We start from the raw sequence: 978,655 nt of genomic DNA on the forward strand, positions 1-978,655 counted from the left end.
TAATCTTATGTTGTTTCTGTGCCCTTCCTTCATTCTGATTTTATTTTATGCCTGTCCCCCCCCCCCCCTCTCTCTCTCTCTCTCTCGGTGTGTGTGTCAGTTCCTTTTTGACTTTACTTGGTTTTGTTCCAAATTTATAACAAATGTTGTTATAAATTTATAATATCCGTAATTAAAAACAAAAAAGATTGTGCAGCTATAACATGGTAATGTTATATCATCCTTCCAATGGGCCTAAGGTAGACTGAGGCTACCATGAACAACAACTTTCCAGTCTATTCTATTTATTTATAGCCAAGTTATTTAAATTTCTGTAAGTTCAAAATACTTATACTCTTGTTATTTTCTGTCCTTGGTCTTCCTGCCAGTATTTTCACTTCTATTCTTCTGTTTCAAAGAATTTGAGGAAATCTTTCTGTAAGCATACTGTCCATAACTCGTTTTTTTGATTCTTTCTGTGACTGGAATATGGTAGTAGAATTCTTCTGTGATCTCCTGTTTGGTTTTTATTTTAGCACATAATTTTTTATACATTTTCAACTTGTTTAATAATCCAAGCTTTTGCACCTCAATACTTTTATTTTTAAGTTTGGTCATGGTAGATTTATTTTGTATTCGATATTTTTTTCATAATTTATTCATTTTGTGATTAACATGTCTAACTAACTAATTGAATATTATAACCAGTTCCATTTTATTTCCTTCCACTTCTAAGTTGAGTTCCTCTCCATTTCTATATATTGCCACTAGTTTAGAGTTTACTAAAATTTATCTGCATTGTTTAGTCACTCCTTGCTGTTTTTAATGTTGGTTATCAATTGCATACCCTAAGTTTTCTTTATTATTTGTAAATAATACGATATTATCTGCATGTTTTATATGATGTAAATTATGTCCATTCACAATTATTCCCATGTTTTGTGGGAAATACTCTTTCTTTTACTAGTTTCTTCAAGCAGAGGTTAAACAAACATGGTGAAAGTGGATATCCCTGCATTACTCCTCTTTCAATATCTCAGAAGTTTTAACTACTCCAAAATTTATTTTTCTCATAGTATTTTTATAGTAGTGGAGGATATTATTTTTTCCTCTTTTATTTTTTAGAATTAAAATTTCAAACAATTTATATCTGCTTATTGAGTTGAATGCTCTCTTAAAATTTATAATTCAGAATAGAGATTTTTTCCCACGTTATTTTAGAGAATTGTAAATTATTATTCAGGCCTCCATTGAGTCAAAAGACTCATTGCGGGAGGTCCTTTCTAGGAAACACAAAGTCTATCATACCGCTCCTTGAACTCATTAACCGTTCTCACTCTCACCACTCTATCAGGCAATGCATTGTATGGTTCAACCACCCTCCATGCAAAGAAACCACTCCTCACCCTCTTGCTCACAGCTTCCTTCTTTAACTTCCAGGGATGGTCCTCATCATCACTCCTTCCCGCTGTTCCACCAAGTGAAAGAGCTACCCAGTGTCAACCTTGTAACCACCTCTCGACAGTTTAAAAGCCTCAATCATATCACCTCTCCTTCTTCTATCTACCAAACTCTGTAGTCCACATTCTCTCAGCCAGTCCTCATAACTAACATTGTATAGTCCTGAAACCATCTTTGTTATCTGCCTCTGCAGATAACAATTAATTTATCCCCTTCAAATCCTGGGGACCAAATTTAAGAACAATAGTCTAAGTGTGGTCTGATCAGAGTCTTATACAATGGAATGATAACTCTTTTATCTCTGCAGGTCAGCTTCCTTCTCAGTATTGCAACATTCCTTTGGGTTACACCTTTGCAATGTGTCCCCTGAATTTCAGATTATTATCAATCATCAACCACAGATCTCTTGTCTCCCCTACTTCCTCCAGTACGACTCCTCCAATAGAGTATGAAGTCTCCCATCGATGTCCCAAACCTCAAGACCTTACATTTTGCTGCACTAAACTGAAACCCTCATTCATTTGCCCATCTGTCTAGTTTATTGAAATCCTCTTGTAGGGCTACCACATCTACACTATTACTAATAACCTTTCTCAGCTTCACACCATCTGCAAACAACTGAATATACCCCTGCAATCCACTGACAATGTCACTAATACAAAGGTTAAACAATATAGTTCCCATTACTGAGCCCTATGGGACCCCACTTGTAACCTTCTGTCTCCTTGAAAGTGTTCCACCATACACAACTCTCTGATACCTATCAGACAGCCAATCCTAAATCCAGTTGACCAATCTGACATCCAGACCCATGTGCTGCAACTTAAATATCAGCTTATCATGTGGCACTCTATCGAATGCATTCGCTAAATCCAAGAAAATGGAAGTATATGCCTTTCCCTCATCAACTGCTCTTGTAACTTTATTATAAAAGACTAGTATATTACTAAAACAAGAGTGCCTCTTAACAAATCCATATTGATTCTCACAGATAATATTACCGTTATCTGCCCAATGCTATATATGCTCCCTTACTAATTTCTCCAAGATCTTAACAACTACTGATGACACACAAACTGGCCTTTAGACACTTCCAGTCTGCTACCACCATTATGCAATGGCACTATCTTATCTTCCTTCCATTCCCTGGGAACCTTTTCCATAGCCAGACTTTCATTGAAAAGCCAGGTCAAAGGAGCTGTCAGTTCTTTGGCACATTCTCTCAAAACTCATGGTGAAATACCATCCAGTCCCACAGCTTTATCGACATCCAGAGTATTCAGTATTTGGAATACACTCTTCTCCTGCACCTCTAAACCTCGAACCTCCCCTATCCCTCTAGTATTAAAATTTACTCCTCCAGGATGAAATACTCCAATAAAGTGTTCATTGAACAATTCCACTATGTCCTCTGCATTAGTCACTATTCCCATTTTTATCCCACAATCATTTCTCCTCCTACTGGCCACATAGCTAAAAAAATTCCCTAGGGTTTTCTTTGGATCTTAGGGCCAATCTCTTTTCATATTCCAGTTTCACCTTCCTTACCATACTAGTCACTCTCCTGGCCTGTGCCTTATATTCTTCATGCATCTTCTCTTCACCTGTCTCCTTATATCTCTCCCATAGCCTCTTTTTCACATGCAGTTCCTGTTTAATCATCCACATTACACCAAATTGTGTCCTCTTCTTCACTTCTGGAATACAGCTTCCTATTGTTGCTAACAAATATTCCTTCACAATTTCCCAAGCACTAATGATATCCCAGCCTTCCAATTCCTTGTTCCATGAAACTTCCCCAAGTTGATATCTAAAACAATTATAATCCTGCCTTATAATTGCACATATGTTCCCATCTCTTTGATACTCCTGCATGTCTATTCATCTTCCAAGTCAAAACCACATGGTCACTCTCTCCTACTGGTGGGAGAGATGTCATCTCAGATATTATCAACTCTTCTGATGCTATGACCAAATCCAAAATTTTTGAACCTCTTGTTCCCTCTATTACATGTTGCCTAAGACATTTGTCCGTCAAGAATTCCAGAAATTCCATTCACTTATTACTACATACATTTTTCTCTTCCCAACTTATACTGCCATAGTTAAAATCTCCCATAACAATCATTCTTCTTGCACTTGCCAAGCTCACTGCCTAAACATCACCTGGTCCCCACCCTCTCTGTTCCTTGGTTTGTAGCAACACCCCACTAAATATCCTGTCTTGTCCACCTCTACCTCACACCATATGTTTTCAAAACCATTAGTGTCACTGCCTTCCAAAGTCTCCACTCTTAGAGGGCATAAGTCATAACTTATAATAAGCAGTACTTCACTACCACGCTTTCTCTTCCTATCCTGCTGAAAAATGCTATACCCTGCTACTTCTATTCCTGTTTATTATATCCTCTTCTGTCAACCACGTCTCAGTGATCCCAATAATCTTTGGGATCACTGAGATTCCAAGCTAAGCAGATCAAGGTTCCAAGCTAAGCAGATCAAGATATACAGCATATGTGGCAAAATATTATGCATACTGTTATATTAAAATTGAATTAATTATGTAAAATAACTTTTTAATTCACAGGATTTTTTAATATATTGTATTCTAAACTGTATTCTGAGGTAAAGAAATAAAAAAAATATTTATTTACTAACAAAATTCTCTTGTGGTCTAATAGGAAAATCACATGACCTACTAGTTGGCCACAGACCACACTTTGTGAAAAGGTGGCTTTAGAGCAGTTACACTGCATCAGTGTAATGCTGGAGTCTTTTTGCTGCCAATCTGTTCTAACCTGTCCTATCCTGTTTATCTGACCATAACATTTAATCCATGCTGATGTACCTGATGCTCACAAAAAGTATGAAATGTTAATTATATCAATACAAAAATGGCATTGCTTTCTTTACACAGGTAAAAATTTCAAGTGGCAAACTAAGCATGTTGGGATGTGTGGCAAAATATTATGCATATTATTATATTGAAATTAAACAAATTATGTTAAAGAACTATTTTAATTCTTAACTATATCTGAAAATTTTCAAACTAATGTAAAAAAAAAAAAAAATTATTTACTACTAAAATTCTTTTGTAGCCCTACAGTAAAACCAGATGGACTACACACATGTAGGGATGATAATTAATTAACTAATTAATTATCATTAAATAAATTTCTTTAGTTATTATTAAAATGTTACACAATATTTTGCCAAGGCAGCTTCATGGGAACAAAGTTTTTTTTTACCACAGTTTTTCTTAGCCTTTTCTTCTTCTTAATTTGCTAGCCCTCTATAATTCTCACATTCAACTTTATAGTCAATCTCATTAAAGAAAAAAAAAATTTTTTTTTTTTAATATGATATTTTGAGAACTCCTGTCATCTGAAATTCAACCTTCTGATCACAGCTTCTGAATTCTGCAGCACCAGTTCAAAACTTTATACCTTCATATTTCAGCTGATTGATTACCAAAAAGCTGAGCTGTTCATTGTTCAATTTAGTAAGATATACATTCCAGTCAGACCTCCATTAGCTTTCTGAATTTTGGGAAAGGGGGGGGGGGATTATATGAAAAAATAGAGGTATTAAAATTATTTTAGGAGTTTCATTTGAATACATCACTGAGACTGGCTGGCTATCAGCATGGTTGCTGAAGAATGTATAGCAATACTCTTACTTAGTGCTGATGTGCTGAGATTCAAATCTCAGCACATACATGATTCCTAGTGGGTGGAAGGGGAGAAGGATAATTCCTGATCAAGTTATGCAACTAATTATAGACCACTCAGTATCTCTGGCATGGCATGGCATGATCAGGGTAAATGCATTCACAGGTGAGCTTATGTATATACATAAGCACAACATATGTATGTAATAGACAGTCTATTATTTAAAAAAAAAATAGTGCTTTTCTTACAATATAATTTCATTAATAAAATAAATGCAATCCTCTATAGAGGATAACATAGATTCTTAAAGGTGGATAACTGTAATTGTGAAATGAGGTCAGATTCAGGAAAAATATGGTCTTCAAAGATTGGAGAATAGACAGAGGAGAGTACATATAATATTAATATGCCTGTTAATAAGGAGATCTTACATTATTGATACAAGTGAGATTTTGAAACTTCATCAACAGAAGCTGATAATGGGTGTAGTTAAGAAGCATAAATATTTTCTGTCACTATTTCTGTTACTGTTTGAGCATATGAAATTTTGTATATATTCAGTTTTTGTCAGCTTATCATTCTTGATTTCTTTCCTCCATTTCCAAGCTCTCAGCTTCCATTTTTCTCCTTCATGTTATTTATCTCCTCTGTTCTTATCTCAAAGTCATCCCATGACTTTTGTGACCTATTTTTACAGACGTTTTAGTCTTATCACATTTTCTCTGTATTTTCTCGAGGCACCTGCTAAGTAATCTTCCAGGAACTTTCGATATGATTCCTTATTTTACTTGAATCATTTTTGACTTTTTTTATATCAGACAGTTCACCACATGGCTCCCTCATGTAATCAATGTTTGGGTTTTGTTTTTCAAACTCTCAGTTTTCCTTAATGATATTAGTATACTTCAATCTACAGTTCACCTTTTGATTCTTTTCAGAAATTTCGTAACCTATTTTCTTTTTATTATGGTAATCATTTTTATAATACTCAAAATGAAATGGTGATCACTTCCAATATCAAGTCTCTTGTATACTATTGTATCATGAACTGCCATGAATGGTCAGAATTACTTCCTGACTTATGAATGTTAAAGTTGCAGAATTCAAATGCTGGATCTGTTCATTCACGTGATTCCAGACTTATTTGGGATTCAGTCTTAGGCAATGAAGACAGTGCATCGTGTGTTAATTAATTATGATTATTTAGTTAATTTTTGGTATTGAAACATGTTTCTAAAAATATAACAGGTTTATTAAATTAAACAGTATACACCTTAACAAATTTTAAGTTATCGAACTTACATCATCAGGGACAGGGCTGCAGAAATCCATTCACTACAGACGAATTATCAAAGACAAACGAATTTTCAGCTTTGTTTGAAATGAGTTCAAAATAAATTCTTTTCTTGGCATAATTTGCACTTTTTTTTTTTTTATTTTCAAACATCATCTCATTTATTATGAAGTTATTTATTCACAAGTGGCTGTCAATGAATTTATTATATAATTTTATTTCCAGCTATCTGGAAATAAAACTTATATAATAAAGATCTGAAATCCTTAATTCAAACTGCAGTTTCCTTTTAAATAATCACAAAAACACTTGCAATTTTAGTTGGCAGTCTTCTCTACGAGTCATAACATAAACCAACCATTTTGACTTTCTTCTGTCCTTTTCATCTCTTATAAGATTCAGAACTTTATTTTTCTTTCTATATGAAAATCACTAAAAATTCAACCTGCTGTATCTTCTTTCCCTAATAGTTGTCCTGTTATCAATTGTCATAAGATAAGAATTGCTAACTCTTAAATGTTTTTCTTCCTATATGAAAGACTTCATAAATATCTGCTATTGAATTCCAAAAATTCTCCTCATTTCTCTCACAGCAGTATTGCAGTGTTCCTTTCACTCCACACATGCTCCATGAGTCACACTTCTGGTTTTTATCATGAAGCAAAAAAAAATGAGATGCCATTAGGTGTTATAGTTATGGCACGTTACTTGTGTGTGAGATTTACTAGTAAATCTCACATTGTATGAAGTGTGCAAGAAAACGAGTAAGTTCTTCATATCACAAATACCTTTAAATTAAATTACAGTTATCATTTCCAATAAATAAATTTTAGAATCAAATCAGTTTATTCGTTTAGTTCAATATTAACCTTACATGTATATACATAATCACAGCATATGTAATAGACAATCTATTATTTAAAAAAAAAATTGTGCTTTTCTTACAATATAATTTCATTAATAAAATAAATAAACTAGCAATTATATACACACAAAATTAAAATTGGTGCAATCCAGTTAAATAATGTAGTTTATTGATTTATTCGTTTAGGGTCCCCCTCCCCCACTGTTTCTCATCTGTCCCTTAGGACTGGTTGAGCCCTCCTAATGAGGGATAGGTACTATATCCTATGACTGTAGCCTGTGTGTACACGGGACCAGTTTGCCTGCTTGTGGGATGAAAAACCCCAGATAAACTGGGAAAAAAAACCTGCTATCCATGCTCAAGACCAGCTAACTTGGCTATGGCTGAAAAAGATTCTTAAGCTCCTCATGTCGTCGATGGGAATCGAACCTAGGACACTCCTTCCCCAGGCATATGGTTTTGAAGCACATAGCAATAGGCTAACCGTGCAGACAATAATGTAGTACATCTACATATCTTATTCTTCCAGCATCTTTACTCTTAAATAGTTACACAATTTGTCCGGAGCTTATTTTCACAGCTCACAGCATGAATTAATTTAAGCACAACTGAGTTTTTGGTTTTTTTGTGATAATTTTCAGTGACATTCTTTTTGAAATTCTCCATATATAGATTTGCTAGGGCTGGTGACTGGAATGGGGTGGAGTCGAGATCCATGGCTAGTCCTGTTTGTTCCTAATATTCATCAGTATTTATTCCCAATAATTATGATTATTTTCCTGACTCCCATAGTCATAAGACTCATCATGAGAGATCAACACTAGAGAACACAAAGTCTTATTATACCACTCCTTAAACTCATCCACACTTTCACCACCCTCTCATGAAGTGCATTCCATGCAGCTACCACCATTTTCCATGGAAAAAAAATTCCAATTGCCTCTTACTCATTACTTTCTTTTGCAACTTTTAGGGATGATCACTTGTCCTATCATATGAAAAATCTCTGTGTCAATCCAGTAAAAACTTCTCAACAGCTTAAATGTCTTGATCTTATTATCTCCCTTTCATTTTCTATCCAGGACACTCTATGCTTTTCATTCTTTCAGTTTATCCTCATAACCGATATTGTACAGTCTTCATATGATTTTTGTTATCCATCTCTGTATCTTCTCAGAGGTTATTCCATCCTCTTTAAATCCCAGTGAAAAGATCTCAGCAGAGAAGCCCAAAAGTGGTCTGATCAAAGCATTATACAATGGTACCACCATACTTATCTCATGGTCTATCCCTTCCTCAACATTTCAACAATTTTCTGAGTTGTCTTCAGAGCCTTTGCAATGTGTTCTCTGAACTTCAAATTACTATCTACTATCTCTTAAACATCAGTTGCTTTCTTCACATTTTCCAGTATAACTCCACCAAGTGAATATGAAGATCCCAAAATTTAAAACCTTACGTTTAGTTGCATTAAACTGACATTCTCATTCATTTCCCCTACCTTTCTAGCTTATTCCAATCCTCTTGGAGAGCCAAAACATTCTCCTAAGCTTCACATCATCTGCAAGTAACTGAATATCTCCCTTCAGACCAGCAACAATATCACTGACGTAATGACTGAACAGGTAATGGTCCCAGTACTGAACCCTATGCAACTGTTATTTGTAACCTTCCTACTCCTTGACACACGCACACCTCTCCCACATATAACTATCTCTGATATCTTTATTCCATTTACAAGAGGTTCTTGTACCTCTTGTAAATGGAACATCAGTGCCGTGTGTGTGTGTGAGATATCTCTTGCATCAGAAAGCCAGTCACCAATCCAATCTGCTAATCTGATATCCAAATCCATATGTTGTAATTTAAGTACTGATTGTCATTCATGTGGCATTCTGTTAAATATTGCAAAAAAAAGGGGGATGGGGTGCAAGGGCACCACATTAACTGCTGAACTGGTTTTGACATGTATATATATTAACAATAACATGGATGTGAAATGTCCATTGAAGTTAATATAATTTTTGGATATTATAGAAATAATATGCATGTAATGCTTATATTTTTATGTGTGCCCATTTCGGTGGTTAATAAATCTCTGCTGGCCTGCATAAATAATATTACCCTCATCTGCCCAGTTCTGTGTATGTGTGTTCTTACAATTTCTCCAAATCTTAACAGCTACAGAAAAAAAAAAAAAAAAAAAACTGACCCATATTCTGATACCTCCATTCTATCCCCATCCTTATGCAATGGCACTATCTTGTGCCTCCTTACACTCTCCAGGAATGCATCATGAAGAGTAATGTAAAACTTTCATTAAACAGCCCAGTTAATAGTACAGTTAGTTTCCACAGCACATTCTCTTAAAACACATGGCAAAAGTCTATCTAGTCCCCTGCTGCCTTACTGACATTTAGCATAATCAATATTCAGAATAAATATATCCTCTTCATTTACTTCTAATGCTTCATCCCTCCTTATCCTGTAGGAATAAGGAAGGGCCTTATTCCTGAAAGCCTTCTATTTCTCATGCAACTGCTTTAACAGTATGAAACACTCTAATTAAGTGATTATTAAATAGTTCAAATATGTCATCTGCACTGGTCATCTGAGTCCCATCTCCAACCAGCAGGGTGTCCAAAAGCATTCTTTCCTCCTCCTATTGGTTACATGGCAAAAAAAATTGCTTGGGGTTCTCTTTGGGTTGCATTACTAGTCTCCTTTTGTATTCTCCATACTATACTAGTCACCTTCCTAGCCTGAGCCTTATATTTCTCATGAAATCTGTTGTAATTAATCATGATCTATATTTCCTGGTGTATAGCAACATGTACCAGGAGCACACTTCAACTCAATCCTAGCAAGACAAAGATTATGGTCCTCAAAGGAAATACAAACAGAGAAGCTCTTGAGAAAAAAGTGTACCTTAATGGAGAAAGAATCGAGGAAATCAGCAAGTTTGAGTACCTGGGATCCATTATTAATGTGAAGAATTGCTGTTCAGAAGAAGTTAGGAATGACTAAAACAACAGTCAGAGATCTGTCTAAAATCTGGATCCACGGGAACAAAGTTGAGGATTTCGGATGTAGTTGTTTTTCCAACAGCGACTTATGGATGAGACGAGAAGTCAGATAAAAAAAAGGATAGCTGCTTTTGAGATGTGGTGTTACAGAAGGCTGTTGAGGATATCATATACTGAAAGGCATACAAATGAATGGGTGTTAGAAAAGATCAGTAGAACTTTAAGGCTCCTTAAGGATATTGACAAAAGAAAGTTAAAATATTTTGGACACATAGAAAGGATGGAAGGGGGACCTCTCAGAATAGTAATAGAAGGTAAAGTTCCTGGAAAAAGAGGAAGGGGTAGACCATCAATGAGATGGATGGATGGTGTGTGTGTGGAGTGACTGATCTCAGAGTTGAGGCTGCCAGAAAAACATACAACAGGACTACATGGTGAAGCCTAGTGTGGCACATCACCGAGCATCAGAGTGACCATACGGTATCTGTAGATGTCCAGTGAACATATAACATAGATACCAGGAGCACATATTGCACCATATTCTCTCAAAGCCATTAGTGTCATTTCTGCTCTGATACTGTCCTGAGAGAAAGTACAGTTCATCTCTTGTCATGAATGACACTTTATCACCACATTTACCATCTCTATCCTACCAAAATAACCTGTGCCCTAAGATTTCTTTCCCTTTCAGAACATCCTCCTCAGTTAACCAAGTTTCACTGATACCAACACTCTTTGGAGAGACTGAGTCAATCGATGCCATAGACCTGTTCCCTTTATTTGTAGTGCTCCTGGAATTTGTATATAGAAAAACCAGTGCATTGCCTGTATTCATATAGCTACTATTATTCCTCATATACTCCACCTGGCTATGTAATATAGAACATACCCTCTAATTTCTGATGCCACTATCCTCACATGAGATAATCTCTGCTACATTCCATCCTTGCAATTCTAGCTTAATGGTCTAATACTCACTTGTCCAGAAAACAACAGTCTCTCCAAATGGCCACACCCTTCTCTGTTGTAATGTAATCTATCTGTTACATACAGTTCTCTTCAATACGCAAATGCATACCCCAGGCATCCACATTTTCTAGGCTTCTATTTCTACACATTCTTGCTATGATCTCATTCATTGTCATTGCTCTTCTCCACTCTGCATTATCATATCAAGGCAATTTACTCACTATCCTCCCTCTAATACACTTTTACTGCCCTATCCCTGACATCAGTCTGAAATATTTTGTCATGTGATTTATGCTATCTCTTGGGTCATATTTGTGGTAGCTATCATTATTATCTCTTCTACATTTTTACCTGTCTTCATTACCCTTGTGACTCTCTGTCACTCCTTCCAGCAAGCACTCTTCTGCATACTTCCTGAATCATCAAATCTCCATACATGTTACTCCAAATGGCGTCATTGATTCTTCTCTCATTTGCATCCTTGACCCTTTCTGCTCTGTTCTTACACTGTACTTTCTCCATATTCTTTTCTTTCCTTATCTCTTCCATTCTCTCACCTTCTGATACCCCCCTTTTTCTCTCTCTCTCTTACTCTCTCATTCTCCTCACATTAGCAAAAAACCTGTCCATCCTCCTAATCTCTTCATTCATCCTTCTAATTTAGCCTTCATGCCTTTCATCTCCTATCTCAGCAGTCCTATTTTTCTCTTCACGTATCCTGCTCTCCTCTGACATTTGCTTGCAGAATCACCAGACAAAATATCTCATATTGCCCAATGTTAAATCCACAGACACATTTTTCACATTATCTTCACCCTCAAAATACTGACATCTGCAAATGAACACTCACCAATTTCTAGAGCAGTATGTTTGCTGCTAAATCCCAATATCAAAACACTTGCCACTCAGCATTTTCCACTGTCTACATTTAATGCACACATTCCCATTCCTAACCAGTCATGCTTTTAATTCTTGGGTTGTACATGCCACATGCATAGCAGGCTATGAAATGCTCACCTATGCTACAAATAATGTAGTCTTTAAATGGTAGTAGTCTGGGCAGCACTATGGTAGATATGGTAGATCTAGCAGAAAACTTGTGACCAGTTTTCTGCTAGATGAACATTTTTTTTTTTTTTTTTTTAAATCCAACCACCTCTGAATCCTAGCTCTAATCACACAAGACCTTACCCATGCCTGAAATTCAAAAGTGTGAGATATAAATTCTATATGAATTTTGTGCTTTTCTTGTCTAAATTCAAAGGTTTTGTTTAGAAATTTTTGCATCATGTGTATAGGGAGTGGGGGGGGGGGGGTCTGCCAGATTTAGGATGATCAATAGTGCTCTGCAGAGAATGCCCATTGAACAATTAATATTCAGTCTGTATACATTAATGATATTCAGAAGCACATGAGAGATGCTCAGTTTGTTGATGATGCAAAAATAGTTAGGGTAATTAGTGATGCTACTCACGTATACACTTACAGAATAACTTGAATAGGCTAGAACTGTGGCAAATGATAATGATAAAGTGCAAATATCTATATATATATATATATTTGTACTTTGGTATGATTAGATGGTCAGTGCAGTATTGTATCGGTGAGATTGTTTAAAGTAATTGATGAGGCTGTGGATCTCAAAGTTAGTAAATAAGAAGTTGAAATTCAAAGATCACATAGCAAATAATGCAGTACAACTCAGAAGAGAGTTAACAATGCTGAAATGAACCTTGCATGTAAGTATAAGGAAGTCATTTTGCCTTTTTACTCTGATATGACTGCACCTGGACTACTATGCAAGTATTTGATCTCTGGGTTCTGAGGAGATGAAGAAGCTGCATGTGTGGGGGGGTGGGGATGGAAAAAAGAGTTAAAAAGATAATATCAGGGGGAATGAAGATTATGAGGACAGCTAAGCAGGAGGAGGAGTGAAGAGTGATTTGATAGTGATTTATACATTTCTGGAAGGGTGTTTATGAGATACCAGTTTATGCAATAATTTGTTATATAAAGACAAAACAAGGGGAGGATGCATAAAAGGTGAGTTTCTGTTGGTTAAGAAAGGAATGAGAACTAGATTGTTAATCTAGTTCTCATCCCTTCTCTGATAATATATTTTATTATTATGTCATACTAAAATCCATATTTTTTTTAATATTCTTTACTTATTTGATGCCTGCCTCATACAGAGTTTTCCATATGGAAACGAATTTTTTTAACAGGTGAGCCAGGTGGAAGAACACGATTTACAAACATAATATGCTGGTCTCACTGTCTTAGTTGCTTTAGCTATAATTTCAAAACAACTAACCATTTCCTAAGCTTGATTTCTGTATCCACAAAGATACAAATAGCAGTTACCAGACTTGAACACATAGTTACTTGAGTATTTGTCTTCCCAAGTGAGTCTAATGTACAAAGAACAGAAGTGGATGGGAAATCCACCTCTGTTCTTTGTCTTCTCCAAAGACTATAGTCTCCAGCTATTCAAGAAAAAACATCAACACATTCCTCCTTTTCCTTGTCATCACACACATTACTGATGTAATGTAGTATAGGTATTGCAGTCTCTTCTATGATATGATTATAATTATTATTAAACAAGACCTCATGGAGTCAAAGACTCATCTAGGAGGTCCTTTTATCTCACACACATCTCATCATACCGTGTCTTAAACACATTGAAACTCCTTGCAGACACCACACTCTCAGGCAAGGCATTCCAATCACTCACAACTCTGCACGAAAAAAACCTGCCTCTCACTCCCCTACTCACACCCTCTTTATACAGTTTCCAGGGATGACCTCTGGTTCTCCCCTGATCTCCCACTATTCTCTGTAGAACTTCTCCTCCATTGATCCTATAACAACCCCTTACCAACTTGTAGGTCTCTATCATATCTCCCCTCTTCCTTCTCTCCACTAGACTCTGCAAATTACATCTTTTCAATCTTTCCTCATACTCAACATTCCAGAGGTCAGAAACTACCTTAGTCAGTCGCCTTTGGACCATTTCCAACATCTCTTCATCCTTCTGAAAACCAGGTGACCAAATCTAGGCACAATAGTCCATGTGTGGCCTAATCAAAGCCTTATACAATGGAACAAGAATCTCTCTACTTCTACATGTCAGTGTCCTCCGCATCATTCCCAGAAGTCTTTGTGTTGTCCTCACAATTTTGGCGATGTGTCCTCTAAATTTTAGATCCTTATCCACTATTACCCCCAGATCTCTTATTTCCTCTACTTCCAACAATATATTCTCACCAAGCATAAATTCTGCATCCCATCTTTGTTTTCCAAATTTTAAAACCTTACATTTTGCAACATTGAACTCACATCCCCATTTGCTTGCCCAATCACTCAATTTATTCAAGTCTTATTGCAAGGCCACAACATCTTCACTACTCTTTATGGTTCGTCCCAACTTTGCATCATCTGCAAACAACTGAATATCTCCATCCAAATCTTCGCCAATATCATTAATATACAAGTTAAATAGTAATGGCCCTAAAACAGATCCCTGAGGCACTCCACTAGTGACTTTCCTTTTCCTGGATATTGCATCCCCATACACAACTTGTTGATACCTATCAGATAGCCAGTCTCCAATCCAATGCACTAATCTAATATCCAACCCCATCTGCTCTAGTTTGACTGTCAACTTATCATGAGGTACTCTATCAAAAGCTTTTGCGAAATCCAAGTATATTACTGTGTATCCTTCTCCTCTGTCCAAGGAAGCAGTCACTTTATTATAATAAGTAAGTAGATTACTAAAACATAACCTCCCTTTAGCAAATCCATGCTGTCCATCAAAGATTATACCATTGTTGTCAACCCAACTCTGGATCCTAGTTCTCACAAGCTTCTCCATCAACTTAACCACAACATCTGACACACAGATAGGCCTATAGTTTGATGCTTGAGTTCGATCACCTCCTTTATGAAGTGGCACAATCTTGCCCTCCTTCCACTCTTTAGGGACTTGACCAAGTGCAAGACTCATATTAAAAAAATATGTCAAGGCAGGTGTCAACTCTCTGGCACATTCCTTCAGAATACGCGGTGATATATTATCAAGTCCCACAGCCTTATTTACATCTAGTTTACTCAACTCCCCAAACACCTCTTGCTCACTTACAGTCAGTCTCTCCTGCAACAGCTATCTTTATACCATTTCCTCCAATCAATGTCATCCTTCCATAATCATTCTTTCTTTTGCTAGCTACATGTCGAAAGAACTCCCTAGGATTCTTTTTGGCTTCATTAGCTAACTGCTGTTCATACCTCTCTTTAGCTACTCTCACCAACCAAGTCACCCTCCTTGCCTGGTCTTTGTAGACCTCATGAAATTGGTTACTTCCACTTCTCTTATGCTGCCTCCACAATGCCCTTTTTCTCTGTATTGCATGCTTAATCTCTTTATTCATCCATCTCACACCTACTTTATTTAACCTTCTCACCCATGGTATACATTTAGACATTGCATCTACTAAATATTTTTTGAAAATCCCCCAAGCTGCATTGATCTCTTTTCCAGCTAACTCCTCATTCCATGCTACACCTGCAAGCTGTCTCCTGAGCTCTTCATGATCACCCCCCTTGTAGTTCCACATATACCCTTTTTTCACAGGAGTCCTTGCACTGCTGGCAACCACCCAAGTAATCACCTCATGGTCACTTTCACCAATTGGCGGATGATTTGATACCTCATTGATAATTACATCCTCCGATGAGATGACCAAATCCAAGACCCTTAATCCTTGTGTGCCCTGTGTTACATACTGTCTGAGGTAGTTATCCCTCAAAAACTCAAGAAACTCATTTTCTTTACTTCCAGTTGCCATCTCTTCATTCCAGTCTATATTGCCATAATTAAAATCACCCATAATGATCACCCTTTTCTTATTTGCTTGGCTTATTTGATTATACATTTCACTATCACCACCATCCACATTACCAGGTCTATAACAACATCCCACCAAGTATTTGGTTCTATTCACCTCTATCTCACACCGTACTGCCTCAAAACCACTGGTCCCATTTCCCTCTTGCATCTCTACCTTGTATGGACATGGACATCTCTACCTTGTATGGACTCTTTCTCTATCATCAATAGCACTCCCCCTCCCTTTTTACCCCTTCTATCCTCACGAAACACATCATACCTTTCTATCTCTATTCCTGTCAGGATGTCATCCTCATCTAACCATGTCTCACTTATTCCGACAATCTCTGGGTGCACAGACGCAATTAGTGCAACCATTTCATCCGCCTTGTTTCTTATACTTCTAGCATTGGTATACAAACACAACAACTTATTTCTGGATCTACAGCTAGTTCCACTGATACCACTCACTCGATGTGATCTCTCCATGCTGGACTGGGGCCATTTCCCTTTCTGCTTCTTCATTTTAGAACCCTTTGCAATTCCATCTGTTTCCTTTTGATCCCTGATCATCCCATTACTTTCCTGCCTACACATGCTCTCACCTCCTCTTGGAGCATCCACCTTTCTCACGCTGTGTATCCCTGTCCACCCTGAGCCTCGACGTTTCCCTGCTCCTCTTGCACACCCATTCTCTCATTTTCTATACTCATACCACTCACTTCCCCATTCATTTCCACTTCTTCAATCTCTCCTGTCTTACTCTCCTGCTCTTCCACATCACTCCTCTCTCGATCTGATTCATTCTCTCTATTCACTTCTCTACTTTCCAGCAGCAGTCTCTCCAAGCGACTCACACCATAACCACTCAAATGCAGTCCATCGCTCCCATACAGCTCACTTCGTCCCTCAAACTCTTTCCACACATTAACAAATTGTACTCCCATCTCCTCACACATTTCAGCCAGAATATCATTCATAATCCTTGCTCTCCGCCTCATTTCACCACAATCATACCTAGGCAACACACTGACTACCCTTCCTGTCACACTATTCTCTTTTTTGTTTCCAAGCAGTCTCCTAACATTCATTTCGACATGCTGTTTGTTCTCTCTCAAATCATTTGTACCAATTAATACAATTAACTCTTTTGCTCGTTCCCGCCTCATATTCAATGCCTCAATCACTCTACTAATTTTACCACCTGGTAAACATACCTTGTGCATTTTATCCTCTAGCACACCTTTAATAATGGAGTCGCCATACAACGCCACTCGCTCATCTTTCATTAACTCTTTCATGCCATCATGATTTATTTTAATAGTTTTGACCTGAATTCTCTTAATTTCATTCCGCATCCATTTCATTTCTTGCTTCATCCAATCCAATTCACCTTCCGAACCTCGCGACACATTCTCTCTATCATTAAATCTTTCTAACTCTCAACCCCCTCTTCTCACTTTCCCTATCATTCATCCTTCTTTGTTTCCATACTTTCGGTCCAACATACGTCCAACTTTCACTATCATTCTTCTCACTTTCACTCTCACATATCTTTCTTTGTTTCCGTACTTTCGGACTAACATGCGTCCAACTTTTGCTATCATTCTTCTCACTTTTACTGTCATTCATCTTTCTTTGGTTCAGTACTTTCGTTCCAACATGCGTCCAACTTTCGCCATCATTCAATCTTTTTTCGCTATCGTTCATTCTTTTGATTTTTTTTACTTGCAATTTCTGCATCACGCCATTTCTACTTTCATTCGTTCTCTCAATTTCGTTTCTTTCTGCCTCACTTTCGTCCCTTTTAACATCCGTTACGGTTGTCAAATTGCTCTTTTTCTTTTTTCCTGATTTTTTAACATTTTTTCGCCTGTCTTTCTCGCCATCCTTCTCTTTCAAATGTGCACTCGCGACACAATCGGTACTAGCACTCTCTGTCATCAATTTCATATTCGCATTCATCAATTCCTCGTTCAGGTCACATTTCGCACACACCCTTCTTCCATCCGCACTAAACATCCACAAATCATTTATGTAATCGAAGGAATACATATAACAGACCTCACACTTAACGAAACGACTGAAATCTAAATTAAAATCATGGAATGACAATGCCGCCGCCATTTTTTTTTTTTTTTTCTGCAGGTTACTAGGTCTAATATTAACGATTTCGTATTTAGTTTAGGCAAGAAAAAACCCCACACTAATAATATTGGTAGCGTACAACGTTTACAGCTGCTCTTACTTAAACAATTACACATATATACTTAATTATTCCTAGTAAAACTTATCTGAATCAGGAGCTCTTCAAAACACGTCCGTAGCGCTTGACCCACTAACGCCCTCTAATGATAGAGACTTATAAATTTAACTTTGGGCTAGTAAAGCACAGTATTACACTCCTGCTTGTTTATGTAGAAGTTATATGCTGCTGCATATACTGAAAAGGTTTTTCAGTATATACTGCAAATTTAGTGAATACATCCACTATAAAAGATATATCTTCTTACTTGGAGGAATAGAAAAACTCTTGCTCAGGAAACTAAACATAGCATCAGCATCACCAGTTCATATAATGGTGGTGTTTCAGTAGATGATAAAGATCATCTGCTGTCTAGTTTGCATCTCCTAAAGGAATGCCCAATATACTTGGAAACCCAAATTTTCCTTAATTTTGATCGCATAAGGTCAGCTGCCAGATAATACCGTATTTACTCGAATATAACTCGCACTTTTTCCCCAAAAATTAAAGTTAAAAGATGGTAGCGCGAGTTATATGCAGGGATTTTCAGAAACTAGTTTTTTAGGAATAAAAATAAATTGATGTTTATAATTAAATCCTCAGTATTCATTATAATTTATATTCACAGTTAAGAAATTATGGAGACATAACACACTTGTTAAAATAATTACTTTACTTAATATTAGGAAAGTAACTTTTCGACATTTTGACCTCTGTATTGAAGTCATCATCAGGAAAATACATACGTATAAGATCCAAGCTACGTGCTACTGCATTTTACAAAGGTAAAATGAATCTAACTGCTTATTAATCTTTTACTTAGCCTGACCTCTTGTGGAAAAGCTAAATTAATAATATTAAATTTAAAAAAAATTAAAACGAATAAAAAATAAACACAGTATTTTTAAGCAACAAATAAATTAAAAACAGAACTACATTAAACATTTCTAAAGTTCTTTCGTATTGAGATTTTCTTCTGGACTTGTTCTGGTTTCTATACGGGTTGCAGATGGGTCCTCCACATTCTCGAATGATTAATCCATTTTTGTTCAGGTTTGGATATTATTTTAGCATTTCACAGGCCCCTTTGAATTTTCACTCAAACCAGGTTTTGGTGCAGTGTAGGGACGTGGTGCCTTTCCAGTCAATTCTATGGTATGGTATGTTTGGAGTGCATGGTCTGATAGGCCTGTTTTACCATAATGGATGTATTTAATGTGTCGTTTGTGTTTGTCTTTTCTGATTAGGATCATGCATCCTGTTTCCCTTATGTAGGATAGGTTACATGTACATTGGATTTTGTAAACCCCTGGGTGAGCCAGGTATGGAAGAGGATCTTTGGAAGAAATGAGTAAATTTTTTAATTTTGTCAGGGGTTTGAAGGTAGTCTTGATGTTGTATTTATGCAGTGTTTAGTCTATTTTTTCTGAAATGCCTCTACATAGGGTATGGTTATGGCATTTTTGTAATCTTTTTGTTTTTAGTGGTATTTATGGATGATCTTGTGAACTGTTTTTTTATCGTAGCCAATTTTTACGAATGTATGGTTAATGATTTTGAATTCTTGTTTTAGAGCTTGCTCATTCCAGCAAATTGTTAATGCTTTGTGTTTGAGTGTGCTTATGGCTCATAGTTTTTGTGTTGGTGGTGGTATGAATTTTTGTGCATGTATTGGCCTGTGTGTGTGGGTTTGCGGTAGACAGAGGAGAGACAGCCTGAGGGAAGACGTGTGACAATGTGTCTAGAAAAGAAAAGGGAGTTGTTGTTTTTGATTTCAATGGTGAATTGGATACGTTTGTGTTGTTTGTTCAGGTAGCTGAGGAATATATCTAATGTTTCGCAGCCGTGGGGCCAAGAGCTTGTTGCTCGAAGTCTTCCATGTAAAAGTTAACTATTAGGGAGAAAAGCAGTGAGCCCATGGCTGTACCTTCTTTTTGTAGGTAAAAATTGTTTTTCCCCCTGAAATACCCAGAGCAGAGTATGTGGGCAAATTGGTTATCAAATCCTTAAAAAAATAACAAAGACCTCATAATCACAAAAGCAGATAAAGGTAATGCTACCTGTTGTCCTCAATTGGACAGCGCATACCTAGAAAAAATGAATAATTTGGTATCCGACCATAACACATACAAAATGGTGGACTACAATCCCACAAAATGCATCAAAAAGAAAACAGCAGAATTAATCAAATCCATTATCACATGACCAGAAGAAACAACCAAAAAACTAATAACATTATGCCCACACTCCCAGAATTTATGGCCTGCTGAAAATCCATTATCACATGACCAGAAGAAACAACCAAAAAACTAATAACATTATGCCTGCACTCCCAGAATTTATGGCCTGCTGAAAATCCATTATCTCATGACCAGAAGAAACAACCAAAAAACTAATAACATTATGCCTGCACTCCCAGAATTTATGGCCTGCTGAAAATACACAAAACAAACACAACACTATGTTCGATAACACAACTGAAAATGGGTATGACTTATGAAGAATCTCCTCTTCATTATTGCTGCTTGAGAGTGGTTTTCTCATCTGCATTGTCAAGGTCATCATCACTGGCTCAACAGCTCTGTGTGTGCACGTGCCTTCTTCAGAAACTTCTGTCACCCTTCCTTATTCAATGCCAAACTCCTCCAATTTTTGACTCCTAAAATCTTAATATCTTGCATCACTCCATCTTCCCATTTTAATTTAGGTCTTCCAATTTTTCTTTTCCCTTCTAGCTTAGCATTAAACATCTTAACTATTCTATTACTATCCATGTGTATAATGTGTCCGGCCTAACTTGATCTATTTTTTTTTTATGTATTTAATAATGTCTGGCTCATTAAGTAATCTGTATAGTTCACATTCTCTTGTACTGCTCCAAAAATATATCTGAGAATTCTTATTTCAAACAGACCTAGCAATCTTTCATCTGCCATTGATAATACCCAGTTTTCAGAGGCATAAGTTAACACTTGTCTTACAAGTACTTTGTACATCATTATCTTTGTTTTTCTTGAGATCAGATGTGACTGTAGGTGTTTCCCAAGTCCACAGAAGCATCTATTTGCAGAAAGAATACATCTCTGAATCTCAGTACTGATATCATTTTTACAATTAACTTCTGATCCTAAGTATATAAAACTATGTACAATTTCAAATTTATAGGAACCAATTTCAATGTCAGAAGGATGATTATCACAAATCTTTCTAGTTATTGGCATATACGTTTTTTTTTTTTTTTTGGTTAATCTGCAAATTCATATTCTTTGCTGCCTTTTCTAAACTGATGAAAGTTTTCCATTGCTTTTCGTGTCCTTCCTATAATATCAATATCATCTGCATATGCCATAATTTGTACTGATTTCTAGAAAATAGTTCCCCTTGTATTAATGCCAGCTCTGAAAACCTTTTCAAGTGCTATGTTAAACAGTAAGCAAGCCAAGCCATCCCCTTGTCGAACACCCTTTTTTTAAAAAAAAAAAAAAAAAAACGATTGGATCTCTCCCCCCTCCCCTGCTTAGAATGAAATTTATCTCTAACCATTTCTGACATAAGCACACCGCATCATTTCCATTCAGGATGCTACTTTTCATCTACTGAGCTGCTAAATTTATACAAATTCCAAATCTGTCCAGCCTTAGAATACTTTTCACAAATTTTCCATATGGAAAATTTCACATGCTACTTTTCACCTATTTAGCTGCTAATTTGGACAGCTTTTGGGATTTGTATCTTAGAGTACTGGACATATGCTTAGGGTAGTGTACCAAAAATCTCCATAAAAATTCTGTAGTATAGGAGGTGATTTAGCTGATAGATGATCCCTCTCTCACTGAAGAATTGTTTTTAGATCTCCTTCTCTTCTACAGGTATTACTATGGACATAAATCCATTAAACTGGCATCCATCATTCTTTACTTTCCATTTAGCTTCTCTTTCTCTCTCTCTCTCTCTCTTTGTGTGTGGGGTTGATATTAGAAAAAAAAAAAAAAAAAAATTAGAAAATGCCAGTGATAGCAAACAAACATTCTTACATATCATTTAGATATAATTTTATATATACAGGCATATTCCAGTCATGACATGTTAGGTTCTATACCTACCATTGTATAGTGAATCGGTATTCCCCCCCCCCCCCCCCCCATTTATAAATACATGTTGGTTTAATAATATTTTTAAGCAGTCATATATGTGTGTAAATTGAGATAAATAAATAAAGCATTTAATTAATTCAGATCTGAACATGGAAAAGTTATTCTGAATATCCTGGCTTAAGGAAATATGCGAACCAATTTGGATCAATCTATACCATTAAAAATTTTTCCGTTTCAGCAATAAGACTGTCACATTTACAGATAACTGAAGTATCTAGTGTAGTAATTTTCAGTTCTCTAAGAACTTTATCTTTGTGTAGTTGGAAGTAAGTTTAGCCTGAGGCATTATCAATGTTAGACACACAATCGTCACTAAATTTAATCTTAACATGTAATGTATTAAGTCTAGGCATCTGCTTTTCACTGGAAGCAGCACCGCTGTTACTCTGATTTTTACTTGCAACAATAAAATGCAATAAGTCATTGACTCCATCTACTGCCACTACTAATGATAATAATAAAATAAAATAATAGGTATAAACAGTTTATAATTCACAATGAAACATCAGAACACAGAAATAGTGAGCAACAATGTAGTAAATAAATTGGATTCATGAATACTGCACATCAGTTGATTCATGGCAGCATGTCACTAAAACCATTGTACAAGCAAATGCAGCAGTGTATAAATAAGTATTAATCATAATTGAAAAGTGCTTTATCATCATAAAACAAAGCATTGTAAGGAGTGTGTGTGTGGGGGGGGGGGGGTATTAGTGTACTCCTATTCAGATAACTGATATACTCCTGTTCATTTCACATTGCACCTGTATTTAACATTATAAAACAAGGAATATCCCAGTACTTGTGTTGATATAGGTTTCTGTGGTTAAGCAGTTCTGTAGGTAGTTTTCGGTATTCAGACCACATTGTAATATAAAGAGTTTATTAAAAATAAACAATTAAAAAACTGGCATGTGTCATAAGCCTTACATCATCAGAGGTAATGATACATAAGTTTTACACAACAAAAACTTATTGACGATTAATTATACATATTAGATGTTTTTTATAACTTCACAACTGCTAAACAAATTGATAAACCAGAATACGAATGATATATTCATTACTGTATGCATGTTGGAACATCACTAGTTGTTGTTCTGTTCTATGGTTCATGCATGCTATATCCTAGGTCTGTGGCAGTTAAATTTTGGATGAAAGCAGACCACACTTGATGTAAAATCAAGCCTTGATTTTTATTGCAATGTGTAGGGATCCTAAGCATTTGTGCGGCTTCTTTAAATTTTCTTGTGAAACAGTTGTTATCAATACATAGCATTTTTGTTTGTTGCCAGAGTACTTGATGACTGTGTGTAATGCTAATCCTGATTTCTGCTCCCTTCTTTTTTCAACGTCTTTTACATGTTCAGACATGCGGATCTCTCTCTCCTGATCTTCCCATCTGGCCTACATAGCAAATGTCACAAGAGCAATGAATCTCATAGACGTCTGGTTTTTTCATGGGGGGTGATGTGGCGGTTTTGGTGGATGTAGGATTCTCGATATTTTTTGTAAAGGTAAAAAAGCCACTTTTATGTTGTACTTGCAGAGCAACATGGCCACTTTATCCATGATGTTTTTGATGTATGGCAACGTGACTGCATTCTTGAAATCTTGTTTAAGTAAGGGAGTTGCAAGAGCTGTATTAAGAATTTTTTTGATCGTCTTGGGTTCAAAACCATTAAGTTCAAGGTTCTGTGTCAGGTAGTGTGAGTCTTTATTTCTTTTAATTGGTATGCTAGATATATTGTATGCCCTGTCTGGCTAAGTTTTAATTATGTCTATTTTTTTGCAATGGATGGTGGTATTTAAAAATTTTCCCATTGTGGTTTTCTGTATATCGAGAAGAATAACCTTTTTTCCCTCTTCATTTACTTTGACAAGGATATCAAAGAAAGATAATTTTTTGTGCTGTTCTAGTTCAAATAGTGCATTTTATATTGGGATGCAAGTTGTTCAGATAATCTTGGAAAGCAATCAGCTCATACCGTTCCCAACCAAATGATAAAGATATCGTTGATGTAACGTAGCCAAACTTTTGGTCTTTTCTGATAGGTTTTTAATGAATTAATTTGAAATTTTCCATAAACATGGGTTCCCTGCTTTCTTCAGCTCTAGCTGAAGAAAGTGGCAAACCCATGGCAAGTCAGTCCTTTTTGTTCCCAATATTTGTCTTGAAAAAGGTGTTTTCCATGCAGTTTGAATAGTCCTACACTGCCTAGTGGGAAAAGGTTTCCAAGTAGATCCACTATGTCATTTCAAGGTACACTGATGAAGAGACTTACTATATCGAAACTTGCTAAGATGTCTGAAAGGTCTATATTTATATCTTTTACCTTTTCTATACTTGATTATAATTGATGTTATACTTCTAAATAAATCTGCTACAAGTCTGCAAGATTCCCTGACTAAATTGAATAACTGTTGTAATAGATATGGTATGAAGGTCAGCATTAAAAAGACAATGAAAATAGGCAGAAACATTGAAAATATCAACTGCATTGGGAATGGAGAACCTATAGAACAAGTAAAACATTTCAGCTACTTAGGCACAATTTTTAGTGAAGATCGTAAATTAAATATGGAAATAGACAACAGAATCAACAAAGCTGGTATGGTAGAAAGTCAGCTGAATAAATTTATATGGAATAAGAGAGAAATTAGCCAAAACACTAAATTAGCTGTATACAAGAGTGTTCAAACCAATTTTAACTTATGGATCTGAGAGCTGGGTTAGAAGTAAAACACTTGACCAAAGACTAGAGACTGCAGATATGAGAGTCCTGAGAAAGATTAATGCATTCCTGGATGCAGAATCCAGAAATGCTCTTTTTTTTCTTTTTCCTGACATTTTTGATGTATGGCAGCTTGATTGCATTCTTGAAATCTTGTTTTAGTAACGGAGTTGCAAGAGCTGTATTAAGAATTTTTTGATCGTCTTGGGTTCAAAACTATTGACAGGTAAAACCATTGGAGTCTTGACAGGTAACAGACTGATTTGGAGGAAAATTGTAGATAGGAAGTTAGTAATGGAGTAAATTTTTCAGTACTATCATATCCTGTATACCCCTTGACGGTATGTATCAGGAATTTGATGATGACCTTTTCAATGAAATGCGCACTATTCTTTACAAATGATTCTGTTTTTACTATGTGTGGTGTTATCACGTTTGTCAGATATTTCACTAAGTTTGAGGTCGGAGAATCTCTCCCATCTACAATGGGCTGTAACGGAATATTTTTTTGTGAATTTTTGGTGCTCCATAAATTCTTAGGACCAATGGATGTTTTGATGATAAAGATGTTTTTAATTCTTCTGGCCAATTAGGCAACTTTTTGGTCAACTCATTGGCTTTATTATGTGCATGGCATGTGGGATCCCTGTCTAAGGATGAATAGGTATTGGAATCCTCTTGGATTCCAAGGTTGTTCATTTTTCTTGTGTATTCATCTGAATTCATAACTACTGTTGCATTTCCTTTATCTGCCTTGATTATTACTATGTTTTTATCTCGTCTTAATTCTTTAAGGGCTATGAATTCTGATTTATTTAAGTTTCTATGTGATACTTTACATTTTAATAATAAGGCTGAAGTTTGTATGTGGATGTGATCTGCTGAATCTCTAGGAAGATTGCAGATTCTGTTCTCAGTTTGCGTTATGATGTCTACTTTTGGGATATTCTGTGGAGGTAGGCAAAATTAAAACCTTTCATTAGGAGATTTTTTTTCTGTTTTCAACTGGACTTTGGAAGAAAGGTTAATCACTACTTTAGACTGATCTAGATGTTTTTCTTTTTCTTGTTGAAGCAAGCTAAACTTTTTTATTAAATTATATTTCTTATGATTTGCAATCACTATAGCTTTGTTGGATGTAATTCTATCAATGTTATCCCATAGGTCAGATGGTAGCAATGTAGCCAATTCACTATGTACAGTAAACATATTTTGATCTATCTTTGCAAGCTCTGATCTAGTGGCTGCGATCTGTTCTCTTATAGCTAGTTCTGTTTTTTTGTAGATTCTATTTGCTTTAGTTGAATGGAATGCATGTTTAATTATAACAAACTTAGGTACAAAATCATTGTCTCTGCATCGAATCAGAAACATTAATTGGTTGATGAAGTTCTTATGTTTAATGTGCAATTTTTCTAGTTGTGTTACTTTAGACCATAGGCACTCACCGTGAGCTTCCAGATATAGACTCGGGTTTCTGTGGCTAAGCAGAAACTGTGGCTGAGACCACATTGTAACATAAAGAGTTTATATATTTATATTCGTTACTGTATGCATGTTGGAACATTGCTTGTTGTTGTCACATTCTGTGGTTCACAAGTGCTGTATCCTAGGTCCATGGCAGTTAAATTTTTGATGAAAGCAGAGACTACACTTGATGTAAAATCAAGCCTTGATTTTTATTGTACTGTGTAGAGATCCTAAGCATTTTTGCGGCTTCTTTAAATTTACTTGTGAAACAGTTATCGATATATAGCATTTTTGTTTGTTGTTAGAGTACATGATCGCCAGTAGTGGTTGTGTGGAATGCTAATCCTGATTTGTGCTCCCTTCTTTTTTAACGTGCTTTACATGTTCAGACGTGTGGATCTCTCCCAATCTTCCCATCTAGCCTACATAGCAAATGCCATAAGAACAAAGAATCTCGCAGATGCCTGATTTTTTCATGTGGTGATGTGGCAGTTTTAGTGGATGTAGGAATCTTGATATTTTTTGTAAAGGTAAAAAATCCATTTTTATATTGTACTCACAGAGCAACATAGCCACTTTGTCTGTGACATTTTTGATGTACAGTAGCGTGATTGCATTTTTGAAATCTTGTTTAAGTAAGGGGATTGCAGGAGCTGTATTAAGAAATTTTTGTTATCGTCTTGGGTTCAAAACCATTAAGTGTGAGGTTCTTTGTCAGGTAGTGCAATTCTTCATTTCTTTTAATTGGTGTGCTAGATCCCAGTACTTTATTTCAACTTGGCATATATAATCTGATAGGATGTAAATTATTTTATAATTAACTTAACTCTGGAATACATTATTTGCTTTATACCAATAGATACTAAAGACATTCTAATAAACAAATCACTGCAGATTGCAGCATGTGTAGATGACATTAATATCATGTCAAGAACCCAACAGAAAGCAGTAGAAACATATTTTATAAGTTTCACATTTGGTAATCAAAGTAATAAGAAAAATCAGTATATGAGATAAAGAGCTAAAAATTAATTGACATAATAATAAAATATGGAAATAAGTAAATAAATTTAAGAAATAAAATATTTCTTTCAGGGCAAAAAAATAGCAAACAATATCTCTCTGCCATTATAAAGTAAATGTTGAAAACTTTCAGCATCATGAAAAAAACCTCAAGTCTCCACACTAACCATATTATTCAACATTTCTGAATCTGAATGGCTCCAAAACAATGTTAGATGGACAGGATCAGTGACGTTATAGACACAGCAGCAATTCAGAAATTGAAAAACATTTAGGTTAGGATCAATATAAAGAAATATTTGGGGAAAATGTGTATTTCTTTCTCAGCTTTCTAAGTTTTAATATCTACTATTAATGGCCAAATTCTGCAAATATTCCATTACTGAGTAAGAAATAAGCTAATTACTACTTTTCACTGCATATCTACTTCAGATTAGCGATAGATGTTGGAAGTTTTCCCACTTGGTTATACTATAAAGTAAAGATGGCAAGAAATTATATTCTTGGTTTAATCCTTATCCAAGTGTAAGCAAAGTTTGCACCTGAAATAATTGCAGGACTGGGCAACTCATATGTAGAAACTAATAACTTCACGTCACTTGCCTTAGTTTCCTATAATGCAAAGCACATATTCTTATGGCAATGTATAATGCTCTCTGCATTATGGGAAAGGTCACTACCCAGACTAGTTTCAACCTTTATTTAGGTCTCTTCAGTGGGAACCCAGACCCAGAAGTGATACCCAGGTTGAGGTAATGCAGAAGTCATATTTCCATATACGAGTAGCCAAAAGGTGTCACCCCCCATTACTAAAACACTCCAGATCAGAGACCTTTTGGCTACTTGTATATGGAAATATGACTTCTGCATTACTTCAACCTAATGCATGTCCGTAAGGATATGTGCTTTGCATTATGGGATACTAAGACAAGTGATGTGAAGTCATTAGCTTCTATATCCGAGTTGCCCATTCCTGGAATTACTTCAGGCGTAAACTTTGTTTGCTTGCAGTTGGATTAAGGATTAAACCAAGAATATAATTTCTTGACCTCTTTATTTATATCTACATGTTACTGTGTTGTGATTAACTGGTTACCTCACAATATGAACAAGTGCTCTTAACATAAAATGATTATGGGTCTGTAGGCTATCCTCTCATATATCATAATCCATTATGACGAAATCAGTAAGAATCAAGCAAAACCTGCATTTGCAATGATGCACACTCCCTAGTAAATGCAATGATTAAGGAAAACAAAACATACAAAAAAAAAACAACTATAAAAAATAGAATCAGCATTACAGAAATAAAACTGAAAATTAAACTGGAAACTTCCATTCAGATTTTTTTTTTAATACTTGTCAGTTAGAAAGTCTCATTTATCATGGATGAGCAGAAGAGCACATTTTTCAAACCCTACCTATATCAATATATCTTATATCTTCATTCTTTGTCTTATAGTCTCATGTTTAGCAAGTCTCTCCATTCTGTCCACAATTTCTTTAGTTTGGTTATTGTCCATGTCTCTGATCCATATGTAATAACCGTGAGTTAGCCGATCTCATACGGAAGTAGCAGGGTTTTTCATCCCGCATACAGACAAATCGGCCCTTCGGAATACATGCAATTTACAGACAAAAAATACTAGCTGTGGTGGTGGGCGTTGGATGGTGCTGATGTGGATGATTGGTAATAGTAGTTTGATGTTACTGGTGGAAATGGAGAGTTGTACAATAGGTGTCCTCCCGCGATGAGTCTTTGGACTCCTGGAGGTGTCACAATAATAATAATAATAATGCACTGGTTGAAAAGATTTTCTCTATTTCTGGGGTTTATTTTGCCACACAGAAATATTTTGATTTTGCAAAATGCCACCCATTCTAGCTTTGTTTATTTTTTCCATAAATGCTTCTTTTCCTAATGTAAAAGTTCTTCCAAGATATTTTTGTACTCGTTCTAACAGTATTTTATTACTGTCTTTGTTATCTGGTTTTCTTCAATATTTGTCATTACTTTAGTTTTTTCTTAGTTGATATATGATCTTACTTTTTTATTGTATTATTTAATTCATTCATATTTTTTATAGCTCTTTTGTTGTTGGTTATTGCTACAATATCATTAGCATATTGTAAATGATTTAGTTTTTTACCTTTGATATCAGTCCCTTTGTACAGATATTGGGTGAGCTTGTTATTATTTTTATAAATAGTTTATATACTTGTGACATCAATTTTATAGGCCTTTAATTGTATCATTTTCTTATTACCTTTTTTTAAACAAAGAATATCTAACGTTGTTCATCTAGCCATTTGGTATGTCTTTCTCTTTTGGGCATCTATTAAACAGATTTTTTTTTAGTTCTGTTAATATTTTTCCTGCTGTTTTTATAATTCGTGTTGTCATTCCATCTTCTCCTGGCATTTTATTATCTTCATACCTTTTCTTCCTTGTTATGTTATATTTCAAACTTTTGTGTTTTTGAGATATTCTTCTTATTCTGGCTTCCATGAAATAAAGTTGTCAACAGTGCTCATGGTGCTATACATTTCTGAAAAATTCTGTCTAGCCTTTTTTGTATTTGCTGTCTTGTCCATTTTCATCTTCTATTATTATTTTATTTTTGTAGTCTGTTTGTTTTTCATGTCTCTTATTCTTTTCATCTTTAATATTTTTCCTGGCTGTTTTATTTATTTCAGTAAGTCGTACTGTATTTCTCTTTCCTTCTGCAATTAGTTGTTTCCTTTTTTTTTAATAGATTTTTTTCCCCTGATGAGTTTTATTTTTAACATTTTTATCTTTTGCAATCTTTGTAGACTGTCTGTCATGACTAAATTAAGATTTTCTCCATATTATCCTTTTGTAGACTTCTGATTTCTTTGATTTGATTTGATTTTATTATTTATTTTTTACAATTTTGATTATATCATTTTAAAATAATTTTTTATTGGGTACTTAACTAATGTATCACTACCTATATATGCTGTTTGTTGCATATACTTGAATGACTTTGATGAGTTTTCTATTAGATTTTCATTTTCTTTTCGATGTTTGTACTATGATATATATGCTATCTGATCTGATATTCCTGCATATTTAATTGTTTGGTGAATGGTTTAGTTTATAAGAAAGCCTACTCCTCTCTGTTTTGTTACCTTTCTTTTCAACTCACTTAAGTTCTGTTATACCCCATTTCATTTTACTTATTATTTGATTTCTTTTGCATTTTAAACTGCAATTTCATGTAGACTTGCAGAACAGGTTACATATTTTGTCTCTTTAGCTAATATAACTAAAGCGGATGGGGTTGGATATTATATTTGCATTGGATTGGAGATTGGGTATCTGATAGGTATCAACAAGTTGTGTATGGGGGGAGGGTGCGATATCCAGGAAAAGGAAAGTCACTAGTGGTATGCCTCAGGGATCCGTTTTAGGCCATTACTGTTTAACTTATATATTAATGATATTGGTGACAATTTGGATGAAGATATTCAGTTTTGCAGATGATACAAAGTTGGGACGAACCTAAAGATTAGAGAAGATGTTGTGGCCTTATAAGAAGACGTGAATAAAGTGAGTGATTGGGCATGGGAATGGGGATGTGAGTTCAATGTTGAAAAATGTAAGGTTTTAAAATTTGGGAAACAAAGATGGGATGCAGAATTTATGCTTGGTGAGGATAAATTTGCTTTGCTTTGTGTTGTCTTCACAATTTTGTGAAGACAACACAAAGGCTTCTGGGAAGAGATTCTTGTTCCATTGTATAAGGCTTTGATTAGGCTGCATATGGAATATTGTATCCAGATTTGGTCACCTGGTTTTCAGAAGGACAAAGAGATGTTGGAAAGGGTCCAGAGGTGACTGATTAAGGTAATTTCTAACCTCTGGAATATCAAATATGAGGAAAGATTGAGAAGATGCAATTTGCAGAGTTTGGTGGACAGGAGAATGAGGCATGATATGATAGAGACCTACAAGTTAGTAAGGGTTGTTATAGGATCAATGTTGGAGAGGTTCTATAGAAAATAGTGGTAGATCAGGGGAGAACTAGAGGTCATCTCTGGAAACTGTATAAAGAGGGTGTGAATAGAGGAGTGAGAAGCAGGTTTTTTTAATGCAGAGCTGTGAATGATTGGAATGCCCTGTCTGAGAGTGTGGTGTCTGCAGAGAATTTGCATGTGTTTAAAGCATGGTATGATGAGCTGTATGTATGTATGATAAAAGGACCTCCCAGATGAGTCTTTGACTCCATGGGGTCTTGGGTAATAATAATATTTAGTGATGACAATAACTTAAATATGGATTTTAGAATATTCTTCTTCTTCTTGTTTCATATTATAGTCTTAAGCCAAGTGGTCCATTCCTATTGAATGCCATCACTTTCTTGGCCTTCCAATTCTTCTTTTCCCATTTATATTATATCTGTTATGGTAGTCTTTTGTTTATTTGATTTAAATGTTCTATTTTTGATTTATATTTAGTTATGTAATGATAATTCACTGGTTTTATATTCAGAGATTGAGAATTTTTTTCATTTGTTTTATGTTCCCCATTATACTGTCAATTATTTTTGACAGTATCATGGGGGAAGCTGATTAAGACGAGACATTATATTCTGATTTTAGTATGGGTTTGTGCTAGGGACAGCTTAATATATTATTCATTATGCCCTTTATATCAATGGCATTGCAAGGGGATATTTAGTTGTTTGCGGATGATGCGAAGCTGGGAAGGATTATTAGTAATAGTGCAGATGTGGTAGCCCTGCAAGGGGATTTGAATAAGCTAGATAGATGGGCAAATGAATGGGGGTGTCAGTTTAATGCAGCAAAATGTAAGGTCTTGAGGCTTGAAAAACATCGATGGGATGCTGCATACTCTATGGGAGGAGTTATACTGGAGGAAGTAGGGTAGACAAGAGATCTGGGGGTTGATGATTGATAGAAACCTGAAATTTAGGGGACAGCCTGGTTGGCCGTGTGGTTAGCATATCCGCTCTCCAGCCAAAAGGCTGCGGGCTCATATCCCGCCGTGGGCATGGATGTTTGTGATTGTCTGTGGAAATACTAGTGGTGGTGGTCATCAGTAGATGGCGTTGGCGTAGTTAATGGATTGAGTGGTGGAGACAGAGTTGTACAGCAGGTGCCCTCCTTCGATGAGTCTTTGAACTCCCTGGAGGTGTCAAATAATAATAATAATAATAATAATAATAATATTGTAAAGGTGATGAAGGTAACACAGAGGATTGCTGCAATTATGAGAAGGATACTGTCCTGCAGAGATAAAAGGGTTATCATTCAGTTGTATAAGACTCTGATCAGACCACACTTCGACTACTGTTCTCAGATTTGGTCCCCAGGATTTGAAGGGGATAAATTAACTGTGGAAAGGGTACAAAAAGTGGATAACAAAGATGGTTTCAGGACTGTACAATGATAGTTATGAGGATCGGCTGAGGGAATGTGGACTGCAGAGTTTGGTGGATAGAAGGAGAGGTGATATGATTGAGACTTTTAAACTGTTGAGAGGTTGTTACAGGGTTGACACTGGGGAGTTCTTTCGCTTGGTTGAACAGCGGGAAGGAGTGATGACAAGAGGCCATTCCTTTAAGTTACGAAAGGAAACTGTGAGCAAGAGGGTGAGGAATGGTTTCTTTGCATGGAGGGTGGTTGAACCGTGGAATGCATTGCCTGATGGAGTGGTGAGAGCAAGAACAGTCAATGAGTTCAAGGAGTGGTATGATAGACTTTGTGTTTCTTAGGGGGGGGTGAACCTCCCTCCGATGAGTCTTGACAGACTTTATGTTCTTAGGAAGAACCTCCCACGATGAGTCTTTTGACTCCATGGAGGCCTGAATAATAATAATAATTTATTTTAGCAAAATTTGATATTTAGTATCTTTTTCATCATCATAAGATAAATAACATCCTAGGTATTGAATAGTATTTACTTGTTCTAATATTTTATTTTTTAGTAAGTTTATCTCCTTTGAAAGTCATTTTCTATTTATTTGTTTATTTTTCTTTAGATGTTCTCATATTATGCTTTTATGAGATTTTATTCAATGATTTTACCTATCTTTGTTAATTATCTGATGTACCTAATGCAGTTTGCAATGGATAATGTGTCTATCTTTGTAAGTTTATTTGTATTTTTCCAAATGGGTTCTGCTATATTCAACTTATTTTTTTTTATATATTGAAAAAAGTAGAGGTGATAGAGTATTTTGAAGTGTAGCCCTTTTTAGGATAACTTGTTTTTTCATGTGATTGTATTTAGTTAACTGTGTAATTGTGATGTTCTTCTTTTGTGATGCAGATATACCAGACTGTCTATAATAAAAAGAGTTGGCAGTGGCAATACCTTTATAATTGAGAATTTCTGGATGAATATCATCTATTCCACCTGTCTTTTCTTAAGTTTCTAATGGATTTTCTCCCTATCTTGATTATTGATATGTACTTCTGATTGCATTTCTATTCAATATTTCCTATCACTGTTCTGTTACTCTCATTTAAACCTTTCAAGCAAATTTCTCTAGACTTCTAGATTATCTTCAGTTACTATGTCACCATTATCATTTGTGTTTCTTTTTAGTACTGTTTTCTCCATTTCTAAGCTTTTTCAACAAGTTCTAGATCATTTTTCTAGCTTGTGATATTTGTATTCTATATTTTTACCAAAGCCTAAGCTTATTCATAGTTGAACATTTCTAGAATAAATTACTAGACACAGAAATTAAATAGCTAAATTTAATTACTAAATGAAGTGTTTACAACATGATGTTTTGCTAGTCCAAGCTAGAATTATCAAAGGCATTTTTACAATGCACCTTCAGTGGAGACTAGAATAACAGTGGCTTCCAGAAGGACGTCGCATTCATTGAACACAACAATGGGACTCTCTACAGTGATGTTTCATGGTTATTACTGATGGATGGATAGGGCAGCGTACCAAAATGCAGAATTAAACCATCGTTTCTGTTATAGTTCAGAGGGTTGGTTTTGTAGCATGTGAACCACTTCTGGGAAAAGTGTCTATGATTTAAACCAGGATCTATTGTAATAGCTTTGCTTTTTCTACCTGATGAAATTCTTCATCTAAGGCATGTTGGGTTAGTCCACTTTTTGGTTGTCCATACCGAATACACTTTTTAAGTTATTTTCTTCTCGTAATGATGGTCCGTCCTGTTTGTCCAAAATATTTGATTCTGCATTGACATGGGATACTGTAGATCAGCGGTCGACAACCTTTTTGGAGTGAAGAACCATTTTTAAAATTATATCTGTTAAAAAAAATTTAGGGAGCCACACGCAGTGATGAGCAACCAATGGTCCGCGAGCTGCATGCGGCCCTCTCCAGTTTTTGTGAGGTCCACGATGTTCGTTTTGTATGGCAGAATTTCAAAGAGTTCAAACTTCATCATCATCATCAAATTCCTGCCATATACCCTCAAGGGGTGTACAGGATATCATAGTATTACATGAAAAAAATTACACCATCACTAATTTCCTATCTACAATTTTCCTCCAAATCAGTCTGTTACTTGTCAAGACTCCAACATTATCAGATATTATATTTCTATCGTCTAAGGCACTTTGTACTGTATCAATCCACCTATATCTTGGTCTTCCTCTGGGTTGTTTTCCTGCCAACCTGGCAGAGAATGCTTGTTTTGCTAATCTTTCTTCGCCCATTCTGTTTAAGTGACCATACCACCTGAGATTAGCTCTGCTAACACATTCCTGGATGCTGACAATGTCAAGTTCATTCCTAATATCCTCGTTTTTAATATGATATTGCCATTGATGCCATCTGTTCACACCTATAATCTTTCTCAGGACTCTCATATCTGTGGTCTCTAGTCTTTGGTCAAGTGTTTTACTTCTGACCCAGCTCTCAGACCCATAAGTTAAAACTAGTTAGCACACTGTCTTGTATACAGCTAATTTAGTGTTCCGACTAATTTCTCTCTTATTCCATATGAATTTATTCAATTGACTTCCCACCATACCAGCTTTGCTGATTCTTTTGTCTATTTCTATATTTAATTTACCATCTTCACTAAAAATCGTGCCTAAGTAGCTGAAATGTTTTACTTGTTCCACAGGTTCTCCATTCACAACACAGTTGACATTTTCAATGATTCTGCCTATTTTCATTGTCTTTTTTATTGCTGACCTTCATACCATATCTATTACAACAGTTATTCAATATAGTCAGAGAATCTTGCAGACTTGTAGCAGATTTATTTAGAAGTATAACACCCGTAAAAAGCAAAGAGCTGACATTAACATCTCCAATTTTGATATCATGTTTAATACCACTTTCCTTCATAATGTGATCCATATAGATAATGAATAACAGACGGGATAATGTACATTCTTGTCTCACACCAGGTTTAACATTAAACCATCTTCCTGTACTTCCTTCAATTCTAACTGCTGACTTACAACTCAAATAAAGACTAAGTATTGCTTGATATAATGCCCCACTGACACCATATAACTGTAGCGTATTGAATAGCTTCTCTCTTGGTACCTTGTCGTATGCCTTTTCCAAATCGACAAAATTTAAATACAGATCTCTGTTATATTTTCATGCTTTCTCGACTATTTGTCGTAAAGTGAAGATCTGATCCTGACAGCCTCTATTTGGCCTGAATCCAGCTTGTTCTTCACCAAGCTTTTCTTCCACAATTCTTCTCAACCATTTCTCAAGTATACTTGCATAGATCTTGCCAGGAACACTCAGTAGGGAAATACCTCTGTAATCTCACATTCAGTTTTATTTCCCTTTTTATATATGGGTACTATGAGAGCTCTACTCCAATCATCGGGAATTCGTCCCTCTGTCCAGGCTTTCTGAACTATGCAGTGCAGCCACTGTAAGACTCTTATACCACCATACTTAAGCATTTCTGGTCGAATATCATCTACTCCTGCTGCCTTTCCACGTTTCAAGCCTTTGATGGCTTTTTCTACTTCAAGTATGGATATGTATTCCTGACTGCATGCCTGGTCAGTGTTTTTTACCACTGTGCTGTCATCATTGCTTGTTTCATTTAGCAGTCTTTCAAAGTAATTACTCCATACTTCAATGATATCTTTTTCTCCCGTTTTCATGTCACCTTTATCATCTCTAACTCCTTTTACAGCACTCTTTCCTCCATTCCTAAGCTTCTTCAACAACCTCCAGAATATTTTGCCACCTCCTTGATATTTATTTTCTCTATTCTTGCGAAATTCCTCCCATGACTTTTGTTTAGCTAGTTTTACACAGTGTTGAAAATTTATTTATCACTAGGTTAGACTATAATAGATTTAGTTTAATCCTTTATCCCAGTGAGAGCAAACAAAGTTTGCACCTGAAAATATCTTCAGGACTAAATATAGTGTTGTACTATCTTATCCAGTAAGTAGTGCAACACCAAGGCAACTCGTGGCAAAGGTGGAGCAAGCTACCAGCACTTCTAACCCAGTATCTCCCATAATGCAAAACACATTTCCTATGTGGATATGTATACTGTTATGCATTAAAGGGATTGGCCATCTACCCAGACTAGTTTCGACTAGTTTCGATGCATAACAGTATACATATCCACATAGGAAATGTGTTTTGCATTATGGGAGATACTGGGTTAGAAGTGCCTGGTAGCTTGCTCCACCTTTGCCACGAGTTGCCTTGGTGTTGCACTACTTACTGGATAAGATAGTACAACACTATATTTAGTCCTGAAGATATTTTCAGGTGCAAACTTTGTTTGCTCTCACTGGGATAAAGGATTAAACTAAATCTATTATAGTCTAACCTAGTGATAAATAAATTTTCAACATCTTTCTCTAAATCCAGAGTAATTTTTAAAAAAGGTGATAAACCTTTTGGCAACTCCCATAGGCACAGATGACTTGCTACTGCTTCTGCCTGGTATCTCCAGCTCTGGGCCTGGCTCCCACTGAAGAGACCTCAATAAAGGTCGAAACTAGTCTGGGTAGATGGCCAATCCCTTTAATGCATAACAGTATACATATCCACATAGGAAATGTGTTTTGCATTATGGGAGATACTGGGTTAGAAGTGCCTGGTAGCTTGCTCCACCTTTGCCACGAGTTGCCTTGGTGTTGCACTACTTACTGGATAAGATAGTACAACACTATATTTAGTCCTGAAGATATTTTCAGGTGCAAACTTTGTTTGCTCTCACTGGGATAAAGGATTAAACTAAATCTATTATAGTTTTACACAGTGTTTAGCTTTCTTGCATTTGTCTCTGTATTCTCTAAGAGCACAAGCTGACTTATATTTGAAATTAACTTTTGATTTGATATGCTTTCTTCTTTTCCGTCACTGCCTCTTTAACTTCCTATGTCCACCATGGAGTTCTAATTCTAATTTTTCTATCCTTGCAGACAACTTCACCACATGCCTCTCTAGCTGAATTAATCAGGGCTTTTTTCAAGGCTTGCCACTGAATCTCCAAGATTTGATTCCTGTTCTCAAACTCTTTCATTTTTTCTTCAATAATCTTTGTATATTTTAGTCTACAGTTCACATCTGAGAGCTTCTCAACTTTTATTCGCTTTAAAACTTTCTTACATGTTATTCTTTTCAATATGAAATTCAATTTTATCCTGCTCAAGACTAAATAGTGTTCACTTCCAATTTCAAATCCTCTGAACACTCTGGTGTCCTGCACAAGGGAGAAAACATCACTATCAACATAACATAGTAAATGAGACTTTTCATATTCCTTGCCTCTTCTCTCCATGTGAATTTGTGCACATTTTTATGTTGGAACATGGTTAGTAATAACCAGTCCATGTCCTGAGCAGAAATCCAACAGATATTTGCCATTATTATTAGCTTTGCTCTTTTCTCCAAAGTTTCCCAAAATATTTTTGTATGTCTCACAATCATTTCCTACTCTGCTATTTAGATCCCCAACAAGGACCAACTTTTCATTTTTCATTGTGTCAGTTGCGTTTTCTAAAGCCTGAAAAAATTCTTCAAAAATTTCTACCTTAGTAGAACCTTCTGTGGAACCATAGGCACAAATCAGTCTCATTGTCCAGTTCCCCATTCTCATATTTGCCCACATTACTCTACTTGAGACTGACTGTCATTCAAGAAGATTAGCCTCATATTTTGTGTTGAATACTATGGCTACTCCTTCTTTTCCTTGATTGTCATTGCCTGAATAAAACATTTTGTATTTATTGCTCAGAAAGATCTCACCAGTTTTTGTCTTTTTTGTTTCAGTCACCCCTATTATGTCGATCTGGTACTTATCTAATCCCTCGGCTAGCTCCATTTCTTTGCCATTCAGGTCTCTTATGTTGATAGTACCGATCTTTAACTCTGGTGATGTTGAGTTGGGTTTTTTTTCAGATTTCAAACTTCAAACTTGAAAGTATTAAATTTTTCAGCATCACATGTACTATTTTCAATTGTAAAATATCCTTGACTTAATATAAAATGTTCTTAATTAAATGTAAAATGTCCTTGATTAAATATAAAATGTCCTTAATTTATTGCAGATGCTATATTTAGGATTTTTAGTTTCTAATTTAATAAATAACATTCATTTTGCATTATTCAAAAATAGATTGTTTAACAACGAAAAGAGCCGCAATTATTCATTCAAAGAGCTCTATGCAGCTCCGAAGTCGCAGATTGCTGAACGCTGCTGTAGATACTGGAGAGAGAATCCTGGTGGTCCTTAATTTGTCCGAGGAAATTGGATACTTTCTCCACATTGTAAACTATCCTGATTTTATGTTGTTTCAAGAGTGAGCACAGTTTATTTTTTGTACCTTTTATATAAATTAAAGTCCCTTGTTCCAGATGCACTGCGAGTTTCTGAGAGAAGCTAAAGTTTTGGATATTCCAATTTTTTGGAAGGATAGTGAAGTGACATGAGGGAGGGGGGGGGGCTGCTGGTAGACTGAACATGTGAGGGACCCATCTAGTTGCCATGTAACTAAGGGGTATCCAAGAAGGCTGGAGAGCCCTTCTTTTTTTTTTTTTTTTCTCTCATGATCAGCAAAAGTGATTTTGGGGTGCATCTTGTGGGCCATGTTGCCAAACATCAAAGATATTGTCTATAGACCTCAGCCATACTTTGGTGTTGAGAAAGGGTGGGGGGGGGGATTATTGAATTAAGTGCCAATCTTTCAAAGGATTCTATGTATAACTAAGTGATGAAGTTTGAAAGCAGGAAACCCATTTGCTACACCTTCAGAGCTGGTTATTCCAGTTAAAATATTTAAGGCAATGCTTAAAGACTTTGCAAATATTGGAAGGGAGAATATTTTGGAAAGCAGCTTTAGTGTATCCTCCACTGATTAGTGAAAAGTAATGACAAATCAAAGCTTACTAAGCAATCCTTTCCCCCAGTTTTAGGTTCTATATACCGGTTTTAAAGTATGTAGAGTTTTTAACATAGAAAAATGTCTTGTCAACATGCCCAGTGTTTAGCAAGTTTATAGGTAGGGCAATTTCTAGCATCCATGATGGAGTGTAGTGGGCTTTGTTTTGTGGACCTTAAGTAGCCCATATAGTCTTGGTGTGTAGGTAAAAACATTTTAATTTGGACAAAGTTTCCATTGGCCAGCTTGTAATATTATCTAAAAGACTTAAGGTTTTATTTTTTATTGATGTAGTGGGATGTATTGCCATTGGAATGTATCTTGACGTATCTGATAGTAATTCTTTTATTTTGTTGTTTTAGTCAACTTATTAAGGATGAGTGTAGTATTTCCATTGTCTATAACTATGTTATTGTTCAGTTTTAGATTTCTCAAGACTATCCTGAGAATTCTATATAACAATTTATAAGGCTTTATAAGGCCACATCTGGACTCCTGGATTCTATGGTGATGAAGAAATTATGGAGATGATCCAGAGGTGAGAGTGACAAAGATTGTGGCATGTAGATGTCAAAAATTAGTTGATAGACAAAAAAGAGGAGACATGATAGAAGGTTTAAGTTATTAAAGGAGTTTAATAGATTGACACTGAAGACTTTTTTTTTTTTTTTTCCAGTACATGACAAGAAGGAAGAAAACAAGGAATCACTGGCAGGAGTTGTATAAGAGTATGGTTAGCAAGGGTGTTAGGAATAGGTTTTTTTTTTTTTTTTGCTTGGAGGGTGGTATGGGTTGCCAGAGGTGGTTATGGATGCTTCATCAGTGAATTAGTTTAAGGAGAAATATGATAGACATTGAGTGAATGATGGCTAGTGTGTGAATATATGGATCTCACATGTTGAGACTATGGAGATATCTTATACAGATATCTCCATAGTCTCCATGGAGATATCTGTATAATAATAATCTTTTCTCCCTTGGATATGTTGCATTCTGAGGGTGCGTGTTTTTTTAGCAAGTTTGAGGCTTCTAGCCTAATAATGTCAGTTTCATCTGGCATTAATCTTTTGATGGCAAATTGTATGTTTGCCATGATTAATGCACATGGGATTTTCTTTGGTGATATAATGAAATTGAAGTCTTTGTTCCAATTTTTGTTTCATTGGCTGAAATCTGACAAATTATGAATTACCTTAAATTATGCAGAGGTTTCTGTGGTTAAGAAGTTCAATTGAATCATTCCGGTTTTGTGACCACATTTTTATTTAAAAAATGTGGTCACAAAACAGTTTTTTTTTAGTTTAAAAAAAAAACTTTTTTAAAACTAAACAAGTACTAAAAAACAAACATGACAAGTTTTGTTAGTCGTCAGACTAACATCTTCAGGGGTAAAGATAACTAACAGTTTAAAGCACAAACTATAAGAAATTATGAAAAAACAAGTTCATTTATTGGTATTATGAACATCAAAAAAGTTGTTAAAAAACCGAATATCAGATATATACAACTGTTAATACGTGTTAGCTGGAACAATGCTATTTGATGTCGGGTTCTGTTGTTTACTTTCATTCTGTCCGAGGTCTGAACTGATGAAATTTTTAATAAACGCTGACCAAACTTGATTTAAAATCAAGCCTTGATTTTTGTTGATTTGCGTAGGCATTATAATCATATTTGCTGCCTCTTCGAATTTTCTTGTGAAACAGTTTATGTGTAACGTCCTACATTGATAAAAACTGTTTCACAAGAAAATTCAAAGAGGTAGCAAATATGATTATAATGCCTACGCAAATCAACAAAAATCAAGGCTTGATTTTAAATCAAGTTTGGTCAGCGTTTATTAAAAATTTCATCAGTTCAGACCTCGGACAGAATGAAAGTAAACCACAGAACCCGACATCAAATAGCATTGTTTCCAGCTAATACGTATTAACGGATATATAGATCTAATATTCGGTTTTTTAACGAACTTTTTTGATGTTCATAATACCAATAAATGAACTTGTTTTCTCGTAATTTCTTATAGTTTGTGCTTTAAACTGTTAGTTATCTTTACCCCTGAAGATGTTAGTCTGACGACTAACGAAACTTGCTTAGTTTTAAAAAAACAGTCTTTTTTAATAAAAATGTGGTCACAAAACCGGAATGATTCGATTGATATGAATTACCTTGTCTATTGGAAATTATTTAACACTTTTCTTTGTTGCAAGCAAGTCGAACTTCCTGATTAAATTTCTTTTATTTTGGTTAAATATTTTCACTCATGTGTTCAGTCTATCAAAAGCCGCAGAAGCAGATATTTACATGTCACTACACATCATCATTCTTCCCAAAAAATGGGAATATTGAGAATTTTAGGCTACACGACAGAGTGAATTTCATTCTCAGGACTGGGAATGCATCTTAAGCATTTTTTAACGGAATGGTTACAACCAAAAAAAATGCCTCACTAAACTTCTAAAAAAAAGACCCCCCCCCACCCCAACTCAACTATCTCATAATACAATAACTACAGCACAAAGAAAAATAATTAAACAGCAGGTTTAATCGATTCTATATTTCGTCTCTGTAACGGAGACATTTTTAGGAATACAATGTTAAAATTGTAATAATACATACAAGAAACAATAAGTGGAAGAAATGAAATTAAACTAGCAAAGTCTTATGAGGGGAGGGGGTGGTGCTCTCTATGGGTGCTGTTGGCTAGCCTTAGTTATTGGACAGGAGGCTTAAAAATTAAAGTTTCCCAAATCTTGAAAAATTTAGCACGACCATATTTATTAACATTAGGCTGGTTTTTTTAAATCTGCATAATGAGTGTAAAAACCAGCACCTAAGCCTAAATACTCATCAATATGACTATATACACCAATATCCATTTAAATCAAAGGTGCAACAGATAAACCAGGCTCACTCTTGAAACAATATAAAATTAGAACAGTTTAAAAACCTCTGGACAAAGTCTCCAATTTCCTCAGAGAAATTAAGGACTAGGGCAGAGTGAATCCTTTCACGACCAGGATCCTTTCTCCTTCCCAGGTGTCTGTAGTGCTCTCTTTGTAATCTTTGATATGAGATAAGCCAAGCTTTTATGTTATGGAATATCATTTGATCAAGATGCGTCTTTTGACTGCAATTCTATGTTTTAATATAATTTTTTTTTTATATTGCCTACTGTTGTTGTGCTTTTGTTAATAACATATGTAAAATTTGATGTGCAGATTGCAAATGGTGATGGATGAATATGATAATAATGATAGGTAAAATAGTAATATGGAGCTACATTGGTTTTTAAAATTTTTAAACTGATATATGAAAAAGAGTTAAAAGCATAAAAATAAATAATAGGATAAAATTTTGTGGTTTATATTATGTAACAAAACAGACTTATTTCATCATATATTTTACTTTCAAGATCTTTATTCCTTTTTTTTTATCTTCTTTCTTGTTCTAGTTTTTAATCTTTTAATATTTCATTTTAAATTTTACAAGTTTTATATTGCATTTACTGATAATATCACATCACCCATCCCCAATTTTATTCTCATCTTTAATAATATCCTATTATTTATTTTTGTGCTTTTAATTCCTTTTCATATCTCAGTTTTAAAATTTAAAAATTCAGTAGAGCTTCATCTGACTATTTTACCTATCATTATGACTATATTTGTTCATCACCAGCTGCAATCTCCATGTCAAATTTCACAGATCATTAGTGCCAAAAGCACAAGAGAGGTAAGCAATATATATGATCACTTCATAAAAATATTTTCTTTTAATTTTTAATTAAACCATAGAGTTGTAGTCAAAAGACATAGCCTGAACAAAGGGTGCTGTATAACATAAAAGCTTGGCTTATCTCATTATATCAAAGTCTACAGTATCTTCTGTCAATGTGTGATGAAATATTTTGGACAGGAGAATGGACTACCATTATCAGAAGAAAGGAATATGAAAAATATATTTAATATAGACAACCAAAACATGGACTAGATGAAGACCATTTCATCAGATGGGGAAAAAAGGCAAATCTGCTTCATAGATCTTGGTTTAAATCAAAGATTGTTCCTAGAAGTGGCTCATGTGCTACAAAACTCTCTGAACTGTAACAGAAATTATTGAGTAATTCTGCATAAATTTTGGCACATTGCCCATCAGTAATAACCAAAAACCATCACTGTAGAGGGCACCACTCTCCTTTCACCTTCCATGAGTGTTCTTGTTCTGGAGGCCATTGTTATTCTAATCTGCATTGAGTGTGTATCTTAAGATGCCTTTTGATTAATGCTAGCTTGAACTAGTGAAATGTCAAACTGTAAATGCTTAACATGTTCATTGCCAATCACGCGATATCGCATGATGCGAGCCCTCACCGTCCGGCCGATCACGCATTATCGCGTGGACGTCGCTATCAAGTTTCTAAGCGGAATGGTATAGCGGCCACAGCGAAACGGCGCGTAATATTTATATTGGCCACTAGGGAAGGGATCGACTTTCGTGGAGTGGGGATGGCCGCCAGCTATTGTTTATGTTAGCCAATGCGCACAGTGGCGGCGTTCGGACAAGGCAACAATGCGACGATTTTGTTTAGTTATTCGTTGATTTAGCCTGTTTGAAGTTTGTTTTTTATTTATTTTGAGTATTGTTTTTGTTTTTTGTTTTTTAGTAAGTTCCCTATAAATGTTGATTTTTGATAATTATTTTTTTCTATTTGTACGTTATTTTTAAAAATTCTATGTGATTATAAAAGACTGATAATTAAAGTTATAATTATTATATTTAAATGTTTTTTATTTGTAAAATATATAACTTATTTGACTGAATTACATATCACGCGATATCGCGTAATAGATATTTAGAGTACATAAATCCTATGTACATAATAATAAAAGCATATAAATAATATATTAACTTGTTTTGAGCACAATAATAACTAAATAAAAAAATAAAAAAAATTTGGCCACCACATGAAATTCCAATTTTCAGCTTGGCAATGAACGTGTTAATTTGTGTCTATGTAGTTTATTTCGGCTCAGCTATACTTCTATATTGAATAATTAAAACTGCAGAAATCTCAATATAGAAATATAGCTTAAGCTTTCTTGTATTTTTCTCTGTATTCCCTTGGGGCATTACCTACTCTGCCGGCCTGAGTGGTTAGTGTATCCACTCTCCAGCCAAAAGGCTGCAGGTTCAAATCCTTCCATGGGCATGGATGTTTGTGATTATCTGTGAAAATACTAGTGGTGGTGGTGTAGATGATGATGGTAGTTGCGTTAGTTGTAGTTGTGGATTGAGTGTGGGAGACGAGTTGTAGAGTTGGTGCACTCCCTCAATGAGTCTTTGGACTCCCTGGAGGTGTCAAATAATAATAATAATCCTACAAATGTGGGCTTTCATTCCTCACTCCATACAAAATCCTTGACCACTATTCAAGTTCCTAGTTATGCCAAAGCAGTCTATGATAAAAATTCAACATCTCTCAAATGAAAAACCCTGGCCTTTGCATTTCCTGTACATCTATGATAAAACCATCAACAAATCCAAATTAGACTTTCAAAACCATGTACAGAAACCTTGGTTCATGATCAAATGAGAAGGATCATTCAGCAGCAACTTTACTAACCAACCTCATTGATATTTGGATATTGGCTTTCCACAGAACAAATCTGGTTGTTCTCTTCTTCATCTTCCCTTCTATGACTGCAACTCTTTCTCTCTCTCTCCCCTACACCCACACATCTGTTAACTTCACCCAAAAAATAAGGCTGAAGCTGATCTGCATGAATCTTCTCCAACTTTTGTACAAAGTGACATCAGGAAAATTATCTCCCACTATATACTATGAACAACCTACACTATGTCTTCTTTGATCTTTTATTAGAAAGATCATTAATCTGAATATCAATGTCTCTTGATCTAGAAGATATCAAAATTTGCACTCCACAATTAATTCTCATCCTGTATCACTAATCCAAACTGTAGTGCTTATCTGATACCTAAAAGAACTACAGCATGAGATCTGTATTCAGCCAATCTCTAACAGGGAGATCAAATTCGGCCATGAAACTATTGTCCCATTATCTTCTCTCCATTCTCTCTAAACAGTGAAAGTCATCAAACCAGCATCTTCACTACCTGAAGGCTCCTAATTAATTAATGATGACCTATATGGATTCTTCTGGCACCTCACCCATTTTTGGGTACGAGCTTTCCACAGAATGATTCTAATTATTTTCCCCAGACTTGTCCCTCTTACCAGTAATCTGGTAAGAGGGACAAGTCCGGGTCTCTATTGCCGGTTCACATTATGTCATGGTTGATGGGTTCCTTTCTTCAAATTTGACTACCGGTTCCAAAGTACTTCAATACTTTGTGCTTTTGCCCATATTCTTTCTCTTATACATTAATAACCTACTCTGATGAATCCCAAATCCTATCCATATTTTTGCTGATGACAATATATTTCCTTCTTCTTTTCAGCTGGCCTTGCAATACCAGTTCAAGATCTTCCATAACCAGTGTCTTAAATACTGATCTTAAAATTCTTCATTTCTAAATGATACCAAAGAACAGAGGTTTAGCGACATGTTGCTCCCATAAATAAACTCGTTTTCATGAACTGCTTTTTATGACCTTGTTGCTCGCTGCATCTCTCTGCATTTTGGTTTTGCTGTGAATTATTAATTTTATTTTGTCGTTAATAATGATAGATAAAATTCAAAGTAAAGATGCTGTTGCTTCTAGAAAAAAGAATAACACATGCAAATCTATTACATTATTTGCTAAAATTAAAATGATTAAATTTAGTGATGATGCTGTATTAAACACCAAGATAGGTCACAGGCTAAATTTCCCTTGGATGACTACTGCTATTACAGTTGTTACAAACAAAGATAAAGTTCTTAGTGAAGTGAAAAGTGCTACACTAGTTAATACTACAGTTATCCATAAACATCACAATCTCATTGCATAAATGAAAAAACTTGTAATATTGTAGATGACCAAACTGTTTGGCATGTTCCCTTAAGACAAGCTAGTAAGAATAACTTTTTCATTTGAAAAACAATTCTAACTTTTTTATTTCCATATCTAATATAAATAAAAACTTTATTTATGTCATTTATCTGACTGCTTAAAACTATTATTAAACCATTGCATGCATCTATAAGTGAGGAAAAAAAAAAGAGTCAGTGATGCACCACACAATGGTGGTATGCCTGTGCTAAAATACAGTGTCGTAACGAGGGCGGAGCGAAAGAGGCACCCGCCACGGGCCCAAAATGTTAAAAAGAAATAAATAGATATAAAAGTCTGCTATTTTATATTGTATTTTTAAATTTTGGCAATACGCCACTTTAGACACACAAATTCTGCAACACACTGCAACTCATTTTGATGGGGTTAATAGTAAGTATTTAACATATTGCATTTAGTAAAATTTAACTTGTTACGTTTATATTTTTCAAAATTTTTGGTTTAGGGGAGTGCAAGTTAGAAACTTGCCACAGGCGCTTCATACCCTCGTTACTGTACTGTTAAAATATAGTTTTCAACATTTCGAAAAAAATGTAATCTTTACGATTTTCTTATGTCTGTGAAAGTATTAGTAGAGTCATGTACTTTTCTTTTATTAGTATATCTTAGAAGACAAAAAGTAAATAAAAATAAAATAAAAAAGAACTCTCATGAAAACTATTTTTTCTAATAACCAGTAATATTAAGAATTTGAATGCTGTACAGAGTGTGTTTCTCAAATTTTGATTTTGTTTTAATGATAAGTTTGTAATTATTCCAGCTAACAAAAATGTTAAATGCTTGTTAAAATGTTTTAAAGGCTTGTAAATTAGCAGCTAATCAGAACCTAATGAAGAAGCCATGAATGTAGTCCTATATTAATAAAGTACCAGAATTTATAAATTATATTTTCCTTGATTAAATGAAAATACACCTTTTGTAATCAAATATTTCAGCAACACTGATTACATAAACCGTTTGAAGAGAATTTTTTTTATTTTTTTTTGCCTTCAGGAAACCAAATTCTGAAATTCTAGATTTAGTGTCTGAATGTATCTTTTTTTAATAATGAACATGAAAGGTCACATGACCTATAATACTACAGAAGGAGGTAATCTATTGATATGTAAGAAACAAATCAATAAACTACAAACATATCAATGGAGGTTGTACTCAGTAGAAAAAAACTGTATGGGGGAGGAGATGGTTCCAAAGAATAGAGATGGATTACAGATGGTGTTATAAACAAAATAACTTTCTTCTGAATGAAGAAATACGAATGATGATGAGAAGTTTGTTTGGTATGTTTGGAGTTGGACAATGTATGAGTATTGGCTGCTCTAGTTCTTATGTGTTGGTCAGAAGAAAGTGGAAGCATGGCAGTGGTCAATGCAGAGCAGTGCTCATGGGAAAAGTGACTGAAGGGAGTCAGTCAGGGAAAGGTCATCTATTAAGCAGACTGCACTCTTATGAATATCATCTTGATAGTACAGCTGTGAAAACTTTACATTTGTTCCTCAGTTAATAAGACCTTGGTATAAAATAAACTGTTATCAGGACTTTTCAAATAAATGCAAGTTAGCATGTTTCTTTATGGAAACTCAGACTTTATCTCATAAAATGGGTGTTCAACCCGTCGACCGCGGAGCGATATTTGGTCGATCTCTTGTGTATTCCTCCTTACTTACAAATTTAATTAAAACTGAAAACATAATATTTTATTTATCATTATTTTGTATTATTTTTAATTCGCTTTATTCATCATCATCATGAACCATGGGCTCACTGCCCATTGATGTTTAATGCCTGTTTCACTATCTTCTTCCACCTTTCTTTGTCCACTGCACAGTGTTGCAGTTTTTGTACACCCATTCCACACCAGTCTTTTATATCATCTATCCATTCTCTGTATGGTCTACCTCTACTGTTTAAACCATCCAAAATACCAAACATAAATGTCTTTACCCTCCGGTCCTCACTCATTCTACAGATATGTCCAAATAATTGCAGCTTCTGTTTTATAATCTTCTGCATTAGATTCTGTTTTGATTGTATCTTCTGATAGAGTGTTTATTGTTTATTTATGTTTCATTAAAATTGTCAAATCAGTAATTTTCTTATAAGTCCGGGTAAATGAATTAATTTGGATCAGTGGAACTCAAACAGCGAGCCGAGTGAATACAATTATAAGCAAAGTGTAAAAACTCGATTGTAGCTTAAATATTAAATATTCCAAAGCACATTACATCGATTTTTTTACTTAGGTTAAGTCCCATGTGAATATTGCAAAAAAATAAACTTTGTTTGTCTCGGTATAGTTTGTATTAGATGTTTTTGTAAATAACTCTTTAGAAGCTAACTGTATATACTGCTTTAAGAAGAATATGTTAGAGTGTTAAAAACAAAGGCAATGTTTTTGTTGCAGAAGCTGTACATGGCGGCATTAGAAAGATTGTTATTGAAACTTGTATGTATGAGAAAGGCTTGCAGGCTCTAAATGTAAACATCTCCGAAGTCAGTCAGAAAGAGTTCAAACAACTTTCTGATGGTCGGCAACTTACAATCAAAGGAAAGCGGAGGAGAACAAAAGGCGTGCCGAACTGGAAACTTAAGATGAAAGACTCATACCGATTCTTTGGTGGTTGCGAAGGTCTCAGAGGAGGCCTAATAAAAAGGGACTGAAGCAAGCAGAAGGGGTCCCGTTTCCAGAATTACTGTCAGAGAGGAGGCTGCCTGGTCCAGAGTCGCTGTCAGAGAGACTACGCAGATCCATGTTGCTTGAGAGAGGAGTTTCCCGCTTCCAGAAAGGAGCTTCTCGGTACAAGACATTGCTAGAAAGAGACTACTTCTAGGCCACAGACAAGGTTTCAAATTGCCGAAAGAAAGAGTTCCAATTGCCGGAGAAAAGTTTCCAGGCCAGGTTAATGTCAGACATTCACCAGTATGTTGCATTTTCATAACAATTTGATGAATCAAACGACTTCACTGATATTGCTCAGTTAATGGTATTATTTATTCGCATGGTATTTCAAGATTATCCAACTAAAGAAGAACTTTTGAAAATTATACCATTAATGGGAAGGACTAGGGGAGAAGACAATTTTTCAGCATTTGATGAATTTGTGAAACAACACAAACTTCCGCTTTTTAGACTTGTGTCTATTACTACTGATGGTGCTCCTGCAATGATAGGTAATAAATCAGGCTTCATTTCATTACGTAAAAATGATGACAAATATCCAGATTTTTTAATGTACCACTGTATTATTAACCAACAAGTACTGTGTAGTAAAAGATTAAACACAAAAGATGTTTTGAATATTACATTTAAAATTGTAAATTCTGTTCGAGGAAAAGCCCTGCAATGGCGGTTATTTAAATTACAGGCGGATGATGATAGGGAACTTCTGTTCTACAATACTGTTCGCTGGCTCAGCAGATGTCAAATTTTAGAAAGATTTCTTGTATTAATTAACGATATAAAAATTTTTCTTGATGAAAAAGGAGATATTTATCCACAATTGAGTGATAAAAGATGATTGTTACACTTATCATTTTTAGTAGATTTCTGTACGAAATTTAGCAATTTAAATTTAGAGTTACAAGGTATTGATAAAAACTTTCCAACAATACTTACTTTTATTAAAGAAAAATATAAATGATTGCAAATTTAGACATCTCCCATATTTATTAAAATTGTTTGAACAAAATCAAGAAATGCTTTGCTATGATTTAAAAGAATTTATTTGTGAAATAGAAATAGTTGAGGAAGAAATAAATTCAAGATTTAAAGATTTTAATAAAACTGAAATGATTGTATCTTTTATCAATAATTCATTTCAAGGAAACTTGAACATCACAGAAATTTCAAATAAAATTAGTGGGCTGTTTGATATAAACCAAGCTGAAGTAGAACTTGAGTAATAAACATTCAGAATAGTTTACATTTAAAATCAATAAACAACGAAGTCATTTTGAAGTATGCACATGAAAAATTCCCAATATCAACTGATATTGCGCAAAAAATTCGGTCGTGTTTCGGATCGACATAGTTGTCAGAATCCACTTTTTCAAATATGACCGTCATAAAAAATCAATTAAGAAACCAGATTTCAAATCATCATTTGGATGATTGTCTGCGATTGGCCACTTCTTCATATCAACTTGACTATGAAAATATTGCGAGGTCCAAACAATGCCAAATTTCGCATTCACTTTTTTTTTTTTAATCAACCAGTGTTTCCTGTAACTTGTGAATTTGTAATCAATCTGTTATTTTTTCTAACTTTGGTTTTCCAAAATAGAGAAATATTTTATTCCAATATATATATATATATTTTTTTTTTGTTGTATTAAAATATTTATTATATTAAAATAATTAAAAGTGATAAATAAATTTTTAAATGCACAAATAAAGTTTTTAGTTGTGTATTTTTTTTTTTAGTTGTTTATTTGTGCATTATCAGGTTGAGGGAATGTGATCTATATAAGAGAGTAGATCGCTGAATAACTTTTTATAGAAAAGTAGCTCGCGTAGTAAAAAAATGTTGAACACCACTGTCATAAAACATACAAATAATGAACAGCCATATAATTAAGACATATTTATACTAGCCTAACATTTCAGATCATTTTAAGAAAGAACCTTTTAAAAAGAGTTTTACTTTATTGCAGTTTACATTGATAAATAAAATAGCAGAACAGTAAGGAAATAGAGACTGATTAATTGAGTTGAAAGGGGTTAATGTTTATAACTTGCTAGCTAGAATGTATCAAAATATGAAGGCAAAAATGGTGTGATAAAACGGTATGGGCCTACTTCCTTGTGTGTTTATGTGTGAGAGAGAGAGAATATATATATATATATATATATATATATATATATATGACAGAATGATCATTGACTCGGTTAACATACATAGTTTTATGAAAAATATTGAATGACTAGAACCGAGATTTAATTAAAAAGGTTTTAATATAAACACACTACTAGTTTCGGCCTGTAACAGCCTTCTTCAGGTGACATTATAAAAGAAAAAAACACTAAACATTGAGGGTTAAAAGACTATGAACATCATAGACAGTCTTTATTCATAATTAGCATTAAAACGTTGTAGTTGTATTTGAAGCTGTTCTTTCATTTGTTGCATTGTTGGGAGAGTGCGTGCTTGCTGCATCACGTGAACGCCAGTACATGATTACAGCTGAATGACTATCCGGGAGGTTGTAGCTTAAGTTGTTATTTAGATGAACAGGATTGAAGATGATTTCTCTCGATTCCACAATTATATATATATATATATATATATATATATATATATATATATATATATAATAAACATAAGAAAACAGCAACATGGTCCTGAACTGACTATTGAATAATGTAGCTTTATCATTTCCTTCATAATTGGAAACAATTACATAAATCACCCGTGTTCATTTTTTTAATTTAACCTTTGATCAGTGACCAAATTTGCATTTAATAGCTATATTCTTTGTTAATGTACAAATTATGTAGGAGCAAAACTTTCTATACAATAATGAACTCCTAACATTTCAGATCAGGAGAAGAACACTCTTCCCAGGAAAGAGTGTTCTGATAAATAGGATCTAGAACCCTGTGATGTGGGGCAGATTTCTCCATCCTGTTGGAATATCTGTGCACAAAATAGAATGGTTTATGCATGACACAACCCATGCAAATCTTGGGTGAATGGAACCAACACATTCTCAATGTAGCATTTGCTATTCAAGATCACAGTTACACTACCCTCTTTAATGAAATAGAATGTTATTATGCCAAAGCCAGAAACCACACATCATGCAGTGACCTCACTGTGAAGAGGCTTCTCTTGGGAAAATTCAGGTCTCGAGAAACCAAGAAATCTCTAGGTTCGTTAGTTTACATGACTGCTTAGATGGAAATGTGCTTCATCCAGAAATCAGACATTATGGAGGAAGGACAGATCATCACAGACATTGGCCAACACAAATGCACAATATTCCTGCCATGCAGCATAATCCATTGTTGTTAAACACTGGCCCACCTGAATGACATGTAAAAAAGCACCCAGCTCCTTAAGGATTCTCTGTAGTGACCACCTCGGTATTCCAAGTTTTACTGCTGTTCAGCATTGAATGTGTTTTGGAAACTGTAACACTTTCTCCTGCACACACCCATGATTCTTATTTGTGTTAACAGTTTATGGTCTCCTGGTCAGAACCTCTTGATTAAGGCAATGATGACACTATTGCTTGGGGGGTGTGCTTATGGAAATCACAAACAAACTGCTCACAAACATATCATAGGCTTGGACCATTTGCTCTGCCAATTCTTTATGAATGAAAATGATGCCCAACAATAAACGTCTTTTCTTCCAACATCAACACCATCGCCACAGCTAAAATTAATGGCATAGATTCTACACATGCTTTTCTATTAATGTGCATGCAGTCGATTGGCATATCTCATAGCATGTGTACTGAAGGGATGTTAAGATGTTTAAGTTCAGTACTGTTTTTTTTTTTTTTTTGTTATTGTTGTTGTTTTGTTTGAACCATACCGTACTATTTGGATGATATCCATCCATTATTCAATTTTCTAAAAGAGTGTTTGCTTTTGTCAATGTTTGCATTATATCCCTGTCAGTTACACCTCTTTATCAACATATATATATATATTTATATATATATGTGTGTGTGTGTGTTGATAAAGATATATATATATATGTATATAAAACAATAACTTAGTCATACTTGATTATTAAAAAAAAATGCATCTGTATAAAAGAAAAATTCAAAACATGAAACTGCTGGCTTAGCATAATTAATCCACTCTTGCCTGTAAAATATTTGTATATTGAGGTTGGTCAATTGGTAGAGCCTCTGCTACTAATGGCTCAGATAAGTAAGTTTGAGCGCGGTTAGTAGTTGGAAGGGGACCAATTGTTCGATGCTGTCGGCACACTCTCCCTCGATGAGTCTTTGGACTCCCTGGAGGTATCTAATAATAATAATAATACTAATATTGCACACTTGATTATAATTATGATAGCAGATTGCTGGCCTGTTTGGCCAAGTGGTTATCCACTGTCCAACCAACAAGCTATGGGTTCAAATCCTGCCATGGGAATGGATGTTTGTGATCATCAGGCAGGAGATGAATTGACTAGCATGAGACTTTTAGAGATGTTTGGTCTCTAAAACATATTCTAGTTTCTAGACTATGTAAAAAAGAATAATTATAAATAAAAATATAAAAATATATATATATGTAAAATCAATAAAAATAGAAAAAAAAAAAATCCTGTGATCTCTCCTATTTTGGACAAACTGGACGCTCTCTTGAAAAAAAGAATCCAAGAACATCAATCCTCCATTCATCACAACAAACCTGAAAAATCTGGATTGGCTCAGCACGGGATTGAAACTAACCACAACATCCTTTGGTCAAAAACTCGCCTCTTACATAGATCCTGCTATAAATTTGAGCATTTATTCAAAGAAAGCGTAGAGGCATTACTCCACTGTCCTAACCTGAATCGGAATGACTGTATATCTGTATCAAAAATCTGGGAAAGTCTAATCAGGATAACTCATTAATTCATATTAATTTTACGTTATTTAATATTATTAATTAATATCTTTATTTCAATCATGTCTCTGCTTAATAATATTCCCTTTAATACTTAGTGATATAACATCACTTGGCTTGTTCTATTTTTTAAATGATCTATTGTTAGTATTCCACCTTGTATTTTTTAAAACTGTTCTTGTAGTGCCACTGAAGATGATCTGCAATTTTCAGACCGAAATATTTGGCTAATTAAATATCTTTCTTGTGTTTACGTGCTTATATTATTCAAACTCTAAATTGTAACAACTGCAAGCTACTTGTTTTTATAAAGTAGGCTAAATACTACCTAGCAGATTGAGAATGTATGATTAGAAAGAGAATTTCATGTTATTTAACACTGAAGTCATTGGATTTTACACCGAAAATGTTAGTGACTAACTAACATCTTCAACAGCTAACTAACTATAATAACTAACATCTTCTGTACATGTCAACAGAATATGATATTAGGTATTATCCAAAAAAAAACAAAAAAAAAACATGACTATGAAGGTAATTTTTGGAAAGTGTAATAAATATATAATTGTATACATATAATTCTAAAAATCAAATAAATAAATAATATAATAATAATAAATCAAATAAATAATAATAAATGCATCAAAAAGAGCATAATAAAAACTACAAGACTTACTCTATACCAACAGGCCGTAACAACCACTTCTGAATTCTTTTTATATTATCAGAATTTGAGCATACTACATGTGCCAGTGTAATTTTATGCAACTGCTGAAGTTGTTCTGCAAAAAAAGAATTCTGATGGTGTTCAATTAAAGATTAAACAACTTTACTTTTTTTTTTTTGATGCATTACTCTTTCACTGTGCTGCATATATAATGTATTGTCTTAAATTATTATTACTCTTTTGAAAGTCTCATATTAAATGTTAATGAAATACTGGAACTGTTAAACCTTTGTGGTTTAATAGTTCCAATATTTTGTCTGTCACAGAGGCATCACCTAGGATACAATATAAGAATTATAATAATGCACTCAAACAAACAATAACAACACAGAATTAAAAGATATTGGACTGTAAGCCAAAGTCCTAAGAATGATACTCTCCATGGCAACTACTATTGGACAGAAAGTCTTAAGAATTACTATTTCCCAAATCTTGGAAAGCTTCACACACACACATAGTAATTTGTTTGCTAATCTGGAAAAAAAAAAAAAAGTTTGACCATAATTGAATAGATTAAAATCTGTACACTGCGAGCAGGGTTTCAAATAGGGCCATAATGAGGCGTGATGGGATGCCATGTTGCACACCCATCTGTTCGACAAATTGGGCAATCCCAAGTCAACAATCAGTGATACCATACCAAGATGGAAGCGTAGGGAATCAACTGCAAGTGCTATCTACAGTAGATGATCCACCACATTCACTGAATGTGACCATAGGGTGCTACAAAGGATAATATATAAAAACCGTCATTTGTCAACCGACATGTTTGAACATAAGTTCCAGGTATTGACTAGAACATGAAGCTGCACAAAACATTCCGAGCTAAGGCTCACAAATAGGTTTCCATGGTAGGACTGTAATATGGAAGATTTGCATTACCTGAACCAACATGCAAAGTCATCGTCAGTGGTGCAAAGATTATGTACAGTGGGATGTGGAAGTTTGGAAAGCTGTGTTATGGAATGATGAATCACTCTACACTCTCTACTGAGCAGATAAATGGATGTGGGTTTGGCAGATGTCTGGTGAATGTCTCTTACCAGAGTGCATAACCCAACTAAGGTACCTGAGGTAAATAAGGCCCAGCGTCTAATAAGGCCCGTTTAAAAAAAATCATAAATTCAGGTAAGTTGCACTGGCTTGGTTTCTTACACACACACACACACAGGATGCAATACAATGGCAAATCAGTGGAGCCATATTGTCTAGCAACAATTGTGTCAGTTTGATCTAGACCCAGACCTTTGTGGGAGGTGGTTGTGTCTTCCCATTTAATATGTTGACGGCCGTAATGTTAAAAAAATTGTGTGATCCCCAGGCCAACTTCTTTTTGTTTTACAATTTGCTGAAAGTAACATAAAATAATCATATTTTATGATTTTTTATCTATTTCATGCAGCTAAATAGATTTGTTAAGTGCGAATCACATGTGCACCACGCGGCCTGAGAAGAATTTTTTTACTGACTGGGCCGAGTGGTGCACACATGATTCGCACTTCGCACAAGGTCAAACTGGCATATCTATGACGCTTACGAACAGTTATATGTGTTCAATGTTTTGTCTGGTGGAATAAATTTGTTATAGTGATAAATATTGTTATAAATTGCCCTAATATGGTAGACTACGAAAAAGAGCTACGTCATTTAGAAGCCTTGATAAATGAAGTTCTATCTGATGACGAGCCATACGAATATTCGTCGGAAAATTACAACGGAAGGGATCTTAGTTCTGTGTCTTCAGATTCTGATTCTCTCATTGCTAGAAAGAGAATAAAAGTATCTACAACTGGTAATACCGAAGTTTTCGCTCCTAGTACATCTCAGTTTACTGCTGCTCATTCTGTAGAACAAACAATTGATGATGTTATAAGAAATCTGCATTTGACTAATGATTCTTCCTCAGATGAAATGCTTGGAAATGTGAATTCAATTGACCTACAATGGAATGAAATTCCTTTGTATAATCTAAAACATTTTCAGTTTGTGGATAATAATTTTGGAATAAAACAAAATGTTATTGAAGAAATACACGATAAACAGCCTGTAGACTTCTTTTTTATGTTTGTTGATGAAGGACTGCTGGACCTAATGGTGCAAGAAACTAACAGATACGCTCTTCAAAAACTCAGTAAGACAATTTTACCAAAAGCAAGGATAAGAAAGTGGAAAAACACAAATCCCAATGAAATGAAGATATTTTGGGTCTGCAAATTTGGTTCGGTTCGGTTTAGTGCAGATGCCAAAATTAGAGTGTTATTGGTTGAATAACATCCTCTATTCTTTCTACAGAAATCAAACAAGTTGTGTCAAGGAATCAGTTCGATCTTCTTCTCAGTAACTGGCACTTCACAGACAATGTGGGTGGAAATACTTCTGAATGACTTTATAAAATTACACCTCTCATAAATCATATAAGAAAAAATTTCCAGAAAATAATGACGCCTTCGAGTAATTGCGTTGATGAAACTTTAGTTCCTTTCCGAGGTCGTCTTGCCTTTCATCAGTACATCAAGAATAAATAACACAAATTTGGCATAAAACTATTCAAATTGTGTATTGAAGATGGATATACATATGATTTCAAGATATACTGTGGCGCAGAAAAGACCAATACTACTAATAGTGTTCCAACTTCAATTGTTATGGGACTTTGTGAGAATCTACTTGACAATGGACGCACAATATTTGTATATAATTATTATACCAGTATTGAATTAGCGCACAAACTTTTGAATAGACAAACACACCTTGTAGGCACTTGGAGAAAAAATCGAAAGGGAATTCCACAGGTTGTTACCCAGAAGAAATTGAAAAAGGGTGAAATAATTGGTAAAGAAAGTGACACAGGAGTGGTGGTAATAAAATGGTGCAATAAACGTGAAGTACTTATGTTATCAACAAAACACACAAACAAAATGAAATCCCTTACAGCAAGAAATGGTAATGAAGTGCAAAAGCCGGAAGCTATTATGGACTATAACAAAAGCAAAAGTTTTATTGATCTGTCCGATCAGGTTATAGCCTATGCTTCTTGTCTTCAAAGAAGTGTGAAATGGTACTGAAAACTCGCAGTTGAAATTCTTTTAGGTTCTGCTGTGGTGAACGCTTTTATAGTATATAAGCGAGTTACTGATAAAAATATTAGCATCACAGAATTTAGAGAAAAAATTGCAAAAGAGTTATTATTAGGAATTACACCAAAGGAAAATAATGTCACTTTGACTTCAGACAAGGAAAAACATATTTTAGAAGAGGTTGGTACCAGTAATAGGAGAAGATGTACATCTTGCTACAAAAAGTTAACCGAAGAATGTAATAGAAAATATGCAACATCTAAGGTGACATAAACACGGTGGAAATGTGTTCAGAAAATTTTACTGTGTTGCTGTTTTACTATTGTTCATAACTCATCATCATCAAATTCTTGTGATGTATCCTCAAGTGGTGTACAGGATATGATAGTACTACATGAAAAAAATTACATCATTATTAATTTCAAATCTACAATTTTCCTCCAAATCAGTCTGTTACTTGTCAAGACTCCAACATTATCAGATCTTATATTTCTATTGTCTAAAGCACTTTGTACCGTATCAATCCACCTATATCTTGGTCTTCCTCTGGGTCGTTTTCCTGCCAACCTGGCGGAGAACACTTGTTTTGCTAATCTTTCCTCGCCCATTTTGGGATTAGCTCTGCTAACACATTCCTGGATGCTGACAATGTCAAGTTCTTTCCTAATATCCTCATTTTTAATATGATATTCCCATTGATGCCATCTGTTCATGCCTATAATCTTTCTCAGGACTCTGATATCTCTGGTCAAGTGTTTTACTTCTGACCCAGCTCTCAGATCCATAAGAGAGGGCGCTAGTGGGTCAAGCGCTACGAACATGCTTTGAAGAGCTCCTGATTCAGATAAGTTTTACTAGGAATAATTAAGTATATATGCGTAATTGTTTAAGTAAGAGCGGCTGTAAACGTTGTACGCTACCGATATTATTAGTGTGGGGTTTTTTTTTCTTGCTTAAACTAAATACGAAAACGTTAATATTAGACCTAGTAACCTGCAGAGAAAAAAAAAAAATGGCGGCTGCATTGTCATTCCATGATTTTAATTTGGATTTCAGTAGGTTCGTTAAGTGTGAGGTCTGTTATATGTATTCCTTCGATTACATAAATGATTTGTGGATGTTTAGTGCGGATGGAAGAAGGGTGTGTGCGAAATGTGACCTGAACGAGGAATTGATGAATGCGAATATGAAGTTGATGACAGAAAGTGCTAGTACAGATTGTGTCGCGAGTGCACGTTTGAAAGAGGATGGCGAGAAAGACAGGCGAAAAAATGTTAAAAATTCAGGAAAAAAGAAAAAAGCGATTTGACAACCGTAACGGATGTTAAAAGGGACGAAAGTGAGGCGGAAAGAAACGAAATTGAGAGAACGAATGAAAGTAGAAATGGCGTGGTGCAGAAATCGCAAGTAAAAAAAATCGAAAGAATGAATGATAGCGAAAAAAGAATGACTGATGGCGAAAGTTGGACGCATGTTGGAACGAAAGTACTGAACCAAAGAAAGATGAATGACAGTAAAAGTGAGAAGAATGATAGCGAAAGTTGGACGCATGTTAGTCCGAAAGTACGGAAACAAAGAAAGATATGTGAGAGTGAAAGTGAGAAGAATGACAGTGAAAGTTGGACGTATGTTGGACCGAAAGTACGGAAACAAAGAAGGATGAATGAGAGGGAAAGTGAGAAGAGAAGGTCGAGAGTTAGAAAGTTAGAAAGATTTAATGATAGAGTGAATGTGTTGCGAGGTTCAGAAGGTGAATTGGATTGGATGAAGCAAGAAATGAAATGGATGCGGAATGAAATTAAGAGAATGCAGGTCAAAACTATTAAAATAAATCATGATGGCATGAAAGAGTTAACAAAAGATGAGCGAGTGGCATTGTATGGCGACTCCATTATTAAAGGTGTGCTAGAGGATAAAATGCACAAGGTATGTTTTCCAGGCGGTAAAATGAGTAGAGTGATTGAGGCACTGAATATGAGGCGGGAACGAGCAAAAGAGTTAATTGTATTAATTGGTACGAATGATTTGAGAGAGAACAAAGAGCATGTCAAAATGAATGTCAGGAGACTGCTTGGAAAGATAAAGGAGAATAGTGTGACAGGAAGGGTGGTCAGTGTGTTGCCTAGGTATGATTGTGGTGAAATGAGGCGGAGAGCAAGGATTATGAACGATATTCTGGCTGAAATGTGTGAGGAGATGGGAGTACAGTTTGTTAATGTGTGGAATGAGTTTGAGGGACGAAGTGAGCTTTATGGGAGCGATGGACTGCATTTGAGTGGTTATGGTGTGAGTCGCTTGGAGAGACTGCTGCTGGAAGGTAGAGAAGTGAATAGAGAGAATGAATCAGATCGAGAGGGGAGTGATGTGGAAGAGCAGGAGAGTAAGACAGGAGAGATTGAAGGAGTGGAAATGAATGTGGAAGTGAGTGGTATGAGTATAGATAATGAGAGAAAGGGTGTGCAAGAGGAGCAGGGAAACGGGGAGGCTCAGGGTGGACAGGGATACACAGCGTGAGAAAGGTGGATGCTCTAAGAGGAGGTGAGAGAATGTGTGGGCAGGAAAGTAATGGGATGATCAGGGATCAAAAGGAAACAGATGGAATTGCAAAGGGTTCTAAAATGAAGAAGCAGAAAGGGAAATGGCCCCAGTCCAGCATGGAGAGATCACATCGAGTGAGTGGTATCAGTGGAACTAGCTGTAGATCCAGAAATGAGTTGTTGTGTTTGTATACCAATGCTAGAAGTATAAGAAACAAGGCGGATGAAATGGTTGCACTAATTGCGTCTGTGCACCCAGAGATTGTCGGAATAAGTGAGACATGGTTAGATGAGGATGACATCCTGACAGGAATAGAGATGGAAAGGTATGATGTGTTTCGTGAGGATACAAGGGGTAAAAAGGGAGGGGGAGTGCTATTGATGATAGAGAAAGAGTTATGTCCATACAAGGTAGAGATGCAAGGGGGAAATGGGGCCAGTGGTTTTGAGGCAGTATGGTGTGAGATAGAGGTGAATAGAATCAAATACTTGGTGGGATGTTGTTATAGACCTGGTAATGTGGATGGTGGTGATAGTGAAATGTATGGTCAAATAAGCCAAGCAAATAAGAAAAGGGTGATCATTATGGGTGATTTTAATTATGGCAATATAGACTGGAATGAAGAGATAGCAACTGGAAGTAAAGAAAATGAGTTTCTTGAGTTTTTGAGGGATAACTACCTCAGACAGTATGTAACAGAGGGCACAAGAGGATTAAGGGTCTTGGATTTGGTCATCTCATCGGAGGATGTAATTATCAATGAGGTATCAAATCATCCACCAATTGGTGAAAGTGACCATGAGGTGATTACTTGGGTGGTTGCCAGCAGTGCAAGGACCCCTGTGAAAAAAGGGTATATGTGGAACTACAAGGGGGGTGATTATGAAGAGCTCAGGAGACAGCTAGCAGGTGTAGTATGGAATGAGGAGTTAGCTGGAAAAGAGATGAATGCAGCTTGGGGGATTTTCAAAAAATATTTAGTGGATGCAATGTCTAAATGTATACCACGGGTGAGAAGGTTAAATAAGTTAGGTGTGAGATGGATGAATAAAGAGATTAAGCATGCAATACAGAGAAAAAGGGCATTGTGGAGGCAGCATAAGAGAAGTGGAAGTAACCAATTTCATGAGTTCTACAAAGACCAGGCAAGGAGAGTGACTTGGTTGGTGAGAGTAGCTAAAGAGAGGTATGAACAGCAGTTAGCTAATGAAGCTAAAAAGAATCCTAGGGAGTTCTTTCGATACGTAGCCAGCAAAAGAAAGAATGATTATGGAAGGATGACATTGATTGGGGTATAAAGTATATGCAGAATGAGTGGTGGAGATACTTAATGAGCAGTTCATAAAGGTCTTTCAATCTTGTGAATGTGACTTCATGGAGGGATTGAGAGCAGTTGATGATAGGGAGGAGAGACTGACTGTAGGTGAGCAAGAGGTGTATGGGGAATTGAGTCAACTAGATGTTAATAAGGCTGTGGGACTTCATAATATATCACCAGGTATTCTGAAAGAATGTGCCAGGGAGTTGACATCTGCCTTGACATATTTTTTTAATATGAGTCGTGCACTCGGTCAAGTTCCTAAGGAGTGGAAGGAGGGCACGATTGTGCCACTTCATAAAGGAGGCAATCGAATTCAAGCATCAAACTATAGGCCTATTTGTGTGTCAGGTGTTGTGGTTAAGTTGTTGGAGAAGCTTGTGAGAACTAGGATCCAGAGTTGGGTTGACAACAATGGTATAATCTTTGATGGACAGCATGGATTTGCTAAAGGGAGGTCGTGTTTTAGTAATCTACTTACTTATTACAATAAAGTGACTGCTTCCTTGGACAGAGGAGAAGGATACACAGTAATATACTTGGATTTCGCAAAAGCTTTTGATAGAGTACCTCATGATAAGTTGACAGTCAAACTAGAGCAGATGGGGTTGGATATTAGATTAGTGCATTGGATTGGAGACTGGCTATCTGATAGGTATCAACAAGTTGTATATGGGGGTGCAATATCCAGGAAAAGGAAAGTCACTAGTGGAGTGCCTCAGGGATCTGTTTTAGGGCCATTACTATTTAACTTGTATATTAATGATATTGGCGAAGATTTGGATGGAGATATTCAGTTGTTTGCAGATGATGCAAAGTTGGGACGAACCATAAAGAGTAGTGAAGATGTTGTGGCCTTGCAAGAAGACTTGAATAAATTGAGTGATTGGGCAAGCAAATGGGGATGTGAGTTCAATGTTGCAAAATGTAAGGTTTTAAAATTTGGAAAACAAAGATGGGATGCAGAATTTATGCTTGGTGAGAATATATTGTTGGAAGTAGAGGAAATAAGAGATCTGGGAGTGATAGTGGATAAGGATCTAAAATTTAGGGGCCACATCGCCAAAATTGTGAAGACAACACAAAGACTTCTGGGAATGATGAGGAGGACACTGACGTGTAGAAGTAGGGAGATTCTTGTTCCATTGTATAAGGCTTTGATTAGGCCACACATGGACTATTGTGCCCAGATTTGGTCACCTGGTTTTCAGAAGGATGAAGAGATGTTGGAAAGGGTCCAAAGGCGACTGACTAAGGTAGTTTCTGACCTCTGGAATGTTGAGTATGAGGAAAGATTGAAAAGATGTAATTTGCAGAGACTAGTGGAGAGAAGGAAGAGGGGAGATATGATAGAGACCTACAAGTTGGTAAGGGGTTGCTATAGGATCAGTGGTGGAGAAGTTCTACAGCGAATAGTGGGAGATCAGGGGAGAACCAGAGGTCATCCCTGGAAACTGTATAAAGAGAGTGTGAGTAGGGGAGTGAGAGGCAGGTTTTTTTCGTGCAGAGTTGTGAATGATTGGAATGCCTTGCCTGAGAGTGTGGTGTCTGCAAGGAGTTTGAATGTGTTTAAGACCCGGTATGATGAGATGTGTGTGAGATAAAAGGACCTCCTAGATGAGTCTTTGACTCCATGAGGTCTTGTTTAATAATAATAATAATAATAATAATAATAAGTTAAAACTGGTTTGAACACTGTATACATCGTATACAGCTAATTTAGTGTTCCGACTAGTTTCTCTCTTATTCCATATGAATTTATTCAATTGACTTCCCACCATACCAGCTTTGCTGATTCTGTTGTCTATTTCTATATTTAATTTACCATCTTCAGTAAAAATCGTGCCTAAATAGCTGAAATGTTTTACTTGTTCCACTGGTTCTCCATTCACAACACAGTTGACATTTTCAATGATTCTGCCTATTTTCATTGTCTTTGTCTTTTTATTGCTGACCTTCATTCCATATCTATTACAACAGCTATTCAATTTAGTCAGAGAATCTTGCAGATTTATTTAGAAGTATAACATCATCCGCATAAAGCAAAGAGCTGACATTAACATCTCCAATTTTGATATCATGTTTAATACCACTTTCCTTCATAATGTGATCCATATAGATAATGAATAACAGAGGGGATAACATACATCCTTGTCTCACACCAGATTTAACATTAAACCATCTTCCTGTACTTCTTTCAATTCTAACTGCTGACTTACAACTCAAATAAAGACTAAATATTGCTTGATATAATGCCCCATTGACACCATATAACTGTAGCGTATTGAATAGCTTCTCTCTTGGCACCTTGTCATATGCCTTTTCCAAATCGACAAAACTTAAATACAGATCTTTGTTATATTCCCATGCTTTCTCGACTATTTGTCGTAAAGTGAAGATCTGATCCTGACAGAATGTTTGGCCTAAATCCAGCTTGTTCTTCACCAAGCTTTTCTTCCACAATTCTTCTCAACTGTTTCTCAAGTATACTTGCATAGATCTTGCCAGGAACGCTCAGTAGGGAAATACCTCTGTAATTCTCACATGCAGTTTTATTTCCCTTTTTATATATGGGTACTATGAGAGCTCTACTCCAATCATCGGGAATTCGTCCCTCTGTCCAGGCTTTCTGAACTATGCAGTGCAGCCACTGTAAGACTCTTATACCACCTTACTTAAGCATTTCTGGTCGAATATCATCTACTGCTGCTGCCTTTCCAGATTTCAAGCCTTTGATGGCTTTTTCTACTTCAAGTATGGATATGTATTCCTGACCGCATGCCTGGTCAGTGTTTTTTACCACTGTGCTGTCATCACTGCTTGTTTCATTTAGCAGTTTTTCAACGTAATTACTCCATACTTCAAGGATATCTTTTTCTCCTGTTTTCATGTCACCTTTATCATCTCTAATTCCTTTTACAGCACTCTTTCCTCCATTCTTAAGCTTCTTCAACAACCTCCAGAATATTTTGCCACCTTCTTGATATTTATTTTCTATATTCTTGCCAAAGTCCTCCCATGACTTTTGTTTAGCTAGTTTTACACAGTGTTTAGCATTCTTGCATTTGTCTCTATATTCTCTAAGAGCACAAGCTGACTTATTTGACAGGAACTTTTGATATGCTTTCTTCTTTTCCTTCACTGCCTCTTTAACTTCCTGTGTCCACCAGGGAGTTCTGATTTTTTTATCCTTACAGACAACCTCACCACATGCCTCTCTGCCAGAATCAATCAATGTTATCTTCAGAGTTTGCCACTGAATCTCCAAGGTTTGATTCCTGTTCTCAAACTCTTTCATTTTTTCTTCAATAATCTTTGTGTATTTTAATCTACAGTTCACATCTGAGAGCTGCTCAACTTTTATTTGCTTTAAAACTTTCTTACATGTTATTCTTTTCAATATGAAATTCAATTTTATCCTGCTCAAGACTAAATAGTGATCACTTCCAATTTCAAATCCTCTGTACACTCTGATGTCCTGCACCAGGGAGAAAACATCACTATCAACAATAACATAGTCATGTGAATTTGTGTACATTTTTATGTTGGAACATGGTGTTAGTAATAACCAGTCCACGTCCTGAGCAGAAATCCAACAGATATTTGCCATTATTATTAGCTTTGCTCTTTTCTCCAAAGTTTCCCAAAATATTTTTGTATGTCTCACAATCATTTCCTACTCTGCTATTTAGATCCCCAACAAGGACCAATTTTTCATTGTGTCAGTTGCTTTTTCTAAAGCCTCAAAAAACTCCTCCACTTCTACCTTAGTAGAACCTTCTGTGGAACCATAGGCACAAATAAGTCTCATTGTCCAGTTCCCCATTCTCACATTTGCCCACATTACTCTACTTGAGACTGACTGCCATTCAAGAATATTAGCCTCGTATTTTGTGTTGAATACTATGGCTACTCCTTCTTTTCCTTGATTGTCATTGCCTGAATATAACATTTTGTGTTTATTGCTCAGAAAGATCTCACCAGTTTTTGTCTTTTTTGTTTCAGTTACCCCTATTATGTCGATCTGGTACTTATCTAATTCTTCAGCTAGCTCCATTTCTTTGCCATTCAGGCTTCTTACGTCGATAGTACCGATCTTTAACTCTGGTGATGTCGAGTTGGAGTTTGTTTTCAGATTTGTTCCGGTAGCTGACTTTTCGCTGTTCGCCCTGGTTTCCTGGCGAAAACAACGGGGGCCTTGTTTAACCGGGCGACGCCCCAGCTGGCATGAAATTCTGTCATGTTGTACCATCATTTTTTTATTTTGGTTTAACCAATAAGAATAGAATTTGGTCGGCTAAATCCCAAATTGCCAGCCCATCCTTGTTCGTTCGGTACCCAACAGGGTACCGAACAGGGTGCACCACGAGAAGGTGAGGATTGGACATTAGGTCAGAAGCCCTGGTCGGTTCTCCGCATTCCTTTAAAGGCTATGTTGAGGTCTCCTCTCAGTTATACAGCTTTGACCCTTAAGCACCCCTTGTGTATTACTGTAGTTTGTAATTGTTTAGTAATAATTTCACCTAATTATTTTTTTCATGTCTATTTGTCTATTGTTTGTCATTTTTTTGTTTATTAGTTTTTCAATTTTTTAGAAGAAAAATTTATGATTTGACACATTTCTAATGACATATATTATAAATAAATATTTAGCACCATTGTTATTGTTTTATTCAACATTAGAAATTGGCCTAAATCAGGTAAAAATAAAATCCCTATAATAGGCCACCTTTGTACATGTAGTTGAAATTCTACTGCGCTAAATATATAAACCTGTTTACCAGTCCCCACATTTCCATTACCCATAAGCATTTCATTTAGATATGAATCACGGGTGAACTACGTGGCCTGAAAGAAAAATCTTTATGCAAATCAAATATGATTCACGCAACGCATTGAAAAAATGTAGTGTGAATCGTATTTGATTCATACGGCAGTCAACGTCTTAATAATATTACACCACAATAGTTCGTAAATTTTAATTAAAATTATTGTTCTTTTCGCATTGTTTTTATATTTAAATTGTTCTTTCAACATTCAGTTTTATGATAAAAAATGTTTTAATTGATTTGAATTCATATTTTACGTGAAAATAGATGTGATCTAATCTAGTTCGTGGTGGTTAATAAGGCCCAGTAAATTTGTTGATGGGCCTTATTAAACTGCTATAATTTATGATTTTATTTTTTGGTGATTGCGCATAATAGTTACTTATTTTATTGTTCAGTGCCTCTGAAAATGTCAGAAGTTAAGAAGAAAAGGGGTCTTTGGACTGATGAAAGACTAGAAGCAGCTATGAAAGCTGTGCAAAGAGGACAACTGTCACAATGTACAGCATCAGAACGCTATGGAGTACCTAGAAGAACATTGAGGAACCATTTAAAGAAGAGAAGACAACGAAAAGATTAGGAAGAAATACTGTGCTAACAAAAGAACAAGAGAAGAACTTGGTAGAAAGAATAGTAAAGTTTGCTTCAATTGTCATCCCTTTAACTCCAAAAGCTATATGCAGGCAAACTTTTATATTTTGCAAACAAAATTAAATTAGGAATAACTTCAATAAAGAAAGTGGCCTCGCAGGAAAAGATTGGTTGAAATTATTTTTAAAGAGAAACCCAACAATTTCTAAATGTAAAGCTCAATTTTTGAATCTTGCTCGAGCTGTAAGAAAATGTCCTAATCCTCTATCTTGTGATTAAGATAACTCTGATGATGAGATTCCATTGGCAAATCTAAAAACAAAGAACTCTTTGAAGTCATCGTTTCAAAAGTTAATGCCAACGTCAAATTATGCAGTTGTAAAAGTAACACCACGAAGAAAAGCATTAAGTTATAAGGGCCAGAGAGTGACCAAAGATCTTTTCAAAGAAAAGGATAGTAAGAAAGATAAGGCTGCTACTTAAAAACAGGAAGAACCAAAAAAATAAAAAATAAAGGAACAAACAGAGTGTCAAAAGAGGGGTGGTATTGCCATTGATGCAGAGAAGAAAAGGTTGCTGATATGAGGCAATGCACATTGTGTCTTAAATGGTATCATGAAGAGTGTGTTGGTCTCACCAAAGAAGAATGTGGTGTATTTGTATGCCCATATGACTGTTCTTAAGCTAATAATTATGATTAAAATTAATAATAATTAAAAATAATTGTTATATTCTTTTTTAAATATTTAATTTTGTTCAAGGGCTTTATTAAACCTGTATGGTTTAATAAAGGTCCACACAAGGTGTTTTTTAAAGACTTGGTTAAAATATAAATTACTGCAAGAATTGTTCTTATTTGTGTTTTTTTTTAATTAGTGATAATACAAACTTTAATATGAACACTGTTGTTTCAATTAATCTAAACAATTGTCTAACTTATTCAAATCTTAAATAAGGTGGGCCTTATTTGCCTAAGGTACCGTATGAAATTCGGAGATGTGATGGTGTGGTCCTGGTTTGGCCTCAGACCTCTGTTTGTGGTGCCATGAACGTTGAACTCCAAGAGGTATCTGAACATTATGGACATTCTGCAGACCAGTCATGGGGGTTTCCCATTTCCCCAAATTTAGCTAACTGCTTTATAGAACATTTCAAACAACATATTCTGGACATTTTTCTGGACATCACCTAAACCACCGATTTGGTAGGCATGTTGATGATAATTTTACCATTTAAAATCTTCATTAAATTTTTGAAAAAATTAATTCAATAAACCCAAGAATCATTTTTTTACCTTGGAAGTAGAAGATAACAACTGTCTTCCTTTTCTGGATCTTCTCATTCTATATCAACCAAATGGGAATCTACAGTTCTCAGTATATACGAGTATATATAGAGAGAAAACCAACTCATACTGGTAAATTGATTCTAACTTACATCATCACCCTTGTCAGATATGTAGTGTGGTCAAATCTCTAGTGGAGAGAGAGAGAGCTCATAAAATGTGTTCTACAGGCTCTCTTCTAAACAAAGAACTATCTATTATCAGAGCTACCTTTGTGTCTAATGGTTATAATACAAAAACTATTGATAAAATAATCAATAATTATATCCATTGTCTTAACCTGTCTCAAGAAGAAGTTGCCGGAATTTGTATTCCATATGTTAAAGGACTTTCAGAAAAATAGCAAGACTACTTTGACAGATTGACTTACAAGTCTCTTTCCATCAAGTTCATAAACTTAACACTTTCTTTATCTCTCCTAAAAACAAATATCCTTTTCTTTCTTATCCTGGAGTTTACAGAATCCCCCTGCGCTTGTGGCTTATGTTATTATGGACCAGTGGCAGTATAAAATAATTAAAAAAAATTATTTTTTTCCTAATTAGTAACCAATTTATTAATAAATAAATCTGTAGATTTATTTATTAATAAATTGGTTACTAATTAGGAAAAAAATAATTTTTTTTCCAATGCAGAAATTCATCTAGAAGAACATCGAGAATATATTTCACTTAAAGATCTAAATCTGCTTTAGCAAGCCATGCATTATCTACAAAACATAGGATCTTTGGAACAAGACCAAATATTTATTTTTTTCTGGAAAGACTGTACCTGTACAACGAAGGCTGTGAAGAACACATTCACCATCCAAACCTTAACAAAACGACTGCCTTAAACTTTCTTAATTTTGGGAAGTTATACTAATAGTCACCATTCATGTGTTCTGTAAATTGTAATTAATTAATTTTATATTTAAAAATATTTTATTAACTAATTTATTTTATTGTAATTTATTTTTGGATATTTATTAATACCGATGAAGCTATTCTCCTGCAGTGGATAGTGCATATAATGACACACTTTCATTTGAATTGATGTTCTCTTTTTTGTGATTGTTTTCCTATAATTGTGTCAATAAAAAATTCTATAAATAAAAATAATTACCATATTTTTTGCCTTATAAGACATGCTTTTTTGTACCTGAAATTTATCTGAAAATTAGGATGCGTCTTATAAACTGGTGTGTCATTGCTTGTTGGTGATGCGTGATCATTTTGAATAGTTAATGATCAGCATTTAAACTATTACATTATTTATTTATTATTACATTAACTACTATATTATTATATTAGAGCAGCACTTTGGGCCTCCACCTACAGATAAATGGTACAAACATGGAGGAAACAAGAGCAGTTAATAGAAGCAAATTCTAAAAAACACAATCTCTGTAGAAAACCAGCAAAATGGCGAGAAATTAAAAATGAATTAAAAACTTGGATAACGGATCAAAGAAGATCAGGTTTCTGCTTATCTGCAAAAATGACTATTCAATAAGCAAAATTATTAGCAACAGAAAGAAATATCATTGATTTTACAGGGTTACCATCATGGTGTGCTTTAGATTTGTGAAGAGAAATGATTATGCATGCATGCAAAAATGAAAATACCACAAAAAATGCCAGACAAATTTGAAAATAAAATTACTGAGTTTCACAGATTCATCATAAATGCTAGAAAATAAGACAATTTTGAACTTTCACATATAGATAATATGGATGAAGTGTCTCTGACTTTTGATGTGACCTCAAACAAGGCTGTTGACTCTAAAAGTGGAAAAAAATATTGTTAAAACTGCTGGTCACAAAAAAACCCACTAAACTGTTGTTTTATCGTGCTGTGTATATGGAGTAAAATTGCCACCTTTTTTAATTTTTAAAAGAAAAACAATGCCCAAAGAAAAACTTCCCAAAGGAGTTTACATTCATATTCATCCAAAAGGATGGATAAGGATTTCCCTTATAATTTATGAGGGTAAAATGAGTAAAGAAGGTGTGGTCCGGATGTCCTGCATTTTACATTAGAAACCTGCTTTGTTAGCATGGGATCTTACTATACTTAGATGACATAAAACCAAAGCTGTTAAGAATGAACTTCAAAATAGCTGTAATCCCATGAGGACTCACATCTGTACTTCAACCTTTAGATGTATCAATAAACAAACCATTTAAAGGATTTTATTATTATTATTATTAGACACCTCCAGGGAGTCCATAGACTAATCGAAGGAGGGTACCTATTCTACAACTCTGTCTCCACCAACTGACTGCAACTACACCAATGCCATTTACTGCCGATCACCACCACTAGTATTTCCACAGACAATCACAAACAATCATGGGATTTGAACCCACAGCCTTTTGTTGTGAGAGCAGATAAGCTAACCACTCGGCCAGCAGGCTGGCCGAGTGGGATTTATGAGGGAAAAATCAATTGGATGCAATCTCCAAATTTTGAGGAAACATCTACAGGTAGGAGAAAGAAAGAAGGCCACAATTTTGCAGGTGTGTGAGTATTATGAGTAAAGAGTTCATGGAATGAAATGAAACCTGAAATTATTATTAATTCTTTTTAAAAGTGTGGCATTAGTAATTCTCTTGATTGGTATGGAGGGTGACTTATTATTTCTCAGTTTCTGATGAAGAAACTAACTCAGAAAAATTTGAGAGTGAAGATGAAGATTAATAAAAATTTGAAAAGAAGGTTAATGAAATTTATAAAAATTATTTGTTTATATTATTATATGTTAGATTTTTTAATGATTTGATGATTTTTAAGGATAATTGTTTTTTAATCTAATAAACAGATAATACATATATTAAAATTTTTAAAAAAATTCATATTTAGATGAAAATTTTTATGCATAATTTGTGTCTTATACTGCAAAGAATTTTTTCCCCCCCAAATTCGACATGAACAATGAGATGCGTTCAATGCAACGGTGCATCTTATAAGGCAAAAAATATGGTATATTAACATGTTTCCATTATTAATTGATTATAATGGCATATATAGTCTTGTCGGGTGGCACATAGTGACCACCATCTGACTACTTACTAAAGCAATCAGATGGTGGTCAAAGTGGTTTAAGTTCTATGTTTGGTTTCTAGAACAGGGTTAGATTTTTTTTAATTTATTAAAAAAATACCATAGTCCCCCTTATCCACAGGGTTCACTTTTCGCAGTTTCCATTATCAATGGTCAATCCTGGTCCAAAAATATTAAATGGAAAATACCAGAAATAAATAATTTATAAGTTTTAAATTGCGTGCCGTTCTGAGTAGGTCTCAGTTATCAGATCAACTCTCACAGTATAGTAGTGCTTGTGTTCAAGTAACCCTTATTTTAACTAATAATGTCCTCAAAGCATAAGAGTAGTGATGCTGGCAATTCAGATATGCTAAAGAGAAGCCGTCAAGTGCTTTCTTTTGAGTGAAAAGGTGAAAGTCCTCAACTTCATAAAATAATAAATAAATAATAAAAAACGCATTTGCTGAGGTTGTTAAGATTTCATTCATATTCAGATAACTTTTATTACAGTATGTTGTTACAACTGTTCTATTTGTTATTACTTATCGTTGTTAATCTCTTACTGTGTTTAGTTTATAAATCAAACTTTATCATAGGTATGTATGTATGTATAGGATGAAATAGTATATATAGTCTTCGGTACTATCCGTGGTTTCAGGTATCCATAGAGGGTCTTGGAACATATCCTCCTGCAGAGAATGGGGGGACTACTGTAATAATAACTACTGGATTCTCCTTTATGCAGTGGCACTATTTTTCTTCTTTCTCTCTTCTGAGACTTCCTATTTCCAGACTCCTGTTGAACAGCCAAATCAAGGGCACTTGTCGGCTCTTTTGCACCTTTCCATAATATATGTGGTAATATTCCATCCAGTTCCATAGCTTATTAACATCAAGGTTGCTTAATACTCTAAACACTCCAATTCTTGAATTGTTAGTCTTCTATCCTCCTTTCAATTATTATTCACACTATTCCTAAATTCTCCCCCCTCCCATACACACACACACACACACCACATGAAATACTTTGAACATTTCTGCTACAGCTCCAGCAACTAAAATCAGTCTTCCATATTTACCCTTTCTTCTGCTAGCAACGAAACTATAGAATTTTCAAGGGTTTGCTTCAGCCATGAATAACTTACTATTATTATTATTATTATTATTGTATAAGCACCTCCATGGAGTCTGAAGACTCATTGCAGGAGACCCAAACTATCCACACAATCTATTATACTTCTCCTTGAGCCCATTCATAGAAAAAAAAAAAAGCACTCTTAACTGACACTGGCAACCTATTCCATTCATTCATTCATCGTTCTCCAAGCAAAAAAATCTAATTCTAACACCTCTACTAACCATGCCTTTACTCAACTTCCAGGGATTATTTACTCAATTTTACTCAACTTCTACTAATTATAATTTCATGATTGATTGATAGCACCCTCCATGTTATATATCCTCCTCAATTCAACATTGCCATAAGTAACTAATTTTGGATAAAGTCCAAGGTATTGCCGATTTCTCTCCCCTTCAAATGATCAAGCTATTTAACATCATTAATCTTGTTCCCTTAAATTATCATAGTTCTCTGTTCTATAATTCCACACATATCCTATATTTTGTGTAGCCTGCTTAGCCACTCCTCCACATAAAAACTATATGATCAATCATCCCCAGTCAGAGGCATTGTGGTGACCTCTTCTATTATCACTGCATGAGATGATATAAAATCCATCACTCATGCTCCCCATGTTACTTCAACTACATGCTGCCTAAAATAGTTGTTCCTCAGTAGCTCAAGGAATTCATTCTCCTTACATGTTTTTTTGAAATTCCAGTCAATGCTTCCATAGTTAAAATCATCCATTATTAACATTTTCTGTCACTCACCAGTCTCATCTGTCTAAACATTTCAGAATTGTCTACCTCTGCATTTCTGAGTTGAAACATCTCACTAATATCTAAACTTGTGCTTACCTCAAACTTGTACCTAATGGCCTCAAACAGGCATCCACTGTGTTCTTCAAGTTTGACATTGATAAGATACAACTCTTCTGAAATAATCAGTAATACTCCACTTCCTCTTTTATCTTTTTTGAAAAATGTTATAACAATTTTATTTCTTGTGAATACATCATTCTCTGTTAACCATATCTCATTGACACCAATAATTTGCAGACTGATTAGTTGTATCAAGGCCATAAACTCTGCACCTCTATTCCTAATAGTTTCATTCAAGTTCTTTGGCTAGGTTGCTCTCATGGAGGCCATCCCTGCATCCTTATCCTGTCTTCCCTGCTTCATTTCCCTGATTGGCTACCATGCTCTTCCTCTCATCAACAATCATTACACTGCCACTCTCACTCAATGCAGACTATCTGCAACAAACAGGCATCTCCTGCTTTCAAATTTACCCTATACATTCACAAAATCAAGTGTTCTCTTCCTACACATTCTAGTTATCATGAACTTTCATAATCATAGCTCTTTTCCTCAGCTCCCTACTACCATACCTCAGCACACTCACAATTTATGTCTCACACCTTCATTTTTCACATCTTTCACCACAGAGTTTTCCATTACACTACTTTCTGTCATTCCAGTCATTTTTGATTCATCTACCACTGGTACCTTTCTTCTTTGAATTCCAACCACCAATCTCTTCTCTAAATGACCTATCACCCTCTGCACATGCTTCAATTCATTCCTCAACCTTACCAATTATTTTCTAACATCCTTACTCATGTTCATATCATTCATATCTGCATCTTTATCATTCTGCCTCCATTCATCTAATGTTCCACTGTCTTTCAAGCCTTCTGCTGTTTTATTATTCTCTGCTGTGTCATTCAGCATATTTATACTACATTCTCTGTTCCTGACTTTCACCATGCTGGTATTGCTTATGTCAGGGCTGGCTCTACAGACGGTACAACACATCACATGCATTTGCACCAGGCAAGTTTTTTTGGGCGGCAAAATTGGCCTAAACTATATGAAAAATAAATCGTAAAAAAGTAATTTATTCCTTCTCTGTTGAAACCAGACATCAGGATGTTGTTAGTTAAATTTATACATAATAAAAATTCATTGTACTGTATATTTTTTAAAAATCATAATCATTTAAAATAATGTAGTATTGTGTTGCATTTAATATTGCACTGTCGGTGTTAATATCAGACAATGTAACAATAGGAACACCTTTATTCTTGCATTTATTTCCGATTCCATTGTTGACCGTGAGTTAACCTTGATCCTAGGTTAAAATACATGCATATTTATCAAAATTGCTTAATGAAAGTACAGTAACATATTCTTAATGAATATAGAAATACGAGATTAGATTATATATAAAATTTCAGAATGACTGAATTAATTTGAAATTTTGTATGACGTGACAATGGTCATTATTCTGTGAGTGAGAATCCAACCAGTCTGCAGTGCAGTGTTAACAGTGATGTGATGAATGTCTTTTTGTGTTTTACATTGACATGAGCTGAGGGAATACAGCTGGTCTTGAAGTAATCTTCAATGATACTTTAAATGCAGATGCTGTCTTTTCTCAAGCAGTGAGCATAGTCTTTCCAAACTAAAGCTTATTAAAATTTATTTACATTCTACAATGCTCGAAACTTGATTGGAAGGTCTTGCCATAATGCTCGAAACTCGATTGGAAGGTCTTGCCATGATTTCAATTGAACATGAAATCCATCAGAAATTAGACTACACTGGCGTTATTTATTTTGTGAATATGAAAGCAAGAAAAGTTTCATTTTAAACATTTCCTATTCCCTCAGCCATATGGCTGATGGAGGTAGTTATGTGCTACCATACTAGGAAGATGATTATGAGCAAAGTGGTTTCCCATTGCCTTCCTTTTCGTAAGTATATTTATGACTGTAGCCGTGTGTGTTCAAGGAGTGGTTTGCCTGTTTTGAGGGATGAAAAAGCCAAGTTACTGGGAGAAAAAACCCTCCACCTCAATATGAGACTGGTTAACTCACCTTTAGTTGAAAGAGACCAGATAAAGGTTCCTCACATCACCTACGGGAATCGAACCCAGGTTTTTCTGACCAAAGGGCTTTGTCTATACTGACTGAGTTATGAAGGCTCCCATTTTAAACATAGATTTAAATTTGAACAGTGAAAATATAAATTAACTCCTGGTAAGATGTGACACATTTTCGAAAATCTAAAAAAATATATTTACCATAGTTACATGTTTGTGATTTAGCAGTTCTTCATTCTGTATGACGTGATGAGCATTACATGTAAATTAATAGTAATACATTATTTTCTTTCTTTCTTTTAACCTTTTAACAGTGTTTGATGTGTATACTCATCATTTTTTAGAAAATTACCACTTTTTGGGTAATGACAAGTATACTCATCATGTGAAAAAATAAATTACCCTTTGTGACAAAAATTGAAATTTTAGTAAAAATGAAAAAATATATTTCTCTTATTATTATAAAGGAATCTAATGATCAATGATTTTTTTGCATTTTTTATGAAAATAATGTATGCAAAGCAAAGCAAACAAAATACTATTGCACGCAATTCAAATAACTTCTTGTGAGAAGTGTGCAAACAGCACTTAATTTTCCTCACAAAATAATGAAAACCATGAAAATTTTTAAAAAAAGATCACGCAAGGCACTTCTAATTTGTAGTGTTTTTTAGCAAGTTGTATCCAATTTTTTATAAACTATAATTGCTATACTTTTGCTAATTGTTATAATTGCTATAATAATTGCTATACTTTACTATGCAAATTGCTATACTTTTTTCTATGTTTGTGGATTTTTCATAGTTTTTTTAAAAAAACAATATTTTTTAGGTTGTGTTGATAGTATTTGTGATATTAATGAATTTTTGAGCAATAAAATTATTGATTTTTTCAAAACAAACTTTTAATAATTGCCACTTTGTTATAATTTAATTAAAATTTACAGCAGGTGCATTTACTCTGCATTTCATGAGTACGCTCGTCTTCACTTGATTTTAATTACACATGAAGATGCACATTTTCAGAACAACATTCCACCGTTAAAGGGTTAATTGTCTCTCTCTTTCTCTAAAAAAAATATAGTTTATATCGTTTTTCATTAACTTATGAATTTTCATTGGCTAATGCTACTATTTAACCCCATGTGGTGACCGGGGTTAAAGAATAGTCCCAATGTAGCCCATGCATGTCATATAAGGCGACTAAAATGGGTAGCCAGTCCCCGGAGTATAGCCAAGTTCCTTCTTGTAAGGTTGGGCGCAGGACTAACAACCCTGTCCTGTTAAAACTCAACTTGTTAAGAAAGTCAAAAGGAAAATTAACTGGATGGACTTCACGGAATGACCTGGACAACGGAAAAAGGATTATGAATATTGGTTTGGAAGCTGGAATGTCTTGAGTTTGAACTGACCAGGAACAATGAAGAGAGTGTGTGAGGAACTACAGAGATATAGGGTGTGGATAACAGCATTGCAGGAGGTGAGATGGAAAGGGAGTGGCATATTTGATACCAGAACACATACTATTGTTTACAGCGGAGGAGATCAAAAAGCCTTTGGTACAGCATTTTTGGTTATAAAAAATCGAAACACTTGGTTTTTGATTTTAGACCAGTTAATGAATGACTTTGTGTACTTAGAATAAAGTTTAAGATGTTCGATATTTCACTTATATGTGCACACGCACCAACCGAGGACTCCTGTGAAGAAGACAATGAATTTCTATGAATTATTGGAGAGGATATATGATCAGGCACCAAAACATGTTAAAATGGTTCTAGGAGACATGAATGCCAAAATAGGAAAGGAAGAGACCTTCTGACCAACAATTGGAAGAGATAGTGCACATGAAGAAAGTAATGAAAATGGCATGAGACTAATTGATTTTGCAAGTGGCAAAAATATGATCATATGTACAACCTGTTTTCCACATGAAAAGGTACATAAAGTTACCTGGAGATTGGCAGATGGAATAATGGAAAATCAGATAGATCATGTGATGATTGATAGATGACATGTGACAGATATCATTGATGTAAGAAGCTTTAGAAGAGCGGATTGTGATATGGCTCATTACTTGTTGAGAATTAAATATAAACAAGGATAAAAATTAATAAAGTAGGTAGAGTTAGGAGAATGCCAAGATATGGCATCCAAAAATTAAAAGATGGAAAAATCAGACAAAAATATATTGAAAGATTGAAAGAAGAAATAAATGAAAAAAAAGAGGATGAATATACAAATAATATGACTATATATAAAAAATGGGAAGGGATAAAGATTAAAATTACTTAAGTGGCTGAAGAAGTCCTGGGATTCAGAAACAATGATAAAAGAAATGAATGGTATGATTTGGAATGTAGAAAATGTGTTGAAGACAGAAATACAGCTCGTCTAAAGATGCTTGAATGGAAAACTCGAACAAATGAGAATGAATATAGAGAAAAACGAAAACAAGCCAAAAAGATGTGTAGAAGAAAGAAGCGTGAATGGGAAAAGGCAAGGCTAAACGAAATTGAGATTTTGAAGAATACTGGACAAATTAAGAAATTTTGAGAAGATGAAACCCTGGCAAGTAGGGGAAAAGCTGAGACAGAGGAAGCACCAGAATTAAACGAGGTGGAATTAGCCCTAAAGAGAATGAAAAATAATAAAGCACCTGGTGAAGATGGAATACCAGTCGAGCTTTAAAATACAGTGGGCAATCACTATTAATCAAAATACATGAGTGCTTGTCAGAGGTATGGGAAACTGAGTCTATGCCTACTGAATGGGACACTGTTATTATCGTTCCTATCCATAAGAAAAATGACAAGTCTCTGTGCCAAAATTATAGAGGAATATCACTGTTAGCAGTAATTTACAAAATATTTGCAAGGGTACTGGCAACTAGATTGCAACCCTTTATAGAAACAATGCTGGGCGACTACCAATGTGGCTTTAGGTATGATAAATCAACAACAGACCAGATTTTTACAGTACGAATTATAATGGAGAAATGCTAAGAGTTCAATAACAATCTGCACCATTTGTTTGTGGACTTTAAACAAGCCTATGATAACATCAATAGAGATAAGCTATTTAAAGTCATGAAGGAATTCCAAATTCCACCTAAATTGATAAGATTAGTTAAAATGACACTCAGAAATACTATGTGTAGAGTGCAAATACAGGGTGAACTCATACCAGAGTTCAGGATTACCAAAGGGTTACGACAAGGAGATCAACTATCAACAATGCTTTACAACCTATGCCTTGAAAAGTTAATATGAAATGTAATTTTAAACAGAGGTGGAACTATTATGAATAGAAGTCTACAACTTTTGGCTTTTGCGGATGATGTGGACTATATTGGAAGGACCGAGAGAAGCCTCAGCGAAGGTTATAGACAAATGAGGGTGGAGGCAAAGAAAATGGGACTACAAACAAACGAAACTAAAACAAAATACTTAATTGTTGCCAGAGATAAACAAAAATTTGGAAACAGCCAAAGTTTCACAGTAGATGAAGAAACCTTTGAACGAGTCGAGCAGTTCAAATATTTGGGTTCAGTAATAACAGAAAGTAATGATGTATCAGTTGAAATTACCTATAGAATAGCTGCTGCAAATAGAACTTATTATAGCATTCAACCACTATTAAAATTTAATTTGATTTCGATAAAAAGTAAAATCCAACTATATAAAGTAATACTCAAACCAGTACTTTTGTATGGTCGTGAAACATGGACAATGATCCAGAGAGATTAAAACTGATTGCAGATATGGGAATGAAAGGTATTAAGAAAGATCTTTGGCCAGTTAACAAGAATGGACTTTGGAGAGTGAGGAATAACAAAGAAATAATGGAGAAATTCAATGAAGTGGATATTATTACTGAAATAAAGGTGAGAAGACTGAGATGGCTAGGACACGTTCAGGGAATGGGGGATGACAGAGCCAATAAAAAAGGTCTTCATGTCTGGACCAGGTGGATCTAGGTCCAGAGAACGACCAAAAAGGAGATGGCTTGACAATGTGGAGGATGATTTAAAGAAAATGAGAGTAAAGAACTGGAGGAGCAAGGCACAGAATAGTGAAGAATGGAAGGTTATCCTGAGACAGGTCCAGGTCTTAAATGGACTGTAATGCCAAGGAGTAGTAGTAGTAATGCTACTATTTAGAATTTAGGATCAGACATGTTGAAGCCTAGCTCAACATCATGGCCTTTAAGATGTCACTAAAACAGTTTTTTTAGGGGAAAGGGATGGCGAAATATGCTATTGCATGGGACGATCTTTAACTGATCACTCACCCGTGTTTTGTATTATTTCCCAAAAGGATAGAAATGTGAAAAGAGGAGAGTGATGTTAATGATTGCAGAGGAATTGTGTTCACAAAATGTGAAAGTTGATAGTGCTCGCACAGATTCTGAATCTGTGTGGCATGAAGTTGAAATTAACAAGCTAGTATATCAGAGGATGCTGTTATAAGCCAGGAAACATAGCAAATATTGATTGTGAATTGTTTAGGTAAATTGGTTATGCATCTAAAAAGAAGGTGATCCTGATGAGCAATTTTAATTAAATATAGAATGGAAGGAGGAGATAGTGTGTGGGAACAAGGAGAGTGAGTTTGTTGAATTCTGAGAGATAAATATCTTAAGTAGTATGTGACTGAAGCAACTAGAAGCTTTAATGTTTTGGATTGGTAATAACTTCACAAGATGTAATTGTTAATGAGGTGTAGACACTGGCACCGATTGGTGACAGTGATCATGAGATATTTGTTGGAGAAGTGGTGAAACAAGAAAAGGTTACTGCCAAAAATGGATATATGTAGAAGTATAAAGCAGGTGATTACAGGAAGCTCTGTAGTCAGTTAGCATCAGTATATTCAGTAGATGAGCTGAGCAGAAAAGATGTCGACAGTGCATGGAAATTTACAAGGCAGTATCTAACACAAGTGTATAACTGCATACCAAGGGTTTCTAAATGATACAAGCAAGTTGTGCATGATGGAGCAATGTCTCAAAAAAAAAAAAAAGGGAGGGTAACCAGTGGTGTGCCCCAGTGTTCTTGGGCCCCCTGCTGTTTAACTTGTTTGTAACTGGGGATCTGCAGCTGTTTGTTGATGATGCAAAGTTGAGGAGAATTATAAGTAGCACTGCTGATGTTAATTCCTTCAGGAAGATTTGAATAGATTTTTGACTTGGACAAAGGAGTCGGGTTGTAGTTTTAACATTAATAAATGCAAGATGTTGCATTGTGAAGTGCAAAAATATAATGTATGTACTATATTGATTGTGACATATTGCACAAAGTGGATTAGATTCAAGATTTGGGAGTGATGGTTGACAGAAGACTGAAGTTTAGAGGACATATTGCAAGTGTTGCAAAGGCTGCACACTGTAATGCTGCTATGATAAGAAGTATTCTAACATGTACATTATGAAAATTATGGAAACAACTACTGTGTTGGAGTAAAACTTTAGTTCAATATAAACCAAAATAAGCCTTCACATTAAGGTCATCATCTGGAGTATACACATATATAAAAGAAACAAACTGCACTACAATTTACATAGCATGCTAAAGTTACTGACCAACCGTTACAATTATTGGTCTGACCTCTGGTGAAAAAAAAAAAAAAAAAAACTTACTACAATCAAAGCTAGAATTTGATTATTATTATTATCGCCTCTATTAGGTTAGAAAATTAAATTATGCTGGGGAGCAACATGTTTACAAAAAAAGGAAAAAAATTAATAAATAAAAAAAAATGTATATATGTATATGTATACTTTATATATAAGTAATTTTTATTATTATTATTATATAGAGGCAAGAGGGGATAAACCCTGGAAGTTATGTATGAGTGTGGTGAAGAGGGATATGAGGAGTAGATTTTTTACATTGAGAACTGTCAGTGAATGAAATTCATTACCAGAATGTGTTGTTAATGCAAGGAGTGTAAAAGATTTTAAGATTTGGTATGATAAATATTTGTCAGTTGAATGAACCTCCCACAGCGAGTCTGCTGGCTCCATGGAGGGAGCAGATAATAATAATATGCACAGAATTGGTATTTAAAAACTCTAAGTGTACAAATCTTTTCATGAACTTGTTTGAATTCCAATATATTTTCAGTCTTTCTTTCCATTATATAAAACTTGTTTCATACATTCGTCTGTCATCTTCACTGCAGAATAGGACAGAGTGTGGTTTCTGGACACTAGTTGTGCTTCCTTGTAAGACTTAAATAGCTATTATCTTTTTCAACTCCTCTTTATGAACACCAAGGTTATTGTTATTATTTTATTTTTATGCGAGTTCCACTCATGAAAGATTGCTTATCACTTTTATCACTACATGGATTATGGACCAGACATTTTGGTCTCTTCAGGCCTGCTGAAGAGACCAAACATGGTACTTTTTCAAGCCATTTCAGGCTTCTGATAAGCTAAGTAATGGTTATGGTCCCATTTCAGATGACAAGAACCATTTAACTCTAAAGACCCTCACAAACATCTATGCCCACAACAGGAAATAAATTTGCAGGCAACCATTATATATGTAGTGAACCAAGCTGCAATTTGCTTACTGTTCTTATGATCCAGGTGACAATATGACAATACATAAATAGGCTACTTTTTGTCTAAGCTATTTATCTTGAACTGAAACATTCTTTATGTATAAGAATGTTCCAATTCAAGTTCTTTTGCATTCTGGTTTCACAACTTCTAAATTTTTTAGGCTCTATCCCAAATTCATAAACTGTTTTCAGGTTGACCTCTTAATTGGATCTATAGTCACTGCCACTGAGGCCACAGAAGCCCTTCCAGGATCACCTCTCATTTGTATGTCACCTGGATCATAAAGTCTGCTGAAGAGTTCAGTTACTACAGCCTTAGACTGGGTTGCTAAACTTAACAGAACCACCACTTACATCTAGAGGAAAGTAAAGCTGAAGTGGAGAGCTATGTGTACTTTCTTGTGAACTACATGTAAAGGGAATAAATGGAAAGTATAAATTACATGTTTTTAAATAGCTTTTACAGAAGATCTTTAATTGTAATTCATATAAATAATGACTAAAATTACTTGATAATCTCTAATTTACCTGGTGTAAAAGAGCTAGGTTGGCCCCCATTTTCATACCAGTAGCGATCAGACTTTCTTAGTATGGCAAACTGTTCACTAATCAAGCAAATGTGAGTGGGTGCTAACAATGATCCTGGAACAGCTACTTCTGCCAGAGCAGCAGGTATCAAATCGATATCATCTACAGAGCTAAAAATTTAACAGAGAAAAGAAAATACATAACATAATCAGTAATGTAAAAAAAAAAAAAAAAAAAAAAAAAACGTGCCTTTGTGTAATCTTTCATAAATAAAAATAAATTCTCTAATGCAGTGTGTAATTTGTTTGTAATCTGTTGTTAAATGAATGGTTAGGATATATATATACATACAACCAGATATCTTGCATTTCATTTTGTTCAAGCTGCTGAACAAAAGCTTGCTTTTGTTCAGCAGCTTGAAAATAGCTATTACTCTGATGATTACACATATCAACAGACTGAAAACTGTTGAAGGAGAAGGGAGGATGTATTTGAATAACTTATTATGCCTACATTACTAGTCATTAAAAATGTACAAAATATCTTATGGAAAAATTCTATAAAGGAATGGATGAAACTATACAACACTGGTAGTTTACAAGGAAGTTTTAAAAATAATTAAAGTTGAGCAGCTTTTACAGGTAAATTGTAGCCTCAACTATGTAAATATTATTGAAAAAAAATTTGCAGCAGTTTGAAAACAAGAACCAAACTTTGGGACCCTCTTTAATTGTTGCTAAAACATTTTGTATGAAAGTTTTCAGTCTCAGACTTAGCATGTGTGCTAATGTAAGATTTCTCACATTATTGTTGCCCTGTTTTTCGCTAGCTATAATCTGACCTGTAAAACAAATATGCCTCTTACTTGAAGTTACTTTTAACCTGTGCTGTGTGGATGAACTGACATCAGCAAGTTGCAGACTATACTGTCTAGACAGTAGACACTCTAAACAAATATGACTCTTGCTGATGTCAGTTCATTCATACAGTGCAGGGTAAAAGTAACTAATCAGAGTTGGAATGGCTTAGAGCAGAGGTCTTCAATGCATGGCCGGCGGGCCACAGGTGGCCCGAAGAGCTCTTTGCCATGGCCCGCTGGCCATTTTGAAAAAATAACTGCTTAACATTAAAACGTGATTAAATAAAAAATAATTTCAATGAAGCCTGTGGGCCACTAAGCTATACTGCGGTATTTAGAATTGTAAGATGGTTTCCAGATTCACAAGAAATGCTGTGCATTTGATATTTTACATAAAATCCTATAAAAATAAATATTAAATAGACATGCTTCTTCAGCCATCTACCAGCACCAAGTGGTATTTAAGTACTAGTACTAATGTCGCAGGTAGATGGTTGAAGTAGTAGTTCATTCGAGTGTGCTGTCTAGTGCCTTCCAGATACATCTTGAAGGTTCTCGATACTTCGTTATTTTCATATAAATACAAGAGGATCTCATCTACAATCAGTCAGTCAGTCATGAACAGTGTGATATTCGTGTATAAGCGCACGCAGGTTCATCGTGTCAGCCAGAGCCTATTGTGGTTTTATATTGCCAACCTTTTTTATTAGTTTGAGACATATTCAGCAGATAATAACCATTACACAGCCATTTTGGATAATTTTTTGGGTTCACTTTCCATCACTATGGCGTCTATGAGTAAAAAGCGTAAATCAAGTGATTCTTGTCGGGTTTTTAATGAAAAGTGGACCAATTTGTACTTTTCTGTGCCAATCGACAATAAGCCAGTGTGTTTAATTTGTCATGAGTCTGTGTCAGTATCAAAAGAATACAATATGAAACGACACTATGAGACAAAAGAATGCATCCAATTTCAATTACCTTCAAGGGTGGCTTCGTGTGGACAAAGTGAACTGTCTCCAAATTGATTCAAAATGCCAGTGGGATATGTTTAAAAGGCAGAGGGAAGAGAGCGAAGCATGCATCAAAGTAAATTATGTAATAGCTGAAAAAATTGCTAAAAAATCAAAAGCCTTCTTGGATGGCGAGTTTGTGAAAGAGCGTCTCATCGCTGCTGGGGATATTCTGTGCCCAAATAATAAGGAAGTGTTTAAAAAGCAGAGTTTGTCTGGGGTAACTGTAGCACGATGTGTCGAAGAACGTGCCAATGACATTGAAGGAACGTTAAAAAAAACCGCTGTCCGAATTTACGTCATATTCACTTGATTTAGATGACAGCACAGATGTGAAGGATACAGCACAACTGGCTATCTTTGTCCGTGGCACTGATCAACAATTCAATGTGACAGAACTGCTAGTGCTCGTACCTATGAAGGGAACAATGAAAGGCACTGATTGCCGGCAAAGATTGGTCGATTAGTAGAGCCTCTGCTACTAATGGCTCAATTAAGTAAGTTTGAGTGCTGTTAGTAGTTGGAAGGGGACAAATCGTTCAATGCTGTTGGCACACTCTCCCTTGATGAGTCTTTGGACTCCTGAAGGTGTCAAATAATAATAATAATAATATTCTTGTAGCTGCCAAGAAAATGCTCCAGCGTTTTGACCTCAGCTTAACCAACCTCGAGGGTGTGGTAACCGATGGTGCCCCCTGCTATGGTGGGAAAGAATGAAGGGTTTGTTGTGCTGCTACAGAAAGAACTAGAACTAGAAGGAAAAGATTTCGTCCATTACCACTGTTTAATCCATCATGAGAATTTGTGTGCGAAAACTATTGGATTTGAGAATGTCATGAAAGTTATTGTGACTGTCATCAACATTATTAGGGCAAGAGGATTGAATCATCGTCAATTCCAAGAGTTTTTGACCCAAGAGTGCAAAGCAGATCACGCTGATGTGGTTTATTATAATGATGTGCACTGGTTGAGCAGAGGGAAGGTTCTTAATAGAGTCTTTGACTTAAGGAGCGAAATACAGCAGTTGCAAACCAAGGGGAATCCGATTGCGGAATTTAACAATCTGAAGTGGATGACAGACTTTGCCTTTGTGACTGACATCTTGTTGCATATGAATGACCTAAATACGTGGCTACAATCCAAAGTGCACACTCTGTTTGATTGCATAAAATCTTTTGTGGCCAAGTTCAAACTTTGGGAGCCACAACTCGCAAAAAAAAAAAGACTCAACTCATTTTCAGCTTCTCGCTGAGTCCAACTGTTTGTCTCTTGATGAATACACTACAAAATTAGCTGCGTTGCGAAGTGAGTTCGAAGAGAGATTTAGTGATTTTCATAACCAACAGTCTTCTTTAGATTTATTTTCAATGCCATTCACTATCAATGCTGCTGAAATGCCAGGCTCAGTACAAATGGAGCTGCTTGAACTCCAAAACAACTCTTCTTTGAGAGAAAAATTATTCAATGTGCTCTTGCTTACATTTTACAAAGACTACATTTCCTCAGGATGCATTCCCTAATCTTCGCCGGCATGTTTTGAAGATGTGCACTTTGTTAGGAAGCACATACGTATGTGAGCAGTTCTTCTCCAGAATGAAGCATGTGAAGTCCAAGACAAGAACTCAGATTACGGTCCAACATCTCGAGAATAGTGCATAGCGACCTCCAACATTGATGCTAACATTGACAAGCTGGTCAAGGAAAAACATTGCCAAGTTGTGCATCGACATCGTAAAAAATGAATGTTTTCTTCATTAAATTATCTTTTTTCAAGTATTGATTGTATTTACTTATCATGAACCCGAATCCTACCTGCGCTCTTAAAGCTGAGTTTGTTTATTTTTATAAGATTTTATGTAAGGTATCAAATGCACAGTGTTCCTTGTGAATCTGGAAAGCATCTTACAATTCTAAATACAGCAGTATAGCGTAGCGGCCCGTGGGATTCGTTAAAATTTTTAATGCAGCCCGCACTGTCTGAAAGATTGAAGATCCCTGGCTTTGAGTAATATTAGAGTGGAGTCCCCTTTGTGGGGGACAACACAATTGGAGGGGACTCAATCCATCACCAGATGGATAAGATGAAGAAGAAAATTGAAGTGGAGACTTTGGAGAGATTACTAATTAAAATAAGTGACAAGTCTGATTTATCATAAATTTGTTTTTATGTTTAAGGTTATTCATTTAAAGTAATAAATAAAAATGTGAAACCTATCATCCTTATGTTATGGTTAATTTATGCATACAGTATATACAAAACTGTATACATAAATTAATGGAAGAAATCGTCAAGGAGGAATAAGCTGGTTTCAGACCCACAAGATCTACAATCGATCAAATTTTCACACTATAGCAGAAATGCGCTGAGAAACACAACATCCTAAACTCTAAATCAATAGACTCTGAATTGTTGACCTTCATTTCAAACTTCTACAAAGACATAAAAGCACTCATCAAATTTAATGAGTGCTTTTGCTGCTTGTGTAGCTCATTGGAAATGGTCTTTACACTCCTAAACTACCAAAGAAAGAGTGTCATGAGTTCAATTCTTGTCATTGACTAGAGGAACTTTTTCTTTGTTGGCCTGGTTGGCCGAGTGGTTAGCATATTCGCTCTCCAGCCAAAAAAAAGTGGCAGGTTGGAATTCTGCAATGGGCATGGATGTTTGTTGCCTTGGAAATGCTAGTGATGGTGGTGGTGGGCAGTAGATGGCATTAGTGTAGTTGTAGTTGGAGGATACAGAGTTGTAGAGTAACTGTCTTCCCTTGATGAGTCTTTGGACTCCCTAGAGGTGTCACGTAATAATAATAATAAATTTAATAATATAAAAACAGAAGAATTTAAGATAGTAAAAGGAGTCATGCAGGGCTGCCCACTTTCACCGCACTTATTGAGCATATACTAGAGGAAATATGCAAAGAAAACTCCACTGAACCAGGGATAAATATGAATGGAAGAAACATCAGCCATATCAAATACACAGATGATATAGTAATCCTGGCAGTATCCAAGCTAAAATTAGAAAAAAAAAATCCATCTTTTAAATGAAACATGTAAAAACCTTTGAATGAGGATCAACAGCATTACACCGAAATAATGAAAATAAGAAGAAAAGTTGAAAACATCTCAATAACCCTGGAAAACCAAACCCCAGAACAAATAAAATCCTTTGTCTACTTAGGAAGCACTATTACATACAATTTAGATGGCACTGAAACAGTAAAACACAGAATTAACATTGGATGGTCGAACATGAATAAATTAAACAAAATATGGAACAATAACAAACTCTTGAAACATCTTAAAATTAACTATTCAAAGCCATGATCATCCCTACCGTAACATATGGAAGTGAGTCATGGCGACTCACTAAGAAGGAACTACTCAAAATAAGTGCATTTGAGAGGAAGTGCCTAAGAAAAATAAACAAAACACACTGGACTGAACATAAAAACCACAGAACAAGTAAAGTAAAGTAGGATCTGAAATACCAGGACAACCTCACAGACGTTATCTTTCAGCAACAGCTCCAAAAGTTTGGCAATGTCCAGAGAATGTCCCCACACACAGACTTTCAAACATCGTGATAAATGGAAGAACAGGAAAACAGTCCACTAGGAAGACGGAGGAAAAGTTGGCTCAAATTCCTAAAAGAAAGAGGCAATTCCCCAGCTTCATTACTATGTTCAAGAAGACTAGAAATAGAACCATTTGGAGACAGATCGTACAAAGTGGACTCAACCTATCACCAGACAGATGAGATAAAGAAGAATATTGAAGTGGAGACTTTGGAGAGACTACTAAATAACATAAATGACAGGTCTGATTTATCATATAATTCGTTTTTATAGTATTGAAAGTTTATTTTTCACTTGGTTAGACTATAATAAATTTAGTTTAATCCTTTATCCAAGTGTGAGCAAACAAAGTTTGCACCTGAAAGTATCTTCAGGACTGGGGTAAGGTAGTACAACACCGGGCAACTCGTTGCAAAGGTGGACCAAGCTAACATCACTCCTATCTCAGTATCTCCTATAATGCAAAACACATCCTTGCGGATATGTATAATGTTATGCATTAACGGAAGGGCCACTACCCAGATTAGTTTCGACTTTTATTGAGGTCTCTTCAGTGGGAGCCAGGCCCAGACATGGAGATACCAGGCAGAAGCAATAGCGAGGTCATCTTTACTTACAGGAGTTGCCATGCCACCTTTTTAATAAAGTACTCTGGATTTAGAGAAAGATGTTGAAAGTTTATTTTTCACTTGGTTAGACTATAATAAATTTAGTTTAATCCTATATCCAAGTGTGAGCAAACAAAGTTTGTGCTTGAAAGTATCTTCAGGACTGGGATAAAGTAGTACAACACCGGGAAACTCGTTGCAAAGGTGGACCAAGCTAACATCACTCCTATCTCAGTATCTCCTGTAATGCAAAACACATCTCCTTGCGGATATGTATAATGTTATGCATTAAGGGAAGGGCCACTACCCAGACTAGTTTCGACCTTTATTGAGGTCTTTTCAGTGGGAGCCAGGCCCAGACATGGAGATACCAGGCAGAAGCAATAGCGAGGTCATCTTTACCTATAGAAGTTGCCAAAAGGTGTGCCACCTTTTTATAGTATGTTTGCACAATGACTGACTATAAATTAGAAATTCTGAAAGGAAAAATTTTGTGCATGCAGTTACTAGGCACGTGTACTTCTTTGTTGACTGGTGTGCATGCATGCATGCATGACATGCGCACGCACACACACACAGCTTAGAGGAAACATTGCTCTCACATTTTTCTGTTTCACAAAATATTAACATCACCTTCATTTCTTGCTACCCAGTTAACACTACCTCTCAGATAATTCATACCAACCATCACTATCAACCCATCTACATTCTCACCACCTTAGCTACCACAGTTACACTCTCTGTTGTTCTTTTAGGCAAAAATACCTCTAGCACTCCGTACATTATACCATATAACACACATTCTTCCATCTCTCATATATTCTTAGTTTCCGTGTCACTCTAGTTTCCTTGTTCCAACATTCTTACTTGCTCAGAGAGAGCAATCTCTCCAGATGGCTGCATCTTTCCATGTTCAAATGTGCCCTGTCTCTCACATACATATCCCACATAGAATCTGATAATAGAATCTATTATCAGATTCTATCCACATAATCCAAGCTTTCAATATCCCCTGTATTGATTATGGAGATTCACTGATTCATAGTATGCAATGTTTTTCTTTCTATGGGACTATCTGAAAGCTACTCAATATGGCCAACATACTGAGAAGGATGTTGACCAGTAGAGATAAAAGAGTGGTACATATATAAAACAGTGATAAGACTACATGTGGCTTATTATGATCAAATTTGGTAACTGGGATTTGAAGGGAATAAATTACCCTTGGAAGGAGGACAGAGACAGATAACATGTTGGAAATTTTTCCACCTGGTTATGCTATAAATTAAAGATGTCAAGAAATTATACTCTTGGCTTAATCCACCATCCAAGTGCAAACAAATAAAGTTTGCACCTGAAGTAACTTCAGGACTGGGCAATTCATATATAGATGCTAATGTCTCCACATTACTTGCCTTAGTATCCCATAATGCAAAGCACACATCCTTAAGGACATATATAATGCCATGCATTATGGGAAAGGCTACCATCCAAGACTAGTTTTAACCTTTATTGAGGTCTCATCAGTGGGAGCCAGATCCAGAGGTGATAATAAGGTTGAAGTAATGCAGAAATATACCATATACCATTTTTTATATCTGTCAGTCTGCCATCCTCTTAGCCGTGCTACATACATACATACATACATCTTCAAGGCCCACCTTTCCTAATTGGGTTGTGGGGGCAAAAGCTGCAAGAGGAACTTCCAATGGTCACGATCCTCTGCCACCAAGCTCAGGTGTTCTGGTGGGATTCCCAAATGTGTCCACCCCAGGTTTTGGATATAATCTATCCAGGGAGTCCTTGGTCTTCCACGTGACCTCCCACTCTCTGGCTTGGCAAAGAGGGCCTGCTGAGGGAGCCTATCTTGTGGCATTCTGACCAGGTGCCAGTACCAATGTAACTGTGATCTCTCAACATGGAGAAGCAGCGGTTGAGTATTGAGGGTTTCCCAAATTGCAGAGCTTCTGACTCTGTTGAGTCTTGTCAGCCCCGCAACCCCTCAAAGGAACCTCATTTCAGTCGCTGGGATTCGTGTCTGCATTCTTTCAGTCATTACCCAACTCTCATGACCATAGGTGAGGATGGGGACACAGACTGTATTAAAGACAGCCAGCTTTGCCTTCTGGCTTAACCCCCTCTTCAGTACTACCAAACGGCCAAGCACCTGCAATATTGAGCTTGTTAAGCCAATTCGAGTATCTAGCTCTATGTCCCATTTTCCATCATTCGTGAATATGGACCTAAGGTATTTAAACTTCTTCTCCACTTGCGTCATTGGGATTCCACTTACATGTAGAGGGCATGGGGATGGTTGTCTTGAGACTACAAATGTTTCAGTTTTGGCCACACTGATCTTCATTCTGGCGTCTGCACAAACAGCTACAAACCTATCCAGGGTCTGCTGGTGGTCATCTGTGGAAGAGCTAGGCAGAACTAGGTCATCTGCAAAAAACAGACGTCCAATGCTACATCTTCCAATTCTGACACACTCGCTGCCTCGGCTGTGCCTATCAATCCAGTCCATAAATATTATGAAAAGGAGGGGTGACAGAACACACCCTTGGCAGAGGCCAACAGAGACTGTGAAAGGTTCAGACTTTGTGCTGTTTACCCTGACACAAAACTCTGGGCATTCATACAGGGACTTGATGGCAGCTAATAGTTGGCCATCCACTCCATACTCCTGTACTACTTGCCAAAGCTTATCCTGAGGAACCCAGTCATATGCCTTCTCCAAGTCCACAAAACATGTGTAGACATTCTTGGTATATTCCCAAGATTTCTCAAAGACTTGCCTTAAAGTGAAGATTTGGTCAGTTGTGCTTCTACCAAGATGAAAGCCACATTGTTCTTCCTGGAACTTTGACTCAACTATGCTCCTTCATCATCTTTCCAAGCACCTAGCATACACTTTCCCAGGCAGGCTGAGCAGAGAGATTCCACGATAGTTACTGCAATCCTTCTGGTCACCCTTCTTGAAGACTGGTATTATTATGCCTGTCTGCCATTGTTTTGGTGCTTGCTCAGATATCCAAGCAGCCTGCCACACTCGAGTCAGCCAGAGAACACCGTCTCGATGTAAGGCTTTTAGCATTTCGGGCCGAATTTCATCGTCGGCAATAGCCTTGCCCGATTTTAGCGATTTTATTGCTAAATGGACCTCTTCTGCTGTGAGACAAGTCATTGCCCCGATCTGCACCTCTTGGATGTCCATAACTGCTGGGCCACCCGGGTTAAGAAGGCTCTCAAAGTATTCCCTCCATCTGTGGAGGATATCCTTCTCAGTTGTTAAAAGTGCACCATCAGAGGCCTTAATTGCCCTTGCTGTGCACGATTTCCTCCCTCGAAGGCGGCGGATGGTCTGCCAGAATACTTTGTTTGCATTTGCATAGGATGAGTCTAATCTTTCTCTAAAGGATTCCCAAGCATTCTGCTTTGCTGTCTTTACTGCCTCAGCATACGGCAAACGCATCTCAGGTGACCTGACTCCAAGCCATGTTAGGTAGGACTCCTTTTTTTGCCTGGACAATTTTTTTTTTTGACTTCTTGGTTCCACCAAGGTGTCCTTTTCTCACTGCCCGTTGCCACGCCGAGCCGCTTTCTGCCACAGCATGAGAGTGCAGAGGCAGTGACAGCTGTTCTGAACAGCTTCCACTCCTCCTCAACATCTGCAGTATGCTTGGGAATCTCTTTGAACCTGAGGAAATGTCATCTGCAAAATTCTTCCTCACAGCCTCATTTTCCAATGTCTCCCATTTCACGCGGTATAGCTGCTTAGGCCTACCAATGTTGATGGTAGCATCTGGTTTCTGCCCCCCCTCTTCTCACACAAACATCCAACACTGAGGAAAATAGGGCTGCTGAGACTATAAAGAAATCAATCAGAGACCTTTGTTGTAGTGTATCCTTGTACCAGGTATACTTATGGACTTCTCGGTGCTGGAAGAAGGTATTCATTATGGACAAGCTGTTAGTATAGCAGAAGTCCAATAATTTCAACCCATTTGCATTAAGGTCAGGGGCGCCATTCCTCCCAACCACCCCTCCATGTCTGGTCATCTGTTCCAACATGTGCATTGAACATCTGCCTTCCTCTAGGAAGGCAGAGTATTCTGACTCCAGATTAGGTGCATATGCTTGCACCACAGCCAAATCATGATTTTTCATCTGAAGCCTTAATACACATACCCGTCCCCCAATGGGATCCACTCAGCAACACAGTCTGACAGCTGGGGGCTTGTGAGTATCCCCGCACCTGCCTGAGCAGACATTGTCGGGCTCACACCAGAGTAGTAGAGCTTCCACCCCTTATCCAGGTTGACAGTTTCAGAGCCTCTCCTCTTGGTCGAAGAAAGCCCGACTACGTCTAGCCGGTAGTGCTTGGCTTCCTCGACCAGTTCCAACTCCTTCCTTCTCAGAGAGAAGATGTTCCAGTAGCCTAAAGCCATAGTCTGGTGCCTTTGTTGTTGCCATTTCTGTCCTTTTGCAGAACCATTTCTTTGCGCTGCCCCTAAACACCTCCTCAAATGGGTAGTGGGTCCATTGATGGAGTTTCCTCTAGCAGAGTGCTGAGGAGTGGTGTCTAAGGGAGACTGTAACATATTTTTTGAACGGGTCCCTCTGCCTAAAACCCGAACACGTCCCTTGGTAACCCGTGTGACGGACGATGCGGTATGAACATTTTTTGGTCTGATCATGTTACAGTGTTTGATAATGTCCTGTTAGCACAAGATGAAATGACACAGCAAAATAGGAAAGATTCCCCTCGAATACTGTAATAGCATTTGGGGGAAGGAGCAAGAAGAGAAGAAAGAAAGAAGCAAGGGAAGAAGAGGCGGGACCAGTCTACAGATACTATAACAGATATATATTACATGAAGTAAGGCATGGTCCAGCATCGGGTTTGCCACGCCCATACTCACTAAAGTGAGCCCCTGAGTCTGTAATGCCATGCATTATGGGAAAGGCCACCATCCAAAACTAGTTTTGACCTTTATTGAGGTCTGATCAACGGGAGCCAGATCCAGAAGTGATAATAAGGTTGAAGTAATGCAGAAACATACCGTATACCATTTTTTGATATTTGTCAGTCAGCCATCCTCTTATCCATGCTAATATTCTATAATCCAAACCCATATTCCCCAATTTATGCAACAGTCTGTTGTGCTGTATTCTGTCAAAAGGCTTAGCAAAATCCAATAGTATCATGGTGTATCCATTCCCCTTGTCTAGTTCAATGGTAATACAGTAATCCCTCGATTAATGCGTTATTTTTTTTCGCTACCCAAATTCGATTAGTGTGCCTATATACATCTTAAAAATAAATGTTACAGATTTTAAAATATCACTCACCAGAATGAAATAATTTAGTTACCGATTTAAAACATTTTATAAAATTATTTTTAATGTCATACTACAGTACTTCCATGTACACTATGTTCCAAAATTTTACCGCCAAAATTTATGTCATCTGCTATAGTATGCCCACAGATTCGAGACCCTTTGACACTCCTGCGCATGTCACAAAAAGGAGAATCCATTCCGATAATAGGGTAATCAATCCGTCTTCTGGCATGAGTTGTTTATTATTACATGTCAGAAAATTGACTTCTCTTTTATGATCATCGTAGTTTTTAAAGTGGTAACTATTTTGCATGTATAACAGTTGGGAAATTTTATCTATAAAGCACGTGATTTTGCGTGTTGGCGACCAATTCGTACGTTCTTCAGTTCTTTCTCGCCTTCAATGATAATGTCCAAGAGTTAATTAAATTTCAATCTGAAGAATTGAGTGATTCCAACTTGCTAAATTTAGATGCACAGAATTTAACCACTGATAGTCAGCCAAAATAGATTTCACAGAAACAATTTGAAAATATTTTTTGTACAATCGAAGTTTTTAAGCAGCAATGCCTAATTAGAGGCTGACCCTGATGAAGAGAGAAGCAGTAAAATTTGCAGAAGAGGCAATAGGGCCATACCGTCGGTTGCATGAAAAAAAAGAAACAAAATTGCCGCCAAACTACGTTAGCTCAATTCTTTGTTAAGAAGCAGAGTAATACATTTATATTCTGAACATGTTTTATTGTCTTTCAGCTTCATGGTTTTCCTTTAACTAGGCCCTGAGACATACCTTAATTCTTTTATAAAAAAATTAAGGTTCAAGAAAGAAATACTTTTTCCCATAGGTTATTGCATTTGATTAGTGCATTTTTGATTAATGCGCCTGTTTTAAAGAACGCATTAGGTGCGCTAATCGAGAAATTGCTGTATTGTTATAGAATGTGAGCAAGTTGCTAAAACATGACCTTTCCTTAGTAAACCCATAATTCCTTTGCACATAAACTTGTGCAAAGGAATTACCATACATTCTTTCTATTTCTGCAGAATCGTCCCTGTTCTGAGACTCATATTAAACAGCCTGTTCAAACGAATAGCCAGTTCAGCTGAACACTCTTTTAGCACCAGTACTGATATCTCATCAACCCCCCGTTGTCGCATATACCAGATTGATAGCTTTTACAAAATGGGCACTCATTAGTTGAAGAACCTCTTCTGCATCTACAATTAGAAGAGTTATTCTTTCATATTTATTCTTTCTTTTACTTGCAGCATATCGACAGAATTCTTGTTGGTTATCTTTAGCACACAAAGCCAGTTACTTTTCATATTTTTTGCCTTCCGTACAACAGTTGTGACTATTCTAGCATGCTGCTTATAATTTTCATAATGCACATCATCCTTATGAACAGAGTATTCCTTCCACATCATCCTTTTCTTGTGGATTTCTGGCTTAATAAGATTACACATCGATTTGACTCCTACCCTATTTATTCTTCGAACTCTTGGGACACACTCCGATATTGCATCATTTGAGTATTGTTTAAATGCTTCCCATGCACTGCCGATTCCATTCCACTGAACTTAGCATACTCCTCAGTTGATCATAATTTCCTGCTTTGTAGTTCAGCATGTAACCTTTTCTGAATGGAACATTCATAAACTCAAGAACAGAACCCTGAGGCACACCACTGGTCTCCTTTCTTTTCTGAGACACAGCTCCATCATATACACCTTGCTGGTATCATTCAGAGAGCCAATCTCTGATCCATCTAACCAATATGCTATCTATTCCTATCCTCTGCAACTTGTACACCAAATTATCGTGTGTAATCTATTAAATGCTTTTGCAAAATCCAAGAATATTACTGTATATGATTTTCCCTTATCCAACACATTCATCACCTTAAAGCAGATTGCTAAAACAAGACCTGCTCTTCACAAACTCACTGATTATCATAGAGAATCTTATGTTCATCAACCCAATCCTCTATTCTATCTCTAATCAATTTTTCCAACACTTTGATAACAACCACAAATATACAGACCAGTCTATAACTGAAAACTACTATTCTCAAACCATGCTTGTGGAGAGGTATTGTTATTTCTTCTTTCCACTCCTTAGTAACCTTTCCTACTGCAAGACTTTCATTAAGTAACCAAGATAAGGACATAGCTAACTCTTTTGCACATTCTTTAAAAATACATGGTGATATGTCATCCATTCCCAGAGCCTTTATTAACATCTAACCCAAGCAACACTTGACAGACCTCTGATTCTTTCACCTTTAACCTCCCTACCGGTCGAGGTGGATGAAATGGTGAGACCAAATTGCACTTCTTATTCATGTTATTCAATAGGTGTTACAGAATCGTATCCAGATTTAGCTGGACATCTATAGACATCATGGCCAGTTGGGGGGGGGGGGTTAATCTGAGAGATAAGCTTAGGTGTTGATGGTTATTCATGACTTCTTCTTAAGGGTATTAACACCACCACACAAACTATTTTATAAAAAGGTGTTTTATGAACTGCTTATATTTCACTGAATTTCAAATCAGCATCATCAGAGCACAACACAGCACGTATACATGACAGTGAGTAAGTGAAACAATACATTTGTAATGGAAAAAAGATCTAAAGTCCTATTTTGGCACCCTCTAATGTTCTAAAAAAAAAAAAAAATTACAGTTATGTGAGAGTTGCTCTTAAGATAACAGTCTCCCAAATTTTTGGAAAATTAATGCAGCCATATTTGTTCAGGAGAATTCTTCATAGCCATGGCTGAATCAAAATATAATCTTTCCGATCTGTAATGACTTATAAATAGCACATTAGTTTTCTTCCATCTAATCCTCTGTGAAGAGGGTTTATTATGATTTATTGACATAATATTGACATTATTATGGCAAGTCAGGACTGGCAGACCAAAGTATGGTCTGCCAGTCCTGACTTGCCATAATAATGTTACCGAATGTATTTTTGATGTTCTTCCAGGCAGATGTTAACAGATCTTCCTGTCTGCTCATAGTAGGCCAAGTCACAGTCACAGGGAACTTAACACTCCAGGATGTGCTAGAGGGTGAAGTTTATCCTTAGGAGAGCAGATCAAAGTTGCTAAATATTCCCTATGTCAGAGGTATACATCAGAAAAGATAGCCAAAGTATACCTCTGACATAGGGAATAGAAATGAACTGGATGGAGGGGTAATAGCACTATGTAGTCTTTTATATATCTTGTAGGAATTGTAGCTGTTGGCCAAGAACATATGGTGCAGATATTTGAGTTCTGTGGACAGAGCTATATCGTTAGAATAAATGGCTCTGACTCTGTGTGTAAGTGTGCTTTTAAAATGCCATGCTGTTGAACTGGATGATGATGCGATTGTTTATGTAGATATCTTCGTGGGTGTATTGGTTTTCTGTAAATTGGGGGGGGGGGGATTTTAGACCTCTAAAAGAGAGGTCTAAAATCTCTCCCCTCTAATTTAGTTAACATGGAAACATCAAACATATTAAACTCTAATAAACAACTAAGTTGCAACCTAACTATACTTGGAAAAAATGAACCAATTGTTATCTGACCACAACACACTGATCTTTACCCACATACCAAAAGGTGAACCACAACCCTACAAACACTCATAAAAAAGAAAATAATAGAATTAATCAAATCAGTGATCACTTGGCCAGAGGAAACAACCAAAAAACTAATACTGCATTATACCCACACTCGCAGAATTTATGGACTGCCAAAAATACACAAAACAAACATGCCACTATGATCAATAGTTGAAGGAATTGACAGCCCTAATTATCACTTAGCCAAGAAATTAGCAGCCACACTCAAAGAGTTGGTCAATCTTTCCCTCTCCTACATAAAAAAATACACAACACTTCATAAACAAGATTAGAAACATCAGCTCTGACAAAACTGCCCTTTTCACTAATGTCCCAATCAACGATATTATTTTTCTCTTACAAAACACATTTCTGCCTGATATCATGGCCCTCTTTACCCACGTAGTCTGCTCTGGGTATTTCGTGTGGCAAAATAATTTTTACCTACAAAAAGAAGGTATGGCCATGGGCTCACCACTCCCCCCCCCCTCAATAGCTAACTTTTACATGGAAGACTTGGAGCAATGAACTCTAGATTTGGCCAGCTTAAAGCCCAAAGTCGGGGCTCAGATATGTTGGTGATATTTTTGCCATATGGCCCCACAGCTGCAAAATATTAAATAAGACACCTTGAACAAACAACACAAACATATCCAATTCACCATCAAAATCGAAAACAACAACTTTCTTCCTTTTCTAGACACACTTGTCACACATCTTCTCTGAAGCTGCCTCTCCTGCACAGTATATTGTAAACCTACACACACACACACATGCACACACCCACACAGGCCAATACATACATAAAAATGCATACCACCATCCAACACAACATCCAGGAGTCATGAGCACCCTCAAACGCAAAGCCCTAACAATTTGCTCCAATGAACAAGCTCTGAACCAAGAATTTGAAATCATTACCCAAACATTTGTAAAAAATGGCTACAATAAAAAAACAGTTCACAAGATCCTCCATAAAAAATGCCATTAAAAGCATGAAAGATTACAGGAATGCCATATCCATACCTACATAGGAGAATTTTGGAAAAAATAGATAAAACACTACTTAAACACAACATTACTTAAACACAACAATATTAAGACAACTTTCAAACCCCCAGTAAAATTAAGAAATTTACTTAGCTCCTCCAAAGATCCTCTTCCACACCTTGCCCCCACCCAGGGGTTTACAAAATTCAGTGTACCTATAACCTACCTTACACAGGGGGAACAGGATGCACCATCCCAATTAGAAAAGATGAACACAAATGTCACATTAAATACCTCCGCCATGGTAAAACAGGCCAGTCAGGCCACGCACTCCAAACATGTCACAGAATTAACTGGAAAAAAACCAAGTCCCTACACCACACCAAAACCTGGTATGAAAGAAAATTCAAAGGAGCTTGTGAAATACTCAAACATCATCCAAATCTGAACAAGAATGATGGATTAATTATTCCAACAATTTGGAGAACCCATCTTCAAAACACTACTTAAACACAACATTAAGCAACCATATAGCAACCAGAACAACCCCAGACAGAAGAAAATCTCAATACAAGAGGACTTTAGAAATTGTTTAATGTAGTTCCATTTATTTATAATTTTATTTATTTATTTTTATTATATTTTTTATTTTATTTTATTTTTTTCCTCACCAGAGGTCAGGCTAGGATAAATGATTAACAAACATTTAGATTCATCTTACTTTTGTATAGTGCAGCGTCACCTAGCTTGTATCCTATACCTATGTATGTTTTTCTGATTACAACCTCAATACAGATGTTGAAACATCGATTGTTACTTGCTTAATGTTAAGTAAAGTAATCATTCTAAATGTGTGTTGTGTCTCCATAAATTCTTCACTATGAATGCTGACCACCATGTAACCTTAAAAGAAAGAATTCCTTGTCATTTACATTGGCTATGCTCTTTTTCAAGTGTTTGATTTCATCCTGCATACATTAAATCTGACTCTTCAGTTGCATTGACTCTTCCATCTCTTTTTAATTATTCTTGGTAATATCTTCTCATTTTTGGAATGTCCTAGAATTTCATCACACTTCTCACATACCATAATGTATTCCTTTTTATCTTTCGATCTAACACTCCATAAATCTTTAACGTTTTGGATGCATCCATAACACAATTGTTGCATCTAATGCATCCTGAAAAGTTCGGAAAAAATGTGATCTCCGAGTTGAGACCTTTCATGCTGCTGGCATGATGTGCTTCTTTGCTGCCACTATTTTTGTAATGTTAACTAGTACTTCCATGTTAATTATTATTATTATTTACGACATCTCCATGGTGTCTGAGACTCATCTCAGGCCCAAATTAACCATCAACACACACACACACACACACACATGCACACACACACACAGGCCAATACATACATAAAAATGCATACCACCATCCAACACAACATCCAGGAGTCATGAGCACCCTCAAACACGAAGCCCTAACAATTTGCTCCAATGAACAAGCTCTGAACCAAGAATTTGAAATCATTACCCAAACATTTGTAAAAAATGGCTACAATAAAAAAACAGTTCACAAGATCCTCCATAAAAAATGCCATTAAAAGCATAAAAGATTACAGGAATGCCATATCCATACCTACATAGGGGAATTTTGGAAAAAATAGATAAAACACTACTTAAACACAACATTACTTAAACACAACAATATTAAGACAACTTTCAAACCCCCGGTAAAATTAAGAAATTTACTTAGCTCCTCCAAAGATCCTCTTCCACACCTTGCCCCCACCCAGGGGTTTACAAAATTCAGTGTACCTATAACCTACCTTACACAGGGGGAACAGGATGCACCATCCCAATTAGAAAAGATGAACACAAATGTCAAATTAAATACCTCCACCATGGTAAAACAGGCCAGTCAGGCCACGCACTCCAAACATGTCACAGAATTAACTGGAAAAAAACCAAGTCCCTACACCACACCAAAACCTGGTATGAAAGAAAATTCAAAGGAGCTTGTGAAATACTCAAACATCATCCAAATCTGAACAAGAATGATGGATTAATTATTCCAACAATTTGGAGAACCCATCTTCAAAACACTACTTAAACACAACATTAAGCAACCATATAGCAACCAGAACAACCCCAGACAGAAGAAAATCTCAATACAAGAGGACTTTAGAAATTGTTTAATGTAGTTTCATTTATTTATAATTTTATTTATTTATTTTTATTATATTTTTTATTTTATTTTATTTTTTTCCTCACCAGAGGTCAGGCTAGGATAAATGATTAACAAACATTTAGATTCATCTTACTTTTGTATAGTGCAGCGTCACCTAGCTTGTATCCTATACCTATGTATGTTTTTCTGATTACAACCTCAATACAGATGTTGAAACATCGATTGTTACTTGCTTAATGTTAAGTAAAGTAATCATTCTAAATGTGTGTTGTGTCTCCATAAATTCTTCACTATGAATGCTGACCACCATGTAACCTTAAAAGAAAGAATTCCTTGTCATTTACATTGGCTATGCTCTTTTTCAAGTGTTTGATTTCATCCTGCATACATTAAATCTGACTCTTCAGTTGCATTGACTCTTCCATCTCTTTTTAATTATTCTTGGTAATATCTTCTCATTTTTGGAATGTCCTAGAATTTCATCACACTTCTCACATACCATAATGTATTCCTTTTTATCTTTCGATCTAACACTCCATAAATCTTTAACGTTTCGGATGCATCCATAACACAATTGTTGCATCTAATGCATCCTGAAAAGTTCGGAAAAAATGTGATCTCCGAGTTGAGACCTTTCATGCTGCTGGCATGATGTGCTTCTTTGCTGCCACTATTTTTGTAATGTTAACTAGTACTTCCATGTTAATTATTATTATTATTTACGACATCTCCATGGTGTCTGAGACTCATCTCAGGCCCAAATTAACCATCAACACACACACACACACACACATGCACACACACACACACAGGCCAATACATACATAAAAATGCATACCACCATCCAACACAACATCCAGGAGTCATGAGCACCCTCAAACACGAAGCCCTAACAATTTGCTCCAATGAACAAGCTCTGAACCAAGAATTTGAAATCATTACCCAAACATTTGTAAAAAATGGCTACAATAAAAAAACAGTTCACAAGATCCTCCATAAAAAATGCCATTAAAAGCATAAAAGATTACAGGAATGCCATATCCATACCTACATAGGGGAATTTTGGAAAAAATAGATAAAACACTACTTAAACACAACATTACTTAAACACAACAATATTAAGACAACTTTCAAACCCCCGGTAAAATTAAGAAATTTACTTAGCTCCTCCAAAGATCCTCTTCCACACCTTGCCCCCACCCAGGGGTTTACAAAATTCAGTGTACCTATAACCTACCTTACACAGGGGGAACAGGATGCACCATCCCAATTAGAAAAGATGAACACAAATGTCACATTAAATACCTCCACCATGGTAAAACAGGCCAGTCAGGCCATGCACTCCAAACATGTCACAGAATTAACTGGAAAAAAACCAAGTCCCTACACCACACCAAAACCTGGTATGAAAGAAAATTCAAAGGAGCTTGTGAAATACTCAAACATCATCCAAATCTGAACAAGAATGATGGATTAATTATTCCAACAATTTGGAGAACCCATCTTCAAAACACTACTTAAACACAACATTAAGCAACCATATAGCAACCAGAACAACCCCAGACAGAAGAAAATCTCAATACAAGAGGACTTTAGAAATTGTTTAATGTAGTTCCATTTATTTATAATTTTATTTATTTATTTTTATTATATTTTTTATTTTATTTTATTTTTTTCCTCACCAGAGGTCAGGCTAGGATAAATGATTAACAAACATTTAGATTCATCTTACTTTTGTATAGTGCAGCGTCACCTAGCTTGTATCCTATACCTATGTATGTTTTTCTGATTACAACCTCAATACAGATGTTGAAACATCGATTGTTACTTGCTTAATGTTAAGTAAAGTAATCATTCTAAATGTGTGTTGTGTCTCCATAAATTCTTCACTATGAATGCTGACCACCATGTAACCTTAAAAGAAAGAATTCCTTGTCATTTACATTGGCTATGCTCTTTTTCAAGTGTTTGATTTCATCCTCCATACATTAAATCTGACTCTTCAGTTGCATTGACTCTTCCATCTCTTTTTAATTATTCTTGGTAATATCTTCTCATTTTTGGAATGTCCTAGAATTTCATCACACTTCTCACATACCATAATGTATTCCTTTTTATCTTTCGATCTAACACTCCATAAATCTTTAACGTTTTGGATGCATCCATAACACAATTGTTGCATCTAATGCATCCTGAAAAGTTCGGAAAAAATGTGATCTCCGAGTTGAGACCTTTCATGCTGCTGGCATGATGTGCTTCTTTGCTGCCACTATTTTTGTAATGTTAACTAGTACTTCCATGTTAATTATTATTATTATTTACAACATCTCCATGGTGTCTGAGACTCATCTCAGGCCCAAATTAACCATCAACACACACACACACACACACACACACACACACGCACACACACACACACACAAATCCTATCATACCTCTCTGGAATTCATTCATCATCAGGGAACTCACAACCAAATCTGGTTGTGAATTCCCTGATAGTGATGGTTACCTGGTAATCCATTCCACTCACTCACCACTCTCCATGCAAAAAATCTAGTCTGCACACCCCCTACTAATGACACTCTCACACAACTTCCATGGATACCCCTAGTTCTCTATTTGTCACATATTGAAAAATTCCACTTGCATCAATTTTATAAAACCCCTTTAATATCCTAAAGTTACTATCATGTCTCTTCTTTTCTGCCTATCAACTAAACTTTGTAACTCACAAACCTTCAACCTATCTTTGTAGAGAGTATACCTGTCACCATATTGGTGACAGGTATACTCTCTACAAAGACAGGTATACTTGGTGACAGGTATACCTGGTATACCTGACATCTTTGTGACAGGTATGCTACTTAGTCAAGATCATAGCCTTATAAAGAGGGTTAATAACTTCATTATCTTTACTTGTTACCATGTTTTTCAACATCCAAGTAATTCTGTGAACTATTTTACCAACTTGTGCAATATACCCTCTGCACTTTAACTTTTTGTCCATCATTATTCCCAAGTTCCTAGCTTCATCAATTTTCTGCAAACCAATATCATCAGTCAGTATGATAATCACATGCAACCTTTTCAACCCCAAGGGCATAACTTTATTATTATTATTATTTGACACCTCCAGGGAATCCAAGGACTGATCGAGGGAGGGCACACTGCTCTACAGTTCTGTCTCCACTATTGAATCCACCAACTGACCGCAACTACACCAACGCCATCTACCGCCGATCATCACCACTATTATTTCCACAGACACTCACAAACATCCATGCCCATGGCGGGATTCGAACCCTCAGCATTTTGGCTGGAGAGCAGATATGCTAACCACTCGGCCAGCGAGGCCAGCATTTTTTTTTGCATTTACATTTTGCAACATTAAATTAACAATCATTATCCTTTGCACACAATGAGAATTTATTAAATCATCTTGCAGGATATCTACATCACCTTTATCAACTATTGCTCTCCCAGTTTTGCATTATCAGCAAACAACTGAATATCCCCTCTTAAATCTTTCCCTATGTCATTGATATACAAATTAAAGAGTAGTAGCTCCAGTACTGAACCCTGAGATACTACTCTAGTCACTATCATTCTTCTAGACTCCACTTTACCATATACTACTCTCTAGTGTCTGTCCATAAGCCTTCTCCCTATCCATGCTAATAGCTTCATATCCATTCCTATCCTCTCCAGTTTTTTTTAATAGTTTTCCATGTGGTATTCTGTCAAATCCCTTGTCGAAGTCGAGCAAGATCATAGTGTAGCCATTACCTTTATCCAATAATGAAGATGAAAACCAAAGTGAACACTTTTAAAACCACAGTACCACAGTGCAGTGATTATATTCAGTCTGGCTATCACACAAAAGCACTATTATACAAACTACACAATATAAGTTAGGAAAAAAAAAATATTTTCATAACACATTGCTGCTTCTTGTCATGACACTAGTGCCACTCTCAATATATTATTATAATTCCATAACTTCTATGAATTATCCATAATATTTTTCTAACAAAATTGCCAAATATTTTGGCAGTCTTTGACTCCATGGGGTCTTGGGATAATAATAATAATAAAATTTATATATAATGAGCTTCTAAGTTCTATGCTTTGTTCAATGATGCGCTTTAAGATAAAAAAATGCAATGCACATCCCTGGAAGTTACGAAAGGAAACTGTGAGCAAGAGGGTGAGGAGTGGTTTCTTTGCATGGAGGGTGGTTGAACCATGGAATGCATTGCCTGATGGAGTGGTGAAAGCGAGAATGGTCAATGAGTTTAAGGAGTGGTATGATAGACTTTGTGTTTCTTAGGGGGGACCTCCCTTGAATGAGTCTTGATAGACTTTATGTTCTTAGGAAGGACCTCCCATGATGAGTCTTTTGACTCCATGGAGGTCTGAATAATAATAATAGTACTCCCACCTGTTCTAAAGCCAATTTGCTCATATATTTTATATTTCACTTTTAATCCTATTTATCAATATTTTACAGAAAATTTTTGCAGTACTGACATTAGAATCATTCCCCTTTAATTTTCACATCTATTAAGATCTCCTATCTTTGGAATTATAATTATCATTTGCTTCTTTCCACTGCTTGTGTAAATTTTCAGTCTCTATCACATTGTTAAAGATGAGTTGAAATTCATTAGCAGCAGTTTCTTTAGTTGTTAATCGTTTCTATTGATATATTATCATTGTCACATGCCTTTCCACTTTTCATTTTTTTTATTATGTTCATTATTTCATTTTAAGATATTGGTGCTAATGTATTTAAATCTATGCCTAGAGGAGGTTCTTCCATTATCAAACTTCTAATCATGTCTGTTATATTGTTTTCTACATTCAAAATCTGAATCAAAGTGTTCTTTCCTTCTAATAATCTTATCCTCTTCAGTTAGCAGCAAATAATGAACATTTTTATCCCTTATAGCATTCACTTGCTTCCTTTCTTCAGAGCATATTTTTCTTACCTCATGCAGTTTTCCAATGTGTCCTAATGCTGCAGCCTTTTCTGCTTCTTCTGGTAGCCTTATCTTCTAAGTGGATGATGTTGAATGATGTGATTACATTATTATAATTTCACCATATCATTTCTCATTGCATCTCTTGCAGATCATTAACTTGTCTTTTTCTCTATAATTGTTGAAATGAATTTCTTTAATTCTTTGAGATTTGGTATTTTTAAAAACATCATTTTAATTCGATGCCTTTCATCTATGAGTTTCCAGGTCTTGCCTGAAAGCCAATCTTTGTTTTCTTTTTTTTTCCCAATACCCAAACAGTTTCCACCTTATGATCATTCAATCTACAATGACAAAATTCTCTGTCAGCATTTTATTAATCTTTCACCTTTTTTTTAAATCACAAGAAGTTATGAAGCAACTGGCTCTCATTTGTTTTCAGTTTATGTAAATTTATTAAACAGTCTTCCACCATCAAACATTTGTTCTATTTTTATTATTAATTTTATTTTTTTATTTTTTGAACAATCTTTCTTCACCATATTTTTGAGAGGTTCTGTTATGATTCCAGGGAATACAAAGACTTATCGAGGAAGGACACTTACTCTGTCTCCACCACTTAAATCCACAAGCTACAACAAACAGCAACTACCATCATCATCATCTACACCAACACTATCTACTGCCCACTACCACTACTAGTATTTTGACAATCACAAATATCCATGCCTACGGCTGATTCAAACCCACAGCCTTTTGGCTGGAGAGCAGATACTCTAACAATTCAGCCAACCATGCCAGCCTGGCTGGCCGAGTGGTTCTGAATATTTTGAATATATGAATATTTCAATATTAATATTAACAATGAAATATTCATATCCAGTTTAATAATTTCATCTTCTCAACTTTTAACCAATCCATAATACTACCAATTCATCTAGTATTTAAGGAGGGAAAAAATCGTGAAACAATGAGTGCTAAAATGAGATGGTGGGATTTTGAAATCACATAGAAATGCAAAAAGAAAAAAATCTATCAAAGAATACTTACGTATAAAGATGTCTTAGCTTTTCTATGTTATCAGCATTCATTATATCTTGTAAATCTTTCCATTTGTGAACAGATGGCAACCTACAGAATGACCGCCATTGTAAATAGGGAGGTAGTCCATGATCTCGACCTCTCTGTATGCTGATTGCAGACAGATCAAGTCCAAAATAGCTATGTTTAGTCTGGAACAGATGATTTTGAACCTAAAATTATGAATGAGTGGCATCTTAATTTTAAAAAGATTATTTTTCTTCATGTCATGTTTAAATTGTATTTCTATTATAAAATATTTCACATGCATGTCTAGAGAAGTCCATTTCTTAATGAAAAGAAATGGACTTCTTTAAAATAATAATTAATTGCCTTCAATATTCTGCCTTTAATAAAAAAAAAATTTCTAAAGTGCTGGTTTCCAGTGATCAGTAGTGGTAATCAACATCTGAACCACAAAATTTCACAGGCATTGAGTCAGTCTGAACCCAAACTTAAATTAATTATTTTAATTTTGATTTTCACATTTCTGACATGATATTTTTGACAGATTGGTATACAAATATCAGTGTGTCATTGGATCACCTCCTCCTATAGCTAAGTAATATCATAAGGTGCAAAACAACTTTTCAGTTTTTTGAATCCATTCTCTCCAACAGAAAGATCTGAGTCCATATTAGTGGAAAAAAGAGCAGGCCCAGATTCCTCCACAATGGTCTTTCACAGGGCTTTGTGTCATCCCCTTTATTCTTTAACATCTACATGTCTGACTTACCACATACTAGCTCAAGCAAATATATATATATGCCGATGATCTTGCAATCCTACACTCTACCTCCTTTGCCAACCTAGAAACAACTTTGAACACAGACCTGAACATCCTGGAGATGTACTTCAAGCAGTGGTACCTGAAGCCAAATCAACAAAAACTGTGTTCACAGCATTCCACTGAACAATGCAGAGGTGAATCAACACCTCAACTTCTCTTTCTGTGGCAAAATGGTAGAACATGAGTCTTACCTGAAATACTTTGGAGTGAGCCTGGACAGAAGCCTAATCTATAATGGGCACATCAACCTGTCCAACAAAATTAAAATGAGAAATAATATAATATCACGGTTTGCTGGAACAACCTGGGGTTGTGGTGCTGATGTCTTAAGGTCATCTGCACTAGTCCTCGCACTCTCTGCAACAGAATACTGTGCTCCTGTCTGGGAAGTGCACACACTAACATTATAGACTCCTAGCTAAACTCTACCATGTACACAATTAGTGGGACACTGAGAAGCACCCCACACCCCTGGCTGTCTGGCTATCTAACATTGCTCCACCAAATATACGGAGAAGACAAGCCTCGATTAAAATATTAATAAAGTAATGAGCAACTCACTCCTTCCCCTGCACCAGACTCTCATAAATCCACCTAGTCTTCGTCTAAAATCAAGAAACGCTTTCTGGTCCATGGACAAACTCTCTTCAGCTTCCCATCAACACCTGACGTGTGGAGAGAACACTGGTCCAACAATCTTCTAATAAATGGTTTCCTGGTTGAAGATCCCTGTGCTCTGCAGCCTGGTTTTGCTCTTTCTAGGAAGATTTGTCATCTGTCAACAGGATCAGAAGTAACCAGGACAAATGTGGCTACCTACTACATAAATGGAGACTATCAGACCACCTTATTGTGACTGTTCCCCTGTGGCTCAGACGATCACTCATATTGTGAATGACTGCCCAAGGCACCAATTTCATGGTAGTGGCATCCAGGACATCCATGAGGTGACAGATGAGGCCCTGGATTGGCTTTCTGGTCTGGACATTGACCTATAACTGCTTTTGTCAAAAGAATAAATAAATACAGAAGTGTGTCATTCTCATGCAAATAATGAATATAATTATAATTTCAAATTTTGGCAGAAAGTTATTTCCAGAAAAAAAAAGTGGTTTTTTCTCAATAAATAATTCTTTATGGAGCCTCTATAGCTCATTCAGTTTTGACAAGTTTGGACGGAAAATAGTTGGGTTCGAATCTTTCAAGGACATAAAGAACCTTTATTAGGGTTTTTCAGTTGAAGATGAATTAGCTGGCCTTATATGGAAGTGGCAAAATTTCCTCCTAGAAACTCAAGTTTTCTATTCTGCAAAACAGGAAAAATGCCAGAAGAACATGCAATTGACAAAAATGTAGACTAATTATCAGAATGAATGTAAATAAATAAAACAATTTATTTATTTACATTTATTAATAAACAATTACCTCTGGCAATCCATTCCACTCATCACCACTCTCCCAGCAAAAATCTAGTCTGCACACCTTTATATCCTTTGTTTTCTCCCTACTCATCATGTGCTGAAAAATTTCTTTGGCATCAATCTTATACAAAAGTGAACAAATTAATCTGAATACTCGCATTTAAAAAAAAAAAAATTTCAAAAGAAAATAAGTGCAAAATTTGAACTCTAACTTTACCTAATAATTTATATATGCTCCTCTGTAATAAGTTCATTAATTACTTAGGCATGGACTACCAATGTAGAACACATTTTTCTTATTTCTGCATCTCGAAATGCAAAAATAAGAGAGGTACCTTTTCTGCTTATCCTTTGTATCACAATTTTCCAAGTCTCTTTTTCACTTATAGCCCAGAAATTTTCTATTCAGTTAATGGCAGAAGAGTTACCTGGTTACTGAAGCAATTGGATGTTGTGATTTTTGAGGAACTCATTCACTTTGTTTTGAAGTGCGGCATGGAGCAAGATCCTATTGGAAGATGAGTTGTTTGTCTTTCTGGATCTGTGGGGCCACTCTTTTCTCCAATATTTTTATGTATTAGTCACTTTTTATCATACTGTCAAGAGGCACAAATGATCCTGATGTGGGCCATCAAGTGTAAAACAACCTGAGAATTGGCTTCTAGCTGGGTGTTTAGGAGCTTGTTGAAGGTAGGTGGGAGAAGTCTTCTCAGCCGCTGATTTGCAACCATAGGGTACTTGCTTTCCTTGGACAAAGAAATGGCTCTCATTTGAGAATATGACTTTCTTCCACTTCTCAATGGTCCAATCTTTGTACACTTCTGTCAACTGGAGCTTCTTTTTCTGCATATCTTTTGTCAAAAGTTGTTTCTTTTTTTGGTCTGTGGGCAGTCTTCCCTGCTTCCAACAATCTTCAATAGACTGTCATGTCACAAACATTAATCCCACTAGCTGCCAAATCTCTATTTAAGTATACAGCAGACAATCTTGGATTTCATTTTAGTTTTCCTAACTAGTCAACGATGTTGAGTAAGTGCAGTTTTCCTTTTTTGCCCACATTTTTCTTTTCTGTCAGGAGAAAAGGTCCTCCCCCCCCCCCCACCGAACCTCTTTAAAATCCCATTAACAGTACTAAAACCAACACCACACTCATTGGTAATTTGTCTTTGAGTCACAGATGTGTGCTGAGGAAGCGTACATATTTTCAAGATATATTCATTTTATAGCTACACAAAATGAATAATACTATGAATGGCAACTTGTTTATACTATTAAAAATGCACAACACTATTAATAAATATCTTAGAGAGAGTTAAAAGATGCAGCACTCAACCAACATAGTGAAATAAAACCAAAACTGAAAATAGTAAACCAAATCAAAACCAAAAACTTTAGAAAATTCAGCTAGTTCAGATTAATTTGTTCACTACTGTAGAATCCCATTAGTAACTTATAAGTTTTTATCACATCTTCTCTTCTCTGCCTGTCAACTAAACTCTGAAATTCATATACCTTCAAGCTATCCTCATAGAGAACATTCCACAGACCTGTCACTAACTCCGTCATTCATCTCTGAATCCTCTCCACCACCTCCTGATCCCCATGAAACCCAGATGACCAAATCTGTGTACAGTAGTCAAGATGTGGCAGAATCAAAACCTTATAAAGAGAGATAATAACCTTTCTATCTTTACTTTTCAATGTGTTCTTGAACATCTTAGTTATCCTTCGAGCTTTTTTTTTTCCAACTTTTGCAACATGTACTCTGAACTTCAAATCTCTGTCCACCATCATCCCTAACATACCTAGCCTCTTCAAGATTCACTCATCTTTCCCCAGTTTTGTACTGTTCAGCAAACAATTGAATATCCTCCTCCCTTTAGATCTTTCCCTGTATTATTAATATACAAATTAAAGAGTAGCGACCCTAATATGAGTACTGGTGTACTTAGACACCCTCATCCATGCCACTAAGATGTGAGGAACCTTTTTCAGGACTTTTGAAGTAAAGGTGAGTTTGCCTGTCTCATATGGAAGTCACAGAGTTTAACCTCCTGGAAACTTGAGTTTTTTCATCCTGAAAACAGAAAAACCAGCCAGAACACATGCAATTTACAGTCATGCTGGCCTCATAGCCTTAGTTGCTTCAGGCATAAATTCAAATCAACAAATCAACACCCACTAACCAGTTTTAATGTAAAGACCCTGTTCCTCATTTTCTTATTCTCAATTTCCAGGAATGACCTCTCTCTCTTACCCCACAAAAAATTAATCTCCTTCAAATTAATCTGGTAACAATCCTCACCAACTTATATGTCTCAATCATATCTCCTCTCCTTCTTTGATTCACAAAACTCTGCAAATTTGATTCCTTCAATCCGTCTTCACATCCCATACTCTATAGGCCCAACACTGACTAAATGAATCTTTTCCAACCCACTCCAAGAATATCCTAATTCCTTTGCAAACCAGGAGATCAGATCTGTGCTCGGCAGTCCATATTATGGCTGTATACAATGTAATCATAACCTCGTTTCTTCTGCATGTCAAGGTCTTTTCTATCATTCCATAGTCCATTGTGACGTTCTTACAATTTTAGCAATGCATTCCCTAAACTTCACATCTCTATTCATTATTACTCCCAGATCTCTCATCTCCACCAACTTCAAAATTTTCTCATTAACTATCTACTCTGTTCCCATCCTTGCCTACTAAATTTCAAGATCTTACTTTGCAACGTTAAATTGACAGGCTGTACTCACACAGTCTATTGAGATCCTTCTCTACAGCCCAACATCTGCTCTGTTCCTCATAGTTCTTCCTAACTCTGAATCATCTGCAAATAACTATATATCTCCAGTTAAGCCTATTCCCAATATCAATGACATACAAATTTTAATTATTATTATTATTATTATTCAGGCCTCCAAGGAGTCAAAAGACTCATCGAGGGAGGTCCTTCCTAAGACATAAAGTCTGTCAAGACTCATCGAGGGGAGGTCCCCCTGAGAAACACAAAGTCTATCATACCACTCTTTAAACTCACTGACCGTTCTCGCTCCCACCACTCCATCAGGCAATGCATTCCACGGCTCAACCACACACAACCACTTAATAATAGCCTTCAAACAGAATCCCTGTAGCAATCTACTAGTGACCTTCCACTTTTGGGATGCTATTCCCCATATACAGAACCTGCTAATACCAATCTGATCTTCAATCAATTAGCACACTAGGGGGCACCATTAGGACTTTAAGAACAAATTTAGTTTCTTGCCTTCTTCCTCATTTGCTTTTGTTAGTGCCTGCGTGCACATACCATATTTGTATGTTCCTGAAGATGGCAACGTGACATTGCCGAAATATTGAAGGTACTCATTAAAGTTTGCTTTAATCAATATCCATTATATGTGTTGTTAATTCCTTAAGCTAATTACCAGTTATGTATGACCAACGTATAAGCCTTCCTACAAGAAATACAATACACCATTTTGCTAATGACAGTATGCTAGCCTCCTCTTTCTCATTTGACAAGCCTTGCAGTACATACATCGCCACAACTTCCAGAATATCAACTTCTATGAGGCAGGACTTAAAAGTTCTGATAAACTAGTAAAGGAAGAACCATAAGGCTTCATTTTAGTGATGTAAAATTACACAGGCAAAGTGGATAATAGATCAAACATTATTTCAAAAATTATTCCAAAGATTTGATTTCCTTAGTACTGAATGAGAGTTTTTGCTCTCTTAAGGTTTCTGCCTGGTCTCTGAAGAGAACCAACCAGTTTGAAACAGCTGTCAGGCCAGTGAAACCTTTATCAATGCAAAGTAAAAGGTGAATATATGCACGCTTGGGCAGTGCTCATATCTTTTAAATAGTGCAAGCTAGGCAACTCGGGGATGCTGAGGATTGTATTCTGTCAGCTCTGAGGTCAATTTATTAAACGTTCATAGTTTCTACAAACATCTAGCTTAGAAATAATGTTGGATCTAGTATCCACTTTCCCCATGTAGTTCTGATAAACACCTAGAAGAAAAATGATATTAAAACAACTGATATAACTTCAAGAAATAACATATCATGAACAAAAACTCTAACATGACATGTTAGAGGTTTTGAAGAAATTCGAAGATACAAAGGTGCAGGCCATCATCAAGTTTATATTCTTCATATTCTATCTATAAATAAACAATATCTTTCATATTCTAACCATAAATATACCATATTCTTCACATTCTATCCCTATAACTACATTATCCATTATCCAACAATCAAGCATCTCTAGTACCCATAATTTTATGGCAAGTAGAACTAATTAATGCCAAAACTCCTCACCCTTATTCCTGATGTGATTGACATTAGTATATATAAATTATGATGCATTCTTATACCAACACCTACTCTTGTATCCTATAATGATTGCTGCATTCAAGATCAATTATGAAATACTTAAACTGAAGCTAAAGAGGAAAGACAGCAGCAGCAGTAGAAGACAAAGAACCACTTGGATGGACAGTATAAAAGAGTGGGTTGGAAAGACCAATAAGGAACTTTTTTCATCTCCTCTAACAGAGGAATATTGTTTGCTGATTGCCAGTCTTCGTAATGAAAATAACATCCAGCGATGGCAATGGTTAATCATTCCTAAATCAGACTATATTTCTGGTTATATTATACTGAATTAGTTTTAAAACCATTTATAAAGTAAAGCTGCTACCTTGGCATTGGATAAATCCTCTATCACTAGATATGGCATTCTCATACCTCTAGTATTCTCTGTTTTCTTCAGGTAATTATTTCTTAGTCACCAGCTAAATTCCATTTTCAATTCACATTAGAACTATAGTGCATTAATACCATGAGTGAATTAAGGAATTTTCTATTTTTATTAATTTTTTTACCAAATCCAGAAATACTGCTCTAGAGACCAAACATGATACTTTCAGGCAACTTCAAATCTGCAATAAGTAGGACAGTGGTCTTGTACCAGACAATTACATTCATCACCTCATCACCCATCACGTCATTGGAGAGCAGATATGCTAACTACATCTGGCTGACCAAATTCAGTATGCAATAGCACTTTACAAAGCTTTCCTGTTCAATTAAGCACATTCACATCAAACTTAATGTATTTACATTTTTTCAAATTGTATTCTAAACTGCTCTTCCCTGTCCACTCTTTCAGTCTTATAAGACCATTCTGAAGTGATTTGAAGTCTTCCTCATGTCTTTTCTTAAAAAGTTAGAGATTTTCCAAGATTGACTGACCCTTTACAAAACCATGTTGCATGCTGCTCGTTGAGTGATGTCTTCAAGGATGAACCGGATACATTATTTAATTTCATTTGTCTTCATTTTAAAGACTTTTGTTGTGGAGACAAGATTAAATATAATGCCAGTATTAAACCTCATAGAACAAGCTGATAGTAGCAATAGTAAGCTGTACTCCACGAGTGACGATGTGAACACAATTTGGTGTAAAGTGGATGACAAACAATATCAAACAGGAACTGCAGGTGAAAAAAGAGATTATGGAAGAGATATAAGAAGAGGGATGGAGAGCAGATGCATGAAGAATATAAAACTCAGGCCAAGAGAGTGATAAGTATGGTGAGAAAGCCAAAGCTGGAATATGAGAAGAGATTGGCATTAAGATCCAAAGACAATCCCAGGGAATACCCTACATCTGAGGCACTTCGGAAAAAATAGCCAAGATACTAAAAAAGTATAACCTACACACAGCATATAAGCGCTACTGCAAACTTGCTACCCTTATCCGTTCTACGAAAGATCAGCTCCATTCTCTCTCTCTGCCTGGAGTTTACGAAGTACCCTGTTCCTGTAAGCTTGCGTACTTTGGACAGACAGGCAGATCAACATCCATCCGCCTGGAGGAACACAAGTCGTACATCGTTAAACACAACTATGGCCATTCAGGCTTGGCTGACCATGTTTTGGACACCACCCACAGAGTATCATGGAAGAAAACCACCATGCTCCACCACAGCAAATTCAAGAAAGAGAGACTTTTCTTAGAAGCAGCAGCAGCTCTCAGAAACCAACCAAATCTTAACAAATACGGTTGCATTAAGCTTCTGAAGATTTGGGAAACACTCATCACCAGAGGTCCCACCTTACATTCCAGGCCACCTACTACCGCCCTTAGAGGGCGCTCCACCTAGATAGGACTTTAGTGTCACCCATGTGGTTGGGCTTAGTATTGTAAGTTTTTGTGTGCATGTTACATTAATTGTTTTTGTAATCCCCGTAGATGTCCTAGTGACCAGGACGAAATATAGGAAGTATTAAATTCTATTTTAATTCTTTTTGAGTGTTGTAAAAAATCCATTAAACCTCCAACATAAAAAAGAAGAAGAAATGATTGTGAAAGAATGACATTGTGGGATAAAAATAGAAATAGAGTGACTGATGCAGAGGACATAGTGGTGTGGTTCAATGAGCACTTTATTGGAGTATGGAGAACTAGGTTTTAATACTAGAGGGATAGAGCAGATTCAAGGTTAGAATGCAAGAGGAGAGTGTGTTCCAAATACTGAGTACTCTGAATGTCAGTAAAGCTGTGGGACTGGATGGTATTTCACCATGGGTTTTGAGAGAATGTGCTAACGAACTCTGTTGACCTGGCTTTTCAATGAAAGTCTGGCTATAGAAAAGGTACCCAGGGAATGGAAGGAAAGTAAGATAGTGCCATTGCATTAGGGTGGTAGCAGACTGAAAGTGCCTAATTATCGACCAGTTTGTGTGTCATCAGTAGTTGTTAAGACCTTAACGTCTTGGAGAAATTAGTGAGGGACCATATACTGCATTGGGCAGATGAGGGTAATGTTATCTATGAGAATCAACATGGATTTGTTAAGGGGTGCTCTTATTTTAGTAATATGATTGCCTTTTATAATAAAGTGACAAGAGCAGTTGATGAGGGAAAGGCATATACTGCCATTTTTTTGGAATTTGCAAAGGCATTTGACAGGGTGCTACATGATAAGCTGATATTTAAGTTGCGGCACATGGGTTTAGATGTCGGGTTAGTCAACTAGATTCTGGATTGGCTGTCTGATAGGTATCAGAGAGTTGTGTATGGTGGGGCAATATCAAGGAGGCAGAAGGTTACAAGTGGGATTCCATAGGGCTCAGTACTGGGACCTGTATTGTTTAACCTTCATATCAATGGCATTGTCAATGGATTGCAAGGGGATATTCAGTTGTTGAGGCCGTATACTCAATTGGAAGAGCTGTATTGGAGGAAGTAGGGGAGACAAGAGATCTAGGGATGATAATTGATATGAAACTGAAATTCAGAGAGCATATTGCAAAGGTAACCCAGAGAATTGCTGAAATACTGAGAAGGACGTTGACCAGCAGAGATAAAAGAGTTATCATTCCGGTGTATAAGACTCTGATCAGACCCCACTTAGACTGTTGTTCTCAAATTTGGTCCCCAGGATTTGAAGGGGATAAATTAACTGTTCAAAGGAATACAGAGGCAGATAACAAATATGGTTTCAGGACTGTACATATTAGTTATGAGGATCAGCTGAGGGCATGTGGACTGCAGAGTTTGGTGGATAGAAGAAGGAGAGGTGATATGATGGAGACTTGAGGTAGTTACAACAGATTTGACACTGGGGAGTTCTTTCACTTGGTGGAACAGCAGGAAGGAGCAATGACAAGGAGCCATCCAAGGAAGTTACGAAACGAAGCTGTGAGCAAGAGGGTGAGGAGTAGTTTCTTTGTATGGAGGGTGGTTGAACCGTGGAATGCATTGCCTGATAGAGTGGTGCAAGTAAGAACGGTCAATGAGTTCAAGGAGTGGTATGATAGACTTTGTGTTTCTTAGGGATGTCCTCCCACGATGAGTCTCTTGATTCCATGGAGGCCTGAATAATAATATTATTAATATTATTATTATTACGTGACACCTCCAGGGAGTCCAAAGACTCATCGAGGGAGGGCACCTCTGCAACTTTCTGTTTCCATCACTCAATCCTCCAACTACAACGAATCACAATTATACCAATGCCATCTACCCATGATCACCACCACTAGTATTTCCACAGTATTTTCAGTCAATCACAAACGTCCATGCCCACAGCAGGATTCGAACCCACAGCCTTTTGGATGGAGAGAGGATGTGCTAACCACTCGGCCAATCATGCCAGCTCGACACGGTTGGTCAAGTGGTTAGCTTCACTTACCGATTTCTCTCTATTTGGAAAAATAACAAAATATGAGAATGTATGTTTTGTTGATGTATCTTCATACCCAAATGAAATGCCTGGATAATTATAATAATAAATATATATACTCGATATGAGGATCAAAACACTGAGTTAATAATTTTAAGTATCATCAAAGTTATTTTTACTCCAAACACAAATCCATTACAATCAATACATGCATTACTTAATAATCAGAAATCCTGAACAGATTAGCATTAAGACCAACTCTGAATCAAATTAAATTATACATGCAATTAAATTATGCATGTGCAAACACACACACACCAGTAAGACCAAAATAATTCTTTCTTTGACCCAACAATAAATTAAGTGTATCTCTTGAAAAAAACTAAGGTAACTAAGGTAAAATTAAGATAAACTTTTCTTCTCATCAAGTTAATATGACTAGAAAGTAAAAAGTTCAGATAATATAAATATGAAGATGCAATTAATAAAAACTAATAAGTTTTTTTAAAAAGTACTCTATAGGTATGTTACATACGATAAATTATTGTAGTGCTGGCTTCAATAATATGCAAGTATTCTTTCACAAATGATACTGCATAGTCTAAATTAAATATTTAGTGTAAACTAAACAAAATTTATTTAAATGTGATCCCAAGGATGATTGAACACTAACTAAAGAAAACTAACAGTTTACTGTACATAACATAAAATGAAACAACAGTTGAGGGAAAACACTGGTAAAATTCTTAACATTTATTTTTTTAAAAAAAATTTTTAAATAAAACAAACTGTTTTATTTAAAAAATTTTAAATAAAAGTGTATATTAATGATATAGTGTATATATCATTAATATACACTATAAAAACTTAATATCACATACTCCAAATAGAAAAGTTTAATTTAATTTAAATACATCATTTTGATAAATAGTGTTATTATTTGGCTCTAACTTAATGAGCTCTTCTTGAAATATACTGTGTGTTCAAAATAGAAATTATTATTTTAACATAGAATAAAAGCCAAAAATAAACATCAAAGGATTTGTATCCCCTTCATTATTAGGAATTATTATTATTATTACAGTTATGTTTATCTATTATTATTATTATTATTCAGGCCTCCATGGAGTCGAAAGACTCATCGTGGGAGGTCCTTCCTAAGAACATAAAGTCCGTCAAGACTCATCGAGGGAAGATCCCCCCCCCCCCAAGAAACACAAAGTCTATCATACCACTCCTTAAACTCATTGACCGTTCTCGCTCTCACCACTCCATCAGGCAATGCATTCCACGGTTCAACCACACTCCACGCAAAGAAACCACTCCTCACCCTCTTGCTCACAGTTTCCTTTCGTAACTTCCAGGGATGGCCTCTTGTCATCACTCCTTCCCGCTGTTCAACCAAGGGAAAGAACTCCCCAGCGTCAACCCTGTAACCACCTCTCAACAGTTTAAAAGTCTCAATCATATCACCTCTCCTTCTTCTATCCACCAACCTCTGCAGTGCACATTCCCTCAGCCGATCCTCATAACTATCCTTGTACAGTCCTGAAACCATCTTTGTCATCCGTCTTTGTATCCTTTCCACAGTTAATTTATCCCCTTCAAATCCTGGAGACCAAATCTGAGAACAATAGTCCAAGTGTGGTCTGATCAGAGACTTATACAACGGAATGATAACCTTCTTATCTCTGCAGGTCAGTGTCCTTCTCATAATTGCAGCAATCCTCTGTGTTACCTTCACCACCTTTGCAATATGTCCCCTAAACTTCAGGTTTCTATCAACCATTAACACCAGATCTCTTGTCTCCTCTACTTCCTCCAGCATTACTCCTCCCATAGAGTATGCTGCATCCTATCGATGTTTGATGTTTCCCAAACCTCAATCTATGAACATAAAAGTCTCATTGTGCAAGATCCAATTAAAATGAAAGAATAGAGAGCACAGATTCATTCAGAGTCTGTACTCTTACTACCCTATCTGACAAAAACATTCTATTCACTATTATTATTATTATTATATTCAAAATCTAATTACTGGTTATCTGCCACTAACTGGATTTAGTTATAATATGAATAGATCTGAATCCTTTCACAGCTGATATCCTATTGCTATGAGAGTTAATTCTCACTATAGAATGCTCAGTGGGACCTCAGAAATTGTTATCGATGGTTTGCTATAGTGAATTCTTTTAGAACAGCATCATGCCTATGATACTTTAGTTGAGCTTTTTGGTAGTTTATTATAGCAAAAGAGAAAAATTTTGGTTACCACAGTGAGAATTGACTGTACATTATACAGTCAAAAATAATCATTTTGTAAAGAGCTTAATTGTAGAAAATTTCTATAGCAGGAATTATTATTATTATTATTATCCCAAGACCTCATGGAGTCAAAGACTCATCTGGGAGGTCCTTTTATCACACACACACATCTCATCATACTAAGCCTTAAACACACTCAAACTCCTTGCTGACACCACACTCTCAGGCAAGGCATTCCAATCATTCACAACTCTGCATGAAAAAAACCTACCTCTCACTGCCCTACTTTATACAGTTTCCAGGGATGACCTCTGGTTCTCCTCTGATCTCCCACTATTCTCTGTAGAACTTCTCCACCATTGATCTTATAATAACCCCTTACTAACTTGTAGGTCTCTATCATATCTCCCCTCTTCCTCCTCTCCATCAGACTCTGCAAATTACATCTTTTCAATCTTTCCTCATGCTCAACATTCCAGAGGTCAGAAACTACTTTAGTCAGTCACCTTTGGACCCTTTCCAACATCTCTTCATCCTTCTGAAAACCCGGTGACCAAATCTGGGCACAATAGTCCATGTGTGGCCTAATCAAAGCCTTACACAACGGAACAAGAATCTCCCTACTTCTACACGTCAGTGTGCTCCGCATCATTCCCAGATGCCTTTGTGTTGTCTTCACAATTTTGGCAATATGTCTCCTAAATTTTAGATCCTTATCCACTATCATCCCCAGAGCTCTTATTTCCTCTACCTCTAACAATATATTCTCACCAAGCATAAATTCTGCATCTCATCTTTGTTTTCCAAATTTTAAAACCTTACATTTTGCAACATTGAACTCACATCCCCATTTCCGTGCCCAATCACTCAATTTATTCAAGTCTTCTTGCAAGGCCACGGCATCTTCACTACTCTTTATGGTTCATCCCAACTTTGCATCATCTGCAAACAACTGAATATCTCCATCCAAATCTTCGCCAATATCATTAATATACAAGTTAAATAGTAATGGCCCTAAAACAGACCCCTGAGGCACTCCACTAGTGACTTTCCGTTTCCTGGATATCGCACTCCCATACACAACTTGTTGATACCTATCAGATAGCCAGTCTCCAATCCAATGCACTGAATAATGAACATATTATGGCATGAAATAGTAAATATGCAAAATTATTTCACACGTAATCCATTCAAATAACTCAATACTATATCAGAACTTTCACTTCAGATTTCTGTCTTGCAGATGAGTAGCAATGCATTATATTAAAATATCTTTCTATTATGCAGCTTGGATTGTGCTATCAAAAAGTACATTTGATACATAAATACTTTTTGAACATGTACTCTTACATGCAACATAAATTTAACAAGAATGAAAGAGAGAAAGAGAGAGAGAAATTACATACACAAATCTAGCAAATTATTTCAAAATACAGTGATATCTCAATTATCAGACTTTTGAATGGGCAAACCTTAAAATAACTGACCTATAAAGAGGTTAGTGTAACAATTAACTTTTGGTACTGCAACATGTAACTTCAGTTATTCAATCATGCAATTATCTGTCTGGCAACCTCTTTCCCACTGTAGTCAGATAATCGAGGAATTACTTTATAAATAAATCACGTTTTGAAAGATATTAGAAACAGCACTCAAACAAAATGATTCTTGAACATATCTGTAAATGAATATAGTCAATTAAGATATACAAATACATCCACTGAGAAAGAAATTAAGTGACTAGCAAATCCCTGAGTATGAATGTAAAACAATGAAGAAATAATTCTTGCAATTATATATTTGCAAGAAAATATATATTATAGACTTCATATAACTATATATGATTAATAATGTAGCATTTAAAAATATCCATGGTTAGTTATGACAAATTATTTTTCAGTTAAGTTGAAGTGTAATGGGGAAAAAAAAAACATCTAAAGATAATTACTAACCAAATTTATTTAGACAACAAATCACTATGCCAACACCCTGCCCTGGTCACCAAGGCAACCCCATGGGCGCAAAGAACAAAGCCAAGTACGTGCATGCAGGCACACTAGCAAGAAGGCAAACACAGACACAGCATAAAAGGCAGGATCCCACAGTCCTAACTGATGTTCTCTGGGTGTTGAATAGTTGCTGAAGGTCTCAAAACAACAGTCTCCCACACTTCAGGTCAAGTGACGCAACCAAAATTTGTTCAGATTTGGTGAATGCTATGAAGATGCCATACAGACTGCCTTGAAGCCATACCAAAAATTAGCTACCCTTATCCACTCCTCTGAAAGTGACTCCTCCATCATCTAGACCATCCTGGGGGAAGGGGGTCTAAAGCATCCCTTGCTCCTGCAAGCTTTCCCATTTTTGACAAACAAGAAAAGCTGCTAACCTATCTGAATGAACACAGAAATGTTAATTGCCTGCACTGCAGCTGCTCTGGAGATCCTGTGATTCATATCCATGTCATGAATACCAATCACTGGATCCAATAGGGAGAAAACTCCCTTTCATACAGGAATAAATATAAATTGGAGAGATTATTCCTAGAATCTGCCACAGCATTAAAACATTCACCAAATCTGAACAAATTCGACTGCTTAATTTGCCTAAAACATGGGAAACCATCACTTTGAGAGCCACAGTGAATTTCCATCCATAAGTGCCAGTTAGGACCGTAGGACTCCGTCCTTCGCACTCCGTCTGCTCCTGCCCTCCTGCTTGTGCCTGCATACACATACCCAGGTCCACTCCTTGCGCCCATGAAGATGCTCCAGCGATCAAGGCGAAACATTGGCCAAACAATTCATTAACTAAACAAATTTAATTAGTGATTATTATCTTTAGACGTGTTTTTTTCCATTAAACTTCAACATCAATGATAATCAATATCTGTATTTATAACAAAGTATTTTTCATCAATTTTCAGATATTTAACAACTTCAACAAAATGAGAAAAGAAAGTAAACCATATTAAAAAAAAAATATGCTGATAAATGAAATCTAAACAATGTTATCAAGATAATTGATAAAATAATTTACAGCTAATATAAAATCATATTAAATATTTCAAAAATGGCTTAGAAGTAACATAATGATTGACTTCTATAACAATTGTAGTGGTACTGTGAGATAAAAACACAAAATGGATGTAAAATGAATAATGCTATATAATATACTTTTGTAACAATGAAACTGAATCTCTTCACTTAATTTTCATACTTTTACAACACTGCTTTTTTGAGCAATGAATTAACAACACTTAATATAGACCTATTTTGATCATTTTTTTTAAAAAAATGATCAAAAATAGTTAATCAAATTCAAAAATAGTTAATAATTATCTATACTAAAATCTAGGTTTATATTAGTGATTACTGGAATGTTTAGGTAAAGACCTATTCAAGTTCTCATACTCAATATTACATTACTAATTTCAGAGTTAAATTTAACAAAAAATATTTTCTCCACTTCCCAAAAAGCATTACCTACATATGATCAATGAGAATTTCAAGTATAATTTAGAAGATACAACCATGCTTCCAATGAAAGTGTTCATCATCATCATCATCATCATCATCAAATTCCTGCCATGTACCCTCAAGGGGTGTACAGGATATGACAGTACTACATGAAAAAATTACATCATTACTAACTTCCTATCTACAATTTTCCTCCAAATCAGTCTGTTACTTGTCAAGACTCCAACATTATCAGATCTTATATTTCTATCGTCTAAGGCACTTTGTACCGTATCAATCCACCTATATCTTGGTCTTCCTCTGGGTCGTTTTCCTGCCAACCTGGCAGAGAACACTTGTTTTGCTAATCTTTCCTCTCCCATTCTATTTAAGTGACCATACCATCTGAGATTAGCTCTGCTAACGCATTCCTGGATGTCAAGTTCTTTCCTAATATCCTCATTTTTAATATGATATTGCCATTGATGCCATCTGTTCACACCTCTAATCTTTCTCAGGACTCTCATATCTGCGGTCTCTAGTCTTTGGTCAAGTGTTTTACTTCTGACCCAGCTCTCAGATCCATAAGTTAAAATTGGTTTGAACACAGTCTTGTATACAGCTAATTTAGTGTTCCGACTAATTTCTTTCTTATTCCATATGAATTTATTCAATTGACTTCCCACGATACCAGCTTTGCTGATTCTGTTGTCTATTTCTATATTTAGTTTAACATCTTCAGTAAAAATTGTGCCTAAGTAGCTGAAATGTTTTACTTGTTCCACAGGTTCTCCATTCACAACACAGTTGACATTTTCAATGATTCTGCCTATTTTCATTGTCTTTGTCTTTTTATTGCTGACCTTCATACCATATCTATTACAGCAGCTATTCAATTTAGTCAGAGAATCTTGCAGACTTGTAGCGGATTTATTTACAAGTATAACATCATCCGCATAAAGCAAAGAGCTGACATTAACATCTCCAATTTTGATATCAGGTTTAATACCACATTCCTTCATAATGTGATCCATATAGATAATGAATAACAGAGGGGATAATGTACATCCTTGTCTCACACCAGATTTAACATTAAACCATCTTCCTGTACTTCCTTCAATTCTAACTGCTGACTCACAACTCAAATAAAGACTAAGTATTGCTTGATATAATGCCCCATTGACACCATATAACTGCAGCGTATTGAATAGCTTCTCTCTTGGCACCTTGTCATATGCCTTTTCCAAATCGACAAAACTTAAATACAGATCTTTGTTATATTCCCATGCTTTCTCGACTATTTGTCGTAAATTGAAGATCTGATCCTGACAGCCTCTATTTGGCCTGAATCCAGCTTGTTCTTCACCAAGCTTTTCTTCCACAATTCTTCTCAACCGTTTCTCAAGTATACTTGCATAGATCTTGCCAGGAACACTCAGTAGGGAAATACCTCTGTAATTCTCACATTCAGTTTTATTTCCCTTTTTATATATGGGTACTATGAGAGCTCTACTCCAATCATCGGGAATTCGTCCCTCTGTCCAGGCTTTCTGAACTATGCAGTGCAGCCACTGTAAGACTCTTATACCACCATACTTCAGCATTTCTGGTCGAATATCATCTACTCCTGCTGCCTTTCCACATTTCAAGCCTTTGATGGCTTTTTCTACTTCAAGTATGGATATGTATTCCTGACTGCATGCCTGGTCAGTGTTTTTTATCACTGTGCTGTCATCACTGTTTGTTTCATTTAGCAGTTTTTCAAAGTAATTACTCCATACTTCAAGGATATCTTTTTCTCCTGTTTTCATTTCACCTTTATCATCTCTAATTCCTTTTACAGCACTCTTTCCTCCATTCCTAAGCTTCTTCAACAACCTCCAGAATATTTTGCCACCTTCTTGATATTTATTTTCTATATTCTTGCCAAAGTCCTCCCATGACTTTTGTTTAGCTAGTTTTACACATTGTTTAGCTTTCTTACATTTGTCTCTGTATTCTGTAAGAGTAAAAGCTGACTTATTTGCCAGGAACTTTTGATATGCTTTCTTCTTTGCCTTCACTGCCTCTTTAACTTCCTGTGTCCACCAGGGAGTTCTGATTTTTTTATCTTTGCACACAACCTCACCACATGCCTCTCTGGCAGAATCAATCAATGTTTCCTTCAGAGTTTGCCACTGAATCTCCAAGGTTTGATTCCTGTTCTCAAACTCTTTCATTTTCTTTTCAATAATATTTCTGTATTTTAGTCTACAGTTTACATCTGAGAGCTGCTCAACTTTTATTCGCTTTAAAACTTTCTTACATGTTATTCTTTTCAATATGAAATTCAATTTTATCCTGCTCAAGACTAAATAGTGATCACTTCCAATTTCAAATCCTCTGTACACTCTGGTGTCCTGTACCAGGGAGAAAACATCACTATCAACAATAACATAGTCAATGAGACTTTTCTTATTCCTAGCCTCTTCTCTCCATGTGAATTTGTGCACATTTTTATGTTGGAACATGGTGTTAGTAATAACCAGTCCATGTCCTGAGCAGAAATCCAACAGATATTTGCCATTATTATTAGCTTTGCTCTTTTCTCCAAATTTTCTCAAAATATTTTTGTATGTCTCACAATCATTTCCTCCTCTGCTATTTAGATCCCCTACAAGGACCAACTTTTCCTTTTTCATTGTGTCAGTTGCTTTTTCTAAAGCCTCAAAAAATTCCTCCACTTCTACCTTAGTAGAACCTTCTGTGGGACCATAGGTACAAATAAGTCTCATTGTCCAGTTCCCCATTCTCATATTTGCCCACATTACTCTACTTGAGACTGCCTGCCATTCAAGAAGATTAGCCTCGTATTTTGTGTTGAATACTATGGCTACTCCTTCTTTTCCTTGATTGTTATTGCCTGAATATAACATTTTGTATTTATTGCTCAGAAAGATCTCACCAGTTTTGGTCTTTTTTGTTTCAGTCACCCCTATTATGTCGATCTGGTACTTATCTAATTCCTCAGCTAGCTCCATTTCTTTGCCATTCAGGCTTCTTACGTTGATAGTACCGATCTTTAACTCTGGTGATGTTGAGTTGGGGTTTGTTTTCAGATTTGTTCCAGTAGCTGACTTTCCGCTGTTCGCCCTGGTTCCCTGGCGAAAACAACGGTGGCCTTGTTTAACCGGGCGACGCCCCAGCCGGGATGAAATTTTGTCATGTTGTACCATCATTTTTTATTTTGGTTTAACCAATAAGAATACAATTTGGTCGGCTAAATCCCAAATTGCCAGCCCATCCTCGTTCGTTCAGTATCAAAGTAGATACCCAACAGGGTGCACCACGAGAAGGTGAGGATTGGACATTAGGTCAGAAGCCCTGGTCGGTTCTCCGCATTCCTTTAAAGGCTATGTGGAGGTCTCCTCTCAGTTATACAGCTTTGACCCTTAAGCACCCCTTTCCCCTTTCTTTCTAATATTTAGTAACCGCTAGTTATGACATTTAAATTTATACTGTTCAACTCAATTTTTACTTATAATTTTTATTTATATTTTATGATAATGTCATATTGAGTTCAATTATAATACATGTCAAATAGGAATAGTCAAAATTTTTGATAATATATTAATGGAATAATTTAGTCCCCCTTTTTCTTTTCTGAGGGGACAGAAACTGTCAGTTTAAACGGATTTAAATCCAAATTTCACTTTATTTATGATTCCCACTATCCCTTTAAGTTATTGTCACAAATCCCAAGAAAACAGGTGATGTTTCACAAGCATATCTCTTACTCCTTCTTTTAAAAGAAGCGATGGCTCTTTTTTAAGTGACAATTCCCAATCAGGATTCAGATTAAAGGCAAACTGTGCCAAAAGCTTGAGTTCACATTTTATCTACACCCAACCAGGACTACTGATGAATGACCATGGATAGTATCATTTCTAAACAACAGGTAAGCATGAACAAAGATCTTCAAACCACAAGTGAAGTAAGTTCTTGCTCATTCAGGCCAATACATATCAGGGACCTAAGTTTTACATCCATTTGGGCATGAGCTGCATCATGTGTCATATTAACTGCCTGAATGGACTGGTATAAAATTTCTTCTGGTGTCAAGACTTTTCCATCTTCATCAAGTCTGAAAGTTTTACACAAAACTAATCGAGAATAAACAGAATTAAAATCTTTCTCTACTTCTTTATTTGCTACCTCTTCTATAAAAAGCTGTGGATGACAAGTACCACCTAATATAGAAGAGTTCTTCATACCATGCTCAAGACATGCTTTAACTGCTGGATATATCGTTCCACGAACGAGATCTGTAATTGCTTCTGTGACTGAATCATCACCAGCACTTGAATACTGTTTGCTTCGTTCATCTAATAATTCTACAAATTTCACAGGAAACCAACCCCTTAGTCTGTTTAACTTTCCAATCCAGCAGTGTTTATCTTTCTGACTGATAATCGTTATAATAACATTCTTCCTGAAACCAAGTTCATCGTCATCATGCCTTTCAAAATCAAGCAGTGCCTTACCACGTCTGCGTCTGTTACGGGAAACACTGGCAAAAATTTCTGTCTTTAGCATGACCATCCATTGAGTAATCAGCTGTAAGATTCACTTTGATTTTAGGATCAACTGGCTGAAAATGTTGGGCTACCTGAAGAATGGCCTCTCTTAAATCCACCAAAATTTCTGTTTGTCTAATTTTTTACTACATATATCATCATAATCAGTTTTACCATCACCAAAAAGTAAGAGTTGTATCATGGACTTTGAACGCTTCAATTGTCACCTATTAAGATGCTGTTTTGGTAAATTTCTGGCATTTTCTGGATTGAGTAATGCTCCTTGGTCAACCATTAATTAAGCAAGATGTTTTCTTCTGTGAGTTTCTATAACCATATCTGTGAGAGATGATGCCAAACAAAAAGATGAATTAAACAAATGTTCTACATCATCTATTTCTCCTGGGATGTCTGCCAATGCATTAAATATTTGTGCTGAGTTTTCTAATTGTTTCAGTTCTGGTTCTTTGATTTTTATCATTCCCAGAGTAACCTGAAAAAGGACAAGAGATCCATCATAGAAAAATAAATCCCATATCCGCAGAAGAATCTTTGTGTGAACTATACTAACAAATAGTGTAAGATACCAATGTAGAGTGATGAGTGATAGTTCAATATCATGTTCTTTCAGACAAGGTCCAAATCAGGTAGATAATTACAAATTAGTGCTGCCAAAACCTGTTGGTCTGCTTGTACTCCAATAAGTGTACTAGAATAATAGGAAGCAGGGAGTAAATCTTCTACAACAGTACACATAAGCCAAAATGCATCTTCTTCCTCTAAAAACAAGAGCAAGGAAGCTGCAATCACTCCTGTTCCCTGACAATAACCAATGTCAGGATAAAGCCATGCTAATCCACGAAGTATTCTGTGCAACCTCAGTATACCTGTACTGTTCATGTGAGAAAAGCAAGCATTGCTTGGAAGAATATGCAGAAGATCCTTTTCAGTTTGCTTGGATGTCATCACATGGTCATTTGAACTAGCCTTCACGACATCCTTGTATGTAAGGTCGGAAGAAACTTTCTTTTGCATAGTTCCAGACAACTGCATCCATAGCTGAGGCCGCAATGAATGTGGAATTCCTTGTTGCACTAAAGACTAAAGTTTTTCTGAACGAGGTAGGTGTGGTTCCACCTTGTCCCAAGTCAGATCTCGTGCTTCATTATTATGAGTGAATTCTAGATAAGCAATGCACTGTAATCTGTGTTGTGGATCTTCTATAAAAGGAACACTCAAGAGCTTAATAAATTTAGTTTAATCCTTTATCCAAGTGTGAGCAAACAAAGTTTGCGCCTGAAAGTATCTTCAGGACTGGGTTAAGGTGGTACACACCAGGGCAACTCGTTGCAAAGGTGGAGCAAGCTACCAACACTCCTATCCTAGTATCTCCTATAATGCAAAACACATCTCCTCGCAGATATGTCTATTGTTATGCATTAAGGGAAGGGCCACTACCCAGACCGGTTTCGACCTTTATTGAGGTCTCTTCAGTGGGAGCCAGGCCCAAGTCGAGATATCAGGCAGAAGCATTTGCAGGTCATCTCCACCTATAGGAATTGCCAATTGGTGTGCCACCCTTTTTTAATAAATTACTCTGGATTTAGAGAAAGATGTTGAAAGTTTATTTTCCACTTGGTTAGAGTATAATAAATTTAGTTTAATCCTTTATCCAAGTGTGAGCAAACAAAGTTTGCACCTGAAAGTATCTTCAGGACTGGGTTAAGGTGGTACACACCAGGGCAACTCGTTGCAAAGGTGGAGCAAGCTACCAACACTCCTATCCTAGTATCTCCTATAATGCAAAACACATCTCCTCGCAGATATGTCTATTGTTATGCATTAAGGGAAGGGCCACTACCCAGACCGGTTTCGACCTTTATTGAGGTCTCTTCAGTGGGAGCCAGGCCCAAGTCGAGATATCAGGCAGAAGCATTTGCAGGTCATCTCCACCTATAGGAATTGCCAATTGGTGTGCCACCCTTTTTTAATAAATTACTCTGGATTTAGAGAAAGATGTTGAAAGTTTATTTTCCACTTGGTTAGAGTATAATAAATTTAGTTTAATCCTTTATCCAAGTGTGAGCAAACAAAGTTTGCGCCTGAAAGTATCTTCAGGACTGGGTTAAGGTGGTACACACCAGGGCAACTCGTTGCAAAGGTGGAGCAAGCTACCAACACTCCTATCCTAGTATCTCCTATAATGCAAAACACATCTCCTCGCAGATATGTCTATTGTTATGCATTAAGGGAAGGGCCACTACCCAGACCGGTTTCGACCTTTATTGAGGTCTCTTCAGTGGGAGCCAGGCCCAAGTCGAGATATCAGGCAGAAGCATTTGCAGGTCATCTCCACCTATAGGAATTGCCAATTGGTGTGCCACCCTTTTTTAATAAATTACTCTGGATTTAGAGAAAGATGTTGAAAGTTTATTTTCCACTTGGTTAGAGTATAATAAATTTAGTTTAATCCTTTATCCAAGTGTGAGCAAACAAAGTTTGCGCCTGAAAGTATCTTCAGGACTGGGTTAAGGTGGTACACACCAGGGCAACTCGTTGCAAAGGTGGAGCAAGCTACCAACACTCCTATCCTAGTATCTCCTATAATGCAAAACACATCTCCTCGCAGATATGTCTATTGTTATGCATTAAGGGAAGGGCCACTACCCAGACCGGTTTCGACCTTTATTGAGGTCTCTTCAGTGGGAGCCAGGCCCAAGTCGAGATATCAGGCAGAAGCATTTGCAGGTCATCTCCACCTATAGGAATTGCCAATTGGTGTGCCACCCTTTTTTAATAAATTACTCTGGATTTAGAGAAAGATGTTGAAAGTTTATTTTCCACTTGGTTAGAGTATAATAAATTTAGTTTAATCCTTTATCCAAGTGTGAGCAAACAAAGTTTGCGCCTGAAAGTATCTTCAGGACTGGGTTAAGGTGGTACACACCAGGGCAACTCGTTGCAAAGGTGGAGCAAGCTACCAACACTCCTATCCTAGTATCTCCTATAATGCAAAACACATCTCCTCGCAGATATGTCTATTGTTATGCATTAAGGGAAGGGCCACTACCCAGACCGGTTTCGACCTTTATTGAGGTCTCTTCAGTGGGAGCCAGGCCCAAGTCGAGATATCAGGCAGAAGCATTTGCAGGTCATCTCCACCTATAGGAATTGCCAATTGGTGTGCCACCCTTTTTTAATAAATTACTCTGGATTTAGAGAAAGATGTTGAAAGTTTATTTTCCACTTGGTTAGAGTATAATAAATTTAGTTTAATCCTTTATCCAAGTGTGAGCAAACAAAGTTTGCGCCTGAAAGTATCTTCAGGACTGGGTTAAGGTGGTACACACCAGGGCAACTCGTTGCAAAGGTGGAGCAAGCTACCAACACTCCTATCCTAGTATCTCCTATAATGCAAAACACATCTCCTCGCAGATATGTCTATTGTTATGCATTAAGGGAAGGGCCACTACCCAGACTGGTTTCGACCTTTATTGAGGTCTCTTCAGTGGGAGCCAGGCCCAAGTCGAGATATCAGGCAGAAGCATTTGCAGGTCATCTCCACCTATAGGAATTGCCAATTGGTGTGCCACCCTTTTTTTAATAAATTACTCTGGATTTAGAGAAAGATGTTGAAAGTTTATTTTCCACTTGGTTAGAGTATAATAAATTTAGTTTAATCCTTTATCCAAGTGTGAGCAAACAAAGTTTGCGCCTGAAAGTATCTTCAGGACTGGGTTAAGGTGGTACACACCAGGGCAACTCGTTGCAAAGGTGGAGCAAGCTACCAACACTCCTATCCTAGTATCTCCTATAATGCAAAACACATCTCCTCGCAGATATGTCTATTGTTATGCATTAAGGGAAGGGCCACTACCCAGACCGGTTTCGACCTTTATTGAGGTCTCTTCAGTGGGAGCCAGGCCCAAGTCGAGATATCAGGCAGAAGCATTTGCAAGTCATCTCCACCTATAGGAATTGCCAATTGGTGTGCCACCCTTTTTTTGTGCCACCCTTGGCAATTCCTATAGGTGGAGATGACCTGCAAATGCTTCTGCCTGATATCTCGACTTGGGCCTGGCTCCCACTGAAGAGACCTCAATAAAGGTCGAAACCGGTCTGGGTAGTGGCCCTTCCCTTAATGCATAACAATAGACATATCTGCGAGGAGATGTGTTTTGCATTATAGGAGATACTAGGATAGGAGTGTTGGTAGCTTGCTCCACCTTTGCAACGAGTTGCCCTGGTGTGTACCACCTTAACCCAGTCCTGAAGATACTTTCAGGTGCAAACTTTGTTTGCTCACACTTGGATAAAGGATTAAACTAAATTTATTATACTCTAACCAAGTGGAAAATAAACTTTCAACATCTTTCTCTAAATCCAGAGTAATTTATTAAAAAAGGGTGGCACACCAATTGGCAATTCCTATAGGTGGAGATGACCTGCAAATGCTTCTGCCTGATATCTCGACTTGGGCCTGGCTCCCACTGAAGAGACCTCAATAAAGGTCGAAACCGGTCTGGGTAGTGGCCCTTCCCTTAATGCATAACAATAGACATATCTGCGAGGAGATGTGTTTTGCATTATAGGAGATACTAGGATAGGAGTGTTGGTAGCTTGCTCCACCTTTGCAACGAGTTGCCCTGGTGTGTACCACCTTAACCCAGTCCTGAAGATACTTTCAGGCGCAAACTTTGTTTGCTCACACTTGGATAAAGGATTAAACTAAATTTATTATACTCTAACCAAGTGGAAAATAAACTTTCAACATCTTTCTCTAAATCCAGAGTAATTTATTAAAAAAGGGTGGCACACCAATTGGCAATTCCTATAGGTGGAGATGACCTGCAAATGCTTCTGCCTGATATCTCGACTTGGGCCTGGCTCCCACTGAAGAGACCTCAATAAAGGTCGAAACCGGTCTGGGTAGTGGCCCTTCCCTTAATGCATAACAATAGACATATCTGCGAGGAGATGTGTTTTGCATTATAGGAGATACTAGGATAGGAGTGTTGGTAGCTTGCTCCACCTTTGCAACGAGTTGCCCTGGTGTGTACCACCTTAACCCAGTCCTGAAGATACTTTCAGGCGCAAACTTTGTTTGCTCACACTTGGATAAAGGATTAAACTAAATTTATTATACTCTAACCAAGTGGAAAATAAACTTTCAACATCTTTCTCTAAATCCAGAGTAATTTATTAAAAAAGGGTGGCACACCAATTGGCAATTCCTATAGGTGGAGATGACCTGCAAATGCTTCTGCCTGATATCTCGACTTGGGCCTGGCTCCCACTGAAGAGACCTCAATAAAGGTCGAAACCGGTCTGGGTAGTGGCCCTTCCCTTAATGCATAACAATAGACATATCTGCGAGGAGATGTGTTTTGCATTATAGGAGATACTAGGATAGGAGTGTTGGTAGCTTGCTCCACCTTTGCAACGAGTTGCCCTGGTGTGTACCACCTTAACCCAGTCCTGAAGATACTTTCAGGCGCAAACTTTGTTTGCTCACACTTGGATAAAGGATTAAACTAAATTTATTATACTCTAACCAAGTGGAAAATAAACTTTCAACTCAAGAGCTTGTTGGAATTTTGTTCTGGCCCATCTTCCTCCTCAATCCTGAACCCGAATTCATCAAAACGATAGTCTGGATGACATCCAGCATCTTCAGGCTGTGCTAAAGAAGCTAACAAATCCTGTGGCCACATTGAAGGAGTAAGAGCAGAAAATGGACCCCCAGGTGCAGGAGAATAACCTTGACTACTAGAAGGAGAGCCAAATAAGTTTGCTCCAATACTAATTGATTCCATTACATCAGATGGATATGGCTCATCTTCATCTTCTGATAATGTTTCCACTGTAGTGTTTTTTCCACTATATCCCTCAGGTGATTTACCGAACGCTGAGCGAGCAAACTCCATCTTCAAATTAATTTAAAACAAATAACTAAACTAGCATAATGCTATTAGTTGAAAACAAAATAAATATCCAAGATGGTGTAACGCATTAACACATCATTAAAAGGGTATCTTGAATACTCTTTAAGAATCATGACTTCATTCTTTTTAGTTTCAAAAGCACAAAAAATGTCATAAGCCTAGTAAAATAAAAACACCTCATCGCAGGGAAATATTGTGCCAATATTTTTTTCTTCATTTAAGAAAACCACGTTTTTCTGTTTTGCCATGTTAATTAGTGAAATAAACTTAAGATAACGATTAACAAACAAATAGAATGTATTAATACATTCCTCATGTATTAATATTCTTCTGGATTTGTACAGTTCTGACACAGCACCCATATGTCATAATAATAATAATAATTTCTGAATGAAGGTGTTTGTTATCCAAAAGTGCTTGTTTCCATAACACAGAAGCCAGTTTATGATATATATATATATATACACATATACGTATACATATATGAACATCCCTATGAGGCATGATGGCATGGGTTAGAAATATGAGATTATATATATAATTTTTTTTAAAGTGGCTTCCACCCACAAAAAAGTGCCATGGATGGAGTTAAGAATTTTTTACCCATTTTTATTGATTTTATATAATTTTCTTATCCCAAGATCCATGGAGGCACAGACTCGTATAGAAGGGTCCTTTAGCCATACATACGGCTCATCTTACCTTATATACATATACTTCACCTTAAACACATTCAAATTCTATGCGAACACTCTAAGGCAATGCATTCCAATCATTCACAACTCTCCATGCAAAAAACCTGGTTCTCACTCCCCTGTTTGCACCCTCCTTATAAAGCTTCCAGGGGGCAATCTCTTGTTCTGCCCCTATCTCCCACCATTTTATGAAAAACATCTTCAGTATTAATCCTATAACACCCCTTACTAACTTATACATCTCTATCATATCACCCCTCTTCCTTCTATCCACTAGACTCTGCAAATTGCATCAACTCAACCATTTTTTCATATTCATCATTTCAGAATGAAACAAACATGAAAAGTTCATATTTATAAATTTAGGGACATAAAAACACATGTGTTGAAAAGATTATTTTATTAATTACTAATAAAATAAAATTTGACGTTTCGACCCCTGTATCGAGGTCATCATCAGAAGGATATATATGTATAAGGAACCAAGCTACATGCTCTAGCCCTGTATACCAGCAAACTAAATCTACTTAGTTAATTAATCCTTTTTCCTAGCCTGACCACTAGTGATAAAAAAAATAAATTAATAAAAGAAAAATAAAAAAATAAAAATAAAATAAAATAAAAAATAATAATAAAAACAAAATACAACTACAATAAACTACTAAAGACCTCGTGTATTAATATTCTTCTGGATTTGTACAGTTCTGATTGTTATAATATGATGTTATGAATGACATAATAGCTAGAATGTGTGACAAGAGAGGACTGGAATATGTGGATGCTTGGAGTGCGTTTGAGGACAGAGAGGAATTGAATGCAAGAGACTGCTTACATTTGAATGAGGAAGGACGTAGGCATCTGGAGAGATTGCTGTTCTGAAAAAGTCAGTGTGTCCCAGGGAGGATGGTAGCAGGGGTGGCCTCTTGTGGGAATGGGTACTTGGGGGAAGGGGGGACGACATCAGGTAACACTGAGCCCAGTGGAGTCTAGAGGGGATAATGCTGGGTATAGAAACAACGCCATTTATATGCTATATACTAATGCCAGGAGTATCCGGAATAAGGGAGAAGAATTTGTGGCACAGATGGCATCAGTCTTGCCAAAAATTATTGGGATCACTGAGACGTGGTTGACAGAACAGGATATAATAACATGAATAGAAGTCGCTGGGTGCAGCATTTTTCGCCAGGATAGGAAGGGAATAGAAAGGGTGGAGTACTGCTTATGATAAGTGATGACCTATGTCCTCTAAGAGTGGAGACTTTGGAAGGCAGTGACACTAATGATTTTGAAAGCATATGGTGTGAGATAGAGGTGGGCAAGACAGCATATTTAGTGGGGTGTGGCTACAGACCCAGGAGTACAGAGGGTGGGGACCAGGAAATGTTTAGACAGTTGAGTTTGGCAAGTGCAAGAAGAATGATTGTTATGGAGCTTTTCACTACAGTAGTATAAACTGGGGAGAGGAAGATGCATGTAGCAATAAGGGAATGGAATTTCTAGAATTCTTGAGGGACAAATGTCTTAGGCAACATGTAATAGAGGGAACAAGAGGTTCAAGAGCTTTGGATTTGGTTATAGCATCAGAGGAGTTGATAATAACTGAGATGACATCTCTCCCACCAGTTGGATAGAGTGACCATATGGTTTTGACTTGGAAAATGAATAGACATGCAGGAGTATCAAAGAGACGGGAACATATGTGGAATTATAAGGCAGGTGATTATAATAGTCTAAGACGTCAACTTGGGGAAGTTTCATGGAAGGAGGAATTGGAAGGCCGGATATCATTAGTGCATGGGAAATTATGAAAGAATATTTGTTAGCAGCAATGGTAAGTTGTATACCACGAGTGAACAAGAGGACACAATTTGGAGTAAAGTGGATGACAAACAATGTTAAACAGGAATTGCATGTGAAAAAGAGGCTGTGGAAGAGATATAAGGAGACAGGTGAAGAGAAGATGCATGAAGAGTATAAGACACAGGCCAGAAGACTGACTACTATGGTAAAGAAGACAAAACTGGAATATGAGAGGAAATTAGCCCTTGTTGTGTCGAGAAAATGTGATGAGTCATCTCCTTTTTCCAACCCAACATAGTGTTAGCTCAGGAGTGGATAAGGACATCCTTATGCTCCCAAACAGAAAATGTGCTCATTAATGACCCAAGAACATGTGTATATCCAGATTTGTAAATTCTAAGCAATGTTAAAGTAGCCCATAAATTAAATAGAGAATGATTGTATATTTATTAAGGTAGAAAATCATGTATAAATTCTAAAAAGATGTGTACAAGCTAATAATAGTTTTAGGCCATGTCAAAAGCAGTTCGTGGCAACGGTATCCAATCGGCAGCCACCGTACGTATGATGACACCACCGAGTGAGGGCGCTGTTTTGTAGTATATAGGTTTCGGCAGGGATTTGAATCGCCCTCCTTTTTTCTTCTCGTTTCGTCGGTACCTGGTTTTCCTGTGCGGAAAGCTGCATAGTTGTGAATAGCTTGCTGCCTTGCATAGCGAGAATCTCCTCTTGCTATGTGTGCCACGTGGATCAAAGCTGCAGCTATAATGCGTCCAGATTCCTAAGAAGAAAGGCCCACTGATGAGTTAACGTCAGTGTATAAATCAGTGTAAAAGTGTTTTGTTTCATGTGGAATGAAGGAATAGTGAAGCCGCCATTAAAGAAAGTACAGTAAGGAGATCCGAATATCCAGATAAAGCAAGAACGGTAAGCAGAAATCTTTTCATATTAATATCGTAGTAACCGTGGAGTAAGGAGAACTGATCTTTAAGAACACAGCCCATTTCCGTGAAGTGTTATAAGAACTGCCTGCATTTTGGACATTTTGTCTATATCTAAGAAAAAGGCATCTTAGGCTTGAGCCGAGTAGGAGACCACGGCTGTGAACTGTTTGTGTCTAAAGGATAATAATGTCATACTGTTAAACCTAATTGAATGCTAACTAAAATTTTGGGGAAGGATTGAGTCTAAAATATAAGTAGGAGCATTGTCTCAAGAAATCTATGTCAGAGTTACAGAATTGATTTGTATATGTATGTAATTTGCATGTGTAGTAGTAAATAGGTAATTTAGTATATGTTGTCAGAGTCTGAGGATAGCTATATATAGAAGTGAAAGATTTGTGTTAATATAAAGGATTACAGTGTAGAAATTTTTAGATGTGTTAAATTAAGAAAAGGAGGGAATCCAGGCTCTATTTTAATTAAAGGTTTAACTACCATGTATCTTTATATTTTGTGCTAAAATAAACATATTTCTTTATGAGTAATCAAATGAGTTTGTCATGCTTTCTGTGGATTGAATTACCGCTTGGGAAATTAAGAACCGTGCATAAAAGGGGAATCCACTAATAAAATAAGAAACGGAACCACGACTGCATACTTCATGATCCCTGTATTTTCTTTCTACGTAATCTTGGATAGTATATCAGAATTAGTTGCCGGCTGGCGCAGTCATTAAATAATACAAATTTGTCGGCAAAGGAATTAACTGATAATAAGTAATAATACTAAATTAATAACAATAGATAAAAAGGGTTTAATAATAAGAGATAAGACACTAAGACATCAAAGACCGAAGATATAACACCCTATGATCCAAAAAAAATCCTACGAAATTTTTTAGATATGTGGCCAGTAGGAGGAGAAATGACTGTGGAAGAATGATATTGTGGGATAAAAATGGAAATAGAGTGACTGATGCAGAGGACATAGTAGAATTGTTCAATGAACGCTTTATTGGAGCATTTCTTCCTGGAGGAGTCAGTTTTAATGCTAGAGGGATTGGCCAGGTTTAGAGGTACAGGAGGAGAGTGTGTTTCAAATACTGAGTACTCTGGATGTCAGTAAAGCTGTGGGACTGGATGGTATTTCACCACGAGTTTTGAGAGAATGTGCTAGGGAACTGACAGTGCCTTTGACCTGGCTTTTCAGTGGAAGTCTGGCTGTGGGAAAAGTGCCCATGGAATGGAAGGAAGGTAAGATAGTTCCATTGCATAAGGGTGGTAGCAGACTGGAAGTATCTAATTATAGGCCAGTTTTTGTGTCATCAGTAGTTAGTAAGATCTTGGAGAAAGTAGTGAAGGACCGTACGCAGCATTGGGCAGATGAGGGTAATGTTATCTGTAAGAGTCAACATGGATTTGTGAAGGGGCGCTCTTGTTTTAGCAATATGCTAGTCTTTTATGATAAAGTTACAAGAGCATTAGATGAGGGAAAGGCATATACTGCCATTTTCTTAGACTTAGCGAAGGCATTTGACAGGGTGCCACATGATAAGCTGATATTTAAGTTGCAGCAAATGGGTCTGGATGTCAGATTGGTCAACTGGATTCAGGATTGACTGTCTGATAGGTATCAGAGATTTGTGTATGGTGGGGCAGTTTCAAGGAGGCAGAGGGTTACAAGAGGGGTATCACAGGGCTCAGTACTGAGACCTATATTGTTTAACCTTTATATCAATGACATTGTCAGTGGATTGCAAGGGGATATTCAGTTGTTTGCAGATGATGCGAAGCTGGGAAGGATTATTAGTAATAGTGCAGATGCGGCAGCCCTGCAAGAGGATTTGAATAATCTAGATAGATGGGCAAATGAATGGGGGTTTCAGTTTAATGCAGCAAAATGTAATGTCTTGAGGTTTGGGAAACATCGATGGGACACTGCATACTCTATGGGAGGAGTTATACTGGAGGAAGTAGGGGAGACAAGAGATATGAGGTTGATGATTGATAGAAACTTGAAATTTAGGGGACATATTGGAAAGGCGGTGAAGGTAACATAGAGGATTGCTGCAATAATAAGAAGGACGCTGACCTGCAGAGATAAAACAGTTATTATTCCGTTGTATAAGACCCTGATCAGACCACACTTAGACTATTGTTCTCAGATTTGGTCCCCAGGATTTGAAGGGGATAAATTAACTGTGGAAAGGGTACAAAGGTGGATAACAAAGATGGTTTCAGGACTGTACAATGATAGTCATGAGGATCGGCTGAGGAATGTGGACTGCAGAGTTTGGTGGATAGAAGAAGGAGAGGTGATATGATTAAGACTTTTAAACTGTTGAGAAGTGGTTACAGGGTTGACACTGGAGAGTTCTTTTGCTTGGTTGAACAGTGGGAAGGAGTGATGACAACAGGTCATCACTGGAAGTTACAAAAGGAATCTGTGAGCAAGAGGGTGAGGAGAGGTTTCTTTGCATGAAGGGTGGTTGAACCATGAAATGCATTGCCTAATGGAGTGGTGAGAGCAAGAACAGTCAACGAGTTTAAGGATTGGTATGATAGACTTTGTGTTTCTCAGGGGGGACCTCCCCTCGATGAGTCTTGATAGACTTTGTGTTTCTTAGGAAGGACCTCCCATGATGAGTCTTTTGACTCCATGGAGGCCTGAATAATAATAATAATAATAATAATAACATCCTGTACATCTACTGAGGGTGTATGTCAGGAATTTAATGATGATGATGAAACATTTTTTTATGACGTTCATAATTCTAATAAAAATTATTCATAAACCCAACTTAACACTTCATTCAGTTCATATAAAATTAAACTATAAAAGCTATAGTTTAATTTTATATGGGAAGGGATTGAAAATGAAAATATAAATATTAAGATATGTGCATTATGAGCCTGATAAATATCACTCTACTAATACACAAATAACTCCACTTCCCTAATCCTAAATGTGGACTTACAGGAGGACTTGAATAGATTTTATAAGTGGGCAACAGTATGGAACTGTCGATTCAGTGTTGCCAAGTGCAAGTTTTAGAAAATTGAGATACAAATTGGATGAAAGGGTTGCATAGTATATGCTTAGCAGGTAGATTTTGGAGGAAGCTGAGGAGATAAGAGACCTTGGAATGGTGGTGGAGAAAGATATGATATTCAGAAGTCACATTGCAGAGAGACTGACTATGGTTGTAACTGGTGGGATATGAGGACAGATTGAGAGAAAGCAGTTTGCAAAGCCTTGTGAATAGGAGGAAGAGAAGGGATATGATTAAGACATATTTAAGTTTATAAAAGGTTGTTACCAGATTAATGTGGAAGATATTTTTCATAGAATGGGAGAAGGGGTTTGAGCAAGGGGACATACCTGGAAGCTGTGTAAGGAAGGAGTGAGCAGGGACATAAGGAGCAGGTTCTTTGGATGTAGAGTGGTTGATGAGTGAAATTCGTTACCTGACATTGTGGTGAATGCAGGTACACTAAGTTTAAAGCATAGATTGATGGGCCTTGTGTGTAATATATTTGCCTGATGCAATGAGTCTCTTGACTCAATGGAGGTCTGGTGTTAATAAAATAACATTACAGCAATGATTACCTCTGCACTAATATGATTTTCAATCCTGTGAGAAAACTGGGTGACCATTCCTCTAATTAACTGATCTATACCTTTCCTATACAGTAAGGCAGGATTAAAAAAAGTTTCATGTAAAGGCACTGATGTAGACTGTTGAGCCTCTTCTGTTAATTCAACCACATCCTGAAATTTAAAAAAACAAAACAAAAATAAATAAATATATAAAATTATATAAAAAGAAAGCAAGCAGTTAAAAGATAACTTTTTTTAAATATAGTGTTCTCTTGATTATCCAGGTGTAGGTTATTTGTTTGTGGATTATCCATGTCTGATTCTTTCTTTAATTTACTAAGTATTTGTTTCATAAAATTTTATTTCTTTCATAAAAGACGATAAGTTCCACCAGGTGACTCATCACCTTGTGCATGTAGCATATGGAGCACAGGAGTGAGTATGCAAGAAAATCACATTTCTCAGTCTATATCTAACTAAAGGAATGGTAGGAGTATTTCATACTATGGTAAGGTGATTTGTTGTAATATGTAATTTTTCAGAGTGTATTTACTCTGGAAAATGTATGAAATTTTTTTATTATTTATTATTATTCCCAGACCTCCATCGAGTCAAAGACTCATCAGGGGGGGAAGTCCCTCTGTCATAGACATAGCTCATCACACTGTGCCTTGCACACATTCACATTCTTGTCAGACACCACACTCTCACGCAATACATTCCAAATATTCATCATTCTCCATGCAAAAAAAACCTGCTTCTCACTCCTTTGCTCACATCCTCCTAGTACAGCTTCCAGTGATGACCTCTTGTCCCCCCCCCCCATCTGCCACCATTCTATGAAAAAACCTCTTCCACATCAACCTGATAAGAATCCCTTACCAACTTATAGGTCTGTTTCATACCACCCCTCCTCCTATTGACTAGACTTTGTAAAGGTTGCATCTTCTCAACCTTTCTTCATACTCAATATTCCAGTGATCAGAAACTACCTTAGTCAATCATCTCTGGATCCTTTCCAATACCTCTTCATCCTTTTGAAAATCTGGACCAAATCTACACAGTATATTTTATTACTGTGAGAAACCTGGGTTAGGCCTTTGTATAAGGCCTCACCAAGGCCTTATACAAAGGAAACAGAACTCCCCTTCTACCAGTCAGAGCTCTCTTCATCATTGCCAGAATTCATTGTGTTGTCCTCATAATTTTAGAAATGTGTACTATGAATATTTGATCCCTATTCACTATTACATCCAAATATGTTAATTCCTCCACCTCCTCCCTCCACCAAGTGTATACTCTGCACCATCATTACTTTCCAAATGTTAAAATCTTACACTTTCCAACATTGAACTGGTATCTCCAGTGTAGTGCATATTCACCCAGTCTATTCAATTATTATTCAATTATGAAAGAATAACTCCCCAGTGTCAAATCTGTTGTAACTGCCTCTCAACAATTTAAGTCTTAATCATATCACCTCTCCTCCTTCTATTCACCAAACTCTGCAGCCCACATTCCCTCAGCTGATCCTCAAAACTAACACTGTAAAGTCCTGAAACCAATTTTGTGATCTGCCTCTGTATCCCTTCCACAGTTAATTTATCCCCTCCCCTTCAAATTCTGGGGACCAAATTTCAGAACAATAGACTAAGTGTTGTCTGATCAGGATCTTATACAATGGAATGATAACTCTTTTATCTCTGCAGGTCAGCATCTTTCTCAGTATTGCAGCAATCCTCTGAGTTACCTTCACCACCTTTGCAATAAGTTTCCTGAATTTCAGTTTACTATCAATTATCACCCCCCCCCCCAGATCTCTTGTCTATCCCAAACTTCAAGACTACATTTTGCTGCATTAAATTGATACCCCCATTCATTCGCCCATCCACCATCCGTCTAGTTTATTCAAATCCTCTTGCAGGGTCGCCACATCTGCACTCACTATTACTAATAACTCTTCCGAGCTTCACATCATATGCAAACAACAGAATATCCTCCTGCAATCCATTGACAATGTCATTGATATAAAGGTTAAACAATACAGATCCCAGTACTGAGCCCTGTGGGACCCAACTTGTAACATTCTGCCTATTTGATACTGCCCCACCATACACAACTCCCTGATACCTATCAGACAGCCAATCCTGAATCCAATTGACTAACCTGATATCTAAACCCATGTGCTGCAACTTAAATATCAACTTAAAAAATCAACCGCTCTTGTCACTTTATTATAAAAGGCAATCATATTACTAAAGCAAGAGCACCTGTGTTATCTGTGAGAGTCAACAAATCCATGTTGACTCTCACAGATAACACTACCTCATCTTCCCAATGCTGTATATGGTCACTCACTAATATCTCGAGGATATTTACAACTACTGATGAAACACAAACTGGCCTATAGTTAGACACATCCAGTCTGCTACTGCCCTTATGCATTGGCATAAGGGCGGTAGCAGACTTGCTTCCATTCCTCTTACCTTGCTTCCATTCCTTGGGTACCTTTCCCATAGAGAGAGTTTCATGGAAAAGCCAGATTAAAGGAGCTGTCAGTTCTTTAGCACATTCTCTCAAAACCTGTGTTGAAATACCATCCAATCCCATATTACTGACATCCAGTTTACTCAGCATTTGGAATACACTCTCCTCTTGCACCTCTACCTCTAACTTTCCCTATCCCTCTAGTATTAAAACTTGAAAAATGAAATACTCTAATGAAGTGTTCATTGAACAACTGCCCTATGTCCTCTCCATCAGTCACTATATTCCAATTTTTATCCAACAATGTCATTCTTCCACAATCGTTTCTCCTACTGTCCACATAGCTAAAAAATTCCGTAGGACTTGCTTTGGATCGTAAGGTCAATCTTCTCATTTTCCAATTTTGCCTTTCTTACCATACTAGTCACTCTCCTGGCCTGATTTTTATATTCTTCATGCATCTGCTCTCCACCCCTCTAATTATATCTCTTCCATAACCTCTTTTTTACCTGCAGTTCCTGTTTGATATTATTTGTCATCCACTTTACACCAAATTGTGTCCTCTTCTTCACTCGTGGAATACAGCTTACTTTTGCTGCCAAGAAATATTCCTTAACAATTTCCGATGCATTAATGATATCCCGGCCTTCCAATTCTGCCCTCCATGGAACTGCCCCAATTTGATATCTAAGATTATCATAATCACATGCCTTATAATTCCACATATGTTCCCTTATCTTTGATACTCCTGCATATCTATTCATCTTCCAAGTCAAAACCACATGGTCACTCTCTCCAACTGGTGGGGGAGATGTCATATCACTTATTATCAGCACTTCTGATGCTATGACCAAATCGAAAACTCTTGAACCTCTTGTTCCCTCTATTACATGTTGCCTAAGTCATCTGTCTCTCAAGAATTCCAGAAATTCCATTCCCTTATTACTACATACATTTTTCTCTTCCCAACTTATACTGCCATAGTTAAAATCTCCCATAACAATCATTCTTCTTGCACTTGCCAAGCTCAACTGCTTAAACATCTCCTGCTCCCCACCCTCTATACTCCTTGGCTTGTAGCAACATCCCACTAAATATCCTTTTTTTCCCACCTCTACCTCACACCAACTGCCTTCCAAAGCCTCCAACTCTTAGGGACATAAGTCATCATAAGTAGTACTCCACCACCATGTTTTTCCTTCCTATCTTGCCAAAAAATGCTATACCTTGCTACTTCTATTCCTGTTATTATATCATCTTACGTCAACCACGTCTCAGAGATCCCAATAATTTTTAGCCAGACTGATGCTATCAACGCATTAGTATAAAGCATAAAGATGTCACTGCTTATAAGCCACAACATTTGATCTGTTTCTGATCATTTCTTTCAAACTTTGCACTCACTAGCAAACAACGAACATCTCCATTCAAACCTTCCCAATATTATTAACATACGAGTTAAATGGCCCTAAAACATATCTTTCAGGCACACCACTAGTGACTTTTCTCTTCTTCTTGGATATTGCTCCCTATACACAACTTGCCGATGCCTAATAAATAGTCAATTTCCAATCCAATGCACTAATCTAATATCCAATCCCATCTATTCTAGTTTAACTATCAACTTATCATTTTACAACTTGGATTTATCAACTTGGATTTTACAAAAAGATTTCGTAAAATCCAAGTATACTACTGTGTGTCCATCTCCCTCTTCCAATGCTGATGTTACCTTATTGTAATAATAAGCAGATTACTAAAATATTAACTTCTTTTAGCAAACCTGTGCTATCCATCAAGTGAATACCATTGTTGTCAATCCACTTCTGGATTCTGATTCTCACTAACCTCTCCAACACTTTAACCACAACACATGATACACAGATTGGCCTATGATTTGAAGCTGGAGTTCAGTCACCTCCCTTATGATGTAGTACAATCTCGCCTTCCTTCCACTCTTTTGGAACTTGGCCCAATGTAAGACTAATATTAAACAAGTATACCATGGCAGATGTCAACACTTTCTTTCGCTCAAAACACATGGTAATATATCATCAAGTCCCACAGCTTTATTAACAGTTTGCTCAATTCCCCATATACCTCTTGTTCACTCCCAATCAGTTTCTCTCTTTCTCTCTTCCCCCCCCCCCCCCAACCTTCCATTTTCTTAAACTCTGCATGATATAATATTCACAAGGATGAAATACCTCTATGACATGCTCATTTAACATCTCAACTATATAACATCTTAAAAATAGAGTATGAGCAGAAATTGGCAAATCAGGCTAAGAAAAACTTAGAGAGTTTTTTTAGACATGTGGCAAGTAAAAGAAACAATGATCATGGAAAGATGAAGTTAAGGGATGAAAGTGGTAGAATGGTAACTGCTACAGAAGACATTGTTGAAGTATTCAGTGATCATTTTATAAGGATGTTTCATCCTGATCCAGGTGGAATCATGAGGAACAAAGTGTAGAGGACATAGGACAGGATGGCTTAATTGTGAGTGAGCAGGAGGTATTTGAGGAAATAAATAACATTGATGTTAATAAGGCAATAGGATTTGATGACATATCACCACGTATCTTAAGAGAATGTTCCAGGGGAACTGGCAGTAGCATTGTCATGCCTGTTTAATAAGAGTTTTGCAACAGCACAGATTCCAAGGGAGTGGAAGGAGCATAAAATTGTTCCACCACATACAGGATTTGATGACATATTACCACACATCTTAAGAGAATGTTCCAGGGGAAATTGCAGTAGCATTGGCATGCCTGTTTAATAAGAGTTTTGCAACAGCACAGGTTTCAAGGGAGTGGAAGGAGTGTAAAATTGTTCCACTACATAAAGGTGGTGATAAGGCTGTAGCTTCAAATTATAGGCTGGTCTGTATATATGGATTTGTGGTGAAGATCCTGGAGAGATTGGTGAGAAGTAGGATACAGAAATGGGTTGATAACAGCAGTATTCTCTTTGGTTATCAGCATGGGTTTATTAAAAGGAGATCATATTTCACTAACTTACTTATGTACTATAACAAGGTGACAAATACCTTAGACAAGGGAGATGAATATATAATGGTGTACTTGGATTTTGCAAAGGTTTTTGATAGACTGCCACGTGACAAGCTCTTAAATAAATTAAAATGGGATTGGATAACAGACTTCTGTGTTGGTTCGGCGACTGGCTGTCGGATAGGTATCAGAGAGTTGTATATGGGGATGCAGTATCCCGAAAGGGAAAGGTTACCAGTGGTGTGCCACAGGGGTCAGTTTTGGGGCCATTGTTGTTCAATTTGTATGTTAATGATATTGGGTTGGGTTTAACTAATGATATCCAGCTGTTTGCAGATGATTCAAAACTGGGGGATAGCAATGCACAGTCAGGCTGATGTTAATGCCTTACAAGAGGACTTGAATAGATTGCATGAATGGGCAGGTAAGTGGAACTGTCAGTTCAATGTTGCCAAGTGTAAGGTTTGAGATTTAGTAAGCAACGATGGGATGCAAAGTACACTTGGTGGGAAAACTTTAATGGAAGTAGAGGAGATGAGAGATCTAGGAGTGATGGTGGACAAGGACCTGAAATTCAGGGGCCAAAATGGTGTGGAGCTTTGTCCACCTTTGATACGAGTTGTCCCAGTCCTGATACTTCAGGTGCAAACTTTGTTTGCTTACACTTGGATAAAGGATTAAACTAAATATATAATTTGTAATTGTGTATCTTAAAATGATTTCACATAATGCCTTAGTGATTAGTACTTTCAGTGTTTTGGAGCAATGTCTTTTAATCGATATAGTTTACTAGCTATTATCCTGATTTTGTTTTGTAGATAATTTGTATGGCTATTTCAACTTTGATCAGCAGAAGTGAAATTATGGCATATTTGTAAGCTGTATTTGCGTTGTTGTGAATGGATACTATGGCCATGTCACCCGAGTATTGGAAAATATTGCTTTTCAGTCGAAGTTGGCTAATATCGGATGTCTGTATATTAAACAAAAAGGGAGAATGAACAGCACCTTGTGGTACTCCACAAATTACCAGTAGCTCTTTTGCTGTTCGCTGATCATATACCTGTGATGTGCTTTCTGTTTTCGATGTACTTTGAACTTTGATCAGCATGAAAGTGAAGTTACAGATAGCTTGTTTTTTCACCTATGTGATGGTTGTGGTTTTAGGTTCAGTGCTTTGTGTATAGCAGGATAGATGTCAGATAGTGAGTTCTTTTGTTTCTGTGTATAGGATCTTTGAGTTTTTGAATATCATCAGCTTTGTTTTTTCAGGGTTTATATATATGCCATTTTCAGTTAGTGAATTAGTGATCAGATTGATGTCGTGTTGCATATTTGTGTAAGTTATGTTTGCATTGTTGTGAATGGATACTATGGCCATGTTGTCTGCATATTGGAAGATATATTACTTTTTATGAGGAAGATGGTTAATATCGTGTGTATATGTTGCATATACACACGATGGAGAAAGAACAGCTCCTTGTGGTATTCCGCAGGTTACTGGTAGCTCTTTGCTCTGTGCTGATCTACACGTGTGATGTGCTTTCTGTTTTTCAAGTATGCTTTGAAATACTGGAATAGGCAACCTCTGATTCCAATATCTGTTAGTTTTTTCAACAAGGTTTTGTGTGTTAGTGTGTGAAATGCTTTTGTTAGGTCAATAAAAACAACTAATACTATTCTGTTTTTATCTAAAGCAACATTTATTAGGTCTGTGAATTCTTCCAGGAGTGTTGCTGTAGCTTTATTTTTTTGAAAAACATATTGTGTTTTTGGGATGATTTAGATTTTTCAATGTATCAAGAGAGTTTACGATACACAAACTACAATTTGGTTGTTTACAGACAATATGGCAATGGGTCTGTAATTATAATGTTTCTTTTTTTCCATGTTTATGTATGGGAGTGATTAATGCAGTCTTTAGTGTTTCAGGTATGTGCTCCATTTCAAAGATTTTATTTAATAGTTTTAGTAGAACTGGACATAAGCTAGTTGAGTGTTTTTTGATGTCTTTTGGTCTGATTCCATCTATTCCTGGTCCTCTGTTAGGTTAATTTCATGAATTGCAAGTGACCGTTCTTTAACATTCACACCTACCTTATTTAACCTTCTCACCCTTGGAATACACTTAGACGTTGCATCTATTAGATAGTTTTTGAAAATCCCCCAAGCTGCATTGATCTCTTTTCCAGCTAACTCCTCATTCCATGATACACCTGCAAGCTGTCTCCTGAGCTCTTCATAATCCCCCCCCCCCCTTGTAGTTCCACATATACCCTTTTCTCACAGAGGTCCTAGCAATGCTGGCAACCAATCAGGTAATCACCTCATGGTCACTCTCACTAATTGGTGGATGATTTGACACCTTTTACAATTACATCCTCTGATGAGATGACCAAATCAAGACCCTCAATCCTCGTGTGCCCTCTGTTACATACTGTCTGAGGTAGTTATCCCTGAAAAACTCAAGAACTCATTTTCTTTACTCCCAGTTGCTATCCCATCATTCCAGTCTATATTGCCATAATTAAAATCACCCATAATGATCACCCTTTTCTTATTTACTTGGCTAATTTGATTGTACATTTCATTATCACCACCATCCACATTACCTGGTCTATAACAACATCCCACAAAGTATTTGATTCCATTCACCTCTATCTCACACCACACTGCCTCAAAACCACTGGCACTATTTCCCTCTTGCATCTCCACTTTGTATGGACATAACTCTTTCTCTATCATCAACAGCACTCCCCCTCCCTTTTTACCCCTTCTATCCTCACGAAACACATCATACTCTATTCCTGTCAGGATGTCGTCCTCTTCCAACCATGTCTCACTTATTCCGACAATCTTTGGGTGAGCAGACGCAATTAATGCAGCCATTTCATCTGCCTCGTTTCTTAAACTTCTAGCATTTGTATACAAACACAACAGATTATTTCTGGATCTACAGCTAGTTCCACTGATACCACTCACTCAATGTGATCTCTCCATGCTCGACTGTGGCAATTTCCCTTTCTGCTTATTCATTTTAAAACCCTTTTCAATTCCAACTGTTTCCTCTTGATCCCAGGCCATCCCATTTCTTTCCTGTCTACATATGCTCTCACCTCCTCTCGGAGCATCCACCTTTCTCACGCTGTGTACACCTGTCCACTCTGAGCCTCCCCGTTTCCCTGCTCCTCTTGTACACCCATTCTCTCATTTTCTATACTCATACCACTCATTTCCTCATTCATAACCACCTCTTCAATCTCTCCTGCTCTTCCATATCACTTCCTGCTTGATCTGATTCATTCTCTCTCACTCTACTCACTTCTCTACCTTCCAGCAGCAGTCTCTCCAAGCGACTCACACCATAACCACTCAAATGCAGTCCATTGCTCCCATACAGTTCACCTCTTCCTTCAAACTCATTCCACACATTAACAAACTGTAGTCCCATCTCCTCATACATTTCAGCCAGCATATCATTCATGGAATTGGATATATATATTAAACCAAAGTGCATAACTTTATGTCTAACACCGAGCTGACAGCCATGTTCACATGCCTACGATTCCAGCTTATTCAGATCATTCTGAAAGTACTACATGTCAGTTTCCTTCCTTACTATCCTGCTTATCTTTGCATCATTAGCAAGCAGCTGTGTGTCACCTTTCTAATCCTTCTCAATTTCGTTAATGTAAAGACTGAATGACAATCAACCAAGGACTAATCCCTGTGATACATCACTGGTCACTTTAAATCTTGTAGCCTCAACATTTCCCCCCCCCTCCCATATACCACTTTCTGGATATCTGTCAAGTCAGCTATCCTTTTATTACGAAAATTTAACTCAAACGTCTCAGATAACTGCCTCTTCTGCTACCAATTAGGAACGGTCCGGCATATCTACTTGGAATGCCCAGTCAACACTAAATTAATCAGTTTGACTCGGGAAACGGCAGCTCTTACCTGTGGTAATCTTCATACAGAAGAGGAATATTTCAATCTCGTCCATGTGGAGTCAAATAACCATTCATTCTGCAATTACCTTTTCATCACCGCAAAAGCGGTAATATACAACTTCTACCTCAGACATACAAGACCAGACAGCACAGCAACTTCACAGAGAGAGGCAACTGACCAACTCACTGCAGCCTTCCAACAAAAGGTGAGATGTCGGATCCTACACGAGCATCACCACCATAGGGAAAACAACACCTTAGATCTTTTCCACCAAGAATGGAATCCACGGAATCAACTCCTGGCTGAGCAGGGCGACTGCATTATAATCCACTTTCCAGCATAGAAATGACACCTTTACCCCCCCCCTCCAAAAAAAAGAAAGGGGGAAGAAAGAAGGATTGTTGTGCTTAACAGTGCGAAAGTTAATCAGCTGGCACTCTCATGTTAATAGATAATATTGTGCAATAGTAACTTCTATGTTCTTCCACATTTATGTTCTTATGTTAAAATAAGATCTTATGTTATCATGTTAAAATAACTCTTAATGGCTTTAATTTATTTAAAAAAAAAAGAAAATGTAATTAGCCTTATAAGTGACTTTGATGTAACATACCTCAACAAGAGTATGAGCATATAACCTCTCTGTCTGACTGCAGAGAACCAAAAACCGGTTAATCCTGTATATAAGATTGTTATGTTTACAATAAAAAAAAAATATCCTTTTATCCATATTATACTTTATTATCCAATCCCATATTCACCAAAATCTGTAGTAAAGATCCAAAAGTATCATGGTATATCCATTCCTCTTATCTAATTCAATCATAACATTATTATAAAATGCAAGCAGGTTGCTCAAACATGACCTCTTGGTAAACCCATGCTATTCATTGCAAAATACAAATTCTCTCTTAACCCATTCCTGTATGAAGTTTTGCAAATATCTTTGCCACCACTACTCCTGAAATGCTGATAGGTCAATAGTTTAGTCAATAGTCTCTGCACCATCCTGGTGCAATGGGATTATCACACATTCTTTCCACTACTGTGGAATATTCCCTGTTCAGAGACTGAAATTATATAGCCTGGTCAAAGAGCAGTCAGTTCAGCTCTTTTTGCATCTAAGCTGATACTCATCAGCTCATATTGTAAAAATTCTTATTCAGTTTGTGCAACAGCTCTAGTACCTCCTTCTCTTCCTCCCTCATATACCCAAGTTTCTTTATCTAGGAAGAGGCAGCAGTGACTTCAATGCTGCATACACCAAGTTAGCATTTAGCAAAATGGGCACCCACTAGTTGAAGAATCTCTTCTGCATCTGTTGCTTGCATACCATTAGCATTTAGTAGAGTTATTCTATCGTATTCATTCTTTCTTTTACTTGTAACATCCCAATAGAATTCTTTTGAGTTGCTTTCAGCATGCAGAGCTTGATTCCTTTCTTCCTTACTTGCACTTATCTTTCTATACAATACTTGCAACTCTTCTGTCTTGTACCTTATACCTTATAATTTTTATAACTGACATCATCCTTAAGCATTCCTTCCACATCATTTTATTCTTAAAAATGCCTTGCTTAATAAGATTGCACATCCATTTCACTCCTATCCTATTTATTCTTCAAGCTCTAGAGACACATTCTGATAATATTGCATCATTTAAGTATTATTTTAATGTTTTCTGTGCACTGTCGATATTCTTCCCATAATTTCCTGCTTTGAAGTTCAGCATGTTAATTTTTTGAATGAAATATCCATAAACTTAGCCACTTCCCAAGTCAGTACAGCCTGATTGCTGTCATGAACAAGGAGGCAAAACAGTCACATCTTTAACTGAAATCAATGACAATCAAAGAAAGTAATGAGAGGCTGGTAGTGCAGTAGCAAAGGATGGGGAGATGAGAAGAAGGCAAGGAAGTGAGAGAACAAAAAGAGAGGAGGAAGAATATAGGTGAGCAAGGAATGAATGGATCAGGGAGAAGTGTAATGAATGGTATTATTTTAAGTAGTAGTCAAATAGAATACTGAAGGAATTCTTCCCAGGAATTGATAATAATAAAAATAATAGAGTCTAACTATGCAGTTAAGAGAGATGAAAATGTGGATGAGATGACAGTGATGGTGGGTAGAAATTATCTCCGAAGTAGCATGAACTGGACAGAAAGAGATCTGAGGTTGTGAAGCAGAAGACTGAGAGATAGAAGAAAGTCAGCTATGGTATAGAGTTGAGTTGAGAGGAAGAAAAGCAGCAATAAAGAATGTGTTGAAAAAGAGACTTAGATTTGTGCAGATGCTGGAGCACATTTGATGATGGAAGAGAATTATATGTGAGAACTGGGCTGCATTTCAATATGGAAGGAAGCAGGCATCTAGAGAGACTGTAGTTCCTTGGGCAAACAGGAATGACAACATTAAGGACAGTTCTTGTAGGGATAATAAATATGAGATGGAAAAATGTGTGGTATACTGCAGTATAGTGATTTATCTTGGGAGGGAAAGTATAAGAATAGTGATAATGCACTGATGCTTCTCTATAAATATGCCAGGAATATTATCTTATTTTATTTATTTATTTTTTTTAAATTTATTATTTGTCACCTCCAGGGAGGCCAAAGACTCATCGAGGGAAGGCATCTACTCTACAACTCTGTCTCCACCAACTGACTGCAACTACACCAACGCCATCTATCGCTGACCACCACCACCGGTATTTCCATGGACAATCATAAACATCCATGCTCATGGCTACAGGGATGGTTGACTGGTAGAAGCAATTAAGTTGTGAATGGGAGTGAAAAGCACTGAAAAAAAATTATGACAATTGGGATACCACCATTGTTTAATTTATATATTAATGTATTCAGTTGTTGTATCAGATCTTCACTTTACGACAAATAGTCGAGAAAGCATGGGAATATAACAAAGATCTGTATTTAAGTTTTGTCGATTTGGAAAAGGCATATGACAAGGTGCCAAGAGAGAAGCTATTCAATACGCTGCAGTTATATGGTGTCAATGGGGCATTATATCAAGCAATACTCAGTCTTTATTTGAGTTGTGAGTCAGCAGTTAGAATTGAAGGAAGTACAGGAAGATGGTTTAATGTTAAATCTGGTGTGAGACAAGGATGTACATTATCCCCTCTGTTATTCATTATCTATATGGATCACATTATGAAGGAATGTGGTATTAAACCTGATATCAAAATTGGAGATGTTAATGTCAGCTCTTTGCTTTATGCGGATGATGTTATACTTCTAAATAAATCCGCTACAAGTCTGCAAGATTCTCTGACTAAATTGAATAGCTGTTGTAATAGATATGGTATGAAGGTCAGCAATAAAAAAACAAAGACAATGAAAATAGGCAGAATCATTGAAAATGTCAACTGTGTTGTGAATGGAGAACCTGTGGAACAAGTAAAACATTTCAGCTACTTAGGCACAATTTTTACTGAAGATGGTAAACTAAATATAGAAATAGATAACAGAATCAGCAAAGCTGGTATCGTGGGAAGTCAATTGAATAAATTCATATGGAATAAGAAAGAAATTAGTCGGAACACTAAATTAGCTGTATACAAGACTGTGTTCAAACCAATTTTAACTTATGGATCTGAGAGCTGGGTCAGAAGTAAAACACTTGACCAAAGACTAGAGACCGCAGATATGAGAGTTCTGAGAAAGATTAGAGGCGTGAACAGATGGCATCAATGGCAATATCATATTAAAAATGAGGATATTAGGAAAGAACTTGACATTGTCAGCATCCAGGAATGCGTTAGCAGAGCTAATCTCAGATGGTATGGTCACTTAAATAGAATGGGAGAGGAAAGATTAGCAAAACAAGTGTTCTCTGCCAGGTTGGCAGGAAAACGACCCAGAGGAAGACCAAGATATAGGTGGATTGATACGGTACAAAGTGCCTTAGACGATAGAAATATAAGATCTGATAATGTTGAAGTCTTGACAAGTAACAGACTGATTTGGAGGAAAATTGTAGATAGGAAGTTAGTAATGATGTAATTTTTTCATGTAGTACTGTCATATCCTGTACACCCCTTGAGGGTACATGGCAGGAATTTGATGATGATGATGATGATGATGATGTATTCAGTTGTTTGCTGATGATATTAAATTAGGAAGAGCAATATCAGGATGTCCTGACATTATGTTGTGTATCAAGAGGATCTGAGTAAGCTGATTTGGGCAGAAGCATGTGATGTCATTTCAATGTTGCCAAGTGTAAAGTTATGTAGTTTGGACAGAGAAGATGAAATGAGGTTTACCATACTGGAGGAAGTTTGTTTCAGGAAGTCAAGGAAGCAAGGGATCTGGGGATCCTGGTGAATCGGGAACTGAAGTTCAAGGGACACATCACAAAAGTTGTGTTATTTACCCAGAAAATTGCTACCATAATGCAAAGAACCCTGATAAGCACAGATAAGAAAGTATGCTGGTCATAATTTTTAAAACCAGCACTTTAAAAAAAAAAAATTTTTTTTTAAATTATGGCCAATGTAGAATGCAGTATCTGCGAACAAATAACATTTGGTTGGATGTGGCTAATATTCAAAGTAAATCCAACCTTCCCAAGAATAACATTCTACCAAAAGGGATATCAGCAGTTAGAAAATTATATAAGAATAAACAGATTATTGTAACTCAAGTTGACAAGGAATGCTATTGTCTTTATGAACTAAGCAGAGTACAACACAAAAATGAATCATCTTTAAGACTCCTCCACTTATCATATCATAGATTGGAATCTTACAAAATCTCAAAAAGAAAATCCTGGCCTAACTAAATAAATTACTAAAAAACTTAAACCTTATCATATCAAACCATTCAAGATATACAGGGCCCCTAAACTTCACAAACCCAATATCTCCCCCTCCCTTATCCAATAGTAGATAGCACAGAGCCCCACCTACAAACTAGCCATCCAAATCACTTTCCACCCTTATAGGGAACTATCTCTCATCCATAAAAAAACTCTCTGCACTTCAAAACATTAATAGAAAATTTAACTTTGACAGATTCAGATATAATTGTCAATTTTGATATCATCTCATGTTTTACAAATGTATCTTTGACAGAGACCATTAACTTTATTAAGTCACATTTCCCTCCTGACATAATTGAATTATTCAAATTCACCAAATTTGCAGGTTATTTCTTATGAAAAGAAAAAACATAGCTGGATGGGACTGCTATCGATTCCCCTCTTTCCCAGCTGTAGCTAACTTTGAAAACAAACTGCTCAATACAGCCACACTTAAAGCAACATTTTTTTTTTTGGTTGTGCTGTGTTGATGATGTGTTTGCTTTTTGGCCTCATGGTTCAGATACATTAGATACTTTTTCTTTTTTTGTGCATCTTACCAGCCAACATCCTAAAATAAACTTCACCATAGAAAAAGAAAGTAACAATAATCTTCTTCCCTTTTCAGATATGCTAGTGACAAAACTTCCTGATGGCTCATTATAAGGGGTGCTTAAGGGTCAAAGCTGTATAACTGAAAGGAGACCTCCACATAACCTTTAAAGGAATGCGGAAAAACCACCAGGGCTTCTAACCTAATGTCCAATCCTCACCTTCTCGTGGTGCACCCTGTTGGGTATCTACTAGGATACTGAACGAACGAGGATGGGCTGGCAATTTGGGATTTAGCAGACCAAATTGTATTCTTATTGGTTAAACCAAAATAAAAAATGATGGTACGACATGACAAAATTTCATGCTGGCTGGGGCATCGCCCGGTTAAACAATGCCCCCGTTGTTTTCGCCAGGGAACCGGGGCGAACAGCGAAAAGTCAGCTACTGGAACAAATCTGAAAACAAACCCCAACTCAACATCACCAGAGTTAAAGATCGGTACTATCAACATAAGAAGCCTGAATGGCAATGAAATGGAGCTAGCTGAGGAATTAGATAAGTACCAGATCGACATAATAGGGGTGACTGAAACAAAAAAGACAAAAACTGGTGAGATCTTTCTGAGCAATAAATACAAAATGTTATATTCAGGCAATGAAAATCAAGGGAAAGAAAGAGTAGCCATAGTATTCAACACAAAATACGCGGCTAATCTTCTTGAATGGCAGTCAGTCTCAAATACGGTAATGTAGACAAATATGAGAATGGGGAACTGGACAATGAGACTTATTTGTGCCTATGGTCCCACAGAAGGTTCTACTAAGGTAGAAGTTTTTGAGGAATTTTTTGAAGCTTTAGAAAAAGCAACTGACACAATGAAAAATGAAAAGTTGGTCCTTGTCGGGGATCTAAATAGCAGAGTAGGAGATGATTGTGAGAAACAGAAATATTTTGGGAAAATTTGGAGAAAAGAGCAAAGCTAATAATAATGGCAAATATCTGTTGGATTTCTGCTCAGGACATGGACTGGTTATTACTAACACCATGTTCCAACATAAAAATGTGTACAAATTCACATGGAGAGAAGAGGCTAGGAATAAGAAAAGTCTCATTGACTATGTTATTGTTGATAGTGATGTTTTCTCCCTGGTGCAGGACACCAGAGTGTACAGAGGATTTGAAATTGGAAGTGATCACTATTTAGTCTTGAGCAGGATAAAATTGAATTTCATATTGAAAAGAATAACATGTAAGAAAGTTTTAAAGCGAATAAAAGTTGAGCAGCTCTCAGATGTGAACTGTAGACTAAAATACAGAAATATTATTGAAAAGAAAATGAAAGAGTTTGAGAACAGGAATCAAACCTTGGAGATTCAGTGGCAAACTCTGAAGGAAACATTGATTGATTCTGCCAGAGAGGCATGTGGTGAGGTTGTGTGCAAGGATAAAAAAATCAGAACTCCCTGGTGGACACAGGAAGTTAAAGAGACAGTGAAGGAAAAGAAGAAAGCATATCAAAAGTTCCTGGCAAATAAGTCAGCTTTTACTCTTACAGAATACAGAGACAAATGTAAGAAAGCTAAACAGTGTGTAAAACTAGCTAAACAAAAGTCATGGGAGGACTTTGGCAAGAATATAGAAAATAAATATCAAGAAGGTGGCAAAATATTCTGGAGGTTGTTGAAGAAGCTTAGGAATGGAGAAAAGAGTGCTGTAAAAGGAATTAGAGATGATAAAGGTGAAATGAAAACAGGAGAAAAAGATATCCTTGAAGTATGGAGTAATTACTTTGAAAAACTGCTAAATGAAACAAGCAGTGATGACAGCACAGTGGTAAAAAACACTGACAGGCATGCAGTCAGGAATACATATCCATACTTGAAGTAGAAAAAGCCATCAAAGGCTTGAAATCTGGAAAGGCAGCAGGGGTAGATGATATTCGACCAGAAATGCTGAAGTATGGTGGTATAAAAGTCTTACAGTGGCTGCACTGCGTAGTTCAGAAAGCCTGGACAGAGGGACGAATTCCCGATGATTAGAGTAGAGCTCTCATAGTACTCATATATAAAAAGGGAAATAAAACTGAATGTGAGAATTACAGAGGTATTTCCCTACTGAGTGTTCCTGGCAAGATCTATGCAAGTATACTTGAGAAATGGTTGAGAAGAATTGTGAAAGAAAAGCCTGGTAGGCTTTTCTTTCACAATCCTGACAGCCTCTATTCAGGCCAAATAGAGGCTGTCAGGATCAGATCTTCACTTTACGACAAATAGTCGAGAAAGCATGGGAATATAACAGAGATCTGTATTTAAGTTTTGTCGATTTGGAAAAGGCATATGACAAGGTGCCAAGAGAGAAGCTATTCAATACACTACAGTTATATGGTGTCAATGGGGCATTATATCAAGCAATACTTAGTCTTTATTTGAGTTGTAAGTCAGCAGTTAGAATTGAAGGAAGTACAGGAAGATGGTTTAATGTTAAATCTGGTGTGAGACAATGATGTACATTATCTCCTCTGTTATTCATTATCTATATGGATCACATTATGAAGGAAAGTGGTATTAAACATGATATCAAAATTGGAGATGTTAATGTCAGCTCTTTGCTTTATGTGGATGATGTTATACTTCTAAATAAATCCGCTACAAGTCTGCAAGATTCTCTGACTAAATTGAATAGCTGTTGTAATAGATATGGTATGAAGGTCAGCAATAAAAAGACAAAGACAATGAAAATAGGCAGAATCATTGAAAATGTCAACTGTGTTGTGAATGGAGAACCTGTGGAACAAGTAAAACATTTCAGCTACTTAGGCACGATTTTTATTGAAGATGATAAATTAAATATAGAAATAGACAGCAGAATCAGCAAAGCTGGTATGGTAGGAAGTCAATTGAATAAATTCATATGGAATAAGAGAGAAATTGGTCGGAACACTAAATTAGCTGTATACAAGACAGTGTTCAAACCAGTTTTAACTTATGGATCTGAGAGCTGGGTCAGAAGTAAAACACTTGACCAAAGACTAGAGACCACAGATATGAGAGTTCTGAGAAAGATTAGAGGTGTGAACAGATGGCATCAATGGCAATATCATATTAAAAACGAGGATATTAGGAAAGAACTTGACATTGTCAACATCCAGGAATGTGTTAGCAGAGCTAATCTCAGGTTTTATGGTCACTTAAACAGAATGGGTGAAGAAAGATTATCAAAACAAGTGTTCTCCGCCAGGTTGGCAGCAAAACGACCCAGAGGAAGACCAAGATATAGGTGGATCGATACAGTACAAAGTGCCTTAGACGATAGAAATATAAGATCTGATAATGCTGGAGTCTTGACAAGTAACAGACTGATTTGGAGGAAAATTGTAGATAGGAAGTTAGTAATGATGTAATTTTTTTCATGTAGTACTATCATATCCTGTACACCCCTTGAGGGTACATGGCAGGAATATGACGATGATGATGATGATAGTGACAAAACTTTCTAATGGCTCATTATTCTTCTGAATCTACACAAAATGCACTCATACTGGTAAGTATTTACATACACAATCACACTGCCACCCTTTCCAATATTATGGCATCCTCAAAACACCGATTCAACATGCCAGAACTATTTGTTCAAATGACATAGCCCTTGAAATGGAGCTCAGAGACCTCATAACATGTTTTTAGCCAATGGCTATGGCCCACATAAAATAGATAAAATATTGCATGCACCTCCGATCCTTCCTATACCTAACACACAGAATCACAACAAAACCATTGAAATCCCATATGTTAAGACATCCCAAATATACATTCTCCAAAAGATCAACTACATCCACTTGAACATCCTAGCATCCTCAAAACCAAGACCATCTATACGGCAAGTCGGGATTGGGAGACCATGCTCTGGATACTCCTTTACATAGGATAAGATGGAAAAAATCATTTATATTACATATGTGTCATTACAGTTCTGAGAGACTATTCCTAGAATCAGGCATCAGCTTTGAAACATTCTCCCAACTTCACCAAGTATGATTCCATTAATTTTCCAAAGATCTGTAAGACTATCATTTTAAAACCAATTAGCCAAACTTCTCTAAATTAACTTTGTAGTTAGCTAACCCATAAAGGGTGCCATGTGAACATTAAGTACCAGCAACAAATTAAATTGTTCCTACAACTTTTTAGTTTAGTGTTGTGTGCCTATTATAGTTATAATTTTGCTCTGATGAAGCTGGGTAAAAAAAATTAACCAAAAAAATATTAGTATTTTAATAAATATATTTTTTCTCTTGGTACCGTTTATACCGGTAAGCATTATTATGAATAATGATAATAATAATTATTATTATGATGGTGATTCAGACCTCAATGGAGTCACAAGACTCATCGTAGGAGGCCGATCCTAGAAAAAACAAAGTCTATCAACCAGTCCTTGAATTCATTGAATGTTTGTGCTCTAACCACTCTTTCAGGCTATGCATTCCAGAGTTCAATCATCCTCCATGCAAAGAAATTACTCCTCACATTCTTGCTCAGAGCTTCTTTTCAACTTCCAGGAAAGGTTCTTTGTCCTTACTCATTCTCCCTGTTCCAACAAACAAATGACTTCCTACTATCAACCCTTAACTACCTCTCAACAGTTTAAAAGTCTTAATCATAACCTCTCCTTCGTCTATTCCTAGAGCCTGTCTTTATAATTAATATTGTACAGTCCTGATACCATCTTTGTTATCATCTCTGTACCCTTTCCACAGTTAATTTATCCACTTCAAATCCTGGGCACCAAATTTGAGAACAGTAGTCCAAGTGTGATCTGATCAGGGCTTTATACAATGCAATGACAACCCTTTTATCTCTGGTGGTCAGTGTCCCTCTCAGTATTGCAGCAATCCTCTGAGTTACCTTCACCACCTTCGTAATATGTTCCCTAAATTTTAAGTTTCTATCTATCATCATCCCAAGATCCCTTACCTTACCTACTTCCTCCAGTACAGTTCCTCCAACAGAGTATGTAGCCTCCCACTGATGTATTCCAAACTTCAAGATTTTACATTTTGCTGCAATAAACCTATACCCCCAATCATTTGCACATCTCTCCACTTTATTCAAATTCTCTTGCAGGGCTACCATGTCTGCACTATTACGAATAACTCTTCCAAATTTCACATCATCTGCAAACAACTGAATATCCCCCTGAAATCCACTGACAATGTCATTGACATAAAGGTTAAACAATACAGGTCCAAGTACTGAGACCAGTTGGATCCACTTGTAAACTTCTGTCTCCTTGATATTGCTCTCCCATACACAAATGTCTCATACCTATCAGATAGCCAATCCTGAATCAAGTTAACTAAACTGACATCTAAACCCATGTGCTGCAACTTAAATATCAGCTTATCAGATGGTACCCTGTTCAAATGCTGTTGTAAAATCCAAAAAAATGGCAGAATATACTTTTCCCTCATCAATTGCTTTTGGCACTTTATTATAAAAAGCAACCATATTACTAAAGCAAAAAGGTTCCCTTAACAAATGCATGTTGACTCTCACAGATAACATTACCCTAATCTGCCCAACACCGTATATATCCCTTACTAATTTCTCCAAGATCTTAACAACTACTGATGAAATACAAACTGGTCTATAGTTTGACATGTCCAGTCTGCTACCACCCTTATGCAATGACACTACTTACCTCCTTCCACTTCTTGGGTATCTTCCCTTATTATTATTATTCAGGCCTCCAATGGAGTCAAGAGATTCATCGTGAGGGGTCCTTCCTCGGAAACACAAAATCTATCATAACACTCTTTGAACTCATTGACCACTCTTCCTCTCACCACTCTATTAGGTAATGCATTCCACGGTTCAACCACCCTCCATGCAAAGAACCCACTCTTCACCCTCTTGCTCACATCTTCCTTCCATAACTTCCAGGGATGGCCCCTTGTCATTGCTCCTCCCCACTGTTCCACCAAGTGAAAGAACTCCCCAGTGTCAACCCTGTAACTACCTCTCAGCAGTTTAAAAGTCTCAATCATATCACCTCTCCTTCTTCTATCTACCCAACTCTGCAGTCCACATTCCTTCAGCCAATCCTCATAACAAACATTGTACAGTCCTGAAACCATCTTTGTTATATACTTCTGTATCCTATCCACAGTTAATTTATCCTCTTCAAATCCTGGGGACCAAATTTGAGAACAATAGTCTAAGTGGGGTTTGATCAGGGTATTATACAATGAAACGATAACACTTTTATCTCTGCAGGTCAGTGTCCTTCTTGGTATTGCAGCAATCCTCTGGGTTACCTTCACCACCTTTGCAATATGCTCCCTGAATTTCAGTTTTCTACCAATCGTCACACCTTCCAGATCTCTTGTCTCCCCTACTTCCTCCAGTACAGCTCCTCCAATTGAGTATGCAGCCTCTCATCTTCTTCAACCTTCTGGTTCTGTTCACTGCTGGACGAAGGTCTCCCACATGATTTTCCAGATCACTTGGTTTTCTGCCTCTCCATTCCATCTCACTCCTGCAATTTGTTCCAGTTCATCTCTCCACCTTCTTCTCGGTCTTCCTCTTTGTCTTGCTCCGTCCATTGGTCTCCACTCTGTTGTTTTTCTAGTCCATCTCCCATCACTGCATCTGGCAATATGGCCAGCCGATCTCCACTTAGCCTGTTTAATGTATTTTACAATATCCATGACACCTGTTTGAGATCTTATCCAGATATTTGTCTTCCTATCTCTTAATGTAATTTTTAGCATACTTCTTTCCATGCGATGTTGTGTTGTTCTCAGCTTTTTGTTTAGGGCTTCTGTTAAAGTCCATGTTTCTCCTCCATATGTTAGGACAGGAAGTATGCACTGGTTGAAATCTTTCCTTTTTAGACTCGTAGGGATGTCACTTCTGAATATGTCTCTCATTTTCCCATAAGCCATCCATCCAAGGTGAATTCTTCGTTCAATCTCTTTTCTTTGGCACTCCTCAAAGGATAACAATTGTCCCAAATATACATATGAAGTAACATGTTCTATTTCATGGTTTTCAACTTTGATAGTTCTATGGTTTATGTATTTATTCATCATTATTTTTGTTTTTTCTCTATTTATTTTTAATTCAATTTCTCTGGAGGCTTCATTTAGCTGATTTAGCCCTTCTTCCAGATCTTCAAGATTATCTGCTATCAGGACAATATCATCTGCAAATTTCAGATGATGCAGTCTTTCTCCATTTATGTTTATTCCTTTTGTTTCCCAATCAAGGCTTCCAAAGACTTCCTCTGGTGCAGCTGTAAATAATTTGGGAGATATGGTGTCGCCTTGACCGATGCCTTTTTGTACTGGGAACTTTTAACTGTTTTTATATAATTTAATTACAGAAGTTGCATTATTGTAAATATGTTTTAGTGTTTCAATATATGGTTTCTCAGTTTCCTGGGTTTCGAGTGCTTTTAGTGTTGCAGATGTTTTAACTGAATCAAATGGTTTTTCATAGTCTATAAAGGCCAGACATAAGGGTTTATTGTATTCAATTGATTTTTCAATGAGCTGTCTTAATGTGTGAATATGGTCCAAAGTATTGTATGGTGGGGAGTAGGCTTATAGGTCTGTGGTTTTTAATTTCTTCCTTATTGCCTCTTTTAAAAATTAATATTAGAAGTGAATTGTTCAAATTTTTCAGAATTTTTTTGTTTTAGGCATTTATTAAAGAGTTTAGTCAGCTGTTTGATGACAGGGCTTCCTCCCAGTTTTAAGAAGTCTTCCATAATTCCATCTTCTCATGGAGCCTTTCCATTCTTCATTTCCTGCAGTGCCATTTCCACCTCACCTTGTAAGATCTCAGGGGCATTATGTTCTTCCTCACTCGAGTTATCCATAGATGATTCTTGGATGTCCCAGTCTTTGTCTTCATAGAGTTCACTATAAAATTCCTGAATTCTTTTGATTATTGCATCTCTATTTTATATAAGCTCACCATTTTTTACTTTTACAGCAGCTATTTCCTTTGTTCCAACTGATAATATTCGTCTTAGGATCTTCATATTACTATTGTTTTCTATTATTTCTTTAATTTTCCTGGTATTATACGATCTAAGTTCATGTTTCATCCTTTTACTTATAATTTTACAAATTTCCACATATTCTATTTTATTGGTGTCATTCAAATCTCTTTTCATATCTCTTCTTTTCTTCATCAGATCTAAGGTTTCCTGTCTTAGTTTTTCCTCTCCTTGGCGCCTTTTTTTTTTACACCTCCTATTTCTAGTGCACAATTCAAGATAGATTTTGTTAATATTTCATTAGCATCATTGATGGCAATAGCTGTGTTTAACTGTTTTAGTTCATTTTTGAGTGATTCTCTATAACAGCTTTTATTGTGGTAGAAGTTTTGTAGATTCACTAAATTGGACTTTTTTCTTATGAGCTTATTCCGTTCCCATTTTTTATTGATCCATACCCTTACTAGTCTGTGGTCACTTCCTGTGTTAAATCTATTAAGCACTTCGGTATTATTTATTGTATGGCTGGTGGGACAATAGAAAGAGTGGCTTTAGCAATAAAGAGAGGGCATGATGCAGACAAGATGATAGTTATGGTGGGTACAAATGACCTGAATGGTGGTATAAATTGGGTAGCAAAAGATTTAAGAACATTGTTAGATATTGTGAAGAGGAAAAGTGTTAATGGGAGAATTGTGTGTGCTGCCTCGTTTTGACAATTACGAGTTAAGTAGACGAGCGATGATAATGAATGATATGATTGCAAGAATGTGCAAAAACAGAGGTCTGGAATTTGTTGATGTCTGGAGTGTGTTTGAAGGAAAAAGACAGTTGTATGCTAGAGATGGGCTGCATCTGAACATGGAAGGACATAAGCAATTGAAGAAGTTACTGTTTTCTGAACAAGTTGAAGTAATTGGGCAGGGAAACTATATTGAAAAGGTTGAGTGTAAGAGAGAGAAACTTTAGCAGTGATTGTATATTTAATGATCCTTATTCACAGAGTAAATTGCAGAAGAGAGGGTATAAAAATCGGCATGGAACTACTGAAATTAGTGACTTATATATTAGTTCTAAAGCCGGTACAAGATCTAGAGGGAATCTGCAATTTTTGTATACCAATGCAAAAAGCATTTGAAATAAGAGAGAAGAATTTTTGCCATTAGTCAGTGCAATCTCACCAAAAGTTGTAGGCATTAGTGAAACTTGGCTGTCAGCAGAAGATGTGTGATAGTGATGGAAGAACAAGAGGTCAACCCTGGAAATTAAAGAAGAGTGTGGTTAACAAGGGTGTGAGAACAAGGTTTTTTGCCTGGAGGGTAGTGAATGAGTGGAATTCATTGCCTGACTTAGTTGTGAGCTCTTCGTCTGTAAATGAATTCAAGAAAAGATATGACAGATATTGTTTTGCTGGTTTGGGTCTCCCGCGATGAGTCTACTGACTCCATGGAGATACCCGTAATAATAATAATAATAATAATAATAATAATAATAATAATAATAATATATCTTCTGTTGGAGAAGATGAAGTCTCTATTTCATTGTAAGTTTGTCTATTTGGGCTTCTCCAAGTCCATTTTCGGTTGATTTTCTTCTTGAAAAAGCTGTTCATAATAAAGAGGTTATTTTCTTCTGCAAATTCAATGTCTTTTTGCTCTTTCATTCCTCTGTCCAAATCCAGATTTACCGATGGAGTTCAGATGGTCAGCCTCTCATCAATGTTTCCCAAACTTCAAGACTTTACATTTTGCTGCATTAAACCGAAACCACCATTCATTTATCCATCTCTCTAGTTTATCAAAATCCTCTTGTAGGGCTGCCACATCTGCACTATTACTAATGACCCTTCCCAGCTTCACATCATCTGCAAACAACTGAATACCCCTCTGCAATCCATTGACAATGTCATTGATATAAAGATTAAACAATACGGATCCCAGTACTGAGCTCTGTGGAACCCCAATTGTAACTTTGTATCTCCTTGTTATTGTCCCGCCATACACAACTCTCTGATACCTATCAGACAGCCAATCCTGAATTCATTTGACTAACCTGACATCTAAACCTATGTGCTGCAACTTAAATATCAGCTTATCATGTGGCCCTGTCAAATACCTTTGCAAAATCCAAAAAAAAGGCAGCATATACCTTTCCCTCATCAACTCCTAAAAGGCAATTATATTACTGAAGCAAGAGCGCCCATTAACAAATCCATGTTGACTCTCACAATAACATTACCCTCATCTTCCCAATGCTGTATATGGTCCCTCACTAATTTTTTCAAGATCTTAACAACTACTGATGAAACACAAACTGGCCTATAATTAGACACTTGCGGTCTGCTACCACCCTTATGCAATGGCACTGTCTTACCTTCCTTCCATTTCTTGGATATCTTTCCCATAGCCAGACTTTCAGTGAAAAGCCAGGTCAACAGAGCTGTCAGTTCTTTAGCACATTTTCTCAAAATATATGGCAAAATTTCATCTAGTCACATTGCTTTATTGACAACCAGAGTACTTAGTATTTGAAACACACTCTCCTCTTGCACTTCTAGATCTCAAAACCCAGCCTATCTCTCTAGTATTAAACCCTTCTCCAGGATGAAATATCCCAATAAAGTGTTCATTTGACAACTCCACTATGTCATTTATATCATTCACTCTATTCCTATTTTTATCTAACAATGTCATTCTTCCACACTCATTTCTCCTCCTCCTACTGGCCAGATAACTGAAAGATTCCTTATGATTTTCTTTGGATCTCAGAGCCAATCTCTTCTCATATTCCAGTTGTGCCTTCCTTACCTACTAGTCACACTCTTGGTCTGAATCTTATATTCTTCATGCATCTACTCTCCATCCCCCTCGTCTTATATCTCTTCCATAACCTCTTTTTTACCTGCAGTCCTTGTTTGATATTGTGTATCATCCACTTTATACCAAATTGTGTTTTCTTCTTCACTCTTGTGTACAGCTTGCTATTGCTGCTACTAAATATTCCTTCACAAGTTCCCAAGCACTAATGATATCTTGCCCTTCTATTTCCTTCCCCAAGTGGAACTGCCCCAAGTTAATACCTGAGACTATTATAATCACCTGCCTTAAATTCCGTATACATTCCTTTCTCTTTGATACTCCTGTATGTCGATTCATCTTCCAAGTTAAAGCCACATGGCCACTCTCTCCAACTGGTGGGAGAGATGTCATCTCACTTATTATCAGCTCTTCTGATGCTATGATCAAATCCCAAACTCTTGATCCCATAACACATTGCCTCTTCTTGACTTGCCAAGCTCAACTGCCTAAACATCACCTGCTCCTCACCCTCTATGCTCCCTACCTTGTAGCAACACCCAACTAAATATCCTTTCCTGCTCACCTCTACCTCATACCATATGCTTTCAAAACCATTAGTGCCACTGCCTTCCAAATCCCCCACTCAGAGAAGACATAAATCATCACTTACCATAAGCGATACTCCACCATCGTGTTTTCCCTTCCTATCCTTTCAAAAAATGTTATGCCCTGCTACTTTTATTTCTGTTAGTATATCATTTTCCATCAACCACATCTCAGAGATTACAATAATCTTTGAACAGGCTGATGCTATTAGTGTCTCTAATTCATCTCCTTTATTTTGGTTACTCCCTGCATTAGCATAAATAATAAAAATGTCACTGTTTCTATACATATCATTATCCCCTTCAGACTCCACTGGATTTAGCATAACCTGATGTATTTCCCCTTCTTCCAAGCACCTGTTCCCACAAGAGCCACTCTTTCTACCATCTACTTTGATAATTGTGGGCAATTATCAATGTATCCTGCATTGATACACTGAGGCATTCAGAGAACAGCATTCTCCCCAGATGCTTATGTCCTTCCTCATTCAAATGCAAGCCATCTCTCACATACAGTTTTTTTCTGTCCTCAAATGCCCTCCAAGCATCCATGCATTCCACACCTCTCTCTTTCTACACATTCTGGCTATTATACTGTTTATTTTAATGCTCTTCTCTGCAGCTCCGCATTATCATACCTGGGCAATCAACACGCTATCTTCCCTCTCTATCTTCTTCCATGCAACCTCAAGAATGAACCTCAGATTCACACTGCCTCTCAAGTCATTCAAGACACCATAACAATCATCTCATCCACCCTTTCACCTCACTTAATCAACATAACCATACTTTCTATTAGATGGACATAGACTATATTCTCTGAGTCCAAAAAAAAAAAAAAAAAAAAAAAGGCATAGAAACATGTAAAGAAAAAAATTAACTTCGTTTTTTAAAATTAGAATTAATTTTAAAGAATTAAAAATAAATTTGTAATTCAAGACCACCAGAATGATACTTTGATACCACCCAGATGAGAACACAATAATAAATTTAGTTTAATCCTTTATCCAAGTGTGAGCAAACAAAGTTTGCACCTGAAAGTATCTTCAGGACTGGGGTAAGGTGGTACAACACCGGAAAACTCATTGCAAAGGTGGAGCAAACTAACATCTTTCCTATCTCAGTATCTCCCATAATGTAAAACACATCTCCTTGTGGATATGTATAATGTTATGCATTAAGGGAAGGGCCACTACCCAGACTAGTTTCAACCATTATTGAGGTCTCTTCAGTGGGAGCCAGGCCCAAGTGGAGATACCAGGCAGAAGCATTAGCAAGGTCATCTCTACCTATAGGAGTTGCCAAACGGTGTGCCATCTTTTTATTAAATTACTCTGGATTTAGGTACCTTGCTAATGCTTCTGCCTGGTATCTCCACTTGGGCCTGGCTCCCACTGAAGAGACCTTAATAAAGGTCGAAACTAATCTGGGTAGTGGCCCTTCCCTTAATGCATAACATTATACATATCTGCAAGGAGATGTGTTTTGCATTATGGGAGATACTGAGATAGGAATGATGTTAGCTTGCTCCACCTTTGCAACGAGTTGCCCGGTGTTGTACCACCTTAACCCAGTCCTGAAGATACTTTCAGGTGCAAACTTTGTTTGCTCACACTTGGATAAAGGATTAAACTAAATTTCTTATAGTCTAACCAAGTGAAAAATAAGCTTTCAACAGATGAGAATACAGAATTTGGGTGATCAAGGAAAAAATCAAATGAGGCAGTAAAGGACATTGAGTCTAAATCGCTGAAAGAATAATGACGATTAACAACAATCCCACAAAACGCTGTAAATTTACAGTGTTTTGTCACCTATATATCATAACTTAGTTCATTACCTATATGATATATAGTAGCTGAGTGGAAGGGTATACAGTTGGTAGGCTAAGAATTAAATAATCTGGGAACTCTACTTTAAATTATTACGCAATTCTATGTGAAACTTTTACAGTTTTTTTTCAACCTACTTTTTATTACCTGTTAAGCCATCTAGACAAATACATCATCATCATCATTCTTTGCATAAAACATATATGTGAATGAATAGCATACATTGCTGAAGATTGTTGCTCAATAAGGTTCAATTAGCCCACCCACAGTACAAATGTACTATAGGTTTACTAATAACCTTTCATGAGTGGGAACAATATAAAAGAAAATTTGTATTCAATACTGGAATTCATTGCCATTTACCTGTATCTGGCTATGACCAAATCGGAAGGCAGCAGTTGCAAATACATTGCTTATGGCTGGATCCATGTAGGGATCATATCCCCAGTAATAGCCATCAGAAACTTCCAGATTATAATGATGAACTGTTGAACTACCTGCAAAATATTAAAAATTACTAGTTAACTGAAGCAGCTTATTGCTGTATATGAAAACTTTTGTTTTTTTGACAGGTTTCCATTATACCTGTTATCTGTACATATCTTTACATAATAGGCTTATGGCTTCATTGGCACCTTTGGAAATGCTACGAAACTGTTAAATCTTTTGACATCATTAAAATATGCAAATTTAAGTTTCTGTGGTTTAGCAGTTCTGTGGGAAGTTTTCAGTATTGAGACCACATTATTATATAATTAAAGAGTTTAATAAAAAAAGAATAAACAATTAAGAGATTGACTATAGGTGAGCAAGAGGTGTATGGGGAATTGAGTAAACTAGATGTTAATAAGGCTGTGGGACTTGATAATATATCACCGCGTATTCTGAAAGAATATGCCAAGGAGGTGACACCTGCCTTGACATATTTTTTTAATATGAGTCTTGCACTCAGTCAACCTCCTAAGGAGTAGAAGGAGGACAAGATTGTGCAACTTCATAAAGGAGGTGATCCAACTCAACGAACTCAAATTATAGGCCTATTTGTGTGTCAGGTGTTGTGGTTAAGTCATTGGAGAAGCTTGTGAGAAATAGGATCCAGAGTTGGGTTGATGACAATGGTATTATCTTTGATGGACAGCATGGATTTGCTAAAGGAAGGTCATGTTTTAGTAATATACTTACTTATTACAATAAAGTGACTGCTTTCTTGTAGAGAGGAAAAGAATACACAGTAATATACTTGGATTTTGCAAAGGCTTTTGATAGAGTACCTCATGATAGGTTGACAGTCAAACTAGAGTAGATGGCGTTGGATATTAGATTGGTGCATAGGATTGGAGACTGGCCATCTGATAGGTACAAGTTGGTAGGGGGTTGTTATAGGATCAATGCTGGAGAAGTTTTACAGAGAATAGTGGGAGATCAGGGGAGAACCAGAGGTCATCCCTGGAAACTGTATAAAGAGGGTGTGAGTAGGGGAGTGAGAGGCACGTTTTTTTCGTGCAGAGTTGTGAATTATTGGAATGCCTTGCCTGAGAATGTGGTGTCTACAAAGAGTTTGAATGTGTTTAAAACATGGTATGATGAGCTGTGTGTGTGTGTGTGTGTGTGATTAAAAGACCTCCCAGATGAGTCTTTGACTCCATCAGGTCTTGGGGTTGTAATAATAATAATAACCAGTTATTCACAACCCACCTTCCCCCCCTTTCACAAAAAATATTACTCCAAATCCATCACCATTCCCTACATCCGAGGCACCTTGTAAAAAATCAACAAAATTTAAAAAAAACATGACTTGACCACTTGTTACAGACCATATAGAAAATTGGTATCCCTTATCCGCTCCACTAAAGACCAACCACTTCCCCTTGACCTACCTGGTGTATACCAGGTCCCTTGCAGCTGTAAATTATCCTACTTTGGCCAAACAGACAGGACAGCAAATATCAGAATCTCAGAACACAAGGATTACATCCGATTTCACCAGTACAGCCACTCTGGGCTTGCTAACCACGCTCTGGATACTCGTCACAGATTAAGAGAAGAAAGCCACAGTAATACACCGCAGAAAGTTCAAATATGAAAGACTATTCATGGAATCAGCCTCAGACCTTAGGAACATGCCAAACCTCAACAAATTTGGATGCATCAGACTGCCCCAAATTTGGGAAATATTTATCAGAAGAACTTCGGCCCAAAGGCCAAGAACTATCAATATAGCCCACCAGGAGGCACCATCAGGACTTTAGGAAAATGGTAGCTTCCTAGCTTCTGTTCTCATTTGCTGTTATGTAGTACTTGCGTGCACTTGTCTTTGTATTAAATTCCCAAGAAGATGGCAATGTGACGTGTGCCGAAATATCGGAAAGTATATATTAAAGTTTATTTAATTTATATTTCTAGTCTACGCTGTCAATTCCTTAATTATTAGTTATCATGTCTAACCAGCGTATAAGCCACTCTACAAGAATTACGATCATCCACGGAGATTCCTTCGCACGCAAGGCCCGCCTTTATGGCAAACTGAAGCTGAAGTTATCCAGACAACTTAACCGTCTAGCATTCCTAAAATGCTGCCGGGATAATCAAGTCATCCCTAACTGTGTAAAATTTAAACACCGCTTTTGTTCACAGAAAGCTCTCCATATCTACAACTGGGCGAGCCAGGCTTTACTTTGGGAGCAAATTACTGCTATACGCGGTTCCCTAGCTGACATAAACAGAGCTATTTTAGCACTAGAAAATGAGCTTTCAAATACATTTAATCACGAGCTTTGGTCAGTCCTACATGATGTCTCATGTACGGCGGCTAATAAAGAATTCAAACGAATATGGAGTCGACATATCAACAAGTTTGATAAATTAATAAAAAACTCGGTGTCCAAACCTAAACTACAAACCAACACTGTAGTTAACCTTTCTTCAGTTATCTTGAAGCCTGAAGCACTCAACGCTCTGTCACATGGTCACAACTTCGCCATGGCTCCTAGGAAATTACCAGCCGAGGAATTAATAATCCAAATTGAACGTGGGATTTGCCACCTTCCAACCACATTGCCAACGATATTAGATTGGATGTAGCCTGTGTTCTCACAAAAGCAAAACCTCCAAAAACCAACATATCTATTAGTGAATACAAGTCACTACAAGAATTGAAGAAAAACAAAGAAATAGTTATCACCAAAGCGGATAAGGGGAACGGCACTGTGGTACTCAGTCTTAATGACTACACAGGTAAGCTTAAGGCATTACTATTAGATCGAGCCACTTACCTCCCTATTGAATACAATCCCAAAAATACATAAAGAAAATGTGCCATTACGTCCCATAGTGGATGGTACATTGATATCCCCACTTACAAACTAGCCAAGCATTTAGCCAAAGCGCTCTCACACCATACTGGCAACATGCCATCACACATAAAAAACTCAGCCCACTTCAAAGCCAGTATAGAAAACCTTACACTCCAACATAATGACATAATGGTCAGTTTTGACGTCTCCTCCTTATTCACGAATGTCATGGCATTCGTGACGTTTGCTGAAATATCGGAAAGTATATATTAAAGTTTTATTTAATTTATATTTCTAGTCTACGCTGTCAATTCCTTAATTATTAGTTATCATGTCTAACCAGCATATAAGCCTCTCTACAAGAATAAGGAATAATAATAAGTTTCATAAGTTATAAGACTTACATCATCATCAGGACTACTGGTACATAAAAGTTTTACACAACAAAAGCCTATTAACCATTAATTACACATATTAGATGTATTATAATTACGGCTATTTAGCCTGCTTCAGTTTAGGAGTGCCCCTGTTTAAATGTCATTGGCTATTTACTCATGGATTCTTAGGGCATTGTAGGTGTAAATTTACCAAAAAGTATATGTAGCATAAGAAATGGAAATTTACACATACCTTTTTCTGGGTGTTGCGGCTTTTCCTCTTTCTGCGATGTCGAAAAACTACTGAGTGTGTGTGGGGGGGGGGGGGGGGGAATTTGGGAGAATTAAGTTAGAAAAACCCGGGTTTTTTTCGTAATATATATAAACATATATATTATATTATATAGGGTGGGGGAAAAGGTGAAAGGGTAGATTTTTTAAAATAGGGAGGGGGAAGGGGAAAGGTGGTTGACGGGGTGCAGTCCGTTTCGACTATTCTTGGTCGTCATCTGAACACATTGGGAAAGTGGATGCTAAGTCAGGTCGGGTAGGTGCTTCTGCTTTTGAAGTGTTTGTGTTGTCGCCTATTGGTCGGGGTTGTGACCTCAATTTTATGTTGTGAAGCTTCCAAACCTCGGAGATTATGTAGGGCCTGTGTACGTTGATAGAGTTCGCGTCACACTTTTATAGCTATTGTTTCTGATATTCTGAGCATTGTTTCATTGTCTTGTCTGTCTACTATGATGGCCTTGTTGATCTGTGGGGTATGTTTTTGTTCAAGGGCGTGAATAGCTATTTCCGTTTTTCCTGTGCTTTGTATTCGATTTTTCTTTTTGATGTTACGTTTTTTAGTGTTTAAATGTTCTGGAATAGGGATGTTACAGTCACGGAAGTGTTCTTGTAGTCTTTCCCATAAAGACCTGATGGTGGAACCTGTGTAGGTGATGTCACAGTCTTGCTGGCAGGGAAATTTATAGACTACGTTGTGCTGTTCAAATATTTCTTTCTGTGTGTGGGGTTTGGTGGATTTTAGGAGGTTTGCCAGTTTTTGGTTTGTGGTGAATACCAGTTTGTAGTCAGTATGTTTGAAGATGTATTTATATGCTTTGTATGTGTTTTGGGTGTATGGTAGTTTGATCATTTTTTGTATAGGGAAGTTCGTTTTGGTACTTGGGTTGTTTTGGCGGTTTTTTACCATCTTGTTTGCGTAGTTAATCAGTTGTGTAGGATAGTTGCGATTTAAGAAGATCTGTGTTAGTTTTTTTATTTCTGCGTTTAGGCCATTTTGATTGGTTGAAAATTTGTAAGCATTTATGAATTGTGATAAGATGACAGATTTTTTAACAGAATATGGATGGTATGAGTGAAAATGGAGGTAGTTTCCGATGTGCGAGGGTTTGTGGTATATTTTCGTGGCTATTTTGTTGTGTGTTCTGGTTAATGTCAAGTTTAAGAAATTGATGGATTTGTTCTTTTCGGTTTCAGTGGTGACATTTAATGACATTTAAACAGGGGCACTCCTAAACTGAAGCAGGCTAAATAGCCGTAATTATAATAGTTTATTAAGAGGAGTAACATGGAAGTTTTCCCAGAAATAATATACACATATTAGATGTTTTTGATAACTTCACGACTGTAACATATAATTGATAAAAATTACTGTAAGCATGTTGAAACATCACTAGTTGCTGCTATCACATTCTGTGGTATCAATAGTATTATATCCTAGGTCTATGGCAGTTAAATTTTTGATGAAAATCAGACCATACTTGATGCAAAATTAAGCCTTGATTTTTATTGCACTCTGTAAGGATCCTATGCATTTCAAAGGCTTCTTTAAATTTTCTTGTAAAACAGTTATGATCAATATGTGACATTTTTGTTTGTTGCCAAAATACTTGATGACTATTAGGTTATGTGGTATACCTGATTTATGTGTCTTCTTTTTTTCACATCTTTGACATCTTCAAATATGTGGATCTCTCCTGACCTTCCTGTCTGGCCTATATAACAAATGCCACAAGAGCAATAAATCCCATATCTGTTTTTTTCATGGGATGATATGAAGGTTCTGGTAAATGCAGGCATCTTGATATTTTTTGTAAAGATAAAAAAAAAAGTCACTTTTATGTTGTACTCATGTACTCAGGGAGTTGCTGTGATTGCAGCAACTTATTAACAGGTTGGCAAGTTTGCTAGTGGAAATGTCTATTTTATCAATTACAGGACAGAGGGAAGAGAGGAAAGTGGTGGATTTGTGAACTTTTGGGGCTAGATGGGCAGTCTAAGATAGTACTGTATTTGGTGCAGCTGTGCTTCAAGAAGTGGATGAGATTCAGGATCTCAAGAGGTGATGGTAGACTGAGGACAAATTGCCAGTGTTGCAAAGACTGTACATCATTTTGCAGCTATGATTATGATAAAAAAATACATTGAAATGTAGAGATAAGGAGGTAGTGGTGCTTCTATATAAGCCATTGTTAAATCACACTGTCAGACTATTGTAGTCAAATTTAGTCACCTTGTTTACATTATGATGTGGAAACACTACAGAGGATACACAGACAAATGATCAAAGTGATATTGGGACTTTGGAGTGTTTGTTATGAAGAACGTCTGAGGGAATGGAAATTACAGAGTTTGGTGGATAAGAGGAAAAGAGGAGATATGACAGAGACTTTTATGTTAGTATCCATGTGTTGAGGCTAAAGTGCTGTGAGGATGAGGACATCATGTTGGAAGTTTAATGGAATATTTACAGCACGAGGAAAGGATTAAAACTGATTTTAATGCTTCCAATATTTATTCTCAGTCACTGAGACATCTTCAGGGATTACAAAAACCTATTGTAACACACACTCAAATACAACACAATACTAAGTAAAACACATGGGTGATTCTAAAGTCCTATATAGTTGGTGCATCCTCTATGGGTGTTTGTAGGTGACCTAGGATGTAAGGTGGGATCTCTGATAATTAATGTTTCCCAAATTTTGGGAAGTTTGTGCATCCATATTTATTTAAATTCAATTGATTTCTGAGTGGAGAGCAGAATGCATTGCCAATTGCATTGTGAATACAGAGAGTGTAAATAACTTCAGAGTTCATTATGATAGACATCTTGCTGGTTGAGTGAATCTCCCATGATAAGTCTGTTGACTTCATGGAAGTTTCAAAATAATAATAATAATAATTTTATAACTTAGTTTTGCTTGGTGTTGTAATACCATTAAAATAAGTCATGAACTAATAAGATTTTAATATTTTAATATTAAAAAACATTTTCCAAGAATTTATATGAATGCCCCACCAAGAATTTATGCCTTCCTAAAATACATAAGTATAATATGCTGCTTTGGGCAATAGTTGAAGGTATTAGATAGCCATAATTATCACCTAGCCAAGAAATTAATATCAGTGGCACAGTTCTCTTGCAGGACAATTTACTGAAAAGAATGGGAGTGGATAAGAGATAGAGAGTTGGAGAGATAATTGGCTATCAGACAGGTATCAGCAGGTTATATATTACTGCCCACTTCACCAATATACTTCATTCTATTTACTTCACGGGACAAAATACTTTTAACCTATAAAAAAAAAAGCAACCATGGACTTGCCACTCTTCCCTCCTATCACCAACTTTTATATGAAAGCTTTATTATTATTATTATTATTATTATTATTATTATTCAGGCCTCCATGGAGTCAAAAGACTCATCGTGGGAGGTCATTCCTAAGAAACACAAAGTCTATCAAGACTCATCAAGGGGAGGTCCCCCCTCCCTAAGAAACACAAAGTCTATCATCCGACCCCTTGAACTCATTGACCTTTCTCGCTCTCACCACTGCATCAGGCAATGCATTCCATCGTTCAACCACCCTCCATGCAAAGAAACCACTCCTCACCCTCTTGCTCACAGTTTCCTTTTGAAACTTCCAGGGATGACCTCTTGTCATCAATCCTTCCTGCTGTTCAACCAAGCGAAAGAACTCCCCAGTGTCAACCCTGTAACCACCTCTCAACAGTTTAAAAGTCTCAATCATATCACCTTCTTCTCCTTCTTCTATCCACCAAACTCTGCAGTCCACATTCCCTCAGCCGATCCTCATAACTATCATTGTACAGTCCTGAAACCATCTTTGTTATCCGCTTTTGTACCCATTCCACAGTTAATTTATCCCCTTTAAATCCTGGGGACTAAACCTGAGAACAATAGTCCAAGTGTGGTCTGATCAGGGTCTTATACAACGGAATGATAACGGTTTTATCTCTGCAAGTCAGTGTCCTTCTCATTATTACAGCAATCCTCTGTGTTACCTTCACCACCTTTGCAATATGTCCCCTAAATTTTGGGTTTCTATCAATCATCAATCCCAGATCTCTTGTCTTCCCTACTCCTCCAGTATAACTCTTCCCATAGAGTATGCAGTGTCCCATCGATGTTTCCCAAACCTCAAGACCTTACATTTTGCTGCATTAAACTGAAACCCCCATTCATTTGCCCATCTATCTTAGCTTATTCAAATCCTCTTGCAGGGCTGCCGCATCTGCACTATTACTAATAATCCTTCCCAGCTTCACATCATCTGCAAACAACTGAATATCCCCTTGCAATCCACTGATAATGTCATTGATATAAAAGTTAAACAATATAGGTCCCAGAACTGAGCCCTGTGAGACCCCTCTTTTAACCCTCTGCTTCCTTGAAACTGCCCCACCATACACAACTCTCTGATACCTATCGGACAGCCAATCCTGAATCTAGTTGACTAATCTGACATCCAGACCCATATGCTGCAACTTAAATATCAGCTTATCATGTGGCACCCTATCAAATGCCTTCGCTAAGTCTAAGAAAATGGCAGTATATGCCTTTCCCTCATCTAATGCTCCTGTAACTTTTTCATAAAAGGCTAGCATATTGCTAAAACAAGAGCGCCCCGTCACAAATCCATGTTGACTATCACAGATAACATTACCCTCATCTGCCCAATGCTGTGTACGGTCCTTCACTACTTTCTCCAAGATCTTACTAACTACTGGTGACAAAAAAACTGGCCTATAATCAGACACTTCTAGTCTGCTATGGCCCTTATGCAATGGCACTATCTTACCTTCCTTCCATTCCATGGGCACCTTTCCCACAGCCAGATTTTCATTGAAAAGCCAGGTCAAAGGCACTGTCAATTCCCTAGCACATTCTCTCAAAACTCGCAAACCTGCCCTATCCCTCTAGCATTAAAACTGAATCCTCTAGGAAGAAATACTCCAATAAAGAGTTCATTGAACAATTCTACTATGTCCTCTGCATCAGTCACTCTATTTTCATTTTTATCCCACAATATCATTGTTCCACTGTCATTTCTCCTCCTACTGTCCAGTTATCTAAAAAATTCCCTAGGATTTTCTTTGGATCTTAGGGCTAATCTCCTCTCATATTCCAGTTTCATCTTCCTTACCATACTAGTCACTCTCCTGGCCTGTGTCTTATATTTTTCATGCATCTGCTCTTCACCTGTCTCCTTATATCTCTTCCACGGCCTCTTTTTTGCATGCAATTCCTGTTTAATATTGTTTGTCATCCAGTTTACTCTAAATTGTGTCCTCTTGTTTACTTGTGGTATACAACTTACCATTGCTGCTAACAAATATTCTTTCATAATTTCCCATGCACTAATGATATTCCAGCCTTCCAATTCCTCCTTCCATGAAACTTCCCATGATAGTTGACGTCTTAGACTATTATAATCACCTTCCTTATAATTCCACATACGTTCCCTTCTCTTTGATACTCCTGCATGTCTATTCATTTTCCAAGTAAAAACCATATGGTCACTCTCTCCAACTGGTGGGAGAGATGTCATCTCAGTTATTATCAACTCTTCTGATGCTATAACCAAATCCAAAACTCTTGAACATCTTGTTCCCTCTATTACATGTTGCCTACGACATTTGTCCCTCAAGAATTCTAGAAATTTCATTCCCTTATTGCTACATGCATCTTTCTCTCCCCAGTTTATACTACTGTAGTTAAAATCTTCATAACAATCATTCTTTTTGCACTTGCCAAACTCAACTGTCTAAACATTTCCTGGTCCTCACCCTCTGTACTCCTGGGTCTGTAGCAACACCCCACTAAATATCCTCCTGTCTTGCCCACCTCTATCTCACACCATATGCTTTCAAAATCATTGGTGTCACTGCCTTCCAAAGTCTCCACTCTTGAGGACATAAGTCATCACTTATCATAAGCAGTACTCTACCACCACGCTTTCCCTTCCTGTCCTGCCGAAAAATGCTGTACCCAGCAACTTCTATTCCTGTTATTATATCCTCCTCTGTCAACCACGTCTCAGTGATCCCAATAATTTTTGGCCAGGCTGATGCTATCTGCGCCACCAATTCCTCTCCCTTATTCTGGATACTCCTGGCATTAGTATATAGCATATAAATCCCATTGTTTCTATACACAGCATTATCTCCTCTAGACTCCACTGGGCTCAGTGTTACCTGATGTCATCCCACTTCTCCGAAGTACCCACCTCATTCCCACAAGAGCCATCCCTACTACCATTCTCCCTGGGACACACTGACTTTTTCAGAACAGCAATCTCTCCAGATGCCTACGTCCTTCCTCATTCAAATGTAAGCGGTCTGTTGCATACAATTCCTCTCTGTCCTCAAACGCACTCCAAGCATCCACATATTTCATTCCTCTCTTGTCACACATTCTAGCTATTATGTCAATCAAATATTACTGCTTTTCTGCTCAGTTCGTCATTATCATACCTTGGCAATACACACACTATCTTTTCTCTCTGTGTCTTCTTTCGTACCACCTCAAGCAAGAATCTCATATCTCTCGCTGACCTATTTACACCACCACTCAAGTCATTTGTTTCCACTATCACAATCATCTTATCCACCCTTTCACCTCTCTTAACTGCCAAAGCCATCCTTTCTGTCCTTCCTCCTGGCAAACACTCCTCACGCATCCTATCTTGAACACCACGGATCATTGAGTCCCTATACATTATTACCTCTTACCATTCCCTCTCTCCTACTGTTTCCATTTTCTCCTCTTCTAGCACTCCCATACCCCTCTCTCATTCCGTCTCTCCTACTGTTTCCATTTTCTCCTCTTCTAGCACTCCCATACCCCTCTCTCATTCCGTCTCTCCTACTGTTTCCATTCTCTCCTCTTCTAGCACTCCCATACCTCTCTCTCCTGTTTCCATTCTCTCCATTTCCATTTTCACATCCAATTCCATTCTCTCCTCTTTTATCATTCACAAATTTCTCTCCTCGCCTATCATTCCCAAAACTCTCTCTCTCTCTCTCTCTCTCTCTCTCTCTCTCTCTCCCCTACTCCAATTTGCCTTGCATTTATCTCTTCCATTCTCCTAATCTCATCTTTCATACTTATCATACTTCTCCCAAGACATTCCACCTCGTCTTTCAGCTCCTCTATTTCCCTCTGCAGGTCAGTCACTCTAAATCGAAATTCACTCTCCCAAACAAAACCATCTCCTAAACTTTCACAGTCACTCATGCCTTCTACACTATCAACTATTATTTTCTCATTCACAATTTTTCTTCATTCTCTCCTATCACACTACTCGTCTTCCTATATTCATTTCCCATTCCTGGAGCAACAAGGTCGGTTATTGAGATATCTGCTGCATTTATTTCCTCCCACTGCCTGCACTTTAAACACACACGCATCCCCTCCCCTCTCACAAGCCAGATATCCAATTCCTGAGATGCATACATGCTGCAATTACTGCATGCCACAAACTCCTTTACTTATAACAGAGTGCCTAAATGGCGGAGGACTTGGCAGCATGCCATTTGCGACTGCAGCTGAATCCGCCATCATTCGTTACTGCTGAGGGACTACAAGCGTAATCGTTAATTATTCAAAATAGTGTCAAAAATAAATGCTAAATAAGTATTAGGGAGTATAAATAAATAAGAAAAGTATAAACGATTACAAGCAAAACAAAACATTAAGTACACTAAATAAATGAAATAAAACTAAATACAGTAATGAAAACTTAGCTTCGTCTTATCTTCCACCATTATGCATCCACCCCGTCTTCTCGGTAAACAAAATACACAATATTGCGACAGCACTAACTTCAAAAAACAACCACTATAGTACACTCGTATTCCTGAGAAACAATTTAGCACTCAACGTAAAAAAACGGACTGTTCACCGATTAAAAAATCACTTTCTTCAGCACAGCCAAATTCACCGCCACGTGCTATGCCGACACTAGCGCCACCCAAAAATTTTTTCTCACTAGATTCGAAACCAAGAAGTCTTCCTTCATGCAGTCAAGCGCTGTGATGTGCAAACGCCACATCCACTGAGCTACACAGGCTCTTATTGCTGCTATGATAAAAAGTAGATTGATATGTAGGGATAAAAAGGAGGTGGTGCCACTATTTAAAGCATTGGTCAGACTACACATGGACTATTGTGCTCAAATTTGGTCACCTAGTTTGTTGTTGAGTTGAGTACTAAATTGTTTCTCAGGAATACGAGTGTACTATAGTGGTTGTTTTTTGAAGTTAGTGCTATCGCAATATTGTGTATTTAATATACTGGGATCTTTCAAAACTTTTTGATAGACTGATGTACAATAAGCTGGTAACTAAACTGAAATGGATGGGAGATTGGTGGTCAGACAGGTATCATCTAGTTAAGTATAGTGGGGAGTATCCCAAAAGAGGAATGTCACTAGAGAAGTGCTGCAGGGGTCAGTTTTGGGGTTATTATTGTTTAACTTCGTTAATCATATTGGGACAGGCTTAACTGGAGATGTGCAGGTTTTCTGAGTCTGCAAAGTCTAGAAGAACTATGAGCAGCAACTGAGCAGATGTTGTGGCCTTGCAGGAGGATCTCAATGGAGTGGGAAAGTGAGGCTATCAGTTTAATGCTGCAAAGTTGGGATGCAGAGAGTATATAATTACTGGGGAAATATAGGAAGAGGTGGAAGCAGTGGCACACTCAACATTTAATCTGAGGGGAGGGTGAGTTGAGTACACGATTTGAGAATACACACTATGCATCGCATATGACCTATGACTGAGCATCTGCAATGATCGCCAATACATGATACTCATGATCTCCTCTGGTCCGGCTTGGGCAAATGAAGTAGCACTTGGTCTGCCCGAGCACTACTTGTTCCCCTTGTAATCACAGCCACTGTGAATACAAGGGGAACAAGTATTGAATTATATGAATTAGCGGTCACATTCCACCTTATGTGACCGCTAATTCAGTAGTACAGAAATTGAAGATACAACACAACATAAATAAAAAAATGAATTTTAATTAGGAAAAGATTTTTGGAAATTTTTCTAGGGTTTTTTTTTCCTTTTTCTTTGGGGGTGCCAGGGCCACTTGGCCCCCTACCCTTTGGGTGAACTACTGGGTGGAAGAGATGAGAGATATGGGAGTGATAGTGGATAGAAACTTGTATTTGCAAGAACATCGTAAAATATTAAGGTAATGATGAAGAGGTCCTTGACATGTAGAAGCAAAGAGGTTATGGTTCCCTTGTATAAAGCCTTAATTAGGATGCATATGAACTACAGTGCACAGATTTGGGCTTGACAAATATGTCACCCACTTGCACATGGCAAGTAAATTTTGCCAATAAGTATGGCTGCAGTAATTTACCGATATCTGGGAGACAGTCATTTTAATACCACCTATAATTAACACCTCTGAGTAAAGTTATCTGGCCCACGAAGGACTCCATGACAAGGCATTATTAATTACTGTGAACTAACTTATATGCATAAACTATTACCTTTTAAAAATTTAATGGAAAAAAGAACTAACCAAAGAGAAGTGGCAAATATTCATTAAAAGTGATGTGTTGAATTTCTGCAACAACAATTCTTTGCGCTTCTTGAAAAATTCTCTCATCATTCCAGTGGGGATTATAATGATATAGGAGACGTGCAAGACGATTGTGTTCTCGCATCCATATAGTATGCATTGTTGTCAGCATGACTTGTTCATTTACACGAACATCACCTGCAAAAGATCCATAAATAAGCAATCATCAGTATTAGAATCAGAAATATATTATTCGGAATTTTTCCAGAATTATAGCTGGAAAAAAGTTACTACATACATTTGAAACAGACAGGATAGTTATCTGTGCTAGCCTAATAATAACCTTCTTAATCAATTATTGCATTCAGATTACTTATCATATATTGATTTCTATACAATACTAGCAAACTGTAATTGAATCTGATATCCTTTCTGTATTCACTGGATTATGGAACATCCTCTTTGCTTTTTAATGATTGTAACTGCTATCACTTAGCAGCCTGTAAATACAGGTGTTGGAAGGCTTGTATAAAATTGTCCACTTCTCACAAAAACAAGACTAACATTTCATGAAATTAAGATCAGCATTAGTTAGGCATCTATTCATTTTGATTTTTTTTTTTTATTTCCTTCTTGGAAATCTCTGAAGTCCTTCCTATTTTTCTCTCCTAATAATCTATATATCAAATGTCCAGTTTATTATGTATCCCCTCCCCCCCCACATACACACTCCCTGTTATCTGCTTTTTCATCACAGATAGAATCACATATCTGTCTATCCAATATAAAGTAGAGAGTGATATCTAGTATGTACATACCAATCTGGTTGATTGGACGAAACCCACCCAGAGCTGAGAATTAAATTAAACAACTTCGTTAGAGGCACTGTCCGTTCTCTTGAAAATTCTTGTAGCACACAAGCTGACATACCATCTAGCACCAGTGCTGCATTCACATTGATATTTTTCAATATGCTGAGTACCTTCAGTTCATCTATCTCAATTCTCACATCAGTAGTTACTTTGCAGTTGCAAAGTCTCCACTTGAATTACACACCCTTACAAAGTGACCACTTAGCAACTCAACTATTTTTTCTGCTTCTGCCACGTTCCTATCATCAGCACAAAGTAAGTTTATTCTTCCATAATCATTCTTTCTCTTACTTGCTACAGTGTGAAAAACCTCTTTAAGATTTACTTTGGCTTGCATAGCTAATTTTCTCTCCTAATCTGATTTAGCCTTCCTAATCACAGTTACCATCTGCGTGATTAGCCTAGTGGCTATGAGCTTCGCAACCATATGCCTGGGGAAGGAGTGTCCTAGGTTCAATTCCTGTCAGCAAAGTGAGGAGCTTAAGGATCTTTCCCAGCCATAGTCAAGTTAGCAGGTCTTGGGTGTGGACAGCAGGGTTTTCCCCCAGTTTATATGGGGTTTTTCATCCCACAAGCAAGCAAATTAGCCCCACAGATACACAGGCTACAGTTATAGGATATAGTACTTAATCCCTCATTAGGAGGGCTCAACCAGTCCTAAAAGGCAGTCGAAGAACAGGTGGAACCCCACACGAATAAATAAAAAATCATAGTTACCCTTTTTTGCCTATGCTTTGTATTGCTCGTGAGCATGCTGATCTTGCAGCTCCTGCTTTATATTGCCACATGTCCACTTAATCCCTACTTGAAGAGATTATCTCTCTCAAACGATCCCAACAACTTCTCATGCACTATTGACTACTGACATTCATCCTTGTAGTTTCTTATGCCACGGCAATATTCCAAGCTTCGAACTAAGTTTGTCATAACTTCCAGCTTTGTAGTTTCACATAAACCCTTTCTTGACTGAGAATTCCACATGCTGAGCAACTTCACAGAAGAAGAAGACTGCATTATCACTTTCTCTGATTGGAGGTCAGTGGCACACTTAAGATTTAATCTTGGGGGGGGGGGGGAGATTGAGTAGACTATTTGAGAATACACACTACACATTGAATATGACCTATGAGTGATTATCTGCAGTGATCGCCAATACATGATACCCGTCCTCTGGCAAACTAGCGCTCGGTCTGCCAGAGCACTACTTTGTTCGCCTTGCATTCACAGCGGCCGTGATTCCAAGAGCTATAGGGTATTCCCACCTTATGTGACTGCTAATTCATAAGTAGTATAGAAATAGAAAACACGACACAACGTAAATATAAAAATGAATTTTAATTAGGAAAAGATTTTTGAAAATTTTCCGAGTATATTTTTCCTTTTTCTTTTGGAGGGGGCCAGGGTCCCTTTGGCCCTCCCCCTGGGCACGCCACTGTTGGAGGTAGAGTTTGCTACTGTAGCTCTGCACCCTCTGTCTAAAAAGAAACCGAACTTTTGATAGAAAAATAAAACACAGGCCAATTATAATTATTCAAATAATTTATTTCAATCAATATACTCTCCTTTAGCTTCGATACAGCGTTTGGCACAATCAATTAACTCATTAAATGAGTTTTTTATATCAGTTTTTAGGATACTGTTGAGGGTCGTGGTTACTGCCGCTTGAACATTTTCAATGGTGTCGTATCACTTTCCTTTCATCGGCAAATGAAGTTGAGGAAAGAGAAAGAAGTCACATGGTGCTAATCAGGTGAATACAGCAAGTGATCAACACACAAACTTGTTTTTTGCTCAAAAACTGTCTCACAATGTTTGAACGATGAGATAGTGCATTATCATGCAAAGTGACCAGCTGCCTGCATCACGATATTCATGCCGTATGCGACGAATTCTAGCTATCAATCGCTTCAAAACTTTGAGATAAAACTCACCATTGACCATTTGGCCAAGCAGAATGAATTCTTCATGGATAATACCCTCGGAATCATAGAAACCAATCATCATTGTCTTTACTTTTGACTTCTCCAAGCAACTTTTTTTCGGATGCCCCTCTTCTAGTGGTCTTCACTCAGCACTCTGGTGCTTTGTTTCAGGCTGATACTCAAAACACCCCGTTTCGTCTCCAGTAACGATCGTTTCAAGGAAGTTTGGGTCCTTACGAGTGGTTTTAATGAGGTCCTGTAGTGTTTAATTCGATACATATTTTGGTCGTTGGTCAACTTGTGGGGAAAAAATCACAAATTCAATTTATGAAGGCCCAAACTCTCAGTCAAAATGTTGTGCACAGTTGATTTTGGAATCCCCAATTCATCTTCAATCAATCTCACGGACGATTTCGGATTTTCTTTGATGAAATCACGAACTTTTTTGGATGTTAGCTTCGCTCAATCCAGTTTTTGAACGGCTTGGCTTTTTGTCATCCTCGAGCATCTCACACTCACTTTGAAATCGCTTAAACTAATCGTAAACTTGAGTACATTACATTACATTAGCCAGGCACTATCAGCCTGGGGACTTTTGGCCTCAAGCACCACATGTTGCCACTGGCATGGTCCTCTGCGACTGTCCGCCACGTTCGGATCTCCAGTCCGACAGCCTGCAGGTCTTCCTTCTCCTGATCCACCCATCTCTTTCTCGGTCTCCCTGGCGACCTCCCTGATTGGGGTGACACGCTTGTCTCACAGTCCTTTTGGAGCCCATACGGTACAGGTGCCCCAGCCACTGAAGACGCTGGGCTCGCAGCTCCATCAAGACGTCTGCCGAGTTGTATAAAGCATGTATAGCAGCATTGAACCGCCTCCTCCAGAGTCTGCCATAGATATGTCGTAGCATCTTGTTCTCGAATACTCTCAGGTGATTGGCTTGTCTCACCGTGAGAGTTTACGCTTCAGCACCATAGAGGAGACCAGGCCTGATCAAAGTCTTGTATAGTTCCCACCTTTGTAGTCCAAGACAGCAAGCGTGAGGCAAAAAGGGGAAGCACCTGATAATAGGCCACATTCGCAGCATTTACCTGACTCTGGACATCAGTCTCAACTTTGTTGTCTTCAGTCACAAAAGAACCCAAGTATCTAAATACTTTCACCCTCTCAAACTGTGCAGTTCCCTCTAGATCTTGAGCACCATGGCGACTCATAAAAAGGTATTTTGTCTTCTTGGCATTTATTTTCAGGCCAACTTCTTCTGCAGCTTCTTCAATAGCAGTAACCAATGCCACTGCATCGTCCCGCTGATGCGCCATAATGTTCAGGTCATCAGCATAGCCAAGAATCCTAACTTGCACCCCTATGTCGACTCCACCTGCCACTTGCTGTGTGTTTCTAATTACTTTTTCCAACACTAGATTGAAGAGAATCGGGGAAAGCCCATCACCCTGCTTCACACCAGTCTGTACTTGAAACGGGTCCGAAAGGTCACCTTCTGCTTTCACTCTTGCTCTCGAACCAGCTAAGCACACTTGCGCCATTTTTCAGAGTTTTCGAGGAATTCCCAGCTCTTCTAACACCTGCCATATTTTTGGGTGTATCATTGAGTCATAGGCTTTAAAAGTCTATGAAAATATTATGAACTTCCCGGTTATATTCCTAGCACTTTTCAAAAACTTGGCACAGTGCGAAGAGTTGGTCTATTGTAGAACGGTTCCTGCTGAAGCCCGTCTGGTAGTCACCTGAGGCACTCCTCTGCATATGGTGTGAGGTGCATTAGCATGATGTTAGACAGCACCTTGTAGCCAGTCGACAGCAGTGAGATGCCCCTATAGTTGCGCATTGAGTCATATTTCCTTTCTTATATGCTGGGGTGATCAGCAACTCCTTCCACTTGTCCGGCAGCCATTCTTTTTGCCAGATCATCAAGATGACCTGGTGAAGCTACTCCTGCAGGACGTCCCCACCATTCTTCAGGAGCTCCGCCGGTATGCAGTCCACTCCTGGAGCCTTATTATTTTTCAGCATGCAGATAGCATGAGTAATCTCACTAAATGTCGGCTCTTCAATACATGGTTCAGCAGTTTGATAAGGAGTATAATCCTCCAATATTGATGTTCCAGCATTTACATTCAGCAAGTTTGCAAAATATCTATGCCACCGAGTGAGAGCATCTTTTGAGTTTGTTAATAGATTTCTACTCTCATCTCTTATGGTTGCTGCTTGTGTCTGGGCACCTCGCATGGCTTTGATTATCCTATACATCTCCCGTCCATTATTCATCACCCTATTTCTCTCTATACTAGCCACTTTCTCATTAAGATACTTCCATTTTTCCCTGCATAGACATGTATTCACCACTCTTCTCACCCTCTCATATGCAGCTTTCTTCCTGCTATCCACTAGGTAGTTCAATAGTGCTTCCCTTCGTTTTGCTACAGCTTCTTCACACTGTCTATTAAACCATGCTTTTCTCCTCCTCTTTCTCTTTCCCACAGTTCTTGAGGCAGCTAATGCGACCGTATTTTTGATGGTGTCCCACATCCCATCCTGTAACTCCCCAAAACGATTCTGCAACTCTAACTGGAAAGCCTGCTTGCTTCCACTGTTTTCAACTTGTCCAAGTCCCATGCCGAATCATATGGTAGGACACGCAGGCTTCTGAACTGCAATTCTAGGCCTGAAATCATAGGCTACCAGATAGTGGTAGCCTATGATTTCTCAGAGTGGTCGCTATCTCCATCTGCTCCTCTGAAACTTCTCACATCTGAGATGGAGCTGTGGTGACATTGAAACACTAGTACTTGGTCCATTTGGTTAGCTATTCTACCATCCGGCGATCTCCAGGTCTGTTTGTGGACGTCTTTATGTGCGAACATAGTGCTCTTTACAAAGCATCCTGTAGCGGCGACAAAACTCGCAAGTTGGATCCCATTATCATTGCACTCCTCATGTAGGCTCTCACTACCCACGAAAGGGCACCACACACACTCTCTCCCCAGCTTCGCATTGAAATCTCCCACCACTAGCCTGACGTCATAGGACGGTAGATTATTATAAGTATGCTCAATTACTTCGTAGAAACAATCTTTAGCTTCCTCCGAGCTCTCTTCAGTAGGTGCATAACAGTTCACAATAGACACATTTTGAAAACATCCCTTAACTCTAATGGTACACAGCCGATTGTTCACAGGTTTAAAATTTAAAATATTACACAAAAAGTTATCACTAACTAAATATGCAGTTCTGAGGATTGCGGGTTGAGCCTTGTCCCGGCCAATGCGCTTCTTGTACAGCACAAAGTCCAATTTTATACTGTCGTAAGACATTCGTCACATTAAAAAGAACTCCTTCTTTCACCAAACTACGTATATTCCAGGTCCCAAAATGATTAATAATCATAGTCGCAAAGGCGTCCGAAATTCCGAGGCTTCTGTGGTGCTTGTTTCGTAACCAATAGAGTTTTTACAGGAGGGGTGGTTGGCCCCTCGCTAACCCTCCCCTTATATTAGGATTCCTTAACTAAATTGAGCAGCATAGTACTAGCGACAGAAATTCTTAAGCAGTTGCATACAACAAAGTACTATAATAAGCTTCTACTCAAATTAGGCTTGGATGCTTGCACATTCTCTACCACTACAGTTTCATAAAGTATACTCACTAAAAACCAATAGACAATTTACACAAACCTATATGCAATGTGCTCAACCTAAACATCATAATTTTAAAAGAAATACTCCTGAACAAAAATATTTCACTAAAATGCGTAAACAACTTTATACAGCTAAATCAACCACCAGCCACACGTCACAGCGCCACCACTATGAAAACTTTACAGGATAAGCATTTATTGCCATATGCTTTTTGAAGCATTTGATGCATTTCGGTAAAACTTTTACTAAGTTTAACACAAAAGTCAATCGCATCTCTCTGTTTGAAACTCATTTTCCGACTGTTTGTCAAAACACACTGTCAGTCTTGGCACTAACTCGTCTTCTAATGAAACAAATGTCATAAACAGTTGGCACAACACTAATGAAGGCTGCTGCTTTCGGCAACAAAAATATACAACAGGTAACGCCACTAGTTTCTTCTATTTTCGAAAAGTTAGGTTTCTTTTTGGACAGAGGGTGTAGACAGATCATCTGACACTATTATCATTCTTCCTTCTTATATATATATTCCCATAGCTGAAGTCACCCATGATAACTGCTCGGCATGCACTCTTGCTAATCTGCTGATACATGGCATCCACATCTTCTTCTGGATCGTCATGTCTATAGCAGCAATCAACAATATATTTCTCCACCAAGACAGCCTAAACTGAACCAGCTCTCTTTAACTTCTGTTTTTGTTGGTTGCAGTTCTTCAGCTCATTAATAATATCTGCCCTACTGTCCTATTCTCTCTCTTTCTCTCGATCTCTCTCTCTCTCTCTATCTATCTTCTCTGAAAATACAATATCCCTCACATTCTATTCCTGTAACAATGTCATTCTCTATGAACCAGATCTCACTGATGCCATTAATTTTTGGCCAAGTCAAACTGGCCAATGCCAGAAACTCTCCTTTATTTCTGATGATTCACACATTTGTGTATATGCATTTCAACATCCCTTTGTGCTTACAGTTACCCTTGCATAATGCTATTACCAGCCAATTCAAATTCAAAACCTGAGAAACTGCATCCATCTGTTAACAGTCATTTCTGCACTTTGATTCATTTGTCCTAGAGTTGGCTATTTCTGCACGATCATTCCTGCACTAATACTCATTTGTCCCAGGGGTGGCCAGACATGTGCTCCATTGCATCACTCCACAAAAAAAATCTCTAGTTTTCCTGGTTTTTGCACTTTTAACTCTCACTGAATATTGTGGTTTAAACCAATAAGAATACAATTTGGTGTTGGCTATATTCCAAATTACCAGCCCATCCTCATTCGTTCAGTAACCAGGTAGATACCTAACAGAGTGCACCATGAGAAAGTGAGAAATGAATAATAGGCTCAGTATTACAGCGAATGTTAAATCTGGTGTCAGACAAGGATACAGGGGCAAATGCTGGTCTTGTAATTCACGCTTGCTCTTGTAATCATTCAGGGAGTGAGAGGTGTGATTGAAGTCTGATTATCGGAATAATGAATTACAGGTAACCCTCATATAACGTGGATGTTAGGTTCGATAGAAATGCCGCATTATATAAATTGCATTATGTGAGACAAAGTTGCCATTTGCCTCCATCATGCACGATAAGTAAAATTTTATAGCAAGCAATAAGAGATTATTATTATTATTATTATTACCCCAAGACCTCATGGAATCAAAGACTCATCTGGGAGGTCCTTTTATTACATGCACAGCTCATCATACCGTGCCTTGAACACCTTCAAACTCCTTGCAGACACCACATTCTCAGGCAAGGCATTCCAATCATTCACAACTCTGCACGAAATAAACCTGCCTCTCACTCCCCTACTCACACACTCTTTATACAGTTTCCAGGGATGACCTCTGGTTCTCCCCTGATCTCCCACTATTCTCTGTAGAACTTCTCCACCATTGATTCTATAACAACCCCTTACCAACTTGTAGGTTTCTATCATATCTCCCCTCCTGTCCACCAGACTCTGCAAATTACATCTTCTCAATCTTTCCTCATACTCAACATTCCAGAGGTAAGAAATTACCTTAGTCAGTCCCCTTTGGACCCTTTCCAACATTGCTTCATCCTTTTGAAAACCTGGTGACCAAATCTGGGCACAATAGTCCATGTGTGGCCTAATCAAAGCCTTATACAATGGAACAAGAATCTCCCTACTTCTACACATCAGTGTCCTCTGCATCATTCCCAGAAGCCTTTGTGTTGTCTTCACAATTTTGGCGATGTGTCCCCTAAATTTTAGATCCTTATCCACTATCACCCCCAGATCTCTTATTTCCTCTACCTCCAACAATATATTCTCACCAAGCATAAATTCTGCATCCCATCTTTGTTTTCCAAATTTTAAAACCTTACATTTTGCAACATTGAACTCACATCCCCATTTGCTTGCCTAATCACTCAATTTATTCAAGTCTTCTTGCAAGACCACAACATCTTCACTACTCTTTATGATTCGTCCCAACTTTGCATCATCTGCAAACAACTGAATATCCCATCCAAATCTTCGCCAATATCATTAATATACAAGTTAAATAGTAATGGCCCTAAAATCCTGAGGCACTCCACTAGTGACTTTCCTTTTCCTGGATATCGCTCCCCCATATACAACTTGTTGATACCTATCAGATAGCCAGTCTCCAATCCAATGCACCAATCCAATATCCAACGCCATCTACTATAGTTTGACTGTCAACCTATCATGAGGTACTCTATCAAAAGCCTTTGCAAAATCCAAGTATATTACTGTGTATCCTTTTCCTCTGTCCAAGGAAGCAGTCACTTTATTGTAATAAGTAAGTATATTACTAAAACATGACCTTCCTTTAGCAAATCCATGCTGTCCATCAAAGATAATACCATTGTTATCAACCCAACTCTGGATCCTATTTCTCACAAGCTTCTCCAATGACTTAACCACAACACCTGACACACAGATAGGCCTATAGTTTGATGCTTGAGTTCGATCACCTCCTTTATGAAGTGGCACAATCTTGCCCTCCTTCCACTCCTTAGGAAGTTGACCGAGTGCAAGATTCATATTAAAAAAAATATGTCAAGGCAGGTGTCAAATCCCTGGTACATTCTTTCAGAATATTGGGGCATGGAAGTGGGATACCAGTTCAATGTTGCGAAATATAATGTTTTAAAATTTGGGAAACAAAGATGGGATGTAGAATTTACACTTGGTGGAGATATATTGTTGGAAGTGGAGGAAATAAGAGATCTTGAGGTGATGGTGAATAGGGATCGAAAATTTAGAGGATACATTGCAAAATTGTAAGGACAACACAATGAATTCTGTCATTGATGCAGAGGACACTGATTTGTGTAAGAAGATTCTGGTTCCAGTGTATAAGGAATAATATGGATTACTATGCCAGATTTGGTCACCTGATTTTCAAAAGGATGAAGAATTGTTGGAGAGGGTCTAGAGGCAACTGACTAAAATAGTTTCTGATCTCTGGAATGTTGAATATGAAGAAAGGTTGAGATGATGCAATTTGCAGAGTCTAGTGAATAGGAGGAAGAGGGATGATATGATTGAGATATACAAGTTAGTAAGAGATTGTTTATAAGATTATAATTGAAGTTGTTTTTCATAAAATGGTGGGAGATTGGGGGAGAACAAGAGGTCATCCTGGGAAGCTGTATAAGGAGGGTGTGAACAAGTGAGAAGCAGGTTATTTTTTCATGGAGAGTTGTGAATGGTTGGAATGCATTTCCTTGAGAATATGGTGTCTGCAGAGAATTTGAATGTGTTTAAGGCACAGCATGATGAGCCATCTGTGTATGACAAAAGGTACCTCCAAGATGAGTCTGTGACTCCATGGGTGTTTTTTTTTTTGGGAGTGGGGGGTTCTTAGTAAAAGAATAATAATAATAAGTAGAGGGGAAGATGTAGCTCTGCATCACTCCCTTCTAGGATGGGATTGGTTCAATATTTCTGAATTTTGAATATTTTCAAACTGTACGATAGGTAAAGTTTTAATCCTTTTTCTATGCAGATTTTTTTTATCATACAGTTTCTATCTACTGAATCAAAAGCTTGTAGTTTATAGCATACAAAAATAATTTTTTGCATTTCATAAGTCAAATATGCTAGTCTCTGTAAAATGAAGATTGCATCACTGGTTCCTCATCCATCTGTGAGTCCCATTTTTGTTTCTTCCATTATTTCTTCATTCTCTTTTTATTATGCTTTGAATGATTCTAATAAATATCATATAAGTATGGCTAAGCAATGAAAGGATCTATAGTTGTAGCACTTTTTTTCATCTACTTTTTTATGTATTGGGATGATTTTACTCAGTCTGAAGTCATCAGGCTTTCCTCTTTTTCTAATATTAAGCTGTATAAATAGTTCAGGTATTGTATAGTCCCTTCTCCTCCTTCCTTAGTTCATTTGAAATACCATCCAGTCCAGGTTCCTTTTCATTCTTCATTGATTTTATTGCTGTGATAATTTCATTTAGAATTTTTGGTTTGATTCTGTTTGATCTACTTGTGCATTATTATTATTATTATTATAATTAACATCTATCTCCATGGAGTCAAAAACACATCTTAGGAGGTACAGACTATCGCATACAAAGCTCACCCAACCGTGCCTGTCCATGTAAAAACTGCTCCTCACTCCTCTACAGTTTCCAGGGATAGCCTCTTGTTCTACTATCCCCCCCCTCCTATTCTATGAAAAATATATTCCATGTCAACCTAATAACAACCCCTGACTAACGTATATGTCTCAATCCTATCCCCCATTCTCCTCCTATTCACAAAAATTTGCAATTTACATTCTCTCAGTCTGTCCTCATACTCCTCATTCCAAAGATCACTGACCACCTTTGTGAATTTTCTCCGAACCCTTTCTGACATATTCTTGGAACTCTTTCTAGCATATTCTCGTCACCATAAAAACCCAGTGACCAAATCTGTGCACAATAATTGCAATATGAAGCCTGATCAAGGCCTCATATAGATTATTGGATAACAGACTTTTAATCCATATGAAGCTTAATCAAGACCTCATACAAATTATTGTGCACAGGGCCTCATATCCGATGTGATGTCTTCACAATTTGTGCAATGTGGTCTTTGGATTTCAGGCAGGTGTCTATTACCATTCCCAGATCTCACATATCCTCTACCTCTTTTAAAGTTTCCCCACCAAGTGTATACTTTCATCCCATTATCATTTACCAAATTTCAAAATCTTACAGCGTGCAATACTGAACTGATCTTATCTGTCTATTCATGCAATCTATTCAAGTCCTCCTGTAAGGCCATAACACCTCTGCATTGCTCTCCCCAATTAAGTATCATCTGAAACCAGCTGCTATCACCAGTTAAACCCATCCCCATATCATTAATATACAAATTGAACAACAAAAGAGCCTCTGTAGCTCAGTCAGTATATTATTATTATTATTATTACGGGTATCTTCATGGAATCAGTAGACTTATCGCAGGAGATCCAAACTATCAAAACAATTTCTAACATACCTCTTTTTTAATTCATTTATAGACGAAGACCTCACAACTGAGTCAGGCAATGCATTCAACTCATTCACCACCCTCCAAGCAAAAAATCTAGTTCTCACACCCTTGTTAACCACACTCTTCCTTAATTTCCAGGAATGACCTGTTGTTCTTCCATCACTATCACACAGCTGAAATATTTTCCCTGCATCAATCTTATAAAAACCTTTTAGTAATTTAAATGTTTCTATCATATCCCCTCTTCTCTGCCTATCAACCAACCTCTGCAGTCTACAAGTTCTCAATCTATCAATGTAGGGAGAATTTTTTGCATCACTCAACAACTTAGTCACTCTCCTCTGAACCCTCTCCACAACCTTCTCATCTCCAAGGATCCAGGTGACCAGACTTGAGCACAGTAATCCAAATGTGGAAGTATCAACACCTTATAAAGGGGAATAATAACCTCTGGTTATTACTCCCCTTTCAATAACCAAGCAATCCTATGTGCAATCTTGGACACCTTAGCAATGTGCCCTATGAACTTCATCTCCCTATCCACCAACACCCCCAAGTCCTTAGCCTCACCAATCTCTTGGAGTATCATTCCATCAATGTGGTACACAGCTGGTAATCTTTTAATCCCAAAATGCATAACTTTACACTTTTCCACATTGAACTGACATCCATTACCTTTTGCCCGTTTTGCCAGCTTATTTAAATCATCCTGCAAACTCTCAACATCAGCTTGATTTTTTATTTGGATACTGAATATCTCCCTTCAAGCTATTTCCTATATCTTTTATGTACAAATTAAACAACAATGGCCCAAGCACAGAGCCCCTAAGGCACACCATTGGTCACCTGCCTCATCCTGGACTCTGCAGCTCCATACACTACTTTCTGGTATCTCTCCATGAGCCATTCTCTTATCCATATCACCAGTTTAGTATCCATCCCCATCTGCTCTAATTTGCACAACAGTATTCCATGGGGCATCTTATCAAAACCTTAGCAAAATCCAGAAGTATCACTGTGTAGCCATTCCCCTTGTCCAACTCAGATGGCATTCTATTATAAAAAGTTAATAAATTGCTAAGGCAGGATCAACCTTTAACAGAACCATGTTAGCCCCTATAGAATATCATAATCTGATCCACCTATTCTTGGATTCTGTCCTTAACCAACTTTTCCAATAATTTTACCACCACTCCCGAGATGGTGATTGGTCTGTAATTACCTACCGCAGTCTTAGATTCACCTTTATGCAAAGGAACCACTTTGACTTCCTTCCACTCCCTAGGGACCATACCAGAGTTCAAACTTAAGTTAAATAACCAAGTAAGAGGCGTTGACAATTCCTTTACACATTATAGACAAAGCTCTTTGGTCAGAAAGACATTGGCTCAATTCCCATCAGTGACATGAGGAACTTTTATCTAGTCTCTTTTGACTAAAGGTAAGTTAACCAGTCTCATATGGAAGTAGGGGGGGGGGTTTCACTTGGAAACTCGGGTTTTTCGTCCCCCAGAACAGGAAAACTGGCCCAGTGAACACACATGATTACAGTCATGAATACATCCCAGCCATATGCCAGTCCCGAGCCAGGATAAAATGGGGGGGGGGGGAAGCAATGGTGAACTACCCTGTAAAAATCTCACCAGGCTTTGTGTGCAATGCCTACACAGTTGGAAATGATTGAGAGAGAAAATCAGATCAGATTGAACAACGATGGTCCCAAAACTTATCCTTGTGGCACATCACTAGTGACCTTGCTCTTTCAGGATTCTGCACTACCATATACAACTTTCTGATACCTATTCGACAGCCTGTCACCGATTCAACTCAGAAGTCTGTTATCCAATCCTATCTGTTTCAATTTATTTAACAGCTTGTCGTGTGACAGTTTTGCAAAATCCAAGTACACCATCATATATGCATCTTATCCCTGTCCAAGGTATAAGTCACCTTATTATAGTACATAAGTAAGTTAGTAAAACTGATCTCCCTTTAACAAACCCATGCTGATAACAGAGAATAATGCTGTTATCAATCTCCATTTCTGTATCCTACTTCTCACCAATCTCTCTACTACCTTCATCACAACTTCAGATACACAGATTGGCCTATAATTTGTAGCCACAGCCTTATCACCACCTTTATGCAGAGAAACAATTTTAACTTCTTACTGCTCACTCGGAACCTGTGCCATTTTATTTATTTATTCGTGTGGGGTTTCCCCATTCTTGAACCACCCCCTTAGGACTGGTTGAACCCTCCTAATGAGGGATTAAGTATATATCCTGTGACTATAGCCTATGTGTACACGGGGCTGGTTTGATGCTTGTGGGATGAAAAACTTCAGATAAACTGGTGGAAAAAACCCTGCCGTCCATGCCCAAGACTGGCTAACCTGGCTATGGCTGAGAAGATCCTTAAATTATATATTTAGTTTAATCTTTTATCCAAGTGTAAGCAAACAAAGTTTGTGCCCGAAGTATCTTCGGGACTAGGGCAACTCGTGGCAAAGGTGGACTAAGTTCTCATCACTTTCCTTAGTATCCCATAATTTATATTATGCACATCTCCTTGTGGACATGTACAATGCTATGCATTATAGGATGGGTCACAGCCCAGACCGGTTTCCCTGTTTAAGTGCGGGGTTACCTCTCCAAAAAACTCGTGAGATTCCCTGGATCATCCAATAATGAGCGATCCGCAGGATCAAAAACTCAGCATTGTTCCCCTCAGTGACAGGCTCACCCTACTACTGAAAAGAACTCTCAGTGACAGGTGAGCCTGTCACTGAGAGTAGGAACCTGTCACTGAAGTGAGCCTTCCACTCTACCCTGTAGAAGGCTCACTTCACCACCAAGCAGAGCTGCTCATATTTCATCTCAGAGGGATAACAGCAACAGCTGTGCCTCAGTTGACTTCATGGGCTACAGCATTGCCATTCACTACCCAACCCCCCCCTCCCCCAGGACGTGGGTGACAGCAACAGCTGAGCCTCAGTTAAAACTTCATGGGCTACAGCATTGTCATTCATTACCCAAGCTTCCAACCGGTTTTGACCTTTATTGAGGTCTCTTCAGTGGTAACCAGACCCAGAGGTGATACTAAGGCTGAAGCAACGCAGAACTCATATTTCCATATGCCAGTTGCCAAAAGGTGTCACACCTTATTATTAAATTACTCTAAATTAGAGAAAGATGTTGGAAGTTTTTTCCCGCTTGGTTAGATTATAAATTATATATTTAGTTTAATCCTTTATCCAAGTGTAAGCAAACAAAGCTTGCACCTGAAGTATCTTCAGGACTGGGGCAACTCATGGCAAAGGTGGACTAAGTTTTCATCACTTTCCTTAGCATCCCATAATGCAAAGCACATCTCCTTGCAGACATTTATAATGCTATGCATTATGGGAAAGGTCACTACCCAGACTGGTTTCGACCTTTATTGAGGTCTCTTCAGTGCCGGTTGCCAAAAAGTTGCTGGCATATGGAAATATGTGTTCTGCATTGTTTCAACCTTGGTATCACCTCTGGGTCTGGCTCCCATTGAAGAGACCTAAATAAAGGTCGAAACCAGTCTAGTAGTGACCCTTCTCATAATGCATAGCATTATATATGTCTGCAAGGAGATGTGCTTTGCATTATGGGATACTAAGGAAAATGATGAGAACTTAGTCTACCTTTGCCATGAGTTGCCCCAGTCCTGAAGATACTTAAGGTGCAAACTTTGTTTGCTTACACTTGGATAAAGGATTAAACTAAATATATAATTTATAGTCTAACCAAGTGGAAAATAACTTCCAACATCTTTCTCTAATCCAGAGAAATTTAATAATAAGGTGTGACACCTTTTGGAAACTGGCATATGGAAATATGAGTTCTGCATTGCTTCAACCTTGGTATCACCTCTGGATCTGACTCCCACTGAAGAGACATTAATAAAGGTCGAAACCAGTCTGGGTAATGATCCTTCCCATAATGCATAGCATTATACATGTCTGCAAGGAGATGTGCTTTATATTATGGGATACTAAGGAAGTGATGAGAACTTAGTCCACCTTTGCCACGAGTTGCCCCAGTCCTGAAGATACTTCAGGCACAAACTTTGTTTGCTTACACTTGGATAAAGGATTAAACTAAATATATAATTTATAGTCTAACCAAGTGGGAAAAAAACTTCTAAGATCCTTAAACTCCTCATGTTGTCGATGGGAATCAAACCTAGAACACTCCTTCCCAAGACATATGGTTGCAAAGCACATAGACACTATGCTAATCGTGCAGACTGTGCTGTTGTAAGACTCCTATTAAACAGGTATGCCAATGCTACTGCCAATTCCCTGGAACATTCCCTTAGGATGTGTGGTGATATGTCATCAAATCGTATTGCCTTATTCACATCAAGGTTATTTATTTCCTCAAAAGCTCCTGCTTACTCACAATTAAGCCATCCTCTCCTAAGTCGTCTACACTTAAATTCCTCATGATTCTATAAGCATGTTTCATCCTGATCAGGATGAAACACCCTTATAAATGATTACTGAATACTTCTCAATAATGTCTTCTACAGCAGTTACCATTCTACTATTTTCATCCATTAACATCATCTCACCATAATCATTCTTCCTTCTGCTTGCCACATATCTAAAATACTCTCCAGGGTTTTTCTTTGCCTGATTTGCCAATTTCTGCTCATACTGCTATTTTCTTTTCCTTACTAACTGAGTCACTCTCCTGGGTTGTTCTTTATACTCTTCTTGAAACTGATAATTAGCATTGTTCTTCTTGTATTGCCTCCAAAGTACATTCCTCTTCCAGATTTAATGCTTGAGCCCATCATTCATTCATTTTGCATCGACCTTATTCAGCCCTTTGGCCTTTGTAATGCATTCATGCATCGATGCTGCTATGTATTTCATTGTCAGTTCCCAAGCAGCATTTATTTCCTTACCACTCAACTCCTCATTCCATGCTATAGCTTCAAGCTGTCTCCTAAGCTTATCATAATCACCTGCCTTCTACTTCCACATATATCCTTTCCTCACAGAAGTGTGAATGTGGCTAGCCATAACCCAGGTGACCACTTCATGATCACTCTCACAAATTGGAAGAAAGTGTGAAACCCCACTCACAATTATATCATCTAATGTTATGATCAGATCTAAAACTCTTGATCCTCGCATGTTCACCTTTACATGCTGGCTAAGATAGTTATCTCTCAAGAACTCAATAAATTTATTTTCCTTATTCTAAAATGCTATATAGACTTGAGAATAAGGAAATTGTTGTTTATACATTTCTTCATCACCACCCTCCACATTCCCTGTCTATAGCAACATCCAACTAAATATGTCTTTCTGTCAACTTCCAAGTTACACCACACTGTCTCATAACCAGTGCCACTATTTCCCTTTTTCATGTCTACCTTATGTGAACTTGATTCCCCTAACATCCTGCTAACATCAGCAGAACTCCCCCTTTCCTTCTTGTCCTTTTTATCCTTGTGAAAAATACTGCATCCTTCCATTTCTATTTCATTACAATATCATCTTCATTCAGCCATGTTTCATCTTCCTTATTTCTGATACCTCTGGCATTTATAAACTGAGTTCATTTATAGATCTATAACCAGTCCTATCCAAGACACTGGTTGGTTGTGATATCCCCATCACACCTGTCCTTGCCCAATTGTCTTTATCACTGCTCACCACATATATCTGCACAGTCTCAACTTCCCTATTCACATTGCAATATACTCATCTCCATACACACATTCACTGATACTTTCAACATTCATTCTCTCTCTATGTGATATCTCTCTATCCGGCTTCCCAACCCATTTCTTTGTTCTTCTTGCATTCCCATTCTTTCTTTCTTCTTCTTCTCTCACACTACCACTGTTTCCATTGCCAAGCACTTCTGTCTCTTCAATACCACTCTCCTGATCTTTCACCTTCATTTCTTACTTTGGACTTTTGATCTCTTGCATGCAGCTCACATTGTACTTACATCTAGCAACACTTAATCCAGTACACTCACTTCAAAGCTATTTAAATATAACCCATCACACATGTATAATTCCACTCTTCTCTCAAACACATGCCATACATCCACAAATTGTACTCCCTACTTCTCACACAGCTCCACTAGCATATCATTCGTGTTCCAGCTCTCCATCTCAACTCATCATTGTCATACCTTGGTAATGCACTGACAAACTTTCCCACTAGACTGTTTTCTTTCACTCTTTTCAATAACCTCCTGTTTTTGCCCTTACATAATCCTTATATCAACTTAGATCGTTTGTCCTCAAGACCACAGCCAGTTCGCTGGCTCGTTTCCTCCTCATGTTCAATGCCTGAATTATCATGTTCATTCTCCCATCTAGATAGCAGACCTTATGGATTCTCTCATTATCTAATCCTCTAACTATGAAATCTCGATATACTGCTATCTATGATATACTATACTGTACTATTTTTAGTTGAACCTGTGCCATAGTAATTAAATAATAAAGCAACACGTAAAAACCACAGTGATATCTTTAACACGTTCATTGCCAAGCTGAAAATTGGAATTTCGTGTGGTGGCCAAATTTTTTTTATTTTTTTATTGTGTTGATAGCGACGTCCACGTGATATCATGTGATTGGCAATGAACGTGTTAATTGGTAAAAGGACAGATATTTCGTACTAAAAATAATAGTACATCTTCAGTGTCTGTAACAGTAATAGGAATGGAATACAAGCAAAACGTTCGGTGGATCACCTATTAAAATACAATTGTTACCGCGTGCTAGGAAATAATAGAAATAACAAATTTAATCTATTAAGATAAATGGTTTATTACATAAGATAAAAGTCTCCCAGATCTTTGAGAGAGACATACAGTCATTTCTATTTAAATTCGGTCAGTGTAAGATAGTTTCACAATTTTCTTTGAATAAGCATTCATATTTGAATATGCATCTATGGAGGAGAACTGCTTTATCCCACTGGACACTATGAATAGAGTCAATACCGTGCTGCACCAGACCAGACTTCAGAGGTTTGTTATAATCAATATAATATTGATGTTCTTTTTTCCAAAGAATGGCCAGTTTGTCCAAAATAAGAGACATCGCATTCGCAAGGTATTTGGTAAATGCCAGCCAAAGATAGAGAAGACAGTTTATCCTTTGTAGAAGGAAATAAAGAAGAAATTTTGTTGATAGAAATATATGTTGGAATCAATTGATACTTTTTCAGAATTCTACCTATAGGTTCTGAGATTCCTGGAATAGGAACTCTGCAGACTGTTGAAGAAACTGTAGGTGTTGGAACATAAGAGTCAACTATCTGTTGGATTTGATTGGAGTTGTAATCATTTGATTCCATTAACTTTTTAATGATGGAAAATTCTTGTTGTAAGATTATTGGGGAAGAGCAAACTTTATGTGCTCTATGAATTAGAGATTTAAGAATGCCAAATTTTTGAGACATGTGGTGCACAGACTTTTTGTGAATGTATCTGCCAGTAAATGTGGGTTTTTGAAAGACGCGTGTAGATAAGGTACCAGAAGACGTTCTAGTAAGGAGTATGTCCAAAAATGGTAAAGTCCCAGAGTTTTCTTTTTCCATAGTGAATTGGATGCGTGTGTGTGAAGGTTATTTATCCATTGTAGAAAAGTGGAAAGTTCATCTTCAGTGTGTGGCCAAACAGCAAAAACATCATCGACGTAATGGTACCAAAGGGATGGTTGAGAATGAATGGATGAGAACATAGTATCTTCGAATTGTTTCAAATAGTAGTTTGCCAAAGGTGGAGACATAGGGCTACCCATGGCAGTACCTTCAATTTGTTTGTAGATTTTGTTTTTCCAACTGAAATAACCTGAGTGGATGACATATTCGAATATCCTTGCGATATCTAGAGGGTAATCTTCATATAAGAATTGACTGTGTTGGTTAATGGGATATTGGTGAACAGAGAAATGATGTCAAAACTGATTAATATTTCAGAATCTGTAATTTTTATATCCTTGATTTTTTCAAGAAAATCTGTTGAGTTTTTTATATAGGATCTGGAATGACCAGTGAGAGCACTTAAGGAACGTGATAATACTTTTGCAATCGATAAGTTGGAGAGTCAATGCAATTTACAATAGGTCGTACAGGACAGCCTTCTTATGGATTTTTTGGGAGTCCATAAAGACAAGGAGTTCTTCCAAAGTAGGTGCATATTTTATCCACATAGTTAGGATCCCAACTTATAACCTCATCAAGTAATTTATTTAGCTGTTTAATTTGTGAATTAGTAGGATTACGTGTGATCTCTTGGTAGGCCGTGGTGTCTTCTAATAGGCTGGATACTTTTGTCTCATAGTCAGTCTTATTCATAATTACAATAGCTTTTCCTTTATCGGCCTTAGAAATGGATATTGTATTATCTTTTCTTAAAGAAGTTAGACCTTTAATAGACCAATCAAATCCAACAGATATTTGACTGTTATGTTCCAACACCTACAGTTTCTTCAACAGTCCACAGAGTTCCTATTCCAGGAATCTCAGAACCTATAGGTAGAATTCTGAAAAAGTATCAGTTGATTCCAGCATATATTCCTATCAACAAAATTTCTTCTTTATTACTTTCTACAAAGGATAAACTGTCTTCTCTATCTTTGGCTGGCATTTACCAAATACCTTGCGAATGCGATGTCTCTTATTTTGGACAAACTGGCCGTTCTTTGGAAAAAAGAATAAAAGAACATCAATATTATATTGATTATAACAAACCTCTGAAGTCTGGTCTGGTGCAGCACAGTATTGACTCTACTCATAGTGTCCAGTGGGATAAAGCAGTTCCTCCATAGATGCAGATTCAAATATGAACGCTTATTCAAAGAAAGTTGTGAAACTATCTTACACCGACCGAATTTAAATAGAAATGACTATATGTCTCTCTCAAAGATCTAGGAGACGTTTATCTTATGTAAAAAGCCATTTATCTTAATAGATTAAATTTGTTATTTCTACTATTTCCTAGCATGCGGTAACAATTGTATTTTAATAGGTGATCCACCGAATGTTTTGCTTGTATTCCATTCCTATTACTGTTACAGACACTGAAGATGTACTATTATTTTTAGGATGAAATATCTGTCCTTTTACTAATTAAAGATATCACAGTGGTTTTTACGTGTCACTTTATTATTTATACTATACTATATGATATACTGCTGATATACCAGAGTCACTTGTCAAGTCTTTTACCCTTTTTTCTTTCATTATATTCTTTTGCAAACTTTTGTTTCGACTAAACGTTTCTCATATTTGAGGGATAACTACCTCAGACAGTATGTAACAGGGGGCATATGAGGATTAAGGGTCTTGGATTTGGTCATCTCATCAGAGGATGTAATTATAAATAAGGTGTCAAATCATCCACCAATTGGTGAAAGTGACCATGTGGTGATTACCTGGGTGGTTGCCAGCAGTGCAAGGACCCCTGTGAAAAAAGAGTATATGTGGAACTACAAGGGGGGGGGGGGTGATTATGAAGAGCTCAGGAGACAGCTTGCAGGTGTAGCATGGAATGAGGAGTTAGCTGGAAAAGAGATCAATGCAGCTTGGGGTATTTTCAAAAACTATTTAGTAGATGCAATGTCTAAATACATTCCAAGGGTGAGAAGGTTAAATAAGGTAGGTGTGAGATGGATGAATAAAGAGATTAAGCATGTGATACAGAGAAAAAGGGCATTGTGGAGGCAGCATAAGAGAAGTGGAAGTAACCAATTTCATGAGGTCTACAAAGACCAGGCAAGGAGGGTAACTTGGTTGGTGAGAGTAGCTAAAGAGAGGTATGAACAGCAGTTAGCTAATGAAGCCAAAAAGAATCCTAGGGAGTTCTTTCGATATGTAGCCAGCAAAAGAAAGAATGATTATGGAAGGATGACATTGATTGGAGGAAATGGTATAAAGATAGCTGTTGCAGAATGTGTGGTGGAGATACTTAATGAACAGCTCATAAAGATCTTTCAGTCTTGTGAATGTGACTCCATGGAGAAATTGAGAATAGTTGATGATGGGGAGGAGAGACTGACTGTAAGTGAGCAAGAGGTGTTTGTGGAGTTGAGTAAACTAGATGTAAATAACGCTGTGGGACTTGATAATATATCACCGTGTATTCTGAAGGAACGTGCCAGAGAGTTGACACCTGCCTTGACATATTTTTTTAATACGAGTCTTGCACTTGGTCAAGTTCCTAAAGAGTGGAAGGAGGGCAAGATTGTGCCACTTAATAAAGGAGGTGATCGAACTCAAGCATCAAACTATAGGCCTATCTGTGTGTCAGGTGTCGTGGTTAAGTTGTCAACAAGTTGTGTATAGGGGTGCGATATCTAGGAAAAGGAAAGTCACTAGTGGAGTGCCTCAGGATTTTAGGGCCATTACTATTTAACTTGTATATTAATGATATTGGTGAAGATTTGGATGGAGATATTCAGTTGTTTGCAGATGATGCAAAGTTGGGATGAACCATAAAGAATAGTGAAGATGTTGTGGCCTTGCAAGAAGACTTGAATAAATTGAGTGATTGGGCAAGCAAATGGGGATGTGAGTTCAATGTTGCAAAATGTAAGGTTTTAAAATTTGGAAAACAAAGATGGGATGCAGAATTTATGCTTGGTGAGAATATATTGTTGGAGGTAGAGGAAATAAGAGATCTGGGGGTGATAGTGGATAAGGATCTAAAATTTAGGGGACACATCGCCAAAATTGTGAAGACAACACAATGACTTCTGGGAATGATGCGGAGGACACTGACGTGTAGAAGTAGAGAGATTCTTGTTCCGTTGTATAAGGCTTTGATTAGGCCACACATGGACTATTGTGCCCAGATTTGGTCACCGGGTTTTCAGAAGGATGAAGCAATGTTGGAAAGGGTCCAAAGGCGACTGATTAAGGTAGTTTCTGACCTCTGGAATGTAGAGTATGAGGAAAGATTGAGAAGATGTAATTTGCAGAGTCTGGTGGAGAGAAGGAAGAGGGGAGATATGATAGAGAGCTACAAGTTGGTAAGGGGTTGTTATAAGATCAATGGTGGAGACGTTCTACAGAGAATAGTGGGAGATCAGGGGAGAACCAGAGGTCATCCCTGGAAACTGTATAAGCAGGCATGTAAAGCAGGCATGGGCAACCTTTCCTAGTTCAGGGGCCAAATTATCATTCTGTCTCCGAGTCAAGGGCCGGACCAAATTATTAAATAAAATAAATTAATATTAAATGAATTAAAACAAGTTGCTACTTCATATTTCATTTATTTATAATATAATGCTTTGGTATAAAGCACTGCATAAATTTTATAATATAATGAATGACATAACAATTTAATGTGAAGATTGGCCTTGTACTTCTATGAGACTATCAATATTGATGTAAATATTACTTAAGGATAATCGCATAGAATTTTCGAGTTTTCGTCCATTATTCTTGTCTGAATTTTTGATTTATTGTATTTCATCCTTGAAAAAACTGTTAACACATATATGTGCTGCTGAAAAGATAAATGATTTCTTTTGAAAAGGTGCGTAAATTTGTATATTTTTCTTCCACCAAATAAAATTTATAAAAATCCATCAAAGCAATGTTGTTAAATTGTGATTTTAGCACTAAATCTGCCTGAAGCTCAATAAGTTCCATCTGTAAGTTTTCTGGCACATTATTTACATCAGCATCCATCGGACGAGCAAATATAGCGAATGTGGAGTCTTTGTTTTTGAAGTCGGCAAACCTTGTATCAAATTGCTCTATTAGTGCCTTCAGTTCATCTCCATAACAATTATAAGGGATATTTTTATGAGTTGCTAGAGTAGGAAAATGATAATAATTTTTAGCTTTTATCTGACTTTCCAACAATCTTAGTTTATTACAAAAAGCTTTGACATGTCCATGCAGTTCATGAACCAATTGTCCTTGTTTTTGCAATTTAAGATTCAGTTCGTTTAGGTATCAGGTGACATCTACAAGGAAAGCTAAATCATACACCCACTCATCATCTGTTACTTGGTTAATTGTGTTTCCTTTTATGTCCATAAAATCTGCAATGTCTTGTCTCAGATCATAAAATCGTTTTAACATTTTACCTTTACTCAACCACCTCACTTCACAATAATAAGACACATCTTCATAATCCGAAAATACGTCAGCCAAATATTCCTTAAATTGGCAGTGATTTATTGCACGTGACTTAATAAAGTTGATACTGGCTACTTTCCATAACATTTGTGAATTTAATCGATTTTGCACACAGATTTTGTTGGTGGATGATGCAGTGAAAATTTGTTAAATTTTCGGGCTGGATCTGTAGTTCTATTGTTCTTTCATGAACTATTCCAATAAATCTTCTGTGCACCAACCATTGAAGGGGCTCCATCAGTGCATATGCCAGATAGTGAACTCCATTTAAGCCCAAATCTCTCGAAGACTGTGTTGACTGTTTCAAATATATCTTCACCAGTAGTTGTTCCTTTTAATGGCCGAAGCGTCAATAATTCTTCTGTGATGTTGAAATCCGCATCAACTCCTCGAATAAATATTGCTAGTTGTGCTGTATCAGAGGTATCGGTGCTGTCATCCAAAGCAATTGAAAATGCTTCCAATCTAGCAATCTTCTCTTTTAAACTTTTTTTGATATCATCAGCCATAATTTCTATCCGTCGGACAACAGTATGTCTCGACAAACGAATATTCTCAAAGTCTTTTTTTCTTTTCAGGACATATTATACTTGCAACATCCAGCAGAGACATTCTTTGATAAATTCTCCTTCACCAAATGACTTAGAATGCTTAGCAATTTTTTTGCTTACCACAAAGCTGGCTTTGACAATGCTGTGGTGCTGCATTCTTTGCTTGTTGAACATTTGCTGCTGGGTATCCAAGTTCTTCTTCTGTATTTCATCTTTTTGTAGTTGTCCATCAATTTTCGGGTGATCTGCATGTCTCAAAGTAAAGTGTCTCTTCAAGTTGTATTCTTTGTTGACGGATACAAATTCGTTGCACAGCAAACCTTTATTCAGAATAAAATAATAATCCTCCATCCACTTGTCTTGAAATTGACGATTCTCTGCATCTACTTTTCTTTTTTTTTGAAATAACCCCTGACACTGTCCCAAATTTATAAGCGATATTCAGAACTGTCAAACAAAACTGTCTTACACCACAGGCACTGAACAGAACACAACATCAATGCAGGCACTGAACAGAACATAACATCAATGCAGGCACTGAACAAAGCACAACACCAACAAAGTACTGAACTGACACGTTGTAACACGTTCACACACACCGCTAGTCAAAGTGAGAAAGAGACCTTGGTTGGAGAAAACATAGTGTGTTTTGCACAAGTCATATGACGTCAGCTTAATGTGAGTTAGTAGAACACACCATGTTTTCTCCCACCATGAATCAGACAAACTTCGCTAAAATAGATTAGAGCCGGATCAAAAGACGTAGTGGGCCGGGAGTTGCCCATATGTGCTGTAAAGCATTGGTGATAAGGAAACATTGGAGAAAGTGCAGCGTAACTAAGACTGTCTCAAGACTGTGGAATATTGTATATGCAGAGTGAGAGAATGTGGTCTTCAGAGCTTGGTGGATAGGAGCAGGAGTTGAGAAGAGTTTATCAAATGGATACAAGGATAATTATAGTATAGGATAACAGGTGATGCAAGAACAAGAGATCATTCCTGGAAACTACAAAGGTCATGTGAGTAAGGAAGTGAAGAGGAGATTTTTTCCTTGGTGGTGGTTAATGAGTGAAATGCACTGCCAGTGTGGGTGGTGAGTGTTGCAACACTGAATATCTTCAAGTCAAGGTACGATAATTATTGAGGTCAATGAGTGTTCAACTTTCTGCAAATGAGTATTTGGACTCTACAAAGGCTTGGAAATATACTATATGAGACTTTACTACACAAATTAATTTCTTATATATAGATATATGAATATATGTTAAAAGTGCAGACATCATTAAGAATTCACCAATCATATGTGTCAGATGCTGTTTACACTCCTATTAACTATCATGGCACTAACCACTGTTCAGTTGAAGGAATCAAAACCAAAACTGAAAGTTCATGTTCTCTCTTTATGGATAACATTTGTACTTACCAGCTCGGAAACAGTATTCTTTTAATAGTGGAGACCCACAAGAGGAGTTAGCATTATCTGATAGAGGTAAGAAGTTAGTATTAAAAATGTTTGAAGTAAGAAGCTCTCCTAAAAAAAAGAAACATTCAACATCAGTGAATGAATTACTAATGAAGTATTATATACAAAAATAATAAATACACTAAAAGTCATAAGTAAATATAAAACAGTTTTACTTATCATCTCTATGTGAATTATACATTCTTATATATTTGAATTATATACTTAGATGTGAAGTAAATAGCACATTTTTGATGTATCCATAAAGCTGCAAAAGAGGTGATTTGGAATATACTGAAAATCAGAATTTGTTTAGTGATCAGCTTAAAGTTCAAACCTAGATAACTGGAAGTGGACCCTGGCCGAATTAGCTGAGTAGAACAATACCCAGTTAAACAAAAGTCCATGATTTCATTAAAGAACCAGGGAAAACAGGGGGGTAAATCAACTAGTATAATAATAATTATTATTATGATTCAGGAGCTCCATGGAGTTACAAAACTCATGGTGAGGAGGTCCATCCAAGAAAACACAAAGTCTATCATACCACTCCTGAACTTTCCAGTGTCAACCCTGTAACTAGCTCACAACAGTTTAATGTCTCAGTCACAAGTGTCCTTCAGTGGTATATTATTATTATTATTATTATTATTTCCCAAGACCTCATGGAGTCAAAGACTCATCTGGGAGGTCCTTTTATCACACACACACACACATCTCATCATACCATGTCTTAAACACACTCAAACTCTTTTATTGTTGAAATTTTTTGTCGTTTACATTGTGTTTTGCTACTTATTTGTTGTACTACTTCAGCTTTAAATTAAAGATACCAAGAAATTATATGCTTGGCTTAATCTTTTATCCAAGTGTAAGCAAACAAAGTTTCCCCAGTCCTGAAGTATTTTCAGGACTGGGGAAACTCGTGGTAAAGGTGGTATGACTTCGCATCACTTGCCTTAGTATCCCAGGTTGGTTGATTGGTAGAGCCTCTGCTACTAATGGCTCATGCAAAAAAGTTAAGCAAGTTTGAGCATGGTTAGTAGTTGGATGGGATTCAATTGTTCGATACTGTTGCCACATTCTCCCACGATGAATCTTTGGACTCCCTGGAGGTGTTACATAATAATAATAATAATGCAAAGCGCACATCTCCTTGCAGACATGATGATATAATGCAGATATATCATCATGTCTGCAAGATGCAGACATGATGCAGATATAATGCTATGCATCATGGGAAGGTCACTACCCAAACCGGTTTCGGCCTTTATTGAGGTCTCATCAGTGACACCTTTTGGCAAGTACATGAAAATATGACTTCTGAATTACTTCAAGCTTGGTAACACCTCTGGGTCTGGCTCCCACTAATGAGATCCCAATAAAGGTTGAAACCGGTCTGGATAGTGACCCTTCCCATAATGTTATGGTACTATACATGTCTGCAAGGAGATATGCTTTGCATTATGGATACTAATACAATCGATGTGAAGTCATACCACCTTTACCATGTGTTGTCCCAGTCCTGAAAATACTTCAGGCACAAACAAACTTTGTTTGCTTACACTTGGATAAATGATTAAACCAGGTATATAATTTCTTGGTATCTTTAATTTATATTATATCTTCACTTGGTTGGTATACCCTTGAAAAATGATCCCTTAGTAGTTCAACAATTTCATCTGCTTCCATTATATCTTTACCATCTGCACTCATTAACGTTATCCCTTCACAATCATTCTTCCTTCTGCTTGCCACATAATGATAAAAACTCTTTCGGTTATTTGGCTAATTTCTTCTCATAATCTGATTTTGCCTTCCTTACCACACTTGTCACCTTTCTTTGCCTGATCCTTGTATTGTTCATGAGTTAGCTGGTCACCTTTTTAACTTATATAATCTTCACAACATTTCCTTTGTTTTCAGCTCATGTTTAATGATACTTCTCATTCATCTAATTATTTTATTCTCCTGACCTTGGGTGCACAGTGTGATACTGTTTACTCCAGATACCCTTTGAGTATCCCTCATGCACTTTGAACATCCTTCCCTTGCAGATCTTTATGCCATGGTACTGCTACAAGTTGGTTCCTAAGTGTATCATAATCATCTGCCTTGTAGCTCCACATATACCCCTTCTTAAATAAAAAACCGGACGACTCCTTGCAAAGGTGGAGCAAGCTACCAACACAACCAATGCTTCCCTTAATGCATAAGATTATACATATCCGCAAGGAGATGTGTTTTGCATTATGGGAGATACTGAGATAAGACTGTTGGTTGCTTGCTCCACCTTTGCAAGAAGTTGCTCGGTGTTGTACCACTTTACCCCAGTCCTGAAGATACTTTCAGGTGCAAACTTTGTTTGCACACACTTGGATAAAGGATTAAACTAAATTTATTATAGTCTGACCAAGTGAAAAATAAACTTTCAACATCTTTCTCTAAATCCAGAGTAATTTAATTAAAAGGTGGCACACCGTTTGGCAGCTCCTATAGGAGGAGGTGACCTTGCAAATGCTTCTGCCTTGTATCTCCACTTGGGCCTGGCTCCCACTGAAGAGACCTCAATAAAGGTCGGAACTAGTCTGGGTAGTGGCCCTTCCCTTAATGCATAACATTATACATATCTGCAAGGAGATGTGTTTTGCATTATGGGAGATACTGAGATAGGTGGTGTCTTGCTCCACCTTTGCAAGGAGTCGCCCGGTGTTGTACCACTTTACCCAAGTCCTGAAGATATTTTCAGGTGCAAACTTTGTTTGCACACATTTGGATAAAGGATTAAACTAAATTTATTATAGTCTGACCAAGTGAAAAATAAACTTTCAACATCTTTCTCTAAATCCAGAGTAATTTAATTAAAAGGTGGCACACCGTTTGGCAGCTCCTATAGGAGGAGGTGACCTTGCAAATGCTTCTGCCTTGTATCTCCACTTGGGCCTGGCTCCCACTGAAGAGACCTCAATAAAGGTCGGAACTAGTCTGGGTAGCAGCCCTTCCCTTAATGCATAACATTATACATATCCGCAAGGAGATGTGTTTTGCATTATGGGAGATATTGAGATAGGAGAGTTGGTAGCTTACTCCACCTTTGCAAGGAGTTGCCCGGTGTTGTACCACTTTACCCCAGTCCTGAAGATACTTTCAGGTGCAAACTTTGTTTGCACACACTTGGATGAAGGATTAAACTAAATTTATTATATTAAATAAATATCACTGAGAAATCAATCGGTGGTTAATATCTCTACATGTTAATTTTCAAAAAAATACCTAAAATGTAAAATTTAAGCATATTTATTATTCAAAACATCTGAAAGATCAAATTCTGTAATAAAAAAAAATAGTCAGTTTTGGCCCTTCACCTTAAAAAATAATAGTCTGGTTAAGAGGTTAAAAAATAAGTTTAAGGGGAAATTTCAGAAATTATTATTTATTTTGGAGAATAAATTATTATTTATTCTGTTATATTATTTATAATAGAATGGATTTAGAAAATGACGATCATGTATAGACCCGACCTTTTGCTTAAAATTAATAATAGAGAAAAGAAGAGAATACAATTTAGAAACACATATTGCATTTATTGACTTTGAAAAAGCATTTGACCACGTTAAAAGAAACAATATTATTTAACATATTAAAAGAAAGACAAATATGAAATAATATCCTAAAAGCTATCACAAGTATATATGAAAATAAACAAATACAAATAAGATTAAATCACGAGCTATCCTATATGAGAGAGATAAATAAAGGGGTCCGACAGGGCCCTTTGTTTATCTTTCTCATATAGGATATCTATCCCCTCTCAGCAACTCTTTTTAATATGTACTTAAACGAAATAATAATAAAATGGAATAAAAATTTACATCAAGGAATTAAACTTTCTCCTGCAGTAAACTTAAACACTCTCCTCTTTGCCGACAACCAAATAATAATTAACAGTTCTGAAGATAACTTACAGAAAGCTATTTTAGATCTAAATGAGATAGCCAAAGATTATGGTATGATAATATCAACAGAAAAATCAAAAACTATGGCCTTTAAAGGACAAGATCCAGTAAGAACTAAAATAGTAATAGATAACAAGATCTTAGAACAGGTGAATTCATTTAACTACCTAGGACATATGATCACATATGAAAATGAAAAAGATATAAACGTAAAAATTACAACATATTTAAAAATAACGGGTGTCATTAATTCTATATTTAAACCAAACCTAGTTCAAAAACAAACCAGACTTAAAGTATACAATATATTAGCCCTACCAGTCTTAATGTATGGAAGCGAAATCTGGACAATAAAACAAAAAGATAAACAAAAATTAATAACAGCAGAAATGAAGTTTATGAGAAAAACTGCAAAGTATACCCTGTTTGATCACAAAAGAAACAAAGAAATTATGAAAGAATTAAACCAAAAACCTATAATAAAAAAAATTAAAAAATATAAACATAAATGGATGGAACACGTTCAAAGAATGAAAACAGAAAGATTACCAAAACAAGCCTTAAAGTACAAGCCATTAGGAAAAAGAAAACCAAGACGTATTCTTAAACGATTCAATGATGACTTCTAAGGGTGGAACAGGCCATGCTAGGCCTAAATCCTTGATGTGCATCATGATGATGATGATTATTTATTTTGGCAGATAACTTTTACTGCTCTTCTTATTTTAAAGTCTAACCAAGTATGTTAACCCTAGTATGTTAACTTGGAAAAAAAGCAAAAGAAGTTATCTCGTGCACAAAACAGGAAAAGATAATTGCAACAAAGAAAAACTGGAACATAAATTGGCAGGATCGCTAAATAAATTTTTAACCTCAGGACCACATAAAAAACAAAGAACAGAAAGTTCTGACGAAGCAAATACTCTGTGTAGCTCTACTACAGAAAAAGAGAGGACACAAGATAACTGTGAAGAAACAAATGTTACATGTGAAAATAAAACTGGCCTGACTAGACTGTCTACAGAAGTGGCAGCAGAAGAAATATTGGATTCCGATTCGGCAAAACCCGAAACTTCAAATTTTACTTTAAATTTTAATGTTAATGATCCAGGTACTTGGCCAAATAATATAACTACAAAAGTTAGAGATAATTTAGTTTAGCATTGTCCACATCAAGTAGTCAATAAAGAATTTCCCAAAGATGAATCTGGCCGCACGTTTTCCAATTCATACTATTATCAAACTTTAGCAAATGGAGAAAAACTTTTATGAAATTATTTAGTTTATTCAGAATTGCGAAATTCGGTTTTCTGTTATTATTGCAAAATATTTGGTAGTCACAATTCCCAACTTACTAATGAATACAGTTTTAACCATTGGCAACATTTGAGTCATATACTAAAAATACATGAGACAAGTTCCTTGCACATTAAAAATTGTTCACTTAAAACATTTCAGACAGTAACATATCTTGTTAGGGTTAGGTACCAAGAGATGGCAGCACTTGTTTGTCAGCCTCTTCATCAGTGGATTCTATAATTAGTGATAGACACGGACCAGCTATCTCTGATTGGCTACCGGTGAAGATTGAACTGTCTGCTCAGTCTCCAAAAAGCTAGATAGGGTATAAATGTCTCACCTGCTCTCTACAAGGGATTAAAAGGTGTCAGCTGATTATTATTATTATTATTATTATTATTATTCAGGCCTCCAAGGAGTCAAAAGACTCATCGAGGGAGGTCCTTTCTAAGACATAAAGTCTGTCAAGACTCATCGAGGGGAGGTCCCCCCCTAAGAAACACAAAGTTTATCATACCACTCTTTAAACTCACTGACCGTTCTCGCTCCCACCACTCCATCATGCAATGCATTCCACGGCTCAACTACCCTCCACACAAAGAAACCACTCCTTACCCTCTTGCTCACAGTTTCCTTTCGTAACTTCCAGGGATGGCCTCTTGTCATCACTCCTTCCCGCTGATCAACCAAGCGAAAGAACTCCCCAGTGTCAACCCTGTAACCACCTCTCAACAGTTTAAAAGTCTCAATCATATCACCTCTCCTTCTTCTATCCACCAAACTCTGCAGTCCACATTCTCTCAGCCGATCCTCATAACTATCCTTGAACAGTCCTGAAACCATCTTTGTCATCTGTCTTTATATCCTTTCCACAGTTAATTTATCCCCTTCAAATCCTGGGGACCAAATCTGAGAACAATAGTCCAAGTGTGGTCTGATCAGAGACTTATACAATGGAATGATAACCCTCTTATCTCTGCAGGTCAGTGTCCTTCCCATAATAGCAGCAATCCTCTGTGTTACCTTCACCACCTTTGCAATATGTCCCCTAAACTTCAGGTTTCTATCAATAATCAACCCCAGATCTCTTGTCTCCCCTACTTCCTCCAGTATAACTCCTCCCATAGAGTATGCAGCATCCCATCGATGTTTCCCAAACCTCAAGACCTTACATTTTGCTGCATTAAACTGAAATCCCCATTCATTTGCCCATCTATCTAGCTTATTTAAATCCTCTTGCAGGGCTACCACATCTGCACTATTACTAATAATCCTTCCCAGCTTCGCTTCATCCACAAACAACTGAATATCCCCTTGCAATCCACTGGCTATGTCATTGATATAAAGGTTAAACAATATAGGTCCTAGTACTGAGCCCTGTGGGACTCCACTTGTAACCCTCTGCCTCCTTGAAACTGCTCCACCATACACAACTCTCTGATACCTATCAGACAGCCAATCCTGAATCCAGTTGACCAATCTGACATCCAGACCCATGTGCTGCAACTTAAATATCAGCTTATCATGTGGCACCCTGTCAAATGCCTTCGCCAAGTCTAAGAAAATTGCAGTATATGCCTTTCCCTCATCTAATGCTCTTGTAACTTTATTATAAAAGGCTAGCATATTGCTAAAACAAGAGCGTCCTTTCACAAATCCATGTTGATTCTCACAGATAACATTACCCTCATCTGCCCAATGCTGTACACGGTCCCTCACTACTTTCTCCAAGATCTTAACAACTACTGATGACACACAGACTGGCCTATAATTAGACACTTCCAGTCTGTTACCACCCTTATGCAATGGCACTATCTTACCTTCCTTCCATTCCCTGGGCACCTTTGCCAAAGCCAGACTTTCATTGAAAAGCCAGGTTAAAGGTATTGTCAATTCCCTAGCACATTCTCTCAAAACTCGTGGCGAAATACCATCCAGTCCCACAGCTTTACTGACATCCAGAGTACTCAGTATCTGAAACACACTCTCCTCCTGTACCTCCAGACCTTGTACCAGTCCTATCCCTCTAGCATTAAAACTGACTCCTCCAGGATGAAATACTCCAATAAAGTGTTCATTGAACAATTCCACTATGTCCTCTGCATCAGTCACTCTATTCCCATTTTTATCCCACAATATCATTCTTCCACAGTCATTTCTCCTCCTACTGGCCACATAGCTAAAAAATTCCCTAGGATTTTCTTTGGATCTTAGGGCCAATCTCCTCTCATATTCCAGTTTCGCTTTCCTTACCACACGAGTCACTCTTCTGGCCTGTGTCTTATATTCCTCATGCATCTCTTCACCTGTCTCCTTATATCTCTTCCGTAGCCTCTTTTTCGCATGCAATTCCTGTTTAATATTGTTTGTCATCCACTTTACTCCAAATTGCGCCCTCTTCTTCACTCGTGGTATACAACTTACCATTGCTGAAAACAAATATTCTTTCACAATTTCCCACGCACTGGTGATATCCCGGCCTTCCAATTCCTCCCTCCATGAAACTTCCCGAAGTTGACGTCTAAGACTATTATAATCACCTGCCTTATAATTCCACATAAGTTCCCATCTCTTTGATACTCCTGCATGTCTATTCATTTTCCAAGTCAACACCATATGGTCACTCTCTCCAACTGGTGGGAGAGACGTCAACTCAGTTATTATCATCTCTTCTGATGCTATAACCAAATCCAAAATTTTTGAACCTCTTGTTCCCTCTGTTACATGTTGCCTGAGACATTTGTCCCTCAAGAATTCTAGAAATTCCATTCCCCTATTGTTACATGCATCTTCCTCTCTCCAATTTATACTACTGAAGTTAAAATCTCCCATAACAATCATTCTTCTTGCACTTGCCAAACTTAGCTGTCTAAACATCTCCTGGTCCCCATCCTCTGTGCTCCTGGGTCTGTAGCAACACCCCACTAAATATCCTGTCTTGCCTACCTCTACCTCACACCATACGCTCTCAAAATCATTTGTCTCACTTCCTTCCAAATTCTCCACTCTTAGAGGACATAGGTCATCACTTATCATAAGCAGCACCCCACCACCACGCTTTCCCCTCCTATCCTGGCGAAAAATGCTATACCCAGCGACTTCTATTCCTGTTGTTATATCTCCTTCTGTCAACCACGTCTCAGTGATCGCAATAATTTTTGGCTAGGCTGATGCTATCTGCGCCACCAATTCCTCTCCCTTATTCCGGATACTCCTGGCATTAGTATACAGCATATAAATGCCATTGTTTCTATACCCAGCATTATCCCTTCTAGACTCCACTGGGCTCAGTCTTACCTGACATTGTCTCCCTTCTCCCAAGTATCCATTCCCACAAGAGGCCACCCCTGCTATCATCCTCCCTGGGACACACTGACTCGTTCAGAACAGCAATCTCTCCAGATGCCTATGTCCTTCCTCATTCAAATGTAAACGGTCTCTCGCATACAACTCCTCTCTTTCCTCAAACGCACTCCAAGCATCCACATATACCAGTACTCTCTTGTCACACATTCTCGCTATTATGCCATTCAATATCACCGCTCTTCTGCTCAGCTCATCATTATCATACCTAGGCAACACGCACACTATTTTTCCTCTCTCTGTCTTCTTCCGTACAGTCTCAAGCAAAAATCTCATATCTCTCGCTGCCCGACTTACATTACCACTCAAGTCATTCGTTCCTACCATCACAATCATCTCATCCACCCTTTCACTTCTCTTAATTGCCATAGCCACCCTTTCTATTGTTCCTCCTGGCAAACACTCCTCACGCATCCTATCTTGAACACCACGGATCATTGAGTCGCCATACATTATACCTCTTACCATTCCCTCGCTCCTATTGTTTCCATTCTCTCCTCTTCTTTCATTCCCATACCTCTCTCTTCTACTGTTTCCATTCTCTCCTCTTCTAGCACTCCCATACATCTCTCTCATTCCCTCTCTCCTACTACTGTTTCCATCCGCTCGTCTTCTAGCATTCCCATACCTCTCTCTCATTCCATCTCTCCTACCGTTTCCATTCTCTCCTCTTCTAGCACTTCCATATCTCTCTCTCATTCCGTCTCTCCTACTGTTTCCATCCTCTCGTCTGCTAGCATTCCCATACCTCTCTCTCATTCCCTCTCTTCTACTGTTTCCAATCTCTCCTCTTCTAGCACCCCCATACCTCTCACTCATACTCCTTAAATTCTCTCTCTCTCCTACTCTGATTCGCCTTGCATTTATCTCTTCCATTCTCCTAATCTTATCTTTCATACTTCTGCTCTCATTCACTAGACATTCCACCTCCTCTTTCAACTCATCTATCTCCCTCTGCAGGTCAGTCACTCTTAATCTAAATTCACTCTCCCAAACAAAACCATCTCCTAAACTTCCACAGTCACTCACACCTCCCACACTATCAACCATTATTTTCTCATTCTCTCCTATCATACTACTTGTCTTCCTACATTCATTCTCCGTTCCTGGAGCAACAAAGTCGGATATCGATATATCTAATGTACTTATTTCCTCCAACTGCCTGCATTTTGCGCACATACACTCTCCACTCTTTTTAACAAGCCACATATGTAATTCCCTAGAAGCATACATGCCGCAAGTACTGCATGCCACAAAGTCCCTTATGATATTGCTAATAATTGAGTTCTTAAATGGCAGAGGACTTGGTGTTGCGCCACTTGCGACTGCTGCTGCTGAATCCACCATCATTCCTTACTGCCGAGTAGCGTAATCTTTAATAATTATTCAGTTAATAAATAAGAGGGGAAAAAAGTACAAACATCAGAACATTTAAGTACTAAATATAATTAAATAAAATGAAATATAACTAAATACAGTAACTTAGCTTCGTTTTGTCTTCCACCGTTACGCGTTCGATTCTGACGGTACCAACATATATTATATCGCGACAGCAACTAACTTCCGAAAAACAACCACTGAAGTACACTCGTATTCAGAGAAACAATTCAGCACTCAAAAACGTAGATAAATGGGGAAAAAAACGGACTATTCACCGATTAAAAATCACTTTCTTCTGCACAGCTCAAATTCACCGCCACGTGCTACCAAGATTTATTTTTATATTTAATTTTATTAAATTTGATAATGAAAATAAAGATTACAAATATAGCAGAAATTCATGAACATATCTTGGGTTTTCAATCTGTAGAAGATACCACTAAGCAGGCATTATTTGAATTTATAAAAAAATTATTTAAAATTATTGAATATTAACATCTCAGATTTATGCTGCCAAACTTATAATGGTTCAAATATGCCAGGCAAACATGATAGACTGCAGAAAAGAAATCATTGAAATAAATGCAAGGGCTTTTTTTTATTCCATGTGCTGCTCATTCATTAAATTTGGTAGGTAATGAGGCATCTAAAATATCCTGCGAAACTAAATTTTTTTGGAGTAATACAGGAATTATATAATTATTATCAATATCTGTGAAGCATTGGGCTATATTAAAAAAACATATTCGTGTTTTAACTTTAAAACCACTTTTTAAAATTATTAAATTAAATTTAAAATTATTAAAACTGGGAAAGTAGAGTGGAAGCAATAAAGTCACTTAAAAATAATATCAAGGAAATTTTCAGGGTTCTTTTTGATATTACAGAAGAAGAAACTAAAGATATCGATTGTAGAGTTCAGGCAGACAACTTAATTTCAAAGATTTATTTGTTTAAATTTATTTGCTCTGTTAATGTTTGATACGAAATCCTAAGTCTTGTAAATGTTGCAGGCAAAATAATGAAGAATCCGACATTTATTATTATTATTATTATTACCATTCCAAGACCTCATGGAGTCAAAGACTCAACTGGGAGGTCCTTTTATCACACACACACAGTTCATCATACCGTGTTTTAAACACATTCAAACTCTTTGCAGATACCACATTCTCAGGCAAGGCATTCCAATCATTCACAACTCTGCATGAAAAAAATCTACCGCTCACTGCCCTACTTACACCCTCTTTATACAATTTCCAGGGATGACCTCTGGTTCTCCCCTGATCTCCCACTATTCTCTGTAAAACTTCTCCAGCATTGATCCTATAACAACCCCTTACCAACTTTTAGGTTTCTATCATATCTCCCCTCTTCCTTCTCTCCACCAGACTCTGCAAATTAGATCTTCTCAATCTTTCCTCATACTCGAGATTACCAGAGGTTAGAAACCACCTTAGTCAGTCGCCTTTGGACCCTTTCCAACATCTCTTCATCCTTCTGAAAACCCGGTGACCAAATCTGGGCACAATAGTCCATGTGTGGCCTAATCAAAGCCTTATACAACGAAACAAGAATCTCCCTACTTCTACACGTCAGTGTCCTCCGCATCATTCCCAGAAGCCTTTGCGTTGTCTTCACAATTTTGGCGATGTGTCCCCTAAATTTTAGATCCTTATCCACTATCACCCCAGATCTCTTATTTCCTCTACCTCCAGCAATATATTCTCACCAAGCATAAATTCTGCATCCCATCTTTGTTTTCCAAATTTTAAAACCTTACATTTTGCAACATTGAACTCACATCCCCATTTCCATGACCAATCACTCAATCTATTCAAGTCTTCTTGTAAGACCACAAAATCTTCACTACACTTCATGGTTTGTCCCAACTTTGCATCATCTGTAAACCACTGAATATCTCCATCCAAATCTTCACCTATATCATTAATGTACAAGTTAAACAGCAATGGACCTAAAACAGACCCCTGAGGCACTCCACTAGTGACTTTCCTTTTCCTGGATATCACTCCCCCACACACAACTTGTTGATACCTATCAGATAGCCAGTCTCCAATCCAATGCACCAATCTAATATCCAACCCCATCTGCTCTAGTTTGACTGTTTACCTATCATGAGGTACTCTATCAAAAGCCTTTGCGAAATAAAACTATATTACTGTGTATCCTTTTCCTCTGTCCAAGGAAGCAGTCACTTTATTGTAATATGTAAGTTGATTACTAAAACATGACCTCCCTTTGGCAAATCCATGTGCTGTCTATCAAAGATAATGCTATTGTTATCAACCAAACCCTGGATCGTAGTTTTCACAAGCTTCTCCAACAAATTAACCACAATACCTGACACACAGATAGGCCTATAGTTTGATGCTTGAGTTCGATCACCTCCTTTATGAAGTGGCACAATTTTGTCCTCCTTCCACTCCTTAGGAACTTGACCAAGTGCAAGACTCATATTAAAAAAAATGTCAAGGCAGGTGTCAACTCCCTGGCCCATTCTTTCAGAATACCTGGTGATATATTATGAAGTCCCACAGCCTTATTAACATCTAGTTTACTCAATTCCCAATACACCTCTTGCTCACCTAGAGTCAGTCTCTCCTCCCTATCATCAACTGCTCTCAATCCCTCCATGAAGTCACATTCACAAGATTGAAAGACCTTTATGAACTGCTCATTAAGTATCTCCACCACACATTCTGCATATACTTTATACTCCAATCAATGTCATCCTTCCATAATTATTCTTTCTTTTGCTGGCTACGTATCGAAAGAACTCCTTAGGATTATTTTTGGCTTCATTGGCCAACTGCTGTTCATACCTCTCTTTAGCTACCCTCACCAACCAAGTCACCCTCCTTGCTCGGTCTTTGTAGACCTCATGGAATTGGTTATTTCCACTTCTCTTATGCTGCCTCCACAATGCACTTTTTCTCTGTATCGCATGCTTAATCTCTTTATTCATCCATCTCACACCCACCTTATTTAACCTTCTCACCCTTGGAATACATTTAGACATGGCATCTACTAAACAGTTTTTGAAAATCCCCCAAGCTGCATTGATCTCTTTTCCAGCTAACTCCTCATTCCATGCTACACCCGCAAGCTGTCTCCTGAGCTCTTCATAATCACCACCTTGTAGCTCCACATATACCCTTTTCTCACAGAGGTCCTAGCAATGCTGGCAACCAATCAGGTAATCACCTCATGGTCACTCTCACTAATTGGTGGATGATTTGACACCTTTTACAATTACATCCTCTGATGAGATGACCAAATCAAGACCCTCAATCCTTGTGTGCCCTCTGTTACATACTGTCTGAGGTAGTTATCCCTGAAAAACTCAAGAAACTCATTTTCTTTACTCCCAGTTGCTATCCCATCATTCCAGTCTATATTGCCATAATTAAAATCACCCATAATGATCACCCTTTTCTTATTTACTTGGCTAATTTGATTGTACATTTCATTATCACCACCATCCACATTACCTGGTCTATAAGAACATCCCACAAAGTATTTGATTCCATTCACCTCTATCTCACACCACACTGCCTCAAAACCACTGGCACTATTTCCCTCTTGCATCTCCACTTTATATGGACATAACTCTTTCTCTATCATCAATAGCACTCCTCCTCCCTTTTTACCCCTGTGTCTTCACAAAACACATCATACCCTTCCATCTCTATTCCTGTCAGGATGTCATCCTCTTCCAACCATGTCTCACTTATTCCGACAATCTTTGGGTGAACAGATGCAATTAGTGCAACCATTTCATCTGCCTTGTTTCTTATAGTTCTAGCATTTGTATACAAACACAACAGCTCATTTCTGGATCTACAGCTAGTTCCACTGATACTACCACTTACTTGATGTGATTTCTCCATGCTCGATTGGGGCCATTTCCCTTTCTGCTTTCCTCTTCATCCCTAGTCATCCCATTGCTTTCCTACCTAAAGGTGGATGCTCCAAGAGGCGGTCATCCACCTTTCTCATGCTGTGTGCCCCTGTCGACCCTGAGCCTGCCCATTTCCCTGCTCCTCTTGCACACCCATTCTCACATTTTCTATACTCATACCACTCACTTCCCCATTCATAAGCACCTCTTCAATCTCTCCTGTCTTACTCTCCCGTTCTTCCACATCACTTCCCACTCGATCTGATTCATTCTCTCTATTCATTTCTCTACCTTCCAGCAGCAATCTCTGCAAGTGACTCACACCATAACCACTCAAATGCAGTCCATTGCTCCCATACAGCTCACTTCGTCCCTCAAACTCATTCCACACAATAACAAACTGTACTCCCATCTCCTCACACATTTCAGCCAGCATATCATTCATAATCCTTGCTCTCCGCCTCATTTCACCACAGTCATACCTAGGCAACACGCTAACTGCCCTTCCTATCACACTATTCTCTTTTATCCTTCTAAGCAACCTCCTGATATCCATTCTGACACACTCATTGTCCTCTCTGAAATCATTCGTACCTATTAATACTATTAACTCTTTTGCTTGCTCCTGCCTCATACCCAATGCCTCAATCACTGTACTCATTTTAGCACCTGGAAAACATACCTTGTGCATTCTTTCCTCCAGCACACCTTTAATAATGGAGTCACCATACAACGCCACTCGCTCATCTTTCATTAACTGTTTCATTCCATCATTATTTATTTTAATAGTTTTTACCTGAATTTTCTTAATTTCATTCCACATCCATTTCATTTCTTGCCTCATCCAATCCAATTGAACTTTTGAATCCCAAGCCACATTCTCTCTATCATTCAATCTTTCTAACACTCTAACTCTCAACCCCCTCTTCTCACTTTCACTCTCATAAATCCTTCTTTGTTTCCGTACTTTCGGTCCAACATGGATCCAACTTTCGCTATCATTCTTCCCATTTTCATACTCATTCATCTTTCTTTATTTCTGTTCTTTCAGTCCAACATGCGCCGAACTTTCGCCATCATTCATTCTTTTTTCGCTATCATCCATTCTTTTGATTTTTTTCACTTTCAATTTCTGTGTCACGCCATTTCTAGTTTCATTCGTTCTATCAATTTTGTTTCCTTCCACCACTCTCACCTCACTTTCGTCCCTTTTAACATCCGTTATTATGGTTTTCAAATCACTCTTTTTCTTTTTTACTGATTTTTTAACATTTTTTCGCCTCTCTTTCCCACCATCCTTCTCTTTCAAACGTGCACCCATTTTCCCTGCGACAATCTCACTACTAACACTTTCTGTCATCAATTTCATATTTGCATTCATCAATTCCTCGTTCAGGTTACACTTCGCACACACCCTCCTTCCATCCTCATCAAATATCCACAAATCATTTATGTAATCGAAAGAACACATATAACAGACCTCACACATAACGAAACAACTGAAATCTAAATTAAAGTCATGGAATGACAATGCCGCCGCCATTTTTTGCAGGTTACTAAGTCTAATAATAACGATTTTGTAATTAAGTTTTGGCAAAAAAAAAATCCCCCACACTAATAAAACAGGTAGCACACAACATTTACAGCCGCTCTTACTCAAAAAATTTCACATATATATTTAATTATTCCTAGAAAACTCCCAATCAGGAGCTCTTCTTATACATGTCACTGTGCTTAGGAGAGTACCACTGTTCTATATTATATAATATTTTATAAATAATTATAATTTTATAAATAATATTTTATTTTATTTATAATATTTATATATAAATTTATAATATTATTCAGTGTAAAATTGATTATTGTATTATTAAAGTGATTTTAATGATGTTGGTTTGGAAAAAAAAAGATAACAGTAGTGAGAAAAATATTTATGCATTATAACTCACCATAGAAGTCAGCTGAGTAGGGGAAGCAGCAGAAGGATGTCAACTTGTAGGTGAAATGCTTACTGTATTTAGTCGAATATAACATGCCCTCACGTATAACTCGCGTCCCTGATTTTATTTTATGAAAAAAGACATCAAAAGGTTTTGCATATTACCTCGCACACAAAAAATGTTTAAACACGTTCACGTGATAGTAACTCGCTCCCCGCAGTAACAACACGTCCTTCCCAACAGCCATTATACTGCAGATGCAAGAAAAACAAGTGTAGTTTTATTGTATCCCTGAATAAGGCACAGAGGCTTTTGCAGTCTGTGTAATATACCAGGTGATAATAAAATAACGTCAAGTGTTCAGAGCCCTCTAGTGAGTAATGTATTGTTGGACGAAACACACAATATTTGGTAGACATACACAGTGGAACATGGGGATTCGATTTAACGAAAAAAAAAATAGTACCAAAAGTCGCCAACAGGAGGAATTTTGGCACTGCCAAATTAATTTTAGTAGGTGTGACTAATGAATGACTAAATGGCAAATGAGAGACGGTGCACAGCAATTTCATGACGTTTACTGTTAATTAAAAATGAGGTTCAATATGACAACCATTCTAATGTTCCAGGAACTGCATACGGTGCAAGATATTTTCCAAAGTGGCTCACAACATATCGTAATTGATTAGTCTCACATGTAACGTTATTCGATCTTTCAAAGTTGGAATATCGGGTACATGTCCTTGATACACAATGCTTTTAAGAAATCCCCACAGCCAAAAGTCACAAGGACTGAGATCAGGTGATCTCAGTGGCCATGACGTAGGAAATGCACGACTAATGATTCTTCTGTCAGAGAAATGTTGTTGCAAAACATGCTGTACCTGAAGTGTGATGTGTGGTGGTGCACCATCCTGCATGAATATGGTCGAATTGAGACATCCTCTTTGCTGCAGTTGTGGAACCATAAAGTTCTGTAGCATATATAGGCAGGTGACCAGGGGTGTGCCGCAGGGCTCTGCGCTTGGGCCAATGTTGTTTAATTTGTATATAAATGATATAGGAAATGGCTTAAAGGAAGATATTCAGTGTGTAGCGCAATAAAAAATCAAGCTGATGTTGAAAGTTTTCAGGATGATTTAAATAAGCTGGTAAAATGGGCAAAAGATAATGGATGTCAGTTCAATGTGGAAAAGTGTAAAGTCATGCATCAGGGGATTAAAAGATTACCAGCTGTGTACTACATTGATGGAAAGGTACTCCAAGAGATTGATGAGGTTAGGGACTTAGGGGTGTTGGTAGATAGGGAGATGAAGTTCAGAGGACACATTGCTAAGGTGTCCAAGATTGCACATAGGATTACTTGGTTGTTGAGGAACACACTGACATCCAGAGATAAAGAGGTTATTATTCCCCTTTATAAAGCATTGATACTTCCACATTTGGATTACTGTGCTCAGGTCTGGTCACCTGGATTCCTTGGAGATGAGGAGGCTGTGGAGAGGGTTCAGAGAAGAGTGACCAAGTTGGTGAGTGATGTAAAAAATGCTCCCTACATTGATAGATTGAGAGCTTGTGGATTGCAGAGATTGGTTGATAGGTGAAGAAGAGGTGATATAATAGAAACATTTAAATTACTGAAAGGTTTTTATAGGATTGATGCAGGGGAAATGTTCCAGCTGTGTGATAGTGATGGAAGAACAAGAGGTCATCTCTGGAAATTAAAGAAGAGTGTGGTTAACAAAGGTGTCAGAACAAGGTTTTTTGCCTGGAGGGTGGTGAACGAGTGGAATTCATTGCCTGACTTAGTTGTGAGCTCTTTGTCTGTAAATGAATTCAAGAAGAGATATGATAGATATTGTTTTGCTAGTTTGGTTCTTCCGCGATGAGTCTACTGACTCCATGGAGATACCCGTAATAATAATAATAATAATAATAATAATAATAATATTGGCATACCTGTTAGCATTGACGGACAGGTCACTGGTCCATTTTAGCGATTTTCCACGTAAAAGTATGGACCGATGATAAAAGATGCCGTAAATCCACACCACACTGTGATTTTGGGCAAGTGGATAGGCATCTGCAGACACACGTGTGGATTAGTTGCAGCCCAAATGCGACAAGTGCGTGTATTAATATCGCCGTTCAAATAAAAGTGCGTTTCGTCACTCCATAAAATCTGCCATGGCCATGCATCATGCAATTCCATGCATGCTAAGAATCTCAAAGATAAGTGGATTCGTGTGGTCGCATCACCAGGGCACAATTCTTGAACATGAATGATTTTATAGGGGTAAAACTTCAACATCTGATGTAGGATTTTCCACACCGTTGTGTATGCGATATCTGTTTGCCGGGATATTGTCATGCACTGCTGGTACTCTGCACATTCATCATCTCCTGTTCCACAATAGCAATTGCAACTTGTTCAACTTGTTGGTGATTGATTGGTTTGCATCCCCTGCCTACCTGCACTGCTAGAGTCCCAGTAGTTTCAAATCGGCGAATAAGTTTTTGTAAGTTTGTTTCGCTAAACGGTCTTTTTCGTAAATTTTTCATATGCCAAAAATCACGAAGACAAGCACTGGCATTATTGTTCTGCTGATAATAGAGTTTGACTAACAAAGTACGCTCACGTAAGGTAAGAGGCATCGAAAAACAGTTCGTCTACGAACTGTTTTTTGATGCCTCTTCTCACAGGCTTTCACAGGCTTTCTCACAGGCTTTCCTTTTATTGCATGATCACTCACAAGAAACACAATAATGGAAATTAATGCATTTTACTCGGAAAACAGCACCAAAATTTCCCCTGTTGGCGACTTTTGGTACTATTTTTTTTCGTTAAATCGAATCCCCATGTTCTAATGTGTACGTCAACCAAATATTGGTGTGTTTCGTCAAATACATTACTTGCTAGAGGGCTGTGAACACTTGACATCATTTTATAATTATCCGGTATTTCTCAACAAATAGTGCGATTCATTAGTTAGAGCAGTTTTTATTCTAGCTGTCCTAATTGCACTATTATTGTCCCCTCCCACAGAAACTATGCTGTAATAGATAAGTAAAACCATTTGTTGCACTTAAACACAGTATCTAACTAAAATCTATTGTCCAATTTTTCACTTACATGAAATAAGTGTTTGTTTTGTAGCATTTGAAATTCTCAATATCATTATGACAGATCACAAAGGCTAACTTCAAATAAAATTCTACACAAATTGAAATATGCCATATAATTATGTGTGACCATACGTCCTTTATTTAAGAGGACAGTCCTTTATTTCACTCCTCTGCCCTTTATATTTTTTTTTCTAAAACGGCCATTTTGTCCTTTGTTTTGTGAATTGAAATAGTAAATTGAATATTGATGCTAACATATTTAAAGATGCAATTCATAAATTTTACCAAACCTGCATTGATTATTTAAATAACTGGGACAGCTCTTTCATGGAAATGGAAGTATTTGAATGGGTCCTACTATGAGAAATCCCTCTGTGAGCGAAGATCGAGGGAAAGTGTTTTGTTCACTTCCAGTCACTGGAACTTAAAGATAAATGATGGCGATCTATTTATTATTATTATTATTATTATTATTCAGGCCTCCATGGAGTCAAAAGACTCATCGTGGGAGGTCCTTCCTAAGAACATATGGTCTATCATACCACTCCTTAAACTCATTGACCGTTCTCGCCCTCACCACTCCATCAGGCAATGCATTCCATGGCTCAACCACCCTCCACGCAAAGAAACCACTCCTCACCCTCTTGCTCACAGTTTCCTTTCATAACTTTCTTTCACTCCTTCCCGCTGTTCAACCAAGTGAAAGAACTCCCCAGTGTCAACCCGGTAATCACCTCTCAACAGTTTAAAAGTCTCAATCATATCACCTCTCCTTCTTCTATCCACCAAACTCTGCAGTCCACATTCCCTCAGCTGATCCTCATAACTATCCTTGTACAGTCCTGAAACCATCTTTGTCATCCGTCTTTGTATCCTTTCCACAGTTAATTTATCACCTTCAAATCCTGGGGACCAAATCTGAGAACAATAGTCCAAGTGTGGTTGGTCTGATCAGAGAATTATACAACGGAATGATCACCCTCTTATCTCTGCAGGTCAGTGTCCTTCTCATCATTGCAGCAATCCTCTGTGTTACCTTCACCACCTTTGCAATATGTCCCCTAAACTTCAGGTTTCTATCAATCATCAACCCCAGATCTCTTGTCTCCCCTACTTCCTCCAATATAACTCCTCCCATAGAGTATGGAGCATCCCATCGATGTTTTTCAAGCCTCAAGACCTTACATTTTGCTGCATTAAACTGAAACCCCCATTCATTTGCCCATCTATCTAGCTTATTCAAATCCTCTTGCAGGGCTACCACATCTGCACTCTTACTAATAATCCTTCCCAGCTTCGCATCATTCGCAAACAACTGAATATCCCCTTGCAATTCACTGGCAATGTCATTGATATAAAGGTTAAACAATATAGGTCCTAATACTGAGCCCTGTGGGACCCCACTTGTAACCCTCTGTCTCCTTGAAACTTCTCCACCATGCACAACTCTCTGATACCTATCAGACAGCCAATCCTGAATCCAGTTGACCAATCTGACATCCAGACCCATGTGCTACAACTTAAATATCAGCTTATCATGTGGCACCCTGTCAAATGCCTTTGATAAGTCTAAGAAAATTGCAGTATATGCCTTTCCCTCATCTAATGTTCTTGTAACTTTATTATAAAAGGCTAGCATATTGCTAAAACAAGAACGCCCTTTCGCAAATCCATGTTGACTCTCACAGATAACATTACCCTCATCTGCCCAATGCTGTATACAGTCCCTCACTACTTTCTCCAAGATCTTAACAACTACTGATGACACACAGACTGGCCTATAATTAGACACTTCCAGTCTGTTACCACCCTTATGCAATGACACTATCTTACCTTCCTTCCATTCCTTGGGCACCTTTGCCGAAACCAGACTTTCATTGAAAAGCCAGGTTAAAGGCACTGTCAGTTCCCTAGCACATTCTCTCAAAACTCGTGGTGAAATACCATCCAGTCCCAAAGCTTCACTGACATCCAGAGTACTCAGTATCTGAAACACACTCTCTTCCTGTACCTCTAAACCTCGAATCAGCCCTATCCCTCTAGCATTAAAACTGACTCCTCTAGGATGAAATACTCCAATAAAGTGTTCATTGAACAATTCCAATGTCCTCTGCATCAGTCACTCTATTCCCATTTTTATCCTACAATATCATTCTTCCACAGTCATTTCTCCTCGTACTGGCCACATAGCTAAAAAATTCCCTAGGATTTTCTTTGGATCTTAGAGCCAATCTCCTCTCATATTCCAGTTTCACTTTCCTTACCACACTAGTCACTCTTCTGGCCTGTGTCTTATATTCTTCATGCATCCTCTCTTCACCTGTCTCCTTATATCTCTTTCATAGCCTTTTTTTCACATGCAATTCCTGTTTAATATTGTTTGTTTAATTTGATGAAGTTTCGTGTATTAAAAGTTATGTCACCAGTCAAAAGAGTGCAGAATGGCCACAAAATGACGAGTCCTGCTGACGTAGATGGGTTGAAATTTTTATATATTTCGCAGATAAATACATATCTTTAAAAACATTTTAAAAATCATTCACTTTTGCTTATATCTCCCTGGATCTAATGTCCCCACTGAACGAGTATTTTCATTAGTGAACATTATGTGGACCAGTGAAAAAAAATAATTCAAAATCGAAATATTGAAAGCATGCATTTATACCAAATGGAACTTTGACATGAAATGTATACAGTTTTATGGATTTTAAAAACATGAACCTGATTTATTAAAAAAAAAGTTCATTCTTGTAAAAAGTATCAAAATTAATTTTTTTAAAGTAATAATATGATTATTTATAATGTTTATGTATATGCTTATATTTTATTGATAAATGTTATAAAGCTTTTTAGTTTTAGTGAAACAAATAAACAAACAATTTTTGATTTGCTCTTTATTTTCTCCAAAAAAAATATGGTCACTATACATATAATGTGTGTGTGAGTTCGCCTGCCAGCTCAAAGACAAACAAGCAGGAATAAAATTTAACCAAGGGTTGAAACTTTGTGTGAGTTGAGCTCGCCGGTAATGAGAAGTTCCGTTGGAATGATAAACGACACCCGGTAGTGAATGTGTTAAAACTAAGAAATATATAGTAAAGGTTGTTATAACAGTTTCAGATGTTATGGAATTCGGTAGAAGGGAATTAGCATTTCAACTCAACTTGTCAGTTGCCTTTGTCTTTGGGTCGCGTGATCTTCTGTTAATACAGCACCAATCACATGCATGTCTTCATAGCTGCTCTCTCGTGTAAAACAAAATTTAACTTGTACATATTGTAACAATTAAAAAAAAAAGTTGAATTTATAAGCGTATAAAAGGATATCACCTGTAAATCGTTGACGTGCCAGCAAAATTCTTGGACATGCCACCTCTGGCACGTGTGCCATAGGTTCGCCATCTATCGCCTAGAAGATTATTATTATTATTATTATTATTCAGGCCTCCAAGGAGTCAAAAGACTCATCGAGGGAGGTCCTTTCTAAGACATAAAGTCTGTCAAGACTCATCGAGGGGAAGTCCCCCCCTGAGAAACACAAAGTTTATCATACCACTCCTTAAACCCACTGACCGTTCTCACTCCCACCACTCCATCAGGCAATGCATTCCACGGCTCAACCACCCTCCACACAAAGAAACCACTCCTTACCCTCTTGCTCACAGTTTCCTTTCGTAACTTCCAGGGATGGCCTCTTGTCATCACTCCTTCCCGCTGATCAACCAAGCGAAAGAACTCCCCAGTGTCAACCCTGTAACCACCTCTCAACAGTTTAAAAGTCTCAATCATATCACCTCTCCTTCTTCTATCCACCAAACTCTGCAGTCCACATTCTCTCAGCCGATCCTCATAACTATCCTTGTACAGTCCTGAAACCATCTTTGTCATCCGTCTTTGTATCCTTTCCACGGTTAATTTATCCCCTTCAAATCCTGGGGACCAAATCCCCAGGATTTGTCATATATTTTATTTCCAAGATGGAAATAAAATATATGACAAATGACGAGTGATCAACCAATGTGGATGAAAATAGTTGAGAGAAGATTAGCAATGATGTAAACTTAATCACATATCAGGATATTGATGATGATAAGGATATATAATGTAATATAAACTTTGTTGGGTTGTGGAAGATTACATATAAATATGTAATATAATGGGATGTTCAGCACCTATTATGACAGCACCTCATGATTACATATTATTTACATTTACATTATTATTAATCTCCTATCAACAATTTTCCTCCAACTTAGTCCATTACTTGTCAGCACTCCATATCTAATATTTCTTTCTTCCAAGCACTTCTGACTGAATCAATCCACTTATACCTTGATGGTAATTAGCAAAACACCTGTTTTGCTAATTTCTCCTCAACCATTCTATTTAAGTGACCATACCACTTTAGATTAGCTCTGCTCTGCATTTTTGAAAATGTCAGGTTCCTTCCTAATGTCTACATTTTTAATATGATTCTGCCATTGATGCCATCTGTTAAGATCCCTAATTTTTTAAGAATTCTCATATCAGTGGTCTCTAATCTTTGATCAGGTGCTTTTTTTTTATAATCCAACTCTCCACTCCACAACTTAAAATTGGTTTGAACACTTTCTTATATACTCCTAGTTTAGTGTTTTGACTAATTTCTCTCTTATTCCATATAAATTTATTCAACTAGCTACTCACCAGTGGTGGGTGGTGAAAATTTTAAGAGGGGGTGCTGCACATACAAAAAAAAAAAACTTTTTTTTCCTAATCAGTAACGAATTTATTAATAAATAAATTTACATATTAAAAATTGCTTTATTAAAAATATTTCATCCTCACCACGAACAAACACCAATAATAAAAGTTTCTTATCAATAGCAATGACAAGTGCAAATGAATATCGGCGTTAGATCACAGTGCATTTGTTTTTTGTAATGATAATTGAAAAAATATATTTCTTTTCGTATTTTCAACAGTGACACTCATCATAATTCAGCCTTGTATCTATAATAAATAAATAATTATATGTTATTTTAACAAAATAAAATAAGATTTACAAAAAAACAGTTCACCACGAACACATGCCAATAATAAACGTTTCATATCTCACAGAAATAACGAGCACAGGCATAAGATACACTGCCCAAGCGGCAGTGTATCTAATGACGTAACGTGCAACGACAGCAAATGAATATCGGTGTTAGATCGCAGTGCATTTGTTTCATGTAACGATAATTGACAAAATATTATTCTTTTCATATTTTCAACAGTGACACTCATCATAATTCAGACTTGTATTTATAATAAATAAATAATTATATGTTATTTTAACAAAATAAAATAAGATTTACAAAAAATAGTTCACTACACACACGCACCAATAATAAAGATTTCATATCTCACAGAAATAAGGCACGTAAGGATACTAAAAATACACTGCCGTTTCAGCAGTTACAGTTGGGAATGAGGTAACGTGCAATGACAAGAGCAAACGAATATCGCCGTTAGATCACAGTGCGTTTGTTTCATAATCTAAAATGTTAATCGAACAATTCCAATTATTAACTATTCAATCAATGTCAAAGCATAAGCTGTAACCTTTAACATGTTGTATTGCATTTATATAATGTTGGAAGCATTGTTATTATTTATAAACGCAAACAAAATTTAATTTTTTCATTTTTTCCTTGGGGGTGTTGCAGTGTCGCAGTGCTTATGTACAGGCCACCACTGCTACTCACCATACTTATTCTGTTGTCTATTTCCAGGCTTTATCTTACCATCTTCACTAAAAACTATACCTAAATAGCTGAAATATTTTACTTGTCCTATACGCTATCCATTCAGAATGAAGCTGAAGTTTTCTATGCCCTGCCTATTTTCATAGTTTTGGTCTTTTTATTGCTGATTTTCATGCCAAATTTGTTACAGTTCTTATTCAATTTAGTTAGAAAATCCTGGAGACTTGCACTGGATGTGTTTAGGAGTACATCATTTGCATAAAGCAAAGAGCAATCTGATATCTCCGATTCTAATATCAGGTTTAATGTCACTTTCTTTCATAATATAATCTATATAGATGATGAATAAGAGTGGAGATAATGTGCATCCTTGTGACCTTATTTTACATCTGTAATTCCTTCAATTCTAACTTCTGACTTAGAGCTTAAATGTAGACTATGTATTACTCTGTATAATATTCCATTTACCCCATTTAGTCCAAAGTCCAACTCTACTTCCCCACAGTGCAACCTGGGGTGTTGGGAATCCTAGCCACCATCGGACCTGGACCTAATAACACTAACAGAGGTCTGGTTAACACTTCACAACCCTAGTCAGGAGAAGTGTATATATCTCACTACAGCAAAGATGCCATTACTATAGCAATAGAAATGGCCCTGAGTCCTGTTTGGCCCACACTCACCCCTCTACGGTGGTGGTGAGGCATTGAGTGGAGTCAGGGATGTTTACAGTGATACTGCTGGACTTTACCCTTTGACAAGATACCACATGGAATTCCAATCAGTAAACTGCAGCACATAATAATGAATATAGGATTGTGAGGTGGACAGGTGGGTGGTTGATGGAGAGATATCAGAGAGTAGTTTATTCAGGAGTAGAGTCCAAAATTCTATTTTAGACCTGTTCAGCTGTTTGCCGATGATGCAATGTTGGGTAGAGCAATAGTTAATACAGATAATGTCAAAATTTTGCAGGATATATTGGCAGTGGGGCCAAGGAGAATGGATGTCAGTTTAATGTGGCAAAGTGTAAGGTTATGCATTTTGAGGTGAAAAGACTACTAGCTATACACCACATTGGTGGAGCTGTGCTCCAGGAAATCAACAAAGCCCAGGACTTGGGATTGTTAGTAGTGTAAAATCTTGTATAGAAGGATTTTTGTACAAAAATCCTTATATACCAATTTTACTGGAGAATGAAAATCCATACAACATAATTGTAGTTAATGGGCATTTTTTCCTATGTTCATGAAATATGGAAATATTTTAGAGTGAACTGTTAAATCATGTAACCACCAAATTATTGAATAATAACAAAGAAAGTTAAGTATAAATTAAATTGTAACAAAGGATTGTTAAAACAAAGATATATCCCAGATGGATTAAGATATGACCTAAGGCAATCACTATCGCAAAGGTCAAGTATGTACGGGGTTTCCTGCCTTACCGCAGCAACCTAAAAGAGTGCCGGGTGAAAACCCTTGAAACATCCAAGGGAATAAAATCGTAGCAGGACCCAAGGTCGAAGGAGCAATATAGTCGGAAGGTGGTTCTTGCCATGGTTCGTTGTCGTCTTCGGTTTTTCATAAGCAGTGGTAGAGGTCAGTCATCTTCTGGTAGATGGCCACATAGAACAAAGGTCGTATCGATGTTCGAGGATGTCATACCAATTGAAGGTCAGTGACCTACGTTCCAGCCAACAAATGCTCGAAGTGCGAGATAACTCATCTAAGTTTTGAAGAAAGTCAGTTCCGGATTTACAACCGCCAAGTTTCCTGAGGATTTTAGAAATAAGAAGTGACCTCATCAATCTCGGAAAAAGGTGCCCGTATGTGTAGACAAGATCAGAATGTAACAGAGGATAGTGATTTCAAGAATCTATTAGTGTAGACCAGACGACTATATATAAAGTAAGGTCTAATATCTTGTATTTTACTAGAGGCAGAAATTGTGACAGAGATTACTCTAAAGTTTTTATATTAATATTGTTCGAGGACTGAAGCCATTTAGCTAATCGTTGAATTAACTTGTTTAGTTGTAGAGACAGAATAGAATTAATGTAAGGTGAAAATTTAATATGCTTTATATTGTTTATTAGCTAAGCCTGTCTATTGTTTAGCATATGTAAGTTTGCTCTGTGTATTATTATTATTATTATTATTATTATTATTATTATTATTATTATTATTATTATTCCTGACACCTCCAAGGAGTCCGAAGACTCATCGCGGGAGGACACCTACAACTGTCTCAACAACTACACCTCTGCTACGAATCATCTCCATCAACGCCATCTACTGCCCACCTCCACTACCACCACAACTAGTATTCTATGTCTGTAAATTGCATGTGATTTGAAGGGCCTGTATGACTAAGTGATAGCTAAATTACTACCTTAGACACATTGTAAGAGAGAATTGTTAAACAAGTGTTCCTCAACATGGGGTGTATGCCCCACAGGGGGGCAATTTGAATATTTTTGGGGGCAATTTGAAAATGTACATGTACATATTTATACATATTTATATTATATTTATTCAGAACTTGGCTGACGATTATGCTAGAGACTCAAAATCTTTGAGAGGTTGAGGTGGGGCATGATTCAAAAAACATTGAGAAACACTGTGTTAAACTAAGAAGAATATATATAATTCCAATAAGAAGAATATACAGAATATACATATACATAATTCCAAACATTTTTGCTGTAGAAGTATAGAGCCTGAAATAATTGTGAGTTTAGTGTTAACTTTTATTGTACATTCAATTAGCATGAATATATTGATTTGTTTGTCAAATAAATTGCCTGATTCCTTCATACCAATGCACTGCTCATAAAAATCGAATCTGTGTGACCTAGAGAGTTAAGTAACCACAATTGAAAATTGGTAATCTTGCGTTGCTAGATTTAGTAATAATTATAGGAGAGGAAAGTCCGTGCCTTGCTGAGTGTTTTTCTTTGGAAGGATATTCAATTCCTATCTGCGAATTCTGATGGCGCAGTCGATATAAACAAATAAATTTTCAGAATTCTATATAGAAAGACGCCAATAGTTCAGACAAAGAGATTGGCTCCATTCAGAAGCAATTTCTTAGTTCTAAAGTTTCGTGCAAGTGAAGAAGCATAATTGCGGCCTTGAGACGGGGGGGATTAAAGTTGAATAAGAGGATTAAAAATAGGAGACTAGATCAAGCAACTTATTAAGAGCTTGGAGTTATGACTGTATAATAAGTAGAGTAAACAAAGTTAAAGTAAGGTTAAGACAAGTAAAGAGAAACATCAAGTATAAGTTATAAATAAAGAGTTAATATAATTGTAATAATATTTTTACAATTGCACAACCAACATATATTTACAGTAGACAGGGAGTTAAGGTTTATGGGGCACATAGCAAAAGTGGCTAAAGCAGCTCATCAGATTACTTGGTTACTGGAGAATACTTTGATGAGCAGAAACAAGCAGGTTATTGTTCCTCTTTATTGATTTATCGAGCCTTGATAAGACCCCATCTTGACTACTCAATGTTGATCTGGGAGCCAGGGTTTCTTGGTGATGAGGAGGTGGAGAGGATCCAGAGGCAAGTGACCAAGATGGTAGCAGGTCTATGGAATGAATCTTATCAGAACAGGTTGAAGATTTGTGGGTTACCAAAACTGGTTCATAGGTAGAAAAGGGATGATATGATTGAGTCATATAAATTATGGAAGGTTTTTTACAAGATTAATTCAGAGGAAATTTTTCAGAACAGGTCTGGTGGTGGGAGAACTAGGGGCCATCCATGGAAACTGAGTAAGAGTGTAGTTAACAATAGTGTTAGTGCAAGGTTTTTTTGCTTGGAGAGTAGTGAATGAGGAATAGATTGCCAGAGTCTGTCGTGGGTGCCATGACTGTGAATGTTTTTAAAGCAAAGTATGATTAGATACTGTACAAATATTGGATAGTTCTTGACATGATGTTTAGGGCCTCTCTCAATGAGTCTAAGAACTCCTTGGAGCAATCAGTAATACTTTTTTTTTTTCCTTCACAATTACAATAATCATTTTTAGTGACATTCCAACTTGTAATTTTTACAAAATTCAGCACTAAGTGCTGTATATGTGATTCATTTTCTACATTGCATTTCAATTAAAATTTTGATAATAATACTTTTATGCATCTATATTTACAACACATGTTCTTCTAATATTAACAATGAAGATTATACGGAAAGAACGAACACGTGTTGTAAATATAGATGCATAAAAGTATTATTATCAAAATATAGATGCATAAAAGTATTATTATCAAAATTTTAATTGAAATACAATGTAGAAAATTAATCACATATGCAGCACTTATTGTTGAATTTGGTAAAAATTACAAGTTGGAATGTCACTAAAGATGATTATTGTAATTGTGAAAAATTACAGATGATTATTATAGACATTTTTTTGCATGTTTACACATTATGTATAAAATAACAATTTTTCTATTTTCATCGTACAGAGTATTTATATATTTACAATTAATGCATATTACACTTGATGCTCTGTATGCAGTTTAAGGCACATTATTTCTTTTAAATATTTTTTTCTTTGGATACAAATTCATATACTTTTTTTTATATATATCTGTATCTTCATTATTATTATACACTGTACTGACTGTTTTGTTACATAATTTGCAGTCTCTGATTATGAGGATTATGTGTGGATGAGTGAGGCAGATTAATCCCACCTTCTTCAAAGGTTTTATGAAGAGAGTGGGATTAGCCTTCACTATTTATGTTGTTGTTACTGTTTATGGATGGGATGTAGGCATTGGATGCTGGTGATTTGTGATGTGTATGTTAGTGTTAATGGTATATTAACTTTGTTGGTATATTTTCCAGAATTCGTGTTTCAATGTTCTGTAATTGTCTATGTGTTTTAAATTACTTGGTAGATTGTTCAGTAGTGTGGATATCTGATGTGATCTCACCAAAGAACCATATGAGTTGTTGAAGGGTGTAGGGATGTAGCGAGTTGTTGTGGGTCGTGTTATATGATATGTGTTTCTGTTGTTTTGATAGGTGATGTTGAAGTAATTCCTTAGTAGTATTATGTAGTGTTTCAGATTTTTAATACTCAGGATTCTGTATTTCAGCATGTGCTGGTCCGATATTGGCTGTTGTGTATAAGGTGTCCAAATCACTGTTGATACAATTTTCCTATGTGATATTTCTAATTTTGTAAGGTGGCTGTTTGATGTGTTTGCATAGACTGTTATACCATATCTGAGTAGGGATTCTCAGATACCATGATACAGGAGTTTTTTTATGTTAGATGGAGTAATGTCTTTGACTTGGAAGAGTTTCGCTGCAATGATGCAGAGTTTGGTATGTAGGTATTCTATATGTTTTGTCCATTTAAGGTGGCAATCTATGTAGAGACCAAGATATTTTGCATGTGTTACACGTTTGATTTCGGGACATGGCAGGTTTTTTGTTGTTAATGCAGCAGTATGTGTGACAGTATCGATAGTGATGCAGGGTGCATGATTCTCGAGTTGTGTATTATTAACATCTGTGTTTTGGTGCCGTTGATTACAATTGCATTTTGGTAGAAGTATGTTGCGATTTCATTTGGAGAGAGCCGTTGAATAATAATAATAATAATATCAAAGAAGAAGATAGGCCACCTATTAGATCTTTGAAACTGGCAATTGGTACCCTCAATACTCAAACTTTAGCAAACGACTACAGAATAGATTTATTAATCAAAGAACTAACCAATATCAACTTACTCACAGATACTCCTGGGAGCATCCTCAAACAGTGTAAACAAGGTGGAGTGGGCTTTATTGTTAAATCTATGCTCACCAAGTTGATCCTTTCTTGTAACATCATATCTGAAATAATGTGTGTGTTACTAATTGGATTTGAGAATAGTATAACAATTAATATCCTTCTATACTCCAACATCTGCAACCAACAATCAAGAAACAGGAAATTTCTACATGAATCTTGAAGATGCATTAACTTACAAGTCAGCATAACACTCATTGGGTGGAGACTTTAATGCCAAAATAAGATGCAGAAAACAAAACAAAAAGTTTATAGGTCCAAATGGTCTGGGGGAGAGAAATAGAGAGAGAGAGATTAGCCGAATTCACTGCAGCTGAACAACTCTTTATTATGAATACTTTTTTCCACAAATGCCTAGGAAAGGAAGAAGATCGTCTTGGCAATCACCGAATGGAGACACAAAAAAACGAAATAGACTACATTTTAACAGACTGTAGAAGACTGGTACAAAATATTGGTACAATAGGCAAAACATATTTCAACATAGATTCTGACCACAGACTTCTTAGAGCCATTATAAGAATAGACCTCAAAAAAAGAAGAATATGACAAGGCAACATCAAACCATAAAAGACAGTCCAAACAAATAGCCTATCACAAGTTCAGGAAGTACATAGAAGAGATTGAATGGACTATTAAGAACTGCTACATAGGTAATGACTATATTGAATTTAATAATAAATTTAATGAATGCAAAAAAAATCAGAAATTCCTGTGAAACAAAAGAAAAGAGAATGACTCACATCTCAAACCATAGAATTACATTCACATAGAATGTAATTCTATGGTTTGAATACAATACAAAATTATCTGCAAGTTACTAAGCAAAAGAATTCCAGAAGACTACAAAGCTTTCAGCATAAAAAACTAACAGAAGCAGCCCAGACAAAAACCATGCTGAAAAAATGGAGAAAGACTTAAATTTTAAGCAGTCAATTCCATCTGATCTACAGAATCAAAATGGAGAAAAACATACCAACAGAAAAAAGATAGAAGAAATTCTGCACAATTTCTGTAATGACCTTTATGCAACTAAATGCCAAGACTCAAAATCTCTCATTCCAAAACCAAGCAATATATCATATGTACTTCCCAATGTAATAGAACATGCCCTTAAGACCTGGTTGGCCGAATGGTTAGCGTATCTGCTCTCCAGCTGAAAGACTGCATGTTCCAATCCTGCTGTGTACATGGATGTTTGTGATTGTCTGTGAAAATACTAGTTGTGGTGGTTGGAGATAGATGGCATTGGTGTAGATGATGAAGGTAATTGTGGTTTGTTGTAATTGGTGGATTGAGTGGTGGAGACAGAGAGTTGCAGAGTAGGTGCCCTGTAGGTGTCACATAATAAAAAAAAAATAATAATAATAATAATAATAAAAAGACTATGAATAAAGGTATAGCCTCAGGACTTGATCATGTTAAGGTTGAAGAATCCAACAAAGTGGACCAAGTATATTCAAAGTCTTGGCTACCAGATTCATGTGGTACTTGAAAGAAGGAAAGATTCTACACGAATGGAAGACCTCAAAAAACATACTTCTATTCAAAAAAGGAAATAAAGAAGACATAAAAAATTTTTTCCCAATCAATTCTACTTTCTCACATATATAAAATCATGAATAGAGTAATACTGAACGGAATCCAAAGTACTCTTGAAGACAGCTCCAGAGAGCAAGCAGGATTTAGAAGAGGCTTTTCCACAACAGATCATATCCAGGTCATTTTGCAATTAACAGAAAAATGCAGAGAATACTGAATTCCTGTATGTTTTTTTTACCTCTTTATTGATTTCAAAAGAGCATTTGATACCATAGAACACAATGCCTTACTGGAAATAAACGTGGATCCTACCTACATCCACATGATAAGAGAAATTAACAAAAATCTAATCACACAAATAACACTATTTGATCAACCTATAAATATAGATATAAAGAGAGGGATCTGCCAAGCTGTTGTGATCTCTCCAAGCCTATTTACCAGCACTTTAGAATATATTCTGAGAAAAATAAACCCGGAGTAATAAACATAGATGGTGAAAAATTACAAATCCTTATGTTTGCTAATGATCTAGTACTAATATCTCAAATTCCAAAACACCTAGAAGAAATGGGCAAAAAACTATACACAAACACCACTGAGAGAGAGGCTTAAAAATGAATCTAGAAAAAAAAAAACAAAGTGGATTAAAAACATCTATACAAGTGACAGCAACCTATGTATTAATAACATCCCTATAGAACAGGTTAACTCTTACAATTACTTGGGACAAACAATAAAAATGAATAACGATGATTTATATGAACAACTAGTAAAACAAAAGAAAGCTGCATGGCTATCATTCAACAGACTAAAAGATACACTTACTGATCCAAATCTTGATATCTCTGCAAAGGCAAAACTATTTAATAGTGACATTCTTCCATCACTCACATACAGATCAGAAAAATGAAACATAACAAGACAAGAAGAGACTCTCAAGATAACTCAGTGTGCAATGGAATATAGGATTTGTAACATTAGCAAAATGGAACATGTTAGAAATAAGGAACTAATAGAGAGAGAGATTAGGTGTAAAATATGTGGTAACTGCAGTATATGAAAACAAGATGTGGGGCCACATAGCAAGACTTAGGGATAACAGATCTACATACAGAATACTTAATTGCCAACCAAGAATAAAGAGAAAACCAGGAAGACCACCTGTAAGATGGGAAAACATTAGTGAAATCTATAGGTATAACATGGAAGAGAGAGGCTCAAGATCGAGATTGTTGGAGGCATCTTAGTGACCTGCACTCATGGGGAAATCCTGAATGAAACACAGGTCCATCCTGTAGTGTTTTATTATTATTATTATTATTCAGGCCTTCATGGAGTCAAAAGACTCATCATGGATGGTCCTTCCTAAGGACCTCCCACGATGACCTCCCAGTGCAAAGTTTTAAAAAGCTTTGCACTGAGTACCTTGATGTATGCCCTTTCCAGATCAACAAAACTTAAGTTCAGATCCTCTCATATTCCCATGATTTCTCAACTATTTGTTGTAAAGTGAATATCTGATCTTGCTTGAGCTGCCTATCCACATTTCAAGTTTTTGATGGCTTTTTCTACCTCAAGTGTTGATATGTACTTCTGTTTGCATACCTCTTGAAAATTTTCTAGCACAGTTCTGTCACTGCTTGGTTCGTTTAACAGTCTTTCAAAGTAATTACTCCAGACATCCAGGATATCCTTAAAAAAAATTCCTAAAAAAAAAAAATGGACAATGAAACTTATTTTTGCCTGTGATCTCACAGACAAAAATAAGTTTCATTGTTCATTTTCCCATTTTGAAGCTCACCCACATTACTCTATTTGAAAGCCTTCCAATCAAGAAGTTTATTTTCATGTTTAGTGTTGAATCCTTCCTTTTCTTGATCATTATTACTGAAACATAAAATCCTATACTTATTATTTAGTAACATCTCAAGTAAGAGCTTCAGAGATGCCAATTATGTTCATGTTTCTGTAAAGCTCAATTTCCTTCATTAATATGCCTTATACTGATGGTTGCTCTCTTCATTTCTTCTGAAGTTTGGTTTGTTATTCTAGAAGTTGCACTTAACTCTGTTCTAGTAGCTGGCTTTTCACTGCTCACCCTTGTTCCCTGATGAAAACAGTGGGAGTCTTGTTTAACTAGGTGAGGCCCCAGTCAGCATGAAATCTCACTATGTTGCACCTCTTATTATTTAGAAAGTTAATAAGACACACCACGTGAAGGTGAGATTAGAGATCAGGCAAGAAGCCACAGTTGGTTCTCCACATTCCTTAGAGGTGATGTGGAGGTCTCCTTCCAGTTAATATAATTAACACAATATGCATATACAACATATAAATATATAAAAATTATGGAGAATAATATAAATATTACTTTCCATGATTTGCAACCATATTAAACCTTAAGCAGTAAATTATACATGTAAATTATCAACTTTACCTTGTTTAAACTGTCGAAGATTAGCCATTTCCTTTTCAGATGACCCATAAATAGCAGAGCCATCCAAGAAAGATGTAACTTGATTGACTTGTTGTCTGGTACTACCTGAAAGAAAAGTTCACAATATTCAAAATATTCAAAACATTACTGTTTGGAAGTTTGTTCATGTAGAAATGTACGAGGGTAGTCTGAAAAGTTCTTGGCCTAACAATGAAAAAATAAATTCATAATTTCAAAATTATTTTTATTTTTCAACATAATCTCCCTTAAGACTAATATATTTATTCCAGTGATGCTCTGGCACCATTATCCCGTCCCTGTAGTGGTTCTCAGTAAGATCTGCAAAATACCCCTCTAAAGCTGCAATCAATTCTTGATTTGAAGAAAAACGCTGACAGCGAGGAAGAGTTTTAGTTTTGGGAACAGATACAAGTCAGAGAAGCCAAATCTGGGGAATAGCGTGGATGTTCCAACAATTTATAGTATAGATCCCTTAATTTTCCCATTGCCAAGACACCTTTGTGGGCAGGTGCATTGTCCTGATGAAAGATGATTTTTTCCTTCTGCAAACCGGGTTTTTTCTCATGAATTTTTTCATCTAGTCTGTTTAAAAGATCAGAATAATATTCCCTGATTATTGTTTTACCCTTTTCAATATAATTAATAAACAAAATGCCTTTAACATCCCAAAACACCAATGTCATGACCTTTCCTGCTGTGGAACCGACTTTGTCTTCTTCACCGCTGAACAACCGGTTTCTGTCCACTGTTTTGACTGCTGTTTGGATTCTGATGTGTAATGGTGAATCCAAGTCTCATCCATAGTAATAAATCGATACACAAAATCAGTTTTATTCTTGTTAAAACACTCCAAGCACTGTTCAGAGATTTTCACGAGAGTGAGTTTTTGATCTGCTGTGAGCAAGTGAACCACCCATCCTGTGCAAATCTTTCTCATTTGCAATTGTTCATGCAAAATATAACCTACACATTCTTTTGAAATGCCTATAGTTTCAGCAATTTCATGCACTTTGACTCACTGGTCATTCAATACCATATCGTGCACTTGATCAATGATTTCTGGTGTAATTCACTTTTTGGATGTCCTTCACGTGGATCATCTTCAAGGCTGGTACGGCCGCATTTAAACTCGGCAGCCCATTTCTTAATTGTCGAAAATGAAGGAGAAGAGTGCCCATAAACGTTTATGAACTTCAAATGAATTTCTTTTGGCATTATACCTTCTTTTACAAAGAATTTTATAACCGCACGCTACTCAATTTTATTCATTTCAAGGGCTATGGACAACACTTTTGCTTCAGACAGCTGTATAAAACAAACTACTTGATAGAATGACTTGCAATTTCGCATGGATGCTTATGACAGATGTACCGTCTTATAAAAAAAAAATCTTTCCGATAGTGTTGCCATCAATGGTCGAGGCCGAGAACTTTTCAGATCACCCTTGTATTCATGTCAAGGATAAGTTAATGATAAAAGATGAATAAGCACGTGTTGGATTGATTGTGGATAGGAATGTAGTTGCAAGAGTGAGTGAAGATGAACAAAATATTAATGATGTGATGTGAAAGTGAGTTGGAAGAAAACACAAAGTTGCCATAATGAAAGAAAGAGTGTGCTTACACATTACACAGGACAACAAATTAGTTCAAGAAACAAAAGCATTCACAAGTGATAGAGAAGAGAAAAGAATGAAGAATTGATGCGTGAAAGAGAAGAGAAGAGAAGGAAAAGTATGAAAGAGCAAGAGACAATAAGGAAATAGTGTTGTATAGTGATTCCATTATTGGGGAGGGGATGCTTGATGAAAGAGTGAAAAAAAAACAATAATCTTTTTCTAGGGTGAAGATTAAGGATATTAGTGATGCTGACAGAATACAAAAAAGAATTGATAGTTTTAGAAGGTATGGATGATTTCAAAGATGATAAGTGTCAAACAAGTAAGGATGTGAAACATTTTCTGGAAGAAGCAAAAAGTAGTGAAAGAGTAAAGATTGTAAGTCTGTACTTGGTACAACAGGAACAAATCAGAAAAAGTATCATGATTGCAAATGAATCTATGAGTGCGCAAGAGGAACGATGTACAGTTTGTAGAAGTATATTATTATTATTATTATTATTATTATTATTATTATTATTATTATTATTATTATCGTGACACCTTCAAGGAGTCCAAAGACTCATCACAGGAGGACACCTATTGTACAACTCTCTACTACACCAAACCTCTACTACCAATCATCACCTTCAGCGCCATCTACTGCCCACCACCACCACAATTAGTATTTTTTTGTCTGTAAATTGCATGTGTTCTGAAGGGCCGTTTGTCTGTATGCAGGATGAAAAACCCAAATTTCCTGGAGAAAAAACCATTCTACCTCCGTATGAGATCGGCTAATTCACCTTCAATTGAAAATGTCCATTTAAAGATTCCTCCTGTCATGACGAAAATCGAACTTAGGCCTTTTTCAATCGAAAGGCGCAACGTACCATCATTCTTCCAATTGCGCTACGGAGGCACTTAGTATAGAACTAATATGATGAACAAATGAACTTGTATATGATTAGTGGATTGCACTTGAATGGATTTGGAGTTAGGTTTTGGAAAAAATATTGTATAGTGAGAAAAATGAAGTGCAAAAATTAGGAAAACTTAGGCAAACCAGGGTGGGGAGAATACGGGTGAGTGTATGAGTAAATGTAAATATGGGAAAAATCAAAGAATGCTGAATATACTTTCTCAGGTCTTAAATCTCAATAGGATAATCATTAAAACATACGAAGGTGGATAGAGAGAGAGAGAACACAGGAGGGAAGTTGGCAGAGGAATTGCAACCAAAAAGAGAAACTGGTTTAAATTCTTCTACCCCATGGCATAAGAAATTGCAAGAGAGGATACTGACCTGTGCATGGAAAGTGATCAAGGTGTTTTACAGAAGCACTACAAGACTGCATATCCATGGGTCAGAAGAATAAATCAGATGGAGATTAATAGCTAGGCAAGATTGCAAAAAAATTGCTATGATGAATACAGAAAGAAATATGATCAGCAAGCTCAAGAGCGGTATAGAGCAGATAGGAGGATGAATAACATGATAAGGAGAACAAAATCAGATTATGAGAGAAAACTAGTGAAAAAAGGTTGAAGAAAATCTCATATTTCTTTTCTTAAGTAAAACAAAGGAAGACTGACTACAGAGGGATAACTTTAATGAACGCTAGTCACTTTGTGAAGAGGTGTGATCCAGGCAGAGATATTAATCTGGTGATGATATGAATGTCAAAATAGAGGTAAATGAAATAGAGGTGTTTAACCATGCTACCGGCCAAGACGTGTATATATACGTCTTGGCCGGTAGTTTATCATGGATGCGAAGTGCATATTAAAATTGTAATACCATTGATATTACATTGAAATATATGATGGATACGAAGTGTATGAGGATGCGTATTTGATCCGTAATGGCTGATAAGGTGGTTAATACAATCACAAGGCTGTTGTTTATGAAAAGTTTACAAGACAGCTTAGAGCTACAGCATGGAACGAGATGTAAAGCCAGAAGGAGATAAATGCTGTGTGGGAACTGACAAAAAGCTATTTAACAACATCGAGATGTGCAAATGGATGCCAAAGGACAAAAGACTAAACAAAGCAGTTGTCAAATGGATGAATAAAGGAATTAAGCATAAAATTTGGAAGAAGAGCATACTGTGGAGGCAGCACAAGATGAATAATAGTAACAATCAATTACATGAGGTGTATAAAGAGCAGGCCAGGAAGGTGACTCAGTTGGTAAAAATAGTAAAAATACAGTATGAGCAGAAATTAACAAATCAGACCAAGTAAAAATCCTCGAGAGTTTTTCAGATATGTGGCAAGTAGAAGAAATAATGATGATGTTAATGGATGAAAATGGTAGAATGGTAACTGCTGCAGAAGATATAGAAGTAGTCAGTGAACAATTTATAAGGGGCATTTCATCCTCATCAGGGTAAAATTGTGACAAACTCAAGTGTAGAGGACATAGAACTGGATGGCTTAATTTTGAGTTGGCATGCACATTCTTTTTAAGTGCATGACTTTAGAGAATGTTCCAGGAAATTGGCAGTAAAATGTAGTAGCATAGGCATGCCATGCCTGTTTAGTAAGAGTCTTACAATAGCACAGGTTCCAAGAGAGTGGAAAGAAGCCAAAATTCATCAAATGCATAAAAGTGGTGATAAAGCTGTGGCTACAAATTATAGTACAATCTGCATATCCAGAGTTATGATTATGTTACTGGAAAGGTTGGTGAGAACTAGGATACAGAAATGGATTGATAACAGCAGTATTCTCTGTGGTTATCAGCATGGGTTTGTTAGAGAGAGAGAGAGAGACCATGCTTTACCAACTTGCTTATGTACCATAACAAACAAGATGGCAAATGTCTTGGACAAGAGAGATGCATATACAGTCATATATTTAAATTACTTAGATTTTGCAAAAGCTTTTGATAGACTGCTACACAACAACAGGAGGAAGAGGGGAGATATGATAGAAACCTACAAGTTGGTAAGGGGTTGTTATAGGATCAATGCTGGAGAAGTTATACAGAGAATAGTGGGAGATCAGGGAAGAACCAGAGGCAGGGCAGTTTCTACATTTTGCGGGGCCCTGTGCGAAATGGAAAACCGGGGCCCCTAAAATTTAGTAACATTTATGGAAATTTTAAATGGAAGAATATCTTGTTAATTAAATCAATATGGAAAATATTTATGCACATAAATAAACAAGTATGCTCTTTAGCATCAATATAAGTAAAGGGTAAAAATTAGTTAAAAAATATTTAATATAAAAATTATTTAACCTAATGCGCTTATCAATAAAATCATTTATAGCACTATCAAAATTCAAATTTTTTGCAATTTCATGCTCTATAGATATTATTGCCAGGGACGACAAACGTTCTTGAGATATAGAAGATTGCAAATAGATTTTTATTAATTTTAATTTGGAAAATGACCTTTCTGCTGATGCGACCGTAACTGGACTGGTAAATAATATTTTAAATGTTGTAGTAATATTTGGATAAATATCAGACAAATAATTTGCAATCATGAATTTTAAAATATTAATGGGTGCATCTTCTGGAACAATATTTCTAAAAATAATTAATTCGTTGTAAAATTCAGATTCATCAATATCTGTATTTAATTTTTGATACAGCCGTTTGCAACAAAATTTTAATTCATTTTCTATCATTTTTCTTATTAATTTCATATCATAAAGAAATCCAAATGAGTTTTTATGAAATTTCATACAATTCAAATCTTTTTTTGACAGATTGTAGAGCATTATGTTGGAGGTTTAATGGATTTTTTACAACACTCAAAAAGAATTAAAATAGAATTTAATGCTTCCTATATTTCGTCCTAGTCACTAGGACATCTACAGGGATTACAAAGACAATTAATGTAACATGCACACAAAAACTTACAATACTAAGCCCAACCACGTGGGTGACAATAAAGTCCTATCTAGGTGGAGCGCCCTCTAAGGGCAGTAGTAGGTGGCCTGGAATGTAAGGTGGGACCTCTGATGATGACTGTTTCCCAAATCTTCGGAAGCTTAATGCAACCGTATTTGTTAAGATTTGGTTGGTTTCTGAGAGCTGCTGCTGCTTCTAAGAAAAGTCTCTCTTTCTTGAATTTGCTGTGGTGGAGCATGGTGGTTTTCTTCCATGATACTCTGTGGGTGGTGTCCAAAACATGGTCAGCCAAGCCTGAATGGCCATAGTTGTGTTTAACGATGTACGACTTGTGTTCCTCCAGGCGGATGGATGCTGATCTGCCTGTCTGTCCAAAGTACACAAGCTTACAGGAACAGGGTACTTTGTAAACTCCAGGCAGAGAGAGAGGAGGGAGCTGATCTTTCGTAGAACGGATAAGGGTAGCCAGTTTGCGGTAGGGCTTATATGCTGTGTGTAGGTTATACTTTTTTAGTATCTTGGCTATTTTTTCCGAAGTGCCACGGATGTAGGGTATGGTGATGGCATTTTTAAATTCTTGTTGATGAGAGGGACGGGGAATGGGGGAGGAATTGATTATTTTTTTGATGCTGTGTTCGCTGTAGCCATACATTAATTGTCTTTGTAATCCCCGTAGATGTCCTAGTGACTAGGACGAAATATAGGAAGCATTAAATTCTATTTTAATTCTTTTTGAGTGCTGTAAAAAATCCATTAAACCTCCAACATAATGTCCTCACAGCACTTAAGCCTCTACACAAGAAGATTGTAGAGCAGTATCTAAAATTACAAAAAAGAAATTTATCCTAAAATTATCTTTCTTATCACTTATGTGTAGGCTGACCATACGTACCGTTATGAACGGGACAGTACTTTTTTTTCCATATTTTCCGGCCGTCCCGTCATTTTAATAAAAATGTCAATTTTGTCCCGTTTTTAATAAAAACTATAAATACACTTTAACATTGGTCAATCATAAATTATTATTCAAAACCTATAATCGTATATCAATATCATGGATACCAGTAATTTGTATAACCATGGAGTCGCATTATTCGATACTAAATATTAATATCTGCAATGATTTATTCAGAGAAAATAAAAAATTTTCATGGCAACGTTTGCACGTCTCAGACGCAGCGTCTGTTCTGCTGTAGCGTTAGTTTTTGTTTTGCTTGTATGCTAACCAGTCGCTTTGTTATTCAAAGCCGATAGTTTAAATTTCATATTTTTTTAAACTTTTAAGTGTTATTTTTTAAAGCTTTAAGTCTATCTTTGCAATGTCAGAGAGGCAAAACTGCAGTTTTAATGACGATCTCCGGAAAAAATTCAAATTTATTAAACTGGACAAGCTGTGTAGTGATGGGACAAAAGTGGTATGCCAAAATTGTAATATCCATTTTTCCGTTAATCATGAAGGCAGAAGCAACATCAACCAACATCGACGTAGCCAGAAACATAAGGATGCTGAAAAGACTCTGGCTTCAGTTAAAAACATCAGCTCGTTTATGATGAGGCGTGATGGTGATAGCGAAAGTGATAAAATTGCAGCAAGTGAATCAGCAAGCAATTGTTGCTGATCATACTGTGGGTCCCGGGCCAAGTTTTTGCCCAAATTACTGCTTATCGACAGGGCCGGCAGAAGCGGGCATTCAGAGCACAGGTGCCGCTACGAAGGGGGGCACCACTACTAGGGCACAGTTCATAAGTTCATTTTTAAGAAACAACATTTTTATCATAAAAACAAAAAATTCTTAGATTGATCAATATTAAAATAAATAAGGCCCGATACACCGAATAAAAATTTTTAAAAATTGTATATTGCCGCCTCTTTGATCAGCTGGCTGTTTACAATTTTGCAGTGAGAGCAGGCTAAATGCTTGCCTGCAGAATGTTGTGTCTACTGCAGTCTATCTAAAGTGAAACAGTGAACAGTTTTTATGTGAAGAAACGAATTTTTGTTTCAATCAGAACAACATAAGCCATGTCCTGGTTTATGTTGCACATAAACCAGGATGTGGTTTATATGCAACAATAATGGAACGACTGGAAAAATGAATCATTCCCATTGAAGACATGAGAGGTCAAGGGTATGACAATGGGACAAATATGAAAGGGAAAAAATATGGGCTCCAAAATTTGCTTTTGAACAAAAATCCTTGTGCTTTTTTACGTGCCATGTGCTGCTCATGCTCTAAAAATAATCATTAACGATGAGGCCAAAGTGAATGCAGATACAATTAGTATCTTTGCAATTATTCAAGAAATATACAATTTCTTTTCATTCTCTCACAAACGTTGGGCAATCCTTTTAAAGTTCGTAAAAAATTTAACATTGAAACAGCCATCAGAAACGTGATTGGAAAGTAAAATTAATGCAATCCGCCCTCTACGATATCAGTTAGGAGAAATTTACAATGCACTTTTGGAAAATTTAAATAATGAAAATTTTAATAAAGAAACTCAGCATGAAGCACAAACATTATGTGCTATAATAAAGGACTACAAATTTATTTGCTCTCTTATAACTTGGCATGTGTGCTGCCTCGTTTTGACAATTACGAGTTAAGTAGACGAGCGATGATAATGAATAATATGATTGCAAGAATGTGAAAAAAAAGAGGTCTGGAATTTGTTGATGTTTGGAGTGTGTTTGAAGGAAAAAGGCAGTTGTATGCTAGAGATGGACTGCATCTTAACATGGAAGGACATAAGCGATTGAAGAAGTTACTGTTTTCTGAACAAGTTGAAGTTATTGGGCAGGGAAACTAATATTGAAAACGTTGAGTGTAAGAGAGAGAAACTTTAGCACTGATTGTATAGTTATTGATCCTTATATGCAGAATAAATTGCAGAAGAGAGGGGATAAAAATCGTCATGGGACTACGGATGTTAGTGACTTATATATCAGTTCTAAAGCCGGTATAAGATCTAGAGGGAATCTGCAATTTTTGTATACCAATGCAAAAAGCATTCGAAATAAGAGAGAAGAATTTTTGCCATTAATCAGTGCAATCTCACCAAACGTTGTAGGCATTAGTGAAACTTGGCTGTCAGCAGAAGATGTGGTCACTGGAATTGAATGTGATGGGTACAGTATTTTCAGGGAGGATAGAGAAGATAGAACAGGAGGAGGAGTACTGTTGATGATAGCTGATGTGTTGCAGCCAAAGAAAGTAGTATATCAAGATGATAGACATGTGAATGAGAGTTCATTTGAGGCGGTCTGGTGTGAAATAGTGTCGAACTCAACCAAATATACAGTTGGATGCTGCTATAGGCCAGGGGGTACAAGGAGAGATATTGAATTCATGCATCAGCAAATTAGTCTAACGAGTGCAGGTTTAGTGATTATTATGGGGGATTTTAATTACGGTGATATCAATTGGAAGGAGGAAATATCATGTAGCAAAAAAGGAAATGGAGTTCATACATCTTCTAAGAGATAATTACATGAAACAGCACATAACTGAAGGGACACATGGTGTGAGAGTGTTGGACCTGGTTATTGGTTCAGAGGTTATATGTATAAGTAAGGTGTCCTCATTACCTCCAATTGGTGAAAGCGATCATGTGGTATTGACCTGGGAGGTTGCAAAATCTGTGGATTTTTCTGTTAAGAAGGGGTATATACGGAACTACAGGTTAGGCAATTATAATAAGCTTCAGAGTGAGCTTGCAGCCATCCCATGGCAGAACATATTGTAGGGGAAAGATGTTAGCAGTGCATGGGATAAAATCAGTAGGTATCTGAGGAAAGCAATATCAGATTGTGTCCCCATGGTCAGGAGGTCAATCAAGGCAAGCGTTAGATGGATGAGCAGTAGTATCAAGCTTGATCTGCAAAAAAAGAAAATGTTATGGAGAATTTACAAGGAGAAAGGCGATCAGTACACCCATGAGCAGTACAAGGCCCAAGCTAGGAAGGTTACCAGCATAGTAAGAAAAACTAAATCAGATTATGAGAAGACCTTAGCCAAAGAGATCAAGGGTAATCCCAAAGAGTTCTTCTGCTATGTAGCAAGTAAGAGGAAGAATGACTTCAGAAGGATAACTTTAGTGGGTGCTGATGGTATTGAGGGGACAAAATCAGATGTAATAGTCGAGTTACTGAGTGATCACTTTTCAAAAGTCTATCACCCAAGTGAGGATATAAATATCTCTATATCTGTAGCAATAACTAATGTGAGAATTGAAGCTAAAGAATCAGAGGTATTTAATATATTGCAAAATTTAAATGCAAACACTGTTGTAGGCTTAGATGGAATATCAGCTCGGGTGTTCTGTGAACGTGCAAATGAATTGTCAACCCCTCTTACTTGGATATTTAATTTAAATTTGAACTCTGGTATGGTCCCTAGGGAGTGGAAGTTAGGCAAAGCGGTTCCTTTGCATAAGGGTGGCTCTAAAACTGTGGTAGTTAATTACAGACCAATCACTATCTCGGGAGTGGTGCTAAAAGTATTGGAAACGTTGTTCAAAGACAAAATTCAAGAATGGGTGGATCAGGATATGCTAATCTATAGAGGCCAACATGGTTTTGTTAAAGGTAGATCCTGCCTTAGCAATCTATTAACTTTTCATAATAGAATGACATCTGAGTTGGACAAAGGAACTGGCTACACAGTGGTACTTCTGGATTTTGCTGAGGCATTTGACAGGATACCCCATAGAACACTGTTATGCAAATTGGAACAGATGGGAATGGATACTAAATTGGTGATATGGATAGGAGAATGGCTCAGGGAGACATACCAGAAGGTGGTGTACGGAGGAGCCGAGTCCAGGATGAGGCAGGTGACCAGTGGTGTGCCTCAGCGCTCTGTGCTTGAGCCATTGTTGTTTAATTTGTATATAAATGATATAGGAAATGGATTAAAGGGAGATATTCAGTTGTTTGCTGATGATGCAAAGTTGGGTAGCGCAATAAAAAATCAAGCTGATGTTGAAAGTTTTCAGGATGATTTAAATAAGCTGGTAAAATGGGCAAAAGATAATGGATGTCAGTTCAATGTGGAAAAGTGTAAAGTCATGCATCAGGGGATTAAAAGATTACCAGCTGTGTACTACATTGATGGAAAGGTACTCCAAGAGATTGATGAGGCTAGGGACTTAGGGTCGTTGGTAGATAGGGAGATGAAGTTCAGAGGACACATTGCTAAGGTGTCCAAGATTGCACATAGGATTACTTGGTTGTTGAGGAACACACTGACATCCAGAGATAAAGAAGTTATTATTCCCCTTTATAAAGTGTTGATACTTCCACATTTGGATTACTGTGCTCAGATCTGGTCACCTGGATTCCTTGGAGATGAGGAGGCTGTGTAGAGGGTTCAGAGAAGAGTGACCAAGTTGGTGAGTGATGTAAAAAATGTTCCCTACATTGATAGATTGAGAGCTTGTGGATTGCAGAGATTGGTTGATAGGTGAAGAAGAGGGGATATGATAGAAACATTTAAATTACTGAAAGGTTTTTATAGGATTGTTTCAGCTGTGCGATAGTGATGGAAGAACATGAGGTCATCCCTGGAAATTAAAGAAGAGTGTGGTAAACAAAGGTGTCAGAACAAGGTTTTTTTGCCTGGAGGGTGGTGAATGAGTGGAATTCATTGCCTGACTTAGTTGTGAGCTCTTCGTCTGTAAACGAATTCAAGAAGAGATATGACAGATATTGTTTTGCTAGTTTGGTTCTCCCGCGATGAGTCTACTGACTCCATGGAGATACCCATAATAATAATAATAATAATAATAATAATAATGATTTACTGAACAGAATAAACCCTGTGAGTAAAATGCTTCAAGACAAAAATATGAACATTACACTTGCTTTAGAATCTATCGAAAAATTAAGAATATTCTTACAAGAATATCGATCAGATACAAATTTTAAAGAAGTTCTAAAAACTGCAAAAGAACTGAGTGAAGAGGTGGATGGAGAACAAGAATTTAAAACTGGTACGGAAGTTCGACGATGAAAGAAGACACGACAATTTGACTATGAGCATCATCACGAAATGCCACAATTGCCATAAGATAAATTTAGGGTGAATTGTTGCACATAAATGGTCACATAGCATATTCCGGTAATTGGACCACATATATTTATTAAGCTATATAAAACGCAATGAATAAAACCCGACAAGGTTCGTAAGTCGTTTGACTTACATCTTCAGGGGTAAAAGGTAAGTTAAAGTTTAAAACACAAAGAAAAGAGAAATTATTAATAATAGTTTATACTATACAGTTGTAGCTGTCTGACTATTCATAAAATTAAAAATCAGAATGCAGATTCAAAGCAGTGCTGAGTTTAAACAATGCTGGATGATGCCACGTTCTGTTGTTCACATTCATAATGTCCGAGGTCTGACTGAGGTATATTTTTTATTAAAGCTAACCAAACTTGGTAAAGAATTAAGCTTCCATACCATACCACTTTCACCAGCCACAATGTACTCTGGCAGAAAACAAACATGTCGTACATAGAAAAAATTGTTACATAAGAAAATTTAAAGAAGCTGCAAACATGCTTAGAATTCCAACACAATGCAATAAACACAAAGGCTTAATTCTCCACCAAGTTTGGTCAGCTTTGATAAAAAATATACCTCAGTCAGACCTCGGATATCATGAACGTGAACAACAGAACGTGGCATCATTCAGCATTGTTTAAACTCAGCACTGCTTTGAATCTGCATTCTGATTTTTAATTTAATGAATAGTCAGATGGCTACAACTGTATAGCATGAACTATTATTAATAATTTCTATTTTCTTTGTGTTTTAAACTTTAAGTTACCTTTTACCTCTGAAGATGTAAGTCAAATAACTTACGAAACTTGTCGGGTTTTATTCATTGTGTTTTATATAGCTTAATAAAAATATGTGGTCCAATTACCAGAATATGCCATGTGAACTTCTAAACCACAGAAACCTCCACTTACAATTAGAGTGAATGTGTTTTATACACTTCTAGACATTGCAACGGGTTCGTTAATAGAACATTTTGAACAACTAAAATCATATTATGATAATTTCAATTTCTTGTTATATTACTACAAATTAATAACGAAGATTTACGAAAAAAATTGTGACGATTTAGAGATTCTCCTGAAGGACAGCGACAATAAAGATGTAAATGCAATAGAACTATATGACGAGTTATGTGCTTTCCGGGATATTTTTCGGAAGGAAAATTTAAATATTCAAAACCCTTTTGATATTCTTAATTTCATTGTGTCCAATAATTTATCTTTCCCTAACTTTTCAATTGCTTTAAGAATACTATTAACCTTACGTGTTACTGTAGCGAGCGGTGAACGTTCCTTTTCCAAGTTGAAATTGATTAAAATCTACTTAAGGACAAGTATGTCACTAAACAGGCTTGTTAGTTTGGCATTAATAGCTATTGAAAATGATATATGTGCGGAATTAGACGTTAAGACCATTATTTCTAATTTTGTGAATATGAAATCAAGAACCCTAAAATTTTAATAAACAAAATTTCAAGTATATTTGTGTAATTTAATTTATTTTCTGTTATTATGTAAAGATTGTATTTTTTGAATACTTATATTAAATATTCTAATTATTTCTGAATTCTTTTCTTATTTTCTCATCCATCTTAAGTTTCTTTTATTTTCCTGAAAGATAGTTCCACTTATAAAAATTATTAAAAAAATTTTACAAGTTACTAAGAATTTAGTAACTTGTAAAATGCAAGAATTTTTTAAACTTTAGTTCAAATAAATTTTAACTTTAATTAAAATTCATTTTAATTTTGTTAGTGATTCAGGTCGGTGAGAAGGCTATAATCCCTGTATCATTATATTCAACGATTAAAGTGAAGTGGCTTCAAAATTTGCTTTAACTTTTAAGAATTTTTAATATTCGGGTTTTTAACGATTATCCTGCCTACTCAACACACCCAGTTCGTTACATTTAGCGAACCAAAGTGTGGCTGTTCTGTCAAAATTTATTTAAGAAATTTCAAATAATTTAAATTTTTGTTATCGTAAAAGAACCACACACGCCCGGATCATTACAGGGGCACTTAGATTGAAATTGCATGTGGGCAGCAAAGACCCTACTTATCCACGTCACTGCTTATCGACATTGATCAATAAAATTTATGAACCAAAATTTTCTTCAGCATGAACCAAATCAGAAGCAATAATTACCAGTTTTTTATCACCATACATATTGGGCAGAGTAAAACTTTTTTTTTAATCGTCTTACTTTTTCATTAATATAGAATATTACATAACTCCCATCCCGTTTTTGGCATTGCATTGTCCCGTTTTTGTCTCAAGGAAATATGGTCAGCCTACCTATGTGTGATTCATCAGGCATTTCATAATCAAAAAATACTTTTCTTTGATGTACTCTAAATTTAATTTTTATTTCTAATAGATTTGACAGTTCTTTAGCAATCTCAAAACAGCTATCAAATCCTGATATTCTCTGCTCTTCAAAGTACTGCACTAACTCTTTAATATGCTTAGTTGCTATGTCTATGGGAATTTTTGCATTTTGTAATACTTTACTTACTAAATTAACTTGACAAAAGCTCATACCAAATTACAAGCCTTAGTAACAACTGAAATGAATCTATTTGTTCATATATTGAAACTACTTCTACTTTGATAGTATTATCTGATGAAATTTTAGATAATTCTTTTAGTGCATTTAAAAATTCTGGAATTTGGAAACGTACAACTCTAACTGATTTTATTCTACATTCTCATCTTGTATCACATAACGGTTTTGGAGTTAATTGCTTAACGAATTTCTTTAATATGTTCCAACGTGAAGTTGAGGCAGCAAATAATGTATATATTTTTTGTATAACATTAAAAAAATTTATTGCTATAATTGATGATTTTGCGACATCCCCTAAAATCAAATTTAAATTATGACAGGCGCGAGGAGTTTAAAATGCCTTTTTGTTTTCATTTAAAATGTAAGCATGGACTCCCTTATATACTCCTTTCATATTCGCTCCGTTAACATACCCTTGCCCTCTACAATCTGACAATTTAAGATTAAATTTATTCAAAAGTGATTTTATATTTTCATATATACCTTTACCAATAGTGTCATTAGTTGTTAAAAACGTCAAAAAGTGTTCACGAATTTCAATATCTAAATATATGTAAAAATCTAAAAAATAATGAAATTTGCTCCTGATGACTAACATCAGGAGTACAATCGAGAATTATTGAATGGTACTTTGCTTGTCGTATCATATTTACAATATTTCGTTGAATTTTGGTTCCCATATCAACAATTAATTTATTTTGCACAATGGACGATAGATACGAATTTTGTTTCTTACCTATAATTTTTTTCCCCAAACATAACATCGTATTAAATGATCTTTTAAAAGTGGATCAAATTCTGCACTTAATTCTATGATTCCTAAAAAATTACCATTATGGGCTGTTTACAAAGTATCAAAATTACCTCTAAAAGCTAAATTATGTTCAGATAAATAAAGAATTGCTGCTGTTATTCGTCTTAAAACATTTCTTAACCGTTCTCCCTCACATTTTATGACATTTTGATTTGCCAGATCAATTGTATTGTGATTTTTTAAATTACATTCCATTTGTGTCCATGAATACATGCATTTCATGTGCACTGGATTTCGTTTGTGTGACTTTAATCTTTCACTTACATGTTGACAGTCAAAAAAGCCATTATTAGATAAAAAATTATCATCAGGAGAAAATAATTTGCAACAAAAACAAAAAATAGAGTTGGAAGAGTTTGAATATACAAGCCATCTTCTGTTTTGCTTCTCTCCGTTTGTAATTGTCCTAACATAGTGAGCTGTGGAAAAACACCTCTTGTTGTCATCTTTTGGAAAATCATTTGCAGTCGGAGGAGACGGTGGACCACGTTGTACAATTTGTGTTAGTGTTGCAGTTTGGGCCATATTGCTGGCTCATCAATAGTAAATAGTTCACCTTCCTCTAGTGTCTCAGTTTTAGGATCTTCAATACTCATTGTTTGATCAAACGCATCATGTTCTCTACTTCCTTTGAGTATTTCAGAACTCTCATTATTAATTAATGTTGAAGCTGAAGAACTGTTTGTAGTTATTTCAGAACTCCCGTTATCAACTGATATATCTGAACAAATATATGAGTTCAACTTCATAAATTTAAACAGTGAATTTCTTTAACGTTCCTCAGCCGCTTCATTTTCTTGTTTTCGCTTTCGTTTTTCATGCCCACTTGGGTATTTTCTTCCATAATAATCTCTCTCGTGACTAGTCATACTCTAGAATTTAATATGATAGATTTTATTATAAAATAAGTTAATAAATTAAAACAAAATTACTTACCTGATAAATAAAATATATCTGAAATAGATAATATTAGAAAATAAATAAATCTAATATAGATTGAAAACTGCTATTGAAGAAAAATTCTGATGTCGGATAACGTAAAACCAGTTTACAAAATATATATTTTTTTAAGATGTTTTGCAAGTAATGTCACATAATAAAATTGCCATGACAGTACGTGTATATACGTACTTATTCATAAAATCATAAATTAAAATCCAAAAACTCCTTAAAATTATTAAAAACACCTGTTTTAAAATGCACTTTTCCCTATTTAACATTATGTTCTACGATATTGTTATATATCTTAAAGTAGTTTCAAATACTACCGCTTTAGCGCTACGATCTTAAAATTTATTCCCTATACCAATTACTGTTTATCCTAATGTTATTTCATCGAACAACAGAGCCAGATGCCGGTCTGGCTTCAGCCATGAGATACTGAGCGAGCAGTAACACGGTGCAGTGCCAATGAAAGAACAACGTGCCATTATCAGATTAATTTTAATGTATTTTCATGAAAAACTTGGTGTTTATTTTACCAAGAAAATACATAAAAACTGTGCAGTGGCGTGGGGCCCTGTGCCACCACACAGTTCGCACACCCATGAATATGGCTCTGCCAGAGGTCATCCCTGGAAACTGTATAAAGAGGATGAGTAGGGGAATGAGAGGCAAGTTTTTTTTTGTGCAGAGTTGTGAATGATTGGAATGCCTTGCCTGAGAATGTGGTGTCTGCAAAGAGTTTAAATATGTTTAAAACACTGTATGATGAGCTGTGTGTGTGTGATAAAAGGACCTCCCAGATGAGTCTTTGACTCCATGAGGTCTTGGGATGGTAATAATAATAATAATAATAAAATAAATTGAGAGTGGATAACAGAAGACCAGTTAGTTAGATCCATGACTGGCTATCAGACAGATATCAGAAAGTTGTATATGGGGGAGGGGGAGGGGTAGTATCCTGAAAGAGGAATGTCACTAGTGCTGTGCCACAGGGGTATGCAATAGGGACATTGTTGTTTAATTGTACTGAATGGGCTTAATTGGTGATATGCAACTGTTTACAGATGATGCAAAATTGAGGAGAGCAATGCAGAGTCAAGCAGATGTCATGGCCTTACAGGAGGACTTGAAGAGATTGTACAAATTGGCAGGTAAGTGGCATTGTGAATTCAGTGTTGCAAAAGTACAAAATTTTGAAATTCATTAAGCAATAATGGGATGCAAAGTATACACGTAGTGGGGATAAAGGAGGTAGAGGAGAGGTCTGGGAGTTGTGATGGACAAGGACCTGAAATTCAGGGGTCATAGTGCACAAATTGTGAAGTCATCACATCAGATAATGGCAATGATGTGGAGGACTGTGACATGCAGAAATAAATAGGTTATGATTCCACTGTATAAGGCCTTGGTCAGGCTTTATATCGATTATTGTGCATAGATTTGGTCACTGGGTTTTCATGGTGACAAGGATATGTTAGAAACATTGCAGAGAATATTTCAAGATTGTCAGTGGTCTTTGGAATGTGGAGTATGAAGAGAGATTGAAAGAATGTAACTTGCAAATCTCATGAATAGGAGAAGTTGGGGGGATATGATTGAAACATTTGCTGTTTTAAGGATACTTGTGACATAAGACTGAATGATAAATGCACGTAAACACAAGAAAGATATTTAATTAACCAAATATTTCGATCTGAATAATACCACTGAAGATGGTCTGCTATTTCCAGACCGAAATATTTGGTCAATTAAATATCTTTCTTGTGTTTACGTGCATTTATCATTCATGATTGAAACATATAAGTTAATAGGGTTATTATCAGGTTGATATGGAAGAAATTTTTCATAGAATGGGAGAGGGGTTAGAACAAGAGGCCATCTCTGGGAAGTGTATAAGGAGGGTGTGAGCAGAGGAGTGAAGAAAAGCTTCTTTGCATGAAGAGAAGTTAGTGAGTGTAATGCAGTGAATGTAATGGATAACAGAAGACTAGTTAGTTAGATCTGTGACTGGCTGTCAGATAGGTATCAGAAAGTTGTATATGGGAGGGGGGAAGTATCCCAAAAGAGGAATGTCACTAGTGGGGGGGGGGATGTATTAGTGACATTGTTGTTCAATTTGTACTGGAATGGGCTTAATTTGTGATATGCAACTGAGTACGTTGTGAATGTGGACACATTGAATCAGTTTAAGGCATGGTGTGGTGTGTTTGAGGTTTGTGTGTAATAGTATGCACCTCCTGATGAATCTCTGACTCCATGAAGGTAAGATGTTAATAATAATAATGATAATAAAATTATCACTCTATAAAAATGAACAGTGCAGTACTATATTAAGCAAGAAATTCACACAAAACATGAGAAGATAGCACCAAGGAGTTCAAAATAAAAGCAATTAATCAGAGACTTAAAAGATCCTACAGAAATTTCAGATGAGTAGTAGACGCTACATCCTCTCTAAGATTATTTCACCTGCTTCGAATCCTGGTGACCAGAGTTGAGTAGAAATTCAAATGTGGTCTGTTCAAAGCTTCATACAATGGGATCACCATTTGTTTATTTCTCATGGAGAATGTTCTCTTCAATACTGCAGCAATTTTCTGAGATTCCTTCACAATCTTTGCAGCATGTCCCCTGAACTTTAAATTTCTATCTACAATCTTCAAGATCCCTTGCTTCCTCTATGTTTTCAGTATAAGTCCACCAAGTGAACATAAAGTATCCCATCTGTGGATCCCAAATTTCGAAATCTTGCATTTAGTTGCATTAAACTGATGTCCCCCATTCATTTCCTCACCTTTCTAGCTTATTCAAATCCTCTTGAAGAACCAAAACATCAGCACTACTAGTAATTAATAACCATCCCAAGCTTCACATCAACTGCTAACAACTGAATATCTCCTGTAATTAATTAATTGTAATTTAATTTAATTATTATCAAGGTAGCTTTATATAACAATACACAACAAAAACAGAAGAAAAAAAAAAGATGTTCAAACTAATCTTAACTTAATAGATATAAGAGCTGGGTTAGAAATAAAACAGTGAATCAAATACTGAAGACTGCAGGTATGTGAGATCTGATAAAAATCAGGGAACACAGACATATTATTTAAAAAACGAAGTTATCAGGAAGGAATCTGATATTGTCAGCTTTCAGAAATGGAGCAGAACAATAACAGTAGTACAGTCACTTAAACAGAATGGAAAAGGAAAGGTTAGTAAAACTGGTTTCTGATGACAAGATAGCATGAAAATAACTATCTGAAAGAGGATGATTCAGTTAGAAATGTATTTGATGACCAAAATATACAAACTGACAATATAGATTGAGTTTTATGATAAAGTGATCATATAACACCTCCACTGTGTCATCTGCATTAGTCATTTAGTCTCATTTCTAGAAGGGTCATTCATCCATGATTGTTTCCCCCTCTAGTGACTACTATAATGAAATAATTCCTTAGAATTTTCCTTAGATTGTAATGCTAACTTTTTCTTTTATTCCATTTTTCCTTTCTTATTGTACTAGTTAATGTCCTGGTTTGAGTCTTATATTTCTCATGCAACTGCTTTTCAACTCTCTCTTTATACTTTTCTTAACCTCTTTTACTTTTTCAATAACCTCTTGTGCATCTACAGTTCCTCTCTGATTATTTCACTATTTATCCACTTTATACCTGTTATCTTTTTCACTTTAGAAAAGCAATTTCCCATTGAGGCTGATAAACATTTCGTCACTAGCTCCTATGCATTCCTGATATATATATATATATATATATATATATATCTCCTTTTCAACTCTTCCAGCCATAGAACTGCCCTAACTGATTTCTAAGATTATTATAATCACTTGCCTTATAATTCAGCATAAATTCCTTTCTTCTTGATACTTCTACGCCTATTTCATATCCTAGGCAGGACTACATGGTCACTCTCACCAACCAGAGACAGAGAAAACATCTTTGTTACAATCAGATCCTTTCATGTTGGAACCAAATCCAAACCTCTGGATCCTGTTTTCTCTACATGTTGCCTGAGACTTCTGTAACTAAAAAAGTAATGACATTATTACTGAAGACCTTTTGCAATGCTCACTTGAAATTGCTGGTACCACAGAACAGAAACAAGACAGCTTATGAAGAGAAATGAAACCATCTGATCACCTAACAAATAAAACTGAATATCCTAATTCTGCAAAACAGTCCAAAAATGCATCAAGGAAGAAATAAGAAAATGCATTTGTAAACTTATTATTATTATTATTATTATCACCCAAGATCCCATGGGGTCAAAGACTCATCTAGGAGGTCCATACACACAGCCATCATATCGCGCTTTAAACACTCAACTTCTCACTCAAATTCTCTGCAGACATCACACTCTCAGGCGAGACATTCCAATCATTCACAACTCTACATGCAAAAAACCTGTTTCTCACTCCCCTGCTCACACCCTGTTTATACAGTTTCCAGGAATGACCTCTGGTTCTCCCCTGACTTATAAATAACTTATAAATAACTGAAGACAAATGCAGCCTCAAAAAAACCAAACAGCAATTAATGAATAGCAATAAACAAATGGTTGGAGTCAAACTGCGAGATGGGAAAATAATCAGAGATAGATATATAGCAACAAGGACTGAAGATTTTTTATTGAAGATTATATCAAGATGATAAAACAAATGAAAAAGAAGACAACTATGAAATAACTGAAGTGCCACAAATTCTATCAGGAGAAGCTATGTGGAGAATCCAACGCATGAAAACTGGAAAAGTGCAGGATAGGATGGAGTCATTGCTGAATTTATAAAATCAGATGGGGAAAGTTATTTACAGAATTTTGTAAAAACTTTTATCCTTTGTCTGAAGAAAAATGATATTCCAAAAGCATGGAAAAAGGTTACCCTTATTTTGATATACAAGAAAGGTGAAGCAGAAGACTTGAAGAACTATCAACCCATTGGCCTACTATTAGTAGTTTACAAAGGATTTACAAAAGTTGTGAAACTCCATACCTTGCACAAAGGAACAGGGAGACTTTTTAAGTGGCTTTAGCACAATGGATCATATTCAAGTTGTAAAACAGATTATTGAACAGTGTAGTGAATATGAACTACTATTATTTTTTTATTGATTATGAAAAAGCCTTTGATTCAGTAAAAACTTGTGCTACACTTAAAGCATTACAAAACCAGCAAGTGGAGGAACCATATGTCAGGACCATCAAATGAGCATAAACCAATGCAACAGCAACAATTCATTTTAATGGAAATATTTCTACTGTACATCATGCCTAGAAGAAATATTCAAACTTTCACTCTCATATTATTAGCAGCAATGGTAAGTTGTATACCACGAGTGAACATAGGGGACACAATTTGAAGTAAAGTGGATGCCAACCAATATTAAACAGGAATTGCACACGAAAAAGAGGCTATTGAAGAAGAGAAGATGCATGAAGAGTTAAGACACAGGCCAGAAGAGTGACTAGTATGGTAAGGGAGATGAAACTGGAATATGAGAGGAGATTGGCCCTAAGATCCAAAGAAAATCCTAGGGAATGTTTTAGATATGTGGCCAATAGGAGGAGAAATGACTGCGGAAGAATGCTACTGCGGGATAAAAGTGGGAATAGAGTGACTGATGCAGAGGACATAGTGGAATTGTTCAATGAATACTTTATTGGAGTATTTCATCCTGGAGGAGTCAGTTTTAATGCTAGAGGGATTGGCCAGGTTTAGAGGTACAGGAGAAGAGTGTGTTTCAAATACTGAGTACTCTGGATGTCAGTAAAGCTGTGGGACTGGATGGTATTTCACCACGCATTTTGAGAGAATGTGCTAGGGAACTGACAGTGCCTTTGACCTGGCTTTTCAATGAAAGTCTGGCTGCGGGAAAGGTGCCCATGGAATGGAAAGAAGGTAAGATAGTGCCATTGCATAAGGGCGGTAGCAGACTGGAAGTATCTAATTATTGGACAGTTTTTGTGTCATCAGTAGTTAGTAAGATCTTGGAGAAAGTAGTGAAGGACCGTACACAGCATTGGGCAGATGAGGGTAATGTTATCTGTGAGAGTCAACATGGATTTGTGAAGGGGCGCTCTTGTTTTAGCAATATGTTAGCCTTTTATGAAAAAGTTACAGGAGCATTAGATGAGGGAAAGGCATATACTGCCATTTTCTTAGACTTAGCGAAGGCATTTGATAGGGTGCCACATGATAAGCTGATATTTAAGTTGCAGCATATGGGTCTGGATGTCAGATTGGTCAACTGGATTCAGGATTGGCTGTCCGATAGGTATCAGAGAGTTGTGTATGGTGGGGCAGTTTCAAGGAAGCAGAGGGTTACAAGAGGGGTCCCACAGGGCTCAGTACTAGGACCTATATTGTTTAACCTTTATATCAATGACATTGTCAGTGGATTGCAAGGGGATATTCAGTTGTTTGCGGATGATGCTAAGCTGGGAAGGATTATTAGTAATAGTGCAGATGTGGCAGCCCTGCAAGAGGATTTGAATAAGCTAGATAGATGGGCAAATGAATGAGGATTTCAGTTTAATGCAGCAAAATGTAAGGTCTTGAGGTTTGAGAAACATCGATGGGACACTGCATACTCTATTGGAGGAGTTATACTGGAGGAAGTAGGGGAGACAAGAGATCTGGGGTTGATGATTGATAGAAACCTGAAATTTAGGTGACATATTGCAAAGGTGGTGAAGGTACACAGAGGATTGCTGCAATAATGAGAAGGACGCTGACCTTCAAGGAGATAAACACAGTTATTATTCTGTTGTATAAGACCCTGATCAGACCACACTTGGACTATTGTTCTTAGATTTAGTCCCCAGGATTTGAAAGGGATAAATTAACTGTGGAAAGGGTACAAAGGTGGATAACAAAGATGGTTTCAGGACTCTACAATGATAGTTATGAGGATCGGCTGAGGGAATGTGGACTGCAGAGTTTGGTGGATAGAAGAAGGAGAGCTGATATGATTGAGACTTTTTTAAACTGTTGAGAGGTGGTTACAGGGTTGACAGTGGGGAGTTCTTTCGCTTGGTTGAACAGCGGGAAGGACTGATGACAAGTGGCCATCCCTGGAAGTTACAAAAGGAATCTGTGAGCAAGAGGATGAGGAGTGGTTTCTTTGCATGGAGGATGGTTGAACCATGGAATGCATTGCCTGATGGAGTGGTGAGAGCAAGAATAGTCAGTGAGTTTAAGGAGTGGTATGATAGATTTGTGTTTCTTAGGAAGGATCTCCCACGATGAGTCTTTGGACTCCATGGAGGCCTGGATAATAATTTTTTTTTTTTTTTCTCAGATAAATTACATACATTATAGGAACACAATTATGCATAACAAATACTTTCTTGTACATAAAATTTTTTTAAATAATAATAATAACAATAACTGTTTACAACGTATATTATTATAATATTCATAATGATCATTATTACAGATTTTTTTTAATTAGTAATTAACATTTTTTTAACATTTTATTATTATTTTTTATTTTTTTATTTTTTATTTTTTTAAGTTTGAGAAAGAATGATTATACATACAAATTTCTGCATTTGTTTATAAGGATTACTTGTAGATGAATGAGGCAAGTTAATCCCACCTACCTCGAAGCTTGAGTTAGCTTTTATGTAGAGAGTGGGATTTAGCCTTCACTCTTTGTGTTGTTGCTACTGTTTATGTATGGGATGTAGGCATGGGATGCTAGTGATTTGTGATGTGTATATTAGTGTTAATGGTTTCTTAACTTTGTTGGTATATTTTCCAGAGTTCGTTTTTTAATGTTCTGTAGTTATCTATGTGTTTTAACTTTCTTGGTAGGTTGTTGAGTTGCGTGGGTATCTGATATGATCTCACAAAAGAACTGTATGAGTTATTGAAGGGTGTGGGGATGTAGAGAGTTGTTGTAGGTCGTGTTATACGATATGTGTCTCTGTTGTTTCAATAGATGATGTTGAAGTAATTCCTTGTTAATGTCATTAATGTCATGTAGTGTTTCAGGTTTCTAATGCTTAGAATTCTGTGTATCGCCATGTACTTGTCGGATATTGGTTGTTGCAGGGTGGTTACAGGGTTGACAATAATAATAATAATAATAATAATAATATCTGTGAACTCCAAACTGCTAGCAAAACAGCCAGCTTCAAGATAAACTTACAGAAGACCTAAGCTATGTTCAATAGCTATGTACAACCAAAAATAATAAAAATCAGTGATGATGATGATGATAAAATTGAAGAAGTGAATCATTACATGTATATAGGACAACGGATTATCGATGGATCAAAATACCATGCAAGAAGTCAAAAGATGAACAATGACTGGGCAGAAAGCATTTGAAAAATTACAGTCAGTATTCAAAAACCAATTACCACTATACCTGAAAAGGAAAGTTTTTAAACTATGCATTCTCCCTGTTGACATATGGCTATGAAACATGGACATTAAATGCAAAAGAAACTCAAAAACTAAGAACAACAATTTAGTATAGAAAGAGATTGCTTGGTATCACAAAAGGATAAGAACTCAAACCAATATCTCTGACATTATAAAAAGAGTGAAACATCTAAAGTGGCAATGGGCTGTGCATATTGCTTGAAGACAACACTAACGGTAGGCAAAAGAAGCACTAGATTGAATTCCATAGGAGGAAAAATGACCATAACACTGGGCTAAATCACAAAAGATTGATGAAATCATAAGATTTGCAGGAGAAACATTGAAGGAGAGTTATAACAATCATCTTGGAAAGGCCTTCATCCTACAGTGGATTGAAAATGACTAATGATGATATATAATCCCTTTTATATTAATTGTAAAATCACTTCACTCTATCAGGTCAACTCTTTTCCACTTATAAATTCTACACTTTCCCCTCAACCTTTCCTCATAACTAGTATTCTAGAGTCCTGATGTGCATTAGTTACTCATTTCTAGACTTCTCTGTAGTTGGTTTCCAATACAACAGAATATCTGTTATTTGCAGATATGCAAAAAAGTAGGTATGCCAACAATCAATAAAAGGTAGAAATCTTACAGAATGATTTCAATAGACTGATAATATTGAACAATAATGAGTAGAAATTATTATAAATTGAATATTCCACTAATGGAACTTGATTGTAGGAAATTCATCAATGAATTTGGGTTGACAGTGAACAGGGAGTTGAAGTTTAGAGAGCATACTACACTGGTGAGCAAAATAACTCAACGGATCAATCTGGATATTGAAGAATACATTGACCAGCTGAAATAGGAGATTATTATCCATCTTTATAATTATTATTATTATTACCCCAAGACCTCATCTGGGAGGTCCTTTTATCACACCCACATCTCATCATATCATGTCTTAAACACACTCAAACTCCTTGCAGACACCACACTCTCAGGCAAGGCATTCCAATCATTCACAACTCTGCACGAAAAAAAACCTGCCTCTCACTCCCCTACTCACACCCTCTTTATACAGTTTCCAGGGATGACCTGTGGTTCTCCCCTGATCTCCCACTATTCTCTGTAGAATTTCTCCACCATTGATCTTTGATCCTATAACAACCCCTTACCAACTTGTAGGTCTATCATATCTCCCCTCTTCCTCCTGTCCACCAGACTCTGCAAATTACATCTTCTCAATCTTTCCTCATACTCGACATTCCAGAGGTCTACCTTAGTCAATCACCTTTGGACCTTTTCCAACATCTCTTCATCCTTCTGAAAACCCGGTGATCAAATCTGGGCACAATAGTTCTTGTGAGGCCTAATCAAAGCCTTATACAACAGAACAAGAATCTCCCTACTTCTACACATCAGTGTCCTCTGCATCATTCCCAGAAGCCTTTGTGTTATCTTCACAATTTTGCCGATGTGTCACCTATATTTTAGGGGACACATCGGTTTTGATACAGCCACAAATTTGATCACCTGCATTTCTTGGGGATGAAAAAGTGATGGAAAGAATCCAGAGTTGAGTGAAAAAGATATAATAGTGGCAACAGTTCTGTGGGGTGTGTGTGTGTGTGTGTGTGTGTGTGTGTGTGTGTGTGTGTGTGTGTGTGTGTGTGTGTGTGTGTGTGTGTGTGTGTGTGTGTGTGTGTGTGTGTGTGTGTGTTTCCTTTTCCTCCCAATAGTAATCCTACCAGGTAGTAATTTATTTCCTAGATGCTCCATTGCATACAATACATATATTACATGTAGCTTCCAAATACTGATTAACATTTATATTTATACAGTATTTTTATATCAATATTCCTATTTGCATTTATATTTTTGCATCTGTATCAGTAATTTATGTTACATTAGAAGTTGATTTTATTGGTAAAATTAAATAATTCTGAGTAATACTTTGGATTCTGGTTTAGTTGGCCGAGTGATTAGCGTATCCGCACTCCAGCCAAAAGGCTGTGGGTTCGAATCCCAATGTGGGCATGGAAGTTTGTGATTGTCTGTGAAAACATTAGTGGTGTTGATGGGCAGTAAATGGTGTTGGTGTAGATAATGTGGTTCACTGTAATTAGTAGATTGAGTGGTGGAGACAGGTGCCCTCCCTCAATGAGTCTTTGGACTCCTTGGAGGTGTCACATAGCAATAATAATAATAATAATGATTTAACCAGCTTTTGAACTTATATCTTCCTTCCTTCCTTCCGTAAGAGCCACAATATTGGTATCATCACTAATAATCCTCTCCAGTATATCTGCAAGTAACAAATACCTCCATGCAATGTTTCTGCCTTTTTTTAATTAAATTTCACTTTTATTTATAACATGGAAATAACTGATTGAAAGTACAGTAACAATTATATTAAAAGAAATTAAAAAAAGACCTATAAAAGTGAGTTAAATAATCTGAAACCAAATTATAAACACCGAGATCATAAATGAAATAGGATCACAAGGGCACTAACAGAATCTACATTACAAAAATCCAAGATAATGATTACTGAAAAAATCCCTTCAAGTGTTTCAAATACAACCAACCACACATGAATGCTGAATTATTGTGCTGTTACCTCTAGGAAACTTATGGAGGCAGTCTTCAAATTCACAAAAGAATGGGCTAGAGCGAGTAAATTCCATGCATGTTTGGTTGAGAGGACCATAGAATTTGTCAGTAGATGGAAGACTGATTGGAAAACATTCAGGATGAGAAAGATCAGGTCTGTTCAACACTCTGGCATCACAGCAAGTTATTGCTTCACCATCATGATCTAAAAAAAAAATGTATATATATATATATCAGAAATAAAAAATTATCTTACAAATGAATAAATTATTATTATTATTATTATTACTAAAGTAATGGATACACAGTAAATAATATATCATTCTAACAACAATTTGTCCGATGATACAGAGCAATTCAGATCCTGCCCAAGAATCTAAGAGTAGTCTGTCAGGTATTGTTGTAAAATATGGACTGTTCCAAGTAAAGCGTCTTTTGTAGATCAAATGCAGTCACTTCGTTGATGTTTAATTCTTGTAAATAGTTCGATAGCTTTCTTGAAATTGAATAAAGTGCACTGATAACTATTGGGATGACTTTGGTGTGTTTAAGCTACAGCCGACCAACTTCGATTGTCAGATCTCGATACTTAGTAATTTATTCCAGTTCTTTGTTGTTAATGTTGTTATTACTGGGCACAGCTATATCAATAATCCAAAACTGCCGATGTTAGATAATTGTGATTTCAAGTCTCTTGTGTTAAGATGGTGATCAGTTTGTATTCTAGAGTCCAAGAGAATTTTTGCTATTTTGTTTTCCAATACTGTCACTATTTTATGCTGCAACCAGTTATCAGAAGTAGGTAAGTCATCATCATCATCATCATCATCAAATTATTATTACTATTATTATCATTATTATTACCCCAAGACCTCATGGAGTAAAAGATTCATCTGGGAGGTCCTTTTATTACATGCACAGCTCATCATACCGTGCCTTGAACACCTTCAAACTCCTTGCAGACACCACACTCTCAGGCAAAGCATTCCAATCATTTACAACTCTGCACGAAAAAACCTGCCTCTCACTCCCTTACTCATACACTCTTTATACAGTTTCCAGGGATGAACTCTGGTTCTCCTCGATCTCCCACTATTCTCTGTAGAATTTCTCCAGCATTGATCCTATAACAACCCCTTACCAACTTGTAGGTCTCTATCATATCTCCCCTCTTCTTCCTATCCACCAGACTCTGCAAATTACATCTTCTCAATCTTTCCTCATACTCGACATTCCTGAGATCAGAAACTACCTTAGTCAATCACCTTTGGACCCTTTCCAACATCTCTTCATCTTTCTGAAAACCAGATGACCAAATCTGGGAACAATAGTCCATGTGCGGCCTATCAAAGCCTTATACAACGGAACAAGAATCTCCCTAATTCTACACGTCAGTGTCCTCCGCATCATTCCCAGAAGCCTTTGTGTTGTCTTCACAATTTTGGTGATGTATCTCCTAAATTTTAGATCCTTATCAACTATCATCCCCAGATCTCTTATTTCCTCTACCTCCAACAATATATTCTCACCAAGCATAAATTCTGCATCCCATCTTTGTTTTCCAAATTCTAAAACCTTGCATTTTGCAACATTGAACTCACATCTCCATTTCCATGCCCAATCAATCAATCTATTCAAGTCTTCCTGTAAGGCCACAACATCTTCATTACACTTCATGGTTTATCCCAACTTTGCACCATCTGAAAACTACTGAATATCTCCATCCAAATCTTCACCTATATCATTAATATACAAGTTAAACGGCAATGGACCTAAAACAGACCCCCTGAGGCACTCCATTAGTGACTTTCCTTTTCCTGGATATCGCTCCTCCATACACAACTTGTTGATACCTATCAGATAGCCAGTCTCCAATCCAATGCACCAATCTAATATCCAACCCCATCTGCTCTAGTTTGACTGTCAACCTATCATGAGGTACTCTATCAAAAGCCTTTGCAAAATCCAAGTATGATACTGTGTATCCTTTTCCTCTGTCCAAGGAAGCAGTCACTTATTTGTAATAAGTAAGTAGATTACTAACACATGACCTCCCTTTAGCAAATCCATGCTGTCTATCAAAGATAATACCATTGTTATCAACCCAACTCTGTATCCTAGTTCTCACAAGCTTCTCCAACAACCTAACCACAACACCTGACACACAAATAGGCCTATAGTTTGATGCTTGAATTCGATCGCCTCCTTTATGAAGTGGCACAATCGTGCCCTCCTTCCACTCCTTAGGAACTTGACCGAGTGCCAGACTCATATTAAAAAAATATGTCAAGGCAGATGTCAACTCCCTGGCACATTCTTTCAGAATACCTGGTGATATATTATGAAGTCCCACAGCCTTATTAATATCTAGTTTACTCAATTCCCCATACACCTCTTGCTCACCTACAGTCAGTCTCTCCTCCCTATCATCAACTGCTCTCAATCCCTCCATGAAGTCACATTCACAAGATTGAAAGACCTTTATGAACTGCTCATTAAGTATCTCCACCACACATTCTGCATATACTTTATACCCCAATCAATGTCATCCTTCCATAATTATTCTTTCTTTTGCTGGCTACGTATCGAAAGAACTCCTTAGGATTATTTTTGGCTTCATTGGCCAACTGCTGTTCATATCTCTCTTTAGCTACCCTCACCAACCAAGTCACTCTCCTTGCTTGGCCTTTGTAGACTTCATGGAATTGGTTATTTTCACTTATCCTGCTTCCACAATGCCCTTTTTCTCTGTATTGTGTGCTTAATCTCTTTATTCATCCATCTCACACCTACCTTATATAACCTTCTCACCCTTGGAATACATTTAGACATTGCATCTACTAAACAGTTTTTGAAAATCCCCCAAGCTGCATTGCTCTCTTTTCCAGCTAACTCCTCATTCCACGCTACACCTGCAAGCTGTCTCCAGAGCTCTTCATACCCCCCCCCTTGTAGTTCCACATATATCATTAGCAAATAGCTGGATCTCCCATCTCACATCAATATCCTCAACATCATTAATGTACAAAATAAACAGCCTGTAAAAGTCCAAAGTCCTGTGGCTCACTCATTTTCAAAACTCACACGTAAGGGGTTGTTATAGGATCAATGTTGGAGAGATTCTACAGAAAATAGTGGGAGATCGGGGGAGAACCAGAGATCATCCCTGGAAACTGTATAAAGAGGGTGTGAGTAGGGGAGTGAGAAGCAGGTTTTTTTCATTCAGAGTTGTGAATGATTGGAATGCCTTGCCTGAGAGTGTGGTGTCTGCAGAGAATTTGAGTGTGGTTAAAGCACGCTATGATGATCTGTGTATGATAAAAAGACCTCCTAGATGAGTTTTTGATTCTATGGGGTCTTGGGTAAAAATAATAATAACATTAATAATATAGGCAGCATTAATTGGATTAAGATTCAAATGAATTGAAATGAAAGTCCTAAAAAATAAAATAAAACGAAATATTAAGCCAAGATTACACTTTCAAAGAGGTACAAGGTTTTCATTTCCACAGTTGCTGTATCAGTACTCTGTCACAATTGGAGAAAGATAAAATATCTTCAGTTTCATAAAATCATAATTAATATCTTGAAATCTAAACTCTCATCACCGCAAAACAACAAAATTCATCTTTACAAACTTCTATTCAAGGCATATTTGCATATTATTATTATTATTATTATCATGTGATACCTCCAAGGACTCATCACAGAAGAACACTCCACCACCAATCATCTCAATCACAATCTTCCACAGTATGAATGTCAACTGTATGTGGAGTAAAAATCTGAGTTTTCAAGATGTTGGGAAATCTGCAACCTCTGTATGAGATTGGCTAACTCAACATTTCTCTCATACTCAGGTGTCTTTTCCAATGAAAAGGTTCAATGTTCTGTCATTCTTCCAATTGCATCATATAGATGCTTACATATACATTAGTGAACAAATTAATCTGAACACTCACTCAAATTTTAAAGAAAAATTTTAATTTTGCAAGAAAATAAGTACAAAAATTAAACTCCAGCTTTACCTAATAATTTATATGTGCTACTCTGTTTCTAATAAGTTCATTAATTCACTTAGGCACAGACTCTACCAATGTGGAACATATTTTTCTTATTTCTGTATCTCGAAACAATAGTTTTATAATGGATTGTATTAAGTTATGCTTTATAAAAAAAAAAAAAAAAAAAATCAGCTAACGCCTTTTTATTCCCGTATACGGGGAGTAGGGGAGGCCATTTAGCCCTATCTAACTTTTGGAGACTGAGTGGGCAGTTCAATCTCCACTGGAACCAATCAGAGATAGATGGCCCAAGGCTATCACTAATTAAGCGGTACTCAGTGAAGAGAGATGGCTCGAATGTGCCGCCATCTCGTGGTCCCTAACCCTAACACAATATATTTAATGTCTGAAATAATGTGGGTTCTACGGTCGATTTTCTTGAGTTTACAGGACGAAAAACCCGAGTTTCCGGGAGGAAAAACCTGCTTGCCCATGCCAGAGATCGACTAACTCGGGAACCGGTCGTAAAAAGGCTTAGAAAAATTTCCTCTAGTCGCCGACTAGACTCGAAACCAAGTCTTCCTTCGTGTGGCCAAGCGCCGTGGTTGGCAAACGCCACATCCACTGAGCTACACGGGATATGCTTTATATCATAATTTAATTTTCCAAGTATCTTTTTCACTATGGCTTACAAAATTTTCTATTGGATTAATGTCAGGAGAGTTACCTGGCCACTGAAGCAATTGGATGTTGTGAAAGAGTTCCTCAAAAATCAATTTTTTTTTTAAGTGTGGAATGGAGCAAGATTCTGGGCTGTCATGTGTCATGCAGGAGAAGTCTTTTCAGCCACTGATTTGTCAACATATGGTACTCACTCTCCTTAGACAAAGAAATGGCTCTCATCAGAGAATATATCCTATTTTTCCAATCTTTGTATACTTTTGCCCACTGGAGCCTCTTTTTCTGCATACTCTTCATCAACAGTTGTTTCTTCTTTTTTTTTTTTTTCTGTAGGCAGTCCTCCCTGCTTCCAACAATCTTCGAAAAGCTGTCATGTCAGAAATATTAATCCTATTAGCTTCCAAGTCTCTATTTAAGTCTACAGCAGACTATTTGCGGGATAAAAATGGGAATAAAGTGACTGATGCAGAGGACATAGTGGAATTGTTCAATGAACACTTCATTGGAGTATTTCATCGTAGAGGAGTCAGTTTTAATGCTAGAGGGATAGGGCTGGTTCGAGGTTTAGAGGTACAGGAAGAGAGTGTGTTTCAGATACTGAGTACTCTGGATGTCAGTAAAGCTTTGGGACTGGATGGTATTTCACCACGAGTTTTGAGAGAATGTGCTAGGGAACTGACAGTGCCTTTAACCTGGCTTTTCAATAAAGTCTGGCTTCGGCAAAGGTGCCCAGGGAATGGAAGGAAGGTAAGATAGTGCCATTGCATAAGGGTGGTAACAGACTGGGAGTGTCTAATTATTGGACAGTCTGTGTGTCATCAGTAGTTGTTAAGATCTTGGAGAAAGTAGTGAAGGACCGTATACAGCATTGGGCAGATGAGGGTAATGTTATCTGTGAGAGTCAACATGGATTTGTGAAAGGGCACTCTTGTTTTAGCAATATGCTAGCCTTTTATAATAAAGTTACAAGAACATTAGATGAGGGAAAGGCATATACTGCTATTTTCTTAGACTTAGCAAAGGCATTTGACAGGGTGCCACATGATAAGCTGATATTTAAGTTGCAGCACATGGGTCTGGATGTCAGATTGGTCAACTGGATTCGGGATTGGCTGTCTGATAGGTATCAGAGAGTTGTGTATGCTGGAGCAGTTTCAAGGAAGCAGAGGGTTACAAGTGGGGTCCCACAGGGCTCAGTACTAGGACCTATATTGTTTAACCTTTATATCAATGATATTGCCAGTGAATTGCAAGGGGATATTCAGTTGTTTGCAGATGATGCGAAGCTGGGAAGGATTACTAGTAAGAGTGCAGATGTGGTAGCCCTGCAAGAGGATTTGAATAAGCTAGATAGATGGGCAAATGAATGGGGATTTCAGTTTAATGCAGCAAAATGTAAGGTCTTGAGGTTTGGGAAACATCAATGGGACACTGCATACTCTATGCAGGAAGGAAGTATGGGAAGAAGAAGAGATCTGGGGTTGATGATTGATAGAAACCTGAAATTTAGGGGACATATTGCAAAGGTGGCAAAGGTAACACAGAGGATTGCTGCAATAATGAATAGGACACTGGCCTGCAGAGATAAAACAGTTATCATTCTGTTGTATAAGACCCTGATCAGACCACACTTGGACTATTGTTCTCAGATTTGGTCCCCAGGATTTGAAGGGGATAAAATTAACTGTGGAAAGGGTACCAAGGCAGATAACAAAAATGGTTTTGGGACTGTACAATGATAGTTATGAGGATCGGCTGAGGGAATGTGGACTGCAGAGTTTGGTGGATAGAAGAAGGAGAGCTGATATGATTGAGACTTTTAAACTATTGAGAGGTGGTTACAGGGTCGACACTGGGGAGTTCTTTCACTTGGTTGAACAGCGGGAAGTAGTGATGACAAGAGGCCATCCCTGGAAGTTACGAAAGGGAACTGGAGCAAGAGGGTGAGGAGTGGTTTCTTTGCGTGGAGGGTGGTTGAGCCATGGAATGCATTGCCTAATGGAGTGGTGAGAGCGAGAACGGTCAATGAGTTTAAGGAGTGGTATGATAGACTTTGTGTTTCTTAGGGGGGGGGGACCTCCCATGATGAGTCTTTCGACTCCATGGAGGCCTGAATAATAATAATAATAATAATAATAATAATAATAATAATAATAATAATAATAATAATCATTTTGGATTCATTTTGCTTTTCCTAACTAGTAAACGATCTTCAGTAAGTATAGATTTCCTTTTTCATCCACATTTTCCTTTTCTGTCAGGAGAAAAGATACCTGTCTCTTTATAGCTACACAAAAATGAATAAAACAGTATGAATGTCAACTGTTTACGCTATTAATAAACATCTTAGAGACAGTTAAAACAGTAGAAGCATGCAGCCAAAATATGAACTGAAACAAAAACCAGACAACCCAAAAACTTAATGAAAATTTGACTTGTTCAGATTAATTTATTCACTACTGTATAAATGCATATTATTAATACAGTAACCTCCAGTAGATTCATTGCAGGAGGCCCACTCAACCAGAAACATGTTTATCATATTGAACTTCGATACATATCCAAGATTCACAATGCGCTCCAGCAATGTGTTTCACTCACCAACAACTCTCCATGCAAAAAATCTACTCCTCATATCTTTTTTCACCACTTTTATACACCTTCTGGGGATGGCCTCTAATCCTAATCTCATCATGAATACTTTTTATAATTGTTGGAAAACTTCCTTATTCCATTTTCTTTAATAAAAATAAGTATTTATAGTTAAGATAAAAAAACAAACGGTATTTGTAATACGTGTCATTTTCTTCAATAAAATATTTTTCACGTAACCGTTCATTATCATAATTTGCTTTATAATTTATGAATTTTTATAGCGTTTCTGTGAAAATAGGAAAATTGTTAAATCCTAGAATAATTTAAAAAATCTAGAGTTTTCAGTCAAAAGACAGTTGCTCTAAACCATTCGTCCATAGCAGTAGTGTGATGGAAGGAGTTATATTACTAAATTCGACAAAATAGCTTACAAGTACACTAATTTAATAGAAAGTGTGTTTTACTGTGGTATTGCAGAAAAACGGAACAACGAGTTGGCTGTTTGTCAATGGTCAGCTGGCGCTGAACGCACCGATTCTCGGCCGCTCACCGAAGTTAAGCAGCGTTGAGCTTGGTTAGTACTTTGGAGGAGTTCCAGCTGGGAATACCAAGTACTGTTGGCAGCTTCTTTTTCTTTTCTTCTCCTGATGCACTCTGTAGCACTCATATAGGTTTTACGAGATCTTGTATAAAATTTGTACTAGAAAAATTCACATCGCGAAAGAAAAAAAAAGAAAATAAACACAGGTCATAAAAATAGCACCTGACAGACTTTTTACGAAGGTAATTTCGCTGTTTACTCACTAAAATACCAAAATAGTTCAAAATAGGAGAAGCTTCTCCCTAAACCCCAGCTCTTCCCAAAAAAAGGAAAAAAAAAAACACTAGAAAAATTTCCAAAAATCCTTTCCTAATTAAAATTATTATTTTTTATTTTTTATTTATGTTGTGTTGTGTCTTCTATTTCGACACTACTTGTGAATTAGCGGTCATATAAGGTGGGAATACCCTATAGCTCTCGGGAATCACGGCCGCTGTGAACGCAAGGCGAACGAAGTAGTGCTCGGGCGGACCGTGCGCTACTTCGTTTGCCCGAGCCGGGCCAGAGGAGATCACGAGTATCATGTATTGGCAATCACTGCAGATCGTAGCTCAGTCATAGATCGTATGCAATGTGTAGTGTGCATTCTCAAATCGTCTACTCATTCTCCCCCCCCCTCCCAAGATTAAATCCAGAGTGCGCCACTGGTGAGAGCAATGGTGTTTAGATAGCTGACTTTTCTCTCTCTTTTTCTGGTCTGGCTACAGGATGGATCTAGGCCTGCTTCAACGCTGTTAGGTAGATGCCAGTATATACGAGTATGTATATACAGTAGACACATATACAAATACACACTTATGTTTTCTACTCTAACAAAAAAAATCCTGGATGGACTAGTTCTCATGAGTAAAAAATGCCATTAATTCACATTACATCAACGGGGTTAGATTTTTTTCCTTATAAATGTTCAAAACTGAAAGATCAAGTCGTCCTAATCATCGTCATCTCTCTCAAGGGCGATCCCTAATTCTATTTACGATAAGAAAACAATACCTCCTAACCTTCGCAGTCTGAAAAGCGAACTTCAGTTCGCTTTTCAGACTGCGCCAATATGTTGGGGAAGAGGAGATGTGAAAAAGAAATCTCTTGCACCAAAAGCCTGTTATATCCGTATAAAACCATTTCTTGAAAAGACAAACTCCTATAAAACTTGATGCAATTTTGACCTGGAAATTTCCAGGAATTGAGCATCCTACGGACCCACGGAAGCATCGACCAAACATATACTTACTAAAAGTAAGTATTGTCGGAAAGTTTTTATTGAACTTAACATGTCAATTAAAACTTTCAAAAATCACCACTACAAGGACACAAACAAACACATTATGTCCAAATCCAGCTTGCAAAAAAAAAAAAAAAAAAATTAAGCTGTGTAATAGCATTTGAAGCCATCCAAGCACCTACCAACAAACAGTAAAATCAACACCTGGCTTGCGACCAGTATAGAAACATAACCACAAAGCCACCGCCATCTATTATCTTCCTCAGATAAGTAAGCTCTGAAATCCTTCGAGGAAGAAATCAGAAATGCCTCCGAAAATGCCTCACAAACTATTATTATTATATTAGTTATACACTCAAAAAAATAAAATAAAAATTCTATATAATCATCACTGTTAATATTAGAAGATGCGATATAAATGCACCATACAGAGGCAAAGAGTGTTATTAAAATTCTTAACTGAAATCCAATGGAGAAAAATTTTTTTAAATTATATTCAAGATAACTATTGTATATATATCTATGTGTAAATATTTTAGCAATGAAAAAAATATTACTTATTCAAAAAAAATATATTATTATTATTTAGGAAATATTATTAACTCGCAAGTATCTAAAAAAAATCAGCAAACACCTTTTTATTCCCGTATATATAGGGATCAGAGATATCTGGCCCTAGGCTATCACTAATTAAGCAGCACGCAGTGAAGAGAGACTGCTCAACAAGTGTCGCCATCTCGCGGTCCCTAACCCTAACACTCGTATTTAATGTCTGAAATAATGTGAGTTCTACGGTCGATTTTTCTTGAGTTTACAGGACGAAAAACCCGCTTGCCCGTGCCAGAGATCGACCAATTCGGGAACCGGTCGAAAAAAGGCTTAGAAAAATTTCTTCTAATCACCGACTAGATTCGAAATCAAGAGGTCTTCCTTCGTGCAGTCAAGCACCACATTCACTGAGCTACGCAAGTATCTGTTATTCACAATTGTAATGTATTATATATATATATTATATATTTATATTATATATTATATATATATATTATATATTTATATATATATTTATATATATATTATATATTTATATATATATTATATATTTATATATATATTTATATATATATAATATATTTATATATATATTATATATATATATAATATATTTATATATATATTATATATATATATATATATTATATATATATATATATAATATATATATATATATATTATATATATATATATATATTATATATATATATATATTTATATATATATAATATATATATATATATATAATATATTTATATATATATAATATATTTATATTTATATATATATATATTTATATATATATATATTTATATATATATATATATTTATATATATATACATATTTATATATATATACATTTATATATATATATATATTTATATATATATATATATTTATATATATATATATATTTATATATTTATATATATTTATATATATATATATATTTATATATTTATATATATATATATATATATATATATATATATATATATATATATATATATATATATATATATATATATATAATATATTTATATATAATATATTTATATATAATATATTTATATATATATATTTATATATATATATATATATATATATATATATATATATATTATATATTTATATATAATATACAGGGTGTTCGGGATAAATTTGACATATTTATAATTAATTATATTTTTCCGTAAGTTACATGTATTAACACACACTTCTCTTCATTTAAAAATTTGGATCCTTCTTCATTCATATACAAGATGTCAGAAAGGATGGATAGCTGGAACCCACCTGAATCATGGAAGAGAATAACTTGTATCATGATGATTCGTGCCCGCCATCAAAATAAGGATATTACGACTGCTGCCCAATGCTCCCTGAATACAGTAAAAACAATCAGGCATGAACTAGAGACTTGCAATGGTGACTACGAGGATGTAGCAAGAAGAAAGATCCCTAGCAGACGATCTGATTGCGTTCGTACAGCAGAATTCCTCGCAAATCTGCAGGAACAGGTGTTGAAGAACCCTGGCATTGGAATTCGGGCTTTGTTCGTGGAGTTGCTAACTGTAGTCAAGCCCTAGATAACAAGGGTAGCCAATGGTAGGCCGTATGTATGGCAGCAGGATTCGGCCCCTTGCCACACCTCTGGGAAAAGTCAAAAATGGTTGTCTGAAAATTTCTACGACTTCACCAGTCCAAATGTTTGGCCTCCAAACTCCCCAGACCTTAACCCCATGGATTATTTTGTATGGGGCGCAGTTGAAAAAGACACCAATCGCACTTCCAGTAATACAAAAGCCCAGTTAATGGATAAAATTAAAACAGTTTTTGCGGCCCTTCCCAGGGAGACTGTAGCATCAGCTTGTTCGAGGTTCCGAAGCAGAATTGAAGCTGTGATCGATGCTAATGGTGGTTATTTTGAGTAAATCTTGTTGATAGTATTGTAATTAACTCTGCCTGTAATGTTTTTTTGTCAATTCATTAAATTTAATAGATACAAAGAAGATTTTCTTTTTCCTTACGAAACTGTCAAATTTATCCCGAACACCCTGTATTTATATATAATATATATATATATATATATATATATATATATATATATATATATATATATATATATATATATATATATATATATATATATATATATATATATATATATTATTATTATTATTATTATCATCATTAACCGATGTAGTTTTGAAGTTTTTAAATACAGAATTCTGTTTCAGACAGAAGATTCATTTCAGTTACCCTATGAATAATTAATGATCAGAGTTTACTTACTTTGGCTAATAGCAGTACTGGTGAGATCGTGATCTATGAACAGTCCCCACACCATAGTTAGCATAGTACAGTTGCAATTATTTTGAGGATGACTGTTATATATAGTAGAACTCACTGTCCTTGCTGATGGCAGCTCCTTGCCACTTTTGCTTCTTCTTGGTGATGCTACACCTATAGTAAAATACACTTTTATATACCGTATAATTTATATAATATTTATAAGAATATTTCTTTATAAATATAAAAGAAAGTGTCATTTCTGATATCTTTCAACTTTTATCCCAGTAACACATAATATTTTGCTCCAATGCTAGAGCGAATTTGATGCCTAACCAGGGGATATTATCTTCACACCTTTCAATCTGCAAGATGCATGATTCGATTTTCACTATGGTATAGATATTTATCAAGTATTTTGATGTGGCAGATGATTTTAATCTCGTGGTGTAAAATTACTGTCATGACTGAAAGCCTGCAGTAGCTTGAAAATGCAAAGGTGCTTTGCTTGGCTAATACAACAGAGTCCAATTAATTAACCAGTAACTCATTAGCTCATTTATTAAGTGATACTCATCACACGCATAAAATGTTTCAGTCTTTCGTAGGTAGGTAGAACTAGCTTTAAAAAGTAGCAAATCGGATAGTCGAACAACACAGAAGACTACTCCTAGCACAAACTGAGTTAGAAAAGAGCGAAATTATCCAGTGGTGTTGCTGTTACAGTATGAGTACTGTGTGACACATTATAATTTGGACATATCTAAAATCAGTCCGAAAAGGTACAATATGACAAAATACAAAATTTTGCCATCGTTGACATATCAGCTGCTAGGTAAGGTGGACTATGCTTCCATCAGTTGATGATGATTTTATCATCAAGCACCGATTAATATCCGAAATGGCTGGAACATTTGAGAGTACTGTATAGAAATTACGTTAGGTATTCATTTTAATTTTTTTTTTAAAAAAAATCTCTAGAGTACATGTGTAGAAGAATTTATTTTCTCTTCTCAAGGATAAATTATCCAAAAAATTGTTTAGTTTATTAAAGCATTCCGTTCAATCTGGCTACATCCGATATCAAGATACAATCTATCAAGAGAACCAGGGCTTGGCGATGGGGAACCCTTTATCCCCCATTCTGGCGAATATTTTCCTAGAGGACTTTGAAACAAGAGCTACATCTTCCTCCTCATTTAAACCAAAAGTTTGGAAACGTTATGTAGATGACGTTTTTATTATATGGAGTCATGGTGAAAACTCTCTCACGAATTTTCTTCATCATCTAAATAACCAGCATCCAAATATAAAATTCAGGGCAGAACTAGAACATGATAACTCCCTTCCTTTCCTGGATATAAAACTCTCACGCTGTTCTGGAAAATTTAGAATCTCTATGTACAGAAAACCAACACATACTAATAGATATCTTCACAGTCTTTCTCATCATTTTCCACCACAGAAACTCGGAACTATTTCCACTTTAGGACACAGAGCTTGCTCTATTTTAAACGATCCAGATGAGCTTCAAAAAGAAATTATTCACCTCTCACATATTTTTGAACAAAATGTATATCATAAAAGAACAATTAAGAAATTTCTTATAGATCCTCCTAGGCACATCAATACAGAAACTACCAATTTTAAAGGTAACATCTCAATCCCATACATGAGTTCGGCCTCCCAAAAATTGGAAAAAGTCCTTCAAAAGTACAACATCAGGACGTTATCCACCACTCTTCCAAAAATCAGATCTCTTATAAGCCATCCTAAACCTAAGCATCATAATCTAAAATATCCTATCGTATATAAACTATGGTGTGATTGTAATGTTCCTTATTACGGTCAAACTAATAAATCTGTTGAACTTCGCATGGAGGAGCATAAAAGAGACATCTCCTATAAAAGATCAAATGCTAGTGCCTTATCCAGCCATGTTCTCTTCTCTAACAATCCTCATGATAATTTTCAAGGTCACTCAGTTTCCTGGGATAGATCTGAAAACATTTTCCGTTGCAAGGATGAATTTGAAAGAAAGATAGTGGAATCCAGGGAGATTGTCCTTAATCCTGAATATTCGAACAGTAATTTCAGCTACAACATCCCTGAGAGCCATACTGCTGTTGTTCAATACTGGCGTTCTCGAGAGCCTATTACCATGCATACAATAAACAATGCCACGTAAATAAAACAACTGGAATTTTAATACAACGTTTTTTATTTTTAATTATCTAATACAATTAACCTGTGCTTCTCAGTTTTCTTAATATCTTCAGTCTTTAATTATTTTTTGTAGGTAGAAACTTGATGAAGGCCATAATAAACCGAAACTAGTTGTATCATTAAAATTTTCTAACTTATTCTCGGTTTGATAGTGATTAAATATCGAGTCAGTGCTCATGAACACACACACACACACACACACACACACACACACACACACACACACACACACACACACACACACACACACACACACACACACACACACACACACACACACACAAACACATATATATATATATTTCAATAAACACGAACAACGAAAGCCACCAACATGAAATAAATTGGACATCAACTTCAAACCTACACATCTGCCATGATGAGATAGAGTGCCGCATTGTCGAGTCAAAAGAAATCACCTTGGGCCCTTTTCATTTGAATAATAATCTTAGACACACACACAGACAGATATTTGCATGCGTCCTCCCATCACCATCCAGCACAAAAGTTGGGTATTATATCAACTCTAGCGAATCGTGCAAGATCTGTACTATCAGATGAAGAAGAACTGAAAAAGGAACTACAACATCTTAAATGGACCTTTAAAAACAATGGCTACTCTCTAAAAAATATTAACAACCAATTATCCCGCCGTCAACGTAACAACGTAGAGACACAGGACGACTCCAAAGATCATATCGTCCTGCCATATATCAGCACACTGTCCAAAAAGCTGAGTAGAATTCTAAAGAAGTTTAACATAAAAATGTGCTTCTCGACTCTGCCAAAAATAAGATCACGCTTCAACAACTATAAATAACCTCACAACCTTCTACAATTCCCAGGTGTATACAAGGTCACTTGCGAATGCGGAAAGCCTTACTATGGGCAGACAGAGAAATCTATCTTACTACGTCTCGAAGAGCACCAGCGCAACATTGCTTATAACAGAACCAGAGCAATTGATCTGTCAGGCCATGTCCTGCTTTCAATAAACACGAACAACGAAAGCCACCAACATGAAATAAATTGGACATCAACTTTAAACCTACACATCTGCCATGATGAGATAGAGCGCCGCATTGTCGAGTCAAAAGAAATCACCTTGGACCCTTTTCATTTGAATAATAATCTTAACTATAATTTGCCTGACTCTTTCAACTCTACTATTAGATATTGGAGTTCGCGTGATTCCACACACGCACAGGTGTACAACAATAGAACTTTAACTCGGACTGTAGTTCAAGCTCATAATAACTGTAATTTACAGTCGAATATTATGGATTTATAATTGTATAGCTTTAGAGTGTGTCAATGTTAATTTAAGTGTCTTTTAATATCTTTCTATGTTCTTATCGCCTGATGAAGTCATTCTTGACGAAACATGTTGCGTTTTTACAAATAAATGTCATTGTGTTATAATTCTCGGGTTTTAAGTCAGTTAATTTAGAAAAATGAATATATATATATATATATATATATATATATGTTAAAGATACCAAGCTATTATAAACCATTTCCCAAGTAAGCACACAGACAAGTCAGTCAAGTTTGTGCCTGCAAGTAGTGCAAGTCTGGGTGACCCGCACGTAGTGCAAGTTTTAGGCAACTCGCGGTAAAGGTGGATAAGCTCTGATCACTATTCTTAGTATTTACCCTTAATGCAAAGCACATCTCCTTGAGGAGATGTATGATGCTATGCATTAAAGGCAAGGGGCCACTACCCAGACCGGTTTCGGCTTTTATTGAGGTCTCATCAGTGGGAGCCAGGCTTAGAATACCAAGGTTTAAATAATACAGAGCTTATAAGTATTTTACCAAAACAAGTTACCATAAGGTGCTTTGACCTTAAAAAACTTTCTATATATATATAAATATACTATTAACTCGGGGTTGGGATATGTTCATTTTTAATATAAACCGACTAAATAAACCGACTAAAAACCTGAGAGTTATAACAAATTGAGATTTATTTCAAAACGCAACATGCTTCGTCGAGATTGACTTCATCACACGTTAAGAACATAGAAATATATTAAAAGACACTGAAATAAACATTGAGACACTCTAAAGCTATGCTTGGTATTCTAAAGCCTGGCTCCCACTGATGAGACTTCAATAAAGGCCGAAACCCAGACCGGTTTCGGCCTTTATTGAGGTCTCATCAGTGGGAGCCAGGCTTAGAATACCAATGTTTAAGTTATTGTTCATATGAACAGGGTCCAACGTGATTTCTTTTGACTCGACAATGCGGCGTTCTACCTCCTCATGGCAAATGTGTAGGTTTGAAGTTGTCTAATTTACTTCATGTTGGCGGCTTTCGTTGTTCGTGTTTATTGAAAACAGGACATAGCCTGACAGGGCAGTTGCTCTGGTTCTCTTATAAGCAGTGTCTCTCTGGTTCTCCTCGAGCCGTAAGAGAATAGATTTCTCCGTTTGGCCATAGTAAGGTTTTCCGCACTCACATGTGACTTTGTATACACCTGGAAATTGTAGAAGGTTGCGAGATTGTTTATAGTTGCTGAAACTTGATCTTATTTTTGGAAGAGTCGAGAAGCACGTTTGTATGTTGAATTTCTTTAAGATTCTACTCAGTTTTTTGGATAGTGTGCTGATATATGGCCAGGATATATAACCTTTGGAGTCGTTCTGTGTCTCTACGTTGCTACGTTGACGTGGGATAATTGTTTGTTGATACTTTTTAAAGAGTAGCCATTGCTTTTAAAGGTCCATATAAGATGTTGTAGTTCTTTTTTTAGTTCTTCTTCATCTGACAGTACAGATCTTGCACGATTCGCAAGAGTTGATATAATACCCAACTTTTGCACTGGATGGTGATGTGAGGACGCATGCAAATATCTGTCCATGTGTGTTGGCTTTTTAAATATATAGACTTTCATTGATTCAGGCGTCTTGGTGAGTTTAACATCAAGGAAACAGAGGGAACTATTTTCTTCAATCTCCATGGTTAATTTTATATCCTGATGGAGGTTGTTTAAATGGTTGAGAAACCGGTAAAGATTCTCAATACCATGCTCTCATATGAGGAATATATCGTCCACATATCTAAGCGAAATTCTTAGTTTTAAACTAAAAGAAGAGATTGCCTTTTGTTCGAAATCCTCGAAAAAAATGTTGGCTAATATAGAAGAGAGGGGGCTTCCCATAGCTAATCCTTTGATTATATAATTTACCTTCGAATTTCTCAACCACTTAAACAACCTCCATCAGGATATAAAATTGACCATGGAGATTGAAGAAAATAGTTCCCTCTGTTTCCTTGATGTTAAACTCACTAAGACGCCTGAATCAATGAAAGTCTATCTATTTAAAAAGCCAACACACACGGACAGATATTGCATGCGTCCTCACATCACCATCCAGCGCAAAAGTTGGGTATTATATCAACTCTTGCGAATCGTGCAAAATCTGTACTGTCAGATGAAGAAGAACTAAAAAAAGAACTACAACATCTTATATGGACCTTTAAAAGCAATGGCTACTCTTTAAAAAGTATCAACAAACAATTATCCCACCGTCAACGTAGCAACGCAGAGACACAGAACGACTCCAAAGGTTATATATCCTGGCCATATATCAGCACACTATCCAAAAAACTGAGTAGAATCTTAAAGAAATTCAACATACAAACGTGCTTCTCGACTCTTCCAAAAATAAGATCAAGTTTCAGCAACTATAAACAATCTCGCAACCTTCTACAATTTCCAGGTGTATACAAAGTCACATGTGAGTGCGGAAAACCTTACTATGGCCAAACGGAGAAATCTATTCTCTTACGGCTCGAGGAGAACCAGAGAGACACTGCTTATAAGAGAACCAGAGCAACTGCCCTGTCAGGCTATGTCCTGTTTTCAATAAACACGAACAACGAAAGCCGCCAACATGAAGTAAATTAGACAACTTCAAACCTACGCATGAGGAGGTAGAACGCCGCATTGTCGAGTCAAAAGAAATCACGTTGGACCCTGTTCATATGAACAATAATCTCACTATAATTTGCCTGACTCTTTCAGCTCTACTATCAGATACTGGAGATCGTGTGGTTCCACACACGCACAGGTGTACAACAATAGAACTTTAACATGGACTATAGCACAAGTTCATAATAACTGTAATTTACAGGTCGAATATCGTAACTTTATAATTGTATAGCTTTAGAGTGTCTCAATATTTATTTCAGTCTTTTAATATCTTTCTATGTTCTTAACGCGTGATAAAGTCAATCTTGACGAAACATGTTGCGTTTTCAAATAAATCTCAATTTGTTATAATTCTGGGCTTTTTAGTCGTATAGAGAAACACATGTTTCTTTATATATATATATATATATATATAATAAAAAGTTAGGAAAGATTAACTGATATATAAAGTACTATCTCCCATAAAGGGGATAGATGTAAACCATCGGATCTGTTTAAGTTAGGAGGGTGAAATAAAGTTTCACATGTTTCTTTATAAAGCCGTTCCATGAGGAATCGACTTTTGTGAAGGACTCTTGTCTTGTTCCAATGAACTCTATGTCTAGTGTTGATGGCATGTTCTGCAAGTCCAGACTGTTCAGGTTCCAGGTATAGAATGTAAGACTGCTGTTCTAGCAGAATACAGGCAGATCTTCCTGTTTGTCCAAAATAAGATAATCCACAAGAGCAAGGAATCTGGTAGACACCTGGATAACTAAGATGTGGAAGCTTGTCCTTTGGAGAAGGACAAAGGACAAGCTTCCACTGAGAAAGGGTGGAGATTTTTCTGAAAGGTCGAAAGGCAACAAAAATATTCAGTGGTTTTAAGACTTTTGCTATACGTTCACTAATGCCTTGCACATACGGGATAGGAATGCGCATTATTTCTTCTGTATTTGAAGAGGAAGACATATTAAAACTACTCAAAGCTCTTTTGATGAAGGAATTCTTATATCCATTAGATAAAAAGGAGGATACAATATATTGCAGTTCTTTTTGTAATAGATCGTCTGAAGAAAGAATAAAAGGAGTGGGCCTGATGAACCAGTGTTTTAATAGTTCCTGCCTTTTGACTGGGATGGTGATGAGATTCAGCATGGATATAATGGCCTGTATGAGTCTTCTTTCTATAGACTGAGAAATGTAGATTACCATCTGGTTGGCGAAGAATTAAAAGATCTAAAAAGGCTAACTGCTTATTTGATTCTATTTGTAAGGTGAACTGGATCCTTGGATGAAGTGCATTTTACTTAGAGAGAAACTGCTGAAGTTCATCAGAAGAGCCATTCCAGATAGCAAAAATGTCATCGACATATCTGACTAGGTCTGGGAGAAATGTTGTCAAAAATACGTTGTTCAAAGTGCTACATAAAGAAGTTGGCGATAGCAGGAGAAAGAGGACTGCCCATTGCTGTTCCTTCAATTTGTTGATAAAACTTGTTTTTAAAGGAAAATAACCAGAATGTATTACAAAATCAAATATTTTTACAATGTCTGAAGGAAATTCTTGTTGCAGTAATTTAATGCTTTCAGATAAAGGAACATTTGTAAATAAAGAAACAACATCTAAACTGATCATGATATCAGAAACGTCCAAATAAAGATCTGAAATTTTATTTTTGAAATCCAAAGTATTTCTTTATAAAAGTATCAGTTCTTCTAGTTGAAGAAGTGAGTAAATTTGATAAAAATTTAGAAATTTTGTAAGTGGGACAACGTATACAATCTACAACTGGCCTCAACGGATACTTGGTTTATGAACTTTCGGAAGACCATACAATCTAGGTGGACGACCGAAGAAGGTTTTAAGTTTTTTCTTTTGATCTTCATCGCATGTAAATTAAGTCTCTTCAATTGACTCCCGGTAGGATCCGATGTAAGGGGCCTATAAGTTGAATAGTCTCGGAGTAATACAGATATTTTTCTCTCATATTTCTTCCTATCTTGAATAACTACAGCCTTTCTCAGCTTTCGTAATAATTAAATTATTATTATTCAGAGATTTCAGTGCTTTAAATTCAGAGTAAGATAGATTAGGACGAAGAGGCTTGGCGTTAAAAAGAATTTTCGCACATTCACAACGTAACCTGTTGGCTGTTTTTTGAGATAAGGATCGAATACCTCTGTCTATGTTATTAAAAAAAATCCATCAGGAGTACCTTATGGCAATGGCAAAATCATGTCCTTTTGATAAAACAAAATGTTCACTGTCTGTTAGTGGACCGCTGGAAACATTGATAACTACTTTATCTGTATCACTAATATTAGTGCTGGATCTAGGGAGGCTCAACAGTGATTCAAACCTGCGCTTTAATTTATCACGAGACCCATTAAAAACCTTTAGGTAAGAATTCGAAAGCTAGGGTTACAGGCAAATTCATCGAAAAACAGTTAATCGAAAGACAATTCATCGAATGCAATTCATCGAACAACAATTCATCGAAAAAGCAATTCGCCGAACGACAATTTAACGAATGGCAATTCGTCGAAAAGGCAATTCATCAAATGACCAATTCCTCGAATGACAATTCATTGAACGACAATTCGTCGAAAATGCAATTCATCGAAAAAACAATTCATTGAAAAATTTTCGATGAATTCTTTCATAATTCATCGAAAAGTCATTTTTCTTGCAAAGTATTGTTTAAAAATCTTCAGTAACAATGCGGAACATTACTCATGATACAGACAACATATTTAAGTGATCATTGAAACGTAATAATTATTTTCTTGCATTTTAGAGCATTTAATGTAAGTGTACATCCTGCTTCATTGTACAGTTAGCGATTTATCTGTAGAGAAGACAGGAGTACCACATGCACTTATCTCCCGAATAACCTCGAAAACATGTAATTGCAGTTAATAAGGGGAGGAATAGGCTAAGAAATTCGTTCTACCAAATTTTGTCACAATAAGTCTAGTCGATTGAAATTAAAAATTCATTAAATTTCATCCAGCCATAGCGAAATTGCTAATATCATTTATGAACTTCCTTACGGAAATATCATGATAGAAGTGATCAGTGGCGCACCCAGAGGGGGGGGGCCAAGGGGCCCGGGAACCCCCCAAAGAAAAGGAAAAAACACTAGAAAAATTTCCAAAAATCTTTTCCTAATTAAAATTCATTTTTTTTTATTTATGTTGTGTGCTACTTATGAATTAGCGATCACTGCAGATGCTCAGTTATAGGTCGTATGCGATGTGTAGTGTGTATTCGCAAAACGTCTACTGCGTGCGCACTGGAAGTGATCCATTACGAACTAAAACTGAACCGTGCATTCAGCTTCTTGTTCTGAAAACATCTGCGAATTCTGCTAAGTCTGCGAGTTATTGTATACATAATTTCGACACTATTCTTTGTAGCCCCGAATATAGCCGAACTGAAAACCGAAAGGATTCGACATTTTTTTGTAAAAGTTTGAAATACGAAATCCAAATAAAATTTTTTCATTAATAAATGTAATAAACAAATAAATTTACTGAACGTAAGTTAGTAGGGCTAATACTGAGATGACTAGGCTTTTCCTCCTGGAAATAGCAAATCGGACAAGAAAGACAATAAGAATCCATATTGTTCTGTAATTATTCCTTAGTAAAGCAGCACTGCTATATCAACAATCATTATATTAAGGAGGATAAGGGAAAATAGTATTAATAATTAATATTACTACTAATAATAAATTGATTCTTTGATGTAAATATTTTTCAGAATATAATAATAAAATATACAGGAATTCAGAGTAAACAATATTGGAAAACTTGAAAAAAAATTCATTCCTGAAGATTTTTCAATCACGTTTCACTTATTTACTCCTGTTTCTGTTTCCTCATCGACAGGAGTGACGCATGCACTTATCTCCCGAATAACCTCGAAAGCAAGTAATTGCAGTTAATAAGGGAGAGGATTAGGCTAAGAATACTGAGGAGTATATATGTGGGTATATTTCTGGGTTTTGAGGTGATCGGTGCAGTTTGTAAAAAATAAATAAAAGGTTAAAATATTCTCTAGGAAAGGAAAATGATAAAATAAGGAATGATGAATTAAGAGTCCTAAAAAACAAACCTGTAAACTTTTTAGAAGCATACTCATCTGGTGTTATATTTAGATGAGCAGCGATTGGAAGTCTTATTCGACTTTTGAAGGATGTCAGTGGTCGGCAGATCACAATTAGAAAACTCAGTGCTAAAGGAAATTGGAATTGGGTTGAGTTGTTTTGAATTAAGAAAGAAGCAACTGGCCTTAAATCCCTGCGTGTTTTTCCAATTCGGTTCGCTTGTTTTTCGACAAGAAAAAAAACAAGTTTCAGAGAGAAAAAACCTTCCATCCTCGTATGAGACAGGCTAACTCACCTTCAGGTTAAACGCCCTGATAAAGGCGCTTGACATTCTCGATAAACGTAGGATGCTGAAGTCCTTTTCAGCAGTTTCATTAAATGAGCTGTAGAATTTTTCTCTTCTCGGTTTCTGCAGTTTTGTAGAAAATAAGTTTAGGATGGACGACTTTTTTTTATACATTCACGCCAAGTTTTTTTGTAGTCTTCCATTTTCCAGCGATGAGATGTTTCTTAAAGTTGAGTTTTCTGTTTTGGAATTTTCGAGTTGGTTCGAAAAAATGGCTCAACAATGCGATCATGCATGATCGCATTGTTGAGCCATTTTTTCCATGAGGAGACGATTACGAGAGTGGCATACCTAAATATGCTAGAGAAATTTGTGTTTCTCCAGATTGAGAATGTGTAGGGCCTCATTTTCCAACGTGATAAAGCAACTCCACATTATGGCGACTGCGCGTATCCCACTGCTTGTGGCCACCGCGCAGTCCCGATTTGATTCCGATGGATTTCTTCTTTTGCGTATATTTATATTTGTGTATAAATAATTAAGTAAAATAGTTTTTTAAGGGGAAGGGGCGGAAAAATATGCTCTGCACGTGGCGACAAAATTTCTAGGGCTGGCCCTGAGGTCAGTCCTGGTGAATATGGTGTTTGAGGTAGATATTGAAATCCCAAGTCGTATATTGTCTGTTGGATTTCATAAACAGGTGCATTGTTTTGCAAAAGCAACACGCTTCTGCTTAGTTTCTCGAACCGATTTTCCTTCAGTACCTCCTTCAATTCCTTCAGAGCTGCTGTAACAGTTTCACCTTTCTTGAGGTAAGGTAAGGATTACACCATCTGTATCCTAAAAGGCAATGGCAAGAACTTTCCCTGCTGACTGTTTGGTTCGAAACTTCTTTGGCCATGGAGAACCTTTGTGTCTCCACTCCATTGACTGTTGTTTGTTCTCTGGGTCATAGTGACGAAGCCATGTTTCATCAACGGTTAGAATATGAGCTAAAAATTTCACGAGGATGAAATCCCTTTATGAAATGTTCTTTTAACATCTCAACTATACTCACCTCAGTGGATATCATTCACTGCAACCACTATGCCCTGCCAAAAAATCGCTTTCCGAACGAAGTAGGATAAATAGTAGTTATAAATAGTAGGATAATAAAAAGATATATACCTCTCAAAATAATCCAAAACAAGCCAAAAAAAAAAAAAATTGCACACACATCTTCTCCCCCCCCCCCACGCCTTATAATTCATTTTCGGTGAACTGTATTTTCGATAAATTGTGATTTTTCGATGAATTGTTGTTTTTCGATCAATTGTGTTTCGATGAATTGTCTTTTCGATTAATTGTTGTTCGATAAATTGTTTATTCGGTGAATTGCTTTTTCGATGAATTGTTGTTCGATGAATTGCCTTCGATGAATTGTCTTTCGGTAAACTGTTTTTCGATGAACTCTCCGGATACCGAAAGCTAGCACTTTCTTTTGGATATGCTTCGTAATTTTCGATGTCTTAGAGTCATTCAGAATGATAACTGAATCGTAGAGTTTTATTTTCAGAAATTGAACTAAAGCTCTAATTGCAAGCGGAAAAAAAGAGAGGTTGCTTTACGTAAGTGCTAACTCTTCAATGTCTATCTGTCAATTGCTTAGGAAGCGTTAATGTGAAATCAGTTTTTCTCGCCGACATTCCTAAATCCATGTTTCAACTCAATGAAAATCTCAGCGGCATTTGCTATGTATGGACACGGATCCCGTAGTTCACTGTTATCATCAGTGAAGAATCTAAAAGCATTCTTGCTACAAGAATCTTTCAGATTAACCTCGAAATGCACGAAGTAAGATAATTGCTTTTCTATTCAGGCAATATATATTTTCTATACTACACTTCTTAGCTTGACGAAAAACAAATACATAAATAAATCTTACCATCAGCGTAATCGGGAGGAAGCAGTCGACGATACGGAGTTAGCGCCATGCCCCAATTTGGATGATAAAGGTTATTACAACTTCCATCTATTCTTCGGAAACGCTCATGCCTAGAGCAACGAATCAAAGGGGGTAATGGTACCGAGCAGTGACCTAATTCCGTTTTTTCAAATCTCGATGTCATTTGTCGAAGAGTGGAGTTTAACCTGCAATGTCATTTTGATTTAAGGATCATAATGGCAGGTACTGTTAAGATTAAGATATGACACACAAACACATTGTGAAAACTTACATTTCGCTCAATTTTAGGGTTGCTTGTTCTAGGACAAAGGCAGAGTCGGCCATAAAACGTGCTTCAATTTTAGTTTGATGGAATTTTTGATGGAAACTAGCTGCAGATATAGGTGAAAGCGTAATACCTGGAAAACAAATAACAAAAAACAAAACAGCGATTGAGCCATACTAAAATATACAGTAATCATAATAAAAAGTTAATTACTTTGTCGGTATAAAATTTAATCGTTAACATAAATGAATGAAATTTATGAATGGGATAAAAAATATAATAAAATAAAAACACGGATATTCGAACAAAATAGTACAAAAAGAATAAGATATAGAAATCTTAGATAACTGCAGAAGAAATAGAGCGGCATATTGGACTTCCTATAAAGTATTGATAGCTTGGTTTTCTAAAACAAGTTTTCCTTTGATAGCTTTAAATTTTTTACTAAAAAAAACCCAATCAGCTAACGCCTTTTTATTCCCGTATATACACGGAGTAGGCGAGGCCGTTTTTAGCCCTATCTAACATTTTGGAGACTGAGTGGGCAGTTCAATCTCCACTGGAACCCAATCAGAGATAACTGGCCCAAGGCTATCACTAATTAAGCGGCACGCAGTGAAGAGAGACGGCTCTACAGGTGCCGCCAACTCGTGGTCCCTAACTCTAACACTCGTATTTAATGTCTGAAATAATGTGGATTCTACGGTCGATTTTCTTGGGTTTACGGGAATAAAAACCGGAGTTTCTGGGAGAAAAAACTCGATCTCTGGCACGGGAAAGCGGGTTTTTTCCTCTGGTCGCCGTCTAGACTCGAAACCAAGTCTTCCTTAGTGCAGCCAAGCGCCGTGGTATGCAAACGCCACATCCACTGAGCTACACACTAACGTTTTTTAATTTACGACTAATTTGCTCATTGAAAAGATTCCTGATAAGTATCATGAACGTGACTCCGTAAAAATTATCCACTTTTATCAAATTCATGGGAAGAGGGAAGAGAATTGGAACACGTATGAAAATGATTTCATAGAAATTGCATGATCTACTTATGATTATATGTATATAGTTTTTATTTTACACGTAGAAGCATAGAGTCATAGGATCTAAAATAAAATGTATTATTTTTATTAATTTTACGCTTTGGACACTTAAATGGAATATGGAACTAAATGCTTACACTTTTCTACCTAGTTTAAAAAAAGGTATATATATATATATATATATATATATACTTTTCTACCTAGTTTAAAAAAGGTATATATATATATATATATATATATACTTTTCTACCTAGTTTAAAAAAGGTATATATATATATATATATATATATATATATATATATACTTTTCTACCTAGTTTAAAAAAGGTATATATATATATATTTATATATACTTTTCTACCTAGTTTAAAATGGTATATATATATATATATATATATATATATATATATATATATATATATATATATATACATACACACTTTTCTACCTAGTTTAAAAAGGTATATATATATATACTTTTCTACCTAGTTTAAAAAAGGTATATATATATATATACTTTTCTACCTAGTTTAAAAAAGGTATATATATATATATACTTTTCTACCTAGTTTAAAAAAGGTATATATATATATATACTTTTCTACCTAGTTTAAAAAGGTATGTATATATATATATATATATATATATATATATATATATATATATATATATATATATATATATATATATATATATATATAAAATCAAAAAACAATCACAAACATCCATAAAAACATCGATATATATATATATGGATATTTTTATGGATGTTTGTGATTGGTTTTCACCTTCATTCATTCATACAAGTTAATAAACACTCCCCTAAGATGGAGTGGGTCACCATGGGGATAGTAGACCCAATCCTACCACAATTGGCGAGCTGGGTAGAAAAACAAGCTGAATAATATATATATATATATATATATATATATATATATATACACACACACACAACAGAGAAGGGAATCTGTTGTGTATATACTCGATATTAAATCTTTTAAGCAAAGATGTCAAATCAGTAAATTTTATAAAATCTGTACAGATGAAAAAAAAAAGCATATGAAAAATAATTTACTATAACGAAGATCGTAATGAATGTCTCTTGAATGCCTAAATCATGAATATATTATGACATGTGAACATATTCATTTATTCATTTAGTCAATAGGCGATTAGAAAATATTTTAAAGTAACACGAGAGTAATGCACTTTGGTAGTGTGCAGATATAATTCGAAATGCAGATGAATATACCCCCATTCATCCACAATTGAAGAGTTTTAGCAACTTCGAAACTGGATCTACATCTTGAAGCCTAGTATATGGAACATTATATGCTAGAGGGTTATATCAGCCATAACCTGGTCTCATAGAGCCGTGACAATTTTTTTTGCTGAATTTTTTTTTTTTTTTTTTTAGTCAGCAAAAAAGGTAAATCGGCCTGAGAATACATGTGGTTAACAAATGTAATATAGCCACAGTATAATCCCACTCAATTTTTTTATATTTATTCATCGGCACTCAGTAGAGGTCTCCAGACCTATAAATTAATATGAATTCTTCTGCATTTTAGGATGAACTTCGATGAAATCTTCCTTCAATTTTTGCCGCGTTACAAAGTCAGTGCTCAGATTTACGATAATAACAGACACAAATTTTGAATAAATTCTCCTGTTTTCACATGAATAAAAATCATGCTGTTTCGAAATGTTGTGAAGTTTTGCTACCATATTCTACAGTGTGTATTGCTTTCAGAAATGGTAAGATGCTCTTACAATATCAACTCTTCCTTTCTTCCTCTCTCTCTCATGTTATTCTAAATCAGAATTTACAGCATTCGCCTTCCTACTGAATAAGAAGCGTGGATAAATTTTATTATTCTTTTCACATCAATCTCTCCCCCCCCCCCCCAAGAACGGTTGTAAACCTAGAGTATATTTAGTACCTAAGATGCTAGATATCACCAAGGATTCTTAAGGATTAAATAATCCGGTTCCCCCTCCTCTAACGAACAACACTCGAACTATTGAAACTACTTCAGGCCTCCAGTAAGAAGAGTTGGATCTCATATCGACAGACGAAAATGGCATAATCCTAAATAATTTTGAAAAACTTCGCCACAGTGGAATTCTAAGTTTGTTACAGTGGGATTCAATCGACCAACCTGGTTCCATTAACTTAAACGCAAGCTGGTTCACTTGTTTCTATTTCAGTTCCTCTGTAGGCATGTGAAGAACCCACCGGGGCGTACTTTTTAGTATTTGAGATCAGAAATGATTTCCTTCACTCATTCACTTGAAAGGCTTGTTCAATTTGTTGTTGCATGAGATGATACATGAAGATATTTTTAAATCATTTCAACAACACGATTCCGGTTTCTTGTTTCCATTCAGGAGATCCATTATATGCATCGCAGACATGTATAGCTCAATGTCGGACAGTACTGATGCGTACACGCTATACCCTATAAGCAATCTTCATTTTCCATCGGAGTCAGTCCGCAAAAAGCTCTTGGCATTCACCCACGCTGACTATCGTGTTCTCCGAGTGATATGCTTCACTTCTTCTTCTTCTTCTTCGCGTTATTCCCGCTTCCTATGCAGGGTCCGCGTGTTAATATGCTTCACTTCTATACATAAATTATTTAATGTCTTTTATTCTCCAAAGGGAGTAGGAATACTTTTAGTTCTGATTAACTTGGGACATCAATAAGAAGCTGGTTCTCTAAAAATATCTTTTGGTTAAAAGAGATTTTTAAAAGAGAGAGAGTGAGAGAGAGAGAGAGAGGGGAGGGGGAGGTTTTCCTGTGTTAAAGATCGACAAACCAACTTCAAAAAAGAAAAAGAAAGAAAATTAGAATCGATCATTACTGATATTTAATTTGAAGCAGTCAAGAAGGATATCAGAACATCCAGACCTCCATGTTAGGAGGACAAAGATAACTTTTTATGTTTTTAGACCCAAAGCAAGAATAAATATTAAAAAATTTTATGCACGGTGAACGTATGGTTATTCTGAAATTTTAGTAATTAACTAACTGCAATCACTGCAGTAATTTTTTCCCAAGTTTAAATACTTCCAATGTGAAAAATATGGTGTACTCGTGGTACAATATATCGAAACGTAAGTACTAACTTATGAATTTTAATAAACAGAGTACTACAGTACAGTACAGCAATATACTGTAGTACTACAGTACAGCAATATATGCTGTACAGTAGTAGATTCAATTGATTTTGTTATAACTTTAACAGAAGTAGAGGAGATGAAACATCTAGGAGTGATGGTGGACAAGGACCTGAAATTCAGGGGCCACATTGCACAAGTCGTGAGGACATCACATCGAATAATGGCAATGATGCGGAGAATCCTGACATGCAGAAATAGAGCGGTTATGATTCCATTCTATAAGGCCTTGATCAGGCCTCATATGGATTATTGTGCACAGATTTGGCCGCCGGTTTTCATGGTGACGAGGATATGTTGGTCAAAGGGTACAGAGAAGATTCACAAAGGTAGTCAGTGGTCTTTGGAATGTGGAGTACGAGGAGAGATTGAGGGAATGTAAGTTGCAGAGCCTCGTGCATAGGAGGAAGAGGGGGGATATGATTGAGACATATAAACTGGTCAGGGGTTGTTATCAGGTAGATATGGAAGAGATTTTTCATAGAATTGGAGAGGGAAGTAGAACAAGAGGCCATTGCTGGAAACTGTATAAGGAGGGTGTGAGCAGAGGAGTGAGAAGCAGGTTCTTTGCCTGGAGGGTGGTTGGCGAGTGGAATGCATTGCCCAAGTGTGTTGTGGATGTGGACACATTGAATCAGTTTAAGACGAGGTTGGATGAGCATTGTATGCAATAGTGAGTACCTCCCACGATGAGTCTCTGACTCCATGGAGGTCGGGTGTTGATAATAATAATAATAATATGCTTTATAAATTGGAATTAGAGCATACATCACTTTTGTCTTGAACTGCATGAATAAATTAATGAACAATTCATCTAACGCAGCGTTTCTCGACCTTTCTAAGCCCAAGGACCAGTAAAATGCCTAAAACAATTACGGACTACTAAGTTACACAAGCGTAGCTGGGGGGGGGGGGAGAGATCCTTCCCGGGGGCACTTTTTATTGGCGTTTAAGAAATCTTTCCATACTGTCTATAATAACAGCAACTGAGTGATGAAATAGACTTCGACAACGTCATCGACGATTTTGCGAACAGAAAAGCAAGAAAAATAACATTTTAGAATGTTGGAATTAAAGTTTACTTCAAAATAAACATAGTGTTTTTAATTTATTTCCCTATACGTCGTTTTGACGTTTTGTAATTTTTTTAAAAACCTATGTAGGAATTACCAACACTTCGGAAAAACCGTGCCATTTATAACATAATAAATCTAAAAGCTTGTTTTGGATACATATTGATACATAATTAATTAAATTGGAAGTAAACGATTAAAAGTGTGTCATCATTGAACAAAGTTTTAATTTTTATTAAACGAATATATAATATGATATAATTATGTTACTACTTACTTTTAATGAGATGGTTGAGCTTCTTGGCCCTTGAAGAGTTGCTGGGTATCTGGCTCAATATTGGTCAACCTCAGTCGAAGATCGGCACACACACTAAGACGATTTCTGTATGTTGTTTTTATTTGAAGGAGCGATGAAAAATCCTTTCTCACAAAGATAGGTTGTAGAAAACTGCAGGACGATTTTCAATGCTTCTTCAGATAATTCGGGAAATTCACTTCTCACCGAAGGCGAGATTCAAAATCGAGCCAAACCAAGATCACGGAATTTCATTTTAAGTCCACTGTCACTTGAAAGCTCAATTAACTGTTCTTTTTTCGATAATGAAAGGTCGTTCTCGTGACTGCAAGCCTGAAAAGGATCGCGAACCCACAGAAATTTCTTATAAAAGTTATTCGGAAAATATGTTCCAAAATTCTGTTTCGGAGTTTTGAGGTGGTCAAAAACCCTTTCCAGAAATTCAGAATCAACAAAAATATCGTTTTCCACTAAAAAGGATTCCAATGTTGGAAAAGGTACAAATTGTCTGTCTTTTACATAATTAATCCATAAAGCCAGTTTTTTCTCGAATGCCTTTATTTTGTTGTTGACATCAAACACAGTTAAAGAATTTTCCTGAATGGAGAGATTTAGTTCATTTAATTTCGAAAAAAATGTCTGAAAGATAGGATAATGTTGATTACCATGCTTCGTCAACAAGGAGTGATGCAAAATCAGAATTACGTTCATTTGCAAATAATAAAACTTTGTGCCCTAATCGAAATAACCTTGTTAGTACTTTACCCCTGGAAAGCCAGCGAATTTCAGAATGAAGCAAAAGTTGTGTATATCCACTGCCCATTTCATCGCAGAGTACTGAAAATTGACCTGTTATAATGCACCCAATTCATATCCGAAGCTGCTTCTTTGACCATAGAAACAACCTCACTATGGCTGCCTGTAAGGGCGCGAGCTCCATCCGAACAGAAGCCTGTACATTTTCCCACTGGATCCCTTTGATGTAATTATTGAAAGTGTGAAATATTTCTTCTCCAGTTGTTCGGGATGGCAAAGTTCTACAAAACAGAATATCATCATGAATGTTGTTATCTCGCGCATATCTTACGTAGCATATTAACTGCGCATCATTTGTAACATCAGTAGTCTCGTCTATTTGGAACGCATAATAAGGGCTCTTCTTAACTCTTTCGATTAACTGAGATTCTACGTCACCTGCCATATCATGAATTCTGCGCTCGACAGTGTCATTTGAAAGAGGAATCAAATCAACATCTTTTAGTAACTTGTTGCCAAACCTCGTTTTTACCACATCTTTTATAGCGGGAAGTAGAATGAGGTTTCCCTGTTTTCGCTATACATAAACTTAAGAGATAGGATGCTTCCAGTGCCTTGCTATTAATGGAACCCATTGCCGGAACTATATCTTTCCCGTGATTTAATGTCCCTAAGCATCGCTGAAAAAATTCAATTGACTTATTTTTCACATCATAATGTTTAGTTTCTAAATGTGGTCGGAATTTCGCAGGTTTCATGCACTCGTTCGACAACACTTCATAACACAAAACACATTGAGATTTCTGTTCACTTTCATCTCCACACCAAGTAAGCCCGAATTCCAAATCTGAACTGTTATATTTCCTACTGTGTTTTTTCTTTGAACTGCTTGTTTCTTTAACTTTAATAGTATCAGATTTACTCGCCGTTACAACACTTGTATCACAATTAGGGTTAGCATCACCTGATTCATTTGCTCTTCTTTTTAAAGTCCTAGTTCTAAGCCACTTTTCTATTATTAAAAATCGTTTCCGAAAAATATATAAATAAATAAATACTGGAGTTAACTCACGACACACTTTGTCCAAGTATCACTTAGCACTTCTGAAAATATACTGAGCCTTGGTTGAAGGAGGGAAGTGTTCAATAATAAAAATCAGTAAACAACAAGCAATTGGTTGAAATGTGAATAACGCATGTTCACTTCAAATCTGACAAAACAGCAAGGGAAGGGGGAAGCAATAAAATTATACCGCCATTCACTTCACCTCTCTTTTATTATTCGTCATTCTGCCGCTACAAAAGGGGCGGTAGAATGACGAATAATAAAAGAGGGGTGAAGTGAACAATATAGTTTCATTGCTTCCGCCTTTGAACATTCTGACGCTATTTGTTGATTTTTTAAAGTCCCCATTTGATTTCAATGCTGGCCTAGTTGGCCGAGTGGTTAGCGTATCCTCTCTCCAACCAAAAGGCTGTGGGTTCGAATCCTGCCGTGGGCATGGATGTTTGTGATTGTCTGTGAAAATAATAGTGGTGATGGGGGACAGTAGATGGTGTCGGTGTATATGAGGCGGTTTGCGGATGAGGTAGAGTGGTGGAGACAGAGAGTTGTAGAGTAGGTGCCCTCCCTCGATGAGTCTTAGGACTCCCTGGAGGTGTCAAATAATAATAATTATTATTAAAAAATTTATATTTATTTAATTAATTTAAGTCTGCCTACGGATCACCTGTTCCATCTTCGGGGAACCACCTGTGGTCCGGTGACCACAGGTTGAGAAACACTGATCTAACGCATTTTAATTAGAAAATCACACAGTAAAATTATTTATTGTTTTCATCTCACGTATTGTAAAACATCATTAAAGGAAACAGTCGAGTGCTTGCGTCACATTAAAATCGCTCTTACATGCATCGAGTGTTCGTTAGAATGAAAAACACCATTGGACTGAAAATTAAATTTAAAATGAAATTTAAAATTAAAATTAAATTTAAAATACATCCTATTTAGTGCAGTTCAGGATAACACTTTCCCAATTGCCTTACCATACCTAGCTTTAGGGATGGAAGAGTAGTGATTATTAAGATAGTCGATGAAGTAGGAATTCGGCAATTACTTTGAATAAACGTTCATATTTATACATTTATTTGTGTACTAGTTTGCTGTTTTCTCAATGAATTCTGTAAACGTTTGTCCTTGGAGAAGATAACAGATTGTGAATTTGGTTGATGGGGCTTACAGGTGACGATGAGTTTTTTTTTTTTTTCATAATCTTGCTACATTCAGAAATGTATTTAATATAACATACAGGAGTTCTGTGGACTTCTCCTTCGAATGCTGTATACGAGGACTGTTAATTATATTATTTTTGTGTTATTCATGAATTGTTGACATTTATTAAAGAAGCTGTTTGTTTAATAGTTTCCAAAAATCCGTTTGAGTGATCCTTTGGAGGAACAAATCTTGTGTACTCAATATACTAAGAAATTTATGATACTGTATTTTCGCGATGGATGGTGCGTAGATGTACTACGAATATAGCATCCTATAAATCATCATAATCATCCTTTCAGGGATTTAAGCCCAGTGGTCTGTTCCGGTCTCTTTCCATCTTTTCCTTGGTCGTCCCTGACTTCTATATCCTCAGATTGGGTGGTATCAGAGTATTTTTTGTGGTAGTCCGGAACTGGCCATTATTTTCATATGTTCAATTCACTTCTTTCGGCGTTCATATACTTTGTCCAATACTGAATCTATTTTTAGTTCTTTACATATTTCTGTGCTTCTGTTTTTGTCTTAAGAATTTCATTTCTCCAGTTTCTATTATTTTTTCTTCTGCAGTTTTTATGGTCCATAATTCACTTCCGTACAGTCGAGAAGGTCTTGCCAAAACTTTATAAACTCTTATTCTTGTATGCTTTTAAAGTTTGTTAGATTTGAAAATATTATTGATCATTCCTGTCAGCTTTAGAAAATTTGAAATTTTGGTCAGCTTCTTTTATGATACAGCACATCCAAGATATTTGAAACAACCCAAAGTATTGGGGGAGGGGGGGAATGGCCATTTTTTTTTCTTATTCCAATGTCTGAAGAAAGATGTAATACCGTAAATATAAAGTGTAATATAAAATATAAAGAAGTATAAAGTGACCATTCAGCTTCCTGTTTGATTGTTCAAATTTTTCGCTGTTGTTCTTCGCTTACACTGATGATGTTTTACGATACGTCAGAAGAAATATTTGTACAGAAAAAAAAATTACTGTGGTACACGTGTGATTTTATAATTATGGATACTTTACAATCTCATTACTCAAAAAAAGTAACGCCTTTTTATTTCTCAAATATAACTACGAAGATTTCCAGCTAAGAACGCATGTTTTTGTATCTGGAACTCTTTGAGCTGTAACTAATTGTCGGGAGGCAGATCATGTAAACAACTAATGCCATTACATGGTCATAAACATTGACACTTTTACTTTTGTCTTGGTCGAAAAAACTCTACTCATCTCTGCCAGAGATCTACGAACTTGAGAACAGGCTTCAAATAAAAATAAATAAATAAAATAAATAAAGTGTAGAATGGAAGACATTCTAGTCGCACCCCTAGATTATTTTCCATTCTAGTTGCAAACACACTTCATGAAATACATAATACATTGTAACGATCCACAATCTTCTTATCCCTCATTCAAGCATGGCTACCATTAATACATTGAACGGAAGGTGATGGTAAAGAATCACAAGGCGATTTGGCGAATGACTCTATTGCTACTCTGTCAGATCGTGCTTAGAAGGGACAGAGCACAGAGGAATAAAAAGGGGAAAGAACTAGATTTTCTCTGTGTTTGATTGACTCATTCGTATCTACTTTCTGGATAAAGCAACTCTCTCTCTCTCGTTTTTTTTTTTCCGCACAGAAAGTATAATTTTCAGATGCTTTCAAATCCATGATATACAGGTATAGTATTGCCTACACTAATTTTTGCAGGAATATTCGTATACATTAGAAAACCAGAAATCATCAAAACAGCGATGGATGGGCAACTTGTGAATGCTGTTACTACTAGAAATCATGATAACAGGTGCAGGACTCACAGCGGAAGAACGCATTCCACATTACACCATACAAATATATTTTTGTTTACATGGAGGGGGATAAAAACTACTATGACATACGATTTAATGAGCGCTTTGGGTAAAGAATAAAATAAAAAGTAAAAATTTTAAAAGAAAGGCAACGAATGAGTACTTCTGGCCTTAATCTGATGACTTGCATCAAAGCGTAGCTACCTGATTTTCGCTGTGATATTCTGTCATATCCGCTTTCCATTTGGACATCGACCTGTAAAACAGGAAACTGTCACGCCGGATTAGTAACGGTTGGACGCAAATACATGATAAATTGGAATAATGAGAAAAGAGATTGTTTGGAAAACGAGTTAGGTTAAGTAAATGTAATACATGAAGGCAGCAATAGAAACAAATTTCATTATGAGAGTGCGAACCAGATTTATATGAGTGAACTATCCTGCGATTAAATATACAGTAATGTTTACTGTATTATATTTACTTAACCTAACGCCGGACTCAATTTCAAACACAACTACCACTTGTTCTAAACTCTGTTTTGCCTAAAGTACAATATATTTTTAAGATGTTGTTTTCTCCATGGTACTGTATTCACCTGACGAAGTCGGCATTATAATAAAAATAATTATAATTTATTTACAGAGTAATTGACTCGGTTAAATGATATGTTTAAAATTATTAACTGACTTAAACACCGAGAAAAAAATACAAGAGATAACAAGGTTTCATCACTACTAGTTTCATCGGAAATGCTGACTTCGTCAGGTGAATACAGTAACAGTTGGACAACAGTTGGAGAAAACAAGATCTTAAAAATATATTGTACTTTAGACAAAACAGAGTTTAGAACAAGTAGTAGTTGTGTTTGATATCGAGTCCGCGCGTTAGTTCTGGCGTGAAGCACTGTGCGTGTGAATGATATCACGAGTGCGCCAAAACTGGATTACAGAGCTATGTGAATCGGGCAGGCTGTAACTGAGATTGCTGTTTAGATGGGCAGGATCGAGAGCTATTTCTTCAGATTCCAAGATACGTCTTTCTAATTCTTCGGAGCATTTATGGATGTTTGAAGTTGAGTTCCAGTCTATTTGATGCTGGCGTCCTTCAACATTGGTAGTGGCTGAGAATAAAACGTGGTTGGATAGGGCACAAGCACGGACTCTGTTTAAGAAATGTCACATTGGTGTTCTTCTAGGCGCAGAGCGATGGACTTTTCTGTCCATCATATATATATATATATATATATATATATATATATATTGAAAAATATGAAGAGTGCAACAAATTGCCGGCCTGTTTTGAAAGAGAGAGCCAAAAGGACTTCATTCTGGCGAAGTAAATTAATAGAAAAGAGAATATTATAAATTTCATTCTTATTTCATAGCCGAATGTAATGAAAAGTGGAACGTTTTGAAAAATATAGACCAGAGAGCTTATGAGAATATAACTCACAACATCGGAGTTGCCTTGGACTGCAATACTTAAAAGACGAGAGCTCTGCCCAGGATCCCTTTTGAATAATAGACCTAGTACTTTCTTCTTTATGCCTACCCATTCATATTCTGTAATTGATCTTACAATCTGCTCCCCTTCCATTCTTCTACTGCTCACGTGAGATGTCGCAGACAACATATAGGGAAGCGATCACTTTCCACTTCTTTGCATGTCTTCACAGGAACCATGTTCTTCTACGCGGATGCCCATATGGAAAACGGATCAGGCTGACTGGAACACTTTATCCCACCTTACAAAATTTAATGCTGACACAGTCAGTCAAACACCTGACAATGAAGCATTGTCCAGGTAGAAACAGCCTCCATTTCAAGAGCATCATCTCGATTTCCACTATCTAACGCCTTGGTGGAACCCAGAATGCCAGGCAGTCAAAAAAGATCAACGCAGAACATAAGGTATATTTCTCAGATATCCTCACTACGTCAAACATAATAGCTTTTAAGCGTGCTCAGGCCAAATCACGTTATGTGAGGTCAGAGTGAAAAACAGTCCTGGTTCCAATTTACTGCATCAATTAATCAAACAGCCAGTGCAAAAAATTGTATGTGATAAAATCTGTTACACGAAATGTAGATAAAGATGGAAGTGTTAATCCAGACCATAATGTATAAGTGTTAATCGAGACTCCAAAGCTATTACAGACACTTTGGGAGAACATTTTTGCAGAATCTCACCAACAGCTTCATATCCTCCTCAATTTTTAATACTTAAAGAGCAGCATGAGAAACAATGGCTAAATTTTTCTACCAATGGATTTGAGCCATACAATCAATCATTTGTTAAGGAGGAACTGAAAAGAGCTCTTTTACTATCTCACCCTAGTGCAGTAAGGCCTGTTGACATCTAATTATGAAATGATAAAACATCTTCCATCATATTCCGTAGAACTCCTTTACTATGCAACAGAATATTTGAAGAGGTTTCTGGCTTTCTGGCATAAGTCAGTTGTTATTCATCATTATCATCATCATCATGCCTATCAAGGATTTAGGCCTAGAGTGACCTGTTTCGGACTTAAAAGTCATCGTTGAATCTTTTAAGAGGATGTCTTTGTTTTCTTTTTCCTAATGGCTTGTACTTTAAGGCTTGTTTTGGTAATCTTTCTGTTTTCATTCTTTAGACGTGTTCCATCCATTTATGTTTATATATTTTAATTTTTTCTATTACTGATTCCTGGTTTAATTCTTTTGTAATTTCTTCGTTTTGTTTGTGATCAAATGGAGTATACTTTGCAGTTTTTCTCAAAAACTTCATTTCAGATGTTATTAATCTTTGTCTTTTTGTTTTATTGTCCAGATTTCACTTCCATACATTAGGACTGGTAGTTCTAATGTTTTGTATACTTTTAGTCTGGTTAGTTTTTGAACTAGGTTTGCTTTAAATATAAAGTTAATTACAGTTAATTCTGTGTTTAATTCTATGTTTTATTTAGAATCTGTATTTAAGTGTTTCAAAATCTTATATACATTGAATCTTATTTTATATAAGTCGTGTTCTAAATTAGAAACAATTTTGTTCCATGAGTCTCTATTCTTTTTCTGACTTCTCTTTTAGCTATGGCTCTTATTCTTTTATATTCAATTTCATCTTCTAATCTTTTACTGCTTAACCATTTATGATAGGCTTCTTTCGTCAGTTGTTATTGCTGTCCCAAAACAAGAAAAGGATCCAACAGAAACAAATAATTGACCTACTGCTCTGACCAGATGTTTTTGTAAGATATTTGAGAAAATGGTTAATGTCAAATTTTTCTGGTATTTAGAAAGCAACGATCTGCTTTCTAATACAAAAATGGCTTCCGTAACATTGGTCAATTGCACACCATTTGGTCCGTTTCGAAACTTGTATAAGAGATGCATTCTTGAACCAAGAATATTTGGTTTCAGTCTTCTTTGACATGGAAAAGCTTATGACAGCCTGGAGATATGGCATATTAAAAGACCTCTATAACCTCACTGCAATATGGCATCACCTGTTAGGGTGGAGATTATTACAACAATCTGCTTCCATTAATACGAATATAAAACAGAATAATTAGAGTCTTAACCACTACTGACTTCGCACATTCAACCAACGATCTGTTTTTCATTCATAATATTCTACCACTACAAAAATTATATCTCTATGGTTGTCTATTATATGTAAAAAGGAAAGCTGAAAGTTTCTTGGTATATAATGTAGATTATGGATTACGCTGTGGCAGGAACATTCTGGTAGTACCCAAGGCAAAAAGAGAAATTTTTCATAAATCCTTCGAATACCCAGCGACAAGCAGCTACAATAAACTCCCAAATGAAATCAAATCTATAACCTCAGAATATGCATTCAGAAAAAGATTGAAAGACTACCTCATGGGACTAAACAATGTTGACAATTACTTTAAACGTATAGTATAAGAGTATAACTCACATACCCTATCCAATTAAGGTACCAATATACTAACTAGTTCATTCACTTTGGAGACTAATATATTAACATGTACATCAAATCGAACCGTGTAAGGTGAGCCCTCATAGATACGGTCACTGGACTCGCAGTGACTGTTTCGAGCTAATTAATTCTCTAGTAACCAATATGGCTACGGCCCTTGGTTACACATAAACTAACTTACTTTATCACTAAAACCAGTAACGTATTATAAATTACGAAACTATCCGAAATGTATTTTACCCTACTTGTATATATAAAAAAACTCTGTATTAACTATAACAAAATAAATTCCACTACAACAACAGAAACGGCCCCGAGTCTTGTGCGGCCTACATTCACATTTCTACAGCTACAGTAAGGCACCGAGTGAGGCCAGAGATGCTAAGAATCTCGCAGATGAAAACAGGCGGCCTCTTAAATCTATGAAAATGGCAATCAGTATCCTCAGTGCCCGAACTTTGGCAAGAGACTACAGAATAGATTTATTAATCAAAGAACTAACCAATATCAACCTGGATATCCTGCTAGTGAATGAAACAAAAAGGTTGCAAGAACTGACAGCAAGATGGTACATCTTGGATGGTACATAATGGCTCACAGATACTCCTCGGAGCATCCTCAAACAATGGCAAACAAGGCGGAGTGGGCTTCATTGTTAAATCTTCACCAAGTCGATCCTTTCTTGTAACATCACATCTGAAAGAATAGGTGTATTCGTAATGGCAATAGAGAACAATATAACAATAAAATCAATATCCTGCTATGCTCCAACATCTGTAGCTGATAATCAAGAAATAGAAAATTTTTACATTAATCTTGAGCAGGCATTAAATTACAAGTCAACACACACATTCATTGGTGGTGACTTTAATGCCAAAATGTAGGATGTCGAAAAGTAGATGAAAAGTTTATAGGACCACATGGCCTGGGAGAAAGCAATAGAAGAGGAGAGAGATTAGCTGAATTTTCTGCAGCTGAACAACTCTTTATCATGGACACTTTTTTCAACAAGCGCCCAGGAAGAAGATGGACTTGGCAATCACCGAATGGAGACACTGAAAATGAAGTTGACTACATTTTAACAGACTGTAAAAGACTGGTACAAAATGTTGGTATAATAGGCGAAACATACTTCAACATAGACTCTTCAGAACCATTATAAGAATAGACCAAAAAAGTACAACATATCAGAACAATATCAAACCTCAAAAGACAACCCAAACAAATAAACTACCAGAAGTTCAGGAAGTACATGGAAGAGACCGAATGGACTATTAAGAACTGTTACATAAATGGTGACTATATTGACTTTAGCAATAAATTCAAGCAGTGCAAGAAAAAATCTGAAATTGTTATGAAACAAAAGAAAAGAGAACGACTCTCACTTCAAACTATAGAACTACTGAAAAAGAGAAAAGAACTGAAGAAATCTGAAGAAAATTTTCTAGAATACAAAATTATCTGCAAGTTACTAAGGAAAAGAATTCCAGAAAACTACAAAGCTTTCAGATACAAAAACTAAGAGAAGCAGTGCAGGCAAAAACCAGCCTGAAAAAAATAGAGAACGACTTAAATTTTAAACAATCAATTCCATCTGCTTTACGGGATCAAAATGGAGAAAAACATATCAATAGAAAAAGGATAGAAATTGTACAGAATTTTTTATAATGATCTCTATGCAACTAAGTGCCAAGTTTCAGAACCTATCATTCCAAAACCAAGCAATATACCAGATGTACTTCCAGAAGAAATAGAACATGCCCTTAAGAAAATGAGTGAAGGTAAAGGAAGTAAATTTCAGGACTTGATTATGTTAAGGCTGAAGAAATCCAGCAAGGTGGACCAATTATTTTCAAAGCCTTGGCTGCCAGATTCACGTGGTACTTCAAAGAAAGAAAGATTCCAGAGGAATGGAAAACCTCAAAAACCATACTTCTATTCAAAAAAGGGAACAAGGAAGACATAAAAAACTATCGCCCAATCTGTCTACTCTCTCACATATATAAGATCATGAACAGAGTAATACTGAACCGAATCCAAAACACTCTAGAAGACAACTCCAGCAGAGAGCAGGCAGGATTCAGAAGAGGCTTCTCCACAATTGATCATATCCAGGTTATTTCACAACTAACAGAAAAATGCAGAGAATACTCTCTCTATGTTTCCTCTTTATTGATTTTAATAAAGCATTTGGTACCATAGAACACAATGCAATCATCAGTGCTTTACTGGAAATAAATGTGGACCCTACTTACATGATAAAAGAAATTAACAAAAATCAGACCACACAAATAACCCTATTTGATCAACCTATAAATATAGATATAAAGAGAGGAGGGGGGGTCCGCCAAGGCGATGTGATCTTCCCAAATCTGTTTACCAGCACTTTAGAATACATTCTGAAAAAAAAAAACAAAATAGACTTAAACGGAGGAATAAGCATAGATGGTGAAAAACTACAAATCCTTATGTTTGCCGATGATCTAGTACTGATATCCCCAACCCAAAAGACCTAGACGAAATGGGTGAAAAAGTATACACAAACAGCAGTAAGATAGGCTTAGAAATGAATCTAGAAAAAACAAAATGGATTAAAAACATCTACACGAGTGACAGTCACCTATGTATTGATAACATCCCTATAGAACAAGTTGACTCATACACGCACTTAGGACAAACAATAAAAATGAATCACGATTTATCTGAAGAACTAGCAAAAAGAAAGAAAGCTGCATGGCTATCATTCAACAGAATAAAAGAAACACTTACTGATCCAAATCTTGACATCTCTCCGAAGGCAAAACTATTTAATAGTGATATTCTACCATCACGCACATATGTATCAGAAACATGGAACACAACAAGAAAAGAAGAAGAGACTCTCAGAATAACTCAGCGTGCAATAGAACGCAGGATTTGTAACATCAGCAAAATGGAGCATGTCAGAAACACGGAACTAAGAAAGAGATCAGGCATAAAAGATGTGGTAAGTGCAGTATATGAAAACAAGATGAGATGGGCAGGTCACATTGCCAGACTCAGGGATAACAGATGGACATATAGAATACTCAACTGCCAACCAAGAATAAAGAGAAAACCAGGGAGGCCACCTACAAGATGGGAAGATCCACTAGTGAAATCTATGGGTATAACATGGAAGAGAGAGGCTCAAGATCGCGATCATTGGCGGCATCTTTGTGACTTGCACACTCATGGAGAAATCCTAAGTGAAACACAGGTCCTTCAAGGTAATCAAGGTAATAACAAAATAAATAGCTAAAAATAAGTGTAAGTACCAACAGAAAATGGGAGTAATACTTGAATTGTATTGTATAATATTGTACATTGAATTGTACAACTTGAACTGTATAATATAAATATCTTGTATACGTGATGGGAATGATAATAAACTGATAAAACTGAAACTAAAACTGAACCTAGGTCTCAGAGGACACCTTCCTGCATTTATTAAAAACTTTCTGTCCGGGTGAAATTTCCAAGTTAGAGCGAGAAGTACGCTATCTCGACCATTTCATCAAGAACACGGTATTCTCCAAGACTCTGTCTTAAGTGTGACGCTCTTTGCTATCAAAGTTAACTCAGTCACTGACCAGCTTCCTCCCACTCTAGACAATGCATTATATGTTGATCACTTCACAATTTACTGCCACTCTCGTAACATGAGGCTAATTGAAAGATAACTTCAGTTGTCTTTCATGTAACTGATCGAGTTTTTCTATGGATTCTTAGTAATGGGTTCACGTTTTCAACAGAAAAATGTGTCTATGTACATTTCGTCGAAAATGCAGTCTTCACATATCCTGAATTAAGAATTGGACGAACTGTTATTCCAGTATCAACAGAAGCCAAGTTCTTGGGACTCATCTTTAAACTTAACGTTCCTTGGGAACATTCGTCAATTAAGAGAAAACTGCAAGAGAGCATTGAACTTTCAACTCAGTCCTCTACTGAATGGGATGTAGATATTCATTGGTCTCAAGTCTATCGTTTCGAAAGGCAGAATAACCTGTGATGGTTGGATGGGATCCAACCATCACAGATTATGCCTTACTAAAGATAGAATCTCTTCCAGATCATCCTACATGGACTCTCTTTTCTCTGCATTGGGAAGCTGAATATCACGTAATTCAGACTGCCATACCTTTTGGTATGCGTGTTAAAGAGTCTATGCAAACTATTGGCATAAATGTTAACAGTATTGCCTACTTCAAACATAAGAGGTCTCAGGTCTATCCCTCCATAGCAGGTTTGCACTTCATCCTGCAACCTCTCACTGTGAAGTCTTATACTCCGTTATCTGTCTACCTGCAATTGTTTAACGCATACAGAGCAGCACAGTCTAATTTCTTGCCCATCTGTGCTGATCAGGGCAGACTCAGAAGTCAGATTTTCTGTCCTCGGACCAAGGCCCCGTGCTCAGAGAGTCCAGCACTTTCAAATTTCTAAGAAAATTTGATAATAGAATTTTTGATGTTTCAGAGATGTATTGATGGATTAATGTTTGTAAATTATGTTTAATAAAATTATATGATTTTTCGATAAAAAAATTCTTTTTTGCAAATATTTTGGAACCCCACTAATAACTTTCCCGAGATCCCGCAAAACATCCAGCCGGCCCTGATGCTGATGGTTTAAGAACTGACACCCGTATTGACTGTGCTGCTGTTTCCTTCCTAACATTACTATCTCCAACTAGATCCCACCTGATTGCAGTAATTATACATCAGAATTGCGTTCCATTCAGCTTGCGTTTGTACACCATATAAAAGAAAACCGCTATCAAAAGTATGTGATTTATACAGACTCATTGAGCTCATTACAGGGTATCTTCTCTCCTATGTATAATCCAATCCATGCTGTATGAAGTGAAAACCCTTCATTTTGATGTTCGGTTGTTCTGGATTCCAAGCCACACTGGAAAATGCAGCTGCTAGATCAGCTCGTACTTTATCCACATACTATTTGACAGTACCATATACAAACCACAGACAGTTTATAAGATCAAAGCTAATTGCTCAGTGGGAATCACCATGGCAGGAAGCATTGGTAAACAAATTATATGATATTAAACCTGAAATTAAGCATTGGCATTCCAGTCAATATAGAAAGAGAAGAGAGGAAGTTGTTCTTGCTAGGCTGTGCATGGGTCACACTGATCTTTCATATTCTTATTTACGGAGGGCTGATGACCCTCTTTTGTGTGAAAAATGCGACACATATCTTACCATTCGTCAAATTCTAGTGGAGCGTCAGCACTTCGCACGAGAAAGGAATGAAATTTTACCCATCTAGCTAAGCCATAACACTAAGGCAGATGTTATCAGACTCAAAGAGACTGTATGATGTATATAATCTTTTACAAATAATTAATTTTTACAAACACATTTCACTGTAATTTTATTTATATGTAGATACTACATTGCTTAACTTAATTTTTCTACCTGCATATTATTTACTAATTTATCTTTTGACTGTGTAGGTTCTGCTATAACCTTTGACTTTGTGTACTTCTGTCACCTTTGACGGTAAGTTTATTTACATGTTTAACAATAATATTATTTAAATTTTTACAAAAATTAAATTAAGAAATGCGGACTCTACATATAAATACTATAACAGCAAAGTTACAGCAGTACACAAGGTCGAAAGTTATAGTGATACATAAATAGTCAAAGATGAAGTAGGAAATAATATGTATGTACAAAAATTAAGTTAAGCAATGCAAGTATCCATATGAACTCGTAGATACCGTATTTCTTAACTTTTGTACATACATAGTATTTACTAATTTATCTTTGACTATTTACGTATTGCCGTAATCAGGGCCGACGCTACCATTTAGGCACCCTAGACAACTACCTAGAACTCAAGCCATGAAGGGGCGCAAAACTTCAAGATATGTTTTAATTACTTTACTAAAATATCAAAATTAAATAGTGATATATGATTTAGGTATCGATTCTTTTTCCTTATCCCTCACACATCACACTATTTTACATATAACTCTTGGTTCTTTTTTGTTCCTTACCTAAATGATTTGAACTTACCGCTATTTAAAATTCAGTTAAGATAGATATTTTAAAACGTTAACATTTTAAAATATTAAATTTTTTGGTATTTTATAACTTTTTTTTTTGTAAAGGAATTATAACAGAGAATTTTCAAATTAATTAAAAATGAAAATAAAAAAGTCCTATTAATTTACCTATTAATTTAACTTGAAAGACAATTTATTTTGGTTAATGTCAATTAGAAACATTTTAGTTTATGAAATAAGGGGAGCACTCGTAAACTTTTCCTAGGGCGCAAAATAACCTGGTACCGACACTGGCTGTAATCTTTGATCTTGTTACTGCTTTAACCATTGCTATGGCGCAGTATGACCTTACTGTTCTTTAGCCAATAGACCAGATACCAACCAACCAACCAACCAACCAACCAACCAATCTGTCAAAGAGTTCCTATATTGGGTTTTAATTGTTTTTCTTGGTCTGAGAGTATTTTGGAAGTGTTTGTTCTTATTAGCGATCAAGAAGAAATCTTAATAGAGTAAAAAGTGTGTTTAATACCTAAGGAATCATAAGACAAAGAGTTGCATTTTTCATAAGAGAACTTCCAGTTGCTGTGTTGTTATAATTATTGAAAAACAGAGCCCAAAAAAAGGTTAATTTGGGCGAACTAAATTAATGCGTATTAACAGGCAATATACGGGAGTTTTTCTTCTCTTAAAGTTTCTGTCTGATCTCTGATGAAAAACCAACAGTTCGAAACACCTGTCAGACCAACGAAACAAAAAAGCACCAATTAAAGGAATCATGTATATAATCCTTAGTCGCCACAGTACTAATGTACTGTTGATTTCGTGCATGTATACAAATGGGAAATTAAAAGGAATAAATGAATCTGTGAATATCTTGGACATCTTTTTTTTTTCGAGTTAATTTCTAAAACTGGCAATATATTAATGGAGAATATACTTCCGCGCGAAAACTCTCCCCTCCCCCCCTCTCCCCCTCTCTCTTTCTCTCTCTCTCTCTTACACACACACACACACACACACACACACACACACACACACACACACACCTCGGTTTATGCAATGCTGTAGTAAAATACGCAGCTGTTTCTCTGCCCTGTACGAAAGCTTTGACTAAACGCAATAATGTCACCTTGACTGGACATTTGGCAATTCCAATTTTAATATATTTGATCATTAAAATAATAAGCAGAACAGGAGACCGAAAAATTATTCATTTAAATTTTTCACGGTTGCATCTTTTTTTTTTTTTTTTTTTTTTACGGTTGCATAAGAAGATGTGTTTGCATGTATCTGTCAGAAATTGGTGGAGAATTTCCCTCACAGGCTATGATGTATTTCAGTCATTAAGAAGGTATATAGACATTTTAAACTGAAATAACAAGGGTTGCTAAAAGTACAATTGTAATAAAAAATCAGTGAGATTTCCAATAACTTTTAAAACTGCACGGCGTAAACGGGATTGAGAAGTTGTTGAAAGTGATTCAACAATAAATCTTGCACGCGAGAGACTGCCCATCCGTTTATTCATTGGACACAATCAGATGCCGTATGGTCACTCCATTGCTCGGTGATATGCCACACTTGTCCTCGCCACGTGGTCCTGCTATATGCCCTCTGGAGCCTTCAACTTTCTGAAGATCAGTCACTCCACACACCATCCATCCATCTCATTGAGGGTCTAGCCCTTTACCATTTTCCAGGAACTTTACCTGCTATTACTGTTTTGAGAAGTCCTCCTTCCATCCTTTCAATGTGCCAAAAGTATTTCCACTTTCTTCTATTAATATCCTTAAGGTTATTATCATTCTGCTAATATCCTAAATTTCTGCCGATTCTTTCTAGCACCATCCGTTTGTCGACCTTTCAGTATACATCCTCAAGAGCCTTCTTTAGCAGCACATCTCAAAAGCAGCTATCCTTTTCTTATCAGACTTCTTTAAGTTCCAGGCCTCACATCCATAAGTCGCTGTTGGAAAAAGAGCTGCATCCAGAATCCTTGATCTGAGTGTAGGACGTGCTAATAAGCAGAACCATGTTTCCCCAAACTATTCTTGAAACTTTTTTGACTCAACAAAAAAGCGAATTTTTTCCTTCTTTTTTTCTTTCTTTCTTTCCTTTTCTTTTCTTTTCTTTTCCTTTCCTTTTTTTTTTTTTTTTAATCCCGGAAAAGTCAGTTACATGTACAGGGTGTTCGGGATAAATTTGACAGTTTCGTAAGGAAAAAGAAAATCTTCTTTGTATCTATTAAATTTAATGAATTGACAAAAAAACATTACAGGCAGAGTTAATTACAATACTATCAACAAGATTTACTCAAAATAACCACCATTAGCATCGATCACAGCTTCAATTCTGCTTCGGAACCTCGAACAAGCTGATGCTACAGTCTCCCTGGGAAGGGCCGCAAAAACTGTTTTAATTTTATCCATTAACTGGGCTTTTGTATTACTGGAAGTGCGATTGGTGTCTTTTTCAACTGCGCCCCATACAAAATAATCCATGGGGTTAAGGTCTGGGGAGTTTGGAGGCCAAACATTTGGGCTGGTGAAGTCGTAGAAATTTTCAGACAACCATTTTTGACTTTTCCCAGAGGTGTGGCAAGGGGCCGAATCCTGCTGCCATACATACGGCCTACCGTTGGCTACCCTTGTTATCCAGGGCTTGACTACAGTTAGCAACTCCACGAACAAAGCCCGAATTCCAATGCTAGGGTTCTTCAACACCTGTTCCTGCAGATTTGCGAGGAATTCTGCTGTACGAACGCAATCAGATCGTCTGCTACGGATCTTTCTTCTTGCTACATCCTCGTAGTCACCATTGCAAGTCTCTAGTTCATGCCTGATTGTTTTTACTGTATTCAGGGAGCATTGGGCAGCAGTCGTAATATCCTTATTTTGATGGCGGGCACGAATCATCATGATACAAGTTATTCTCTTCCACGATTCAGGTGGGTTCCAGCTATCCATCCTTTCTGACATCTTGTATATGAATGAAGAAGGGTCCAAACTTTTAAATGAAGAGAAGTGTGTGTTAATACATGTAACTTACGGAAAAATATAATTAATTATAAATATGTCAAATTTATCCCGAACACCCTGTATATGTTGAGAGAGGAAAATTTGCGCTCACACAATTATCACAACTACCACAACACTGCTGATGGTTGTGGGCTGTTGTTTTAGAAGAAAACGGTTTTGGGTCCTGCAAATTCCTTCTCGTGTAATTATTGTTTATTGAATTTAATAATATGCGCATACATTAATTGGTCCGGAATAATTGCCTAACGGATGTCGAAGACTAGTAAAATTATCAGATTTTTATGGTATTAAAAATTGATTTATTTGATTCAGCAAATTACTCACATGCATATATTTTTGTTTAATAATTAGAACGCAAAATATTATACTGAAAAAAAAAATCGCCTCCAGCTGCATAAAGTTTGGGACATGTTTCTGTAGGCACTGTTTCCTGTATTTTGGGAAGAATTTCTCCTTATTCTGGTCATGATTATAATTATCGAAGCAAACTTCGTTGAAATGCTCAATTCGGAACTTGTCGAACTTCTTGACAAGAACCTATGTCATAGTTAAATGATAATCTGCGGAGGACATTTGCGTAAGATTATTGCCAAAAATTTCGATAGTTCCGAATTAAGCACATTTCAAGAAAGATTGTATCGATAATTATCAGAATGTTGAGAAATTCTTCATAAGACACAGATGAATGCATTCATCAGTAAGTCTTATTCTTGCCTCTGCAGATAGAGTGGACATGATTTCGCCTCCGATATGAGACAACCATTTAGGAGGCCTGAAATGACTTGGAAACCAAAAAGCTCAATGTTTGTTTCTTAGAGAAGAGTTCTGATTATTTAGCTCTTATTCTACTACGCATGGTACCAAATATGCTATAGGTTATCAAGTTTTCATGGATTGGACTTGCATTAAAAAAATTAGTTCAGTTAATAAGATTATGAACTGCTTCAACAACAAAACATAATGCAATCTGAGTATTTTTACTTCCTTCGTCAAAGTTTTCTTTTAATTATCTTTTCCTCATCTCAAAAGGCAGCTGAAGAACTGCCTTTATCAGATGCTTTCTTCAAAAAACGAGTTGTTTGGTTGGTATACTTTGGTTGGAATTACGGGCAAATCGACAAAGGCTATGAAATGCATTATGTAGGATTAAATGTTTGTGGCCTTCCATCTGGTTTCCTGTTTTCAGAAGATAAACAAATTTCCAGGTGAGAAAATCCCATTACTTTCGCGTGATTGGCTAAATGACCAGTAAAATCCCTTATAAAAGATTTGGGCTTTACACCTGATTCGAATTCATGTCTTTCCAACTGAAGCATAAATGTTGCGTTTATTGCTAGGAAACACGCTCTTCAGCAGAAAGTTTTGTGCCTTACTCGCACATGATTTTTTTTTCTACTAGAAGGAAAATTGCCGCTTTGCTTGATCTCTCACTCTACTTTTGATTTGTTACTAATTCTAAAGTGGTATTACTGATATAAGTATTTGTCAGTCAAGATGCCAATCATGTACATAGAAAAGATTGAAAAGCCAATTTATGATAAGCACTAATTTTGAAACACAAGTTTTTAGAACAACAGGAGAGATATAATAGGGACCAGGTGGCTTGTTTGGCTAGTCAGAATTCTTCCGATTTCGTTTTGATGAAAGGCGAGGGATCAGAATGATCCTTCTTCAAGGAGAGTACAAAAATTAATCTTCTCTATTTGGTCTTTTGGTCAATTCACATCTTGGATCATTGAATTGAATTGAATGAATCCACGCATTTGGCCAAGGCATAGATTCCCCAAACTAGCCAAGCCTTGGCCAAGGCATGGACAGTGTTCCCGGATTTTGTATGGAATAGAGAATGAGCGTCTGAATTCTAATTGGAATTACTTCTTATTGATGCTCATAGTTGTCTCCAGTGTGTTTCTTTCTTGAATCTTCAAGTGTTTTTTGAAACCTGTTTATAGTACCATAGAAGAAACGAACGAAATAGAGAGAGAGAGAGAGAGAGAGAGAGAGAGAGAGAGAGAGAGAGAGAGAGAGAGAGAGAGAGAGAGAGAGAGAGAGAGAGAGAGAGAGAACTACCTATTTCTTTTAAGTTGGCCTCCACTATTTTTCTTTGAAGCAACTTCTGTTTTCCGAACTTGCATGCATCCACCCATCTTCTGAGAGCTTCGTGTAGAAGGCCGTGAACTCCTAAAAGAGTAACATTCATATTAAACCCTGTTTCAATAAGAAAAAACAAAAAAATAGGAAATTATGAAGAAAAATTAATTTAATTACTTTTCTAAATGATATTCTAAATTAAGTTAAGGGGATAATAAATCCCCTTGATATTCTGAATTATTTGATTATTCATTTATTTTTTTCCAAGTCCTGCTTCTTATTAATTATTTTTACATAACTGATACTTTTTAATTTTCGTCTAATGCAGAGTAATGATGAATTAGCATAGGTTACCTTTAGTTTAGACAAAATCCAAGGTAAGCATAACCATGACATGTAATCTTGTTCCTAATTTAATCTTAATTCTGTCTTGTTTGTGATCTTTCTCTTAAATAATATGCGCTGATTTTTTTTAAGTTTCGTGTGTTCAATTTTGAATATATGTATAAAGTGATTAATAGTACTGTATTGTTATCTGGAGAAAAATTACTTCATGTGAAAATCATCAAAGGAATTTTAATGATTCTCGTTAAAATTCCAAGAAGGAAAAGTCCATAAATAATGAGAAGGAAGAACAATAAAAACAACACTAATTTTTTTTTAGAATATATCGCTAACTACATTACATGGTGCTTAATATTACTCATATTCTGCTGTGTTTTCTTAAAGTTAAAAAAAATTCTTTAGTTATCGTTTATTAAAAATATTCTATTAGTCCTGTTTGCAACTGCTTCACAATACACACACACACACAGTCCCATTCATATAAAACAGAACAAAAAAAAATATATTGATTGAACTGGGAACCTATACAAAATGATATATACAAGCAACATTTAATTCGGAATTGTAAAAATATTTATGTAGCTCCATAAAGACAAGGCAATTTTACATAAAATTTTACAAAGGTCAAACCCAGTAAGAACTGTAACCTGTACATAGATTTTTATTAAATGTAAATAATCCCTATGGGAATTGTATATGCTCTCCATCAAATAAGGGAATATTCTAGAAGGTGTAGGATTAAGGCAATACCTTGCCACTAGTAAACAGTGTATTTTTGGCTCCTTATAAAGACATAAAATTTTGTGTGTGTATTCTACATGGAAACGCTCAAGGACAGTGATCGGTGAACCGACAAAAGTTTCAAACAAATGTTCGCTGCCAGAACGAATAGAATTTCGGGAGTGTTGGAGAAAAACAAAGGAAGGGTCAGTCAGAGAAAAGGATCAAGGGATTTCACCGAAATGTTCGGGGGTCCTATATCTCCGTGCAAGGATTCGTAAGTGAGTGAATAAAAGGCGTTGGCGAAAAGTGAGAGTGATCCAGAAAATTTAATCGATGATCCAGAGGTCGTCGGCCAGTCGTCAAGAAGTCGTCGGCAGTTATCCGTCAGATGTACGCCATCGGGAACGCGACTTCAGGAGAAAATATGCCAGAGACCTAAAGGAAGGATGAGAGGATCCGATCTGCCAGGCAACGCATAGACCCCTGATGACAACTCTACGCCGGGAGCTATAGTCCAAGGAGAAGAAAACTTCGAGCGGAAGGGAATTGCTCCGTTGCTTTCGACGCACATGTAACTACTTCGCAAGCCGAAGAACCTCCATCCGTGCCCCGGGATGACACAGACTTCGCAGGCCGTCAACAAATCTATCGCCGGCATAAGCAGGGAAAGAAAAACCTGACACGGAAGAAAAAGGAACAGAACTCCAGTGTGAAGGCAGATCCATAGAGGGTAGTTGCCACCAAATGTTTTTCCAAAATTGGAAAAACAATTTTCCAATTGTTTTTTCAATTTTTTTTTTGAGTTTTTTAGGAGAACTTTTATTAGTGGACTGTCAAGTAGAAGCTGACCTAAATAGGCATAATTAACAGTTGCAGATTAGAAAGTAAATAATCGTCAGGAATTTGTATGTGTAATAAGTCAGAGTGTAACTGTTTGCCAATTGGTAAAAATTTGCCTATAGAATATTCCTAGCATAGAAAGGAAGGAGCATTTGTGTGTAAAAGATCTGGTCTGTGTGCATGATAATTAAGAGTTAACAGTTACGTAATATGTACCATTGCTCAGCGTAAATAATTTGTGTTATAATGAGAGAATTAGTGATTTATATGACATAATTTGTATGAATGAATGGGGGAATTTAGCTAATTGATTTATACAGATCCGAATTGAGATGTTTTATTTTATTACTGCAAACTTAGTGTAAATTGTTTCATGTGAATTAAATTTGTTGTTTGAATATTAATAGAGTGTCACCTGATACTTAATTTCTTGATACACTGTTCCGAAAAAAATTATTAGAGCCTATTAGCGGGGACCCAGGAGAAAGGATAGTAAAGGATAGATAGTAGACACGACTGCAGATATTAATTAATCGGAGATAACTTGAATGTAATAGGAAAACTACTGGACGCATTTTACACTTCTTGTTACTAGAAAACGGACATCAGTGGCGCAGCTTTTAATCAAATAATTTTTTGGTGTTCAAAGAATAAGAAGGCAAGTGCGGAAAGCAGTATAGCGTAAAGAGATCCATACAGAGATATAAAGAGATAAAATAGAGACATAAAGAAAATAATAAGGTATATAATAAAAAAAATAGATATATAAAGAATAATAAATAAAATAGCACCCCCCCCCGTTTACAGAATTGTATAAAGTTCACTGAACTCACATGCATGCATTCACTAATCACGTAAGAAATAAAAAGAAAAGAAAAAACTCCTTTCATGACATGTTGCAAAAAAGTAACAGGATTATCCAAGAAGTGGGGCTAATATCGTCAAATATGAAGGCTGATCGAGATGTGATAATAGGAAAAGAAACTAATGATGAGAGATGGTACCAGAAGAATTTTTAAAAATGGGCAAATTCTTTTGCATTTTTTTATGTGAATGAAAGAACTATGGTAAGGATTAATATTCGGATACAAAACCATACTTAAAAACACATGAATATTACCAGATGGAATGACATTTGTTTTCATTTTTATTTATTTATTATGAGAATGCCATCTACGTAGGCTGTAAACTTACTCCACACGAGTATCACGTGTGGAATAAGAGTTGGATAATCCTTAAATCCTGTTCTAGAGACCACATAACTTTTCATGACACTTGGGGCTTCCAATGAGCGGAGAGCTCTCACACATGACGATGAAACTGCTCTACAACTTAAGGATATCCACAAACATCCATGCTTTATTAGGATTCGACAACAGAGCTACTCGCTAGAGAAAACATAATCTCTACCACTCTGCCTAGTTGCAGACAATTCCAATGGCATCACATCATTTTTGTACCATTATGCGATAAAAGAAAATAGGAAAGCTCTCTAGTGGACATAAATAACAAGGAGAAGTCATGATGCATATGTAGACCATGTATATTCCTACATCTCATTCAATATGTTAGGCTTAACGATGTCACAGCCAAGTAACTTGACTTTTAGGAAACTCAATTAATACTACAAAAGTGCGGTTAATCTGATCTGCAAGGTCAATGTGTCCATCAATTTTGTGCATCCTCTTAATATGTTTTTCTGTTTTTTCGGACGAAAATCCTCAGTTTCTTGCATGAAAATCCAATCCTTCCACTTTCTTATGTTACTGGCTAATCAACTGAAAATCTCATAAAGATTATTCACATCCTAGACAGGATTCGAACCCAGGTCTTTCCCCACCCCCGCCAAAAGTGCATCACTGTCATTAGCAGCTGAGCTAAGGATTAATTTTCATGTTGCACTCATAGGAAAAAAAATAACAAACTGATAACACTAAAAGAAATGAAAAAGAAAATAGCATTTAGTATAAAAGAACCAAAACGCTGAAATGAAGAAAAAATATACCACTGGTGTCCATAAAGATGATCGCTATCAACTAGTAGACTGCCATGGACCTATTCATACACACTGCTTGGAAAGAAGTAAACGGACATCCCCATGAGAGAGGTGCACCATGCCATGAAGCGACTTTATGTTTTCAGCCGGTATGAAATGGAGGAATATGATGCTCCCAAGTCAGTGCAACAGTGTCCGGTTGAACTGGATGTGAGAAAGGCCCTGACGGAGTTTGAAAGAGGCACTGGAATAGGATTCTATGTTGCAGGACTATCTGAGTAAACTGTTGACAAATTGGCCATCCCAGGTCAACAGTCAGTGATATCATACTGCGATAACAACACAGGGAATCAACTGTAACTGCTACCCGAAGTGGACGACTTCAAGCTCACCGAACGTGACCGTTGTGTGTTACGAAAGATAATATGAAAAAAAAAAACGCGGTTAGTTGGCCTACACGTTCAATGCGGAGTCCCGGGGCATCGATTGGAACAAGAATCTGCTTTTGTGCAGATTCAGAACGGGGACTAACAACATGGGTTTCCATGGTAGGACCGCAATATGCAAGCCCCGCATTACCCGAACTAACATGGACATGGAGTGTCGTCTTCAGTGGCAAAGAACGTGTAGTGAGACGTGGACGCTTGAAAAGCTGTGCTATAGAGCGACCAATCACGTTAAACTCTCCACCGAGTAGATGGACGGGTGTGGGTGTGATGGATGCCAACCAGGTAAACGTCTCTTACCAGAGTGCGTAACCCCAACCATGAAATTCGGAGGTGGCGGTCTGATGATATGTGGTGTCACAAACATTGATCTTCGAGTTGTAGCTGAACATTCTGAACAATGCCATACTTCCTACTTTCCTGGCATTTGTGCAGAACTGATTATTGTCTCTTTCAACAAGACAATGCACCATGTCATAAGGTTGCTGTTACTGTATCTTCATGGTTTGTGGAGATGAATATCCCCAAATTTGATTGGCCTCCACAGAGCCCTGATATCAACTCAATTGAATATCTGTGGGATGAACTGGAGCGTCGAGTGAGGTCAAGGGACCTCCATGCTATCACAGTCCAAGACCTCATAATATGCCTACAGAAAGAATGGTTCAAAATTATTATTGATCGCTTTCTTACTCTTGTAAAAAGGATGTCTCCCTACGATTGTTGCAATCATTGCAGAGAAAGGAAGTCATGCATCTTATTAAGGGTGAGCGTTATAGGTGTTTGTTCTTCACACTATAGTGTTCATTGACTTCTTTCCAAAGAATGTATTCCTCTTCGACATAAATTATCAAGAACGCACTGTTTTAAAAAAAGTTGTCGTGGAATTCAAAGCAGGAAGCTCCTTGCACTGTAATAACATTATCAAACTTACATCCATCCATAAAAATAATTTTGCTTGAACATTTTCACTTTATGGATCCACCATTACTATAAGCTTCTGCTATGTTGTAAATAGTCGATTCTCTACTCTGAGTTTTAATGCAAGTTGTACATCTAATGACACGATACGATAGTACTTTAAGTGAAGATCACTGCTGACATCTGTGCTTCAACAGTTAGATTTTTGTAGAAGAAAAAAGTAGTACAAAATTGTGTTATTTTTCACAAATAAAAAAATACAGTGATATCCATAAATAATAAAGGTTCGTGGATGACTGTGAATAAGGAAAATTTATTATAAATATATTTTACACTATACCATATACAGTACATATATCAATAAAAAAATCAACTAACGCCTTTTTGTTCCCGTATAGGGAGTGAGGCCATTTTAGCTCTATCTAACTTTTGGAGACTGAGTGGGCAGTTCAATCTCCACTGGTAGCGAATAAGAGATAGCTGTCCCAAGGCTTATCACTAATTAATTAATCGGTACACAGTGAACAAGGCGGCAAGCAAGTACCGCAATCTCTCTTGCCAAAATGCTCTTTTGTTCACAGAGATTAGTAGTAAATAACTAGATTATGAATAGGAAATTATTATTGTGCTCTCTCTCTCTCTCTCTCTCTGTCCCCTATATATATATATATATATATATATATATATATATATATATCCTAATTGTTTGTAGACTTCGCGTGATTCCTAAACTTGAACACAATAGACTAATGCTTCATGAAGAGGACACATTTTGAGGCGTAAACATTGCATCACATTAGCTTTAATAGACGGGGTGTGCGTTCAAAATACATATACCTTTAAAAACATGTGCAGATGACGCAGTGGATCAAATTGTTAGCGTTCTATTAGTTTTAAACTTCTTAGAAGGCGAGACTGGGTGAGCTCTGAGACAATAGCACCTAGAGGCTGTGATTGGTTATTGTGTCAACCAATCCAACTGTTATCAATTAACAACATTTTATTCTCATCTCATCTTCCTTTTACCCTCTTTTACCTTGCGGTGTCGAGAGTTTATTAGTAATCGGACCTCAAACAGTTCACAGGATAAGGTAGTCAGCCCTACGCCCGGGGTGTCCTATGTCCGTAGTGTTGAGTTCTCAAGGCCAGTTTGCCTGCTTTGCGGGATGAAAAACCCCAGGATAAACTGGGGGAAAAAACCTGCAGTCGACACCCAAGACCGGCTAACATGGCTATGGCTGAGCAAGATCCTTCAGCTCCTCACGTCACCGACAGGAATAACCTAGGACACTCCCTCCCCAGGCATATGGTTGCGAAGCGCACAGCCACTAGGCTAACCGGGCGGACCCAACATTTTATTAATTAATAAAATTTTAAATTATTAATAATACTTTATTATTTTATTATTATGAATAAAATTCTGTATTCATTAGTGGTCTACGAAAATATTATCGCTCGTCGAATACTGTCCGCTTTGTGTCAGTTGGGAAGCGTTAGTCTAGATGTCGCTTTTGAGATTCTCTTGCTTAATGTTGCAAAGTAATTACAAAATGCTTTTTTGCTCACACAGTGATTAGTAGTAATTAACTAGATTATGAACAGGAAGTTATTATTGTGCTCTCTCTCTGTTCATCTGTCTTTAGTTCTTTTAATTATGTAACTGTATATTGTTGGCGAACTGCTACTACTCTAAAAACCAGTAAGTGTCACATTAATCAAAACAAATTGCTTATTTCTAAGGTTAAGCGGAAATAAATATTTCGATTTATAATACTTTTAAGTAAGAACTCTTCGAACTTTCAGCATCACTAAATCAATGTATTTTAACTGGTCATAATTATCAGCTCTCTTACCTTTATGTGCTACTATAACTTGTTCTTGTTGAAAAGTGCTATTATTCTGTAAAACATCACAAAAATGATGTTTTCTGTTCGTGCATATTTTTTTTACCGCATACAAAAGAAGACAAACTGCAACGAATCTGTTAAAACAATAAAAAAATACTCAAGTGCAAGTAATGATACAAATGGAAATATAATTTGATAAATGAGAAAATAAAAAATATATAGGAAGGAAGAGATAAAATGGTGTCTCGCATACTCCTCCATTGGGAATAAAGGCATTGGAGGATATTATATATATAAAACCAGGTTTAAAATTGCTTGGTATCTTCAATATATATATATATATATATATATATATATATATATATATATATATATATATATATATATATATATATATATATATATATATATATATATATATATATATGTATGTATCAATTTATATATATATATATCTGAAGCGAAGAAAATATTTAGGACGTGCTAGGTGTGCGATTCATCCACCGAATAGCAACATCGCCTATATTATATTTTTGCATTTATTCCTGTTAAAAATTCTCCTAATTGATTCTTAAAGCTGAACACAATAGCCTAATGCTTCATGAACAGGACACATTTTGAGGCGTAAGCATTGCATCACATTCGCGTTAACAGCTCAGATGTGCGTTCAAAAAAATACACCTTTGAGCCTTTTGAAAAGATGTACAGTTGGCGCAGCGGGTTAAATTCTAAACCGCTCAGAAGGTGAGGCAAGCTGAGCTCTGAGACCATAGCACCTTGTGGCTGTGATTTGTTATTGTGTTAACCAATCCAATTGAACGTTATTAGTCATGAGTTGTTGTTTTTGTTTTCTAAGTTTCGACTGTTTTACGTGCGTGAAGTGTGAACTGATGTGGTAGGCAAATTTTTATATATAATATAGACAAGTTTTTAATATATAATTTTGGATAAATTTATAATATTTTTTTGCCCATATTTAATGAGAAACAGTATTGTAGTCGAAGGAAGCCTTGTCCTCCTCTTCCAAATTTTACAATTTTGAGTAATTCAAATATACCAACCAAATATAGCATTCTCCTTCATCATTGTTTTCTAATATACAATACCGTTAAACAAACACATTTCCACCCACTCAGCGCAGATTTGATTACAATTTATATATAAAGAGAAAGGGAGAGATTGATAGAGTGAGTAAAACTCGGACTTGTGATGAGCTGTAAAGCTGATGAAAGTCTTGATCATTACACAGAATGAATGCTCGCTTATAAGTATACTTTTAGAACTCATTTATACGCATTTCACTGATGGAACTCTAGTGATGTTATTTATTTCTGTAAAACTTGACACAAACTTGCTTTACAAGATTCTTGAAACTACAGAAACATTGTAATTTGCTTTCAAACACTAATGTTGTACTTATTCTTTCACTTCGGGCACATTTAAAAAAAAAATGGATACCACACACCGCGGAAACTTTGCTAATGAAGTCCCAAGCGTCGTCTGCTTCTGTCACGACAGCAGCGCCTCCTCGCCACCAGTACACAGTTTAAAGAGAATTCGCAAGTCTTTGTGACAAAAATCCTTACAACTCCCTTTGGGGGAAGCACATCCGTCACAGAAGTGTCGATGTTGCATCTAAAAAAAAAAAAAAACTCAGGCGAGTAATTGACTCTAAAATACAAGAAATGAGGTGAGCGCTTCATGGTGCGATGCAGCTTCCACACACAAAAAAAAAACTATATAATTATCATTAACTAAACATCGAGAAAATATATAATCATTATTAAGAAACAAGCCAATAACATTAATTAATTATATCAGTTTTTAATCTGGAAAGGGCATCAGCGTTACCATGACGACTACCCTTTCTATATGTAACGGTCAGATTATAACGTTGTAGGGCTAAAGCCCATCGGGACAACTTGGCACCATGAGGGGCACTTTCAGTTAGATAGGTCAGAGGGTTATGATCTGAAATTACCTGTATTTCAGCCAAATACCCATGTGTCAAACTTTTTCAACGCCTCCAAGACGCAAAAAGCTTTCCTTCCAATGGTTGACCATTTCATTTGACAGGAATTTAGTTTCTTACTGAAGAAAGCAATGGGCAATTCTTTTCCTTGTTCGTTGTTTTGAGCTAAGCATATGCCAATTGCTGTTGCTGATGCATCCGTATACAACTGGAACGGCTTGTCGAGATCTGGAGTATGCAAAGAAGGCATTTCTATAAGCTCTTCTTTGAGTTTCATAAAAGTTTCATCAGCATCAGTAGTCCAAGGAATGTTGTTTGGGACACTTTTCTTAGTCAGATTTATCAGTGGTAATACAATTTGGGAGAATCGTGGTATGTAGTCACGGTAGTAGCTAGCCAGTCCAAGTAGACTTCTTACTTCCTTCTTTGTCGCTGGTGTCGCTAAACCTTTTATAACCTCGACCTTCTCTGGGTCCAGGGAATGTTGACCGGATCCAATCAAATGACCTAGGCACTTCACTTGATTTTTCCCGAATTCGCATTTTTCTAGGTTTACTGTTAAACCTACCTCTCTTAATGTTTTGAAGACTTCATCTATATGGGTGAGATGTTCAGACCATGTTTTAGAAAATATAGCCAAATCGTCGATATAAGATCGGCAGTATGCCTTATGAGGAACTAGTGCTTTATCTAATGATTTCTGGAATGTGCTTCCAGCATTCTTCATTCCAAACGGTAAGACGTTCCATTGATAGTCACCAGAATGCGTCACGAATGCGGTAAAGGGCTTTGTTTCCTTTTCCATAGGGATTTGCCAATATCCCTTGGTGAAATCAACTACAGTGATAAATCTTCCTTGTCCTACCTCAAATAATAAATCTCTAGCTATTTTCATTGGATAAGCATCTGGAATAGTAAAATTATTTAGCAATCTAAAGTCAATGCATAGTCTGACACTTCCATTTTTCTTAGCCACACAAACCACGGGATGTGCCCATTCACTGACACTTGGCTCAATGAGACCCATATCTAACAGTTCTTTGATTTGTCGATCTACTTCCTTTTGTAGAGTGATTTGCACCCTATAGGGTTTGAGTCTCTTAGGGGAACAGTTCTCTGTAACTTTGATGGAGTGTCCATCAACTTTGGCATGACCAGGTTTGGAACTAAAAACATCTGCATATTTCCGGAGGATGTCAAAACGTTCTTGTTTTTGTTCTCCCGTCAAGAGAGCTTTCATATCCTCAAGGTGTTTCCTAATATATTCAACTGATTTATTCATCTTGTCAGCGGGTGCATAGTAGAGTGTTCCGAAATCTTCATCTAGTTCGAAAACTAGACCAACATGATTAATTCTTTGAATATATGGTCGAAGCTTATTTATGTGGAGCTCCCTGATACTTCCATCCTTCATCTCAACCTTCGCAGAATGTGGTCTAGTAAGTTGGACGACTGTAGCAGGTCCTGTCCAAGGATTTAGAAGCTTATGAGAGGATGAAGGTAACAATTCTAAAACCTTTTCACCAACAATGAAGGATTTTTCTTTGGAACGAAGATTATATCTGGAGGAGTATTGTTCTTGAGACCCTTTGGCATTTTCGGATGCAATTTCATGAGCTTTTCTTAGATTTTCAAGAAGCTCTTGTAAATAATCTTCAATCGAGCGAGAGGCAGTGGTTGGGTTGCCTCGTCCACCAGTCCAAATTTCCTTTAACAAAGATAAGGGGCCTAGAGGTAATCTTCCATATACCAACTGGAAAGGTGATAACCCAGTAGTGCTATGTGGTACTTCTCGGTATGCGAATAGAAGATAGGGAAGATGTAAATCTTCCCTATCTTCTATTTGCATACCGAGTTTCTTCCATGTTCCTGTATATTCTTATTCATCATCTCTTTTAAAGTTCTGTTCCAACGTTCAACAGCGCCCATACTCTCAGGATGTCCTGGAGTGGAAAAACGTGGAGCTATGCCTAGCAGATCTTCAAAAGCTTGAGTGAGTTTAGATGTGAAATTCGTAACTTGGTCAGACCATTTTAGGAAATCCAGTCTGAGTAAAAATCCTCATTAAAACGTTACATGTGGTTTTAGCACTTATTTCCTTGACAGGGATGGCTTCGGCCCATCTAGTGCATAAATCAACAGCACATATTATGAATCGATGTCCTCTTCCCGATGGAGGTTCTAACAGTCCGATACAATCCACGCTCCATACCTCAAACAGAGTTTCTGGTCTGACGATAGGTCGTATGGGGATTCTGTCTCGGTAGTAGATTTTCTGTAAATTTTCTGGTATACACTCATTTTCTGCACCTGGTGGGGACTCTATCGTACTTACTGCCAATGCTGTACTGGTTATTTTCGAAGGCATGTCTTCGTCTTCATCATCTTCTGACCGTTTATCACTTAAATCTTTTGATTTCAGAACCGATGTCTCCCAATGATGACTACTCTCATGTAGCTCGACACTTTCGACCAGCATTTCATAGGCAGAGGAGCTCAGTAGCAGATCGGTAACCAGTCTTCTTGAGACGGCACAGGTGACTGGAACATTACCATGTAAATTATCATCAATTTTCATTTCAAAAATCCTTAAGGGTGTTATTTCATTTTCTCCGAAAGCAGAAGATATTTCTATCTTACTTTCTCCATCATGGGGCGTATCTGCCACTAAATCTTCGCGCACTACCGATATTTGCGCTCCCGTATCTATTATTCCATTTAAAACCCTACTTCCACATTTGATTTTGATGACCTTCAAATCATCTACGTTTCGATTAATGTCCATTGATTTGGATACTGGAATCGAAATTTTGGCAGTCAACACACCTGATTTATCGTCATCCCCAGTGGTAGACGTTTGAACTAGGTTACTGTGTGCTGCAGTAGGAGTACCTTTTGATTGACTATTTTTCATACAAAACTTGGCGATATGACCTTCCCTTCTACAAGTAAAACAAGTGGGTTTGTAGTGAGGCTTGTATAAATCATCATTTCGCCGCAGCTGGTACCATCTCGGTGGACTTTGAGAGGGAGATAATAACTTATTCTTGAATGTTCGCTCAGCAGGTGGAGTATAAGGTCTAAACTTTTCAGTAACCTTGTCCTTCGGAATAGCTCCGATGGGCTTCCTTGATGTACTACGAACACTGTCGTATTCGTCCAATCTGTCAGCTAACTTGGTTGAAGAAACGAATTTTACCCAGTCGTCTAAAAGATATTCTCTCACTTCATGTGGTACTTTCTTCTTCAGTCGATCCGTAATAATTAGATCTTTTAACCCTTCAAAATCCTTGATATCAAGGCCACCAATCCACTCTTCAAAATAATTAATTATTTCATAACAGAAATCCCTCCAAGATTTTTCAGCAACCTTTTGGTGCATCACAAACGTTTTTCTGAAACTTTCAGGATTCAGTCTAAATCTCTTTAGTAGAATTGTCTAAATATATTCATAATCTTCGCAATTTTCTTCTGACTCTCTACCAATTAATTGGACAATCTCAAATGGTAACAAAGTCAAGAGACATGATATCCAGTCTTTAACATCTATTTTGGTTCTCTTAGCTTGTCTTTCAAACAGGGATAGGTATATCACAATGCCATCCTCTTGTAATCTAAACCTAGGCATTAGCTTAATTAATTCAAGACAATATGGTTTATTGTCACTGGATACTGGAGTTGAGGTTGGTTGAACACGCGCTTCAATTTCCAGTTTCTTCAACTCGAACTCCATTTGTTCTCTTTTCTGTTGGTCTCCCAATTCATTTTTCCGGGAATTGGTCTTCTAGTTCTTTCTTCATCAGTTCTTCCTCGAGTCTGGTACTAATAATCGTCTCCAACATCCCTTTAACAAATTCTTCTTCATAAAATTTACTTCCCATAATAATCATTTTAAGATCTATCACTTTCATTTCAACAGTTGGCTTCTCTCCCAATTCTTCAGCCAATTTACGTAAATATTCTTTTCTACCTTTAGCTAAATAAGCCATGGTGCTAAAAAATAACTCTCTTTACTGATTAAAAAAAATCACCCTTAAAAAAAGAATCAATTGCAATTTTTTTTTTAAATGCCCAAAAAGAGATGTATATATTTGGCGATTATGGGACTCATAATTAAATTCAACATATCATTTGTAAACATAGATAAATCTTACAATATTATCTGATAAAAACTTCAACTACACAATTTACTACACTTTCAAAACAAAAAAATAGTTCCGATTTTACACTGCTACTATATCATAACTGAAATCTCGAAACAGAACTATCAAAACAGTATGCAAAAATTAACTATGATAACACTGTCGTGCTCTTTCTCTGGCGAGAAATCACAAGTACTGACTATTCCAAGATGGAACTAACATGCAAAACAGGACAAATCGGTAACTGCAGAAGAAAATAAATTTAAAATGAAAAAAAAAAAACACAACTATTCTGAATTATCTGGGACGAAAATATAGCTTGAACACTGGCATGTTTTTCATTTATCCAAACTGTTGTACTACTCTTCCAGGATGTGACAAAATTTGAATACTGATGTATTCTTTTTCTGGTGAGAAATCAAAACTACTACTGTTCCAGGATGGAACAAACTCCAAACACTATTTTTTTTGTTTTGTATTAAAACAGACTTTCGCCCAAATAATCAAAATAGAACTCTAAAACATGGGAGAATGCATTTACATAACGAATTGCTCTCACCTTGTAGATCCTGTCGACTGCGCCAGTAAAACTCGGACTTGTGATGAGTGGTAAAGCTGGTGAAAGTCTTGATCATTACGCAGAATGAATGCTCGCTTATAAGTATACTTTTAGAACACATTCATACGCGTTTCATTGATGGAACTCTAGTGATGTTATTTATTTCTGAAAACCTTGACACAAACTTGCTTTACAAGATTCTTGAAACTACAGAAACATTGTAATTTGCTTTCAAACACTAATGTTGTACTTATTCTTTCACTTCGGGCACATTTAAAAAAAAATGGATACCACACACCGCGGAAACTTTGCTAATGAAGTCCCAAGCGTCGTCTGCTTCTGTCACGACTGCAGCGCCTCCTCGCCACCAGTACACAGTTTAAAGAGAATTCGCAAGTCTTTGTGACAAAAATCCTTACAGAGTGATAGATAAATTCTTTTATTATTAGACTATATCACTTGTGAAGTATACGTTCAATGCGAGGTTCACTGCGACGTTGGAATCTCCCTTAAGACTAATACATTTATTCCAGCGATGCTCCAACGCCACTATCCCGTCTCTGTAGTGGTTCTCAGTAAGTTCTGCAAAATACCCCTCTACAGCTGCAATCACCTCTTGATTCGAAGAAAAATGCTGACCAGCGAGGAAGAGTTTTAGTTTTTGGAAGAGATAGAAATCAGTGGGAGCCAAATCTGGGGAATAGGGTGGATATTCCAACAATTCATAGTGCAGATCCCTTAATTTTCCCATTGGAAAAAACACCTTTGTGGGCAGGTGCATTGTCCTGAGGAAAGTTGATTTTTTTCTTCTGCAAACCGGGTCTTTTCTCACGAATATTTTCATCTAGTCTGGTTAAAAGATCGGAATAATATTCCCCGGTTATTGTTTTACCCTTTTCAAGATAATAAATAATAAACAAAATGCGTTTAGCATCCCAAAACACCGATGCCATGACCTTTCCTGCTGATGGAACCGACTTTGTATTCTTTGGCGCTGAACAACCGACTTCTGTGCACTGTCTTGACTGCTGTTTGGATTCTGATGTGTAATGGTGAATCCAAGTCTCATCCATAATAATAAATCGACGCACAAAATCAGTTTTATTCTTGTTAAAACGCTTCAAGCAGTGGTCAGAGATTTGCATGCGAGTGCACTTTTGATCTGATGTGAGCAAGCGTGGCACCCATCTTGCGCAAAGCAACTTCATTTGCAATTCTTCATGCAAAATATAACGTACACTTTTTTTTTTGAAATGCCTATAGTCTCAGCAGTTTCACACACTTTGACTCGCCGGTCAACCTATACCATATTGTGTACATGATCAATGATTTCCGGTGTTGTTACACTTTTTGGACGTCCTTCACGTGGATCGTCTTCAAGGCTGGTACGGCCGCGTTTAACCTCGGCATCCCATTGTTTAATTGTCGAAAACGAAGGAGAAGAGTGTCCATAAACCTTTATGAACTTCGAATGAATTTCTTTGCCGATAAACCTTCTTTTACAAAGCATTTTATCAATTTTATCATTTCAAGGGATACAGACAACACGTTTACTTCAGACAGCTGTATAAAACAAACTACATGATACAATGACTTGCAATTTCACACGGATTCTTATGACAGATGTATCGTCTTAGAAAAAAAAATCTTGTCCATAGTGTTGCCATCAATGGTCGAGGCCGAGAACTTTTCAGACCACCCTGGTATGTGGACTCGACTTTACTTGTTGAACTAGTCTAAATGTTCGCTTCTTTTCTTGGATTTAAAACTAACTAAAGCGGCTTAAAAAGTAAAAATCCCCATCAGTAGGAAATTAAGGCATACTGACAGACAAAGTGTTGGAACGATATGACACTGGGTAGTTTACAAAAACGATAGAGACAGGATATTTTTTACAGCTATCGAAAATTGTTTCACTAAAAATACAGAGAGCTGAAAACTTTCAAGGAGATCAAAGGTTATCATATACCGGTATATTCTAGTATATTCTAATATACTAGTAGATATATCATTCCTTTCCGCATTATTATTATCATTATTATTATCATTATTGCGTGACACCTCTAGTGAGTACAAGGACTCATCGCCAGAAGGCACTCTAATTTACTTCGCTGAATACATCTCACATCCACTACTACATAATTCTCCTATATGACACTACTATCCCCAACGCCCATCACCACCGATAGCAGTATTTTTTGCAAACTGGTTATATTTACAATTGAAATAAATATAGAACACACGCAGTTTACAGAAACTGCGTGCTGAGGTCTGAAGGTTGATTTGTTTGTACGAGGGTTGAAAAACCCGAGTTTTCCTGAGAAAAATCTCTGCTACATCCGTATGAGCTAACTCACCTTCAACTGAAATATTCCATATACGGACCCTCGTCAAGACGAGAATCGAACCTAGGTCTTTTCCAGTCGAAGTGCGTCATGTTCCGCTGTTCTTCCAATTGCGCCACGGAGGTACCACTAGCACGAGATATCTATTAGCAGAAATATAACTAGAATTCGAATTTGCAGTAGTGTGACTTTTTTCTTGATATCTTGACACTAGGGGATACAGAGAGAGAGAGAGAGAGTTCGCCAGCTTATTAATAATAAAGAAGAATTTGCCAACGAATTCCAATTTCTAACAAAATAATCCTACAAAATGCTATCCAACGAACTCAACACGCTCCTGATTTCAACCTTCATCAGAATACAATTGTTCCTTCGATCCGTTGAACCAGAAACAGCCCTCTGAAATATTCAGGCGTTCGTCTTTTGAGATGCAACTGCAAGAATCCACACAGACAGACAGACAGAGAAATTAAATGAGCTGCGTATTGAGAGGCATGCCACCAGAGACGAAGAATACCAGGCACGTTAAGCATGGCCTAACGTGTCTGGTATTCTTCGGCATGCGATATCATGCAGATATCGCATGTGACGAGTTAATCCGCATGATACCTCAACGGAAAGAGATGAAGTTCGACGGAATGAACGGAAAATCGTAGACTGCTTTTTTGAAAAGACCGTGAGAAAAAAATCTGGGAATCTACGGTTTTATTTACCTTATACTCTATACGAATCCCAGCATCAGTGCGTATTTGGTGAACCACAGCTCGCATTCTAAACTACGGTTCACCTAACAAGCACCAATAAGCATTATGTTCACAACTGATTTGAATTATCGGATTCATCTTAATGTATTTATTGTCTCCATATTAATCTTTTACTGTGTTGTAAACTATATATATATAATGTTAAAGATACCGAGCAAATTTATAAACTTGCTGTTAATCCTTTTTCCAAAGTAAGCAAACAAGCAGGTAAGTCAAGTTTGCTCCTGAAGTATTTTCGGGACTGGAGCAACTCGTAGTAAAGGTGGAGTAAGTTCTGATCACTTTCCTTAGTATCTCCCATAATGCAAAACACATCTCCTCGTGGACATATATGATGGTATGCATTAAGGGAAGGGCCACTACCCAGACCGGTTTCAACCTTTATTGAGGTCTCATCAGTGGGAGCCGGACCCTGAGATGCCAAGGTTGAAGGAATGCAGAGCTTATAAATTTTACTTATACAAATTGCCAGAAGGTGCTTTGACATTATTAAATAAAAATCTCAGGATGAGAAAAAGATGTAGAAAGTTTTTTACCTTGGGTATATAGTATATTAAAGATACCAAGCAATTTTATAAACTTCGTTTTAATCCTTTTTCCCAAGTAAGCAAATAGACCTGTAAGTCAAGTTTGCCCTAAACATAGTTCAAGTCTGAGGCAACTCGTGGTAAAGGTGGTGTACATCTTTCTCAGGAGCAAACTTGACTTACCTGCTTGTTTGCTTACTTGGGAAAAAGGATTAAAACGAAGTTCATAAAATTGCTTGGTATCTTTAACGTATAGTATACCCAAGGAAAAAACTTTCCACACACACACACACCCACCCACACACACACACGCACAGAATGTATACATATATTCCTCACATTTAATTAAGAACTAACCTAGTAGCGTTATTAAATAACTAAAGTTGATTTGTGTTTACCTCATTTATTTATTATATACAATCTTCATTTTACACTATTCTTAGAATAATGTGTTCTTAGAAAGAGTTACTGTAGTGTGTCCTTAGAATAATATCGTCGTAACATATTTCCCTGGCATCAAATCACACTTCGTTGCTCCTGAAAAATGGTTCTATTCTTTGTGCTATAATCTAAAGTGAGCATGCACGTGGTTTTGGAAGCGTGACCACGACACTTATCTCGCATCTTTGCTTGAGAAGAGACGACCCTACCTTGTATTGTGTAAGGAAAGAGTCAATTTCACACGTTGCATTCAATATAAGAAGAGAGAATTTTATAAAGGCTATATACAAGATTTAAACTCCGAGGGACGATTACTCCTTATATAGCCATGCCGACCATGTCAATGATAAAGCTAAATAAAGTAAGATCTGTGCAATAACTGCACTGGGACATATTTTTGAAGCCAATGAAATAAATACAAACGAGACTCATTCACATTTCATTCTCATGAAAAAAAAAATGGAAGAAGCCTTACTTTTCCATATAAAGGAAACGTGCTCTAGAACTAAACAAGAATTTTTTCAGGCTCTTCAGTCCATGAAACACGGTGGCGGTAGTTCGCATCACGTAACGAAAATCGCCTTCTGTCCGAAAACATTCACAAATATCCATGCTATAACGGGATACGAAGGCATGATTGTTAGCTGGAGAACGGAAACGCAATTCGCTCAGTTAGCTAGCAAGCCGTCACAATGCTTTACCCGATAACCATGGCGGGTTCATCTGAAACTGGCAAATTCATCTTCACATGGAAAGGCCTCACCTCCTATTAAAAATGTTCTTCGCATGCTAGACGAGATTCAAACTCAGAGCTTTCCGACGAAAAGGCATCGTCGTTATCGACTGTGTTTATTTATAGAACTTTATTTCTAATGAAAAGTTGCAAGCTTTTGGAGAATGAAAATTCTTTTTTCATTCTCACACCTGCTGGCATTTTTTAAAATTGAGAAATCGGATAAAAATCAAGAAGCCCCCCCCCACACAAAACTTTTTTTTTTTTTTAAAGAGTGCTTATTTTATTTTATTTCATTTATTTATTTATTTTGCCTTAAGGAAGAACCCATCCACGGGAGATTAGTCAACCTATAGTGCCCTAATCCCCCGGATTGGTAATTAGAAACATTCGCGAAAATCCTCAACATCCATGCTACTGTGAGATTCAACTAAATGTCCTGTTGGTTGTACAAGGTTTAATAAACACTATGAGAGATATATTAAAATCTACAGCTGCATTTGGGAATAGCAATAAGCTTTTTTTATTTATTAATTATTTTATTAAATTTTTTTTTTTTTTTTGTTGGATAATTCAAGTACGGTCTCATTAAAATTATATAATTTTTTATTTGAACTTCCACTCATGGGAAACGTATAGTACATTCCTACTGTGAGTGGGATAAGGCTTTTGTTCCTCTATTTTTAATAATTTGTATATTTTAAGGATACCAATTATTAAAAATAGGGAATTTAAAGAATTTTAAGGAAAATAGGGAATTTAAAAATAGGAAAAATATAGAGAATTTAAAATTGTTTACATAGTCTGAAACCATTCTCTAGAGCAGAGGTCGGCAACAGGGCTCGCGGGCAAGCAAGCTTCCGGAAGCATTTTTAAAGTACGCGCCACTGTGCCAGATATTGAAGCGTCGAACAACCTTCGAATTTTTTAGTGCGCATGGGAACCGCACATCGCCAGTTACGGGTTACGCACTAGGCTATTAGCCTGAATTCTTTTCTAGAGTGGCAAAGTGGCAATCAGATGTTTATTTGACGTGTTTCTAATACAGGCATCCCTCGACTTATATCCGTTCGAGTTACGTCCTTTTGAAGATACGTCCGTGATCCCATAAAGAAATAAATAACACTTTCGAACAAGACGCAAGCGAGCGTAAAGTAAAAACGTTTCATTTAGCAACAAGGCATCATGCGCAGTGGCAACAACGCATTCAACGGCAACCTCCCTCAGCAGTCTGCACGTGTCTTCAACAGTTCCTCTGTCGATTTTGTGTTGGAGAAATAGGTTATTTGCAAGGGTGTAGTCGGGCCAGGGCGCACCTGGGCGATGCCCTGGTACTTTTTTAAGACTATCAAAATTTTTTAATTCATTATAATAAATTATAAGAATTATAATAATGAGACTTAAAATAAAGACCGCGCGGTTAGCCTAGTGGCTTTGCGCTTCGCAACCATATGCCTGGGGAAGGAGTGTCCCAGGTTCGATTCCCGTTGTAGACGTGAGGAATTTGAGGATCTTCTTCAGGCATAGCCAAGTTAGCCGGTCTTGGGCGCGGTCAGTAGGGTTTTTTTCCGCCAGTTTATCTGGCGTTTTTCATCCCGCAAACAGCAAACCGGCCCGTGAACATACACCTCTACAGTCAAAAATATATCCCCCAGCGGCAGACCAGGCGACGGGTCGGTTGGGAGTAGTACTTACAGGTAGTCGCATCTAAGTAACACGCGGACCCTGCATAGGAAGCGGGAATAACGCGAAGAAGAAGAAGATAATAATGAGACTTAAAATGCATTTCCAGCTTTCGGTCAAAAAATAGCAGCTTGCCGCTCTTGTCATTTTTTTCAGAAAAAAGGCAATCTCTCTGCCACATGGCCGTCGCAATAATAATAATAATAGTAATAATAATAATAATAATAATAATAATAATGGCGCACTTCGTGCTCTGGAATTTTGTTTCCAAGGTAGAGCCCTGGCACTATTTCTTTTAGGACTACACCCCTGGTTATTTGTGTATTTATCGTTAAATATTTCGTGATATTTGCGCAACATGGCCCGCTACATGCCCAATCAAAAAACCAGTGAAGAATCACAGAAAAAGAGGCGAGCAATTGATCTTGAAACGAAGTTGCAAGTTATAAAGTAACAAGAAGCTGGTAAGTCCGTCAATGTGATACGACATGAGTTCGGATGGTCTCATTCTACAGTGACGGCCATTTTGAAAAATAAGGATAAAATCGTAGAGGCTGTGAAAGGATCTGCTTCCATTAAATCGACGATAGTGACGAATCAAATCAACGACAAGGTCCTATCAGTGATATGGAAAAGTTACTTGCGTCATGAATAGAGGATCTGAACCAAAAGCGCATACCCCTCAGCACTGTGACCATAACCGCTAAGGCACTAAGTCTTGAACATGTTGAAGGAGAAAGCAAACCCGCTTACGACTACGAATCCAACGCTTATTCCGGTTGGTTCATGAAATTTAAGCAGCTTTTTTTGTGCTGCATAATATGAAAATATATGGTGAATCTGCAAGTAGTACCGATGAGAAGGTTGCCTGGAGAAATTGGATAAAATTATAATAAGCTAAAATCTATGCCTGGTTTCAAAGCTCTTAAAAACCATGTTACGATTCAGTTAGGAGGTAATGTAGCTGGATATAAACTGAAACCATTTGTGATATCGCACAGTTATAATCCATTAGTCTTCAAAAACATTAGGAAGCATATGATTCCAGTTCATTAGCGGAGATATAAGAAGTCGTGGATGACTCAAAAATTGTTTGGGGATGTCTTAATCAACTGTTGTGCGAGTGAAATGGAAAGCTACTGTGTGGAAGAAAATGTAGAATTTAGAATTTTAATTCTAGATAATGCTCCAGGTCATCCGTCTTATATCTATGATCTTCACCAAGTTCATGGTGAAGATCATAGATATAAACATGACGGCTTCATGTTTCTCCCTCTAAACACCACTTCATTGAAGTGGTGTTTATAATGAATTTAAAAATATTTAAATTCATTATAATAAATTATAACAATTATAATAATGAGACTTATAATGCATTTCCAGCTTTCGGCCAAAAATAGCATCTTCTCGCTATTGTCATTTTTTTTTCCAGAAAACAAGGCAATCTTTCTGCCATATGGACTCGCAATAATAATAATAATAATAATAATAATAATAATAATAATAATAATAATAATAATAATAATAATAATAATAATAATAATAATAATAATAATTATTATTATTATTATTATTATTATTATTGTTATTAATAATAATAATAATAATAATAATAATAATAATAATAATTTATTATTAATATTAATTTATTAATATTAATAAATTAATATTTATTAATATAAATAAATATTATTTATTTCGTGCTCTGGATTTTTGTTTCCAAGGTAGCCGTGGCACTATATCTTTTAGGACTACACCCCCGATCATTGCATCATCCGCCAAGAATTGTTAGTGCAAAAGTAATACCTTTTCAACATGCAATACAAACAGTGACGAAAATAATAAATTCGATAAGCGCTGCATCAATGCAACGCCGATTATTTAAATTACTTTTACAAAAAGAGGGTATAGAATTTGACGATCTTCTTACGCATACGAAAGTGCGATGGCTCAGTAGAGGAAAAATACTCGAGAGATTTTAAATTTATTACCTCAAGTGAAGGAGTTTCTAATGTCGAGGAATGAATTTTGCTTACAGTTAGAAAACAAAACATGGTTACTTGATCTTAGCTTTCTTACTGATTTAAGGAAAATTTAATGAATTAAATTTGAGATTGCAAGGAATTTTGTATTAATAAATTCATTTAAAATAAATGTGTATTGAACGTACTTTAAGCATACAACTTTCCCTCCAGCAAAATTAAGGGAACGTGCTCTTTGTCATAAGCCAGCCATTCGGGGTGCCCTTTTTAGTGAAAAGGTTGTCGACCTCTGCTCTACACATGGAAACCCTTCATGGAACAAGCCATTTCAAGCCTCCAGTAAGTTCGGCGAGGGTCTCTCACCTCCCGACGAAATTTTCTTTTACCTGAAGAGAATCACAATCATCCATAACTGCGGTGGGTTTCGAACCCGCAGACTCTTAGCTGGAGAGCCGATACGCTAAACACTCGACCTATCAGGCAGCAAAATACTTATCGAACTTTATACATGGTAACTTTCTTTAAAACAAAGATTTATAAAAATGTATGGTCTTTATTATTTATTTTTCGAATTCCGAGTAAGTTATGTCCTGTTATATTTTATTTTGTCAGCAATTTAATTATTATTATTTTTTTTTTTTGAGGTTTACAATAACATAAATTTCATAGATATAAAAGTAAACCTCTTCCCTAACAACAGATTCATAACGAAATGTACTTATGATCAGTTGTTCTAATCTAGATTAGGAAAGAAACGTCTCAGCCACAATCTACCTTTAGCCCACATAACTGTGTTCTTCACCTCCCACCCCCTCGGAGTTGTAATCCTACAACTCCAAAACATCGACTGTAGAATTTACTCACTGAATTTTTAAAACAATGCCGGTTAGAATTAGGAACACGATTGGTGGCAATTTTCTGATGCAATCCCATCACTCGTAAGTCTCACATCATTAGTAGTCACGAACCCCACAAATGCTGACATTCTGGAGATCGGCTACATACTGATTTTCCAGAGGTAAGGTTAATACAGTTCTGTTTTACTCAATTTGGCGAACACATGATTTAGGAGGGTTTCTTTATGCTTTTGTGTGTGTGTGTGTGTGTGTGTGTGTGTGTGTGTGTGTGTGTGTGTGTGTGTGTGTGTGTGTGTGTGTGTGAAATTTTCCATATATATTTTTTTCTTCTAACAATAAATATGTATGTGGGATCATCGATGATACTATCGTTTATATTTTATTATTATTATTACTATATCTTCCGTGGAATCAGTAGACTCATCGTGGGAGATTCATTCAATTGGCAACATATCGATCTTTATTGAATCTTAAAATCCTTAACACTGCCTACATTAATAACATATTCCGATAATGCGTTCCATTCGCTCACAATTCTCCAATGCAAACAATCGACTCCTTACACTCCTCTTCACAACGCTGTTAACATAACGTCCAGGGATGACCTCTGGTTCTTCCCCTCTCGCCTTCTACTCTTTTTATAATCCTTCTGGATTAATCCGATCATATGTGTTTGAAGTTATTATATAACGAAACACATATATGTCCTTTATACAAAAATAACAAAAAGAATAATAAACTACGCAGTTATATTTTTATTTGATATACAACAACATGAAGGACATTTTTTATAATAATTAAAATGTGGAAGCAGTCTATTTCAGCTTTTTGGTGATCGATAAATAATTCTTTTTCCATGCCTTTCTCTCTCTCTCTCTCTCTCTCTGTCTCTCTCTCTCTCTCTCTCTTTCTCTCTCTCTCTCTCTCTCTAGCCCACACACACACAAACACATACCTGTTTTTTCTTTCTTTCTTTCTTTTTTTTTTTTTTAAATAAATTGTTGTAATCTAGTTAGCAGTTATAGTGTAGTAACAATAATAAAAGTGAATGAAAGCTCATCCGTTTCGCAGAAAGTCAACAATGCCTGACGTATGACATTTACTGCATTTAATTAAATGTCGTGAAACCCTTCATTATCTGAAGCAATAAGTGAAACATGCAGGAGAGTTATGATAAATGAGTTGTAATCTCTGTAGATTTACCCTTTGTTCAATGCGCATAAGCGTGTCTTTCACGCTTCAAACTTGCAAACTACTCGACTATGGATCTGCAAATATGCTTGTTGTGTATTTTAATAGCAAGATTCCTATGAAATTCTATTTGACTAAAAAATTATAATATTAATAAAATTAAATGTCTTCAACGACAATGCAAGTTATAAATGCGATGCTAGTCTTTCAACGTTTGAGACAAGTGTATAATGTTACTTTAGAGACAAAATATACTCGAGAAGCACGAAGTAATTATTATTCTTATTTTATTTACTTATCTATTGTCTAGGCAAAAGGATACTTTCGTTGATCGTCTGTAGAGTTTTCTTAGAGTGTAAATATAACTAACATTTTTAAGTGTGTATTTTTTTTAACGAAATACAAACTACTCTCGGGTCGGGTGTCTATAACATAGCTCTGATCGATACTCACACATTTCCTCTCACCGCTGGGGTTGCAAGATCTTGAATACGTTTCTTCTCTCATTATCTCGAAATGCTTGAAGCCACCTTAAACTTCTCATCTAATGAAAACTGTCAGTCTTTAGACAGATGAATCTTATCGTCTATCGACAGTGATGAAATTCATCTCTTCTGCTTTTTGAAACCCAGAAGCTTTCGAGGGATAGAATTCCATGTTTGGTCTCAAAAGCAGGGTTTCAGGGTCATCTAATCCTCAGGTTTGCCGGTGCTAATGTCCGATAGATTTGCAGGATATGTGATCAGAGTATAGACATTTGTCAACTTGGCTCGTGTTAAGCTGTAAGATTATCTGATATCTCTACATGATATGTAACGATATCAGATTATCTTATATTATTATTATTCATTTATTTATTTTAGCGACGGCCGATTTTGAATAAATAAATAAAAGGAAAGGATGACTTTTAGTTTTATTATTTATCATGTATGTAAACATTTCCGAAATGTATAATCAGAAATTTATTTACCAATGTTACATATAAGAGAAATCGTATATATAACATTTATATGTAATCTTTTATGGTTACGGCCTGTCGAAAACTGTTTAATTGCGATGTTTATTTGTAACAAGGACTTGCCTCTAAGTTTTCCTTTTTCTATTTCTGTAACTTAAACTTGAGAGAATAAAACATCGAACTTTCCGATGATGTTTTCACTCCATTGAAGAACTGCAGTTTTGTTTACAAAAAGTGACTTTCATCTCACCGCCATGTCGTTTACCGTGTCAGGCAGTAGCGCGCTTACGCGTAGATTGTTACTTCCAAAGAGAAGTTGGATTAGTGAGTGAGAGAAAATAATAGAACATCCGTTGCGTTGATTAAAATAGAGAAGAGAAGATGTTCTGAAAAGGGGGAAGTTAGGAGTTAGGGAAGAAATAGAGTTTAAAGGAATTCTTTAGCCAAGAAAAGATGAAAAAGAGCGTTATGATGGAAATAAACATTTATTCCAAAATTAACGGATGAATTTCTTTCAAAGGAAGCTAAGTTGTAGTAGATAAAAGTGTTATGTAGCTTCTCTAGAGGCAAGGCAATGGACAGTTCCTTTTGATGCGTTATGCAGTATTAAAGTTAAGCTCTGTAAAACCTGAACGAGATGAAAGTTTTCACAATTTAAAAGGGAACTTTAAAATTATCTTTGCATTTCAAGGAAAATAGAAAAGGAACTGATATTGTAGAGAAGAAATTTGTTCTCTAGTAAGAAAATATGTTCACAAATTATTTTCTTGTTTCAGAAGAAAAACAGATATGAGCTAAGGAATTATATTTTATTGGCCATTATAGGGAGCGGAAGAAACTGTTAGGAGAGAAGTTTTATTTATAATGCAAATACAGCGCTTGCGAAACAAACATTTTACACACACACACACACACACACACACACACACACACACACACACACACACACACACACACACACACACACACACACACACACACACACACACACACACACACACACACACACACACACACACACACACACACACACACACACACACACTTTTAAGACAATACCATAAACTTACTTACTCTAAAATTATTAATAGAAAAGAGAAGAGAATTTCAAAAAGAAACACATGTGGCCTTTATTGATTATGAAAAAGCTTTTGAAAAATTAGTAGACAAAAATTGTTTAAAATATTAACCGATTTAAATATCCCGATCTAACTTTTACATTCCATTCAAGAAATATATGCAGGAAATAAAATAGCAGTTAAATTAGAACAGATCTCAGAATGGAAAGATATATCAAGAGAAGTACGACAAGGATATACCCTCTCATCTCTGCTTTTCTATATATATATATATATATATAAAATTATAACAATCTGGAAACAGCATAACCCATTTGGTATACAAATAAACCCATAAATGAAGATAGCTCCACTACTATTTGCAGATGATCAAATAGTATTAGCTACATCAGAAGATGATTTACAAAGGTCATTAAAATCATTAAACGATATCTCAAAGCAATATAATATGACAATATCTAAAAAAAAAAGGCATTCAAAGAAGAAAACCAAATAAGAAGTAAAACAGTGATAGATAATAAAATATTGGAACAAGCAAATACTTTTAGATACCTGGGATGTGATTTATCATACGAAGAAGAAAAAGACATAAACGCCAAAATATCAAACTTTGTCAAAGTAAATGGCATAAGACTAAGCCAACCTTAGTACAAAAATACACTAGAATCATACTATATAATGTCCTGTCAAAACTACTATACGGAAGCGAAACATGGACCAGATTTATCCAATCAGATTTATCCGATTATACGAAAAGACAATTTTCAAAAATCTAGAGGAACAAAAGACCAGATCCTTATTAATAAAATGATTCTCAGAAACTCAAAAAGACTAAAACCTAATTTAAACATGTCATTGATAGACTACAAGAAAAGCATTCGATTCCCTCCCACACTCCTGTATCCTAAAATCACTAAAAAATATTTGGAATTAGCAAAAACATATGTTCGTTTCTGGCTACTGCTACGAAATCATGGAAAACAACATTAATAGTGAATAATGAACGATTTGGAGATATCAGCATTAAACGTGGAATTTTCCAAGGTGATTCCTTGTCACCATTGCTCTTCAACATTTCTTTGATACCTTTGTCTATGATTCTGAAGAAAACAAAACTTGAATATGAAATTCCTAAATGTGATATTGAAATTTCCCATCTGTTTTGTAGGAATGACTTGAAGCTATATGGAAAATCGGCCCAGCAAATAGATTCTTTATTGAACACAATTCGTATTTTCACTCAGGACATCAAAATGGAATTTGGTTTAGATAAATGCGCAATTTTATCTATTAAACGAGGAAAACTTAATGACACTAGCAGTTTTAATTTTGATCAAGAGAAATAAATAAAAGCAATTTCAGCTGACGAACACTATAAATACCTAGGAACATTAGAAGCCAATGATATTCTTCACTCGAAAGTTAAACAACAGGCAGCATTAGAATGCATTAAAAGAGTTAGAAATATTCTGAAACCAATACTAAATGGATTAAACACAATTGGAGCAATGAATTCTTGGGCTATACCAGTGATCCGATACATAGCTGGCATAATAAATTGGACAAAAGAAGACCTGGACAAACTAGACCGCAAAACTAGAAAACCAATGACTATGCATCATGCATTACATCCAAGAAGTGACGTTGAACGGTTGTACCTACCGAGGAGAACAGGTGGACGGGGTCTGCTGCAAGTGAGACAGACTGTGGAAGAAGAAATTGGTTTAAGAAATTACATCGACAATAGCTCTGAACCATGATTCAAGCAATTACACAAGAGGGCTTGGTTTAGATATTTGGTTTAGATAAATGCGCAATTTCATCTATTAAAAGAAGAAAAATTAATGACACTAGCAATTAAAGTTAATTAAAAAATTAAAGACAATAGCAACAAAGGAGAATAGTTGGACGGGGTCTGCTGCAAGTGAGACTGACTGTGGAAGAAGAAGAAATTGGTTTAAGAAATTACATCGACAATAGCTCTGAACCATGATTCAAGCAATTACACAAGAGGGCCTTCTAAAAGCAACAGGAAACAAATCCGATTACAAAAAGGAACAACAAAATATCCGATGTATGTGCTGGAAAAATAAACCCTTGCATGGCCAATTTCTTCGAGATACTGAGGACAAAATTGACGTGAACAAGACATGGCTTCAACACGGGTACATTTATAAAGAAATAGAAGGATTTATTCTAGCAGCTCAAGAACAGGAATTACAAACTAATGCAATCAAAGCAAAAATTTTCAACATCAATAATAACAACAAATGCAGATTATGCGATCAGAAAGACGAGACTGTAGAACATGTAATCAGTGCCTGCAGCAAAATAGCTCAAACTGGCTATAAATACTGCCATGATCAAGTGGCCAAAATAGTTCATTGGCATGTATGCAAAAAATATGGCTTTCCTACTTCTGATAACTGGTGGCAGCATAAAATAGAGACTGTATTGGAAATCGAAACAGCAAAAATTCTCTGGGACTTTAGAATACAAACTGATTGGCATTTGGAACACAATAGATCTGTAATCACAATTATCGAACATCGACAGATTTGGATTATCGATATTGCCGTACCCAGTGATAACAATATTAATAACAAAGAACTGGAAAAAATTACTAAATATCGAGATCTGGCAATCGAAGTTGGCCGACTGTGGCTTAAACATACCAAAGTCATCCCAATAGTTATCGGTGCACTTGGTGCAACTTCAAAGAAGCTGTCCAACTATTTACAGCAATTAAAAATCAATGAATTGATTCCATATGACCTACAAAAAACAGCATTACTTGGAACAGTCCATATTTTACGACGCTACCTGATGGACTATTTTTAGATTCTTGGGTAGAATCTGAATTGTTCTGAATCACCAGTCAAATGTTTGTTTATGTGATATCTTGTTTTGACTGTGTATTAATTTTGTGAATAAAATAATAATAATAATAATAATAATAATAATAATAATAATAATAATAATAATAATAATAATAATAATAATAATAATAATAATAATAATAATAATAATAATAATAATAATAATAATATACCGGTTTCCATAAATTAAGGAACAAGAAAAAAATCGCGATACTCGGGTTAGGGACGTAAGAAAAACATGAAAGTCGGGTACATTATGCAGAAAATGACACTGAATTTAGTTATCATACAAAATGGATGGCCCTGTCAGCGGCTTTTGCAAATTAGCGACGACATAAAAGCAGGCGTTTTGCAGTGATTTTCAATTTCATGCCTGAAATAAGAACAAGATATTTCGTAATAGTAAAATTTTGGATATAGCAGAGACATCATTTAGCAATGAATTCAGTTTTAGTCATCGTAAGTCTAGAGGCCAAAGTCAGCAGAGGAAGTCAAATTGTTGCACGTGAGCCGATCCGTCGTTCATATATCGTGGAACCAATTCCAACAGTTACAAACAGCATCCTAAAGATACAGTGAAAGAAAGCCACGGACTACAACTGCTGTGGATGACTGATATCTTCAGTTATCTCGCCGATTGAGGAGTCCTGCCCTACCCGATTGAGGAGAGCTACGAGGTTAGATCGAATCAGCTACGATCTAACCTCGCGTTAGCAACAGCAACATTGGTACTGTTGCTGCTGTGAGTAGAAGGCTTCACGAAGTGGTCTTTATGATAGGTGACATGTAGTCTGTCTGCGTATCCCTCATTCCCCTACGCCACACAAGACAACGTTTGAAATGGGCCAGGTTCCATGTCAACTGCCAATGGCAACAAGACCGGTGGGGGATCGGTATTCTTTACAGAAAAGAATACCGATCTATACCAGGTGTGCTCCAATGTGGAACCAGGAACACGTTATCGTCCTGTAATATCCATGAAAAAGGACACTTATGGTGAAGGAAGTGTGATGGTTTGGAGAGGCACCTCGACCTGATTCTAACAGCGACGAAGTCATGGACCCCTATGTTCGTCCGTATGCGGGTGCAATGTGGGAACCATTATCCTACAAGATGTTAATGCTTGTCCTCATTGAGCGAAACACATCAGTCAATACATTCAAAAAGAGATTATGAATTGGCCAGTCAGGTTTCCTGACCTTAATCCTGTTGTCTTGGGTGCTCTGAGTGGATGTGTTTCTGCTTTCAGTTCACCTCCCCAAAGCCTCGAGTTACTTGGGAGTCTTGATGGCGCAATGGTTGATATTACCAACTGAGAGACTGGACACTACTATAAACGGTATGAAGCATCGTTGTGAGCGCGGTATTGACCCCATTCCTTATTCAGGCACTTTGACAATCTCATTTCGACCTCTTGTTTCTGACCATTGTCTTCATGTACCCATTTTTTGCTGAATTAAACTATTTATTTACAATTTTCGGTGTTTCTTTCACATCTCATATACTGCTTTTCACCGAATTACATAAAAAAATGCATCATACAATTTTTGAATTATTGCGATTTTTATCTTTGTTCCTTAATTTATGAAAACGTGTATCTTTGTATGTATGTATGCATGTATGTAAAACATTGAAAGAGTGGAACGAGGAATTTTGGGTTTAAATTTAAATGTGAACAAATTCAAGTAAATTTGATATCGTGAGAAAGATAATATTATATGGATATCGTTTGAATAGGCAAATTTTGGAAAACGTTGATGAATAGAAAGATTTCTGTTTTGGTAGATAGCGTATTTAAGTTCTAGAAATCGTATTGATAAGAAAACTGAAAAAGCTCAAGAAATTATGAGTTTAATTAAAAAATGATCAACCTGAAGGAGAAAGAAAGAATAGCAAATAAACACCGTTAGACAAGTCTAGAAATAATCGTTGGTATTCGGTGATTGACTAAGTGTGTGTGTGTGTGTGTATGTATATAAATGTTTGTGTGTGTGTGGGTGCGCGCGCGCGAGGGGAGGTTTGTGACGAAATTGATTTTTCTGTCAATTTCGTCTTTCCAATTTCTGTCAGAAAATGGAAAGCAGATTTAATTAAAGTTTGTAAGTTAACTCAGAAATGTATATGATATACAATAGTTTATTGCACTTGGCTATCGAAAAAAAATAGTGAAGGAAAGAAAGAACGAATATACGAAGGTAATTTTTTTACTTGGTTTAAACATAAATAGAAGAGCTTTCAATTTTTGAACTGAACTATTTTGGATTTTCAGCAGAAGCAACTAAAACTATGCGCGTGGAAACTACGCCTGTTTCTTTGCTCGAACAGTCTCATTAGGGGGATGAAAACAAAAAAAAAACGGATTTTCTTGGAGGAAAAAACATACGTTAGTCGATTATCTCCATGCTAGATCGACTAACTCACCTTCCATGGAAAAGTCCTTTTAAACGTTCTTCGAGTCTTAGACGACATTTGAATCCCCAAGTCATTCCACCTTGTATAATTTTTTAAATAGGAGCTTCACACACGTAAAAGAAAACTAGAATTTGTTAAATACTCCTGTATATTTTCGCTTAATATGTCGTGAGTATCACCGCGGGAGAAAACAGAAGAATTGGCTGTTACGAACACAAGAACGAGTCATACAGCATGGGCGCGCTTTCACTTTCTCGGTCGTAGCTGTACGAGTAGGAGGAAATACTAAAGTTCCAGGAAAACAGGTTAGTTATGTAATATTTAAAAAAAAACACATAAAAAATAATAGCCGTTATACCTCAAAACTTAGAGATAATGTACAGTTTTCATGCTCCTGTAAAAGGCATTCCCTCTTCCACTTTATATTCTTATGGGAAAAGTAGTCTTGAATAACACGCACTTTGAATTATGAAAGGTCTTCAGGAATACACCTCTCGCATAAAATGCGACGAAACTGTACGGTGCTCGAGTTTTCGAAAACTATTGGAACTAAAATTCTTTGTAATATGTACATTATAAATGATTTCGCCATAGCTTTTTCTAGGGGGAGGGTGGGGGAACCATTTCTTAAGTCTAGAATTTTTCAGTTCTTTGTTTAATCGTTTGAAAATTAAATATACATGAGATTTACATCCCTTGTTTATTCTTGAACAGCAATTCTCGGAACTTCCGTAGCTCAGTCGGTATAGACGAAGCCCTTTGATCCGAAAGACCTGGATTCGATTCCCGTCCGTGACGTGAGGAACTTTTATCTGGTCTCTTTCGGCTAAAGGTGAGTTAGCCGGCATCATATGAGAAAGAAGGTGTTTTATCACCCGGAAACTCGAATTTTCGTCCCCTGGAATAAGCAAACCGGTCTCGTGAGCACATGCATCCACAGACATAAGACACACTGGAAGGCATAGGAACGGTTTGGAAGCGCTAAGGATACCTCCGTAACAGGTCACTAACTAGGCCTGATACGTAAAAGAAAGAAGGAACATTCTTGAGAAGGATGATCATTTGAAAGAGATAGTTGCAACTAAATAATAGACGAGTTCCACATTACTTTTTCAGTTATTGTGAACAAGAATATTAATTCAATAAAAATTAAAGGTAGCAGGTTTTATTTCTTTCCGGGAAACTCGGGTTTTTCATCCAGCGTACAAACAAATCGGCCTTCAGAAAACACACAATTTGCTGACAAAAAATGCTTCTGGTGGGGGTGGGTAGCAGATGTTATTGGTGTAAGTTGGTGTATTTCGTTGTAGTTGGTGTATTAAGTGGCGGAGCCGAAGAGTTGTCGAGTAAGTGCCCTCCTTCGATGAGTCGAGTAAGTTAATAAATAATAATAATAATAATAAATCAATAAGCATATTGTGCAATGTTAAGAACAAGTAAATAGAATTAATCAATACCCTTACGTTAAAAGAATTACAATGACAATTTCCTTGGATCTTCGGTTGTTTTGTGATTTTTCTTTCTTCCTCCGATTTCTAGGCAACAACAGTCTCTTTTCCTCCATTTTAATGTTTTATCACACAAATTAGTACGCAGCTGAAAGAAAACGAAATGCAAATCCTTATCATAGCATGCAAAAATAAAACTCATTGAGAAATAACAGTGATAATATTAGAACACAGAAAGTCATGCTAAGAACACGTGAAGTCTGTTCTAGCGAAGTTCGTCATTACCGAAGAATTCTCCTCTCTCCTCTTTAAGAAATGATTTCTTGACGTTATTTATTTATTTACTTTTTACTACAGTTTCTCCAAAGAAGAAAGTGATTGAAAATTTATAGCTTATTAGGATTATAGGAGGATCAGGTTAAACCAGACAGATAGGTTAAACCCTTCTTTTATCTTCAGATTTCTCCACTAATGCAGGAGTCCCCCAGATTCCGTTCTTTCACCCACTCTCTTCCTCTTGTATATAAATGCCCTGCTCTCTCAGCCTTCCGATCCTATCCATAACTTTGATGATGATAGTACACTCCATTCCCTCTTTTTATTCGACAAACCTGTTAGTGCTCAAGTATTAGAATCCTTAAGATCTACTACGACCAGTGACCTGAAGTCAGATCTCCTAGTGGGGAAAGGACAACCTTGTAAACTTCAATGCCACCTAAACTGAGTTCTGACTCATCCCTCGCAAGAAAGAGCTCGCATCCCTCTCCTTTACCTTCAGTAATGGTGAGATATCCAAACAAGATCAGATTTCTCTTCTTGGATTGAATTGCACCTCCGATCTTTCCTAGCACAACCGTATTTCAACTATAGCTTCTGCAGCCTCCAAAAAACTTGGTATGTACTTTTCTCATTACTTCACCCCTTCACAGCTGCTAACTCTGTACAAAGTCCAAATCCACCCAACCGTAGAAAGTTGCTCCCATATTTGGGGTGGTGTACCAATATCGTCTCTAAGATTGCTCGATTCTATCCAGAACAGAGCAATCTTACTAATTAATGATCCCCTCTCATAGACGTTCAGTTTCTGCCTTTCCATATTGTACAGATAGTTTCATGGACAATACTCTGCTGAATTGGCCACTATTATTCCTTTACTCTCCTTCAAAATCATTAGAACAAGAGCCACTGCTAACCAATACCCGCTTACAGACAGGGCCGCGCCGTGCGGTTGTGCAGATTGTGCCCCGCACAAGGGCGCATGAAGATGAGGGGCGCCATTTCACCATGGGAAATAATAAAATATATAAATTTTCTTATTCTTGAATTATATCGTACTACATAAATTACACAATTGCAAATTATAGTTAATGCAACAAAAATAAAATTTAAAATCAGTCAAATTATGAATTATTAAGAATCTAACAATATTTTTAACTTAATACATCACCAGTTTTATTATAATTTGTTTGAAGTGAAACGTTATCAATATTACCATAGATTTTATTTCACAGATTATGCATCGACTCAGCTAAAATTGCATAAATATTCTCGATTGCTAATTATAATTTTAGTGGAAATTATTAGTGTAAGACAGACCGTGAATTCATTCTTACGCTGTGCTTTGCCTTTTGTGGATGTGTGATTGTGACTGAAACAGTGACTTTGTTCTGCAAATTTGGAAGGTAAGAAACTATAACATAATTGATATGTTTTCGACAGTAAGCATTTCGTGAGAATTTAAAATAAAAAGGGCGATAAAATTACCCGCCAAAATAAATTTTTATTTTAATTGACCCTCTGGTTTTCACGAAAAACATTTATAACATTTTTAAAAAATAAAAATAAATTGTAAATGACTATTATTTTTGTTGTATAGTTGAATAATTTTTATATTATTTTTTATTTTATTTTATTTTTTATAATTTACCTATTATTTTCTTCTTAACCCCTTAAACGATCATCCAGTATATATACGAGTCGCTGCTGAGGGACCACAGCTAAAAATCTCGTATATATGCGGAGTAGACTAGCGGAGTTCTTATCGGCGCGTCAGGCTGACGCGACTCGACTTAAAATTAACAATCATAGATTATTTCTGAACTTATAAGGAGGGCGAAGGGGGGGCTTTAAAGGGGAGCGAAGCAAGAATGCTTTTCATCTTCCCCGTTATATCTGTAGAGGACAGTATTGGGATAAGGTGTTATTGCGCTATTAAAGCTCTGATCATGGCAGGAGGGTAACAGCAACAATAGCCGAGTCTCGTTGAGAACTTCATTGGCTACAGCATTGCCATCCATTACCCTCCAAGGGTATTAATCACCGCATCTCACGGTCGATTACCAATCTTCTTTAGATGATCTAGGTTTGTTTACACATACTTAAACTGGCCCTTCCTTGATACGTTTCTGATGTATTTTGCATCATTTTATTTTGTGCGTTACAATGTTACTGTGCAATTGCCTTTTGTTTTATAAAATATATTTATTGTTGTTTAGTAAATTTTTTGTGAATTTGGATTATTATTCCCGTAAAGTAAGTACGTCTATTATATTTTTGCTAAGTTTGAAAATCAGTTAAATTGTTTCGTTTTAGTTAATTATCTTATTTTGAAAACAGAAGATTTTTATGTTATGTTGGGTAGACGTCTGGAAAATAAATAATTTTCAATAAGAGATTTATTTATATATTTCTTCTTGTTCTGGTTGGAAGGCATTAGGGTTGGGGTCCTTTCACTAATTTCTTTAATAAATAATTTTAATATTCTAGAAATTTCTTAATTATTAAACAATTACCAGAATGTAAAAAATATTAAATAAATATCACTGACAAATCAATCCGTGACTAATATCTCTACATGTTAATTTAAAAAAAAAAAATACGTAAAATGTAAGCATATTTATTATTCAAAACATCTGAAAAATCATATTCTGTAATAAAAAAAATAGTCAGTTTTGGCCCTTCAGCTTAAAAAATAATAGTCGGTTAAGAAATTAATAAAAAATAAGTTTAAGGAGAAATTTCAGAAATTATTATTTATTTTGGCGGACAACTTTTACCGCTCTTTTTATTTTAAAGTCTAGCCATGTTAACCCCTACATGTCGGAAAAAAGCCAAAAACGTTATCTGGTGCACAAAACAGGAAAAGACAACTGCAACGAGAACTACTGGAACTTAAATTGGCCGGGTCGCTGAATAAATTTTTAACTTTAGGACCACATAAAAAACGAAAAATAGAAAGTTCTGACGAAGCAAATACTCCGTGTAGCTCTACTACAGAAAAAAAGAGAGGACACAAGATAACTATGAAGAAACAAATGTTGCGTGCGAAAATGAAACTGGCCTGACTGGACTGTCTACATAAGTTGCAGCAGAAGAAATATTGGATTCCGATTCAGCGAAACCCGAAACTTCAAATTTTACTTTAAAATTTAATTTAATGATCCAGGTACTTGGCCAAATCACATAACTACCAAAGTTAATAAAGAAAATTTCTCAAGAACGAACCATACTATAATGTGGGATAGAAGCACGATTCCTTACATGGAGGAGGACTTCCGCTCTCGAATTTTTAAGGAGGCCACAACAGTTGCCCGCTGTGTACAAAACCTTAACAGGAACCAAGGACTAATCTTGCCCGTGATCTGGAAGACCCTTATCAGATCCTTCAACTCGCCAGAACTGAATTACAATGCCAACTATAGAACGTTCCTAAATAACAACAAGTGAGATCATGCACGCTCTATGCATGTATTGTACGCGCTCTGTTCTTTCTTTAATATAATTGGAATCAGTTGATTATAGTTTGTAACAGTTTTTTACTTTTTAGTGCCGTATATCAGTTATGTACCCTGAAGATGCCAACAGACTTAGTTGGTGAAACTAGTTGGTATAACTTAGTTGTTGTTATATGCACTTGATCAATATAATCCCAATAAAAGTATTTCCAGTCAATAAAGAATTTCCCAAAGATGAATCTGGCCGCAAGTTTTCCGATTCCTACTATTATCGAACTTTAGCAAATGGAGAAAAACGTTTACGAAGTTATTTAGTTTATTCAGAATCGCGAAATTCGGTTTTCTGTTATTATTGCAAAATATTTGGTAGTCAAAATTCCCAACTTACTAATGAATACGGTTTTAACCATTGCCAACATTTGAGTCATATCCTAAAAATACATCAGACAAGTTCCGAGCACATTAAAAACTGTTCAAAATACAGCGAACTTAAAATGTCGTTGATTAAGAAATGCACTATTGATTGCACATAACAAAGATTATACGAAACTGAGAAAAAATATTGGCAATCTGTTATAGAACGGTTAATCTACATAATACAATATTTATCAAGACAGAGTAGAGCTCTTAGTGGCTCTTCACAAAAGCTTTTTGAAAATGATAACGGCAAATTTTTAAAGTTAGTAGAAACTGTCGATAAATTTGATTCGATAATGGCAGAACACTTGCATCGCATCCAAACATCACAAAAAAGGAACACTGCTCATTATTCAGGTGATAAAATATAAAATGAAACCATCCGTATATTTAAATCATCAGAAGCTATAAAACCAAAGCATTTTAGAAATAATTAAACAGGCGAAATATTATTCATTAAATCTTGACACTACTCCGGACATAAGCCACACAGAACAATTATCTATTGCCTATGTATCTCAGTAAAAGTGACACTTGCGTCCTCTGCACTTGGTCGCTCGAAGTTAGACTTAAATGCAAGTCTAGTCCCGACTAGAGGAACTTTTTCTAAGCCTTTCTTTGATGATTTCCGAGTTAGTCGATCTCTGGCACAGGCAATTGGTTTTTACTCCGGGAAACTCGGGTTTTTCATCCCATAAACTCAAGAAAATCGACCGTAGTACCCACATTATTTCAGACAGTAACATATCTTGTTAGGGTTAGGCACCAAGAGATGGCAGCACTTGTTTGTCAGCCTCTTCATCGGTGGCTTCTATAATTAGTGATAGACATGGGCCAGCTATATCTGATTGGCTACCGGTGGAGATTCAACTGTCTGCTCAGTCTCCAAAAAGCTAGATAGGGTATAAATGTCTCACCTGCTCTCTACAAGTGATTAAAAGGCTGATTTATTTTTATATTTATTTTTATTAGATTTGATAATGAAAATAAAGATACAAATATAGAAGAAATTCATGAACATGTTTTGGGTTTTCAATCTGTAGAAGATACCACTGGGCAAGGATTATTTGAATTTATAAAAAATTATATTATTTAAAATTATTGAATATTAACATCTCAGATTTACGCTGCCAAACTTATGATAACGGTTCAAATGTGTGAGGCAAACATAATGGACTGCAGGGAAAAAAAAATCCATCCTTGAAATAAATTCAAAGGCTTTTTTTTTATTCCGTGTGCTGCTCATTCATTAAATTTGGTAGTTAATGATGCAGCTAAGATATCCTGTGAAATTATTATTAGAACTGCAAAAGAAGTAGCAAATGATCTTAATATTGATCGTATATTTCAAGACATTCGCAAAATAACAAAAACAAAAATGTTTGGTTACGAAGCATCAGATGAGACAGCCCATGATCCTAAACAAAATTTTAAAATAATTTTTTTCTTAGCGATTTTAGACACGACAATAACTTCAGTCACGGAAAGATTCATACTCTTAAAACAACATAGCGAGGACTTTAAAGTTATAAGAGACATTAGCAAATTAAAAGATTGGAGCGATGAAGATTTAATGAATCATTAAATCTTCATCGCTTTGCAATTTTGCAATGTTTTATTAAAAAAAAGTCGGCTCCAATTTCGTAGTCGGCTCTATTAAAAAATTAAAAAAGTCGGCTCCATTTCGTATATATAATTTAAAGCATCCTTTGGATGCTTTAAATTATATATACGAAAATAAATTGACTGGCACATTTCCGAATACTTTGATTGTAATGCGTATTTATTTAACATTACCAATATCCGTAGCATCAGGGGAAAGAAGTTTTTTAAAACTGAAATTAATAAAAAATTATTTGCGGTCAACAATGTCTGGAGAGCGTCTAACGGATTTATCAATTATATCAATTGAAAATAATATTATGGATTCATTAGACATTAAAGATATTATTAAAAATTTTGTGGCAGCTAAAGCAAGACGATAAATATGTAAAATAAATCTACATTTATCCCAATTGTTATATAGTTAAAAGCATATCTCCAAATTATCTTTGTTATGTAATAATGTTTCTTTTTATAATAAATAAAAGTAATTTTTGTTTATATATATATATATATATATATATATATATATATATATATATATATATATATATATATATATATATATATATATATAAATAAAAGTAATTTTTGTTTATATATATATATATATATATATATATATATTCTGTTGTATTTATATATTAACGAAATAAACATTTTTGAAAATTTGTATAATTAAAAATTCCTTATTAATGAATTTTAGTGATTACAATGTTCTACAATTGTTAAATAAAATTTATTTTTACGTATGCATATAAACTGTTTGGTACTTTTAACAATGTAAAATTTTTCGTGGAAACTTTTTTTAAGGGGGCGCTGAAAACGTTTTGCACAAAACCGCGCCTCCTACCCACGGCGCGGTACTGATTGTCGAAGTCTATTTCATGACTCAGTTGCTGTTTTATAGACAGTATGGCAAGATTTCTTAAACGCCAAAAAAAGTGCCTCCCGGGGCAGATCTTCCCCCGCTACCCCCTCTCTAATTTAGTGGTCTGTAGAATTGTTTTATGCACCTTACTGGTCCTTGGCCTTAGAAAGGTTCAGAAACGCTGCTCTGGAGAATTCAAAAGTAGTCTTAGGGAGGTTCTTATCTGGTGATGTAATTTTTGTGTTGGATCATTATCCAGAATAGAATAAATATCTGGATGTAGTAGCTCTGCCATTTTGTAATAATGTTCTTCGTATCTAGGATAACTGTAGCATTTCCTTTGTCTGCAAGAAGGATTATAATATTTTCATTTTCTTTTAAATTTTTTACTGCTTGGAATTCTGCTTTGGTAACATTGCTTTTAGGTGGTTTTGCTTGGTTAATAGTGAAGATAGATTCTAATTGTATTAACTTAGCTTTCTGAGGTGGAAGGAAAGAAGCAGCCTTTTCAATGTTGGATAATAAGTTCTTTAGGAATACTATGAGGGGAAATTGCAAAATATTAAAAAACAAAACTTGCTGAGAATATCTGCTTTTATGTTTGAAAGATGGCAACCAGACTTATTAATTAAGATCTTGTTGAGGGGAAGATGATTCTTTGGTTTAAATAACTTCTTTTGTTCACTTTCAAAGCATCACATTTTCTAATTAATTTGAATGTATTTCTGTTATGGATGTAAGTGGCTCGAGAGCTATTTATATTCTTAATGTGTTGCCATAAGTTATTTTTTAAGTTTTTTTTATTATTTATTTTATTTATTTTTATTTTTTAAAGAGGCGGATAAATAAATTGCCTTATGGGATATTCAATTGTGCCGTAGACCGTTTAGTGTCCTTGAAGAAGTTTTGGTTTAGCTTTATATTAAATTCTTCTTGTGTGTTCAGTCTTGATCATTTCTTTAAAACTAATGAACTTTGGGAAACGCACGCACGCATGCACACACCCACACACACCCACCCACCCACCCACCCACCCACCCACACACACACACACACGCACGCACGCACGCACGCACGCACGCACGCACGCACGCACGCACGCACACACACACACACACACACGCACGCACGCACGCACGCGCACACGCGCACACGCGCGCGCGCACACACACACACACACACACACACACACACACACACACACACACACACACACACACACACACACACACACACGAGACGTCGAAGGACCTATAAGCGATGCAAAATAAATATTAAAAAAAAAATAAAACGACCCCCCCGAAAAAAAAAACCTAAGAAATTCTTTCGATATGTGACCAGTAGAAGAAAGAATGATTATGGAAGGATGACATTGATTAGTGAAAACGGAGGAATGATAACCGCTGCGCAGGATATAGTTGAGATATTTAACGAGCAATTTATAAAGGTATTTCATTCTCATTAATGTGACATCATGCAGAACTTGATTGCAGTGGGAAATGAGGAAGAACTGTTATTATGTGAACAGGAGGCATATGAGGAATTGAATCGACTTGATGTTAATAAGGCTGTAGCATTTTATGCTATTTCACCATATTTTGAGGGAATGTTCCGGAGAGTTAACAACAGCTTTTACATATCTCTTTTAACATGAGTCTTGCACTGAGTCAAGTTTCAAAGGAGTGGAGAGAGAGTAAAATTATTTCAATTGATAAGGGAGGTGATAAGAGCGACCTTGAATTATAGACCAGTCTGTGTGTCTGGAGTTGTTGTTGACGCGTTAGAGAAGTTAGTCAAGAACAAAATTTAGAATTGGGTTGACAATAGAAATATATCTTTGATGGCCAGCATGGATCTGTTAAAGAAAGGTCATGTTTTAGCAATCTGCGATGTAATTTTATAATAAAGTGGCAAATGAATTAGATTTGGGTATTGCATACACAGTAGTATACTTAGATTTTGCAAATGTCTTTGATAAATTGCGACATGATAAAATGGTAACTAAATTGGAACGGATGGGGCTAAACAGTAGATTACTTGCTGGATTGGAGATTGGCTATCTGATAGGTATCAGCGAGTTGTCTATGGAGGAGCGATATCCCAGAAGAGGAAAGTTACTAGCGGTGTACCGTGAACCCCAAGGGTCTGTTTTGGGTCCATTGTTTAATTCGTATGTAAATGATATTGGAAGATGTCGGAATGGTGATATGTAGTTGTTTGCAGATGATACAAAGCTGGGGAGAAGTATCAGGAGTAGAGTAGATGCTGTAGCTTTTGCAAGAATATTTCAATACATTGGCTGAATGGGTAAATGAGTAGGGATGTTATCGAATGTTGCAAAGTGTAAGGTTTTGAATTTGGGAAGCAGAGATGGGATGTAAAGTACACAATCGGTGGAAATATCTTGGAAAGGCCCAGAGACGATTGACTAAGGTGGTTTCTGGTTTTTTAATTTTTTTAATTAGTGATAGCCTTGGGCCATCTGTCTCTGATTGGTACCAGTGGAGATTGAACTGCCCACTCAGTCTCCAAAAGTTAGATAGGGCTAAATGGCCTCGCCTACTCCCCGTATACGGGAATAAAAAGGCGTTAGCTGATTTATTATTATTATTATTATTATTATTATTATTATTATATTTTGCAAGAAGATTTCATTAATAAATAAAATACTTCTGTAAATAATAAATACTAAGTAATCAATACTTCTATAAATAAAACAAATACTAACAATTTCAATCCTCTTCTTCTTCTTCTTCTTCTTCTGCAGCTTCTCCCACTTAAGTGGGGTCACTAATTATTTACTATTTAATTAATAACGAATTATTTAATAACGAATGGGTTCAATAATTAGCATGAAATAAAGTAGCCTAAAATAGAATAATATGCTCCCATTCCAATTTCATATTGTTACCTCGCTTGTAACTCAACTTGAATAACGATACACTGTGGTTAACTCACAGTCTGCTATTGTCTATCAGTGTCTGTGTTCTGCTTCTATATGTTTAATTTGCAGGAAGTATTTTGTCTATAAAATTTTCACATTTTGAATAAATAATAAATGAAAATTAACTTTTCTGAATTTCGTTAAATGAATATTAATAAAGGTAGAAATTAAGGTAAAAAAAACAAACTTCTATTACGTTATTATTTTGGGAAGACTAAGAGCCATCAATTTGCCAAATAACCTTTTGGCAAATTACTTAAATGAATTCAGTTTATGAATTAATTAAATTTAATTTATGAGTTACATGAATTCAATTGGCTTCCGCCAATTTAAAAATACGAGGCTTATTTCTAATAAATAAATACATAGTTTAAAATAAATAGTTTACAAATGTTTATAAATAAAATAAATATTTTAAATTTGTTTAACACATTATGTATAATGCTTTAACAGATTTTAAACTTTAACATTTGAAGATATTATGATGCGATGTGTATTGGCAACGAACGTCCCCATACTGCAACTATTTCACTATAGTGCTTTTAGTCACACATTATAGTTGATAGTCGATTATGAGAAGGGAAAAAAATCTATCGACTTTTTAAATTTAGTCTTTACAAATTCGGATCAACATTGTATTAATATCTAAATATACTTCAACTCCAAGATAACAACAATTTCATGCGCTTCTCCAAAATACATTTCATCAACCATTTCCTTAGAAACATCGCCCTGCATCGCAATATGCAACATTTAACAGACTCCGATCCTCCAAATCTGATTTCCTACCCTCAAATAGCACTTTAAAATTTTCATGGTCCTGAAATTGTCGTTTGCTTGTCTTCATATATTTTGGTTCTTCACATCATATATTATATTTTCGCGTTTATACTGAGTTCTGGCCCTCTTTTAATTTTTGTGAGGAAAAAAAACTCCTGATATTATTGTTGAGAATTTTTCAGTAGAAAGACGAAAGTGAACTTACGTTTCGTTTCAACCGCTTGAGTGAACAACGTTCTTTCTGTGGAAGCAGCTTCTCTGTTCTGTTTATGGCTGAAGAAAATTGTTCCTAAAAAGCTTGGGATATGGAGAACAGTTAAGAACAGCCTTAACACCTCTAGAATAAACTGCGCTATAGTGTTGAGAAAGATTACCTGCCTACTTCTGTTTTTAACTTCGTTTTTTTTTAATCAAGTTCATTAAATTGAATTTTCCTGCTGTCAGTTACTTGGCGTATTTTATCCGTAATGAAACTCTAACTGTGAAATGGTATGACACTGAGCAAAAACTTTTTTCTTTCTCACGTCTCAGGATCAAAGGCATGTTCGATATTTGATCCTTATGATAACAGCGAGCATCATATTCTCCCTTTAGGAAATAAAGTGACTTTTCTTTCAAAGATTGTTCGATTTTTCTTTCATTTTTTCCCCATCCGTGACAACGCCCATGGAAAAAACAATAGAAAGGAAGAACAAGTTTTTATAGAATTATATATCAAGTTCCATGCTAGATGAATTTCTCTCGTTACCTAGAATTAGTAATGACATGGTCTGGGAAGGAAAAATAAATAAACCTGAGAGAACTTCGAATGCTAGTTTGATTACCAACAAATTATTTTAACTTTGAAGGCCTTTTAATGCTTCTGGTGTCATCGAGAAGTAGCGAATTTGGAAAATTATGCTACAAGAAACTTTTCATAGAATTTATCAATAGCAAAAAAAGAAAGAAAAATGAATGAAGGCATGGTTACAGAAATAAAATAAAACTGTACATTGATATATTGCCAAATGTTTGTCGAAATGAAAATTATTACTTTCAAACTTCTATTTGTCATTACATGTTCACAAAACTCTTGTTATCACAGAGTCAAATGTCTGAATTGGGACCATATTTATGAAACAAAATGCTCTAAATGAAGATAATATAATATCTTCAAACTTCACAGTGATTTGCTGAAAAATCTGAAAGGTTGATATATATCAGACATTTTTAAACCCAACCTTCATTCACATATGAAAATTTTCTATCTTTCATAACCGTTAGCTGTTTTTTGGATGATTTCGCTCATGCTCATTTATTCAATTACTGAACCACCATACTCACCATTTTACTTACATTACATTACTAACATACCATAATCTATTTCGGCAATCGTCACTAAAATTATGCATACATAGTTATAGATGCACCGCTGAAAATGAAAATGTGGTTTTCTGTTTTCCTGCCTATTTTTCTAATTTTTTTTTACAACAATTGCTAAATTTAACTAAAGAGCAGCTATATTTATACAATAATAATCGCATTCTACGTTGATTAAAGAAATGCAGTTTAATATCTCCTGTTTGGACATCAGACTTAATTTACAGACAAAAAAATACTGTTGTTGGTGATGATGGGAGATAGATGGCGTTGATGGAGAATTGATTGGTAGTGGAGAGGATGAGATGTATTTGGTAAAGTGGAGTGGTGTGTCCTCCCTCGAGGAGTCATTGGGCTCTCTGGAGGTGTCACGTAATAATAATAATAATAATAATAATAATAATAATAATAATAATAACCACTTTGAAAATATAAAATAAGGACCCTGTAGATTAATAACATTGGGGATAATCAAAACATCTGGAATGCGATTTGCTTTCGAACAACTTCTTGTGCCTATATTTGCAACACTAATTTTTAAAAAAATATCCCAATTGGTAGGGGGGTAAGGACTTTCCCCCCCAAACAATGCATAATATGTATTTTCGAATAATCGTAATATTTCGTAACTTCTTTTACAAGATACAACTATCAGAGATATTTAAAAAACAACGTGTCAGGACTATTTAGACACTGACAATTTTATAATTGATAAAATGAATAACTGAAAATTAAACTGACAAAATAAAACTAAAACTAATAAGACGGTGTACAAGGATATAAAATATATTATTATTTCAAAGGCAAATATCTGAAATTTCAGTTTCGAAATTGGCAAAGAGTGCTTTTCCACTGTACTTCTTAAAAGTCACCCAGGAGCTGACCTGTTCGCTTTTTATTCGTGGTTTTGATTCAGGTTGCATTAACTTGGCAAATGCAACCACATTAGTTGATCTCATCAGAAACATTAGAAGAACAAAACTTCTCTTCTCAGCCAAAACTTCTCTACAGCAGTCCTGTGTCGGAAAAGTGTATTTTGTATATGTGGATTCTCGGTCGATGCACGAATTATAACCCTGAAAAATTTACATTTTATTCTTATTAATAAAATTTTATTCTTTTATGAATTTTATTCTCGATTTTGAAACTTGTAAGTTTCGAAATTAACAAGACAATAACGTCGTTTACTATCCTCTAATACTGTCTAAACTTTACTATTTATTAACGTTCGAGGTCCTTGCAACCGCAAAGCTTTCTGTTCTTAGATTGGAAAGAGTAGATTCTCTTTGCAATCAATACGAGGAAAACATTTATAATAGTTTTGTTCAGATATACGTAAGTACACGGTCTCATACAGCGTAGTATACTTTTCTTCCAAATCTTATGTTTGTCATCCCGCATAGCATGCAAAATCAATCAGAAAACATGCAGAATTAAGACTAAATATGATATTTAAATCTAGTCTTAGCTTCTTTGAGGTAAACCTAAAAACCAACCAACTACTGAAGAGAATTCAAGCATTTAGGAATACATGCTTGAAGTTTAACCACATGTCCAGTAATATTGTCACCAGCTCTCAAGAGTCTATGAAGATCGGTCCTTAATAACGACGCCTTTTGGTCTGGCAGACCTGGATTCGAATCCTGTCTAGAAAACAAGGACCATTATAAGGCGTTTTTGGCTGAAAGTGTTGATTTTCTAAGGTAATGGCAGACTTTTCCTCCTCGAAACTGAGGCTTTTCATTTCGTGAAACAGATAAACTGCTTGAAAGTTTATTTTTCACTTGGTTAGACTATAATAAATTTAGTTTAATCCTTTAAGTTAAATTGTCTTGTAATAAAAGCAAAGGTGGAGCAAGCTACCAACACTCCTAACCCAGTATCTCCCATAATGCAAAACACATCTCCTTGAGGATATGTCTAATGTTATGAATTAAGGGAAGGACCACTACCCAGACTAGTTTCGACCTTTATCAGTGGGAGCCAGTCCCAGAGTTGGAGATACCAGGCAGAAGCAGTAGCAAGGTCATCTTTATTATAGGAGTTGCCAAAAGGTCTGCCACCTTAAAGGTCCGTGTGTAGAGGCTTAAGTGCTGTGAGGACATCATGTTGGAGGCTTAATGGATTTTTTACAACACTCAAAAAGAATTAAAATAGAATTTAATACTTCCTATATTTCGTCCTAGTCACTAGGACATCTACGGGGATTACAAAAACAATTAATGTAACATATGCACAAATAACAAACAATACTAAGCCCAACCACGTGGGTGACACTAAAGTCCTATCTAGGTAGAGCGCCCTCTAAGGGCAGTAGTAGGTGGCCTGGAATGTAAGGTGGGAACTCTGGTGATGAGTGTTTCCCAAATCTTCGGAAGCTTAATGCAACCATATTTATTGAGATTTGGTTGGTTTTTGAGAGCTGCTGCTGCTTCTAAGAAAAGTCTCTCTTTCTTGAATTTGCTGTGGTGGAGCATGGTGGTTTTCTTCCATTATACTCTGTGGGTGGTGTCCAAAACATGGTCAGCCAAGCCTGAATGGCCATAGTTATGTTTGAAGATGTAAGACTTGTGTTCCTCTAGACGGATGGATGCTGATCTGCCTGTCTGTCCAAAGTACGCCAGCTTACAGGAACAGGGTACTTTGTAAACTCCAGGCAGAGAGAGAGGAGGGAGCTGATCTTTCGTAGAACGGATAAGGGTAGCCAGTTTGCGGTGGGGCTTATATGCTGTGTGTAGATTGTACTGTTTTAGTATCTTGGCTATTTTTTCAGATGTGCCACGGATGTAAGGTATGGTGATGGCATTTTTAAAATCTTGTTGACGAGAAGGAAGGGGAATGGGGGAGGAGTTGATTATTTTTTTGATACTGTGATCGCTGTAGCCATTGGAAAGGAAAGTGCTGTGTATGTGGTTAAGCTCATTAGTGAGGGCGGTTCCACTGGAACAAAGATTGTGGGCTCTCTTGGTAAGAGTTTTAATAATGCCATATTGTTGAGAGGGGTGGTGGTGGGAGAGTTTGTGAATGTATCTGCCTGTGTGTGTGGGTTTTCTGTATACGGTGAAGGTAAGTGTATCATTAGGCAGGCGTGCGACTAAGGTGTCTAGGAAGGGTAAACAATTGTTCTTTTCCTTTTCCATAGTGAACTGGATTCTTGGATGTAGACTATTGAGATGACTGAAGAAGGAGTCTAACGTGTCTGGGCCATGAGGCCAAATAGAGAACACATCATCTACATATCTTAGCCAGATAGAAGGTTTGAGTGGGGCTGAGTCTATGGCTCGTTTTTCGAAATCTTCCATATAGAAATTGGCAAGGGGGGGTGAGAGGGGGGAACCCATGGCAGTTCCCTCTATCTGCTTGTAGATTTTGTTGTTCCAAGAGAAATATCCAGAGTTAATGGCAAAGGAAAAGAGATCTAAGATGTCAGAGGGAAAAACGTTTTCTAAGAGAGATAAGGTGTCAATTAAGGGAATATTGGTAAACAAAGAGGAGATATCAAAGCTTACCAATATGTCTGTCTTCTTCAAGGTTAAATTTTCTGTGAGGGCTTTAAAGTGGGTCGAGTTTTTTTATATAGGAAGGGGACCTTCCGGTGAGGGGGATCAGAGAGTTGGCCAGCTGTTTTGATAGTCTATAGCAAGGTGCATTGGTAGCATCTACTAGAACACGATGCATAACTTAAGTGTTATGCACTTAATGCATAACATCCCGCTAGAACACGACCCCACAAAAACACAAGTTAAGAAACTTAAAATTTTACTCAAAAAAGTATCTTCCTGACCCCCTGATGTCACGAAAAAACTTAAACCTTTCCGCTCCCGTCCCCCCCGAATATACGGTTTACCAAAAATCCACAAACCCAATTCCCCACTCAGGCCTATAGTAGATGCTACCAATGCACTTTGCTATAGACTATCAAAACAGCTGGCCAACTCTCTGATCCCCCTCACCGGAAGGTCCCCTTCCTATATAAAAAACTCGGCCCACTTTAAAGCCCTCACAGAAAATTTAACCTTGAAGAAGACAGACATATTGGTAAGCTTTGATATCTCCTCTTTGTTTACCAATATTCCCTTAATTGACACCTTATCTCTCTTAGAAAACGTTTTTCCCTCTGACATCTTAGATCTCTTTTCCTTTGCCATTAACTCTGGATATTTCTCTTGGAACAACAAAATCTACAAGCAGATAGAGGGAACTGCCATGGGTTCCCCCCTCTCACCCCCCCTTGCCAATTTCTATATGGAAGATTTCGAAAAACGAGCCATAGATTCAGCCCCACTGAAACCTTCTATCTGGCTAAGTTATGTAGATGATGTGTTCTCTATTCGGCCTCATGGCCCAGACACGTTAGACTCCTTCTTCAGTCATCTCAATAGTCTACATCCAAGAATCCAGTTCACTATGGAAAAGGAAAAGAACAATTGTTTACCCTTCCTAGACACCTTAGTCACACGCCTGCCTAATGATACACTTACCTTCACCGTATACAGAAAACCCACACACACAGGCAGATACATTCACAAACTCTCCCACCACCACCCCTCTCAACAATATGGCATTATTAAAACTCTTACCAAGAGAGCCCACAATCTTTGTTCCAGTGGAACCGCCCTCACTAATGAGCTTAACCACATACACAGCACTTTCCTTTCCAATGGCTACAGCGATCACAGTATCAAAAAAATAATCAACTCCTCCCCCATTCCCCTTCCTTCTCGTCAATAAGATTTTAAAAATGCCATCACCATACCTTACATCCGTGGCACATCTGAAAAAATAGCCAAGATACTAAAACAGTACAATCTACACACAGCATATAAGCCCCACCGCAAACTGGCTACCCTTATCCGTTCTACGAAAGATCAGCTCCCTCCTCTCTCTCTGCCTGGAGTTTACAAAGTACCCTGTTCCTGTAAGCTGGCGTACTTTGGACAGACAGGCAGATCAGCATCCATCCGTCTAGAGGAACACAAGTCTTACATCTTCAAACACAACTATGGCCATTCAGGCTTGGCTGACCATGTTTTGGACACCACCCACAGAGTATAATGGAAGAAAACCACCATGCTCCACCATAGCAAATTCAAGAAAGAGAGACTTTTCTTAGAAGCAGCAGCAGCTCTCAAAAACCAACCAAATCTCAATAAATACGGTTGCATTAAGCTACCGAAGATTTGGGAAACACTCATCACCAGAGTTCCCACCTTACATTCCAGGTCACCTACTACTGCCCTTAGAGGGCGCTCTACCTAGATAGGACTTTAGTGTCACCCACGTGGTTGGGCTTAGTATTGTTTGTTATTTGTGCATATGTTACATTAATTGTTTTTGTAATCCCCGTAGATGTCCTAGTGACTAGGACGAAATATAGGAAGTATTAAATTCTAATTTAATTCTTTTTGAGTGTTGTAAAAAATCCATTAAGCCTCCAACATGAATACCTTAAAGGTCGAAACTAATCTGGGTAGTGGCCAATCCCTTAATGCATAACATTATACATATCCTCAAGGAGATGTGTTTTGCATTATGGGAGATACTGGGTTAGGAGTGTTGGTAGCTTGCTCCACCTTTGCTACGAATTGCTGGTGTTGTACTACTTACCCAGGTAAGATGGTACAACACCATATTCAGTCCTGAAGATATTTTCAGGTGCAAACTTTGTTTGTTCTCACTTGGATAAAGGATTAAACTAAATTTATTATAGGTAAACCGTTTATAGAACACATTTAATAGTTAAGATATCACACACTATCCTTGTAATCATGTTTTGTTCGTCTATAATTCAAAACCACCTCAACTCTGCTCCCTCAAAAAATCGGTATTTTAATTTATTGTCGAATTTCATGTACATTATTTTAACAAGGATAAGGAAATAAATCATGTGTATACCAAAGACTTTACTTACATAATGCATCCCATTATGCTTTTTTTTAAAATAATAATACCAAAGAGAGTTTGTTCTCCTGTTGTTACACTAATCAGGAAAAAGTTGTTTGTAATACGCATACTTTCATCTGAAGAGACAGGGGAAGAAATAAAAAAAAAATTTAAAAAAAACCAGTATGATCGTATTTCATACGGAAGTAACCGGGTTTTACCATCAGTGTTTTTCTCCGGTTTCTCATCCCGAAACGCAAGCAAACCAGAAAATATTAGCAGACGCAATACATGCGTCTCCTAGTAATAGTTGCTCGATAGTAACTCAAACCTGCTCACTGCCAACTGCCTGGTCATGATTTTATTTATAGCCAACAATTTCTCCTACAGTCTGAAATACACGCAGTTTGTGCCACATTCTCAATACATTCAGTTTCAGTGTTCTGCTTACTCAACTGTCATGTTTTGAACCCCCGGCCCCTCACTCTTTGTATCTTATTGGGGATAGTAAAAAAAAAAAATAATCAGCTAACGCCTATTTGTTCCCGAATAGGGAGTAGGGGGGGGGCCGTTTACTCTATCTAACTTTTGGAGACTGAGTGGGCAGTTCAATCTTTACTGGTAGCCAATCTGAGAGATAGCTGGCCCAAGGCCATCATTGATTCATCGGTACGCAGTGAAGAAGGCGACAAGCTAGTGCCGCCATCTCATGATCTTTAACCCTAACGCAATATTTTTAATGTCTAAAAATAGTGTGGGTTCGATGGTCGATTTTCTTGAGTTTACGGGACGAAAAACCCGAGTTTCCGGGAGAAAAAACCCACTAGCCCGTGGCAGAGATCGACAAACTCGGAAACCAGTCGAAAAAAGGCTTAGAAAAATTTCCTCTAGTCGATTACTAGATTTGAACCACTAGATCCTTTCTTGTTGTGGTCAAGCGACATAGAGTACAAAACGCCACTTCTACTGAGCTAGTCACGTTATCATAATCGAAGTATGGCATTACATGTCTTCAAGAATAACATAATTTCAGGTTATAAAATAGTAAAGAATGCTAAAGCTACAGAACGAGCTATGAGTATAGCCTGTGTAGCTCGTTCGGTATTGGCATCCTGTTAGAAATCAACTGTAATCTCTTGCAAAATATGGTGGGGGTTCTTGCTTTCTGCGCGCGTATGATTAATAGACATGTCATGCTATATATGTTCTGTGTGGATACTTTACCACTTTTAGCAGAAGCTTCACTTCAAAAATCGTATGAGGCACGGGAGTGATGATGCGGCATCCAGGGACGATAAATGTGAATAGCCGACTAACTACATGTTCAAAATGTAAATTATGAAAAGCCGAGTGGATAGGCGGTGACTGGCTGTTAATCCTAACACGTTAAAAGGAAAATGAGATTACATTTCATAAATTTAATACTTCTCGTTAATATATCAGTGAATTTAGATAGACCATGTGTAGTTCAGTTGATGTGGCGTTTGCACACCACGGCGCTTGACTGCACGAAGGAAGACTTCGGTTTCGAATCTAGTCGGCGACTAGAAGAAATTTTTCTAAGCGTTTTTTCGACCGGTTCCCGAGTTAGTCGATCTCTGGCACGGACAAGCGGGTTTTTACTCCCCGAAAATCTGGTTTTTCGTCCCATAAACTCAAGAAAATCGACCGTAGAACCCACATAATTTCAGACATTAAATACGAGTGTTAGGGTTAGGGACCACGAGATGGCGGCACTTGTTGAGCCATCTCTCTTCACTGAGTGCCACTTAATTAGTGATAGCCTTGGGCCAGCTATCTCTGATTGGGTACCAGTGGAGATTGAACTGCCCACTCAGTCTCCAAAAGTTAGATAGGGCTAAATAGCCTCGCCTACACCCTATAAATGGGAATAAAAAAGCGTTAGCTCATTTTTTTTTATTTTAAAAGCATTTTATATTCGCAATTATCATTCCCTGGCAGATAACATGATGTCGTCATAACAAAGTAGGACTCAGATTGGGTGCGATTTAAACCTTTGATTGTGCACGAATTTCAAAGAAATTATATTTCATTCCAAATATTTAAATTGTGCCGTATCTCCCAGAAAAATAATTAGTAGTAGAATTGAAGTATATCGAAAGAAAGAAACGTTAAAAATACCCATAGTTATCATAAAAATGAAATATACTCTTCTTACAAAGAAAAAAAAAACTATATGAAACTCAAAAAAAAAAGTAGTAACGTCAGGCAATTCGTCTCCTGGATAAAATTACTTGTCGTCCTTCAGACTTGATTGAACAGCAGCAGCTCAAGTTCCGTTTCTTTTCTCTGTATGAACTTATTATCCCTCCCGTTAAGATCACTAATCATTGATAGCTTTACATACAAAAATTGGCCATTAAACTCAAAGAATACATTGAATTGAAAACACATCCTTCAAAATTAAGAATCTGGACTTTAATAACATATAGGAAAATTTAGAATGTATATTATTTTCACAACTATCATTACACTAGCCAATGATTGATTCACGACTAAACTAAACGAAACTTCTTATGGCTAACTCTGAATAACAGGCACTAATCAGTTTAACCATTGCTAAAGTTTAATGAACCTTAAAACCAGATGGATTTATTTGTTGATGAGAATTTTAATTTTTTATGTATATATATGTATAGAAAGAGTCCGCTTGATATAGAGAACATACGTATAGATATATAGAAAGATAAGAGTCGATTTCTAAAATTATTCATAGCATCTCTAGAAAAATTTATATTATACAGCTATCATATCTTATTTAGGAGAGAGGAGATCACTTACGCAAAAAGTAGCTTTAAAAGTATACATATGCATATATATAACAAAGGTGACAACCATTATGTAATTATCAAAGAGAATTGTGTTTTTTAAAAATATTTCTAATTATGCGTTGCATTGTGCGTGTTTACGCACTCGCTTGCACGCTTTTGCTGGCTCAGATGACTAAGATGTATTCGAAAAGGTTGATACCTGAGCAGGGCCGTTCCCTGGGTTTGCAAAATTTTTGTGCCCCCCCCGCCCCCTTCAGTGTATTATTTATTCCCTATTTTTTATGAACGTGTTCGATTATATGGCCCCTAAATATTGCCGTCCGGGTTCATTGCACCCTTTGCACCCAGGTACGGAACGGGCCTGTACCTGAGTTTTATATTTAGATGTTTTGGAAACAATTCCCTCTCCTTCTCGGAAATAACTCTAACCTGTGATCTCTCTTGGTACAAACATATCACAACTTTTGCCTCCTTTGCATCCAAAAAATTAGGCTTTCTCTTTGGCTCGAGGCGTTACTTGAACTCTGAACAACTCTTAACCTTATACAAATCACAAATCCGCACGATCATTGAATGCTGTTCTCACATCTGGGGTGGTGACTACAAACCGAAGTTTGAAATGTGGTTCCTTTCTTAAGGGCAGCAATCCAACCTCTTGCGTTCACACAGATTTGTGATCAGAGGGAATAATATTAATAGCAGATGCAGGATGTCCCTAAGAGTTCCATGAAAATATTGGATTCTATACAGAAAAAAGCAGTTAGATTGAATGGCGACCCCTTTCTCACTAATACACTCCACTCGCTTTCGCGGAGACGTTCATTCTCTGCAGCCTACATATTCCATAATACTTCTGTGGCTGCTGTTGGCATCAATAATTCCTCCATCCTTTTGCAAATCTGTCCAAATGCGTGCAGGAGCTAACCAGTACTCTCTCACAGTTCTGCTGCCCTGTGGAACAGTCTTCCACCACATTTGTTTCTCAGGGAATACAATCCGCAGCTTTTCAAATCAAATGTGAATAAATTCCTTATCGTCCATACACGGTACTAACGTATTATAGGTTGACTAACCACTCGTGGATGGGCTCTCCATTAAAAATAAATAAAAAAAAATTCCAAGGACTCCCAAATTTTTCTCACGATTATGTCATAGCAAAGGTGTAATAGTTCCGATTTATCCCATACCACTTGATGTCTCATTTGCGAGACGTCTTGTGGGTCAGCTGAAGAGAGCACATGTAATGACAAAGCTGAGGTATCACTGCTACGGTATTCAATATCTATGACGTATTTTTCAATACATTGCTCAATCGATTTTTCTGTCTGTCCACAATAAATTAATCGACAATTACACCATGGTCGATAAACACTCAGATATTTAAGTGGGTGAGCTAAGAGGTTTTGTGAATCGGAGTAATAATCTCATCAAAACAATTAGGGGATATTTTATTTTGGTTTTCTTGTAAATTATAAAGTTATAAAAATAATTTACAAATGTAACACATTTATTTTAAAATATTCTTAATATACAACAGTGTAGAACTCGCAACTGCGTACAAAATCATGTTAAAACTTGTCGGAACATGTCTTAGCCGTATTAGAATGTGGGGGTATAAAAGCGTGGCTTGTGCTCACTTCCACAGTGCATAATTATCACTTCAATTGTAAACTTGTGTCACCTACCACCCATGATTTTGTTAAAAATTGGAGAGCAATTTGTCGATTAGAAGCTGGACAAACGTAGCAAGCTGTCGCTTAAGCGTATCGTGTATCTCAAAGCTTGATTTCGCGACTTTGAAATCACTTTATGGAGATGAGAAATGTTCGAAATCGTCTTCGTGCCATAGATTTATATGCTTGAAGACCAATGGTTTACATTCCACTTACTGGAAATCACAAAAGAGCCCGATGAACTTGGGCACAGTAACACTGCGATTGGACAAATGAGGATTGAGTTCGTGTACTTTTAGTGACGATTCCATGTTCAGTCTGCAACCAGATAACCGTTGTATCTTGATATGACGTGAAAGTGGAACAAGAAATCATCCACAGTTTGTTCGTGAAAGACCCCAACGTTAAGGTGGGAGTTTGATGTATGGGCTGGAATAAGTATAGGTGGCCATACTGATCTCTATTTTATCAGAAACGGTTCCTTAACAGCCCAGAGATTTTGGAACCTATAGTTCATCCATATGATTCTGCAATTGACCAAGAATTCAATTTTATGGATGACAATGCTCGTCCACACTGTGCACATTTGGTACAAGAGTAGTTTGAGAAAGAAGGTATTGAACGAATGGACTGGCCTGCCTGTTCATCAGATTGTAATCCAGTTGAACATTCCTGGGATGCTTTAGGTAGGTGTGTTTCTGCTGGACTGGTGCTACCACGATTGCTTCAAGAGCTCGAAATTGCTCTCACAAGAGTGGGGAAATATCCCACAAGAACTGTTTGATCATCTTATCAAGTCCATGCAATCAAGATGTACCGCTGTTTTGGCTGTTAACTGAGATCATATGCCCTATTAAAAATTAACAAAAGCGTTTTTGGCTATTCTTGTTGTTATTCTTGTTAAAATTATTTCATGTTAAACTGTATAATTTGTTAAATTTGTAATAAATATCGATAATTTAAACAATATCTCATCAATTACACCCTATCCATAAGTAAGAAATATTTATTCATGTATAAAGTACCCAATAGTTATAATTATTTGCAGAAATTTATAATTATCAGACAGAAACTAAAAGATACCATGATTGTTTTGAATAGTGGTATACATACATACACATCGAAGGTCTGTGTAGTTCAATGGAAGTAGCGCTTGCATCCTCTGCACTAGGCCGCCCGAAAATAGACTTAGTTTAGGTGTCGCGGACTGGAGGAACCTTTTGTAAGCCTTTCTTCAACTGGTTCCTAAGTAAGTCGATCTCTGGAACAATCAATCAGGTTTTTTCTCCCGAAAACTCGGGTTTTTCGTCGTGTAAACTCAAGAAAATCTTCCTGTCAGGAAGATTACTACCTTCCATTCTTCATCTAAAGAGAAGCTTTCTACCTACCTTTCTTCATTTCAGACAGTAACATATCCTGTTAGGGTTAGGTACCAAGAGATGGCAGGACGTTTTTGCTGGTCTCTTCATCAGTAGCCACCTATAATTAGTGATAGACATGGGCCAGCTATCTCTGATTGGCTAACAAGTGGTGATTGAACTGCCCACTCAATCTCCAGCCTCCAAAAGCTAGATAGGGTGCTAGCTTTTAATGTTCATTATTTACTCGGTAGAACTGAATATAAAAAAGGAAATTAAATGACTTTATACCGAGATTGACAAATTTATTGTTAAGATACAACTAGTTTCGTTGAAATACAACTTCTTCAGGTATCATTGGTAAAGAGTAAAATAAAAATAACAGATATGAAACAATACATTAAGAGATCTAGTATAAAACAAGTACATTTAAAAAGAATGCGTGCTAGAGTTCCAACTGAAGTTGATTACGTACGTGAGCTGGTATTAGTGTGCGCCAGTATTGGACAGTGGCAATGTGCGCATCAGAAATATTATAGCTAAGGCTGTTATTAATATGAGATGAATCAAGTGATATTTCTTTAGATTCAATTATTCTTCTTTCCAGTTCATCATAGCACACACGGATATTACAGGTTTTCTGCCAATCAACGGTGTGTTGGCGGCCATCATCTGCGTTGACGGAGAAGAGAACGTGGCTAGAGAGAGCGCTGGCTCTGGTTCTGTTGTAAGAAATGTCTCTTTGATGTTCCTCCATGCATAAAAGGATGGATTTAGAAGTTTGGACATAATATGGCTTGCCACAATCATACAAAATTTTATAGACTCCTGGATATTGAGTAGGAAGATGTTTCATTTTAGGTCTACTTAGTATGGAGCGAAGTTTAAGGAACGTAGTGAAGCAAGTTCTAATGTCGAATTTCTGAAGCATTTTTGCCAGTTTCGGGGAGAGAGAGAGCTGATGTATGGTAACGAAATAAAACCTCTTGGTGGAGAAGAATTTTCAAGAGCAGTTGAGTGGTGGACAGAGAGAAATTTATTAATCTTTTTAAGAGAGAATCCATTGTTAATGAAAGACTTTTTAAAAAAATTGAGTTCATATTCAATTTCTGTTTCATCTGTTAATAAAGATCTGGCACGATGTGCCAGTGTTGAAATAATACCAAACTTTTGTGGAGGGTAGTGATGGGAAGAAGCATGAAGGTATCTGTCTGTGTGAGTGGGTTTTCTAAAAATGGAGATTTTGATGTTCTCAGCGCATCTCGTAAGTTTTAAGTCCAGAAAGGGAAGACATTCGTCTGATTCTAGTTCACAGGTGAAGTTGATTTTCTGATGAAACTTGTTGAGGTGGTCCAGACAAATGTTGAGGTTGTTGATACCGCGTTCCCAGATGAGAAATATATCGTCAATGTAACGATACCAAACTTTGGTATTGTTACATTTTAAGAGGTGAAGAATTAATAGCTTTTTCTTCAAAATCTTTAAGAAATATGTCAGCAAGAATCGGAGAGAGCAGGCTGCCCATAGCTAAACCTGAGTTTTGTTTATAAATCTTGTTATCATATTTGAAGTATCCTGAGTTTACACAGTGAGAAAGTAAGGAGAAAAATTTCTTGGATAGTTTCCTCTGGAGAAGGTATAGAACTTCTTGAGTAGAGACATTCGTGAAGAGGGAAACAATATCGAAACTTGCCATTAAATCTGATGTGTTGAGTTTGATGTCTTTAATTTTTGAGACAAAATCAGCAGAATTTTTTACATGAGAAAAGGAAGTACCACAAAGGTTTTTTAAAAGGGATGTGAGGTATTTTGAGAGGTTGTAAGTAGGGGAGTTTATGCCTTCAACGATAGGTAGTACATCTGCTTATCAAAGATTATCAGAAAAATCTCAGGTCCATTGGATTATTCATTAACAAGCTAGTGTTTCTCAAAAGATGTAAGTTCCATTCTATTATTCCCCGATTTCTTAATTTTAAAGAATCCATTACGACCGCCAGAGCTCAGAGAATTTTCCACAGAGCCAAACTACATCTTTTATCGGAACGGATTTTTGATACAAAACGTAGTCTAGCTGCTTATTTTTCTAAGACGAACGCTCTTGAAGTCCGTTTATCTACTTCTCTACAGTCTTCATCTTGGAACAATTTAAAAGATTTCTGCGCTCTAAAAGCTTCTAATATCCAGAACTCTAACAAAATTATTCTCATCAGAAAATTCAATTCTTTAAAATGTATGCAGGATCGTCACACTTCCAATCTTAATTCTGCTTATTTAAAAATAGTTGTTATTAATAATTCTTCCCATCCACTTTCAACGGCAGAAGAAAGTGTACTTGCTAAAGGTCTCAATTTTGTTATAGCTCCTACTTCAATACCTAAAGAACTATTCTTAACAAAGATAGAAAAAGCTGCATCGCTATTACCAATCCAAGAAGCAAACCTTCTTCGTATGGAAGCTATTTGCATCACAAATCATGCAAGACCACCTCCTGATAACATTTCTCATTCTGAGAGATCAGCTATTAAAAGTTTGAGATACAATAACGACATCATTGTTCTCCCTGCAGACAAAGGGAATGCTATTGTGATCTTAAATAGAACAGATTATCATAACAAAATTTTAGAACTACTAAACACTGACAGTTACTCTGAACTAAATAGTGATCCTACTAAAGAACTGCACAATAGGACCAACAATTTACTGAAAGCCACCTCAGAGTTACCTAGAAACATCCGTCTTTCCCTTAGGTCGTTTCATCCTCTAATCACCAGCTTATATGGACTCCCTAAGATCCATAAATTAAACTCTCCTCTTAGACCTATCGTTGAATGCATAAACTCCCCTACTTACAACCTCTCAAAATACCTCACATCCCTTTTAAAAAACCTTTGTGGTACTTCCTTTTCTCATGTAAAAAATTCTGCTGATTTTGTCTCAAAAATTAAAGACATCAAACTCAACACATCAGATTTAATGGCAAGTTTCGATATTGTTTCCCTCATCACGAATGTCCCTACTTAAGAAGTTCTATACCTTCTCCAGAGAAAACTATCCAAGAAATTTTTCTCCTTACTTTCTCACTGTGTAAACTCAGGATACTTCAAATATGATAACAAGATTTATAAACAAAACTCAGGTTTAACTATAGCAGCCCGCTCTCTCTCCGATTCTTGCTGACATATTTCTTAAAGATTTTGAAGAAAAAGCTATTAATTCCACACCTCTTAGACCTAAAGTTTGGTATCGTTACATTGACGATGTATTTCTCGTCTGGGAACACGGTATCAACAACCTCAACATTTTTCTGGACCACCTCAACAAGCTTCATCAGAAAATCAACTTCACTGAACTAGAATCCGACGAATGTCTTCCCTTTCTGGACTTAAAACTTACGAGATGCGCTGAGAACATCAAAATCTCCATTTTTAGAAAACCCACTCACACAGACAGATACCTTCATGCTTCTTCCCATCACTACCCTCCACAAAAGTTTGGTATTATTTCAACACTGGCACATCGTGCCAGATCTTTATTAACAGATGAAACAGAAATTGAATATGAACTCAATTTTTTTAAAAAGTCTTTCATTAACAATGGATTCTCTCTTAAAAAGATTAATAAATTTCTCTCTGTCCACCACTCAACTGCTCTTGAAAATTCTTCTCCACCAAGAGGTTTTATTTCGTTACCATACATCAGCTCTCTCTCTCCCCGAAACTGGCAAAAATGCTTCAGAAATTCGACATTAGAACTTGCTTCACTACGTTCCTTAAACTTCGCTTCATACTAAGTAGACCTAAAATGAAACATCTTCCTACTCAATATCCAGGAGTCTATAAAATTTTGTATGATTGTGGCAAGCCATATTATGTCCAAACTTCTAAATCCATCCTTTTATGCATGAAGGAACATCAAAGAGACATTTCTTACAACAGAACCAGAGCCAGCGCTCTCTCTAGCCACGATCACTTCTCCGTCAATGCAGATGATGGCCGCCAACACACCGTTGATTGGCAAAAAACCTGTAATATCCATGTGTGCTATGATGAACTGGAAAGAAGAATAATTGAATCTAAAGAAATATCACTTGATTCATCTCATATTAATAACAGCCTTAGCAATAATATTTCTGATGCGCACATTGCCACTGTCCAATACTGGCGCACTAATACCAGCTCACGCACGTAATCAACTTCAGTTGGAAATCTAGCTCGCATTCTTTTTAAATGTACTTGTTTTATACTAGATCTCTTAATGTATTTTTTCATGTGTCTGTTATTTTTATTTTACTCTTTACCAATGATACCTGAAGAAGTTGTATTTCAACGAAACTAGTTGCATCTGAACAATAAATTTGTCATTCTTGGTATAAAATCATTTTATACCATATATATATATATATATATATATATATATATATATATATATATATATATATATATATATATATATATATATATATATATATATATATATATATTTGATGAAAAATTGCTTTAATGAATATTTAATTAAGAAAGCTTCTAACAGTTTTAGACAACCAGTTTCTAGACTACTGAAAATATCACTTGGATTCCACTTACTTATATCAAAGGGATTTCTGAACTTATAGCCAAAGTTCTAAAAGCTCTCAATATTGTAATGTATTTTCATCTTCTGAGGGAGATTACTACCTTCCAGCTGTCTTATTTTCTTTGGTTTGTCTTATTTTCGACAGCCTAACAGATCTGCAACCATCCGTCATCAACAACATAAATCTTACATTCAGTACCATGAACCCAAACAGTCTGGCCTAGTAGAACATGCTATCTCGACTAAACATAAGACTTTTTTGGAACTTTTATATTGCACTTATATAAAGAGTTGTGAGACCTTTCTACACCGACCGAACTTAAGCAGATGTGATGGCCTTCGGTTATTCCCTTTATGGGAAATATCATTATATCGTTTTCATGAAAATTCCTGATTATTATATTGCAATTTTCTTAAACAATTGGGAATTATTTCTTAAGTAATTGGGAATTTTACTGACTTTGTTGTCTTATTATATGTTATTATCATTTTTGAAGTTGTTAGAGAGGATTTCGGATGGACTAGAAAGTGTATAAGACTTGTGGAGACATAATCCAAAAGTAATTCTAAGCTGAGCAATTGAGGTGCTTGGTGAAATATCCTGAAAGATTAGGGAGCAGAAGGAGGGGTGGTGGTGGAATAATGATGTACAAGAAGCAGTGACGGCTAAGAGGAAGGCAATGTAGAAGTTGGACGAGTCAAGAGTGGAAGAGGACAGAGAGGAATACAGAGAGAAAAAGCAAGACGCCAAGAGACTTGTTGCACACAGAGAAAGATTTATCGATTATCGAAATGTAGAAATAAGGCTTCAAAGACATCGTACATGTGAGGCAGATCAAAGACGCTGAAGGAAGAATATTATGGAGAAATATGGATATAAGAAACAGATGGAGACTAATCGTTGAGGGACTTTTGAATGAGAAAAATGCAAGGACTCACAGGGAAGATGGGCAGCATTCTGAGGGGATGGTGCAGAACATCAGTAGAGTGGAAGTGAAGGAGGCCATGAAGAGGATGAAGAATGGAAAATCGGTGGGCCCAGACAGGATTCCAGTGGAGGCATGGAATGCTCTGGGGGAAGAGGGAATTGACCTGCTGTGGGACCTGTTCATTAAAGTTTGCCAACAGGAAAATATACCCGAGGAATGGAGGAAACGTACTCTTGTCCCCATCTACAAGGGTAAAGGGGATGCACAAGCCTGTAAGATTTACAGAGGAATAAAGTTGATGTCCACACAATGAAAATCCTAGAAAGGGTTCTTGATGGAAGACTTAGGAAGGAGGTGGAGATTGGAGCAAATTGGATTCATGCCTGGTCTATCGGCCACGGATGCTATCTTTGGGGTACGACAGATGATGGAAAAGTTTCCAGAGAAGCAATGGGAGTTACATCTGGTATTTATTGATCTGGAGAAAGCATATGATAGAGTGCCAAGGCAAGAAAAATCTTGTGATGCCCGAGGGAGAAGAAGGTACCAGAGAAATATGTCAGGTTGGTGCAGGAGATGTACAGAAATATGAAGACAAGTGTTAGAACCTGCTTGGGAGTGACAGAAAGTTTTCCAGTGACAGTTGACCTGCATCAAGGGTTGACAATAAGTCCATTCCTGTTTAATATTGTGATAGAGGTGGTAATGGAGTAAGTGAGAGAAGACACGCTTTGGACTATGTTGTATGCAGATGACATCGTGCTGTATTCGAAATCAAGAGAAGTGGCAGCCAAACTGGAAAGTTATAGGAAAGAACTGGAAGAGAGAGTTATGAGACTGAGCAGAGGTAAGACCGAGTATATGTGTTGCAAAGTGGATATCAGCCAGGAGACAGATCTGGAGCTGGAAGGAAATGTCATCAGGAAGGTTTAGATACTTAGGTTCAACAATGAAGGAGGATGGTGAGGCTGAGAAAGAAGTGGGATGCAGGATGGAAGAACTGGAGAGAGAGATGGCTGGAGTGCTATGTGATAAGAGGGTGCAAATCAATTTAATAGGCAAAATTTACAGGACAGTAGTGAGACCAACTATGATGTTTGCTTTGGAAACTGCAGGCCTGAGGAAAAATAACATCATCAGGATGGAGGTACCAGAGATGAGAATGCTTAGGTGGATGTGCGGTGTGACCAGAAAGGATCATTTGAGAAATGACTATGTAAGGGGAACAGTGAAAGTTATGAACTTAGGAGCAAAGATGCAAAGATACAGGAGGCAAGGTTGAGATGGTTTGGTAATGTGATGAGGAGGGAGGAAGAATATGTGGGAAGAATGGTCATGCAGATGGATGTGCAGGTGAAGAGGAAGCACAGATGGCCAAAGAAGAGATGGAGGGAGATGGTGGAGGAGGACTTGAGGATGAAGAACTTGTATGTGGCTACAGCCCAAGACAGGAGGTTGTGGAGGAGACTCATCACAAACAGCGACCCTACTCTAGTGGGAAAAGCTGCAGAAGAAGATTATCATTTTTGAAATTGATTCTTTAATTTTATACTGTGTTCTATTATCAACGTTCTGAGGAAGCCTATAATGCATAACCAAACGTTTTACAGCTATTTAATGTATTTTAAGTAAGTTTTAAGTTTCCATGATGTTAAAGTTTTCTCTCTCTCTCTCTCTCTCTCTCTCTGTGTATATATTATATAAATTTAATGACTTAAACCAAGATAACTTATAAAGTTTTAATGAGAATAATACAACTAGTTCAGCTTATAACAGCCTTCATCAGGTATTCATTAAAGGAAGAGAATAGTAATAAACATTGAAGTATCTAAAAAACTGAGAATTATAGGTAAAAATTACAACACATAATCGAAAAAAACGTTGTATTTTTTAAGTTGTTCTAACTGGCGCGCTATTGTTGTTTATTGCGTGTGTGTGTGTGCATGCAGGCTCTCATGAACGGCAATATTGAATAACTGCAGTATGGCTATCTGGGATGTTATAACTTAAATTGCTGTTTAAGTGTTCAGGATTCAGGATGATTTCCCTGGATTCTACAATTTTTCTTTTGAACTCATCACCATAGCGAAAAATATTTTTTGATTTATCCCAACAAACGGAGTGATTTTGGAGATCATCATTAGGATTGTTTGAAAAAAGAACATGACTGGGCAATGCAGTTGCATGTGATCTTTTATAGGAGATGTCTCTCTTATGCTCCTCTATACGTTGTTCAATAGATTTGTTGGTTTGTCCAAAATAAGAGATATTGCAATCATACCATAATTTATATACACCTGAATATTTTAGGATATGATGAATTGGTTTTGGATGGTTGATAAGAGAATGAATTTTTGGAAGTGTGGTGAAGAACTTCCTGATGTTGTATTTTTTAAGGACCTTAGCCAATTTGTTAGAGACTGTGCTAATGTATGGGATGGAGATGCTACCTTTAAAGCTATATCTTCCTTCTCATTTAAACCAAAACTTTGGAAACATTATGTAGATGCTATTTTCATTATATAGAGTCATGGACACACATTTCTCATAGATTTTCTTCATCATCTTAACAATCAACATCCTAATATAAAATTTACTGCTGATCTAAAACAAAATAACTCCTTACCATTCCTGGACGTAATGATTACACGATACTCTGAAAGATTAAAAATCTCTATATACAGGAAACCTACTCATACCAATAGATATCTACATAGTCATTCCCATCACAGAAGCTTGGAACTATATCTACCTTAGGGAGTAGAGCACGCTCTCTTTTGAATGAACCAGATGAACTCCAAAAAGAAACAAATCACCTCTCTCTTATCTTTAAACAAAATTGAAACTCCAAAAAAACGATTAACCTCCTAGGCAGTGCACCACAGATACTAATAATAATAATTTTAAAGGTAGCATCTCCATAACATACATTAGCATAATCTCTAACAAATTGTCTCCTTAAAAAATACAACATCAGCACGTTCTTCACCACACTTCCAAAAATCCATTCTCTTATCAGCCATCCAAAACCTATTCATCACAACCTAAAATATCCAGGTGTATATAAATTATGGTGTGATTGCAATATCTCTTATTTTGGACAAACCAATAAATTTATTGAACAACGTATAGAGGAGCATAAGAGAGACATCTCCTATAAAAGATCATGTGCAACTGAATTGCCCAGTCATGTTCTTTTTTCAAACAATCCTAATGATGATCTCCAAAGTCACTCCATTCGTTGGAATAAATCAGAAAATATTTTTTGATGTGGTGATGAGTTCGAAAGAAAAATTGTAGTAGAATCCAGGGAAATCATGCTGAATCCTGAACACTTAATATACATATATATATATATATATATATATATATTGAAAAGAAGAGTTGACTATGAAATGGACCTTGGTGTGTGTTATATTCTGAAATGCCAACATGGGAAGTAATACTTGATGATACAGTGGCTGATTGAAGTAAAGTTTTTTCTATTAGTTGTGAAGAAGCTGAGAGACTCACCAAAAATGTACGACAATGATAATCATTTACTAGTTTTGAAAACTGAATTACCAGCTATTCGTATCATGGGGAAAATTATCGCTAATCATTTAAATTTATCAATGGTAAAATTAAACTTTTAAGATTTTATCCAATTCGATAAAGATTCTTTATTTTGGGACATTTACGAACATTTTATGAAAACTGTTTGTGTGTATTTGTTGAGAAAAGAATACACAGAATTTTTAGGGAGGCATGGTGTCATTTCCAGACTGACACAATAACAGGTATCTGATTTAAAACTCTTTTGCGTGACCAGCTATTTTGATGTAATGTAACGAAGAAACAGTGAGTAACAAAAATTTTATTCATTGAACTCTTTGGAAAATGTTAAGGGTGTAAACTAAACATTGTGAAATATTTTTAGGTAATTACATGTTTCAAATTTTTCTCAGTGTATATAGTTGTAACTAGTATTTTAGCAAAATAATATATGCATTTGTAAACTTAAATGAACAAAGATGTATGCTGTTGTTGTTGTGTTTTTCCACAGTGAATTTTTTACTCAGTTATTCTGATTATAAATTGATATTTAAATCCACAACTTTATAACTTAATACAATTCTGTTTAATTATTGTAAAAAAAAATCACCACTGTGAAATTAATGCCAGGAATTGGGAAAAAGTGTTGAAAACTGATATACATGTCATTGATTATTTTAGAAATTGTATAATGCTACCTATTGACATTGTTCGAGTTATCTGAAAACAATTAGTTCACATAATCGAAATCTGAACTGTTAGAATTTGGTTGTTTTACAGAGAGACAGCATATCATTAACTCAAAAAACGTGACTTAAACTCTTAAAGTTTGGTATAGAAAAAATGTTTGTACTCTCCAGATAACAAATATACAAATTTTACTTTTCCCCACACAACAGTATACCCAATAGCATGCAAAAATATGTCGTTGAGTCATCTACGCAAAAGATTCATTTCTGAAGGAACGGTCAGGTAGGGCATAGTAAGGGTAAACATTACTCTAAGAAAATACCATATAGTCAAGTGACTTTGGACTTAAGGTAATCGTTCATGCATTGCAGCTGCTGTTTTGTGTTCTGGTGTTTTGTGTGTGGTAATGTAAAAATAATGGGTGAGCACAATATTCTTTGAAAGTTTCTTTGTGAAAAGTTCTAATTGTTTAGAATTTTGTAACAGAAAGTTATCATAAAATATAAGATCAGAGCTAATAATCAGTGAAATAATAATAATAATAATAATAACAATAATAATAATAATAATAATAATAATAATAATAATAAATAACTATTTATTTGTGGTTCTATATGAAGTAATCTAAGAAGAAGAAGAAGAATGAAGGAAAACGTTTATAAAAAAATCGACAGTGGATGAAAAATACGAATTTCAGTTATCATTGGAATAACTGATTGTCAATTTCTTTTGAATAAGACTTCAAATTTATTTCCTAAAGAAATTTGTATTTCTGATGGAATTATTGTAAGATATGCATTGACAAAATCATCTTGTAGTTGGAAAGAATTACCTGAAAGAGTTAAAAAAACAGAATTCTTGGTTAATAAAATGTAACCATCAGCTGAAGTGGGAAATTGGTTCACTATCTCTGGACAAACTAAGAAATTGGATGATAGAATCAACATGCAAATATCAACTATTACTCGTCAAAGGAAGAGAAAAATCAAAAACATTAACAAGGTCTATAGGGAGGCCTGTTCTTGATTTAAATGAAATTGGATGCCCAAAACATGAAAACATAATGTGTACTTTTAAATGTTTTTGGAAACATAATGAAAGATTTTGTGCTTTTAATAATTATCAGAAGTATATGTATTGGATTCAAAAAAATAAATATGCAACCCTTAATTTTAGTACAGTAATAAATTCTCAACGATCATAGATTATAATGTTAATAATATTACAGAAAATTATTTATTTTCTGTAATATTATTAACATAATACAATTTGTTAATAATATTACGGTCAATTATTAATAGTTTCAGTAAATACAATTTGTAAATAATATTTCATTCAAATAAAATGTGTAAATTTAAATGAACAAATTGGGTGTTGTTGATGTGTTATACAAATCATAACACATTTTTTTTCCTTGTGAAATTTCATGCCACAAACTAACCAGAGACATTTTTTTGACTACGTGAATTAAAAGTCTTATTTGTTCATGCAAGCCCTCAAATATTTCATGAAACTGTCAACTCTTAGAAGCAAAAGGAATAATCGGGTATTAAATTAATAGCCAAAATTTTAGTGGAGAAGATTTCACCTGAAAAGTCACAATACTGTTAGAATTTGGTTATTTTACAGATCCATTAGATATTTTAAACCAAGACGTTACTAAAACTCTTAAAAAGATTGCTGTAGAAAAAAGGTATGTAGTGTGCAAATAAAATCAAGTGAATCAACATGCATATATCAAATAATACTTGTCATTGGAAGAGAAAATAAAAAAAAAATTAAAACATTCACGAACTTAATAGCCAGACCCGTTCTTCATTTAAATGGTACCAAATGATGAAAACAATATTTGCATGAATTTCAAAACTTTGAAAAAGCTGATGAATTTATTGTTTCCTGCGATCATAAATATTTATTGGAGGGTAGATTTTTCTTTCTTTCTTTCTTTCTTTCTTTCTGAGCTAATTTTCATTTGAAATAAGAATAAATAATTATTTATTTGTATTGGAAAGAATATCTAATATAATAATTGTGTTAAAATAAATATATAAATATATCCCTACTGTGAAAAAAATGTCAGGCTGAGAGGACAACAGTCAATTGGCACTAACGGAAATGAGTTTTACATAATTGAACTATGTAAAAACCATAGTTCAACTTGTTTTGAAATGTCACATGGAGAAAATTCATGTGAATTATACGTAAGCACCAGTGGGAAATCACACACTATGAACATCAACGCAAATGTGAAATCAGAAGAATAAAAAAAAATACTATTTTCTTCACTTTATTTAATTTCTGTATGTTAGATTCAGTAAATACAATTTGTAATAATATTACAGTCAAATAAAAGGTAACATAGAAATTAATAAAGTATATATATTACAGAGCTAATATTCATTTGAAATAAATTACAGTTTCCTAACTACACAAAATATAAACCAACGAACAAGCCGTCTACTTGAAAACAATAAGTGTATAAAATCCTTAATCAGGAATGAATAATTTTAGGATGTGTCATCGCAATCATGTGAATACAAATCACTTAATCATATGTAAGTATTTGAGAAACAGCCACTGTGGAAAAATGTTACCTTTTGAAAAATACTGCAACTCATATATTACAGGAGGTGATTAATACAAACAGTTCCATAGTGTGTAGAAGTCGAAAACTAAGACGGAAATTAATGAGTCCTCTCCAACAGAACCAAACAGGTGGAAATCAAAATGATGTAGTCAACTATATTTTCTGGTTTTTTACAGAAATAATGTTCTTTGTGAGCGTTTGCCGATCGCTGGCGGATATATTTGTCAGCAAAAGACAGTTTGAGGTTACACACACCACCTTGGGAATAAAAGCATAGTATGACTGAATGCTAAGGAATTAACGGTCTACCAAACGGACAGAAAATCTAAGGAACAAAAGACAAATAGTTTTTCAGGTTATTACAGAAATTTCGTTCTTTCAAGATTGTGTTTTTGTGTGTTGTGGTGTGGTTAAAAATTCAACTATTTTGGAATATCTGTTGCATTAAGAAGAATCATTCTGGAAAGACTGTAAGTAAATTTAAATCATCATTAGCATTTCTAGACTACATACAAAAAAGTTATTGTAAGCTTTTAAGTCTCTGTTTATTTTTAATTTATTTTTTAAAATACCGTTTGATTTTTTCTCTTCATGTAAACTAAAAAAACACTATTACCCAAACATTTGTAAACAAGATAATGTTAATTCAAAACAGACGGTGTCATTTGCCAATATTCTTTTAGTGATGTCACCTCCAACTGACAGTGATAACTTCGGAGCCAAAAAAAAAGTGTATGTTTGAGGGACACCAGCATATAATTAAGTTATTCAGAAAAGTCTAACCACTGCCGCCATCACGACTTTATTCTAAGAATTCCCAACCTTTAACAGGAAAGAAATACTCCAAACTGTATTGGAAAATTAGTACACCCATCTATAGAAAACCAAACAGAAAACTTGACGACAATGATGGATGTATGTTACCCTGGGAAAATTCCAAGCTATCTTATCTCAAAAACATTGCCCACAATTCCATAGGCAAACTATAACTCCATGTGATATCACAGAGAGACATATGTTCCCCAGAAATTTCAAAACACATAACGTCACGATTGCTTATGTCTAAAAAAAAAACCCACAATACAATACGCGAACCCAACACACCACGTGATGTCCCTGAGAGAAGGGGGGGGAAACTAAATTCTAAACATTCCAAACTCTATAATAGCACACATCCACGTCATGATTCCTTATTTTATCTTGATCTTGATCTGATTAAAAGTGTTCCCCCAATCACGACACGATTCTTTATCCACTAATATATCGTTCTTTCCATTCAAAACAATAACGTCACTTATTTACAACTAACAAATGACATCATTTATTTACAACTAACAAATGATGTCACTTATCTTCATCTGATAACAACAAACATTCACATCATGATTCCTTATCTTATCTTGATCTGGTTAAAAGTGGCTCACCAATCATGACACGATTCCTTATCCACTAATATATCTTCCTTTCCATTCAAAACAATAAAGTCACTTATTTACAACTAACAAATAATGTCACTTATTTACCACTAACAAATGATGTCACTTATCTACATCTGATAACAACACACACCCATGACATGATTCCTTATCTTATCTTGATCTTGATCTGGTCAGAAGTGCCCCACCAATCACAACACGAATCCTTATCTCTACTATCACCCATAATACCATACGCAAACCAAAACAAAAGAACTGAAGCCATTGACACATATGCCCACAGGGAAATTCCGAACATTCCGAACTCAATGACGTCACACACAATGACGTCATCAAATGAGCAACCAATCACGTCACGATTCCTTATCTTATCTTGATCTCCATCTTGTCACTAGTGGTCACGCTTCTACTGAAATCAACCTGCATTGCTATAGATGGAGAAATTAGAGGCTAAAGAGTCAATGGTGATTGGAAGCTAGTTAAGGATTATTTGTTGACAACAGTAGCAAAGTGCATACCAAGAGTGAAAATGTTTTTAAAAATTTGGGTAAAATTGATGACCACTGAAATTAAGAAAGGATTACAGATAAAAAAGAGGTTGTCAAAAAAGTATAGAATGAGAAATGGTGTACAGTTGCATGACGAATACAAAGTTCCAGCCAGAGAGGTGACTAGTATAGTCAGGAAGAGAAAATTAAAATATAAGAGGAGACTAGATCTATATTCAAGGGACAATAAGGAATTTTTTTCTTTATGTGGCAAACAGTTGTGGACGAATATTCTGGCTAGATGAAAATGATGGTCTATTGACCAAGGCGAATGATACTGTAGAGCTATTTGATGATTACTTTATTAGAATGTTTCATTCTGAAGATGTGACGCTTATGCCAGAAAAGATGGAGATAGTTGACAGATTAGAAGTAAATGAAGTGGATGTATTTACAATAATGAGTATTCCGGATTTCAGGAAGGCTATGAGACTGGATGAAATTTATTATTACATACATAACACCTCCAGTGAGTCCAAAGACTCATCGAAGGAAGGCACCTACTCTACAACTCTCCATCTCCACCACTCCACTAGCATCATCAACACCAACGCCATCTACCGCCGACCACCACCACTATTTTCACATACAATCAAGAACATCCATGCCCGCGACCGGATTCGAACTCGTAGCCTTTTGGGTGGAGAGTGGATATGCTATACTCGGCCAACCTGGCAGGCAATTTCTCCGCAATTTCTCGGCAATTTCAGAATTTATCCGAAAGTCTTAAGGGAATGTACTAAAGAACTAACAGTTTCCTTGACTTTGCCATTTAATGAAAGATTTGCAACTAGAAAAGTCCCTGGGAGAAGCAGGAGGGTAACATAGTGCCATTACATAAGGGTGGTGGGAGAATGGAGGCATCAAATTATAGACCAGATTCGTGTTACTTCTGTAGTTGTTAAGGTTTTAGAAAACTTGGTAAGAGCTGGTATACAAAGCTGGACAGATAAACATAATATCATCTAGGAAGTTCAGGACAGATATGTTGCGATGCGTTCTTGTTTAAACAATCTCGTTAACTTTTATGATAAAGTAACTAGAGTGGCTGATGTGGGAAATGCATACACTGTAATTTTTTTTTTAGATTTTGCAAAGGCATTTGATAGGGTACATGAGCTTCCGGAGGTTAGTCAGTATAGACAAAGCCCTTTGGTCGGAAAGACCTGTGTTTTCGATTCCCGTTCAAGACGTGAGGAACCTTTATCTGGTCTCTTAAAACTAAAGGTGAGTTAGCTGGTCTCATACGGCGGTAGAGTTTTTTCACCCGGAAACTCTGATTTTTCGTTTCCCAGAACAGGCAAACCAGCCCCCGAACACACACTTCTACAGCAATGAAGAGAGGACACAAAGAAGTTGGAGTTTCCCAGAGTCACATAATCATACATAATCTTAGTGGACACTGCATTAAACAGGATAAAATCACAATAGAGAGAAACAAGGAGATTTGATAGGGTACCACATGATAAACTGATATTTAAGCTACAAAGTATGGGTTTGGATATTGAATTAATAAAGTGAATTGGCATTTAATTGTCCGGTAGACATCAATGGGCTGTATAATGAGGGATAATATTGGGGGAAAAGGAAAGTCACCAGTAGAGTTCCACAGGACTCTGTGTTGGAACCACTACTTTCCAGCCTTTAGATCAATGATATTGTCATTGAAATTCAAGGGGATATTCAGTCCTCTGTGGATGACGTGAAGCTGGGAAGTTTATTGAGAATAGTGCTGAGTTGTGGATGTTCAGGGGATCTGAATAAGCTGGAAATGTGGGTAGGTAAATGGGAATAATAGTTTAAATTTGCTAAATGTAAGGCACGTATGCAATTGCATGCATGAAATGTATAATTTCGAGAACTGCAAGTGGGATACTGTATACTCTATATGTGAAATATGCTAGAGAAAGTTGAGGAAGCACGGATCTTTTGCTGTTATGGTAGATAGAAATTTGGAATTTAAGAGGCATGTTGCAAAGGTGATTAAGACAACCCAGGGGATTGCTGCAATATTACGTTGAATCTTAATCAGCAGATATTACAACAATACCGTAATCTGAGTTGTGTTAATCACCTTTGCAACATCTCTTAAATTTCAAATTTCTATCCATCATAATCCCATAATCCCAAATCAACTTGCACACCTCGCTCCATCAAGAAGTGCATACATTCTTCCACACTTTCCCAGAAGAGTTCTTTAAGACCTAGCCACTTAAAACGGGAAAATTCATTAAACTGTTGTATCCACATGTTCAAATAGTCTAATCACCTTACAGAGAGTATTTCCACATTACACCAAAACCTTTATCCCAGATTTGAAGCCATCACTTTCCATTTTCTTCAACATGATCTTGCTTATTCATTTTACGAAATGTTCATTTTTCCTTTCCTGAAGAAGATCATGTAATGAAGATAGTATTTCCGTTACATCAATAAGGAAATTGTTTTCTTTCTCTAACCTGCTAATATGTGAATGGAACACACCAATTAGAGACTGCAAATGCCATAGATAGATTTCGCTGAAAAGGTCTTCAAAAAAGTTCTTTATTACAGCTGGTGGTCTATTTTGAGATAAAAAGAATGATTTAAGAGCTGGATACATTTGAATTAGTCTTTGAACAGCAGGGTACAAGGATAACTATCGTGTTTTACTGTGATTTAAAAGTTGCTGGTATTCTATATCTACAAACTCAAAGAACTCCTTGAGAGACTCCATACGGACAGTGTATAGTGAAAAGTAATTATATATTTTAACTATTGAAGTTTGTAGGTCAATGTCAAGCAGGCCTGTACCATGTTGGATGTAGTTATTAAGGATGTGTGCAGGGCATCCCACTTTGACCAATTATTGGTTATCCATCCTCTTCAAGTTGGCAAATACATTATTGCCTTGACTTCTTGCACGACTCCCAAACATGGTATTGCAATTATCACCGTGAAAAGCAACACATTTATTTTGAAGTCCCAAATTGTTTAGTGTTTCACTGACATAAGTTGAAATAGTTTCTGCAGCTTCATTTGGTTTGCTCTCAACATTCACTACTTTAATCTGTAAATATCCATTCTTGTAGTCAAAATATTGAATAAGGATAAGAAATACTTTCACATTACCATAGTTATTAGCATCTATTGAAACACCTATAAAGGAAAAATCTGCCATAGATTTGATTATAGTTTCTATCGAATGGGGAGCAAGAACAGAATTTACAACGGATGCAGTAAAAACACAACGGCTTGTGTTTTTGTGCGACCACTCGACACTTTGGCTTCAATTTTTGAATCGCTGAAAATTTGTTTCAACAATCCAGGAGCACAGTCCATGGAATTGTAACTATTGTGATGAACAACAGTATGATATGTAAGGGCCCCTTCAGCAGCACTTACGCTGTCTTCCATTTCTGAATTTGGCTTGATAAAATATCACTTAATTTTCCTGTTGAACTGTGTCCCCTAACACACTTTAAATGCTTTTCTGTTTATGCGTATAGTTCGAAGTCTCTTATCCCATGCTGTGCGACCGAAACGTATGTACCAGGACTGCATACAATACATTCAGTGTTCCATGGCTCACGTCCAGGGCGAAAACAGGGAAATTTTTCCCTATGATTATCATTGAAGGAGCACTTTCTTTTAGCTCTAGACATCCTCCAGATAATCTGAAATAAATATATGTAAAATGTTATAAAATTATATCGTAATGTTTAGGTAGGCCTTCATAACGGTTATGTCGTTACCTAAAACGTGGTATATATTTTAATTCTAATATAATTTGATAATTTAATATCTTACTTACTTGGTAAGGTCCTAAATATTAATTAAGAACAAACAAAACTAAGGATGCTTATTAATTTCCACTTCAAACACCACCACTATCATAGCACTAAACGGAGTAACGCCATTAACGTGAGGCCAGCGCCAGGGAGAAAGAGCGAAAAGTTGAAAAAAAAAAAAAAAAAACGAGTGCGGATATCTAAAAGCGCAACACGATTCGATTATTGATTCAATTGTTCTATAATATAGCCAACCTCCTGCATTCTTGTTTCAGCAATGTTACCAACACACGAGAAACGCCTGGGGAAAAAATCTACAATGCTCCCACAGAAATGCAGACAAAACGGGGTTTTTTCAAAAATGTATGGGGACAGATATTTTCATTATCAAAATGCGGATATGTCCGCATAAATGCGGTATGGTAACCCTAGCTGCAAGAGTTACGTAATAAACCAACTCCAGTAATAGCAAATCATCAGGAGGTAGCTATATCAAACTTTGGAATTCAACTCAGTAAGCATCAAGTTGACGACATACCTCAGCATGTTTTGACAGAAGTGCAGTGTAAAATGAAGTCAGGGATATTAGAACATATGAACTCCATAACTGACCGTATAAGATACCACCATTAAAAGCTTTACATAAATCTAAGCTAAAACACCTCCTCTTAGACGCAAATGCTGTGATTAAAACCATGGCAACCAACGCGATAAAGGAAACAAATCAGCTCCTATACAGCACAGCCTATAATCATTACAGTGAAGTTTGGTTGCAAACCATAACAGCAAAAGCCGAGAATGAAGCAATCTGCACTATGGAAAATCCAGTTGGAACGAATAGTCAACAAACTTCGAGCTGATCTAAGCAACTGAAAGAGTTTTAAAGAATGATGGCTGAAAAAAATAAACTGATTGACACATAATTTCACCAAACAAAAAATGCTGAGGTTATTACCGAAGAGCTAAAACAAAGAATTATAGCAACTGCACAGAAAATCAAAAGATATGAAGCAAGAATAAACCAGTATGTACAAAATATGCAATTTCGACAGAACCAACGTCAGTTCTTTCACTCTGTCCAGAGAAATACAAATGCAAACAATCATTCACCAGAAAAATAAGTACTCAAATTTTGGAAGTCAATCTGGAATAATCCTGTTGAACACAATAAAGATGCTCCATGGATTAAGGAAATAGAATCAGAAATGAAACAAAAACAAATGCAAAATGTCATTATCACTAAAGAAATGGTCAGTGCACAAGCTAGAAAATTAAAAAAACGGGAAGTGAACCTGGCAAAGACGAACTACATGGATTTTATTAAAGCATCGAACCAGTCTGCATGATTGAATGGCAGAACAATTTAATTATTTGATGCAGTCAGGCTCAGTGGAAGACTGGATTATATCTGGGCGCACTTTTCTTTTCATGAATGATAAGGGTGCAGACCCAAATAATCCTTGTCCAATAACATGCCCAAGAAATATGCTTCTCAGAATTTAAAAAAGACGAAAAACTAACTTAAACATATCACGGATAGACTAAAAGAAAGCATTCAATTCCCTCCCACGCTCCTGAGTTCTACAATCACTACAAATACTTGGAATTAACAAAAACATATGTTCATTTCTGGCTGCTGATATGAAATCATGGAAAACAAATTTAATAGTAAATAATAACAATTTTGAGATATTAGCATCAAACGTGGAAGAAAGCAAAACTTGAATACGAAATTCCAAAATATAATATTAAAATTTCCCATCTGTTGTATATGGATAACTTGAAGTTGTATGGAAAATCAGCCCAGCAAATAGACTCTTTACTGAACACAGTTCATATTTTCAGTCAGGACATCAAAATGGAATTTATTTTAGATAAATGCGCAATTTTAACTATTAAACGAAGAAAAATTAATGATACTAGCAAATTTAATTTTGAACAAGAGAAATATATAAAAGCAATTACAGCTGACGAATCCTATAAATACCTAGAAATATTAGAAGCCAATGATATTCTTCACTCGAAAGTTAAACAACAGGCAGCATTAGAATACATTAAAAGAGTTAGAAATATTCTGAAAACAAAATTAAATGGATTAAACACAATTGGAGCAATGAATTCTTGGGCTATACAGTGATCCGATACACAGCTGGCATTATACTGTACATTGGACAAACTGGGTCGCAAAAGTAGAAAATTAATGACTATGCATCATGCATTACATCCAAGAAGTGATGTTGACTGGTTGTATTTACGAAGGAGAATAAGCGGACGGGGTCTGCTGCAACTGAGACAGAACATAGAAGAAGAAGAAATAAGTTTAAGAAGTTACATCGACAATAGCTCTGAGCTAATGATTCAAGCAATTACACAAGAGGGCCTACTAAAAGTAACAGGAAACAAATCCGATTACAGAGGAATAACAAAATAACCGATATGTGCGCTGGAAAAATAAACCCTTGCATGGCCAATTTCTTCGAGATACTGAGGGCAAAATTGGCGCGAACAAGACGTGGCAATGGCTACAATACCTATATATTAAAAAAGAAAGAGATTTACTCTAGCTCGAGAACAGGCATTACAAACGAATGCAATAAAAGCAAAAATGTTGAACATCAATAATAACAGAAAATGCAGATCATGCGATCAGAAATGTGGAACATCTAATCAGACTGTGGAACATATAATCAGTGCCTGCAGCAAAATAACTCAAACTGACAATAAATACTGCTATGATCAAGTAGCCAAAATAATTCATTGGCATTTATGCAAAAACATGGCTTTCCTACTTCTGATAACTGGCAGCAGCATAAAATAGAGACTGCATTGGAAAACGAAACAGCAAAAATTCTCTGGGACTTTGGAATACAAACTGATCGGAATTTGGAACACAACAGACCCGACATCACAATTATCGAACCTCGACAGGTTTGGATTATTGATATCGCAGTACCCAGTGATAACAACATTAATAACAAAGAACTGGAAAAAATTACTGAATATCGAGATCTGGCAATCGAAGTTGACCGGCTGTGTTGTCCGGTTATACACACCAAAGTAATCCCAATAATTATCGGTGCAAAGTGCCACTTCAAAGATGCTATACAACTATTTACAGCAATTAAACATCAATGAAGTGACCCCATATGACCTACAAAAAACAGCATTACTTGGAACAGTGATATTGTACGACGCTACCTGACGGACTATTCTTAGATTCTTGGGTAGAATCTGAATTGTTCTGCATCACTAGTCAAATTGTTGTTTAAATGATATCTTGTTTTGACTGTGTATCAGTTATATGAATAAAATCATAATAATAATAATAAAACTCTGAAACGATTATTATTAGGTAACACCACCAGAGAGTCCAGGGACTCATCGAGGGAGGGCCCCTGCTCTACAGCTCTATGTCTCCACCACTCAATCCACCACCGCAACATACCATCATCACTCACACCAACGACATCTTCCACCCATCACATCATATTGTCAGTATTTTCACTGACAATACCAAACATCAATGGCCACTGTGGGATTCGAACCCGCAGCCTTTTGGATAGACAGTGGATAAGCTGACCACTCGGCTAAGACGGCTAAACAGGCTGGCAGGACCTGTTTAGCTCAGTGGAAGCGACACTTGGATCCTGCATCCTCTGTACTAGACCGCCTGAAGATTGACTTAGGTTCAATCTAGTCGCCCACTGGAGGAACTTTTCCTAAGCCTTTCTTCGACCTGTTCCCGAGTTAATCAATCTCTGGAATAAGCAAGTGGGATTTTTCTCCCGGAAAATTGAGTTTTTCATCCCGTAACCTCAAGAAAATCGACCGTAGAACTCACACTATTTCAGACAAGAGCATGTCCTGTTAGGTATCAAGAGATGGCAGGTCTTGTTTGACGATCTCTTGATCAGTTGCCGCTTATAATTAGTAATAGTCTTCAGCCAGCTATTTGAGTGAGCAGTTCGTCTCTTTTGGAGACTGAACTGCTCACTCAGTCTCCAAAAGCTATATAGGGTTCAAAGGTCTCGCCTACTCCCTATAAGGAATAAAAGGTGTTGCCGACTTATTGGTTATTTATTCTGGGAGGAAAAAGCCTTACATGCCTTCCAAAGACGGGTTAAACAAAATGTGCAGAAAAACCTTTTCCCTTACAAACCTACAAACACCCCATCTGGCGATTACAGGAGTAGAAGTGCACACCAAGAACGCAGGAAGTCTGAAGATATATACTCAGCAAACCCCTATTAATATTAGGTCTGAACTCCATCTTCGGCCCTACAGACTCCATTATTATGGCAGGGGATCTGAATACTAAGCACACTGCCTGGTTCAGTTCCACATTTAAAACCAGTGGCCACACTCTACACAGCAGCTAATTTAACCATAGTTGCGGGACTTGTCGAGCCTACCCATCACAGCCCTATTGGTAGGTCGGACGTACTAGACATTCTTGTTTTAAAAAATATCAAATATCAGTACCAGCTGAAAACGGTAAATGAATTGTCATCAGACCATAATCCTCTATTAGTCAAACTAGGCACACTAGATCAATTCCCCCCCTCCTACATTCATTCATAGCATGGATCAAACTAGCCAAAAGTTCTCCTAGAGCACATCGGCCCATTACCTATCATACACAAAAAGGAGGAGTTGGACTTTGCAGTAAAAAGCTTAACAGACCAAATCAAGAAAGCAATTGCAGCAATCACCAGAACTATACACACATACATTCAACCAGCAAAATCCGGAGTTAATGAGGACAAAAAAATAAAGCCAGGAAGAGGTACCTGATACTAGGGGCCCACAAGACAAAACGATCCTAAACAGAAAAATAAGAGACGCACTACAAAAACATAGAAACCAGGAGTGGGAAAAGAAACTAACATCCCTAAACCCAACTGATCATACTATATGGAAATTGTTGAAGATTCTCCATAGGAAAAATCAACCCTTACCCCCATGCAAACCAAGCACGGAATAACACTTGGATAGAGATAAAGCTAAGGCGCTGGCTGACAGCCTGGAGGAGCAGTGCAGACATGCGTATGTAAACCTGAATATTAGTCACATATACACTATTCAAAGGCAAGTCAGGCGTACTTTAAGGCAAACAGAGAACTGCACAGACCACATCACCCCTACCACCCAAACAGAAATATATAACATCATCAAGCATTTAAATTCCAAAATAAAATCATCCCTAACGATCAGACGGAATCACCAATAAAATCATAAAGATGCTTCCCAGAAAGGCCATAGCTCATATAGTCAACATCATCATCATCATCATCATCATCATCATACGTATCAAGGATTTAGGCCTAGCATGGCCTGTTCCGGCCTTAGAAGTCATCGTTGAATCGTTTAAGCGGACGTCCTGGTTTTCTTTTTCCTAATGGCTTGTACTTCAAGGCTTGTTTTGGTAATCTTTCTGTTTTCATTCTTTGAACGTGTTCCATCCATTTATGTTTATATTTTTTAATTTTTTCTATTAATGGTTCTTGGTTTAATTCTTTCATAATATAGTCAACATAACAAATGCAATAATCAGACTACAACATTTTCCCATAGCTTGGAAAATTGTTGACATAATACCGGTAAAAAAGCCTTGAAATAATCCGCAACTCCCACAAAGTTACAGGTACATCTGTCTACTATTCAGCCTCGGCAAAATAGCAAAGAAAGTAATCCTGTCTAGACTACAAACTGCAACAGAGAAACTTAGAATCATCCCTAATGAACAATTTGGTTTCCGAAAGAAGCACAGTACCACTCAACAAATACACCGCCTGGTAAAACACATCACACTCAGTTTTAACTGGAGCCAGCACACCGCAGCTGTATTTTTGAATCTAGCAAAGGCATTCGACAAAGTCTGGTACCCAGGGCCGCGCAATGCGGTTGTGCAGATTGTGCCCCGCACAAGGGGACTTGAAATTAAGGGGCGCCATTTCACTATGGGAAATAATAAAATATATAAATTTTCTTATTCTTGAATTATATCGTACTGTATAAATTACACAATTGCAAATTATAGTTAATGCAACAAAAATAAAATTTAAAATCGGTCAAATTATGAATTCTTAACAATCTAACAATATTTTTAACTTAATACATCACCAGTTTTATTATAATTTGTTTGAAGTGAAACGTTATCAATGTTACCATAGATTTTATTTCACAGAGCATCGACTCAGCTAAAATTGCATAAATATTCTCGATTGCTAATTATAATTTTAGTGGAAGTTATTAGTGTAAGACAGACCGTGAATTCATTCTTACGCTGTGCTTTGCCCTTTGTGGATGTGTGATTGTGACTGAAACAGTGACTTTGTTCTGCAAATTTGGAAGTTAAGAAACTATAACATAATTGATATGTTTTCGACAGTAAGCATTTCGTGAGAATTTAAAATAAAAACGGCGATAAAATTACCCGCTAAAATAAATTTTTATTTTAATTGACCCTCTGGTTTTCACGAAAAACATTTATAACATTTTAAAAAAATAAAAATAAATTGTAAATGACTATTATTTTTGATGTATAGTTGAATAATTTGTATTTTATTTTTTATTTTATTTTATTTTTTATAAATTTACCTATTATTTTCTTCCCTTAACCGATTATCCCGTATATATACGGGTCGCTGCTGAGGGACCACAGCTAAAAATCTTGTATATATGCGGAGTAGACTATTGGAGTTCTTATCGGAACGTCAGGCTGACGCGGATCGACTTAAATTAACAAACGTAAGTTATTTAATGAGCTTATAAGGACTGGCTTTAAAGGGGCGAAGCAAGAATGCTTTTCATCTTCCCCGTTATCTGTAGAGGACAGTGTACTGATAAGGTGTTATTGAACTATTAAAGCTCTGGTCATGGCAGGAGGGTAACAGTAATAGCCGAGTCTCAGTTAGAACTTCATTGGCTACAGCATTGCCATCCATTACCCTCCAAGGGTATTAATCACCGCATCGCACGGTCGATTACCAACCTTCTTTAGATGATCTAGGTTTGTTTACACATACTGAAATTGGCCCTTTCTTGATACGTTTTTGATGTATTTTGCATCATTTCATTTTGTGCATTACATTGTTACTGTGCAATTGCCTTTTTTTATATAAAATATATTTATTGTTATTATAATTACGGCTATTTTGCCTGCTTCAGTTTAGGAGTGCCCCTGTTTAAATATCATTGGCTATTTACTCACGGATTCTTAGGTCATTGTAGATGTAAATTTACCAAAAAGTATATGTAGCAGAAGGAAGAGAAATTTACACATACCTTTTCTGGGTGTTGCGGCTTTTCTTCTTTATGCGATGTCCGAAAAACTACTGAGTGTGTGGAGGGGGGGGTAGGCAATTTGGGAGAATTAAATTAGAAAAACCCGGGTTTGTTTCCCAGTAATATATATATATAAACATATATATTATATTACTATGTTATAGAGGGTGGGGGAAAGGTGAAAGGGTTGATTTTTTATATAGGGAGGGGAAGGGGAAAGGGGGTTGACGGGGTGCGGTCCGTTTCGACTATTCTCGGTCGTCATCTGAACACATTGGGAAAGTGGATGCTATGTCAGGTCGGGTAGGTGCTTCTGTTTTTGAAGTGTTTGTGTTATCGCCTATTGGTCGGGGTTGTGACCTCAATTTTATGTTGTGAAACTTCCAAACCTCGGAGATTATGTAGGGCCTGTGTACGTTGATAGAGTTCGCGTCACATTTTATGGCTATTGTTTCCGATATTCTTAGAATTGTTTCATTGTCTTGTCTGTCTACTATGATGGCCTTGTCGATCTGCGGGGTTTGTTTTTGTTCAAGGGCGTGAACAGCTATTTCCGTTTTTCCTGTGCTTTGTATTCGATTTTTCTTTTTGATGTTACGTTTTTTAGTGTTTAAATGTTCTGGAATAGGGATGTTACAATCACGGTAGTGTTCTTGTAGTCTTGCCCATAAAGACCTGATGGTGGAAACCTGTGTAGGTGATATCACAGTCTTTTTGGCAGGGAAATTTATAGACTACATTGTGATGTTCAAATATTTCTTTCTGTGTGTGGGGTTTGGTGGATTTTAGGAGATTTGCCAGTTTTTGGTTTGTGGTGAATACCAATTTGTAGTCAGTATGTTTGAAGATGTATTTATAAGCTTTGTATGTGTTTTGGGTGTATGGTAGTTTGATAATTTTTTGTGTTGGGAAGTTCGTTTTGGTACTTGGGTTGTTTTGGCGGATTTTTGCCGTCTTGTTTGCGTAGTTAATCAGTTGTGCAGGATAGTTGCGATTTATGAAGATCTGTGTTAGTTTTTTTATTTCTGAGTTTAGATTATTCTGATTGGTTGAAAATTTGTAGGCATTTATGAATTGTGATAAGATGACAGATTTTTTAACAGGATGGTGAGTGAAAATGGAGGTAGTTTCCGATATGCGAGGGTTTGTGATATACTTTCGTGGTTATTTTGTTGTGTGTTCTGGTTAATGTCAAGTTTAAGAAATTGATGGATTTGTTCTGTTCGGTTTCTGTGGTGAATTTTAGTCTGTTGCTGTAACCGTTTAGGGATGTTTTTAAGGTGGTGATGTGTGTGGGATTACCAATGCACAGAATATCGTCCACGTATCTGCCATAAAAGGTGATGCCGGGGGGAAGGGAAGGGTGGAGTAGGAGTGATTCTATATGTGCTAGGAATAATTCCGCTAGTTGTCCACTGATGTTTTGGGCCATGGGGAGTCCGAAGATTTGAATGTACATGTTGTTGTTGAACTTAAAGAAGTTTGCCGAGAATCTCGGCAAACTTCTTCAAGTTCGTGGACAACAAACATCGGTGGACAACTAGCGGAATTATTCCTAGCACATATAGAATCCACACACTCAGTAGTTTTCGGACATCGCATAAAGAAGAAAAGCAGTAACACCCTGAAAGAGGTATGTGTAAATTTCTCTTCCTTCTGCTACATATACTTTTTGGTAAATTTACATCTACAATGCCCTAAGAATCCGTGAGTAAATAGCCAATGACATTTAAACAGGGGCACTGCTAAACTGAAGCAGGCAAAATAGCCGTAATTATAATAGTTTATTAAGAGGAGTAAATGGGAGTTTTCCCAGAAATAATATACATATTTATTGTTGTTTAGTAAATTTTTTGTGAATTTGGATTATTATTCCCGTAAAGCAAGTACGTCTATTACATTTTTGCTACGTTTGAAAATCAGTTAAATTGTTTCGTTTTAGTTAATTATCTTATTTTGAAAACAGAAGATTTTTACTAAAATTAAGGGGATACTAAATCCCACATAGTTTTAAAACCGAATAAGAAACTCAAAGATTGGAATCAGAGAGTTTCTTGCCGAATATAGAAAACTATAACGTATCGGCGAACACTAGCGTTAGCCAATGCAAGTGATCCTAGTACGTAGTACATTCATGGGCAACTCGTTGCAAAGGTGAGTAAAGTTCAGATCGCTATTCTTAGGTATTTTCCATAATGTAAAAACACATTTCCTAGGAAATGTATGCTGTTATTACATTATGGAGGGAGGTCACTACCCAGACCGGTTTCAGCCTTTTTTGAGGCTTCATCAGTGAGTAGGTAGACCTAATTTAATACCGACCTCAAAAAAGGCTGAAACCGGTCTGGGTAGTGACCTCCCTCCATAATGTAATAACAGCATACATTTCCTAGGAAATGTGTTTTTACATTATGGAAAATACCTAAGAATAGCGATCTGAACTTTACTCACCTTTGCAACGAGTTGCCCATGAATGTACTACGTACTAGGATCACTTGCATTGGCTAACGCTAGTGTTCGCCGATACTTTATAGTTTTCTATATTCGGCAAGAAACTCTCTGATTCCAATCTTTGAGTTTCTTATTCGGTTTTAAAACTATGTGGGATTTAGTATCCCCTTAATTTTAGTAATGTTTTCATTGCCGAAATGAAGCTTATTAGCTCTTTATACTTAAGAAGATTTTTATGTTATGTTGGGTAGACGTCTGAAAAATAAATAATTTTCAATAAGAGATTTATTTATATATTTCTTCTTGTTCTGGTTGGAAGGCATTGGGGTTGGGGTCCTTTTGCTAATTTCTTTAATAAATAATTTTAACAGGGTTAACATCCTTCCCCTTATATTAAATTAATGTTTATATCGAGAAATGAAGCCTATTGGCTCTTTATATTTAAGTAACTTAATGGTTGCACCTTTTTGACAACTCGTATAGCAGAGTATATAAGTTCTTTTCGCTATACCCTTTGGTATCTATTTGGTCTAGCTACTGAAGAAGCCTCAAAAAAGGCTGAAACCGGTCTGGGTAGTGACCTCCCACCATAATGTAATAACAGCATACATTTCCTAGGAAATGTGTTTTAGATTATTGAAAATACCAAGAATAGCGATCAGAACTTTACCACCTTTGCTGCGAGTTGCCCGAGATTGTACTACGTGCTAGGATTACTTGCATTAGCTCACACTAGTAATCGCCGATACTTTTATAGTTTACTATATTCTGCATGAAACTCTCTGATTCCAATCTTTGACTTTCTTATTCGGTTTTAAAACAATGTGGGATTAACATCCCCTTAATTTAACTAAATAATTTTAATATTCTAGAAATTTCTTAATTATTAAACAATTAGGAGAATGTTAAAAATATTAAATAAATATCACTGAGAAATCAATCAGTGGCTAATATCTCTACATGTATAGCCTGTGTAGTTTAAAGAGCCTGTGTAGCTCAGTGGATGTGGCGTTTGCACACCACGGCGCTTGGCCGCACGAAGGAAGACTTGGTTTCGAGTCTCGTCGGCGACTAGAGGAAATTTTTCTAAGCCTTTTTTCGACCGGTTCCCGAGTTAGTCGATCTTTGGCACGGACAAGCGGGTTTTTCCTCCTGGAAACTCGGGTTTTTCGTCCCGTACACTCAAGAAAATCGACCGTAGAACCCACATTATTTTTTTCAGACATTAAATATATTGTTAGGGATAGGGACCACGAGATGGCGGCACATTTGAGCCGTCTCTCTTCACTGTGTACCGCTTAATTAGTGATAGCCTTGGGCCATCTATCTCTGATTGGTACCAGTGGAGATTGAACTGCCCACTCAGTCTCCAAAAGTTAGATAGGGCTAAATGGCCTCGCCTACTCCCGTATACGGGAATAAAAAGGCGTTAGCTGATTTTTTTTTTTTAATTTTGTGGTGGCTAAAGCAAGACGATAAATATGTAAAATAAATCTACATTTATCCTAATTGTTATATAGTTAAAAGCATATGTCCAAATTATCTTTGTTATGTAATAATATTTCTTTTTATATTATAATAAAAGTAATTTTTGTTTATATATATATATCTGTTGTATTTGTATATTAACGAAATAAAAAATTTTGAAAATTTTTATTAGTAAAAATTACTTATTAATGAATTTTAGTGATTACAATGTGCTGTTAAATAAAATTTATTTTTATGTATGCATATAAACTGTTTTGTACTTTTAACAAAGTAGAATTTTTCGTGGAAACTTATTTTATGGGGGTGCTGAAAACGTTTTGCACAAGGGTGCCTCCTACCCTTGTACAAAATGTCTCCTACTGCTTGCACCAAGGCCTACTCTACAAGCTTATAGAAACCAACATACCTATAACCATCGTAAGGCTGATCAAATCTTATCTCTCTTGGACAGATACATGCAGATAAAAATCAGTGCAATTGTATCATCCAGATGAAAAATTCTTGCAAGTGAACACCAGGACTCTCATCTCCCCCCCCCCCACTCTTCTCAATCTACGTATCTGATATCCTGCAAAACTCAAGAACAACGATCACCGCCCTATATGACAATGATACGGCAATATTGACCAGATCTCTCAGCCCCAAGCTGGCAGTCGAAAGATTCCAGGATAGCTTCTCCTCTCTTGAGAAGTGGTTCTCGGATTGAAGGATTCAGGTCAATCCACAGAAAAGCTCAGCTATGCTTTTTACCAGAAGAAAAGTGCTCATTAATGAAGACATTTAACTGTATGGAAAAAAGATTCCATGGCAAACAGAAACCAAGTATCTGGTAGTTCAACTTGACAAAGAAACTTAGATTCAAGAGTCACATTAAACTCATCTGCTGCAAGACATCCAGATTCATAGCACAGCTTTATCCTATGATCAACCCCAGAAGTAAACGTCATGTTAAAATAAACTGCTAATATACAAGATGGTAATATGTCCTGTAATTATGTATGCCTCTGCGGCATGAAGCCACACCTCAGAGTATAATATCCTAAAACTCCAGAGGATTCAAAATCGGTGCCTACGGATGATTTTGAACACACTATGATATCTCAGAAACACCCAGATCCATCAGGAGACCAAAATCCCATACATCGCCCCCCCCACTACATAACCTAGCAGAGAAGTTTTTCACCAGAGCAATCACCCATCCTAATTTACTGATCAAACAAGCCTCAGAGTACGATGAGACAGTCTACAACAAGCACAAAAGACTAAAAGCAATCCTGCTCCCAGATGAAATCAACTAACTACATTGCCCACAAAGGGAGAGCATAAAGCTCAAAACTAACCCCATTCATCAGTTCACTTACCCAGACAAAGGGGAATATAAAAGCATATTTGCTTTGCCAATCCAGTCAGTAACGTTGTAGGTTGTACCTACTCCCTATAAGGAATAAAAGGTAGCCGATTTATTTATTCTGGAAGGAAAAAGCCTTACTTGCATTCCAAATATGGGTTAAACAAAATGCGCAGAAAAACATTTTCCCTATTCCATCGCTAGAATTCAGCCTAATAGTCTTTCTACTGGAGTGCTAGCATTATAAAGTCAGAAACGCGCTGAATTTTACTTTGCAGAACGCAGAATGCAGAATGCAGAACATTACTAGTTTAATGGGTGAAGCGTGTATGCTTTTCATATTCTGCTTTGTCTGAGAGGGAATTCTCTGAGTGGAGAGTTATTGAGTTTTAAGCTCGCCCTGGAACGATAGTGAGATTAACTGTGTTCAGGTGAGCATAGAATTGATTTGGGTCTTTTGTATTTGTAGAATTCTGCTTCATTGTAGTCTGAAGCATGCTTGATCGACAGGTTTGGACGATTGCTATTCTTGTTGAAGAATTTTTCTTCTACAAGAATTTTGAGTATTCTGATAGCCAGTTTGTCGATGAGAAATCTTGTTAATAAAGCAGTATCATCTGCATATAATGCAGTGATTGTTGAACTTGGGTTTTGAGGGGATATCAGCTATGTAGATAGAAAATAATATGGGGGGGGCAGAAGTAAGCCCCACTGCACAACTGCTAGGATCTTGCATCTGGTTGATGCAGTTTCATTTATTTTGACCTGCATGTATCTGTCTTTGAGGTATGTGTCAATTATATTTACAAGATAAATTGGTATATTGAATTTGATGAGTTTGTAGAGAAGACCCTACGCAGATGTGTGGAGATTCCAGGTGAAACCGTTTGTGATATATTCGACCAGTCGTTGTATTTTTGTTGTACAGTGCTATGTTTTTTTCAGAATCCGAACTGCTCGTTTAGAATAATACTTAATTTATCTGTTGCTGATTGAAATCTTGTAAGGATGACTTTTTCTGCAGCCTTTCCAAGGCTTCATAGAAGACTGATAGGTCTGTAGCTTTACGGGAGTTGAGAGTTCTTTCCAGTCTTTTTGATTGGCATGATATCTGCCATCTTTCAAGTTAGGGAAAAATGCTTCAATCTGAGGATTGCATTGATTGTGTTGACTAGATGAGCAATGGCTTTTCTGGGATGTAGTTTGATTATTCTGTTTGTGATTCCATCTGGACCTGGAGCCTTGTTGTTGTTCAAATGGGCTAGGATATTTGTAACGTCTGCTGGAGAAGTGGATGTGGTAGGTTCTGGCTTATCCTTTTGTTGTCTTAAGACCTGCTTGACTCGGTGGTGAATCTTGTAGATTGATGTTCAGATTTCCATAAGAGGTGTTACATTGAGTTTCTACGCTGTCAACTACAGCTTCTGCTTTTTCTTTATCAGTGTGGGCTACTCCCTTCTTGATCTGAATTGGGCGTATAAGTTGCCTTTTAGTGCAGAGCGTTCTCAAGAATTTCCAGATGGAGTTGTCCTCTGGGTTTAGGTTAGTTAGTTTGGTTTCCCAATCTTGGTTTTAATGTTTTTGCAGAGTTTCACGGACTTGTCTATTTAAATTATTCAGAATTGTTTTATCTTGTGGGGCTATTGTATTATGGTACGTCTTTATGGCTTTGTTTTTAAATCTGATTAAATCTATGATTTCCTCGGGGATCCGACTCCGACTGATCGGGTGAAAGACTGTAGTTTGGGTGACTGACTTTATTGCTTTTTTAATTTGAATGGTTAAGTTGTTTACAGCAAAGTCTATCTCCTCTTTATTGTGAATAACAGGGGCTGGGCCGATGTGCTCTGAGAAAATTATAGAGCGTTTGTCCCAAGGTATAAATGAGTGTTGTTGAGTGAGTTGCTCGAGCGCACCGAGCTTAAGCAGGATGGGGTTGCGGTCGGAAGACAGTTCATTTAGTGTTTCCAGCTGATACTGGTATCTAATGTTTCTGAGGATCACTATGTCAAGTACATCTGAGCTTCCAACTGGGCTGTGATGAGTGGACTATGTAGATCCGGCTATAACTATTGAATTTTGGGTTGAGTAATGGTATAGAATACGTCTTTTGTCATTTATTGTGGAGCTGATCCAAGCTGTATGCATTAAAGTTGGCATTAAAGTCTCCAGCCATAATAATGGAGTCAGTAGAGCTGAGAATGGAATCCAAATTAGCTGCCAACAGTAGGATGGCAGTTGGGTTGTATGCAGCATAGATTTTGATGCTGCTGGTATTGTTAGTATGAACTTCAATACCTGTTATCTCAAGGTTGTTGGTTTGTGGGTTAGTCAGGACATTGTGGCTTAAATATTTTTGATGTATAAGGCTGTGCCTCCTCCGCCGGTAAGTCTGTCTGTTTTATACATCGTAAAGACCCGTAATTTACAGCTATTAGTTGGCCTAAGGTGCGTTTCGTTAACTAACAACTAACACTACATCAGGATTGTATCTGTGAGTAAACTCTTGCAGTTCAAGGATTTTGTTTAGCAGACCATTAGCATTCCATGCTATTATCGTGAATGAGTTTGGTTTCCGTTTTTTTATACATTGTATAGTGCTGTCAGTATGGATTGGGTTTCTAGATAGAATCTCTTTCTGGAGGATAGGAAGGAGCTTGCTTTGCTGAATTCCTGCAGCATGGTGGCAAGAGACGTAGTTAGAACTGATGTTAAGTTGGAGCTTGCTTGCTGATGTGATAAAGGAATCTGAGTTCGAGCTGCCTCTGCATATGTTTTGGTCATGAATGAAGATCGAATGCCTTCCTGTGGTTCTGAAGATGAGGTATTTCGAACAGGAGGGCAACCTGCTTGGTTGTTTATAATGTCATTATGTGGAGGAGCAGGGTTCACTCTTGCTGACCCACGGTTTTTTTGGGTGGAAAAGGCATCCCTTTTAGTTTGTGCAGGTGAGGTCCTCTACAATTGGCACAGCAGCAGGTGTAGTAATTGGCTTGGTGAAGGAGCTGGTCTGGTGTCCTTCATCACATTTTAGACCTCTGTAGGCTGCTCTGCACAAATTTTGGGCATGCCCAAATTTTTGGCATCTATGGCATTGGCCTGTCGATGCTCTTTTCCTTAGAGGTTCAGTAGTAATTTTGAGCCTGCAGTTATCTGTCACTTCGTATATCCTTTTCTGGATGTTGCTGATTTCTACTACTACTAAAGGCATTGGTCTTTTATCAGATCTCAGCATTCTGCTAACATTGATTGGGATAAGCCTTTGACTGATAAGTCGGCAGTGACCTCATCTGTTATGATGCCCTTGAAAACCCCACTCTGAGGACCAATTTAAGATTTTTCTCTGCTTGCTAGTGCGAAGGAGTGGAAGGGCATTTTGGAATTGTCCAGGATTTTTGTCATTTCGCGAAAATCTGAGACAGTAATGTAATGAATCTTAACTCCCTTATCTGTATTTTTGGCCCTTGAGAAGTTCTGATGTTTGGTTGACCAAGGGTCCTTGAAACTGATGTCCACTTTTCTTTGTCTTTGAGAATCATTGATGGGACTTTTTGTTTTTTGTCTTCTGAAGCTGGTGGTGTTAGATCTTCTTCTTCTATAAGATCTTCAGAGGTCCTCCATCTTTTGGTTGCCTGTGTACCCTGTTAGTCGATCTATCCAGGGTTCTTGGGCGATGGGACCGTTGTGAATTCGCCCTCTGTATCCTCATCCTCTCCTTCTTGATCATTGATCTGGGCGTATATGTTTATAAATCCCGGGAATTCTGTATCAAACATTTTAAATATCTTCTTCAACAGGTCAAGCAACTTCTCTTTGCTAAAGGCTTGAACAACATCGTCCGTGATGTCCATATTGGAATAAAGAGAGCCTTGGTAGATATACCGCTTGTTCAGTTATGCTTGTTTTGACAATCTGTAGGCTTATAGCCTACAGATTGTCAAAACTATTAGGTCCTTTAGACTCACGCGGAAGTGTACTAGCTAAGTAAAGCAAGTTTGTAATGTCCCACTAAAATGAGAAAGGAAAATGTCAAGAACTCACCTGGCCACAGAGTGAAAACCTACCTCTCTAAAATAACACAAATCTATCCCTGGTCCTCGTTGCGGGTGGGACCTACACGGCCATCAGACCTCGTGCATTTTTCATGCAGAGGGGGAAACAGAAAGGATGATACTGTGTCAGTGCCAGTGCAATGTGAGATTCCTGATAAACCTTGTATGAAATCTAATCAGGCTCAATCTAAAATAATACGTCTGTTGTCATCAAAAGTCCAATCGAAAACCCCCTCATTCATTAATACGAAATTATGTTCGGTTCTTCCTCCTCGCAGAAACGCAGAACGTTGCTGATTTGTTGGGTGAAGCATAAATGCTTTTCATGTTCCCCTTTGTCTGAGGGGGGTTCTTTGATTGGAGAATTATTGAGCTTTAAGCTCGTCCTGGAAGGGCAGTGAGATTAGCTGTGTCCAGCTGAGCATAGAATTGACTTGGGTCTTTTGTGTTTGTAGAATTCTATTTCATTGAAGTCTGAAGCTTGCTTGATTAGCAAGTTTGGATGATTGTTTGTCTTGGTGAAGAACTTTTCTGCTAGGTCATGGAGAAGGGATGTGATGTAGGGAATGCTGACTTCTCTGTGGATCTGGGCGTTTCTAATGAACCATGGGGCATCCAAAATCATTCACAGGCATTTGTTCTGTATTCTCTGCAGCTTTGGAATATTTGTATTCGAGGTGTGGCTCAATGCAGGAGATGCGTAAGTGATAACCGGACGTATTATCATCTTGTGTATGAGTAGTTTGTTCCGGTATCCAGTTTACTTCTTCTGTTGATCATGGGATAGAGCTGAGCGATTGTTTTGGATGTATTCGAACTTATGTGTTTTATATGATTGGTGAATTGGATTTTTTTTTTGTCAAACATAACACCGAGGTATTTGACTTCGCTCTGCCATGGAATCTTAACACTTAACAGGTGTATATTTTCCTTGATCTGAAACTTCTTTTTGGTGAACAGGATGGCTCAACTCTTCAGTGGGTTTGTTTGAATCCTCCAGTCCATCAGCCATTTCTCCAATGTGTGAATACTGTTTTGGAGTCTTTTGATAGCTAGTTAGTGACTGAGAGATCTTGGTAATAAAACGGTATCATCCTCATATAATGCTAGAATTGTTGAACTTGGATTTTGAGGAATATGAGCTCTGTATATAGAAAACAGCTCTTGCTTCTAGATGATACGGTTTCATTTATTTTTACTTACATGAATCTGTCTTTAATCTATGATTTTTATTAGATTAGTTGGCATGTTATATTTGATGAGTTTATATTGTCAAAAGCCTTCGAAGCGTCTATAAAGACCGCAGCAGTGTAGAGGTTCCAGTTGAAACCTTTGGTGATAAATTCAATCAGTCGATGTATCTGATGTGTGGTGCTATGGGTTTTTTTTTGAATTCGAACTGCTCATTAGGGATAATACCTAGTTTATCTGTTGCTGATTGAAGCCTTGTAAGGATGACTTTTCTGCAACCTTACCTAGGCTGGAGAGTAGGCTGATAGGTCTGTAGCCCTCGGGGAGTTGAAGATTTTTTCCAATCTTTTTGATTGGTGTGATGTCAACCGCTTTCCAAGCTAAGGGGAAATCATTGAATCTGAGGATAGCATTGATAATATTGATTAGGTGCACAATGGCTTTTCTTGAGAGTAGTTTGATTGTTTTGTTTGTGATTCCATTTGGACCTGGAGCCATATAGTTATTCAAGTGGGTTATGATATTTATAACTTCTGCTGGAGAGGTGGGTGTGATGGGTTCTGCCTTCTCCTTTTGTTCTGTTATAACCTGCCTGACTCTGCAGTGAATCTTGTAGATTAGATTGATGTTTAAATTCTCGTAAGAGGGGTTACACTGAGTTTCCAAATTGTCAACCAAAGCTTCTGATTTTTCTTGGTCAGTGTGAGCTGCTCCTTTCTTGGTCTGAATTGAGGGTATGAGTTGCCTTTTAGTGCAGAGGGTTCTCAAGAATTTCCAAATGGAGTTATCCTCTGGGTTCAGATTGTTCAGTTTGGTTTCCCATTCTTGATTTCGATGTTTTTGTAGAGCTTCCCAGACTTGTATATTTAAATTATTCAGAGTTGTTCTATCTTGTGGGGCTTTTGTGTTATGGTGCCGCTTTCTGGCTCTGTTTTTCAGTCTGATCAGGTACATAATTTCCTATGGGATCAGACCACTGGAAATGAAAACAATGGTTTGTGTGATTGAAGTTAGTGCATTTTTAATTTGGTAAGTGAGGTTGTTGACAGCTATATCTATCTCCTCTTTGTAATGGATAATGGGTGCTAGGCCAATGTGCTCTAAGAGAGTTTTGGAAAGCTTTTTCCTTGATATAAAGAAGTGTGGAGGAGAGAATTATTCTTGTATACCGAGCTTAAGCTGAATGGGGTTGTGATCAGATGATAATTCGTTTAGCGTTTCCAGTTGGTATTGGTATCTGATGTTTCTGAGGATTGCGATGTCTAGTACGTCTGAGCTTCCATTTGGACTATGATGAGTGGGCTCTGTGGGTCCGGCTATAACAATAGAATTTTGCGTTGAGTAATGGTTTAGGGTGCGGCCTTTGTCATTGATTGTGGAGTTATACCAAGCTGTATGCTTGATATTGAAATCTCCAGCCATGATGATAGAGTCTGTGGAGAGAATGGAGTCCAAGTAAGATACCAGTAATGGAATGCTGGGTGGGTTGTATACTGTATAGATTTTGATACTGCCAGCATTGTTTATATGAACTTCAATGCCCGTTATCTCTTGGTTTGTGGATTGGTCAGTACAGCATGGCTTATGTAATTTTAATCGAATATGGCTGTGCTTCCTCCACTGGCAGTGAGTCTGTCTGTTTTGTACATTGCGTAGTTCCCTAATTTAGGATTATTAGCTGGCCTGAGCTACGTTTCATTTACTAGAATTATATCAGGAGTATATCTGTGAGTGAACTGTTGTAGTTCAAGGATTTTGTTGTTCAATCCATTTGCATTCCATGCAGTTATGGTAAGGGAGTTAGGTTCATATTTCCTATTGTTCATGAGTGAGGGCTGTCAGAATGGAATAGGTACCTTGAAGGAATTTCTTCCTGGAGGATGGTGTAGGATTAGTTTTGCTGAATTCCTGAAGCATGGTAGCTAGTGAAGCAGTTAGAACTAATGTAAGGTTGGAGCTTGTAAATTCGTTGGAGTAAGTATTCTTGGATCGTGCAGCCTCAGCATGTGTTTTGGTCCTGGTTTCAGGTTGATTTCCTTTCTGAGCTGTAAAGGTGGAGGCTATTTGAACTGGATGGCGATCTGCACACTTGCCCAGGGTGTCACTGCTGGGTAATGGATGAGCGGTTTTGGGAGACCCACAGTCCTTTGTGTGTGCAATGCATCCTTTATAGTTGGCAGGGTGAGGACCTCCGCACTTTGCAGGCGTAGATCTTGACTTGGTGCATATGACGATCTTATGGCCTTCACCACATTTTATGCACCTGAAGTTGGCCTGGCATAGCTTTTAGGTGCGTGCAAACCGCTGATATCTGTGGCACTGTCCTGCTGATGCTCTCTTTCTTAGAGATTCTGTAGTAATTCTGAGGCTGCAGACAGCAGTTAGTTCATATATTTTCTTCTGGGTGTTATCAATCTCCACAAGTACTATTGGCATTGGCCTTTTATCAGACCTGAGCATTTTGCTTACCTTGATTGGGGTCAGGCTCTGGTTGCTTAGATCAACTGAGATTTCTTCTGTGGTGATTCCTTCTGTGACACGACATATTACCAACATGTGGTGTCACAGATGGTGGTATCACAAAAGGACCCTAAAGGTGTTACCAACACCTTTAGGGTCTTTTTGCTTGGTAAAGTATGGTAAGGAAGATTTTTGTTGTACAATAGCCTTGTCATCTGCCTGTAGTTAGTGACGGTGTCTGCCTGGATTTTAACTCCCTAATCTGAGTTTTTTGCCAAGGAGTATGTGAAGTTTTTCTCCCTGAGGGTTGATATGACAGAAATCCATTTCTCCGTGTCTCATAGAATAACTGGGGGGGGGGGATCCTCCATAAGATCGTCTGTTGTTCTCCGTTTGTTTGAGTGCTCTTCTTGTGAGTTGTTATGATGGGGATTTTTAGATGGTTACGAATGAATTCTCCTTGGGATTCTTCATCCTCTACTTCTGGATCATTTGTTTGGGGGTACAGGTTTAAATAACCCGACCAGTCAGTCTCAAACTTTGCCATGATAAGTTTTAAAACTTCTAATGACTCTTCCTTGTTTATAGTCTTAATCTGTTCCAAACATACCAATTGGGGGTCTCCTGGAGTTATATAAGAGCTACAAAAAGACTCTTCAACAAAGTAGGGCAGTGAGCCTACGATTTAGTTGCTTTTAGTAATTAATCAACAATGGCGATTCCAATGGCGGTAAGGCCTATCGAATCGCCCAATTACAGTCCACTTACCTGTGTTGTTAACTTGCTGTTCTTGTATATAATTAAAAAAAACTATAATTGCGTCTCTGCTAGTTAATCTAGCAGATACACTACAAAACCAGAGTTTCACATATTTTATTAACACGTTAGCAATCCTTAAAATTCATTGAAACACTCATTCATTCGGTTCTTCCTCCTACTGATAACTTCTGTGGCTTGATGGACTTCAATTCCATGGATTCTGATCCCTTCATTGCTAGGAAATAGATCTGTATTAAAGATTAATGAGCACCTGGCTCACCCTATTTAGGGCAGTGCGGAAGCGCCTGAGCCGAAAGGCAAAGCAGCTTTTGGGCGCTTAGAGAACTCCTGAATGAGTTGCTTGGGATGAAAAGCTGTTTAGGTGAATAAGTAGTGGTAGTGTTACGGAGCAATGTGGAAATATCTGGGATATCAGCATCGAGATGCAGGAAAGCATGCCAATTGTTGATCATGGAGAATATGACTTGGGTATTCCTGAAGAATTTCTTAGTATCGGCTTGGCTGGGGTTCATTTTGCTAAAGGCAGTTAGCATCTCCCCTAGTGAGGCAGCAAGAATCAGTGCAGAGTTTTGACTGTAAGCTGTCGCGACTCCGAGTAAAATTCGCGGAGAGACCGTAGAAGCGTATGTTTTATCGGCTGTAAACACTCCGTACTGTGATTTCCGGCGAAGGTTTCATAGCTTGAATCTGAGTGGGCGGGGCTAACGCCTCTCTTGTCTTACGTAGGATAGATGGGTGAATAGCGCAGCCTTTATAATTGGCTGGATGTGTGCGGCCACAATTCGCAAATTTAGCAGGTGTAAACCGTGATTTTGTGCAAGTGTGCGAGGGATGGCTGTCACCACACTTCACACACTTGTAATCTGCTTTACATAACTTTTGTGCATGCCCAAATTTTTGGAAGCGATGGCATTGACCGGCGGATGCCTTTCTTCTGAGTGGTTCGGTCTTGATGACTGGGTTGCAGACTATCTTAAGGTCGTAAATTTCTCTGTAGTCTTTACTGATCTCCACTAAGACCAGAGGCATGGGGCGCTTGTCTGCGCGGTACATGCGCGAGATCTTAATTGGTTCAAGGCCTTGTGATCTGAGGTCAGTAGCTATTTCATCAGCTGTTATGGTTTCTGCCAGACCTCTGATGACTACCTTAAGGTTTTTTTCACTTTTAAGTGGGTAAGTGTGATATGAGACTTTCTGTTCATCCATAAGTCTGGTGAGCTGGCGGTAGTCCGTTGCTCCTTCGGCCTGTATGCGGACTCCATCGTCGGTGTTTTTAGCTGATGAGAACTTGATGTTAGTGTTCTTCATCATCTCTGCAAGTGACGACCATTTTTCTTTAGATCTCAAGATTATTGGCGAAATCCTCTCTTTGGGATCTGTCAATGTACCTGTCTCTGTTCTTTCATTATATAGTGCTGATGTGTCCATTGGAGCTGTAGTTTCCAAGGTCTGAGGTATTATTTCAGGATCTGCTGCAGGGGACGTTTTCTTTCTCTTCTTCCTTCTGACCTCCTGAAAGCCACTGGAATTTGAAATAGAGATGTCTTCAGTTGTTGTTGTTGTTGCTGGCTCGCTGGCATTGTTATGTAAAGAGGGAGGAAGTTCAGAGGGCTGGGGATCATCTGTCTCCACTTCAATGACCTGGTGTTTTCCGACTTTATCGGGCCATTTTGTGTTTAGTGTTGCCTAAATGCCTGAAAAGTGCCAAAAGTTCTTTAAAACTTAGATTGTCAAAAGGCAAATCCATGTCAACGCGTAAGCTTTAATGTGGGGCAAGACCTGCCTTTTCCCTTCTGATCGCTACCGGGCGTAGGACAGGGAACAGGAGAGGGCGAGAAAAAAAATTGCGTTAACGAAAACAAGTGTGTTACCTGCTGTGCCGAACGGGCACGTTGCTGACGCTACAGGAAAAACATCGAACAAGCATGATACTTTAACTCAGATCTCTTATCGCTGCTGGCCCAGACTATGAAAACTAATCAGTTCTTCCTCCTTAATTTAAAATAACAAATTAAAGTAGATTCATTTAATATATTTTTGGTAGCTTATGAGAATTATTGGCATATTTTGTATATCAGAGAATAGATCTTTAATAATGCGCCTATGATATTTTATTTTATTTTTAATAAATGTAATACACCTAAATAAGTATTTTTGGATAAATTTTAGATAAATACCAACTTTACTTTTATTTTGCTTTTAGAGATGGATGAAATAACTATTAGAATTATGAAATACCCATCCAGACCGACAGCATCTGTAATAATGAATGGCGCTAATATCAAGCACATTCATAAGATCAGAAAAATGCGAACCTTACCATATACCATTTTTGTAGTAACCGGGCGGGTGTAAGAATGTTTTATTTTAATATTGCCATTAGCGAATTCGGACAGCCAGGATATATACTTGAAAATAAAAGCTTCAGAAAGGAAATGAGGATCTATAGCGGAAGGATTACAATCTGCTTAGACTTCATGTATTTGTCGCCACCGCGCCGTAGTCTGAGCTGTACGGCTGCCGCCATTCAATAAACATTTCAACTACACATATAATTATAGCAGCCATCTTGAGGTACGCTCGGCTCAACATCAAAGCCGTCTAGAGGGTGACAGTAGTACCTTTGTTTTAATGTCAGGTAGGTTTAACGTGATGTTGGTTTGTGAAGCGTGACGTACTCTAACCCTGATGTATCTTCGGCTTTTATTGTAAGCAAAATCTATCAGATTAGTGTACGTACGTTCATGTTTGTATAGAATGAAATCACAGCATATAAATAGAAGTGATAATTTCTTAATTATTGCACATCTTCACCATTGATGTTGTCAACTGTTAATAAAAGATGAGGAGGATAGTAGTTGAGCATCTGAAGTTAGTTTTTCTTTGACAGTTGCAGGCGCTTGTTTAGATTACTCATGAGGATGTGGAGCTGAGCCAAAGTTTTCATTAATATAAGGTAAATTTAAATGTTTGGTAGTTTAATGTATGATTGTTTTCTTTAGCTGTGCTACTCGGTTATTTAATTCATATGAACATTTTGTAAATTTTAAACTCCGTTTGTTATATATAGTATGTGCGTGAGTAACAAAATTGCTTAGCATTTTGTGTTTTACATTTACGATGAAATTAATACCGATTGTCTCTATTTACCAAAGTGGAATACTGATGCTCGCTATTAATGTTGAATCTCAATCTAATTTAATAAAGTCTGTTTAGACACATTCGAACATAATGTTCAAACTGTTAAGCGTTGCCGTCTCATACAAATGTGTATAAAATGATAATTACTCTCGATTTTTGAGTTACCGCTGTACAGTATTCAAGTTAGATATGGTGAGAGGGGACGAAGTAAATTGAATGAAAAGCGGTTTTTCAATTCCTTGAAAGAAGCTAAGTACGTGTAAAATCAATATTTTTTTTATTTGAATTTTGAATTTTTCAGAAAAATGAATGTTATTTTCTTCGATTTTTGCATAACCTTTGGTTAAAATCGACAAAACGTGGCGGTTCTGCATTCCCCTGGAAATTAAAAAATTTGCATATAATATATCATGCAATTTCTGACCTTTTTAGTGGTAAGAGCACATCTCAATAAAACTGGCGCTCATTACTGGAATTAATCCGTTTTGGAATTAATCCATTTCGATAACTTCTCATACTCAGGTGACAGTGCTTTTTTTTTAAACCAAAAGATTGAGTTTTTCATCTTGCAAAACATGCAATTAACATACACTGATCTCATAATCTTAGTTGTAATTAACTTCTTGTCTACAGTTACAAAACAACAATGAACAGTTCCAAAGAAGCTTTTTGTGTACACATACTGGCCATTTAAAGTTTATATTAAATTATGTTGTTTGTTATTATACTTTGTACAGAAAAGAAAAAATATTTCTTAATTGTATGGGGGGGCTAGAAAAGTCTGATAAACACATAGGCCAAAAAGGATATAAAAGCAACTGATATAACCACAAGAAAGAACATACAATAGCAGAGTTATGAAAGTAACTTATGTCCTTATACTCTTATATCCTCGTATGTCCTTTCTTGTGGTTATATCAGTTGCTTTAATATCATTTTGGTTCTAGGTGTTTATCAGAACTTTCAACCCCTTCATAGATGGTAGATATTAATGTCCTGTGTTGGAGGATAAGTAGTGGAGTGGAGGACTCTCCCACGATCAGCCCTTGGAGATATCTTGCAATAATAAAGATAATTCAGGAAGGGTAAATCATTTGCACTGTAAAAACAGTGTACTTATTATCTTTTATTTTTAAATTCTTTTTGATTAAAATACCTTGTTGCATTTGCTGGCTGAGGTCTTTCAAGTTAGTTCCAAAACAAATATTTGAATCTTCATTAGCAGCGGCCATGAGTATTCTGAATTTTTATAAGCCTGTCTGATATCTTCAGGGATTAGTCTATCATGGTTTAAAGTAGTTCTCAAATATTTGAAGAAAATATTCTGTTGGGAAGAGTATTTTTATCTTTCAGTATGTTATTTTAAATGTTTTCACAAAGGAGAATATTACGAAACTGAAGCCTGTATAAAAGAATGTATAAAAGAAATGCAAGATGTTAGTTGGCTAAAATAATGGAACCCAAAACATTAAAAAAAGGTAAAAAAAGATTTCTTAAAGTATATCAGATATTGTGATAGTTTATACATATACTGGCCACTGAATTAGAAACTTTTTATTTAATACTGTGTTGGGCCCTCTTTACCCAAATTACAGCACACATATTCAGTTTTGCATAGATTCCACAAGATGTTGGATTGCATCTACATCAACAACATACCGGGCATTCACCAGACAGTCCTTTAACTGGTTCAGATTTGACAGAAGAGGACTTTTCCCTCGATCCATTTTCATATCCCATACATTTTCAATGGGGTTCAGATCCAAACTTTGTGGTGGCCAGAAAAGATGGAAATTGTCATGCTCACTGAATCACTACTGAACAGTTCTTGTGCATTGGACAGTTCTTGTTTCATTGTCATTCATGAAACAAGCATCACCTCCTGGATAAAAAGTCAGCATTTCAGGATGGACTTGGCAGTAATGTTCAGATATTCCTTGTAGGACACCTGACCTAGCAATATCAGGGGGCATGTTCTCTATCAACAAAACATGCCCCACACCATGACACCACCTCCAGAACCTTGAGTTATGTTTACAAGCCAAGCTCACGTCATTTCTCCAATGAAGCACTTCATTGCCTCATTGGGCTCCTGCCAAACTCTCTGCATACTGCCAGTGCAGAACAAGGTGTTCCATGACTTGTCACACCACTTCACTTTTTTTTCTATTTTCCAGTGTCCAGTCACAGTGTTCCTGACACCACTGTAGATGAACTTTCCGGTCTTTGCAGCAATCATTGGTTTCCGTATAGGCATATGACTGCCAATACTGATCCTTTTCAGTTCCTATGCATAGTTAAGTGAGATGGATCAGGAACAGCCTTCATTAAATGCTTTGGTCAATTGCTGTGCACAGGAAGTTTTGTTTGTCCATACAAGCCATTTCAGACAGTGTCGATTTCATTCCTGAGACTATCTTAGGACCAAAGTTACACATCTTAGACAAGGACTGCAGGTTATTTTTCTATTGATTAAACACCCAGGATATCTTAAATTTTTTTTAGAAACCAGTCAGCTCTGCTATGTTCAGAATTGCGATTTCAGTTACAGAGAGCACCTACAATAAGACCTTTATCGAACTTCAAAAGATCCTTTGTTTTTCCCATTGTGATCAGTGCTATTGACAATACTGACGTAATGTTATATATATATTGACAATACTGACGAGTAACAGCAGCATTCTTAAATAGTTGCCTAGAACGCATGGCAATGCATGTCACCAAGTATTTTGCATATGTGCTGCATAAGTTATGTTTGCTTATATCTGCATTTAGTGACCAGTTTGTCTAACACAGTTTCTGTTTCTTGGCTAGTTTCCTATTAGCAACTTTTTTCTCAATTTGTTGATTGTCTTTTATGAACTCTTTTGTTAATATAATTACGGCTATTATAGCCTGTTTTTGTTTAGGAGTGTCCTTTATTTTAATACATTGGCTAACATTACTCAAAAAAAAAGGGGTATATATATATATATATATATATATATATATATATATATATATATTTAGGGCATTATGGATGAGTATAGAAGGCAATTATGGTAGAATAAAAGAGGTGGAAAAATTTTGTACATACCTTGTTTTTGGTTCTATGATGCCTTCCAATTCCAAGATCTTGCTGAAGGTTGTTTATAAACGGGGGGGGGGGGGACATGGGGATGTGTTTTGACGCAGGAAATAAGTTTGGAAACCTCGGTTACTATTAATAATATATATATATATATCATCATCATCATCATCATCATCAAATTCCTGCCATGTACCCTCAAGGGGTGTACAGGATATGACAGTACTACATGAAAAAATTACATCATTACTAACTTCCTATCTACAATTTTCCTCCAAATCAGTCTGTTACTTGTCAAGACTCCAACATTATCAGATCTTATATTTCTATCGTCTAAGGCACTTTGTACCGTATCAATCCACCTATATCTTGGTCTTCCTCTGGGTCGTTTTCCTGCCAACCTGGCAGAGAACACTTGTTTTGCTAATCTTTCCTCTCCCATTCTATTTAAGTGACCATACCATCTGAGATTAGCTCTGCTAACGCATTCCTGGATGCTGACAATGCCAAGTTCTTTCCTAATATCCTCATTTTTAATATGATATTGCCATTGATGCCATCTGTTCACGCCTCTAATCTTTCTCAGGACTCTCATATCTGCGGTCTCTAGTCTTTGGTCAAGTGTTTTACTTCTGACCCAGCTCTCAGATCCATAAGTTAAAATTGGTTTGAACACAGTCTTGTATACAGCTAATTTAGTGTTCCGACTAATTTCTTTCTTATTCCATATGAATTTATTCAATTGACTTCCCACGATACCAGCTTTGCTGATTCTGTTGTCTATTTCTATATTTAGTTTACCATCTTCAGTAAAAATTGTGCCTAAGTAGCTGAAATGTTTTACTTGTTCCACAGGTTCTCCATTCACAACACAGTTGACATTTTCAATGATTCTGCCTATTTTCATTGTCTTTGTCTTTTTATTGCTGACCTTCATACCATATCTATTACAACAGCTATTCAATTTAGTCAGAGAATCTTGCAGACTTGTAGCGGATTTATTTAGAAGTATAACATCATCCGCATAAAGCAAAGAGCTGACATTAACATCTCCAATTTTGATATCAGGTTTAATACCACATTCCTTCATAATGTGATCCATATAGATAATGAATGAATAACATATATATATATATATATATATATATTATTTTGTTTAGGGCTGCATTTTTTGTTGGGGGGAAAATGAAGGGGAAGGGTATCCTTATGTGGAAACTGGGATAGGGGTTAACGGGTTGTGGACCGTTTTGGACGTCGTCTGACCGTCATCCAATGACGGTCAGACGACGTCCGAAATCCGACGTCGAATTTTCCCAGAAACTATATTTAACTCTTTTGCATTTTCATTCTAATGCATCACTCAACCTTAGTGTTTTTCGTATCATTTTTACTTCAAGCACTTGTTTTGCTTGTATCTCCCATTCTATTTGGGTAAAGTTTCTATTTTGAATTATATCTATGTACATTCTTCAATATTGTATCCATTTGTTTTCTGATATCATAGTTAGCATAGTTTTGTCAATGATGTTTATTCCCCTAATTTTTTAACGTATTTTATTTCTGGGTCAATCCTCCATTTCATAAGCTGTAACTTGTTACAGTATCTTTTATATTGTTTGCTTGATATTTTGACTGGTTACTTTCTTCTGTGTAAATAGGTTCAAATAACATCCCACATGTCAGCCTTTCATGTTCTTGCACATAAATAGCAGAAATCTTACCTGTTGTGTAGATTTGTTGCTGAGAGTGCATTTATCTTTTGTTCTGAAGCCAATTTTCACAGATTTTGTTTTCATGTTAGTGAATTTCACACCAGTCTTGTCAAAAGTAGCTTCTACGAGAATTATTAAGAGCTGGTAGTGTACCTGATTTATTTGGAAAGATGTCACCAAATATGTCTTTGATTAGATTCCTTGTATGTAGACACTGTTGACTTCACATCATTTGTCTATGCCATAATTTTGAACACATCCTTTCACATAAATATAGTGCTCTGCATTGTGGGAAAGGGTCATTATCCAGACCACTTTCAACCTTTAATGAGGTCTCGTCAGTTGGAGCAGACATTATTATTATTATTATCTCAAGACATGATGGACTCATCTAGGAGGTCGCTTTTATCATACATAGAGCTCATCATTCTGCACCTTAAACACATTTAAATTCTCTGCAGACACCATGCAATGCATTCCAGTCATTCAGAACTATTGATGCAAAAAAACTTGCTTCTCCCCTCTCCCCCGCTCACACCCTCCTTATATAGCTTCCAAGGATGACCTCTTGTTTTCTCCAATTTCCCACCATTTTATGAAAAACCTCTTCATCATTAATCCTGTAACAGCCCCTTACTAACTTGTACGTCTCTATCATATTGCCCCTCTTCCTCCTATCCACTAGACTCTGCAAATTGCATTATTTCAACCTTTGTTCATATTCAACATTTTAGAGATCAGAAACTATTTTGGTGAATTGCCTCTGGACCCTCTTTAACACCATGCTTTGTCCTATTGAAAACCATGTGACCAAATCTGTACAGAGTAGTCTATATGTGGCCTAATTAGAATATTATACAATGGAACCAGAATCACCTTACTTTTACAAGTCAAATCCCCTCCACATCATTCCCAGAATTCATTGTGTTGACGTCTCACAATTTTGGCAATATATCCTCTAAATTTCAGATCCTTATCCACCATCATCCCAAGATCTCTTATTTCCACCATCATCCCAAGATCTCTTATTTCCACCACCTCAAACAAAATATCCCCACCAAGAGTAAATTCTACATCCCATCTTTGCTTCCAAATTTTAAAATCTTACTCTCAGGTTAAATCAATGCAGAAGTCATATATTGTCCATATTCATGTAGTAAAATTGTCGCCATATTATTAAAATACTCTGAATCAGAGATAGTTGTAAACATTTTTTCTGCTTAGTTACAAAGTATTTAAGGGGTGCTTAAGGGTAAAAGCTGTATAACTGAGAGGAGACCTCCACATTAGCCTTTAAAGGAATGCAGAGAACAGACCAGGCTTCTGACCTAATATCCAGTCCTCAGCTTCTTGTGGTCACCCTGTTAGGTATCTACCTGGATATTGAATAAATGAGGATAGGCTAGCAATTTGGAATTGAGATCAAATTGTATTCTTATTGGCTTATACAACAAATAAAATGATCTACAACATAACAGAATTTCATGTTGCCCTGGTTCCATTGTTTTCACAGGGAACCAGGGCAAATGGCAAAATGAGCAGATACACCCCAACTCAACATCACCAGAGTTCAAGATCGGTACTAACATAAGAAGTCTGAATGGCAAAGAAATGATGCTGGTTGAGGAATTGGACAAGTTCCAGATCAATATAATAAGGGTGACAAACTGGTGAGATCTTTTTGAGCAATAAATACAAAATTTTTTTTTTTAAATAACAAAACCTGTGGGGCGATCATTATTAAAAGAAACACACGTATAAACCACAGTGAAAATTATTTATTTGTAAATATTTCATCCTAAGTATCTTAGGACATCATCAGTACAGTATTTAAACAAAAATTAGGAATAACATACAGTTAGGGTGCATGATTACAATAGAATCTCATGAAAACGTGCATAACGTGCTAAAGTAGTACAAAAAAAAACACGTTAATTATTTAACACAGTTTTGTATGATAATTTCCCATACTTTAGGAATAGTAAGAACATCGTTGCGGTTTAGGTTTGGTCTGTGTAGTAGGGCTTCAGAACTTTCTTTGTATAAACGTTCATGTTTAAATAAAGATCTATGTAAAAGTTTAGCCTTTTCCCAATGGATCCTATGGTTTGGATTTTCAATTCCGTGTTGAGAGAGGCCAGATTTCTGCGGTTTAAGAAGATGAATGTGGTCTTGATGTTCCGAGATGTGTTTCTGAACAGACCTACCTGTCTGTCCAAAGTAAGATAATTTGCATGAGCATGGAATCTCATAAACACCAGGTAACATCAAGGGTGAGAGTTTGTCCTTAGGAGAAGGTAACAAGTTGTAAATTTGGTTGATAGGTTTGTAAGTAGTGGCAAAATTGCATTTCTTCATAATTTTAGAAAGACGTTCTGAGATGCCTTTAACGTAAGGTATGGGAATCCTATGTACTTCTTCCTGTCTGGTTTGATGTATGCAGAAGTGACTGATGATTTTTTGAGTTGTTTTGGGATTATATCCATTTCGGATGGCTGTATTTTTGATAACTTCTAATTCCTGGTTTAAAGATTCTTCAGAGGAGCAGAATTTGTGTGCTCTGGAAACTAGTGATTTAATAATGCCAGATTTCTGAGATGGATGATGAGCAGAAGAATTGTGAATGTAGCGACCTGAGAATGTAGGCTTGCGAAAGACAGAAGTGGCGATGGAACCGTCTTCTTTTCTTTTGCTGTGTAAATCCAAAAAAGAGATACCCTGTGGAGATTCTTTTTCTAACGTAAAGTTGATGCGATGATGAAGAAGGTTAATTTTATCTAGAAACAGTTGTAATTCAGGTTCGGGATGATTCCATACTGACTTGTTAATCAGCTTCGACATTGTCTCCCTCTTCACTAACATTCCCCATAAAGAAACAATAGAATTACTTACTCAAAAATTTCCGTCTGATATAGTTGAATTGTTCAAGTTTGTTATTGCATCAGGTTACTTCACCTGGAAAGGTCAAATTTACAAGCAAGAGGAAGGAACAGCAATGGGATCTCCTTTATCACCAAACCTAGCAAATTTGTTTCTAGAACACCTTGAGGAAAAAATATTCACTTTTGAACCCAAACCAAAAATTTGGCTAAGATATGTCGATGACGTATTTGCAGTATGGAATCATCCCGAACCTGAATTACAACTATTTCTAGATAAAATTAACCTTCTTCATCATTGCATCAACTTTACGTTAGAAAAAGAATCTCCACAGGGTATCTCTTTTTTGGATTTACACATCAAAAGAAAAGAAGACGGTTCCATTGCCACTTCCATCTTTCGCAAGCCTACATTCTCAGGTCGCTACATTCCCCATATTCTTCTGCTCATCATCCATCTTAGAAATCTGGCATTATTAAATCACTAGTTTCCAGAGCACACAAATTCTGCTCCTCTGAAGAATCTTTAAACCAGGAATTAGAAGTTATCAAAAATACAGCCATCCTAAATGGATATAATCCCAAAACAACTCAAAAAATCATCAGTCACTTCTGCATACATCAAACCAGACAGGAAGAAGTACATAGGATTCCCATACTTTACGTTAAAGGCATCTCAGAACGTCTTTCTAAAATTATGAAGAAATACAATTTTGCCACTACTTACAAACCTATCAACCAAATTTACAACTTGTAACCTTCTCCTAAGGACAAACTCTCACCCTTGATGTTACCTGGTGTTTATGAGATTCCATGCTCATGCAAATTATCTTACTTTGGACAGACAAGTAGGTCTGTTCAGAAACGCATCTCGGAACATCAAGACCACATTCGTCTTCTTAAACCGCAGAAATCTGGCCTCTCTCAACACGGAATTGAAAATCCAAACCATAGGATCCATTGGGAAAAGGCTAAACTTTTACATAGATCTTTATTTAAACATGAACGTTTATACAAAGAAAGTTCTGAAGCCCTACTACACAGACCAAACCTAAACCACAACGACGTTCTTACTATTCCTAAAGTATGGGAAATTATCATACAAAACTGTGTTAAATAATTAACGTTTTTTTTTTTATTATTATTATTTATACTACTTTAGCACGTTATGCACGTTTTCATGAGATTCTATTGTAATCATGCGCCCTAACTGTATGTTGTTCCTAATTTTTGTTTAAATACTGTACTGATGATGTCCTAAGATACTTGGGATGAAATATTTACAATTAAATAATTTTCACTGTGGTTTATACGTGTGTTTCTTTTAATGATAAATACAAAATGTTATATTCAGGCAATAACAATCGAGGAAAGAAGTAGCTATAGTATTCAACACTAAATACAAAGCTAATCTTCTTGAATGGCAGACAATATTAAGTAGAGTGATGTGGGCAAATATCAGAATGGGGAACTGGACAATGAGACTTATTCGTGCCTTAGATCCCCAACAAGAACCAATAAGGTCCTTGTTGGGGATCTATATAGCAGAGTAAAAAATGATTGTTAGACATACAGAAATATTTTGGGAACATTTGGAAAAAAGAGCAGTGTTAATAATAATGGCAAATACATGTTGGATTTCTGCTCAGGACATGGACTAGTTATTACTAACACAGTGTTCCAACATAAAAATGTGTATAAATTCACATGGAGAGAAGATGCAAGGAGGATTTGAAATTGGAAATGATCAAACTTTAGTCTTCAGCAGGATAAAATTGAATTTCATATTCAAAAGAAGAACATGTAAGAAAGTTTTAAAGCAGATAAAAGTTGAGCAGCTCTGAGATATGAACTGTAGATTAAAATACGCAAACATTATTCAAGAAAAAATGAAAGAGTTTGAGAACAGGAACCAAACCCCAGAGATTCAGTGGAACCCCCTGAAGTAAACATTGATTGATTTCAGCCAGAGAGGCATGTAGTGAGGTGGTCTGCAAGGATAGAAAAAACAGAACTTCATGGTGGACACTGGAAGCTAAAGAGGCAGTGATGGAAAAGATGGAAAAGAAAAAAGCGTATCAAAAGTTCCTGGAAATAAGTCAGCTTGTGCTCTTAGAGAATACAGAGAGAAATGTAAGAAAGCTAAACACTGTGTAAAACTAGCTAAACAAAAGTTGTGAGAAGACTGGCAAGAACAAGGTGGCAAAATATTCTGGAGGCTGCTGAAAAAACTCAGCAGTGGAGGAAAAAGTGTTTTAAAATGATAAAGGTAACATGAAAACTAGAGGAAAAAAATATCCTCGATGTCGTTGTGTGGGATCCCCCCCCAGTTTTCCTCATCTGTCCCTTAGGATCGGCTGAGCCTTCCAATAAGGGATTTGAATATGTATTTTTGACTGTAGATCCATGTGTGTGTGTGTGTGTGTGTGTGTGTGTGTGTGTGTTCTTGAGCCAGTTTTGCCTGTTCTGAGGGACGAAACACCAGAGTTTCCAGATGAAAAAAACCTTTTACCTCCATATGAGACTGGCTAACTCATCTTGAGTAGAAAGAGACGAGATAACAGTTCTTCACGTCATGGATGGGAATTGATCCCAGGTCTTTTCGACCAAAGGGCTTAGTCTATACCAACTGAGCTACGGAGGCTCTAATATCCATGATGCATGGAGTAATTACTTTGAAAAATTGCTAAATGAAACAAGCAGTGACAGCACAGTGGTAAAAAACACTCAACAGGCATGCAATAAAACATTAAAATCTTTTAATGTGTAAAGGCAGCAGGGTAGATGATATTCAACCAGAAATGCTCAAGTATGGAGGTATAAAAGTCTTGTAGTGGTTGTACTACATAGTCAGAAGGCCTGGTTAGAGGGAGGGAATTCCAGATGATTGGAGTAGAGATGTCATAGTACTCATATACAGGAAGGAAAATAAAACTGAATGCAAGAATTATAGCGGTATCTTCCTACTTGACTGTTCCTGGTAAGATTTATGCAAGTACACTCGATTCTTTTTTTATGCAGTTTTGAAGTTATGCTGTGCATAATTCATGCAAATTCCGAGTTTCCCTGTTGTACATATTGTTCCATGTTGCATCACATTCTGGAGTAACATGTAAGCAGTGAGTGTCTGTGAAGTTTAATTTTGCATGTGAGTAAGTATTTGTCTTTTCATTATCTTAAGTCTACATTTTACTAATTTTTATTTTAAATATTTAATTTGGCCCAATGGAGAAAAAAAAGCACCAAAGAAAAGAAATGAAATGAATGGAAATGAAAATTGCAATTTTAGATCGCTTAGCAAAAGGAGAGGGATCTACAGCGATTGATAAACATTTTAATTTAGGCGAATCTACTATAAGAGCAATTAAAAAGAATGAAGTCGCAATAAGAAAATCTGTCATTTCTGGCACAAAACTAAGTGCCAAATTATCATCGTACTCGAGAGATGCTTTATTAGAAAAAATGGAACAAGTGCTCGTAATTTGGATTGAAGAATTAACTCAAAGAATTCCTATAAGTGGTTATTTAATTAAACAAAAAGCTCTTCGGTTTTATGAACAGATGAAGCAATTGGAGCCATCTACTTCTGCTGATAAAGAATTTTTGGATAGCAAAGGATGGCAAATCAGATTTTTAAAAAGGAATGTACTTCATAATGGGAAGATTACAGGCGAGGTTGCAGCAGCAGATGAAGAAGCAGCCAAAAATTTTCATGAGAAGTTAGCCAAAATTATTGAAGATGGTGGATATTGTCCTGATCAAGTGTTTTAATGCTGACAAAACAGGATTGTTCGGAAGAAATGCCTAATCGAACTTACATCGCAAAGTCTGAGAAAAAAGCAAGTCGGTTTAAAGCAAGCAAAGATCGAGTAATGTACTTTGCAGCAATGCATCACGGGATTGAATGTTGAAACCCTCCTAGTAAATCGATCTCGAAGACCAACTGCTCTAACAGGCAAAGATCTAAAACAGCTGCCAGTACATTTGATGGCTAATACAAAGGGACCTGGGTAACAACTGCTGTATTTACTGAATTGTTCAATAATTGCTTTGTACCAGAAGTGGAAACTTATATGAATCGAAAAGCTCTCGATTTTAAAGTTTTATTAATTGCTGACAATGCACCAAGTCATCTGCATTTAGAACATCGAAATGTGCATGTAGTAGTGTTTTCTAACCAATACAAAAAGCAGATCTGCAGAAGTGGACATGCAGATCATGCAGTGCACATGCGGGTGCCGCTACGAAGAGGGCGCCGTCACCCGGGCACGGTTCATAAGTTCATTTTTAAGAAACAAACTTCTTATCATAAAAACAAAAAATTCTTAGAATGATCAATATTAAAATAAATAAGGCCAGATACTTCTTCTTCAACCTTCTGGTTCTGTCCACTGCTGGACGAAGGTCTCCCCCATGATTTTCCAGATCACTCGGTTTTCTGCCTCTCCCATCCATCTCGCTCCTGCAATTTGTTCCAGTTCATCTCTCCACCTTCTTCTTGGTCTTCCTCTTTGTCTTGCTCCGTCCATTGGTCTCCACTCTGTTGTTTTTCTAGTCCATCTCCCATCACTGCATCTGGCAATATGGCCAGCCCATCTCCACTTAGCCTGTTTAATGTATTTTACAATATCCATGACACCTGTTTGAGATCTTATCCAGATATTTGTCTTGCTATCTCTTAATGTTATTTTTAGCATACTTCTTTCCATGCGATGTATTGTTCGCAGCTTTTTGTTTAGGGCTTCTGTTAAAGTCCATGTTTCTCCTCCATATGTTAGGACAGGAAGTATGCATTGGTCGAAAGCTTTCCTTTTTAGACTCATAGGGATGTCACTTCTGAACATGTCTCTCATTTTCCCATAAGCCATCCATCCAAGGTGAATTCTTTGTTCAATCTCTTTTCTTTGGCACTCCTCAAAGGATAACAATTGGCCCAAATATACATATGAAGTAACTTGTTCTATTTCATGGTTTTCAACTTTGATAATTCTATGGTTTATGTATTTATTCATCATTATTTTTGTTTTTCTCTATTTATTTTCAATCCAATTTCTCTGGAGGCTTTGTTTGGCTGATTTAGCCTTTCTTCCAGATCTTCAAGATTATCTGCTATCAGGAAAGTATCATCTGCAAATTTCAGATGATGCAGCCTTTCTCCATTTATGTTTATTCCTTTTGTTTCCCAATCAAGGCTTCTAAAGATTTACTCTAGTGCAACTGTAAATAATTTGGGAGATATGGTGTCGCCTTGCCAGATGCCTTTTTGTATTAGGAACTTTTCACTATTTTTATATAATTTAATTACAGCAGTTTGCATTATTGTAAATATGTTTTAGTGTTTCAATATATGGTTTCTCAGTTCCCTGGGTTTCAAGTGCTTTTAGTGTTGCAGAAGGCCGGATACACCGAATAAAAATTTAAAGAATTGTATATTGCCGCCTCTTTGATCAGCTGGCTGTTTAAAATTTTGCAGCGAGAGCAGACTAAATGCTTGCCTGCAGTATGTTGTGTTTACTGCAGTCTTATCTAAAGTGAAATGGTGAACGGTTTTTATGTGCAGAAACAAATTTTTGTACAAAACATTTGTTGCTTGTTAACCAGTCATATGGTATGCATCTCAGTAGGCTACTGACAGTAGTGCAGTGCGGACTATTATTTCATCTCTGTGTCATGTTGTGTAATAATTTCTTGTAAAAAAAAAGTTATCCAGTGCACAAAATCGTAAGCGTCATGCTGCAAAAGAAGCAGATATTAAGAAACAAACTGGGGCTCTTAATAAATTTGTTAAAATATTCTGATGCAGGTTGTAACCAACTCGATACATCAGAAATCAGAGTTGAAGAACCGTGCACATCATCCAGTTTGCATGAAAGTACTATTGCAACTATTGAACATGATAACAAGATGCATGATTTAAGTGAAAAACAGTTAGGAGAAGATTTAGTTGTAGTTGACCACAAAACTAACACATTGTTAGTCTCTCTAAATTTTGAAGATCCAGATGAATGGATAAATATTGATGAAAAATTAAGAGTTGTTTTAATTGAGATGGGGCCTGTTCAAATGAAAAATATAATATATCCCAGAGATACATATGGTCGTAAATTTGGCAACATGTATTATTATAGAAAAATGGAAAACGGGGAGCTCGTGCCAAGAACATGGCTCATTTATTCCGAAACTTTAAATTCTGTTTTTTGCTTTTGTTGCAAACTTTTCACACCTACTGAATAGTCTTGTAAAAGGTTATAACGATTGGAGAAATGTAAGTGCAACTTTGCATAGACATGAGACTAGTTTAACTCACATGAGAAATTTCTTAAAATGGAAGGAACTTGATAAAAATTTAAAAAACAAAACTATTGATTGCCAGACTCAAAGCATGTATGAAATGGAAAAGAAACATTGGACGAGTGTTTTAGAATGCTTGATTGAAATTATAAAATTCCTTGGTAGCCAAAATTTAGCTTTTCGTGGATCATCTGATAAATTATATGAAAGGAATAACGGCAATTTTTTAAAATTAGTTGAACTGTTTGCGAAGTTTGATCCCGTTATGGAAAATCATGTGGAAAGGGCCCTGCAATGAAACTATAGAGTATACACTATTTGAGTAAAGACAGTCAAAATGAAATATTGGAAACTTTAAGTAAAGCAATCAGGGATACAATTTTATTATCGATTCGAAAATCTAAATATTATTCCATAATTTTAGACTGCACACCTGATGCAAGTAAAACAGAACAAACGGCCATTATTATTCGCTTTGTTTCCTGTGATAATGGACTTGTCAAGATCAGGGAAAACTTTTTAGGTTTTGCAAATATATCAGATTCCACAGGATGTGGTTTATGTGCAACAATAAAGGAACAACTGGAAAAATGGAACATTCTCATTCAAGACATGCGAGGTCAAGGGTATGACAATGGAGCAAATATGAAAGGGAAAAAATATGGGCTCCAAAATTTGCTTTTGCTACAAAGTGCTTTAGACGATAGAAATATAAGATCTGATAATGTTGGAGTCTTGACAAGTAACAGACTGATTTGGAGGAAAATTGTAGATAGGAAATTAATAATGATGTAATTCTTTTCATGTAGTACTATCATATCCTGTACACCCCTTGAGGGTACATGGCAGGAATTTGATGATGATGATGATGAAATTTGCTTTTGAACAAAAATCCTCGAGCTTTTTACGTGCCATGTGCTGCTCATATTCTAAATTTAATCATTAACAATGCAGCCAAAGTGAATGCAGATACAGTTTGTTTCTTTGCAATTATTCAAGAAATATACAATTTCTTTTCATTCTCTTACAAATGTTGGGCAATCCTTTTAAAGTTTGTAAAAAATTTAACATTGAAACAGCCATCAGAAACACGATGGGAAAGTAAAATTAATGCAATCCACCCTGTACGATATCAGTTAGGAGAAATTTACGATGCACTTTTTGAAATTTTAAATAATGAAAATTTTAATAAAGAAACTCAACATGAAGTACAAACATGTGCTAAAATAAAGGACTACAAATTTAATGAAAGCCAAAAGGCTATTTTTCTGGCAACCTTAATAATAATGAAGGGGATACAAATCCTTTAATGTTTATCTGCCAGTAAGCGAAACTCTAAGACTAAGATCTATGAGTTTCATACTGAAAAAACTATCGGCAAATCTAAGTGTAAGTAACCACTTGGTAGTGCAACACCAAGGCAACTCGTATCAAAGGTGGAGTAAGCTCCCTCACTATCCTTGATATTTTCTCATAATGTAAAAACACAGCCTCTAGGGGATGTAATACTGTAATTACATTATGAGTAGAGGTCACTACCCAGACCGGTTTCCACCTTTTTTTGAGGTCTCATCAGTATTCAAAATACCTACTCACTGATGAGACCTCAAAAAAGGTTGAAACCGATCTGACCCCTGGGTGTGCTAGGTGTGGAAGAGGATCTTTAGAAGAACTGAGTAGGTGTCTTAACTTATTTGGGGGTTTAAAGGTGGTTTTAATGTTGTATTTGCGAAGTGTTCTGTCTATTTAAACCCCCAAATAAGTTAAGACACCTACTCAGTTCTTCTAAAGATCCTCTTCCACACCTAGCACACCCAGCAGGGGTATACAAAATACAATGCACATGTAACATACCATACATAGGGGAAACGGGGATAACTATCCCAATCAGACAAGACAAACACATACGACACATTAATACCTCCATTTTGGTAAAACCGGCCTTTCTGACCATGCACTCCAAACATACCACAGAATTGACTGGAAAAATACCAAGTCCCTACACCGTACCAAAACCTGGTTTGAGAGAAAATTTAGAGTCATGTGAAATGCTCAAACACAACCCAAATCTCAACAAAAATTATGGCCTAACCATTTCAAGAATGTGGAGGACCCATCTACAACCTAAACTAGCCTTAGAAAAATCCCACTACAAGAAGACAACCTGGTGAGGTGTTTGGAACATTCAACAGCAACTGAAAGAAATAATTTTATAACAATCAGAACTATCCAGAAGAATATTAATACATAAGGACTTTAGCAGTTTATTGTAGTTGTATTTATTTATTTATTATATATATATATATATATATATATAATTTTTTTTAATTAATATTATTTTATTTTATTATTATTTTTTTGTATTTTATTTTTATTATTATTATTATTATTATTTTATACTTTTTTCTAGCCTGACTAGAGGTCAGGCTAGAAAAAAGGATTTATTAACTACATAGATTTAGTTTACCGGCATACAGGGCATGAGCATGTAGCTTGGTTCCTTATACAGTTGTATTCTTCCGATGATGACCTCGATATAGGGGTCGAAATGTCAAGTTTTATTTTATTAGTAATTAATAAAATAATCTGTTCAACACGTGTGTTTTTGTGTCCCTAAATTTGCAAATATGAGTGCTGATCACTGTGTAACCTTAAAAGAAAGAACTATTTAACTTCTAATTTTGTTGGTTGTAATTCTTCAGCTATCATCAGCAATACCCATCCCCTGTCCTGTTCTCTGTACTTAGTACATAAAAATTATGTGCATGATAAAAATGAATATCATATCAAAAAGAAAAGTATATAAGAAAATCTTAAAAAGAATCAGGGTTGATCTACTCTCAGTGGTGAATTGTAGACAAAAATTATTTAAGGAAAGTGAAAGAGCTTCAAAATAATAATCATACCAAGACTTATTGCCAGCAGTGTTGGATTACCAATAGGCAGAGTAGGCACCAGCCTTTGGGCCCCATGACAATGGATCAAAATAATATTAATTTGGTCTTGAAACAAAATTACAATCAAGCTTTCTTAAATTGTTTCCAAAAGATAGAAAAAAATGAATCAACTCAAAGAAACGAAAACTTTTACATTAAAGACTCTATAGAGAAATTCTGTATAACGTAATGTACCTATTAACAACTTAAAGTACATAAACCATGGACATCAGGTTCACATTACAATTTGTCTCTTAAAAGCTCATTTTCTGTCAGTTAGTAAAAAATTTCTTTGCGGCCTACGTACTTGTAATGTACAGTAGCGATGATGGTCATCTCCATCTAGCAGCTGATGTGCACGCTACTTAGTTCTATGTTATCCCACTCAAATTCCTTACTTTTGTTTAATAATATTGTGTAATGTTGTTTAATAACATTAATAATTGTTAATGTTTGTTTTTTGTAATAAAACTGGTTTAGTTTAAATTGGTTTATTAGAATTGCTGGTTGGTAAAATAAAAAATGTATTAGGAGATAATTTGCAAGGAGGGGGGATTTCGACTGCCTAGGGGCTTCCACAGGGTTTAATCTGGCACTGATTGCCAGACTCCAAAGAAGACGATTGAGTATGGGAAACATGTGGTAAGTTGTATGCATGGATAGAAAAATCAAACTCTATGGTGGACTTTTGAGTTAAAGAGGCAGTCCTAAATAAGAATAAAGCATATTGAAAGTTCTTAGTAAATAAATTGGCATGTGCCTTGAGAGAGTGCAGAGAAAATCTAAGAAAGCACTTTACAGTGCATTCTTAGATTTTCATCAGCTCATCAAAAGTCATAAGAAGACTTTGGTAAGAATATAGAAAATTAATATCATGGCAAAATATTTTGTATGCTACTGGGGGGTGGGGGGGCAATGGAAGAAAGTACTGTAAAAGGTAATGGAGATAATAAAGGTGGCATCATGAAAACTGAAGATAAAGATGTTCTTGATGTTGTGAGTAATTACCTTTTTACTTTCTCTTTTTTTTTGTCTAACCTATTGCATTTTCTGCCGATTTTAATATTATTTCCTGTAATTTGCACCAATGTTCCTCGATGCTTATATTCTGTTTTGGTAGTTCCTTCAGGTTTTTATTTAGTTCTAGTTGATATTTTCTTAGAACATTATTGTCTTGTAGTTTATTTACATTCATTCTCCTTTTGACTCTAAAAGTGCTTTCAGATTTTAACTTTATTCTATAAGACCATAAGCTAGTACTAGCTTATGGTCTGATCCACAGTCTGCAGCAAAGGATCTGCAATTTAGGATACTTGATTTCCATCTTTGGTTTACAATAATATAGTCTATCATATTTTTGGTTTGTCTGTCTGGTGATATCCATTTTTTTGGGATTTTGGTTGTTTAAAGAGTGTTGGTTATCGTTAGTCTATTATTTGAGCAGAGGTTTAGCAGTCTTTTGCCGCATTCATTGCTTTCTCCATTCCCAAACTGTCTGATTACTCTTGGTCAGGTATCCCAGTCTTTGCCTACTTTTACGTTTCAGTCTCCCATTACAATTAGGAGATCTTGACTTGATGCCTGCTGTACTGTTATTTACAGATCTGTATAGAACTCATGAATGTCTTCTTCTTATGACTAAATAAACACACGTAATAACCACAGCAATAAGTTTTAATAAGTAGATATTTCATCCCAAGTATCATAGGACATCTTCAGTACAGTTTGTACAATAAAGTCTTCTTCTGATATTGAAGTTGGTGAGTATATCTGAATAATAGTGATCCAATTGATGTTTTGAATCTTGCTTTAATTATCCTCGGTGAGATAGAATTATAAGATAATAGAGAGTTTTGAGCCTTGAGTTTTAATATAAGTGCTACTCCCTCTTGGTGTTTGTTGTCCTCCCTGCCTGAAGTTAAAATTTTGTACTGTCCATGGTGAAATTCTCCTTTTCCCGCATCTGATTTTGCAGAGTCCAATCACTTCCCATCTGTAGTTGTCTAATTCATATAGTATTATTTCCGATGTTCCTTCCTGGTGAAGGGTTCTTGCATTCCATGTTCCTATGCTTGTTATGTTTTTCTGTCTACTAGGTGATCTTTTGGTCCAATAACATATTTTTCACCTTCACTATCTTGGTTCCCTAATAGTTGGCATGATCCTTGTTTGACGGGACGACGGCCGATCCAGATGCATCTTTAGGTTGGTTTGAGTTCATTCAGTTTCAATGGTTAAGTTTCGTCAAGTATCAACCACCACTCCTTGACCTGAATTTAGCCACTCTTAACATGGAGTACAGATGCTGTTTGCAGCCAATTCACTGAATACAGTCACTGCTTGAGATCACCATATCTGGCTATCCTCACTTAGTTTAGCCTATTGGTCGACACAGTTTACTGGGGTGTGGCCACTACCAGTTTATAGTAGCTTCCTTGGAGCCATGTGAGAATTGAGTGTCCAGTGAGAACCAGTTAGCTGAACCACAATTATGTGCGACCATCCAAGTGGAGAGATACCATCTCTCCTTGACACCCCATACATATAACTTAGTAATGTATTTACTTTTTATAATCAAGTGACAATGGAGTTGGACAAGGGAAATAGCTACTCAGTGATATTGCTAGAGTTTGCAAATGCATTTGATAAGATTCCATACAGAATTCTGTTATATAAATTGGAGCAAATTGGGATGGATAAGAATCTGATAATTTGTATTTGACTGTGACTGATGGACAGATATGAAATAGTGGTTTATGGAGGAGTTGAGTCCAGGAGAAGGCAAATGACCAGGGGTATCATAAGGATCAGTATTTGGTCCTCTGTTGTTTAGTTTGTATATCAGTGATAGGAAATTGTTTGCTGGCAATGCTAAACTGGGATAAAAGTGATGCAGAGATTCTACAGGAAACACTTAAACAGAGTAGCAGTATGGGCAAAGGTAAATGGCTACCAGTTTAATGTGGCCAAGTGTAATGTGATGCACTTTGCAAAGAGATCAGAAGCTGTGTACTATATTGATGGAACTGAACTGCAAGAAATTGATGAGGTCAGGGATTTGGGGATGATTTTTTTTTTTACTTGGAGGTTGGTGAGTGGGTGGAATGGGTTGCTACAAGTAGTTGTAATTAATCATTGAATGAGTTAAAGGAGAAATATGATAGGTAGTGATTGAATGATGTATTTTCCACAATAATTGTTCTGCCTCCATGGAGATACCTGCATAATAATAGTAATAATAATTATGTAAAAATAAAAAGTAACAAAAATGTGTATATATATAAAATCAATAAAAAAAAAAAAATCATTAGCCCACTCGTGGTACAAATCTACTGTATGTATCTTTACTAATAACCTTTTGTGGGTGGGAACAACATTAAAAATTAAAAATTCCCATTATGATTACTCTTTTTGCACCCGTCATCTTTATTTGGTGATGCATTTCTTCAATAACAACTAATCTGCTAGGTCTGTAACATCACCTCATTATGTATTTGATTTTCTTACTTGATTTCACACCAGATGGCTTCATACTCACTGCCACATGAAAAATTTGTTATTAGTATTAAATTAAAGATACCAAAAAATTATAAACTTGGTTTAAATCTTTATCCAAGTGTAAGCAAACAAAATTTGTGCCTGAAGTATTTTCAGGCACTCGTATATAGAGGCTAATGGCTTCATATCACTTGCCTTAGTATCCCATAATGCAAAGCACATTAAAGCACACGTGCCTTATTATATTTAAAAAAAAAAAACCTCCCTCTCAGTAGGTAAAGTTTTTTTTTTTTTTTCCATTCCCTCTTCCTTCAAGATGTGGTACTGGAGAAGGATATTGTGAGAGTCTCCTCGAAGGACAAAAGGTCTAATGATAATATAAGTCGATTAAAAACCAAGAGGCGGCTATGTGACATTGTATATGAAAGAATTGTCAAATATTTCGGTCACACTTCAAGATGTAAAAATGATAACTGAAAAATTTATCACCCAGGGCAAAGTGGAAGGACAAAGAAAAAGAGGATGCCCAAGACCAAGATGGTTGGATCAGACTTACTTTGGAGTTATATGGAGGAACTATATGGAGGTTGAATGCATCTAGCACTCTCAGGTTCCTTGAGAGTGCTAGATGCATTCAACCTCCATATAATTACTGAGGTTGAATCCCCCTTCCCTATAATAAATACCCTTCACTCATATGAGCTTATTTTCTGATGCATATCATCCACATCATCTTATGCATACCCTGGTCTATAGCAGCAACTGACTGTATATTTTGTCCTGCTGGCATCTATCTCACCCCAGATGCCTTGAATGCACTATTTTCACTGACCTCCAGCTGAATTCTTACTCTTTTTGGCAACTTTATACTAACTACATGATGATTTGTTATCAGTGGTACTAATTTAGGCATATTTTTTGTACTTTGTCAAACTCATTTGTCTTATTGGTATCTGCAGACCCACTCAATAGCTTCCTCCCCACTATTAGAAGACATCCTATGAGATTATATCAGATTCTTGTAATTTAATACGTCTTGACCTTGTTTACTATGCCATTGACATTGTGACAATTTTTTTTAGAATAAATTAAGATTCTCTGCATAAAGTTTTGTATTGTCAGAATAATAATAAAATAATCTTATTATTTTTATGCTAATACAATCTTTTCTCATTTATTCAGCATAAAACATAATCCTTGATACATAAGAATATCATATGAAAATGTTATTAGGCTTCAAACTTTATTTGGTTACTACAGCTAAAAATGCCCAATGTTGAAAATAAATATATAAATAAATAAAAATATTTACATACACACATAGAAGGAAATGTTCCTAAAATTTCTTTCAAAACTAAAAGCATTTCTCCCCCTCATATTTCTAGTTTTTTTGTTTCATTATTTCCATATATAACTTATTTTCGGTTATGAAGAATTAACTGTCATTTCATATTTCATTTAACTTTAAGTTTAATTCAAAATTGTATTATTTCAAAAATGTTTTTCATTAACTATTTTTATTTAACATCTATAACTCTTCTCTGATTTGATTTAATATTGATTAATCATTGAATATGTTGTATACATTTTTGCAGCCAAAGTATATATTGGAATGGCTGATAAGATTGTTTTTCTTTGCTTGCTTCTGTTGTGGGGGGTGAACTTTTTTTTTTATCCTATTAAATCCAAATGAATATTTTTTTCACAATAATGCCATCTGTTTTATTTATTAATTAAATCCATTCTTAAAACATTTTCATTAAAAAAATCTTCTGTCACATTATTTACTGAAACAACATAAAATTATTTGTTTTGTAGTCTTTTCTTACTTCAATTTTTTCATATTATTTTGCAAACATGATTACCAGAACTCTGTTAGAATTTAACTTCTAATGGTGAAAAAAGGTCAGGAACCTAATTGATATCTAAGACTTGGCTCCACCTGCAGTTCCATTTCTTCTTTCCACCTCTACCTGACCCTGTTAAAATCACCCACACCAACTTGTAAATCTGTGCATTCAGTTTAATCTAGACTGGTCTATTTCCTGTATAGTCACCAACCTAATATAATTTTGTGAATTTTGTCATCTTTGGGAATTCATATAAGCAGATGTTATTTTTTATATATCAAAATTGAGAAATAGATATATTTAAAAAGAAAGGACTATATATATATATATACATATATTCAATTGCCATTTTGAAGAAAGTATTTGAATACAAGATTTTTAAGTGATAAGAAAGTAGCTGATTAAAAAAAAAAAGAAGTTAAAAGTATTTTTTTAAGTTAATTTATTTTATTTTTGAAAAGTTCTTATTATGTATAAATAATTTGAGGAAGAGCATTTTGTAATTGTATCTTCAATTAACTGAGCCAGTTGATTTCCCAGTGCAAGGATAATTAATCACATTATAAGCTTATTACTCAAAAGTTGGAAGATATTTGGGCTTCAGAAAAGTCATTTGAAAATGATCAGTAAACATCATAGAAATATTCTTTTTATACATGAGAATGCATAAGCAAGCTTTTTATGTTATGGAGTACCCTACTTAAATGAATTGCTTTTGACTAATAGTTGATTTATGATTATGCCATGAGATGAGGTTCAAGTTATGTTAGTGAAAACAAGGTAACTATTTTATTGATTAGTGAAATTAACAATATCATGTACCTACCTTAGTAGTTTAAACTTCTTCCACATGTATGGGAACAGTATGGAAACTAAATTAACTGTAATGAATTTACTTTTAAAATAGGAAAAAATGAGACAATTTGAGGAAAAAATATAAAATATGAATATTTGAAATATGAAAATGTAATGGCAGAAACGCTAAGACAAAAATATGGAATAAAAATCAATGACATAAAATTAAAACCATATTATAGAGATAATATTCAAGATATAAAACATAAAAAAAGATATGAAAGGTAAAGACTAAAAACCCCAAAAAAACAAAATATAAAATTACTCTATAGCACATCATAAAATTCCTGATATGTACCCTCAGGGGGCGTAGAGGATGTTATGATGATACCACATGAATGTTACTTCATTACTAACTTCATTGCCTTCCCCCCCATCAACTGCTCTTGTCACTTTATTATAAAGACAATCATATTACTAAAGTAAGAGCATCCCTTAACAAATCCATGTTAACTCTCACAGATAATTACCGTCATCTATACAATGCTATATATGGTCCCTCACTAATTTCTCCAAGTTCTTAACTACTAAAGAAACACAAACTCGTCTATAGTTTGTGACTTCCAGTCTGCTACCACCCCTATGCAGTGGCACTATCTTACCCTCCTTTCACTCCTTGAGTACCTTTCCTTTCACCAGACTTTCATTGAAAAGCCAGGTCAAGGGAGCTATCATTTCTTTAGCACATTCTCTTAAAATCTGTGGAGAAATTCCATTCAGTCCCACTGCTTTATTGACCTCCAGAGTACTCAGTGTTTAAAACACTCTTCCTTTGCACTTCTAAACCTCGAATCTGCCCTATCCCACTAGTATTAAAACCTACTTCTCCAGGATGAAATACTCAATAAAGTGTTCATTGAATAAAGTCATTATGTCCTTTGCATTAGTCACTGTATTCCCATTTTTATCCAGCAGTGTCATTCTTCCAGAATCATTTCTCCTCCTGCTGGCCACATATCTAAAATTTTCATAGGATTTTCTTTTGATCTTAGTGCCGATCTCTTCTCATATTCCAGTTTTGTCTTCCTTACCATACTAGTCACTCTCCTGGCCTGGATCTTATATTCTTCACTGCTCTTCACTCTTCCTTATGTCTCTTCCATAATATGTCTCTTTTTTTACCTACAGTTCTTGTTTGATATTCTTTGCTATTGCTTGTGAAGGAATATTTATTCCTTCACAAACAATAGCACTTTGAATTTCTCCATCCATGGAACTGCCCCAAGTTGATATCTAAGACTATTATAATCACCTGCTTAGAATTCCACATACATTCCTTTCTCTTTGATACTCCTGCATGTCTCTTCATCTTCCAAGTCAAAACCACATGGACACTCTGTCCAACAGGGGGCAGAGATGCCATCTCAGTTATAATCAGCTCTTCTGATGACCAAATCCAAAACTCTTGAACCTCATGTTCCTTCTAACATGTGTTGCCTAAGGCATTTGTCTCTCAAAAATTCTAGAAATTCCATTCCCTTATTACAGTTTCCTCTTCACAATTTATACTGCTGTAGTTAAAATCTCTATTATAACAATCATTCTTCTTCTTGTACTTGTCCAGCTCAACTGCCTGAACGTCTCCTCTGTGTTCCCTGGCTTGTAGCAACACCTCACTAAATATCTTGTCATGTCCACCTTTACCTCACACCATATGCTTTCAAAGCCATTAGTCCATTGTCCTCCAAATCCTCCACTCTGCAAGGACATAAGTCACTTATCATAAGTGGTACTGCACCACTGTGTTTTCCCTTCCTATCCTGTAGAAAAATGCTATACCATTTCTACTTCTGTTTCTGTTAGTATATCATCTTCCATCAACCACATCTCAGAGATCCCAATAATCTTTGGACAGGCTGATGCTATCAGTTGTGCTAATTCATCTCCTTTATTTCGGATACTTCTAGCATTAGTATAAATATCATTGTTTCTATACCTATCATTATCCCCTCAAGACTCCACTAGATTCAGCATTACTGATGTATTCCCTCTTCTTCCACGCACCTATTTCCACAAGAGCCATCCTCACTACCATCCACCCTGATAATTCTAATTTCCCTGCATTGGCACACTGATTATGTGTCAATGCAGGGCATCTAGAGAGAACACTATTCTCTCTAGATGCCTATGTCCTTCCTCATTCAAATGCAAGCTGTCTCTTGCTTTCTGTCCTCAAATGCCTTCCAAGCATCCACATATTCCAAGCCTCTCTTTTGACATATTCTGGCTATTATACTATTCATTATTAATGCTCTTCTGCTCAGTTCTGAAATCATACCTGGGAAACACTCTCTCTCTCTCTCTCTCTCTCTCTCACTCACTCTTTCCCTCTCTGTTTTCTTCCATAAATATATTTTAGGCCCCAGGAAATGGCAAAAGTTTCAAATCAAACACAATTATTTATTATCAACATCATGATAACAAATGGAATATTTTAATACATTTATCAACACCAATGCACATATACTTCATCCACTTCCACTCAAGCTTAAATGAAACAGAAATGTGAAAAAAATTTTAAACTTTTCTCTATTCCTCCCCCTTCCAATGCTTTCACAGAAAGCATATATATACAATATAAGCACAAACTTAGTTTGAAATTGACCCCAACAAAGATATGTTTTTTTTTTTTTAAAGTGAACAATATCATAAATAGCAAAATTATTCCAAAACTAAATCTTTTCTCTTACCTTTTTCTAGCCATAAAATTTTTTAAAAAAATAATCCTAATATTATTATAAATAAAGCAAAAAAAAAAAAATGGCAATATTACCACAATAAAATACAAGATATTTTATTATGTTATCAATGATACCAGCACTTGTAAAATAATTACAAAGACCCTACTTCAATATCATAAAACAAATAGAAAAACTTCTACATCAGTTCAAAAAGGAAAAATTATATTAATATACTGTCATAAAACTCAGTTCTTGTACAAACCATCTTCCTACTGTTTTTGGACTAGTTAAAATGTATAAACCAAGCTATTGCCCTATGCACTATGATTTCATACAGACAGCCACAATAGCTCCCTTATTTAAATTTCTTTCTCAGTTAAACCATTACTTAAAAAAACTTTAAAATTTATGATTAAAATTATCATTGTGCTACTCTAGCATATAAAAAAAACAACAACCCATCATATCACTTGACAATATTCTCTTCTTTTGATGTGTTTTCCTTATATACCAACATCGACATGCCCAAAATCTGGATATTATCTACACACTGCTTATACGTCACCACAGCCTATCAGACCATACCAGATTATCCCCTTCTGATATCTTTTCACTGATTAAGGCTATAATTTCAGCTAATTTTTTTAAATATAATGATAACATAATAAATTTATTGGTAGTTTTTTCCCCACTTGGTTAGACTATAATAAATTTAGTTTAATCCTTTATCCAAATGTACAGCAAACAAAGTTTGCACCAAAGATACCTCAGTCCTGAAGTATCTTCAGGACTGAGGAAACTCATGGTAAAGGTGGACCAAGCTCTCATCACTCCTTGTCTTAGTATCTCCCATGATGCAAAGAACATCTCCTTGCAGACATGTATAATGCTATGCATGAAGGGAAGGGCCAATACTCAGACCGGTTTCGACCTTTATTGAGGTCTCGTCAGTGGGAGCCAAACACTATCTCTGGGTTTGTAAGAGTATTTAAACTTTCTTGAAGTAAAATTATTCTGTTTTACTGGATGGTGTTCGATTCTTGTTGGAGATGGGAATTGGAGCAGATAAGTATACCTCTGTTGAGCAAAGATTTGAAGATGCCTATTTTTTGAGATGGATGATGTGCTTAATCTCTTGCTATGTATCAGCCTCTGAAGGTAGATTTATGGATGAATAGAAGTAGCAAGTTTTTCAGAAGCGGTACAGGAAAGGAGGACATCCAGGAAGACTAATTGTTCCACATCATCTGCATTTCAAATCCAAAAGGAAGGTAGGAGTTGTATTGAACAGAAGAGGGATTCTTCCAATATTTTTGGAAGAGTGCTTTAAGTAGAAATTAGCAAGTGTGTGTGACAAAGGGCTGCCCATAGCAGTTGCTTTATTCTGTTTGTAGAATTGGTTCCTGCAGATGAAATAGCTGGAGTGAATGACAAAGTTGAACAGTTCAATTATGTCTGGAGGAAACTCATCTGATAAGAGTTAAGAGTGTCAGCCAAAGGTATACTAGTAAATAAGGACTGGATATCAAAGCTAATCATGGGGTCTGCAGGTTGAAGGGTTGAGATTTTTTTTAATCAAAAAATCTGATATTCTTCTTAGAGGTTTGTGTATGTCCAGTACAGGAGCTTAAATCAAAAGCTAGGAATTTGAATAAGTGATATGTGGAGGAGTCTATGCCGTCCGCTATGTGTCTGAGTGGAACTCCTTCCTTGTGTATTTTTGGAAAACCGTAAAAGATGTGGATTTCTACCAAAATGAGTCTTCAATTTTTGATAGTGTTTTCATCCTAACTAATCACTTTGTTGAGTATGGAAATTAAGTTTGTTAATTTGGCTGTTGATAGGATTCTGGGGAATCGCCTAATAAGTGGGGAATCGCCTGATCTTGTAAGAGAACAGACATTTTTTTTATTGTACTCAATGGTGTCTATAATAACTACAACTACCCTTATCTACTTTCATTATGGTGAGACGGTTATTGTTAGATCCTGAATGAAGGAATCTTGCAAAGAAATTATTCATTCAGAATCCAACATATTAAACTTAAAAAGAGAAATACTTGCACATCAGCTGAAATTAAAAGTGAAACTTCTTCACTTTATGTATAAAATTTGTAATTTTTATTTCATGTACCATATATTTAATCTATTGTGATCATATTAAGATTTTTTTTAGTGTCTTAAAAGAGGGATAATCTGACTTAATTTAAGCTTCACTTAAGCTGTGTAAAATTAACTGTGAGTCATCAAATAGTTACTAAATAATAATTCTTGGAAGGTATAAAACTACACGTGTACAGCATAACGCTGGCGGCAGTAGCTTAAGCGGAATGTATATTGATGCGAATTCTGGGAATATAAGAGCATAACAGCGTCAAGAAAAAGCAAGGGGTAAGAGATATGGGTCATGGGCAAAGGGGACTGAGGAAAAAGAGGGCTCTCTAAGGAGGAACATAAGGAGACGAGCGCAGTATCGAAAAAGGTCTCTCTTGTCGTATCATTTTACTGTTTGGTGGCTCGGAAGTTAGCGGGAGTTCACGTAAAGGGGGGGATGAAGCATCTATGCTAAGATAAGATGTTGGACAGCAGGCTTTCTTGAAAATGGAGAAGGATTCTATGCAGAGCTGAAGGTAAAAAATTTCCAGTCCTAGCAGAATCAAGCCATCGCTGAGAAGTCCCATCGAGTTGTTCCTGAAACACAAAGATTTAAGTCCGTTTTCGGCAGAAATAATGAAGATAGCATAACCCCTACATTGGCATATGGACAGCCAATAGACAAGAAGTAACCAGACGTGCGTGTGGTGCTGAAAGATGTGGAAAAAGTTTGGTAAGGTGAAATTACTCTATATTGTGTATAAAATTCATTAGAAGAGAGAAGATTGTTTGTGAATGTGAAAGTAAGAACAGTATTCTAAAGAACTCTGTGGACAGTCTCTAATTAGAAAGTTAACCTCCTTTGAGAGAGTAAGAAGAATTGTTTGGAAAAGATCTTTAGTAATTGTATGTGATAGGATTAACTTAATGAGATCAGAATTGTGGATTTTAATAACTGAGTAACATTAGAATGTTTGTTTATATTATCTTATGAATAGCATTACAGAAAGGAATTTTAGTTTAACTTCATATCATTTGCTATCTATCCCAATATGCAGTTATTGTGTTTTGCATGCTTTATGACCTTTAATTAATTTAGAATATGTTAACCTCTTAACTCGAGTTTTCATTTAGTATTGAGTCATAATTGAGTGTATGAATTTTGTATTCTGTTTAGATATTCCAATAAACATGTCAGTTTACCTAAACCTGAGTCATGCCTGATTACGATTCCAAACTACCACTTATAAAAATAGAACCTATTTTGGCAGGAAGGAATTAGAAAGTGTATATAATTATAAATTTAGGTCACGACTGCAATAATCTGAATCTGTATGGCAGTGTTAAAGTAGATCATTCTGTAAGAACGTCTTAGAATCTAGTATTGTCTCCCTGAGTAAGGATCTTTTCTACTATAGGATACTGGCTGGCGCAGCATAAAATAAATTTGCCAGTATCCGAAGAGGAAACAATCCTAGATATAAGCATATTAGGCCCTATATCTGGCGAAGTAAGATAGCGATAGAAAGATAGAATAGGAAGATATAAAATCAGAAAATATAGAGAAAGCAATGACATAACAATAGAGCAGCCAATAGGATTTTAATTGAATGAGGCTTAAAATAAGAAAGGACATAATCAAGAAACAACTATATATAACATTATCATGTTTTGATGATTTTAGGACATTGATTTCAGTTTAAAGATAAGTTTAGAGGAGAAAGTTGAGTTTAGTTCTGAGTAGTACTAATGAGACTACAAGTCAGAGTTTATTAGCATTATCACGTGAGAGAGAGTGGTTAGGTTCCTCTCAATGTTATGTAGGAAATCCAGATATGGAATTCTTTTGAGCACTATAGGAAAATCATGTATTTTTGTGAGAACTGAAGTTTCTGAAGCCGTGTAAGAATGTATGGTTATGTTGACATCCATCTGTTTATTGCAAGATTTACCTTGGTTGCTTTAGTCCACATGATACATCATTTACAAATAAGTTAAACAGTAAAGGCCCAAAAACAGAACCCTGGGCATGCCACTGGTTACCCTCCTTTTTTTTTTTTTGAGAGACTGCTCTATCACACACAACTTGCTGGTCTTGTTCAGAGAGCCAGTCACCAATCCATCTAACAGGATCCTATCTATTCCCATCCTCTGCAGCTTACACACCAACTTATCATGTGGTAATCCATCAAATGCTTTTGTAAAGTCCAATAATCATAATATTATTAGTGTTATTATCTGAGACCTCCATGGAGTCAAGGACTCATCGAGGGAGGCTGTAAATTACCCAACCCAGCTATCATACCTTCCCTTAAATTCATTTACACTAGATGCACTCAATACCCCTAAGGTAGTGAGTGCATCTAGTGTAAATGTGTGGAATATTTATGTGGAATAATTCTAGTGGAATAATTTCCCCCCCCCTAAGGGAAAATTATTCCACTCACTCACTCACTGCTCTCTGGGAGAAAAACAGCTCTTACCCCTTTCTTGACTGAGAACAAACAACCTTAACTTGGATGCCCCCATGTTCTTTCCCCACCTTCCATATAACGAAACATTTCATCATTTGAAATGTTATAACACCCATTCAAAATATCACCCAACTTTCTCCTGTTAACCACAGTCTGCAATCCACATACTCGCAATCTGCCCTCATAATCTAAATCCCATAATCCGGATATAATCTTTGCACCCTTTCCACAGCTTCTTTATCCCCTTGGAAACTGGAAAACCAAATCTGCACACATTAATCCAGGTGTGGTCTTATCAAAGCCTTATAAAGGGGCAAAATTACTTCCTTATCCTTACATGTCAAGGTTTGCTTCAACATAGCAATTATCCTCTGAGTTATATTTGCAACTTTTGCTATATGACCTTTGAACTTTAAATTCTTATCCACCAATACACCAAGATCCCTTGCCTTTTCAGCTTCTTGTAGCATAACCCCACTAATATAATATGCTGCTGGAACTCTAATCACACCAAAGTGCATAACTATAAACTTACTGACATTAAACTGACAGCCATTTTCCTTTCTCCAGATTTCCAGTCTATTCAAATCTTTTTGTAATTGCTGAATATCAGTAGCATCCCTGATTGTCCTGCCTATCTTAGCATCATCAGCAAACAATTGCAAATCTGATGATAGACCCTGCTTGATGTCATTAATGTATAGATTGAACAATAATGGCCCAAAGACTGAACCCTGAGGTACACCACTGGTTACCTTAAATCTGGCAGATTCACACCCACTGTATACCACTTTTTGATATCTGTCAACCATCCCCTGATCCAAGTCAATAGGTTATATTCCAATTCCATATTCTCCAGTTTATGCAACAGCCTCTCGTGTAGTATCCTATCAAATGCCTTAGAAAAATCCAACATTATCATAATAGGCGCAGGAGAGGACGCTAGTGAGCCAAGTGCTGTGGAAGTGTCTAAGAAGAGCTCCTGATTGACATAAGTTATTCTAGGAATAATTAAGTATATATGCATAATTGTTTCGGTAAGAGTGGCTGTAAGCGCTGTGTGCTACCGGTATTATTAGTGTGGGGGATTTTTCTTGCCTAAACTTAATTACGAAATCGTTATTATTAGACCTAGTAACCTGCAGGGGGAAAAAAAAAATGGCAGCGGCATTGTCATTCCATGACTTTAATTTAGATTTCAGTCGTTAAGTGTGAAGTCTGTTATATGTATTCTTTCGATTACATAAATGATTTGTGGATGTTTAGAGCGGATGGAAGAAGGGTGTGTGTGCGAAGTGTGACCTGAACTTATGAATGCAAATATGAAATTGATGACAGAAAATGTTAGTAGCGAGAATGTTGCGGGAGAAAATGAGTGCCCTTTTGAAAGAGAAGGATGGTGAGAAAGAGAGGCAAAAAAATGTTAAAAAATCAGTAAAAAAGAAAAGGAGTGTAAAAACCATAACTGATGTTAGAAGGGGCGAGAGTGGCGGAAGGAAACGAAATTGAGAGAACGAATGAAAGTAGAAATGGCATGACATAGAAATCAAAAGTGAAAAAAATCGAAAGAATGAATGATGGCAAAAGTTGGACGCATGTTGGGCTCAAAGTACGGAAACAAAGTGAGAAGAATGATAGCGAAAGTTGGACGCATGATAGACCGTAAGTACGGAAACAAAGAAAGATGAATGAGAGTGAAAGTGAGAAGAGGGGGTCGAGAAAAAGTTAGAAAGATTGAATGATAGAGAGAATGTATCGCGAGATTTGGAAGTTGAATTGGATTGGATGAGGAATGAAATTAAGAGAATTCAGGTCAAAACTATTAAAATAAATCATGATGGCATGAAAGAGTTAACGAAAGATGAGCGACTAGTGTTGTATGGCGACTCCATTATTAAAGGTGTGCTAGAGGATAGAATGCACAAGGTATGTTTTCCAGGCGGTAAAAAGAGTAGAGTGATTAAGGCATTAGATGTGAGGCGGGAACGAGCAAAAGAGTTAATAGTATTAATTGGTACAAATGATATGAGAAAGGACAAAGAGCGTGTCAGGAGACTGCTTGGAAGGATAAAAGACAGGAAGGGTAGTCAGTGTGTTGCCTACGTATGACTGTGGTGAAATGAGGTAGAGGTCAAGGATTATGAATGATATGCTGGCTGAAATGTGTGAGGAGATGGGAGTACAGTTTGTTAATGTGTGGAATGAGTTTGAGGGACGAAGTGAGCTGTATGGGAGCGATGGACTGCATTTGAGTGGTTATGGTGCGAGTCGCTTGGAGGGACTGCTGCTGGAAGGTAGAGAAGTGAATAGAGAGAATGTATCAAATCAAGAGGGGAGTGATGCAGGAGAGTAAGACAGGAGAGATTGAGGAGGTGAATATGAATGGGGAAGTGAGTGGTATGAGTATAGAAAATGAGAGAATGGGTGTGCAAGAGGAGCAGGGAAACAGGGAGGCTCAGGGTGGACAGGGGTACACAGCATGAGAAAGGTGGATGCTCCAAGAGGAGGTGAGAGCATGTGTAGGCAGGAAGGGAATGGGATGACCAGGGATCAAGAGGAAACAGTTGGAATTGAAAAGGGTTCTAAAATGAAGCAGAAAGGGAAATGGCTCCAGTCAAGCATGGAGAGATCTCATCGAGTGAGTGGTATCAGTGGAACTAGCTGTAGATCCAGAAATGAGCTGTTGTGTTTGTATACAAATGCTGGAAGTATAAGAAACAAAGCAGATGAAATGGTTGCATTAATTGCGTCTGTTCACCGAAAGATTGTCGGAATAAGTGAGACATGGTTGGAAGAGGATGACATCCTGACAAGAATAGAGATGGAAGGGTATGATGTGTTTCGTGAGGACAGAAGGGGTAAAAAGGTAGGGGGAGTGCTATTGATGATAGAGAAAGAGTTATGTCCATACAAAGTAGAGATTCAAGACGGAAATAGTGCCAGTGGTTTTGAGGCAGTTTGGTGTGAGATAGAGGTGAATGGAGTCAAATACTTGGTGGGATGTTGTTATAGACCAGGTAATGTGGATGGTGGTGGTGATAGTGAAATGCATAGTCAAATTAGCCAAGCAAGTAAGAAAAGGGTGATCATTATGGGTGATTTTAATTATGGCAATATAGACTGGAATGATGAGATAGCAACCGGAAGTAAAGAAAATGAGTTTCTTGAGTTTTTGAGGGATAACTACCTCAGACAGTATGTAACAGAGCGCACATAAGGATTAAGGGTCTTGAATTTGGTCATCTCATCAGAGGATGTAATTATAAATGAGGTGTCAAATCATCCACCAATTGGTGAGAGTGACCATGAGGTGATTACCTGGGTTGTTGTTGCCAGCAGTGCGAGGATCCCTGTGAGAAAAGGGTATATGTGGAACTACAGGGGGGGTGATTATGAAGAGCTCAGGAGACAGCTTGCAGGTGTAGCATGGAATGAGGAGTTAGCTGGAAAAGAGATCAATGCAGCTTGGGGGATTTTCAAAAAATATTTAGTGGATGCAATGTCTAAATGTATACCACGGGTGAGAAGGTTAAATAAGTTAGGTGTGAGATGGATGAATAAAGAGATTAAGCATGCAATACAGAGAAAAAGGGCATTGTGGAGGCAGCATAAGAGAAGTGGAAATAACCAATTTCATGAAGTCTACAAAGACCAGGTAAGGAGGGTGACTTGGTTGGTGAGAGTAGCTAAAGAGAGGTATGAACAGCAGTTAGCTAATGAAGCCAAAAAGAATTCTAGGGAGTTCTTTCGATATGTAGCCAGCAAAAGAAAGAATAATTATGGTAGGATGACATTGATTGGAGAAAATGGTATAAGGACAACTGTTGCAGAAAGTGTGGAGATACTTAATGAGCAGTTCATAAAGATCTTTCAATCTTGTGAGTGTGACTTCATGAAGAGATTGAGAGCAGTTGATGATGGGGAGGAGAGACTGACTGTAAGTGAGCAAGAGGTGTTTGGGGAGTTGAGTAAACTAGATGTAAATAAGGCTGTAGGACTTGATAATATATCACTGCATATTCTGAAGGAATGTGCCAGGAAGCTGACACCTGCCTTGACATATTTTTTTAATATGAGTCTTGCACTTGGTCAAGTTCCTAAGGAGTGGAAGGAGGGCAAGATGACATTGATTGGATTGTGCCACTTCATAAAGGAGGTGATCGAACTCAAGCATCAAACTGTAGGCCTATCTGTGTGTCAGGTGTTGTGGTTAAGTTGTTGGAGAAGCTTGTGAGAACTAGGATCCAGAGTTGGGTTGACAACAATGGTATTATCTTTGATGGACAGCATAGATTTGCTAAAGGGAGGTCATGTTTTAGTAATCTACTTACATATTACAATAAAGTGACTGCTTCCTTGGACAGAGGAGAATTTTATAATAAGAGGAAATAAGAGGATACACAGTAATATACTTGGATTTCGCAAAGGCTTTTAATAGAGTACCTCATGATCAGTTGACAGTCAAACTAGAGCAGATAGGGTTGGATATTAGATTAGTGCATTGGATTGGCGACTGGCTATCTGATAGGTATCAACAAGTTGTGTATGGGGGGTGGGGGCGATATCCAGGAAAAGGAAAGTCACTGGTGGAGTGCCTCAGGGGTCTGTTTTAGGACCATTACTGTTTAACTTGTATATTAATGATATTGGCAAAGATTTGGATGGAGATATTCAGTTGTTTGCAGATGATGCAAATTTGGGACGAACCATGAAGATTAGAGAAGATGTTGTGGCCTTATAAGAAGACTTGAATAACTTGAGTGTTTGGGCACGGAAATGGGGATGTGAGTTCAATGTTGCAAAATGTAAGGTTTTAAATTTTGGAAAACAAAGATGGGATGCAGAATTTATTCTTGGTGAGAATATATTGTCAGAGGTAGAGGATATAAGAGATCTGGGGGTGATAGTGGATAAGGATGTAAAATTTAGGGGACACATCGCCAAAATTGTGAAGACAACACAAAGGATTCTGGGAATGATGCAGAGGACACTGACGTGTAGAAGTAGGGAGATTCTTGTTCTGTTGTATAAGGCTTTGATTAGGCCACACATGGACTATTGTGCCCAGATTTGGTCACTGGGTTTTCAGAAGTATGAAGAGATGTTGGAAAGGGTCCAAAGGCGACCGACTAAGGTAGTTTCTGACCTCTGGAATGTCGCGTATGAAGAAAGATTGAGAAAATGTAATTTGCAGAGTCTAGCGGAGAGAAGGAAGAGGGGAGATATGATAGAGACCTACAAGTTGGTAAGGGGTTGTTATAAGATTAATGGTGGAGAAGTTCTATAGAGAATAGTGGGAGATCAGGGGGGAACCAGTGGTCATCCTTGGAAACTGTATAAAGAGGGTGTGAGTAGGGGAGTGAGAGGCAGGTTTTTTTCGTGCAAAGTTGTGAATGATCAGAATGCCTTGCCTGAGCGTGTGGTGTCTGCAAGGAGTTTGAGTGTGTTTAAGACACGGTATGATGAGATGTGTGTGTGATAAAAGGACCTTCCAGATGAGTCTTTGACTCCATGAGGTCTTGGGGTAATAATAATAATGTATCCATTCCCTTTATCCAACTCGGGCATAATATTGTTATAAAATATGAGCAAATTACTAAAACATGACCTTCCTTTAGTAAGCCCATGCTGTTCCCTGCAGAGTATAGAATGCTTGTCTACCCATTTCTGTATGCGAGTTCTTACCTACTTCTCTAAAACCTTCACTACTACACCAGAGATACTAATAGATCAGTAGTTAGACACATCAGTTTTTGCACCATCTTTGTGCAATGAAACTATCATATATTCCTTCCATTCCTGCGGTATCATTCCTGAGCTGAGACTCAAGTTATACAAATGTGTGAAAGGCCTAGCCAATTCAGCTGAATGTTCCTTTAGCAAATGAGCTGATATTCCATCTGTCCTTATCAACAAATTCTTATCCAGGTTATGCAAGAGCTCTTCAACCTCATTTTCATGAACCTCTAGCTGTATATGTAAATATAACTATATGATTCTCCCTTATCTACATACTTGTTACCTTATCATAAAATGCAAGTAAATTGCTACAACAAGATCTAGCCTTTACAATTCCATGCTGACTATCATAAAGAATGCTATGTCATCATTCCAATCCTGTGTTATATTCCTAACAATCAGGATTAATCTTATAAAATCCTCTCACTAACTTAAACATCTCTTATCATATCACCTCTTTTTCCTCCTATCCACTAAACTCTGCAATTCACATGTCTTCAACCTCATTCCATATCCAAAGTTCTGATATTGTCTTAGTCACTCGTCTCTAGACCTTCTCTAATGTTTCCACATCACACCAAAAAACAAATGACCAGATTTGAGCACAATAGTCCAAGTGTGGTCTGATCTGTGCTTTATACAGTGGCACAACCACTCCCTTATCCCTACATGTTAGTCTACTCCTTATCATAGCAGCACTATGATGTACAGTCTTTGCAGCACTAGCAATATGTCCTCTATTTTCTTTTTATATTTTGTTTGAGTTAATACTGTGTAATAAGTTATAATAGGCATTGATCTGACAACATCTAGACTATCCCTCCTTCATGTAGATCTGTTCTCTGTCATTATCTTGAGGGATTGAAAAATTTTGTGATGGCTCAACCAGTCAGGAAAATACTCACTAGTCAGGTATCAGCCTAAATGGAGTACCATGGTCACTTAATATTATTATTAGGTTAACATCTCTCTCTGAGTTTAAGGACATACTGCCAGAGGAAACTACACCACATGACCCACTTTCTGTAACACTTAATTTGCTAGGATTATTGGCCATTGTTGTGTAATCTGTCTGCCACATGTTGAGTATTGGGCATCCATTGCGTAGTTTTGTTTATGAGTTAAGTGAAATGGTACTTTCTTGGGAGCAACAAATTATTTTGGAATGTTATTTTGCCTGTCAATTTTATGCAGATGTTGTGGAGAAATTTCATCAGAAGTATCCCAAATTTGTTATTCCTCAAAATTTGACAATTACAGGATTAATCAAACATTTTGGGGAAACTGGATCAGTTGCAGACAAATAGTGGCATGGAAGACCTCCCATTTTTACTGAGGCTAAAGTGACTGTGGTACACATGTGGCAATGTTCACACCTTCAAAGAGTTAAAAAAAACCTCTCTGCATAGACAGGTATGTCATATGGCAGTATTTGAAGAGCTACCAAATAATTAAAGCTTCGTTCATATTGTGTTCACTCAGTTCAGGAGTTGAAATCACTGGACAAGGAAAAACGTGTTATGTGCTGTAGGTGGTTTTGATCATTTGCTGAAGAAAATGGAGTTCACGAGCTGGACAATGTTTTTTTTCAGTGACAAAGCATGGCTCTATCTAAGTGGAACATCAATAGCCAGAATAAGAATTTGGTCATCAGAAAATTTTCATGTTTTCCATGAAGTGCTCTTACATTCTCTGAAAATCGGAGTATGGTGTGCAGTATCACGGCATCGCATTGTTGGACCCATTTTCTTTGAGACAGCATTGAACAGTACACTGTACCAAGACGACATCATCATCCTGTTCATGGCTCCCGTTGAGATTGAAGAATGTGATTTCTGTTTTTGGTAGGATGTTGCCACTTGTCATACATCAAATGAAACAGTGCAATTTTTGCAAGGGCGTTTTGGACAAATTGATTTCTGAAAGACTTTGGCCTTTTAAGGTTGCCAGATTTATCACCTTCAGATATCTTCTTATGGGATTACCTTAAAGGGTAAGGTGTATATAAAAAAAAAATAAAAACAATCCTCACACAATTGATAAAATGAAGATAAGCATCAGTCAATGCTTCAGAGTTGCTTCCAGTTTGGGGGGGGGGGGGGGAAATCACATGCATATGTTCAAGATTGAGGTGTCCATGTTGGACATTTGCTTTAGTAATGTTTTTAGTTTTGCCTTGGTAAAGATACAGTTGAAAGCTTTGTAGCAATTTAGTTCTATCAAGTTTGTCACTAATATTGAAAAATTGAAGTTTGTTTTATGATGTGTACGACTATATATATATATTTATCATAGTCACATGTTCTCAGACTTGGTGAATTTATAATCTTTTGTTAATGCTATGACTAATTTTTACTCTGGGTACTTACCAGTATAAATGAAATATGCTAAGAAATTATATTCTTCGTTTAATCTTGTATCCAAATGTAACAAACAAAGTTTACACCTGAAGTATTTTCAGGACAGGGCAACTCGTATCACTTGCCTTAGTATCCCATAATGCAAAGCACATATCCTTAAGGACATGCATAATGTTATGCATTATGGGAAGGGTCACTATCTAGACTGGTTTTGACTGCAATAAAGTGATGTGAAGTTATGAGCTTCTATATACTAGTTGCCCAGTCCAGAATATACTTCAGGTGCAGACTTTGATAAAGGATTAAACCAAGAATGTAATTTCCTAGCATCTTTAATTTATAGTACAACCAAGTAGAAAAACTTACATCAGATACCTACCAGTATTGAAGGAGAAATGTTAACTATATATTGGTGTATTTATCAGTCTATAAGACATGCAACTAGACATTTCATAGAAACACATGGCAGACATCATCATTTATTTATAATTTTACAATTATAAATAGGGAAACCAATCAACACAAATAAGTAGTCTGTGTACACTGAGATGGGACTTGGAGGTTGTTATGACGTGAAGGAAAACCATGCTAATTGACGGATCTCTGATGCAGAGAGTTGGGGGGGAAACGGTGAGAATATTGCTGATGTATTTCCAATATGGAGTTCGGGGTCTGTCTCTTTTTTTTTTTTTCCCCCATCTGTAGGGGCATAGAGGACTAGAACATCAGAGGGTGGATGTCTAAGTTTTGTAGCTGAGCTATTTTATTTGGTTTCTTTGAACAGTGCTGACTAGAGGATCTTGCTGGGTTTCATCTAATATAGTAGCGTTGGGAATGTGGTCTTCCCAGGAGTAATCCAGGATATTTCTTAGACAAGTAGTTCCAAAGGTATTTATAATATTGGTCGCCTGCTTTTGTTGAGATGTTCCAGGTCTGGGAGCTGTACAGAAAGATAGGCTGGCTGATGCACTTGTAAAGACGAATCTTCGTCTCCTTTGAGATAAAGCTCGACTTATTATTACAGGTATCTCTATGGAGTCAGTAGACTCATCATGGGAGACCCAAACTAGCAAAACAATATCTATCATATCTCTTTTTGAATTCATTTACAGACAAAGAACTCACAACTGAGTCAGGCAGCGAATTCCACTCATTCACCACCCTCTAGTCGAAAAACCTTGTTCTCACACCCTTGTTAACCACACTTTTCCTTAATTTCCAGGGATGACCTCTTGTTCTTCCATCACTATCACACAGCTGAAACATTTCCCTTGCATCAATCTTATAAAAACCTTTTAGTAATTTAAATGTTTCTATCATATCCCTTCTTCTCTGCCTATCAACCAACCTCTGCAATCCACAAGCTCTCAATCTATCAATATAGGGAGCATTTTTTACATCACTCACCAACCTAGTCACTCTCCTCTGAACCCACTCCACAATCTCCTCATCTCCAAGGAATCCAGGCGACCAGACCTGAGCACAGTAATCCAAATGTGGAAGTATCAGTGCTTTATAAAGGGGAATAATAACCTCTTTTTCTTTGGATGTTAGTGTGTTCCTCAATAACCACTTAATCCTATGTGTAATCTTGGACACCTTAGCAATGTGTCCCCTGAACTTCATCTCCCTATCCACCAACACCCCTAAGTCCCTAGCCTCATCAGTCTCTTGGAGCACCATTCCATCCATGTAGTACACAGCCGGTAATCTTTAAATCCCAAAATGCATAACCTTACACTTTTCCACGTTAAACTGACATCCTTTGCCCATTCTGCCAGCTTATTTAAATCATCCTGTAAACTCTCAACATCAGCTTGATTTTTTATTGCGCTACCCAACTTTGCATCATCGGCAAACAACTGAATATCTCCCCTCAAGCCATTTCCTATATCATTTCTGTACAAATTAAACAACACGACTTCCATACTTTATTAAGACTTCTGTGGAACTGCAGTGCTTTCTGTTTTCTTGTTTTAATGTCTGTTAAGGAATCTGAGATGTGTGATCCAAGGTATACAAAGTTCTCTACTTCTTTAAGGTGATCATTTTGATCTATATAGATATGCCCATCTATCTGATGTTTTAATACCTTTGTTGTTTAGGAGTTTATTTTTAGTCCAAATATTTCTGCAGTTCTCCTAAGGCTGTTTAAGTGGTTTAGGCATCTGTAATGTTGGAGTCAATAAGAACTATATCATCTGCAAAGCTCAGGTCTTCAAGGTGCATCTGTATATATGGGTCTTTGATAAGGATTCCAGATTTAACTTGCATTAATTTAAAAATATAGTCAATCACTATGATGAAGAGATATGGGGCCAGTGTCTCTCCCTGTAGGACTGCTGTGGTGATGGGAAAACTCTGTTTTGTCTCTGTTAACTAGTACTGTGGTTTGATAGCCCTGATAGCAGACATAATACTTCAAAAAAAAAAAAACTGTTTAACACATCATCATCAAATTCCTGACATGTCTCTCAATGTGTGTGTGTACAGGATATGATAGTATCACATTAAAAACTTGCATCATTATTCCTATCTACAATTTTCCTCCAAATCAATCTGTTACCTGTCAAGACTTGATCAACATTATCAAATATTATCAAATCTGATATTTCTATCTTCTAAGCCACTTTTTACTGTATCAGATTGATATTTCTATCTTAGAAGATAGAAATATCAATCTGATATTTCTATTACTATTATTATTATTATTATTATTATTACTATTACTATTATTACGGGCAACTCCAGGGAGTCATTAGACTCATCGAGGGAATCCCCAAATCATATTCATCACAACTATTTGACATTCATACAGTATCTATCATACCTCGCCTTAAACTCATTCACTGTCACAGCATCCACCACAGACTCAGGGAGCGCATTCCACTCATTCACTACTCTAAAAGTAAAGAACCCAGCTCTAACACCTTTACTAACCACACTTTTGCCCAGTTTCCATGGATGTCCCCTAGTCCTCCCACAACCAGCCCTGTTCTCAAAAATATCTTCTGAATTAATTTTATAGAAACCCTTCAGTAATTTGAATGTCTCAATCATATCTCCCCTCCTCCGCCTATCAACCAATTTTTGCAACCCACAAATCCTCAACCTGTTCTCATACGGTTCATTCCACAGACCTGCTATCATCTTGGTCACTCGCCTCTGGATCCTCTCCACCTCCTCCCCATCAAGAAGAAACCTAGGTGACCAAATCTGAACACAGTAGTCTAGATGGGTCTTATCAAGGCTCGATACAGAGGAACAATAACCTGCTTGTCTCTGCTTGTCAACGTATTCTTCAGCAACCAAGTGATTTGATGAGCTGTTTTGGTCACTTTTGCAATGTGTCCCCTAAATTTCAATTCCCTATCTACCAACACTCCTAAATCTCGTGCCTCATCAATTTCCTGGAGCAGGGTTCCACCAATGCAGTAAACTGCCGCCAATCTTTTCACCCCAAAATGCATAACCTTACATTTTGCCACATTAAACTGACATCCATTCTCCTTAGCCCAGACCTCCAATCTATCCAAATCATCCTGCAAAATTTTGACGTCATCTGCATTCACTATTGCCCTACCCAACTTCGCATCATCCGCAAACAAATGAACTGTTCCTCTCAGATCATTTCCTATATCATTTATGAACAAATTAAACAGCAGTGGTCCAAGAACAGATCCTTGTGGCACACCACTAGTCACAGGCCGTCTTGTGGACTCTACTCCCGAGTAAACCACTCTCTGATATCTCTCCGTCAACCACCCTCCTATCCATCTCACCAACCCTATGTCCATTCCCATATGCTGCAATTTACTGATTAGAATTCCATGTGGAATCCTGTCAAAGGCCTTGGCAAAGTAGAGTAGAATCACCGTAAACCCATTACCCTTATCCAGTTCAGCCGTCACTGTGTTATAATACGTGAGCAAGTTACTGAGGCATGACCTACCCTTCACAAAACCATGCTGTCCCTGATACAGTATCCCATTTTCTTCTATCCAATCTTATATTTTCCTCTTGACTATTTTCTCTAAGACCTTGACAATGATTCCTGATATGCTAATCGGTCGGTAATTTACAACAGCAGTCTTGGAACCACCTTTATGCAGTGGAACTATTTCCCCCTCTTTCCACCCGCTCGGGACTAACCCAGACCCGAGACTCAAATTAAACAAAATGGTCAAGGGTACTGACAATTCTTTAGCTGCTTCTCGTACAACACGAGCTGGTATACCATCCAATCCCACAGATGTATTGACATTGAGGTTATGCAATAGACTACTCACCTCCACTTCATTAACCACAATTCCCGTATAATCTACTGGTTTATTCGTTTCTGCAATGTCACCACCTGGATGATATACTTTTGCAAAGTGCTCACTCAGTAACTCAACTATCTCAACTGATTCAGTTACCTCCCTACCATCGGCATTCTTTAAAATCAATCTGCCATGTACATTTTTCCTTTTACTTGCTACATATCTAAAAAACTGTTTAGGATTCTCTTTAGCCTGCATGGCCAATGTTCTTTCGTAATCTTTTTTTGCTTTTCTTACCACACTCGTCACCCTTCTGGCCTGCGCTTTATACCGTTCATGTGCCTGCCGGTCACCCTTCTCCTTAAATTCCCTCCATAGTTGTTTCTTTTTTTGCAACTCAAGTTTAATGGTGTTATTCATCCATTTAACCCCTACTTGATTTATTATTCGGACTCTAGGTATACAGTCAGCCATTGCTTCATGCAAGCACTTCTTAACTACCTCCCATGCACTATCAACTTCTAGTCCTTGCAGTTGTACATGCCATGGCACTGAACCAATCAAACTCCTAAGCTTGTCATACTTTCCAGCCCGATAATTCCACATGTACCCTGTCTTAATTGAAAATTCTACACCTTTAGCCACCTCCCAAGTTAAGACCCTATGATCACTCTCACCGATTGGTGGCAATGTGGTCATATTTGTTACAGCCAAATCCTCAGATGTAATTACTAGGTCAAGCACTCTCTGACCCCTAGTATTTTCCATTACATGCTGTCGCAGATAGTTATCCCTTAATAACCGCATAAAATCCAGTTCCTTCCTCCCGTGTGTCCTCTCCTCACTCCAATCAATGCGACCATAGTTGAAATCTCCCATAATAATCACCCTCCTTCCACCCATTTCTTCTATTTGCTTGTGCATACTGTCACCACCATCTTTTCCATCACCTGGTCTATAGCAGCACCCAATTGTATATTTAGTTCTGCTAGCCACAATCTCACACCAAATGGCCTCAAATGTGCTCTTTTCTCTATCCTGCAATTCAACTTCTATTCTCCTTGGCTGGAGCTCATCAGCTATCATCAACAATACTCCTCCCCCCATTTTATTCTCTCTGTCATTCCTGAACACACTATACCCATCACATTCAATCCCACTAGTTATATCATCTACAGTCAGCCATGTTTCACTAATACCTATAACCTGTGGTCTGGAAGTGCCAACCATGGCCAAAAACTCTTCCTTCTTGTTCCTAATACTCCTAGTATTAGTGTACATGAATTTAAGACCCCCATTAGCCCCAACCCTACCTTAAAAATTTTTTTTACATTACTTCTCCAACTTGAACCTGTACAAAATGCCGCCTACATTTCTGTGCTATTTTAATAAATGTATCGCAAGCCATATCTTGAACACCATCATGTGTTTCATGCATAAATTCAAATAACTTATTAACAACAGTTTTTAGAAACTTCCAATGAGCCCTCAAAAACCTTGGATACTGACCAACAACATACATGATATTTGATGCTATAATAGCTTTGTTGTCCTTTCCACGCTTCTGTTCACATAATCCCAAGAGATCCTTAATTACAGTGACTAGAAATCTTTTTTCATCTTCTTCATGCATAGCACCACTAATTGAACCAATTGCCCAGCATAATGTATTTAGATTTTTCCAGGACCATTCTGTTCCGTTAACTTGATTGTGTAATTTTTCAGTCATAATTCTCTCAGTATCCACATAATCCAAATGAGTAAGATATACTAATGTTTCTCTCATATTTTTATACAACTGAATTGAATCTGTGTCCTTCATAAATTCCCTAACAACTTCCCCCTGTTCATTTTCAACAATTAAAACTTCTTCTGGCTTAGCCATGCGGCCAATCATAATGTATCTGAGCTTGGTCAAAACTGGTTGATAAAGCTGTCTTCTTAAAGGAACTACAGAATTAGGACCTCTTGGTGGAATCAGACAAGTCGGAACACTACTAAAAGGACTCTCTCTATAGAGTTCAGCTGCCAATGCATTCCAATATTCCAAGCAAATTTTAAAAATTTCTACTTCTTCTACTTCTGATATAAGAAGCAAATAATGTAGCGCAGCAAGCAAGTTTTCATGTAATTCTGACCTTTTCTCAATAAGATTTCCATGCTCTTTCAGAAACGTACAAAGGAAAAGACTTAAATTCTGAATAAATTTTTGTTCCTCATCTTGGCCTACTGAATATGCATCTTTGATATTGGTTGTAGGTGGCAGCATCTGTTCAAGTTGAGCCATAGTCTGAGTGAACAGTAACACAAACATTTCATCATAATGGGAAGCATTTACTCCAGCTATTTCAGTTAGACATTTCAATGTCACATTTCTGAACATTGGAACATTCAGGAATTTGTATATTAATGTGCTAATCAATTTAGTTTCAAAGATATACCCTAAAGGAATCCAATTCAAAGACCTTAAGAGGGTTTCTAATGTTGCATGGACAAGGAGAGCATTTTGAGAGTTTTCCATGACAAACTGGCAGAGCTGGAAGATCTGAGAAAATTCATTACACATAGTATCCTTTAGGTGTTTTGCTTTGGCTTGTGTCATCTGACCACTTGAAAAATCAAATACTTCTTCACTCAATAATTTTAGGATATTCATATTATTTTGACAAAGGCTTTCATTTGTTTTACTTGCACCAACAATGTCACTAATAAAGCTAGGCCAGTTTTTTGGCCACTCTCTCTTTAATATCTGTACAAGTATCATGTTTAATTTATTTAAGTATATTTTTTCCCTTTCCAGACTTTCTGGATCCGATGATGTCTTAATTATTAAACCCACTATGTACTTCTTAATACCTTCACACTGATTCCTGGGTAGTACTTTCCATCTTGTTTTAATAACATTTTCAAGTATCTGCAAGGCATAATATTTTGTCTGTTGATTTTTAGAAAATTCTAAAATTGTATCAACTCGAGTCCAGGCATCAGGATGTTCTTTAAGGGTTGTTAACACTTCTTGTGCAATCCTTTGCTGAGGTCCCTCTCCTGTATACATACAATTGACTACATTGTCATCATCATCAAATTCCTGCCATGTACCCTCAAGGGGTGTACAGGATATGACAGTACTACATCAAAAAATTACATCATTACTAACTTCCTATCTACAATTTTCCTCCAAATCAGTCTGTTACTTGTCAAGACTCCAACATTATCAGATCTTATATTTCTATCGTCTAAGGCACTTTGTACCGTATCAATCCACCTATATCTTGGTCTTCCTCTGGGTCGTTTTCCTGCCAACCTGGCAGAGAACACTTGTTTTGCTAATCTTTCCTCTCCCATTCTATTTAAGTGACCATACCATCTGAGATTAGCTCTGCTAACGCATTCCTGGATGCTGACAATGTCAAGTTCTTTCCTAATATCCTCATTTTTAATATGATATTGCCATTGACGCCATCTGTTCACGCCTCTAATCTTTCTCAGGACTCTCATATCTGCGGTCTCTAGTCTTTGGTCAAGTGTTTTACTTCTGACCCAGCTCTCAGATCCATAAGTTAAAATTGGTTTGAACACAGTCTTGTATACAGCTAATTTAGTGTTCCGACTAATTTCTTTCTTATTCCACATGAATTTATTCAATTGACTTCCCACGATACCAGCTTTGCTGATTCTGTTGTCTATTTCTATATTTAGTTTACCATCTTCAGTAAAAATTGTGCCTAAGTAGCTGAAATGTTTTACTTGTTCCACAGGTTCTCCATTCACAACACAGTTGACATTTTCAATGATTCTGCCTATTTTCATTGTCTTTGTCTTTTTATTGCTGACCTTCATACCATATCTATTACAACAGCTATTCAATTTAGTCAGAGAATCTTGCAGACTTGTAGCAGATTTATTTAGAAGTATAACATCATCCGCATAAAGCAAAGAGCTGACATTAACATCTCCAATTTTGATATCAGGTTTAATACCACATTCCTTCATAATGTGATCCATATAGATAATGAATAACAGAGGGGATAATGTACATCCTTGTCTCACACCAGATTTAACATTAAACCATCTTCCTGTACTTCCTTCAATTCTAACTGCTGACTCACAACTCAAATAAAGACTAAGTATTGCTTGATATAATGCCCCATTGACACCATATAACTGCAGCGTTTTGAATAGCTTCTCTCTTGGCACCTTGTCATATGCCTTTTCCAAATCGACAAAACTTAAATACAGATCTATGTTATATTCCCATGCTTTCTCGACTATTTGTCGTAAAGTGAAGATCTGATCCTGACAGCCTCTATTTGGCCTGAATCCAGCTTGTTCTTCACCAAGCTTTTCTTCCACAATTCTTCTCAACCATTTCTCAAGTATACTTGCATAGATCTTGCCAGGAACACTCAGTAGGGAAATACCTCTGTAATTCTCACATTCAGTTTTATTTCCCTTTTTATATATGGGTACTATGAGAGCTCTACTCCAATCATCGGGAATTTGTCCCTCTGTCCAGGCTTTCTGAACTATGCAGTGCAGCCACTAAAACACTGAACTGCAGCCACAGTTCAGTGTTTTTTATCACTGTGCTGTCATCACTGCTTGTTTCATTTAGCAGTTTTTCAAAGTAATTACTCCATACTTTAAGGATATCTTTTTCTCCTGTTTTCATTTCACCTTTATCATCTCTAATTCCTTTTACAGCACTCTTTCCTCCATTCCTAAGCTTCTTCAACAACCTCCAGAATATTTTGCCACCTTCTTGATATTTATTTTCTATATTCTTGCCAAAGTCCTCCCATGACTTTTGTTTAGCTAGTTTTACACACTGTTTAGCTTTCTTACATTTGTCTCTGTATTCTGTAAGAGTAAAAGCTGACTTATTTGCCAGGAACTTTTGATATGCTTTCTTCTTTTCCTTCACTGCCTCTTTAACTTCCTGTGTCCACCAGGGAGTTCTGATTTTTTTATCTTTGCACACAACCTCACCACATGCCTCTCTGGCAGAATCAATCAATGTTTCCTTCAGAGTTTGCCACTGAATCTCCAAGGTTTGATTCCTGTTCTCAAACTCTTTCATTTTCTTTTCAATAATATTTCTGTATTTTAGTCTACAGTTTACATCTGAGAGCTGCTCAACTTTTATTCGCTTTAAAACTTTCTTACATGTTATTCTTTTCTACATTGTCTAATAGGTTAATATCAACTTTTTGATTGAAATCCAAAAGTCGTGCTGCCTGATCAGCCAAAGTTGCCATATTCCCATTTACTGGGCCACCAAATGTTACAAGCTGCTTCATCCCATCCACTCTCACAGATGTCATACAGCCCTAACTCAAAATGTTCAGCAGCCACCTTGTTATTACGTGAACCAATTTACAAGATATGGACGAATCATCCCCAACTATATTACTCTCTGGTTTTAACATGCATAAAGTAGTGTTCCACGTAACAGGTAAACCATTTTCTTACAGTTCTTGGAAAAATAGGCAACTTCTATATATCTAATACAAGAATCTTCTAAGCCACTTTTCCTCTGTATCAGTCCACCTTTATCTTGGTCTTCTTCTGGGTCTGTTTCCTGCCAACCTGGCAGAGAACAATTGTTTTGTTAATCTTTCCTCTGCTATTTTAAGTGACCATACCACCTGAGATTAGCTCTGCTAACACATTCCTGGATGCTAACAATGTCAACTTCTTTCCTAATATCTTCATTTTTGATATGATATTGCCATTGATGCCATCTGTTCATGCCTCTAATCTTTCTCAGGACTCATATCTGTGGTCTTTGGTCAAGTGTTTTATTTCTAACCCAGCTCTCAGATCCATAAGTTAAAATTGATTTGAACATTGTCTTGTACACAGCTTATTTAATGTGTTGATTAATTTCTCTCTTATTCCATATAAATTTATTCAGTTGACTTCCTACCACACCAACTTTGTTGATTCCGTTGTTTATTTCCATATTTAAATTGCCATCTTCACTAAAAATTGTGCCTAAGTAAAACAAGTAACAACCTATTGAACAAGTAAAACTAATGTTTTACTTGTTCTATAGGTTCTCCATTCGTAATGCAGTTAATATTTTCAATGCTTCTGTCTATTTTCATTGTCTTTGTCTTGTTATTGCTGACCTTCATACCATATCTATGACAACAGTTATTCAATTTAGTTAGGGAATCTTGCTGACTTGTGGCAGATTTATTTAGAAGTATAACATCATCCACATAAAGCAAAGAGTTGATTAACATCTCGAATTTTGATATCAGGTTTTTACCACTTTCGTTCATAATGTGGTTCATATAGATCAGTGGTGTTCAACCTTTTTTACTATGCGAGCTACTTTTCTATAAAAAGTTATTCTGCAATCTACTCTCTTATATAGATCGCATTCCCCCAACCTGATATCTGATTACACACAAATAAACAACTAAACAAAATACACAACTAAAAACTTTATTTGTGTATTAAAAATTTTATTTATTACTTTTAATTATTTTAATACAACAAATATTTTAATACAACAAAAAAAAAATATATTGGAATAAAATATTTATTTCTCTATTTTGGAAAACCAAAGTTAGAAAAAACAACAGATTGATTACAAACTCAAGTTACAGGAAATACTGGTTGATTTAAAAAAAAAAAAAGTTATTGAAAGTTTATTTTTCACTTGGTTAGAGTATAATAAATTTAAACGTGTGGACAGACTTATGTGTTCGTCGAACATGTTGTTTATTATTTTAACGGTATAATAGAACACAGAAACTAAGTAAATAATTAATTTATTGACTTGATGCTGATATTTCGCTGGTATTATAACCAGCATCTTCAGAGCACAAAAACACTGTTTGTCACAATACGCGAGACTAAAACAACATGATGTACTTTCAGATAGAGGGTGCCAAAATCAGGACTCTAGTCTTTGTGTTGCGGCTACAATTTTGGTTAAGTACATCATGTTGTTTTAGTCTCGCGTATTGTGACAAACAGTGTTTTTGTGCTCTGAAGATGCTGGTTATAATACCAGCGAAATATCAGCATCAAGTCAATAAATTAATTATTTACTTAGTTTCTGTGTTCTATTATACCGTTAAAATAATAAACAACATATAATAAATTTAGTTTAATCCTTTATCCAAGTGTGAGCAAACAAAGTTTGCGCCTGAAAGTATCTTCAGGACTGGGGTAAAGTGGTACAACACCAGGGCACTCCTTGCAAAGGTGGAGCAAGAAACCAACACTCCTATCTCAGTATCTCCCATAATGCAAAACACATTTCCTTGCGGATATGTCTAATGTTATGCATTAAGGGAAGGGCCACAACCCAGACTAGCTTCGACCTTTATTGAGGTCTCTTCAGTGGGAGCCAGTCCCAAGTGGAGATACCAGGCAGAAGCATTAGCAGGTCATCTCTACCTATAGGAGTTGTCAAATCTCCTTTTTCATCAAGAAAATTTTTTATATCATTAATTAATACAAGAAATCTTTCTAAAAATTGACTTCTGCTGACCCAGCGAACATTATTGTACAACAAAAAAAAAAAAAAAAAAAAAAGAAGAAGTTAATGCGAAACTTGGCATTTTTTGGACCTTGCAATATTTTCATAGTCAAGTTGATGTGAAGAAGTGGCCAATCGCAGACAATCATCCAAATGATCATTTGTAATTTGGTTTCTTAATTGATTTTTTATGACGGTCATATTTGAAAAAGCAGATTCTGACAAGTATATTGATCTGAAACACGACAGAATTTTTTGTGCAATATCAGTTAATATTGGGAATTTTTCATGTGCATACTTCCAAATGATTTCATTGTTTATTGATTTTAAATGTAAACTGTACTGAATGTTTATTATCTCAAGTTCTACTTCAGCTTGGTTTATATCAAACAGCCCACTAATTTTATTTGAAATTTCTGTGATGTTCAAGTTTTCTTGAAATGGATTATTGATAAAAGGTACAATCGTTTCAGTTTTATTAATCTTTAAATCTGAATTTATTTCTTCTTGAACTAATTCTATTTCATGAATAAATTCTTTTAAATCATAGCTAAGCATTTCCTGATTTTGTTCAAAAAATTTTAATAAATATGGGAGATGTCTAAATTCACGGTCATTTATATTTTTCTTTAATAAAAGTAAGTATTGTTGGAAAGTTTTTATTGAACTTAACATGTCAATTAAATTTTTATCTCTACCTTGCAACTCTAAATTTAAATTGCTTAATTTCGTACAGAAATCTACTAAAAAGGATAAGTGTAACAACCATCTGTTATCACTCAATTGTGGATAAATATCTCCTTTTTCATCAAGAAAATTTTTTTATTTCGTTAATTAATACAAGAAATCTTTCTAAAAATTGACTTCTGCTGAGCCAGCGAACATTATTGTACAACAGAAGTTCCCTATCATCATCTGCCTGTAATTTAAATAACCGCTGTTGCAGGGCTTTTCCTCGAACAGAATTTACAATTTTAAATGTAATATCCAAAACATCTTTTATGTTTAATCTTTTACTACACAGTACTTGGTGAATAATACAGTGGTATGTTAAAAAATCTGGATATTTGTCATCGTTTTTACATAATGAAATGAAGTCTGATTTATTACCTATCATTGCATTTTTAAAAAGTTTAAAAAGTTTAAACAAGTTTAAAAAGCAGAAGTTTGTATTGTTTCACCAATTCATCAAATGCCGAAAAAATGTCTTCTTCCCTAGTCTTTCCCAATAATGGTATAATTTTCAAAAGTTCTTTAGTTGAATAATCTTGAAATACCATGCGAATAAATACCATTAACTGAGCAATATCAGTGAAGTCGTTTGATTCATCAAATTGTAATGAAAATGCAACACACTGGTGAATATCTAACATTAACCTGGCCTGGAAACTTTTCTCCAGCAAATGGAACTCTTCCTTTCGGCAGTTTGAAACCTTGCCTGCAGCCTAGAAATAGTCTCTCTCTAGTGACGTCTCGAACAGAGAAGCTCCTTTCTGGAAGCGGGAAACTCCTCTCTCAAGCAACGTGTATCCAGGCAGTCTCTCTGACGGCGACTCTGGACTGGGCAGTCTCCTCTCTGACAGCAATTCTGGAGCCGGGGCCCCTTCTGTTTGCTTCAGTCCCTTTTTATTAGACCTCCCCAAAGAATCGGTATGAGTCTTTCATCTTAAGTTTCAAGTTCGGCACACCTTTTGTTCTCCTCTGCTTTCTTTAGATTGTAAGTTTCCGGCCATTGGAAAGTTGTTTGAACTCTTTCTGACTGAATTTGGAGATGTTTATACTTAGAGCCTGCAAGCCTTTCTCATACATACAAGTTTCAATAACAATCTTTCTAATTCACCATGTACAGCTTCGGTGACAAAAACATTGAATTTGTTTTTAACACTGTAACATATTCTTATTAAAGCAGTATATACAGTTAGCTTCAAAAGAGTTATTTACAAAAACATCTAATACAAACTATACCAAGACAAACAAAGTTTATTTTTTTACAATATTCACATGGGACTTAACCTAAGTAAAAAATCGATGTAATGTGCTTCGGAATAATTAATATTTAAGCTTCAGTCGTGTTTTTACACTTTGCTTATAATCATATTTCACTCAGCTCGCTGTTTGACTTCCACTGATCCAAATTAATTCATTTAACCGGACTTATAAGAAAATTACTGATTTGACAATTTTAACGAAAAATAAATAAACAATAGCAATACACTTAAAGCGAATTAAAAATAATACAAAATAATGATAAATAAAATCTTATGTTTTCAGTTCCTCCTTAAATTTGTAAGTAAGGAGGAATACACAAGAGGTCGATCGCAATCGACAGGTTGAACACCCCTGATATAGATAATGAATAACAGAGGGCATATTGTACATCCTTGTATGACACCAGATTTAACATTAAACCATCTTCCTATGCTTCCTTCAGTTCTAACTGCTGACCTACAACACAAATAAAGACTAAGTATTGTTTGATATAATGTCCCATTGACACCATACAGCTGTAGTGTTTTGAATAGCTTCTCCCTTGGCACCTTGTCATATGCCTTTTCCAGATCTCCAAAATGCAAATCTTTGTTATATTCCCATGATTTCTCAACTGTTTGTTGTAAAGTGAAAATCTGATCCTACAGCCTCTATTTGGCTAAATTCAGCTTGTTCTTCACGAAGCTTTCCACAATAATTCTCAACCATTTTTCAAGTATACTTGCATAAATCTTACCAGAAACACTCAGTAGAGAAATACCTCTATAATACTCACATTGTATTATTTACCTTTTTATATATGGGTACTATGAGAGCTTTACTCCAATCATCTAGAATTCATCCCTCTGTTCAGGCCTTTTGAACTATGCAGTTCAGAACACTGTAAGACTTTTATATCTCCTTACTTGAGCATTTCTGGTCGAATATCATCTACTCTATTTCCTTTCCACATTTCAGGCTTTTGATGGCTTTTTCTACTTCAAGTATGGATATATATTCCTGATTGTATGACTGGTCAGTATTTTTTTACCAATGTGCTGTCATTGCTTGTTTCATTTAGCAATTTTTCGAAGAAATTATTCTATACATCAAGGATATCTCGTTCACCAGTTTTCATGTCACCTTTATCATCTCTAATTCCTTTTACAGCACTCTTTCCTCCATTTCTGGGCTTTTTTCAACGACCTCTGGAATATTTTGCCACCTTCCTGATATTTATTTGCTGCGTTTTTTTGTCAAAGTCTTCTGATGACTTTTGTTTATTTAGTTTTACACAGAGTTTAGCTTTATTACATTTGTCTCTGTATTTGTTAAGAGCACAAGCTGACTTATTTGCCAGGAACTTTTGATATGCTTTCTTCTTTTCCTTCACTGCCTCTTTAACTTCCTGTGTCCACCATGAAGGTCTGATTTTTCTATCCTTGCAGACAACCTCACCACATGCCTCTCTGGCTGAATCAGTCAGTGTTTTCTTCAGGATTTGCCTCTGAATTGCCAAGATTTGGCTGTTGTTCTTAAATTTTTTATTTTTTTCTTGAATAATGTTTGTGTATTTTAGTCTACAGTTCATATCTGAGAGAGCTGCTCAACTTTTATTTGTTTTAGAAGTTTCTTAAATGTTCTTCTTTTCAGTATGAAATTTAATTTTATCCTTCTCAAGACTAAATGGTGATCACTTCCAATTTCAAATCCTCTGTACACTCTAGTGTGTCCTGTACCAGGGAGAAAACATCATTATTAACAATAACATAGTCAATGAGACTTCTTACATTTGTAATTCTTATTCCTTGCCTCCCCTCTCCATGTGATTTTTTGCACATTTTTATGTTGGAACATTGTGTTAGTAATAACTTCTCATGTCTTGAGTAGAAATCCAACAGGTATTTGTCATTTAAGACATTTATGCCATTTAAGACAGTTTAAGACATGTATGGAAATTCTTATATATTCCATGTACTGTAACACAAAATTCATTCTTGGGGGAGTGGAGCACAAGAATTGGTTACAACATTCAAAATATGAACACAAGATTGAATCAATTAGCACGAGCATACTTCCATGTGTCTCACTTGCAGCTGAGTAAGCAACAAGAGGAGAAAACACTCTTTAAGTTCTGATGATACCAGGTACAGTTGTTTAATTCAAAATTAATTTTAAAAAATATGAAATATAAAAAATTATGAACAATATGGCAATTACTTCCCAAAACTTCAAGATATAGGGTTTCACTTGTTTCAAGAAATAGTTGATCAAATTTAAGTCTGCTGTAGTGGAACATCTTTGTCTGATCTCAGTGAACCCTTTTTCAGGAACGTGAGAAGCCAAGCATGACCTGGGTCCTTCTGATTCTAGAAAATTTATATAATCTTGATGTTCTTGGATTCTGATCTTAGTAGAATGACCAGGCTGCCCAAGATAGCAAAGTCTGCATGAATAGGGTGCTCTGCAAATACAACCTATACACTACTTTTACACCAGCATAAAAGTTATCTTATTTCTTTTTAACATCTACTAAAGGTAAATTGTTTCCACTATCCTCAACTGGTGTTTATCAACTACCCTGTTTATGCTGACTGCTATTTTGTGCAGACTGGCAATTCTATTAAGATCAGAATCCAGAAACATTAGACAAAAAGTGATATTATTATTAAGAGAGACCTCCAAGGAGTTAGACTCATCAAGGGAGGCCACATACTACACACACCAGCTATCATACTTATTCTTGAATTTGTTCACACTGCTTGCACATCCAATGGCAATCATTCCAATCACGCACCACCCTCTGAGAGAAAAATCTCTTCTTTGTCTTCCCTGAACAATACTAAACTCAATCCTTGTAACTGCATCAGCTGCTGTTAGACAATCGCACTAATGCTTATAACTTTTGGCGAGGTTGCACTAACCAATGCCAAAAACTCCTCCTCTTATTCCTGACACTTCTGGCATTAGTATATAGAAATTACAACATCCCTTTAGTTCCCCACCCACCTTTACTTTCTGAATTGACCACCCTATTCAATATTTTTGCTTGAGAATCTAGATTGGTCATTCTCACACTCACTTGCTTCCACCCTAATTGCTTAAGTTTATCTGAATTTGCACTTCAGCATGCTTGGTGAACAAATCTCTCTCTCTCTCTCCAGACACCTAACATCAAAACCATTCAGATGCAATTAAATTAAAAATGCCAAGAAAATCATATTATTGGTTTCAACCTTTATCCAAGTGTAAGCAAACAAAGTTTGCATGTAAAGTAACTTCACGACTGAGTTACTTGTATATAGAAGCTAATGACTTCACATCAATTGCCTTAGTATTATATAATGCAATGTACATATCCTTATAGATATGTATAATGCTATGCATTATGGAAGGGCTACTACCCAGACAGGTTTCAACCTTCATTGGGGTCTCATGGGTGGGAACCAGACCCAGAAGTGTCTGGGTAGTGGCCCTTTCCATAATGCACATATCCTTATGGACCATGTATAATGATGTCCGTAAGGATATGTGCATTGCATTATGGGATACTGAGGCAATTGATGTCATTAGTCTCTATATACAAGTAGCCCAGTCATGAAGTTACTTCATGTGCAAACTTTGCTTGCTGACACTTGGATAAAGGATGAAACCAAGAATATAATTTCTGGGCATCTTTAATTTATCATCATCATCAAATTCCTGCCATGTACCCTCAAGGGGTGTACAGGATATGATAGTACTACATGAAAAAAATTACATCATTACTAACTTCCTATCTACAATTTTCCTCCAAATCAGTCTGTTACTTGTCAAGACTCCAACATTATCAGATCTTATATTTCTATCATCTAAGACACTTTGTACCAAATCAATCCACCTATATCTTGGTCTTCCTCTAGGTCGTTTTCCTGCCAACCTGGCAGAGAACACGTGTTTTGCTAATCTTTCTTCGCCCATTCTGTTTAACTTTATCTTTAATTTATAAAGTTTTAAAATTTGAAAATTGTTTAATTTATAAAACCAAGTGAAAAAACTTTCAACAAATATTTCTTCTTTCTTTAGTACAACTATTTTGAGAGAAATTTGTCAGGTCAGGTGGATTAAATCTCTGCATTTCTTTCTATTCTTCCAAATTCTTCCTTCCTGAATGCTGCCAGTTCAGGTTTCTCTTTTATAGATCTTCTCTTATCTGGTCTCTTTCCCTTAAATTTCATTCCATACATTCTTGTTAGATGTTTAATTTTTGAACTTTTTCTGAATTATTTTTAATTATTCTGAATTTGAATCTCTTAATAATTATGAACTCTCAGTAAAGTGAGAGTTCATAAACATTTCAATACCTTTTTAGCGCTAAATTATTTCTAATTTTGTTTCCTTTTTTTTCTCCCCTTAAAATTCTTTATTTCTATTGCTTGTATTCTGTTCATGTCTCTGCTGCATCAGTCAAAATGAGGCCCAAAAATAACTTTTGTTAATCAAAAGCTTGCATTTTAGTGAGACCTCACTGTCCCAAAACTAGACTAACTACACTGTTAAAAAATAGTTTGACCTAGTGAAATTCTTTTCATTATCTCCTGGTCTGAACTTCCATCTAGAAAGTGTACTTCCCAGATATTTGAAGTTTTCGTTACTCTTCAAATCCTTCCCATTGAATTTAACACCCTTAATGTTTGCATTTCCACTACAATTTAAAACCATTTTCTCATTCTTCCTACTGTTCTGTGTCACACTATTCCATTTGACCAGTTTCTTTTGTAGTGCCTCTTTTGAATGTGCCTAAATCACCACATCTGCAAACATTGCTGTTTCTCCTTTTTGGTCATTAACCATATATAGGACACTTCATCACCACAATGAACAGCAATGGAGATAACACACTTCTGTCACACTTCATTTTTAAGAGTAAACCACTCCAAACTACCAAATTTAGTCTTCACATCTCTTAGAGTTTAACATACATATTGTTTATCATGACTATTTCTTCTTTTTCTATGCCTGTCTTTTCCAAACTTTACCAAACTTTTTCCTGTTGAACCCCAATCAAGAAATGCCATAAACAGGCTTTTTCCATCCAAATTCCCACTGTCTTTCCATCATTTCTATTTCTCTTACAGCAAAAATCAATCAGGAGTTGATAGCCCTTTTCTAAAAAACCAAACTGCCTTTCTCTTAGCCCTATCTATTTTTTATCTCTTATTCTCATTGCCTTATCCTGTCATAAATTTTTGCACAGTGACACAACGTTTTTTTTCTCTATAATTACTATACTCCCTTCTTGAACGTCCTTTATATATTGGAACAATAATTCCCTTGGTCCAATCATCAGTTATCATCTTTCTCCTGATCAGTGATGCCACATAACCATCTCAACACTGTACTACCAGAAACTCTGTTTAGTTCAACAGACAAACTGTCTATTCCAGGAGATTTCCATTCTTCCTTTGTTTCAACCTCTGCCAGACTTATTCCTTTATCTCTCTCATCAGCATATTTATTTCACTGTGCCATTGCCATATCATCTTAATCTCTCTTTCACTAGTCACAAAATTTCCATCCCAATTTATTAAAAATCCTGGCTCCCCATTTCTTTTTCTATTCTTCAGAAGTCCATATAACATTTTTTTTTTGTTCCTATGAACATCTTCCAACTTATGTATAAATTCACCCCAGCTTTTCATATTTTACTCTTTAAAGATTTCTTTTTTTTTACATAGATCTTTCTCTGATTATAAACAAGTCATAATCATAATTTGATTATTCTTTGATCTATTTGACATAAACTTTTGAAAAGCTTTATTTTTTAATTTGACTACTTCTTTAACTCTCTCATTTCACCACCATGTTTATTTTCCTTTTCTGCATCCACCCGTTCTTCCACACACTGCTTCTGCTGTTCCTATCATTACATCCTGAAATTTTTCCTTATTCCTCATCTACATTATCTGTAATTAACTCATGGGTCTTGGATCTAATCTTAGACTCAGATCTCAGATTCTTGCCTTTACTTCAGATTATTTTCTTTACTTTCAATATCCATAGCTTCATCTTTCTGTTGTAATTTTCTTGCCATATTTTTATCTTTCATTTACACCTTAAGTGGTTATAAGATGCATGCGATCTCCATCTAAAGCAAAACTTTGAGTCCATGACTTCCTTGCTTCATTCTTTATCAAAGATAAAATAATCTATTACTGATTTTTACTCATCATCCCTACCATATCTTATAATTCTGTGGCTTTGTCTTCTTTTCTGAAACCAGCCTGTTTCCAATTTTAAGATAATTTCTGATGCAAAAACTTTTGCATAGAAACCTTTGTCCTTCTCCATTTCTTTGACTAAAACCAAATGGGCCAAATTTTTTTTCTGCTCCTGTTCTTTCCTCTCCAACCTGCGCATTAAGATCTAAACTGATTACACTCATATTCTGCATAACACCTTCCAACTGTTCCTTAAATGTTTTTTCCTCCACATCTAAACCTTGTTGTGGTGCATGTACCCAGATAAGTGAGATTCGTTTTCCAATATATTCAAATTAAGCCTCATTATTTTATCACTAATTCCATCACACCGAGTCTGTCATTTACTTCTTTACTAAAGATAATAACAACACATTTTTGATTGGTCATTTGCTTCTTTCCAGAGCAAAACTAAGTCTTCTCTTAAATTCTTCCTCCCTTGTTTTTTCCATTTTGTCTTGCTCAAATCCAAAACATCTAATTTCCTCTTCAACAAAACATCCACTAATTCCTCCTCTTTACCTGTAAGTGTCAATATGTTGATTGTTCCTGTTCTCAGTTTCCTTTCTGGTCCAGGTCACTTACAATCCATCTGGCTTTGATTCCTTTTCTTTTTTAGCTTTCAATAAATCTACTCCAGCTTGCTGGGCCTGTTGCAGCTTCAGTCTACTAGATAAGGCAAACACTTGGGAGAGAAGGTAGATTCCTAGTGCAAGAGATTAAAAAAAGAAAGAAAAATAGGAAAGATTCACTCCTAGCTCTTGAAATATTCTAATAGCATTAGGTGGGAGGGGGGAGCAAGAAGAAAAGAAAGACGAGAGTAGGGACATGAGGTTTAGGCATGATACAGTGTCAGATGCCTCGGATTCATCACTCCTGTATGCATCAAAGTGAGAGCCTTTGAGGTCACAAATATTTCTCAGCAATGTTATTTTATTGAATTTTCACAGCTTAAACTTATGTTTTATTATTAATAACCTGATTTCTATGGATTCAAAAGAATCCTCAGAGAAGATACATACTTTTTCACATACACACAGCTCATCAAACTGTAGTTTAAACTCATTCAAGATGTCTGCATTCATCACACTCTTAGGCAGTGCATTCCACTCATCAACCACTCCATGCAATGAACCTACTCCTCACTTACATTCTCCTTACACTACATAGTTCTAGGGATTCTGATCTTCAAAACATTCAACAATGAAGTTTGGATAACCTTATGAATTTCAGTTCTAGCAAAATACAGCTCTTTATTTCTTACAAAAAATAACCCTTTTCTTCAATTCTTACCTTTGACAACACCTAAATCTCCATTCAAGATGAGATTTACCTTCTTGGGATAACTCTCTAATCTCAAATCTCTCTTAGCATAAACATATTACAAATATTGCTCTCAGATCTGGGAAGGGGGGGGGGTCCCCAAGCACTTCCTAAAAATGCTGGATTCTGTATAGAAAACGGTTAATGATTGATTAATGATTAATAAACGGTTAAATGATTAATGATGACCCATCTCTCACTAATACATTCCACTCTTTTACACAGGCATTCAGTTTCACTGCTTGCATCTTGTCTATATATTTCTGTGGCCACTGTTCATTAGAATCGGCATTAATAATTCTCCACTTAGTCAAAATCCCTACTTTCATCAGTCCATCAACACCCTCTTACAGTTCAACCCTACAGTGTAAATTTATCCTCTTTGTTCATCCTTTCTGCTGCTGCCCTCCAGATCAGTCTCCAACCATGTGTTTCCCAAGGAATACAGTAGCTCTGCAGCTCAAGTCGAGCGTGAAGTTCCTTCTTTACCATCCATGGTATTAGTAATTTTAAAAAAAAACTGCTTTGGATCATCAACTGACCAGCTAAGAGTGCATACCCCAATCAATCCATCTAGGTGACAGTTTAGGTACAAAATATTAAACATATATTAAACGACGGCAAATTGTACAGTAGGTTCCCCTGTATCTACAGTTTCACTTATCCACGGTTCGAAATAAACATTAAACAGTCAAGCACCATGCCAGTTGAAACATGCATACATGCAGGCTGAAAACTTGTTTTGCTGGGTGTGTGGACTTAAATGTGCATGTTTGTTCATGTTTAGCTTTACTTGAATTGTCGAAGAATGCAGTCAATTGTGGCATTGCAATTAAAAATTGCGTTTAAATTCAAGCAAATGAATTGTGAAAAATTTTAAAATGGCTTCAAAACCAAAGAGAAGACGTGAAGTGCTTGGTATTAGTAAAAAATCAAAGATTATCAATATGATTGAAGTAGAAAAAATCAATTGCAACCTTTGCCAAGATCTATAATAAAAATGAATCTTCAATATGCGAAGTGTTGAAGAACAAAGAAAAAATTTGTGCCAATCTTTCCATTGTACCCAAATCTGCAAAAAGTTACAAGTACAGTGTGTGATAAGGTGTTATTCAAGGTAGAGAAAGCTTTGAATTTGTGGGTGGAAGACATGACAAGAAAAAGGATTCCTATTGATGGTAACACTTTACCACAAAAAGCATTGATCCTATAAGAAGATATGCGGCAGCAAGACAAAACAGAAGAGGAAAAATAGCCATTTACAGCAAGCAAGGGCTTGCATAGATTCAAAACTAGGTTTAATCTAAACAACATAAAAATTACAGGAGAGTCTGCATCGGCTGATGAGAAAGCTGCTGCATTGTTCCTAGCAGAATTTTAAAAAAAAATTATTGCAGAGAAAGGTTATCATCCTACGCAAGCTTTTAATTGTGATGAAACTGGCCTCGTTTGGAAGAAAATGCCCCAACAGACTTACATCCATAAAACTGTGAAACAAGCACCATGCTTTAGAGCATTTAAGGACAGATTGATGGTACTTTGTGGTAATGCAGCTGGTCATATAATTAAACCTGGCCTTGTTTACCTAGCACAGAATCCACGTGCCCCTAAAAACAAAAACAAAAGTTGTCTGCCTGTTTTTTTTGGCAATCAAATCCGAAAGTGTGGGTCCTCGGCGTATTATTTACGGAATGGTTCCATCGATATTTTATTCCGAAGGTGAAAAAATACTTGGAGAGGGAAGGATTACCATTTAAAGTTTTATTGATAATAGACAGCACTCCAGGGTGCCCTGAGTCACTGTTCACAGAAGATGAAAATGTTCAAGTGGTTTTCTTCCCACTTAATATGACCTCATTGCTTCAGCCACTCACTCAATGTGTCATTAGATGCTTCAAAGCCTCATATGCCTCACAGGTTTTCGATATGATTTGTGCAATGGTTGAGGTTTCTGCTGATGTTGGAGTCATGGAATACTGGAAATCATTCACAATTGCAGATGCAATTGTATACATCAAGGGAGCAAAAACGTTTTTTTTTTTTTAAAAAAAAAAAAACATTTAACAATTATATGAAGAGCCAAAGGCTTCAATTCGGCGACATGAACTTATTTAAGTTAAGGGATATTACATCCCATATTGTTTCATAGCCGAATCTTCTTCTTTGAGTGCCATCTCCTATCGGAGGTCGGCGGCCACCTTGGCAAATTTTGAGCGATTCTCAGCTGTTCTGAGCAGTCTCTCAGAGTTCATACCAGTCCACTGTTTGATATCTGCCAGCCAAGATTTTCTTCATCTTCCTTGTCCTCTTCTTCCATTTATCTTCCCTTTTATAATCAATTGAAGTATCTTATATTTTTCATTACGAAGTAGGTGACCAAGATATGCAGTTTTCCTTCTTTTTATGGTATCTAAAAGTTCACGTGATTTCCCCATTTGTTTCAGTACTTCCTGATTGGACGTTTTTGCTGTCCATGGGATTTTTAACATTCGTCTGTATAACCACATTTCAAAGGCTTCAAGTCTTTTTATTGATGTTGTCTTCAAGGTCCAAGTTTCTGCACCGTACAGCAGTACAGACCATACATAGCATTTAACCATGCATACTCTAAGCTCTAAGTTTAAACTGCGGTTACACAGTGTTGATTTCATCAAGAGAAAATTTTTTCTTGCCATTTCAATTCTAACTTTTATTTCCATTTCTGGATTGCAATCTTCATTTAACCAGCATGCGAGATATTTAAACTTTGTCACTCTTTCTATTTGTTTCCTATTTAAAGAAAGTGCTAAATTAAGAATTGGTTTCTTACTTATGACCATGAATTTAGTTTTGGTGATATTTATTTTTAATCCCATTTTTTCACTCTCTGCATTTATTAGCTCCAAAAGATTTTGAAGATCCTGAATATTGTCAGCCAGAAGAGCTGTATCATCGGCATATCGGATGTTACTGATGATTTCACCATTTACACTAATCCCTTCCTTTCTTCCTTCCAAGACTTTTTGAAATATGGCTCCTGAGTAGATGTTAAAAAGAAGAGGTGATAGCACACATCCTTGCTTTACTCCTCGTTTGATGTTAATGGAGTCTGTAATAATGTCATCAACTTGAACAGATGCCTTTTGGTTCCAATATAAGTTTTCAATGATCCTGATGTCTTTACCATCTAATCCAATTCTTTTTAATAGTACAATCATTTTAGCATGTTGGACTTTGTCAAATGCTTTCTCGAAGTCGATGAAGCAAATGAATATTACCTTGTTTTGGTCAATACATTTTTGAAATAAGATCTGAGAACAGAAAAGGGCCTCTCTTGTTCCCAAGCCGTTTCTAAAGCCGAATTGGGTATCACTAATGGTGTCTTCACATTTTCTGTATATTCTTTTTTGAATTATTTTCAGAAACATTTTGAGAACGTGACTCATTAGGCTGATCATTCTATAGTCATTACAAGTTTTTGCATTTACTTTTTTAGGTAGCATGATGAAGGTCGACTGTAACCAGTCTTGAGGGATTATGCCTGTATCGTAGATCTTATTAAATAGCTTTACTAATATGTTAATGTTGTCACCTTCTAATAACTTTACTATTTCTGCCATTTTTAGCTGAGTTCAATGCACATTCTACCTCTGATTTTAGAATGCATGGACCTTCCATATGTTCATAAGTATTTTCTGGGTTCTGTCTGTCATCAGTAAAGAGTTCTTCTATATATTTCACCCATTCTTGTATTTTGTCATCCTTTTTGGATATAATTTCTCCCTTTTTGTTTCGAAGGATACAGAATTGTTTTTTCTTATATATGCCTGAGGTCTCTTTCATCTTTTTGTGTAGATTAAAATTGTCATGTTTTTCCTGTAGAATTTCTATTTCTTTACATTTTTCATTCATCCAGATTTCTTTTGCTTTTTTGATCATGTGTTTAATAATTTTCTGAACCTCTGTATATTTTGTTGGATTATGATTTTTATATGATCTGCGTTGATCCATGAGAGAGAGAATTTCATCAGTCATCCAATCTTTCTTTTTTACTGCTCTATTAGGACATAAGGTATTGGTACATTTCTCTATGAAGACAGATTTCAATTTGTCCCACGATTCATCAACCCTCATGATGTCATCATTCTTGATAAGTGCTAGCTCTTGAATCAGATCTTGACTCAATTTGTTTCTTATCTCTGTGTTTTTTAATTTTCCCAAATCAAACCTTTTTTGTCGAAGTTTCTTAAGCATAGCTTTCAGTCTAAGTTGTAACTCTGCCACCAGTAGGTTATGATCAGAAGCAATATCTGCACTAGGATAGGTTTTTGTACTCTTTATAGAACTTCGAAATCGTTGATTAATTAGTAAGTAATCAATTTGGTTTCTGACTATATTCCCATTATTATCCTGTGGTGATCGCCAAGTATACAATCTTCGAGGTGGTAGCTTAAACCATGTGTTTGTGATTATTAGCTCCTCTAATAAGTTTGTGATTATTAGCTCCTCTAATAAATTATTAATTATATGAAGAGCCAAAGGCTTCACTTCAGCGACATAAACTTATTTAAGTTAAGGGATATTACATCCCATATTGTTTCATAGAAATTAAGAAATTAAGAAACTAAGAAACGAATAAGAAACTAAGAGTTTCATGCCGAATATAGTAAATATATATAAAGTTCGGCAAGTCCAAGCGTAAGCAAATACCTGGATAGTGTTACAACTGACCCTTTAGGGAGTGCAACACTGAGGCAACTCATGGTAAGGGTGGAGCAAGCTCCAATCACTATTCTTGATATTTCCCCATAATGTGAAACCCAGCTCCTAGGAGCTGTATTACTGTTCTACATTATGAGTGAGAGAAGGTCACTACCCAGACTGGTTTCAACCTTTATTGAGGTCTCATCAGTGAGTAGGTAGACCTAGAAATACCAAGTTTGTAGCAAACAGAACTTACACATACCCTACTATGAGAATTGCCAAGAAGGTGTCCTAATAAATTATTAATTATATGAAGAGCCAAAGGCTTCAATTCGGCGACATACCATATCCAGGTATTTGCTTACGCTTGGACTTGCCAAACATTATATATATTTACTATATTCGGCATGAAACTCTTTGAGTTTCTTATTCGGCTATGAAACAATATGGGATGTAATATCCCTTAACTTAAATAAGTTTATGTCGCTGAATTGAAGCCTTTGGCTCTTCATATAATTAATAATTTATTAGGACACCTTCTTGGCAATTCTCATAGTAAGGTATATGTAAGTTCTGTTTGCTACAAACTTGGTATTTCTAGGTCTACCTACTCGCTGATGAGACCTCAATAAAGGTTGAAACCAGTCTGGGTAGTGACCTTCTCTCACTCATAATGTAGAACAGTAACACAGCTCCTAGGAGCTGGGTTTCACATTATGGGGAAATATCAAGAATAGTGATTGGAGCTTGCTCCACCCTTACCATGAGTTGCCTCAGTGTTGCACTCCCTAAAGGGTCAGTTGTAACACTATCCAGGTATTTGCTTACGCTTGGACTCGCCGAACTTTATATATATATTTACTATATTCGGCATGAAACTCTTTGAGTTTCTTATTCGGCTATGAAACAATATGAGATGTAATATCCCTTAACTTAAATACATATAACAATGTTTTTTAAAAAAGTCGGCAAAGCTTCTACTATCAATGATCCTCAGCTGTCCACATCATTTGCTCAGTAGGCAAGCAAGCAGCCGACTGCCAAAGATTCAGAAGATGAATAAATATGTAGCTGAACACAACGAGTTGTTTTGATCTCTGTTGATTCCTCCTAATAAGAATAAAAATGTTAAGATTTTATTAACAATTACATTTTCATTAGCATATTTTCTCATTTCATTCTACATAATTATTATGTGAGTTAAATTTTATTTGTCTAAAGACGAAGTTTTATTGAATGAGGCAATTTTTTTTGGTTTGCCACTTCACCTGTACTACTCAGGGGTGCTTTCTACCACATTTGGACACGCATTCCATTACTCCTTGTAGACTCTAAAGATGTAAAAATTGTTTCATGATAATTTTAAATAAATATGTAATATTATTATCGAGGAGCAATGGAATGTGTGCCCAAATGTGGTAGATAGCATCCCTGGATAATACAGGTGAAGTAGTAGTCTAGAAATGACCTCATTTAATAAAAAAAATAATTTTATTATTATATTATTATTATTATTATTTGACACCTCCAAGGAGTCCAAGGACTCATTGAGGGAGAGTGTGCTAACAGCATCGAACGATTGGTCCCCTTCCAACTACTAACCGCGCTCAAACTTACTTAACTGAGCCATTAGTAGCAGAAGCTCTACCAATTGACCAACCTTTAAGCCATACAATTTAGTGTATACATTATATATTAACTGTATAACATATTCACTGAAGAACCTTACAGTTCTAGTGCGTGAGACTAAGTCAATTTACTAATAATTTCCTGCTTCAAATTTGCTACATATGTGCAAAAATCTGTGGTTCGCTACTATCCACGTTTCAGGTATCTATAGAAGATGATGAAACCAAACCCTGCGGATGAGTGTGTGTGTGGGGGGGGGCTACTGTATTTCAGAATTCCTTGGTTACTTTAATTTTATAAGTTAAGTTTTATTTGTTTTTGTCATCGTTTCTTTGAGTAGGCAAGATAATGAGTTAGGTTATAACAGTTGAAGGGAATGTTATCAAAATGGGTTTGAGAAAAAGTATTACACTATCCAAATTCAAATCATTCAGATTTAAATTTGGATAGTGTAATAAAGCTTCTAAACTTTCCTTGAGCAGAAAAATATTTAAAACTACTCTGTGAAGCAGGCTTTCAACGATACCATTTTCAACGAATACTATGTTGTGTGAGTTCTGACTTCTGAGATTTAAGATATCAAATTTAGTATTGATGCTCATTAATTCTTTTTTCTCAACTGAATGGCCAGTCTGTCCAAAATTATCCTCCAGCCAGTTGTTATCAGAATCACAAGGATTATAATATTATAATTTAAGTTATAATTAAAATATTATAACTTAATACCTTGTGTTTTTCCTGTTAATCAAAGAAACCTCTTATGGCACAAGTATCTCTTAAAAACAGCATTGGTATTCATTATACCGTCTTCTTCCTCTGCATGTTTATCCTAATTCCAATGCAGGGTCTGCATGTTACATTGATGCGAATTTGTTAGTACAATCCTCACCAGTCTGCCACTGGGGGTGGGGATGTATTTTTGACTGTAGCAGCGAGTGTTCATGAGCCAGTTTGTCTGTTCTGAGGGACGAAAAACCTGAGTTTCTGGGAGAAAAAACCCTCTACCTTCGTATGAGACTGGCTAACTTACCTTTAGTCGAAAGAGACCAGATAAAAGTTCCTCCAAACTTGGACGGGAATCGAACTCAGGTCTTTCCGACCAAAGGGCTTTGTCTATACTGACTGAGCTATAGAGGCTCAGTATGCATTATACCATATGCTGTAATAAATGGCAAACTCCCAGAACTTTTCTTTACTATTGAGAACTGAATTCATGGATATAGACTGTTGATTTAAAAATACGGTTAATTCATTTTCAGAATGAGGCCAGATACAAATACATAGTCTGTATAGTGCATACAAGAGGAAGATCGAGAATGAAAGGTAGAAAACGGTGCATCTTCCAGATGGTTTGGATAGTAATTATCCAAGGAGAAAATGGAGGGAATGAAAGGCAGAAACAGTGCATTCTATAGGTTGTTTAGATAATAATAAGCCAAGGGAGAGAATAAAGGACTTTCCATGGCCATACCTATAGTTTGCAAATCATATGTTTCCAGTTGAAGTAACCCAGTGACATAACAAATTTAAAAGTCTTCATGTTAGGAGGGAAGTTTTTGGAGAGTAAGTGATGGTTTTGTTAAAGGGATATTTATGTTCCAGAGTTCATTCTAGAGGAAAGGCAGTGGGGATATACTCAATGCCATTCCATTCAATAGTCTGAAAATTTGCATTAAGATAGACCTTTACATTGCATTGAAAATATGGAGAAGTGTTTCTGGTAGCAAAAGTCATGTCTATCTGAATAGTGAATACAGTAAATGTCTCCACCATGTTGAAGTGCTGAGTATGAATAAATGTTCTTTAAGAATCTGCATTTATTATATGTTTGTTAAACCTGAAATGATAAATTTTTGGTGTTGTTGGATGCTCAATTGCAATTTCATATCTCAATCTTTGCACTTCATATATGTTCTCAAATTTCCAAGTACTATTCCTAAATTGCATTGATCATGTTTTATTCAGACCTCCTGAGTGACAAAATATACTCATTCAGTTAGACTAATGCTATCTATTAAATGGATTTAAATTATAAACATGAATACATATCCTTTTTTAAAGATTGCAGATATTTTTGTTACACATTGTATATTGCTTAACATAGTTTTGTTGAAAGTAGGTTATTTATGAATGTCTAATCAAGTGTTTTGATATTAAACAAGAATGCTAGATAAGTCAAATTGGAATAAATAAAAATAAGGTAAATCATTTAACCTGTTTAATTTCAAAATTTGTTATTTGTTTAAATTATATTATTAGGAGAACTGCTATCTATAGAGTCACGTATTGAATGTCATGGCATCCAGAATCTCGACTAAACCACAGTGTCTGTCTTCTGGTCCTACATTCGAGCCACTTGATAAGTGTAGCAATACTCTCAAGGTAAGTTATTTTTAGGTGGAGGGGGGGGGTGTAAGGCATTATTGGAATATGTTATTTAGAAAATTCTGGCCATTTGAATTACAGAATTTAATATTACTGGCCATTTGAATTACCAGTAATATTAAATGACTGGAAGCCAAGAGATTAAAAAAAAAAAACTTTTAATTCAGCATGACTAGTTTCGTCTTTAAGAAGATTTCTTCAGGTGTACAAAAAAAGAGAAACAACCAACAAAAACTAAAAGAATAAAGTCTAAACAACAAAGTGTTAATGTGAAAAGGTAAATATTAAAGCATTAGCATCTGGATATTTAAAGCCGTTCTCTGTATAACCTCATTGTTGGGTGTGTGCATTCATTCACGATCTCGTGAATGCCAAAGTTTGATGGCAGCATAATGACAGTCTGAGAGATTATAACTAAGGTGGTTGTATTGGATTAAGAGAAATTTCTTTAGATTCAAGTATTCTTTTTTCCAGTTCATTGTAGCAATGAAAGATATTATCAGATTTTATTATATTATTATTATTAAGAGAGACCTCCAGGGAGTCAGACTCATTGAGGGAGGCCACATACTGCACACACCAGCTATCATACTTATTCTTGAATTCATTCACACTCTTGCACTGACAACATCCAAAGGCAATCCATTCCAACCATGCACCACCCTCTGAGAGAAAAATCTTGTGCTCACACCCTTCTTGATGGCCTTCGTTCTCAGCTTCCAAGGATGCCATCTCGTCCTTTTCCCACCCTTCATCAATTGAAATCCTGTATGACCCTTTCAGAAGTTTGTAAGTCTCAATCATATCACCCCTCTTTCTCCTGTTTGCTAGTGTCTGCAGTCTACAAATTCTCAATCTGCCTTCATAATCAGTATTCCACAATCCTGATATCGTTTTTAACACTCTCCAATATATCAGAATCACAACGAAAACCAGGAGACCAGACCTGCGCACAATAATCCAAGTAAGGTCTTATAAAGGCCTTGTAAAGAGGCAAAATAACATCCTTATCTTTACATGTGAACATTCGTTTCAGCATTGCAATTATCTTTGCCACATGGCTCCTGAACTTCAACTTCCTATCTATTAACACTCCAAGATCTCTAGCCTCATCAGCTTCTTCTAGCCTAATCCCACCAATATAATATGACATTGGATATCTAATCATGCCAAAGTGAATGACTTTACATTTACTGACATTGAACTGACACCCATTTTCCCATGCCCACAGTTCCAGCCTATTCAAATCATTCTGCAAAGACTGCATATCAGCAGCATTCCTGATTAATCTATCTATCTTTTATATATAAGATTTGACAAGCGACATACAGTTATTTGCATCAGCAAATAACTGTATGTCACTTGTCAAATCCTTCCCAATATCATTAATTTACAGATTGAATAAAAGTGGACCAAGCACTGATCCCCCATGTACTACTTTTTGATATGTTAGTCAGCCATCCTCTTATCCATGCTAATATTGTATGATCCAAACCCATTTTCTCCAATTTATGTAGCAGTCTACCATGCTGTATTCTGTCAAAAGCCTTAGCAAAATCCAAAAGTATCATGGTGTATCCATTCCCCTTGTCTAGTTCAATGGTAACATTGTTATAGAATGTGAGCAAGTTGCTAAAACATGACCTTCCCTTAGTAAGCCCATGTTGTTCAGTGCAAAGTAGAGATTCACTGTCAACCCATTTCCAAATGTGGGCCCTAACCAATTTTTCCAAAATCTTCACCACCACTCCTGAGATACTAATTGGGCGATAGCTGGATACATCAGTCTTTGCACCACCCTTATACAATGGAATTACCATATATTCCTTCCATTTCTGCGAAATCTTCCCTGTCCTAAGACTCGTGTTAAACATCCTGGTCAAAGGAATGGACAGTTCACTGAACACTCTTTTAGCACACATCCAGATATTCCATCACTCCCTATTGCTGAATTTTGTGCAACAGCTCTAATACCTCGGCCTCACACATCTGCTTTTCTTCATCTAGTGAAGAGGTAACAGTGAGCTCGATGTTGCGTTTACCAGGTTGATAGCTTTAATGAAATGAGTACTCATTAACTGAACAATCTCTTTTGCATCTGTAACCCTCATGCCATCTGGATTTAGAAGAGTTATTCATTCATATTCATTCTTTCTTTTACTTGCAGCATATCAATAGAATTCTTGTGGGCTGTCTTTAGCATGCAGAGCCAGTTTCTTTTCATACTCAGACTTTGCTTTCCATACAACAGTTGCGACTGTTCTAGTCTGCTGCTTGTAACATTCATAACAGATATCTGGCAGAGAAGATTTGTCCCATAAAACTGAATGTACGGGGTTTTCCTCATTAGTGTTAGAATTCAGAACATGGTTGGAACAGAGCACTAGCTCTTGTTCTGCCATATGTAATATCTTTTTGATGTTCTTCAATACACAATTTGGCAGATTTCTCCATCTGGCCAAAATAACGTTTATCACAATTACACCAGATCCCGTAAATGCCGGGATATTTAAGATTGTCGTGTCTTTGTTTGGGATGGCTCAGTAAGGAACGGAGTTTTGGAAGAAGAGTGAATGAAGTCCGGATGTTGTATTTCTTAAGAACCTTTGCCAAATTTTGTTGAAACAGAGCTGATATATGGTAGAGAAAAGTGGCCTCTTTCACTATTTGTATCTAATGCTATGACGAGGAAGTGGATTGAAAAGTAGTTTATTAATTGTTTTCTTGAAATAGCCATTCTGTTGAAAAGTAGTAAGTAGAAACTAAAGTTCTAGTGAGTGAGTGAGCACGATTCCAAATTTTTGAGGTGGATAATTGTGGGATTGCACATGCACATATCTATTTGTATGAGTTTGTTTCCTGTAAATTGAAATTTTTAAGCTTTCAAAATCATCAACAACCATGGGTGCAATGCCCGTAGGTGTCTGCTGCCATCTTGATATGATTCTTCCATTGCATTCTATTTTGTGCAGGATGACTCAATTTGTGTATAGAGTTTCCGCACCATTTGACGATATCATCGCCCCATTCTCCGTTTGGCCTTCCTCTTTTGTTCTTTCCTTCAATCATTGCAAACAGCAATGTTTTTAATTTTCTCTCATCATTCATTCTACATATATGGCCAAATATACATAATTTCCTTTTGATTATTTTCTGGATCAGGTTTTCTTTTGGTTGTATTCGTCTGTAGATTTCCCCATTGTTCACTTTCTGTATCCAGCTTATTCTCAAGATCTTTCTGTAGCACTTCCTTTCAAATGCCAATATCCTCCTTTCAGATTCTCTCAGGAGTACCCAGGCCTTGCATCCATAGAGCATGCTGCTGAAGATACAGGTTTCTACAATGCACAGTTTAGTTTGCATCTTTATAGCTCGGCACTTCCATATTTTGTCCATAGCTTTTAAAATAGTTGTTGCTCTGGCTATTCTAATTTTTTTATCTCTTTTTTGGGGTCCAAGTCATGTGTCATGTTGCATCCAAGATATGTGAAGTGTTCCACATTTTCCAGTTGAAATCTGTCTATCGTAACTCTGTTCAGTAACTTCTGATACCGAATATCATTGTTTTAAAAGATATATTTCGGTGATTACACCACATTTTTTATTATTCAGTTATATAAAACACTGAAATAATAGTTCCCGACAAGTTTCGTAAATCGTAGGATTTACATCTTCAGGGGGTAAATAGTATAACTTAAAGTTTAAACAAGAGAATTAATAAATGCAAATCATAACCGTCTGGCTATTCATAAAACTCAAATAACAGAATGCAGATATATAACATTATTGACGTTGAACAATACTGGACGATGTCACGTGTTCTTGTTCATACAGTCCGAGCTCAGATTGAGGTAGATTTTTTATTAGAGCTGACCACACTTGACGGAGAATTAAACCTTGATTTTTATTGCATTGGGTTGGAAAAATTTGAAAACAATGCTCTTAAGAATTACCATATAAAACCAAAAATAGGGCTACGCTATGTGGACGATATTTTCATCATATTCAGTGGAACAACAGATGAACTTATCAATTTCAAAGATTATCTCAACAATTTGTACAACACCATAAAATTCACTTTAGAACAAGAAAAAAATAAAAAACTTTCTTTTCTGGATATTCTATTAGAAGTTAATGAAGAAAGCAAACTCTCCTTCTCAGTATATAGGAAGCCGACAAACACTGGAAGATTTCTAAATGCAACCTCACACCACCATCCTTCACAAAAAATAAGCTTAATTAAAACTCTTTGAGACAGAGCATACAATATCTCCAGCACACAAGAAAGATGTGATGAAGAACTAAAATACGTAACACAAATCCTCCAACAGAATGGATATGAAACAAAAACCATCAAGAGAATTCTTAAAATGCCTCCAGCTAACAACACAATAAAACAGGATTACAAAAACGCAATCTCGCTTCCTTATATCAAAAATGTTACAGATAAGCTAGCCAAATTAATGAACAAACACAACATAAAAGTAGCCTTCCTTCCTATGGAAAAAATCTCAAGATTCCTACATCCACCAAAACCACCTCATCATCCTCTTAAAACACCAGGAGTCTACAAAATCCATTGCTCTTGCGGGATTTGCTACGTAGGACAGACAGGAAGATCTGGAGAAATACACATGACTGAACACCAAAAAGACGTACAATACAAAAGAGAACAAAAAACTGGTCTTGCTTTCCATACCACTTCCACTGGACACGATGTACTCTGGCAAAAAACGACGATGTCATACATAGAAAACAACAGTTATATAAGAAAATTTAAAGAAGCTGCTAATATGCTAAAAAACCCAACTCAATGCAATAAAAATCAAGGTTTAATTCTCCATCAAGTGTGGTCAGCTCTGATAAAAAAAAAAATCTACCTCAATCTGAGCTCGAACTGTATGAACGAGAACAAGAACATGTGACATCGTCCAGTATTGTTCAACGTCAATAATGTTATATATCTGCATTCTGTTATTTGAGTTTTATGAATAGCCAGACAGTTATGATTTGTATTTATTAATTCTCCTGTTTAAAACTTTAAGTTATACTATTTATCCCCTGAAGATGTAAATCCTACGATTTACGAAACTTGTCGGGAACTATTATTTCAGTGTTTTATATAACTGAATAATAAAAAATGTGGTGTAATCACTGAAATATATCTTTTGAACCAATTAGCCACAGACATCTACGCTTGCAATCATTATTTTAGTTTTTTCAAAGTTGACATTTAGTCCATATCTTTTTCCTTCTGTGTATAGTGTTTGCAATGTCTGTTCCAGCCTTGCTGCATCTTCTTCAATCAGGACGATGTCATCTGCAAAGCAGAGGTAGTTTATTCTCATGCCATTTATTGAAATGCCTCCACCTTCTTCTTTAATCTTGTCTAGTGTTCTTCCCAGATGTGTGATGAAGATGATTGGTGATATTGGGTCTCCTTGTCTTGTGCCTTGACTAGTGGCAAACCAGTCTCCAGTCTCACCTGCCATTCTGATTTTTGCTTATGCTTGGCTGTTTATAAATTTCAGCAGGAGGATCAGTTTATTGTCCACACCATCGGATTCCAAGACAGCCCATGTTATATTTTGGTCAATATTATCAAAGTCCACGAAACAGCAATATATCTTTTTGTTCTTTCTTCGAGCTTTCTCTGCTATTAGTCTTAGTGCGAGTATTTGTTGCACTGTACTTCGATCTTGTCGAAATCCGGCTTGCTCATCCAGAAGATGTGCCTCCATATGCCCCTTCAGGCGTTCTGTTAGTATTTTCATCAGCACTTTGCTGATGAAAATATTTAGCTAACTCTCTTAAATGTTTTTCATGCTTGTCCTCTTCTTTCATTAAAAATTCTGTTGATTTTGTCTCCAATATAAAAAACATTAATATTAAAAACGAAGAAACCATGGCCAGTTTTGATATCGTTTCCTTGTTTACTAATGTTCCTACAGAAGAAATCTTTATGCTACTAAAAGAGAAATTATCACAAAAGGTTATGCCTTTATTAACTCACTGCATTAATTCCGGCTATTTCAAGTTTAAAGATACTATTTACAAACAGAAATATGGTTTAACCGTGGACAACTCATTATTGCAAATACTAGCAAACATATGTGGAATATTTCAACGAGAAAGCTATCTCCTCATTTCCTTAAAAACCAAGAATGTGGAAGAGATATATAGATGACATCTTTTTAATCTTGAGCCATGGTCCTGAATCTCTTTAGAACTTCCTTGACCACCTGAATAGTCAATACCAAATATAAAATTTACTGTTGAATTAGAAGTTGATCTCTTTCCCTTTCTTAGATGTTAGACTCACTCGCATTTCTGAAAAATTAAAAATCTCAATTTACAGGAAACTAACCCATACAAATAGATACACCCATACAAATAGATACATACAATCCCACCATTATCCACCTCAAAAATTTGGAATCATCTCTATACTAGGAAATTGTGCTCACTCACTCCTGAATGAAGAAGATATCAACAAAGAACTTCAGTTTCTACTTCTAATTGTTGGAATAACAGAATGGTTATTCCAACAATTAATAAATTATCAATTTATTAATTTCAATCCATTTCCTTGCCATAGTACAGATACAATAGTGAAAGAGGCCCACATTTCTCTATCATATATCAGCTTTTTCACCAAAATTGGCAAAGGTCCTTAAATACAACATCCAGACTTAATTAACTCCTCTTCCAAAACTCCGTTCCTTACTGAGCTGACCCAAACAAAGACATAACAGTCTTAAATATCCTGGTGTAGCTGTGATAAACCTTAATTTAGCCAGATGGAGAAATCCATCAAATTGCGTATTGAAGAACATCAAAGAGACGTTATCATTCCAACTTTGATGGTCTTTGTTCCAACCATGTTCTGAATTCCAATGCTAATGAGAAAAACCCCATCCATTCAGTTTTATGGGACAAATCTGATAATATCTTTCATTGCCAAGATTAACTGGAAAGAAGAATATTTGAATCTAAAGAAATCTCCCTTAATCCAATACATCTTAACAACAACCTTAGTTATAATCTCTCAGACTGTCGTTGCGCTGTCATCAAACTTTGGTGTTCACGAGATCCTGAACACATGCGCACGCCCAATAATGAGGTTATACAGAGAACAACTTTAAATATCCAGACGCTAATGCGCTTTGTTGTTTAGACTATTCTTTTACAGTTTTTGTGCGCCTGAAGAAGTCTTCTTAAAAATGAAACTGGTCATGCTGAATTAAGACAGTGTTTCATTTTTTTTTTTTTTTTTATCTCTCAGCTTCCATTCATTTAATATTAAATATGTAATATATATATATATTTTTATGTTTTCACTTTTTTTTTTTTTCCTGTGCTTGGGTAAAAAATCTATCATGTACTGAAGAATTCTAACTAATATGTGAATAAAAATCATTGTGGGTGTTATACATGTGATGTGTGCATGGAAATTATTTCATTTTGCTAGATTTAAACCACTAAAAAAAAAAAAACTAATAGTTTATTGTATTTCACTTTGTGTTGTTATTATTATTATTATTATTGCATGGCACCTCCAAGGAATCCAAGGATTCATAATAGAAGGACACTCCACTGTGCACAATTCACTATATTCCCCTATATTCCCTACTTAATCCTCCAACTGCTATCACCATCAACAATGGTTGTAATAGATTTAAGTATACCTAAACCTCTTTTTACACAATAGATACGTTCCTAAAAATTACGCGTAAATAGAATTCGCGTAAAAAGAACTACTGACTCCATAGAAAAAGTGAAGATTGGTTCCAAACCTGAAATATAAGCAAAATAATGAAAAAAAAAAAAAGCATTAAATTCGTTAGGATCATAAGATTTTTATTTACATTTCATGGAGAACACACATACATATAAAGAATTTTAATAACTTTAAAAAAACACATATTTCAATTGTTTGCTAACAATTCTATAAAAAATTATGCTATTCGCTATCAGTTTCTGACAATAAATGCGAAAGTTTTCATATTTATTGACTTCCGCCTCAGCTTGTGGAATTCTTCTTGTCATGTCTTGGACAAAAGTACCACTGGTTGTTTCAGTAGTTTTAGGCATGAACTCAGTTATTAATCGCTGTGTTGATGCTTTAGATAAGTGGCGATATAATTCTCTGTATGAAGACATTAACAACTTAAGCTCACGTGAAAACTTCCCAGCACGTTCTTCATTTGGATCATGTCAGGCAAAATAATTGCCTAAATTACTGGCCAGTTTAAGACCTCCTTTAATAATATCAGCAGTAAAAGTAGGATTATCTTGATCATTATCATTAACTTCTTCGCTTTCAGGAGTCTTATAAACAATCTCCACTATTTCGTCTTCGCTAAGAGGTTTATCAATTAACAATTCTTCGATATCTGCCGAAGTAAGATTATCGAATCCTTCTCCGCCAATTTCACATGCCAAACTTATTATATGGGGAATTCTGCAGTATGATTGAAGGGAACAGGAGCATTCTCTTTAACACATATGGGCCAAATAGCTTTCCAGCATGCATCCATAGTTTCTGGTCTCAATTCAGATAACGATAGTTGAACCTGATCATTACAATCCATAATTGAAAATTTTTTCCACACATCCATAACTGACAGTGTTTCATCATCATTTAGCTTGTTCAAAACGTACTGAAATGTTCGTCTGACATAATATGTTTTAAAAGTTGCAATTATACCCAGTTCTAGAGATTGTAGCAAAGATGTGGTATTGGGCAGCAGAAAAAAAAAATTGCACATTTGGGTGTTTTATGGGATGACCGGGTGCATTATCAAGAATCAAAAGCACTTTAAATTCGAGACCTTGTCATTCAAATAGCGTCTAATCTCTGGCACAAAATGTTTGTGGAACCACTCAGTGAAAATATCAATGGTCACCCAAGCTTTTTTGTTGGCCATCCAATGAACGGACAATTTTTGAAAATCTACGCCTTTCGTTGGCCGTGGTCTTAATGATCGATTTATGAGCAGTGGTTTTAACATCCGATCTCCTAAAGCATTCGAACAAAATAGGAGTGTTATGCGATCCTTTGCTGCTTTGAACCCACCAACAGTTTTTTGCATTTTTGATACGCAAGTTCCGTTTGGCATTTTTTTTCCAGAAAAGGTCAATTTCATCCATGTTCCAAACTTTTTCATGAGTGTAACCTCCATCTTCAATTATTTTAGCAAGTTTTTGTGGAAATGCTTTAGCAGCTATTTCATCAGCAGAAGCCATTTCACCTTTAATTTTCATATTATGAAGAGCATGTCTTTTAATAAACTTAGCCAGCCAACCATTGCTTACATGAAATTCATATTTTTTCCTCGATTGAGATGAAGTATCTGGCTGCAGTTTTTTAATCTGTTCATAAAATCTCAATGCTGACTGCTTGATGGAATTTCCATCAACTGGCATTCTTTTTTGTACATTATCTTCTATCCACATCACTAAAGCTTTTTTGGCCTTTTCTAGAACAACATCTCTTGTGTATGATGATAATTTCACACTCGATTTTGTACCAGAACATACCGCATTTCTAATAGACTCTTCATTTTTCTTTATAGATCTGGCAGTTGATTCACGGACTCCAAAATGCTTACCCACAGCCATCGCACCTTCCCCAGTTTGAAGACGATCTAAAATTTGAATTTTTATATCCAAGGAAATGGCTTTCCTTTTTTTTCGGCAACATCATGTGAGGGCTAGATTAAAATCTTCGATTAATGAAATTAAAGTTTGAAAATTACATATAGCTTACCATTTATTATTTCTTGGCAAAATTATTAATTTTATAACGCAATTTTTATTTTGATTTCACTTAAAAAATGCAAATGCAAAAAATGCGGTAACTGTGTTGTCTACTCAAACACCAAATTCAAACTGCTAAGAACTGCTTTTTTATGCACAGTCAGTTATGTAATTCGGGAAATTCCCCATAAATGAAATTCATAAGAATTTAGAATTTTCTTAATTGAAATGAGAATGCAATTCTACAAAATTCTCAGAATTTTCTTGAATTACAGATTTTTTCCTAACTTAGACTTTAGGTTGGTCGCGTAAAAGTGAATAAAAATCGCGTAAAAAAAATTATTTTTGATATCCCAATTTGCATAACTCCGAATTTGCGTAAAAAAAATTCGCATAAAAAGAGGTTTAGGTGTATTGATATGAACACAGATTGATAAGAAAATAACTATTTATTAACTTAAAAGCTAATATTTCGCTGGTGTTATATCCAGCATCTTCAGAGCACACAACACAAAGTTTGTTACAAATGCAAGACAACCACAATCCGGTGTAACAGTGGGACTAGTATAAGTAATTGCAGCGTGCAACACAAGACTAAAGTCCTAATAGGGTGCCATCTAGGTTAAAAAAAAAAAAAAAAAAAAGTAGTTTCAAAGTTTTGAAATAGTAGTCCATATAATAGTCTTAGAAAGTTTGAAAAAAATAAAATAAAATAAAAGTAATAAATATTAATTTGGTCTTAGGATGACTGTCTCCCAAATCTTTGGTAGATTTAATCAGCCATACTTGTTAAGATTTGGAGTATGTTTTAAGGCTTCTGTTGATTCCAAGAACAACCTCTCTCACTTATAGAAGTTTCTTTGCATTACTTTTGTTTTTTTCAATTGATCCTGAGTGGTGGGGTATCCAAAGCATGGTCTGCCAGACCCGACTTGCCATAGCGAAAGTGTCGGATATATTTTTTGTGTTCACTGAGGCAGATGTCCACAGTTCTTCCTGTCTGTCCGTAGTAGGCTTGATGGCAAGAACAGGGCACTTCATAGACTCCTGGATGTGATAAAGGAGTGCATTTGTCCTTAGGTGAACGGATGAGAGTTGCTAATTTCACATAAGGTTTAAATATGTTGCGCAGTTGGTGAGAAAGTTCAGCAGTGAGAGCAATGTCATTGGAACAGATTGCTCTAGCTCTATGGGTTAGTATGATAAATTTAGTTTAATTCTTTATCCCAGTGAGAGCAAACAAAGTTTGTGCCTGAAAATATCTTCAGGACTGAATATAGTGTTGTACTATCTTACCTGGGTAAGTAGTAAGGCTGACCTTGCTACTGCTTCTGCCTGGTATCTCCAACTCTGGGCCTGGGTCCCACTGAAGAGACCTCATTAAAGGTCGAAACTAGTCTGGGTAGTGGCCAATCCCTTAATGCATAACAGTATACATATCCACAAGGAGATGTGTATTGCATTATGGGAGATACTAGGATAGGAGTGCTGGTAGCTTGCTTCACCTTTGCTACGAGTTGTTGTACTACTTACCCAGATAAGATAGTACAACACTATATTCAGTCCTGAAGATATATATTCAGTCCTGAAGATATTTTTAGGTGCAAACTTTGTTTGCTCTCACTGAGATAAAGGATTAAGCTAAATTTATCATAGTCTAACCTAGTGATAAATAAACTTTCAACATCTATGGGTTAATGTTTTCAAGATACCATATTGTTGAGAAGGGTGATGGTGTGATTGTTTCTGTAAGTATCTCCCTGTATGTGTGGGTTTTCTATAAACCGAAAATGATAAGGAACCTTCTGGAAGACGTGTGATCAGTGTGTCCAGGAAGGGCAGGCAGTCATTGGCTTCTAGCTCCATTGTAAAGTGGATTTTAGGGTGCTGGCTATTTAGATGCACTAAAAATGTATTCAATCTGTCTTGGCCATGTGGCCAAATAGCAAACACATCATCAACATAGTGTAGCCAGAGACTAGGTTTGAGAGTGGCTGTGTTGATAGCTAGTTTTCCAGATGTTCTATGTAGAAGTTGGCTAAGGAGGGAGAAAGGGGGGGAACCCATAGCTGTCCCATTTAATTGTTTGTATATTTTCCCTTTCCACTATTTAAGGTGTGTAAAATAACCTGCCTGTACTGTAAATTTAAATAGCTGAAATATATCTGGGGGAAATTGTGAATTTAGTAAGTTAAGTGTTTCAATCAGTGGTACATTAGTGATACTGAGGTGATATTAAAACTCACCATTAGATTGTGGTTTTCTAAAATACTTTTTAGGTGGGTAGAATTTTTAACAAAAGAGGGAGAATTGTTTGTGTAAGTGGCTAGTAATTTGGCTAAATGTTTAACTAGTTTATATGTAGGACTGTTTATACTATCTACAATAGGACGCAGAGGTGTACCTTGTTTGTGTATTTTAGGAGCACCATATATTCTGGGTGTTTTAACGTGCAAGGGTTTGAGCACGTTAAAACTTCCTGGTCAAAATTTCTTTTGGCCAGGAAGTGACTTTGTTAAGTAACTTGCACATCTTATTCTTTTGTGAGTTGGTGGGATCTTGATCTACGATTTGATATGTAGACCGGTCTTGGAGCAGTGCATGCATTTTGCTTTCATATTCTGTTGTATCCATTACTACAGTAGCGCTTCCTTTGGCTGATTTGGTTATTGTAATGTGGTTATTATTGCGGAAGAATTGTGGAAGAAAAGCTTGGTGAAGAACAAGCTGGATTCAGGCCAAATAGAGGCTGTCAGGATCAGATCTTCACTTTACGACAAATAGTCGAGAAAGCATGGGAATATAACAAAGATCTGTATTTAAGTTTTGTCGATCTGGAAAAGGCATATGACAAGGTGCCAAGAGAGAAGCTATTCAATATGCTGCAGTTATATGGTGTCAATGGGGCATTATATCAAGCAATACTTAGTCTTTATTTGAGTTGTAAGTCAGCAGTTAGAATTGAAGGAAGTACAGGAAGATGGCTTAATGTTAAATCTGGTGTGAGACAAGGATGTACATTATCCCCTCTGTTATTCATTATCTATATGGATCACATTATGAAGGAAAGTGGTATTAAACATGATATCAAAATTGGAGATGTTAATGTCAGCTCTTTGCTTTATGCAGATGATGTTATACTTCTAAATAAATCTGCTACAAGTCTGCAAGATTCTCTGACGAAATTCAATTGCTGTTGTAATAGATATGGTATGAAGGTCAGCAATAAAAAGACAAAGACAATGAAAATAGGCAGAATCATTGAAAATGTCAACTGTGTTGTGAATGGAGAACCTGTGGAACAAGTAAAACATTTCAGCTACTTAGGCACGATTTTTACTGAAGATGGTAAATTAAATATAGAAATAGACAACAGAATCAGCAAAGCTGGTATGGTGGGAAGTCAATTGAATAAATTCATATGGAATAAGAGAGAAATTAGTCGAAACACTAAATTAGCTGTATACAAGACAGTGTTCAAACCAGTTTTAACTTATGGATCTGAGAGCTGGGTCAGAAGTAAAACACTTGACCAAAGACTAGAGACCGCAGATATGAGAGTCCTGAGAAAGATTAGAGGCGTGAACAGATGGCATCAATGGCAATATCATATTAAAAATGAGGATATTAGGAAAGAACTTGACATTGTCAGCATCCAGGAATGTGTTAGCAGAGCTAATCTCAGGTGGTATGGTCACTTAAATAGAATGGGAGAGGAAAGATTAGCAAAACAAGTGTTCTCTGCCAGGTTGGCAGGAAAACGACCCAGAGGAAGACCAAGATATAGGTGGATTGATACGGTACAATGTGCCTTAGACGATAGAAATATAAGATCTGATAATGTTGGAGTCTTGACAAGTAACAGACTGATTTGGAGGAAAATTGTAGATAGGAAGTTAGTAATGATGTAATTTTTTCATGTAGTACTGTCATATCCTGTACACCCCTTGAGGGTACATGGCAGGAATTTGATGATGACGATGATGATTGTTATTATTGCGTAGTTCTTTTAGAGCTATTATTTCTTTATGTGAAATATTATTTTTGGGAGGCTTAGAATATATTAGGATATTGGCCATGTCTAACCTAATATTATTGGCTATAGCTGGAGGCAAGTAGTATATCCCGCATTCAACGGAAGCCATTATTTTGGTTTTAGGAACTTCTTTAGGAGTAACGGCAAAATTGTGTCCAAGACTTAATGCACTCGTGGCCTCTTTGGATAAGGTTGTCGATGATAGGTTCACAACGATGGCATCTTGATGAAATTGCAGCCACTGCATAACATTGCATTGCTGGAGGAGTTCAAATTTTTTCCAGTGTCAGTTTTTAACTTTAGCAAATTTTTTATTGGCTGTCGAGTTGGAGAGTCTATCCAAGATATCCCATAGCTCTGAGTTCAAAATGTCAGATAATATATCACGTAGTACATGATGGAGGAATTTATTTTTGAAATTAGCAACTCTATCCGTTAACCTAAGGACAAATGCACTCCTTTATCACATCCAGGAGTCTATGAAGTGCCCTGTTCTTGCCATCAAGCCTACTACGGACAGACAGGAAGAACTGTGGACATCCGCCTCAGTGAACACAAAAAATATATCCGACACTTTTGCTATGGCAAGTCGGGTCTGACAGACCATGCTTTGAATACTCCAGCACACACAGGATCAATTGAAAAAAACAAAAGTAATGCACAGAAGTTTCTACAAGTCGGAAAGGTTGTTCCTGGAATCAACAGAAGCTAAAACATACTCCAAACCTTAACAAGTATGGCTGTATAAATGTACCAAAGATTTGGTAGACAGTCATCCTAAGACCAAATTAATATTTATTACTTTTATTTTATTTGAACTTTCTAAGACTATTATTCGGACTACTATTTCAAAACTTTGAACTACTTTTTTTTTTTTTTTTTTCCCATCATCAAATTCCTGCCGTGTACCCTCAAGGGGTGTACAGAATATGATAGTACTACATGAAAAATTTACATCATTACTAACTTCCATTACTAACTTTCCACATCAAACTTCCTATCTACAAAGTCGCATGTAATTGGTCTATTCCTGTTTTGAAAGAACTGTTGAGAAACAAATTACAATTTTTTTTTTTTTTTTTTTTTTTTTAACCTAGATGGTGCCCTATCAGTACTTTAGTCTTGTGTTGCATGCTGTAATTACTTATACTAGCCCCACTGTTACACCGGATTGTGGTTGTCTTGCATTTGTAACAAACTTTGTGTTGTATGCGCTGAAGATGCTGGATATATTACCAGCAAAATATTAACTTTTAAGTAATAAAAATTATTTTCTTATCCATCTGTGTTCATATCAATACTGTTCATCAGACATGCGTTCAACATGTCTGATGAACACATAAGCCTATCCATGCATCAACAACAGTATTTTTTGTCTGTAAGTTGTGGTATTCTCATGGCCTATTTGCCTGTATGTGGGATGAAAAATCTGAGTTCGCCAGGAAAAATAATCCTGGTACCTTCATATGAGGTTGGCTAACTCGCCTTCAACTGGAAAAACACAGTTGAATTTGTGTTTTGGGCAACTTTCATTGTTGCTTTTTAAGTGTAGAAAATAATTAAAATAACAGTATAAATGGCATGGTTATAACAGGAAATTAGAAGTAAATTGAATCAAATTTGCGTGGTCTGGCATGTTTCTGTTGTATGTGCTGCCCACTATATAGCTCATGTGACAAGGCTTCGTGCATAGTCAAAAGATTAGAACTAAGATTGATGGTAACTTATGCCAGATTATGATTTATTATTCCACAAAGTTCTGTGAAATAAATCATAATCTGAATCAGAATCATTACATTAGGTTCTGATTCTAGATTCAGATTCCGATCTAGATTCCAAGAATCTTCCTAGACAGGAAGATTCTTGGAATCTAGAGAAATTTTACAAGCTCTGTTACACTTATGTCAATCCTAGCTTTAATTCTTCTGATATGTGAAACCATGTTGGATAACTTAATCACCTAGTGCTCTCATTCAATGCATAGAAGTAAAGATACATAAAAGGGAAACTTTGCAAAAATAAATATAGGATGTCTACAAAGTCCTTGTGCAATTTGAATTTTTAATAACTTCACTTCTCTGTAAGATAAGATAAAAATTACCTGTAAAATGCACCAGAGAAGAAATTTATTCAAGATTGAAATAAAATCATGAATGCTTTATTTTGTCTTTTATTTTTGAGATAATAAACCTTATGTTATATGATTAACATCAGAACAGGTCAGTTTTGTTATCTATCTAGCTGAGCTGAAGTCTATATCAGCTATCAGAAATTTAGGGAGGCTCCATGGAACAAGGAAGTGCCCCACAGAAATTCAGTTATAAACTAAATGAAAACATTTAAAGAGACTGGTTTGAATAATGATTAGTCACAAATTGTAAGACTGGAAATAAGTAATGAGAATGTGAGCAAGCTTTTAGAAACTACCCATGCAAATCACATGACAAGTCTCATGGAACTAGGCAGCATTTTATTTATTTATTTATTTTGTTACTGGTATGTATTCTTTGCTAACAGAAAAAGTTTAAAGTTAAAATGATGCCACATCCATAAGTCACATGTCACTGTTAATAAAGGTACCAGTACTCCATACCATTGTGTATGATCAACCTCTCCCCCCCCCCCTCCCCTCCCCCCCAGAAAAACTGGAATTAGGTATTTCTAGAGCCATAAATTCTCAAAACAGAATTACATCAGTGACCATTATGTGATTTATGTCTACCAAAGCAAGATTTGCTTTCTTCATAATTTTAATCATGAAGTTAAAAACACTCATTTGTAGACAATTTATTGTTTGGTGAAGCAACATTTCACATTAGTGGCAAGATTAATCATAATTGCTGTAGTTCTGGGGATAAAGAACCCACAAGAAGTTAGGGGAAACGAAAAAGATTCTCCTTCGGTGAGTGTATGTTATAGAAAGTCACATGTAATTGGTCTATTCCTGTTTTGAAAGAACTGTTGAGAATGGTAAGGCCTCATTTTTAATGTGCTATAGAATTACCTTATTCCTAAATTAAGCTATCAAACTTTGACAATACAGTTTTTCAGCAGGATGAGACATTGCCACTTCACCTACGTGTTTGAGAATTTTTAGATAAGGTTGTTCCTGATAAATGGATCAGAAGAGGTGGTCAATACTTTGACCACCCTGCTCTTTAGACTAGTTCCCATTAATTAAAGATGACAAATTATATTCTTGGTTTAATCCTTTATCCAAGTGTAAGCAAAGTTGCACCTGAAGTAACTTCCGGACTAGGCAACTCATATATAGAGGCTAATGACTTCACATCACTTGCCTTAGTATTCTGTAAAGCACATATTCTTATGGACATGTATAATGCTGTGCATTATGGGAAGGGTCACTACCCAGACTGGCTTCTTCCTTTATTGAGGTCTCATCAATGGTTGCTAGACCTAGAGGTGATACTAAGATTTAAGTAATGCAGAAGTCATATTTTCATATATGATTAGCAAAAGGTGTCACACCTTATTAAATTAAAATACTCTGGATTATAGATAGATATTGGAAGTTTTTCTAAGGATATGTGCTTTGCATTATGGGATACTAAGGCAAGTAATGTGAAGTCATTAGCTTTTCTATATAATGTTATATATAGTGATATCCCAGTAGAGGAAAGTCACTTGTGGTGTGTCCCAGGAGTCTATTTTGGGGGCCTTTATTATTTAATTTGTATGTAAATGACATTGGAAGGATCTTAAATTGTGATATACAGTTGTTTGCAGATGATGCAAAGTTGGGAAAAGTTATGAGACACAGAGCAGATGTTGTAGCCTTACAAGAGCACTTGAATAGACTGTCTGAATGGGCAAGTGCATAGGGATATCAGTTTAATGTAGCAAATTCTAAGTTTTTAAAAAGTTGGGAAGCAAAGATCAGGATATTTTAGAGAAGGTGGAGTAAATGAAAGATCTGGGGGGGATGGTGGATAGGGACTTTAAATTTCATGGACATTTTCTAAAATTGTGAGGACAACACAATAGTTATGTGACTGATGCAGAGAACACTGATGTATAGAGGTAAGGATGTTATGATTTCATTGTACAAGTCTGCATATGATTACTGTGCACAGATTTGTTTGCCTGGTTGTTTTTTAAAAAAAATAAGTTGTTGAAGAGGGTTCAGAGAAGATTCACTAAGTGGTTTCTGGTCTCTGGAATGTGGAGTATGAGAACAGATTGAGTGAATGCAAATTGCAAAGCCTAGCAGATAGAAGGAAGAGGGTGACATGATTGAGACATGTAAGGAATAAGTACCAGATTAATGTGGATGAGATTTTTCATAGAATGTCTTGGAGACATGGGGAGAGCAAGAGGCCATCTCTGGAAGCTGTGTAAAGAGCAGCAGATGAAGATTTTTTGGAGAATGGTGGGTGATTGGAATGCATTGCCTTAAAGTGTGTGAGTGCAGAGACAGTGAAAGCCAAGGTATGATGAGCTGTGCATGTGAGAGTGAGACCTCCTGTGGAGGTCCAATGATGATGATGATGATGATAATAAGCCACTTCAGGTTTTCGGCAAGTAGAACTTTGGCTTTCCTGGCAGTGAAATTCATCTCCCATGGCCATAAACATTTACAAATGCTTATGCCCATGGCACTATTTGAACATGCAACTTCTTTGTTGGAGAACATGTATACTAGCCAATCAGTCTGATGAATTTTATTCATCTTAAGTGTTTTTATAGTTTTTAATAATTTTTATGGAGTATTTACTCATTAATATGCTCTTAATGAATATTGTAGATTAAAACATTTCAGATCACTATTTATGAGTGGTTCCTTGAACTTAACTGTTAGTTTGAACTATTCTCAGTTTGTTGTCTATTCCTTCTTTATAAGTGCAGGGCATTCAGAATTCAGGCTTTTAGCACAAGCATTTGAAAGAGTAGTGATAGGCGGATGAGATTAGTGATTCTCTTCATTCTGTGTCAGTTGATCTGGCAATCATACATGCATATAAATTGTCAAAATTTGATCTGTGGATTTTTCTATGATTTTGGATTTATCTTTGGGATCTTCACATAATATTTGATATTTCCCATTAGTATTGAGCTTGCTGATATATAATTTGATCATTATACTCTATTCTATATTTTCTAGAGACACCCAAAAATGGAATTAAGTAAACCTGATTTGCTACAGTTGTTGAGTGTACTTGAAGGTGAATTACAAGCCAGGGAAATAGTCATTGCAGTTCTTAAGGTATGTATATAAATGTTGATGTAATAACTGCAGCTATGTTTAGTAATTATATTATTTATTTTTCTTGCTCTTATTTTATTTTGCAATATAGATCTCTTACTTTCTCTAGACATTCTTTCCTAAATAGCCATAAATTTCTATAGTTTCAAAATTGTGAAATGAATTACTTCAACTTTGGTATCACTTCTGGATCTGGCTCCCACTGATGAAACCGGTCTGGGTAGTGACTTGTCCCATAATGCACAGCATTATACATGCTCATAAGGATATACTTTATATTATGGGATACTAAGGCAAGTCATGTGAAGTCATTAGCTTCTATACAAGTAGCCCGGTCATGAAGGTTACTGTATATGTCGGCGTCGGCATATAAGACAACTCTCAAATACTACAGAAAACCCCTTGAAATCATGGGCCGTTTTATACGGCAAGTATAAAAAGGGAAGCTTAATTTCTTGGATGAACATTTAGATAGGTACAATACATTGTTATATAAGAAAATAGGCAGTGTTTAGAAACAAATCAGATTAATTTTTTGTTACATAAAGTTATTTAAAATATTACAATAGATGCAAGTCTTAAAAAACCAATAATAATTGTTAACCTCAATTTTCATGTTAATTTTCTTCATCATCTGTTGAAAATAGTTCTTCAGATTCATTGTTTAAATGATCGTCATATGGATCCCAATTTGAATCCGGTGAATTGATTTTGTTTTCATCGTCATCAGTGTCCTACAACAGATCATCTTCCATATTCCATCCATAAGATTAGAGGTACCACATGTTTTAAATGATTTTATTACAATCTCTACTTTTATTTATTCTATGCTTTGATCACAAAATTACACAACATATCAAGTGATGCAGCGCACATAGATCCACTGTTTGTAAATGATTTTTCACCAGTCAACATCCAATTATTCCACTCTTCTCGCATGTGATCTTTAAATGGTTTGTTAATCCACCAGGTATAACAGCAATTTTAGAAGTTAAACCACCTGGTATAACAGCAATTTTTGTGTACTTTTTTTCTGCATTTCTTCATTATACCACCTGGTCGCATGCTCCACACATTATTTATCCATAATTTCACACCATTTTCGTCCATCCATCCTTTTATGTGAAAATGTACAAATACACACAAAGGAAATTTTATCTTAGGTTTGGTTTTAACTTGGTTCCATCAGCCAAACATGACAATACAACCGTAAACCTTGTTTTTTCATGACCTCTACTTTGAACTAGCACACTCTTACTACCTTTAGACTCCACTGTTTTATTGCTTATCATATCAAAGCTCATAGGAGTTTCATCCTTATTTCCAATATTTGACAATAGAAATTTATGTTCTTGTCTCAACTGAATAATAAATTTATGGAAACTGGTAAGTTTGTGGTCAAGATCTGCTGGTAGTTTTTGAGCAATTTTCGTTTTTTGTCGTATTACCAAATTTTGTCTGTTCATAAAACGATTACACCATCCTGAAGTAGCTTGAAATTCTATTCTTTCATCCGGATTCAATCTTGACCATTTTAGTGCATATGCTCTAACCATATTTCTTCTAACAAGATAACCATTCTGCTTTTGTTCGAATACCCATTCTGTAATGTGATTTTCCAGTTGCAGCCATCGGGTGATCCCCATTCTCATTGCACATTTTTTCTTTGACAATTTTTTAAAAATATCTTCATTCTTCCTCTATTCTCTTACCATGTTCTCGGTTATGTCAAACTTTCTTGCAGCAGCACAGTTATTAGTTTGCTTTGCCATTTCAATTACCCTTATTTTAAATTGAGCTTTATACTTTCTTCGTTTTGTTGCTAGTTCCATGATTTTAAATGATAACAATTTTAATAATCCTAAAATAAAAAAAAATTCAAAATTAATAATTAATTAAAATTGGGGCTAATCACTTTTAATTAGTGTAATTCACGGAAATACTAAATCTATGCTATGCAAAAAAATAATGGATATGCATAGATATAAAAATAATGGATATAACAACAATACCTAATGTTGCATTAATACAAGAAAGAAGAAATTAGGGGAGCGGGGGGGTCATCTTATACAACCAACATAAGTTTAAAACCTAAAAATAGCCTAAAATTTAGGCCTCATCTCATACACTGACATATATGGTATTTCATGCACAAACTTTGTTTGCTTACACTTGGATAAAGGATTAACACTCCAACTGGCTAAGACATCTATAGACATCCAGCAAAATCTGGATATGATTCTGTAACACCTATTCAATAACATGGATAAGAAGTGCAATTTGGTCTCACTATTTCATCCACCACAGCTGGTAGAGAGGTTAAACAAACAAAATGGTTTCTTGGGATCTTTAATTTATGAAATGAGTCAGTCGGTTGTAATGATGGCATATCTTTATATATATTATATACATATAAAACACCTTATCTTCAATTCTCTCTGCTCACTGTCATACAATATCTTTATCATATGATTATTATTACATAATCCTCCAGGGAGTCTAGACTCATCAAGGGAGGGCATCTGCTCACTAGTATTTTTACAGACAATCACAAACATCCATTCCCACGTCAGGATTCGAACCTGCAGCCTTTTGGCTGGAGAGCAGATATGCTAACCACTCACCAACCAGGCATATTCCTACTCTATTTTTCTGGTATCTACAGATATTATGACAATTTAGCATAATTAAGATTTCATGATTAGTTTCGAATCAACAGCTGCCTTCCAAATTGATTTATCTGATTTTATTAGCTCTTATATTTCAGATTTCTAACTGCATCAACTCATCTTGATCATCCTTTGGATCTTTTTGTTGCTATTTTTTGCTCCAAACACATACTTTGCTAATCTTTCATCTGCCATACCATTTTATATTAGCTGTACTTTTCTATTCATTTATGTTAATAATGTCAAGTTCTTTGTGTTTAATGGTTCTGTCAGTGATATCATCTGTTCACTCCCTCATTTTCTTCAAAACTTATTTGTAGTCTTCAACCTGATCAATTCTTATTTCTATCCAACTTTGATCTATGTATTTAAATTGGTTTGGTCTTTTTGTTTCTTTTGTCCTCTCTCTCTTATTACAGGTCAATTTATTCAGTTGATTTCTGATTTATTTTTTGCATTATACATTTCCATATTTCAGTGCTGCCTTCACAGAAAACTTTAACTAGCTAAAATGTCTGTAATATGTCTACATATTCTATTGAGAATGCTTTCTGTTTGCTTTTTTTTTTAATCATTTTAAAGGCTCCTCCAAGAAGTTTGAGTTCCCATTTTAGTCAGTCATACCTAAATATTCTGTGATACAGCTCCTTGAACAAGTTCACTGAAGATATTCAGAACTTCTAATGGTAGCATTCTGTTCATCATGCTATGAAAATAACTTAGACCTCTGTCTGTTCAAGCATAGCCTTTCCAGGAATAACTCTTGAGTTCTATGCCACTTGCCATAAGCTGCAAAATCTCATGTGTGATCCACTTCACTAATGTGTTTCAATCATTATGATCGAATTCCAGAAACATGTAACTTTAAGGTGGTGTACAAGATACCAAGAAAGCACTGCATGAACGAACAGTTGACATTATTATAAACTTTCCACCAACACTTTTCCTCCAAGTTAGCCTGTCATATTTGAGGATTTCAGTATTATCAGATCTTATGTTTTGCTCTTTTAAGGCACTTCTTTGAGACCTCAGGACCCAATAAAAATAGTTCTTTTTCACGAGACATTATGAAAATTTTCTTAAAAAATTATCAGAAGGTAGATTGTGCAACTGAGTGGATTTCCTAAATGTTTTGCTTAAAGGCCCAATTTTCAATCAAAATTTATCAAGTAGTAATGTTTTTTCCACTGCACTATAATAACTGGTGAATCATGCCCCCCATTATAGGAGTTGCATCTTTCAATTCTAAATGTTGACTTGAATCTTGATATATAATGTCCCATTTTTATTATATAATTGTACTGTTTCTATCCTATCACTTCTATTTCTGTTTATTCCTCAAACTTTGAGGTACACATTTCCTCAGTCTGTTCTTGCATATGTTGATTCATAGGCCATCTGTCTTGGAACCCAGTTGTGGCCATACTTGCATATAGTAACCAACATGTATTTTTACCTGAGCCTCGTGAAGTGGGAGATTAACTTCTCTTTTCTTACAAATTAGGGTTTTCTTCATCAGTGCAGTTATCTAATGTGATATCTTAACTGCCTTAACATTGTGGCTTCAGAACTTTTAATTCCCTATCTGTAACCTGTAAGTCTCTGGCTTCTTTGACTGCTTCCAGAAATTCCCATTAATATGAAACTCTACTTGCAATGCTCGTTGTTTAGAGTTCTTAACTTACACATTGGGAACACTTACACATTGAACCGACATTTATTATTGCTTGCCTGAGTAAGCAATCTATTCAAGTCAGCCTGCAGAGACTTAGTGTCAGCTATGTCCTTTTTCACTCTCCCCATCTTATCAACAAATTACTGAATTTCATCCTCTATGTAATCTCCCCATATCATTGATATACAAGTTAAACAACAATAGCCTAATTACAGAAAGTCCTATAATGCTCTTCTAGTTGCCCTCCTTTTATACTCAACCTCCATACATTATTATTATTATTATATAACACCTCCAGGGAGTCCAAAGACTCATCGAGGGAGGGCACCTACCCCTCAACTCTCCACCACTCAAATCCACCAACTACTTTCATCGTCTGTACCAGTGCCATCTACCACTGACCACCACCACCACTAGTATTTTCACAGACAATCACAAACATCTATACCCACAGCAGGATTTTGGCTGGAGAGCGGATACGCTAACCACTCAGCCAACCAGGCCAACAAGTTTCATTCAAGTTTATAGAGCATCATCATCATGTGGAATCTGTCAAATGCCTTGTCAAAATGGATTACACCACAAATTTATTATGGTATATCCAATTCCCTTATATAACTCTAGAGTCACTCTATTATAAAACTTAGCAGACCGCTAAAGCACGATCTTCCTTTAACAAAACCATGATGCCATTCATAGAGAATCCTAGTGCTATCAGAATTGCATTAAAAGATGGGTACTTCTGAACGTGATTCTTACTTGACCAACTTCATTAGTACCTTGATGACTACACCAGAAAAACTGACTGGTCTATCATTCATTGAGTCATTCCTAGCTTTACTCTCTTTTATTAGGAGTCATGTATATACAAAGAAAAATGTTAAACTCAAGCTAATGGAGCCAAATGCTCTCCAGAAATATAAGTTTTTATATTTTTGGTGAGCAAACACACAAATATAATTTGTGTGTGTATGTTTATAAGGACCTCTATTTAGGATTTATTGTTCTCAAAAAAAAAAAAAAAAAAAAAGCATTATAATAAAGTATGATGTCAAAAGCTGATTAAAATGCAGTCAATCCAACTTACAATATATAACTTGTGACCACTTGTATTTATGACATCCATCCAATCAATATGTTCATGCTATATTTAATGCCACAATAAAACTTTTACTGTAGTTTGCTTTGCTTGTAGCTATGGGGTATGGCATCTGCAAAGAAAGAATGTTCTTTGTATCTGTGCAATTTTTTTTTTTTTTTTAGGGGGGTGGTTCACTATACAGAGCTATTTTCATTTAACTACTAAGCTATCAATATATCTCAGGTGCTTTTTATTGTCAGTTGGTTTAACCTTGTGGATGTTGCACCTGATCTCACAGATACAAACAAATTGTTTAATATAAATATTCTTACACATATTGAGTGTATAGCTTGGAGGTCATGACTAGCTGTGCATACGTATATTATGAGTGATAATCCGCACTGTTTTTGCTGTCAGTTTAGTTTAGCATGTGTTATGTAAAGGTGTATGTGATATTTGATAGTAAATTGTATCTGAGAGATACCGTGAACTCCGATGTCAGTGTAGTATTGGTTTAGTTTTTTTTTATTATTATTTACCATTGAAAATGGCTGGAAAAATATATCAATTGGATAACCATCAGATGTTGAAGAGATTCAGCGAATGTTACTCAAGTCCAATGATGAGATTGATAGTCGAATGTGAAGATGAAAGTGATTTAGAAGATGATGATTATGTGAAAGTTCATCAGAAGATTCACATACCAAACACGATATTTCTAGTGAAGAAATTGAAGATGAATTAGACCCAAACGAAGAGTATTTCCTTGGAAAAGATAAAGAATCAAAATGGAGGAAAAATCTAATAAGAAGACATATTAGAAGACAGCTGCAGAATATTTTGTGTCAACTTCCATTAGGTCAGTCAAATGCAAAAAATACCAAGACAGAACTTGAAACTTGGAATTGCTTTATCACAGATGATATTTTAGATCTAATCTTATTATATTCAAATAATTACATCAATTCTATTTTGAACTGGTATATTTAAGAGAAAGAGAGATGCTAAATGAATAGACAAAACAGAATTGAAAGCATTTTTAGGCCTTTTATATTTAGCTGGTTTACATCACAACAATCGGCTGAATTTTTATTCTTTGTTCAATAATTTCTAGATTGTAACTGAAAATAAATAAACCATCATGTATTATATTTGCAGTGTTTTTTATCGCATTTCAGCACATACTAGTAATGAATGTATCTCTCGGATACACTCAACCTAAGCTGCAATTTTTTCGACTGTGGTCTCCACAGGGTTGAATATAATTTCAGTATAGCAATCTGATATAAAATATCCCTTAATTATTGGTTTCTAATATGTCCTGAAACCAATCCCCTTCTGTCTGCTGCTTTTTTTTTTTTTTTTTTTAGGAAGTACATGTCACGATTTGTGAAGACCCTACATACAGCACAAGACAACTTGTTCCTGTTCATTGCAAATGTGTATATCCTATTATATTACTCAGACTTCCAACATTGGGTTGTATATTCTAATGACCACTGCACTGTCCACTGTATCTTTTCTTTCTGCAAATTGTTCAGCAAACAAAAAAACACTTTTTTGTTTGCTGAACAATTTTTCTCTTTCTTTTCCTCTGACTTATAAAAGAAGGTGAAATATATGGAGCACCCTTAGATTAGAATGTGTCTTTTGACTGCAATTCTGTTTTTGAATCAAAAATTAAAATAAAAATTTTAGGAAGCAATTATATATATATATATATATTAATGATGAATGGTAATAAATGATGTGATATATCACATCATTCATTAGCAAATTTATTCTCATCTTTTAATAGTATCCTATTATTTTTATGCTATGAATTCCTTTATTCATATCTCAGTCTTAAATTTTCAAATTCAATGGAGCTTCATCTAAATTACAGTGTGTCCACATTTGGACTTCCCTGGTCTCAAAGGATAGGAAAATATTGAAACGTGGAAATAAGTAAGATTTGGGGTTGTTCAAACGTTCCAGAACCTCTACAAGTTTCATCCAGAATTTTTTTTATAAAATCTTAGTGAGTGTTCCTTCTCATTTGTATAATTTCAACACCATGCTCCATACACTTAAGTAGTAGTAGCATGTTGAAACTAGGGAGGTCTAATGTGGACACCCCGTATTTTACCTACCATTAACATCATACTCATTCATCACCATCTGCAATCTCCACCTCAAATTTCATAGGTTGTTATTGCCAGAAGTGCAACATAGGTAAGCAATATATATGTTATGGTTAAAGTGATAAATCCGGTTATTAATAATAATTACCGGTTAAAGTGAATAATTTACGAGAATTAATCACTTTAACCGGTAAAGTGAATAATTCCTAGAGGAGTCTGGTAAATGTAATAATAAAAATATGTTTATAGGTTTTCATCCTCAATAGTAATTATAACAGCTTAGGTTAGGTTAGTTTATAATGAAAAAAAGTAAGGAAAGTACTTCTTTTGCACTCACTGAAATCAGAAATCATTATAACCTAACCTAACTTAAACTAACCTGGATGTCGCATGTCGAACCAGAGTGTAGTCGTAGTTTGTCGCTGGCAGATTAATGGGGATGAAAGATAAACGTTGCGAGTCGAGCTTAATGATTGCAGGCAGATAACTGGGGATAACAATAAAAGTTGTTGTGGGCAGATGAATGGGGATAATAGATAAACGGCGTTGCTGTACCTCTTTCCTCATCAATGAAGAAAAACACTTATCAGTTCCTCTCTGATTTATCGATTATCCTCATTCATCTAACCTTTATTGGTTAGATTAGTTCAGGTTAGTTTAGGTTATAATGATTTCTGATTTCATTGAGTGCAAAAGAAGCACATTCCTTACTTTTTTCATTATAAACTAACCTAACCAATAAAGGTTAGATTAGGTTAGTTTAAGTTAGCTTAGTTTATAATGATTTCCAACTGATAAAGGCTAGGTTAGGTTAATTTATAATGATTTCTGATTTCATTGAGTGCAAAAGAAGTACTTTCCTTACTTGTTTCATTATAAACTAACCTAACCTATGCTGTTATAATTTCTATTGAGAATGAAAACCTATAAACATGTTTTTATTACATTTACCAGACTCCTTTAGGAATTATTCACTTTAATCAGTTAAAGTGATTAATTCTCGTAAATTATTCACTTTAACTGGTAATTATTAATAATAACCGGATTTATCACTTTAACCGTAACATATATATATGATCACTTCATTCAATTTTTATTTTAATTTTTAATTAAAATTAGTTGCAGTCAAAAGACATGCTGTGATATAAGGGTGCTCCATAACAAAAGTTTTTATTTATCTCTTTATATCAAAGTAAGGATAGCCCTTGTATAACGCGAATGTTAGGTTCCGTAGAAATGCCACGTTATATAAATCGCGTTATGCGAGTCTCAGATCACATAGACAAAGTAGGGTTATGTTCTGAAATCGTTTTTTTTTTTTTTTTTTTTTTTTTTTTTTTTTTTTTTTTTTAAATTATATAAACAACAATGACATATCCAACAAAAAATATATTTTTATTTAATTCAGGTAATTCATGTAAGTTAAGAAAACATATAAACTATGAAACAAATACATAGTATAAAAATTACAAATTGCACATAATGCATAAAAATGTTTTAAGGCAAAATTAAATATTGCATATTTTAATCTTTCACAGCACGAGGATTTGAGAAGTGGTTAATAAACACTGGTTTTGTCATGTAATCACCTGATGCATTACTACAAAACAGTAGAGTAATTCTATCTTTGGAAACTTTGAATCCAGGAGCTGATCTTTCATTTTTTGAAATATAGCTGTGTTTTTGCACTTTTTTACAATGTAGTATAACCCAGATTCATCTGCATTGAACACCTAGTCTGCACTATAAATATTTATAAACTTTCAGAGTTTTTTGTTTAATAAGATTTCCATCCATAGGAATTTTCTTTTGAGGTGCAATCTTCTATCGAATTATTAGAGATTTCTCCACTTTTCCATTAGAATATCGTGTACACGAGCAACGTGCTTTGCACTTATCGTTCACCCAGCAATAAACACTTTCTCGGATTTTATGTTCATTTTGTTTGATTGTTCGAATTGCTGATTCATTTAAATTCAAAGTCTCTGCAAAAACTCCTGGTTTTTCTCTATTTTTCAACTGATCCACAATTTAGAATATTTTTCTTTGAGAGAAATTAATTTTGTTTTCAATGTTGGTTTTTCCCTTTCGTTGCAGTTTATGGCCATTACTATAAAAATAATTTTTTACACAAAAAAGCAAGCATTACATATTTTATGTAAATCACCAGAAAATAAAGTGCTCAGCTTGAGATGAACACACTTATGATTTTTAATGCACTTTCCTGGCAGAAATGAGGACAATTTTCAACAATAAACTTTTGATACGGTAAACAATTCAGGTACATGCATGCTAAAGGGTATTTCCCCTAATATAAATTTGCTATTTATATATACATGCAGGATACAGGCAGACACAAATTTAACGAAGATAAAATTTGATTTTTAAGTCGCGCAGTTGAAAAACGTATGAAAAGATAAAGGGTTACTATAATTTTAGACCGCATTGTATAAGTACCGCGTTATACGAGGGTTACCTGTATATATAATTTTCATTATTTTCATAGAAAAATATACAGTGATTTACAACTTATAATTGGATTATTCGAAGGCATTCCTGCAGTAAGTTCAGGGCTGACTGTACTAAATCTTCATGTTGTAAATTAATTAATATACAGTGATACATGTCTGGTACATGTTTTGCAAATCTGTCAGAATTGAAAGTTTGAAGGGTTAGATGTAGGATCAAGTGAACAGCACAATTGTCCACTCTCGGCTATTATTATTTAATTATCATCATCAAATTCCTGCCATGTACCCTCAAGGGGTGTACATGATATGATAGTACTACATGAAAAAATTACATCATTACTAACTTCCTATTTACAATTTTCCTCCAAATCAGTCTGTTATTTGTCAAGACTCCAACATTATCAGATCTTATATTTCTATCGTCTAAGGCACTTTGTACCATATCAATCCACCTATATCTTGGTCTTCCTCTGGGTTGTTTTGCTGCCAACCTGGCAGAGAACACTTGTTTTGCTAATCTTTCTTTGCCCATTCTGTTTAAGTGACCATACCACCTGAGATTAGCTCTGCTAACGCATTCCTGGATGCCGACAATGTCAAGTTCTTTCCTAATATCCTCGTTTTTAATATGATATTGCCATTGATGCCATCTGTTCATGCCTATAATCTTTCTCAGGACTCTCATATCTGCAGTCTCTAGTCTTTGGTCAAGTGTTTTACTTCTGACCCAGCTCTCAGATCCATAAGTTAAAACTGGTTTGAACACTTCTTTCTTATTCCATATGAATTTATTCAATTGACTTCACACCATACCAGCTTTGCTGATTCTGTTGTCTATTTCTATATTTAATTTACCATCTTCACTAAAAATCGTGCCTAAGTAGCTGAAATGTTTTACTTGTTCCACAGGTTCTCCATTCACAACACAGTTGACAATGATTCTGTCCTGAAACAGATCCCATCTGAAGGAAGTATATTTTATTATATTCTCATAGTTAGGAGGATAAATCATATAGGAGATGATGGATATTGAAAGCAAGAACTGCATAAAAAAAAAAAAAAAAAAAAAAAAAAAAAAAAAAATGTTGTGGATCTGATATTAACACCAGATTCATAGGGTCAGAAGACTCATTGTAGGAGGTGCATGCACACACCATCACACACAGAGTTCATCGAACTGTGCTTTAAACTCATTCAACATGTCTGCATTCACTATACTGCCAGGCAGGGCATTCAAATTGTCCAGTTTATCCCCTCTCCTTTGTATTTTATAAAAAATTCTAACATATTAACCTGGTAAGAATCTCTTACCAATTCTTTCCTTCATAGTTACATGGTGATCAGCATTCATTTTAAAAATTATGGAAACAATAGCCATATTATAGTAAAACTTCAGTTTAATATAATCCAAAATAATCACGCAATCTTTTGACCTTCATATTAAGGTCATCATCTGGAGTACACACATATATACACAAAACAACTACGTTACTATCTACGTAGTGTTGGATTCTATTCACCACTATGTTGGAAGCTATTCACTACACCGTACCATCCTCAAGGAAATGGACGTGTGAGCGCCTGAGCAGAACCTTGAAACTTACCTTATCCAAACTGGCTGATGAACATATCTCAAATTGGGATGCTTTCCTAGATCATACCCTATTTGCATGCAGAACTGCCCTGCTAATTGCCATAAAGGAAGCTCCTGCTGTTATTCTCTATGGTTTTGAGCAAGCTTTTCCCTGCGACTTCAGGAATACCCACGTGGACTCTGGATTTCCTGACATCGATGTCTACCTAAAGGATCTAGTGAATAACAACAGGATAGCTTATGATATAGTAGCCAGATCAAGCGAGTCATGTTTCCAAAGGGCCAGTGATTATGCCAATAAAATAAGGAAATACAAGGATGTAAACCCAGGCAACCTCGTCCTAATGGAACATGGCTCCGTAAATAAGAAAGGGGATAAGTTTGGAAGGAGTGCCGTTGGGCCGTTCGTGATCCAAGAGAAATTATCCTCGGTGACATTTAAGATCAAGGAAACCTCCAACAGAGCAAGAACCTGGATAGTGCACTCTGACAGACTTAAACTATATAAGACTTGATCAGAGTTGCTGGTCTGTCAAGGAAACTCCATAGAGAGTGTATATGGGAAGAAGGGAGGATTCCTCCAGAAGGGTCGAGGGCCAAATGAGAAATCCAAAGCAAGAGGGAGAAGTAAGGATGAACTAGAAGAGGGTGAGAAAGGTCTTGGTGAAGGTGTCCACCTCAACGGATATTACAGACACAAAGAATGCCCAGAGGGAGAATACCTGAACAAGAGAACCTCATCCAGAATCAGAGAAGAGCATTGTAACAATGAGAGTAAAGGTGAAGTATCAAGGCAAACTAGATATAACCTCAGACCCCGGCACAACGGTAAAGTGGACCACAAAACAAGGGTATACCCCTTGAGTGAGCAAGCTTCTGATAAAAGGAACCCGAATACAGGGAACCTAGTCGTGAACAAGCCTCGGTCAACTATACAAAGGATAAAGGAGGGTGGAGACAGAACAGATAAAGGGAGGAAATTAAGAAGACTAAGTCTCCATCGTGACAAGGAACTTGGCAGGACTAGATGCCTCCAATTCACAAGACAATTTTATGACAAACTGAACACCTCTGAAAGGTTGAGGGGGGGGTGGGATGGAACAAAAATCGAAGTGAATGAGAGGGAGGAATCCAAAGAGACAGATCATAATATTAGTAAACTAAGTAAGAATGCAGACAACCACAGAGGCGCACGATACTTCCAGAGTAAAAGAAACCCACAACATGAAGGTATAAGGTGCCATTAAAAGAGACCCCCCCCCCCCCCACACACCCACTTTTGAACAGTAAGGAGGAACACTTGTGAACAAGAAAAATTTTTTAAAATTTTTAATTGGAAGGGGAGACCTATGTTGGATTGTGATAGATTGGGATTTTAGGAACTCCTATCTTATCACAATCTAACATGCGTTTCCAAACAAAAAAGGAATATAAATACATGTGATTGCCTCTGAGTATTAAATTAATGCTAATAAATATATCACGCAATTTTTACTATGAGAAAACAAATAAGTGTGTATTTAGTACCACTCACAAATGAGTTAAAATCAATAATGGAAGTGTAAACCTTTAGCAGAGTTTTATAAAGTAATATGTACTAAGAGATATAACATGTTAGCACAAGTTCAAGATGTGGGGGGTGGGGGAGTGAAGTCCAAAGGTCACGGAGCAGTAACGCAAGGGAGTGGCTCGCCCCAAGCAATAGTGTGATGTCAGCGCACGTGCGATAGTGGAGAAGGTTGGATGCCGTGACGTAAGACCACGTGAGTGTGTTGGCTAGACATCGTGGAATGTGAGAAATGCCCGGAAAGAAAAGTGGAAATAAAAGGGCCATGCACCCCTCACAAGAGGCTTTTTGTTCCTGGATCTCCTGGTGTGTTCATCTCGCGGTGCCGTGAAGGGTGGCAGTGCCTCCATTCCAGAGGATTTCGATAAAGGCAGCAGCAGAACTCAGCGGTTGTATCTCCGCAGAAGGAATAAGCCCGGCAGTCCATAGAAAGCCAGATTGGAGCACGTGGACATTTTGTTTATGGAAAAGCAGATTCTGGTAGACCATTGACGTGATACAGAACAAAAGTGCAGATAAGTAGACTTTATTTGTATTTAGCTGATTGTGAATGAGAGATTTGTGCCACGTTGTAAAAAAGAGAAGAAAGAACATTAATGATATTAATTAGGACTGTGTTGCTATGATATAGAGAGGGTTACCTTAAATCTTACTGTCTCCTATTGTGATAGTTATATAATATGTTAAAGGAGGTTATGAATATGTCTAGAGTGAGGAATTGCTATTTAATGAAGGGATTGTAAAAGATATAAATGCTATCTTGTGTGGTTTGATTGAACTGCTGAAAATGAGTTATTGTGATAATCATGCATGATTAAGGTAAATATTTAAGAGTATAAATAAGAATCTTACTTTAGAGAATTACAGCATAATCAATTTTAAGTATACTTGTATTATTTTAGCTCTATCCTGAAAATGTCGGGAACTCCCTTAAGATGGGAATTAAGCTTATTGTATTGTATGTACATATTTATGATATCTTATAAACCTTGCTTTTGTATCTAACTAAGACTATCTGTGAATTTTGGAATCCAATGCACCTCTTATAAAAGTAATACGAACCTATGCAGGAGACTAGAGAAAAGTGGAGTTTGGCCACTTCTGCGAAGTTGCTAGGTATCACTTAAGTACTGTCTTGAGATCACTCTTGATTGATAATATTGTTTAATCTAATAGCGCTAAGTGGCGCAGCGAAATATAAATTTTCTTGGCGTTTTACGAGAGGTAGATCTCAGACACTCGGATACTCTGGTGTGTTGCCTCGATCTCGAGGCAATTCCATTGTCCCCCAAAGGTACCACGTGATACCCGATTGAGAGTTTAACAGGGATTTGACCCAAAGATAGAAGAATAGATATATGAGTAGAAAGTAAGACACAACAATAGTATGCTAAAGTCACAGTAGTTTGGTCAACCATTTACAGTACTGGCCTGACCTCTGGTGGGAAAAAAGAACTTACTACATCAAAACTAGAGGATGTTGTGATTATTATCTGTTTGGCTACAAATCATTAAGAGATATATTAAGCTACAGAGCAACATGCTCACATAATTACTCACAGATAAATTAGAACAAAAACAGCATAGATGGTGGCAAATTATTTATTTAGTCCTAAAGTAAATGTTTGCTAGAGAACTTAAACTTATGTGGGCTGAATGTGTGCCACTCAAATGATTGAGATTTTTATGCCACTATTATTGTTTAGATTAGGATGGTCAATCAAAATTTCCCAGGCTCCTTTAAATTTGCTTTCATAGGATTTTGTCTGATGTAAGGAATAGGTACTTTTGCAAACAATCTGGTGTAGGGTGTTAAAAGCATAATTTGAGAGACTTGCTTTATAAAAATTATTAAATTTTGCATGTGATTTGGTTCCTTTTTTTTGGATAGTAGCATTAAGATGCAATGGTGTAGAAGTCTATTTATTTTGTGGGATAGCTATGGTTTTTTTTTTTTTTTAATTTGCATTTTTTGATGAAATTTTATCAAGAACTTTATTGATGGTATTTTTGTTATAACCATCGTTAATAAATGTAATGCCAATAATTGGTAATTCTTGTTTAAGAGCTTGTTCATTAAAGCAAATTAATAATGACTCATATGTTCTTCACTTTTGATCTTTTAGAAGATGTTCTTATTCCTAACTGAATGAGAACATCAAGCCAAAAAAGAAATACTTTGGCAAAAGCTCTTTAAATCTATGGCCAAGGAGCAAATTCAAACAGCCTGCAAAAACCTAGCAATGGCCCAAAATCAAGTTTTAAATTTGAAATCTGAACTTGTTAGATATATAAATCCTGATATTTGGAATGCACTTGAAAGGATCACTGATAACTCAGCTAAACATATTCTGGAAATTAATAAAGAAAAACTTATATCAAAATTTCGAATATTAAAAAAAAATGGAAAAATTTGAACACCAATCATACAGATTTAACCAATCAGGATATCTCTTACCTGACGTGTCGATCTAAAAGCAGTGAACCACAGACAAGGGAGATGAGAAGCAACCAACCACATGCAAGTAATGGCCATGTGATCAACCTATCTAGCCACACCCTAAATAACTGCAAACTTTTGCTACTTAATAAAGGCATATATTTTGCAGTAGCACCTAGAACTGTTAATAAACTGGACATTATATACCACATAGAAAGAGGCATTAAATTTCTTCCAAGTAATATAGCTGATAAAATCCAGTTAGAAATCTATAATGTTTTGAATAATATGAAAGCTATATGTAGCAATCTCATCAAAACAGAACTAGCAGAGATATCGTTTAGGATGACGGTAGCAAACATGATGCTACAGTCATCGTAAACAGATCTGCCTACCTTCACTTGTGAACTGTAATCCAACAAAATGGTATTAAGAAGAATGCTGTTAAATCTTAGTCTCTCACTCCATGGCCATTGGACACTGTCAAAAAAAACCTGTTACCACATTACAACTGCTCTCCCAGAATTTACGGGGTTCCCAAAGTTTACAAACATAATGTTCCACTTTGGCCAATAATTTAAAGTATAGACTGTTCTAATTATTACCTAGCCAAGAAATTAGCATCAATAATCAAGGAGTTGGTAGGTCATTTAACTGGTGGAGGGTCATCGGTTAAACAAAGCCCCCTCCTCTTGTTTTCACCAGGGAATTGGGGCGAATAGCAAAAAGTCAGCTACTGAAACAAATCCTAAAAACATCCAAACTCAACATCACCAGAGTTCAAGATCGGTACTATCAACATAAGAAGCCTGAATGGCAAAGAAATTGAGCTAGCTGTGGAATTGGATAAGTACTAGATTGACATAATAGGGGTGACTGAAACAAAAAAGACAAAAACTGGTGAGATCTTTCTGAGCAATAAATACAAAATGTTATCTTCTGGCAATGACAATCAAGGAAAAGGAGTAGCCATAATACTAAATACGAGGCAAATCTTCAAATATTTAGAAAAAGAAACTGATACAATAAAAAAAATGAAAAGTTGATCCTTATTGGGTGATCTAAACATCAGAGTAGGAAATGATTGTCAGACATACAAAAATATTTTGGGAAAATTTGGAGAAAAGAGCAAAGCTAATAATAATGGCAAATACCTGTTGGATTTCTGCTCAGGACATGGACTGATTATTACCAACACCATATTCCAACATAAAAATGTGCACAAATTCACATGGAAAGAAAAGACAAGGAATAAGAAAAGTCTCATTGACTATGTTATTGTTGATAGTAATGTTTTCTCACTGGTGCAGAAACAGTAGAGTGTACTGCGCAAGACTAAATGGTGAAAGTGATCACCATTTAGTCTTGCGCAGGATAAAATTGAATTTCATATTGAAAAGAATAACATGTAAGAAAGTTTTAAAGCGAATAAAAGTTGAGCAGCTCTCAGATGTGAACTGTAGACTAAAATACACAAAGATTATTGAAGAAAAACTGAAAGAGTTAGAGATCAGGAACCAAACCTTGGAGGTTCAGTGGCAAGCTTTGAAGAAAACCCTGATTGATTCAGCCAGAGAGGCATGTGGTGATTGTCTGCAAATATAGAAAAATCGGAGCTCCATGGTGGACACAGGAAGTTAAAGAGGCAGTGGAGGAAAAGAAGAAAGCATATCGAAAGTTCCTGGCAAATAAATCAGCTTGTGCTCTTAGGGAATACAGAGACAAATGTGAGAAAGCTAAACACTGTGTAAAACTAGCTAAACAAAAGTTATGGGAAGACTTTGGTAAGAACATAGAAAATAAATATCAAGAAGATGACAAGATATTTGGAGGTTGTTGAAGAAGCTCAAAAATCGAGGAAAGAGTGCTGTAAAGGAATTAGAGATAATAAAGGTGACATGAATACTAGAGAAAAAGATGTCTTTGATGTATTGGGTAATTACTTCGAAAAATTGTTAAATGAAACAATCAGTGACAGCACAGTGGTAAAAAAAAAACGCTGACCAGGCATGCAATTGGATTCATACCCATACTTGAAGAAGCCATCTTACATTGTCTGCACTGCACAGTTCAGAAGGCCTGGACAGAGGGATGAATTCTAGATGATTGGAGTAGAGCTCTCATAGTACCCATATATAAAAAAGGAAATAAAACTGAATGTGAGAATTATTTCTCTACTGAGTGTTCCTGGCAAGATTTATGCAAGTATACTTGAGAAATGGTTGAGAAGAATTGTTTAAGAAAAGCTTGGTGAAGAACAAGCTGGATTCAGATCAAATAGAGGCTGTCAGGATCAGATCTTCACTTTACAACAAATAGTTGAGAAATCATGGTAATATAATAAAGATCTGCATTTAAGTTTTGTAGATCTGGAAAAGGCATATGACAAGGTGCCAAGGAAGAAGCTATTCCAAATGCTACAGTTGTAGGTGTGAATGGGGCATTATATCAAGCAATCCTTAGTCTATATTTGAGTTGTAGGTCAGCAGTTAGAATTGAAGTACAGGAAGGTTGTTTGATGTTAAATCTGGTGTCAGACAAGGATGTACATTATCTATATCGATCACATTTTGAAGGAAAGCGGTATTAAGCCCGATATCAAAATTGGAGATGTTAATCTCAGCTCTTTTCTTTATGCGGATGATGTTGTACTTCTAAATAAATCTGCTACAAGTCTGCAAGATTATCTGACTAAATTGAATAACTGTTGTAATAGATATTGTATGAAGGACAGCAATAAGAAGACAAAGACAATGAAAATAGGCAGAAGCATTGAAAATATCAATTATATTCTGAATGTAAAACCTATAGAACAAGTAAAACATTTCAGCTACATAGGCATGATTTTTAATGAAGATGGTAAATTAAATATAGAAATAGACAACAGAATCAACAAAGCTGGTATGATAGGAAGTCAACTGAATAAATTTATGTGAAATAACAAATTAATCAAAACACTAAATTAGCTGTATACAAGATAATATTCAAACCAATTTTAATTTATGGATCTGAGAGCTGGGTTAGAAATAAAACACTTGACCAAAGACTACAGACTGCAGATATGAGAGTCCTTAGAAAGATTAGGGCAGGAACATGGCATCAATGGCAATGTCATATTAAAAATGAGGATATTAGGAAAGAACATGACATTGTTAGCATCCAGGAATGTGTTTGCAGAGCTAATCTCAGGTGGTATGGTCACTTAAACCGAATGAAAGAGGAAAAATTAGCAAAACAAGTGTTCCTTTGCCAGGTTGACAGGAAAAGACCTAGAGTAAAACCAAGATATATGTGGATTGATACAGTAAAAAGTGGCTTATAAATAGAAATATAAAGTTGGAGTCTTGACAGGTAACAGATTGAATTGGAGGAAAATTTTAGATAAGAAGTTAGTACTGATGTCAGTTTCATGTAGTACTATCATATCCTGTACACCCCTTGAGGATACATGTCAGGAATGTTATTTTATGATATTTTTATTATCTGACGTCATTTCCTCCTAACTTTGAATATCCTTTCTCAGCCACCTCAACAAAAGTATATATAGAATTTATCATTGAAATTGAAAATCAAAACTCATTTCCTTTCTTTGATCCACTGGTCATGGAGTGACTTTTTTTTTTCAGATCTTTGGCAAATTAATGCAACCATACTGGTTTAGGTTGGGAAGTGCTTCATACTCAATGCTGATTCTAAAAGTGGTCTCAGGCCTATAATTTATATGTAATACCAATGACTTTTTCCATCTAACACTGTATGAAGGAGTATCTGGAGCGGGAATTCCCAACCGTTTTGGTCAGAGACTCGCTAAGTAAAAATTCAGCAGTAACATAGACCCCCAAGTGCAATGAGCTTCAAATTAATATATTTTATAAATTTTTTTTAGAAAACGTATCCAATTGTGATTTGCAAGGCATATTAAAAATATTTAACAGACACTAGCGCTTACTGAATGTCTAATGTCAAGGATGCTTTTAGAAGAGAGGAAGAAGGCTAGCCCTGCTAACAAAGTTAATCAAAATGAATTTACCTCCAAAATAGCAAAATTAAAGCAGATCATCAAAGAGATGCTGCAGGAATTACAAAACGTCAAGAGGCATTTAAATGAGTATAGAGAAAAAAAGAAAATTAAGCAGCAAAATAAAACAACTAAGCACCTAATAGGTAAGTCAGGAAGTAATGGGAATCAGGTAAGTGATGTTGCTTTTAAAAAGAAAGATGTTATTTGGTATGGTGACTCTTTAATAAAACATGCTATTGATGAGCAAGTTATAACTTCGAGTTTTCCCAGAGTGAAAATTAAGAATATAAAGGAAGCAGTTCAAAAACAGAAAAGTAAATGAGAGCGTAATTGTAGTAGGTATTATGACTTAACTAGCAATAAGTTCAATATGAGAGAAGACATGAAAGGGTTGTTGGAAGAGGTGAGAGTGAAGAGCAAGAAAGTGAAAATCCTAAATATTTTACCTTGATAGAGAAATGAATTAAGAATGGCTATGATATCAAGCGATTCAATGTGTAGGTTGCTACGCAACCTACACGTTGAATCGTTTGAATTGAATCTCATCTACACACACAGGAATAGATGAGTTTTTGGATGTGTGGAGCAAGTTTGAGGGAAGATTGAATTTGTATAAGAGGGACAGCCTACATCTGAATATGTTTGGTATCAGGAGGCTAGAAAAACTAATGACTGGACCTAACTAATGACCCAACGGAGAGAGTCAGGGAAGCTAAATTATAAAGGGAGGAATGGTGAGAATGTGAGTGTCAGAGAGCAACAATATTATATAATTGTGTTAATGGCAGGAATGGGCTTTATCATGGAAATGTAGATGAGGAGAGAACTATTTTGACTTTGTGTTCCTCCAGTTTGGACCCATGAAACGTGTGCAAAGATGTCTAGATGTATAAGGCACTAAAGAAGAATAGAGATCTGCAAGTTGGCCAACTGTGTCATGCAGACTGCAGACAAGAGTATGCAAAAGAACATGCAGGCAGATTGTATACGAATGCTAGGAGTATCAGAAACAAAGGGATGAAATTTGTTGCCTTAGTCAATATGTTGGGGCTTCAGAGTGTAGGCATTAGTGAGTCCTGGCTATCAGAATCAGACATACTAACCAGTATCGAGTGTAAAGGGTACATCATTTTTAGGAAGAATAGAGAGAACAGGAGAGGAGGGGGCGTGCTGCTAATGATATCGGATGACTTGAATACAGTTAGAGTTGAGACCTATGATTGTAGTACTACTACTAACAGTATTTCATGTGGCAGTGAGTTTGAAGCCATCTGGTGTGAGGTGGACTCTAACAAGATCAATTACATTGTGGGGTATTGTTACACACCTGGTGGATCGGTTGCTAGTGATGAAGAAATGCATCACCAAATAAAAAAGATGAGTGTGAAAATGCAATCATAATGGGATTGCTTAATTATCCAAATATTGATTGGGTAGATGTAGAATCACATGAGAAGAATGAAACTAAATTTATTGAGCTGTTGCTGGACAATTTCCTCAAGCAACATGTGACAGAAGGAACTCAAAGTCGTAGTGTTAGATTTGATTATAGTGTCAGAAGGCGTTTCAGTTAAAGACAACTATTCTGCATCTGGTTGGTGACAGTGTTCATGCGGTACTCACTTGTGAAGTGACTAAGTTTATGAATGTTCCACTCAAGAAAGGTTACATGCTGAACTTCCAAGCAGGAAATTATGACCAACTGAGGAGTATACTGAGTTCAATGGAATGGGATTAGTTGCTGGATGGGAAGAATTTCAACAATACTTAAATGATGCAATATGAAAATGTGTCCCAAGAGTTTGAAGAATAAATAGAGTAGGAATCAAATGGATGTGTAATTGTATTAAGAAGAGATTTGTAAGAAAAGGATGATGTGGAAGGAATACAGTGTACATAAGAATAATGTCCATTATTAAAATTATAAGCAACAGACTAGAATAGTCATAACTGATGTACTGAAAGCAAAGTCTGAGTATGTAAAGAAACTGACTCTGTGTGACAAAGGCAACCAACAAGAATTCTATTGATATGCTGCAAATAAAAGAAAGAATGAATATGAAACAATAACTCTCTTACAATGGCTGCACTGCATAGTTCAGAATGCCTGGACAGAGGGATGAATTTGCAATGATTGGAGTAGAGCTCTCATAGTACCCATATATAAAAAGGGAAATAAAACTGAATGTGAGAATTACAGAGGTATATCCCTACTGGGGGTGCTTAAGAGTCAAAGCTGTATAACTGAGAGGAGACCTCCACATAGCCTTTAAAGGAATGCGGAGAACCGACCAGGGCTTCTGACCTAATGTTCAATCCTCACCTTCTCGTGGTGCACCCTGTTGGGTATCTACTTTGATACTGAACGAACGAGGATGAGCTGGCAATTTGGGATTTAGCCGACCAAATTGTATTCTTATTGGTTAAACCAAAATAAAAAATGATGGTACAACATGACAAAATTTCATGCTGGCTGGGGGTAGGGTAAACAAGGCTCCCGTTGTTTTTGGCAGGGAACCAGGGTGAACAGTGAAAAGTCAGCTACTGGAACAAATCTGAAAACAAACCCCAACCCAAAATCACCAGAGTTAAAGATCGGTACTATCAACGTAAGAAGCCTGAATGGCAAAGAAATGGAGCTAGCTGAGGAATTAGATAAGTACCAGATCGACATAATAGGGGTGACGGAAACAAAAAAGACCAAAACTGGTGAGATCATTCTTCTTCTTCTTCTACAGCTTCTCCCACTTAAGTGGGGTCGCTGTTTGTTATGAGTCTCCTCCACACCTTCCTGTCTTGGGCTGTCACCACATCCAAGTTCTTCATCTTCAAGTCCTCTTCTACCAGCTCCCTCCATCTCTTCTTTGGCCGCCCACGCTTCCGCCTTCCTTGCACATCCATCTGCATGACCCTTCTTCCCACATATTCGTCCTCCCTCCTCATCACATGACCAAACCATCTCAACCTTGCCTCCTGTATTTTCGCTCCTAAGATCGTAACTTTCACTGTTCCCCTGACATAGTCATTTCTCAGATGATCCTTTCTGGTCACACCGCACATCCACCTAAGCATTCTCATCTCTGCTACTTCCATCCTGCTGATGTTATTTTTCCTCAGGGCCACAGTTTCTATAGCATATGTCATAGCTGGCCTCACTACTGTCCTATAAATTTTGCCTTTCAGATTGATTGGCACCCTCTTATCGCATAACACTCCAGCCATCTCCCTCCAGTTCCTCCAACCCGCTTGTATCCTGCATCCCACTTCCTTCTCAGCTCCTCCATCTTCTTCCACTGTTGAACCTAAGTATCTAAAGTCTCTCACCTTCCTGATAACATTTCCTTCCAGCTCCAGATCTGTCTCCTGGCCACTGCCCACTGCGCAACACATATACTGTCTTACTTCTGCTCAGTCTCATACCTCTCTCTTCCAGTACTTTTCTCCATCTTTCCAGTTTAGTTTCCGCTTCTTCTCTTGAATCTACACACAGCAAGATGTCATCTGCATACAACATTGTCCAAGGTGCATCTTCTCTCACCTTCTCTGTTACCACCTCCATCACAATATTAAACAGAAACGGACTTAATGCTGACCCTTGATGCAAGCCAACTGTTACTTGAAAACTTTCTGTCTGTCCCAAACAGGTCCGAACACTTGTCTTCACATTTCTGTACATTTCCCGCACCAACCTGACATATTTTTCCAGCACCTTCTTCTCCCTCAGACACCTCCAGACTTCTTGCCTTGGCACTCTATCGTATGCTTTCTCCAGATCAATAAATGCCAGATGTAGCTCCCTTTGTTTCTCTCGATATTTTTCCATCAACTGTCGTAACCCAAAGATAGCATCTGTTGTTGATCTACCAGGCATGAAGCCAAATTGTTCCTTTGCAATCTCCACCTCCTCCCTCAATCTACCATCAAGAACCCTTTCTAGAATCTTCATTGTGTGGGACATCAACTTTATTCCTCTGTAATTTTTATAGTCTTGTGCATCCCCTTTACCCTTGTAGATGGGAACAAGAGTACTCTCCCTCCATTCCTCGGGTATATTTTCCTGTTGGCAAACTTTGATGAACAGGTCCCACAGCAGGTCAATTCCCTCTTCCCCCAGTGCCTTCCATTCCTCCACTATAATCGAATCCTGTCTGGGCCCACCGATTTTCCATTCTTCATCCTCTTCATTGCCTACTTCACTTCCACTCTACTGATGTTCTGCACCATCCCCTCAGAATGCTGCCCATCTTCCCTGTGAGTCCTTGCATTTTCCTCATTCAAAAGTCCCTCAAAGTATATTTTCCATCTGTTTCTTATGTCCACATCCCTCCATAATACTCTTCCTTCAGCATCTTTGATCTGCCTCACATGTAAGATGTCCTTAGCTGCTTTATTTCTACATTTCGCCAGTTGGTAAATTTTTCTCTGTCCTTCCTTTGTTTCTAATTGATCATACAGATCTTGATATGCCATGGCCTTCGCCTGTGCCACAACTCTCTTGGCTTCTCGCTTTCTCTCTTTACACCTCTCTGTCCTCTTCCACTCTTGACTCATCCCACTTCTGCTTTGCCTTCCTCTTAGCTGTCACTGCCACTTGTACATCATTATTCCACCACCAACCCTCCTTCTGCTCTCTAATCTTTCCAGATGTCTCACCAAGCACCTCGATTGCACAGCTCAGGATTACTTTTGAATTATGTTTCCACCAATCTTGTACACTTTCCAGTCCATCCGAAATCCTCTCTAACACTCTCTCCCTAAAACAATTCCTCACACTCTCCTCTTTTAAGCGAAACCACTTAATTGTCTTCATCCCATGGCAACCAGAAGTTCTTATCTTCGATCTTATTTTAAAGTCTGCGCACAGCAGTCGGTGTTGTTGTGCTACTTGATCTGTTGGAATTACTTTACAATTTGTCACAACCTTAAGATGTTTTCTTCTAGTCAAAATGTAGTCAATTTGTGAGCTGTTGTTACCACTTCGAAATGTTATCAAATGTTCTTCCCTCTTGAAGAAAAACTAGTTCACAATTGCCAGATCAAATGCTACTGCAAAGTCCACAACCCTCTCTCCTTCCTGGTTCATCATTCCCACTCCGTGGCCAGCATGCACCCTTTCACAGTCTCTATTCTGTCTTCCTATGTGCCCGTTCAAGTCTCCTCTGACAATCACCATCTCATTTTCTTCCAATTCCCTCATTTCTTCATCTAACACGTTCCAGAACTCATCTTTTTCCTCTGCTGTACAACCAACTTGCGGGGCATATACACATAATATGTCCACCCGCTCTTCTCCAAGACCCAATTTCATTCGCATGATCCTGTCATTCCTTCTACCCACGTCCAGTACTTCACCCTTCATTCAGCCACACACCACAATTCCTACACTATTTCTTCCCTCGTTATTCGCTCCAGAGTAGAACAATTTATATCCATCTCCCAGTTCCTTTGCCTTTCCACCTTGTTTCCTGCCCACATAAAATGTCCAACTTCCTCTTCCTCATTATGTTTGCCACCTCTCTTCCCCTTCAAGTCATGCTTCCAACATTCAGTGTTCCCACTCGCAACATCCTCTCCACCTGCTGGGCTCGCTTCTTTAACCGCACCCGCCCTTGATGCGGTAGCCCTCGTCCACTTCTCACAGCTGTAGGGCGATGTGGCTGCGCGTCGCTTAAGGGGTACGCCCTAGCCCTTATATCATTTTCTCTTCGACTCATAATCATAGTTTGAGTTGGCACTGAAGTTTTCCGACCGGATGCCCTTCCTGACATCAACCCTCGAATTTATCCGGGCTTGGGACCGGCACCTATTCAGGCTAGCTTGCCTCCTTTGGTGGCTGCATAATGACTTAGCAAGATAGGAAAGACTCACCCCTAGCCCTCGAATACTCTAATAGCATCAGGGGGAAGGAGCAAGGAGAGGAGAAAGAAGCAAAGAAAGAAGAGGAGGGACCAGTCTACAGAGTAATATAACAGATATATATTACATGAAGTAAGGCATGGTCCAGCATCAGGTACCTCGGGTTTGCCATGCCCGTACTCACTAAAGTGAGCCCTTGAGGATACTGGTGAGATCATTCTGAGCAATAAATACAAAATGTTATATTCAGGCAATGACAATCAAGGAAAAGATGGAGTAGCCATAGTATTCAACACAAAATACGAGGCTAATCTTCTTGAATGGCAGTCGATCTCAAGTAGAGTAATGTGGTCAAATATGAGAATGGGGAACTGGACAATGAGACTTATTTGTGCCTATGGTCCCACAGAAGGTTCTACTAAGGTAGAAGTGGAGGAATTTTTTGATGCTCTAGAAAAAGCAACTGACACAATGAAAAAGGAAAAGTTGGTCCTTGTTGGGGATCTAAATAGCAGAGTAGGAAATGATTGTGAGACATACAAAAATATTTTGGGAAAATTTGGAGAAAAGAGCAAAGCTAATAATAATGGCAAATATCTGTTGGATTTCTGCTCAGGACATGGACTGGTTATTACTAACACCATGTTCCAACATAAAAATGTGCACAAATTCACATGGAGTGAAGAGGCTAGGAATAAGAAAAGTCTCATTGACTATGTCATTGTTGATAGTGATGTTTTCTCCCTGGTGCAGGACACCAGAGTGTACAGAGGATTTGAAATTGGAAGTAATCACTATTTAATCTTGAGCAGGATAAAATTGAATTTCATATTGAAAAGAATAACATGTAAGAAAGTTTTAAAGCGAATAAAAGTTGAGCAGCTCTCAGATGTGAACTGTAGACTAAAATACAGAAAGATTATTGAAAAGAAAATGAACGAGTTTGAGAACAGGAATCAAACCTTGGAGATTCAGTGGCAAACTCTGAAGAAAACATTGATTGATTCTGCCAGAGAGGCATGTGGTGAGGTTGTCTGCAAGGATAAAAAAAATCAGAACTCCCTGGTGGACACTGGAAGTTAAAGAGGCAGTGAAGGTAAAGAAGTAAGCATATCAAAAGTTCCTGGCAAATAAGTCAGCTTTACTCTTACAGAATACAGAGGCAAATGTAAGAAAGCTAAACAGTGTGTAAACCTAGCTAAACAAAAGTCATGGGAGGACTTTGGCAAGAATATAGAAAATAAATATCAAGAAGGTGGCAAAATATTCTGGAGGTTGTTGAAGAAGCTTAGGAATGGAGGAAAGAGTGCTGTAAAAGGAGTTAGAGATGATAAAGGTGACATAAAAACAGGAGAAAAAGATATCCTTGAAGTATGGAGTAATTACTTTGAAAAACTGCTAAATGAAACAAGCAGTGATGACAGCACATTGATAAAAAAAACACTGACCAGGCATGCAGTCAGGAATACATATCCATACTTGAAGTAGAAAAAGCCATCAAAGGTTTGAAATGTGGAAAGGCAGCAGGAGTTGATGATATTCGACCAGAAATGCTGAAGTATGGTGGTATAAAAGTCTTACAGTGGCTGCACTTCGTAGTTCAGAAAGCCTGGACAGAGGGACGAATTCCCGATGATTGGAGTAGAGCTCTCATAGTACCCATTTATAAAAAGGGAAATAAAACTGAATGTGAGAATTACAGAGGTATTTCCCTACTGAGTGTTCCTGGCAAGATCTATGCAAGTATACTTGAGAAACGGTTGAGAAGAATTGTTGAAGAAAAGCTTGGTGAAGAACAAGCTGGATTCAGGCCAAATAGAGGCTGTCAAGATCAGATCTTCACTTTACGACAAATAGTCGAGAAAGCATGGGAATATAACAAAGATCTGTATTTAAGTTTTGTCGATTTGGTAAAGGCATATGACAAGGTGCCAAGAGAGAAGCTATTCAATACGCTGCAGTTATATGGTGTCAATGGTGCATTATATCAAGCAATACTTAGTCTTTATTTGAGTTGTAAGTCAGCAGTTAGAATTGAAGGAAGTACAGGAAGATGGTTTAATGTTAAATCTGGTGTGAGACAAGGATGTACATTATCCCCTCTGTTATTCATTATCTATATGGATCACATAATGAAGGAAAGTGGTAATGTCAGCTCTTTGCTTTATGCGGCTGATGTTATACTTCTAAATAAATCCGCTACAAGTCTGCAAGATTCTCTGACTAAATTGAATAGCTGTTGTAATAGATATGGTATGAAGGTCAGCAATAAAAAGACAAAGAAAATGAAAATAGGCAGAATCATTGAAAATGTCAACTGTGTTGTGAATGGAGAACCTATGGAACAAGTAAAACATTTCAGCTACTTAGGCACAATTTTTACTGAAGATGGTAAATTAAATATAGAAATAGACAACAGCAAAGCTGGTATGGTGGGAAGTCAATTGAATAAATTCATATGGAATAAGAGAGAAATTAGTCGGAACACTAAATTAGCTGTATACAAGACAGTGTTCAAACCAGTTTTAACTTATGGATCTGAGAGCTGGGTCAGAAGTAAAACACTTGACCAAAGACTAGAGACCGCAGATATGAGAGTCCTGAGAAAAATTAGAGGTGTGAACAGATGGCATCAATGGCAATATCATATTAAAAATGAGGATATTAGGAAAGAACTTGACATTGTCAGCATCCAGGAATGCATTAGCAGAGCTGATCTCAGGTGGTATGGTCACTTAAATAGAATGGGAGAGGAAAGATTAGCAAAACAAGTGTTCTCTGCCAGGTTGGCAGCAAAATGACCCAGAGGTAGACCAAGATATAGGTGGATTGATACGGTGCAAAGTGCCTTAGACGATAGAAATATAAGATCTGATAATGTTGGAGTCTTGACGAGTAACAGACCGTTTTGGAAGAAAATTGTAGATAGGAAATTAATAATGTTGTAATTTTTTTCATGTAGTACTATCATATCCTGTACACCCCTTGAGGGTACATGGCAGGAATTTGATGATAACTCTTCTAAATGCAGTTGGCATGAGGGTTACAGATGCAGAAGAGGTTGTTCAGTTAATGAATGCCCATTTTGTTAAAAGCTATCTGCCTGGTCTACGCAACATTGAGCTCACTGCTATCTCTTCGTAGGATGAAGAAACTTAGGTGTACGAGGCATTAGAGTTGTTGCATAAGCTGAATAAGAATTCAGCAATAGGGACTGATGGGATAGCAGCACGTGTGCTAAAAGAGTGTTCAGCTGAACTCTCTATTCCTTTGACCAAGCTGTTTAATGAGTCTCAGAACATGGAAGATTCTGCAGGAATGGAAAGAATGTTTTATTATTAAGAGAGACCTCCAGGGAGGCCACATACTACACTCACCAGCTGTTATACTTACTGTTGAATTCATTCACATTAATTGTACTCACAACGTCCAGTGGCAATCCATTCCAGTGCAGCATCCTACGAGAGAAAAAATCTAGACCTCACACCCTTTTTAGCAGTATTCATTCTCAGCTTTCAAGGATGCCCTGTTGTCCTTTTTCCATCCTCAATAAATTGATAAATTCCATCAACTGAAATCCTGTATGATGCTTTGGGAAGTTTGTAAGTCACAATCATTTAACCCTCTTTTTCCTGTTTGCTAGTGTCTGCAGTCTAGAAATTCTCAGTTTGTCTTCATAATTAGTATTCCATAATCCTGATATCATTTTTAACACTCTCCTTTGCACTCTCTCCTATATGTCAGAATCATAACAGAGATCAGATCTGTGCACAATAGTCCATGTGAGGTCTTATGAAATCCTTGTAAAGAAACAAAATAACATCGTTATCTTTACATGTGAATGTTTGTTTCAGTATTGCAATTATCTTTTGAGATGTATTTGCAATCTTTGCTACATGACTCCTGAACTTCAACTTCCTATCTACTAACACTCTAAGATCCCTAGCCTCATCCCACCCATATAATATGACATTGGCTATCTAATCATGCTGAACTGCATGACTTTACTCTTTCTTTTATTAATAATGAAGTTCCAAGCATTAAAACAACAGGAAAGCACAAGACAATTACGACGCCATAACGAAAGGAGCAGCCAGCCACCTACAAATGAAGTTAGGAGCAACTAGCCACCATTGGACCATGGCCTGGTTATCAACCAATCAAACTACAATCTCACCCAAGGTGAACTCTCGCTGCTGAAGAAAGGTTTAAACTATGTCATTGCGCTGAGGTCAGTAAACAAACTTGATATAATTTATCATATCTAGAGAGGTTTAAGATCCCTTCCTGCCAAGCTAGCTGACAGAATATGGATGGAAACTGGAAGTATACTAAATTCAAACAGCAAATTAAGCAGTAACCTAAACAAAGCAGAAAAACTGGCCCTGAAATAACCAGGACATTATTATTACAAAAGCAGATAAAGGGAATGCCGCTGTTTTAGATCGGACAACCTACATAAAAAAAAAAAAAAAACATTGGTATCGGACCACAACACCTACCAAACAGTCATTTACAACCCACCAACGCAACAAAAAGAAAACAACTGAATTAAATCCGTTAACACTTGGTCAGAAGAAACAATTAAAAAACTAATACCTCAGTATGCCCACGTGTCCAGAATTTATGGCCTGCCAAAAGTACACAAAACAGACACACCCCCTATGTCCGATTGTGGAAGGAATCGACAGCCCGAATTACCACTTAGCCAAAAAATTAGCGGCCTCACTCATGGAATTGGTAGGTCATTCCCCTTCTACATAAAAAAAAATACACATTTCATAAACAAAATTAAAAACATTACACTCAACGACCAAGACTATTAGTCAGCTTTGACATAACTTTCCTTTTCACCAGTGTCCCAATCAATGATACTATCTTGCTCTTACAGAACATATTTCCACACAACATCACAGCCCTCTTTGCCCACGTACTCCGCTCTGGGTATTTCGTATTTTGAGCAACGAGCTCTAGAGTTGGCATTTTAAAGCCAAAAATCTGGCTCAGATACGTCGACGATATTTTCGTCATTTGGCCCCACGGCCATGAAGCACTAAATACGTTCCTTAGCCACCTGAACAAACAACACAAACGCATCCAATTCCCCATTTAAAAAAAAAAAAAAAAAAACTCCCGTTCCTAGACACGTCTTCCCTCGGGCTGTCTCACTTTCTCAGTCTACCGCAAACCTACACACACACACAGGCCAGTACATACACAAAACTTCTTATCACCACCCAACACAAAAACTAGGGCTCATGAGCACCCTTAAACGCAGCTCAAACTATCTGTTCAAATGAACCAGCTCTTAACCAGGAATACGAGATCATCAACCATACCTTTATAACAAAAATGGATATGGCAAAAAACCATTCAAAAGATCCTCTACAGAGATACCACTAAAAACAAAAAGGATTTCAAGAATTCTACCATACCATATGTTAGAGGCATTTCCGAAAAAATAGACAGAACCCTACACAAATTCAACATTAAAACCACCTTTATACCCCCAACAAAATTAAGACACCTACTCAGTTCTTCCAAGCATCCTCTGCCACGCATAGCCCACCCAGGGGTTTACAAAATGCGAAGCACATGTAACATACCAAACAGGCGAACCATCCCAATCAGGAAGGATGAACATAAATGACATATTAAATACCTCCATTTTGGAAAAACCGGCCTTTCTGACCATGCACTCCAAACTTACCATATAATTGATTGGAAAGGTACTAAGTCCCTACACCGCACCAAAACCTGGTTCGAGAGGAAATTCAAGGATGCATGTGAAGTGATCAAACATAATCCAAATCTGAATAAAAATGATGGTCTAACCATTCCAAGAATGTGGAGGACCCATCTGCAACCTTCATAGCAACCACAAAGAAAAATCTCAATACAATGACTTGAAGTTTTTTTCTTTTTCTTTTTTCTTCTTCTTCCCGGAACATTCAATAGCAACCTGAACTGTACAAATCCAGAAGAATCTTAGTACATGAGGACTTTAGCAGAGTTTATTGTAGTTTTCATTTATTTTATTTTATTTTATTATATTATTTTTATTTATTATTTATTTATTTTTATCACTAGAGGTCAGGCTAAGAAAAAGATTAGTTAACAACTTAGATTTAATTTACCTTTATAGAATGCAACAGCATGCTTGGTTCCTATACACATGTATCCTTCTGATGATGATCTCAATACAGGGGTCGAAACGTCAAGAGTTATTTTATTAATGATTAGTAAAATAATCATTTCAACAAATGTGTTTTGTTTCCACAATCCCACAATTCCAGCCTATTCAAATCATTCTGCAAGTACTGCATATCAGCAGTATTCCTAGATATAATTGCATCATCAGCAAATAGCTGCATGTCACTTGTCACATCCTTTGCAATATCATTAATCCTTTGAGTCCTATCGATGTAAATATATATCGATCATGCGTGAACCCAGAATCCCATCGATGTATATTTACAACGCTAAATTCCGAAAATAATAATATATGTTTGAAATTCATTATCAGACCGTACTATAGTTAAATTTGAACCTTCAGCTTCATTATCCAATGAAGCTGAGGATGGTTGACTTTTATCAATAAAAAAGGGATTTTATATTAGAATATCGTAATGCTTACCCATCGGCTGCGTCCCGTACAATCACACATGTTCGTGTTTGTATTCATTGCACCCTCATAACTCTGGCTGCTCTAACCCAAACAATATAAGGGATTCACGACTCTCTTCTTGTGAACTTACAGACGACTTTGAATTTCTCTGTCACCATAGGCAGACCAGTCTGCCTATGGTGACAGAGAAATGATGACTGCCTATGGTGACAAACATATAATAATATATGTTTGAAATTCATTATCAGACCGTACTATAGTTAAATTTGAACCTTCAGCTTCATTATCCAATGAAGCTGAGGATGGTTGACCATCATAACTCTGGCTGCTCTAACCCAAACAATATAAGGGATTCACGACTCTCTTCTTGTGAACTTACAGACCACTTTGAATTTCTCTGTCACCATAGGCAGACCAGTCTGCCTATGGTGACAGAGAAATGATGACTGCCTATGGTGACAAACATATAATAATATATGTTTGAAATTCATTATCAGACCGTACTATAGTTAAATTTGAACCTTCAGCTTCATTATCCAATGAAGCTGAGGATGGTTGACTTTTATCAATAAAAAAGGGATTTTATATTAGAATATCGTAATGCTTACCCATCGGCTGCGACCCGTACAATCACACATGTTCGTGTTTGTATTCATTGCACCCTCATAACTCTGGCTGCTCTAACCCAAACAATATAAGGGATTCACGACTCTCTTCTTGTGAACTTACAGACCACTTTGAATTTCTCTGTCACCATAGGCAGACCAGGACCCAGTGGTGCCCAAAGCAGGAGTGTAAAACGGTTCTTGAGCGAACACGAGTTAGAACAAATGCTCAAGGAAATACTCGATAACAAAAGATCATAATTAGATGATTGGGCAGACAGTGATCCAGAACAAGAGGAAGCAAATCTCCCCACAAATGAGTTCCGAGTCTAGCTGATGTAGAACTTCGAACGAGGGGGCTGATCAAATTTGAGGCCATCCAGCAAGTCATGTTTGCAATTGCATGCGAGGTTGTAGCATTTCAAAAACTGAATGCCCTAATTCAATAATTTACCACTAGACTTTTGTGGCCAATAGTGGATAATTATAGTGATGTGTGCACCCGTATGTAAAATGATATTTTCATAATAATAATAACACACATTTTATTTATAATTTTCATTATTTATGTAACATCTAAGCAATATTTTGACTGAATTTGTTGAATTTTGAACAATAAAGAAGTAAATATAAGTAACTGGTAATTAGTTTACGGAATTAACAACGCATATAAAGTACAGGGTGTTCGGGATAAATTTGACATATTTATAATTAATTATATTTTTCCGTAAGTTACATGTATTAACACACACTTCTCTTCATTTAAAAGTTTGGACCCTTCTTCATTCATATACAAGATGTCAGAAAGGATGGATAGCTGGAACCCACCTGAATCATGGAAGAGAATAACTTGTATCATGATGATTCGTGCCCGCCATCAAAATAAGGATATTACGACTGCTGCCCAATGCTCCCTGAATACAGTAAAAACAATCAGGCATGAACTAGAGACTTGCAATGGTGACTACGAGGATGTAGCAAGAAGAAAGATCCCTAGCAGACGATCTGATTGCGTTCGTACAGCAGAATTCCTCGCAAATCTGCAGGAACAGGTGTTGAAGAACCCTGGCATTGGAATTCGGGCTTTGTTCGTGGAGTTGCTAACTGTAGTCAAGCCCTGGATAACAAGGGTAGCCAATGGTAGGCCGTATGTATGGCAGCAGGATTCGGCCCCTTGCCACACCTCTGGGAAAAGTCAAAAATGGTTGTCTGAAAATTTCTACGACTTCACCAGTCCAAATGTTTGGCCTCCAAACTCCCCAGACCTTAACCCCATGGATTATTTTGTATGGGGCGCAGTTGAAAAAGACACCAATCGCACTTCCAGTAATACAAAAGCCCAGTTAATGGATAAAATTAAAACAGTTTTTGCGGCCCTTCCCAGGGAGACTGTAGCATCAGCTTGTTCGAGGTTCCGAAGCAGAATTGAAGCTGTGATCGATGCTAATGGTGGTTATTTTGAGTAAATCTTGTTGATAGTATTGTAATTAACTCTGCCTGTAATGTTTTTTTGTCAATTCATTAAATTTAATAGATACAAAGAAGATTTTCTTTTTCCTTACGAAACTGTCAAATTTATCCCGAACACCCTGTATATTAATTAAAGGCAACTTTAATGAATAACTTCTATATTTCGGCAACGTCACGTTGCCATCTTCAGGAACATAAAGATATGGTATGTGCACGCAGGCACTAACAAAAGCAAATGAGGAAGAAAACAAGAAACTAATATTGTTCCTAAAGTCTACCAAAGACCAACCACTTCCCCTAGACCTACCTGGTGTATACCAGGTCCCTTGCAGCTACAAATTGTCCTACTTTGGCCAAACAGGCAGGACAGCAAATATCAGGATTTCAGAACATAAAGACTACATCCAGTTTGTACAGCCACTCTGGGCTAGCAGACCATGCCTTAGATACCCACCATAGAATTCGTTGGAAGAAAATAAAAATAATACACCGCAGCAAGTTTAAATACGAAAGATTATTCAGGGAATCATCAGCAGCTCTAAAAAAATGTTCCTAACCTCAACAAATTTGGGTGCATGAAACTACCCCAAATTTGGGAGACTTACATTTTGAGAACTTCAGCCCAACTACCAAAACAACCAAATTAGCTCGCCAGAGGGCACCATTAGGACTTTAGGAACAATATTAGTTTCTTGCTTTCTTCCTCATTTGCTTTTGTTAGTGCCTGCATGCACATACCATATCTTTATGTTCCTGAAGATGGCAACGTGACGTTGCCGAAATATAGAAGTTATTCATTAAAGTTGCCTTTAATTAATATACTTTATATGCGTTGTTAATTCCGTAAACTAATTACCAGTTATGTATGACCAACGTATAAGCCTTGCTACTAGTATTAAATATAAGTAGAAACTAATAAAAAATTAACTTTATTTTTTTCAAAAACCTTGATTTCTTGCAACTTGTTTCCAGATTCCATACCACATGTATCTTATTGTGCTATCTTCTATCGAAGGTCAGCGACCATCTTAGCGAACAAACTGCGCTCTTGTGCTAATCTGAGCAGTTGTGCACTGCTCTTTCCTGTCCACGTCTTGATGTTGTCAAACCATGATATTCTTTTTCTTCCTCTAGTTCCTTTGCCATCAATTCTTCCTACCAAAATAGTTTGTAGAAGTTGGTATTTGCTGTTTCTCATGATGTGTCCAAGATATGATATTTTTCGTTTCTTGATTATTTGTGCAAGATGTTTAGCTTTGCCAATGGATTTTAAGACATCTTCATTGGTAATTTTTTCTGTCCATGATATCTTTAGCATTCTTCTGTATAGCCACATCTCAAAGGCTTCGATTTTCTTGATGGTTGTCGTCTTCAATGTCCATGTTTCAACTCCATAGAGCAGAATAGACCACACGTAACATTTCAGCATTCGGCATCTGACTTCCATGTTTAGGTCTTTATTGCAGAATAGTGTTCTCATTTTCATGAAGGATTGCCGTGTAACTTCAATCCTTGTCTTTATATCTATTTCTGGATCCCACCGTTCATTAAGCCAGCAACCAAGATATTTATATCTTGACACTTGATCAATATTTTTCCCATTGAGTGTCAGTTTCATTGATGAGGCTGGATGTTTGCTGATGATCATGTATTTTGTCTTGTTGATGTTTATATTTATTCCCATTCTTTGGCTTTCTATGTATACTCTGTCAACGAGTTTTTGGAGATGCATAATGTTATCTGCAATTAGCACGGTGTCATCTGCATATTGTAGGTTGTTAACAATCTTTCCATTTATTGTGATTCCCTCTGGACATTCTTCCAATGCTTTTTTAAAGATTACCTCTGCATATATGTTGAACAGGAGTGGTGAGAGCACACATCCTTGTCTCACTCCTCTTTTGATGTTAATATCACTGGTGGTAATGTTGTCTAATTGAACGGTAGCTGACTGATTCCAATACAGATTTGTTATTAGTCTTATGTCTTGTTCATCTAGCCTTATTTGTTGAAGGATTTCTATTAAGTTGGTGTGTCTGACTTTGTCGAATGCTTTTTCAAAATCTATGAAACACATAAAGACAGATTTCTGTTTTTCTATGCATTTTTGTATCAATATTTGGGTACAGAAAAGGGCCTCTCTAGTACCAAAACCATTCCGAAAGCCGAATTGTGTTTCACTTAGAGTTTCTTCACTTTTTCTATAAATGCGATTCTGAATTACTTTCAAAAATATTTTTAATGTTTCGCTCATTAGACTAATAAGTCAGAAGTCACCACAGGAATTCACTTTGGGTTTCTTTGGGATAGTGATAAATATAGATTTGAGCCAATCTGATGGAAATTCATCACTTTCATATATTTTATTAAATAGTTTTTCAAGAAGTTTGATGTTATCTGGTTCGATTAATTTTAAAAATTCTGTTTGCACACCACCTGGTCCACTGGCTTTTCCTGTTTTACTTGTTTGTATAGCATTCTCTATTTTGCATTTCATGATTGCTGGTCCTTGAATGTTATCTTTTATATTTATAGGCTTCTGTCTAGTATCATTGAAAAGTTCTGTTACATATTTTATCCAAATCTGTGCTTTATTCTCTTCTTCTGGAACTATTTTTCCATTTTCGTCTCTTAGAGACACTATTTGCTTTTTCCTCAGTTTTCTGGAAATTTTGTTGATTTTCTTATACAGATTGAAATTATCATGTTGTTTCTGAAGCAGTTCAATTTCAGTACATAAATTTTTCATCCAATTTTCCTTTGCTTCTTTTATTTTTTTCTTGATGATGTTATGTGTTTCTGTATACCTGGCTAGGTCTTTGTTTTTATACATTCTTCTTGTATCAATAAGAGAAAGAATCTCATCTGTCATCCATTCCTGTTGTTTTATATTATTCACATAACCTACTTCTTCAATACTTGTTGTTACGATAGCATTCTTTAAGCTATTCCAAAGAGATTCCACACTTTTATTTTCTTCTATGTTAATCTGTTGTAATCGCAGGTTAAGCTGTGTCTTGGCACTTTTATTTATGTTCGGGTCTTTCAGTTTTTCTACATCAATTTTCTTTTTCTTCTTTTGTGATTTTTTAGCTGATTTTAATCTAAGACGTACTTCTGCAACTATGGGATTGTGGTCTGATGAGATATCTGCTCCAGGATAAGTCTTTGCACTCTTTATACTACTGTGGAATCTTTTATTTATCAGTATATAATCAATTTGATTTCTGACAATATTATGTTGGTTATCTTGAGGCGATTTCCAAGTGTACAGTCTTCTTGGTGGAAGTTTAAACCAGGTATTTGCTATTGTTAGATCTTCTTCCTGACAGAATTGGACTAGGCGATCTCCTCTGTCATTTCTGGTGCCTAAGCCATGTTCGCCAACAATTTCTCCATCACCCCCTCTTCCCACTTTTGCATTGAAGTCACCCATCACTATGTTTATATCATGTTTCTTTGTTAGGTTTTTAATCTCTTTTAGGTGTTCATAAAACTCTTCAACATCTTCTTCACTTTTGTCAGCTGTGGGTGCATAAGCTTGGATGATATTTATGTTAACGGGGTTTCCCTTAAGTTGTAACAGCATTATCCTTTCAGAAAATGGAATCCAATTTATTACTGATTTCTTCATCTACTATTATAGCTACACCATGTCGATGTTTGTTCTCATCATTCCCAGAGTAATACATTGTCATATTATCTTGTTGACACTTTCCAGATCCTGGCCATCTTGTCTCGCAAATTCCCAAAATCCGGATGCCCAGCCTCTTCATTTCTCTTGTGGCATTTCTTAATTTGCCAGCTTCATACAGTGTTCTGACATTCCAAGTTGCAATTTTAAAAGTGGACACCATTTTGAGCCCAGAGATTCTTCGCACCCCTGTCCCATTTAAGGGACGCCGGGAACTTGGGGCCAATTGTAAGGGTTTGCTCGCCATGGTGGTTGTTCTGGAGATAAGGTAGAGCAGTAGTTTCTCCGTTTGCTTTCTGCTCCGCAGTATTACAGACATACACAATATAATCATATTGCCATCTGCAAATCTCTGATCACAAGCTTTTCTGTCATCATTTGGCTTCAACCTTGTGTCAGTACTGACAATGCTGCTTCCCAATGTCAGGGGCGGTGACCCCAGCAAGTACTTATTTAATGGCGGCACTACTCGCCATGTCACCGAGTTGTCATTGGGCTTTGTGAGGTTTTAAGTGAGACAGAGTTGCCACTTCTGCTCCCCCACGCCCTGATAGCTCAGTCGCTGTTGGTCCATGGCTGCTTATTCGCCAGATTGCTCTGCTTATATCGCAGCTAACCTCCATATCTGAAGGCTGTTCCCCGATCCGCCACCTGGGGACGCACCCGGTAGTAGTCAGCTCTGCCCCAGGACCACATGTATAACTAAGATTTTTGTTCCAGTTAATTGTCAAAGATGCTAACTAAAAGAAAAAAAATAATTATTTGGATATTGCAGAGCAATTTTTTTAAATAGAGCTAAAAATGATCAGGACACAGGGTTCTTTAAGTCTTAGTAGGTCTAGGACTCAGTGTTAATGTATGGATTGAATAATAGGTGACCAAGCACTGATCTTTGTGGTAACCAGTGGTATATGGGGGATGTGAGTCTTGCAGACTCACATCCCCCATATACCACTTTTTGATATCTCTCAGTTAGCAATTTCATATCCATGCTCATATTCTATAATCCAAACCCATATTTTTTCCAATTTAATTTATGCAACAGTTTACCATGCCGTATTCTGTCAAGAGCCTTAGCAAAATCCAAAAGTATCGTGGTATATCCATTTCCCCTTGTCAAGTTCAATGGTAACATGATTATAGAAATTGCTAAAACTTGACCTCCATTAGTAAACCCATGTTGTTATTGCAAAGTAGAGATTCACTGTCAACCCATTTCTGAATGCGAGCCCTAACCAGTTTTTCCAAAATATTCACCACCACTCCTGAGATACCAATTCGTCGATAGTTGGATGCATCAGTTTTTGCACCACACTTATGCAATGTATAAAAATATACATTTTTTATATATATTTATGGTGATAATATATATATATAATCTGAACTAATTCAGAAGATGAGATGTTTCAGTTATTGAATACATGTGTATTTTGAAAATGACTCCACTTTTCCTGGTAAGAAAGATATGTTGTATGCTGTTATTGTTTACAGAGCTAGTTTAAGATTTACCCCCCCCCCCCCCCACCCCCCCCCCCCCCCACCCCCCCCCCCCCCCACCCCCCCCCCCCCCCACCCCCCCCCCCCCCCACCCCCCCCCCCCCCCACCCCCCCCCCCCCCCACCCCCCCCCCCCCCCACCCCCCCCCCCCCCCACCCCCCCCCCCCCCCACCCCCCCCCCCCCCCACCCCCCCCCCCCCCCACCCCCCCCCCCCCCCACCCCCCCCCCCCCCCACCCCCCCCCCCCCCCACCCCCCCCCCCCCCCACCCCCCCCCCCCCCCACCCCCCCCCCCCCCCACCCCCCCCCCCCCCCACCCCCCCCCCCCCCCACCCCCCCCCCCCCCCACCCCCCCCCCCCCCCACCCCCCCCCCCCCCCACCCCCCCCCCCCCCCACCCCCCCCCCCCCCCACCCCCCCCCCCCCCCACCCCCCCCCCCCCCCACCCCCCCCCCCCCCCACCCCCCCCCCCCCCCACCCCCCCCCCCCCCCACCCCCCCCCCCCCCCACCACAGAGAAATGATGACTGCCTATGGTGACAAACATATAATAATATATGTTTGAAATTCATTATCAGACCGTACTATAGTTAAATTTGAACCTTCAGCTTCATTATCCAATGAAGCTGAGGATGGTTGACCATCATAACTCTGGCTGCTCTAACCCAAACAATATAAGGGATTCACGACTCTCTTCTTGTGAACTTACAGACCACTTTGAATTTCTCTGTCACCATAGGCAGACCAGTCTGCCTATGGTGACAGAGAAATGATGACTGCCTATGGTGACAAACATATAATAATATATGTTTGAAATTCATTATCAGACCGTACTATAGTTAAATTTGAACCTTCAGCTTCATTATCCAATGAAGCTGAGGATGGTTGACTTTTATCAATAAAAAAGGGATTTTATATTAGAATATCGTAATGCTTACCCATCGGCTGCGACCCGTACAATCACACATGTTCGTGTTTGTATTCATTGCACCCTCATAACTCTGGCTGCTCTAACCCAAACAATATAAGGGATTCACGACTCTCTTCTTGTGAACTTACAGACCACTTTGAATTTCTCTGTCACCATAGGCAGACCAGGACCCAGTGGTGCCCAAAGCAGGAGTGTAAAACGGTTCTTGAGCGAACACGAGTTAGAACAAATGCTCAAGGAAATACTCGATAACAAAAGATCATAATTAGATGATTGGGCAGACAGTGATCCAGAACAAGAGGAAGCAAATCTCCCCACAAATGAGTTCCGAGTCTAGCTGATGTAGAACTTCGAACGAGGGGGCTGATCAAATTTGAGGCCATCCAGCAAGTCATGTTTGCAATTGCATGCGAGGTTGTAGCATTTCAAAAACTGAATGCCCTAATTCAATAATTTACCACTAGACTTTTGTGGCCAATAGTGGATAATTATAGTGATGTGTGCACCCGTATGTAAAATGATATTTTCATAATAATAATAACACACATTTTATTTATAATTTTCATTATTTATGTAACATCTAAGCAATATTTTGACTGAATTTGTTGAATTTTGAACAATAAAGAAGTAAATATAAGTAACTGGTAATTAGTTTACGGAATTAACAACGCATATAAAGTACAGGGTGTTCGGGATAAATTTGACATATTTATAATTAATTATATTTTTCCGTAAGTTACATGTATTAACACACACTTCTCTTCATTTAAAAGTTTGGACCCTTCTTCATTCATATACAAGATGTCAGAAAGGATGGATAGCTGGAACCCACCTGAATCATGGAAGAGAATAACTTGTATCATGATGATTCGTGCCCGCCATCAAAATAAGGATATTACGACTGCTGCCCAATGCTCCCTGAATACAGTAAAAACAATCAGGCATGAACTAGAGACTTGCAATGGTGACTACGAGGATGTAGCAAGAAGAAAGATCCCTAGCAGACGATCTGATTGCGTTCGTACAGCAGAATTCCTCGCAAATCTGCAGGAACAGGTGTTGAAGAACCCTGGCATTGGAATTCGGGCTTTGTTCGTGGAGTTGCTAACTGTAGTCAAGCCCTGGATAACAAGGGTAGCCAATGGTAGGCCGTATGTATGGCAGCAGGATTCGGCCCCTTGCCACACCTCTGGGAAAAGTCAAAAATGGTTGTCTGAAAATTTCTACGACTTCACCAGTCCAAATGTTTGGCCTCCAAACTCCCCAGACCTTAACCCCATGGATTATTTTGTATGGGGCGCAGTTGAAAAAGACACCAATCGCACTTCCAGTAATACAAAAGCCCAGTTAATGGATAAAATTAAAACAGTTTTTGCGGCCCTTCCCAGGGAGACTGTAGCATCAGCTTGTTCGAGGTTCCGAAGCAGAATTGAAGCTGTGATCGATGCTAATGGTGGTTATTTTGAGTAAATCTTGTTGATAGTATTGTAATTAACTCTGCCTGTAATGTTTTTTTGTCAATTCATTAAATTTAATAGATACAAAGAAGATTTTCTTTTTCCTTACGAAACTGTCAAATTTATCCCGAACACCCTGTATATTAATTAAAGGCAACTTTAATGAATAACTTCTATATTTCGGCAACGTCACGTTGCCATCTTCAGGAACATAAAGATATGGTATGTGCACGCAGGCACTAACAAAAGCAAATGAGGAAGAAAACAAGAAACTAATATTGTTCCTAAAGTCTACCAAAGACCAACCACTTCCCCTAGACCTACCTGGTGTATACCAGGTCCCTTGCAGCTACAAATTGTCCTACTTTGGCCAAACAGGCAGGACAGCAAATATCAGGATTTCAGAACATAAAGACTACATCCAGTTTGTACAGCCACTCTGGGCTAGCAGACCATGCCTTAGATACCCACCATAGAATTCGTTGGAAGAAAATAAAAATAATACACCGCAGCAAGTTTAAATACGAAAGATTATTCAGGGAATCATCAGCAGCTCTAAAAAAATGTTCCTAACCTCAACAAATTTGGGTGCATGAAACTACCCCAAATTTGGGAGACTTACATTTTGAGAACTTCAGCCCAACTACCAAAACAACCAAATTAGCTCGCCAGAGGGCACCATTAGGACTTTAGGAACAATATTAGTTTCTTGCTTTCTTCCTCATTTGCTTTTGTTAGTGCCTGCATGCACATACCATATCTTTATGTTCCTGAAGATGGCAACGTGACGTTGCCGAAATATAGAAGTTATTCATTAAAGTTGCCTTTAATTAATATACTTTATATGCGTTGTTAATTCCGTAAACTAATTACCAGTTATGTATGACCAACGTATAAGCCTTGCTACTAGTATTAAATATAAGTAGAAACTAATAAAAAATTAACTTTATTTTTTTCAAAAACCTTGATTTCTTGCAACTTGTTTCCAGATTCCATACCACATGTATCTTATTGTGCTATCTTCTATCGAAGGTCAGCGACCATCTTAGCGAACAAACTGCGCTCTTGTGCTAATCTGAGCAGTTGTGCACTGCTCTTTCCTGTCCACGTCTTGATGTTGTCAAACCATGATATTCTTTTTCTTCCTCTAGTTCCTTTGCCATCAATTCTTCCTACCAAAATAGTTTGTAGAAGTTGGTATTTGCTGTTTCTCATGATGTGTCCAAGATATGATATTTTTCGTTTCTTGATTATTTGTGCAAGATGTTTAGCTTTGCCAATGGATTTTAAGACATCTTCATTGGTAATTTTTTCTGTCCATGATATCTTTAGCATTCTTCTGTATAGCCACATCTCAAAGGCTTCGATTTTCTTGATGGTTGTCGTCTTCAATGTCCATGTTTCAACTCCATAGAGCAGAATAGACCACACGTAACATTTCAGCATTCGGCATCTGACTTCCATGTTTAGGTCTTTATTGCAGAATAGTGTTCTCATTTTCATGAAGGATTGCCGTGTAACTTCAATCCTTGTCTTTATATCTATTTCTGGATCCCACCGTTCATTAAGCCAGCAACCAAGATATTTATATCTTGACACTTGATCAATATTTTTCCCATTGAGTGTCAGTTTCATTGATGAGGCTGGATGTTTGCTGATGATCATGTATTTTGTCTTGTTGATGTTTATATTTATTCCCATTCTTTGGCTTTCTATGTATACTCTGTCAACGAGTTTTTGGAGATGCATAATGTTATCTGCAATTAGCACGGTGTCATCTGCATATTGTAGGTTGTTAACAATCTTTCCATTTATTGTGATTCCCTCTGGACATTCTTCCAATGCTTTTTTAAAGATTACCTCTGCATATATGTTGAACAGGAGTGGTGAGAGCACACATCCTTGTCTCACTCCTCTTTTGATGTTAATATCACTGGTGGTAATGTTGTCTAATTGAACGGTAGCTGACTGATTCCAATACAGATTTGTTATTAGTCTTATGTCTTGTTCATCTAGCCTTATTTGTTGAAGGATTTCTATTAAGTTGGTGTGTCTGACTTTGTCGAATGCTTTTTCAAAATCTATGAAACACATAAAGACAGATTTCTGTTTTTCTATGCATTTTTGTATCAATATTTGGGTACAGAAAAGGGCCTCTCTAGTACCAAAACCATTCCGAAAGCCGAATTGTGTTTCACTTAGAGTTTCTTCACTTTTTCTATAAATGCGATTCTGAATTACTTTCAAAAATATTTTTAATGTTTCGCTCATTAGACTAATAAGTCAGAAGTCACCACAGGAATTCACTTTGGGTTTCTTTGGGATAGTGATAAATATAGATTTGAGCCAATCTGATGGAAATTCATCACTTTCATATATTTTATTAAATAGTTTTTCAAGAAGTTTGATGTTATCTGGTTCGATTAATTTTAAAAATTCTGTTTGCACACCACCTGGTCCACTGGCTTTTCCTGTTTTACTTGTTTGTATAGCATTCTCTATTTTGCATTTCATGATTGCTGGTCCTTGAATGTTATCTTTTATATTTATAGGCTTCTGTCTAGTATCATTGAAAAGTTCTGTTACATATTTTATCCAAATCTGTGCTTTATTCTCTTCTTCTGGAACTATTTTTCCATTTTCGTCTCTTAGAGACACTATTTGCTTTTTCCTCAGTTTTCTGGAAATTTTGTTGATTTTCTTATACAGATTGAAATTATCATGTTGTTTCTGAAGCAGTTCAATTTCAGTACATAAATTTTTCATCCAATTTTCCTTTGCTTCTTTTATTTTTTTCTTGATGATGTTATGTGTTTCTGTATACCTGGCTAGGTCTTTGTTTTTATACATTCTTCTTGTATCAATAAGAGAAAGAATCTCATCTGTCATCCATTCCTGTTGTTTTATATTATTCACATAACCTACTTCTTCAATACTTGTTGTTACGATAGCATTCTTTAAGCTATTCCAAAGAGATTCCACACTTTTATTTTCTTCTATGTTAATCTGTTGTAATCGCAGGTTAAGCTGTGTCTTGGCACTTTTATTTATGTTCGGGTCTTTCAGTTTTTCTACATCAATTTTCTTTTTCTTCTTTTGTGATTTTTTAGCTGATTTTAATCTAAGACGTACTTCTGCAACTATGGGATTGTGGTCTGATGAGATATCTGCTCCAGGATAAGTCTTTGCACTCTTTATACTACTGTGGAATCTTTTATTTATCAGTATATAATCAATTTGATTTCTGACAATATTATGTTGGTTATCTTGAGGCGATTTCCAAGTGTACAGTCTTCTTGGTGGAAGTTTAAACCAGGTATTTGCTATTGTTAGATCTTCTTCCTGACAGAATTGGACTAGGCGATCTCCTCTGTCATTTCTGGTGCCTAAGCCATGTTCGCCAACAATTTCTCCATCACCCCCTCTTCCCACTTTTGCATTGAAGTCACCCATCACTATGTTTATATCATGTTTCTTTGTTAGGTTTTTAATCTCTTTTAGGTGTTCATAAAACTCTTCAACATCTTCTTCACTTTTGTCAGCTGTGGGTGCATAAGCTTGGATGATATTTATGTTAACGGGGTTTCCCTTAAGTTGTAACAGCATTATCCTTTCAGAAAATGGAATCCAATTTATTACTGATTTCTTCATCTACTATTATAGCTACACCATGTCGATGTTTGTTCTCATCATTCCCAGAGTAATACATTGTCATATTATCTTGTTGACACTTTCCAGATCCTGGCCATCTTGTCTCGCAAATTCCCAAAATCCGGATGCCCAGCCTCTTCATTTCTCTTGTGGCATTTCTTAATTTGCCAGCTTCATACAGTGTTCTGACATTCCAAGTTGCAATTTTAAAAGTGGACACCATTTTGAGCCCAGAGATTCTTCGCACCCCTGTCCCATTTAAGGGACGCCGGGAACTTGGGGCCAATTGTAAGGGTTTGCTCGCCATGGTGGTTGTTCTGGAGATAAGGTAGAGCAGTAGTTTCTCCGTTTGCTTTCTGCTCCGCAGTATTACAGACATACACAATATAATCATATTGCCATCTGCAAATCTCTGATCACAAGCTTTTCTGTCATCATTTGGCTTCAACCTTGTGTCAGTACTGACAATGCTGCTTCCCAATGTCAGGGGCGGTGACCCCAGCAAGTACTTATTTAATGGCGGCACTACTCGCCATGTCACCGAGTTGTCATTGGGCTTTGTGAGGTTTTAAGTGAGACAGAGTTGCCACTTCTGCTCCCCCACGCCCTGATAGCTCAGTCGCTGTTGGTCCATGGCTGCTTATTCGCCAGATTGCTCTGCTTATATCGCAGCTAACCTCCATATCTGAAGGCTGTTCCCCGATCCGCCACCTGGGGACGCACCCGGTAGTAGTCAGCTCTGCCCCAGGACCACATGTATAACTAAGATTTTTGTTCCAGTTAATTGTCAAAGATGCTAACTAAAAGAAAAAAAATAATTATTTGGATATTGCAGAGCAATTTTTTTAAATAGAGCTAAAAATGATCAGGACACAGGGTTCTTTAAGTCTTAGTAGGTCTAGGACTCAGTGTTAATGTATGGATTGAATAATAGGTGACCAAGCACTGATCTTTGTGGTAACCAGTGGTATATGGGGGATGTGAGTCTTGCAGACTCACATCCCCCATATACCACTTTTTGATATCTCTCAGTTAGCAATTTCATATCCATGCTCATATTCTATAATCCAAACCCATATTTTTTCCAATTTAATTTATGCAACAGTTTACCATGCCGTATTCTGTCAAGAGCCTTAGCAAAATCCAAAAGTATCGTGGTATATCCATTTCCCCTTGTCAAGTTCAATGGTAACATGATTATAGAAATTGCTAAAACTTGACCTCCATTAGTAAACCCATGTTGTTATTGCAAAGTAGAGATTCACTGTCAACCCATTTCTGAATGCGAGCCCTAACCAGTTTTTCCAAAATATTCACCACCACTCCTGAGATACCAATTCGTCGATAGTTGGATGCATCAGTTTTTGCACCACACTTATGCAATGTATAAAAATATACATTTTTTATATATATTTATGGTGATAATATATATATATAATCTGAACTAATTCAGAAGATGAGATGTTTCAGTTATTGAATACATGTGTATTTTGAAAATGACTCCACTTTTCCTGGTAAGAAAGATATGTTGTATGCTGTTATTGTTTACAGAGCTAGTTTAAGATTGGGTACTTTGAGTAATTATATTAAAGAAAATGATAATAAAATTATGTGAATGCTATCATAATGATGTAAATCAGCATAAGCTAAATTGCCATCTGTGTGCAATACTAGTCTTTACCTTTCCTCCAGTGCTAGGTATTTTATGATGCTAAGAAATTTAAAATTTTAAATTTAGTCTTCTTTACTGAAAAAAAAAAATATGTAAAATAATTTGAATATAATTTTTTCTATTTTATAGATATAGTCCTGAAACCCTGCTATAGAGACCACACACAGAACTTTTTCAAGTCAGGTCTCCAGTAAGCCTAGTGGTCTCACACTAGGCTGTGAAATTCATCTTTCACCTAAAGATAATTACAAACATCCATGCCCACTGTACGTTTCGAATGCACTGCTCATTGGTTGGAGAGGATACGCTATCTGTTCGGTTGTTAATGACATGATATTTTTGATTCCAGTTTATTTTTGAATGGTTCACAAGAGAAATAATTAATTACCTATTTCACTTTGGGTGCATGCATCTATCTGTGTGTGTGTGTGTGTGTGTGTGTGTGTGTGTGTGTGTGTGTGTGTGTGTGTGTGTGTGTGTGTGTGTGTGTGTGTGTGTGTTTCGCTTGGTTAGCCTAGTGACTATGCGTGTGCTTCGCAACCATATGCCTGTGGAAGGAGTGTCCAAGGTTCGATTCCTATCGATGATGTGAGGAGCTTAAGGATCTTTCTCAGCGCCATAGCCAAGTTAGCCGGTCTTGGGAGTGGACAGCAGGGTTTTCCATCCAGTTTATCTGGGGTTTTTCATCTTGCAAGCAGGAAACTGGTCCCCGTGGACACGCTGCTACAGTCGAAAATACATTTCTCCTCGGCGACAGGCCGACTGGGGGTTGTACTAACAAGAGTCATATCTACGTCACACATGGACCCTGCAATGGAAGCGGGAAAACGTGCAGAGGAAGAGAAAAAAGATGCGTGTGTATTTTATTTATTTATTTATTTTTCCCATAAAGAAGACTAAATTTAAAATTTCTTAGTGTCATAAAATACCAGTATTGAAGGAAAAGATTAATTTTATATACCATCTACTTTAATCTATTGTGATCATACCAAGATCGAATTAGAGAATGTCTTAAAAGAGGAATTTGTTAATATTATTTAAGCCTCACTTTAGCTGTATAGAATGATTGTGAGTCACCAGGTAGATATTAAGTAACAATTCATAGAAAGTATACAACTACACATGTCCAGCATAATGCCAGAGGCAGTAGCTTACGCGGAAGGTACGTCGATGCGAATTCCGTGAATACAAGAGTATAACAGCAAAGGGGAGAGCAAGGGATGAACCCAAGGGGAGAAAAGAAATAGGTCATGTGCAAAGGGGACTCTGAAAAAGGGGGTGCTCGAACGAAGAATATAAGGGAATGAGCGCCGTATCGGCTCTCTCTTTTCTTATCGTTTTCCTGGTTCCTGGTTCGGAAGTTAGTCGGTGGTTCGAGTAAGGGGGATGAAGCGTCAGTGCTACAATGTCAGGCAGTGAGCTTTCCTGAGAATGGGGTAGGATTCCACGTAGAGCTGAAGGTGAAATTTTCAGTTCTAGCAGAATCGAGCCCTCGCTGAAAAGTCCCATCAAGAGGAATAAAGACGTTTCCTGAGACGCAAAGAATTGCGTCTGTGATCGGCAGTAATTATGAAGATAGTGTAGCCCCTACGCTGGCGTAAGGACGGCCAGTAGACAAGAGTTAACCAGACGTACACGTGGTGCTGAAAGATGTCGGAAAAGTTTGGTAAAGTAGAATTACTCTGTTTTGTGTTTAGAATTCTTTAGAAGGGAGAAAATTATTTGTGAATGTAAATTATGAACATTATTCTAAAGGACTTTGTGGACAGACTCTAATTAGATAGTTAGCCTCCTTTTGAGAATAAGAATAATTGATTGGAAAAGATCTTTTTTATGTTGTATGTGATTGATTTAACATTATGAGATTGGGATTGTAGATTTATAGTAACTGAATAATATTAGAATGTTTGTTATATTATATTATGAATTGCTTGCAGAAAGGACTTTTGGTTTAACACCATATTTGCTATCTATCCCAATTATCAGTTACTGTTTTTGCATGCTTTATAACCTTTGATTTAAACTTAAAATGTGTTGATCTTTTAACTCGAGTTTCCTTATTTAGTATTGAGATGAATTGAATGCATGAATTTCTTTAGTGTATTTTGCTTTGATATTCCAATAAACATGATTTATTTGCCTAAACCTGAGTCATGCCTGACTAGGATTCCGAATTACCACTTATGAAAATAGAACCTCTTTTGGCGGGAATGAATTAGAAAGTGTATATAATCATAGATTTAGGTCACAACTGCAGCTGTGTTAAAGTAACACATTGTGTAAGAGCACCTCAGAATCTAGTATTGTCTCCCTGAGTAAGGATCTTTTCTGCTATAGGATACTGGCTGGTGCAGCATAATATAAATTTGCCAGTATCCGAAGAGGAAACAATCCTAGATGTAAGTATATTAGGCCCGATATCTGAAGAAGCAAAATAGCAATTGAAATATAGAAAGGGAAGATATAAATAAGAAAAACAACGACATAACAGATGGAAACAGGCATTGATATCACATAGAAATTATAGATCTAAGACCATTTTTAGAATCAGCATTGACTATAAAGATTTTCCCAACCTCAACAAGTATGGTTGCTTAATTTGCAAAAAAACCTAGGAGATGGTCATTTTGAGACCAGATAGCCTGTCTTCTCTAAATTAACTTTATGGTTAACTGGCCTACACAAAATTGTATCTGAAAAGGAACTAATGTTAGGACAATTTTTATTTTTAGTTACAATTTAAATGATTTCTACAGTGATATGCTGTGCTTTTCACATTTATAATTTGTGATTTGAAGATGTGTAGAAAACCAATGAAATATCAGTAAGTTCATGAAATTAATTTATTTTTTCTTCTGTTGACATTGTTTATACTGCTGTTTATGAATAGAGTATCATATTCTTGTCCACATATTCCTAAATTATGCCCTTTATCAACTTTTCCAGTCATACCTTAACCACCCCTCCTGAGATTGATCAGTCTACCAGTACAGTAACGAGAGTATGAAGTGCCTATGGCAAGTGTCTAACTTGCGTCCCCCCCCAACCCAAAAATGGCAAAAATTTTGAAAAATTTAAATGTAACAAGCTAAATTTTACTAAATGCAATATGTTAAATACTTACTATTAACCTCATCAAAATGAATTGCAGTGTGTTACAGAATTTGTGAGTTGAAAGTGGCATATTGCAAAAATTTAAAAATACAATATAAAATAGCAGACTTTTATATCTATTTTTTATTTTTATTTTTTACGTTTTGTGCCCATGGGGGGTGCCTCTTTCATCATGCCCTCGTTATGGCACTGCAGTCTACCTAGTCTTGCCATAAATACTGTTACAACTTCCACACACTTCTGCACTGCCCACAGAATTGCATGAGCCCAGTTCTCTTAGTGGTACTGTGCACATCCTACATTCGCATGTTTATCAGTAGAGGAGTTGTACTGGTTAAAATAAAATGGGGAGATTGTGAGAACCATGTAGCTGTAATAGCACACTTCACAAGGTTGAAATGCAGCCACCTCTTATTTTCCAAACACTAAAAATATTCAGGATCATTAGGATGCTTGTGTATCAGACTATTAACCATTATAATGATACAGAAGATGTATCTGACCCTCAAAGAAGAGGTTGACCATGCTGCATTAGGACACAACAGCTTGTGAGGGCTGTGAAGGCATGCCTCCTGTGAGAACGCCAAAAGTGATATTGCAAGAGATTTACATTTTGCAGAGAACAATATCAGTTCATCAGTTAGTACAAGTTAGTCACTTGTACTAACTGATGACCTGAGGATAAGAGCCTATCATCATTCATTCTACAGGATATTTCCTAACACCACAACTTGTGTGTCAGAGGGTGATAAAATCAAAGGCACTTCTTGGAGAATATGTGAAAGATTTTCACCATTGAAGAGTTGTTTAACTGCCAAAATGATTGGGTTTATGCCCCAGATGGTTGCACAACACATGCCATAGCACCCAGGATTCAGAGAGATCATCATGATCCTGCATCAGTAATAGTTTGGCAGGGTTCACATATTAGGGAATATCCAAGTTGCCTTTCTGCAAGAAAGGGGTCAGAACTTCCATCAAAGTATCAAGACAATGTGCTGGAACTCGTGGTATGGTCCCTGAACAAAACCTTATTTCACGGTAGACAGTGGACCTTCCAACAGCACTCAGCCCCTGCTCACAAGGCAATGATCACACAACAGTGGTTGAAGGCGAATGTGTCTGACCACATTTCACCATTTGATTGGCTGTCTGGAAGTCCTGATCTGAGTCTTTTGGATTTCAAATTGTGATTGGAGCCTGAGAGAGTAGCTTGCAAGAAACAACACCCCAGCATCGCCAGCCTGAAAGTGAATTTGAATCAAGCATTGGTAGCATTTCTTTTGGATGTTGTTCATGCTATCATCAGTAGTATGTGGCTTGACAGACTTCAGGCATGCATGAAGGCAGAAGAGAGACATTTCGAACATAGAGTACAGCTACGAGGGTGGTCTGAAAAGTTCTCAGCCTAGCAATGAAAAAACGAATTTATAATTTCAAAATTATTTTTCTTTTTCAACATAATCTTCCGTAAGACTAATACATTTATTCCAACAGTGCTCCAGCACCATTATCCATCAAAGTATCTTACTGAGAACCCTGTAGTGGTTCTCAGTAAGATCTGCAAAATTACCCCTCTACAGCTGCAATCACCTCTTGATTAGGAAAAAAATGCTGATCAGTGAGGAAGAGCTTAAGTTTTGGGAAGAGATAGAAGTCAGAGCGAGACAAATCTGGGGAATAGGGTGGATGTTCCAACAATTCATAGTGTAGATCCCTTAATTTTCCCATTGGCAAAACACCTTTGTGGTCAGGTGCATTGTCCTGATGAAAGATGATTTTTTTCTTCTGCAAACTGGATCTTTTCTCATGAATTTTTTCGTCTAGTCTAGTTAAAAGATCGGAATAATATTCCCCGGTTATTTTTTACCCTGTTCAAGAACCAGGGAATATTATTCCCCAGTTCTTATATCTGTCATAAGCATCCATGTGAAATTGCAAGTCAGAAATCATTGGTCATCCTACACTAGATTGTGCACTTGATCAATGATTTCTGACTTGCAATTTCACATGGATGCTTATGACAGATATACCATCTTAGGAAAAAAATCTTTCCGATAGTGTTGCCATCTATGGTTGAGGCCAAGAACTTTTCAGATCACCCTCGTATACATGTGGTTTGTATGTGCTGAAAGCTTCTTCCTTTTACGTTTTAGGCCTAGTGGCCTGTTATGGAGCTGTCCCGAGGATAAGGTGGTTAATCCTATGCCTCCCGGTGTGTCCTATGTCTGTAGATACATGTGTTCATGGGGCTGGTTTGCCTGTTCTGGGGACGAAAACCTCGAGTTTCCAAGTTAAAAAAACTCCCTACCTCAATATGAGACTAGCTAAGTCACCTTTCATTGAATGATACCAGATAAAGGTTCCTCATGGAAAGACCTGGGTTCGATTACATCAGTAATCGAACCCAGGTCTTTCCAACCAAAGGGCTTTGTCTATATCGACTGAGCTACAGCGGCTCATGCTTAAAGCTGTAAATCAGGGGTTCCCAACCCTATGCCTGCGGGCACCATGACGCCCGTCGACCAATTTGTGTGTGCCTGCCGCTGTTCAACCGTGTGCCGTATAGTTTGAAATAATCACACAACAATTCTAAAGTAGACGCGCATTCGAAGTTGTTCATTCCAGTTTAAGAACTGGAATATCATTATATTCTCCTAATTATGAAGCACTGGCCAATGAAATGCAATACCAAAGATCACACTAACTTACATATATCTATATTTAAATTTTTATATAATGTAAACTTTTAAGTAATAAAACATTTAATTATAATGTAAACTTTGTATGTATTCATTTAACAAACGAATTCAAAAAATTTGCTTGAAAAAATAGATGGTGCTGTTGCCCTGTCGGTATTTTAGAATGTGCTCTAGGAAACAAAAAGGTTGGGAACCCCTGCTGTAAATGATTTACTGATAGATTAAAGGTTTATGTGCTGTTCAAGTTGAAACAGTATTTATGGCTAGACAGTTTATATTTTGTAACATCTCTTGGTATAACAGAACTGTTTGTAATCTTTTTATTCTCTTGGCATTCCAGCATTGCTTTAATTTAAATTAACAGCACCTATTTTGAGAGTTTGTCAATTCTGTTGCACCTTCTTCTATTGTATTAATAGCTTGTTCGTTTCCATGGTTATATTCATTTAGATTTTTTATTATCCTCAAAATCTCAGTTCTTACATCAATCCATATCACATAAGTTGCATTATCTTTATCTGGACGATACATTCATGAAAAGTGGTTATTTAGCAATTCAAGTGTTTTCTAATTTAGTCTTCTCATTACCATCTATATTCATTAAAGTTATTCTTCCTTTCACTTATTATATACAGTTAGTAATATCCTTTGATTTTCTCTCATTTTGCTTTCCTTAACATTATTGTTATGTTTATACTGCTTATGAGTTTTCTGATCACAATTTCTCTTTATCTTTTCTCCACATCTTCATTTTTGTGCAGAGCCAACTTCTTGATGATTATGCTGTTACTCATCTGTTTGACTTCTACTTGACCTCTTGATCTTTAGTATGCAATCCGATATGGCTTTCCTCATGCATCCCTTGAGCATTTCCCATGCTCAATATTTATTCAATCACACTTCACATGGATAATATTCTTCTGACAAATAGTAATAAACATTCTGCAGAATTGAAACTTTTGTGTTCATTATAGGATAGGAAGTTGCTTTTCACATTTTCAAATTAACTTTTTTTTTCTTTTTTCTTTTCTTTTTTTTTTTGAAATGACTAATGTGTACTTTTATCTTTACACTGTAATTAAAATAAATGTACTGAAAAAACATACAAGAAGATTTCTCTTCTGAAACATACTGCTGTATGCAACCTGAGATAGATTTGCTTGCAGCTTCCAGTGTGTGTGTGTGTGTGTGTATATATATATATATATCATTGTGCATTTTTAATTAGTAGCATCATGTGAGTTATTTTTTAGAATAAATTAATGAAATATTTTATACTTGTAATATTCAGGCAGAGCAAGTGAAACAGTTATTGTATCCACACAAGAAAACAACAACTATTTATGATCCTTGGTCTGCACTGCAGAGGGACAGCTTTGGGGCCTTTGATACTTCATTTGATGAAACTACTGTTAAAACCCTATATGGAATCCAACTTCAGCAGCTGGAAAATCTCATTCTACAACAAAAAAGATCCCAAGCTAAATTAAAGGAACAGCTTAGAGAAGCTGATGAAAGATATGAAAAAGTAATTGTATATTTAAACTTAGATTGTAGTTTTCTTTTTACAATTAATAATTTACAATTATTACTTCTACAATTTGTTATCAACTGACAACTTTTTTCCACTTTAATTCTGTAAATGGGAAAGAAGTAATTTATACCCCCCCCCCTCCGACCTGTATCCAAGCCCTGGTTCTCAAAAAAATGTCCCTCTGCTGTCCATTATAAAAATATAGCTTATTATATTAGCCATTATAAAAATTCCAGCTTCTCATTCAGCTTACATAACAGCTAGAAACATTAAAAAAAAAAAAAAAAAAAGTTCCAATTCTGAAGCAGATGTCATAAGAATTAAATGCAATAAACTTGCCTTCTGGTCCCTTGCTGAGACTGTTGGATGTAACTTCTGCCTCTCTTGCATCCTGATGGCACTATTGTAACCTCACCTAAGGAAAAGGCAGACCTCTTGGCATCCGTTTTTTTCCCTCCAACTCCTGCCTGGATGACCAAAGCAGTTCACCTCCTGTACTTCCACAAGCTGCTCACTGCATGTCTCCTCTGAACATTTGCCAAAAGGACATCAGAAAAACTCTCATTAATCTTGATACTAATAAGGCTCCTAGTCTAGATGGTATTCCTCTAGTTGTGCTCCAGAATTGACATCCATCCTGTATAGTTTATATAAACTTTCATATTCTGCTGGCATTTACTCAACAGCATGGAAGCAAGCCCACACCAACCTATACTCAAAAAAAGAGAGACAAAAGTCAGGCATCTAACTGTTGTCCCATTGCTCTCACATCAGTACTTTCAAAAGTGATGGAGATAGTTATCAACAACCAAGTACCTGGAGATTCATCAGTTAATTAGTGATCACCAATATGGATTCTACCATTCTCATTCTACATCCAACCTCTTAGCTAATCTCACCTATTTTTGGACTTGTGCCATGGAAAGGTTTGGAGAAACTCATGTTATCACACTCTGTTTCTAAGGCATTTGATCGTGTCTGCACTGAGGTCTCCTGAACAAACTGCCATCTTATGTCCTCTCCCCTCTACGCTTGGTGATTATATTGCCAGCTGGTTTTTCATTGTATGTCATGGTGAATGGCTTCTTTTCATAAGATTTCCCAATCAATCTGGGGTGCCGGATTTCTGTGGTCTCACCTGCACTTTTCCTCCTTTACATCAGTATGACTTCCTTTCTCTGACTTCAAATCCTATTCACAGCTTTGCCGATGTCAGTACTCTTCATTCCTCTTCTGCATTCAATAAACCCTGCAGTATCCTAATGTTAGATGCCTTCCATAACCAGTGACTTAAACACTGACTTTCTCATCATCCTGAAATGAAGTGAAAACAACCTAGGAAATTTCAATGTCAAAAAAAAAACCCAAGCCTATCTTATTATCTACAAAAAAAATCCCACATCATCTACCCAATGTTCCAGTTTCCTTTCAAGATCAACTTTCTCTTCTTGGGTTGACTGTCACATCCAGTTTATCCTGGCATAAACATATTACTCACATAGCCTCAGCTTCTAATGAGTTTGGTGTTCTTTTCCATTCTAAGCATTACTTCTCTTTCTCTTAGATCCATCCAACTTTGGAGTACTGTTCCCACATTTTGGTTTGGAGCATCCAAGACCTAAGAATTCTTGATGATATTCAGAAGGCAATTTGATTAATAGACAACTCTTTCCTCATGGACTCATTTCATTCATTTTATCATAAGTGCTCTGTTTCAGCACTGTGCCTTTTCTATAGCCACATACAACAGAACTGGTAGAGTTCTGTTGACAGAAAGATTCCTCTGAAAACCTTTCTTTCAACAGAACTCAACCACGGTTAGAGCTGTATAGAGAATACATCTGTTTTACCTTATGGCCAGACACATTATACACCTTTCTTTGTCACCTCATTAATATACATCCAAGAATGCAGTTTATGATGGAAAAGGAAAATAACAATAGTTCACCCTTCATAGATACCTTAGTGACATGCCTTCTGAATGGCAGCCTCTCCTTCACTGCATACAGAAAAGCCACTCACAGGCAGATACATTCACAAACTTTCCCATCCTCACCATTTTTCTCAGCAATATGGTATTATTATAACTGTAACGAATAGAGCCCACAATCTTTGTTCTGGAGGGAACCTCTCTTTCAACAGAACTCAATGACATACACAACACCTTTCTATTCAGTGGCTATATAGCTTGTAGCTTCCAGAATTAAAAAAAAAAAAAAAAAAATTTTATCCTCTCCCAATTTGCAACCATTCCTTCAGAGGGATTTCAGAAATGCCATTACCATCCAGGGTACATCATTAAAAAATACAACCTTTTTGCACATCTTTAAACCCCACCAGAAACTGGCTACCTTTATCTGGTCTACCAAAGATTAGCTTCCATCTCTCTCTCTCTCTCTCTCTCAGTGACTAGAATATATAAAGTACCCTTTTCTGCAAGTTGCCATACTATGGACAAATAGGTAGATCAGCCTCCATCCATTCAGATGAACATGACTGGCATCTGTAATCACGAATAAGGTCAGTCTGGTCCTGCAGACCATCTATTGGATACCACTCACAGAATCTCCTGAAAGAAAGCCACTATGCATGCTACATCACAGTAAATTTAAAAAAGAAAAACTATTTTAGAAATCTGTAGCAGCACTCAGAAATCAACCAAATTTACACATATACAGTTGCAAGAAACTTCCCAAAATTTGAGAAATACTAATCCTCATAGATCCCAATTTACAATCTAGGACTCTAGTCATAGCCATGTGTTTTCATTAAGTTTTGTGTTGCAGTTGTTGGTTGTAATCCCTGAAGATGCCTCAGTGACTGAGACAAAATATTGTTAGCATTAAAAATAGATGAAAAAAGTGTGGACGAGGGGCGATTAAAAAAAAAAAAAAAAAAAAAAAAAAAAAAAAAAAAAAAAAAAAAACCAGAGCCTTGGTTTACAAGCCAAACATGGCAGCAGGTCGCTCCAAACCACCAGTAGTATGAAGATGCTCATTGGACTCTCATTGGAATCTCATTGGACACTGAAAGACATACCAACTAGAAATCTGGTGAACATTTTCTTTAACTAGGGAAGATGTTCCTTGATGGGGGCACCAATCACTAGATATGTTATAGTTTTTCATTTGTGGGAACAGGCCATTGGAAGATGAGGAGGACTAATATACAGTATATATTACACATTGACAGCCCTTAGCAGCTCCAATTTGTCAAATCTTGTTGCTTATCTTCAGCAAGAACTAACATTATTTTCCCTTCTCAATTTCTCCTTGTAATCACTCTAAATTTTTTTTTTTTTTATGCTTCTTGTTTGTAGTGATCCTTCTACAGTGGGACCATAGAACACAAAGAAGTGTCCTGTCCATTTTTATAGTTTGGAATTTCTCCACATATTGTAATTTTGATATTAACTACCGTTCAAGAAGTTTATATTTATGTTTTGCATACCAATTATTTCTTCATTTCTCAGATCACTGTTGCTAAAATATGTCATCTTATAATTGTTAGTTAATTAGCAGTATTTCACCTGTTTTATTATTATTTTTAATAACATCAGTTATGTTGGTATGATACTTTTCTAATTCTTCTGCAGTTTTGCTTCTTTTGCATTGATACTTCTTATATCACTGGGGACTATTTTGTTGAAGTCTGTTCAGTAGATAAATGTTTACACTCACTGTTTCTCTGACAAAAACAATGAGAACCTTGTTTAATTAGACAACTATCTAGCTGGCATGATATTCCATCACATCACACCATTTTTGTTTGTGGATTAAGCTGATATTGAATACAGTTTGGTCATGTAAGTTTTAAATTGCCAGCCCATCGTAATTTGTTCACAGTCCAGATGGATACCACATAACAGTGGTGGTGGTGGAGTAGATTATACAGTGAGAAGGTAAGGAATTGGACGTAGGACAACTCCTGTCACTCCTGCATTTTTTGTAAGTCATGTTTAAGTCTTCTCTTAGTTATTTAGCTATAAGCATTCAGGAACCTTAATTATTTTGTAATATTTGCATTTAAAATACTGGCATGTTTTTCTGAAAACTGTATATGATTCGAATAGAAACTTTATATCTTTTTTTTTTCTTTCTTTCTTGAGTACCAAAGCTGTTGATATGTTGAGCAGATATGGAAAGTGTCACTGTATTGATCTTTTGTATTCACTTTTTTTCAAGTTGTGTGGCTGTTTTCATTAGACGGATCTCATTCTTCTGAGTACAGCATTATGCAATTATGCATATAATCTATGCCTCTGGACACCTGAGCTGCCTTTTCTTTAGTTTTGATGGGCAAATTAGTCCGACTCCTTTGCAAATGCTTGTTTGCTTATGCTTATTGCTCTTACACCTATAAGGTGCACGAGGCCATGTGTTTAGCATGCCATGCTCTTCAGTCCAGTGCTGCTTCTCTTGCTCTCCCCAGCTCGACCATCCTAGTTTGTTTTGTTCTTTAATTGCCATCTGGTGCTATGTAATTTTGGGTCTTCCCCCTCTTCCTTTTACCATCAGGCACCCATGTCAATGCTATTCTTGTGTGTTCTGATTTTGGCATTCTCAATACACAGCCTATCCATGTCCATCTGCAGTTCTTTAACTCTATTGTAATGGGTTTTGCTTGTGTTTTGTTGTATATTTCAATATTTGAGATTTTAATGGCCAGTAAATTTTGAGAATTCTCTGAAGACATTTTTTTTTTTGGAAGGCATAAATTTTATTTTCTTGTAGTTTGGTTAATTTCCATGATAAAAGTAGTTCAGATTTAATAATTGAATTAAAAATTTGCACCTTTAAATTTGTTTTTATATTAGATGACTTCCAAATGTTCTCTAGTTTTAAATGCATAGCAAGATTTTTTTTTATTCTTATTGCAGTGTCCTTGTTGGTACCATCTTCTATGTTGACAGTTGCTCTGAGGTAATTAAAAGTGTGTGTCACTTCTACTTGATTTCCATTTATAAGGATTGGGTCATTCTTTTTACTGTTGATTTTTAATATTTTGGTTTTCTTCTCATTCATGTATAAGCCTTTTTGTTTAGCAGTTTCTTCTAACTTTGTTGTCTTAATTTTCATGTCTTCAAATCTAGATGATATTTGTAGAATGCCATCAGCATAGTCCAAATCTTCTAATATGTTGTCAGTTCCATCTTATTCCAGTTTTCAGGTTTTTCAGGGTATGATGCATTATCCAATCTATGACAATGATAAAAAGTGTCCCAGACACGACACAGTCTTGCTTAATGCAGTTTTGATGTCAAAACATTTGGAAGCTGTTCCATTTACTAGAATTTGTCCTTTACTTCCATCATACAAATCTTTTGTGATATTTATTATTTTGTCAGGGAATCCATTAATTTTCTGGATTTTCCATAGTCTGTGCTGTCAAATGCTTTGAAAAAATCAGTAAAATTGAGATATATAGTTGAATTTAGTTCGACACTCTGTTCAGATATGTTTCTATGAATAAAAATTTGATTCAGTGTGCTTCTTCCATTTCTAAAACCTGCTTGTTCTATTCTCAGTATCTTACAGGAAACGTGGTCTGTAAGATTACCTTTTTTTTTGGAATTTTTACTATTTGTGATTCTTTCCAGGTACTCGGAACCTTCTTAGATGTCCACATGAAATTAAAGTTTATACAGTATAGTTGCTGATGTTTTTAAGTCAGCTTTGAGCAGCTCAGCACTAATGTTATCATTTCCACTTACTTTTCTATTCTTTTGGATCTTGATTTCTTGCACTGTGATCTCTCCCATGTTTACATCAAATTCATTTAGTATTTCTTTGAAAGCGGATTCAATATTTGGATTTATGGAATCGTCCTTGGCAAATAGGTGTCACTAATTTTGTATTTCCAAAGAAATTTTGTAAGTTTTAGCAAAATTGAACTGATTTATTCTTCATTTGTTGCTTTCTTTTCTTATTTTTGCTGTGTGCCTCTTTTTTTTTTTCTTTTTTTTTCCAGACAGTCTAATAATTTGATCCAGTATTTACAGTTTTTATTAAATGGAAATTTTATGCATTTTCCCCCACTAGTTATTTTAAGTAGGGGAATTATGATTCCATACACCTCCAAGGAGTCTGGTGGTTAGGCATGTTGGCTATTGATAACTACTTTTTTAATGAAATTATAATGTGGAACTCCAATAAATTAATTAATATTACCACCACTACATGATGTTTATACACCACTATGGCCACTCAGGACTTGCTGACCATGCAGTGAACTCCTGCCGAAGGATATGCAAATATAAATGCTTTCGTATTTATATTTCTTTCTTTGCTTCTGCTTTTATTAATTACCCATACCTCAACAAACTGTTTGCATGAAACTGTCTCAAATCTGCAAGCTCTCATCTCCATACTTCAGCCTAGCAATCAAGGACATCCATTTTAGCCCACTAGGAGGCACTGTTTAGGACTTAGGTTTACTTTCAGTTGCCATGCTTCAGCCTTATTACTTAAGTACATGCAGGCACCGTAGTATCATAATTGTATTGTATTGTGTTCCCTGATGATCATCAGAGAAATAAATTTAATCTTAATTAAATTTATTGTAGTTAATATTAGTCCATGTTGTATTTCCTTTAAAAAAACTGCTGTTAACTCCATGGAAGAGCAGCACTCCACTCAACACAATTCACTGTCTACTACACTACTTAATCACATCTGCACTACCCTGCTATCCAATTGACAAACTGTGTCCTCCACCATCTACCAATAGTATTTTTGTCTCATAATTGCATGTATTCTCTGGCCAATTTGCCAGTATGTGGAATGAAAAAATCCAATTTTCCTGGAGAAAAAATCTTGCTATCCGCATATGAGATTGGCTAGGATAAAAATAAAAACATAACAAGAATGTTGAAAGTTTATTTTTCACTTGGTATAAGAGTATAATAAATTTAGTTTAATCCTTTATCCAAGTGTGAGCAAACAATGTTTGCGCCTGAAAGTACTTTCAGGCGCAAACTATCTTAATACTATCTTAATAGTAGTTAAAAATATACTTGATAAAAATAAACAAAGAATATTTGATGTATTTGTGTTCTGGCAAAATTTCTTCCTAGATATTATATGAAAACTTACTGCCAGCTCTTAGAAAATAATTAAAATATGAAAAGAGAAAAAATGTAATTTGATTTTAAAAAAAATAAAAATAAACTATTTAAAGTAGCAAATATTTTTTGTTCTTTTCCATGTTAATCAAGAGCAGACTTTTATAAATTTTTTAAAATATTATTAGCTAATAGCTGAACTGGAAGATGAAAAGCATAAACATGCTCAGGACACTGCACAAGGAGATGATGTTACATACTTACTTGAGAAAGAGAGAGAGCGATTAAGGCAAGAAGTTGAATTTGAACGGCAACAAAATAGAAGATTAGAAAAAGATATAACTTGCCTTACTGATTCAGTAGAACAAGAAAGACTTAGACAGAAACAAATAGTATTACTTTTATTGGCAGAAAGAAAACGGCTAATCCTGAGATTTCTAGAAGAAAGACAGACAAATGAGAAATTGGCTCAAGTAGGTGTTATTTATAATTAAATATTTGGATGTCAGTGAATGTTTCTAAAATAACATATATGTAAAGTAATAATCTTATCTAAACTTTTTCCATTGCCTTTGTTTTCTTCCTATTTTTCTAAATTTCATTCTTTAATAATTACTGTATCCTTCCATTTATGGTCCCACTGATATGATCATCGGCTTGTCGAGAGCTCCTGAAAAGATCAGTAGTATTTTATGTTATCATTGGCAATTTTACCAGAATTTTACGTAGTATTGTTTGTTTTTTGTATCTTAGTGTGTCTGTGCGATTTTTGTGTGTTTTCTGTGTTATTTTAATTATTATTTTTAAGATACGATAGCATCCACATGGCACCAATAAAAAAAAATGGCGGCCAGGTCACCATGTTTGTTTAAGAATTTTGATATAAAAGAGTTTATGCAATATGCTGTCTGTGAGATGTATGCTTTGCTAAGAGCGGTTGGAGTCTGGTTAGATGGTGATAGTGGAGTAAATATGTGCAGAAAGTGTAAGGAGAATGAGGATCTAAAGCATGTTTCGGGTGGCAAGAGTGATATCGTTAAAGAAAGTTAGAATATAGTGATGTGATAAGAAATTGCAAGGTAGTACCAGATAGCTGTGAGAGCGATGTTGAAAGTGCAAATGAAGGTAAAAATACAGAATGAATGGATGATTTAAATGATAATGAAAATGGTGAGATAAATGCAAGTAGTGAGATTGTACAGTTGAGCGGAGCAATACATAGAGCAAAACGGCAACTGGAGCGTATGCAAAAATGTGTACCAAACGTACCAACTAATAAACGGCGAAAGTCTGATACAAAAAATAAGAGAATGTTCGTAAACATAAACAAAATGAAGGAGTGAGTGCTGTACGGAGATTCATTATTAAGAGGTGTGATAGTTGAGAGTTTGACAAAATCGTACCAACCAGGTGCGAACATAAAGGACGTCAGTGAGTCTATTAGAGCGCAAAAACAGAGGGTGAAAGAAATGATAGTCGTGGCAGGAACAAATGATTTGAAAGAAGACAAAATGGAAATGATAGAGGATGTGAGGGAATTACTTGAGATAGCAAAAGAGAAGAGTGAGAGAGTTAGGATGGTGAGTATTTTGCCGCGGTATGACAGTGAAGTGTTTTTAGGAGGAGGGCCATAATTGCCAGTGACTTTATGCACTGGTTATGCATGGAGAGTGGTGTGGAATTTGTGGATGTGTGGAGTGAGTTCGATGGGCGAAAGGATTTATATAAGATGGATGGTTTATATTTGAATGGATTTGGTGTATGGAGGCTTGAAAAAGTGTTGATGAATGAAATGGAAGTGGATGTACAGACTCAGGGAAACTAGATTTATTAAGGGGGGGGGGAGTCGATATGCAGACTTTAGGGAGGCAGTTGAGTGTATGAATGAGTATAACATGCCCGAGCGAGTACAAAGGACAATAAATAAGAATGGGATAGTTAGTATAAGGCATCAAAGTAGGGATGGGACTAACGGGCTTCTGCAATTCATATACACAAATGCCAGGAATATTAGGAACAAGAAGGAGGAGTTTTTAGCCTTGATTGGCGCTTCCAGGCCACAGGTTGTTGGTATTAGTGAAACATGGCTGACAGAAGATGATAAAGCTAGTGGCATTGAATGTGATGGGTATAGCGTGTTCAGGAGTGAAAGGGAGGATAAAAAGGGGGAGAGGAGTATTATTGATGATAGCTGATGAGTTGCAGCCAAGGAGTATAGAAGTTGAACTGCAGGATAGAAAAAAGAGCACATTTGAGGCTATTTGGTGTGAGATAGAGGCTAGCAGAACAAAATATACAATTGGGCTGCTATAGACCAGGAGATGGAATAGATGGTGGGGATAGTATGCATAGGCAAATATAAGAAATGAGTGGAAGAAGGGTAATTATTATGGGGGATTTCAATTATGGTAACATTGATTGGAAGGAGGAGAGGGCACATGGGAGGAAGGAATTGGATTTTATGCAGTTATTAAGGGACAACTATCTGCGACAGCATGTAATGGAAAATACTAAGGGGCAGAGAGTGCTTGACCTAGTAATCGCATCTGAGAATGTGGCTGTAACGAACATGACCATGTTGTCACCAATTGGTGAGAGTGATCATAAGGTCATGACTTGGGAGGTGGCTAAAGGAGTGGAATTTACAATTAAGACAGAGTACATGTGGAATTACCAGGCTGGTAAGTATGACAAGCTTAGGAGTATGCTTGGCTTATCATCATCAATTTACAGTGCCATGGCATGTAAAACTACAAGGGTTGGATGTTGATAATGCATGGGAGGTGGTTAAGAAGTGTTTGCAGGAGGCAATGGTTGATACCAAGAGTCCGAATAATAAATCAAGTAGGGGTTAAATGGATGAATAACACCATTAAGCTTGAGCTGCAAAAAAAAAGAAACAATTGTGGAGGGAATTTAAGCAGAAAGGTGACCAGCAGGTGCAGGAACAGTATAAAACTCAGGCCAGAAAGGTAACAAGGGTAGTAAGAAAATCAAAAGCGGATTATGAAAGAATATTGGCCATGCAGGCCAAAGAGAATCCCAAACAGTTTTTTCAATATGTTGCAAGTAAAAGGAAAAATGTTCATGGCAGAATGATTTTAAAAAATGCTGAGGCTAGGGAGGTAACCAAATCAGTCGATATAGTTGAATTATTGAGCAAGCACTTTGCACGAGTATATCATCCAGGTAGTGACATTGCAGGAATGGAAGAACCAACAGCTTATACTGGAATTGTGATGAATGAAGTAGAGGTAAATAGTCTATTACAGAACCTCAATATCAATACATCCGTGGGATTGGATGGTATACTGGCTCGTGTTGTACATGAAGCGGCTAAAGAATTGTCAATGCCCTTGACCATTTTGTTTAATTTGAGCCTCGGGTCTGGATCAGTCCCAAGGGGATGGAAAGAGGGGAAAATAGTCCTCCTGCATAAAGGTGGTTCCAAGGTTGCTGTTGAAAATTACTGACCGATTAGCATATCGATTAGCATATAATCATTGTCAAGGTCTTAGAGAAATTAGTAATTAGAGAAAGGAAAGAATACAGGATTGGATAGATGAAAATGGATATTGTATGGGGGTAAAACATGGTTTTGTGAAGGATAGATCATGCCTCAGTAACTTGCTCACGTTTTATAACACAGTGACAGCTGAACTGGAAATTTGAAAGGGCTGTTTCTTTTCTTCCATCTCAAGAAGAGCTAAATTTTGATAAATGCTAAATGAAGATAGATTATCATCATCAAATTCCTGCCATGTACCCTCAAGGGGTGTACAGGATATGATAGTACTACATGAAAAATTTACATCATTACTAACTTCCTATCTACAATTTTCCTCCAAATCAGTCTGTTACTTGTCAAGACTCCAACATTATCAGATCTTATATTTCTATCGTCTAAGGCACTTTGTACTGTATCAATCTATCTATATCTTGGTCTTCCTCTGGGTCGTTTTCATGCCAACCTGGCAGAGAACACTTGTTTTGCTAATCTTTCCTCGCCCATTCTGTTGAAATGACCATACCACCTGAGATTAGCTCTGCTAACGCGTTGCTGGATGCTGACAATATCAAGTTCTTTCCTAATATTCTCGTTTTTAATATGATATTGCTGATACCCATTGACACCATATAACTATAGTGTATTGAATAGCTTCTCTTTTGGCACCTTGTCATATGCCTTTTCCATATCGACAAAACCTAAATACGGATCTTTGTTATATTCCCATGATTTCTCCACTATTTGTTGTAAATTGAAGATCTGATCCTGACAGCCTCTATTTGACCTGAATCCAGCTTGTTCTTCACCAAGCTTTTCTTCCACAATTCTTCTCAACCTTTTTCTCAAGTATACTTGCATATATCTTACCAGGAATACTCAGCAGAGAAATACCTCTGTAATTCACACATTCAGTTTTATTTCCCTTTTTATATATGGGTACTATGAGAGCTCTACTCCACTCCAATCAGCTAGAATTCGTCCCTCTGTCCAGGCATTCTGAACTATGCAGTGCAGCCACTGTAAGACTTTTATATCACCATACATCAGCATTTCTGGTCAAATATCATCTATCAGCCTTTCCACATTTCAAGCCTTTGATAGCTTTTTCTATGTTAAAAATACCAAGCAATTTTAAACCTGGTTTTACTCCATTTCCCAAGTAAGCAAACAGACAAACAAGTCAAGTTTGCGCCTGCAATTAATGCAAGTCTAGCTGATCCTACAGGTAGTGCAAGACCAAGGCAACTCGTGGTAAAAGTGGCATAAGCTCTGATCACTAAAAGGTGGCATAAGCTCTGATCATTAAAAATACCAAGCAAATTGCTTGGTATTTTTAACATTTATTATACCCAAGGTAAAATACTTTTGGCTTTTTCTATGTCAAGTATTTATGTGTTTTCCTGATTGTATGCCTGTTTGGTGTTTTTTACCACTGTGCTATCATTGCTTGTTTCATTTTGCAATTTTTCGAAGTAATTACTCCATACTTCAAGGATATCTTTATCTCGCGTTTTCATGTCACTTATATCATCTCTAACTCCTTTTACAGCATTTTTTCCTCTCTTTCTAAGCTTCTTCAGCAACCTCCAGAATATCTTACCACCTTCTTGATATTTATTTTCTATGTTCTTGCCAAAATCCTCCCATGACTTTTGTTTAGCTTGTTTTACACAGTGTTTTGCTTTCTTACATTTGTCCCTGTATTCTCTAAGCCCAAGCTGACTTATTTGCCAGGAACTTTTGATTTGCTTTCTTCTTTTCCTTCACTGCCTCTTTAACTTCCTGTGTCCACTATGAAGTTCTAATTTTTCTATCCTTGCAGACAACTTCACCACATGCGTCTCTAGCTGAATCAATCAGGGTTTTCTTGAAGGCTTGCCACTGAATCTCCAAGGTTTGGTTCCTGTTCTTAAATTCTTTCATTTTTTCTTTAATAATCTTTGTGTATTTTATTCTTTTATTCGCTTTAAAACTTTCTTACATGTTATTCTTTTCAATATGAAATTCAGTATTATCCTGCTCAAGACTAAATAGTGATCGCTTCCAATTTCAAATTGGAAGCGATCACTATTTTCTCCCTGGTGTCCTGCACCAGGGAGAAAACATCACTATCAACAATAACATAGTCGATGAGACTTTTCTTATTCCATGCTTCTTCTCTCCATGTGAATTTGTTTACATTTTTATGTTGGAACATGGTGTTAGTAATAACCAGTCCATGTCCTGAGCAGAAATCCAACAGGTATTTGCCATTATTATTATTAGCTTTGCTCTTTTCTCCAGATTTTCCAAAAATATTTTTGTATGTCTGACAATCATTTCCTGCTCTGCTATTTAGATCCCCAACAAGGACCAACTTTTCCTTTTTCATTGTGTCAGTTGCTTTTTCTAAAGCCTCAAAAAATTCCTCCACTTCTACCTTAATAGAACCTTCTCTGGGACCATAGGCACAAATAAGTCTCATTGTCCAGTTCCCCATTCTCATATTTGCCCACATTACTCTGCTTGAAACTGCCTGCCATTCAAGAAGATTAGCCTCGTATTTTGTGTTAAATATTATGGCTACTCCTTCTTTTCCTTGATCGTCATTGCCTGAATATAACATTTTGTATTTAGTGCTCAGAAAGATCTCACCAGTTTTGTCTTTTTTGTTTCAGTCACCCCTATTATGTCGATCTGGTAATTATCTAATTCCTCAGCTAGCTCCATTTCTTTGCCATTCAGGCTTCTTATGTTGATAGTACCGATCTTTAACTCTGGTGATGTTGAATTGGGGTGTGTTTTCAGATTTATTCCAGTAGCTGACTTTTCGCTGTTCGCCTTGGTTCCCTGGCGAAAACAGCGGTGGCCGTGATTAGCTGGGCGACGCCCCATCCGGCATGAAATTTTGTCATGTTGTACCATCATTTTTTATTTTGGTTTAACCAATAAGAATACAATTTGGTCGGCTAAATCCCAAATTGCCAGCCCATCCTCGTTCGTTCAGTATCCAGTTAGATACCCAACAGGGTGCACCACGAGAAGGTGAGGATTGGACATTAGGTCAGAAGCCCTGGTCGGTGCTCTGCATTCCTTTAAAGGCTATGTGTAGGTCTTCTCTCCATTATACAGCTTTGACCCTTAAGCACCCTAAAGATAGATTAGAATGTATTATTTTGCTACATTATTATTTACTATATTACTTATTATTTTATATATTATTTACTACATTACTTATAAATGCCAGTTTTATTACTTATATAATAATTTTAAATGAACTAGGAACTTTTTTCTCCTGCAGTTGACGAGAATAATTTTTCATTAGATTTAAAGATATTTTCTCTGAGGCAAGTAGTTTTAAAATGTTCAAAGCATGTTTACCTGGCCTTTCCCTTTTCTGATGGCAAGCTAATGACACATATCACAAAAGGACACTTTGCTTGTGACATCATTAACTGCAGAGAATGCACACATATACACAATATTCAAAATGACTTCATGCAATAATGTGGAGAGAAAACTTGAAATTAGATCAATGTTTATAGCATCGGAAACATAAAGCATGCTGTCTTTCCACAATTAAAAAAGAAATGTAATCAGAAATGATGAAATTAGTTCCAGGTTTTTAATGAGCTATAATTACATGTACTATTTTCCATAGTTATAAGAAATTGCAGTGAGAAAAACTGAAGTTACTATAAAGATATATAATTTTAGTTTCACTTCATGGTGGAGTGATCATGATTTATTGGCTTTTTTTTGCAAAAAAAAAATCGTGGTTTCAGCATTGAAGCTGCTTCAGAATTTTTTTGTGGCACACTCAACTTCTGCTAGAAAGCTATAAGCATTCCAATTACAAACTCTTGAGATTCCACATCATGGCCCTTGTTATAATGCATTACTTGGAATCACCTATATCACAATGAACACAGAAATCCTTTCGGATGTGTAATGTTTTTTTTTTTTTCTATTAAAATTAAGCTGGCTGTAAGAACACACCCAATTAGACATACTACACTGGCATACTACACCTTAGTTGCTTTGGCTGAAGCATATTTTCACAACAGATATTTGCATATGGAAAGACATTAGTGTGAAAACTATAATAAACTTCTAGTCAAATGATATAAAATCACATTATCAACTCAAACTTCAAAAAGGGGAGAAAAAAAAATGAACTGGAAGAAAACATCGCATCTACAAAGACGTGGGTGCAATGGTTCATTCACTAACAACAGTATGTCGACCTGATGCTTTATTGCATAGAATATTTACATTCCTAATTAAAGATACTGACTACTGATTATTCTTCCTCTCTCCTCAACCTATAAAGCACTCTGTTTGTTTTATTCGCTAATGCATACATGAAAAAAAAAAAACCACTCCTTCATTCTAAACCTGTTTTCTGCAAAACTGCAGAGACTGAGAGAAGAAAAATCCTTCATCTCATTTAAAGAAATTGCTCAAAAACTTCAGCATCTTGCTTTTATCTAGGATACTAAAAGTCTTTATCAGGGCTGTTCATCTGAAGGTGAGCTGGCTTGTCTTGTATGGGAATGGAAGGGTTCTTCATCCTTGAAACTTTGATTTTTCATGCTAGAAAACATGCTGGTTAGAAGAAAACAGTTAATTATGATTAATTGCTTCAGCTGTAACTCAGAACAACTCAACACATTCATGTTTTCCTTTAGTGCAGTGTTTTCAATCTGTGGTCTGGTGCTATTTGCAGTCTTGAAAAGTTTGAATGTGATCTTCCAAGTTCTGCTGATCTGAATATAGCAACAGATGAACATGATTAAAAAAAAAAAGTTTTTTTTTTCCCCTTCAAGTTTTTCTATTTCTTTACTAATAAACTACACTGATCACCTCCTCAATCTCAGAAATACACCCACATGCATGTTCATCAGTATACTTAGCTTAATTTACCTTACCAACTGCAATCAGGATGTTTGGAAAGATAAGGACACTCCTGTACTTGAAGAATAGCTAAAACAGGCCTGATGCAGGAGTAAATAAGTGAAACATGATTTAAAATCTTCATAGAAGATCAATTGTTTTTCAAACTGTTATTATTGCAACCCACAATAAGAGATGCATTTTACATCACAATACAGCACACACATTTTAATTATAGCATATTTCATCATACTAATATGGAAAAAAATTATTGTGAAAAGCTGCACTCTTTTGTTTTGTAACCTTGCAAGTGATCGCAAACACATTGTGCCTACAAAATTTACAAGGAATTATCATTAAGGCACGTTTGCCAATTTATCTTTGTACTTTTCACATCAAAATATCAGCATTTTGCAGATTGCAGTATAATGCATAATAATAATCAATCTGGATGGCTCATTCACTAACAACAGCATATCAGCCTGATGCTTCATTGCATAGATTATTTACATTCCTAATTAAAGATACTACTACTAATTATTCTTCCTCTCTCCTCAACTGAATGGTTGGTGGGGTAGCAATGTTACGTTACTTCAGAGTAATTATAGATTTCCCATCGTCTTCCTTCTCCAATAAGTGTTTCCAGTAGGGGAAACCCTGCCACTCCCATATGAGACCAGCTAACTCACCTTCAGGTTGAAGAGGACTGTAAAGGTTCTTTGCATCATCATCATAGGCAGAATTCCAACTGTGGTCTTTAACCAAAGGGTTTCATTTACGTTTACTGAACTATGGATGCTCCATTATTATTAGTAGATGATGTTTATAGATGAATTTCACTCGTATTTGGTATTTGAAACTTTTACAAAAATTTGTCAAACCATTTCAGTTTTCAGTTCAACTATATTCAGGGTAACAAAGGGATAATGTGTTGAAATTATATATTACAATAACTCTCTGGTTTAGTGGAATTCAATGAACTTTGATATTTGTGAAACTTAAGACGTTATCTGCAGAGTTTAGTTTTAATTCCAACTGACTCATTTATTGGAAAAAAGTTTGGTAAAGAAGTTTCAAAATGATATAATTCCATTTAATGAAATTTTATTAGTTAGGATCTATATAAAAATTTGTTAATTTTGATTTCAGTCAGACCATGGCTGTGGAAAAATTAGGTAGAATGAAATTTTATCTAAAGATAAATCATCTACGCAATGAAGCAATATGCTCATATACAAAATAATGTTCTAAAATGCAACAAAATAATTATTACATCTTGATGGCCTTACATAATATGTTGTTTGCATCTTCATTAACATTTAGTTATTATTATTGAACACTTTTAGATAATATTTTGCAAGAAAATTACTCTTTCAATGAATTATGAAAAGAAGTTATCAGTGAATTGTTTTTTTGATCAGTTGCATTTGCAACGAATTGTCGTTGAATTATTGTTCAATGAATTGCTTTTTTATTATTATTATAATTATTGTTCAAAGAATTGCCATTCAGTAAACTGTCTTTTGATTAACTGTTTTTAATGAATTTTTACAGAACTTCCATTAGGACCACTTTTATAACAAAATTTGCCAAAACCATTTCAAAACAAAATTGATATGTTATAAATTGAAGTAAGTACAATATGTAAGCCAATGGCATCCTTGGATCTAGTTTCCATGGCAATGAATGATGTTACTATATAAGAATGCCCTTCTGAACTTTATCTTCCCATTTTTTTTTTTTTTTTGTCTAATTGTTAATAAATTCTCTAACATGAACTTAATTAATGCACATTCAAGAGAATGAACTTTATTTAGTGACCCTTTCCCTCCTATATAATTTGTTTTTAAAAACATTGCACACATGATTAATATTAATATGACAGTGCATGATAGGATTTTCTGAAGTGAGTGAGAGTTTACTAACTTCTTTCTGAGGAATGCAGGGTTTTCATCCTGAAAAACAGACATAAATAAGTTATCCTACTGTCTGGGCAGCTTTATCCATAACAACCAAATATTCTTTCAGAGAACATTATTAGGTTAGTATCTAGGTCCTATATGTCCTAGTACTGTTCGTTAGAAGTTGAAGATGTTAATTGAGGTTCTCATTCTCCTACTCATTTCCAAAACTTCAGATATGCACACATCACATTGAGTTGTTAGCTAAATATATTACATTTTATACACACTTTGTTTCCCTCAATGAGATGTGAAATATACCACTCTTTACAAGTTATATATATTTTGTATGTAAATAATCTGTACATGATAAGTATTATGACTTTAAATAAATCTTATGAAATTTTTAGGCATTTGAATCTTATGCTCTTTCATTTTAATAAATATTCATTGTTTGTGTTGCAGTTACTCAATGATGAAAAGAGTCGCATATCTGACATGGTAGAGGGTTTAGAGGAGGAAAGTAAAAAATCACTGCAAATGGAAGCTGAGATGGAACGTCAATTATGTGAATTTGAAGTTGAGAAAGAGCAGTATAAAATAGAGATGGCCATTTTAGAGGCCAGAAATCATGAGTTAACCCTTGAAAATCAGAAGTTACTTGAAGAACTTGAAAATGTGCGTAAGCAGTTTGGAAGTGCAGATCGTACAGCTATATCTAGTGCTGTTCACTTGGGAGAAGGTGTCAGAAGTACAATCGTAACTATGGTTTCAACTCCTCCCGCCATTCGCGTTGTGCCAACAGTTTCACCAACAGTTAGTCCTCCTCGGGGTGTTGCTAGAGCTGTAAGTCCCAAGACTGGTCCAGCTCCTGCTACACCTGCAAAACCTCCAGGACTTATTCCTCAGATTCCAGCTAAGATGCAGACTGTTGTTCCAGCAAAACCAATAGCAGCGGCAATACTTGCATCAACAGGAGTTGGTACAGTATCACCACCTAAAGGGCCATACAAATCTCCTAAGGTCTCTCCTGTATCTCATGTTCCAACTTCTGATGATGATAGCTCACAAATATCTGTAATTAAAGATTCAACCAAAGTTAGCCACCAGCAAACTGAAAGTATTTCAGCTATAACTTCTGTGACAGAAAATGCAATTGTGGATAGGACTGATGGAATTCATCAAGAGGAACAACCGAAACCTATTATGGGAACTAAGGTATTTTCTACAGCACAAGGTGGTAAACTAGTAGTGAATGTGTCATCCCCATTATCAGCATTTAAGAAACCACCCCCTGTTGGGCGGGGAACACCTCCACCTGTTCCACCTAACAAGCCTGTGTTACCGCCTCAAGCTTTGCATAGGAAGGATCTAGGACCACGACCTCCAGTGCCACCACGAAGTGATTTTTCATCAGATGTGGTATCAGAACATAAACCCCAGAAGACTGTTCATTCAGTGTCTCATGTGATGCCAAAGGCTGGTAGCAGTGAACCAGTGGGTCATAGCCCACAACCATTAGATGATCGATCAAGTAGGGAGGATTCCCAGGTGGGTGCGATATCTGAGGGATCTCACTCAGACACCTCTGTCACTGCTACTGCTACCACCACTGCCACTGACACCTTGCCAGGCATGGAAATGCTGGGCCAGGAACTGGCTGACTTTCAGCAGTTATTGGTATCCATGGTTGCAGGTAAACTATGGCAGTTTTATTCTGTTCCTTCTTTTAAAAATAATGAGAATATTAGCAGCTTTTGGCCAAGTTGAATTTTTTAATCACTTAGTCTTCTAACATTTGGATACCTCAGTCATATTAATTATATTTGTTATAAAACAACTAGAGAAACTGCATTCATCACCAAGAGAAGGGGGGGGGGCTGCCCTCTAACTCATTCAGTAAGGATAATAGTCTTTGGTTGGAAATATCCAGGTTCCATTATAAAGGTTTTATAATCACCTTTCCATAAAATTATAAAATCTCCTGAACTCTGGTTTTGCATTCCATAAGATAGAGTAACCAGAGAAAACACATAGTTGACAGTCATAACAGTCTATGTTGCAGATAGAGATTAGTCACCCCTTGCATGAATTAGCAGACTCTGTCTTTTTAAGTTTCTATGAAGACAATTTGCTTGTCTGTAGCAAGCCCTAGAGCCTCTTGTTGCTAATGGCAAAATGGATGAGACTTTTTTTTTTCACATGTTTGATTGAGCTTCTCTAAAAATGTTGAGACGTGTCCATGCCAGTTATTTGTTTGAAAACTATACTCCCAATCATTATATTCTAAAAATTATTTTTTTTTGATGCTAGATTGCTTGACTGCATCTGTTTTAACATTTCAAGTTAAGCAAAAATTAGTTTTTTTTCATTGTTGCATTTTAGACTTCTAAATCTCTTTGTGTTTCCCAAGGAATACAATGCATAGGCCTTCAAATCTAATGGGAACAAGTTCCTCATTTTCTAATTCTCTTTCCATACATGGAACGGACGTACTACAGATTGACCAGCCAATCTCTTATGTATAGGCACAACAACATTAAAAAAAAAATCTTCTATGTGCTATTTCTAGCAATACATCTGTGGATATTGTGCATCTGACATAGCATCTAGAATTTCATTTTTTCCCTCATTTTTTTTCTTAACCAATTAAATAGATATTACTGATGAAACAAATGTCATTTTAATTGTCAATGCAAAAGAGAGTACAACTGCTGGATGCAAAAGAGTGAGTGAGTGTGTAATAAATAGAGTGCAAGGCGCTTGAAAAATGAGTTGGTTAAATAAGAAATAAGGTGAGGCATATGTAGAATGAGATTTTGGTAGATATAGGTATGAAATAGTGGTGAAAGATAGTGGGGGGGGGTGAAGAGGTAATGAATGGCTCAAGTGATACTGTGTGGTAATTCCATTAATGATATGATAAATGAGAGAGTGATCCAAGAGTGATGATGAACATGGTGATTGATGCTTTTAATATGATGATAGTGTTGTAGGAAAGATAATCATTATATTGGCCTGGTCACAGTGATAAGTTGTGATTGTGAGCAGAACTCATGAATAGTATTTTGGCAGAGTTGTGTGGAGAAAGAAATGCAATTTTAAATGCGCAGAATAGGTTTAAGGGATAGATAGATAGATAGAATTGATTGTATAAGAGTGTAATAGACTGCATTTAAATGGATTTGGATGAGCCACCTGAGAATTTGTTCCTGGAATGACTGTTGATAATGGTGAACATGGTGATAATGATGAAATCAGAAGAATAAAAAATAATTTAAAAATAAAGAAAAATAAAAATAATTTCTTTCACACATATACCAAAGGGTCGTAAGGGCAGTCCAATGTGTGTTTTAGTTAGCTTCTCAACTTAGACAATAACTAAAAGTTCATGCAGGATATTCTGGAGGAGGCTGTTTTTTAGGATATAGTTAAGACAGTTGTTTCTATCAAAATGATAGTGCAAGTTCATTTGCTTCAGCATAAAGACTTTGAATAGATGGTGTGTGAAATGCACTAGTTGCCTTATTCATATATCTTGATGATGGATAAGATCCATCCATTGCAGGATATTCTCTGTCGCAGAACTTGGGACCCATACTCCAGTTTTGAACAAACAAGTGCATGATAAAGGGGAAGCAAGGAAGATTGATTTGTGCTACATTCAGTTGTGGAGCGAATACAAAGGATATTTGATGCTCTCTTTTGCACTTTTCTCTTAGTTGATGAATATGTGTGCATGCAGAATGTAGTATACTTTCTGAAATCCAATTTCTTAGGACTCAAAAATGAGTCCTAAGAACTTGGATTCTCTTGCTACTGAAATAATATCATCCAATTCTTAACTCTAGGGCATGGTAAAGAGTTCATTTTCAGCAGAAATGTATGCACACTTTTTTTCTGTTGAAAACCTGAACCCATGAAGTGATTCAATTGATTGAAATTGAAATTGTCTTTTAATTATCTTCATTACAGTAAATTGTGAAGTCATCAACATATGCTCTACTGGTTGGCTGAGTTGTTAGCATTCCTGCTCTCCAACCAACAGATTGCAGGTTTGAATCCTGCCACCGGCATGAATGCTTGTGATTGTTTTCAGGTGGGAGATGAATTTTATCACCCAGTGTGAGATCACCTCCCCCACTTATTGGAGGCCTGAAATCACTGCAGAAGTTCCATGTTTGGTCTCTAGAGCAGGGTTTTCAGACTATATAAAAAATAGAACAAAAAAATATATATAAAATTGATAAAAATAGAAGAAAATATCCCTAGCCCACATGGTACAAAATGTACTATAGGTTTGGAACCACCCTCATGGATGGAAGTAACATAAAAATATAGATATCAGGGGTGAATATTCAGGATGTGCTAGGTGTGCAGTGCTCATCCATCAAATAACAATATCACCGATATTATATTTTTGCATTTATTCCCATTAAAGACTCCCCTAATCGTTTCCAGACTTCGTGTAATTCCTAAAAGTAAACACGTATACTAATGCTTCATGGAGAGGACACTTTTCGACTCGTAAACATTGCATCACATTTTTGTTACTAGCCCAGGTGTGTGTGTTCAAAATTTATATACTTTGAGCCCTTTGAAAAGAGGTACAGATGGTGCATTGGGTCAAATTCTTAGCATTCTAGTAGTTTTATACTGCTCAAAAGGTGAGTTATGAGACAGTAGTACCTGGAGGGTGTGATTGGTTATTGTGTTAACCAATCCAATTAAATGTTGTCATTTGTTATGAGTTGCTGTTTTTGCTTTCTGTGTTTCATCTGTTTTGCTTGCGTGAAGTGTGAACTGACATGGTAGGCGAGTTTTTATATTAATATAGATGTTTTTAATATATAATTTTAGATAATTTATAACTTTTTTTTCCCATATTTACAATGGGAAACAGTATTGTAGTCGAAGGTGGTTAGCCTCGTGCTCCTCTTCCAAATTTTATACCTTTTGCGTAATTCAAATATATCAACCAAATATATCATTCCACATTATTATTATTTTCTAATATGCAATATCTTAAAATAAACACATTGTCCCGCACTCTGCACAGATTTGGTTACAATGAATTGATTTACAGCATTCAAAGTTATCCTAATTAATTGCATTAGACCAATTAAGATGAGCGCTGATGTGCAATACACTCTTAAAACTTTCATAGATTGATTAAAAAAAAAATGCAATCATATGGTCAAGCTGACGTGAATTTTGTAGCACGGGTTGCATAAGCCACGATAGCACACCTGACCGAAATGGACACGCGATGCCACTGATATATATATATATATATATATATATATATATATATGATTGCCCACTGTTTTTAGTGAAATAATATAATATACAAATCACAACAAAATTTCTGTATACAGTACTATACTATAACAAAACAAGGGAATTGTGCACTTACAAAAAATATTTAGCTAGAAACACGTGAAACAAGAACAATTAATAAGTAGCAGCTCTGAAGAATTGTTCTTGTTTCACATATTTCTAGCTAAATATTTTACTGTAAGTGCACAATTCACTTGTTTTGTTATAGTACTGTATACAGAAATTTTGTTGTGATTTGTACATTATAGGGGAAGAGGGGAGTCTTGGTCATCAAATTCAGTCTTCAAATTCAGAAATTGCAACAAAGCATTCTAAGGATGGTTCATCAGATCCATAATTTATTGAAGGTCTAGGTTCGTCTTTGGAGGATGTCATGGCAACAGGAGTTTGCTTCTTGAACAATTTGTACACGACGTCTAACTTCGTCTTCTTGGACTTTCTCTATAGACCAAATTAGGCATAAAGTATAAATTTTGCATCATTCTGCATAAATTTTTCTGTAGCAATCAATTGCAGCTTGTATCGTTCTGCTTTGCTAGATCTCCCCATGTTGGAATGAATCCATTTCCTTAAACAACCAAATTGCCTTATTAACAAAAGCAACATCGTCCCAGTTTTTTAATGCAAACTTTTTGGTGACTTGGATTCCACTTCCTATCCTGCTTTTTAATCTCTTTTTCTGCAACTTTTATTAACTCTATAAGGTCTTTGTCTGAGGACTCTTCTACCAACCGTTGTACATCTTTATTGTCAATCTCAAACTCTTTACCTAGCAGCAGTACAGTATACATTGTTACCAATCTCCTCTATATAGATTGTCTTTGTTGAATCCTGTGAATGTATGAACATATATTTCTGAATGCCAATTATATGCTCTGCTGCAACCTCAATTCATACTGCATTTGCAAGATATTATATTCATTCTTAAGTTATTGCTACCTTGAAGACGGCAATTACACCTTGTTTCTGAGTTGGAGGAGTGAAGTAGTGGGATGTCCATCATAAGTATAAGTGGTTGTAAGTTGCATATGCTGTAAGTTGAGGACTAAGTGGGGGGGTCACAAATTCTCAAATTAGATAAAAAAAAAGTTCCTTCATTCTTGCTTGTTGTTTAGGTTGTGTATTTTCTATGCTCTTTATATAGAGCATCCAATTAGTGATCATTAACATGATAAACCTTGTTCTGCTGGTCTCATCTGGCAAAGGTGGTCTGTCTCTGGAATTGGTCAGTAAATAGCACTGCTGATATGCAATTTTTCTCGTGACTGAAAATGGAAATTTTTCTGTTTCATTATTTGTTTTGTTAGATATAAAACTCTTGTAATTAACTGATACCAGCATTCTTTAGTATATACTCCATCACTCTGAATTACATTTCAGTCACATATAAAGACAGACTTGTGTGTGTTGAACATTGTTCATAACTTATTTTAATGGTATTACAATGCCAAACAAAACTAAATCACGTAAGTCTGTCAACTACATTGGTGATCATCCACAGGGATGATATTCTATACAAATTGTAGCAATTCACTAACTGGACGGTTAAACAGGTTAGCCTTCCTAAAATGATGCTGTGATACCAACAATTCCTACTTTTCTCAAATCCAAGAAAAAGTTCAATTTGGCTATGGCACATTGTATTTATGCATGAAGAACTATTTAATGTTTTAAATCCTGAACTGTGGACTATCCTATGTCGCATCTCCTAAGTGTCAGCTAAAAAAAATAATTAACTGATACCAGCATTCTTTAGTATATACTCCATCACTCTGAATTACATTTCAGTCACATATAAAGACAGACTTGTGTGTGTTGAACATTGTTCATAACTTATTTTAATGGTATTACAATGCCAAACAAAACTAAATCACGTAAGTCTGTCAACTACATTGGTGATCATCCACAGGGATGATATTCTATACAAATTGTAGCAATTCACTAACTGGACGGTTAAACAGGTTAACCTCCTAAAATGATGCTGTGATACCAACAATTCCTACTTTTCTCAAATCCAAGAAAAAGTTCAATTTGGCTATGGCACATTGTATTTATGCATGAAGAACTATTTAATGTTTTAAATCCTGAACTGTGGACTATCCTATGTCGCATCTCCTAAGTGTCAGCTAAAAAAATAATTCATAAAGATTAAAAGCAGGCACCTGAAGAAATTTGAAATCCTCCAACACTGCCAACATACTATGCTGACTGCAACTTTTTAGAAATCATGTGGTTATAAATTTATCATTACAGTCACTTGTGTAAGACGCCACAAATGCTCTCACTCAAGGTCATAGCTTTGCCATTGCATTGAAGCAAGTTCCAAAACTAGAAATTATAATGAACTTAGAATGGAGCATCTACAGTCTTCCACCTTCAGCAACCAATGTTCGTTTAGACATAGCAAGTATTCTAGCCAAATCTAAATCATCTAAAAGCAACATACCACAGAAGGAAATAGTTGCTTTATTATTTTTATTATCTAACCTCCATGGAATCAAAGGACTCATTGTGCCTGTACACTCTATTATGCCAAAAGCTCGAGCCCTGACTTGAACCCATTCACAATTTCTGCACTCGCCACACTTTCAGGCAGTGCATTCCACTTACCAATCACTCTCCATGCAAAGAACCTGCTAATCGCACTCTTCTGCTCACACCCTTCTACAGCTTTCATGGATGGCTCTTCTCCATATTAATCTGGTAACAACTGCTCACCAACTTATGTCTCAGTCATATCCTCTCTTCTTCTATTCACCTTGTGAATAGAAGAAGAGAGGATATGACTGAGATATCACCTCGTATCTGACATTCCATAGACCTTACACTAACTTAGTAAACCTCCTCTGACCTTCTCCACTCAATACATCCTTACCCCCCTGAAAACCAAATGACCAAATAAATGATATAATCACGTAATCACAAGAAAGATATTTATTTAATCAAATATTTCGGTCTGGAAATAGCAGACCATCGTCGGTGGTATTACAAGAACAGTTTAAAAAAAAAAATATATATACAAGCTAGAATACTAACAATAGATCGTTGAAATTAGAACATGCCGCGTGATGTTATATCACTAAGTATGAAACGAAATATTTTGAAGTAGAAACATGATTGAAACTTTGGTCCAAAACTCGCCTCTTACATAGATCCCGTTATAGGTTCGAACGTTTGTTCAAGGAAAGCGTGGAGGCCTTGCTCCATCATCCCAACCTGAATCGTAATGACTGCATATCTATATCAAAAATCTGGGAAAGCCTAATCAAGATTACTCATTAATTTTTTTTTTTTTTTTTTTTTTTTTTTTTTTTTTTTTTTTTTTTTTTTTATAGCAAATTCAATCATGTTTCTACTTCAAAATATTTCGTTTCATACTTAGTGATATAACATCACGCGGCATGTTCTAATTTCAACGATCTATTGTTAGTATTCTAGCTTGTATATATTTTTTTTTTTTAAACTGTTCTTGTAATACCACCGACGATGGTCTGCTATTTCCAGACCGAAATATTTGGTTAAATAAATATCTTTCTTGTGATTACGTGATTATATCATTCAGTCTTATGTCGCAAGTATCCTTAAAACAACAAATGACCAAATATTTGCATAGCAGTCCATGTGTTGCCTGATCATACAGGGGAACCATAACCTCTTTGCTTCTTCATGTCAATGGCATCCTCATTATTGCCATAATCTGTTGGGGGTGTTCTTGCAACTTTAGCAGTTACTCTAAACTTCATCTCTGTCCACCATCATTACCAGATCTCTCTTCTCCACCTCCTTCAAAATTTTTTCATTAATTGTATACTTAGCATCCCAATCTTGCCTACCAAATTTCCAGACCTTGCCCTTTGCAACATTAAACTGATAGCTCCATTCAGATCTTCCTGCATGGCCACAGCATCTGCTCTACTTCTTATAGCCCTTTCCATCTTTGCATCATTGGTGAACAGCTACACATCTCCAGCTTAGCTGATCCCACTGTCATTAATGTACAAGTTAAACAGTGATGGTTCCAATGGCAATCCACTAATGACCTTCCTCTTTTGGGATACCACTCCTCCATATAGAACCTAATGGTACCTGTCTGACAGCCAATCAGCTATTCAACCTACTAGTCTGTTATTTAATCCTGTCTATTTCAATTTGTCATGTGGCAGTTTATCAAAGGCCTTTGAAAAATCCAAGTACACCACTGTATATGCATCTCCTTTGAGTGAGTTTATCACTTTATTGTAATATGTAAGCAGATTGCTGAAACATGACCTCCCTGTAACAGATCCATGCTGACCATCAGAAAGATTACTGCTATTATCAACCCACTTCTGAATCCTAGTCCTCCAACTTTTCTAATACCTTGACAACAATCCTAGATGCACAAATTGGTCTGTAATTTGTAGCCTTAATCTTACCCCCCCCCCTTTGTGAAAAGGAAGAGACACACCCTTTTGCAAAACTCATTTTAAACAATTGTGCCAAAGGTATCATTAAATCTATACGCCATTCCCTCTAGAGATGTGGCAATATACTGTCATATAGCTTATGCAACAGTCTTTCATGTAGTATCTTGTCAAATTCCTTAGTAAAGTCTAATATTAGCATAGTATACCCATTCCATTTACCTAATCAGCTAACATATTATAAAATATGAATAGATCACTCAGAAATGACTACTCTTTAGTGAACCCATGCTGTTCCTTGCAAAATACAGTTTATTTGTCACGCCATTTCTCTATGTGAGTTCTTAAACTTTTTCTAAATCTTATTAACCCTCCACAGATACTGATAGGTTGTAGATAGACACATCAGTTTTTGTGCTCCTCCCACTCTTGTACAACAGGATTATTACACGTTCTTTCTATTCCTTTGGGATCTCTTTCTTAAGCTAAGATTCAAATTATACAATCAAGTGTTAAGGTACTAACCAATTCACTTAAGCATTCCATTAGTATGCATACTGATATCTCATTTCTCCCTATTGTCAACTTTTTGTTCAGATTATGCAACACCTCTTTTCATGCAGCTCTCTCTCTATCCAACCAGTGTAATAACACTCTGCTCCATGTCATGGACACCAGGCTGATAGATTTTAGTGAAGTGATTGTTCATTTGAATAGTGATATCTGCTTGAGACAAAAGTGCACTACCTGCATTTAATAAAGTAGTTGTTCAATTTTCTTTCCTTCTTTTACTAGCAACATGTATAATTATTTTGACTTGCTTTTTATATAATACTCATAAGTTTCTGGCTTGCACTTTGTTTCATTACTTCTCTTTTAATAATATTCCTTCCACCTCATTTTCTTGTGAATCTCTTAAGCTATTTGTTCTTCAGGCTCTAGGGACACACATTCAAATACTGCATCATTTAAATATCTTTTCACTCCCTTCCATGCAGCACCATGTTGTGCTAATATCCTTCTCATTCAGTAACTGATACCATGGGGCCAAACAATATTCTCACGATTTCATAATTTCCAGCTTTGTGATTCAGCGTTTATCCTTTCCTACATGCTTGTAATAGTCATATCCTTAACAGAGACCAGCTGAATAAGACTTAAATGAGTTATTGGTAATAGAATTTTAAAACAGGTGAGAAAAACTACTTGTTATAACATGGTTTAGGAAGGGTATAAACCAAGTTGTAAATACCCTTAGAATGGCCATTTGTACTTGTTCTTACCTGTTATGTGGGGGGCACTCAGTCACTTGCAAAAGAGAGGATTGCACTCACTCAAGAACTCGAAGACCAACCAGATGAAAAGGGATGGGGTACTTAGAGCAATTACTTATCTCCTCAACCTTTTGATGAAATGCCACCAGTTTGAAATGACCATCACTTTTTCCAGTGACGCAACATAAATGCTAGATGCAGTCATTATCAAGAATATATACTATTATATTAGGCTCTTGGCTGAATTTTTCTCACCCCCACCCCAAAAATCTCAATACAAGCAGCCAAATAGTGTATTCCAATACTCCAATCATAATTCCTTTTAGGTATCAACAAGTTTACAGGATACTATAATGGTACTACACGAGAAGTTTACATTACTAACTTCCTTTCAGGACTCCAGTATTATCATATCTTATGGCAAATACCTGTTGGATTTCTGCTCAGGACATGGACTGGTTATTACTAACGCCATGTTCCAACATAAAACTGTGCACAAATTCACATGGAGAGAAGAGGCAAGGAATAAGAAAAGTCTCATTGACTATATTATTGTTGATGGTGATGTTTTCTCCCTGGTGCAGGACACCAGAGTGTACAGAGGATTTGAAATTGGAAGTAATCACTATTTAGTCTTGAGCAAGATAAAATTGAATTTTATGTTAAAAAGAATAACATGTAAGAAAGTTTTAAAGCGAATAAAAGTTGAGCAGCTCTCGTATGTGAACTGTAGACTAAAATACACGATTATTGAAAAAAAAATGAAAGAGTTTGAGAACAGGAACCAAACCTTGGAGATTCAGTGGCAAGCCTTGAAGAAAACACTCATTGATTCAGCCAGAGAGGCATGTGGTGAGGTTGTCTGCAAGGATTGAAAAATCAGAACTCCATGGTGGACACAGGAAGTAAAAGAGGAGAAAGCATATCAAAAGTTCTTGGCAAATAAGTCAGCTTGTGCTCTTAGAGAATACAGAGACAAATGTAAGAAAGCTAAACATCATATAAAACTAGCTAAACAAAAGTCATGAGAGGACTTTGGCAAGAACATAGAAAATAAATATTAAGAAGGTGGCAAAATATTCTGGAGGTTGTTGAAGAAGCTTAGAAATGGAGGAAAAAGTGCTGTAAAAGGAGTTAGAGATGATAAAGGTGACATGAAAAAAAGGGAGAAAAACATATCCTTGAAGTATGGAGTAATTACTTTGAAAAACTGCTAAATGAAACAAGAAGTGATAGCACAGTGGTAAAAACAATCAACAGACATACAGTCAAGAATGCATATCCATACTTGAAGTAGAAAACGCCATCAAAGGCTTGAAATGTGGAAAACCAGCAGGAGTAGATGATATTCGAACGAAAATGCTGAAGTATGGTGGTATAAAAGTCTGCATAGTTCAGAAGACCTGGACAGAGGGACGATTCCTGATGATTGGAGTAGAGCTCTCATAGTACCCATATATAAAAAGGGAAATAAAACTGAATGTGAGAATTACAGAGGTATTTTCCTACTGAGTGTGCCTGCAAGATTTATGCAAGTATACTTGAGAAACAGTTGAGAAGGATTGTGGAAGGGAAGCTTGGTGAAGAGCAAGCTGGATTCAGGCCAAATAGAGGCTGTCAGGATCAGATCTTCACTTTATGACAAATAGTTGAGAAATCATGGGAATATAACAAAGATCCGTATGTAAGTTTTGTCGATATGGAAAAGGCAATGACAAGGTGCCAAGAGAGAAGCTATTCAATACACTATAGTTATATGATGTCAGTGGGGCATTATATCAGGCAAATACTTAGTCTTTATTTGAGTTGTAAGTCAGCAGTCAGAATTGAAGGAAGTACAAGAAGATGGTTTAATGTTAAATCTGGTGTCAGACAAGAATGTACATCATCTCCTGTGTTATTCATTATCTATATGGATCACATTAAGAAGGAAAGTGGTATTAAACATGATGTTAAAATTGGAGATGTTACTGTCAGCCCTTTGTTTTATGTGGATGATGTTATAAATCCACTACAAATCTACAAGATTCCCTGAATAAATTGAATAACTCTTGTAATAGATATGGTATGAAGGTCAGCAATACAAAGACAATGAAAATAGGCAGAATTGTTGAAAATGTCAACTGCTTTTTGAACGGAGAACCTGTGGAACATGTAAAACTTTTCAGCTACTTAGGCACGATTTGTAGTGAAGATGGTAAATTAAATATGGAAATAGATAACAGAATCAACAAAGCTGATATGGTAGGAAGTCAATTGAATAAATTTATATGGAATAAGAGAGAAATTAGTCGGAACACTAAATTAGCTATATACAAGACAGTGTTGAAACCAATTTTAACTTATGGATCTGAGAGCTGGGTCAGAAGTAAAACACTTGACCAAAGACTAGAGACCACAGATATGAGAGTCCTGAGAAAGATTAGAGGCGTGAACAGATGGTATCAATGACATTATCATATTAAAAACGAGGATATTAGGAAATAACTTGACATTGTCAGCATCCAGGAATGCATTAGCTGAACTAATCTCAGGTGGTGTGGTCACTTAAACAGAATGGGTGAGGAAAGATTAGCAAAACAAGTGTTCTTTGCCAGGTTGGCAGGAAAAAGACCCATAGGAAGACCAAGATATAGGTGAATTGATACGCTACAAAGTGCCTTAGACAATAGAAATGCAAGATCTGATAATGTTGGAGTCTTGACAAGTATCAGTCTGATTTAGAGGAAAATTGTAGTTAGGAAGTTAGTGATGTAAATTTTTCATGTAGTACTATCATATCGTGTACGCCCCCTTGAAGGTACATGGCAGGAATTATGGACTATGATGTTAAAAAAAAAAAAATCTAGAAAAAAAAATGTTAGGAAAAAATCTAGCGGACTATGCAGTTAGAAATATACTTCTAACTGCATAGTCCATCTAGATCTCAGTCCTCCTCTGGGTCTTTCATGCCATCCTGGCATCAAACACCTCATTATTATTATTATTATTATTATTAAGAGAGACCTCCAGGCAGTCGGGGCTTATTGAAAGAGGCGACATACTACATACACCAGCTGTCATACGGCTGGAGGGGTTTTACGTGAATACTTTACGCCAGCTGATTATGTATGTATTAGGAAGTGTAAATAAATGAAAACAAGTTTAATAATCGATTTTATAATTTTATTTATCATAGGGCTATGGTTAGAGAAGTAAGATACAAACGGTAGACAAGATACATCCAAGTTTCTGGCGAAAGTCAAATCAATACAAGTGTTACCTAGCATGGTCGCTGTGGTCTTGAACATAAGTGAGATTAAACTTGCATTCCATAAAGTGCTGCAGTGATTGATTTTTTGACACATCTACATTGAAGTCACCGGTGGTGATGATGATGTGTGTAATGTAGGTCTGGCTCTATGTTGGGGATTACTTTCTTTATGCTCTTCGAGTATTGCAGCAGGGATCGATAGATACAACATTCTGTTACTGATGAAGCGTTCAAATGAATGTACATAGCTCCGAGGACAAATTTAGATACACTGTCGATCGTTATGTTGTCCTGGCATATATCTCTCACTGATGGTTCTTCGACTCTAAGCTTACGACTGACATCAATGGTAACGATACAATCGGTGAAGCTGTTGAGGTTCCTGTATAATTCGACTCCACCGGTGGTGCGTTTGCACGATGACGACGGAGTTGACGGTTGATTGGGTCGCCTCTCTATGGCTGTATTGTTACATGCTTTAAGTTCGAAACCAGATATATTCACAGGTCTGGCATCATTCATCCGAGTTTCGCTGATGGCCAAGTAGTCAGATCTATTCATAATACTCAGTTTCGATATCTTCTGCGTGCTCCACGAGAAAAGTAAGACTCCCCACCATGAGTTTTCGACATTGTCATGATCATAGTCTACGTTTAATATCTGGACCTCCTCTGTGATCCTCAGAGTCGATGATCGTCGACCACAGAAACTGTCATCTTGCTTAACGAGTGTCGGCAAGTGATGTTTCTTCATTCTCTGGTATTTGTTGCATATCTCCCTGACAGTGGGTGCTGAATTTCCATAAACATGATAAAATTTATAATTGTCTTTCTCATTAGTTAAATACAGCCCATCGATAGAAGTGACTGCTCAGTGCAACGTATACCAGTTGATTTTGTTGAGACTTGTACTGAAAGACGACTCGATTGAAAGTGCCTCCTTGCGATTTGTGAATCGTTATGGCACAAGTGGGCTCCCCGACCTTCAGTGCTCTTCCATTGTCACCGATCTTCCGAAATCCACATCCATTTTGTTCAGTCCATCTTCGAAGTGGTGGCATAGTCACGTCATTTACATCCATGAGTTCGTGTGGCGTGCTTCCAATTTCTTTCGCTCCTGATACTTTCTTATTTGTTAATACCCAGACATTGGGATATATTGGAAAGCTGACGAGCTGATCTTTTGCATCGCATGCTTCCGACATATTTCTGGCTACCTTTCCAGCGATTATAGGCGGATATTGTGAAATTTCTAAAATTTTCAACTTCAATCCACATTTTCTTCACCAACTCTGCATTGAAATTTAAGAATTCTGCATTAAATTGATAGATTTTCTGAAATCCACATCAATTTTGTTTAGTCCATCTTCGAAGTGATGGCATAGTCACGTCATTTACATCCATGAGTTCGTGCGCCACGCTTCCGATTTCTTTCACTCCTGATACAACCGAGACATTGGGATATTATTGGAAAGCTGACAAGCTGATCTTTTGCGCCGCATGCGTTCGACATATTTCTCGCTGGCTTTCAGTGATTATAGGCAGACATTGTGTAATTTCTAAAATTTTCAACTTCAATCCATGTTTTCTTCACCAACACTGCATTGAAATTTAAGAATTCTGCATTAAATTGATAGATCTCGATGAGAGCTGTTGATTGACACTAAAACAAGCGTCATACCATGGCAGAGTGCGAAGTTATACTGAGTGGAAGTTTCTGAGGCACAGTGGATTGTACACAAAATGGCAGAGCCCCCCCAACATCCACCCGCAGGGTGCGCCACACTATCTGAAGGTAGCTGACGAATCTTTATTCCCTCAGCTATCGAATGATATAAGTTTGATTTGTCTACCTTTAATACTTTAGAAATTATTAAGCCAAACCTTATCGAATGATTTTGTTACACTCAACTTTTTGTCCCATACCCCCTAGCACTGTTCTGAATTTAAAGACGTATTCACATCAAAAAACACATCCTCCTTTTTAGCAGTTTCCATGTATGCCCTCTTGTCCTTTCCCACTCTCCATAAAATGAAAAACTGTATCATATCATTCCTCCTCTCTCTTCTGTTTGCTGCTGTCTGCAGTCTACAAATTCTCAGTCTATCTTCATAATCGGTATTCCACAATCCTGATATTATTTTTAACACTCTCCTTTGCACTCTCTCCTGTATATCAGAATCACAACAGAAACCAGGAGACCAGACCTGTGCACAATGGTCCAAGTAAGGTCTTAACAAAGCCTTGTAAAGAGGCAAAATGACAGCCTTATCTTTGCACGTGAAACTTAATTTCAGCATTGCAATCCTTGTTACATGACCCCTGAACTACTAACAATCCAAGATCCTTAGCCTCATCAGTTTCTTTTAGCATAATCCAACCAATATCATGCAACATTGGTTATCTAATCACACTAAAGTGAATGACTTTACATTTACTGACATTGAACTGCCATCTATTTTTCTATACCCACAAGTCCAGCCTATTCAAATCATTCTGCAAACACTATATATCAGTAGCATTCCTGATTACCCTACCTATCTTTGCATCAGCAGCAAATAGCTGTATGTCACCTATCAATTCTTTCCCACTATCGTTAATGTACAGATTGAATAACAGTGGACCAAAGATATCCTTGTGGTACACCAATAGTTATTTATTTTATTTTATTTTTTTAATCTTTGTACTGGTCATGGGCAGTACTACCCTTACATCACGTCCAGACTTGATATAGGCCTAAGCCTTTACAAGTGTTTTACCCTATACCTGTTCTAGTTATCATTGTAGTCCTTCTCTGGTGGCAACGCCATGCCATCAGTGTGCCCTGTAGGGCCCTCAAGGAAAGAACTTTTATATCCTTCTGTGTACGCCCAAGCTGTTTTAAGTCTTTATAACTATCTGTGCTCCATATGCCATGTAAAGAGATAGTGGCGCTGGTAAACCTCGGAGTTTCCCCATGTACCTCCTGTATCTTACTAACTAGATCTTGGTTATTCTTATAATAGTTTACCTTATTATTTTGGCTATGGCTCCCTGTTTCCACCACCTGGGCATCAACTACCCATACATCATTATCTCTTTTGATCACTAAGTCTGGCTTACGCAAACCCGCAAAGGTCCTATAATGTGGTTCCACCGCGGTTTCCCAACCTTTGTTCTTAAAGCAGTTGTTCAGAATGGAGACCACGGCGGCATGCGGACCCCATGGGTGCAGAAGCAACACTGGACTATATGAGACAATGTCTCACTGCAGAGGCAGCCAGCTCTACAGTTTGAGTCATTACTACCCCCATCGAGCTGTGCGGGCTCGAGTGGGCAGGGCACTGATCCTCGTCCTGATAAGGTCAATATACTCGAACACAGGGAGGATTCTGGTGCCATCATGATGGCACCAGACATCTTTTAAAGGAGCACCACCTACAGAAGAATGCAGCAGAGGCCCATCTCTTGTGTTCTGCAGGTGCTGACTCAATTAAGATACCTTGATAATGAGACCGGCCTTTAACCTGTCTAAAGTCTTCTTGTATTAATGGGCTATAGAAAGCCTCTCTGCAGATAGGGGAAGAAGATAGTTCTAATTTCGCAATTCTGGACAGCCACAGGCGTGGGATCGGCCATCTAAGTGATGGAACACCAAGCCCTCCGTCCTTCGCCTTCACGTGGAAATATGCAGTAGGGTGTCAGGCGGAGCCATGATCTCACGGCTGAACGGATAGCCTTGTCCATTCGGGACAGTACCGAGATATGTCCTACGAGCACCAACTTGTGGTAAAAGCGAGGTAGGAGATAGTTGGAAAGGCAAAACAGTCTTTGCTGGGGCTTGAGAGGAGTTTTCCTCAAAGAAGCAATCTCAGCTTCTAGGATAGAAGGGACAGAAGACCTTCCCTTTGGGGTAAACATGATGCTGAGGTATCTCCACTCATCCAGGATGGTCAAAGCATGCAGTCGCCTTCCGTGCAGGGCAAACTCTATAGTCTCGACCTTAACTTCTTGTCACGACAAGAGGGGACTTTCTATTAATGTAGAGAAGTCCTGCTAAAGAGCAGGACTTCTCTACATTAATAGAAAGACCTTGAATAGAGAAAAAGTCAACTGCCTGGTCAAGGAGTTCCTGCAGGCCTACCTTAGTAGAGGCTATAAGAATAAGATCGTCTGCAAATGCCATAGCATTAAAGGAAGAAGTGCCTAGAGAGTAGCCTATATGGCTAGGAAGAGAGTGAAGAAACTCATCTATGATGCAGTTAAAGAAAAGAGGAGATAGAGGATCACCCTGGCAAATGCACTGCAGGAATAGAAGTCGCAAGGGACCATGTAGTGATGGAGCTACCCAAGTATAGCTCCATAACATAGGAAAGAAAGGGTTCTGGACATCCAGAAATAGACAGTGCTTGAAGGAGAGCAGGCAGGGAGATGCTATCAAAGGCCTTTTGGAGGTCCAGTGATGCCATATATAGAGGCTTAAGGCAGTATCGGGAATCAGAGAGAAGAGAAGAAAGAAGATATATATTTTCGGCACAGCCGTAAGGAACGAAAGCTCTCTGTCTATAATCATGCTGTATATGTTGCTGAAGTCATTTAACTAAGATTTTATGATAGAGTCTAAGTATCACAGGAGAGATGGTAATAGGTCTAAATTCTGATGCACAGCTTGAGTTTCTTTCTTTGGAATGAAGATAGTTCTTGAAGTGCGTAGATATGATAGTATTGCTTTACTGGAATGGAGAATGTACAATAAGTCTTGAAGAATCTTCAACAGCACCTTCCGAAGCCTAGACACAGGAACGCCATCAGGTCCGGAGGCGGAGAAATTGGATGGAAGAGCTGCTTTGATCTCCTGGTTGGAGACAGGCTGGTATATTTGAAGGGTAGGAATGGACCTAAATATCGTAGAATGGTCATCATCAGGGAAGTGTGGAGGTGGAGCAGAATAGACTGTACTCCAGAATTTAATACAATCATCATGTAAGTCTGCTAGAGGTGGAGGGGATGATGGTTTTGGCAAATTGCCCTCTATTCTTTTTATAGAGAGCCTGCTTAGCTGCATAGGCCTCTTCCTCTGCTTCCTATTTGACAAAGTCATTGTAAAATGAGGCATAGGCTGATGTTGACGAGGCATCAAGTATTCAAAGAATTCAGCTTAGAGGTAGTCATTTAACTGATCTGTGATATCCATTCCCAGAAGGTGAGTCTTGATGAGAGAATAAGAATTTGATGGTTAAAAGGAGGATCATCTAAAGATGATGTCAGTCTGAGAATCAAAGTCTCTTATTCAACAGCAGGATGGTGGCTAGAAGATGGAGAGGCAGGGACAGGAGATACGGAGATATTACCTGTCCCTACCTGTGGCGGATGGGCTGCGAATTCTTGAACTAAGGCTTTGTAACTGGCTTACCTTCTATGACACTTGATGGCATCCAAAGATCTTAATGGGAACACCTTAAATAAAGCTTCATTAATTTTCTTTATCCCTCGAGCAGTCAACTCAATCTCATGAGCAGCGAGGATCTTTTCTTCTTCGGCAGTCCAACATGCTTTGATGCGCTCAGTTCTTATTGCAGCGTTGGCTTCAGCTGGGTGTTTCGAGGTGCGATGCATGCCAAGGCTGACTGCAGTGGAGAATGCACGGTCGCAGACTTGACATACGATATGTCTGAGATTTGGAACTCCTTGACCACTGAAACAAGCATGATGAGAACTTGAAGAAATGGGTTGATGACAGTCCTTGCAGAGCTTTCTTTTAACTTTCTTCCTGAGGACGCCACTGGGATGGGTGACAGGATCACTCCCAAACAGGAAACAGACATCTGGAATCACACTCGACGAGTTTCCTGGCTCCGGCCTATAGTCGAGCCTTCATCTGATGAGTTATTGCAGGCGAGGGAACTTAACCCATACCAGGGTTGCTAACCCTGGAAGGGAGGAATAGCGTAGTAGGCCAGTCAGTCACCCGAAAGTGTCCAGGAATTGCCCCCTAGGAGGCTGCCTACTGCTGCACTTGCAAAGTGTCTCGGGGGATGCGCAAACCAAGACAACGCTTCAGATCTCCCTCCCCCCCCCCCTCCCACTCCAAGAAAAAGAGAGAAAAAAATCATTTTCATGTAATTTTGCTGTTATTATTTCATTTTTACATTCTTGAGAATGTAGAAGAGAAAGATGAGGATTCTACAGCCATTAAATTATGGACATTTTGTATCTGGACACTTAAATCTTCTGACTCACATCCCCCGTATACCATTTTTTGATATCTGTTAGTCAGCCATCCTCTTATCCATGCTAATATTCTATAATGCAAACCTATTTTCTCCAATTTATGCAACAGTCTACCATGTTGTATTCTGTTAAAAGCCTTAGCAAAATCCAAAAGTATCATGGTGTATTCATTTCCCTTTTCAAGTTCATTGGTAACATTATTATAGAATGTGAACAAGTTTCAAAAACATGACCTCCTCTTTCCAAACCCATGCCGTTCATAGGTATAGGAGATTCACGATCAATCCATTTCTGAATGCAAGCCCTAACCAGTTTTTCCAAATTCTTAACCACCACTCCTGAGATGCTAATTGGTTGATTGTTGGATACATTGGTCTTTGCACCACCCTTGTGCAATGGGATTACATTCTTTCCATTCCTGCAGTATCTTGCCAGTTCTGAGACTCAAATTATATAGCCTGGTCTCAAAGGAATAGCCAGTTCAGCTGAACACTCTTTTAGCAGCTGTGCTGATATCCCATCAGTACCTATTGCTGAATTCTTATTTAATTTGTGCAAAAGCTCTGATACCTCCTCTTCATACACCTGAGTTTCTTCAGAAAAGGTAGCAGTGAACTCAATGTTGTATTATACACCAGGTTGATAGCTTTTAGCAAAATGACCACTCATTAGTTGAACAACCTCTTCTGCATCTGTCAGCCTCACACCATCTACATTCAGAAGAGTTATTCTTTCATATTCATTTTTCTTTTACTTCAAGCATATCAATAGAATTCTTGTGGGTTGTCTTTAGCTTGCAGAGCAAGTTCTTTTCATACTACTCAGAGATTTAGCTTCTGACTATTCTAGCCTGCTGCTTATACATCCATGCTGCTTATGCAATAATATTCATAACAGACACCATCCTTATGCACACAGTATTCCTTCCACATCATCAGTTTCTTACGAATCTCTTGCTTAATAAAATTACTTATCCATTTCATTCCTACCCTTTTATTTTTTTAACTCTCAAGACATTCTGATATGGCATCATTTAAGTATTTTTTAAATTCTTCCCATGCATTGTCAATATTCTTCCATCCAGCAACCAATACCATTCCACTAAACTCAGCATAGTCCTCATGTGGTACTCACTTCGCTTCCCAAGTGAGTACCACATGACCACTATCACCAATTGTCGGCAGAATAGTTGTCTTTAACTGAAACATCCTCTGATAATATGATCAAGTCTAATGCTCTTTGATCTCGAGTTCCTTCTGTCATATGCTGCTAGAGGACATTATCTTGCAATAGCTCAATAAATTTAGTTTCATTCTTCTCATGAGATTTTACTACTACTCAATATTTAGATAATTAAAGTCTCCCATTATGATTACTCTTTTCATATCCATCGTCTCTATTTGGTGATGCATTTCTTTATCACTAGCAACCAATCCACTAGGTCTGTAACAAACACCCCACTATGTAATTGTTCTTGTTAGATTCCACTTCACACCAGATGGCTTCAAATTCACTGCCGCATGAAATACTGTTACTAGCACTACGATTGTAGTTCTGAACACTAACTGGATTCATTTCATATGATATCATTAACAGCATGCTCTTCCTCTCCTTCCCTGTCTATCCTTCCTAAATATACTGTACCTTTCATGCTTATTACCAGTTAGCATATCTGATTCTTATACCCAGGTCTCACTAATGCCTACAATCTGAGGTTCCATCATACTGACCAAGGCAACAAACTCTATCCCTTTGTTTCTGTTAATCCTAGCTATCATGTATTAGACATAGCAGTCTACCTGCATGTTCTTTTGTATACTTGTCTGCAGTCTACATGACACAGTTGGACAACTTGCTGATCTCTGTTCTTCTTATACATCTAGATATCTTTGCAGATGTTCTGAATCGGACAAACACAAAGTCAAAATTGTTCTCTCCATGTAATCATTTCCATGACAGTGCCCATTCACGTCATTAGCACAATTATATAACATTGTTGCTCTTACACTCATATACTCAACATTCCTCCCATTATAGTTTAGCTTCCCTGATTCTGTTTAAGTCTCATACCAGTTATTATTTTTTTCAAGACTCCTAATACCAAATGCATTCAGGTATAGGTCGTTTCTCTTATACAAATCTAATCTTACCTCAAACTTATTCAACACATCCAAAAACTTGCATCCATTCTTTCTACACATTGAATCTTTTGCCATCATAGCCCTTTTTCTTAATTAATTTTTTCATATTGAGGTAATATACTTATTATTTTCACTTTCTCACTCTTACCTCTTCCAGCAACCCCTTTATGTCCTTTCTCATACTGAACTTATCACTAGTTAAGTTGTTAGTACCTCTTACAATTACAATCTCGTTTACTTTTTCTTTTTTGTTTTTGAATTGCTTGCATTATAGTTTTAATTTTTGCTCCTGGAAAACTTGAAGTTATAACCTGCTCATCAATACATGTTTTATGATAGTCTCCATACCAAATAACATTCTTCTTTTTTACAAACAACATTACTTACCTGATTTTTGTTACTTACTGACTTACCTAACCTTTCCTCTTCCATTCGCTTTGCTTGACATGCCACCTGAGATTAGCTCTCCTCACACATGCTTCCCTAATTTTTCTCAGTACTGTTATATTTGTTGTATTCAGTCTTTGATGATTTGTTTTATTTCTAATCCAGCTCTCAGATCCCTGAATTGAAATTTGTTTGAACATTATTTAATGAAAAAAGAAAGCAATAGATCTACTTTAATTCTTGAGCTTTCCTGTTCAGGATGCATCTGATGTTTCATTATTCCTGCCTATTTTTATAGTGTTTGTCTGCTTATTGCTGATTTTTATACCGAATTTGATACATCTTTTATTCAATTTAAGAAATCCTGCAGACTTATATTGGATTATTTAAGAGTTGAACACCACTTTCTTTTATAGTCTTTCAACATAATTACTCTGGACATTATATCATTTTCAGTTGTCGTGTCACCTTTGTCATCAGTTTCCTTTTACATATTTTTTCCTCTATTTCTGAGCTCTGCTAGCTTTCAGGACAGAAATAAATAATGTGAGGACCATTCTCATACATTTATTAAAAAAAAAATTATAATACTTCTTACTCTATGATATACACCTCCTGCTAATTCATATGAATTAGCATAATCTAAATCTATGTACTTTGTAGATTATATAACCATGTAAACTCATCAAAATGTAATATAAATTATAAGAAAACTTATATGAAAACATTCACAAAATTAGAATAATTTTTAACGTGGTTTAAAATATTAGAATAATGTGAAAGTAAATGCACAAAAATTACAGTCAAAGGAAACGAAGATAATTAATACTTTGTTGCATCATCCTTAGCTTTCATGTACTATTCTAAATGGTTGGGCATATTATTTACTGGCAGTTCACAGTCCTTTTTTATCAAAACATGTCCATATGGTCTGCAGACTAGAGACAAATTCATTTTTGTCTCTTGGGACAACTTCTTGAAGACGCTTCCATAATTCCCCACAAATTCTCGATGGGATTTAAATCTGGTGAGTTTGCCAGCTATGGAATTACATTGATTTGCCTTTCTTTGAGCCATCTAGTAGTGGTCTTGGAAGTGTGACAAGAAGCTGAATCTTGCTGAAAAAGGAAATCACCATCACATAAATCTTTTGATGCAGTAAGAATTTCTTGGTATACTTCGGAAATGACTTTTTCATACACAACACACAGCCTACCTGGCCCTTCTGCAGTCATACATGCCCACACCATGACAAAGGTTGCAAATTTCACTGAACGTTTCATGCATTCTTTATCAGATGCTTCTTGCTTAAGATGCCAAACACATATCCTTGATGACTATGGGACACACAAAACATACTTTCATTGCTAATGTACCTTTTTTTTTCCGGTTCCTCTGGATACCATAACAGTGTTTGCTTACACCATCACACTCTAGCTACCTTTTGCTTGGAAGTTATAAGTGGCTTTGTCTTAGTACATGTGATTTAAATCCCAGTCTGTGAAGTTGTCTCAACATATTAGATTTAGACACGTTCACACCTAGTTCTTTCCATCTCCTGTGAAAATGCCTTGCACTTTGGAAGCGGTTTTACTTCACAATATTCTTCAATCTCCTCTCATCATTTGCACATGGATTTCAGTTAATCATTTGCTAAACATGGATCGAACGAGTGAAATATGAAACTTTTTAGCTTTTGATATGTCATTCGTTCGACCCATGTTTAGCAAATGATTTACTGAAATCTATGTGCAAATAATTCCTCACACACGAGCCCATCTCACAGCTACTGAAATATATGCTATTTCTATGCTCTCCTCAAAACCAATAAAAAAAAATTTGGAATATTCTAATGTTTTGACAACATTAAAAATTATTCTAATTTTGCGAACTTTCTTATAATTTATATTACATTTTTATGTGTTTACATAAAAATTATATAACCTACAAAGTATGTAGATTTAGATGATACTAATTCATATTTAGTAATAATTATTTTCTATGCAATAAAATTGCAAATCATTCAACACATTTTCTTTGATTCTAATTTTTTGATTCAGGTGCATATAGAGGGCAATGACTTCACATTAATTGCCTTACTATCCCATAATGTAAAGCACACATCCTTTCAAATGGGAAGAATGCATGCATTATAGTAGGGTTTCCCAAACTTATTCACCTTCCATGTGTTCCATGGAAGGTGAATAAGTGTTATGTGAGAAGCTCTCCTGGAATTTGTCATTTTAGTTTTCTAAGCATTTTTCATGAATAAATATTTTACAGTGGAAATATTCTGAGGAGAATAATAATATTTGTGAATATATCAAAATGCTCAGACCCAGAATGTCTAATAACATCTGTGCATCTTTAATTTTCACACATCGAAACCTTTCAACATTTGAGAAAGGGAATGCCACTGTTTATGACTGGTCATAAAAATTGCCTGCAAGCAGATTATAACAATGGACGGTGTATCCTCTGTTCTCAAAACTTAAGGAAATGACATCTGTGTAGCAAATGTCAGTGACCGAGCGGCATATTTTTAAACATGGAAATATTCATGAATTATTGTTAATTTTCACACATCGAAATCTTTCAGCAATTGGGAAAGAGAATACCGCTGTTTATGACCGATCATAAAAATTGCCTGCAAGCCGATTACAACAATGGGTGACGTATCCTCTGTTTTCAAAGCTGAAAAAAATAACATCTGTGTTGCAAATGTTAGTGACCAATCAGCAAGGAAGTATAAAGAAAAATTTTCTACTAAAATTGAAGATCGAGATATTCTGTATCCGGTTCTCAAATCTAGTAATACTGAATACTTTCTTCGCAAGTTCGTATTGTAGGGTGAAAGTTTTAAAACCATAGTGCCGTGATTTTTAAAAGTAATAGACCTGCAGATTTAAATTTTAATATGAATAAGAGACAAGGGACTTTGTTTAATTTTGGTATTAAGAAATCTCTTATTGAAGATGTTTGTGACGCAACAGATAGTGAGTCACAGGAGAAAACACTACCAGCACACAGGAGAAAAAGTCTGCATTCACTCGTAAGTACTTATAATATTATAAATTTTTGGTGATCAGAATGGGATATGTCAATGAAAATCAGCACAAATTAATTTAATGAGGTTGGCCTGGGAAACTACAATACTACAAGATTTCATCAGTCAAGTGATTGATAACTATTCAAATGTAATTTTATATTTGTCAGTATGTCACACCGTATGCATAAGTGTATTAATACTCTTTATGATTATGCCATAATTAATTATTAATATTGTAATGTGTTAATAAATAAATTAATTATTAATTAATACATTACAAAATAACCAAGGTGTTCTGTTAAAATTTCAGGATTTGTGAAGTGTTCCGTCGTAGGAAAAGTTTGGGGAACGCTGCATTATAGGATGGGACATTATCCACTGAGTTTGACCTTTATTGAGGTATTATCAGTGGGAACCAGATCCAGAAGAGATACCAAGGTTGAAATAATGCAGAAGTAATATATTTCCCATATACAAGCAGTGAAAAGGTGTATCACCTTATTATTAAAATAATCTGGATTTAGAGAAAGTTGTAGAAAGTTTTTTTTTTTTAGAAAGGATACCAAGGCAATTAATGTGAAGTCATTAGCTTCTATATACGAGTAGTCTAGTCATGAAGATTCTTCACGTGCAAATTACACTTGAATAAAGGATTAAACAAGAATATAATTTCTTAGCAAGTTTAATTCCAATTTAATGTTGCTAAGTTCAAGGTTATGTATTTTGGGCAGAAGACATTGCTGGCTGATTTGTTATATTAATGCGTCCCTTAACTCTAATTGTACACAGCCAATTGTTCACAGGTTTAAAATCTAAAATATTACACAAAAATTTATCATTAACTAAAACGCTGTGCCAAGTACTTTTTGTCCTCTGTCGTCACCACTATAGTATAGCGTGTACCCCTGATTGCAGGTCGAGCCATGTCCTGGTCATCGTGCCTCTTGTACAGCAAAAAGTCCAATTTTATACTGTCGTAAGACATTCATCACATTGAGAAGAGCTCCTTCTTTCACCAAACTTCGTATATTCCAGGTCCCAAAACGATTAATAATCATCGTCGCAAAGGCATCCGAATTCCGAGGCTTCTGTGGTGCTTGTTTCGTAACCAATAGGGTTTTTAGGGGGGGGGGGTTGGCCCCTCGCTAACCCTCCCCTTATATTAGGATTCCTTAACTAAATTGAGCAGCATAGTACTAGTGACAGAAATCCTTAAGCAGTTGCATACAACAAAGTACTATAATAAGCTTCTACTCAAATTAGGCTTAGTTCCTCGCACATTCTCTATCACTACAGTTCCATAAAGTATACTCACTAAAAACCAATAGACAATTTACACAAACCTATATGCAATGTGCTCAACCTAAACATCATAATTTTAAAAGAAATACTCCTCAACAAAAATATTTCACTAAAACGCGTAAACAACTTTATACATACAGCTAAATCAACCACACTTCACAGCAGCACCTCATTGAAATGGATACTTTGGTCTATAATAAATTGTTTGAGAATACAAATCCATCTAACTCCAGGAGATTAATTTAGTTTGAATAAATTGTATGGATATATTAAAAAGTACCAGTTCAGAATAATTCATATAATTGGTGACAAAATATATTATTAAACTGATAGTACAATATTTTAATATGGCTGAGATACCACATTCTTTTACATTCTGGCCTGTGTCTGCTATTATCTTGCTCTTTTAAAGATAGTTACAAACTAGAAACTAACACTTAATGTAAGCTGTTTTTTTTTTTGCATTTACTAACAGTGGTGGCGGTGATTGATGGCATTAGTAGTAGCAGCAGTACATGATGGTGGTGGAATTTTGGTACTTGTGCTATATTTCTTGCTTCTAATAAAGAAATTTAATTATATAATTTATTGTATTTTTAAAAATGCTGCTTTCAAGCATTCAATGCTCTACAGAACATGAGGAATAACTTTCACATATTTTTATGTGAACGTACTCCTTACATGCAGAGATTTCTCTTTTTTACATAGAATATGTGAACCTTAATTTTTTCTTCATTTCGAGAGTGGCTGCATTTACAATTAAAATTATTGTATTGTATCAATATTACTATATTTTATGTGCAGTGATGTTTGAAATCTTGTAGCTAAATTTTGTAAAATATCATTTGGATTAAGATTTTAAATACTATAATTAGTTGTGTTTTTAATGACTTTTTATATTATATATTAAATCCAGTGGCATAACTAGGTAATTTGCCACCTTGAATGGAGGACTTTTACCCCCCCCCTCCCCTGACAACCCAATTATTATTTTCACTAGCATAACATTTTACTGGAGAATGAAATATATAAAATATTAATATATTAAAATAGAATTAAAAGTGTTGTAGCCAATGTTTTATAAGCCTCTAATCTACTCTGTTATGCTCTATGTATTTTTAGAGAATTTGCTTTTTCACTGCCACTTTCTGAGGGCACCACATTACTTAGTTTCTGTTGCTTCATTTTTAATGATTTGAGCATCTGTGTAGCAAAGAGTAAGGTACCCAGGTTAATGAACCCATTGTTGAAAGTCATAACAGGTGCTTTCCAGTTTAAACAACATTGAAAGGAAAACAAAATAAATAATTTATTGAGTTACTAATATTTCAGATTTTAAACTAGAGCACACATATTACAACTAGTGAAACATGTAGCACTTAGATTGTTACTGAAACTGAAAAGCAACTAATGTTTTCTCAGATACCCTTTATAGTCTGGATAAAAACAAAGTTAATTCAGTTGGTTTCCCATATCTTTGATAAATTCAATGCAGCCATATTTTTTGAGGTTAGGCATGGCTGATTTTAAAAATATTCTTTCAGACTTGTAATGACCTCTTTGCAAGATAACTATATGAAGGAGTATGCAAAGCAGCCTTTCTCAATTTTTTTTTTTAACCTTGGTTCTCAAAGTTAAAAAAAGACTCAAGGGACCTCTGCATAAAAATTACATCCTCAAATATCTTAGAAACAACGACCGTGTTAGAGTAAAACTTCAGTTTAATATAAACCAAAATAATCGCTCAACGTTTCGACCTTCACATCAAGGTCATCATCTGGAGTATACACATATATACAAAAAAGAAGCTGCATTACAATCTACATGGTATGCTGAAGTTACATTGATTTGGCCAACTATTAAAACTACTGACCTGACCTCTGTTGGGGAAAAAACCTTACTACATCAAAGCTAGAGTCCTTTTATTATCTATTAACAATTATTATTTTTATTATATTATTATTATTATTTATACAATGTTTATTTTTTTTTTTCTAACCACAATCTCTTATGGAACCTCTAGCAGCATCTAGCCTTTGGGTTCCATGGATTCCCAGTTGAGAAATCCTAATCCAGAGCATTGTCTGTCAGTCTTGAATTGCCATATAGATGAGCATGAATATAGATTGTGCAAGTTAGGACTTTCATATCATGATCCAGATACACCTTCATGCAGAGTTAAATGGAAAGAAGACAGATATGCTGCACCATCATCAAATTCCTTATATGTACCCTCAAGGGGTGTACAGGATATGATAGCACTACATGAAACCTTACATCATCACTACTTCTTATCTACAATTTTCCTCCAAATCAATCTGTTATCTGTCAAGACTCCAACATTATCAGATCTTCTATTTTTGTCTTCTAAGGCACTTTTTACGTATCAGTCCACCTATATCTTGGTCTTCCTCTAGGTCTTTTGTTGCCACCCCTGGCAGAGAACACTTGTTTTGCTAATCTTTCCTCTCCCATTTTGTTTAAGTGACTATACCACCTAAGATTAACTCTACTAACACATTCTTGGATGCTAACAATGTCAAGTTCTTTCCTAATATTCTCGTTTTTAATATGATATTACCATTCATGATATGCTGCATAGAAGTCATTATTAAATGTCTGAGCATCTATTTTTAGGATCAGTATCACCACTGATACTCCTATAACCTCAGTAAATATTGACTCCATTATTTGCCAAAGATTTGGAAGATGATCATTCAAAGCCTATATTTAGCTTAACCTCTGAATTAACTTTGCTTTTATCTGACCTCGTAGAGGAAGTCTTAATAGGACATGAGTTCCTTTTCAGTTGCAATTTGAATTATTTTTTGCAACGTTCTAATTGAGTGCCATGTGTTTTATCACAGTTCTAATTGTACTCTGAAGATACTGGTTTGAAATCAGCATGATATTAATTACTCCATAATTTATTTTGTTCCTCTGTTATTGTTTATATCATAAAATATGTTTTGAATAACTACTAGTGCCTAAACATATCATTATGTTTATGAAGCATTGAAAGATAGAATGTTTGCTATGCCTTCAATAGGGATAGCAAACAGGGAAGGGGGGTGGGGGGGTCACAAAATTCCCAAGACAGACAAAATTAAATTTCTGAAATTTTGCTTCTTTGAAATAAATTTTTTTGAAGGCTAGTTTGTTGCATTTTGGATTGTGGTGCATGGACAACTGCCCCTTTTCCTTCCTAGTTATGCCATTAATTAATATTAGTATGAATAATGGCAGTAATTGATGATTTTCATAATCAATGATAAAACATTTTGATCTAATTTTTAGGTTGTAGATGATTTCCATTGCTCACTGTGATGACACTAGGTTGCTTATTGGAAACTTGATATAGCATTTAAAAAAAAAAAAAAGTTTAATCCAGAATAGGTCCTATATCTAATATTATTTTCTCTCCTCCAAACTAAGCTAGAAGCCTACTGAATTTTCATGATTGGGGAGTGAAAGTTCAGTTGAAATAAAAAAGAAAGACCATCTGTATTCCACTGAAGTTATTTCTCTTATCCTAGCTCCCCATCAGTAAAATGCAGTAATATCTTGCATAGCGTAGTTAATAGGTGCCAAAAAAAAAAAAAAAACAGTTCCATGTTATGCAAAAACCTTGCTGTTTAAAACATTATTATAATACATTATAATGTATCCTATGCATCTAAAATTATTTTAAAAACCTTAATCGGTGAATTGAGTGAACAACAGAAAGGCTTCAGAAGAGGAATAGGAACCATTAATGCTATCCTGGAACTAAAAAAAAATTCTAATAGAAAGATCACTTGAAAGCTTCATATACTTTCAGAAGGCCATCAACTGGGTAATAAATAAATAAAATGTTCAATATATTAGATAAATTAGACATAGAAGATCACGTACTTAAGATTATAAAAATGATTTACACCAAACAGAAAATGCAGCTGTTTAACTCTGAGACTTCTATAGTGACAATAAAAAGAGGAGTTAGACAAGGTTGTATCCTTTCACCAAATCTATTTAATATCTATAGTGAGACAGTGATGAAAAAGATTGAAAAACAAAAAATAGGAATTAGTATGAATGGTATAAAATACAACAACAATCTTAGATATGCTGATGATACCATTCTAATAACAGAAAATGCAAACAAATTAGTTAAATTACTGCAGCTACTAATTGAAGAAGGTAAAGAATTTGGATTAGATATAAATGCAAAAAAGACCAAATTTATGAAAATCTTAAAAGAAAACAGATCTGAGCCAGAAATATTCATAAACAATATGAAAATTGAACATACAACAGAATACAAATATTTACGCACCTACTTTACTGCAGATGGAAAGCAAGATAAAGAAATAAGAATAAGAACAGTCATAGCTAAAGATGCCTCTGGAAAAATAAATATCTGCTCAGAAGTTCTGTGGGTATCGAGACAAAGACAGTAATGATAAGAACATTAGTGTATGGCTAGTTTTCACATGGAAGTGAGACCTGGATACTTTAGAAGAGAGTAAGACAACAGATAATGGCATTTGAAATGTGGTGCTATAGGAGAGCTCTGAAAATCTCATGGAAAGAGCATGTGACAAATACAGACGTTCTACAGAGAATGAAAACACGGAGATCTTTATTACAGGAAATGATCCAGAGAAAGATGAGACTGGCAGGACAGAGGATACTACCAATTTTAGAAGGAAAAATTATGGGAAAAGGACCAAGAGGTAAAAAATGAAGGACATGGTTTGAGGTTTTTGTTGTTGATAACTGAACATAAGTGTTTATTTGGAAAAATTTTATTTAATGATGTAGTTTGCACTTTTTTTTTTCTCTCCGTGTATATTTTTGTAACATCAAACAGCATTTTGCCAATTGAACAAAGCATTCAAGTTCAGCAATTAGGATTGGTGTCCATAAGAAACTCAAAAGCTCATTTAATGAGAATTCTTTTGTAGGCACTTCAGTGATAGTTCCATCTAATTTATCTTCCTCTTCTTCATATTTTGTTCTAGTGTTAATCATTTATGTTTGTTAGGTTCATTTAATTTCCTCTTGCCTCATAATTGCATATAAAAGGCTACTCGTATGTAATAATAAAAATTGTATAGAGTAACAACTTTACTGCATCAAAATTGAAATAATACTGAAGAGTGCATTGATATATCTGTTACTGCAATTTAATACTATAGTATTGTTTTAGTAGAGTTGGAATGTTAATACATTACAGTACTGTACTACTCTTAATTTTTTCAAATTGTTAACAATTATGAGCTGCTCAAACATGCTGTTCAAAACCACGTTATGTAAGGTATTGCTGTTTAATAATAATAATAATAATAATAATAATAGAGTATTACAGAATATTTGCATTGAGTACATTTTCTCATGCTGTACTGTTAAACTAGATTCTAAAATATAATTATGAAATGCAGTCATTTTGAGAATTAAAATTCTGCATTTCTTTGCTAAGTTAGTGATCATAAGCAGATTTTAAAATCCTACTTGGCTTCCGAAGAGAACTTAGTGAAGTTTGAAATGGTGAACATCAAGTCATAAACACACATAATCATTAAGAAGCTCTTGTCAGATCTGTATCCTTTATTTGTATGACAAGTCTGTTATTTTTCTCTCTCATGTCGACACATCTCCTATAGTCATGTTCCTCTAGTGTCTTACTGGTCTTGTACATGTACAAATTACATTGGTAAAGCAATGTCAGATCAGTACTTCCATTTTAGCAACATAAGATGGTTGCTCTCTGGAAGCAAATATGCAGTTCAATAATGATTAGCATACTATTCCTGTGGAAGTAATGGCCAAATCTCTTTCTTTTAACTTTTCTTCTTCATAAGAATAAAATAAATGGAGAAATGAAAAATGGAAAAGTCCAGGATAAAATAAATAAATGTGAATAGACTCCTCCCCTCTTCTATTCCTCTTGTCCACTGTTACGTCGTTGGTTTTCTATAAATTTACTATTATTCTTCCTGTGCCAACTAAGAATAAATCTCTAAACTATCTCTCTGGGACCCATTTCCCTTTTCAAGCTCTGATGATATTTGTTTGTTTTAGCTGCGCCAGTCAGAGCTTTAGGACAGAAAATTCTTGTCCAAAGAAACCTTCCCAGAGGTCAAGTGCTACCTAACCTTATTAAAAGAATTTAGTAGCTTAATGTAATCTTAGCGTACAGTCATGGCCTAAATTGCTCTCAACTTCCTTTATATTCCCCTTATGCATAGGTCTGTTGTTTTATGAGTGGTAAAATCAATCTCATGCTCAGATAAAACTCAGACTTGCATAGAAAAACATGTTTATTAAATGGTCAAAGAGATTACAATTAAGTTTAACATGTCAAAGGCTAATCACATTTTTGTCATTACTAAATCACTAGTTAAGCAAGTAGGAAATGTTCAAACTGACAAGTATGCTATTCACATTCCATGGGTAAATTAAATTCACACATAGCACAAAACATCAGTCAACTTCTAAACTAAATGTTCTGTCATTTTAACCCTTCACATTAGATTAGGAACCGCACAATCATAACGTTCTCAGACTACCAGTCCAATACAGTCAATAAATCATTGCACATGGTCACTATAAAGTTCTCTTTCCTCCTAGTCAAAATTCTTGTTCCTTCTTTCATCTAAAACTAATTATTACATAGGTAAAAGAAAAGGTTTTAGTACTTTACCACCCTGACGTGATGATATCGTGATTCTTGATAGCCATGATATCGTGATCTATATAGCCAGTAAGTGAATACGTTTTTCGGCATTGAAACTCATAGATCGTAGTTCTCGATCTTGAGTTTCACTTACTGGCTATATAAAAACATAGGATTTTTATCCCTTTAATAACTATTAAGTTGCCAGAAAACGAGCCGTTTGGCTTTTCATTTTAATTACAAAATATAAGCACACCTTTATGGCATTCGTATAGTGAAGGTATGCAAGTTCTTTTCACTAAGCTTTGATATCTTCCAGGTCTACCTACTCACTGATGAGACCTCAAAAAAGGTTGAAACCGGTCTGGGTAGTGACCTCTCCTCATAATGTAATGACAGTATTACATCTCCTAGGAGCTGTGTTTTACATTATGAGAGAATATCAAGAATAGTGAGGGAGCTTGCTCCACCTTTGCTTCGAATTGCCTTCGCTGATAGTTTTTCGGCATTGAAACTCATAGATCGTAGTTCTCGATCTTGAGTTTCACTTACTGGCTATATAAAAACATAGGATTTTTATCCCTTTAATAATAGATTTTTTTCTTTTTTTTTATGATCTGATTTTGGGTAGGAGTAGGTTTAGATTTGGGAGTAAAAAAAGTAGAGTTTTTTTGTTCATATTGTTCATTTCTACTGATTGATTTAAGAGAAAAGCTTGTATGGTGTGAAGATTGTTTTATTTGCTTAATTTTAATAACACCATATTGTTTGGATGTGGATAGGTTTTCTATAGACAGAAAAAAATATAAGGATCCATTGAATTGCAGACTAGAACATATAGAAAGGGAAGACAAATTGTTTTCTTTTCTATTGTAAATCAAACCCTAGGGTGTTGTTGTTAAAGTGCACTAAAAGCATTTGTAATATATCCACAGCAACTGATGTATCTAAATGGAGAATACATTGTCAATATACATCATTATGTTCAGGGTTTCAGAGGAATATAGTTTAGTCAGTGTTTTCAAAGTGCTTCATGAAAAAATTGTCTTAGGGAGAGGGACATGGCCTTCAATTTTGTAGATACTTTCGTGCCACATAACAAGAGTATACTAAACGTAGATAAGGTGGATAGATATATCAGGAAGAAAGAGCATGAATCAGTTCCAAGGTTTTTTTTTTTAGGAGAGACAGTAGTGAGAAGGGAAGCTATATCAAAGCTGACCATAATTTCACTAACATATTCAATGACAGATAAATGCTGATTTTCTCATATGTTTCTTAAGTAAAAGGTATAGACTCCATGTCAGCATTGAAGAAAGAGTTGCATATCCTGTGTGTTTTCTGGTCTGTACAGAGTAGTAGTAGTGGCTAGTAATCCTCATGGCTGCATCACATTGCAGGTGCTAGAAGTAGCAAATGAGATTATCCCTTTGTTTGAAGACCTGGTTGGATATGTTTTCCAAGGTGCCTGGGGTGTTGCAGAAGAGCAAAGATTGGATTCTCTGAATCAGAATTGGTAGATGTTTGGTTGGGTCTGCTATTGTGCCACAGCCTCCACTGTGTTACAGTTCATATGCCGCATCTTATCCTCTAGCAAGTAACCAACTTAAAATTGTGGATGCTTGTATAGATATGCTGGATGTGCTGATGTGTGGAAGTGGTATGTTAGCTGGCAGAAATGGTAGGGATGATTCTTAATGACATGAGCTGAAATGTGATTTGCACAGTTTTCAGTAATGGTGTTTTTTGCTTTTGGGGTTTTCATCAGCAGGATGAAAACCCCAGAAGGATGTTTTCCAGCATTGTGGGTTAGGTTGTTCTTATGCTTCTGTGATTCTTATTCCCACCCATTTCCATGTGGCAAACAAAGAGTTGGCTAGTTTTGGGGTTTATATTTTTGTTTGAAAACAGGGGCTCACCAAGTGTAGTTGTTTGAAACAATCTAGTTCAGTGTGTGTGAGTGTGTGTGTGATGAGCTTCTGTACTTTCCTAGCATTGTGAAGCATCTATGTAGAATGCAGGGATTTGGAAAGTAATGAAGTACTATGTATGTGGAGGACTGTGGATAGTGTGAATCCTCTAACATTCTTTCATGATATGTGCAACAGATATTTTTTAGGACTAATTGGTCTAAAGTGTCTTGATGAGAAAAGTAATTCTTGAGATGTGATTTTTTTGTTTCTAAGGGAAACTAAGTCCTGGCCTTCCTAGTTGAGTGGCTTGCAGAGCACTGTGTAGGTTTTCCATATGGTTTCATTCCAGATGAAACAGAGATTGCCTTTTGGATCTTATGAAAAAATGCTTAGGAAGGGGGAGACTTTGAAGGTGTCCGAGCATACTTGCAGCCATCTGGTTGATTATCCCCCCCCCCCCATGAAGAAATTACTTATACATTGCTCCATTTGCCTGAGCTGTGCAACTATGTCCAGGTGAGTGTTCTTCACTTGACAGGAGAGTCCCTTCTGGTCTTCCATTTTTAATTTTACACTAGAGGCATGAGCATATAGTCTATGTTCCATGTGGATTGCTTTCATTTCCTCCTCATTGTGTATGATGATGATTGTGTTGTGATGTTATCATCATATGCTGATAAACTGATCTTAAGATGTAAGTCTCATAAGTAGGTTTGTGTGGAGAGCAAGGTGTTATGTAGTTATTTCAAGAATAGTTTGATGTCTAACATATACAGTTGTCCAGAGAGTAGAGATCCTTACTTTATCCCTCGAAAATAAAGTAATGTGAAGGTAATATAGTTATAACTAAATTCACATGTATACCACAGTAATTAAATTTTAATAATATGTAGATATTTCGTCTTAAGTATCTTAAGACATCATCAGTATACAGTTATTAGAATTACATTCCAAAGAACAGTTAGTGTGCATGCTTACATTGAAATCCCTCTATGCGTACAGTAGCGTGATTGAAGATTACCAGCTTGCTGATAAATGGGTTGTAAACTTATCTGGCCATCCATTAACAGAAGATGAAATGAATGTATTAGGTCATAAGTTTTCCATTTTGCCTAAACATATTCCTTATCTAGATTTCATACAGAACATTGAAAGGAACACCAACCATCTATCTAATATCGAAGCTAATATACTACATTTTAAAATAGCCAAAATAATCTATGATGCCAAACCTTCAGACTTGAATATTTCACCATCAGAATTAAAAGCCCTGAACTCCTTAAAATGAAATAAAAACATAGTTATCACCAAAGCCAACAAGGAAAATACCAATTATATGACTGGAAAATGAATCTAATAGTATCGCCTTAGATACCAATTCATATGACTGGAAAATGAATCTATTACTTCAAGATCGAAATACCTACTCCCAACTAGATTATGATCCTACAAACAGACAGCTCAAGAAACTCAACAAATTACTGAAACAACATCCATAGATCAGGAAACCACCGAAAGACTCAGAACATACTATGTTAGGCCTCCTAGAATATATATGGTTCACCTAAACTATACAAAAGGTCCACTTATACCTATTGTGGAGTTTATAAGCAGCCTGACTTTAAAATATCAAGATTTTTGTCTAACCTTCTCCGTCCTCTCATAGGCCACTCTCAGCTTTATCAATTAAAAATTCCACAGAATTTTGCACAAAAAATAAAAGACATTTAACTGTCAGAAACAGACATGCTAATAAGCCTCGACATTGTCTCCTCTCCCTCTTCACTAATATTCCTCACAAGGAGACAATAGAATTGTTAACTCAAAAATTTCCATTGTGGAATTATTCAAATTTGCTATCACATCTGGATACTTCACATGGAAAGATATAAAATTTATAAACAAGAGGAAGGAACAGCAGTGGGCTCTCCCTTATCACCTAACTTAGCCAACCTTTTTCTGGAACCTAGAAGATGGAATTTTCGCCCTTGAACCAAAACCAAAAATATGACCACGATATGTTGATATCTTTGCAGTCTGGAGTCACTCTGAACAAGAACTATACTCATTTCTAGATAAGATCAACAACTTTCATCCTAGCATCAAATCACACTAGAAAAAGAATCATCACAAAGTATCTCCTGTCTTGATATACACATGCAACGAAAACAAGATGGTTCCATTTCCACATCTGTCTATCGTAAACCAACTTTTTCAGGTCGTTACATCCACAATTCATCGGCTCACCATCCATCTCAGAAATATGGCATAAAATCTTTGGTATCCAGAGCACACAAATTTTGTTCCTCAGAAGAATCTTTAAAACAAGAATTGGAAATTTTGGAAGTTTATTTTACACTAATAAACTTATAAACTAATAAATTTAGTTTAATCCTTTATCCAGGTGTAAGCAAACAAAGTTTGCACATGAAGTATCTTCAGGACTGAGGCAACTTGTGGTAAAGGTGGACCAAGCTCTCATCACTACTTGTCTTAGTATCGCCCATAATGCAAAGCACATCTCCTTGCGGACATGTATAATGCTATGCATTAAGGGAAAGGCCACTATCCAGACCGGTTTCGGCCTTTATCGAGGTCTCCTTAGTGGGAGCCAGACCCAGAGGTATTGATACTAAGGTGGAAGCAATGGAGAAGTCATATACCTATATGAGTTGCCAAAAGGTGTCTCACCTTATTATTAAATTACTCTGGATTTAGAGAAGCCTGAAAATACTTCAGGCTTCTCTAAATCCAGAGTAATACTTCAGGTGCAAACTTTGTTTGCTTACACTTGGATAAAGGATTAAACTAAATTTATTAAACAATTGAAAATTATTAAAGATACAGCCTTATTAAATGGATACAATCCACAAATAACTCATAACATCATCAGCCACTTCCTTATACATCAACCCAGCAAGAAGCAGCCTGTAAGACTCCTATACCATATGTCAAAGGCATCTTGAATGTCTCAAAAATTATGAAGAAAAACAAACTCGCTGCTACCTTCTCTAAAAGACAAAGTTCCATGTTCTTGTAAGATGTCTTACTACAGACAAACAGGAAGATCTATAATTAATTGCATCTCTGAACATCAAGAACACATCTGTCTTATTAAACTGCACAAATCTGGCCTCACACAACATGGAATTGAAACCCTAACTATAGGATCCAATTGAAAAACACCAAGCTGCTACATAGATCCTTATTTATTGGGTGTTTTAGAAATTAATGAGAGTTCCAATTTAAGTGATGGCATAGCCTGAGATATAAGCGGATGTGTGAGACATATTTCTGATGAGAGAAACAGTGTGTTTGGAGATGTATTTTTATATATAGACTTAATAAATTCTATTTAGTTTTCTCTTATGTGTGAAGCTGTTATTTAAAATATTATACTATGACATATTAACAGTTAATGATTGAATGCAAAAATGTGTAGGTTTGTTATGCTTCTTGAATAGTGAATTAATATAATGTTTCTTTTATAGTAAATTAATACAATGTCAGTTATGAAGGGTTTGTGGAAAGTAAGGTAACACATTTTTTTCCCCGAGGATGTTTAATAAGGAAGTTGAAATTATACACTAAGAAATAACTGAACATGCACTACTTCTCCATAATCTCCAAATTTATTGATGCACTTGTCCCAATGTTGCACTGCCTGATGAACTTCGTTTGTAATGAAATACTTTCTGGAAAGGATTTTTTGAGGATGCAAAATGAATGGAAATCTGAATGCACTTTCTGGACTGTAGTGTGTGGCAGAGTTTCCCAATGAAGTGCAACTATTCACAAGTGGTGTGTGTGGAGTAGTGTTATCATGCCCCAAAATCATGGTGCTTATCAGGAGCCAATATTCAATTTACATTGAATATTGGCTTTCAGTTTGTCCACTGTAAAGCTCTGCATTGATTGTTCCTACCTATGGCAAGAAGTCCACCAACAGAATGCCTGGCAATCCCAGAACATCGTGGCCATGACATTTCTGATAGCAGAGTCTTGACTATGCAGGCAAGAAAATTCTTGCCTTTGTCACTGTATAGCAATAGGTTCTCCAGGCACATCTCTATACTCTTCTTGTTGCCCTCTAACAATTGGCGAGGTACCCAGTGGGAGGACACCTTTCGAAAGCCAAGGACATTGGAAACAATTTTGTAAACAGTGGGCTTAATTGAAATTGCAAAGGGTGACACCTTTGCAATTTCATGCAGTTTCACTTGTTGGTCTTCAAGAATGATGCCCTTAATATGCAAAATGTTGTTTTCTGTCTTGCTCACTGAAGGCCTTCCCACCTGATGTCAGTCTCAGTATCACTATGGGCTACTTTAAACTCACTGACCAAAAACACACTTGCTTCCTTGATATAACCTTTTCACCATTTTCCTTGCATAAAATGAATAACTTCAAGCTAATGATACTTCTCTGTGAATATTTTAAGTGATTTGATTTGTTGTGATGTTGGCTTATCACTCATGCGAGCACTGACCTTGAGCTTATTAAGTAATTGGTATCCTGTAGTGGACTGTTGTTGAACATCCATTATTGCTCTGCATCTGTGTCTGCAAATGGCCTGATAGGAAGAATGAAGTCATAGTCTGATATTGGTGATAAAAGATATGTAATTCCTCTTATTAAGGATATGATGTACTTAGATGAATTATATCTATCAAGATATTTCTTGGTAGGGCTGCCTTCTACTCCTCAAGAGAAGACCTTTTTGTGTGATATTGATTTTAGAATCTCCTGCAAATATGATGTGGTTACCATTAGCATATGATTTTGGATGAAGTCCAAAAAGTTGAACTACCAATTGCGGATCTTTATTAAATAGATAGATTGGTTTTGGATAGGCATAGATTGCACATCTTGGGAAGGTTATCAGTGTGACTTGTAAGTTTAGTAAGATTGTGTAGTGGATACAGTTTTATTCTTGACTTGGACAATGGTGCAAGTCACATGCCCAGTGTTTATTAGTTTCTTGCAGCATAACTAAAATCAGATGAACATTTTGCTTGCAAGTAATTAAGCATTGTGACTAATTTCTTCCCTTATTTCATTTAAATTAATTCACTTGACTGTCCATATGCCAGCTTTGCTTATTCCGTTGTCTATTTCTGTATTTAATTTGCCATCTTCCCTAACAGTTGAGTATAAATAGGTTTCCCATTCAAGATGATGTTTTTAGTGTTCTGCCTATTTTTATAGAATTTGTCTTTTTATTGCTGATTTTCATACCAAATTTTCCAAAACAGTTATTTATTTTGATTTAATTAAAGAATCCTACAGACTTATACTGGATTTATTTAAGAATATGTCATCTACATAAAGAACTAAGATTAATATCTCCAATTGATATCAGATTTAATGCTACTCTTTATTCATAAAAACAATCCATATAGATGAACTGCAGTGAAGATAATATATCCCCTTGATTTTATATCAGACCATCTTCCTGTACTTCTCAATTCTAACTGCTAACTTGCAACTCAGATATAGATTATGAGTTGCATCCCATATAATTGTAGCATTTTGAACAGCTTTTCTCTTGAGATTTGTCATGCCTTTTCTTGATCTGATGTCCTATATATATATATATATATATATATATATATATACCATCTAGTTGTTTCCAACTTTTGGTAATCTTGAATGGGAAAACTGAACTGTTTGCCATCCAACTCTTCTGCTGTATTCCTTTCCTTCTCATGCCTTCTGTCTTCAACTTTTAGTTGCCTTTTACAGTGATTCATCTGCTTACATGAATGTCCAAAGTACATTAACTTCTGTTTAACAATCTGTGTCTCCAAAAAGCATTCTTTATATTCTCTAAAACAATGTTTTGTAAATTGTGTTCCATGGAATCTTTGGGTTCCTGTAAAAACTTCTAGGAGTTCCCTATAGCATACGAACATTCATAACTAGTTTTTTGATGTGGTTTCTTAAAAACCTTTCAGTGAATAGGGAAAATGCTAAATTTATTAAATTGACTTATTTCTTGAACAGTTGTATTTACTTTGTAATATTATGTATGTTTTCTTGATTAAAATATTTTACACATAGCTTTTCTCATAAAAGTTTAATGGAGTGAAACAGCATCAAGAAATGATTAAAAGTAGTATTTAATGCTTCTAATATTTTGTGTCAGTTGCATCATCAGGGAGTACAAAATGAGACTTGTAACACACAAATCTCTACACCGTCTAAAGATATCATCTACAAATGCAGATGATGTCTTTTCTATTTGGTCTCATGGCCCATACTCATTAGATACTTTTCTATGTCACCTCAATAGCCTTCACCCTAGAATCCAATTTACTATGAAAAAGGAAACTAATAGTAGTCTGGCCTTTCTTAGACACCTTGGTCGCCTGCCTACCTAATGGTAACCTGTCCTTTTCAGCATATAGGAAACCCACTCACACAGGCAGATATAATCACAAACTTTCCCATCACTCCCCCCCTCCCGCTCAACAGTATGGTGTCATAAAAACACTAACGAATAAAACTTATAACCTTTGTTCCAATGAGACCTCTCTTACAACAGATCTCAATCATATAAACCACACTTTTCTATCTAATGGTTACAGTTCTCACATAATCAAAAAAATAATCATTTCCCCCATCCACAATCTTCTCTTGAAAAATATTTTAGTAATGCTGTCACCTGTGTCCAAGGCACATCAGAGAAAATATCCAGAATCTTAAGGAAATACAATCTTTGAATCACTTTCAAATCACATTTAAAACTAGCTACCCTTATCTTCTCCACCTCTTCTTCCTTCCCTTCTCAGTTCCAGGTGGATATAGAGTTCTTTGTTCCTGCAATCTGAATGGAAGAACATAAAAAATACATCTGCTGTCATGACTATGGTTAATCTAGCCTTGCAGACCATGCTTTGGATACAGCTCATAGAATCAATTGAAAAAAAAAAAGAAAAAAAGACCATCACAGTAAATTTAGGAAAGAAAGACTATTTTTAGAATCTGCTGCTGCTCTTAAAAATCATCCTAATTTAAATAAATATGGTTACATAAAACTTCCAAAATGGGAAACACTAATACTTCGAGAGCCCAGTTTACATTCTCGGCTGTGCAGATGTCCCTAGAGGGTCCCTCACCTAATTAGGACTCTTGTCTTTTGTCCATGTGTTTTAATTAGTTTTGTGCTGCTGCCTTTGTGTTTGTTACAAGTCTCATTTCATACTCCTTGATGATGTAACTAAGATGAAATATTTGAAACATTAAATATTACTTTTAATCATTTCCTAGTTTTGACTACATTTAGACTAGAAGAAAACATCTTAAGAAAGTGACAATTGTAAGGTAATCCCAAAAGATCAAATGGCACAGCAACATCGGCTGCTGTGCACAGACTTTAAAATAAAATCGAAGATAAGAACCTTTGGAAGCCATGGGATGAAGACAATTAAGTGGTTTCACTTAAAAGAAGAGAGTGTGAGGAACTGTTTTAGGGAGAGGGTATTAGAGAGGATTTCGGATGGATTAGAAAGTGTACAAGATTGGTGGAGACATAATTCAAAAGCAATTCTGAGCTTGCAATCGAGGTGCTTGGTGGGAATATCTGGAAAGATTAGAGAGCAGAAGGAGGGTTAGTGGTGGAATAATAATGTACACGAAACAGTGATGGCTAAGAGGAAGGCAAAGCAGAAGTGGGATGAGTCAAGAGTGGAAGAGGACAGAGAAGTGTACAGAGAGAGAAAGCAAGAAGCCAAGAGAGTTGTGGCACAGGCGAAGGCAATGGCATATCAAGATCTGTATGATCAATTAGAAACAAAGGAATGACAGAGAAAAAATTTACCAACTAGTGAAATGTAGAAATAAAGCAACAAAGGACATCTTACATGTGAGGCAGATCAAAGACGCTGAAGGAAGAGTATTATGGCGGGATGTGGACATAAGAAACAGATGGAGAATATACTTTGAGGGCTTTTGAATGAGGAAAATGCAAGGACTCACAGAGAAGATGGGCAGCCTTCTGAGGGGATGGTGCAGAACATCAGTAGAGTAGAAGTGACGGAGGCCATGAAAAGGATGAGGAATGGAAAATCGGTGGGCCCTGACAGGATTCCAGTGGAGGCATGGAAGGCACTGGGGGAAGAGGGAATTGACCTGCTGTGGGACCTGTTTGAAACTGTGACTTAGCATGCTACAGTAAACAGCCATGAGGTACAAGAACATAACTGCATATAGTTTGCCAACAGGAAAATATACCCGAGGAATGGAGGGAAAGTACTCTTGTCTCCATCCACAAGGGTAAAGGGGGATGCACAAGACTGTAAGAATTACAGAGGAATAAAGTTGATGTCCCACATAATGAAAATCCTAGAAAGGGGTCTTGATGAAGATTGAGGAAGGAGGTGGAGATTGCAAAGAAGCAATTTGGCTTCATGCCTGGTCGATCAACAATAGATGCTGTCTTTGGGTTACAGCAGATGATAGAAAAGTTTGGAGAGAAACAACTGGAGCTACATCTGGTGTTTATTGACCTGGAGAAAGCATACATACGATAGTGCCAAGGCAAGAAGTCTGGAGGTGTCAGGTTGGTGCAGGAGATCTACAGAAATATGTAGACAAGAGTTCGGACCTGCCAGGAGGGGGGGGGAGGTCTAGCCCCCATAGTATAATATAAAAGAATAAGAGCCATAGCTAAAAGAGAAGTCAGAAGACATAGAGAATCATGGAACAAATTCGTTTCTAATTTAGAACATGATATATATAAAATAAGACCCAATGTATATAAGATTTTGAAACACCTAAATGCAGATATTAAAGAAAACAAAATTAAACACTGAATTGAAATTAGAAGAATTTCTAAATTTCTACACAGAATTGTTGACAGATAAATATTTAAAAAAAGACAACTGCCAAACATTTAATGAAAATGAAAAGGAAATAACTAAAGAATTAGAAATCAGCCTGAAAGAAACAAGAAATGGAAAATCACCTGGAGAAGATAAGCTAGGTTCAGAACTATATAAATATGCAGGAACAAGATTCAAAGAAAGACTCCTATTATTTTTAAATAAAATCTATTTAACTGGTTACTCCAATAGAATGGAAAAAAGCCATTGTGATTCCTATCTTTAAAAAATGTAGTAGAGATGATCCTAAAAACTATTTCTGTTACAAAATATATAGCAGAATTTTCAATAGCAAACTAATGAAATATTCCGATAACTTTATTTTAGAAGTACAGAATGGATTTAGAAAAGGAAGATCATGTATAGACCCGGCCTTTTGGCTAAAATTAATAATAGAGAAAATAAGATAATACAACTTAGAAACACATATTGCATTTATTCACTTTGAAAAAGCATTTGACAAAGTTAAAACAAGCATTTTATTTAACATATTAAAAGAAAGACAATTACTAAATAATATCCTAAAAGCTATCATAAGTATGTATGAAAATAATCAAATACAAATAAGATTAAATCATGAGCTATCGTATACGAGAGAGATAAACTAAGGGTCCCAACAGGGATGCCCCCTCTCAGCAACTCTTTAATATTTACCTAAATGAAATAATAAAATGGAATAAAAATTTCCATCAAGGTATTAAACTTTCCCCTACTGTGAACTTAAACACTCTCCATTTAAGTTCACAGTAGGAGAAAGTTTAATACCTTGATGGAAATTTTTATTCCATTTTATTCATTAGATCTAAATGAGATGATAATATCAACAGAAAAATCAAAAACTATGGCCTTTAAAGGACAAGATCCAGTAAGAACTAAAATAGTAATAGATAACAAGATCTTAGAACAGGTGAATTCATTTAACTATTTAGGATATATGATCACATATGAAAATGAAAAAGATATAAACCTAAAAATTGCAAGATATTTAAAAATATCAGGTGTAATTAACTCTATATTTAAAACAAACCAGACTAAAAGTATACAATGCATTAGCCTTATCAGTCTTATTGTATGGAAGTGAAATCTGAACAATAAAACAAAAAGACAAATGAAGATTAATAACAGCAGCAATGAAGTTTATGAGAAAAACTGCAAAGTATACTCTATTTGATCACAAAAGAAACAAAGAAATTATGAAAGAATTAAACCAAGAATCAGTAATAGAAAAAATTAAAAAATCTAAACATAAATGGATGGAACACGTTCAAAGAATGAAAATAGAAAGATTACCAAACAAGCCTTGAAATACAAGCCATTAGGAAAAAGAAAACCAGGACGTCCTCTTAAAAGATTCAACAATGACTTCTAAGGCCGGAACTCTAGGCCTAAATCCTTGATATGCAATGATTATGATGATGAAATTGAAACTGGATAGAGTGTATATTGAATGTTTTAAAAGTGAGTGCCTATTAGGTGACGAGAATGTAGCAAATGTCAGAGTGGACAGTACCAATGGTAGGAAGGAAAATGATGTTATTAATGTTAAATGGGTGCTCAGAAAATAGAGGAGTATAAAATTGACATAAACAAAGAAATAGCACACTTGATTGTTATCCTTCACAGGACAAAGTGCAAAATTGAAAAATTGCAGAAGCAGCAAGAACTTAGCAGGCCTGAGAAGAGAAAGAAGGCAGTCTGAGGTAGTAATAAAGAGTAATGAAGACCGAGCAAACAAGAAAAAGAAATTAAAGAGAAAATTATTTATGGAGACTCGGTGATCAGGGGAGTACTTAATGAAAGTGTGACAAAATCGTGTTTCACTGGACCAAAAATTCACAATATTAGTCACGCAATCAGGATGCAAAAAATAAGTTCAAGGAATTGATTGTCTTGGTTGGCACAAATGATTTGAGAGGTGAGAAGTATTCTATGAGGGAGGATATAAAGGAGTTGTTAGAAGAGGCAAAACTGAAGAGCAAGAAGGTGAAGATTATCTTAGCTCGAAATCTCTGAGCACTGTATGGTTTGCAGAATGGTAGGATGAATGGAAAACATTATCGACAAAGCTGTAGGTGATAAAGCACCAAGGCACTCCTGTTGGTGGCTAGGCTCAAAGAGAGGGAGCTATTCACCATGACATGGAATGTCTGGTGTTTGGAGCCAAGTGCTTCACTACTTGGAGACTCACCAATTACTAAGTGACTACTAATATGGATTTTACCATTCTCTTTGCACAATGAATTGAATTTTTTGGCTGATCTCACTCACCTGAGGTCACAAGTTGTTTCATATCATGGTGAATAGCTCCCTCTCTTTGAGCCTAGCCACCAATACAGGAGTGCCTTGGTGTTTTATCACATACAGTTTGTCAATAATGCTCTCCATTCGTCCTACTCATTCCGCAAACCACAGTGCTCGGAGATTTCAAGCTAAGACATTCAGAAAACTCAAGTTCTTGATATTTCCAAGTCATTTGATTGAGTTTGGCATCTTCGCCTTCCCAGCTACCATTTTATGGTATGCCTCCTACCCATTGTGAATAGATTGCATGCTTCCTCTTAGCTCATTCTTTGCTCATGATGGTTTATTTCCTTTCATCAGAAATCAATGCTACTACCTCAGGGCTCTGTGCTATCTTCCTCCTATATTCAATGATCTTCCTCTCTCTGACATCCAATCATATTCATAGTTTTGCTGATGACTGTACTACTCCATTCCTCATTTTTTTTTCATTCTCAAAACTTTGTAGTCCTTGGGTGATCCAGGCTTCAAGATCCTCTGTAACTAATACCTTAAATACTGATGTCTTTGCTATTTTCAAGTGGGGTGTGAATAACCTGGTGAGTTTTAATTCTGCAAAAAGTAATCCTGTCTCATTTCCCAGAAGAAAGACTTTGTTTCACTCTCCCTGACTTTGCACAAACTTTGTTTACTTTACACTTGGAGGATTAAACAAGAATATAATTTCTTGGCAAGCATAATTTATTTTGTAATCCAGTTTAAAAATTTTTTGCATTTAACTCTGATCCAGAATATTTTAATAAGGCGATACATTAAGGTTGCAACTCTTCTGGGTAGTGACTCTTCCCATAATGCACAGGAATATACATGTCTGAAAGGAAGTATGCTTAACATTATGGGATACTGATGCAGTTAATGTAAAGTCAACAGCCTCTGTATACCAGTAGCCCAGTCATGAAGATATTTCATGTATGAACTTTTTTTCTTACACTTGGATAAAGGATTAAACCATTTCTGGAAAGTATAATTTACAGCAGATGAATGTTATTACTAGACCAAGGAAATTTTAAGTCTGAGTAGGTCAAAAACAGGGGATTCTAAATTTGGCATATCCCCACTCATTGTTCGATCACAGCAAATACACAGGGGGTGTTGTCCTTTTGGCAAAAGGAATCAAGTGGAAAGTAATCTGGACATTGAAGGAGGGCTGTGCTGGTTTTAGCTGTAATTTGAGTTTCTGTCAAGTAGGAGGTCTGGTCTGGATGCTCTTTGAGTGATGATGTATGTTGATGATGATGATTTATGTTGTTTATGTCACAGATGTTAGTAAAATGAATGTAAAAGTTTCTGTCATGTTTTATAATATATTGTGTTTGGTTTGGCCTTTGAGAGAGATTTATTTCAACAGCAGAGTCACTGTCATCATTGGTTTGTAAGTTTTGTTTTTAATTCACTTTGAAAGGGTAGATTAGGCACATACAGGAGCAGACTCTTGGACATAGCATCAATACAGAGAGCAATCACTCTCCTTTCCATGATGTGGGCTTGATAATACCTTTTGCAAACCACTACTTGGATCCCCTCCTCCCTAGGCACAGTCTCTGACAAACCTACTAATAGTGGCAGTTGCTTACATTTTTCTCCTTGTCACTCTTTCTATAAAAAGATTTGTCGAACACAATTTATTAATTTTCACAAATTCTTATTCTTCATCTCTCTCCAATCAAGAAATCATTTACCTCAAAGGTATCCTCCATCTTGGGCAGTATCTATAACAGCTACTAGATTATACTATCCATTCTGCTGAAAACTATGTGCCTTTCTCCCAAAGTTACAATATTGTCTTAGCACTAGTAATAAACTACAAAACATATAAAAACATAAAACAACCATGATGGCATCTAACATGTTACCATGTTTTAACATGGTTTACAAAATTAATTAGTAATATAGATACAATACTTTCTATATTAGATCCATGATCATAATATCTTTACACTTCACTACCTACATTTCACCTTAAAGAAAAGATACAAAAACAGACTATTAACAAAATCCTACCACTGAAACATCACTACTTGCTATGCAGTTAAAACTCTGAAATCGATAATGTTACTGTTGATTTCCAAGAAAAACAAAAAAGCAGACTATGTTGCTCAGAATGTCTGGCCATGAGAACCAACAAATATATGATAAACATGCATGGACCCAATCAAACTTCACCATTTTGACAATTAAATAAAATAAATAACTTCCCTTTGCACTCCAACCAGTGGACCTTCAATTATCTCATGAACTATGCATGTTCTAATTCATAACAAGTTTTCACCTTCTGACGATTTTTCTGAAACAGCCAGGATACCATAATTTAAAATGCCAATCTGATTGCAATATATGTTAGTTATTTTTAGTTTTTATTACTTTTTCAAAATTCTTAGTTTTGATTCTTTTAATGCATTTCATTTGTGCTATTCCATATTTCCATGCACACTTAGTGGTCCATATTTTTTACATTGATGTGTTCAAATTTGTTCTCTATAATATTTTAAAATTGCTGTTAATGATAATGTAATTAGCCAATAAACATCAATACATAACCTAACGTTGATATTTTAAGAGCAGCTCTATTCCATTTTATAAGCTTAGCTAATCACACCACTTTATAAATAGTTAAATAAGTTTGATTCTCGTCACGATGGGAGGAATCTTTATGTGAACTTTTTCAATCAAAGGTTAGCTGATCTCATATGGAGGTAGCAGGGTTTTTCCTCCCAGAAACTTGGGTTTTTCATCCTGCATACAGACATATTGGCCCTTCAGAATACACGCAATTTACAGATAAAAAATGCTAGTTGTGGTGGGTGGTAGATGGCGTTGATGGAGATGATTGGTAGTAAAGGTTCGGTGTAGTGGTGGAGACAGTTGTAGTAGGTGTCCTCCCGCGATGAGTCTTCGGACTCCTTGGAGGTGTCACGAATAATAATAATAAATATATACATATGAAATATATATGTTTATATGAAGTCTTGCATAAAATTGCTTTGTTTACAAAGCAATGATTGCAATGAAGTCTTCGAAGAAAATTCTGGTGGTAAGACTAGTTGAATATCCCTCGCACGTGAGTGAGAGATTTATTTGTTTAGCATATGACATATTATAGATCATAAAGCATCAACTGTATGACAAACAATAAAATATTACAAGTTAACATCTAGATTACAAATAAAATCAATTGATTCCTCGGTTGCGAACAGGAAGTCACTAAAATTTCCTTTGTAGACTCTTAAAGGGCAGTCTTGTATAAGATGCCGCACTGATTGCATTTCAGCTCCACAATCACAGTTTGGGGGAACTGCATTTTCCCATTGTGAAAAGTGTTGGCACATCTTCCATATCATGTTCTAATTTTATTGAAGGATGAACAGATTCTACGCAGTAATTCAAAACCAGGAAGTTTTTTTCCATGATACATGGCATAGTGTGGTGGCATTCTGATGGTGATCCTTCAAACCACCTTGCGGCATCATTCATGTAGAAATTGTTTGCCAGAAGCACCTCTGCAGTTCTTAGTGGTGGTTTTCTAGAATGAAGTCTGTTGATATTAAGGTCCTCAAGGTCAGATGGGAAAGCTGTTGATTGGACATGATTTTTTTCTTGTATTCTTGAAGAAGTGCATTTTATCTGCATAGGTTTGATGGTGTAATATGGCTCAGAATTGGGAACCAATAAATAGGAGTTTATTTAATCGTACCTGTGATCAAGTGCATGGTGTTATTGTGTGCATTTACAAGTTTCACATGAGCAATATTCATCCAAATTAGAGCACAGTATTCTGCATCAGAATAGATAAGGGCTGAGGTGCTCGGCCCTTGGCCTTATAACACCCCAAGAGGTGCTGTAGAGTTTTTTTATTACATTATTTTTCATTTTCAGCTGTTTTAGACAGGTGAATTTTGTACAATACCATCCTGTTAAGGATGACTCCAAGGTATTGTACTTCTTACATGCTAAAGGTCTATTTGGCAATTTGTTGTTAAGGTGGAAGCACGAGTTTACACTAGGCTTGAGTCTCCATTTGCAAAAATCTTTTCCTAGGGAATTCACATCAGTAGTTAGGATTTTAATTTCTTCCATCATTTTGACAAATTTATGTGTAGCTGCTGTAGCCCAGTCATCAGCATACCCAAAATGTTTGGAGCATGTATTAGGCATATTATTATTATTACATGACATCTCGAGGAAGTTCAATGACTCATCAAGGGAGGACACTTATTCTACAACTCTCTGTGTCCACCACTCAATCCACCAACTCCAGCGAGCCGCAACTACCATTATCACATACACCAGCATTTCTCAACCTTTCTAAGGCCAAGGACCAGTAAAATGCTGAAAACAATTCTACGGACCACTAAGTTACAGAGGCGTAGCTGGGGGGAGGGGGGGATCTGCTGCGGGCGGCACTTTTTTGGCGTTTAATAAATCTTGCCTTACTATATATAAAACAGCAAAAGACTTAGACAATGTCATCAATTTTGCAAATAGAAAAGCAAAAAAAAAATAACATTTTAGAATGTTGGAATTAAAGTTTTACTTCAAAAATAAACATAGCATTTTTAATTTATTTCCCTACATGTCGTTTTGACTTTTCGTAATTTTTTTAAAAACCTATGTAGGAATTGCCAACACTTCGGAAAAACTGTGCCATTTATAACATAATTAATTAAATTGGAAGTAAACGATTAAAAGTGTATCATCATTGAACGGAGTTTTAATTTTTATTAAGCAAATAAATAATATGATCTAATTATGTTACTACTTACTTTTAATGAGATGGTTAAGCTTCTCAGCCCTTGCAGAATTGCTGGATATCTGGTTCAATATTGGTCAAATTCAGTCGAGGATTGGCACACACACGAAGACAATTTCTGTATTTTGTTTTTATTTGAAGGAGCGATGAAAATCCTTTCTCACAAAGATAGGTTGTAGAGAACTGATGATGATTTTCATTGCTTCTTCAGATAATTTGGTGAATTCACTTCTCACTGAAGGCGAGAGCCAAAATCAAGCCAAACCAAGATCACGGAATTTCATTTTAAGTCCACTGTCACTTCAAAGCTCAATTAACTGTTCTTTTTTTTCAATAACGAAAGGTCATTCTCGTGACTGCAAGCCTGAAATGGATCGCAAACCCACAGAAAATTTCTTATAAAAGTTATTTGGAAAATATGTTTCAAAATTCCGTTTCAGATTTTTCAGGTGGTCACAAACCCTTTCCAGAAACTCAGAATCAACAAAAATATAATTTTCCATTAAAAAGGATTCCAATGTTGGAAAAGGTGCAAATTGTCTGTCTTTTGCATAATTAATCCATAAAGCCAGTTTTTTCTCGAATGCCTTTATTTTGTCGTAGGCATCAAGAACAGTTAAAGAATTTCCCTGAAGGGAAAGATTTAGTTCATTTAATTTCGAAAAAATGTCTGAAAGATAGGATAGTGTTGATAACCATGCTTCGTCAAGAAGGAGTGATGCAAAATCAGAATTGCGTTCATTTACAAATAATAAAACTTCATGCCTTAATTGAAATAACCTTGTTAGTACTTTGCCCCTGAAAAGTCAGCGAATTTCAGAATGAAGCAAAAGTTATATATATTCACTGCCCATTTCATTGCAGAGTACTGAAAATAGCCTGTTATTTAACGGTCTAGCTTTTATAAAATGAACTAGCTTTACAGTGTTATATAGCACAGTTTTAAATTCTGGTGGCATTCCTTTGGAGGCTGACTCTTCCCTATGTATGAAACAATGTACAAAATTCATATCCAGAGCTACTTCCTTGATCATAGAAACAACCCCACTATGCCTGCTTATAAGGGTGCAAGCTCCATCCAAACAGAATCCTATACATTTTTGCAACTGGATCCTTTTTTGTATTATGCAATTATTGAGAGTGTGAAATATTTCTTCTCCAGTTGTTCGAGATGGCAAAGTTCTACAAAACAGAATATCATAATGAATGTTATCATGCACATATCTTATATATATTAACTGTGCATCACTTGTAACATCAGTAGTCTCGTCTATTTGTAACGCATAATCTCTATAAGATTAATTCAGAGGATATTTTTCAGAACAGGACTGGTGGTGGGAGGAGTAGGGGCCATCCATGGAAACTGGGGTGGTTAGTAAGGGTGTTAGAACTAGGTTTTTTACTTGGGGAGTGGTGAATGAGTGGAATAAGCTGCTAGAGACTGTTGTGGGTGTCATGACTGTGAATGAGTTCAAGGCAAAGTATGATAGATACTCTGTGGATGTTGAATAGTTGTTCTTGACATGATGTTTCGGGCCTCTCTTGATGAGTCTAAGGACTCCTTGGAGTTGTACGTAATAATAATAATAAGGGCTCTTCTTAACTCTTTCGATTAACTGAGATTCTACATCACCTGCCATATCATTAATTCTGCGACCGACAGTGTCATTTGAAAGAGGAATCAAATCAACATCTTTTAGTAACTTGTTGCCAAACATCATTTTTACCACATCTTTTATAGCTGGAAGTAGCAAATTTTCCCCGATAGAATGCTTCCAGTGCCTTGCTATTAATGGAACCCATGGCCAAAACTATATCTTTCCTATGATTTAATGTCCCTAAGTCGCTGAAAAAATTTAATTGGCTTATTTTTCAGATCACAATGTTTAGTTTCTAAATGTTGGAGTTTCGCAGGTTTCATGCACTTGCGTTCAACAACACTTCATAACACAAAACACATTGAGGTTTCTGTTTACTTTCATCTCCACACCAAGTAAACACAAATTCCAAATATGAACTGTTATATTTCCTACTGTAATTTTTCTTTAAACTGCTTGTTTCTTCATCTTTAATAGTATAAAATTTACTTGCCGTTACAACACTTGTATCACAATTAGGGTTAGCACCACCTGTTTCATTGCCCTTCTTTTCAAAGTCCTAGTTCTAAACCACTTTTCCATAATTAAAAATGCACTGTAGTAATTTATAACTTGCTTAGCAAGGCAATAGGCTGATAATTTTGTGAGAGGCCGTTTGATTTCACAGGCTTTGATTATTTTAGTTCGTTTGAACAATTGGGGGATGATGTTTCCAGTCTGTAGGATGTCAGTGAAAAATCATGCTAGCCATGTGAAAGAGAATCTGTTTGACTTGTGGTGTTTGTTTATTCCTAATAGGGATTTATGTAGATTTCTCTATTATGGTGTCAAAATATAGAAATTATGAAGTGGTGTTATTCAGGATATAACATTTTCACTTCTACAACAAGAGTTCAGTTTTATGGCTTTAAACTTTAATTTATTATTATGCCCTTTAAACTTTGTGTTTATTCTATAAGTTATATGTTAACTATTGAAGAAGCAGAAGTTCTGTAGTCTCACGGTAAAGTTCTAAATGCATGACTTATACTTTTTTAAGTTTATAAAGATTTAATTTGAAAGTTATTTGTAATAGTTTTTTTTTTTTTCCCCTATATATATTTTTGCTGTTTTCCTTTGGATGAAACAGAACCATGGTTTAAAATATAAAATCATTTAATTTATTACTGACATGCTGATTTATTTTTACTTTATGCATTTGTGGGAATTACAGGTAAGTTCTGTTTCCTGTATTATTTTAAGTAACCTCATCAGTGTTTTAATTCAGCACACAAATTATGAAATTTCTTGTTGAATATATTACAAGCATTGAGCAATGAAAAATATTCCTCATCTACACTTAATACACTTCCCACTTCTTACTACCAGCAAGAAAATGTTATAGTTTAGGCATTTGATCAGGATTAACTCAAAGTGATATGGGAAACTTCTCAGCATAGATTCTGTAAATCTGTTCATCAGGCCAGCAGTGACCTGTGTTGTTCATAGTCTGCTGTACACAGTGCCATGTCATGCACAAAACACTACATCTTAGGGCTTACAAAATCCAGCTGATACAGAATTTGCTAGCAAATAACAAGTCTTGTTGGATCATGTTCACATTGGAAATGCTGTTGTAGATAGATGATGACAGGGCATTTCTTGAACGCATTGCCTTTTGTGGTGAGGCCTAATTTCCAGTAACATACACTCATCATATTTTGGGGACATGAAAATCTTCACATTGTAATGGAACAAGAGAACAACAGTTCCAATTGAAAAGGTGGTATGTAATAGCATTCATTTCTGGGATTGGTCCATTTGTCTTCACATCACCATGGTAATAAGCAGATGCACATGAGCTTAGTTCTAAATATGCAGTTTTGAGATACCAGAGGCATACTAAGCATTGCATTAATCCATGATTTAAATAATTTCATAGAGCCATATAATATGAAAAATTATATGGCTCTATGAAAACTTGAGATGCTTCATTGAGAGAGAGAGAGAGGTTTAATCTTATGCAAATATTGGATATTAATTTTAGGCCAAGCTTTAAGATGTTGCTTGACAGTATGGTTTCAAGCCATCATCATCAGTCTATTTTATAAGAACAGTTTTGAGGAAGAAGCATTGGTATTTCTAATCGCTGTAGTACATTTGCTGTGTCTTGGCACATCAGCTGTGAAATTTCACATTAGTAATAAGTTTCTAATTATCACTAGTGTGAGCTGAGTGATCAGTTTTTGCTTATATATTATGGTATTAGTTTATTTTTGTGTATTTCATAGGATGAACATGTTTTCATAATACAAGATGTTTGCATAATCTTATTGACTGAAGAAAATCTGAGATGCAGCAGAGAACTAATCAGCTGATGGATTTGATCACTATAATGTGCTGAGAGAAAGAGAGCATGCATGAGTGATCACTTGTACAAAAGATAGGAAATCCACCTTTGTAGGTCAAGTTGTTTTCTTTGTAATAAAGGCTTGAAAAAATTTTGTGCTGGCTCATCAGTCAGGGAATCATTCATTCACAGACCTGGTCAATTTAAAAGCATTTTATTGATGATTTGGCTAATTTTTACCCTGTTTAACTAGTATTGAGGCCAATAACTATTTATGTATTCATTTAATAGCGACATATGATCATTTATTATATGTTTATTAATTATATATGATTATTTTCAACATTAATACTGTGTCTTTAATAACTTTCTTTAGAGGGAGTGGGAGCGGTAATTTCTTTTGTGCTATTAATAAAATGCACTGCTAGGAATAGCTGGTTACTTAGCATTATGCTTGAACGTTCTTTACATACAGATATACTCCAGTCATATGACACATTAGGTTCCAGACCACTGTTGTATAGTGAATCACTGCCTTTTTTTTTTTACACTTGTAGATGCAGGTTTTGTTTTATAAATGTTTTTAAACAGTCATTTATTAACATAAATTTCACTTCCTGCAACACAATTTCATCAATATAGTACATACCCTTATATTGCTGCACTCCTGCATTTATTTACGTCAGTTACACAAATGAAAGATTTAGGATGTCACAGGCGAAAAAGTTATTCTTTAGTAGCTTGGATTAAGAGAACAAGCCAACTTGTTTGAACATCAGCCTACAGCATTAAAAGCATCAATGCATCGATCTACCCCATTTCATGGTAGATTGATATGTTTATGGATAACTGGTATTAACTAGTGTTGCACTTTTCACTAAGAACTTTATCTTTGTTTTTTAAACAACTCTAACAACAGTAGTGCAGGGTTAAGCCTGCACCTGTTTCAGAGTTTGAGATACCATCATCACTAAATTTAATAATTTTAATCTTAGCATGTAATGTAATAAATTTGTTTCTTCCAGAATTTCACTGGAAGCAACAGTGACGTTACTTGGAATTTTATTTGGCATTTTTAACAACAATAAAATAGTTATAAAGTTTATAACGAAACACAAATACAAAGATATAGCGAGTAATGACATCGTGAACAATCCATGCTGCACATCAGTTCAGCAGAGGGCATGTTGCTAAACCATTATATGAGTGGATACAGCGTTGTTTAAATGGGCACCCATCATAATTGAAAAGCGTCATATGAGTAGATTGTCATAACGCAGGATATTACTGTATTTTTACTTTTATAATGCTTATGAGGGTGTTCTGAAAAGTTCTTGGCTCAACAACAAATTTATAATTTCAAAAAAAAAATTTTTTTTCTCCCTTAAGACCCCCCCAGTCTTAATCTCCCTTAAGATTAATACATTTATACCACTACAGGGACAGGATAATGGGGCCTCCAGCCTAATTATCCCATCTCTGTAGTGGTTTTCATTGAGATCTGCAAAATACTCCTCTACAGCTGCAATCACCTCTTGATTCAAAGAAAAACGCTGACCAGTGAGGAAGAGTTTTAGTTTTGGGAAGAGATAGAAGTCAGAGGGAGCCAAATCTGGGGAATAGGGTGGATATTTCAACAATTCATAGTGCAGATCCTTTCATTTTCCCATTATCAAAACCTTTGTGGGCAGGTGCATTGTCCAGATGAAAGATAATTTTTTTTCTTCTGCAAACTGGATCTTTTCTCACGAATTTTTTCATCTAGTCTGGTTTAAAAGATCGGAATAATATTCCCCAGTTATTGTTTTACCCTTTTCAAGATAATTAATAAACAAAATGCCTTTAGCATCCTAAAACACTGATGCCATGACGTTTCCTGCTGATGGAACCGACTTTGTCTTTGGTGCTGAACAACCGGCTTCTGTCCACTGTTTTGACTGCTGTTTGGATTTTGATGTGTAATGGTGAATCCAAGTCTCATCCATAATAATAAATAGACTCACAAAATCAGTTTTATTCTTGTTAAAATGCTCCAAGCACTGTTCAGAGATTTTCATGCGAGTGCATTTTTGATCTGCTGTGAGCAAGCGCAGCACCCATCTTGTGCAAAGTGATTCTTCCTGCAAAATGTATCCTACACATTCTTTTGAAATGCCTATAGTCTCAGCAATTTCTTGCACTTTGACTTGCCAGTCATCCAATACCATATTGTGCGCTTTTTGGATGTCCTTCACATGGATCATCTTCAAGGCTGGTATGGCCACGTTTAAACTTGGTAGCCCATTTCTTGTCGAAAATGAAGGAGAAAAGTGCTCATGAACTTTTATGGACTTCGGATGGGAATTTCTTTTGGCATTAAACCTTCTTTTACAAAGAATTTTATAACCGCATGATATTCAATTTTATCCGTTTCAAGGGATACAGACAATACTTTTGCTTCAGATAGCTGTATAAAACAAACTACTTGATAGAATGACTTGCAATTTCACATGGATGCTTATGACAGATGTACCAACTTTGAAAGAAAAAATCTTGCCGATAGTGTTGCCATCTATGGTCGAGGCTGAGAACTTTTCAGACCACCCTCATACACATCCTATCCTCTTATTGTATTCCATTATGACAGAATCAGTCATAATCAACAAAATTTGCAGTGGCCAGCATGTTCAAAACATGCACAATAAGCAAGGTAAAAAAAAAAAAAAAAAAAAATATATATATATATATATATATATATATATATATTTTTTTTTTAAACATAATTACACCATCCATTGGAGTGGGCAGGACTCAGTGTGGTAGGCTCACTCAGCAACAACAACATATTTATCACACTGAACATTAAAATCCTTAACATTCCTTGCATTCACATGTTCTGGTAATGTGTTCTATTTACTCATGGTCTACATGTAAAAACTCTACTCCTCTCACACCCTTCTTTGCAACACTATTACCCAACTATTAAGGATGGCTTCTGGTTGTTTCTTCCCTCATCTTCTGCTCATTTTATAATTTTATAATTCCTTATTTATTAATTCAGTAAAATTTCTTCACCAAATTCCATTCATAACTCTTTTCACCTTATTCCCTAAACTGTGATTTACATTCCATAGTCCTGATATTATCTTAGTCACTCATCTGAACCTACTCCAAAATTTCGACATCATAATGAAAACTAGGTGACCAAATCTGAGCCCAGTAGTCCACATGTTGTTTCAATTCATTGCTTCATGTAGTGGCATAACCATTTCCTTATTTGTACATATCAGTGTACTCCTAGTTGTCCTTATCATAGCAGTAATTGCCGTTTTTCAACACTTGCAATGTGCCCTCTGAACTTCACAGTTAATCACCACCAGATTGCAAATCTCATCCCTGCAGCACAGTTCCATCAATATAGTGTAAAGCCTTATATCTCTGCACTACACAATGCAACTGATGATTAAACTCCTCTTCTGATTTTTAATATTCTTCACAGGTAAGCAGGCAAGCACATGTTCCAAGCTCTGTTCAACTCCATCCCTATCTGGTATGAATAGAACTTGGAACATTTGCTTGTCTGCTTGCCCCTGACGAGTGAGAAATTTTAGTTGACTGGTTAAAAAATCAGAAGAGAAGTTTAATCATTAGTTTTATTAGTAAGTGCAAGGTGTTGCATTTTGGAGTGCAGAAATATAAGGTTATATACTATATTGATGAAATGATGTGGAAGTGTTTTCGTTGTATGAAATTGTGATTTGGGGGGGGGGGATGTATTTATTTATTTTTCTTCAAGTTTTTTGTTGTTTCATGGGTGGCTTCTTTATAACCCCAGTAACAGTACTTTATTTGGTTGTCTTTCATGGTTCAGTTACTGCTGGAAACTTATTGGAGGATATGCAGCAGATGTGGACTTATGCACACAGCTACATGAGGAATGTCCAGATTTTAATCCATGCATTGTCTTGATGGTATCTAAGTACATTTTGCTGTACTTGCTCCTCTCTCTCTCCCTCTATACATGGTATGATAGAGTATCTAACAATAGGATTATTTGCAACTGGTCAGGAAACTTCTAGATGCATTACTCTTATACAATTATTCTCATTGCTTTACCTGTTCTTCAAATTGAGAAGATGCTAGCTTTCTAGTTTATTAATTGATTGATTTGAGGTTTTATGATGCAAGGATAGCAAAGGTCACATGATGTTGTTAAGTAAATAAATAAATAGTTAGCAAGCATAAAATATATGTACAAAGTTATTAAAATGTAAATGATTAAATGGAATGTATGTACAAATCCATAATCCAATGTCTTGAATGTATAGGGCTCAGCCAGATAAGTAAAAAATGTAACTTCTCTCTTGTATGAAATGCTTGAACTCCACTAGAATGTGACTAATGGTAAGATGGATGCTGCTCCCACAACACAGGTGGGTCATCAGCCCTCAGTAAATAAGAATGTATGAAGTGACTGTGACCTATGTGGAGCCTAGCAAGAGCAACTTCCTCTCTTCTTCCTATGTTGAATAGACTGCCAGTGTTTAATGTCAGGCTTAATCTCATGTAATGTGTTCATCAGTGCTTCCTGTCACAAGTATTGCTATTGTGTGATTAACTTTGATTTCATAACCTGTGTGTGTGTGTAGTTAGTATAAGGCAGTGGTGTTCAACCTTTTCCTTTTTTACTACGCGAGCTACTTTTCTATAAAAAGTTATTCGGCGATCTACTCTCTTATGTAGATCACGTTCCCCCAACCTGATATCTGATTACGCACAAATAAACAACTAAAAAAAAAATACACAACTAAAAACTTTATTTGTATATTTAAAAATTTATTTATCACTTTTAATTATTTTAATACAACAAAAAAAATATATATATATTGGAATAAAATATTTATTTCTCTATTTTGGAAAACCAAAGTTAGAAAAAAACAACAGATCGATTACAAACTTACAAGTTACAGGAAATGCTGGTTGATTAAAAAAAAAAATAATAATAAAAATAATGTGAAATTTGGCAGTTTGGACCTTGCAATATTTTCATAGTCAAGTTGATATGAAGAAGTGGCCAATCACAGACAATCATCCAAATGATCATTTGTAATTTGGTTTCTTAATTGATTTTTATGACGTCATATTTGAAAAAGCGGATTCTGACAAGTATGTCGATCCGAAACACGACAGAATTTTTCGCGCAATATCAGTTAATATTGGGAAATTTTCATGTTCATACTTCCAAATGACTTCATTGTTTATTGATTTTAAATGTAAACTATTCAGAATGTTGAAAGTTTTTTACCTTGGGTATAATATAAAAGTTAAAGATACCAAGCTATTTTAAATATAATATAAACCTAGTTTTAATCCATTTCCCAAGTAAGCAAACAGACAAGTAAGTTAAGTTTGCACCTGCAAGTCTGGGTGACCCTGGCTGGGTGAAAAAGCGGATTCTGACAAGTATGTCGATCCGAAACACGACAGAATTTTTCGCGCAATATCAGTTAATATTGGGAAATTTTCATGTTCATACTTCCAAATGACTTCATTGTTTATTGATTTTAAATGTAAACTATTCAGAATGTTGAAAGTTTTTTACCTTGGGTATAATATAAAAGTTAAAGATACCAAGCTATTTTAAATATAATATAAACCTAGTTTTAATCCATTTCCCAAGTAAGCAAACAGACAAGTAAGTTAAGTTTGCACCTGCAAGTCTGGGTGACCCGCACATAGTACAAGTCTTAGGCAACTTGTGGTAAAAGTGAAATAAGCTCTGATCACTATTCTTAGTATTTACCCTTAATGCAAAGCACATCTCCTTGAGGAGATGTATGATGCTATGCATTAAAGGCAAGGAGCCACTACCCAGACTGGTTTCGACCTTTATTGAGGTCTCATCAATGGGAGCCAGGCTTAGAAATACCAAGGTTTAAGTAATACAGAGCTTATAAATATTTTACCAAAAAAGTTACCATAAGGTGGTTTGGTCTGGGTAGTGGCCCCTTGCCTTTAATGCATAGCATCATACATCTCCTCAAGGAGATGTGCTTTGTATTAAGGGTAAATACTAAGAATAGTGATCAGAGCTCATTCCACCTTTACCACACGTTGCCTAAGACTTGCGCTATGTGCGGGTCACCAAGACTTGCAGGCGCAAACTTAACTTGCTTATCTGTTTGCTTACTTGGGAAATGGATTAAAACCAGGTGTATATTATATTTAAAATAGCTTGGTATCTTTAATGTATTCTGAATGTTTATTATCTCAAGTTCTACTTCAGCTTGGTTTATATCAAACAGCCCACTAATTTTATTTGAAATTTCTGCGATGTTCAAGTTTTCTTGAAATGGATTATTGATAAAAGATGCAATCATTTCAGTTTTATGAAAATCTTTAAATCTTGAATTTATTTCTTCCTCAACTAATTCTATTTCATGAATAAATTATTTTAAATCATAGCGAAGCATTTCTTGATTTTGTTCAAAAAATTGTAATAAATATGGGAGATGTCTAAATTCGTGGTCATTTATATTTTTCTTTAATAAAAGTAAGTATTGTTGGAAAGTTTTTATTGAACTTAACGTGTCAATTAAATTTTTATCTCTACCTTGTAACTCTAAATTTAAATTGCTTAATTTCGTACAGAAATCTATTAAAAAGGATAAGCGTAACAATCAACTTTTATCACTCAATTGTGGATAAATATCTCCTTTTTCATCCAGAAAATTTTTTATATCGTTAATTAATACAACAAATCTTTCTAAAAATTGACTTCTGCTGAGCCAGCGAATATTATTGTACAACAGAAGTTCCCTATCATCATCTGCCTGTAATTTAAATAACTGCCATTGTAGGGCTTTTCCGCAAACAGAATTTACAATTTTAAATGTAATATCCAAAACATCTTTTGCTACACAGTACTTGTTGGTGAATAATACACTGGTACGTTAAAAAATGTGGATATTTGTCATCGTTTTTACATAATGAAATGAAGCCTGATTTATTGCCTATCATTGCAGGAGCACCATCAGTAGTAATAGACAAGTTTAAAAAGCAAATTCATCAAATGCCAAAAAAATGTCTTCTCCCCAAGCCCTTACCAATAATGGCATAATTTTCAAAAATTCTTCTTTACTTGAATAATCTTGAAATACCATTAACTGAGCAATATCAGTGAAATAATTTGATTCATCAAATTGTAGTGAAAACGCAACACACTGGTGAATGTCTGACATTAACCTGGCCTGGAAACTTTTCTTCAGCAATTTGAAACCTTGTCTGTGGCCTAGAAGTAGTCTCTCTCTAGCGACGTCTCGAACCGAAAAGCTCCTTTCTGGAAGCGGGAAACTCCTCTCTCAAGCAATGCGAATCCAGGCAGCCATCTCTGATGGCGACTCTGGACCGGGCAGCTTCCTCTCTGACAGCAATTCTGGAACTGGGACCTTTTCTGCTTGCTTCAGTCCCTTTTTATTAGGCCTCCTCTTGAGACCTTGCATGAAGTTTGGCAATCCCCAAAGAATCGGTGTGAGTCTTTCATCTTAAGTTTCAAGTTCGGCACGCCTTTTGTTCTCCTCTGCTTTCTTTTGATTGTAAGTTGCCAGCCATCGGAAAGTTTTCTGAACTCTTTCTGACTGACTTCGGAGATGTTTGCACTTAGAGCCTGCAAGCCTTTCTCATACATACAAGTTTCAATAACAATCTTTCTAATGCTGCCATGCACAGCTTTGGTGACAAAAACATTGCCTTTGTTTTTAACACTCTAACATATTATAATAAAGAGCCAACAGGCTATTTTTCCGGCAACATAAATTAAGTTAAGGGGATAAAAAATTCCGTATTATTTTATTTTACAGCTGGGTACGAAACTCTGAGATCAAAATCCATCGAAATCTAAGAGTTTCATGTGAAGAACTATCGGCGAGTCCAAGCATAAGTCATCACTTGGGTAGTACAACACAAGGGCAACTCGTTGCAAAGGTGGAGCAAGATCCGTTCACTATCCTTAATATTTTCTCATAATGTAAAACACAGCTCCTACTAGGAGTTGTATTACTGTTTTACATTATGAGGAGAGGTCACTACCCAGACCGGTTTCGACTTTTATTGAGGTCTCATCAGTGAGTAGGTAGACCTGGAATATCAAGGTTTAAGTGAACCAAACTTACATATATACCCCTACTAACGAATTGCCAGAACGATGTATCCATATATTATTATTACTACGATAAAGAGCCAAGAGGCTATTTTTCCAGTGACATAAATTAAGGTAAGGGGATAAAAAATCCCCTTAACTTAATAATTATTTTCGTACCCGGCTGTAAAATAAAATAATTATTTTATTTTACAGCTGGGTACAAAACTTGGAGATTGAAATCTAAGAGTTTCATGCCAAAGAACTATCGGCGAGTCCAAGCGTAAGTCATCACTTGGGTAGTACAACATTGTCTATGAAACCAGTGTGTTGGAAAGAAGTTTGTTCTTTCTGAGTATCAGAGAAGTCCTCTGTTTATCATTTTTTCCAAGACCTTACAAAGACATCTAGTCTGAGCAGGTGGATGATAATTGTTGGCCTGGCTTTAGGATAGCAATGACAATCAACTTATGCCAATAGTCTGGAAACTCTTCCTCTGTAAATATTCTGTTGTATAGCAAGAGAAGGAGATCCATAGAGGATGATGGGTGATGTTTTATCATCTCATAATGGATGTCATTAATGACTACTATGCTAAGAAACTCTTTGGAGTTTCTCTTTAAAATGGCTGATTGTGTGGCTCTGTGCCCTTGGTACAAAAGCTTAATCACTAATCACTGTTTCTCTTGTTGCTCTTTCAATATTAAAAATTCAGGAGGCTATGAAGCCGTTGCTACTCTGAGATTCTGGCATAGTTTTTGCCCAAAGTGTCTGCAATAGCTTTGAGATCAGCAATAATACATGCATTATGTTACAAGGTAGACAACTGGTGGGGTTCATATCTGCCTTTCATCTTCCAAATTTTGTCCCAGACATTTTTTGCACTAGTTGTTTGATTAGTCTTCTTTCTTAATCCTCTCCTCTTCTACCTTTTTTATGGTATCGAGGTATGTATTCTTGCAACTGTAACCATACTCGAGGATAAGGTGGTTAACCTTATACCTCCTGGTGTGTCCTATGTCTGTAGATGCATGTGTTCACGGAACTGCTTTGCCTGTTCTGGGAGATGGAAAACCCGAGTTTTCCGTCTCCCAGAACAGGCAAAAAAAACCCTACTTCCATATGAGACCGGCTAACTCACCTTTAGTCGAAAGAGACCAGATAAAGGTTCCTCACGTCACTGACGGGAACCAAACCTAGGTCTTTCCAGCCAAAGGGCTTCGTCTGATAGCTATGGAGGTTCTGTTTGATTAGTCAATGATGTAAATTGGATCAAGAATTGTTTTTGATTTTAACATCTCAGATGACATGCTTTGGCACAAGCATGTTTAAATGCTATTACATTTGCTATTATGAAAAATACTCCATGCTCTATCTTGATCTTTTTTGACGGCTTGGCAGTCTTGGTTCCATCAAGACTTTGGAGAGAGTGGAAATCGGAATGATGTTGTTGAGATTGCTCTATGGACAATACATTCTGTTACATGTGGGTCTTGGGCTGACTGCTTCAGTATTAAATTTTGCAAGATGGGAAAATGTATTCTAATCAGCCTGGTCCATTTTCCACATGAGAATCTGAGTAGGAGGACATGTTGTGAAGACGAGGTCAATCATATGACCTTGTCTGTTCGTGTTGGCACTACCCAATAGTGATATATCCATTAAAGTCACCCATTAGGAGTATAGGCTGAGGCAGTTGCATTATGAGATTATTGCATTCCGTTTCATTTAATTCAGAACTTGGTGATAAATATATTGAACATATTGTGATTAAATACCCCATAGATAGGCAAATCACTACCGCTTCCAGAGCAGTATTATTAAGCTAAAGACAATGAAATGGAGTATGACTGCTCACGAGAATAGCTACTCCACCATCACCAATTCTGTCCTTGCGTACAAGAATGATATTCCTGAGTGATGTTCAAGATTGATGGTAGGATCCTCACTGGGTTTTAAATAAGTTTCCTGCAGGTAGAAATAAAAAAGGTTTGTGTTTCTGTGGCAGGTGCTTGATATCGATATTCTGGTGAAACCCACAGCAGTTCCATTGTAAAAAAAAATTTCCTGTTTAGGCTTCATAGATGTGTCTGGTTTCTGGAAGGTTCAGGACTTGTCCTTATAGAGTTTATATTTCTCATTAGATTTTCGGAAGCATGGATGACCAGTGTCCATCTGTTCTTTGGAAAATATCCAGTACATCATTGGATGTGTCAGAATAACTGGGTAAGTTCAATTTGCTTTCAGTGTATACTGAAGTATCCATTTATTTTTTTTTTTTATCAGGAAGGATCTGGTGGTTTGTCTTCAAGTGATAACATTTTGGGTCCTCATCAATTGGAATAATTTTCAGGGAGGGGGAATCACCATACATTGTGCAGTTGTATGGTGAAACAGTCATGATCGCTAAGTTCATATATGGTGAAATTATCAAATAGCAGAATAAATATGCGAGTTTCAGTTACTGTTGACATTTTCTTTACCATTACCTTCTCAGCATAAGAGGATATCAGCAGGTGTGGTGGTGGCTAACTTTCTTCTGGCATACTGATGCGATATGTTCTGTTTTTATTTTTTGTATTTCTTTCTCATCTTTCCACTTCTGATGTGCACAAGAGTATGCTGGGTGATTCTTCAAGTGGCAGAGCCATGACAAGACAGTTTGGGCATGTCCTTATTTCTAATATTTGAAGCATCTTAGCAGAGTAGGGATGTACAGTTGATCAGGATAATTGAGATACCCTGCTTTAACAGATGTTGGAGGCTTAGGAGTATTAAATGTAAGGGTGATGTTTCTGGTTGGAACCAGGTGACCAGATCATGAAGAACCTCATCAGGGACATCTAGGAGGTACCACTCTAAGATCACTCCTCTACAGGAATTCAGTGCTTTATGTGGTGTAAGTGTTACTATCTACCCATTGATGTTACTGTGAGTAGTTTTCAGAATGTTGTTGACATGATGTTTCTATGAGGACATTGCCAGAATGTAGTTTCTTTACTATAAAAGTAGAACATGCCAGCCCTTTGAATGAAGAAAGGCGACATTTTCCCTATCAACTTTTCACATGGATGATTAGAAAAACTGGTGCATTTATACTGGTATCGCATCTTTTGTTTCTTGCTTCTGTTGTTGAACGGTGTATCAATAATTGTTTGGGACTTTGTTAGGACCTCTGAAATGATTGAGGATGAAGGATTCATACTCGTGATTTTTGGTTCAGTGGCAGAGTTCCCCACTCTCCAGCAAGCAACGACTGCGTTCAGGAGTGGAATGCCAGGATTACACCCCCCCCGACACCATATGAACACATAGCAAGCCTTGGGCTTTGTCTCCAGACCCATGGCAAAGGAGATTTAGTGCAACACCCTTGCAGACAATTCCCTAACTGATTGATCCTGGCCATGCCATCCAGGACCACCCATCCTGCTGAAGCAGATTCCAAAGTAGTATTAGACTACCAGATCCCCTTTCCAGATGTCCATGGGTTGCGCTGCATGGCAAACATGGTAGAAAAGCATTGGATCCCAGTAATGGTAGTCTGGAAGATAGGATAGTAAAAGACTTGGGAGAAGTAGAGTTAGGAATGCGTGAAGAAAAGCAGAGAAAAAGAGAAATAATGAAAGGGCCAGTACCATCACTGGGAGTCCCCTCCACCACAAATAGATGCCCCACTGATGGAGGTTTTATTAATACATGTCCCTGATCCATTACTAGAGATTCTACTCTGGCATGGCAGCAGCTACTTCATGTTTCACCTGGCATTGAAATTCACCTGCCATCTAAAGGTTGTTGGCAGCTCTTCCATCTAAGGCAGATATGTTTATAAGTGCAATACTCATCTCATTATTACTCCATTTGTGAAAGACTACATCTTGATGTATTCTTAAGTTTATATTTATTTTAAGCACTCTGTAGTGCAATTAGAAGAAGAACAGGGCATGCATCCTTCAATTGGAAAAGATCTGAGTTTGATTCTCATCGTGATAAGAGAAATCTTTACATGAGCGTGAATCTTTCTCCGTAAACTTGAGTTTTTCATCCTGCATATAAGCAAATTAGCACACACACACACACACTTTACAAGCCAAAATACTATTGTTGGTGGATGGTAGATGGCATTGTGTGTATTGTTGGTAGTAGTAGTATCCTGTGTAGTTGAGGGATAAAGTAGTGGAGACAGTGGGATGCGTATAGTGGAATAGTGTCCTCCTGTACAGAATGCTGTTGAAAGTTTAAGAAATTTTTTCAAATTTTAGTTAATATGAGGGGTGTTCAAAAAAAGACAACCTTTTAAATAGCATGCCAATGGTACAGAGAGCACGCTGCGGCTACTGAGAACACCTAGCAGAGGTTTTGATAACAAACTGCCATTTGCCCTGTTCTATGAAGCAGTAGTCGTCGAGTTACATCCCCTGGAGTGAGCACATGCACAAGCAGTTTCTCGGATTAGCGACAAAGTGACAATGAAAGAGCTTTAAGAACAAAGTCGAATTTTGCTGCAAACTTGGTAAAAATTGAGACGTGGGTTTATGGCTATGATGAAACCAAGATGCAATCATCGCAGTGGGTAGAAAAATGGTCTCCTTGACCAAAAAAAAGCACAAATGAGTCGATCAAAGATCAAGGTGACATCTGTTGTGCTTTTTGATTGGAAAGGCATTGTCATTTTGAATGTGTATCACATGGTCAGATGGTAAACAAAGAGTTGTACCAGAAAGTTTTAGCATACTTGAGGGATGCTGTGTGCAGGAAGAGGCCTGAATTGTGAGAAAATAGACTTGGATGTTGCATCATGACGATGTGCCAGCTCCTGCATCGTTCCTCATCCACAGTTATATGACAAAACATCAGACATCCATTGTGTCCCATCGACCCTATTCTCTGAACTTAGCCCTAGAAGACTTTTTCCTGTTTCCCAAACTTAAAACCACTTTGAAAGGACGTAGTTTCCAAACCATAGAGGAGATTCAGGAAAATGTGATAAGAGAACTGCGTGAAATCACGCAGTTCTGAATGTTTCCTGGACCATGGAAGCATTCCAACAATGGAAGAAAATTGGGAAAGAACGGTGTATAGCCAGTAGAGGGGACTACTTTGAAGGGGACAATGCTTAAAATGTTGTAAAATGAGCAATCAAGTTTTTATAGCAAAAGTTCAGTCTTTTTTTGAACAAGCCTTGTATATTGTAATTGTTTTGTTTGATATGTTTGTATGGTAGATTGAGTTATATGGATTTAAGAAAAACTTGTATATTTGCTTTCGAGTGGATATTCTGAAATAAAACCCAACTAATTGGATTAAAAAGAAAACAGAAGATTTACTTAATCACTCTCATCCTGGTTCACTCACGGATACAGTTAAAAAAAAAAAAAAAAAAAACTACTTCTGCACTACCGCTTGTTCCTTGAGCATAAAACACACAAAATTAAGGACATCACACTTGAAAAAAAAAAAAAAAAAAAAGATTAGTCAGTTTTCACAAATGTCCAAATCACTGACACAATTCTTATTTTACAGTAGAAATTCCTGCTTGATATCATGCTGCTCTTTGCCCATGTACTATGTTCTGGCTATTTTGTGGCAAAATACTTTTTACCTGCAAACAGAAGTCACAGGCTTGGGCTTGCCATAGCCCCCCCCCCCCCCCCCCAATTGCTAACTTTTATATGGAAGCTTTTGAACAATGTACTGCCATGCCATGATTGAGATGGATTAAGGAGAAAGCAGCGATTGCAAATTAATGAACGTGCAGTTTGTGCAAAAGAAATGGTGTAGACATTAAACACTTTCCTCAGCTCTAAACAGCACAAATGCATACAATTTCGCAACTGAAATTGAAAGTCAGAACACACTTCCTTTTCTTGATATGCTTGTTACATGTTTTCCATCCAGCAGCCTTTCCTTCACTGTTTACCATAAGCTTATATGTACTGGCTAATATATACACATAAACTCTTACCAACACCAAAACAGGACTTTAAAGATTTACTTCAGTGAGCAAGCACTTGAACATGAATTTGTCTTTGTACACCAGATGGTGACCTTAATATGAAGGTTGAAAAAGTATTCCTAGCATGGTTGTAGTCTCCATAATTTACTGAAATGAATGCTGATCATCATGTAACACTAAAAAAAATGGGTCGTCAGTATGGTGGTTAAGACATTGTTCGGTGAGTTGAATATGCAAGATTTTGTTCAGTGGAAAGAGAGTAATGAAATAGCCTAGGTGTTGCTTCACGTGCAAAACTGAAAGATTGCACGTGAAAGATTGCAGAAATGTCAAGAGATTAGAGGAGAGGTGTAAGATAAAGATTGTTTGAATAAAAGAGAGCAAGAGGGTAAGGAGAAAATTTTTTACAGCAAGTCTATGATAAGAGAAGTACAGTACTTAAAGCATGACTAACTCTTGTTTACCCTAGTGCAAAAATTAATGTTAATAAAGTTGTGATTGTGGGTTAAGATTGGAAGTCTGCTGCCATGCCATGATTGAGGAGAAGACAGTGATTGCAGGTTGTGCAAAGGAAATGGTGTAGAGTTTGTGGGCCCCCTGTGGACAGAAGAATTTATATGCTGGTGGAATTCAGTTACTTGAATTTGGAATTAGCTTCTTTTACTGAGAATGTAGAAACAGTCAGGAAAAATTAAATTATTTAGGGTGGACATGTGTGAATGGCTGTACAGTTGCCTATGAAGCAAGATGGAATGCCCAAAAATGTGGAATTTAGTCTCTCAAGCAACAATATCAGTTTCCCATTTACATCATGTAACTGTAGCATTCTGAACAGCTTTTCTCTTGGGACCTTGTCATATGCCATTTCCAGATCTGCAAAACTAAGGAGATATATGTTCCCATGATTTCTAAGTTCTCTAACTAGCTTGAACACTGTTTTGTATACTGCTAATTTGGTGTTTTGGCTAATTTCTTTCTTATTCCATGTAAATGTATTCAACTAGCTCCCCATCATACCAGCTTTGCTTATTCTCTTTAATTTGCCATCTTCACTAAAAACTGTACCTAAATAGATGAAATTATTTTACTTATTCTACAGATTTCTCCACTGCACATGCAGCCAAAGTTTTCTATGTTCTGTCTATTTTCATAGTTTTATCTTTTTGTTGCTGATTTTAGTGCAAAATTTCTTACAGAATCCTGAAGACTTGCACTGGATGTGTTTAGGAATACAATATCATCTGCATAAAGCAAAGAGCTAAGTTTGATATCTTTGATTCTGATATCAGGTTTAATGCCATGTTCTTTCATGGTCCACAAAGATGTAGAATAACAGTCAGGATAGTATGCACCTGATCTTGACATCAAGTCACTTTTCTGTATTTCTTTCAATTCTAACTGCTGAGTTAAAACTTAAAAATAGATTATGCATTTCTCTGTAAAATGTTTCATTTACCCCATATAATAATCGTAGTATTTTGAAAAACTTTTCTCTTCATGTCTTTTCCAGATCTACAAAAAAAACCTAAATAATCTTCATTATATTTCCATGATTTCTCAGTTAGTTGTCATAAAGGAAAAACTTGATTTAGCCTGAACCCAGCTTGTTCTTTCACAATTTTTGCTTGACCTCTTACATAAATCTTAGTGTAGTAAAGAAATTCCACTGTAACTCACTTTCAGCTTTATTCCCCTTTTTTTACAGATGGAATTGAGAGCTCTATGCAAATCATCTGGAAAATTTTATACCTCAATATTTGAATATTTCTGGTTGAGTATCATCTCTTCCTTCTACCTTTCCATGTTTCAAGGTTTTGATGGCTGTTTCTACTTCAAATATTGATATGTTGTTCTGTTTGCATTACTCTCTACTACTGTTTTGCCACTTGTTTCATTCAAGTCTTTCAACATAATTAGTCTAGACATCTAGGATGTCTTCCCACGACTTTTGTTCAGTAACTTTTACATGTCGCTCTTTTAGTAGTACTTAGAGCTCTCTTACATATTTCTTTGTATGGACATCTAGCTTATTGGCTACGAACTTTCACTTCTTTTCCAGGTTATTCAAGTAGAGGTTACTCTATTTGGCTTAAACCCAGCATTCTAAGTAATGGGCAACTTAGCTTTCTGACTGTGCTGTCAATGTGCCTAAATAAAGAATCTTTAAAGTATTTGTATGTTTAAAATAATATTAAAATGGGAAAGTGGAGTGAGGAGCCTTAACTAATTACTAAGTTGGGAGTATTTGTGGCAGTTAAAGAAACAAGATGACATATAAATTTTATCTGGAACACTGCATATGAAACTTCTCTGTAACTCTCACCTTTTCTTTTATATTTCCTTTTTTGTAGATGAAAATTGTAAAATCTAATATATTCATGAATCAGTGCATGCACTAAGCCTTTTGAATTTTGCCGCTTTAAGCTTTTATCGTTCTATAATTTGAGCATTTCTGGTCAAATATTGTCTACTCTACATGTCTTTCTACATTTTAGGTTTCTGATGCCAGTGGTTAGCAGATATACTAACCACTGGCCTGGTTGGCCAAGTGGTTAGCATATCTGCTCTCCAGCCAAGAGGCTACAGGTTCAAATCCCACCATGGGCATGGATGTTTGTGATTATCCTACTAACTCTGTGTGGAAAGGGCATCTGCGACCATACTACTTCTTCTAGCAACTTCACTCCCAGAACCCGGTGAGGTATGGGGGTGCTTATATGGCGTCTACAGGCGTCAAATGTCAATTTTTTAAGATATTTTTTAATGTTTTTTCAATACCCTTCACTTCAAGATATTTATCTTCTGTATTCTTACCAAAATCTTCACATTGCTTTTGTTTTGAAACTTATTGTAAGCTGCTGGCTTACTTTCCAGTAGCTTTAAATATGATTTCTTCTTTTCCAGGCCTTCCTCTGACTTGTTGATTCCACCATAATCCTGGTTTTTTTTAATTCTTGTAGTGTCTCTGATTTCTTCAGATTTTTGTTTTCAAACTCCCAGTTTTCTTCAATAATATTTGTATATACAGTTCACTTCTGAAAGGGAGGTTAACTGTATACCCAAATATACAATACTATATTGTTATTTTTAAACTTTTATATGCATAACCTAATCTTGTCATAATTACTCTTACAACTTCTGCACTGCCCACAAAATTGCATGAGCCTTGTTCCATTAGTAATGCTGTGTTGCAGCCAACATTCACATCTTAATCAATAGAGAGAGAGTGAGTAGTCTAGCTGTACAGGTTAACATGCAGTAGGGAGATTATGAGAACCATGTAGCTGTAATAGCACTTCACAAGGTTGGAATGCAGTCACCTGTTATTTTCAACATGCTAAAAACACTTTGGATCAGTAGAATGTTTGTGTATTGGACCTATTAACCATTATAACAATACAAAAGACGTATCTGACTGCCAAAGAATAGGTTGACTGCACTGCATTAGAATGCAACAGCTTGTGAGGGCATGTCTTCACTGTAATCCTGTGAGAATGTAGAAAGTGATGTCACGAGAGATGAACATTTTGTAGAGAATGTCACATTTACAACTGACCTTGGGGTGAGAGTCTATTGTCGTTCTACTGAATACTTCTTAACACCACAACTTGTGCAGCAGTATATGAACAACAGAAGAGTTGTTCACATACAACTCAACTCATTGAAGAGTTGTTTAACCACCATAATGATTGGGTATATGCTCTGGATGGTTGCACAGCACACGATACAGGTCATCACCCAGCATCAGTGATCGTTGGTGGTGGAGATGACATATCAGGAGATATCCAAATTGCATTTCTGTGAGAAAGGAGTCAAGACTTCTACCAAAGTGTATCAAGACACCATGCTGGAACCTATGGTACAGTCCCCGAACAACACCTTATTTTACAGTAGGCAGTGAACTATCCAACAGGACTCAGCTTCTGCACACACAAGGTGAGCACCACACACACAACAGTAGTTGGAGGCAAGCAGCTTGTGTGTTAAAAAAAAATATATATATATATATACCTTCTTGGTATATATATATTTTTTTTTAAAATTCATATTAGCATCTGATTGTCAAGTTCCCATCTGAATCAGTTGGACTTCAATATTTTTTATTTTATTTTATTTTTTTATGTTGGGCCCATACACAGGAGGTTGGTTGGTTAACCTATAGTACATTAGTACCATGTATGGGTAGTGGGTTTGGAAAGGAGGAATTTGTTTACATTTGATTTGAATGACTAAATTGTATTCCTTGGGAAACACAGCAGGTGGGAGACTGTTCCAAAGTGCAGCAGTTGCAGGGATGAAGGAAGAGGAAAAGAAACTTGTTCTGTTTGTTTCTAGGTGTACTGTGAAGGGATGTTGTGCAGCAGCTGCATGTGTTCCAATGAGCTTTGTACTGAGTGGATAAATTATTGATGTTATTTCGGATGAGCATTTCCCATGGAAATATTTGTAGAATATACATACTGCAGAGACCATACGTCTGTGTGAAAGTAGGGGGAAAGAGTTGATAAGGGATGGATCATTGATAAGTCTAATTGCTCTCCTCTGTATTGAGTCAAGCACTTTGAGAGAGTTTTTAGGGCCCCACCCCATATGTGGGAGCAGTATTCAATAGCTGGGTGGATTTGTATAATGTTAGTAGCTGTTCAGTGGTGAAGTAACGTCTTGAGCGAAAGAGAAATCCTAGTTTTTTTTTGAGGCTGAGGATGCAATGGTTGTGATATGTTTATGCCAGGAGAGGTTTGATGTTGAGGACGATTCCAAGAAGCGAGGTTTCAGACTGTCTCGAAATTTGGGTATCGTCAAAAAGGATACTGGGGAAAAATGGTTCTTTTTTTTTATGGAAAATAGTACAGAACTGGGTTTTATTGGCATTGAAATTTATGAGGTTATCCGAACCCCATTGTAGGATGGCTTAGCGATCAGAGTTGAGGGTGGTGGTAGGTTGAGGTGAGTTGTTGAAGGGTAAGGCTTATCAAATGCAAGCGAGGAGTGAAGTGTGCTGTCATCTGCAAAAACTGTGTATTGGGTTGGAGGTCAATTGTAGTAGGTCACTGATATATAGCAGGAAGAGGGTTGGTGAGAGAACAGAACTTTGTGGGACCCCAGCATTAATTGAGTGGTGAGAGGATAGGGAGCCATCCACCAGCACACACAGTGTGCGTCCAGACAGAAAGCTGGCAATCCAACTACAGAAGTCCCGTGCCAGACCGAATGATGGTAGTTTGCCTAGTAGGCCTTTGTGCCAGACCTGCTCAAAGGCTTTGGAGATATCTAGTGCAACCACTTGAGATTCGCCAAACCTCTCCATAGCATTTGTCCTGAGATGGGTGACGTATGTGAGTAGATCTCCTGTTGATAGGCAGTCAAAGCTTGAGAGAGAAAGTAGCCTGCAAGAAATGACACTTCCCAGCATTACCAGCCTGAAGGTGAATTTGGAGCAAACAGTAGCAGCATTTCTGTTGGATGTTGTGCATGCTGCCATTGATATGTGGCCTCACAGAGTTCAGGTGTACAAAAGGAGGACATTTCAAACATTGAGTGCTATATGCATATTATATATGTGGGTTGTATGTACTGTAAATGATTTACTGATAATGATTAAAGGTTTATGGCTAGACTGTGTGTATCCCCCCATAATATAATTTTTATTGTGCTTAAAACTAATTGATTACTTTCTCTATACTCATTATGGCCAGAGGTGATGTAAGATGCAGCCTTAGCCAGTTTCTTCCATTACACAGTCTGGAGATACATCAACATTAACAAAATGAATAAGAATTTTTTATATTTTCTCTTCATGTGAATTTGTTCATATTGCAATGTGATATTAGTAATGACCAGCTCATTGCTACTGAAATAGAATTGACATTATTTCTTAAATTTTAACTAAATACAGTTATTTGTTGATATTTAACATCTTGAGGAAGAACAGTTATTGAGGCCATAGTTGTTTATCTTAGAAATGTTAAATGAGAAAAGTGGATTTAGGTTTTGATATGCAGCAGTTCTTGATGTGAAAGAACTTCAATGAGTATGTGCATGCTGCATGAAAGTTTTTGATAGTGAAGAGCATGATTATGTTTATCAGAAGTTATATCAATGAATCTTCCTGTTTGTTTTCTTTCTGCAGACAGAAAACTGCAAGCCATCTGGCTATCTTAAAGTAAGCATCTAAGAAAGAAACGTGCTATTATTGGCTTCTACTTCTCGAAGTGAAATTTGATTTATGGACAGGGAGGCATATCTCTCTCTCCTATCTTCAGAATTGAAAAAAAAAAAAAATTGCAACACAAACCATTTTTGTTAATCTTGTGACCATTCTAACAGATGGAATCTAGAATAATATTTTTATAGCCAGCCACAATGCTTGTCAATTGTCTACACACACAAAGAGAGAGAGAAAAAGAATTTGTAGAATGCACTTATCTGGTAGTTGACACTTTTTATAGGTATGGGGAGGAATTAAAAGAAAAACATAACTGGTACTACTTCACTAGTATATTCACATATTGAACATTTTAGTCTTTTTAGATTATGCTGATTTACTTTTTAAATCACATTTAAGAGAATCTTTTTAAACTAGATAGCAAACTAAAAAAAAAGGATATTTTTGTTTGTAAGAATTCTAAATTGGCAAAATATGCCCTAACATTCTTAGGAATACTATACTGCTCCATATTTTAGTAGGACAATGAAGTTTTATGATTCAGATTCTGAGAATAGCTAAAATGAAATTAACAGAAATGAATAGTATAAGATGTTCAGGATTCTAGTTGTCAAAATACTTATCATTAGTTAAATACCAATTTGTGATATGTTGCTATTTGAAAGTCTTTATTAGATTATGTATATATATATATATTTTTTTTTTTCATTCTTTTGGGGATCATACTAGATCATTTTTGATTGTAGAATGGTAAGAAGATAGCATAATTCTGGGTTCAATTGATATGATAATAGGTTGTATTAATAGCATGTTATAAATAAGATGGTGGTTTTAATGAAAGCTCAAGTGCAGAATGCATGTTTTTTTTTTTTTTTTTAAATGATTCTGATTATTTCTATACCTATAATCATATTACTGAATTTTAATGTGCTGTTAACAATTCTTTTTTTCCCCCTTCCAATCTTTAGGTCGGTGGCCAGAGGTGATGTAAGATGCAGCCTTAGCCAGTCTGATTTGGTTGGCAAGTTTCTTCCATTACACAATGCACAGATCCAGGAAAAATTATTGCACAATATACTGCAGTTTCTCTGTGTATGTGTATTTCTACCTCCTACTGCTAGAAGCATGTTTTGAAGAATATTTGAAGGTATAAAGACCACAGTGCTTGGCAGTGTTATTAGTTATACAATCCTAAACACAACTCAATGTCATAGGATTTCAATTAAACAGCTAGTGAAAGGGAGAATTTTCATTCTGCTATTCATATGTAGTAGAAATGGTGCATCTGATATAAGCATTTTTGATCAGCATATCAGTAGTGCTTTCAAAACTAGACAATAGCTGCATTGTTCTATTGGTATTGGTAGCTAGATTTATTTGTGATACAGATTTCAGAAGTGCTCTGGTTTCCAGCCTCCCCCCTGCAGTGAGATGAAAGTCAACTAACATGGCTTGAGAATCCACTTTTTTGTAATCATGTTAGTAGGACAAAATTTGACATTTATCTTGAATTAGTATACCAGTGGGCTGCACGACTTAAGTTATTTATTGAAAATGCAATAATACTGTCTTCTAGGTGTAACAGCATTGTTTGGTAAATAGCCTTTCCTTTAGAATGACATACTTAGATTCTGTTTTATAGAAACCAAAGCACTTCTGTTAACCAACTTTTGTCCTTTACTTTTAGATTTGCATTGATCAAAGAAAGGCATGATGTATTACTTACTAAGCATGTATACACTGATAAATATACAGCTTATGTTTATGGATGTGTAGATAGCCAGGTCCATTAATTTCTGCTAGCATACTTATTATTATGGCAACCACTTCTAGTGTTGCTCTTTGTGAAAGTTAAAGTTATTTGCACTAAGTTCTTTTCTTCTAGTCTTGTTTATTCTACCATGTTACCTTTCATAAGGTAACTTAACTCAGAAAACTGCTATGTGCAATAAATGTTATAACACAAAGAAAATAGTGATTTCATCAAGGTTTGTGTAAATATTTTTATGGCAGCTTTATCAAGACCAAAGGCTGATTTAACAAACAAAAATGTGCACACTTTGCAATTGAAAATTTATAGCAACTTTTTTTTTCCCTCCCCATAAAATTTTGCATTTTTAATACTTTTAGGTACAATTTTTGAACTGTATAGGTCATGTTCGTGCATCGATGTTATCACGAGTCGGGAATTAGGTGGAAAGTTATTTTATAAATACATCATGAACTGTCACACGATTTGCAATCATTTGAATATCAGTGTGGAACATAAATGATATTGCAATAATGTAAAACCTAATTTTTTAATATATTTTTTAAGATATTTAAGAATTTTATACATGATCCTTTGTTAATTTTTAGCTATTTAATTTAAAATAGCTTTTTTCTTTTTTGTAAATTAAAGGGATCCTCATTTAACTTGATAGATCTGAACAAAAAGCTTACTGTATGTATTTATGTTGTGAAACAGAACTGAAAAGAACAAAAGTTGGTCTCTGGCCAAGTGTCCTTTCGTACAAGCAATGTTGAGTATTTGTTTTCAAATGTTAGTAAAGTAAGACTTCATGTGTAGAAATTAGTACTCAAGAATTGTAGACTTATATTTTTCTTAAACTTGGTAATTAATGGCATCAGTGTAGTACTTACGAAATTTTTTTTTTATATAATTAGAGTTGTTTGGGGAAGAACAACGAAAAAAGCAGTTAATTTTTATTTTGTAAGATAACTTAAATTGGCCTCGTGACAACCAGAATTAACTGCCTAGTCATGTTCTTGTTCTGTCTGTAATCAATTCTGTTTGACTGGACATTAAAAAGTCTTGTTATAAAGTAGTTTGAATTTTTTTAATCAGTAGGTGCTACAGATCATGAATAATCAGTTTCAAAGCAATAACTGTCATTTGTTGAGAAAGATGCTAAAGCTTTTTCCAACGAATCTGAGAGAGCAACAGCCACCTTTTCTAAAAAAAAAAAATAATACTTATAACATGCACTTTGGTATATAAATAACTTAATTTCAAGTCTTTATTATCATATTAGACTGATATTTATTAATCAATTTTTTTAAATGGATTAATAAATAAATCCATGCACTAGTTATTATATTAATTACAGTAACTTTTGTTTATTCATATGGGGTTCCTCAACCAGCCCTCCTAGTGAGGGATTAAGTATGTATTTTATGACTGTAAATCCATGAAGTAGCTAGAAATAATAAACAGAATCATAAGAACCTTTTATATACTTATGCAATATTGGGTATCATACTAAAATAAGCAAGGCTTTATATATACCGGGTGATCCAAAAGTCACAGAAAAAATAAAAATTCAATAATTCGAAAAGTATAGACAGTAGCACGATGCAGTTTTCACAGAAAGACATTTTTTTTTTTTAATAGCGAAAAATTTTATTGCCAGAATAGTTACATTTGTCAACAACAGGTGGCGCTGTAGCAGTCCCGGAACTTCTGCCTGTCACTATTTAAACTGTGAGGTACGTAAATTTCAGATGTAGTGAATACTGAAGTTAAACGTTCTGCCAAGGTGAGACATGTTATTGTTACGAGATAAAGCACTTTTAGTTAAGCTGTATTATCAGAACTCCGACTGTGCAAGAGAGGCAAGCGCTCCATCGTGTAACATTCATGCAGGATGGAGCACCTTTGCATATCACAGGATAATCAGTTTATTGTCCATACCATAGGATTCCAAGACAGCACATGTTATATTTTGGTCAATATTATCAAATGCTTTTTGGAAGTACATGAAACAGCAGTATATCTTTTTGTTCTTTCTTCGAGTCTTAGTGCGAGTATCTGTTGCACTGTACTTCGATCTTTTCAAAATCCAGCTTGCTCATCAAGAAGATGTGCCTCCGTATGGCTCTTTAGACATTCTGTTAGTATTTTCATCAGCACTTTGCCAAGATGACTCATTAATGCAATAGTTCTGTAATTGGTGCATTCTAAAGCACTGCCAAGACTGATTTTTTCCACTCTTCGGGGGCATACCCTGATCTCCATATTTCATTACATAGCTTATGCATTTCTTTTACAACTGATTCTCCCCCATATTTTAGCATCTTGCCTATTATGTTGTCATCTCTAGGGCGCTTGTTGTTCTTGAGATGTTTTATAGCCTTATTAATTTTCTCTTCTAAGATGCCATTTTCAAAGATCTCTGCTGGTGGAGAGATTGCTTTTAGTTCTTTGATTACTTCTGTTGTATTATTTAGTTGATTTTTATATAGTTCGCTGCAATATCTTGTCCATCAATACTTTACTTGACTGCTACTGATCTTGTTTTCCACTTCCTACAAGTTTGTAGACCTCTCTAGTTTTCTGCTTTCCATAGTACTGTTCAATGTCTTTGCACTGGTCCTCCAACCATTTAGCTTTTATCAGATCTTGCTGCTTTCTGTACTTTTCATTTTTGACGGTATAACTCATCTGCTGCCTCTGAATTATCAATTCTCTTTTCTCCTGTACCAATTTTTGGGTTTACTGAGTTATCCATTTCTTGTTGATCTTTTCTCTTTCAGGAATTACTTCCTCTACTGCTTTTTTTTAGCACTGTAGTCAGTCGTTCTGCTCTTGTATTTATATTTTGTTTTTCGCTTGGGGTCTTACGCTTATTTTCCAATATGTTCTGATAGGCTGTTCTTAGCCTGTCTTCATTTAGTTTTGAGATGTCTCTAGCTTTTTGGAACTTTCCTTTGTACTTCTGTTTCAGTTTTAGCCTTATATTCGCAATCACTAAGCTGTAGTCCGAATCAATATCAGCTCCTTGGAATGATCAACACTGTTGAACTGAGGTTCTCCATTTCTGGTCTATTAATATCATGTCGATCATATTCCTGTGTTTGCCATGTTCATTTACGACAATCTTTTTGTTGGAATTTGGTGTGGCAAATTCCAGACGCATCTCTCCACATCCAAATTTTCCCAGTCTTTGCATTCCAGTCTCCTCCAATGATGAGTATATCCTGCTTCAGCACCTCATCAATTTCTATTTGTAGATCCCTGTAAAATCTCTCAATGTTTTCATCTGCACTCTCTGCAGTGGGTGCATATATTTGAATGGTCGTGATATTAAATGGTTGGGCACTGAATCATGCAATCATTATTCTTTCACTAACTGGTTTGTATCCTATCACTGCCTGACAGGCCTTGTTACTTATCAGGAAACCTACACCTGCTTCATGCTTACTTTCATTTCCTGACCAGAGAACTCTTCCGCCATTTGATTCTCCTGACAATGACTCATTTCTGAAATACCCAATATATCACATCTGTATTTCTTCTTTAAGCAAGCAACTGTAATTTTCCAGTTGCCCAGAGTGTACGGATATTCCATCTTTTACAGGCCTGAGTTTGATTTTTTTTTGTCTGTCTTTGTTTTCAGTAACTAATTTTTCGATCCAACCCTGATTACTCGATTGGGGGACGCAGACCTTGTTTGAGCAGGCGACGTCGGAGCTAGCGAGTCTTTTCTTTTGTTCTTTAGCATCAGATTTCAATCGTGTTTTCTTTTTTTACTGTCAGTACATCGACACTTATCTGACAAACCTTAGTCTTCCTTGAAGAATGTATCAATGTAGGAAGTACTTTCTTTAAAAAGAACTAAATGGACATGGAGATCACCAAATAGAAAAGTTTTTTAATAAAATTGATTATATCAACCAATTTAATTACAATAGTGAGAACATGGGAAAAAAATAAACATCAAGAGGGAGAAATTGAAATTATTATTGAAAAAACTCGCACTACAAGGTGAGGATATAATAAACCATAAAGAAAAATTTGATGGGGAAAAAGTATGAATGAACCTGGCTTATCTGATGGAATGGGGGAAATAGCTTCAACAATAATAGAAGTTACTAAAGTTTAAGAAAATCATTATCAACAAGTACAACATCTAGAGACAAACTCACTTTAGGGACACGTCTTTTTTTTTTTTTTTTTTCTAATTTAAAAAAAAAAGGGAATTAAAGAAAAGACAATATAGAATTTGTGGAAATGGAAAAGTTAGAAAAGAAATCAAAAACGGTGAAGTTGCTGGATTCAGAAACATTTATTTATATATTCATGTAATAAAGTGCCAAGAGAGAAAGCTTGGAAATCCTAGAATGACATGATGTAAACTGAACTGAAATTAGAATTTCTAAATTACTACACAGAATTGTGGACAGACAAATATTTAAAAAAAAAGACAACTGGCAAACAATTAATGAAAAGGAAATAACTAAAGAAGAATCAGAAATCAGCCTGAAAGAAACAAGAAAAGGAAAAATCATCTGGAGAAGATAAGCTAGGTTCAGAACTATATAAATATGCAGGAACAAGATTCAAAGAAAGACTCTTATTTTTAAATAAAATTTATTCAACTGGTATCCCCCCCACCAATAGAATGGAAAAGAGCAATTGTGATTCCTATCTTTAAAAAAGGTAATATAGAGGTATCAGTATACTAAATTCCTGTTACAAAATATATATACATAGCAGAATCTTAAATAGCAAACTAATGAAATATTCTGAGAACTTTATTATAAGTACAGAATGGATTTAGAAGAGGACGATCATGTATAGACCCAGCCTTTTGCCTAAAATTAATAATAGAGAATACAATTTAGAAACACATATTGCATTTATTGACTTTGAAAAAACTAAAAGAAAGACAAATACCAAATAATACCCTAAAAGCTATCACAAGTATATATGAAAATAATCAAATACAAATATACGAGAGAGATAAAGCAAGGAGTGCGACAGGGATGTCCCCTCTCAGCAACTCTTTTTAATATCTACTTAAATGAAAAAATAATGAAATGGAATAAAAATTTACATCAAGGAATTAAACTTCTACTGTGAACTTAAACACTCTCCTCTTTGCCGACGACCAAATAATAATTACAAATTCTGAAGATAACTTACAGAAAGCTATTTTAGATCTAAATGAGATAGCCAAAGATTTTATGGTATGATAATATCAATAGAAAATCAAAAACTATGGCCTTTAGAGGACAAGATCCAGCAAGAACTAAAATAGTAATAGATAACAAGATCTTAGAAAAGGTGAATTCATTTAACTACCTAGGATGTATGATCACATATGAAAAAATAACTGGTGTAATTAACTATATTTAAACCAAACCTAGTTCAAAAACAAACCAGACTAAAAGTATATAATACATTATCCCTACCAGTCTTAATGTATGGAAACGAAATCTGGACACTAAAACAAAAAGACAAAGATTAATAACAGGAGAAATGAAGTTTATGAGAAAAACTGCAAAGTATACCCTATTTGATCACAAAAGAAACGAAGATATGAAAGAATTAAACCAAGAACCAGTAATAGAAAAAATTAAAAAATATAAACATAAATGGATGGAACACGTTCAAAGAATGAAAACAGAAAGATTACCAAAACAGCCATTAGGAAAAAGAAAACCAGGATGTCCTTTTAAACGATGACTTCTAAGTCTGAAACAGGCCATGCTAGGTCTAAACCCTTGATATGCATGATGAAAAATCAATGTAGAACAAGAGCTGATAATTCAACTTTTTTTTTGCAAATAATGTTATACTCCTAAATAAATCCATAAAAATCAGCAATCAAAAGGAAAACATAACCTGGTTTATCAATAAAGAAATTATAGAACAATATTTCAATTATTTAGACAGTTGTTAGTAAAGATACATTACATTTGGAAAAGATGCCTAAAAATTAAATTGGCACTGTTAGTATTCAGGAACATCTGAGCAGAGCAACTCTAAGGTAGTATACTTCACTTAGAATAGGAGAGGTTAGCAAAACTATGTTTGATACCAGAATAAAGGCTTTCGATAATAAAAAAATTAATTTCAAGAGTCCTAGCCTTGCTATGTTTAAGAACTGTTTAATAATATTATTACACATGATAATAATCATAGATTAGAACAAGTACATACTTTTAGATACTTGAGATGTGATTTATCATATGAAGAAGAAAAAGACATTGACAAAGTTTTATATTTTGGTGTCTAAATAAATGGCATAATATATTTAAAACAAAAATTTTGTTTTTGTACACTAGAATCAGACTATATAATGTGTTGTCAAAACCATCATCAAATTCCTGAGGTTTACCCTCAAGGGGTGTACAGGATGTGATAGTACTACATAAAAAATTTACATCATTACTAACTTCCTACAATTTTCTGTTAACTCTCAAAGCTACAACACTGTCAGATCTTATATTTATACTATCTAATAAGGCACTTTTTACTGTATCACTCCACCTATATCTTGGTCTTCCTCCGGGTCTTTTTCCTGCCAACCTGGCAAAGAACACTTGTTTGGCTTATCTTTCCTCGCCCATTCTGTTCAAGTAACCTTACTACCTGAGATTAGCTCTGCTAATGCATTCCTGGATGCTGACAATGTCAAGTTCTTTCCTAATATCCTCATTTTTAATATGATATTGCCATTGATGCCATCTGTTCACGCCTCTCATATATGCAGTCTCTAGTCTTTGGTCAAGTGTTTTACTTCTGACCCAGCTCTCAAATCCATAAGTTAAAACTGGTTTGAACACTGTCTTGTATAATTTAGTATTTTGACTAATTTCTCTCTTATTCCATATAAATTTATTCAGTCGACTTCCTACCATACCAGCTTTGTTGATTCTGTTGTCTATTTCCATATTTAATTTACCATCTTCACTAAAAATCGTGCCTCAGTAGCTGAAATGTTTTACCTGTTCTATAGGTTCTCCATTCACAATGCTTCTGCCTATTTTAATACCTGATTATTATCAGGTATTAAACCTGATATCAGGTTTAATACCACTTTCCTTCATAATTTAATCCATATAGATAATGAATAACAGAGCTTCTCTCTTGGCACCTTGTCATATTCCCATGACTTTTCAACCATATGTCGTAAAGTGAATATCTGATCCTGACAGCCTCTATTTGTCCTGAATCCAGCTTGTTCTTCACCAACCTTTTCTTCCACAATTCTTCTCAACTGTTTCTCAAGTATACTTGCATAGATCTTGCCAGGAACACTCAGTAGGGAAATACATCTGTAATTCTCTCATTCAGTTTTATTTCCCTTTTTATATATCATACTATGAGAGCTCTATTCCAATCATCAGGAATTCGTCCTTCTGTCAAGGCCCTCTGAACTATGTAATGTAGCCACTGTAAAACGGTTATACCTCCATACTTGAACATTTCTGGTCAAATATCATCTACTCTTGCTGCCTTTCCACATTTCAGACGTTTGATGGCTTTTTCTACTTCAAGCATGGATATGTATTCCTGATTGCATGGCTGGTCAGTGTTTTTTTTATCACTGTGCTGTTATCACTGCTAGTTTCATTTAGCAATTACTCCATTTTTCAAGGATATCTTTTTCTCCAGTTTTCATATAACCTTTATCATTTCTAATTCCTTTTACAGCACTCTTTTCTCCATTTCTGAGCTTCTTCAACAACCTCCAGAATATCTTGCCATTTATTTTCTATATTCTTACCAAAGTCTTCCCATGACTTTTGTTTAGCTTTCTTACATTTGTCTCTGTATTCTCTACAAGCACAAGCTGACTTATTTGCCAGGAACTTTTGATATGCTTACTTCTTTTCCTTCACTGCCTCTTTATCTTCCTGTGTCCACCAGGGAGTTCTGATTTTTCTGTCCTTGCAGACAACCTCACCACATTCCTCTCTAGCAGAATCAATCAATGCTTTCTTCAGAGCTTGTCACTGAATCTCCAAGGTTAGATTCCTGTTCTCAAACTCTCATTTTTTCTTCAATAATGTTTGTGTATTTTAGTCTACAGTTGACATCTGAGAACTGCTCAACTTTTATTCTCTTTAAAACTTTCTTACATGTTATTCAATTTTATTCTGCTTAAGACTAAATGGTGGTCACTTCCAATTTCAAATCATTTGTACACTCTATTGTCCTGCACCAGAGAGAAAATATTACTATCAACAATAAATAATAGAGTCAATGAGACTTTTCTTATTCCTTGCCTCTTCTCTCCATGTGAATTTGTGCACATTTGTATGTTGGAACATAGTATTAGTAATAACTAGTCCATGTCCTGAGCAGAAATCCAAGAAGTATTTGCCATTATTATTAGCTTTGCTATTTTCTCCAAATTTTCCCAAAATATTTTTGTATGTCTGACAATCATTTCCTACTCTGCTATTTAGTTCCCAACAAGGACCAACTTTTCGTTTTTCATTATGTCAGTTGCTTTTTCCAAAGCCTCAAAAAATTCCTCCACTTCTACCTTAGGAAAACCTTCTGTGGGACCACAGACACAAATAAGTCTCATTATCCAGTTCCACATTCTGATATTTGACCACATCACTCTACTTGAAACTGCCTGCCATTCAAGAAGATTAGCCTCATATTTAGTGTTGAATACTATGGCTACTCCTTCTTTTCCTTGTCATTGCTTGAATATAACATTTTGTATTTATTGCTCAGAAAGAGCTCCACAGGTTTTGTCTTTTTTGTTTCAGTCACCCCTATTATGTCGATCTGGTACTTATCTAATTCCTCAGCGAACTCATTTTCTTTGCCATTCAGGCTTGTATGTTTATAGTACTGATCTTTAACTCTGGTGATGTTGAGTTGGGGTGTTTACGATTTGTTCCAGTAGCTGACTTTTTGCTGTTTTCCCTGGTAAAAACAATGACGGGGCCTTGTTTAACCGGGCAACGACCCAGCCGGCATGAAGTTCTATCATAGTGTACCATTATTTAATATTGTGGTTCCAATGAGAATACAATTTGGTCAGCTAAGTCCCAAATTGCCAGCCCATCCTCGTTCATTCAGTATCCAGGTAGATACCTAACAGGGTGCACCACGAGAAGGTGAGGATTGGACATTAGGTCAGAAGCCCTGGTCGGTTCTCCACATTCCTTTAAAGGCTATATGGAGGTCTCCTCTCAGTTATACAGCTTTGACACTTAAGCACCTCTTGTCAAAACAACACTACTATATACAGAAGCGAAACATAGATCATAAAAAGGAAAGAAAAAATGAATTCAAACAGCAGAAATTAAGTTTCTCAGAAAAACAGTTCGGACCATAAAACAAATGAAGAAATTTTACAACACCTGAATAAAAAACCAATTAATTACTACATAAGACAGTATAAACAAAATGGATAGAACATTAATCAAATCGACTGTTGTCCATTCGATTAATGTTCTATTAATCAGCTACCTGGCCTAAAATCCATTTAAGAAGATTATTACACATGCACCTTCATGAAGTCTGAAGATCCACTGCTAAAAGCTCATCCAACTATCTCTTGCAATCTATTCCGTTTATTTAACATTATCCAAGCAGTTTTATATATATATATACAGTTAGATTTTGGCATACACTATTAAGTTACATACGATAACTTATGTCCTGTAGTACTTATGATGGCCATTCCATTAACACATTCCTGGAATACCGTACTCCTGCAACCAATGGACTAAGGTATTAGTCATCAAGACTTTTAGACAAGAATTGCATACCATATTTTATTCAAATATAACTCACACTTCTGATTTTACTTTACGAAAAAAGAAATAAAGTTTCACATATATCTCACTCCTAAAAAAACTTTAAATGTGTTCACATCAGGGTGATAGTAATTCGATCCCCCACAGTAAACAACAGGCCCTTCCCAACAGCCACTGTACTGCAGATGCAAAAAAACAAGTAGTTTTATTTTATCACTGAATAAGGCACAGAGACATTTTGCAGTCTGTGTATTGTATTTTTCAACAAATAGTGCAATAAGAGACAATTGGGATAATAATGGCACTAACTAATCAATCCCATGTCCCCTCCCACAGAAACTATGCTGCATAGACTCAAGTAAAACCATATGCTGCACTGACAAACACAGAATCTTACGAAGAAAAAAAAAAATTAGTTAGATTCTCTAATTTTTCAGTTACATAAAATAAGTGGTGGTTTGATTGCATTTGAAAGTTTCAATGCCATTAAGACAGATCACAAAGGCTAACATCAAATAAAATTCTACTGCGAACATACCAAATAATGTGTGTGTGCAAGTCCGCTCGACATGGAAGTGACATGCAAACAAACAGCAATAAAATTCAACCAAAGGGTTCAAACTTTGTGTGAGTTCATCTGCCTGCACGACGTGGAAGCGGTACACAAACGGTAATGAGAAGTTCAGTTGGAATGATAAACGGGCAAAACACCACCCGTCATGAACGTATTAAAACCTAAGAACTATATAGTGAATGTTGCTATGGCAGTCTCAGATATTATGGAATTCGGTTGAAGAGATTAGCATTTCAACTCAACAACTGTTGGGTTGCAGTATCTTTTGTTAATACCGCACTAATCATATGCATGTCTTCATAGCTGCTCTATCTCTACTGGCCTACCATTGCTGTCTGTTTCGTGCTCTGCTTTCACTTCTCATTAGTCATCCATAAAGGATTGTTTATTATGTATCTTAAGTCTTGTAAATTACTGGTAATTTTTGCTTGAAATAATGGGAAAGGAGATGACGCTATTTGGGTAGATGACTTTGATGATGATGCACACAAGGAAACCCCTCTCGAAGCAATAGCGAATAGGAGATTCTTGGTAAGTTATACCCATTTTCAGGTTTTTCCTGAAAACTTTGGTTTCCAAAAATCCCTGCATATATCTCACACCAAATTTTTTAGCTTTAATTTTGGGAAAAAAAGTGTGAGTTATATTCGAGTAAATACGGTATACATTCTTGCATTATACAAGAATGTATATGCAATATGGAGGAGATGATGGCCAAATACATGAATAGGATTTTGAAGAAGATATTCATAGGATTCAACAAAGATAGGAGATCATCCTGTTGGAGGTTTAATGGAATATTTAGAGCACTAGGAAAGGATTAAAAACTAATTTTAATGCTGTAAATATTCCATTAGACCTCCAACATGATGATCTCTACCATGAATATGCCAAATGTTCATGTTGGAGGTTTAATGAAATATTTACTGCACCAGGAAAGGATTAAAACTGATTTTAATGCTTCCAATATTTCTTCTGTCACTGAGACATCTTCAGGGATTACAAAAAAAACACTATTGTAACACACACACACACTCAAATACAACACAATACTAAGTGAAGTACGTGGTGTGCCCTCTATGGGGCACATTTAGTCACAGTAGGTGACTCTAAATGTGCCCCATAGAGGGCACACCACGTGCTTCACTTAGTATTGTGTTGTATTTGAGTGTGTGTTACAATAGTGTTTTTTTTTTTTTTTTTTTTTGTAATCCCTGAAGATGTCTCAGTGACAGAAGAAATATTGGAAGCATTAAAATCAGTTTTAATCCTTTCCTGGTGCAGTAAATATTTCATTAAACCTCCAACATGATGTCCTCCCAGCACTTAAGCCTCAACATGTGAAAGATAAGAGATTGGTAACAATATACTTCTGCTAACTAAAGAATTGAAATTAGAATTTAATGGTTAAGAAGTAGAACTCTCAAACAAACTTTATTGACCTAGAAGTACGGAAAATTGTAGGGGGGGGAGGAACCATCAAGAATAAGCTAAGACCCCCCCCCCCCAAAAAAAAAAGCTTAGAGTGAAAAAATTGGCAGAGATTTTGGTTGATTGAGAAATGGTCCTCAACATGGAGACCATTTCTTAGCATTTTAACAAAGTAGTGAGACATGCAAGTTACAAGTGATTGCTACAGAGAAATTTATCATGACTTATAATTTTTCATCCCAAAGTACAAAACTTTACATTCCAACATAGCCTTTACCCAAATTACCAATCTATGCTTCAGGATCTCTATTGCTCCTCAGTTTAGCATCATCACTGAAAACTGAACTCCTTCCCAAAAAATCATTCCCCATTTCATATATTATATAAAAACTGAATGGTAACTCAAACATAGTCTTGTGATACGCCACTAGTCACCTACCTTCTCTTTGATACAGTTGCACCATATACCATCCCTGATGCTAGTACTTTAGCCATCCCCTTACTCATGACACCAGCTTCGAGCCCATCCCCCTTTGTTCCATGCGACTTCCTGTCAGATGCCTTTGCAAAGCTAGTAATATCACGGTGTCTCCAAGACAAGACCTTCACTTTACAAAGCCAAACTGTTCCCTCAGAGTATTATACTATCCACCCACTCTTGAGATACCAAATGGTCTATAATCTGCTCTCTATCTCGGAGCCTTCTTTATGTAATGGGGTTATCTTTCTTTCTTTTCCATTCTTCTGGGAATCTGTTAGTGCTGAGAAATGAAATAGTCTATTGGGGATACCCTCTCCCACACACAAACTGTCCCATAAAACAGGGCTGATATCTATTTTAATTCCATGGGTATATTCACAATGGTATTCTTTAATATCATAAACACTCCCAGTTCATCTACCTCCATTCTCATATTTCTTTTGCAATCCAGTACTGTATTTTTTCTGTCAGTTTCTTATGACATGATTGTTCTCAGCTGTCTCCTCTTTGCCATAATAACCAGTTTTGCAGTTCTTAATTGAAAATGCCCAATACACAGTCACTTGAGGTAACAGCTACGTGATCACTTTCTCTAATAAGCTCCAACATTATCACCACATCCAATACTTTCAAACTCAAGTACTTTCCATCACATGGTGTTTCAGTAATCACTGTCCATTTCCTTTCTCCAGCATGCACTTTCCTCCTTCCAACATAAGTCCCCATAATGATTATACCCTATGCTCAAACTGATCTGCTGATGTACATCATTCTTATCTCCTTTAGCTTTTTCCTGGCATACAGATATATTCTGTCTTATTTGCTTTTATCTCACACCAAACAGATTCTAATGTACCCTTGAACTATTTTCTCTATGAACATCTACTTTTGCTAATCAGCCAGTCTCTCACATTTTACTCCTGTGACACCATATCTCCTTATCAAGAATTAGGGCTTGACCAATTATGCAAAATTCTACTTGCTGCAAAAAAAAAAAGGTTGCCCCTTACCCATTTTTTTTAATGACGTATCCTTAATAAGTGGGGTTCCAAAAGTGATTAGTAGAACAGTATCATTGTTTGGAGAACATTTCCTTTGAGAATCATTCCAAGAAAGAAAAGTAAAAATGGCATTGATTTTTTGAAAAATATGATGGTTACATTATTTTTTGTTACTAGAATGAACCTTTATGTTGCACATATTCTTCTGTGTTTTTTAAAAGTTAAAAAAAAAATATTGTATTTTGTCTGGTCTACAGCTAATCTCTAACTGGTAAAATCTACTTGCTGCTGGTGAGTGGGTGAGAATATTAATTGAGCTCTGATTATAATGATTATAGTTTTTGGTCAACTCAAGTTTCAGCTACTCTAATTTTGCATGTCCACTCTCTCAGTGAATAACTTTCTCCAGGTACTCTAAATCCATTCAAATTCAAGTACAATCTATCAGGTACATAAATCCTAACCATACATCAAATTCACTCAAAACATCTACAAACTACACAGTGTTATTCCCACACAGTCTAGGCATTGACTCATTTGCATGAACTTTCTCAATTCACTTCTATCATACCTTGGCATGAGAAACTTTCTATCTCAGTCCTTTCTTTCTTTTGCTTTTTCCAGTAACTTTTTCATATCTCTTGTATTCCATGCTTTCACCTTTTAAATAATTCTTTCCAGCCAAAATCATTAATGGTAGGAAAGGATGATTTTGTTCATCATGCATTCCCCTTTTCAAGGAATCACAATATAATATTGTTTCTGTAATCTTTTTTTTTTTTTTTTTTATTGTTGTGTAAAAATAACTGGGAGTTTCAGTGCGGCACAATACATGTGTGCCACACTGAAATATCAAATTAACAAATACTTTGTTTCATGTCTCATTAATCATCTGTGTGGATTGAAGAACAGAAATTTGAATACAAAAAAAAAAACAGTGAAATTCATTTTATGTAACAATGAATAAACCCTTTTAGACAAGAAGTTGTAACAGTGAGGATAAACACTGAGATAATAATTTCCCAAACTTTAGAAGAATGGAAAGGCTGAGATAATAAGGCTTCAGCCTTACTTGTTAGTATGTGCCATCCTGTTGTTTTTGACTCTTTGTAATCTTGTGCACAAAGGCTTTCCTTGGCCTCTTGTTCTTTCTTTCAGCAAATGTAAGTTGAGGTTGGTAAGTTCTTTTATGTTGTCCATCCAACTCTTTTGTGGTCTTCCTCTTCTTCTTACCTCAATTTTCTCCAACATATATGTCTTTCTTTTCCAATGATTCATCAGCTTGCATATTATGTCAAAAGTACATCAACTCTTCTGTTTAACGATCATCACCTCCAAGGAGCATTCTAATTAGGCACTTTATACTCTCTAAAATTTTATTATTGGTCATTCTTGCAATCCATGGGATTCTTAATAGAGAATTAATTCTAAATTCTCCTCCACACCCATAATTCAAATGAATCAATTCACTTTCTTCTTACCAATCCAGCTTTCACATCCATACATCACTACTGAAATACCATTGCTTTGACAACTAACTTTCGTGGCCTTACAACACTTCTATCTTTCATAATTTTTGTCAGCTTTAACATAGCTTTTTTTCCCATGACTATCCTTCTTTTAATTTCATCTTCACACTTACCCATCATTTCTGATTTTGGACCCCAGTAAATCATAACTTTCAATGATTTCTATTACATCTTATCAAACCTAAAATCTGGAGTGGCCCAATAGAAATGGGATCGAATGGGGATAATACTAACCTCTTGCAGAGCTGTAATTATAAAATTAAATTTTATTCAAATAAATTCCTTACTACATCGGACTAACTTAAATCATAATGATTACCTTTCTATTCCAAGTCTGGAAAATTGCTATCCTCAGTTACTGATTTTAACACACACACAACAACCAATAGTATTTATGCTAGCTACAAGTGATTGCATAGAGGGGTTCCCCTACTACATGCATTTCGTTGTTCAGTATGAAATTTTCTATTTATAGAAATATCTCTATATATTTCAGCATTGTTCTACAATGCTGATGATGTTTTATGAGATGCAATATGAAAATTTGTTAATGATTAATAAATTAGTATTTTGATGTAGCATATGTTTATTGTGTAAATAAATTATTATTAACACATTTGACCTCCATGGAGTCAGAGACTCATCATGGGAGATACTATCACACAAAGCTCATCCAACCATGCCTTAAACTGATTTAATGTGTCTACATTCACAACACACTCAGGCAATGCACAACTCACCAAGCACTTTCCATGCAAAGAACCTTCTCTTCACTCCTCTTCTCACACCCTCCTTTATATTAAGCTACGTCACAGTATCTGATTTCACTAATTCCCTCACCTTTTCCTAATAGAATTATGAATGGATCCAACGTCATTAAGACAGAAGATGAAACTTTCTATTTGGCTTTTATTCGAATCTTGAATTAGAACATCTACTCAAATATCTTCTTTCGTTTACTAATCACTTGCTGACAGTTTTAACTCTTCCAGTGAAAGGGTTCACAGTGCTACAATTCCTTTCAGAATCTTCTATTAATATTCTCCTGACTGTCACGTTTTCTTAAAAACAAAATTGTCTGGTTGCTGTTCTTAAATATCCAATTTCTCTCTTCTTGTTTCCCAATGTGCCAAATGCTCTCTATCAGTTGTCAACTGCCCATCGATCTTCTCGGTGAGCATGCACACTTCATGTAAACAGTAAGTGAGAAGTTAGGTTGTGATGCCTGACAGGATGTCATTGTTAGCATAAAGAGAATGTCTTTACAAGGAATGACAGATATCTCAACAATTAACAATTGTGAATTACAATAAAGAAGACTGAAATTATTACAACTATCAGAATATAGTAAGAGCATACAATAATAATAATAATATCAATAATGGGCACAATGTAAGTGACGATCATATGTGTTATGAAACCGAAACTAATAAATACACTAATATAAAATTGTGAAAAGATTCATAATTTTGTATTATTTTTATTTTTAAAGCATCAAACTTATTTATTTCTGAATGTCAGGGTCCTCTGTATCATTGCCATTATGCAATGTGATATCTTCACAACTTGTGGAATGTGGCTACTGAATTTCAGGTCCTTGTCCACTACCAATCCCAGATCTCTCATCTCCTCTACCTCCTTTAAACTTTTCCTGCCAAGTGTATATACTTTGCATCCCATCTTTGCTTACCAAATTTCTAAACCTTATGCTTTGCAACATTGAACTGACAGTTCCACCTATCTGCCCATTCATACAATCTATTAAAGTCCTGTAAGGCCATAACTCTGCTTGACTGCATTGTTCTCCCACTTTTACATCATCTACATATCATCAGTTAAATCCACCCCAATATCAATAATATACAAATTGAACAACAATGGTTCCAAGATATTTGTCACCTTATACATAAGTTAGTAAAACATGATCTCTAAACCCATGCTGATAACTGCAGAGAATACAGCTATTATCAACCCATTTCTTCATCCTAGTTCTCACCAATCTCTCTCTCTCTTATTTATTTACTTACTCAAATGGAGTTCCCCCCCTTTTTTCCCTGTCCCTTTGGGGAGGGGGGGGATGATTAGGTATATACGAGGTGGTATATGAGGAGTTTCGAGACTAGGTTTGTAACACGCCAACAGATGGCAGCACAAGGCTGCATGCACAGTCACATGCAGCACCTACCTTCATAAGTCAGTGTGCCAAAAAACATCATCCTGTGTACATCGGGAGCTGTGCAACTGATGCTATTCTGACCACCTGCGTTACCACATCTGCGATTTCATCATGGAAAGCAAGTTAGAACAAAGAGCAAACATGAAATTCACATTTGAAAAAAAACGTGAAATTCGAGGATCATTACCGGTGACGAAACTTGAGTGTATGGGTATGACCCTGAGACGAAGCAACAGTTTTCACAGTGGAAGAGCCCATCATCTCCACGACCAAAAAAGGCGAGGCAGGTCCGCAGCTCGACCAAGTGCATGCTCGTCTTTTTCAGCATTCGCAACACTGTGCATCAAGAATTCGTTCTCAGGGACCAGACCATCAATAGTGAGTTCTACTGCCAGGTTTTAAGGTGTCTGAAGGAGGACATTCGACGAAAGCGACCAGATCTGTGGCGTGCGAAAAACTGGATGCTCCACGACGACAATGCACCCTGTCACCGAGCTCTCCTCACACGAGTTTTTCACCAGAAACAACATGATCTCACTTCCGCACCCACCCTACTCGCCAGATTTGGCTCCTGCAGACTTCGTCCTCTTCCCGAAGATGAAGATCCAGCTCAAAGGTCACCGTTTTGACACCATTGCGGAGATCCAGCGCAAATCGCATAAGGTGCTTGACATGCTTCAAAAAGAAGACTTTCAGGACACATTCCAGAAGTGGCAAGAAAGCTGGGAGCGCTGTATTGATATGCAAGGGGACAGTGTCTAAACGTAGATAAATAAAGTAATTTCTCGTAAACAGAGCTAGTCTCAAAACCTTTTGATATCACCTCGTATTTTCTGACTGTAAATCTGCGTGTGTGTGTGTGTGTGTGTGTGTGTGTGTGTGTGTGTGTGTGTGTGTGTGTGTGTGTGTGTGTACAGGACAGGTTTGCCTGTTCTGAGGGACAAAAAAGCAGCCCTCAAGCTCCACAGAGACCATCTAACTCACCTTCGGTCAAAAGAGACCAGATAAAGGTTCCTCATGTCGTAGATTAACTAAGTTATGGAGGCTCAATGGCCTATAATTTATAGCCACAACCTTATCACCTTTATTCAGTGAAACAATTTTATCTTCTTTCTACTCTCTTGGAACCTGTGCTGTTGTTAGACTCTTAACAAACAGGCATGCTACTGCCAATTCCCTGGAATATTCCCTTAAGACATGTATATGGTGTCAAATCCTATTGCCTCATTGACATCAAGTTTATTTATTTACTCATATACTTCCTGCTCACATGCAATTAAGCCATCCCTCCTACACTTGAGTTTCTCATGATTTTACCCTGATAAGGATGAAACACCCTTATAAATTTAACGCTGAATATCTCAGCAATGTCTTCTTCCGCAAAACCATTCTACAATTTTCACCCACTAACATCATCTTACCATAAGAGCCTCTGTAGCTCAGTTAGTATAGACGAAGTCCTTTGGTCAGAAAGATCTGGGTTCGATTCCCATCCATGACATGAGGAACTTTTATCTGGAAACTTGGATTTTTGTCCCTCAGAACAGGCAAACTGGCCCTGTGAACACACAGACACAAATACAGTCATAAATACTTAACCCCCCATGAGGAGGCTCAACTTGTCCTAATAGGGATGGCACGAAAACAGGAGGAAACTTCATACAAATAAATAAATCTTACCATAATCATTCTTCTTCCTATTTGCCACATATCTAAAAAAACTCTAGGAATTTTCTTCACCTGATTTGCTAATTTCTGCTTGTACTGCACCTTTGGTGTCCTTACTAACTGAATCACTCTCTCCTGGCTTGCACTTTATACTCTTCATGTAACTGATTATTATCATTATTAATCTTGTATTGCCTTCAAAGTGCCTTCTTCCAGATTTTATGCCCAATATCCTTTTATTATCCAATATTCATCCATACACCTACCTTATTCAGCCTTTTGACCTTCAGAATACATTCACACATTGATGCTGTTAAGTATTTCTTTGTCAGTAGCATTTATTTCCTCATTCCATGCTACAGCTCCACGCTATCTCCTGAGATTGTAATAATTACCAGTGTTATATTTCCACATATATCCTTTCCTCCCAGAAGTCTCATGTGGCTAGCCACAACCCAAGTGATTACTTCATAATCACGTTCACCAAATGGAGGAAATTGCAAAATCCCACTCACAATTACAGTGATCATAATTTTTTGGTCTGATCATTTCATCCGAGGATTACATCCTCGGATGAAATGATCCAAAACTCTTGATCCTTGCATGCTGCCTGAGAGTGTTGTCTCTCAAGAACTCAAGAAATTAATTTTCCTTATTCCCAAATGCTATCTCTTCATTGCAATCTATACAACCATAATTAAAATCATCCTTCCTTTGTTCCCTTACTCACGTTGTTCATAGATTTCTTCATCACTACACTCCACATTCCCTGGCCTATAGCAACATCCAACTAAATATCTCTTCCTATCAACTTCCACCTCACTGCCTCGTAATCATTGCTACTATTTCCCTCTTTCATGTTTATCTTATGTGTACATAATTCCCTTGCTATCATCAGCAGCACTCCCCCTCCCTTCTTGTCCTTTCTATCCTCATAAAAAATACTGTATCCTTCCATTTTTATTCCCATTTGGATATCATCTTTATTTAACCATGTTTGACTTATTCCAATGTTTCTGGGGCAAATAAACTCAATCAGTGAAACCATTTCATCTCCCTTATTTTTGATACTTCTGCCATTTGTAAACAAATACAGCCATTCATTTTTAGGTCCATACCCAGTCCTATCCAAGCTACTTTTGGTTGTGATTTCCCAATCACCTTTATCACCACTTACCACACACACACATATCCGCTCAGTTTAGATCTATTCCATTTATATTGAATAAATACACTACTGTTTCCATTGCCAAACACTTCTGTCTCTTCAATACCACTCTTCTGATCTTTCACTTCATCTCTAATCTGATCTCTTGCTTGCATCACACATATACACCGCACTTCCATCCAGCAACAGTTTCTCCAGTTCACTCACTTCAAAGCCATTCAAGTGCAATCAGTCACACCTGTATAATTCCATTCTTCCCTCAAATACATGCCACACAAACTACACTCCCTTCTCTTCACAAGCTCCACTAGTATACCATTCATGATCCTAGCTCTCCATCTGAACTTTGACAACTGACAATCTTTACTACTATCCTGTTATCTTTCACTCTCCTCACCTGATATTAACCCTTACATTCTCCTTATGTCCACTTAATTATTTGTCCCCAAAACTGTCACTAATTCTCATGCTTGTTTCCTCCTCATGCCCAAAGCATGAATTATCATTCTCCTCCTGGATAGCACTTATGGACTCTCTCATTAAATGAATCTCTGTACACTGCTATTCTCAAATCACTCATCACCTTTTATCAAGTCTTTTTATCTTTTTTTGTTCTCCTTGGTTTTTCACTCTCAGCACAGTATTACTCTTTGCTGGTGCACTTGCCAAATGCTTGTATAAACACTCTTGCTCATGCTCACTGTCCTGCAAAAACTTCAGGGAAGTGCTATTTCACATATCAAAGCCAACTCACTATTCTTTTCACATTTCATTCTGCTTTCATGTTAAACTTCTTCTAATTAACACTTTTGTCATTCATACTTCATTTATCTTCACTTATGCCTTCCCTTGTTCTCTATGCCACGCTTGCCTTTTTTATAAGCAAGCACTCACCACGCTACTATGTTCTTGATTGACACACACACACACACTTACACACTTCTGACTCACATTCATGTCATGCATCCATGTCAGCTAAAATCCTAAAGAGTGTCCTTTAAGACTAAATAGCATCCCTTAGTGGGCTAAATTCAGCCCACTAGGGACCAGTATTTAGGACTTTAAGCCTAGTCACAGCTGACATGCTTCAGCCTCATTTACTTAGTGTAATGCCTGCATGCACACATCTTATATTTTGTTCCTTGATGATAGCAATTTGACTTTGTCGAAATTTTGTATTAATTAAATTTATATTTTACTTAACATATTAGTCTATGTTGTAATTTCTTAAAAATACAGTTATAATGTGTATCCTTGTCTTTCATCAAACCATCTTCCTGTATTTCCTTCAATTCTAACTGCTGACTAAATAAAGACGATGCATTGCTCTGTATAATGTTCCATTTACCACATATAATTATACTGATTTGAAGAGATTTTCTCAGAGCACCTTGTTACATGCCTTTTCCAGATCTACAAAACTTAAGTACAGATCCTTGTTATATTTGCAGGATTTCTCAACTATTTGTCGTAAAATGCAAATCTGATCTTGATAATCTCTATTTGACCTGATTCCAGCTTGTTCTTAGCTGAAATACTTAGTTGAGAAATTCCTCAATAATTCTCGCTTTCAGGGGGGAGAACCATATGCCTGGGGAAGGAGTGTCCTAGGTTCGATTCCTGTCGGTGACATGAGGAGCTGAAGGATCTTCCTCAGCCATAGCCAAGTTAACCAGTCTTGGGCGTGGACAGCAGGGTTTTTCTCCCAGTTTATTCTGGGGTTTTTCATCCCGCAAAGCAGGCAAACTGGCCTTGAGAACTCAACACTACAGGTCATAGGATACACCGGGGCATAAGGCTGACCACCTTATCCTGTAAAAACGGAGTGAGGTCCGATGATCAATGGACCCTCGACACCGCAAGGTAAAAGAGGGTATAAGGAAGATTAAGATGAATGAAGATCATCAAGCCCAAGACTGGCTAACTTGGCTATGGCTGAGGAAGATCCTTCAGCTCCTCACGTCACCGATGGGAATCGAACCTAGGACACTCCTTCCACAGGCATATGGTTACGAAGCGCATAGCCACTATGCTAACTGCGCGGACTGGAAGATGATGATGTGATGATGATGATGATAATTTAATGTTAATGTAACAAAGAAAGGCTTATCATTATTAATAAGATAAAAAAAAAGATGTTAATAGAATACATTGCATTAACATCTATATATATTTAGCCAGCCTAGTTGGCCGAGTGGATAGCATATCCGCTATCCGGCCAAAAGGCTGCGAGTTCGAATTCTACCATGGGCATGGAAGTTTGTGATTATCTGTGTAAATACCAATGGTGGGGGTGCTTAAGGGTCAAAGCTGTATAACTGAGAGGAGACCTCCACATAGCCTTTAAAGGAATATGGAGAACCGACCAGGGCTTCGGACCTAATGTCCAATCCTCACCTTCTCGTGGTGCACTCTGTTGGGTATCTACTTCGATACTGAACGGACGAGGATGGGCTGGCAATTTGGGATTTAGCCGACCAAATTGTATTCTTATTGGTTAAACCAAAATATAGAATGATGGTACAACATGACAAAATTTCATGCCGGCTGGGGCGTCGCCCGGTTAAACAAGGCAGGAATTTGACGATGATGATGATGATACTAATGGTGGTCAGTGGTAGATGTTGGTGTAGTTGTGGTCAGTTGGTAGTTGAATGGTGAAAACGGAGTTGTAGAGCAGATGCCCTCCGTCGATGAGTCCTTGAACTCCCTCATCATCATCATCATTATCAAATTCCTGCCATGTACCCTCAAGGGGTGTACAGGATATGATAGTACTACATGAAAAAAATTACATCATTATTAATTTCCTATCTACAATTTTCCTCCAAATCAGTCTGTTACTTGTCAAGACTCCAACATTATCAGATCTTATATTTCTATCATCTAAAGCACTTTGTACCGTATCAATCCACCTATATCTTGGTCTTCCTCTGGGTCCTTTTGCTGCCAACCTGGCAGAGAACACTTGTTTTGCTAATCTTTCCTCGCCCATTCTGTTTAAGTGACCATACCACCTGAGATTAGCTCTGCTAACGCATTCCTGGATGCAGACAATGTCAAGTTCTTTCCTAATATCCTTGTTTTTAATATGATACTGCCAGTGATGCCATCTGTTCACGCCTATAATTTTTCTCAGGACTCTCATATCTGTGGTCTCTAGTCTTTGGTCAAGTGTTTTACTTCTGACCCAGCTCTCAGATCCATAAGTTAAAACTGGTTTGAACACTGTCTTGTATACAGATAATTTAGTGTTCCAACTAATTTCTCTCTTATTCCATATGAATTTATTCAGTTGACTTCCCACCATACCAGCTTTGCTGATTCTGTTGTCTATTTCTATATTTAATTTACCATCTTCAGTAAAAATCGTGCCTAAATAGCTGAAATGTTTTACTTGTTCCACAGGTTCTCCATTCACAACACAGTTGACATTTTCAATGATTCTGCCTATTTTCATTGTTTTTTGTCTTTTTATTGCTTACCTTCATACCATATCTATTACAATAGCTATTCAATTTAGTCAGAGAATCTTGCAGACTTGTAGCGGATTTATTTAGAAGTATAACATGTCCGCATAAAGCAAAGAGCTGACATTAACATCTCCAATTTTGATATCATTTCTAATACCACTTTCCTTCATAATGTGATTAATATAGATAATGTACATCCTTGTCTCACACCAGATTTAACATTAAACCATCTTCCTATACTTCCTTCAATTCTAACTGCTGATTTACAACTCAAATAAAGACTAAGTATTGCTTGAAATGCCCCATTAGCACCATATAACTGTAGCATATTGAATAGTTTCTCTCTCTCTCTCTCTTGGCACCTTGTCATATGCCTTTTCCAGATCAACAAAACTAAAATACAGATCTGTGTTATATTCCCATGATTTCTCAACTATTTGTCATAATGTGAAGATCAGATCCTGACAGCTTCTACTTCGCCTGAATCCAGCCTTGTTCTTCACCAAGCTTCTCTTCCACAATTCTTCTCAACCATTTCTGAATTATACTTGCATATATCTTACCAGGAAAAGTCAGTATGGAAATACCTCCGTAATTCTCACATTCAGTTTTATTTCCCTTTTTATATATGGGTACTATGAGAGCTCTTCTCCAATCACCGGGAATTCGTCCCTCTGTCCAGGCCTTCTGAACTATGGAGTGCAGCCACCGTAAGACTTTTATACCACCATACTTCAGCATTTCTGTTCAAATATCATATACTCCTGCTGCCTTTTCAAATTTCAAGCCTTTGATGGCTTTTTCTACTTCAAGTATGGATATGTATTCCTGACTGTATGCCTGTTGAGTGTTTTTTTTTACCACTGTGCTATCACTGCTTGTTTCATTTAGCAATTTTTCGAAGTAATTACTCAATACTTCAAGGATATCTTTTTCTCCCGTTTTCATGTCACCTTTATCATCTCTATCTTTATTAGGAAGTCCCTGCTAGAGGGCTACATGGTGTGTAGTGTTTTTAGAGAGCTCCATAAAGCTAAGTATAATTTTGAGTTAAAATTAGAATATAGGTCTAAATCATAACGTAATATTGTCTAATTTTGGTAGCTTGTTGTGTCTGTGTGATTTTGGTGTGAATTCCGTTTTATTTTATTTAGTATTTTAAGGATACGTTTCATAGAATAGCACATGGCGCCAATGCGACGTAAGATAATGGCATCCAAAAATACAATGCTTTTGTTCAAAAACTGTAATGTGAGGGAGTTTGTCCAATGTGATGTGTGTGTGTGGGATGTATGCATTCCCGAATGAGGCTGGAGTTTGGATTGAAAGTGATAGTGGTGGGAGAATGTGCAGAAAGTGTAAGCAAAGTGAGGAGTTGAAGTATGTGTCAGGTTGTGAGATAGTTATGGTTGAAGAAAGCCAGAATGCGAGTGAAAATAGTGGCTTGATAGGGAATTGCGATATTGTACAAGATCGCAATGAGAACGGTGATCAAAGAAAGAGTGAAAGCAACTATACAGAGAGAGAAAATGGTTTATATGATGAAAAAAAATTAGGAATTATTTATTGGGAGTGAGATCACTAGGTTGCACGCAGTGATACAAAATGCGTAGCGGAAATTAGAGCACCTGCAAAACTCTTTCCAGAGTGAATCGGCTAATGTAAATAAACAAGTGTTTGAAAGGAAAAATAATCTAAAGAGTGGGAGAGTTTCTGAAATGAAGGAAAGAGTGTTGTATGGTGACTCGTTATTAAGAGGAGTGATAGATGGGAGTTTAACTAAATCGTACTTACTGGGTATGAAATTTAAGGATGTAAGTCAGAGTATTAGAGCGCAAAAACAGAGGGTGAAAGAATTGATAGTTGTGGCGGGTACAAATGAATTGAAAGGAGATAAATTTTTTATGAGAGAGGACTTGAAAGTATTGTTAAAGGTAGCAAAAGAAAAGAGTGACAGAGCGAAGAATGGTGAGTCTGTTACTGCGATATGACAGAGAGGAGTTTAGAAGGAGGGCCATAATCACAAATGACATTATGCGCAGGTTATGCAGACGGTGTGGTGTGGAATGAGTTTGATGGGCGAAAGGATTTATACAAGATGGATGGCCTGCATTTGAATGGATTTGGTGTGTGGAGACTGTAAAACGTGTTGCTGAATGAAGTGAAAATGGATGTGCAGAACTAGGGAAACTAGAACTACCAAGGAGGGGGGGGGGGGTATGCAGACATCAGTGAGACAGTTGAGTGTAAGAACGTATATAACGTACCCAAGCCAGCACTAAGGACAAAAAATCGGAATGGGATAGTTAGAATAACACATCAAGATAGGGGTGGGACAAAGGGACCACTGCATTTCATCTATACTAATGCCAGAAGTATAAGGAACAAGAAGGAAGAATTTTTGGCCTTGATTGGCTCTTCCTGGCCACAGGTTATTAGTGAAACATGGCTGACGGAAGATGATATAGTTGGTGGGATAGAATGTGTAGGTTATAGAGTGTTCAGGAGGGACAGAGAGAATAAAATGGGGGGGGGGGGGGTTTACTGATGATAGCTGATGAACTAAAGGTTCATCAGCTATCATCAGTAGATGAATTGAAATTGTATCGCTGGATAGTGAAAAGAACTCATTTGAGACTATTTGGTGTGAGATGGAGACTGGCAGAACAAAATATACAGTTGGTTGCTGCTATAGACCAGGTGATGGAATAGATGGTGGAGATAGTATGCATAGGGAAATTGATGAAATGAATGGAAGGAGGGTAATTATTATGAGGGATTTCAACTATGGTAACATTGATTGGAAGGAGGAGAAGACACATGTGAGGAAGGAAAAGGATTTTATTCAATTATTAAGGGATAACTATCTGAGACAGCATGTAATTGAAAATACTAGGGGTGTGAGAGTGCTTGACCTGGTAATAGCATCTGAGAATTTGATTGTAATGCATATGACCATGTTGCCACCTATTGGTGAGAGTGATCATAAGCTTGACCTTGGAGGTGGCTAAAGGTGTGGAATTTTCGATTAAGATAGGGTATATGTGGAATTACCGTGCTGGCAAGTATGACAAGCTTAGGCGATTGCTTGGATCAGTGCCATGGCATGTACAACTGCAAGGGCTGGATGTTGATAGAGCATGAGAAGTGGTCAAGGAGCATTTACAGGAGGTTATGGCTGATTGTATACCTAGGGTCCGAATAATAAAACAACTAGGGGTTAAATGGATGAATAACACTATTAAGCTTGAGCTGCAAAAAAAGAAACACCTGTGGAGGGAATTTAAAGAAAGAGGTGATCTGCAGGCACATGAATGGTATAAAGTGCAGGCGAGAAGGGTAACGAGCGTGGTAAGAAAAGCAAAAGCAGATTATGAAAGGAAACTAGCTATGCAAGCAAAAGAGAATCCCAAACAGTTCTTTCAATATGCTGCAAGCAAAAAAAAAACTATACACAGCAAAATGATTTTAAGGAATGACAGTGGTAAGGAGGTCACTGAATCAGTCGATATAGTGGAGTTACTGAGCGAGCACTTTGCAAAAGTATATCATCCAGGTGGAGACATTGAAAAAATAAAGGAACCATTAGTTTATACAGGAAGTGTGATGAATGAAGTGGAGATAAATAGTCTATTACAGAACCTTAATGTGAATACATCTGTGGGATTGGATGGTATATCGGCACGGGTCTTGCGTGAAGCGACTAAAGAATTATCAGTGCCCTTGACCATGTTGTTTAATCTGAGTCTCGGGTCCGGTTTAGTCCCGAAGGTGTGAAAAGAGGGGAAAATAGTTCCACTGCATAAAGGAGGATCCAACACTACGGTTGCAAATTACAGACCAATCAGCATATCAGGAGTCGTCAAAGTCTTGGAGAAAGTAGTCAAGGGAAAAATACAGGAATGATTTGATGAAAAAGAGATACTGTATGGAGAACAGCATGGCTTTGTGAAGGGTAGATCATGCCTCAGTGTTTACATATCACTGTAGATCATGTTTACATATCACTGTAAACCCATTACCCTTATCCAGTTCAGCTGTCACTGAACTGGATAAGGGTAATGGGTTTCCAGTGATACTGCTGGACCTGGCTAAGGCATTTGACAGGATACCACATGGAATTCTAATCTGTAAACTACAACATATGGGAATGGATATAGGGTTGGTGAGATGGATAGGTGGGTGGTTGATGGAGAGATATCAAAGAGTAGTTTATTCCGGAATAGAGTCCAAAAGACGGCCTGTGACTAGTGGTGTGCTGCAGGGTTCTGTTCTTGGACCACTGCTGCGTAATTTGTTCATTAACGATATAGGGAAGGAACTAAGAGGAACAGTTAATTTGTTCGCTGATAATGCAAAGTTCGGTAGGGCAATAGTGAATGCAGAAGATGACAAAATCTTGCAGGACAACTTGGATAGATTGAAGTTCTGGGCTAAGGAGAATGGATGTCAATTTAATGTGACAAAATATAAGGTTATGCGTTTTGGGGTGAAAAGATTGGCAGCAGTATACCACATTGGTGGAACTGTACTCCAAGAGATTGATGAGGCCAGGGACTTGGGAGTGTTGGTGGATAATGAGTTAAAGTTTAGGGGTCACATTGCAAAAGTAGTTAAATCAGCTCATCAACTCACTTGGTTGTTGAAAAATACCTTGACGAGCAGAGACAAGCAAGTTATTGTACCTCTGTATCGAGCCTTGATAAGACCTCATCTCAACTACTGTGCCCAGATTTGGTCACCTAGGTTCCTTCTTGATGGGGAGGAGGTGGAGAGAATCCAGAGGCGAGTGACTAAGATGACAGCACGTTTATGGAATGAACTATATGAGAACAGGTTGAAGATTTGTGGGTTGCAGAAATTAGTTGATAGGTGGAAAAGGGGAGATATGATTGAAACATTCAAATTGCTAAAGGGTTTCTACAGGATTAATTCAGAGGATATTTTTCAGATCTGGGCTGGTGGTGGGAGAACTAGGGGACACCTATGGAAGCTGGGCAAGAGTGTGGTTAGCAGGAATGTTAGAGCTGGGTTCTTTACTTTTAGAGTGGTAAATGAGTGGAATAAGCTGCCAGAGTCTGTTGTGGGTGCTATGACAGTGAGTGAGTTCAAGGCAAGGTATGATAGAAACTGTGAGAATGTCGTATAGTTGTGTGGACATGATGTTTAGGGCCTCTCTCGATGAGTTTAAGGACTCTCTGGAGTCGCCCTTAATAACAGTAATAATCTCCTTTTACAGCACTCTTTCCTCCATTTCTAAGCTTCTTCAACAACCACCACATTCTAGATATTTATTTTCTATGTTCTTGCCAAAGTCCTCCCATGACGTTTGTTTAGTTTTCTTACATTTGTCTCTGTATTCTCTAAGAGCACAAGCTGACTTATTTGCCAGGAACTTTTGATATGCTTTCTTCCTTTCTTTCACTGCCAATTTAACTTCCTGTGTCCACCATGTGGTTCTAATTTTTCTAACCTTGCAGACAACTTCACCACATGCTTCTCTGGCTGAATCAATCAGGATTTTCTTCAAGGCTTGCCAATGAATCTCCAAGGTTTGGTTCCTGTTCTCAAACGCTTGCATTTTTTCTTCAATTATCTTTGTATATTTTAGTCTACAGTTCACATCTGAGAGATTCCCAACTTTTATTCTCTTTAAAACTTTCTTACATGTTATTCATTTCAATATGAAATTCAATTTTATCTGGCTCAAGACTAAATATAGTGATCACTTCCAATTTCAAATCCTCTGTATACAATCTGGTGTCCTGCACATGGAGAAAACATCACTATTAACAATAACATAGTCAATGAGAGACTTTTCTTATCCATGCCTTCTCTCCATGTGAATTTGTGCACATTTTTATGTTGGAACATGGTGTTATTAATAACCAGTCCATGTCCTGTGCAGAAAACCAACAGGTATTTGCTATTATTATTAGCTTTGCTCTTTTCTCCAAATTTTCCCAAAATATTTTTGTATGTCTGACAATCATTTCCTACTCTGCTATTTAGATCCCCAATAAGGACCAACTTTTCCTTTTTCACTGTGTCAGTTGCTTTCTCTAACGCCTCAAAAAATTCCTCCACTTCTATCTAAGTAGAACCTTTTGTGGAACTATAGACACAAATAAGTCTCATTATCCAGTTCCCCATTCTCATATTTTCCCACATCACTCTACTTGAGACTGACTGCCATTCAAGAAGATTAGCCTTGTATTTAGTGTTGAAAACTATGTTTAATGTGGAATACTATGGCTACTCCTTTTCCTTGATTTTCATTGCCTGAATATAACATTTTGTATTTATTGCTCAGAAAGTTCTCACCTGTTTTTGTCTTTTTTGTTTCAGTCATCCCTATTATGCCAATCTGTCTAATTTCTCAGCTAGATTCATTTCTTTGCCATTCAGGCTTCTTATGTTGATAGTACCGATCTGTAACTCTGGTGATGTTGAATTGGGGAGTTGTTCTAGTAGCTGACTTTTCGCTGTTCACTCTGGTTCCCCTGGCAACTCCGTAGCCGGCATGAAATTTTGTCATGTTGTACCATCATTTTGTATTTTGATTTAAGCCAATAAGAATACAATTTGGTCCGCTAAATCCCTAATTTCTAGCCCATACTCGTTCGTTCAGTATCGAGGTAGATACCCAACAGGGTGCACCACGAGAAGGTGAGGATTGGACATTAGGTCAGAAGCCCTGGTCGGTTCTCCACATTCCTTTAAAGGTTATGTGGAGCTCAGAGGATAGGACAAATAATCATTATTAAATAATCTATAATAGTACTGTGCCTAGTGAGATGGCTATGACTTTAAAGCAGCCAAGTGAGTGAGTTTGTTGAAATAGTGCTTTTGTAATAGCCAACTTTATTGCAAATTGCAGGTCATTTGACAGGATACTACAGTCACCCCTATTATGTCGATCTGGTACTTATCTAATTCCTCAGCTAGCTCCATTTCTTTGCCATTCAGGCTTCTTATGTTGATAGTACCAATCTTTAACTCTGGTGATGTTGAGTTGGGGGTGTGCTTTCAGATTTATTCCAGTAGCTGACTTTTCGCTGTTTGCTCTGGTTCCCTGGCGAAAACAACGGGGGCCTTGTTTAACCGGGCGACGCCCCAGCTGGCATGAAATTTTGTCATGTTGTACCATCAATTTTTAAAATTGTTTAAGCCAATAAGAATACAATTTGGTCGGCTAAATTCCAAATTGCCAGCCCATCCTTGTTCATTCAGTATCTAGGTAGATACTCAACAGGGTGCACCACGAGAAGGTGAGGATTGGACATTAGGTGAGAAGCCCTGGTCGGTTCTCTGCATTCCTTTAAAGGCTATGTGGAGGCCTCCTCTCAGTTATACAGCTTTGATAGTAGTTATTATGCTTATTTATATAACTACACCATCGGACTATTGTGCACAGGTTGATTTGTTGGGTTTCTTCAATGGATGCAGAGGCAAGTGACTTGGTTGACTGTTTGTAATTATAACTGAAATAACCAAGGATGTCTGTCAATAGCATGTACTTGAGAGACCAAAATGGTGACTAGTCAGTGGAGAAACTAAAGGTTCATGGGTTACAGTTCAGCACAAAAGGCAGGAGAGAGGGGGAGAAACATATAAGCAATTAAAGTGATTTTAAAGAGTATACACTGAAGAAAATGACAGGCCAAGGGAATGGTAAATCAGTGGGATGGGTTGCCATAATCATGAGTGCTCTGTAGAAGATTAAGCTTAAGGAGAGGTGTTACTGATAAGGGTAAGAGTGTATGAATAATGGCAGTGTAGATCTACAGTAATGATAACAATAGACATGGAATTTGTTATAGTGGATAATTTGCCATACTGAATTTCATCAAGCATGGCAGTGAGCCTATTAGGCTTGGATGACAACTGTTTTTAAGTTTGTTACAGTGAACAAATTTGTTATATGCAGTGTTTGCTATAGTGAGAATAGACTATAAGAATCCTTAAAATAGAAATTACTTACCATTTTTCTTTCTCTTCTTTTTTATTTTATTAAATGTTTTCTTCCTTTCTTTATTGAGCTGAAGATTATAGAGACTTGCTGGGCCTTTATCTGTTTCTAATAAAGTAGTGTTCTTGTTTGGTGGGTCAATAGTAACAGTCATTCTAACTGGTGGCTGAAATAAAGTATATTTTAAATAAGAAAATGAATAATTGAAGAGTTTTCATGTAATTTGTATATACAGTCAGGTCTCTTTTTATGCGGTAGATACATTCCACAGAAAACAGCATATAAAAAATCGCAGAAAAAAAAAAAAAACTAACTTACGTTGAAAAATTAAGGATACGTTCCATACTTTTCTAAAACCGAAGCAATGAATTAAAATAAACCTAAAATCGCATAAAAAAGTTTATAAAAATTCAGGAAAATAAGAATGCCTAAGTTTGTTTTAAAGCTTTATTCATTTAATTTTATTGAAAAGTAACATTTTTTTTTTTTTTTTTTTTTTTTTTTTACATTTTGTCATCAGAATTATCATCGCTAGACAATATTCGGCAACATTTGCAACCTGGTGCAAAATCACTTTCATCACCAGAAGAGATAGTCAGCGCATCAGATCTGTATGGTAAAGTCAATGGTTCTTCACAAACAGAATTAGCTTCACCCTCGTTCTGTGCCGATTTTTTGATTTTTTTCATCTGACAATGTAATCAGTAATTAAACTTTGCGATGATGATTTTACTAATTTTTTATACAGCTCCCAATATCTAGACATGCAGTTCTTCAGCTCACGTTGGAATTTAAAGGCTCGTTCAGAATTTGTGTCATTAACAAGAAAATGATTTTCCAATTCATTGCACAGTTCAAGACTTTCTCGAATTATATTTGCAGTGAGGGGGACAGGTTTTTCTTCTGCTTCGGTATCCTTTTCTGGATCTTCGACAATATCTAAAGTTAATTGATATCCAATAATATCATCATCACTTAAGGCATTATCCACAAGCAATTCGTCTACATCATTCTTGCTAAATATATCAAAACCTGCTCCACCAATTTCCTGTGCCAAAGTAATGATTTCAGCTGTTAATGTAGATGTTTGCAACATATCCAGACGAAGCTGCTTTCCAGCAGGCATTTAAAGTTTGTGGTCTTTTTTCAGCGATAGTAGATGCAACATGATTTAAGCAGTCCAAAATAGAAAATCTTTTCCAAACGTCAGTTACTATTAATGATTCATTTTCTAGTTTATCCAATATAAATTGAAAAGTGTGCTTAACGTAATATTTTTTTAAAAGTAGCAATTATGCCTTGATCTAATGGCTGAATAATGCTTGTTGTATTGGGTGGAAAAAACACTACCTGCACATTTGGATGTTCTAAATGCAGTTGACTTGGTGCATTGTCAATAATTAATAAAACTTTAAAATCAAGAGCTTTTTGCTTCATATATGTTTCCACTTCTGGTACAAAGCAATTATTGAACCATTCAGTAAAGACAATAGTTGTTACCCAGGCCTTTGTATTAGCAATCCAACGTACCAGCAGCTGTTTTAGATCTTTGTCTTTTAGAGCACGTGGTCTTAGAGATTGATTTACTAGGAGGGGTTTCAACATTTGATTTCCTGATGCATTGCTACAAAGTAACAATGTTACTCGATCTTTGCTTGCTTTAAACCCACTTGCTTTTTTCTCAGACTTTGTGATGTAAGTTCGACTAGGTGTTTTCTTCCAAAACAATCCTGTTTCTTCAGTGTTAAACACTTGATCAAGACAATATCCACCATCTTCAATAATTCTGGCTAACTTCTCTTGAAAATTTTTGGCTGCTTCTTCATCTGCTGCTGCAACCTCTCCTGTTATCTTCATGTTATGAAGTGAATTCTTTTTTAAAAATCCGGTTAACCATTCTCAGCTAGCTGAAAATTGTTTATCAGCCTGGGAAGCGGAAGTAGACGGCTCTAATTGCTTCATCTGTTCATAAAACCAAATTGTTTTATGAACAGATGAAATTGTTTAATTAAATAACCACTTAAAGCAATTCTTCTTTGAGTTAATTCTTCAATCCAAATTACGAGAGCTTGTTCCGTTTTTTCTAATAAAACATCTCTCGAGTATGATGGTAATTTGGCACAATTAATTTTGTTCCAGAAATGACAGATTTTCTTAATGCGACTTCATTGTTTTAGGCGAATCTTAGTAGATTCGCCTAAATTAAAATGTTTACCAATTGCCGTAGATCCTTCTCCTTTTGCTAAGCGATCTAAAATTGCAATTTTCATTTCCAAAGAAATTGCTTTTCTTTGGTGCTTTTTTCCTCCACTGGGCCAAATTAAATCTTTAAAATAAAAATTAGCAAAATTTAGATTTTCGATAATGAAAAGACAAACACTTACTCACATGCAAAATTAAACTTCACGGACACTCACTGCTTACACGTTACTCACATTATGCCAGAATGTGCTGCAACACACTGTTCATTATGTACAACGACACATAAGTTTTGAAGTTAAGCACTGCATAACCTCAAAATTTATGTACCATTGTAAAGAGACCCGAGCGTATATCTTTCATCCTTAAAATATTCTAGAAGAATCTATTTTCAAAAGTTAATTTTCCACTTTTAAGTAGGAAGGTCTTTTAAAATCAAGTGGAGAAGAATAGATAGATTCTTTTCATTCCATTTTGAGAATGGTTATGCATTATGTAGCAATCCATCTCTCATTTATCATAATTTTTGGCAAAGTAAATTGATTCTCAGAAACCAAATTTTTCCTAGGATAGATTAAATTATGTATCTAGGCATATATTTCATAAATGTGCAATATTATTATTATTATTGAGAGACCGTCAGGGACTCATCAAGGCAGACCACATATTACACTTACTGACTATCATACTTGTTCTTGAATTCATTCACACTACTTGCACTCACAAATTTCAATGGCAATCCATTACAATTATGCACCACTCTGAGAGAAAAAATTTAGACACGGGAAACTAGGTCATCATCAACAAATTCTTCAAATTCAGAAAATGCAATGAAGTGTTCTGAGGATGGTTCCACTAGATGCATAACTTATAGAAGACCATCTTCACAAAATGACATGACAGCAGGAGTGAGCTGCTTTAAAAATTTCCAGCTTAATCTGCAAAGATTTCCTTTTCTGTATAAATTTCTCCATGGCAAACAATTGCAATCATCCTTCTACTTTGCTACATTTCTTCATGCTGTTATCCATTTCCTCAAACATGAAATGTCTCATCAACAGGCAAATGCCTCTGCCAATTTTGTTGGTGGTGCTTGGTGAAGAACAAGCTGGATTCAGGCCAAATATAGGCTGCCAGGATCAGATCTTCACTTTACGACAAATAGTCGAGAAAGCATGGGAATATAACAAACATCTGTATTTCAGTTTTGTCGATTTGGAAAAGGCATATGACAAGGTACCAAGAGAGAAGCTATTCAATACACTGCAGTTATATGGTGTCAAAGGGGCATTATATCAAGCAATACTTAGTCTTTATTTGAGTTGTAAGTCAGCAGTTAGAATTGAAGGAAGTACAGGAAGATGGTTTAATGTTAAATCTGGTGTGAGCCAAGGATGTACATTATCCCCTCTGTTATTCATTATCTATATGGATCACATTATGAAGAAAAGTGGTATTAATCGTGATATCAAAATTGGAGATGTTAATGTCAGCTCTTTGCTTTATGCAGATTATATTATACTTCTAAATAAATCCGCTACAAGTCTGCAAGATTCTCTGACTAAATTGAATAGCTGTTGTAATAGATATGGTATGAAGGTCAGCAATAAAAAGACAAAGACAATTAAAATAGGCAGAATCATTGAAATTGTCAACTGTCTTGTGAATGGAGAACCTGTGGAACAAGTAAAACATTTCAGCTACTTAGGCACGATTTTTACTGAGGATGGTAAATTAAATATAGAAATAGACAACAGAATCAGCAAAGCTGGTATGGTGGGAAGTCAATTGAATAAATTCATATGGAATAAGAGAGAAATTAGTCAGAACACTAAATTAGCTGTATACAAGACAGTGTTCAAACCAGTTTTAACTTATGGATCTGAGAGCTGGGTCAGAAGTAAAATACTTGACCAAAGACTGCAGATATGAGAGTCCTGAGAAAGATTATAGGTGTGAACAGATGGCATCAATGGCAATATCATATTAAAAACGAGGATATTAGGAAAGAACTTGACATTGTCAACATCCAGTAATGTGTTAGCAGAGCTAATCTCAGGTGGTATGGTCACTTAAACAGAATGGGCGAAGAAAGATTAGCAAAACAAGTGTTCTCTGCCAGGTTGGCAGCAATATGACCCAGAGGTAGACTAAGATATAGGTGGATTGATACGGTACAAAGTGCCTTAGACGATAGAAATATAAGATCTGATAATGTTGGAGTCTTAACAAGTAACAGACTGGTTTGGAGGAAAATTGTAGATAGGAAATTAATAATGATGTAATTTTTTTCATGTAGTACTATCATATCCTGTGCACCCCTTGAGGGTACACGGCAGGAATTTGATGATGATGATGAGATTATTCAAGGAATCATCAGCAGCTCTAAAAAACGTTCCAAACCTCAAGAAATTTGGGTGCATGAAACTACCCAATTTGGGAGACTTACATTATGAGAACTTCAGCCAAACGGCCAAGACAACCAAATTAGCCCGCCAAGAGGGCACCATTTGGACTTTAGGAACAATATTAGTTTCCTGCTTTCTTCCTCATTTGCTTTTGTTAGTGCCTGCGTGCACATACCATATCTTTATGTTCCTGAAGATGGCAACATGACGTTGAAATATAGAAGTTATTCATTAAAGTTGCCTTTAATTAATATACATTATATGTGTTATTAATTCCGTAAGCTAATTACCAGTTATGTATAACCAAAGTATAAGCCTCGCTACTAGAATTACATAATGCAGAGGAAGAGGTTTAATGCTAAACAGGTATATGGCAGAGTTATACACTGTTTTCACTTGTATTTATTATCTATATGGACCACATTAACTTTATTATGTAATACTATCATATTATCCTGTACATTCCCTAGAGGGAACATATTAAGACTAATGAAGAACAATGATATTAAGAAAAGTGATATGAAACATATCTGAACAGAAAAAATTAAGCTCAGTTCTTTATGTAGTGTACTAAATACTTTATCTAAAGTTATGCCAAGTTTTCAAGTGTTTTAGCCAAATTATCAATAATAAAAATAAAAGAGACTAAAACTATTAAATAGGCAGGTAAACAGAAAAAAAAAAAAAAAAAGAACTTTTTTTTTATTTTTTTTTATTTTTTAGTGAATATGGAAATGAATAACAGATTAAGTAATTTTGGTATGGTGGAAAGCCAACTCAATGCATTTATCTGAAATAAAAGAGAAATTCGCAAAGATCCAAGCTGGTGGTACAAAAACAGTATTCAGGCTCCAAAATCAACTAGTTCAGCGTTTCTCAACCTTTCTAAGGCCAAGGACCAGTAAAATGCTGAAAAACATTCTACGGACCACTAAGTTACAGAGCCATAGCTGGGGGAGGGGGGAACGTCCACCCCAGTTGGCACTTTTTTTGGCATTTAAGAAATCTTGCCTTACTGTCTATAAAACAGCAACTGAGTGATGAAATAGACTTCGACAATGTCATCAACGATTCAGCGAGCAGAAAAACAAGAAAAATAACATTTTAGAATGTTGAAATTAAAGTTTTACTTCAAAAATAAACATTATCATCAACATCATTTCCAAATTCTTGCCATGTACCCTCAAGGGGATATGATAGTACTACATGAAAAAAATTACATCATTATTAATTTCCTATCTACAATTTTCCTCCAAATCGGTCTGTTACTTGTCAAGACTCCAACATTATCAGATCTTAAAATAGAAATACACTTTTATGAATACAGACCAGTATTTTACAAATAAACATTTATTAAAACCTACCAGTTTCGCCAGCAAACTGTCTGGCTTTTTCAAGGTATTACGGAGATATGAAAGTAAATGCAAATTAAAAGGAACATAAAAAACGTTGTAAACCAAACTAGTATCTATGATTACACGTTTCGCGTGACACAGATGGCTTATTGTTCTTATTCATTATCACGCATGCGTGTTTGTTGTAGACTTGTAATGTGATTACTGGCTAGCTGTAGTTCAGATTGATTGAGAGAGAGGATCAAGTTTTTCCACGAACTGTTGAGAATTATACCCTGATTTCTGTTGAGGTTTCCGCCGGTTATTAGTACTATTGTGGCTTCCTTAAATACACGATGCCTGTAGTCGTCATCGAGATATGGCATGGAGCTGTTTTTGCCAATCTATCGTGTGGTTAGATGTGCAGAAATGATGTGCTAAGCCGGAAGAAATGCTTCTGTTGTGGTTTACATCACCAACATGTTCTTTTTGTCTAATTTCTAAACTTCGTGAAGTTTGTCCAATGTAGGCAAGGCCACAGGAGCAGGGAATGTAATATACTCCTGGATATTTGTAGAACGGAACTTTATCTTTTGGAGATCCTAAAACTTGTCTGATGTTGGTGGTTGGTTTGAAGACCACTCTGATGTTGTTGGCTCTTAGTATTCTTGCTATTTGATAAGAAATTGACTTGATGAAAGGTATCACTACAGTAGAAACGTGCTGACGGTGGGATTCTTCTTGTCTGGGGTTGTCATTGTATAGATATTTTTTGATGATGTTTTGAGGGTATCCATTTTGTGATAATATGTTGGCTATTAGTGAGAGTTCATTCTGTGTATCCTCCTCTTCTGATATAAACTTTTGGGCTCTATGTTTCAACATGTGGATAATACTCAGTTTGTGTGACTTGTGATGGTTTGAAGTATAGTGAAGATATCTTCCAGTATCTGTGGGCTTTCTGTAAATGGATAATTTGACACTGTTAGGTTGTTTTTTTATCAAAATATCTAAAAAATGCAGTTGGTTGTTGTTTTCTACTTCCAGAGTGAATTTTATCTTGCTATGTATTGAGTTGATTTTATCCACAAACGATTTAAGGTTGTCTAAGCTGTCTTGCCATATGATGAATATATCATCCACATATCTCCACCATGTAGATGGTTTCGGAGAGATTGCAGAGAGAATTTCTTTTTCAAGTTTTTCCATGAAAAGGTCTGCACAAGATGGTGATAGTGGGCTTCCCATTGCTAGGCCTTCTAATTGTTGGTATATGGTGTTGTTAACTTTGAAGAAATTAGATTGAAGGCAGTGTCTAAACATCTGTGTGATGTCTAGAGGAAAGAGGTCTTGGATGATGTTTATTACCTCTTCTACTGGAACATTGGTGAAAAGGGATACAACATCTAGGCTGGCTAGCATGTCAGTTGGTGCAATTGTAATGGCTTGGAGTTTATTTACAAAATGTTGACTATTCTTGATATAGGATTCTGATGATCGTATTTTATTATTTAATAAGTTTGCAAGATGTTTTGCCAAAAAGTAGGTTGGTGATGATCTTCCATCAACTATTGGACGGAGAGGTATATCCTGTTTATGTATTTTAGGTGTTCCATATAGTCTTGGGGTGATAGGATGTGAGGATTTTAGTGTTTTCTTCACTTCTTCTGGCCAATTGTTACAATTTCTGATTAGTTGGTTTGTTTCATTATGATTTTTAATTGTGGGGTCTCTGTCTAGGATTTTATAAGTTGAGGTGTCTGATAGTAAATACGTTTAACTTATCATAATAATCTTTAGAGTTGAGGATAACTGTAGAATTTCCTTTATCAGCTTTTGTAATAATGATATCTTTATTTTTCTTCAAGTTGAGAATTGCCTTTCTTTCATAAGGAGACATGTTGAGAACAGGTTGTTTTGCTTTGGCTAGGATTATTGTACTTTTGAATCTAATAGTGTCTGCAACGTTTTTTGGTAGTGGATATAGGCCTTTTTCAATTCCACACATAAAATCCATTTTAGGAATGTTTTTGGGTGTAATCGCGAAATTAAAACCTTTTTTTAGAATATCAGATTCATTTCTTGTGAGGTTATGATTTGACAAATTGAAAATCACTTTGTCATCCGGGAGGTTGTTTTGTGTCCGATATTTTTTCTTGTAGAGTTCGTTGAATTTCCTAATTTGTTTATCCTTATAAAGTTTGAAAGTTTTTTCGTAATTGCGTTGTATCATTTGATCTAGTTGATTCCATATCGTGTATTCTACGTTGTTGGAAATTTTATCATATAACTTGCGGCAATTACTGTCGCTTTTATTAAGTTCGTATAAATATTATAGATAGAAATACACTTTTATATTCATAAAAGTGTATTTCTATCTATAAAAACGACCAAAAATGTATACCTTGAATATTATCAGATCTTATATTTCTATCGTCTAAGGCACTTTGTACCGTATCAATCCACCTATATCTCTGTCTTCCTCTGAGTCGTTTTGCTGCCAACCTGGCAGAAAACACTAATCTTTCTAATCTTTCCTCGTTTTGCTAATCTTTCCTCGCCCATTCTGTTTAAGTGACTATACCACCTGAGATTAGCTCTGCTAACGCATTCCTGGATGCTGACAATGTCAAGTTCTTTCCTAATATCCTCGTTTTTAATATGATATTGCCATTGATGCCATCTGTTCACGCCTATAATCTTTCTCAGGATTCTCATATCTGTGGTATCTAGTCTTTGGTCAAGTGTTTTACTTCTGACCCAGCTCTCAGATCCATAAGTTAAAACTGGTTTGAACACTGTTTTGTATACAGCTAATTTAGTGTTCCGACTAATTTCTCTCTTATTCCATATGAATTTATCAATTGACTTCCTACCATACCAGCTTTGCTGATTCTGTTGTCTATTTCTATATTTAATTTACCATCTTCACTAAAAATCGTGCCTAAATAGCTGAACTGTTTTACTTGTTCCACAGGTTCTCCTTCACAACACAGTTGACATTTTCAATGATTTTGCCTATTTTCATTGTCTTAATAATAAGGGCTCTTCTTAACTCTTTTGATTAACTGAGATTCTACATCACCTGCCATATCATTAATTCTGCGACCAACAGTGTCATTTGAAAGAGGAATCAAATCAACATATTTTAGTAACTTGTTGTCAAACATCATTTTTACCACATCTTGTATAGCTGGAAGTAGCAAATTTTCCCCGATAGAATGAGGTTTCCCTGTTTTCGCTATGCACAACTTAAGAGATAGGATGCTTCCAGTGCCTTGCTATTAATGGAACCCATGGCCAAAACCATATCTTTCCTATGATTTAATGTCCCTAAGTCGCTGAAAAAATTCAATTGGCTTATTTTTCAGATCACAATGTTTAGTTTCTAAATGGAGTTTTGCAGGTTTCACGCACTCGTTCAACAACACTTCATAACATAAAACACATTGAGGTTTCTGTTCACTTTCATCTCCACACTAAGTAAACACAAATTCCAAATATGAACTGTTATATTTCCTACTGTAATTTTTCTTTGAACTGCTTGTTTCTTCTTCTTTAATAGTATAAAATTTACTTGCCGTTACAACACTTGTATCACAATTAGGGTTAGCACCACCTGTTTCATTTGTCCTTCTTTTCAAAGTCCTAGTTCTAAACCACTTTTCCATAATTAAAAAACGTTTCTGAAAAATATATAAATATATAATACTGGGGTTAACTCACAACACACTTTGTCCAAATATCACTTAGCACTTCTCAAGATATACTGAGCCTTGGTTGAAGGAGGGAAACCTTCAATAATAAAAATCAATAAACAACAAGTCATCGGTTGAAATGTGGATAACACATGTTCACTTCAAATCCGACAAAACAGCTGGGGAAGGCAGAAGCAATAAAACTATATTATTGTTCACTTCATCCCTCTTTTATTATTGGCATTCTGCCCTACAAATTCAGTGGCAGAATGACGAATAATAAAAAGTTTGAAGTGAACAACAGTATAGTTTTATTGCTTCTGCCTTTGAACATTCTGACAATATTTGTTTGTTTTTTTTTTAAGTCCCCATTTGATTTCAATAATTTTTACTTATTCAATTTTAATTTGTTTAGATAATTAAAAAATATATATTTATTTAATTAATTTAAGTCTGTCTGTGGACCACCTATGGTCCACAAACCACAGGTTGAGAAAAACTGAACTAGTTGAAAACTGGAGACCACTGATATCAGAGTTATAAGGAAAAATTAGAAGAGTGAAGAGATGGCATAACAGCACCATCAGCTGTTATGCCAAGAGGAACTTAACATTAGTAATATTCAAAACTGTATGGTAGGTCACTTAAACAGAATGAGAGATGCAAGAACAGCAATGACAAGTGTTTGAAGCAGGATAAAAAAAGACCTGGAGGAAGTATGAAATATAGGTGAGTCAGTGCAATTATAATCATTCAGAAGTTCAAAATATAAGAGTTGACCAAATCAATGATGTGATAAATAACAGACTAATTCAGAAGAAAGTTGTTCTCAGAAACAAATTGTGAAATACTGATTGTGCTAGACTCTCAATAAGATCTCATACATCTCCAGAATATGATTATGTTTTATACTATCAAAACTTCAAGATCATTATGATAATTACTTCTGATAGCATTAGAACCAAATGTATATGGTTTACCTTGTATATAATTGCATTTAATCTACGAAAATCCCATAAAAGGTTAATGACCTTTATGTTCATCCACACTGTACCAATATGGATGGGATATTTGGCATAGCAGATAAGCTAAGGTTAGATAATTCAGGAGTCCTATTCTAGATACCAAATAGTTTTCCAGGTCTAATAAGCTTAATCTCACAACTAGTGATGAAAAAGCATCTATTACAAAAATCTATTCACAAATATGTATGCCACAGTGGGAATGGAATCTCTAGGCTATAAAGCAGAGATTCTATTCACTCAGCCAAATGCCATTTAAGCATTTATAATCTTTAAATGGCAACTAAGGTGAGTAGTGACATATCTTTAACATGATGTGATTCAAATATGCAAATGACATTAGTAATATTCAAAACTGTATGGTAGGTCACTTAAACAGAATGAGAGATGCAAGAACAGCAATGACAAGTGTTTGAAGCAGGATAAAAAAAGACCTGGAGGAAGTATGAAATATAGGTGAGTCACTTGTTGGCTATATTATTAGCCAACAAGTATTATATTGGCTAATAATGAGCCAATATGATACTTTAATTTTCTGAAGTATAAAACTCACCTGAGAACTCTCAGTATCCATCTTAGTATCCAGACTGGTAGCCTCAATAAGAATAGCATCACTTGGTAACACAACAGGTAAAGCTAAAAGTATACATAAGATATTAATCACGTTTCCTTTACCGTCTACTGTATTTATATAAAAAATATCCTTTTTTCTCTCCATTTCCTCAAGTTATATTTGATAACAATAAAATTAAAGTTTTATATTATTAGATCTTATATATCCCTGCATACTAAATAAATTGGCAATGCAAAAACTTTTAGCACTATAAACTATAAAAGGTTTACTAAGTAGCGTATTAACAGAAACAAAACGAGCCTCTGTAGCTCATTCAGTATAGACAAAGCCCTTTGGATGGAAAGACCTGGGTTTAATTCCCGTCATGATGTGAGGAACCTTTATGAGGTCTCTTTCGACTGAAGGTGAGTTAGTTGGTCTCATATGGAGGTAGAGTCACCCAAAAACTTTGGTTTTTCTTCCCTCAGAACGGGCAAACCAGTTCATCTACAGCATAAATATATGCTGTAGATGAACTGTTAATCCCTGATTAACATAGATGTTAATCCCTCATTAGGAGGACTCAGCCCATCCTAAGGGATGGGGGAGACCCCATACAAAATAAATAAATAAAATAAACAAAAAAAGGATAATTTAATTAATAAATTCATCAAATTACTATTTCTTGTATACATATTGTATAATCTCTTCATCCTTTTACCCTATTTTTACCTTGCAGTGTCAAGGGTATAATCAAATTACTATATAATAATTTTGCAAGTCAAGCAGTGGACCACTTATAAAATACATCTTTAAGTAGTAGGATGAAAATTAATGTCTAGTGTGAGACAACTTTTCTTACTGAAGGTTGGGGGGGGGGGGAGGATCATCTAACCCTTTATCCCACTCATAATACTAAAGTGTTATAGGCTCATAATTTTTTTTTATGAATGAAATCCCTAAAAATTCAAAAAACAAAAAAATGCAGTTGGTTCTCTCCACAATCTCCCTTAGACCATCTACATGGTGAAGATATGTTGACGATATCTTCATTATATGGCAAGACAGCTTAGAAAACCTAAAATCGTTTGTGGATAAAATCAACTCAATACATAACAAAATAAAATTCACTCTGGAAGTGGAAAACAACAACCAACTGCATTTTTTAGACATCTTGATAAAGAAACAATCAAATAGTGTCAAATTATCTATTTACAGAAAGCCCACAGATACTGGAAGATATCTTCATTATACTTCAAACCATCACATGACACACAAACTGAGCATTATCCACATGTTGAAATATAGGGCCAGAAAGTTTATATCAGAAGAGGTGGATACACAGACTGAACTCTCACTAATAGCCAACACATTATCACAAAATGGATACCCTCAAAACATCAAAAAATATCTATACGGTGACAACCCCCAGACAAGAAGAATCACGCTCCCAGCACATTTCTACTGTAGTGATCCCTTTCATCAAGTCAATTTCTTATCAAATAGCCAGAATACTAAGCGCCTACAACATCAGAATGGTCTTCAAACCAACCACTAGCATCAGACAAGTTTTAGGATCCCCAAAAGATAAGGTGCCTTTCTACAAATATCCAGGAGTATATTACATTCCTTGCTCCTGTGGTCTTGCCTACATCGGACAAACTTCACGGAGTTTAGAAATCAGACAAAAAGAACATGTTGGTGATGTAAACCACAACAGAAGTATCTCTTCTGGCTTATCACATCATTTCTGTACATCTAACCACACGATAGAGTGGCAAAACAGCTCCATGCCATATCTGGATGACGACTATAGACATCGTTTATTCAAGGAAGCCACAATAGTGTTAATAACCAGTGGAAACCTCAACAGAAATCAGGGTGCAATCCTAAACAGTTAGTGGAAAAACCTGATCCTCTCTCTCTGTAAATCAATCTGAACTACAGCTAGCCAGTAATCACATTACACGTTTACAAAAAACACACATGCGTGATAATGAATAAGAACAATAAGTCCTCTCTGTCACGCGACGTGTAACAGAGAGGACTAGTTACTACTTAGCTACTAGTTGGTTTACAACGTTTTTTATGTTCCTTTCAATTTGCATTTACTAGTTTTCATGTCTCAGTAAACGCCTTGAAAAAGCCAGACAGTTTGCTGGCGAAACTGGTAGGCTCTAATGTAATTTTGTTTTTCGTAAATGGTCGGTAATTAATAAATAAGTTTGTATTTGAATTATATAAATGACCAAATATGTTTAGTTCAAATCATAGGATGTAAGATTAAGTGCTAGAAATATCATTTATAGCAATTTCATCTATTACAATTTCAGTATTAACTATGTAAATTTAACTCTCATAATTTAACTTCACACTGACACACTAAAGTTGGTTTAGGCAACAGAAATAAATAATATTTGTGATTTGCTACCAACAGGCTTTGGATATGACTCAGTTGTTTGTCACAGAGTCTTTAATTATGGATGATTTTCATTTCCCAGTCAAAAACTGTCACTATATTGTTCAATGAGGACTTAAAGCAGTTTAAAAACCATGTTGTCTCCATTGCAGAAAGAAATGAAGAAACAATTAGAACATTCAATGTTACACTATCAACAATTATGTATTGCTGCTGATTTGTTCAGTACTGTCTGGCATCTTAATAAAGACTTCACCAAATCTATGTAGTGAAATATGTTGGAAATTGCATTTCTACCAAATGCATGACAATAAATCTTCTTATTCTAAGTTATTCCATGACACTATACTTCAAAATTAGGTGATTTTACTTAATTAATACAACTGTATATGCTAAGTAAAGTAACCAACACCATAGTAAGCATCCTATGACAAACTATCTTGCAGCAAGTCCTGGCCAAAGTTCTATGGATACAATGCCTTATATAGTTAATAAATCATGTGTTTGGTACATGATTTGGTAACTATATAAAATATATGAATAATACAGACTCATTTCACTATGTATATGTGTGGTTACATTAAAGCCTGATCAGCTCCTGGACTGTACTTTGATTTATTCTCACTCTGTGGAAGGGTAGGACTGGGGCTATCCCCATATACTGCAGCAAAGTACAAGACCTCCTTCCATAACATTGCCATTTCAATATGGAGGGAGCCTGAGATCAAGAAAGTGATTATGGCTGCTGTTTACCAAATATCTTCAACTTCTCTGCAGTTGAAAAATGAAATACTGAACTTGACTTCAACCATGAGACCAGTACCTCATGTAGGCATGTTACTATTTCCTTAACCAAAATACGAACTGTCAATGAAAACAACATCTACCAGTGGACCTGAAAATGCAACACCAAGTGTGAAATGGATATGGATTTTCTGCTATTTGTGAGATTATATTTGATAGCCGACAAAGAAGAGAATTGAATGATTTCTTGAGATATCTAAATCGCACCAAAACAAAGATGAAATAAATATCAATGTCGTGTTTTGGTAAGACAAGATTCCAACCAGATTACAGATAAATCTCATTATACATGATTTTGTTATCTGCATTTTCACATATATGGGATTTTATTATTGCAGTACATAAGGACTATCACTGTTTCCTCTATAAGGGACAGAAGATTCTACGCATGTGCCTTGTTTTCTGCCTCCCCCTTCTGCTGTGCTCAGTGTTCATTTTGTGTCCTTATTGGTCTATGCAGTATTTGTCTTTATCTGTAAATAACTCTGTGCCTTTGAGCAAGATGCCTGGCAAGAGAAAACAAATGAAATTAAGAATGAAATGAAGAATGTGAATAGAGAACAAGTGAAAAAAATGTCCTAGGAACTCCAATTCTTCAGAAGTAAAGTTGGAAGTTCTGAATGAGTATGATAGAGGCAAACGTAGCTTTGACATTCAAAGCACCATGGGACTGACTGATTAATTCTTCAGTGATAATGGCTGATACAATTTGGAGAGTGCTCAGTCATCCATGATTAGTAACAAATCTCAATGTCATGCAATTAAGAAATGGAAAGAATGCAGACAATATGGGTTGTGCACATGGGTTCAGCTTCATGTAACTTAGCCAGCACTTCTAAATAATAATGTTGGTTCATGGTTTGTCCTTCTTTAATGAATTTGAAATGCATTACACCCTTCCAACTGAAAAAACATACAAGCACTATCATGACCTGCGATTGACACCCATTCTTTTTTCAGTCTTGGTGAAGATGTTTACCATTGCATGAATTGGTGTTTTGTTTCAGGGTTGTACTGAAAGCAACAGATTTCATCACCAGTAATAACTATCAAAAACAACTATGAAGAAAGATAAAAATAAACAGGGGTGCTTAAAGGTCAAAGCTATGTAACTGAGAGGAGACCTCCACATAGCCTTTAAAGGAATGCAGAGAACCGACCAGGGCTTCTGACTTAATGTCCAATCCTAACCTTCTCGTGGTACACCCTGTTGGGTATCCACCTGGATACTGAATGAACGAGGATGGACTGGCAATTTGGGATTTAGCCAAACAAATTGTATTCTTATTGGTTTAAACCAATATACAAAATGATGGTACAACATGACAAAATTTCATGCCGACTGGAGCGTCGCCTGTTTAAATAAGGCCCTCCCGTTGTTTTTGCCACAGAACCAGGGCAAACAGCGAAAAGTCAGCTGCTGGAACAAATCTGAAGGCACACCCCAACTCAATATCACCAGAGTTAAAGATCGGTACTATCAACATAAGAAGCCTGAATGGCAAAGAAATGGAGCTAGCTGAGGAATTAGATAAGTACCAGATAGACATAATAGGGGTGACTGAAACAAAAAAGACAAACACTGGTGAGATCTTTTTGAGCAATAAATACAAAATTTTATTTTCTGGCAATGACAACTGTTAGATCTTGAATGGGGGAATCTTTCAACAAAAGAGTCACTCATACAGGATCTAACAGGAAGCACAACATTAAATGAGAACATACTTGTGCTATTAGCAGTCAAGCTCATTTATCAGAAAACATGTCATGTTTAACATACAAAGTGTAAAATAGAAAACGAGATAATAAGTCTGAGATTTATTGGAAGGAGGGTAATTATTATGGGTGATTTCAACTATGGTAACATTGATTGGAAGGAGGAGAGGACACATGGGAGGAAGGAATTGGATTTTATGTGATTATTAAGGGATAATTATTTGCGACAGCATGTAATGGAAAATACTAGGGGTCAGAGAGTACTTGACCTAGAGAATTTGGCTGTAATGAATATGACCACGTTGCCACCAATTGGTGAGAGTGATCATAAGGTCTTGACTTGGGAGGTGACTAAAGGTGTGGAATTTACAATTAAGACAGGGTACATGTGGAATTATCGGGCTGGTAAGTATGACAAGCTTGGGAGTTTAATTGGTTCAGTGCCATGGCATGTAAAACTGCAAGGGCTAGATGATAGTGCATGGGAGGCAGTTAGGAAGTGTTTGCATGAGGCAATGGCTGACTGTATACCTAGAGTCCGAATAATAAATCAAGTAGGGGTTAATGGATGAATAACACCATTAAGCTTGAGCTGCAAAAAAAGAAACAACTATGGAGGGAATTTAAGGAGAAAGGTGACCGGCACGCACATGAATGGTATAAAAGGCCAGAAGGGTAACGAGTGTGGTAAGAAAAGCAAAAATGGATTATGAAAGAACATTAGCCATGCAGGCTAAAGAGAATCCCAAACAATTTTTTCGATATGTTGCAAGTAAAAGAAAAAATGTATACTGCAGAATGATTTTAAAGAATGCCGATGGTAGGGAAGTAACCAAATCAGTTGATATAGTTGAATTACTGAACGAGCACTTTGCAAGAATATATCATCCAGGTGGTGACATTGCAGGAATGAATGAACCAATAGATTATATGGGAATTGTGGTGAATGAAGTGGAGGTGAGTAGTCTATTGCAAAACCTCAATGTCAATACATCTATGGGATTGGATGGTATACCGGTTCGTGTCATACAAGAAGCGGCTAAAGAATTGTCAGTGCCCTTGACCATTTTGTTTAATTTGAGTCTCGGGTCCGGGTTAGTCCAGAGGAAGCGGAAAGAGGGAAAAAGAGTTCCACTGCATAAAGGAGGTTCCAAGACTGCTGTTGTAAATTACCGACCGATTAGCATATCAGGAATCGTTGTCAAGGTTTTGGAGAAATTAGTCAAGAGAAAAATAAAGGATTTAATAGATGAAAATGGGATAGATGAAACATGGTTTTGTGAAGGGTAGCTCATGATCATGCATCAGTCACTTGCTCATGTTTTATTATGCACACAGTAACGGCTGAACTGGATAAGGGTAATGGGTTTATAGTGATTCTACTGGACCTTCCTAAGGCCTTTGGCAGGATACCACCTGGAATTCTAATCAGTAAACTGCAGCATATGGGGATGGATATAGGGTTGGTGAGATGGATAGGAGGGTGGTTGATGAAGATATCAGAGAGTGGTTTATTGAGGAGTAGAGTCTAAAAGACGGCTTGTGACTAGTGGTGTGACACAGGGTTCAGTTCTTGGAACGCTACTTTTCAATTTCTTCATTAACGATATAGGGAAGGATCTGAGAGGAAGTTTGCTGATGATGCAAAGTTGGGTACAGCAATAGTGAGTGCACAGAATGTCAAAATTTTGCAAGATGGTTTGGATAGTTTGGAGGACTGAGTTAAGGAATATGGATGTCAATTTAATGTGGAGAGAAGAGGCAAGGAATAAGAAAAGTCTCATTCACTATGTTATTGTTGATAGTGATGTTTTCTCCCTGGTGCAGGACACCACAGTGTACAGAGGATTTGAAATTGGAAGCGATCACTATTTAGTCTTGAGCAGGATAAAATTGAATTTCATATTGAAAAGAATAACATTTAAGAAAGTTTTAAAGCGAATAAAAGTTGAGCAACTCTCAGATGGGAACTGTAGACAAAAATGCACAAAGATTATTGAAGAAAACGCTGATTGATTCAGCCAGAGAAGCATGTGGTGAGGTTGTCTGCAAGGATAGAAAAATCAGAACTCCATGGTGAATACAGGAAGTTAAAGAGGCAGTGAAGGAAAAGAAGAGAGCATATCAAAAGTTCCTGGCAAATAAGTCAGTTTTTGCTCTTAGAGAATACAGAGACAAATGTAAGAAAGCGAAACACTGTGTAAAACGAGCTAAACAAAAGTCATGGGAGTACTTTGGCAAGAACATAGAAAATAAATATCAAGAAAGTGGTAAGATATTCTGGAGGTTGTTGAAGAAGCTTAGAAATGGAGGAAAGAGTGCAAAAAGGAGTTAGAGATGATAAAGGTGACATGAAAACAAGAGAAAAAGATATCCTTGAAGTATGGAGTAATTACTTCGAAGAAATGCTAAATGAAACAAGCAGTGATAGCACAGTGGTAAAAAACACTCAACAGGACTATAGTCAGGAATACATATCCATACTTGAAGTAGAAAAAAGCCACCAAAGGTTTGAAATGTGGAAAGTCAGCAGGAGTAGATGATATTCGACCAGAAATACTGAAGTATGGTGGTATAAAAGTCTTACAGTAGCTGCACTGCATAATTCAGAAAGCCTGGACAGAGGGACGAATTCCTGATGATTGGAGTAGAGCTCTAATAGTACCCATATATAAAAAGGGAAATAAAACTGAATGTGAGAATTACAGACGTATTTCCCTGCTGAGTGTTCCTAGCAAGATCTATGCAAGTATACTTGAGAAACGGTTGAGAAGAATTGTGGAAGAAAAGCTTGGTGAAGAACAACCTGGATTCAGGCCAAATAGTTGAGAAAGCATGGGAATATAACAAAGATCTGTATTTAAGTTTTGTCAACCTGGAAAAGGCATATGACAAGGTATCAAGAGAGAAGCTATTCAATACACTACAGTTATAGGGTGTCAATGGGGCATTATATCAAGCAATAATTAGTCTTTATTTGAGTTGTAAGTCAGCAGTTACAATTGAAGGAAGTACAGGAAGATGGTTTAATGTTAAATCTGGTGTGAGACAAGGATGTACATTATCCCCTCTGTTATTCATTATCTATATGGATCACATTATGAAGGAAAGTGGTATTAAACATGATATGAAAATTGGAGATGTTAATGATCGGCTCTGCTTTATGCGGACGATGTTATACTTATCAATAAATCTTCTACAAGTTTGCAAGATTCCCTGACTAAACTGAATAACTGTTGTAATAAATAAGGTATGAAGGTCATCATTAAAAAGACTAAGAAAATAGGTAGAATTGTTGAAAATGTCAACTGTGTTGTGAATGGGGAACCTGTGGAACAAGTTCACAACATTCTAGCTACTTAGGCATGACTTTTACTGAAGATGGTAAATTAAATATGGAAATTGACAACAGAATCAACAAAGCTGATATGGTAGGCAGTCAACTGAATAAATTCATATGGAATAAGAGAGAAATTAATCAGAACACTAAATTAGCTGTATACAAGACAGTGTTCAAACCAGTTTTAACTTATGGATCTGAGAGCTGTGTCAGAAGTAAAACACTTGACCAAAGACTAAAGACCGCAGATATGAGTGTCCTGAGAAAGATTAGAGGCGTGAACAGATGGCATCAATGGCAATATCATATTAAAAGTGACGATATTAGGAAAGAACTTGACATTGTCAGCATCCAGGAATGCATTAGCAGAGCTAATCTCAGGTGGTGTGGTCACTTAAACAGAATGGACGAGGAAAGATTAACACGTTTGCTGCCACGCTACTTCGGCATAGTCTGTTCCCGTACACCGAGCAATTTCACTTCTTCAAGGTCAGTACGGTAATCTCGTTGACGGCGGTAAGCGTCATACGAGTATACTCGTAGTTGGCTTGTGCAGAGCATATACCATCTATGAGAATACAGAGTTTTGATGCTAGCTCCACAAGGCAAGCATTTTCACTTCTTCAAGATCAGTACAGTAATCTCGTTGCTGGCGGTAAGCATCATACGAGCATACTCATAGCTGGCTTGTGTGGCTGGTTTACCAACTACAAGAGTATTCATAGTTGGCAGCGAACATATTAACAAAACAAGTGTTCTCTGCCAAGTTGGCAGGAAAACAACACAGAGGAAGACCACGGTACAAAGTGCCTTAGACGATAGAAATATAAGATCTGATAATGTTGGAGTCTTGACAAGTAACAGACTGATTTGGAGGAAAATTGTAGATAGGAAATTAGTAATGATGCAAATTTTTCATGTAGTACTATCATATCCTGTACACCCCCTGATGATACATGTGGAATTTGATGATGATGATTTGCTGGACCAAACTAATTGCAAACTCTTTCCATGTGTTTGATGAGTTTCTGGTCATCCAGTTCTTTCATCATCTCTCATGTCTTCCCTCTCTCTTCAAACCTCTTATGCTGCTCAAATAGGTTACACACCTACAGTCACGGTACACTTTTTCATGGTATCATTGCCATAAACTACTCTTAACATGTCTAGAGTTTCAGTTGTGCATTTTCCTTTACTTTGCATAAAACTTGATGTCACCACACTGTTCTAGATTCTGTTCACTCATTTTTCTGCTGAAACCAATAAACATGCACATGTAACTCTACCACTGCTTGTCAACTATGAATTGATTGTTTTGATATGACTCAAGGCAACAGCAGAGATGTCAGGTTCAGCCTGACTTGCCATATGCAATAGTACAACACCATCCTGGGAATTTAATTATCACATATCATACAGCTTATCTGTCAATCCATTTCTGTATTAAGCTCCTACCAACTTCTTTAAAATTTTCACCACTACTCCAGAGATATTCATATCTTGGATGTCAGACACATCAATTTTTGTTCCACATCACAGGACATTCTTCTATTCTAATGCATTCTGTGATTTGTGAGGATCAGATTAAGAGAGATGAAAAGGAATGGTATATATGTAAAATATATACCATTCCTTTTGATGGTATAAGTAAAAATAAATTTTATTTTAAATAAATAAAAATAAATAAACTCTTTAAAAATAAATCTTATATTTATTTTTAAAGAGTCCCTTAAAAATAAATATAAGAAAAAAAAAATACATGTGATCTTTGCTATTTTTTGAAAATTACCATGGAAAAGGTAATTAATGATTAACGCAGCGTGAACTTTAAATTAAAGATGCCAACAAATTATATTCTGGCTTTAATCCTTTATCCAAGTGTAAGCAAACAAAGTTTGTGCATGAAGTAATTTACGACTACAAATCACTTGCCTTAGTATCCCATAATGCAAAGCACACATCCTTATGGAATATGGGAAGGCAAGGTTGAAACTGGTCTGGGTAGTGACCCATCCCATAATGCCTAGCATTACACATTTCCATAAGGATATGGAAATGTGTAATGCATCACACATTTTCACATCACTAAGGCAAGTGATGTGAAGTCATTAGCCTCTATATGAGTTGCCAGTCATGAAATTACTTCACGCACAAAATTTGTTTGCTTATACTTGGATAAAGGATTAAATCAAGTATATAATTTCTTGGCATCTTTAATTTATAGTACAAACAAGTACAAAAACGTTCAATAGCAATGTGAACTTTTGTGGCTGGAAATTGAAAAAGAAGGCCATACAAGCTTTAATAGAACTGGACAAATGCAAATAATAACAAATTCAGTTGGAGAGAGAATACAATAAATCATCATCATCATCATCGAATTCCTGATATATGCCCTCAAGAGATGTACAGGATATCATAGTACTACATGAAAAATTTACATCATTACTAACGTCCAATCTACAATTTTCCTCCAAATCAGTCTGTTAAATGTCAAGACTCCACTATTATCAGATCTTATATTTCTGTCTTCAAAGGCACTTTTTACTGTATCAATCCAAATATATCTTGGTCTTCCACTGGGTCTTTTTCCTGCCAACCTGGCAGAGAACACTAGTTTTGCTAATCTTTTATCTCCCATTCTGTTTAAGTGACCATACCACTTGAGATTAGCTCTGCTAACGCATTCCTGGATGCTGACAATGTCAAGTTCTTTCCTAATATCCTTATTTTTAATTAGATATTGCCATTGATGCCATCTGTTCATGCCCCCTAATCTTTCTCAGTACTCTCATATCTGCAGTCTCAAGTCTTTGGTCACAGCTAATTTAACATTTTGGCTAATTTCTCTCTTATTCCACATAAATTTATTCAGTTGACATCCTACCATACCAGCTTTGCTTATTCTGTTGACAATTTCCATATTTAACTTACCATTTTCACTAAAAATCATGCCGAAGTAGCTGAAATGTTTTATTTGTTCTATTAGTTCTCCATTCACAATGCAGCTGATATTTTCAATGTCTTTGTCTTTTTAATGTTGATGTTCATACCATATCTATTACAACAGTTATTCAATTTAGTCATGGCATCTTGCAGACTTGTTCTTGCAGTTATTCAATTTAGTCATAGCATCTTGCAGACTTGTAGCAGATTTATTTAGAAGCATAACAACATCCACATAAAGCAAAGAGCTGAGATTAACACCTCTAATTTTGATATCAAGTTTAATACCAGTTTCTTTCAAAACGTGATCCATATAAGTAATGAATAAGAGAGGGGATAATGTACATTATTGTCTGACACCAGATTTAACATTAAACCATCTTCCTGTACCTCCTTCAATTCTAATTGCTGACTGACAACTCAAATAAAGATTAAGGATTGCTTGATATAATATCCCATTAACACCATATAACTGTAGTGTTTGGAATAGCTTCTCTCTTGCAACCTTGTCATATGCCTTTTCCAGATCTACAAAACTTAAATACAGATCTTTGTTGTATTCCCATGATTTCTCAACTATTTGTCATAAAGTGATGATCTGATCCTGACAGCCTCTATTTGGCCTGAATTCAGCTTGTTCTTCACCAAGCTTTTCTTCCACAATTCTTCTCCACTGTTTCTCTAGTATACTTCCACAGATCTTGCCAGGAATACTCAGTAGGGAAATACCTTTGTAATTTTCCCAATCAGTTTTATTTCCTTTTTATATATGTACACTATGAGAGCTCTACTCCAATCATCTGGAATTCGTCCCTCTGAACTATGCAGTGCAGCTACTGTACGACTTTTATACCCCCATACTTGAGCACTTCTGGTCGAATATCATCTACTCTTGCTGCCTTTTCACATTTCAGGCTTTTGATGGCTTTTCGTACTTCAAGTATGGATATGTATTCCTGACTGCATGTCTGGTCAGTGTTTTTTAGCACCATGTTATCATCACTGCTTGTTTTATTAAGCAATTTTTCAAAGTAATAACTTCATACTCCTCCTCTTTTTCTTCTGTTTTCATGTCACCTTTATCATCTCAAATTCCTTTTACAGCACTCTTTCCTCCATTTCTGAGCTTCTTCAACAACCTCAAGAATATCTTGCTACCTTCTTGCTATTTATTTTCTCCCATGACATTTGTTTAGCTACTTTTACACAGTGTTTGGCTTTCTTACATTTGTCTCTGTATTCTCTAAGAGCACAAGCTGACTTATTTGACAGGAACTTTTGTTATGCTTTCTTCTTTTCCTTCACTGCCTCTTTAACTTCCTGTGTCCACCATGGAGTTCTGATTTTTCTATCCTTGCACACAACCTCACCACATGCCTCTCTGGCTGAATCAATTAGTGTTTTCTTCATGGCCTGCCACTGAATCGCCAAAGTTTGGTTCCTGCTCTCAAACTCTTTTATTTTTTCTTCAATAATCGTTGTGTATTTTAGTCTACAGTTCACATCTCAGAGTTGCTCAACTTTTATTCTCTTTAAAACTTTCTTACATGTTCTTTTCAATATGAAATTCAATTTTATCTTGCTCAAGACTGGCTATCACTTTCAATTTTAAATCCTCTGTACACTCTGGTGTCCTTACCAGTGGGAAAACCTCACTACCAACTATAACATAGTCAATGAGACTTTTCTTATTCCTTGCCTCTTCTCTCCATGTGAATTTGTGCACATTTCAATGTTGGATCATTGTGTTAGTAATAACCAGTCCATGTCCTGAGCAGAAATCCAACAGGTATTTGCTATTATTATTTGCTATGCTCTTTTCTCCAAATTTTCCCAAAATATTTTTGTATGTCTCACAATGATTTCCTACTCTGCTATTTAGATCCCCAACAAGGATCAACTTTTCCTTTTTCATTGTGTTGGTTGCTTTCTCTAAAGTCTCAAAAAATTCCTCCACTTAGTAGGACCTTCTGTAGGACCAACTTTCTGTGGGCAAAAACAAGTCTCATTGTCCAGTTCCCCATTCTTATATTAGCCCACATCACTCTCTTGAGACTGCCTGCCATTCAAGAAGATTAGCCTCGTATTTAGTGTTGAATACTATGGGTACTCCTTCTTTTCCTCGATTGTCATTGCCTGAATATAACATTTTGTATTTATTGCTCAGAAAGATCTCACCAGTTTTGTCTTTTTTGTTTCAGTCACCCCTATTATGTCGATCTGGTACTTATCCAATTCCTCAGCTAGCTTCATTTCTTTGCCATTCAGGCTTCTTATGTTGATAACACCTATCTTGAATTCTGGTGATGTCGAGTTGGAATAAGGTTTAGGATTTGTTCTAGTAGCTGACTTTTCGTTGTTTGCCCTGTTTCCATGGCGAAAACAACGGGGGGGGGGGGCCTTGTTTAACAGGGTGATGCCCCAGCCGGCATGAAATTTTGTCATGTTGTACCATCATTTTGTATTTTGGTTTAAGCCAATAAGAATACAATTTGGTAGGCTAAATCCCAAATTGCCAGCCCATCCTCATTCGTTCAGTATCCAGATAGATACCCAACCGGGTGCACCATGAGAAGGTGAGGATTGGACATTACGTCAGAAGCCCTGGTCGGTTGTCTGTATTCCTTTGAAGGCTATGTGGAAGTCTCCTCTCAGCTACATAGCTTTGATCTTTAAGCACCCCCTACAATACATTATGGATTGTGATATCTTCATAACTGTTCAGGATAGAAAAATATACAGGAATTTGAAATAGGAAGTGACCACTATTGAATTTTGAGTAAAATAAAAATGAATATCATATTAAAGAGGGAAAATATGAAAGAAAGTTTTAAAAAGAATCAACATTGGAAAGTTAAGTTTTCATAGGTGAATTATAGATTCAAATATACTTGATTGATTCAACTAGAGTTTTATGGTTATCTATAAGGTGAGAAAAATCAGAACTTGATGGTGGAATCAAGAGTCTTATGAAGTTTATCTAAAATTGAAAATTTAGAGGAGTATACAATGCATAAATAACTTAAAATAATCTGATTTTTTCTCTCTATTTTTATAAAAGACTGCATATGTGCTAAATATAACTTACCATTCAATTCTACTTCTTCGTCTTCCAGAAGGGCATTTATGTCAAATGTTTTTTCCATTTTTTCAACATATTCAGCCCCTATATGGATAGGAAGTGTATGACTTTCAGGAGGATGGGTATAGTATTTAATTTTCCCACTAAAAACCAAATATGCGTATAAAATGTGTAAGATTTTATTTTTAAAAATAAAAGTATTATATTTAGTAATGCAAAAAAATAAAATAAATAAATAAAAATAACAGTTATTCAATGCAAGCATTCACTTAGATGAGGGGAGTAATACTAATCTTCAAGTCACTCCACTCACCAACCTCCTCTCAGTCCCACTTTGACAGCAGTATCAGGTATTGATATTGGCTCAAGGCAACAACTATGATGTTGCTCCAAACAAATTCCCAATTATGGATTTTCTATGTAGCATTGATTATAATACAGAAATTTGGCTTTAACCCTTGAGTTTCAAAGTAAATTCAAATTTCAATTAAATTTGAATAAAAATTCTCTCCTCATTACAAAGAGAGAACAAATATAAAGTCTCTTCACTGAAGAAATAACAATTATTCATGATGATACAAGTTAGAGCAATGATCATCCTACAGAGCAATGAATATTATTTGTTAAATGATCTGTTATTTACTTTTAAACTATCATTGAACGACTGGATGGAGAATATCCAGTGGTTTGCTGATAATAATTCTAAACTGAGGAGGATAATAATGCAGGTGATGAAGAGACCCCTCTCGATGGGCAAAGTATAATGGATGACATGATGTATATTACAAAAGACAAAACTATATTGTAAGAAACTGACAATACTAGGAATTTGAGGATGATGGTGGACAGATCACAAAAAAAAAAAAAAAAAAGCTTAAAAATCAGATGTTAAGAAAGACAAGGAAAAACAGGGATAAGGAAATTATTATCATTCTTTACAAGGCTGATATGACCACATCTAGATTACTGCACACAGATTTGGTAGCCAAAGTTTCTTAGGAATATGGAAATCTCTAAGAGGAGCCAAAAGAAAGATGAATTTTCTCTGGAATGGAATGTTTTCTATAAGAAAAGATAAATGGATTACAAAGTTTACTTGTCATTGAAAACAAAACCAGGAAACATGACATAAATATAAGTTACAAAAGGAGTTTTTATGGAGTACATACAAAAGTAATTTTTCAGTATATGACAGGGATAATGGAGAAGAAATCACCCTGGAAGTTATGTAATAGTACTTAGCAAGGAAGTGAAAAGTAAATTATTTGTTTCGAGAGTGGTAAAATAAGCAGGTGAAATAAGCTGCTATTAGCAGTTTATTTCATCAGAAGGTACTCTGTCACCGAATAAGATTAAAGAAAGGCATCTTAGATATGTAAATTGAGTTTAGTGTGGGCCTTACATGATGAATCTTCATATTTTTTGGAAATACCGATATAATAACAACATATCACTGACAATAGAAAATGCTAACATTCCTCTCAGATCTATGGTAAATAATTAGCCACTTATGGTACTAAAATAAACTAAGTTTTCAATCTTTTCCAGACAGAACTGACAAAAACATTACGCAGATGGAATAACTTAATGTCTTTATCCATTCCACCCATCAATAGCATTTCAAACAAAAGACTGCAGACCATTACTTAGTTCATTCAGATACTCTAATGAATTTGAGTATAGTCTGTGATTACTGTCAGATATTCCATTAGATGATATACTTAAAATATTGAAACAGATCTCCGAGAGATATTTCTATATTCTATTCTAAAATTATCTTAGTATTATTTAAATTTAAAATAGGATAGTTGATGTCAGAGGTGCTTAAGGGTCAAAACTGTATAACTGAGAGGAGACCTCCACATAGCCTTTAAAGGAATGCGGAGAAATGACCAGGGCTTCTGACCTGATGTCCAATCCTCACCTCGTAGTGCACCCTGTTGGGTATCTACTTAGATACTGAATGAACGAGGATGGGCTGGCAATTTGGGATTTAGCCATTCAAATTGTGTTCTTATTGGTTAAACCAAAATAAAAAATAATGGTACAACATGACAAAATTTTATACCGGCTGGGGCATCGCTCGGTTAAACAAGGCCCCCGTTGTTTTCACCAGGGAACCAGGGCGAACAGCAAAAAGTCAGCTACTGGAACAAATCTGAAAACAAACTCCAACTCAATATCACCAGAGTTACAGATCGGTATTATCAACGTAAGAAGCCTGAATGGCAAAGAAATGGAGCTAGCTAAGGAATTGGATAAGTACTAGATCGACATAATAGGGGTAACTGAAACAAAAAAGACAAAAACTTGTGAGATCTTTCTGAGCAATAAATATAAAATGTTGTATTCAGACAATGACAATCAAGGAAAAGAACGAGTAGCCATAGAATTCAACACTAAATACGAGGCTAATCTTCTTGAATGGCAGGCAGTCTCAAGTGGAGTGATGTGGGCAAATATCAGAATGAGGAAATGGATAATGAGACTTATTTGTGCCTATGGTCCCACAGAAGGTTTTACCAAGGTAGAAGTGGAGAATTTTTTGATGCTTTAGAAAAAGCAACTGACACAATGAAAAGGAAAAGTTGGTCCTTGTAGGGGGATCTAAATAGCAGAGTAGGAAATGTCAGACATACAAAAATATTTTGGCAAAATTTGGAGAAAAGAGCAAAGCAAATAATAATAGCAAATACCTGTTGGATTTCTGCTCAGGACATGGACTGGTTATTACTAACACAATGATCCAACATTGAAATGTGCACAAATTCACATAGAGAGAAGAGGCAAGGAATAAGAAAAGTCTCATCGACTATGTTATAGTTGATAGTGAGGTTTTCCCACTGGTAAGGACACCAGAGTGTACAGAGGATTTGAAATTGAAAGTGATCGCCAGTCTTGAGCAAGATAAAATTGAATTTCATATTGAAAACAATAACATGTAAGAAAGTTTTAAAGTGAATAAAAGTTGAGCAGCTCTCAGATGTGAACTGTAGACTAAAATACAGAAAGATTATTGGGAAAAAAATGAAAGAGTTTGAGAACAGGAATCAAACCTTGGAGATTCAGTGGCAAACTCTGAAGATAACATTGATTGATTCTGCCAGAGAGGCATGTGGTGAGGTTGTCTGCAAGGATAAAAAAATCAGTACTCCCTGGTGGACACAGGAAGTTAAAGAGGCAGTGAAGGAAAAGAAGAAAGCATACCAAAAGTTCCTGTCAAAGAAGTCAGCTTGTGCTCTTAGAGAATATAGAGACAAATGCAAGAATGCTAAACACTGTGTAAAACTAGCTAAACAAAAGTCATGGGAGGACTTTGGCAAGAATATAGAAAATAAATATCAAGAAGGAGGCAAAATATTCTGGAGGTTGTTGAAGAAGCTTAGAAATGGAAGAAAGAGTGCTGTAAAAGGAGTTAGAGATGACAAAGGTGACATGAAAACAGGAGAAAACGATATCCTTGAAGTACGGAGTAATTACTTTGAAAAACTGCTAAATGAAACAAGCAGTGATGACAGCACAGTGGTAAAAAACCCTGACCAGGCATGTAGTCAGGAATACATATCCATACTTGAAGTAGAAAAAGTCATCAAAGGCTTGAAATGTGGAAAGGCAGCAAGAGTAGATGATATTCGACCAGAAATGGTGAAGTATGGTGATATAAAAGTCTTACAGTGGCTGCACTGCATAGTTCAGAAAGCCTGGACAGAGCTGTATAAATGAGAGGAGACCTCCACATAGTAGATGTGGCAGCAAGAGTAGATGATATTCGACCAGAAATGGTGAAGTATGGTGGTATAAAAGTCTTACAGTGGCTGCACTGCATAGTTCAGAAAGCCTGGACAGAGCTGTATAACTGAGAGGAGACCTCCACATAGCCTTTAAAGGAATGCGGAGAAATGACCAGGGCTTCTGACCTAATGTCCAATCCTCACCTCGTGGTGCACCCTGTTGGGTATCTACTTAGATACTGAATGAACGAGGATGGGCTGGCAATTTGGGATTTAGCCATTCAAATTGTGTTCTTATTGGTTAAACCAAAATAAAAAATAATGGTACAACATGACAAAATTTTATGCCGGCTGGGGCATCGCTCGGTTAAACAAGGCCCCCGTTGTTTTCACCAGGGAACCAGGGCGAACAGCAAAAAGTCAGCTACTGGAACAAATCTGAAAAGGGACGAATTCCCGATGATTGGAGTAGAGCTCTCATAGTACCCATATATAAAAAAAGGGAAATAAAACTGAATGTGAGAATTACAGAGGTATTTCCCTACTGAGTGTTCCTGGCAAGATCTATGCAAGTATACTTGAGAAACGGTTGAGAAGAATTGTGGAAGAAAAGTTGGGTGAAGAACAAGCTGGATTCATGCCAAATAGAGGCTGTCAGGATCAGATCTTCACTTTACGAGAAATAGTCGAGAAAGCGTGGGAATATAACAAAGATCTGTATTTAAGTTTTGTCAATTTGGAAAAGGCATATGACAAGGTGCCAAGAGAGAAGCTATTCAATACGCTGCAGTTATATGGTGTCAATGGGGCATTATATCAAGCAATACTTAGTCTTTATTTGAGTTGTAAGTCAGCAGTTAGAATTGAAGCAAGTACAGGAAGATGGTTTAATGTTAAATCTGGTGTCAGACAATAATGTACATTATCCCCTCTCTTATTCATTACCTATATGGATCACATTTTGAAAGAAACTGGTATTAAACTTGATATCAAAATTAGTGGTGTTAATCTCAGCTCTTTGCTTTATGCGGATGATGTTATACTTCTAAATAAATCTGCTATAAGTCTGCAAGATTCTCTGACTAAATTGAATAGCTGTTGTAATAGATATGGTATGAAGGTCAGTAATAAAAAGACAAAGACAATGAAAATAGGCAGAATCATTGAAAATGTCAACTGTGTTGTGAATGGAGAACCTGTGGAACAAGTAAAACATTTCAGCTACTTAGGCACGATTTTTACTGAAGATGGTAAATTAAATATAGAAATAGACAACAGAATCAGCAAAGCTGGTATGGTGGGAAGTCAATTGAATAAATTCATATGGAATAAGAGAGAAATTAGTTGGAAAACTAAATTAGCTGAATACAAGACAGTGTTCAAACCAGTTTTAACTTATGGATCTGAGAGCTGGGTCAGAAGTAAAACACTTGACCAAAGACTAGACACCGCAGATATGAGAGTCCTGAGAAAGATTAGAGGCGTGAACAGTTGGCATCAATGGCAATATCATATTAAAAACGAGGAGATTAGGAAAGAACTTGACATTGTCAGCATCCAGGAATGCATTAGCAGAGCTAATCTCAGGTGGTATGGTCACTTAAATAGAATGGGAGAGAAAAGATTAGCAAAACAAGTGTTCTCTGCCAGGTTGGCAGGAAAACGACCCAGAGGAAGACCAAGATATAGGTGGATTGATATGGGACAAAGTGCCTTAGACGATAGAAATATAAGATCTGATAATGTTGGAGTCTTGACAAGTAACAGACTGATTTGGAGGAAAATTGTAGATAGGAAGTTAGTAATGATGTAATTTTTTCATGTAATACTATCATATCCTGTACACCCCTTGAGGGTACATGGCAGGAATTTGATGATGATGATGATGATAGTTCATGTCAAAAACAATTTTTTCAAGTGGATGGACTCTGTTATCTACTACTGCCATTTTTTTTTAATGCAAAACTTAGAAATATGCATACTTTCTTCAATCAATGTCAGTATCAACGCACTATACCAATATTTTCACTTTTGTTTTAGAACTCTTCATTAACAGATCTGCATGTTATATTATGAGTATTTATTATTATTATTACTTGATATAAAATAATCTATGTTGGGTTTTATTACACCATAATAATTATATCAACTGGTTTTGCTACATATGCTAGTGGATTCTTCTGGGTTAAGAAAAACAAGAAAATACAATAAAGGGGTAAACATGAACCCTTTTTTTTTAAATAAAAAAAAGGAACATGTAGAAACCATTACATAAAAGTAAAAAAGAAACAGAAAACACGTGGAACATGGAAACTGGCATGAATCAGTCATTGTTCAGTAAGTGTGCACGACAGTAGGCAGAAAAGTTAAAGTCTGATGTGCAGAAAGATCTAATAAGCTACTTCCATGGTTTCTATGGAGTGTGCCTCGTGAGTGAATAACCATTGTCCTCTATATAGAAAACAACTTCAATGCCTGCAATATCAAAGAATCTACGATGGTTATCCATTCACTATGCACACTCAACAGAAACCAAGGAATGATTCTGTGATATTTGGAAATTGTGTGTTAGATCTTTCCATATGTCTGACGAACTTTTCTGTCAACTATCTCACACACTTACTGAACAATGACTGACCCATGCCAGTTTACATGTTCCATATCTTTTTTTTTTTTTTAACTTTTGTGTAATGGTTCACATTTACCCCTTGCTAAACCACCAAAAACCAACCTCTCAAGGAAAGAATCTGAAGCTCTTCAAGAAATCAAAATTACTAAATTACTTACTTCTAGATCGTTCTACCTACCTTCCTATAGACATTGATGGGATCAGTGCACAGATCAGAACATTCCATAGGCTCCTTAAAAATGTTACCTCTTTTGTATAGAGTTATACAAACTAAAATTGTATAACTCTATATCCTCCTCCACCCAGATATATATGGTTCTAGTACTAAGACTTATACGTTGGTTAGACATAACTGGTAATTAATTTATGGAATTAACAACGCATATGAAGTATATTAATTAAAGATACTTTAATGAATCACTTCTATATTTCGGCAATGTCACATTGCCATCTTCAGGAACATAAATATCTTTATGTTCCTGAAGATGGCAATGTGACATTGCCGAAATATAGAAGTGATTCATTAAAGTATCTTTAATTAATATACTTCATATGCGTTGTTAATTCCGTAAATTAATTACCAGATATATATGGACTATGAAATCATCCATAAACAAAATGTGCCATTATGTCCTACTGTCAATGGCACTGATAACATCTTTTGTTAAGTCTTTATTTTACTGTTTCTGTGTTGTTGAGGCTGTGAGAAATCTTTTTCTTCTTCTTTTCAGCCATTTTCGTCCACTGCTGGATGAAGGCCTCCTTCAGTTCCTACCACCTTTCTCTGCCCTTGGCAATGGTTGACCAATTTTTCCCAACAAAATTTGACAATTCATCACTCCACCTTCTTTTAGGACATCCTCAACCTCATTTCCCTTCTTTTGGAATCCAGTTCATCAGTATAGTGATCCATCGCTCATCTTCTCTTCTGGATGATATCCAGCCCATTTCCATTTTAGTCGCTTATGGTGAAGAATGATGTCAGTGAGTCTGGCTTCTTATCCAGGTGTTTTGCTTCTTATCTTTTAATGTGATGCCTAGCATTAGCTTCTCTGTTTTTCTTTGAGTTGTTACTAGTTTATTTGTCAGTTCTTTTGTTAGAGACCAAGTTTCACAACCATATGTGATGACTGGAAGTATACACTGGTTAAATGTCTTCCTTTTTAAACAGAGTGGGATATCATTGTTTTGAAAAATGCTTTTCAATTTTCTGAATGCACTCCAGGCAAGTTGAATTCTTCTATTTATTTCCTTTTGGAGTCCACAGTTTAGATCAATGAGATGACCTACCTAAGTATGAATATGAAGAGACTCTTTCCAAGAAATTGTTTTTTACAATATTATTATGTTTTATGGTGTTACAAAATGATTAAGTGTTTTCTCTGTGAGTAATGAGACTGCCAAAATATGTAAATTGTTTTACTTGTTCAAGTATGTGATTTTTCTAAGTTTATTGAAATTTTTTCCACATCTCTTCTTATTTTCATCCTCTATTTCATATAAATTTATTCAGTTAAACCCTGCCATGCCAGCCTAATCTATTTTCCATCTTCATATTTAATTTGCTATCTACATTAAAAATTTTGCTTGCTTAAAAAAACTGAAATGTTTTTCTTATTCTTGAGGTTCTCCACACAGTTGATGTTTTCAATGTGCCTCCTATTTTCATATTTTTTGTCATTTTATTGCTGATTTTCATGCCAAATCTTTTGAAATAATTATCCAAAGTGAAGTAATCTGCAAAAATGTATTGGATTTACTTAGGAATGTAACATCACCTGCATAAAAAGCTGAGATTAACTTCTTCAATTTAGATTTTCAGGTCTAAAGCTACTATCCTCTATGTTTATTGATATAGATGACAAATAACAATAGAAATAATGTGCACCTTTGAAGATATGAAACTTAAATATAGATGTTTTATCCTGTGCTATGGTATGTAGCACTGTTTCTGTGCAAAGTTAGAAAACAAAATAGTCTCAAAAACAGAACAGTGGTCTCACACCAGGCAATGAAATTCATTTCCCATGTAAAGACAATCACAAACATCCATGCCCATGGCAGGATTTTAACCAGCGACTTGTTGGTTGGAGGGTGGATACCAACAATTTGGCCAACTGGACCAGCATACTATAAAAATATACTATAAAACAAATGTAAATACAGTCACTAATCTATGAGGGCATATATTCGATACAAAATATATTACATGCAGAATAATATCTCATAATCCTTCAATCTTTTTCTCAAATCATATTCTCACATTACAGACTATTTTGTTAGGCATTTTATTGTAGCCACTTGCTGCAAAGTACTCAAAAGATTTGTGAAAATATCTCTGTTTGCCTTTGAAACTACCAGCAAGTTCCAGCTACTGCATAAACCATAATCTATATTATATACAGAAGAATTTTCTTACATTTTTAGTATATAATTATATAGATAAAGTTTCTGTAATTGCAAAATGTTAAGAATGGCAAACAGGTTGCTATTGAATATGCAAAGAAATACTTTACTGATTTTTTTTTTTTTTTTTTGAGTAATCTATAGTTACAATTTTGAATATCAGTACAATTTCTTTCATGCCATTTTACATATTTTGATCAAGCATATCTGTTAAGGAGAAATATACATAATTTAGTTTTATCGGTATTAATCTTGAGGTGATTACTGCTATGCCACTTATTTAGTTTCACATTATGATTAATTTGATTTTCTAAATCCTCAAGTGTCATTTTAGCATATATTAATGCTGTGTCATCAGCAAAGGATATCAAACACAACACCCCGCACCAAAACAAACAAAAGTCCCTCTAAGGCAGATACCAAGCCGACATGACATAGTCCTACACTTTTCCCGAAATGTTCTGATGACGATACATGATCGAAACGGCTTGCACCCCGTTAACACTCTCCACTGGCCCAATTTCCCATAAATCCTTTCCTTTTCCCAAAGAAGCACCCTTAATATAATATAATATATATATATATATATATATATATATATATATATAATTTTTTAAATAAACCCGGGTTTTCTAATTTAATTTTCCCACCTTGCCTCAAACTCCACCCCCCCCACGTTTCCCTATCCTACCCCCACTTTATCGGCCTAACAGCAGAAGTATGGAGAACGAAGACATCTCAACATCCAAACAAGTACGTGCAAAATTTCTTCCTCTTTTAGTCTGCATATATTTACCTCTAAAATACACTTATAATGCCCTAAAAAATTCTTGAATATATAGCCAATGTATTTAAAATAAGGGGACACCCCTAAACAGAAACAGGATAAAATAGCCGTATTAATAATAAAACAATATCATTTTGTCAAAAATGAAATCGTATTTGTGCGAGTACAAACTTTTTGTACTCGCACAAATCATTTACATATATTAAAAATAGGATTGGTCATAGCAACAAAAATGGCAGAAATTCCATCAACTGAAATCCCATATGACCCTTTTAGAAGTTTGTGAGTGTCAATCATATAACTCCTCCCTCTCTTTATCCTGTCTGCAGTCTACAAATTCTCAATCTGTCTTCATAATCAGTATTCCATAATCCTGGTATCATTTTTGGTATTCTCCTTTGCACTCTCTCCACTGTATCAGAATCACAACAGAAACCAGAAGACTAGACCTGAGCACAATAGTCCAAGTGTGGTCTTATCAATTACCATCAGGTCTTTATGGACTATCAATTACCATCAGGTCTTTACAGAAACTACTCTAATATCATTCCAAGATCCCTACCATGATCCGTTTCTTCCAGCATAATCCCACCAACATAATATGACATTGGATATCTAATCATGCCAAAGTACATGACTTTACATTTACTGACATCTTTTCCCGAAGCTCATAGTTCCAGTTCAAATCATTCTGCAAATACTGCATATCAGCAGCATTCCTGATTACCCTATCTATCTTTGTATCATCAGCAAATAGCTGTGTGTCACCTGTCAAATCGTTCCCAATCATTAATATACAATTAATGATACATTAATGTTATGATCATTTTTTGCACTTCTTTGAATATATCAAGATTTGCTATCTCCCTGCACATTTAATAATTTTGATAAATTCCTCATATAACAGATCATCATATTGTAGCTGATAATTTCTTATATCATTCTCAAATACATTATAATTTATTCTAGTTTCAATGTTTTCTTACTGAATGTACAGCTCATTGTTGGAAAGGATGTTCTGTTTCCAACAGAACAGAATAGGGAAGCTAAGATCTACAGCATACTTAAAAAGAGAGATGGTTAAGAAAAGTTCTCAATTCATAAAACATAAGAATTTATTAGTTGCTACCTAAATAAATTACAACTAGTTTTACCACCTAAAAGAGAACTGGTGGCTTCTTCAGGGTTAGATACATCAAAACAAATATAAATACAAAAATTACAAAGTTAAACACTGAAAAACTGCTACAACACAAATGGGTAAGTTCATGCTAAACTGTAAATGTAAAAACATGTCACATAAAACTACCTGCCTGAAGTGATAGAAGGTGTTGGCAAAACTGAAATCGCTAATACGAAAAGATTTAACGGTTGTTATTCAGTGATCTGTGCAAATCGATGACTACAATAGATTCCCTCAGAAGTCTCAATAAAAATTATTTTCTAAATAAAGCATGGTTGAAAGGCTCTAATCAACTGCATGGTTGGTATTAGAAGTATGACTAGCTAAACCAGATCTGTCTTTTCTTTTGAGGTCAACATCTGCAATATGTGCCTTCTTTCTCACTGAAATCCATGCCATGGCTTGTTCCTATGTGGGCCAAACCACATGAGCATGGATTTCCAAATAATCAAAGGTATCTGTAGAAAGATGTACTATCTTTAGGAGACCTCGGGAAGTTAGAAATAGTTTGAATTGGTTTAACATTACTCTCATGTTGTTATCTTTGAAAAGAGATGCTATTTTAATTGATAAACTGCCAATATATGGTATTGTAATGGAGTCTCTGTATTGGATATTCTGGTTATTGGAAGAAGGGTTCAAAAATAAAATGTTAACTGTTTTCTTGGACTAGCCATTGAGAACAAAATTAGAGTCTGGAGTTCTGTCTCGAGTCAGTCATCATTTTGCATAATAGAAACTGCTCTATTCTTTAGTGGATTATATGCCTAATATTTTAGAAGGCTGGTGAAGAGATGAGGTATGAAAATAACGTCCTTTATGATACACACCAAGAATAACACCACTTTCATTTTTTAGTGATGAGAACATCAAAGAAAGGGAGTTTCTTTCTCAAGTTCTAATGTAAATCTGATAGTGGGTTTGTAAGAGTTAAGAGAATGTAGAAATTATTGCAGGCTTGAGAGGCCATATTTCCAAATAATAAAGATGTCATCCACATATCTTCATCATATTGCAGATTTTATACTTGTTTCTGTTAGAAAAAGCATTTCAAAATTCTCCATGAAAAGATCAGCTGAAGGAAGAAAGGGCTGCCCATGGCAAAATCCAATTTTTTGTTTAAAAAACATTATTTGACTGAAAAAAAATTAGAATGGAGACAATGTTCAAATAAGTCAGTGACATATGGTGGAAAGAGAGAAAGATCTAAAGAGGTCTCTAAGATCTAAACATCATCAACAGGTAAAGAGGGATACAACTTCAGAACTTGCAAAGATTTACCAATCAGTAAATGGTTGGTCTAAACTGGATAGTTTTTGGACAAAATGGGAAGAATTTTTGATGTAAGATTCTGATGACCTTAGGTGTTGTCTAAGTAGATTAGCTAGATGTTCCAAATGTTGAAAGGTAACAAGAATTATCCAGTATTCTGAATGGTAGATGGACATTTGTGCTTGATCCTTACTAACATCAAATATTTCAGCCTTTCTTCCAGCTTAATCAGGAATTAGAGAAAAAGAAACATATCTGAATTATGAACAATGAGGTCCTCAAGAAAGATGTACTCACTATTTGGTATCTGGAATATAAAATATTAAGCTTCAGAAATAAATAATATATCAAAATGGTTATTGAAATTTGAAGAAAGACATGAATGCAACCAAAATGTACAACCTATATCTATACGAGTAGTTGTTGAAGCAGTTTCTTATTTTTGATGCCTGGCACACTATTTATGTTAAGGTTAAAAATGCTGATGAAGTTTAAGTATTTTTTTGTGGGAGATATATTTTTATCTGAAAAGTTACTGTATTTATTTACAGTATCTTTCATAGTTGTGTTGGTGGAAGATGGGTAAACATATCTTCCTGAATACCTGGTCTTTGATCCAGACCATCCTTGGTCTCTATCTCTACAGAAGCTTATTATCTCTCCATTATCCAGATCAGTGGTTCCCAAAGCGGGCGGTACCACCCCCTGGTGGGTAGCAGGATTATTTAAGGGGGCACCAGGAGGTAAGACATTTTTTGAGTTTTTTTGTTGGTAATTTCTGAAGTGGTCCTTTTTTACCTTAATAGTACTGAGTGTGTTATAATGTATTTTCCCATATTCTTATTTACTGAACAAAAATGTGAAGCTTTTAGCTATGTAAATGTTGTGTCACAGCTTGGCAAATTATAGGTTCTGTTATATTGTGAGGATATAAAGATAAAGATTATTATTTACAAAAACTTCTTTCAAATATGTATGTACGCTTGTTTCTGCATGTTCCAGAATAGAAATGGCAGATGCAGATATGTCAAAGAAGAAATGTAGGCAGTATACCATTGAATACCTAAAATATGGATGCATACAAGCACCAACAAACCAACAGCTGCCAATGTGCCAATTTGTGAAAGGGTCTTCTCTAATGAGGCCATGAAGCCTTCCAGAATAATTGAACATTTCAAAAAGTACATCCTGACAAGGCCAGTAGATCAAGGATTTACTTTCGTTGGAGGTTCCAGATTAGGTAATAAATCCATTTCCTGATACTGAGGTAGTGGGAGCCATGGAGGAAGAACTAATTGAGCTACAAAATGACTTTGAGCTGATGCCAAATTTTAAGAAATCTTAAAATCTTATGAAGAGTTTTGGTTGCAGAAAGAGATCTCTGCTCTTTCTGCATAGAGATTTCAAAGCCGAATAGAGAAAAACTACAAGAGTTTCATGCCAAATATAGAAATTACAAAAGTTTCGGCAGATCCAAGCATAAGCAAACCTTTCATGACAGGGGCAACTCTTAGTAAAGATGAAGTAAGTTCTGATCACTATCCTTAGTATTCCCCATAATATAAAACACATCTCCTAGTAGACATGTATGATGTTATGCATGTCCACTAAGAGATGTCTTTTACATTATGGGAAAATACTAAGGATAGTGATCAGTATTACTCCACTTTTACTACGAGTTGCCCCTGTCATAAAAGGTTTGCTTATGTTTGGATCCGCTGAAACTTTTATAGTTTCTATATTCGGCATGAAACTCTTGTGGTTTCTCTATTCGGCTTTGAAATAATGTTGGATTCAATATCAACTTAATTTGAATAAGACTCCAGATAACTCAATGTGGATATTAAACCAGACATAGGAAAACTGGTATCACTCCATGAAACCCATCCATCACATTAAGGATTTTCAGAACATTCAAGTCAATAGCTGCTATTGAATTGCCTTATTATACAATGTTTTATTAGATTTTAATGTAAAGTTGTTATTAAAGTTAAATGTGTTTTTTTTTTGGATTTAAAATAAATTTAAATTATAAATTAATAATTTGTTTTTTAAATGTTATTACCATTCCTTATGGGTTGTGTGAATCACTTTTCTGAATGTAGGGTGGGCTCAGGTAACACAGGAGGGCACTGACAATGAGTTTATGGATTCGAGGGGGCGGTGGCCTGAAAAAGTTCGGGAACCACTGATCTAGATCATCTAAGCTGCATATCCATGGTATCAATATTCAATTTAATCACAACCCTTGATAAGTGAGACTGTTATTAGAAAAAGGTAAATTTAATCAATTGCAAATTTCAAAAATATAAGCATCCAACTATAACATTCTACTTAGCAAGTAACCTGAAATTTCAATCTCTTTAGGTATATGATTATGAATGATTATTACCTGTTCCAATCATGAAGAACTTTTTTTGCAGCTGCTTCTAAATCGGGTATTCCTCCTTTTTTAAGTCTACCAATTCTTCGTGCCAGAATACTGAGAAATTCATGAGGAGATGAAAATTCGTGAACACGATAGTGAAGCATTAACTAAAAATGAAAATGTCAGATTATAAAGTTTACATTGCAAAAAAAAAATTTTTTTTGTAATTTATTCAAGGTTTTCTTATAGAACATTAATGAGTTGCTTAAGGATGAAGGCTGGGTAAATTGAGAAAACTTCTATATAGCAAATGCAGAGAACTGGTGAATCTTAATATTGGGTATCCACTTAGATATATATACAATAGACAGGTAAATTTGAGACTTTACCAATTAAACTGTATTGGCATAAATCAATCACAACAATGATATAACAATGATCATCATGCCAGCTGTAGTGCTGCCTAGATCAATAAGGTCCATACACTATTTTTGTCAGGCAACCAGGATGATAATGAAAAGTCAAATACAACAACCTCAGAATCAACAGAATTGAATATAGGCACAACAACATAAGAAGCATCCAAAAAAAAGATATTACTGAGATAAAGAACTTAAAATAAATGAGATACATCCAAATCATAATTTATGCAAAAGAACGTGAATCTATCGTATTCATATTAAACACAAAAATTAATTTCTTAAATAGTACATAATTCCAAGTAGAGTAATGAGGATAAATTTCAAAATGGAAAATGGGACTGTTCCCTTCTACCCTTTCACAGGAGAGTTTAGAAGGGAAGAGGAATTTTTGTGAGTCATTATACAGGGCAGTTGAGAACCTGAATACAGAGCAGGAAATGAATTTTACAGGCATACAAAATTATTTAGAGAAAATCTGGAGAAAAGAGCACAGCTAATAATAATAACAATAAGTACTTGCAAGATTTCTATTCAGGAGATACTAGCCATTATATACAACTGGTAGAGTTAACAATCATTTGAGAAGACAAAAACTTTAATAATAAAATTCTAGATTTCAACCTTTACATTAAGGTCAACTTCAGGAATATATACTGTATATATATACACATCTACAGTATATACTACTGCTACATTGCAGCTACAAGCAACAAACCAGACCAAGCTACATCACATCTAAAACTACATAGCCTACTTAGCACAGCCTCTTGAAGTAAAAAAAGTAAATAAATAAAAATTAAATTAAATTCATACAAAAGTTGTCTAGTAAAAAAAGCTATTTTTCTTTTTTCTACACTACCAACGCTACTATTATATGGGATAAATGGAATACAGGGCAATACATAGTCTATATTTAAGTTGTAAGTCAGCAGTTAGAATTGAAGGAAATCAGGAAAGCAGTTTGATGTAAAATCAGGTGTATATACAAGGATATATATTATCTGAACTCTTAATCATCATCTATATGGATCACATTATGAAAGAAAGTGGCATTAATCTGATATTAGAATTGGAAATTTCAGACTTAGCTATTATACAGATAATATTGCTCATAAACACATGTAGTGCAAGTCTCATGATTCTCTAACTAAACCGAATAACAGCTGTAACAAATTTGGCAAGAAAATCAGCAATAAAAAAACAAACTATGAAAATAGGCAGGAACATAGAAAACTTCAGCTGCATTCTGAATGATTTTGCCCAGCTATTTAGACACAATTTTTAGCAAGATTATTATTAGTATTATTATTATTAGTGAAGATTATTATTATAACCTCCATGGAGTTAAAAGACTCATTGCAGGATAAGATAGCAAGTTAAATTTTTAATAGACGACAGAATAAGCAAAACTGGCATTGTGGGGAGCCAGTTAAATAAATTTATATGGAATAAGGGAGAAATTAGCCAAAGCACTAAACTAGAAGTATACAAGACTGTGTTCAAACCAATTTCAAGTTATGGATTGAAGAGTTGGGTTAGAAATAAGCATTTGATCAAAGATAAGAGACCACAGAACTCCCATATCTTAGAAAAATTAGGGAAATGAACAGATGGCATCAATGGCAGAATCATATTCAAAATGAAAATATTAGGAAGGAACTTGACATTGTTTGCATTTAAGAATTAATACAGCTAATCTAAGTTATGGCCACTTCAACAGAATGGGAGAGGAGGAGTTAGCAAAACAGGTGATGTTTGATGCATATAATAGGACAAAAGCCTAAGAGGAAGACCAAGGTCTCGGTGGATTCAGTCAAAAGTGTCTTAGAAGAATGAAATAATAGAAATGGTAATATTGGAGTGCTGACAAGTATAGACTAATTTGGAGGAATATTGTTGATAGGAGATCATGCAATGTTGTCATAGTTGCCTGAACTATGACAGCATTGCAAGATACGGGAGTTCTGTGGTCTCTAATCTTTATCATATCAGCACATATCAGGAAATTAATGGTGATGATAAAATTAAATTGTAAGAATAATAGCTAATGCAAAATTTATATTAAAAAATCCAAGCAAGATTAATAATTAATTACACCAGCCAATTAGAATATTCTTATTTATGGCACTAGTTCTTATACCTTACTTTTAGTCTTTTTTTGGGCTGAAGTCCTTAATATATATATATATATATTAAACAAAAAAAAAAAAAAAAAGAAAAGAAAAGAAAAGAAAAATAGTAGGATTTCCTGTTGCCTTAACACATTCATCAGGTGATCATAGCTCTTTTGCCATCGCCCTAACTATTTGACGGTAAGAAAAAACACTGCGCCTCACAGAAATTTCATGCTTAAGTTTCAGACATGCTATGTATTGTAACAGTTCTATATATTAGAAGAAAACAATAATGAAGGAGAATGCTATATTTGAATTACTCAAATGTGTAAACATGTGAACCATCATTAATAAGCTATGTGAGAACGGGGCATATAAGTGAAGAACAAGTGTTCAGTAGAAATACTTTCATTACCTGGAAATGAATTATTAATAATTAACATTTGTGATATTATATGAATCATTATACAGGGCAGTTGAGAACCTGAAGTATTCAGGTTCTCAATAAGTGTCCCATAAGTTGCTGGGTGGAGTGAATAGCATGTGAACCTATAAATTCCACACATACATAAGTCAATTTATAATGACATAAAAATAAAATAAAATAAAAACACCTTATGAGGAGAGGAAAAGATCTGCAAAGTATAAATAACTAACCAATAATAAACAGCCACTGTATACATTTGGTTGTTCAGTAAATAACTATAGGGAAGGGCTAATCCAATGAATTAACAATAATAATCAAGTGATTCATTTAGACATGGTAGGAATAACTGTGGGTTGATGGTAGCAAATAAACGTGTTGGGCTTGTTATGTGTATTTATTTCTCTGTTTTATTTATAATTTGCTTCATTTTCTAAGAATTTTATTTTGTTTACTGAAGATCAGTATACATTTTATACAATAACAGAATATATATCTGATCATCATTGAAATTATCGGCACTTTCATGAATCCTACATTCATTACTTTTTTTTCTTTTATATATATATATATATATATATATATATATATATACATATCTTGAAATTAGATTGCATTATATTTGAGATATTCAATATTATCCTGACACTTCACAAATGCTAATTTTACAAATAAAATTCTACCGACAAAGCTGAAACTAACATGCTGTATAAGCTTTGTGAAAATGCAACATCTTGATGCAGAAGTAGCATACATACACTAAAGCCAGTTTCTGCCAGCAGTTTATGCATGTGCAGACTCAGCCTGGCATGAATGAATGAATCAATTTCTTTTTACTTTCATGTTGTCATTATCTAATGTTAATTTTTCTTCTTCTATGTAAACTTGTTGAGATCAGTATATTGTTTATGTGAGGTACTACCTATCTGAAGGTGTCTTTTATCAGATTGTATATAAGGCAAAACATGAAGATTTTTAGCCTGTCATTTTTGTTTTATGTGTTTCACATGCCTCTTGAAATTGGAAAGTGAGTTATTAGTGTATCCAAGAACAGCAAGGAATTTTTTTTCTATTTCAATCATGAATTCTATCAATAATGAAAGCTCATCAACGATCTCATGTTTCTAGAAGATGCCAAGACAACAATGTATTTCCAAATTGCATCACGATGGGAAAGAAATTTGCCTCTGACAAAGCCTTTTGGATTTATTCACACTTTGAGAAAGCTCTACCAAGAGAATAGATCCAAAAAATAAGAAAGAATTTGGCAATTGAATAAAACAAACCAAAATAAAAGAACAGATGTTAGCCAATTGACTCAATCCAGGCATATGGGAAATACTATAAAGAATTACAGATAGCATGGCAACTTTCCACCTCAACAAAGACAAGGAATCTTATCTTCAAATATGGCAAGTTATAACAACAACAAAGACAAAAGGATTAACAATCACAGCCAATAAGTGATGCACAAAATCAACTATGTCGTGAACCTATCAAGCCATAAACTCAATGAAGTAGCACTTTTGTTATTCAACAGAGGCCTATAATTTTGCTGCTGTCTCTTGAACAGTTGACAAATTAAGATATGATGTATCAGACTGAAAAAGGTTAAAATCCATACCTCCTAATGTACCTGAAGAAATCAATCTAGACACAGTAGCCTTTTAATAAACATCGGAAATTGAAACATACTATTTGATTTTTAAGACCATGGAGTTAATAAAAATTTATACAAATCATCTACTAGTTTTGCTAGCTGTAATTGTCTAGCTTTGTCAAGACGAGAAAGGTTATGCTAGTATTAAATGCAAAAAACAAAAGAATGAAGTAACGGTTTAAAAACAGACAAATTTGAGAGCACGCATGACATCACACGCATAAGGCGTGAAGACTGAGTTATTGTTAAGTCACGTTTTATAATTTTTCGCGTAATTTAGTTCCGTTAAACTTAATGAATTTAACGGATTTTTCCACATGTCTTTTAATATTATTCCATGGTTTCTATTGAGATTATTTCCAGTTTGTAAGACTACTGCAGCTTCTTTAAAGGTTCTATATCTAAAATCCTCTTCGATATATGGCATGGAACTGTTATCCCAATCTATTGAATGAACCATTTGGGATAACAGTTCCATGCCATATATCAAAGAGGATTTTAGATTTAGAACCTTTAAAGAAGCTGCAGTAGTCCTATGAACAGGAAATAATCTCAATAGAAACTCAGGGAATAATATTAAAAGACGTGGAAAAATCTGTTAAATTCATTAAGTTTAATGGAACTAAATTACGCGAAAAATTATAAAACACGACTTAATAACAATAACTAAGTCTTCACGCCTTATGCGTGTGATGTCACATGTGCTCTCCAATTTGTCTAACTGTTTTTAAACCGTTACTTCATTTTTTTGTTTTTTTGCATTTAATACTAGCATAACCTTTCTCGTCTTGTCAAAGCTAGACAGTTACAGCTAGCGAAACCTAGTAGATGATTTGTATAAATGTTTATTAAATATCCATGGTCTTAAAAATTAAATAGTATGTTTCAATTTTAATGAAAAGAACCAAATAACAACTTTCAGTATGAGCATCAGAAATTTTCCTGAAAATTTAACCAAGGAATATAAAGCAGCAATAAGGTCACTAAAATGACAAAAACCAACAAAGATAATATAAGTCATCCTAAACAGAAAAAAAGCAATCAATTACAGCCTTACAAACTTCAAAAACAAAACAAAAAAATTACTGGAAGAGGTTACTTCCTTTCTATCTGAGGTTGTGAAAAAAAAATATAATACTACACTATTCAAGGCCACCACCACCAAAAATCTATGGAATCCCCCAAAATCCACACATACCACTGAGAATGGTAGTGAAAGTAAATGACAGTCCTGCATGTTGTATCTTAATAGCTTATCATGTAACTTACTGTGTTAGACTGTTAGCTGCTATAATGTAGCAGTTGTATATATTCCCGAAGATAACCTTAATGTGAAGGTTGAAACAGAATTTTATCATTAAAGTTTTTATCTCAAATGGTTGTTGACTCTATAAATCATATTTAATGAGTACTGCTCACAATTTAATTTGAAAATAATATTTCAATAATTCTTTTCACTAACAAAGAGAATTATTGAAGAAAAATAACTTATGATATATCATGATATCAAAAAAAAGTTGAAAGGCATTTGATGGAACAGGAAGCGCCCCCCCCAAAAAAAGTAAAGCAACAAAAGGAAAGACAACACATTAAAGCAACTAAATATTAAGTAATGACAATCAGGTATGTAAAGATTAGAATAAAAAGTGAATATATATTACTAAATTTTTCTGGAGCAAAATTCAAAAATATAACAAATACAACTAAACAAAAGTCATGGAAGACTGGCAAGAATATAGAAAATAAATATCAGGAAGGTGGCAAAATGTTCTGAAGGCTACTGAGAAGTTTAGAAATGAAGGAAAGACTACTCGAAAAGAAATCAAAGATGGTAACAGTAACATGAGAACTGAAGATAACGATAACCTAGGTGTCTAGAGTAATTACTTTGAAAGACTGTTAAATGAACAAAGCAATGATAAAACAATAGTAGAAAATTTTCAGGATGAATATAAAAAGAAGTACATCTCAATACTTCAAGTAGAAAAAAATCCCAAAAACCTAAAATGTGGAAAGGCAGCTGGAGTACATGATATTCGACAGAAATCCTTAAGTATGGAGGTATAAAAGTATACCCTCCATACTTAAGGAGGTATATAATTTGTCCCTCTGCATAATTCAGAGGAACAAATTCCTGATGATTGGAGTAGAGCTCTCATAGTACCTATCTATAAAAAAGGGAATAAAAGTAATGTCAGAATTACAGAAGAATTTCTCTACTAAGTGTGCCAGGAAAGATTTATGCAAGCATATTTCAAAAAAGATTGAGAATGATTGTGAAAAAGAAAAATTGGAGAAGAACAAGCTGGGTTCAGGCCAAATAGAGGTTGTGAAGATCAGATTTTCACTTTAAGACAAATAGTTGAGAAAACAAGGGAATATGACAAGGATCTCTATTTAAGTTTTGGAGATGTGGAAAAGACATATGACAATGTGTCCAGAGAAAAGCTTTTCAAAACACTACAATTATATAGGATGAATGGAATATACACGCATTCTTTAAGGGTCAAAGTTATATAACTGAGAGGAGACATCCACATAGCCTTTAAAGGAATGCGGAGAACCGACCAGGGTTTCTGACCTAATGTCCACTCCTCACCATCTTGTGGTGCATCCTGTTGGGTATCTACCTGGATACTGAACGAATGAGAATGGACTGGCAATTTGGGATATAGCCAGCCAAACTATATTCTTATTGGCTTAAACCAAAATACAAAATGATGGTACAACATGACAAAATTTCATACCGGCTGGAACGTCGCCCAGTTAAACAAAGTCCATACCGCTGTTTTTGCCATGGAACCAGGGTGAACAGCGAAAAGTCAGCTACTGGAACAAATCACTAAAACTACCCAAACTCAACATCACAAGAGTTCAAGATCAGTACTATCAACAAAAGAAGCCTGAATGGCAAAGAAATGGAGCAAGCTGAGGAATTAGATAAGTACTAGATCGACATAATAGGGGTGACTGAAACAAAAAAGACAAAAACTTGTGATATCTTTCTGAGCAATAAATATAAAATATTATATTCGGGCAATGACAATCGAGAAAAAGAACGAGTAGCCATAGTATTCAAAACTAAATATGAGCTAATCTTCTTGAATGGCAGGCAGTCTCAAGTAGAGTGATGTGGCCAAATATCAAAATGAGGAAATGGACAATGAGACTTATTGTGCCTATGGTCCCACAGAAGGTTTTACTAAGGTAGAAACGGAGAATTTTTTGAAGCTTTAGAAAAAGCAACTGACACAATGAAAAAGGAAAAGTTGGTCCTTGTAGGGGATCAAAATAGCAGAGTAGGAAATGATTGTCAGACATACAAAAATATTTTGGCAAAATTTGGAGAAAAGAGCAAAGCTAATAATAAAGGCAAATACCTGTTGGATTTCTGCTCAGGACATGAACTGGTTATTACTAACGCCATGTTCCAACATAAAAATGTGCACAGATTCACATGGAGACAATAGGCAAGGAATAAGAAAAGTCTCATTGACTATATTATTGTTGATAGTGATATTTTCTTCCTGCTGCAGAACATCAGCGTACAGAGGATTTGAAATTGGAAGTGATCACTATTTAGTCTTGAGCAGGATAAAATTGAATTTCATATTGAAAAGAATAACATGTAAGAAAGTTTTAAAGCGAATAAAAGTTGCACAGCTCTTAGATGTGAACTGTAGATTAAAATACACAAACATTATTCAAGAAAAAATGAAAGAGTTTGAGAACAGGAACCAAACCTTGGAGATTCAGTGGCAAGCCTTGAAGAAAAACCTGACTGATTCAGCCAGAGAGGCATGTGGTAAGGTTGTCTGCAAGGATAGAAAAATCAGAACTCCATGGTGGACACAGTTAAACAGGTGGACAAGTTAAAGAGACAGTGAAGGAAAAGAAGAAAGCATGTCAAAAGTTCCTGGCAAATAAGTCAGCTTGTGCTCTTAGAGAATACAGAGACAAATGTAAGAAAGCTAAACACTGTGTAAAACTAGCTAAACAAAAGTCATGTGAGGACTTTGGCAAGAACATAGAAAATAAATATCAAGAAGATGATAACATATTCTGGAGGTTGTTGAAGAAGCTTAGAAATGGAGTGCTGTAAAAGGAGTTTGAGATGATAAAGGTGACATGAAAACAGGAGAAAAAGATAATCTTGAAGTATGGAGTAATTACTTCTAAAAATTGCTAAATGAAACAATCAATGATAGCACAGTGGTAAAAAACACTCAACAGGAATACATATCCATACTTGAAGTAGAAAAAGCCATCAAAGGCTTGAAATGTGGAAAGGCAGCAGGAGTAGATAATATTCGACCAGAAATGCTGAAGTATGGTGGTATAAAAGTCTTACAGTGGCTGCACTGTATAGTTCAGAAGGCGTGGACAGAGGGACAAATCTCCGATGATTGGAGTAGAGCTCTCATAGTACCCATATATAAAAAGGGAAATAAAACTGAATGTGAGAATCACAGAGGTATTTCCCTACTGAGTGTTCCTGGCAATATCTATGCAAGCAAACTTGAGAAACAGTTGAGAAGAATTGTGAAAGAAAAGCTTGGTGAAGAACAAGCTGGATTCAGGCCAAATAGAGGCTGTCAGGATGAGATCGTCACTTTATGACAAATAGTTGAGAAAACATTGGAATATAACAAAGATCTGTATTTAAGTTCTGTCGATCTGGAAAAGGCATATGACAAGGTGTCAAGAGAGAAGCTATTCAACACGCTACAGCTATATGGTGTCAATGAGGCATTATATCAAGCAATACTTATCTTCATTTGAGTTGCAAGTCAGCAGTTAGAATTGAAGGAAGTACAGGAAGATGGTATAATGTTAAATCTGGTGCGAGACAATTATGTACATTATCCTCTGTGTTATTCATTATCTAAATGGATCACATCATGAAGGAAAGTGGTATTAAACATGATATCAGAATTGGAGATGTTAATGTATGCTCTTTGCTTATTGCAGACGATGTTATACTTCTAAATAAATCCGCTACAAGTTTGCAAGATTCCGTGACTAAATTGAATAACTGTTGTAATAGATATGGTATGAAGGTCAGCAATAAAAAGACAAAGACAATGAAAATAGGTAGAATCGTTGAAAATATCAACTGTGTTGTGAATGGAGAACCTGTGGAACAAGTAAAACATTTCAGCTACTTAGGCTCAATTTACACAATTCACAGAGGGGGTTTCAGTTAAAGACTTAACTATTCTATCTCAAGTTGTGATCATGGTGTTCTGATCTGGAAAGTGGTTAAGTGTATGGATATTCTATTCATGCTGAACTACAAAGCAAAAATTGTAACCATCCGATCGGATGGTACTGTAACATCGGATTTTAGGAAATTCATTATAGGAAAGATCGGATGGTTACATCCGATCTTTCCTATTAATATCAGTTACTGGAAGAGAAGTATTTAAAAAAATACTTAAATTATGCAATATCAGAATATGTTCCTAGAGTTAAAAAATAAATAGGAGGATAGGAGTGAAATGGATGTGCAAGTATATTAAGCGAGCGATTCATAAGAAAAAAATTATAATGAAGGAATACTATATGCTTAAGGATAATGTCAGTTATAAAAATTTTTAAGTCATAGGCCAGAAAATTTACAAGTATAGTGGAGAAAAACTAAGTCTGAGTATAGAAAGAAATTGGCTCTGCAAGCTAAATACAATCCAAAAGAATTCCGTGATGATGCTCTCAGCAAAAGAATGAATAAATGTGAAAAAATAACTAACAAATGTTATACAAGTCACAGACTCAGAAAATACAAACAGGGTCACTCAATTGAATAATCAAAGAGATATCAACCAAGGTGTATGCAACATAAAGCTCAAGGCTGCCTCTTCACTGAATGAAGATACTCAGCTGCACAAAGAGTAAGTACTAGAGTTGTTGCTTAAACTGAATAAAATTTCAGCATTGGGGCTCATGAGATATCATCATGGATGATAAGAGTTTTCTGCTGAACTGGCTGTGCTTTTGACCCGGCTGTATAAACTGAATCTCAGAAGATACAAGATTCCAGAGGAGGGAAAGAATGTATGTGTAATTCCATTGTGTGGTGGTGGTGGGCGGGGGGTGCAAACACTGACATGTCGAAGTATTGACTTATCAGTATCTCAAGTAGTGGTGAAGATTTTGGAAAAGTTTGTGAGCTCACACATACAGAAATCAATTGGTTGAGAATCTATTCTTTGCAAATAACAGATTGGATTTGTAAATCTATATTGTTCTTTCCTTGTGTAGAGGCTTAAGTGCTGTGAGGACATCATGTTGGAGGCTTAATGGATTTTTTACAACACTCAAAAAGAATTAAAATAGAATTTAATACTTCCTATATTTCGTCCTAGTCACTAGGACATCTACGGGGTTTACAAAAACAATTAATGTAACATATACACAAATAACAAACAATACTAAGCCCAACCACGTGGGTGACACTAAAGTCCTATTATTATTACTATTATTACTATTATTACGGGCAACTCCAGGGAGTCATTAGACTCATCGAGGGAGGCCCAAATCATATTCATCACAACTATCTGACATTCATACAGTATCTATCATACCTCGCCTTAAACTCATTCACTGTCACAGCATCCACTACAGACTCAGGGAGCGCATTCCACTCATTCACTACTCTAAAAGTAAAGAACCCAGCTCTAACACCTTTACTAACCACACTTTTGCCCAGTTTCCATGGATGTCCCTTAGTCCTCCCACAACCAGCCCTGTTCTCAAAAATATCTTCTGAATTAATTTTATAGAAACCCTTCAGTAATTTGAATGTCTCAATCATATCTCCCCTCCTCCGCCTATCAACCAATTTTTGCAACCCACAAATCCTCAACCTGTTCTCATACGGTTCATTCCACAGACCTGCTATCATCTTGGTCACTCGCCTCTGGATCCTCTCCACCTCCTCCCCATCAAGAAGAAACCTAGGTGACCAAATCTGAGCACAGTAGTCTAGATGGGGTCTTATCAAGGCTCGATAGAGAGGAACAATAACCTGCTTGTCTCTGCTTGTCAACGTATTCTTCAGCAACCAAGTGATTTGATGAGCTATTTTGGTCACTTTTGCAATGTGTCCCCTAAATTTCAATTCCTTATCCACCAACACTCCTAAATCTCGTGCCTCATCAATTTCCTGGAGCAGGGTTCCACCAATGCAGTAAACTGCCGCCAATCTTTTCATCCCAAAATGCATAACCTTACATTTTGCCACATTAAACTGACATCCATTCTCCTTAGCCCAGAGCTCCAATCTATCCAAATCATCCTGCAAAATTTTGACGTCATCTGCATTCACTATTGCCCTACCCAACTTCGCATCATCCGCAAACAAATGTACTGTTCCTCTCAGATCATTTCCTATATCATTTATGAACAAATTAAACAGCAGTGGTCCAAGAACAGATCCTTGTGGCACACCACTAGTCACAGGCCGTCTTGTGGACTCTACTCCCGAGTAAACCACTCTCTGATATCTCTCCGTCAACCACCCTCCTATCCATCTCACCAACCCTATGTCCATTCCCATATGCTGCAATTTACTGATTAGAATTCCATGTGGAATCCTGTCAAAGGCCTTGGCAAGGTCCAGTAGAATCACCGTAAACCCATTACCCTTATCCAGTTCAGCCGTCACTGTGTTATAATACGTGAGCAAGTTACTGAGGCATGACCTACCCTTCACAAAACCATGCTGTCCCCAATACAGTATCCCATTTTCTTCTATCCAATCTTGTATTTTCCTCTTGACTATTTTCTCTAAGACCTTGACAATGATTCCTGATATGCTAATCGGTCGGTAATTTACAACAGCAGTCTTGGAACCACCTTTATGCAGTGGAACTATTTTCCCCTCTTTCCACCCGCTCGGGACTAACCCAGACCCGAGACTCAAATTAAACAAAATGGTCAAGGGTACTGACAATTCTTTAGCTGCTTCTCGTACAACACGAGCTGGTATACCATCCAATCCCACAGATGTATTGACATTGAGGTTATGCAATAGACTACTCACCTCCACTTCATTAACCACAATTCCCGTATAATCTACTGGTTTATTCGTTTCTGCAATGTCACCACCTGGATGATATACTTTTGCAAAGTGCTCACTCAGTAACTCAACTATCTCAACTGATTCAGTTACCTCCCTACCATCGGCATTCTTTAAAATCAATCTGCCATGTACATTTTTTCTTTTACTTGCTACATATCTAAAAAACTGTTTAGGATTCTCTTTAGCCTGCATGGCCAATGTTCTTTCGTAATCCTTTTTTGCTTTTCTTACCACACTCGTCACCCTTCTGGCCTGCGCTTTATACCGTTCATGTGCCTGCCGGTCACCCTTCTCCTTAAATTCCCTCCATAGTTGTTTCTTTTTTTGCAACTCAAGCTTAATGGTGTTATTCATCCATTTAACCCCTACTTGATTTATTATTCGGACTCTAGGTATACAGTCAGCCATTGCTTCATGCAAGCACTTCTTAACTACCTCCCATGCACTATCAACTTCTAGTCCTTGCAGTTGTACATGCCATGGCACTGAACCAATCAAACTCCTAAGCTTGTCATACTTTCCCGCCCGATAATTCCACATGTACCCTGTCTTAATTGAAAATTCTACACCTTTAGCCACCTCCCAAGTTAAGACCCTATGATCACTATCTAGGTAGAGTGCCCTCTAAGGGCAGTAGTAGGTGGCCTGGAATGTAAGGTGGGAACTCTGGTGATGAGTGTTTCCCAAATCTTCGGAAGCTTAATGCAACCGTATTTATTGAGATTTGGTTGGTTTTTGAGAGCTGCTACTGCTGCTTCTAAGAAAAGTCTCTCTTTCTTGATACACTTACCTTCACCGTATACAGAAAACCCACACACACAGGCAGATACATTCACAAACTCTCCCACCACCACCCCTCTCAACAATATGGCATTATTAAAACTCTTACCAAGAGAGCCCACAATCTTTGTTCCAGTGGAACCGCCCTCACTACTGAGCTTAACCACATACACAGCACTTTCCTCTCCAATTGCTACAGCGATCACAGTATCAAAAAAATAATCAACTCCTCCCCCATTCCCCGTCCTTCTCGTCAACAAGATTTTAAAAATGCCATCACCATACCCTACATCCGTGGTACATCCGAAAAAATAGCCAAGATACTAAAACAGTACAACCTACACACAGCATATAAGCCCCACCGCAAACTTGCTACCCTTATCCGTTCTACGAAAGATCAGCTCCCTCCTCTCTCTCTGCCTGGAGTTTACAAAGTACCCTGTTCCTGTAAGCTGGCGTACTTTGGACAGACAGGCAGATCAGCATCCATCCGTCTAGAGGAACATGAGTCTTACATCTTCAAACACAACTATGGCCATTCAGGCTTGGCTGACCATGTTTTGGACACCACCCACAGGGTATCATGGAAGAAAACCACCATGCTCCACCACAGCAAATTCAAGAAAGAGAGACTTTTCTTAGAAGCAGCAGCAGCTCTCAAAAACCAACCAAATCTCAATAAATACGGTTGCATTAAGCTTCCGAAGATTTGGGAAACACTCATCACCAGAGTTCCCACCTTACATTCCAGGCCACCTACTACTGCCCTTAGAGGGCGCTTTACCTAGATAGGACTTTAGTGTCACCCACGTGGTTGGCCTTAGTATTGTTTGTTATTTGTGTATATGTTACATTAATTGCTTTTGTAATCCCCGTAGATGTCCTAGTGACTAGGACGAAATATAGGAAGTATTAAATTCTATTTTAATTCTTTTTGAGTGTTGTAAAAAATCCATTAAGCCTCCAACATGATATATTGTTCTTTACAAAGTAAAAAGTCACCTAACTATCATACCTATTACCATATTTATTTATTTATACTACTTGCACTCACCACCTCCAAATCCATTCCAATTACTCACAACTATTCTATTAGAGAAAAATCTAGCTCACATCTCTCTTCTCACTGCATTCATTATCAAGTTCCATGGATGCCCTCTTGTCTGCTTTCCATAAAATGAAAAATTCATCTACTAATATTCTGATGACCCTTTTCAGAAGTTCATCATCATCAAATTCCTAACATGTACCCTCAAGGTGTGTACAGAATATGATAGTACTACACTATTTTTCAGAAGTTTATACATCTAAATTATGTTGCCATTTTTTTCTCCTCTAGTGGCTGCAGTCCAACAACTATCAATATGTTTTTATAAACTGTATTCCACAATCCCAATATCATCCTTTGCATTCTCTCCACTGTATTCACATCACCATGGAAACCAAATATGCACACAATAGTCCAATTGAGGCTGTATCAAGGTCTTGTAAAGAAGCAAAATGACTACCATACATATCAAGGTTCATTTCAGCATTACAATTATCCACTGAGCCATATTTTGCAATCTCTGCTATATGGCCCCCTTGAGCTTCAACTTCCTAAAACTCCAAGAATCATAATCTAACCAGTTTCTACTAGCATAATCTCACCAACAGAATATACTAATGATTGCGTCATTACTCCAAAGAGCAGGAGTTTACATTTAATAACACTCTGACTGCCATTTTCATATGCCCACACTTGGTTTAATCCTATATCCAAGTGTAGGCAAACAAGTTTGCATCTGAACTATTTTCAAGACTGGGGAAACTTGTATATAGAAGCTTATAACTTCACATCACTTGCCTTAGTATCCCATAATACAAAGCACATATCCTTACGGATATGTATATATATATATTTTTTTTTATGTTGTGCCCACACACGGGAGGTTGGTTGATCAACCTATAGTACATTAGTACCATGTATGGGTAGTGGGTTGGGAAGGAGGAACTTGTTTATATTTGATTTAAATGACTAAATTGTATTCCTTGGGAAACACAGAAGGGGAGAGACTGTTCCACAGTACAGCAGTTGCAGGGATGGAGGAGGAAATGAAACTTGTTCTGTTTGTTTCTAGGTGTACTGTAAAGGGATGTTGAGCAGCAGCTGCACGTGTTCCAACGAGATTAATACTAAGTGGAGAAATTATTGGTGTTATTTCAGATGAGCATTTCCCATGGAAATATTTGTAGAATATACATACTGCAGAGAAACCAAGCATCTGTGTGAAAGTGGGGGGGGGGGGAGGGGGAAGAGTTGGTAAGAGATGGGTCATTAATACGTCTAATTGCTCTCCTCTGTATTGAGTCAAGTTTATGGGATAATAGAGAGCTAAAGGGGACCCAACTTCATATGTGGAAGCAATATTCAACAGCTGGGCGGATTTGTGATTTGTATAATGTTAACAGCTGTTCAGGGGTGAAGTAACGTCTTGAGCGAAAGAGAAATCCTAGTTTTTTTAGAAGCTGAGGATACAATGATTGTGATGTGTTTATGCCTGGAGAGGTTTGATGTGAGGGTAATTCCAAGAAGAGAGATCTCAAACTGTCTAGAAATTTAGGTATCGTCAAAAAGAATACTGGGAAAAGATGGTTCTTTTCCCAGACCAGTTTCAACCTTTATTCAGGGCTCTTCAGTGGGAGCCATACACCCAGAGGTAATACCACGGTTGAAGACCCCAATAATGGTCAAAGCCAGTCTGGGTAGTGACCTTTCCTATGATGCATAGCATTATACATACTCGTAAGGATATGTGCATTATGGAATACTAAGGCAAGTGATGTAAAGTTATAAGCTTCTATATATGAGTTGCCCCAGTCCTGAAAATATTTCAGGAGCAAATTTGTTTGCCTACACTTGGATAAAGGGTTAAACCAAGTATATAATTTCTTCATCATCATCATCATCAAATTCCTGCCATGTACCCTCAAGGGGTGTACAGGATATGACAGTACTACATGAAAAAATTACATCATTACTAACTTCCTATCTACAATTTTCCTCCAAATCAGTCTGTTACTTGTCAAGACTCCAACATTATCAGATCTTATATTTCTATCGTCTAAGGCACTTTGTACCGTATCAATCCACCTATATCTTGGTCTTCCTCTGGGTCCTTTTGCTGCCAACCTGGCAGAGAACACTTGTTTTGTTAATCTTTCCTCTCCCATTCTATTTAAGTGACCATACCATCTGAGATTAGCTCTGCTAACGCATTCCTGGATGCTGACAATGTCAAGTTCATTCCTAATATCCTCATTTTTAATATGATATTGCCATTGATGCCATCTGTTCACGCCTCTAATCTTTCTCAGGACTCTCATATCTGCGGTCTCTAGTCTATGGTCAAGTGTTTTACTTCTGACCCAGCTCTCAGATCCATAAGTTAAAATTGGTTTGAACACAGTCTTGTATACAGCTAATTTAGTGTTCCGACTAATTTCTTTCTTATTCCATATGAATTTATTCAATTGACTTCCCACGATACCAGCTTTGCTGATTCTGTTGTCTATTTCTATATTTAGTTTACAATCTTCAGTAAAAATTGTGCCTAAGTAGCTGAAATGTTTTACTTGTTCCACAGGTTCTCCATTCACAACACAGTTGACATTTTCAATGATTCTGCCTATTTTCATTGTCTTTGTCTTTTTATTGCTGACCTTCATATCATATCTATTACAACAGCTATTCAATTTAGTCAGAGAATCTTGCAGACTTGTAGCGGATTTATTTAGAAGTATAACATCATCCGCATAAAGCAAAGAGCTGACATTAACATCTCCAATTTTGATATCAGGTTTAACACCACATTCCTTCATAATGTGATCCATATAGATAATGAATAACAGAGGGGATAATGTACATCCTTGTCTCACACCAGATTTAACATTAAACCATCTTCCTGTACTTCCTTCAATTCTAACTGCTGACTCACAACTCAAATAAAGACTAAGTATTGCTTGATATAATGCCCCATTGACACCATATAACTGCAACGTATTGAATAGCTTCTCTCTTGGCACCTTGTCATATGCCTTTTCCAAATCGACAAAACTTAAATACAGATCTTTGTTATATTCCCATGCTTTCTCGACAATTTGTCGTAAAGTGAAGATCTGATCCTGACAGCCTCTATTTGGCCTGAATCCAGCTTGTTCTTCACCAAGCTTTTCTTCCACAATTCTTCTCAACCGTTTCTCAAGTATACTTGCATAGATCTTGCCAGGAACACTCAGTAGGGAAATACCTCTGTAATTCTCACATTCAGTTTTATTTCCCTTTTTATATATGGGTACTATGAGAGCTCTACTCCAATCATCGGGAATTCATCCCTCTGTCCAGGCTTTCTGAACTATGCAGTGCAGCCACTGTAAGACTCTTATACCACCATACTTCAGCATTTCTGGTCGAATATCATCTACTCCTGCTGCCTTTCCACATTTCAACCCTTTGATGGCTTTTTCTACTTCAAGTATGGATATGTATTCCTGACTGCATGCCTGGTCAGTGTTTTTTATCACTGTGCTGTCATCACTGCTTGTTTCATTTTGCAGTTTTTCAAAGTAATTACTCCATACTTCAAGGATATCTTTTTCTCCTGTTTTCATTTCATCTTTATCATCTCTAATTCCTTTTACAGCACTCTTTCCTCCATTCCTAAGCTTCTTCAACAACCTCCAGAATATTTTGCCACCTTCTTGATATTTATTTTCTATATTCTTGCCAAAGTCCTCCCATCTTGGAATCTTTAATTTATAGTATAACCAAGTGATAAAACTTCCAATAAATCATTCTGTAAGAATTACATATCAATCACATTCCAGATTACCCTACCATCTTTGAATCATCAGGAGACAGTTTTCATCTGTCAGATCCATCCAAATGCCACAAACATACATAATGTATATAAATTTAAAATATAAAGGAAACAAGAATTCATCGTCATCTGAGAAATTCAATTCAAGTATAGGCTTTTTATGTCCTGTTCCTGTTCAGCAGATGAAGCTGATCTTTCCACCTTAATCTTGGATGTCTGCAGTCTCGTCTTCCTGTAGGTTTATATTTATATGCTAATTTGGGGATCCTATTGTTATTCATTATTTCTATGTGGTGTTGCCAATTTTGCTGATATTCTTCTATTTCTTGTATGATGGTTTTTGTATCTAATCACTATCTTATTTCTGTGTTTTTCTTTTTATCTAACCTAGTGAGGCCCAGGAGAGGCTTAGAAACTTCATCCGCGCTGCTTCTAGTGTTTGTTTTAGAATCCAAGTTTCACTTCCAGGGGGTGCTTAAGGATCACAGCTATATAACTGAGAGGAGACCTCTACATAGCCTTTAAAGGAATGCGGACAACCGACCAGGGATTCTGACCTATTGTCCAATCCTCACCTTCTCGTGGTGCACCCTGTTGGGAATCTACTTGGATACTGAACAAACGAGGATGGGGTGGCAATTTGGGATTTAGCCGACCAAATTGTATTCTTATTGGTTAAATCAAAATAAAAAATGATGGTACGACATGACAAAATTTCATGCCGGCTGAGGCGTCGCCAGGTTAAACAAGTCCCCCGTTGTTTTCGGCAGGGAACCAGGGCGAACAGCGAAAAGTCAGCTATTGGAACGAATCTGAAAACAAACCCCAACTCAACATCACAAGAGTAAAAGATCGGTACTATCAACATAAGAAGCCTGAATGGCAAAGAAATGGAGCTAGCTGAGGAATTATATAAGTACCAGTTCGACATAATAGGGTTGACTGAAAAAAAAGACCAAAAATGGTGAGATCTTTCTGAGCAATAAATACAAAATGTTATATTCAGGCAATGACAATCAAGGAAAAGAAGGAATAGCCATATTATTCAACACAAAATACGAGGCTAATCTTCTTGAATGGCAGTCAGTCTCAAGTAGAGTAATGTGGGCAAATAAGAGAATGGGGAACTGGACTATGAGACTTATTTGTGCCTATGGTCCCACAAAAGGTTCTACTAAGGTAGAAGTGGAGGAATTTTTGGAGGCTTTAGAAAAAGCAACTTACACAATGAAAAAGGAAAAGTTGGTCCTTGTTGGGGATCTAAATAGTAGAGTAGGAAATAATTGTGAGACATATAAAAATATTTCGGGAAAATTTGGAGAAAAGAGCAAAGCTAATAATAATGGGAAATATCTGTTGGATTTCTGCGCAGGACATGGACTGGTTATTACTAACACCATGTTCCAACATAAAAATGTGCACAAATTCACATGGAGAGAATAGGCAAGGAATAAGAAAAGTCTCATTGACTATGTTATTGTTGATGTTTTCTCCCTGGTGCAGGACACCAGAATGTACAGAGGATTTGAAATTGTAAGTGATTACTATTTAGTCTTGAACAGGATAAAATTGAATTTCATATTGAAAAGAATAACACGTAAGAAAGTTTTAAAGTGAATAAAAGTTGAGCAGCTCTCGGATGTGAACTGTAGACTAAAATATACAAAGATTATTGAAGAAAAAATGAAAGTGTTTGAGAGAACAGGAACCAAACCTTACAGGTTCAGTGGCAAATCCTGAAGAAAACATTGATTGATTCTGCCAGAGAGGCATGTGATGAGGTTGTCTGCAAGGATAAAAAAAAATCAGAAGTCCCTGGTGGACACAGGAAGTTAAAGAAGAAAGCATATCAAAAGTTCCTGTCAAATAAGTCAGCTTGTGCTCTTAGAGATATACAGAGACAAATGCAAAAATGCTAAACAATGTGTAATATCAAGAAGGTGGCAAAATATTCTGGAGGTTGTTGAAGAAGCAAAGTGCTGTAAAAGGAGTTAGAGATGATAAAGGTGAAATGAAAATGGGAGAAAAGGATATCCTTGAAGTATGAAGTAATTACTTTGAAAAACTGCTAAATGAAACAAACAGTGATGACAGCACAGTGATAAAAAAACACTGACCAGGCATGCAGTCAGGAATACATATCCATACTTGAAGTAGAAAAAGTCATCAAAGGCTTGAAATGTGGAAAGGCAGCAGGAGTAGATGATATTCGACCAGATATGCTGAAGTATGGTGGGTATAAAAGTCTTACAGTGGCTGCACTGCATAGTTCAGAAAGCCTGGACAGAGAGACGAATTCCCAATGATTGGAGTAGAGCTCTCATAGTACCCATATATAAAAAGAGAAATAAAACTGCATGTGAGAATTACAGAGGTATTTCCCTACTGAGTGTTCCTGGCAAGATCTATGCAAGTATACTTGAGAAACAGTTGAGAAGAATTGTGGAAGAAAAGCTTGGTGAAGAACAAGCTGGATTCAGGCCAAATAGAGGCTGTCAGGATCAGATCTTCACTTTACGACAAATAGTCGAGAAAGCATGGGAATATAACAGAGATCTGTACTTAAGTTTTGTCGATTTGGAAAAGGTATATGACAAGGTGCCAAGAGAGAAGCTATTCAATACGCTACAGTTAAATGCTGTCAATGGGGCATTATATCAAGCAATACTTAGTCTTTATTTGAGTTGTAAGTCAGCAGTTAGAATTCAAGGAAGTACAGGAAGGTGGTTAATGTTAAATCTGGCGTGAGACAAGGATGTACATTATCCCCTCTGTTATTCATTATCTATATGGATCACATTATGAAGGAAAGTAGTATTAAACATGATATCAAAATTGGAGATGTTAATGTCAGCTCTTTGCTTTATGCGGATGATGTTATACTTCTAAATAAATCTGCTACAAGTCTGCAAGATTCTCTGACAAAATTGAATAGCTGTTGTAAGAGATATGGTATGAAGGTCAGCAATAAAAAGACAAAGACAATGAAAATAGACAGAATCATTGAAAATGTCAACTGTGTTGTGAATGGAGAACCTGTGGAACAAGTGAAACATTTCAGTTACTTAGGCACAATTTTTACCGAAGATGATAAATTAAATATAGAAATAGACAACAGAATCAGCATAGCTGGTATGGTAGGAAGTCAATTGAATAAATTCATATGGAATAAGAGAGAAATTAGTCGGAACACTAAATTAGCTGTATACAAGACAGTGTTCAAACCAGTTTAACTTATAGATCTGAGAGCTGGGTCAGAAGTAAAATACTTGACCAAAGACTAGAGACTGCAGATATAAGAGTCCTGAGAAAGATTATAGGCGTGAACAGATGGCATCAACGGCAATATCATATTAAAAACGAGGATATTAGGAAAGAACTTGACATTGTCAACATCCAGTAATGTGTTAGCAGAGCTAATCTCAGGTGGTATGGTCACTTAAACAGAATGGGCGAAGAAAGATTAGCAAAACAAATGTTCTCTGCCAGGTTGGCAGCAATATGACCCAGAGGTAGACTAAGATATAGGTGGATTGATACGGTACAAAGTGCCTTAGACGATAGAAATATAAGATCTGATAATGTTGGAGTCTTGACGAGTAACAGACCGATTTGGAGGAAAATTGTAGATAGGAAATTAATAATGATGTAATTTTTTTCATGTAGTACTATCATATCCTGTACACCCCTTGAGGGTACATGGCAGGAATTTGATGATGTTTCACTTCCAAATTTGAGAAATAGTTTAGAGGTCATGTTATGTAATCTTAATTGAATTTCTTTAGTCATTTGTTTTCCAAATTTTCTTTTATTTATGCCATTCATTCTATTGTAAATTTGTAGTCTTGCTTCCAATTGTGAATCAGTATTGTATTGCGAGAATATAGTTCTTTGTATTTGAATTCTGTAACTTGTTCTATTATTTTATTGTTAAGCATAATTTTGACTTTTTGAATGGTGTTTCCACACATTGCCATAGCTTTTGTTTTTGTTTCAGATATTTTCATTTAAAATTTTTTTGCTATTTCATTTAGATGGTAGTTGCAATTTGGAGTTTATCTTCTAAATTTGAAATTAGTACTTGATCATTTGCATAAAGTATTGTATTTAGCTGTATATTATTTGATAGTTTAACTCCATCTTTGACAATTGTTTTCCATTCTTTTAGGATTCTGTTTATATAAATGTTGAATAGGATTGAGGATAAGCCACAACCTTGTCTTACTCCTTTATTTATAGTTATAGGTTCTGATAATGTTCTATCTGCAAATTTTTGTTTCTCTGTATAGGCTTTTTATAGCATTAATTAATTGAGGAGGTATTTTATCATCTTGTAATATTTTCCAGAATAGATTTCTGTTCAAGTTATCATATGCCTTTTCATCATCATCATCATCATCAAATTCCTGCCATGTACCCTCAAGGGGTGTACAGGATATGACAGTACTACATGAAAAAATTACATCATTACTAACTTCCTATCTACAATTTTCCTCCAAATCAGTCTGTTACTTGTCAAGACTCCAACATTATCAGATCTTATATTTCTATCGTCTAAGGCACTTTGTACCGTATCAATCCACCTATATCTTGGTCTTCCTTTGGGTCGTTTTCCTGCCAACCAACCTGGCAGAGATCACTTGTTTTGCTAATCTTTCCTCTCCCATTCTATTTAAGTGACCATACCATCTGAGATTAGCTCTGCTAACACATTCCTGGATGCTGACAATGTCAAGTTCTTTCCTAATATCCTCATTTTTAATATGATATTGCCATTGATGCCATCTGTTCACGCCTATAATCTTTCTCAGGACTCTCATATCTGCAGTCTCTAGTCTTTGGTCAAGTATTTTACTTCTGACCCAGCTGTCAGATCTATAAGTTAAACTGGTTTGAACACTGTCTTGTATACAGCTAATTTAGTGTTCCGACTAATTTCTCACTTATTCCATATGAATTTATTCAATTGACTTCCTACCATACCAGCTATGCTGATTCTGTTGTCTATTTCTATATTTAATTTATCATCTTCGGTAAAAATTGTGCCTAAGTAACTGAAATGTTTCACTTGTTCCACAGGTTCTCCATTCACAACACAGTTGACATTTTCAATGATTCTGTCTATTTTCATTGTCTTTGTCTTTTTATTGCTGACCTTCATACCATATCTCTTACAACAGCTATTCAATTTTGTCAGAGAATCTTGCAGACTTGTAGCAGATTTATTTAGAAGTATAACATCATCCGCATAAAGCAAAGAGCTGACATTAACATCTCCAATTTTGATATCATGTTTAATACTACTTTCCTTCATAATGTGATCCATATAGATAATGAATAACAGAGGGGATAATGTACATCCTTGTCTCACACCAGATTTAACATTAACCACCTTCCTGTACTTCCTTGAATTCTAACTGCTGACTTACAACTCAAATAAAGACTAAGTATTGCTTGATATAATGCCCCATTGACAGCATTTAACTGTAGCGTATTGAATAGCTTCTCTCTTGGCACCTTGTCATATACCTTTTCCAAATCGACAAAACTTAAGTACAGATCTCTGTTATATTCCCATGCTTTCTCGACTATTTGTCGTAAAGTGAAGATCTGATCCTGACAGCCTCTATTTGGCCTGAATCCAGCTTGTTCTTCACCAAGCTTTTCTTCCACAATTCTTCTCAACTGTTTCTCAAGTATACTTGCATAGATCTTGCCAGGAACACTCAGTAGGGAAATACCTCTGTAATTCTCACATGCAGTTTTATTTCTCTTTTTATATATGGGTACTATGAGAGCTCTACTCCAATCATTGGGAATTCGTCTCTCTCTGTCCAGGCTTTCTGAACTATGCAGTGCAGCCACTGTAAGACTTTTATACCCACCATACTTCAGCATATCTGGTCGAATATCATCTACTCCTGCTGCCTTTCCACATTTCAAGCCTTTGATGGCTTTTTCTACTTCAAGTATGGATATGTATTCCTGACTGCATGCCTGGTCAGTGTTTTTTATCACTGTGCTGTCATCACTGCTTGTTTCATTTAGCAGTTTTTCAAAGTAATTACTCCATACTTAAAGGATATCTTTTTCTCCTGTTTTCATGTCACATTTATCATCTCTAACTCCTTTTACAGCACTCTTTCCTCCATTCCTAAGCTTCTTCAACAACCTCCAGAATATTTTGCCACCTTCTTGATATTTATTTTCTATATTCTTGCCAAAGTCCTCCCATGACTTTTGTTTAGCTAGTTTTACACACTGTTTAGATTTCTTACATTTGTCTCTGTATTCTGTAAGAGTAAAAGCTGACTTATTTGCCAGGAACTTTTGATATGCTTTCTTCTTTTCCTTCACTGCCTCTTTAACTTCCTGTGTCCACCAGGGAGTGTTGATTTTTTTATCTTTGCACACAACCTCACCACATGCCTCTCTGGCAGAATCAATCAATGTTTCCTTCAGAGTTTGCCACTGAATATCCAAGGTTTGATTCCTGTTCTCAAACTCTTTCATTTTCTTTTCAATAATCTTTCTGTATTTTAGTCTACAGTTCACATCTGAGAGCTGCTCAACTTTTATTCGCTTTAAAACTTTCTTACATGTAATTCTTTTCAATTTGAAATTCAATTTTATCCTGCTCAAGACTAAATAGTGATCACTTCCAATTTCAAATCCTCTGTACACTCTGATGTCCTGCACCAGGGAGAAAACATCACTATCAACAATAACATAGTCAATGAGACTTTTCTTATTCCTTGCCTATTGTCTCCATGTGAATCTGTGCACATTTTTATGTTGGAACATGGTGTTAGTAATAACCAGTCCATGTCCTGAGCAGAAATCCAACAGATATTTGCCATTATTATTAGCTTTGCTCTTTTCTCCAAATTTTCCCAAAATATTTTTGTATGTCTCACAATCATTTCCTACTCTACTATTTAGATCCCCAACAAGGACCAACTTTTCCTTTTTCATTGTCAGTTGCTTTTTCTAAAGCCTCAAAAAATTCCTCCACTTCTACCTTAGTAGAACCTTCTGTGGGACCATAGGCACAAATAAGTCTCATTGTCCAGTTCCCCATTCTCATATTTGGCCACATTACTCTACTTGAGACTGACTGCCATTCAAGAAGATTAGCCTCGTATTTTGTGTTGAATACTATGGCTACTCCTTCTTTTCCTTGATTGTTATTGCCTGAATATAACATTTTGTATTTATTGCTCAGAAAGATCTCACCAGTTTTGGTCTTTTTTGATTCAGTAACCCCTATTATGTCGATCTGATACCTATCTAATTCCTCAGCTAGCTCCATTTCTTTGCCATTCAGGCTTCTTACGTTGATAGTACCGATCTTTAACTCTGGTGATGATGAGTTGGGGTTGGTTTTCAGATTTGTTCCAGTAGCTGACTTTTCGCTGTTCGCCCTGGTTCCCTGGCGAAAACAACGAGGGCCTTGTTTAACCGGGCGATGCCCCAGCCGGCATGAAATTTTGTCATGTTGTACCATCATTTTTTATTTTGGGTTAACCAATAAGAATACAATTTGGTCGGCTAAATCCCAAATTGCCAGCCCATCCTCGTTCGTTCAGTATCAAAGTAGATACCCAACAGGGTGCACCACGAGAAGGTGAGGATTGGACATTAGGTCAGAAGCCCTGGTCGGTTCTCCGCATTCCTTTAAAGGCTATGTGGAGGTCTCCTCTCAGTTATACAGCTTTGACCCTTAAGCACCCCATGCCTTTTCATAGTTAATAAATAGAAGAAAAGTGGGCAGATTAAATTCTTTTCTTTTTTCTATGATCTGTTGCATTGTGAAAGAGGCATCTGTGCATCCTCTCCCTCTTCTAAAACCACACTTTTTTCTTTTTCTAAATAATTTTCTGTATAATTAAGTAGTCTGTTCTTCAAAATGTTTGCATATAGTTTAGATGCTGTTATTAAGAGTAACTTTATAATGATATATGATGCCTCTGTAATTTCCACATTTGTCCTTGGGATCTTTTCTGTGAATATTTATTACTGCTCCAGTTTCCTAATCTTTTGATATTTCCAGATATTACTGAAGAGTTTAAGTAGGTTTTCTTTTAAGCTATTGTCTGCATATTTAAAGAGCTCAACGCATATTCCATCCAGGAATGGGCTTTTTCTATTTCTTGAATTTTTAAATTCTTCCATTGTTATTTCTTCTGTACTTTCCTGTGTATTGATATCTTCAATTTTGTGAGTTTTTGTCATTGTTTCGTATTTCTTGTTTTTCATTCCACAATGTTTTGTAGTGTTCTATTCAATCCGCTTTGGAAATTAGATTATTTCTTAATTGGTAATTTTCTGCTGTTTGTAGTTGCTTGAAAAAATTTTAAACCTATTCTTTGTGGTCTAGTGATATCCTGCTCTAATGATTTAACATATTTATTCCAATCTTCTCTGTGTATACTTCTGGCAAGCTTTCTGACTTCAGCCCGTAGTTTCTTATATTCAATATAGTCAGCAATGTTTTTACTCTGCAGATAGATTTTAAAAGTCTGTTTTTTCCTTTAAATCATCATTCCAAGTTCTGAGCCATTTTTTGTTTTTCCTTGATTTATATTCTAAACTTCCTTCTGCTGCTTTTAGTATGGTTTCCTTTATATTTTTCCAGTCAGGGAAACATGAATTAATATATACAGTGATACCCCGACGTTACGCGGCAGGTGGGACCAACAAAAAGCGCGTAAGTCGAATTCGCGTAACTCGGGGTATAATTTTGCATGTAATTTATATATATACAAACATACAATTGGGACCAAAGGTTTACAAAAACACCTATATTTTTTTAAGAAATATAATCATAATTGTAGTTTTTCGTACATAAAAAAAAGAAAGTTATTTCGATGTCAATGGTTTCATAAAATCTAACAGATTCATCTGACGGCATAATGTCTTTTTCTTGTCATTCACGCAAAATTTCTTCATAGCAAGCCAGTGATTTTTTTATTCCTTGCCTTGTGGCTACAATTCATTCCTCGTTAAAATCCATGTCCTCCAAAATCTGTAAGCCTTTCTTAATTAAGCTGAGACCTTCTGTTAATTTTGCAATTGTCATGTGCTTTTCTGGTAAAACTGGATCTGAGATTTCGGTCTCTTCATTAGTGAAGAGTCTCCGATATTGGAGACACCCCCAAGAAACTCCAATAATCCTTACAGCATCTAAAACATTAAACCGTTTCCAAAACTCTTTAACTTATCATTTTGCCTCATAGCTTCATTCAGACTTGCAAACAAACACTGTGTGTAGTACACTTTGAATGTTTTTCTTTTCTTGCTAGCAGCAGAAGAATCGAACTTGCTTCTTTTGGGTGACATTATTATTTTTTATGTGATAAAATTTTTATCAAGAACATAACATTAAGCAAGACTATAAAAATCGTGTATGAATGAAGACCACGCCAAACATGTCAGTGCTTCTTCACAGCATGTGCAACACTGGCGAATGTGGCTGGCACCAAAAAGATACGACTAGTGGTGAGGCGTGACGGATTACGTACATATAAGAAACCGCGTAACTCCGGATGCACGTAAGTCGGAGTATGACTGCATATATATTAATTTTAATAATCACGTATCATATAAAAATTGAATTCTCCGTCTATCGCTTGCAAAACTATTGATGACATTTTCACTAAATTCCTTCTTTACCGCTTCCTCTTATAGTTTCTTCCTTTGCACACTAATCATACATAAACCTGATAAGTACGTTTCTGAGATAGTGGACCTTAACCATGTATTCACACATCTCAATTTGCTGAAACTTCTTTTAATGGTACAGATAATAGGTGTGAATCTTCAGGTGTGATTCCAGGCTAATTGCATCTATATTTCTCTATGGAACATTGTCTAGGTATTTCTATTTTTATTGTTAATTTTTCATAATCATAGTTAGTTGTTAATTGTTAATTTTTCATAATCATAATCATAGGCAGAATGAAGGGTGAAGTACTGGACGTGGGTAGAAGGAACGACAGGATCATGCGAATGAAATTGGGTCTTGGAGAAGAGCGGGTGGTCGTATTATGTGTATATGCCCCGCAAGTTGGTTGTACAGTAGAGGAAAAAGATGAGTTCTGGAACGTGTTAGATGACGAAATGAGGGAATTGGAAGAAAATGAGATGGTGATTGTCGGAGGAGACTTGAACGGGCACATAGGAAGACAGAATAGAGACTGTGAAAGGGTGCGTGGTGGCCACGGAGTGGGAATGATGAACCAGGAAGGAGAGAGGGTTGTGGACTTTGCAGTAGCGTTTGATCTGGCAATTGTGAACTCGTTTTTCTTCAAGAGGGAAGAACATTTGATAACATTTAGAAGTGGTAACAACAGCTCACAAATTGACTACATTTTGACTAGAAGAAAACACCTTAAGGTTGTGACAAATTGTAAGGTAATTCCAACAGATCAAGTAGCACAACAACCCCGACTGCTGTGCGCAGACTTTAAATTAAGATCGAAGATAAGAACTTCTGGTTGCCATGGGATGAAGACAATTAAGTGGTTTCGCTTAAAAGAAGAGAGTGTGAGGAATCGTTTTAGGGAGAGAGTGTTAGAGAGGATTTCGGATGGACTGGAAAGTGTACAAGATTGGTGGAAACATAATTCAAAAGTAATCCTGAGCTGTGCAATCGAGGTGCTTGGTGAGACATCTGGAAAGATTAGAGAGCAGAAGGAGGGTTGGTGGTGGAATAATGATGTACAAGTGGCAGTGACAGCTAAGAGGAAGGCAAAGCAGAAGTGGGATGAGTCAAGAGTGGAAGAGGACAGAGAGGTGTACAAAGAGAGAAAGCAAGAAGCCAAGAGAGTTGTGGCACAGGCGAAGGCCATGGCATATCAAGATCTGTATGATCAATTAGAAACAAAGGAAGGACAGAGAAAAATTTACCAACTAGCGAAATGTAGAAATAAAGTAGCTAAGGACATCTTACATGTGAGGCAGATCAAAGATGCTGAAGGAAGAGTATTATGGAGGGATGTGGACATAAGAAACAGATGGAAAATATACTTTGAGGGACTTCTGAATGAGGAAAATGCAAGGACTCACAGAGGAGATGGGCAGCCTTCTGAGGGGATGGTGCAGAACATCAGTAGAATGGAAGTGACGGAGGCCATGAAGAGGATGAGGAATGGAAAAGCGGTGGGCCCCGACAGAATTCCAGTGGAGGTATGGAAGGCACTGGGGGAAGAGGGAATTGACCTGCTGTGGGACCTGTTCATGAAAGTTTGCCAACAGGAAAATATACCCGAGGAATGGAGGGAGAGTACTCTTGTTCCCATCTACAAGGGTAAAGGGGATGCACAAGCCTGTAAAAATTACAGAGGAATAAAGTTGATGTCCCACACAATGAAGATCCTAGAAAGGGTTCTTGATGGTAGATTGAGGGAGGAGGTGGAGATTGCAAAGGAACAATTTGGCTTCATGCCTGGTAGATCAACAACAGATGCTATCTTTGGGTTACGACAGATGATGAAAAAATATCGAGAGAACCAAAGGGAGCTACATCTGGTATTTATTGATCTGGAGAAAGCATACGATAGAGTGCCAAGGCAAGAAGTCTGGAGGTGTCTGAGGGAGAAGAAGGTGCCGGAGAAATATGTCAGGTTGGTGCAGGAAATGTACAGAAATGTGAAGACAAGTGTTCGGACCTGTTTGGGACAGACAGAAAGTTTTCAAGTAACAGTTGGCTTGCATCAAGGGTCAGCATCAAGTCCGTTTCTGTTTAATATTGTGATGGAGGTGGTAACAGAGGAGGTGAGAGAAGATGCACCTTGGACAATGTTGTTGTATGCAGATGACATCTTGCTGTGTGTAGATACAAGAGAAAAAGCGGAAACTAAACTGGAAAGATGGAGAAAAGTACTGGAAGAGAGAGGTATGAGACTGAGCATAAGTAAGACAGAGTATATGTGTTGCGCAGTGGGTGGTGGCCAGGAGACAGACCAGGAGCTGGAAGGAAATGTCATCAGGAAGGTGAGAGACTTTAGATACTTAGGTTCGACAGTGGAAGAAGATGGAGGAGGTGAGAAGGAAGTGGGATGCAGGATACAAGCAGGTTGGAGGAACTGGAGGGAGATGGCTGGAGTGTTATGTGATAAGAGGGTGCCGATCAATCTGAAAGGCAAAATTTATAGGACAGTAGTGAGGCCAGCTATGACATATGCTATAGAAACTGTGGCCCTGAGGAAAAATAACATCAGCAGGATGGAAGTAGCAGAGATGAGAATGCTTAGGTGGATGTGCAGTGTGACCAGAAAGGATCATCTGAGAAATGACTATGTCAGGGGAACAGTGAAAGTTACGAACTTAGGAGCGAAAATACAGGAGGCAAGGTTGAGATGGTTTGGTCATGTGATGAGGAGGGAGGACGAATATGTGGGAAGAAGGGTCATGCAGATGGATGTGCAAGGAAGGCGGAAGCGTGGGCGGCCAAAGAAGAGATGGAGGGAGCTGGTAGAAGAGGACTTGAAGATGAAGAACTTGGATGTGGTGACAGCCCAAGACAGGAAGGTGTGGAGGAGACTCATAACAAACAGTGACCCCACTTAAGTGGGAGAAGCTGCAGAAGAAGAAGAAGAAGATTGTTAATTTTTCAGCCATATCTATCGAAGGTTACATATCTCAATCACTTTTACGATTATAATTTGTGGAATATTTTACTCGATCCCAGGAGGCAAGTGCTCCTTTGTCCCTCTCCCCCTCTATGGACGCCCATGCCTCACAGGGTCTAATAAAGTCAAATCATCAAATATCATTAGCAACATATCACCTCCTCACCTATTTTGTCTATCCTTCCTAAAAATACTGTGCCCATTACACTCAATACCAGTTAGCACATCTCCTTCTCAGAGCCAGCTCTCACTAATGCCAATCGTGAGATCTGGCAAAGGGGTTAAGACAACAAACTCAACCCTTTTGTTCCTTATAATCCTGGCATTTGTGTGCAGACACAACTTACCTCCATGCATATTTGTATACTCTCCTCTGTACGGTGCATGATCCAGTTGAACAACTTTCACATTCCTGTTCAGATAACTCTTAACACAAATTCTTACTACTGCTTTCATCATAATCTCCCTGACTATCTGTATTATTATTATCTTTGTGGTTGTTGTTTTTTTAATCAGCCTGTAACTTTTCCCCACTGCTAAGGTAAAAGCCTCTCCCATTTGTCAGAGGGTAGGGTCTACTTCTCCCATGGTGGTCTACTCCATCTTGGGAGTGTTTATTCACTTGTATGAATGAAGGTGAAAGACAATCACAAACATCCATGTCTAGGTGGGATTTGAATCCGCAGCCTCTTGGCTGGAAAGTGGATATACTAACCACTCGGCCAACCAGGCCAATGACTATCTGTATTATCAGGTCTTATACCAATAAATCATTTTTCCAGACTCCTTATTGATCAAACATATTCAAGTACAAGCCATCTCACTTATATAAATCACTTCTTCCTTCAAACTCACTCCACACACACACACACACACACATCCAAAAGTCATTCTTTCTCCACAGCCTACATGTCAAATCATTTGTTATCATAACCTTTCTTAATTCTGTGTTATCATATGTCATCATCATCATCAAATTCCTGCCATGTACCCTCAAGGGGTGTACAGGATATGACAGTACTACATGAAAAATTTACATCATTACTAACTTCCTATCTACAATTTTCCTCCAAATCAGTCTGTTACTTGTCAAGACTCCAACATTATCAGATCTTATATTTCTATCGTCTAAGGCACTTTGTACCGTATCAATCCACCTATATCTTGGTCTTCCTCTGGGTCGTTTTCCTGCCAACCTGGCAGAGAACACTTGTTTTGCTAATCTTTCCTCTCCCATTCTATTTAAGTGACCATACCGCCTGAGATTAGCTCTGCTAACGCATTCCTGGATGCTGACAATGTCAAGTTCTTTCCTAATATCCTCATTTTTAATATCATATTGCCATTGATGCCATCTGTTCACGCCTCAAATCTTTCTCAGGACTCTCATATCTGCGGTCTCTAGTCTTTGGTCAAGTGTTTTACTTCTGACCCAGCTCTCAGATCCATAAGTTAAAACTGGTTTGAATACTGTCTTGTATACAGCTAATTTAGTGTTCCGACTAATTTCTCTCTTATTCCATATGAATTTATTCAATTGACTTCCCACCATACCAGCTTTGCTGATTCTGTTGTTTATTTCTATATTTAATTTACCATCTTCAGTAAAAATCGTGCCTAAGTAACTGAAATGTTTTACATGTTCCACAGGTTCTCCATTCACAACACAGTTGACATTTTCAATGATTCTGCCTATTTTCATTGTCTTTGTCTTTTTATTGCTGACCTTCATACCATATCTATTACAACAGCTATTCAATTTAGTCAGAGAATCTTGCAGACTTGTAGCGGATTTATTTAGAAGTATAACATCATCCGCATAAAGCAAAGAGCTGACATTAACATCTCCAATTTTGATATCAGGTTTAATACCACTTTCCTTCATAATGTGATCCATATAGATGATGAATAACAGAGGGAATAATGTACATCCTTGTCTCACACCAGATTTAACATTAAACCATCTTCCTGTACTTCCTTCAATTCTAACTGCTGACTTACAACTCAAATAAAGACTAAGTATTGCTTGATATAATGCCCCATTGACACCATATAACTGCAGCGTATTGAATAGCTTCTCTCTTGGCACATTGTCATATGCCTTTTCCAAATCGACAAAACTTAAATACAGATCTTTGTATATTCCCATGCTTTCTCAACTATTTGTCGTAAAGTGAAGATCTGATCCTGACAGCATCTATTTGGCCTGAATCCAGCTTGTTCTTCACCAAGCTTTTCTTCCACAATTCTTCTCAACCGTTTCTCAAGTATACTTGCATAGATCTTGCCAGGAACACTCAGTAGGGAAATACCTCTGTAATTCTCACATTCAGTTTTATTTCCCTTTTTATATATGGGTACTATGAGAGCTCTACTCCAATCATCGGGAATTCGTCCCTCTGTCCAGGCTTTCTGAACTATGCAGTGCAGCCACTGTAAGACTTTTATACCACCATACTTCAGCATTTCTGGTCGAATATCATCTACTCCTGCTGCCTTTCCACATTTCAAGTCTTTGATGGCTTTTTCTACTTCAAGTATGGTTATGTATTCCTGACTGCATGCCTGGTCAGTGTTTTTTATCACTGTGCTGTCATCACTGCTTGTTTCATTTAGCAGTTTTTCAAAGTAATTACTCCATACTTCAAGGATATCTTTTTCTCCTGTTTTCATGTCACCTTTATCATCTCTAACTCCTTTTACAGCACTCTTTCCTCCATTCCTAAGCTTCTTCAACAACCTCCAGAATATTTTGCCACCTTCTTGATATTTATTTTCTATATTCTTGCCAAAGTCCTCCCATAACTTTTGTTTAGCTAGTTTTACACACTGTTTAGCTTTCTTACATTTGTCTCTGTATTCTGTAAGAGTAAAAGCTGACTTATTTGCCAGGAACTTTTGATATGCTCTCTTCTTTTCCTTCACTGCCTCTTTAACTTCCTGTGTCCACCAGGGAGTTCTGATTTTTTTATCCTTGCACACAACCTCACCACATGCCTCTCTGGCAGAATCAATCAATGTTTTCTTCAGAGTTTGCCACTGAATCTCCAAGGTTTGATTCCTGTTTTCAAACTCTTTCATTTTCTTTTCAATAATCTTTCTGTATTTTAGTCTACAGTTTACATCTGAGAGCTGCTCAACTTTTATTCGCTTTAAAACTTTCTTACATGTTATTCTTTTCAAGATGAAATTCAATTTTATCTGTTCAAGACTAAATAGTGATCGCTTCCAATTGCAAATCCTCTGTACACTCTGGTGTCCTGCACCAGGGAGAAAACATCACTATCAACAATAACATAGTCAATGAGACTTTTCTTATTCCTAGCCTCTTCTCTCCATGTGAATTTGTGCACATTTTTATGTTGGAACATGGTGTTAGTAATAACCAGTCCATGTCCTGAACAGAAATCCAACAGATATTTCCCATTATTATTAGCTTTGCTTTTTTCTCCAAATTTTCCCAAAATATTTTTATATGTCTCACAATCATTACCTACTCTGCTATTTAGATCCCCAACAAGGACCAACTTTTCCTTTTTCATTGTGTCAGTTGCTTTTTCTAAAGCATCAAAAAATTCCTCCACACCTTAGTAGAACCTTCTGTGGGACCATAGGCACAAATAAGTCTCATTGTCCAGTTCCCCATTCTCATTTTTGCCCACATTACTCTACTTGAGACTGACTGCCATTCAAGAAGATTAGCCTCATATTTTGTGTTGAATACTATGGCTACTTCTTCTTTTCCTTGATTGTCATTGCCTGAATATAACATTTTGTATTTATTGCTCAGAAAGATCTCACCAGTTTTGGTCTTTTTTGTTTCAGTCACCCCTATTATGTCGATCTGGTACTTATCTAATTCCTCAGCTAGCTCCATTTCTTTGCCATTCAGGCTTCTTACGTTGATAGTACCGATCTTTAACTCTGGTGATGTTGAGTTGGGGTTTGTTTTCAGATTTGTTCCAGTAGCTGACTTTTCGCTGTTCACCCTGGTTCCCCGGCGAAAACAACGGGGGCCTTGTTTAACCGGGCGACGCCCCAGTCGGCATGAAATTTTGTCATGTTGTACCATCATTTTTTATTTTGGTTTAACCAATAAGAATACAATTTGGTCGGCTAAATCCCAAATTGCCAGCCCATCCTCATTCGTTCAGTATCAAAATAGATACCCAACAGGGTGCACGAGAAGGTGAGGATTGGACATTAGGTCAGAAGCCCTGGTCGGTTCTCCGCATTCCTTTAAAGGCTATGTGGAGGTCTCCTCTCAGTTATACAGCTTTAACCCTTAAGCACCCCATTATCATATGTAAGTAACATAATATTTTCACTTTCTCATCTTCACTCTCACTTCATCCAGAAGTTCATTCACATCCTCTCTCATAATGCATTTATCACAAGACAAATCGCTTGATCTTACTAGAACTGCCATTTCTTTCAAAATTTCAAATTTTGATATTAGCACCTGGAAAACAAAGTAGGAGTAGCACAGTTCTAATAATCTTTTCTTATAACTAGTTTTACTTACCTGATTATTGTTATGCAATAACTTACCAGAATCAATGCTTTTTGGAACTTCTTTTACTGCTTATTCTTCATGTCCTTCAGATGCTGCTCTAATTTGCTTTTTAACTTTTTCCAATGTCCTTGTTGTCCATGTAATCATTTGATTTAATCAAGATATTTCTTAAAATTTCAATATTTTCACTAGATTCTGGAATGCCATGGTTCCGTTCACTTGAAAATACTCCTTGTTTACAATATTTCACAAAATTTCTTGTGAAATTTTGGCCCTTTTACAGTACTACTTGAATATTACAGTATTCCAATGAAATATCAAGAAATATATCAAATAATATAAATACACAAAAATCAGTAGTAATATGATTGTAAACAAAGTTTTTCTAAGAAAATAACAAAATAAAGAAGATAAAACTCACTAATTTCAAAAGAGCATTAATTACACTAGTTTTTCACTGTACTTTTGGTCTCCCATGGTAAGTCTTCAGACATCATGGTGATGCCTGTGCAATAATAATAACAGCCTCAATCCAAATTCTTGAATTCAAATTCAATTTCTTCAACAGTAAGTGATAAGTCAGTGGAAATCCAAACAATTAATTTGAATAAAGTATAAAAAACTGAGCTAATTAAAACTACCTACTAATTATTAAAAAAAGTATTCATTTAAAGCGTTTTTTTTTAGATAAAAAGTATTGTTCTACCTCCCCCCCCCCCCCAAAATGAAATTACCTGTTCCTTATTGGCTCTCTGCACAACAATTTCTGCAGGCGCAATTGGATCATCAACTGCTTCTATCTTGACAGCATTTCTCAATGCTAAAAGAGGATCTAATTCTTCATTAGCCATTACAATGCCAGGGGTATCAAGAAGTTTAATATGTTTGTCCAGATGAACTTCTTGCATTACTCTAGAAATAAAATCAATGAATTATACAGCATACATTTAAATTATAGCATGCATGTACACAACAGAATAGGTTCCAGTATATATATATTAAAATCGCTAACTGCAGAAAGGGGGCATGTCCATTTTTATTCTGAAATGGCTTCATTGAGATCTCCTACTGAAGGGTTTGAGGAGTTATAAAGATAATAGGTTCTATAAGAAAATTATTGAAGTAGTTCAAAAATTTGCAACAAATCAACTTATATACATTTCTGCAGTTAGCAATTCATTTATGGATACCATTTCATTCTAAATTGATTTTTATTCAAATCTTGCTATATGCCCATGGTGAGCAGTTATGAGTTTGAACATATGAAGTTGCAGAGATGCAGCAAGAAAACACCAAGGCAAAGATGTGTGTGTTATATATTTTCACATTTATTATTATTATTTTTAAATGAATTCTTTAGATAAACAGTCAGCAGTACTGAATGTTATATTCAAATTAAAATTCAATCACATTTCAAACTGAACAAATTAAAATCCACTAAAACTATTCCTCCTACTCACTTGACAAACTCTGAAGTGCTAACATTTGAATTCAGGATTTTCTGCAACCAATGCCTTAACACATTCATGATCAGCTATGTCTAGTGCTGTACTTCACAATACATAGCATAAGATGCATCCCGGCATGAGCATGATAACTGCTACCTTCTTCAACAAGGTGATGATAAATGAATATAAATTATGATTTATATTAGTCACTTCAATGCCAAGCTAACTCTATCAATCTATTTATGTTTAAGATGATTCTTTGTGCAGTTTTAGTTTTTAATTAATTTCAAGTTATGTAAACATAAACACCTGATTATTGTGCTATAAAATTGTTTTTTTTTTTAAATATGCAAACATATTTAAAAAAACATTTTTTTTAAATGTTTTATTTTACATATTTTTTTTTTAAATATGTAAAATTTTTCGTTGTTATTGCTATAACAGTATGCCTTCAAGTTCAGGGAAATAGTCATAACATATGCTTTCCCTGAATTCCCCAGAAGCAATAGCCAGCAAAAGTTCAACCAGTAACTGTCAACCACCCTAGCTCAGCAGCAGTTGGCCAAAGGTTGTAGAATTCAACTGCTATGGGAAGGGCACTAGCCAGAGGCTTACTCACAGCAACAGACAAAGATCAATACCTTAAATAACACCATGTGAATTTCTTCCACCAGTATGGCTATCACATGTCAGATTAATGCTCAAGCAAATGAAGTAAAGCTTCAGTACTTTCTTTAAATAGCTTTTCATATCTGTTTGTAGATCTGTGTAAAAGCTTTGTGTTTTCCCACTGGATCCTATTGCTTTTCATTTCCATGCTGAGCCAACCAGATTTGTGTGGTTTGATGAGCTGGATGTAGTCTTCATGTTCAGAAATATAAACATATTTCTTGTATGTCTGTAGTATGACAGACTGCATGAACATTGAACTCAGTATACTTCATTGTTGAGAGTTTGTCTTTTGGAGAAGGTAACAGATTATTAATTTGATTAATGGGTTTGAAGGCAGCAACAATGAGTTTTTTTTTTTTTATTATTTATATATTTTATATGACCTGGTTGATATGTCTCTCATTCAAGAAGTTCATCCTTGTATTTAGTATTGAATGTTATAGCTACTCCTTCCTGTCCTTCATGATTATTTCAGAATACAACATCTTGTATTGGTTATTTGGAAGAATCTCACCTGTTCTCTTCGTTTCAGTAAGACCAGTTATGTTAATGTGGTATACTTCTCTAGTTTTCCTACAGATCCACTTCTTTTTCATCGATGTCTCATGTTGATGGTGCCAATCTTGAATTCTGCTGATGGTGATTTGGAGTTTGTGTCAGTAGCTGATTTTTCACTGTTCAGCCTCATGAAATCTGAGGGCACCTTGTTTACTTTGGCAACACCCCAACCAGCATGAAATTCCACCATGTTGTACCATCATTTGTATTTTGGTGTAAGCAAATAACAACACACTATGCTTAGCTAAGTCCCAAAATTGTCAAATAATCTTTGTCCATCTGGCATCCAGGTAGATACCTACTAATGAGTGCAACATAAGAGCATGAGGAATGGACATTAGATTAGCAGCCCTAGTCTGTTTGACACATTACTTAAAAGGGTATGCAGAGGTCTCTTTCCATTTATCTAGCTTTGCCTGTTAAGTGATCCCAACTTGATTAGCTTGTTTAGTCTTAAAAATAAGGACATACATGTATAATAATGAGTGTAAAAATTAAAACTTACTTAGTGATTCCTGGCGTGGAACCAATATTACATGCTTTTTTCCTCTTTAGACTGTTGATAATACTGCTTTTTCCAACATTAGGTAGGCCTAAAAACAATAAAAACTCTAAGCAAAAAAAAAAGAAGTAAAAATTCCATACTAATTTACAATAATTACCACATATGCCTTCTATGTACTTACATAAATAATTTTGTTAAATAAGTACCAAATGTGGATAAAAAGTATTTTGGTACAAAGTTGCTTTGTATCAAAATACATTTTCATGCTTACTCTGGGAAATGTTCCGGGTTTTAAGGTTTCCAACATGATCTTTTAATCATTAACTTTTTTTTTTTTTTTTTTTTAAATTTGACCCACAAATGAAAGGTTGCAAGGCCTATAACACATCAATACAAAATGTGGATAAGAAGAAAGAAGAAATTTGTCATGTTTTTTTAATAGTTGAAGCCTGTAGTCTTTACTGAGGAAAGCGTGAGGGAGACTGTTCTAGAGAAAGAGGTAGATGGAATGCAACAAGAGAAGTATTCAATAAGTTTGAAAATAGACAGTAAATGGATGATGACCAGCAGCTGCTCTTGTTGTTACTGATACAGTTTTTAAAGAAAGTGCAGGAAAGATAATGGCCAGTGCGCTGATCATGAAAGTACCTAGAAGAGGCATAAGGAATAAACTGCACATCATTAAGAGAGGGAGTAGAGCAATTCTGTAAGCAATAAGTCATTGATTAATCTTCTCTTTTCTGAATAGCATCAAGAATTGCTAGTACAGTTTTAGACCATCATCATTCTTTCGCAGATTTAGGCCCAGTAGCCTGTTCTGGTCTCATTACATCTTTTCCTTGGTCATCCCTGACCTCCAAATGGGTGGTATTGGAGTATTTTTTAGTCTTGAATTGTCCATTCTTTTGATATGTTCAATCCACTTCTTTCAGTATTCATATACTTTAAATAAGGTATTCAAAGTATATCAATACTATATACTTTGAATAGTATATTCAAAGGTATTGGCATTTGCACAGGTGAAAAGTAGTGCCTTGTATGGGAAAGTAGATCAAGTTTTTTTGGTGGCTGCTGAAGCTATGGATCAGCTGTATTTGTGCCAGGAAAGGCTGGAAGAGCAGGTCAGTCCAAAAAGAGAAATCTGATCATGTTCTGATATCCAAGTGTTACTGAATTTCTCTCTTGTGAGAAATTATAGAAGACTGTTTTGTAGGAGCACTGATGTTCACGAATGAAGTTTGCCCTACTGAATAGTGAGATCAGAGTTTAAAGCATTAGTTATGGAGGATCTTGAGGATTCTAATGAGTGAGCACTACAAGTTTTGTCAAATGAGAGAGAAAGAAAGAAGAGCAGTTATTGTCATCAGCATAGCCAATTGAATAGAATCTGAGATCAGCAAGAGCAGGTCATTATGCACAAGAAGGAGAAAGTGGTGAGAGCACAGTCCTGGGTACTCCTGTATTGGCAAAAAAATCTGAGGAAAGAAAAACATCTACCATGATATATAGTGAGTGACATCAAAGAGGAAGCTTGTAAAAGGTTGAAAGCAGGCTATAGGATGCTAGTTTGTTGAGCAGAAATTGACCATAGCTATACCATGGATGTATGTTCCTAGATTTCTACCTAGCTTCCAATGAGAACAGATCTGAAATAGGATCTGAAAAGGTAAGATGCTAGTAGCAGAAATGTTTTTCACAAAGCTTCAACTGACTTTATTTACTTAGAAACTAAACATCTTTGGAGGAAAAAAGATGTAGTAAATGCCAAACTGTAACATTTTCAGTTTCAAAAAATTTACTTTTATAAAATAAGATGTAAGAAATTGAGATTTATAGAAAACAGATTCACAAAAAGTTATTCAAAGCTGTCCATGTTAATTATTTTTTTCTTTTTCCTCTCCAACTAATGTTATTATCATCATCATCAAACATTTGCAAATAAGTCTGGCTGTCTTCAAGAACTGATCTGTTGCTGACATGGGTGGAACAGACTGGATTACATCACCCACACTGAGCCTCTGTAGCTCAGTCAGTTTCGATGATGCCCTTATTCAGCTGAAGGTGAGTTATATGGTCTAGTACAGAGATGGAAGAGGTTTACCTAAAAAAAAAAAAACTCAGGCTTTTCATTCCATAAAACAGGCAAACTAGCCAGAAGAACACATGCAATTCATGAACATAATACACTAGCCTCAGATTATTAGTTGCTTCAGCTGTAAATCTAAAACAACCAACCAATAACCCACACCAGATATTAAACCTTATCTTAAATTTACTCACAATTACCAAAAGGTAAGCCTTTCTTGATTGCATTCATTCTCAACTTCCAAGAATGCATTCTCATCCTCTCCTTGTCTTCTGCAAAATGAAAACTCCATTAACTGACATTCCATTATCTTTCAGATGTTTGCATGTCTCTCGTAGCAATCCTTTTGCTCCTGTTTGCAGTCCATACATTCTCAATCTCTTCAAAAGTTATGTTCTGCAATTCTGATATCATCTACAACACTCTGCTTTGCATCCTTTATACTGTAACTACATCACTTCGATGTAGTTACAGTATAACTACATCACTTCGATGTAGTTACAGATGCCAACACAGAAAGCTGTATCAAGCCTTATATAGAGGCAAAACGCTTGCCTTATCCTTATACATCAACGAGTGTTGGGTAAGTTATTCAAACACACAACCTTTTAAGAATAAAATACAAAAACTGATTAAACTCATGTGGGAAATGATATTTTAAAATTTTTTCCCATTGTTTTGCAGGCCAAAAAATTTGTCAGTACAAAAAATGGAACAGCAATTAAACAATAACAGAATATTCTAAAAACCTTCCTTAGTGGCTAGTGCAACATAACAAATACAGTCAATATTTTCCTAACTGAAAAAAAAAAAAAAATTATTATATAAAATTAAAGTTTAATCATCATCATCAATTTCCTGATATATATACCCCAAGGGGGTAGTCAGGCTACTATGACAACACTTACCTGATTTAATTTACATTATTATTAATCTTCTATCCACAATTTTCCTCCAAATTAATCTATTACTTATAAGCACTCTGATATTGTCACATATAACATTTCATTCTTCCAAGGCAGTTTTGACCGAATCAATCCATCCAGACCTTGTTCTTCCTCTGAGTCTCTTTCCTGCCATCTTGGCACCAAACACCTGATCTGCTAACTTTTCCTCACCCATTCTATTTAAGTGGTCATACCCCCATGAGATTAGCTCTGCTGACACATTCTTGAATGCTAATAATGTCAAGTTCCTTTCTAATAACTTCATTTTTAATATGATTCTGCCATTGATGCCATCAGTTCATTCCCCTAATTTTTCTCAGAACCCTCATATCTGTGGTCCCTAGTTTTTGATCAAGTGCTTTATTTCTAACCCAACTCTCAGATCCATAACTTAAAATTGTTTTGAACACTGTCTTGTATACTGCTAGTTTGGTGTTTTGGCTAATTTCTCTCATATTCCATATAAATTTATTCAGCTGGCTACAAACCATACCAGCTGTGCTTATTCCATTGCCTATTTCCATATTTAACCTGCCATCTTCACTAAAAATTTGTGCCTAAATAGCTGAAATATTTTACTTCTATAGGATCTCCATTCAGAATGAAGCTGAAGTTTTCTATATTCCTGCCTGTTTTCATAGTTTTTGTCTTTTTATTGTTGATTTTCATGCCAAATTTGTTACAGCTGTTACTCAATTTAGTTAGGGAATCCTGAAGACTTGCACTAGATGTGTTTTGGAGTACACTTGTTCTTCCTCTGAGTCTCTTTCCTGCCATCTTGGCACCAAACACCTGATCTGCTAACTTTTCCTCACCCATTCTATTTAAGTGGTCATACCCCCATGAGATTAGCTCTGCTGACACATTCTTGAATGCTAATAATGTCAAGTTCCTTTCTAATAACTTCATTTTTAATATGATTCTGCCATTGATGCCATCAGTTCATTCCCCTAATTTTTCTCAGAACCCTCATATCTGTGGTCCCTAGTTTTTGATCAAGTGCTTTATTTCTAACCCAACTCTCAGATCCATAACTTAAAATTGTTTTGAACACTGTCTTGTATACTGCTAGTTTGGTGTTTTGGCTAATTTCTCTCATATTCCATATAAATTTATTCAGCTGGCTACAAACCATACCAGCTGTGCTTATTCCATTGCCTATTTCCATATTTAACCTGCCATCTTCACTAAAAATTTGTGCCTAAATAGCTGAAATATTTTACTTCTATAGGATCTCCATTCAGAATGAAGCTGAAGTTTTCTATATTCCTGCCTGTTTTCATAGTTTTTGTCTTTTTATTGTTGATTTTCATGCCAAATTTGTTACAGCTGTTACTCAATTTAGTTAGGGAATCCTGAAGACTTGCACTAGATGTGTTTTGGAGTACAACACATCTGCATAAAGCAAAGAACTAAGTTTGAACATCTCCAATTCTAATATCAGGCCTAATGACTCTTTCTTTCATTATGGAAAGAAAGGGGCATTAGGTCACTTTCCATATAGATGAAGAATAAGAGTGGAGGAAATTTGCATCCTTGTCTTACCCCTGATTTTATGTTCCATATTTATCCAACCATCTTCCTGTATTTCCTTCAATTCTAGCTGATGATTGACAACTTAAACATAGATTATGGATTGTTCTGTATAATGTTCCACTCACCCTATATAATTGTAGTGTTTAGAAAAGCTTATTTCCGGGCACCTTATCATATATGCCTTTTCCAGATCTACAAAACTTAAGTACAGATCATTGTCATATTCTCACAATTTCTCAACTATATGTTTTAAAGTGAAAATCTGATCGTGACAACCTCTATTTGTCCTGAACCCTGCTTGTTCTTCTCCAAGTTTCTCTTCCTCACTCTTTCTCAACCTCTTTTCAAGTATGCTTGCATAAATCTTACCTGGAACACTCAGTACAGAAATTCCTCTGTAATTCTCAAATTCAGTTTTAATCCCTTTTTTTTATAGATGGGTACTATGAGAGCTCTACTCCAATCATTGGGAATTCAACCTTCTGTCCAGGTCTTCTGAATTAAGCAGGGTAGCTACTGCAAAACTTTTATACCGCCATACTTTAGCATTTCTGGTCGAATATCACAACTCCAGCTGTTCCACAGATCAACTTTTTGACAGCTTTTTCTATCTCAAGTATTGATATGCAATCCACTTTATATTTCTCTTGAAAATTTCCTAGTAAGGTTCAGTCACTGCTTGATTCATTTAACAGCCTTTCAAAGTGATTACTCCAGACACCTAGGATATCCTTATCTTCAGTTCTCATGTCACCTTTATCATCTTTGATTCCTTTTAGGGCACTCTTTCCTCCATTTCTAAACTTCTCAATAGCCTCCAGAACATTTTGCCACCATCCTGATATTTATTTTCCATACTCTTACCAAAGTCTTCCCATGCCTTTTGTTCAGCTATTTTTATGCACCACTTAGCCCTCTTACATTTTTCTCTGTATTCTTTTAGGGGTTGTGCCAATTTATTTGTTAGAAACTTTTGGTATGCTTTCTTCCTCTCCAGGACTGCTTCTTGTGTCCACCATGGTGTTCTTATTTTTCTTTCCTTGCAGATAACTTCACCACATACCTCTCCAGCTGAATCAATCAATGACTGATTCAGCTGGGGAGGCATCCATAATGGTTGTATAGTCTAGTCTACAATTTACTTGTAAAAGCTGCTCAACTTTAATTATTTTTAGAACTGCTTACATACTGTTCCTTTCAATATCCATGATGTAATATATAAGAAATGGTCACTTCCAATTTCAAATCCTCTGTACACTCATGTATCCTGATCCAGCTTTATGATATTACTATCGATGATGACATAGTCAATGAGGCATCTCTTATTTCTTGGGTCTTTCTCTCATTGCAAACTTGTGCACATTTTTTTTGTTGAAACATGGTGTTAGTAATGACTAGTTCGCATCCTGAGCAGAAGTCTAGCAAATACCTACCATTATTACTTTTTTTTCTCTTTTCTCCAAATTTTCCCAAAATATTCCTATATGCCTGGTGAGATTCATTTCCTACTCTGCTGTTCAGGTCTCCAACAAGTACCACTTTTTCCATTTTCTTTATGTCAACTGCCTCTTCCAATGATTCAAAAAATTCCTCCACTTCTTCCTTAGAAGAACCTTCTCTGATACCATAAGCACAAATAAGTTTCTTTGTCAATTTTCCCATTTTGAAGTTTGCCCAAACTACTCTAATTGGAACTACCTTCCAATCAAAAAGTTTATCTTCATGTTTGGTGTTGAATGCAATCATTACTCCTTCTTTTGCTTGATCAGTATTGCCTGAATATAACATTCTATACTTATTATTTAGTAAGATTCCACCTGTTTTTGTCAGGAATGCCAGTTATGTCCATGTAATACTTTTCCATTTCTTCTGCAAGTTCAATTTACTTTCCATTAATACCACTTATACTGGGTTTCTTCTTCTAGATCTTGAGATAACTTGGATGTTTTGTGTATCTATTAATATAGATGGAGTGATTCACCTGTAGCCAATAGTACATATATCACGTTCGTTCAATGATTTGTTATTCTCTTTTTTCTTTTGTATTTTCCTATAATTGTGTTGACAATGGCTATGAAACTTAGCTAAAAATTTTATAAAGAAAGACATTTAATTTAACGTAATTGTTTCTGTTGCTAATATATTATAATGAATTTTATTATAGTTAATTTGCTATAATAAAATTAACTAATTCAGCTAATGCATTATTATACTTACATGAAACAAAAGGAAACTTTTCTGAACAAAACATTTCTGCTTAGTAATTAGAAACAAATCAATTAATAAATTGATTACCAAGTGTTCTGATTTTTAGTTACACTATGGTATTGAATGAAGATGAAGATGAAATATTTTCTAGAACTAAGGCTTCTACATGGCCAGCTTATATATATTAATTCATTATAATCAACCTAAATTACAACAATCACATGATCTATATGCATGAAATGATGTGTCATATCCAATATTTCATTTATTTTTGCTTACCAACTACTCCAACTGTAATAGATGTTCTTAAATCTCCACTGCGACAATAATTGCCCAACAGCTTCATCAGCATCTTCGCTCCGATGCATTGGCTTGTATGTAGCATTTTTTCTGTAATTTTAAAAGCTGAAAACTTGCTTTGACTCTGAAATTACATAAATAATGTATCATAATTAGAGTATGCAAAACTGTTTCAGATTTACAAGACAAAGCCATCTATCTGAAGTAAGTTATTAGGATAGCATACATTTTAGAATGAACATACTGGTATATATATATATATATTCCTGTCTCCTGCCATTGCATTTGGCCTGTACTACTATATGAGCCAAGCATGCAGAGAAAAACTTGCATACTTTAAAAGAGGAATTATATGATAACACATCAGAGACCTACCCATGTGTGAAAACAGAACAATGGACCATGTAAAATCAAATGTAAGCAACATATCATATCAGCTGATGGAAATGAGAGTATGCCACCTCACTCAAGAAATGCACGATGTTAACACCAAGGAGTCAAAGAGCAGCATGGCAATTTTGATTTGCTCAAGTTGAAAATAATTAATTCAAAGAGTAGCCAAGTAGCAGGAGTTCCTGAATCTTGTAGACCAAAACAGCTCTTGCACCAGAAAAAATGCATGCTCCAGTATGTATTTTTTTTTTTTAAACTAATATTATGAACATTCAATTCAAATGAACATCTATGGGCTCTGCAGAATGGAGCTCATAATGTTCATTGAGTATATGCAGATTAATCAGATCTGCATTCACTAAGAGGAAAATCCTTTATATACAAGAGGAGAAGAGTAAATGAGGCATGCTTAAGGGTCAAAGTTGTATAGCTGGGAAGAGACCTCCATGTAGCCTTTTAAGGAAAACAAACAGGGCTTCTGACCTAATGACCAATCCTCACTTTCTCATGGTGCATCCTGTTAAGTATCTACCTAGATAGTGAATGAATGGCTAGCAATTTGGGATTTAGCTGACCAAATTTATTCTTATTGGCTTAAACCATAGTGAATAATCCAACTTTCATCACCAGTGATAATTCTTTACAACACATCACAATCTTCATCAACTGCATGGATGAAATTTTGACAACATGCAACTCAGTGATCTCTCTGTTCATGTGTCAATGTGTGCGGTATAAACCTCGAACAAATCTCTTTCTAAGATTAATTTGGCCATTTCCTTACCGACACCAAGCTGTACAGTGAGTAGCCTAGTAGTTATTTGTCTATAATAAGCAACAATTTCCCTAGCTTTCACCACATTTTCATTTGTCTGTGCAGAAACTGGCCATCCACAGTGTGGCTCATCCTCCAGGAACTCTCATCCCTCTTTAATCATTGAAACCCAGCAGAACACCTGTGCACGGCTCAAAGAGTAATCGCTGTAAATTTTTTTACAGTCTTGGTACACTTCTGTAGCAGTTTTCCTAATTTACAGTAAAATTTTTTTCACAGTTCTTTGCTCCATGATGCAACTTCTGACATGCTCAACTTATACTTCAATGGGTGCAATATGAAAACTGCATCACCCAACAAAAGTTGCACCTGTGATTACAACACACTCTAGAGGTCAAAACTATAAATATGTTAATTATTCAAAGAGCTGTCCTGTAAAAAATCAATCTCATTACTTAATGGGCACAGTGTGTAAGTGAATTATGTAATTCATTTACTTAGAATCATTAAGTTATGCCTGCTGTGATGTTACCCAGCTAAGCAAGGTCCCCATCTATAATATCCCATACTTCCCCCCCAAGGCTAAATGTCAGGAATTTGATGATGATGATGAGAGTAAATGTAGAGTGGAACTCTAAAGTATAACAATACTGGCCGAGGTTTGAGGGAGTTTACATTAAATGAAACCTTTTCCTACTAATGTAGTAATTTTAAAATAATCACAATTACATTAAGTAGCCTTTTAATCATTTTGAGAAATGTATACATTTTTTGCAATGCTGCTTTCTTCTGAAATTAATACAAGTCTGGACAAATGATTTTCAATGTAGAGGTTCTCAAATAATTTTTTAATAATTTCAGCTTAGAGAAATTGGGCTTACTAGAAGCCTGTTTTTTTTTTTTTTTTTAATTTACTGTAATGCTAAAAGAATGTCTGAAGTGAAAGAATTACTGTTTACTATAATTCTTAAGATTTTCTGGTGAATCGTTTCGGAAATTATTAACTCAGACAAAGCAATTAATTCATCATACAATTCTATTTTTCTCAATATCAGCCTACATTTAGAACACAGTGCTAACAATTATGGCAGTGCTTTATGGAGGTCTTCTTTATTACACTGATGTTAACAACACTATGTTGCCAAAAGTGTCTGGATAGCAAATGTTTGTATTTTTTCCTGTCACTACAGCACTGCTGTCAATATGAGGTTGGGCCTTCCATTGTTGGTATTACAGCCATTACCCTTTGGGGTAGTCTCTCCACTAAGTTCTGGTAAATTGCTGCTGGAATTTGTTTCCATTCCTGCTGCAGTATGTCAAACATCTGACGAGTGTTAGTTAGGCAAGTACGTCTGGCACACTACCTTCACTCCAGCTCAACCCAAAGATGTTCAATAGGGTTGAAGTCAGGGCTTTGGGCTGGCCAGTTTAGTTCTTCCACCTCCATGTCTTCAAACCACAGAGTAAGGACCCTTGCTTTGTGAACAGGGACGTGGTGAACTGGTTATCATGTTCATACAGGAAGGGGCCTATTCCAAACTGTTGCCACAGTGTGGAAAGAACAAATTGTCCAAAATGTCATGGTGGACATCAGCATTTAAAGATCTGAACACAGAAGCCCATTCCAAACCAGGAAAAACAGCCCCAGACCATTATGCTACCAAATTTCGCAGTCAATACAAGACATTCCTGTAAGAATTGTCATCAGGCATCCGCAAGACCAGACACACCCATTGGCTTGTGAGATCATGTAATACGTTTCATCATTCTATAGGACCCTCTTCCATTGCCACCATTTCAGACATAAGGAATTGGCAGGTGTAATCAAGGGCTTGCGAGCCACAGCATGACCATGAAATCCAAGAGCAAACACCTCCCAGTGAATAGTTGTGTAACTAGCATCCATTCCAGAGCTCATGTGGAAGTTGTTTGCGATGGGTGCTAAGGCTGACTGGCGATTTACTATGACAACATGCTTGAGAGTTTGCTGGTCCCAATTTGTCAGTTTCCTGGATCTACTAATTCGGTGGGTGGGATGGAGGGTCCATTATGTTTCTGCTTCACAATAACCTTGCTGAAAGTAGACAGGGGCATGTGCAATGTAGGAGAAATCTCTTGGAATGAACTTGTGGGATCCAACTATCATACCATTGTTCGAATGCACTCAGCTCTTTTCTCTTCTCCACATGCCTATACTTATACAGCTTTGCAGACATGTATCTTATGGGCAAGGTAGCAATGGGATGTCCAGACATTTTTGGCAACATAGTGCATTTCCAATAGTGTATATAAAATCTTTCTTCGGCAGAAGTTATGGCAACATTACAAAAGAGATACCAAATTTTAAATCTTTCTTTTATTTTTGAGAATAGGATTACTGTGATCCTCAAAAGCATTTTTATTTTAGGATGAAATCTTTTGCTCATACTGACAGCAGATTTAAATCATTCTGCAAGCTCTCCACATCACCTTGCTTAACTATTACTCTACTTAATTTTGCATCATCAGCAAACAAATGAATATTTCCTTTCAGGTTATTTCCTATATCATTGATGTACAAATTAAACAGTAGTAGTCTCAGCACTGAACCTTTGCAGCTCACCTCTAATCACCTGTTTTCGCTTGATTCTGCCCCTCCATAAACCACTTTTTATGTTCTGCAGCCACCCTCTTATCCACATAACCAGTATCATATCCATCCCCATTTCTTCTAATTTGAGTAAGAGAGTACCATTTGGTATTCTGTCAAATGCCTTTGCAAAATCCAGCAGAATAAAGATTCCTTTATCAAACTGTTAGTCTATTATAAAAAGTTAGTATATTACTGAGGCATGACTGACTCTTCACAAAGTCATGAATTGTGAATTGTTGAGGCAAAAATATCACTTCTAAATTGAGATCCTCAGTATTGTTATTGCTTCTTTTCTAATGCTGAATACAAACTGCATTTTTAAATATTCCTCTCTATGGATATGTTCTGCATAATTTTGTTGGCCAAAACTTAAACTGCTTCATTTTGTGACCCAATGCTGCAGATTCTGTCAAAATGAAAGATCGTATGACATGTCTGCTTATGTTCAATAGTGCATTACAAATCTCTCTTAATGAATATCAAAATGGTCTAATAGGAGTTATCCTGTGTTCCAATCTAGTGTGATTTAGAGTAAGTATGAGTTTATATTCAAGATGTTTCTTTAATAGTCTCCAACAAATGTAGATGCACTAAAAATGTTATAAACTACTTGCACAATAGTAAAATATGAAACATCTTTATTATTATTGTATGGGCACCACTATGAAGTCCAAAGACTCATTGCAGGAGACCCAAACTATCCATACAATATATCATACTTCTCCTTTAATCCATTAAATGACAAAGCTTTCACAACTGACTCTGGCAACCTATTTCACTCAACTCTCCAAGCAAAAAATCTAGTCCTCTAATCCCTATTAACCATACCTTTATTTAACTTCTGGGGATGACCTCCTGTTATGCTCCCCCCCTCTAGCAGAGGGCTGAAACATTTCCCATGAATCCATCCTAAAACCCTTCAAGTGACTTAAATGTTTCTATCACATTCCCTCTTTTCCTCCTATCAACCAACTTCTACAATCCACATACCCTCAAATCTATCCTCATAGGGAACATTACACAGACCACTTCTCCACTGCTTTCTCATCCTCAAGAAACCCACGAAACCAGACTTGAGCATAGTAATCCAGATGTGGACATACCAAGGCTTTATAAAGGGGAACAACTTCCTTATTACTACTTGTTAGCAATAAGGCAGCAATAAGTAATCTTCTGGGCTACCTTAGCAACATTTCTAAACTTTAACTCTCTATATACCACCACCCCTAAATCTCTAGCATCTATTTCCTGGAGTACAGTTCCACAAACGTGGTATACAGCTTGTAATCTATTGTATTTATCCCACAATGCATAACTTTACATTTCTTCACATTAAACTGACACCCATTACCTTTTGCTCATGCTGAAAGCAGATTTAAATCATTCTGCAAGCTCTCCACTTCATCTTGATTTTATTACTGTACTTAATTTTGCATCATTAGCAAACAAATGAATATTTCTTTTCAGGTTATTTCATATATCATTGATGTACAAATTAAACAGAGTCCCAGTACTGAACCTTTGCGGCTCACCACTAGTCACCTGTTTTCGACCCTCCACAAACCACTTTTTGATTTATGTTCTGCAGTCACCCTCTTATCCACATAAACCAGTATTATATCCATTCTCATTTGAGTAAGAGAGTTCCATGTAGTATTCTGTGAAATGCCTTTGCAAAATCCAGCAGAATAAAGATTCCTTTATCCAACTGAGCTGTTACTCTATTACAGGGTGTCCCAAAATTCACGCAAGAAGTAATTTTGATAGAAAACACAGGTTTTTAATTAAAAATTGTAATTTCTTATTGATTCATAAAGTATACAGTATAGGGTTATGCATGGAATAGCATATCGGGTAAATGGCCTCCACGGCTTTGCTGGAAATTTTCCATGACCGTTTTGCATAAATGTGGCTGAATTTTGTTGATACAGCGCTCAATTTCCTCCTTCAAGGCGTAGGCGGTCGTGGGCTTGTTGGCATAAACCTTAGACTTCAAAAAACCCCAAAGAAAAAAGTCCAATGCCGTTAAGTCACATGATCTGGGCGGCCAATTCTGATCAACAATACGGGAAATTACACGACCAGGAAATGACTCATGCAGTAATTGAATTGTTTCTCAGGCTGTATGGCATGTGGCACCGTCTTGTTGAAACCCCATGTCGTCCACATCCATATCTTGCAATTTAGGCACAAAAAACTGGATTATCCTGTCGCGATAGCGAGCACCATTAACTGTTATTGCCTTACCAGCCGCATTTTCGAAGAAGAATGGACCGATGATGCCTCCAGTCCAAAATCCGCACCACAGTGACACGTTGTGGATGCATTTGTTTCTCAACAATCACTCGTGGATTTTCTGAACCCCGAATGCGACAATTTTGTTGATTAACGAAGCCATCAAGATGAAAATGAGCCTCATCGCTGAAGATGATTTTGTTCGAAAAATAAGCATCTACTTGTTGTTGTTCCATAATCCATTCAACAAACTCTCTTCGCTGTGTGTGTGGTCATTTTTAATAACCCTGAACTGTCAGCTGTCACGCTGTCTTTTTTTTCTCGTTGGCAACACTTTACCGCACAAATGGCGCTAAATTTAAATCTTGCGTGAATTTTGGGACACCTTGTATAAAAAGTTAGTAAATTATGGGAGCATGACTGACCCTTCACAAAGGCATGTTTCTCCTCATACAGTATCATATTTTTATCCATTCATTCTTGAATTCGGTTTTTGACTAATTTTTCCAGTATTTGTTACCACCACGCCTGAGATACTAATTGGCCTATAATTTGTTACTGCAGCCTTAGAACCTCCCTTATGCAAGGAAATTATTTTGCCCTTTTTTCACTCCCTTGGAACTCTACCAGAGGTGACACTTAAATCAAAGAGACTAGTCAGAGGCATTGCCAGTTCCCTTGCAAAGTCTCACAAAACTCGAGCTGATATCCCATCTACTCCACAGCTATATTTACGTTAAGATTCTGCAATATCGTAAAAAACCTCCAATTCATTCACCTGACATATCTGACAGAGAGATGTGTTCCCACATCTCTCTGTCAGATATGCTACAGCAGTAACCTCAACTTGGATGATGTACCTTGCAAAGTGGTCACTCAATAACTGATGTAATTGATCAGCTTCTCTCACCTCGTCACCATCATCACTTATTAAGATTAATCTTCCATAGTCATTCTTCCTCTTACTTGTCATGTAATGAAAGAACTCTGGGATTTCCTTTGGCCTGCTCAGCAAGATTTGATTATGCCTTCCTTGCCTGATCCTTGTACTCTTAATAAGTTTACTGGTCACCTTTTTCCTTATATACCCTCTACCAAATTTTCTTCTTCTACAGCTCATACTTAATGATATTACACATCAATCTAACTCCTACCTGATTAACCCTCCTTTCCTTAGGTATACAATTTAATATTGTATACCTAAGGGAACCTGCCCATTGTTCCACATATACCGTTTCTTGACAGAATATTCCCCATGTTTTACAAACTCCCAAGTCAACACTGCATGGTCTCTTTTTGAAAATTAGAGGAAATGTGGCCTTGGTTATGGATAGCTCTTCTGGTCCAATACACTCACACCCCTAGTTCGCTCCATCACATGCTGCTTCAGGTCTCTCAGGAGATGTATAAATTCCATTTCCTTCCTGCCATGTGATACCTCTTCCTTCCAGTCTATATCTCCATAGTTGAAGTCTCTCATAATAATCACTCAACTTGTACTCATTTGCTGATGCATGTCTTCCAGATCATCAGTGGAATCCCCTGGCCAACAGACAACCAACTGCATATTTAGTCTTACTGGCCTTGATCTTTAGATGATTTGGCTACATGACTGACAACCATGGCCAAATGTGCATAGCAATGAACAAAAAAATCTCAATAATTTAAATTCAATATTCTTTGATGTGAACCTGAATATGGTCCTCACATGTTTGAGCTATCAACACTATCCCTGATTATAAACAATTTCAAAAGACATTTCATAGTGTGTTCAATCATTGTATAATTATATCTATGAGGACTTTCCTAGTAGTTTTCATTCAATAATAAAATTTTATTATGCACCCCATTAGAAATTCATAATTAATATTATCTCATTTTGGATATTTCATCATCAAATTTCTGATATGTATCCTGAAAGGGTGTATAGGATATTACAATAGGGCTATATGAAAAAGATCATTAACTTTCTATTGACATTATCCTCCAAATCAATCCATTATTGTCAAGACAATCTCACATTTCTATCTTCTAAGACGCATCTCACTGTATCAATTCATCTAGCCCTTGGTCTGCATCTGGATCTTTTTCCTCCTGTGATTTGTTTAAAAAATAAAAAATAAAATAAATAAATAACCTTTCCGCTCCCATCCTACTTAAGTACCCATACTATCCTGAGATAAACTCTGCTAAGACATTCCTGAATGGTAACAACATCAACTTCTTTCCTAATATTCTCATGTGATACTGCCATTGATGCCATCTATTCATTCCACTAATCTTTCTCAGACACACTCATATCTATGATGGCCAGTCTTTGATCAAATGTTTTATTTCTAACCCAGCTCTCAGATCCAGAAGTTAAAACTGGTTTGAACAATGTCTTGTATATAGCTGATTTAGTGTTTTGATTAATTTCTCTCTTATTCTATAATTAATTTAGTTGACTTCTTACTGGGGGGTGCTTAAGGGTCAAAGCTGTATAACTGAGAGGAGACCTCCACATAGCCTTTAAAGGAATGCAGAGAACCGACCAGGCCTTCTGACCTATTGTCCAATCCTCACCTTCTCGTGGTGCACCCTGTTGGGTATCTACTTGGATACTAAACGAACAAGGATGGGCTGGCAATTTGGGATTTAGCCGACCAAATTGTATTCTTATTGGTTAACCCAAAATAAAAAATGATGGTACAACATGACAAAATTTCATGCCGGTTGGGGCGTCGCACGGGTAAACAAGGCCCCGTTGTTTTCGCCAGGGAACCAGGGCAAACAGCGAAAAGTCAGTTACTGGAACAAATCTGAAAACAAACCCCAACTCAACATCACCAGAGTTAAAGATCGGTACTATCAACGTAAGAATGGCAAAGAAATGGAGCTAGCTGAGGAGTTAGATAAGTACCAGATCGACATATTAGGGATGACTGAAACAAAAAAGACCAAAACTGGTGAGATTTTTCTGAGCAATAAATACAAAATGTTATATTCAGGCAATGACATTCAAAGAAAAGAAGGAGTAGCATTCAACACAAAATACGAGGCTAATCTTCTGGAATGGCAGTCAGTCTCAAGTAGAGTAATGTGGGCAAATATGAGAATGGGGAACTGGACAATGAGACTTATTTGTGCCTATGGTCCCACAGAAGGTTCTACTAAGGTAGAAGTGGAGGAATTTTTGGAGGCTTTAGAAAAAGCAACTGACACAATGAAAAATGAAAAGTTGGTCCTTGTTGGGGATCTAAATAGCAGAGTAGGAAATGATTGTGAGACATACAAAAATATTTCGGAAAATTTGGAGAAAAGAGCAAAGCTAATAATAATGGGAAATATCTGTTGGATTTCTGCTCAGGACAGGAACTGGTTATTACTAACACCATGTTCCAACATAAAAATGTGCACAAATTCACATGGAGAGAAGAGGCTAGGAATAAGAAAAGTCTCATTGACTCTGTTATTGTTGATAGTGATGTTTTCTCCCTGGTGCAGGACACCAGAGTGTACAGAGGATATGAAATTGGAAGTGATCACTATTTAGTCTTAAGCAGGATAAAATTGAATTTCATATTGAAAAGAATAACATGTAAGAAAGTTTTAAAGCGAATAAAAGTTGAGCAGCTCTCAGATGTGAAATGTACACTAAAATACAGAAAGATTATTGAAGAAAAAATGAAAGAGTTTGAGAACAGGAATCAAACTTTGGAGATTCAGTGGCAAACTCTGAAGAAAACATTGTTTGATTCTGCCAGAGAGGCATGTGGTGAGGTTGTCTGTAAGGATAAAAAAATCAGAACTTCCTGGTGGACACAGGAAGTTAAAGAGGAAGTGAAGGAAAAGAAGAAAGCATACCAAAAGTTCCTGTCAAATAAGTCAGCTTGTGCTCTTAGAGAATATAGAGACAAATGCAAGAATGCTAACACACTATGTAAAACTAGCTAAACAAAAGTCATGGGAGGACTTTGGCAAGAATATAGAAAATAAATATCAAGAAGGTGGCAAAATATTCTGGAGGTTGTTGAAGAAGCTTAGGAATGGAGGAAAGAGTGCTGTAAAAGGAGTTAGAGATGACAAAGGTGACATGAAAACGGGAGAAAAAGATATCCTTGAAGTATGGAGTAATTACTTTGAAAAACTGCTAAATCAAACAAGCAGTGATGATAGCACAGTGGTAAAAAACACTGACCAGGTATGCAGGCAGGAATATATATCCATACTTGAAGTAGAAAAAGCCATCAAAGGCTTGAAATGTGGAAAGGCAGCAGGAGTAGATGATATTCGACCAGAAATGCTGAAGTATGGTGGTATAAGAGTCTTACAGTGGCTGCACTGCATAGTTCAGAAAGCCTGGACAGAGGGACGAATTCCCAATGATTGGAGTAGAGCTCTCATAGTACCAATATATAAAAAGGGAAATAAAACTGAATGTGAGAATTACAGAGGTATTTCCCTACTGAGTGTTCCTGGCAAGATCTATGCAAGTATACTTGAGAAATGGTTGAGAAGAATTGTGGAATAAAAGCTTGGTGAAGAACAAGCTGGATTCAGGCCAAATAGAGGCTGTCAGGATCAGATCTTCACTTTACAACAAATAGTCGAGAAAGCATGGGAATATAACAAACATCTGTATTTAAGTTTTGTTGATTTGGAAAAGGCATATGACAAGATGCCAAGAGAGAAGCTATTCAATACACTGCAGTTATATGGTGTCAAAGGGCCAATGTATCAAGTAATACTTAGTCTTTATTTGAGTTGTAAGTCAGCAGTTAGAATTGAAGGAAGTACGGGAAGATGGTTTAATGTTAAATCTGGTGTGAGACAAGGATGTACATTATCCCCTCTGTTATTCATTAACTATATGGATCACATTATGAAGGAAAGTGGTATTAAACATGATATCAAAATTGGAGATGTTAATGTCAGCTCTTTGCTTTATGTGGATGATGTTATACTTCTAAATAAATCCGCTACAAGTCTGCAAGATTCTCTGACAAAATTGAATAGCTGTTGTAATAGATATGGTATGAAGGTCAGCAATAAAAAGACAAAGACAATGAAAATAGGCAGAATCATTGAAAATGTCAACTGTGTTGTGAATGGAGAACCTGTGGAACAAGTAAAACATTTCAGCTATTTAGGCACGATTTTTACTGAAGATGGTAAATTAAATATAGAAATAGACAACAGAATCAGCAAAGCTGGTATGGTGGGAAGTCAATTGAATAAATTCATATGGAATAAGAGAGAAATTAGTTGGAACACTAAATTAGCTGTATACAAGACAGTGTTCAAACCAGTTTTAACTTATGGATCTGAGAACTGAGTCAGAAGTAGAACCCTTGACCAAAGACTGGAGGCCACAAATATGAGAGTCCTGAGAAAGATTATAGGTGTGAACAGATGGCATCAATGGAAATATCATATTAAAAATGAGGATATTAGGAAAGAACTTGATATTGTCAGCATCCAGGAATGCGTTAGCAGAGCTAATCTCAGGTGGTATGGTCACTTAAACAGAATGGGCAAGGAAAGATTAGCAAATCAAGTGTTCTCTGCCAGGCTGGCAGGAAAACGACCCAGAGGAAGACCAAGATTATAGGTGGATTGATGCAGTACAAAGTGCCTTAGACGATAGAAATATAAGATCTGATAATGTTGGAGTCTTGACCAGTAACAGACTGATTTGGAGGAAAATTGTAGATAGGAAGTTAGTAATGATGTAATTTTTGTCATGTAGTATTATCATATCCTGTACACCCCTTGAGGGTACATGGCAGGAATTTGATGATGATGATGACTTCTTACTGTACCAGCTTTGAATTGTCCATATTTAATTTGTCATCTCTGTTAAAAATTGTGACTATATATCTGAAATGTTTTCTGTGTTCTATGTATTTTTTTACTCATAAAATTAGAGTGAATCTCTCCATCTTTCACTTTTTATGCATGCTCAGCCATAAAATCATCACACTATGAATTAACTCAGCCACTTTTGAAAAATTTGCATTGTTATCACCATATAAAATGTTGAGGAATAAAAGGAATGCCAGGTACCATTCAACAAGGAAATTAATAATTCTACTAAATGTTCCAATGTAGAAATTCTGAATTTAATAGATGATGATGAACTACATGAATTCATGTACTGAAATGTCAGGTATTCTGAATGTAAGTTGTTCAGGAGTATAAGTAATTTTTTTAAAAATTAATTTTGTTGTCATTTAGAAGCTTTTAAATTATATAAATTTCATCAGTCATTATAAGATGTCATTGCCAAAAGAATGTCTGATTATTACAGACAGCTTGCAACAAAAAATGACATCTTGCCTGTGAATACACTAACTATGATGTATCAATCTGTTCTCACTTTTTAATTTTATCAGAGATGACAGAAATCCACAACTCATTTCATTACATAGATATTCACACATAGGACCTAGTTTTAAAGGGCTTTTTAACAATAATTATTCACATTGCACCAATAATTATTATCGGTCATGTAGCTGTATCCAGTTCTATGTCATATCTCTAAGTATAACTTTCCAATAACTGTTTGATATTAATATGTTTTCATTTCTGGACTGTTCTTCTTAAGAAGGAAATTTTTGAATGGGTTGTGATCAGTTGTCTTTAGCAGTCAGTGAAGATAATCTCTGCTTAATAATGATCACTTGATGAATAATCATTTTCGCTGCATTACTTTCAGTTTTCTCCTTGATTACCAACTTTAAATTTATATATATATATATCAGTAAAATAAACCAAATTAACAATAAATATCAGTATAAATTTCACTAAAACTAAAATAATGACAATAGGGAAAGAAAAGAAAATAGTTAACATTGATAATAAATATATTGAACAAGTAATTCAATTTAACTATTTGGGATCACTCATCACTGAAGATCTAAATTACATGAAACAATAAATCATATAATTGGTTGGTCTAGGTTGGTCTGTAATAGTAAAGCTAAATAAAATTTGGAATAATAATAAAATAAGTAAATAGCTGAAAGTAAAAATATACAACTTAATGGTATTGCCTGTGATCCTCTATGGATCTGAAAGTTGGATAACAGAGAAAAAAGAAGAAATAAAATTACAAGTGTTTGAATCCATAGGATATAGGTTGTCCAATGCTTACAAAAAATAAACCAAACTAAATGGATCACTAACATCAAGAAAGTTGATAAGATCAACAGCCTTCAAGATCTTTAAAGAAAGATTTTATTAAGAGAAGAAGATGGACTCATGGAGTACTCAACCTGTCTTGATGCAAGAAAATCAATCAATATGTAGATATGGTCCACTCACGAAAGGCCACAAGACCCATAGCACACTAGTGCCATGTGTGGGCAAGAGAAATAGAAGGAGTCTGTTCACGTTTTGCTTGAACAGCTAAAGGTTGTAATCTTCGGGGAAGACTGAGTGGGAAACTGTTCCAAAGGACAGAAGTAGATGGAATAAAAAAGGAGACAGTGAAATTGGTTCAGTGAGTTTTAAGATGGACTGTAAAAGTATTGGTTAGCAGTGGCTCTTGTTCTAATGATTTTGGAGCAGAGTGGAGGAATAATAATTGCCAATTCAGCAGAGCACTGTTCATGAAAGTATCTATAGAAGAAAGTGAACATCTATGAGAGAGGGATCATTAATTAGTTAGACTGTCCTCTTCTGGATAGAATTAAGCAACCTTAGAGATTATTTTGGTGCACCAACCCAAATATGGCAGTAATATTCCATGGCTGGGCGAATTTTGGGTTGTGTATAGAGTTAGTAACTGTGAAGTAGTGTCTTGTATGAAAAAGTATACTAAGTTTTATTGATGGCTGCAAAAAGCTATAGGTGAAGCTATGGTTGTGCCAGGAAAGATGGGAGGTGCAAGTCAGTCCAAGAAGAGAAATCTGATCGTGTTTAGATATCTTGGTATTATTGAAGGTAAGTGGGAGGGATGTGAGCTCTTTCTTGCAAGAGATCAGACAGAACTGAGTTTCAGTGGCACTGAAGTTTACAAGGTTGTCCTTGTCCCAGTGGGATATAGCTAGGAGATCTGAGTTCAGGTCCCTGGTTGTGGCAGATCTTGAGGATTCTAATACTTGAGCACTAACAGGTTTGTCAAATGAAAAGGAGGAATGGAGTGTACTGTCATCAGCAAAGATACGATTGGAAGTCTGTAAAAGCAGGTTGTTTATATGCAAGAGGAAGAGCATGGGTGAAAGAACAGAACCTTAGGGTACTCCTGCATTGGTGGGGAAATCTGAGGAGAGTAAGTTGTCCACCATGACACCATCACATAGTAAGCAACCAGTGAGAACATTGGCAATCCAGTTGCAGAGTAGGGAAGGCAGATCATAGGATGGCAGTTTGGTGAGTAGACCCCCTGTGCCAAACTTGATCAAATGCCTTTGAAATGTCAAGGACATCCATGTGAGTTTCTCCATGGCTGTAGTCCATATGGTGGGTGGTGAAAACAAGATCAGCTTGAGGGAGTGCAAAAATGGAAGTTGTGTCAAAAATAGGAAAATTAAGTACTTAACATTAACGATGCAAATGTCATCGAGATAAAACATTTACAACTTTCCTGTAAAACTGCATTCAGCAATTTCACAGGTTTGAATTTGAATGGGTTGGTAACGACATTATGAAAGTGTAACTTGAAATGTCTGTACACAAATGCAAGAAGTGTCAGAAATAAAAGAAGTTTTGGTAATTCATCAGCTCGACTTGGCCAAAAATGATTAGCAGAGCTGTTAACAGAAAATGATATAGTTACAGAATAGAATACTGTATTTGAAGAGGATATGGGTAACATGATAGAAGTAGGAGTATTACTAATGATAGCTGAAGAACTTCAACTAGCAAAAATAGAAGTTAGGGAGGATTTCAGATCTGAGAGAAGTGGTGTAAGATAGAGGCAGATAGGACAAAATACATTGTTGGTTACTGCTATAGACCTGGGGGGGTCAGAGGAAGATGCAGATGTCATGCATCGGGAGATTAGCACTAAGAATGCTTACTGAGCAATCATTGGGGATTTCGATATTGAAATATATCCTGGAAAGAAGAAAGGATATGGGCAAAACGGGAATAGAATTTTTATGATTACTAAGGGATAATTTACCAAACACAATGTAATGGAGAGGAATATGGGTTTGAGAGCATTGGATCTGATAACAGCATCAGAAAATCCATCCATACCTACAGTAGTAACTCTACCTCAGATCGAAGAAAGTAACATGAAGTCTTGTTCTGGGAGGTTGCTCAACATGTGGAATTCTCAGTCAAGAAAGTATTTATATTGAACTGCAAAATTGTTTATGACAAATGTATGTGGCAGCTTGGATTAGCATCAAATACACTGAAAAAATATCTGCAGTGCACAGGAAATGGTTTGGTAATCTTTAAGAGAGGCAGTATACCTAGGATGGACAGCATACCAAAGATCCATATGATTAGGGGTTAAATGGATCAGTAGCAACATAAAGCAAAAACTGCCAAATAATAAAATATTGTGGAAGGAATATAAAAAAGGAAATCAGCATGCTCATGAACAACACAAAGCGGAAGCAAGAAGGGTGACTAGCATGATAAGAAAGACTAAATCAGATTATGAGAGAAAAGGCCAAGTGGGCCAAAGTAAATCCAAAAGAAGAAGAATGATTATGGAAGGATAAATTTACTCAGTTTACATGTTAGGAAAGTAACAGAAGTAGAAGAACCAGTTGAGCAACTAAGATATCGCTTTGCAAAGATATATATATACAGGAGATTTTGCAGTTGCTGATATGCCAGAGATTGATGTCAAAATTACATAGATGAACAAATCAGCATATTGAAAATATCTATGTGAATACAGCAGTGGAACAGAACAATATGTTGGCCAATGTGCTACGAGAATATACAAGAGAGGCAATGCCTTTGGCAAAGTGGAAAGTAGTTCCAAGACAAGTAGCAAATTACAGACCAATTAGTATGTCTGGATTGGTGATTTAACCACACTACAGGCCAAGATGTCAAGTTTATCGTGGATGTGACGTGCATATTAAAATTGTAATACCATTGACATTACATTGAAATATATGATGGAAACGAACATACGAGGATGGGTATTTGATCCATAATGGCTGGTAAGGTGATTAAAGAAAAAGTTGGTTGAAAGTAAAATTTAGGAATGGTGAATAGGAATATGACACCCTATGGGGGTGTGCAGTATGGCTTTGTATAAGATGGGTCTTGCCTTAGTAATGTATTCACATTTTATAATAAATAGACAAGCAGAATTATATAAAGGAAATGCTTACATGATACTGCTGGGCCTTTGCAAATGCACTTGACTGAATGTCATATAGAAAACTATTCTATAAGTTTGATCACATGGAAATGGACAGGGAATGACTGACAGACAGACAGACACCAGAAGTAGTACATAGTGGAGTAAAATCTAGGAGAATGAGGATGACCAGTGAAGTGCTTTGGCTCTGTACAAAGGCTGGTACTCTTTAATTTGTACTGGTACTTTCATTTATTTGCTGATGATGCAAAACTGGAGAAGGCAATAGTTAAAGATGATGCTGACATCCTGCTGAATGATTTAATAAATTGACAGTATGGGCAAAGAACAGTGGTTGTCAATTTAATGTTGCAAAATACAAGGCAATGCACTTCAGGACGAAAAGATTACATACTTTGTATTATGGTAATAGATTGTCAAAACTGATGAAGCTAAGGATTTAGGGATGATGATGATAAACAAAGATCTGATGTTTAGAGGAATGCAAAAATTGGGAAAATAGCTCGAAGGATTATTTGGATGTCAAAGAACAAACTGTCAAGTAAAGATATTATTATCCCTCATTACAAGGCTATGATATTTGACAACTGTGCATAGATTTAGTCAATCTGATCACCTGACTTGTTCAGGGGATTAGAAGGTGGAGGAGAAGATTTAGAGATAAGGGACCATGCAGGTGACAAGTCTGTGGAATGTTCCATATGATTATAGATTGAAAGTGTGTGGGCTGCAGAGCTTAGTTAACAAGGAAGCGAGAGGACATGACAGTAACTTATCAGTTACAAAAATAATTCCATAAGATTGATATACAAAAACAATTTTTTTTTCAATACATGATCAGTTGAAAGAGCACAGGATCACCCTCAGAAGCTGTGTAACAGTGCAGATATTAAAGGTGATCAGACTAGATTTTCTGCTTGTAGATGAATGAGTGGAATGAACTGCCATAGTTCATTATGATATAAAAATAATATTGTGAGTGTCTGGACAGTGATGGAGTTTAATGGCTGGGTCTCCCACAATAAGTCTTTTGACTCCATGTCCAGTAATAATAATATTTTTGTGTTATGGAATGGTTCTATATCAGATTTGAACTTGTGTCTCAAAAATAAATGTTTCATCCTAGAATTCAGCTTACCTTAGAGGAGGGAAAATAACACACTAGCCTTTTTAGATACATTGATTCATCATCAGCCAGATGATAGTTTACAATTTTCAGGTTTTCAAAAAGAAATACATATTGATCATTAAATCCAATCTACTTCTTATTATTGTCTCGATCAAAATGAGAATGATTAAGAACTTATTACAAAATGCTCATATCAGTTCCGATGAGGATTCCTTCTATAACAAGAAAATAATTATATTGAGTCTGCCGTTTTAAAAAATGGTTGAGTCTTTCATCAACAAAGCTTTTATAACTTTAGGCTACCATTCTCTAGATCACCAGAAGATTTCTCTTAGAGTTCAACTTCTGTATTAAAAAAGATATTTCTGAATGTATTGTTCATTTATCTCAATAAATATGGGTGCATTAAGCTTCCGAAGATTTGGGAAACACTCATCACCAGAGTTCCCACCTTACATTCCGGGCCACCTACTACTGCCCTTAGAGGGCACTCTACCTAGATAGGACTTTAGTGTCACCCACGTGGTTGGGCTTAGTATTGTTTGTTATTTGTGTATATGTTACATTAATTGTTTTTGTAAACCCCGTAGATGTCCTAGTGACTAGGACGAAATACAGGAAGTATTAAAGTCTATTTTAATTCTTTTTGAGTGTTGTTAAAAAATCCATTAAGCCTCCAACATGATGTCCTCACAGCACTTAAGCCTCTTCACATTTATTAACTTAATCAACTAGTTTTGCCAAACTTTAACTGTTGGCATCTTCAGGACACTTACATATAGGCTGAAACAATCTCACAATTATGCGTAACTATAAAACTGACAAGAATAACTGTAAAAAACTGACTAGAATAATTACAAATAAAATAGTATCGAACGTGCGTGAAACATGTATCGCGTGTACAAGATCAGCTAGCTGTTGCTAAGGAACATTCTGTAGTTTGTATTAAAGTTCATTTCTTTTGTTTTTAAAGATTTGATTAGGGTTTTCCATATCTCTGGGAGTATTAGGCCTTGATTTCTGTTAAGGTTGACAGTAGAATGGGTGACTGTGACTGCTTCTTTGAAAATTCTTGAATGGTAATCTTCCTCTAAGTAAGGGGAACAACTTTTGTCCCACTCAATGACATGGTTAGTTGTAGAGAAATGAGGCCAGAAATGTTCAGTCTATTGTTTTCGCCATAGCCAATGTGCTCCTTTTGCCTGATTTCAAGGCTTCTCGAAGTCTGTTCAATGTAACTAGATCCACACGAGCATGGAATATTATAAACTCCGGCATATTTATAGAAAGGGTGGTTGTCTTTGGGAGATCTTAGTAGTTTAAAAATAGATTCCACTGGTTTAAATGTTACTCTTATTTTGTGTTGTTTGAGGAGGCTGGCGAGCTTGTAGGAGATGCCACTTACAAACGGAATTGCAATAGTTTTTATATATTGAATATCTTCTTGTTCTTATTATGGTGGTTCAGAGAAAAGGATTTTATTGACTAGTCTTCTTGGATAGCCGTTCAAGTACAGATTGTTGGAAATTAATGTTAACTCATCTTGAAGGGTCTCATTGTCTATTGTGATGCGAATCGTTCTCTTCTTTAACATGTGTACAATGCTGAGTTTGTGTGAGATGTGGTGAGAGGAGCTGAAATGTAGGTAGCTACCTGTATTGGTCGGTTTTCTGTACACCGATAGATTTATACTGCCATCAATTTGTTTTTTGATTAAGATGTCTAACAATGGTAGTTGTTTTTCTCTTTCAAGTTCCAGAGTAAATTTAATAGAATGATGGAAGGAGTTACCTCAAGGGCTCACTTTAGTGAGTACGGGCATGGCAAACGTGAGGTACCAGATGCTGGACCATGTCTTACATCATGTAATATACATCTGTTATATTATTCTGTAGACTGGTCCCTCCCCTTCTTGCTCCTTCCCCCTGATGCTATTAAAGTATTCGAGGGCAAGCGGTGAATCTTTCCTATCTTGTTAAGTCATGTCGTCTTATGCAGCCACCGAAGGAGGCAAGCTAGCCTCAATATGTGCCGGTCCCAAGCCCGGATAAATGGCGAGGGTTGATGTCAGGAATTGCATCCGGTCGTAAAACTTCGCTGCCAGCTATGATATGAGTCAAAGAGAAAATGATATAAGGGCTAGGGTGTACCCCTCAAGCGACGCGAGGACACATCGCCCTACAGCTGCGAGAAGTGGACGAGGGCTACTGCATCAAGGGCTGGGTGCGGTTAAAGAAGCGAGCCCAGCAGGCGGAGAGGATGTTGCAAGTGAGAACACCGAATGTTGGAAGCATGACTGGAAGGGGAAGAGAGGTAGCAGACATGATGAGGAAGTCGAATATTTTGTGTGTGCATTAGACAAGGTGAAAGGGGGGGGGGAAGGTAAAGGAACTGGGAGATGGATATAAATTGTTCTACTCTGGAGCGAATAACGAGAGAAGAAATGGTGTAGGAATTGTGGTGTGTGGCAGAATGAAGGGCGAAGTACTGGAAGTGGGTAGAAGGAACGACAGGATCATGTGAATGAAATTGGGTCTTCTGGAGAAGGGCAGGTGGTCGTATTATGTGTATATGCCCTGCAAGTTGGCTGTACAGCAGAGGAGAAAGATGAGTTCTGGAACATGTTGAATGAAGAAATGAGAGAACTGGAAGAAAACGAGATGGTGATTGTCAGAGGAGACTTGAACGGACACACAGGGAGACAGAACGGAGACCATGAAAGGATGCATAGTGGCCAGGGAGTGGGAATGATGAACCAGGAAGGAGAGAGGGTTGTGGACTTTGCAGTAGTGTCGTTTGATCTGGCAATTGTGAACTCGTTTTTCTACAAGAGGGAAGAACATTTGATAACATTTAGGAGTGGTAACAACAGTTCACAAATTGACTACATTTTGACTAGAAGAAAACATCTTAAGGTTGTGACAAATTGTAAAGTACTTCCAACAGATCAAGTGACACAGCAACACCGACTGCTGTGCGCAGACTTTAAAATAAGATCGAAGATAAGAACCTCTGGAAGCCATGGGATGAAGACAATTAAGTGGTTTCGCTTAAAAGAAGAGGTAAGGAATCGTTTTAGGGAGAGGGTGTTAGAGAGGATTTCGGATGGACTGGAAAGTGTACAAGATGGGTGGAAACATAATTCAAAAAAGTAATCCTGAGCTGTGCAATCAAGGTGCTTGGTGAGACATCTGGAAAGATTAGAGAGCAGAAGGAGGGTTGGTGGTGGAATAATAATGTACAAGTGGCAGTGACAGCTAAGAGGAAGGCAAAGCAGAAGTGGGATGAGTCAAGAGTGGAAGAGGACAGAGAGGTGTACAGAGAGAGAAAGCAAGAAGCCAAGAGAGTTGTGGCACAGGCGAAGGCCATGGCATATCAAGATCTGTATGATCAATTAGAAACAAAGGAAGGACAGAGAAAAATTTACCAACTAGCAAAATGTAGAAATAAAGCAGCAAAGGACATCTTACATGTGAGGCAGATCAAAGACGCTGAAGGAAGAGTATTATGGAGGGATGTGGACATAAGAAACAGATGGAGAATATACTTTGAGTGACTTTTGAATGAGGAAAATGCAAGGATTCACAGAGAAGATGGGCAGCCTTCTGAGGGGATGGTGAAGAACATCAGTAGAGTGGAAGTGACTGAGGCCATGAAGAGGATGAGGAATGGAAAAGCGGTGGGCCCCGACAGGATTCGATTATAGTGGAGGAATGGAAGGCACTGGGGGAAGAGGGAATTGACCTGCTGTGGGACCTGTTTGTGAAAGTTTGCCAACAGAAAAATATACCCGAGGAATGGAGGGAGAGTACTCTTGTCCCCATCTACAAGGGTAAAGGGGATGCACAAGACTGTAAAAATTACAGAGGAATAAAGATGATGTCCCACACAATGAAAATCCTAGAAAGGGTTCTTGATGGAAGATTGAGGAAGGAGGTGGAGATTGCAAAGAAACAATTTGGCTTCATGCCTGGTAGATCAACAACAGATGCTATCTTTGGGTTACGGCAGATGATGGAAAAGTTTCAAGAGAAACAACAGGAGTTACATCTGGCATTTATTGATCTGTGGAAAGCATACGATAGAGTGCCAAGTCAAGAATTCTTGAGGTGTCTGAGGGAGAAGAAGGTTCCGGAGAAATATGTCAGGTTGGTGCAGGAGATGTACAGAAATGTGAAGACAAGTGTTCGGACCTGTCTGGGACACATAGAAAATTTTCAAGTAACAGTTGGCTTGCATCAAGGGTCAGCATTGAGTGCGTTTCTGTATAACATGGTGACGGAGGAGGTGAGAGAAGATGCGCCTTGGACAATGTTGTATGCAGATGACATCTTGCTGTGTGCAGATTCAAGAGAAAAGGCAGAAACTAAACTGGAAAGATGGAGAAAAGTACTGGAAGAGAGAGGTATGAGACTGAGCAGAAGTAAGACAGAGTGTATGTGTTGCACAGTGGGCGGCGGCCAGGAGACAGATCTGGAGCTGGAAGGAAATGTCATCAGGAAGGTGAAGGACTTTAGATACTTAGGTTCAACAGTGGAAGAAGATGGAGGAGCTGAGAAGGAAGTGGGATGCAGGATACAAGCTGGTTGGAGGAACTAGAGGGAGAAGGCTGGAGTGTTATGTGATAAGAGGGTGCCGATCAATCTGAAAGGCAAAATCTATAGGACAGTAGTGAGGCTAGCTATGACATATGCTATAGAAACTGTGGCCCTGAGGAAAAATAACATCAGCAGGAAGGAAGTAGCAGAGATGAGAATGCTTAGGTGGATGTGCTTTGTGACCAGAAAGGATCGTCTGAGAAATGACTATGTGGGGGGAACAGTGAAAGTTATGAACTTAGGAGCGAAGATACAGGGGGCAAGGTTGAGATGGTTTGGTCATGTGATGAGGAGGAAGGGCGAATATGTGGGAAGAATGGTCATGCAGATGGATATGCAAGGAAGGAGGAAGCGTGGGCAACCAAAGAAGAAATAGAGCAAGCTGGTAGAGGAGGACTTGAGGATGAAGAACTTGGATGTGGTGACAGCCCAAGAGAGGGGGATGTGGGGGAGACTCATCATCAACAGTGACCCCACTTAAGTGGGAGAAGCTGCAGAAGAAGAAGATGGAAGGAGTTCATCTTTTTGAGAAAATCATATAGGTCATCTTTGTTGTTGTTCCACACAATGAAGATATCGTCCATATATCTGAACCAAATTTTAGGTTTGGAAATAATTTGGGATATGGTTTTATTTTCTGTCTTCCATAAAGAGGTCAGCACATGAAGGTGAAAGTGGGCTCCCCATCGCCAAGCCTGTTAATTGTTGGTAGATCTTATTTTCCACAAAAAGTAGTTTGAATTTAGGTAGTGAGCAAACAATGAGGTTATATCTTGTGGGAACAAGGTACCTTGTTTAAAAATTCGAACTTCTTTTTGTGGAAAAATAAGATCTACCAACTCAGGCTTGTTTAACTGGGCGACTCTCCAGCTGGCATGAAATTCTGTCGTGCTGTACCATCATTTTATATTGTGGTTTAAGCCAATAAGAATACAATTTGGGTGGCTAAATCCCAGATTGCCAACACATCCTCATTCGTTCAGTATCCAGGTAGATACCTAAGGTGCACTATGAGAAGGTGAGGACTGGTCATTAAGTTAAAAGCCCTGGTCGGTTCTCCACATTCCTTTAAAGGCTATGTAAAGGTCTCCTCTTAGTTATACAGCTTTGATCCTTAAGCATGCCGTGGATTTTTTTTTTTTTTTTGAGAATTTTGGCTAACTAGTGAAACAGAGCTGAATTCAAAACAGAAATAAAACTCTTTACATGATCATTATCTTCAATACGGTGAACAGGTCTGCTTATGATAACCATTCTTCTGAAATGATGTTTGAAAAAACTTGATGATCTCTTCTTCACTGATGAGGGAATAAGCAAGTTTACTTAACGTAGAAATGATGACAAGGTTTTGGGGTGGGTAATGATTTTTCTGAACTACGTGAAAGTCGGACATCCAGGAATGAGTGAGGACTTCCAAACTTTGCAATAAATTGTATTCTAGGCTGTTGATTTTTGAGATGGTTCAAAACATTTGGCCAAAGCTTTAAAAGATTTAGTAGGAATCAAATCCCCGACATTTTGTTTCTGAAGATTCTGAAAATTTTGTTTAGATTATTAAAGATATACATCTTAAAAGAGATGAAATTATGGCCAGTTTTTAAGTGCTTTCCCTCTTTACTAATGCAACCAAGGAAATGTACTAGTTCTTTTTAAAGACAAGTTATCCAAAAAAAAAAAAAAAGTCTCTCGTGTCCCATTAGTTACTTCCTACTAAAAACACCATTTACAAACAGAACTGATTATCTCCTCTACTGACAAACATATATTTAGAAGCCTATGAAGAAAATACCATCAATTTCCTTTCCAGTGAAACCAAGATTATGGAAAAGATATATAGATGGCATTTTCTTAATTTGAAGCCTTGTTCCAGGTTCCCTCCAAGAGTTCTGGAACCATCTTGACACCCTAGAATAGAATTTACTATGGATTGGAAAACAGTTTGTGTATATACAGAAATCTCACAGATATCAACCTTCATGTACACCACTTTCATCACTACCCACTCCCACAAGTTTGGCATCATTTCTACATTAGGTAAACATGCTCACAACCTAATCAGCAAAGATATCAAAGAACTGAAGTTTCTTCAAACTTTTCAGTAGAATGGATATCAAAAGTAGACTATTAATAAGCTCGTATTTAATTTTGTTTTAAACTAGTCTTATTTAAACAAGCTCACACCCTCATCAGTGAAGAGATCATCCAGGAACTTAAGTTTATTTAAACCTTTCAGAAGAATAGTTATTAAAAGCAGACTATTAATAAGCGCTTATTTAATCCACCATGTACTCACTGTATTAAAGTTAATAATGACGTAAAAGGTTTTATTTATACAAGAATACCTTGTATAGCGCGGTTAATTGGTTCCAAGAAGCATCTGCGCTATGCAAATCTGCGTTGTTCGAGGTCTATTTATAAAGGTTTTCAATTTAATTTGTTTATTACAAAAATTTAGGATAATAAAAATGCTTAAAAATGAAAAAAATTATTATTTTTATTAACTAAATAACAAATAAAATCCTTTTAAACTGATATAAAAGTTGTAGAAAACAAAACAAATATTGCTTCAATTTTAGCATACAGTAGTTTACTTTTTACTAAAGTAGTCTTTTAGTGTTCTTTGAACCATCCTTGTCTTCTTTGTCTCTTCAAGTACTTGATTTCTGTAGCATTTGATGGCATTATTGAGACTTTGTCTCACTTTGATGCTTCTTTCAAAATTCGGGTTTGGCATTTATGAGAAAGTCAGAAGCTTCGTCGATTTTTCTCACAAAAGTTGAAAGGTCAGCAAAGGAAAATTCTTCAACCATGACATCAGTGGGGTCATCTTCTTCTGCTTCATAGGCTCGTTGTTGTTCCAACTCCAAAAGGGTTTCATCATCCAGAACATTTGAATGAGAATCAATACATTCATTCACATTGTTATAATCTAAACTTGTAAAACCAAGATCTTTGCCCATCTGCAAAATTTCTGTTGAGATTTCCTCTTTCTGTGTTGCAAAGGCAACAAAGTCCTTTGAACAATGCGGTAAGATATTATGTCATACGTCTCTCATGTTGCTTTGAATCACCTCTTGCCAAGATTCATAAATAGTTTGAATGGCATCTTTTATGTTAAATTTCTTCCAAACTTCACTCAAAGTCCAAGAATCTTCTGATGCAGCTTTAATAGCTTGAGCAAAAGTTCGTCTTAAATAGTAAGCCTTGAAAGTGGAGATGATGCCTTGATCCATCGGCTGCAGAATTGATGTGTTTGAAGGGAAAAATAAATCTTGACATTTTCATCTAAGTCAGTCAATAGAGTTGGGTGGCCTGGCACACTGTCTAATAAAAGCAAAATTTTGAAAGGAATATCATTCTTTTTACAATAGCTTTTAACTTCAGGGCAAAAACAAGTTTTAAACTAGTCTTTGAAAATTGACCGAGTCGCCCATGCTTTTTTATTCGAACGCCAATGAACAGGTAAATTGTTCTTTGTAAAGCCCTTAAGAGCTCTTCGGTTTTCTGCTCTGTACACTAACAGTGGCTTCAATTTTATTGATGCATTACCTCCTAGATAATGCATCAATAAAATTGACACTTTTACTACCTCCTAGTAAAAGTGTCAATCAGTCTTTGACACTTTATACCCAGCTTGTGTTTTTTCCTTCTCTGCTAGAAATGTGTGCGATGGCATTCTTTTCCAGAACAAGCCAGTCTCGTCAGCATTAAAAATTTGATCATCTGTGTAGCCTTCCTTCTCAATAAGCTCCTTCAATTCATTGGGAAATAATTCTGCAGTTTTAGTGTCAGCACTTGCACTTTCACCTTTGATTTTTACGTTATGGAGTCCCATACGCTTTTTGAAATTGTAGAACCACTCGCGACTTGCTATAAAAGTTACACTGGTTGTAACTCCTTCATTTTCGCTTTCATTTTCTTTTGTTTTGTCATATAGACTTGTTGCTTTTGCCTGGATTATCATTTGACTCAAAGGAATCTTTTTCTGATTACAATCTTCAATCCAGATCATTAGAAGGCGTTCCATATTTTCCATTGTAGAAGATCGATTTCTCATGATCACTTTTGACATATAAGAAGCGGTGCTCATTCCATGTTGTTTAATCTTTTCTTTGCTCTGAATAATTGTTCATACAGATGACTCATTCATTGAATTCTCACATGCTATTTTAGCAAACAAAGCGCCATTCTCGTGACATTTTATAATTTCAAGTTTCTTCTCTAATGTCAACCACTTGTGTTTTTTTATTACTCCAACAGTGTCTTCTTTGTTTTGTCTCTTTTCACTCACACTTAAATAATAAAAAAATATTAAATACTAATATTAACGTAAATAATAAAATGCCATGGGGAAAGAACGTATCTACGTGAGAGCCAATCGAATAACTACTGCATAAACGTGGCTCTCGACTCTCACTTGCAGCACCCGGGAGTCACCAGTCAGTGTTGACAATGTTAGTGCAATAATAAAAACCACATTAGACCAAAACTCGCGTTGTTCAAAACCACGCTATAGAAGGTATTCCTGTATTTCTTTCACTGCTCTAACCACTCAGTTCCTTGCTTGTACAGCAAAACCAAAACATGACAGCTTAAAATATTGGTTTACTATCTTTCATGTAACTGCAATGTACCATATTTTGGACAAATGGAAAAATCTATTGAACAATATACAAAGGAGTAGGTGAGATATCACCTATGGCAGAAGTAAAGCCACCCCTCTATCACTTTATTAATTCTGCTAATCCTGACAGTGAAAATTCTATCACTCACCCAGTGGTCTGGGAATGCTATGATGAGCTGGGGGGGGGTATCGAATTGACAGAAATTGTGCTTAATCTTGTCCACCTTAATAACCTAAGCTATAAACCTCTCTCTAATTGTTACTCATCAGTCATCCAATTGCAGTATCGTGAACATGCTCAACCATACCATAGGATCCAGAACACTTCAAATGTCAAAAATATAGCAATATTTTGTATTTCTCTTTTCATGTTATGTACCCAGAAGTATTCTAGGAAGTTAAAACTAGACGTGCATTCAATATATATTATTAGGATTTTTTTTTTTTTGGCATAATGAAGAATGTCAAAAAAAAAGTCATTTGTCACTCAGTACTGCAGATTTAATTGTATATATCATCAAATCCCTGATGTGTACCCTATATGGAGAGAGGTGTACAGGATATGATAGTACTGTCATTAGTGCTCTGAACATTGATGCCATAGTATATTTCATATGGTAAAAACATATCAACTTCAATGCTTCCAAAACACAATTTTGTTTGTTTTCTTACAAAAAGAAAACTTAAAATTTTTTCTCCAAACTTTTCTTGGCATAATTATATCACTTCTATAGCATCACAAACTTCCAAAAAACTTAACATTCTTTTCCAGTCAAGATGGTACTTCTCTTCTGACCAGTTACTTACTCATAAATCCAAAATCAGGCCAACTTCGGAATACTGATCTCATGCTTGGAGTGATGTGCTCAGGACCTCCCCAAAATTCTTGATGCTGTTCAGAAAAGGGCAGTTCAGTTGATAAATGACATATCGCTTACACTCTTCAGCCACTTTCTCACAGAAGCCCAGTTTCCACATTTTGTCTCTTCAACAGATACTTTCATTTTCATAACCAGAGTTCAGCAGAACTACTATTATTATTATTATTTATATGGGAGCTCTATGGAGTCAAAAGACTCGTTGCAGGAGACTTATTCTATTTATTAGCATAATAACTATCATACAAAGTTAAAAGAAACATATTATTTAACATATTAAAAGAAAGACAAATATCAAATAATATCCTAAAAGCTATCACAAGTATATATGAAAATAATCAAATACAAATAAGATTAAATCACAAGCTATCATATACAAGAGAGATAAACCAAGGGGTCCGGCAGGGATGTCCCCTCTCAGCAACTCTTTTTAATATCTACTTAAATGAAATAATAATAAAATGGAATAAAAATTTACATCAAGGAATTAAGCTTTCTCCTAAAGTTAACTTAAACACTCCCCTCTTTGCCGACGACCAAATAATAATTACAAATTCTGAAGATAAACTACAGAAAGCTATTTTAGATCTAAATGAGATAACCGAAGATTATGGTTTGATAATATCAACAGAAAAATCAAAAACTATGGCCTTTAAAGGACAAGATCCAGCAAGAACTAAAATAGTAATAGATAACAAGATCTTAGAACAGGTGAATTCATTTAACTACCTAGGATGTACGATCACATATGAAAATGAAAAAGATATAAAACTAAAAATTGCAAAATATTTAAAAATAACAGGTGTAATTAACTCTATATTTAAACCAAACCTGGTTCAAAAACAAATCAGACTAAAAGTATACAATACATTAGCCCTACCAGTCTTAATGTATGGAAGCGAAATCTGGACAATAAAACAAAAAGACAAGCAAAAATTAACAACAGCAGAAATGAAGTTTATGAGAAAAACTGCAACGTATACCCTATTTGATCACAAAAGAAATGAAGAAATTATGAAAGAATTAAACCAAGAACCAGTAATAGAAAAAATTAAAAAATATAAACATAAATGGATGGAACACGTTCAAAGAATGAAAACAGAAAGATTACCAAAACAAGCCTTAAAATACAAGCCATTAGGAAAAAGAAAACCAGGATGTCCTCTTAAACAATTCAACGATGACTTCTAAGGCCGGAACAGGCCATGCTAGGCCTAAATCCTTGATATGCATGATGATGATGGTAATTATCATACAACTCCTTAAACTATTCACTGTTTGGGTGCTCACAACGACCTCTGGCAATCCATTCCACTCATTCACCACTTACCATGAAAAGAACCTAGTCAGCACACTCTTATTATGTCAATCTTATAGTATCCTTTTAGTAACTTATAAGTTTCTATCATATCCCCTCTCCTCCACCTGTCAGCTAAACTCTACAACCCACACACCCCTCAATCTATCTTCATAAGGGACATTCCATAGATCTTCACCAACTTGGTCACTCATCTCTGAATCTTCTCCACCACCACTTCACGGTCCCCAAGAAAAGCAGGTGACCATATCTGTGCACAGTAGTCAACATGTGACCGAATCATAGCCTTACAAAGAGGAACAATAATCTCCTTATCTTTACTTGCCAATGTGCTCTTCAGCAATCAAGTAATCCTCTTGAGCTATTTTGCCAGCTCTTGCAATATGTCCTCTGAATTTCAAATCTCTATCCACCATCACACCCAGTTCCCTAGCCTCATCAATATCCTGTAAACTGGAACCATTAATATGATACAACGTGTTAATCTTTTCATCCCATAATGCATTACCATACATTTTGCAACATTGAATTGACAACCATTGTCCTTTGCATACAAAGCCAACTTATTTAAATCATCTTGTAAGATATCTGCATCACTTTTAGCAACTACTTCGCTCCCTAGTTTTGCATTATTGGCAAACAACTGAACGTTTCCTTTCAAATCTTCTGCTATATCATATATCTGTCTATCAGCCACCCCCATATCCATTCCCATTTGTTCCAGCTTATGTAATAGTTTTCTGTGTGATATTCTGTCAAATACCTTTGCAAAGTCCAGCAGCATCATGGTGTAACCATTTCCTTTATCCAATTCTGCTATCATCTTATAAAATGTGAATAAATTACTGAGGCATTACTGAATAAGTCAAATACCTTTCACTTATTCAGTCAAATACCTTTTACCATGCTGCTGCCCCCCTACAAAGTATCATATTCGTATACACCCATTTCCTGAATTTTATTTTAACCAACTTTTCCATTACTTTAACCACCGCTCCAGAGATATTGATTGGTCTGTAACTTGGAGCCACCTTTATGTAATGGAACTATCTTACTCTCCTTCCACTATGCAAGTGGAAGGAGAGTAAGAGCTGAGACTTAAATTAGATTGTAATGAACAGCAACTGTAATATGCTTGAAAATGACAACCACCCTGGCACATTTTTGAAGAACCAAATTAATTTAAGAATTATAATTCGAAGTAATTTCTAAAATAAATGTTTACATATAACTCATTAAACTTAAATGAAATTGTATGGATCACAATTCTGAAAAACAATAATCCAAAAGGAAATGAAGAACAAAGCTCAAAGTTCATCATCCTAGAATTTACTTCTTACTTTGTTAGATAAATGGTCTACCACAAGAAAGAAACTTGGCTGCGCATAAAACTCATTACATGCCAGAACAGTTAATGAACATACATACACTTTGTCTGTTAATGCTAGCAAGCTTTTCTGCTTTGCAAGATATATATAAACGATGTTACCAGGAAGAAAAACTACCATCTCAGCAAGAGACCAGCTAACTCACTTTCAGCTGAAAGATGAAAATGAGATGAAAGATAAAATAAAAATCAAATTAGTATTTCCCAAAGACCAAATGTTGTGATTCATCCCCATGACAATGGGGGGAGAGACAGATCTATGCTATAGCATTCAAATGTGACTTCCAAAAAACTAAGCAGTGTACTAGTACTGCAAAGACTTGGAATTTTATCCTGAAATGTGTAGATGCCACATTTCAAAAGGCAAGAAGTCATTTTTACATAATTACAAAGACAAATACCCAAACATTTTTGTACACATCATTTAAAAACATACCAAGTGAATCCTTTGGTTCTGAGTTGAAGCTTTAAATGCTAGAGTTGGAAACTCATTGCGAAGATATTTAAGCCATTTCAACAAGTTTTCCCGTGGCACCAAATCTACATAGAAATAATTTAATATATTAGATATGTATAAATCAACATCTTAACTAAACCAGTAATATATTTAAAATTATATCAGCAAAATTTAATGAAATATCACACTTACCAATTTTATTAATTACAAGCACAAGATGCTTGCTGCCACCAGAATTTAAAACTATCTTTTCTACCTGAGGACATCGTGTACCTAAGGGATCACGAGCATCAATAACCTCTAGCACCACATCTGCTGCTTCTACAACCTACAAAGGATTGCATCATTAACATTTTATTATTTTTATGGCTATTTTGCCTGCCTTTGTTTAGGAGTACCCCTTTTTTAATGTCATTGGCTTTTTACTCAAGAATTATTAGGGCATTGTAGATGTATTTTAGAGACAAATATATGTAGCCTAGTAAAGAAAATTCGCACATACCTTTTCTTGGATGTTGTTGCCTGTCTTCTTTCAGTGTGCATGTGTGCATACTTCTGCTGTTTTGGTGTTGAAAGGGGGGGGGGGGGGCTTGGGCAATGTGGGAGAATTCATTTGAAAAAAACTTGGCTTTTTAATATAATATATACATATATTATTTTTAAGGGTGGGCAGAGTGCTTTTTTGTAGGGTGGGAAAAAGATGAAAAAGGGGATGAAAATAAAAACTGTTTTATTAAGGAAGGGTTTATGGGAAACATGTTATTCTTTTCAATAACAAGAAAAGAATAACATGTAAGAAAGTTTTAAAGCGAATAAAAGTTGAGCAGCTCTCAGATGTGAACTGTAGACTAAAATACACAAAGATTATTGAAGAAAAAATGAAAGAGTTTGAGAACAGGAACCAAACTTGAGAGATTCAGTGGCAAGCCTTGAAGAAAACCTTGATTGATTCAGCCAGAGAGGCATGTGGTGAGGTTGTCTGCAAGGATAGAAAAATCAGAACTCCATGGTGGACACAGGAAGTTAAAGAGGCAGTGAAGGAAAAGAAGAAAGCATATCAGAAGTTCCTGGCAAATAAGTCAGCTTGTGCTCTTAGAAAATACAGAGACAAATGTCAGAAAGCTAAACACTGTGTAAAACTAGCAAAAAAAAAAGTAATGGAAGGACTTTGGCAACAACTTAGAAAATAAATATCAAGAAGGTGGCAAAATATTTTGGAGGTTATTGAAGAAGCTTAGAAATGGAAGAAAGAGTACTGTAAAAGGAGTTAGAGATGATAAATGTGACATGAAAATGGGAGAAAAAGATATCTTTGAAGTATAGAGTAATTACTTCGAAAAATTGCTAAATGAAACAAGCAGTGATAGCGCAGTGGTAAAAAACACTCAACAGGCATAATCAGAAATACACATCCATACTTGAAGTAGAAAAAGCCATCAAAGGCTGCTTTAAATGTGGAAAGGCAGCAGGCGTAGATGATATTCGACCAGAAATGCTGAAGTATGGTGGTATAAAAGTCTTGCAGTGGCTGCACTGCATAGTTCAGAAGGCCTGGACAGAGGGACAAATTCCCGATGATTGGAGTAGAGCTCTCATAGTACCCATATATAAAAAGGGAAATAAAACTGCATGTGAGAATTACAGAGGTATTTCCCTACTGAGTGTTCCTGATAAGATATATGCAAGTATACTTGAGAAACGGTTCAGAAGAATTGTAGAAGAAAAGCTTGGTGAAGAACAAGCTAGATTCCGGCCAAATAGAGGCTGTCAGGATCAGATCTTCACTTTACGACAAATATTGGAGAAATCATGGGAATATAACAAAGATTTCTAATTGAGTTTTGTAGATCTGGAAAAGGCATATGATAAGGTGCCAAGAGAGAAGCTATTCAATATGCTACAGTTATATGGTGTCAATGGAGCATTATATCAAGCAATACTTAGTCTTCATTTGAGTTGTAAGTCAGCAGTTAGAATTCAAGGAAGTACAGGAAGATGGTTTAATGTTAAATCTGGTGTGAGACAAGGATGTACATTATCCCTTCTGTTATTCATTATCTATATGGATCACATTATGAAGGAAAGTGGTATTAAACATGATATCAAAATTGGAGATGTTAATGTCAGCTCTTTGCTTTATGCGGACGATGTTATACTTATCAATAAATTCACTACAAGTCTGCAAGATTCGTTGACTAAATTGAATAACTGTTGTAATAGATATGGAATGAAGGTCAGTAATAAAAAGACAAAGACAACGAAAATAGTCAGAATCGTTGAAAATGTTAACTGCATTGTGAATGGAGAACCTGTGGAACAAGTAAAACATTTCACCTACTTAGGCACGATTTTTAGTGAAGATGGTAAATTAAATATGGAAATAGACAACAGTATCAATAAAGCTGGTATAGTAGGAAGTCAAATGAATAAATTCATATGGAATAAGAGAGAAATTAGTCAGAACACTAAATTAGCTGTATACAAGACAGTGTTCAAACCAGTTTTAACTTATGGATCTGAGAGCTGGGACAGAAGTAAAACACTTGACCAAAGACTAGAGACCGTAGAAATGAGAGTCCTGAGAAAGACTAGAGGCGTGAACAGATGGCATCAATGGCAATATCATATTAAAAATGAGGATATTAGTAAAGAACTTGACGTTGTCAGCATCCAGGAATACGTTAGCAGAGCTAATCTCAGGTGGTATGGGCATTTAAACAGAATGGGTGGGGAAGCAAAACAAGTGTTCTCTGACAGGGTGGCAGGAAAACGACTCAGAGGAAGACCAAGATATAGGTGGTTTGATAGGGTACAAAGTGCCTTAGACGACAGAAATATAAGATCTGATAATATTGGAGTCTTGACAAGTAACAGACTGATCTGGAGGAAAATTGTAAATAGGAAGTTAGCAATGATGTAAATTTTTCATGCAGTACTATCATATCCTGTACCCCCCCCTTGAAGGTACATGGCAGGAATTTGATGATAATAATGATGTTTATGGGAAAAGGAGGCATGGAGATTGTTGACGGGGTGCGAGCCATTTTGACCATGTGGGTCGCTCTGAACTCATGGAGGAAGTGGATGCTATGCCGTGTCAGCTTGGTGTTTGGGCCTTTGAAGTGTTTGTGTTATCGCCTATTGGTCGAAGTTGTGACCTAATTTTTATGTCGTGGAGCTTCTAAAACTCAGAGATTATGTAGGGTCGGTGGACGTTGATTGAGTTCTCGTCACATTTTATGACTATCGTTTCCGATATTCTAAGCATTGTTTCGCTCTGCAAAAGCTATGCAATCACTCATACTGTGTTTAGAATCACAGTATGAGTGATTCTATGTGTGATAGGAATAATTCCGCTAATTGTCCTCTGATGTTTTGGCCCATAGGATTGCGCCTGAAGTATCTTCAGGACTGAGGCAACTCATGGTAAAGGTGGAACCAAGCTCTTACAACTACTTGTCTTAGTATCCTCCATAATGCAAAGCACATCTCCTTGCAGACATATATAATACTATGCATTAACCCTTTTACTGCTACGGTCGAGTTAACTTGAGCGCGGAAAAAATGGTGACCTTGCTGCGATTGAGTTAACTCGATTTGAACGGTTGTCGCTTCTTCCGTATTCAGACAATTTTTTCAGTATGGAAAGAATCGTCATAAGATATTCAAACTTCGTGGGTGGGTTCCTCCATCTGTTGCCAACCAATTGAAGTTTATTTGACTTGGGTTTCTATCCTTGAATGACATCTAAAGAGAAAAATTTGAAGTGGTGCAACTAATCATATTAAGTGCCTCCGTGCAATTGGAAGAACGATGGTACATTGCGCCCTTCGAGTGGAAAAGGCCTAAGTTCGATTCTCATCGTGATGGGTGGAATCTTTATATATGGACTTTTTCAAATGAAGGTGAGTTAGCCGATCTCATAGGGACGAAGCAGGGTTTTTCAGCCCACATACAGACAAATCGACCCTTCAGAACACATGCAATTTACAGACAAAAAATACTAGTTGTGGTGGAGGGCAGTAGATGGCGTAATGTGGATGATTGGTAGTAGAGGTTTGGGTGGAGACTGGGAGATGTACAGTAGGTGTCCTCCCGCGATGAGTCTTCGGACTCCTTGGAGGTGTCACGAATAATAATAATTAACATGATGCATAAACCACGTGACTGTAGGGATCATCATAAGATAACGCGGATATTTACTAGTACACGCCATATTGTGACAACCTGATGAATTGTTAACAACAAATGGGTCAGGAGAATTGTATGAGTTAAGTGAATTGTGTACTTCTGATGAAGAAGATCCTGGTGATTCTACATAAATTAATGCGTGTAATTTGTATAATCAAGTGGACACTTGATTATGCAAATGACTTCAAGGGCTCACTTTAGTGAGTACGGGCATGGCAAACCCGAGGTACCAGATGCTGGACCATGCCTTATTTCATGTAATATATATCTGTTATATTATTCTGTAGACTGGTCCCTCCCCTTCTTTCTTTCTTTCTTTATTTCTTTCTATTCTCCTTGCTCCTTCCCCCTGATGCTATTAGAGTATTCGAGGGCTAGGGGTGAATCTTTCCTATCTTGCTGTCATTCCATCTTATGCAGCCACAGAAGGAGGCAAGCTAGCCTCAATAGGTGCCAGTCCTAAACCAGGATAAATGGCGAGGGTTGATGTCAGGAAGGGCATCCGGTTGTAAAACTTCACTGCCAGCTCTAGCTATGATTATGAGTCGAAGAGAAAATGATATAAGGGCTAGGGCTTACCCCTTAAGCGAAGTGCAGCCACATCGCCCTACAGCTGCACGAAGTGGACGAGGGCTACCTCATCAAGGGCGGGTGCGGTTAAAGAAGCGAGTCCAGCAGGTGAAGAGGATGTTGCAAGTGCGAACACTGAATGTTGGAAGCATTACTGGAAGGAGAAGAGAGGTCGCAGACATGATAAGGAAGAGGAAGTCAAATATTTTGTGTGTGCAGGAGACAAGGTGAAAGGGGGGGGAAGGCAAAGGAACTGGGAGATGGATATAAATTGTTCTATTTTGGAGCGAATAACGAGGGAAGAAATGGTGTAGGAATTGTGGTGTGTGGCAGAATGAAGGGCGAGGTACTGAAAGTGGGTAGAAGGAACGACAGGATCATGCAAATGAAATTGGGTCTTCTGGAAAAGAGCAGGTGGTCGTATTATGTGCAAATGCCCCACAAGTTGGCTGTACAGCAGAGGAGAAAGATGAGTTCTGGAATGTGTTGAATGAAGAAATGAGAAAACTGGAAGAAAACGAGATGGTGATTGTCGGACGAGACTTGAACGGACACATAGGGAGACAGAACGGAGACCATGAAAGGGTGCATGGTGGCCAGGGAGTGGGAATGATGAACCAGGAAGGAGAGAGGGTTGTGGACTTTGCAGTAGTGTCGTTTGATCTGGCAATTGTGAACTCGTTTTTCTACAAGAAGAAAGAACATCTGATAACATTTAAGAGTGGTAACAACAGTTCACAAATTGACTACATTTTGACTAGAAGAAAACATCTTAAGGTTGTGACAAATTGTAAAGTAATTCCAACAGATCAAGTGACACAGCAACACCGACTGCTGTGCACAGACTTTAAAATAAGATTGAAGATAAGAACCTCTGGAAGCCATGGGATGAAGACAATTAAGTGGTTTCGCTTAAAAGAAGAGAGTGTAAGGAATCATTTTAGGGAGAGGGTGTTAGAGAGGATTTCGGATGGACTGGAAAGTGTACAAGATGGGTGGAAACATAATTCAAAAAAGTAATCCTGAGCTGTGCAATCAAGGTTCTTGGTGAGACATTTGGAAAGATTAGAGAGCAGAAGGAGGGTTGGTGGTGGAATAATAATGTACAAGTGGCAGTGACAGCTAAGAGGAAGGCAAAGCAGAAGTGGGATGAGTCAAGAGTGGAAGAGGACAGAGAGGTGTACAGAGAGAGAAAGCAAGAAGCCAAGAGAGTTGTGGCACAGGCGAAGGCCATGGCATATTAAGATCTGTATGATCAATTAGAAACAAAAGGAAGGACAGAGAAAAAATTTACCAACTAGCAAAATGTAGAAATAAAGCAGCAAAGGATATCTTACATGTGAGGCAGATCAAAGATGCTGAAGGAAGAGTATTATGCAGGGATGTGGACATAAGAAACAGATGGAGAATATACTTCGAGGGCTTTTGAATGAGGAAAATGCAAGGACTCACAAAGAAGATGGGCAGCCTTCTGAGGGGGATGGTGCAGAATGTCAGTAGAGTGGAAATGACGGAGGCCATGAAGAATGGAAAATCGGTGGGTCCTGACAGGATTCCAGTGGAAGCATGGAAGGCACTGGAGGAAGAGGGATTTGACCTGCTTTGGGACCTGTTCGTGAAAGTTTGCCAACAGGAAAATATACCCGAGGAATGGAGGAAGAGTACTCGTCCCCATCTACAAGGGTAAAGCGGATGCACAAGACTAAGAATTACAGAGGAATAAAGCTGATGTCCCACACAATGAAAATCCTAGAAAGGGTTCTTGATGGAAGATTGAGGTGGAGATTGCAAAGGAACAATTTGCCTTCATGCCTGGTAGATCAACAACAGATGATATCTTTGGGTTATGACAGATGATGGAAAAGTATCGAGAGAAACAAAGGGAGCTACATTTAGAGTGCCAAGGCAAGAATTCTTGAGGTGTCTGAGGGAGAAGAAGGTTCCGGAGAAATATGTAAGGCTGGTGCAGGAAATGTACAGAAATGTGAAGACAAGTGTTTGGACCTGTCTGGGACAGACAGAAAGTTTTCAAGTAACAGTTGGCTAGCATCAAGGGTCAGCATTAAGTCCGTTTCTGTTTACTATTGTGATGGAGGAGGTGAGAGAAGATGCACCTTGGACAATGTTGTATGCAGATGACATCTTGCTGTGTGTAGATTCAAGAGAAGAAGCGAGAACTAAACTGGAAAGATGGAGAAAAGTACTGGAAGAGAGAGTATGTGTGTTGCACAGTATGCAGCAGACAGGAGACAGATCTGGAGCTGGAAGGAAATGTCATCAAGAAGGTGAGGGACTTTAGATAGTTAGGTTCAACAGTGGAAGAAGATGGAGGAGCTGAGAAGGAAGTGGGATGCAGGATACAAGCGGGTTGGAGGAACTGGAGGGAGATGGCTGGTGTGTTATGTGATAAGAGGGTGGTGCCGATCAATTTGAAAGGCAAAATCTATAGGACAGTAGTGAGGCCAGCTATGATGTATGCTATAGAGACTGTGGCCCTGAGGAAAAATAACATCAGCAGGAAGGAAGTAGCAGAAATGAGAATGCTTAGTTGGATGTGCGGTGTGACCAGAAAGGATCATCTGAGAAATGACTATGTGAGGGGGAACAGTGAAAGTTACGAACTTAGGAGTGAAGATACAGGGGGCAAGGCTGAGATGGTTTGGTCATGTGATGAGGAGGGAGGACGAATATGTGGGAAGAATAGTCATGCAGATGGATATGCAAAGAAGGAGGAAGCGTGGGCGGCCAAAGAAGAAATAGAGCGAGCTGGTAGAGGAGGACTTGAGGATGAAGAACTTGGATGTGGTGACAGCCCAAGAGAGGAGGATGTGGAGGAGACTCATCATCAACAGTGACCCCACTTAAGTGGGAGAAGCTGCAGAAGAAAAAGAAGTGGACACCCCTTGATTATGGAAATTTTATAAAACACTACTATTGCCATTTCTGTGCATGAACAAGGGTATATCAAGAATGTATGATGCTGTCTGGACTTCTTACTTCAGTAAGAATTTTAATTGATTTTTTTAATAAATTTTTTGCAAAATTAATTCAGCACATGGGACAATGTCAGTAGAATATAAAGTCAGCAGTTAAAGTGTCAAGGGAAGGCCTACCACCAGAGAAAGCTTTCTCTAAATCCAGAGTAATTTAATATTAAAGTGAGACACCACTTGGCAACTTGTATAGGTAAATATGACTTCTCCATTGCTTCCATCTTAGTATCACCACTTCTGGGTCTGGCTCCCACTGACAAGACTTCAATAAAGGTCAAAACCGGTCTGGGTAGTGGACCAGACCAGTTTCGACCAGCATTAAGGGAAGAACCCTTAATGCATATCATTATATATGTCTGCAAGAAGATGTGCTTTGCGTTATGGGAGATACTAGTTTACAGTATAAAATTACCATGTATAACTATTAGTGTTGAAGTTACTTATACAGGAAAAAGGTTAGCCATAACATTAACAAAAGCTTAGGCACTGATCAGATCTAAAATTAAACACATGACTATGATAGAGTACATGCAAAATAACATCTGGCTTGTGAGATATCAGCCTAAACAGTGAGCCAGCGCAAATGTTTTCAAGCTCTGAAGACGTGTAAAAATAACTAAGCAAAAGTCATGAAAAAAATTTGGTAATAATCATCATCATCAAATTCCTGAAATGTACACTCGAGGGGTGTACAGGATATCATAGTACTACATGAAAAATTTACATAATTACTAACTCCCTATTTACAATTTTCCTCCAAATCAGTCTATTACTTGTCAAGATGCCAATATTATCATTATCAGATCTTATATTTCTATCGTCTAAGGCACATTGTACCGAATCAATCCACCTATATCTTGGTCTTCCTCTGGGTCGTTTCCTGCCAACCAGGCAGAGAACACTTGTTTTGCTAATCTTTCCTCGCCCATTCTGTTTAAGTGACCATACCACCTGAGATTAGCTCTACTAATGCATTCCTGGATGCTGACAATGTCAAGTTCTTTCCTAGTATCCTCGTTTTTAATATAATATTGCCATTGATGCCATCTGTTCACGCCTCTGATCTTTCTCAGGACTCTCATATCTGTGGTCTCTAGTCTTTGGTCAAGTGTTTTACTTCTGAACCAGCTCTCAGATCCATAAGTTAAAACTGGTTGGAACACTGTCTTGTATACAGCTAATTTAGTGTTCCGACTAATTTCTCTCTTATTCCATATGAATTTATTCAATTGACTTCCTATCATACTAGATTTGTTGATTCTGTTGTCTATTTCCATATTTAATTTACTGTCTTCACTAAAAATCGTGCCTAAATAGCTGAAATGTTTTACTTGTTCCACAGGTTCCCCGTTCACAACACAGTTGACATTTTCAACAATTCTACCTATTTTAATTGTCTTTGTCTTTTTAATGCTGACCTTCATACCATATCTATTACAACAGTTATTCAATTTAGTCAGGGAGTCTTGCAAACTTATAGTGGATTTATTCAGAAGTATAACATCGTCTGCATAAAGCAAAGAGCTGATATTAACATCTCCAATCCTGATATCATGTTTAATACCACTTTCCTTCATAATGTGATCCATATAGATAATGAATAACAGAGGGGATAATGTACATCCTTGTCTCACACCAGATTTAACATTAAACCATCTTCCTTCAATTCTAACAACTCAAATACAGACTAAGTATTGCTTGATATAATGTCCCATTGACACCATATAACTGTAGTGTATGGAATAGCTTCTCTCTTGGCACCTTGTCATATGCCTTTTCCAGATCGACAATATTTAAATACAAATCTTTGTTATATTCCCATGCTTTCTCGACTATTTGTCGTAAAGTGAAGATCTGTTCCTGACAACCTCTATTTGGCCTGAATCCAGCTTGTTCACCAAGCTTTTCTTCCACAATTCTTCTCAACCGTTTCTCAAGTATACTTGCATAGATCTTGCCAGGAACACTCAGTAGGGAAATACCTCTGTAATTCTCACATTCAGTTTTATTTCCCTTTTTATATATGGGCACTATTAGAGCTCTGCTCCAATCATCGGGAATTTGTCCCTCTGTCCAGGCCTTCTAAACTATGCAGTGCAACCACTATAAGACTTTTATACCACCATACTTCAGGATTTCAGGTCAAATATCATCTACTCCTGCTGCCTTTCCACATTTCAAGTCTTTCATGGCTTTTTCTACTTCAAGTATGGATATGTATTCCTGACTGGATGCCTGTTGAGTGTTTTTTGCCATTGTGCTATCAATGCTTGTTTTATTTAGCAATTTTTTGAAGTAATTATTCCATACTTCAAGGATATCTTTTTCTCCTCTTTACATGTAAACTTTATCATCTCTAACTCCTTTTACAGCACTCTTTCCTCCATTTCCAAGCTTCTTCAACAACCTCCAGAATATCTTACCACCTTCTTGATATTTATTTTCTATGTTCTTGCCAAAGTCCTCCCATGACTTTGTTTAGCTAGTTTTACACAGTGTTTCGCTTTCTTACATTTGTCTCTGTATTCTCTAAGAGCAATAGCTGACTTATTTGCTAGGAACTTTTGATATGATTTCTTCTTTTCCTTCACTGCCTCTTTAACTTCCTGTGTCCACCATGGAGTACTGATTTTTCTATCCTTGCAGACAACCTCACCACATGCCTCTCTGATTGAAGCAATCATGGTTTTCTTCAAGGCTTGCCACTGAATCACCAAGGTTTGGTTCCTGTTCTCAAACTCTTTCATTTTTTCTTCAATAATCTTTCTATATGTTAGTCTACAGTTCACATCTGAGAGCTGCTCAACTTTTATTCGCTTTAAAACTTTCTTACATGTTATTCTTTTCAATATGAAATTCAATTTTATCCTGCTCAAGACTAAATAGTGATCGCTTCCAATTTCAAATCCTCTGTACACTCTGGTGTCCTGCACAAGGGAGAAAACATCACTATCAACAATAACATAGTCAATGAGACTTTTCTTATTCCTTGCCTCTTCTCTCCATGTGAATTTGTCCACATTTTTATGTTGGAACATGGTGTTAGTAATAACCAGTCCATGTCCTGAGCAGAAATCCAACAGGTATTTGCCATTATTATTAGCTTTGCTCTTTTCTCAAAATTTTCCCAAAATATTTTTGTATGTCTGACAATCATTTCCTACTCTGCTATTCAGATCCCCAACAAGGACCAACTTTTCTTTTTTCATTGTGAGAAGAGAAATTCTGTATCAGGAAGATAGCAAACATGTTTGAGGAAATTCAAACAATTTATAAATGGAGGAAAGAGATAATGTAAAAGCAATCAAAGATGATAAAGGTGGCAATGAAAACTGAAAATGATTATTTTGAATGAATGTATTAATCACTACTTTGAGAGACCAAATGCAATCAGGAGATCACATGAATTATATCGCCATTACAAACCTGAAATGTGGAAAGGAAGAAATAGAGGATATGCAATCAGAAAGGTCAGGGTCAGCAGTCTAAATGACTAGCTCTCATAGAATCTATTTATGGAAAGGAAAACAGAATGTCAGAATTACAGAGGAACTCCCTAATTGAGTGTTTTACATAAGATCAATGCAAGTATACTGGGAAAAGCGTAAGAAAAACTGGAAAAGAACTACAGGGAAGAAAAACTGAGGTTCACTGCAAACTGGATGTCAGGATCAGATTTTCACTTTAACACAAATAGTTGAGAAATCATGGGAATATAACAAGGATCTGTATTTAAATTTTGTCTGGAAAAGGCATATGACAAAAGCTGTTCAAAATTCTACATTTATGTAGTATATATTATACTGGCAATATACAGTCTATATTTAAACTGTAAGGACTGAGAGTGTTACAGAAAGATAGTTTGATGTAAAATTTGGCATAAGATGTTGCCATTATTCATCCTCTATATGGAAAAAAGAAGCATTGAACTTGATATAAATATTTAAGATATTCAACTCAGCTCTTTAGTTTATGCAAATAATGTTATACTCCCATATAAAAGTATAAGCCTTCAGGACTTTCTAACTAAATGGAATAACAAATTGGGAATGTACCTGCATTCCAATGGAAAATCTATAGAATAAGTAAAATATTTCCATTATTGAGGAACTGTTTTAATGAAGATGATAAATTGAATATGGAAAGAGAAACAAAAACGTAATATAGTAGAGAGCTAAATGGATATATAGAATGGAGAAAAATTATTACCTTTGCATTAAAGTAGCAGAAAAGAAAGTGTTCAAACCAATTTTAACTTATGGATCTGAGAGTTGGGTTAGAAATGAAACAGCTGTTCAACCAGGCATGAGAGTTCTGAGACTTGAGTGAACAGATGGCATGAATGATATCATTTTAAAAATGAAGATATAAGAAACGAACATGATATTGTTAGCATTCAAGAATGAATGAACAGAGCTTATCATCTAAGTTGGTATGATCAATTAAACAGAATAGGGAAATATTAGCAAAATGTCTGATGATATGTAAAAGACTCAGAGGAAGACTAAGATCTAGATGACTTAATGCAGGTTACAAGTGCATTAGAAGACCAGCAAGATCTACTAATATCAGTCTGACAAACAACAGATTACTGTTGATGGGAAGTTATTAATGATGTAAACCTAAGTATTTAGTACTATCATAGTATCTTGTACACTCAACTGATGGTACACATTACGAATTTGATGATGATGAGGTGGACAAAGCCATTAAGAGAGGATCATACTGTTTTCCTGAATTACTGAATGATTTTCTTTAAATTTTGTGAGAAGCATTTTTTTTTTTTTTCAGACAAGTAACAAGGCTAGTTCTGTGATTATGAAAGTTTTTTTTTTTTTTGCAAAGAAAACAAGTATGAGATACATAATTAGATTTGAATGAACCCCATCACCTATAGACATCCAAACCTCACCTACTCTTTTAACTGAATCCCCAAATTACTGCCACAACAACTATAGTCCATCTGTCTAAACTACACTCCATGATCCTTTCAACACAACAATAGCACCCGTGTTTCTGTGCAGTCAGGTTTGATATTCCATGCCAGAGGTTGCCCAATCTTGAATGTCCTCTTTTCGACCTTCTGTGACTTAAGATATCTTTGCCTGATTATATATCATGCATCTGTCTTTATCACTTCTCTAATTCTAAAAATCATTCTGACTTCCTTGACTCTCATCCATGAACCTTGATTTCCTGCCATTGAAATACTCAAGAATGAATCATCATCCTGTGCAATTTAAATGTAAACAACTCCAACCTGTTTCCTTTTTTTAACAATTCTAATGACGTAGTGAAGCATTTGCTATCAGCAATGACTAAAAGCAAACTGTTATTTCAGCTACCAAGTAGTATACCTGACAATTTTCTCCAATCATGCAACACTATGGATCTTTTCTTATCATAGTGTTAACAACATATACATATCTTCTTATACCTAAATTTATAGATTTTGTCAGTATTTGAAAGAGCCATTATCAATTATAAGAGGTTATGGAATTCCTGATAAAGGTGAGAAAATAATAATAACAAAAGAAATGTACAAAGAACATAAAAGCTGTGCTAATGCACTAATTTGAGATAAGGACTAGTGTTATTACTTTGTAACCATCATTCATCATTCTTTAAGAATTTTATACTTGGGATCTAATGTTGACAATGAAAAGAGAAATAACACGATTAACAAAAGCAAATACTTTTCAGAAGCCTAAATAAAATAAAAAATAAAGATATTTGGATGATTTCCATACAAAAGATGGAAAGGTAAGGGAGTCTGTTCCATAAAACAGAAGCTGATGAAATAAAAAGGATGAAAAAGTTGATTTTCAATAAATTTGTACCTGAATTATGTATGGGTGTTGACTGCATTTGTTCATGATTACAGGAAGCAGAGGAATGGTGATGGCCAGTTAGTTTAGTGGTGAAGTATCCAAAGAAATGTCTATATAAATGCAGAACAGTCAGTGAGGCGAGCATCTATTAAGCAGAGACAACCCTCTTCTGGATATAATCAAGCATTCCAAAGGAAGTGTGGGCCTTAGAACAATATTCTAAAGCTAGGTGGATTTCAGATTTATGAAATGAGCGATAGGAGTTGAAGTAATGTTTAGAATGAAAATCAAGTTTGTTGAAAGATGAAGCTATGAATGCGTTGTGCTTGTGCCATGGGTTAGATGTGAAAGTCAACCCAAGAAGAGAAACTGATCTTAGCTGGCAAATGGGATATTACAAAACTGACAGAAATAATCAATTCAAGAAATAAGACAGGGTTATTTTGGGAACATTCAAATAACTAGATTATCTTTACTCCTTTTGAAAACACCATTGGTGTTTAATGAATGAAGAAGAAGAAGAAGAATGAAGTGGTGTGCTGTCTCATCAGCAAAACTATGAAAAGGATTTTGAAGTTAGTGAGAGAAAGTCATTGATATATAGGAGAAAGAGTGTGAGCAAAAGCACAGAGCTCTAGGTACTTCAGCACTGATGAGTGGAAGTTGGCAATTTAATCACAAATGGAGGAAGCAATAAGATGGTAGGTTGGTAAGAAAGCCATGAAAATATCAAATGCAATTATGGGAATTTCTCCAAATTTTTTCATGGCTTGTATCCAAAGGTAGGTAAGGTTGAGATAAAAGTAATGGAACAATAGTTTAATGGCTGACTTTTATCTCTTTTTTTTTTAGAAATAGGCAGGATAATAGCTTAGTTCCATGCTGTTGGATAGATGCAGGATGAATGACAGATTGTACAGGTGTTAATCCAGGATTCACAACTGAATGGATACTATTTGAATTTGGAGACTTATTAGTATCAAGACTACTGGCTATTTTTCTGATGTCCTTTATGGTGAAAGCTACAGAGGAGACATGCTGTGGGCAGCTTGTGTAAGTGGGAAGAGATTTCCTTTGGCCATCTAGACCAACGCTTCCCAAACTGTGGGCCGCAGCCCCCTTGGGGGCCGTTTGTTTTGTTGAGGGAGGCCATGAAATAATGAGAACAATTTTAAAATGTTTTAAGATTAAGTGCACATCCACTGAGCTACACAGGCTAAAAATGTAATATTTGCATTTGATTTTTGCAATATTTGCTGTGTATGTTTTGTATTGAATATAATATTGATAATTACAATAAAGAATATTGATAAATACAATAAATATTATAATAATATATGTCTGTATTACAATTTTTTTTTTTTCGATGGGGGCAGTGAAATATTTTAATTTTTCCAAGGGGGCCTTTACATCCATAAGTTTGGGAAGCACTGATCTAGACGATAGCTGGAGGCAAAAACTGATGCCAGGAGATCTCCTTATTTTGTGGTGTCACCATGTAAGAAAGACTGCACACATGAAAAGACAGAACCTGCATCCAACAGCCTTCATTAACTTCAACGAGAATATGATTTTGTCATATTGGAATTTAATATTCCAATATGACAAAATATATGAACAGAAAGAAATTAAGAAATTTGAAACAGTGTTAATATTTTGCCATATACCATTTTTGAACAAGTACAATGAAAGCATTATACCGATTTTGAACACAGGATGGAATCATCCAAAAAAAGAAAAGGTAATGAAATATAACTGTGATTAAAAAATTTAACTTGGTCTGATATCATCAATTTCCTGATATATAACCCCGAAGGGATGTTCAGGTTCTATGACAGCACTACATGATTAAGATTACATTATTATTAATCTGATATGATATGTCTGATATGTATATACAAAATACTATTGATAATTCCTAATATTTCCTAATATTAGGAATTATCAATATTTCCTAATATTTCCTAATACTTACTGATATCTTCATTTATAATATGATTGTGCCATTGATGCCATCTGCTCAAGCCTCCAATTTTTGAACTCTCCTATCTATGGATCTCTATTCTTTGATCAAGTGCTTGATTTCTAATCCAACTCTCAGATCCATAACTTAAAACTGATTTCAAAACTGTCTTGTATACTGCTAGTTTAGTGGTTTGGCTAATTTCTCTCATACACTTTGCTTATTCTATTTGTCTATTTCCAAATTTAATTTGCCATCTCCACTAAAAACTGTACCTGAATACAAAATTATTTTACTTGTTCTATAGGTTCTCCACTGAAGAGTGCAGTTGAAGTTTTTGATTTTTCTGCCTATTTTCATAGATTTGGTTTCTTATTGCTGACTGTCATGCTGTTTATTATGTTGTTATTCAATTTAGTCATAGAATTCTGGAAACTTGCACTGGATGTGTTTAGAAGTATATCATCTCCACAAGGCAAGGAGCGAAGTGTGATATCTTGAATTCCAACATCGTGTTTAATGATGATGGAATTCGAGACATGTACTTTCATTCATAATGCAATCCACACAGATGATGAATATAACTGTAGTACCCTTTACAAACCATATTCTCACATTTCTTTGAAATCTAACTGCTGACTCACAACATAATAGACTATGCACTTCTTTGTATAATGTTCCATTGATCCCATATAATTGTAGCATGTGCCTTTTCTAGATCTACAAAACTCAAGTACAGATCTTTATTATATTCCCATGATTTTTCAATTTGTCATAAAGTGAAAATCTGATCTTGACAACTTTTATTTGGCATGAATCCCACTTGTTCTTCATCTTCCACAATTTTGATTAGCTTCTCAATTACTCTTGCATAAATCTTACTTGTAACACTTAATAGAGAAAATGAAATTCTCACATTCAACTTTATTCTCCTTTTTATAGATAGATATGAAAGCCACTCCCATTACCTGGGATTTGAAATTCTGACTAGGACTTTTGAATAATGCAATGCAGCCACTGCAAAACTTTTATGCCTCCAAATTTCAGCATTTTGGGTCAAATATTATTCCAGCTGCCTTTCCACATTTTAGTTTTGATAGCTTTTCTATTCCAAGTAATTATTTGTACTTCTGTTTGCATTCCTCTTGAATATTTTCTACAGCTGTTCTGTCACTGTTTGATTCATTTAAGTCTTTCAAAGCAATTACCCTAGACATCTAGAATATCCTTATCATCCATTTTCATGTTACCTTTATCATCTTTGACTGCTTTTACAGTACTCTTTCTTCTATTTCTAAGGTTTTTCAATAGTCTCAAAAACATTTTGCCTTCTTCCTGCTATTTATCTTCTACATTTGCCAGTCTTCTAGTAACTGTTGTTTGGCTACTTTTACACACAGCTTAACTCTCTTACATTTTTCTTTGTGTTCTTTTAGAGCATCTGTTAACTTATTTGCTAGCAACTTTTGGCATGCTTTCTTCTTTCCAGAACTGCTTCTTTAACTTCTTGTGTCCACCATGGTGTTTTATTTTTCTATCCTTGCTGACAACTTCACTACATGCTTTCCTTGCTGAATCAATCAATGTTTTCTTCAGAGCTTGCCACTAAGACTCCATGGTCTGTTTCTTGTTTTCAATCTGTTTCATTTTTTCTTCAAAAATGTTTGTATAATCGAATCTGGAGTTTGCAAGAGTTGCTCAACTTTAGTTCTTTTTAAAAGTTTCTTACATAGTGTTCTTTTTAATGATGTGATATTCATTTTTATACTACTTAGAACTAAGTGAAGGTCATTTCCAATTTCAAATACTCTTTACACTTTTGTATCCTGAACCAGCACTATCAACAATGACATAGTCAATGAGGCTTTCTCATTTTTTGTGTCTGTCTCCATGTAAATTTGTGCACATCTTTATGTTGGAACATGGCATTACTAATAAGGACCAGTCAGTATCCTGAGAAAAATTCCAACAGATACTATTATCAGTCTTGCACTTTTCTCCAAATTTTTCCAAAAATGTTCCTAATAAGCCTTCATTTTTTAAAAATGAAATCTGACCAAAGAGCTTACAGGAATACACTCATCGGCATGTACAAGTTGCCCTAGCCAGACCTTATAGGCAAAATGATTGCTAACCCAAGCATCCATATATTTGCCTCCTATTGGTCCATTTTGATAAGGTTTCACTGGCCTGACAGCTGTTTCAAACTGGTTGGTTTTTGTCAGAGACCAGGCAGAAACCTTAAAAGAGAGAGCAAAAACTCTCTTTCAATACTAAGAAACTTGAAACGTCAGAGAGGTGTATTTTTTTGTAAGCAAACTCTCAGTCGATATGTAAAGGTATTTACTAAAATAAAGAGCCAAATGGCTTCAGTTCGGCAATGCATTTATAAAAATTTATAAATTTTATAAATAATAATAAATTATAAGGTCCTAGCAGGAACTTATAGGTGGCAAAGATCAACTTTGAAATTATGCTGGATTTAATATCCGCTTGATTTTTATAAATTTTGCATTGCCGAACTGAACCTTTTGGCTCTTTATTTTAGTAAATACCTTTACACACCAACCAAGAGTTTGCTTAGGAAAAATACACCTCTCCAAAGTTTCAAGCTTCTTAGTATTGAAACAGTTTTTGTTCTCTTAAGCTTCGCTCTCTTCTTATGTGACACCTCCAAGGACTCATCGAGGGCACCTACTCTACAACTCTCCATCTCCACCACCAACTACAGCAAACTGCATCATCTACACCAATGCCGTCTACTGCCCCCACCACCACTAGTGTTTCACAATCACAAACATCCATGCCCATGGCATTCAAGATGGACTGTAAAAGGGTTTTGGTCAGCAGTGGCACTCTTGTTCTAATGATTCTGGAGGAGAATAGAAGAATAATAGTGACCAATTCAGCAGAGCACTGTCCATGAAAGTTGTAGAAGAGACACAAGACAGAAATCGAACATCTGAGAGAAAGAGAGAGAGAGAGGTTGAAGTGGATATATGAGAGAGGGAGGGATCATTAATTAGCTAGATTGCCCTCTTCTGGATAAAACTGAGTAATCTTAGAGAGGATTTTGGTGTGCCACCTCAAATATGGGAGCAATATTCCATGGTTGGGCAGATTTGGAATAGTATTGAATTAGCAGCTGTGAAATAGTGTGTTGTGCAAAACAGTTTTACAGCCACTAAAAAACTTAGTTGTGCACCAAGTTTTTTAGTGGCTGTAAAAGCTATAGTTGAAATGTGATTGTGCTGGGAAAGATTGGAGGTGCAAGTCCGTCTAAAAAGGAGAAATCTGATTGTGTTTGGATATCTCAGCATTATTGAAGGTAAGGGAAGGAACGTAAGCTCTTTCTTGCGAGAGATTAGACAGGACTGAGTTTTGGTGGCTCTGAAGTCTACAAGGATGTCCTTGTCCCACTGGGATTTAGCTAGGAGATCTGAGTTCAGGTACCTGGTTGTAGTAGATCTTGAGGATTCTAATACTTAGGACTACGAAGTTTGTCAAATGAAAAGAAGGAATGGAGTGTACCATCATCGGCAAAGCTATGGATATGACTGGAAGTCTGTGAGAGCAGGTCATTTACCTCCACCAATGCAGGTACTGCTCTATTGGTGGAGAAATCAGCAGTGAGGAAACAGTCCACCATGAGTGACCAGTGAGAAAGTTGGCAATCCATTTACAGAGTGTGGAAGACAGACCATAGAATGCAGTTTGTTAAGTAGGCTCCTGTGCCAATTCTGATCAAATGCCTTTGAAATGTCGAGGGCAATCATGTGAGTTTTTCCAAATTTTCCAGAGCTTGAGTCCTTAGGTGGTTGGTGAAAGCAAGAAGATCAGTTGTATATCATGAGTGGCAGAATCTGTACTGCTGATTAGTTGGTAGTTCAAGAGTTCATTGTTGATGACCTTCTCCATAATTTTAGAGAGAGAACAGAAGTGACAGTAATTGGATGGTAGTTCATTGACTTTTGTCACCTTTCTTTGTGATGGGTTGGAAGTGGGCCTGTTTCCATGTTGTAGGGTAGATGCCAGTTGAATAGGATAGATTGAAGAAGGGATACAGGATAGGTGTTAGTTCTGGGGCATAATTTTTTAACACAATAGGTGGGATACCATCTGGATCAGATGTCTTGTTTGTGCTCAATTATTAATGATTTTTCAGATTTCTTTCTGGTAGTAGACTGTAGGTGCCATGGAGAGAGTCATTCATGGTGGAGGGAACTTAGCCCGGGTCATCAATGCATAAATTAGAAGGATACCAGTAAGTCGGCCTTGTCTTCAGGTGAGGTAGCTATATTACAGATGTGAGAATGGTGGTAACCTGGGTGGACAAAAGTTGCAAGCAATCTGACCATGTTTTACGATGAGTCTACCATCTAGCAAATGAGCTTCAGACATTCATTACTTAGATTAATAGTATCCATTAATGCATCAAATTTACTACTAATGGTGAGAAACTTTACTTTTTCAATGGAGTGTATCATCTGGGGTAGGAGGAAATTCTAAAATAAATGCCAAATGCAAAAAAAAAAAAAAAAAAAAAACACTCACTTCCAGTTTCTGATAATTTCAATTCTCTTGTGCATGATTAGTACCAATTATTTATTATGTTGAGTTATTATCCATTAATAAGAGAAAAATTCACCCAATATCTTTCCTCAATATTTGAATAAAAATAAATTTTTCTGAAAATGGCTAAAACAAACTATCAAGTATATTATCATCTATTATTTTTTAAAAAATTTGTTATGAATTGATAAGCACAATGTTTAAATTTTTGTAATACAATTTTCTTATTTTAGCTGCATGAAGTAGATATAAGGTAAATTCAATCAAAATTATTCAGTGTTCTTCTGAAATACTTTCATGAAACTGTGAAAAGGAAGATCATACCTTGTGAAATTCTCGGTGAAAGGTTGATGGAGTTTGGCTCTGTTGAATTTCTCGTGTTTTTGCCTAATAAACAGGATAAAAAGGGGAAAAAAATATTATTCCAACATTTTTCAGTAAACAATACATGCATACATGTCAGAACCACTTTGAGAAAACTATATCTAACATACAAGCGATGTTAAATATGGCCATGCACTTTCCAGTTCAAGCTATCTAACTTGATGGCTGCCATATATTAGCCAATTTATATATGTGATATGGGATAGAATGTAAGGGGATATTGTATTTTCAGATTGTAGACATATTATTGTATTATAGACGTATTTTGTCACCTGATATTTATTTTCTATGTTCTTGGTAAGAATACAGAAAATAAATATCAGGAGGATGACAAAATATTCTGGAGACTGTTGAAAAAGCTCAGAAATGAAGGAAAGGATGCAGTAAAAGGAATTAAAGGTGATAAAGGTGACATGAAAACTGGAGAAAAAGATATTCTTGATGTTTAGAGTAATTACTTTGAAAAATTGCAAATTAAAACAACCAGTGACAGCATAGTGGTAAAAAACATTGAACAGGCATGCAATCAGGAATACATATCCATACTTGAAGTAGAAAAAGCATCTAAAGCATGAAATGTGAAAAGGCAGCAGGAGTAGATGACATTTGACCAGAAATGCTCAAGTATGGAGGTATAAGTCTTACAGTGGCTGCAACTTCAGAAAGCCTGGACAGAAGGACGATTTCCAGATGACTGGAATAGAACTCTCATAGTACTCCTATACAACAAGAGAAATAAAACTGAATGAGACAATTATAGAGGTATTTCCCTACCGAATGTTCCTGGTTGCAAATATACTTGAGAAACGGTTGAGAAGGATTTTAGAAGGGAAGCTTAGTGAAGAACAAGCCAGATTCAGGCCAAATGATTGAGACTGTCAGGATTAAATTTTCACTTTACGACAAATAGTTGAGAAATCGTAGGAATATAACAAAGATGTGTCAATGGGGCATTATATAAAGCAATACTTAGTCTTTATTTGAATTGTAAGTCAGCAGTCAGAATTGAAGGAAGTACAGAATCTGAAGTAAGTTAGTTAGAATTTGAAGGAAGTATGTGAGAATATAACAAAGATGTGTCAATGGGGCATTATATCAAGCAATACTTAGTCTTTATTTGAATTGTAAGTCAGCAGTTAGAATTGAAGGAAGTACAGGAAGATGGTTTAATGTTAAATCTGGTGTCAGACAAGGATGTGCATTATCCCGCTCTGTTATTATCTATATGGATCACATTATGAAGGAAAGTGGTATTAAACCTAATATCAAAATTTGAGATGTTAAATCTCAAATTTTGATATTAGGTTACTTTACTTTATGCAGATGATGTTATACTTTTAATTAAATAAATCCAGAACAAGTCTGCAAGATTCGCCTGACTAAATTGAATAACTGTTATAATAAATTTGGTATGTAAATCAGCAATAACAAGACAAAGACAATGAAAATAGGCAGAAGCATTGAAAATATCAACTGCATTGTAAATGGAGAATCTATAGTGCAAGTAAAACATTTCAGCTACCCAGGCACAATTTTTAGTGATGATGGTAAATTAAATATGGAAATAGACAACAGAATCAACAAAGCTGGTATGGTAGGAAGTCAACTGAATAAATTTATACGGAAAAAGAGAGATATTTGGTGAACACATTAAATAAGCTATATACAAGATAGTGTTCAAAACAATTTTAATTTATGGATCTGAGAGCTGGGTTAGAAATAAAACACTTGACCAAAGACTAGAGACCACAGATAATAGAATCCTGAGAAAGATTAAGAGTGTGAACATAATGGAATTAATGGCAAAATCATATAAAAAATGAGGAGATTAGGAAAGAACTTGACACGGTTAGCATCCAGGAATGTGTTAGCAGAGCTAACCTCAGGTGATATGGTCGCTTAATGTTAGTAATTATGTAGGTTCTTCATGTAGTACTATCATAATATCCTGTAAACCCCTTGAGGGTAGATTTCAGGAATTTGATGAAGATGATGATGATACTGTAGATAGAGGGAATAAGATGAGAAGGGACACTATTGATGATAGCTGAAAAATTTCAACCAAAAATAAATGGAAGTTAAGGAAGATTGTATATATGAATGAGATGGTTTTTAGGTTGTCTGGTGCGAGATAGATGCCACTAGGACAAAATATATTGTTGATTGCTGCTAAAGACCTGGGGATCCAGAGGAAGATGTGGATGCTATGTATGGGCAGAATAGCGTAATTGAGTGCTGAGCAATTATCTGGGTGCTTCAACTATGGGAATACAGATTAAGAGGAGAAAAGGAGATATGGCAAGATGGAAATGGATTAAATAGTTACTAAGGGATAAAATTACCTGAAACAGCACATGATAGAAGAGACCAGGAGTTTAAGAGTATTAGATATGGAAATAGCATCAGAAGATCTATCTGCAACTACAGTAGCAACTTTACCTCTGATTGGGGAAAGTGACCATGCAGTCTTGTTCTGGGAGGTTACTCAGCATGTGGAATTCTTTCTCAAGAAAGTGTTTATGTGGAACTACAAATTTGGCAATTATGAGAAACTTAGTTGGCAGCTTGGAGTAGCCATGTAGAGGATATGCTGCAGGATGATTTAAATAAATTTACAGTGTTTGCAAAGAAAAGACAATAGCTGTCAATTGAATGTTGTAAACAGCAAGGCAATGCACTTCAGGATGAAAAGACTACATAAGTTGTGTCATACTAATGGTACTGGATTACAGGAAATAGACATGGCTAGGAATCTAGGGGTAGAGAATTGAAGTTCAGAGGACATTCTGCAAAAGATGGCAAAATAGACCAAGGATTACTCTTGTTTCTTAAGAGATCCTTCTGTGATACCAAAAAGCACAAGTAAGTTTCATTTTCCATTTTTAAGTTAGCCCACATAACTCTGCTTGAAACTGCCTTCAAATCAAAAAGTTTATCTTCATGTTTAGTGTTGAATGCTATGGCTACTCCTTCCTTTCCTTAATTATTATTGCTCGAATATAACATCATATACTTATTTTTTAGGAAGATCTCACCTGTTTTTGTCTTCTTTGTTTTAGTGATATCAATGTCTGCATGGCAGCTTTCCAGAGGCATAGGGCTAACCACCTTATCCTCAAGTTACAGTTGCAAAGTCCAAGAATACTTGGAAATGTTGTGGGCACATAAATGCCTGTTAGGACCACTGATAGGAATAGGTACTTTTCCACTCCTTCTGCAAGCTAAATTTTCTTTGCATTAATACTCCTTATATTGGTGGTTGCTATCTTCAGTTCTTCTGACATTGAGTAGATAATGAGCTTCAGTTTGTTCTGAATTGATGAATGGCCATACATTTCAATATCTCCTTAGGAAAGTGGGGCTGACCAATACCAAATAAGAGAGGAGTTTTTGGCATTGGTTAGTATGACTTGGACAAAAATTATCAGTATCAGCAAGACCTGATTCACAGAGACTGATGTAGATATAGAGGTAGAGTAATGTAAGTGATATTGTATTTTCACTGTTTGCCATGGTTCCCTGACAAAAGCAGCATGGGCCTTGTTTAAATGGACAATGTCCTAGCCAGCATAAAATCTCATCATGTTGCATCATCATATTATTTGTGGTTTAAGCCAATAGAGAATACAATTTGGTTAGCTAAGTTCAAATTGTCATCCCATTCTTGTTTGTTCAGTATCCAGATCTACTAATGGGGTGCACCACGTGAAGTTAGGTCAGAAAAACCCCAGCTGGTTCTCTACATTCCTTAAAGGCAATGTGGAGGTCTTCTCTTAGTTATTTTGCTTTGACCCTCAGGCAATCTAAAACAAATACATCATTCCTACCTTCCATACAAATTAGTTACAAAGAACCATCAAGATATGTGGCATGTTCAATGAAACGCAAGCATGAAATTTCTGTAGAGTAGTGTTTTTCTCTTGTCCTGTGAGAAAGTGAAAGACAGGTACCCCCCCCCACCCACTGACGTGAACTGTTAATCAGTCTGATTGCTTTCTCCTGTATTGCACTGAGTATTTTAGGGAGTATTTGGGGAGCACCTTCCCAGATGTGAGAGCAGTATTCGATGAATGGATTTATACGGGGTTAATAGTTGTCAGGAGGTAAAGTAATGACTTGAGAAAAGAAGAATCCTAATTTTCTGGATATTAAGGAGGCAATGGGTCTGATGTGTTTATGTCAAGATAATCTCAAGGAGAAAGACCAATGTGGAGGTCTCCCAGTTATTTTGTAAATGTAAGGCTGAAAGAATATGCTTCTCTTTTTATGGGAAATAAACAGAACTGTGTTTTGCAGGCAATGAAACTGACAGGGTTTATCCAAGTGCCATCGAAGAATGGTTTGAGTATCAGAATTTAGGCTTGTAGGGATTGTTGTTCTGTGAGTTGTATTGGTTTGTTTGGTGAAAGGGTTGTCAAGTGAAAGGAGGAATCTAGTGTACTGTTATAGACAAAACTGTATATTGGATTTGTAGTCAACTAAAACAGGTCAATGTATAGAAAAAAGAGAGTGGAACAGTACCTTGTAGGATCCCAGCATTAGTTTTATAGTTAGAAGATAGGGAAATGTGAATCCAGTGAAAAAACTGGCAACCCAGTTGCAGAAGTCATGGGACCTGGTTGAATGCATTGGATATCTAGTGCAATCACTAGATCCCCCTGTTGAATGGCACTGGCAATCGTTTGTTAGTTGAGTGCTTTTAAAGTAACACAGGAGTTGGGTGTTGATGGTTCTCTCCATTACTTTGGAGAGGACTGATGGGAGAGATTGGCAATATCTAACCTTTTCCCTTCTTGGGAAGAGGTTAGATATGGGCTAATTTCCAGGATGTAGGTAGATGCCAGTGGAGTAAGACAGCAAAAAGAAGAGACACAGAATAGGAATCAATTATAGAGTGCAAATCTTCAGAACAATTGAAGAAATGCCACCAAGGGACTTTTTGGTATCTAATTTGGACAGGATTTTTTGATTCCTTCCTGGTGAATGGTCAGAGAAAGCATTGAGTGTTTGGAATGGTCGGGAACATTTATCAAAATCATCATCTATGCAGGCATTTGAGGAAAAGTCTTATCCCACATTTCTTGAATGACTTTATAATCATCTCTTCTTTCACAGCTTCCCATGAATTTTTCACCGTACATACTTCTGAAATTGTTTGCCATTTCATACGTCCTGTTGCTGTAACATCATGATTTGGCTTTGCCATCCATTTGTTCCACTCTTCCCACATAACAGTTGTGAATGGTTTATTAATAGATCCATCCAAGGGTTGTAATTGACTTATAAGGCCTCCAGGAATGACAGCTAATTCTGTATTCATTCCTTTTAGAAGCTTCTTTGTTGATTCTGTTTTATGCGCTCTGAATTGATCCCACATTAACATCGCAGGCTTTTTAAGTTTTATCCCACATTTCTTAAATGACTTTATAATCATCTCTTCTTTCACAGCTTCCCATGAATTTTTCACCCAGAAATTGTTGGCCGTTTCATACGTCCTGTTGCTGTAACATCGTGATTTGGCTTTGCCATCCATTTGTTCCACTCTTCCCACATAACATTTTTGAATGGTCTATTAATAGATCCATCCAAGGGTTGTAATTGACCTGTAAGGCCTCCAGGAATGACAGCCAATTCTGTATTCGTTTCTTTTAGAAGCTTCTTTGTTGATCTGTTTTATGCACTCTGAATTCATCCCACACTAACATTGCAGGTTTTTTAAACAAAGCACCTGGACATTTTGCCCGTATCTTTTGTATCCATAATTTCATTCCTGTTTCATCCATCCAGCCTTTATCTTGAATGTGGATAATAATGCCACGAAGAATTTCATCTCTCGATATCGTTTTTTTCTTGAAGATTAACATGGGGGGATAGTTTTGTTGTCTGCACAACAAGCTAAAACTACAGTGTAGTGAGTTTTTTTGTGACCTGTTGTTTTGATCACTATTGATTTGGTGCCTTTTGAATCTATTGTCCGATTTGAAGGAACATCAAAAGTTAGAGGGACTTCATCCATGTTCCCAATTTGATTAAGCTCAAAGTTAAATTTCCTTCTCACTGATATGACAAATCTATGGAATTCTATAAATTTAGCTTCATAGTCAGCCAGCATTTTTTGGGCTAGAGTGGTTTTTGTACACATGCATAACCTGTTTCTTTTCATAAATCTAAAGCACCAAGAGGGTGATCCGGTAAAATCTAAAATTCCATTAGCAGTTGCCCATCGTTTCGCTTCAAAAATTATCATTTTTGTAGAAACAGATATTCCCATTTTTCAATGATTCGTTACCCAATTTTTCATTTGTACTTCTAATTCTGGCCATTTTTCTAGGTGCAAACGGAATGTTTTCTTGCGTTTACATAGCAGTTTTAATTGTTCCTCTTGTTTTCTCCATTCACGAACCATTTTTTCTGTTGGTGGTGGACCAAAATGTCTTTCTGCTGCTCTGTTTCCATAGTGTTTTGCGTAATTATCACATTTAATTTATAACTCACATTATATGAGTCTTTTTTGTTTTACACTCATTTTTTCTAATTTTAAGAAAAAAATTTTAACAACTCATAAAACATATTTCAAATGAACCATACAAAAGCGCACATGTTTACACACTAATGACTATTGACGATCTAAATCAGTGATTCACCCACATGCAGCGAGATAATTTAGGCACCTACCTTCAGTGGCGTACTTACAAATTTTATTAACATATTGTGCCAGTAATCGAACTTCGGTACAGTGTATAGATTCGTATTTTAATGTTACCTTTGGACCATAACATGCACCCAATTTTCAGCTGATTTTTCTAAGTAAAAAGGTGCGTCTTATGGTCCAAAAAATACGGTACCTGCTTCTAACTCTTCAAAAATCATTTTAGTATACACTGATGATTTTTTTGCAGCTGTTTTAGGCTTTGACATAAGCAGTGAGAGAAGATAGACTTCTTGATGATAGTCAGTTGTGTTATGTTATGCTTAGTTCTTAACCGGTAGTCGTGGCACATCTTTTGGAGAACCGAGGTTTACTTGAGAATTTGGTGTGAATGATTCCATTTCAGACAAGATTACTTCAGTGATATGTTAAGTGCATATGCTTGAGGAAGGTTAAAAGCAATAATAAAAGCAAGGGAATGAGTTTTCAAGTTATACCCTCAGATATAACTTGAGAATAGCTGGTGGGAGTAGAGATATGCACAATGTTGTAATCTGAATTAACCAAGGGAGATGCAACTTTCACGGTATATTTGGTTGGAAGGATTACCAGTGAGGAAGTGGTGCAGTGATTGGAAAGTAGTTGAGTTTAACTTGTACTCTGGTGCGCATATGAACAATTTGTGTAAGGTAGGGTTGCCAGATTTTGGAAAACCAAATAAGGGACATTCCATTCTTTCGAATAATCACTGTTAAAAAACACTTTTGTTTTGGCATTGTTAAGGGCTTAAGGAAAGAAACAAAAATTAATTTACCTTCAATTATATATTTTATGTATTAACCAAATATCGCAGGTGCTTAAGGGTCAAAGCTGTATAACTGAGAAGAGACCTCCACACAGCCTTTAAAGGAATGCGAAGAACCAACTAGGACTTCTGACCTAATGTCCAATCCTCACCTTCTCATGGTGCACCCTGTTGGGTATCTACCTGAATACTGAACGAACGAGGATGGGCTGGCAATTTGGGATTTAGCCGACCAAATTGTATTCTTATTGGCTTTAACCAAAATACAGAATGATGGTACAACATCACAGAATTTCATGCCGGCTGGAGCGTCGCCCGGTTAAACAAGGCCCCTGTTGTTTTCGCCAGGGAACCAGAGCAAACAGCGAAAAGTAAGCTACTGGAACAAATCTGAAAACAAACCCCGACTCAACATCACCAAAGTTAAAGATCGGTACTATCAACATAAGAAGCCTGAATGGCAAAGAAATAAAGCTAGCTGAGGAATTAGATAAGTACCACATTAATATAATAGGGGTGGCCGAAACAAAAAAGACAAAAACTGGTGAGATCTTTCTGAACAATAAATAGCAAATGTTATATTCAGGAAATGACAATCAAGGAAAAGAAGGAGTACCCATAGTATTCAACACAAAATACGAGGCTAATCTTCTTGAATGGGGAACTGGATAATGAGACTTATTTGTGCCTATGGTCCCACAGAAGGTTCTACTAAGGTAGACGTTGAGGAATTTTTTGAGGCTCTAGAGAAAGCTACTGACACAATGAAAAAGGAAAAGTTGGTCCTTGTTGGGAATCTAAATAGCAGGATAGGAGTGATTGTCAGACATATAAAAATGTTTTTTGAAAATTTGGAGAAAAGAGCAAAGCTAATAATAATGGCAAATATCTGTTGAATTTCGGCTCAGGACATGGACTGGTTATTACTAACACCATGTTCCAACATAAAAAAGTGCACAAATTCACATGGAGAGAAGAGGCAAGGAATAAGAAAAGTCTCATTGACTATGTTATTGTTGATAGTGATGTTTTCTCCCTGGTGCAGGACACCAGAGCGTACAGAGGATTTGAAATTGCAAGTGATCACTATTTAGTCTTGAGCAGGATAAAATTAATTTTCATATTGTAAAGAATAACATGTAAGAAAGTTTTAAAGTGAATAAAACTTGAGCAGCTCTCAGATGCAAACTGTAGACTAAAATACACAAAGATTATTGAAGAAAAAATGAAAGAGTTTGAGATAACAGGAATCAAACCTTGGAGGTTCAGTGGCAAACTCTGAAGAAAACATTGATTGATTCAGAAAGAGAGAGGATAAAAAAATCAGAACTCCATGGTGGACACAGGAAGTTAAAGAGGAGTGAAGGAAAAGAAGAAAGCATATCAAAAGTTCCTGGCAAATAAGTCAGCTCATGCTCTTAGAGAATACAGAGACAAATGTAAGAAAGCTAAACACTGTGTAAAATTAGCTTAAACAAATGTCATGGGAGGACTTTTGCAAAAATATAGAAAATAAATATCAAGAAGGTGGCCAAATATTCTGGAGGTTGTTGAAGAAGCTTAGAAATGGAGGAAAGATTCCTGTAAAAGGAATTAGAGATGAAAACGGAAGAAAAAGATATCCTTGAAATATGGAGTAATTACTTCGAAAAATTGCTAAATGAAACAAGCAGTGATAGCACAGTGATAAAAAAACACTCAACAGGCATACAGTCAGGAATACATATCCATACTTGAAGCAGAAAAAGCCATCAAAGGCTTGAAATGTGGAAGGGCAGCAGGAGTAGATGATATTTGACCAGAAATGCTGACGTATGGTGGTATAAAAGTCTTACAGTGGCTGCACTGCATAGTTCAGAAAGCCTGGACAGAGGGACGAATTCCCGATGATTGGAGTAGAGCTCTCATAGTACCCATATATAAAAAGGGAAATAAAATTGCATGTGAGAATTACAGAGGTATTTCCCTACTGAGTGTTCCTGGCAAGATTTTTGCAAGTATAATTGAGAAATGGTTGAGAAGAATTGTGGAAGAAAAGCTTGGTGAAGAACAAGCTGGATTCAGGCCAAATAGAGGCTGTCAGGATAAGATCTTCACTTTACGACAATTGGTTGAAAAATCATGGGAATATAACAAAGATCTGTATTTAAGTTTTGTCGACCTGGAAAAGGCATATGACAAGGTGCCAAGAGAGAAGCTATTCAATATGTTACAGTTATATGGTGTCAATGGGGAATTATATCAAGCAATACTTATTCTTAATTTGAATCGTAAGTCAGCAGTCAGAATTGAAGGAAGGTGGTTTAATGTTAAATCTGGTGTGAGACAGGGATGTACATTATCCCCTCTGTTATTATCTATATGGACCACATTATGAAGAAAAGTGGTATTATATCTGATATCAAAATTGGAGATGTTAATTTCAGCTCTTTGCTTTATACGGTGTTATACTTCTAAATAAATCTGCTACAAGTCAGCAATATTCCCTGACTAAATTGAATAACTGTTGTAATAGATATGGTATGAAGGTTATCAATAAAAAGACAAAGACAATGAAAATAGGCAGAATCATTGAAAATATCAACTGCATTCTGAACGGAGAACCTGTGGAACAAGTAAAACATTTCAGCTAACTGGGCACGATTTTTAGTGAAGATGGTAGATTAAATTTGGAAAAATAGACAACAGAATCAACAAAGCTGGTATGGTAGGAAGTCCACTGAATAAATTCATATGGAATAAGAGAGAAATTAGTATTACCACTAAATTAGCTGTATACAAGACAGTGTTCAAACCAGTTTTAACTTATGGATCTGAGAGCTGGGTCAGAAGCAAAACACTTGACCAAAGATTAGCGACTGCAGATATGAGAGTCTTGAGAAAGATTAGAGGCGTGAACAGATAACATCAATGGCAATATCATATTAAAAACGACGAAATTAGGAAATAACTTGACATTGTCAGCATCCAGGAATGCATTAGTAGAGCTAATCTCAGGTGGTATGATCACTTTAAACAGAATGGGAGAGGAGAGAATTGCAAAACAAGTGTTCTCTCCCAGGGTGGCAGGAAAACGACCCAGAGGAAGATGAAGATGTAGGTGGATTGATGCAGTACAAAAGTGCCTTAGACGATAGAAATATAAGATCTGATCATGTTGGGGTCTTGACAAGTAACAGACTGATTTGGAGAAAAATTGTAGATAGGAAGTTAGTAATGATGTACATTTTTCATGTAGTACTATCATATCCTATACACCCCTTGAGGGTACATGGCAGGAATTTGATGATGACCAAATATCGCACATTCAAAAAAGGCGAGATATTATTTTTTAATAATTACTGAAATAACATCCACGTGCTGAACCAATCCTGCACCACACAATGTCCAAATAAGAACTGTTTGAAATTAAGCAAATGCAGTATATCTGTTCAGAATTATAAATAAACTACTTATACTAAATAAAAAGTGACCAATGAAAGGGACCGTCGCTGTCATAAACTGTAAACACAATTAATTTCCTCGAATTGTCAGTTGTTATGGCTTACAGATCAATTTAAGTCGGATTATTCAAAAAAGAATATTGAAAATTATAATTTCTTAACATAATATTTATCATTTTATCTTTTAATTAAAATACGAGATATTAGGCTGTCCCTACAAGTACAATATGGGATAGCAAAATTCGACGTAAAATAAGGGACATCTGGCAAGCCTAGTGTAAGGTGATGTGTGATTTCAAATATCTCGGTATCTCTATCTGCTTTGCCTATATAGTTAGAGAAGGAAAGCCAATTGAACATTAAAATTGCCAAGGAAGATAACCTTACTGCTAAGAAAGTTTGACTGAAGGACACTGACTTTTGACAAGAGAGAGAAAGTCAAAGAGCACAGTGGTTGGTGGCACTGGAAGAGTGACATAGCATATAAATTTTACAGTAGGGCAGACAGATTTTCAGCTGAAGTAGATCATTCTTTAGAGATTCTAAGTTTGTTCTCTGACACAGTGCATGTCATAGTGAATGTGTGCATAAACACCACCCTTGAGCCAAAAGGAGTAAAGTGTGTATTTGGGGAAGTTGAGAGGAGCGATGCTTGGAGAGCTGGAATTTAAGTTTCTATCAGAAAAAGTAGACGAGATTTTGCAGACTGCAGGTGGAAGTAGTCATTGATTAAAACTGAGATCACATATATACTTGTAAAGTCAATCTGGAAATCTGCAGGATTTGTTGTTGAATGAGTAGGTCATGCATGTTCCATATGCAGTAATTGTATTTTGGTTTTCAAGTTGACTATTATAGTTCGACACTTCTGTGCATCTTAGAAAAAGGAGAATCCATTCCGATAATAGGGTAATCAGTCCATATTGTGGGATGAGTTGTTTATTATTACCAGTCAGAAAATTAACTTCTCTTTTATGATTATTGTAGTTAACTATGTTGCTTGTATAACAGTTGGAAAATTTTACCTATAATGCACATGATTTCGCATGTTGGCAACCAATTCGGACGTCCTTCATTTCTTTCTCCCCTTCAGCATGAATCGACTATTCTTGGAAAGACGCGAAGCAGGGACCTACAAATGGTGGGCAAACTATAACAGCACTCAATTTTTACACCGAGTATTCCTCTTTTGTAGTTGATATGCCATGTTTTGTCGCTTTGTCATTTTTCTTTCAGTTGTTGGCAAAATTGTTGTCATCTTTGTTCACGATGGCTGATGACAAGGTTGGGCTGTGCTTATATATGTAATTGGGAATGGGGAGAACCTACCTTGAAGTTGTTTACATCTGACATTAGTTCTGATACACTTGCTGGTGTGTCACAGATTGCTTTCACTAGTTACATGAAGGTCACCATCTGCTTTTTTGTTGTAGGCATCTGGTGTTTCTCTGAAATCAAAACTGGATTTTTCTATTAGTTTGGTGATGTCTTTCTTCAGCATATCATAGCTTTTGGTATGAAAGCTGAGGATAATGACACTATATTTTTTTTGTTTTCGACTTTCATTGAGTCATGTACCAATACCAGCCAGCTCCGATGAGGTGATGGAGCTGACTGGTATCAGTGATGGGTTATTTTTCATTGGAGCATTGATTTGTGAATCAGTTTTAGTTCTAATTAATTAGATTTTGTGGGAGAAAGTTTCATTGATAGCAACGAAACAATGCTCCAAGCTTTCAATGTGTTTTTCTAAAGTTTTCAGAAACTCTTTCATTGAGGGAAGGCACAGTGAATAGAAAAAAGACTGGTTCAAATTCATGAGAAGTCTATATGCTGATTTGTTGATTTTTATGCACCGAGCAAGCAACCATTCAGAACAAAAATCACACAAAAAACTTCTTTTTTTTTTTTTTTTGTGTCCATGACAGTCAACAGCTGTGATACTGGATATCATCATATGATTTATTGGTGCTGGTCAGCTACAAGTCTGCAAGATTCCCTGACTAAATTGAATAACTGTTGTAATAGATATAGTATGAAGGTCAGCATGACAAAGACAAAGAAAATAGGCAGAAACATTGAAAATATCAACTGCATTGTGAATGGAGAACCTACAGAACAAGTAAAATATTTCAGCTACTTAGGCACAATTTCTAGTGAAGATGTTAAATATGGAAATAGACAACAGAATCAACAAAGCTGGTATGGTAGGAAGTCCACTGAATAAATTTATATGGAATAAGAGAGAAATTAGCCAAAACACTAAATTAGCTGTATACAAGACAGTATTCAAGCCAATTTCAACTTATGGATCTGAGAGCTGGGTCAGAAATAAAACACTGACCAAAGACTAGAGACCACAGATATGAGAGTCCAGAGAAAGATTAGGGGCATGAACAGATGAACTGATATTAAAAATGAGGATATTAAGAAAGAACTTGCCACTGTCAGCATCCAGGAATGCATTAGCAGAGCTAATCTCAGGTGGTATGGTCACTTAAACAGAATGGAAGAGTGTTAAATTCTTTATTTATATGATTTATACTTAAAGAGTTTGTTACTTGATTAAATCCTTTCTTACTCAAAACCTTATTCAATTAAAATCCTACCGGCTGCGCCACTGTTAATTTCTGACCTTACTTGTACTTTTCTTTAATTTATATGTTATTGTTGTTGTTCTTATATATGTAATTATGTCACTTATCTTATTCACAGTTAAATCTATCCACACAATTTGGCCGATTCTTAGAAAGATTAAGTATATTAAATAAATTGACAAAGGGTAGACATTTTGAATAGAGTCCGATCTTCAGCAATGACGGTCTGGAGTTACCACCTATTCAGGTTCTGGCAATATGTATTTGATCAAGCTGCACCAGCCAGATCCCTAGGTCAGAAATTCCTCTTAACCAAGGAGTAACCCTCAGAAAATATACTAAGTAAATCAATCTATTAGTTATTCTTTATCTCAATCTTATCTATCTCTCTTAAAATACTTTAGTTTGCAGTCGTGGTCTCTGTCATATTATTCACTCCCACTCAGCAAATATTAGCAAGCAGTGCATTGGATTCAAATCAAGGCACAAAACAGGTTAAGATAATCAAGATACATTTATTAGATTCTAAAGATTACACATTTACAATAAAAATCACATATAAGAATAGGCTCATTTCACTACACAAAATTCTAGCTAGCATCCTTTAAATATCTTTACTTATCTTACACATATTCTTAAAACATTCACATCGATAATTCTATAGATCATTACTTATAGCAAATTAACTACTACTCATTCACACAAATACTAAGGAAACAGCCATTAGATTCTAAAACACTGGTATCTAAATCTCACTATGGTCCTTCCTACAAGTTTAGAGTTATATAATTTAACATCTCGTTTCTTCCATAACGCATTATTCCGTTCTTTCTTAACAAAGGAATTATAAAGGGTTTTACATTACCACATTCCTGTAACTTATTCCGTCTATCCTTTCTTTATAATTTCCCTCCGAATGTTCGATCTCGTCCTTGGTGATTAACTCACGGGCTAGGTTTGGCCTTCATTGTTCTGTCCTTTCATCGCATTCTCGACTGAAAACAGCATGGATTGAATCGATCCACGTGGACATATACGTGGCCCAGTTTCTTCAGGCTTACTCGGAAAAGTACCTCTATTCCTTCCGCCTGACATCGCGAAACAACGGCAGAGAATAGCTGCCCACTATCGACTAGATCTCGAACTGGAACTCTTCCCAACTCCACCAGAAATTCTCCAGCAACTCCAGATGAAAAAAACCTAAAAAGCCTTGAACGGGAGGGACAAACCCGTTTTATACCTCGTATCTCTAGCACCCCCCCTTCACTACCAAACCTTTCTGCCAGACACTTTCCTTTTGCGCCCGGCTCCTATTTTCATTTCTATCTTCCTGGAATACTTCGTATGTGTGCCGCGTCTTCCCGGAAAAACACTGTGCGCATGCCGTTCACACATAAGCAATTTGCCGTCGGCTATACAATTTATCTAAAGTTGTCGTTAATGGACTTTGATCCTACGTTATTATGCTCTAACATATATCGTATAAAGAAACTTCTTACATTATAATCTTTTTACAAAAAAATGACATCTTTCACCTTTAATTAATATTACAAAGTTTGTATTAGTATAATTCTTTAAACAAATTAGTATCTTTACACATATTTACAAGCATTTCCGCTATAAGTTTTTTTTTTCTTGTTCAATTCTGAATGAGATATTTCTTAGTTAAAATATTTTCATTCAAAATTCAACAAGAGGAAAGATTAGCAAAACCAGTGTTCTCTCCAGGTTGGCAGGAAAAAGATCCACAGGAAGACCAAGTTATAGATGGATTGATACAGTAAAAAGTGCCTTAGAAGATAGAAATATAAGATCTGATAATGTTAGTCTTGATAGGTAACAGACTCATTTGGAGGAAATTTGTAGATAGGAAGTTAGTAATGATGTAAATTTTGCATGTAGTACTATCATATCCTGTATGCCTCGAGGGTATATATATATACACACATATATATACACACACACATATCAGAAATTTCATTATGATGTGCTGGTCAGTTGCACCATGTTAGCTATGCCTGGAACACTGTTGTAGTTGGGCATTGTTGCCAACAAATTTGCTTTTTGCAATAGGCATTAGTGGATGCTTGCACATGGTGGATAGTATATGAATAAACTTCCAAGTCTGGAACCTGGTTATACAGAATTGAGTTCAAAGGCATCTGAACTGAATCCATATGAAATAGCTAGTGTACAAGAGATGGGGGATATGCAAACAGATTAGTGAAATGAATAGGAAATTAGCTGTCTCATAGAAATCAGCATATTATGTATGGGAATGGTGTCTCACAAAAGACGGTAACTAGTGGTATTTGAACATAATTCTGTTCTCATCATCATCATCAAATTCCTGACATGTACCCTCAAGGGGGTGTACAGGATATGATAGTACTACATGAAAAATTTACATCATTACTAACTTCCTATCTACAATTTTCCTCCAAATCAGTCTGTCACTTGTCAGAACTCCAATATTATCATTATCAGATATATTTCGATCGTCCAAGGCAACATTGTACTGTATCAATCCACCCATATCTTAGGTCTTCCTCTGGGTCGTTTCCTGCCAAACTGGCAGAGAACACTTGTTTTGCTAATCTCTCCTCTCCCATTCTGTTTAAGTTACCATACAACCTGAGATTAGCTCTGCTAATGCATTCCTGGATGCTGATAATGTCAAGTTATTTCCTGATATCCTCGTTTTTAATATGATATTGCCATTGATGCCATCTGTTCGCACCTCTAATCTTTCTCAGGACTCTAATATATGCAGTCTCTAGTCTTTGGTGTTTTACTTCTGACCCAGCTCTCAGATCCATAAGTTAAAACTGGTTGGAACACCATCTTGTATACAGCTAATTTAGTGTTCCGACTAATTTCTCTCTCTTATTCCATATGAATTTATTCAATTGACTTCCTACCATACCAGCTTTGTTGATTTGTTGTCTATTTCTATATTTAATTTACCATCTTCACTAAAAATCGTGCCTAAGTAGCTGAAATGTTTTACTTGTTCCACAGGTTCCCCCGTTCACAACACAGTTGACATTTTCAACAATTCTACCTATTTTCATTGTCTTTGTCTTTTTAATGCTCACCTTCACACCATACCTATTACAACAGTTATTCAATTTAGTCAGAGACTCTTGCAAACTTGTAGTGGATTTATTTAGAAGTATAACATCGTCCACATAAAGCAAAGAGCTGACATTAACATCTCCAATTCTGATATCATGTTTAATACCACTTTCCTTCATAATGTGATCCATATAGATAATGAATAACAGAGGGAATAATGTACATCCCTGTCTCACACCGGATTTAACATTAAACCTCCTTCCGTCAATTCTAACTGCTGACTTATAACTCAAATACAGACTAAATATTGCTTGATATAATGTCCCATTGACACCATATAACTGTAGCGTATTGAATAGCTTCTCTCTTGGCACCTTGTCACATTCCTTTTCCAGATCGATAAAACTTAAATACAGAACTTTGTTATATTCCCATGCTTTCTCATCTATTTGTCGTAAAGTGAAGATCTGATCCTGACAGCCTCTATTTGGCCTGAATCCAGCTTGTTCTTCACCAAGCTTTTCTTCCACAATTCTTCTCAACCGTTTCTCAAGTATGCTTGCATAGATCTTGCAAGGAACACTCAGTATGAAAATACCTCTGTAATTCTCACATTCAGTTTTATTTCCGTTTTTATATATGGGTACTATGAGAGCTCTACTCCAATCATCTGGAATTCGTCCCTCTGTCCACACCTTCTGAACTATGCAGTGCAGCCACTGTAAGACTTTTATACCACCATACTTAACCATTTCTGGTCGAATATCATCTACTCCTGCTGCCTTTCCACATTTCAAGCCTTTGATGGCTTTTTCTACTTCAAGTATGGATATGTATTCCTGACTGTATGCCTGTTGTGTGTTTTTTACCATTGTGCTATCACTGCATGTTTCATTTAGCAATTTTTCGAAGTAATTACTCTATACTTCAAGGATATCTTTTTCACCCATTTTCATGTCACCTTTATCATTTCTAACTCCTTTTACAGTAGTACTCTTTCCTCCATTTCTAAGCTTCTTCAATAACCTCCAAAATATTTTGCCACCTTTTTGATATTTATTTTCTAAGTTGTTGCCAAAGTCCTGCCATGACTTTTTTTTTGCTAGTTTTACACAGTATTTTGCTTTCTGACATTTGTCTCTGTATTCTCTAAGAGCACAAGCTGACTTATTTGCAGGAACTTCTGATATGCTTTATTCTTTTCCTTCACTGCTTCTTTAACTTCCTGTGTCCACCATGGAGTTCTGATTTTTCTATCCTTGCAGACAACCTCACCACATGCCTCTCTGGCTGAATTAATCAGGGTTTTCTTCAAGGCTTGCCACTGAATCTCCAAGGTTTGGTTCCTGTTCTCAAACTCTTTCATTTTTTCTTCAATAATCTTTGTGTATTTTAGTCTACAGTTCACATGTGAGAGCTGCTCAACTTTTATTCACTTTAAAACTTTGTTACATGTCATTCTTTTAAAATGAAATTCAGTATTATCCTGCTCAAGACTAAATAGTGATCGCTTCCAATTTCAAATCCTCTGTACACTCTGGTGTCTTGCACCAGGGAGAAAACATCACTATCAACAATAACATAGTCAATGAGACTTTTCTTATTCCTTGCCTCTTCTCTCCATGTGAATTTGTGCACATTTTTATGTTGGAACATGGTGTTAGTAATAACCAGTCCATGTCCTGAGCAGAAATCCAACAGGTATTTGCCATTATTATTGGCTCTGCTCTTTTCTCCAAATTTTCTCAAAATATTTTTGTATGTCTGACAAGCATTTTCTACTCTGCTATGCCTGCCATTCAAGAAGATTAGCCTCGTATTTTGTGTTGAATACTATGGGTACTCCTTCTTTTCCTTGATTGTCATTTCCTGAATATAACATTTGCTATTTATTGTTCAGAAAGATCTCATCAGTTTTTGTCTTTTTTGTTTCAGTCACCCCTATTATATTAATGTGGTACTTATCTAATTCCTCAGCTAGCTCCATTTCTTTGCCATTCAGGCTTCTTATGTTGATAGTACCGATCTTTAACTCTGGTAATGTTGAGTTGGGGTGTGCTTTCAGTTCTGTTCTCAGGCTACTACAATTCCATTTATAAGTGAATGATATTTAATATAATTTGGCAACAGATATTCAGATGTTTGCTGATAATGCAGTCAGAAAAATTTACAAGCCAAATATCAAATTAAATCTATCAGCATATTATGTATGGGAATGGTGTTTCACAAAAGAAGGTAACTATGGTATTTGAACATAGTTCTATTCTCAGGCTACTACAATTCCACTTATATGTGAATGATATTTAATATAGAGTTTGGCAACAGATATTCAGATGTTTGCTGATAATGCAGTCTGAAAAATTTACAAGCCAAAGGTCTAATTTAAATCTATCAGTCCGAGTGGCTGTGTGAGCATCATAATTGTTCTACGTCGAAGCATTTTAAGGTTTGTTTGAATCTGAACTAGTGTACCGGTGTTTGTGAATATAGTTAGGCAGGAAATGAAATCACTATCAAGTGAGGCCACATCCCACTTAATTAGAGGCTAGAAGCAGCATGTAAGGTTCTGTGTTCAGTCTGTGAAGCAGGATTTCCATATCTAACTCTTAGCCAACCATACTACCAGCATGTACAAATACTAATTTATGTGTGAGATTCACATAAAAAAAAATAATATATATATATATATATTTCTTGGTGTTTAAGTCAGTTAATAATTTTAATCATATATATATATATATATAATAGGCAATTAGCTTTACAAGACCACTATATTTTCATTTTAATGTTGATAAGTAGAAGGTTTGCACTCTGAAATGCAGAAGCATAATGCACTGTATTGGTGGCTTCAGGAGGAAGAGATTTGGAATCCACCTATGATGGCTGATAGAGAGTGATCTGAATAGAGAGTGATCTGAATTTAAGGGATACAGTGCAAGAAGAGTTGCAATGATAACTAGAATATCAGAGAGTGATAGTGTCATAATATTAGGCCTTTAAAATCATATCTAGACTATTTGTGCACAAATTTGTTGTCTGATAACTGTAGTGAAAAGAAATTTCCAAGGATCCAGAGGTAACTAAGGCAACATCAGTTATCAAAGATACAAATGATTATTTCATTCTCTATACCAGTGGTTCTTAACCGGTGTTCCCTGGAAGGTGAATAGGTGTTGCACGAGAAGTTCTGGAATTTGTCATTTTTAAATTAATTTGTCAGCACAAATTAATTTAATGATGGTTTAATTAATTATTAATTAATTATCAATTATTGATTAATAATAAAAAATCAGCTAAATTACATATTAATTATTAATTTATACATTACAAAATAACCAAGGTGTTCAGTGAAAATTTCAGGATTTGTGAAGTGTTCCGTAGTCGAAAAAAGTTTGAGAAACACTGCTCTATACACTCTGTAATAGTGAGCACAATCAATGCTGTAATGTATTATAAATATGACAAGTTTATGAATTTATGGAACAATTTGACAAATATTGTTCTGGTTAAGAGAGAGCTAAGATAATATTTCTACTGACCATGGAGATCTGTTAATAATAACATAGTTGAGATAACTGCTTTAATATCGGTATGTAAACTGACATACTTAGAAAATAAAAACAGAAACAATATTGCGTTATCCTTTTGTAATGTCAGGAAGATCTCTATCTTCCTTTCTTCACCTAAACATAAGCTTTCTCTGCTCAACCTTCCAGATGTCTCTACCAGATCTCTTCCTTCTGTAATTTGTTTTACTTTGGACAGTCTGATAGATGTGTAGCCATCTGCAGTGAAGAACTTAAATCTAATATCCAATATCTTGAATTTGAGCAGTCTGGCTTAGCAAAACATGCCAACCTGACTAAATAGTTTTTTTGGAAGAAAACTAATTTTTCACATAAAAGTAGATTCCTTATAGAGCAGTGAGGCCTTTCTACACAGACCGAACTTAAACAGATCTAATTGACTTTGTTTATTCCTTTTATGGGAAATATTATTATATCACTTTTAGGCAAATTCCTGATTATGTTATTGTAATTTTTTAAAAAAATAACCGGGAATTTACTGACCACTGTCCTATTGACACTGCAGTGCACTTTTCTGAAACGGATTATATGTAATTTTATTTTTTGTTCCATTGTTGTTATTGTACTGAGGATGTCTATGATACTTGGGCAAAAATTTTACAGCTAATAAATGTATTTTACATAAGTTAAAGTTTTCATCTTTAATTTTTTCTAAATAATATGGTCTTTAAACTGCTGAAACCAATACCAAAATAAAGCAGTTCAATAACTATAACCTAAAATATGTCTTAAATTATAGAGATGACTACTACTTCCTTTTGAACTATCATAATTAGAACATTATAATCAGAGTTTTATTTTCTAAACAGTGGCAGCCACGTCACTTTAGAAACTATCACATGAACTATATCACAGAAACTATAACATATAAAAATTATTTAAGTACCATACTTAATTTTCTTACATTATATAGTCATATAAGTGGAAGTTACAATTTAGCCATCTTATACTTGTTTAAAAAATGTCATAGTTATTTTCTCATTATAAAGGACTACATTAATAACACCTTTAGGCTATATTAAAAATTCTTCACCTTATTGTCCAATTCTGCATCCATTTCATTACTGAAGTTGGTGTCTGTAAGTCCTCGATTCTGCATTTGTTGCTTTCTTCGCTCTTCTTTCTGATTTTGTTGCAATTCTTTTAATCTTTGTTTTCTATCAACAGCTTCCTGAAGAATCTTTTCTTTGAATGGCAAACTATTGGGTACTCCAGGATCTTTATTAATTTCTACAAGATGAATAAACATTGTAGATGCATATAAGATTTTCACTAATGCAACTACACAACAAAAAATACAGAAGAAAAAAAAAAGTTCAACTACAACCCAAGATTCAAATTACATAAACTCATAACACTAAATGGTCAAGAGTATCTAGGAGGAATGCATTCACAAGAAAACAAACCACTTGAAGACAGAAAAAGTCACCAAATCTAAAATATGAAAAAGAAAACCAGAGAAGATGATATCTGAACAGGCCCTAATTTAATATGAAGATATAAAATGTTCAAAATGTCTATGCTTACTTAATTCAGAATGATTCAAATCTGTCAGAAGGTTCAAATTCTAGATTATTAGAGTAAAATTCTCCCAGTATCCCTATTTATTAAAAAAAATAATAATAAATAAAAAAAATTGAGCACAGTAATTAGAAAACTTCTCTATTGAGTCATCCAGTAAGATTTACGCAAGTATACTTATTATTACAGGTGACTCCAAGGAGTCCTTAAACTCATCTAGGGAGGCCCTAAACACCATATCCATCACAACTATTCGACATTTACACAGTATCTATCACACTTTGCTTGAACTCATTCACTGTCATAGCACCCACAACAGACTCTGGCAGCTTATTCCACTCATTCACCACTCTAAAAGTAAAAAATCCCAGCTCTCACACCCTTACTAACCACACTCTTGCCCAGCTTCCATGGATGTCCCCTAGTCCTGTTCTCAAAAATATCCTCTGAATTCATCCTACAGAAACCTTTCAGCAATTTGAATGTCTCAATCATATCTCCTCTTTTCTGCCTATCAACCAATTTCTGCAACCCACAAATCTTCAACCTGTTTTCATAAGGTTCATTTCCTTTGTTCACTAATCCAAGTTCTTTATACATTTCTTCATCACCACCTTCCACATTCCCAGGCCTATAGCACCATCCAACTAAATAGGTCTCAACCTCCACATTACACCACAGTGCCTCATAACCACTGCTATCATCAGCAGCACTCCCCCTCCCTTCCTGCCCTTTCTATCCTCACCAAAAATACTGTACCCAGGAGGTATTTGAGGAAATAAATAACCTTGATGTTAATAAGTATTTATCGTGAGTTTTTCCATTATTAATTTTGTATTTATGTCTGCTCATGGTTTGTCATTATTAAAACTTAGGGTGCAATTTATGCCTTCAAGAAATATTATATTATATATTATTTAAGGAATATTAATGCACATTCTACTACTGCTATTGAGAATGAGAAAACACTGAATGAGAAGACTTTTGGAAAGAATACAATATATTGCACTGTACAAAGAATGTAGATGCAACATGAGGTGAGGTGTGTGTGTGAATGTTGTTTGGAAGAAGCTTCTGAAAAAGATCATTATATATTCACAATATTCAAAGATAACATTCGGTGTGAGGCTCAAGCTGCTAGCTACACACACACATACACACACACAGGTGACTTACAATAGTGGAAACTGTGAAAGAAAAGCTCACAAAAGAAGACTGGATAAAGCTAAAAGCACAAAAAAATTACCAAAAACACAAGAGAAAAAAACAAAACAAAACAAAAGAAACCAATCTCCTCAAAAAAGTTGAGAGTGAAAAAATTTCAAGAGGCATTTGTTTTTGGTAATAAGGCAATTCAGCTGTTTAAGATGGACTGCAACATGGAGAGATTTAGCAAAAGAAATGATGCAAACTATGACTGATTGCTAAAGAAAAATTTATGCAAAAAAAAAAAAAAAATAGAACTTCCTATTTCTGCATAATTCATTCCATGAAGATCACAGAGAGATTTGGTTTCTGCTGATTGCATTTTCTACAAATATTTTCATGGTCACTATTGATCAGAATTATTCTTCTTCTTGTGGCACAACAGTTCAAATCAAGCCTTGGCTTCCTGGATTTGTTGCCTTCAACCTGTCTGTCCAAAACTTTACTTCTGCTGTTTGGATACTGTAAATGCTGCTATCGTGATTAATGGTGCCTTTCTGTCTTGTTCTTACTTTTGGTCTTTTACTAAGAATTTTACTATTTATTGTTTTCTTAAGAATACTGTAATTTTCTGTATGAAAAACATGTCTTGCTCACTGCAACGTTTTTAACTCGAATATATTAGATACTGTGGGTTCTCTATAAAATTGATTACAATGCATAGTTGTATAAGATCCTTCAGAGACCAATTATCATTCACTGGCCAAATATTTTTCTAAAGATTTTCCTTTCAAAACTGAAATCAAATTCTCAACCTTTGCCTTAAACATCCAGATTTCACATCCATAGATGTGAAACATCCGAACGAATTATCGATTTATATATTTTTTACTTTAGTCTTCTAATGAATATCTTTTGAACTTAAGCACACGAGAGTATGAGAGAAAGAGAGAAATTGAAAGCCTGATTACCTCTCTTGATTGGCTAGTGTTAAATATTTAAATTGTTCCATTTTTTCTATTTCAAGTTCTCAATTTTTGCACTTGTATCAGTTAATTAATTCTGCCTGCTATTAATCATGATTTTAGTTTTTTGTTGATTAAAATTTTAGCCATATCTCTTGTGCTGATTTTTCTATTTCCAAATGCATTTCTTCAGCTTTCTATCTGGTTCTTGACATGATGTTAATGTCATTTGCATATGCTACAATCTGCAGTGATTTGTTTATTAGAGTATCTTTAGTATTTAATGGCAATAATTGGATAATGTATTCCAAAGCTAATTTATTAGGTATACTATTACCTTGTTTTAAGTTACTGGAAAGGGGATCTGTTAAACCATTTTGTATTTTAACCTGTATTTCTGAATTTCCACTGTTAGCTGCATAAGACTTACTCTTAATCTCATATAATTTATATCAAAATCCTAAGACTTCTCTAATAATTGTTTAAGTATATGTCGCTCATCAATTGTGGATTTGCCCTTCCTGAAAATCTCCTTGGTAGATGCCAATATCTTCTCTATAAATGGATTTCGTTTTATTCATAATAAAGGTAAATATTTTGTATGCTGAACATAACAGAGAAATACCTCTAATTTCCACAAATTGTTTTGTCATTCTTCTCATGCATCAGACAGAACAGCCTCTATCCATTCTATATATTTCGCATTTCCTTCCATATGGTTAAAGTCAATTCATGTGTTTTGCCTTCTAGTTTCTTTTCTCCTATTTTTAGTAACTCTGCAGGGAGTTTTATCTAGTCCTAAGAATCTGTTGCTCTTGAGTGAATGTATTATATCATTAAGTTCTTGCCTTGATGGCAGCTTGCTCTACAGACTCATCTTTTTCAATAGTAGTTGGTGCATAATTTTGAGTTGCAGAGTTAACATTCTTATTCAGCAATTCATGAAAAAATCTCTCCATGTTTTTTATTTTTTCTTTGTTCGTTTGTTAACATGCTTCTTTGTCCATCTCTATATATCTAGCCCAGGATTATATCCTCCTTTATTTTGCTTAATTGTATTATAAGCTTGTCTAAGATTGTCCTTGTTCTTCATTTCTTGTTCTATTGTGCATATCACTTCATTAAGAACCTGTCTTTTCTTCCTTGAACAAAATTTTATCTGCTTCTTGCCTCAGTCTTTTTTATTTATTAATCTTTAGAGGTACCTGTGGCATAGTATATTTATTAATAAACATGTAAAGACCACAGTAATAACTTTTAATTAATAAAGGTACAAATATTTCGTACTGAAATTAACAGCACATCTTCAGTGTCATACAAACAGTTAAAAGAATGGAATAAAAAGTACAGAACAGTCGGTGGATCACCAATTAACATTGTTGTCGCGTACTAGGAGATTAATTGCTAAATTATTAAATAATCATTTTGTATATCAAAGTTTCTTCTACAGCATTCAGAATCCACTGTTTAATTTTATGTCCATTCTGTTCTATATCTATATTTTCAGGCTCTATTTTTTCTTTAATTTTATTCTGGATGTTGATTTTATCTTCAATTTCTTTAAGTTTCTGCAAATTAAACTAAGTGCTCCTTCATGTCTTTTTTTTTGTTTCTTCAGTAATATTGTGCACTATACTTAATCCTGACCAAATAAAGATCTGAATCACAGTAAGCTCCTCTATATGATCTTATATGATATATAAGATCATATATAATAGTTGATGCCAATCTTTTATTGATAAGCACATGATCAAATATTGATTAAATAGTGCCATCTCAGGATATCTATCTCCTTTTATGGATGTCTTTATGAGGAAAGCATGTAGAGGATTACCCATATTTTTATTTATAGTAAAATCTAGCAGTTTCTTTCAATTTAGAGCGTGGATACCATTTTCCAATTCTTTCTTTATAAGCATCTTGCTGTCCAATCTTGATGCTGAAACATACAACACCTCAATTTTGCAAAAGGCATCCAATTTTCTTCCTTTTCCACAGCTTCCATTGGTGAATGAGCATTTATAATCTCCAAATTAAAAAATTTTGTTATAATTCTTATTGCACACAAACTTTCATTCACAGTTCTAAAACTATAAATGCTTTTTCCAAAATCATGTATATCCCTGATTCTATCATGCTTGAAAAATTTGTAAATTTTGGATTTCTATTCTGAATCTATCTTGTTTCTTATACTGCCACTCATTTTAATTTGTATCAATTGATTTATGATATTAGTGCTTTAAGTGTTCCTGTCTTACATAATGTTCTTGTATTCCATGTCTCAAAATCATAATCCAATAGTCGTTTCTTGAGTCATACTCATTTTGTCTTCCCAGTTTGAGGTCATTTCTCTCTTGGTTCCTTAACAAACAGTAGTTTTCCATGGATGGATGGTCAGCCACTGGCACAACATCCAACTAGACGACCAAATATCTGTATTTAAATTTCAAAGAAATAGCATGGTCCAGCTGCTACATCCCCATACAATTGGGTCTACATCAACCATGTTCCTTATTCAGTATATTCCGAGCAGTCCTAAAAGAAACAAGTTCCCTGTCAGGGGTTTCTCTATCTGCCACCCAGAGAGATGCACCTGGTAGGGTAGCATCAATAATTCTGCTGTCTTCTAAATGTGTTAAAACATTTGTGGTACGAGCAGCTATTCAGCACTCCATTAGTTCCAATTCAAACTTGAAGTACAAATGTTAACTTTTTATTCATTCCTTCTACTGCTACCTTTAGAATCCTCCTATATATTTCCCAAATACTAGGATCTACAAGTGTTCAAATCCAAAGTAATGAAGTCTTGTCTTTTTCTTATTTATATTTGTTTCATCATCATCAAATTCCTGATATATACCCTCAAGGTGATATACAGATTATGATAGTACTACATGAAAAATTACATCATTACGAACTTCCTATCTACAATTTTACTCCAAATCAGTCTGTTACCTGTCAACATTATCGGATCTTATATTTCTATCTTCTAAGGCACTTTTAATTGTATCAATCCACCTATATCTTGGTCTTCCTCTGGGACTTTTTCTTGCCAACCTGTCAGAGAACACCTGTTTTGCTAAACTTTCCTCTCCCATTCAATTTAAGTGACCATACCCCTGAGATTAGCTCTGCTAACACATTCCTGGATGCTGACAATGTCAAGTTCTTTCCTGATATCCTCATTTTTAACATGATATTGCCATTGGTGCCATCTGTTCATGCCTCTACTCTTTCTCAGGACTCTCATATCTGCAGTCTCAAGTCTTTGGTCAAGTGTTTTACTTCTAATCCAGCTCTCAGATCCATAAGTTAAAATTGGCTTGAATATTGTCTTGTACAAAGATGATTTAGTGTTTTGGATAATTTCTCTCTTATTCTATATAAGTTTATTCAATTGACTTCATACCATACCAGATTTATTGAGTCTGTTGTCTATTTCCATATTTAATTTACCATCTTCATTAAAAATCGTGCCTAAGTAGCTGAAATGTTTTACTTGTTCTATAGGTTCTCCATTCATAATGCGGTTGATATTTTCAATGTTTCTGCCTATTTTCATTGTCTTTGTCTTTTAATACTGACCTTCATACCATATCTATTACAATAGTTATTCACTTTAGTCAGAGAATCTTGCAGACTTGTAGTGGTATAACATCATCCGCATAAAGCAAAGAGAAGGGAATAACAACTCCAATTGTGATATTGGGTTTAATACCACTTTCCTTTATAATGTGATCCATATAGATAATGAATAACAGAGGGGATAATGTACATCCTTGTCTGACACCATATTTAACATTAAACCACCTTCCTGTACTTCCTTCAATTCTAACTGCTGACTTACAACTCAAATAAAGACTAAGTATTGCTTGATATAATGCCCCATTAACACTATATAACTGCAGCATTTTGAATAGCTTCTCTCTTACACCTTGTCATATATATGTCTTTTCCAGATCTATAAAACTTAAATACAGATCTCTGTTATGTTCCCATGATTTCTCAACTATCTGTCATAAAGTGAAGATCTGATCCTAACAGCCTCTATTTGACCCGAATCCAACTTGTTCTTCACTAAGCTTCTCTTCCACAATCCTTCTCAACCGTTCCTCAAGTATACTTGCATATATCTTACCAGGCACACTCAGTAGAGAAATACCCATGTAATTCTCATATTCAGTTTTATTTCCTTTTTATATATGGATACTAGGAGAGCTCTACTCCAATCATCTGGAATTCGTCCCTCTGTCCAGGCCTTCTGAACTATGCAGTGCAGCCACTGTCAGACTTTTATACCTCCATACTTGAGCACCTCTGGTCGAATATCATCTACTCCTGCTGCCTTTCCACATTTCAGGTTTTTGATGGCTTTTTCTACTTCAAGTATGGATATGTATTCCTGACTGCATGCCTGGTCAGTGTTTTTTACCAATGTGTTGTCATCACTGCTTGTTTCATTTAGCAGTTTTTCAAAGTAATTACTCCATACTGCAAGGATATCTTTTCTCCTGTTTTCATGTTATCTTTATCATCTCTAATTCCTTTTAAAGCACTCTTTCCTCCATTTCTGAGCTTCTTCAACAACTCCAGAATATCTTGCCACCTTCTTGATATTTATTTTCTACGTTCTTACCAAAGTCCTCCCATGACTTTTGTTTAGCTAGTTTTACACAGTGTTTAGCTTTCTTATGTTTGTCTTTGTATTCTCCAAGAGCAAAAGCTGACTTATTTGCCAGGAACTTTTGATATGCTTTCTTCTTTTCTTTCACTGTCTCTTTAACTTCCTGTGTCCACCATGGAGTTCTGATTTTTCTATCCTTACAGACAACCTCACTACATGCCACTCTGGCTGAATCAATCAGTGTTTTCTTCAGGGCTTGCCACTGAATCTTCAAGGTTTGGTTGCTGTTCTCAAACTCTTTCATTTTTTTCTTCAATCATTTTTGTGTATTTTAGTCTGCAGTTCACATCTGAGAGCTGCTCAACTTTTATTTGCTTTAAAACTTTCTTATATGTTCTTCTTTTCAATATGAAATTCAATTTTATCCTGCTCAAGACTAAATGGTGATCACTTCCAATTTCAAATCCTTTGTCCACTCTGGTGTCCCACCATAGAGAAAACATCACTATCAAACAATAACATATTCAGTGAGACTTTTCTTATTCCTTGCCTCTTCTCTCCATATGAATTTGTTTACATTTTTATGTTGGAAGAACATTATGTTAGTAATAACCTGTCCATGTCCTGAGCAAAATCCAACAGGTATTTGCCATTATTATTAGCTTTGTCCTTTTCTCCAAATTTTCCCATATATATTTTTGTATATCTGACAATCATTTCCTATTCTGCTATTTAGATCGCCAACAAGGACCAACTTTTCATTTTTCATTGTGTCAGTTTGAGGCTTTCTCTAAAGCCTCAAAAAATTCTTTCACTTCTACCTTAGTAGAACCTTTATTTATATTTGTTTTTCTCTAGTTATTACAAGTGATCTAATGTATCAAAAGAGATCCTTCCTACATTTATGTAATTTGGTATACTGCAATTAAGATAACTTACTACCACAACTTACAGGTGGTAATAAGCTAGGATTTTAAATTATATAATATTATATCAGGTGGTATCAGCGATAATAACACTAAAAAACTTTTTCTTTCCCTGCTTATGTCTTTTCAAAATGCATTTATTAGAAAAATTACACTTAATGAGTTTGCTACTCAGAAAATTTACAACAGAATACAATCCATTCCATAAAAATGTCAGAAATAATAAAGACATATGCGATTTTTTTTTTAATCTTCTAAAACAGAGATCGGCAAACTTTTGAGATGGAAGAGCCAAACCTATCCCTCACAACAATTTAAAAATTATTTGAGAGCCATAAATATATTTTTACAAATAAGGAAAATTTAAAGTAATATTATAGTAAATTTATAGTAATATATAACAAGTTATAATATTAATTATATCTTTATTATATGAAGAAAAAAATCATACAAAAATTGCTCTCATTGGTTTTAGTAGTGTGACCAATGAGCTTGCATTTCCTTAGAAAGTTTCTGTATGTCCAGTTTGTAACTAGTCGTTTTTAATTTAAGGCATGATTCCAAGTTGGCATCAGTAATTTGGCTCCCCAATTTACGATTTTTTTGACTGACTGGAACCGAGAAAATAGATAAAAAGTTAATTTAATGGAACACACAACATGTTTTGTCAAAACTATTTCTTCAGGTGTGGTAACACTCAAAGCAAATTAAAAAAACCATAAAAACACTGTGCCATTATAATAACAGACTTGTAATCTGAAGTTACTTTTGAATTGTCGTTATAGTCCGTTCTGTAGTTCTATTGTTGTGCAAATGCAAGCATATGAGTTCATGCATATGCCAGTATCTAATGGCAGAACTATGCGAGTCAGGTAGACTATATTAGTCTACCTGACTCGTTCGCTCACTTATTAGTCACTTTGTTGCTCTGCAAATGACCTCAGATGTCGAGGCACCCTAAAACCTAATCCTAATTATTCACCATTATGTGAATAAAATCTTTTAAAAATTTTATAAATGAAACTATGATAGTTTTATTTTCATTTTCAATTTTACTTCAGAGCCACATGTATATACTCAAAGAGCCGTAGTTTGCCGACCCATGTTCTAGAAGATGGGAAAAAAGAAAATCCCATCTTCTACAGCTTATACACTAATCTGTCATGTGGTAATTATCAAATACCTTGCAAAGTCAAAGAAAGTCAGTGTATAGGAATTTCCCTTATCCAACATATTTGTCATCTTATCATAACATGTAAGTAGATACTGATCCTCAAAAAGAATCCTATGCTATTAATAGTATCTATTTTGCAATTCAGTAATTTCCTCTGAGTGGGAATGATGGCACTATTAAAGCCACCTAATGAGAGGGGAAGACAAAGAAAAGAGAAGAAAAGAAAATATATCAGATATTGAATATCAACAGCCTAACTGAGAATACTGAATTTGCCAAAGTCATGTTTCAGAAACATGACCTTAAACAGCTGAAATGAAGTTTATGAGAAAAACTGTGAAGTATACTCTATTCGATCACAAAAGAAATGAAAAAATTATGAAAGAACTAAACCAGGAATCAGTAATAGAAAAAATTAAAAAATATAAACATAAATGGATGGAACACATTGAAAGAATGAAAACAGAAAGATTACTAAAACAAGTCTTAAATTACAAACTATTAGGAAAAAGAAAACCAGGATGTCCTCTTAAGAGATTCAACAATGACTTCTAAGGCTGGAACAGGCCACTCTAAGCCTCAATCCTTGATAAGCATGATGATGTTTCTGAAACAAGAAAAGGATTCTCAAAACATATTTCATGGACACTCGGTGAAATCGCCAACTGTCCATGTCCAAGACAACCGATATGCTTGACCCCCCCCCCTCCAAGATCATTACAATATTATACAAATTTGAAGCAGTGGTGGATGTCTAATATTCATTCATCATGGATAATAACAATATCAGTTAACAAATGAACTGATATTCGCCATAACAGTTCACTATTAATTTTTAAAGATCAATTCATTTCTAATAATAAACTATACAGCATGACAATCTAGTAAATATTATTATTATAACAATTTATTTTTTAGAACAGTTTCAAGAATTCATTCTAATCAACATACTCTTTTGTGGATTTTGCTTCTGTTGCTTGCGTAGCTTTCTTTTGTGTTCCCTCACCTAATATTAACAGAAATAAATCGCATATATAAACATCAATAATGATTAATAAAGCTTAATATCTAGAACTAGCAAAATTTTAAATGACATGATATGTAAACCATTTAGTAGCTAGCAAAAACATATAAAATATTACTATTTCTGACTAGATATCACTTAATGACTGGGTATTGCATAATTTTTCAAATTCTGAAGTAACAAATACATTGATATTATAACTATTCATTAAAAAAGTTTCACAGAATGGTGAAAGGCCAAATTCAAATATAATGAACCTCTGCAATAACCAAATTTTCAGAATGAATAATTTTGTTTTGTTGTGTTTGAAAGAATTACTGTATATTATCACGTATAATGAGAAAAATTTATGGTCTAAAGTTAGGAGTTCGCATTATATGCAGATCTTAAAAATATAACATCTTATTAGACTTGCACACACAATATATACTACCTAATGCCTATGCAACCAAATGTATTTGACCCACTCGCATTCGGCGACTGAGCGCGCATCGTATCTTCGCATAAAGCCAGTAATGTAAGTAGTGCTAATATCCCACCCCCTTGGCGAGATATTAGCACATATCTCACCAAGGGGGCGAGATATGTTATTAAATATAATAATATTTAAAATGAACCACAGTTCATTTTAAATATTATTCGTTAAACAAACCTAGCCTGAAAATGAGCCAACAGAAATGTAAACGTTCATCTTTTGAAGCAGGATTTAAATTGCGTGTCATGCAGTTTGCAGAAGAACATAATAACAGTATTGCTATGAGAGAATTTGGTGTAGCATAGAGTGATATTAGACTTTGGCGTAAGCAAAAAGACAGTCTTGAAAAAATCCCCAAAACGAAACCTGCCCGTCGTGGAGATGTAGCATCCTTTCCAGAACTCAAAGAGCTAAATGAATGGATTTTGATGCAATGACAAGATGGCATTATAGTAACAAGAAATGCAATTCATTTTCGAGCTCTACAACTCAAGAATGGTAAATTCAAGGACACACCAAGTATTTCATCTTTTCTTGCTTCGCATGGGTGATACAACAGATTTATGGAACGCAAAGCATTAATATTATGACACTGAACAAAAATTGCGCAGAAGTTACCAAAGCAGCTTGAAGAAAATGCGGAGTCCTTCCATAAATTTATCATAAAGTTATGGAAGTGTCACGGATATGAACTTTCCCAAATAGGCAATATGGATGAGACGCCCATGTACTTTGATATGGATGGGAATCAAACAATAAACTCAGTAGGTGAAAAGAGTGTCCTCATAAAAACAATGGGACATGAAAAAACGCATTTTACCGTTGTTCTAGCATGCATGACAGACGAAACCAAATTAAAGCCAACAGTGATTTAACTTAAGTATAAAGAGCTAATAAGCTTCATTTCGGCAATGAAAACATTACTTAAATTAAGGGGATATTAAATCCCGCATAGTTTTAAAACCGAATAAGAAACTCAAAGATCGGAATCAGAGAGTTTCTTGCCGAATATAGTAAACTATAAAGTATCGGTGACACTAGCGTTAGCCAATGCAAGTGATCCTAGTACTAGACTTTGGTATTAGGTCTAGCTACTCACTGATGAAGCCTCAAAAAAGGCTGAAACCGATCTGGGTAGTGACCTCCCTCCATAATGTAATAACAGCATACATTTCCTAGGAAATGTGTTTTTACATTATGGAAAATACCTAAGAATAGCGATCTGAACTTCCTCCACCTTTGCAACGAGTTGCCCGGTATTGTACTACGTACTAGGATCACTTGCATTGGCTAACGCTAGTGTCGCCGATACTTTATAGTTTACTATATTCGGCAAGAAACTCTCTGATTCCGATCTTTGAGTTTCTTATTCGGTTTTAAAACTATGCGGGATTTAATATCCCCTTAATTTAAGCCAACAGTGATATTTAAAAGATAGACGATTCCGAAGCATATGACATTTCCACCAGGTGTCTTTGTTCGTGCCAATCAGAAAGGTTGGATGGATGAAGAAGGTGTACAATTGTGGCTGGATCAAGTATGGAACATATGTCCAGGCAGCTTGTTATGTCAACATCAACAAAGCATGCTAGTCTGGGATATGTTCCGGGTGCATTTAACAGAGGTAAGCCAAGAGAAAGCACGTGAGCTACGTACAGGCCTAGCAGTCATACCGGGTGGTCTAACTTCCGTTTTGCAGCCGCTTGATGTCAGCTTGATTAAGCCATTTAAAGATCACTTACATGAAAAATGGATATCATCTGGTTTGGTGAAGATGACAAATGGTGGGAATTTTCAGAAGCCTGATATCACCCTAGTCACCAGCTGGGTTAAAGAAGTTTGGTATTCGATACAATCTGAAATGATTCAACACTCATTTCTTAAATGTGGAATAAGTAATTCAATGGATGGATCCGAAGATGATGTCATATACGAAAGCGAGGATAATGCACAACAAAATGGAGAGCATGATGACGATGATGACAACTGCTACACTGATGAGGCAATGCCTACAGATGAATTTATAAATGAAATGTTTAATGACTCAAAAGATGAAGAAGAATTTAAAGGATTTTCACATTTTGTTTTAAAATAAATATTTCTTTCGTTAATTCATATTGTTTTATTTATAATGTTAGGGAACAAGATTAACAGATTGCATTATACATGGACATGGCATTTTAGGGCTAGTTTTCAAACAAAATTTCTAGTTCGCATTATACGCAAAAATATACGGTACTTAATAAAATATATTAACCAGATCTCTTCATAATGAAAACATATATTTATCACCAATAAAAGTAGGGGTACTGCAAGCTAAATTCAACTAGTTTTAGGCTCAATGGCAGCACTGCCAATGTTTAGTTGGCACTTAAAGTTCAACACAATAATCAATTTTAAATTATTCAATGACTAGAAAGAAAATGCAGTATTTCAAGTACTATTGACTTTTTTTTTTTGAATTAGTATTATTATTATATAGATATGCCCAAAGAGTCAGAATGCATTGTTGAAGACCCATTATCCACATACCTCATTCACTGATGAAGAACTCATAACCACCTCTGGCAAACCACTCAACATTCACCACCCTCCAAGCAAAAATTAGTCCTAACATCCATGCTAACCATACTCTTACACAATACCCAACGGTGATCCTTCATTCTTTCCCTTTGTCCTAAGCACTGAAAATAAGTCTTCAGTGTCAATCCTATGAAACTCCTTCATCATCATCATCAAATTCTTGATATATATATATATATATATACCCTCAAGAGGTGTACAGGAAATGATAGTACTACATGAAAATTTACATAATTACTAACTTCCTATCTACGATTTTCCTCCAAATCAGTCTGTTACCTATCAAGACTCCAATATTATCAGGTCTTATATTTCTGTCTTCTAAGGCACTTTTTACTGTATCAATCCACCTATATCTTGGTCTTCCTCTGGATCTTTTTCCTGCCAACCTGGCAGAGAACACTTGTTTTGCTAATCTTTCCTTTTCCATTCCACTTAAGTGACCATACTACCTGAGACTAGCTCTGCTAATGCATTCCTGGATGCTGACAATATCAAGTTCTTTCCTAATATCCCCATTTTTATTATGATATGGCCATTGATGCCATCTGTTCAAGCCAATAATCTTTCTCAGGACTCTCATATCTGTGGTCTCTAATCTTTGGTCAAGAGTTTTACTTCTAACCCAGGTCCCAGATCCATAAGTTAAAATTGGTTTGAACACTGTCTTGTATACAACTAATTTATGTTTTGGCTAATTTCTCTCTTATTCCATATAAATTTATGTAGTTGGCTTCCTACCATACCAGCTTTGTTGATTCTGTTGTCTATTTCCATATGTAATTTACCATCTTCACTAAAAATCATGCCTAAGTAACTGAAATGTTTTACTTGTTCTATTAGTTCTCCATTCAAAAGCAGTTGATATTTTCAAAGTTTCTGCCTATTTCTGTTGTCTTTGTCTTTTTATTGCTCACCTTCATACCATATCTATTACAACAGTTATTCAATTTAGTCAGAGAATCTTGAAGACTTGTGGCGGATTTATTTAGAAGTATAACATCATCCGCATAAAGCAAAGAGCTGACATTAACATCTCCAATTCTGATATCATGTTTAATACCGCTTTCCTTCATAATGTGATCTATATAGATAATGAATAAGAGAGGGGATAATGTACATTCTTGACTGACACCAGATTTAACATTAAACCACCTTCCTGTACTTCCTTCAATTCTAACTGCTGACTTACAACTCAAATAAAGACTAAGTATTGGTTGATATAATGCCCCATTAACACCATATAACTGTAACATAACATTGTGAATAGCTTTTCTCTTGGCAGCTTGTCATATATGTCATATATTTTCCAGATCTACAAAACTTAAATACAGATCTTTGTTATATTCCCATGATGATGAAGCAAGTATTCTCAAGTATACTTGCATATATCTTACCAGGAACACTCAGTAATGAAATGCCTCACATTGTTTTATTTCCCTTTTTATATATGGGTACTATGAGAGCTCTACTCCAAACATCTGGAATTCGTCCCTCTGTCCAGGCTTTCTGAATAATGCAGTGCAGCCACTGTAAGACTTTTATATCTCCATACTTGAGCATTTCTGGTCAAATATCATCTACTCCTGCAACCTTTCCACATTTCAGGCCTTTGATGGCTTTTTCTACTTCAAAAAATTGCTAAATGAAATGAGCAGTGATAACAGCACAGCAGTAAAAAACACTGACCAGACATGCAGTCAGGAATACATATCCATACTTGAAGTAATTACTCCATACTTCAAGAATATCTTTTTCTCCTGTTTTCATGTGACCTTTATCATCTCCAATTCCTTTTTCAGCACTCTTTCCTCCATTTCTAGCTGCTTATGAAACTCCTTTAATAATTTATATGCTTTTTTCCTTTCTCCTTTTTTAACCTAATCAGCTAGTTTTCGAAGTCCACAGATAATCAATCTATTATCATAGAGAGCATTCCGCTCTCCAGCCAAAAAGCTGCAGGTTCGAATCCTGCCCTGCGCATGGACGTTTGTTTGTGAAAATACTAGTGGTGATGGTTAGCCATTGATGGCGTTGGTGTGGATAATGAAAGTAGTTGTGGCTGGTGGATTGGAGGAGTCGGAGAGTTGTAGAGTGGGTGCCCTACCTCGATGAGTCTTCAGACTCCCTGGAGGTGTCATGTAATAATTCCATAGATCTGCAACAATCTTTGTTACTTGCCTCTGGATTCTCTCCACCACTTCATCTCCAAAGAATCTGGGTGACCAGATCTACAGTAGTCCATATGTTGTCTTATTATCCCTGCTTGTTAGCGTGTTCTTCAACACCACATAATCTGATTTGTTGTTTTAGCTACTTTTGTAATATGCCCACCTAAACTTTAACTCAATGTCCATAGTTACTCCAAGTCCCTAGCCTCTTCGGCTTCCTGCACTTAGTTCCATCAATATAGTGCACAACTTCACATTAAATTCACAGCCATTTACCTTTGCCCATACTGCTAGTCTAATACATCACTGTGAGGATCTCTAGATCACATTCATTTACTATCGCTGTTCCCAGTTTTGCATTATCAGCAAACTGAATATATCACATCATATCATTTCCTATATCATTGACATATACATATTAAACAGAGGAACAAGTTTTGAGCCCTGTGGTAAACCAGTGGTCACCTACCTTCTACTGGACTCCATAAGCCACTATTTGATATCTGTCCATCAGCCATTCTGTAATCCAAATCACTAGGTTCATAGTAATCCCCCATTTGTGCAACAGAGTTCTATTTAGTATTCTAGCAAATGCCTTTGCAAAGTCATTTCCATTATCCAACCCAATTTTCACTTTATTATAAAATGCAAGCAAATTACTAAGGCAAGATCCACCCTTCACACAAAATAATGTTGACCCTTATAAAGTATCATATTCCTATCCACCCAGACCTCAATTCTATCTTTTACCAATTTCTCCAATACTTTAACCACCACTCCTGAGATGCTGATTAGCCTATAATTTGCAACTTCTGTCTTGGAACTATATTTATGCAGTGGGAGCTTGGTCAGAGCTGATAATTCCCTTGCACATTCTTATAATACATGAGTCAATATGCCATCTAATCCAACAGCCATATTTGCATTGAGTTTCAGTAATATTCTAAGCACTTCCATTTCTTCAACCTCTATCCTCCCATTAGTCAATGTCATATACAGAACTGCAAAACAAAACATCACCACCTAGATGATACACCCTTGCAAAATCCTTAATGAATAATTGAACTATTTGGTTTGCTTCATTTATCTCCCCACCATCAGCACTTTCTAGTCATCCTTTCACAGTCATTTCTCCTTTTTCTTTTTTTTTGGATTTATCAGCAAGCATCCTCTCATAATTAACTTTGGCCTTCCTGACCATACAGGTCATTCTCCCTGCCTTTGATTTATACTACTCATGTTTATACTGATCACCTTTTTCTTTATATTCCCTCCACAACCTTTTCTTTATCTGCATCTCTTGTTTAATGATACTAGTCATCCATCTTATTCCTACATCATTTATCCTCTCATTTCATCTTCCTTTTACCCTCTTTTATCTTGCAGTGTCGAGAATTTATTAATCATAGGACCTCAAACCGTTCACAGGATAAGTTGGTCAGCTCTAGGCCCCGGTGTATCCTATGTCCTGTAGTGTTGAGTTCTCAAGGCCAGTTTGCCTGCTTTGCGGGATGAAAAACACCAGGATAAACTGGGGAAAAAACCCTACTGTCCACGTTTAAGACCGGCTAACTTGGCCTAGCCGAGGAAGAGCCTTCAGCTCCTCATGTCACTGACGGGAATTGAACCTAGGACACTCCTTCCCCAGGCATATGGTTGCGAAGCAGACAGCCACTAGGCTAACCATGCGGACTTATCATGGCACTGCTGAAAGATGATTTATCCTCCTGACTCTAAATATACAGTCTGATACTGCTTTTTCTTAAACACTCCTTGACTGCCACTCCAATGCCCTACCATCTCTTCGAACCAAATTCTTATGCAATGGCACTGCTGAAAGTTGACTCTCAGCATGTCATAATCACCTGTTTGTAATTCCACATATATCTCAACTCCGGTCAAGATTCCTTAAAAGGTTCTTCAATACATCCCTAGAGGAAGGAGATTACTGGGAAGACTACCCAAAAGATAAAAACGTTTGTAACAAATTACAAGTACTACTGGACAGGATAATGAGATAATTTTCCAGTTACATGAAAATTTGAAATTGTCAGAAAACTGGATGATCAAATTTTGCAAGTATTAAACTTGCTATAATTCTCTTTATTAATTTTTGCAGATTAGTATGCATATGAAAGTAATCATAATGTATATAATAAATGATATATTTTGAAAGCATTATGAGATTATTTTTTTAACATGAAGTAAATGACATTTAAAATAAATCTTGAAAGTTTTATTTTTATTTTATGTAATGTAAATTAATTGCTCAGGATGATGGTATATTTTGCACAAATTTCTATCACGAATTGCAAGTTGAGGATATAATAAAATCTTGTGTGGTTTCAGTTCCCACAGCATTATGGATTAATATATATATATATATATATATATATACACATATATCAGATATATTTTCACTGTAATATTTGTATGGAATTAGCATTCATATCAACAGCAAAAGTTTATTACTACAAACATGCAAAGTTTATTATTTAAGCTGTATTCTTAGAGTAATGCAGCTTAATTGAAGTGGGTGGATTAAGTTGTTACTTTAATCAAGAGGGTATACTCAGAGACGTTATTGAGAAAATATAAGTAAAATAATAAAGAGCTGAATTTTGAAAGATAAGGCCAGATGAGAACAAATTCTGATTAGAAAAAAGGAAAAACAAAATAAAATTTTCTAGAAACTCATTATAAATCTTTTGTTTTAGCAGTTTATATTTTTTAAAGTAATGGCTGTTTTGGTTAAGAGGAAATGAATTTGTAGTGACATTTTTTGATTTTGTAAAGGAATTTGACTATATTGCATGACAAGTTATAAGTTGAAGTCCCTAATAACATGTGATAATATGGTGTCTGGTAGATCATCATCTGATAATAATTCAACTCATCTACTTATACAGTAGATGAATTGAATCAATCATCAACCCCAGAGATCTGGGGTTGATGATTGATAGAAACCTGAAGTTTAGGAGACATATTGCAAAGGTGGTGAAGGTAACAAAGAGGATTGCTGCAATTATGAGAAGGACACTGACCTGCAGAGACAAGAGGGTTATCATTCCGTTGTATAAGTCTCTGATCAGACCACACTTGGACTAATGTTCTCAGATTTGGTCCCCAGAATTTGAAGGGGATAAATTAACTGTGGAAAGGATACAAAGACGGATGACAAAGATGGTTTCAGGACTGTACAAGGATAGTTATGAGGATCGGGTGAGGGAATGTGGACTGCAGAGTTTGGTAGATAGAAGGAGAGGTGATATGATTGAGACTTTTAAACTATTGCGAGGTGGTTACAGGGTTGACACTGGGGAGTTCTTTCGCTTGGTTGAACAGCGGGAAGGAGTGATGACAAGAGGCCATCCCTGGAAGTTACGAAAGGAAACTGTGAGCAAGAAGGTGAGAAGTGGTTTCTTTGCGTGGAGGGTGGTTGAACCGTGGAATGCATTGCCTGATAGAGTGGTTGGTGAGAGTGAGAACAGTCAATGAGTTTAAGGAGTGGTATGATAGACTTTGTGTTTCTTAGGGGGGGCCTCCCCTTGAGTCTTGACAGACTTTATGTTCTTAGGAAGGACCTCCCACAATGAGTCTTTTGACTCCATGGAGGCCTGAATAATAATAATAATAATAGTAACTGTAGCAGACCAGTAAGTATTAAGGTATTACAGAGAGAGAGAAAGAGACACAGCAACGTTTCCTAAGATGACTGTTTATTATAGTGCCATAAGGTCTGTTCTTGCAAGTGATACTGAGGAGTTTGATAGGAATTTTGTTTTGAATAAAAGATGAAATAGTCCGTGCGGTTAGCCTAGTGGCTATGCGCTTCGCAACCATATGCCTGGGGAAGGAGTGTCCTAGGTTCGATTCCCGTCGGTGACGTGAGGAGCTAAAGGATCTTCCTCAGCCATAGCCAAGTTACCCAGTCTTGGGCGTGGACAGCAGGGTTTTTTCCCCAGTTTATTCTGGGGTTTTTCATCCCGCAAAGCAGGCAAACTGGCTTTGAGAACTCAACACTACAGGCCATAGGATACACCGAGGCATAAGGCTGACCACCTTATCCTGTAAATGGAGTGAGGTCGAATGATCAATGGACCCTCGACACTGCAAGGTAAAAGAGGGTATAAGGAAGATGATGATGATGATAATTTAATGTAAATGTAAAAAAGAAAGGCTTATCATTATTAATAAGATAAAAAAAAAAGATGTTAATAGAATACATTGCATTAACATCTATATATATTTAGCCAGCCTAGTTGGCTGAGTGGATAGCATATCCGCTATCAGGCCAAAAGGCTGCGAGTTCGAATTCTACCATGGTCATGGATGTTTGTGATTATCTGTGTAAATACCAATGGTGGTCAGTGGTAGATGTTGGTGTAATTGTGGTCAGTTGGTAGTTGAATGGTGAAAATGGAGTTGTAGAGCAGATGCCCTCCGTCGATGAGTCCTTGTACTCCCTCATCATCATCATCATCATCAAATTCCTGCCATGTACCCTCAAGAGGTGTACAGGATATGATAGTACTACATGAAAAAAATTACATCATTATTAATTTCCTATCTACAATTTTCCTCTAAATCAGTCTGTTACTTGTCAAGACTCCAACATTATCAGATCTTATATTTCTATCATCTAAAGCACTTTGTACCGTATCAATCCACCTATATCTTGGTCTTCCTCTGGGTCGTTTTGCTGCCAACCTGGCAGAGAACACTTGTTTTGCTAATCTTTCCTCGCCCATTCTGTTTAAGTGACAATACCACCTGAGATTAGCTCTGCTAACGCATTCCTGGATGCAGACAATGTCAAGTTCTTTCCTAATATCCTCGTTTTTAATATGATACTGCCAGTGATGCCATCTGTTCACGACTATAATTTTTCTCAGGACTCTCATATCTGTGGTCTCTAGTCTTTGGTCAAGTGTCTTACTTCTGACCCAGCTCTCAGATCATAAGTTAAAACTGGTTTGAACACTGTCTTGTATACAGATAATTTAGTGTTCCAACTAATTTCTCTCTTATTCCATATGAATTTATTCAATTGACTTCCCACCATACCAGCTTTGCTGATTCTGTTGTCTATTTCTATATTTAATTTACTATCTTCAGTAAAAATCGTGCCTAAATAGCTGAAATGTTTTACTTGTTCCACAGGTTCTCCATTCACAACACAGTTGACATTTTCAATGATTTTGCCTATTTTCATTGTTTTTTGTCTTTTTATTGCTTACCTTCATACCAAATCTATTACAATAGCTATTCAATTTAGTCAGAGAATCTTGCAGACTTGTAGCGGATTTATTTAGAAGTATAACATCATCCACATAAAGCAAAGAGCTGACATTAACATCTCCAATGTTGATATCATGTATAATACCACTTTCCTTCATAATGTGATCCATATAGATAATGAATAACAGAGGGGATAATGTACATCCTTGTCTCACACCAGATTTAACATTAAACCATCTTCCTGTACTTCCTTCAATTCTAACTGCTGACATACAACTCAAGAAAAGAAAAAGTATTGCTTGATATAATGCCCAATTGACACCATATAACTGCAGCGTATTGAATAGCTTCTCTCTTGGCACCTTGTCATATGCCTTTTCCAGATCTACAAAACTTAAATACAGAACTTTGTTATATTCCCATGCTTTCTCGACTATTTGTCGTAAAGTGAAGATCTGATCCTGACAGCCTCTATTTGGCCTGAATCCAGCTTGTTCTTCACCAAGCTTTTCTTCCACAATTCTTCTCAACCGTTTCTCAAGCATACTTGCATAGATCTTGCCAGGAACACTCAGTAGGGAAATACCTCTGTAATTCTCACATGCAGTTTTATTTCCCTTTTTATATATGGGTACTATGAGAGCTCTACTCCAATCATCGGGAATTCGTCCCTCTGTTCAGGCTTTCTGAACTATGCAGTGCAGCCACTGTAAGACTCTTATACCACCATACTTCAGCATTTCTGGTCGAATATCATCTACTCCTGCCGCCTTTCCACATTTCAAGCCTTTGATGGCTTTTTCTACTTCAAGTATGGATATGTATTCCTGACTGCATGCCTGGTCAGTGTTTTTTACCAATGTGTTGTCATCACTGCTTGTTTCATTTAGCAGTTTTTCAAAGTAATTACTCCATACTGCAAGGATATCTTTTCTCCTGTTTTCATGTTATCTTTATCATCTCTAATTCCTTTTAAAGCACTCTTTCCTCCATTTCTGAGCTTCTTCAACAACTCCAGAATATCTTGCCACCTTCTTGATATTTATTTTCTACGTTCTTACCAAAGTCCTCCCATGACTTTTGTTTAGCTAGTTTTAGCTAAACAAAAGTCATGGGAGTGTTTAGTATTCTTGCATTTGTCTCTATGTTCTCTAAGAGCACAAGCTGACTTATTTGACAGGAACTTTTGGTATGCTTTCTTCTTTTCCTTCACTGCCTCTTTAACTTCCTGTGTCCACCAGGAAGTTCTGATTTTTTTATCCTTACAGACAACCTCACCAAATGCCTCTCTGGCAGAATCAATCAATGTTTTCTTCAGAGTTTGCCACTGAATCTCCAAGGTTTGATTCCTGTTCTCAAACTCTTTCATTTTTTCTTCAATAATCTTTGTGTATTTTAGCCTACAGTTCACATCTGAGAGCTGCTCAACTTTTATTTGCTTTAAAACTTTCTTAAATGTTATTCTTTTCAATATGAAATTCAATTTTATCCTGCTCAAGAGTAAATAGTGATCACTTCCAATTTCAAATCCTCTGCACACTCTGGTGTCCTGCACCAGGGAGAAAACATCACTATCAACAATAACATAGTCAATGAGACTTTTCTTATTCCTAGCCTCTTTTCTCCATGTGAATTTGTGCACATTTTTATGTTGGAACATGGTGTTAGTAATAACCAGTCCATGTCCTGAGCAGAAATCCAACAGATATTTCCCATTATTATTAGCTTTGCTCTTTTCTCCAAATTTTCCCAAAATATTTTTGTACGTCTCACAATCATTTCCTACTATGCTATTTAGATCCCCAACAAGGACCAACTTTTCATTTTTCATTGTGTCAGTTGCTTTTTCTAAAGCCTCAAAAAATTCCTCCACTTCTACCTTAGTAGAACCTTCTGTGGGACCATAGGCACAAATAAGTCTCATTGTCAGTTCCCCATTCTCATATTTACCCACATTACTCTACTTGAGACTGACTGCCATTCAAGAAGATTAGCCTCGTATTTTGTGTTGAATACTATGGCTACTCCTTCTTTTCCTTAATTGTCATTGCCTGAATATAACATTTTGTATTTATTGCTCAGGAAGATCTCACCAGTTTTTGTCTTTTTTGTTTCAGTCACCCCTATTATGTCGATCTGGTACTTATCTAATTCCTCAGCTAGCTCCAATTCTTTGCCATTCAGGCTTCTTACGTTGATAGTACCGATCTTTAACTCTGGTGATGTTGAGTTGGGGTTTATTTTCAGATTTGTTCCAGTAGCTGACTTTTCGCTGTTCGCCCTGGTTCCCTGATGAAAACAACGGGGGCCTTGTTTAACCGGGCGACGTCCCAGCCGGCATGAAATTTTGTCATGTTGTACCATCATTCTATATTTTGGTTTAACCAATAAGAATACAATTTGAACGGCTAAATCCCAAATTGCCAGCCCATCCTCGTTCGTTCAGTATCCAAGTAGATTCCCAACAGGGTGCACCACGAGAAGGTGAGGATTGGACAATAGGTCAGAAGCCCTGGCGGCCGGTTGTCCGCATTCCTTTAAAGGCTATGTGGAGGTCTCCTCTCAGTTATACAGCTTTGACCCTTAAGCACCCTTAAGACCCTGAACTCCCTGGAGGTGTCAAATAAAAAAAAAAAATAAAAAATAAAAATCAGCTAACACCTTTTTGTTCCCATAGAGGGAGTAGACAAGGCTGTTTTTTTAGCCCTATCTAACTTTTGGAGACTGAGTGGGCAGTTCAATCACCACTGGTAGCCAATCAGAGATAGCTGGACCAAGGCTATCACTAATTAATCAGCCCGGTATCAAATAATAATAATAATAATAATAATATATATTAACATTAATATATATTGCAGGGGTGCCTAAGGTTCAAAGCTGCATAACTGAGAGGCGACCTCCACATAACCTTTAGGAATGCAGAGAACCAACCAGGACTTCTGACTTAATATCCAATTCTCACCTTCTCGTGGTGCACCTGTTAGGTATCTACCTGGATACTGAATGAAAGAGGATGGGTTCGCAATTTATGATTTACTTCACCAAACTGTATTCTTATTGGCTGAAACCAAAATATAAAATGATGGTACAACATGACAGAATTTCATGCGGGCTGGGGCGTTACCCAGTTAAACAAGGCACCTGTTTTTTTTGCCTGGGAACCAGAGCAAACAGTGAAAATTCAGCTACTGGCACAAATCATAAAACACGTCCCCAACTCAGCATCACCAGATTTTAAGATCGGTACTAGCAACATAAGAAGCTTGAATGGCAAAGAAATGGAGCTAGCTGAGGAATTAAATAAGTACCAAATGGACATAATAGGGGAGACTGAAATAAAAAAGACAAAAACTGGTGAGATCTTTCTGAGCAATAAATACAAAATGTTATATTCAGGCAATGACAATCAAGAGAAAGAAGTAACCCTAGTATTCAACACTAAATATGAGGCTAATCTTCTTGAATGGCAGGCAGTCTCAAGTAGAGTGATGTGGGCAAATATCAGAATGGGGAAACTGGACAATGAGATTTTTTTGTTTCTATGGTCCCACAGAAGGTTCTACTAAGAAAGAAGAGGAGGAATTTTTTGAGGCTTTAGAGAAAGCAACTGACACAATGAAAAAGGAAAAGTTGGTCCTTGTTGGGGATCTAAGTAGCAGAGTAGGAAATGATTATCAGACATACAGAAATATTTTGAGAAAATTTGGAGAAAAGAGCAAAGCTAATAATAATGGCAAATACCTATTGGATTTCTGCTCAGGACATGGACTGGTTATTACTAACACAATGTTTCAACATAAAAATGTGCATAATTTCACATGGAGAGAAGATGCAAGGAATAAGAAAAGTCTCATTGACTATGTTATTGTTGATACTGATATTTTTTTCCTGGTGCAGGACAATACAGTGTACAGAGGATTTGAAATTGGAAGTGATCACCATTTAGTCTTGAGTAGGATAAAATTGAGTTTCATATTGAAAATAAGATCATGTAAGAAACTTTTAAAGCAAATAAAAGTTGAGCAGCTGTCAGGTGTGAACTGTAGATTAAAATACACACACATTATTCAACAAAAAATGAAAGAGTTTGAGAACAGGAACCAAACCTTACAGGTTCAGTGGCAAATCCTGAAAAAAACATTGATTGATTTTGCCAGAGAGGCATGTGATCAGGTTGTCTGCAAGGATAGAAAAATCAGAACTCCCTGGTGGACACAGGACGATAAAGGGGCAGTGAAGGAAAAGGAGAAAGCATATCAAAAGTTCCTGGTAAATAAGTCAGCTTGTGCTCTAGAACAGCGCTTCCCAAACTGTGGGCCGTGGCCCCCTTGGGGGCCGTAGGTTTTGTTGAGGGGGGCTGTGAAATAATGAAAACAAATTTAAAATGTTTTAAGACTAAGTAGATTTTTTTTTTATTTTAAAAGAAATGTATTTAACTTTTATTATTTATTATTTCTTTTTTGTATTTTTTATATTTTAATGGAAAAATTCACACATTGGTGTTGGTTCACAAACTTTGCTTCCTGCGTATTTCTCTGCTTAATGAATATTAGTAAATATTGCTTATTCATATGTTTCATTTCAAAGCAGTGGTTAATTGTATTTACTTTGAATGCTCTCCAGGGAAGCTCCAAATCTTCTTGTCCCTTTCATCACGTATTCGTAATCAGGGACTGTTGATACTGACTTTATATACATATCAAAACTCGTTTTATATTATCACTGTCATCCGAGCTAGTTTTCTGTTACCAATAAAAGTTTCGCATATACTTCACACATGAAAAAAAGCTTAAACAAGTTCATGTGGGGAGATAGTAACTCACTTGCAGTGGTAAACAACACCTCTCCCTAACAGCCACTATACTGCAGAGGCAATAAAAACAAGTACTTCTGTGTAATATATTTCTCAACAAATAGTGCAATTAGAGACAACTGGGATAAAAACACTAATTAATGAATCACATGTCCCCTCATACAGAAACTATGCTGTATAGACTGAAACAAAACCATATGTTGCATGGGCAAACACAGTATCTAACTAAAAACTACTGTTATTAATTAGATGTGTGTGAGTTCGATTTCCCAAGGCAGCAATAAAATTCAACCGAACGTGTTAAAATTCGTAAAAGTGTTAAAACTAAGTAATATATATATATATATAATGAATGTTATGGCAGTTTCACATATGGAATTCGGTTGAAGAGAGTTAGGATTTCAACTCAATTGTCAGCTATGCTTTTATCTTTCGGTTGCGCGATCTTTTGTTAATACCGCACCAATCACATGCACGTTTTAATAACCTGCCTTTGCTGTCTGTTTCGCATTAGGCTTAATTACCTTAAAGGGAGAAAAGTCACAAAAGAGAAAAGTGTTCCTACTCCGGGGATTCCCTTATTCAGGTAATATTCACTAATTTCATGTTATCAGTCTGTGGTGTGCCAGTATCGGTAAATGGTGATATTATTTGATCTATTCTACGTTAAAAAATTTAACCCTGAGATGGATAAGTGGCTGATAAAAAATAAAAAAAAATTCCCGCGAACAATCGGAAGCAGAAACAGAATAAAAAAAAAAAAGGACAGTATTTCATATTTTACCAGAACAGCCGCATCGTCTTCAGAACCAAACAGTAAGAGACAAAAAATGTAATATGTGCATTTGAATTTTGCAATATTCGCTGTGTGTGTTTTGTATTGAATATAAATACAATAAATATTATAATAATATATCCCTCTATTAGGATTTTTTTTCGAGGGGGGCCATGAAATATTTTAATTTTTGCAAAGGGGGCCCTGATATCCAGAAGTTTGGGAAGCACTGCTCTAGAGTACAGAGACAAATGTAAGAAAGCTAAACACTGTGTAAAACTAGCTAAACAAAAGTCATGGGAAGACTTGGGTAAGATCATAGAAAATAAAGATCAAGAAGGTGATATTTATTTTCATCAAAAAATATCAAAAAACTCAGAAATGGAGGAGAGAGTGCTGTAAAAGGAATTAGAGGTATTTTTTGAAGTAATTACTTCAAAAAATAAAATTGCTAAACAAAACAATACAGCACAGTAGTAAAAACACTCAACAGCATACAATCAGGAATACATATTCATATTTAAAGTAGAAAAAGCCATCAAAAGCCTAAAATGTGGAAAGGCAGCAGGAGTAGATGATATTCGAGCAGAAATCTCAAGTATGGAGGTAGAAAAGTCTTACAGTGGCTGCACTGCATAGTTCAGAAAGCCTGGACAGAGGGACGAATTCCAGATGATTGGAGTAGAGTTCTCATAGTATCTATATATAAAAAGGGAAATAAAACTGAATGTGAGAATTACAGAGGTATTTCCCTAATGAGTGTTCCTGATAAGATTTATGTAAGTATACCTGAGAAATGGTTGAGAAGGATTGTGGAAGGAAAGCTTGGTAAAGAACCAAATAGAGGCTGTCAGGATCAGATTTTCATTTTACGACAAATAGTTGAAAAATCAATGGAATATAACAAAGATCTGTATTAAGTTTTGTAGATCTGGAAAAGGCATATTACAAAAGGTACCCAAGAGAAAAGCTATTCAAAATGCTAAGTTGTATGGTGTTAATTGTCAATACATCAAGCAATACTTAGTCTTTATTTAAGTTGTAAGTCAGCTGTAGAATTAAAGGAAGTAGAGGAGGATCGTTTTATGTTAAAATATAATGTCAGGCAAGGATGTACATTATTCCCTCTGGTATTTATTATCTATGTGGATCACATTATGAAGGAAAGCAGTATTAAACCTGATATCAAAATTGGATATGTTAATCTCAGCTCTTTACTTTATGCAGATGATGTTATACTTCTAAATAAATCCAGTACAAGTCAAAGATTTCCTAAATTGAATAACTGTTGTAATAGATTTGGTATGGAGGTCAGCAATAACAAGACAAAGACAATGAAAATAGGCAGAAACATTGAAAATGTCAACTGTGTTGTGAATGGAGAACCTGTGGAACAAGTAAAACATTTCAGCTACTTAGGCACGATTTTTAGTGAAGATGGTAAATTAAATATGGAAATAGACAACAGAATTAATAAAGATGGTATGGTAGGAAGCCAACTGAATAAATTTATATGGAATAAGAGAAAAATCAGTCAAAACACTAAATTAGCTATATACAAGACAGTGTTCAAACCAATTTTAATTTATGGATCTGAGAGATGGGTTAGAAATAATACACTTGACTAAAGACTAGAGACCACAGATACGAGAGTCCTGAGAAAAATTAGAGGGGTGAACAGATGGCATCAGTGGCCATATCATATTAAAAATGAGGATATCAGGTAATTGGAAAGGGAAGATTAGCAAAACAAGCGTTTTCTGCCAGGTTGGCAGGAAAAAGACCAAGATATAAGTGGATTGATACAGTAAAAAGATAGAAATATAAGATCTGATAATGTTGGAGTCTTGACAGGTAACAGATTGATTTAGAGGAAAATTGTAGATGGGAAGTTAGTAATGATGCAAGTTTTCATGTAGTACTATCATATCCTGTACATCCCCTTGTGGGTACATATCAGGAATTTGATGATGATGATATATACTGCAAATGTGGACATGTTAGATTTTTTACTTTGTTTATCATAATGATATAACAAAAAGAAACAAATTATTAGAAAGGTAGCTGTTCAGATTATGTTAAGGAAACTTAAGTTGAGGTAAGGGTACTTGATCTGTTAATTGCAAGCATGCTCTCCAGAAAGAAACTTGAGATTCCTGAAAGAAAAAGCTTTATTACATCTGAATGAGACCAACTAATCCAACTTTAGTTGTAAAGGAAATGAATCAGTCTTTCTAAACCTTGTCATTACTTTGTACTATATAGATGCTTATGGAGTAATGCACAGAGTTTGTAATTATACTACTTTTCTATTTATTTATTCTTTGCAATCACTATGATTTCATTCTTCTGTGATTTTCATTTTTGTTTTCCTTTCTTTTGTGATTTTATTATACTGATTTGAAGTACAACTATTCATTTATTTATTATGCCAAATGCACAAGGTGATTCTGCATCTCTGCTGTAAACTTTAAAAACATATTCGATATTTCAAAACTATCAAAGACATCCTAATAAACGCAGGTCTGGAAACCCTCATATTTTTGAGACATCCTTTTTGTAGAGGCAATACGAATGCTGATGATCTGCAATGTAGACAGAAGGCAATATGTCAAGAAATAAACAAAAGTCCATCGGTAATAAATGACAAAAGAAACACTGCAGAATGAATGTACCTCATAACAGGTGTTCAAAATGACCTGTGTTGATAGCCATATAGCCACTAAGACTTCTCACCATTCAGAGCCTTATGTGCTTGAAGTTTCTGCTTGAATCTGATGGCAGTGCATGTATGTATGTAAGCTCAGCAAGCCCTTATGATGTATTAACATGCCCTACTGAAGGAATATACCAATAATTTCAAATAGTCTCACAAATAAAAATAGACAGAATTTAGGTCAGGTGAAAAGGAAACTCTGTAATTGGTCTACTTTGACTAATCCATCATTCAGAAAACTACTGATTAAGATACATTATGGCCTCATAGCTGAAGTGTGGTGAAGCTCTTTCATGCATAAACTGCTTCTCCTCTGTATCAAGGGAATGTCATCAAGAATATGTCATAGATGCTTTCTACCATTTTTGCAAGTCATGGTATAAAGGTCCTGTGAACCTACTTGGCAAAACCTATGTCCTATTAAATCTGTCTCATATATACTTGATCAAACAATGAAGAACTGCTTCTGATATCTTAAATGAATAACTAACTGCATGTGGATTTTGATTGGCCCAGAAATTAGTCTTGATAATTAAAAATATCATATGGAATGCCCATCACCTCATCTGTGAAAAGCACACAAGAAAGAAATCATATACAGCAATCCCTCAATTAATGCACCTAATGCGTTCTTTAAAACAGGCACATTAATCGAAAACGCACTAATTAAATATGATAACCTATGGGAAAATGCATAACTTGTTCCTCAAATTTCTTTTTTGACCCTTACAATTTTTTTAATAAAAGAATTAGGGTTTTACATTATGAGAAAATATCAAGAATAATGAGGGAACTTGCTCCACCTTTACTTCGAATTGCCTTCGCCGATAGTTTTTCGGCATGAAACTTATAGATCGTAGTTATTGATCTTTAGTTTCACTTACTGGCTATAAAACAACAAAGGATGTTTATCCCCTTATTTTCTAGAATTAGGGTATGTCTCAGGGCCTAGTTAAAGGAAAACCATGAAGCTGAAAGACAATAAAACATATTCAGAATATAAATTTTTTATTCAGCTTCTCAACAAAGAATTGAGCTAACGCAGTTTGGGGGCATTCTGTTTCTTTTTTTTCATACAACTGACAGTATGGACCTATTGCTTCTGCAAATTTTACTGGTTCTCTCTTCACCAGGATCAGCCTCTAAGCATTGCTGCTTAAAAACTTCGATTGTACTAAAAATATTTTCAAATTGTTCTGTGAAACCTCTTTGGGCTTGTCAGTGATTAAATTTTCTTCATATTCTTCAGGATCTTCCTGCTGTGCATCTAAATTTAGCAGGTCGGAATCACTCAACTTCTCAGAATGAGATTTAATTAACTCAGATTCATTTGAAAAGCCTATAAAATCGTTTGTACAATGTAGAAGAATGTACTTCCAAATGGCTCGCAGATTGCTAGCAGTAATTTCATTCGATTTGGAGACTTTATAATGAGGCTGAGATTTGTCTGATTTGGCTAGAAAAGTCTGAAGGCATTCGCTTCCAAAAAAAAAAAAAGCTGGTTTCATCGACATTAAATACTTGTTGATCACAATAGTCCCCTTCTTACACAATTTTCTCCAAAATCTCTGGATATCTCCTTATCTGCACTTGCAGCTTCGCCTGTGATTAGAACATTATGTAGGCTATTTCTCTTTTTGAAACCCTCAAATCACCCAGCAGTAATGTGGAATTCTTCTTCTTTTCCATCATTGATAGTCCGTTCTTTCCAGGTTACAAAGAGACGATGCTTTTGATTTAATAAGGCCAGTGTTTACCGGGATCTGTTTTTGGTTACAATCTTCGATCCATGTAAAAAGAAGTCTCTCTAATTCAATCATTATAATACTTTGATTTTCAGTGCATGCATGATGAACTTCAAGCAGTCTTACCTTTCTCTTTGTATGCAGCAGTTGATTCACCCATTTTTGTGTTCTTGTCCTATCTTCTTTGCTCTGACTCGCCTTATTCATTTTTCTTTATTATTGTTTTTCTTCCAATCAGATTACTTTTTGAATAATTTTCACACTTATGTTTTTTGCTCACTAATTCTTTTATTCATGATTAAACGTTAGGAAAATAATTTAAAATAAAAAAGTACGGGAAAACAATTGCACAAGATATGATCAGCAAAATGCTATGTAAAGCAGATGACATAAATTTTGGCAGTAAATTTGGAACATAGCATACATGGAAATAGTGTAGTATGCCATTAAAAAATAACTCTGTAAAATGTTTAAAATCGGTAACTAAATTATTTCATCCTGGCAAGTGATTTTTTAAAATAGTTAACCTTTTTTTAACTATAAAAAATGTATAGATCAAAAATTTTTTAAATCTGTAACATTTATTTTTAAGATGTATATAGGTGCACTAATCGAATCCGGTTATCGAAAAAAAATGACACATTAATCGAGGGCGCATTAATTGAGGGATTGATGTACTGTTATAAAACCAACTGAAAAAAATACCAATCAATGATGATCACTTTGTAAATTTGCCTGCTGGAAATGGTACAGGTAAAGCTTATTTTCAGGTAGGATCTTCAATACTGCTGCTAGGGAGACATTCACCTCCACTGCAGTCCTCTGTGCAGTGGAGGGGAATGGATAGCATGGATTTTATGTCAGCAGCAGTACTGTATATTTTCCTCAGTTTCTGGTAACCTCACAATTCTTGCTCCCACATTTCGTGGCACAGTTAACTGAAAGTGAAAATGAAGATATGTTCAAACACAGGTAATGTGATGAACAAGAATGCCTGCGGATAAACATTATGGATTTATTTGGAGTTATTATGGATGTACCATTTCTACTGGTATATCCATAATAAAGGTGCATGTTACCAATTCGCTGAACATCAACACTTGTTGAACACTGACATAAGAAATGCTGAAACAAATGTCAACTGCCACTTCTTGGAACAGATCAATTAACGTGAATGCAACTCCAGTTAGCTCTTGTATTACTATTACTATTATTACGGGCAACTCCAGGGAGTCATTAGACTCATCGAGGGAAGACCCAAATCATATTCATCACAACTATTTGACATTCATACAGTATCTATCATACCTCGCCTTAAACTCATTCACTGTCACAGCATCCACTACAGACTCAGGGAGCGCATTCCACTCATTCACTACTCTAAAAGTAAAGAACCCAGCTCTAACACCTTTACTAACCACACTTTTGCCCAGTTTCCATGGATGTCCCCTAGTCCTCCCACAACCAGCCCTGTTCTCAAAAATATCTTCTGAATTAATTTTATAGAAACCCTTCAGTAATTTGAATGTCTCAATCATATCTCCCCTCCTCCGCCTATCAACCAATTTTTGCAACCCACAAATCCTCAACCTGTTCTCATACGGTTCATTCCACAGACCTGCTATCATCTTGGTCACTCGCCTCTGGATCCTCTCCACCTCCTCCCCATCAAGAAGAAACCTAGGTGACCAAATCTGAGCACAGTAGTCTAGATGGGGTCTTATCAAGGCTCGATACAGAGGAACAATAACCTGCTTGTCTCTGCTTGTCAACGTATTCTTCAGCAACCAAGTGATTTGATGAGCTGTTTTGGTCACTTTTGCAATGTGTCCCCTAAATTTCAATTCCTTATCTACCAACACCCCTAAATCTCGTGCCACATCAATTTCCTGGAGCAGGGTTTCACCAATGCAGTAAACTGCCGCCAATCTTTTCACCCCAAAATGCATAACCTTACATTTTGCCACATTAAACTGACATCCATTCTCCTTAGCCCAGACCTCCAATCTATCCAAATCATCCTGCAAAATTTTGACGTCATCTGCATTCACTATTGCCCTACCCAACTTCGCATCATCCGCAAACAAATGAACTGTTCCTCTCAGATCATTTCCTATATCATTTATGAACAAATTAAACAGCAGTGGTCCAAGAACAGATCCTTGTGGCACACCACTAGTCACAGGCCGTCTTGTGGACTCTACTCCCGAGTAAACACTCTCTGATATCTCTCCGTCAACCACCCTCCTATCCATCTCACCAACCCTATGTCCATCCCCATATGCTGCAATTTACTGATTAGAATTCCATGTGGAATCCTGTCAAAGGCCTTGGCAAGGTCCAGTAGAATCACCGTAAACCCATTACCCTTATCCAGTTCAGCCGTCACTGTGTTATAATACGTGAGCAAGTTACTGAGGCATGACCTACCCTTCACAAAACCATGCTGTCCCCGATACAGTATCCCATTTTCTTCTATCCAATCTTGTATTTTCCTCTTGACTATTTTCTCTAAGACCTTGACAATGATTCCTGATATGCTAATCGGTCGGTAATTTACAACAGCAGTCTTGGAACCACCTTTATGCAGTGGAACTATTTTCCCCTCTTTCCACCCACTTGGCACTAACCCAGACCCGAGACTCAAATTAAACAAAATGGTCAAGGGTACTGACAATTCTTCAGCTGCTTCTCGTACAACACGAGCTGGTATACCATCCAATCCCACAGATGTATTGACATTGAGGTTATGCAATAGACTACTCACCTCCACTTCATTCACCACAATTCCCGTATAATCTACTGGTTTATTCGTTTCTGCAATGTCACCACCTGGATGATATACTTTTGCAAAGTGCTCACTCAGTAACTCAACTATCTCAACTGATTCAGTTACCTCCCTACCATCGGCATTCTTTTAAATCAATCTGCCATGTACATTTTTCCTTTTACTTGCTACATATCTAAAAAACTGTTTAGGATCCTCTTTAGCCTGCATGGCCAATGTTCTTTCGTAATCCTTTTTTGCTTTTCTTACCACACTCGTCACCCTTCTGGCCTGCGCTTTATACCGTTCATGTGCCTGCCGGTCACCCTTCTCCTTAAATTCCCTCCATAGTTGTTTCTTTTTTTGCAACTCAAGCTTAATGGTGTTATTCATCCATTTAACCCCTACTTGATTTATTATTCGGACTCTAGGTATACAGTCAGCCATTGCTTCATGCAAGCACTTCTTAACTACCTCCCATGCACTATCAACTTCTAGTCCTTGCAGTTGTACATGCCATGGCACTGAACCAATCAAACTCCTAAGTTTGTCATACTTTCCAGCCCGATAATTCCACATGTACCCTGTCTTAATTGAAAATTCTACACCTTTAGCCACCTCCCAAGTTAAGACCCTATGATCACTCTCACCGATTGGTGGCAATGTGGTCATATTTGTTACAGCCAAATCCTCAGATGTAATTACTAGGTCAAGCACTCTCTGACCCCTAGTATTTTCCATTACATGCTGTCGCAGATAGTTATCCCTTAATAACCGCATAAAATCCAGTTCCTTCCTCCCGTGTGTCCTCTCCTCACTCCAATCAATGCGACCATAGTTGAAATCTCCCATAATAATCACCCTCCTTCCACCCATTTCTTCTATTTGCTTGTGCATACTGTCACCACCATCTTTTCCATCACCTGGTCTATAGCAGCACCCAATTGTATATTTAGTTCTGCTAGCCACAATCTCACACCAAATGGCCTCAAATGTGCTCTTTTCTCTATCCTGCAATTCAACTTCTATTCTCCTTGGCTGGAGCTCATCAGCTATCATCAACAATACTCCTCCCCCCATTTTATTCTCTCTGTCATTCCTGAACACACTATACCCATCACATTCAATCCCACTAGTTATATCATCTACAGTCAGCCATGTTTCACTAATACCTATAACCTGTGGTCTGGAAGTGCCAACCATGGCCAAAAACTCTTCCTTCTTGTTCCTAATACTCCTAGTATTAGTGTACATGAATTTAAGACCCCCATTAGCCCCAACCCTACCTTGATGCCTTATATTAACTATCCCACTCAGATTTGTTGTCCTTATTTGCTCTGGCATATTATATTCATTCTTACATTCAACTGCCTCCATAAGGACTGTATCTCTACTCCCCCCCCTAACAAATCTAGTTTCCCTGAATTTGCACATCCACTACATTCAGCAACACTTTCTCAAGTCTTCTTACACCGTAACCATTCAAATGCAAGCCATCCATCTTATATAGATCCTTTCGCCCATCAAACTCACTAACCAGAATCAATATTGATTCTGGTTATTTAAAATCATGTAATCCACTGAGCTGATCTGTCTGCTTTGCATGTTATCAGTATTTGTGCTACAACTACAAAGGCCTATATCTTGGAAATACAAGATTCCAAATCCCATGTGACCTTTTGGTTAGTTTTGAAGTGGGGATATAGATATATCTTCAAAGTTTACAGCAGGGATGTGAAATCATTGCATATTAATACGACATCCTACTTAAAAGAATATTCAAAAGCATTCCATTACAAGAAGAAAAACTCTTTATAAATATGTCTTTGATTGTCCTCACCTTTTTCTGTATTTTGTATTTCCTTTTAGCTGTCATTCGCTTACTCTTCTTACCTAAAAAAAAAATATTTTATTTAATTTGAAATTGAGCAGTAACATACAATAATGTTTACATTAAGAGAAGCATACATATTGGTTACCTTGCATGCTAGATTTTCATTGATTTACCAGTAACAAAACAACGATTAACAAAATTAAAAATACTGGGTGATTGAAATTAAAGTATCCCTGTTTAAGGGTCTAGTGGAGTGCCATCCAGTGATCCAAATGCTGTGAAACTGTAGGAATACGCTTTTCTCAAAGACAGGGTTTATTGGGATCATCCTGATAACTTGCCAGTACTGAAAGACAGCATAATGCAGCATCTGAGCAACATCAGTCCTGACCAGCTGCATTCTGCTGTTGAATACACTGTGCAGGATGCAGTTTATGGCATACCAGAAAGGGCAGCACAGTGAGCAGTATAGCCTGTGAATGCCTTACAAAAGTGAATAAAAATGTTATTTATGCTTGTGTTGCTTTTCTCTTTCTTACATGTTACAGAAAAATTACTACAGCTACATTTGGTAAATCATACAGTGCCACATTGTGGTGAATTTTGCAACTATTTTTCCGCCCTCATATCTTGCTTCCACATAATGCACAATGTATTCCTGCAAAGTTGTGCAGCATTTGGAACACTGGGCAGTATTCCACAAGGCATTAAACAAGAATACTTTAATTTTGATCACTCTGTATATATATTCTAAACTTCGTTAATGAGGCATAAACATATTTAGGAAAATAACAATTATTACTACAGATAAGAACACTGACAAAATTACAAGATCAGTACTTTAAATGTGCAGAAAGTCGAGAAGCAATTGTTGACATTAAATTTGAAAACCTGAAAATGTAAATTTTAGGAAATACATAAGATGGCAGGCTGTGCCATCTTATGTATCAACAACAGTGGGAAAAAGGAAGGAAGGAAATTTGGAATTCACTGTGTGTGTGTGCACGTGTGTGTGCATGCACACGGAGAGGTGTAACTAGCCACTGTATACAATTTTAAAAGATTTAGACTACAAGGGACATTACTGATGCCAAGTGTAACCATGGAAATATGTGTAGAAAAAGGAAGGAACATTTATGTTAATGAGGGTGGAATAAATGTGAGAAATTAATTTTCAAGAATTAAGAATTTTTAGACACTTTTATGAGCATCATGCCAGATGAGAGAACTTATTATTTTATCAAAGTAATGAAAAACTAGATTCTCAGATGCCAAAGTGGCAATATATATGTTTATGTAATTGAAAGGATGGAAAATAAAGTTGAGTGGAAACCTCATTTTGAGAATAACAACAGATAAGAGTGGGAAAAGGTTTTACTTTTGTGAGAAACAAGATAAAAGCGAGTCCTACTAATGAAGTAAACAAGCTTATCAGAATTCCTGCAACATATAGTTTTAAGACTGAAGGAGGAAATATTTTACAAGGTTGGTTTATTTTTGTTATGCAAGATTTGTCATAAAGAGTACAACGTAATGATATCAGCAAAATCATCATCCCTGTATTTCCAGCTGAAGTGGTTGAAACAGTCTTTTGATGCTTACATGTGGTTAAAATGTTGGCAAGCATATATAGGGTATCAAAGGCAAAAAAAAAGAAAGTGTTGGTAGCCCAAGTTCTGAATGACAAAAGACAGACCAAAGGAAGATAGCACAGGCCTTTTCACATAGGTGTGCAACCTATGCAGGATGCATACTATGTCACATCTGCTTTTTATCAAAATAGCATTTCCAGTCATCAAATCATCAATGTTTTCTGTGCCTGCTAGCACATAAGGCTGCAACTCCGGTTTTCCAACTGCCCCTGTACTTCGCAGCTGCTCTTACTTCTACCCAGCTCGCCCATCCTATCCAGAACCTTCGTCTAATTCTTCCCTATTAATCTTCCCATATACTAGTCTCATTCTTCCTGTCTAATATTTCTATCTTTGTACATCAGCTTTTCACTAAGAATTAATAACTTAACACGTATAAAACCAACAGTAATAACTTTAATGAATTAAAGGTACAAATATTTCGTACTGAAAGTAACAGTACATAATCAGTGTAGAACAGTTAAAGGAATGGAATACAAAGTAAAGAACAGTCAGTGCATTACCAATTAAATTGTTGATCATGCAAGAAGATTAATATTAATAAAATATTATTAAATAATTCTTAAAAATTATTTCATTGATGGTTGCATAAGATAAGAATCTCCCAAACTTTTTGGGAGAGAGAGACAGTCATTTTGATTCAAATTCAGCCAATGTAAAAGGGCTTTGCAACTTTCTTTGAAAAGGCGTTCATATTTAAACTTGCATCTGTGGAGAAGACAAGTTTATCCCACTGGATATTATGTTTAGAGTCAATGCTATGTTGTGCTAGACCAGACTTATGAGGTTTCATGTATTTGATATAATACTGGTGTTCCTTCATTCTTTTTTCCACAGAACGGCCTGTTTGTCCAAAGTATCATAAATTACATTCACACGGTATGTGGTAAATACCAGCTAATGATAGAGGTGCCAGTTTGTCTTTTGTAGATGGCAACAAGTGACAAATTTTGTTGATAGAAAAATGTGTGAATAAGATGATATTCTTCAAAATTCTGCCAACAGGTTCCGAGATGCCTGAAATATAAGGTGTTGGAACTCTGCGGTCTGTTGAAGACTCCTGAGGTGTTGGAACATAGGAGTCAATTATCTGCTGGATTTGATTAGAGTTGTAACCATTAGATTCTATTAACTTTTTTATAGTGAAAAATTCTCATTGTAATCTTAATGGGAGGAGCGCCCTTCATGTGATCTATTAATTAAAAATTTGATACTGCTGATTTTTTGAGAGGTGTGATGAGCAGACTTTTGATGAATGTATCTGCCAGTAAAGGTAGGTTTTCGATGACACTTGTTGACAAAGTACCAGAGGATGTGCGTGTAAGGAAGATGTCCAAGAATGGTAAACTACCGGACTTTTCTTTTTCCATGGTGAACTGAATGCGTGGATGAAGGCTATTTATCTGTTGTAGAAATTTCGTAAGTTCCTCTTCAGCATGTGGCCAAATAGCAAAGACATCATCGACATAACGAAACCAAAGAGAGGAGGGTTGGGGATGAATGGATGAAAACAAGGTGTTTCCAGATGTTTCAAAAAATAGTTTGCCAAAGGTGGAGACAGAGAGCTACCCACTGCAGTACCTTCAACTTGTTTGTAGATTTTGTTTTTTCAGCTGAAATATCCTGAATGTATAACAAATTCAAAAATCTTTGAAATATCTAGAGGGTAATCATCATATAATAGGTTGACAGTGTCAGCTAATGGAATATCGCTAAAAAGGGAAACAATATCAAAACTGACTAACACATCAGACTCTTTGATTTGAACATCCTTGATTTGTTCAAGAAAATGTGTCGAATTTTTGATGAATGATCTCAAATGTGGAATAAGGGCAGTTAATGAATGCGACAAAAATTTAGCAATTCGATAAGCGGGAGAGTCAATATAATTCACGATGGGTCTTACGGACAACCTTCTTTATGGATTTTTGGGAGGCCATATAAACGAGGAGTTCTTCCAAAATGAGTGTGCAGTTTATCCACGGTGTTTTTATTCCAACTGATAACTTCATCAAGCAATATTTAATTTTAATTAGTTTAATTTGCATATTTGAAGGATTATGATTGATTTCTTGATAGGTGGAGGTATCTTGTAAAAGGGGTTACTTTTCTCTCATAAGTCAGCCTTATCAATGATCACTACAGCTTTTCCTTTATCAGCTTTTGAAATAGATACATCACTATCTTTTTCTTAATGAAGTTAGCGAATGGATTTCAGCACTTGATAAATTACATAGCGGTAACTTGCTTTTAAAAAGTGAGGCAGCAACTTCAAATCATAGTTTATTAGCATTTTTGCTAGAAAGTCCTGACAGATTACGTTCGATATTATGCAAAAAATCGAGATAAGGGATGCATTTAGGTATTATGGCAAAATCAAGGCCTCTGGCTAATGCACTAGTTTTAGCATTGAGATAAAGGGCGTCCAGAAATATTAACCATCCATTTATTCGTAGGAATGTTGTCAGAGGTAATGTTTTTCTTTTGCTTATGGTATAAAGATTCATATTTTTGCATAAGTTTGCAGGAATGTTTTTCATAGGAATGGGCTAAAGACTGTTTAGACACCCGAAGAACGATATCCAGTAATTCGTCATCCAGGACAGCTGAAATTTTTCTTTCAAGAACCAAAATAAAATGAATGTTAGATGCTAAATCTTTTTTAGTCGCCAAAGTTGGTTCCGTATCAAGGAAAAACTTGCATGAACGTAAATTGCATGAGCTCCAGGAGACCGCAGCTCACGTAAAGGTCATCCAGTTTTTACCAATATAGGACATGAGTGAAAATGGTTGAGCAAATGATGTACTGCAGAAAAGGAGACTTGGATGAGGTATTATTACCAAAAGGAGAGCTAACATCCACAATACAGTTCTGATGGATAACAGGTTAAGAAAAAGTCAAAGGTTTGTAGGGTGAAAACTATTATTTGGTTTGGGATGATGGAGATGGAAACTAGGGGATTTTTTTCATCCCATATACAGACAAATCAGCCTTCAGAACAAACACAATTTACAAACAACAAATACTGTTGTTGGTGGTGATGGACAGTATATGGCATTGATGGTGATAGTGTAATAGTAGGAGAAGTTAGTAGTGGAGAGGGTGAGATGTATTTAGCAAAGCAGAGTAGAGTCCTGCAATGAGTCCTTGGATTGACTGCAGGTATCACATAATAATATCAAAATATTAACAGTAAAATCAAGCTTCAAAGACAAATCATGAAAAAGTCAGAGACTATCTGTGAAAACAGATCACAACTCTTCCCACACCACCAAAAGGTTAGGAAAGGAGAGAAGTTTAGCTGCAAGAGAATCTGTTGCACATTATCATTAAATGAAATAAATAAATGTCCAACAAACTACTTCATAAACTAACATCACCGAATGTCTTTAGTCCTAAATGATTACAGCAAAAATACACACACGCACACACACACACACACAAATGGATAAACAAAACTTCTGAATCACAGATATTCTAAAAAAAAAAAAAAATTACTGTGCAGGCCATTATAAAGTTGATTTTAAAAAAAAAATGAGAGAGAGAGAAACAAAAACTAATAATATTTCTCTTATTTTATTTATTATTTTTAATGAATTTCTGAAATCTATAACAGAAGAATTCCAACAAAAATTATCTCAAAACAGATAATAGGTTGTATTTTGTTTTAGGAGAACTAAAGTCATGACATTTTGTCTTCATTGTATGTATTTTGTCAATTCCACCCACAAGTCTCGTCTCCTTTCTTACCCTAATGTACATAAGTATTATAGAATAACATGTATGCAACAGTAAATAAATTTTTTTATTATACAAATATTTCATCTTATGCATCATAAGACATCATTAGTGCAATTATCAAACGACAATAGGAATTGAATTCAAAAAACAGGAGCATGCATACTTAAATTGGAATCCCTCTATGTATACAGTCCCATATTCATGGATTAAAACTAATGGACTAAAATTAAAGTTAATTAAATATTAAATTAAAATATAACAGATAAAGTATTTAATACAATTGAGGATAACAATTTCCCAAACTTTTGGAATAGTAAGACAGTTGTTATGATTAAGATTAGGTTTATGAAGAAAGATTTCAGCACTTTCTTTATATAAACATTCATGTTTATATATGGATCTATATAGTAACTTAGGATTTTGCCACTAGATCCTGTGTTTAGCATTTTCGATTCCATGTTGTGCAAGGCCAGATTTGTGAGGGTTGATAAGATGGATGTGTTCTTGATGTTCAGAGATGTTTATTTATAGATCTTCCTGTTTGTCCATAGTAAGATAAGTTACATGAACTTATCTTATCTTATCAATGATGCTACCTGGTGTATACTTCGTATACACCAGGTAGCATCATTGGTGATAGTTTGTCCTTTGGAGAAGTTGCAAGTTGAGAATTTGGTTGACACATTTATAAGTAGCAATGAGTTGATATATTTTCATAATTTTTATTAGATTCAGAGATGCCTTTAATATATGGTATAGGAGTGCCGTGAGCTTCTTGTCTGGGTTAATTTATAAGAGAGTGGTTAATTATTTATTGGGTTGTTATTGGCTTATATCCATTTAGTAAGGCTGTTTCTTTGATAATTTCCAATTCTTGTTTTAGAGATTCTTCAGAAGAACAAATCTTGTGTGCTCTGGATACTAAGATTTTATGATGCCAAATTTTTGAGATGGAATTGAAAACACTTAACTGCAGGATCCATTTGCAAAATGTTAAGCTGCTACCTAGATCCATATATATAAACATGAATATTTATATAAAGAAAGTGCTGAAGCCTTACTTCATAGACCTAATCTTAATTGGAATGACTGCCTCACTATTCCAAAAGTTTGGTAAATTGTTAAAGCCTAAAGCCATTCACACAGCATCCATGCTCATGGTGGGATTCAAATCTACAGCCTGATTTTTGGGAGCTCAATGTACTAACACCCTCAGCCAACCAGAATGGCACATATGAGTCAGTTTCACATAATTGTAATCTTATAATTAGAGGAAGGCTCGTCAATCTACATCACTCTAGGCCTACATGTATGCAATCAGTGATTTTCAAGCTTTTATAGACTTAATTTGTGATGTAACTGAAATTATTTTATAAATGAGATCTGAACATAGAAATCATACCAATAAAAACAAACGGGGGAAGGAGAAATACTTGTGACTAGCAATGAAGGTTTTGTGTGTGTGTGTGTGTGTGTGTGTATCTTGGCAACTGCGCAGGAATAAACAGCCATGAAATTATATGAGTTGGTAATATAATATGAACAAATAAGACATGATTATTTCTTGGTCAATAATAGAGGCACGTAGGGGCGAAATACAGATAGTGTAATACAAACTATTCGTTAAATCTAAACAGCACTGCAAAGTTCTCTAGACCACATTCTAAAACAAAAATATTAGGAGAATGCCAGTATACAGAAACCTCTCACGGAACTTCGAATGTTAATACTCTTCTTATTATTATTACATTAACTCTTCTCCAGTCAGACTCATCAATAAACTAAGCTGTCATTCAATATCTACCTGTATAACAAGCCTGCTTGGTGCGCTTACAATGCTGAAATAAATTGCTAATGAATTACTTTTACCATTAAATTTAATCTCAAAGTGATCAGATGATTTTAAAACATTTTCTTAAAAAAAGTTTTCAAAACTGCCACGCAAAACTTAATGAAATAACAGTTAACCAAATTTTTCAAGATGTCATTTAAACTAAAATACAAACATAAATTAAACTTACGAAGCAGTTTTCTAGGCATGATTTCAATTTAAAAAAAAAAAATCTAACTAATCATAAACACATCACAAGCGTACACACGATAAAAAATAGCTCTGACCACGTGCTTGCCATTTTGCCGCCAGATGGAGACAGTTATTAATATAGATACCGAATTATGTATCTTCAGTCATAATCATCATCACGCGTATCAAGGATTTAGGCCTAGTATGGCCTGTTCCGGTCTTAGAAGTCATCGTTGAATCGTTTAAGAGGACGTCCTGGTTTTCTTTTTCCTCCTAATGGCTTGTACTTTAAGGCTTGTTTTGGTAATCTTTCTGTTTTCATTATTTGAACGTGTTTCATCTATTTATGTTTATATTTTTTAATTTTTTCTATTACTGTTTCTTGGTTTAATTCTTTCATAATATCTTCGCTTCTTTTGTGATCAAATTTGCAGTTTTTCTCATAAACTTCATTTCTGCTGTTATTAATCTTTGTCTTTTTGTTTTATTGTCCAGATTTCGCTTCCATACATTAAGACTGGTAGGGCTAATGAATTGTATATTTTTAGTCTGGTTTGTTTTTGAACTAGGTTTGGATTAAATATAGAGTTAATTACACCTGTTATTTTTAAATATTTTGCAATTTTTACATTTATATCTTTTTCATTTTCATAAGTGATCGTACATCCTAGGTAGTTAAATGAATTCACCTGTTCTAAGATCTTATTATTATTATTATTATTTCGCGCGACTCCAGGAGTCCTTAGACTCATCGAGGGAGGCCCTAAACATCATGTCCACACAACTAAGCGATTACATTCTCACAGTAGCTATCATACCTTGCCTTGAACTCGTTCACCGTCATAGCACCCACAACAGACTCTGGCAGCTTATTCCACTCATTTACCACTCTAAAAGTAAAGAACCCAGCTCTAACACCCCTGCTAACCACACTCTTGCCCAGCTTCCATAGGTGTCCCCTAGTTCTCCCACCACCAGTCCTGATCTCAAAAATATCCTCTGAATTAATCCTATAGAATCCCTTTAGCAATTTGAATGTCTCAATCATATCTCCCCTTTTCTGCCTATCAACTAGTTTCTGCAACCCACAAATCTTCAACCTGTTCTCATATGGTTCATTCCATAGAACTGTTATCATCTTAGTTACTCGCCTCTGGATCCTCTCCACCTCCTCCCCATCAAGAAGGAACCGAGGTAACCAAATCTGGGCACAGTAGTTGAGATGAGGTCTTATCAAGGTTCGGTACAGAGGTACAATAACTTGCTTGTCTCTGCTCGTCAAGGTATTTTTCAACAACCAAATGAGTTGATGAGCTGATTTAGCTACATTTGCAATGTGTCCCTAAACTTCATCTCCCTATCCACCAACACTCCCAAGTCCCTGGCCTCATCAATCTCTTGGAGTACAGTTCCACCAATGTGGTATACTGCTGCTAATCTTTTCACCCAAAATGCATAACCTTACATTTTGTCACAACTCCAATCTATCTAAGTCATCCTGCAACACTTTGACATCTTCTGCATTCACTATTGCCCTACCCAACTTTGCATCATCAGCGAACAAATGAATTGTTCCACTTAGATCCTTCCCTATATCGTTAATGAACAGATTAAACAGCAGTGGTCCAAGAACAGAACCCTGCGGCACACCACTAGTCACAGGCCGTCTTTTGGACTCTACTCCTGAATAAACTACTCTTTGATATCTCTCCATCAACCAACCACCTATCCATCTCACCAACCCTATATCCATTCCCATATGTTGTAGTTTACGGATTAGTATTCCATGTGGTATCCTGTCAAACGCCTTTGCCAAGTCCAGCAGTATCACTGTAAACCCATTTCCCTTATCCAGTTCAGCCGTCACCTTATTATAAAACTTGAGCAAGTTACTGAAGCATGATCTACCCTTCACAAATCCATGCTGTCCCCCTTACAGTATCTCATTTTCATCAATCCATTCCTGTATTTTTCCCTTGACTACTTTCTCCAAGACTTTAACGACTCCTGATATGCTGATTGGTCTGTAATTTGCAACCGTAGTCTTGGATCCTACTTTATGCAGTAAAACTATTTTCCCTTCTTTCCACACCTTAGGGACTAAACCAGACCTGAGACTCAGATTAAACAACATGGTCAAGGGCACTGATAATTCCTTAGCCGCTTCACGCAAGACCCGTGCCGGTATACCATCCAATCCCACAGATGTGTTCACATTAAGGTTCTGTAATAGACTAGCAAACCTCCACTTCATTCATCACTATTCCCGTATAAACTAATGGTTCCTTCATTTTTTCAATGGTACCACCTGGATGATATGCTTTTGCAAAGTGGGCGCTCAGTAACTCCACTATATCGACTGATTCAGTCACCTCCTTACCATTGTCATTCCTTAAAATCATTTTGCCGTGTACAGTTTTTTCTTGCTTGCAGCATATTGAAAGAGCTGTTTGGGATTCTCTTTTGCTTGCAAAGCTAGTTTCCTTTCATAATCCGCTTTTGCTTTTTTTACCACACTCGTTACCCTTCTGGCCTGCACTTTATACCGTTCGTGTGCCCGCAGGTCACCCCTTTCTTTAAATTCCCTCTACAGTTGTTTCTTTTTTTGCAGCTCAAGCTTAATGGTGTTATTCATCCATTTAACCCCTACTTGTTTTACTATTCGGACCCTAGGTATACAATCAGCCATAACCTCCTGTAAATGCTTCTTGACCACTTCCCGTGCTCTATCGACATCCAGCCCTTGCAGTTGTACATGCCATGGCACTGATCCAAGCAATCTCCTAAGCTTGTCATACTTGCCAGCACGGTAATTCCACAGATATCCTGTCTTAATCGAAAATTCCACACCTTTAGCCACCTCCCAGGTCAAGACCTTATGATCACTCTCACCAATAGGTGGCAACATGGTCATATGCATTACAATCAAATTCTCAGATGCTATTACCAGGTCAAGCACTCTCACACCCCTAGTATTTTCAATTACATGCTGTCTCAGATAGTTATCCCTTAATAATTGAATAAAATCCTTTTCCTTCCTCACATGTGTCCTCTCCTCCTTCCAATCAATGTTACCATAGTTGAAATCCCTCATAATAATTACCTTCCTTCCATTCATTTCATCAATTTCCCTATGCATACTATCTCCACCATCTATTCCATCACCTGGTCTATAGCAGCACCCAACTGTATATTTTATTCTGCCAGTCCCAATCTCACACCAAACAGCCTCAAATGAGCTCCTTTCACTATCCTACGATACAACTTCAATTCTCCTTGGCTGCAGCTCATCAGCTATCATCAATAATACCCCTCCCACATTTTATTCTCTCTGTCCCTCCTAAATTATCTATTACTATTTTAGTTCTTACTGGATCTTGTCCTTTAAAGGCCATGGTTTTTTATTTTTCCATTGATATTATCATACCATAATCTTTGGATATCTCATTTAGATCTAAAATAGCTTTCTGTAAGTTATCTTCAGAATTTGTAATTATTATTTGGTCGTCGGCAAAGAGGAAAGTGTTTAAGTTAACTTTAGGAGAAAGTTTAATTCCTTGACGTAAATTTTTATTCCATTTTATTATTATTTCATTTAAGTAGATAATAAAAAGAGTTTCTGAGAGGGGACATTCCTGTCGGACCTTTTGGTTTATCTCTCTCGTCTATGATATCTCATGATTTAATCTTATTTGTATTTGATTATTTTCATTATTTTCGATATCATTGTGCAGATGAATAATAGAGAATTCATGAGTTTTTGTGAGAACCAAAATTAATTCATTCATTTCATTCTATCCTTTTTTTTTTCAATAGTTCGATGTAATAACAGAAACGTTTCTATAGTAGGCGACTAGAAAGTGACTAATATTTATGTTAGAGAAACAAATTTTGGTATGGAGACTGACAATGTATTTTGGTACTGAGGTTATAAGTGTATTATGATCATGACGGATAATGAAAGCACTTTTGATGTGTCTGCTTCAGCTGTATTATCCAATAACTTAAAAAATAGCTTACAGAATTCTAGTAAAAATAATGTTCCTTCTGAAAAGAATGTCTTAGATGTTGGCCAGCACTATCTTGTCAGACGATCCAATGGAACTTCGCGTGAATATGAGTAATATAAAACAATGTTTACTACAGGTCTTGATCTTGATATAATGCTTCTGTAGATTGGAAAGGCTCATCGCAGTCAGTAGTTCTTTTTTTCTAAAAAGAAATATTTGCCTAACAAAAGTATCTATGGGCCACCAGCCCATAAATACATTGGCTACTCCATCTAGAATTTGACTTTAATAGGCCTTTTGATTTATGCACAGTCATGTCAAAAAATATGTTAAATGTCATGAGGAAGATGGATTGCATCATTGAAATCAATGTGATTTATTTAGATTTAAGCAAAACCTTTGATAGTGTTCACCAAGTTGTGTATGATGGAGCAGTGTCACAAAAAATGAGGATAACCAGCTGTGTGCTCCAGGATTCTGTGTTTGGGTCCCTATTGTTTTACTTGTTTGTAAATGATATCATTTGGACTGGCAGAGGATCTTCAGATGTTTGCTGATTATGTAGAGTTGAGGCGAATTATAAGTAGCACCGCTTATGTTCATTCCCTTCAGGAAGTTTTGAATAGACGTTTGACTTGGACAAAGGAGTGGGATTGTAGTTTTAATATTATTAAGTGCATTTTGCAGTAAAGAAATTCGAGGTGCTGTGTTGCAGGAGATGGATAAGATTCAATATTTGGGAATGAGGATTGATAGTTTACATTGAATATGCCAAGAAATTATATTCTTGGTTTTAATCGTTTATCCAATTGTAAGCAAACAAACATTTGCATGTGAAATAATTTCACGACTGGGGTACTTGTATATAGAGGCTAATGACTTCAGATAAATTGTCTTAGTATCCCATAATGCAACTCACATATTCTTACATAGCCTCTATATATAAGTAGCCAAGTTGTGTAAAGTTATTTTGCACAAAAAATGTTTGTTTGCTTACACTTGGATAATGGTTGATAGCAGCGGCGGCTGATAAGAATTTGTAGTGGTTGTGGGGCTGCATTGCTACCAGTCTGAACTGCACGTAAATCACACGATACCCCCCCACTACGTTATCCCCACTACGTAGCGGTTGTTGTGGTCTGCATTGAATGCAGCTCCAGCTTTGAGTATACTAGCCCTAGCATACACAGCACATTGACAATTGTAAAATACAACTGTTGCTACAAAATGAATTATATAAAATACTATCGAGCGGTATTGTATTACAAACAAGAAAATAAGGGTATTTAGATAAATATCTAAAAATTTAAGAACGGCGATAATAAAACAGGAACTTTCATTTTGTACTGTAGAGGCTGCAGCATTTCTTATGGACGAGCTGCGACCAGTTCATAGTAAAATGAAGTTATGAATAAGTAAATAAATTAGCTAATGCCCTTTTATTCCATTATAGGGAGTAAGAGAGGCCTTTATATACTATCTAGCTTTTGGAGACTGAGTGGGCAGTTCAATCTCCACCGGTAGCCAATCAGAGATAGCTGGCCCATGTCTCTATCATTAATTATAGGCAGCGACCGATGAAGAGGCTGGTAAAAAAGTGCTGCCATCTCGTGGTACCTAACTCTAACTGTTGAAATAATGTTGGTACTGCGGTCGATTTTCTTGTGTTTACGAGTCAACCCGATTTTTTTTCGGGAGCAAAACCTGCTTGCCCGTGCCAGAGATCGACTCACTCGGGAACCGGTCGAAAAGAGGCTTAGAAAGAGTTCCTCTAGTCGGCGACTAGAATCGAACTCGTGACGCGCTTTCTTTTATCGGCCGCTGAGGAGCACATATAAGTGTTGCAAAATCTGCACATTGCAGCAGGGCTGTAGAGAGAAATTTTCGGGCCCGTGACAAGTCTGTGGTCCGGGCCCCACGTAAAAAAGTGCATCAGCTAAAAAAAAAATCAGCTAACGCCATTTTATTCCCGTATACGGGAGTAGGCGAGGCCATTTAGCCCTATCTAACTTTTGGAGACTGAGTGGGCAGTTCAATCTCCACTGGTTCCAATCAGAGATAGATGGCCCAAGGCTATCACTAATTAAGAGGTACTCAGTGAAGAGAGACGGCTCAAATGTGCCGCCATCTCGTGGTCCCTAACCCTAACACAATATATTTAATGTCTGAAATAATGTGGGTTCTACGGTCGATTTTCTTGAGTTTCAGGACGAAAAACCCGAGTTTCCGGGAGGAAAAACCTGCTTGCCCGTGCCAGAGATCGACTAACTCGGGAACCGGTCGAAAAAAGGCTTGGAAAAATTTCCTCTAGTCGCCGACTAGACTCGAAACCAAGTCTTCCTTTGTGCGGCCAAGCGCCGTGGTAGGCAAACGCCACATCCACTGAGCTACACAGGCTCGTTTGTTTAATAAAAAAAGTCGTATAAAACATTAAATATTTATTTTAAAAAATGTAAATAAATTCAAAATTCGATACATTACATACCATACAAAATACAAACATTAAATAAAAAGAGAATTTTTAAATTTTTATTGCTTCATCCACTTCCTCACATTATGGTTAGCGAAATCTTTAATCACCTCATCATAATCAATTTTCATTGCCAGGTCATGTTCTATTGATAGCAAAGCTAGGCCATTTAATCTTTCCTAGAACATTGATGATCTGCTGAAGCTCTTTTTTTCTGAAAGTTTACTAAACACTCTTTCAACTTCGACAACTATTACTGGTATTGTGCAGAAAATTCTGATTGAAGTACTGTACATATTTAGGGAAAAACACCGTGAGGTTGAAATTTATAAATGGTATTTAATAAATCTAGTCCTGGTATAACATCTTTAAACGTGGCATTACAATTTTTTTTTTTTATAAAAGATACTAACAAATAAATTACTAACAAGAACGAAGCGTTCTGGCAGGGAACATTACTGTGAATGCAATTACTAGCTAGCGCTAGCTCAGCTGACTGCAACAACCTTGCACAAACGCTTCTTGACGTCATCACCCTCTATAACTACAGCGATCTGCGCCGAGAGAATCAGTGTCTTCCGGCACTCACAGCGAGTTAAAGAGCGTAGCCATCTGTCTAAAACAAAACACAGTATCATTCTGATATGCCATTATCCTTTATAATTGTTGTATTATTACAAGAATTAAAACCATGCATTATAAAGATAGTTATGTGACACGTCTGGGCCGAACGGTCGGCCCTTTTCGATGCCGAGCCCGTGACAAAAGTCTCAGATGTCACCCCTCTCGGCGGTCCTGCATTGGAGTGCTGCTATGATAAGTACACTAACATGTAAGGATAAAGAAGTTGTGTCTTTATCAATCACTGGTAAGACCACACTTTGACATTGTGCTCAGATTTAATCACGTGGTTTTAATGTGATGTGGATACATTCAAGAATATCAAGTGAAGACTGATTAAGACAATATCAGGACTCTAAAATGCTAGCTATGAAGATAGAAGTTAAGAAATGTCGATTGCAGAGGTTCGTAGATAGGGAAAAGAGATGATATGATTAAGACACTTAAGTTAGTGAGGGAATTTTATTGGCTTTAATCCAAAGGGATTATAAAAACAGTAGAAGGGGAGAGGGGAAGAATCAGTGGCCATCCCTGGAAGTTGTGAAAAATGAGGTGAAGAGGGATGTGGGGAGTAGATTTTTTACATGGAGAATTGTCAGTGAATGGAATGTATTACTAGAATATGTTGTTAACCCGCTAACATACAAAGACGTCTGTGGCACGTCTTTTGTTTATTGCACCAAAATTGATTTTGACGTATCGCAGACGTTACGAAGTTCGCGTCAATTTCAAACGAATTTCATACAAAAACGTCTGTGACACGTCTTTTGTTATCGCAGACGTTACGAAGTTCGCGTCAATTTCAAACGAATTTCATACAAAGACGTCTGTGACACGTCTTTTGTCAAAAACCAAAATTGATTTTTGACGTATCACAGACGTTACGAAGTTCGCGTCAATTTCAAACGAATTTAGAGTTTAATGATTCCATGCTCATCATCTGTAATGATGCATAGCAAAAATTGCTACGTACTCCCTGAAGATCTTTCACCTACTCCCGGGGATACACGTACCAGACTTTGAGAAACAATAATCTAATAAGTGGATTCTAAAATGTTTTGTTCAGTATGTACGACTATAATTTTTTTTATTATTAAAATATAATAAGCACGTAAACTAAACGTAAAATATCTTGTTGCCGTAATACGGCACCTACTGCAATATGGCTGAATGAGCGTCGTTATTATGCGACGCCGTGAGGCAGGCTGCCTCTATGCTGCACCCTGTCGACGGTCATACCACTGGCTTATTTTCGAAGTGCATGGTTTACTCATTATCATTATTTACACAGATGAAGTACCAATTAGAATTTCTGTTTACTCTCTTTTCATATAACCTTAATAAGTTTCTCAGATAAAGTGAGTTTTTATTATCATTATTATTAAGACAGACATCCAAAGAGTCAGAGGGACATCGAGGGAGGCCACACACTATACAAACCAACTATCATTTTTATTCTTGAATTCATTCTCACTGCTTGCACTCTAATGGAAATGCATTCCAATTACACACCTCCCTCTGAGAGAAAAATCTAGTCCCCCTTTTCTTAGCAGCCTTCATTCTCAGCTTCCAAGGATGCCCTCTCGTCCTTTCCCCACCCTCCATAAATTGAAAAATTCCATCAATTGAAATCCTGTGTGACCCTTTCAGAAGGTTGTAAGTCTCCATCATATCACCTCTCTTTCTCCTGTTTCCTAGTGTTTGCAGTCTACAATTTCTCAATCTGTCTTCATAATCAGTATTCCACAATCCTGATATCATTTCTAACACTCTCCTTTGTACTCTCTCCAATATATCAGAATCACAACGAAAACCTGGAGACCAGACCTGCCCAAAATAGTCCAAGTGAGGTCTTACGAAGGCCTTGTAAAGAAGCAAAATGACATCCTTATCTTTACATGTGAACATTCGTTTCAGCATTACAATTATCTTTTGAGTTGAATATTGCAGATTCAGAAAGTTGAAGTTTAGGGGCCACATGGCCCCTAAACTTAAACTTTCTGTCCACTAACACTCCAGTATCGCTAGCCTCATCAGTTTCTTCTAGCCTTATCCCACCAATATAATACGATATTGGATATCTAATCACGCCGAAGTGAATGACTTTACTTCTACTGATATTGAACTGACACCCATTTTCTCACTCCCATAATTCCGGCCTATTCAAATCATTCTGCAAATACTGCATATCAGCAGCATTACTGATTTTCTTACCTATCTTTGCATCATCAGCAAATAGCTGTATGTTGCTTGTCTAATCCTTCCCAAAACCATATGTACAGATTGAATAACAGTGGACCAAGCCCTGATTCTTGTGGTACACCACTTGTTACCTTAAATCTTGCAGACTCAGATCCCCCGTGTACTACTTTTTGATATGTTAGTCAGCCATCCTCTTATCCATGCTAACATTCCATAACTCAAACCCATTTTCTCCAATTTATGCAAGAGTCTATCATGCTGTATTCTGTCAAAATTCTTAGCAAAATCCAAAATGATGGTGTATCATGGTGTATCCATTACCCTTGTCTAGTGCAATGTAACAATGTTATAGAATGTGAGCAAGTTGCTGAACCATGACACACCCTTCCCCACTGTCAATCCATTTCTGAATGCAAGCCCTGACCAATTTTTCCAAAATCTTCACCACCCTCACCACTCCTGAGATACTGATTGGTGAATAGTTGGATATATCAGTCTTTGTACCACTCTTGTGCAATGGAATTACCATCCATTCCTGCTGAATCTTCTCTGTTCCGAGACAAAGTGTAGTTTAAGTACTTTAGAACCATGACTGTTTATGTAAACTTTATTGAAGGAATTTATGCTAGTAAGAGAGAGAGAGAGAGAGAGAGAGAGAGAGAGAGAGAGAGAGAGAGAGAGAGAGAGAGAGAGAGAGAGAGAGAGTGAGAGAGAGAGAGATCTACCATACGTATTACTAAGTCTTATGTCGATATAGAAATACTGGTGGTGCAGTCTTAACAAATAAATATTCCAGCGTTCATAGGCATACGACTAGTAAATACGAAAGGTGGATAAACATAATACGTAATAGAATAAATAAGAAAGGTTATGAAGGCAAAAGTGCACTGCTAATAAGGAATAAAGAAGATATATTTTAATATAGTCAAATAAACAGCCATTCGTTACAATAACACCTTGTCGTTACACTGTATTCTGTCGGAAGCCTTAGCAAAATCCAAAAGTATCATGTGTTTATTACCCTTGTCTAGTTCAGTGGTAACATCATTATGGAATGTGAGCAAGGTGCTAAAATATGACTTTCTCTTAGTAAACTCATGCTGTTCATTGCAAAGAGCAACATGAGTTTATGTCTATTTCTGAGTGCGAGTACTAACCAAGTTTTCCAAAATCTATAATTTCCTCTAATAAAATATCTTGTCTCGGGCGCGTCGTCGTTCTGCTTTACTTTTCATCCAACAGATATCCTCTCAGATTCAGGTTGACGTTTTGTGCCCGCTACTGTTCAGATGTTATAATCATCATACAAATGGTTGCATTTTTTTTTTCGCAGGGAGCGGTATTATGTTGGAATGATACAAGCCGGTACCATAAATTGCTTTGATGTAGAGCAAGCACAGTTCTCGACGGTGTAGTACGCATGCCTCCATGAACGAAATCCATATCATTGCATTGCCATCTCCATCTTAGGACAATACGCTCCAGTAAAAAGATTCAGTAGGTGTACTAGCTTTTTCAAGGGTCGGCACGCACGCACGCACGCACGCACACACACACACACACACACACACACACACACACACACACACACACACACACACACACACACACACACACACACACACACACACACACACACACACACACACACGCACACACATGCAGGATTATTATCGATGAACGAATTTCTTTCCTATCCTATTGCCGGCAAAGGTTGGTCGATTGGTAGAGCCTCTGCTACTAATGGCATGGCTCAGTTAAGTAAGTTTGAGCGCGGTTAGTAGTTGGAAGGGGTGCAATCGTTCGATGCTGTTGGCACACTCTCACTCGATGAGTCTTTGGACTCCCTGGAGGTGTCAAATAATTATTATTATTATTATTATTTGACACCTCCAGTGTGGTTGTCCTGGGTCTCAATCCAAATCCCATTCATCCATAACGAATATTTTGGGAGTTTTTTTTTTTATTTATTTTTTTAGAAAGAGTGGCAAAACTAACTTATCTGCAGGCATCTCACCAGAAAGTATTGGGTACGAATTTCAACTGCTCTGTTTACAAACAGTCTCCATAGCTGTTAACAACCAAGCACACCAACTGAGCGGAGACATTATTTATTTGGATCGATCACTTCAGTGCGTAAGAATAAAATTTTTCGTTAAACAGTTCAAATTTGAGTTCTAGAATACCATAAAACATCGAATGCCACGTGCTTAAATGTACGTTATTCAGATTCAATATGAACAGGTGGATATGGTTATGCCATAATTTGTACGCAATGCCTAACATAATCCTACCCACAGCTGATATGTTTTCTCCAGTAACTAATTATAACACAACTTTCACTTTGAAATTGCTGGTGCTGCCTTCTATACAAAAATGAAGAAACTACACACCGGACATCAAGCATCAACAATTTTTGAAGCGGTCTCTTTGACGGAATAGATTAGTCACTTTGTCTCAACCATTCTGTAACATATCAATGTTGATAAAACAGCTTTTTTTTTTAAAGTTAGTTTTAAAAACAAAAAAATATTATAAATATTACATAAAGTTAGAAAATTATAATATAAACATTCATCTTAATACTTTTCTAGAAACTTTTCTGATAAGTATTAAAAAATCTTTAAAAATAATTATTAAATAAATTTGAATAAAATGGCATTTCTGTATTCATTTATATTAAACATTAAACATGAATAAATGCATAAAGAAGCTGTTTATGTGATTGAGTAAACAAACCGAAGCAGGTTTGGAATTCTGGAAAGACATTTCATTATCTCTGCAGTTCGATGCGCGTCTGCAGCAAGCTGACGATGGTCCGATCCAAACTGGTATTTATTTTATTCGTGCGGGGTTCTCCTGTTCCTCGACCGCCCCTTAGAAGTGGTTGAGCTCTCCTAGAGACAGATTAGGTATGTATTTTATGACTGTAGATGTGTGTTCACGGGCTGGTTTGCCTGTTCTGAGAGACGAAATACCCACCACCTCCGTATGAGACTGACTAACTCACCTTTAGTCGAAAGAGACCAGATAAGGTTCTTCCCATCAGGGACGGGAATCGAACCCAGGTGGTCTTCCCGACCAAAGGGCTTCATCTATAGTACTGATGAGATGCGAGGCTCCAAACTGGTACAGATTTATCTGCATTCTGAAATAGGTTTTGTTGTGATTATTATTATTATTATTATTATTATTATTAAATAGTTTCTATCAGGAGCGTTACGTCCATTTAGGACTGAAATGTTTTGGTTTGACGTTTGTCAGGGGATAGTGAAGCGTCCGGATGGAAAGAAACCAGTCCACACCCACACTTTGAAAAATAAAATAAAATATATAAATAACATCAGGTGCTGTGTACTGATTAAATGGGATAGATAAATTGATTCAGTTTATCTTCTCCTTCGTATTCATTCTTTTCAATTTTTTTTTAATTCCTTTTATATTTATACACACAGACACATAACAAAATCGATATGTTCAACTATATCAAATTATGTGATCTCCTTTCCGCATCACGCATGCGCCTGAGTCATCTATCTTTATATATATTATATGAGAGGACGAATGACATTTAATGATAATAAAAAAATAAATTAAAACTGGAATTAAATTTAAAGGATAACAGAAAAAGACAAATCCATCTAAAAGAAACCAAGAACTGTATTTTCTAAAATATTCAGAGCCTTTGAAACGATAATTTCTTTCGCTTTCTTTTTATAAAGAGTTTACGTAATCGGATGCAATTGTTTGCAGAGAGGCCAATTGACCGATTAAATTAAAAAGTCGAGAAATTCTCTTTTAGTTACCCAATTTTAGTATTAAATGCACTTAAATCTAGAAATAAAATATTATTGCTGATTTTAAAATTTCCTGCAAATTTGACAAGGATCAAGTCTCGTTAAAATAAATGAAATACTTCCCTATTCAGATATTCATAGAGATTTGTGTAGCACATTAGCGAATATCCAGGTCTGAATTAGAGAGTGCAGTAGTAGTGTAGCCAATAGTGACAAGATCATGATCAAGATAAAATAAGGAATCGTGACGCGATTGGTTGTTGAGATGATGACGTCACTATGCATGACATCATGATTTTGGAATTTGATGTAGATAAGTGACGTCATTTGTTATTTGTAAATAAGTGACGTCATTTGTTAGTTGCAAATAAGTGACGTTATTGTTTTGAATGGAAAGGGAGATATATTAGTGGATAAGGAATCGTGTCGTGATTGGTGGGGCACTTCTGACCAGATCAAGCTCAAGATAAGATAAGATAAGGAATCGTGACGTGAATGTTTGTTGTTATAGAGTTTGGAATTTCGCTGGGGCCCTCGTCTGTCCGGGAGATCATGTGGTGTGTTTGGTTCGTTTAATGCCTTGTGGGTGATTTTTAGAGATAAGAATCGTGACGTTATGTGTTTGGAAATTTCTGGGGGACATATGTCTCTCTGTGATATCACATGGTGTTTTGGTTTGGCTATGGAATAGTGGGCGATGTTTTTTTTTGAGATAAGATATCTTGGAATTTTCCCAAGTTGACACACATCCGTCATTGTCGTTATGTTTTGTCTTTGGTTGTTTATGGATGGCTGTATTAATTTTCAAATATATTTTGGAGTATTTCTTTCCTGGTTAAGGGTGGGAATTCTTAGAGTAGAGTGGAGTCGTGATGGCGGCCGTGTTTAGGATTTTCTGAATAATTTAATTATATGCTAATGTCACTCAAACATTGTTTTTTTTCTTCTATAGATGGCTGTACTAATTTTCCAATACATTTTGGGGTATTTCTTTTCTGTAAAAGGGTGGGAATTCTTAGAGAAAGTCGTGATGGCAGCAGTGTTTCGAACTTTTCTGAATAATTTTATTACATACTGGTGTCCCTTAAACACACACTTTTTTTCCACAGCTCATCCGTATTTTCTTCTATATTCATATTCTAATTCATCCGAATATTTTGATTTGTTTAAAATTAAGATCTTAAAGTTCAATAAATAAATAAAGAAATCGTGTGTGAATTCACGGCGATTTTCAAAGTGATCTTACTTAAACATACATAACTCATCAACGACACTGTTTGTGCTTTTAAGTTTACACATTTATTTCATAGATATTATTTACAATGCAATATGCAGAAATAGGAATTTACAGATTTCACCAATGCATGTGGTGTTTTTCTTGCCATAACATTTCTTTGATGAGGCAAGTGTGATTGCCTGATTTTGATACTGCTTCCCAGATGATAATGGCAATTTCCGCGTACACTAATATTAACAGTACTGCTATAAAAGCAAGTATCTGCCACTTTTGCGATGGTTCTTGATTTTTACCTGCAAAGAAAAAAATCATTGATAGTGATGGAAAAGTTAGCAGATTACTATAATCCTAAAACAGTAGTTAGTTTTGGATGTATCAAAGCTTTACAGAAACATACAAATTTGGTACATGAAAACGTGAAAAGTTGGTCAGCAACACAACCTACTTATGTGAGACATAAACCCATCAGAAGAAAGTTTAAACACAATCAAATTAAAGTCCCGACACTTTTACACACTTTTCAATGTGATTTGGCAGATATGCCATCCCATGCAAAAGAGAATGGGGGTGTGTGTTTCCTTCTTTTATGCATTGATTGTTTTACCCGATTTGTGTGGGTTCGAACCCTGATGAAAAAATCAGCAGACGCTGTTGTTAATGCTTTCGAGTCTATTTTTAAAGAGGAAGTGCCATGTTACATAAACACTGATCAAGGAAAAGAGTTTTGCAACAAGAAAGTTCATGCATTGCTTAAGAACCATAATATTCATTTCTACACGACCAGGAGCGAAATGAAAGCACCCATTGCAGAAAGATTTATCAGAACATTGAAAACAAATATCTACAAGTGGATGACGTATACTAAAAGTAAAAGTTATAAGAAAGTTTAGCCGACCATTGTTCATACTTATAACCACACACCACACCGCACTATCGGTATGGCTCCGTCGCAAGTTAACCTTCACAACGAGGATCGTGTTTGGAAATATTTGTATGGAACCTAAGAGGAGACTACCAAACCAAAATTTCAAATAGGTGATAGTGTGGTTTTAAGTGATGATACCCACAAATTTAGAAAAGGGTATTGGGGTAACTGGACACGAGAATTGTTCACTATTGCTCAGGTTATTAATAGAAACCCTGTAGTATATAGAGTTCGCAGTCGGGACAAAGAGATAGTGGAGGGAACTTTCTATGAACCTCAACTGCAAAAGGCTGATATACCCAATGAACTTCCGGAAGACGTGTATCTAATCGAACAAGTATTTAAACACCGCAAACAGAAATGAAAGTTTCAGTATTTTGTTAAGTGGCTCGGTTATCCCTCATCGTATAATTCTTGGGTTCGTAGCGAAGATGTTTTACTTAACCCTTCCCAGTAACGCCAGTATGAAAATGTCTCCTACAAACACGCAAACGAAATTTCAAGTGGAATTACCACACGAGATCAGACTTAAAGGTAAATGGGAAGTTACTCTTGCCGAAATTCATCTTCCGGGAGAACTTAATAACATCGATTCCAGTTACGATGAATTTCATATGATACGTGGAATTGGAGGAGGAGGTGTCAACACTATCGACAACAACAACATCACAGGAAATAAAGTTTTCGAAAAGTCTAAAGGACTTAAGTATAAAGAGCTAATAAGCTTCAATAATTTAAGTAATGTCTAAAGAAGGATTTTACAAAGTGTACAAGATTCCCCATATCAGTTACAATTCACCCTCTGAACTTCTTCAAGCAGTGTTTGACGTGAGTTCTGTGATTACTTGAAAAAAGAACCCAAACAACACCATTTCTCTGACAGTCCCAAAAGATTACAACCTGTTGTTTCCCAAGGAGGCCCCGGGTTTAGGCCTTCTACTGGGTTTTAATCAGATTGGTATTAAACTGAAAGGTACAATCACAGGGAGATATCCAGTTGATATAAAGAGGGGTGTAGCCGTATATTTTGTTTATTCTGATTTAATCCAAGAACAGATAGTTGGTGATACATATGCACCATCGTTACGAGTTGTTCAGTGCAGCACAAAGTGTTCCTTCGTTTTTGCTCATCCTGATTATTATCCTTTACGAAAACAAACATTTCAGTCAATCAGCATTGAAATTAGTTCTGACAGCAGCGAATTGTTTCACTTTCGTGGCGGCAAGACAATAGTTAAATTACAGTTCCGACAAGTGAAGGATGACTGATTATCTCAGATATTACACAATGCAGGCAGGTGGGGATCAAATGTTTACGGGGCCCCCAATACAGTGTGGGTACGGATTAGATAGCATTTTCAGAAGTGCCTTCACCTTTCTAAGTCCACTTTTAAAACCTGCAACTCAATTTGTCAGTCTTCAAGCCTTAAAAGCCGGTCAGCATATGATAGGAGATGTATTGGAAGGGGTACCTGTACGTCCAGTCTTTATAAACAGAGCATCAGAAGCTGGGAAAACCATTGCTGAAAAGGCTCAGAGACGATTACTTCAGAGAGGTCAAGGAAGCAAGAAGAAAAAAACGAATACTAAAAGGCGCAAGAGATGACATCTTTTGCTGAGGATATGATGTCAGAGTTAGATCTTTTTTTCCACCCTCGTGTCAACATGTGCGTGGAAAGAAGTTCTTATGTCACCTACCAACCAATATTTAGTACTGACAGTGGAGGTCCTGTATGTCTGATAAAATTCAGTATAAATTTTTTAAATTCATACTGAAGAGATCCTTTGATTAAAAAAAAAAAACTATCAGGCGCAGAATATCGCAAACGAAAATCGGAAAAAGAACGTGATATTCAGAAACAAAGCGGGGCTTTGCATAAATATCTAAAAACAATACTGAAACAGCTAATGTAGTACAAAAGAAAATAAGCGAAAGGACCGAAACCAAATATTCTCAGCTCATGGCAAGTACTTCTCATTGCGATCCCAGTTATGTCGATATTAGTAGCAATTGACTTTAATTTCCCATGCAGATGCACATTTTCAGAACAAAATTCCACCGTTAAAGGGTTAATGCAAGGAGTGTTTGTCAGTTGAATGAACTTCTCACGTTGAGTCTACCGACTGCATGGAGGTGTAATAATAATAATAATAATAATAATAATAATAATAATAATAATAATAATAATAAAGTTTCTCTCTCTCTCTCTCTCTCTCTCTCTCTCTCTCTCTCTCTCTCTCTCTCTCTCCTGAACCTTACTACCACTTGCTCTGCTATGGCTTTTCAAGTTGATACTGTATCCGTCATCGAACTGAATTATGTAGATCAAATTCCTTTTTAGGTTCTGTGAAGGAAGTTGAATAAATTTTTATAATAAAATGATAATACGCTAACACGTTTTATTCCCTTATAGGGAGTAGGCGAGGCTTTTTTACCCTATCTAGCTTTTGGAAACTGAGTGGGCAGTTCAATCTCCACCGGTAGCCAATCAGAGATAGCTGGTCCATGTCTCTCACTAATTACAGCAGCCACCGATGAAGAGGCTGGAAAACAAGTGCTGCCAGTCTCTTCATTCATTGACTGCCATCTCTTGGTACTTAACTCTCACAAGATATGTTACTGTCTGAAATAATGTGGGTTCTATGGTCGATTTTTTTTGAGAAAAATCCCGCTTGCCCGTGCCAGAGATCGATTAACTTGGGAACCGGTCCAAGAAAGGCTTAGAAAAAGTTCCTCCAGTCGGCGACTAGACTCGAACTATAACTCTTATCTTCGTGCAGCCTAACAAAAAGGATACATGCGACCTTTCGCTGAGTATATTTTATTAAACCAATAACAAATAAATACATAAAAATAAACACATGATAAATATATATATATATATATATATATATATATATATATATATATATATATATATATATATATATATATATATATATATATATATATATATATATATATATATATAATAATATGAAGCTGTTGTTTTTGGAGATTTTGGAAAATTTAAAGACAGAATGCTCCTAAGAGGCGATGAGAGGAATATAACTTGAAGTTTTTACCGGAGAAAAATTAAAAATATAGCAAATGAAATTAAAAACATAGAAAAGAGAAGTAAACGCGAGCGTTATTGTAGTTATTACTAACGCCTTAACTAGTAATAAGTTCAGTATGAGAGAGGATATGAAAGGGTTGTTGGATGAAGTGGCGTGAATAGTGAGAAAGTGAAAATCTAAATATATTACTTCGATATGATAAAATTGAATTAAAAAGAAGGGCTATGATGGCAAACGATTCGATGCATAAGCTTGTAGAAGGAATGGATGCGAGTTTTTGAATGTCTGGAGTAAGTTTGAGAGAAGTTTGGATTGTATAAGAGGGACGGCCTACACCTGAATGCGTTTGGTATCATTAGTCTTGAAAAACTAATAACTGGAACGAGATCTAACACAGGGAGTCAGGGAAACTAAATTCTAAAAGGAGGAATGATATGAATGTGAGCGTAAGAGCGACAAAGTTATGTAACTGTTTTAATGATGGGAATGGGCATTATCATGGAATTGATTACAAGAAGAGAACGACTACGATTTTCTGTTCGTCCAGTTCAGGTCCATCAAAGTTTTGCAAAGATGTCTGTGTATATAAGACACTAAGAGAAGAAGAGAGATCTGCAAGTTATCCAATTGCGTCACGCAGACCACAGACAAGACTATACAAAAGAACATGAAGATAGATTATTATGCCTGTACCCGAATGCTAGGAGTATCAGAAACAAAGGGAGAGAGTTTGTTGCCTTAGTCAATATGTTGCGACCTCAGATTATAGGCTGGTTATCAGAAGCAGGTATCGAGTGCAAAAGAGTCTTTGACACCATGGAAGTCAGATGTTAATACTTTTTAGAAAGGATAGACAGAATAGCCCTTGACCATTTTGTTTAATTTGAGCCTCGGGTCTGTGTCAGTTCCAAGGGGGTGAAAAGAGGGGAAAATAGTTCCGCTGCATAAAGGTGGTTCCAAGGCTGCTGTTGAAAATTACCGGCAAATTAGCATAACAGGAATCATTATTAAGGTCTTGGAAAAAATAGTCAAGAGGAAAATTCAAGATTGGATAGAAGAAAATGGGATACAGTATCGGGGACAGCATGGTTTTGTGAAGGGTAGGTCATGCCTCAGTAACTTGCTCACGTATTATAACACAGTGACCGCTGAACTGGATAAGGGTAATGGGTTTACAGTGATTCTATTGGACCTTGCTAAGGCCTTTGACAGGATTCCACATGGAATTCTAATCAGTAAATTGCAGCATATGGGGATGGATATAGGGTTGGTGAGATGGATAGGAGGGTGGTTGACAGAGAGATATCAGAGAGTGGTTTATTCAGGAGAAGAGTCTACAAGAGGGCCTGTGACTACTGGTGTGCCACAAGGATCTGTTCTTGGACCACTGCTGTTTAATTTGTTCATTAATGATATAGGAAAGGATCTGAGAGGAACAGTTCATTTGTTTGCGGATGATGCAAAGTTGGGTAGGGCAATAGTGAATGCAGATGATGTCAAAATTTTGCAAGAAGATTTGAATAGATTGGAGGTCTGGGCTAATGAGAATGGATGTCAATTTAATGTGGCAAAATGTAAGGTTATACATTTTGGAGTGAAAATATTAGCAACAGTTTACTACATTGGTGGAACTGTACTCCAGGAAATTGATGAGGCACGAGATTTAGGAGTGTTGGTGGATAAGGAGTTGAAGTTTAGGGGACACATTGCAAAAGTGGCCAAATCAGCTCATCAAATCACTTGGTTGCCGACGAATACGTTGACAAGCAGAGATAAGCAGGTTATTGTTCCTCTGTATCGAGCCTTGATAAGACCCCATCTCGACTACTGTGCCCAGATTTGGTCACCTAGATTTCTTCTTGATGGGGAGGAGGTTGAGAGGATCCAGAGGCGAGTGACCAAGATGATAGCAGGTCTGTGGAATGAACCTTATGAAAACAGGTTGAGGATTTGTGGGTTGCAAAAATTGGTGATAGGCGGAGGAGGGGAGATATGATCGAGACATTCAAATTACTGAAGGGTTTCTATAAAATTAATTCAGAAGATATTTTTGAGAACAGGACTGGTTTTGGGAGGACTAGGGGACATCCATGGAAACTGGGAAAAAGTGTGGTTAATAAAGGTGTTAGAGCTGGGTTCTTTACTTTTAGAGTGGTGAATGAGTGGAATAGGCTGCCAGAGTCTGTGGTGGATGCTGTGACAGTGAATGAGTTTAAGGCGAGGTATGATAGATGCTCTTTCAATGTCGAATAGTTGTGATGAATATGATTTGGGGCCTCCCTCGATGAGTCTAATGACTCCCTGGAGTTGCCCGTAATAATAATAATAATAATAATAATAATAATAATAATAGGGGAGGGGGGAATGCTGCTAATGATATTGCATGACTTGAATACAGTTAGTGTTGAAACCTATGATTGTAATACTAGTAATGGTTTTTTATGTGGCAGTGAATTTGAAGGCATTTGGTGTGAGGTAACAAGATCCATTACATAGCGGGGTGTTGTTACAGACCTGGTGGTTGGTTGCTAGTGATGAAGAAATGCATCACAAAATAGTAAAATACGGTAGAATTAAAATATCATGGGAAGAATAAAACTGAATTTGTTGAGTATGTGACAGAAGGAACTTAAAGTGAAAGAGTGTTAGATCTGATTAAAGAACATTATAGAGACAGAATAGTTTATGGAACATTCATAAACTATTCTGTCTCTGACTGGTGACAGTGATCATGGGATACTCGCATGGGTAGTGGGTAAGTTTATGAATATTCCATGCAGAAACGGTTACAATATTGAACCCCAAAGCAGAATTTCTGCTTTGAGGTTCACGACCAACTAAGGAGTATATTGAGTTCAGCATAATGGTTTCGGTTGCTGGATGCGAAGAATATCGACAACGCATGGGAAGCATTTAAAAATACTTAAATGATACAATATCAGAATGTGTCAGAGAATTCGAAGAATAAATAGGGTAGGAATCAAATGGATGTGTAATCTTATTAAGCAAGAGATTCGTAAGAAAAGGATGATGTGGAAGGCAAACCGTGTAAAATGAAGCTGATGATGTCTGTTATGAAAATTATAAGAAGCAGTTCACAAGAGTCGCAACTGTCATGTACGAAACGCTAACTTTGAGTAAGAAAACAAATTGGCTCTGCAAACTAAAATCCCCAAAGAATTCTGTCGATATGTTGCAAGTAAAAGAAAGAATGAATATGAAAGAATAATTCTAGTGAATGTAGATTGCGTGAGGGTGAGAGATGCAGAAGAGGTTTTTCAACTGAGTGCCCATTTTGTTAACAGCTATCAACCTGGTGTACGAAACATTGAGTTCACTGTTACCGCTTCACTAGATGAAGAAATTCAGGTGTATGAAGACGAGGTATTAGAGCTGTTGCACAAACTGAATAAGAATTCAGCAATAGGGACTGATGGTATATCAGCACGTGTGCTAAAAGAGTGTTTAGCTGAAGTGGCCATTCCTTTTACAAGGCTGTTTAACATGAGTCTCAGAACAGGGAAAATTCTGCAGGAATGGAAGGAATGTATGGTAATTCTATTGCACAAGAATGGTGAAAACACAGTTAGTTAAAATAGTTAATGCATTCAGAAATAGGTTGACAGTGAATCTCTACTTTGCAATGAACAACATGGGTTTACTAAGGGAAGGTCATGGTTTAGCAACTTGTGCACATTCTCTAACAATGTTACCATTGAAATAGAGAAGGGAAATGGATATACCATGATACTTTTGAATTTTGCTAAGGCTTTTGACAGAATAAAGCATGGTAGACTGTTGAATAAACTGGAGAATATGGGGTTTGGGATATAGAATATTAGCATGGATAAGAGGATAGCTGAAGGATATACATATATTAAAGACTCGTATATATTAAACTCGTATATCATATATTAGTGACTGGTATATTAAAATATTGAACAATAGAGGACTTTGAATTACATTGTCTAATCCCTTCATTTCAATTTCGTTTCATTATTACAGTATTTTATTACAAGGTCTATATGAGCATAATTAATTTCCTTTTAACTATTATATTAAAATATCTTCTAATTTCATACTATCGCATGTTTTATGAGGATCTATAGAACTAGTGTTTTATTATACAAAATAAATAAAAATAAATCACTTAACGCCTTTTATTCCCTTATAGGGAGTAGGCGATGCCTTTATACCTAATCTAACTTTTGGAGAATGAGTGGGCAGTTCAATCTTCACCGGTAGCCAATCAGAGATAGTGGGCCCATGTCTATGTCTATCACTAATTATAGCAGCAACCGTTGAAGAGGCTGACACAAGCTCTTGGTACCTAACCTTAACAAGATATGTTATTAATAATGAAGGGGATACAAATCCTTTGATGTTTATCTGCCAGTAAGCGAAACTCTAAGAACTAGGACTATGAGTTTCATACCGAAAAACTATCGGCAAATCCAAGTGTAAGTAACCACTTGGTAGTACAACACCAAGGTAACTCGTATCAAAGGTGGAGCAAGCTCCCTCACTAGCCTTGCTATTTTCTCATAATGTAAAAACACAGCCCCTAGGGGATATAATACTGTCATTACATTATTATGAAGAGAGGTCACTACCCAGACCGGTTTCAACCTTTTTTGAGGTCTCATCAGTGAGTAGGTAGACTTGGAAGATAATAATAATAACAAGGTTTAAGTGAAAAGAACTTACATACCTTCACTATACGAATGCCATAAAGGTGTGCCTATATATTATAACACAGAATAAAAGCCAAAAGGCTATTTTTGGATTTGCTGATAGTTTTTCGGTATGAAACTCATAGATCTTAGTCCTAGTTCTTAGAGTTTCGCTTACTGGCAGATAAACATCAAAGGATTTATATATCCCCTTCATTATTATTAAGGTTGCCAGAAAAATAGCCTTTTGGCTTTTATTCTATGTTATAATATACAGCTACACCTTTATGGTATTCGTATAGTGAAGGTATGTAAGTTCTTTTCACTTAAACCTTGTTATCTTCCATTATCTTCCAGGTCTACCTACTCACTGATGAGACCTCAAAAAAGGTTGAAATCGGTCTGGGTAGTGACCTCTCTCCTCATAATAATGTAATTACAGTATTACATCCCCTAGGGGCTGTGTTTTTACATTATGAGAAAATATCAAGGATAGTGAGGGAGCTTGCTCCACCTTTGATATGAGTTGCCTTGGTGTTGCAAATCCAAGTGTAAATGGTTACTTATACTTGGATTTGCTGATAGTTTTTCGGTATGAAACTCATAAATCTTAGTCCTAGTTCTTAGAGTTTCGCTTACTGGCAGATAAACATCAAAGGATTTGTATCCCCTTCATTATTATTAAGGTTGCCAGAAAAATAGCCTTTTGGCTTTTATTCTATGTTAAGATATGTTATTGTCTGAAATAATGTGAGTACTACGATCGATTTTCTTGAGTTTATGGGACGAAAATCTCGAGCTTCCGGGAGGAAAAACCCGCATGCCCGTGCCAGAGATCGACTAATTCGGGAATCGGTCGAAGAAAGGCTTAGAAAAAGTTCCTCCAGTCAGCGAATAGATTTGAACTTAAGTCTGACTTCGGGCGACCAAGCGCAGAAGATGCAAGCACCACTTCCACTGAGTATATTTTATTAAAATGATAACAAGTAAATACATAGTAGTAAAATATTTACATCATAAATAGATATATGCATACAGATTACATTCAGGTTTAACTCTTAATATCTTTGTTCTACTGTTATCAGATCAATAACAAATACCTGGTAGTAAATATAAACACATCATAAGTAGATATATACATCATATATTTGCATTTGTTTTAACTTCCTTAGCGGTAAGATGTCATGAGGAATTCCATCCAATTGAAAAGGATGAACGCAGAGGAATGGGAGTCCTTGAGAATTCACTTACATCAAATTAACTAATGCTACCCCTCAGATAACTGAACAGGAAGAACATTCATAATTGTATATATATATGCATGTATGTATGTGTATATATGTAGTCTTTCTTCTGGTGGTGGGAGAGGGACAGGGCATCAATTATCAGGAATGCTAAGTGAACTTTAGGGACTCGAAATATGTAAACGGTGTGGTAAAATCGCTAACAATTAAAATTGTTAATAACAGTAATACAAAGGTATTGAGATTTAAAAACTTAATGTAATTAATAACGTAATGTCATGTAACTGTTCACTGTTAACACTTTCATTGCCAAGCTGAAAATTGGAATTTCGTGTGGTGGCCAAATTTTTGTTTAATTTTTTATTTAGTTAGCGACGTCCACGCGATAACGCGTGATCGACCGTTTGGTGAGGACTCGCATCCCGCGATATCGCGTGATTGGCAATGAACATGTTAACGGCTCTGAGAATTAATTTCACAAAATGAATTACTTGTAACAAATGGTAATACCTTTAAGGTTAAAGCATATACAAACATACGATGAATATATCTATCAATGATGTATCTCTTTTACTGCTGTGTATTTATTTTTATTTGTATAATAACAGTAATACAAAAGTATTAAGAGCTGAAAGTAACTAATTGAAATGTCATGTAAATGATCCCTGTTAAAGACTATGAGAAGCAAATTCACAAAATGAATTGCGTGTAAGGAATAGTAATACATCGCCACTTCCACTTAGCTACACAGACTTGTTTTATTATACCTGATTTTTCTATTAGTTGTTTTATTACAAATAATTCGTCCATGCGTGGATCTTTCAGATCTAAAAATTTATTGTTCATTATTTAAAATTAGAGATTCATTTATAATTTCTTGAATAAGTTCTGCACAGATTTTCAAGATTGTTGGTGATAGATTGACTCCTTTGTTTTGATTTGTTTTTATCTATTTTTCTTGTAAATTCGACAGTGATAATTTTTTCCCCATTAATCTTTTTTTTTTTTTTTTTTTTTTTTAAATAGTTTAATTAACTGAAATACTGTTCCTCTTCCTATGTTATATTTTAATAACTCGTTTTGTATTTTGTCTATCCCAGCACTGTTTTTCTGTTTTGTGCTGATGTTATTTTCAATCTTCATCTTTCTGGTTACGTTATTTTTCTCATCTTCATACACTTTAGTCAAGTGTTATTAACATTTTTGTTCTTATAAGGATAAGTTTATATACTCACATAATTCAGTTCTTTGGTCTCTAATTAATCTCCATATTTGTTTCCGTATGCCATAAAAGTCGTGTTCAAACTGTTTTGTCCCAGAATTCTTGTTTTACTTCGAGATTTCGTTACTAGTTTCGTTTCTTTAGCTTTATTTTTTTTATCTGTTATACTTTTCCCCATTCTGTTTGTCTTGTAGATATATATTAAAAACTTTTGTTTTCTTTTGTTTTGGGCAAGGAGTGTTGTCTTCCTTTTGTCTCCAACTGTTTGACTGTTTCTCTCCCTCTCTCTGTAAAGTTTCATTATATTGCGTGTTTAATATTATTTTTAAAGATTTCCCATCTTTGATTCAGTTCTTAAATTATTTTTGTTAAACAGCTCTTCTATTCTTCGTTGATTTTGTGTGTTAAATCAACAACACAAAAGTCGCTCCGTTCGAGTTACTCGTAATCCGCTGTCCGTGAAGGGATTAAGAATGGAGGAGGGTAATTACATGATGAAAAACACATAGCGGATGATGACGTGAAAATTTCTAAAGTGTCTGAGTATTTAATCCGAGTCTGCAGGTTGGGAAGTTAATCTGCGTATTACGTTTTTGAAATTTTTTACGGAATCTTAATATTCCCTTAATAAATAATCCATGATATCAGCTATATTAGTCTATATTAGATTATATTAGTCTGTTGTGGATAAGTTTCCTAAGCTATTTCTCTATGTTATTTTATGATTTTCTTTATTGTAATACAATGTGGTATTTATTCTCAATTACCTACAGTAATTCAATTCCATTTTTATTTTGAATTGACTCGTTAAATCTTTGGCATATGTTTGGTAATATGAGATTCTCGATCCTGCATTTAAATCTCCAGCTTGTAATGATAATTTCTGTTGGGCTTATTTAGTGTTGTAATTGTTTATAGAATGTATTTAATTCTGTTTTTAATTTCTCCTCTCCGGACTATAAAAATTAAAGAAATTATTATAAGCCCATTTATCTTTAACCGCGTATGAATGATTCTTCTGATTAAATATCATACACAATTATATCTGTAGGATAAAGTTCTTGAAATCTGATAAATCCATATGTAAATCTTAAATATGCAACACAAAAAAGTAATTTTTTAAAAATTGTACAAATACTGTACATATTCGATTCCCGCAATCTAAGAGTAGGTTATTAATAGTGAGAGTGTTCAGAATAAGTGCATAAATTATAAATTAACTAGTCAATGGTGAATTAACTGATGTGTTATATATTGTCGTGTACACAACAACATGCGAAAATTTAATTCCTGGAATGCAGATGTAAAATCTTTATTTGCGTACGTGTAGACTACTGGCAATTATCACTTTCAAAGTAATCCACTTATATTCTTTGATTCCTGTTTTCTAGAGTTGGTCGTGTTTGTCACTGATCATTTCTGTGTACTGATGAATGCTGTTTGTATACCATAACTATTTTGAGCTTATGTTCTTCGGTGATATATATGATGCTTTTTTGTAATTTTTGAAACGTAATCTTAAAAAAATAAACGAACATCTGAATTTGTTAGAAACAATATTCTGTTAGAACACCCTTTCTAAAGTATTTCAGAAAGCAGCATCGTAGCGTAAGCATCCATCGCCGAGGCAAGTAATTAGGAAAACGTATAAAAACGGAAATTTATTTATTTTGGCACTGGTCAAGGGAACATTTAATACAAGCATCTCTCTGGTGAGAATGCATAAAGGCATAAGCGCTTTGAACAACAAAAGCGTACCAAATCGTTATTGCATCAAAATTAAGTGTTAAAGTCATTCAAATAATTTTATATCAGTGTAAAATCTTTCCGTGTATATTAAGTTCTCAAATATTTTACCATTAGAATCAATTATGAAACTTCAAATCATCCAAAAAATTGAATTTTACATACACAATATGCGCCCTGCCGAACCTATTCAAACATGATAAAAGATATGAAAATTTTCACCTTCCTTATTTTGAATCAATTTCTTTTTAGTGAAAATTTCCACTTCTGAAAGGGAAATGTAAACAAACTAATTTATTCATTACAAGACGGATTCCAATCCTACAAAATGCTTGTGAACCCTGTTCACTCGTTTCCCCCCACTCAAAATCTCGCGTCAATTAATCACCTATTTTGGTCACTGCAAATAAGTTCGTCTAAACGTTTCATGATATTATCGGACCTATCATGACCAAGATAGTCCATTCTTCCCTGTTCCCATGCAAGCATTCCTTCATAAGGAGCCCTCGGGGAAGGATCTAGAGTTGCCGATTCTGTGTCTTCTAATTCATTTTCGTTCCCATTCTCGTCTTCTTTCTTCACTTCTTTTTCAATAATTTCATCTAAGGCATCTTCACCCGCCAATATTTTTTTTTCGGTTTCTTTTTCTTCGTTCTCAGGAGCATCCAATTCAACCTTGCTAGATGGCTCTTTGCCATTGGAAATTGCCGTAACAGCATTGTCGGAGGATTTCGGCGGTGCAACTTTTTCCTCGGACGCCCTTCGTTCTAAAGGTTTTTCGGAGGCACGATCTCGGTTTACAATGGTGATCACTGGAGGATACATTCGGAAGGAAGGAGGAGTAGGTAAAGATTCGAAGGATTCAGAAGTAACAGGAATCGGGAAGAAATTTAGGAGTTCTTGTGCTGCGACGTACGTATTTGATGCCGCATTTTGCTGGATTTCCTGAAATGTGGAAAAAGAAAAAAATATTATCGACTTGTAAAATAACAGTCACCTTTAAGCTCTACTAGATTTTCAATGTGCGCCCACAGAATCAAAAACTATTTATAAACTCTTGCAAATTTTTATTCTAGTTGAAAGAATTATAGACGATAAACGCCTATTCCGACACGTGTTTTTATTCCAATTGTACAAATAAAACTTGTAATACCAAATACAAGTTTTATTAACTTGTTGGCATACAATTTAATAAAAAATCATTAATGGATTATTAACAACCAGAATTAAAACGAGTGAATATTTTAATTCAATATTTTGTCTAAAGGCCTGTGTAGCTCAGTAGAAGTGGCGTTTGCACTCTACAGCGCTTAACCGCACGAAGAAAGGGTTTGATGGTTCAAATCTAGTCGCCGACTAGAGGAAATTTTTCTAAGCCTTTTTTCGACCGGTTCCCGAGTTAGTCGATCTCTGGCACGGGCAAGCGGGTTTTTCCTCCCGGAAACTCGGGTTTTTCGTCCCGTAAACTCAAGAAAATCGACCGTAGAACCCACATTCTTTTCAGACATTAAATATATTGTGTTAAGGTTAGGGACCAAGAGATGGCGGCACATTTGAGCCGTCTCTCTTCACTGTGTACCGCTTAATTAGTGATAGCCTTGGGCCATCTATCTCCGATTGGTACCAGTGGAGATTGAACTGCCCACTCAGTCTCCAAAAGTTAGATAGGGCTAAATGGCCTCGCCTACTCCCGTATACGGGAATAAAAAGGCGTTAGCTGATTTTTTTTTTTTTAAATATTTTGTCTAACACTGATTGAATAAAGATAACAAGGAAAAACAAAGACGTTTGATTAACGACACAATATCAAGTGTTCAAATATACTGTTTCTGGACACAGACAAAATGTATTCAACTTTTTCTTTTTTTTTTTTTAAGTAGAATTACTGTCTCAGATGTTTGGGAGTTTTTCACATCTATTCTTATTTCGATTACGACTGTTGTGTAGTAAGCAGATTCCAGAATAACCTGTCACATTAGAAGCGGTCTTTTCAGGACGAGTTTTTTTCTCATCTTGAATTCTCATCCTGACATCGCACATGATAGATGTCAGTTGCACTGTCTACTAATCCATTTTGTCCGTACTGGCGCATAACTACATAGTTTTTTTTTGTTGTTGTTCTCCTTGTCTGACCGCAGATCTTCCAGGCTGTCTATAATAAGGGAGTTTACACTGACAATGTATCCCGTACACTCCAGGTACTGATAACTGGTGAACACCATTTGGAGAGCTGATAAGGGAAAGTAGCTTAATATTAGCTGGTTCATAAGCATCTCTCACATATCATATCCAGTATACTTTGTAATCTGAATAGTGCACTTGACTATTCATTTTTTGCAATGCACGCGTGCCTATGAACTACGCATTGCCGTAATATTATAGACTCTAACCCCGACATCCAAAATTTCTTACTTAGGTCTCACATTTCAACAATCTGCCTTAAACGCTCCTGTACAGTTTAGATTTATTTAATCGTGATGATGATTTTTAAGCAAAATTATCATAATCAAACGGGCAGAAGAACGCAAGCAAATTAGATGTAAAATGGTACTTATCCCTACCTTCTTTCTGAAAATTTGTACTGCAAAAAAAAAAAAAAAAAGAAAAGAAAAAAGGCAAGCTGATAGATAAAAAAAAAAAAAAACTGATACACATAATATGTCTACCAGTTGCGTTCTTTTTTTTTTTTTTTTTTTTTTAGAATTTCTTCTACAGTTTGCACAAATAGAAACGCAGCTGCTGAATACATCAAAATATACTGTATAATGCAAAACTCGCTCTGATGTATTGTTTTATTTTACTTTTAAGATAAATATAAATTTAAATAGTTTATAATTGAATTCCCCCCCGCAAAATTTAGCCAGAATTAAGGAGTTCTATATAACTGCTTAATTAAGATTATCAAAATTTCTTCTGAAGTTGTAAATTTACACTTACCTGCGAAAACAAGGGCAACACTCGTTTATGAAAAATGTCCAACCAGAAACGTACAAATTGAGCATATGTTGGATGCACATTTGCCGAAGGAGCGATGTGACCAGTAGGAGAATGGAAAGAAACATTCCATGGCTTGTAGTGTCCGAAGAAATGGACAATTTTCACCTGTCTTCCGAATCTAGGATAAAAAAAAATAATAGTCTGTAAAATAATATCAACAACATTTTAGTTGCATCAGTGACAGCAAACAAAGCTAAATGATAAGGTTTCTCAAACAGTGGCCTACAAACTCTTCGGTTATTTAAAAGTACTAAAAGGTACTTAAAATAGCAGGGAAGGTCGATTTAAAAAACAAAATGAAATGATTTTGACAAAAAAATGTTTCTAATGATTTCCTCCTCCTCCCTCTTTGTATGAGAGGAATACAAAAGTTCTCATGCCACCTACCGTTAATATACACTTTCACATATTTAGTAATTCAAATTTCAATGACGAAAATGAGGGGAAAAGGCAGATGTTTATCATAAACACGTGCATGTGTTGAACATATATATTTTACCCGCCTAATAGTTCTCTTGGTCCAGCAATTGGAAAACAATTATTTTATATAACAGAAATGTGAATAAAAGTATGAAGTGCAGTTTTCATACCTTTATTCACAGTGTAAGAAGAAGAAGAAGAAAGAAATTTAAGAAGATAGCTCTACTATCGCCGGATGAGACGGCAAACTCAGCTCAAATTGAAAATTAGTCATAAAACCCCATTTGTACTTCAACAGAATCGAAGTCATCGTTCTGCCAGAATATTATTTTCGTAACTGATACGCATCGTTCAGGCAGAGTAAGCCTGGAGCACACATTCTTGTTTAAGAGCGCCTGCATTGCGCAGTTTCAAAGGCAAAACTTGCCCACAATGTGGAAAGACCTGTTTGAATTCCGTCCATGTAAAAAACTTTTATAGGGACTTTTCAAATAAAGGGGAGTAATTTGGCCTCAAAACGAGGCCGCAGGCGAAAACTTCCAGAAACACGTTTTCACTCGGCAAACTAGCACAAACAGGCCGAAGAATACACGGAGTTAACAAAAATTAACAATTTAATACACCGGTCCTTCGATATCCTTCGATGCTTCAGACTTATTCCAACAAAATCAAATCTAATGAGAAAAATTCTTAATATTCAAATAAATTAAATGAATGAATCATATTTCAGATAACTATATTACCAACAGTTTACCCAGACATGCTGATAGCATGAATCTTGTGTCTGGTGAAAAATATGGGATTCGCTTCTGCCTGTATTGTGCAAATAGAGGAGGAGAGGCGGTTAAGCCCCAACTAACTTTTTTTTTTAGACTGATGGGAAGTCATTCTCAATCCTTAGTCATTACTGACAATTGATCCAAGACATCAAGATCCAAAGGGATCCTGGAAGGAGAATACAGCAGACAACTGTTGCGATCTTGTGGGCGCTGACCCAACACTATATATTAATGTCTGAAATAGTGAGTTCCGTGGTCAATTTCTTCGGTTGCAGAGTTAAAACCTCAGTTTTAGGAAGAAAAATACTAGTAGTGGCAAAGAATTAAATTCCTTTAGTCTTTCTTCTTGGCGTGGTGGTGGTGGTGGGGGGATGGTCGAGTGCTATAGACGGAAACTAACGCCATTTCCACAGGCATTGTTGAGAAATTTATCAGAACAGTAAAATCAATTCATTGTTATAAATATTACTTTCAAATGCAATGTCTGAAATTTAATGTTTTATTTATATCAATAATAATCAACCAGGGAAATTAAGCTGAAACAAGTACAAATTAAAGCATATCTTGCTAAATATATAAAGAGTCAAAGGCTTTGATTCTAATATCTTGCTTTAAATACCAGGAATTTATGGATTACTTTAATCGAAAAAAAAAAAAACAACCAGCAATTACGTATTGCAAAAAATAAATAAATAAAATAAAAATAATTTTAATGTAATACACTTTCTTAAGCTCCATTTCTGTAATTTGCATTTTAATGCTCAAAGTTTCTTTACTTTAAGAGCATCTGCAATGAATACGTAGATCTTGAGATATAAGAATCTGTAAAATGAAAGTATTCTTTATTTCTGGTAGTACCCGCCTTATGCATTCTTTTAAGAGTCGATTTTTTTTTCCTAATTAAAGCTAATTAATACAGAGAATGGCTACTCACTGTCTGAAAGCTGGAGTGTATGAATAACATACGTTAGCCATCAGGTTATAGATAAACGGCAGCTTTTTCTTGATATCTTGACACCAGTCACTGAAATAGGAATTCAGCAAGCTTTGATCGCTTCCTAAAACATAAAGGCAAGATTCAGTGCTATTCTTAGTCCGATATCCGTTATAACACATGAAAAGTGAAATCGAAAGAGGGCAACTTGCTACAAATTGCATTCAGAATTGTTATATTTATACTTCCCTTAAATCATTTACAATGAAGTTTTCAATGAGAATCCGAATTTTTTTTTTCTGAGCATCTTCGACGAGAATCTCTTACAGATCAACTGCAGTTCAACATTAAAAATAAAATTTATATAATTCGCTATGTAATACTCTGTAATAAAATTAAATGAAAAACTATTTCTGCTTTTATTTTAATAAACTGAGTAATGCTGTCTAAAGTCGTCAACTAGACAAAACGTAAATTTGTTAATCTTTATGAACAACGCAAAGAAACATAATCTTGCAGTATCAACAAAGTATTGTTTTCAATTGGAGCCAAAGGAAATGCAAACAGGCTAATGTAATCCCTAAGGGTAACGCTTATTTATCATGGATAACGACATATAGGTACATATATTCCATTAGAAACATAGCTATCCCAATAGCTATATCCCATTAGCAACAGAGACCAATTTCGTTCGGATAGGCTGTTTGTACTGTGCTGCTATCTGACGGAGAAAAAAAACACGGTTCAAGTTAATGCAATTTATTAATATGAGAAGCAAACGGATTACAAGATTCGTACAGTTTAAACAAATGACAGACCATAGGTGGTCTATTCGTCTAGTCTTTAGATGTTTATGCAAGGCACATCTACCGTTACTGCACGAATGTCACTCAACGCATACTGAACAACATATGCAAGCAGGTAAATCCACACCGTTCCCTTATTACTTTACACTGTATAACCCAAAACGAAAAAGTGCACTGCTTCCAAGGAAGCCATGATGTCCATGGGTGATGGGATATACCTAAACCTACGGGAGCAGTGTATAAGTCCTAAGGTTTTAAGGTGCTGGGGAATTGGCAATGCCTTGGACCCCGTTGTTTCGTTGACCCTAAGTCTCGGCTCTGTGTTAGTCCCTTGGCACTAACCCAGAGCCGTGCCTAGACGAGGCCGATTTGCTTGAACACGGGTGAAAAATTCCAGTTTCCATGAGGGGAAAAAACCCTGCTACCTCTATTATTTTAATAATCATAAGTTCGTTTTACTGCTGGTTTCTTATGATTTGGATAGATTGGCAATATTTTAATACTACTATTTTTTTTTTAAAGTACTATTTCAAAAAATATTTGAATATCTTATTACATATTCATAATTAAAAATGAATTATATTAGTTTATCTAATAATAATGATTAGTAGTTATTAAAATATTATTTTGCGACTCATACTAATAATATACAATTTTAACATTTAATTAATAATGTTAATTTATGTTAAAATAAATGTTAAAAATTAATTGTCGGCTTGGTTGGCCGAGTTAGTGTATCCGCTATCTAACCAAAAGGATGCGGGTTTGAATCCCGCCGTGGAAATGGATGTGATTGTCTGTGGATATACTAGCGGTGGCGGCGGTAGATGGCGTTGGTGTAGTGCGTGTGTGGGGTACGTCGGTGGGGAGTTGTACGTAGGTGCCCTCTCTCTCAATGAGTCTTTTTTGGACTCCCTGGAGGTGTTACGTAATAATAATACAATGTTTATTTTATGCTTTTTAAATCGTAAAAAAAAATTATATATATATATATATGTATATATATAACGTAAAATAATATATATATATATATATATTATTTTACGTTAATATTGGTTTACAGATTCTGACTCATCTCATAGGTTATTAAAGCCCTCCAGTTCATTGACCACCTCCCAAAAGCACCTAGGGAACAGTGAGTGCTTAATTTTCGAACTTGATTTTACAGAAATGCCGCCGCTAGCATAACCTGAAGTGAAATATGACCGATGTTTATTGGATTTTTTTAAAGTGTTAATTGTATGGAAATACGTATTTCCATATAATTAAAGAGAGGAAAATAGTTCCCATTACATAAAGGAAGCTGCCAGACTGATATAACAATTTATCGACAGATCAGCATATCAGAAGTCGTAGTCAAGATACTGGAGAAGTTGGTCAAGAGCAAAACACAGAAAGAGGGTACTACATGGGGAACAACATGGTTTTGTGAAGGGCAGGTCGCGTCTTGGTAACTTGCTCACGTTTTATAATACAGTGACAGCTGAGTTGGATAAAGGTAATGGGTGTACAGTGATACTGCTTAACTTTGCAAAGGCATTCCACAGGATACCATATGGAATTCTAATTAATAAATTGCGGGACATGAGGATAGATTTAAAGATTGTGAAGTGGATAAGAGGGTGGTTGATGGAGAGTTATTAGAGAGTAGTTGAATCAGGAGTAGAGTCCAAAAAAGGCCTGTGACTGGTGTCGTGTCGCAGATTTCTGTTATTGGTCTGCTGCTCTATTTGTTCATTAACCATATAGGAAGGGATTGAGAGGAATTGTTCAGTTGTTTGCCGATGATGCAAAGTTGAGTAGAGTAATAGCTAATACAGATGATGTCAAAATGTTGCAGAATGATTTGGATAGATTGGCAAACTGGGCTAAAAAGAATGGATGTCAATTTAATGTGGCAAACTGTAAGGTTATGTATTTTACTGTGAAAAAGATTACCAAAGAGTGCCTCATTGGTGGGACTGTACTCTAGGAAATTGACGAAGCCAGAGACTTGGGAGTGTTAGTGGATAGGGAGTTAAAGTTTAGTGTGGGTACATTGGGAAAGTGACTGAAGCAGGTTATCAGATCATTTGGTTACTGAAGAATACTTTGATGAACAGAGACAAGCAGGTTATTGTTCCTCTTTATCGAGCCTTGATAAGACCCCATCTTGACTACTGCGCACAAATCTGGGTGCCAGGGTTTCTTGGTGATGGGGAGGAGGTAGAGAGGATCCAGAGGCGAGTGACCAAGATGGAATGAACGTTATGAGAGCAGGTTTGAAAAGTTGTGGGTTACAGAAACTGGTTGATAGGCAGAAAAGGGGTGATTGAGACATTCAAATTACTGAGAAGTTTTTACAAGATTAATTCATAGGAAATTTTTCAGAACGGGTGTGGTGGTGGGAGAACTAGGGCCTATCCATGGAAACTGAGTAAGAATGTAGTTAGCAAGGGTGTTAGAACCAGGTTTTTTTGCTTATAGGGTGATGAATGAGTGCGATAAGCTGCCAGAGTCTGTTGAAGGTGCCATGACTGTGAATGAGTTCAAAGCAAAGTATGATAGATACTGCACAAATATTGGACAGTTTTTGACATGATGTTTAGGGCTTCCCTCGATGAGTCTAAGGAGACTCCTTGGAGTTCCAAAATAATAATTAGTCAAACCGAATGGGTACTTCTAAGTACTCATTCGACTTGACTAATTAATATTATAATACAATATAAATATCAAGAAAATCTCAAAATGTACACAAATATTCATTTTTCAAATAATAGTAGATAAACAGATATACCGTCATAAGGTGATTGCTGTTCTGCAAAACGGATGAGGTTCCAAAAGGTGTCCTTGGAGGGAACGTAAACGAAAACTCCACTATTAAAGCAGTCAGGCCAGCCGATATCTGGAACAGCCGATATTTCATCGCGTTCGAATAACTCATCACAGTTCTGAACTACCTAACGAAAATCAAAAGCCAATTATCCACTATTTGTGTGTGTGTGTGTGTGTGTGTGTGTGTGTGTGTGTGTGTGTGTGTGTGTGTGTGTGTGTGTGTGTGTGTGTGTGTGTGTGTGTGTGTGTACACACTAATATTTATTTATGCAAATATGTTAATAATAATCAATAAAGCAAAAATCATCTACCATCATTCTAAATTCAAATGAAAACACTTCCTCGGTATTATTTATTTAGGGGATGCATGCATTGCAGTGTAGTAATAACTTTAGCTGTTGGACTAAGTTCAGAAATGGTTAATGAGATATTTTTCTTCCATTCTAGCAAAACGGTTTGAACTGTCCCCTTCCTGCTTTAACTGGATCGTTTTTATTGGTAAAACGACCAGAAGTGAAATAATTTTTCCATTGAAATAGTGTTTGGGATTATCATTAAAATCTTGTTTCAATTGGAATAAAATTCTGACTACAATACACGTGCCAAAAAACGGTTAAAATGTGAAAATTTGTTTCACTTACTATACACTTTTACGAAATGCATCTTTTTATGATTACTGAGTAATTTCCTTACTTCTGACATATGAACTCTATACACACACTTTTGTGTTGCCAAATTTTGAGACTGTAAATGGGCTAATGAAATCCAAAGTGAAACAACTTGATAAACTTTAAGGGGTCCTAAATTTCGTTCAGCCACTGTGAACTTAGTAATATCAGCTCGAATCAGCCTGTCAATAAAAACGATCCCATTAAAGCCGAACCATGTGGACATCTTCCTTGCATTCTAAACAACTTTTATTAATTTACAGTAAACCCGAATGGAATTATTAATGCAATTTTTTCGACGTTTTGCTTCTTTGTATCTGAAAATGCCAAAAACAGAAAATTGGAAAATGAGTCCACAAATTTTAAGGATTCAGAATAACAAATTTCAATAAAATCAATCCAACCAAAACCCGAAAAACTTGCATACGGACGGACAAAATAAATCTAGATAGCAATTGATTTTTCGAAACGCAACTCAGAGGGGAAAATTAATTTCGTTAGGTTGTTTTCGAAACTAACTAAAGTTAAGAAGCCAATGTGTATCAATTAACTGTGTGAGTGTTTTTCTGGTCCGTTTGCATGTGATCAAATCCTATTTAGGAAACGAGAAACATTTCAAAATACTTGTGAACAGCTTGGGATGGAAGAACGATAACAGCAATTTGAATACAACCGAACAGTAAAACAACGAGTCCATTACAATGGAACCTTGTTCTTTTTAGACACGCAGCGACAGCAGCTAAGATTTCCCAAACTTTCTGGAAGAGAAAGGTAATCATTACGATTTAAATTACGCCATTGTAGTACGGCTTCAACACTGTAATTACAGCGAAGAGAGGTTTGGTGTTATCCCACCGAAATTGGTGTCTAGTGCTGAAGCCTTACTAGATCCGTCTGACTGAAGTCGTAATAATTGCATTTCTTTTCCTGAGCATGGGAAATTATTTAATTACTAAGGCACCACATACTAAAAACGATTCCGTTTTACCGTTTTTTTAGTATTTAAATCTATTTTTCTTCAGTCCACATGATGATATTTTGAAAAACGTACGCTAAAATATTCATTAATGTTATTAATAAATAGCATTAACAAATATTTCAATGTATTACTGAAATATAAAAGTTCGACAAAATCGTTACGCTACAACAAAGATTAACTCTTATCCTTGTAAAAATTAGCTTTACAAAACAAGACATTTGAGAATTAAAAATAAGACGGGATAATATTTAATTTACTGGACCTTACCACTAGTTTACAAACAGTTCTAAAACTATAGTTTTATATTTAGCAAAATCTGAGGCGGAATCCAGAAGATTGCACCAGTAGATAAACTCTCCTGCTACACACTGACAGACTGAGATACCGAATTTGGAAGTTGACAGATGTTTAATAACTTCTGTCAACTTCGTTTTTATCCAATGACATGAAATAAACTTCTCTGCTTATTACCTATTTAATTAAGGCTGTACATTTTGAAGATACAACGTATTCAAAAAAGAGGGTTCACAAAGCCAAGTTGGTGGTCTAAAAAGTTCTCGGCCTCGACCATGGATGGCAACATTATCGGCTCGATTTTTTTTTAAGTTGGTACACCTGTCATAAGCATCCATGTGAAATTGTGAGTCATTCTATCAAGTAGTTTGTTTTATACAGCTGTCTAAAGCAAAATTGTTGTCTGCATCCCTTGAAATGAATAAAATTCAGTATCTTGTGGTTATAAAATTCTTTGTAAAAGAAGGTTTAACGCCAAAAGAAATTCATTCGAAGTATGGACACTCTTCTCCTTCGTTTTCGACAATTATAAAATGGGCTGCCGAGTCTAAAAGTGGCAGTAACAGCCTTGAAGATGATCCACCTGAAGGACGTCCAAAAAGTGTAACAACACCAGAAATCATTAGTCGAGTGCACGATATGGTATTGGATGACCGGCGAGTCAAAGTGAATGAAATTGCTGAGACTATAGGCATTTCAAAAGAACACAAATTGTTCTTTAGAAATGCCTATAGTTTCAGCAATATATATCTCAGAAATACCTATAGTGTAATGTCCTGATGAAAAACACCTTTGCCCATAAAGGTGTTTTTCCAAATGAAAAATTAAGGGATCTGCACTATGAATTGTTGGAACATCCATCCTATCACCCAGATTTGGCTCCGTCTGACTTCTATTTCTTCCCAAAACTAAAACTCTCCTCGCTGGTCAGCGTTTTTCTTCGAATCAAGAAGTGAATTGCAGCTGTAGAGAGGTATTTTGCAGAGCTCACTGAGAACCACTACAGGGACGGCATAATGGCTCTGGAGCATCGCTGGAATAAATGTATTAGTCTTAAGGGAAATTATGTTGTAAAATAAGTAATTTTGAAATTAGAAATTCGTTCTTTATTGTTAGGTCGATAACTTCTCAGACCACCCTCGTATATATATATATATATATATATATATATATATATATATATATATATATATATATATATATATATATATATATATATATATATATATATATATATGTGTGTGTGTGTGTGTGTGTGTAGAAATTTTTTTTACATTGGGTATATACCAAAGATACCAAGCAATTTTATAAGCTAGGTTTTAATCCTTTTTTCTCAAGTAAGCAAACAGACAAGTAAGTCAAGTTTGCTCCTGCACGTAAGTGCAAGTCTGAGGCAACTCGTGGTAAAGGTGGAGTAAGCTCCGATCATTTTCCTTAATGGTTTCCCCTAATGCAAAGCATTAGGGGAAACCTTGCGGAGATGTATGATGCTATGCATTAAAGGCAAGGTCTGGCTCCCACTGACGAGACCTCAATAAAGGTCGAAACCTGTCTGGGTAGTGGCCGTTGCCTTTAATGCATAGCATCATACATCTCCGCAAGGGAATGTGCTTTGCATTAGGGTAAAATACTAAGGAAAGTGATCGGAGCTTACTCTACCTTTACCACGAGTTGCCTCAGACTTGCACTACGTGCAGGTCTGAGGTCGTGCAACTTGACTTGTCTGTTTGCTCACTTGGGAAAAAGGATTAAAACCTAGCTTATAAAATTGCTTGGTATCTTTAACAGATATATATATATATATATATTAAACAGGCAGCCATTTAACCTTTTTTTTTTCTTTAGTCATATTGCACATACTTAATTTTCTGCAATGTGCAAAACATGCCGTACACAAAACCGAGAGCAAATCAATTGACAGTTTATCAGTGTTGGTAAGAAATCGAATAATGAAGATGTTGGTCTTGACTACTGTCTAACCACTATAAAATGTTTTCACTGTTGTTAAACAGTGAAAACATTTTATAGTGGTTCCATGTCTGGTTGCAACAGCTTCCATAAAATGTTCTTGAGGCTGTTCCAATCAGACATGGAATGGTTCACACACGAAATGTTTATTCCACCCTCCCCCCACATGTGAGGCTTGTAGCACAGAGGGAGTTTCTGTTTCGTGTGTCGGTATTCTTCTTTCAACAAACAAACAATAACAACAACAAAAAAAGTTCACACATTGCATCTCTATGTATGTATGAGTTCCTATGCAAAATAAAAGAAAAATTCTTTTGTTATTTGTGAAGGCGTCGTGGGCTCATGGGCTCCCAAGACAGTACTTTTTTTCAAGTTCTGTGGGTGAACAAGCAAAACTTTTACAGTAAACAGAAGATGCTAAGGCGTACGCAGTTTGTTAATTACCGTAATACATATAATTAATTTGATATCTATCTAACATTAAATATTAAAAAATATTTAATTTTTTTTTATTTTTTAAAAGTCTTAATAAGTTTAACTGAAAAAAAGTCATCTTAAACGCTTAGTGAGTTTCTTTATATCCATAACGGTATTTTACAATTATATATCTAATCGACTCAAAATAAAATGAAAACTGAATCACGAAGAAGTCTCTGATACGGAGGTGCTAACGGTAGGATCATGATAACAAAACCAAAGAATTAATGAATGCCTGGTCCACTGAGTTTAAAAAAAAAAAAAAAAAAAAAGAAAAAAAAAAGCGCATTCCCGATATAGAACTCTCCCTTTATGCATGCATCAGTAACGGAAATGAAAGAAAAATCAACTTTCAATAAAATTTTCATTTCACTGGGCTTTCGTAATTCTTTCCTTTTTCCGCATTGTGAGATTTCGCGGTGACACCTGGCACATTGTAAATTGCGACTATCTCCGGGCGGCGCCAATATGACGCTGTGTTTCATAATATCGCATCCTTTTCTCATCTTATCGAAAGTATGATTTCAGTTTCTGAACAGCATAATTTTAAGCATTAGTTAGCTACACTTTCTGCACAAAAGAAAAAAAAAAGTGCTGTTAAAACCAACAGACAATCGGCTTCCGCTGATCAGAAAAATACGCACTCGTTGATAAATACAAATATATTAACTATGTTTATACTGCATTATACAGTTTAAACATAGTGAATATTATAATGGATAGATAGTACAAAGAGAATTTTTTTGGGGAAAAAAATCCGATAACGCCTTTTATAGGATTTTATTTCCTTAAAAGATTATTTTCATTCATATTCTAATAACATTTTATATTAAATTAAAAACTGCACACAACTTATACAAATTAATAATAATTTACAGACAATTTATGCATAATAATAATAATAATAATAATAATAATAATAATAATAATAATGTATTTATATTTACATTTTATATACAAAATCAACCTAAAAAGATTAAAACAGATGGTTTGTATTAGTTATTAGGAAAGTTATCGTGATACAATCGTTACTTTTATGCTTCATTAATTTTCCTATGTGTGGCGTTGTTCACAAAAACGTAATATTATTATTAGAACATTTTGAAATAAAATCTAGGCTTCGCCAAAGAGAAACTCTCTCAACGACCCTGTTTAAACCTAACAGTATGGGGAAAAAAAAAAAAAAAAAAAATTCACTTAAGACCTAAATGGATAAAGAAGAATATGAAGAACATCCTATACTCTTACTGGTAATAACATCGCTATCTTTGGAGAATGTCGTCAGGATGGTATACAAACTACGTCTAATTTGATTAAGGCAGGTTAAATTAAATTAAATACTCAGTCTTTTCCTGGCAAAGCCAATGGGTCTTGCCATAAACCAGGAAAGACTAAATATATGTACATTTCAAGGACTCATCAGTACCGATCCGACTAGTTTGTTGATAATTATATCTTTGAGCAGGTGGATAATTTTGAATATCTAGGAGTCACCATTAATCGCCACAGTGATATATATCATGAGATAGATGAGAGAAATGAGAAGGCCAATCGTGGATATTTTGCAATCGTACAAAGTGCAGGTCTTAAAATCCAGAATATTATCAAGAAAATCTAAAGAAATACTAATTTAAGATATGTATGCCCGATATTAACCTAGGGTTGTGACCCAAACTTAACATGATGGAAGAAAATAGAAAACTTATTACACTTGGAAAAAAAAAAAAAAAAAAAAAAAAAAAAAAAAACCTACATAGGGGGTGGGGAAGTCCGCCTAAATCTTGGTCTTCCCCTACGTCGTTTTCCTGCCATTCCTAACATTGAACCTGAACATACCATCTGAGATTAGTTCTACTCACAAAATCCTGAAAGCTGACAATGTCCTAATATCTGAATTTTTAAAAGAATTATGCCATTGATATCTGCTCGCTCCCCAAATTTTTCTTGAAGTCCCAAGTCTTTGAAGAAGTGTTTTATTTCCAACCCAGCTCTCAGATCCATATGTTAAAATTAGTTATCAAAAGTCATAAATGCTAGAGTATATAACATTTATAAATAGTGTATATAGTAAAATATATAGTGTCACACTTGTTTAAATATGAGCGGTACTTTCCTCTACTTTTTTTGTCATTCTTAATTTATAATTTTATCCAGAGATTAAGGCCAAATCGTGTGTACCCTCTTTTCGGATAGGCTACTCTTAACGACGAACATCGGATTAGCAAGTCAAGGCGTCCACTGCTAAAAGCAGATTACACAACGGAGAGGAACAGATACACCGATGTCAAAGATTTTGATTAATCACTTGCAAAGGTTCAATTAATATATTCATTAATTACTGAGAGGTAATTAATTATATTATTATTATTATCTAAGACCTCCTGGAAGTCAAGGGCTCATCGAGGGAGGCTATAGATCACCCAAACCAGCTGTCATACCTTCCCTTAAATTCATTCACACTAGATGCACTCACTACCCCTCTAAAAGCATACTATTCCACTCCCTCACTGCTCTCTGAGAGAAACACCTAGCTCTTACCCCTTTCTTGACTGAGAACAATCTTAACTTCCATGGAAGTTAAGATTGTTCTCATGTTATATGGAAGGTGGGGATGTTAAATTCTTAACATCCCCACCTTCCATATAACGAAAAATTTCATCAGTTGAAATCCTATAATACCCATTCAAAAGTTTATAGACTTCTATCATATCACCCCCCTCTTTTTTCTCCTATTAACCAGTGTCTGCAATCCACATATTCCCAATCTGTCCTCATAATCTACATCCCATAATCCGGATATAATCTTTGTAACTCTTCTTTGCACCCTTTCCACAGCTGCTTATCCACTTGGAATCCGGGAGACCAAATCTGTGCACAATAACTTAGGTGTGGTCTTAATCAGAGCCTTATAAAATACAATATCAAATTGTATATTAATCTCTATAGAACTGGCAAGGTAAAATTATGCTTTATTTAAGTAGCAAACTAATCAATAAAGGAGAGAAAATTCACTTACCAGCGTGTCAGGATCCAGATACACACATTTAGTGAAATTTGTTAAGCGCCAAGCATGTAGTTTGAAGTACGATACGCCAAGCTCAGGCTGTTCGAGTAGAGCTAACTTTGTAGTTTCCTGAGAGTCAAGGGAACGTACGGACTGGACGAAATGGAAGATACTAGATAGTAAATGTCTGTTGGGGGAAAAATACAGCTAATCAGACATGATATAAACAATAAATTCCATTTTACTTCTTCCTCGGGTGCTTCACTAGATGAAAATAAGACTCAAATTCGAGTCATGATCCTTGATGAATGATAGGGCATAATCCGATGAAACTCTGAAATTGCTTAACTCAATATAAGCCACGTTCATAAACAACTATTTTTGAACATAGCTACCAGTCACAATCATAACTGACAAAATTTCCATACGGGAATGAACTAAAGACAAAGAACGGATATGTTGGCCTGGGTATTTTTTAGATTTTTACTGTTTATCATTCAATTTTAAAAGCTAGCGGTTTCTGACTGAAAGTAAAATAAATTGGTATTTTACTTATATATATACTGTATATATATATATAAAATAAGTTTAATGACTATTACCGAGAGAAAAGATGGCAAGATATATTTAACAAGATACTACTAGTTTTACTAGTTTCGTTACAAGAACATCATCAGGTATCATACTCAAAGAAATATATAAAAAATTACAGAGACTTAAAATTGTATTAACAGAACAAGTGAAAAACAGTAGCATGTTTGAAAAAATGCAAGTATGAGTTCCATACAAACGAATACTACGCGCTGTCGCGAGTGCGCCAGTACTGAACAGAAGCAACGTGTGCGTCCGAGAGATTGTAACTCAGGCTGTTGTTGATATGAGAGGAATCTAGAGAAATTTCTCTTGATTCAACAATCTTTCTTTCGAGTTCATCGTAGCACACATGGATATTAGCAGTTTGAGTCCAGTTTACAATGTGCTGGCGGCCTTCGTCTGAGTTAGCAGAAAAGAGAACGTGGCTAGAGAGAGCGCTAGCTCTAGTCCTGTTATAGGAGATATCTCTACGGTGTTCATCCAAACGTAGAAGGATGGATTTGGCAGTCTGTCCATAATAAGGCTTTCCGCAATCACACAAAATCTTGTAGACTCCTGGAAACTGAGTAGGGAGATGTTTCTGTTTATGTTTGCAAAGTAATGAACGAAGTTTTGGAAGCGTAATGTAGCACGTTTTGAAGTTAAATTTCTTGAGAATCTTTGCCAGTTTTGGTGAAAGAGAGCTGATGTAAGGCAAGGAGATGAAGGCTCTTGGGGGAGGGGGATCTTCAGCAGTAGTTGAGTGCCTGGGGGAAAGAAATTTGTCAATCTTCTTTGGAGAGAAGCCATTGTTAATAAACGTTTTTTTAAGAAAACTGAGTTCATTTATAATTTCTGTTTCTTCGGTAAGTAATGATTTGGCTCGGTGGGCTAAAGTGGAAATAATACCACATTTTTGTGGAGGATAATGATGGGAGGAAGCATGAAGGTATCTGTCAGTATGAGTAGGCTTTCTAAAAATTGAGATTTTAATGTTCTCAGCACATCTGGTAAGTTTGAGGTCTAAAAAGGGAAGACAGTCATCCGATTCCAGTTCGAGGAATCGGATGACTGTCTTCCGAAAACTGGCAAAGATTCTCAAGAAATTTAACTTCAAAACGTGCTACACTACGCTTCCAAAACTTCGTTCATTACTTTGCAAACATAAACAGAAACATCTTCCTACTCAGTTTCCAGGAGTCTACAAGATTTTGTGTGATCGCGGAAAGCCTTATTATGGACAGACTGCCAAATCCATCCTTCTACGTTTGGATGAACACCGTAGAGATATCTCCTATAACAGGACTAGAGCTAGCGCTCTCTCTAGCCACGTTCTCTTTTCTGCTAACTCAGACGAAGGCCGCCAGCACATTGTAAACTGGACTCAAACTGCTAATATCCATGTGTGCTACGATGAACTCGAAAGAAAGATTGTTGAATCAAGAGAAATTTCTCTAGATTCCTCTCATATCAACAACAGCCTGAGTTACAATCTCTCGGACGCACACGTTGCTTCTGTTCAGTACTGGCGCACTCGCGACAGCGCGTAGTATTCGTTTGTATGGAACTCATACTTGCATTTTTTCAAACATGCTACTGTTTTTCACTTGTTCTGTTAATACAATTTTAAGTCTCTGTAATTTTTTATATATTTCTTTGAGTATGATACCTGATGATGTTCTTGTAACGAAACTAGTAAACTAGTAGTATCTTGTTAAATATATCTTGCCATCTTTTCTCTCGGTAATAGTCGTTAAACTTATTTTATAATATTCCTACCGAGTAAAAATGAATTCTCCTAATATATATATATATATATATATATATATAGAGGAAATTTTTCTAAGCCTTTTTTCGACCGGTTCCCGAGTTAGTCGATCTCTGGCACGGGCAAGCAGGTTTTTCCTCCCGGAAACTCGGGTTTTTCGTCCTGTAAACTCAAGAAAATCGACCGTAGAACCCACATTATTTCAGACATTAAATATATTGTGTTAGGGTTAGGGACCACGAGATGGCGGCACATTTGAGCCGTCTCTCTTCACTGAGTACCGCTTAATTAGTGATAGCCTTGGGCCATCTATCTCTGATTGGTACCAGTGGAGATTGAACTGCCCACTCAGTCTTCAAAATTTAGATAGGGCTAAATGGCTTCGCCTACTCCCGTATACGGGAATAAAAAGGCGTTAGCTGATTTTTTTTTTTTTATATATATATAATAGGGGGATCTCTCCCCCCCCCGGCACCTACGGCGCCCAACCTCCCGAGTTCCGGACTGGTAGGCCGGTTCTCCTTGAATTCTGATGACTCGCATTTTGAAGACTCGACACTTAGGGTAGCCCCTGAATTTCAAAACGTTTCAAAAAACGTGTCATGGTGGTTGAGTCCATCCCTCTGGAACTTTCGGTTTTCCTTCAGCATACAGATGAATTCGCCAGAGAATACATCCAATTAACATCAAAATACTCTTTGTGGGCAGTAGACAGTGTAGTGTGGATAGAGCAGTAATGGGTTGTGATGCCCTCCCATGATGGGTCCTTGGACTTCATGTCACTAAGAATAATGTAACTGTTGAGCATTACATTTGACTGATAGCGTGATATGTACTGCTGCCATATTTCTAATTTCCCATATGTAAGATGCTATATATATATATTTTTTCATTTTTGCAATGATATATATATATATATATATATATATATATATATATATATATATATCATTGCAAAAATGAAAAAAAAAAATAAAAATGAAATAAAAAGTGTTTTTAAAAAAAACTGTTCTAATTGCATGTTTCTATGACTTCTTAGGTAAAGTTAAATAAAATCTTATAGAAGTTCTGATCTGGGAGTTAGCAGACGTTAAATGTGAGTTTTGTCCTAATAAACAGCCACGTTCATTCCATAACAAGTACTCCAAAACTTACAATCTAATTGTAACTTCTCCGAAGAATGTAAATAAAAACTGTAGAACACTAAAAATAATTACTAAAAATATCTTCTCAAAATAAATAAATAAAACTAATAAATAATATAATATAAAATACGTTTAGTGTACATGAAAGGCTGTACACCTATAATACGTTGGCGCCATGAATCGCTGAAGGTTAGGTAATCCGATTTCTCTGCTTTACAGACCAAACATGAAACATGTTCAAACCACTTCAACCCGCTAATAAGTGAGTTGTGGTCTCACACTGGACGGTGAAAATCGTCCACCTAAAGACGTTCAAGACTGTTTACAGGATTAAAACAGAAGCCTGTTGGCTGAAGTAGACAGAATCATTCGGGAATTTTTATATCCACTGGTAGGAAATTTATAAACACAATGGAAAGTCTGCTCTATCAAAAGCATGTGCTCGCGACACTTTTGACATGTGTGGCTCACTTGGAAGAAGTAATTCCTGTTGTCTATTTCTGATTCCGACTATCCTAGCTTTGTCTAGAAAAGGGTTTAAAAAAGTTCCTCTCATCACAGACAGGATATCTCTATTGTTATTTTCCCGATTCGTATTCATAAGGATATTTCTATTTCAAGCAGAACTAAGATAGGGTATTGGATGCAGCACAATAACTGAAACCAAAAAATAATATATTAAATTAGGATAACCAGCTCAATTTATGATCTGATTTGATATAACAAAAGTTTCTGTATTATAATTTTAACACATTACAATTCAGTTAATATCAGGAGAACAGCTTGCTCCGGGTGGAGCACGTGCGCTGTCAATATTCAAAATGTACTGCTAGCCGCAGACAACCCATCTCTAAACTTTCATAGAATCAGCTGTCATAAGTTTGTTATATTGTAAATTTTAAGACAGCATTACGAGTTTATAGTTCCCCTCTAATAATTAAGTTTTTAAAAGTTTCGGTGTTCAAGATAGTTGTAAATATAATAGTCACTGATAGTATCAAATTACTTTGCCAGTGACAAACAGACTCTCTTCCTTTCTCCTATAAGGAGGAGGAGGAGGAGATAGGAAAAATTCTCCAGTTTGATCCAAATTATTTTCTTCTACCATAAAACTAACATTTTCTTCAAACGAGATATTTAAAGCAGTTCATCTCTCAAACAGTTATGAGAGCTAAACGGAGATATACCTCAAAAGTGTGAATTTGAACCAAAGAAATGGTTTTTACATCTACTTTGAGTAAATTTACTTTGCAAAAGATTCCTTCATTGCTGTATTCGTTGGAAGGCAAGTGAAGGAAGCTTCCATTCACCGAATCATTGTTTTGAGCTCTCCTTTGATGTATTTCCAGGTTATTTGTTTTAGCATTCGGACATTTTTTTTAATGGAGAACCCATCCACGAGAGGTTATCAATCTATATTACATTAGTACCGTTGATGAGTGAGAAAGAACATGTTCGCATTTATCTTGAAAAGCTGTGGATTGTATTCCTTAGGAAACACATAAGATGGCAGTCTGTTCCAGAGGGCAGCAGTGGAAGGGATGAACGAAGAGGAGGATAGATTTGTTCTGCGAATATGGAGATGCACAGTGAGGGAGCGATGGCTGCATTCATTTGAACGGATTTGAAAGAGACTGGGGGTATTATTGATGCCAATTCTGATAAATGCTGCCGTAGAAGTATAGAAGATGCAAGCAGCGGAAAACGAGTGTTTGTGTGAAAGTGAGTGAAGTATATCAATGAGTAGGGAGCATCGTTGATTGATCAGTCTGACTGCCCATTTCTGTACGGAGTCCAGTATCTGTAGAGAGCTTTGGGGGCACCACTCCCAGATATGGAAGCAATATTCAATGGTCGGAACTGATTTCTGATTTGTATAAAGTTAAGAGTTGTTTGCAGTTAAAGTAACGCTTTGAACGGGAAAAAAAAGAGACGTAACTTTTTTGGAGGCAATATTTGTAGTATGTTTTTGTCAAGAGAGATCTGAGGTCAGAGTGTTATCTCAAGAAGATAAATCTCATCCTGAATGGGTCAACAGTCAAAGAAAGTGATCTGTTATTTATAATTTTGGGTTTCTAACACAGACACAAATTTGGATGGGTGGGGAATGTAGAGGAAGAGATTAAAATTCAGTAAAGAGACCAACTTTCAAAGGGATTTCTAGAATTTTATTTTGGTCTCGTAGCTCTCTTAGAAAACACTCAAGCAATATAAAATAATTTACTTAAAAGCCAATGGACTTACATATACAATACATAACACGAGATAAATATCCCTGTTTTATTTAAAGTAAGCAAAGAAAATATTTAAGCCGTTTTTCTTAATGATAAAGCGGCACTTTAATATAATAGTAAGCATTGAAAAAAGAAACATGCTGTATTGTTTGTATTCACAGTACTTTTATATATTGTGCAATCCGTTTAAAAGAGCGTTAAAATGCAAAAGTGTGTGTGTGGGGGGGATGAGTGCTGATTTAGGGTTCGGTCTTAAAATTAGCTAATACATTTTTTTATTTACTGGGGCTTATACTGGTATATATGCATTCAACTTTAAGAAAGTATTATAAAGAAAGAATTACTGAATATTAAACATAATTTTAGATATAGAAAATGTTCACTTCTTCATGGATCCTAATTTAACGAAATAAAATCTAAAACAAACATACTACAGTGATCGACCAAACGTAATAAAAAAGGCTTACCTCATAGGTCGGGTGACTGAATCTGCTACTAGTACCACCAAGGTACGTTGGGTTTCGCAGACTCTCAACGAATTGCCTAAAACTAAGCATCCTAAAGCGGTCGTGTTACTGGTTGCCATGGTTACGTATGCTTCATTTTTGGATTTTGGTTCCTGTGGCTGTGGTATTCCGGGTTGCACAAGCTCGAATAATATATCTAAACTCTTCCTTCTAGAAGGAACAGCATCCTGTAAAGGAGACTGAAGTTGCTGCTGCTGTTGTTGATTTTGAAGTTCGCCACCAGAGAAAGGCTGTGAAAAATTACTCTCGGCATCTGAAGATGGGGTTTCACTATCATATTGCCAAGTTGGGGGGATGGAAGGTGAAAGGCGACTTGACGCCACGAACATTGCTTCGTGACCTCTAGGAAGAGGTGCTTCGGTAAAAGACTCGTGACCACTGTGAGTCGATCTGAAAGGTTCTTCAGATCTATGATGACCAGGACTGTCACCGTTTATCTGCTGAGTCTGTCGTCGTTCGTCCGAATCTTCGGTCATCTTGGAAGTTACATCCAAATCTTCAGCAGTCTGGGAAGGTTTTCCCGATTCTTCGGCTGTCTCGGAAGGTTTGTCCAATTTTTTAATTGCATCAGAACTGCAAACACCTCTTAAATTTGATACGCTGTCTGCAGCATTAGGCACATCATGTGGTCCAACTTGCGCATCATCTTGCGATATTATGCCATTGCTTGCGTTCTCTGACACAATTCTCTCGCCGATTCCACTTTCACAGAAAATGGGCTCACTCAATTTTGTATGTTCAGTTTCATTTCCAGAAACATTCTTTGCATTCTGCTTGTACTTTTGAGAACTATTACCAGCAATTTCGATGTGAATTCTGTCATCATCTGTCACAAATCTTGAAACATCGTCTTCAAAGAAATGTTGGGAATGAACTTTTTCACTGACAGAAGCTTCAGTTCTTGGAACCGTCGGTTGTTCTTCCTTATGAGGATAAACATCACAAGAATGGAGGGAACAAGGATGCCTTTCTTTATTGAGATGGTCTTCTCTAGCACACCACAAACACCCTGTTGGACGATCCGCAACAGACTTATGAATAATATCGCCAGCTACAGTGTCTAGAAAATCCCGCAGCACTGATATGTAAGATAACATGGACCTGGAGCACCTATCACACAGTAAGTGATTATCTTTAGAAGTTACAGAACGGTCTAGTAGCTTGCTGAACAGATTGGAAATGTCTATTCGATCAGAATGTTTGGGACATACCGTGCACTTGGTATCTGGTAAAGCTTGCTTCTTTTTTCTGGTTTTGGTTTTATAGGATTCTGCTGAACTACCGGCATCGCTAGGCGTTGAATGACTATTTATGGTTTGCCTTTCTAGAATTACTGGAGGTACGTAAGGGAATGATGGCAACTGTTCCAGACTAATTTCAGATTCAGTTTCAGAAGCTGACTCAGCCATATCTTTATTGGAAGCTCGGATAGATGTTTCTGTCGAAATTTCATGAACCATTTCACTAAATGTATGTGTCTTGATCGCGTTAGTTTGTTGGTCTACTAAGTCATCTGTGGTGCTGTCCACCAGGTTATGCATTAAGGTCTGATCTATTAAACTGTCAATAGCAATCTCAACTAGACATTCCTCAGTGGCAGGAGAAACTATCTTTTGGGACAACTGAACTTCTGAGTCATCTCCAGAAGTGTAAGTTGTTGTTCCTTTTGGTGATTGTGAAGACATCTTGCTATAGTCCGGATGGAGTCTGAAATAAAATTTTCTTTAAGTATAACGCAAAAAAATATTAATTTCCTGTTTGCAGCATCATCCTAAAGCTGAAATATTTTATACAGCAGTTTTAATATTCAATAACTGTTTATTAAAAATAATTAAATAAGATGGAAAATTGAGGCCGTTAGCCCACAGTGCAATTTGGCTACACTTCCCTCAATGATTTATTACTTCAGAAGTTTTTAAGTAATAAATGAAGTAAAGATTATTTTCGGGGTGCTTAAGGGTCAAAGCTGTATAACTGAAAGAAGACCTCCACATAGCTTTTAAAGGAATGCAGAGAACTGACCAGGACTTGAGACCTAATGTCCAATCCTCACCTTCTCGTTGTGCACCCTGTTGGGTATCTAATTGGATACTGAATGAACAGGGATAGGCTGGTAATTTCAGATTTAGCCAACCAAATTGTATTCTTATTGGCTTAAACCACAAATAAAATGATGGTACAACATCACAGAATTTCATGCCGGCTGGAGCGTCGCCCGGTTAAACAAGGCCCCTGTTGTTTTCGCCAGGGAACCAGGGCGAACAGCGAAAAGTCAGATACTGGAACAAATCTGAAAATAAACCCCGACTCAACATCACCAGAGTTAAAGATCGGTACTATCAACATAAGAAGCCTGAATGGCAAAGAAATGGAGCTAGCTGAGGAATGAGATAAGTACCAGATCGACATAATAGGGGTGACTGAAACAAAAAAAGACAAAACTGGTGAGATCTTCCTGAGCAATAAATACAAAATGTTATATTCAGGCAATGACGATCAAGGAAAAGAAATATTTAACACAAAATACGAGGCTAATCTTCTTGAATGGCAGGCAGTCTCAAGTAGAGTGATTTGGGCAAATATGAGAATGGGGAACTGGACAATGAGACTGATTTGTGCCTATTGTCCACAGAAGGTTCTACTAAGGCAAAGTGGAGGAATTTTTTTGAGGCTTTACAAAAAGCAACTGATACAATGAAAAAGGAAAAGTTGGTCCTTGTTGGGGATATGAATAGCAGAGTAAGAAATGATTGTCAGACATACAAAAATATTTTGGGAAAATTTGGAGAAAAAAGCAAAGCTAATAATAATGGCATATATCTTTTGGATTTCTGCTCAGGATATGGACTGGTTATTACTAACACCATGTTCCAACATAAAAATGTGCACAAATTCACATGGAGAGAAAAGGCAAGGAATACGAAAAGTCTCATTGACTATGTTATTGTTGATAGTGATGTTTTCTCCATGGTGCAGGACACCAGAGTGTACAGAGGATTTGAAATTGGAAGCGATCACAATTTAGTCTTGAGCAGGAAGAAATTGAATTTCATATTGAAAAGAATAACATGTAAGAAAGTTTTAAAGCGAATAAAAGTTGAGCAGTACTCAGATGTGAACTGTAGACTAAAATACGCAAAGATTATTGAAGAAAAAATGAAAGAGTTTGAGAACAGGAACCAAACCTTGGAGATTCAGTGGCAAGCCTTGAAGAAAACCCTGATTGATTCAGCCAGAGAGGCATGTGGTGAGGTCGTCTGAAAGAATAGAAAAATCAGGACTCCATGGTGGACATAGGAAGTTAAAGAGGCAGTGAAGGAAAAGAAGAAAGCATATCAAAAGTTCCTGGCAAATAAGTCAGCTTTCGCTCTTAGAGAATACAGAGACAAATATAAGAAAGCGAAACACTGTGTAAAACTAGCTAAACAAAAGTCATTGGAGAACTTTGGCAAGAACTTAGAAAATAAATATCAAGAAGGTGGTAAGATATTCTGGAGGTTATTGAAGAAGCATAGAAATGGAGGAAAGAGTGCTGTAAAAGAAGTTAGAGATGATAAAGGTGACATGAAAACAGGAGAAAAAGGTATACTTTGAAGTTTGGAGTAATTACTTCGAAAAGTTGCTAAATGAAACAAGCAGTGATGACAGTACAGTGGTAAAAAACACTGACCAGGCATGCAGTCAGGAATACATATCCATACTTGAAGTAGAAAAAGCCATCAAAGGCTTTAAATGTGGAAAGGCAGCAGGAGTAGATTATTCGACCAGAAATGCTGAAGTATGGTGGTATAAAAGTCTTACAGTGGCTGCACTGCATAGTTCAGAAAGACTGGACAGAAGGACGAATTCCCGATGATAGGAGTAGAGCTCTAATAGTACCCATATATAAAAAGGGAAATAAAACTGAATGTGAGAATTACAGAGGTATTTCCCTCCTGAGTGTTCCTGGCAAGATCTATGAAAGTATACTTGAGAAACGGTTGAGAAGAATTGTGGAAGAAAAGATTGGTGAAAAACAAGCTGGATTCAGGTCAAATAGAGGTTGTCAGGGTCAGTTCTTCACTTTATGACAAATAGTCGAGAAAGCATGGGAATATAACAAAGATCTGTGTTTAAGTTTTGTCGATCTGGAAAAGGCATATGACAAGGTGCCAAGAGAGAAGCTATTCAATACGCTGCAGTTATATGGTGTCAATGGGGCATTATATCAAGCAATACTTAGTCTGTATTTGAGTTGTAAGTCAACAGTTAGAATTGAAGGAAGTACAGGGAGATGGTTTAATGTTAAATCTATGTGTGAGACAAGGATGTACATTATCCCCTCTGTTATTCATTATCTATATGGATCACATTAGGAAGGAAAGTGGTATTAAACATGATATCAAAATTGGAGATGTTAATGTCAGCGCTTTGCTTTATGCGGACGTTGTTATACTTCTAAATAAATCCACTACAAGTCTGCAAGATTCTCTGACTAAAGTGAATAACTGTTGTAATAGATATGGTATGAAGGTCAGCAATAAAATGACAAAGATAATGAAAATTGGTAGAATCGTTGAAAATGTTAACTGCATTGTGAACGGAGAACCTGTGGAACAAGTAAAACATTTCAGCTACTTAGGCACGATTTTTAGTGAAAATGGTAAATTAAATATAGAAATAGACAACAGGATCAGCAAAGCTGGTATGGTGGGAAGTCAATTGAATAAATTCATTGGAATAAGAGAAATTAGTAGGAACACTAAATTAGCTGTATACAAGACAGTGTTCAAACCAGTTTTAACTTATGGATCTGAGAGCTGGGTCAGAAATAAAACACTTGATCAAAGACTAGAGACCGCAGATATGAGAGTCCTGAGAAAGATTAGAGGCGTGAACAGATGGCATCAATGGCAATATCATATTAAAAAAGGATATTAGGAAAGAACTTGACATTATTAGCATCCAGGAATGCGTTAGAGCTAATCTCAGGTGGTATGGTCCCTTAAACAGAATGGGCGAGGAAAGATTAGCAAAACAAGTGTTCTCTGCCAGGTTGGCAGGAAAACGACCCAGAGGAAGACCAAGATATAGGTGGATTGATAGGTACAAAGTGCCTTAGACGATAGAAATATAAGATCTGATAATGTTGGAGTTTTGACAAGTAACAGACTGATTTGGAGGAAAATTGTAGATAGGAAGTTAGTAATGATGTAAATTTTTCATGTAGTACTATCATATCCTGTACACCCCTTGAGGGTACACGGCAGGAATTTGATGATTATGATGATGTAGATTGTTTTGTCTTTGTTTTCCAATTAAAGTATCATATTAAAGGGCTCGAAGCAGTACTGCTATTTTTAATATAGAATTAATATTAAAACAGTGAATTTGAATGAACACTTATTATGCAATTACTGTAGTTTTTCTTCACATTACATTATATTATTCACTCTTTTCTTTCTGTTATCATGTTAATTCATTAAATTACTGTATCCTAAATAAACTCTTAGTGTATTGTTGTGATATACATGTTATATTATTTCTATATATTGCTATATATTATATTATATTATATTATAAACATGTTTAGAATATAAAACGTACAAAAACATCTCTTTTTCTTCGAAATTAAGCGAAAAAAGCAAAAAAATAAAATAAATATAAATGAAATAAATATAAATAAAAAGTAAAATAAATGTTGGGAACAGCGATATAGTTTACAAAAATAGTCAGCAGTAGGCTGACTATTTTAACTATTAAAAGCATAACTGTCGAGTGGTTCAGCAACATAACTATCGAGTGGTCAAATTTTAAACGTCTAAAAAAAATCGCAAAGCTAAAATCAGCTAATGCCTTTTATTCTGTAATAGGGAGTAGGCGAGGCCTTTATACCCTATTTAGCTTTTGGAGACGGAGTGGGCAGTTCAATCTCCACCGGTAACCAATCAGAGATAGCTGGCCTATGTCTATCACTAATTACAGGCAGCTACTGATGAAGAGGCCATCAAACAAGTGCTGCCATCTCTGGGTGCCTAATCCTAATAGGATATGTTATTGTCTGAAATAATGTTTGTACTACGGTCGATTTTCTTGAGTTTAAGGGACGAAAAACCCGAGTTTCCGGGACGAAAAACCCGCTTGCCCGTGCCAGAGGTCGACTAACTCGGGAACCGGTCGAAGATAGGCTTAGAAAAAGTTCCTCCAGTTGGCGACTAGATTTGAACCTAGGTCTAATTTCGAGCGGCCAAGTGCAGAGGACGCAGGCGCGACTTCTACTGAACTACACAGGCTGTCCGTTTTAAACTTTGAAGTTCATAAAGTAAAGAATTTTGTTAAGAATGGATCACTAATAAGACATTTTTAGTGAATGAATACCATTTGGAAGAAGTATAAAACTACTACTATGGCATACTCCATGTGATAGTCCTCCATAAATCAAAATGAGGATATAAAACCTCTGTAAAGTTTTTAAGACATTGCTCATGAGGGAGTGATGAGTAAATTGCCTCGACTATGAAATTATCTTTATGCCGAAAGAAGTGGGTACAGCTATTCGCATACAAAACGTGAAAACTTGGAATGGACACCTTTTGCATGATTTCATGATTCTACTTCAGTATGTTTATTGAAAACAGCCTGAACTATTGAAAACTTTCTGAACCATTATTAATAATGAGCACTTTACAACACAAAAGCGACTAAAATTTACTCATTTAAGGTGCACTGAATAATATGCATAAAGGAGACTGGCTTTCTCACTTAGGCCTTCTGTACATGTATTTGAAATACTAATTTAAATATCTGTATTTAAAAAAAGACAACTTTCGAAACGGAAAAAAGAGCGGAAATGCAATTAGGAAATCAAGCAGAAGATGCATGCAGTATAATATAAAATGCAAAATTCATAAAAATAATAAGTTCATAGGGATAATTTAAAGAATATGTTTTTAAAGAAATTTGTGTGGGGGTGTGTGTGCGTGCGTAGGGGCGCGCTAGTAGTGTCCGGCGCCTGTGTGCAAAACTTTAGTTGGCGCCCCTATACCCCCCCCCCCCAATAAAAAACATTTTATTAAAACGTTATTTTCAATATTTGATGCCAATGAAGTGAGTATTAAATTTTGAATTTTATCTCCTAAATAGGAGGGCTTATTTTTAAAGTCAGGATCATTAGCTACACGTCGCGTGTGTTCCGATATAAAAGGATCAAACTTTTCTAACATCTCAATGCATTTTATAAAATTGCCATTGTTGCGATCGTAAAGTTTATTACTTTTACCAAGAACAGCTAGATTTTGTTTGCCTAAAAACTGTATTACAAAAATTATTCTTTTTATAACTTCATACCAACGATTCCTTTCATTATCTAAAACTGTTTGTTGCAAAGGATCAATACAAGTTTTATTTTTTAAGGATGTAATTAATTCTGTTCATTTCTTGTAATTGTTCAAATGATTTAAATTTTTTTTCATGATGATTCAGGTACATTGCAAGATGTTGCCTATATTCTGCTGATAACAGCAGAATATAGAATAAAGTTAAAAATTGCAGAAGATTTTCTTATATATGTTTAGATCAAATGCGAGTGTGAACAAGATTAAACAAATTCAAACGCGCGTCATCCTGTAAACAGTAAACTCACGCTAGTTCAAGTTTTTACGTCTATGCTAAACTACTTGTTAGAACTAGGATCAGAATAAAATACGGAATAATGACAAAAAAGTGATTATAAATAATTTGTTTAAGACAAACCTATAAAATATAATTAAAATTTAAACAAAAATGTAATTTATTTTGATATAATTAATGAATAATATTTTTTAAAAGTATTTCCTCCTCGCCTGAAATCTTTGGCACCTTTACTATCCTGGAGCCTGTGTACGTCGCACACTTTGCACATATTGCCCGGGGCGGCCCTGTGTGTGTGTGTGTGTGTGTGTGTGTGTGTGTGTGTGTGTGTGTGTGTGTGTGTGTGTGTGTGTGTGTGTGTGTGTGTGTGTGTGTGTGTGTGTGTGTGTGTGTGTGTGTGTGTGTGCGTGCGCGTGTGCGTGTGCGTGTGTGCGTGCGTGCGTGCCTGAGCTCTATTAGCATATGCGCTTTCATATGAATTTCGTAAACCTAATGAGTTCAAAAGCCTATTTCTTCGGTCTATGCATGTAACACTCATACCGAAAAAAGAAGGAATGAGAAACCGAAATGTATAATTTAATAACTTTCGATTTTTTAATTCTGAAATTATTATTATTTTGAAGAAACAATTTTTTACCAGATAATAGTGACATTATTACGTGACCAATTGGTCACTACCGAATTTCTTGAATGACTTCATATTAAAAATATACAGCACTAAATGAAAAAGAAAGTCCTCTGGAGGAAGTACAAGATGAATAATGGTAATCGGTCACATGAAGAGTATGAAGCCAAGAGAGTGACTCAGTTTGTAAGGAAAACAAAAGTAGAGTATGAGCCGAAATTGCCAAATCAAGCTAAGAAAAACCGTAGAGAGTTTTTTAGATATGTGGCAAGTAGAAGGAAGAATGATCATGGAAAGATGAAGTTAAGGGGTGAAAGTGGTAGAATGGTAACTGCTGCAGAAGACATTGTGGAGGTATTCAGTGATCAACTAATAAGTGTGTTTCATCCTGATCAGAGTGGAATCATGAGGAACTTAAGTGTACAGGAAGAATTTGAGGAAATAAATAACCTTGATGTTAATAAGGCGAGCGGATTTCATGAAATATCACCACGCATCTTAAGAGAATGTTCCAGGGAACTGGCAGTAGCATTGGCATGCATGTTTAACAAGAGTTTTGCAACAGCACAGGTTCCAAGGGAGTGGAAGGAGGGTAAAATTGTTCCACTGCATGTATATCTGGAGTTGTGGTGAAGGTTCTGGAGAGATTGGTGAGAAGTAGGATACAGAAACGGGTTGATAACAGCAGTATTCTCTCTGGTTATCAGCACGGGTTTGTTAAGGTGAGATCATGTTCTAACATACTTATGTACTATAACAATGTGACAAATACCTTAGACAGGGAAGATGCATATACAGTGGTGTACTTGGATTTTTCAAAGGCTTTTGATAGACTGCCACATGACAAGCTCGTAAATAAATTGAAACAGATGGAAGTGAGTAACAGACTTCTATGTTGGATCAGTGACTGGGTCTCAGATAGGTATCAGAAAGTTGTTTATGGGGGTGCAGTATCTCGAAAGAGAAAGGTCACCAGTGGTGTGGCATAGGGGTCAGTTTTGGGGCCTTCGTTGTTCAATTTGTATGTTAATGATATTGAGTTGGGTTTAACTAGTGATATTCAGCTGTTTGCAGATGATGCAAAACTGGGGAGAGCAATGCACAGTGAGGCTGATGTTAATACCTTACAAGAGGACTTGAATAGATTGCATGAATGGGCAGGTAAGTGGAACTATCAGTTCAATGTTGCCAAGTGTAAGGTTTTGAGATTTGGTAAGCAACAATGGGATGCCAGGTATACACTTGGTGGGGAAACTTTAACAAAAGTAGAGGAGATGAGAGATCTAGGAGTGATGGTGAACAAGGACCTGAAATTCAGGGCCACATTGCACAAGTTGTGAAGACCTCACATCGAATAATGGCAATGATGCGGAGAACCCTGACATGCAGAAATAGAGAGATTATGATTCCATTCTAAAAGGCCTTGATCAGACCTCATATGGATTATTGTGCACAGATTTGGTCGCTGGGTTTTGGTGGTAATGAGGATATGTTGGAAAGGGTATAGAGAAGATTCTCAAAGGTAGTCAGTGGTCTTTGGAATGTGGAATATGAGAACAAATTGAGGGAATGTAAGTTGTAGAGCCTCGTGAATAGGAGGAAGGGGGAGATTTGATTGAGACATAAACTGGTCAGGGGTTGTTATCAGGTAGATATGGAAGAGATTTTTCATAGAATTGGAGAGGGAAGTAGAACAAAAGGTCATTGCTGGAAACTGTATAAGCAGGGTGTGAGCAAAGGAGTGAGAAGCAGGTTCTTTGCATGGAAGGTGGTTGGTGAGTGGAATGCATTGCCTGAGTGTGTTGTGGATGTGGACACATTGAATCAGTTTAAGACGAGGTTGGATGAGCATTGTATGCAATAGTGAGTACCTCCCACGATGAGTCTCTGACTCCATGGAGATCGGGTGTTGATAGTAAATAATAATAATAAATTATATTTACTTTTATGTAATTTTGAGTACATACTTAATTACAACTTAATTACGTATATAAAATATATATGATGATACATTTATCAACAAAAAAGCATTTTAAACATATGGACGCCTGACTGTTATATTTATTTATATATTTATTGCCGGTTTAATAAAATAACTCCTACAGCCTCGTGGAAATGACGTTTGCATCCATAGCTCTAGGGTGCCGGTTCCAAGTTCCATTGTAATCGCCGACTATTATTTCAGATAATAATAATACTGAATATACTGTTAGGGAAGACGAGATGGCGCCAATTGTCTGCTGTACTCTACTCTCTCCTCCAGATTCCTCAATTAAAATCACTGAGAGTTTGGATCTGCTATTCTGTAATGGGCTAAGGGTGGAGATTAAATGCCCACTAATTGGAAAAGTTAGTGAGGGCTAAATGACTTCGCCTTTGGTGAATAAAGGCGTTAGCGAATTTTTACTTCATAATACTATACATACATAAATATGCACACCATTATAATACACATATTTATCAAATAAACCACTTATGATTATTCAAATTAAGTTGATATTGAATCCAACATTATTTCAAAGCTAAATAGAGAAACTACAGTCACACTATTTTTCAGTGATACTTAAGATGTTTAGTAAAAACCAGAATTTCCGCACTATCTGACTCCTAGCGTGCTCTTCATTTTTCAGCCATTTTCTGTCCATTGTTGGATGAAGGCCTTCCCCAAAGTCCTTTATTTGGTCCTATCTCAGGCCTTTCTATGCGACTGAGTTCCGGCCATCTCTTGAATCTCATCCTCTTTGGTCCTCCTGTAGTTCTCTTTCCACTTCGGGAATACCTAGTAGCATCAACATTGTCCATTTTTGAGTATTACTTCTTGCAATATGACCTACCCATTGCCATTCGGATCTTTAAATGACTGTTATAATGTCTCTCGCTATACTCAGTTCTGACTCAGGTATTACGCTATCTAGAATGCTAATACCGAGTAATGATCTTTCATGTTTCTTCTGGGTAATCCTCAACTTGGTCAACTTTTTAGTCAAAGTCACGTATCACATCCATATGTGAAGACTGAAAGTATATAACTGTGGAATATTTTTCTTTTAATGTAGATCGGGATGTCTTCTTTGGGTGCTTTATGGTGTTTTCCAAAGGCTATCCAGCCAAGTTGAATTATAGGTATAATTTATTCTTCACAGCCTCCCTATATGGTGATCTTTGGTCCTAAGTAAACATTGGAAGCCACTTATGCCAATTCCTGGCGTGTCTTTTTATTTTTTCATTCGATTCACTGATCATTTTGTTGAAATTCTTTCTAGTTTATTATAATTTCTTTATTTGTCTAATCCATATTTTTAAAAATTTCTTCTATGGCTGCTGTAAATAGTTTAGGTGAAATGGCATCCCACTGACTAAGCCTTTTTTATAGGAAACTTCATATTTATTCCTAACTTACCCACGATAATATACTAATGTTCTGCTCGCTAAGTCTTTCGGTAAGCGAACAATCTATTATTATTAGTGCGATTCTGGGATTCACATAAAAAAGATCTAGTACTACAAAAGAAAATCAATTACAGATTAGACTCACTAGTAGAGAAACAGACTACAATTCAACATCAGCAGATTTCTAGATAAGCCCATCAGTGTAAGAAGGAACAACAGAAAAGATCAAGCTTTAAGCTTGATACTCCCACTAGGGAAAAAATGATGAAATTTTTAATTTGAGAAGGAATGGGCTGGAAAAGTTTGCGAAAATAGAAATGCTAATAAAAATGGTAAGTGCCTGTTAGATTCCTGCTCAGTACGCGATTACTAACACCATATTCTACATAAAAGGAGCAAATTCATACGAACGAAGACAAATAAGAAAACTTTTATTGCCTATATTATTGTTGATAGTGATATCTTCACGCTAGTTTAGGATACTGGAGGCATATAAGAAATGTGAAATATTTAGTGATCATCACCGTTCATTTTTAAGCCCGCCTGGTTGGCCGAGTGGTTAGCGTATCCGCTCTACAGCCAAAAGGCTGCGGGCTCGAATCCTGCCATGGGCATGGATTTTTGTGATTGTCTGTGAAAAATACTAGTAGTAGTGGTGGCAGAAGGTAGATGGCATTGATGTAGTTGGTGGATTGAGTGGTGGAGACAGAGAGCTGTAGAGTACGTGACCTCCCTCGATGAGTCTTTGGACTCCCTGAAGGTGTCAGTAATAATAATAATAATAAATGTGAAAAATACTAGTAGTAGTGGTGGTGGAAGGTAGATGGCATTGGTGTAGTTGGCGGATTGAGTGGTGGAGACAGAGAGCTGTAGAGCTTCTGACCTCTCTCGGTGAGTCTTTGGACTCCCCGGAGGTGTCAGTAATAATAATAATAATAAAATATTTGATATCATTAAAAAGAAAAAAATATAAAAAAAACGTTGTAAGATAATCATAGTCGAGCAGCTTCAGAGGTGAACTGTGGACTCAAATATAATATTATCAAAGAGGAAAAAATGAAGCAGTTTGTAAACAATAATCAAACCACAGAGCTTCAGTGGCAGATTCCGAAGAAAACACTTTGAGCAGGCCAGATATGTAGTAAAGTTGTCTGGAAGGAGAGAAAAATCAGGATTCTATGGTGGACTCAGGAAGTTAAAGAGACAGTCCTGGAAAAGAATAAAACGTATCGAAAGTTCCTGATAAGTAAACCAGCATGGCTTCTAACAGAACAAAGAAATGGAAAAAAAATCTGGGAAGAGGAAATTTATAAAAGAAAGAGCTGGATTCAGGTTAAATAGGTATCGCCAGGATTACATTTTCACTTCTGAAACAGGAAAACAGGAATATAACATGGATTTGAATTTAAGTGTTGAAGATCTGGAAAATGGGTATGATGAGGCGCCAGAAAATAGAATTAAAGGTACAGGAAAATGGTTTGACGTGAAATAAGATATGAGAAGACAAGAGTGCATGCACATTGTCTGCATTCTTATTCGTCAGATTACATTTTTCTTTGACCATATTTTCTTTGATTTTATCCGATCAGATCAAAGAAAATGGCATCAAACCTGATATCAAAATTGGATGCATAGAAATCTCAGTTCTTTAAGCAGATGATATTATATTTTTACATAAATCGATTACAGGTCTGTAGAATACTCTAATTGAATAACCGCAGCAATAAATTTGGTACGAAAATCAGCAATAAAAAAGACAAAGACTAAAAATAGACAGGAGCGTGGAAAATATTAACTGCATTCTGAATAAAGCGCCTGTGGAATAAGGGAAACATTTCAGCTACTTAGGCACTATTTTTAGTGAAATATGAATATTATGTTTCCTTTCATAACCCGCTTTTGCTTTTTTTACCACACTCGTTACCTTTCTGGCCTGCACTTTATACCGTTCGTGTGCCTGCAGGTCACCCCTTTGGCAGCATCAGAAGCTGCTGCTGCCGCAACATACTCTAACCAGACTTTCTCAAACAATTTTTTTCTAATCTTATTCTAACCAGCCTTGAGGAAATACAAGTATGCAGGTGAGGATACTGTAGACACCAAGCATGGATAAGAGACTGCAATTGCCACACAACAAGAATCTTTCATCTGTGTACACCTGATCCCTGCTCTCTATATTTCGACATTACCATCACGAAATGCTAACAAAAATAAGCGAACTGCCGATCATAAAGAGTTCCTGTAAATATTTTCATTTTAGTAAGATTCTACCTTGATGCTAACTCTTCACTAACAAATTTTGAACAGATCCTCGATATCAAATTTCATCACATTCCAGCCAGTTGAGAAGTAATATCAGCTCGAATCATTTTGCTGATAAAAATGTACTGGAGTATCGAGTGAAACCAAAATTTAAACAACAACAACAACAACACACACACACACACGCACACGCACACACACCTTGAGGTATCCTAATTCCCAGATTTTAGTAAATTTCGATAAGCCGTTTGGTTCTGTCCTTGTAAATAGCCCATTGAAATGGCTCGACAAGTTTTGGTAAGTGCTCTAAATAAAGAATATAGTCATGGAATAACTTCAATACGGATTTACACATTTCAAGAAAAAATGAACTTAATAAAAGATAAAAATTATCAGCATCGCCACCAGAAAACAACTGGCTTGTATACCACCCTAGGATATAATATCGAACAATCAAAAGGGTGTTTTTTTGGTGTAAATTCTGTACACAGTTTCAAGAGATCTGGGGTTTATTACTCGTTTAGGTAATTTAGGTATTAAAAACCTCCTAAACTCGATTTTTTTTTTCAAATATATTCTCTTATTGTCTTAGGTACAATAAGAACACGTTCCTTACCACCACTTTCATCACTATAGCCAGGGATGTAGTCCTAAAATAAATAGTGCCAGACCTTGGAAACAAAAATCCAGAGCACGAAGTGCGCCATTATTATTATTGTTGTTGTTGTTTGACGGCCATACGGCAGAGAGATTGCCTTGTTTTCTGAAGAAAAAAAAAAAAAATGACAAGAGCGGCAAGTTGCTATTTTTTGACCGAAAGCTGGAAATGCATTTTAAGTGTCATTATTATAATTCTTATAATTTATTATAATGAATTTAAAAATTTTGATAGCTTTAAAAAAATACCAGGGCGTCGCCCAGACGCACCCTGTCCCGACTACACTCCTGACTATAACTGAATGTTATTTTTCACGTGCAAATTCTTGGTTTACTTCATGTGGCCTTTCTTTCAGTATCGTTTAATTTTGATTTTTTTCCCCTTGTTTGGCTGGCAGTTCACTTTCATTGTCTATTTTTAATTCTTCAATTGTTAATCGTTCAAACGTTCCTGTTCTTATTTTCTTAATTCATTTAAATCACATTCCGTATTGAAAATAAATTTCAAATAGTTATAACTACAACGATATCAAAGTCCAAATCTCCGAATCGGAAATAGCACTTTATCAATGAAAGTTGCATTATTTTCCTAATGCAACTTTTAAATTGTAGGAAATTCTATTTCTCGTAGATATTTCCTATAAAAATAATTATTTTTTGATTTGTATACTTTAAGATGTTCCAAAAGTCAAGCACCTACATAAACTCGTAGATGATCAGTAAAATTTCGATTCTAGCCGCGTCAAATGGATCTTTTCTTCTCCCTCTCCACCCGATTCCCAAGCTGTTCGACATGGGAAGCGGGAAAATGGGATTTTTTCTCCAGTAAAGTAATTTGGGTTTTTAACCTGAAACTCTGGAAAATGACAAAACACACATAATGTAGCTACCAGTAATACTAATTAGGATTACAAACACGAGATGGCAACAGCTGTCTGCCGTATTCCAGTAATGTTTCTACGACCCTGGAAGAATTCAACTGAATGCGATGGCAACGAGCAGACAATAGACAACTAATTTCTGTGATTAGTCGGCACGTGATTTTCCAAAAATTATGGCTGAAGCAGTCCGCCTATTCGAATAAATAAAAAAGCATTAGAGGATTTTTTTTTCACATACCAAACCAGAGCCTGTTGTGCTCTTTTGATTTTTTTAAAAATTTTTAATTTCAAAATAATTTTCAAATATAGCATTATGACTACATCAGTAGAGAAAAATTCTTCGAAATGTTCTTGTAAAGATCTTAGCATGTGCACGTCTGGAGAACAGAATGTGAAAACGCAATAGGAAAGGGGAAGAGGGTCAATCGCTATCTGCGTAATTGATATCGTACGTTCGTTCTCTTCAGCAGTATCTCAGTAGACGCATTTGCCAATGTGAACAGCACGCTACTTTCTGTCCATGACATGATAAGAAACACTTGTTCAATGAAGTGGCTGCTGTGGGTTTCGAGCGCCAAAAATAAAACAAAGTAAAAATGTAATGCGATTAGATAAAATTCAAACTCAAGTTCACAGAGTGAGGATAGGGAGAAAAAAAAAGTGAAAGTGTTTCCAAAGAAAAATGCTTCGTAAAATGCTAAGGGTACGGTGGCACCACTAGACTGAAAAAGTGAAACTTCTGACATTAATGCTGACGTTAATATTCGAGTACGTAAATAAGCGAAACAAAACAAATTGACAGACAAAAATCCAAGCAGTTAAGATTACAAGTTAAGTGCGTAGGGTGTGCAAGTGAGTGACATTATTTGAAAGCCAGAAAACTTAATCATTTTACAAATAAGCAATAAATAAGTTATAAATACAGAATGACAATTAATTTTAGGTAAATGAATTTCATCACTGCTATGAAATTATATTCTCCTTAATGGAGACGTAAAGTGGTTGAAAAAAGTTTCATGTTTGGTCATTAGCCCATCCAATGTACTAACGTACGATAATCTTTCGTTGGATAAGATTCACATAAAAATAACAATTAAATAAACAAAGTATTTAAGTGTTTAGATTCACAAGTACAAAATTTGAGACTGGTAATAAGAATATAATATTTACTTAAAACATATGTTGACTTGTCCGCGCGGTTAGCCTAGTGGCTGTGCGCTTCGCCACCACATGCCCAGGGAGAGAGTGTCCTAGGTATTCGATTCCCATCGGAGACATGAGGATCTGAAGGATCTTCCTCGGCCATAGCCAAGTTATTCGGTCTTGGGCAGCAGGGTTTTTTCCCCAGTTTATCCTGGGGGTTTCATCCCGCAAAGCGTTCGACATCCTGTGAACGGTTGGAGGTCCGATGATTAACTAACCCTCGACACCTCGAGGGAAGATGAGATATGCTGACTTTTAAATTATACTTTAAAGTATGTGACGATCGTAACTACCTTTTAAAGAAACGAATTTCTATTGCAATAAGTCAGAAATAGGGATTATTTCAGAAACAATAGTTTTGACTTTAACTAGTTTCAAGTGACTTAGTAGGTGGTTTGAAAAATATGAAAACCGTACGGAATCACCGAGTCTTGTTCTGTCCATAGTGATGAAATCTTAAGACACAGTTGGCTAACAGAACGCACTCATCCACACTTTATCTATTTGATGAGTGTAGTACCTTCATTCCCCCTCCCCCCAAAATAAAATAAAAAGAAATCTGGATAGGTTAACTCGGTAACTCCGAGACCATGGAATGGTTTTCCCCATTCATCTAGAAACTGCACGTTCAGGTAGGCTTTCACTGAATTATCAACATATAGTGGAATGTCATGTGAACAGGTCTTTTTATATTATTCGAAGAAATTCTAAATTTTTCAGTATGTTCAGGATACTTCATTCTGTTATTATTGTATTTTCGGTGAAGTAGAAGAATGACCTAGGCAAGAAATTTGGGAAGTGAACATCGATTTTCACTTCCCAAATTCAGTAACAAAAACTTCCCAGAAATAAAATATGGTAATCAAAAAAAAAAAAAATACATTGATATCAAATGTCTCCCCCCCCCTGTGTGTGTGTGTGTGTGTGTGTGTCATTTCTACTACGAACATTTCAGTTAAACTTGCCATTTCTCAACTTCACCATCAATCTTGTAAAGCCGCATTCTTTTGTGCACAGTGATCGGAATGGCAGAGAAAATACACAGTTAGCGAGTAGCCCGCCGAACGGATAAATGAAAAGTTGAAAGTGTCCTGTCGCTGAGATGCATCCCGCCATATTCATGCCTGGATTTTATTTGCACAGCAACGGAAAATTTGAATTCATCAAGCAGAAAACAACTCGTCTTCGTGCTGGATTATAGCCAGCACTATTTTGACGCTCAAACTATATGTGTGTAGTTTGAGCGTCAAACACTGCAGCGTCGGTGATTACTAAATGATGAATTTTTTCATCTATGTAAAGTTATCACATAAGTTGGAAATGTCTTTTTCTGGAGGAGGCTCTAACATAATGTAGTCACCTTACACTATTATAAGTCAAATGAAATAACTAGAAATATTAAAATGGATATTAACATATTAAACCGTGACAGTTGTCGATCCGATCTGAGTAGTAAAAAGTCAAAATCGAACCAGAGACTTGCTCATTATTTTGAGTTTGGACCCCATTAGTGTTCTTGAACCTGGTTCCTAAGAGAAAACTCAGCATGGTAATTATGAAATAAAAAGCAAAAACCCAAACCAAGTAAGACTGACGAGAAATTGAGGTTTGTCCAACATGATATCAAAGTTTAAAGAATTTTGGCGTGTATGTAAATATCAAGTATTGAGGATGCAACCTCTTGGTTTAATTTTTTTTTTTTTTTTTTAATTCGGGACAGTTAAAGTAAGAACTATATGAATGCTAGTACTTAGCATTGTCCTAACAAGTTTCGGCAAGAACAATTTGAGAAGTCAAAAATAAATTCCTTCTAAGTGCAAAAGAAAAAAAATAATGTTAAAGGTTTAAATGGAAAGTTTTATTTCACGGTTTATTCAAAGACGAATAATTACTGCAAGCTAATTACTGTACTACATTACTAAATAAATAATGACAACAGAATAACTTACGTGATAATTTCTATTTAGCCTTGCAGCTCACGCGTTTTCTTTGTTGAGTCTTCCGGTTATCTCTCCTGCCTGCTTGTTTCAAATTTCGTGGGATGCTGTTGATAATTGAGCGAAAAAAATGTGATAAATGAAAATTGTCACGTAAGTTATTCCATGGTAATTATTTATTTAGTTATGCAAGCTCGTTTCCGCCGTGATATTAATTACTATATTAATGAAGAATCCGAACAAAATAGATTAAATGAAGGAAATATTTTATATGCTGGAAGATTTTAAAATAATCAGTTAATTAGTCAATTCATTTTGGATAGGTACGATTGGCTGCTTCTCATGTATGAATGCATGCATTACATAGCAACAGGCGCAAAATACTCACTGAAAATTGGATGCTTCGAATTTACCATTATTTATACTAAATTATTAATTTATATTATATTACATTATTTACATTATTTATACTGCACTGTTTTGATTTCACGCAAGACTATTTCCAGCTATAGTGATCCTCTTCTTCTTTTTCTAACGAACATGTAACAAGAATTGCGGAGTGAACTTTGCTCCAAGTTTCAGCTCAGGGACTTGGCACAAATCACAGTACAAGGTCAGAGATATCAAAGTGGAGTAAATATCTATTATTGAGGCTCGTAAAAGGAGATGCAGCCAGGCTAGTACACTGCATGACACACACACACACACACACACACACACACACACACACACACACACACACACACACACACACACACACACACACACACACACACACACACACACACACACACACACACACACACACACACACACACACACACACACACACACACACTTTGTGGCATGGAATTAGTTGGATCTCGGTAATAACTAATATGCCTAAGATTATAAAACGTTATATCATGATAGAAAATTTATTTATAACAAGAGCATTCTTCCAGTCAAAATGTTGCTTGTGATATTTCTGATATTTTTTTCTTTTTTTGATAAACAATATCCTTTCGCACAGAGAGTAATTATCATCGCTCTACAAATAGTATTATTCCTATTCCTTATCAGCAATTAAATTAATCAGTATTTAAAGTATAAATAACTTCAAGAAAAAAAAGAATTTTCAAAAAAAAAAAAAAGGAATTTATGTCTCCGCAACTTATCTAAAAATGAATCACCTCGGTGAAACAGAAAAAAAAAAAAAATAAAATCCTTGGCTAAAACATATATTTATATGGAAAAAATGCATAAACAGTATTTAGGACTCCGGGAGTGGCAGAGTTGTGAACTGGAAGAAGGTTCGAATATTTTAAAATAAAAATCTGTTCACAGAAAAAGGGGAAAAATGCAAAAATAACTTACATATGGTCATAGAATTTCTTATAAGATACTTAATGCTGAAACACACTTGGAATTGTAGTATTTCTTGTTTTTTTGAGAAATGAGCTGCATTTTTTCCCCATAATTTTTGTTCATTTTTCTCAAACAAATATTGGCTGAAGCTCAAAAAGATATTTATTTCAGTCAGAATGGGATATTTAAGAAATATTTTTAGTTTGGCTTCTGAAAAATGAAAGATGGTAGACTATTCAGGTGGATGATCGTTTGAGTTTCGACCATTCATTTTCAACAAAAAAGCAAATAGTTGAAACCTTCCTTTTTGCAAATTATTAGGACAGTTCTCCAATCAGGAACAGATTTAAGGTCGCTGTGGCTTCTATGCTATAATTTTAAAGAGGCCCCTCCACTGAGTAAAATTTAGGTTATTTGTACTGAGGCAGAGGCCCTTATGAGGACATTAACAATAACTTGTCAGAGTTATGAGGCTCTGTCTCCAATCCTTATCTCAGTTAACTGAGTCATGACTTAACTCATTCTAATCTGATATCCACTGAGTTTGGTTTTAAAAATTAGCACACACACACACACACACACACACACACACACACACACACACACACACACACACACACACACACACACACACACACACAACGGTGATGATTGGTATGAAGAGCTAATCACAGTTTTAACATTGTTCACTATTCAAATCAGTAAAATATAGATTGTTTCAGAAAATCGCAAACGATATAACTCACTGTTAATCTTTTGCTATCAGCTATTGAGTCGCAATTCACAGCCTTCAACACCCACCACTTCGTGTGAGACTAACAATCCGCTGACCTCAACGGACAACGATTGTCCGACTGGATGGATATTCACAACCTTCACCTGATCTTCGACGCCAAGCAATTAGGAACTTTCACTTTGCCAGATGGGGAAAGGTATATACTCCCGACCTCTGCACAGTCTCTAGAGACACTGACAACCACCCCTGCCAATAAATTGATCTATCCTTGGTAGTCTTTCCAAACAGCCAGAATCGCTCTTTCCTTCTGGAGATTGGTTTATCCATTCCACTTATTAAAACTGCTCCAAACCTAGACGGAATCTTCAGAAAGCCAATTGGAGGGAGTGTGGCAAAAAATTGATCAGACCATCAATACCATCCTGCTTATGCCCGAAAACTACACCAGATTTATCAGATTGGTAAAACAGCAGCCAGACCAACCATTCCTCGTGGTTTCCAGCCCAATTATACACCATGCCGTAAAAAAGGAGCCTCCGTAGCTCAGTCAGTCAGTATAGACGAAGTCAGTATAATCGAACCCAGGTCTTTCCTACCTTTGGTCGGAAAGACCTGGGTTCGATTCCCGTCAGTGACCTAAAGAACCTTTATCTGGTCTCTTTCGACTAAAGGTGAGTTAGCCGGTCTCATACGAAGGTAGGGTTTTTTTTTCACCCGAAAGTCGGATTTTTCGTCCCTCAGAACAGGCAAACCGGCCGCCGTGAACACACACACACACACACACACACACACACACACGGATTACAGTCAGGAATACGTCCCATCCATATGCCGGTCCCGAGCCCGGAAAAAATTGGGAGGTTGGGGAAAGCAATGGTGAACTATCCTGTAAAAATCTCACCAGGAATACTTTGTGGGCAATGACTACAAAGTCACCTACAGTCGGAAACGACTGAAAGGGAAAATCAGGCGGAGAAAAGAGCTTGAAGATCTCTGCAGGAGGAATCTGGTGACTCATTAGTGTCTAAAGAACTAATAAAGCTCCGGGACTACATTAGAAGAAAGAGAGAGAGAGAGAGAGAGAGAGAGAGAGAATTATAATGAAAAGGATTCCTGCTCATCAAGGCAACTCACCCTACAAAATAAGCTGGCTTTAGGCCTGACAAAAACTTCTGCCATAAAATGCAAAAAAACCTTACACTTCCTAGAATCCGTGCTCAACAGAAAAATTCGGAGGAAGGAAAAGCAGACTCAGATTCCTTCAGAATGGCTCTAGGGCTCTGTTTTGGATCCAACTCGTTTTATCATCTATATCTTGAACATTCTCTCAACAAGATCAAACAAATATATGTTTGCAGATGACATGGCGATACTCCACCAATCGATTCGCTGGAGATTGCCCTGAACACAGATTTGGAAATTCTCGAGAAATATTTCGAGCGCTGGCACCATAGCCAAACCCCACCAAAACGGTGTTCACACCTTTCCATTTTAACAACAAGAAGGCAAACGGCCAACTCAACCTAATTTTCTGTAGTAGCCCAGTCCAGCTTGATCCTCATCTGCAATACCTGGGAGTGAACCTGGATAGAAGTCTGACCTACAAAAATTATATTCGTAAAGTAATAAACAAAATAAAAATGAGAAACAACAGCATCTCAAGACTAAGTGGAACTAGCTGGGTTGCAGAGGCTGAGGTACTTCTCAGGCCTGGCTCTTGTTTACTCTGCTGCAGAGTACTGTGCACCAGTCTGGGAAAGAAGTGCTCACACAAATATTATTGACTCTCAACTGAACATAAACATGCGCACAATTAGCGGAACCCTGAAATCAACCCCTCTGCTATAACTCCCAGTGCTTTCCAACATAGCCCCACCAAATATATGAAAGCAGGCTTCACTAAAAGAACTGGAGAAAATCACAAATAACTTCCTACTTCCTCTCCACTCAACCCTTATAAATTCCCCCCCCCCCTAGAACCTGTATCGATTTTGGACATAACCAAAGCCTTTTCTGGTCCAGCACCAACTCACGACATGTCCAACCAACAATGGACTATGAACTTGCCAACAAATGGTTCTCTTGTGAAAGATCCATATGAGACTAGCTAACCCACTTTCAATTAAAAAGCACATATAATCTCATTTGATTTTTAATGGGCTTTTTTTTCAAATGGAAATCACCTAGGTTCTATTCTCGTCATAACAAGAATCAAACCCAGGTCGTTTGCAATCGAAGGACACCTGTCCCGTCGTTTTTCCGGTACTTCTTACCATGTATCTGCTTAATAACTCCATTATTTATATAGTTATTTAAAATACAAGATGAGGAGTAGTAAGGGCTTAAACGGACAAAAGTAGTATCGTATAAGGTTGTAACGGATATTATTAAAAGTGATATTAATAATTTATCTGAGATTAAATATTATTAAACGTTACCAAAAAAAAAAAAAAATCTTTTCTACTTCGCTAACTTCGCAGCATAAACATCAAACTAAATGATGTACACTACCACCTATAGACATAAGAACCCGATCTCCTGCTTTTAACAGAACATTAAACTGCAGTTACAACAAACTACAGTCTTCTTCAACTCTCCAAAAGTAGCACATATGTCGTCGGGTGGTCTGATATTCCTTGCTAGAGGATGGGTAATCGTGAACATCCTCTTGTTGACCTTCTCGGGTACAAGGTCTTCCTGCCTTATTATGTATTATTTAACTTGCCGTCACTAAATTCTGAAAATCATTCTGACCTTTTTGACTTCTTCATTCTCGAAGCGAGACTTCGAGTTTCAATCTGCAATCCAACTACCGTAGCAATGAAGTCATCTTCCTTGGTGACTTAAATGTCCAAAACTACAACTTACTCCATTTTTTTCAATTCCGCTGACCAAGTTGGAACAGAAAATGAAGCAATTGATGTAACGACGGTATAGAGCATACTGTTTAATCGGAAAATCCCCTCACTCAATTGTCTAGTTCGGGATTAGCGAACCATGGCATGCAAGATTTTCTTGGCACGCGGCATATGCCACTGTCCCAAATCGTTTTACAAAGTAGTTACGTAAAAGAAACTTAGGTTAACACTGCATGACAACAGCCAAGAAATTACGTCCTCAACTGCTACCAAACCGTTTTCAATTCTAACGATGTTGAAGAGTATCGTATTTGACACGCGGTTGTGTTAAACCAAAGTAATTTATATAATGCTGAAATGGTAGTCATTGGTTCCTTTCTGTCATGTACTTCTGTTGTTAGGGAGAAGCTTATATATATATATATATATATATATATATATATATATATGAAAATATTTAGATTGAGTACATTAATAAATGTACCAGGAATGCCAACAAATAGAAGACCAAAACAAGAAAAGAAAAACAAGAGATCTTTTCCGAATGATCAGAGAACTAACAGGGAAGTTTAGTGCCAAGGTGACAATATTGAAAAGTAAACACAAAAGATATCTTACAGAAGCCGCAGACATCAAAGAAAGATGGAAAGAGTATACAGAAGACCTTTACAGAAAGGATTCCAAAATTACTGAGAAATTTGAAGAGCAGAATTATACACAGGAACCAGTACCAGTGGAGAGTGAAGTGAGGTGAGCACTGCAACAGATATCCAGTAAGAAAGCACCAAGAGGAGATAGCCCTGGGAGAAGAGCCAGTTAAAATTTTAACAGCTCTATGTCAGCAAATTTGGATCACAACTACATGGCCTAGGGAATGGAAAAAATCAGTTTATATACCTTTATTGAAGAAAGGCGATGCAAGAGAGTGCGAAAATTACAGAACTATAGCACTGATTTCTCATGCAAGTAAAGGCTTACTTAAGATCATTCAGAAAAGACTGGAACCATTCATGAAGAGAGAAACGTCAGATGAATAGGCAGGATTTCGAAAAGGCAGAGGAACAAGAGATCAAATCGCCAATGTAAGATGGATAATAGAAAGAGCACAGGAATATCACAAGAATATATACTTTTGTTTCCTTGACTATAGCAAGGCTTTTGACTATGTAGATCATGTGAAACTGTGGAATGTGTTAAGAACATGCATTTCATTATCCTTCTGAGGAATCTTTATTATGAACAAGAAGCTACTGTCCGAACAGATCTTGGAGAAACTGAGCATTTCACAATAGGTAAAGGGGTGCAACAAGGATGTATTTAATCTCCATACCTGTTTAACTTGTACAGCGAATACATTTAAGAATGGCAGGGCTGGAGGAGTCTTCAGTAGGAAATAAAATTGGTGGACAAAATATTAATAATTTGAGGTATGCAGATGATACCACCTTGATAGCAGAATGCAAAGAAGATTTGAAGGAACTTATTATGAAAGTTAAAGAAGAAAGTGCTAAATATGGTCTTAAACTTAACCTCAAAAAGTTATGGCAACATGTGAACTTAATGATTTTGAAGTAGATGAGGAGAAAATGGAAGCAGTATTAGCCTCACAACAAAACTCGGAATCGTGAAAGCAATGGTATTCCCTGTGGTGCTGCATAGATGTGAAAATTGGACCCTGAGAAAGAGTGAAAGAAGGAAGATAGATGCATTTGAATTATGGGTTTGGAGACTCTTACTAAGAATACCATGGACTGCAAAGCAAATCAATAAATCAGTGATAGACAGAATAAAGCCAGATTGCTCCCTTGAAGCTATGATCATCAAGCAAAATTGTCATACTTCGGACATATTATGCGAGCAAATGACAGCCTGGAGGAGATGATGATGCTTGCTAAAGTTGATGGAAGCAGGAGAAGAGGAAGACCAAGAATTAGATGGGTGGATGGAGTTAAAGAAGCCACTGGAGGGCGCTTGGAGGTTCTGAAAGACATGGTCAGGGACAGATCGGAATGGAGAATGTATGTTCGTGGAGTCGCCAGGAGTCGGAAACGATTCGATGGATCATAACACATACATAACACACATTAATAAATAAAATTAAAATTCGGTAAATTTTATTTCCATTAATAAACAAAATATTTAAGTAATAATTTCTATTCATAATTTCCAAGGAAACGAAACAAAATGTTTGTTTCGTTCATAGTTGATCATAGGCTATTTTGACACACTGTGTAAAAAAGGTTCTTCACCCCCCAGCTCTAGATCTTTTCTTAATGTTCTCTATCCATGTTCAGTAGTGAGGTCACTTCTCCTTTCAGGAACTCGAAACAATCGTCTACAAATTTCATTTCAAGTCCTAATAACCCTTCAACCTTGAATGTTCATTTGACATTACATAAACGCCAAGACCGCTGGAACTTCTCTTTTCCATGGTCAGACTACCTTTTTTCGTTCTTCAGATCAGGATACTAGCAGTGATCATGTTATAGAAATCGTTATGTTGGAGTGTTGAATTACCATGGTGTTCCAAGAAAAAATTATGCCATACAGCAAGCGGCTTGAAATAAAAACTCCAGAAACAACTGCAAACCATTAATGAATCTGAGCGACTATAAAAGAACTGAATGAAGAAAATTCACCTCTTGCACAAATGGCAATCTTACTAGAAGAGTCTGGTCTTTTGCAAAGGTTGTTGGGAGAAATCTCTGTCGAACTGTGTTCCCAACTATTTCCAAATCCAGTTACTTGCAACAACACCTGAACAATAAGCTCCTCCTCCTGACATCTTCTCTTCCAACTCATGCATACACATATAATCAAATCATCTCCAGTTAGGAACAACACACCACATGCCCCCTGTGGCCTTCTGCCGGAAAGACATCAGAAGAATCTGGAACAACCTCGATACCGAGGTTGTTCAAAAAACAGAGCTTTCTTTTAAGTACTCGGGTTTGGTATACGAGTATATATCTAGTTTGGTAACTTGGCATTCTGAGGATACTTGATGGAGTAGTTAAGAGATATAACTAACTCCTGCTCTTTATTGTCTCTACACTTCCTTGCACTCAGCATCCACCCCATTACACGGAAGTAAGATGTTATTCAGTCTATTCCAAAAATGAGATAAAAATTGAACATCAAACTACTGACCCCATAAAAACATTCGCTTCTGGATTCTCTCCGCAACTTCATCTCTAAGAAAACACGCGACCATACCGAAGATGGGAGACCTGTTATCTTTTGCTCGTACTGTGTGAAGCCGCCTATTTAAAGCACTCTGCAAACTCTTTACGTACCTTTAATCTATTACACCATCAAATTTTGCATCATCAGCAAATAACTGATATTTTCCTATATCATTTATGTACAAATTAGACTGTGGTCCAAGAACGGAGATTTGCAGATCTCCAATGACAGCACTTTCCATTCCTCCTTCTTGTGTGACAAACCTTGCAGTGCTCGACCATCCAGTCCTTGAATAGGATGACGACAACGTAGTCACTTTTTAATACTTAAACAAAATTGTCTTTTTCTTCCAAAAAAAAAGAAAAGTTCTTCTTCCCTTACCTTGATAACCTAACCTAACCTTGTCAGCAGTTACGACCAAATCTCTTTTCTTGGACCCATCTAGCTTTACTATCGAATTAGAATTAGTGGTAAGAATTATATCTGCCTTGGGCCTGAATCTTCTCTAGAAGATTCATCCACAAGTACGATTGACTACCATCCTCCCCTCTAATTGTGATTCTTTCTGTCCACTGTCTCACAGACAGTCCCTTTCAGCATTGCTTTTCTATAGAATTTTCACGCTGTTCAACAGCAATGGCATTCTTCATATTTATGCAATCTACTATAACAGGAGCAACGGTTGCTTAACAGTTCAGCTGTGGTTGTGGACGGCTGTTTCGATAATCAGCCATCCACAAGAAGTATTTCCTGAAGACTTTTCTATTAGTTCTGCGATCTTACGTGTGCGAGACCGACACACACACACACACACACACACACACACACACACACACACACACACACACACACACACACACACACACACACACACACACACACCATCATCATATCACTAGCACTGAAACTGAACATTGGGTGCGAGGAAAAGCATGGTAAAGCCAAGTCCAAACTGTGGAGCAGTTCGGACTTGGCTTTATCAGCTACTAATTATTTGCTAAATGGCAGACACATCAAGGATATCCATTTTGAAAATGACTCCCACGACATTTATTACAACGGCTCACGGTGAAAAAATATGTATTTTGTTCACCGTGAAATAAAGTAAACTTTATTTTTTTTCCAGCCTGGTTGGCGGAGCGGTTAGCATGGTCTCTTTCCAACCAACCGCATTCGGGTTCGAATCCAGTCATCGAAATGAACGCTTGTGGTTGACTTTAGGTGGGAGATGAATTTCACTGCCCAATGTGAGGCTACCGCCGAAAGTTCAATGAAGTGGCTTAAAAAGGTTCCATGTTTGATCTCCAGAGTGGGGTTTCCGAAATATGTAAAAAATAAAATATTAAAATATAAGAAAAAATCCTTAGTTCACCACACGGTACTAATGTGCTATTGGTTCTCGAGCTTTAGTAGGTGGGAGTCAAATGAAAGCTTTCGAAAGTTATTTACAAGAGTGTATCGTCCCATCTTTTAAGTACTTTTGCGGTGTTATTTGTGGCTAGGAGACCTGTCTTCGTGATTTGGATAAGAATTTTTCTTTTGCTGTATTGTCCGGAGAAATGAACGCCTGATGTCAAATCAGTTCTGGACACTTCTGTTGTCTACGCAGTGGTGGTTCTATGGAAACGTATCTACTTGTAAATTATTATGCACAGTGTCCTACTGCAAGGAACTTGGCGAAAGGTTTAAAAGACGTCCGAGTGCAAAAGTTAGATTAGCTAACAAAAAAAAAAAAAAAGTCTCAATCTGAATCCTACAATGCGCCTTTGGGAACTTACGATACCAGTTTTACGTTAAATTACCACCAGATATTGATAAACATCTGGTGGTAAGTTAATAATTTACGAATAGATACGTTTCCATAGAACCATCACTGCGTAGACAACAGAAGCGTCCAGAACTGACATGACGTCAGGCGTTCGTTTTTCCGGATAATACAGCAAAAGAAAAATTGATAAGGGCCACGATATATGATCACAGCCAAAGATAACCTAGCAGAACAGCTAAAGTTTGCAAACGTGTAGTTCGTAAAAGACGAATTTGTGTGCGCTCATCAGAGAGCACTTCCAAAAATTATTAGAGTTGCGAACTCCCCTGAATCGCATATTTTCGGTCTCTCCCGAGAACAGACTTTGCCTCCTGAATTATATGACAATCCTTTGCATGAAATTCTTGATGCAGAAGATCGAGATCCGAATCTTTCAAATTCCTGTCTTATGCCACCAATTCAGCTTCCCTTCACTTCTCCCAGCCAGCCATTCTTCTTTTCTTTTCTGTCATTCTCTCTCTCTTTCTCTCTCCCTTCCTCACTACAAATGAAATCCTTTCCATCTGTTTATTTATTTCACTGGTGATACTTTTTTGCTCAATGTATTTATATAATTTCTTTTATTACACGATGGAGCCAAAATATGTTTAATATATTATGCAAACACTTTGAAAATTATTTTGTTTAGGTAAATTTCCATATTTCTGATCCACATAATATGATTTTAACATTGCTATTGAAGATAGTTATTTTGAATTTATTACATTATTTGATGATTTCCACATATTTTTCAATTTTCTGAAAGCAGTATTGCTTTTCTCAATCGTTGCGTTATGTCCCTATCAGTATCAATTAGCCCCTAAGTATGTAGAATTCTTAACTTCTACATGTTCATAGATTTTAATTTCTTTACAGCATCTGCCGTTCATTTTAAGAAACTTTTGTTCTTAAATCAAATGGTCTTCATAATCGAGAGCTTTCAGCTATGACTATGACATAGGATTCCATTTAATTTCTCTTCTTAGACCTGTAACTTTTCTCAATCAGTCAACGGCTATGTTACACACAGTAAGTTAGACATTTTATAACCCTGTCTCCCAGCAGTATCTGAATGAAACTTTATTTCTTTCGTGCATTTCTTTGATTATTCTCACATATTTGTCAGGACAAATATCATCCTGACAAATATCATGCAGTTTAATTTTATTATATTTATATTATTATTGTATACGTTATAATGTAAAAAAAAAAAAAAAACCTGTAAAACATTTTTGGATCTTTTTGACAAAATCGCATTCAATGTTTTGGAAGGTAGCAATCGTAGCTGTGGCATAAATCCAGCACCTAAAAGTAATGTGGATAACCGTAAATTAACATTATTTCCTCCAAATTTAACTAGAATTCTAAAGTCTAAGCATTGTGGATGATGGTAAACGAACATTAATTCCTTCTAATTTAACTAGAATTCACACGTCAATAACGATTCATTAATTGCCGTGTCAAAATCCCAGTATAAATTATTAATAATTTATTTACTAATTCAATAATTTACTAATAATATAGCACATTACAGTACTATAGTACTTTAGTATTATAGTTACTAAAGGAAAAAGGTAAACTGTTTTCAAAACGTGGCAGCGCTGCAGCTGACAAACACGAATTAACCTTTGATAAGAATTTGATACTGTGTATAAACAGTAATCAGAACAAGGAGGTGTGCGAGAGATAATTGAGTGGTAATTGCAGCATGGCCTAGTGGGAGATAGGAGAGATAATTCACCACAGAAATAAGACTTTTTTTTTTAAGCTGCTATGCCACAGTATTTGAGGAGAAGAAGTTCTTAATAACACGCTAAATACCATATTGAGCTGAAGGAACAACTAAGAGACACTTTTTTAGCAGATTATATTTTAAGAGTCCACATGAATGCGAGTTCCGATCCCGGCCGGAAAGACCTGAGTTCCAGCTTCAAATTGTGGAGGAATTGGATAATAAAGTGGGCAGGAGGAGTCCATCTATTGGTGTAGTTGGTTTCAGACTATGGAATTTTTAAGAAGAGAAACAAATATTTCACATTATGCACGCCATTTATAGATTTGATACACAGACTAACTGATAACGGAATTATAAAAATGATATTGCAGCTAAAAAAGAAAAGAAGAGTGAGAAAAAGGGGGGAGGGAGAGAGAGAGAGAAAATACAAACTTCGTTAACCTTTGTGAGAATCTAAAACAGTTCATATTCTACACATCATTTAAGATCATTTAAGTAGAATTCAACTGTAGTGTGATTTATTTAGACGATGTTAAGGCGTTGCATGATTTTATTGGTGATTCCCTCCTTTCTGTATACTTTATTTCTCATTCTCTTAACGAAGATTACACGAAAATTGTGAACTGTATTAAACTGAAGAAAGTAAACTATTTGTTTAGACTACATATTATGTTCTGAAATCGATTTAGACAAAGCCCTTACCACTGGAGTTCAACTCTAAAAAAATTGTACTCCTTAAATGTAGTTCATGTACTTTTTTCCTAATTAAGAACAAAGTGCCCTCTAACGTCATGAAAGAGTCAAGTTTAACGATTTCCATTTTATGTTTTTTGTCGGTATCTGTTCTTCTTTAACATTTCTTAATCTTGTGGAAATTTGATTTGTTTTCCTAATCAGGAGTACTGGCTTATATTTTACCTACTTTTTTGATAATGATTCCCGAATCCATTTCCAGTCAGCATCAGCTTTCCTGGCTATGTGCTTTTCTAAGGTTAACCACAGATAACAGATTCTGAAAATCTCTCTCTCTCTCTCTCTGAGGCTAAAGCTCATAACTCGAACTAAAACTATTAAATGAGCAGAAGAATTTATTGGTTCTTCTCTGCTGCGGGTAAAACTGGACCACATTTTTTTGTTGTTGTTGTTTGTTTTTGCAACACCTACTTTTAATATAAATATAAATGTACTACCTTTAATATAAATATCTTACCGATCCAAATACGTAAAAATATCTTTTTAAAGTGAGATGTTGAACGTGTTTTGAATAAAGCTAAGTATTTACTTAAATATAATAAGCTTCATTTCGGCGATCGGCGATCTATTGTACTACGTACTAGAGTCACTTGCATTAGCTCACGCTAGTGATCGCCGATACTTTATAGTTTACTATATTCGGCAAGAAACTTTCTGATTCCAATCTTTGAGTTTCTTATTCGGTTTTAAAACAATGTGGGATTTAATATCCCCTTAATTTAAATAATGTTTTCATTGCCGAAATGAAGCTTATTAGCTCTTTATATTTAAGTAACTTAATGGTTGCACCTGTTTGGAAACTCGTATAGCAGAGTATATAAGTTCTTTTCGCTATACACTTTCGTATTAATTGGTCTAGCTACTCACTGATGAAGCCTCAAAAAAGGCTGAAACCGGTGGGGGCTAAATGATTTTCTTCGGAATTTGAGCGGTTCTGCTCGGTGGTGGCGTGTGGGTGGAAGGCCATCACTGAGTGGAGCCAACGCTGAGATGGACGGTCTTTCGCCCACGATTGAGTGGCCTAGGGATCGTCCGAATTTTTAGAGACGGCTTTACTTACTCATAAGGCTGAAACCAATCTGGGTAGTGACCTCCCACCATAATGTAATAACAGCATACATTTCCTAGTAAATGTGTTTTTACATTATGGAAAATACCTAAGAATAGCGATCAGAACTTTACCACCTTTGCTGCGAGTTGCCCGAGATTGTACTACGTACTAGGGTCACTTGCATTAGCTCACGCCAGTGGTCGCCGATACTTTATAGTTTACTATATTCGTCAAGAAACTCTCTGATTCCAATCTTTGAGTTTCTTATTCGGTTTTAAAACTATGTGGGATTTAATATCCCTTAATTTAAATAAAGCTAAGTATTTATTTCGAGAGAGAGAGAAAAAAAAAAAAAGGACCCAAGAAGACAAACTCCCGCTCACGGTCACGGACTGATTAATTCCGTGGGACGAACATTAAAGATCTAAAAGTCTAGGAAAAACATGGTCAGTAGTGTTGCATTACAATTACATATTTCTTCCGTTGTTTTCAAGGTGCCCGCATTCGATGGTCTAGAGAAGAGAATGATGTAAATGTTCAGTGTTTTCATTTCCATGCTACTCACGTACGCTCACCTAATGGCGTCGTCCACTCCTCTCAAACACGGGTGTTCCGAAACCAGTCTCACGTGTTATTCTAGCTCAGGGGTTATTGCTAGTGACCTCAAGTTTAGCACTAACAAGACCTGGAACTCCCCCAGAAAAGAGACGCCGCCATTAATTAACAGATACTGAGATAGGCACGGCCGTGACATCTGGTTGTTTCTCATATACACACAACCAACTGGCCAATTCTGAATTAACTTATTAACATCTCGCAGAGCTAGCTAAAAGCTTTATTTCTTTACATACACAAGCTACTCAAAAGTGAAAAGGCATTAAAACATAGGATTTTACTCAGATTTCGTTTGAAATTTAAAAAAAAGAAAAAAAGATTCAAATTTAATTCGTTAGGTAATAGGGTTTCTAGGTTAAATTTTAACCAGCCTTCAGACACACGCTAGTCAGCATATGTCTAAATCCATTGTTATTATTATTATTATTTGACACCTCCAGGGAGTCCAAAGACTCATCGAGGGAGAGTGTGCCAACAGCATCGAACGATTGGCCCCCTTTCAACTACTAATCGTGCTCAAACTTACTTAACTGAGCCATTAGTAGCAGAGGCTCTACCAATCGACCAACCTTTGCCGGCAAATTGTGTGGAATTTCGTTCGTTCATTTATTCTATAGAAAGAGAGAAGAGTAAATAGCAAGTACAAAATTCGTGAATTTTAGCGAATTATGAAAAATCTAATTAAAAACGTTTACACACACACACACACACACTGGATGAGCAGTCTATTCGATTATCAATGGCATCCAGTGCTTCTTCAGAGAAAGTGCAATGTGTCTGCTTCAGCTGTTATATAAAGGACGGGATACTGAAGGACGGGAACAGTTGAACTAAGGTTATGATGTCAGTAATAATATGACGTTATGACCTTAGCTGAGTTAACAGTTGTTAAAGCTGGCAGAATTTCGATAAAGAAAAATTCTTGTTATCTTTATATGAAACAAATATTATTTTACAATTTTATCATTTTGTAAGAAAATTTAAATGAATGAGATGTAATGTAATGATATGCAAATGATAATGTAATGTAAGTGTAATGATAATTCAATAAAAAAATAATAATAATATCTAAAATTGAAAAGACCTCATAAATTATTCCTCGTATTCTAGACCGGATATAAATCCAGATCTTTCAAATCGAATGCGTCGTCCTTCTTACTGAACAACAGAGTGCGTGCGTGCGTGCGTGTGCGCGCGCAATTAAAAACGATGACACAAGAGGTATGGCATATAACAACTAGGAGCAGAGGCATCAGTGTGCGTATCACAAAACCTTGCCCCCTGCTTAAGTATTTAAGCAGAACAATATTTAAAAAATACCGAGAATTTTAACAACTACCAAAAAACATCCGACCAACAGCAGCAGCCGTACGGGAGAGAGACACAGGGAAGAAAAAAAGAAAAAAAAACCGTTAGGAGGTGACAGAATCTTGACAGACAGGATGCCCGAAATGCTTCTCATGTGGGATGCTAAGAGAAATTAAATCTAATTTGGACAGTGGTAGTGGATCAATGGACCCATCGTGCTAAGTGGGAGCGCTTAGCATTATCGTAATGTGGCACAGGAGGGGACCGGATAGGGAAAGGTTTATTTTTTTTTGACTATATTAAGTAACCTGAAAAGGTGGAAATTATACCAATTTGAATATCACAGCCCATTTGAAAGTGGTGATGTTTAGTAACCTTACAACGGATGCTTTCAACAGAATAACGTGCCAAGGCACAGACTGTTCAGGAATGATTATAGGAGAATAAGGGTGAGTATCACTGGCTTTTTCTCAACCGCCTACCTTCAAGCCTATTCACCATCTTAAGATAAAGTGGAACGGACTGCTTGCGAAAGGGATAGCAGCACTGAGAAAAATGAAAGATGTTATCGCATCTACTTAAGCAAGCATATCTGTAGAAAACTTTCGATACTTTGTGCAGTCTGTCAAGAACGAGGATTTTTTTTTTTTTTTACTAAATCATTAAAGAGGTACTAATCATGGGTTTCTGTAATAAACTAGTCGCTCTGTGTATATGATGTTTTGTTGTTTTTTCTTAAAATGAGATATATTAATTCGGAAATTATTCGATATTTTATTAATTCAGTGCCTGTGTGGGTTGTCGTTGCCTCCATGACACCAGATTAGCAGATGAAAAAGTAGTGAGTTCCGTTCTAGTCGCAGATGGATTAGAGAGTTCGTTAACTAGAAATTTTTACAGGCTTTTTTCCAGGAAATTTTAACCCTGCAACTGGGAATAACATCAGGCAATGGGCTATATGAGAATAATAAGATATGATAGTAATAATAATAATAATAAGAAAAATAGACTCCTGTCAACTTCCCATATACAAATGACTACCAATGGTTCAGCAATGAACTACTGGTGATGGCCGAGGATAAAGAATGCAACTGAATGATTACTGTAGGCGGGTTTTTCATCCCGTGTAGAGAAAATCGGCCTTCAGAACACACGTAATTTACACACAAAAAATGATGATGATGGGCGTTAGGTGGCGTTTATGGTAATAGCATCGTAGTAGGAGAATTAAGTAATAGTGGAGAGGGTGAGATGTATTTGGCGAAGTAGAGTAGATTGTCTTCCCGCGATGAGTCCTTGGACTCCCTGGAGGTGTCATGTAATAATAATAATAATAAAATAATAGTTTCCTAATTTGCAAAGCATAAAGGCAATAATAGATTTATTTAGCAAATTCGAAAAGAAGAACGATTAAAATAATTTTTTCATGTAAGTCGCTGAATGTTATGGAATAGACTTTCAAATATGCAAAGAGATTTCAGTTAATGAAGACCTAACTGCGAATAATAACTAGAATCAGGTATGTGAAAATCACCACAGAACTTCACACAAAATATACCTTTCACTTTGGCGCTTCTTCGGTAAGTTAACTTCGGTAAGTTAAATTTTTATGAAGGAAATGAACGACTATTATAGTCCTTCAATTTCAAGACCTTCAATAAATAAGGATAGTAGTTCTCACCCAGGCGCTGAAAATCATCTAACACCTAATGACTTTCACGAGCATCCCTGATACGGTGGGATTTGAATCCGGAATCGAATTCAGAAATTTACTTGAGATTGTAATATTCTTGTTAAACTGTACAAACACTAATTTGTGATTTGTCGGTAATCCGAGTTTTCGGTGAGGGAAAAAAACAAAAAAACATGTTCATTTAATACGCGTTAGTTTCACGAGATTGAAAGCGAGGACTTTCAAAGAAAAAAAGAAAGAAAAAAAATGGCGCGTGTAATTCTTCTGAGTGGGTCAGAAAGAGCGCCACTTGAAAGGCAATAATACTTCAAACAAGTAGTGCAGATTTATGGAGGCTAATTCACTAAATCTACGCTACGTGTTCACCGCCTATAACTGTAAAAATGAATTTACATGTAAACGCATTTTTACATCTTTACAGTTATACAGCAAAATCTTCTGATGCCAATTTTGCAGTTACGAGTGGTGTTCTATTTATATATCGTGAAATTAAGTTATCAGCTTAATTTTTTTTTTTTTTCAATATTTACGGAATTCTGCAAGAGATAAATTTATAAATTCTGTTCCAATTTTAACATCTAAAGTTGTGACTAGTTGTGACTTGTGTATATTATTATAATTCTAATATATCCTAAGCTTACTATTTTTCTAAATGTTCAATTTAATTCGGTGAACGTTTGAAGATTGATATTAACGTTTCCGAAGATGGCACTGAATCATCCGATGTGTTATTGTCTCTTCAGACGTTGAATTTATTAGATTTTAGTTATTCGCATGAAATAAATTGAAAAACTTAAAACTACACTTCCATTTCTACGCTCTATTGAAATTGTTTTATATGCAATTAGTTTTATGCAATAAACGAGGAAGAAGAAAATAAATAAAATAAGAATGTACAAAATTTTAATAAGCGAATCAGAATTCAGTATTCAGTTTAGATTCAGGATTTAGCCTATTAACAAAACGATTTTAATCATTTTTTTTCAACCTTTATAAACAACTTTAGAATATTATTACAAAATATTACATAACACGCACAATAATACAATTCTCCAGGCTATAAATATTAAAGATTATTGTTTCAAAAGTGTGCTTCAACTCACCAAACACAAATGATAAATATCAGCAACGAACGTATCATACTTCTTGTCATATACAGTACATGAATTATCTAAGTGTTATACTCGAGGCGACTTCGTTTTAAATGCGAAATGTAATCTTGTCAAGTGTTGGCAATGGAACAAGGTCACAATCAACAAGAAGGCAACTGGTCTTCGTGCAGACGAATAACAAACTATTAGAGAATGACATATTCTTGTGATAAACATTTATGCGGGTAAATGACCCAATGAGAATAATGTAGGTTAATGTTCATTTTTATTAGAGAATTAGAATGGAGGTAGTTGAGAAAAAAAAAAAAAGCACCTAGCAATGTATATCTGGCTGTGGTTCAGAAGAAAAGTAAACATCTTTTATCTGCAATAATAAAAAAGATCTGCTAGGTCAGATTTTCTTTCTTATTGCACACCAAAACAGATAAACAGCAAACTACTTTTTTTTTCATTTTTTTTTTTCATGAAAATCCCAAAACATGACAAGAAGGGATAAATTGTGTTGTTAGAGAAGATTTAAATAACTGGGAAGGCAATAGAATAAGAAACGCTGTTTAATAAAATGCAGATCCGTGGCTTTTTAGGCCCAATACGGACTGCTCCGAGATAGGGTTGGGGTACACTGGCTTCACTTCCGAGCCAGTGCACCGCATCCCGATCTCAGTTCGTAATGGAGCGCGAAGGAACCTCCAAATAACTTGAAGAGTTCAAAATATTGTTGGAGTGGTTAAGTTACTGGAAATTAAGGTCTAAGCTACGATATGATGCTAGCGTATTAAGTGCGTGTGCTCTTATGGCTGGTCTATCCGTTTCGTAGAATGAACTGTTTATGGACGACAAAAACTCAGAAACGAGTTAAGAACTGAATAGCCTTCAAGAAATACATACGATAGATGAAGTTCCAAAGAACAGCATTCGAGAAAATGAACAAAGAGAAAGAAAAATATTTAATGTACGTCTGGGTTAAATGTAAAACCTTGAAGTAGGAGAGAATGGATATGAATATCATCAAAGCTAGAACTGAAATCACCATATTTAAATATGAAGTGGATCTGGAAGTATCCCTAAACCTTGTGGCAGTATAAAAACTGATTTTTTTCCTTCATTTATATTATCTATACATCTGCTGATTAACAAACTGACTTTTACAATGCATATTAAATATATCATTAGTGCATTTTTTATTATAGTTTTAAATTGCTTGCAAAATAAAGAAGCACAGTTTTGACGCTATTTAGTAATTAATGATTTTTTTCGACGGTAGCAAAATTTGCGGATGGTTTTTAATGTCACTTAACATAGTTTTCGATGGTTGCTTATCTAACGACCTATTTACTTCAGGATTAGCTAAGCGGTCTATTTGTGTGTTGTGTTTGTCGTGTTCAAGGGTCGTTTGCGTTCAACTGAAAGAATAATTCCTCTCTACTAAGCACTTCCTGAAAAGCTCCTAGAATCGTCTGAAAGGTTCCAGTTATTTGTTTCAATAAATATCCGCTTAAAACTATATACATTTATTAAATTTATATTTGCTTTTCAGTATGTTAGGGCCGCTTCTACAGCATTGCCTTCACATCCAAAATAATATTCAAAAAAAGCATCCATCACATCAGTGGCGCACCCAGAGAGGGGGGGAGCCAGGGGGCCCTTCCCCCACCAAAGAAAAAGGAAAAAAACATTAGAAAATTTTCCAAAAATTCGTTTCCTACTTAAAATTCCTTTTTTTTTTATTTATGTTGTGTCGCGCCTTCTATTTCTATACTACTTATGAATTAGCAATCATTGCAGATGCTCAGTCATAGGTCGTATGCGATGCGTAGCGTGTATTCTGAAATCGTCTACTCAACTCCGACCCCCCCCCCCCAGCTTAAATCCTAAGTGCGCTACTGCATAATAGATAAAACTGCATCACATAATAGATAATTTACGCGGCGACATCGGTGGCTGATGATGACACGAGGCATAACCATCACGGCTGGCGTATAACAAATGAAGAGAAGGAGAAAAAGCATAGCATAAACACTCAAGACGATTTTAGTTAACAGGCTACAATGCAAAAACAATTATCAGCATTGCCACAAGAACCTAAATAGTCATCCAACAGTCACAAAAATTAAAACTGCATAAGTTTATTATTTTTTTTTCAATGACTGACAGCACAGCAATCTGAATCAATAACACCAAAACGTAGCTTTCATTTTGCTAACACAATCATCCAATATATTACGATCATCACATACTAGTAAAAAAAGCCAGGTGTTATCGTGCATGAGGAATTTATGTAACCACCTAGACAGAGCGAATGGGAGAAATCCGTGGGTAATATTAAACATACAAAAGCAAATAAACTGGGAGTAGCTTTCGAGAGAGAGAGAGAGAGAGAGAGAGAGAGAGAGAGAGAGAGAGAGAGAGAGAGAGAGAAACCGAAATATGTTAGCTATATGCAGAAATTAAAGAAACATGGAAAATTATTCGTTTTCAGTTTCAAGCAATTGCGGTTCGCTCTAATGATAGTAAGCTGATAGAGGTAGAATACTCAAATCTGAATCTCTGATTGACTGTTTCCATAGCTGAGCTACTGAAATTTTAACACAACCTTTCTGAACATCCTTTGGCAAAAACTAGAATGAAGAGCGATCAGTGAAAATAACGGAATAATTCTGCGAAGTATGAAGGTAAACTGAGTGCGGCCGGCTACTTACATGAGCGACGCTAGTGATTTAAATCACTCCTGGAAAGAGGCGGGACGACACCCCGCTTCACCAGTTTTAGTAAAACCGTTTTACTATACGTGTATAGAGGCTTAAATGTTGTGAAGACATAATGTTGGAGATTTAATCGATTTTTTACAACACTCAGAAAGGATTAAAAAGAATTTAATACTTCCTATATTTCGTCCTAGTCACTAGGACATCTACGGGGATTACAAAAATAACTAATGTAACATAACACAAATATCATACAATACTAAGCCCAACCACGTGGGTGACACTAAAGTCCTATCTAGGTGGAGCGCCCTCTAAGGGCGGTTGTAGGTGGCCTGGAATATAAAGTAGGACATCTGGTGATGAGTGTTTCCCAAATTTTCGGAAGCTTAATGCAACCGTATTTATTAAGATTTGGAAATTTGCAGCATCTCTTAGAAATCAACCAAATCTTAATAAATACGTTTGCATTAAGCTTCGGAAAATTTGGGAAACACTCATCACCAGGTGTCCTACTTTATATTCCAGGCCACCTACAACCGCCTTTAGAGGGTGCTCCACCTAGATAGGACTTTAGTGTCACCCACGTGGTTGGGCTTAGTATTGTATGATATTTGTGTTATGTTACATTAGTTATTTTTGTAATCCCCGTAGATGTCCTAGTGACTAGGACGAAATATAGGAAGTATTAAATTCTTTTTAATCCTTTCTGAGTGTTGTAAAAAATCCATTAAACCTCCAACATTACGTTTTACTATAGTTTGGTGGTCACATTCAACACGTGTAGAAAACGCATGAACACATTGTCTGACGAAGCTAAACAAAATGAAGTAATAGAAGTGGTGGAGTTCAGAAAAGAATGAAAGCTATAGATTTAGATTTTAGACTGTCGTGATTATCTGTTGCTA

General features: G+C 36.2%; 5 protein-coding genes and 2 pseudogenes across 9 annotated transcripts in view; 2 read left to right on the forward strand and 5 right to left on the reverse strand.

The window, feature by feature from the left end:
• Positions 1 to 127,467: 127,467 nt before the first annotated feature.
• Positions 127,468 to 134,222, reverse strand: LOC150109807 (small G protein signaling modulator 3 homolog; annotated as a pseudogene).
• Positions 134,223 to 141,261: 7,039 nt separating this feature from the next.
• Positions 141,262 to 339,204, reverse strand: LOC150109808 (chorion peroxidase-like). Its single transcript, XM_090396224.1, has 12 exons — positions 339,068 to 339,204; positions 327,849 to 327,976; positions 320,704 to 320,841; positions 295,162 to 295,288; positions 294,870 to 295,075; positions 282,402 to 282,572; positions 270,461 to 270,658; positions 243,547 to 243,651; positions 208,987 to 209,094; positions 182,888 to 183,085; positions 169,724 to 169,857; positions 141,262 to 141,453 (listed from the first exon to the last, which is right to left on the reverse strand). Exons 1-12 carry the CDS (start codon positions 339,202 to 339,204, stop codon positions 141,262 to 141,264), a joined length of 1,842 nt encoding a protein of 613 aa, XP_090252350.1.
• A 37,290-nt stretch (positions 339,205 to 376,494) lies between these two features.
• LOC150109809 (uncharacterized) lies at positions 376,495 to 411,775 on the forward strand. The gene is made up of 3 exons (XM_090396232.1): positions 376,495 to 376,555; positions 379,206 to 380,137; positions 411,665 to 411,775. Exons 1-3 carry the CDS (start codon positions 376,495 to 376,497, stop codon positions 411,773 to 411,775), a joined length of 1,104 nt encoding a protein of 367 aa, XP_090252358.1.
• Positions 411,776 to 418,657: 6,882 nt separating this feature from the next.
• On the forward strand, positions 418,658 to 657,587 carry LOC150109810 (filamin A-interacting protein 1-like). 3 transcript variants are annotated; one of them, XM_090396745.1, is made up of 7 exons: positions 418,658 to 418,988; positions 487,791 to 487,913; positions 506,837 to 506,938; positions 561,145 to 561,381; positions 568,639 to 568,923; positions 579,200 to 580,430; positions 655,728 to 657,587. In XM_090396745.1, exons 2-7 carry the CDS (start codon positions 487,827 to 487,829, stop codon positions 655,748 to 655,750), a joined length of 1,965 nt encoding a protein of 654 aa, XP_090252871.1. In that variant the 5' UTR covers positions 418,658 to 418,988; positions 487,791 to 487,826; the 3' UTR covers positions 655,751 to 657,587. The 3 variants fall into 3 exon arrangements, with proteins under 3 accessions (XP_090252871.1, XP_090252888.1, XP_090252880.1); XM_090396762.1 differs by having other exon boundaries at positions 579,200 to 580,285; XM_090396754.1 differs by lacking the exon at positions 418,658 to 418,988 and adding an exon at positions 419,030 to 419,306.
• LOC150109811 (exportin-1 pseudogene) lies at positions 463,516 to 465,249 on the reverse strand (annotated as a pseudogene).
• On the reverse strand, positions 657,573 to 888,854 carry Ns1 (Nucleostemin 1). The gene is made up of 15 exons (XM_090396775.1): positions 888,686 to 888,854; positions 881,277 to 881,329; positions 856,078 to 856,132; positions 845,804 to 846,000; positions 824,552 to 824,614; positions 804,300 to 804,435; positions 804,087 to 804,190; positions 773,379 to 773,523; positions 766,323 to 766,410; positions 763,874 to 764,051; positions 727,671 to 727,813; positions 713,277 to 713,413; positions 698,964 to 699,046; positions 687,762 to 687,915; positions 657,573 to 657,715 (listed from the first exon to the last, which is right to left on the reverse strand). Exons 1-15 carry the CDS (start codon positions 888,702 to 888,704, stop codon positions 657,621 to 657,623), a joined length of 1,650 nt encoding a protein of 549 aa, XP_090252901.1. The 5' UTR covers positions 888,705 to 888,854; the 3' UTR covers positions 657,573 to 657,620.
• A 26,942-nt stretch (positions 888,855 to 915,796) lies between these two features.
• LOC150109813 (uncharacterized) overlaps positions 915,797 to 978,655 on the reverse strand; it is a 67,020-nt gene continuing 4,161 nt past the window's right edge. Inside the window, exons 2-8 of one of the 3 annotated variants that reach the window (XM_090396792.1) lie at positions 956,857 to 956,951; positions 938,222 to 939,988; positions 932,047 to 932,221; positions 924,607 to 924,769; positions 921,025 to 921,148; positions 918,832 to 919,009; positions 915,797 to 916,839 (exon numbers count right to left, since the gene is read on the reverse strand). In XM_090396792.1, the coding sequence (XP_090252918.1) occupies positions 916,279 to 916,839; positions 918,832 to 919,009; positions 921,025 to 921,148; positions 924,607 to 924,769; positions 932,047 to 932,221; positions 938,222 to 939,966 (2,946 nt within the window). In that variant the 5' untranslated portion in view covers positions 939,967 to 939,988; positions 956,857 to 956,951 and the 3' untranslated portion in view covers positions 915,797 to 916,278. Of the gene's footprint in view, positions 916,840 to 918,831; positions 919,010 to 921,024; positions 921,149 to 924,606; positions 924,770 to 932,046; positions 932,222 to 938,221; positions 939,989 to 956,856; positions 956,952 to 957,232; positions 957,366 to 978,655 lie in introns of those variants that run through there. The other 2 variants (XM_090396802.1, XM_090396785.1) reach the window with 2 other exon arrangements.

This window comes from Typopeltis vanoorti, chromosome 1, assembly GCF_054136105.1.
Source record: "Typopeltis vanoorti isolate ZY-2024b chromosome 1, IOZ_Tvanoo_1.0, whole genome shotgun sequence".
NCBI classification, from domain to species: Eukaryota; Metazoa; Arthropoda; class Arachnida; order Uropygi; family Thelyphonidae; genus Typopeltis; species Typopeltis vanoorti.

What these genes read in the sequence shown, in the direction of transcription:
- LOC150109808 (XM_090396224.1), bottom strand. Translation starts at nt 339,204, where the DNA reads ATGGATATTTGTGAATGTTTTCGGACAGAAGGCGATTTTCGTTACGTG. An exon ending in CGTTTCCTTTATATGGAAAA is followed by an intron (nt 327,977 to 339,067) that starts GTAAGGCTTCTT and finishes TTGTTTTAACAG; the next exon opens with ATTCGTTGCAGTTTGTCTTC. An exon ending in AGTTATAGTAGCACATAAAG is followed by an intron (nt 320,842 to 327,848) that starts GTAAGAGAGCTG and finishes TTATTGAAACAG; the next exon opens with GGTTTAATATGAATGTTACT.
- LOC150109809 (XM_090396232.1), top strand. Translation starts at nt 376,495, where the DNA reads ATGGACTGGCCTGCCTGTTCATCAGATTGTAATCCAGTTGAACATTCC. An exon ending in ACATTCCTGGGATGCTTTAG is followed by an intron (nt 376,556 to 379,205) that starts GTAGGTGTGTTT and finishes TTAATTTTAAAG; the next exon opens with AATCCATTACGACCGCCAGA. An exon ending in GTGGTACTTCCTTTTCTCAT is followed by an intron (nt 380,138 to 411,664) that starts GTAAAAAATTCT and finishes CTTCTTCAACAG; the next exon opens with GTCAAGCAACTTCTCTTTGC.
- LOC150109810 (XM_090396745.1), top strand. Translation starts at nt 487,827, where the DNA reads ATGGCATCCAGAATCTCGACTAAACCACAGTGTCTGTCTTCTGGTCCT. An exon ending in AGTGTAGCAATACTCTCAAG is followed by an intron (nt 487,914 to 506,836) that starts GTAAGTTATTTT and finishes TATATTTTCTAG; the next exon opens with AGACACCCAAAAATGGAATT. An exon ending in CTGATGAAAGATATGAAAAA is followed by an intron (nt 561,382 to 568,638) that starts GTAATTGTATAT and finishes AAATATTATTAG; the next exon opens with CTAATAGCTGAACTGGAAGA.
- Ns1 (XM_090396775.1), bottom strand. An exon ending in TTCACCGAGAATTTCACAAG is followed by an intron (nt 804,436 to 824,551) that starts GTATGATCTTCC and finishes AATCCTTTGTAG; the next exon opens with GTTGTAGAAGCAGCAGATGT. An exon ending in TATTACAGTTGGAGTAGTTG is followed by an intron (nt 766,411 to 773,378) that starts GTAAGCAAAAAT and finishes TATTGTTTTTAG; the next exon opens with GCCTACCTAATGTTGGAAAA.